At 43.0% G+C, this 1,153,433-nt stretch overlaps 7 protein-coding genes and 2 pseudogenes across 55 annotated transcripts; 6 read left to right on the top strand and 3 right to left on the bottom strand.

Annotated features, from left to right (window-relative positions):
* The first annotated feature begins 3,282 nt into the window (after nucleotides 1-3,282).
* HEG1 (heart development protein with EGF like domains 1) lies at nucleotides 3,283-93,466 on the top strand. 2 transcript variants are annotated; one of them, XM_055383846.2, is made up of 18 exons: nucleotides 3,283-3,789; nucleotides 29,955-30,248; nucleotides 31,948-32,250; nucleotides 38,308-38,646; nucleotides 39,840-40,172; nucleotides 44,433-44,732; nucleotides 45,455-46,888; nucleotides 48,962-49,078; nucleotides 49,693-49,812; nucleotides 53,817-53,920; nucleotides 56,869-56,927; nucleotides 57,172-57,332; nucleotides 61,347-61,481; nucleotides 68,203-68,245; nucleotides 68,365-68,402; nucleotides 81,228-81,315; nucleotides 85,267-85,441; nucleotides 88,377-93,466. In XM_055383846.2, the coding sequence occupies exons 1-18, from the start codon at nucleotides 3,474-3,476 to the stop codon at nucleotides 88,524-88,526; spliced, it is 4,509 nt and encodes a 1,502-aa protein (XP_055239821.2). In that variant the 5' UTR covers nucleotides 3,283-3,473; the 3' UTR covers nucleotides 88,527-93,466. The 2 variants fall into 2 exon arrangements, with proteins under 2 accessions (XP_055239821.2, XP_018879944.4); XM_019024399.4 differs by lacking the exon at nucleotides 44,433-44,732 and having other exon boundaries at nucleotides 3,284-3,789.
* Nucleotides 93,467-124,348: 30,882 nt separating this feature from the next.
* On the top strand, nucleotides 124,349-154,201 carry MUC13 (mucin 13, cell surface associated). The gene is made up of 12 exons (XM_055383845.2): nucleotides 124,349-124,429; nucleotides 131,102-131,659; nucleotides 135,542-135,664; nucleotides 137,024-137,130; nucleotides 139,037-139,092; nucleotides 142,851-143,014; nucleotides 145,653-145,772; nucleotides 146,094-146,223; nucleotides 147,185-147,222; nucleotides 149,146-149,230; nucleotides 151,293-151,494; nucleotides 152,897-154,201. Exons 1-11 carry the CDS (start codon nucleotides 124,378-124,380, stop codon nucleotides 151,492-151,494), a joined length of 1,635 nt encoding a protein of 544 aa, XP_055239820.1. The 5' UTR covers nucleotides 124,349-124,377; the 3' UTR covers nucleotides 152,897-154,201.
* A 17,902-nt stretch (nucleotides 154,202-172,103) lies between these two features.
* ITGB5 (integrin subunit beta 5) lies at nucleotides 172,104-296,404 on the top strand. 2 transcript variants are annotated; one of them, XM_019023742.4, is made up of 15 exons: nucleotides 172,104-172,771; nucleotides 186,159-186,244; nucleotides 200,234-200,438; nucleotides 211,113-211,362; nucleotides 218,101-218,269; nucleotides 238,171-238,332; nucleotides 239,811-239,906; nucleotides 241,930-242,019; nucleotides 250,454-250,588; nucleotides 262,749-263,178; nucleotides 285,480-285,702; nucleotides 290,268-290,368; nucleotides 293,011-293,130; nucleotides 294,792-294,958; nucleotides 295,633-296,404. In XM_019023742.4, exons 1-15 carry the CDS (start codon nucleotides 172,702-172,704, stop codon nucleotides 295,726-295,728), a joined length of 2,400 nt encoding a protein of 799 aa, XP_018879287.2. In that variant the 5' UTR covers nucleotides 172,104-172,701; the 3' UTR covers nucleotides 295,729-296,404. The 2 variants fall into 2 exon arrangements, with proteins under 2 accessions (XP_018879287.2, XP_055239819.1); XM_055383844.2 differs by lacking the exon at nucleotides 172,104-172,771 and adding an exon at nucleotides 181,062-181,082.
* Nucleotides 296,405-312,215: 15,811 nt separating this feature from the next.
* On the bottom strand, nucleotides 312,216-327,005 carry UMPS (uridine monophosphate synthetase). 2 transcript variants are annotated; one of them, XM_019023741.4, is made up of 6 exons: nucleotides 326,776-327,005; nucleotides 322,168-322,321; nucleotides 319,169-319,840; nucleotides 317,210-317,385; nucleotides 315,140-315,254; nucleotides 312,216-313,492 (listed from the first exon to the last, which is right to left on the bottom strand). In XM_019023741.4, the coding sequence occupies exons 1-6, from the start codon at nucleotides 326,929-326,931 to the stop codon at nucleotides 313,323-313,325; spliced, it is 1,443 nt and encodes a 480-aa protein (XP_018879286.3). In that variant the 5' UTR covers nucleotides 326,932-327,005; the 3' UTR covers nucleotides 312,216-313,322. The 2 variants fall into 2 exon arrangements, with proteins under 2 accessions (XP_018879286.3, XP_063560191.1); XM_063704121.1 differs by lacking the exon at nucleotides 326,776-327,005 and adding an exon at nucleotides 325,805-326,735.
* A 4,068-nt stretch (nucleotides 327,006-331,073) lies between these two features.
* On the bottom strand, nucleotides 331,074-1,019,824 carry KALRN (kalirin RhoGEF kinase). Of its 37 annotated transcripts, none has more exons than XM_031009044.3 (60): nucleotides 1,019,349-1,019,824; nucleotides 826,669-826,743; nucleotides 819,779-819,893; nucleotides 789,975-790,167; nucleotides 785,400-785,912; nucleotides 755,831-755,953; nucleotides 728,521-728,712; nucleotides 724,699-724,830; nucleotides 720,212-720,442; nucleotides 707,440-707,562; nucleotides 672,662-672,853; nucleotides 662,811-663,019; nucleotides 659,286-659,460; nucleotides 644,512-644,707; nucleotides 635,219-635,385; nucleotides 627,435-627,554; nucleotides 623,682-623,900; nucleotides 619,928-620,077; nucleotides 616,890-617,004; nucleotides 612,636-612,751; nucleotides 612,027-612,149; nucleotides 603,556-603,738; nucleotides 602,188-602,306; nucleotides 596,959-597,025; nucleotides 596,282-596,391; nucleotides 584,178-584,247; nucleotides 581,548-581,637; nucleotides 575,950-576,042; nucleotides 570,533-570,644; nucleotides 567,972-568,162; nucleotides 567,432-567,533; nucleotides 565,958-566,100; nucleotides 562,503-562,605; nucleotides 495,977-496,223; nucleotides 426,785-427,068; nucleotides 425,539-425,643; nucleotides 422,195-422,290; nucleotides 408,559-408,689; nucleotides 403,813-403,879; nucleotides 401,933-402,036; nucleotides 401,681-401,750; nucleotides 400,963-401,049; nucleotides 400,023-400,115; nucleotides 398,509-398,559; nucleotides 397,554-397,631; nucleotides 392,861-393,046; nucleotides 392,312-392,483; nucleotides 387,608-387,846; nucleotides 385,074-385,327; nucleotides 381,364-381,487; nucleotides 380,167-380,226; nucleotides 363,538-363,565; nucleotides 362,867-363,038; nucleotides 361,120-361,241; nucleotides 359,651-359,782; nucleotides 357,339-357,503; nucleotides 355,257-355,335; nucleotides 344,257-344,457; nucleotides 340,008-340,146; nucleotides 331,074-338,480 (listed from the first exon to the last, which is right to left on the bottom strand). In XM_031009044.3, the coding sequence occupies exons 1-60, from the start codon at nucleotides 1,019,419-1,019,421 to the stop codon at nucleotides 337,935-337,937; spliced, it is 8,967 nt and encodes a 2,988-aa protein (XP_030864904.1). In that variant the 5' UTR covers nucleotides 1,019,422-1,019,824; the 3' UTR covers nucleotides 331,074-337,934. The 37 variants fall into 37 exon arrangements, with proteins under 37 accessions (XP_030864904.1, XP_030864905.1, XP_030864906.1 ...); XM_031009045.3 differs by having other exon boundaries at nucleotides 385,074-385,324; XM_031009046.3 differs by having other exon boundaries at nucleotides 425,539-425,640.
* Nucleotides 650,386-650,478, bottom strand: LOC115934160 (uncharacterized; annotated as a pseudogene).
* Nucleotides 901,009-901,583, top strand: LOC115933965 (large ribosomal subunit protein uL30-like; annotated as a pseudogene).
* A 40,925-nt stretch (nucleotides 1,019,825-1,060,749) lies between the features above and the next one.
* On the top strand, nucleotides 1,060,750-1,084,093 carry LOC101127338 (ropporin-1A). Of its 3 annotated transcripts, none has more exons than XM_031009873.3 (6): nucleotides 1,060,750-1,060,974; nucleotides 1,072,470-1,072,708; nucleotides 1,076,108-1,076,225; nucleotides 1,077,549-1,077,710; nucleotides 1,082,894-1,083,069; nucleotides 1,083,887-1,084,093. In XM_031009873.3, exons 2-6 carry the CDS (start codon nucleotides 1,072,593-1,072,595, stop codon nucleotides 1,083,951-1,083,953), a joined length of 639 nt encoding a protein of 212 aa, XP_030865733.2. In that variant the 5' UTR covers nucleotides 1,060,750-1,060,974; nucleotides 1,072,470-1,072,592; the 3' UTR covers nucleotides 1,083,954-1,084,093. The 3 variants fall into 3 exon arrangements, with proteins under 3 accessions (XP_030865733.2, XP_030865734.1, XP_030865732.2); XM_031009872.3 differs by having other exon boundaries at nucleotides 1,060,792-1,060,974; nucleotides 1,072,581-1,072,708; XM_031009874.3 differs by lacking the exon at nucleotides 1,072,470-1,072,708 and having other exon boundaries at nucleotides 1,060,757-1,060,974.
* Nucleotides 1,084,094-1,091,690: 7,597 nt separating this feature from the next.
* CCDC14 (coiled-coil domain containing 14) lies at nucleotides 1,091,691-1,139,397 on the top strand. Of its 8 annotated transcripts, none has more exons than XM_004036202.5 (13): nucleotides 1,091,691-1,091,953; nucleotides 1,096,302-1,096,357; nucleotides 1,096,675-1,096,747; nucleotides 1,096,987-1,097,056; nucleotides 1,097,138-1,097,260; nucleotides 1,104,001-1,104,237; nucleotides 1,104,348-1,104,442; nucleotides 1,105,814-1,106,330; nucleotides 1,108,141-1,108,282; nucleotides 1,119,366-1,119,448; nucleotides 1,121,591-1,121,809; nucleotides 1,121,883-1,122,015; nucleotides 1,137,395-1,139,397. In XM_004036202.5, exons 1-13 carry the CDS (start codon nucleotides 1,091,780-1,091,782, stop codon nucleotides 1,138,332-1,138,334), a joined length of 2,862 nt encoding a protein of 953 aa, XP_004036250.4. In that variant the 5' UTR covers nucleotides 1,091,691-1,091,779; the 3' UTR covers nucleotides 1,138,335-1,139,397. The 8 variants fall into 8 exon arrangements, with proteins under 8 accessions (XP_004036250.4, XP_018880000.3, XP_030865303.2 ...); XM_019024455.4 differs by having other exon boundaries at nucleotides 1,091,712-1,091,953; nucleotides 1,104,348-1,104,433; XM_019024461.4 differs by having other exon boundaries at nucleotides 1,091,722-1,091,953; nucleotides 1,104,348-1,104,433; nucleotides 1,105,814-1,105,853.
* Nucleotides 1,139,398-1,153,433: the final 14,036 nt, after the last annotated feature.

Raw genomic sequence — 1,153,433 nt, 5'->3', positions numbered from 1 at the left:
CACCCTCATAAAGAAGGAAACTGAGACCAAAAGATGAATCTTTTTACTCTCCCTTTCTTTCCCTGCCCTACTGATATCTAGAGGTAGGGCAGAGATGGTTAGCAGTCTACCCAAATCCCTTCTCCCCTTCTTTGCCTGTATGGTTAGACTACATTTCCCAGCCCCCTGTGCAGTTGGGTGAGCCATGTGACCATGCTCTCTCCAGTGGAATGTAAGAGGAGATGAGGAACTTCCAGACCGGGCCCACCAAAACCTCCTCTGCTCACACCACCACGTTCTTTTCACCTCTGGCTGACTGGGATGCCAATTCCCAGAGCAACTTTGGAAGCCATACTAGAGTATGGCAGAACCACCATAACGTGGATGCATAATGTGTATTCTTGTTCCTTTAACAGCCTTAGACACTGATGTTCAGCTCAATGGACAGCTTCTTCACCTAGCCTACTGAGCTGAACATCGGTGTCTAAGGCTGTTAAGGTAACAAGAATGAAACACATGGTGCTAAGCTGCTGCATCTGGGTGGCCTATTTGTTACTATAGCCTAGCCTAGTCTGATTAACACAAGTAGAGGCAGGAAAGCCCTGGCGAAAGCTCTGACTACATCAAGTTTCAGGTGGCAAAGACACTAGGCTCCCTGCTGATTTCACTGTCAATTACATTGGGGTGCCCCCACTCCTACCTGTGGAGAGGTTAGGAATGCCTGTTAACTCACTCAGTCCTGGAATTTGTTCTGGGCTGTCTTCCCACCTGTTTTATCCTAGATCAACAGATTCCCAGGGCTGGAATGGGTCTGAGAAGTCATCTGATTTATGACCCTGGCTCCAGATAGGACCTCTCAAGCTATCTGAGATGATCAAGAATCTTGTCTGGATTTTCATATCCCTGGGAAGAAAACACTACAAATGTTCTTAGATAACTGTTTTAGTCTATGGCCGTACCACCCTAAAAGTGCCTGATCTTTTCTGATCTCAGAAACTAAGCAGGCTTGAGTCTGGTTAGTACTTGGATGGGAGATACCTATTTCATACCTCCTTGCTACTGTGCCAGAAGTTCTTTACTGAACTCTGAAACATCAGAGCTAGAACACTCCTTAGCAATCATCCAGGACCATCTTTGTTTTAGAGATTGGAAACTATGGCCCAGATCACACAATTAAACAGTGGTAAAGGCCAGAAAAGAAGCAAGGGCTCTAGGACCAAGTCAACTGTTCTTTCCAAGGTTCTATACTGCATCCAGTTCTCTCTTGCTGTCTTGCTGTTTTCTCTTGTTCTGCCTTAGGAGGAGAAGAAAAAGAGCTGAAATCCATCTACACCTTGATCAATCTTTCCAAGTTCTCCCTGTGTGTCCCTCTCCTAATCTGCTGGTTAAGCCCTTTCTAGCTGACAGTTACCCTGAACTCGGTCATTTCTCTTAGAAGGCAGAGAGAAGATTAGAGAGAGATAAACCTGTGGTACTTAAAGTGGGGTGGGATTGGGGGGTGGGGGAGGATTGGGGGGAGGTGGCAGGTACATGTTTACTCCTTGGGTCTTAGTAGAGAAGGAAGATTATCTCATAAGATCCCTGAATCCACACGAGAAGACTGTAAGGGCCATTCTACCCTTAAACCTTTCTGCTTGCCTGGGAGTGCAACCAGTACTACGTGACATGGTCTCCTTGGAGGGGAGGGAGTGGCAGTGACCAGAACCTCTGAGCACAGTCCTAGTCTGTTGGGGCTTGTCTGGCTGGGTCTGGGCAGCTGTGCAGTCCTGCCTGTTAATGTGAGAGCAGCATCCAGAGAAGTTAAGCTCAGGCCATGGGAGCAAACCAAGTCAGTTTCAGGGGGATTACTGTTTGGTACTTTCTTGGAGAGACCTGGAAGTTCTGTGTTAGAGCCCTGGAAAGCTGGTTTGTTTAAAAACAAAACAAAATAAAACCAAATCTTTACTCCTCATTCTCTCATTTAAGGTGAGTTTGTTTATACACAGCCTCCTTTATGTTTTTTTGCCAAATGACTCACTTGTACTGAGTCACCAGAAAGTGGGCCTAGGCCCATCTGCGGCTGCCCTGGACACTACGATCTCATTCTCCTGGAGGTGGGTCATGGAGATCTGGAGACAGAGAAACAGAGAAGAGCAGAGAAATAGGATGGAGAGCCAGGCCTGAAAGTGAGGTGCATACTCATATTTTCACGAGCATTTGATTGTCAGACAGGGGCCCCCAACAGAACTGGCAAGAACCCCAAGGAGCTGCAACATTTGTTTCTGTTGCAATACTATTTGTTTCCGTTTGCGAATTATTGCAAATTCTGAATTAGGAGACCAGAATTAATAATATCACATGGTCATTCACAGATCAATCATTTCGTCTTCGGGTCTACCTTCAGAATCTTGAGCAAGTTATTTTCCCATTTGAGCCCCTCTTTCTTCACTTAATGAGGTGGCTTACAGTCCTAAACTTTAGACATTTTATTATTCATTTACTGGGGAGGGAGAGGTTATGGAAACAAATGGAACTTTATTGACCAAGAAAATTTGTTTACATGAAATCTTTGAATCTTTCCCCATAGGTTTCCATTTAAAATTCTGTGTTCTCTGGGCATCATTTGGTTTAATTTGCGATCTGCAGTTCTTTTCCTGATGGTGAGTTTGCCCTAGCCTGCCTGAATTCACAGTTTTCTTTTCCCTGCAGCCTGTTTGGGTGTCCTCGCGGTGACATCTCTGCAGAACTCTGGTGTGAGCCAAAGGCAGTGGTCGGATGGGAACGGCATCCAAGCTTGAGAGGGCGTGGGGGATACTCGGATTCTCGCGTTGGCTGGAGGGTGAGGTGTTAGGTTTGGCAAACACGAGCTCATCACCAGCCCTGGGGCCTGGAGAAGGGGAGGTGGGGGTGGGAGTGGGGACACTTCAAATCAGTAACGGCGGTGACAGCGCGGGCTGGGTACCAGGGGACCGTTCCCTTTCTCTCTCCTATCAAAGCACTTGGGATAATCTAGTCTGGTGCTAATCACATTACCCAGGACCTGCTTTTCACCTACTTCTTGTGCGTTTAAGGAGTTGGGAAAGTGGTGCCCGATTCAGAAGACTCTGGAGCATGTGTGTGACAAAAGTTGCAGCACCGTGGCTCCGCTGACCTCATCCCGCTGTCCCGGGCCGGGCCGCTCTCCAGGCGCCGGGCCCCAGCCCCCTTCCTGCCCTCTCCCCGCCCCCGGGCCCGCCGCGCGGGGCCGGTGATGTCAACTGAGGAGGAGCCGCCCGCCAGCCAGCGACCCGCCCGGGCTAATTAGCATGTAGCGGCGCCGCGGGCCGCCTCCGCCCAGCCAGCCCGGCCCCCGGCAGCCCTCCCGCGGCTCCCGACAACTTTTGAGGCGGGGAGCGCGCTCGCAGCCTCACTCCGCTCACTTCCCCGGCCCCGCGCGGCCCCCGCCGCCCGCTGCCCGCTGCCCGCTGCCCTCGCCCCGCGCGCCGGGCATGTGAGCGCGGGCGGGCGCCGTCACCATGGCCTCGCCGCGCGCCTCGCGGTGGCCGCCGCCGCTCCTGCTGCTGTTGCTGCCGCTGCTGCTGCTGCCGCCGGCGGCCCCCGGAACGCGGGACCCGCCGCCTTCCCCGGCTCGCCGCGCGCTGAGCCTGGCGCCCCTCGCGGGAGCGGGGCTGGAGCTGCAGCTGGAGCGCCGCCCGGAGCGCGAGCCGCCGCCCACGCCGCCCCGGGAGCGCCGCGGGCCCGCGACCCCCGGCCCCAGCTACAGGGCCCCTGAGCCAGGCGCCGCGACACAGCGGGGGCCCTCCGGCCGGGCCCCCAGAGGCGGGAGCGCGGGTGAGTGAGAGCCGGGAACCTGGCGCCTGGCCAGTCTGTGCTGGGGGCGTGGGCGCGCCCGGGGCTGCATCCCCAGCCGTAGGCCCCTCCGCGCGGCGCGACCCAGGGTGGGGGCTCCTTGCCCGGCGTGTGCGGGACCCTGAGGGTCGGCGGGTAGGGAGGGACGCTTTCGCAGTTGGCTGGACTGAGGGGTGTGACCATCCCGTTCTCCTCCAACCCTTTGGAAGAAAACTTATTTCCTATGGGGTACCCTGTATCTCTTCCACCCCACTTTAAAAAAAATGGAAAGGAAAGGGAAAAAGACTCCAAAGCATCTCGCCCACCTCCGATATCTGGCCAGCCGGTCCCCAGTTTCATTTTTTCCGCTATACAGAACTGGCCTCTCCAGGTACGGGGCTCGACTTTCTCATCTAAATAACTGATTTTTAAGGGGTTCTAGGACGGGATATTGTAAAGGACAAAGGATGTACGTAGTTCGAAGCAAAACGCTCTACTGGTTCGACTTAAAAGCAAAGGAACGCGGTTGGGGTTGCATGGTTGAACCCCTGCAAGGCACAGCCTGATACAGGACCATCCCTGAGCCTCCTCCCTCCCCTTTCCTTTCCCAATGAACTGTTGCTCCGTGGTAGCCACCAACTGTCCCACGCAGAGAGAAGGAACTGACCTCTTCTCCCTGCTACCTTTGTGTCCAGTTCTTTCTTATGATCTGGAAAAATATGCCACATACTGAGTGGAATTCTAACCATAATACCATTATGACCTTGGGACTGCTGTCTCTTTGCGCTCACTTTCTCCATCTGTGAAATGGAAGTGATAATCCCTGTTCCTTCTAGCCTCCTAGTGATGATGTGACAAAATGAAAGTAAAAATAAATGGAAAGTGCTTTGAACAAAGTCAGCAACGTGGTGGTGTTAGCCTTTGCCTTCCTGTGAGTGACACAGGGCATATGCTCTGTCCGGGCTATTCAAATAAGCTGGGTTGCTTGCAACACTGGACATTGATTTGGAGTTTCCCTGAAAGTTGAGTTTTTTGTCTGCATAATTGACAATTCATTTAAGTTTCTCGTATCATGCAGACTTTCTGGCACGTGAATTAGCTTGCTTCCTCCAACCTAGAGCTGCTTCTTAGAGTTAAATAAGAAAAAGTTTGGATTTTTAAAAATCAAGTTCTCCTGTTAAAAACTCAATTTCATATTCAACAGTATTCCCATTATCGCAAAATGCCTTATTTTGTGAATTTTTAAATCACTGGCATAAGATTGAGAAACCGAGGAACAGTAAGAAAAGGGAGAGGAGAGATAAGCTTCTGAAGACGTGTAGGAGACACATCCCGGAGTGACTGTGACTTTAGATTACTTACAGCATACGCTGTTTCGCTAACTTCCACGGGAAGGAATCAAGAACATAAAACAACATATTTCCCGACTTTCTCCAACTAGAAAAGTAACTGAGGAACACTGTGTAGTATTTTGTGAGTTTTTCTAAACAGAAGGTGAACTGCAGAGAATTGAGAACATTTCAGAGGAGACACCCAAGAGCCGAAGGCAGATTTCTCTGGGTAGTAGTCAGGCTGTCTTAGCTGAATGGCCTCCATCTTGTTAGGGGATAGGTGGGAGGGACACTGACTTGCAGGGGCCCTGGCTGGATGGGGCAGGCACATGAGTCTCTTTCCTTCTCTTAGGGGCGGGATCTCTAGAGAGAGGTAGGTATTACAGGTATTACAGAGAGGTAGGGACAGTGGAGGCAGCTAGCTTAGAGGACTCAGCTGGTAAGAATTGGGGCCTTATGTGACCCAAACATCCCTCACAGGTGTGGCAGGTAACACTGCTGGTCTTGGTTTTGTGGCTTTCCCAGTTTGATTCCTTTGCAGAGGTGAGTGATGGAGGCTTCAGGTATATGAGGTACTGGAAGGAATACATGTGAGAATCCCAGAAAGCAGCGAGAGAGTAGTTGGAATAGTGTACACCTTCTCTTACCTAAGTAGGTTCTCTTGGTCTCCTGGTGCCCCACAGACACCACCCAAGGAGTGCCTCCTCTTCAGTGGCTCAAAGGCCCAATCTCTGAAGGAATGTTAGGAAGGTGCGATTAGAGGAGATAAAATGAACACCTGTTGAAGCTGCTAGAAGCTACTCATACGGCCAAGGATCTAGGCATGACCTGTGCTTGTTTTTCTGGTAGTGGCTCAAACAGTATCATTTAGGGGTAAAAAAGAAACAGCACATAAGAAAACCAGTGTTCAGTGATTTCAGTGAGTCTGAGTTTTCTAATAACCAGGATTGGGAGCCTTTTGGATGGGTCCTCATGTATCACTAGATGCTATCACTCATTTCACAAGGCAGCAAGGTCTCAATGCTGAGAGGGCCTCCACAGGTCCTCCAGTCCGCAATGTGTCCCATGCAAATGTCTGCCCCTCCAGCACCCCTGACAGATGGTCATCCCGGCTCTCCCTCAGCATTTTTGTGTTTGGGGAGGCACCATGCTACTGTCACTAACAAGCCCTGAGTCTTACAAGTAACGTGCTCCATTTGGTTGTTGGGGAAGCTGCCTGCAGGCCTTTCGTGCCATGGGGATGCTGGTAGTCAGGGCCTGGCCCCTGGGACTTCCAAATACACTGATGTCAGCAGCAAGGGCCACAGATGTCCTTTTCTTCCCTGTGGGCCATTTCCAGCTCTTCTCTTCCTGGCAGAGTTCAACTTCTCACTGCTGAGTAACCGCGTTTGCATTCCATTATGTGGATTGTTTGCCTGTATTAAGACTGTAAGTCCCTGGAGAGCAGCTCCCTGTTTATATAGCCATTGTTAAGCTTTTGCGCCCACCCGTCACCCTGCTGGCTGTTCAGCTGATGTTTATTGCTGGTGTTTCAGCCAGTGGTGACAAGATGCTGAGACCTAGAGGTTTTCTTTTTCTGCGTGTGTTTTTCTACCACTCAGGACTTCTGAGCCACAGTTCTAAGCTGAATGCAAAGTTTATATGCCTTAATTTTGTGATCCATATGCTATGCTTTAATTGTGAGATCTGCAGATGAGAGGGAGAGAAGGCTTAAATCATAATGAAAATCAATGCAGAAGGAAAGAACTTTCCCACCCAAAGGGGAAATGACGCTGAGTAGCTGAGCAGCCAGCCCGAGAAATAATAATCTTAGAAAAATGCAGCTCCCTAGAGGAAAGGAAGCGCTTTGAGCTGAGCCCCTTCTGAGCTGTTAAATAGCTGTCGCCTGAATTGCTCTAACTTTGTGGGCCAACTTCGTCATTTAGCTTGGCTGCTGGGAGAACCATTACAAGGTGCAGCGGGCAAGAGGCAGCCCCTCAGGGAAGGGAGAGTGGCTTCCCTCCAGAAGGCGGCTACCTCACTCCTGGCGGAGGCTTGGGGTGGTGGTAGTGGGGATTCCTGAGAAGCCTGTTTGCTTTGATGGAGGGTGTCCCAAATAGAAGGGCGGGAGGCGGGAGGGGGAAAGGGACTCTCCGTGGTGCATGAGTGTTTAAAAGCCACATCCTTTTTACCTTGCAAGAACCCTTTTATTGCTTTCCTCAGCCTGTGTGCACATGCTGAACTGTTATGTTTTGCCAGAGACCCGAATGGTGTGGACTGAGGGAGACTGAAAGGTATTTGCTGCCCAGCTGGGCAGTTTCTGCATCCTTGTCCTGGAGGCTGGGGAAGGAGCCTCTGCCCTCCTGGTGATCCCTCCTGCCTTCCAGCAGCCCTGCCCAGCTGGCTGAAAACAGTGTTCCTGAATTTAACTTGTCCTTGTCCAGAGACACTCAGAAAGAAAGCAAAGAACAGATGGCAGTTGTGGTTTTGTTAGCCACTTACTGCCTTCTTCAGTGGCTTCCCTCTGTCTCCAGCGTCCTTTTTGTATGAATGGGAGGTTTCAGCTGCAGTAAATGTTCTCTTCCAAGAATCCTGGGGAGGCAACAAGGAAGGAACTAGTTTTGGGGTCTGACTTTTGACTCCCTGGCCTTTGAGCACCTATGTGTGGTCGGTGCCTTCACACTCCTTATCCATTTAACCCTCAAAACAAGCCTGCGAGGGATGTTATTTGCCTTTTACAGTTCTGGAAACAGTAGCCTGGAGAGGTTAGATCACACGGTAAATGGAGGCGGCAGGATTTTAATAGATTTTGACCAAATCCATGTGCTTGTCCCACAATATCAGGAGGTCTCAGTTTTCTCATCTGTAAAATGGGGTACCAGTTGTCCTAGATCTCTAAGCTCCTCTCCTGCTCATCATTCTTCTTCCTCCCTCCCTCCATTCCTTGCTCTTGCTTTTTTGTAGAGATTAGGGGCCAGCATTGGCGTGGGGAAAATATGAGGAGATGGCAGTGGCAATGAGGACACCTACTGAGTAAAAATTTTTTAAAAATTTTGTTTGAAATTACCTGAGACAAGACCACAAGTCTTTAAAATGACATTTTATATAGAGATTGTAAATTATGCCCTACTCATATGCCAATCCATAGGTTATTGATGCCAGAGGTTGCTGCATTAATTATAAGCCAAGCTGAAATGAATTGGTGACTTTCTTAATGGGCCCTCTCCTGGGAACGTGGAGCAGTGGCTGACATGGTGAGGCAGTTGTTATGAATACCTGCCCAGTAGGAGGTGAGGTTAAATGGTACTCCATGCAGATGCTGTCAAATTGCTTTCATTTGAACATCTATGCTCTCTTCGACCCACTCACCATTCATCGGGCATAGACAGAAACAAAGACGTTTCTATCCTGTTTTTTCACTCTTCTTTTGTTGGAGTGTGGCAGATGCCTCTATTTGTGTCACATTGGACTGATTTGTAAATCAAGATATATTTACAGAAGCCTTGCTATGTGGAAGAGCCGTGTGAGGTGATGAGGTTGCAGTGCATGTCTGTGATGCCCCCAGGGAACATTCAGTCTTGTTGGAGCACACACATCAAGATTGTAAAAAGCGAAATAACGATGCATGAGTGATTCACAACTGAAGAAATGCCACAGGAGATCATACTGACCAAAGGAATGGTGAGGGTGGAAATGGGCTGCTGCATGCAGACGTGGAGACCACTGGGGGCTGGATAGTCCAGGGAGACTTCAGTGGGAAAGGGGGGAGTTGATTTAACTTTGAAAGTTGACTGGGATGTGGATAGACAGAGAGGTGGAGGATGGGCTGGGCACGATGGCTCACGCCTGTAATCTCAGCACTTTGGGAGGCCAAGGCGGGTGGATCACTTGAGGTCAGGAGTTCCAGACCAGCCTGGCCAACATGGTGAAACCCTGTCTCTACTCAAAATACAAAAATTAGCTGGGCATGGTGGCATGTGCCTGTAATCCCAGCTACTCAGGAGGCTGAGGCATGAGAATCGCTTGAACCTGGGAGCCGGAGGTTGCAGTTAGCCGAGAGTGCACCACTAGACTCTAGCTTGGGCAACAAAGTGAGACTTCATCTCAAAAAAAAAAAAAAGAGAGGTGGTGGATGAATGGCATCCACAAAATCCCAAATATTGAAAAGCCCAAGACTTTTCAAAATGGAGGTGATCAACAGTCAGTAAGGCTGGAGAAAAGGACTTAAAGAGGCCAGTTAGGCTCCCAAATCAACTAGTCATTGAAGACAAGACTGGAAAGGAGGATTAGACCTGATTGTGGAGGGCTTTAGAGGCCTGTTAAGGTGTTTGTTTTCATTCCCATCCACACCAAGGAGCCCCTGATGGCTTCTGAACAGGGAAAGCATAATTAGCTTGTTCATTTCTGCTTGGAGCTGGGGCCTCATAGATGAACCACATACATATCTGCCCTCACTACAGCCCCGTAGTTGTTTAAGAGACACTGGAATGCTGGTGGGCATTGTGTTGATGTGTTGGGAGGAAAGACTGAGGACAGAGCATGGGTTAGAGTGGAGGTAGTGGAAATTGAAAGGGAGAGATGCAAGGGCCACTTAAAAGAGTAAGGCTGGAGTACTAGACTGCCTGGCCACGGGGATGACGGGACAGAATGGAGAGGAGCTCTTTGCTTTTAAAGGGGCTCCTTCAGTTTCAGCCGTTCAGTGTAAAGACTGCATGTCCCCTTGGAAGTATTCTGTGGATGGTTGAGAATGTGCAACTGAACTAGAGGGAGGCCGGGGCCAGATTCAGCCCTGAGGGGCAGTAGTTAAAGCCACAGAGGAAGAGGAAATCAGCTCCAGTCAGGTGGAGAACATCCAGTGTGGATAGTGGGGAGGAAGGGATGCCAGCCCGGCATGAGGGCGCAATGAGAGGTGGGGGTGGCTTGCAGGTTGGCTGTGGATTGGCAGATAATCTGAATGTAGCATGGTTTATGCATCATATGTGGAGGTCTGTGAAGGTCCATGTAAGTTAACATATTTCTGCTTTCTGTCTTGATTTGTCCTCTCATCTGGAAACTATCCAAGTTAAAAGGCAGAGGGAGACTGGGGAGAATGAGGTCTGGGGAAGGGCCTCTGGCCTCCATTCTGAACTGTTTAGTGGGACTCCTAAAAGTGCAGGAAGAAGCCTGCCTACCATATGATAGGCATGGAAGGCCTGTCTGTGGCAAAGTTTGATGGTGAAATAAAAGAGGAAAATCAGAGAGAATCAGAATCCTTGATTCTTATCCCCTAACCCTGTGTCAACTCCTGCCTCTTCCCATGTCGGCAGTTAGCAACAACATGCACCTAGTTCCTTAAGCTAGAAGCCTAGAAGTCACCCTCCATTCCTCTCCTTTCCTCACCCACTACCGTGATTCTTTTTTGGCAACTCCAGGTGATCCTGTTTCCAGAATACATGGTGAATCTGCTCTCTTCCTCCCCACTGCTCTTTTCTGTTGTTTGCATCCACTTATGCTCTCTCTCTAATCTGTACTCACAGAAGCCAGAGTGATCTTCTTAAAATGTAACTCAGGTCACCTTACTCGGAGGCTTAACACCCTCAAAGAGCTTTGCATTGTACTTAGAATAAAATCCAGACCCCCTAAATTGGAATATGAGGCCTGCAGGATCTGACTGGCCACCTCTCTCACGCTCTCTTGCTCTGCTCCCCACTTACACCAGACAGTTGTTAATACATGCCAAACTCATTCCTGTCTTGGAGACTTGGCACATGGCATCCCCCTGCCTATAGCAGCAAGAGCCTTCCAGGCAGGGGGAGCAGCCAGGGCAGATGATCTAAGGCAGGACCCAGCTTGCCTTGTCTCAGGATTGGCAAGAAGGAAGGCCAGGGTGTCTGGATCACCCAGGGCCGTGAGGACCATGGTAAGGAGGTCGATTTTCCTCTAGGTGCCGTGGAGGGTCCTGCAGCAGGGTCTGCCCCACCACATGGTATGGGGCTCTGGTTGCAAGGTCTCTTAAGGAGCTGGAAAGACCGTCTGCAAAGTCTACAGAGGCTATGAAAAATGGACAGTTTCCTTTTGCTTAATATTTTAGCTCTGAGGTACTTGAACTTCATTCTAGCTTTCGTGTCATGTAAACGTTTTTGAGGAAAGCTTACAGGTCAGATGGCATGGCAGGCAGACAAGACTGCAATCCCAATTCCTGGGATGTCTCGGGGGACTTGAGGGAGGATCTGACCTCACTGAAGACCCTGAATAACAGGAGCCCCCATCTATCTGTGCAGAGAAGGTGCTGAAGGCAAAGAAATGGATTTGATAAGTTGACAAGTTTCTTCTTAATGTCTCTGATAGGCTGGGAAATGAAGACGGGGGAGGAAGAAAAGTGACAAGAAGAGGGCAGAGGCCAAGGTCAAGCTCTTCAGGTGGCCCTGCAGTTCCACCTTGGAACTGAAGAATCAAATTGGAGGAAGGAGTAGCAAGAGGCAGGAGAGAGACACCTGCTTGTCATCTGGAGGGAGGTTCCTAGTGCAGGGCTGTGACTAGTGATTATCATATGTTGGGCTAGAATTGAAAACCACTCCATTTTCCTTTTCGGGTGATAGGAGATGGAAACAGCTTCAACTTGGGGACGGGTTTCACTCCTGCAGCCTCCCTGGCCACCAGGACCTTTATTATGGCCATGTGGTGAGACTTTTTCAGGGATCATCTTTTGCCAGGGTGTAGACGAGAGCCCTGCTGGTGTTGCAGTCACAGGCCACAGAGGTCCCGGCTTGGAAGGGTCAGACAGTCTCAATTCAAACCCTAGCAGTGCCACTTGCCAGCTGTAGGACTGTGGTAGGTTATTTATCCTCTCTGTGCGGTCAGTTTATCATCTGTCAAATGGGCTATTAATAGAAAGAGCCCTGCTCAGAATGGAGAAGTGCAGCATAACACCTGTAAAGTAGACGGCTTGATGCCTGGGCAAGAGAGCTCTAGAAATGCTAGCAATGATGATGCTACTGAAACCAGTGCCCATTTACACTGGTCATTGTGTTGACAGCAACCCTCCCATCGCACCTTGCCTTCCAGGCATTTTACTGGACAGTGGGCAAGCTCCCTGCCTAGGGTTCAAGTCCATGTTCCAAAGACCTCTGTTAACTGGTCTTCCCCTCGTTGGACCCCTGCCAACCTCACCCCTTGGTATCCCTAGAACTCTCTCTTGCTTCTTAGCCTTAAACATGGAGAGGAAAGAGCCAACTTTCATGATTTGAAGTCAGAAAAACCAAGTGCAACAGCCGTCACCTGTGGTCATCTGAGGAGACCAGATGAACACATAGAAAGCTATTAGGATTGAATAAAAGCAGTATGCCAGGTGTGACCACAAAATAAGAAGCCTTTGAAAATCAGTCACACTTGGACCTCTGTGGTCAATGAGTGTTCTTCAAATCAGAACCTTTGGGGGTTATCAATACGTGCTTCACAAGTGTTTGAAGGAGTTGAGAGCCACCTTCAGAGTGTGTGTGTGAGCCACATGAGCAACTCCCTTGTGTTTCTTGCAGCAAACCTCCTGGATTGAAAATGGGGTTACGGATCTCTATCTACTGCATCTTTCATCAGATTGTCTTTGAAGTTTTGTGTTTCCAAAATAATCCAACATCATTATCAAGGGATGGAAATGTATCATTATTCAGGAAACTCAAGAGAACAATATTCTGCAGGCTCTATTGAAAACTAGCCAGTTGGGTCGGGCACAGTGGCTCACACTTGTAAACCCAGCACTTTGGGAGCTGAGGCAGGAGAATTGCTTGAGGCCAGGCATTCAAGACCAGCCTAGGCAACATAGTGAGACCTCATCTGTATAATTAAATATATATATATATATATATATATATATATTTGTGTGTGTGTGTGTGTTTGTGTGTGTGTATGTGTATATATATACACATATACATATATATGAAAAAAGAAAAGTAGCAAATTTTAGAAAATGGTTTGAGCAATAACAGTATTGATGGAATAAGTATTGTCTTATTGGGACCTCTTTGAAGAGGACCATACTCACTTGGGTAGGGGAATTCTTGTGGTTTGTTAGGAATTATTTCTAGTACAGTCATGCTTTATGGTAATGGAGTGCTACTGGCTGTAGCTGCTGGCAGAGTTGGGGAGAGATGCCGTGGAGCTCTGGCGGGGGTTGGAGGAACTGTGCTTAACCCCTTCTGCTTTCTGCCTCTGTGGCATTGGATAGCTGCCTAATGTCCCTAGGCCTTAATTTCCTCATATTAAAAATGAGGATAATAAAGACTTTCCTGCTCCTAACAAGGTTTTTGAGGAGGAGCAAATATAATTATGACTGTGAAAGCACTTGTAACTGGACAGAGCAATGTTTTAGTTGTGATATAGTGAACTGGCCATGACCTTGGGCAAGTCGTTTAACTTCTGTACCTGCTTCCATATATGTAAAATGGAGACGATAACTGTTTTGTTGACTTCAGTGTTGTTGGAAGGATGAATGGAGCTGATCCACATGGACACGCTTTGTAAACATGCATGTGCTGTGTACGTGTTAGTCATGAATGCTTCCCGGGAACACATCAGGCGTTATGTCTCTAAGAGAGTCAGGCATCAGGAAGAGGTAGACATGGAAGGATGAGTGGAAAATTGGAGAGGAGTTGGAGAAAGGGAGAACATTGCTGAGAAATCTCAATAGCCTTTTCAGTTGTTCGTCTCTGTCCTGTCATCTGTCTGTGATTGCCATGGCTAACGCTTTCCCATCTCTTCTGCCTCCCACCAGGTGGGATGTCCTTCACAGCTCTACCCTTGACCTTCTGCCTCCCCCTCGGTTCAGTGAACATTTATGGAGCACCTGCTATGAGCCACAGTCTTTCATAAGAGACCTAGGATTGCCAGAGAATAAGCTAGAATTGTGTAACAAGATAAAATAGTCCAGAGGGAGAGAGTTGTCTCTGGGGAATACTTCTTGGAAGGGGTGATCTCTGAGCTGATTTTGCCAGGAGGCCGAGGGGAAGGAAGTAGGACAGTCTAGGTAGAGAGAACTGCGGGACAAAGGCAGTTCCCTGTTTTCTCCGAGTGGGTGCTTCCAACTACAGTCCAGTTCTGTGCCTTCAGCCATCTGCCAGCATTCACACAGGTTTAGTGAGCTTCACTTTAAACCAACAGGTAACAGTTATAAATGCAAACACATCATCTCTTCCTCCTCTAAGACCTGACCTCCCTTTGCTTGCTAATGGTCCCACTACTCTCCCAATAATGCACTCAAACCATCATCTTCATCTCTTGCCACCTTTTCTTACTTACATGAAATCAGTATGGACTCCTCTCTCTCCCTTCCTCCCATCCTTGCTTCCTCCCTTTCTTCTAAATCGTATCAGAGCGCTGAATTCCATTTGGACAGTGAGTTACATAGGACATCAAGATGTCATATCCCTGTTTGTGTCAGGAAATTGCAGTTTGGATCCCAGTGTCCTTAGTGAGACATCCCCGAAGCCCACAAGGAGGAAGCCTAGCTCTGTCCTTTCTGGCTTTTGCTTTCAGTACATGTTACCGTTTCTCTGGAGCGCTCAGTCTTAGTTTTGCTCTTTCTTATTTCATTCTTTCTCTATTTCTGTATTTTTTTTAAACTGGATTTTCATTGCAGTCAGACGGACCTGGGTTTGGATCCAGTTTTACTATTTGCTGTGTAACCTTGGACAAATTACTTAATCTCACTATACCTCAGTTTCCTTATCAGAAAAGTAGGGATAATAACGGGAGGACCTCATAAGGCTGTCGTGAGGATGGATTGAGACAGTCTATGTGAAATGCTTAGCACAGTGGCTGGCATGGAGTGGATGCTACCTATGTTTTGGCTGCAATATAACAATAATAATCATTACTATTGTCCTGCTCTGGTATGTCTTTTGAAAAAAATCCTTAACTTTATTTCTTTTTGTCTTATTTCTCTTTTCAGCCCCCTTCCTTTCTACCTCTTTCTCTGTTTTATCTTTCTTAAATGGCTATGGCATACAACTGATTTTTTAAAATACTGGTTATATTTGAATAGAATGTCAGGTTTCCTAATCTTGATTTACAAAATGCATTAGCAGACTTTACATTTCTCCCTTAACTAGATTTTAGCTTCTCCCCTCAGAGGCCCTGGAGCTCCCTCCCATCAGCCAGGACAGGCCTCAGAGCCCTTGGTGCTGAAACATCACTCCACGGCTCCATTTTCTAGCAGTCGTCAACGCTCCAGACAAATGATGTTTCTATGATTTCCTCAGAGTCCTGGGCCACTTCACAGAGGTCTGTCGAGTAAATTAACTGCAGAGCTTCTGAAAGTCAGCCGCCAGCTGTGTGGACACCGGGGCCCGGGCCCAGGCCGAGCTGCCCAGTGTGCACACCCCTGGGAGCAGGCCCGTTTCCTCCCGCCCCTCCTGCGCCCGCCTCTCCCCCCTCTTCCTCCTCGGAACCAGGATGTTTTTCCTTGCCTTTTTATTGTTTCGCTAACCTGGCAGGTCTCCTTTGGTGGAGCCCTGCCACCCAGCTTCCTCTCTGGGTGTGATCAAATGTGACGGTGACAACACAGGAGACCCGGAGGCCCGCACCACCCCGCTGGCACCCTTGGCCTTTGCGTCCAGAGGGGACTGGGAGCTACCAGCTTCAACTTCTTTCTGGAAACTCCCCCTTTACCAAAGAGCCTCCTCTTCAGCCACTGTGTTGGATGTTTATTTGTCAAAGGATGAGAGGGGCAAAGAAAATGGAGGCAGCAAGGAAGGTGCCCCTAGAAACAAGGTAGACCCCCTTTCCTCCCTGCAGAAAGCCTTTTTGTTCACTTATTTAACCAACTGGGAATCTTCTGACCTTTGACCCTAGGACTTTTCCTCAAGGCCTTGGAAAAAAAAAAACCTATAGAATTATTTTTAAAGCAAAGAGCTTGAGGTCACTCCAATGTCCTTCATCTTTCACTCCTGCTGGGATAGGCTGTATCCCTCCTTCATGCCCGAGGCCACCTCAGAGCCAGTTCTATTTCTGGAAGGCTGACCCTGACTTGGGAGCTCCAGGCCAGGCCTCCCCTGGATCTGGGTTCAGTCCAGCAGACGTCTGTCACCCAGAGAGAATGCTCAGCTGAACAAGAGCCGACCCCTCACAGGGAGGGGAGGTAGATTTTACTTTCTTCATCGCTAGAGCGCTTGCAGGGGAAGCGTTTTAAAAATCTGATCGTCAAATCTCATGTCCAGCACTTTCCAATGTGCTTGATTTTTCTTAGGGCTGCTTCTTTCAGAGCAAGAACAAGGAAGGAAACGAAACTCCCTGAGAGCCCTGGACAGTCCAGATCGAGGGCTGAGTCTTTTGTTCACACAAACTCATTTGGCTTCTAAACGTCCTCCACCCAAAATCATTACATCCGCAGCAGCATTTCAAAACACAGCCCAGAGTGGCCTCGCTGAGTGGGCGGCTGCTTTTCTGGGGAGGCTGCAGCCACCTTCCCACAGGCCCCCAAGGTTCTTGCATGTCCCAGAATATCCCGCTGCTGGCCACCGGCCTGAAATCCCCCTCATCCGGAGGACCCTTGGGGGAAGGTATGAGGCAAAGAGGGCCTGCAGGGGAAGGGCCCCTGCTATCTGAAGGGGACTGGGACTGGCAGCCGTGGAAGGGAGGATGAGTTTCTAATCCTAACCTTGCCCCTTCCAAACTCCCAGGCACAGTCTCAGTGTCTACCCCTGGGGGGCCCTTTCTCACACCCCAGAAGCATCACAGGGACTTATTAACATGGTCCAGCTCTCCTGGAACTCCTTGAGGTAGATTCTATACCTGATTCATCCGTGTAACCCTCACAGTGTCTTGCTTATGGTTGGTGCTCAGTAAATACATACTTTTTTATTTTTATTTTTTTTTGAGACAGAGTCTTGCTCTGTCACCCAGGCTGGAGTGCAGTGGCATGATCTCGGCTCACTGAAACCTCCACCTCCCAGGTTCAAACGATTCTTGTACCTCAGCCTCCTGAGTAGCTGAGAGTACAGACATGTGCCACCATGCCTGGCTAATTTTTGTAGTTTTAATACAGACAGGGTTTTGCCATGTTGGCCAGGCTGGTCTCGAACTCCTAACCTCAAGTGATCCACCCGCCTCGGCCTCCCAAATTGCTGGGATTACAGGCATGAGCCACTGCGCTTGGCCTAGTAAATACATACATTTCTTATTGTAGTAAAATATGCACAACATAAAATTTACCATTTTAACCATTTTTAAGTATACAGTTCAGTGGCATTGAGTACAATCACAATGTTGTTGCAATCATTGTCACCATCTGTTTACTGAAATTTTTCATCATCCCAAATAGAAACTCATTAAATAATAACTTCTTGTTCCTCCCTGCTTCCAGCCCCTGATAACCTTTATTCCACTTTCTGTCTCTGTAATTTTGCCTATTCTTGATACCTCATGAAAGTGGAATCATGTAATATTTGTCCTTTTGTGACTGGCTTATTTCACTTACCATCATGTTTTTAGGGTTTACCCATGTTGTAGCATGTGTTAGAATTTCCCTCATTTTGAAGGCTGAATAATATCCCATTGTACGTATATACCACATTTTGTTTATCCTTTCATCTACTGATAGACAGCTGGGTTGCTTTCATCTTTTAGCTGTTGTGAATAATCCTGCTATGAAAATGGGTGCATAAGTGTCTGTTTGAGTTCCTGCTTTCAATTCTTTTGGATATAGACCCAGAAGTGGGATTGCTGGATCAACTCATAACTCTTAAGGTTTTGAGGAACCGCCATACTGTTTTCCACAGTGGCTGTACCATCTTACATTCCCACCAGCACTGCGGGAGTGTTCTGAGTTCTCCATATCCTCAACAGCATTTCTTTTCCATTCTTCCTTTTTGATAATAGCCTTCCTAATGGGTATGAAAGTAAATATTTTTTGAATTTATAAATGCTACTCATTGGTGTATTGCAGATTTGAAACTGTTACCATACCTCTTGGACCTCAGTCCTGTGAAGGTCAGGTTAGTTGGTTGCTATGGTCCCTAAGGGTAGTGGTCACCTTTGGAGAGGGATGGGGGCACCAGAGACAATCCAGGTAACTTTGGCCAGAATGAAGGATGTAAAGCAGTATGGATGCTAGTCAGTAGAGCTTGCCACACGCCAGAAATCAGTATAGCAAGAGCTTCTCTCTGCTCAATCTTCACTGGTTTTCATTTGAAAGTGGTCAGTTAGGAAAGACACTGGAATGAAGGAGCTGGGCTCTAGTCTCTGCTCTGCCACCTATTTTCTGGGTTAACCTGGGCAGGTAACTTCTGTACTGAGCCTCAGTCTCCACTTCTGTAAAATAGGGCAAGAATTACCCTCCTGCCTGCCACTCAGAGGGTCAGAATCTAAAGGGATAATTTAGGCCATGAAATTATCCTGTGAAAAGTGCTTTGTCGATTGTAAAATGCATGGGAATTTTTTTCTTAATTTGATCTGTGGGAAGAGAAGCACAGATTCATTCTCCTGGAAAGGACCTGTGAACAGTAGTCTGCCCCTCTTCAGTCTGTGGCCGTCCATCATACTCAAAGGGGAATTTTAAAGGAGGGTGCTAAAAGTCCTTTAAAAAAAAAAACAGTCTGTTTTCTCCCCTCCCTGTGTGAACAATTAAATTTTAGGAAAATGTTTTAAAATGACAAAGAAACCCACTCTCATAGGTATAAGGATCCATTGCTGGTATCTAAGACAATGTTATATTTTCATTTGATTGTGGTCCACCAGTCCCCAAATTGAGGATCCCAGGAATGCTCTACCGGGGAGGCAGGAACGGGCAATTCCACAGCTGGGCATCAGTGTCTTATGGTTCTAGAACCGCTCCCTTTTGAGCAATATGACCTTCATCTTTCTTCTACCAGGCGACACCCTAGAAAGACCTAGGGACTTTCTGTAGGGCTGGTCTCACTGCCTTCCTCTTCACTGGCTCCTACCTTTAATTTCATCCTATCCTTCCCTTGTCATCTGCGTCTCTGTCACTGGCTCTTCTCCTGTCTCTACTTCAAGTTTTCCCGGGAATCAGTCCTTGATCCTTGATTTTTCCCTTCGTATGTCATATCCTGTCCTTTCTCCTAATCAACAGTCCCAAATCTTTAATTGTCTGCCAGACATTTTCCCTTGGAAGTTGTAACATCACCCCAAACGTCACATATCAAAAACAGACTTTTCTTGTTCCTCAAGCTCATTCTCCATTATGGCTCCACTCTTTCTCTCTTATTCTTTTCGTTATGCGTAAAAATCCTCTCTGAGTTAGAAGCTGATCTAGAAGTCCTCTTGCTCAGTCTTCCAGCTAATAATGTGCAGCTGTTGTCAAATCAAGTCTGTCTGATTCCAAAGCCTGTGTGATAGGCACCATTTCATTCCTCTTAGAGAGAAACAAGGTCAGCACAGTTGTGTTTCAAGCTGCAGTTTGGCTTTTTGTGGGGGACTTGTTTTTTTTTTGTTGTTTTTTTTTTTTTTTGGCTCTGTTCTTCTGGCCAGTGCCTTAAAGCCTCATGGAATAAGCTGGAGTGTGATGGAATGAGCCCTAGGTTCAGACTGTGTCTGTACTGCTATTGAGTGCGTGACCTGGAACAATCACTTAATCTTTCTGACCCTCAGTTTCCCCATGTGCTATATGAGGATAATAATACCCGCTTGACAGGGTATTAATGAGATAATGCATGTGAAAATGTTTAGCACGTGGTAAGCCCTAAATAGATGTTAGTGAAATCTGAATCCAAATGGAGGGAAAAGAAAATAAAGGGCTTGTTCTTCAATTGTGTGCCCCAGAAGCTTGTAGCTGGCAGCGCTTGTCATTTGGCCCGCTGCGGGGGTTGAGGCTGAGGTGTGGGGGTGGGGTGGACCCTCCAGGAGGAAATTACCTCTTTGGATAACACAGCACACTCCCTGTATGCTCTTACTCACTCCACTGCTCAGAAACAATGCAAACTGAAAAGCCCCAAATCACTGTCAGGGAGTGGGGGGTGGCAAGGAGTTGACTCTGTAGCAGCTGCTAATTAGGAAATCCTATTCTTGGGCTGTGCTAGCATCCCTGATGATGCTGGTTCACAAACAGATGTTTTGGAACATTAAGACGCTACAGAAGTGGAAGTTGTCAATTAGGAGGAAAAAAAAACAGGCAAAGCAAGCAATAAAACGCTCTTGTTAATTTAATCTCCATTCATGGTACGAGGGAAAGTTATGGCCCAGCACAGGGGGCTAAGTACAGAGGGAAGGATGGTATTTTCAGCTCAAAAGATACCTGAGAAATGGGATGTCTAATCTCCAATATGAGGAGGGTTGGTGTGAATGGGGTTTGAATGATTATCTCTGACCATCTGCGAAGCTGGCCTGGGTGAGGTGCACAGCACCAGCCTACTGAGCCTCCAGGGTGCCCCCTCCCACCCCATGAATGTCTGAGGGGGCACAGCCTCTTCTTCTTACTCCTGACTTCATTGGGCCCAGGCTCTGAAGCTTGAGGAATCCCATCTCCTTTCCATTTCTCCAGGGCTGTTTCTCTTCTCCACCAAGAATAAGAGCAGGTTCTTTGACACCTCACCCTCCATGTGGCAGGTTTATTCCAAATTACTCTCCTACTCAGGGTGTACACAGGTGCTGAATAGGGAGCCATGCCCTAAACAGAATTCATCCACAGTGGCCCTGATGAACTCAGGGCTTCAGAAAGGATCAGTCATTGGACTTCAGTACATATTTTAGCATTTGACCCATTGTCCCCGCTGAGATGCCACCTGGAATGGTGTAAAGCGCTTGGATGTTCATAGTCAAACAAGACCTCCAGTGGCAGTAGGGGTGGGCTGGGGGTGTTGCCTGCTCCAGCTGTGTGGTTTATTAATCCCTTTCCAAGGAAGAGTTAGTAGGCAATAAGAGAGATAGAGGGGTACCCGGCGTTCAATAGGGGACAGTGGGATATTGTTCTTTTGGGGTACCAGGCCAGTGACTTCAAGAGCTTGCTGTGCTGGAGGTGGTCCCAGGTCTCACCCTGTGCGTCCTAAGCTCTCCCTATACCTCCTAGGAGAGGTGTCGTGGAGTGGAATTCAGCGAGGCCCGAACTGTTCCTGCAGCCATTTGTCTAGCCTCAGTGCTTTTGTCAGAGTGGATTCCTAGCTTCCAAGAGGGCTTGGGAGCCTGGGGCCGCTCTGGTATGGGCTGTGGTCCACTACCTGAAGAAGGGTTAGGACACTGAGCTTTGATTGATTAGCAGTGCCTGCCAAGGTCATCCACCCAAATCTATTTCTTAAAAGTTGACAACCCTAAATCCATTTAATAGCTATGACATATGTAGCATTCACTGTGTACCAGGCACTCTTTCTAAGCTCTTACATGTCTACATTCCATTGGTTTTCACAACAACCCAGTGAGGGAGATACTGTTAATATCCTCATTTTACAGAAGGCAAGCTGGGGCGTGAAGCAATTAAGGATCTCACTTAAGATCATAGGGTATGAAAGAGGTGGAGCCAGAAGTCTAACCTACGTGGTCTGACTTGAACCACAGTCTGTGCATTCCCCCCCTGCCTCTCTTATTAAGAATTGAATTTCTAGAGACACGGAAAGCAGTAGTTTCTCACCAGTGCAGGCGACTTTGGTGCCCGCTGACTAAGGAGAAGTGGAGGTGTAACCACAGAAGGCAGGTCTTTGGGGCCAGCAGGGCCCAGCAGTGGCTGCACTAACCAAGGGTGTATTTGGTGTCTAGCTGCTCTGCAGAGGTGGTCATGGGCTACCAGTTATGGCCATGACTGTTACTGAGAGTAGTTAGGCATCCAGGGGCAGAGCAGCTGAGGCACAAGGAAACTCATCAGTCTTTCAGCTATGCCATCAAAAGCCACTCACATGCTTACGTTATGTTTCAGAAATGTCACTGGAACTCCTACCTACACACTTTGTTAGTAGCAAGTTGCATGAGCCAACTTTCTATTAAAGGTCTACAGACTTCACCTACCTTAGGAGACCATCTGGGGACCCCAGAAAGCCCATTCCTAAGTGGCTTCTCCAGGTCCGTAGACCTGGGATCCTTTTATCAAGATACTAACCATTTTTGTTCTTTTTCTTAGGAGACAATTTGTCATAGATATATTTTTAATAACATGGAATCATATGATACATACTATTTTATAATTTATGTTTGCATTTGACAGTATAGTGTGAGCATAATACATAAGAAAAACTGTATCAACAATGTGTTTTGGTCAGTCCTTTAAAATGTTATCTCATAATTAAGTTAACCACCTCCCTATTGTAGAAATTTAGGTTGTTTCCACTTTTCATTATTATAAATAATTCTGTGATAAACTTCCTTATACCCGAAACTTTGCACACTTCCTAATAATTTCCATAGAACTGATTTCCAGAAATGGAATTCTTGGGCCAAAATATATGCCTATTTTTAATGCTTTTGCAATGGATTGCCAAATTCCTCACCAAAAGGACTGTGTTAATTGTATTTTTACCAATATCGTATGAAAGTACCTGTGATGACATTAGATATTATTCTTAAGTCTTTGCCAATTTGATACACAAAAATACACAAGAAATGTAAAAGGTCTTTTCTAGTTTGGGTTTGTATTTCCATGCTTTTCAACAATGCTTTCATGTATTTATTCTCCACTTATATATTTCCTTTTGTGAATTGCACATTCATGTTCTTTGTCTACGAGGGGTACATCTTAGGGATTTGAAAAAGTTCTTTGTGTGTTAAGGATGCTAAACATTTTTATCAGGCACTGCAGACATTTACCCTTGTTTCTCATTCAACTTTTTGCAAATATAGCTTTTATTTTTATCAGACTTATACATAGTTTGAAAATCAAATAGATTGTATAAGACTGTAATAAAAACTCTGACCACTCCTATTATCATCATTTTCTGTTCCCCAGAATTAACCATTCTCAACCCTTTTAACTGATTATCTTAGTCATTTTTTCCATATCTCTAACCTGCTTATGTTGCTATTTATTGATTTTTTTTTTAATTTTGGTTTTAGACAGTATTCACTGATTTCTCTCTATGACAATTTTGTATCATTCCAAGCTCTGCCAGTTTGGAAGTGACACACTCCATTTCTTTTTTTTTTTTTTTTTTGAGACAGGGTCTTGCTTTGTCATCGAGGCTAGAGTGCAGTGGCACCATCATAGCTCACTGCAGCCTTGACCTCCTAGGCTCAAGCAGTCCTCCCACCGTAGCCTCCCAAGTAGCTGCAACTACAGGCATGTGCCACCATGCCTGGTTAATTTTTTTTTATTTTGTAGAGACAGAATCTCTACTTGAGGCCCAGGCTGGCCTCAAGTAATCCTCCCACCTCAGCCTCCCAAAGTGCTGAGATTACAGACATGAGCCACCATGCCAGGCCTCTATTTCTATTCTTTAGAGAGGTATTTTAAATGCATTTTTCACAGAACTCAAAGTTACGCTTCTCCTATGCAACATGATTCCAATTATCCCATGCCAGACTTATGAACTATTGTTATCCAGGATTTGTTCCAACTTGTTTTATTAATTTCTCAAATGAGAAATTATTGTTATTATTTCATAAATTCAGTGTTCCTTTAGATTTATTCACACATGTATTTTTTTTCCTCATTATATTGCCTTGCATCTGATATCTTTCATTAAGAATTGTTTTTCTTCTGCTTGAAAGATATTTGTTATAATTTACTGTAGTAGAAATGGTTGAAAAACTCAATTTTGACTGAACGTGTTTTTATTTGATAGTCTGAAGATGTTTCTCAAAGATAGCTTTGCTGAATATACGATTATAGTTTTCTCTCTCAGCACGTTGAAAATATTTATCCACTGTCTTTTGGCTTCCATTGTCACTGTTGAGAAATCAGCTGTAATTGTCACCTTGTATAGATGATTTGCCATTTTTTTCCCCTCTGGTTGCTTTTAAGACCTACTCTTAGTCTGTGGTTTTTGTGCAGTTTCACTATGATAGAGGTATATGTTTCGTTTTTAATTTACTCTAAGGAGCCTCCTTAGAATGAAGATTTATAGTTCTCATTAGTTTGGGAAATTTTCCAGCCATTACCTTTTAAAATATTACCACTTCTGTAAGCCCCACACTTTGTGAGGCTGAGGTGGGCAGATCACCTGAGGTCAGGAGTTTGAGACCAGCCTGGCCAACAGGGTGAAACCCCATCTCTACTAAAAATACAAAAAAAATTAACCAGGTGTGGTGGCACACCTGTAATCCCAGCTACTCAGGAGGCTGAGGCATGAGAATTGCTTGAACCCAGGAGGTGGAGGCTGCAGTGAGCTGAGATGTACTCCAGCCTGGGTGACAGAGTGAGACTCTGTCTCAAATAAAAAAATAAAAATTAAATAAATATTTACACTTCTACTTTCTCTGTTTTCTCCTCCTAAACTCCAATCAGTTGTGTGCTGGACTTTCTCACTCTTTTTGTCTCTTAACCTCTTTTTCATATTTTCTGTTTTTTAATCTCATTTTGGGCATTCTGTTATCATTTATTTTCTAATTCATTTTTTTTTCTTTTGAGATGGTCCCACTCTGTTGTCCAAGCTGGAGTGCAGTGGCACAATCACAGTTCACTGCAAGCTCCATGTCTCGGGCTCAAGCAATCCTTCCACCTCAGCCTTCCAAGTAGCTGGGACCACCGGTATGCACCACCACACCCAGCTAATTTTGTTTTTTTTTTATAGAGACAAGGTCTCACTATGTTGCCCAGGCTGGTCTTGAACTCGTGGGCTCAAGTGATCCTCCTGCCTTGGTCTCCCAAAGTGCTAGAATTACAGGCATGAGCCACCATGCCTAGTGAATTATAATTATTTTCTAATTCTCACTTTGGCCATATCTAATCTGCTGTTGAGTTTTTTAAATTTCAATTATTACTTTTTTTATTTCTAGAATTTCCATCTAGCTTTCTTTCAAATATTTTGGGTTATTATTTATAGTCTCTTTTTAAAAAAATTTTTTCTAATGTAATTCTGTATACTTCTTTGTCTGGTAATTCTAGCATTTGAAGTCTTTGCTTGTCTAATTTGTTGGCAATTGTTTAACAAGCGAAGACTTCAACTACTAGAATTATCAGACAAAGAGGTATGGATGTCTTGTTTCCTCATGGATGCCTCGTTTTCTCATGTATTTTGTGATTTTTGACTGTGGTTTCTTATTCCTTAGAATGTTATCAATAAATGATAAAAACTGGTTTGAAGGTATGTTTATCTAGAGAGCATTTGTATTTGTGTCTACACAATACAGGTACCTGGAGGCACTATCCATCAGGACCGCCCCTGCCCCATTATTAACAGGATGTGTGTGTATTGGAGATATAATTTACATCAGTGGTCCCCAACCTTTTTGGCACCAGGGACTGGTTTCATGGAAGACAATTTTTCCACGGATAGGGCGGGGTGGGGTGGGCCGGGGGTTGGGATGAAACTCTTCCACCTCAGATCATATCAGGCATTAGATTCTCATACGGAGCATGCAACCTAGATCTTTCGCACATGCGCAGTTCACAATAATGTTCTTGCTCATTTGAGAATCTGATGCCACTGCTGATCTGTCAGGAGGCGGAGCTGAGGCGGAGCTAAGGCGGTAATGCTCGCTCGCCCACTGCTCACCTCCTCCTGTGCAGCCTGGTTCCTAATAGCCCGTGGACCGCTACCAGTCCATGTCCTGGGTTTGGAGGTCCCTGATTTACATGCCATAAAGTTTACCCTTTGAAAGTATACAATTCGGTGGGTTTTAGTACATTCCCAGGATTCAGGACCACTCGTAAATACATCCTCAGTTTAGACCACAGAGGTAATGTGACATACAGCACACCTATACGAGGGCTAGCTTTATGGTTATATATACTCGAGTGAGATTTATTTTTTCTTTCACTTGAAACAAAGATTGAAGGGCCAGGTTTCCTTGCTGTGCCCTTCTGCGGGGCCGGTTTGTTTCTATTTGCCTTACACCCAAGGCATAGCTGTGTAAAGTCCCAGCTTTACACAGTGGTTTCCTGTTGGATTCCCTCCTTGAGAATTGTGGCTCCCATCTCCTGATTCTTGGCAGCCATCAGAACAGAAATTCAAGGTCACAAATGTTGAACAGGTGCCTCCGGGGCAGCTGCCAGCCTCAACATTAGCTCACTTCTCTGAATTCCTAGTCATGGTTCATTTTTGGCCTCAGATTTGATTATTTACTTACTTGCCAGCTCAGCAGTGCTTTTAGAAATTTTTTTAAAAAAATATTTTATTCAGCATTTTGAGTTGTTTATAGTGGCAGGGTTATGGAGGATACTGCAGGACTGTTGTCTACCTTTTAGTTTTGTTTATGGTGTGCATTTTTTCTTTCTTACATCTTTAGTCACCCCTCTAGGAAGAGAGAGCAGGTCAGTGTGGGTCCTGCCCTGTCTGCATGTGGCCATTCTTTTCCCCTCGGAGACTGCACTGGAGTTCCCTGAGCTGAATGGGCTCTGGGACTTCCAATCCTGGTCCTTGGAGAGGAAGGGAACAAAGCTGCTTCCTCAAAGGCCCCACCACACTCGCCAATGGCTGAGTCTCACCTTGTCTGAAGGTTGTAATGGAGCCAAGTTCATTGCCTTCCCTTTGCTCAGAGCTGGCCAGCTTTGGGGCATGGGTTTTGAGTCCCTTCTGCTTCCCCACAATCACTTCTCTCTGTCTTCCTTGGAGAATAATGTCTCATTGTGCACAGTTAGCCAAGAGGAGACAGAAAGCATCCTCAGACCTTTCACCTCCTCCCAGGAGACCAGCTTGCCTTCGCAGCTCCCAGAGGTAGAACAAAGGGACCTGCCCTGTGGGCCACTGTTGTCTGTAACCCCAGTCTCTCAAGTTGAACTTACAGGCCTTGCGGCTGCCCCTGGAAACGCCCTTCCACATCCCATTTCTAGCTGCATGTGGGTCTTGCCTGTCTGGAACTGGGCCCCAGAGGAGCCCAGAGGCATGGCAACTTCCCTCCCCCTCCAGGAAGCCTCTGTTAATTATCACCCACAGGAAACAGAACAGGAGGCATAAAAACAGTTATCTCTAGGGATTTGGGGAGGAAGTGATTCCCTCAGGAAAGTTTGTTAGAATGTCTTCTGGAAGTTTTTTATAATCATCACCCCCTAACCCCAAATAAGTGAGCCACTGCTTCTAGAAGGAGTGAATCAGAGTGGAGAAATGTTCAGAACCATTGATCTAGAACTGCACTGGCAAGTGATGCAGCCACCAGCCATGTGTGGTTGATGCAGCCACCAGCCACGTGTGGCTATGGAGCTCTTGAGACGTGGCTCCTAAAACATTCACTGGATTTTAAATGTTTAATACCAAAAAAGGAATATAAAATATCTCAATATTTTTATATCAGTTACATATTGAAGTGATAATCTTTTGGATATGTTGAGTGAAATAAAATATTAATATTGAAATTAATTTCACATTTTTTAATTTAAAAAATGCAGCTACTAGAAAATTTAAAGTGTACACATGTGGATTGTGTTTGTGACTCAGTATCTCTTAGGCAGCACTGATCTGAAAGATAACTTGTTCCGTGTGTATGTGTGTGTGCGTGTGTGTGTGTGCGTGTGTGTGTGTGTATGCATGCCTGTGTGTGTATGTGTTTAAGTGTATGTGTGTGTGTGTATATGTGTATGTGTGCATGTGTATGTGTGTGTATGTGTGCCTGTGTGTGTATGTGTGTGTGTGGGGGGTATATGTGGGTGTGTGTGTGTGTGTATGTATGTATGTATGTGTGTGTGTGTGTGGTATTTAGATACAAACTGTAGGTTCTACCTGCAGCCTCTACTTGTCCGATGGTTTGCCATTTTTGTTTGATTCATATAAATCGAAGTGATTCCATTCATCCCCACAGAGGTTTCTCACCAATGCCCACAGTCCCCATTCCCAAACAGAAAGAGAAATAACATTTCCAAGTGGGGAAAATTAAATGGTTTTTTCAGAGAGTCACGTAATCAGCGACAACTTCATGTGGCCCTGTCCTCACCCTTGCTCAGTGTCCCTCAATTGGCACCCATATTTGATATTGGATTCCATATTAGTTTGGATGTATGGGGAAAGGACAGTGTTCTCAGAATGCTGTTTGGTTTTGGTACTATTTTTTAGGGGCCTGGCACCCAGCAGTGACCCAGCACTCAGCAGTGGCCCAGCTTTGGCTTCTAAGCAGTGGCCAGGTTGGGTGCAGACTTTTCCAGAGTAACAGGGCAGCTTTCTTGGACCTGACTTGGGCATCCCACGCACCTGCTCTGACCCTGAACCTCCTGCCTTGACAAATGGCATTTGATGCTACGCATGACTTCCTTTTGCCCAATTTAACCCCCAACTTTAACTTCATCCTCAGAACATTTTTAACTAATACCCTCTTTGCCACCATCTTGGGTGTTATGGAAGTTAACTATCATTTAAATATATTTTCTGACTAATATAAATATATTCCTAATATACAGGCTTCAAGTAACAGTCCATACTCAACAGCATTATTTTGTCAGCACTCCCAACTGGAAACCATTCTCCTCTCCACCATTTTCCCTTCCAGCTGAGCACAGCTGGCGAGTGAGGGGCCTGAGTTTGGAGCAGGCTGCCTGGCCCTCCTGCTTTTTGACTGTGCGACTTGGGCAAGATGCATGACCTCCCCCACCCTCCATGCCTCCTTTGCTTCCTATGTAAAATGGGAAGTATAAGAGGACCTGTCTTCATCTTTGTGCAATGCTTGAATGAATACACATCAGGCATCTACGTCTGCTACCTACCTCTGTGCATATTTACTGTTATTATTATTTTTCACAAAATGAGATCATTACATATAAAGTCTATTTGAAGCATGCTGTTTTAATTCAACAATCCCTGAAGAATATCTTTATTTTATAGCACCAATTCAGTGACCACATAGTTTTCTTTCTTGTGGATACTGTCTACTGTAACTGATTTAATTGATAACCTGCTGAAGGAGTTTTAGGTTTGTTCTTTCTTTTCCTCTTTCTACTGTAAACAATGCTGTAATGAACATCTATGCAGCTAAATCTTTGTCCACATTCTTGAGTATCTCCTTCAGATAAATTCAATTTGGAATTGTTGCCTCAAACCCATTCACATCACACAAGTTTTAGTAATATTGCCAGAATCTTCATGTTTTATCAGAATTGCGCATTACAGCTCCCACCTGCAAGAGTAGGTGTCAGGGTCAAGGGCTGCCAGCTTTTATAATAGCTTCCTACCACCCACCCCAGAAGGCACAGTTAGCAACTTTGGCGAATATGAGATGCTTCTTGCCTTTTGCTTACATCCAATCTTCCTCCTCCAATCCCCTCTCTGACCCTGCACAGGTGCCAGAGGTTCAGTTGCTCTTCCATGAGCCCCATGTTGATCTCTTTCTATCAATAAATTTCCATCATTTATTCTATGCACAATGAAATTTAATCCTGTATTATATTGTTGCTTCATAATTCCTTCCTCTGAATTATAAGAATAATGAATATGGGAAAAAAAGAAAGGTGAAATTATTATTTTTTAAGATGGAGTTTCACTCTTGTTGGCCAGGCTGGAGTGCAATGGCACGTTCTTGGCTCACCGCAACCTCTGCCTCTTGGGTTCAAGTGATTCTCCTGCCTCAGCCTCCCTAGAAGATGGGATTACAGGCACCTGCCATCACGACCGGCTAATTTTTTTGTATTTTTAATAGAGACAGGGTTTTACCATGTTGGCCAGGCTGGTCTCGAACTCCCGACCTCAGGTGATCCACCCGCCTCAGCCTTCCAAAGTGCTGGGATTATAGGTGTGAGCCATCGCGCCTGGCTAAAATTCTTTTACTTGAATTCACTCTCTACTGATGTATTTCACGGTGTCTTTTCTGAAGGTTTACTTTTCTTTTCAGAAGCCAGCAAACTCTCCCTGATGCATCCTCTTCTTCTTTCAGATGCTGCCTGGAAACATTGGCCAGAAAGTAACACTGAGGCCCATGTAGAAAACATCACCTTCTATCAGAATCAAGAGGACTTTTCAACAGTGTCCTCCAAAGAGGGCGTGATGGTTCAGACCTCCGGGAAGAGCCATGCTGCTTCGGATGCTCCAGAAAACCTCACTCTACTCGCTGAAACAGCAGATGCTAGAGGAAGGAGCGGCTCTTCAAGTAGAACAAACTTCACCATTTTGCCTGTTGGGTACTCACTGGGGATAGCAACAGCTCTGACTTCCCAGAGTGGCAACTTAGGTGAGCTTGTGCTGATGATGCGCATTTCATGCATGTGTGTCCAGTCCTGGAAACCAAAGTTTCTGCCATTCCCCACAACCCCATTCTGAGCCATTGTGCCCTTCCAGGGTTCCTAGGCTGGGGTGGGTCAGACCTGTGACTTAGGCCTCATATGTATTATGCTTGTCAATACAGACCAGACAAGGGTGCAGATTTGCTGGTCCTGTGGTATCTGTGATCCATGGCCAGTGGAATCCGAACTTCATTCTTTTTCCAGGGAGCCTGCCACACCCGAGGGTCTCAGAGGCAGTAGGTTTTGTGGGATGCATAGCTGCGACAGGCTTGGGTTTGGTTTGTGTTGATGTGGCCCAAACGGTTGTTCTTGCCCTGGTGTGCACAGCTTGGTGGTTTGCTATTTTTAGCAAAGAATGTCAAGAAGGTGCTGGGGCTCAATGGGTAAAATTTCACTGAGGAAGAGAAGACTAAGAAAACTAGCATTAATTAGGGACCTACTACATACCACCATGTCTGTTCTCTCAATCCTTCTAGCAAGCCTATGAGATCATGTTATTCTCCTTTTAGGCATTTGGAAACTGAAGCTCAGAGAAGTTAGTTGTCCCAATATGTGTAGGTCAAACAGTTAACAGGTTTCAGAACTGGGATTAGAGCTTATGTGTATGTATCTGAGCAAGGTGGTGGGGGTGCTGAGGTGTGGAATGCCTGGACAACAAGAGTGAGGTGCAGAGGAGAGAAAGACAGGTGTGGCCTCTCTGTAGGGTGGTAAGGCCAGCAGGCTCCCTTGGGGAGGGCATCAGTTGCCCACAAAGGAGAGGAGGAACAGGTAGGACCATTGCGTGAACGGGGTTAGGGACAATCACGGAGGACTTTTGAAACCTGGCAGTTTAGATTTGGTGTGGTAACAAGAGTCAGTGAAGGTTTCTGAGCAAGTAAGTGACATAACTAAAGTGAATTTGAGGAGGATTCGCCTGGCAGGCAGGTACAGGATGTCTAGCATGGGGGTAGGAGGATGGAGTGAACCTGGAGTCAAAGGGACCACCCAGACAGACAGAGAAATTCAGACACCAGGTGCTGCGATGTGGCCTCGTGGCCACAGGGATGAAGAGGAGGGGATTGGTAGAGACTTCACCAAGGAAAAGTGATAGGACCTGTTGATGGCCTGAAAGTAAAGGATGAAGCCGTCAGAGATGACTCCATGGTTTCAGGTCCTAGTGGCAGGAGATCTGGTTGGGAGGGACTCGATTCTGTAAAGATGCATATGAAAGTCTTTTGTATTCATAAATGATTCCTACAGAGCTTAGAAACTCTGCACATGACATTCCCTGGTTCTCTTGGTCACCCAGATATTAGGAATTTTGTTTATATTGCTTTCAGGTACATTCTGGGACCAATCTGGTGGAATGTGGATGCTGGGTCCTGATGATCAGACCCTGATCTCTGATTCCATATTGTCTGATACTTACCTCCAGTGAGCTCCTTTTCTGAGAATTTTACCACAATACACAGAATCTTTGTGAGATCTAATACACAGACCTTGGTCTGTGGTCTCTTTCAGGAGTTTATTTTTCATAGAATGAATTATTCTCCTAATTTCTTCTTATGTCTGTATATTTTGTAGATGTCAGAACTGAGCCCCCTAAAAGCATATTAAGACATTTTGAAGTCTGCTGGTGGAATTCTAATTGTTTTTGTCTGTTTTCAGCCTCGGAAAGTCTTCACCTGCCATCCAGCAGTTCAGAGTTCGATGAAAGAATTGCCGCTTTTCAAACAAAGAGTGGAACAGCCTCGGAGATGGGAACAGAGAGGGCGATGGGGCTGTCAGAAGAAGGGACTGTGCACAGCCAAGAGGCCACCACTTCGGCTTGGAGCCCGTCCTTTCTTCCTGCTTTGGAGATGGGAGAGCTGACCACGCCTTCTAGGAAGAGAAATTCCTCAGGACCAGATCTCTCCTGGCTGCATTTCTACAGGACAGCAGCTTCCTCTCCTCTCCTAGACCTTTCCACATGTGAGTGCCACATACCCAGCTTAACACTCGGAAGTCACTCAAAGTAGACATAAATCAATGTGCATAGCCAGCTAGTTACATACTCATAATAGTGGGTAAGGGGAAAAGACATCAAGCCAAAATGCCATTCCTCTAATGCCAGGTACTTGGAGTGGAAGTAGGTACAACCTACCCAGTTTATCTCAGAGCCTCATGTTTAACATAGTTTTTCTTTTTTTGTCGCCCAGGCTGGAGTACAGTGACGCGATCTCAGCTCACTGCAACCTCTGCCTCCCAGGTTCAAGCGATTCTCCTGCCTCAGTCTCCTGAGTAGCTGGGATTACAGGCGCCCATCACCATGCCCGGCTAATTTTTGTATTTTTAGTAGAGACGGGGTTTCAGCATGTTGGCCAGGCTGGTCTTGAACTCCTGACCTCAGGCGATCCACTCACCTTGGCCTCCCAAAGTGCTGGGATTACAGGCGTGAGCCACCACACCCAGCCATTGGTGTCTATTCTCAAACAAGAGACCTTACCTTGGGGTGCATGAAATGGTGAGCATTGTACCATTTGATTAGGAGTGAGATTTTTATTTCTTCATTATTGCAAAAATGTTTCCTTCAATGGTAAAGAAAACATGAGTGTACATTTTTCTAGGCATCATTTTGAAAAAAAAAGCAGATATAATGCAGGAGTTTGCAAGGTGTGATATTAGTAACTACAGCTGTGGAGTGCTCTCCTCTCTCTCTGCTGTTCCAATTACTATTCATCACTTAAGTCTCAGCTCAGGGATTCCTGAGCCTTTCTTCAACCATCTGGTCCTCTGTGCTGTACACCTCATCATAGCAGGTCATCTAATGCCTCTCTGCCCAGAGAGACTGTAATCCTCTTGAGGACACGGGCTGTGTCTGTTACTTCCTTTAGGTTCCCCCTCGCCCAAGAACAAGGTGCAGCCGATAAGACATAGGGATTAGCATGTGCCCAGATACCCTCACAGGGCACATCATGCCATGGGCCAAAGAGAGTATTGGAAACTCTGACCATCTTTTTTCTTCTCCGAGGTTTTATTCAGTGTTTGTGTGTGCTGCTTGTGTTTTCATCCTCATACCATAGGGAGCAGGACAGAGAGGGTTGGAAATGTTCTTGGAAAATAGAGGTTAGGTTGTCTCCAAAATTGCCATTGCAAAATTTTTACAGGTCAGAGGTTTTTAGAAGTAACTTGCGAGACTAGGAGTTTGGGTTTGTGTCATCAAAGCAAAAACTAAACCCAGGAGTCCCTTCTGGAGTGCCTGTTTAAAGCAGCCAATTCTTCTTCCACATACCCTGTATACAGTTTCCTGCTGACTGGATTTGGATATAATTCATGATTCATGTTTTTAGAAGGTTGCTTTTTAAGATTATTCATAAACATTGCTTGGATTGGATAAAAGCTGCAATTCTTCCAGCCTCAAAGTTCTGTGGTTCAGTGATTTACAACTTTACTAAACGGTAGAAAGGAAGCATTTTTTAGGAAGCTATGCTTTGATTCTGGTCAGGATCATTTAATATTTATAATTTAAATTCAACCTACTTTGGTGGTATATTTGAAAAATCAGCCTATGTTTCCAACTTTACTGGACTTGACTCTATGACTCTATATTCACCTATATTTTTCAACACTAAAAAATTAATTGTCCCTGAAATTCTTTACCATCCGTCCTTTTAAAAGCTTATACTTTTAACTGCTGGTGAGTTTCATCGTATCTTTCATATCTCTTGAGTCTTTTACTGAGCATTTCTCTTCCTTTTTAGTGAACTGTGTGTTCAGTTCGAGGTAGAGTCCCACCACCCTTTTAGATATTAGAGATGGCTCTGGGTGCTGTTAAATGGGGTTCTCACCAGGCATCCAAGTATGTCTGAATCCATCCTGCCAACCTCCCCTCCTCCCCATGGGGATGCAGAGGGTACATGTACAAAGACCTGAAGTTACATGGGAAACAAAGTTCTGCTTTGTTTTTAAAGCTGGGCTGGCATCTGGTAACCCACTAACCAGAGTCTTCCCCTTGAATCTAAATGTTGAGACATTACTGTCCCTTTCTGACTACACGATACAGGAGCTCTAGGCACTCAGGCAAGAGTGCTGAGAGAGAGCCAGCAGGACCTGCCAGGGAGACCTGGAGTCGACTCAGCCTGGCTGGCCAGCTCTGGAAAAACAAAAGCAAAGGAGGTGAACACTTGGCCACTCCACCCACTAGGAAATATGACCCTGTGAAAAGCCTGGCGCTTACACCAGTCCGATGAGTGATGCGCCTCACTAGGTGAACACAAGGAAGATAGCTAGGAGCCTGGCATGGAGAGGAGGGGGCTCCTTATTTGGAACATGAAGGAATTTGAGCAGATGATCTGAAAGATTCTAGTTTCAGCATCTATGAGTCCACGTGTATTCAGCCTTTGTATTCTGTGCCTCGTTTCACTCTTCACTCAGCTACACAGAAACATGCATGCAACATAACCTCTTCCGAGGCTGGGATAGTCAGGAGTTACCTGCTTCCGAAACCAAATTGTATGCCTTACAGTGTTAAAGCAAGTATAGGCCTAGGCAATGGAATCAGATTTTTAAAAAGAGATCAGAAACCATTGGAAATTGTTTTTCTTGCTGCTTTATATCTTTTGCTGCTTTATGTCTTTCTATGTGTTCCATATTTTTTAATAATGACCATTGCACTATTTGATCATCGGAGGGAAAAGCAAACAAAGCAACAAACAGGGAAAAAAAGCTCCCTTTTGAAGGTGGAAAGAGATATGTGTATGTTGAATTGTGTGAGAGTGGCTACAATTGAGCACTAAATTTAGTACTGAGCTTCCTGGAAACCAGGGCACAAAGGGAAACCGGGTGGGGCATGCAATTGTTTTCAGATAAAGTAAGCATACAATTTCATCCATAGGCATAAGTGTTTGGGGGCAGTACATTTTAAGAGGACTGTTTATGTAAGAAATGTTGAGAATCATAATGGAAAATGCCTTCAATTGCTGTTTTGTGGAAATTGTGCTAATGTTCTTTAAAAGGTGATTTTTATATAGATTCTCAGTAGGAGCTGAGGGTATAATAATGTATCTCAACTTATGAAAGTATTTCTGTGGGTAGCTAAGCTACTGTGGTCCAGGTAAATTGCTTTGTGGTGATTTTACTTTGTAAAGAAAGAGAGCATAAATAACTCAGAAGATTGCAGATGTGACGTATCTTTCTCAAATATCAGCTGCTTCAGCTGTACTTTCGGCAAGTTCTGGATAGCAGTCAGGTCAAGGTTGAGCGTTCCGATGTGTTCCTGAGGTTCCAGGGTTTTGTGCTGTGATTGAAGAGAGACCCATGTACTTTTAGCAGACGAGTAGGCATTCTTGCAACCTCCCATTATAAAGATCAGGAATTTGGCTTGTTTCTGCTCCCAGATGGATGGTCTTTCCGTCTTTGAATGGCTGCTTTCGGGGTAGAAATGAGCAAGAAGGGCAATTATTAAATAACCAAGAATCCAGCCTGTTGATTAGAAATGTGGTACATTTCCCCCTAGATTTATTTAACAGGTGCTCATTTAGTAATATAAGTGGTGTTTGTAGATTAGTTTGACCAAACATTTTCTCTTTTTATGAAGAGTCACCAACTCTGCCAAAGTATTCACACACATTTCATAGCTTTCCCATGAGGATTAAATGAGATTTGTATATAATGTACTTAGCCCAATGCCTTGCAAGCCATAATTGGTCAGTAAATGGTAGTTTTTGATAATGATGATAATGATGAGATAATGAGATAAAGAAGCAATGTTCTGCAGAGCTCTCAGAGTCAGGGAAAAACAGAGCACTTTTCCTTTCATGACTTTCAGCATTTGTGACTTTTGTAATTATATTTCTGTGGTCATTGATTTGCTAAATCCACTAGAGATGGACAGGCCTGGGTTTTTCAGGCTGAATTCAGTATCACCACTGGAGTTTTTTTGGTTTGTTTGTTTTGTTTTGTTTTTGTTTGTTTTTTTTGTTTGTTTGAGACCAAGTCTCTCTCTCTTGCTTAGGCTGGAGTGCAGTGGCACAATCTCAGCTCACTGCAACCTCCACCTCCCAGGTTCAAGCAATTCTCCTGCCTCAACCTCCCGAGTAGCTGAGATTACAGGCACCCACCACCACAGCCGGCTAATTTTTGTATTTTTAGTAGAGATGGTGTTTCACCATGTTGGCCAGGCTGGTGTCAAACTCCTAACCTCAGGTGACCCACCCGCCTCAACCTCCCAAAGTGCTGGGATTACAGGCATGAGCCACTGCACCCGGCCGACCACTGGATTTTGATGGGAATGTTGAGTGGATGAAATTAATGCAGTATCCTGGGAATAAAAGTGTTTTGAAAGAACCTCTAGCAAGCTAATGAGGCTGTAATTTGGTGGATATAAATGATGACTCTAATGAAGTTAGGGCTGAGAAGTCACATGGTTGAGTGAGGATTTGGGGCATATCTATAATGCTTTCTTTTCTTTTTTTTTTTTTCTTTCTTTCTTTTTTTAATACTGAAGTGTGTTTTGTTTGTTTTGTTTGGTTTGGTTTATGTTTTTAAGTAGAGGTGGGTTTTGGTGGTCTGGGACTCTATTTTTGTGTCCAGGTCTTTCTGTTTCTTGTTTCCATTACTAGTTTTATAGATTGCCTGCATCTTCATTTTGTCTCCATTAAAGTGGGGTGACCAGAGCTGCCGGCTGTGTTCTGGATATAGCTGGTTTTATGGTTTTGCACAAGAATGAGAGGAACCTTTTTGTTTCCCATGCTTGCTCTCTCTCTCTCTCTCTCTCTCTCTCTCGCTGTAGTGATACTTAAGATTTATTTGTGGTTTTGCTCACAACTGCACATAGGACTGGTCTTCAAGGAATTGTTTGTAATGACAACTTCCTTTTTCCCTTCTCTAGGCCATAATTAACAGCTCAAAGCCTTTTATTATATAAGTGTAGAGTACTTTTTATTATTTTTAGCCTAAAAAGAAGAAAAACACTCTCTTTTTGTGACTTTAGTCTTACCCACCATGTTTCTTTCCATTCCCTAAGCTTTCCTGCAGTTTATTCCCGTTTGGAGTGAAGATTTTAATAGACCTTTCTGGAGGTCAGTTCTCAGGGCATCCTTTGGAAAGTTATTTGTGGAAAGGAGACACCCGTACTTATGTGGAGCAGACTACACCTTTTGACCAATAGCGTCTGATTCACTCCTTGAGGCTCTTGACAGTTTCCCCATGGCAGCCATCCATCTATTAGAGAAAATGCTCCTGGAGTCCTTGATCTCTGAGGGGCCCATTGGAGTAGTATGCAGATTTGAGAGCTGGTCTCTAAAGCTTAATGGGGCAAAGTATGATAATGAAGCCTGTTTGCTTTTGGGTGGAATTAAATTTGTGGGGTAATAATAAGTATTTCCTGCTGGTTAGAAATTCTGTTACTTAATAAATGCAGTTTGGTTAATAGTCTTTCAAAACATAGGGCTTATGGTGGCCATGAGGTAGGGAAAAATAAAGAACCCTTGATGGTGACAAGCCTAGGAATTACTGCTCTAGGCCATGAGTGTCCCAGCTGTGTTCTGCAAAACCCTAGGCCTCCTCAATAGTGACCTGGGGTGGGGCACCTTGCAGCAGCTTCACTTTTATTCATTTTATATTATGATATTTGAATCAATAATAGCATTTGAACAAAAAGGTTACATTGCTAAAACAAAGCAGAACAAAATAACAAAAACCTTATCACAGTGGCCAGTCCTGTTTAAGCTATAATGTAGAATTCAGCAGACATTTTCATCTTTCTCTTTAAAAAACAAGTAATGCAAACAACGTATAAGCTTCTCATTGTGCCTGGTGAGGGATCTCGGTGTTCTCCACCTTCCTCTGTGAGGATTAGACCTAGTAAGGGGAGAGTGCAGGCATGTGTCCTGGTAGCATGCGTGTGTATAGATATGTTTGTATCTATATTAGGTCCATGGTATTTAGATGTATCCACCAAAATGTAAGAAACGTCATTTGTATCTTGAATATAGTCTGGATTTTCTTAAACTCCTGAGTAATTTTGAAGCATATCTTTTTCCATTGTAGCTTCTGAAAGTACAGAGAAGCTTAACAACTCCACTGGCCTCCAGAGCTCCTCAGTTAGTCAAACAAAGACAATGCATGTTGCCACCGTGTTCACTGATGGTGGCCCAAGAACGCTCCGATCTTTGACGGTCAGTCTGGGACCTGTGAGCAAGACGGAAAGCTTCCCCAAGGACTCCAGAATTGCCACGACTTCAGCCTCAGTCCTTCTTTCACCCTCTGCAGTGGAATCGAGAAGAAACAGTAGAGTAACTGGGAATCCAGGGGATGAGGAATTCATTGAACCATCCACAGAAAATGAATTTGGACTTACGTCTTTGCATTGGCAAAATGATTCCCCAAGTAAGTATTCCATCTTTACTTGATCTATTAGGGACATTTGTAAATCATTGAATTTTCTTAGGGGACCTCTTCAAGACCATTTGTAATCTCCAGAGAAAAGTGTGCTCTTTAATGGCACTATTGCATTTTGATGGTCACTCTTATGAGAACATTGTGAAGTTAGTCAGACAGGTGTCATTCCTCCTGCTTTCTTATAGATGAGAAAACTACGGCTCTGAGGGTTTAAGTAATGGGTGCCTGGCCATTTAGCTCACTCAGTAGAGTTGAGACCTTAGCCTCAGGGTTCTTGGTTCCATCTTCTTTTCACTCTACAGGATGGTCTTCAAGCTGAGAGCTGGCCTACTCTTTATGTTTTGTTTTGTTTTGAAGACAATGTCTGGCTCTGTCACCCAGGCTAGAGTGCACTGGCATGATTACGGCTCACTGCAGCCTCAACCTCTCCAGGCTCAGGTGATCTCTCACCTTAGCCTCCAGAGTAGCTGGGACTACAGGTGCATGCCACTCCATCCAGCTAATTTTTCTATTTTTTGTAGAGATGGGGTCTTGCAATGTTGTCCAGGCTGGTCTTGAGCTCTGGCCCTAAGCAATCCTCCTGCCTTGCCCTCCCAAAGTGCTGGGATTACAGGCATGAGCCACTGCACACAGCCTGGCCCACTCTTCAAACTAGCTTCAGTTATTTTGTGTACAGATCATCTTTCCGCATAAATGTGCAGATATAAATATTATTCCCAAATTCGTGGTTTGGCTTAATCCTTATAATTGATTTTTGTTTTTGCTATACTTTGGTATTTAGAATAACCTTTATTCATATGAGAACTGTTTTAGGAAAGTGCTCTGACTGTGCTATATTTATGTGCATTGTATTTGTTGTACATAACCACACACTCACTCTCTCGAACACTTTTTATGGGAAAGAGAATGAAACACTCAAGCCTATAGGTTACTTTGCTACTTGCACATGCTATTTCAAAGGTCCCCTGTTCAACAAGTTATATTTTTTTGTATTACTCTCTTGCTGCCACCCAAGAGTTTTGAAATAATTATTTAGAATATGATAGTGCATAATACACTTAATAAACACTATACCAGGTTCCTTGGCAAAGAATCTTTCCCTAGAGAGGTCTCACTTCTTAGTTGCCAAGGGATCTCTTTCATACCTATGTAATGGCCTTTTTTCCTGTATTACCTTACAGCCTTTGGAGAACATCAGCTTGCCAGCAGCTCTGAGGTGCAAAATGGAAGTCCCATGTCTCAGACTGAGACTGTGTCTAGGTCAGTCGCACCCATGAGAGGTGGAGAGATCACTGCACACTGGCTCTTGACCAACAGCACATCTGCAGATGTGACAGGAAGCTCTGCTTCATATCCTGAAGGTGTGAATGCTTCAGTGTTGACCCAGTTCTCAGACTCTACTGTACAGTCTGGAGGAAGTCCCACAGCATTGGGAGATAGGAGTTATTCAGAGTCTTCATCTACATCTTCCTCGGAAAGCTTGAATTCATCAGCACCACGTGGAGAACGTTCGAGTGAGTTTTTCCATTTCATGCAACTGTGCCCCATAGAGGAGAGAGGGACTCATGATGCTTATGAAATCTGTGGTGTATTAAAACCACGCATGAGGGCCGAGTGTGGTGGCTCACACCTGTAATCCCAGCACTTTGGGAAGCCGAGGTGGGTGGATCATCTGAGGTGAGGGGTTCAAGACCAGACTGACCAACATGGTGAAACCCTGTCTCTACTAACAATACAAAAAATTAGCCGGGTGTGGTGGCAGGCACCTGTAATCCCAGCTACTTGGGAGGCTGAGGCAGGAGAATCGTTTGAACCCAGGAGGTGGAGGTTGCAGTTAGCTGAGATTGCACCACTGCACTCCAGCCTGGGCGACAAAAGCGAAACTGTCTCAAAGAAAAAAAAAAAAGCATACATGAATGAAATAACTCCTCAGGCCCCTCCACCTTCCTTCCTTATTTCCCAGGCCCTTCTTCTAGCTGGTTGATACAGATACACCTGTATATCCCCCAGTTTTTTCTGGTACATCTCTGAGAAGCTGTTCTTGCCACTTCCTCTTCCCACACACAGCTCAGGGACTTCTCTGTCCACATCCTCTCATTCCCTGTAGCCAACCCATAACTCCATACCTGCCTCAGTCACAGAGCTTCTGGAAGGTGAAAATATCACCTTCTCGTTAGTAGTTGTCGGGGCATTCATCCAAATAAAGTCTCTGTTTTTTAAAAACCAGCTTTATTGAGGTATATTTCATATTCCATAGTATTTGCCCATTTAAAGCACACAATTCAGTGATTTTTAGTGTAGTCACAAAGCTGTGCAGCATCACCACTGTCTAATTCCAGAGCATTTCCATCACCCCACAAAGAAACTCCAAACTCATCAGCAGTCTACTTCCATTCTTCCCTCCTCCCAGCCCCTGGCAATCACTCCTGTGCTTTCTGTCTCTGTAGATTTGTCCATTTTAGACATTTCCTGTAAATGAAATCATACAATATGTGGTCCTTTGTGTCTTTCCCTTAGTGTCATGTTTTCAAGGTTCATCCATGTTGTATCACAACTTCGTTCCTTTTCGTGGCTTAATAATATGCCGTTGCAGGGATATACCACACTTTGTTTATCAATTGTCATCAATTGATGGATGTTTGGGTTGTTCCCGCCTTTTGGCTATTATGAATAATGCTGTGGTGAACATTCAGGTACAAGTGTATATGTGGTCGTAAATTTTCAATTTTTTTTTTTTTTTTGAGATGGAGTCTCTCTCTGTTGCCCAGGCTAGAGTGCAGTGGCACCATCCCGGCTCACTGCAATCTCCAACTTCCGGGTTCACGCCATTCTCCTGCCTCAGCCTCCCGAGTAGCTGGGACTACAGGTGCCCATCACCACGCCTGGCTAATTTTTTTTTTTTTTTTTTTTTTTTTTCAGTAGAGACAGGGTTTCACCATGTTAGCCAGGATGGTCCCGATCTCCTGACCTCATGATCCGCCCGCTTCGGCCTCCTAAAGTGCTGGGATTGCAGGCATGAGCCACTGCGCCTGGCCATAAATTTTCAATTATTTAGGAATGGCCAGGTTATGTGGCTGTGGCTGCTCTATTTTTAACCTTCTGAGGAACTGCCGAACTCTTTTCCAAAGTGGCTGCATCATTTTATATTCCCACCAGCTGTGTACGAGTGTTCTGATGTTGCTACATCTTCACCAACACTTGTAATTATCCATCTTTTCTGATTATAGCCATCTGAGTGGGGGTGAAGGCATCTCATTGTGGTTTTGACTTGTATTTTCCAGTTGACTAATAATGCTGAGCCTCTTTTCATGTGCTTATTGGCCACTTGTATATCTTCTTTGAATATGTCTAGTCCAATCTTTTGACTATTAAAATTGGGTTATTTGACTTTTTATTATTAAATTGTAAGAGTTCTTTATGGCCGGCTGTGGTGGCTTACGCCTATAATCCCAGCACTTTGGGAGGTCGAGACGGGTGAATCATTTGAGGTCGGGAGTTCAAGACCAGCCCGGCCAACATGGCAAAACCCTGTCTCTACTAAAAATACAAAAATTAGCCAGACACAGTGGCACGTGCCTGTAATCTCAGCTACTTGGGAGGCTGAGGCAGGAGAATCACTTGAACCTGTGAGGCGGAGGTTGCAGTGAACTGAGATCATGCCACTGCACTCTAGCCTGGGTGACAGACAGACCCTGTCTCAAAAAAAAAAAAAAAGTTCTTTGCATATTCCAGATACAGTCCTTTATCAAATATATAATTTGCAGACATTTCTCCTATTCTGTGGGTTGCCTTTTCTCTTTCTTGATGGAATCATTTGTAGCACAAAAGTTTTTAAATTTGAAGAAGTCCAATTTGTCAATTTGAGAAAATTTTTCTTTTGATGTTTCTTTTTAATAATGCTTAGGGATAATTTTTTAAAACAATTCTCAGCAGTCTCTTATCAATGTAAAGTATATTCTGACTAAAGCAAAAATGTATTAGCTTATCATTTAAGCTTTGAATAGGTTTAAATTCTTACTTCTCCATCACTAGTTATAGCTTCATTTCCCCCATATGAGAATCCTAATTGATGAGGAAGATTAGCATTTATTAGTACTCATGTGATGTGGAAAAGCATATGCTTATCATGAAAGAATACCACACACACGAGCGGGGGATATTTATGCTCTTTTATGTTTGTGCCTGGAAAACACATTATCTATGTCCTAAGCAAAAGGAATCATTTTTCACCCTCACTACTGTGGGGGTCAGGACTTCTACCTTCTCAAACCAGGATCTTGAGTTTCATAGCCTTTCCCTTTTACATCTCTTCAGTACCCGCTTCTCTGCAATTAATGCTCAGTTGGTTCACGAGGAACATATGATTTCAGTGTGATCAGATCTTGGAGTTCAGTTATAAAGAGCTAGATAGAAAGTAGCCACATTCCTGAAACCATCTCACTGTGGGTTAACACAATACTTTATCTTGTTCCCTCAGAGTCACCCAAAGCTGGCGGGGTTCTGCACTCCGGCCTTTTAGAGTTCTTGGCCCGCTCCCTTTTCTGCATTCAGAGTCTCCATTTCATGTCTGACTCTCTCTCTACTTTGTTAAGCCTGTAACCCTGATGTGGTCATTGGCCTAAATTTCATTTAACAGAGAGTTTAGGATCTCCCCATCCAAGGCCTTTTTCTCTTTGCCCAGAGAAATCGTACTTAGATAGATCCTGCTCTTGCGCCTCTCCTGGTTGGCTCTCCACAGGTCTTGAGCCCTTCAGACTGGCTTGAGTCGCATCTCTGTCTGGCTTCTGGCTTTCTCAGTGATGCTCGTGGCCCATGCTCATTCCTGTCTCTGTCAATTCAAACCTATCCCAAAATGAATTTAGCCAACACTCAGCTTTACACTGTTTTCCATCAAAGCATGGCCATGGCGTACTGACAGCCAGTCTGGGCTGGGAATGTGAATAAGAACCAGAAAAGAGCCTGTTATTTGTTTTTTGTTTTTTGTTTTTTTTTTTTCTTTTTGTACAGCCAGATTAGGAAGGATTTAGGCCAAGGAGAATTGGACCTCATTTTCATCATTTCTGAAAAGAAGGGTTTATCTGATAATCTAACAATCTAAGATTAGTTCTAAGACCCTTTAGGTTTGTAGCATAAACACATACCCAAAAGAGAATGAAACGGACATTTATTCATGTGTCGTCTGCCCTATTCCATCCCCATCAATAGAATAAAACACATGCATTTTAAAAAATAAAAGAAGACAAAAAAACAAGCCCACCTTTCACCCCCCACCTCAGGCTGTTTCTTTGCCATTGTACTAATGCCGTGTAATGACTGGCCCTGTGGCCATTCATGTATTCCTGGTCCTTCCGGGAGGAAGAGCCTTCCAAGGAGGACTATGGCCTCCCTCCTGGGCCTTGTGCAAATGTCTGAAGCCCCAGTAGGATTATTAGTCTTTCACCAACTGTTTACCTCCTCACCACCACTACCAATTTCTCTGACATAAACTCTATTTATTATGTATCACTGAGCAGAAATCTAGTATCGATCCTATTTGCTAAAGTAATACACCCTCCTATAAATCCAGGGTGCCTGAACAGTTGTGCTGATCCACAGTTCCTCTTGAGGTTTCAATCACTGAGCCATGTTTGCAAGGGCAACAGAAATCTCAGATAAAGACCCTAAAAGTACGGGGAAGCGTCTTGGCTCCCACAGCCCAGGAAGTGAGGCTTGGGGCACGATCCTGTCGCTCCAGCCCTGCATTTTTCAGCCATCCTCTTTCACTCTACTTTTAGCCTTGGAAGACAGCCGAGAGCCAGGCCAAGCGCTAGGTGACAGTTCCGCCAATGCAGAGGACAGGACTTCTGGGGTGCCCTCTCTCGGCACCCACACCTTGGCTACTGTCACTGGAAACGGGGAACGCACACTGCGGTCTGTCACCCTCACCAACACCAGCATGAGCACGACTTCTGGGGAAGCAGGCAGCCCTGCAGCGGCCATGCCCCAAGAAACAGAGGGTGCCTCTCTGCACGTAAACGTGACGGACGACATGGGCCTGGTCTCACGGTCACTGGCCGCCTCCAGTGCCCTCGGAGGTGGGGTGTCTTCCACAGTCTCTTTTAACACATCCCGTCAGCTCATCTATTCATTTACTCACAGTCCTGGGATGATTCAGTTAGCTGTCAAGCCAGAAAGTGCCTTACAAGCTCTTTATGGAGAGAACTTTCTAGATTCTCCCACCTCAGGAAGGTGAATACCCCTCCCCAGTTCCCACCCCCAGCCCTCCACACACACTCACCTAAGGAATTTGGGATAGTGTTTGCTGGGAGACTTAAAATAAGAGACCAACCACTTGTGGCTAAGGTCAATCTCCTGGGAAAGAAATATCTCCTTCTACAGAATGGAAAGTTGGGAAGGTTTTCCTTTTTTCATTTAGGCATAACAGTTATTCTATTTGGGGTCTTAAGAGCTTTTCAGATACCAGTTTGCTTTTATTGAAAAAGGCATGTGGAGGAAATTTGCAACTCCTCTCCATTTTTAGACCCTTAGTCGCCACTTCTCTTTTGTTACCATTTGCACTGCCGCTACCACTGCTTCTCTCAGGAGGTCAGTCTGCTCAGAGGAGACACTGACCACTCCTGCCTGCCCACAGTGTCTTCATTCAGAGTGCTCACCATTGAAAACCACCTCTCCAAAGCAAGTGTTTCACCCACTTGAATTCATTGAGTTCCATGACACTGAAAGTCTGTTTGATAGTGCATATTTCAGAGTTTTGTTGTTCTTTTATTTGACCTAACTTTGGCTTTTCCGTTTACAGTCACTGGGATTAGCTACGGTCAAGTGCGTGGCACGGCTATTGAACAAAGGACTTCCAGCGACCACACAGACCACACCTACCTGTCATCTACTTTCACCAAAGGAGAACGGGCATTACTGTCCATTACAGATAACAGTTCATCCTCAGACATTGTGGAGAGCTCAACTTCTTATATTAAAATCTCAAACTCTTCACATTCAGAATATTCCTCCTTTTTTCATGCTCAGACTGAGAGAAGTAACATCTCATCCTATGACGGGGAATATGCTCAGCCTTCTACTGAGTCGCCAGTTCTGCATACATCCAACCTTCCATCCTACACAGCCACCATTAATATGCCAAACACTTCGGTTGTTCTGGACACTGATGCTGAGTTTGTTAGTGACTCCTCCTCCTCCTCCTCTTCCTCCTCTTCCTCCTCATTCTCTTCTTCTTCTTCCTCCTCATTCTCTTCTTCCTCCTCCTCCTCCTCTTCTTCTTCTTCTTCTTCTTCACGGCCTCCTTTGCCTCTGCCCTCTGTGTCACAATCCCACCATTTATTTTCATCAATTTTACCATCAACCAGGGCCTCTGTGCATCTACTAAAGTCTACCTCTGATGCATCCACACCATGGTCTTCCTCACCATCACCTTTACCAGTATCCTTAACGACATCTACATCTGCCCCACTTTCTGTCTCACAAACAACCTTGCCACAGTCATCTTCTACCCCAGTCCTGCCCAGGGCAAGGGAGACTCCTGTGACTTCAGTTCAGACATCAACAATGACATCATTCATGACAATGCTCCATAGTAGTCAAACTGCAGACCTTAAGAACCAGAGCACCCCACACCAAGAGAAAGTCATTACAGAATCAAAGTCACCAAGCCTGGTGTCTCTGCCCACAGAGTCCACCAAAGCTGTAACAACAAACTCTCCTTTGCCTCCATCCTTAACAGAGTCCTCCACAGAGCAAACCCTTCCAGCCACCAGCACCAACTTAGCACAAATGTCTCCAACTTTCACAACTACCATTCTGAAGACCTCTCAGCCTCTTATGACCACTCCTGGCACCCTGTCAAGCACAGCATCTCTGGTCACTGGCCCTATAGCCGTACAGACTACAGCTGGAAAACAGCTCTCGCTGACCCATCCTGAAATTCTAGTTCCTCAAATCTCAACAGAAGGTGGCATCAGCACACAAAGGAACCAAGTGATTGTAGATGCTACCACTGGATTGATCCCTTTGACCAGTGTACCCACATCAGCAAAAGAAATGACCACAAAGCTTGGCGTTACAGCAGAGTACAGCCCAGCTTCACGTTCCCTCGGAACATCTCCTTCTCCCCAAACCACAGTTGTTTCCACGGCTGAAGACCTGGCTCCCAAATCTGCCACCTTTGCTGTTCAGAGCAGCACACAGTCACCAACAACACTGTCCTCTTCAGCCTCAGGTAAAACACAGTCACACAAGCACATGTTAACTGCAAGGCCCCATCCAGCACTGAGAGCTACATGGGGCTCGGGGTTCATGGGAATTTGTAGAAATGGCTGGCATTTGAAATAGCTTCTGTTTTGCGACCTAAAATGCTTCCTGTTGAAACACTTAAAGTGTAAAAGAAGGTCATGGGTGGGCCTAACTTTCTCACCTCTGTGTTGCATAATGCTTCCTGAATAAAGAGGAAAGGATGCATTGGCCATGTGTCACATTAGTAGATGGTACAATTGCAGCTTTTAGTGCCCTGTAGTTGTAAGAGCTTTTCAAGCAAGCCGTTAACTCCTCAGAGGTCAGAGGAGGGCAGTGATGCAGGATTGTAGGGTGGAGAAACTCAAGTAAAGAAGCTTAGGTGGCCTGGCTGAGACAGGGATCAACTGGGTATCTGCGTCTGGATCAGATCCCAGAGTCTGTGAGTCAGGGGCTCCCCAGTCACCAGGGAGCTTCTTGGCGTCACTGGGCTTCTCTTGATCCAGGGAAGCCCAAGCTCCTTTGTCTCCCAAGGAGTGTGTGGCTAGTTGATAAATGGGAGTGGGGAGACATGTAAATGAAAAGATGGTGAACTAACCTTTTCCCACAGTGACCGCACGGCCAGGGCTCCTTTACATTACACTTAGGGTTGTTTTTATAGCCACGTTGAAGTTGCTGGTACCAGGAAAGTAAAGCCAGCCAAATGATCCTTTGTCATTTAAGGAACGGTAGAAGGAAGTAGGATGATGCAGCTTTTCATGTCATGTTCAAAGTTACACTTCTGGCTTGTCCAGACATGGGAAAGGAAAACTGCTGTTGGAGAAGGAGTGAAATGGAAACTGGTGTCTTAGGGAAGAAGGAAAGAAGAGATGATGCTTTGTAGTGGCTGGAGCAGAAAGCTCAGGGAGCAGCACAGTTCCAACCTGTCAGCCACAATCAACCTGGGCTGGAGGCTCATAAGTAAACCACCCCCATGCCAAGCCCCACAGTGCCTCTTTGTGTCAGTGATCTGAGCACCTCTGGGAAATGAAAGGTGGCTGTTTCTCCAGGGAAGTTTGGGAGCCTTGCTTCAAGGCCTATAGCCTTCAGTTTCAGAGGCCACATATATTCCAGTGCCAGATGAAATCTAATTCACGAGTCTCCCTTAAAGCCATTAGCCATTCTGATGATAACTGTAGGCAAGTATTAGGGGCAGATTCACTGGCTGTTAGTATATTTTTTGTGCCAGTGTTCATGGGTTAGTGTTTGGCTATATACGCGCTGTGCTTCTATGGGTGATTTTAGATAACACTTGACATGGCAATGCAGGATAGGAACACCATCTTTAGGTTTAGCTCATTTGTTTTCAGGGTTACTATTTTTTTTTTTTTTTTGAGTGAAGACTTGACTTTTACCTTCTTTTTTTCATTCCACCACTGATTTCCTTTTTGCAGACAATGCAGTGATGTTGTAGGCTTCGGCTTCTCTAAGTATGTCAGAAACCTGTATGAAGCATATTACATAGATGCTCAACTCTGATCATTTTCTAAATATGGCACAATATGTGGAGGCTCAGTTACATTTGGAGATTTTGGAGTAAAGGATACTATGATTTTGATAAAGAAAGCCCAAGAGAAAGGGCAGGGTACGTGTGCACAGACACACAGACACACGCATACAGAGTAAATCTTCTAGCGGGGGAATGAGTTGATCAGAGATCCTTTTCCCCCCTAAAGTGTGCTTTCAATTGTCATTGATTCAAGTAGAATTTTCTAAGTGTCACAAAGGCAATATAATCATCAATCCTGAATGGAGTGACCTGTAAGCAGCATTTGATTACAATCAGTTCTTGCATTCAGGGATCCCATTGTCTGACACTTAGATCTGGACACAAGCTAGTACCAGGACCCAGTCCCAATGCACCTCTGGGAAACCCATTTTACTTTTGTAATGTGGCCTTTCAGGGCAAGTAAACAGAAATAAGCAAGAATCAAATATTAGCTGGGAGAATTAAATATTTACCTAAAGCTGCCTTTACATTTCCTGTGTGGTTAACTGCTTTACTCCTGGAATGTGTTTGTAGTCAACAGCTGTGCTGTGAACCCTTGTCTTCACGATGGCGAATGCATCGCAGACAACACCAGCCGTGGCTACCACTGCAGGTGCCCGCCTTCCTGGCAAGGGGATGATTGCAGTGTGGGTAAGAGAAAAAGTAATGCCCAGTGGTCTGCACTACAGTACCACATTGGGCTACCCAATAAACTCCTGTTTCCTCCAAAATGTGGACAAATACACTGTTTTAGTTAATACCCTGCTTACTTGAGAGTTAGCATGTTTGTAGGTTGTGATCTGCAGGAGAATGTCAGGAACTGTAGTGTGGCACTGACAGACTTCCTGATCTGTGTCTGTTCCCAACACTCCTGCCACACTGTACCCTATTCCTGCCCCTGGACTTTACTATGCTGATGCCTCAGCCTGGAATCCCCCCACTGCCACCCTAATCTATTGATTAAAGTCCTTCCAGTTGTAGTCCAGATGTTATGTGAAACAGTCTTTAATTCTCCCCTCCATTAAAATTTGCTGTTTCCCCCGTATATGCAAATCTTGTCTTGTATTTACAGTTAGTTGTTTGTATGGCCACCTCCACCCTCAATAGATGGCAAGCCCCTTGAGGGCAAGAGTGTTCTCATACTTATCCTTTGGGGTCTCACCACACCTAGCACCATTTGGCCCTTAGTAAGTACTTACTACACTGGGTTATGGTTTTGCTGTTTGCTACAGATTCAAGATGTTCTTCTTTTTTCTCCTCTACAGATGTGAATGAATGCCTGTCGAACCCCTGCCCATCCATGGCCACATGCAACAATACTCAGGGATCCTTTATCTGCAAATGCCCGGTTGGGTACCAGTTGGAAAAAGGGATATGCAATTTGGGTAAGAGACTTAGTCTATTTCGGACTTTATTCTATACCACAATATATTTTACAAGGTAACATTTGTTATTTTTCTTCCTAATCAAAATCAGTATTTGTCCAAGGTATAAACTTAAGGAATATAGAAAAAAGTGGAAGCTATTGTCCATTATTCTAATACTTGGAGATAGAACACCCTACTTTGCATTATGTTTTTGATGTGCAGTATATTTTTACATAGTTGAAATCATAGGATATTTGTATAAACTTTATATCTTAAACATTTTCCTGTGTTGTTAAAAACAAACATCTTAATGACGGCATATTATGCCATCATTTGTGTATAATATTATTTGCTTAACCACTCCACCCTGGAGCTAGGAAAAAAAAAGTCAAAAGGATTATTCTGACCACATAGTAAAAAAAAAAAAAACAATTTAGATGGAGAAAAGAGAGAGTAAAACTCTGATTGTCCTACCACATTCACACATTCTTTCAGTTTTTAAAAATGGCCTTCATGCTCTTGCTCATAGGCAGATACATTTTGAGAAAGCTGCTGTCCTAACTGTATCACACAATTTGTCATATTTTGTTCACTAATTTGATAGATTCATGATGAAGCTGTTTGATTTTGAAAATAATCTCCATTTTGCAAGTTAAAAAGCAAGCAAACAAACCAAACGAAAACCAAGGCCTTCACAAGGTGCTAAGTGGCCAAGCTTACGTAACGGGTTGGTGGGAAGCCTGGTTTCCAGCCCACAGCTCTTTCTATTACACGATAATGTGTTAATTTTAGGAGCTTTCTTGCTTGCAGGGTGTGACCCTTGTTAGAATGTCAAGTTTAATACATAACTTGTTGAAGAAGTTAGAAATGAAAGATACAGAGTTTTTTGTTTTTTTGTTTTTTGTTTTTTTTGAGACGGAGTCTCACTCTGTTGCCCAGGCTGTGGTGCAGTGGCACCATCTCAGCTCTCTGCGACCTCCACCTTCCAGGTTCAAGCGATTTTCATGCCTCAGCCTCCAAATAGCTGGGATTACAGGCATTCACCACCATGCCCAGCTGATTTTTGTATTTTTAGTATAGAAGGGGCTTTGCCACGTTGGCCATGCTCTCGAACTCCTGACCTCAAGTGATCTGCCTGCCTTGGCCTCCCAGCGTGCTGGGATTACAGGTGTGAGCCACTGTGCCTGGCCAGATACAGAGTTTCTAAGCTAAGTAAGGAAACTGGCAGATAAAATAACTCATCTTTCAGTCATCTTAAATTGCCCAGTGTGACACTTAACACACAAAAAGTGCTCAGTGTTTTTGAGAGAGCAAATGTCTGTATCCTTTGAAAGTGCTATTACCTGTGGGCTGAAGAGAAGTTTTAAGAAGTACCCTACCAAAATAATGGTAGAATTTTGAAAATTGTTTAAAATACAAAGATCAAGTCAAAACATTGTTTCAAAAAGAAGGATCTAGAAATAGAGACATCAGTCAAAATCAAGAATTTCTCTCATTCTGGCCTGGTGTAGTGGCTTATGCCTGTAATCCCAACACTTTGGGAGGCTGAGGCGGGCTGATCACTTGAGATCAGGAATTCAAGACCAGCCTGGTCCACATGGTCAAACCCTGACTCTACTAAAATTACAAAAATTAGCCAGGCATGGTGGCACACACCTGTGGTCCTAGCTATTTGGGAGGCCAAGGCATGAGAATTGCTTGAACCCGGCAGGTGGAGGTTGTGGTGAGTCGAGATTTTATCACTACACTCCAGCCTGGGCTGCACAGCAAGACTCTGTCTCAAAAAAAAAAAAAAAAAAAAAAGAATTTCTTTTATTCTAATAATTTACTTGCATTTTAGTAAACTATTTAGCCACGCATTAAGATATTGCCAGGAGTTTTCAGTTTAAGAATAGAGAAGCTGGAAATGATTTTATTTTTAAGGATTGTGGGGAAAGTGTATTTGCCCAGGACTCAAATGATTTGCTTCCAGCTCCAGGGCCACCACCTATAGCACATGGCTTCTGAGCCCTAATTTCCTCATCTGTAAAATCAGATTACCATCTGTCCTGCTTCCCACTCAAGATTATTGTGAAGATCAAGTAAAGTAATATATTTGAGCAAGCTTTGAAAATGGTAAAGAGCTGTCCAGATGGGAGGTATCATTTAACTTTAGTCTTCAAACTCTTGGACCAGAATTGAAAGCATTGAAAACAATAAACTGTGCTGAATACAAAGTAATAATTATGGCTCTTTCCCAAAAAAATCATTTAGATAACATAGGGAAATCAACATTTAAATTGGAAGTAAAAATTCTACTTAAAGCCAGGTGCTGTAACTGCAGGCGTAAAGGTGTGTCTTTAAAAAAAACAACAAAAAACTCTGCCTGGAGTGAGTGCAGGGTTTGGAATGAAACTGATATATCTTTATATTCACACCAAAAGCAGATGCCACGTTTACTGTCCTGACTCAGAATAGATCTACGTACCTGACATTTGCGATGTGAATTTCTATACAGAAAGTCTGGGTATCAGCCTAGACAAGTGAGATGAGAAAGTGAAGAAGCAGGACCATTGTTCTGGAAGCCTGTGTGCAGAGGGTTCCACAGGTAGCACAGCTCAGGAGGAGAGCAGCACTATCGCCTTCACAATCATCTTTCCCTTTTCAAGTCATTTAGCTTCATTGTTCATAAACATCAGAGGAACATGCAAATTAGAGCATGCTGAAATGGTTTCATTTGGCCAAGAATGTTTTCAGAGAGCTCCCTGCTGCTCAGAAAGAGTCCTAAGCAGCTGGCTTCACTGAACTGTAGAACAAGCAAAAAGATGTTAAGTAAGGATTAAGCGCTTTAGACAGTAAGTGTAAGATGTTAAATGTTTTCCCTGGCTCATTTGTGGGTCTTTTTCTCAATTCAGCATGCAAGCTTTCGGGGAAAGAGCAGCTTCATGGACTTCTGTGTCTTGAGTTATTTGTTTTCCATCCAGAGGGAAAGATAAGCATTTAATATAAAGGAAGATAAGAGCCAGCAATAAAACACACCATACTAAATTTTGGTTGCCTGCCCATTTGTAAGTCCCGTTCCCCTCAGGCTCAATCAGCACAAATTGATGTTAACTGGAATTTTATTTTATGTGTGAAATGGGCCTTGAAAATGAGGCTGCTTTTTTTCATTTCCGAACCCAACAGTGTCTTGAATATGGGCTGTTTTCATTATGTGGCTTATAATCATGGAGTCGGCAGCCCCATGGAGTATAGCCCCACGACACATGCTTGGCACCTTTCTTTCTCTCAAGCCCCTTGGGTGTCCTTAGGATATCAGATTCCTCAGGGTACAGAGGTTATAGGGGAAAGGAGAGCTTTGAAGATGGACACGCATATGCTCCAATGCCAGTGGTGGCCCTTGGGAGCCTGGGTGAGCTTTCTTAGGAAGTTGCCTGACCTCTGGAAGCCCCCTTTATCAATGATAAAATGGGAATTTCCTCTGACCAAGAGGAATGGGGTTTGGATGGGTGTGGCTCTAAGGACAAGAGGAAACTGAAGCGCCCCCTTGAAGTGGTGGGCATGACTCAGTTGGAGACCTCAGAGGACAAGAGCTTTCCTCTGTCGAAAGCCTGATGAGGCCTGAGGAGCATTTTTAGTGTCTAACACATCTCCCTCCCTCCTCCTAGGATGACATTGTTTAGACCTGTTCATCTTTCTTCTTGGTGGCAGCTTTCTTGGGCATCTGTTGTGCGGGAGGCCATCCTAGGGACATTGCTAAGGCTCCTTCTCTTAGCAGCCTTGCACATACAAAAAAGGCTCTTTGGAGTTTCTCTCTCTCAAAAGTTTGCTCAATCTAAGCCTTCAGCACAGTCCAGTAGATGCTCACTTTGCTAGAGAAAAATCTAGAAGAGGGAGAGGGAGTCTCCACCCATAAGGAGAAAGAAATGCAGAGATTGTCCTGTGAGGTGGAGTAAAGCCGGACACCCCAGAGATTTGCAAACACACAGCCTTGCATAGGTTCTTCTGTTGTGTAATCTAACAAGTTACATTTTCATTTTCAGTTAGAACCTTCGTGACAGAGTTTAAATTAAAGAGAACTTTTCTTAATACAACTGTGGAAAAACATTCAGACCTACAAGAAGTTGAAAATGAGATCACCAAAACGGTAAGTGTCCTGAATGGCATCTTTCTACTCGTCTTTTGTTTCCTAGAACAGATTTTATTCCAAGAGGGGACTGCCTAGGGGTCAGCTGTGTCTCCTGGGCTCTTCACTTTTGTTATATTTGGAAGGGAAACTTCTTGGTTAAAGAAAAAGCCTTTCAGAAATGGAAGTGAGGTATTTGTGCCCAGTAGAAGAGTTTCTTCAAATGTGTCCTCATGCACTGTCTTTATCTGCACCTTTGTGTTTCTTTTCCATGTGCAAACTCATAGTTACAGACATGCCGATGACAGGCATCAGCAGGAGCTGTTGGTGAGGAGGAAAGACCCAGAAAAATCTTACGGTCCCATCTGCTGTTAACAGGCTGTGTGACTTTCCTCTTGTATTTTGGAACTTAGGGAAATGATACTCTTTTTCCTCAAAGGAATGCCAAAGGTGCAGCAGTTAATCCTGATGTCCTAGGGTTTGAGAACTCACTGTATAGATGACCGAGGGGTCTTTGATTCTGCTTCTTTCCCTCTTTGCCCGCTTTTTATCAGAATTTTTTTTTTTAAAGAAAAATGCCATCCTGGGCAGCATGGCAAGACCCTGTCTCTACAAAAAAGACAAAAATTAGCTAGGGTTGGTGGCATGCACGTGTGGTCCCAGCTACTCAGGAGGCTGAGGTGGGAAGATTACATGAGCCCCAGAGGTTGAGGCTGTGGTGAGCCGTGATCAAACAACTGCACTCCAGCCTGGGTGACAGAGTGAGACCCTGTCTCAAAAACAAAAGAAGCCCCCCAAAACAGAAACAACTAAAAAGGAAAATGGAGAGGAAGAAAGAAGACAGGAAAATGAAACTCATTTAATAAACTTTGCTTCTCAACTGCTATCTGAGTCAGAGATTTGACTCATCTATACAGTGAGTTCTTAAACTCTAGGTTCAGAAAATTGTAATTTGCCATTAAAAAACTTTAGAGATGAATTGATTTCCAATCTCAATGTTACTTGTTCTTTGTGGATAAGAGTTAGTATATTAGCTAGGAATTATACATTTCTATAGGACTTTGGACTTTATCTGTGTAAAATACGGATCTAGTTCTATTTCTCTATCTCCTGAGCATTCACTTCATGATAGGGACGATGTCAGATGGCGCACTCCTGTAACAGGCATTGCCAGCACGTCTGCAGATAGAACCCCGGGAGGTCTGGAAGTGAATGACATTGCCTGAGTCCACGCAGAGCAGGTGCAAAGTTGGGGAACAGTCCACTAAACCACCATCACTACTGATACCAATTTCCAGTTCAGGCATCCCCAAGATCGCCCTCAGTGTCAATAATTCACTAGAGGAGTCACAGAGCTTACTAAAAGCGATTATATTAACAGCTACGGTTTATTACAGTGAAAGTCAACAGCTTAAAATCAGCCAAGGAAAGAGATGCATGGGGCAGAGAGTCCGGGAGAGTTCCAAATGCAGAGCTTCCAGCTGTCCTCCTGCTGAGGAGTCATGCACAGTGTTAACTCCTCCTGGCAACAGTGTGTCCAGTATGCAGGGAGTACTGCCAACCACGGAAGCTCTCCAGAGCCTTGACTGGGGCTTTGTCATGTGGCTGACCTCAATCTCCAGCCCCTCTAGAGGTTGAGCTGATACCATGTTACCCAACCCCACCATAAATCACATTGTTGGACTCTCTGGCATGGCCCAGCACCCCCAGGTAAACAAAGAAGTTTTTATTAGACAGCACATTCCAAGGGCTTAGAGATGGCCTCCCAGGATCCAAGAGCAAAGGCCTGACTTCCCTGGGGCCAAGGTTAAATTCTTTACTACACAGCAGATTTTTATGTCTACTAATCCTATACCTTGTCCCTTCGCCACAGCTGCCTGTTGGTCGTGCTGCAGGTGGATATCTCCTGCTAAGATAATACAGGGATTTAGAACCCTGTGCAGAAGTGCAGTCCTTTGCATTACGTGGCGCTCAGTGACTTATTTGACTTTCTATTTTTTGCCCAGCATCAATGTATAATTTACTGATGATGTAACATACCTGTCCCCAAGAAAGAGTGAAGATTAATCCATCATTGGCTGAGGAAGCCACTCAAATGTTCTTTCCTGAGGTGTTCTGTTTACCAAACCTGGAAAAACAGGTTAATAATAAAACAACAATAATAAATCATTGCTATTAGGCTATACACTGATGTCATTAAAAGGGTTTGATAATGTCCCATGTTTGCCTCCATCTTCTGCAGAGTGGCATGTATCTGATACACGGGCCTTGAAGACAGGTGGGTCTGCACTGGGCCCAGTACTGAGACCCTCCACTCCGGGAAAGGAGTTTCGATAGCTCCTATTGTGCAGGGTAGCAGGGAAGCAGGCCTGATACTTCATGCTGTAGAGGGATTTTCTGCCGTCTCCAAGGGCACAAGGCAAACATAGGGAGAGTAGCTCTTAATTTGCTCTCAACAAAGGGGCTCTTGACCCACGTAATGTAATTTCTCACGGAGAGCCTTTTTGAAGAAGACCTGTCTTTGAGTTAGGTCAACTCATTGTAGATTATGAGGCGTCTATGTAGGGCCTGTCAGACCTAGGGTAGCTGAAAGGAGCCTTTCCAGTGCAGCTCGTTCACTATGCAAAGTCCAAATAAACAGTTGCCTCTGAGTTGTTTGAAACCCTGGGCCTTAAAAGAGAGCTGCTTCTTTGAAGATGTTTTGCATCCAAGGGTGCTATTCTGAACATCATTTCCTGCCAAGATTTTCCCCACTGATTTACTCTCTGCCTCTTTCTCTTTGTACTCGTGGAACAACAGAAAGGCATTTAAGAGGGGAACAAAAAAAGGACACCACTTCTGTGTAAAGCCGCGTGCTGATAACTTGATGGCTGGAAAATGCCTGTTTTATCCTGAAAATAGGAAACTGGTTCTAGGTCCAAGGCTTTTGTCTAACTCACTGTTAACGACAGGCTTGTTCTTCCTTTCAGTTAAATATGTGTTTTTCAGCGTTACCTAGTTACATCCGATCTACAGTTCATGCCTCTAGGTAAGTAACAGAATTATATTTCCTTGTGAACTAGTCTGTAGAAAGGGGAGGCTGTTCTAACATGGGTGATAGCAACAAAACCGGGCTGTTTTCACCCAGCCATGGGGTAATCCAGGGCCAAGGTCACTGACCTTCATGCTCTCCCATTCCGTCACTGGTGAATGGCGATGACATTCATTTCCAAAAGCCTTGGGACCCACGTGTCATTTCAGGGCTGTTAAAAACCCACAAACTTTGCCTATAGGGAGTCCAACGTGGTGGTGATCTCACTGCAAACAACCTTTTCCCTGGCCTCCAATGTGACGCTATTTGACCTGGCTGATAGGATGCAGAAATGTGTCAACTCCTGCAAGTCCTCTGCCGAGGTCTGCCAGCTCTTGGGATCTCAGAGGCGGATCTTTAGAGGTAAGAGGGCAGCCCTCTGGGAGGACCCTACCCATATAGTTAGGCACAGACCTAAGATGGAAATGCAAGGCATCCAGGGCTCAGGCCCAGGAAAGGCCCTCACAAAGCCTATTTTTGGCATGGGTGTTAAGTCAAAGACCTTTGTGCACATGCGTCTTCTTTTATGTGTGCATGCATGTACAAACATGCACACACACACCCAGAGTCCTGTACACAAGCCTTGAAGACACCTGGTCCTTGGCATGCAGCTCCTTCTGTTTATTTTATCCAGTGTTGATGTGGGAGGGGGAGGGGCATAAGAGCTGATGTGACAAAGCAGAAATCACTCTTTTTCCATTGAAAAGTTCCTGCTCTCTTTGGGGAAACAGAATGTACATGCTTGTCAATGACCAAAAAAAACCTTCATCTGGCCAGAGGCAGTGGCTCACACCTGTAATCCCAGTACTATGGGAGGCTGAGGTACCCTTAAGCCCAGGAGTTCAAGGCTGCAATGAGCTATGATTGCACCACTGCACCCCAGCCTGGGCCACAGAGTGAGATCCTGCCTCAAAAAACAGAATAAACAACCACCACTAAAACCTTCATCATGATACATTATTAGGTTAAAAAAAAAAAAAAAGCATGTGCAGTATTACCCATCCTTTGTGTTTGTTTGTTTGCACATTATAAATGCACAAAAACAAAACCAGAAGAATGGAGGCCAGAATGCCCACAGTGGCGCCATAAACAATTATTTTCCTTTTCTCATTCTTGCTTTGTCTGTTTTGTCAAAAGCTTCTATAGTGCCTCTGGTGTGAGGCAAATGAAGAAAGGGATTGGAGACAAGTTCAAAAGGGAAGTTTTGGTCTTAGAGGAGAAGTTTCACCTCCAGGACAGGAAAACTCAACTGGAATCTAAAGCACTTCTTTGCAAAGGGGGCTTGTCCCTGTTGCCACGTGCTACATGATCAAAATTAGCTCATTTTACTACACAAGTAGGGCTGGCAAAGGATGGAGAATCTAGTCTAAACCGCCCATCTGGCATCCAGACGCTGGACATGAGTAGAAGATACCAGGTTGTAACAGTCTGCTGGTAGATCCATGACATTGACATTCCCAGTGGGCCTGGGTTCCATAACTGCCAGTCAAGAGAGCTTTCTGGAGTGGGCCTGTATATTACAGAGCTTGGGAGCCAGATTGTTAGCCCTTCATTCTGGGATAAGAGCTGGAGCTTGGCCCATTTAAGGCTAGTTATTAATTTGAGAAAAAAAAAAAAAAGCTAAACTTTCTGAAGTTGAAGTTACTATTGATGGGGGAGTGAGGTAGAAAGGTCATGCCCCATTATATCATGCTCGAAACTTTGAGACTCTATGGTTTTACTTTTTTGTTTCTCTTGACAAGGATTCAAGGGTACCAAGTTGTCCTCCCCAGTGAGGTAGGAAAGTCACCTTTCAGTTCACTAAATATTTATGGAGTACTACATTCTATGTGATCAACATTGCACCAGGTTACTTTTTGTGCCCCATAATGCATTCAAATCAAGTGCCTTGCAAATCAAGTGCCAGCCATTTGGATTTGAAAGAGCCTGCTCATGGCAGCCCTACCCACCCTCTGACTCCCATTCTTCCGACTGCTTGTATATGGCACCCTTGCTGCCTTGCTGAAGTTCCTATTTACTTCTCCTTTCAGAGCCCGTGAGAACAAAGACAGCTATGCATATTGGCTGAAAGAAACAGGCTTGTTTCCCTGTTTTTCCTCCCAGGTCTTCTCCAGGTTTTGCCAAGACCAGCCTGGTCTCATGCTAACCTTTCTGAGTACTAGAGAGGTGGCCTTGACAGCTTCTGACATCTGGGTGTTTCCAGCATAAGGGCAGTGCTGGGCTACTCTGGACACTGCCATTGGAAAGGAGGGTTTTCTGTCTTCACTTCATAAAACATCCACTTCCTTGCCTTTCAAAGAACTGCAGCTCTTGTCATCTCCAGAGGTTTAGTCTTTGGAAATCCCCCATGGAATGTCTCAGCTTTAGATTTACTTAGAGTCTCATTGTCTGTTTTGGTGGATGTTATGCCCAGGAAAGACCATGGGAATTGTGAATGTAGCAAAATCACATTGCCAGGCTTTATATGAAAATGGGATTCTACGTGGTCCTATTGGATGGATTTATGGTAGAATATTCTTTGAGAATTTGTAGGGTAGCAACTCCTCCACTGCAGAGGCAGGGCCTGTGTCCCATGCTTTTGCATGGATCTGCTTCTGTGCAGGGCACAGTTGCTCCAGCAGAGTGATTTGCCAGCAGGCTGGATTAATGGGCAGGGTGGAAGGAAAACATGACATTGGCTTCCAGAAAATATCTAATCAGGCCAGGCAACTCTGGCTGGCTGCTGGACAAGGCAAGTGTCAGCCTGGACAGGTTTCTGCCCTGGAGGAATTTCTTTATATTAAGGCTTGAGGACTGGCAAAGCCTTCAAAGAGTTGAGATGAGGGATTGTGGAAGTTCATTACCTCCCTGGTGCCAGCTTTGCAGTGTTTGCCTGGTGAGATTTTCCATTTTTAATTTTTCTCCCTTAAATACAAACTTTTTACAATAAACAAAGGAAATTCTATCACACACACAAATGTGGTTCTGATTGAGCACGCTAGCTTCCACTGATAAAGGCAGGAAATTCAGCTTTGAGAACTAGAGTTGTGTCCTAAGCTTACCTCGTGTGACCAGGCTGTCTACCGGTCCTGAGCTCTCAGGACTCACAAAAGGGGGCAGATGTCAGGAACCCCATGTGGGGTGGCAGCTCATGTCACCAAAACCTGCCTGGGAAGGGGCAGTTTTGCAGCATTAAAAGGGGTACCTGGCTTCTGAATAGATTGGCTTCCTCCTTCGGGTGGGAAATGGGAGACCATGCCTGGAAAATTGGCAGCCATTCCTCCCTGCACAATAGATACATGGCCCTTCCCCTTGCATCTTTCTTCCCATTCTGAACTTTAGCTTGCCCCCCAATAACAACAGCAAATATCTAGCTTGCCTTGCCCTGCACATGGGTGTAAATAAGGTACTATCCACTATCCAGTTGGTTTCCTATTTTTGTTCTATTCTCTGTGTACCCCATATACACAGGAGGCCTATGCACCCTCATTGTGTCTGCTGTACACAACTTCACAGAGGGGCATATGCCCCACAGGAAATGCTTTCTGATAATAATGAAATGATTCTTTGTCATCCATGAGATGAATAAGGCCCTAAAGTGAACAAGGTAGCAAGCCTGAAAGATGGGCTCCTTCTCTGCCTGCCTCTGTTTCTCTCTGCCTGGTCAGTGACAGGCTGCCGTGTGTACCAACCAGTCCCTGTGCAAGGCACTGAAGACCCAGAGATGAAGAAGCCTCAAGAACCCATCAGTGGAGTGGAGGAGACTGCCTGATAAGCAGAATTACACTACAGCCCGGGGCAAGCAGATTGTCTTTCAGATCTCTCCTCATCACCAGTCTCTTGTAGGCAGCATGCTATCAGGACAGCAAGCCACCCTGCTACAGGGAGTGGTGCTAGGTCCCTTTTTAGGCCATGCAGACACACAGAGCTGAGATGTACTTCCACTTGAGACAGGTCTGGCCTGCACTCCTGTTCTTAGTCCAAGTCTCGGCTTCCTAAGAACACAGCTGTATTTTCTGGTTGTGCTGATCCTTCCTCCGCAGTCCTTTGGAAGACACAGGGCCATTAAGGGCTGTATTTGCAGTGAGCACCAGAGGAGTGAACAGGGCCTGTTTATTCCAATTTGGTTTCTCAGTGGGTCCGTGGCACGCTGTGAGGGTGTTTTCAACGGGGAACACTGGTGCACAGCCTGCGGCTGATCAGAGAAGGAGCGGCAGAAGGCAGTACAGATGGACTCCTGAGAGGAGTGTTGCTCTGTGGAGACTTTTCGGAAAACTGTTCTCAGCCTCTTGAAATAGAAAGTTCATGCAGACACGTGAGCTTTGAAGTGGAGGAGATTTTAAGGTTTGAAGTGGAGAAGATTTTGTTTTGTTTCACTGTCTTGTTTTTCCATTCCAGCGGGCAGCTTGTGCAAGCGGAAGAGTCCCGAATGTGACAAAGACACCTCCATCTGCACTGACCTGGACGGCGTTGCCCTGTGCCAGTGCAAGTCGGGATACTTTCAGTTCAACAAGATGGACCACTCCTGCCGAGGTAGCCACAGCTTCGCCTGGGGTTCTGTGCCCAGTCCTGGGACTCTGCCTGGTGCTCTGTTTCTCTTTCTTGCTCTCTCTCTCTCTTTGCTTAGGCGTGACCATTCTAAACTGAGGGTAACTGGTTCTTGTTATTTTGCTCGTGGCAGGATTGAATACATTATCTCCTTGGAATAATAGCATTATCTTTGACTGGTGCATGCTGGTCTGGCCAATTAAATTCAAAGGAAGACAGAATGGAATGCCTGTGGTAGCAGTGCCTTTTCTTTTTTTTTTCCATTTAAAGGAAGTTAGAAAAATTATTGTTTTAATTCCCAAAGCTTTATCTATTGTCTGCTAATCTTTTAAAGTGGAAGTACAAGCATGGGGTCAGGCTTACATCTTTCAGAGGCAGCTGAGGCCAGAGTCAGAGCCCGACTCTGCCTCACTGATCATGTATCACCTTGGGCAAGTCACTTTGTTTCTCTGAGCCTCGGTTTCCTCTTCTGAGAAACGGGTATGGTGATCCTCTATTGGATATTTATTCTAAGGGTTAAGGAAGGCAGTGGATATAGAGGCCCTTTGTAAGCTGTCAGCATCTGCTCTTGTATTTGGTCCAGGTTGTTGTTGAATTAATGAGTTCTGGTTTTAAAGGTCTCATGAAGTGTTTGAGAGCAGAAATCTAATTCTACTAACCTTTAAGGTGAGGCTTAAATTCATTTAGTTTGAGGGAAAAACTGCTCAAAGAATGTAGTCCAAGAATACTGCTTTAAAATAAAATTAATTCAGGTCCAAGAGCACCATGCACCCTGACTTATAAAAGGCTGCTGCAACTTGCAATCACCAGAAAAACTAACGATATAAAGGCCATCATGGATGGCCAGTTTTCCTACTCAGTCAACACCTTGCTGGTGACAGATGTCAATGGATGTTACTGGAATCTGAATAAAAATCACATACTGGGGCGAGGTGACATGCCACTCTTCTCCATCAGGACTTCCCATGAGAGGACTTGTTCATCACAGATAAAAATATATTTCAGGGCAGCACTCTTATCCTGAGCTTCAGACCCTCTGACTTTGTTAGGTTTGGATACAAAGTTCTTCTCAAGTGTGCATCATCAGCTCTCCAGGTGGGACCTGTGATGGGTTTTGAAGGGGAGGGCCAACTCTCTGTGTTGGGCCTAGGTCCTGATGTGTGACTAGCACACAGCATGTCTCAGTGCCGTGCCAGACTGCCACATTGCTACAAAGAAATGATGCTTCCTCATGCCATCTTATCTGCTTTAATGCAAAGTGTTCCTTGCACCTCTTAGAAATGGGGAGTTGAGCCGGGCGTGGTGACTCACGCCTATAATCTCAGCACTTTGGGAGGCCGAGGCGGGCGGATCACCTGAGATCGGGAGTTGGAGACCAGCCTGACCAACACGGAGAAACCTCGTCTCTACTAAAAATACAAAATTAGCTGGGTGTGATGACGCATGCCTGTAATCCCAGCTACTCGGGAAGCTGAGGCAGGAGAATCGCTTGAACCTGGGGAGTGGAGGTTGCAGTGAGCCGAAATCACGCCATTGCACCACTGCAGCCTGGGCAACATCCGTCTCAAAAAAAAAAAAAGAAAACAAATGAGGAGTTGAGCCCATCTTCACATGGGAAGGGGACTGGGCTAACATCCATGTGTGTTGGGGCGCTGTGCTGCTGACAGGGGATGACACAAGGTGGGCAGAGGTATGGGCATGGTGCTGTGGTGTTCCCTGTGAACAGTGTCTCAACAATGGCCCTATCACCTTTGCTTCTGGCTGGCCTGCGCCACTTCCTCTGTTTCCAAGTCAGCAATTTTGTAATTGTTTCAGTTACAGGCTAGCATTAACAATAGCTGTGAAAGATTTACCGAGTGTGCTGACACAGACACCAGCAACCTTATGTTGACCAAGTGAGGACCCAAGAAGCAGCATAAGGAAACCCTGATTCGCTTTTGGGCTTGTTGCTGAGACCCCGTGAAGCCCTTTCTCAGCAGTATTTGCACCATCAGGACTCTGAGGAGTGGATTCCGGAGCTTCTTGGGCCACAGCCCTTTAGGCTGGGTTCTGATGGGTTAGCAGTGACATCTTCTGGCCATCAGTGCTGGAGCACTGACACCTCAAATCAAGGCTCAATATAAATAGAGGATAGAGGAGTGTGTGTTTTCTAAATCACTGCAGTTCAAGCTATACATTAGCAAGTCTCTATGTTCTCTGCAGCGTGTGCATGCACACACACACATGCACACACAACGTGCTTGGTGTCTCACAGAAAATGTCTTTGCCAGACTTTCAAAGCTACACATAAAATCAAAGTAGATATCGCTCTCATAGGTTTCTTAGTTTCCTTCCATCATGCAGGCATCATGATTAATTCTTTTTTTGTTGTTGTTCTTTATAGAGACAAAGCCTTGCTCTGTCACTCAGACTGGAGTGCAGTGGCGCAATCAAGTCTCACTGCAGCCTTGACCTCCTGGGCTCAAGTGATCCTCCCACCTCAGCCTCCCAAGTAGCTGGGACTACAGTTCCTTGCCACTATGTCCAGCTAATTTTTGTATTCTTTGTAGAGATGGGCTTTTGCCATGTTGCTGAGTCTGGTCTCAAACACCTAGGCTCAAGCAATCCACCCACTTCGGCCTCCCAAAGTGCTAGGATTACAGGCATGAGCCACCACACCTGGCAATGAATTCTCACAACCTGTTTGTATGTCTCTTTCTTTAATCCGACTGCCATTGCCTTGAGTGCTAGAACCATGTCCTGAGCAGTGCAGGGTTCAGCAAATGTCTGTTGAATGAACGAGTGGATGATAAGGCAGCAAATAAGATGGGAAAAGATTGACATGGCTAGATATAATTTCCTGCAAGGGAACAAAAGAGTTTTTAAGATGCCACTGTCAGCTGGGCACAGTGGCTCACGCCTATAATCCCAGCACTTTGGGAGGCTGAGGCGGGAGGATCATGAGGTCAGGAGTTCGAGGCCAGCCTGGCCAATATGGTGAAACCCTGTCTGTACTAAAAATACAAAAATTAGCTGGGCGTGGTGGTGCATGCCTGTAGTCCCAGCTACTCGGGAGGCTGAGGCAGAAGAATCGCTTGAACCCAGGAGGTGGAGGTTGCAGTGAGCTGAGATCCCGCCACTGCACTCCAGCCTGGGTGACAGAGCAAGACTCCATCTCCAAAAAAAAAAAAAAAAGATGCCACCATCTACTTATTTCTATTTTTAAGTCCAGAAGACTTGAATTCACTTGTGTCTTATGGCAATAGGGGAAGCCCAGTTTGGGAATATATACTAGCTGCTGCCAAATTCATTTCATCTTCAGTGCTCTGTGGTCAGAATACCTCTGGGGCAGGGGTCCCCAATCCTACCGGTTTGTGGTCTGTTAGGAACCAGGCTGCACAGCAGGAGGTGCAGTTAGGAACTGGGCTGCACAGCTGAGTTCCGCCTCCTGTCACATCAGCGGGAGCATTAGATTCTCATAGGAGTGTGGACCCTGTTGTGAATTGCACATGTGAGGGATCTAGGTTACGTGGTCCTTAGGAGAATCTAATGCCTGATGATCTGAGGTGGAACAGCTTCATTCCGAGACCATCTTCCCAAGACCACCCCCTTGCTGGTCCATGGAAAAAGTGTCTTCCATGAAACCAGTCACTGGTGCCAAAAACGTGGGGACTGCTGCTCTAGGGTGAGTGAGATGAGAAGCTGGGTCCTAAGGAGCACAGGAGCACCTCACTGACAAGGTTTCCCCAGAACAGCGCCACGGCACAGTAGCACTCAACCACTGATGCGTAACGGAATGAGCCCATTTGAAATAGAGAAATATCATGACATCAGGGAGCCAGGTCACTTCTGATACAAAATGAAAACAGCCCAACCCATCAGCTCGCGGGCAGGACAACAGATGGACCTTACATCTGCCTGGATGACAGCCATGGAGTGGAGCACTTCCACCCAGCAGATGAAGTCTAATGTTGGGTGGGGAGATTGGATGTAAAAACATTTCCAGGAAGAAGTGTTCAAAATAGAAAAGGCTGGTGTGACATCAGCCTGCCTCAGTGCCGAGATGGGTGGGGAGGAGTCACTGAAGAAGCAAGCAATTTCTGGTGGCTGCCCCACAGCGTTAGCCATCCACGGATCATCCAGGGCAGCTTCCCCCACTCCCACGACCTGCTGCAGTATGAAGCAGAGGCATACACAGGAGGAGGGCCACCGGACATGGGAGAGGCAGGAGCACTCAGCTGCCTCCTTAGAGAAGGCCCCACCTGAGTGAGGCCAGCAGAGAACTCAGGTATCAAAGATTGGGAGATGGGGCCTCGTTACTCCTTCCCTAAACAGGATGCAATTATGCTCTACCTGTGGCATAAAGTGAAAGCACCTAGTGAAAACTGATTTGATAATATAAGATTTAAAAATATGTAAAAGGTAAATCAGGTTAAAGGGGAAATTAACGGACTGTTTTGTTGAGGCCAGAAGGAAAGTGAATATGCAGAATGAGACACAGCAGGGTCCTGCACGCTTGCTAAAAGAAGGCCCCTCACTTAAGTGCTGAGGTTCCCGGACACTGAGGCAAAAAGGGAAACATGACTTTGAAAAGAGTCAGGGTCCCTAAAATAAAGAGCAGCTGTTCAGGAGCATCCCTGTCTTTTAAAACAATGGGGCCAAGAGCAATTTCTCTGGGGCATCCTCGTCAAGAGGTTACTGAGTGGTATTGTAGCAAAGCAGTCCATGACATCCCCAAATAAATACCACAGGGATTTCCCATGGCTGCCGCTTATAAGAAAAAGCCCTTAATACAAGAGAATGTAGCTCAGGAAAAGTGATACTGTGGGGCCAAAACAGTGCTGTCCAGGTGCACAGCTCTCTAATATCTGCTGTGAGACACATTACAGATGATTTAGAACAGTGTTTTTGAAACTGTATTCCACAACACTCTAGTGATATGTTAATAGAAAGTCTGTAACAATAAAGCACATGCCAGAGGCATTCAGCTGCTAACATTAAGAAAGTAGGAGGAAGAACATTCAACACATCGTCATGAGGAAAGTTATCACGCACAAGGACGCTGGACCCAGCCCGCAGGGCATCACTCGCCAGCCCCCTGCCCCTCCTCACCCCCAGCCATGCATGCTACTGGCCCCCATAACCCACCATTAGCACGTCTGCCATCCCATCAAGTATTGCAGCTCTACACTCTGTACCTTTTCTTATTCGGGATCTTTATGCAATGTATCTCGTACATTGACCCTGTATCACATTTTTATCATTCCTTGCAGCAGAGAATTTGTCTGTGAGGCCATTTTTCATTGCTTTCATTCAAGCATGCATTATAGCTCATGGTGTTCTGTCATCTTATTGTTGTGTTGAAAATGTTCTGTGATCACATAAATTCAGGAACTGCTGATCCAGGGAAATGGCCAGGCTGCAACTGCTTCAGTGAAGTAGCGTTCCATGAGCTGCACCACCCGAGGGTTCAAAGTTCTGTTCTTGGGCAAGGTGCCGATTAGCACACATCTAGATATGTCCGAAATCCCCTACACAGACTCTAGGGTGAGCATTCTGTTATGAAAACCTGGGTACACACCAGGACTGTGGCCCAGAAGATGTCACCCACAGCTCCCCCCTTCTCATGGAAGGGTGTCAGCAGGGCCATTATCAGGTTAAAGGTTTGATTTACATTAAAGAAGTGGAGCCATATGTTTTTGTGATGGAAGGAGTTTCCCCAGGGGACATTCTTCATCCATAGAGAACTTCTAAATGAATTGCATTGGTCATATAATAATTACAACTACATGCCTGACATGGTGGCTCACGCCTTTAATCCTAGTACTTTGAGAGGCCTAGCACTTTGGGAGGCCGAGGAGGGCGGATCATCTGAGGTCAGGAGTTTGAGCAGCCTGGCCAACATGGTGAAACCTCATCTCTACTAAAAATACAAAAATTAGCCAGGCTTCGTGGCGGGCCCCTGTAATCCCAGCTACTTGGGAGGCTGAGGCAGGAGAATCGTTTGAACCTGGGAGATCGAGGTTGCAGTGAGCCAAGATAGTGCCACTGCACTCCAGCCTGGGCAACAAAGCTAGACTCATCTCAAAAAGTAATAATAATTACAACTACAAAACCCGGATTTAGTGGTTACTATGTGCCAGACCTGTACTAAGCCATTGGATTGCCTTATTTCACTTAATCACCTCCAATAAAATACTTTTTATAGGTGGGAGATTGAGAGCCACAAAGAGGTTAAGAAAAGTTTCTTGATAAGGTTAAGATTTGAGGCTAGGCATGGTGAATCATGCCTGTAATCCCAGCACTTTGGGAGGCAGAGGCGGGCAGATCACTTTGAACTCAGGAGTTCGAGACAAGCCTGAGCAACAGGGTGAAACCCCATCTCTACTAAAAATACAAAAATTTGCTGGGCATGGTGGCACATGCCTGTAATCCCAGCTACTTGGGAGGCTGAGGCTGGAGAATCGCTTGAACCCAGGAGGTGGAGGTTGCAGTGAGCCAAGATGGCACCACTGCACTCCAGCCTGGGCGACAGAGCGAGACTCTGTCTCAGAAAAAAAAAAGAGTTGTGCCGGCAACAGTATTTAAGTGAGGATCATTCCAAAGCAGTTTGCAGCCTTCTGGTACTAGAGTAATCTTGTGGACTTTAGGGTGGCTGGCGTTTAATTAACTGGGAGTTTGGGAGAGGTAAATAGACACACTCATGCATTTTCCTTTTGTCTTTCAGCATGTGAAGATGGATATAGGCTTGAAAATGAAACCTGCATGAGGTAGGCTCCATGCTGATTTAGTCTAATTTTGTTACAAATCTTATTTAGATAAATTGCCTCACTTATTTCTTTTGAGATTGGAAACTAATTCTTGCCCTTTTTTCTTTCTTGGCTTGCAGTTGCCCATTTGGCCTTGGTGGTCTCAACTGTGGAAACCGTAAGTGTACAAAAGTGGACAATTATGCGTGGGCAGGGGCCTGGCCCTGTTGTTAGTGCACAGGTGTCAGTCTCCTCCCACTTCCCTCAGTTCACACCCGCTGTCTTCTTAGGTTCTGTGCCAATGGCATGGGGGAAACAAAGAGAAAGGCCGGGCGTGGTGGCTCACGCCTGTAATCCCAGCACTTTGGAAGACGGAGGCAGGAGGATCATTTGAGGCCAGGAGTTAGAGACCATTCTGGCCAACATGGTGAAAGCCCGTCTCTAGTAAAAATACAAAAATTAGCTGGGTGTGATGGCACATGCCTGTAATCCTAGCTACTTGGGAAGCTGAGGTGAGAGAATCGCTTGAACCTGGGAGGCGGAGGTTGCAGTGAGCCAAGATCACGCCACTGCACTTCAGCCTGGGTGACAGAGCGACACTTCGTTTTAAAAAAAAAAAACCCAAAAAACAACAACAGAAAAAACAAAGAGAAAGACTTGACTGGTACTGTTCAGGGGCTCAAGGTCTGGGCTGGGCAGGGAGAGAAACACTCACTCCTAAATACCCCTGCTGTGTGCTGAGTGTTACTGTGATAACCAGACATGGGGTGTGGGACGGGGAGGCAGGGACTGTGCCCACAGAAGAGTGAGAGGACACTCGACAGTACTTCTTGGAGGGAGTGGAATTAGAGGAACAGTAGGAAAGATTTAGACTGGCGGGTATGGGGGGAGGACATCCCAGGCAGAGGGAGCAACTTAGACAAAGGTCTTGAGGCAGCCATGGGCCCTTGGTGTTCTGGGGACAGTGTGTAAGTGGGTGTGGCTGGAAGATAGGAAGATAGGAAGGCAGAAAGTAGAGGATTTGGATTGGCAAAGTATATGGCGTCTGAACTGTTGGGGTTGGGATCACCAGGCTGAGGAGTGTAGACTCTAATCAATAACTGTCAGGCAGCTGGCAAAAGTCTTAGAGCAGGAAAGCAGTTTGATCAAGGAAAGCAATTTGGGCTGCATTGAGAACAGACTGGACAGAGGAGAATGTGGGTGCAGCTTAGATATTTCCAGCATAGTCCCACCAGGCATGCTAGAGACACACTTAGGAGTCCTCTCTGCTCCAGGTGGAAGTGGAGGGTGGAACGCCAAGCAGCCAAGAGTGTTGGTGGGGACTGTGAGCGGGGCGTGTTTTGCACCTAATCCAGTTCTTGGAGAAAAGCAGTTGTGATTCATTTAAGATTGCTTGCACTGACATTTTCTTATATTCATACATTAGAAATTGAATTTATCTGCAAAATTAAATTTGGGGATATAGCATATCATAGGATGTAATAGAAATACTAACAATGAAGATTTTAGTTTAGGACAGCTTTGGCTCTCATCCTACAGACAAATGTGCCAGTGGACTATATTATAAGTTTACTAGAAGGAAAGTAGACATGATTTTATTTAATGTGTGTAAAAAAGCCCCCAGTTTCTATTCCCCAGTGGTATACCTTACATCTGATTTCTTCAGTGGTGTTTTCTTTGTTCATAAAGGTTTTCTATTAGCAAGTTTCATTATTGACTTTCTTTGAGCATAACTAAAAAATAAAAATAATGAAATAAAAATCAAACACATTCAATGCTGAATATAAAACTGACATAAAACTCTCTTGGTGCACCCAGCATGCCGCTACTCTCAGGTCAGAGTCTAGAGACTTGGAATTACATATCCATTTAGGATTACTGATGACTTTGGTCATCTGATTTATCTTGACTGCAGACTAGCAAGAGGTTACAGAAGATAGCCTCAGAGAAAGACTAGGGAGGCAATTCTAAAAGCAATTATATTTATAGTCATATGAGTAGAGAGGGAGGAGCTCACAGAATTGATATTTGTTTTTTTGTGTTTTTGAGATGGAGTCTTGTTCTGTCGCCAGGCTGGAGTTCAGTGGCACGATCTCGGCTCACTGCAACCTCCGCCTCCTGGGTTCAAGCGATTTTCTTGCCTCAGTCTCCCAAGTAGCTGGGACAACAGGTGTGCACCACCACACCCAGCTAATTTTTGTATTTTTAGTAGAGATGGGGTTTTACCATGTTGGCCAGGATGGTCCCGATCTCTTGACCTTGTAATCCGCCCACCTCGGCCTCCCAAAGTGCTGGGATTCCAGGCGTGAACCACCGTGCCCGGCCGATGTTTGTTTTTTAAGTAGCAACCTGCAGCCCTGAGTGGTGTAGTAAACAACCCCGTACTCTTTAGAAGTCCCAGAGGACACTGTAGGGCCATAGAACCATGTGAGCACAGCCCTTCACTCCAATGGACCCCAGTCATCACGCTCTAAATGGTGTTTGGTGCACTTAGTTTAATAAGACAAGGAAGTTATCATATTTTAGGCTTTTTTATTTAGTAAATTAAAGAATAGTCAAAATTCTTTTTAGGTGTCAATGCTGAACAGGGTAGGCTTGAGTATTTTGGAGATTTGGCTTATGTAAAACAGTCTGGATTGGAGTACATGTCCTTTTCTAAAGATCAGTATTTAGGCAAGCCAGTTTCTCAGCTGGGCTCAGGGTCTTTATGCTTTTGTGTTTAGGAGGATATCTGTGCCTTAAAGGGGCTGCCTGGTCTACAGAGTGGTGTGTGTTCACTTTTTCCTGTGAATCTCATTTCTCACTTGAAACCAGAACAGAGTCACAGAGAGCTTGTAAACTGATCAGAGAATGGAGTAGCCTGTGCACAAAAATAGATAAGAAAATCTATAACGTTTCAATGTGGAAAAAGGAGGCTGAATAATCAGACAGAAATTTAAGATATTTGAGTCTTGTTTCCCAAATGCTGGAATACTAGAACTACATGGTATATATATATATATCTATATATGTGTGTGTGTGTGTGTGTGTGTGTGTGTGTGTGTATACACATATATAGTCTTTCAGAAGAGATGCTTCAAGGCTAAGAGTAGAGGTTACATCACAAGCCTGCGGACCTGATCCTAAGATATTGTTAGAAACAGAGAGGCTTGGCCGGGCGCTGTGGCTCACGCCTGTAATCCCAGCACTTTAGGAGGCCGAGGCGGGCGGATCACGAGGTCAGGAGATTGAGACCGTCCTGGCTAACACAGTGAAACGCCGTCTCTACTAAAAATACAAAAAATTAGCTGGGCATGGTGGCGGGCGCCTGTAGTTCCAGCTACTCAGGAGGCTGAGGCAGGAGAATGGCGTGAACCTGGGGGGGCGGAGCTTGCAGTGAGCTGGGATAGCGCCATTGCACTCTGCCCGGGGCGACACAGCGAGACTCCGTCTCAAAAAAAAAAAAAAAAAAAAGAAACAGAGAGGCTTAGCAGCAGGAGGCTCAAGGTGCAGCAGACCTGTATCACGTGTGCAAGAAACTCATCTGAATGCAATCCCATCTGATGGCAGAGAAAGAGAGAGCCAGTGAGACAGGTGAGAGGTGTGGAGGTGTGGCCACCCTGTTCTCCACGTGTGCCCCTCGGGTGAGCCAGGGAGCAGGAGGTAAGAGATATGACCTGCTCAGTCCTCTTGGGGCCTCTCATCCCTGACAGGCCTCTCATAGAATGAGCTAGTACTTTAAACCTGCTTTGGTCAGACAGCTCGCTAGTTTTTATTTTTTATTTTTAGAGATGAGGTCTCTCTCTATTGCCCAGGCTGGAGTGCAGTGGCCTGATCATGGCTCACTGTAGCCTCAACCTCTCAGGCTCAAGCAATCCTCCCACGTTGGTCTCCCAAAGTGTTAGGATTACAGGCATGAGCTACCACACCTGACCCCTAAATAAGTTTTATTAGAAAATGCTTCATGTTTCTCAGCGAATGGAAGAGTGATCCATCGAGGGAACATGAGTCTATAAAGGGCTGCAGGAAAGGGGTGTGAGCTGCAGGGCATTATTCTAAGTGGCACTGGTAATTTTTTTCTCAGAGATTATTAAGTATTATACATGTTTGGGGATGCTGTTTCCCTATGTCATTGACTATTCTGTAAGTTCTTATGTTAGGAAAAAGTCAAGTCCTCTCCATTATTTTTGTGGGGTTCTGGAAGTAGCCAAGATTTCTCTCTGATTCCTCAGACTTCCTTTTCCTTCCTATTTGTCCAAGTCACTGTCACTGTGTCCAGCAGAGGGCAGAGGCCTGTCTGGATGGTTTGCTCCTGGCCACATTTTAGAACCGGCCGCCTATCTTTAGTTTGGTAACTTTTGTTATTCTGTGATGGCATGTAAATATCACTTTATCATTTTGATATCTCTATTAGTTTCGGTGTTGCAAGACAGTTAATATTATAGTGGCTGATAATAAGTAGCACTTGCCACCTGCCTCTTTCTCTGAGGTCTGGGCCAAGACCTGGGTGTTGGTTAAGGAGTTGGGAATTCATCCCTCTCTATGGTGATAGCATATTGGGAGTCTGTGACTCATCACTCAACGTTTTGTGCCAAATAGCAGGGCTCTGAGTGCCCACCGCTATTACTCCCATTATTGCCACCCAAGACAGCAGGGGCCTTCCTGGGGCTGTGACTCAGGCTGGATTTTTCATAGGCAAGAAATGCTTCTTCTCTATGCAGGCTTCTTAGGGCACATGCTCTACCCAAGCCCAATGAGGCTGGGGAGGCTGGCTTTTTCCAGCCAAGCACACATCATCCAACTCCAGTAGATTTTGGCATTAGGCATAACCTATGTCCTACCCCTCAAAAGTTTCTGTGCACTTTCTACTTGTGCCCAGATTTCAGTCCTTGCTCCTTACAGAGAAACTGGAAAGGGCAAGGCACAGTGGCTCATGCCTGTAATCCCAGCACTTTGGGAGGCCGAGGCAGGAGAGTCACTTGAGGTCAGGAGTTCGAGATCAGACTGGCCAACATGGTGAAACCTCATCTCTACTAAAAATACGAAAATTAGCTGGGCGTGGTGGCGCATGCCTGTAATCCCAGCTACTCGGGAGGCTGAGGCAGGATAATCGCTTGAACCTGGGAGGCAGAGGCTGCAGTAAGCCGAGATCGCACCATTGCACTCCAGCCTGGGCGACAGAGCAAGACTCTGTCTCAAAAAATAAATAAACGAATAAATACCTGGAAAGGGCAGGACAAACCTTTCTCTCAAGTCCAGGGCCCCCACTCCTGGGCAGCGCAGGCCTGCACTTTTCTTATCACGGCTCTCCTTTTAATTTTTTAAACACGTAAAATATCTCTCTGTTTATATCCCAGATTCCACCAATTTCAACAGCAAATATACCATTTGCCAGATGGCCCCAGAATTCTTTCAGGAATGTGTCATCAGATGTGTCTCTCACTCCCCTTGCCTCCACCCTTTTCTTAGGGCGTGCACATTTCCTCTGTTGCTGGAAGTTTACGTTGGTTCCTCCTCACAGTTTCATAATTGCTCTAATGACACTTTGGGTTGTTTAGCCTTTTTTCTATTTTTAAAATAAATTCCTTTTTTAAAAAATAACAATATAGCACATGCCCATTAATTTCCCCTATTTTAACCCAAATTAATTAGAAAATAAATAGAAGTTAAGGGAAGAGGAGAGTAAACAGTCTCACCACCCATTAAACACTATGTTCACCATGTTTCCTTACTACTAAGTGTGGGGCATAGGCCAGCAGGATCCATGTCACCTTGGAGCTTGTTGGAAATGAGCAACTTTGGGCTCCCCACTCCAGACCCACTGAATCCGAATCTGAATTCTCACCAGGCCCATAAATTTAGTTAATATGCAGATTTATATGCATATTAAAGTTAGAGAAACACTGGTATTATATATTTTTCCAGAGATATATATGTGTATGTCTTTTTAACAGAAATTGGATCTCACTGAACATACTGTTCTGTAACCTGCTTTTAAACCTAGTAAACTGTGGAATGTTTTCACTTACGTAATTTTATAATGTTACTTTTGATAGTCCTGTGAAATTCTGTTCTATGGACCTACTGTAATTTGCTTAACCATTCCCCTCTTACTGCCTTTCAAAAGTCTCTTTTTAAAATATTCCTGTCATCTAAGCCATTCTTCTGTTTTTTGTTTTTTTGTTTTTGTTTTGTTTTTTGGTTGTTTTTTTTGTTTTTTGGTTTTTTTTGAGATGGAGTTTCACTCTTATTGCCCAGGCTGGAGTGCAATGGTGCGATCTTGGTTCACTGCATCCTCTGCCTCTGGGGTTCAAGGGATTCTCCTACCTCAGCCTCCTGAGTAGCTGGAATTACAGGCCCCCACCACCACACCTGGGTAACTTTTTGTATTTTTAGTAGAGGCAGGGTTTCATCATGTTGGCCAGGCTGGTATCGAACTCCTGAACTCAGGTGATCCACCTGCCTCAGCCTCCCAAAGCGCTGGGATTACAGGCATGAGCCACCGTGCCTGGCCCCATTTTTCTGTTTTATGGTTATTGTCATTTTGTGATCATAGAGCTCACATAATTCTCCTAGATTACTTTTTTCTGGCCACAGACATTTTTTTCCATCCCTCTTTCATATTTGCCACATGTCTCTTTTGTAGGTCATCCTTTCATTCAAAGGGTCTGCACCTCTTCAGAGGAGACCCCCGCCGCACAGCCTCCCAGTGTAGCCAGCAGGGAGTGAGAGTCTGCCTTCCCCACTGACAGCCCTCTTCCCGTGAAGCCAGACATTCCGCTTAAATATCTTTCTACACTGTCTTCCCAGCCCAACCCACGGTCTGATGGCAGGTGTAGAAGGTGTCTTTCAGTTGTGTTCACCCAGTTGTTGCCTTGGGTTATAAAAGACTTAGACCAATGGGAATGCTGTGTGTTGGTGGGAGTCACTCAGAACAAATATCTGGGAAGACAGCACTAAACTGCTTAGGAGGAAGGAGGGAGAATCTATTAATATTACCCAGAAGGCAGCTGGAAGTCTCATTCAGCTAAAAGCAGTCATTTTACTCGGTCTTGACTGGCCTCCCTTCACTTCAAACGGGGTAAGGCAGGGATTGGGGAGAGGGAACTGCTGTTCTGTACCCAACCCTTCTGCTAGCGAGGACTATTTGGTGAGGTGGAAGGGATAGAGTTGTGTAAAACATCAGGAGAAAGTGACAATCATGTGGGGCACTGTCACGGTGGAGAGTGGTGGGCACTGGGTGTGTTCACACCCTGGTTGTAGACTTGCAAAAGGTGAATTTCAGAAGGTACAGGAGAAAATAAGAATGCTGTGAACAGAGATGGAAGAGGAATGGAAAGATTTTAAAGGCAAAATTTTTCTGAGTGCGGTGGCTCACACCTGTAATCCCAGCACTTTAGGAGGCCAAGGAGGGAGGATTGCTTGAGCCCAGAAATTTGAGACCAACCTGGGCAACATAGCGAGACCTCATCTCTAAAAAAAAAAAAAAAAAAAAAAAAAAATTCAGCCAGGCATGGTGGCATGCACTTAGTGTCCCAGCTACTTGGGAAACTGAGGTGAGAGGATCACTTGAGCTGGGGGGTTGAGGTTGCAGTGAGCTGTAATCATGCCACTACACTGCAGCCTGGGTGACAGAGCAAGACCCTGTCTCAAAAAAAGATTAAAAAATAAAAGGCAAAATTCTAACCATAAATCACAAGTGAGCTCAGTGAGGAAAAATATGGAGAGAACTGAATGCATTGTAAGATAAAAACTAATGTGGCTACCTAGAAAATTCTGTAATGTGTTCAAGAATCTTAAAGGAAGGTTGGCTAAGGTTCTCCTGGAGTAAGTGAGCCCAGCTAGCCTAAGCGACAAAGAGAGTTTATTGGAAGAATCTTGGCATCAGGAGTGGAAGGAACCAAGGAAGTGGAGGAAGGAAGCTCAGCAGCTGGGGGTAGCGAGGAGCTTCCTGTGAGAGCACATGTTGCCATGACTGCATCCTCATGTCTCATCTCCACTCTTTGCCATGTATCTGTATGCAGGCTCTCCTTCCCAGACAACATGATGGGAAATAGGGTCACCAAACAGCTCTTGGTTGGGGGTGAGGAGGTCTCTAGCTCAGCAATTGTGAAAGTGATGGCCCTCTTCCCAAATTCCTGGGAAGTAACTAATTGATCCACTTTGGATGGTGGGTTTGTTCCAGGACCAGCCAGCTGTGTCCAGGAGTTGGTGTTACATGTCCGAGTGTGCCCACCCCCGGCTGCAGATGGAAGGGGGTGCACAGTTTTCAGAAGGGGGGTGGCTAAGCAGATAGTCCAGTAGATCCCATCCAAATAAGCATATAAACATAAACAAATATGGCTCTGGGGAAAGGCTAAGGCCCAGAATGTACTGTTGGTTTGATGAAAGATGCTAACTGTGATGACAGCAATGTCAAGCTGTGAAGAATAAGGGAAACATGGAGCCATTGCTTGAGAAAGACTGAAATGTCAACAAATGCCAAGAAGAAAGTAGGACTAAGAATTCCAAGCTCTTCATTCCAGAAATCTTTTCGCACTAAAAAGGATAGGACAGACAAGCCTAAGATGACATTCACTGCCTCTGTCTCACCTAAATATTCAGAGCACCTCTAAAGCTAGGAAACACTTCAGTTGGCACTTATTCAAATCCATGCACTTCTACATCATCATAAATCTAAAATCAGTACTTAACCCCAAAAGATCAGTTGTAGAATGATTTTAAGAAGATCTGTGGGGGATATTACAAGGTTACAGTGACATGGCTGCCAAAGAACTTCAAATGTACTCTTTAAAAAATATGTATATGACTGGGCATGGTGGCTCACGCCTGTAATCCCAGCACTTTGGGAGGCCGAGGCGGCCGGATCATGAGGTCAGGAGTTTGAGACCAGCCTGGCCAACATGGTGAAACTCCGTCTCTCTAAAAATACAAAAATTAGCTGAGCATGGTGGTTCATTCCTATAATCCCAGCTACTCAGCTGGCTGAGGAAGGAGAATCGCTTGAACCCGGGAGGCAGAGGTTGCAGTGAGCCAAGATCGTGCCACTGCACTCCAGCCTGGGCGACTCCGTCTCAAAAAGAAAAAAAAAAATATGTATGTGTATATATACACAATGTCAAGATTTCAGGGAGGGGTGTGTGTGTGTGTGTGCATATGTAAATATATAAATAAAGTTTGGGAAATACAGAAAAGCACAAAGAAGAAAGCAAATTATCCACCATTACCCGAGGCAGTGCTAACTTGTGCAAACATTTTGGTGAGTTCCTCCCAGGCTCTTTCTCTCTGCTTGTGTGCTGGGTGGTCTCCTGGCTTTCAGCCCAGTGCTCTTTCCTCTCCTGTGTAATCTAAACCAGTGCTACCCACGGTCTGGTCCATTGGCTGGCAGCAGCACCATCCCGTAGAAGCCTCTAGAAGTGAGGTTCTGAGCCCCTGCCCAGTATGACTGAACCAAATCTCTTGGAGCAGGGACCAGGAATCTGGGTTTTAACAAGGCTTGTGGGTGACTGAGACGCAGACGGGAGTTTGAGAAGCCCTCGTCTATGCCAGTGCTACACAACTTGTGGTCTGCCGTGTGAACTGTTACTGGACCATGGCAAGATAACACAGAAGTTGAGAGTGAGCACTTAGAAATGTTTATATTAACTTGACATAACTGTGACATCCAAGCATGGGAGCCTTGGAAAAGAGTTTTATTATATTTCACAAATATATCAGTCCACAGTCGAGTTGACTGTGACTTTAAAAAAAAAAAAAGGAAAAAGTGAAATTTATGATAGTTGGTGCCTGTGGGGACAGATGAGGGGAGGAGCACATGCAACTTTATTTTCTTTATTTAAAAAGAATATCCAGGTTGGGCGCAGTGGCTCACACCTGTAATCCCAGCACTTTGGGAGGCCAGGGTGAGAGGACCACTTGAGGCCAGGAGTTCAAGACCAGCCTGGACAACATAGTGATACCCTGTCCCTACAAAAACCAAAAATTAGTTGCGCCCGTGGTCCCAGCTGCTTGGCAGGCTGAGGCAGAAGGATTGCTTGAGCCCAGGAGTTGAAGGCTGCAGTGAACTGTGATTTTGCCACTGCACTCCAGTGTGGGCAACATAGTGAGACCTGTCTCAAAAAAAAAAAAGGATATCCAGAAGCACAAACAAGCAAGCAAAAACTGGTCCTCAGGCCAGGCGCTGTGGCTCACACCTGTAATCCCAGCACCGTGGGAGGCCGAGGTGAGCGGATCACTGGACGCCAAGAGTTTGAGACCAGCCTGGCCAACATAGCGAAACCCCATCTCTACTAAAAATGCCAAAAAATTAGCTGGGCATGGTGGCGCGTGCCTGTAATCACAGCTACTCAGGAGGTTGAGGCATGAGAATCGCTTGAACCTGGGGGGAAGAGGTTGCAGTGAGCCGAGATCACACCATTGCACTCCAGCCTGGGCAACGGAGCCAGAGTCTGTAAAAATAAAAAATAAAAATAAAAAAACTGGTCCTTGACCACAGATAGTTTGAGAAGCACTGGTCTACACCATCTGTGTCTCTTTTTAGACAAAACTGCTTGTTTCCAACAGGAACCTGCTACAGCTGCAGCCACTTGCAAGGGTCACTTCTAAAATGGATGCTTACTTGTTTTGTTGGAAGTGAGAAAATTTAACTTGGTGTGGCAGGATAAGCAGGAGCCAGACTCTGGTCTTTAGGAAAAAAGGGAGCCACAGAGGGTTTTTTAAAGCAGGGAAATGGCAAGATCAGATTTGCTTTCTATAATAGTGAGTGGACAAGACTGGGCACAGGTGGATGCGTTGGGAAGCAGCTGCAGTTGTCCAGACAAGGGATGATGGTAGCTCAGAGCCATGTTGGGGGAGAAGAAGAAAAGTGGATAAATTCAAGAGGTTTGTTTTCTGTCTTCACTTTTGTTAAAAAAGAAACTTTCAAATACATGTGTTGGGAGGTAAGGAAGAGAATGTGTTTATTCTGTGGCTTGGCTTTGTTTCCTGTGTATCTTAATACTGATGGCTTTTGTATCCTAATACTGATGGTTTTACGTAATAGCCAGGTTTCTGTGCTATTTATTTAAATAAAAGGATAGGAAAATTGTTGCATGGCTTGTATTTGCTCATAGTCTACCTGTTGCCTGTCTTCATTCTCAACCAGCACCTAGTGCTCTAGAAGCTTGGTGAGGAGGGGAGGAAGGTGTCAGCCCTGTACCTCATCCTTGTTTACATCCTTGTTTAGTAGAAACGGGGTTTCACCGTGTTAGCCAGGATGGTCTCAATCTCCTGACCTCGTGATCTGCCTGCCTCGTCCTCCCAAAGTGCTGGGATTACAGGCTCCAATCTTAATTTACTATCGAGAATCCGGCTACTGGTGTTTCATCCTGGATCCTACAACTAGAGAACACAATTTTCTTGTATTTCCACAACCAAAAAATCAATAGGAATATTTAATAAAATTTATTGAAGATATGATTTTACCAGAAATACATAGATATAAAAGCAATTAATTAAAGCTTTTAATATTGCTTTCTACATATGATATGTACTTGCTTAAATCACTGCTAATTTCTGGTAATTAAATTTGATGTGTATCTATGGAGGAGCTACTCAGTCCCTGGCATGGTTGATGCAGTGATTCCCAGACTCTGGACTTAACTGATCAGTAATGTTCCTTATAAAATTGGGGAGTCTAACCTAGGGTTGCCTCATTTTTATTTTATCAAGTAAAAATCTAGAACTGAATCAAGAATTTTTAGGCCGGGCATGGTGGCTCAAGCCTGTAATCCCAGCACTTTGGGAGGCCGAGGCTGGTGGATCGCCTGAGGTTAGGAGTTCGAGATCAGTCTGGCCAACATTGCGAAACCTCGTCTCTACTAAAAACACAAAAAAATTAGCAGGGCATGGTGGCACGTGTCTGTAATCCCAGCTACTCAGGAGGCTGAGGCAGAAGAATCGCTTGAACCCAGGAGGTGGAGGTTCAGTGAGCCGGGATCGCACCATTGCACTCCAGACTGGGCAACAAGAGCAAGACTCCATCTCGGAAAAAAAAAGAAAAAAAAAAAAGAATTTTTAAATCTACTATCACCATTAACTCAAAAAATTAAACAACACCAAAGGGTGGGAAGTGACCAAGAAAAGATTCTGCGTTATCTCCATTACTTACTTACTTATTTATTTATTTATTTATTTATTTTTGAGACAGAGTCTCACTGTGTCACCCAGGCTGGAGTGCAGTGGTTTGATCTCGGCTCACAGCAACCTCGGTCTCCTGGACCCATCCATTGCTTTAATAAAAATCAGATTTACTGAGGCATAATTTACACATGATAAAAGGCATCCATCTTGAGAGAAAAGTAGAAATGACAAAAATCTGAGATTATAGAATAGTTATCAAAGAGGAACAAATTAAGTTTTTAAAAAACTCATAACTCACATTTATTTTTCTCTTTCTACCGTGGGTTGGTGAAAATTTCATCAGGGCTGGTGCACAGGTAAAAGTTAGGAGCCACCATCCTAGGAGTGGCTTAAAAAAGGGAGCTTTTCGGCCGGGTGTGGTGGCTCATGCCTGTAATCCCAGAACTTTGGGAGGCCGAGGCGGGTGGATCACAAGGTCAGGAGATTGAGACCATCCTGGCTAACACGGTGAAACCCTGTCTCTACTAAAAATACAAAAAATTAGCCAGGCCTGGTGGCATGCGCTTGTAGTCCCAGCTACTTGGGAGGCTGAGGCAGGAGAATCGCTTGAACCCAGGAGGCGGAGGTTGCAGTGAGCTGAGATCGCACCACTGCACTCCAGCCTGGGTGACAGGGTGAGACTCTGTCTCAGAAAAAACAACAACAACAACAAAAAACTTTTCTCAATATGGAGAGCCTTGGAGATAGCCATTGAGGATCCCTTGCCAGAGAGTAGGAAGTTGTAGGCAAGGGCACCCCTCAAGGCAGGGTGGTGACTGTAGAGTCAGGGGAGACCATTCTTGAGAACTCACTCATTCCTTCATTACCTCCAGCCAACATGCTTTTTTGTTTGTTTTACGTTTAGCCTATCAGCTTATCACTGTGGTGATCGCAGCCGCGGGAGGTGGGCTCCTGCTCATCCTGGGCATTGCACTGATTGTTACCTGTTGCAGGTAAGTGATGAGAGTTCAGATTCCAATCCTGTTCCTTTGCCTGTGCTATACAAGGGTCAGTTTGTATTCTTTTACAGGATACTTGAGATGGTTCACAATATTAAACCATAATGTGTGACTAACCCATTTTTAAAAAAGGAGAAAGTGAATTCACGATAGTTGGTGCCTGTGAGGAAAAAGAAGGGGAGTAAATGGAACTTCATTTTCTTTATTAGAAAAGAATAGCTGAAAGCACAAGCAGGAAATGAAAAAAGAAATAAACTGGGCTTCATCAGAATTAAAAACTTTTGTACTTCAAAGGACACTATCAAGAAAGTGAAAAGACAACCCATACTTGCAAATATGGGTTGCATGAGAAAATACTTGCAAATTATGTGTCTAATAAGGGACTTGTATCTAGAATATAGAAGGAACTCTTACAACTCAACAACCTAATTTTAAAACTGGACAAAAACTTGAATAGACATTTCTTCAAAGAAGAGATACAGATGGCCAATAAGCACATTGTCTTAGTCCATTTTGTGTTGCTGTAAAGGAATACCTGAGGCTGGGTATATTAGTCCATTTTCACACTGCTGATAAAGACATACCCAAGACTGAGCAATCTGCAAAATAAAGAGGTTTAATGGACTTACAGTTCCACGTGGCTGGGGAAGCCTCACAATCATGGTGGAAGGCAAAGAGGAGCAAGGCACGTCTTACATGAATGGCAGCAGGCAAAGAGAGAGCTTGTGCAGGGAAACTCCCCCGTATAGAACCATCAGATCTCGTGAGACTCATTTACTATCATGAGAACAGCATGGGAAAGACCCACCCCCATGATTCAACCATCTCCCACCAGGTCCCTCCCACAACATGTGGGAATTCAAGATGAGATTTGGATGGGGACATAGCCAAACCATATCAATGGGTAATTTCTAAAGAAAAAGGTTTATTTGGCTCACAATTCTGATGGCTGCAAAGTTTGAGATTGGGCATCTGTATCTGGTGAGGGCCTCAGGCTGCTTCCACTCCTGGAGGAAGATGAAGGGAGCCACCTGATGAGAAAGAAAGCAGGAGGTGGGGGGCTAGGGGAGAGGTTTCAGGCTCTTTTGAACAACCAGCTTTCCCAGGAAAGGTATTAGTCCTTTCATGAGAGATCTGCCCTCATGGCCCAGACACCTCCCTGTAGGCCCCATCCCCCAGCACCTCCACACTGGGGATTAAATTTCAGCATGAGACTGGGTGGGGACAAACTATATCCCGATCATGGCACACACGAAAAGATGGTCAACATCATTAGTCACCTAGGAAATGCAAATCGAAACCACCATGAGACACCACTTCACACCCACTAAGATGGCTATTAAAAAAAAAAAATAGAAAATAGCCACTGGGCACAGTGGCTCAGCCTGTAATTCCAGCACTTTGGGAGTTCGAGGCGAGTGGATCACTTCAGATCAGGAGTTCAAGACCAGCCTGGCCAACATGGTGAAACCCTGTCTCCGCCAAAAATATAAAAAATTAGCTGGGTGTGGTGGTGCATGCCTGTAATCCCAGCTACTCGGGAGGCTGAGGCAGAATTGCTTGAACCTGGGAGGCAGAGGTGCAGTGAGCTGAGATCATGCCACTGCACTCCAGCCTGGGTGACAGAGCCAGACTCCGTCTCAAACAAAACAAAACAAAACAAAAAAACACCTAGAAAATAACAAGCATTGGTGAGGAAGTGGAAAAATCAGAATCCCCCATACACTGCTAGTGGGAATGTAAAGTGGGGCAGCCGCTTTGAAACAGTGTGAAAGTTAAAGACAGAGTTACCATTGGACCCAGCACTTCCACTCTTAGGTATATCAAGAGAAGTGAAAAGGTATACTCACACAAAAACTTCACGTGAATGTTCACAGCAACATTATTTACAATAGCCAAAAGGTGAAAACTCTACCAATGTTTGTCAATGGATAAGCAAAATATGATATATTTCTACAATGGAATATGATTCTGGCATAATGTGAATGAAGTACTGATACATACTATAACATGGGTGAACCCTGAAAATACGCTAAGTGAAACAAGCCAGTCCCAAAAGACCACCTACTGTATGATTCTATTTATATGACTTATCTGAAATAGGCAAATCTAATAGAGTTGAAAGTAGATTAATGGTTGTCTAGGGCCAGAGTGGTGGGGAAAAGGGGAGAATTGGAAGATGGTGGCTAAGGGGTATGGGGTTTCTTCTTGGGGTGATGAAACTGTTCTAAAATTGTGATGATGGTTGCACAAGTCTGAATATGCCAGAAACCATTAAATGAGTGAATTGTATGATATGTGAACTGTTTCTCAGTAAAGCTATGTACAGAAAGAGAAGCAGACAAAGAAAGAAAGATGAAATATTTTTGCAGTAGAGAAGTTGTAGCAGCAATGTGGGATGCTTTGGGCTTCCTGGAAGCCACTGAGATTGGGTTTCTATTGGAAAAGGAAGAGAAAGGAGGAAATTGATTCCCCTTCTCTGTGATGATCTATTCAGATAAGGGAAAATTATGACCTCTGACTTAGATGATAATAATGGCAGGAATTATCTAGATGTAACAGATGGGGGGAACCTCCGAAAATAGCTAGTTATCTTTTCTACCGTTGACATAAAGGACATTTTAAGATATCCTCTGTCTTCAAAAAGGCAGCAGAGAGCAATGTGCCCTAACTGCCCAACTAGGAATGCAGGCCTTATGGTATAGCCTTTGCCTATTATTTTCCAAATTGCCATCAAATCATCAAAGATAAACCATATGAGTGGAAATAAACTTCAGGGGATGAGACTAGGAATGGTTACCTAGAGGGACATAACCTGAGCGCTCAAGGGACAGAAGCCTCATATTTGCTACGTGTTCTGTACTGTGTGGTGTACCCATTTGGGGAAGGAGCCTGTGCCTGCTGGCTCCTGAGAAGAGAAGGTAGTTGTGCATGAGTATGTCATTGTCTGAGCCCAGGTACCCCACCCGCCAGGAAGCAACACAGTGGCAGGTCTGTTCCCAACTTCCACAAAGAGCCAGCACCTAAGCCACGTGCTAGACATTTGGTTTTATGACCCTGAGTCACTTTTTGCCTTCCCTAGAAAACTTATTTGTAGTTTAAGTGAGGTAGAAAGAAAAAGACTTCAGATTATCATATCTGTGACAAATATAATTTAAAATTTCTGATCCTGGACCGGTTAGATAGGTGAAGAACACAGATTCCAACAATTCGCAGTCAGTGAGATCTTACGAGTAGCATTTCTGTAACCTGCTGAAATGAGAATTTGTACAGGTGTATAAATAGGTGGGCTTTTTCATAAACAAACCATTCTGTTTTTATGACTTGTGAAATATTTGCTTCTTGTAGTAGAAAGAGCACCGCCCGGAGAGTTGGAAGCCTGAATTCTAGTTCCAAACCTTCTAGTAGCAAAAGGTGACCCAGAGGACAAGTCAGGTCTCTTTACTGAGCTGGAGCTGCCCCATCCTATCCCCAGAGCTCCTGATTCAGTCAATCTGGGGGATACCCAGACTCTTCCCATGTAAATTCTGATGCTTGGGCAGCTTGGGATCCACTGGACTAGAATGAGTCTAAGGGCCCCTCTGGCTCCAGCATTCTGTGAATTTATGACCCTTGTTTTCCTGGCCACCCCCAAGACACAGTGATCTCTGTCCTGTAGAAGAGTCTAAATCTGCCCTATTGCTGCTGTTTTTGTCCCCCTACCCCCTGATAATCTGGCCCCTTTGGGTTGGAAGAATTTTTGTATCTTTTTTTGCACCTAACTGCATATTTACTTGTTGTAGGCAAATACCAAATAACAACAATAATAATACTACTCAGTGGGCAGCTACAAATAAATATAATGGTAGCTTTCAGTTGAATTTACATTATAAAATCATAGTTGGTGCTTTCACAGTATCACTTCTTTACAGAATTGAGCTTTACAAATATTTTTGTATCCCACAGAAAGAATAAAAATGACATAAGCAAACTCATCTTCAAAAGTGGAGATTTCCAAATGTCCCCATATGCTGAATACCCCAAAAATCCTCGCTCACAAGAATGGGGCCGAGAAGCTATTGAAATGCATGAGAATGGAAGTACCAAAAACCTCCTCCAGATGACGGATGTGTACTACTCGGTGTGTATTCCTGTGTCAGGATGACCCCAGGGCCCCCGGTTCCTCTGGGAAGTAAAGGAATTCTGTTTTGTTGCAGTAAAAGCATTACAGTTAGTTAAGGGTTAAAGAGTAGTGGCATGAACCTCTGATTTACTAGTCAGTTTACCTACAGTCTATTTGCATGGTACTTATCAGTGTTGCTATTGAGGTATGAAGGATATTTCCATAAAGCACATTATATTTATGTGGTTGTAGCAGTAACCCTCTTGTTACTAAACTTGGCTTTTAAGTTATAGGAATGGAAACTGAAAGGTAGAGCAAGAATTTAGTGATATTTAGCCTTTGGCCCTTTCATTTTTATCTCCTGTCTGCCATGCTTACCTTGTGTGGTTAGGTACTTAAAACTAGAGGATTGGTGGCTGGGCACAGTGGCTCACACCTGTAATCCCAGCACTTTGGGAGGCCGAGGTGGGCAGATCTTATGAGTCCAGGAGTTTGAGACCAGCCTGGGCAACATGGTGAAATCATGTCTCTACAGAAACCATGCTCATCTCTACAAAAAATTAGCCTGGCATGGTGGTGCTTGCCTGTGGTTCCAGCTACTTGAGAGGCTAAGATGGGAGGATTGCTTGAGTTGGGGAGGCAGAGGTTGCAGTGAGACAAGATTGCACCACTGTACTCCAGCCTGGGCAACAGAGTGAGATCCTATCTCAAAATAATAATAATAATAATAATAGCAGTAATAAACAACAACAACAAAAAAGCCAACTAGGGGATGGGGAAAAGGTATAAAGAGAACAACAATTCAATGTCGTCCTCAACAAGCACTTCTCAGGTTTAGAATATTGTATACTCAGTAGGCCTTTAATAATTTGCTATGTCCAGCCTGGACTGCATCATTTGGAAAGGTAGGAGACAACCTTGAACCCTTCTTGCTGCCTCTCTCCCATATTGAATTTAACCTGTGTCATATTCCTGTAAACTGCCCAGCTCATTTCATATCACTGTATCAACCATAAAGCAAACATGAACAGGCGTATCTGAGCTGAAAAGTAAACAGTTATCAGGTGACTTCTCGTGCCATGTGGAGCTGTTTGAGGAATAGCAATAAATGTGAAACCTTGCCCCGTGGGGACTTAATGGTGTTAGACAATCTTGTGACAGAAACCATAATTCCTCTGGTTGCTGTGGCAATTAACCACGGGGATGCAGACTTTGGATGGGAGGGACAAGTTTGTTCATGCTAAGAAGCTGTTTATTTCCATGGAGTCTTTTTGGAAAATTTGAACCTAGAGGAAGAACAAAAAGTTATAAATAAGGAGAAAAACATAAAGAGATACAAACTTAGCTCTAGCAAAAATATTCCCATTGATATTTCTGCATTGGGCTTTGTTTCTCTGTTTATCAGGAAAGTCCTTTTCCTTTACTAACTGAAGCTATAACTGAGCTGGTATTTTACCCCAGTGTGTCCCCACACTCTCATCCTTTACTCGGGACTCCTCAGCCCCAGCACGGTTCAATAACTAGCAACAAACAGGCCTGTGGCATCATAGGAACCAACTTCACTGCATGTTTCCATGGTATTAAAGAGTTACCTTAAATAAACGTAGTCAAGAATGTAAATGAACCCTATTTTTATTCCAAAAATAGCAGGCTGGCCAGGCACAGTGGCTCATGCCTATAATCCCTGTAATCACTTTGGGAGGCCAAGATCGGGGGATTGCTTGACCCTAGGAGTTCAAGACCAGCCTGGGCAACATGGTGAGACCCTGTCTCTACAGATTTTTTTCTTTTTTTAATTAGCCAGGCATGGTGGTGGACCCCTGTACATCCAGCTACTCAGGAGGCTAAGGCAGGAGGATCACTTAAGCCCAGGAGGTCAAGGTTACAGTGAACAGTGTTTGTGCCATTGCACTCCAGGCTGGGCAATAGAGCAAGACCCTGTCTCAAAAAAAAAAAAAAAAAAAAAAAAGGCCAGGCGCAGTGGCTCACGCCTATAATCCCAGCACTTTGGGAGGCCAAGGCAGGTGGATCACGAGGTCAAGAGATCGAGACCATTCTGGCTAACATGGTGAAACCCCGTCTCTACTAAAAATACAAAAATTAGCTGGGCTTGGTAGCGTGCACCTGTAGTCCCAGCTACTCGGGAGGTTGAGGCAGGAGAGTACCTCAAACCCAGGAGGCAGGGGTTGCAATGAGCCGAGATTGTGCCACTGCACTCTGGCCTGGTGACAGAGTGAGACTCCATCTAAAAAAAGAAAGAAAAAGAAAAAAGAAAAGAAAGAAAGAGAGGGAAAGGTAAAAAAAGAAAAAGAAAGAAAGGGAAAGGAGAAAGGAAAGGAAGGAGGAAAAGAAAAAGAAAGAAGGAAAAAAATAGCTGGCTGAGCAGTCTGTAGAGGCAGAGCCTAAGCTTAGGGCATGAAGCTGTCACCTGGGTAGACAAGCTGTTCCACACAGTGGGCTCAGGTGTCGTCCAGGTGATTCCCACATTGGGCTCTCCTGCGACTCATTTATGATACATAGTAGCTAGTATTTTATTTCTGCCAAGAAATAATTTACCTTTGGTGCTACTATGAAGGCCTCCTCAAAGTAGCCCCTCTGATTCCCAGGGAGCCTTTTTTTGAGATCCAACTGATCACTTGAGGATTGCTGTTGGCCTCCTGGTTTGGGGTCCTAACTCCACCTGCAACTAGATGGTCGTAGGACCTTATAAAGTTCAGTTCCTCCATTTGCATCAGTTGCCTTCTGCATGGTTGCTGGGACAGGAAGGATTAAAGTGGGTTGTGCTCCAGAGAGAAAGATACTTTAAAAAAATTAGAAATAATTGGTAGAACGACATCATACAGGATAAACCCAGATCTTTTCTTACATTGGTCTAAAATCATTGGGATTTAACACTGTAATTTAAACCCAAGAATGATAAATTGACTTTTCTTCTTTTCTCTTTGGCAACCAGCCTACAAGTGTAAGGAATCCAGAACTTGAACGAAACGGACTCTACCCGGCCTACACTGGACTGCCAGGATCACGGCATTCTTGCATTTTCCCCGGACAGTATAACCCGTCTTTCATCAGTGATGAAAGCAGAAGAAGAGACTACTTTTAAGTCCAGGAGAGAGAAGGACTCATTGCTCTGAGCCAGTCACCTGGGACCTCTGCTCAGAGGACCGCACCAGGAGGCTGCGCCCAGGATTTGTCGGGAGCCACGCTGAGTGGCAAGCAGGAAGAGGGACAGGCATGCAGGGTGTGACCACAGTGGAGGAGACAGGTGGATGTGGAACCACAGGCTGCTCATTCAGCACCTTTGTTGTTACTGTGAACGTGAATGTGGGCCAGTATCAAGAGAGTCTCTCTGAGTGACTGCACCATGGCACTGGCACCAGGGCGACTATTAGCCAGGGCAGACCACTAGACATCAGTGCAGGGACCTGGTTTTCCCTTCGTTTGCACTTTAGTAAATTGGGTGGGAGGTTTCCTTTTGGATCTGTTTTGAGACTGTTCCAGAAAGAAGGCTTCCTTTCCCGAGACACTTCCATAGGCAGCAATTTGGTGATTCATTTGCAGCAAAATACTGGCTTGTTAATTATTTTCCTGCCCAGCGCCTGCGTGCTAAACAACAGATGAGGATGAGCGTACCACTGAAGTCTGAAGATGTCGCCATTGAACGGACAGTGTTTTCATATGTTTCTAGGTTGTCTTATGCTACAGTTTCCAAGCCAGCCCCCACAGTGAGGAAATGTGTGAGGCACCGCACACAACTGCAATGTGTTTTTTAAGTCAAGGTGACACATGTATTTAAGATTTTTTTTTTTAAATCTCTTTGCAGTTAAATATCACTTTTTCAAACAAGCTTGGATCAGAGCAAAACAACTTATATTTGGTTTTAGCTGGAGGCTCAGCAGGCAGATTGCAGGCAGGGGGGCACTTTTCATCCATGAGGGCCCAGCCTGGGGCCTGGGACTCTGATCACCATTGTGGAGGCCAGAGGCAGCTGCGTATGGAGGAGAAATGTCAAACTGAACGCAGGTTTCACCACTCTAGGAAAGCAGCTTGTTGAGCCCCTGCAGCTGGATGTGGTTAGAGGGATGGGCTGAATAGGCAGGTTAGATTTCCTCCATCAACAGTGCTTTGGGAAGCTGCGTGGATTCCTGAGGAAGAACAGGGAGCCGAGATGGAGCCACACATGAGTTTGCTCACCGGCTACTGCAGCACTTTGTACCCAGAATCTCATGTCCACAAACCCCATGTAAACTTTCAACCACTCAAAGCTGTTTATTCGGCTGAAGAAATAACTTCTTTTTCTCACCCAGTCATTTGTACCTCTTCATATGGCTGTGTCGCACCCTCCAGAAACGTGGTTATACTTCCAGTCAGTGTGGGAGAGCTGAAGACTTCCGGTTGGTCGAGGAACTGAGGGTTGACCTTCGGGAAGGAAGTTCCACTCATCTTATTTATTATGCCTGTGATGTGGGTCCTGCCAGGGAGACATCCAGTACTCGGTGTCTTTAATTGCCACCTGGGGAACTGTGTTTATTGGCCTTCTTTGGGGCATCCTGCTTTTGGATGAAGTGAGGGGAATACAGAGGTAAAATAATTGTCTCCACCCTGAAGCGGGGAGTCCCGCTTCACATTTCTGGAAATGGTGCAGCCACTGGGGACAGTTCTGCCCCGGGCATGGTTGTTTCTTCAAGGTCCTCTAAATATAATCCCTATTCTTACATAATCCTTGGCCCTGATGGTTTTAAGCAAGAACTCTTGTGTCCCATGGTCTCCACCACTCACCATCACCCTGCTGTAGCAAGAGTCCTAGTCAGGGGAGGTGCATTTTAGTAGTTAAATTGCACTCATCCATGAGATAAATAAAAGGAGAACTGTTTTTATCAGTGGAGGCTAACCTAAAATTTCAAAGCGTCGCCTTTTTGAAATCTTGGGCCTCTCTCTCTGTAGAACCAATGGCCCTTTGTGGCTCACGGCCTCGCACCTAACTGGAGAGTTCTGAGCTCCTGCAGCTCACCTGAGCCCACAGACTAGGCTTCTTGGCTCCTTCCGCAGCATGCCTGCTCACCCCCAGAACCCGCAGCTGTGGGAAGAGCCATGTAGGGAGGCTATTCCCAGGCATACACTTCCACTGCCTTCAGCTGACGTCACAGCTGACAAATCATCTCCTCTATCGGAGCCAGAAGACTTCAGCTCCACAAAATGAAGTGTTCTGTCCTGAAAACATTCTTGGGAAGAATCCCAACATCGAGAAAACGGTGTCCTGTGAGTTCCAACAGTGCTTCTTGTTCATGGGTTTCTTCCGTATAGAGTGGATTAAGAGTGTTTTATTTTGTTGTTTTAACAGAAAAAAAGGAGGCACCCACAAGGTTGAGGTCACACAGTCTCCACAGTTTCCAGGAGGCGTTTGGGGGTGGGGAAGGCACCTCCAGAGCATGAGGCTCTAAGGGGACATGAGTAAAGCATGTCTGTGACCCAGTGAGGAAGGGAGAGGCCAGCTGCACTCCTGCACGGGGTTCCTAGCTGCAGAAGGGTCCCGCCTAGGCCGAGGGGAAACACCTGATAGCAGAAGAGGCCTGGATGCACACCTGGCACGCCGAGGCTCTCCGCCCAGACACAGTGCTCCATGTCAGCCCCTGCACCTGGGGTGTGTGATTCACCTGCACAGATGCCACAATCCTGCACCAATATCCCACAGATGGGGGAAGGTGAGAGGAAGGGGCAAGTGATGTGTAACTGCTCAAGAGATGCTTAAACCTCCATAGAGAGGAGCCGGGCGCAGGGGCATCTGTGTGTCCCGTCACACACTGCAGCAGGGAAGGGTGGCTGGCTGGCTCCCTGGCATCAGTGGTTTGGTTTAAGCTCCAGAGGGTCTTATTGCCATTGTCTTTTCCTCTGCCCCTTGAGCCAGCCTAAGGCCCTGGAGTCTGTTTCTTTAGGCAGATGAACTGACATGCTCCTACCATGACCAGGCTCTGGGCAAGGCTCCTCACAGTATCCTTGAGAGGTGGGCATGGAGGTGCCCATTTCTCAGGTACAGAAACCTTCAGAGAGGATAAATAGCTTGCCCTGTAGAAGCAGGACTGAAACCCTTGTCTGCCTGACTCCCCCAGCTACTCTGCGCACTGTAGCCCCCTGCCTTACTGTCCTGGCACACCCCTCACCATCCTGTATACCTTAAATATCAAAGAGGGCAAGAGAGAAAGGGCTTTAAAGATAAGTTATTTTTTTAAGGAACCTTAATATTATTTTTAAGAAGTAACCAAATTAATGACGTGAAATGCAAAAAAAAATGCTGACTACCCTTTTGAAAATGTGCTTTCAGATTGGTTTTTATATGTATTTCTTAGACACTTGTCATTAAGAAAATAGTGGCTGGCTTGTGCTCAGCAAGAAGCACACTGGCACGTGGCTTTGGTATAGGAAGTGGAAGGCAAGGACCTGGGTTTCTGACAAGTGCAGTCAGACATACACATCCATCTGAGAGCTGCTTGCCTTGTTCCCATGGTAAGGCCATGGCTCCCACATACTGGAAGCATATTTTTGTGAACTGTTTTCAGAATTGGGAACATATTCAGTGGAATGTCTTAAACGCTGACACATCTTCCTCCTTTGAGGGGAAGTATATTTTCAGAAGCAGCTAAAACATTTAGAGCCAAAATTGCTGATAGGTGGTTCAGTCAAGTTGGCTGATGGCATCTGAGGTCAAAAACTAAGATGTGACGATTGAGTTCTTAAAGAGGTAACTCTTAAAGTGGGCCCAAGGGAGAAGGCAGCATCTTTGGACTCCTAGGCTGGATGGCTACCCAAGAATATGCCGTTGAAGGATGACACCTATTCAGATGTGAAAGTTCCCAGAGCAGGCACCTTTGGGTCACCCACCACGTGTGGCTTTTTGGTGCCTGCGTGAAACTGTGTTGCCCCCTGGTGAGATGCCCGGGTGTCCTGTAAGCCGATTTAACTCTGCCTGAGGAAGAGGAGCTGTCCACTCCAGTTGCCCTTGGCTAAGTTTAGCCTAACACACCCAAAGTTAGGGTTTTGACCCAGAGTTCTAAAATACACAAATTTTGAGACTACAGCACTTCTTTGGAAAGAGGAAGAACGCAAAGTTCAGTATTTCAATACTTTGTATTTTACTTGAAATTACCCTTAGTAGCATCTTTTTTTTCCTATCTGAAAGCTTTTGTGTGGATGAGAAGGGACATTTCATTTCCTCCCTTAACAAAGTGTCATTCTGAGGTTCTCAGGTGTGTTTTTGGAAATAGAGATACTGGTTTTGTAGAGTTTGCCTTTGGGTATGTTTTCTTTTTTTCTTAAATCTCCAAGGAAGAGAACTGACTAAAATAGTAGGAACATGAAAGTATTAAATGCCAATTAATTTGTTGTAGTAAAGTATCTTCATTAGCGTTATACTCCATCATATCTGGTGTAAACTGCTCACAGAAAACCCTATGAAACCAAAGGGGGACCATTCAGGTCTAAAAAGAGACAGGTCCGAGTCTGGGTCTGTCACCTGGGCATTTTCAAAGAGGACATTTTGAAGAATTTGCATATTCAGATTTTTAAAATGCACTTAACATACTTCATTACAGATTTCTTGGGTAGGGAGGATGGGATAGGCCAGGGATGGGATGGAATCAGTTCTGCCTGGGAAACTAATCCGACTCATTTACCTTTCTGTATTAACCTTGGCCTGTCCTAAAAAGAGAACGACTGTTTCATCATGAGTTGCTCTGAGTTTTGTTAATGTTTGTGTTGGTGGATTGACGGTTAAATGAAGCATTTAGCTGGAATATGAACTTTGGGAGTTTTCATGTTGTCCTGGATTTCTCTTTGTAAACCTTTAAACCTTAGCCCCTGGTTGATTGTGTTAAACCCATTATGAGAATGTTATTTAAAGTTGTATTATAATTGCAACCTCCACTAATTATTCAGTACTGTAGCAGCAAAGTATTATTTGTAAGAATTTGGTTATTTTTATACTTATATCCACTATAAGTCTGGCGTTCTAGTCAGTAAAATGATACAATAAAATTAATATCATTTTCATTGTGTGTTTTCCTCTTAATAACAAGAAAACCAGACCAGAATGCAACAAGTTACCAGTTGTGCAGTGAACTTCCACATGGCAAATGTGGAAGCTGAGTCATTTCTGTATTCTCAGTGCCCAGCACTGGGGAGGTACACTTTTGATGATGGATGGATGGATGGATGGATGGACAAACAGACCTAAATGGCAGGAAGCCAAACTTAGATACAGCACCTGCTTTTGTTTACGTGAATTGGAGATCATAAGTGACCAATTCAGATACTTACAATTCCCTCCTCAATGTCTCCCACTACCCCTTCCATGCCAACTCTTCATGTGTTGGAGGAGAGGGGAAAGTAAGCCTATGTGTGCTCTGGTGGGGAGAATCTGCAGAACTTTAAGATGGTGGGCCATGGATCTTACACTCATGGTGGCCGAGGGATGTGGCTGCCTGTTTAGATATACATTCGTGAATGAATTGCTTCCTTGGATGCCTTGCAGGTCAGGGATGATGAGCCTCTCATATGCTTTATGGCAAAAACCTTGGCACTGGGGGAGGCCAATAATGGCAGTTTGGGGCATGAAGGTGACCTTTTGGCAGGTTGGATCAGGGCTACGGCCTTCCAAATGAATGGAGGTGGCCAGTAGCACTCTCCTCTCCTGAGCCAGCCCCACCCACTCAGCTCTCCCTTCCCCACAGCTCACAATCCCAACTGAGGTCTGAGCAGGAACCCAGGACTGACCCCTTTCTTGTTCCCACTCAGCTTAGGCAGACTCATAAACATCGCATCATTTCCAGACCTTCTCTCCCCTCATACTAATTTTTGTTTGTATTTTATTTTTAAATTGTGTATATTTAAGGTATACAACATGATGTTTTGAAATACACAGTGAAATGGCTATTATAGTCAAGCAAATTATTGTATCTATCATCTCATTGTTACGTGTGTCTGTGTGTGTGGTAAGAGCACCTAAAATCTATTCTCTTAGCAAATGTTCAGTATACAACACAGTATTACTAACTATGGTACTCAGACCGTACATTACATCTCCAGGCTCATTCATCTTACATAACTGCAAGTATGTACCCTTTGATCTATTTCTCCCCATTTCTGTGCCCTCCCACCGTTCTACTCTCTGTTTCTATGAGTTCAACTTTTTTTAGATTCCACATGTAAGTGAGATCATTCAGTGTTTGTCTTTCTGTGCCTGGCTGATTTCACTTAGCATAATGTCCTCCAGGTTCCTTGTTGCCCACATTGTTGCAAATGGCAGGATCTCTGTTTTTAATACCGAATAATATTCCACATGTGGTAATACACAACACAGTTTCTTTATCCATTCATCTGTTGATGGGTACTTAGGTTGTTTCTATATTTTGGCTATTGTGAATAATGCTGCACCCTGGTGATTGTTTTGAACCTAAAATGGAAGGAACTTCTGTGCATGATAAGCTGGCCTGAGTGCTTTATCCTACTTGTGCCGCTGACCTGGCAACACAGAACCTCCACCTCAGGCTTTGATTACCAGCAACTAAAGAGCTAAAAAGTGGTTTTAAACTGTTGGGCTAAACCTCAGCAATGTGCAATGAGCCATCTTCCAGTTGCTTGGGAAGTAAAAGGTAAGGGGCACAATGCATAGATCATACAGGTCAGAGTCCTCTCTTGTACTGGATGTTGAACGGCTGTGGCAGCTTTCAGTTCCTAGGGCTGGATTGTGGTAGCCACTTGGCACAGTGAGCAGGAACTTCAGGTCAGAAAGATAAAAAGATGCCAGGAGTAAAGGTATTTATGTCGATGTGTATTGACCCCATAAATACTTGCAGCACCATCAGCTGGTACAAGACACTCTCCAGCCATTTTGTGGCTATTTTCCCAGATCATGATGTCAGGCCTAAGAGGCTGCCAGTTCTCTGAGCCTCAGTGTCCTGATCAGTAAAGTGGGGATAATAATCATTGCCTCACAAAGTTCTCATGAGGGTTAAAGGGGAGAACTCGCAGGAAAACACTATGAGTGTTTCCTATGATTTTAATATAAATCAACATAAATATCTTTACCCCTGGGATCTTTTTATCTTTCTGACCTGAAGTTCCTCCTCTCTGTGCCAAGTGGCTACCACAATCCAGCCCTAGGAATTGAAAACTATGAAGAAATAGCACATTGGTTCTCTTCAATAGGTCCCTCCTGTTACCAAAAGAAGGAAAGATGCCACTGTGGGAAGCCGAGGTGGGAGAATCGCTTGAAGCCAGGAGTTCAAGACCAGCCTGGACAACAAAGCAAGACTCTGTCTCTACAAATTTTTTTTTTTTTTTTAATTAGCCAGGCATGGTGGCTCATGCCTGTAGTCTCAGCTACTCAGGAGTCTGAGGCTGGAGGATCGCTTGAGTCCAGGAGTTCAAGGCTGCAGTGAGTTAGGATCAAGCCACTGACTCCAGCTTGGGTGACAGAGTAAGACACCACTACCGCCAACAAAACAATAACAACCACAAAATAGAGGAAAGACAGTTGCAGAATTGAATGTCATCTCCATACTGATATGCTAGTAACTCCCCCTGAAGGCCTTGGACTTGTGGTCAAAATGTTCTAATATTTCCCCTTTACTCCTTTTCCAACCTGTTTCCTATATCATCAAGGGATTAATGGGCTCAAAATCATAAATCCTGTGGGGATAGGAACCAATCCTATCCTTGTTAAATATTATCTGCTCAGTGCCTGGCACCTAGCAGGCATTCACTAAAACAAAGAATGAGTAAGTGGGCAGACCAATCAGCCAACAAAATAAATAAATCATGGCAATTAAAGATTCTGGAGCTCTAGCTCCTCTAGTAGCTGCAGGCTGATGACTGGCTGACGGTGGAAAAATATATAGCTATGACATATCACTGAACAGGAGCACTTAGCAAAGATCTCTTGTAGCAAAGCCCAGGCAAACATTTGTGGAGGAAACACTTAAAACACACTAGAAAGTCCTTTCCCTGGGGAATTGTGGAACTGTGCAATAGAATCTCACTCAGCAATTTAAAGGAACAAAGTACTACAACAGGCAATGACATAGATGAGTCTCAAAGTGTGCTAAGTGAAAAAAGCTGGACACAAAAAGTCTCAAAGCATTGTGCTAAGTGAAAAAAGCTGGACACAAAAAGTCTCAAAGCAATATGCTAAGTGAAAAAAGCTAGACACAAAAAGGACACAAAAGGCTTTTCCATTTACATTACATTTGAGAAAAGATAAAACTATAGGAACAGGACACAGATGAGTGGTTGCCTGGAGGTGGAGGAGATTTCTGCTATTTACCAAATACGTCTTGCTTTCTTCCTTCCAGGCGCATGGTAGGATGTACTTTTCTACCCTTTTGAAATGTGGCCACATGAGTTGCTTTGACCAAAGAAATGTAGATGGGAGTGAAATGTGTCACTTCTGGGAAGATACATTTTTTTTTTTTTGAGATGGAGTCTCACTCTGTTGCCCAGGCTGGAGTGCAATGGCATGATCTTGGCTCACTGCAACCTCTGCCTTTTAGGTTCAAGCAATTCTCCTGCCTCAGCCTCCTGAGTAGCTGGGAATACAGGCATGCACCACCATGCCTGGCTAATTTTTTTGTATTTTTTTAGTAGAGATGGGGTTTCACCACATTGGCCAGACTGATCTCGAACTCCTGACCCTGTGATCCACATGCCTCAGCCTCCCAAAGTGCTGGGATTACAGGCATGATCCACCGCGCCCGGCCCCGGGAAGATGCTTTAAGAGCCCGTGTATGATGTTCACTTCTCTAGTCTCAGCAATCATGGAAATATGTGCTGGGATGGAGCTGTTGGTGGCCTGGGACACTGACCGCCTCAGATGAACATAGTGCCTTGCTGACCAGAGTTGGACTGGTATGAGAAATAAATGTTGTTATCTTAAGGTACTGAGACTTAGGCATCACTTGACTTACTGCAGCATTAATTAGCTGGAGTGCTGATGAGTACAGCTCTCCAAAAGTAACCCTAGTTACTACAGTTCATGCAAATTGTTTGATTCCTTGTTCAATGCCATGGGACATTTATGTTACCTTTTTTTTTTTTTTTGAGACAGATGATTTTTTTTTTGAGACGAGGTCTTATTATATTGCCCAGGATGAAGTGCAGTAGTACAATCACAGCTTGCTGTAGCCTTGAACTCGGCTCAAGCAATTCTCCCATCCCACCACAGCCTCCTGAGTAGCTTAGACTACAGGCGTGAGCCACCATACCCAGCTAATTTAAAAATAATTATAGAGATAAGATCTTGCCATATTGCCCAGGCTGGTCTTGAACTCCTGGCCTCAAGCAATCCACCTGCCTTGGCCTCCCGAAGTGTTGAGATTACAGGCATGAACCACCATGCCCAGCCCCATTTATGATTATCATTAACATTCTTCAACAAAGTTGTTTTAATTTGTTTTTAAAAATTTAAATCAGAAGCACTTATTGTGTGTCTAATATTTGCCAAAGCTGCTGTGTGAAGCTTTGTGATATGAGCGTGCTGTTGAACCAGAAGGACCTAGATTTGCAACTCACCTCTACTGCAGTGAGACCTTGATGAATATCTTAACCACTCCAGTCATTCGTTTCCTCCTCTATAACATAGAAGCAATGAACTAGAGGATTTAGACGTATGCTGAGGGATTGAATGATAGGATGTCTCTAAATTGTGTCTAAATGATAGGGTGCATCTAAGGGTCTGGGCCTGAAAGGAAGCAGGCGTGAGGAACTGTGTATTAGGCTCGGTGGCAGGCACACTTGAAGCAGCTGTCTTGTTATAGAACAGAAAAAACTAAAACATTAATTCCTCTGCCCTTCCCTCCTGCTTACTTCACAGTTGTGCAAGTAAGGCATTATCACTGTGATACTATTATCATCAATAAGATAAGAGCAGCTGGGCATGGTGGCTCACACCTGTAATCCCAGCAGTTTGGGAGGCCCAGATGGGAAGTTCGCTTGAGCCCAGGAATTCGAGACCACCCTGGCCAACATGGCAAAACCTTGTCTCTACAAAAAAATACAAAAGTTAGTCAGGCATGGTGGTGTGTGCATGTAGTTCCAGCTACTCAGGAGGCTGAGGTGGGAGAATCGCTTGAGCCCAGGAGGCAGAGGTTGTAGTGAGCCAAGATCATGCCACTGCACTCCAGCCTGGGCAACAGTCAGTCCCTGTCTTAAAAAAAAAAAAAAGACAAAAGCTGTATTGGACAATACATCACAATTTGATAATCCATGTAGAACTCGATCTATATTTAGCCTGGTGATAATTAAGTTAATCAGGAGCAAGGTCCAAGTTTCCTGCCTGTCCATACCCACCACTCCCAATGTGGAGTCCCTTGTCCCTCATTTCCTTTCTGGTTACTTCACATGTTGCACTGAGGCTAATTCCTTTATAAAGATCAAGGGACAGATTTTAGCCATCTTAGCCTGTAAAATAGGAGCAGCTTCCCCTTTAATCAAAGTATCGGAATGTGAGACCTGGACAACTTTTTAGTGAGGTCATGTGGGCCAGGGCTTTAAAAATCCTGCTTATATATATATAGACAGAGAGATGCTGATTCAGGAAGATGTTATCACTGGGCAGAGGCCAAATGCATAAAATAAGTAGGGAGATTTTCTAAAAGCAATATTTCCTCAATTTAAATGCTACCTCATTGATATGCGATAATGTCCTTTCTACATTTTTGGTAATAAAAATGTCCCTTATAATGGTGATAGAAGATGGTAGTTTTCTGTACCTACACTTAGTCAGCAGCTCCATGTCAGTCCCCTCCACAATCAATTTTTTTTGACATGTCACTAATTTTTCTAAACCTTTAAATCTATGAGCCACTAATGTAGTCCAGTCCTGCCATGTTACAAAAGAGGATTTTCAGGCCCAGTGAGGCTGAATGACTTTACCTAAAGTTTCCTAATGTCCCTGGTTGTATTTTCCCCAGCAGGACAGAAACATCTTCATATGGTGGGATAGAAGAATGCAGGCTTCACAGACAGATCTAGATGCAAATCCTGGGCTCAAATGAGCTACTTACTAGGATAGGACCTTGGCAAGACCATGGAATTCTCAGATCTTAGTTGTTGCTTTTGTTTGCTACTTTTAAAACCAGGACAGTTCTGGCATTAAAAGGAAGTCCTGGCCAGGCGCGATAGCTCACGTCTGTAATCCCAGCACTTTGGGAGGCTGAGGCAGGTGGGTCACCTGAGTTCAGGAGTTCGATACCAGCCTGGCCAACATGATGAAACCCTGTCTCTGCTAAAAATACAAAAAGTTAGCCAGGTGTGGTGGGCGGGTGCCTGTAATTCCAGCTACTCAGGAGGCTGAGGCAGGAGAATCGCTTGAACCCGGGAGGCAGAGGTTGCAGCGAGCCAAGATCGCACTACTGCACTCCGGCCTGGGCAACAAGAGCAAAACTGTCTCAAAAAAAAAAAAAAAAAAAATTAAGTGAAGTCCCTTTCAAAGGGCAGAACCAGACTTCTTCACAGCAGCATGCAAAGCCAGAAGGCAATGAGTCAACATCTATGAGGTTATTAATTTAATCATGAAAGCAATAGGCAGATTTTGTCCAACAGAAATGATTTTAGGGAACCTGGCATGCAAGGAAAACCACTCCATGGGGACATCTGCCAACTAAGAGAGGAATCAAAATGCAGAATTTGGGAATGAAAAAGCTATGAGGGATAAGTATTGGATGTGTTTAGATATCGAATTAATGCTAAAAACTGAATGAATCAAGATTTGGAAATAGAATATGTTATAAAACTCTGATAGAGTAAAAATAATATAGGCAACAAAACAGGAGGTATGGAAAGAAGAATGAGATGTTCTTCTGCTTATTTTTGGTGTATATCTATATATATCCTAGCACAGTTCCTGGCATATTGTAGGCACTCAGTAGATGCTGAGGGCTATTATTATGGCTTTCTTGAGGAGGTGAATAAGAGCTTTAAATTCTAACTATCATACCCCCCTATATTAGTTGGGGTTCTTAGTTGCAGACGTAAGCATCCAATCTGTTTGATTTAAAGGATATCAAGTGACTCACAGAATTTCCAGAGGGTCTTGGAAGATCCGCAGACAGGAACAGGAGTCAAATCACTTTGCAGGAGGGCTCTAGTGAAGACAGCCACACTGCCACCACCACAAGGCATGGACCACACAGTACCCACCACTGATCCTGGCAAAAAAGGACTCTGTTTGTGCCTGCTTCCTTTCTCTCTTCTTTTTTTTTTTTTTTTTTTTTTTGAGACAGAGGCTCACTCTGTCACCCAGGCTGGAGTGCAGTGGCATGATCTTGGCTTGCTGCAACCTCTGCCTCCCGGGTTCAAGTGATTCTCCTTCCTCAGCCAGCTGAGTAGCTGGGATTATAGGAATGAACCACCATGCTCAGCTAATTTTTGTATTTTTAGAGAGATGGAGTTTCACCATGTTGGCCAGGCTGGTCTCAAACTCCTGACCTCAAGTGATCTGCCTGCCTCATCCTCCCAAAGTGCTGGGATTACAGCCATAAGCCACCGCATCCGGCCCATTTATCTCTTCTAAATACAAGTCCTAGGCAGGTGCCTCTGACTTATGGTGCCAAGTAACAGGCCAGTATCCCAGCAACAAGAAAGGCTGTGGTACCAAGGTCCTGGCTTCTACCTGGTAGAGGCTGGCCTCATGATGCGGGAGATCCCCAGCTGCAGGGAGGGCTGCAAAGATGCCATGCAGCCTCAGAAAGGGCAATTGCTGTCCACTCCACCTCCTAAATACCCCTTCCGATGCTTGGTGATCCAAAAACCAAAAGAATCCTGAGAGCACCTGAAACCTATGGTAAACTGGTTTCTTACTTATTCAAAGGTTCTGCTAATTCATGGAAATGTATTTACGTAAAATTCTAAAATCTCAGAGAAGGGACCCCTCATCCAATGTAAAAACACTGTTATCAGAGACCTCTCAGTTCTTAGCTGAAAGAAGGAGAGAGTTGATGTTATTAAAAAATATAGGCTGGGCATGGTGGCTCACACCCGTAATCCTAGCACTTTGGGAGGCCGAGGTGGGCGGATCACCTGAGGTTAGGAGTTCAAGACCAGCCTGGCCAAGATGGTGAAGCCCTGTCTCTACTAAAAATACAAAAAATTAGCCGGGCGTGGTGGGGGGCACCTGTAATCCCAGCTACTCAGGAGGCTGAGGCAGGAGAATCACTTGAACCTGGGAGGCAGAGGTTGCAGTGAGCCAAGATCGTGCCATTGCACTCCAGCCTGGGCAACAGAGAAAGATTCCATCTCAAAAAAATTAAAAAAATAAAAAATATATATATATGTGTATATATATGTGTGTGTGTATATATATGTTATATATATGTTTATATGTTATATATAGGTTATATATAGGTTATATATGTTATATATATATGTTATATATAACATATATATATACTTGGTGTAAAGAAAAACATAGTTTTACTGTACATATAGAGTTCAGTACTATCCATGGTTGCAGACATCCACCTGGGGGTCTTGGAACAAATGCTTCATGGAGAAGGAGGAACTACTGTTCCTGACCCTTAGCCTGCAAGGACACAGGCATTCGTGAAGAGGATGGCTATAGAGAAGGAAGAAGTAGAGAAACCTCTCCAGATGAAGCAGATGTGTCCCAACAGCATCCTTTGTGATAAACAACAGTATTAAAGGTAAAACTAGCATAGGTGGAAGAGAAATGTTTTAAGACATCAGATGGAGATCCTTTGCTTTAAAAAATATTAAATACACCTCAACAAACTAGGCATAGAAGGCACATGCCTCAAAATAATAAAAGCCATCTATGACAAACCCACAGCTAACATCATACTGAATGGGGAGAAGTTGAAACCATCCCCCCTAAGAACTGGAACAAGACAAGGATGCCCACTGTCACCATTTCTGTTAAATATAGTACTGGAGGCCAGGCGTGGTGGCTCACGCCTGTAATCCCAGCACTTTGGGAGGCTGCAGTGGGTGGATCATGAGGTCAGGCATTCAAGACCAGCCTGGCCAACATAGTGAAACCCCGTCTCTACTAAAAATACAAAAAATTAGCTGGACGTGGTGGTGGGCACCTGTAATCCCAGCTACTCGGGAGGCTGAGGCAGGAGAATCACTGGAACCTGGGAGGTGGAGGTTGCAGTGAGCCAAGATGGCACCACCGCACTTCAGCCTGGGCGGCAGTGTGAGACTCCGTCTCAAAAAAAAAAAAAAAAAAAAATATATATATATATATATATATATACTTATTTATTATATATATGTATCTGGAAATCCTAGCCAGAGCAGTCAGGGAAGAGAAAGAAAGAAAGGGCACCCACATTGGAAAAGAGAAAGTCAAACGATCTCTGTTTGCCAATGATATGATTGTATGATTGTATACTTAGAAAACCCTAAAGACTCCTCCAAAAGACTCCTAGACTGATAACTAAATTCAGTAAATTCTCAGGTTACAAAAATCAATGTACACAAATTAGTAGCACTGCTATACACCAACAATGACAAAGCTGAGAATCAAATCAAGAACTCAATGTCTTTTACAATAACTGCAAAAAAATAAAAATAAATAAAATACCTACACATATACTCAACCAAGGAGGTAAAAGATCTCTACAAGGAGAATTACAAAACACTGCTGAAAGAAATCACAGATTATGCAACCATATGGAAATTTGTTACATTCCATGCTCATGGATTGGAATTATCAGTATCAAGAATAAATATACTGCCCAAAGCAGGTTGAATGCAATTCCTATCAAAATACCAATATCATTTTTCACAGAATTAGAAAAAAAATCCCAAAATTCATATGGAACCAAAAAAGAGCCCATAGCCAAAGCAATCCTAAACAAAATAATAATAATAATAATAATAAATAAATTCTGGAGGCGTCACATTACTCAACTTCAAATTATACTGCAAGGCTATAATAATCAAAACAGCATGGTTCTGGTATAAAAGTAGATACATAGACCAATAGAACAGAATAGAGAACCCAGAAATAGTCAAATACTTACAACCAACTGATTTTTGACAAAGCATACAAAAATACAAACTGGGGAAAGGACACCCTATTCAATAAATGGTGCTAGGAAAACTGGATAGCCATATGTAAGAGAATGAAATTTGATCCCTATCTCTCACCTATACAAAAAATCAACTCAAGATGCATCAAATACTTAAAATAAGACCTGCAACCATAAAAATTATAGAAGAAAACCTAGCAAAAACAATCTTGGACATTGGTCTAGGCAAAGAATTTATGATTAAGACCCCAAAAGCAAATGCAATAAAAAGCAAAAATAAATCAATGGGACCTAATTAAACTAAAAAGCTCCTGTACAGCAAAAGAAATAACCATCAGAGTAAACAGACAACCCACAGAGTGGGAGAAAATATTTGTAAACTATGCATCTGGCACAACTAATGTCCAAAATCTACAAGAAACTCAAACCAGCAAGAAAAAAACAAATAATCCCATCAAAAACTGGGCAAAAGGCAGGGTGCAGTGGCTCACACCTATAATTCCAGTACTTTGGGAGGCCCAGGCAGTAGGATCACTTAAGCCCAGGAATTTGAGACCAGCCTAGGCAACATGGCAAAACCCTATCTCTACAAAAAATACAAAAATTATCTGGGCTTGGTGGTGTGACCCTGTAGTCCTAGTTATCCAAGAGACTGAAGTAGGAGGATCGCTTGAGCCTGGGAGGTCGAGGCTGCAGTGAGCCTTGATCACACCACTGCATGACAGAGTGAAACCCTGTCTCAAAAAAAAAAAAAAAAAAGAAACAAACAAACAAACAAAAAGTAGGCAAATGACATGAATAGATATCTCTCAAAAGAAGAAAAAGAAGATATACAGGTGGTCAATAAACATGAAAAAATGCTCAACATCGCTAATCATCAGAGAAATGCAATTAAAACCACAATGAGATACTACTTTGCCCCTACCAGAATGGCTGTTATTAAAAAGCCAAAAAACAATAGATGCTGGTATGGGTGTGGTAAAAAGGGAATGCTTATATACTGCTGGTAGTAATGTAAATTAGTACAACCTTTATGGAAAACAGCATGGAGACTTGTCAAAGAACTAAGGGTAGATCTACCATTCAATTCAGCAATCTCACTACAGGGTATCTACCCAAAGGGAAAGAAGTCATTATATCAGAAAGATGCCTGCATGCATGTGTTTATCACAGCTCAATTCACAATTGCAAAAATATGGAACCAACCTAAATGCCTATCAACTGATGATGGATAAAGAAAGTGAGATATATATACACCATGGAATACTCCTTAGCCATAAAAATGAGTGAAATAATGTCTTTTGCAGCAACTTGGATGGAGCTGGAGGCCATTATTCTAAGTGAAGTAATTCAGGAGTGGGAAACTAATTGCTGTATGTTCTCAGTTATAAGTGGAAGCTAAGCTATGAGTATGCAAAGACATAAAGAGTGGTATAATGGACATTAGATATTTGGAAAGGAGGGTTGGGGGTGAGGGATAAAAAAGTCTACATATTGGATACAATGTACACTACTCAGGAGACAGGTGCAGTAAAATCTCAGAATTCACCACTATACAAGTCATCCATGTAACCAAAAACCACTTGTACCTCAAAAGCTATTGAAATAAAAAATATATATATTAATAACACCAGAAATATAGAATACTGAAATCTCAAGATGAGAAGAGATCTTAGCCATCAACTACTCTAAAATGCCTAAAAACTCTTTAAAAATGCCTAAATCCTCTCTCATCTCAGTAAATGTCCCAGGGACAGGGAGCTCGTTTGCTCCGATGAAGCCCCCTATAGAGCTCCGTAGCTTCAACTGGAGGAACGTCCTTTCCTAATTTCAACCCAGCGATTTTCTCTGCTTGGAAGAGAGTCCTCTCAGAAGGGGTAAGGAGCTTGGAGAGAGGAGTGGAGAAAGTGGATTTAGGTTAGGGCTGCATGGGGACAGATATAAGCAAACTAATCAGGAGAGAGGAGAGTTGACAGTGCAGAGGAGGGTCTGTTGTCCTCCTACATGAAGGTAGGGTGGGCTCCACATACTGAGAAGCACTGGCCAAAGGGGACAGATTCTTTTGCTCTGGGTCCCAGGGTGAGGCCTCAGCAGACACAGCCAACTTTCCAGGGACTCTGGAAAAATGTGTGAAGAGCAAGAGCTCCCTGCTCATCTCCGTGACTTCTCCCCAGCCATCCTCATAGGTATGGTGGGGAGGGCAGAGGCTGAAGAGATAGTGGGTGAGGGTGGATGACATTGGCCATTCATGCAGGCTTCCTGGGTGCACATCCCCACTTACTAGCTCCGTGACCCTGGGCACATTATTTTTAATCACTTTGTGCCTTAGTTTCTTCAAATGTTAACAATAATAGAATGTACCTGTTGGAGTTATCATGAGAATTAAACGAGTCACTAGTCATTAAATATGGCATTTATTAATACAATCATATGTATTAAATTGCATATATAAATGTACCTATTTGTTAAATGTAATACATTTTGTAGTTCACACTGTGAATCAATCAATTGAACTGTGACTTGGTTTCACCATTTATGTAGCTGATTTCACATAATGCCGTGTTTTTTTTTTTTTTAGCATATTCCCAGCAACCTCCTAAACTGTGAAACAAGTTGAGAAGCACACTGTAATGAGAGGAGCACATCCTACTCACTCTCTTGCCCCCTAACACGGTGCTTGGGTCCAAAGAATTAAGTCAGAGTAACCTTTAATGGTAATGGAACTTTGAGGCCATGAATATTCACTGAGCCTCTCTCTCTGTCCCCTTATTGATAGGCATCACAATACAGCAAATTTTCTCCTCCTACTTCTCTACAGTGGCAGATAGGTCGAAAGACTCACTGACATCAATGCTATTGATTCATAAATGTGTATTATTCTTAAATTTCTATTATTAGCTTCTTGGTCATCACCCACTAGACTGTGGACTCCTCGAGAACAAAGACCTCAGTCTTACTTACCTATTTGTTTTGGTATCAACCCCTACTCCCCCTGTTAACACATGGTAGGTGCTTAATAAGTACTTGTAAAATTGGCTTTCATTTCAGTCCCTCCCCATTCCATAATGCCCCATTCTCTACCCTCTTTAGTTCGTGCATTTGGCTAAAGATCAAAGATCAAGTTGGCCTCTTTGGCTAATTTATTCTTTTTTTTTTTTTTGACGCCCAGCAGGAAACGCAGTTAATTTTTTCTTAAATACCCTTGTGAATGTGCCAACCAGTTGACATTTCAGGGGTAGTATGCTTAGTAATAGACAATTATGTCATATACCTAAAACAAGGTTCAGGGTCCATGATTCTCTGGTCTATCAGCCGTAACAACTTTCTGTAAGTTACTAATAATGTGACCTTGCAACATGTAGGTAATAAAACAGGGAATCAATTGACTTATGGAAGGCTAAAATTAGAAATGAGCTCAGGAAATGTTGGTATCACTCAACTTCCCAGTCCTATTTTACAGATAAGAAAACTAAAGATCAGAGAAGGCAAAGTATTTTACAGGTTACATAGCTGGTTTACAGAAGGTTGGAATAAGAGTCCAGTTTATTATCCTTTCTGTGGCATACGTAGTCATTGAAAGTGTGTGTCATAAAAGCACGTAAGCTACAGAAGCGTACGGGAGAGGGCAGGCCCACAAGCACAGCTGTGTTGACTGACTAGGCAGGATACAGGCAGACGTCATCGGTGATTCTGGAAGAAGGCCTGGTTGGAGAACATAGGCAGGGATGTGGGGCAGGCATAGATAAGTGTCTAGATTAAACAGTGACAGTGTGGCGTGGTGAGTACAGCATGGCCTTGAAACCTGGGACTTAATCCCAGATCTGACACATATCCCTTTGTTACTTAACTTCTCTATTGCTGAATTTTTTAGTCAGTAAAAATGTGCCCGTAAAACTGACTTCTCAGAGTTGAGTTAAAGGAGACAATGGATGTCTTATAATATTCAACCTAGCCTCAGGAAAGAGTTCTGAAAGATGGTGGTTTCTGACATCCTAATGGAGGTCAAGCCTTGTGGTCATTCTAGGAGGTTAAAATTGAGAGCCCATTTCCCCTGTCAATCTTTGGGACACTGCTGGACAATGATGAGCTCTTATGTTGGTGAGGGAGTACCTATCCTCATTGAGCTGATAGCTCTCTAGATCAGGGGTTGGCAAGCTATACGCCATGAGTTAGAATCAGCCCGTTGCCTATTTTTGTAGGATCCACAAGCTAAGAATTATTTTTGCATTTTAAATCACTAAAATAAAATTTTAAAGTAATAATTTGTAAAATGTGAAAATTATATAGAATCCAAATTTTAGTGTCCACAAAGTTTTATTGGAACACAGCCACACTCATTTGAGTGTATATAATCTGTAGCTGCATTTGTGCTGTAATAGCAGAGTACAATAGTCATGACAGAGATTGTATGTGATGCTGTCACCACTGCACGCTGAAACAGAACACTACACATCCCAGTGATGAAGCTATGACTCAACAATATTTCAAATGCCATGCATATGGTCATACCGTGACATTATCTTTCTTTCTTTCTCCCTTCCTTCCTTCCCTTCCTTTTCTTTCTTTTTCTTTTTCTTTCTTTCTTTCTTTTTCTTTTCTTTCTTTCTCTTCTTTGTTTCTTTCTTTCTTTGTTTCTTTCTTTCTTTCTTCTTCTTTTCTTCTTTTTTTTTTTTTTTTGAGATAGAGTCTTACTCTGTCACTGAGGCTGAAGTGGTGGCATAGTCTTGGCTCACCGCAACTCTGCCTCCCAGGTTCAAGTGATTCTCCTGCCTCAGCCTCCCAAGTAGCTGGGATTATAGGTGCCTGCCACCACACCTGGCTAATTTTTGTATTTTTTGTAGAGACAGGGTTTCACCATGTTGTCCAGGCTGGTCTCGAACTCCTGGCCTCAAACAATCTGCCTGGCTCGGCCTCCAAAAGTGCTGGAATTGCAGGCATGAGCCACAGCGCCTAGCCCATTTTCTTTTCTTTTTATTAAATTACCAATGCATACCCATCGTGTCAAAACAAGAAAAGAAGAGAAAAGGGGACTTTAAATGTCATACATTTAAGTCACAGTATGAATTATTTTGGGGTGTGGAATAGGGATTATTTTGTTATCAAAATAGATGGCAAAGCATTGTGTGTACTATGCAATGACAGTATAGGTAGGCTAAAATAATAGTTCATGTTAATATTACTACACTAAGCACATATCACAATATTCCCAAGTCACGGGAAAGCAGCCATAGAAAAAAACAGAAAATTTAAAATGGAACGTCTCATCATAGCAGAATTTCTTCTTAAAATTAAATAATGAAAAGGAGGCTGCAACTAAAGCAAGTTTCTGAGTGCTTCATTTGTAAGCCAAGCAAGGAAAGCCATTTAGGGATGAGTTGATTACACTGTGTTTGATTGCAACAGCCAAAGAAATGTATCCAGAGGAAAGAAACTTGTTCAAGACCATGCAAAACTTGCGTAAGACTGCTTTGGAAAGAATAGTTGCTCAGAGAGTTGAAATCATTGGGAACAGTATCAACAGTTAATTTAAAAACAAGGCAAATGACTTTGAGTGCTTTTCTTTGAATCTTGATGAGCTGACAGTTGCTACCAATACGGCTCTGCTGTTTATTTAAGGAGTCAATGACAAGTTTGAAATGACTAAAGAATTAGCCTATATAGCCTCTGTGGAACAACTATAGGCAAGAATAATTTTAATGGAATTATACACTTTAAATGGGTGCATTTTATAATATGTGGATTAAATCTCAATAAATCTGGGTTTTTTTTGTTGTTTAATGAATATTTTCAAAGAACTTAGAAATGCAATATTTTGGTATAAACTGAAGTAGACTCCTCTAAGATGTATTACAATTGACTGTGGTAAAAATATGTTGGAACAGAACCATCTGCAGTTGGGCACATTTGCAAAGCTTGTAAAATTGTGAGGCATTTAAAATATACGGTTATTCACTGCACGCAGGAGCAAGTATTTTGCAGAAAATGTTTGAATACATCATGTGTTATTGAACCAGTAGTGTCGAGTGAGCCTTATACCCTCTAAATAGACTTAATCATCATTGGTTCCATGAATTTTTGTCAGATAGAGAAGCTGAATACTCTCACTCACCCTACTGTACAGCAGTTTCATGGCTTAGCAGTGGCAACATTTTATTGCAAGTTTTTGAGCACAGGGCTAAGATTAAAATTTTGAGTCAGAAGAACCACTTTCAACCACTATTATCAAACACTGGATGGCTTTTGAAATAATCTTTGGTTGAAGGTTAGATAATACTTCTCTTTTTTTGTTTGTTCTGTTTTGTTTTTTGGCTTGAGATAGAGTCTCGCTGTCGCCCAGGCTGGAGTGCAGTGGCCCAATCTCAGCTCACTGCAACTTCTGCCTCCTGGATTCAAGCGATTCTCCTGCCTCATCCTTCTGAGTAGCTGGGACTATGTGTGTGCCACCACACTCGGCTATTTTTGTATTTATAGTAGCAACAGGGTTTCACCATGTTGGCCAGGCTGGTCTCGAACTCCTGACCTCAAGTGATCTGCCCACCTCAGCATCCCAAAGTGTTGGGATTATAGGCATGAGCCACTGCACCTGGCCAGATAATGCTTCTTAATGAATTCAACTTATAATTACAAGGCAAGACGGCACTTACATGCAAATTTTATCCTTCGGTAAAGTCATTTTAACAACTGATGTTGTATGACTCATGAGTAATGTAAAGCAGTTTTCCTTACTTACCAGGTGGTCAAAAGTTACAATGAGAAGCAAGATCTCCCTTCCCACACAAATTTGCGTCAGACATATTTTATGAAGTTAAACTATCATCTCAACAGCTGCTTTCTGTCCCCCAATGCAAGTACAAAGAAAGTTTTTTGAAATTTCCGTATCTCAAAATCTATTTTCTGTGGTCATTGCAAAAGATTATGTGTAGCAGAGGGAGGCCTTTTCTGAGTAAAAATTTCCTTTAAGTCGGTCCTGTCTCAAATTGCCCTGGAGGGGTTTCCATCTAATCAGTCCTAACTCATTAAAAGAAAAAAATTCTTTTTTTTTTTTTGGTAACAGTTTTATTGAAATATAATTCACACACCAAACAATTTAATTCACTCATTTCAATTCAGTGCATCAGCCAGGTACAGTGGCTCACACTGCACTTTGGGATGCCAAGGCGGGAGGATCACTTGAGGTCAGGAGTTTGAGACCAGCCTGGCCAACATGGTGAAACCCCAACTCTGCTAAAAATACAAAAATTAGCTGGACATGGTGGTGAGCACCTGTAATCTCAGCTACTCAGGAGGTTGAGGCAGGAGGATCACCTGAGCCCAGGAGGCAGAGGTTACAGTGAGCCAACATCATGCCACTGCACTCCAGTCTGAGCAGCAAAGTGAGACTCTGTCTCAAAAATAAAAAATAAAAATAAAAAGTAAATTCAGTGCATCACCACAATCATTAACAATCAATTTTAAAACATTTCCATCATTCCAACAAGAAACCTGAACTTCTCAGCCATCATACTCCAAACCTCCCATGCCCCTCAATCCCTTGACAACTACTAGACTGTTTTTCGCCTCTGTGGATTTGCTTATTCTGAACATTTATTATAAATGGAATCATACAATATGTGGTCTTTTTTGTCTGGCTCCTTTCACTTAGCATAATATTTTCAAGGTTCATCTATGTTGTAGCATGTAGTTAGTACTTCATTCATTTTTATGGTCAAATAATATAGACGGTCCTTGACTTATAATCATTTGACTTATGATCTTTTGACTTTACAGTGGTACCCATACTGTTTTCACTTTCAATACAGCATTCAAGAAATTACATGAGATATTCAAAACTTATTATAAAATAGACTTTGTGTTAGATGGTTTTACCCAACCATAGACGATGTAACTGTTCCAAGCATGTTTAAGGTAGGCCAGATTAAGTAATAATGTGTGGTAGGTTGGATGTATTAAATGCATTTTCAACTTATGATGTTTTCAACTTCTAATGGGTTTATTGGAACATAACTCTATTGTAAGCTGAAGAGCATCTGTATTCCATTATATAGATATACCACGTTTTGTTTATCTGTTCATCAGTTGATGACATTGGGTTGTTTCTACCTTTTGGCTATTATGAATAATGCTGCTATGTACATTCATGTATGAGTTTTTTGTGTGGACATATTTTCATTTCTCTTGAGTATATACTTAGGAATGGAATTACTGCATCAAAATGATAACTCTATGTCTAACTTTTTGAGGAATTGTCATACTATTTTCCAGATTGGCTGCACCATTTTACATTCTCACTAGCAGTGTATCACAGTTCCAATTTCTCCACGTACCCACCAACACTTGCAATTACCTTTTTTGTTGATGGTTATTCTAGCGACTATGAAATGGTATCCAGCTCACTCTTAATTCTTCAAGTTGGGGCAATGGGGAAAGCAATCATTCATACTACTCCATGCTTGGTCCATGTGAGGACACCACCCTAGGAGCTCAGCTCTGTAAGAACTTCAGGTCATTTCCATTGAAAATGTAAGTTTTTTCAAGGTAGGAAAGAATCCCAGAGATTATGTCCTATTGGTAACTAGTTTTTATTTTCTTTTTCTGTTTTTTTTTTTTTTTTTGGCAGAGTCTCACTTTGTCCTTCAGGCTGAAATGCTGTGGCGCGATCTCGGCTCACTGCAACCTCCACCTCCTGAGTTCAAGTGATTCTCGTGCTTCAACCTCCCAAGAAACTGGGATTACAGCCATGTGCCACCACATCTGCCCAGTCTTTCTTTCTTTCTTTCTCTTTCTTTCTTTCTTTCTTTTTCTTTTTTCTTTTTCTTTCTTTCTTTCCTTCTTTCTTTCATTCTTTCTTTCATTCTTTCTTTCGTTCTTTCTTTTTCTTTTCCTTTTTTTTTAGATGGGGTTTTGCCATGTTGGCCAGGTTGGTCTCGAACTCCTGGCCTCAAGTGATCCATCTGCCTTGGCCTCCCAAAGTGTTGGGATTACAGGCGTGAGTTACCACGCCCGGCCAATAATTAGTTTTTCAATTCACAAACCCACATATTATGTCACCCTCTAAGAAGCCATCATTGGCAATATGGAGATATTTTTCAAGGCACTGTAAATATTTGCAGGGCAGGTTATTTACGCAGCAGGCATTAGGATGTGATCCCTTCTGGAGAGTTCCGTAGACAGTATTGCCCCAGCCCCACCTCTTACCTCTCACCCTCCTTCTAGTGATTTATAGAGACCCTAAAGGATCTTTCTGACGAAGGGAGGTGACTTGAATTCTGCAAACAGTATTAAGACAAATGCAAACACTGACCAAGGCTAAATTGCAAAGGAGAAACCAGGACCTCTGGAGAGGAGTTGCTGTAAAGAAAGGAGGAGCCTTGTGAGGGAGTCAGGCCCAGCATCAGGGCAGGAGCTCAATGGGAAGGTTGGTTTCTGGTCCTGACCTGCATGGCAGCTGCTAACCAGGGTAGTGCTGAGATTGGGATATTTGCCCCTAAAGAAACTCAATCAAGGGCTATTTATTGAGTGCCTACTGTATGCCTACCCCTGCTGGATATTGTTCTTACTGGGTGAACATCACAGTGTTTCAAGGTGAGGTTTTCCTGTTAAACATGCTCCCACCATATCCTGAATGTGTCCTTTATAAAAGTACTCTGCACAGTTCTTGCTGCAGAAATGATGGCTCTAGTTCATTGCTATATCCCCAGAGCCTAGAACAGTGTCTGTCCCTGATAGTGCTCATGGTACTCTCAAGTATTTGGTCAATGAAGGAAAAACCCTAAATTCAACATATTGTTGCAAGTTTCCTTTGTTATCAACTATAAGCTGAGTTTTAATGGCTACACAAGACCCTTCTCATGAACTCACCAAATTTGTCTTGACCAAGCCACAACTTTTAGACATTTATATAGTTTTACTGGGCATGGTGGCTCACACTTGTAATCCCAGCACTTTGGGAGGCTGAGGCAAGAGGATCACTTGAGCCCAGGAGTTTGAGACCTGCCTGGGCAACACGGTGAGACCTTATCTCTGAAAAAAAAAAAAAAAAACTAAATTTTTTCTTTGGAAAACAATAATGAGACCGGGTGCAGTGGCTCACGCCTGTAATCCCAACACTTTGAGAGGCCAAGGCGGGCGGATCACCTGAGGTTGGGAGTTCGAGACCAGCCTGACCAACATGGAGAAACCCCGTCTCTACTAAAAATACAAAATCAGCTGGGTGTGGTGGCACACGCCTGTAATCCCAGCTACTCGGGAGGCTGAGGCAGGAGAATTTCTTGAACCCGGGAGGCGGAGGTTGCGGTGAGCTGAGATTGCGCCACTGCACTCCAGCCTGGGCAACAAGAGCGAAACTCCATCTCAAAACAAAACAAAAAAAACAAAAAGATACATAAATAATGATATATTTATACAAATGTATTTGAGCATATGTCTGGCTATTTCCTTGGGATAAATTCCTAGAATGGAATTGCTTGATCAGGAGATAGATCCATTTTAAAGGTCTGTGATACATATTGCTGAATTTCCCTCCTCCAAAGGCTGTTTAAATACCTTCCCTACTGCTGTGTTTGAGGCCTGTTTCCCACACATCATTGCCAACAGCAACCATTGCCATTCTCTTCATCTTTGCCAGTTAAATAACCTCAACATCATGGTATCTAATTGGTTCCCAGGGCTAAAGCAATCTCTAGGAAATTGCTTATGAGTATGTGTCAAAGGCAGATTTGCCATCAAGTAAAAGGTTTCTGAGAAAGTCAAATCAAAGATTTCCTCTGGCAAAGGTGACTTGGAGCAACAACAATAAAAAAGAACGTGTAGTTAAAGATTATGGGGATAGTTGTGAGTTGAGTTCAAGCTTTGCATGTCTGTCTAAATGGCATTATGTTCTCCCAGAACTGTCAGCTGCACGGAGAGACTTTTCAGGAATGGGTTCCTATTGCATTAAAGTTGATAAGTTTAGCTCTAGCTCTGGCATTGTTCAATTTTCTCTTTTATTAGTATGTTGTGACATTTTTCATGTGGTAGAAAATGTGTATTTCTTTTTTAGTTAACTCACCTGTTTGCTTCTCTGCTCTCACACTTTCGAAGGCCCTCTTCCTTGCCATTCACCCTACGGTGTGCCCTAGCACAGTGTTTTCCAAACCTGTCGGTTTTGTACCTCCCTCATGATTTTTGACAAATCATGTATTATCACTATACTTTCTTACATATTTTTGTTGAAATTGACCTTTTTTAAAAAAAGAATTAACTGAATTTTCTTTTCCTTTTTTTTTTTTTTTTTTTTTTTGAGACATTGTCTGGCTCTGTCACCTAGGCTGGAGTGCAGTGGCACGATATAGCTCACTGCAGCCTCAGCCTTGAACTCCTGGGTTCAAGCGACCCTCCTGCTTCAGACTCCTGAGTAACTGGAACTACAGGCATGTGCCACCATGCTTGGCTAATTTTCATAAAAAAAAAAAAACTTTTTTGTAGAGATGGGGGTCTCACCATCTTGCCCAGGCTGGTCTCAAACTCCTGGCCTCAAGTGATCCTCCTGCACTGGTCTTCCAAAGCTCTGGGATTATAGTCATGAGCCACTGTGCCGGGCCAAACTTAATTTTAAAATAAACTTTACAGCTTGGTGTGGTGGTTCACACCTGTAATCTCAGCGCTTTGGGAGGCCAAGATGGAGGATCACTTGAGCCTAGGAGTTTGAGACGAGCTTGGGCAAGATGCTGAGACCCTGTCTCTATGAAAAAAAAAAAAAAAGTTTCTGATTTAGCCAAGCATGGTGGTACATGCCTGTAGTTCCAGCTACTCAAGAGGCTGAGGTGGGAGGCTCACTTGAGCCCAGCAGTTTGAGGCTGCAGTGAGCTGTGACTGTGCCACTGTTCTCCAGCTTGGGTGGTAGAGCAAGGCCCTGTCTCCAGAAAATAGATAAATAAATAAAAGCAAATAAACTTTACATCACCACCCCAAATTTAGAAGAAAAAAAAACTAGTTTCCTTTGCCATGGATAGAAAATAGCCATAAGAAACATAAACAAAAATAAAGTGTTATTAGATTACCAGGAGTTTGGTTGCCAAAGGCTCTGTGTCTGGGGCCTGAGCTCTCTTCCTCACAAAGAGAAATACGTAATTATTAGAGAAGAGTTAAAGATAGCTTAGCAATACATGAGATTTTCTCATTGTGTAATCAGAATGACTGAAATTTGAAAAGGCATAACTTTCCCCTCCAAGTGAATCACTGTTATCTAACGCTGTGTCCATGGACAGTTAAAATCATCTTGTGTGCCACGAAGACAGTGGTCCTCAGAGCTGAGCACCAGCAGAGTCACACTAAAAACACAAAAATTATCCAGGTGTGGTGGCACATGCCTGTAATCCCAGCTGCTCAGGAGGCTGAGGCAGGAGAATCGCTTGAACCCGGGTGGCCGAGGTTGCGGTGAGCTGAGATCATGCCATTGCACTCCATCCTGGGCAACAAGAGTGAAACTCCATCTCAAAACAAAACAAACAAACAAACACAGATTGCTGATTCAGTAGGCCTAGGTGGGGCCTGAGAATATGCATTTCTACAATGTTTCCAGGTCATGCTGGTGCTGCTGGTCTGGGGAACACATTTTTGAGGACTGATGCCCTAGTTGTATCATCTCTCATTTTAGGAATAACTGGACTGGGTAAGGCTGAGAGGTACAAACCCCAAAGAGGGGCAAACCTACTCGCACCCATTGTTTTCAGTTTTCCTCAGAGCAACAAGTCCAGGCCTGGTGCTAGCATCTTTGGGGACAATATTTTAATCTCTGGAACCACTCGCTTCCTCTCTGAAGAGATCTGAATTACAATTTGTGGCCACTGCAAGAGCTTTCTGATCTCAGTCAAACCTCCCATAGTCTTGATGGGTGAGTAGAGGAGGAAGTGGGTGAGAAATCAAACTCCTTCCTGGGGAAAATCTCTTTATAGAACTTCTCCAAGAGTTTCATTCCAAAAGATAATAAAATGAAATAAAATAATAAAATAAGAAGCCCACAAAATCTCTCATGATGTGAAATTTATTTTTAGAGCTGACTAATAAACTCAGTGAGGTGAGTAGATAAGCAATTGTGAAATTTTATAAGCCAAGACTCAAAAAGCCAATGCCTGCTCCTTTTGAAGGTCAAGGTGTTTTGGAACACATCTCCAGTGGTTAAACACATGGCTTGGCGCAGCGGCTCTCGTCTGTAATCCCAACACTTTGGGAGGCCAAGGCGGGCAGACTCCTTGAGCTAAGGAGCTCAAGACAAGCCTGGGCAACATAGTAAGACCCCATGTCTATTAAAAATACAAAATTTAGGCAGGCGTGATGGTGCAACGCCTGTAGTCCCAGCTACTTGGAAGTCTGAGGTGGGAGGATTAGGCGGAGGTTACAGTGAGCAGAGATTGCACCACTGCACTCCAGCCTGGGCGACAGAGTGAGACCCTGTCTCTCAAAGAAAAAGAAAATCTATACATTCATACTTGACCCTTTCTCTGAGCCCATTACATCGTGGGTGTAAGAAGAGGAAGTCGCCATGAGAGTGCTTTACCGCCGTCCTGCCACCCAACAAAGCAAGTCATTTTCATGTGTTCGTGTTTCCTGCCAGCGCTTATCTTTATGGAGGCAATTTATGGAGGCATGGTTTTTACATAATTAGAGATATAATGAGAATCCTGCCTCTTCAACTTCTATTGTAGTAGAATAAGCACTTCCCCATAAGCACTTCCCCTCACGGCTGCGGTCTTCTGCATCGTACCGTGTGTGGATAGAGTCCTACCTCTCATCAAGGGTGGTCACCACATTTAAACCTCTGTTGTTGGGTAAGGTTGTTTTCAATTATTTGTACTGTATATATGTAATACTGCAGCAAACATATCTGTACATATAATTTTCCCTTCATTTGAAATTATTCCTTGACCAGGCACTGTGGCTCACGCCTGTAATCCCAGCACTTCGGGAAGCCGAGGCAGGAAGATTGCTTGAGGCCAGAGTTCAAGACCCCCGTCTCTACAAAACTTAAAAAAAAGATTTTTTTGAAGAAATTATTTAAGATAAAGTTCCAGAAGTAAATTTCTCAGTCACAGGGTAAAAACTTTTTTGTTTGTTTGTTTGTTTGTTTTTTAAGACAGGGTCCGGCTCTGTCACCCAGGCTAGAGTGCAATGGCACAATCACAGCTCACTGCAGCCTCAGCCTCCTCCCACCGGCTCATGAGGCTCAAGCAATCCTCCCACCACAGCCTCCTGAGTAGCTGGGACCACAGGCATGCAACACCATGCTCGACTAATTTTTTAATTTTTTGTAGAGATGGTGTCTCACTGTATTGCCCAGGCTGGTCTCAAACTCATGGACTTAAGTGATCCTCCCACACTGGCCTCTCAAAATTATGCCCAGCCAAGAACATTTTTAAATTGCTCTTAATACCTGTTGCCAAATTGCAGCATATTACAACGTAGCAATTGTAAAGCATATTGAATTATTTGCACCCCCACCAGAGTTGGATATATCATTGTACACATTTTTAAAAGATGTAAAATATTACACCAGTGTGGTGGCTCACACCTGTAATCCCAGCACTTTGGGAGGCTGAGGCAGGTGGGTCACTAGAGGTCAGGAGTTCGAGACCAACCTGGCCAATTTGGTGAAACCCATCTCTACTAAAAATACAAAAATTAGCCAGGTGGGGTGGTGTGCACCTGTAATCCCAGCTACTCAGTAGGCTGAGGTGGGAGAATTGCTTGAACCTGGTAGGTGGAGGTTGCAGTGAGCAGAGATCGTGCCACTGCACACTAGCCTGGGTGGCACAGCGAGACTCCATCTCAAAAAAAAAAAATTAAAATTAAAAAAAGAGGTAAAATATAATCTCACTTTTGTTTTAGTTGTAACATCTTTAAGATGAGTAAAGGCCGGGCACAGTGGCTCACACCTATAATCCCAGCACTTTGGGAGGCTGAGGCGGGTGGATCACGAGGTGAGGAGATTGAGACCATCCTGGCTAACACGGGGAAACCCCATCTCTACTAAAAAATAAAAATAAAAAAATTAGCCAGGTGTGGTGGCGGGCGCCTGTAATCCCAGCTACTCGGGAGGCTGAGGCAGGAGAATGGCATGAACCCAGGAGGCAGAGCTTGCAGTGAGCCGAGATTGCGCCACTGCACTCCAGCCTGGGTGACAAAGCGAGACTCCTTCTCAAAAAAAACAAAAAAAAAAAAGATGAGTAAAAAGCTAAATATTCTTCCCCCACATATTTACTTACTAATAATATTTTCTCTTTTGAATAATTTGATCATGACAACCAACTTTTGGAAGATAAATTGTCTGAATGCACTGTGGGTCTGAAGACCCCAAACTGTGTCTTATTTACTTTGCATTCCCTGTTCCCTGCACCTAGAACAAATCGGACGGCCTTCATTCATTCCTTCCTTTCTTCCATAAATCTTTACTGAGCACCTGCCATGTGCCAGCTGTTCTGGATGCTGGAGACAGAGGAGTGGACAGGGAAGAGAAACTCTCATGGAAGTTAGGCAACAGGTAGCTAAACCAGCAAAGAGACAAAGTAATTACATATTGTGATGAGGGCTATGGAGGAAACGAACTGAGGTGGGATGGTCAGGCGAGTAGACCAGCTCCTTTAGATAAGGCCCCCAAGGAAGATCTGGCCTGTCGTTCTCCTGCTTAAATGTTCCCATGGCTTCTGCCATTGTGCTTAGAATAAAATCCACATTCCTTTCCACAGCCTCTAAGATCCTGTAGGATCAGGCCCCAGCCTGCCTCTCTGACAACATCTCCCCCCAGTCTCCTCCTAAATCATGGTGCTCTTCAAACACACCAGACTTGTTCTGGCCTCAGGCCTTTGCACTTACTACTTTTCTAGCTGGAATGGCCTTTTTCTGATGTTTATATGGCAGGCTTCCCTTCAATAGCAGCTCTCAGTTCCGATATCAGCTCCTGCAAGAAGGTTTTGCTGACCATCCTATTTAAAGTAGCACCTCATACCCCACAAGTCACTATCCCATTGTTGTGTTTTATTTTCTTCAGAGCATTGACCACTCTCTAAAATCATTGTATTTAATTACTTTTTTTGCCGACCTCCACTACCCATCATCTCACAGAAGCTTCAGGAGAGCAGAGACCTTCATCATCTTGTTCACTGCTTCATCTTCGATACCTGATGGATGTGCAGAGATGCCTCGAGTACCTGGGAGTGATTGAATAGCCCCCTCCTGAATATTCCTCATGTAAAGCAACCATTCACTGAAAAGTTAATTTCAGAGGGTATAAAAAGCAAGAGTGGAAATGGTTCTGTCAACGTGTCATCAATTAGACATTTGAGTTGGGAATATTGCATTCCACAAGTCATTTCTCTGGGAATGGTCTTCTGAATTAGAGAGGAAAATGCTGATTGGCTTCATGTAGTATCTAAATGTGATATCCGTAAATGGTAGTAGTGACTCTGGGAAGGCTATACTCACACCTCTATTGAGGGGCTGGAATTAGTGAGAAGGAGATAGGAGCTTAACATGTATTTACATTTGGTTCTATAGACAGAAAATAATCTTTGGGTCTAACTATTTAATCTTGATGAAATTTTATGTTTTAATGATCCTCTAGAGCCTTATCATGGTACTGCAGTGTTGCAGAATCAAAGTAGCCAAAGAGGGGCTCTTTTGTTTGAGACAGGGTCTCGCTCTCTTGCCCATGCTGTGGTGCAGCAGTGCAATCTCGGATCACTACAACCTCCGCCTCCAGGGCTCAAGGGATCCTCCTGCCTCAGCCTCCCAAGTATCTGGTACTACAGGCATGCATTACCATGCTAAGATAATTATTTTAAAATTGTTTTGTAGAGACAAAGTCTCACTATATTGCTTAGGCTGGTCTCAAACTCCTGGGCTCAAGCAACCCTCCCTCTTTGGCCTCCCAAAGTGCTGGGATTACAGATGTGAGCCACTTCACCTGGCTAGAGGGGCTCTTGATGTATCAAATTCTAATTCTAAATGGCTCTGATATAGCTCTCTTGAGTTTATGCCTAAATAACTGGATATTGCTTTAGATTAATGGGCATGTCCCATTCCTCTGCATAGTCAATAGAATTATTGAAAAGCTCACCCTGAACAATAGTTCTTTTGCAACCAGGTAATTATGGGTAAACAGCTTTTTTTTTTTAGCTGACTTGGTGACAACGTTACCAACATATAACATTGTTTCTGTGGGAAAATGGAGTCTGTGTTCTTGACTTATAGATAAATACTTAGAATTTAGCCATTTCATACTAATAAATATCACCCCTTTTTCCTATCCGGGTTTTGAGTTCTGTGAGAAGTAAAACACAGAGTACAACAGATGGAGACAAAATATTACTTTTATAGAAGCTTATTTTTGAGAATGTGGCTTAGGGCTCCCTCCTTCTGGATCCTTACCTTCTTGGGCACAACAATCCTGAATCCAGGTTATCTCCCCAAATGGAAACTGCAGGATCTGAGGTGAGTATTCCCAGTTTATTCTGAAATAAGTCACTACTCTTCCTTTAGGGCAAAATGAATAAAGACATGCCAAGAAGCCAGGAGTGTTTCAGGAATTAAACTCCCTCCATATGTGAGGAAACGTCAGCCCTGAGGAAGAAGCAGTTTCCCTCATGAAAGCTCTGTGTATTGTCTCTGTCATCCTGCAGTACTGAAGTCCTGTGTGGATGAGTTAGGAGCGGGCATACCAGTGATTGCTGATTTATACTTTGAGGACTGCCTGACTTTCTGGCTGCCCATATTTTTCCAGATGATAAGGCCAGGGAAGAGTCAGGGAGCCAGATGCGTGGCAGTACTCCATGCCTTCCTGGTTATACTTTTCATTCTATGCTCAGCAGATAAGTAATATAGAAAACCATGGAAATATTGACACTGTTGTAATATGGTGGCATCAGTAGACATTAGTGATAGAGCACTGTGGGCGCTACTCACTTGATATCTTGAACCTAAGACATGATGGGGTGTGTGATAGGCTTCTCCCAGTTTAGGAGACAGGATTTGAGACCCTGCATTTGAGATCCTGCAGCTACTTATGTGACCCCAGGCCACTTTTTCAATTTTTCTAGATTCCTGGTTAGGCTTTTATAAAGTGAATGTAGTAAGTTTAAAATGCCATATAAAAATGACAGAAAAGGAGAAAAGATTTGCAATACATATATAAAGAACTTTTACCATTAAAAACCAAGAAGAAAACCAATTCAACGATACAATATGCAAATTATTTGAACAGGTACTTTACAAAAGAAGAGACACGAGCGACTAATATGCACATAAAATGATGTTCAACATCATTTGTTATCAGGAGATGCAAATTAAAACAAAAGTGAGATGCCACTACATACCCTTTAGGGTAGCTAATATAAAGACGGACAATACCAAGTGTTGGCAAGGATAGGGAACAACTGGAATTCTCATATATTGCTGATGTAAAATGGCATAACAACTTAGGAAAACCATTTGACCATTTATTAAAAAGTTATATACCTACCATGTGATGCAGCCATTCCATTCTAAATATTTACCCTAAAGAAATGAAAGTGTATGTTCATACAAAAACTTGTACATGAATACTTATAACTTTTTTTTTTTTTCTCGAGATGAAGTCCCGCTCTGTTGCCCAGGCTGGAGTGCAGTGACGTGATCTTGGCTCACTGCAAATAATACTTCCGGGGTTCAAGGGATTCTCCTGCCTCACCCTCCTGAGTAGCTAGGGTTACAGGTGCCTGCCACCATGCCTGGCTAATTTTTGTATTTTTAGTACAGATGAGGTTTCGCCACATTGGCCAGGCTGATCTCCAGCTCCTGATCGCAGGTGATCCACCTGCCTCAGCTTCCCAAAGTGCTGGGATTACAGGTATGAACCACCACACCTGGCCTTATTTATAATCTTTTTGTTTGTAATAGTCAAAACTAGAAACAACTCAAATGTCCATCGACAGATGAATTAACAAACACGCCATGGTACATTGATACAATGGAATAAGTGTTCAGATATAAGAAGAAACAAACTATGAATTCGCACAGCAAGGATGAGTCTCAAAATGGTTATAAGTGAAAGAAACTGGCCCAAAAAACAAAACAAAACAAAAAACTACATCTGTATGATTCCATTTACATACAATGCTAGAAAATGCAGACTAATTTATAGAGACAGAAAGCAGATCAATGGTTACCTGGGGTTGGGGTGGAGTATAGGGGATGTAGCACTAAAAAGGGACAACAGGAAAGTCCCAAAGGGTGTGTTGGGAATGCTCGGTATCTTGGTTGCAACGGTAGCTACACATGTATACACATCAATCAAAATTGATGTGTTGAACTGTACACTGTAAATAGATACAGTTTATTGACATAAATTATAGCTCAATAAAGCTAGTTTAAAAAGAAAAGAAAAACAAGCCTTTGTTTAAATCCTGATGCCAGGAGTTATTCAAGCTGAGAATAATAGCACAACATAATGGGCCTTAGAAGTGTCTTTGCTTTGGAAAAAGTGTTTAAATGGACCTCTCAGCCATGTAAGAACAAACCCCTGTCTTATTCTTGAATGGAGACTCTAGGACAATAAGCAGCTTATCTGCTGGGTGATCATACAAAAATGTTTTGTTTTCAACAAGGTCAGAGTTAAAATTTAAACCCAAAGGCCAGGTGTGGTGGCACACGCTTGTAATCACAGCACTTTGGGAGGCTGTGGTTGGGGATTGCTTGAGTCTAAGAGTTTGAGACCAGCCTGGACAACATGACAAAACCCCATCTCTTCTGAAAATACAAAAATCAGCCAAGCATTGTGGTGTATGCCTGTAATCCCAGCTACTTGGGTGACTGAGGGAGGAGGATCACTTGAGCCCTGGAGGCAGAGGTTGCAGTGAGCTGAGATCGTGCCACTGCACTTCAGCCTGGGCGACAGAGTGAGACTCTGTCTCAAAAAAAAAAAAAAAAAAAAAAAATTAAACTCAAAACTCTAGCCACAACTCACAAGGTATCATTAGTTTATATTCCTCTGGCTGGGGCCAGACACAGTAGAGTTGGGGCCCTGGACTTTAAGGAGGGAAAATTAGATTAAGAAGACCCAAATCCAAGCAGTAAAGCTGGTTCCTGACACATGGTGAGAGGTGAGGGGCTGAGGAACTAGAGAGAGGGTGAGAAAGGGAACTGAGAAGTGGGGCCTGCCCAATGAGTGGCCAGGAGCAGAGAGATCAAATCAGCTGTTCTAAGTTTTCTCTTTTCTGTACTTTATTGCCCACTCCCCAACACACCAGTCACCCACAAGACTTCAGTAAAGTTAGGTTAAATGCCATGATGTGATGTCCATTCTGCTTGGGAACTTTATTGGGTGCTGTATCCAGGTAGAGTCACAGAAGGTTGGAGATGTGATTACAAAGTTGCTAGACATGACCATCAGAGAGGCCCGGAATGGTAGTCCCCAGCATACAGTGACAAAAGTTAAGCAATTAATAATTTTGGGAAACATGTAAGTCCTCTTCAGGGATTCTCAGAACTACAGCTGGAGGAAAGTGGTTTCCTGCACTCATATGTGGGTGAGTAGAGCACAGTTTGTTATTGAATGTTTAATGGAATGGTGACCTCCTAAAAGATGGCAGCTTGGAGACATTTGAGATATCAAGAGATTAACCAAACTCATGTGCCACCAACCTCACAAGGATATTTGGAATGTCCTGACTTATTTTGGGCTTTGAGTCAGAAAAATGATTCGTAAGGCCAGCTCCACCTCTTCTATCTCAAAAGCTCGGAAGAGACCTATGGTATTTGGCCAAATGCTAGCTATAATTGCCTTTCTCTGGTTTGACGTCAATTAATGACTGGACTTTGTACCCGAAAGACAGTTAAAATGAAAGGTAGCCAGGAAGGGAAATCATTTCCTCCTCAGATTACCAAGCAAGAACAGCTAAAATGAAAGCCGTCACTCATCTTACTCTTCTTGCTCTCCTTTCTGTAAACACAGGTAAGGAATATTTTTACATTTTAATTCTTCCAATCATGTATGTTGTCTTTGAGGTAGAATCAGCAGGCCTATAGCTACCAATTCTCCCAGCCCAGCACACGGTCTATTTTATAAATGAAGTTTCCTCTCCAGCTCAGCTCAAAGACACAGGCATTTTATCCTGTGATGGGGACGATAGAGCAATAGCAAAAGTGGTCTGTGGGCTGGGCGCGGTGGCTCACGCCTGTAATCTCAGCAATTTGGGAGGCCGAGGCAGATGGATCACTTGAGGTCAGGAGTTTGAAACCACCCTGGCCAACATGGTGAAACTCCATCTCTACTAAAAATACAAAAAAATTAGCCAGTGTGGCAGTGGGCACCTGTAGTCTCAGCTACTCAGGAGGCTGAGGCAGAAAGAATCGCTTGAACTCGGAAAGTGGAGGTTGCAGTGAGCTGAGATGACACGGAGTGACAGAGCGAGACTCCATCTTGTGGGGGTGGGGGGAAGAAGTGGTCTATAGAGTGAGATTTGGGGGCTCAGCAAACCAGAGGTTTCTCTTTGAGAGTTCCTGAGGCCAGATAAGAAGGACTGAGTAGGTTGCAAGGACCCAGTTCTCTATTACTATAGCATTCTGGATCCCCTCTCATGATAATCAGAGAGCTGACCACAGCAAAAAGCCTCCTTTCACAAATGTACTTGAATTTGAGAATGCTAAACCATAGGGAGTAATTGTCACGTTGATTAGACTTCAGACATGTACTCTCTGTTCTGAGTTAGGAAGGGTTATATGGGCCACATGTGGGTGAGGTCAGCAGTATGTTGAGAGGTGAGGGTTGTGGGGGCCAATTGGCTTCCTAAAATTTTGCAGAAAAATCACTGGCATGAAGTAGATGGACTAATAGGAAAAAAGGCATACAACTGTATTTAATGTGTGTACCCAGGAACCTTCAGCATGAACACCCAACTTCCTGATGAGGTATAGAAGCTTATACACCATCTTGAGGTTACAGAAAGAAAGGGGGCTTGGATCTTGGTAAAACAAGTTATGGAAGAAGGGAGAAGAGGAATTCTGTTGAGGGGCAATAAATGATTATTAGGGAGAATAATTGGATCTGGGAACAAAAATGAACTTGTAGATAATTCTCCTTGGAATTTAAAGATCCTTGGAGACAGTCCTTATCTTGACGAAGGGTCTGCTCAGGGATGGTTTCCTTCTCGGTCTTCTTTCCTGTAGTGGATAATGACATAACAGGGAGGGGAACAGGAGCAATAGTTCTTCTTTGGTGGATCAGTCCTTACAGCGCTTGTTGACCTCTAAGAGTTTTTAATTTAAAATACTCATTATATCATGGAGCTATATTTGGAGGTGAAATATTTTTATTTCCTTCAGGTTCAATGAGTTGAAATCTAGAAGCTGCTTGCAGAAAGGAAGAAAGTATTTGATAAGGCAGATGTATGAAGAGAAATTAAGCCCTTTCAGAGAACTGGAATGAATGGCATCAGGATTAGAGTTTTTTGAGAGCTGGTTTCAAGCTCTTAATGGGGAAGGTTGGAGAAGGCTAGCTGCACAGGAGGGGAGGGCTCACCAGATCTCTCCTGCCAACCTTGGGGGCAGATGCCAGGTCCAAGCCTTCAGGACAAAGGAAGAATTGGTGAGGCTTGTATGACTTTCAGGAGCCACTGTTAAAAAAGCCTTGACTTTTTAAAAATAGAATAGAAGGGCGGTAGAAAGGGGAAAGTTGGCTGGGAGGGGACAAGGAGATGAATAGAGAGTTAAGGGAATCAGGAATCATTGAGGCTCAAGGTACCTTAGGGGAATGGAGATGTTTCTTGACCCAGAGAACCCAGGGGGAAGGGCAAAAGTAGGGCAAGCAGGGATTCAGATGGCATGCCACCACTTATTAGCTGTGGGGTGTCTCTGACCCTCAGTGTCTTCTTGTGTAGCAATAGAGGGGAAATCCCTATACTGAAGAGTGACTGAGAGGATTAAATGAGACAAAGAGCCTGATGTGCCGGGATACTGCCTGGCACATAGGGGCTTAATAAATGATTTCCCTTTTTGTCATGTCTGCACTTGGATCTGATTTTCTTTTCTTTCTTTCTTTTTTTTTTTTTTGAGACCGAGTTTCACTCTTGTCGCCCAGGCTGGAGTGCAATGGCACGATCTCTGCTCACTGCAACCTCCGCCTCCCAGGTTCAAGCGATTCTCCTGCCTCAGCCTCCCGACTAGCTGGGATTACAGGCACCTGCCACCACACCTGGCTAATTTTTGTATTTTTAGTAGAGATGGGGTTTCACCATGTTGGCTAGGCTGGTCTCAGACTCTTGACCTCAGGAGATCCACCTGCCTTGGCCTCCCAAAGTGCTGGGATTACAGGCGTGAGCCACCACGCCCAGCCTGGATCTGATTTTCAGACTTTGGTTTTGATTTCCTCTTCTTTGTTTAAAAAAGTTATACAAGTAATGCAGACCCACTGTAACAAATCCAAACAATACAGATGTATATGAAATAAAAATTGAGCATCCAATCTGCCTTCCCACCCATCTACCTCCAGATATATTAATACTGACAGTTTTTGTGGCTATTAAGGTTTGCTTTTGAAAAAAATATTTATTTTATTATTTATTTATTTATTTTGAGACAGAGTTTTGTTCTTGTTGCCCAGGCTGGAGTGCAATGGCGCCATCTTGGCTCACTGCAACCTCTGCCTGCCAGGTTCAAGCAATTCTCCTGCCTCAGCTTCCCAAGTAGCTGGGATTACAGTGCTCACTACCACGCCTGGCTAATTTTTTTGTATTTTTAGTAGAGACGGGGTTTCACTACATTGGCCAGGCTGTTCTCGAACTCCTGACCTTGTGATCCGCCCGCCTTGGCCTCCCAAAGTTCTGGGATTACAGGCGTGAGCCACCATGCCTGGCCTTATTTTACTTTTTGAGATGGAGTTTTGCTCTTGTCGCCCAGGCTGGAGTGCAATGGCACTATCTCAGCTCACTGCAACCTCTGCCTCCCAGGTTCAAGTGATTCTCCTGCCTCAGTTTCCCGAGTGGCTGGGATTATAGGTGCCTGCCACCACGCCCAGCTAATTTTTATATTTTTGGTAGAGATGGCGTTTCACCATGTTGGCCAGTCTGATCCCAAACTCCTGACCTCAGGTGATCTGCCCGCCTCGGCCTCCCAAACTGCTGGGATTACAGGCATGAGCCACCGCGCCTGGCCTGAAAATTTTTAAAAAGTTGCTTTTTTTTTTTGAGACAGAGTCTCGCTCTGTTGCCAGGCTGGAGTGCAGTTGTCACGATCTTGGCTCGCTGCAACCTCTGCCTCCTGGGTTCAACCAATTCTCCTGTCTCAGCCTCCCAAGTAGTTGGGACTACAGGCATGTGCCACCATGCCCAGATAATTTTTGTATTTTTAGTAGAGACGGGGTTTCACCATGTTGGCCAGGATGGTCACAATCTCTTGATCTCATGATCCACACACCTCAGCCTCCCAAAGTGCCGGGATTACAGACATGAGCCACCGCTCCTGGCCTGAAAATTTTTTAAAAGTTGCTTTTTAATGTAATGTTAAGGATTTTGGAGGTGTGTGTAAGGAATCACTACTTCAAACATGAGTTCCATCTCAGATTCTGAGCAACCAAGGGCAGGAAGTGTGTTTTGTACACCTTTACGTTCCTCCTCACCCCTATGCCTTGTATAGCACCTTGACTGCAAGAACCCCCGCACAAGCATTTACTGAAACAAATGAAAAATGTGCCAGTGACATTTGAAGTGCCTTTCACATGCAAAACTTCCCTGGTTGTCTTCGCTTTCTCTGAGAGATTAGGACTGCATTATTCCACAGAATCTGATGAGTGCCTTTGGGAACCAACATCTCATCATAATGAAGAATTCAGATCTGGGAGAAAGACGTTTGATTGTGACTTTCAGCTAGCTTTGAATAAAGCAGTTATAGGTGTGCCCTGGACAGGGGTGGTGCTTATGGAGTGTTCCCCAGAAAGAAACCAGGTCAGGGCATATATTTTCCCATTGAAACCTATGATTTGTACCTCTGTGGACATTGTGCTATCCTTGTATTATTTAGAAGCTTTAGGACCTAAGGAAATAAAAAGACTAAAGCTATTTCTGCTGCACAGATGTCTTCATATATTTCTGTTATCTATAGATTGAACAAAATAGGTTGTTTTACAATTCCTCTTGGGTATTTTTACTAGATAATTTAAGCCTGGGATATCAGCTCTAAGCTGTCTTCCCTGAAATCTATACAACCCTCAGATAAAACACATATATACACATAGACACACACAAGTGTATTTTAGTTTTAAAAAAAATCGTAGCTATTCACAGCAATGAATTGCTGTCAGCTTGGAATGTGTCTCATTTATTAAAACTAATTGAGCATTCTGAAATGTATTCTCCCTAGTGAACAGAAATTTAAAACCAAAATAAGCAAGCCACCAAGTCCAAAACTCCTTGTCATAATTCCAAAGACCTGCAAAAACCTCTTAAGAAGTCCCAATTTGTTTTGTGCACATCTACAGAAACATGTTGGTTCTTTGGCATCGGCCGAGAATGAATATTCCCAAAGCATGAAATTCAGGGTCTGGTGGGGTTGGGGTTGTTTGCACCCACAGTCTGCCAAGTCCTTTTCTTCTGTCCAGAGTTTTCCACAGCGAGAGCCAGCTCCTGGCCACTCTCACTGCTACCCCGATGATAGAGGGCACCGTGGAGGTCACTTCTATTTCCACCGCTTTCATTATGATCCCCAATTTTCTCTATTTGCTTTTCTTGTGTTTGTTCCTCGGGGGTCTTGGCTTTTTCATTAAATGGATGGCCTTCCCCATAACTTTAATCAAGTGATAGTTAGGACATTGTCATCTCACAGACCTGGCTTTGCCTCTGGGCAAATTCCTTAACCCTTCTGAGTATTGGTGGGCTCTTCTGTCAAATGTGGGCACTTACGTCTACTTCACAGGTACAGTCGGGCACAGGGCCAGTGCTTGATAGATAAGAACTATCCTGAGTGGCAGGAATAGGAAGAGAGGCAGTCAACATTGCCAGCTGCTGATGTATTTCTTACCTAGGAAGAGCAATTGCTGATCTCTTCAACACTTCTGAATGGCTATGTTAGCCAAGCCCTCTTCAAGGTGAAGAGCCAGGCTCTGCCCTCAAGGGGCTCATAGACCCATCGGGGAATCAGGAAGCATATTCCGCAGTTCTCTGCACCCTAAGGTTTAGAAATTGCTTCCTCACTAAAACTTTTTCTTTCAATAATTTTTTTAACCTATTGTCAAGGTCAGAGTTCTTAGAGACAAGGAAAAGTTCTAGAAAACTTATCACTGGGCCAGGCAAGGTGGCTTACACCTGTTATCCCAACACTTGGGAGGCCAAGGTGGGAGGATCACTTGAGCCCAGGAGTTTCAGGGCTGCAGTGAGCTATTATGGCACCACTGCACTCCAGCATGTGTGACAGAACAAGACCATGTCTCTAAAAAAAAAAAAAAAAAAAAAAAAGAGGGGGGGGGAAGAAAATGGATCACTGGATCCCTAGAGTTTACTACTCCATGTGTCCAGGGGTTCCTAAAAGTTGTGAAAATGCAACTTTGATATCCATCATAGCTCAGAGGGCAAAGATCACTTATTCATCTTACTCTTAGTCAATGTATCTAGAATTGTGAATGGGAAAACACTACTAGAATAAAATTTTGGAGGAAGTATAATAAGCACTTAATGAGGTATTTTTATTTTATTATTCTTTAAATTACCCAACCCTAACCTTTCCCTCCCTCAATCTATCAAGGTAATGAAAAAATGGGACAGTTGCCTTAAAGTGCAGAAAGACAAAAGGAGTCCATTTCTGGGTAGTCACTGCGCCACCTTGTGGCATTCTCAATTGTCCTCACTGAGAATGGTCTGAAGTATATTAAACCCTGATCTACAGTTATATGACTACAGGTATAAATAATATTACTTCTTAGTACTCAACTTAAACAACATTAACTCCTCTGCAGGACTGGTAGGTCACATCTGCAATCCCAGCACTTTGGGAGGCTGAGGCAGGAGGATCATTTGAGGCCAGGAGTTAAGAGACCAGCCTAGCCAGCATAGTGAGACCCTCATCTCTAAAAAACAAAAAAAAAATTAGCCAGCCATGGAGGTGTTACAACTGTAGTCCTAGCTATTTGGGAGGCTGAGGTGGGAGGATTGCTTGAGCCTAGGAGCTCAAGGCTGCAGTGAACTATGATCACACCACTGCACTCCAGCCTGGGTGGCAGAGCAAGACCTTATTTCTAAAATAAATAAATAAACATTAACTCTTTATTTGTCATATTTTTCAATAACATTTTTTCCAGTTTTGTCTGTTTAATTTTTAATGTTATTTATTGTGGGTTTTTTGTGTTTAGAAATAACCATGTATTTTAATTTTTAATGTAGTCATATATTTTCATTTTTCCAGAAAAGAATGAGTTGAGGCTGGGCATGGCAGTTCATACCTATAATCTCAGCACTTTGGGAGGCCAAGGAGGGTGGATCGCTTGAGCCCAGGGGTTTATGACCAATCTAGGCAACTTGGGGAAACCCTACCTCTAAAAAAAAAAAAAAAAAAGAATGAGTTGGATATGATTTAGTATTAAGTAACTGCATTAGTTATTCAATGTACTGTCTCCTCAAACTTGGTATCTTTGTTCCTCCAGCCGCCAACCAAGGCAACTCAGCTGATGCTGTAACAACCACAGAAACTGCGACTAGTGGTCCTACAGTAGCTGCAGCTGATACCACTGAAACTAATTTCCCTGAAACTGCTAGCACCACAGCAAATACACCTTCTTTCCCAACAGCTACTTCACCTGCTCCCCCCATAATTAGTACACATAGTTCCTCCACAATTCCTACACCTGCTCCCCCCATAATTAGTACACATAGTTCCTCCACAATTCCTACACCTGCTCCCCCCATAATTAGTACACATAGTTCCTCCACAATTCCTACACCTGCTCCCCCCATAATTAGTACACATAGTTCCTCCACAATTCCTACACCTACTGCTGCAGACAGTGAGTCAACCACAAATGTAAATTCATTAGCTACATCTGACATAATCACCGCTTCATCTCCAAATGATGGATTAATCACAATGGTTCCTTCTGAAACACAAAGTAACAATGAAATGTCCCCCACCACAGAAGGCAATCAATCATCAGGGCCTCCCACTGGCACCACTTTATTGGAGACCAGCACCCTAAACAGCACAGGTACGGACAATTCCCTCAAAGACTCCCCAAGGATGGAGAGTACAATTGTGGAGGGAGGGAGGTGGGTATGTTCTGGTGGGGTAGGAAAATGGGTCTAAAGAGGCCCAAGGTTTCCTTGGAAATGAACTGTGGGCTTGAAATCTGGGTCACAATGTAGTGACAGCAGAGGCCCTAAAATCCTCGGTTTCCTTCTGTTCTCCTTTCCTTCCCTCCCATCCTACCTCAAGTTATTTGCTAGCTGTGCAGTATTTTTTTTAATGAACTTGGGCTTTGTGAAAGGTAGCTCTATAGCTTTCCTCTCCCTAGGGGATTTTTAGAAATAGTTTCAGCTGCTCTGAGAAGACCAGGTCCAAATCAGCACAGACTGCCCAGCCCCACTGGTCTAGCTCTCTGGTCTACCTAAGGAAGAAGTCAGTTCCACCCTTGTAAGATGGTGGCTGATCACAATGTGGAACTTGAGCCAAGTCATAGAACTTGAGACTGAGGGGTAGAAAGCAAAACAACAGCAGTGTTCGAACAATCCTAGGCATAACCAGGGCCATTGTCCAAAGGACAGATGCTTTGGGAACACTAAGAGATGACAAGTGACCTCAAGCAGAAGTTAATGAAACAGGAACCATTTGCTTCACTTCCCCAAGCTCAGTCTATAACAGAAATCAACCACGTTTATCAGTAAAGGCTAAATGGCCTTGTGGGGCATGTGGGGTCTCTGTTGTAACTCCTGCACTCTACTATTTTAACATGAAAGCAGCCACAGTTAACAAACAAAAGGTTGGTCAGATATGACTCGTGAACCATAGTTTGCCAGCCCTTGATCTAGAAGAATCGTCACACTTTAGAGCCTAAAGAATCTAGATAAATCCTATCATTCTCAGATGGGAAAGCTGGGACCCAGTGAGGGCCATGACTCACCCAGGGTCAAAGACCAAGTGGATGTCTCCCTACCCTTAACTTCTGGTAGCTTCCTCAATGTTCTTTGATAGATTTAAGAAATAGATGGTTAAGCAAGTAGACCCCAGAGGCTGTATCTAAGACCTCTTTCCCCAGTCTTTCATGTTTGGAGGGGCCACTCTGAAGGCGGGATCCAATGGGACACAGCTGTCCTGGAATCAGGAAAGAGAGGTTTTCTAAGCCATTTCTGCTTCGCCAGGTGTTCCCTCAGAGTCAGGCCATCTTCCTGTGTTCTGGCCCTACCATGAACAAACTGTGGGGCATGGGGCAAGTCATTTCTCTCTTGGCTTCAACTTAGTGATCTTCAATAAGGCAAGACTGAACTAAAAAGCCCCCCAAATCTCTTCTGGCTGTAACATCCTGTGACTTAATCAATTCCTGGCCATGAAACAAGTTAATGAGTCTGTCCTTCGTTGCTGAAGAGAAAGCACCTGAGAGTTATTTGTCTGGTGTCTCCAGAAGGAGACACATTCTTCCTTAAGATTTCCCAAGTCATCTTTGCAAGGTGGCTGAGGCTTTTCTTAAAGAAGCCATTAATTTTATTTAGAAGACTGGTTCATACCTTGTCAGAGGGGTGACGCTTATTTTTGTTTATAAGATACTGAACTATGCCTCCTTTTATCCTATATAGTCTATTTTTTTTCTCTTTAAAAAATTGTTAATGGAAGCCGGGCATGGTGGCTCACGCCTGTAATCCCAGCACTTTGGGAGGCTGAGGTGGGTGAATTGCTTGAGCTGAGGAGTTCAAGACCAGCCTGGGAAACATGGCAAAACCCCATCTCTACAGAAAAATACAAAAATTAGCCAGGTATGGTAGCATGCACCTGTAGTCTCAGCTACTCAGGAGGCTGAAGTGGGAGTATCACTCAAGCCTGGGAGGCAGAGGTTGCAGCCAGCCAAGATTGTGTCAGTGCACTCCAGGCTGGGCAGCAGAGCAAGGCCCTGTCTCAAAAAAATAATGTTAATGAACTTTATTTTTAGAGCAGTTTTAGACTCACAGCAAGATTTAGAGAAAGGTACAGAGGTTTCCCATATACTCCCTGGCCTGACACATATATTATCAACATCCCCCACCAGAGCAGTGTGTTTATTACAATTGATAAACCTCCAGGGACACATCATTATCACCTACAGACCATAGTTTACATTAGAGATCACTCTTGGTGCTGTGCATTTTATGAATTTGGACAAATAAATGTATAATGGCATGCATCCACTATTATAGGATCACAACCCTAAATATCTTTTGCACTTTTCATCCTCCCCTCTAACTCCTGGCAACCACAGATCTTTTTACTGTCTCCATAGTTTTGCCTTTTCTAGAATGTCATATAGTTGGAATCATATATTACGTAGCCTTTCGAGATTGGCTTCTTTTACATAGTAGCATGCATTTCCTCCATGTCTTTTCATGGCTTGATAGCTCATTTTTTAGTGCTGAATAATATTCCATTGTCTAGATGTACCAGTTTGTTTATCCATTCACCTACTGAACGGTATCTTGGTTGCTTCCAAGTTGTGGCACTCATGAACAAAGCTGATATTAACATGGATGTGCAGGTTTTTGTGTGGACATAAATTTTCCACACCTTTGGTTAAATACCAAGGAGGGTGACTCTCAGATCTTCTCGTAAGAGTATGTTTATTTTTGTAAGAAACCACCAAACTTTCCTCTCAAAGTGGCTGTGTCATTTTGCATTCCCACCAATGAATGAGAGTTCCCATTGCCCCATATTCTCACCAGCATTATTTTACTTTTTATTTTTAAATAAAAGTAAATTAGGCCTATAATTATGGAAAAAACAGCTCAAACAGGGCAAAATCATGTACAATAAAAAATAAATCTCCCTCTCATCCTAAACCCCTAGGACCCAGACCCCCAGTTTCCTTCCCCAGAGGCAACTTCTGTGCCCAATTCCTTGTATCTCCCTCCTGAAATTACCTATGCAAATATAAGCAAATATTTGCTTGTGTATAATCCTCCCCTTCTTTTATTCACAAAAGAGAGCATGTTATACACATTGTACCTTACATACAGCTTTTAAAGAAATCAGTGGTTTCTACATATAGGTTTGTAAGACTCTCAAGACAGCTCTGAAGGTTATCAAACACATAAGCTATTCTGACATCACAGCTCAGAATCATTCCACTTGACAGAAGTGAAGAAAACTCGTAGCCCAGATCACCACTGGACCACTGAGCTAACTCTCCTCCTCAGATCTCATCAGTTCCCCAGAGAAAGAAAGATGCTACACCCTGCCTGGCCTGGGAGTCTCAGCCCACAGTGTAGAACCCATTGCAGTGTTATTTTCACCATTTATTCAAATGATCCACTTAGAAAGCCAGAGGCTGGAATGTCTTCTCATGGCCTCTTAGAATTTTCACTGAGTTAATCCACATTTCTCCCCTTTACTATCCCATTCCTGTTTTTATGGCTATGTCTCCTAGGTATGCCTACCAGAATGTGACATCTAGTTTCTTTTGGAGCTTCTTGGCTGTTTCTTCCTATACGACAATTATTCATACCTTTCTAAAAATAAGACGTTTTATCTAGAATGTTTTGGGGAGCCCCACCTAGTGTTAGAGGACCGTGCTTCAAGGTTCTGGAGGGACTTTGAGATCTGAAGATTCCTGACTTCTTGGAGTCAGAAGACTGCAATCTCTCTTTCTTTGGGCAAGCCCTTGTACACTAATCTCTGATCTTTACTATTGACAAGTATTATACTTGGCTCTAGAATTTCAGAAACAAACTCTCTAGAGACCTAAGCAAGCAAATATTTGTTTTTAACTCTTCCAAAAGTGTGCTGTGGAGTAACACAAGCAAGGAATGGAAAGGGCCCAGGGGGGAGGCATGAAGATGGAAAAATACGTTTCCAGTTGTTATTTATTGTCATTTCTCTGGATTTCTAATCTCTTTCTACTCCATCTAAGGTCCCAGCAATCCTTGCCAAGATGATCCCTGTGCAGATAATTCGTTATGTGTTAAGCTGCATAGTACAAGTTTTTGCCTGTGTTTAGAAGGGTATTACTACAACTCTTCTACATGTAAGAAAGGTGAGTTACAAGGGATGAACCATGGCTGAGCTCTGTATCTCACACCAAAAGTGGAATTGAAAACTCAGAATGATGGCAAAAGGAGATTCCAAAATATGAGAGATAAGGAAAATGCAGAGGCAACAAAGGCCAGCAAAGTAGAGAAAAGTGCTGTTACCTAGGGACACTGAGGCAGAACAAGGTGATCTATCAAAGACCACACAGTCCAGCAACCCTGGGAGCCTGATCTTCAGTTCTGTGTCACAAGATTTGTTTGCTCCATAACATCAGATCCCCCTCTTAGAGACATAAGAGCCCTTCAGCTCTAAAAATGAATTTCAGGAGTACATTTATACACTTGTGGCATAATGATGTTTTGATTAGATCACCAGGGTGCAATGAAGGTCTGAGGGCTGACTGTCTGAGTTCTGTTTTTTTTTTTTTCTGTTTTATGAGTGAGACATATCTTCATTTTCCAGAGCAGCCAATTCTATAAGAAATGAATGCATTGCATTGCCCACTGGGGTTAGGGATATACCAAAAGGCCCCCAAATGCTCATATTTTTAGCACTAATAATCTCACTCCTGGGGATTTACTCTAAGTAAGTGACCCCAAATACAGAAGAACAGTTTGTGTGTGAAGATGTTCATTGCAACCTTTTTCTTTTCCTTTTAAATAATTAAAAGCACTAAGTCCAATAACAAAAAATGATTACATCAAGGAAGGGGACATGTACTTCACAGAATATTATGCAACCTTTAAAAATGATGGTTATGAGACCAGGCATAGGAGCTCACACCTGTAATCCCAGCACTTCGGGAGGCCAAGGCAGGAGGATCACTTGAGGCCAGGAATTTGAGACTAGCCTAGCCAACATACTAAGACCCCCATTTCTACAAAAGTTAAAAAATTGCTTGGCTGTGGTGGCATATACCTGTAGTTTCAACTACTCAGGAGGCTGAGGCAGGAGGATCCCTTGAGCCCAGGAGTTCAAGCCTGCAGTGACCCAGTTGTGCCACTGCACTCCAGCCTGGGTGATAGAGCAAGACCCTGTCTGTCTCTCTCTCTCTCTCTCTCAAAAAAAAAAAAAAGACTAGGCTACTATTTGGAAAGTACCTATTATATAATAAGAAGAAAAGAAATATGGCATAAACCTGGAATTACAACAATGTAAACTGTAAATGTAAAGAAATATACCAAAATGAAAATGGTTGTGCTCGGTTGGGCAGGATTATGGGTAACTTTTAAAATATTTCCAGATCTCCTGTAGTGTCATTATATAATGTTGGGAATTCTAAAAAATAATCTATGTTTTAAAACAAAATGGAAATGACCCTCTTTTCATCAAATAGTACAGAAAGATTCTGCTTAACTTTCAGGAAAGGTATTCCCTGGGAAGATTTCAGTGATAGTATCAGAAACATTTGACCCAGAAGAGAAACATTCCATGGCCTATCAAGACTTGCATAGTGAAATTACTAGCTTGGTAAGTATTTTCCAACTTTCCTTTCTCTAAAGCATTCTTTGTTCTAACACTGAGTTGCAGAGTGTAGAGCTGGTCTTCAGGTGGTTCACGCTCGTACCATCGTACCAGTTGTTCAAACAGTGAAATGTACCTTTACTGGTCGGTAAACAGCAGCTGTCCTGAGCACCTCCACCGGTGCCACCACTTCTTCATTGCCCAGGCCTCTCCCCTGGGACCCTTGGACCACCCCATGGTCTTGCACCTGGAGGCGTGGCACCTGGCCTGGCATGGCAGAGGGCCTGCAGAAGCTGGCTCCAGCCATACCATACCCATTGTTTTATAAGCTATTAACACAGTTTTAAATGGACAGATAAATACCATGAAGTTTTAAAATAAATTATTTCCACAGAATGAAAGAGAAAAAATTTAAAGATGTTGTTTTTCTTTTTTATATTCAAATTTGCATAAATTTTCATACTAGTCTGGCTTTTAAAAAAATGTCTAGAAGAAGAATTACTTCTGAATATCTGTTACTTATTTTTCCCATTTTCAAAAATGTTGGCATGAACAATAGTTTCCCATCATTTAGATTATTGTGAGCGAGTGCACACATGTGAGCAAGCATGAAAGGAAAGGGTCTTTCCATTCTGCAGCCACAGATGTTAGCTCTGGAAGGACTCTCAGAGCATGTCCAGCCAATATAGCTCAAAGTTCAGTTTTAAAGGAAAAAATATTAGCCTTAAATATGTCTTAGAAGTCGAGGTGGAGGCTGGGCATGGTGGCTCACGTCCGTAATCCTAGCACTTTGGGAGGATGAGGCGGGCAGATTACTGGAGGTCAGGAGTTTGAAACCAGCCTAGCCAACATGGTGACACCCCATCTCTACTAAAAATACAAAAATTTAGCCAGGCGTGGTGGCAGGCACCTGTAATCCCAGCTACTCAGGAGGCTGAGGCAGGAGAATCTCTTGAACCCAGGAGGTGGAGGTTGCAGTGACCCAAGATCATGCCACTGCACTCCAGCCTGGGCAACAGAGTGAGACTCTGCCTGGAGAAAAAAAAAGGAAGTAGAGATGGAGAGACATATTTTTAAAGCTGAAGTCTTATTCCATGACAATGTCTCTCAATTTGAAATTATATCACTATTAGAACTGGTAACATGTAAAAAATGTATCATGGAAATGATTTTACAGATGGTGCAAAGAGAGCTAGTGCTTCCGACTGCACAGCCAGCCAGTACGTGACAATGCTAGGATAGAATCTGTGGCTGCTGTCTCACAGAGTTTGCTCTGTCCCTTTGCCATGTCACCTCTGCCCTGTGGGCCAGCTGGCAGTGACTTGCCCTCTCATCTCGGATCTGCTTTCAAATGTGCCAGCACGGATGTTTTCAGTACATTGAAGACAGCAACATCAATGTGGTCCTACTTCCAGGGAACCCCTGAAGAACTTCATGTGGCTTTACTGAGCAATGGTCACTTAGCACTACTTTCCCCAAACTTGACTTTGAGTGTGAGTGTCACAAAAGCCCCCTCCAGTTACAGGCCTTATGCCCCGGTCTTCAGAGATCAGATTAAATACTTGATCTCAGTCAGGGTTTGATGTTCCTGGGGGAACCAGTGAGGGGATGACGCATTCTTATAGTTTCTGGGAGATTTGTAATCCAGAAGGGATGCACCAGAACTCCCTTGCAACCATTAGAGTAGAGTTAGGAAAATAGAGACAACTTACTTTCTTCTAGGTCCTCTTAGCAGCCTTTGTGGGGGCAGTCCCAGCTCAGGCCCTAAGAAGTCTCCCAGGGTCCATTTTGTACCCAGTTGGATCCTGTTAAAAGCTAGATAGAGCATTATTTTTTTCTGCCTCATTTGATTTGTAGAAAATGTGAAAAAAAAAATTTTTTTACTTGTTATTAAATCTGTTTTCCTCCACAGTTTAAAAATGTATTTGGCACATCTGTTTATGGACAGACTGTAATTCTTACTGTAAGGTAAGTTTGTTATGGACAATTTTGGAGGCAGATGTGTGTCTGTCCAACTTCCGAGCTTCTCTTGAGGTCTGCATGTAACATTAAGGCCCTCTGTGGCAAGTCACAAGTTAAGAGGAGAGGGTCAGTCTCAGTCTGAGCACTGCAAAGGGGACTGTGTGCCTTGGCCCTGCCTCTGATGTCACCCCAACTCTGGGCAGGACGTGGCCTGGGGAAGGCAAAATTCTGTCTGTGATTGGCTATGCAACAACTTGTGCACATGGTCCAGGACATCATCTGGATCTCTTTGTTTGTCTTGATCCCATGGCTGCAAACCATATCTAGTCAATCTCTGGAATGTGCATTCCAGTGGGCCAGGGGGAGACTGAATGGCCTGTGATCATCTATTCCCTCATATGGCAAGTGTGAGGGGGACAAGAACACCCAAATCACACTCCTGGCTAGAGAAGGGTCAGTGGTGAGCTTTCTGCAGTGAGAACAAGCACTTATTGAGCACTTCAATATGTAATGGCAAGTGCTGGGTGCTATTTAGGGAAACAAAGAGGCAGAAGATTCTCAAGAAATTAGCAATTGCATCTCAGCCTCCTCTGGAGCACATTAATACACACGTACTTAGGCTGAGGAAAGAATGCTCTAAGACAGATGAAGTTAGGTAGGAAAAGCAGCCCTCGTGTAGCAATGCACCATTTACATCTTAAGTCTTACTATTGTATTTATCCTTATAAACCATATCAAATCCTTTGTGGAGGCCAGACATGGTGGCTCACATCTGTAATCCTAGCACTTTGGGAGACTGAAATGGGAGGATCACTTGAGGCCAGGAGTTCAAGACCAGCCTGAGCAACATAGTGACATTACATCTCTACAAAAAAAAAAAACCCTTTTTTTTTTTTTTTTTTTTTGAGATGGAATCTCACTCCTGTCATGCAGGCTGGAATGCATTGGTGTGATATCGGCTCACTGCAACCTCCACCTCCCAGGTTCAAGCGATTCTCCTTCCTCAGCCTCCCAAGTAGCTGGGATTATGGGTGTGCACCACCACGCCCAGCCTAATTTTTGTATTTTTAGTAGAGACGGGGTTTCACCATGTTGGCCAGGCTGGTCTCGAACTCCTGACCTCGTGATCCATCTGCCTCGGCCTCCCAAAGTGCTGGGATTACAGGTGTGAGCCACCACTCCCAGCCTAAAGAAAAACTTTTAAAAATCTTTGGTGGAATAAGAGAGAGAGAGAGAGTATGTGTATAAAATTTCAGAGAGGTATTTTAAAAGTGATGGATTTCTAGCTGGGTCTTGAATGAGGGGCAAGTCTGGTTGGCAGTGAAGAGGCACAGTTTTCATGGTGGGAGGCTGGCAGCAAGCAGACAGGCTGGGCCCAAACGCAGTGGCTCTGAAGCTGGAGGTGTACAGCGGACAGCTGCTGGAGGGCTGTGAATTGTTTCTGGGAATTAGGTTTGGTTTAGTGGACAATAGCCAGTTCATGTGTAGGGGATGACTGGATACAAACAGGAATGGTGAAATTGGAATGGAGTTAGCTAAGCCTGTACTTGAATCCTGGCCTTGGCACTTCGTCCCTGAGTGACCAGGCAGGTGTTCTAACCTCTCGGAACCTTTGTCATTGCCTCTGTATAATTGGGATAATCTGATCAACTTCCCTGGAGCCTTGTGAGGAGTAACTGAGATAAAATTTGGAAGATTCCCTGTATGCAGTGCCTGGCACGTAGTTGATTTCGACATCATCTGTTTCCTTTCTAGAATATGGGACCCTGCAGTGTGATGGAAAGCTGGTCCCACAAGGTCATTTGGGGGATCCCCAAAACTGTGGCACTCCTTTGATTCTTAGGAGTTACTAAAAGGGAGCCAAGGGTGTTTGGAGGCAAACCTTCACCTGTGAGCTCAGAGGCATGGAGGGAACTACTTCCCCCACCTCAGGGGCCAGTGCAGGGCAAATGCACCTGGGGCTCACCTAGAAAGGCATTTCTTAGGCTCCAGCCCAAAATTATCTCTCCACTCTGACTCCCCAAGCTCTTTCAGCCCCAAATTGTCTCTCCCCTCTGACTCCCCAAGCTCTTTCCTACTATAGCAATGTTGGAATTGGAAGGATCCTCAGAATTTCTCTCTTTAAAACCTCTCTTTGGACAGAGGAAGAAACTCGGGCCTGGAGAAGCTGACCGGTCTCGGGTCACAAGGGTCCGGACCTCCCGTCTTAACTCCAAGCCTAGTGCCCTCGTCATTTATACTCAAGTGTGCAGTGGCTCCAATGTTCCCTTTAACCGTTTCACAGGTGTAACGTCTTGCCTCTCCTGAATTAGTGTATAAACTGGTAGATTCTTTTAATGAATAAATTATGGATGGCATTTGCTTTCCTAGTCCCAGTGCAAAGCTATGCCATATATTTCAACCAATATAGAATAATTTTTATCAAGTACACTTTTCTCACTGCCCTATTACCTTCCACTGCCACTCCCTGCCGCCCCCCCCCCCCCCGCCCCACCAAATCCCATCATAAATGAATTATGGTAGAAAATATTAAATTACAATGCTGAAGCCCATTAGATTTTTTGGACTCCCTTTTGAGATGATTGTGCCTAAAAATGAAATTTGATTCATGTTTTGGATTTTCCTTGATTGTTCTGAGGACCCAAGGTGGCTGCAAACATTGCTTAAATAGGTTGGCTATATTTTCAGGCTTCTGCATTTATTCGAGAGTCAAAATGAAATTTTAGCTGGGCACGGTGGTGCGTGCCTGTGGTCCCAGCTACTTGGGAGACTGAGGCGGCAGGATAAGCTGAGCCCAGGAGGTCGAGGCTGCAGTAAGACGTGATCTCACCACCGCACTCCAGCCTGGTGACAGAGCAAGACCATGTCTCAAAAAAAAAAAAAAAAAAAAGTCAAAAAGGTGTATAGAAAAAAACATTTAGACAACAAAAATATATCCTGAGGCTTAAAAGCACAGAGCGACAAATCAGATAGTGAATGTTTTTAAAAGTCATTTTTCCCCGTTTCAGTGATTGTATCACTTGATTCATTTTGGACAATGAAATAATTAAACTTGGCACAGCTGTGCTTAGGGCTCTGAACTGCAGTGCTGATTAGAGAGAGAGAGAGAGAGAGAGACAGTGACAATGTCTTGCTCATGGCAGGCACTTCATATTGCTGGTAGGATTTGCTCATGTTTCCCGCAGCCCCGGCCCTCTTTGTTTCAGTTCTCCTCTGGGTCGTGTGTGTCCAGGCCCAATCATGTTCCCACTCTGAAACTGCCTGCTGACTTCCTGGTCCTTTCTGGGAGTGATCCAGGCTCTCTATGGCTGGTTACTGCTTTCTCCATGCAGAGGGAGGGACACGCGCCCTTCTATCTCTCTCAAAGAATCAGACTGAGATTTAACAGCTGCTGTCCTACAGCAAGTGACAATTTCCCATTTCAGGTGTTACTTGTTCTAATTCTGGTTAGCTCTAGGCTCCTAGATCCTTAAAATGATGATTCATAATTTTTCCAAAAATGGTTATCCACAATTTTCCTAAGTTTTCTCCAACAGAACATTGTTTTCACCATAGGTTTCCTCTGAATACACATCAAATAGAGACCTCCAAGCCTGTACATTGCCATCTTTTTGCAGCCCCCGGCCTCCATATGTGGGTCCAAATCATAGGGACAGGACAGTGGGTCAGGACTAGGGCCGGGAGATTCGGGAGTCTGGGAGATTAGAATTATTTGTTGATTCTTCAGTTCAATTCATTAAGTGACAGATTCATCTCATTTTTAGCACACCTCTGTCACCAAGATCTGAAATGCGTGCTGATGACAAGTTTGTTAATGTAACAATAGTAACAATTTTGACAGAAACCACAAGTGACAATGAGAAGACTGTGACTGAGAAAATTAATGAAGCAATTAGAAGTAGCTCAAGCATCTTTCTAAACTATGATTGTAAGTATTGTATAATTTTATTCAAAGTTTACCTGAAGACATACCTACCTTTTTTGTAAACCTTTTCATTATATGTGAAAAGGAGACAAGAACTGCATCATTGAACTGACAACTGTCTCTAAATTTCTTTTAATCTAATTCTTCTTCCCTTTTCTTGTTCGCTTGCCCTTTGCTTCTTTCCAACCATCTCCCAAGTCATCAAACTGACCAGTGTGTTCCTCTCTACGAAGGTATAAATGACCAGACAAACCACTGCTGGGCAAGGAAAGAAAAAGGAGAAACAACAGGGCTTTATATAGAGTTAAAGATTTCCAAATGATTACAGAAAATTTTACCTGTGGCTGGGCGTGGTGGCTCATGCCTGTAATCCCAACACTTTGGAAGGCTGAGATGGGCGGATTCCTTGAGCCCAGGAGTTTGAGACCAGCCTGGGCAACATGGCAAAATCCCATCTCTACAGAAAAATTAGCCAGGTGTGGTGGTGCAGGTCTGTGGTCTCACCTACTTGGGAGGCTGAGGTGGGAGGATTGCATAAGCCCAGGAGGTTGAGGCTGCAGTGAGCTGAGATCACGACACCACACTCCAGCCTGAGCAATAGATCAAGACCAAGCATTACCCGTACTATTTTCCCCTTTAGACACACACGAACCCACCATGTAGCTGTAGCAATTTGCATTTGCTGTGTTACGATGGTAGTGGCCAAAAACAACCATCATTTATTTATTGCAACCCTAGAATTCTATGGGTCTGAATTTGAGCTGGGCTCAAGTGGATAGTGTGCTGATCTGGGCCAGGCTTAATTGATCTCTGCTGGGCTCACTTAAGCATCTGCCATTAGCTGCTGGGTCAGCTAAATGGTTTGTCTTTGCTCCACGTGGTCTCTTATCAGCAGACCCATCCAAAGGATTTCAAGAGCAGCAAGAGGGTAAGATTCAATGCACAAATATTTCTCAAGTCTCTGCTTACATCACAGTTACAACTGTCCAATTGGCTAAAGCAATTCACATTACCAAGCACAGTGTGGAAGGGCCCTGCCAAAGGGGTACAGAAAGGTGTGAGTAAATTGATGTCATGACTGCAGTCAACCTACCACAACAGTCATCAGAAGTTCCTCACCCCAGAGGTGACCCACTGGGGCCAGTCCCGGGAAGAGGTGTTTGCAGCTGGTTCTCAGTCCTGGTTGCCAAATCCAGAATCCTCTGTTGAGCCACAACTTATTTGACTTTTCTATAGCATTTGACACTAGTATCCTTCCCTTCTAGATGTTCCCTTCTTCCTGGGCCCGCATCCGCCATTCTCCTAATCGCCTTCGTGCCTCCCTCATCCTTCTTTTTGCTCCTTCTAAGACTCCTTTCTTCATCTGTTAAGTGTTTGCTTTTTTGTTTGTTCATTTGTTTGACAGGGTCTCACACTGTTGCCCAGGCTGGAGTGCAGTGGGATGATCTTGGCTCACCACAATCTCCAACTCCCGGGTTCAAGCGATTCTCCTACCTCAGCCTCTCGAGTAGCTGGGATTATAGGCATGTGCCACCACGCCCAGCTAATTTTTGTATTTTTAGTAGAGACGGTTTTTGCCATTTTGGCTGGGCTGGTCTCGAACTCCTGACTTCAGGTGATCTGCCCGCCTTGGCCTCCCAAGGTGCTGGGATTACAGGTGTGAGCCACCATACCTGGCCGGAAAACACTTTCCTGTTCTCTGGCTTCAGTGGCAAAGATAAATTGTTTTCTTTGCCCAAAATTGTAGAATCTCTTGCTCTAGGCTTTTAATCAGAGGCATTTTCATGTGGCAGGTGATGAAGGAGGCTCAGTTACAGTTTGGGATGTTTAGTAGAGAGGAGCCATATGACTCTACCTGCTCCTATTCTCTCCCCCACTCCATTCTCAGACTCATCATTTTTTTTTTTCTTCCCGAGACGGATTCTTGCTCTGTCACCCAGAGCTGGAGTGCAATGGCACGATCTCAGCTCACTGCAACTTCCGCCTCCTAGGTTCAAGCAATTCCCTTGCCTCAGCCTCCTGAGTAGCTGGGATTACAGGCACATGCCACCACACCCAGCTAATTTTTGTATTTTTAGCAGAGACGGGGTTTCACCATGTTGGTCAGGCTGGTCTCAAACTTCTGACCTCGTGATCCACCAGCCTCAGCCTCCCAAAGTGCTGAGATTACAGACGCGAGCCACCACGCCCAGCCCAGACTCATCTTTTAACCCTAATGCCTTCCAACCCATTTTTATTTCTTTCTTTATTTTTATTTATATTTTGAGACAAGGTCTCACTCTCGCTCAAGTTGGAGTGCAGTGGCATGATCATGGCTCACTGTAACCTTGAACTTCTGGGCTCAAGTGATCCTCCCACTCCAGTCTCCTGAGTAGCTGGGACTACAGGAGCTTGCCACCATGCCCAGCTAACTTTTAAATTTTTTCACTGTGTTTCCCAGGCTGGTCTTGAACTCCTAGGCTCAAACGATACTCCTGCCTTGGCCTTCTAAAGTGCTGGGATTACAGTTGTGAGCCACTGCACCTGGCCCCAAAACTTATTAAAGGCAAAGTATAACAGCAATGGGGTGGGGTAATTTTCACAAATTACCTTATCCATATTGTCTTGCTGAATATATTTTTAAACTATTTGTGCTTCTCAGTGACCCTTCGGTGTGATTATTATGGCTGTAACCAGACTGCGGATGACTGCCTCAATGGTTTAGCATGCAATTGCAAATCTGACCTGCAAAGGCCTAACCCACAGAGCCCTTTCTGCATTGGTAAGTGTTTCACCTGCTTCTAAATGTTCTTCATAACATCACTTTCTCTTCTTTTGCAACATACAAAATTCACTCCTTAAGTTTCCACATGCATTTCAGAGTCCGAGTGATCTGACTTCTGACTTTAGACATATGGACCACGGCTGGGACCTTTGCTAGCCCATGTCCAGCTTCACAGGGGGCACATCATGTGTGGAGTCAATAAGCATCTCATTTTACCTAGAAAAAGCAATGTCAAAAACACTGTCATGTTGTCACATGTGACTTTGGGGTTAAAGAGATTGTTTCTGAAAATTACCCAGAAATCATTCTGTTTTGAAGCTTCCAGTCTCAAGTGTCCTGATGCCTGCAACACACAGCACAAGCAATGCTTAATAAAGAAGAGTGGTGGGGCGCCTGAGTGTGCGTGCGTGCCCGGCTACCAGGAAGATGCTAATGGGAACTGCCAAAAGTAAGAAAAATCACTTTGTTTTTGTCTTGCCACAGCTGGAGATAGGCAAAGAAGAGAGACCTTACAACACGTATATAGGTGTTGAGTCAGGAAGCTGGTAAGCTGTCATAGGTTGGTAGAGACAGAGCATCCTCATCATCGTCATCATCAATAGTTTTTTTTTTTTGAGATGGAGTGTCACTCTGTCCCCCAGGCTACAGTGCAGTGGTGCAATCTTGGCTCACTGCAACCTCCACCCCCCAGGTTCAAGCGATTCTCCTGCCTCAGCCTCCCAAGTAGCTGGGATTACAGGTGCCTGCCACCCTGTCCAGCTAATTTTTGTATTTTTAGTGGAGATGGGGTTTCATCATCTTGGCCAGGCTGGTCTTGAACTCCTGACCTCGTGATCCACCTGCTTCGGCCTCCCAAAGTGCTGGGATTACAGGCGTGAGCCACCATGCCCAGCATCATCAATAGTTTTTGAGCATTCTCTATGCTCCAGGAAACACACTAGGTAATACCTATCACACAGCAACATTGTCAGGAATGTCTTAATTTCCCATTTTTAGGTGAGGAAACTGAAACTGATTGTAAATAACATCCTCCAGCTCACAGGGCAACAAATAAGTGGCAGAGCCATGTGGCGTCACAGCCTGAGATGGTCCCACTACCCTCCATGCCTCTTGGGTTCAGCTTTGCCTGAACTGCAGAATCTTCCTGAAGCCCGGAGGATGGAGTGTTCAGTCAGTAGCAAATGAGCCTGCATGAGATTGCATAGCCCCCTCACCCTTCCAGAACCCCATGGAAGGTGGTCTCCTGGAAGAATGAGAGTGTAAGGAAGGCAAAAGAAAGAGGAAAAAAAGCAAGGGAGGACAGAATAAAAGGAAGATGGAAAGGAAGAGGTGGAGATTGGGGTGGGAACTCTGACATGCTCCCCGCAGGGGCTCTTTAACACTGTTTCCTATCGCTCACTGTATTTCAGGTGTGCATTTGGCTACAGCGGACTCGACTGTAAGGACAGTGAGTATGAAAGTCTTGCTATTATAAACAAGTTATTAAACATCTGAGAAATCAATAGTGACCCCATTCAACATCCTGCCCAGTCCTTCAAAGTCTCTGTTCTCTTTCATAAAGAGAGAGACCATCTGCCTCCAGTTTGCCTTCTGGGTCTTGCCATGCCATGCCCACCCTTAGGTTATGAACAGCAGCCCCTCGGCCATAGAAAATAACAGAACTCAGCACCAGGAGTGGGCTGGCACCTCTGGACTTGCTTGAGACCAGAGAAGGGCATCTTAGCATTATGTTGATTTCCTGCATTAGCTTACATATGCATTATCTGCTGCTACTAGAGATAAAAGACCAGTAATTCCAAAAATTCTGGTGGTTATAGAAGAGCAGACCTAGAAACCAGACATTTAAATACTCAAATCCTTTTGTCTCAGAGCTATTTACTGGTTTGGGATATTTTGCCGCAAATTCAAATTCTGTACCCTCCCATGCCCCACCCCCACCAGATTAAGACAATACTAACTTTAAATTTTCAATTATTTTATATTCTAAAATTTACATAATGAACTAAAGATCAGTCTTCCAAGATGAAGGAAATATTACTGTCAGCCTTCCTACCAGCCATGAAGATAGTGATGAGTGACATTCTCCATTTCTACTGTATTTTATTGCAAGGAATAATTTGCTAAGTCTTTCTTCAGGGCTTTCAATTTCCACATCTATAAAATGAGAAGTTGGCCGGGCGCGGTGGCTCACGCCTGTAATCCCAGCACTTTGGGAGGCCGAGGCGGGTGGATCACGAGGTCAGGAGATCAAGACCATCCTGGCTAACACGGTGAAACCCCGTCTCTACTAAAAACACAAAAAATTAGCTGGGCGTGGTGGCGGGCGCCTGTAATCCCAGCTGCTGGGAGGCTGAGGCAGGAGAATGGCGTGAACCCAGGAGGCGGAGCTTGCAGTGAGCCGAGATCGCGCCACTGCACTCCAGCCTGGGCGACAGAGCGAGACTCCGTCTCAAAAAAAAAAAAAAAAAAAAAAAAAAAAAATGAGAAGTTTGGACCAGACAAACTTTGAGGTCTTTCCCAGATTTGCTAGTCTATGGCTCCATGAATTCACATTAAAGGCAGCATCTGTGGAAGCCATATAGCAGAAAGAGACAAAGAGGTCTAGAGCAGTGTTGTGCAATAGAAATATTATGTGAGCTACACATTTCATTTGAAATTTTAGAAATTTCAAGTAAATTGTTAGAAGTAAAAAGAAACAGATGAGGTTGATTTTAAGAACATATTTTATTTAACCCATGTATCCAAAATATCATTTCAACATGGAATCAATAAAAAAAGATAAACCAATTATCTCACATTTTTTTCACATGAAGTGTTTGCAGTCTGGTGTGTCTGTTACATTGTGTCTCATAGCCGCAGTCAAGTGTCAATAGTGCTAACCAGGGCAGAGTTAGGAGAGGAGAATGGGTGATAATGAACGTCTAGACTCTTCCCTCATTGATGTTATTATCAAGCCATTAGCTGGCTCCTCTAGCAGTGACATTTAACTCCAACCTAGTTTCCTTAGCTTATCAGTAAGGTGAGGTATGGAGGGCAGGCAAAGGCAGCAGAGGTAAGGAGGGAGGTGTGGCCCTCAGCTGATACTCCACTCCCCACAAAGTCCAGGAAGACCCTGCCACCATCCTTTGTATTTACAGTCTTTTGTCTGGCAGGGCTGCCCTTTCCAATTGAGTTCTGAAGACACAGTTTAGGAGGTGTGAGGAGGGAATGCTAAAGGAAATAGGCCAACTACCCAACCTGGCCTGGAGGGTTGGAGACCAGAACCGGATCGTTTTCACAGCTAGGAGTCCCTGGGAATACACGAACCTGTGCAGTAGACAGTTGGGGGCCAGCTTGTTGGAGACTGTTCTTATTTTCTTCTTCCTTTCAGAATTTCAGCTGATCCTCACTATTGTGGGCACCATTGCTGGCATTGTCATTCTCAGCATGATAATTGCATTGATTGTCACAGCAAGGTATGGGATGAAAGTGTCCTTTTTAATTTTTTTTTTTAGAGAGAGATGGGGGGGTCTCACTATGTTGCCCATGTTGGTCTCGAACTCCTGAACTCAAGCCATCCTCCCACCTCAGCCTCCCAAAGTGCTGGGATTACAGGCATGAGCCATCACACCTGCCAGAAGTGGCCTTTTTCTGCGGCACAGGACCACCAGCATGACACTCTCTAGTTTCCAAACATACTCATCCTCTCCTGGGCAAGAGAAGGGAGATAAGGAGAGGCCTTTCTAGTACCACTGACTTTTTTTCCTTACCTTAATTGTCTTATTATTATATAGGCAATAGCAGGACCATGGAAGAAAATCAAGAAAATAGAGAAGTGGGTAAAGGGGCGGAATTTAAAAATCACTCACAAAACCCACCATGCTGAGGCAACTAACATTTTGAGATATAACCTTCCAGATTTATTTCTATCTTTTAAAATAATATTATATACATAATTTTGTGTCTTTTGTGTTTTTAAAATTTTGGATTGAGATTTTTTTTTGGTTTAACACCGTAAGATGACATAGCAACCATTTCCTTATGTCATTAAAAACTCTTTGTTAATGTAATAATATTTAACTCCACTGAAGTTGTCTAATACAATTTTCATCAGGTCACTTCCCTGTCCAGGACTCTGCTGCAAATGGTCTAAAATCAACCTCAACTGAACCCCCTGGGTTTTTTTTTTTTAACTTTTTTTTAAGAAAGGTTATCACGTTAGCCGGGCATGGTGGTGGCGCCCCTGTAATCCTGCTACTCAGGAGGCTGAGGCAGGAGAATTCCTTGAACTGGGAGGCAGAGGTTGCAGTGAGCCAAGATTACCCCACTGCACTCCAGCCTGGGTGATAGAGCAAGACCCTGTCTCACATACACACACACACACACACACACACACACAAGCACACACGTGTCATCTCTGCATGGCTATTAGCTTGGTGCCTTAAGGTCTCTTCTCTTAAGGAAGGGGCAGTAGAGTTCATTCATTCAACAAATATTTAGATAGACTAAAGGTCCCCCCATTAACAGGGAGGTAAATGTTGTGATCTCTTTCCCATTCTCAATGTGCCAAGTGGGGATCCACTTTGATTTTTTAAAGCTACTGTTTTCTAACATTTAGTTCATATCTTATATTTTGGCAAAATAGGTAGTTTTCCACTATAATGTGACAGGATAAACAGATTTTAGGTTCCTACAATATTTTGTTCTTGTTTTTTCTCTTTTTTTTTTTGAGACAGAGTCTTGGTCTGTCGCCCAGGCTGGAGTGCAGTGGCATGATCTTGGCTCACTGCAACCTCCACCTCCCAGGTTCAAGCGATTCTCCCGCCTCGGCCTCCAGAGTAGCTGGGACTAGAGGCACATGCCACTGTGCCTGGTTAATTTTTGTATTTTTAATGGAGACGAGGTTTCACCATGTTAGCCAGGCTGGTCTCGAACTCCTGGCCTCAAGTGATCTGCCCACCACGGCCTCCCAAAGTGCTGGGATTACAGAGGTGAGCCACCGAGCCCAGCCTCGTTTCAAGTCTTTGAACTTGTTTTACTCATTTTACCCAACAACGTGATTCTTAGATGTTGACTTTGCTGAATGAAATGCTGTATCTCAAATTATTTTCTAATATTATGAGCAAAATATGAATGAGACCAGTGGAATTAGATCGTTATGTCAGATCAGCATTGAAGTCCAGGTTTTGTCGCTACACAGAGCTCATGACCTTAAACTTAGGAAACCTACACTGAATAAAATAATGAAGTGTTTTATTTCATTATTTGTGGGGCATCAAGTCTGCAACTTATTCTTTCATAAAAAAAACTGTTAGTGTTCTTTGGTTATGCAACTTATTCTTAATTGGTTCAGAAATGTTAATAATTAGGGAATCTGGGTGATAAGTGTGTGAGAACACCGTAATATATGTATTTTGTAACTTACAAATAAATGTGAGATTATTTCAGAATTTAAAAATATTTTTAAAAAGAACATTAACATTTACTTCAAGAAACTTTCTGCCATTGTCAAATCCTAATTCCTCTTACTGATTACAGATCAAATAACAAAACGAAGCATATTGAAGAAGAGAACTTGATTGACGAAGACTTTCAAAATCTAAAACTGCGGTCAACAGGCTTCACCAATCTTGGAGCAGAAGGGAGCGTCTTTCCTAAGGTCAGGATAGCGGCCTCCAGAGACAGCCAGATGCAAAATCCCTATTCAAGCCAGAGCAGCATGCCCCGCCCTGACTATTAGGTGAGTCGGTGGGCTTTTTCTGCTGCTTTTGGGAGTGAATGCACCAGGGCAGAGCAGAGACCTGGTTGCTGGATCTTCAATCCTTGGCTGCCCCGCAGGCTTTCTTTTTCTTTTTCTTGTCCTTAATTGAAAGAGAGAGAGAGAGATCAAAAAGGAAGTTCCCTGCTGTCATAACTCTGAGCATCTATGTGACTACAGACACATCACTTAATTTCCCTGGCCTTTGATTTTCTCATCTGTAAAAAAGTCAGCTTAATTTAGATACCCCTAAGGTCCCTTTAGATTACCAACTCCATGAACACGACTCCAGAGATTATGATGATGACACTTCTCAGGCTGTTTAAAGACCTAGGTCCTCAGCCAGGACCAGGGAAGGACACTGGATGTAAACATAGTTCTGTGGGATCCTTTTCACCAGGCTGTGTAAAGGCAATGCTCTCTTTCCCTGCCGCTTGATCTCAAGGCAACTCTCTCTCTCTCTCTCTCTATATATATATATAAGTTCTATTTGTTGTTGTTGTTGTTTTGAGACAGGGTCTCATTCTGTCACCCAGACTTGAGTTCAGTGGTACGATCTTGGCTCACTGTAGCCTCAACCTCCTGGGCTTAAGTGATCCTCCTACCTCAGCCTCCCAAATAGCTGGGACTACAGGCACATGCCACTATGCCCGGCTAATTTTGGTATTTTTTGTAGAGACAGGGGTTTCTGCCATGTTGCCCAGGCTGGTCTCAAATTCCTAAGCTCAAGTGATCCTCTCGCCTCGTCCTTCCAAAGTGCTGGGATTACAGGCATGAGCCACTGAACTGGGCATCAGTCCACTTCTAAAGAGATGAAATGGAGCTTAGCTTGTTGGCTCATCCCATACTCCTAGCACTTTGGGAGCCTGAAGCAGGAGAATTGCTTGAGCCCAAGAGTTCGAGACCAGCCTGGGCAAATAATGAGACCCCATTTTTACAAAAAATAATAATAATAAAAGATAGCTTTTTTAAAAAGGAGATAAAGCTAGTTAGGCTGGCGATACTGTATTTCTCTAGGAAGAACTTTCAAGGACAGCAGCTTGTACCCACTGGGTTTGTATTGGATAATCATAGCTGGCACTGCTTAGTGTGATTGAATGAAATGTTGAAAGAAGGAAGCCTGTAAGAGACTTTAGGAGGAAGAGTGACAGGAGACGGATGGAAAGAAGGAAGATGGTAAAGGAAGAGGAGAAAGGGAGCTGGGAAAGAGATGGGGAATGGAAGAGACGTGAGAGAAATGATAGGGAGAATATGGGATAAAGCTGAAGAAGACAAATAATGTTAATGAAAGTAATGTTAATAATTTACAGATCTAAATGATCTCATATGTTTCTGTTGGAGTATTTTCTAAGAGTGTTATCTCTCCCTCTCTCTTTCTGTCTAGAATCATAAGAATGTGGAACCCGCCATGGCCCCCAACCAATGTACAAGCTATTATTTAGAGTGTTTAGAAAGACTGATGGAGAAGTGAGCACCAGTAAAGATCTGGCCTCCGGGGTTTTTCTTCCATCTGACATCTGCCAGCCTCTCTGAATGGAAGTTGTGAATGTTTGCAACGAATCCAGCTCACTTGCTAAATAAGAATCTATGACATTAAATGTAGTAGATGCTATTAGCGCTTGTCAGAGAGGTGGTTTTCTTCAATCAGTACAAAGTACTGAGACAATGGTTAGGGTTGTTTTCTTAATTTTTTTCCTGGTAGGGCAACAAGAACCATTTCCAATCTAGAGGAAAGCTCCCCAGCATTGCTTGCTCCTGGGCAAACATTGCTCTTGAGTTAAGTGACCTAATTCCCCTGGGAGACATACGCATCAACTGTGGAGGTCCGAGGGGATGAGATGGGATACCCGCCATCTTTCAAGGGTCACAAGCTCACTCTCTGACAAGTCAGAATAGGGATACTGCTTCTATCCCTCCAATGGAGAGATTCTGGCAACCTTTGAACAACAGCCCAGAGCTTGCAACCTAGCCTCACCCAAGAAGACTGGAAAGAGACATATCTCTCAGCTTTTTCAGGAGGCGTGCCTGGGAATCCAGGAACTTGTTGATGCTAATTAGAAGGCCTGGACTAAAAATGTCCACTATGGGGTGCACTCTACAGTTTTTGAAATGCTAGGAGGCAGAAGGGGCAGAGAGTAAAAAACATGACCTGGTAGAAGGAAGAGAGGCAAAGGAAACTGGGTGGGGAGGATCAATTAGAGAGGAGGCACCTGGGATCCATCTTCTTCCTTAGGTCCCCTCCTCCATCAGCAAAGGAGCACTTCTCTAATCATGCCCTCCCGAAGACTGGCTGGGAGAAGGTTTAAAAACAAAAAACCCAGGAGTAAAGAGCCTTAGGTCAGTTTGAAATTGGAGACAAGCTGTCCGGCGAAGGGTGCGAGAGGGAGCTTGTGCTCAGGAGTCCAGCCGTCCAGCCTCGGGGTGTAGGTTTCTGAGGTGTGCCACTGGGGCCTCAGCCTTCTCTGGTGACAGAGGCTCAGCGGTGGCCACCAACACACAACCACACACACACAACCACACACACAAATGGGGGCAACCACATCCAGTACAAGCTTTTACAAATGTTATTAGTGTCCTTTTTTATTTCTAATGCCTTGTCCTCTTAAAAGTTATTTTATTTGTTATTATTATTTGTTCTTGACTGTTAATTGTGAATGGTAATGCAATAAAGTGCCTTTGTTAGATGGTGTCCTTGTGTCTGGGGCTTTTTTTTCATTTCTTTTTCTTTTTTTTTTTTTTTTTTGAGACCTGGTCTTGCTCTGTCACCCAGGCTGGAGTGCAGTAGTGTGAACATGACTCACTTTAGCCTCAAACTCCTGGGTTCAAACAATCCTCCCATATAAGCCTCCTGAGTAGGTGGGGCTACAGAAGTGTGCTATCATGTCCAGCTAATTTTTTTTGTTGTTGTTGTTAGAGACAGGGTCTCACTATGTTGCCCAGGCTGAGTTTGGGGGTTTTGATGATGCACACAGCAGTTAGTCTCATTTTAAACAGCAAACGTGACACATGGTAAATGGGAGTGATTGATATCTGCTATCCTTATTAGGGGTTATTGGATTACCCAAGATAACGTTCTACTGCATAGTAGACATTTGCTTCCTCCACGCACATCCCACTCCTACACCATCATGACGAGCATTTTGGGTGGGGCTGATCCTGCTCCCAGCTACAGAGGTTGGCTCTGGTTGGCTCAAGCCAATCAGCGAAATCCCATGCCTCCTTGCCACAGTAATCGTCCTAAAAGTGAACGTGTGGCATAAGTGGATACAGTTAGAATAAAGCCTAAACTTTGGTAGGAAGTTTGGAGAAAGAGAAACTTCCTTCTTCTGGAAAGTGGGCTTGAGGGTGTGAAGTCTTGAACTGCTTCTGTTTTGCTGGGGACAAAGCTGACACACACAGAGGAGAAGAACTGAGAGAACCAGAGAGAAATGGACCTGGCACCTTGATCAAACCATACCTGAAGCCTCTGGAATTTCCTCTGCTACAAGGCCAGTTTGAGTAGTTTTTTCCTGTTATTTGCAGTCAAAAAATCCTCACTGATACCACTTATGTTTATTCTTGTATTCTCATGGCTAAATGGTGAATCACATACAAGAAACATACTCTTATGAGCTATTAATGCCCACACTGAAGACAGCCATAAACCAATCAGTTAACAGCAGCAGAGTTATTGCAGGCAGAACTTAAAATTGGTTGGCCACTGTAATTTGTCATCACAGACTCTATTTCTGACCTGCATATTACCCCCTTTATATTTAAATATGATTCTGGATTCAGTACTAGTAGAAGGCTATTTCTAAAGAGGCCTTTCCCCCTTCCTGATCCCCCTTTGGACCAGAGCATGCCAACTCCTGTCACTTCTCAAAGGTCCTGAGCCATACTAATTCTGGGCTTCCTGGGCCATTCTTCAAAGACTTGCATTGCTATTGTTTGACTAAAAATAATCTCCTAAAGATATATATGTATAATGTTTATGAAAATGGCTTTTGCATTTGGATTCAAAAAGTTCTTTTTGATTATTGTGCAACATGACCTATAATTCATTTGTTTCTGCTTGCTGGTAACTTTGCAAAGGTTCTCTTACTAATTGTTCTGCCATTTTGGAGGGCTGTCAGAGTGAACTTTCTACGATGCATATCTGATTATGACACTCCCTTGCTTAAGCTTTCAGGGGTCATCCACTGAGAAATAGAGCTCATAGAATAAAGTCAGACTCCTGGTGGCATGGCACTCCTAGACATCCAGTTACTGCCACTGATTGTGCTGGCTTTGCCTCATGACCCTCCCCACGATGCACTACCACTTTGGCCATACCTGCTGTTTCCTAAACATACCACCTCTTTAATTTATTATTATTATTATTATTATTATTATTCTTTTATTTTATTTTTTTGAGACAAGGTCTGGCTCTGTTGCCCAGCCTGGAGTGCAGTGATGTGATCTTCGCTCATTGCAAACTGCCTGCCAGGCTTAAACCATCCTCCCACCTCAGCCTCCTGAGTAGCTGGAACTACAGGCACTTGCCACCACACCTGGCTAATTTCTGTGTTTTTGTAGAGACGAGGTTTTGCCATGTCACCAGGCTGGTCTCAAATTCATGAGCTCAAGCAATCCACCTGCCCTGGCCTCCCAAAGTGCTGAGATTACAGACATGAGCCATCGTGCCCAGCCAACATATCATCTCTTCATGCCTCCATTCCTTTGCTCATGCTTTCCCTCTTGCTTTTCCTCATGCTCATGCTTTCCCATTTTGGAATGCCCGTTTCCTTCAACTACCTAATGTCTTAATCTGTTTGAGCTGTATTACAAACTACCACAGACTGAGTGGCTTACAAACAACATAAATTATTTCTTACAGTTCTGGAGGCTGGGAAGTCCAAGATCAAGGTGTCAGCCAATTTGGTGTCTAGTGAGGACTCAGTTCCTCACAGATGGCCATCTTTTCACTGTAACCTCGCATGTTGGAAGGAGCAAGAGATCTCTCTGGGTTTTTTTGTTTTTGTTTTTCGTTTTTTTTTTTTTTATGGAGTCTTGCTCTGTCACCCAGGCTGGAATACAGTGGTGCGATCTTGGCTTACTGCAACCTCTGCCTCTTGGGTTCAAGCAATTCTCCTGCCTCAGCCTCCCAAGTAGCTGGGACTACTACTGCAGCCATCACGCCCGGCTAATTTTTTGTATATTTAGTAGAGAGGAGGTTTCACCATGTTAGCCAGGATGGTCTCTATCTCCTGACATTGTGATCCACCCACCTCAGCCTCCCAAAGTGCTGGGATACAGGCGTGAGCCACTGCGCCCGGCCTGGGGTCTCTTTTAGAAGGACATTAATCCCATCCATGAGGGCTCCATCCTCATGATCTAATAACTTCCCAAAGGTCCCACCTCCTAATAGCATCATATCAGGCTTTAGGATTTAATACATGAATCTTGAGGGTACCTAAACATTTAGACCACAGCACCTGATAAATACCTCCATCTGTCTAGATCAACTAAACCATTTTCTCCTCTGGCTACCCCAGTACTCTCAAGTAGAGTTGCCTCCTTCATGTCCCAACTGGTCCTGTAACCAGTTCCCCCAGAGAAGTGGTTGAATCCATGGTTCCTTCTCACCCAGCACAATGCCTGGCATAGAACAAGTATTAAATAATTGTGAACTGCGAGTGTAAAACAGGACTCTTGCAGCTCAACCTTGAAGAATATGATCATTATCTTGATTGTGGCACTGGTTTCACAAGTATACACATATGTGAAACATTGTCCAATTGTACACTTTATAAATGTACACTTTGGTGTATGTCAATTATACCTTCACAAAGCTGGGTTTTTTTATTTTTATTTTTTAAGTGGGGAGTGAACTATTATGCAGAGCTGTCTCCAACCTTGAGGGCGGCACCTTCTAGGCACAGCCCTAAGACAGGACGAGAAAACGCACATGTCACACTGCTGGCTCGCCGCATTAGACCGAAGGTCCTCTGAGGTTGGCTTTGGGTGAAACAACAGGAATGGCCCGCTGCCCTGACAGCGGCAGGTCTTAGCTTCACATTGGGATCCCCTGAGGAGGTATAAAAGTTACTGATGCCTGGGTCCCATTCCAGAGCACATCAGTCTGGGGCAGACCTGAGTCTCAGGAGTATTTAAACTCTCACCTGCACGGTTTTTTGTTTTGTTTTGTTTTGTTTTTTTGTTTTTGACAGAGTCTCCCTCTGTCACCCAGGCTGGAGTGCAGTGGCACGATCATGGCTCATGGCAGCCTCTAACCCCGGCCTCAAGCCATTTTCCCCCCTCAGCCTCTTGAGTAGCTGGGATTCCAGGAGCCACCCGCCACGCCCTCCGCTCCCAGGTGCTTCTAATGTGCGGTGGGGTTTGAGAACCACTGTTTCAGGTCACTGCGTTGGCTAATGGTCCAACTCGAGGTCACATCACATCATTTCCCATTCCTTCCTCCGAGAGTCTAGAAGCCAAGAGTCACATTGTGGACAAGAAGCCTCAGTAAGCTCCAAGTCTCTTTATGGAGAAGGTGACCAGGCATCCAGATTGCATCAACACCAAAACCGTTTGAGGCTGAACTCTTTTGTGCCATTTTGCCCCCAAACCTACCCTGTCCTTCCGCCCCTTTCTGCGGCTGGGCAAATCTCGGGGCCGGTAGGTGGCGCTGTCTCCTATGGCTTGCAGAAAACTCAACTTCCGGCGGGGCGGCGCTTTTAAAAGGCTTTTTTGAAATCATTAACTTTCATTTTATTATTTCTTTTTATCGAGACAGAGTCTCACCCTGTCGCCCAGGCTGGAGTGCAGTGGCGAGATCTCGACTCACTACAACCTCCGCCTCCTGGGATCAAGCGATTCTCCTGCCTCAGCCTCCCGAATAGCTGGGATTACAGGTGCGCACCACCATGCCCGACTAATTTTGTATTTTTAGTAGAGACAGGGTTTCACCATGTTGGCCAAGCTGGTCTTGAACCTCTGACCTCAAGTCATCCTACCGCTTTGGCCTCGCAAAGTGCTGGGATTACAGGTGTGAGCCACCGCACCTGACCTTAAAACCATTTACTTTTAATGCACCATTTCTAAATTTCTCCTTGGACTTTTCCTTGGTTGGTCTCTTTATTCCTTGTTGTTGTGCTAGGGAGAAATGAATGTTACGCTGTTTGCTCTTGTTGAGATATTTGCATCATTTTTACCGAATCATTAGAGATCATATATTGTCCTCTTTATTGCTCTTATAATACATAACCATAAGCAATGTTAATGTCATATTAATGGTGCATAAAGTTTGGTACAATTGTTCAGAGAAATCAATGTTTTATTTAGTGGTGATTGTGCAAAATTAAAAAGGAGATAAATCCATTTTCATTGAAAAATTCTTCAGTTAAATAAAAAACAAAATGTCACCCGTGGGAGGTGAGGTGAGTAAGATCTGTCTGGGTTTTCCCTGAGGGTTCTCCGAGAACTCCAGTTTGCCATTAATTGACAATCCACGGTGCAAAAAGCAAGGTTGGAGATTAGGTTGGGGAGAGCCCTGGAAAACATATGGGGGTGTTCTTCTCAGTCTCAGGGCTATGAAATGTGGTGCTTTTATTCAAAGACAGAAGCCTGGGGCAAACCATCAAAGGCCTCATAATTTCTGCAGGCCTGGTAACATTTTTCCTGAGCCCACAATCACGACATGTGGGCCAATAAGGAAATTCTCTGCTACTTCCAGATGAGAGAACCAGTTTGAAAATCAACAACAACAATAATATTTCATACATTACGAAGCACTCCCTATATGCCAGGCACAGTTCTTGTGCCTCACACATATTAACCCCTTTAATTCTCACGATAATTATGAAGTAGGTACTGTTTTCATGCCTGTTCAATAGTAGGGGAAATAGAGGCAAGTAACTAGTCTGCAGTCACATATCTAGGAAGTGACACAGCCAGGATTTAAGCCAGGCAGTCCGACTCCATTGCCTACCTCTCTGTCATTTAATGTTAAAGTATTAACAGAGGTAATATATTTCAATAGTCAGTAGGAACAATGTGACATATATTTGAAGCTGAGAGTGTCCTGTATTTACCAGGACCTGGTGCCAGATGCAAATAGAGTGGTGGATGAAACACAGGCTTCATCGTCCTGGAGCTCACAGGTTAATGGCCTTTATTACCAAAAGTGCAAAACTCTTTCTTTACTTATGTCATTGTTCAAATTTCATAAAGTATTCTCATATTCTCTCCAGTAAAGTAACTCATCTAAAACTACCTGCAACATGCCTGCTGCTGCTTTTTTTTTTTTTTTTTTTTTTTTTGAGACAGGGTCTTGCTATGCTGGCAAGGCTGGAGTGCAGTGGCATGATCATGGCTCACTGCAGCCCTGACCTCCTGGGCTCAAGCAACCCTCCCACTTCAGCCTCCTGAGTGGTGGGACCACAGGTGAATGCCACCACACCCAGCTAATTTTTAAAATATTTTGGAGTGATGAAGTCTCACTATGCTGCCCAGGCTGGCTATGAGCCCTGGGCTCAAGTGATCCTCCCACCTTGGCCTCCCAAAGTGCTTGGATTCCAGGTGTGAGCCACCATGCCTGGCCTGCTTCTCATTTATTACCCCAGATATGACTTCCTGTTTGTTTGGGGACCCTCCAGCTTTTCTATCTTGTGTGAAGGCTCTCCATTCTCTAATCAGCTGTGGTGTCCTGCCCTTATGCAGTGATGGGAGGAATCTTGGAGGCTTCTTTCCTTTTGGTGGAAACAATAGCCTCCTGACTGGGTCCAAGTCAAAAATGAATCCCCACTGGACAGCCAGCCCCTTTGCTGCACCTGAACTTCCTGAGGGAAAATCCTCTGTTTTATTTCTTTGCTATGTAAAAAGCCCTCAACAAAATTTATTGAATGTAAAAATTAAGTCCCTATTTCAATGAAGTGGCGTGGCATCCTAGAGCAAAGCGTGTCCTGGAATATGAAAACAAATAAATAGAATCAGGGCTAAGATTTGAAAGCATCTCTTAGCCAGCCCTGAGTAAGGGTCTTTACCATTTTCTTTTTCTTTTTTCTTCTTTTCTTTTTTTCTTTCTTTCTTTTCTTTTCTTTTTTTTTTTTTTTTTTTTTTTTTGAGACAGAGTCTCACTCTTGTCACCCAGGCTGGAATGCAATGGCGCAATCTAGGCTCACTGCAACCTCCGCCTCCCTGGTTCAAGTGATTCTCCTGCCTCAGCCTCCCAAGTAGCTGGGATTACAGGCATTCGCCACTTCTCTGGCTAATTTTTGTATTTTTAGTAGAGACAGGGTTTCACCACGTTAGTCAGGCTGGTCTCGAACTCCTGACCTCAGGTGATCCGCCTGCCTCGGCCTCCCAAAGTGCTGGGATTACAGGTGTGAGCCAGTGCGCCCGGCCTTTTTTTTTTTTTTTTTTTTTTTTAAGACATGGGGTTTTGTGGTTTTGCTGTGTTGACCAGGCTGGTCTCAAACTCCTGGCTTCAAGTGATCCTCCTGCTTCAACCTCCCAAAGTGCTGTCATTTTCTTTTCTTTTCTTTTCTTTTTTTTTTTGAGACGGAGTCTCGCTGTGTCGCCTAGGCTGGAGTGCAATTGCACAATCTCGGCTCACTGCAAACTGCCTCCCGGGTTCACGCCATTCTCCTGCCTCAGCCTCCCGAGTAGCTGGGACTACAGGTGCCTGCCACCACGCCTGGCTATTTTTTTTGTATTTTTGGTAGAGACGGGGTTTCACTGTGTTAGCCAGGATGGTCTGGATCTCCTGACCTCGTGATCCGCCTGCCTCGGCCTCCCAAAGTGCTGGGATTACAGGCGTGAGCCACCGCGCCCGGCTGTCATTTTCTTAATGAAGAGAATTAACTTACATGATATCCTCTAAATGGTACATAAGTCTCATTCCATAATAGAGTATCTGTCATTTTTAACTAATCATTTTTTGCTGCTGTTATCCACAGTCTCAAGTTAAAAAAAAAAAAAGACCTCAAAGCATCAGTACAAATAGATATTTGGACAATGGACCTCACCTGAATATTCTAATCAAGCCACATCTATTATTGCTCATGTGTCTTCCTGATAAGCCCCCTACCCCTACCCCCATAAAGTGGTGATTCAGATCCTTCCTGTTTTGTTTTCAAGGTCATTACTGCTCTGCATCAATCCAGTAGAAAGCCAAAGAATATGGAGGATTTTGCAAGAGAGATTTTTTTATGAATCAAGTCTGGTATTACTGCACCTCATTTCCCCCCACATCATATTGGCTTAGAACTTGTCACATAACAGCACCCAACACCCCAAGGGAGGCAGGGGAATATAGAAGAGCTACTTGTCTAGGAAGATAGCACTTTGTGAACAGCTCTCTAGTCTCTGTTTCTCTCCCTTCCTTCACCTTACAAAATTTCCTCATCCTTTGAGACCCAGCATAAACACCATTATTTATCCCTAACCCTGGAACAGTATTTGTCACATGGTATACACTCAATAAATACTTGTTGGATAAATGCATCATTCCACAAACATTTAAAAAAAAATTTTCTTTATTTTGTAGAGATGGGGTCTTGCTATGTTGCCTAGGCTGGTCTTGAATCCCTGAGCTCAAGCCCTCCTGCCTCGGCCTCCCAAGTGCTGGGATTACAGGCATGAGCCACTACGCCTAGCCAACAGACACTTTTTTCAGTGCCCACTCTCAGGGAGTTGAGTAATAAGTCAGAGATTAATTACATAAGCAAATAACTTCAACCTCAACTCTTCCAATGGAGGCAAGGACCAAGTTCTGTAAGAACATGAAGGAAGCCAGCTGTGGTGGCTCACACCTGTCATCCCAGTACTTTGGGAGGGCAAGCGGGGAGGATTAATAGAGCCCAGAAGCTCGGGCAACATACTAGGTTGATCAGACTGGGCAACATAGTGAGATCCCACCTCTCCCTCCAAAACAACAATAACAACAAAAACAAACAAAAAAGAAGGACATAGAGGAAAACATTCTGTCAACAGTAGTTCTGGAAGGCTTCACAAAGGAAGCAACATTTGAGTGGGGTATCAAAAGACAAATAGAAGTTTACCAGTCAGAAAAGATCAGGGATAGGGCCTTTGAAGGAAGAAACACAATCTGCAAAGATAAGAATGTATCTGTCTGTGAGGGTGGGAGTAGGGGCCAGGCTCTGAAGGGCTTTGTGAGTTGTGCAATCTGATTCCTGGTCTACTTCAGCATACTTTGATCTTTCAAATATACCTGGTATATGTGCTCTGCCTCCTTTTTCTTTTTAAATTTTTTTTTTTTTTTTTGGTTTTTCTTTTGTAGAGACAAGGTCTCACCATGTTTCCCAGGCTAGTCTTGAACTCCTGGGCTCAAGTGATCCTCTCACCTCAGCTTCCCAAAATGCTGGGATAACAGGCATGAGCCACGTGCATGCTCAGCTTCTTCTTCTCCCTTTTTTTTTTTTTTTTTTTAAGACAAGGTCTCACTCTGTGTCCCAGGGTGGAGTACAGAGTGGTGCAATCATAGCTCACTATAACCTCGAACTCCTGGGCTTAAGCAATTGTTCCACCTCAGCCTCTCAAGTAGCTGGGACAACATGCATGTCATTACTGTGCCTGGCTAATTTTTCATGAGACGAGCTTTCACTATATTGCCCATGCTGGTCTGCTTCAAGCTCCTGGGCTCAAGCAATCCTCCTGCCTTGGCCTCCCAAAGTGCTGGGATTACAGGCATGAGGCACCACACTTAGCCCCCTACATCTTTTTGAGTTGACTAAAGCCAAGTGTGGTCTCTGAAAGGCTCAAGAGTCTGAATGTCTAGTCTAACATAAGAAGAACCCCTAGTGAGCATTGCAGGCATCATGTTTTATATTATGGTCTCTGAAATATTGGAGGGGACAGTGATCAATCTCCACTGAAGCTGGAAGAAGAGGAAACTATCAAACGCCCTTGAGTTACAAGGAATGAAGTATTTCCTGATTGATGATTACATAATTGGGGTGGATTCGCTGGGAAGCTGATGGAGGCCTCTTGGGACATCCTTTAAAGAGGAAAGGTGATCATTTTTAGAGTCCACCCGTAAGACAGGCCCTCATAGTCTTCCCACATAAAGAACACGTTCAAACAGGCATTCCATCTTCTATGTAAGCACAGTGCTTTTTTGTAGAACAATTTTTAGTCGGCATATCAGGTTATGTAAAGTAGAGCCTGCTGCCAAGTGCGGAACACATTTGGCTTTGCAAGTGGTAATTATAGAGCCAGCTCTGGCAGGGACCAGGCCCTTCACTTTCCAGATGAGCAAACTGAGGTCCAGAGGGTGGCAGGCAGTTGCACGGTTGCTCAGCTAGTTGATGGCAATGAGGACTGGAACTCAATTCTTCTGATCCTGGGCCCAGATTTCTCATTTTCCTCCACCAGCAATTGAATATGAGGGGCCGTATTCTACAAAAGGGGCATCAGCTACTGCAAACAGGTGAAAGCTGGGTCCTGGGCTGGTGGCTGATGGCTGAGCCATGGCTTCTTGTGTACCTGGTCCTTGAGCAGCTGCTCAGCCTCCATTCCCCACCCCAGCCCCAAACATGACACCCCAAGAAGGGTAGGGGTCCAGAAGCTTGTCCCATCTTTTGAAAGGCTGCCGAACTGCTAGCTAAGCACAGTTTTAAAGGCCACTAGTATACCTAAGACAAGGTAAAGGTGAGAGGCATGATGGTTCACGCCTGTAATCCCAGCACTTTGGGAGGCCAGGGGCAGGAGGATTGCTTGAGCCCAGGAGTTCAAGACCAGCATGAGCAACATAGGGGACCCCTGTCTCTATAAAAAATAAAATAATTAGTCTGGTGTGGTGGTGCCCACGTGGGCCCAGCTACTTCAGAGGCTGAGGCAGGAGGATTGCTGGAGTCCACGAGGTTGAGGCTGTAGTGAGCTATGATGGTGCCACTGCACTCCAATCTGGGCAACAGCGTGAGACCCTGTCTCAAAAGAAAAGGAATTCCAAGAAAGTGGTGCCGAGGTGGCTGAGGAATAATGCTGGCTCAGCTTCCAAGAGTGTTCCCATGTACTGGTTCTTCCATCTTCAGGTATCTCTGTCCTTGCTTGGAGCTGTGATATTCTGGGCCTTCTGTCTTATCACTCCACTCCTATAGCATTTCTCCCCAAGCCACATCTGTGTAGAACAAGCTTGTTCAACCTGTGGCCTGTGGGCCACATGAGGCCCAGGATGGCTTTGAATGTGGCCCAACACAAATTCGTAAACTTTCTTAAAACATTGTAAGATTTGGGGGAGAGGGGGGATTTTTTTTTTTAAGCTCATCAGCTATCGTTCGTATTAGTGTATTTTATGTGTGGCCCAAGACTTCTTCTTCCAATGTGGCCCAGGGAAGCCAAAAGATTGGACACCCCTGGTGTAGACCATACCTGTTCTGTGTCTCTTCTCCATCTCCTGCCTACTCCTTTATTACTGGCATTTACTCAAGAAGTCTCTAAACATGATTGGTTTAAAATATAGTGTGTGTGTTTATGTGTATTTGTATTCATTCATTCTACTTTTTACTGAAATAACTGGAAAGGAATCTATGCCCTTTAGGTGATATGAGAAAACGTCCAGGAAAAGAGGAACGCATTGTGATTGCCTTGCTCCCGCGGAAAGAGGGCATTTAGAGAAAGAATCCAGGAGAGTTTCCTCCATGTCTAAGCTCTACTGATAATCTTAAAGAAAATTTTACATAAGCAATATCTGATGTGAAAAAAAAAATAAAACAAGCATGGCCAACTTAATTGGAAAATGCTGGGGCCGGGGCCAGGCCCGGTGGCTCACGCCTGTAATCCCAGCACTTTGGGAGGCCGCAACGGACGGATCTCAAGGTCAGGAGATTGAGACCATCCTGGTTAACACGGTGAATCCCTGTCTCTACTAAAAATACAAAAAATTAGCCGGGCATGGTGGTGGGCGCCTGTAGTCCCAGCTACTGGGGGAGGCTGAGGCAGGAGAATGGCATGAACCTGGGAGGCGGAGCTTGCAGTGAGCCGAGATCGCGCCACTGCACTCCAGCCTGGGTGACAGAGCGAGACTCTGTCTCAAAAAAAAAAAAAAAAAAAGAAAAATATCACAACTTTTACTATAATTTCATTAATGGATTTGTTAACATCGTTCATGAAAGCTGGAAAATATATATTTCCTCTAGAATATATAATTAAAAAGTATTTTCAAAATTAACCTTTCAAAAATTGCCCTCAGAAAGATGTAATAATTAATGAGTATTTTCGGAATTGGTCATTAAATGCTTGTGTGTGCTTCTTAACAGCGTCAGAGAAATATGGCATTTCTATGACTTACAGCTACATCTGCACAGTAAAAGCAACAACACCAAAGAGAAACACCTATCCCTATGTTGAAAATTTCTGTCGAGACTTGTTTGGTACTCCGTTTCTCAACGTGAAATTCCACCCCCCTCGCACTTGGCAATGACCACTATGCACATGCTGAACCTAAAAATAAGCCATCAAATAAAAATTACTGAGATCTACTATATGCCAGTTACCATAATAGGCTATTTTCACTAACAGGGAACCCAGTGTGCCCCTGGACTTGTCACCTGCTTGTCTCCCATGTTCATCCATCATCTAGGTGTCATTTTTGGGTCTGCCCTCAGTAGTCCCTTATTGGCTGTGAACTCTGAGAGCTGGCACAGGGATTACTTTTTCCTAACCAGGACCATGGTGGACAGGGAAAGAAAAACTTATGACAGAGCATTTTCCTATAAAAAGGAATATAATTTGGTATTTTTCAAATAAAAAGTTAATCATTTTAATTTTATTTTATTTTGAGACAAAGTGTCACTCTGTTGTCCAGACTGGAGTGCAGGGGTGCGATCTTGGCTCACTGCAACCTTCACCTCCTAGATTCAAGCAACTATCATACCTCAGCCTCCTGAGTAGCTAGGATTACAGGAGCACGCCACCACATCCAGCTAATTTTTGTATTTTTAGTAGAGATGGGTTTTCACCATGTTGGCCAGGCAGGTCTCGAACTCCTGACCTCTGGTGATCTTCCTGCCTTGGCCTTCCAAAGTGCTGGGATTACAGGCATGAGACACCACCACACCCAGCCTAAAAAGTTAATCTTAACATTAAAGAAAATTGTATACATGTGTCATAGGCCTATCAATCTCTACAAAAGAGTCACCAGAGTCACTCATTTCTTGCAGTATGGTAAATCCTAGGCATGACTACTAAAAGCAGAGTAAATTAAGTGCCTTATCTAAACTAACAGGTATACTGTAGGATAGTCGTTTTTCTGCCCCGAACTCTTTTTCTCCCTGCATGTTAAATTACAGGTATGCCTCAGTAAAATATTTCTGACTTGGATTAAAATTGAATTGCCCAACATAACAAGTCACTTTGGGAGTTGGTAAATCTGAATTGTGAAACAGGAAACTTAACGAATCTGATTTTTAAGTTTTTTTATTTATTTTTACGGGTAAAATAGACATAACATAAAATTTACCATTTTAACTTTTTTTTTTTTTTTTTTTTTTTTTTTTTTTTTTTTTTTTTTTTTACAGAGGCTCCCTCTGTCACCCAGGCTGGAGTGCAATGGCACAATCATGGCTCACCACAGCCTCGACCTCCTGTGCTCAAGCGATCCTCCCACCTCAGCCTCCTGAGTAGCTGGGACTACAGGCACTTGGCACAGTGCTAATTTTTTTTTTTTTTTTTTTTAAATAGAGATGGGATTTCACCATGTTGCCCAGGCTGGTCTCGAACTCCTGGGCTCAAGCAATCCACCCCCGCCCCCTTCCTCCCAAAGTGCTGGGATTATAGGTGTGAGCGACCACACCTGGCCCATTTTAACCATTTTTAAGTTTACCATTCAGTGGCATTAAGTACATTCACCATGTTTTGCAATTATTACTCCCATCTATTTCCTGAACTTTTCCATTATCCCAAACTGAGGCCAGGCATGGTGGCTCACTCCTGTAATCCCAGCACTTTGGGAGGCCGAGGCAGGCAGATCACTTGAGGTCAGGAGTTCGAGACCAAACTGAAAGTATTTACACATTAATTTAATTAATTAATTTAATTAATTAATTTAATTAATTTAATTAATACTCTCAATTCTCCTCTCCCTCTAGGGTCTGGTAACCTCTATTCTACCTTCTGTCTCTGAATTTTTCATTCTATGTACTTCATACATAGTATGTGGAATCATACAATATTTTGTCCTTTTCTATATGGCCTATTTCACTTAGCATGTTTTCAAGATTCACCCATGCTGTAATATAACAGAATTTCTTTCCCTCTCTTCCTCACTCCCTCCCTCTTTTCCTTCTTTTTCTTTTCTTTTTTTTTTTTTTTGAGACAGGGCCTCACTGTCTCCCAAGCTGGAGTGCAGTGGTGCAATCATGGCTCATGGCAGCCTCAACTTCCCCAGGCTCAGGTGATCCACCTCAGCCTCCCAAGTAGCTGGGACTACAGGCATGCCACCACACCCAGCTAATTTTTGTATTTTTTTGTAGAGATGGGGTTTCACCATGTTGCCCAGGCTGGTCTCAAACCCTGAGCTCAAGCAATCCTCCTGCCTCGGTCATCCCAAAGTGTTGGGATTACAGGCATGAGCCACTTCTCCCAGCTGCATGTCAGAATGTCAGAATTTCATTTCCTTTTTTTTTTTTTTTTTTGAGGCAGCTATGCACTCTGTTGCATAGCTCACTTTAACCTCCAGCTACAGGGCTCCAACTTGAGGGCTCAAATGATTCTGTCTCCTCAGTCTCCCTATGTTGCTCAGGCCGGTCTTAAACTCCTGGCCTCCAGCAATCGTCCCATCCCGGCCTCCCAAAGTTCTGGGATTATAGGCATGAGCCATTGCAAAGGCCTTCATTTCTTTTAAAGGCTGATAATAGTCCACTATATGTACCTACTACATCCTGTCTTCTGTTCATCTGTTGATGGACACTTGGGTAGTTTCCACCTTTTAGCTATTGTGAATAATGCTGCTATGAAACTTGGTGTACAGGTATCTGTTTGAGTCCCTGCTTTCAATTTTTTGGAGGATATACCCAGAACTAGAGTTGTTGGGTCATATGGTAAGTCTATATTTAATTCTTGAACTCATCATAGTTTAAAACTAACAATAAGAAACATAAAATTTCTCTGGGTTATCCATGCTCAAACCCCATCGTCAAACTGATCCAAAACCAGCAGCCTCCTTTGGGTCCAGAAGCTTAGCAGTGATCAGACATGGAATGTTCCAGAAGTAGCCACAAAGTAAACTGTTCCAGTGGCTGGGGGGGAGTTTTGCCTCGAGGTGAGCAATCAGTGCATACTGAATTTAATGAGTAGATGAAAGTCAAGCATTTGAAGGGCATCTCCACTCTCCAGCTTAATAAAAAAAAAAGAAGAAGAAGGGACAAGAAAAAAGGCATAAACCACAAAGCAAAAGCTCAGAGAAAAGGCATCTCTAAACCAGTTTTAAGATATTGGAGCCTGGATCACTCAGGATTTAGAGCTTATGGCAGGTCTGGGCAAGTTAGGAGCTCAGGAAACCACCAGGTGATAATAGGAGGGGGGCTAATAAGAAGGGAACCAGGGGCAGGTTTGATCACAGAACTTTCCAAGTGCAGTTTAGGTAAGTGGCGGACTGTGTTGGATCTGAGTCTGAGACAGATCAAACTGATATTTCAACAGTTTGTAAAGCACTGGAGTTGGAAGAAGGAAGGTGACACGCAGAAGATCCGCTCCACAGGGCCTAGGCTTAAAGAATGCTAGATGAGGCCGGGCGCGGTGGCTCATGCCCCCAGCACTTTGGGAGGCCGAGGCGGGCGGATCATGAGGTCAGGAGATCCAGACCGTCCTGGCTAACATGGTGAAACCCCGCCTCTACTAAAAAAAAAAAAAAAATCAGCCGGGTGTGGTGGCACACGCCTGTAGTCCCAGCTACTTGGGAGGGCGAGACAGGAGAATTGCTTGAACCTGGGAGGCAGAGGTTGCAGTGAGCTGAGATTGCGCCACTGCACTCCAGCTTGGGCGACAGAGCGAGACTCCGTCTCCAAAAAAAAAAAAGCTAGATAAGTACTAATTTTTATTGTAGTTATTAAGGCAATATTTACCCAGTTTCCAGGACTCCACGCCCCGTCCATCTAATCCATCCTACACTCCCCTGACAGACAAATCTTTTAAAATCACCACTTGGCACGCAACATCTCATAGCTCAAGCTCTTTCAGGGCATTGATTGATTGATTGATTGAGACAGAGTCTCGCTTTGTCGCCCAGGCTGGAGTGGAGTACAGTGGCGCTATCTTGGCTCACTGCAACCTCTACCTCCTGGGTTCAAGCGATTCTCAGGCCTCAGCCTCCAGAGTAGCTGGGATTACAGGCACCCACCACCATGCCCAGCTAATTTTTGTATTTTTAAAAGAGACAGAGTTTCGCCATGTTTAGCCAGGCTCGTCTCGAACTTTGGCCTCAAGCTATCCACCCACCTGGGTCTCCCAAAGTGCTGGAATTACAGACATGAGCCAACGTGCTGGCCCCATTATTTATAATCACTGCCTCTCAAACTGGGATAAGAGTAGCTCCAAGGCCACTGACCTGAGAGACAGGTAGCTCCAAGATAAACCCAGGACAGCTCCTGTAAAATGTTTAGGGACAAGCGTTTTACATCAAAACAAACATGAGGATATTATAGAATATGTTAACCCAAAATATCTGAGACCAGTCTCAGTCAATTTAGAAAGTTTATTTTGCCAAGGTTAAGGATGTGCCAGTGACGGGAAGTCCTGACAATATGTACCCAAGGTGGTCGGGGTTACAGTGTGCTTTTATACGTTTTAGGGAGACATGAGACATCAATCAATATGTGTAAGACGTACATTGGTTTGGTTTTGTAAGGCAGGACAACTTGAAGTGGGGGCTTCCAGGTTAGAAGCAGATAAGAGACAAAAGGTTGCATTCTTTTGGGTCCTTGATCAGCCTTCCACTGAATACACAATTTAGTCTGGCTCAGTGAATCTGCATTTTTACATAAACAACAGGCCAGAGGGAGCAATCAGGTATTCATTTGTCTCAGGTGAGCCTCAGAGGGATGACTTTGAGTTCTGTCTGTCCTTTGTCCAAAAGGAATTTCCTGTGGGTAAATTGTGAAGGAGGTATGTAGCTTCTTAGCTATCTTATTTAGAAATAAAATGGGAGGCAGGCTTGCCTGACACGGTTCCCAGCTTGATTTTTCTCCTGGCTTAGTGATTTGGGGGCCCTGAGGTTTATTTTCCTTTCACAAATACTATAAAGGAGTTTGCTATGGACTGCTGCATCTTTGCCCCCAGGCACACTATATTGTACTTCAAGAAGTTTACTTCCTCAGGCATTGAGGCACCACTTTGTTAGAGTTTGGGAGGAGGCCAAGAAATAAAGGTTAACATCCAAACTCCTTGAGCTGGGCAGTTGGGACAGTTTTCCACTGGGCCCTCCAAGCCATTCTTCCACCAGGTCCCTGGCCTGCAAAGGTGAGACCCTTTTGTTCTTTCCCCCTTACTGCTTCAGTTTTAGCCAAGCCATGCTGCACTTTTGAACGAGGCATCCCAGCTGTCACTTCCTCCAGCAGTTAACCCCTCTGTCCCTCGGTTTCCTCAACTGGATAACAGTAGGGTTGTCGGAGGATGAAATGAGTTAATATGGGTAAAGGACTTAGAACAGTGCCTGGCTGGCAGTGTGCTCTCTGTACTTGGTAGGTATTCTATCGTTATTTTCCCCTACCTGAATGTCGCCTCTTCTGTTGCCTATCAACCACTCCACTCTAAACGCAGTTGTAGCGAATCCAAGCCCAAGGCATCCTTTGCTGCACCATCTGAGGAAGACCCCACCCCACTCCTTATTGGCTAGTTCAGATCCAGCTCATATGTAAATGATAAGATGAAAGCCTGAGCATATGTTTTTGAGTCTATCAGTTTGATCATGGAAACTGACAGATTATCAGTAAGGACAACGAAATATAGAGGCATATTGGCCAGTCTCAAATCCTTGAAAGGTGCAAATGTTAAAAAGTGAAAAGTGGGCCGGGCGCGGTGGCTTGCACCTGTAATCTCAGCACTTTAGGAGGCAGACACAGGAGGATTGCTTGAGCCTAGGAGTTCAAGACTAACCTGAGCAACACAGCGAGACCCCCATCTCTACAAAACATGTAAAAATTGTCCGGGTGTGGTGGCGCGCGCCTGTAGTCCCAGTTACTCAGGAGGCTAAGGTGGAGGAACCTTTGAGCCCAGGAGGTCCAGGCTGCAGTGAGCCGAGACTGGGCCACTGCACTCCAGCCTGAGTGAGAGCAAGACGCTGTCTCAAAAAAAAAAAGAAAAAGAAATGTAGGTTTTACCCGTGCCTCCACGCCCCACCATGCCCTCCCTTGCTCATCCAGAAGTCGCTTTGCGGTTCCACGCGCGGGCGTCTACGTCCCATCTCAGGCCGCCGGCAGTGAGGCTTTGGGAGGATGAGGTGGTACCGGCACGACCCCCGTACCTGCTCTACCTCTCGCAGCCTAGCAACCGCCTTTGGCCCAAGTAATCTCGGCTCGCCTAGTGCAGCGTGCCCCGCCCCTTTCCCGTGGCGACGGGCGGCTAAGCAACGGGAGCGGGCTCTACTCAGTGGTTTCGAGACCCCACTCCCCAAGTGAGTCGCAAGCGACTTCCACCTGGGCCCGTAGGGCCTCCGCGTCCCGGGCCGGTCCCCGCACAGGGCGGAGCTGGCCCGGCCCGCAGCTCGCCCCGCCCCGCCTCGCCGTAAGCTGACCGTGTGGCGGCCGGGCGGGGGCCTGGCAGGGGAGAGAAGGGGAGGAGAAAGGAGAGGAGGAAAGTGGAGCCTGGTGGGCCGGAGGGAGGAAGGGAAGGGGCGGAGGCCAGAGGCAGAGTGTGCCGGCGCGCGGGGGAGCCTCGGCGCAGGGCGCGTCTCGGAGCCCAAGTCGCGGCCGCCGAGCGGAGCCAGCCCCTCCCCTACCCGGAGCAGCCCGCTGGGGCCGTCCCGAGCGGCGACACTCCAGGCGTCCCGGCCAGCCAGCCAGGGCAGCCGCGGTCCCGGGACTCGGCCGTGAGCGCTGCGGGACGGATGGTGGCGGCGGGGCGCGGGCCAGCGCGGGCGCCGTGAGCCGGAGCTGCGCGCGGGGCATGCGGCTGCGGCCCCCGGCCCTCGGCCCCCGCTCTCCGGCCCCGGCCCCGACCGCCGGCCCCCGCGGAGTGCAGCGACCGCGCCGCCGCTGAGGGAGGCGCCCCACCATGCCGCGGGCCCCGGCGCCGCTGTACGCCTGCCTCCTGGGGCTCTGCGCGCTCCTGCCCCGGCTCGCAGGTAAGCCGCGCCGCCCACGGCGCCCAGAGAAACTTTGTCGCGCACTCAGCCGCGGGCGGGCGTCTCGGAGGGGCGGGGAGCGCAGGCGGTGCCTGAGGGCGGAGGGCGCCTTCGGGGCACTCCCTGGTGGGCCAGTCGCGGGGGGACAGCCCCGCGGGGCGCTCCCCGCGCGCAGCCCCGCCGGGCTGTCGTGAGTCTCCTGTTCCCTCCGGGGCTGAGGAGGAGCTTCCCTTCCTGTGTAAACAGCCTGGCCGGCCTGCTGACCTAGCCCGCCGGCGCCCGCGCCCAGGGCACGGGGAGGACCGCCGCCAGCCCTGCCTTGGGGCCCGGGCTCTCCGTTGGCGGGCACAAAGCGGTCCTTGTGGCCGGGCGGGAGCGGGCGGGCTCCTGGGGGGATGCCGTCGGTGCCCTGTTCCCGGAGAAGCAAGGGAGTCTCGAAACCCCAGCCAAAGCCCGGGGCCACCTCCACTCCGGAGGGCTCGCCTCCTGGAACGGCGGGTGCACAGGGCCCACAGCGAATCCTGGAGTTCGCTGCGCCTAGGCTAGCCGCCTGCCTTTGAAGATGCAGCCCCCACCCTCCCCGCCCCCCGCCTGCTTCCTCCTCGCCTAGGCCACCGCAAACCCGAGGGGGCACCCGCGTCCCAAACCACAGCCCCACCTGGGACTTCCCTATTAAATTCCTTCTGCCCGACTTTATCCCGCGATTTGCACACGCTCGGAGCCTCACACTCCCCTAACTGTGGAGGATTCTGGAGCAGAGGACAGGGGCTGTGGATTGCCTTAGCCCGACGCTGCGGTGGGCTGGCGGCGTTGCAAGGATCCCTCGGTTACCTGCTCTAACTTTTCAGAGTTGGGAGATGATTGGACGTGGTAGTTCGGAGGCCCTCGAGGAAGGATGCACTTGTTTGGGATGCGGACTTTCTCCTTTCTTTTAGGAAATAATAGTGCTCTATTAACTTTCAAGCCGGAGATACTTGATTGCTCTTGTGAGCCAAGTGGTTGCCTGGCTGCCCGAAGGGAGGACTGTTCCCCCACGGTGTCTCATTTACATGAAGGCAGTGGAGGTTTAGGTTTAAGAGCGGAGGAGGGGTCTGAGCAAACAATAACTTCGTTCAGACCCTAATTCAAACTTAATACTGTAGCAAGGTTTTTGGTTTTTGTTTTAAATGGGAAAATAATCACTCCAGAGCTTGGAGAGTAGATGAGTGGATTCCAAACACCCATCCAGCAGCCAGTGCCCATCACGGATATTTTCATGGGTCCCTAGGGAAAGCGAGGAGCAGGAAGATGTAGCCTGCATCACACAGGAATGTATTGTTGTCAACGCTCCCCTGTTCCACAAGGACTTTCCTTTAGTTTGAAATTAGGCACTTTTTCTTTTTTTGGTGGGAACATTTTCTTTTAATACTTCTTAATAATATTAGTAGTTTTTAATTTTGGCAAAATAAGAAAATCTGACAACCCTATGTTAAGCTCCCCTTCTCTTTTTCTGTTTGTTTCTTTTGTTTTGTTTTTAAATCTTAGTTTTTTTTGAAATCCAAAAGTTTGGAAACTGCCAAAGGAGATGGCTTTTAAGTTCCTTTCCAGCTTGACATTCTGTAATTCTGACAAACAGAATTATAATAATAATTTCTAGTTGCAAATACTTTTTTTTTTTTTTTTTTTTTGAGTCAGAGTTTCAGTCTTGTAGCCCAGGCTGGAGTGCAGTGGTGCCATCTCGGCTCACTGCAACCTCCACCTCCCAGGTTCAAGCAATTCTCCTGGCTTAGCCTCCCAAGAAGCAACGATTACAGGCGCTGCGACCATGCCTGGCTAATTTTTGTATTTTTAGTAGAGACGGGGTTTCACCATGTTGGCTGGGCTGGTCTTGAACTCTTCACTTAAGGTGATCTAACCGCCTTGGCCTCCCAAAGTGCTTCAATTACAGGCATGAGCCACCACGCCTGGCTGCGAATAATTTCTAAAAATACATTATTTTCCACTTGCATCTTGCTTTCTCTTTTTCAGAGTTCACGTACATCTTCACGGTGATGTCCATTTTCTCATATGGGCTCAGGAAGGAAGTGACTTGCCCTTCCCCTCTACTTGGGTCAGGAGTGGTGGACCAGGGACCATGGCTTTTGGTCCAGTGCCCTTTGTCCTACCGACTCAGCTTAAGGAAGAGAAAAGCACTGAGCATGGTGGTTCATTTGCAACTCTTTTGGGGTCCTGTTTTCCCATTGCCTATCTTTTCTTTTCTTTTTTTTGAGACAGAGTCTCACTCTTGTTGCCCAGGATGGTGTACAGTGGCATGATCTCAGCTCACCACAACCTCTGCCTCCCAGGTTCAAGTGATTGTCCTGCTGAGTAACTGGGATTACAGGCATGTACCACCACGCCTGGCTAATTTTGTATTTTTAGTAGAGACAGGGTTTCACTATGTTGGTCAGGCTGGTCTCTAACTCCCAACCTCAGGTGATCCGCCCGCCTCGGCCTCCCAAAATGCTAGGATTACAGGTGTGAGCCACCACGCCTGGCCTCTGCCCGTCTCTTTGACTACAGGTTTTGGTGGTGGTGGTGGTGGAGCAAGCTATGGCACTGGCCTCCAGAACTTGCTGCTTACCTCTTAGGGCCCTGAAGCTTCTCAGGATTAGCAGAGGTTGACTCACATCTGTGTGATTTCTCCTAGTTTTTCAGTGTTGCTGAATTAACTTCAACATTCTTTTTTTTTTTGCTTCCCTTCCCTTCTTTGTTTTCTTGAAGCACTACAGGTACTTTATTCAGGGAGTGTTTCTGTCTTGTCACTGGGAACATTATTTGAAAGAAAAAAACCTAGTTACTCAGAGAAAAGAAAGAGATGACCCTCAGGGCCATGCCTGCCTGGGTGTTCCTGGACCGGTGGTTGAGTGGCTCTCTCTGTTGCTCTAACCCCACTTTCATCTCAGTACGGATTTCCAGCAGGAAACTGACCTTAGGTTTCAGGGGCTCATTTCAAACAAGTCCCTGGCCGGCTGACAACCCCCTCCCGTCCCCACCAAGGGCTATCTCCTGCTCTTTTTATTATCTTACGGCCAAGAGCCTTCAGACAGAATCCTAGGATGTGGTCTTCCCACAAAACCAGGGGTCTCACTGAGGTGAGGCTTTTCCACGCTGCCTTTGCTAAGACAGAGAGAGGAGCACCCTCTTATAAAGAGGATCCTGCAACACCGCTGGAATTATGTGTGCTATCACATTCATTTCTTTTTAAAAAAGCAATCAAATGTTCTTCTAGTGAATGCTCTGCACATCCTAAGAAAGCCCTTTGTTTTATTTAGTGGACTCATGTTGGCAGCACCCTTCCTCTACCCCCCACTCCCTACCACATTTCCTGTGGTCTGTGATGGGGTTGTTGGAATTTGGCTGGGTCTGCAGCTCTCTGTAGGTAACCAGGCACAGGTTTAGAGCTGACAGGACAATGAAATACAAACAGTGGGTTTGGTCTGTAGACTGCTGTTTATCCTATGGATTTACATTTTAACTCCATCATCCTTGAGTTGAGGGAGCTTTTTATAAAGGGGATTGAGGCAGAAGAGGGCAGGGTCTAATTAGCTCTAATTAGTATTCCCCGCCTGCTTGTTCTCCATGCTTATTTAGCTACTGAGGCAACGGGGAATTAAAATATCTAAGTAGTTTGGCAAAAGGCCTTTTGTGCCTGCGTGGCCTGGTAACTACTTTTTCTTCTTCAGCCTGGCCATGGAAATATTCTGAGATGCTTTAACGATATCAGTAATGTGGGACAATTACACACTACTTAAAAATAGGGCCCCTTTCACATGGCAGTGTGCAGCTGGGTTAATGGGATAGGGTCTCTTTTCACAGGTATTTCCAGTTGGCTGGAGCTGAGGGCCTTGGAGAACCGACTGCCGTGGTTTGTTTTCCTTCTTTCCGGTTCGAATGGGATTAATGGCCTCTATAAATGTAAAGGAATGCTTTATTTAGAGGCACCCATTTGTTTCTGAGGCTTCTTGCTTCCGTTGAATGCAGGGTTTACTTCCCGGGCCTCATGGTGAAAAGTTTGCTCTAAGACAGGCTTGACTCATCCCCTAAGGCTGATGCTTTGAAGGCTCTGCGGGGTACCCTGCCCTCTCTTTATAGGATTCCCTCCCCAACTCCAGCCAGACATTTTCAGAGCTGGTTGTCTCTTGTAGAGCTGGGACCTACTCTTCTGCAACTTGTTCCCTTTAGTTATTCTCAACTGTCCCTCAGAGTGATCCTGAGATCCAACTCAAGTCAGATCATGTCTCTCTGCTTAAAACCTTCGAATGGTTTCCCAGAGTCCTGCCAGGCTCCGCGAACTCTCCACCTACTTCTCTGACTTTCCTTCACCACTTTCCCTTCGAGTCCTTTGCTCCAGCAGCATGGGCCTCCCACTGTCCCTTCAGCGTGCCAGCCGTGCTCCCATGGCAGCCCTTCTCCCTGCCTGGAATACTGTCCTCCAAGATATCTGCATGACCGGCTTCCTCCACCTTGCAACCCTTTTTCTAGCATCTCCTGCTCAGCCAAGTTTTCCCTGGCCTCTCCCAGCTAAAGCTGCAACCTCCTCCCTATATCCCGAGTTCTTTTTATCTGCTTTTCTTCTTTAATTTTTGTCCTTAGCACTCATCACCATCTAATTAACTACATATCTTCACTATTTCCTCTAAGTAGAATTCTCCCCCAGCCAGGATGTGAACTCCGTGAATAAGGGAGTCTTGTTGGTTTTATTCATCTCTGTATCCTCCATGCCTACAACAGCACCAGGCACATATTTGTTGAATGAATAATGGATGAACCTGAATCTTGGTAATTGGGAGGTGAAGAGGGCGATGCATCCCATCCTCAACTCCCTGTTGCCTTCCACAGCTAGCTTTGAAGTCAGGGACTGTGCATGTGGCTTGTTAGGAAGAAACATCCTGGGAGAAAGAGATTCTGTTGGAATGTGTCAGGATTTTTTTTTTATTGGAGTCTCACTCTGTCGCCCAGGCTGGAGTGCAGTGGTGCAATCTCTGGTCACTGCAACCTCTGCCTCCCAGGTTCAAGCGATTCTCCTGCCTCAGCCTCCCGAGTAGCTGGGATTACAGGGGTACACCACCACACCTGGCTTATTTTTTAATTTTTAGTAGAGATGGGGTTTCACCATTTTGGCCAGGCTGGTCTTGAACTCCTGACCTCAGGTGATCTGCCCACCTTGGCCTCCCAAAGTGCTGGGATTACAGGCATGAGCCACCACTCCTGGCTTTGTGTTAGGATTTTTTGAGCTGGTATGGAGGCCATTTGGTCTACTCCCTGAGTTGTTTGCATGAGGAAGCTGAGGCCTGGAAAGGTTAAGTGACTTGCCCTAGGTCACATAACCAATAAGTGACAGAACAAGTCCTCGGATCTTTTATACCCAGTATATCCTGTTCTCCTTCCCTACATCCCTGGGTGGAGCAGAACTATCTCCTCCTCCTCCTGCTTTCATGGCCCATTCCATTAGAGAGACTGGGGGCTGCAGCTGGTCTGTCTCACCTGCTACCTGGTTAATAGCCCTGGTCTTATTTACCTGTGTCCCTGACACAGCCACAATGCTTGGTACTCAGATGATCCCTTCTCTCACCCCAGGATTTTAATGGGCTTAGAAAAACTTTATTTAAAAGATTTGGCCAGGCAGGGTGGCTCACACCTATCATCCCAGCACTTTGGGAGGCCGAGGCAGGCAGATTACCTGAGGTCAGGAGTTCGAGACCACCCTGGCCAACATGGCAAAATCCAGTCTCTACTAAAAATACAAAAATTAGCCAGGCATGGTGGTGTGCACCTGTAATCCCAGCTACTCAGGAGGCTGAGGCAGGAGGATCGCTTGAACTTTGGAGGCCGAGGTTGCAGTGAGCTGAGATCACACCACCGTACTCTAGCCTGGGAGATGGAGACTCTGTCTCAAACAAACAAACAAACAAACTTTTACATATGTACTTTTTCTTTTCTTTTTCCCTTTCTTTTTTATTTTATTTTGAGATGGAGTCTCACTCTGTTGCCCGGGCTGGAGTACAGTGGTGTGATCTTGACTCACTGCAACCTCTGCCTCCTAGGTTCAAGCCATTCTCATGCCTCAGCCTTCCAAGTAGCTGGGATCACAGGCACGTGCCACCATGCCTGGCTAATTTTTTGTATTTTTAGTAAAGATAGGGTTTCACCATGTAGGCCAGGTTGGTCTTGAACTCCTGACCTCAGGTGATCTGCCTGCCTCAGCCTCCCAGAGTGTTGGAATTACAGGCATGAGCCACTGTGCCCGGTGTCTCTTTTATTTATTTATTTATTTAAAAAAGACAGAATCTGGCTCTGTCACCCAAGTTGGAGTGCATTAGCGTGATCATGGCCCACTGTAGCTTGAACTCCTGGGCTCAACTGCTCCTCCCAGCTGGTCCTTGCAAATTGTTGGGATCACAGAAGTGAGCCAGTGTGCCTGGCCCTTAAAAAAGCCTTCAAAGAATTTAGAGCAGTTTTAGATTTCCAGAAAAATTGAGAAGATAGTGCAAAGAGTTCCCATCTACCTCACACCCAGTTTTGCCTATTATTAACATCTTACATTAGTATGGTACCTTTATTATAATTAATGAACCATATTGATATGTTATTATTAACTAAAGTCCATCAGTTTAGATTTCTTTAGTGTTTACCTAAGTCCTTTTTCTGTTCTAGGATCCCATCCAAGATACCACAATACATTGAGTTGTCATGTCACCTTGGGTTCCCATGGCTGTGACAGTTTCTCAGTCTTTTCCTTGTTTTTTATGACCTTGACAGTTTTAAGAAGTACTGGTCAGATATTTTGTAGATCATACCCCTCTTGGGATTTTCTGATTTTTTCCCGTAATTAGACAGAGTTAGGTGATTTTGGAAGAAGAACATAGAGGTAATCAATTGCCTTTTTAAAAAAATACCTTTTGATAGGTAATATAGTCCCATAATTTTTAAAAGTATAACTCATATCAAGTGAGGAGCCTCTCTTTCTTGTTGCCCATCAGTGTGGGATATTTCTGTGACCCCCTTTTCTAAACAAATTGTGCCTATATAGTTCCTATTATAAAGCTAATAAGCTTTCTTATGTATCCTGAGGGTTTCTATGGATATGTTACGAATATCCCTCTTTCATTTTTATTCAGAGGCAGCACAAAACACAGTATGTATCTTGCTTTTTATTTTTAACTTAGCGATGTATTGGGGTAAGCTTCCTGTCAATACAGAGAGCATGCTCATTCTTTCTTTATAGCTGTCTAGCACTCCATTATATGAATTGGTGTTTTAAAAATAGAAGTCAGATCTGTAAGGCTGGTATTGTTGAGTGTTGTGCAGATGTCTGATGTTCATAAAGGCAGTCTAGAATGAGAACTGCTGGGATAGAACCTTCCTAGGGCATATTTGCATTTCATGGTAACATTTAGACATATGGCTATTTAGTTGCTGGAGTCTATACTGGGACTCTTTTGTCCATTGTGTGACAAATGTGAGGGCCTGGTTCAGGGTGTGGGGAGAAGCATTCCAGGGCATTGCCATCTTCAAGGCAGAAAGGCCATTTCAGCTTCTGTATTCACTTCTGTTATCCCACTGAATATTTTGGATCAGGAAATTCCAACTGCAGATGTATGTTTTAGTAGTAGTTGTCTGACCTTGGACATATGGGGTGTACAGAAGTGGAGAGAGGCTGAATGGAAGGAGGCCAGCCAGAAGGCTATGGCAGGAATTTAGACCAGAGGGCCTGGCTTGGGCTGTTGGGGCTAGAGGTTGCAGACAGGAAGGGGTTGGCTTAGGATAAACATTTCTTGCATCTTGAAAGGAGTGATGAACCGGATGCGGTGGCTCCTTGGATGATTGATGAAACACAGGGGTGAGTCAGTGAATTTTGGAAGAACATATTTTTAGATTACAGTTTGCAATAAACACTGGGCTTCAGAGACGTGAGGCAAAAGAGATACAGGGAGTTGCCACCGAGCTGGGAATAGTCACTACGCAAACAGCAAAGAAGATGAGATGTGGCTATCATCTGGGCTGCTAGTTCCTGTTTCCGTGACCTAGACCTAACACTGACATTTGTGAACTCCGTGTGTTTAGTTTTTTATTCATTGCTTCCTTCCTTTTCAAAATGCTTATTGGTGCCAAATGACTCATCCAGCAAAGTCCAAACTCTGAAATATTAATAGGTGGAGAGAGGAGAGATGCCAAAGGGAGTGAGTCTGACACTACACATACCAGCACACAGCCTGTGGTTTTGGATCCTGGAGTACCTGTCTGGTACCTGGTACCCGGCACACTGTGAGTTCCTGGACATCAAGGGCTGGTAGGTCATTCACCTGTGCATTTCTAGCATCCCCCCCAGTCCAGTGCTCAGCGTTTAGGGTGTGTTGAGTGCAGAGTTTCTTGAATTTGAATGTGTCCCAACAGCAACTGAATTTTAGGGCAATCATTTTGAGTACAAACGACTTTACTTTTCCATGTGAATATTTAATAATAACAGAAACAGTTAGTAATGCCATATGACAAATTGTTTTACAGTTGTTCATGATGTTTTCATACCAGGTGACTATCACATCCTTTGAGTTTCTTTGGTATTGTGTCCAATTAAGTAAGGGCTTTTAGGCTGGTGGACCAGAAGACCAGAGCTCAGTCTGATCTGCGTCAGAATTGAGGAGCTCTTATTGTCCTGAGCCCTGGACCTCCAGCCCAAGTTCCCAGAGCTCAGTGATGAGGCTCTGGTAATTATAAAGTGTTGTTTGCAAATGTATGTGGCTTTGAAGCTGGGTGTGGTGGCTCATGTCTATAATCCCAGCACTTTGGGAGGCTGAAGTGGGCAGATCACTTGAAGTCAGGAGTCGAAGTCAGAAGACCAGCCTGGCCAACATGCTGAAACCCTATCTCTATTAAAAATACAAAAATTAGCCAGGCTTGATGGCATATGCCTGTAATCTCAGCTACTCAGGAGGCTGAGGCAGGAGAATCACTTGAACTTGGGAAGCAAGGTTGCAGTAAGCCAAGATCATGCCCCTGCAGTCCAGCTTGGGCAACAAAGCAAGACTCTGTCTAAAAAAAAAAAAATTATGTGGCTTTGATCAGAGTCCTAAGTGAGGCCTTTGACCTCAAATTCCTTTCTGATGAAGGGGCTGTTACAGATCTCCAGAGGACCCTAGAGCTCAGCAGGTCACACCAGCCCTACATCCAAGATGGCAGAGGGACCACCAGGCAGGTATCCCATGTGGGCACTTGCTGGCCAGGACCCCGTCTAACCTCTTTTTTGTAGATAGGGCTCCTTGTTTCAAGTCACATACTCTCATTATGTTACATTTTCATCTATAAAAAGAGGCAACTTGACTAGCTCATCTTAAAACAATCCTAGCCCCAAGGTGCTATAATCTCATGATTTTATGGAAATGATTTTATATATCAAAGGAAAGGATATGCCACAACGAGCCTGAGTTGGTATTTGATAAGGTTGAGGAGAGGAGGAGCAAAGTTACTTTCATTCTAGATTTGTTTTTTTTCCCCTGCAGATAGTGATTGCTGACAGGTACGGGGATTTGACCAAAAAATGGGACTGACATTTTGCAACTCTTTTCCTGCACACACTTTTGTTTTTAAAGGCTTAAGTGCCTATTTAAAAATCACTAAGTGAGCCAGGTGTGGTAAGTCATGCCTGTAATCCTAGCACTTTGGGAGGCCCAGGCAGGAGGATCACTTGAGCCCAGGAGTTTGAGACCAGCCTGGGCAACATGGCAAGACCCTGTCTTCCACCACAAAAAAAAAAAAAAAAAAAAAAAAATTAGCCAGGTGTGGTGGTGTGTACCTGGAGTCCCAGCTACTTGGGAGGCTGAGGTGGGAGGATCACTTGAGGCTAGGAGTTTGAGGCTACAGTGAGTTATGATCACACCACTGCACTCTAGCCTGGGCAGCAGAGCTAGACCCTGTTTCAAACAAACCAAAAAAAAAAAAAAAAACAAGAAATCAAAAAAAAGAAAAGAAAAGAAAACTCACTGAGCGAGTGAATTCATTTAAAATTAGGCGGTTGTCAGCACATACACAGGCAGGTCCAGCTTCCCAGTAGGTTGTGTTCTCAGACCTTCTTCGTCCACATTTGGGCCTGGATGGCTTTTCCTGCTGAAGTGAGGTCAGGCATGGTGGGTGGGTCCCAGCAGCACCAGAGCCTCCTGCTGCAGGCCTCCCTGGGTGAGGTAGATAAGGATGAGGAGGCCTAGGGTTCAGGGTTAGGGCTGGTGGAAACCTTTGTTCTCACCCCCTGTGGGTTCTCAAAGCCTCTCTTCCTTTCTTCCTAGCCTCTCAGCTTCTGCCTGTTTCTCCCTTCCCTCTGGTCCCAGCTACTATCCTTATGCCAATTGGTATTTCTTCCTTCTAAAGTCCCTGGGGTGACATGATAAAGCTTCCTTCCCCTACCACCACCTCCTGCACCCACCCCTCTCCCAGTCAGCAGTTTTGCCGTTTGCGATTTCTGTGAGTTTTTACTGCTAGTGACAAAGGAGAAGCAGGGAGTTAAAATTAGCAAATTAGGGAAATGTTCCAGTTGCAAGATAGTGGTTTGTTTTTTTTTTAACCCCTATTTTGGCATTTCTTCTCTTTTACTTTTTAAATTTTTCTTTTCTTTTTCCAGCTTTATGGAGGTAGTTGACAAATAATTGTGTATATTTACAGTATATGATATGATGTTTTATTATATGTATATATTTGTAGTGATTACTACCATCCAGCTAATTCACATATTTATCACCTCCCATAGTTATCTTTGTGTCTGTGTGGTGAGAGTATTTAAGATCTACTCTCTTAGCAATTCTCAAGTATACAATACATTATTATGAACTATTTTCACCATTCTGCACAATAGATCTCCAGAACTTATTCGTTCTCTCTAACTGAAACTTTATACCCTTTAACCATCTCGCCTTTCTCCATCCCACCTCAACCCCACCAGCCATGGCAACCACCATTTTACTCTGTGTATTTCTGAGTTCAGTTTTTTTCCACTCCACGTATAAGTGACATAATGCAGTATGTCTTTCTGTGCCTCGCTTAATAGTGTCCTCCAGGTTCATCCATGTTGTCGCGAATGACAGGATTTTCTCAATTTTTTAAGGCTGAATAGGTTACATTGTATGTGTATACCACTTTTTAAAAATACCACATTTTCTTTATTCATCTGTCTATTGATTCCATATCGTGGCTGTTATGAATAGTGCTGCAAGGAACATGAGAGTGCAGGTATGTCTTTGACATACTGATTTCATTTTCTTTGACTATATACCCCGAAGTGGAATTGCTGGAACACATAGTACTTCTGGTTTAAGGAATCTCCATATCATTTTCCATAGTAGCTGTACTAATTTACATTCCCACCAACAGTGTACAGAGTTTCCCTGGTTCCCTTTTATCCACATTCTTGCTAGCACTGGCTATCTTTTGTCTTTTTTTTTTTTTTTTTGAGACAGAGTCTTGCTCTGTCACCCAGGGTGGAGTGCAGTGGCACTATCTCGGCTCACTGCAGCCTCCGCCTCCTGGGTTCAAGTGATTCTCGTGCCTCAGCCTCTCAAGTAGCTGGGATTAGGAGGTGCACCACCACACCCAACTAATTTTTGTATTTTTAGTAGAGACGGGGTTTCACCATGTTGCCCAGGCTGATCTCTAATCCCTGATCTTAGGTGATCCACCCACCTCGGCCTCATAAAGTGCTAGTATTACAGGTGCGAGCCACGGTGCCTGGCCCATTGCTCATTTTTCTAACTGGGTTATTTGTTTTCTTAATATTGAGTTGTTTGAATTCTTTATGTATTTGGATGTTAACCACTTATCAGATGTGTGGTTTGCAAATATTCTCTCGCATATAGTAGGTTGTTTCTCTGCTCTGTTGATTGTTTCCTTTGCTGTGCAGAAGCTTTTTAGTTTGATAGAATTCCATTTGCCTATTTTCATTTTTGTTGCCTGTGCTTCTGGGATAATATTCAAAAAGTCATTGCCTAGTCTGATGCCAGAGAGCTTTTTTCGTGCATTTTCTTTTGGTAGTTTTACATTTCAGGTGTTATATTTAAGGTTTTAAACCATATTGAGTTGATTTTTTAAATATAGTGTGAGATAAGGGTTCAGTTTCATTCTTCTGTATATGGATATCTGCTTGTCCTAAAACCATTTATTGAACAGACTGGCCTTTCCCCATTGTGTGTTCTTGACAACTTTGTTGAAGATCAGTTCACTGTAAATGCCTGGATTTATTTCTGGGCACTTTATTCTGTTCCATTGGTCTACATGTCTTTTTTTATGCCAGTACTGTGCTGTTTTAATTACAATTGCTTTGTAGTATATTTTGAAATCAGGTAACACAATGCCTCCATCTTTGCTCTTCTTGCTTAAGATTGTTTTGGCTATTTGGGTTTCATACAAACTTTTGTGGTTTTATAAAAATTTTAGGATTGTTTTTTCTATTTCTGTGAAAAATGACATTGGGATTTTGATAAAGAGTGAATTAAATTTTTAGACTGGATAGCATGGACATTTTGACAATATTAATTCTTCCAAACCATGAGCACAGGATAGCTTTCCATTTTGGGGATATTCTTCAGTTTCTTTTTCTTTCTTTCTTTTTTTTTTTCGGCTTTTGAGACTGGGTCTCCCTCTGTTGCCCAGGCTGGAGTGCAGTGGTACGATCATGGCTCAAAGTGCATACTACTGCACCTGGTGAAATTTTGTTTTTCTTAGAGACAGGGACCCTATGTTGCCTAGGTCGGTTTCAGACTCCTAGGCTCAAGCAATTCTCCTGCTTTCGCCTCCAAAATGTTGGGATTATTATAGGCGTGAGCCACCATGCCTAGCCTTGGGGGTTTTTTTTTAATTTGACCTATTAATAGATATATTGAATCAATGGATTTCCTCTATCTTAATTCAACATTGTATTCCTGGGATACATGGCTTCTTTCAGTACACTGTACATTTTGATGTGAGAGTATTTGATTTAGAATTTTATTTTTTAAAAAAATTCTTGAATAAAACCAATGTATTCTTTTTTCTTTTCTTTTTTTTTTTGTACTATTTTTGTCATTTTGGATAGACTAAGTGTAAAGGGGCCTTGTTTTCTCTCAGCAAGAGAGGATTTGCTGAGTTATGGGGAAAATAAGAATCCAAGTGGGTCTAGCAGAAGAAATGGAAGTCGCTAACACAAGTGTGCATGCTTGGTGAATGCTTCAAAAACTCAATGTTCAGCCTTAGCAAATGAGCCTTAACCTGCAATTAGCAATGGTACCTGCACCCTTTAGACTCAGAGAGGCCTCCTGTTAAAGAAGGATGTAATTCCCCCTATTCAAAGGCTTGATCCATGAAGTTTATAGCCAGGAACTAATTAGTGCATCTTTATCTTGCTTTAAAGGTCTCAACATATGCACTGGTGGAAGTGCCACCTCATGTGAAGAATGTCTGCTAATCCACCCAAAATGTGCCTGGTGCTCCAAAGAGGTATGTAGGTGGGGGAGGGGAGGAAGAAGGGAAGGAGTGCTGCGAGGGTGAGGGTGAGAAGGAGGGCAACACCACAACACACTAATTCACTATACATAAAAATCCTGTGCAGATTCTGTAAGCTGCCTCTTCCCCATCAGGGCAGAGCGATGACAAATCCAAGTTTATGAGACAATAAGATAAAGTGGGTTTCTTGATACTGTGGAATGCTAATCCTGTTTTGGGGAAACAAGACTTTCCTTCCCTTTTGTTTGGAGACCAGTTAGGATTCATCTATAGTTTTCTGATCTTTGGTATAAGAACTCCAAAAGACCTGAGCTTGTGAATTGAGTTTGTTGCATAATGATTCAAAACATATCTAGATGGCTGGCATGTTGGTGGAAGCCAGTCATCTTAGTGTGTTTACTTGAGAATAAATATTAGGAATTAGCCTTTATGGAATGATTTTATTTAAAAATAATGGCTGCCATTTCTTTAAGCCTTTTAGAAAGAGATATAGGTTTGGGACAATGTTAGGCTATTGGTATCATAAAGCAATATGGGCTGGGTACTGTGGCTCATGCCAGCATTGTGGGAGGCCAAGGCAGGAGGATCGCTTGAGGCTTGAGCTCAGGAGTTTGAGTCCATCCTAGACAACATAGCGAGATTCTATCTCTACTAAATAAACCAGGAAAGAAAGAAAGAGAGAGGGAGGGAGGAAGGAAGGAGGGAAGGAAATGTAACTTGGTGGACCAATCAGAAAATGATCGATTTCTAAATTTCCTCTCTTGAAGGAAATTTCTGGGTCACAAACCCTCCCTGTAAAAGTGCCCCATTAAGGTTATTTGTAAAAGAATCCAGGACTTTTTGACTGGCTCAGTCTGCAATGCAGTGTGTGGTCCCTGTCAGGAGGACCAAGAGATGGCTCACGGGAGGCTGGGGTTAGTCTCCATCATGGCAGCCTCAGAGGTCTAGGGATTCCTTTAACCTATGATGGCTAAAAATGATCATGTGGGGACTCTACTAGATGTCATACACTTTGTACATTATACAATATCTCTGATCCTCACAATAGCTCTGTCAGGTGGGTGTAATACACTTGTTTTATTGATGAAAATCTCAGACTCAGAGTAGTAAAATAACTCACTCAAGGTCACACAAGTGTGCCAAAGCTGGGGTTTTAATCTGACCTCTGAGCCCAAGCTTTTCCCTCCAGACTATATGGCCTCTTGCTTGCTATATGAACTCTCTAAAATGCCAATTTTAAAACTTTGGGAGTTCTCAATTTACTTTGAGAGCGGAATCTTTCCAACATATAAACCTTTAATCATATTTGTGATTAATTGTACCATCTTTGTTATCACCCTTCTTTAAAATCTTCCTTTCGTTCTCTATGACCTGCAGGGCAGATCCAAGCTCTGTGGCTCTTGCCTTCCTCCTACCATCATCTCTTGTCTGACCTGACATTTAGCCAGAGGGAACCACCTGCAGATACCCAGAGAGGCCAGCTTGAGAAACCCTGCCTGATCTTCCCGGTGTTTCTCCTCTCCCTGGAGAGCCTTCCTGGCTTTTTCTTCCTCCTTTCCTTCTTTTATTTATTTATTTATTATTTATTTTTATTTTTATTTTTATTTTTTGAGACAGGATCTTGCTCTGTCACCCAGGCTGTAATACAGTGATGTGATCATAGCTCACTACAGCCTCCATCTCCTGGGCTCAAGCAATCCTCCTACCTCAGCCACCAGGTAGCTGGGACTACAGGTGTGGGCCACTGTGCTCGGCTAATTGAAAAAAAATCTTCTAGAGGTGGGATCTCTCTATGTTTCCCAGTCTTGTCTGAAACACCTGACCTCAAATGATTCTCTTGCCTTGGCCTCCCAAAGTGCTGGGATTACAGATGTGAGCCACCATGCCCGGCCCCTCCTTTCCTTGACTGATACCTTGTTTTATCGTTTTTAAGAATCAATTCGGCCAGGCGCGGTGGCTCACGCCTGTAATCCTAGTACTTTGGGAGGCTGAGACGGGTGGATCACAAGGTCAGGAGTTCGAGATCAGCCTGGCCAATATGGTGAAACCCCATCTGTATTAAAGATAAAAAAAATTAGCCAGGCGTGGTGGCATGCACCTGTAATCCCAGCTACTTGGGAGGCTGAGGCAGGAGAATTGCTTGAACCTGGGAGATGGAGGTTGCAGTGACCTGAGATCAGGCCATTGCACTCCAGCCTGGGCAACAGGGCAAGACTCTGTCTCAAAAAAAAAAAAGAATCAATTCAGGCCTGGTGTGCAGTGGCTCACACCTGTAATCCCAGCACTTTGGGAAGCTGAGGTGAGTGGATTGCTTGAGCTCAGAAGTTCAAGACCAGCCTGGGCAACATGACGAAACCCCGTCTCTACAAAAAATACAAAAAATTAGCTGGGTGTGCTAGTGCATGCCTGTAGTCCCAGCTACTTGGGGGGCTGAGGTGGGAGGATCACTTGAGCCCAGGAGGAGGAGCTGTAGTGAGCCAAGATTGTGCCACTGCACTCCAGCCTGGGCGACAAAGCAAGACCCTGTCTCAAAAAAGAAAAAAAAATTAATCAGTTTAACCTCATCTACTCCATAATGACCTACATACCTGACTGTCTCCATCTGTCTATCCATTCATTTATCCATCCATCCATCTGTCTATTATCTGTGTATCCATTTGATATGAGAATGTAGGCTCCCTCCACTGGAGTGTAAGGGGCAGGGGTTCTTTTTTTTTTTTTTTTCTTTTGAGATGGGGTCTCACTCTGTAGCCCAGGTTGGAGTGCAGTGGCATGATCTCGGCTTACTGCCACCTCCACCTCCTGGGTTTAAGCAATTCTCTGCCTCAGCCTCCTGAGTAGCTGGGATTACAGGCACATGGCACCACACCCGGCTAGTTTTTGTATTTTTAGTAGAGACGGGGTTTCACCGTCTTGACCAGGCTGGTCTTGAACTCCTGACCTTGTGATCCACCCACCTCGGCCTCCCAAAGTGCTGGGATTATAGGCGTGATCCACCATGCCCAACTGGGGCAGGGGTTCTATCTGTTTTCTTCATTGCTGTATTCCTGAATGGCGCTTACCACATAGTAGTTGCTCAAAGGATTTCACTGGATGGCTATTTATTGTGTGTCTGCTAGGTGCAGGCCATGACTACCTCTTTGTCTCCGTGTACTCTGTGCTTCTTTAGTATTTATAACCTCTTTTTGTTTTAATTTGTTTTCATGCCTGTTACCAACTAAATCATCATCTCCTTGAGAAACTAAAGATGATGTCTTATTCATCTTGGATACCCAGTATCCAGCCAAGAATCTGGCAGGAATTTGTATTTGATATAAGAGTACTGTTAAAAAGACATGAAGTTAGAAAAACCAAAGTTTCAATCAGTTTTGCTGTGATTTACTCTTAATTTCTTGATATGTAAAATGAAGGTGACTGTTCCCACCCTCCAGCATGACTGGGAGTGTAAAATGAGATCAGTGCATGAGAGGACTTGTGGACAAGGCTGATTAGCTGAGCCTCCTGAATGGCTGCCACTGTCATCCATGAGTATTTTCTAGTGACATGTGGCTAGAAAATCCAGAAGCCAGGTCCATTTTTACTTTAAGTAGCTTCTTTCCTTGTGCTAGTACTTCCACAAGTCAGACTTCCTGATGCTGACAGTAAATGAAGGTGTCCCTAGGAGCTTGTTATCACCCCAGCCCACACTTAGGTTCCCTGTCCAGCCCACTGGGCTCCCTCTCTGCTCATCAGGAGCCTCATTCTTAGCTGAAGAAATTCCTGTGATCCCTGCCCTGGAATGCAGCTTCCCATCTTCTTTGGGGGTGACTTTTCCCCAGGACATGGGTGTGTTTTAGAGAGCCAGGTTAGGAGAGTTCAGGAATGGTTATTTATTTATTTATTCATTTGAGGCAGGGTCTCACTCTCATCGTCCAGGCTGGAGTGCAGTGATACAATCATGGCTCACTCTAGCTTCAACCTCCCAGTCCCAGGTGATTCTCCCACCCAGCTTCCTGAGTAGCTGGGATTACAGGCGCGTGCCACCATACCTGGCTAATTTTTGTATTTTTAGTAGAGACGGGGTTTCACCATGTTGTCCAGGCTGGTCTCGAACTCCTGGGCTCAAGTGATCTGCCTGCCTCTGCCTCCCAAAGTGCTGGGATTACAGGCGTGAGCCAACACGCCTGGCCACAAATGGTTTTGATCAACCTGTACCCCTTAGCAAGACAGAGTAAGTGTGGCTGGATGCCTTCTTAACCATATATCCCAGGACATCATCAAAGATGTAATAAGCATATGATGTGTGTGTACACTGAGGGTTGCTGCCCAGTAGACAGCCGGTGAGGGCCAGGTTCCCAACCTATGAGGATGAATCCCATGGTACATTCCATGGGGATTCTCCTGCTCTAGATCCCATGAAGACTTACCCTTATTGTACTTGAAGTGGGCATGAGGATTCCTTATCCCTGCAGTTCACATTCCTTGTAACCTAATTCCATGCCTGCTGGCCACGTCTCCTCCCACAGGTATCATATATGAGTTCATCAGTGTCCTTTCCCACCACTCCCTGCACGGTGCTCTTGCTGGTTCTCTCTTAGTTGGCTCTGTGTCACATCAGCCCTGGCTCTCTTGCTTTTGTTTACTTTTTTTTTCATTTTTAATCATTTAGTTTATTTATTTTCGGAGACAGGGTCTTACTCTGTTGCCCAGGCTGCAGTGCAGTGGTGTGATCATAGCTCACTGCAGCCTCAATCTCTCAGACTCAAGTGATCCTCCCACCTTAGCCTCCCGAGTAGCTGGGACTATAGACCTATTCCACAACATCCAGGCAAGTTTTTGATTTTTTTTTTTTTTTTTTTTTTGGTAGAGAACAGGTCTCACTATGTTGCCCAGGCTGGTCTCCAACTCCTGGGCTCAAGTGATCCTCTCACCTTGGCTTCCCAATGTGCTGGGATTACAGACAGTGAGCCGCTGTGCCTGGCCTCTTGCCTTCATTTTCTCACCATGCTTTACCTGAGGGTTTCAGACTTACTTTCTGCCGTCATATCCAGAGTCACCAGACTCTCCCCTACTCTGAGACCAGGATGTATGGGTCACTGCCTGTCTTGGCCTGTCCATGCTGCCCCTGCCTCTCTGCAGCACACTCTCTACCTTGTTCTAGACAGCCTTGGCCGCTTGCTTCTCAGCCAGCTTCTCAGCCCTTATGGTGCTGTTGGTACAGCACAGCTTAAGACACATGTATTAGTCTGTTCTCACATTGCTATAAGGAAATACCCAAGACTGGGTAATTTATAAAGGAAAGGGGTTGAATTGACTCACAGTTCGGCATGGCTGGGGAGGCCTCAGGAAACTTACAACCGTGGTGGAAGGTGAAGGGGAAGCAATGCACCTTCTTCACAAGGTGTCAGGAAGGAGAAGTGCCGAGCAAAGGGGGAAGAGCCCCTTATGAAACTATCAGATCTCAGGAGAACTCACTCACCATCAAGAGAACAGCATAGGGGAAACCGCCCCCATGATTCAGTTACCTCCACTTGGTTTCTCCCTTGATATGTGAGGATTATGGGAATTATAGGGATTACAATTCAACATGAGATTTGGGTGGGAACACAAAGCCTAACCATATCAACACACAACAAATCCCAGCAGTTTATGATCTATTTTGTCCATCATTTTTTAAAATGGACATTTTGTTTCCCCTCTAACATTGTAAATTTTACAACCTAGCCAGTTGTCATGAGGAATGTGCCTGGAGGAGAGTGTGCGGATGCTTTCAAGCAGGGCCTAGGGGTAGCCCACATTCTTCCTACTCGCACTGTTGCCTAAAACCCAGCCACATGGCAATGCCTAACTGCAATGAGAACTGGGAGACTTGCTCTAGCTTTGTGCCCCAGAAGAAAGGGAGAACGGGCTCGGTGTACTGACAGCTTATGCTCGTGTCATTCGCAAGAGGACAGTGGTTTGGGAGAAGTGGGCAAGGCTGAGGGATCAGTGCTCCCTGTGAGAACAGAAAGCAGGGTTGGGGAAAGCAAGAGAGGAGGCAAAGGCGGACAGAGAGATTGCACTTAGGGTTTGCAGAAGTTGGGAGGTTGTCAGAGTGTGAATATGAGGCTTTGTGAAATGGTGTGGCTGTGGGCAGTACCAGGCTGCTGTGAAATCCGGGAGAAGGACCAGGTTAGGCAAGGCCACCACTGTGGAGCTGAATTCCCACAGGGAGAAGAACAGTGAGGCCATGGATGCATGGAAATGGGGTCGGGCATGGGAGAAGACTAGTGAAAAGAACAGTGAGGCCATGGATGCATGGAAATGGGGTTGGGCATGGGAGAAGACTAGTGAAGTCTGGGCTGGGGTGAGTGGTCTTTGTCTGGGGAAGTGGATGTGGAGAAGAAGCAATGAAGCATCAGTAGGACTGGAGGTAGGAGCATGAGGAGGGAGACAGGTGAGAGGCTGGGAAGCAAGATGGGCCAACTGAAATGAAAAGAATCGATATTCAATCCAGCTCACATAAACTATAGATTCTTTAAAGAACATCTCCTTGTGGTCAGATTAAATGAAAGAAATAATATTGGCTTGTTGTAGACACTTCATAAATATTTGTTCAATGAATTAATAAGTCCATTGAAAGCTGGCAGAGGGATTTCTCCATCCCCCAGGCAGGGAGTATACGTGGCAGTGTGTTGCTGGCACACAACACACATCTTGGTTGTCATCAGCTACCTTCCCCTCAAATCCCTGAGGATTCTGCCAAGTTGGAGCTGCAGGTGTGGCTGGTCAGGGGGCCAGGCCCTGCCATATCCCAGCCAGAAAGGTCGGCCTTAGCAAGAAGCCAGCTCCCCGCCTGTGTCCACTTCTCCCCTGGGCTCTCTGCCTTTTTCCCAGTTTGTTTTCTTCCCTCTTCATCCCAGGGATTGGGCATGCTGGCCTCCTTTCTTGCTTGGGTTCCTTTTGTTCAAGGGCCTACAGTTTCTCAACTCTTCTACTCTGTTTCAGAAACAAACAAGAATTTGTCTTTTCCCCCAAAACAATCACCCTCACCTTTTTAGAGTTGTAGCCTTCAGCAATGGTAGGCAGGATGGCACTCAAATAATGTAATGTCTGGTCTGGCATAGAGGAACCTGAATGCACTGGCTGTGATGCTGGACAGCCAAGCACCCATTGAACACTAGCCTTGACTGCAGGGTAAGAGGCCTTGATTAGCAAAAAATATGTAGGGGAGCTGGGCTTGGTGGCTCATGCCTGTAATCCCAGCACTTTGGGAGGCTGAAGCGGGTGGATCACTTGAACTCAGGAGTTCAAGACCAGCCTGGCCAACATGGTGAAACCCCATCTCTACTAAAAATACAAAAATTAGCCAGGCATAGCAGTGGGCGCCTGTAGTCCCAGCTATTCGGGAGGCTGAGGCATGAGAATCACTCGACCCCAGGAGGCAGAAGTTGCAGTGAGCCGAGATCATACCACTGCACTCCAGCCTAGGTGACAGAGCGAGATTCCATCTCAAAAACAAACAAACAAAATATATATGGAGTCAGGTGTTAACATATTATAATAAGTAGCAGACCTCATCTTATCCTCCATGTAACAGTGATGATGGGGTGAGTGAGCATGGTGGCTTACAATAAGTTGCAAACACCAGTGTTGTAACAAACTAAAAACAATCTAAATTTTAAACACCTCTCTTTTCTCTTTTATATTATTACCATTTAGTAACTAAAAGCAGCAAAAGGCCAGGTGTGGTGGCTCACGCCTATAATCCCAGCACTTTGGGAGGCTGAGGCGAGAGGATTGCTTGAGCCCAGGAGTTGTAGACCAGCCTGGGCAACATAGTGAGACCTGGTCTCTACAAAAAGAGTAAAAAATCAGTGGGATGTGGTGGCACCTGCCTGTAGTCCCAGCTACTTGGGAGGCTGAGGTGGGGAGACAGCTTGAGCCTGGGAAGTTGAAGCTGCAGTGAGTGGTGATCACGTCACTGCACTCCAGCCTGGATGACAGAGCGAGACCCAGTCTCTCAAAAAAAAAAAAAAAAAGCCTCAAAGGACACTTCAACTTTCTATTGCCATTCTGCTGCTTTTCCCCTTTGGAGAGTTTGATAAGGGCATTTCTGGAGACCAGGGATCAATGCTTTGTTTGTGTACGGGAACCTCTTCCAGCATAGAGCATGGGGAGCATCTGCAAGCAGTTGTGTTGTGGCCCATTAGAAGCCCATCCTTTTTGCTTGGGTTCCTTTTGTTCAAGGAACAAAAGGTTGCCATTTTTGCCTGTTGAGATGAAGTCTCCCCTCCTCTTCTATAGGTTGAGGCCCCTCTATACCTGTTTCTCTGCAAAAGAATATTTATCCCTCATGTTTGGTAGGTAACAGATCTCTGAATTTGGGGCAGCAAAGAAATGCTGCCTTCAGAAGGATGGAAGCTTTGGGCCCAAAGTTAGTTTCCTGCTGCAGAACTTGGCAGTGGCCTTGGCTAAAATGGGAGGCGGCACATGCTGCAAAGAGCACTGGATTTGGGCCCAAGAAGCCAGGGCCAGATGAACTTCAACTTCTTGGGTGAACTTAGGTCTGTGGACCTCTGATTCCCCACCTGTGGAAGCCAGGGGATGGCACCAGGTGATGCAGTCAAGGGCCCTTCCCCTTGGAACTTGCTATGTCTGACACCTGGCAGAGGGTCTGAGTGTCAGGTCTCTGGGATCTGAAGCTGTTACGCCATCAGACATCAGGATGTCATTCATGTGAGGAGGACTTTCTTTTTCTTTTTTTTTTTTCAACTTTCATGTTAGATACAGAGGGTATATGTGCAGGTTTGTTATGTGGGTATATTGCAGTCTAAGTAGTGAGCGTAGTACCCATTAAGTAGTTTTTCGACCCATAAACTCTCCTGTCCCAGTAGTTCACAGTATCTGTTGTTCCCATGTTTATGTCTGTGGGTGCTCAATGTTTAGGTCCCACTGATAAGGGAAAATGTGGTATTTGGTTTTCTGTTCCTGCATTAATTTGCTTAGGAAGGAGGATTTTCTTAAACATCAGTCTGCCTTTTCTCTAAGGCTTTATGATGTGAGGCATCCGTATTCATTGAATATGGAGCTTAGAAATATAGGTATTGAGGGGCCAGATGTGGTGGCTTACACCTGTAATCCCAGCACTTTGGGAGGCTGAGGCTGGTGGATCATGAGGTCAGGAGATCGAGACTATTCTAGCAAACACGGTGAAACCCTGTCTCTACTAAAAATACAAAAAATTAGCTGGGCGTGGTGGCAGGCACCTGTAGTCCCAGCTACTCCGGAGGCTGAGGCAGGAGAATGGCTTGAACCGGGAGGTGGAGCTTGCAGTGAGCCGAGATCGTGTCACTGCACTCCAGCCTGGACGACAGAGCAAGACTCCATCTCAAAAAAAAAAAAAAAAAAAAAAAAGAAATATAGGTCTTGAGACATTTTCTTTCTTTCTTTTTTTCTTTCTTTTCTTTCTTTCTTTCTCCTCTTTCTTTTTTTTCTTTTTTTTTCTTTTTTTACCTTAAACTACTAAGGGTTAAGAGACATTTTCCAGATATATAATGTTTGTATACCTGGAAGGTCATAGCCATTACTAGATATGCCCCTGGTCTCTGTCATTTTGGTTTTCTCTCTTTAAATATGCATCTATCCTTGTTCAAAATTAAAATATCTAGGCCAGGTGTTGTGGCTCATGCCTGTAAGCCCAGCATTTTGGGCGGCCATGGCGATCATCTGAGGTCAGGAGTTCAAGACCAGCCTGGTCAACATGGCAAAACACTGTCTCTACTAAAAATACAAAAATTAGCCAGGCATAGTAGCACATGCTTGTAATCCCAGCTACTCCGGAGGCTAAGGCGGCGGGATCACTTGAACCCAGGAAGCAGAGGTAGCAGTGAGCTGAGATTACACCACTGCACTCCAGCCTGGGTGACAGAGTGAGACTCCGTCTCAAAAATGAAAATAAAAATACTTAGAAAGGAACACATGGAATAGAGGTGAAGCTCTTGGCTTGTGGCCTAACTCCCTCTGTTGAGGTCTGCAGCACTCTCAGTTCCTTTTCTTGGGCAACAAGAACCTATAGCTACAAATCAGTTATGGCTTACTCCTTCCTTATCGGGTCAAAAATAAATCAAAAGAAATTAGTCACAGCAATTTTTTGGACTCTGTGCCAAAAGAGATATTTACCTCTTAGGGGAATTTCCCTGTTAAGGTAGCTGCCTTACCCTCAAACGCTTCTTCAGACCTGCCTTGCCCCGTGGTGCCTCAGCTAGTGGCTCTGAGTCCCTAGAGCTCTGGGACAGTAATGACAGGACTCGATATATAGGTAAAGATGCCTCAAAGTTGTTGAGCACATCAACAAAACCATATGGCCTGACCTAGATAGCAAGAAAGCGAACTTTGACACTGATGATAGAGATGCATGGCACTGAGAAGAAATCTAACTTTGGTCCGCATGGCATATGGGGTGTCCTTTGCTGTCTATAAAGCTGGAGTTGCTGAGAATAGGACTCCCTTTGTACCATCATGTTACTGACTTGGTCTGCGCTTCCGAAGTCAGTGCAACCCTGCAAGTTGCAGCTTTAATGTGATTAATGGTGGTTTCCACACTGGCAACCAGGTGATAGTGCAGGAGCCCATGATTCTTGTTGTTGGTGCAGCTAACTTCAGGGAAGCCTCATATGCACTGGAGCTGAGGTTTATCACAACCTCAGCTGAAGAATGTTTTTAAGGAGAAACATGGGAAAACTGCTACCAGTGAAGGGCATGAAGAGGGCTTTGCTCCTAACATCCTAGAGAATAAAGAAGCCCCAGAGCTGCTACAGCATGCACTTGGGAAAGCCAGTGACACTACTAGGGTTGTAATAGGCACTGACCTGGCTGCCTCACAGTTCTTCAGGTCTGGGAAATATGATTTGGACTTTAAGTCTCCTGATGGTCCCAGCAGATACATTTGGCTCCGTACAAGTTCTTCTTCAATGACGGGTAGTATCCATCAAAAATCCCTTTGAGCAGGATGTTGGGAAGCTCAGATGAAGTTCACTGCCAGTGCAAGTATCCCAGCAGTGGGGGGGATCATCTCATTGACCAAACTGAAGGAATTGTGCACCTGCCTCCTGCTTAGGTGAAGCAGGTTGGCTCTGTGCCCTAGTCTATTCCAGAGGGTAAGCTGGTCCAGACCAGTGGGAGAGGTGTCAGGGGTTCTCATTACTCTGAAGAAACTGACCATGCTTCCGTTGCCACCCTGGTTGGTGGTGGGGCTGTGCACTGGACTGATCAAAACAGGTGCACCTTGACAAACAGAACTAGGCCAAGTATAGTCAGTTCCTCAGAAGCAGAGGGGCTGGATAGCAAGGCTCAGTTCGCCAGTGAGAAATTCAGAAATTCTCTAGCAGAGTAAACACTGGGCAGGCAAGCCCCTGAGCTCTTCAAGCTCTGGAAAGCTAATTAGACATCTACTTCAGACAGCTCAAGACAGCAGACCCAAACTGGCAGGGCCCTCAGGTCGTTACCCCTCCTTTTCCAGAACCCTGTGTTTTTTTCTTCTCACTGCTTCACTAGAACTGCTGTATCAGAGCCAAGCTTGACCACCTGGAACCCCATTTAGAAAGTTCTGCTTTTAAATCTAAGGCCAGAGGCCGGGTGCAGTGGCTCACACCTGTAATTCCAGCATTTTGGGAGGCCGAGGCGGGCAGATCATAAGGTCAGGAGATCGAGGCCATCCTGGCCAACATGGTGAAAGCCCGTCTCTACTAAAAATACAAAAATTAGCTGGGCATGGTGGTGCGTGGCTGTAATCCCAGCTACTCGGGAGGCTGAGGCAGGAGAATTGCATGAACCAGGGAGTCGGAGGTTGCAGTGAGCTGACATTGCGCCAGTGTACTCCAGTCTGGTGACAGAGCAAGACTGTGTCTAAAAAAAAAAAAAAAAAAATCTAAGGCCAGAATAATATATATATGTGTATCTCTGTGTGTGTGTGTGTATATATATATATATATATGTATTTTTTTTTTTTTTTAAAGTCTCACTGTCGCTCAGGCTGGAGTGCAGTGGCATGGATCATAGCCCACTGCAGCCCGGAGCTCCTGGGCTCGAGCGATCCTCCCGCCTCAGCCTCCTAAAATGCTGGCATGAGCCACCGTGTCTGGCTAGAAAACTCATTTTTCTAACCTTGTTGCACAACAAATGTTTATGGAGCCACTTATACCTTTGATGTAGTCCTAGAGGTTGTTGACAGGCAAGATCCTCGGGGATTTAATGCACAAATAAAAAATTGTTATTAAAAAAAAAACCCGGAATACAAACAAACATACCATAGGCTTAGGACAATACATCTGGCTTTACTTATTTAAAAACACTGCAGCGTCTTCTTGACTTCTTGTTCTTTTTTGTGTTTGTTTTTTGTTTTTCTGAGACAGGCTCTTGCTCTGTCGCCCAGGCAGGAGTGCAGTGGCACAATCGCAGTTCACTGCAGCGTTGAACTCCCAGCCCAAATGATCCTCCTGCCTCAAGTCTCTCAAAGTGCTGGGATTACAGGTGTGAGCCACCACACCAGGCTGACTTCTTGATCTTGAATTTTATAAGGATTCTAAAGGGCATTGGGTAGTTCCAGGACATCTGAGACCTTGAGGGAGGGTGCATTCCTCTGATTTTTGTGCCTCTGCCAGCAGTCTGGCTTCTAACAAAGTGGTCAAGGGATGCTGACTCACATGAGGCTTCTGGCAAAGTGTTCCAGAGGGAAGAGGAAGGGACCAGTGTCCTAATTCCTCCAGAAAGACTCATAGGACAGCATTGGCTTCCAGCCTGCCAGAGCGGGGGGAATCTTGTTTTTCACATTCACCAGGGAAAAGGTGAAACCCCTTTGCCGGAAATGACCAGGGAGGCTTCATGTTTTATAATAAAGTATATTGTTTCATTTTAAAGTTAATACCTTAACCTTCTGGTGTCCCAAATGAGGTTGAGTTGTTCTGATGTCCAGCTTTCTCCCAAACCCAAAGAAAGATTTTTCTTATCAATGTGTCGTTATCATACAAACAACAAAGATAAAAACAAAAATGTTTTTGTCACTTTACTGTAACACCTCATTTAAAATTGTTCTTTCAAATCCTAATAAATACAGTTCTATATTTTGGGTTTTTTTTTCCTCCTTAGTGTAAATATTTTAAATTTCTTCTTAATTCCCATAATTATTTGTAATGGCTGTCATCTATTGAAGTGATATGCTATGTTATTCTTATGGTTTAAGGATTTAGGTTTGCAAGTTTTAAAGATTATATTATAAGTAATACTGCTGTATATATCACATAGAGTTTCTCCTTTCTCTTTAGATGATTTTCTTGTAATAAGTTTCTTGGAGTAGAGCACTGGGTCAGTGGATATGACCTGTACTGCCACATTGTTCTCCTGAATGATTATCCAGCATCCAATGCCTGTGAAAGATGATAAGTGAACAACTTAAAGGTTAACTCTTGAATGCCCAAGGGAAGACTTTTCAGCTACTTATATGTCATCTTATTTATTTAACTATATATTATTTCATCTACTTATTTATTTATTTTTAGAGAGGAGGTCTCATTATGTTGCCCAGGCTGGTCTCAAACTCTTGATCTCAAACGATCCTCCCACCTCAGCCTCCCAAATAGCTGGGATTACAGGCATGAGCCACCACGCCCAGCAATATATAACAACTTTTAAAAAATTTTAGCTATACAACTTCTGATCATTTCTGTTTCTCTTGCTAATCATGTAGGCAGTTAGGAGCATTTTAACCATCAAAATAACAACAAAACCGAACATTTTTATTATGTGTTTACAGTTTACAAAATGCTGTCATGTCCAGCAGCTCAGTTAATCCTTACAATACTTGGTGAAGCATCTGGGATAGGGATTACCATTTCCTCCATTTTCAGACAATGAAAATGGAAAGTAGAGAATTTAAAGTCAACCAGATGGAGACGCAGCCACCACATGCCATGTTTTCGGGAAACACCCTGACCACCTCCTGCTCTCTTCCTCTTTTTCCCTGCCTAGGACTTCGGAAGCCCACGGTCCATCACCTCTCGGTGTGATTTGAGGGCAAACCTTGTCAGAAATGGCTGTGGAGGTGAGATAGAGAGCCCAGCCAGCAGCTTCCATGTCCTGAGGAGCCTGCCCCTCAGCAGCAAGGGTTCGGGCTCTGCAGGCTGGGACGTCATTCAGATGACACCACAGGAGATTGCCGTGAACCTCCGGCCCGGTGAGTTGCCCACAGAAAGGGCTGGATGCTCTGGGATCAGGAAGGCCCATGGGGGAGGTGGGACTTGTTAATAATGGGACAATGAGTCAGGCCAGGCTGAGATCAGAGCCACAAGATGGTGATGGGGAGGCGAGGCTCAGACCTCAGGAAGCAGAGTATATTCTTATTGATGCATCTGTGGACAGGTTCCTGTGGACAGAGGAAGATCTTTGCTATTTTTAAACAATTGTGGTGAAATATACATAACATTTACCACTTAAGCATTTTCAAGTGTACAGTTCAGCAGCATTAAATTCACAATATTGTATAAACATCAGCAGTATCTATTTCCGGAACGTTTTCGTCGTCCTAAACAGAAAATCTATACCCATTAAACATTAACTCCTCATTCTCTCTTTCCCTTGGTTCCTGGTAACCGGCATTCTACTTTATTTTTTATTTTTCATTTATTTTTATTTTTAAATTTTGTTTAAATCAGGGAGCAACTGATGGCAGAAATTACAGTCATTCAGGGTGTAGTGGCTGCCTACTCTACTTTCCGACTCTGAACTTGACTAGTCCAGGTACCTACCACAAGTGGAATCATCCAATATTTGTCCTTTGAAGTTTGACTTATTTCACTAAGTGTAATGTTTTCAAGTTTCACACATATTTTGGCATGTGTCAGCACTTCATTCCTTTTTTGGCTGAGTAATATTTCATTGTATGGGTGTATCACATTTTGTTTATTCGTTTGTCTGTCAATGAACATTTAGGTTGTCTTCAACTTTTGGCTCTTGTGAATAATGCTGTGGTTTATTCTAGGAGGATGCTGGTAGATTTACTCCTTAGTGAATGCAAGTTGCTCAGGAAACACGCCACTTTTAGGAAAAAGTGTTTTTTCCCATCAGCAAATTCCATTTGAGTCTGTAGCATTCTGCAAGGACAAACTTTTAGAGTGGAGATATTTTGTTTTGTGACCATGGGGCCCTGCAAGCCTTAGAGTTGCTTAATATAAGGAAACGGTAATATAATTACTTATAATGTAATATAAAGAAACAGTTTTGCACACCTACTACGTGCTAAACACTTGACCTAACTTTAAGGTAGCTATCTTTTTTTTTTTTTTTTTTGAGATGGGGTATCGCTCTGTCACCCAGGCTGGAGTGCAATGGCACAATCTTGGCTCATTGCAACCTTCACCTCCCGGGTTCAAGAGATTCTCCTGCCTTAGCCTCCCTAATAGCTGGATGTGTACCACCACGCCCAGCTAATTTTTTTTTTTTTTTGTATTTTTAGTAGAGATGGGGTTTCACCATGTTGGCCAGGTTGGTCTTGAACTCCTGACCTCAGGTGATCTACCTTCCTCGGCCTCCCAAAGTGCTGGGGTTACAGGCATGAACCACCATGCCTGGCCAGGTAGCTCTCATTTTACACACAAGGAAGCAACCTGCTCAAGGTCTCTCAGTTAGTAAGTGGTGAATCGATTCAGCCCCAGGTCTTGGTAACCACAAACCCATGGCTGTTTCTAGTTCACCACTTTTATCATTGAATATTCTGCATATTAGAAGCCTTGCAATGTCAAAGGGTTGGATGTGCATGTGGCTAAATTGGAAAGTATTACGCTATTGGGAAGGGGCAGATTTTTTCACATTTTACTGATTTTTCGCTGTTTTCTTCTATCCCATGGTCTAGGAAACCATTGGCAGTAGCTATTTGTAGATGGTTTATTTAGACTCCAGGGAAGCTTGTAGCAGTGGAAAGATCATGGATCTGGCTGGCTCTCTTGGGTTCTAGCTCTGGCTCTGTCCCTAGCTCGGAGGCCCTGGGCAAGTTACTCCATCTCTCAGCATCTTAGGGTCTTTGTCACCTTTGTTCCTCATGGGCATGTTCAGAGGCTTAAATGGACTTTTTGTATCAGTGAACTTTTCAAAGTTAAAATTTTTATTATTTTCAAAGAGCAGTGGCCAAGGGTACCAGATGGAGGTTTGACCGGGATGCTCAGTGCCTTGGAAATGGATTAACACAGTGCTGCATGTGGTAAGCACTCAGTAAAGCTCGTTGTTGTTGCTGTGGTTATCGTGTGGTCTGCACCATGAGTTTTTAAAGAAAGCTCCAAGTCATCATATAGTTGAGAAATGTTTTATTTTGTCTATTTTAATTGTCTTGAAAATAAGAAACAAGAGTGTAAGTTGGCCCTGCTGGATAGAGAAGCCTAAACTATTGGGTTGCCTGCCCAGGAATCAGTGTTGAGATTAATTGAAGTTAGGATTTTTGCAAACCTTCTCACTGTAAGCAACACTCAGCCTTTTTGTTTAGTGAGATACTGAATTGACAGAGAAAAGGAAGGGAACTCTTACAGAGCTGTGTGAGTGGGTAGAAAAAAGTCAGCTGAGCACTTATGTGGGCAGATCGTTGGTAATGTCCTCTGGGGAAAGAGAAATCTCTTATGTGAAGACAGGCTCAGGGTCCAGGGTTTGGACCGAAAGGGATATAGGAGTTGTTATAGACCCTTAATATATTGGAACATTGTGTTGCATAAGAATAGTGTATTTTCTTTTTTATCATAGTAACAGTATAGCAATAACACATGAAATTCTAGAAAAATAATCTACTTTAACATAATATTATTTTTCATTTTTACTATGTCCTCTGTATTATTCACCTCTTTGTATTTTTCATATACTTATCATAATGTATGTATAATCGTGCTATTTTCATTCAATAATCTTTGAAAATTAGGAAAAAAATTCACACCTCCAAAAGAGTTTGTAGTTTCAGAGCCATTGTGGAGGAAGGTTTTAATTTACGTTTTCTGAACTCCTCATCTAGAATAGCTCTCAAAGCCTGTGGTGTTCTCTCCAAGAAGTATCCTTTATGGTGGCAAGTCTTTCTTCTTCAGGATAGACTTAACTTAGACAAGAGTTGCATCACACAAATCCAAAGATGTCCACACTTTAATAATTCCAGTTTTTAAAAAGAGAATTAAGGTGTAAGTGTGAGCAGAGATGGTTGTCTGATTTGACTATCAACTGGCTTTTACAGCAGTCCCTGTAGAAGAGTTAGAGAGTTAGAGAAGGCCGGGTGTGGTGGCTTATGCCTGTAATCTCAGTGGTTTGGGAGGCCAAGGAGAGAGGATCGATTGAGGTCAGAAATCTGAGACCAGCCTGGGCAACATAGTGAGACCCCGTTGCTATGGGGGAGACTGAGGTGGAAGGATCCCTTGAACCCAGGAGTTTGAGGCTCCAGCCTAGATGAAGATGAGACTCTAAAAAACAAAAACAACAACAACAAGAACCCAAAATAAAAAATAAGTGATTTGAGTAACGGCAGGTTTGTATACAATCCGTATTTATGCATAAAACTCAATATATGCTCAGTTAAAGAAAAAAATCATTCTTATTTGGTATAGTTACATCTCCTGCTAAGCATTATGATATGATTTCTGGTATTAGAAATAAAATGGAAACCATGACCCTATGTTGATACAAAACCACAGTGTGGATGCTGTGTGTAGCTCTGTCTTGTGGAAGGTGTCGTGGTGGAGAGCCCAGTGCTGGGGGTGTCAAGCGGTTGGAGGAGCTGACTGCCTCCTGAAAACACACCCAGACTATGAAGAGGGTTCAGTCTGAAGAGATGAAGACTAGGAAGAGATCTGATGAAAATACGAGTTCCTAAGACCTACAAGCATTGTGAATATGTTTCCGAAATGTAGAAACACTTGAAACCAATGATGCCTCTTAAAATTTTGAAAATATAATTTTAACATTTACAAAGAGAAGTACAGGCAAACCTGAAGAATTTGTGGGGAGAGAAAAATGGTATGTGGCAGTTAGCAAAATTTTCAGTCATGCAAAATGCATATTTGCCTCAGGGTATCTCCCCCCTGACTCTAGGGAGGGCTTTCAGGTATATAGGGGTTGGTTTTTCATATATCTATCTATATATAGAGAGAGAGAGACAGAGTCTCGCTCTGTCGCCCAGGCTGGAGTGCAGTGACGTGATTTCAGCTAACTGCAGCCTCCAGGTTCAAGCGATTCTTATGCCTTAGCCTTCTGAGTAGCTAGGACTGCAGGCGCACACCACCACACCTGGCTAATTTTTGTATTTTTAGTAGAGACGGAGTTTCACCATGTTGGCCAAGCTGGTCTCAAACTCCTGGGCTCAAGTCATCTGCCCACCTCGGCCTCCCAAAGTACTGGGATTACAGGCGTGAGCCACTGTGCTGGGCCTCCATTGTATATTTTTAGAAATGCTTTTGTGTCTTCTTCCTTGCCCTACCCCCCATGCCTCATAATAGTTATTCATTGAGTGAAATATAAGACTTTGCCAGACTTATCCCAGACTAATCAAGGACAAGCCTCAGCATAATATGAAAGACACTTCATGAAGGCAAAGTAATTGTTCCAAGGTAAGTCTCAGGAAGGAAATAAAAATTAAAAAGAATTTCTGTCTACTTTAAGCAGGACATTTTTTATTTTTTTAAATTGAGATATAATTCACAGACCATAAAATTCACTATCTTAAGGTGTACAATTCAGTGGTTCTTAGTATATTTGCAAGGTTGTACAGTCAACACCACTGTCTGATTCCAGAACATTTTCCAAAAAGAAGTCCCATACCCGTGAACAGTTACTGCCTATCCTACCGTCTCCCACCCTCCCCTTTCAGCCGCTGGTATCCACCCGTCTACTTTCTCTCTATATAGTTTTGCATATTCTGGACATTTCCTATACGTCATAAAATGTGTGGGTCTTTTAGCTGGTTTCTTTCACTTAGCAACATGTTTCAAGGTTCATCCATGTTGTAGCATGTACTTCATTCCTTTTTATGGCCAAATAATATTCCATTGTGGATGTATAGATATACTATATTTTAGTTTATGGACATTTGGGCTGTTTCTACTTTGGGACAATTCTTTTTTCTTTTAATAACTCCACAGTTAACACCCTATACTTTGGGGCAATTATGACTAATGCTGCTATGAACATTCATGTACACACTATTGTGGGGACATATGTTTTCAATAATCTTGGGTCTATAGCTAGGAGTGGAATTGCTGGGTCATATGGTAGTTCTATGTTTAACTTTTTGAAGGACTGCCAAGCTTTAAGCAGGATTTTGTGTAAATATAGGATCATGTTTTCCATTTTATTTCAGTACTGGAAACTACATGTCAGGATAAGAACCTTAGAAAAAATCATTAACAAAGAGCATAAAATCCTTAAGAAAGGACATAAACTTGAAAGTAAAGCTTATTGAGAATGGTCAAAAGCTAAAGGTGGTTTTGAAACACTGAGCAATTAAGAATAGTTTATTAAAGTCATTATTGGCCTCAGTCCTTTAACCTCTTAAAAAATGACCCTTGATTGGTAGCTTTCTTACATTTTGAAATAATTTTAGACTCACAAGAAGTGCAAAAATAACACAGAGATGTTCTATGTACCCTTCTCCGCTGCCCTCAATGATAGCATCTTAATATAACAAAAGTATGTTCTCAAAACCAGGAAACCAACATGGTTACAATACTATTAACTAAACTACAGGTAATTGGTTGCTTTTGGGTTTCCTGCCAGCCCCTATTTTTTTCCTCCCTTCTCCCTCCAGGTTCTACTTGGAAGAACCAGTTTTTAGGTATTGCTTCTGCAATAAAGTTGCCACCCTGGGTGACAGTGTACATAGCTTAAATAGACGAAGAAAGTCTTTTGATGATGGCTGGATAAGGGGTTATTTTAAAGGAAACCAGAAGTATCGAGCCCTGGGCTTGGAGGCAGACACTGTGGAGGACAACCGTGTCTTCAGGTGACTTGTTCCTTGGTTCCATAGGTCAACAGTCACAATTCTGAGGTGGAGAGGGGGTGCAGTACAGCCTGGCATCCTTGTTCTAGACCAGTGAGGCAATAATTTGGTTCTAGATCTGGATTTAATCCTGGGATGCTAAGTGCCTTCTGCTGTAGTGACTGGAAGAGCTGTCTGCTCATTTATAATGTGTGCACCAGGGCCTTAATTTTCTGTTCAGTTGTAGTCCTGTTATAATAGAGTTGATTTTTATGTTTCCCTTCTTTCTTTCAGTTTCCAGCACAGAATAGTACTTCTAGGGAATCAAAAACCATTTGCATTTATTTTGGGATGGCAAAGGTCTTTATTTGCTGAGGTACTGCTTTGTCTTAACACTTTGAACAAAATCAGTCTTAAGAGTTTTTGACTCAAAGGCAGGAAACCTGAGGGAAAAGAAGAAAGAAGAAAAAATAAATAAAAATTAGAAAAAGTTTTTGAGGCTGGGCATGTGGCTCACACCTATAATCCCAGCACTTTGGGAGGCTGAAGGGGAGGATCACTTGAGCTCAGGAGTTTGAGGCCAGCCTGGGCAACATGGCAGGACTTTGTCTCTACTAATAATTTTAAAATTAGCCAGGCATGGTGGCACATGCTTGTAGTCCCAGCTACTTGGGAGGCTGAGGTGGGAGGATTGCTTGAGCCTGGGAGGTTGAGGCTGCAGTGAGCTGTGGTTGTGCCACTGTACTCTAGCCTGGGTAACAGAACAAGACCCTGTCTCAAAAAAAAAAAAAAAGTTTTTGCTGGAATTCTCAACTCATTCTCTAGAAATGTTTGTCATTTGATATATATCCCTAAGGAAAATGCCAACTTTTCACTTTTTATTAAAGGGAAGGCAGAGAGAAGAAAGCTTTAAAAATACATTTCAGATAGAATGCTAGTTGATACCCGATTACAGTGGAAGAACCTGTACTTACAAACTGAGCAGTGCAGAAATTCTGTGCAAAATGCAGTTGGAGCTGGGTACTCTGGAACCAGGAACAAGTAGAAGGACATGAGGGGGGCTGCCTGGGGTAGCATTTCACAGGTGCCAGGTGATCAGCTTCTGTTTTGAGTTTGCCATTTCTCTGGTCCTGCCCCTGGTCCTGAGGCTGGCAGGAATTACGTGGAACAGCCCCAGAGAGAAGGGATATAGCTACAGGGATACATGAGCCTGTAGAGACCCTAAGTGGAGAGGGAAGGAGCAGAGAAGGATGAATCCTGACACATGGGCCGGGATGGTGTCACCAGAGACGGGCACAGACCAAGACAGGCAAATTAAAGGCGAGAAGCGCTTCCCACTCTGCCGGGCAGCGGGAGGTGGCGATTGGCTTAAAGTCTCGGGTGTTTTTAAAGGAAAGCAGCGTGGCTGGGAAGGAGTTGGAAGGGAGGAGAGTGCTTAAGCGTGCATGGTTCTGGAAGTGTGCCCAAAGTTGGAAAACATACCCAAGACCTTCTCTCAGCAGAAAGTGCACTTCACATGCATTAATGGCTTCACCTTCAGGCTGCTAACGTTAGAGGCCTCCCTTTTTGGGGAGTTGTTGGTACACTGGAAGCTTAATGCCCACACCATGGATCTGACCAGGAATGTCAGTCCCTCCAGGATCTGCTGACAGAACATTCTGTCATTGCCACGGCCTATTCAGGAGTCTGTGGCATTTAAAATCAAGTATATTAGAGGCAGCAATAAACCCTCATTCTGAACATCAGTGGTATTACCATCTTTCTTACATCCCTCTCTTTCTGGAAAAATGGCACAGTATTTCTTTTTAACAACTGCAGCCTTCCTTTGGGAAGGGATGTGTGCGTGCGTGTGTGTGTGTGTGTGTGTGTGTGTTTTCTTACTGATCAATTTCTCTTAGAATGTAATGCCAAGAAGTTTCTTGCTTCAGAATAGATAGCCTCTTAGGATACAAAGGGACCTATATATCATGCCTTCTTTCCCTCAGCCTTCATGTCTGGAAAATTTAGGGTTAAATTTGTATGCCCAAGGCTGTAGCTGTTGAAATTCAAGTTGCTGGCAGGATTTTCTGTCTCTCTTTTTATCCTCACAGGAAATTGCTTCAGTAATTGACTTTTGGGAAAACCAGGCCAAAGTTTTCTTTGTGTAGGAACATTTGTGTGGTGTTTATCTCTTTTAATCCCTACAATAGTTAATATCCTCCCCACTTGACTGATGCAGAAACCGAGCAGTGAGTTGAAGAGAGCCTGAGTTCTCCCTAGTCCTTGGTGACAGGGTCTGGATTCAAACCCAGCTTTCCTGCTTCCAAGCCTCTATCCCATAGATGCCTCTCAGCCTCCCAGAATCCAAGCCAGTTATTTGTTTCCTGGTTTTAAAGTGCCCATCTCTTAATTTCTTATAATTCGTAAAAAAGAAGAAGTAGATTTTGGATAAAATAAGTTGTAGGTGGGAACTTGGGGGGACAGGTGGCAGAAAATGCAGAAAACCTGTGAAAAGATCTTGGCATCAGGCAGAGGAAATAGGATTGCAGGCTCTGTCCATTTGGGGTCTGTTGTCTGCCCATGCAAGGGCCAAGGAGGGAGCTCTCTTCCCCCAACTCCCCCCGCTTCCCTGCCCCTCCCTCACTGTGATGTGGCACCCAAGGAGCCCTCTGGCGGGACAAGCTGTGTCTGTCTGACCAAAGGCAGATACTGTAGCAGCCTGGAATTCATTCTGGAAGAAAATCTTGAACATTCCTCTGTTTGAGTCAGACTCTGATGGTTTTTTTTTTTTTAATTATTATATTATACTTTAAGTTTTAGGGTACATGTGCACAATGTGCGGGTTAGTTACATATGTATACATGTGCCATGCTGGTGCGCTGCACCCACTAACTCGTCATCTAGCATTAGGTATATCTCCCAATGCTATCCCTCCCCCCTCCCCCCACCCCATGGTTTTAAAAAATGGGCTTATACCAATAGGCAACTCAAACTCCATCAATCCTGAGGCGCCTAGAACAGTACACGCAAAGACAAGTCAGGGGAAGCAGGCTCAGAGCTGCCACTCTGACTGCAAGCAGTAATGATCATAATCATACTTCATCCGTGCAAGCCTGTACTGCTCATAAAACACTGCTCTCCCTCATGAGCGCATCATAGGCTTAATTGATGCTGTGAGCATTGTTACTTCCATTTTATATTTCAAGAAACCGTGGCCCAGGTTGCACTCCTATTCAAAGGACAGAGCTGGAACTTGAACTAAAATCTTTTGATCATTGGATTCTTCGTGATCTAGTTAGTGAAATATGCCTTGTTGTCACGGTGGGAGGAGGAGAGGAAGCATAGAGGATTGAGTTCCCTGCAAGTTAAAGAAGGCTTCAGCTTGCTAGTTGTCAGCTTGAGATGAAAGACTGGTTGCTCTGAGATGTGGCTGCCGGCAAGTCAGGTGTAGACCCGCTGGGCAGGAGTGAGGCCACCTTTGCTGTTGTGCCTCTACACACACAAAGAATCTTTCCAAATTTCAAGTATGTATAGACAGTTCTACTGCAGGATAAATAGGGCATCTCTTGGCACTCCTGAAAGGTTAATAAGCCCAAGGCAGATAGAATGATCTGGTATGAGTTGAGCCTTAAAGTTGGTTCTAAGTGATTTGTTTTTAGAAATTATGAAATGATTTCAAGATCATTATCATGGCCTGGGTCTTCCAGTTACTGCCCTGACTTGAGCCTCTCTTTGAACTCTATAGGGTGAGACAGCAAAGGCCACACCTGCCAGACACTAGCTTTTCTCTTTGTTCTTTTCCTCTGAATTAATTCCCCCTTTCTCTGCCTGTTGGCTATCTTATTGTAGCTGGTAGACAAATCTAGTGCTGTCTTTTCTCTTTCTTCTTGTTTTCTTTTTTCGATAGAGCTAAAATTTGGAATCTGTCTTCCTGTATTTATATATGTAGTTTCTGATGATAATGAGTTGTGCCTGTGATGTCCCAAAACATCAAATATGCCCCCCAAAGTAAATACTAGTCTGGTAAATGGTGAGAGAAATAGAAACAAACACAGGTGATGTGGCATAAGCATGCATATTTTTGCCCACTGGGGTATTTTAAACAACGATCTTTGTTTCTCTGCCCTCCCTTGCCTTGCACATCTCTCTCCCCAACTTGGTTCTTCCCCACTCAGGCCCACACCCCTCTTTTGTTCATTTCTTCCCTGCTTTTTGTTTCAAACGCACATTCCCATCGTGACTGGGTCTTTCTCTGGAGTTGGTATGTGGTTGGTGGGCTACTCTCCACCCAGTTTGTGTTCATGAAATTGTCTGGTTCACTGTCCACTGATTACCCAAGGGTCTTTGTTGCTGAGAAGACAGAACACTACCAAGGAGCCTGGTTGTTAAGGAGTTTTCTTAGAAATGCTAAGCCCAGGCCAGGCGTGGTGGCTCACACCTGTAATCCCAGCACTTTGGGAGGCTGAGGTAGGTGGATCACTTGAGGCCAGGAGTTGGATACCAGCCTGGTCAACATAGTGAAACCCCGTCTCTACTAAAAATGCAAAAATTAGCCAGGCATGGTGGTGGGCACCTGTAATCCCAGCTACTCAGGAGGCTGAGGCATGAGAATCGCTTGAACCTGGTAGGCAGGGGTTGCAGTGAGCCAAGATCGCACCACTGCACTCCAGCCTGGGCGACAGAGCAACACTCTGTCTCAAAAAAATAAAATAAAATAAAAAAAGAAGTGCTAAGCCGAATGTTTAGGAAGGAGAACCCAGGCCTCCATTCTCAGCACCGTATTCCCTTCAGGCACTTTACTTCTAAGAAAAATCTTCTGTGAGGCACACAATCACTAAAGAAAAGTAAGAGGCGAACTAGCTTTGAAAGCAAATCCCATCCCTCAGCCCTCAGCAGGTTGCACAACCTCTAACACACGTGGCCTCTCTGTTGGTGCAGGTGACAAGACCACCTTCCAGCTACAGGTTCGCCAGGTGGAGGACTATCCTGTGGACCTGTACTACCTGATGGACCTCTCCCTGTCCATGAAGGATGACTTGGACAATATCCGGAGCCTGGGCACCAAACTCGCGGAGGAGATGAGGAAGCTCACCAGCAACTTCCGGTTGGGATTTGGGTCTTTTGTTGATAAGGACATCTCTCCTTTCTCCTACACGGCACCGAGGTACCAGACCAATCCATGCATTGGGTAAGTGACCAGTTGCCCTTCTGTTGGGTACTTAAGGGTGGGAGAATGGAGAAGCAGGAAAATTTAGCTCAAAGAAAGAATTAAGGAAGGCATGGTTAGGAGGGGTGGCCAGGCTTAGGCGTTTAATTTGATTAATGATAAGCATACATTCTCTCCTTTCTGACGTGTGAAGAAGTGAGTGAACTGTCACAAGGTTGTAAAGATAAAATGATCACAACCCCTTGATTTTCCTGCCTGCCATGCACAGCACCATTTGCTCACATTAATAGAATTCAGAAAATGTCCTCAGGGAGTGATGGATCCAGATTATCAGGGAGGCAGCAGGCAGGGCAACTTAAACTTTCCCCTTGCTTGTAGTAACTGAGGTGCTTTGGGAGAAATGAATTCAAAATTTGTCCCTGTTGTTTTTCTATAAATAACTATAACTTATTTTCACATAATTAGATTAAAATCCTATTTTAAATGTAAGAGTTTTTTTTCAACATAAACACCTGAACTAGAAAAGATTTGACATATTATTAGAAAACAGGTGTCTCTAACTGCTGCCACAGAGTCTATAATAACAATGTGTATAATGGCTCAACCTTGCTGGAAGTTTATTTCCTGCTCCTCAAGTCCAACTGGGTCTCTTCATCCATGGAACTTCTCCTGCAAGCAGTGACTCAGGGACTCAGGTGCTTTCCATCTTCCAGGCTTTACCATCTTCCACACATGGCTCCTAAGGTCATGCTGCCTAGAGGGTCATGCATAGGAGGATAGGCCTTTGCCATGCCCGCTCCCACATGCTATTAGACAGAACAGGACTGAGCCAGGAGGCTGGGAACTAGTGTAGCTGTAGGCCCAGGAATCAGAAGAAATAGGATTAGTGAGCAGGTCTCTGCCATGGGATGTTTGTATGCATGCTGGGGTGGGTGGTTGTATGAGGGGATTGCATTCTTCAGCCCATGCAACACAACCTCTACTAGGTTGGTTTCTTTTCTTTTTAGTCTTTCAGGAGTTTCTTTAAATGTCAAGATTATGCAAGTGACTGCAGTGAGTGGTAACTTCCAACTCTTGCTTTCCTCATCTCCACATTTAACTTTAGTGAGGGTTTCTGTTGTAAGGTCCAAAACTAGTCATGAGATAGGAAACAACTAAGACTTAAGTTTTTACTAAGTGTCAAGCCCCATACTAAATATTTTCTGTGGATTATCTCATTTAAATCTCATAACAATCTGTTGAGGTCTCTAAGGTAAGTATAAGCCAGATTTTAGAGATGCAGAAACTGAGGCCTAGAGAGAATAACTTACCCAATATTATACAAACAGCAAGGGGTAGAGCTGGAATATGAATACAGACAAACTACTTTGAGAGTCTGCATTTGCATTTTTTTTTTTGAGACGGAGACTTGCTCTGTTGCCCACACTGGAGTGCAGTGGTGCAATCTCGGCTCCCTGCAACCTCCGCCTCCTGGGTTCAAGCCGATTCTCCTGCCCCAGTCTCCTGAGTAGCTGGGATTATAGGTGCCTGCCACCACACCTGGCTGATTTTTGTATTTTTAGTAGAGATGGGGTTTCACCATGTTGGCCAGGCTGGTCTTGAACTCCTGACCTCAAGTGACCCACCCACCTCAGCCTCCCAAAGTGCTGGGATTACAGGCATGAGCCACTGCATCCAGCCTGCGTTTGCGTTTAATATAATGCCTTTTTCCCCATTCAAATCACACTACAACACAGATACTTTACCTTAGGCTGAGTAATAGTACCTGCTCCACAACCACCCTACCCCCATGTCCTAGGGGCTTAACTGAGGATCATGGTAGGCTGTGCTGCAGTAACGTACAGTCTCCAAATCTCAGTGGCTCAACACAATGAACATTTTTTTGTTGGTGTTGTTGTTGTTTTTGCTTGTGCAACATCTGATGAGGGCTGAGCTGCTTTCCTTGGCAGCTCTCCATGCAGTAACTCAGGGATCCAGCTCCTTCCGTCTTGTGATGCCATTCTCAATTCTTGGTCTTCAGCTGCCACCAAGGGGAGAGAGCTGTTCTTAAATCCCTGAGCCCTCCCCTCTCCACAAGTCCTCTTTGGTAGCCTTCAGAGCTCCTAGCTCCAAGTTGGGCTGGGTGATAGGAGCAAGTTAGTGTGCTGGTGGCATGGGCTCTTCTGAATCCCTCCAGATCCTTCTGTATACTCTCCTAGAAGCTGACTTAGATCTTTTCAGGTATTGGGAACTGTCACTCGTGGGAAAACAGACAAGAAAAAGTTTTAAATACAGATGAACTCTAAATTCTTTAACCACGAAGAGGCACTAGGCATCATCATTTGCTGGGTTTAGCTTCCTCCTGGCGACAGGTGGCCACAGGAACTATTACTACTTTGATTCTGTCTCCAAGGCCCTTTTCAGCTAAGTCCGGGTGCCAAATGTTTTTGTTGAAATTTTGCTGCTTACCAGGAGCAACAGCATCTTAACCGCAAGCCTTAAGCCTTTTTTCAATTCATCTGGAATACTGATTTTATTTGCTTCTTTTCACCTCTGTCCTAATTGGGCCCTGTCTCCAGACAGATAGGGTGTGTCGCCACTTTCATTCTTCCAAGGCCCTTCCACTGACCGAGACACTAGATTGGAAGCTGGCAGAGAATCAAGGGCTGGCTCTAGGTGCTCAGCATTTAAATATTCAAAGTTATGACACATTACTTATTCAGAGCTCACTCTCTAAGTCCTCTGAGGCAGAGCCTGTTGCAGACAGTAAAACTCCTGACAGTGAGTACAAGGCACACTGAAAAGCTACTTGTAAGGCAGGAAGTCCAGTGAAGAATGAGAATGTGGAAGGAAACCTCGGGCCTGAGTTATGTGAAGCTCTCTTCTCTGAGCTGGGGAGGCACACGCAGCGTGGGGGCACACTGTGGCTTGGTGAGCAGGCCGAGCTTTGTCTCCCCACGTCCAGGCTGCACGGCATCTTGTGTCTCCTGGGTTCAAGTGATTCTCCTGCCTCAGCCTCCTGAGTAGCTGGTATTACAGGCACGTGCCACCACACCCAGCTAATTTTTGTATTTTTTAGTAGAGATGGGGTTTCACCATGTTGGCCAGGCTGGTCTTGAGCTCCTGACCTCAGGTGATCCACCCACCTCAGCTTCCCAAAGTGCTGAGATTACAGGGGTGGGCCACCACGCCCAGCCTAAAGTATTTTAAATTATTCTGTTTCTGTTTCTTGAATTGTGGATCCTTCAGGTGGATCCACAGCCAGTCAGTGTATTGGACCTGCTGACATGCCTTCATGAATTGTTTTTCATGCGATTTATAAGCTTTTCATTAGCTCTTCCTTGGAGGTTGTGGGGGCATCCCTGCAGAGCAGTTTTATGTTTGCTGTTGTCGAGAATCTCCAGGTTCATCGTGGGACTAGTTTTTCTGTTAATTTTTCAATTGGAGATGTCTTCACCTTAAAAGCAGTGTATTCCAATTGCTCAGGCCTGGAGTTACAGTTTTTATGGGTAATTCATCTCATTCATGGTAGATGGTCAGCTTCCGTGCTGCTTTCCTAGACCAGTAGCTGGAGTTTTTCTGTTTCTGGTTTTAGTGGCACAGCAGCTCATTGTGCTGTTCGGCTTTATGCAGACAGCCCTATTCCAGTGTTCAGCCCTCTGCAGGACTGAAGCTCAGCATCTATTCCTGGTAGACCCTGCTCCAAGCCTGTAGGGCCTCAGTCAAGGCCTGACCCATTGCAGGGGCCCTTGGCATGAGTGCCTGCCCATTTCCTACCTTTTTTTTTGAGACCGAGTCTTGCTCTGTTACTCAGGCTGGAGTGCAGTGGCGGGATCTCAGCTCACTGCAACCTCCACCTCCTGGGTTCAAGTGATTATCCTGACTCATCCTCCTGAGTAGCTGGGATTACAGGTGCCCACCACCATGCCCAGCTAATTTTTGTATTTTTAGTAGAGATGGCGTTTCACCACGTTGGCCAGGCTGGTCTTGAACTCCTGACCTCAGGTGATCTGCCTGCCTCAGCCTCCCAAAGTGCTGAGATGACAGGCGTGAGCCACTGCACCCAGCCCCCACCTATTCTTTTAAGTCCATTCATTTGTTTTTTGGTGATTTCTTTTCTTTTTTTTTTTTTTTTTTTGCCAAAACCAAATACTTCTGAAAGGTCCATTCATTTATTGAATGGTTTCCTCTTCGTTTCTGGGATTTACGTTCTAAGCTTCCAGCCTAGGCTATATATTAAAAAATTTTAAATTACATTTTATCCAGCAGTTGTGTATGTTTAGAGTTAGAGGAAGCAGATAAGATGTTTTCATTCCTGTTCCATGACATGGAGAGCCTTTCCATGTCATCTTGATCCATGATATTCTCCTGAGGCATTAGATTGTTTTCTGGATTTGCCTAGGTCTGGTGTCTTCAAATTGGATTCACTTTTTATACATACAGACACTCCCTTGGTTCTTTAACCATATATATTTTATTTTTTATCTCCCTTGTTAATAATCCTTAATTTAGTAACTCTGTGTGCATGGCGCTTATTTGGGGTCTCACGGCACAGACATACGAGAGGGGTAGGATAGTCTCCTGGCATGACCCCAGAACGTCCTGATCTTCAGGCCACTCAGACAGCTGCTCTGGTGTTAAGTCAGATAACTCATCACAGGTGACATCCTCTTCCGGTGTCAATGGAGACACTCCTAGCGTCTGTGTGACAAAGCTCTTTTCCTAAGTGACTCTGACTTGGTTATAGTAAATTATCTGCAATGAAGGCTTCTCTCTGGCAAACTTATTTTCTAATTCCTAACTACTTAACAGTCATTCTTTGCAGTAAAAATGTATCTGCTCGTTGCTGTTTGCTGTTTGCGGGAGTGAAAGGGAGGAGGTAAAACATGCTGAGCTGTAGCTGAGTTTCTCACAGCTTTCCTGGTTAAACAGAAATCATTATTCAGTTTCTTTCCTCCCTGTCCGCAACCAACTGGACCAAGTGTAAAACACACACCTGAAGTCCTAAATCATGGGCCAGAGCCACATAGGCGAGGTCAGGATCTTGGAGGAAGAGAGAGAGGGAGAGTTTGGATAGACTTACTTCCTTCTGGGCCTATGATCCACTTGCCAAATAGCTACAGATGGGACCTCAGTTCCTTCTTCCAGCTGGGAATGTAATTTCCATGATTGTTCTTTTCATGACAAAATGAGGAGGTAATGGAAAGTTTGGGTGGCCCGAGGCTGAGGTTAAAAGAGAGTTCCACCTGTCCAAGTACAAGGTGTTCATGAAGATTTCGGGAAAGGAGAAGGGAGAAACACAAAGGAAAGCCAGGCAGGGACATCCCATTGCTGCCGCCGGCCCCGAGAGGGAGAGCGCGACTATCACAGAAGTGGGGCTGATTGATTCTGTGCAGGGTGGGCCTGTTGCTGGGGACTCTGTGCTGTGCTGTTGTGACTGTGTGGATGGAGAAGGGACTGTAGCCCTGAGAGGGAATGGAATAGCCCCTTAGAGAACCAAAGATTGCCCCTTTACAGAAGAGAGCCTGCCCAGACCTGCCCTGGTGAGTCTGCTTTTTGACAGCATTTAAGGCAGGGTCCTCTTAGCTGTTGCTAAGGCTGTTTTCTTTCCCGTGTATGCAGCTTGAATTAGACTATAACGCCTTTCCCTCAGGCCTGTTAGTGCTCGTTTTCCATCATTTATCCTGAAAGAGCGACTTCCTTAACATGGCTGGAGACCCTGCACAGTCTGGCCCAGCCTGCCTCCCAGGCTCCTCCTCGCCCATCCTCACCCGTTACTCTGCACCACAGCCCCCTGACCTCCCTCTGTCCTTGGGCTCTGTGCTCCTTCCTGCCACAGGACGCTTGCACATGCTCTTCTCTGGCTGGGACACTCTCCCCTCTTCCCTTTACTTTGTGAACCCATTGGTAAAACAATATAAGCTCTCTCTTCCAACTTTATTAGTTCTAGATCAAGCTGAAACTCTTAGAGCTATAATGGAAAGTAACTTTCTTCAGGAATAGGGCCACTTGGAGTCTCCACAGGAGACTGAAAAGGAGATCACCCCATATTTCAGGAGAAAGGCTTGGTATTAACCTATTATTGATGTGTAATACTTCCTTCTTTCCTAATTTCCAGACATAACTTTCCATTTGAAGATGCTTAGTTTCTAAATAATTTTTATTGCATTTAGCAGAATTGATAGTTTGTTGGTACAATATTTAGAAACGAATGAAGAAGCAGATAAGATGTTTTCATTCGTGTTCCATTCAGCATTTGTCCTGGTCACTGAGTGGGTTGACATGACGAGATTATGTGATCCTGTGATCCTTTGTTGCGTGGCAGCAACATTGATGTAGAAGCTGGTTGCATGGAGTAACTGCACTTACATTGCCCTCACTGGGCATCATCCACGTTCCTTAGCCCAGAGGACACTTCCTCTCCACTCTGCCTAGGCTGGCCCACACCCCGGGTCCCACATACCTTTCAATGCCTATGTCAAGTCTTCCTCCAACCACAGTAGCCTACTATTATCTCTGTTTCCTTTGAACCATTTGTCCATACCATTCATTTATAACTTGGCATATACTGCCTTGCCTGCAGTTTAGGGCTGATGTTTGGAGAACAGGGACTATGTTATTTATCTTTGCTCTCTCCGCTGTGCCTGTCCTAGGGGCATGTGGTAGGTGCTGGGTAAATAGTTATTGGTGCCTCTCAAGGCACTCAGTGAATGCTCAGAACACTTGGTTAAGATTTACAGACAATGATGGAAAAGTGACTCTTCTCTTCTTTCTCTCTAGTTACAAGTTGTTTCCAAATTGCGTGCCCTCCTTTGGGTTCCGCCATCTGCTGCCTCTCACAGACAGAGTGGATAGCTTCAATGAGGAAGTTCGGAAACAGAGGGTGTCCCGGAACCGAGATGCCCCTGAGGGGGGCTTTGATGCAGTACTCCAGGCAGCCGTCTGCAAGGTAACTTTCCTTTCTGGTCCTGTCCCTGCACGGGGAGGTCAAGGTAGAGAGCGTCAGTGGGTGTTGGTACTTCCTGCAGGAGTCTTTGAGTGCCCCAGCATGTGGCTCCTGACCACTCTGAAGTCAGAGGGTGAGCTCAGTGGAACCTCTGGGACATCTACAGCAGTCAAATCAGCCGGAGCTCGGGAATGGATTGGGCTGGTCTGTGTCTCTGTGTCAGGGTGTGGTTGTGTGCAATGGAGTACTGTCTGCCAGAAGACAGCTGTCTGCATTTATACATTGGCTTTTTGGTTTATTTTCAGGGGAAAAAAGTAAAGGTCAAGTCATAGGCATAGAAGCTTGTAGAGCTTTCTGGACCAATTTTGGCAAACCTTAGAGATTGCTCTCTTGGGAAACCCAGTTGAAAAAGAATTGTGTGAGTCCGGGCGTGGTGGCTCACGCCTGTAATCCCAGCACTTTGGGAGGCCGAGGCAGGCGGATCACGAGGTCAGAAGTTCAAGGCCAGCCTGGCCAACATAGTGAAACCCTGTCTCTACTGAAAATACAAAAAAATTAGCCGGGCATGGTGACGGGTGCCTGTAATCCCAGCTACTCGGGAGGCTGAGGCAGGAGAATCGCTTGAACCAGGAGGCGGAGGTTGCAGTGAGTGGAGATTGTGCCACTGCACTCCAGCCTGGGCGACAGTGTGAGACTCTGTCTCAAATTTAAAAAAAAAAAAGAAAAAGAATTGTGTGGCATCTTTGGTTGCAATTCTAGTTGTTTTCCTCCTGCTTCTCTGTGATATATGAATCCAGAGGGAGGGCCTAGACTTAGATCAGAAATGAACTCATGCTTCGAGAGGTTCCAATCTTAGCAAAATATATAAATGGAATCTTGGTGATAACATAGTCTTAAAATAATTTTCTACTGTTGAAACAACCCAATAACAATAACAAAAAAAAAAACCACTCTTAAATTCACTATCATAACATATACTTTAAAAATCTGTGTCTCTTCTTAGTCTTTGTGCATACATTTCGTATTTTTTCATAGTGGTCATCAATAGAGTGTGAATAATTGGTAATGCTTTCTTGAAAATTCAGGCAGATTCCTCAATAGGTGGGGACTCTTCCATTTGGGGAGGGCAGGGTCAGAGGCTAGAACTCAGTCTAGAGAGCCTGCATATGGCAGCTGCTATTCACTTATTAAGTGATAAGCACTTAATTGCTCACTTACACAGTTTCTGACCTCAGAGCTTGAGTCTAGTGTGTCACACAGACTCCTGTTTCTTCTCCACTCAATCCTTGACAAGATGGGAAGAAAACCCCAGTTGTCCTTTCTGAAATAAAAAACCAAAATGGCAGAAGGAAATGGATAAGGAGAAGGTAAAATGTAAAGAAAGCAGCAACAGCCATCTGCCATTCTCTTGATCCCACTGTGGTTCTGCCCATCACAGAGTCCGTGGGCCCCTCCTGGAGAAGAAGGTAGCAGTGGCTTCCTATCCAGGAAGGCTGCAGTGTGGCCTCTTCCCAGCTACTGGCCAGAGCCAAATGGTTTGATTCAGAAGTCCCTGGTGTCTCTTAGCAGTCTGAGAGAGACACATGGAAACACGGTTAGAATGTATTCAGTCCTGAACCTTTCAAATGTTTCACAAAATAGTTTATGAATTTGATTCAGAAAGAAAAATTATATTTTTGACTGACTTTCAGATATTGACTATAGGAGGCATTTTCTCCACAGACGTTCAGCCAAATTCTGCTTCTTGGTAGGGAAAAAAATAGTGCAGAGAAGACATAGGATCCCCCTCATCTCCCCACCTTGAGGATTTTATGGATTTTCTTTTTTTTGGGAGAGAAATTTATCTTTCTCTGGAGAAAGAACCCAATTACAGGCCTAAGCAGTGTCTGAGTATATTTTATTCAATTAGATAAATTGAAAGGGCATGATTGATCACTTGGACCACAGTGGTCTTTGAGAAGCCATTTGATCCAGTCTATGTCTATGGAACCTTCCTGTGCCATCCCTGATGGATGAAATCTTCAACCCTTTGAAAACACAGTATTTCAAGACTCAAGCATTTCAGAGGCGATGCTAGCAGATTTTCTCAATTCGTTGCCTGGACCTGGTGAATTATTGTTGACGGAGAGGCACTTTGTGAGCAAGTTTCAGGCTTATACCTGTTGAAATTTGCTCTTTATTCCTCACCATGACCTTTGCAAAAGGGAATACCTGGAAAGTTAATAATTGCTCAGAATTATGCAGCCGATGAGCCTCCAGCATCTCTCTTTGCCTTTTCTTTTCCATTGTGCTGTCAGTTTATGTTCAGGTGCGTACTAAGCAATTTATTTCTCACTTGATATCACCTACTTATAAAACATGTCATCCTTCCTGGCTCACCACAGCTTTATGGTAACAAAAAATTGGAAGTAGTTTATGGACTACCTTTGGATGAAAGACTACGCAACAGTCATACTACTTAAAATATTTAATGACTTGAGGCTGGGCGCAGTGGCTCACGCCTGTAATCCTAGCACTTTGAGAGGCCGAGGCGGGCAGATCATGAGGTCAGGAGATCGAGACCATCCTGGCTAACACGGTGAAACCCCGTCTCTACTAAAAATACAAAAAATTAGCTGGGCGTGGTGGCGGGTGCCTGTAGTCCCAGCTACTCAGGAGGCTGAGGCAGGAGAATGGTGTGAACCCCGGAGGCGGAGCTTTCAGTGAACCGAGATCATGCCACTGCACTCCAGCCTGGGCGACAGAGCAAGACTCTGTCTCAAAAAAAAAAAAAATTGTAATGACTTGATTAATATGTAAGGTATTAGTATCAGATGGCTCTAATAGTAACTTTGCTCTCTCTTGGCTCCCTCTTCTAGGAAAAATTGTCCTTAGGGAAGATACAACCCAATGTTTTATGTTTTAAGAATTTCTAGAATAATACGTAAGACAAATTAAGATTGGCATGGGAAGCAGGTTATAAAACAATATGGACGGTATACTTCTGTTTTGCAAACAAAAGAAAGAAAAAATGTGGAAAAGATTGGAAATGGAACAAAATGGTAACAGTGGTTGTCTCAGGTGACAGGATTATATTTTTCTGATAGGTGATAGGCTTATTTTCTTCTTTGGCTTTTTGTTTAATATTCACCTAAATTTCCACAGTGAATATGTATGATTTCTTTTTTTTTTTATTCTGGAACAGTTTCAGAATAAAGAGTGGTGAAATGAAACCCCATGTACTCATTGTTCGTCTTTAATGATTACTAACTCATGACCAGTCTTGTTGCATTTGTATTCCCAACCACACCCATATTTGAAGCAGATCTTGGCTATCATTTGTAAGTCCTAAGTATCCCTTACTTTGTTTACTGAATGCTGTGTCTCCTCCTGATCTGGCCAGATTAAAGGCCCTTCCACTGAATCCTGCAAACAGTGGAACAGAGGGAGAAGGCCTGGAATCTTGTGCAGTTGGCTCTGTGCGTCACAGGGGCTGGAGTTGGCCAGGCAATTCCCTGGCAGCGCTGCACGCTCTACTTCCCCTGACCCTGTGCCCTGGAGATGGAGCTGATAACAGGCCTATCTCCCAGCGCCACAGGGAGCTCTTTGTCCTGGTTTTATTCTCACTCTGGTTTTATTCTCATTCTTGTTTCCCTGAATGGACTGTTAGTTATCAACTTGTGGGATTTAGGGGTATGGAATATTCACATGTCTGACTTTAAATCCACCTCTGTGGCCTGCTCTTGGAAAGTTGTTCTTTGCAAAAAGAAGGAAACTACCTGTTTCTATTTAGGATTCATTCCATTTATGATAAGGACCCTGTTTCTATGAATGGAGGTTTTGAGTTGCTTTATTTATCCCCTGCAGGTCACATTGCTGTGAGAGGCCATCTAACAGCATCCACAGCTAAGGGATGCTTCTGTCGTCAAGGCGGGCATTTTTTCTAATGCACTGTTCCTGGCTGGGTTGGAGTTGGAGAATGCCACTGCCTGTAATTTCTTATCTTTATCCAGAGCCTATGATTGAACCTGTTTATACTTTTTTATGGTCAGAATAATGGTTTCTCTGCCAGGACCTTCTAGAAGTTGACTCTAAGTTGTTTGTTCTGAAATTGTACAGGCGGAAGTGTGATGTGTGGTTCAGACTGGAAATATGGCTGCTTTCCTCTTCTCTCAAAACAGGGCACGCCCTTGGCCTAGGGAGGACAGAGGGTGAGCAGTTGCCTGGAAGCTCTGGGTCCCAAGTTGTCAGTTATCACTTTGCTCTTCTTCATGGCTGTCAGGTTAAAGAAGTTACTTGTACATTTGAGCTTGGCTGGGTACATGCTGGCTGTACAGTATTCTATGTGCTGCTTTTTTTCGTCAGCTAGAAAATAAATCAGTGCAACCCAATGCGTTTCCCTGTTTGTCTCCACTGCTAGAGCCCTGGCACTTATCCTTTGTATTCTTTAGACAGAGTTTCTGTTTTAATCCTGATTCTCTTAATTTTGCCTGTGTTCAATTTTTAAAGCATTTATTTCCTCTCAAAAATAGTTGGATGAATAAGTCTTAAAGCAAACAAGGTAAATTTATGTATTGAATAAAATTTTTTTGGCAGGAATTGAGACCTTTATTCTTCCCTGGCCAGAATATCTTATCTAAAATGAAGACCACAGCCTCAGAGGAGCCGTGATTCTTGTTGGAGGATCCTTACCAGAATCCTACAGTATATTGGTAGGACTCTGATAAGGGTTGTTCCCATTTTACAGGGGTGGAAACTGAGTATCACAGGGACTAATTGCATTTAGTAAGGAATAGAACCAGAATATGAACCAGTTCTGTTGGTTTGAAATTCTGTGCCCTTTTTATTACTCAGTGACTGTGTGCTCTGGGAAGTAGCAATAATGCACTATTGAGTAAGGGGCACTGCATTTATTTATTTAAAACAATTTTTTTTATTTTTCTTTTTTTTTGAAAAGAGGTCTCACTCTATCGCCCAAGCTGGAGTGCTGTGGTGTTATCATGGCTCACTGCAACCTTGCCCAGCTAATTTTTTTGTATTTTTAGTAAAGACATGGTTTGTCCATGTTGGCCAGGCTGGTCTTGAAATTCTGGGCTCAAGTGATCTGCCCACCTCAGCCTCCCAAAATGCTGGGATTATAGGTGTGAGCCACTGCACACAGCCTGTTGAATTTTTTTTTTTTTTAAATAATACATTCCAAACCTAGGAAGGCACTGAATTTAGAGTCATGTTTTCCTTACTAAAGCTCTGCCTCTTCTGTTATCGGCTGCCTCCATGGAAGCCAGTTGACTTCTCCAGGCCTCAGAGAGCACATCTGGGAGATGCAGGGAGGCATGGGACTGGAGGGAGGTGATCCAGGTTGCCTTCCATCTGTGCCAGCCAGTGCCACTTCTTGCAGAGGACTTGGTCACAGCCCTGTCTCCTTTGCTCAGGGCCTTTGATTTTGCCTTTTTGTCTCTTCTGGCTCAGGCTTAAGCCTCAGACCCAGTAGAGGCTGCTGCAGACACCTGTAAAATGTGGAAAATTCCCCAGTCCCAGAGTCAGGCACAACTTTGTCAGGGTTTCCTCTTGCTTCCTCCCAGCTCCCAGTTCCTGCAGAATTGACTCGCTTTCTTTTGACTTATTGTCTGATTTCTTTTAGACCTCAGACTTGTGTCACTTTTCCAAGCATGAGTTGAGAAATACAGGAAATTGCCTTTCTTTCCTCAAGGAAGGCATCCCCCCACTCCTCAAACCTCTGCACCACCTGAAGAGAGGGACCCGCCACATGTTCTGCTTCCCGGCTGTCTGCGTTGTCTGTCTCAGCATGTGTGAGCTGCTTCTGCTAGCAGATCGCACCACGGGTTTCCGGGCCTTGATCCAGTGCCAGGCTGCCTGCTCTTCCTGTGCTGCTGTGTCTTTGGGGAAGCACCATTAAAGTACTGGATTTCTCTGGGCATTGCGCATGCAGGTGTGCAGACCCTCTGCCCTGTAGGGTTGTTGTCAGACAGGTGTGGCGCAGCTTCCCCTTGGCTTTCTATGTGGCAGAGGGCAGTGGTTTCATGTGCACTTCTGAATCCTTCTACTGTTTTGGTCTCTGAGGCGACATCCCAAGTGCAGGACTCCGTGGTTTCCTTGCTCTGCCTTCTGCTGTGAGCTGTGTTGTGGGCTCCGCAGCCCCACCGACAGCTGCTGTTCTGGGTTGAGCGGTGGGAACTGGCTGAGTCATAATTCAGTATCGTGAACAGGGCACATGGGAGAGTTTGTGTTTCTTTTTGCCCTCTAGTGTAAACAAGTCACGTGCCTGCCTTGCACCTGTGCTTAGGAGGTGTCTACACGTGCTGGTGGCTCCCTTCACTGACCAAGGCAGGGAATAATCATCCCAGGGAAAGGGTAGGAGGCCCCTTTGATGGCTGGGGCTCTGTTTTCATACCAGGTGAGAATGTCAATTTTTTATTTTAAGTCAGAGGCTCCTTCTTGCTTAGAATGTCCATTGAGCAAAGATGAAAGGAGACAGGAATTTGCTCTTGGGCTCCTGTTGCAAGGCTCTCTGCCTGTGGCCTCTACCTGTGGCCTCTGCATTCCAACCACAGTGACCTGCAGTCTGTTACTCTGACTCAGGCAAGGCCTTTGCATGTGTTGTTTCCTCTGTTTGGATACTCCATTCCTGTATTCCTGGTTTTCTTTGATACTCCTTCCCTATATTCCTGGTTTGCTTGCTTCCTTCCTTCCTTCCTTCTTTCCTCCGTCCGCTCCCTCCCCTCCCTCCCCTTCCTCCTGTCCGTCCTTCCCTCCCTCCCTCCCTCCCTCCCCATCCTTCCCTTCTTTCTCTCTCTCTCTCTTTCCTTCCTTCTTTCCTTCCTTCCTTCCTTCCTACCTCCCTCCCTCCGCTCCCTCCCCTCCCTCCCCTTCCTCGCCTGCCTCCTTCCTTCCCTCCTCTCCCTCCCTCCCTTCCCATCCTTCCCTTCTTTCTCTCTTTCCTTCCTTCCTTCCTTCCTTCTTTCTTTCTTTGTTTCCTTCTTTCTTTCTTTCAGTAGATTTTATTTTTTATAGCAGTTTTAGGTTCATAGCAAAAATGAATAGAAAATAAAGAATTCCCACAACTTCCCTCTGACCACTGCACACACAACCTCCCCCACCATCAGCATTCCACATCAGTGTGGTATATTTGTTACAATCAGTGACCCAGTCAGTGTTGACACATCATTATCAACCAGAGTCCATAGTTCACATTAGGGTTCACTCTTGGTTTGTACAGTTCTGTGGGTTTTAACAAATGTACGACAACAGGTAGCCACCATTAAATATCACACAGAGTAGCTTCCCTGCCCCGGAAGTCCCTGTGCTCCACTTGTCCATTCCTGCTTCCTCCCCCGGAATCTGTTTTCCTTTTAATGTCTAACCTGTGCCTGTTTGTGTTTCAGATTTCAGCTTCACTGTCTGTTTGTCAGAGAAGCCCTCCCTGGTGGACTTCCTTGAGTAGGTCAGGATGCCCTGGCTCCAGGCAAGCCCTTAATCACTTCTGTCCTAGTTATCATCTTATTTTTATTTATTTGAAGCATTCCTGGAATGCCTGCCTCCCTTTGAGATAGTAAACTCCCTGAAGGCAGGGACTATGTTTTTTTTTCTTATGACTATATTCCCAGCACCAGACACTGCTGGGCACATAACAGATCCTTGTTAAACATCTGGTGAACAAAGGCTTCATTCTCACAGGTGCCTTTATGCTTCTGAAGTTCAGGAATACCAGGTTCTTCTGGCCCCAAGCTTGTCCCATGCTGGATGGGACTTCCACCCTCCCATCCACCAGGCTGCCTCCATGGAATTTACAGTGCTTCATGCAAATTCATTAAAGCAGAACCAGAAGTACTATTACTTGGTAATACTTTTCCATTCAGAAAGCATTTATTGGCTGTCCAATAAATGCTCAATGGCAGGTATGGTGGAGAAAACTAAAGATAGATGAGAAGTCTCTATCCTCTGGGATTTGATTTGAGCCTGCAGATCCATTAGAAGGGAAATAAAACAACCTGTTTGGAAACATTAGATTGAACCATATAAAATTATTGATATTTATTGATGATATTTGTTATTTGCCTATTGATGTTTTTCCTGCAAAAATGGAAAATTCATATGGTTCAACCTTCTTCATTCCAAAATGTTCTATAATTCAGATTGGACTCTGTCACAGAGTACACATTAGAAATGTCATCCTGCACATTGCTGGGATTTGAGCTCAAGAGGAATGTCTGTATCCTGAGTCATAGGCCAGGATTTCTTTTTCCCAAGGAAAGAAATGCTACACTTTTGGCCTCATTAAGTTTAGCCACAGAACAGATTTTTTAAAAAATATTTCATTGCAAACAGTGGATGGAAGTAGGAAAAACAAACTAAAAAGAATGTGTATATTGTTATAAAGGGATGGAAATATGCCTGAATGTCAACATGATTCGGGAAACCAATCACAGAGACCCTCTAACCTTGTTTTCCCTTATGTGCTGTGGAGACTCCTCTGTCCCCAAGCTCAGATCTACTGTGGGAGCTGCCCACTGGCTGCCCAGGTCAGTCCCCTTTCCTTCCTCATTCCTGCCTTGAAACCTGTCCCCTCTTCCTCAGTGCTTGCCTGAAAGGTTAATGGACAGTGTTTTATTATTACATTTGAAAACATCTTGAGTACTTACTGTGTACAAGACGTCCTGTTAGGTGCTGTGGGGAAAGCAGAGTTGAAGTAGCCGTGGTGCCTGTCTCCATGAGCATCACTCTAGTTGTAGGACTGATGTATGTGTAGGATCTAAGGCACAGCCAGAGAACAGACTCTGTGGAAGGACTGGCTCCTTCAGACCCATGGTTCAGTTAGAGTATTCTTCTCTCTCAAGGGATCATCCTGGTCTCTTGCTTCCCGGTGAGGTGCTGGTGCTAATGATGCTGTTGATCACCACTGGCTGAGTGCTTTTGAGAGCCAGGCTCTGTACCAGGCATTTAACAGGGTTTCTTTCACATACTCCTTTGAAGGTGGCTTTACTATCTCCTTTGATGAGGAAACAAGCCTAGAAAGGTGAAGTAACTTCTCCAAAGTTTTACAGCCACAAAAGGCAGAACCAGAGTTGGAAACCTTATCTACCTGCTGGTATGGCTTAACCTTGACATTAGAGTATCTGCCATCTTTTGAAGTCACACAGGAACAGAGAAGTGGGAAGAGTGTGCTTCCAAAGAGAGCACAGTCCCAGTCTATGGAACCATCACAATTACCCACATGACCCAGTTTGCCAACTGTAGAATGGTACTGAAACAGTCCCAGGGGAAGAAAGTTGCATGTGCCTCTCTTTTCTGGAGCTAAGAGTTTCCTCTCTATCAGAAACAGTTATCATGTGACTCTGTCAGCCCTCAGGATTTTCCAGGGAGGCCACTGGTACTGTCCCAAGGTTAGCATGCTGATGGATATGTGAAATGCTTATCTTTGCCTCTGGCTTCCCTGTCTGTAAAATGGAAACTCTGATATCTGCCTTCTCATTCCTAATTTGGAGGGTGTCTCAGACCCATCGGCTCTGCTCCCTCGGGCTTGCTCAGATAGCACTGAGGCACGATGCTGCTTTTCACATGGTGGATCTTTTCCAGCAGAGAGAGTACATGTGCCTGGTGACTCTTCTGTGATAACTGGGGCCCCTGGGCTGCGTTGATAACAGTCTTGAGGGCCGGCCTCTTCATTTGGACAATTGTTAATTTTAATTAGGCAGATTGACCTCGGGATCAGAGAACCTAGAAATTTAAAGCTACAGTCTCTGGGATGGCATCTTTATTCCAGAACTCCCTTGTGTTTGAACTAGCAAGCCAAGCTCAGTGAGCCAGCCCATGTTCAGGCAGGCCCCACTTGTGTTTTCCGACAGCTGAGTGGGACGTTGGCTTTCCTCAGATTCCCAAGAATTGGTGGTCCGGGCCTTCCCCTGCACCTTCCCACGGGGCGTCCTTGAATCTGCCTGTCTCACTTGTCATGCTCTGCCATTGTCCATTTGCGTAAATAAGTTACTATGAAATGGACCTGGGGATCCCCAGGCTTAACATGAGCCAGTAGGAAGATTCAGCTGCCAAACACAGGCCTAATGCTCCAGGTCCAATTCAGAGCCCACAGGCCACTTTTTCAACCTAATTCCTCTGTGCAGGTCAGACCACATCCAGGGAACCATGCCTGGCCTGCCTCTGGGAGCTGTGTTTAAGACAGACATTGACAGCGAGAGAGCAGGGGGATAAGTGGGTGGTGCCGGACATGGGAACCACATCCTCAGAGGAGAGACACCATGGGAAGTAGCACGGTAACTGACCTCAGATATCATTATAAAAGAGGGAATAGACCCTTTTGGCTATTCCAGGGGATGTACTAGGGTAGCCACAGGAAAGCAGGTTGGAGTCCAATGTAAGGAAGAATTTTCTTGTTTTTTTTTTTTTTTTTTTTTTGTTCGTTTGAGATGGAGTTGTGCTCTGTCACCCAGGCTGGAGTTCAGTGGTGTGATCTCAGCTCACTGCAACCTCTGCCTCCTGGGTTCAAGCAATTCTCGTGCCTCAGCCTCCTGACTAGCTAGGATTACAGGCACGTGCCACCACACCTGGCTAACTTTTGTGTTTTTAGTAGAGACGGGATTTCATCATGTTGGCCAGGCTGGTCTCAAACTCCTGACCTCAGGTAATGCACCTGCCTTGGCCTCCCAAAGGGCTAGGATTACAGGCATGAGCCACCGTGCCCGGCCAAGGGAGAATTTTCTATCAAGGAGAGCTGCTTAGCAGTGTGGCAGTGAGTATGTGTGTGGGCCCCATACCCAGGTGGCAGATGCTGGAGGAAAGATCCCTGCACTGGATGGGAGGCTGTACAAGAACCTCTGAGGTTCCTTCCAGAATTCAGGTGCTACATGTTTTCTCTGTTTTTCTACACAGTCATCCATTGGTGCTTTTGTCCTGTTGTAGCCCCTTGGAGCCTGTCTTCTCTGGTTCTCAGCAGTGCACCCTCTAAGCTGCCCCTGTATTTGGCCACAGTGACCATGAACTCTGCTATACATGCTCATTTTATTTGCCAAGTGCAGCTGACTTTGAGCTGACTTCTTCCTGGCTCCTGTTGGCTTCCCATGGAGCCACCTTACCATATGGGTGAAAGTCAGGTGGGACAGAGACCAGGGAAAGACTGTGGAGGGTGGAGCAGAGAAGGATGGAAGCTGTTCTTGGTTCTCTGTATGAGCTTCCTTTTTTGTCAGACCTGTAGCCACAGAGTGTGACTCCTTTCAGCCTTAAGAAGCCAAATTGCTCCACAGGCTGGAAGCTTGTGTCCTCAAACTACTGAAACCAGGTCCTTTACTCCCTAACCATTTGTTTCTCTCTCTGCCAGTCCCTGTGTTCTCTGGGGCCAGATGTTGGAAGTGAACAAGCCAGCGAGTCTGTCTTCACTCCTGGGAGGAGTCCATTTTTGTTAATTTTCTCAGTGACTGGGAAGGGCTGGTCTTCCATCTCATTCCCGCTTCCCCTTTTCATGGATGACTGAGAGTGAGGTCAGATTTTAAGGAACTGAGAGGAGGAAATAGGTCTGCTAGTCTTAAAAGAGAGAGGCGAGTGATGAGAGTTTGGTGGCGTTGCAGGGTGAAGAGAAGGCTTGTTATTAGTGGGCCATGAACATATTTGTAAGCACATGGAAGGGACCAGAGGAGACAGTGACAATGGAATAAATTCTCCAAAGAGGGTGGGGTTTGCAGGGCTGCGTTTCCTCAGGGAGGGAGGAGCACTTCTTCCCTTGGGATGGTGAGATCAGAGCGAGGCTGGGAGGACATGCCAGTTTGTTTCGGACGGAGAGGAGAGTGCTGGCTGAAAGGCATCCTAGGGCCTAGGACCAGAACTGTGAGATCCTGGGAACAGGTGAAGGGAGAAGTCCTTTTACCTATCTCTGTGGGTGACGAAACAAGTGAGGTCGTTCCCTCGCATGGGTGTGGAAGCGGGAGTTGGAAATAGACCTCGTGGTGAATTTGACAGTGAACAAAGAAAAGTGACAGGACTCGCAGCCCTGACCGGATGCCTGGCTTCAAGCATCTGCGTCCAGTGCATTTCCGCCCCACGCGCTCCTGACGCTTTCATCTGAGGCTGACCTCTGTCATGTTTAGCGAAACTGGTTTTGTTTAGATTTTGGCTTTACTTAAAGACATAGAGAAAAGTTCAGCTAAATAAATAGGTCTTCTCCTTCTTTTAAAAACTATTTATAAAAAGAGAATATATTCAACATAAAAAATTAGAAAATGTAGGTAAGCAGAAAGGAAATAAGCATCACCCATAATTCTATTAATATAATCTAAAGATAAGATGATGTTTTTCTGAATTATAGATATAAGTGACAGTTTTTCAACTCTATGGAAATACTATGATGATAACTATTAATTACTATTTATCCCATACCAGATACTGAGTGGGGTGCTCAATGTGTATCATCTTCTTTAATTCTCTCAACAACCCTATTTTTTCAATACTATTATTACCTCCCTCTTATAAACAAGGAAGCTGAGATAGGGAAAGATTAAGTAAGTTGTCTAAGATCACAAAAACAAGATAAGGGAGACATGGGACCGAAATCAGATTAGCCAGATACCTGAGCCCATGCACCTAAATTCTGTGTGAATACTGCTATTAAATAAAAAAGTATTTGGGCCCAGTGTGGTGGCGCATGCCTGTAATCCCAGCACTTTGGGAGGCCAGCACTGCGATGGCTTGAGCCTAGGAGTTCAAGACCAGCCTGAGCATCGAAGTATAATTGATGTACCATGAGCTACACATATTGAAAGTGTACAGTTTAACAAATTTTGACATTTATGTACACTCACGAAAGCAACTCTGCAATCAAGGTAACAAACATATCCTTCACCCCTAAAAGTGTATTTGTGCCCCTTTATCATCATTTCTTCCTCCTCTCCCTCCTGCCTCCCTTACCCTAGGCAATGAATTTGCTTTCTGTCACTACACACTAGACTGCATTTACTCAAATTTCATATGCCTAGTATACACTCTTTTTTTTGCCTGCCTTATTTCCCTTAGCAGTTATTTTGAGATTCATTCACGCCGTTAGTGTATCCATTCATTCCTTTTGTTGCTGAGTAGTATTCCATCACATAGATATGCAACAGTTTATGTATCCATTCATCTGTTGATGGACATTAGTTTTTGCCTGTTATGAGAGAGCTGCTGTAAATGTTCATGTTCATGTCTTTGTATGGACGTATGCTTTCATTTCCCTTGGGTCAGTACCCAGGAGTGGGATGGTTGGGTCATATGGTAGGTCTTTAACTTTTTAAGAAACTGCCAAACTGTTTTCCAAAGTTTCACGCACATCCCTGTGAAGAGACCACCAAACAGGCTTTGCGCGAACAATAAAGCTTTTTAATCACCTGGGTGCAGGCGGGCTGAGTCTGAAAAGAGAGTCAGCGAAGGGAGCTGGCGGGGGCGGGGTGGGGGGGTGCTGTTTTATAAGATTTGGGTAGGTAGTGGAAAATTACAGTCAAAGGGGGTTGTTCTCTGGCTGGCAGGGGTAGGGGTCACAAGGTGCTCAGTGGGGGAGCTTTTGAGCCAGGATGAGCGAGGAGAAGGAATTTCACAAGGTAATGTCATCAGTTAAGGCAAGGACTGGCCATTTTCACTTCTTTTGTGGTGGAATGTCATCAGTTCAGGCAGGAACAGGCCATTTTCACTTCTTTTGTGATTGTTCACTTGCTGCGGGCCATCTGGATGTATACGTGCAGGTCACAGGGGATACGATGGCTTAGCTTGGGCTCAGAGGCCTGACACAAAGAACATTTATCATTTTACATTCCTACCAGCAGGGTGTGAGGGTTCCGGTCTCTACATATCTTTATCAACATTTGATGTGGTCAGTCTTAAATTTTAGATACTTTAAAGGCATGTGGTAGGATCTTATTGTAGTTTTGAATTAATACAAGGCTTTTAAATTGTTTAGCATGCAATAATTTATATTCCCTGTAACAGTTGTATAGCTTCACATATCAATTAGTAAAAGGAGAAGAGAAGAAATGTAAAAATTATTACTGGTCCTGGAATAATAATTACAGGTTCCCTTTATAGTCCCTTTTGTGTGTTAACTATAATACTTTTTAATACATTCTGTCTAAACCTAGCAGCAGCTCTGCAAAGCAGGCTTATTTCCATTTTACAGATGAAGAACTGAGGCTGAGAGAGGTGAAGTGACTGACTGAGGGGTCCACAGTTAGAATAGAGCAAAGATTTGACCTCAGAATCTGTTCCAAAGCTGATGTACTCTGGCCCTCATGCTATATTCCATTTGTAGTTCATTGTTTTTTTGTTTTGTTTTGTTTTTCAATCCACTTTCCCACTTTTGCTTCCTTCCCCAAACGTGGAATACAGAACTCAAGCCTTCAAAACAGCTAGCTCTGCCAGCCAACCCAACAATAAGGGAAATTATTTTTAATGTAAATACTCTGTGGAGTCACCACTTGTAAAGCCTCCAAGCCTGAAAGCCTGGGTGATGAACGAGCATGTCCTGACTCATTCGCAGCAGCCCAACCTCTGGGCCAAGTTAACACCATTTACATAACAAGAGCCCACTTCACAGAAAACAGAATTATTATTCTTATGCTGAGCCATCCTTCACTTGTGGAGCTATTTCCATTTTAGATGCAACCTTCCATTCAACAAACATTTATTTTGGATCCAGCAGCCACAAGTTGAGAGCCCATCATGAACCAGGCACGTTTATGAATTATCCCATTTATTACATGCACAGTTCTTCTCTGTATACGAATGTGGGCAAGAGTTTGGTCATCTGAATCTGGCTTCGCTGGCCCTTGCTAATTGATGGGCTGGTCACTTCATCTCTCTGAACACCAGTTTCCTTACCTATGAGATCGCAATATATTACCTATGTCACAAAGGTTGCAGTGAAGATTAAGTGGAATAATGGAAGTGCACAATACATGTTTTATATTATTATTCCTGTTCTACTGATAAGAAAAAAGCTTTTGAGGTGTTGAATAGTTGGCTGAAACTGCACAGGTAAGTAGGGGCAGCAAGAAAATTCACATGCTCATCAGAAGGCACCCAAATTCCACATTGTTCTGTCTTCTTACTGCCACCCCACTTTGTGTCCCCACAAGACCCTCAAGAAGCTGGTGTGGAGGAACTGGAGACTGAAGAAGTTAAATGACAGAGCCACATTCAGAGCCCAGTTTTGCAGAAGTTGTGCCCGCCTATTAAAGACAACTTGGAAAATAATGGGAAAACAAAAAATTGTCTATAACCTTAACCCCAGTCCCAACCCCAACCACATTATGGGGTATTTTGTTCTCTTAATGGAGAGTTATGCTTGTTTCTTAAGTAGTTTGTAATCACACTATAACTATAGTGCTGAATTCTTTGTTTTCATCTTATATTGTAGATATTTACATATAATTTTATACTTTCTATGAATAATTTCTGATGGCTGTAGAGGAGATATCTGAGTTTATTTACCTTTTCCAGCACAGTAGGATATTCATGGCTTTCCCTTTTTCTCACTATTAATAAAAATACTGTCGCATATATTTCAGAATACTTCTTGTGGATAGATTCCCCTGAAGTAGAATCACTGAGTCAAGGATAATTTACACAGAGTAAAATTGACCCTTTTTAGGTATAAAGTCTTATAGCCACCCCCACAATTGAGATATGGATTATTTCCATCACCCCGGAAAGTTTCCCAGCATGCCTTTGTCATCCATCTCCTCCCATGACCCTAAGCCACTTTGGCAACTACTGATCTGTTTTCCGTACCTGTATTTTTTCCTTTTTCTGGATACCATATGAATGGAATTAGCCTTTTGAGTCTGGCTTTTTGCCCTTAACGTAATGCTTTGAGATTCATCCGTGTTGTGGTGTGTTATCAGTAGTTTGTTCCTTTTTATTGCAGTGTAGTATTTAATTGTATGGATGTATTATGATGTGTCTGTTGATTACTGATGGATATTTGGGTTGTTTCTAGTTTATGATGGTTGCGAATAACATTTTTATAAATATTTGCATATAGGTTTTTATTTGAGCATAAAGTTTAATTTCTCTTGGGTAAATACCAAAGAGTGGAATTGCTGGATTGATAGTAAGTGTATATGTAACTTTGTAAGAATCTGTCAAACTGTTTTCCAAAGTTGGTGAAACATTTTGTATTCTCTTAGGCAATTATGAGAGTTCTAATCTTTCCACTTTTTTTTTTTTTTTTTTTTTTGAGACGGCGTCTCGCTCTGTTGCCCAGGCTGGAGTGCAGTGGCATGATCTTGGCTCACTGCAAACTGCGCCTCCCAGGTTCACGCCATTCTCCTGCCTTAGCCTCCCGAGTAGCTGGGACTACAGGCACCCACCACCACGCCCAGCTAATTTTTTGTATTTTAGTAGAGACGGGGTTTCACCGTGTTAGCCAGGATGGTCTCGATCTTCTGACCTCGTGATCCACCCACCTTGGCCTCCCAAAGTGCTGGGATTACAGGCATGAGCCACCGCGCCAGGCCTCGTTCCACATTTTTATCAGCACTTGATACTGTCAGAGTTTGTTTGTTGGTTTGCTATTCAAATACGGATCTAATGGCTATCTTGCTGTGGTTCAAATTTGCATTTCCTTAATGACTAATGATGTTGAGAACCCTTTCGTGTGCTTGTTTCCACCCATATCTCTTCTTTGGTGAATTGTCTGTGCAAATCTTTTGACCACTTTTTAAATTCCGTTGTTTGGGTTTTTTCTTAGTGACTAATGACAGTTCTTTATATATTCTGTAAACAAATCCTTTATCAGATTTTAATTTTTTCAAATATTTTCTCCCAGTCTGTGCCTTGTCATTTCATTTTCTCAACAGTATTTTTCAAAGAAGGTTTTGAACAAATAAGTTTTTGTTTTGATGAAGCCCAGTTCATCAACTTTTTATCCTATGAATCATCTTATCTAAGAAATCTTTGCCTATGTCACAGTCACAAAGATTTTCTCCTAGGTTTCTTTCAGAAGTTTTATAGCTTTAGGTCTACGTTTAGGTCAGTGATCCACTTTGAGTTAATTTTTGTGTGTGATGAGACATATGGGTTGAACTTCATTTTTTTTTGCATATGAATATCCAGTTCCAGTATTTGCTGCTGAGTTGACTAGATATGTGTGGATCTATTTTTGCTCTATCTATCCCATTCCACTGATCTATGCATTCTGTCATTGCATATATTTTGTCATGACCATAGCCTTGATTACTGTAGCTTTGTAATAAGTCTTGACCTAAGATACGAAGTCCTCCAACTTTGTTATTTTTCAAAATTGTTTTGCTAGTTTCCATTGCTTACAATTTCATATAAATATTATAATCAGCTTGTCATTTTCTCAAAAAGGCCTTCTAGGCTTTTGATTGTGATTGTGTCAAATCTATAAACCAATTTGCAGAGAGATGGTGTCTCAACACCATTGGCTCTTCCAATCCTGAAATGATATCTCTGTCCATTTATTTAGGTTTCTGATTTTCCTTAAGGTTCTTAATACAATTTGTCAAATTAAAAGTTGGTTTTCTGCTTCCTTGCTAGGGTGTTGAGCACATGGCTGTGCCCTTTTGGATAACAGATTCACATGTTTCCTGCAAAAAACTCTACTAGTTTATACTTTCTCTCTATTGTATTTTATTTCCCAAGCATCTGGCTCCCTCTTTTCCACAATCCATGGCTTATAATGCATTGCCTTATTTACTTAATAGGTTTTAACTCTTTATCAAAATATACACACCAAAAACTATAGTTATATATATAGTTTATATATATACTATACATCTTGATAAATGCTCGTAAGGTCAAGAAACAGAACATCACCAGCACCTTGAAAGCCTCTTTGTGACCCCTTCCAGTCCTGACAGCAAGGAGAACCACTATTCCAACTCCTACCCATAAGTAGTTTTGTTATGGCTTAGCATTTCATTGCAGTAAGGGACCTTCTAGGCTTCTCACTCCAGGTTCCTAAAATGTGTCTGGCCTCCTCACTGTGCTCCTTTCCCTTCTGAGCTTCTGTTAGCGCTTAGAATGCCCACTTCCTCTTCTGCCTTCTCCCTTCTTATTCCTTCTTTCAGCTTCCGGTAATTTTTTTTTTAATTATTTGTTTTTATTTTTATTTATTTATTTTTTTACAGACAGGATCTTGCTCTGTTGCCCAGGCTGGAGCACAGTGGCATGATCATAGCTCACTGCAGTCTCCAACTCCTGGGCTCAAGTGATCCTCCTGACTTGGCCACCTGAATAGTTGGGATGACAGGTGCACATCTCCATGGCTGGCTAATTTTTTAATATTTTTTGTAGAGATGGGGTCTCCCTATGTTGCCTAGGCTGGTCTTGAACTCCTGGCCTCATGCCGTCCTCTCACCTCAGCCTCCCAAAGTGTTGGGATTCTAGGTGTGAGCCATCCCACCCTCTTTCAGCTTCCTTGAAGTGTCCTCCTCATTTTTTCCAGCTCAGTTTAAGTTTCGTCTGTGCTGGGAAGCCTCTCCCTCCTCCTCCTCTCCCTGGCTTCCATTAGCATTGGACTTTCCTTCATTAACACTCCTGTCATGGTGTATTGAAGTTGCTGTTTCCATTTGACTATAAGCTCTTTGAGGTCTGGAACTAGCTTTTATGTGGACCCAGTGCCTTCTGTGGGGCCTGGCATGCAGTAAGAGATCAGTGATTGAATGCTGGATGAATATTGAGTGTCTAGGAAACTGATTCTCCAAAAGGCTAATCCCTTTGTTCACTGTAGGTCTCCTGGCTGTCAGTCCTCACTGGCTTCTTTTCAAACTTCTTTTCCTCCTCATGTTGGCGGGCTCTTTTGTGATTTATTTATTTTTTATTTCCATGCCGCCTCTAGAGCAAGTGAGAAAATATCATAGCTCTTTTAGCTGTTTTATCCACCATTATGATGATAAGTAAGAGAGGATGATACCCTCTACTCTTCATCTGTTGTAAGAGAGCAATAGCTTTTAACCTGTAAGGTCTGTGAATCCAGTCTCCTATTTCAGTAGCAAGTGTGCAGGTATAGAAGACTGTCAGCAGTGTTTAAATCCTTCATTTATTCATGCTGCTACCGACGCATTTTGGGATGCCCGTTCACCATTACTATGAAGGCGACCATATCCCAGTGTTTCTTGCTCTGTATCAAGGTCTAGCTGCTCCTAAAAATGATGACTGGGAGTGTTTTTGTGTAGAGTTGGTACCACAGTGGCAGAGTATGAAAAATGTAGAGTCCTTCCTTTCCAATACAGACTGTATTCAGCTGTGCCTCCATCTGAATTCTGGATAAATTTCAGATAGTGGAGCAGTAAAGGGAGAAAAGGGATCTGATTGACTTTAAAAACCAATGTGGCTTAAATAACAATTGGAATGGTTTATATCTACCAGAATAGACGGCAGGTTTTACAAACCCTCAAAAGACAAACCCATCTGTTGGTCATTGGAGTGCTCTGTTCTGATTGACTCAGGTCTAATGGGGGGACTTAACAATCTTAACCATCATCTTAGACTAGCCCAGCCAGCCAGGGGATGTTGTTGGGGGAAAGGTTAAAAGTTGTTCTGGGGAAGGAAGAATAGCTGAGGCCAAAAGGGGAAGCATCCAGGAGGAGCAGCTCTCCGGGGTCATCAGTGAAAGGAGCAGAGAAGAGTATGATGGGCTGGAGGGAGGGGGTTTCAGGTGCATGGGCCAAAGTGGGCAAAGACTTGGACATTTGTCTGTGTGCATCTGGGCTTCCCTAGTCCAGGCTGTGTCTCTTCAGAGCCTCTGTGGAATCCCTCCCCAGTGGTTTTGTGAGTGTGCCCCAGGTACACATGGCAAGGGGAATGCCTCTGATTCAGGCCATGACTCCTGGAGAGGGGCCAGTGCCCTGCATGACCAGGGCAGGACTGGGCAGAAAGACTGGTGTACCCATCCACCTTCTGTCCTTCAGGAGAAGATTGGCTGGCGAAAGGATGCACTGCATTTGCTGGTGTTCACAACGGATGATGTGCCCCACATCGCATTGGATGGAAAATTGGGAGGCCTGGTGCAGCCACACGATGGCCAGTGCCACCTGAACGAGGCCAACGAGTACACTGCATCCAACCAGATGGTGAGTGCCGGGGAACAGATCCCCCCTCCCTGTCGCCTCTCTTGTGACCCTGCCCGTGGTCTTAGTACTTGCCCAGCCTTGAAACCTTCCTCTGGCCCTCAGTATTCACTGGCTTTCTGATCCATTCTTGGGGTTGGGTTTCATTATTCAATCTTCTCCAGCTGGGTTTCCGGAACTCCTAATTGACTTACAACATTTCTCAGGGATTTCTGTAGCTGGTTCATCTTTCTGTCAATGTGCGTCTAAATGGGAAGTGTTTGGTTGGGATACGGGTGGCCCAGGGGAAACAGGATAGATCTCATAGTGGGGAGGGTGTCTTAAAGGAGGGTGGGTGCTGTGCCCCTGCAGAAGTCACAACTGGTATAGAAGTTATGGGGCAGGACTTCCTGACTTCTAGACATGGGCTCCCAGAGGTGGTGAGTTGCCTGTCAGTGTTAGTGGTGGTGGGCAGAAGTGTTCTGCATGGAATCAGAGGTCCCAAGGACCATCTACTCCCAACACTCTATAACCACAACTATGCAATTTAAAAGAATTTGTGCAAAATTTCAAAGATATATAATAATAGACCAGTAAAATGAACCCTACATGCCCATCACCCAGACCCAACAATGATCAAGATCTTGCATACTCACTGTGCAATTTTCCTGCCAAAATCTGCGTCCTTTTCTTTCTCAAATCCATTCTGGTGGCCAAAGAGGAATTCTTCCCAATTTTCTTCCTTAGAGAAGCCCATTTTCTCCAGTTTCAAGAGGTGGTCAGTGCCCAAGCCTTCCATCTTGTTTAGGAATAATGGAATCTGAAAAAAGGACTATAACTGTAGGACCTCACCAGATGCGGACCCCTGTACCCATCATTAGTCCTCAAAATCCCTCAGGACACTGTTAAACTGCCTCTTAGCTTCCTCTCTTCTTCCTCTTTCTGCACCCCTGCCCCATGGCCCAACTTTTAGTCCAGAGCTCGGCACCGTCCTCTGCCCATCTGAGCCACAAGCAGGATGAAGCAGGACCTGTGGGGGATGTTGGCAGACCTAAGCTTTAGGCATAGGAGAAGGAAAATAGGGCAAGGAGGCAGGGAGGAAAAGTCTTAGAGGAGAGAGGAAAGGTAAGAGGCACTGATGACAGAGGGTAGGATGTGATGGCTGTTCTCTAGGGCGTCCCCACTAGTCCCCCTCCCTGCTGAAAGGATGGAGACACAGACAAGATATGCAAAACCTCCACTCATCACCTCTCCACTCTGGGGTGAGAGGAGTGAATCTAGTTTGGTGAATGCCAGAGGGTCCTTTCCTTGAGGGTCTCCTCTACTCAGTTCCTTAGTTCAGGAGCTACCAAGAAGGCTTAGTTATTAAGGGACTCTAAGGGGCCACCTAAGGAAAAGCTGCTTCCCTGGCAAATGCTGGCTGCTGACTGTGCATTGGAGCCAGGTGCTGGTATCTACACCTGTTAGGAATGTCATAGCCTTGACTTTTGCCTTGGCCCTAGGACTATCCATCCCTTGCCTTGCTTGGAGAGAAATTGGCAGAGAACAACATCAACCTCATCTTTGCAGTGACGAAAAACCATTATATGCTGTACAAGGTATGCTGGGAGGGAGGGAGGCTAGTGATTTGTGGGGTGAAGGGGGTGGTGAGGAGTGTTTACAACTCTGCCTATATGGGGGAAATTCAAAGGAGGGGTGGAATATAGCCCAGTCTTGATCTAATGGAAAATAATAGGAGGAAACAATTAAGCATTCGCATAGCAGTGAATACCTTACAAGAAATTTGAACATATAGTATCTAATTTGATTCTGAGAAAAACCTTGAAAATAGCATGAATTCCCATTTTTTGGGTGATGAATTGGAAACAGAGAGGCACACTCTACTAGAAAAGGAAAATATAAAATGAAATGAAGATATACACAAAGAAAAGTAAGGCATCTCATCAGGCTACGTCACTAATCTCTGTATTCCAGAGCTTTATGCCTGAGCCTGCAGACTATAGGAGACCAGTGGGCTAGTCTGGCGCAGAAATTCCCAAAGAAACCAATAAATGTCCTGAGTGAATACAGCAGTCTGCATATGGATCTGTTCCATTTAAAGAAACTGTTCCTGGGTCACCCTGGACTGCCGCATTTAGTCTGGGGCAGGAATTCCCAAAGAAACCAATAAGTGTCCTGAGTGAATAGAGCAGTCTGGGTATGGATCTGTTCCGTCTAAAGAAACTGTTCCTGGGTCACCCTGGACCATCTTCCAAAACTCCCCACATGAACGTGCTCCTTCTCACAATCACAGATGAGCCAAGTTTGAATTACAGATCTCCTCGGTGTGCTCATGTAAGCTAAATGTAAACTCGTCTCTGAGATTCTTTTACGTGATGAAGCAATGAGAACTTAATCTGGAATCCCTCTTCACCCTCCACCCCCAGAACAGCTGGCCGTAGTTCCCTCTCCTTCTTGCTCTGGAATGTCCACAAAAGAACCTTTGTCTGATTGTGTTTTTCTATTGCTCCTGCCTGAGATTATCACTGATAAAATGCCACTTATATTTTCTTGAGTTCTTTATCCTCCTTTAGTTCAAATCAATGTTAGAAGATGAAACAAGGGAAAAGGATTGTTTTTCTTTTTTTGTTTAGTGGAAGATAGCAGGATAAAGCCTATTCAGGGCATGGTGGTGTGTGCCTACAATCCCAGCTACCGGGGAGGCTGAGGCAGGAGAATCTCTTGAACCCGGGAGGCAGAGGTTGCCATGAACCAAGATTGCACAACTGCACTCCAGCCTGGGGGACAGAGCGAGATTCTGTCGCAAAAAAAAAAAAAAAAAAAAAGCCTATGCACTTACAAATAACGTTTTATGTTTTTAGAGGGCTCAATTGCACAGACTGTATTGGGTTTCCAGATATTTCCAGAGGGAAGAAGTCCATACTGGCTTAAGCATCCTTCCTCAGAGCTGAATACGCCTTGCTTGGGGGAGGAAGCCCATCCAGTCCCAAGGCAGGCAGAGGGTGGTAGATGTCTCTGTCACTGTTAGAAGTGGAAGACTCAGGAGTTAGTACAGATGAAAGAGGAAAGGTGGGTACTTCAAGGCTGCCCCTTTGCCACAGGACCTCAGAGGTCCGTGGGAGGGCACCATTCGTATCTCTCAGCTTCCTATTAAAGAAAGGGTCTATACTTGAGACCCTTGGAAAGTTGCCCTTTTCACGCCTTCTGAACTGATTGAGCAGATCCTGAAAGCTGAACCTGTGAATACCTCAGAGACCGGGGGAGAAATGGCAAGAAACTGTCAGGAGCTGTCGACCTTAGAAGATGGGCTTTTAGAGAGCTGTCTGTTACCGTGGGAGGGGTGGGGTCTCAAGACATTATCTTTTAGAGAGAGATCTTGTGAGCCCCTTTCCTATGGATCTATAGGGCTGAATATTCCACAGCCTACTGCAACAACTCTTCCTCTGTGCCATTTCTTCTTGCTTTTCCCTGTGGGATCTTCTTTAGTTCATGGTGGGAGAAGGTGGCAGGATGTGGTTCTAGGAGCCTTTACTGTTCTAGCCTTTACTGTATAGCAATGCTCACTCTGATGGTTGGCAGGGCAAAATGAACTTATTTCTTTTCTTTACTTTTTTTCCCAAGAATTTTACAGCCCTGATACCTGGAACAACGGTGGAGATTTTAGATGGAGACTCCAAAAATATTATTCAACTGATTATTAATGCATACAATGTAAGTCATCAGTTTCTTCCCCCACTGCCACCTCCCTTCCACCCCCTCCCACTGAGGCCCTGCAGCTGCCGCGGGCTCAGGTGGGCAGTTGTCTGTGCTGCTCTTCTTGGCTCTGCTCCCCCATCCCCTTGAGTTTGGTATCTTCTTCCTGCTTCACTCAGGGTCAGGGTGGAGAAACCCATCCTTGCTTGATGAGTCTCCCTCTCACCTCTGCCATCTTGACTCTCATCTGCAGATCTCAGTGAGCCAAGGAGTGGCTCAGACTCAGGCTGGTGGCCTGGGAAGTGCTTAGGTTCTGACACCTCACATAGGCAGGCAGTGGTATTCTCCACCTACCCAGTGCCCAGGCTAACGCTGCCACTGTATTCTCTGCCTGAGGGAGCAGAGCATCCACCAGCCACAGGACCACACTGCAAGAAGTGAAAAGTTCGCACACTGAGCTCACCTCACAGTGGCAGGGCGGGAATCCCTCAGGCTCATGGAGCTCAGGATAGAGCTGCAGACTAACATGGGAGAATCGACAATCCATTTTTTTATTTTTGTTTTTAATTTAAAAATATATATAGAGAGATGAGATCTCACTATGTTGCCCTGGTTGGTCTGATCTTGAACTCCTGGAAGCAGTCCTCCCACCTCAGCTTCCCAAAGTGCTGGCTTTACAGGCATGAGCCATCATGCCTGGCCAAAGAATCAATGTTTTTGCCTACCTACTTAAGATGTGATTGTAATGAAGTCCTTTCAGAGAGTTTGTGAATGGGGCTATTAAATTCTGTGCTATTGTAACATATCATGTGAAATTGGCCCTAATATAGTAAGTGTAAGTTCTTATAGATGTGGTTTAGGAATCACTTTCACATTCCAAGCCACGCATCCACAGACTCACCTCCCAAGCCTTTCTCTTTCCTACCCTCCTTTCCCTCGATTCATAACACCCCAAAAGTACTTGACTCAGACCTACCTTCTGTCAGGCAAACGGCAGGCAGAGCTCTTGTGTTGGGAAGTGTGGACCCTCTGCTATCCCTTCCCTTGTGGGTCCCAAGATGGTTATGGCATCCATTGCCTACCCACCTGCTCAAGGGGCCAGGTAATTTCTAAATTGGCATTCAGAGTGCATCTTCCTGTTAAAACTAAGTTATACATAGACTAAGTGTGGCTTAAGTAACATTATTAATCCTAAACTTAGGTAAAATAGGTTTTTCTGGCTAACCTGGGAACCTAACGAATCAGTACGGCATCACACATCTGTGAGAAAAGTCATCTTGCCTTCCCAGCAGTGACTGATTACAAATGAGTATTTGGAGCTGGGCCTTTCCCAATGTTGGCCTTGTCCACCTTCCGATGTGGCCCTGTTTTGAGTTGCAAAGTACTGCCCAGCTAGGGGGAACCCTGGGGCTTGGGGTGTCGCCAGCCCTGCACTTAGTTCCCTGGAGCCTCAGTGTCCTGAAGGCAACCGGGTGGGCAGCAGTGAGGATTTTTGGCTTGTTTTTACTCCCTTTCTTCCCCCTTCCCACTGCTCCCATCTCCTGTTGTAGCCAAGGGTCCTCTTGCTCTCACAGATTCAGATACTCCTGGAACTTCCTATTGTGAGAAACTGAAGACTTCCTTCTCTCCTACCCCATTGCCCACATACTAACATCCTCTTTTCTGTTCTCTGGCCCTTAGAGCCTCACCAGATCCCATAGGCACTTCAGAACCCAGAGTGCAGTGAGACAGGGTTTCCTAATTAACTTTACACTGTAGTGCCTTTCAGATTCCACGGTGAGTGATTTGCTTTACACTTCAGGAAGAGGGGGAACACGTAAGCTGGTTATGTGGGCACAATAGGTCTGCTGAAGTGCGACACCCAGAGAGGGTTTGGGATGTGAGCCTGCATGGGAAGGAGGGGGCAGGCCTGTGAATGTCACCCTCTTTCCTGGGGTGAGCTGGTGTGAGCTGTGAGCCGCTTGGGTCTCAAGCTCTGGACACTGAACTAAGAGAACCAAATCAAGAGCCAGAACCCCTGCCTTGCCACTCTCCCCTTCCCTCTGAGGATGCCAGAGCTGGGAGACCCCACAGGGCAGAAGGTGCACTGCTGCTGGACCCACTCTCACAGGCAGGGAGGCCACCGCTTGCCTCCTGCTGAGTCAGGGCCTTTGGGAAGAAATGGCTGAAGAGCAGCTCATCTGGGCTCTGTTGAGTGGGGTGAGGTCCCTCTTTAAGGCTTCTGCGGCGGGGCCACTTGTCAGCATTTCATCGTCAGCCACCTCCTGAATTCAGAGCTCTGGGGCTCCCCAAGAGCATTGGCTGGTGAAGGCCCAGGCCCCCTGCTCCTAGCGGCTTTGATGTCAGAGGGCATCATGGCGCACAGTTCCATAGACCTGGCTGGGCAGCCTTGCAGCAGCAGGGAAGGCACACTGCTCAGCCAGCTTCTATGTGACTGGTGGGTTCTGCGTGTCTGTGCTTCTGCTGGGACCGCTGAAAACCAGGGAGCAGGAGGCTTTCTTATTGGTTCCATGCATGGGATCTCATAAGTACTTAGCCCTGAGCAGGATTTCTCATATATCTACATTCATTTTCCTAGTGGAAATCCAGGTACCCAGGATCAAGGAGTGACAAGGGAAAGCATTCCCTGTGTGGTAGGCAGAGGCCAGGAGAGGAGTGTGGATCCCTCCCTGCTGATGGGGAGTGGGGAGCAGGGATGAGTACAGGGAACAGTTGTTCTGGGCTGGAGCTGCTTTTGGAACCTGGCATGAATTCCCAGAGGAACTGTGGGAACCTAGCACTGTCGCTTGATTCTGCGAGTTAAACTGGTTCCTGTAAGTAAACATGTTGTGAAATGAAGCTGATGACTTATGAATGAATTTTGAAACTCAGCACTTTTAAAAACGAGTGATTATGACCAGGCGTGGTGGCTCACACCTGTAATTCCGGTGCTTTGGGAGGCCAAGCTGGGAGGATCACTTGAGGCCAGGAGTTTGAAATCAGCTTGGTCAACATAGCGAGACCTAGTTTCTACAAAAAATTTTGTAAAAATTAGCTGGGCATGCTACTTGGGAGGCTGGGGCAGGAGGATCGCTTGAGCCCGGGAGTTCAAGGCTGCAGTGAGCTATGATCGTATCACTGTGCTCTAGCCTGGGTGACAGAGTGAGACTCTGTCTCTTTTTTTTTTTTTTAATTGGAAAAGAATTGTAAAGCCTTATTGACATATAATTAACATACAGCAAACTGTACTGATTTAAAGTGTATAATATGAGTGTTGGCACAGGTATACACCTGTGAAACTGTCGCCACCATAGAGATACTGAACATGTTCATTATTCCAAAAAGTGACCCTTGATAATTCCCTTCTTCCACCCCTCCCTTCAGGTGAAATTTAAAATATATATATTAAATATAGAAATGTAAAACTGCAAGATATTTGAAGCAAGTTCAGTTGGTCAAAGCCATGTCAGGGGTATGTTGGTTTTCTGTGTTGATTAGAACCTGTGATACTGTGGTACGATAAGATATATATATAGGTCTCTGCCCCTAGTTCCTAATATAAAGCCCCTAAAACCTTTATAGATAAGGACACTAGGAGAATCTTTTGTTATTATATTTGGTCTTTAACACTGGTTCCCGACACAGAGTTTCCAAGACCATTGTAGTTTCCTGGGTAATAGGAACATCTTTTGTTCTAATGAGGTGACTCTTGGGGGGCACTCCTGGACAGCCTCAGGATGGGGGCTGGTTGCCAGGGGAACCAGCCATGTGATTAGAGGGTTGGAACTTTCAGCCCCACTCCATGACCTCTGGGGAGGTAGAGAGGGGCTGAAGGTTGAGTGGATCACCAGTAGCCAGAGATGTGACCAGTCATGCCCATGTAATGATGCCTCCAGGAAAACCCGGAAGGCCTGGATTTGGAGGGCCTTGGGAAAGCTGTGGGACAGGTTCCTGGAGAGTGGCACCAGAGAGGACAGGGAAGTTCTGCACCCTCCTCACACACCTTGCCCTGTTTCTCTTCATCTAGCTGTTCATCTGCAGCCTTTATCTCTTATTCATACATGGGTAAGTGTAAACAAACTGTGTCCCTGAGTTCTGTGAGCCATTCTAGCAAATTGATGAAAGAAGGAAAGGGGTCATGGGAATTTGAATTTATAGCCGATCAGTTGGAAGTATAGATGACAACCTAGTACTTGTGATTGGCATCTGCGGTGGGGGCAGTCTTGTGGGCTGAGCCCTTCACCTGTGGGACCTGACACTATGTCCAGGTAGATAGTGTCAGAATTGTGCTGAATTAGAAGATAACCAACCAGTGTCCAGTAGAGAATTGCATGGTGTGTGGGGGAAAAATCCTCACATCTGGTGTCAGAAGTGTTGTGTTGAGTGGTGTGTGAGAGTAGAGTAGGAAAAACAGTTTGGGTTTTTCCTTCCAAGTACTCATCTTACTTGCTCCTGTCCTGGCCAACGGGAAAGGCTGGGCTGGGCTTCAAGCTCCTTGCACTTGGACTTTTCCCAACTTTGAGCCCCAGCACGGGCCCCTGGTCCATGTGGGGTGTGCCGGGGCAGCAGGAGAGGTTTTCGTCAGCTCTGCTCTCCTTTCACCTGCTCCGCATCCGGCCTGAGTCCAGTCGCAGCTCTCTCCAGACCGCTTGTGTTTCTGTCACCTCACCGTCCGAGTGGTTTGTGTTGGATTTCATGAGTCATGCAACACATGACTAAGTGTGGGTGTTGGCTTTTACCTCCCCTAGAGTGCTGGCAGACCATCTGTGGGGACATTCTGAGCAGATTTGGGTTGGAACATATGTAACAGATGCAATGGCTGTGGTATTTGGTCAGGCTGAGGAGGGAGCAAAATGGAAAGGGTATGTTTAATTTCATGTCTTGTAGAATCAAGTCTGGTGTACACATCTCTCAGAGTGTGAAATCTTCAAGTTGGATTTATGCATTTTTTCTTGCTGTGCCAAATTCTTCACTGTGAGAAATCACCAACTCTTCCCAAGGGAGTTTGGCAATGTGGTGCTTTGCTCTGTAATAAGTGCTGGTGAGAGAATCCCCTCCTGAGCTCAGCCGTGGAGCCCTGGGTCCACACGTGCAGAGGGGGCTGGCCTCATGTTGCACCCACCCAGAAAGGCCTCTTTTCAGTGTGGGAGCGAACAGAATGAGTTGGAAAGCACTGGAGCTGCATGTGGAGGGTGACTTCAGAAGCTGTGGTGTATTTTTCTCTAGCAGAGCACATGTTTCTCTTTTTGTTGTTGCCATAAAGTCTGCTCCCACCCACTCCACAGCTGGCCTGACTTAAAGCAATTGCAGATGTGACCTAACCTGACCGAGTATTTAATAGCCTTTACACTTCTGACATTCCCGACATCGTCTTGTTTCCTACTGGAGAACTAAGGAGTGCACCTTGAGGGGCGAATCTGGTAGGAGTTAATGGAATTTTAGGAGTCACACATAAAAGTCTTCATGTGTAAGAACTGCACTTTGACTCCATCCATTCACTTATTCAACAGATATATACCAACAGCCTAATGTGTGACAGGGATCATGCTGCACCTTGGAAATAAAATAGTGAGCAAAACACAGTCCTGCCCTCCAGCACTCATAGTTTTGGGGGCAGAGACCCTTACAACCACGATACAACCTGATGATCTCTTTCCAAAGTCACAGAGCCAAATTCCTTTTTATTTTTGTTTTTTACCTTATCTGTGGACAGAGAGCCAATTTCCAAAGAAGTGCATATCAGGCGTGGGGATTAGAAAGAGCCCTGGGGTGGGTCAAGAAAGCCTGCACCCGGTCCTGTGCAGCAGAGTGGTCCCAGGCCACCTTTTCCTTGCCCTGACTTCCAGCTTCCATACATGAGAGGTTTGGGCTGCATCATCTCCACGGTTCCTGCTGCCTGAAATGTCTTAAGAGTTTCTGATTCCAGAGACTCTGTGGGTAGCAGGAATAATACAAACTTTATATCAGAACATGGGGCTTATGGCCTGAGTAGAACATAAGAGTCCATTTCCATCTAATTCTTAGTTGCTGACTCACAGAGTAGGAGTCCAAGTCCCTCTTGCTTTTTCCCAGATCCTCTCCCAGATCCTCCCTTGGGGCTTTCGAGTGGTGGCTTGGGCAGATCTTGCTGGGGAGCACTGGTGCTTCCTTCCAAAGTTTTATTTGTGAACCACAGGGCCCCCATATTTCAAGTTATCGTTCCCAAGTAATTTTTTTACATGCCTTCACTCTTCAGCTCTTTTACGATACTGTTTTATTTCCTCCACTACTTATTCACAGTTATAAATTTATTTTTTAATATTTGTCTTAAGAAATATTTTCATCTACTTGGCCTGAGACCTTAGCATAGCTGTTAAATCATTCATCTGTCTACCCATCCATGCGTTTATTCATTCAACGACAGATTGTACTAAGTCACAGAGAGATCTATGATACAGCCCTTGGACTTCACAACATGGTGGGGAAGACAGATCTGTAAATAGCTAATCACAGGCAGCAGGAGAGTGCTGTGTGTATTGAGTGGCGCTTTGGTGACCCTTGGCCAGTTAAGGCTGGCAAGTTGCAAAGGGAAGTGGATTTAAGACGGATCATATTTTTAGAGTTGTAGAAGCACTTAGATAATTTGTTGCAAAGGGAGAGACTATTTTTTACAGAAAGTATTTTCAACAAGCTGTTAATTTGCTGGAAAACTACATATTTCACTTATTCAACTTTAGCACTATATGCTTAGCAAAAAAGAGAAAGAAAGAAAACCCACAAGAGCAAGAGGCAAGTCTGTCTGCTGTTCTCTCCAACAGCCACACTCCCTAGAGTGTACCCGAGGAGGGAGAGGGAATCCGCAGGGCCGTCTGCGGATGTTGGGGTCCTTGTCTCTCATATGGGTACATCATGCTATACCCTGTGTTGAGTGTAAAAACAGACAGTTGTTTTAAATTTTCTGGTAAAATATGACCTCTGAATAAAAGCTACTTACTTCATTTGGCCTCAGTCTCCAAAGTGGAATCTTCCTTAGAGATTTTCAAAGAAATTATTATTATTATTATTATTAATTTTTTTTAAGAGACAGTCTCACTCTGTCTCCCAGGCTGGAGTGCACTGGCATGATCATAGCTCATTGCAGCCTTGAACTTCTGGGCTCAAGCGATCCTCCTGCCTCAGCCCCCTGAGTAGCTACAGGCATGTGTCACAAGGACAATTTTTTAAACTAACAGACGTATAGAAGATTTCACACACTTTTCACAAATTAAATAAACCTGAGTATCCAGCACCGAGGCCAAACACACAGAACATTAGCCAGGCCCAGAAGTCCCTATTCTGCCCTCTTCCATCGCAATCCCTCAAGGGCAACCATTAATTTTGCCTGTTTTTGAATTTCATATAAATAGAGTTATACAATATATATGCCCTTGTCTCTGCCTTCTTTCTAGTAATGTTATATTTGTCAGATTTATCCATATTATTACATGTAGTCATATTTTATTATTTCTCATTACTGTATGGTATTCCACTATATGAACATACTACAGTTTTAAAAAATCCATTCTTCTCTTGCTAGGCACCTGAGGAATTTCCAGTTTCTAGCTATTACAAGCAGTATTGCTGTAAACATTCTTGTCCATGTCTTTTTGGTGACGCATACACTTCTGTTGGATATAATCCTGGGTGAATGCTAGGTCTGAGGTTGGCCTAAGCTTTAGTAGATATAGCCTAATGGCTTTCTATAGGATTGCACGAATTTTCACTCCCACCAGCAGGGTTGGGGAGCCCTAGTTGCTCTACATCCTTTCCCAACACTTGATGTTCTTAGTCTTTACTTTTTTTCTATTCTGATAGGTAATTTTGACTTGATTTTTGTTTGATTCACTGTCTTAAGAATATAATCCACACATAAGATTGGAGTCTCTCATTATGTAGTTTCAAACTGAGGCATATGGACCTCATCTGATGGGGATAGGTATGGATGTGAATGACAGGGTGTATTCCTGGAGAAAGTGCCTGCTGAGCTGATTTTGAAGGATGATAAGGAGCCAGCCAGGAGGAGGAGAGTGAGGAGCCGTTGTGCAAAGGATCATTACCCTGGGCACATGGAAAGGCTCAAAGCCTGGAGTACACACTGCAAGATTGAGGAACTGCGTGTCTGAAGCCGAGGATGGGGATGAGAGGTGGCTCTGGAGAAGCAAGCAGGGGATGGGGCATAACCTGTTTGAAGCAGATAATATATGGCAGGTCAACCACTATCAACTTCTCCAAACTCACAGAGGGAGACCTCAGGCTGGGTCTAGCAAGATGTTGTGTGAGTGCAGAGAGAAGGGAAAGGATGAGGGAGGGCCAGGGAACCAAGCTCACTGGCTCTTCCTTTGGCTTGGGATTCCTGAGTTAGAGGAAGCCACGTGGGCCTCAGAAAACCAGTGTGGGAGCACCTCAGCCACAGCCTTTATTAAATGGTTGGGCTTCATTTTCTCTCTCCATTCAGAGTATCCGGTCTAAAGTGGAGCTGTCAGTCTGGGATCAGCCTGAGGATCTTAATCTCTTCTTTACTGCTACCTGCCAAGATGGGGTATCCTATCCTGGTCAGAGGAAGTGTGAGGGTCTGAAGATTGGGGACACGGTAAGTCTCACCCCAAGTTTGTATGAACTCTTGTTAGCATTGGTCATCAGTCTTTGGGTTCTAATAACTTTTGTGACTTATTAGAGTCCTTTCGGAATTTATATTCTGTTTTCCAATTCAGCATCCCAGAGGAGTCTCCTAAGCCTGTTTTGCATGATGTGTTCAGAGTCTCAGGTGAACTTGTTAAAGAGCCCAGTCAATAGGCAGCCCTCAGCGCATTGCTACCTGAGGCTTTCTCAAGTTGGCATCATGACTTTGGTGTTTTAAACCATTATCCTCTTAGCTTGACACAGTTGTAATCAGGAGAAAGAGTACAGGTAGGAATCCAGGAGACCTGGCTTTCATTCCTAGTCTTCTGCAAATAGCTCTGTTCCTTGGATAATCTGACCCTCACTTTTCCTTTCTGTGAAATGTAAAGAAAGCCACTCCCCCCATTCTGTTTTGGTGAAATAGAATGGATGACTCTACAGCAGTGGAGGACACAGATGCCTTGTCCAGATTAAGTTTATTCAAATGATGTGTGAAGATGTGTGCCTGTGCGCTAAACCAAGGACTTGCGTGAGGGAGCAGGGAGGAGGATATGTGGGCAACAAGAACACAGACGCAGACACGGGCACAGAGGCCGCGAGTGGTGATGGAGAGCTAGCCACACATCTTCTGGAGGTCCTGCTGCTAGAAGCAGATCATGAGCTCCATTCCTGACTTGCTTTGTTGACAGGTCCAGTGCTCAGAAAACAGAAAGCCAGTGAGGGATAATTCTCTTCTACACTTAAAAGAATCTAGTTAGAAACAAAAAAATTATAGAGACCTTACAAATAGGTGGCTATATCCTCTTGGCATTCATAGCACTCATGACGGCCAAGGCGGATATAAGCTGACTCATCCCCCTGGCTTCAGGGAAAGAGCTTGCGGAAACAGGGACAGTCTCATGGCTGGTAGCAGTGGTCTCCTCGGGTTTCTCCACATTCCACTGTAGATCCTCTCCCATCCCCGCCTTCACACTTGTCCCTCACCCACTTCACAACACACAGACATACCTCTTTTTTTTTTTTTGAGATGAAGTCTCGCTCTGTCGCCCAGGCTGGAGTGCAGTGGCACGATCTCGGCTCACTGCAAGCTCTGCCTCCCGGGTTCACGCCATTCTCCTGCCTCAGCCTCCTGAGTAGCTGGGACTACAGGCGCCCGCCAGCCCGGCTAATTTTTTGTATTTTTAGTAGAGACGGGGTTTCACCATGTTAGCCAGGATGGTCTCGATCTCCTGACCTCATGATCCACCCGCCTCAGCCTCCGAAAGTGCTGGGATTACAGGCGTGAGCCACCGCGCCCAGCCACAGACATACCTCTTACCCTTCCCAAATCTTTCTGCAGTGCCTCGCTCCCCCAAATAAAGGGACAGTTCAAAATATCATATGGAAGTTGAGAAAATGAAAGCCTCTCATGACTGGCTACCAAGGCCTTTTCTAAGACACGTTGTTTCCAAGTTTCTTTTGCTTTTAACAAGATTGAAAGAAGGCCTAATCAAGCTGTCAGATGATAAGTCATTACAAATGATAATTTATTTATTTATTTATTTATTTGGAGACAGAGTCTTGCTCTGTCACCCAGGCTGGAGTGCCGTGGCACGATCTCGGCTCACTGCAACCTCCGCTTCCCAGATTCGAACGATTCTCATGCCTCCGCCTCCCAAGTAGCTGGGATTATAGGCATGCACCACCACACCTGGCTAATTTGTGTATTTTTAGTAGACGGAGTTTCACCATGTTGCTCAGCCTGGTCTTGAACTTCTGGGCTCAAGGGATCCTTCCACCGCAGCCTCCCAAAGTGCTGGCATTATAGGTGTGAGCCACCATGCCTGCCCACAAATGATTATTTATGGCTTTTAACTCAGAAGACATTCATAGAACAAGGTGACATTGCTGTTACAAAACTCTTGTTCCCATCTTTCTATTTATGTGAACTTTTTTTGTGCTTAAATCTCTACAAATGAAAAATAGAAATATAATTGATGTGGATCCCTGTCTTGTTTAGCAATAATTAATATTATTTTACATCGGGGGGAAAGCCTCATCTCATTAAAGAGGTACTTCCAATAACATTTTACTGTTTATTTTTAATAATTGTAGGAAGTTGCAATGTATTTATGTTGTTTTCATCCATTATAATGATTGCTCAATCCAGATGATTAAAAAAAAAAAAACACTAATGCTTTACAGTGACAGGACAGGATTTAAAGAGATAGTTATAAAAAATGGAATGAGGCCAGGCGCAGTGGCTTACACCTGTAATCCCAGCACTTTGGAAGGCCTAGGCGGGTGGATCATGAAGTTAGGAGATCGAGACCATCCTGGCTAACACGGTGAAACCCCGTCTCTACTAAAAAATACAAAAAAAAATTAACTGGGAGTGATGGCGGGTACCTGTAGTCCCAGCTACTCGGGAGGCTGAGGCAGGAGAATGGCATGAACCCGGAGGCGGAGCTTGCAGTGAGCCGAGATCGCGCCACTGCACTCCAGCCTGGGCGACAGAGCGAGACTCAGTCTCAAAAAAAAAAAAAAAAAAAATGGAATGAGGCAGAAATACCAAAAAACCCCAACAACATGTAAGTGAATTCTACAGATCTGTGGGTGGAATGTTTGGTGTAGCGTGTCAGGAAGGCTGAAGGATAATGTGGGAAATATACCCAAACAAGGAACCCTTTACTTGGAGAAATAGGTATGATGGAAAAGAGATGGGAGAGGGATGGACTGTCTAAGCTAGCATACGCCAGGTTTCAGGAAGGCTCTCGACAATTTCTAATGACATCCTTATAAATAAGGCAAATATTTAATGATATGGGTTGATAACAGCACGGTCATGTGGATTTGTAGCTGGGTGAACATGCTTTCTGAGAGTGTTGATAATGCAGCCAGAGGGAGGACTTGACTGAGGTTCCAATGTCTCTTGTCTGTTGTGTTTATCATTGGCTTGGGTTGAACTCGTAGGAGACCTTATCAAATGTGGGAAGGCTGCAGAGCTGGAGAAAACAGCTTATGTTATAAAGCAGGAAAGCCAAGATTTAAAAATATTTTTCGAAATTGAGATGGATAGAAAACGTGAAGATTAATGTCTTATGTTTTAGTTCAGAATATTACTAGGATATAGGAAACTTGATTTGATAGTAAAAGAAAAACATCTGGCAGACTATAATGGCTCAAAGGCTCAATGCAAATAAACAGTGATTAAAAAAAAAAAAAAAGTCCGCCAGGCGCAGTGGCTCATGCCTGTAATCTCAATACTTTGGGAGCTCAAGGCGGGAGGATCACTTGAAGCCAGGAGTTTAAAACCAGCCTGGACAATGAAATGAGACCCCCATCTCTACAGAAAATAAAAAATTAGCCGGGCATGGTAGCGCACACCTGTGGTCCCAGCTGCTCAGGAGGCTGAGGCCAGAGGATGGCTTAAGCCTAGAAGTTCAAGGCAGCAGTGAGCTATGATCACACCACTGTATTCTAGCATAGATAACAGAGTGAGACCTCGTCTCTTAAAAAAAAAAAAAAAGTAATGGCTAGGCACAGTGACTCACACCTGTAATCCTAGCATTTTGGGAGGCTGAGGCTTGTTAATTGCTTGAGCTCAGGAGTTCCCAGTCTCCCCCAAAAATACAAAAATCATCTGGGCGTGGTGGAGAGCACCTGTGGTCCCACCTAGTTGAGAAGCTGAGGTGGGAGGATCGCTGGCGTGTGAGAAGTTGAGGCTGCAGTGAGCCATGACTGGGACACTGCACTCCAGCCTGGGTGACAGAGTGAGACCCTGTCAGAAAGAAAGAAAGAAAGAGAGAGAGAGAGAGAAAGGGAGAAAGGAAGGGAAAGGAAGGAGAGAGAGAGAGAGAAAGAAAGAAAGGGAAAGGAAGGGTAGGGCAGGGAGGGAGGGCAGGGCAGGGCAGGGCAAAAGAAAGGAAGGAAGGAAGAAGAAAGAAAAAGAAGGAAGGAAGGAAAGAAAGAAAGGCGGGCACGGTGGCTCACGCCTGTAATTCCAGCACTTTGGGAGGCTGAGACGGGTGGATCACCTGAGGTCAGGAGTTCGAGACCAACCTGGCCAACATGGTGAAACCCTGTCTCTACTAAAAATACAAAAATTAGCGGGGTGTGGTGATGTGCACCTGTATTCCCAGCTACTCAGGAGGCTGAGGCAGGAGAATCGCTCAAACCTGGAAGGCAGAGGTTGCAGTGAGCCAAGATTGCACCACTGCACTCTAGCCTGGGTGACAGAGCGAGACTCCTTCTCAAAAACAAACAAACAAACAAAAAAGATAAGTGAATAAAAAGTAATGCCAGTTGAAGCTGTGTTTAATAGAGATATTTTGAAACCTCACACCTGGAGTTCTGTATTTAGTTCTTTATTTTATTTTATTATATTTTTAGAGACAGGGTCTTGCTCTGGTTACCAGGCTGCAGTACAGTGTCTTGATCATAGTGGACTGTAACCTCTAACTCCAGGGCTCAGGCAATCCTCCCGCCTCAGCCTCTCAAGTAGCTGGGACCACAGACCTGCACCACCGTGCCCAGCTAATTTCTTTGTGGTTGTTTGTTTTGTTTTGTTTTGTTTTGTTTTTTAAGAAACAGAGTCTTGCTATGTTGCCCAGAATGGTTTTGAACTTCTGGCCTCAAGTGATCCTCCTGCCTCGACCTCCCAAACTACTGGGACTACAGGCATGAGCCACTGTGCCCAGCCCGGTTCTTTTTTGAAAAAGAAAAGTGACAAGCAACTATCATGATGAATTGTTTAGAAGCTAGAAAGGTCAAAGGAACTAATGTTTGTCAGCAGAAAGATTGTAAAGTCAGAACTCTTTTCCAGATGCAAAAAAAACTGAAGCCACTTTATGCTGCCCAAAGTGAAAAGGAGAGTCATTCTAAATATATTGGGGTTCCTTACGGAAAGCAGGAATACAGTTAGTCTTGGGAAGGACCAGAAGCAACCTAGACAATGAGTGGTCTGTGGTCACTAATTGCCTGTGAGGAAGACATTGTTTTTCATGCTGACAGATGGGGAAGACTGAGGCACAAAGCATACAGGTACATAGCCTGAAGTGTCAACATGAAAATTCAAAGCCAGGGCTTTCTGTTCTGAAGCCAGCTCCCTCACCACCTTTATCCGGCTTCTTGGTGCCCACGATTCTATTCTACCAAACCTATTTCAAAGGACTCTACCAGCACAAAGTACAATCCTGAGGAACAGGAGCCTCCACGGGAGAGTGCCGCTGACTGAGCCCCCCTGCACCATGTGGGGAGCCCAGCACTCGCGCACTGCTGACAGGCAGCCTGGGATTTGAGGATGAGCGTGACTCGCCCCAGCTCACCCAGCTAAGAGACAGTGAACTCACAAGCCAAACCAAGGCCGTTCCCCCTCCACACCAGGTCATCTCGCTTATCACTGCCTCCCCATTACAGAGCAAATTGTATTTGTTTGCATGGAATGGGGACATCCAATGTGCCCTGTCCAACGTGCCCCTTACTGTGGTGGGGGCATTACTGCTGCTGTCTGCCTCTTACAGCAGCTTTATAAGGGAGCTGTTCCTTCGCCATTTTATGTATGAAAAACTGAGACTCAAAGTGGGGCCTGAGAAGCGTGCCAGAAGCCTCAAGCATCGGGAGCCAAGTTGGGGGCTGCTTCCGAGGCCACAGTGCATGCATTTCCCACACACTTTGGGGAGTAACAGCTTCTAGGAAGCATACAGTGGTGTCATGGCCACTTATGGATGGACACCCTAGTGTACAGATTTTGATTTTTGCTGGGATACCTCGGAAAAATGGGGAAATTGTCCAGAACTTGAGAAAGATTTTACATGATTTTTCAAATGCTCTGAAAATCTCAGAGGTATTGAAGTGGTTTTTAGAGCATTCGAAGCAACACTAAAGAAGAGGGGAACTTCTGCTCAGGCCGGCACCTTTGACAGCTCTTCCTGTGGGATTGGATGGGCCGCAGCCCTGTGGGAACAGCAGGGGTCCTAGGCAACTGACCCAAGCTGGCCCTTTGTTTCTACTCACTGTCCCAGTGTTGTTGTCTTGCTGTCCGAGGGCCACGGTCCCATGGCCCCTGGCTCCACTGCGAGGGCTGTGGGGTTTTTGTTTTCTGTGGATGAAGACAGGCTGGCACAGGGCAGTGGCCACTCTGCTCTTCAGAGCCAGACATGATTCTGTTCACAAGAGCCACACCAGGCCATGCAGGCCAGGAGAGGCAGCTCTCTTGAGGGCCTTGGAGGCCATCGGGGGCAGAACTGGCTCCATCATTTGTAGGTCCCAGTGCAAAATGAAAATATGGGGTCAATGTTCAAAAATCATTAAGAATTCCAACACAGCAACCACAGAGCATTAGAGTAAGCGTGGGCCCTTCTGAGTGGGGGCCCTTGTGACTGCACAGGCATACACCAGGGAGCCGGCCCTGGCACGGGGAGCTCAGGGGCTTTCCCTCTTCGTTGAAGGAGAGGGGTCTGTCAGTTCCTCTGATCCCCAAGACAGAAGGGGTGCACTTACAGCTGGGACCAGTCTGGTTTTCTTAACCCTGGCCCAAGAAGGCAAACTTTCCATCCCTTCTCTCAGGCTGAACTGTCTCCAAAGCATTGACAGTTGGGCTTTGGCAAGCAGGGGTGCTACTGAGTGTGTGAGTATTTCCCTCTGGACGTGTGTCCCCAAGCCATACATTTCAGAACTTGCCAGTGACTGTGCTGACATCCACTCGTACTCAGTAAGTGTTTATGTACCAAATCCCGTGCTCACTCAAGATGGACAGATGAGGCCACAGATCAGGGGCTCAGAGTCTGGTGGAGGAAATAACATGCAGAGGAGTCAGCCCTGTAGAGGGTGATGAGTGCTGTGGGAAAGCCAGGTGTGGCACTGCAGGAGCCCAAGGAAGAAGGGCCCAGCACTGCAGAGGGAGCTGTTGGAGCTGAGGCTCAGAGCACCAGTAGGAGTTTCCCAGACAGAGAAAGCGGGGGTGGGCTGGTCCCATCAGTGGGCCTCCCACGTGCATATTGGCAAGATGTGTCTGCTAGGGTGTGAAGAGCATCATCCTTTGGCCAGTGGAAAGCAGCTGATGGTGATGGCCATGGAGGCAAGAGGAGTGGGCTGGGGAGGGAGGGGAGAGTGGCTGGCTTGGGCCACAGTGGTGAAATATACCTGCCAACCTAAGGGGTCTGGCCATTCTGGCCATTGTTTGGCAAGTGGGTTCCATTCTTTGGTGGCAGGAGTTGGGAGGGCTATGGGCAAGTCAGGGGATGGTGGTGGGGGTAGACAAGAGTATCAAGCATAGCTGGAGGGTCTGGGGACTCCCCTGGAGAAGAGGGATTAGGAAAAGCAGACACAGTTCAGGTGTCATCAGGGATCTCAGGGTCTGGCCTGTGGACAAGGACACGGCCCGTATGAGGGGCAGCCAGATGGACCTCGCCTCCTCATTATCACAGCTTCCTGCAGAGGTGGAAGAGGTGCAGGCTGTGGTTCTGTGACAACCCTGTGTGCTCTGGGTCAAGACAGATGTCTAGCAAGAAGCAGGAGAGGTGGCAGGGCAGGGGCTGAGGGGCAGGGATGTCCTCAAAGAGAAATACGGCTTAAATCAAACCTTGAAAGCCCCAAATCCAGTGAGATTCTCTTTCCCAGTGATTTCAGTTGTTTCCCTAATTTTCCTCCCTTTATCCTACACCAACCATCGGGAGTCAGTTTACTCAGGAACTGGCTTCAACAAATCAGTATGCAAGTGGCTGGCTGTGAGGCTAGCACGGACGCCCAGCACAAAGCAGCCAGTGAACCCCGTCATGGGCTTCCCACAGCACCCCCTCCCCGCTCCCGTCCACTCCTCGGGACTCTGTAGCCTGTGCCCATCCCAGCTCCTTTTTTGTTGAGATCTGAGCGGACTTGGCATCTGCATAGGATAGCCCTGGATTTGGTGGGTTCAGGGTGGGGGCTGGGCAGCCCTTTTGAAAGGGTGCATCAGGCCAGTCAGCCCCACAGGGGAACCAGGAGAATCCCAATGAAGTTCTAATAACAAGACCGAGTGGGAGGGCTGCTGTGTCTGTGACCTTCCTCTGGAATCTCAGAGCGAGTGAATGGAAAGTGTCCAGGAACTGGGGAGCCTTCAGTATCAGTTGAAGTTCTCAGGAATCAGGGGAGGGACTCGAAGAGGCCTCATTCCAGCTGCCTTCCAGCCTTTCTGGATTCTTTCCAAATCCAGTAGGGAAAATGGACCCTCTGAAAGGAGAGGTAAGCAAACAGATTTCCTTGCTGGTCCTGAAGTGCTTTTTATAGCACTTCCCGTGCCCAGCAGGAGCTGAGACCCAGTGGCTGAAATAGACAGAACATTCTCTGGTTATCAGGCATCTGGCTACACTCCAGGCTGCACAGGGCCAGACAGATAGCACCTCACTTGGACCGAAGGCTTGGCTGGGGAAGGCCTCAGGACCTGCTTGAAAGCTGGGCCCTCCTTGCTTGCCCAGCTGGGCAGACAGTGCCCAAGCGTTTCTACATGCTGGTGATTGAGTGCCAGAACTTTAGGGGTGCCCTAACCTCCCACTTTCTCCCAGACACATCAGCAAGATTCTGGAGACTTAACTCTCACTTTCATTGCTTTAACCCCAAGGCAGGCAAGTTTCCATGAGACAAGGTTATACTCACAGGTGTGTACTCCCCACAGTCTTTCAATAATTAAATGCCTTTGGCTCTTGGTCCAGGTCATTCCTCTGTAGTTTATTCAGTTTCTGACCCGCAGATGCCTCTGTGGAGCACAAGTCCAGCAAGTTGTAGCCCTAGAAGTACAGGGTTTCAGCTGTAACTTGAAGCAAGCTACAGGTAGCTTCAAGCATGTCACTGTTGTGGGAGCTTCAAGCAAATAGTAATAGGATATGCAAGCAAGTTTCTCTCTGGGCGTCAGAAGGGAGGGATGGCATCTGCCCCTCAAAGCTCCATTCACCTCTGCATTCTTGATGGCCCCACGGGTGGCTTCGGGCAGGCATAGTCCCCACTCTCATCCTATCTGCAGGCTCAAATCGTTCCCAGCCCACGGCAGAAAGATGTGGAGATGCCTCTGGCCACCACTTTGGGGATCACCATCAAGGGGTCCCTTTAGTAAGCCAGGCTGGCTCTCCCTGTGTACCCCGATGAGGTAGACCTCATTCCTCCTTCTAGGAGGTGAATATGCTAAGGAGAGCGCGGGCCCTGCTCTAGGCCTGGCCCCACTCCTCATCAGCTGTGTGACCATGATTAAATCCACCAACCCCACCAACCCTGTTTTCTCTCTGGTAAAATGAGGACACTTCCTTCTAGGGCATTTAAAAGAGATGCTTGTGGAAAAGTCCAGCACAGTGCCTGGTACATAGTAGGCACTTGGCAACTAATAATTATTAGTGTTTTGTTTTGCTTTTTTTTCTTTTTGAGATAAGATCTCACTCTGTCGTCCAGGCTGGAGTGCAGTGACACGATCACGGCTCACTGCAACCTCCCCCTCCCAGGCTCAAGCCGTCCTCCCACCTCAGCCTTCTGAGTAGCTGGGACCACTGGCATGTGCCAAAATGCCTGGCTAATTTTTTGTACTTTTGGTAGAGGTGGGGTTTTGCCATGTTGTCCAGGCTGGTCTCGAACTCCTGGCCTCAAGTGATCCTCCCAGTCTGCCCACCTCAGCCTCCCAAAGGGCTGGAATTACAGGTGTGAGCCACTACGCCCATCCTATTCATGTTATCCTTTAACCAATTTCAGTGTCCAAGTGGATTGAATCTTTACTCACCTTGAGAGACTCCCTGTACCTCGAGACCTTGGAACTTAGCCTTGGAGTTGTTTTTGTCAATCTCTCCCCTTTGTCTCTTCCTACTCTTCCTACCCCACAGAGATGGAAGGTAAGGTGGAGCTAGCCCAAGCTGTCTGCAGCTGGCCTGGCCCCCCGAGTGTCTTCTGATCCTGCTCCCCTAGCTATCCTCAGCTCACCTATCCAGAAGCCTCTCCTGTTGAGCCTCTTGGCTAATGCTGAGTCCTGCGTGTCTGTTGTCAAGTCCTTTGAAACAGCAGTTTGCTGCCACGCAGGACTTTCTGCAGGACTTAGAGAGCAGGATCTATCCTCCTGCTCAGTCCCATACCCTCTCCCCTCTCCCCGTGTCCCTAGATGTCACAGCATCTGAGGGGAGGCCTTTTAGAACCAGTAAAAATCTCAAAGTAATAGGGATCTGTATGTTTAGAAACAGATATTTATAATGTTCTCAAAAAATGAACATTGTGGGCCGGGGGCAGTGGCTCACGCCTGTAATCCCAACATTTTGGGAAGCCAAGGCGGGTGGATCACTTCAAGTCAGCAGTTCGAGACCAGCCTGGCCAACACAGTGAAACCCCATCTCCGTCTCTACCAAAACTACAAAAATTAGCCAGGCATGGTGACAGGCACCTGTAATCCCAGCTATTTAAGAGGCTGAGATGGGAAAATCGCTTGCACCTGGGAGGCAGAGGCTGCAGTGAGCCGAGATGGTGCCACTGCACTCCAGCCTGGGTGACAGAGAGAGAGACTCTGTCTCAAACAACAACAACAAAAACATTGTTACCTGAAGATTGTCCAGTAAATCAAGTGAATGATGACATTTTAAAAATTAGCTTTAATGACTGGGCGCAGTAGCTCACACCTGTAATCCCAGCACTTCGGGAGGCCGAAGTGGGCAGATCACGAGGTCAGGAGATGGAGATCATCCTGGCCAACATGGTGAAACCCCATCTCTACTAAAAATACAAAAATTAGCTGCGTGTGGTGGCGCGCACCTGTAATCCCAGCTACTCTGGAGGCTGAGGCAGGAGAATGGCTCGAACCCGGGAGGTGGAGATTGCAGTGAGCTGAGTGCATGCCACTGCACTCCAGCCTGGCAACAGAGCGAGACTCCACCTCAAAAAAAAAAAAAAAAAAAAAGCTTTATTCTAGCCGAAAGAATAGAATTAAGAATAGTAATAGCTGAAAGTGGTTTTTAACCCATTCTGAGCTTCAGAATGATCTGAGGAGCCTTTTGAAAAATAAAGACATTTGGACCCAGATCCAGTGAGTCTGTTTGTGGGGTGGGCCGGGCCTCTGTCTGTTCAGGGAGTAAGGGAGAACCCACCCCTGAGTAAAACTTTACGACGGCATTTCATCAGGGCGCACTGGCCACCTGTCTGTGCGTTTTCATAGAATCCACAGTGACTTGCTCTCAGGGCCCTGATGGGTGATTCAGACCCCACATGGCTCTCCTCAGGGGGGTGAGGAGGAGAGGGTGGGGGAGTCAGGCTCTAGTTCCTGAATCAGACCAAGCCTCATCCTTGCTTTCCCTCCATCCCAGCCCTGTGGGCAGCTGACAGGCATCCCTCCCGCACCATCTGCCACCCATCCAGGCTCACCTTGAGCCTGTTTTCAAGGCAATCTGTGAGAAGCTCCTGAGTGAGAAACACTTCCTTACATATTCTGTTTAAAAAGAAAAGGTCTGTCCATGTGCACGGTGCATTTCATCAGTCGGAGACTCTTCTTTAAGACCTCAGGGGCATGGGGGGATTGTGAAAGATGCAGCTATGACAAGCACTCACAGAGGAGGAATTGGGGCACGGGGGGCTCGGGGGTGTCTGGAGAGCAAGCTCTGGAGTCAGCTGAGCCCTTTGCCAGCAGGCACGGGGCCCTCTCTATGGTGGGCCAGGTGGGTGCCCTTCACCCAGCACCCTGTGAGAGTGCCACTGTGCCCCTGCATCTAGCATTGTGCCTGGCACAGAGGCAGCGCCCAGGAAATATTTGTCCACCAAATGACTTTTTAAGTGAGCAGAGAAGAGGCATATGCAGCGGGGCTGGGAAGAGGATAGGACAGAAGAGAAAAGAAAGGGAGAATAAGAACTGTGTGAACTCAAGGAAGCCCTGTAGCTTTCCGCAGGGGCCCATTTCCTCAGGGTCATGAGGATGCAAAGAGATAATGAATGTTAAAGAATTCACCTGTCAAATGTGAGCTCACCTGCGCATTCTCTTCTCCATGAAGCATGGGAGCTTGCTGGTTCTGAGGTCTCTTCCTACTCTGGCCATCTTGGTGGTTCTACCTGAGTGCGTGGAGAGGGCTGGAGTTCGCAGCTGCTCTTCATCAAGGGCCCTGCCCCTGGGTGAATGGGAGACCCTGGCTTGCCACAGCCATGATATCCCTTCTCTTCCTTCTGCCCAGGCATCTTTTGAAGTATCAGTGGAGGCCCGAAGCTGTCCCAGCAGACACACGGAGCATGTGTTTGCCCTGCGGCCGGTGGGATTCCGGGACAGCCTGGAGGTGGGGGTCACCTACAACTGCACGTGCGGCTGCAGCGTGGGGCTGGAACCCAACAGCGCCAGGTGCAGCGGGAGCGGGACCTATGTCTGCGGCCTGTGTGAGTGCAGCCCCGGCTACCTGGGCACCAGGTGCGAGTGCCAGGATGGGGAGAACCAGAGCGTGTACCAGAATCTGTGCCGGGAGGCAGAGGGCAAGCCACTGTGCAGCGGGCGCGGGGACTGCAGCTGCAACCAGTGCTCCTGCTTCGAGAGCGAGTTCGGCAAGATCTATGGGCCTTTCTGTGAGTGCGACAACTTCTCCTGTGCCAGGAACAAGGGAGTCCTCTGCTCAGGTAAGTGTCCCCAGCAAGCACTTTAGCTCTGAGCCAGGCCGAGATGCCGTTAGGACACCCTCCCAAAGCCTGCCTTTTACTCAGTGGTGGTAGAAAGTGTCACTACCATGGCTCTCCTTGGAGAAGACAGTGGGCAAGCCTTGCTACCCGTAGGCAGGAGGTGGGGATCTGTGTGCAGAATACAAAAGCAGAAGGCATTGCCATAAATTGTGGACTCTCAGAATTCGAGGGGCCTGCGTGGGTCATCCACCTTACTTCCTTACTTCCCAATTCATGCAGGACTGGCCTGCACAGCATTCCTGACAGGTAGAGATGTTCAGCCTCTTCTTGATTGCCTCCTGGGACGGGGAACTCACTGGGGCTGGCAGTGGCCATCTGCCCCTTAGCCAATGAACTTATATCTTATTGCTGCTCCCATAACTCACCACAAACCTGTTGGCTTAAAATAATACACATTTAATCCATTACAGTTCTGGAGGCCAGAAGTCTGAATTGGATCTTATTTGGCTAGAATCAAGGTGCCAGCAGGGCTGCATTACCTCCTAAAAGCTCCAGGGGAGAATCTGTGTCCTGGCCTTTTCCAGTTCCTAGAGGCCACCTGTATTCTTTGGCTTGCAGCTCCTTCTTCCATTTTCAAAACCAGCAGAGTAACATCCTCAGATCTCTCTGACTCTGATCTCTGCTTCTGTTGTCAAATCCTTCTCCCTCTCCTACAGACCCTTGTGGCTACAAGGGACCCTCAGTCGAACCCTGGAAAGTCCCCCCATCCCCCGGTCCTCAGCTTACTCACATCTGCACAGTCCCTTTCACCACGTAAGGCCACACAGTCACAGGTTCCAGGGATTAGGATGTGGACATCTCTGGGGACTCTTATTTTTCCTGCCAGAATTCCTCTTTTTTTTTTTTTTTTCTGAAATGGAGTCTCACTCTGTTGCCCAGGCTGGAGTGCAGTGGCAGGATCTCGAATCACTGCAACCTCTGCCTCCCAGGTTCAAGCAATTCTCCTGCCTCAGACTCCCGAGTAGCTGGGATTATAGGCGCCCGCCACCACACTCGGCTAATTTTTGTATTTTTAGTAGAGACGGGGCTTCACCATGTTGGCCAGGCTGGTCTTGAACTCGTGATCTCAAGTGATCCATCCACCTCTGCCTCCCAAAATACTGGGATTATAGACGTGAGCCACTGTGCCTGGCCCAGAATTCCTCTTTATACTGAAGAGAAACTTATTTCTCAATAACTTCCGCCCAATGGTTAACATTCTAGAGTCCCCCTTCCACGTGACAACCTGTCAAACATCTAAAGCTGCTTTATGTTTCTCTGTTCTCTCTTCTGATCTAGGCTAGACACCCCAAGTCTCTTCCTTGTCCGAGGGTTCTATCATTTGTGAAGCATGCTTCACAGAATCAAGTGCGTTACTTGTCATGCTGGATGATGAGGGCTTGGTCCAGGTGATTCAGTGAAGCATGCGTTTCCTGTGATTTGTACATTCCGCTTACATGGATGCACCCTGACAATACATTCACCTTTTTTTATTTTCTTCTTCTTCTTCTTCTCCTTCTCCTTCTCCTCCCTTCTCCCTTCTCCGTCTCTCTTTCTTTCTTTCTTGTTTCTTTTTTTTTTTTTTTTTTTTTTTGAGATGAAGTCTCGCTCTGTTGCCTAGGCTGGAGTGCAGTGGCGCAATCTCAGCTCACTGCAACCTGTGCCTCCCGGGTTCAAGTGATTCTCCTGTCTCAGCCTCCTGACTGGCTGGGATTACAAGCACCCACCACCACGCCTGGCAAATTTTTTTTTTTTTTTTTAAATAGATATGGGGTTTCACCATGTTGGCCAGGCTGGTCTCGAAGTCCTGACCTCAGGTGATCCACCCACCTCAGCCTCCCAATGTGCTGGGATTACAGGTGTGAGCCACTGCGCCCAGCCCACCTTTTCTTTCTGTTAAACAGTCACAGTACACTCTTGAGCTGGTTTTTAACTTCACTACCAAAAGTTTGAGGCTTTTAATTTATTTTATTTTTTAGAACTGTGGTTCAGAAGGAGAGGTACTTTTTTAGTTAGTGTGTTGTGTTGGAGCCCTTAATTTTCTGAATCTAAACACAGGAGTTTACATTGATTCCAGTTAAATGACAACTTGGCAGTTCCCACTCTGGTATTGCGTTCTGATTAAATGCTTCAAAATTGTATCTCAAAGTTTATCTAACACCATGCCACCTGTAAAGGTGGTAAGTAAAACAGTTTTAGGCAGGGCTGTGGTTTCTTCTACACATCATGTATTCTGTGGTTTCCAGGGCTCCCTCCTTAAGAATGGTCTTCCAATTGGGATGGGTGGATTTGAAAGGAACTAAGGGTTCAGCTGGGAAAGAAAGCACAAGGTGCATCTGAAGCAAACCAGGAACGTGCAGATACTCCGTCCTATGGGAGGAGGAATCGTACTGCCACACAGGGTTGCACAGACGTGGGTTAACAAGGGAAGCTTCCTGGAGCGGACTTTGCCGTGAGACAAGCGTGAGTACACCCATGGGCGTCGTGGGACCAGCATGTCTAAAACTGGAGTTGCCCTGGAGAGTGCAGGACTTAGCAATGTCATTGCAGAGTAAAGTAGGTGGAAAAATCAGGATTCAACATGCCAAGCATGCAACAGGGATCAACGCTTTCCTCAGCAGAGTGATGATAGGTTGGTGTTAGCTAGATGGTTCTATCTGGTTAGTAGAAAAAGTTTGGGCTCCATAGCGGGAGGCCTGGGCCTAAGTCCCATCATACCATATCTGCTAGTGTGACTTGGGCATAGAGTTGTTATGAGGAATAAGAGATGTGTGTGAAGCACCCAGTATTTTGCCTGGCACAAAAGGAAAACACGCCCAATGCTGGCTCCTCTATGAGTCAGTGCCACACCCCTCTGGGGGGGCCACACCTGGTGCCCCGTGTGCAGGAGGGCCCCGCCTTCCCCCAGACAGTCCCCAGGCTTTGCCTAAAAAATTCCAGGGTGGTGGAATGGAGTTTCCATTCCTCTTAGTAGCCATAATAAAAGCTCTAAGCAGCCTGGCAGGCTTTTTAGCAGTTTTTCTTTTAAAGAGGTATTAGCAAACGTGACAGAACCATCCCTCCTTCCCCTTCAGGATCCTGAAATAACCCTCTGGTATGTCTTCACCCTAGAAGCCTGCGTGTGTCCATGCAGCCTGGGAGCAAGGGCGTTTGAGTCAGATGCTGTGTGCACGTTTCATCTCCACAGTTCATCAGGCTGTGACCTTGGTTGTCTTGGACTTTGGCTTTTCCTGTCTCCTAAGATGGGCCAACACCATTTGTTTCTGCATTATTTTGAGAATTGAAGGAGAAGACAGAGATGAAGGCCCTGGCCTGGTACTCGGTAGGGAACAGGACCCAGTGGATGTTAGATGCCTCCTCTGTCTCGCTGAGACTGGGCACTTCTCTGAGTACAGAGCCTGGGAGACAGGGCAAGTGGGAGATGGGGTATGAGAGGCCCTCAGTGGGGAATACTGGTCATTTTGGAAACAGGAATATTCCATAGCTGCGTGAAAATGCAGCTTTTTTTTTGCTCACTCATCAGAACCCACAATCCTAAGTTAATCCTGCATTACAGAATTCTGCCAGACTTCATATCCAAAAACCCCTGGTGCTCTATCTCTTTCTCTTCCCTTCACCCCATACAATCCTGCGGGATCGGGAAATGCTCACATCATGGGGTAGACAAACCGGAGGTTTGCCAAGCCCTTGAGGCTCCTAGATCAACGATGCCTGAAGTCACTAACTTCCCTGAGGTTGCAGAATGAATGTCTTTTTTCTTCCCCACTGGAAAAGCCATGGACAATCATTAAAGAAAACTTGAAAAATACAGGGAAGTTGATGGATGTGTGGCCAGTTGGTGCTGTCTGTCTTCTTGGTGACCAGGAGTAATTTGGACCATCTGGGAAACCAGACCTCTTTTCACCCAGGCTGTTTCGTGTGCATCACTTCTGAGGCTGTGTGCTCAGTCAAGACCTTGCCAGAGAGTTGGGGGATTAGCCTTAGGTCGAGAATATTCTGAGCAGTAGTAAGAAATTTAAAAATCATCCATAATTTCATCACTCTTATTTTAAGAGATTAGTTTATTTCCTTCTAAACCTTCCTCTAAGTTAGTATATGTGTGTTTATAGCTGCATACAATTTTGTATGATGCTTTTTTTCCTATAATATTATATCCTAAGGAGCACTTGAAGTCGAATTACTTTAGTAAATCATTGATGAGAACATTTTGAGTGTCTTTCCATTGCACTCCCAACTAGCCTTCTCCACCTCTTCACTTTAAAAGCAACAACTAGTTGAAACGTGACGCTATCCAAGTCTTTCCGGAGAAAATAGTTTCTGGAGTGAGATCATTGTTGTTTGACAGTTTGGGAAGGACTTAAACTGAGTCCAGCTCCAGGCAGGACTTGATAACATGTTCATGCAGTGGCTTCTTTCACAGCGTTATAGCACCAGCCCTTCCTTGTCTCTCAAACCTTACAGCTCAGGAGGGGCTGTGAATGGATGGGTAAGGAATTCCAGTCCCTGGGTCCTTGGCACCTGTGGTCAGCATGGGGCTCCCACTCCAGAATTGCGTGCGTTGGTTTTGAGCTCTTGGGTCACGGCTACATCTGGAGTTGTTGTGGCAGAGAAGCCTGTTTCCCAGCCACCACTCTGCTCTTGAAGGTGCTGACTCAGAGACTCCCAAGCAGCTGACTTCAGCATTCTCTCACAGCTTTACACCCCCGCTTCCCTGCAGCCTGTCTTGGAAGGAAATCGTGTGGTTGTGGTCTATCTTCAGAGTCGGGTTGAGGGGTGCACTTGAAGAAGTGGCTGAGGCAGAGCCAGGGCCAGAATAGGTAGGGTCACCCCAGAGAAACTCCTTCCACTTCACTGGACTCTCTATCAGTAGGAGGCTTACAGTCCTTGTCCCTACCAAGACAGGGCTGGGGGCAAAGCGCAAGACATTACAGGTTTGCAATGTTATCCATCATCAAAATGAGCAGTGAACAAATCCGACTAAGGTCTGGAAGCAATTGAACAACTCTGTTATTACTTTTGTGACACATTGTCATGGGAATGTGTGTGAGCTTGGGGCTCTTGTGTCTCTCCGTGGTTTCTAGAGGCAGCTTGACTTAGAGAATGGTTCTGTCCACAGACTGTTTCTGTGTGTGTGAGGGGAGCTTCCTGGGGCCATCATGAGGATTTCTTTTCTTTTGAGTCTTGTAAAGTATTGACCCATAGAATATGAGAAGCAGGACATGTTCTGTTCAGTTGTTTTTCATGTAATAAAAGATTCTTGCTCAAACTTTGAGTTTCTTTGTTAGTTTCTGTGTCCAAACGGTGCATTTTCTGGGATTTGAGCTACTCCCTTGCGGTACATTGCTGAGGTCAGTTTCAACCCAGATGCTTTCAACCTTCTCTACACTTAAAATGACTGCACTGGAGTACATTGAATCCTTTGCTAATGGTCAGCCTCATTCTTGGGTTCCACATAATGAGGAAATTTAAATCAAATAGGATATACAATTTTGAACAGAGCCCTCTTGGTCTTGTGGCTGTAAGATCTCAAAAGCATCTCTGAGTAAGGTCTCATGTATACGTCTCACCTTTATTTTACCCAAAGTTTGAGCAAGAATTTTTTATTACTATGTGGCAGGCAATTAGAAGTCAAGGGGCATCCTCCGTTCTCTCCCAAACAAAAAAAGAAGAAGAAGAAGAAGCATGGTACTAGTAGCATCATTCCTAGCAGGCCAGGGCCAGCATCCAAGCATGGGTTCTGAGTCTGGGCTAACAGTTCCCGGCCGATTTAGCAAAGTTCTGATAACCCTGTCTAGTTAAAGGCAGTTCTGTTAACCATGTCTAGTTAAAGGCGGTTCTGATAACCCTGTCCAGTTAAAGGCGGTTCTGATAACCCTGTCCAGTCAAAGGCGGTTCTGATAACCCTGTCTAGTTAAAGGCAGTTCTGTTAACCATGTCTAGTTAAAGGCGGTTCTGATAACCCTGTCCAGTTAAAGGCGGTTCTGATAACCCTGTCCAGTCAAAGGCGGTTCTGTTAACCCTGTCTAGTCAAAGGCGGTTCTGATAACCCTGTCCAGTCAAAGGCGGTTCTGATAACCCTGTCCAGTTAAAGGCGGTTCTGATAACCCTGTCCAGTCAAAGGCGGTTCTGATAACCCTGTCCAGTCAAAGGCGGTTCTGATAACCCTGTCCAGTCAAAGGCGGTTCTGATAACCCTGTCCAGTCAAAGGCGGTTCTGATAACCCTGTCCAGTCAACGGCGGTTCTGATAACCCTGTCCAGTCAAAGGCGGTTCTGATAACCCTGTCCAGTCAAAGGCGGTTCTGATAACCCTGTCCAGTCAAAGGCGGTTCTGATAACCCTGTCCAGTCAACGGCGGTTCTGATAACCCTGTCCAGTCAAAGGCGGTTCTGATAACCCTGTCCAGTCAAAGGCGGTTCTGATAATCCTGTCCAGTCAAAGGCGGTTCTGATAACCCTGTCCAGTCAAAGGCGGTTCTGATAACCCTGTCCAGTCAAAGGCGGTTCTGATAACCCTGTCCAGTCAAAGGCGGTTCTGTTAACCCTGTCCAGTCAAAGGTGGTTCTGATAACCCTGTCCAGTCAAAGGCGGTTCTGATAACCCTGTCTAGTCAAAGGCGGTTCTGATAACCCTGTCTAGTCAAAGGCGGTTCTGTTAACCCTGTCTAGTCAACGGCGGTTCTGATAACCCTGTCTAGTCAACGGCGGTTCTGATAACCCTGTCTAGTCAAAAGCGGTTCTGTTAACCCTGTCTAGTCAAAGGCGGTTCTGATAACCCTGTCTAGTCAAAGGCGGTTCTGATAACCCTGTCTAGTTAAAGCCAATCCTGAGATTAAGGCCACATCCTAGGCTTCTTGACTCTTGTCAAACAAAACACCTGCCATGGCAACAGTTATCCAGATACAGTTTTAAAAGTGTTTCTCACCATATTTGTATTGTTTTCTTTAGTAATGTAATTTTCACACTCAGAATCAGTAGCCTGGCAGCCGTCCTTGGGGCTCAGGTTGCTGCTATATCTCTGTCATTGCAATTGGCATATTTCACAAATGGCTTGTTACAGTACTGTCTTGAAGGTGACTTCCATGACAGAGGTCTCCAAAAGTACCTTTTGTTTGTTTTACAATAGAGACAGGGTCTCCCTATGTTTCCCAGGCTGGTCTTGAACTCCTGGGCTCAAGGGATCCTCCCACCTCAGCGTCCCAAAGTGCTAGGATTACAGGTCTGAGCTAAAAGTACCTTTTGAATGAACCTAGGCTGGACATATTTAATCTCCAGGAAAGGGACCTTTTGGCAGGATCACCACCACTGTGTGCTTCTGGTAGGAGCACCTAGAAATTCTTTGGGTTTTTTCACATACATTAATCTCTGCTCAGTTTGATGTTCACCCAGATGCTTCTAGCAAATACAAGGATGCAAAATATATCTTCCAGAGGAAGGACCCCTCTCTCCCAAAGGAAGCCCCCAGGCAGAGCTTCAGAAACCAGTGTAGCAATTTCCCTTACCTGGTATCATAGAAATCCTAAATATGTACATGACAGTGAGGGCCAGGAGAGTCCAGTTCCATTTTGGAACAGGTGGCTCTGAGAACAGAATTTGTTACAGGATTCTTCAGTAACTCATCATAAGGAATGAGACACCTGTGAGTGGTAGTAATACTTCTGCAGGCTACCACGTACAGGGTGGCTAAGGACAATGCATGTTCCTTAGGCAATGATAACACAGGCAGAGCTGCCAGAAACCATGGCAGTAACCAGCACAGAGATGTTTCTCCTTGTCCCCTGCCAGGAATACTGCAAAAGCCTTTAGAGGCCTCCTTATATAATGGAAAGGAAATGGCTCTGGAATGAGACAAACCTAGATTTTTTTAATTATCTATCAAGTAAGGAGGAAAAACCTACCCCAGAAGGGAGTTGTGAGGAACCAACAGGACAGTGTCTATAAAGCTCCTTGCAGGGGCCCTACCACCAAGGGGCACTGAGTATATTTTTCTCCCCCGGGGCTGGGTGCAGTGGCTCACACCTGTAACCCTAGCACTTTGGGAGGCCAAGGTGGTGGGTGGATTGCTTGAGCTCAAGAGTTCAAAACCAGCCTGGGTAACATAGCAAGACCCCGTCTCTACAAAAAATTATCCAGGCATGGTGGCGTGTGCCTGTGGTCCCAGCTACTTGGGAGGCTGAGGTAGGAGGACCACTGGAGCCCAGAAGGTGGAGGTTGCAGTGAGCAGAGATCATGCCACTGCACTCCAGCCTGGGCAACAGAGCAAGACCCTATCTCAAAAAAAAAAAGAGCTATCTGTTTCTAGCCACTACTCAAGTTCACTTGAAAAGCAAAAAGGTACCAAATTGTAGGGCTTGTGATCCTATAATGAAATAATGCATCTTTTAAACTAGTCACATGAGCCAGCTGGGCTGCTCATCTCTGGAGTCAGCCAGCCTCTTGCAGCTTGTGGTTGGAGAAACCAGAGCTTTGGAAAAACCAGAGCTTAGTAAGTATCTGATCTGAGACAATGCAGCTACAAATATAGAAACAACAGTCTCTCATTGAAGGTCATTTTGTGTTAGGCAGGTTGCTGCATTCATCTCATTCAACAAAAGTTCATTGAGCGTTCTTCATAAGTCAAGTGTTGTACTGGCTGCCAGGGATATACAGCTGGAGTTTCAGTCTTGAATTAATTTCTAAATTTTTATTGCCCCTGGAATTTTCCACTTCTTCTCTTGAAACTTTCTGGAAATAAGGAATGGGAATATGAATCATCTTATGCTTCTACCTTTACCATTAAGACTTCTTTGAGATATTGAAAGACAAAAAACAGAGTGTTGGGAAGCATTTTGAGAACCTGCCTTCTCGGTGCTCTGAGCTTAGCTCAGTAAATGGAGTTTTTTCACTGCTTTTGCTTACTGCTCAGATCCTGTGTCCAGAAACATCTTAAGCAACAATTCACCTGTGATTCTGAAAATCTAAGCGTTGGGCCTCCCCTCACCGTCCCCCTCCCTCTACTTAGGAAGAGAAGTTTGCTAGCAGAACCCCGTGGCGAGGATTCTGTGTGTGCCTTTGAACTTCAGGCCTGGTGCTTAAGGTCACGAGGTTTGGCTTGTGAAGGAAATAATGACATTTAAAAAGCAAAGGAAAATACTAGGAAGACCTAAGAATGCCAAAGATAAGATCTTAGTCATGTAGGCTTGAGGTGTGCGTGGTATTAGCCTTTTGATATTATAGGATAACATGCTGGAAACTTTTCCATGTTTCAATTTAAAACTGTGAGAGACCTCTGGTGGCTGAAATGGTTATTCTTAAGGATCCTTTTGTTCCATTTCTTAGGGGTTGAACTGACACTTTGAGTTTGGTCTTGGTTTTAGATACTTCAACATAGTTGGTTATTTACAGGCTTCTGCTGCTCAGTGCCTCTGGTGAGGTGGGGCAGGTCTGGATGGAGCTATGTTGATCTTTGGGGTGAGTGTCTGTCATGCTCAGAACACTGACCTAAGAGCTCCACCCAGATCCAAAAGCTCCCTTGAGTCTGGAAGTTGCTCCGAGTCTGATCTGCTCAAAGGTTTCCTTCCTCTTTCCAGGGCTCCCTCCTGGGCTCTGACTGTTGTTCTCTGACCCAGAGGAGGGAACCTGCTGTAACTCCATCCCATAGCCGCCACCCCCAAAGTCTATCAGGTGAGTCCAGATGTCCCTAAGCTAAAGAAATATGCAACCCAGGTTGATATGTTATTTGACGTCATGAAGTTGGCCTTTAGCAACAGGCAAAACTGTAATAACACAAGGAGAATCTTTTTTTTTTTTAAGAGACAGGGTCTTGCCCTGTTGACTAGGCTGGAGTGCAGTGGTACACTCAGTAGCCTACTGCAGCCTCAAACTCCTGGGCTCAAGCAATCCTCCCTTCTCAGCCTTCCAAAGTGTTGGGATTACAGATGTGAGCCACTGCACCCAGCTGAGAATCTGTTTTAATGGCCTTTTCACTATATTGAGATCATTTCCCTGGAAACAAACAGGCTCGTTTGTTAGTGTTTTGCACTCATCATGAGCAAGCCCTAACTAGGAGGATTTTTTTGCATCTCATGCCTTTCCTAGCAGAGCCTGTCACACACGGTGTGTCTACAGTGCATTGCCTGCTTCGACTATTTACATTGGGGAAAATTGAAGCCCAGAATCTGAACTAGGGCTCTTTGTGATTTTTGATTATAGAGTCAGACAGGGAGAACCTTGCACTGCCTTTTGCAGGTAAACAATGAGCTCATTTCTACCTAAATTTACTTTTTTTGGTTAACTTAAGACCCTTCCCACCACCCTGGCACTTAGCCTACATTTTCCAAGTCCTACCTTATAAGCATTCTTTATCTCTGTCAAAATTTTAGGAAATATTTAGCCCGTTTTCCTAAGTGAGTTTCTCTAGGTTACATAAGGATATGTCAGACACAGTGAACCAGGCCTGAAGGATACACATGGACCAAGCAACTGCCTGAGGTACTCATCATTTCGTGACTATAATTTGATGAAAGACATAGAGCTCTTCTTAGTATTCAGTGGGTATCTGGCTGTTGTTATTGGTGATGCTGAACCTACAAGTGCACCTTTGTTTTTTTGGGTTTTTTTTTTTTTTTGAGATGGAGTCTCGTTCTGTTCCCCAGGCTGGAGTGCAGTGGCACGATCTTGGCTCACTGCAACCTCTGCCTCCCGGGTTCACGCAATTCTCCTGCATCAGCCACCTGAGTAGCTGGGATTACAGGCGCCTGCCACCACACCTGGCTAATTTTTTGTGTATTTTTAGTAGAGACAGGGTTTCACTATGTTGGCCAGACTGGTCTCGAACTCCTGACCTCGTGATCTGCCCACCTTGGCCTCCCAAAGTGCTGGGATTATAGGCGTGAGCCACCGCGCCCGGACACAAGTGCACCTTTGTTAGTCTCTTCTAATTTATAAAACGCCCTTGACATGAATGATCTCATTTACTTGTTGTTATTACTGTGCCAGGAGATTGGTGTGCTGTCACTCACCCTGCCCTTGTGGGAGGCTACAGCTGAGAAGACTGGCATGTGGGCCACACTCCCCACTGAAATTTTGGGCCGAAAGTCTTGACCCAAACAACGTCTACCTCCCCTAACTCTAGGGGGCTGCTCTTCTGCTGAGCAGCTGCTTCCCTGCCGTCTCATGGCTTGACTGGGGTCCCAGCAGCCAGGCTTCAGTGTGGCCTACACATGGGACATTCCAAACCACCTCCGTCCTTTGAGAAGGCAGCTAGTCTCTGAACAGTGGCCAGCCTGGGGTGGAATATGGGAACTGTTAACCAACCACAACACCATGACAGTTTCCAGTTTGAAAATAGTAACCCTCGCATCCTGTTGCGGTGACCAAGAGGGTGGCGAGTTCACACTTTCCAGATGTGATTGGCATTTCCCCAGAAGTGCCTGCCAGGTGGATTGGGCAGGTTAAGCCAAACCTAAGGTGTTGACCTGAAGTACCTCTGTTTCTTTTGGCTACAGCCTTCTGTTTTTCTTTCTGAATCAGCATTCTCAGGGTCCTAGAAGAGGACTATGGTTGATTTCACTCAGCTGGTTTTAGACTTCTTTGAAACTGGAAAGGTGAATTCATTAAAAAACACAGGATTTGTCCATCTTCCCTCCACTGCCTTAATCTCCCTGTGACATGGCAGCTGGGCATCGGCATTGATTTTGTTTGTTGTTGTCGTTGTTTGAGATAGGGTCTCACTGTCTCTCCTAGACTGGCGTGTGAATCACAGCTCATTGCAGGCTTGAACTCCTGGGCTCAAGCAATCCTCCCATCTCAGCCTTCCAAGTAGCTGGGACTACAGGCATGTGCCACCATGTCTGGCTAATTTTTAATTTTTTCGTAGAGATGGGGTCTCACTGTGTTGCCCAGGCTGGTCTACAACTCAAGGGATCCTCCCACCTCAGCCTCCCAAACTGCTGGGATTACAGGCATAAGCCACTGCACCCAGCTGGCATCAGCATTGAGAAATCAGGTGGCTAAGACCAGAAAGGCAAAGATAGCCTTTGAGACAGTTCTGTTGCTTTTTACAATGGAGTCTTAGCTTTCTAGCCAGTACCATCATCTCAGAAAGTTAATGTTGAGGTTTGGAGAACCTTGGCTTAAAGCAATATCACCTTATTTTTTTTTATAGCAGTGGTATTTTGCTACTCAGATACAGAATGCCCCATGTAGTCCAGCCGATGAAGGACAAAAGGTGAGGGGCTTGTCAGGGCATTGCCTGTTGGGAAACACCATCAGCTGACTGATGGGGCTGGTTTGTTAACAATATGCCGCGGACAGAGGAGCAGCTGTCCCTGAGACTAAAGATGTGTCATTGTTTGTATCTCTAAAGAGCTTTTTGCTGGAGAAACCCAAACAATGTGCAAGAACAGTGGGAGATGCAAGGCTGCGATTTCAGTGTGACCACAACCATGTTCTTCCAGAGAAAAGAGAATTCTTAATTGTCTTTTTCTCATGTTACTCTGAAGTCTCTGGGTTTCTTGGACATTTGTTAAGAATCTGAAATATCTCAAGAATCACATTTAAGTTCTTCAGGTATCAATAATATTTCTGTCCCTTTTCTTATGTCCAGCATTGGATGTCTTCCCCCAGGGTTTGAGGTTTGTCCTGGTGATATTGTCAACCACAACCAAACGACAGCATGTTCTGAGCATCTTCTACACGCCTGACACCATGCTAGGTGTGGGGCACAGAAACATAAAACAGAGGCTTTGATTGCGTGTGGGTTTGTAGGCTAATGAAATGAGGCAGACCAGCAAACAAACAAGTCCATCAGTGTGCCAAGTGATTCTATACCTACGTCTCTTAACTAAGTCTTCTGGTCAGCTTTTGAACATGCTGAGGTCTGTTTAATCTCTCTCTCTCTCTTTTTTTTTTTTTTTTTTTTTTGAGACGGAGTCTCGCTCTGTTGCCCAGGGTGGAGTGCAGTGGTGCAATCTTGGCCCATTGCAACCTCCGCCTCCCTGGTTCAAGCAATTATCATGTCTCAGCCTCTGGAGTAGCTGGAATTACAGGCGCCTGCCACCACGCCCGGCTAATTTTTGTATTTTTAGTAGAGACAGGGTTTTATCATGTTGCCCAGGTTTGTCTCGAACTCCTGACCTCAAGTGATCCACCCACCTCAGCCTCCCAGAGTGTTGGGATTACAGGCATGAGCCACCATACCCAGCCTGTTTAATCTTAAAATATTTAAAAAAAAAAAAAAAAAAGAAAGAAAGGGAAAATAATAGAAAATAAAAACCCTATCATCAGTCTGCACCACACTCACTGCGAACTCCCCTTTCCTCCATATTCACAACCACATTTTTTTTTTCTTTTTTTTGAGACGGAGTTTCACTCTTGTCGCCCAAGCTAGAGTGCAATGGCGCAATCTCAGCTCACTGCAACCTCCTCCACCTCCTGGGTTCAAGCAATTTTTCTGCCTCAGCCTTCTGAGTAGCTGGGATTACAAGCGTGTGCCACCACACCCAGCTAATTTTTGTATTTTTAGTGGAGACAGGGTTTCACCATGATGGTCGGGCTGGTCTCAAATTCCTGACCTCAGGTGATCCTCCCGCCTCAGCCTCCCAAAGTGCTGGGATTACAGCCGTGAGCCACCGTGCCCAGCCCACAACCACATCCTAAAAACAGTTGTCTACACTTGCTGCCTTCCTTCACTGACTCCCTGTCAGTCCTTAACTCAGTCTAATTTGGATTCAGTCCTGTGACTCCACTAAAATAGTCTTCCCGTGTCCCCGGTGACCTTGTCTTGATAAATCTATGGGCTCTCAGCCCTCATCGTACTTGACTTCTCGGCTGTAGTGGACTCTGTTGACCATGCCCTCCTTGAAATGCTCTCTTCCCATAGTGGTAAGGAGTGTGGGCTTCTGGTCAAACCGATATGGGTGAAGTTCCAGCCCTGCCACCTACCTGCTGTGTGGTTTTGGATCAGTTACTTGGCTTCTCTGTGCCTCATTTCCACATCTGTAAAAATTAGAGTAATAATTGTACCACAACATAGGGTTATTATTGGGAGGACTAATGAATGAGATAATCCATGTAAAATGCTTAGAACCATGCCTAGCCTACTGTAAGAATTCCATAAAGTTTTACTATTATTAAGAGATTTTAATGGCTTGTTATCTCAGTGGAATTACAACTTCCCAGAAGGCAGTAAACATTGAAGTACAACATACATTTCTCTATTGCACATTGACTAAGAATATCCCTGATCCTATAAGATAGACAAGGCACTATTCCTCTCTTACTGGTGAGGAACCTGGACCGCTGCCCACAGCCAGCAGGTAGGGAGGTGAGGTTGCATGGCAGCACCGCTCAGAGAGGACTTCCCCAGCAGGTCTGAGGAGTTGCACAGTGGAGGGACAGGGATAGGACCTAGGAGAGCAGGGGAGACATTCCACCAAAGCTGAGTTCTAGGGGTGGTTTTAAGCAAGGGAGAGCTGTACTTTCTTTGTGAAAGAAACAGCCCTTAGTTGGCAAGTTCTCCAATCCATGACTCCCCCAGGCATGGTAATGCTGTTTACAAGCGCAGGAAACCCATGGTGAGAACAAAACTTTTCAAGAGCAACTTCTCTCTTGCCCTTGGAGATTTATTTAGTTGCTACTGAGGTGCCTGGACCCAAGCTGAGATCCCTTGTGAGGAAGTTGGGAACACGTCCTGTGCGTTTCAGAAATCTCTGTTCTTTACTTTTTCTACAATCAACACCAGCACATGGAGGGGAGAGGGAAAATAGTGGGATGGGCACATTGCTGTGGGGACCAGGCTTGGAGACACCCTGAGAACACCAGGCAGCACAGGTCAGGTGGGGACACATGAGGGCATGGGAGGACAAGGGGTCTGTTACGTAATCCCAACCTGCTTGTCAGCAGAGCCAGGAATAGCGCTTCTTAGGAGGGATTTCCCCCCAGGAAATCTTCAAAGCCCCAGACAGAGGCCGCAGTCTTTGGAAGCTTATGTATGTGTTTGGCCACAGTGAGCCCATCCCGGGTCTGGCTCTGGTGCTCCAGAGAGGACTGTGGTTGGCCCAGCATGTGAGCGCCAAGCAGGTCTGTCACCGAGCTCTCCCCAGCCACTGCGCGTTCTGCGCTTAGTAATCTCATCCCCGGCTGCCCTGGCTCGGCAGTGTCACACGGCCCTCAGCCACACAGACACCAGCGAACTGAAGCACACAGCTGCTGACTTGGCTTCCTGCTCTGCCTACGACAGTTGATGGAGAGTTCCAGAAGCTGGGCCCAGAGTCTCACACAGAGCTGGCTAGAACACACATGAAATCTGACTTTGGGTGATAGGGAAACTACCTCCCATGTGTAAAGGCTTCCAGCCACACTCCCTCTATGTCTTTGAGCCACTTCCTGTTTACATGGCCACCTTTTCGGAGGAGAGGGGAAGAGGGAGGAGGAGGGGACACTGCCGGGGAGAGGGGAGGGTTCCCTGGGGGATGTGAGGAAAGTGGGGAAACACAGCGGGGGACACTAAGGCAGAAACTGAGATGAGACGATGAGAGGAAGTGAGTGTATGTGCAGGAGACACTGACCGTGGGCATGGGGGTGGGGGACAGGGCTGTGAGAAGAGAGAAGGGGACGGCCCTCCTGTCTCAGGCACTGAGCCCAGTCCTCCCTCTTCAGCCTTCTGTGAGCCAGAATGGACTCCCGAAGGGGATGGAGCTGTGCTGAGGGAAGCCAAGGAAGCCACAGTGCATTCCAGAGCTAGTGGAAACTATTTTTGAGCCAGCTATGGAGAGATGATTTGTACCCTGAGGGCCTGACGTCTGCCTGGTTATAACACTGAGCTGGGTGAGGATGGGAAGAAGAGAACCCCTCCTCATTTCTGCCCCATCCCAAGCTGGCTCCTTCCTTCCTGCAGCCCCACTGCGGTCCTGCTAGCCCTCTGCGGTCACGCATGGCTGCCTTGGGCCTCTGCAGACCCAGAGTGGTGTTTGGGGGTGAATGGAGCAGTGGCTTGTTCCTGGGCCAGAGTTGAGGGTCCCTGTGCCCTGCCTCAGAGGCCCTGCTGAGGGTCCCCATGGTCCCTGTGCCCTGCCTCAGAGGCCTCCCTGAGGGTCCCTGTGCCCTGCCTCAGAGGCCTCGCTGAGGGCCACTGTGCCCTGCTCTGGCATGCCTCAGGGAGCTCCCCACGCAGGGCAGAAGGGGGCCTCTGTGGTGTGAGCCTCCCCGCCAAGGCTCAGACTGGCCGAGCAGCTCCCTCAGGCTCTGGGTGTTCTCAGTCCTGGCTGTTCTTGCTTCCGACTGGGCATGGCCTCGGTAACCTCATGAGGCCCTTTAGCTGTGGAAGTCTGTGATTTAAGCTGACAAAAAGGGTACCCCTGCACATCCTCCAAAAAGACCTGCGCCAAGCTCCCCCCACACCCCGCCATGATAAGGCAGTGATGTTTAATAAGCCAACACTATTCTAAGTGGTTTATAGAGGTTAAGCGAGCTAACTCACACAACAACCCTACCCGCAAGGCATTTTTACTGGCCCCATTTAAATATACAAATGGGTGAAACGGCAGCCACTGCTGGTAAATAGCAGAATCAGGAGGCCGGCCCAGGCAGCCTGATTCCAGAATCCCTGTGTTAACCACCGCACTCCACTGCCCCCTTTTCCAGGTGGTTCTTCATAGCCCAGCTCTGTTCTCCACTGCCCATGTTTCATGGTGAACAGGCTCCTCTTCATCCTCAGCCTTATGCACAACTTCCCACTTGCTCCTTCTCCTGGGTCTGTTGGTGCCTGAGACCACAGGGTAGGGGGAGGTTGGGGAGGCTGGTGGTGGGAGGCCTCCCACACCCAGGTCACACGTTTCTCGCCCCCCAGTACTGCCTTTGGTTCATTGCCTTCCATCCCCTTTGCTCCCTCTTTTGAGATTGTCCCATCCCTCCACTTTTCCTGTCACATACCTCCTGGTTACCCCCTACATTCCCCAAAGACCTTGATCCTGCCTCACACTCTCGCCCTCTGCCCCGAGTTCTGCTGTACTGGGTGCCTTGCCTTTCCCTGTGGACAAGCTGTACTACATGTGGGTCTCCGAGTTCCTAGAGTGTCAACTCCAGTGGCACCCATGGCAATGCCAGCTCCCGTGTCCTGATGCCCCATGTGTCAGAGATCACTTGGAAGAGCACTGATGTTTCTGACAGCATTCCTGCAAGGGAGGCATTATCCTCGTCAACACAGGAGGGAACGGATCATCAGAGAAGTTTAGGGACCTGCCCAAGGTGACCCAGGGATCTGAACTGAGCTCCAGCCCACACCCTCAGCTTGTCACACAGCTGGTCACCCTGTTTCCCTGAACTCCTCTGCTGTTGGAACTTAAGGCTTCAGCATCTCCCCATGGCCACACCCTCGCCCTCAGCCCAGCCTCTCCTTCCTCCCACTCCATCTCTACTGTGATCTCTTCAGAGTTTGCCATTCCCTTGATTCCTTCATTTCCCCATCCTGCACGACTTTCTTCTGAATGGTTCTCTTTAATCTGAAGAATGCTCAAATGTATCCCATCTGCAAAATCCCCCATCTTCCTTGTCCCCCATCTCCACCTGTCCCCACACAACTAGGTTACCTGTGGGAGTTCCCTACGCTCACTGTCACCACCTCCTTACCCCCTGCAGGCTGGATTCTGTCCTCACTGCTTTGTGGTGCAGCCTGGTAGCTGCTTTAGGATTTGCCTGCCTTGACCTCCACAGAGCGTCGATGCTGGGGCTTCCTCTCACGTCTTCCTGGGCTGACAGGGCCACTGGCTCCCCTTCTGCCTCCCAGCCTGCCCCTTCCTCTGAATAGCCAGGATTCAATTTTATAAGAGGAGGCAAAAAGCTGTGTCTTGGCCCATAGCCCACACAAGCACTTTTGCTGATGGAAAGCTGTTGAATTCTATAAAGCTGAAAATCTGTATAAATAGACACATTTACAACTTCCTGTCCATTTGGCTATCAATCATTGTAACAAAGGTACTAATAATAACTTGCATGTGTAGCAGTTCACAGCTTGCACAGGGATTTCACATGTCCTTCAATATCCCTATCTACGTGTAATGAAAATATTTTTTCCGCAGGCACTATTAAATTCAACTCACTTTGCCAAGGTAGCATTAGATGTTAGCTTTGTTTTGATGAAGAGTCCTGACTTAGGTCCTCTGAGCACTGTCAGCCAGGATGTTGTTCCCAATCCCCATGATGGTGATTGATAGGTTATTGATCCTTGGGACAGGGCCAAATGACGCTGATCCTTTTGATGACATGTGTTCCTCCTAGGGCAGTAGGAGGGTCTGGGGCTGACCAGAAGATGCCGGCAATCTCTGAGCACGCAGGCTGAGGGAAAGGCAGGTCGAGGCTCAACTGCGGGAGCTGAGACATTTGGATTGGGATAAAATGTGACCAGGCCTGTGTAGCTTTTGACTGTCTGTGTGGGTCACGCTTTCTAAAGGAGTCTTGGAAGTCTTGGTTTCAACCAAGGTGGCCCGGTAGTTGTGACTTGTGTGCCAGCTCCCACCACTTGGTAGAACCTACTTGGAGGACTGCATTGAGGATTCTGAGGGCAAGCCCAGGCCCCTTGGAGAAGACTCCTATGAGGAGACAGCGATGCCTGCCACAAGTGTGGAGAAGGAGATGTGCAGCGTCTGCTATCACTGCTTTAGGCTGTCTCTGAAAGGCAGGGAACTACCCAAGGTAAACTCAACTGGGACTATTATCAGAGTCACAGAGGACAAGCATTCTGGTGGCTTCAGTGATTTCATCAAGTGTGAAGCCTGGGGCTTATTTTCTGGTTTGGCTGGCTAGGGCTTTGCTTTGGAGTCATCAAATATTGGAGGCCAAAAAGCCATGTAGATGAAGGTTTTCTGATGTCCCACAGCCCCTCCGCGGCTCCCACAACCCCAGAAACGGGCTGGGCTCCACACACCACTGCTTTCCTGGCAGCTTCTGGCTGGGCTCAAGGGTGGTAGGAAGCTTTTAGGAATGGCCAGCAGCTCTGGCCTTGGGTCTTGTCCCTCTCCAAGGAACGGTGGTGACCTCTGGTGAGCCACCAGCTCTCACCCTCTCCTACCCTTGACTCCTAACTCCTCTTCTTATACCCTAGGTCGGGGGCACACTCAACCGCCCTGACCTTGGGCTAGGCTGTGGAACTCTCAGGCCTGCAAGGTATCAGACATACTTAAAGCAGCTAGGCTTCCCCGCCCCCCAGCCATCCCAGGGGAAATGAAGAGCAGCAGGCACCCTGCCTGGCTCCCCTCTGCAGCGAACAGGCCTTTTCACAAGGAAGGCCCGTTCCCTTAACACACATGCCTCACCCCAAGCCCAGGCCCTTCAGCAAAAGAATAGGCTACCTCCAAACCTTTGACCCTTCGGCATATTGTGCCACATTGTATTTGGATAATTTTATGGTGCAGCCAACAACAATTAGAGTAGGAAAGAAAACAACACCCGCCTGGCCTCTGTGCCATCTTTGTTGCTTAGCGCTGAGCATGCCTTTTACTTTTTATATGTTTGTGTTGTGGGGATGGTGTGATGGACAAGCCATCAGAGAGTGCCAGAGCCGTATTAAGTCTACCCTTGGAGTGCATCAGTGTCTGCAACTCACTTTGTAATGTATCTTTAAAAATACGGGTTGATGGAAGGGCAGACAGGTGGATAGATAAGCAGTCAAGCAGCATGTCACATGCGAAGGTAGGATCTGGGTGGGGAGGATAAGTATGTGCACTGCACAATCCTTTCAACTTTGCTGCAGGTTTGGAAGTTTTCCTAACAAAATGTTGGGGGGGCGGGGAATAATCCCCTCACAGTGGGTCATTTTAATTGAAACCAGGCTCTTGACCAGTGTGGTCCCTGAGGCCAGAGGGTGAGGGAGTTGTGTGGATTGGATCCATTTCACCTGTGAAGGCTCCCCGTGGAGAGTTCCTGCTGCCAAGGCTCAAAAGTGGTGCTGGTCGCAGACTGGTGGAGAGGAGGGGCAGGGCCGCCCTCTCCCTTCCAGGGATGAGCTCATGCTGCCCATTGCCCCAGCCTCCGCTATGGAACCCTTGAGCTGCGAGACACTGCCCTTTCCAGTGGCTTACCCCTCACATGCCCGCATCTACACAGTTAAGACTGCATTCCACAGCGGACTCCAGGCCCGAGTCTGGCTTTCCTTCCCTCTCCTGGAGGGCTTGCCATCTGCTTCAGCGCTGCCTGTGACGTGGGAGGGCACCTGCTCAGCACGCATTTGCTGTGGCTCTGAGACCCCTGGGTAAGCAGAGAGGCTGTCTGAGCACAGGAGGGTTGGGAGGCTTGGCTGTCCAGATGGTCCCCCTGCCACCTACAGGTTCTGGGCACCAGAGAGTGGACGGAGCCAGGGGAAGCAGGGGCAGGAAGTTAAGTGGCGGGTGAAGAGGCTTTCTGGAGTTGAGTTCTAACCTATATTATATTGTGGGTCACACACATTGGTCGTCCCAGGGAAGGTGCTGGGATCCAGTTAACAAGCCAGGTAACTGACTCAGATGTGGAAGTAAAATGAAGGGTCTGCCCACCCTGCCTCTCCAGTCACCCACTAGTTGATGAGTGGTGCTCAGCAAATGAAACTCTTGGTTGTATTAATATCAGCCTTCACATAATGGCATTAGGGAAAAAAATAATACAAAGTTGATTTTTTAAAAAATACCAATTGTAGCACTGCGTTCTGCCTCTGATTGTGTAGAAAATGGAGACTCCACTGTCAGGCCCTTGGTCCCCTTGGAAGACGGTGCTATCTAGTCTTTTCACAGTCCAGCACGCTCACACTCCAGAACACTCACACTCCAACACACCCTCACACACACACAGACGCTCGCACTCAAATAGACACACACATCCTCCCTCACACACACTTGCACTCCAACACATACACTCACTTGTACACACACACACATGCACACTTGCACCCACTCACACACACTTAAATACTTCCTCACACACACTTGCACTCAAACACACACTCATACACACTCACACTCGCTTTCTCACAAGCACATTCCTTTGAGCCGAGTGATATTCCTGCCCCTCACACCTGCTGAGTGGGGGCAGCCCCTGCCTCTCCACCCTTGCAGGCTATGGAGAGGACCCCCTGCAAGGAAGGGCCAGGGCATCCCCCTGCAGGTTCTAGTCCTGGCTGCCTGTGCTCATAGGAGGCAGTAGACTTTGGCACTGAGATCATGGACTCTGGAGCCAGACTCTCTGGGTTTGAGTCCTGGCTCTGCTGCCACTAGCTGTGTGACCATCAACCATTGCTTCACCTTTCTGGGTCTTGGTTTCACCCCTTATATAACAAGGACAATAATGCCTGCCCCATAAGTCACTGTGCGGATTCATCCCATTTCTACATGTAAGGTGCTCATATAGGAAGCACTGGTGAGTGTTAGCTGCTGCTGCTGCTGCTGCTGCTGTTCTCAGCATCTGCTCCTAAATCATCCATTTCCGGGTTTCGGGTCCCTGGGCAGGAATTCAGCTTCTAACTAGGACTCAGGGAGAACAACCGTGTTTTCTGCTATGGCTGTAACAGATGACCGCAGATTTAGTGACATAAAGCAACACGGATTTATTTTCTTACAGCTCTGGAGGTCAGAAGCCTGAAATCATTTTCACTGGGCTAACATGGAGGTGTCGGTAGGGCTGCATTCCCTCCGAGGCTCCCAGGGAGCATCGGCTTCCTGGCCTTTCCAGCCTCCAGAGCTGCATTCCTCGCATTCCTTGGCTCTTGGCATCCTCCCCATCTTCAGAGCAGCAGCCAGCATCCTGGCTTCTGTTGTCCCACTGCCACCTTCCTCTGTAGTCCAGTCTCCCTTGCTCCCTCAGAAGAACCTTGGTGATTACATTTAGGGCCCACAGAGACAATCCAGGAGAATCCCTCATCTCAAAATCCTTAACTTAATCTCATCTGTGAAAGCTCTTTTGCTGTAGAAAGTAACATTAATACTCTGGGGATTGGAGTGGGAACATATTTGGGGGGCATTATTCACATAACTGAAGCAGAAGGAAGCTTCCCTGGGTCCTGGCCCTGTGGCCCAACTTGGCCAAGTTCTGGACCAACTTGGAGCACCAGTCTAGACCCAACCCAGCCACACCCACTGCCAGGGTCCCCTGCTGTCCCTTCATGCTGGCTCTAGGCCCTCTGTCTATCTCCCCAAATAGACTCTGAGGGCAGAGTGGGTGTTCCATTCTCTGCTGAATCCCAGTCCTGGCATATGGGGCACCAGATGGTTATGTGCTCATGTGTAAAGGTGAGCAGGTGTTGATGTGCCACATGTATCCTTTTAGGCCATGGCGAGTGTCACTGCGGGGAATGCAAGTGCCATGCAGGTTACATCGGGGACAACTGTAACTGCTCGACAGACATCAGCACGTGCCGGGGCAGAGATGGCCAGATCTGCAGCGAGCGTGGGCACTGTCTCTGTGGGCAGTGCCAATGCACGGAGCCGGGGGCCTTTGGGGAGATGTGTGAGAAGTGCCCCACCTGCCCGGATGCATGCAGCACCAAGAGGTACTGGTTCCACTGACAGCCCCACCTTACTTCTCACCCAGGCCAGGCCTGTGGTCCAGCCAGGTAGCCCTCAGGGCCGGCTAGCCTCCACTCCTCACCTCCTGCATCTCCCACCCAGCAAGCCTCGCTGGGGAGCCGCATTCTTACCAACCGTAACTGAAACTGTGGCTTTCAAATGCTGGTTCCATAAGGGTTTTGTAAGAAAACAAAAACAGAACAAGAAATACAAAACTGCTACTCTGTTCCTAAACACGTTTAGAAATTACGAAATCACAGAGTTAAATGAAATTAAATTGGTTTTGGTACCAAAAATAGCACCTTCTCAGAGCCTTGAGTGTACTATTGTGTGCTTTCACAGGAGAATACAGTGTGCATCTTTTTTCAAATGAATTAAATCCCCCATCCTGATACCTCCCAAACACTGTTTCACAGAACCCTTATGGGAAATGCTGACAAACATCATCAGAAGGTAAATTGGAAAGAGGCCGGGCATGGTGGCTCACACCTGTAATCCCAGCTCTTTGGGAGGCCAAGACAGGTGGATCACTTGAGGTCAGGAGTTTGAGACCAGCCTGGCCAACATGGTGAAACCCCCGTCTCTACTAAAAATACAAAAATTAGCGGGGTGTGGTGGCACGTGCCTGTAATCTCAGCTGCTCCGGAGGCTGAGGCGGGAGAATGGCTTGAACCTGGGAGGTGGAGATTGCAAGATCGCGCCACTGCACCCCAGCCTGGGCAACAAAGTGAGACTCCGTCTCAAAAAAAAAAAAAAAAAGTAAATTGGAGAGAAAGGCACCCGACCTAGATAAGGCATGCCAGAAACCACTGCAAATGGCTTTTGAATTTTCTGCTCCATTTATACAGATAATAGAACGCAGGCTCTGTGCTCCTGCTGAATGCAGAGATTGTCTAGACCTGGGCCCCAGCCTTCGCTGACTCGGCCATGGCCTCCCATAGCCGTGCTGACCTCCTCCTGCTCAGCCCCGCATGCTCCACCAGAGTGCAAATTAGAGGGAATTACAGAATGATGCCCCTGGAAAGCAGGAGTGACATTTGCTCTTGGAGTTTGCTGGAGAAACAGCTGTGTCATCATTACCCATGCTAAGGAGGAAGGGACACAGAGGATCAGAAACAAATCATAATACAAACGTCGCTTCTCTTTGGCTGAGGAACGCATCTGTGATTTTCTCTTGGCAGATTTCCCTTCCAAATGTCTGGCTCGGGCTGATAATGAAATGAGTTCATGCTCCCTGCGCCTGCAGCGGCTGCTGGTCAGTCTGTGCTCGGAAACGTTCTGGGTGGCAGAACCCCTGGTTGGACATTTGCCATAAATAACCCAGGCGTGGGTAATTGAAAGCTGGCTGCAGATGGAGAGACAAGATAGACAGGGCTGGGTTTTAATGTGTTTAATTGGAGGAGATGGGGGAGAGTAAGGAAGAAGGAAAACAGATTCGCTTTAGACCTGCTAAGAGCAGAGAAAAAACAGATCCAAGTAGAAACAGCCCGGGGAAGGTTAGGATCCTGGATCTGGAGCCCAGATAGCTGTGGCCATCCCAGCACAGAGTCAGCCATTATCCACGTTTTGTACCCGAGGGAGGTGCCCCCACCTCCAGCTCCCAGCAGCAGAACCTGTTTGAGTCTATGCTTCTAGTCCTTGGGGCACACTAGGTTAATGGGGAGTTGGGGTCAAGCTAGGACAATACACATGGAGCTCATCAAATGAGTCTTGCCTTCCTATGGAGCAGCAGGCAATGGAGGATTGGCTTTAAGTCAAAAGCCCAGGGGAAAACAGCTCTAGCTTTAAATGTTTAAAGCATTTATTTCTTAGAAGACATAGACTTAATAATTTATTATTCATTACACAATATGAAGGGAGCAAGGAGAGCAAAGAGATGCCACAAGGGAATATCACGATTCCTTTTTTTTTTTGAGACAGGGTCTCACTCCCATCACCCAGGCTGGAGTGCAATGGCACCATCACAGCTCACTGCAGCCTTGAACTCCTGGGCTCAAGCGATCCTCCTGCCTCAGCCTCCCAGGTAGCTAGGACTATTGGCTTGTACCACCACACCTGGCTAATTTTTATTTTTTTGTAGAGACAGGGTCTTGCTATGTTGACCAGGCTGGTCTCAAACGTCTGAACTCAAGCGATTCTCCCACCTCAGCCTCCCAAAGTGTTGGGATTACAGGTGTGAGCCATTGCACCCAGCCCACTATTCCTTCTTATTTGTCTCTGGGCCACACTGACCCTCTGTCTCTTTCACAGCCTAGGTGAAACTTTTTTTTTTTAAACGAAGTCCTTTTGATGGTGACTCACATCAGAGTCTGTTTCTTCTACTTGCTGCTTGTTAAGAGGCACCAGGTTTTGAATGTCCTGCATCCTTTTTTTTCTGGGAGTTTCAGGGCAGCCAGTCTTCGTTTTCTGGATCTAACCAACCACACTTTTCACTTTGGGTGAGTTCACACCCAACCCCAGCTGATTTCAGTTAACAGGCTCTCAAGAGCAAAGTGTCTCTAAACAACTTAATTTTTTTAAAAGGCAGACTTATTTTAGTACATGACTACAATATATTACAAGTTTCAACCAGTACATGGGGCATATGAGTTAGACTGATATGTCCACATGGATACTTAGGGAGTGTTTCCTGGAAGCAGCCTGGAGCTATGGTTTAACAACAGAGAATCAGATGGCAGGGACAGAGAATCCTGGCAGGGAGAGAAAGCAGCCCTCTTAGCCCTGTGCTAATCTGGGAGGCTGGTGCGGGGGGAGGGTGGGGGATCGGGGGCAGCTGGGTCAGCATGAATGACTGAAGCTGGAACCACCCCTTCCTGGCCCCCAGCCAGGTCTCAGCTGCCCGCCTTCCGGGGCCGTGACTGTGGGGAGAGTTACCATCTTGTTTCTAACTTCAGAATATTTCCATAAAGTCAGTCCCAGGAGAGTGGGATTTTGTAGCCATTTCAGGGATGGTTGAGCTCCTAAGCATGTTAGAACCTCTTAGGAAGCCTAGTCTGAGAGGTGGGGCATCTGGCTGCAGAACCTCAAGTTCTCCTCCGTAAAATAAAGGGGACTTAGTGAAATGGTCTCAGAGCTCCCGTCCAGTTCTGCTCCTCCACTTCGCAGTTTCTGCACTGGAAATGTTTTAGTAGCTGGCCTCTTAATCCCGAGGAGTTAAGAAACAGATGATGATAAAGGCACTACATTGCAGTTGCACATCCCTCTGTATTTTTGCCAGAGAGCTTTCTGGACACACAGCCCCTTTGGTCCCCACAGGCCTGTGGGGGCACGGCGGCTGTCCCTCGTGTAGCTGAGGTTCTGAGGTCACCCCCTGCACTCTGCTGGCCTCCCCGGCACACCTGGCTCTTGAGTCCTGACCCGGTTTCCTAGGGGCCTCTCCTGGTGTCTCACCCTCCTCGAAGGCCACCAGGCAGCACTGCATCACAAAGTCCCTGAGAGCAACATGCCCCAGCCCACTCCTCCCTGGAGCTTCGAGCTCACCATCTTATAGCCCCATCCCTCAGCCACCAGAGGAGCCTGGGACCTCTCCCCTTGAACATCAGCTTTACAGCCCCGCAGCCAGAGCTTAGCTCCCCACCCTGTGACCTCAGGAATCCTGTTCTCCCAGATGTCTCCTAAGACAGACAAAGAATGTGTGGAACTTGGTTTTGATGATATAAAGTATAATGACCATTTAACTGAACGTTGTAGTTAAGCATTTTCACCCACTATCTGAGCCACCACCTGCTGTTAGCCTGAGGTGGGAGCAGAGAGGCTCAAGGTGTCACTTTTTGGCTGCTCATCCATTTTCTAGAGGAGGCCCCTGTTAAAGAACAAGGGTTCCCTGGGAGGAGCCATCACCCTAGAGCCTGTGCCAGAGCCTAGTGTAGACTGATTCGTGGGTAAGTGGGCAGCAGGCCCCGGGGGACCTGGCAGATGGGCTCTGTCTGAGAGGGAGAAAGGGGCTGGAGCCCGAGATTCTCTGGGACAGTGGATCTCAGCCCTCGACATGCATCAGAATTGCCCAGGAAGCCCAGCCCCCGGAGGTGTGGTTGGGCCCAGGTACTGGGAGTTTCTCTTGAAAGCTCCCTGGAGAGTTGAACGTGCAGGAGGGTTGAGATCCCCGCCCTGGGTGATGACCAGGGCATGATGTGGGGAACTAGGACAATGTTGGGGCATTGAGCTCTGACCATGGGAGTGTGAGGATCTCTGGGAGGCCAGGAATACTGTTTTATCACCCAGAAACCTCTGGCTTGGAGCAGACTCCTCACCAGGCATTAGATGGACCAGAGTGCAGATGGATTTGTCTCCTGGTGTCAGAATTTGAAAGGTCTGCAACTTGACATGTAGACAAGACATGCCACTAAACTCTCACAGGCTCCTCCAAGAACCCTTGGGCTTCCTCCCATAACAAGAAGAAAGGCAGAGCAGAAACATTCCCTGAGGCTGAACATCTGCAGCTGGAAAGAAGTGAAAGCCTTCCCAGGTCCTGCACTGTCAGGAGCTCAGGGACAGGTGTGGGACTGTTCTACATTATCTGACACCCACCTTTATCTCCTCTTTTCCAAAGAGATTGCGTCGAGTGCCTGCTGCTCCACTCTGGGAAACCTGACAACCAGACCTGCCACAGCCTATGCAGGGATGAGGTGATCACATGGGTGGACACCATCGGTGAGTGTGCCGCCACCACCCAGGCAGTCACGGTTTTTCTCCTTCCTGGGGAGGAGGGTAGTTTTAGCCTTGAGTCAGGCCTGGGCATAACTGTGGGCTCCCCATGAGGACCCGGTGCTGGAACCATCATCCACAGCTGATGGGAATGTAGAATGGTACGGACTTTGGAAAGCAGCTTGGCAGTTTCCTAAAAAGTCAAACGTAGAATCACCATACAATGTGCCAATTCCACTCCCAGGTATACAGCCTAGAGGATTAGATCCATATGTCCGTATAAAAAAATGTACAAAAATGTTCACAGCAGCATTATTCACTATAGCCAAAGGTGGAAATGAACCACATGTCCATCAACAGATAAATAGAAAAGAAAACAAAGTGTGGTCCATCTATACAGTGGACGCTATTGAGCCACTAAGAGGTGTGAAGCACTGAAACACGCTACGGCACGGTGAGGCCTGACCACAGTGCGGAGCAAAAGCAGCCATGTATTATACGGTTCTGTTCATATGAAATGTCCAACACAGAGAAAGCCATGGAGACAGAAAGTAGATTAGTGGTGTCCTGATGCTAGGGAGAAGGGAAAATTGGCATTGACTACTAACAGGTGTGGATTTCTTTCTGTGGTGATGGAAATATTCAGAATTAGTGGGAATGGTTACACAACGTTGTGAGTTGAGTAAAACGACTGATTGTACACTTTAAAATGGTTTAAATGGTGAGGGGGAAATTATGCACCTTGAAAGGGAATCTGTGTCTCAGGCTCCCCTCACTGGCAGGCTTCCCCTCTATCTTCACCTCTGGCTTCTGCAAACTCCTGGCCCCCAGCTGCCTGTCTGTCTTGGTCCTAACTTACATCTTTTGTAGACTTCCTTGTTCCCACCTCCCTATTTTGACTGACTACAGTCACGGCTTCTGAGGGTTTTTTGTCTCGAGACAGGGTCTCTGTCACCCAGGCTGGAGTGCAGTGGCACCATCATAGCTCACTGGAAGTCTCGACCTCCTGGGCTCAGGCAAACCTCTTTCCTCAGCCTCCCAAGTAGCTGGGACCACAGGCATGTGCCACCATGCCACCATGCCTGGCAAATTTTTGTTTTTGTAGAGACGGAGTTTCACCATGTTGCCCAGGCTGGTGTCAAACTCCTGGGGTCAAGCAGTCCACCTGCCTCAGCCTCCTAAAGTGCTGCCATTACAGGTGTGAGCCACCATGCCCAGCTCCTGCTTAATATTTGAGCTATATATGCATCCAGCACATATTCGTTGAGCGCCTACTGTGTGCCAGGTGCTGTCTATCTCCTTAGGAGACTGTGGGGAGTGGACCACAGTCTGGTTCCTCACATGCCTGTCTTCCTGCCCCTGCTTCTATCTTGCAGCTCAGGGCCTGGCCGACCTCAGGTTCTGCCAGCAGACCTGGGCTGGTTGCCCCTAACTAGGCACACATGGTCAGAGAAGGAAACAATGCCTTCCTGTGGCCCAAGGACTGGTTCGCTTGGTTCATAGCAGTGACAGCCGTTCATGCACAGCTGCTTCCCAACCCAGTCCTCTGAGAGAGCAGCAGAGAAAGCTTATGTTCCAATCCATCATTTACCCTTTTTCTTCTTTCTTCCAGGCTTTTTTCATACACACACTCACATGCTCACTCATACTCACCCAGCCCAGAAGGGAGCTGAGACAGAAAGTCCAGGCTTTCATGTCTGATAACCACACTAATTCATCTGCTTCCAGGTTACAGCTCCGTCTAGCAGCAAGGTTGAAAAGGTTAAAAAGGCAAGAGCTGGAAAGCATTTACCGCCCTAGTGTTCACCTTCTGTTCCTCCCCAGGACCCATTGCCATTGCCACTGCATTTCCTCACCCCTTGCCTCACTTTGCACTTCCCCTAGTTCCTTTCTCTCCAAAAAACAGCCTGCTAACCCTCTCCCAGGGAAGCCTTGGAATGTAGATAATGCCTGGACAGGGGACTGTGACACCCCCACCTTGGGGAACGGCAGCAAGGGGGCAGGGAGTTGCTGAGGCAGCTTGAGGAAGGGGCTTCTTAATATGGAGGGAGGCTGGGCCGCGTTCAGGGCCAGGCTGGGGACAGCCTGAGCTCCACACTGTCTCACTTTATCTCCAGGCATGGCCACCACGGTGGGCACCAGCCTCTCACCCAGTGTCCTCACTGCCCTGTGGTTCTTTTTGATTTTGCATCCCAGGAAGGAGTTGCTGCCCCTTGGCCTCTGTGGCCAGCTCTCAGCCCCAAGTGGCCTGGGCTGTTTCTCAAATATGAAGCCTCAAAGGGGCCTGGGATGGTTTCTTTCTTTCTTTATCCCTTTAATTTCCGTGGCCAATCCCTTCACCCGTCCCCACCCCAAAACCATTAAAACCTTCTGTTATTTCACATCACCCCCGACTAACACTTCAGAAGCTTGGAGATCCTCTAATGTGTTCCACGTGTCCCCAGAGCCATCTAAATTCAGCCCTGGGCCTGCATTCTTGGTGTGAGAAACCTGAACTCATCTTCAAAGGCCCAGCCTCCCCTTAAGATTTTCTGCCCACACCCCCCATGCCCTTTTCTTTTTCAAGGCGCTCGGCTCCCTGCCCCGACCATCAGTGGCTGTGGGCTGCTCAGAGAGACTCAGGCCATTCCCGCTTGGTTTTCTTCCAGTGAAAGATGACCAGGAGGCTGTGCTTTGTTTCTACAAAACCGCCAAGGACTGCGTCATGATGTTCACCTATGTGGAGCTCCCCAGTGGGAAGTCCAACCTGACCGTCCTCAGGGAGCCAGGTAGGTGAGGGCTGCAAGGGCTCGGCCCACTCAGCCAGCCCTCAGTTCTGATTTCTGATGCCATTCTCTGCTCTGGGACCACTGCCCTTTCTGTCCTCATCGGCCTTTTGAAACTGCAGGGAGTGGAGGGATACAATTTCTTCTTTTTCTTTTTTTTTTTTTTTTTTGACACAGGCTGTCACTGTGTCATCCAGGCTAGAGTGCAGTGGTGCCATCACAGCTCACTGCAGCCTTGACCTCCTCGGGTTCAGGTGATCCTCCCGCTTCAGCCTCCCGAGCAGTTGGCACTACAGGCATGCACCACCACACCGGGCTAATTTTTGTATTTTTTTTGGTAGAGACAGGTTTTCACCATGTTGCCCAGGCTGGTCTCGAACTCCTGGGCTCAAGCCATCCACCTGTCTTGGCCTCACAAAGTGCTAGGATTACAAGTTTGAGCCACTGCACCTAACCAGTACAATTTCTCATGAAGACCAGATCTGAGGTCACTGCTGCTCCACTCCTAGAGTTTAGAAGAAAGATGAATGTGCAGCTGGGGGCCCATTCTTGGGGCAAGCGCTAGTGGGAGCGTGAGTCAGGGCAATGGGAGTTATAGAAGGATAGGGCCCTGTCCCTGGGGAGGGTCTCATCTTGGAGGAGCACAGAGGTGAAAGTAACCACAGAACATACCTACCCTGCACAGCCAAAGGCAGCAAGGAGCTGCTGTGTTCTGCAGGGAGGGTGCAGGGCATCTAGACCACCAGGGCTGGGCAGGGTATCACTCAAGTCAGGGAGCATCCAGCTCCACACACAGCCTGGGCGGGGCCACTGCTGCTTCCCAGCATGGATTCCAAGGACAACGGAGCACTGGGTTCAACATTCCTGCTGCTCCCATGCTCAGCTCCCAGAACCACTGAAGAGGTCAAGCTTTAATCCAAATACCAACATTCTGCCTCTGCTTGGACCCAGGGACCAATAGCCCTTGCCTTGGAGTAACTGGAATATCTGATATCACCCCTTACATTCTTCTTGGGGGTGGGGAGGCAGCGGTGGAGCAGAAAAAGATTTGCTCTCTTCAATCGACAGCACTGCAAACTATTTTTCCAAATTGAGCCCAACCACATAATGTGCCTTCCTGAGGCCAGAGGCAGAGAGAAGTGTGGTACCAGCCTAGGATGCACGCCTGTAAGAATGAGGCTTTGTTTCCAATGCTGTGTCTGAGGTTCTTTGAAAACAAGCACATTTACTCCAAGGGACACCACACTAAAGGCTTACAAATGTTGGCCCCCCAGCCCAGACCTTGTGGAAGTGGCTTCATGGTACCTCCTGCCTGCCCAGTCTGCTCCTGAAACCATGTACATGAAAGCTGAGCGGGTCCAGCATCCCGCAATGGAGACTGGGCCAGGCGGGGTGTGGGTGCTGCCCATGAGGGGAAAGGCAGCCCTGCCCCAGGGCTCTCATCTAGACTTTGCCACACTTGCTGTGTGACTTTAGAACAGTCACTGTCCCTTTTGAATCTTTCATTTTTTGTACATTGGGGAAACCTTCCTGAGGATCTAAGGGAGAGCCGAGGAGAAGGCCTTTGGAAGGGGTGCAACTTTCATCTCAGAAATGCCTGCAGTTGCGTGAGAGGGGCATGGTGATGCTAGTGGCTTTGCTTACCATGCTTCTGGTCCCCCCAGAGTGTGGAAACACCCCCAACGCCATGACCATCCTCCTGGCTGTGGTCGGTAGCATCCTCCTTGTTGGGCTTGCACTCCTGGCTATCTGGAAGCTGCTTGTCACCATCCACGACCGGAGGGAGTTTGCAAAGTTCCAGAGCGAGCGATCCAGGGCCCGCTACGAAATGGTAAGCACGTGGGAAATGGGAAGCAGAGGAGACTTCAAGCTCAGAGGCGTGGTTGAGTTCAGTGGTATGTTAGCAATAGAGGCTCACTAATGTCTTTGGCATTAAAAACAAAAGAATCAACACCAGAAACGCTGTGCCCAGTTCTGGACAGAGAGAATTGCACAGCCCCAGTGCAGAGTGACCTGCACGGATCCCTGTTCCAGACCCAGGTCAGGAAGGTCATGGGGGCAGAGGCGCTGGGCGTGCCTCAGGAAGAGTCTGACCAGTCTCAGAGAGAGCACAGACCAACAGGAAAGCTCAGATTCTTATGGTCCATTACAACACTCACACCTGCAGTCTGGTCACCCCAGGCAGACTGCAAATGCCCAAAGGACTGAGCGCAGAGTCAGTTTCTGCTGAACCTGGGCTTGGTTTCTGTTAAAGCTGGAAGGGACTTCAGAGACCTTCTGACCCAACTCCTCCTTCCAGAGGTGGATAGTGAAAGCTTAGAGAAGGCAATGGCTTTCCTGGGGAACACAGAGCTGTCCTAGAGCCCACGGCCGTCTCCTCCTGAGTGCTCTGCCTGCTGCTGTCGCGGGGGGCTGACCTGGGAAGGGATCCTAGGGCCTGCGTCTGTCGGTTTGAGTGTGTGAGCTAACATGTGTCCTCATCCTCTTCCCCGCCGTGTTCTGTAGGCTTCAAATCCATTGTACAGAAAGCCTATCTCCACGCACACTGTGGACTTCACCTTCAGCAAGTTCAACAAATCCTACAATGGCACTGTGGACTGATGTTTCCTTCTCCGAGGGGCTGGAGGGGGGAATCTGATGAAAAGGCCAGACTGAAACGCCTTGCACGGCTGCTCGGCTTGATCACAGCTCCCTAGGTAGGCACCACAGAGAAGACCTTCTAGTGAGCCTGGGCCAGGAGCCCACAATGCCTGTACAGGAAGGTGTCTGGCCATGTCACCTGGCTGCTAGGCCAGAGCCATGCCAGGCTGCGTCCCTCCGAGCTTGGGATAAAGCAAGGGGACCTTGGCGCTCTCAGCTTTCCCTGCCACATCCAGCTTGTTGTCCCAATGAAATACTGAGATGCTGGGCTGTCTCTCCCTTCCAGGAGTGCTGGGCCCCCAGCCTGGCCAGACAAGAAGACTGTCAGGAAGGGTCGGAGTGTGTAAAACCAGCATACAGTTTGGCTTTTTTCACATTGATCATTTTTATATGAAATAAAAAGATCCTGCATTTATGGTGTAGTTCTGAGTCCTGAGACTTTTCTGCGTGATGGCTATGCCTTGCACACAGGTGTTGGTGATGGGGCTGTTGAGATGCCTGTTGAAGGTACATCGTTTGCAAATGTCAGTTTCCTCTCCTGTCCGTGTTTGTTTAGTACTTTTGTAATGAAAAGAAACAAGATTGTTTGGGATTGGAAGTAAAGATTAAAACCAAAAGAATTTGTGTTTGTCTGATACTCTCTGTGTGTTTCTTTCTTTCTGAGTGGACTTACTTAAAATGGTGCCCCCAGTGGGGATTGAAGCGGCCGTGTACTTCCTCAGGGATGGGACACAGGCTGGTCTGATACTCCAGACTGCAGCTTGTCAAGTAAGCATGAGGTGCTCGGGGCAGTGAGGGCTGTGCAAGGGGGAACACTGAGCAGATACCTTTGGCCCCTTCCAGCTTTTACTGACAGAGAGTTCCAGGCTAGACACCATAAAAACCACCCCTTGGTCTCCCTCCCTTGTGCTGAGGGGCTGAGGCTGGAAACAGATTGTGCAGACAAGCAAGGGTTGAGTGGTGGTTCCCACACGAAGTCATCTCTTAAACATCATTAGCAATAGCAGTTCCCTTCCAAGGCCTCCCCTCACTCCCGAAACACGTCCCACGCAGGCCCAATGCAAAAAAACACATTTGAGCTTTTTTCCCGCAGGGCCATGAAGTCCCCTTAAGTTCCCATATCTAAGATGGTTGTCTGACCCTCTCCCCTTATGTACAGAAGAGGAAACTGATTCTCAGAGAGGGGAAGTGGCTTGCCCGAGTGTTTGTTAGGAGGTTACTGAATGACAGACTGTTCCTAAGACCCCATCTCATGCTGGCCAGAGGGCCAGCCTCCTCATTCCTGCTTGCTCTTAGAAAATCTTTCACTGATCATTTTTTGTCACTGGAATAACTTCAAGGTTATTATGCTTTCATTCCAAATGGATCTGTCCTCAGCTCTGGACCCAATTCCCCTTACTTCATTTTGGCAAACACTAAGTCAAATAGTGAAATGCCTGTCACTACATAGAACCTGTTACCTGGGGCAAATACGAACAGATTGAGTTTCCTTCATCTTGTGTAAATACGATGAAACAGAGACCTGGTAACTTGGTGACACTGTTAAACCCTTTTTGGGATAAAGCCAAATGTAAATGAAAACATTAAACAGATAAATTGTGGCGTTGAGACTTTTCTGAATTGAGAAAAATAAATGTAATTTTGGAAGAAACTTTGGGTTTCTCTCATGTTTAATTTTGGGTTTCCTGGAGACAAATCATTAACTGGCTCAGAATCTCATTTTCTCTAAGGGCACGACATTCTTTTTTTTTTTTTTTAAGAGAGGGTCTCACTGGGTCACTCAGGCTGGAGTGCAGAGGTGCGATCTCAGTTCTCTGCAGCCTCAACCTCCTGGTCTCCCGTGATCCTCCCAACTCAGCCTCCTAAGTAGCTGGGACTACAGGTGTGCACCATCACACCCAGATAATACTTTATTTTTTGCAGAGACAAGGTCTCACTGTGTTGCCCAGGCTGGTTGGTCTACAACTCCCAAGCTCAAGCGATCCTCCCACCTTGGCCTCCCAAAGTGTTGGGATTACATACGTGAGCCACCGCACCTGGCCTGGGCACAACATTCTTGAGCCACAGATAGCAAAGGAGGATTTGTTCTAGTTCCACTTGACGTGGAAAGTGAGGGTGTTTTCGTCTGACGCCAAGGGATGTAACGGAACCAGTGCTCACGGTGCCTTGCTGCCCCCTACTGGAAGCTCTTGGGATGAGCTGTTTGGAGATCTGACTCCCGAGATTCCGACCCAATGTATAATTTTAAAGGTTATCCAGCGAGCTGCAAGTGACCACAAAGATAATCTATTCCAAACGCTTCATTTCACAACCCACCCCCAGATGGGTCATTTTGTAATTTTAAGATATTTTTATCAAAATGGGCCTTTGGCCGAGCATGGTGTCTCACGCCTGTAATCTCAACACTTTGGGAGACCAAGGTGGGAGGATTGCCAAAGCCCAGGAGTTCGAGACCAGCCTGGGCAACACAATGAGACCCTGGCTCTACAAAAAAGAAAAAAAAAAAAAGTCAGGGAATTCTCATTCAGCTTGATTGACTAGTACTTTATTAAACCCTCTTCCAGGGAAGAAATGTGATTTTTAAATTTGTTTAATTAGGATCAAAGCTTGAGGTGATTATCATGAAACTCTTGGGATGAATTTCAGGTAAGAGCAAACAGATGGGGAAAAACAGGCAGGGAGGACAGAAGGTCCTTCTCTGCTGGAGTATGCCCTTTAGCTCCTCCCTCTCCCTGGAGGACATCCAATACCATGGTTCCTACTTGCTTCTGAGGACATCCTTGTATACTCAGCTGTTAGGGAATGGATTGTGTCCCTGCAAAAATGCATTTGTTGTAAGCCCTAAAGCCCCAATGTGATAGCATTTGGAGATGATGGAGCCTTTAAAGAATGAATTGCGATTAAATGAGGTCATAGGGTGGCACCCTAACTCAATGCAGCTGGTGTCTTTATAAGACCAGGTAGAGACCCCAGGGCTGCAGAGAGGAAAAGCTGTGTGAAGACACAGTGAGAAGGTGGCTGCCTGCAAGCCAACAGGAGAGGCCTTAGGGGAAACCATTTTTGCTGACACTTGATCAACTTCCACAGCCTCCAAAACTATGAGAAAGTTAGTTGTTGAAACCACCCAGTCTGTGGTATTTTGTTACGGCAGCCTGAGCAGACTAATACAGCTAGTAACAAGCTTTGAGACTAGCAGAGAGGAGGCGGGGAGAAGTAAAAGACGCAAAGGCAGTGACAGTGACAGTGCTGGGATGAGGCTCCGGAAGAGGTGTTGCACCTGTGGGGTGTGAGGTGCCTGAGGAAGCTGGGGGTTTGTCCAGTGGGCACTGGAAATGCAGACAGGGCATGGCATGTGAACATGCCTGGAGCTGGGTCACTGCCTGCATGGAGGCTGTGAGCACTCAGACAGCTGTGGCCTGGCTGCGACTCAGCGTTGGGGCTCCGAGGTCCTGGCTGCGACTCAGCGCTGGGGCTCCTCTGGAGGTCCCCCAGCTGAGAAGGCCTAGTTAGGTCTCTCCCACCTGGCATCCTGTTCTCCCCCAGCTCTGGGGCTCCAGACTTCATAGCCAGGACCCAGCTCCTACTCAGGCCTTCAGACCCTCCAGGTGTGCAAACATAAGAGCTGGAGGGAGAAGAATAGGAGACAGCTGTGAGGGGGCTGCGCCTGAGGAACAGTTCTTCTCAGCCCCCAGAGGCCCCGCTTGCTCAGTTGCTGCTTTGGGAGGGACCCATGGGAAGCAGGGAAAGACAGTCGCTGCCTGGCCAGCCCCCCATCTGAGAGAGCCACCTCCAAGACGGGTTGGGTGATGTGTCAGTGAGAAAGCCTTCATATCCAACTTCTTTCTCTTGGATGTGAATGTCAGGAAGTCCATCTCTCCCCATGACTGATGCTTCCTTCTGTCATACAATGGGGCCTGTATAATAGGTTTGGTATCTTGATGGTTAGGAAGCTGGGAACTGAATGCATTTAGTGGACCAGAGACTGTTCATAACATGGGGACAAGAGAAAAAGAGGCTCGGGTTCTTAGTGCCACCCCTTTTCCTCTCAACCCAACCCCACTGCCCCCTCCATTAACAACCCCCATCCTCTTCCTACCTTCCCCCTCCACACGTCCTGATCCTTCTGATAGATACCCAGCTGCATAACATCTTCACTTTAAGATGCCTCCAATTCTTGGTGCAAAAAGGCAAGCTCTAAACAGCAAGGGGCAACCCATCAGGGGCAGCCACCTCACTGACCTGCTACAGTAGGAGTTCCTGACCCTTTTGGGTCATGGGCTGCTTTGGCATTCTGGTGAATGCTACAGACACCCTTGTTAGAACAATGCCTATAAATGTGTAACAAAGAAGATGCTAAAAAGTCCAATCCTATTTCTCAGGGTTATCATCTCAGTTTGATTTCAAAAACACCCTCCCTAGAAGACACATCATTGAAAGCTTCATTGGTCCCACCCACATAGAATATCAGACCCCTGTGACTGAAAGCAAACTCCTCATTTGATCCTCACAACTACCCCACAAATACCACATTCAGGGAAGGTATTTCCCCATTTTACAAAAGGGGAGATTGAGAACAGTCACGCCTTGAGTGACGGTTGGTGAGACCCAAGCTCAAGAATCCCTTCTCTAGAGTCCTCCGCCCTGCACCTGCTCCTGGAAGAAGTCTGACTGTCTCTTCTTATCCCAGAATTCTGCCGCATGATTGGGGAGTCATCTGAGTCTCTGTCTTGGGGGCATACATCTCTACTGAAATAAAATGAAGTGCTCTGAGAGAAGACTGATACATTATAAAATGTCTCTCCTTCCTCCTTGAATCTTTCTCTTTTGTCCTCATCACATGAGCAGTCTCTGGTACACACATGTGGAGGCCAAGGCAACTCCATCTTGGAAGTGAATCTGCCATGTTGACTTCTGATTAATTCCTGTTCTGGAAAGCTCTCTAAGATTTCCAGTTTATTGTTCCTTGTGTAAGAGTAGGTACTAACTAAACAACCTTGATGTTATTGTATTTACCACAAGTTCTGCCCTTAAGCAATTGTCCTACACACCCGTTCTTTTCACATCCATCTTTTCCCTGCGGTCTGTAGCCCTAGGTTTAGGGGATAATGGTTCAGGGATCCAACAACTTGTCTCACCACTGCCCAAGACACAGACATAGCTTCTGTTCTTAAGTCCCTATTAAATATTTCTGAGAAACTGGGTTTGTCAGGCTTTCTCTCTGACCTCTCAGCTTCCTCAGACTTTGAGGGGTAGGTGTGCATAGGCCTGCCAATGCAGAACAACACACATTAACAAAAACCCCAGGAACTGTTCTATTTTTTTAAATGAAGGAAGATGACAACTGACACAAATGTCATGTTTCCTCGCACAGAAGTTCAATCCTTCAAAGACTCCTTTCTGTCAGGCCTCTGAGCCCAAGCCAAGCCATCGCATCCCCTGTGACTTGCACGTATACGCCCAGATGGCCTGAAGTAACTGAAGAATCACAAAAGAAGTGAAAAGGCCCTGCCCCGCCTTAACTGATGACATTCCACCATTGTGATTTGTTCCTGCCCCACCTTAACGGAGTGATTAACCCTGTGAATTTCCTTCTCCTGGCTCAGAAGCTCCCCCACTGAGCACCTTGTGACCCCCGCCCCTGCCCACCAGAGAACAACCCCCTTTGACTGTAATTTTCCATTACCTTCCCAAATCCTATAAAACGGCCGCACCCCATCTCCCTTCGCTGACTCTCTTTTCGGACTCAGCCCGCCTGCACCCAAGTGAAATAAACAGCCATGTTGCTCACACAAAGCCTGTTTCGTGGTCTCTTCACATGGACTCCAGTGAAATTTGGTGCCGTGACTCGGATCGGGGGACCTCCCTTGGGAGATCAATCCCCTGTCCTCCTGCTCTTTGCTCCGTGAGAAAGATCCACCTACGACCTCAGGTCCTCAGACCAACCAGCCCAGGAAACATCTCACCAATTTCAAATCCAGTAAGCAGCCACTTTTTACTCTCTTCTCCAACCTCCCTCACTATCCCTCAACCTCTTTCTCCTTTCAATCTTGGCGCCACACTTCAATCTCTCCCTTCTCTTAATTTCAATTCCTTTCATTTTCTGGTAGAAACAAAGGAGACAGGTTTTATCCGTGGACCCAAAACTCCGGCACCGGTCACGGACTGGGAAGGCAGCCTTCCCTTGGTGTTTAATCACTGCAGGGATGCCTCTCTGATTATACACTCACGTTTCAAGGGTGTCAGACCACGCAGGGACGCCTGCCTTGGTCCTTCACCCTTAGTGGCAAGTCCTGCTTTTCTGGGGAAGGGGCAAGTACCCCTCAACCCCTTCTCTCCTTGTCTCTACCCCCTCTCTGCTTTTCTGGGGCAGGGGCAAGTACCCCTCAACCCCTTCTCCTTCACCCTTAGCAGCAAGTCCTGCTTTCCTGGGGCAGGGGCAAGTACCCCTCAACCCCTTCCCCTTCATCCTTAGCGGCAAGTCCAGCTTTCCTAGGGGGCAAGAATCCCCCAATTGCTTATTTCCGCACCCCAACCTCTTATCTCTGTGCCCCAATCCCTTATTTCCGTGCCCCGACCCCCCTTCCCGCTTTTCTGGAGGGTAAGAACCCCCGAACCCCTTCCCTCTTTGCTCTCTTTTCTCTAGGTTTGCCTCCTTCACTATGGGCAACCTTCCACCCTCCATTCCTCCTCCTTCTCCCTTAGCCTGTGTTCTCAAAAACTTAAAACCTCTTCAACTCACACCTGATCTAAAACCTAAATGCCTTATTTTCTTCTGCAATGCTGCCTGACCCCAATACAAACTCGACAGTAGTTCCAAATAGCCAGAAAACGGCACTTTCAATTTTTCTATCCTACAAGATCTAAATAATTCTTGTCGTAAAATGGGCATATGGTCTGAGGTGCCTGACGTCCAGGCATTCTTTTACACATCAGTCCCTTCCTAGTTTCTGTACCCAGTGCAACTCGTCCCAAATCTTCCTTCTTTCCCTCCCGCCTGTCCCCTCAGTCCCAACCCCAAGCGTCGCTGAGTCTTTCTAATCTTCCTTTTCTACAGACCCATCTGACCTCTCCCCTCCTCACCAGCCCAAGCTAGGTCCCAATTCTTCCTCAGCCTCCGCTCCTCCACCCTGTAATCTTTTTATCGCCTCCCCTCCTCACACCTGGTCTGGCTTAGAGTTTTATTCCGTGACTAGCCCTCCCCCACCTGCCCAGCAATTTATTCTTAAAAAGGTGGCTGGAGCTGAAGGCATAGTCAAGGTTAATGCTCCTTTTTCTTTATCCCAAATCAGATAGCGTTTAGGCTTTTTCATCAAATATAAAAATCCAGCCCAGTTCATGGCTCATTTGGCAGCAACCCTGAGACGCTTTACAGCCCTAGACCCTAAAAGGTCAAACGGCCATCTTATTCTCAATATACATTTTATTACCCAATCTGCTCCTGACATTAAATAAAACTCCAAAAACTGGAAGCTGGCCCTCAAACCCCACAACAGGACTTAATTAGCCTCACCTTCAAGGTGTGCAATAAAAGAAAAAAGTTGCAATTCCTTGCCTCCACTGTGAGACAAACCCCAGCCACATCTCCAGCACACAACTTCCAAACGCCTGAACCATAGCAGCCAGGCGTTCCTCCAGAACCTCCTCCCCCAGGAGCTTGCTACACGTACCGGAAATCTGGCCACTGGGCCAAGGAATGCCCGCAGCCCGGGATTCCTCCTAAGCCACGTCCCATCTGTGTGGGACCCCACTGAAAATCGGACTGTTCAACTCACCTGGCAGCCACTCCCAGAGCCTCTGGAACTCTGGCCCAAGGCTCTCTGACTGACTCCTTCTTGGCTTACCGGCTGAAGACTGATGCTGCCTGATTGCCTCAGAAGCCCCGTAGACCATCACGGACGCCGAGCTTTAGGTAACTCTGACAGTGGAGGGTAAGTCCATCCCCTTCTTAATCAATACGGAGGCTACCCACTCCACATTACCTTCTTTTCAAGGGCCTGTTTCCCTTGCCTCCATAACTGCTGTGGGTATTGACAGCCAGGCTTCTAAACCTCTTAAAACTCCCCAACTCTGGTGCCAATTTAGACAACACTCTTTTATGCACTCTTTTTTAGTTATCTCCACCTGCCCAGTTCCCTTATTAGGCCGAGATATTTTAACCAAATTATCTGCTTCCCTGACTATTCCTGGACTACAGCCACATCTCATTGCCACCCTTCTCCCCAACCCAAAGCCTCCTTCGAGTCTTCCTCTCATATCCCCCCACCTTAACCCACAAGTATAGGACATCTCTACTCCTTCCCTGGCAACTGATCACATGCCCGTTACCATCCCATTAAAACCTAATCACCCTTATCCCGCTCAACGCCAATATCCCATCCCACAGCACGCTTTGAAAGGATTAAAGCCTGTTAACACTCGCCTGCTACGGCATGGCCTTTTAAAGCCTATAAACTCTCCTCACCATTCCCCCATTTTACCTGTCCTAAAACCAGACAAGGCTTACAAGTTAGTTCAGAATCTACGCCTTATCAACCAAATTGTTTTGCCTATCCACCCCGTGGTGCCAAACCCATATGCTCTCCTATCTTCAATACCTCCCTCTACTACCCATTATTCTGTTCTAGATCTCAAACATGCTTTCTTTACTATTCCTTTGCACCCTTCATCCCAGCCTCTCTTTGCTTTCACTTAGACTGACCCTGACACCCATTAGGCTCAGCAAATTACCTGGGCTGTACTGCCACAAGGCTTCACAGACAGCCCCCATTACTTCAGTCAAGCCCAAATTTCATCCTCATCTGTTACCTATCTCTGCATAATTCTCATAAAAACACACGTGCTTTTCCCTGCTGATCATGTCTGATTAATCTCCCAAACCTCAATCCCTTACAAAACAACAACTCCTTTCCTTCCTAGGCATGGTTAGTGAGGTCAGAATTCTTACACAAGAGCCAAGACTGCACCCTGTAGCCTTTCTGTCCAAACAACTTGACCTGTTTTAGCCTAGCCCTCATGTCTGCGTGTAGCGGCTGCCACTGCTTTAATACTTTTAGAGGCCCTAAAAATCGCAAACTATGCTCAACTCACTCTCTACATTTCTCATAACTTCCAAAATCTATTTTCTTCCTCACACCTGACGCATATACTTTCTGCTCCCGGCTCCTTCAGCTGTACTTACTCTTTGTTAAGTCCCACAATTACCATTGTTCCTGGCCCGGACTTCAATCCGGTCTCCCATATTATTCCTGATACCACACCTGACCCCCATGACTGTATCTCTCTGATCCACCTGATATTCACCCCATTTCCCCATATTTCCTTCTTTCCTGTTCCTCACCCTGATCACGCTTGATTTATTGACGGCAGTTCCACCAGGCCTAATCGCCACACACCAGCAAAGGCAGGCTATGCTATATAGTACAAGCCACTAGCCCGCCTCTCAGAACCTCTCATTTCCTTTCCATCGTGGAAATCTATCCTCAAGGAAATAACTTCTCAGTGTTCCACCTGCTATTCTACTACTCCTCAGGGATTATTCAGGCCCCCTCCCTTCCCTACACATCAAGCTTGAGGATTTGCCCCCACCCAGGACTGGCAAATTAGCTTTACTCAACATGCCCTGAGTCAGGAAACTAAAATACCTCTTAGTCTAGGTAGACACTTTCACTGGATAGGTACAGGCCTTTCCTACAGGGTCTGAGAAGGCCACCACAGTCATTTCTTCCCTTCTGTCAGACATAATTCCTCAGTTTAGCCTTCCCACCTCTATACAGTCTGACAGCAGACCAGCCTTTATTAGTCAAATCAGCCAATTAGTTTTTCAGGCTCTTAGTATTCAGTGAAACCTTTATATCCCTTACGGTCCTCCATCTTCAAGAAAAGTAGAACAGACTAAAGGTCTTTTAAAAACACACCTCACCAATCTCAGCCACCAACTTAAAAACGACTGGACAATACTTTTACCACTTTCCCTTCTCAGAATTCAGGCCTGTCCTCAGAATGCTACAAGGTACAGCCCATTTAAGCTCCTGTATAGAAGCTCCATTTTATTAGGCCCCAGTCTCATTCCAGACACCGGACCAACTTAGACTGTGCCCCAAAAAAAACTTGTCATCCCTACTATTTTCTGTCTAGTCATATTCCTATTCTCCGTTCTCAACTACTCATACATGCCCTGCTCTTGTTTACACTGCCAGTTTACACTGTTTCTCCAAGCCATCACAGCTGGTATCTCCTGGTGCTATCCCCAAACCGCCACTCTTAACTCTTGAAGTAAATAAATAATCTTTGCTGGCAGGACTATGCTGAATCTCCTCAGGCACTCTCTAATCAGATGTCCTAGGTCCTCCTAATTCTTAGACCTTTTATGCCTGTTTTTCTCCTTCTTATTCCATTTAGTTTTTCAATTCATACAAAACCGTATCCAGGCCATCACCAATCATTCTATACGACAAATGTTTCTTCTAACAACCCCACAATATCACCCCTTACCACAAGATCTCCTTTCAGCTTAATCTCTCCCACTCTAGGTTCCCACACCGCCCCTAATCCCGCTTGAAGCAGCCCTGAGAAACATCGCCCATTCTCTCTCCACACCACCCCCCAAAAATTTTCACCACCCCAGCACTTCAACACTATCTTGTTTTATTTTTCTTATTAATATAAGAAGGCAGGAATGTCAGGCCTCTGAGCCCAAGCCAAGCCATCGCATCCCCTGTGACTTGCACGTATACGCCCAGATGGCCTGAAGTAACTGAAGAATCACAAAAGAAGTGAAAAGGCCCTGCCCCGCCTTAACTGATGACATTCCACCATTGTGATTTGTTCCTGCCCCACCTTAATGGAGTGATTAACCCTGTGAATTTCCTTCTCCTGGCTCAGAAGCTCCCCCACTGAGCACCTTGTGACCCCCGCCCCTGCCCACCAGAGAACAACCCCCTTTGACTGTAATTTTCCATTACCTTCCCAAATCCTATAAAACGGCCGCACCCCATCTCCCTTCGCTGACTCTTTCGGACTCAGCCCGCCTGCACCCAGGTGAAATAAACAGCCGTGTTGCTCACACAAAGCCTGTTTGGTGGTCTCTTCACATGGACTCCAGTGAAACTTTCCATTAGGGAGACACAACAGGTTGGCCTGGCAGGATTTCATATCAGGGAGGCCCCAGGTATGAGCTGACATGCACTGGTTGGCATTCATGTCCTGACACATGATCATAAAAAATTTTTTTAGAAAACGTGGGTGATGAGCTGCATCTTAAGGACCCAGGAGGATGGGAAGCCAGGGATACTTGGGTTTCCCTCCCACTCAGCACCTTTTCTTAGGGTCTCTTTTCAGCTCAAGCCACAAGGACTGTAGGCGTGATTTCAGTTGGGAGACATCCCCCATTGGATGGCACTGGAGTTGAAGAGGGGAAGAAGGCAATAGAAGTGAGGAAGAGGTAATGCTATAGCCCAAGAAGAGAGCACAGGGGCTTGGAGAAGTCAGAGGGCAGCAAGATGGTGGGAGTGAGGGAAGTGTCAACAGAAATATGGAACTCTGTAAATATTTGAAGAGATTTATTTTGAGCCAAATATGAGTGACCATGGCCCATGACACAGCCCTCAGGAGGTCCCAAGAGCATGTGCCCAAGGTGGTCAGGGTACAGCTTGGTTTTATACATTTTAGACAGGCATGAGACATCAATCAAATGCATTTAAGAAATGCATTGGTTTGGTCCTGAAAGGCAGAACAACTCAAAACCAGGGGCAGGGTGGCAGGGTGGTGGGGCGGGGGGGTGCGGGGGGGAAGGGTGAGGTGGGGCTTCCAGGCTATAGGTTAATTCAAACATTTTCTGGTTGACAACTGGTTGAGTTTGTCTAAAGACCTGGGATTGATAGAAAGGGAATGTTCAGGTTAAGACTGTGGAGACGAAAGTTCTTTGAAGTCTTATAAGTGGCTGCCCTTAGAGACAATAGATGACCAATGTTTCCTATTCAGATCTTAGTTAATATCTTTAGGATTGGGAGAGTCTGGAAGATAAAGATCTAGCTATGTTAATAGAGATTCCTTACAGATGCTAATTTCCCCCCACAAAGAACAGCTTTGCAGGGCCATTTCAAAATATGGCAAATAACCATATTTGGGGGTAAAATATTTTGATTTTCTTCCTTGTCTCGTAAGGTTATACCAGAGTCAGGTTGGAAAATAAGTCATAATATGTAGGGTTAAATAAAACCCATCTGATAAAAATTTATGACTTGTAGGGCATGACTCCCCAGACCCCTTAGATAGGAATGTGGGCAAGATAAAAAAAAAAAAAATCAGAGTTTAGTCCTCAGAAGGAAGAACAAAGGATAAGGGAGGAAAGGAGGTCAAAGACTACCTATACCGGTTTTCCTTGAACAAATGCCATGAGGCAAATTTGAATTTTTAGGCCATCTATTCAGGTTGAAAAGAACCCATATTTTTATGTATATATATATTTTTAACTCAACATCATCTCTGCTTCAAGTATCTATTCAAGTTGTGGCAGAAAACAACATTGCTAGGTTCCAGGTAAACAAGGACAGCATGTCTTGTTAAACACAATCATTTCAGGATCCTCCCTACGTCTCATCCTGCAGGGCTGCTAAGTGCAGGGAGACAACGCAGTGTTGGGACATTGGAGGCAGGACTATGGAGCTGTCTGTGCACAAGGGCACCCCCGAAGACATGGTTGTCCTCATGAGAACCTTGGTTGTGCAGCCCGTCCACTTCCCACTGACTGTCCTTACCTGACGACTGAGACTCTCAGGCCCACCAGGTCTGCTTCTCAGCTAACTCCCATGCCCTTTTCAGAAAAACAGGAGAATTCAGCTTCTCTATAATGTTACTCTGGAGCCACAGGAAGCTAAGGCCACCTCAGGATCTGTCCCAGACACACATGGCCGAGCTGGGGCGAGGGATCTCTGGATCTTCCTGCTCTCCTGGGCTCCCCCCAACCCCAGCGCTGAAAAACATGACACAGACCTCCTCTGCTGACAGTTCCCCACCCTTATTTTGGGTGTCAACTGCCCTTCCTCCCTCCTTCCCTGGGATTCAGCAGCAGCACGTGAGAGCCCACACCAGGATCTGACTCTGAGGAGCCCTCTGCCTCTTGTCTAGAGGAAGACTTTCCCCCTTGGTGGGAAGGAAAGGGCTAGGCAAATGTGCTTCTAAACCAGACTTATGCCAAAACCTTGAACTTTAGAAGTTAAAAAATATTCTAATTATTTTGTTTCTCTTTGTATTTCTATTGCGGCCTTCCTTTGGAAGGGTTATGGGGAAAACAAAGGGATTGCAGGGTAACTCATACAAGGCCAACTTACAAATGTGAAAGGCCCTATGATCTAAGAAAAATATGGCATTCTACATCCTGTAATCCAAAATAAAATCTGCATTTAATAAAACAGCATTGATTATAAAATAAATGTAAAGAACTCCAACAGGCCGGTCGCAGTGGCTCACACCTGTAATCCTAGCACTTTGGGAAGCCAAGGCAGGAGGATCACTTGAGCTAAGGAGTTCGAGACCAGCCTGGGCAACATAGTATTATTTATATATACTATTATATATTATATCTAATATATATAACTGTTAAAAAACATATTTTAAAAATATAACTCCAACGAGTCCTGATTTTTCTCATGCTTTGTGTTTAGTATCAGATTCCTTCAAAAAGGAATGCCCTTTCTCATTCAGCCCTGGCACTGAAGACACGATTCATACCCACCTGTTAAGGGGCAAAGGAACCAAGGTGCAGAGAGTCCATAGGGTTACTCATGGTCATTTTCAATGACTGACACTCGGTCCACTGTGTTAAAGTACAGGATTCACACAAGACCAAGCAGCTATTTCGCTGGGAGAGATCGCTGATGCAGCCAGAGGTGATGGTTGGGAAGGCAAAAGACTGGTTCCTGGTGGAGCCCAGTTTTTGTCTTCCTGGTAACCAGGCTGGATCCAGAGAGCTGCAGCAAGTTAAATGTATTTAGCTAGATATTGCCGTGTAATAAACCACCCTGGAACTCCATGGCATGCACTACTAAGCATTTATCACGCTCCCAGGCTTACAGATCAGCTGGGGCTTTCATACATTGGACGGGGGAGGCTGGAGTAGGTTCTGCTCTACTTTCTCTTGCTCTTCAGAAGCCATGGGCTAACCAGGGCATATTCTTCCCATGTGGTGGCAGAAGCCAGAGAGGGGTGAGCAGAAACACGAGAGTTTGGGTTCAGGCTCGGAACTGGTACTGAGTGACTCCCACCCACTGGGTACTCTGGATGAGAACTGCACCCAGGCCAGCATTAGCAGCTAGCTCAGCGGCCAGCACCCTCTGCTGTTGGCTCTCCTGTGGCTGCACCCCTGACAGCCAGGTCTGATGACCCAGATGGCAACCACTGTAACTGGAGTGGTTGTGGGCTCTGCTGTCGGGCACACACTGAGTCACAGTGAGAACCTCCTCCACCGTCTCTACAAAAAATTTTAAAAATTAACCAGCTGTGGTGGTGCACGCCTGTAGTTCCAGCCACTCGAGAGGCTCTTGAGAGCTACTTGAGAGGATCGCTTGAGCCCAAGTCAAGGCTGCAGTGAGCCATGATGTACTCCAGCCTGGGCAACAGAGTGAAGACCCTGTATCAAACAAACAAACAAAACAAAACAAAAAACCGGCCCTCGGCCTACTTTTGGCAGATTTTCTTAGAGCTGACTCAGTAGCACAAGGGTGAGTGTTGGGACTGAGATCCACAGGCTGGCTTGAGACTGAGCAGATCCCTTTACGATTCTGGAGCTACACTTTGGGAGCTCTAAAATAAGAGGAAGTGCACCAAATAGTTTCTTAGGTTCCTCCAGTGCACACACACACACCCACAATCTATGGGCTTATGTTCTACAGAATGCCTCGAGTAGCTGGAGAGGCTGGGGGATGGCGTTCTCCACTCCATCAGTCTCACAGACATTCTGTGCACCCCATGGAGACATGGGGTCCCTATATTCCCCACTAAGACCAGGAGTTACAATGCCCAGAGATCATGTTCTGTAAACATTCCTTGACTGAGAAAGGGTTAAACTATCTAATGCCTCCAAAATACTTCAATGCTGAAGAACAGCGCTTGTATAGCCCAAGTTCTTCTCTGCCTGAATCAACGTGTCCTCTAAAGCTTTGATGCCAGACTGGGATTCTGCTTAGGTAAGAGGCCTGCAGTACTGGGCTGACTCTTCACAATAGAAATACAAATCAGAAACAGATCACTTGAGGCACCCATTAGAAATGCACACGCCCAGGCTGCTGGGCAAACCACAAATCTGCTAACGCAGAATCTCTGATGGTGTGGGGCACAAGGACCTACACTTTCAATAAGTGGCAGGGGCTGGGTGATTATTTGAGCCTCCTCTCATTTCCCCTCAAATCACCTTAGCAGGGGTCCTGTGAAATAGGGTTCATCAACAGGAACAGTGCCTGCGTCCTGGAGATGGCAGGAGCCCACATTTCTAAAGGACAGGAGCATGTGACTCTCAGCAGGAGGCAGACCTCAAGGCTGTCTCACTGCAGAGGCAGAAATGTGAATAACCAGTGAAGTGGTTCTCAAAGTCCAGTCCCTGCGCAGGCAACCGCAGCATCACCTGGGACCTTTTTGGAAATGCAAATTCTCAAGCCCCATCCCAGAGCTACCCAGAGTCAGAAACGCTGGGGGTGGGGCTGGTACCTGTTTTGACAAGACTCCAGGTGACTCTGATACCTGCTAAAGTGGGAGAACCACTGACACATGGAAGTGACAGCCAGGGAGGTGGGCGCCTGAGACCTCAGCACATCACTCCAAAGGCCTCTCAACATATCACTCCAAAGGCCTCTCAACTGAAGACACCTAAGAGATTCCTGCAAGTTTTTGTCAGAAAATTCTTCTCCCCTTCATGACTTTTGGCTTCCCCAGAGTAGCCCTGAGGGCCAACTCCCTTCCTGCTCCTTCTGTGGCCACTTCTTCCTTGAGAGTTGGTCTCTCCCACAGACAGCATTTCCCTGGAGATGCAGCACTGGGGACATGAAGCCCAAATTGGACTTTAGAGCAGAAGCTCTTGAAGTAAAAACTTCAGGAGGGAATATAATAAAAACCTGAGTTAAAAATCCTAGGCTTGAAGTCCCAGCTACTCGGGAGGCTGAGGCAGGAGAACTGCTTGAACCAGAGAGGCAGAAGTTGCAGTGAGCCGAGATCGTGCCACTGAACTCCAGCCTGGGCGACAGAGTGAGATTCTGCCTCAAAAAAAAAAAAAAAAAAAATCCTAGGCATTCCTCTGAGTCATTAGAGAAGAGTGGGCCATCAGCTGACAAGGGTGGGGAAATGGCTGATCCTGTGCCACTTCCTGCAGGTGGGCCCCAAATGAGAAGGAATGTGAGTGTGCTGGTGCAATGAGCACCGGGACGGCCCTCACCCTGCCCCTGCTCAAACACCACCTTGAATGTGGGCTTTCTCTTTATTATTAATGAAGGCTTACCTCCCCTCTACTAATGACAGTTGGGACAATTATGTGGGATCCTTAAGCAAATACCCAAATGGAATCTTAGACCTCCTAATTGTGAAGTCAGTCACAGGAAGCTGTCACTTGTGTTACCACTGGTCCATAATTGCTGACTAGGGGAAAAAATGAGCCCAAACCCCAACTCCGGTTGTTGAAATAACAGCCAGATACTAGCTCAGGAGTTGAGCTATAGTCACCTTCCCCTTCCCCACCTTCCCCTCTTTGGAGAGTGAGCAATGGCAGTTCTGGGAACCAGCCCATGTGGATACCTGGACTATCACTTTTAGGCCGGAGATGGAGGAGAATGGCTAACAATTAGATATTATTTGGGCAACACATTAGACAGAGAATACAGGACACAAGAAAAGCTGTGCTGACTTTAGCCTCTTGGTGCCCTAGAATTTTTGTCTTACTGCAATTAGGCTGGGCACAGTGGCTCACACCTGTAATCCCAGCACTTTGAGAGACTGAGGCAGGAGGATCGCTTGAGCCCAGGAGTTGAGACCAGCCTGGGTAACATGGCAAGACCTCATCTCTACAAATAATAAAGAAATTTAGCTGGACGTGGTGGTGCATGCCTATAGCACCAGCTAATCTGGAAGCTGAGGTGGGAGGATCACCTGGGAGGTCGAGGCTGCAATGAGCCGTGATCTCACCACTGCACTCCATCCTGGGCAACAGAGTGAGATCCTGTCTCGAAAAAAATTAAAAAATAAATAAAAGAATAACAAAGCAGTCTAGTCCCATGGAGAGATAGGAAGGATCCTCAAATGTGGAAGACCCTAACCCAGACAGGACTGTGGCTGTCTAACAAACACCAGTCTCAAAAAAAGCAAGCTTAAGAATGAACTTATTATAGTATCAATGCAGTGATTACAAATTACTCAATATTTCCTAAAGACCATGAGAACTCCAGAACCCATTCTTACACAAGCCCTGTGGAAGAATCCAAGCAGGAATAATTGGATTATTTCCAGCCAGTGACTTTCAGGAGGACCACGTATCTTCAATGTCTTCACATTGTATCTGAAAAATGTATCTGAAGCACTCAAACACCAAGTCTACTCAAATACGCTTCCCAAGCAGCTTTTCTGTACATCTCTGCTGCTTCCAGACGATCAGCTGCTGAGATTATGCCACGACCTACAATGATGATATCGGAACCTCGTTTGCCAATAACTTCTTGTGGGCTATTGTACTGTTGGCCAAGATTATCTCCTGCAAGAAACACAAAAATTGTTTCACATAATACAAAAATCGGAAAACCTGTCACTTGACTTCTCTGAAAAAGTATCTAACCAGCTTTAAATAAAAACATGCCCCTACTTTCGTTCCCCTTTTGTACAGCAACTGGGTAAAAACAGGAGCTGACGAGACTCACCGGGTAGGCCAGAGACGTCAAATGGAGAAAGATGCTCACCAACTCCTTTTCAATGGTAAAGTTTATTTTATTTATTTATTTATTTATTTTTATTTATTTATTTTTTTGAGACGGAGTCTCGCTCTGTCACCCAGGCTGGAGTGCAGTGGTGCTATCTCGGCTCACTGCAAGCTCTGCCTCCCAGGTTCACGCCATTCTCCTGCCTCAGCCTCCCAAGTAGCTGGGACTACAGGCGCCCGCCACCACGCCTGGCTAATTTTTTGTATTTTTTAGTAGAGATGGAGTTTCACCGTGTTAGCCGGGATGGTCTCGATCTCCTGACCTCATGATCCGCCCGCCTCAGCCTCCCAAAGTGCTGGGATTACAGGCATGAGCTACTGCGCCTGGCCCTATTTATTTATTTTATTTATTTTTTTGAGACAGAGTCTTGCTCTGTCACCCAGGCTGGAGTGCAATGGCACAATCTCAGCTCGCTGCAACCCCCGCCTCCCGGATTCAAGCGATTCTCCTGCCTCAGCCTCCCGAGTAGCTGGGATTACAAGCGTGCACCACCACACCCAGCTAATTTTTGTATTTTGAGTAGAGACAGGGTTTCACCATGTCGGCCAAGCTGGTCTTGAACTCCTGACCTCAGGTGATCTGCCCACCTCGGCCTCACAAAGTGCTGGGATTACGAGCGTGAGCCACCGCACCCAGCCTTATTTATTTTATCATTATTTTTTCATGTAATTTTTTTCCAGAAGCATAAATTCAAGTTGCCCTAAATATTCACTCCCTCAATGTCAAATTTTAGATCATCTGTAGCTTAACAATATATTAAAAAAAGAAGTAAAACTCATATATTGCCAAGAAAGGTTCAATATCAAAAAAATACAATAAAGATTGGCCTCACAATTGAAGAAAATTTTAGCACACATCTTAGAATCACCACAAGGCACTGTTGAGCAAGTCTAACCTGACCACTACCATACACAAGAACCCCATCAAGTGGTCACACAGACTATCCATAAACCCGAATCCTTAAATTTTGCTTTTTTATTAAATTCCACTGTTCCAGAAGCATTCTGTTAAATGGCTTATTATCTTCCAAATCCAAGATACTTTAAGTATTCTTAAAAGCCTAGACCCTAACTATAATATCTAGTCAAACAATTATTAGGGCTTACGAATAAGGGCTTATAAGTACAGAGTGTTTACTCTGTGCCAAGACATTGTGTTAAATATTCTACATGTTATCTCATTAAAGCATCTTGATTACCTTATGAGGTCAATACTGTTATCATCCCCATTTTACAGACAAATTAGACTAAAAGAAGTAAACTGACTTGTCCAAAGATACATAGTTACCAAAGGGCTCATTCATTATTGTTCTAGACTAAGAAGGCTTTTCTTAAGCAAGTGTATAATAACATGCAAAGTTTTATTTTGCCTGCCATGGGTAAAGAAGCATTTTTGGAAGAGCCACGACCAGTGACCAGATTTACCTCCTGCTTCCAACTGAACTCCTGGAGTCAAGTGAAGAAATTCTGGTTTCATGCTTACTCGCGAGCCAGAAATAAAACCAACAACAAATTCAGAGTGCTCCTCAGCCATTCTAACCTAAATGGAATGTAATAGGACATATTATAAGAAAACAGTTAATCACACAGAATAAAAGTAAAAATATGCTCTATTTTTTCAAAACTTAAAAAAAAAAAAAAAAAGACATGAGGTCTCCCTATATTGCCCTGGCTGGTCTTGAACCCCTGGGCTCAAGGGATCCTCCTACCTTGGCCTCCCAAAGTGCTGGGGTTACAGGTGTAAGTCACCATGCCTGGCTTATGCTCTATTATCTAGTTAGAAACTTTGCTGTATTATAGATGCCTTTTCTCATTCCTTATATATAAAGTTACTATATCTGAAACAGGTCATCTTAGATAGAAACCATAATAAAACACATCTGCTTCATTAAGACTCTGAGATGACCCTTTCCCTTCCCTTCCCGCAATAAACCATACGTAAAGCAGAAATCCTATACTATATGCATCTAAAATCAAGATGCTGCATAATTTCTTATTTCTAATAATGCTTGGTGACCCACCTACTTCCAAAAAGGATTTGAGGCGAGTACTCTAGAACATATTATAATGGTATGAAACCACATTCAAGGCTTACTATCTACAGACGGGGTACTCCATATCCAAAGGCAGCTGTCATGTAAAGAACAGCTACGCTTTCAAGAGCTAAAGAAATCTCACCTCTACCACTTTCCCTCTTCTGTAACATCAACTGGTCTCCCCAGTTTCTATACTATTATCTCACATTCATAAAAGTCTCTTTAGAAGGTCTGCCTGGCTTTCTGATTCGGTAGGTACTCTCCCCGAGACGTGACTCCCATACTTCCCTTCTTATTTGATACTTCCCGGAGACCAGACTCAGTACCACCACTGCACTCCAGCCTCGGTACTTCGAGACCTGAGACACACATTGATACATTCATTCTTGCCACCAAGTACTACTGCCAACAAACAAGTCATGTCTTGCCCTTGAGCCAGACCCAGACTCCCAGAATGCCAAATATTAAAACTGACTCATGGCCCCTGTGATTTTGAGACTTGGGAAATCAGACATTTATAGTCAATTCAGGGATAGGGTTAAAACCTGACTGTAGGGCCATATGAGTTAAGTCTCCAGATAGTCTGAAATAATATGAAAAAATGGAAATCCTTTACTTCTAGAATCTTCACATGGGGATTCTCTTGGGGCTTTTCATTTTTAAAAAAATCATGGGGATTTTCTTGGGGCTTTTTATTTTTAATTTTTTTTGACAGGCTCTTACTCTTGCCCAGGCTGAGGTAAAGTGGCATGATCATGGCTCCCTGCAGCCTTGAACTTCAAGCTCAAGCGATCCTCCCACCTCAGCCTCCCAAGCAGCTGGGACTATAGGCACGTACCACCATGCCTGGTTATTTTCTTTTTCATTTTTTTGTAGAGACGAGATCTCACTATGACGTCCAACTCCTGGCCTCAAGCAATCCTCCCGCCTTGGCCTCCCAAAATGCTAGGATTACAGGTGTGAGCAACTGCGCCCAGCCCCCCATGGCAATTTTTTAAAAGTAATATTATATTCTAAAATATCTGACAAGAATAAGAGAAAGCCACTGCACGTGGGCTGCTGTCATGGGAATGTGCATCTCTGTAGGACTTGGGAGATTCTGAGAAACTGCATGTCTGGGAAGCTCTTCTCATCTTCTCTCAATTCATGGTAAGATGAAAAAGACATTATCTTAAAGTCCTGGTAGATTTAGTAAGCGTTTGTTTGACTAACCATCTGGGTCTCAAAGTTTCTCTTGGAGTATAAATCAAATTCTTGAAGTGTCCACTACATGATATAAAATGCTATTAACTATCAAGGAATTCTATCCAACTAGTATTAATATACTGTCACACTAACAAGAGCTGGATTTTTTTCTGGCAGAGGTTCCAGAAACGCCAGATTAGGAGATATCTTCTTGCCCTACAGCATGCAGCATAGCAGCCCCTGCCCCCTCTCACCCAGTCCCCCCACCACTTACCGCTGCTCTAGTGTAGTCCCCAGTGGCCAGGGAGCCGGTGGAGCTCATTTCCGCAATAAGGAGGCACCCCCGATGCAAAGGCAGGCCCACTTCTTGCAGGCCTTTCACAACTCCTGAGCCTGGCACCACGTGAGCATTTACTAGATCTGCCCAGGAAGCTATTTTAAAGATACCTCCTAAGAAGAAGGGGGAAAAAAGATATTTGCTGATTTTCAAACAAAACCTCTAACCTCTTGTCCAATCAACCAACTATAATATGAAATAATCTCCCAGTAACATGTTAATGAGAGAATCAAACTCTTCAGGAACTTTAGTGATTATCAGCAGACCCATGGTTCCATCTGTGAAAACTGTATCTGTTATTCAGGTAAGTAGCTGGGTGAGAGATCACAATGAGAAAAAACTTTCAAGGTCTGCACTTGGCTTATCTGGAACACTAACAGGACTGTTTTTCCTTGAAGGCTGAAGCTCATGACCACAAATAAAGCTCATGCTATTAGAAAGGGACTCCAGTGAAGACAAACATTTATTGATGTCAAGGATAACATTTAAAAATTCCTCTTGAAGCTGGGCATGGTGGCTCATGCTTGTAATCCCAGTACTTTGGGAGGCTGAGGTGGGCAGATTGCTTGAGTTTAGGAGTTCGAGACCAGCCTGGGCAACATGGCAAAACTCCATCTCTACCAAAAATACAAAAAAATTAGCTAGGTGTGGTGGCGCATGCCTGTGGTCCCAGCTACTTGGGAGGCTGAGGTGGGAGGATCACTTGAGCCCAGGAGGTGGAGGTTGCAGTGAGTCAAGATTGCACCACTGCACTCCAGCCTGGGCGACACAGCAAGACCCCATCTCAAAAAAAAAAAATAATAAAAATAAAATTCTTCTTGAAGATGACAAGTTTTCACTCTGCAGGGGTCTCTCAGCAGCTTTACTATCGCTCAATATTTCTACATGTTCCTTAGATCTCCTTAGCTATCTAATTTCAATAGGCAACTATATTCCCTTTAAAAGCGGACAGTAACAAGCCTGATTTTCAAAAAAACTCTATGCAAGCTGAAGAAAGTTTGTATAAAACTCTTATGTCAGTCAATCAGCTAAAGTAAGCCAGGTAATGTGATGAGGGCAGGACATCTTAAGCACATGAAGAAGTCACTTAAAGACAAATCTATTTTAAAGAAATAGCTTATGAACATGCATACATTAAAGACAAGTTACCTCAAAGATGCCTACAAAAAATGTTATATAACACAACCAAATATCTGTTACAAGGTTAAGTGAAAAATGCATTAAATATAGTCTGATCACACAGTTGTAAAAACATAGACAGAAATTTGCATAGAATAGGCAGTAGAACTAAGCATTTTTCTCAACCAACACATGCACTACTTTGAGTCCCTATTTGATATAAGAAAAATCTTTAAATAATGTTTATCGATAGAACTTTTTCTGCTACAAATAAATCTTACCATTTTATATTTCTTTTTCATTGTTTCCTTTATGTGGAATTTTCATTCAAAACATCATATTCTGCCAAGGACATCTGTCCAATTTGCTTGCCCAGACACATACCCTTCTTCTGGTACTAGCACATCCATTTTCTTTAAGGAAATTATCCCTGCCTGGTTCTTATTTCAAGAAGGTCATACAGAGTTAACAACCTCACAGTTGCAGAGCAAATTGCCCAGGCTAGTTAATGAAGGTATTCTACATCCCAAGCTAGAGTGATTGGTTTGGGGTGAGCATGCAGAGTATGCCTACCTGAGAAAGAAGTCAACAGAGAAGAAAGCAGAGCTGAGAGATGGAGAGAAAGCAAGTCATGAAGATATCACTTGAGCTCCTGGATCCAACCACGCTTGACAGCCTGCTCTATGAATGGACTTTCAATGACATGAGCATTTCCTTTTTCTTCTTCAGTTTAAGCTGGATTTCTGATTCTTGCAGATTCCTGAATAATACACTTACCTTCATACTGCTTTTTCACTGTGTTTCCTATATCTGCAAACTTCCGGTCTTCAAATATCAAGAACTCATGGCGTTTTGCCAGAGTTATCAACTCCTTCATCACATCCAGAGTAAAATCATTCAAAATATCTACATGAGTCTTCAGCATGCAGATACTAGGTCCTAAAGCATCTGCTAGCTCCAACAGCTCTCTGGCCTCTGAAACATCAGCAGATAGACACAGATTGGTCTCCTTCTTTTGCATAAGCCTGAGAAGCTTCGATGCAACTGGGTGGATCCTGGGCAGCTCTGCACGTGCACCGAAGCTGAGTTCTTTGGGTGCTTCCTTTATAGAAAGGGGAGAACCATTATGATTCGCTGCCACAAAGACATTCTCCTGAATAAACCTCTTCACTCTCCCAACTGTCTCAGCATCAATTTTTTTCTGCTGCTCGAGAATCTCCAGCATTTTGGACAATGTACACACTGAGTGGAGGCGGATCCCGTGCATCTGCAACTTGTCCTTGCCTCCCTGCTCTCTGTCCAACAGCACTATGGCATCAGTGACCTTCAAGCCCTCCTTCTGAAGAACCTCAACAGTTTCCAAAACACTAGATCCACTGGTGACAACATCTTCAATGATTAAACAGGTTTCTCCTGGATTAATAGTTCCTTCTACAAGACGCTTAGTTCCTAGAAAAGAAAAAATTTTGCTGATTCCAAATTTAAATATGTATGTATATGTGTGTATATACGTACACACACTCTGTATACAAAACTTGCCAGTTACACATACAGTATATGTGTATACCAATTCTGTATACCAAACTTGCTAGTTGCACATACAGTATATTTATGTATAAAGCCAACTCTGTATACCAAACTTGCCAGTTACACATACAGTATATTTATAGTAAATCAAGTAAATTATTTCACATTATAAACACTGCTTAATGTGTTTTATGATCAAATTTTCAAATAGAGAGGTTTTTTTTTTACTTTAAAAAAATCTGTTTTATCATAGAGATGAGGTCTCACTATGTTGTCTAGGCTGGTCTTGAACTCCTGAGCTCAAGTGATCCTCCCGCCTCAGCCTCCCAAAATGCTAGGATTATAGGTGTGAGCCACCACGTCCAGCCTAAATACAGAGTTTCTTACAGCAAGATCACCTAGATCAAGGAAAGTTATGAAACAGAATAATCCAGTATCATGAATGAAATAATTCCTTTTTCCATCAAAGTATTTTAAGTTCACTATTCAAGATCAGCCAAATAATTGACTTTTTGAAGATACAAATTCAGAAGGAAAAATATTCAGCAATCATTTAGACCCATTACTACAATCTAAAGAATTATATAATGCAACGTGATTAAATATACACTTCTCTACCCAAATCCCACTAGACTATTTTCAGATAATCTACAAAATGTACATAACTTGGGCTGTAGACTTTAGACTCATCAAATCCTTTCCGCTTCTTGAACAACTGGTAAGTTTAACTGAATCAGCTTAAGCTAGAACACAAGACTGCAAGTATTTATAGTATATTTAAAAATGCATAATTTCATAGAAACATTTTTTAAAACATAAAATAAGAAAATAGAAATAAGAGTTTTCTTATGGGTAGGGATTCATACAGTTTTTTTTTAGCTCAGAAAATCTCAGCTGGGTGCAGTGGCTCACACCTGTAATCCCAGCACTTCGGGAGGATGAGGCAGGAGGATGGCTTGAGACCAGGAGTTCAAGACCAGCCTGGGCAACAGAGTGAGACCTTGTCTCAAAAAAACAAAAAACAAAAACAGAAAAACTAACACTGCCCTTACGCCACAAAAACTCAACTGTTTCTTTTTTTTAAATCATAAAAATTTTTAGAATGCATCTGTAGAAGAAGGATTTGTTTTAAAAAAAGTAACAAAACACTAATAAACCAACATAAACAAAAAAGCCCATTAATTCCTTACTATCATTAAGATTGCTTTTCAGGTTTTATTTATTTATTTTTTGACAGTCTTGCTCTGTCACCCAGGGTGCAGTGCAGTGGCATAATCATAGCTCACTGCAACCTTCAGCTCCTGGGCTCAAGGCATCCTCCTGCCTCAGCCTCCCATGTAACTGTGATACTCAGCTAATTTTGTATTCTTTTTTTATTTTTGTAGAGACAAATGTTGCCAAAGCTGGTCTCAAACTCCTGGGCTCAAGCTATCCTCCCACCTTGGCCTCCCAAAGTGCTGGGATTACAAGTGTGAGCCACTGTGCCTGGCCAATTTTCAGGGTTTTTTTTTGTTTGAAATAGGGTCTCACTTTGTCGCCCAGGCTGGAGTGCAGTGGCGCAATCTCAGCTCATTGCAACCTCCACCTCCTGGGTTCAAGCGCATCTCCTGCCTCAGCCTCTCCAGTAGCTGGGACTACAGGTGCATACCACCACGCCCAGCTAATTTTTGTATTTTTAGTAGAGACGGAGTTTTACCATGTTGGTCAGGCTGGTCTTGAACTCCTGACCTGAAGTGATCCGCCTACCTCGGCCTCCAAAAGTGCTGGGATTACAGGCGTGAGCCATGGTGCCTGGACAAATTTTCGGGTTTTAAAGCAAGTCACCTGATAATCTATTGCCATGAACCCACAAAAATATCTCTCTGAGGTGTTTACACTGCTTTATGAGAGTAATTTTATCCATGGATTACTTTTCATGAAGTTTAAATACAAACATACTGGGAAAGTATGTGCTGTTACAACATTTTGCTGATGAGGGAAGGGCTGGTAAAAAAAAAAAAAATGTTGGAGTTTCATAGATACAGTACCAAAAAAAGCACTTTTCATTTCCTAATCAATACAAAGCATTTCACCCCAAGTCTAAAAAAAGGAAGGTGACTTATAGTAACAATTATAAATTCTACAAGCAGTAACAACTTAAAGAACTCAAGATGACTCTGGTAAAACATTAGTGCACAGAAGCGGAAAAATTCTAAGAGTATGATGTTACAGATTAATTAATTTCATGCTTTATGTTACTTTTATTTTACCATAATCCTTTGTTTCTTTCCTTCTAATAAGCATTGGAATTTGATTGGTTGAACAGATAACCGTAGCCAATGGCAAAGCTGTATAAGGCACTCCACACACGGTGTCAAAACTGATCCCTGCATTTTGGGCAGTTTGGAATAAAATATCTGCAACCTGTAAGAAAATGAACACATAAACAATGTTTTATTGTAACTATTTTATTTTATATTTTTTATTTTTTGAGATGGAGTCTCGCCCTGTTGCCCAGGCTGGAATGCAGTGGTGCGATCTCGGCTCACTGCAACCTCTGCCTCCCAGGTTCAAGTGATTCTCCTGCCCCAGCCTCCCAAGGAGCTGAGATTACAGGCGTGCGCCCCTACACCCAGCTAATTTTTTTGTATTTTTAGTAGAGATGGGGTTTCACTATGTTGGTCAGGCTGGCCTCGAACTCTTGGCCTTGTGATCCACCTGCCTCGGCCTCCCAAAGTGCTGGGATTACAGGCGTGAGCCACTGCGCCCAGCCTATTGTAACTATTTTAAATAGTGTATAAACATGTAACAACGTAACAGAAAAGACAGTAATAAACTAGTGGGGGTAAGTCTCAAACTTGATTGGAGAAAAAAAAAATGCCTTTTTATTACCCTCTCCATAAACCCAGTACACAAATATAAATCTAAAAACACAAGAATGAATCTATTCAACCAGACTCAGAATCTGCTCTGAAGGCAACCTGAGATGTGCTGGGGAATCTCATGATGTTGACCCCAAAGACTAAGGACGATCCCGACTTCCTGGTTTCCTCAGTAACCCATTAGGCTGAGTATCTAAACCTATCATCTTTTAGTTATATATCCTGAAAGAAGCCTTCAATTAGGAAGTTTCATAAATACAGACTATTGTGTGAATTGCTATTTTATAATCTCCTTTTCCACATAAATCATCATATTTTAATGTTAGGATACATATTCCCACCCAAGACCACCTCATTTTTTTTTTAAAAAAGCAAACAGTCACTGAGTTGCTTTGTGAACTAGATCATAGGTTTACACCAGTACTTCTAAAGAGTAAACAAACAAACAAACAAAAACTATGACTATTTTAAGTTGCAGAGAATGTAATTTCTAGTACTAAAAATATTAACATATTATCTTAGAACTGTTTTATCACTCTTTTTAAGGGATAAACTTGGAATACAAATGCTAGTGACTGGATATCCACCATCTCCATTTAAAAAAACAAAACATGAAATTGCTGGACTATGAAAAGTTTAAAATTTTTTACATCTTTTTCCAACTCATATTTTCACTCCACTGTGTCCACAGAATTTTATTCTAAAGTAATATATGATTATACTTGAAAAGCTTTTACTGATCCCTCTGTCATACTTGTCTATACGTATGTAAACTGAAATTTAAAATGGTAATTAAAAAAAAATTTCCCATGACCATAAGTCTCTAGATGTCAAGAATTCTTCTGTAGCTCTCTCAGGTCCTTACTTCCAAGATGACAAAGAAAAGAAAGGAACAATGATCGTGCCAAAAAGGGCTGTGGCCAGTAGTGGCACATACTATGTCCGATGCATGCCCAAGGAAAAGACCATTAAGAAGCTCGTCGTGCAAAACATAGTAGAGGCCGCAGCAGTCAGGGACATTACTGCAGTGAGCAACTTTGCCTCCTATGTTCTTCCCAAGCTGTATGCGAAGCTACATTAAGGTGTGAGTTGTGCCATTCACAGCAAGGCAGTCAGTAATCCATCTTGTGAATCCCACAAGGACCAAATACCCCAATCTGATTTAAACCTGTGGGTGCTGCCTCATGACCCTCACCAAAGCCCATGTAAGGAGCTGAATCCTTAAGGACTGAAGAGAAACTATTCTCTTGAGGAAAAGAAAATGGAAATTGTACTTTTTAAAGAAGAGAATTCTTCCGTATATCATTAAATTATTACAAGCATATGATTAATTAAAACATGATTTGCAAATTTTGACGGATAAAAACAGATTTGGAAAATGCATTTTTAGTGAGTTAATGCTACCTTTCCTCTCCAATTACTTTATGTACACTAATGTGTATATAGTACTATAGTCAAATATCACTTATTATCACTTATTAAGGGAAGTTAGAGTTTAGCATAAATTATATTGCTTTTTGGGGTGTAAATACTGAGAAATTCTATTCGCTTAAGATGTGAAAAGAAGTTTTGTTATACCCAAGTCTCTCCATGTTTTGAACTCCTCCCCAGTTAATCACCAAAATACACATACACACACACACACACACACACACACACACACCATGATCTAGTTATCAAAAAACTTCTTCTGTCATTTATCAGCTGGCTTATTAAAATAAATCAATTTTTCCCTAGAAAATCCTTAGTAATTCTCCACATTGCTAAGATACACCATAGCAAGATTCTGGATGGTGAGAAGTTAATAGTCCAAAGTACCACAACCTTAATAGTCCAACCTATCTTCAATACTTTTTACAATAACCACACAAAGTGGTCCCTAGTGAACATAAACCCTTAAGTGGGCTGAGGAAACTTATATGTCTTCTTGATAGAACTTTCTGCAGTGATGGAAATGTTCTCTATCTTTGCAGTCCAATGTGATAGCCACTGGCCATATATGACTATTTAAACTTAAAAATTCATAATGCTCAATAGTAACACGTGGCTAGTAGCAAACTGTATTGGAAAGCATATTTACGGCCCTCTACTCAGTGTGGTCTGCAGTTTCAGCTGGCAGTTTGTTAGAAATGCACAACCTCAGGTCCAGTCTCAGAGCTACAGAACTGGATTCTGCATTTTAACAAAATTCCCAGGTAATTCATATATACTCAAAGTTGAGAAGCACTGTATTAGAAACCTCTAATTTGTACAAAAATTTTCCTTATATTGACTAAAAACCTGCTTTCCCAATATGTCCACCTTCTAGTCTTAATTATTGCTTCTGGCTGCACAGTGCAAAATTCAACTCCCCTTTCCAAACAGCCCTTCCAAGTGTGGACCTAAAAGGAAGAGGCTGAGGCAAAATTAATATGAGTAGTTGCCCTGACTATAGGCTTCGATTACAGTAGTTACAAGTGGATTTTTAAAGCAAAAGAAGGGGCAGTTCCTATATTCACCAAGAATTTGCATTGAAATAACAGGAGGTAGCCCGGGGGTGGCACCAGGCATTTGTAGTCCCAGCTACTTGGGAGGCCGCCAAGGCAGGAGGATCTTTTGAGGCCAGGAGTTTGAGACGAGCCTGGGCAGTATGGTGAGACCTCCTCTCTACAAAAAAAAAAAAATTTTAATTTGGTGGGCATGATGGCACATGCCTGTAGTTCCAGCTACTCAGAGGTTGAGGTAAGAGGATCTCTCTCTCTTTTTTTTTTTCTGAGACAGTCTCCCTCTGTTGCCCAGGCTGGAGTGCAGTTGCTCAATCTCGGCTAACTGCAGCCTCCTGATTCTTCTGCCTCAGCCTCCTGAGTAGCTGGGATTACAGGTGTGCACCACCACGCCCAGCTAATTTTTGCGTTTTCAGTAGAGACGGGGTTTCACCATGTTGGCCAGGCTGGTCTCGAACTCCAGACCTTGTGATCCACCCGCCTCAGCCTCCCAAAGAAAGCCTCCCAAAGTTGGGACTACAGGCATGAGCCCCTGTGCTCACCCGAGGCAGGAAGATCTCTTAAGGCCAGGAGTTCCAGGCTGCAGTGAGCTATGATCACAGAGCTGCACTCCAGCCTGGGTGACGTAAGAGAGATCCCATCTAAAAAATAAATAAAATAATAACACAAGCGATTGATGAGCTATACATTGTTCTTTGTATCACAAATTCCAGGTACATTAAGATAATGGGGGAAGCAGCTAGTCAGGGACAAAATTCCTTTAAATAATTGTCCCGGGGCTGCATAGGGGAGTACGGTTGAAGTCTCTCTGGGCTCTGATAAATTTTGTATACATCACAGAGTTCTGGTTGTTCTATTTTCCTTTTCTCACCAGTAATTTCCCAGCTACTGAATTCTCTGCCTACCCACGTTTTCCCGGTCTATTTGTTTGTTTTTTGAGGGCAGGGTCTCACTTGTCGCCCAGGCTGGAGTGCAGTGGCGCAATGACAGCTCATTGCAGCCTTGACCTCCCAGGCTCAGGTGATCCTCCCACCTCAGCGTCCCAGGCGTGCGCCACCACACCCAGCTAATTTTTTGTAGAGACGGGGTCTCGTCATGTTGCCCAGGCTGGTCTCGAACTCCTGGGGCTCAGGTGATCTGCCCACTTAGGCATCCCAAAGTGCTGGTATTACACTCACGAGGCACCACGCCCGGCCGCAAGTCTAATTTTCTTAGAGTTAAATATACAGAATTCATTCAAGTGTGCTTCAGTGCCAGAAAGGGTTCCAAACTGGGTTTCCCGACCTTTGCAAAACACGTGTCTAAGCCTGTGGGTGAAAGAACAGACGACTCTCGAGGAGCCCAACCCCTGGCCTCTGTGCTTCTCATGCTTACTCCCCAAACCAAGAGTAGGGTCGGTCTGCCTGCTTGGCTCTTTTGCTCTCACTCACGGCCCAACTCCTGTCACCCTCTTCCATTTCCTTGTCCTCTTTCCCGCCACCAAGCCCTGTCCTTTCCCTTCCTAGGCCAGCACCTGACTCAGAAGACGCGGTCGAGACACGATGCCCCGCAGATCGATGTAGATGGGGGAGGAGAGCCCGCTCTTCAGCACGAAGTCCCCAAACTTGAAAGCCTGCACGTCGTACAGACCCGTCACCAATGGCCCCAAAGCTGCACGAGCGGCCGCCATTGTCGCTCGCTGCCTGTTTGCTTCAAACTCCCAGGCGCCCCGGGCCTCCGGCGCCCCGATGACGTCGCCCGCGAAGTCCCGCCTCTTCCGCCTGTCTCGTCTGCAGCTTCCCGGGCTTGCTGCACCCGTGGGTTTCCCCGGGCTCAAGGGTCAGGTGGATGGTAGCGAACCTAGCGCCAGTTTGTGCTTCTCCTGGTTTCTTCTGGATGGGGTCGCTGGGGTTCAAAGCCCAGAACAGCTAGATTGACTGTAGGATCATGAAGTCCAACCTTTCATGAGAGTTTGCATAAATCCTGTCCATTTTTTAATAGCCAATGCCTTCTCGACTAGTTCTCTTAATTATCTCTACTCCTTGGCCTAACATGTTATATTTGCTAGTTATTAGCCACGATTTACCCCGCATGTTTCTCCAAATAGCATATAAGTTATCAAAGACAGGGACCTTTACTCAATTCTTTTATTAACTTCATAGCATCTAGTACGTGACAATTTCATAGCAGTTTGCACATAGGAATATATAGCACTTAGATCATTACAGTATTCATTACCTCTTTTGTCTGTACTCTGCTTCCTGGAGGAGTACTTTTTTATTCCCTTTGGCGTATCTCAAATGCTTAGGTAATAGGTGTAGAAAAGGTAAGGGAGGGAAGGAGGAGAGTTAGAAGATGGTTAATTGATTGGTATCAGGGTTATCCAGGAGGATAATATTGCTGGACAATCTGAAAATCCAAACATATTTGGTCTTTACAAATAAATCCCTTAAAGAAATAATCAATAAATAATCTGTACAAATAAATCCCTTCTCCATTGTATATATAAGGCAATACTTTATTCTAGCTTAAGGAAAATAACCCTTAAATTCACATAAAGAATGAAACCTTGTCATTTGCAGCAAGGTGGATGAACCTGAAGGACATTATGTTAGTGAAACAAGCCAGGAACAGGAAGATAAATACCAAATGTTCTCGCTCATATGCAGAAGCTAAAAAAGTTGATCTCATGGAGCTAGAAAATAAAATAGTAATTACTAGAGGCTGGGAAGGGTAGGGGGGTTGTTAAAGGACACAAGTTACAGCTAGATAGGAGGAATAAGTCCTAGCGTTCCATAGCACTGTAGGGTGACTGTAGTCAATAATAATTTACTATATATTTTAAAATAGCTAGAAGAGGGGAGTTTGAATGTTCCCAACACAAAGAAAGGATAAATATTTAAGGTGAGGAATATATGAATTACTCTGATTTGATCACGGTACATTGTGTGTATTGAAATAGCACTATGTACCCAATAAATGTGTACAATATCATGTGTCAACTATAACAAATACTTTTTTAAAAAAGAGGAACAGATAAGGCATAGCTGTATTGTGCACTACAAAGAACATGAAGTTTCAAACCAAAACATTTGGATTTTAGTCCCATTCTACTTACTGGCTGAGTGATCTTTGGCAATGCATTTTGAGCTATATGAGTCTCAATTTTCTCAAAAATAGAATGAAGAAGCCGGGCGAGGTGGCTCACGCCTGTAATCCCAGTACTTTGGGAGGCTGAGGCGGGCGGATCACGAGGTCAGGAGATCAAGACCATCTTGGCTAACATGGTGAAACCCCGTCTCTGCTAAAAATACAAAAAAATTAGCTGGGCATGGTGGTAGGCGCCTGTAGTCCCAGCTACTTGGGAGGCTGAGGCAGGAGAATGGTGTGAACCCGGGAGGCAAAGTTTGCAGTGAGCTGAGATCGCATCACTGCACTCCAGGCTGGGCGAAAGAGCCAGACTGCGCTCAAAAACAAACAAACAAAAAAAAAGAGAATGAAGATAATAATATTAACTTTCTCCAGAAATCACTATGAAGATTCAATAAGATAGTTCACTCAAAAACACTTGATAAAAAGTTGGTAGAGCTGAGTGTGGTGGCTCATGCCTGTAATCCCAGTACTTTGGGAGGCCGAGGGAAGTGGATCACCTGAGGTTGAGAGTTCGAGACCAGCCCAGTCAACATGATGAAACCCCGTCTCTACCAAAAAATACAAAAATTAGCCGGGCATAGTAGCACATGCCTATAGTCCCAGCTACTTGGGAGGCTGAGGCAGGAGAATTGCTTGAACCCCGAGGGGGTGGAGGTTGCAGTGAGCCAAGATCATGCCACTACACTCCAGCCTGGGCAACAGAGACTCTGTCTCAACAACAACAAACAAACAAACAACAACAACAACAACAAAAAAAAGCAGAGGAACATAGATTGTACCAATTCATTTTGTGTTCTCCATTTCATTTACTTAGGCTGGGTAAAGGATCTTGGCTTTAACCAATATTTAGTCTTACTATTTTAGGTATTTACCCTAAAGAGTTTCCATGAATGTAAAACTTCATGCAGTAGTTCAATCTAGAGCCTTTTCATGGACCTAGCTCTATATTGCTCACTGAATCCCTTCTATATTCTACTCTGATATCTATTTTAGACTGAGCTTGTGGGGTTCTGATTATCATTTGTATTAGGGCTTTTGCTAATATTCCATAACTATATTGGTGATTCCTCTGAACCACTCCCCTTCAAAAAAATACAGGCTGAGGTACTGTTATTTAATTATTTATTATTGTTTGACCTACACTATACACACACAGAGACACTGAAACACACACATACACATTTATTTTAAGTTATGTTCTAGGGCCAGGTCAGTGGCTCATGCCTGCAATCCCAGCACTTTGGGAGGCAGAGATGGGAAGCCCAGGAGTTTGAGACCAGCCTGGGTAACATGACAAGACTCTGTCTCTTCAAAAAATAAAAAAAATTAGCCAGACATCATGGCACACACTTGTGGTCCCAGCTACTGGGGAGGCTGAGGCAGGAATATCACTTGAGCCTGGGAGGTTGAGGCCACAGTGAACTGTGATCATGCCACTGCACTCCAGCCTGAGCGACAGAGTGAGACCCTGTGCCAAAAAAAAAAAAAAAAAAGTTATCTTCCAGTGAATGTCTCAGTGACCTTGAACAATCACCTAGATTCTGTGACTCAGATGTCTCTAATCCAAGTAAAATAACTTACTTCATAAGAATTTGTTGGGATTAAATGAAATATTAATTACAAATGGGCTTCATAAGCTATATAGGTGCTAAAATACATACAAATTCTAGATTTAAAAAAAGCCCATAAGGGGCTTATGATTTTAACTCATAAACCTGATTCTGATTTCATTTCTAATATTCTTTATTATCTATATTTTCTCAGGAGATTGTGCTGATGAGCCGATGTGAAGAGCCCATGCTTTTGACAAGTGTTTCTCATTAAAAATAAATGCAATAAAATCTTAATGAAATAGAAGCCAAATGTTAAAACACGTTTTTGTTTTCTTGGCAAAATAAGCTAATCAAAACACTTTAACACTCTGCTAATTAACAGTATACCATGAATCAGCCTCATGTGCACTTGGGTGGCACATTTAAACTTTCAAAGCCTGATCATATCTGCATAGGCTAACCCAAATTGCTGGAGTCCACACCAGAATGTATAAACTTGTGAGATCCAGCCCAAAATACCCTCCAAACAGTCTAACAACATTATCACCTGAAATACCAGTATGAAATTAACAACAACCCGAGGCTTTTTTTTTTTTTTTTTGGAGATAGGGTCTGGTCTCACTTTGTTGCCCAGGCTAGAGTGAGGTAGCATAATCACAGCTCACTGTAGCTTCTACCTCCCGGGTTCAGATGATCCTTCCACCTCAGCCTCCCAAGTAGATGGGACCACAGGCATGCACCAACACACTCAGTTAATATTTTTAAAACAATTTTTTAATATGTGGGGGGTTGGGGGGACGTGGGTGTCTCCTTATTTTGTCCAGGCTGGTGTCAAACTCCTGGGCTCAAGAGATCCTTCCACTTTGGCCTTTCAAAGTGTTAGGATTTACAGGTGCTAGCCACCACACCTGGCCCTGAGGTTTCCTTGGCATTTTTAGGTAAATGCCTTAGAATACTCTAGGGCACAAAATTATTGCTTTCTCTCTAAAATCCTGGGCCAAACATGTTGTAATAATCCTGTGATATTTTTACCTTTTCAAAGTCTTTCATATATTTGGAGAAAGAAAAAAAATTACTCTTTTCTTTGAACAAAGGTTTAATTAGGAAAAAAGAGACAACCATATAGTATCTTTAGTATAGTATATTTATAGGAATGCATAACATGTGAGATGTACATTTTGAAGTTTCATCCATAACTTATAACATTTACTGTAGCAGTAACAAGACAGCAGGTCATCACTTTACAACATTACACATGAGTGATTTTGACTTACAAATAAAATATTTACAACCTACCTTTACAAAACGACATTGTGTGCATACAAAATGAACAACAGCAGAAAAATTTAAAAATAATAAAACAACCAAAAACCCAGAAGATACACTTAAGGCAGACCAGCAAGACACTGAAATAATTAAGGCTGTGGAATTCTTCTGCACCTTGAAAATAGAGAGCTATTTATCAATACTGTGGAGTGATTTTAAATCAATTGTTACAAGCCTGATGGAAGTATGTACTTATATGTATGTGTGTGATGGTCCCTATGGGGAAACCTGTCCACTTATGAATAAGGCCCTTTGTCTGAATGGCCAGTGAAGCCCACTCCAAATTCTCAAAAGACTTGAGGGGGGCAGGGGTCACTCAAAACCAAGAGATGCCAATACAGTTTGCAAATCAACTGTTAATAGTTCAAATATAAAGATAGTTATAAGTCCAGATAAACAGAATAAACTAAATGATGGCCCCTTTATGTTTCACACTTTGTTAGTTTGGCTTTGTGGATGTCAAAAGACAGCAAATTAATTCCAGAATGAGTAGAATTCGTCTCCACAAATTAGCCCTAATGGTTTTGAATGGCCCTAAATGGTTTTCCATTAGAAAAATTGACCCACCTGGGCTGTCTGCAAATGGATAGATTTCTGCATATGAGCAATAACATATACATACATATTATACACTATATACATGTACTGATGTACATATATCCGTATTTTCCAACAGTTTGCACTTTGATCACTACTGTTCTCTGAACAGGATCTCATTATGAAGAGTATGTTTAGTTTTTTTCAGTCTTCATATTTGTTCTAACTACTAGTTTTACTCACCTTCCCCATAGAGTAGGCTGAAGTTTGGCAGAAACAGAAGTAAAAGCACCAGGGTCAGAAAAATCAAACATAGAGTTGACAGATATGGCTTAAGTTAGTAAGAGAAGATGTATGTCTTGTTAACTTCAGATTCGTAGCCACAGTCTTTGAGGTCATAGTAACAGTCTCTGTAATACTCCAGATCATGGATTCAGTTTTTGATGGAAGTCAGGTATTGATGGAAACTCATATGATGGCCATCCCTGGGCCAACAAATTAGCTTGGTTAAACTAAGCCTCAGGAGTTGGCATTCCAAGAATTGTTATTTGCATTTCTTCTACCATGCTTCCTTTTCTCAGCTAACCTCACTATCTGAAATAGCAGTTATCTAACTAATGCGTTATCTTGATCATTTGAATAAAAACTAAATCTGAACACATTTTAGAATCTCACAGCAAAGGGGCACATTTCTCACAGAAAAATGCAATAGCCTGTGCGTATTAATTTCAGGCTTATCATAATGTCCCTCAAAGATGAAAAGTTGTCTTAGAGTGATTGCTTTTTCCTCTCCTCTAACTTCTTCATATTTATTGAAGATGAGGAAGAAATGCCTTTCATAGAAAATATGTTTTATGATAATCTGTATTCTACTACTTCTGCTTAAATTTTTTATGTAAATTTCCTATTAAAAACATTTAGTGCTATAAATAAATTTCAGCCCTTTTTAACCCTTTAGAATTAATGAAACAACTGAGAGCCTTAATATTTTTAGAAAATAAATATTAACATAGTAGCTTTCCTTTTCTTGATGGAGCGTGTGTGAGCTCTGTCGTCTCTAAGCCCACCATGGGTTTAATCATTCATCATCAAATCATCCCTAGGCTTTAAATAGTGAAGAAAAATCAAGGTGCAGTTTTATAAATAAATTCACTGAAACGTCACATATTGTGTTTGTCTAACCCAGACTCCACAGAGGTGCGACCCAGGAGAGAAAGGAAGAAGGTCTACATTCCTCGAAACTCATCCAGCACAATTCATTGACCACACTGAATAAGGACGTGGTGAGTTTGAACTTTGCCCTACTACAAAGACCTCTTACGTACAAAATTATTTCCTCCTGTATTAAATGCATGGGACAAAGTTTTAGTTAATGCAAAATTTAGTTTATATCATATTTGCCCCCTCATATCCTCACAAATCTAAATTGCCATGCTCTTCCACAGAGGCAAGAAAAAAGTAATGCCTAACTCGTGGGCTCTAATCATGGAGGTTATGGGATAGCAAATATACAACTCCTAAAAGACCTAACCACCTAAAAAAAAAAAAAAAAAAGATTCAAGATTTGTCCTCCAAAAGTGAGCAGTCCAATTCATTTCTATGCATTTAATTTGCCTGTGCATTTAATTTGTCTCTTAGATTCCTGTGAGGCTGTGAAAAATACATTGTGGTATGAGAAGATGTTTTCTTCTCACTTCTGCCCTCCCAAGTGAAGAAAGTGGTTGTTGGGTTCTTCTCTGTCCTTTTTTCCAGAGCATAAAGCTTGAGAAGGAAGGTAGCAGTTGCTTTCGAGGGCATTTTACTCTTCGCATCTGCCATAAGAAATACTGGAGAAAACGACTTATGGACATAAGACTTCATCAGCTCTCCTAACCCTTTTCGGTAGACAAGCTCTTAAATGATCGAAATTATAGGCTAAGACCAAATAACATTTAGACAAAGAGCACCTGATACTTCCAACTGAAAGCAATTTACAGAATTTAATCTCATGAGTTTATAATTGGTATCTAAAGACATGAATATTGAAAACCTGGAATGTTCAAAGTTACTATCAATAAAATTGTTAGCACTGGCAGTGTGTAGCACTTAAAAAAAAATCAAAGTATTTTATAGATGTCCCCGCCAAGGTTATTTCTCAACATTCCTGTAAGAGTAATGTCCTCCCTCCTTCCCCATCCCCCAACTCCCATTTTACCAATGGGGACATTTGGGGAAGGAAAAACAAAGACTTTCTGTAAGAAAAGATGAATCAGGAATAGCTGAGATTGAAACTCAAACATTCCTGGTCCCACCCCTATATTCAGATGTTTTCATTTACAAGATATTTTAAAGTAAAGAAAAAATGCTGCAATATCAGTACATCTAAATGCAATGAACTTCTTTATCTCCCATCCTCCCCTCTGAAAGGCACTACTATTTATAAAGGCTTTGTGGACCACAAAGCAGTGAAGCTAGCTTTCTCCTCTGCTTCCTCTACTACCCCTTACATTGTTTATGGCTGAGAGAGACCTGAAGGATATCTCCAACATTACAATTTTTTTTCTTAAAAATTTTACCACATTCAGCTATAAGTGGATATATATCTATTTAATTTGAAACAAATGTAAAAGATGTAGGAAATCATTATATTAATACTGCTTAAAAGTTATTATGGGTTGTCCCTGATCTTTTCATTCTTTCTGTATCCCACCCTTACAAAACAAAACAAAACAAAACAAAAAGCTCAAAACCCTATGCAATGAATATAAGCCAAGCAAGAAACTTGTGACCTTGACCATTGTTTGTTTTTCCCATTTCAGCTGAAAGTTCACTCCCACTGTGAACTACCATCATAATGATAGAAATGGACCATTTTCTCTTCTCTCCTCTCTTCTTTACTACCAAGTAATAAATCTCTCCGCCAAAACAGGAACAAGAGTGGCCCCTGATCCTTCTTCCCTAAGCACGGTTGCCCTCAGAGCAACCTAAAGTACATTCCCCAGGCTCATCATCATCTGGGATTCCTTGTTATTTCCAATTTGCTGTGGAGAACTCTTGAACCAAGACTACTCTCTTATCTCTGTTGGGAGGGACCAGGAGCTTTGCAGACAGGGAGCCTCCCTGTTAGTTCCCCTCCATTATCAAACTATATAAAATATACCCCCTTTCTCTTGGGGCCTCTATTAAGTTCATTCTAGTCTAATGATTGTACCTTGGCTCCAGTTAACAAAATCATCCTACTTTTTATTTCTAGGTCCCTCCTTTCCTGTCTTCTCACTTCCCAAATATGTGTACTTGGGGGCATTCCATGCAACCCCACATCTGGATCCTCCCAACTCTGTTGTAAAAGCTGATATGAAAGCTTGGGGTCTGTCTAACATTCTGTCAACTGCCCCCATAACATAATTTCAAAAATACCCTCCTTGTCCCCCGCCTGCCGTGGTCTGCACACCATTGTTCTGGGCCCTGGCCTTCTCAAGCAGAAACTCAACTTGTTATAAAAACTCAGAATGGCTCAGCAGGGGGATCTTGATTCAGGTCATCCACAGTGGACAGAACAGAACTTGCCAAGCTGGACTTTATGGATATTGGGAATCCTCAGAGCCTACAGTTTGTCCCATGACAAACCCTATGGGCCAGGCTTTCCTTTTTTTTCGAGACAGATTTTTGCTCTTATTGCCCAGGCTAGAGTGCAGTGGTGCAATCTCGGCTCACGGCAACCTCCGCCTTCCGGTTTCAAGCGATTCTCCTGCCTCAGCCTCCCAAATCGCTGGGATTACGAGTGCCCGCCACTACGCCCAGATAATTTTTTTGTATTTTTAGTGGAGACAGGGTTTCACCATGTTAGTCAGGCTGGTCTCGAACTGCTGACCTTGTGATCCACCCGCCTCGGCCTCCCAAAGTGCTGGGATCACAGGCGTGAGCCGCCGCGCCCGGCTCAGGCTTTCCTCTTTTATGCTGTATACCATAATGAAGACATGTTTATTGAAAGGGTTTTAGTAAACATGTTTACTAAAAGGATTTTTAGTAAATATGTTTTAAATTTTTTAAACACAATGAAAACATGTTTACTAAAATTTTTTTTTACTAAATATGTTTTACATTTAAAAAAATTTTAGTAACCATGTTTAATGTATGTTTTAAATGTTTATGTATTGTATCATAGAGTGTTTGTAAATACATAAAGGTCCAAATGAAGACTATAGGGGTTAGTCGAGAGACCTCTGAGGGAATGAGGCTTAATGACCCAGGGCCATTTGAAAATTAAGAAACAAATACAGTCGGAGTCGGTTTCCATATATTTGGTTAATCCCGAAAATACTAAGTGCTATCTAGTCTTATTGCTTACACTTTCCATTAATTTATCAATCTATAATCTTGGATGGGATGAGATGGAGGGCGAATGAGGAAGCTGTCTTTGAAACCAATGGAAAAAATAAGATGATGATTTTTAATTTTACATTTTCTCTGTGGGAATAAGTGTTTTTTATATGTTAAAGTTCAGGCTTAGTTTCCACCATTTCTTTTTCATTTAGATAGGTTTGTAGTTCTATTCATCCTTCATAAATTCTCTTCTTGCACTTCTGTACTGCGTGATTTTAATTTTCTCTATCCCATTATAGGAGAGAAGCAACACCATTAAACCTGATTTGAACAAACACTTGAGTTACATTTTTAAAATCTTACTTGTGTAATCGCAATTTTCAACACACATTCTAGAAAACTAAGGGTGGATCATGTACAAACACAAAAAACAAGCTCCCTCCCTCCAAAACAAACGAACAAAAAGAAAGAAAGAAAACCCATGAAATGCCCAGGTTTAATTTTTTTTCCACCAGAGGGAAAAAGAGCAGTTAATAATAATCTTGTATGGAGAATATACACCAGAAAGCAGCATTGGCCTCAAAGTACAATTAGTCCTTTTAGTTCAGAGAACTACCAGTGGCTGCGTGGTGACAGGTATTGCAATCTCAGTTACAACTTAATGCTCTGTTAGGGTGATGTATCAGGTTTTGTTCCATGGCTTTAAAAAGGACTTAGAACCAGGCCTTTAAAAGGCCTATATGGCTGCCTCCTTTTAGTAAGCACCCCTTAGCTTCAATAAGGAGTTAGAAATAAAGCCAGCCAACTTTCTGAAAGATGGTATTCTACAGCTGTAGAAGAAATCAGAAAGTGTTGGTACGTTGTTCATAGGAACTGTAGGAAAGGTTTTCATTTGCCCTTTTATATGAACCTCTTGTATTTGTTTACTTATTTCAAACCTGGTGTAGACACAAAAATATCCCCGCAGCTCATACTGTATTTGAATTTATTTCCTGGCAGGCTTTCTTTCCAGATTAATTCTGAGCTGCCAGTGAATTTGCGGGTAGCGTTTCATATACAGAAAGAACCTATCTTAATCAAATAACCTGTGATTGACAGAAAAAATTTTCTCATTCAAAAGGGCAACATTGCTTTCTCTTAATGCACAGGTTCTGGTAAAAGATTTCTATACAAGATCTATAAAATGCTCTAAAAAACTTGTCATCTAATTGTGCTTAGTCAAAACAATGTGATGATTCGGTAAATAAACTACTGTCTTAACTGGAGCACTGAAAATTACTTGTGATTGATTTAATATATATATCTCTATATTAGAAAACTCTGAAAGCTGAATGGGATATATTATACTGTATGTGTGTATCTATCCTATTAAGAAACTATATCTAAGTTATCTAAACCAGAATAGTTGATATACATGACATCTCCATTAAATAGAACTTTTTGCTTAAAATTTCAGCAAAGCCAGAGATCTTTTATACTCTTGTGAGCTTAAGGTTTGCCCAGTTAACCACTCATTTTGGAAGATACAGTTAAAATTTCATAACAGCTAATATTGTTCTTATCTTTGCCCTTCTTCTGAACACTTCTGTGACCCTTTGCCTCTTTATTTCTTCAGAATGACCTTCTGAAAAGCCCCTGGATTTAGGGTGACTTTTACTGCTGCTCAGACCCTGAATAACCACTGACGAGGTTTAAGAGGTGCATCTCTCAATTCAGAGAACTGCACGGAGTGAAATGATCAACAGAATTATTTACAGTCACATTCAGTCTTGCTTTGGTTCACACTGCACGTCTATGTGAAACCATAGGGGCTGGGAGATGGCTACGTCCCTTGGTTCACCCGGTTGACAATGTAGCTCTTGACATTGGGAATAGGCCGCACATCATTCTGGTGCTTGCGACGTTCTATGAAGCATGCTAGGCGGGAGGTGTCCAGGGGGATCTTAGAGTAGCTGCCATTATGGGGCTGCAGCCATGGATGCTGCAAGCATGTGGCTGCTGTGGGCCGCCTCCGAAAATCTTCCTGTAAGATCACATTGATGAAATCTCTGGCAGCATTGCTCACACCACAGAAGTATTCATGGGGGAAGCTGAAATCCACCCTGCATACGTTGATACATGTCTCCTCTTTGCTCTCATCCAAGAAGGGGGAGACCCCACTCAGCATGACATATGTCAGAACCCCGATGCTCCAGATGTCTGTCCCCAGGGAGACGGGGATGCCTTGAATGACTTCTGGGGCAGCAAACTCAGGGTTCCCCAGCAGGTGGTGAATGTGGAAGTTACCCGAGATCTGGACAGCATCCTCCAAGTCAATGAGCTTCACTCGAGGCACTGGAATCCGTAGGTCAATGAGCAGATTTTCAGGCTGCAGAGATCCAAGGAAGCAGGGAGAAAAGAAGGGAAGTTTAGGCCTCTATTTCGACTACTCAAAAGACCTCATTAATTCAAACACAGTTATGCTATTCTTTGATAAAGCCTATGGTGTACAGAAAATTCCCTCTGTACTATGGAAACTGCATAGGAGACTTCAAACTATCATTTTGAGCTTACTACACTTTGAGTTTGGGTGGTAATTCAGAGAAGTTGTTTGACATTGAAAATCATGTTTTCTTAACTACATTGCTTCTGCATTGAATCAAGGAAATAATAAATTACTCATTTTGGTGAACCAGGGGCTTCTTTTTGAGAAGCGTGGAAGAGAAGGTGACATTTGTTGGCTTACTTCTATGAAGTTAGATTAGGTAGGTAGAACTTCCCTACCTTCTCTCACACCAGATGTCACTGTGGCTCTGGCATATTCTCATTAATTCATGGATGATACACTTAAATTGTGTGACAACCCAGATTCTCTTTAATAGTCATAATGGGGAGGCTGGGCACGGTGGCTCACGCCTATAATCCCAGCACTTTGGGTGGCCAAGGCGGGTGGATCACAAGGTCAGAAGTTCGAGACCATCCTAGCCAAGATGTTGAAACCCCATCTCTACTAAAAATACAAAAAAATTAGCCAGGCGTGGTGGTGGGCGCCTGTAATCCCAGCTACTCAAGAGGCTGAGGCAGAGAATTGCTTGAACCTGGGAGGTGGAGGTTGCAGTGAGCTGAGATCATGCCACTGTACTCCAGCCTGGGCGACAGAGCGAGACTCCATCTCAAAAAAAAAAAAATAGTCATAATGGGATGGATGTGTTGGCTCACGCCTGTAATCCCAGCACTTTGGGAGGCCAAGGCGGGCAGATCACTTGAGGTCAGGAGTTCAAGACCAGCCTGGCCAACATGATGAAACCCTGTCTCTACTAAAAATACAAAAATTAGCTGGGCGTGGTGGTGAGAGCCTGTAATCCCAGCTACTCGGGAGGCTAAGGCAGGAGAATCGCTTGTACCTGGGAGGCGGAGGTTGCAGCAAGCCGAGATCGCACCACTGCACTTCAGCCTCGGCAGCAGAGTCAGACTCTGTCTCAAATAAAAAAAAGTTATAATATTCTACTCTAAGTAAATAAAATGAATTTGAATTTATATTCCTTATGAGTAATGACTGGTAAGTTGGACTTGGTCATTTAAGATATTCCCTGCAAGGTTGCCACTTCTTTTTTTTGAAGGGAGTCTCACTCTGTCGCCCAGGCTAGAGTGCAGTGGCGCGATCTCGGCTCACTGCAAGCTCTGCCTCCCAGGTTCATGCCATTCTCCTGCCTCAGCCTCCCAAGTTGCTGGGACTACAGGCTCCCACCACCACGCCTGGCTAATTTTTTTGTATTTTTAGTAGAGACGGGGTTTCACCGTGTTAGCCAGGATGGTCTCGATCTCCTGACCTCGTGATCCGCCCACCTTGGCCTCCCAAAGTGCTGGGATTTCAGGCGTGAGCCACTGCGCCCAGCAGGTTGCCACTTCTTATTACCTTTATGTCCAAATGTGCAACCCTGCAGTTGTGAAGGTACTGCAGAGCCTCCATGATGTCTCGGATATAGAAAGCTACTTTTTCCTCCATCAGTTCATCATGATTCATAAGGTAGTCTAAGAGCCGGCCATCATCCATCCTGAAAGTAGGCAGGGAAAGGCAAAGGAAATATGTTTGAAACGAAGAAATAGAAAAATAACACATGTACAAATCAGTAAGATCTCTAAGCTCTCTCATACTTATTGTTATACATGAAGACCAAATGTGCAACACATGCATATTTAGTTAGAGCCTAAAGTTATTGTAATATTCAGAACTAAAATAAATATATTTACAAATATGGTGTACTGCAGGGAGTGTGTATAACCTTGTTTAAGAAACATTCTCCTTCATTAACTCTAAAAATTGCTCACAACAAAAAAGTTGTGACACCCATTTAAGAGGTTTGATTGCTAAGTAAAGAAAGCCTTCACCAAGAGAGACTTCAGCAATATCCTGATTAACCATAACCTAGTGGCTGCAAACAGCCCCACATGTGTTTTGCAAAGTACTTCTTAATTTTATTTTAAGATTAATTTTAGAGATGAAGTCTCACTGTGTCGCCCAGGCTGGAATGCTGTGGCACAATCATAGCTCACTGCAGCCTCGAACTTCTGGACTCAAGTGATCCTCTTGCTTTAGCCTCTCACATAGCTGGGATTTCTGGAGGAGGCCACTGTGCCTAGCCAAACTACTTTCATTTGTCAGTTTTAAGTTGGGGAAAACAGAAAGTAGGCAAAGTTTGTTCTTTGCATTATTGATTCTCTGTCCCTCCCCTACCCCACCACCTTTTTTTTGTTGTTGTTGTTTGTTTGTTTTGTTTTTGAGACAAAGTCTCTCTTTCACCCAGGCTGGAGTGTACTGGCATGATCTCAGCTCACTGCAACGTCCGCCTCCCAGGTTCAAGCGATTCTGGTGTCTCAGCTTCCCAAGTAGCTGGAATTACAGGCATGTGCCATCACACCCAGCTAAGTTTTGTATTGTTAGTAGAGACAGAGTTTTGCCATGTTGGCCAGGCTGGTCTCAAACTCCTGGTCTCAAGTCATCCACCCGCCTGGGCCTCCTAAAACGGTGGGATTACAGGCATGAGCCAGCATGCCCGGCTCTTGATCCCTTTTTGAATCCTTTGCCTTTTGGGCAACTTTTCCAACCTTGAGAACTGTGATTGAGAACATGGTATATGGAGCCATCCAGACCCAGATTCAAATCCTGGTTCTGTTACCTACCTGCTGAAGGCTGGGAGCAAGTCATTTGAACTCTGTGTTTTGGTTTCACCAAAGTGAACCATCTTTAAGGTGGGAATAAGAACAGCAACAAAATAATAACAATTATTATTCATTATATTAATATAATATAATGAATTAATATTATCATATAGTGGGTGAATATAACTATTCACCAATTTGATTATGAGGATTGTGCAAGGATGGAGTGAGATGATGAAGCATTTAAGCATAATTGGTAGCATAGGTAAGTGCTAAATAAATGGTAGCTATTCTCAGCCACCCTCTGTCCTCTTACAGCAAGGAGTTACCAAATGTCAGGTATTCTTTAGTGTACATTGAGTTGTTAAAGGCACATGCCCAGGAAATGCCCATGCAGAGGAGCCTGATGCAGGGTCAGAAATGACTTTCAGTTACAGCCGAAATCCCCCTGGTCAAGTTTACCTCTTCCCCTCTAGCTTGCTCCTTTCCACTGGTGTCTTCTACTTTCCCTGATAGGAGCAAAGGCTAGAACCCATGTAAGCCTCTTTTGCTTTCCTCTGACCCTGCTAAGGGTGAGGTAAGAGTGATCAGAGTAGAGTGGTGTAGGATTGGGCTTGTTAAATGTATTCCCCTGAACTTCTTGGAGTCATTAAGGGAGCAATTAACAGCAGCACTGCTCCAAGTGAGAGAGTCTTAGCCACCAAGTTCACCTTTAGAGCTTTTGGATAAGGCAGATGCCCATATCCTACCCTAGACTAGGGAATCCAAATCTCAGTTGCCCGGTAAAGAAAGGCTCTCCCAGCAATTCTGGTGACCACCTAAGGGGAGGCCACCGTCACCTAATTGGCAGCATAAGTATTTGCCAAATAAGCATAACAGGATAATGAGATCCAGCACAGGGGTTAGCTCAGGCACCGCCTCTCCACAAACTTTCCCTGAACTTCAGGTCCAACCAAGCACCTATGTTCTCACAGCAATCTTCTCCAATGCATGCTTTTCTTTCTTAGTATTTATCATGTTATATTAAAATCATCCATTTATCTATCTATTGGTCTTCCTCATTAGACTTGTAACTCCTCGAGGGCAAAAACTATATCTTTTCCCCCTATTTTTTTTTTTTTTTTTTGAGATGGAGTCTCACTCTGTCGCCTAGGCTGGAGTGTAGTGGTGTGATCTTGGCTCACTGCAACCTCCACATCCTGGGTTCAAGCAATTCTCCTGCCTCAGCCTCCCGAGTAGCTGGGATTACAGGTGCCTGCCACCATGTCCAGCTAATTTTTGTACTTTTAGTAGAGATGGGGTTTCACCATGTTGGCGAGGCTGGTCTCGAACTCCTGACCTCAAGTGATCCGCCCACCTCGGCCTCTCAAAGTGCTAGAATTACAGGCGTGAGCCATCGTGCCCAGCCCTTTTCCCCCTATAAACTATACCTCTGCCTCCTATAAACTACCCTTATAACTATAACTTTGTTCCCCCGGCCCTGGCCCTGGTCTGGATGGTGGTTGGTGCATAGCGAGTGCTCAGTAAATGTTTGCTAAACTAGTTCAACCCACTATTCATCTAACTTAATCCCTGCAACATCTCTGGGAAGTTGGAGGAATTTCAATCTTCACAGATGAGGACTCGGGGCCCCAGCAAACTAAGTATTCTGCTTCAAATCACAGAGCTGGGACGTGAGCCCAGATTCCTCATTCCAAGAGCAGCTTCTTTCCATTGCACTACAGTAGCCCAATATCAGCACCTTCCCTTGAAACAGCAGTCGGCAAGTCTGAAGGGGCAGAAGTTCTGGGTCAGCTGAACTTAACCTGGTACACAGTGACAATACCTTTCACTGGAACACAAGCACAGATGTTGTCATCTGTGGACAAGTATAGTTCACTAGCAATAGAATAATGTCTTTTGAGTTAGGAGGTTCCCTACAAACAGATCAGGCTCTGAAAGAGACTGTTAAGTCTGTTAAGTCTAAAGTGACAAACTACCAACTACTTAACTACATAAAGTTTAAGTTTCACAAAAGGATTACAGATGCTAGCAGCATGGGTTTTGTCCTGTTTTTTTTTTTTTTTCCAGCTGATTTTAAAAATAGCCAAACTTGTTTGCATTTTTGCTTTCTTATTTTATCATAAATAAATTTGTGACGAGTTACTGACTCAAACATCCGGTACACACACACCTAGACTAACAAGCACGCAAGAGCCGGACTAACATGGTAGTTGAAAAGCTGAAAATGCAGGCACTTCTCTACTGAAAAGGGGTTCTTGTGGAGCCATACTTGGCAATGGTGTTTGGCGGAAATGTCTGTCTCCTGTCTAGGCCAAGGGCCTCAGTAGCACCAATCTGATCACATTTCTGTTACTTGTATCACTTCTGAAAAGACTCTGTTCTCTTTAATCTCTGTGATATTTATCTAAACCACAGAACATACTGTCTCTTCTTAGCCTGGAGTAGTGGTGGGGAGAAAGGGACATTATTGCTTTATTACATCTATTTTAGGGGTCACGTATATGGTTGCCTAAGTCCCTAGAAAATCTGGAATGAGTGGAATGTTTTGGAGGTAAGGCTCTCCCCTAGAAGGAATTTTTTTTGGGTGGTAGACTGGAGTTGCTATGGTGGTGAATTGACACACAGAGCCCTGTCTTTCAACTCCACCCTGTCAATCAGCCTACTGTCGACAAGCTCTTCCCAAACTCCTGCCCAGCCCAAGAGTCCATAATAGAAAGAAAATAAACATGGAAGTGAGAGAGATATGGGTTCAAGTCCCAGCTTCTCCATTCCTAGTCTTAAGGAGCTAGTTTTAAGGACTTCCCTTATTCCTATTATGATTTTTTAATCTTTGAAATGGAAATGACATTGATTATAAAATGGGGGAGAGAGTGCATGTTATATGCAGCACTTTGCAAATGATAGGACCTTGTATAAAATGTAACTGTCTTTTCCATTAATTGTGGGCAAAAGCTAACCCAAATGGATGCTGGCGACTTTAGAGAGATGGCGTCTGTACTTACAGCTCCAAGATCAGGATGTAGGATGTGGGGGACTCATAGGTGTCATGGAGAGTGATGTACTGGGGGTGCTGTAGGTGCTGAAGCAGGGCAGCCTCGTGGGCAGCCTGTTCTTTCTTCTTCATTTTTTTACTAACAAATTTCACAGCCACATCTTTGCGGGTAGCTTTGTGAATGCATTTCTTTACTATAGAGAAACGGCCTCTGGAAAAACAAAAGGGAGAGTTTGCCAACATTCATCAATTAACTAGATATATTTTATTCATGGATAAGTAAAGTTTTGTGGGAAGTGGTCAGATAGATATTATTAGGAATCCTACTCTCCTATATTTTTAATTATAATGTTATTCAGAGAATCCATTTTTCCTTCTTTAGCATTTTAGGGTTTTTGAGATGTCAAAAACTTTTTATATTATATATAATATAATTACATTATAAATTATATTTTTATATGCAATATAAAGCTTTTTTTTTTTTTTCTGAGACAGGGTCTTGCTCTGCTACCCAGGCTAGAGTGCAGTCATGTGATCATGGCTCACTTCAGCCTCAACTTTCCAGGCTCAAGCCTCTTGCTTCGGCCTCCCAAAGCGCTGGGATTACAGGTGTGAGCCACTCTGCCTGGCCTAACTAATGTAATTTTTTAAACCAATATTTTTCTCTGCCATTTTAACCATCAACGGCAGTTCAGTTTTCTTTTCGAGGCAGAATATGTATTTCTGTGAAATACAACAATAGAAACAGCAATAATGTTAAAGAAGGAGGAATTCTACTCAACGATAATTTTAAAAACATTTTTATTATTTTTTTCTCCTTCTCATACATACCAGTTCTACTTCCTTCAAGGTCTAGCACAAATGCTAACTTGTGGGGCCATGACACGATGAAAAAGCCAGACTGTAAAGCCATTGCAAATTGGATTTTTTTTTTTAATTTCAATAGGTTTTTGGGGAACAGGTGGTGTTTGGTTACATGAATATGTTCTTTAGAGGGTGATTTCTGAGATTTTGGTGCACCCATCACCCAAGCAGTGTACACAGTACCCAATGTGTAGTCTTTTATCTCTCACCACCCTCTCACCCTTTCCCCCAAGTCCCCAAAGTCCATCGTATCATTCTTATGCTTTTGTGTCCTCATAGCTTAGCTTTCATTAAAAACATTTTAAAGAGTCCATCGTTTCATTTTATTTTATGTTTGTTATCTTCTTATTATGGAAACTGTTTAATATACACAAAAGTAAAGAAAATAGCAAAATAGATCTCCTATGCAGCCAACTTCAATAATCATGAACAATTTAATCGATTTTGTTTCATCTATCTCTTTTCTATCCCCTGCTTTTTTCCCCCTGGAATATTTTAAGCAAATCCAGATATAATGTCATGTCACTCATAAATACTTCAGTTTACATCCCTATCAACAAGAACACTTAGAAATATATAACCACTCTGCCATTATTGCATCTGACAAAATTACCCACCCCTGAAATAGAATGGTTCCCAGATACAGCTGTTGCCCTGTGGAAGGTGGCAAGAGAGCTCTGTAGGGCACAGGTCAGCAATGGGGCAGATGAAGGGAGGGTCAATGAGGTGACAAGGCAGCACCATCCAAGCCCTGCCCATGAGGTGTCCTAACCCACGAGCAGAGGAGAGAACAGTTTGAAGACCAGCCCATTCCTCCAACAGAAATGGGTGTGTCATGACCACCATGAAGATGATCTAACTGCCTCCTTGACCTGGCTCTGTGCTCAAAAGACAACTTTTTAATAATACTTTTTTTTCTCATCATATATTTGCATAAAATAATGTGCTAATAAGGCCAGGTGCAATGGCTCATGCTTGTCATCCCAGTGCTTTGGGAAGCTGAGACAGGAGGATCACTTGAGCCCAGGAGTTTTTGACTAGCCTGGACAACATAGTGAGACCCTTTCGCTTTAAACATTTTTTTTTAAAAAAAATGTACTAATCAGTAAAACAAGTCTTAGACAAGTATTTATTGAACATATATTATTTACCAAATATCATTCTTGGCACAGTAAGCAAATATTTGGTCAAAATGGCAGTTTTGTTTCACATCATAAATTAATAAATTGCCATTCTGGTTTTAACAGCACTCTCTTTGTGAGTTTGATTATCATAAGTTACTTCTTGCAGAGGAGTGAAATGAAACAATGAAAACAATTGAATGCTGAGGATAGCTCTCCTGAATTTAGTGGCCATCTCAAGGTACTGCTAGCTTAATTTTTAGAAAAAGGTTTGTAGTTGTCAAAGTTACGCAGACCCATGGTTTAAAAAGTCAATTATCTTTACAGGTTTGTTATTTAAAAACAATTCATCCCCATTTTTCCTTCCCTGGAGTCTTGCTCTGTCACCCACGCTTGAGTGCAGTAGCATGATCTTGGCTCACTGCAATCTCTGCCTCCCAAGCTCAAGTGATCCTCCAACCTCAGCCTCCCAAGTAGCTGGGACTATAGGCGTGTACCACCATACCTGTCTAATTTTTTGTATTTTTTTGTAGAGACAGGATTTCGCCGTATTGCCCAGGCTGGTCTTGAATTCCTGAGCTCAAAGCGATCCGCCCACCTTGGCCTCCCAAAGTGCTGGGCTTATAGGCGTGAGACATTGTGCCTGGCCTGAGAGGCAGTTTAATATATCAATTTAATATAGTTTAGCAGATTATTGAAATATTTACTTCTATGACTCTAAATAGTATGCTTTGAGTGGCTACTTCTTGATTTTTCAGTTTTAATTATTTCTGTTGACATCCCACTATGGAAGACGAGATTTTAGCCTCCTTCCTCCCTCTGTCCCTGCCACATAACTACTATCCCCAACCACTGTCTTCCCAATAGAATTATAATCAATATTCAGTATCTACATTACTACACTATGTCCATGCTATTCACAGTTGAGCCTCTAGTAAACTATGAATACTTTTCCTTTTTGTGATAGAATGCAATCTTCAATCATTTCTGACAAAGAGTGCATGGGAAATAAATTGTTTCAGACTTGCATATCTGAAAATTTGTACTTATTCTACTTTTATACTTGATTGTGAGTTTAGCTGAGTATAATCCAGTTGGGAAAATTTTTCATTCACAATTTTGAAGGAATTATTCTGTTGCCTTCCAACTTCTATTGTTACTGGTAACGTTAACTGCTAATGTCTAAAGCATTATGATTCCTAATCCTTCATGACCCCTTTTCGTCATGGAGAATTTGTAGGTTCTTCTCTTTTCCTGGGTGTTGAGAAATTTCACAGTTATGTGCTGCAGTATGATCTATTTTCATCCATTAGATTGAGCACTCGGGTGCTCTCTCAATTAGTAAACTCATGTCTTTTCATTCTGGGAATATTTTATTTTTTAGAAACAATTCCTTCTTCTCTGTTTTATTTGTTCTATTCTCTCTTTCTGGAATTTCTGTTTTTCAAATTGGAACTTCTAGTCTAGTCCTCTAATTCTTTTCCTATTCTATTTCCCATTTATTTTCCGGTTGCTCAGATTTCTGGGAAATTTCCTCAACTCTATCTTCCCACACTTCTATTAAGGTTTTCAGGTCAGGTGCAGTGGCTCACGCCTGTAATCCCAGCATCTTGGGAGACCAAGGTGGGTGGATCGCTTGAGGACAAGAGTTCAAGACCAGCCTGGACAACATGGTGAAACCCTGTTTCTACTAAATATACAAAAATTAGCCAGGCGTGGTTGTGCATGCCTGTAATCCCAGCTACTCAGGAGACTGAGGCACAAAAATCACTTGAACTTGGGAGGCAGAGGTTGCAGTGAGCCAAGATTGTGCCACTGCACTCCAGCCTGGGTGAAAGAGCAAGACTCTGTCTAAATAAACAAATAAATAAAAATAAAATTTTAAAAAAGGTTCTGTTTTCATTTTTTGTTTCTTTTTCATTGCAGGATTATGCTCTTGTTTTATAATTTCAATATTATCTTTTATCTAAGGATACTAATGAGAGTTTTTGGAAGTCTTTTGCTATATAGTTTGTTTCCTTTCTTCTACTTTTGTTTTGATTTCTGTCTTTCATTTTAAAGATTTTCCTCAACGGTTCAGAAATTCTTAATAGTCAATTCATTTCACCTGGAGGATATTTTTGCTAGATTTAGAATTCTTGGTGGCCAGCTCTTTCCTTTAAGCATTTTAAAGATGTTGGTTCTGCTGTCTTCTTGCCTCCATGAATTCTGATGAGAAATCTGCTGTCATTTGAGTCACTGTTCTACCTAAATGTAATATGTTGTTTTTTTCTCTTGTTTCTTTCAAGATTTTTTTTCACGTATTTGTTTTCAGCAGTTTGATTACAATGTGTTCTGGGCATGGTTTTTGTTTGTTTTTTATTTAGGTCACCAAGCTTCTTTAAAAATTTGTGTCTTTTACCAAATTTGGGACATTTCCAGTTGTTATTTCTTCAAAAATTTTTTCTGCACCAATCACTTTTTTCTTTCCCTTAGGAGTTCTAATGACATGAATGTCAGACCTTTTGATATTTTTCCATAGGTCCCTGGGGTTATGTCTAATATTTGTAAAACATTTTTTCTCTCTATTCTTCATGTTGGATAATTTATATTTCTTCCTCTTCAATTTCACCAACTCCTCCATCAGCTTTGTTCTGCTATTGAATCCATGCTGTAAATTTAAAAATTTTAGATACTGTATTTTTTGTTATGCAATTTAAATTTAAAAATCATTTCTATTTCTCTGTCAATAACTTCTATCTTTCCATTCATTTCAAGAGTGTTTACCTTTACCTTACAGAGGATGGTTGTAATTGCTACTTTAAAGTCTTTGTGTGATAGTTCCAATATGTGGATCATGTCAGAGCTGGCATCTGTTGATTGTTTTCTTCCCGAGAATTTTTTAAGTTATTTCTGCTTTTTGTAATGTTGAACAACTTTAGATTGTATCCCAAACATTTCAAATGTTATGTTGTGAGACTGATTCTGTTAAAATCCTCTGGAGGAGTTTGATTTTTGGTTTATTTGTATGTTTTGGTCAGCAATCAACTTGGTTAGGTTCAGACTGCAAGTTCTGTCTCACCTTCTGTGGGAGGTGGTTCTATTGTCAGTTCAGTTTTCAGTGTTTACTATGCTTTTAGGTCTGCCCCTTGTGAGCACCACACAAAGATTAGTCTGAGACTAAACAGTCACTGAGCAGTGGTTTACATCATAGTCCAGTTCTCAGAGCCTTGCTATATTTCTTTGGATGTGCCTCATACATGCACAGCTGGAAGGTGGCCAAGGATTTGAGTCATTTCATATAGAATTAGGAGATCTTCTTCTTTTGCTTTCTCCTGAGATTTCCCCTGCATTCTTTATCTCCCAAGTGCCCCTTTTTGAAGTTGTCTGGACAGAAAGATGGGATTCCCTCAGAGGTTTAGCTTCCTGCATTGTCATGCAGTTTCACATGACTGCCCTCGGGGTGAAGCAGTGACAGTAAGGAGACACAAAAAAACAAACAAAGCATGAATTATTCTGTTCTCTCCAGCTCAAAGGGTTCCCTTTTCTTTGTCCTTTGGCCAGAAATGTGGGGTTTTCTTGGAGTTTTTGCTGTTTGTGCATGCTACATAGTTCTTTGATTTGGCCCACACTTGTATCAAAGCTGGGGAGATAAAGGAGAAAAGAGGAAAGAAGAAAAAAGGTAGGAAAGAAGAAGGGAAGGAAGGAGGGAAGGAAGGAAGGAAGGAAGGAAGGAAGGAAGGAAACTGCTATTCTCCTTGTCATTAGCCATTCTTCAAGTTTTTACTTTACTTTCTTTCCTTTTATTTTTTTGAGACAGGCTCTTGCTCTGTTGCCCAGGCTAGAATGCAGTGGTGCGATCTTGACCTCCCAGGCTCAAGCAATCCTCCCACCTCAGCTTCCCAAGTAGCTGGGACTACAGGTGTGCACCACCATGCCTAGCTAGTTTTTTCTTTTATTTTTTGTAGAGATGAAGTCTCGCCACGTTGCCCAGGCTGGTCTTGGACTCCTGGGCTCAAGTGATCCTCCTGCCTCAGCCTCCCAAAGTGCTGGGATTACAGGCGTGAGCCACCACACCCAGCCCAAGTCTTTTGTCTTTCCACTCTCATCTCTATTATTTAATTTGATACCCAGGTATTGCTTTTTGTATCTTGTCCAGGGATTCTGGTTGTAATCAGTGGGAGATAAAGGCTACAGTGGGCTTACTCTATCTTGGGTGGCATTGGGAGTTGGCTCATTTTGAAAGTTCAGGAATAAAAACGTGTTTGGTGGCAGGGCACGGTAGCTCACATCTGTAATCCCAGCACTTTGGGAGGCTGAGGCAGGCAGATCACCTGAGGTCAAGAGTTTGAGATCAGCCTGGCCAACATGGAGAAACCCCATCTCTACTAAAAATACAAAAATTAGCCGAGCATGGTGGCAGGCACCTGTAATTCCAGCTACTCGGGAGGCTGAGGCAGGAGAATCGCTTGAACCTGGGAGGTAGATGTTGCAGTGAGCCAAGACTGCATCACTGCACTCCAGCCTGGGAGACAGAGCGAGACTCTTTCTCAAAAAAAAAAAAAAAAAAAAGAAAAAGAAAAAAGATGTTTAGAAGCTCTGAGCTTGTAGGTGAAGCCTGTCACCTTTTACTTTACTACAGAGTGATTTGACGAGACTGCTCAGTTGGGAAATCTCCATAATCAGTATCTTTAAATCTTTCCTTTTGGGCTGGTTAGAGTTCCCAGAGAAAGAGCCCTCTGCCTTCTGCCTAGAGGGTGAAACCCTGGCTGTCAACCTCTGGAGGTCCAGTGGATAAGAGAGCTGGGGTTCTGAGTACCCAGCATGCATACATTCTCATATTGTCCCTGTTTGCAGAATGGCTCCACTGCCTTCAACTGTGCCTGGTGTCCCCAAGGGCAGGGATGCTCCATTTTTCCCTTTCCAGAAAATAAAACTCCAGGCCAGGCATGGTGGATTATGCCTGCAATCCCAGCACTTTGGGAGGCCAAGGCGGGAGGACTGCTTGAAACTGGGAATTTGAGACCAACCTGGGCAACATAGGGAGACCTTGTCTCTATGAAAAATTAAAAAGTTAGCTGGGCATAATGGTGTGTGTCTGTAGTCCCAGCTACTTGGGAGGCTAAGAGGATCACTTGAGCCCAGGAGGTCAAGGATGCAGTGAACCATGATTGAGCCACTGCAGTCCAGCCTAGGTGACAGAGTGAGACCCTGTCCTAAAACAATGACAACAAAAGAAACAAAGAAATAAGAAAGAGAGAGAGAGAAAGAGGGAGGAAGGAAGGGAGGGAGGGAAGGAAGGAAGGAAGGAAGGAAGGAAGGAAGGAAGGAAGGAAGGAAGGGAGGGAGGGAGGGAGGGAGGGAGGGAGGGAGGGATGGACCAGTCTTTTCTTGGATGAAGAAAGACAATCACACAGATACTTGAAGCTGGGGAGCAGATTTGGAGCCAGCTTATCCCTTGGGAATGCTGACTGGTTGCCTGTATAGAATCTAAAATGTAGCAGGACCAGGCCTCCAGGTAAGGATGGCAGGCTGAACACAGACATCAGTTTTCACTCCCTTCTGAGACTCAACTTCTCAAAAAATTTCAGCCAATCCTTTCAATTTTAGCATCCTCCTTTTACCTACTTCCGGAGGTACGTGATGCTCCTAATACCTGAGCTTTTGGGTAATTCTGCTGCAAAAATTATACTGGCCCTCATTTGACCCCATGACTGACTGACTCAGGTCTTGAAGGTCATTTATCATTCTTTCATCTGTTTTTCTGTAGAAGAAAAACATGAATTTCTGTGAAAAACATCTGTATTTCTGTGAAAATAATACTTTATTTTTGTCTCTTCTTCCAATGTCCTCATTCTTATATGCCTACTTAGAAAAATAAAATAAAATAAAATAAACCCTGCATTATAGTTTCAATGAAGTTTAGGAAGAAGTGAAAATAGATGCCTGTGTTCAACCTTCCATCTGACCTGGAGGCCTGGTACTGCTACCTTTTTATATAGCAATGGGTATAGGCAATGGGTCAGCATTTCCAGTGACAATCCCCTGCCTTCTCTATACTGCATTGTTGCCTGTATAGTTCATTCCTGGTTAAACACGCCATACTCAAGTGCCCTTTCCTTCTATGGATGTGCTGTAGGAGAGAATCTTCCTGCACTGTGGCTTTTTATAGTATTTAATTACCAGAGCACTCCTTTTAACAGAATAGTCACAAAGGCCCAGAATTCCAGATTTAGGTGTGATGAAGCAAGTCGATTGACTTCTACAGCCCTGGCACAGATATCTTTCCTGTGTCTCACATTAACATCTCCATGTATTATTTGGGCCTGGTGGGATGGCTCACGTCTGTAATCCCAGTACTTTGGGAGGCCAAGGTGGGTGGATTGCTTGAGCTCAGGAGTTTGAGATTACCCTGTGCAACATGGTGAAATGCCGTATCTACAAAAAAATGCAAAAATTAGCTGGCTGTGATGGCTCACGCCTGTAGTCCCAGCTACTTGGGAGGCTGAGGTGGGAGGATCACTTGAGCCTGGAAGGTCGAAACTGCAGTGAGCAGTGATCATGCCACTGCACTCAAGCCTGGGCAACATAGTGAGTCCCTGTCTCAAAGAAAAAAGAAAAAAGAAAAAGAATTTCCATGTATTATTTCCATTCTGTTAATGTACAACATTTTGAAAAGATCTTCTGAAAATATAAGGGCTATTCTTAGGAGAGAGGAAAAGCTTCAGGCTGTTAGAGACTTTAAAACAAAAACATTGATTACTTTTGAACAGATAAGAAAATTGATCTTCCCTTTGAGAAATATCAAATCAGCCATCTGTTTTAGCTAAAACATGACTTAACCCATGGCTAATAATAGCAAACACATGTCTCCAGGAGGAATTAACTGGGGCATCCAGGTGATGAAACCAATTTCATTTAGAACTAGCTGGGGATTTAATTGGCCCATTATTGGGGGTCATGTTTAGCTTCACAAATTTCAATATAATAAAGCAAACTAGATTTCAGTTACTAGAGCTTATTTTGGACAATAATCGATATGATGAGAAACAATATATGCTAGTAAAACAAGACCAGGCTTGGAGTTGGGTAGCCCAGAATTTGAATCCTGGCTCCACACCTCCTAGTTGTGGGGCTTTAAGAAAGTTACTTAACCTCCCTGACCCTGAGTTTCCTTTACTGAAAATATACTTCAGGCTGGGTGAGATGGGTGGCTCACACCTGTAATCCCACACTTTGGGAGACTGAGGCAGGAGGATTGCTTGAGCCCAGGAATTTGAGACTAGCCTGGGCAACATAGTGAGAACTCCATCTCTACAAAACAACAACAAAAGATTCTTTTAAAAGTTTGCCAGGTATGGTGGTGTGCACCTGTAGTCCCAGCTACTTGGAAGACTGATCATCCTCCCCGCAAGCGTGGGAGGATAGCTTCTTAGGAGGTTGAGGGTGCAGTGAGCTATGATAGTGCCACTGCATTCCAGCCCTGGTGACAGAGACAGACCCTGTCTCAAAAAGAGAAAAAAGAAGACAAAAAGACAATATACTCAGCCTGGTGCAATGGCTCAGGCCTGTAATCTCAGCACTTTGGGAGGCTGAGGTAGGAGGATTGCTTGAGCCCAGGAGTTCAAGACCAGCCTGGGCAACATAGCAATAACCGATCTCTATCTTTTTTTTTAAATCTGCTCAAACAGTATCTCATAGTGTTGTATGGATTAAATTAAATAATGTTTGTGTATTAAGCAGTAGAGCTCAAACAAAAATAACATTTGTATATAGTATCTGCTTAGTATCTAGAATACTATAGATACTGAGATCATCATTATCATCATCACCATTACATAAATTTCCTTGGCTTTTTTTCTTCTGTTTGGCTACACAAAGAAGACAGGAAAGGAGAGGTAGAGTTTGTTTTTGATGAAAGGTGCTGTAACGGAAGGCAGTGAATGATATTGTGACTCCTGCCTAAGACACAGGAAGAAGGACCATTTTGGTTTCCTCTACAACGTCGGTCACAACCATGTCAGTTAAAAAATGTTATGCTTCACTGAGAAATGCCAATCAGAGCTAGAGATGATGTCAATGGCCCATCGTTAGTGGGTATTCTTTTATTTATACATCCAGGGGGGAAGGATCTTACGGGTGGGCAACCTGTAAGATCTACCTACATTCCCTCACAGAGACCACCTGGAGACCAAAGCATGCATAGGGATGAACGCCTTTTGTTTCTTTCCCATAGACTATTTTGTGGGCCAGGTGATAGATTTTTAATTTTTCTGTTAAAAGTCATATTTTTATCTGTTTTATTTTTGAGGACACACTAAATGTTCTCTAACCAAAATACTGCAAGTGAGAAAGAGAGAGAAAGAGAAAGGTATGGAGTGTATGTGTGTGGCAGGGGGAGGATTGGGATTAGAAATACTCATAAAATAATTAATGTGCTTGGTACATGGGCAATATAGAGATGTATATCCAACAATTAGTGATTACACAGTCTTCCCAGGAACATGTGGAAATTTTTACAAAAAGTAACCACGTACTACTCATAAAGCAAGTCCAAACAAAAACCAAGGAATCAGTACCATATAGATTTTCTGACCACAATGCAAATTAAGTTAGAAATCAGTAATAAAAAGATACTTTAAAAAACTCATACCTTTAAAAATCTCATATATATTAAAACATGTTTCCATTATAACCAGGTCAAAGAAAAATTCACAGTTGAAGACAACTACATATAACTTATAAGGAAAATACTGCATATCAAAACTCAGGACCTATAGCTAAAATTGTACTTTGAAGAAAATTTTGGGCCTTAATTCCTCATATTAGAAAAGAAGAAAGGTTGACAACTGATGAATGAAGCATCCAACTTATGAAGTTAGAAAAAGAACAGTAGAAAATACAAATGAATATTTTAGTTTTTTTCTTGCTATGGAGAGAATTGCATTTGTAAAAGAAATAAACAATGACAACAACAAAAAGTTACTGTTCTGATGTGATGTTGCTAGGTGTTCATGAATGAAGGAATATAAAACTGTGTCATTACCTTCCAATTTCATTCAGCTCAGTGTAAGCTGAGTCAAAATTTTCCTTCCAAGAAATGGTGGCACCATCAGCAGCAGCATCTTCGGAAGAAAGAGAATCCATTTACAATATCGAGGATGTCATATAAGAATAAAGAAAAAATTAACAGAAAAGCTCCAGAGTAACCCCAAAGCAATTCTCATGACCAAATATGGAGTCTGACTCAGTGGGAAAATGCCATGATTCTCTGGAATGTTATTTTAAAAAATCATCCAAGGGGAAACTGACATGACAGAGTCAGCTTCTCTCTCCCATCTACTTAAACAAAGGGAAAATGCAGTACAATCAGAAAGATGACTTCTGGATATTTTATAAGATAAATTTAGGAGAAAAATTTAAAAGGGATAAAAGAACACTTTGAAGACCTAGAAAAGCTCGTGAAAATCAGGGGTGTAAGGAGGATGCAGAGAGAGAAAGGAAAAGTTACAAGGTCAAGAAAGGAGAAAAGGAAAAGACATTTTAGAAATTTCTCTTTCTAACCTGAGCCACATAGCAAGACCCTGTCTCTACAAAAAAATCAAAAATTAGCCAGGTATGGTGGTGTACACTTGTAGTCCCAGCTACTCAGGAGGCTGAGGTTGGAGGATCACTTGAGCTCAGGAGGTCGAGGTTGCAGTGAGCTATGATCGCGCCACTGCACTCCAGCCTGGGAGACAGAGCAAGACCCTGTCTCCAAAAAAAAAAAAAAAGAAAGAAAGAAAGAAAAAGAAAAAATTATCTTCTTATCCCGCTCTTGTCAGGCATTAATGAGCTTATCTGGTATACTGAAGGATTTAGCTTAACCCACAATATATGCCTGAGTAGATTCTTTGGCAGTATTACCTTGTGTGATGTGTCAATTCCTTGGCAATGATTCACGCACGCATGCACACACACACACACACAGAGCAAGCACAGCAATACGCATTTGTGTCATCTGTTGGGGACCAAGGTTCACAAATAGCAAAACACACAGCATCATCCGGGGCTGGAGCAAGTGAGCAGCCTGGGAGGAGAGGGGTCACATGAGCAGCTTGGCTCAGCTGACCCTGGAGCCAGTTCCCTCAGGTTTCCCAGAGCACAGCCTGGCTGAGACTGAAGGTGGCTTATCCATCTTGAATTCTGAGGAAACAGAGACCCAGGGCCTAGGTTTCTGCAAGAGTCACAGGCTCGTGGGAACAAAGTCAAAATCACTGGGAGAAAACTGGGCTGACTGTGGGACTGGAACTGGAGAGCATTTCTGGATTCAGGTGGGGGCAGAGGTGATTTAGAGGGTTTCCCAAACCCCTCTGGAGACTCCAGAATTCCCTTAACCCTAAGGCACACAGGTCCATGGTCTTTCGAGTACAGTCAGCTGCCACCCACCCACTGCTCTCCCCAGTACACACAGACCACTCCCTTGCACTGCCCAAAATCTCACCATTTGGAGATTTCTTTAGGATAGCCAAGTTTTCTCTTTCAAAATGTCCCTGGGACGAAGATGTTTTGGGCAAAATAAGAACCTTATTTGTAAAATACTCATATTTAGCTAGCTATATGTGTATCTTAGTTAATTTTTCAACAAATCTACATAAAATTATACCCATGTTGAAAAAAGAAATTCTGGGATGATTGGGGGTGAGGAAACTATGAAATCCTCATGTTGTAATGAAGTCCTTCAGCCAGGTTGCTTTTCTTTCCCCCATTTGAAGTGGGTGAGTTCCTCATGCAGGGAGGTACATTTATGGCTGGCAGGGGTGCCCGGGTGGGAGGAGGCTTTGTATTACTGTCTCAGAAGAGGGGTAGAGAACATCCACAGGACTCATGACTCCTGCCTGTAACTCTCCATTCCTGGGGACACACTCATTCCCCAGGGAACTTGGCAGGTGCAGGGGTAGGCATGGGTGCAGACCTAACATTTGTCCAAGATGCTTGGAGCTATACTTTACAGAAACATTCTTCTTAGTCCTCTAAAAGGTGCCTCTTGCATGGTGGCCTGACATGTCAACGTGCTCAGGAGTCTGCGACAGGCAGCCAGGTGCCTCAATCCCACTGCCTGGGGGGCCAGGGCTGGGCTGGGACTCACCATATTCTGGAAGTCGCACAAACTCCGAGGGCTCGCTGGGAAGGCTGATTCCCCAGGGGTTACTGGCACTGACTCTGAACTGATAAGGACACCCGGGACTAAGGTCTTCGATGACGAGGTAAGTGTCCAAGGTCGAAGCCACTGACTGCTGCCAGATCTGAGAACCTAGTGTACAGTTTCCCAGGAGAGGGAAAGAGAAAAGCCAAAGGGATATTGTTTCAAAGACCTTCAGCAAACAAAGACAGGAAAATAGACACATTCAGTTCAAGGGATGCTTGTGGTTACCGTGTCAGGCTCTGAAAGCCTGTAGGCTAACTATGGTAGTTTGGGTTCAGTTTCCTAAATGACGGAATAAATGGTGAGAGGCATGGAAGAAGCTGGCCTATAGATTCTGTTCACTTTCAAATGTGCAAGTGCCAGAGTAAAAAGACATAGATAATACAGAATTTACAGGGGACACATGGCAAACTTTTAATAAGGCCAGAAGAGTATATTTTTAGTTAATAACACGAGAGAAAATATGCATTTGGAAATGGAAACAAAATGGAAAGTAACATGTATTGAACACTACGTACATGTAAAACACTGTGGAAGGTGTTTTCAACATAATTCTCTCATAGTTAAATGAGATTTAAGACAGAAAGTTAATTCTGTCTTAAATCCACAGAAACCCAGTGAGGTAGAGACCGCTAATCTTACTTTACAGATGTAGAAACTGAGCCTCAGAAATATTGAACAATTTGCCCAAGAGAACTTAGTTAATGAGCTGAACTATGAACTGGATAATGCTAAGATAAACATGAACTTTGTAAAATGTGTCTCCCAGCTCACTATTAATACTTTTGTGCTAACCTGGGAGACACAAGAGTGAACAGCTTAAGAAGGATGCAGAAATAAATGGGTTTATAACTGCATAGGGCCTGTTTAATAAGAAAGAAGGAGAAAGAAGAGTTAAAATAATAAGCACAATGGAAAGTAGAATAAAACAAATGGTTTTGGTTCGGGGGATAGGGTAGCAAGCACTTGCTTTCAGTTCAATTGTGTAATTCCTAATGTTATTCAGAGTAATTGTGTTATTACTGTGAATAACTGTAGTTGTGTTATTAACAATTAGAGCTATCTGGCAGCTTCTTATTTTAACTAATTCTTCTTGCTAACTAGATGGAAGTCTCAGTTGTTTCTAACTGCTGAAGAAATATATTCACTTTTAGCATGTAAATGTAACAAATTTTAACAGTTTAAATTGCACAATTTTAAATGGCACAATTAAAAAATATATATTCTCTTAATTTTATCTGGGGATAGGGGGTGTAGAACTCCACCCGTACTACACTAGTTATTTCTCTGGGAGAAAGATCACAAATTATCCAAGTAGACATCTGGGTTCTAGTGCTAGCTCTGCCTCTCACTAACTATAATCTTGTGTTTCTTAACTTTCTTTAGGCCTCAGCCTCCCCCTCTGTAAAATGGGCTTGATCATCCCTGTCTGGGTGATCGAGCATGTTAAGTAGGGATATATGCATGAAGACACCTTGAAACCTGCCCTGGGTCATAAATATGTCAGGGAGGTTTGGATCATCTTAGCCAAAACAGCTGCTCGACATCTGGGATCAGAAGGCAGCTGTAATCTGGCACTGAGGCCTCTGTGCTGAGTTGGAAGACACAACAAGGAACAACTTCTGAAAGATGAGGAGGCTAATACGTTCACAATTCTGAAGGACCTCCTAGAGGCGAAGAGAAGACAGAAAAACAAGAGCAGGAGGCCGGGCGCGGTGGCTTACGCCTGTAATCCCAGCACTTCCGGAGGCTGAGGCAAGTGGACTGTTTGCGCTCAGGAGTTTCACAGCAGCCAGCAGCCTGGGCAGCATAGTGAGACCCTGTCTCTACTAAAAATACAAAAATTAGCCGGGTGTGGTGGTGTGTGCTTTAGTCCCAGCTACTCAGGAGGCTGAGGTGGGAGGTTGGCTTGAGCCCAGGAGGTGGAGGCTGCAGTGAGCCCACATTGCACCACTGCACTCCAGCCTGGGTTGATGGAGCCAAACCCTGTCTCAAAAAAAATAAACAATAAAAATAAAGGAAAATAAAAGTGGCTCATGCCTGTAATCCCAGCACTTTGGGAGGCCAAGGTGGGAGGATCACGTTAGCCCTGGCGTTTGAGACCAGCCTGGGCAACATAGCAATAGCCCGTCTCTATTCAAATTTTTGAAAAAATGGTTAGCATGGTAAATTTTATTATGTGTGTTTTACTGCAATTTTAAAAATAAATGTTTTAAAAGAAGAGAAAAGAAAAAGAAGAGCAGGAGATAGTGCACCTTCCTCTCTGTACTCCACAGTATAACCAGAAATAGTGCAGTTTCCTGTGCTGGAGGGGGGCAGCCAGCGGAGAATCACGGAGGTGCAGCTTCTCTCCTGGGCAATGGGGCGGTTAGGGGCTGCTGGAACACCTATGGAGACAGAAATCAGGATCAGGTGCTATTTCTGCAGAACTTGGCATTTTACACCAAGGTATAAGTCATCTAGGAAACATTACCTAACCCATGTCGCAATTTTTTCCTGTGACCTTCTCCACCAAGTGGCATACCTTTCTCCAGGCCCAAGGCAGATGTGGGAGACACACCATGCTGTCTGAAGTTCTTCCTCGGGCTAAATACTGCACCCTGAAGATAAAGCTTGGCCAGGGAACTAACATGTTGATGGTAGGTTTATGGTAGGCCACAGACAGCTCTTAGCAAAGATTCGTTCTCGTCTCATTTGCCAGAACTTTATTTTTGAATTTTTACAATGGACATTTTCTCCCCCAGGTCACAGGGAGCCCTTATAATGTTCACTTAAAACGTAGGGCCAGGTGTGCTGGCTGACGCCTATAATCCTAGCACTTTGGGATGCCAAGGCAGGAGGATCACTTGAGCCCAGGAGTTCGAGACTCCATCACTACAAAAAGTTTAAAAAATGAGCTGGGCATGGTGGCACATGCCTATAGTCCTAGCTAGTTGGAAGGCTGAGGTGGGAGGATAGCTTGAGCCTGGGAGGTTGAGGCTGCAGTGAGTGGTGTCATGCTACTGCACTCCAGCCTGAGCAACAGAGCAAGACCCTGTCTCAAGAAAAAATAAAGTTTGAGTAACACAAATTGATAGAGACAGAAAGTAGAGCAGTGGTGGCCAAGAAGCATTGGGGAGGAGGGAATGGGGAGTCATTGTTTAACAGGTACAGATGCAGTTTCAGAAAGATGGGAAGATGAAAAAGTTCTGTGGATGGATGGTGGTGATGGTAACCCAAAAATGTGGATGTACTTAATGCCACTGAACTGTACACTTATTTATTTATTTTTAAGCTGTACATTTAAGATGGTTAAGATGGGATGGGCACAGTGGCTCATGCCTGTAATCCCAGCACTTTGGGAGGCCAAGACGGGAGGATTGCGTTAGCCTTGGAGTTTGAGACCAGCCTGGGCAATATAGCGAGACCCTGTCTCTATTTGAATTTTTAAAAAAATGGTTAAGATGGTAAATTTTATTGTGTGTTTTACTGAAATTTAAAAAATAAATGTTTTAAAAAGTATTGTAGAAAACACAGCAAAATCCCATCTCTACAAAAAATGCAAAAAAAATTAGCGAGGCATGGTAGTGCATGTCCAGCTAATCGGGAGGCTGAGGTGGTTGGATTGCTTGAGCCTGGGAGGTCAAGGCTGCCATGAACAGAGATCATGCCTGGGCAGCAGAGCAAGAACCTGTCTAAAAATATATATATATTTCAAAAGGTTTGACTAACAAAGAGGCTGTACCTTGCACTTTGACTGTTGCAGATGTTGATGTGGTCCCGTGGTCATTTGTTGCTATGCAGGTATAAATCCCACTGTCTTGGGGCATCAGATTACAGATCTTCAGGGTGATTTCTCCAGAATCACTAGGGACACCAAAAGGATGCTCTTCAGACTCCAGTAATGAGACACTTGACTGCTGGGTAAAATCCCATAGGGTTGGCCCATGGTGTGCTGAGCTGAGAGTCCTCAGGCCCAAGGTCAGTCCCTGGTCTGTGAGCTACCTACCACCCTGTCTCTCTACATCCCCAGTTCCTTATATGGAAAAAAATTTTCTGGCCATGCCCATCTCTCAAGTTTGTTGTACATGAGGGATAAAATAAAGAATAAAATGACATAAGAATTAGAGCATTGTTTGAAATATATAAAGTTGTATGCAAGTTCTGGCTCATAGTATTATTAGTATTATTACCACTAGCAACTTTGTCCTAGAATATTTTCAGTTTCACAGATCGATATTGAATGATGGAAAAAAAAAAGGAAAGACTCAAGAATAAAAATATTTTAAGTATTTCAAATTCTAGATGTGGGATCCTCAAAATAATTAAGTGAATTTCTAAGAAAGGGTAAATTCCATCACCTAAATGATAACTTCCCCATTCATCCCAATATAAGGTCCAGGAATATCCCCAGGGGAGAACTGCTCTGAAATACAGAAGTCACAGTCAGCTCTGCCCCTTCCCTAGGGTTATGATATCCCCTGGCACTTTTCATGATCCTCACCAACCACTGCCTCTCACACTAGGCTTCTTGGACCCACTGATATTTTATGACCTGGCCTCTTTATGGTCTCTGCTGGGAATACCAAGGAATGATAGTCTTCTTCTTTTTCACATACACACAAATTAAGTCAATGAATGAAAGTTTCTTGATTCTAGGTGCTTCTTCCACCAATGTTTCTCAAGCATCTAGGGCTTGCTACCACTTGTCCACTGTAAGCAACGGTACACAGTCCAATTCATAGTTAGTAACAATAAATGCTGACACAATGATTGGGAGGCAGTCAGCTAAGTTTTGTTAAATGGACTCTGTGTGTAGAAGCATCCTTGCGGCTTGATTTTCTATTGCACATTTTGGAATGAGTCGTTTCTTTTTCTAATAACACTGTTCTTAGGTGAGGAATTAAACATCTCACTGTTTCACAGCATCCTGAAAGGCACAAAAAATGTCAGGATGTCCAGATGTGAGGATTACATTTTTACTACAGGTCTGGAGCCTTCGCCACTTAAATCAGAAGTCTAAATCTTCTGACTTAGAGATTCACTTGGGGATCTGTAGGGAAAGATCATCTACCAGGGTGAATGTAAGGCAGTGACTGTAAAAACTCTTCATAAGTATGGTGCATGCTTGACTTGAGATATAAAGGTTTATGTTTTTCCCTATTTGTTTAATGTGGGTCCGGAGCACAGTCTTTACAAACCATTCTGTTGATCCCAGGTATGTCTATGTGGTGCTGAGCACCGTGGGAAATGTGTGCTGGTGCTTCTGTAGGTGTCCATCAGGCTGCAGCGTGAGTGGCAGAGGCTCTGACTAACACTTGAGTCTCCTCAGTCTCTCTCTAATCAAGTCCAAGTGTTTGCCCAAGAACAGGCTCCAGGGCAGCTATTCTCTTGCAGAGCCCAGTCACCAGAGCAGAAGTTGCACCCCAGATTCAGCCTCTCAGTGCTGTGTCAAGGGGCTGCTGTTGCTGATGTTAGGGCAATCAGCTTACCAAGAGGAGACGGTGTATGTGGCTGAGCTGTTATCAGTGTCAAGGATGTTCTGGTCTGGACCCTTCCAAGTGATGGTGGGCTTTGGCCGCCCACAGACTTTGCACTGCAGTATCACTGTGTCCCCAAGCAAGCAGGTCACATCCGCCAAGGGCACAAGGAATTCTGGGGCCACTGTGATCAAATCAACATACATTAACATCATTCAGAGCAAATTTAGAATAAAACGGCCATTTTGTTTTAATACGCCACTCTCATTTCCCACCCATGTCATGTAATGATTCAAATAACCTTCAGTATAACACTGGTGAGTCATCTGGGTCTCTTTAAAAAGTGTTTAAAAGTGATAACTGTTTATTATAGAAAAAATAGGAAATATAAACAGAAAGAAAGAAAAGCTCCATAATGTCATAATCCAGAGATAATTACTGTAAGCATTCTGGTATATACCCTTTTGGGCTTTATATAAACAGACTTCTTAGAAAACTTGGATCCCATTATACATATTGCAAGCTTTAGTCTTTTTCATCTAATAATTTATCATAAACCTCTTTCCTTGTCCATTGATACAGAACTATATCACCATTGCTTACAGCCCGTGCTTTAGTGCTGGATTAACTATAATTTATTTAACCAATCCCCATGTTTCCAATTCTAATGCTTTTTAACTCACCTTCTTGGATGAAATTTGGATTTAAGATCTGAAAAACAAAAAGAAACAGAAAATTGCTTGAATCCTAAAGTACTAAAAGAGAACAAGCGACTTCACCGTATTGAGTAAAAAGAAAGTACAATTTAGGGAGATGAGGCCTGGAGCCCAACTTCCCACTGTGTTGTGACTGTATTACTGTCACATTAGTAAAACCTCTCTTTAGCAACAATTGGCACTTGGTTTACTCTGTCTAATCCAGTTGTTCACATTCCTGCCTGGCAGCGTGCGGCCCCAGGCAGGTTTATTGTAACTTGGAGCTCTGCTAGCAGAGGTCTTTCTGTCCTCCCTCTTCTCAGTTGCTTTTCTTCCTTTCACAGGCAGAAAACCCACTCTCTTGGCCATTATGCACACAAGCAATGTGGTGGCACTGATTCTTCCTAGCATCATAAACTCAAAAATAGAGGACCTGAGACCTATCAAACTGGAAGGGTCATTGAAATTCACTAATACAGTGGATTCCTTCCAAAAGTCCTCCCTTTACCCTTTGCTCATCCCCAGGCAGGGGAAACGACTCTTCAAGCAGCTAAACACAGAGCTTCTCTGGATGAAGGGGAATAAGAGAAGTCGTCTGTCTCTTCTTTCTCAAGCATGATCTCCTATAGCCCAGGCCTGCATGGGGCAACTTGAAGCCACTGACCCAACCATTCCAACCCTTTCCACTTCATAGGTGAGAAAATGAATACTAAGTGACTAAGCCGACTAACTCTGGTCACAAGGCTGGTTCAAGGGAGGAACTGATAGGGCTCTTGGTATATACCATGCTGCCTGCCTCAGGACACCTTGGAGATTTCACAGTAGGGAAAACGTTTTAGCCAACTAGCCATTCTGGAAAGCTACATCTTCTTGAGAAGATGGTCACTTTCCCCCCCATCTTTTGTATTACCACTAATCATGCATGTCCAGATTGTACAGCCTGGCATTGTTTAAAAAAAGCACGGACTTTGGAGACAGGCTGAGGTCATCTGTTTTGTTTAATGTGATTGTATGTTAATTACGTAATAACTGATGTTCCACTATAATATGGGGATAAATAATACCTAGTGTAAAGTGTTATCACAAAGATTAAATAAAATCTTGTACATCAAGTGCTTAGCACAATGCCCGGCAAATAACAGGTACTCAATACCTATTTAAATAAAGATGATCTCATTTTAATCATCTTCCTTCTGCTAAGCAGACTGTTATTACAGTGGCTTATCTTTAATAGTTTATTTGGCAAAATTCTTCTTTCCTTTATCATGAAGCCAGAAAACTCACAAGCCTGACAAAATAGCCCAACTGGGGCCTCTGCACTTATTTCCCTGTATGTATGCATATCTTTGTGAACGTGCATGGTTTCTGTGTGTTCTTCCCTTATAGAGGAATCCATATAAACCCTTTGGAAGAAAGACATTATTTCCTTCTTTGCGTTCCCCTTTGCAAATCAAGTGCCTGCTTATACCACCCAGGTTTTGTAAAAAGTGGGCTGCAGAAAACCCTTGTGAAGCCAAGTTCTGGGCTGAGTGCCCCAACTCTGGCCATTGCAATGCCCTCTGCTAGTCTCAAAAGACCACTTACACCTCTGCTTAGCCTATCTTTAAATCAGTGGTTCTCAACGCCTGACCTGGGCAGCCTTAAAAACACGAGAGGCTAATGCCTGGGCCTCATGCCTAGAGATTCTGTTTTAATTGGTGTGAGGTGGGGCCTGGGCATTGGGATTTTTTTTAACTCTCTGAAGCAAATCAACATGCAGCCTTGTTTAATGAACCTGATGAAAGTCCCCCTCTATTCCAGGGAACTGATCTTGGATAAACCAACTTCCTGCCCCAGAGGCTTTTCTGGGGTGGGATGGGGGAGTGGATGAGAACATCTGGTAGAACCTACTGCATTTCCCACACCTAAAAGAGTCCTCTGTGTGAAAAGGTTTCGAGGCATGGCATGGGGAAGGATGTAAAGGGTTGCTCCACTCAAACTATTAAATCAACCATGAGCAGCACTGCATCACCTGCAGGGGGGCGCTAAAGAGGCCAAACATTTCTCTCCCTGGTTTGGATAAGGCAGGGAGAATGGCATCCCAGTCAGTCATTTGACAGTCAAAGAAAAGAAGGCTAAGAATATTTTCTAAATGTTAACAGTGGTTATCTCAGGGTGGTAGGTTTAAGGGTGGCTTTGTCCCCATTCAAAAAACATTAACTGAACTTGTCATCCTCTCTAAGTACAGTTTTGTGGGTAGAGAAATACTAAGACACAGGCTCTACCCTTGGGATTTATAAAGCATCTTAATTTGGGGTGACTGTTGTTTCCTTTCTTTTCTTATGTGGGCTTCCCAAATATTCTGCAGTCAGCATGTTTCGCTTTCTTTATCTTATTTATTTATTTATTTATTTTGAGACGGAGTTTCACTCTTCTTGCCCGGGCTGGAGTACAATGGTATGATCTCAGCTCACCGCAACTTCTGCCTCCCGGGTTCAAGTGATTCCCCTGCCTCAGCCTCCCGAGTAGCTGGGATTACAGGCATGCGCCACCATGCCCAGCTAATTCTGTACTTTTAGTAGAGACGGGGTTTCGCCACGTTGGTCAGGCTGGTCTTGAACTCCTGACCTCAGGTGATCTGCCTGCCTCGGCCTCCCAAAGTGCTGAGATTACAGGCATGAACCACCACGCCCAGACTCACTTTCTTAATAATTATTTTTGAAGGAAAAATATAGCACGGTCAAACCTATTAGACTATAAGCTCTTCAAAGACAGGAAGTATTTGTCACTCACCTTTGTACCTCAGGGCCCTAGCCCAGGGTCTGTCACATAAAGGGTATTTAATAAATGTTGGTGAATACATATTTGACCTTTGACTTCATTTCAGACCTTCCAAGAACTTAGAACTGGTTTGTAAATAGAATCTCAGAATAGGACCAAGAGGACCAATGCTATTAGTCATATACCCAAAATACTTAGTTCTGGGTATATGACTAATAATACTTGACTAGAGCCTGTTGGGAAACACAGATGGATGCAAAGTTTTTAGCAAATGATTTTACCACAACGTAATCCATAGCTTCTGAGAGAGGACGTTCTTAGCAGCATGCTGCGCAGAAGAGTGTAAGCTTGGGGAGCAGACAGAGCATGTAGTATCCAGACTCAGGGCCAGACACTCTCCCTCACCTTGGACAACATCCTTAAGCAACTCCTGCCTCAGTTTTAGCTATACACTGGGGATAAAAATGCCCACCTGGAAGGGTTGTTGGATGTAAGAACTCAATTTATTTGATGAAGAGGTACTGAACTGACCCTTGGTGAGGTGGTAGTGACCGGGCAGGGAGTAAGGCAGGCGTACTCTCTACCCTCAGTGGGCCAACAGTCTAGTGGGAAAGACGGAATTCAACAACATCTGCATTTGATGCAGCGCCTGACAGATGTTAATGACCAGCTTTCAACAAACATGGAACGTTACACTGTCCCCCATGCTGCCCCCACGCCATCAGAAGGACTCTAGGGTGGAAATGATTTGATAATACCACTAACTTTGTTCAGTGGCCTGTGCTTCCCATCATGATGGGAATCCACAAGGAAGCAGGGCATGGAGTCCATGCCAGGGGTCTCACAGAGAAGAAAGCTGACAAAATGGAAGAGACAAGTAGCAGGCTTATATGCTATACAATTTTAAGTAGGGCTTCATAAACCTACACTGTGGTACTTATAAAACCTACACTTTTATAAGAAAATGCCCCAAAGTGCTGCTTAAAGAACTTCTTGCCTTGTTCCTCTTTTTCATCACATAACCCTAACTGTGCTAAGTATATTTATTACTAAACAGACACACTTTAAAAAAGCAAATATTGGCTGGGCGCGGTGGCTCACACCTGTAATCCTAGCACTTTGGGAGGCTGAGGTGGGTGGATCACTTGAGGTCAAGAGTTCAAGACCAGCCTGGCCAACATGGCGAAACCCTGTTTCGACTAAAAATACAAAAATTAGCCAGGTGTGTTCCTGCCACACATAGGTGTGGCAGGTGCCTGTAATCCCAGCTACTAGGGAGGCTGAGGCACAAGAATCGCTTGAACGTGGCAGGCGGAGGTTGCAGTGAGCCAAGATCATGCCATTGCACTCTAGCCTGGGTGACAGAGTGAGACCCTGTCTCAAAATAAAATAAATAAAATAAAATGCAAATATTGGTCAGGTGCAGTGTCTCATGCCTGTAATCCCAGCACTTTGAGAGGTCAAGGTGGGAGGATTGCTTGAGACCAGGAGTTTGAGACCAGTCTGAGCAACACGAGGTGTCACTACAAACATTTTTAAAATTAGTTGGGCATAGTCCTAGCTACTTCAGAGACTGAGGTGGGATGATCAGTTGAAACCAGGAGGTTGAGGCTGCAGTGAGCCGTGATTGCACCACTGCACTCCAGTCTGGGCGACAGAGCGACCTTGCCCTGGGCGACCTTGCCTCAGAAAAAAACAAAAAAACAAAACAAAACAAAAAAAACCTTTTTCTTTTTTTGAGACAGAGTCTCGCTCTGTCACCCAGACTGGAGTGCAGTGGTGTGATCTCAGCTCACTGCAACCTCCGCCTCCTGGGTTCAAGTCATTCTCATGCCTCAGACTCCTGAGTAGCTGGGATTACAGGCACATGCCACCACACCTGGCCAATTTTTTGTAGTTTTAGAAGAAAGAGAAAAAATGAGGGAGGAATCTTCTATGACCGTAGTCCAGAGTCAAAGTTAGAAAAAAACATTAGTGTGGACCTTGCCCAGGCTCTTGGTCCTTGCTGGAGGATTTTAAATTAAAGGACTGAGTAGAGACAGGATAGATAGAGAGGTGGAGAGCAAAGATAAGGAGGTAGGCCTTTGATGTCAATGACAAAGTTTCACAATGCTTTTCCTAAGACCCTCCCACTTTGCTGAATGCTATGATGGAACGAGCACTGGAATAAAATTCAAGAGCTCTCGGAGCCAGTCCTCTGTCACTGTGATCTTAACACTTCACTTCCCTATCTCACCTAGGAAATGGGGATACATAACATTTGCTCTGCACTTCCTCCAGGGTTTTGGAGGAGCATATGAAGGAGTTTGTGAGTAGCTTATGCGAACTTCAAGTAATCCGCCCGCCTGGGCCTCCCAAAGTGCTGGGATTACAGGTGTGAGCCACCATGCCCAAACAAAAGCAAATATTCCTAATTTGAGTGTAGTCCTTAGCAGAGACACTGGAAAGAAAGATTTCGAATAAGACTTAATTACAGGTTCTCCATCTGGAAGGGACTCATGAAAGCCTTTGGTCTTCATTCTTCTGCCTTTTGGCTGGCCCAGGTGAGGAGAGCCCACCTTGACACAAGGTGTGGCTGATAATGGTAATAGCATCACTGATTTCAGTAGCATTATGTGGTTCACATAAGCTACTCACAAACTCCTTCATGTGCTCCTCCAAAACCCTGGAGGAAGTGCAGAGCAAATGTTATGTATCCCCATTTCCTAGGTGAGATAGGGAAGTGAAGTGTTAAGATCACAGTGACAGAGGACTGGCTCCGAGAGCTCTTGAATTTTATTCCAGTGCTCGTTCCATCATAGCATTCAGCAAAGTGGGAGGGTCTTAGGAACAGCATTGTGAAACTTTGTCATTGACATCAAAGGCCTACCTCCTTATCTTTGCTCTCCACCTCTCTATCTATCCTGTCTCTACTCAGTCCTTTAATTTAAAACCCTCCAGCAAGGACCAAGAGCCTGGGCAAGGTCCACACTAATGTTTTTTTTCTAACTTTGACTCTGGACTACGGTCATAGAAGATTCCTCCCTCATTTTTTCTCTTTCTTCTTTGAAGCAAATCAGAGTACGAACTGGAGGAGAACACCCTTCTCACACAGTAGACTAATTACCGATATATTTGTCTGTGGCTCCCTATGGACTGCAGGGCCCATGAGGACAAGGACCATATTGTTTTATTTATTATTACTTTTTATTTATATTCTTAAATTTTTTATTTTCTCTTTTTTTGAATTCTAATGGGCCATATTGTTCGCTAGTATTGCCTCCAAGCTTAGCATGATACCTGGCACGTATGTGCTCTGTTGATATTTGTCAAATCAATGAAAAGCTAAAGTGGTGGGATCCTAATTTTGGGGAGGAGAGCTGAGAAAATGTCCTGCCATGAACTTGCTCAGGAATCTAATCAGTCAGTCAATGTCTGAGATGTAGCCAATAGTGATCTTCCTCCTCTGCACTCTTCTAGGGGCTGTAGGTACCTCTAAGTCTCTGACCATGAACTGCTAAGTACCATAATGTCTTACTGAACTGTATTTGCCCTACCAGACTTGTGAACCTTTTGAAGGTAGTAACCCTTTCCCATGTTTTATGCACCATCAGTCATAAATTTTTTTTGCTATGAACCATCAGTCATATTTTTTTGGCTATGAGTCTTGCACATAGCAGAAAAATCAAATATTTGTTGAATGAAATTAACTGAAGTCACCCAATTAGTAGACTAGAAATTAGGCTTCCTGACCACCTTGTCTAGTGGTCATTGCTGGTGTGTGCAGGATCCTGAGGGCTTTATATAAGCTGCACATTTTTCTTGAAATATAATGTTTTCCTTCCTTAGAAACAGGTTGGAGTCAAAGTAAAATGATAGATGGGAAGGAGGAGAGAGCTGGAATCCAAAATAGTGGTTGTGGGCTGGGTATGGTTGCTCACGCCTGTAATCCCAGTACTTTGGGAGGCTGAGGCAGGAGGATCACTTGAGCTTAGTTCAAGACCAGCCTGGGCAACATAATGAGACCTCATCTTTACTAAAAAATAAAAACAAATGAGCTAGGTGTGGTGGTGCACAGCTACTCGGGAAGCTGAGGTGGGAGGATTGCCTGAGCCCAGGAAGTTGAGGCTGTGGCAAGCCAAGAAAGTGCCACTGTACTGGGCAACTGTTGCCTGGGCAACAGAGTGAGACCCTGTTTCAAAAAAAAAAAAAAGAAAACATAGACGAAATAGTGGTCGTGGAGGAAAGATGACATTGTTCACATAAAATGCACACGTTCTCTCTCTGTGAAACAGCACAAGAGAATGCTGGGCCAAGTCCGGGAGGACAGGGCTGGTGTAGACACCGTGGGAAAGAACTACAGGTTCCTAAAGCTGGTTTTATTTGACCAGCAGAGGGCAGCAGGTGGCAGCGCTTCCTCCCAGGCGAGACCAAGAACCACCACAATGTGATCCATCAGCAACTTAGTTTCCTTCTGGAGAGAAATCCAATAATTTTATTGTTTTTTCTTCAAAATGGCAGCGCAGTCAGGTAAGAGGAAAGAGTTACGGGTAATATTAACCAGCACTGACTACCATAAGCTGAGCTTTGAGGAAATCTTGCGTCTATTTTCCTTGTCAGCCAATGTCTGACTGACTCTAAGACTTAAGAGTGAGGGTGAAATTCTGTCTAGAAAATGAGTTGGTAACTGACTCCAGAAGAAAAAGACCTCCACCCCCATTTTTCCCAAATTCCTCATCACAGTCACAAAACATAGCTCAAAACTACGTATTGAGAACACTGAAGGAATAAAAACGCTCAAATAAACATAAACCAAATACCCTAAACCCAACTGACAGCTGCCCAGAATATATTTCTATATTTTTCCTTTTTCTATTTCTTTTACACTTGTTTCATGTGAACCTGTATTCAGAGTAGGCAGGAAAGGAATTTTAGATGATGAGATCTAGCAATAAAATAAAGATATAAGAAAAACAATTTTTAAGAATTTAGGTATAATAGTAGGGTTTGAAGGTTTAACCCTTCGTGTTTTCAATCTGGCCAAACTGGACTCGAATTTCTAAAGTTTTAGAAAATATTCCTATCTCTGCTCTTTTTTTTTTTTTTTTTTGACAGGGTCTCACACTGCTGCTCATGCTGGAGAGCAGTGGCATGATCACCACTCACTGCAGCTGCAAGTTCCTAGGCTCATGTGATCCTCCTGCCCCAGACTCCCTGAGGAGCTGGGACTACAGGTGAACACAGCCACATCTAACTAATTTTTTCTATTCTTTATAGAGATGGGGTCTCGCCATGTTGCCCAGCTGGTCTTGAACTCTGGGCCTCAAGTAATCCTCCCACCTGTGCCCGCCCAATGTGCTGGGATTACAGGTATGAGCCACCACACACAGCCTCCTCTGCTCATTTCTAAATGAGCATAAGACAAGCTGTAATTTTAAAAAATGTAAATGCAACATAATCCCAAGCAGCGATAGACTTGTCTCTTTCAACTAGTTCCTTACTCCCAAGTATTTTCGTTATCATTTAGTTAAGTGTTTTTCTTCAACTATGATTTTTTTCTTTTACCCAGTTGTAATGAGTATGTTTTTACATTTCCAAACATGTGAGATTTTTAAAAAGGATATTTTTGTTGATGATTTCTAACTTAATTGCATCGTGCTTGGAGAACTTGGTCTGTATGATACTGATTCCTTGTTTTTTGTTGAGGTTTGCTTTGTAAGTAGCACACATGGTCAATTTTTGTAAAAAAAATTCCATATGGTTCTCCAAAAAATGTATAATCATTAATTTGGGGGTACAGGTCTCTATATGTGTCCATGTGTCAAGTACATTGATTGTTTTATGGATATTTCTAGTCCAAATATCCCCCTTTACCCCTCAATATTTTGGTTAGAGAACATTTAATGTGCTGTCAAAAATAAAGAGGATGAAAATATGGCTTTTAACAGAATAATGAAAGCATCTATCACCCGTCTCACAAGATAGTTGGTTGCAAAGGACCAAAATGGGGGTGCATTGTTGTGTATGCACTGGTCTCCAGCTGCTCTTGGCCGCCTAGGAGTCAGTTAGGAAGGGACTGGAGGTGGGGGGCCAAGGAGGATGCAGTGGTGGAGTTACAGCTTCTTCTTTATAAATCACATTTCCAACCTATAGCCGTGACCTTGACTTTGGATAATGCCTTTATGTATGAGTGTTTTGGAGTCTTATCCCTTAATGATTTGGCCCTGATTATGCCCCAATCCCCTAAACTTCCCAGAGTCTTCGGAGCTATGTAACAGATTAACATTTGTTCTGAGGACCCAGTGCCATGGCTCATGCCTATAATCCCAGCACTTTGGGAGGCTGAGGCATGAGGATCACTGGAGGCCAGGAATTCAAGACCAGCCTGAACAACATAGGGAGAACCCACTTCTAAAAAAATTTAAAAATTAGCTGGCCATGGTGGCACGTGCCTGTAGTCCCAGATATTCAGGAGGCTGAGGGTGGGAGGGTCACTTGAGCCTGGGAGGTTAGTGCTGCAGTGAGCCGAGATCATGCCACTGCACTCTAGCCTGGATGACAGAGCAAGACCCTGTCTCAAAAAAAAAAAAAAAAAAAAAAAATCCCACCAGTGTTTGCATAGGTGCTGGTTACCTTCCTATAAAGCACAGGACGAATCTTATGGACTGCTTAAAATCTACTGCTGTTCCTTGGAGTCCATGGATCAAGTCCTGGTTTCCTAGCAGGTCCTTCCTGCCTTTGTTGTCTGTCTGGTCTCAACCCATCTGCCAGGCTTTATCTCCTACAGCTCTTCCTACATAACTAACCCCAGGTACTCAGACCATATACCTGCTCAGCATGTGCTAGGCACCCCCCCACCTCAGGGCTTTTGTTCATGCTCTCTCCTCACCCTCTGCCTTCTCTAAGACTGCCCACATCCTATTAGTTCATCCAACCCACACACTGCTGCCCAGTGAATCAATGACCACACTCATAGGCTCCCTGGGAGACAGGCTACCTAAGAATACACAGTCCTGGGAAAGTCACTTAACCTCACTGTGCTCCAGTTTTCTCATCTATAAAGTGGGAATAACGCGAATAGTACCTATGTGATGATGTTGTTGGGAGCTCAGCACAGAGCCAGTTACACAGGAAAGACTGCTAAGTAGTAGCTACTACTACTGTGAGCCCAGTGCCTGAGTGGGTGCATAAATATCCACAGAATGAATAAATGGCTCCAGGCAGGATTAATCAGTCCCTCACCATGACTGTTAGAGCAGGTTTTAAAGTTTGCTGTGTAACATGGGCATTTATTTATACCTGCCTCCTCCTTATGCTTCTTAAACCTTAAGCATGGGAACCAATCTTACATTGTTCATTAGTCCTCCATAATAATCACTGCAATGCCTCGTGTTAATGAAATTGTGTGAAATTGAACTGACTAGGAACTCACACTGAGTGAACTTTGACAGCATGGGGGTGGGGTTGGGGGGTGATGGTCTTTGCTTCTTCAATAGCAGGCTCTTAGAGGAACTTCTGGGTCAATGGTACCTTGTAACCTCATTAGTGTACAACATAAATGAAACGGGTTAGGCCCCCAGTCTAGGGTGAGGGTGCAATGGAACATGCATGACAGGGCGTGCTGAGTGACTGTGTTGACCTGAGAAACCAGTTCAGACATTTCCAACTCATGTAATTGGACTTCCTTTCTTGGTTGCTCTGGCTGGGCTCTTGAGTCATTGAGAAAGGGCGTGGGCGAGGCCAAGTAATTATCCCAATAGTCAAGAGATTTGAAAAGTTGTTGAAGAAATTCTCCTCCTAAAACAGATGTGCAGCAAAAGAGGGCCTGAGCCTGACCCTTGTTAAGAAAGTACTTGAGCCATACGAGTAGACTTCCTCTACAGCACATGCTAAGTTTGGTCTCTCAAAGCACCACCACCAAGACTTGCTCTTTTTATTAGCTGTATGACCTTGACCTCCCTGAACATGTTTCCCCCAGGAGGGTGAGAAACTCTACCCTAGTTACTTCACAGGGCAATTGCAAGGAACAAAAAGCATAATAGATGTGAATCTGCTGTGGACGATCTTCTTAAAATTCTCCCAGGAGAGGGAAGCAGCCACTAAGCTCAGCTCCCTTCTCTTGGTGGCGGAATATAAATCAGTCTGCATGGAGAGTCAGAACAAAGCCAGGCAGGAAGTCTTCAAGCCACACCCTTCAGATATATTACAAAGAAAATATTTTGCAAAAATAAAACGACAGGAATGTGATGCTTCACTTTCTTTTCATCCAAAGGGTTCTTTTCATGAAAAAATTCTTTTTATAAAATGTGGAACCAGGCGTCAGTGGACACACACTGAGGATGCCAGGAGGTTGGTCACCTGGCTGGGGGTGTAAAAGTTTCCTTCAATCTGTCTGGCCGGGTTATTTTGAAGCTCTAGGATAAGGAGGCCAGAGTAGCTGATGTGGTAGTTGGCAGGGAGGGGGGTGCGGGGAGTAGGCTGGCTCTTCAGATCTGAGGACATGAAAGGTGGGCCAGGGAACTGTAGGTTTGAGGAAGGAAAAAAGTACCAGCTCTGGCCGCTCAAACTTCCCAGAGCCAGGAGTGGACACTCCAGTTGAGTCTCAGGAGGAAATCTGCCCAGGCCATTCCCGCCACACCCCCTGAAAAGTGAATTTCTGGCCAAGGCACAGAATCTTCCATGTCCTCTTCGGTTGGGATCTCAATGTTTTCAAAGTCAGAAGTGCTGGAGAGCAAAGTCCTTTGTTAGCACACCTTAGACGTGCATGGTGCTCAAAGGGTTACACATCACTGTATAAACACCTGTACACTTGGAGCTGTGCAACTTTCCAGAGGAACTTGGGGCTCAGAAAGGCTAACTGGCCAGCAGTCCCATAGCTGGCGGTATCCAAACTAGAATCCAGGTTTTTGACTCCTGTTCCAGTTTTCCATGTGATACTGCCTTTGTGGTTTTTGTTTAAATTACACTTCAGCCTTGGAAAGCCAAGATGGGCAGAAATGATATTCCTTTTTATTGAGCTAGAAAATGGAATAACACACTTATACACAAAAATTGGCACTAGGAGTTAGGTCTTCTCGTCTGCCAGGATCTGTGTTTTAGATTAAAATCAACCTGGAGATGGGGCACCAAGTGGCCGCAGGATGGTGTAGGTGGGGGAATAGCAAGCAGAAAAACCAGAAGCTGCCTCAGAAACTAGAGCACCTTCCAGTTTTCAAACACAAAAGGACAAGGTCCTGTGGCTCTGTTAAAGGTGAAGGGGCTGCAGGGATGGAGAGGAATAGAGAGTTGTTTAGTGGATCCACTAAAGAATTTCTGTTTGCGATGATGAAAACGTTCTGGAAATGGATAGTGGTGATGGTGGTATAACATTGTGAAGGGACTTAATGCCATTGAACCGCACACTCAAAAATGGTTAAAATGGTCAATTTTTGTTATGTATATTTTACTACAAAACATAAAAATAAATAAATGAAGAGGTTAACTAAATGTTTCCCAGGTTCTGTTTATTCTGAAAGTGTGATTCTTACTCCAATGGGGAATTTCCTCCAAAGTCAGCTTCACCTTCCCAAGTGCTTTCTCTCTCTAATCTTTCAGAGCCCTCTCCCAGAAGATCCCAACACTGTTTTTAACTCCCCAGGCTAAATATCTGGTGGCTGGTATATGACTGAGGATAACGTCTGCACTTAGTCTGTGTTGTGGATGAGGCCAGTGGCATGTTGAATGGCTGGGGCAGAGGCAGGGTCTTTTTGGAATGATGACAACCTCTCACTCTGATGAACTGACTTTTTCTGCTACAAGAAGTATTGGGTTTTGTTTTGTTTTAGTTAAAATGCATGTAATTACTTGAGCTTGGTGTAAAAACTGGGCTGAGAATCCTTATCCTTGAAGGCCCAAGTCAGGGAGGCTAGTTCAGGACTTTCAACCCCATCCTGTGATGTAGGCAGGTGGCAATGCCGGGGCTAGGGGGCAGGTACAAAAACAGAAGTGAGCATTGACACAGTTCTCAGACAACTTTTCAAAGGTGGAAACCTGCCTCACCTAGGTCCTAAGAAAAATCTAGTATAGGCCAGATGCTGACCCTGAACACGTGAGCCTGGGGTGTCAGTGCAGATACCGGGGTAGAGACAAGACTGAAAAAGGTGGTGGCTGGGCATGTGGTTCTCAGCCCTGCAAAAGGCACAAAGCAGTCTAACCTTACTGGAAAAAATGAATTACTATTAACCTGTTCCTAAGGTACCCTTGTGTTTGGTTTTCAGCTTGGTTTGACTCTTCTTCCATGTAGAAACATCTCTTTCATGTATGATGCCCCCCTTTCACCCCCACCCCAAAGTTTAATCAGTACAAGGTAAAGAAGTAAGCTGAACTATGGATGATACTCGTCATCTTTAGAACAGTTCTCCATGAGATATGGTCACAGATCAGCAGGAGACTTGGCTGCAGGAGACTTGGCCACGAGGGGATGGCATAAACCTAGAGCCAATCTTGCAGTGGCATTGGTGTGGCATGTGCTGCTGGGAGTAGGAGTTGTACTTGAAAATATTCACAAGCAGGGGAAGGAAAAGGATGTAAACATTAGAGCAGAATTACCTCCCTTTACCTAATTGGGTATTCTTGGAAAGCTTTGTAAATCTGACTCCTAGGATTCAAGATGCTTTATTTTCTTCTTAATTAGCTTTCAAGGATGTGCCTGTATATCTCCCCAAAACACCATGGTGGGACAAATGCCAGCCTGAAGGTAGCAAGCAGCCAGTGCGTAAGTAAAGACCCCAGGAAATTGCCCTTAAAGGAACCATTCGGTCCACTCATTGAGAAAAAGTAAAGAATGTTTTGGTGACATCATTCCCATGCAGGCAGCAGATGAGAGCCTATGCACAGCTAGGGCTGGGATCAACAGGCTGGCCTCAGGTTAAAGGGAGTCAGTCAGGGCAGGATTTAACATCTGGAGATCTAGCACGGAGTGAACACACAGGGTGTATGGTCCCATTATGTCAGCTGGGGTTCCAAGAACAGAGACAACTTCATTCAGCACAGGATTCAGCTCACTAAGAGTAACAGACACACTCCCAGAGAGACAACGCCCATTGCAGCATCAAGTTCAGAAGACAAGGGTGGGGTTGGGGGCCAGGCTGGGTCTGGGAATGATGCCCCAAATGACCACTTAAATAGTGAGAGGCCTTCAAGAGGTGGCCTGCTCACCTATATTTCAATTTGGATCTTTAAGGTATAGCCTCTCTCTTCAGTATGCACTCCTCATCATTTTCTTCTTCTTCAGTGTACATTGCAATAAGGTTCTACTTACATATGCCTTGAGAAAATTCTCAACTCATGTTGAACAGTTTAACTTTCTATATCTTATTTATTTGCATCTGAAAATACCAAACTAGCAGTGCCAAGTTGCCTGCTTTCCCTCTGGACTTGCTCATGTGCTCAAAGTTAATTTAAAGCTGGCAACACATTCAGAGAATGACTGAAGTTTAGGCCAGGTGCATTGGCTCACACCTGTAATCCCAGCACTTTGGGAGGCCAAGGCAGGCAGATCACTTGAGGTCAGGAGTTCAATACAAGCCTCGGCCATGTGGTGAAGCCCTGTCTCTACCAAAAATACAAAAATTAGCCAGGCATGGTGGTGTGCACCTGTGGTCCCAGCTACTCAGGAGGCTGAGGCGGGAGGATCCCTTGAGCCAGGGAAGCAGAGGTTGCAGTGAGCCGAGGTCATACCACTGCACTCCAGCCTGTGTGACAGAGACTCCACATAAAAAAAAAAAAGAGAATCACTGAAATTTAAAAGGATGTATATGGAATATATAAGGGCTACATCCACACATACTGGGGATATTGCTGCTTCCAACAACATGCCTCCGTGAGGTTCCAGCTACTTGAAAGTTTGTGCCTAAAGGAAACTTTGTGTCTCAACTACTGTATTTGAAAACTTTTCGGACATGCATCAACACAATTTTTGGTTTTCCTCTGTTCAGCACGAATATTCTAATGTCTTTGCTCATGCACTCCACAGCACCTCCTGAGGACCCATCTCACTCAGCCCATGCAAAGGACTAAAAGCCTTAGATGAATAAGAACCTTTAAAATGTGTTCAATTAGCAAAGCAGAGTTAAGATGTGTATATGCACACACATGCTTTTTATCTAAGGGCAGAATGGGGCATTCGATGACCCCAGTTAATTTTCTTAATGTGTGCTGCTCCCCTGGCCCCACATCCCTCTGTGCCCATTTCTTCCTACAGAGTGGGAACATCACTCTTCTCCCCTAGTCCACAAGAACTGGACAAGGTCCTAAATTGTTTCCTGGAACACAGGTACCTGGCTTTTCCCCTGCCTCTGTCTGGCCTTCCTCCACTTGCAGCTGACATCTATAATACATGCTGGCAATACTTAGGTCTGGGGATACAGGTGCCACCCAGTATCTACAAGCTGACAGGTGTGAACTCCAGGAGAGCTGGTGCCTATCCTGTGAAATGCAAGGAAAACAGAGCCTGAAATTTCCCCTGGCTTCCTTGTTCTCTAAGATACATTTAGGCTACAAATGCCACCTCCACTTTCTCCCACAGTGGGGTATGTATTGAGCCACACCTACCAGATTTAGCTCTGTGGTAATACCCACATCTACAGGGGACTACTCTATCCTGGCAGAACTCCCATTGTCAGCCGATTGCCTCGGGCCTGATTCAACTCAGTTGGCTCCTTCTGCAGCTGACTTACCGGCTCTTAGGCCTCATGGTCTCTCTTGGGTTTTGTGGTGGCTGAAACAACATGGTGCTGGACTTCTCTGGGATTAGGTCAAATTAGAATAAGAATAAAAGTCTATCTAATTAAGTGAAATGTTTGGGACGATATAAATTTCTTTTTAATGTTGTCTATTTTGTACTTAGAAGAAATCTCTAAACTTGTACCCATTACTGGAGATGGAGGCACAGATCTGGAGAAAAACATTCTCTGAATGAAAAAATGGCAAGGAAAGTCAGCTCCATGTTTTCCCTCATTGTCTAGGGTTTGTAAATTTATCATGGTTGTTACTCAGTAGCAAGCCATGTAAGAGCCACGTTTCTATAACCCAACAGACTGGGAGTTGGAAGTGGAATGGATGTTCTTGTTGATACAGGCGTTGGTTCCACTCCCACATCCCTGTAAGCCTGGGGTGCGAGAAATGTCCCCTGGGCAGTGTTTCCATCTCACCATCTCTGGAGAGGCCTCTGCCGTGGCTCCAGGAGACAGGCCCTCCCCAGGGCTCCTTTTCCTTCACACGGTGGGCACAGCCACTGCTCACGGGCCCAGCACTGGGCTGAAGTGTGCTCTGGAGTTGCTACAATCACACCTTATTTGCTATCAGCTCTACATAGCAACCAGGTGCCATACTTCACCCGTTAGTTTTCTGGAACACTGAGCAGGGAATAAAACCCAGTAGAAGAGCAAGATGAAGAGGATAAAGCGCTAAAGAAAAAGAAGCGGAGGAGGGGAAAACAAAAGCGGGAGAAACTAAACACAAAATGAGTCCTTGTCATTTAGCTGGGACTCATCCACTCTTTACAGTGCTGTTTTCCATGAAAAAATGTGTTCTAAGTTTCAAATAATGAAATTGGATATTTTCTACATAAAGTCAAACCTGCCAAAGGAGAAAATATTTAGCAAGCATTCAAGAGAACAAGTTTTTGTTTTTAAAAAAAATCTAGGTAGAGTTTTCTACCAACACTGAACTGAATTATGTTTTTGTTTGTTTCTTTTATAGCTGGGATGGGATACCCAGAGATGCCCCAACATCACAATTTATCTTTGAATGGCTGGTCATTTTAGGAAGGTCACTGTTACAGAACACATCAAAAAAGGCAATCATTGTAGGAAACAGGACAACAATAGCTGCTTCTACCTCCATGCTAGTATTAGGGTCAAGATCATCACACTCTGATTCCTCGGAACTGTTCGTCTCCTTGATTGGCAGCATGAGGAAGGGGGAAGAAAGAGAACACAGTTAGAACACAAGTAGCTTTTGCTAGAGAGAGAGGAGAACTTCAGAGAAGCATGGGTGATGGGATCTCGGGCAGAGAAAAAACCAGGTGTTTTTAAAGTGGGGGTGAGAATCACCAGGGGCAGCAGCATGCTCTTTTCAGGGAGAGGAGGCGGGGGTTGTGTACAACTGCTTATCTCATGGGAAACAGCAATGGAAGCAAAATGAAGCATGAGTGTTGTCGAATTTAAACTGTTGTCTTCTGTGAGGCTGGACTTCCCAGATAAGAGTGAAGGAGAGCATACAATTTCTTTTCCCCAAGAAATCTCTTAGACTGGGTTTTAGTTGTTCTTACTTTGCTAAGGAAGGGAAACAAAGTTCCAGGTAGATGATCACACATTATAGCATAATTAGTGCTATAATAATCAGTGTCTAGTTTCCATTGTCCATTGGCAGATCTTTCCAGAGGTTCCAATTTAAAGAAAGCAGATAACATTGTTTCAAGATGGGGGTAAATAAGAGTCTGCCAAGCTTAGAATTCATGAGTTCAAAGTAGTAGATGGATTATTTAAAGAAATAATTTGGGCTTCACCAATGTGCCCCCCTACTGTGTCCATGCAAGTAAAATGGCCTGAAGTTGATGTTGTCTGAACTCTGAGGAAAAGAAATGAAACTTTACTAAGGACACAGTGGCCCTTAAATTCCAAACCTCAGCCTTCACAGGGTTGGGGGTTTGGAAGGCATCCCTAATTGCTTTAACCTGTGTGTATTCTCAAACCTAGGGTACCAAATGGCAGCTTTGAGAAATTCAATATGAATCAAGCATCTCACATTTTTAAGAGAATGCTGCAGATAATTTTGCCTTAAAACATCTGCACAGTATAAAGAGAAAGGTATAAAAGGGGAAAAAAAAGGTACTTACTTGAATTGAAGTTGCCAGGAGAAATAAAAGATAAAAAATAAATTGATCTTGCATGCAAAATCCTGCTAAACTACTTCCCCTCTGGTACCCATACTGGGAAAAAAAAAATAACCCATCCAACCAAATTGGCTTGTGAGAATGCTGCAGGGTGGGAGTGGATGACAGGTGGGGACGCAGCTCCGGAATACCTTACTCACTTTAACAGAGACTTTGTTGCCCAGAATATCCTTGGGTTTACGAGGCCCTGTGGCTTCATTTTTACCCGTGTGCTCCACTTCCGCCCGCTTTCTCATGCGTAGAGTATGCCATGAACATGACTTCCTGTTGTACCAAAAAATGCACCAATCAAAATGGCAGGTCAGGGACAGCGATGTGGAGGGCGGGCTCACCACCCTTGGGTGAGTCAGCAGGTGAGGTGCTCCATCAAGCCCGGGCTTCAGAGGCCCCAAACCTGCACACCAGCTCCAAGGGTGGCTGGCGGCTAACCTCGCCTCCAACTGGAAGTGAGCGAGGATGAACTCTGACCTCCCCTGGTAGATGTGCAAGGTTGACTGCGGCATTTAAAGAAAATATGAATGCTAGGTTACTAAACTCTAATAAGGGAGTTTGTATACCATACCCGTGATGCCTCACAGGACTGAGGAATTCCTCTTGAGAAGGGCACGGTGGATGGATGAGGAAAGGGGGCGAGGAGTAGAATAGGAAAGACAAGGGAAGTATATTCTAGAATGCATATGCTACTGACACTTTCCCAGGACCAGACAGAAAGACCTAAAAGGATGACATTGAGAGTTCTTCCTCATGATTTGTATTTGGGCAGGGCCACTCCCAAACAATGTTGATCAGATAGGATTTTCTGTGGCAGACATTTGCTTAATAAACAGTTAAGCACCACTCATTTACCTGGATATTTTAGGGCAAAGAGTTTCTCGGTCTATATTCTCCATATCACTCAGTGTTTGTGAATATATGGCTTTGTCAGCCTGTAGAGGTCCTAGAGCTTCCCTATTGGGACAAGACCTAATGTGTGCTCCCAGGGAAGTGAGAGCAGCAATGGCTTTTCAATAGGCCTTTCATCCTAACTTCTTTCTTCCCACAAAGGGTCTTGGGAGCAACTTCTTCACAGACCTATGAAGACAAGCTCAGAGCAGAGCCCTTACATTCCATAAATATCAGATCTCAAAGACAGAGATACCAAAAGCCAAGTCACAAACAGCATCAGTGACCCTGAGCAGGCATCATAAGTTTCAGGTGAGGTCACAGAGCTTGAATGAAGTTCTAATTGTTGTCTGGAATAAGTGAGACGTGGCTTCCCCTCAGTATCTCCTTGTCAAAGGTGGGCCTATGCAGACAGGGCTCCATGAGATGAGCGTCCATTATGGGAGAGAGGCAGAGGAGATTTAGGAAAAGGAAGCTGCTGCAAAATACAGAGCATCCCTCCAAAACACTCCACATACATCAGGATTTTAAGGGTACTTTGAGGAAGGTGTTCCAAAAATATTTATCCCCTAACACACAGGTTCAACCTTCTGAGCAGGAAAGAGCAATCACAGTAATATTCTTGAATCTTGTGGGAAAGTGGGCTCCTTCAAAAACCCAGACCTTCTCTTGTATCTCCTAACTAGTCAGGCTCTCTACTGTCCCCTGCATACCAGCACCTTGCTCCAACCGTTGTATAAGTGAGAACCAGCCATAGAAGCTAATCTTAGATGGCATCAGCCTGTTAACTTCAGACTTTGATAACTTTACTCCCAAACCCATGTCCCTGGCTCCTTCTGAGAACAACTTGAGTCAGGGAGATCCCTGCTGAAAGGACTCCCAGGGCACGCAGCACGTTGTGTATGTGTGTGTCCTTGTGGGGGTGTGTTTCTACATTTATTAAACTCTCTGGGTTATTTAATATGCTTGGTGAAAAACTAGAAATATGAGCAATAACATTTCATGTTCAGAAGGAAGACTGAGAGTAGTATAAATGGCAGGACAGGCTTGGTTTCATATTCTTCCCAGAAGAACTCGTCATCATGGTTTGGGAAGCTTCCATCTCTTGGTTGCAAGCCCAGGGACTGATGTGGACACAGGGTTTCAGTGACGTTTATCCTGTAGGCATCACAACCAACTCTGACCCCTGTGGTTATGGCAGGCCTTGGGGAGGGTGTGCTGAGTGTCCTCCACTGGTAAATGCTGATAACTTTTTTCAGTCCACTGCTCCCCTCCACACACACCCCCAACCCTTTTGCAAGAGCGGCTGACAAGAAATCAAAATGACCCATTTGTATTTCAATCTGCTCTCTTTTGCTCGGTCTGACATCCTTTTACCTTCCCTCCCATGGAAGGTATGGATAAGTGGCCAACAGAACCAAAGGTAGGGAGGAAAAAGTGTTTAGTGCCTGGATATTTAGAGGATAAATCATTAAGAGTTAGCTCTGCAAGTCCCCTGATTAGTAAAAACTTCAATGCTTTGAGGGCCTTTATCCCAAGGCTTACCTAAAAGGCACCCAAAACAAGTGTACTTAGGATAAAATGCACGGGGGCTATTGTGCCTTAGAGGCCACTGTGGATTTTTGGCTGGGCCTGTGGTTACCTAGTGAGGCCAGGGGGATGTCAGTAGCTGCTATCCCCTGACCTAGAGGGCCAAAGCAGTGCAGTTATGCTGGTGCCACTGCTCAGATAGCTCATGGAAGCCCCCTGCACCACATCTTCCATGGATTACCATGCAGCAGGGGAAAGCAGCAGAGAATGCCCGTCAAACACTGCCTTCTACTCTGGTCATTAATTGACATCAGCACCTCAGGGCTGCCCAGTTGCAGGGAACCAGTTGGACAGCATCAAATCTGTACCTTCCCTCATCTCAGAGGTTAGAGAAAATCAACAGGGGCTATTTAGGAGGGAAGGCCCGGGTCAGAACTTCAGCAACAAAAATACTTTTTATGTAGGAAAAAAAAAATGCCAATGCATTCACCCAAATCCTAAAATATAGAAAAGGAAAATAAAAAAAAAAAAAAAGAAGAGGAGGAAAAGAAGAAGAATCGTTTGCACATTTGAAAGTCCAAGAATAGTGAAATGGGGGAAAAAGGGTCAACTAGTCTTTAACTTCATTAAAACATGCTCATGGTGAAAATTTATTTTACATATTTAAAATAGTACATTTAAACTGATTAGTTACATTACAGGTACAACGATGAGCACTGTGACGCCATCATATTGCACATCCTGACTTCATCCATATGGGTTTCTTTAAATAGTGCAAAATACTTTATACAGGAATGTGTTCGGAAGGGTCTTGCAACCAAAATAAGGAAAAGAAGTATCTTACAAATTACTATGAACATATATTCAAGTGACGGGGTGAAGGGAAATTTTTAAAAAGTTACAATCTGTACAGAGGAATTGCCACAGACAACCAAAAAGTTCCCTCCCTCCTGGGAGAAGCAGCGGGCCTCTGACCCCCACAGGTCTGGCATTTGTGCCAAGGTAATTTTTTGGTGTCAATCGAAAAAAAAAAATATATATATATATATCAGTTACTTAATACAATATAAATAGAAGTCCAGTCCAGTGAGTCCTGTGGTGGGTCAAATGTGGCAACAGAAGGCACACCTTTTGTCACCTAGGGTTTCAGTAGGGTTCTTAATGAATGGGGGGGAGAAAGGGGGAAAAATGAACAGAAAATTATAAACCAAAAGGAAAGAAAAACCATCGCCACCACCAACAAAAAAACTGGACCACTCCAGCCCAGATGCCCCATGTTGCATATGGTGCCAGCACTCAAACACTGGTTCTGTGGTACTGTTGAGAATAAGCAGCAGTAATTCCCTACCATGTGTTTGCATTTTTGTGTTCTTTTGTTTGTTTCTGAATATTTTTAATCCTCATACTCCTCTCCCGGGGAAGCCAACGAGGCACTTACTTGATGCTCCCGTCACTACTTTCTGCTGCTGTGGCTTTGGTGAGGGGCGCCAGGATGCTGCCTGGGACCCAGCCCTCGGCGGCGGGGGAATGGTCGCTGGCAGGCTGGTACACCAGACACATGTTCTGCTGGTTGACGGCGAGGACCTGGACCACCTCACCTTGGCTCACACAGATTTCATTCTCCTTCAGTGCATAGTAATCTTTGATCACGGCCATGGATGAGGTCCCATTGCAGCCTCCCAGGTCGTTCTGCTGGGAGATAAGGGTGAGAGGGGCACAAACACAAGGACGCTAGTTCACATGGGCTTGCTCTGCACCCTACCCAGTGGTTCAAGGCCAAATCTCCCACTAGCAGGGTAGGCAGCATTCTCTCTTGAGTAATGACATGATATTAATAAATGTGCTCTGAAAGTATATTTTTTAATAGCAATGTTTCAACAATATTATCATCCAGGGTGAATGGCTCCACCCCACATAAAGGTATAAACACGCCTTTGACCTGGAAGCCCCTTCCCAGCATACAACCTTCCTGCCAGCGTTCTCTTACAAGTGAAAGGAAGAACCTGGCACTGGCATAGGGGTATGTAAGCACCCGGGCAGAATGAGGTCAGGGCAAGGGTCACGTCAGGGGTCACAATCCTTCAATGGAAAGAACACGGATTGTTTGATATTAAATTTTTCTCTTTTTGAAAGTGCGTTGGCTTTACTCTATATTCTGACCCTCTTTGAGACAGGACTAAGAATGATATCTCTGCCCAATTCAAAGGCAAGGCCATGATCTACCCTTACCCAACTTCCTGCAGGCACCAGGTACCCTCCCCTACTCATTAATATAAGAGATGCTGCCCATGACCTTTTCATGTGAGTCTATTTCAGGGCAGCTGCCTCTAGACAGACTTGTAACTTTCCAAGGAGGACTGGCTGCCTCATAGAGCATGGTAAGAGCCAGAAATTCTTCAGTATATACATATATATTCCATATGTATATACATACAGGATATACATACAAATTCTTCAGTACATACTTTTTGTTTGTTTGTTTGTTTTTGAGACACGGTCTTGCTATGTCACCTAGGCTAGAGTGCAGTGGCAGAGTCATAGCTCACTGTAGCCTCGACTTCCCAGGCTCAAGTGATTCTCCTGCCTCAGTAGCTGGGACAACAGGTGCATGCTACCGTGCCTGGCTAATTTTTTTTTAAAAAAGTTTTATTAGAGATGAGTTCTTGCTATGTTTCCCAGGCTGGTCTTGAGCTCTTGAGCCCAAGCCATCACCCTGCCTTGGCCTCCCAAAGTGCTGGGATTACAGGCGTGAGCCAGCGCATCTGGCCCGATATGTTTGACAAAATGCCAAAGTGACTTCAGTTTATTCACAAAGGCAGGATTGTTTTTTTAAGGTGGAAAATCATTTCCAGGTGATGTGATGGAACAAATCAGTATGGTTACTCTAATACAGGATTGAACTTGGACACTAATAATTTTTTAACATAACCAATATAAACTAATAATTTTGGGGAGAAATAAAACTATAAAACTGGAACATGTAGATAAAAAATGTAAGTGTTCCTATTCATAGAGCCACTGAGTTCTAGAGAAAACTGAGGCCTAATGAGGCTAACTAACTCGCTAAGGTTCTAAAGCAAGTGAGTTGCAGAATTGGGAATAGAAACCAGGTTTGCCTGATTCCTAATCTAGCACTTTTCCCATTTCTCTCCTGTTCTACCTACCTTGTAGGGGCAAAATAGCTGTGTAGACTAAGTCTATGGTTGAGTCTTTGACTCTCCTTATGGTGATGTTTGAATTGTGGATTATTGACGACAAACATTCAATCCAAGTCAGACTTCTCCCATTCATACACTGATGATCGACTTCCCTTCCACATCAGCCAACAGATGGTGAAGAACTGGGAACTTCTTTCAGTAGGTGCTCGAGGCAGATCATCATTAGAAAGGGTGATCTCTTTTTAAGATGTCAAACACTACAGCTGTGACTTTTAGATGATGATGATCCACACTGAAACTATTCTATTTAGCAAAAATCATCCATTTTTATGATGATTTATGCCACAGGGAACTGGTATAACTCACTCAGTTTATAGGGAAAGGAAAACATAATTGAGACTAGACTGTACTTAGTGTGCTGTTCCTGCTAAAATAATCAGCAAGCATTAAAAGATGCTACTTCCTGGCCGGGTGCAGTGGCTCACACCTGTAATCCCAGCACTGTGGGAGGCTGAAGTGGCCATATCGACTGAGGCCAGGAATTTGAGACCAGCCTGGCCAACATGGTGAATCCCCATCTGTGCTAAAAATACAAAAATTAGCTGGGTATGGTAGGGCGCCTGTAGTCCCAGCTACTCAGGAGGCTGAGACAGGAGAATTCGCTTGAACCTGGGAGGCGGAGGTTGCAGTGAGCTGAGATGGTGCCATTGCACTCCAGCCTGGATGACAGACCGAGACTCCTTCTCTTCCTAAAGTAACCCCTGAGGGTATGCCATCGTAGTGACAAGGGTGGGAGTAATGAGTTGTCACTTACCTTGCTGGCTTCGAACTTGTCCCCAGGCTGGTGGTATTCAAACCCTGGACTGCCATTGGAGGTAGATATCTTCAGGGGAGGCAGAGGTGGGTTATAGCTGGAGCCTTTTGGGGGCTTCTCTGAGCCCGCAGGAACAGAGGAGTAGGGCCTGGGGCTGGCTTGGGGAAGCCTGGCAGGTTGAGACCTCATCACAGCTGTGCTCCTTTCTTTCCGTTGATACTCAATGGGCGATTGCAGTGCTGTGGGATAAGAGCAGGTGGTTACTCTAAGCTTTGGGAATCCCACAAGGATTTGGAGGCCTCTTAGGTCCAAGGCTTTGTGTTAGGCATCATGTGGATAAGTGAGAAAAACACTACCCTTGTTTTTAAGGCAATGGGAGAACTAAGACATCTACCTAAATAATGAAAATACAAAAAACAAAACGGTGCCATATGTGAGGTGCCAAGGGTTGTGCAAAGAGTGAGAAGGCTCTGTAATATGTGTGTGGTGGTAATAACAAAGAGCTTCGGAAGAGAGCTGTGGCCAGACTCCGGCACTTAGGCTGCAGGAAGGAAGCAAGTGTGACATGTTGGTGAGGGGAACAGGAAGTAGTCAAGAGTGTCTAGGAGGAAGAGGAAACCAGAAGGGTCTGTGAGGTGGGAAGTGCCATGGTATGAAAAGTCTAGAAAGTGAGTCCAATGAGTCTGGACTGAATTCTGAAGGTCATGAAAAGTAATTGGATGGAATGAACTTTAAAGCTTTAAATTGAGATTCTATCATCAGAGAGCGACATTTGAGGAACACTGACCTTGTAGTGGTTAGGAGGAGGGACTGAAGAGGATGAGACAGAAGGCTTCTTGTCTAATTTAGAAGCCATGGAATGGTAAAAGCGAGAGGTAGAAGGTCTAGGAGAGCGGGACCAGTGGGATGTGGAATGGATGTGGGCGTGGTGAGGTCGGGAGAGATGAGACTGTGACAGCCTAGGTGGGAAAAGCAATGCAAGAATCGAGGATGGCTCAGGTTTGGAGACTCGGAGGATGGCAGTCAGTGGAACTCAGAAGACAGGAGAATAAGCTGATGTGAAGGAGAAGACTGGAGCTTTGTTTTATTGAGTTTAAGGTAACAAGGTTGCAAGGTCTGAGAACTAAAGAGGGAGAGCCAGGCAAATGCTATACAGGTCCAATTCTTTAAGAATGACTTCAAAGGTTGGCCGATTATGTCATTTTTATCAGTTTGCACTGTAACAGCTATTTAAGTGGGTTAACAGCTGGGGCCCAGAGAACTTCTCAATTACAATGATATTTCTACTGTGATAGGTACATACCTCAACAGGACTCAACATAGGGTCACACTTCCTTTCTACCTGAGGTCTCAGAAGGAAAGATTGGCTCTGAGATGCCTGCACACATCTCTGTAAGTAGAAGCCTGGCCCTGGTCCGTCATCACATCCTTGTCTCTTGTATGTGTCAAAGTAATAACAGGCCCACCAGAGCACTGCCTCTCTCACTGAGGAGTGTTTTGTGGCATTAAGTATTTAGGAGATGATAACCTAGTTCAGTAATATAGTCAGCCCACTGTATCTGTGAGCTCCACAACCATGGATTCAACCAACTGTGGATTGAAAATATATGGGAACGGCCAGGCGCAGTGGTGCATGCCTGTAATCCCAGCACTTTGGGAGGCCAAGGCGGGTGGATCACTTGAGGCCAGGAGTTCAGGACCAGCCATGGCCAACATGGCAAAACCTTGTCTCTACTAAAAATACAAAAAATTAGCATTTCTGTATTTTTGTATTGGTGGCATACACCTGTAATCCCAGCTTCTCAGGAGGCTGAGGCATGAGAATCGCTTGAACTCAGGAGGTGGAGATTTGCAGTGAACTGAGATTGCGCCACTGCACTCCAGCCTGGGCGACAGAGCGAGAGACTGTCTCAAAAAAAGAAAAAAAAAAAGAAAATACATGGGGGAAAAAAGGATGGTTGTGGTCTGTACTGAACATGTACAGAGTTTTTTTTCTTGTCATTCCATAAACAATATAGTATAACAATCATTTACATAGCATGTACATTATATCGGGTATTATAAACAATCTAGAGATGATTTAAAGTACAGGATGATGTACACAGGTCATATGCAAACACTATGTCATTTTATGTAAGGGACTTGAGCATCCACAGACTCTGGTATCCTCGGGAGGACTTGGAACCAATTCCCTGTGGATACCAAGGGCTGACTGTATCTCCATGATTCATCAGGAGAAAGGTCTCTTGGAACCAAGTAAAGGTCTGAATCATTGACTATGCCTAAATAAATACAGTTCCAAGTTCTAAGTACATAGCAGAGTTATAAAGTAGGCCTTATCAAACTGATTTTATGAATCAATTCCCATCACATGGAATTGTGATATTACCTGGTTATTTACAATAATTGTGCTAAAACATTTGAAAATAGAATGCCTTCTTAAATAAGCTAAATGGACAGCCTGTATTCTTTCACCAGCCTCCATTTGCATAACTTAGTTCTCAGAATCAAGAAAACTGTGCGTCCCTACAGGGTTTGTTTTTGACTGATCAATACAGTGTCTTATGTCTGATCCTGTTTCTTTCTTCACTTTGGTTGCTAGGGAGATCTTAATTAAATAAATGAGTGCCCTAACACTAGCACCTATACTGCAGTTTTGTGGTTCACAACCTTAATTTGAAGTCCTATAGCTGTGGATTCAAGTCCTGTTTCTATCACTTACTGCTTCTGTGACCTTGGACAAGCTCTGAGTCTCCTTTTCCTCACTTGAAAAAAGTAGGACAATAGTACTTACCTCTCCATGTTGGCGTGAGGACTAAATGTGAAAAACCATGTAAAATGCTTAGCATAGTGCCTGGCACAGAGCAAGGATTCAATACACAGGAGCCATTATTGTTATGTCAATAACTTCTTGTTTCAACTTACTGTTGCACCTTATTTTTCTTTTGTCCCAAATTGATGAATTTTAAAATTCCTAATTTCAGCTTAGAATCTATCGGAAACTCCTAATAGAATGCAATTTAAACAGATATTTTTATATATGAATACATTTATGCATAAAATTATTTTATCAACAAAAGTGTTCATTTGAAGTTGTATATTATATTCAGAAATCATAAGCCATATAAAACTTTCATTACCATCCCTCAGGGCTGGGCTGGTGTTTAATTTTAGACATTTTAGAGTGAAAAGAATCCTAGAGATCACTCAGTCTAGTTGTTTTTCACCAAATTTTTTTACAGTTGAGGGCCAGGAGCCTGGCCCAAAAATACTTTCTGTAAGTGCAAAATTGCTTTGAAGTCTCATGTTCTATCTTAAAAAGTCATGGCATCCTGTTACATGATCTCCTTCTATTTGTCTTTAAAACACTGTGCTAAATCCCTTATAATACAGGGAAACTGATATTGTAGGGAGGATGCCAGGTGTCCTGCTTCCAGGAAGACTGGCCCATCACAGAACATGCCAGCATGGGCACAGTAGATCTACCTGAACTCTCTTTTTCACAAAACCAGCCACAAGGCCCAGAGAAATGTCATGACTCCTCAAGGTCCTCAACTCGTATGGCACCTTTTATCTTTCCCTTCAGCATTCAGTTCCATTCTAGACACCCAGAAAATGCTGTATTTGGATCATTTGAAAGAGTCCAGATCCTAGTACAGGCATGAAAAGGTGACACACCCGAGGGTGGGCCTGTATGTGTGTACATGCATATACCTGTGTGTGCACTGCTGTGAGCACGTATGGCCATGTAGTACAGATCTCAGGACAGGCAGGAAGAGGTGATATACCCAAAGGTGGTTGTGTGTGTGTGTGTGTGTGTGTGTGTGTGTGTGTGTGTGTGTGTCTATATATACAGGCATATGTGTTTTCTGAGTCTTCAGGTTTACTTCATTACTAGTTACATTTTGCATTCAACTTCAAGCTCTATTTCTGCTTGGTTAGACTTCTGAGCTAACCAAGTCAGCAGAGATCAGCCACTAGCTTAAAATCGCATACCCCTTTCCCACGCCAAGCTCAGTGTGAAGAAAACCCCAGCAGGGGAAAAAATAAAGAAATATATACAAAGTGGCAACTCTACTTCACTCCAGTTCACACCACCCATGAGGGAGCTCCTGCAAGGGCCACAAAGAGCTACACCCTCTGTGTAACCACAAATTTTCTTCTAGGAAGTTTCAGGGTATTACAGAAATTTAAAGTTAGCAATCATCTCTCATTTAAAAGGGGTAAGGTTGGCTAGTAATGTGGCTTATGTAGGCTCTCACACTGTTGGGAGCAGAGGAGGGATTTGAACTGATTGGTCAAACTCTCATTTATCTCTAGTTAACACTAGAGAATCTGTGAAAAGTGGAAAAACACATATCATTTCTAGCCGGTCCTGATTCCTTAGACACAGAGGATGTGCCTATCTCAGACTTTTGCCCAAATTAGTACCAGGTGGTACTATATGCCACAAGACATATATCCTGTGTCTTATAAGTGAAATCTCTTCTATCAGAAAGGTGGAGCTTCTTTTTCATACCCTATCTGTTGTGCTTGTGTATTCAGCTTCAGAAAAATTCTAAACTGTTTCTGAAAACTACAAAGTTGGAGTACCTATAAAATGTGATCTGGGTTCATAACTCAACATGAACCTAGACCCAAGGAAGCTCAGAGGTCGTGGAGTCCCCTGACACAGCCCTGCAAGGAACCAAGCCCAGAACCCACCATTCAAAAAGTCTCGCTGTGTTTCTAAGACTTGATTGATGTCCTGCACCCAGGCCTGCTGGATGTCAGCGTTGGCGGCTTGCAGAACGACCCTCTCAGAAGTCTCTCTGTTCATGAGTGCAAACTTGCAGGGATCATTGTCCACATTCTCCTCCAGGACCAGGTAATTCATCTGGAAGAAAACAAGTTGATCCTTTTTACATTTAAGAGATTTTTTAAAAATCAGCAACATATTACTCTTCCTCAAAGTTTCTATTTCAGGACAAGCTTCCAAATTTTGCCCTGGATCTAGCAGGACAGTACTTAGGTTTTTGTCTCTGGGTGAGTGACACGATCCCAGGGAACCTGCAGGATCATGCCAGAGACTGGCTCAGCCTGTCACTTCAGCTCACAGATAATCACTGTCGTTCAACCTCCATGACCGAATGTTATTAGGCTGAAAGATCTTCACGGTTCTGGATGTCACAACTCCAGTGCCTCGTCTTAGGGAAGCAGCTCCCAAGAACTGGGCTCTTCCTTGCCTCTTCTCATCACCATTGGGATCCTCACCTTGATGCTCCTTTTGAACATGTAGCCAGGGGTGAGGGATCCCTTCCTGAGCAGTTCACTGAAGATCACAATCTGCTCGAAGAGGAACACGCGCCTCTCTTTGGTCCGGGACTGCATGCCCGCATCCAGCTCGATCACATAGAATGTGTCCTGCTGCAGCAGCTTCCCCTGAGCAGTCAGGGTGCCCTGAAGGAAAGACGGGCTGGGGTGAAGTGAATGAAAAATGGGGAGAGGGCCACTGCCCTCTGGGTCCACAGAACCTCCCCATCTGGGGATACGGGCAACAGATTTGACAACAAAAGCCTCAGGGCTCTAGGAAGAGACTGAATTAGGACCCACCCACTCATCCAGGGGCCGACCTTGGCCACTTTCCTGTTCACACAAGGGCCCTGGAGGGAAAGGGAAAGCAAGCTGCGGAACCACTGAGAAACAGCTCCAGGCAAATGCCAGAAGGCAGGAAGGTAATATCATTAGCAGAAAAGCCATAATCCTGGCCCTTCTTGTTTTTTATTGAAAGGACAATAGAAAGTAGGTGACACTTGGAGCTACAAGTGGCCTTTCCATCCTCAGAGCTCTGAGAACTGTGCCTGCCTGGTTCCTTTGCAGTATGGGCCAAGGACCAAGGGCATTCTCATGGCCACCAACCTTGAACTCACCTGTAGACAAGGGAAGTGATGAAGGCAGGACCACAGATACTCTGATAAGTCACTCCCCTCTCTTCTTCAATTATTTTAGGATGGAGAAATTCTGAAATCTTAGTTTCTAGTTATAGGCCAACAGGTAAAGTTGGGGGTACTATAGATAAGTCTCCATATTTTATAAGCTGGTAGATACTTTTCTGGGTTCTGTGATTCTTCTAAAAATGACTCCGGGGTGGGTGCGGTGCTCATGCCTGTAATCCCAGAACTTTGGGAGGCCAAGCCAGGTGGATTACCTGAGGTCAGGAGTTCAAGACCAGCCTGCCCAACATGGCGAAACCTCATCTCTACTAAAAATATAAAAATTAGCCAGGTGTGGTGGCGTGTGCCTGTAGTCCCAGCTACTTAGGAGGCTGAGGCATGAGGATCACTTGAACCTGGGAGGCAGAGGTTGTGGTGAGCCAAAACTGCACCACTGCACTCCAACCTGGGAAACAGAGTGAGATTCTGTATCTATATAAATAAATACATGAATAAATTTTAAAAAATAAAATAAAAAAATAAAAATGATTCCAGCTACTAGGCCACCTGACACCTAGCTGAGGAGGTAGAACCTATTTGGTTTGCCAGTTTCTAATGAGATTTTCAGAGACATCTTCACAGCTTCAAAGGGAATATGGCCCAACCCAGAAAGTCTTCCCAGACTCTGTCAGAGCACCTTGCACTTCTATTGCTTTGCAACAAGAAGACCCTGACATCAGAGAGAGCAATCAGAGGGCCTCCTCTGAAATGCAGGTGCTCTTTCTCAGGCGACAACTCTACCCTTTGGCACAAATGTGGCCATTCCCTTCATGTGATGCCTTATTCCAAACACTACCCAGCAGAGGGGTCATTTTTCTTTTGTGTTCCTGAGAAGTGCCTGCCCTCTGCCTGGATCATGGCTCCTTACTGCCAATGTCAGCAGCCAAACAGGCTTATCTCTACTCTGGTCTAAAGTTAATATTAAGCCAGTGACCAGCTAGCCAGGAAAGCTCTATTAATATTACACAAGAACCTATCATGGGTTATAGCTCGGCCAGCACCAAAGGGAAAGCCAGAGGATCTGAAAGTGGGGAGGAATTTAAAAAAGGAGGCTCTAACTTCTCTCAAGCCCAAAGCCATGGGCTGAGGGAATAGACACATGCTCACTATTCTTCCCAGTTAGCTGAAGGAATGCAAAAAGCAGGTTCTGGTGGCTTGACAAAAACAAGAGACAGCAGTGCTTAACTTAAAAGCTTGATTCTGGGCTGGGTGCAGTGGCTCACGCCTGTAATCCTAGCACTTTGGGAGGCCGAGGCCGGCGGATCACCAGGTCAGGAGATCGAGACCAGCCTGGCCAGCATGGTAAAACCCCATCTATACTAAAAATACAAAAATTAGCCAGGCGTGGTGGTGCCTGCCTGTAATCCCAGCTACTTGGGAGGCTGAGGCAGGAGAATCGCCTGAACCCAGGAGGCGGAGGTTGCAGTGAGCTGAGATCATGCCACTGTACTCCAGCCTGGGCGACAGAGCAAGACTCCATCTCAAAAAAAAAAAAAAAGCTTGATTCTGTGCTTGTGGGTGCCCTTATATGTGCACACAAACACACACACACACACACACACACACACACATATGTACAACACAGCTCCTGTGAAGTTTAACTTGGGATAGACAGCACAATCAGACACCACTCCTCCTGAGTGGTCACTTCCTCCAGAGACCCAGAGAAGCACAGTTAGACTCCTGTTCAGAAAACATGGGGTCTTCAAGGTTGAAGAGCAAAAGGGATCTCTTGGTTTGTCCAGTATAGCCTCAGACCTGATGTAACGCCAAGGGAAAATGTATAAAACTCCACCCAGTATGATGGAAGAAAAATGGTTAAGAACTCAGTGTGTGTCTGCCGAGTAACCCTGCTTACACTAATGTCTCCAGCCTGCTTTGGAAGACCAAGAGCCTATGAAAAATGCACAGCAAAGAAAACCATCCACATAGTTCCTGTCACAGCAAAGCATGAAAACCAGACAGGGACACATGGGATGGGCTGAAAGGGCAAGGAGGGGAAGAGAATTTGGCTCAAGAATGTCATGAATCCAATGCATGAAAGCTAACTTAAATATACTATCCCGTAAATTACTCATACAGTGGTATGAGTATGAGTCTACTATATCTCTGTCTTGTATCTATTTCATTCTAGTTTAGCCAGAAAAAAAAAAAAAACAAAAAAACAAGCCATTTATTTCTGAATTATCTCAAATTCTAGGAATCCCTTTGCCCCAAAAAGGAATAATGAAAGCTTAGGTTTCAGACTGCTGGGAAATAAAAGATCCACATCTTTCTCTAAGGGGATCAACAACTACTAGGTACCAATCAATAATTGTGTCAGTTCCAATTTTATCATATTAATCTTAAAAACATATTGTGTGTAGTTAATTTATTAGGTTTGGATATACATTAATAACAGTCAGTTATTAAGTTTAAATTAGAAAGTCAATTTCCTCTTCAAAGGTTCACTGTTATGGGCTGAATTGTGTTTTCTCTCCTTCCATGCCCCCATCAATTCCTATGTTGAAGTCCTAGCCCCTAAAATCCCAGAATGTCAGCATGTGACCTTATTGGGAAATGGGGTCTTTACAGAGGCAATCAAGTTAAAGTGAAGTGGTCATGCCAGTAAGCCCTAATAGAATATGACTGATGTCCTTATTTAAAAAAAGGAAACGGCCCGGTGTGGTGGCTCACGCCTATAATCCCAGCACTTTGGGAGGCCAAGGCGGGCGGATCACCTGAGGTCGGGAGTTCGAGACTAGCCTGACCAACATGGAGAAACCCTGTCTCTACTAAAAATACAAAAAATTAGCCGGCTGTGGTGGCACATGCCTGTAATCCCAGCTACTCAGGAGGCTGAGGAAGGAGAATCGCTTGAACCCAGGAGGAGGAGGTTTTGTCGCCACTGCACTCCAGCCTGGGCAACAAGAGCAAAATTCTGTTTAAAAAAAAAAGGAAACTTGGCCACAGAGATAACACAGAGGGAAGGGAATGTGAAGATACAGGGAGAATGCCATGTGAACATAAAGACAGCCATCTACAAGCCAAAGAGAAAGGCCTGGGGCAGACCCCTCCCTCACAGCTCCCAGGAGGAACCAACTTGACAGTACCTTGATTTCAGACCTCTAGTCTCTAGAAATGTGAGACAATAAATCTCTGTTGTTTAAGCTGCCCAATTTATGGTACTTTGTTTTGGCAGCCCTAGTAAACCTGTATGTTCACTTACACCAAAATCTTTGGGACACAGCCATTTCCCTGCAGACTTGATTCCCCTCTTCAAATAACAGAACTTTGTACTGTAATGTTTTAGAGTTTTAACTATTCATTTAACTAAAAAGCCAGAACCACCTTCTCAAAAAACAGGTGTTCCATTCTCCTGCCTAATTCCACTTCTATCACATAGCCCTGCTGTCACTCACAGTCCCTGCATTTATCAATCAAGAAGGGAAAGGAAGAGGTCACTATCAGGTCTAAACACTCATAAAGAACTCTGGGTCTTTCCTAGCCTGGCACCATGGCAAAACCCCATCTTTATAATATAAAAAATATTTAAAAATAAGCCAGGTATGGTGGTGTGTGACTGGAGTCCAGCTTCTCAGGAGGCTGAGGTGGGAGGGCTGCTTGAGCCCAGGAGGCTGAGGCTGCAGTAAGCCAGGATTGCACCACTCTGCACTCCAGCCTGGGTGACAGGGCAAGACCCTGTCTCAAAAAAAAAAAAAAAAAAAAAAAAAGAATTCTGGGTCTTTCCAATCTCCTTGGAATTCTGACTTTGGTTTGGCCAAATGCTCTGTAACTTCTTGTGACCTCCCTACTGCTGGACTTCCTAAAGAGATGCATCTTCCAGGACTGTGAACCAGAGGGGCCTGGGTAGGAAGGCATAGTGGTGAGTGAAGGAGTCACAGGCAGGACACAAGTCTTCAGGGGGAGGAAGCCACAACAGTCTGGACTCCTATTGTCCTGGAGAGAGTGGGCTTACATTCTTAAAGACTCACCTCAAAGCCCTGCAGACGTCCTAGATTCATCATGTCATTGCAGCGTTTGGGAACAAGGCACATTAACTCCACTGCTTTCTGTGGGAAAGAACAACTGTTACTCTGGAGGGGGAACAGCACTCAGGCAGGAAGCTCTTGGTAATTCAGTGCTGGAAAACAGGGACTTCATCTCTGGTGGCTCCTTTATTCTAGGAAGGGATGCTGGTTCTGGCTGTCCACTCTCAGAGAGTGTGGGGCTTTCTGTTCTAGAGGGAGGGTGTTGGTCCTCAGCACAGGGGCTCCATGTCAGTCACTGAGCATATGTTGGGGGAATATTACTCAGCCCCTCCTTTCCCTACCTTCCTGTTTTTGTTCATCCATTCCCTTGCCTTCTCAGATTTTCTTTCTTCTCTCTGTTGCTTCCTGGCTGCCCAGGCAACAGCTTAGCCTGGCTTGTGAAACACTAGCGGTTTTAAACTAAAATAATCTGTCAGAATGGTCTGTAACCTCCCTGGCTTAAAATAATCCCATAGTGACATTGTCTCAAAGGACTTCACTTGGAAGTAGTCTGCAGGGTTTGGACAGGGAGGTGAAAATGGAATACTTTATATGTTTGACTCAAATAATACTTGCCTTCACGAATAAAATTGCATACTGAGGCTTTTGTGCAACTTACATCTAATCTCTGAAGGATATTAAGGGGTTACCCTTTCCCACTATGTGTCACCAGGAGCCAAAAGAACACCAGTGGGGCTAAGCTCTAGTGCACCCCAGGACAGATTTCTTGAGTTCTAGGAAACACTGTGTTAACACTTGCCATTCCTCAAGCAGGTACAAAGCTGTTTACAAGAGCCTCTTACTGTCTGAGAGGGGTCCACCTGCATCCACGGTCCTCCTGAGACAATCTTTTCCCCTCTAGAGAAAGATATCCAATATGGTCCCTAAGAACAGCAAGCATTACAAGCAGAAAACTCACCTCGATATCTGAACACTCCAAACCAGCCTTCTCACTGTATCTCAGGAAGTCCTAACAAGTAGGGGAAGCAGGGAAGAGTGTGGGAAGGGGTAAAATTAGTAAAATAGCTGGGAAAAAACTTATCATAAAAATACAATAACACCCTGGAGACTTTCCTTCCCAGCAGAAGTGGCAATGGTTTAGAGTAGCTGAGAAATGAAATTATGAGTCATGTAAGATGTAATAACATAGAGAGAACTCCCAGAATATTCAAAATTTCTTTTCTTTCTTTCTTTCTTTCTTTTTTTTTTTTTTTTGAGACAGAGTCTCACTCTGTTGCCCAGGCTGGAGTGCAGTGGTGCAATTTCGGCTCACCGTAACCTGTGCCTCCTAGGTTCAAGCGATTCTCCTGCCTCAGCCTCCTGAGTAGTTGGGATTACAGGCAAGTGCCACCACACTCAGCTAATTTTTGTATTTTCGGTAGAGACGTGTTTCGCCATGTTGGCCAGGTTGGTCTCAAACTCCTGACCTCAGGTGATCCACCTGCCTCGGTCTCCCAAAGTTCTGGGATTACAGGCGTGAGTGACTGCACCCAGCCTCAAAATTTCAAAGCTATGGGAGAAGGAAGAGTGAGAGGGAGGGAAGACAAAGGAAAGGGGGATTATGACAAGAAAGGAGAGAAAGGAAAGTTAAGTCTCTCTTTTCTATTTAGCCTCCTAGTTCCATAAGATGAATCAAGTTAAGCCATTGTTTAAAATATAATTAGGCCGGGCACAGTGGCTCATGCCTGTAATCTCAACACTTTGGGAGGCCGAGGTGGGAGGGCTGCTTGAGGCCAGGAGTTTGAGACCAGCCTGAGCAACATAGTGAGACCCTGTCTCTACAAAAAAAATAAAAAATTAGCCAGGCATGATGACATGCATCTGTTGTCCTAGCTACTTGGGAGGCTGAGAAGGGAGAATCGCTTGAGCTCAGGCATTTGAGGCTGCAGTGAGCTATGACTGTGCCACTGCACTGCAGCCTGGGTGACAGAGTGAGACCCTGCCTCAAATATATACATATATATTATACTTTATAATATATATTGATTATATAAAAAATATATTGATTTTATATAATATATTGATTTTATATATATATATAAAATCAAATTTTAGGTATTACTAATCTAAGATTTCTAAAGCCTTGCCTTTCCCTTTCTTTCTCCCTTGTAGTTCACTCTGATATCATATTCTTCTTATTTTTTAAAGGTATCAAGTCAATGATTGAGACAAAGTAAGAATGTGAATTGAAAAAATAAAATCAAGTAACAACCCACCTTAAGGGCAGGAAGAACAGCCATGCAGTTTATTTGGGAGCAAAGCTGACAGAGTAACCAGCAGTCAGATAAAAGTTCCCACGTCCCTACCACCCCTCCCACAGTTCACAGTCCTTTGGGACAGTGTGGTGGAGACAGAACCCCTAGCTCTACTGCTAACCTGCTCTGAGCCTGATGGATCCTTCTCCAGCCCTCACCCAGGCTCCCAGCTTCTTACCTTGAGGAGCAACTGGTATTTTGTTATTCTCTGAATGGGCTTGATGAGGAAGTCACTCAGTGTCAGCCTCTGATTTATCTCCTGTTTTACCTCCTGAAACACAGGCAGCAATATTAGAAGAAAAAGGAACTGAAGAACTGGGGTGCTCTGAATAAGGGTTCAAAGGCATGGAAGACAGGTCTACATGTTTTCCAATGAAGTTGAAGAATCTTTAAGTAATGTGAGAGGTAAAATTGCCTAGAGGACTGTTCACTTGTTATGAACAACACATAACACACATCACCACTGGCTTCCTGCCTTCCTCCCATGCTTTTACAGTGAGTACTTCCACACCTTGGTCTTCATCCCAGTCCTGGGAGAAAAGCTGGAGGGGCCTTATTCTCTCCACCGCTTCAGGGCAAAGGCAGGGAAAAGGGGCTTCTTCTAGGACACACAAGCCTATGGAGCCAGGCCCTAAACTTAGATCTCCAAACACTCAGCTGAACGCTTTTTCTAAGTGATGATGCTGCCTTTCTCCCAGCAAAATAAATCCTTCTGGGCTACACCAAGCAGACTAGGAAGTGGCTGCAAACCCTTCAACCAACAGAAGGCTCCTCAGTAAGTGGTCCCTGGGGGACTGGTGGGTACAGTCTGCTCCAGGGTCACTTAAGAAGAACTGGAGCTTCTCAAACCGTCTCTGTGTTCAGGCTTATTCTGCAAATGGGGGCTTCTCAAATCAGAACCCAGACTGGGCCACCTCAGCTCCTCTCAAGTGAAGGTGCTCATGAGAATTTAGCTAAGAAGCTGCTTTCTCTGTTGAGGCAGCTATTCCTGCCATGAATGGGTCAACGGTGCTGTGTGGGGGTCACATATGGATGGATGACGTCTGGTATTTCTGAAAGTGGCTGTTTTGGCCTGAGTTTTCCTCCCACCCCAGTTCAGCAAAGCCTGCACAGCTTACCTCAAAGTAGGCGTCATACTCAGCAACGATGTACTCTGAGCGCGGCTTATTCTGACAATACCACACGTAGATGTGCAGCTTCCGCTCCTGAAAGAGCAGAGAGAGACATGTGGACAGTCAGGCATCTTGTGTCTTTTGTTCAATCTCAGAGTGCCGTGCTGGCCTCCACGTGGACAAAGGACAAAGGCACACTTGGGGATGCACCAAGGCAGCTGAATATCAGGGATATAAATGTGGTGGGCAAGAGCCACTTTCCAAATCGCCAAGGTGGTCAAAAAAAACAAACAAAAAAACTTAGAGAGGGCTGAGAAAGAAGGTCAGTCAAGGAAGAGCAGAAGAGAAGAAATTTTATTTACTTTTTTTTCTGAGACAGGGTCTCGCTCTGTCACCCAGGCTGGAGTGCAGGGTGGGACCATCATGGCTCACTGCAGTCTTGACCTCCCAGGCTCAAGCGATCCTCCTGCCTCAGCCCCCCAAGTGGCTAGGACTATAGGCATGTGCCACCAGTCTTGGTTAATTTTTAAATTCTTCGTAGAGATGGGGGCCTCACTATGTTGCCCAGGCTGGTCTCAATTCCTGGGGTCAAGCCACCCTCCCACCTTGGCCTCCTAAAGTGTTGGAATTACAGGTGTGAGCCACTGTGCCTGGCCAGGATTTTAAAATGAATATAAATGAGCCTAGTGAAGGAGTTGGGGAGGAGGTGATGGGAGACACTCACATGCTTAATAAAGAGCTGTGCCAGTCTGTCTTGCTCCTGGATACATTTTTCCAGTTCCGCCAGGAAAAAACTAAAAGGAGAAAGGGGATAAGAGAAGGAAGCCACATTATTCAGAACTGTATTATTTCTCAATAATAAGATGAATTACAGAAGACTCTCCCCTAAGCCCTACTCCTTGAGTCAGATGCAGGAAGAGGACTCAAGTCCTGGATTCCCAGGACACTGGATCCTCGGGGCAGCATTAACACTTACTCCTTATGCCAGTCATAAATCTGATGAATATTTCCAAACACGATTTTGTCCTTTCCTCGCATATCCTCAGGGACACCCTTTTCTTCTATTCTCTTCATGAAGCCCTGCAGCAGCAAAGGCAATGGTTAGTAGCATATTTTCACAGGAAAGCTTTCTGGGCCATGCCACACACCACAGCACCCCTGCAAGCCCACACTCTCTGCGTGAGTTTGCGGACAAATGCTCCTGTGGTTTCTCACTATTCAACCAGGTCTTTTACCCCCGGTGCAGAGCAATAGAGAAAACTTTTATGAGTTTCAGGATCCCCTTTTGTCTCCAGTCCCCTTAAGAAAGCAGAGCACCGAAGAAAACAATAAGCTGTCCCTCTTCCTTCTCCCAATCCGAGTTAATCAGGTCTATAAAGGCTCAGAACTAGATACATCTGGCCTAGAAATGTCTTAATATGTTAATACTTTATAGTCCATAAAATGTGATCATAGAGAATTTCATTTCTGTTTTAAAATCAGGTTTTGAGGTTGGACGGGTAGCATTACCCCCATCTGAGGGACAAGAAAACCCAGGCACCTGGGTGTTGGATGATGACTTGTCCATAATCGCACCACTGATGTCTGAGTTCCCTGCATTTCAGCCTCCCAGTCTTCAGATTCCCTCGTCCTCTACTCCTGGGCTGGACTGCATATGGAAGCTGTTGTACCTCTTCCACCCCCCAGCCCCACAAAAAGACAAGAATAACTTTCCTTAAGTTAAAATTCAGGTTTTCTATATGGCTGGTTAATCTGTTTATCCAAGATTCAGAATAAGCAAATACAAAACCCTAAGTCAGCAGATTTCACAGGATGGGAACTCAGGCCAAATGTAAGGAACCAGCAGGCAATGTAGGCTTTAGGCATAGAATTTTTAGTTTTTTGTTTTATTTTTACTTTTGTTTTTATTTTTTGAGATGGAGTCTCACTCTGTCGCCCAGGCTGGAGTGCGGTGGTGCGATCTCAGCTCACTGCAAGCTCCGCCTCCCAGGTTCACGCCATTCTCCTGCCTCGGCCTCCTGAGTAGCTGGGACTACAGGCGCCCACCACCACGCCCGGCTAATTTTTTTGTATTTTTAGTAGATACGGGGTTTCACCGTGTTAGCCAGGACGGTCTCGATCTCCTGACCTCGTGATCCACCCGTCTCGGCCTCCCAAAGTGCTGGGATTACAGGCATGAGCCACCGCACCCGGCCGAGAACTTTTAGACTTCATGTTCTTTCAAGATTATTAACAATAGGGCTCTAAGCCATTCAAGTTACCCATTTACTTTCTCAGGCTTTTTTTTTTTCATCCAAGTGTCTAAGTCCCTCTTAAGTGAATCCCTACAGAGCTAGATTTGTTTAATTTACTACCAAGTTGACTCTTAACTGTGGACTTGTCAACCTTGCTTATTGGTGGGTTTTTCTTTTATCTATCTTTTTGCTAGCTATAACACTTACCCTTAAAATCTATGGAAATGTATAAGCCCTAAGATCCCACTAAGAATGAACTATTTTATGCCTACGTGGCTCATAGCTCTGAAGAATATATGTCCACATAGTTAAACATCAAAGAAAAGCTCTTAAGACAATAGCTTGGTCACCTAAAACAAAGTGGAATGAGTTCCACTCTAACCAAGAGGCTCCCCCAAATGCTATAACATTCAGGCCCCTACTTCCCTCTAAATATCTTATTTCAAGGGGAAAAGAAAAATATTGCCTACATATTCTACTTATTACCATTTTTATTTTCATTTCTGCAAGTGCTCAGACAGTAAAGTACATGTAACCATCAGATTAAAACACCTTGGCCTAGGTAGGGTCCAACGTGCTCCTGGTTGGGTGACCACAGACCCACCTGGAACCCTCTACTTACCTCCACCACAATGCCCAGATCCTTGACATAGTCTTTCTCTGTCTGTACCAGCTCATTCAGGACAAACCTGAGCAGGAGATTAAGAACAGTGAGTGTTCCTCTTCATTGTTAAGCCAAAAATCTTCACTTAAGTTCACAGAAAAGTTACTTTGGCACCTTTATGACAAGACCCCTTAAAACACCCACACTTATCTCCTGGGAAAGATGCTTACGGATGCTTTCCCTAGAGGAGGCCCTACTGAAGGGCTGAGGACACCAAGGCCAGAAAGGACTTCCCCAGGTGACACACAATAGTCACACGAAAAATGACGCTCAGTACCTAGCATTCTTCTTTCTATTCTTCATGTGTTTCTCCCTCACCTACAACTGAACAATTGTACAGACAGAGGGCAGAAAGATTGACAACCATTTTGGCAAAACTGCGTTCTGAAAGCTTTGAGGCTGGGCAGGGGTTAAGATGAGACTTTTCTTCCTTCATTTCAGCTCCATTCTTCACTTAACAAGAAGAGAAAGACATTTATTTGATTACCAACCTGTAAGTCCTCCAAGACAAGGATAGATATCAAGTGAAGTTTTTAAGATATGGAAGCTGCAATTATTCAGATAGGTATCATGGTAACTGGCCTGGAAAACCCCCAGTCAAGGCCAGAAAGATGGACTGCAGACATTCCAAAATCACACGTTTAATGCAGCACTACCTTCTCCAGGATGCAGGATTTAACAATTACAAGGACATTTGCTCTCTTGGTTTCTTTCTTGTTAATTCTTTCTACCATTTACTATGTGCCACTCCCTTCATCTGGGTTTTCCCATGCTTATAATAAGGTAGGTATTATAAAACCTATTTTATATAAATGAAAATGTGGAGACAGAAAGATCAGGTAACCTGACCATGATTACAAAGTGAGTAGCAGAGCCAGGATTTGAACCCAGTTGTGCAAGAGTCCAAAGACCATGCTCTTTCCCAGCAGCCCACTGCTTGGTAAACTATTCTGACTGGCTCTTGGGAGTCCTTGAAGCCTCAAACCCAAACACTCTTTCTGTCTTTTGTCCAGACACTAAAGAGCTTTACATAAAATGCTAAAGTTGTGCATAGGGGCAGGGTGGTGCTGTGCAACCTACTGGAGTCAAACTCTTCCAATCTGATTGGAATGAGTTTTGCCTGGGACCACACAATTGCATTTTGGGCCCAAGTAGCAGAAATGATAAAGTTCTGAGATGTCAAAGTGGGACCCCAGCACAAGGGTGGTAACCATTTTTAACCCAGGAAGCAATTCATCTGAAACTCTTGCTCCGTATAGCCCAAGAAGCCACCACATTCCTGGAGCCTGGGGCCTCTGGGCAATGGGGAGGAAGCAGAGGAACACATGCTTCTTTATCAGTGCACCCAGCACTTCCAACAGCTCCCTCTCCAGCACAGACAATCATGTGTTTTAGGCCACAGGAAGGAACTGGCAAGGCCAAATGAAAGCATTTAAATATATCTTTACCATGGCCCAAGTTACTGCCTGGTAGAAAGTGGCAAAAGAAAACCCACAGGAAAGTTAGAGTGGGAATATGGGGCTGGGAGGGCCCTCTGGAGATGAAGTCCAGCTCTCTGTCTCCAGGCGATATTTTTATCCTAAGCTATTTGCTGACAGATGAGGGCTATCTTTGGCTTCTCAGCCTTTAGAGAACGGAACAAGGGAACTGTATTAGGTGCTGCTAGTGGACCTGTCATCTCTTCCCTTGAAGGGTTAATGAAGGAGACCATGTCGTATTAAAAGACATTCTGAAAAGTGACATCAAGGATTTAAATTGCAGGCATTGCAAGGCAGTGCACAATTAATTGCCAAATGAACTGACAACAAGGCATGTTTTTCATGATAAGTTCTTATTAGTAGAAGTTATTTACAAACAAATGTTATTCTTTGGTCCAACTAAAATTATTTCAGCTACTGGTTAGAACCACTTCTAACCTCCTTTCACAGGGATAGGGAATGGCTGGTCTTCCACAGAAAATCCCTTAGATTCATTGCACTGGCTGTTCTCTCTCTTGAGAACACTTTTTCTCCACGGCTAATTTACCTCCCCTGGTCTTTGTGCAAATGCCAGGGCCATTTAAAATTGCAGCATGGCCTCATTTATTCTCTGGATCTCCCTTACACTGCTCTATTTTTTTTTCTTTTTCTTGTTTCCAACATAATACATAATTTATTTTGTTTATTGTCTGATTTCTCCCACTAGAATTTAAACTTGCCATGAGAGCAAAGACTTATGTTGTTATTATTTGTCTTATTCACTGATGTATCCCACTGATGGTACACACTGGTGTTAGACCAGTATTTGTTGAATGAATGACTAAAACTTGAAGACAAGTAACTCCATTCTCAACTTTTTTCTTCTCCTGGACAAATGACTATTTGTGTTCATCTTTTCTCCACGGAGCTCTCATTTAACCCTTTGACGCCCTACTGCCATCTTCTGGATTGAGTCTTGGTTCGCTACACCCCTCAGCCTCTGGCCTCACATATGGTTTACAGTGAAACACCTATACACCACCCTTTCATCAAGACCATAAAGTACCATAAAGGAGAGAATAAGGATGAGATATAGTAAGAGGTATGAGATACTCTAACAGCTGCATTTTCAAGATAGCTCAGGATGTGAAGAGGTGTGGATTTTGGCAAGAATGAGAAGAGGGAGAAGAGATGCATAAAGTGGGCAAAAGAGACAGCAAACTTTTGTGGCCTGTTGAATCTGGACAATGGCTTAAATGACTGCTCAAAGGCCGGTTCAAGCTACATGCTGAGAGTAGTGACTGGCGGCTGGGTGCGGTGGCTCACGCCTGTAATCCCAGCACTTTGGGAGGCTGAGGCTGGCGGATCACGAGGTCAGGAGATCGAGACCATCCTGGCTAACACGGTGAAACCCCGTCTCTACTAAAAATACAAAAAATTAGCCAGATGCGGTGGCAGGTGCCTGTAGTCCCAGCTACTTTGGGAGGCTGAGGCAGGAGAATGGTGTGAACCCGGGAGGCGGAGCTTGCAGTGAGCCGAGATAGTGCCACTGCACTCTGGCCTGGGCAAAAGAGAGAGACTCCATCTCAAAAAAAAATAGTAGTGACTGGCTTTTCCCAGGGTCACCTGCCACCTCAGAGGTCACCTTTCTGACTTAAGCTTTGCTTTGACTTGACAAAGGACTAAGACATCAGCTCCAACTTGGCCTCACCTGTGTAACAACAACCTGAGAAGCTAAGGAGACTCAGCTTTGTGCAAGTGCTAGGAAATTTCCCTTTGGGTATGGCATTTATCAACCTCTATTCCATTTACCAACTTCTTGGGGTTCCCCCTGAGTACTCACAAAGCTGAGGGGGTAAATACAGAATTTCAGGATTTACATGCTACTTGTTCATCTCCACTATGAAGTGATAGCCCTGCTTTCAAACCAGGCCTTCACTGTGATGTTCTCACTTTTGTTTCCTAGGAAACAGAAACTCATAAACAGACACTTTGTACATTTCTAGGTAACAGAAGGACCTGGCCTCACTTATTTTTGCTAGTTTTCATGTCTGTGGCTAGGCTAAAGGAGTGATGAATTTGAGAGAGAAAGGCAGGCTAATTAACAACAGGGAGGGACCCTTCACACCTGCCTTCCCAATTCTCACTACTGCTTATAGTCTCTCACATGCTGAGCTATGTCTAAGACTCATCAGTAGCTCTGCTTCCAACACAGAGTCCAACCCTAAACAAGAAAACAAAAGTTGGCCAAGTGCAGTGGATCCTGCCTGTAATCCCAACACTTTGGGAGGCTGAGGCAGGAGGATTACTTGAGCCTAGGAGTCCCAGATCAGCCAGGGCAACCAAGCAAGACTCCATCTCTACAAAAAATAAAATAATTAGCCAGGCATGGTGGCGCACACCTGTAGTCCCAGCTACTTGGGAGGCTGAGGTGAGAGGATCCCTTGAGCCCAGGAGGTCAAAGCTGCAGTGAGCTATGATCATACCACTGTACTTTAGTCTGGGTGACCAAGCAAGACCCTGTCTCAAAAAAAAAAAAAAAAAAAAAGATAGAAAAGAAAAAGAAAATGAAAGTTTTGCAGGAGTTCTGCTTTTGCACTAGTGGTATGTGGTATATTCTTGATCAACTCAAATAACAGATTGACTTCATATCAACATAGGTAACTCTTGCATAACATGGGATTGTTCTGCATTATGAATTTTATTTTACCACTAACTATTCAAAGTGGAGAAGAAGTTCTCTTGGAACTAATCCCAGAAACAGATGCAAAATTAAAACCTTTGGAGAAGGAGTAGAGACAGGACCTGCTTGGTGGTACAACAGCTCCTTCCTCTATATATAACTTTCCTACATTTGGGGAAATGTTTTCTTAGGTGATCTCTATCAGACTATCTGCCACGGTCAGAGACTCTCTGATTCTATAGGCCCTCAGTAACAGTCTCATAGTTTCCTCAACTTTGCCATTTTCCTTTTATCACTATGTTTTAAATTTCTAACAGACCTACAACCACACTTTGTCAGTAATAGCTGCTATCTCACAGAATATACCTTAGCCTAAACTTCAATCAAGTCAGTGCCAAAGTGGCTCAATGTTTATCAGTGCTATGCTGTACAGATCTGAGTCTTAGAATGAAAGATGTCAGTGGAAACAGCGTGGGGAACCCCTCTCGAATTTTCCCCAACCTTTGTCCATTGTCCACCGCACTCACATGTGCACCACAGGGAGGAACTGGGGAAGCCACTTACATCCTGCCTCTCAGGGCCTTGGCTTTCTGTTCTTCTTCTGGGTTTTTAGGAGGTGTGGGTGGGGCCATCCCCTCATTCAGGCAGCCTGCAGGGTCTTTCAAGCTCCCCCGGTATGAGCTTCCTTCTAGACTCTGAAAAGAGAGAATAAACAGGCTTAGAGAAGTGTACTTTGAAAAGCCATTTGGAATCCCTGTGTCCTCCCAGCCTAGCCACAGACAACATGGAAAATCAGTAGCCAAGGCTGTTCTCACCAAACCACAGTGAAGCACTAGCAGACCAGAGACTTTATCCTCCTGCAGCACGGAGCCCAGAGCTGCCACCTTCTCAGGCAACCAGGATGTACTTGGCATCTATGTGCTGCCAATTTCCCAGACATAATGAAATTGTCAAAGTGACTATCTCTAGTTAAGAGCTCCAGAGGTAATGCTAATGATTGCAATTCTATACCAAATATGCAGTTACAAAAGAAAACAAGTGAAAAGGGTGAATATGGTACTCCAGAGGGAACTAAGGGTAAAAGAACCTAAATTTGAATCCCAGACCTGCTAATCACTGAATGATTTATGTGAGATAGCTAAAATTGTTCCATGCTTCAGTTTTTCTCAGTTTTCAAATTAAATCTTCCCTCTCTACAGATTTCTAAGGAATAGGCCAAGATAATAGCTGTACAACCCCTTTGAAAAGTTAAAAATGTCCTATGATGATGGGGTTTTCTCCTGTCCCCATGGATGGAACTGTTAACGATAAAAATATTCAAAATGGAGTCAATCTTAACACTTTTACAAGTGTCCTGGAAGAAGGATTACACAGTGACATTTAGCATTTCATTATGCAAATTGGCAGAAGTAGTGTGGATACATAGTGAGGCTGGAGAGTAAGGTCAAGTTGGGCAACTGTAAAACAAATAATGAGAGACTCATCTAAAGCTATTCTTTATTATTATTATTATTACTATTATTATTTTATTGTAGAGACAGGGTCTCACTATGTTGCCCAGGCTGGTCTTGAACTCCTGGGCTCAAGTGATCCTCCCGCTTCAGTCTCCCAAAGTGCTGGGATTACAAGCATGAGCCAATGCACCCAGCCATAATTTATCTATCTATCTATCTATCTATCTATCTATCTATCTATCTATCTATCAATCTATTTTGAGACAGGGTCTCACTCTATTGCCCACGCTGGAGTACAGTGGTGCAATCATGGCTCAGTGCAGCCTTGACCTCCTAGGCTCAAGCAATCCTCTCATCTCAGCCTCCCAAATAACTGGGACAGTCATGCACCACCATATCTAGCTAATCTTTTTTGTTTGTTTGTTTGTTTTTTTAAGAGACTGGGTCTCATTTCATTGCCCAGGCTGGTCTTGAACTCCTGGGCTCAAGTGATACTCCCACCTCAGCCTCTCAAAATGCAGGGATTACAGGTGTGAGACACCGTGCCTGGCCCTAAACTGCTCTTACAAGATGCCTGCCTAAACCAGCTACTGCAGCTAACAGAAACAGTTTCATTTAGTAGTTTTTGAAAACATTAGCCCTAAGGTTAAAGTCACAAATATTTAAAAAAATGCAGTCCAAAAAGGTAGGAAGTAAAGGCTTCAGCTTGGCCTTCAGTGAGCTGCACTTGGAGTACTGTCACGATGCTCTTAGTTGCTCTATTTTAACATAGGCTAAACAGGTAGAACAGAAAGGTCCAGAGAAATAAATCAAAAAGTAATGAGGTTCCTGATGGTCCATTTTATAAGAAAAGATGGAGAATATGAAGATTTGAATCTGAAAAACATAACACTAAGCAGAGATATCAAACCTTCAATTCCCCCACCCCCAAATTGACAAAATGTGCCAAGGGCTAAACATGAATTTGTTATCAACACTAGAAACTGGAACTAAGAGGACAGGGTCTTCAAACTCAAGAGAGAATTTCTTTTAACTTGAGATGAAAGTATTCACAGAACAAGTAATCAGCCATGGAAGTTGTTATATCCAGAGCAGCAGTATAGGCTAAAAATATGGAAAGGTCAAGAAGGGTTTAGCTCAATTTATAGATACAGGATCTGTAACCTGTTATTAAGGAAATGAGAGTGTCTGGTGCTGAGGCTTGACAACCAAACACACAGGCAGGCATTCCAATGACATGTCTTCTGGTACCATCACCAGAGACAGGCTCCTGGGCAGATGGGCCCGGCTGGTGATTGATCTGATTACATGCCTTTTACTTCCTCTTCTCTCCTCCCCATTGTCCTGTTTCAGCCTTTGTTCTGCAGCCTGTTGAGTGGTAGCATGGTGACTGCAACGCCTGGGAAACAAGCCTTGGTTTATAGGCTCGCTTGACCATTAGATGCTGCTGAAGTTCATTCACAGTTCCATCCCTTTGCCCTTAGAAGAAATGAATGTTTTCCTCTAGTGAATTGCTGCTCAGTGGTATCCTCTGTGCTCCTATCCCTTCCCAGGGAGACACCTCTGCCCACAGGCACTCCCATGGAGCATCCAGCTTTGTGTGGTCCACTCTCAACCTTTCTACAGAACGAAGAACATCTGAGGAGTCCATTATGTCAAATGGGGAAATACTTCCATCTCCTCCTACCTGACCTGTTCTATAAGCAAAGTAGCCCAAGTTATCTCTAGGGGAGGACTCTCTGGGATGGCAACAGTGAGAGAGAAAGACAAGAGGAAGAAAGAATTTGGCTAAAGCCATATGCTAGGTAGTCTGCCTAAAACAATGGGTTTGATTTTAATGCTTGTAATAATTCAAGAGTGATTGCCTCTGAAGACCTAGCTACCTATGCTAGAGTTGGGATACTGAGCCCCAGCTAAGGGCAACTAGGGTTGACCTAAAATTCTCTGTTCTGCTCCTGGGAGAAAACAGGCAGTGGTGGCCAGGTTTCTGCCACAGTGAGGACTTCTGCACTACCTGGAGCTCAGGGCACAAATAGTCTCAGAGGACAAAGGAAAAGGTACATGAGGATAGAGCAACAAATGTTCCCATAGTCAATCCAAGGATGGGGAATAGAAATGCAAATAGATTCAAATATGTGATGAAGTGTGGAGGAAGGTCATCCCCATATTTAAAATGAACACATTTCCTGGGCGCTGGATCTGGGATCATATACTCATAACCTGCCCCTTCTCTGGGCACCTATAGACACTCTTTACATACTCCCTGCACGGCTTTCATCACATAGTATTGTAACCACTGATTTGAATTCAGGCAAATATTTATTGAACATCTACTACATGCTAAATATTTGCAAAGTGCTGGAGAAATGAGGATGAATAAGACAAAGCTCCCTGGCCTCTATAATCTAAGCCAAAACGGGCACTCTTGTAGAGACACAGGGTACAATGGAGGATGAACAAAAGAAGCAGGTGGCTCTATGGTGGGGTGGAGAAGGAAAGACTTAACGGAAGAGGCAATGCTTGAACTGAGAATGGATAAATAAGAGACTTTCACTGGATATGCCAATGGGAGGACATTCCAGGCAGGAGCAGCATTGTGAGTATAGGGTGAAGGAGCAAATGACATGGGGGCAGCCTGGGAAGCTGAAAGTAGCCTGGTGTGGGCAGAGTACAGAGTGTGAGGGAAGGAGGGTGGCAAGTAACTGTGTGTTTTGTGAGTCTGGGTGAGTAGGTATTAAAGGAAGAGGGGATGAGGAGTGAAAACAGAATCCTGGAGAAGTTTGCAGGGATCAGATCATAAGGAACCTGTCTGCATGGCATTAAGAAGTAGAGACTTGGCCGGGAATGGTGGCTCACGCCTGTAATGCCAGCAGTTTGGGAGGCTGTGGTGAGAGGGTCATTTAAGCTCAGGAGTTTGAACCGAGCCTGGGCAACATAGTGAGACCCCCATCTCTATTAAATAAAAAAATTAAAATTAAAATTAAAATTAAAATAAAGAAGTAGAAACTTTACCTTCTAAGACCAATGATGGAAGGGTTGTAAGCAGGGAAATAGCATGTTTTAAGACTTAGAAATGTCAGTCTTAATGTTCCAAAGATATTTTCATAATTTGGGACAATGTCTCTGATGTGATAGTAAAGAGAAACAGAACTTAAATTTTAAGTACTCTATAATTAACTATACTATTTTTAAAAGGGTCTAGAAGAAAACATATCAAAATTTCAATACTGAATATGTCTAGATGATGATTTATGTTTATACTCATCATTTTTCCAAATTTTTTTGAATAAGCATATATTTCTTTTATTCGTCAGAAAAGAACTATTAATTAAAAAAAAAAAAAATGGAAAAGAGGCCGGGCGCAGTGGCTCATGCCCGTAATCCCAACACTTTGGGAGGCCGAGGGGGGCAGATAACCTGAGGTCAGGAGTTCAAAACCAGCTTGGCCAACATGGTGAAACCCCATCTCTACTAAAAATACAAAAACTAGTCAGATGTGGTGGCACATGCCTGTAGTCTCAGCTACTCGGGGGGCTGAGGTAGGAGAATCACTTGGACCTGGGAGGTGGAGGTTGCAATGAGCCAAGATCATGCCACTGCACTCCAGACTGGGTGACACAGCAAGGCTCTGTCTCAAAAAAAAAAAAAAAAAAAAAGTAAACAAAAGATCCCTCTAGCAGTCACACAGAGAGATGTCGGACTAAAATCTGAGAGGAAATGATTTCCAACAGTCCAGGGAGGAGAGGATTTTGAGCATTAACCCTAGAGACTGCGAGCTCCATATAAGGAAAATTCTGTGCTTGATTTCAAAGCCTGGTGTACAGGAGGACTCGAAGAATTTATTAAATATGCTATGTAACTTGGGAAGAGATCAAAGCTCATGTGATGAGACAATGGGTAAGCTAGCTGGTCCAGTGCCACCTACCACACCAACCAATCACCTCTTAGTTGCTCCTCTTTGATAAAAATTTGCATATCACAACTGTTAGGATGGCTATTAAGAAAAAAATAAGAGATCAGGGTCCGATTCCCAGACAGGGAGGCAGCAAAAAAATAAAAATAAAAATAAAAAAAAAGAGATAACAAATGTTGGCAAGGGTGTGAATAAAAGGGAACCCTAGTACATGTTGGTGGGAATGTAGATTTATGTAGACATTTTGGAAAACAGTATGGAGGTTCCCAAATAAATTAAGAATAGAATTATCATATGACCCAATAATCCCTCTTCTGGGTATATACACAAAGAGAATGAAGTCAGCTTTTCTTAAAATATCTGCACCCCCATGTTCATTGCAGTATTATTTACAATAGTATGCTATGGAAACACCTAAGTGTTATTGATGGACAAATGGTTAAAGAAACTGTGATACACACACACACACACAAACACACACACACACACACATGCACAGAGAGAGAGAGAGAGAGAGAGAAATATTATTCAGCCTTAAAACACAAGCAGTGGGGAAAGGATTCCCTATTTAATAAATGGTGTTGGGAAAACTGGCTAGCCATATGCAGAAAACTGAAAGTAGACCCCTTCCTTACACCTTAAACAAAAATTAACTCAAGATGTATTAAAGACTTAAACATTTTTAAAACCTAAAACCTAAAAACCCTAGAAGAAAACCTAGGCAATACCATTCAGGACATAGGCATGGGCAAAGACTATGATTAAAATACCAAAAGCAATGGCAACAAAAGCCAAAATTGACAAATGGGATCTAATTAAACTAAAGAACTTCTGCACAGCAAAAGAAACTATCATCAGAGTGAACAGGCAAGCTATAGAATGGGAGAAAATTTTTGCAATCTATCCATCTGACAAAGGGCTAATATCCAGAATCTACAAAGAACTTAAACAAATTTACAAGAAACAAACAAACGACCCCATCAAAAAGTGGGCAAAGGATATGAACAGACACTTGTCAAAAGAAGACATTTATGCAGCCAACAGACACATGAAAAAAAGCTCATCACCACTGGTTACTAGAGAAATGCAAATCAAAACCACAATAAGATACCATCTCACGCCAGTTAGAATGGCGATCATCAAAAAGTCAGGAAACAATAGATCCTGGAGAGGATGTGGAGAAATAGGAACACTTTTATACTGTTGGTGGGAGTGCCAATTAGTTCAACCATTGTGGAAGACTGTGTGGTGATTCCTCAAGGATCTAGAACCAGGAATACCATTTGACCCAACAATCCCATTACTGGGTATATACCCATAGGATTATAAATCATTCTACTATAAAGACACATGAACACGTATGTTTATTGCAGCACTGTTCATGATAACAAAGACTTGGAACCAACCCAAATGCCCATCAATGATAGACTGGATAAAGAAAATGTGGCACATATACACCATGGAATACTATGCAGTTGTAAAAAAGGATGAGTTCATGTCCTTTGCGGGGACATGGAGGAAGCTGGAAACCATCATTCTCACCAAACTAACACAGGAACAGAAAACCAAACACTGGATGTTCTCACTCATAAGTGGGAGTTGAACAATGAGAACACATAGACACAGGGAGGGGAACATCACACACTGGGGCCTGTCTGGGGGTTGGGGGCTAGGGGAAGGATAGCATTAGGAGAAATACCTAATGTAGATGATGGGTTGATGGGTGCAGCAAACCACCATGACACGTGTATACCTATGTAACAAACCTGCACGTTCTGCACATGTATCCCGGAACTTAAAGTATAAAAAAAAATTAAAAAAAAAAGATCCTGCCATTTGCCACAACACAGATGGACCTGAAGGACATGATGCTGAGTGAAATAAGCCAGATACAGAAAGAAAAATATTGCATGATCTCATTTATATGTGGAATATTTTTTTAAAAGGTCAAAATATACACAAAAATATACACTGACAGAAAATAAAACAGTAGTTACCAGCAAAGTGGAGAAGGCATCTAGGAAACCGGGACATGTAGGTCAAAGGATACAAAGTAGCAAATCTGTAGCATGAACAGGTCTAGAGACCTAATCTACATGAGGATTATCATTAATAAAATTGTATTTGGAATTTTTGTTAAATAAGTACATTTAGCTACTCTTTAGGTACTAATTTAGACTTCCACCAAAATTTTATTTAACTAATTAAAATATAAATTTTAGCTACTTTTGTCACACATACACAAAAAAGTAACTGTGTGACATGATAGATATGTTAATTTGCTTCACCACAGTAACCATTCTACTATCTATGGGTATCCCATAACATCATGTTGTAAACCTCAAATATACACAATAAAATATATGTAAAAAAATAACATATGGCTGTGGCTGTCACTTTGGGAGGCTGAAGTGGGAGGATTGCTTGAGCTCAGGTTCAACGCTAGTCTGGGCAACAAAGCGAGACCTCATCTCTGCTAAAAATAGAAAAATTTAAAAATCAGCCAGGCATGACGACACATGCCCATAGTCCCACCTGCTCAGGAGGTTGAAGTGAAAAGATTGCTTGAGCCCAGGAGATCAAAGCTGCAGTGAGCCGAGATCAAGCCACTGCACTCAAGTCTGGGCGACAGAGCGAGACCCTGTCTCAAAAAAACCGAACAACAACAAAAACCTTACGTAATAGTCTCTGGACAAAAAGCATGGGATCTAAGTAATTCCTAGGCAAACTGTTGGTGGGTGTAGGGACAATACACAGTTGAAAAGCTTAAGTCTGGATTTTCCAGGCCAATGACATTTCAGATTTGTAACTGGGCTAAAAAAAAAATTTTGTGGAGGCTGGGCATGGTGGCTCACACCTGCAATCCTGGCACTTTGGGAGGCCATTGCAGGAGAATTGCTTGAGGCTAGGAATTTGAGACCAGCCTGGGCAACAAAGTCAGACCCTGCCTCCACAAAACAAAAACAAAAACAAACAAACAAAAAATGGTGGAAATCTAAACTTTTACCTTCTTACAAGAACCTCAGTAATTGGCCTGGTGTGGTGGCTGATGCCTGTAATCCCAGCACTTTGGGAGGCCAAGGCAGGCAGATCACGTGAGGTTGAGAGTTCAAGACCAGCCTGACCAACATGGAGAAACCCTGTCTCTACTAAAAGTACAAAATTAGCTTGGTGTGGTGGCGCATGCCTGTTAATCCCAGCTACTCAGGTGGCTGAGGCAGAAGAATAGCTTGAATCCGGGAGGCGGAGGTTGCGGTGAGCCATGATCACGCCATTGCACTCCAGCCTCGGCAACAAGAAACAAGAGCAAAACTCCGTCTCAAAAAAAAAACAAAAAAAAACGAAGCTTGGGAATCTCTTCCACAGAAGAATGCTAGAAGAACCCAGTTCCTGGAAACATACACCTCTGCAATGGATATGATGAGGCCATTATTTTTTCCCCATTTGGATTCTGAACTTTTGCTAACTCTACCCGGCTATTGACAAAACAAGTTAATTCTTCTAAAGGGGGGCAAAGCACACACACAAATACAGCCTGGCTGTGGCCATGTTCTTCCATGACCCACAAGGCTGGCCCAAGGAGGAGATGAATGCTGTCAAAATAGGAGAACCAGAGGGTGGAAAGTCTTGCTGAAGCAGGTAGGGCACATTCTCAGGGTGCCAGGCCACCAAGTAGACTAAATAGGAGTTCAGTCCTGGCCAGTCTCTTCCCTAAAGGCAGAGGATTATTAGCCAGGGTCCACTAGGGCCATCCTGAGCCCAGTGAACTACGCTAGTGTGCCGCCCAATGACGAGCTCAGAAAGGGGCTTTCTTTTCTTTTCTATCTCTCTCTCTCTCTCTCTCTTTTAATTTTTTTTTTTTTCTGTAGAGACAGTCTTGCTTTGTCACCCCAGGCTGGAGTGCAGTGGCGCGATCTCAGCTCACTGCAACCTCTGCCTCCCGAGTTCAAGCGATTCTCATGCCTCAGCCTCTGGAGTAGCTGGGATTACAGGCGCATGCCACCACGCCCATCTAATTTCTTTTGTATTTTACTAGATATGGGGTTTCACCGTGTTGCCTAGGCTGGTCTTGAACTCCTAAGCTCAGGCAATCTGCCCGCTTCGGCCTCCCAAAGTGCTAGGATTACAGGTGTGAGCCACCACTCTCGGCCTAGGGGCTTTCTTTCCAGAGTCTTGGTCTTTCATCTCAGGAAGATGGTAGAATTCTGGGGCTCCAGGACTTCAGTTTAGAGATACACTAGATTCTCACATGGCCAGGAAGCTCTTGTTTCTCAAACTTGGGAAATAAAACCAAATTGTATAGACTGTCAAACTATTACCCTGCAACATTCACCCAACCAATCTATTGCTGGCAAATACTAAGTTTCCATGTGCCCAGCTTCATACCAAGCTACAGGAGATAAGGATGACACAGTTCCCTTTGCCTGTCCTTCACAAGGCAGTCGAGGTGGCTAAGAACTAACATTTGTAGATGCTTGATTATCAGTTTACAAAGCCCGTTCATGCCTACTCAATTAACATCATAACTCTGTTGGGATTAGATTTGAATAGACAGAATCAGCATCACTAATAAGTGAGGTAAAATAGAACCCCAAGTAAACTAAGTAATTTTCCCAGGACTATACAGTAGATAGCAGAGGCAGGACTAAATCCTAGGTCTTCTGATTCCTTACACAGTCACTGCCAGCAGCAACAGTCCACACGTCTAGAAAAGGCTTTATTAAAAATCACACAGTGAAAGCAGGGGGAGCCCTATTCCTGGCTCAAAGATAATCCCTTAATGCAAAACCCAGAAAAAGTGTGTTAGTTCTATCTGGGGAGATGGGTGAGCATCTTTCTTAATAAACAAAAGCACGGATTAAAGACCAAGGCTGATAGCAAGACCACAGAAGGGCCCATTAACGTCCAGAAGGACTCATGGGTGGGTGGTGACTCTTCGGGAGTTTTATCTGCACTGCAGATAAACCCTGTTTTTGTTCCTTAACAGTAGGTCTTGTGCAGCAGAGATCCTAACTCACCGAGGCAGAAGCTTTGGTATAACAAATGACCAAGTGACCATAAAGCACCAGGGGCAGCTCTGGGAGATAGGAACATGGGGGATCTCATGGCCTTTGGGTGGAGCCAGGGAGCCAAATGAATTCTAAAGCAGAATTCCGTGCCACGGCTTGAGCAACCAATAAAGCGGAAAGACTTTAAGGACTCAGTAAAGTCCAAGAATACCAGATGCTCCTGTAAGATGGAATTGAACTCTGTAAAGTGGAAAGAACTTTATTAGTTCTTCCTCATATGGAATGAAGAAAACTCCCACCCACAGGTCTAGATTCTGCCCTCTGGGGTAATAAAGAGTTAGTTGCTCTTTGCAACCTCATTCCCATGGCAGTGCTTCAATTACTAGAAGACAGCTCTCATGTGTCTTCTCCTAACTTCTCCCCATAGTTAACCTTGGTTTCCTCAACTTTCCTTCAAATTACACGGACCACATGGTTTGGTTACCTCCTCTGGGCCCCTCCAGTTTGTTCAAGAACATTGTAGAAGGTTGCATTTAGAATAGAATAATAGAATGAATTGGCTGGGCGTGGTGGCTCATGACTGTAATCCCAGCATTTTGGGAGGCTGAGGTGGGTGGATCACTGTGGTTAGGAGTTTGAGACCAGCCTGGCCAACATGGTGAAACCCTGTGTCTACTAAAAATACAAAAATTAGCCAGGCATGGTGGTGTGCCTGCAATCCCAGCTACTCAGGAGGCTGAGGCATGAGAATCACTTGAACCTGGGAGGTGGAGGTTGCAGAGAACCGAGATCATGCCGCTGCACTCCAGCCTGGGCGACAGAGTGAGACTCTGTCTCAAAAAAAAAAAAAAAAAGAAAGAAAGAAAGAAAGAATCAAATGCATTAGTCACACACAGCTCATGACGTGTATGGTCTGAATACCTTTGAATACTATTGCTTCTTTTGATCTGTACATTGTACTTTCATTAACCAAGCCTGTGATAATACTCACTATCTTCGCAGCTATCACACAGTTGTACTTAGTCAAATAAATACTCCAGAGCTTTTATGAGCTCTGAATCTTTTCTTCTTCTAAGCGGAAGAACTGATAAGGAATAGGACTAAGAGTCTCGAAGGTGAAAATGCAACTTAGTGCTCCCAAGCATGGCTGAGATATTCTCAACCTAGTATTGTTACATTGCTACCACATGTGGGAAGGGGAGAAAGAGAAAGTGGTGGAAAGGACCAAGAATCAAATTTTGGTAGGAAGATTCTAAGAAACCAAACCACTGCTTCCTCTTTCCTTTCTGTGACGTGAGCTTGGTTTTACATGTTAAGCCAAAGATAGCTTTAATTCTGGGCTTACTGTAGGTCCTCAAGAGTAGTTATTGCTGGAAGAAGTTATATCCTTCATTATGGCACACTCACCACAGAAAGGACATTCATTCAACAGACATTTATTGAGAGCCTATAATAAAGCCAATCAACACCAATGCCATCCCACATCCCCTCTTCTCTAGAAAATTTGCTGTGATGGGACTTTTCTATGTCTTTGCTTACATGTTTAACACCATTGATCACACAAATTAGTGGTCTGGAGACTGTCAGCAGTGCAAAGCTTAGCAGTAGTAGTGGGCAAAAAGGCAATCCAAAATATAAAAATAGACTCTGGAAACAAGTGTTCATGAAAAACCCACTAAGTGTAAAAGACTTTTTTATACTAATAGAGCAAAAAATAATAATATCCTAAATGACTTACCATCTAGCTAGGGAGGTAAAATGCAAATGAAATTATTACGATATTTTAACAAATTACACCACAGAGCTGCTTAAGAGCTGTCCCAGGCAGTATGTGGCTTTAGTAATTACCATGGGATTATAATGGAAATTTGGCCTGGGCTGGTCAGAGAAGCCCTTGTAGAGAGGAGATTTGAGTAGGACCCTGAATGACCACTATGCTCTAGATAAGCAAACATAAGAGGGAGAACATTCCAGAGAAATGGGGCCATATGAACAAAAACTTGGAGGGAAAAAAGCCAAGTGTGAGTTCGAGGATAGCAAAGAAAACAATTTGTTTGGAACAGAGTTCATCAACCAAATAAATAACTAGATGCTGGAAAGGTAGGTTGGAGAACAGGCTACAAAAATATCAGAATATTAGGTAAGTGTGGACTTTATGTATAGGCCAGTGATTCCCAAACTTTGATTATATATCTCTGTCACTGAAAATAATTTTGCTCGTGTAACCCCAAACATGTAACTTGTTTATAAATTCTATATTTATGCTACTGTACTATCATTATATACATAAGAAAACACACACAAAACCATTTTAAAATGATATAAAGAGGCCCTCAGGTGTACCTGAGGGCACCCCCCCCCCCCCATTGGAGACCACTGCTTATGTAGCCAAGAGGGAGGCAATAAGCAGTGTTTACAGAAGACCAATTGGGGGTGAAGGCAGACTTAGCAGAGAAAAGGCAGGCAACGGCTACTGCAATACTCCAGGAATGAATTCAGGGCCCATGCTCAGATGGTAAAAGAAAAAATGCAAAAAAGAAAGAAAAAGGATGACTTTAAGAAAAAAATTAAATACAGCATTTGTAGAATGAAGAGGGTATATAGGTTGGTGTGGAGAGGGAGAGCAAGTGAGAAGCAGGCAGAGAGGGGTCTTTGAAAGTCAATGTAGTGCCCAGAAGAGTACTTAACTCCTGCTGGTAGGAAAAGGAAAGATGGCAGGAAAATAGACGATTTTCAGGAGTTTGACACTAGGTACTGAAAACAGCAGGTTTTTTTTTTTTTTTTTTTTTTTTAATTAGAAAGGAAAATTTAGCAGGAAAAGAATAAACTCATATGTATTAAACCTCATTTATATAGTATATGCTGGGATATCTGAAAAGGGAGTTACTATAGTCAAAATTATTAGGTAGCTTTCCATAGAGAGCATCCATCATTTTCCTCTAGCTCCTGGGCCAAGTGATTAATAAGACTGCCCAATAGAAGTCTGGCAGAAGCACAGACATTTATCCTAATGAGAATTGCAGGAAAAGCTAAATGGGTGATATGGATGAGAGTGAAAGAAAGGAAAATGCTTCCAATTGTCATCCTGTGGTGATACACCTAAATGTAAAAACAGGAGAGTGGAGGAACAGCTCCATCCTAATGAGCTATCCAAAAAGGGGCCCTTTCACCAGCATTATGCCAAAACCCCAAACCTGCTCAGACTCATCACCTATCCCTCCAATGGGCTGATGGGTCCGTGAGACAGTCACAGGCTAGACAGGCTGCCAGTGGCTTATGTTCAGTTTTTCCCCCCATTGTAGGGCTAGGCACTGACTCTCTTAATTTATTGTGGTGAGGTATCCACACACTTTTGCCCATTCCCCTTTATAATCAGCAGTCTACTTTTGAAAGACTTTGCACGCTGGAAGGCTACCCAAGTCCCCATAAAATTTCCTAGTGCTGTCAAATATCCAATCAGTGTGTTCTGGGTCTCAGCATCACAGTGTACTAGCTTCTGGGCTAACCAAATATATATCAATCACTGACTGAATGCCACGTGCCTGTGGGCCGCTGGATCAGGCTTGCAATGAGGTGAGTTTGTCTTGGATAGTTTTCAACTTTCATCAACACTGCAGCCCCCAAATGATGTATTAATTCCCTATACCCATTCCCAAACAAAGTCAAAAAGGACTCTGGGGTACAGCTTTTTAGAAACCATCATTAGCTGCAATCACATAGGAAGAATGAGGACACGTGCAAAGGAGAAAACGGCAGACAGATGCAAGGCTGGAGCAGTGCGAAGGTGAGACACACACAGAACTGCCTCCAGGACCCCCACTTACCAGCTTGTTTTTGACCAACTTTTCTATTGCATTGACAAGGTCTGCAGCAGTAGGTACTTCAGTGGAAGCCTGCCGGGCTGCTAGCAAAGAGGAGGACTGCAAGACATCAGGCAGCAGAGGAAAAGCAGATTAGCAAAGAATAAGGAACAGTGATCAGGAAATAAAACAGAAAGTCCAAAGCTCAAGCCAGGGAAGGGAAGCAAAGTTCTGTGTTTAGACAGAAGAGGTGACAGAGGGAGAAGAGTGTGGGTGTAATACAGGCTTGCCCAACCCCTTATCAGGAATTCTAGCCAGCAGCAAATGGATGGGACTAGGCTATCCTTAGGCAAGCCTATGAAGGAGGGGAGAGGAGAAATCACTGACTTCCTGGGAGGCCTACAGACTAGGGTTGTACCTACTGACAGCAACAGCTTGGAGGGCGGGGGCTACTGCTCTGTGGGCAAACAAGACTTCGGCCACTACACAGCTGCCCGTTGCTGTTTCGGGGTGTGAAGGATTCAACAAACCCAGCCTTGTGTGTGTCCAAAAAAGGGAAACAGTTCTTGCTTTACTACAGCCTTAGATATAGATCTTTATTATGTGTCCAGCAAAAATGCTAGGGGCAGGACCCTTAGAGACCAGCAAGCTAGATACTCCCTTCCTGTATTCTCTCCCTCTGTCTTCCTCTCCCCCTCTGCCCCTGACACACATACACCCTTACCCCTCCACAAAGCATAGCTGGCTCTGGTAAGGCCCCTGAACTGGAACACTAGGAAGTAATAAAAGGCTTTAGCAGGAGTCCTGAAGCAGCCAGGAACTACCCTGTTCATAGTAAAGAGACGACTCCAGGACCTCTCTGTGTCCCTTTTCCCCTGCACCAGCAGTGAGGAGTTGTCCGTGTGGTTGTTTGTGTGGTCAATGGTTTGGAGCTTCCTGCTCACTGAAGGATGGTGGTTTTTTGTTTGGCTTTTTCTTCCTTCTTCTACCTGAGAAGAAACTGGGGGAGAAATGGTTAACCCTGCACAGTTTGTGTGTGCTTTTACTTCCAGCTTATCAGAGCAGAGGGCAGTGGTGTTCCCAAGGCCAGGACATAGGCTCCTTCAAGTTTGCCCCTTGGGTTAGAGAGAAAGTTTCAAAAATGAAGCTTCTCATCTAATCTAAGTTACTTTATTAAGTCTTTGCTTCTGAGATGGGAGGAAAATAATTATAATTAAGGAAGATATAACAATATTCTTTTTCCTCTCTTGGGGACTGCAGGAAAAAGCTTATGTCCATGTGGAAAATCAAGTTATCCTCTTTTTAATCTAGTAATCCTACTCCTGGGAATTTATTCCAAGGACAGAAGTCAAAAGAACAAATGCTGTATATACACAGGGATCTGTATGTAGTAGTATTAGCCATAGTAACAAACAATGGAAACACCTTGTTAAGATGTCCCCAACAGGCTGATCAAACACATTACGGAACAGCAAATAAGCAAAGTTTTCTCCAGCTATTAAAATTACAGCTAGGAAGAAAAAAATTCATGCAATTTTAGGAAATGGTAGTAAATAAAACATTGGACACAACATATGCATATTATAATTGTAAAAGTAAAACATACACACATATGAAAAAGATTAGAAGGAAACATGGAGAAGACAATTGCACAATATTACAACGGTGAACTTTCAAAAATTCCTTTGACAGTGTTGTAAAAATTGTTTTAATAAATCCAACTCCATTTGCTAGATGCTCTGAAGTTCATCCCACTCCCAAACATTTATAAAAAACATACAGAAATCAAACAAGCAGGAATAAGGAGAGTTCATGTATCTGAAAGGAGACTGTTGCCATCTGCCCCATTTCTGGATAAGGAAAAGGCTACACAAATAAAGGTAAGTCAGAATTCTAGGTTAAAAATTATCCAGAAACAATGTAACATCCTTTTCTGTAAACAAGCTGTGTTTGAGGGAATTAGGGAGAGAGGGTCGTGACCTTATGCAAGTGGGGCCCTTGCACAGAGGGCTGTGTGAGACATGGGAACCCTACTCCCTAGGCCATGATCACTGTTTATAAAATACATTACAAGTAGGCAGGTCTCATTTCCATCTCAAGGTGAAGCACCAGCACTTCTGTCTCAGGAACCCAGGATGGTATAACACCAGCCTTCCTACTATGTCTCTTCCCAACAATCCAGAGTCAAAGAGCTGGCCCTGAAGACAGGGCCACCAACATCACCTAGGAGGGGCCACGACTAGGTGAGTCACATCATGGGGTCAGCTGCCACATCTCAGAGTCCCTAGACTTTGTCCTTCCGGCCTAGCACAGAGGAAGACTTCAGTTAATGTCTGTGGGTTAACAATTAAAATGCAAAGCAGAGAGAATTAAAATAAGAACTGAGATGTCACCAGAAAGGACACACCCGCAGGAGGCTGTCCCACTACAGGGCAGAGCACTAGAGAGCACAGGAGAGCCTGGAGGGACAGGTAGACAAGCTGCCACATCCACTACCACCACTGCAACAAAACAGCACTTGAAAAAGCAAATGGAAAGTGCCATACAGTCAAAACCCAAACCTGCCGCTTCCACGTCCAGAGTCTAAGAGAATCAGCAACACTTAAGGCAAAAAAAAAGGTGATGTGAAAGCAGGGCTGCAAGGAGACTGAGTGACAAGTGAGGGAGAACATAAAGCTGCCCCAAGCCTCGGGTCAGTACCTGGAAGCACATCTAACCTATGCTTCTGCTCCAGAACAACTGGGATGATCACCGGGTGACTGGAGACACAGGGGGCATCGATATTTCAAATACCAGTGAGCCTATGCATGCCAGCGGGCCGGGGAATCTTGCAAAGCAAAGTCACGCAATTTCGCATATTATGTTTGCCCACCTTTGACAATAACTTCCCCTTAGCAGCATCTCCATTCCTCATACTGTCATTGCAAAATTTGACCAACACTGGGCTTGACTGGTAGCTACCATTAGTTAGAGTTTAGAGTTGACTACAGGGAAAACAACTAACATGCAGGTTGTACAGTCAGGTACGACAAAATGGTTGTGGACTGGAACTACCTGGAATTGCTCCTTTTAGGATGTGCTGCTTCCAAAGACAGAGCCATTACCCTTTATCAACAGGACAAGACACCAGGCAGATTCCCACTTTGAGAATTCTGCACACACACCCCTCCACTGCCTAGAATGAAGTTGGACCTCCAGGGTTGGGGAAGGTACACCTACCAAATAGAGACACAATTGATATCAACATGGATTCATGTGGACGATGAGATAACATGCGAGAAAGAGTATGACTACCCCCATCACACACAAAAAAACAAAATCACGCACGGCACGTTGCTCTTTTAAGTGAGAAAGTAAAGAAGTTCTACCATTTCATCCTGTGTAGGGTCGTTGTCAAAAATCTTCATAGGTGGTGGGAGGGGTGTGTGTGACTCTTCATCCGGCTCATCTTCACCCCAACCTTTCTTGCTCTTCTAGAACAAAAGAGCAGCATTAGTTACTGTGTCACAAACATGCCAGTGGTTCTGGACTTGACATTAACAAAAATAATACATAGGAGGAGAGTTCCTCTCTCAACTCACTCTTAACTGTTCAGCCGCAATTTCCTCTTTTGATACATGGATACACCTGCTTATTTCAAATGAGAGTGAGCACCGGTGGGGAACACACACACACACACACACCCAAAAAGAAGCAAAACCAGAAACTATCTATCTTATCGATTAGCAAGAAAAGAAAAAGCTGGAAGTAGTCAGAGAGAGCCTAACTTTTACATTTTTGTAGGGCTATGAGACCATAGCCCAAATGCCGCCAGGCTTAGCTGCCATTTCCAGAGGGAGAAATGACAGGTAGCATAAAATCACAACAAGAGGGGGTCCAGTTACACATCACAAAGAATTTCTTAGCCACATCAGTGATTAGAGCAGGATTGTGTGCCAAATAAAACAGGCATCTCATTTCCCCAACCGAAATATATCCACTGTCTTTTGGTTACAGAATCTCAGCTTCATCCAGCCTAACTTTGGCTACAGTCTCTCAAACCTTCCAGTATGGGCGTTCATTAGTTTTCATGAAGGCCCATTTAATCACTGACTGACTCCTAGATTAAACTTTTTCTTTGAGCGGAAACCCTGCCTATTGTAATCTTCATCTGTTCATCATAGTTATCTGGAGTAACTCTGGATGATCTATTCCTTTTGATGTGTGGCACTGCTCAAGAGACTTGAAAACAGCTACAATCTCCCAGCACAGTCCTGTTTTCAAAATGAAACAATCTTCATTCTTTTATTCTAAATCTAAACAGGTCTAGCTGGTTTTAATGTAGTCCTTAGTAGAGGTAGGGAACTAATGACCAAATGACTCCCCTCAGGCCCAGGTCCTATCTCCAAATCTGGCAAATGGTTTCTGTCTGCTGGACGTCTTAGGGGCTAGTCAGTTTCTGAATCAGCCACAAATCAAACTGGCCAATGTCTTAAGAATAAAAAGAATCCAAATCACTTAGGCTCAAGGTAACACACTAATGGAGATTTGAGATGGCCTAGTTGACAAAACCTGAGGAAGGAGACATGTCAGAAGGCCCTCCTGATGGACAACTCCAGGGCCCCCTGTAAGTACCTCATCAGCGCTGTCTCCCTGAGGGGTTGTTTCATCCCCAGGCTTGGGAGATCCCAGGTCAAAGCTCTTCCGACCATCGCGAACTTTCTTCTGCTTTTTGATGTTTCCATCTGCCTTCCCGCTGTTGAGCCGACGCACAGGACTCGTCAGCCACTTCTTAAGAGTGTTGGTGGAGCGCTTGGGACCCGGGGAACTGTGGATGGAGTTCAGGGAGGGCTGGGCCTGCAGGTTGGCCACGGACTCAGACTTGCCTCCATTCTCACTTGAGGAATGAGAGTATGCATCTGAGGAAAACGGACAGACACAGCCATGTCAGAGGCGGTGAAGGCAGGCCGCAAACCTGGGAGTGAGACAGCTCCATCCTCAGGAAGCTAGGACACAAGGCAGAATGTCCAGGCCAGCTGTAGACCCCAGTCCAGAGAACCCTCTCAACAACAGTAAGAAAGGCAAACGCTCACTCAATTTTTAATGTATGAAGCACCATTCCTGGTACTATGGATACAGGAGTGGGCAGAAGACAGAGACTCCTGCCTTCGTGGAGTTTACATTCTGGTGGGAAACACATATAATAGACTATAAAAATAAAATAAGCAAAATGAAAAGTATGACAGGTGGTGAGAAGTGCTACATCAAAACACAAAGTACGGGAAGGGATTAGGGAGTGCTGGGGTTGGAAGAGGGGGTGCAGATTGAACAGGTGGTCAGGGCCAGTCTCATGACATGACATGTGAGCCAAGGCCTAGTGGTGGTGACGCCATCTGGCGAAGGGCCTTCTGGGCAGAAGAGCAAACACAAAGGTCCCAAGGCAAGGCCTGGGGTGGCCTTGGTGGAGTAAGCCAGGGGGGATCAGTAAGAAAGGAAGTCAGAAAAGCTGCTGGGAGCTGGGTCAACAAGCACGTGGTAAGCCAGTGCTATGCCTCTGGCTTTTACCTGGAGTGAAAACCCACTGGAAGATTCTGAGCCAGAGTGATTCAATCTGGCTTATATTTTTAAAGGTCATTCTGGTTTCTATATTGAGGGCAAGTGGAAATAGGGAAACTGGTTGGGAGGCCACTGCACTATTCCAGGTGAGGGATGTTGGTGGTTTAGAAGTAGGGTGGTCCTAGTGGTTGTTAGAAGTGATCAGATTCTGGAGATGTTTTGCTGGAAGGGCCAATATGAATTGCTGACAGACTATGTGTGTATGGGATATGAAAAAAGAGTCAAGGGTATCTCAGGTTTTGGGTCTGAGGTTAGGAAGGGGTTCCTGAGATGTGGAAGAATATAGGAGGAACAGGACTCAGGGAGGGAATATAGGAGTTTAGGTTTAGACATCTTTGAGATGCCCATTAGATACCTGAGTGGAGAAATTGAATAGCAGCTTGCCTTCAAGCCTGGAGCTCAGGGGAGAAAGTGCTGGTGAGCTGGAGATAATTGCAGAGTTGTCAGAGGAGAGATGGGGTTGGAAGCCATGAAGCTGGGTGAGATCAGCGAGAGGCGTGGGTACGGATAAAGACAAAGTCCAAAGACTAAGCCAGAAGCAGGAAGACGAGAGGACAAGAAAGTAGCCAGTGAGGTAGGAGTAAAACCAGGAGGGTGGGGTGTTCTGGAGGCTGCATGTGGAAAATGTCTTACAAAGGGAGAAATCGGCGTGTCAAATGCTGCCTGATAGGTCAGGAGAGTTGACCTAAGAATTAAGTCTTAAAACTGAGCAACATGGAGATCATTGGTGACTTTGAAAAAAGCAGCTGTAGTGGAATGGAGGGGGCCATGGCCTAATTAGAGAGGATGCAAGAGCATGGGTGTGAGAAACAAGACAGAGTATAGAGAATTCTTGTACTGTTTTAAAGGCACAGTGATTGGAGAACAAGAGTTTGTTTTGTTTTGTTTTTTAAATCTCAGCATATTGTTTGTAAGCTGTATGCCATATATTGACTATTTTCAATCGTATAATATGCTTGCAATAGCCTAAACATTTTATGTGGACTATCATTTCATTCTCCATATAACTCTATGAGGTAGGTTCTGTCATTATCCTCATTTTACAGAAGAAGAAACTGCAGACTTAAAGAGTTAACTTGCTTAAGGACATACAGCTCATAGGGGCAAGGTGAAATCTGAACTGCAGACAGCCAGACTTGAGCACTAAACTACACTACTGGAGCCGGGTGTGGTGCCTCATGCCTGTAATCCCAGCTACCCAGGAGGCTGAGGCAGGAGAATCACTTGAACCCAGGAGGCAGAGGTTGCAGTGAGCCAAGATCGCACCACTGCACTCCAGCCTGGGTGACAGAGGGAGACTCCATCTCAAAACAAACAAACAAACAAACAAACAAACAAACACTACTGGGCCTTTCATGTCTACACCCGCCCAGTTCTCTAGGCTCCCTCTGAATATGGGGTTAGGGATGAGGTTTGAGGAAGAGCAAGTCCAGGGAAAGCCACGCTGCCATGGAAGAAGAGAGAGGCTAGAACAGGCATGTGGCAGATGTGGGCATGCAGGAAAACCACATTGAGCAAACTTTATTTAATTTTCCCTAAATCCTTGATTTCTGAATACTCATTAAACTCGGAGGAGATCAGCATTAGCATCTACCTACCTTGGCTTTAGAAAATAGTTTTGAGTTATTCAAAAGAAAGCCCTTTAAGTCCACTTCAGATGTCTTCCTAGTTCTCAGTGCTTGTTTCTACCAGTATTGAGAAAGCTGGGCATTCGAAAGTTGCACAGGAGCATCAGCATGCAAATCAAGATCCTCAGTGAAAATTCCTAAGTAATAATTATGTCATGGAGCACTGATTAGGTCATGTATTATAAATATATATAAGACAGATTTTTATTTTCACAGACCTCTTACCTAGCTATACATAGATATCCATACACAATAGAGAGAAGCAGAGAGAGAGAGACAGAGAGAGAGAGAGAAAGAAAATGAAAAAGAAAGATTAAGCATGCAAAATAAAGATAAATTCACAAGGCTGTATGTGATTAATTGCCAGAGGGCTGGTATGGACTTTAGCTGACAAGTAAGCAGAGTTCAGAGGAGGGTGAGATCAGTGTAGGCGGGATTGATCTGAAAAGATTTAATGGAAGAGCTGTATCTGAATAGAAGGGTGAAGGAATTCCAAAAGGGAGAAACAGCAGGAACAAAAGCACAGAGGCAGGAAAAATGAAAAATAAGTTAACAGCCAGTAATAGATCCTTTGGATGAAATAAAGATTAGTGGAGAAAGAGAACCTGGATAGAAAAATTTGTGAGGACATTCAATAATAAACCAGAGGAGTATAAACTTTATTATGAGACTACTGGGAAATGACATGATAAAAAGAGTTTTTTTTGTTGTTGTTGTTATTGCTTTGTTTTTAATGAATCTTGGCAACTATATACAGCACAGCCCTGGGAAGAAAGGAGGAATTAGAGCCCAGAAAACCACACTAGGGCTGTGCACAGGGAATATAAAGAAATGAACGTGAGACACTTCAAAGCAAGAAGTGATACCATTAGCATCTGAACAAATCAAAGGTAAGTTGTCGCTGTGTATGCTGATGCTTCTCATCATCACCATGATCTTGGGAGAATACCTGACCAGCTCTACCTCACCCGCACATAGGCCCCCTGACAGTGCCGGTTTGCATACTGATATTTAAATCAAACACAGGACTAGGTATTTAAACAAATTATTACAGTGGCTTTTCATACCTACTCGAAGACTGAGTCACCTTTTCCTATAATGACTTTGCCCTAGACCTAGACTAGAGGTCTAATCTACCTGGGAGGCCCTCTGGCCTACATGTAGCCAATAGAGAAGAAATAAAATCCTGAAATAGGGTGAAAGGATATGGCTGGGCATGGTGGCTCATGCATGTAATCCCAGCATTTTGGGAGGCAGAAGTGGCCAGATCACTTGAGGCCAGGAGTTTAGGACCAGCCTGGCCATCATGGCAAGACTCTGTCTCTACAAAAAAAAAAAAAAAAAAAAAATTAGCCAGGTGTGGTGGCACATGACTAAAATCCCAGCTACTTGGGAGGCTGAGGCATGAGAACAGTTTGAGCCTAGGAGGCAGAGGTTGCAGTAAGCTGAGATCACATCACTGCACTTTAGCCTGGTCAATAGAGCAAGAGAAAGAAGAAAAGAAATGAAAAGAAAAGAAAAGAAAGAAAAGGAAAGAAAGGAAGGAAGGAAGGAAAGGAAGGGAAGGAAGGGAAGGAAGGGAAGGAGGGGAAAGGAAGAGGAAGGGAGGGAAGGAAGGAGGGAGTGAAGGAGGGAGGGAGGGAGGGAAGGAAGGAAGGAGGGAAGGAGGGAAGGAAAGAAGAAGGGAGGGAGGGAGGGAGGGAAGGAAGGAGGGAGGGAGGGAATGAAGGAGGGAGGGAGGGAAGGAAGGAAGGAAGGGAGGGAGGGAGGGAGGGAGGGAGGGAGGGAGGATGGAAGGAAAGGTGAATGGATGCTTTTGCCAATAGACAGCTGTCTCCAGTGGCTACAACTGGCTGGTCTCATGGGCACAAATCTCAGGCTTTCTGAGCCTTGACCCTGCTGGAACTTTCTTGGATATTGCTAGAGTTTTGTGCATAACTTGGAAAATAGCAGCAGAATATTTGTATTTGGAAGCATAAAAATTGAGCTTCTAAAATTCTCTGGTATGAAGGATAACTCACAGGGTTGCTATGCTCAGGGAATATTAGAAGCTCGACTAACTTGGTTGGCATCTCTTTAAGGAAAAAGCTGTAATCTTATCTCAGAAAATTCCTTGCTGGCTGTGGTCTTGGGTGTGTTGACATTGTTCCTGAAGTGTTTGGTATGGGTCAAACTACTGTTCTCAGAAGGCTGGGTGATAAACATCTTCAGAACACTGGTAATAGAAGCAGGGCCTCTCTGCTATCTTTCTGCTGATAAGTTTGCAGAAGCTTTTCATTCACTAGACTCCTGTGATTCCATGTGGCTCTACTAAATCCAAGCCTTCAAGACTTATTATCAGCACATGTCGTGTCAGCAGAACTAGAAGTCCGGCCACATTAACTGTGCCTTGCGTTACCAGGCGAGACAGATGACTGCCTAAGATTTCTGTTCCATGGTACATCATGGCCTGGTTTTGAGATTCACAAATGCACATTTTGAATGACCATTCCTCTTCCCCTGTTGTCATTTACTTCTGCTTCTTTGCTTTCTGTGAAAATTAATGGCAAGAGTATAAAGTACAAATTAAAAACCAAAAGTAATCTCTATTTTGTTGTTTCAAGTTTGTTCCATGCAAGCAACTGGAGCCATGCAACCATGGCCCAAGTTATGGGAATCTCAGAGCTGGAAGCAATGTAATTCATCACCTAGTGGGTGTCCTGACTTGGGATAAGACCATTTCCAAGACACTTTAAATGCCTGGTTATAAAGGAATGTGGCATCATTTAGATTAGAAACATCTACTTAGTTAATTGCTTCTTCAGAGGGATTGGCATGTTATGCTCATCCCATCTTTTTTGGAAAATGGCTGCCATTAGCTGCTAGAGAACTTATTTTACTATCTTTCTAGATAAAACAGTTAAGTGACAGATTTGGAATAACTACAACAATAATATTGTTCTCTCGTCAAATCATCCCAAGTCCAGGCAGGTGTTATTTATTAGGATTCCCACCTTAGGAAACAGAAAATGAGACTGTTTTAGGAAACTGAGGCTCATGGTGACTGGCAAAGGCAAGACTTAAACCCAGATCTGACTCCACCACACATATATTTAATCTTATCTCTACATCCAAGTTCATTCCATGTGTTCCTTTCATCTTTACCATTATTATAGAAGAGAGCATCAAGTTGCTTAAAGGTTTATATGTGGAAAACCACTTGTCACAAATCAGTAACAAAACTAGTACCAGCATCTAGGCATCCCTAGGCCTATTTTAGGGCTCTGAACCAATGCTTCCTCTTTAGCAAAGAGGCTTTAGAAACTGCCCAAAGACCAATGACTGGCATTAAGTAAATGGGAAGACAAATGGATCCCTGGACACTGCAAATAATAAAGAGCCCCTAATGTTCTGGTATGTACAGTTGGCTTTCTAGAATTAAAAAAAATTTTCTGAAGCGAATTTTATCATGAAATAGTTTTAAAATACAGAAAAATATGGAAAAAAATTGACATCTATGTACTCATCACCTAGATATAGTGTAAACATTTTTCCATATTTACTCCAAGTTTTTTAAAAATAAAAGATTACAGATATAGTTGAAGCCTTTTATGTTGCCCAGTTGCAATCCCACTCTCTAATTGCCCTCATCAGAGTTAAATTATCTTCTGAAGCTAGTGTGCATCTTTCTTATCCATGTTGTTAAACATTTACTTTTATGTGAATATAGTATTATTTTGTGTTTTATATTTTATATAATTATCATAATGTAGGTATTACTTTGCAACTTCATTTATTCAAAATTATTTGAGATTTATTCATGTTCATACATGTAGATCTAGTTCATTCATGTTAATTTTTGTTTTTTTTTTTTGAGACAGAGTCTTACTCTGTTGCCTAAGCTGGTGTGCAGTGGCACGATCTCAGCTCACTGCAACCTCTGTCTCCCAAGTTCAAACGATTCTCCTGCCTCAACCTCTGGTGTAGCTGGGATTATAGGCATGCACCACCACACCCTGCTAATTTTTGTATTTTTAGTAGAGATGGTGTTTCACCATGTTGGCCAGGCTGGTCTCAAACTCCTGACCTCAGGTGATCTGGCCACCTCAGCCTCCCAAAGTGCTGGGATTATAGGTGTGAGCCACCGTGCCCAGCCTCATGTTAATTGTTGAATAATATTCTTTCATAGGCTACATCATAATTTTGTAATATATTTTCCTAATGATGAACATTTGGGCATATGGGGATATAGATAGAGATAAATAGATATATAATAGTACAAATCCATTTGCATGAGTGTGAGAATTCTTCTAGGCAGTGCTTCCCAAACTGTCTGTGGTAAAGAACCAGTTTTTTACTTGTTTCCAATCTATTTTGGACCAGTACTTTTTTTTTTTGGAAGAAGATAGAGATGGGGTCTCATGATGTTGTCCAGGCTGGTTTCGAACTCCTGAGCTCAAGGGATCCTCCCGCCTCAGCCTTCAAAGCGCTAGGATTACAGGCATGAGCCATCATACCTGGCCAGACCAATACTTTTATGAAATACATCACACTCTTGGATGTTGTAGAACTGTCAAAACACTCATTTTCTGGGCTCATCTCACTGTGGATTGGACTTAGTTCAAAGACCTTGGCTGTCTGTGGTCACACACTGAACAGCACTGCTTTTACTCTAAAGCATAAATCTCCAGGTGGAACTGCCTGGCTCCACCACTGGGCAGCTGTTATGACTCTGGGCAGGTTACCTTGGTTTCTGTATCTCTGTATCTTGGTTTCCTCATCAGTAGGGAATATTAGAACCTATCTCATAAGGTTGCTCCTAGGATTAAGAAGTTAATATTTGAAAAGTGTTTAGAACAATGTCTAGACCCAGAGAAGCATTTGTTAAATAAAAATTAATAAAACCATAAAAACCTCCCCTAATTCCATGACTGACTTTTTTCTGTGTATTCATTCATTCTATCTGTGTGTTCTTCTACAGGCTAGTCTCGATATGTTAAGCGTCAAAAGTTTTAGCTTCAAAGTTGTGTGTCTCATGAAAGCAAAAGAAAAACCTAATACTACCAGTTGCCACCTGGTAATAGATTCTCCCTATCTCCAGTAAGTAATGATAGCTCTTTAACCACTCCTAAGACCAATGCCTGAAATCTCTTCCTAGAATAAGGTAGCCTCATCCTTTGGCTATCAGGCAATTTTCCCCCTCCTTCACCATTTGGAAGTTTAAGCAGCACAGGTTATTCCCTGAAGATGACACCTGCCTCCTTCTATCTACAGGGGTATCCCTCAGAATGGGAGCCTCTGAAGGACTCTATGAGGAGGTAATTGAACAACTGTTGAGATTATGGTCTCAGATACCATCTTGGGGGTTAGAATAAGCATGTTGATGTTATTAGCCTAAGCCTTGGGGCAACAACTCCATGATTTCAGGTATTTTAATCACAGTACAGTAATCTCCCCCTTATCCATGAGGGAAGGGGTGCAGTCCAAGATCCCCAGTGGATGCCTGAAACTACAGATGGTATCAAACCCTATATATGTTTTTTTCTATACATATGTACCTATGATAAAGTTTAATTTATAAATTAGGCCTTAAGAGATTAACAACAACAACTAATAATGAAATTGGACAACTATAACAATATGCCAGCATCACTACTCTTGCGCTTTGGGAGCCATCATTTAGTAAAATACGGATAACTTGAACGCAAGCACTGCAATGCCAGGACAATTGATCCAATAACTGAGGCAGCTACTAAGTGACTAATGGGCAGGTAGCATATACAGCATGGAGATGATGGACAAAGGAATGATTCGGATTCACATCCTGGCAGGACGGAGTAGGATAGTGTGAGATTTCATCACACTACTCAGAACAGTGTGCAATTTATAACTTATGAACTGTTTATTTCTGAAATTTTTCATTTAATATTTTCAGACCTCAGTTGACTGTGGGTAACTGAAACTGTGGAAAGTGAAACCTCAGATAGACGGCGATTGTTTTAGCATGTTTCCATGCAACACACATAAGTGCTACCTGCTTCAACTGAAGACAAAAATCAGAATAAAGCCTGGGAGAGCCTGTGCACTGAACATATCCTAACCAGTCCATTGTCTGTGTCAAACATTGTCCTTCTTCTACTTAGGTAGCCTTTCATTAGTGTGATGGTTTACTAAGTGTCAACCTGATTGGATTGAAGGATGCAAAGTATTGATCCTCGGTGTGTCTGTGAGGGTGTTAACATTTGAGTCAGTGGGCTGGGGAAGGCAGACCCACCCTTACTCTGGGTGGGCACCATCTAATCAGCTGCCAGCGCAGTTAGAATATAAAGCAGGCAGATAAAACGTGAAAAGACTAGACAGGCCTAGCCTCCCAGCTTACATCTTTTTCAGGTGCTGGATGCTTCCTATCCTCAAATATTGGACTCCACGTTCTTCAGTTTTGGGACTTGGACTGGCTCTCCTTGCTTCTCAGCTTGTAGACAACCTATTGTGGGACCTTGCGATCATGTGAGTTAATAAACTCCCTTTTGTGTGTGTGTGTGTGTGTGTGTGTGTATAAATAAATACATATATATATCTCCTATTAGTTCTGTTGTCCCTCTAGAGAACCCTGACTAATACAATTAGTAACCAAATAGAAGGTACCTGCATAGGCCAGGCGCACTGGCTCACACCTGTAATCCCAGCACTTTGGGAGGCCGAGGCAGGAGGATTGCTTGAGCCCAGGAGTTTGAGACCAGCCTGGGCAACACAGCAGAATGAAAGAAAAAAGCAAAGCAAAGCAAAGAAAAGGAAAGAAAGAAAGAGACAAGAAAGAAAGAAAGAAAGAAAGAAAGAAAGAAAGAAAGAAAGAAAGAAAGAGAATAAAAAAGAGAGAGACAAAGAAAGAAAAAAAGAAAAGAAAGAAACCTGTATAGACATTGGTAGGAACTGAATATACCAGAAATTTATTATATCTGATATAACTAATTTAGAAATTTAATTTCTTGTTTCTAAAGTTTCAACTCATACTTACTTCAATGTTACACCTAAAAAAAATGCTACTCCCCTTTCTGGTTTAGTGTAAAATTTGCCAAACGATTCTGAAATCAGAACACACTGTACACAAGTCATCAAAGAGTGCAAACATAGGCTCTGGCGAATGCTTTATTGTTGCATCCACAGGACTGTCACCCATTACTTTTCTAATCACAAAATACTGACTTAGCCTTATTTCTACTGACCCCAAGGCAATTTGGAAGTAGAGAAGGACTACACTTCCCAGACAGAAAAAGAAGATAGTTCTAATAGTGTTAGGAGCTTAGTGTCCCCAAAGACCAGTAGCAGTGTCTTTGCAAGGGGTAGGCTGGGACCCTAGAGAGCAAGCATATGTGCAGGTGGCATCCGAGTCTTCCATGGATTGTGGGCATCACAAATATATTACTTATGAGGCTGGCTCACTATTTTCTACATTGGCTTGAGTAGTACAACTCAAAAATGAAAAAACTCGGTTTCAATCCATTCTTCTGGAGTTCAGTGATGGTATTCAAGCACACCCCAAAGGCATGTCTTCTATATAATGCATCATGTGATTGTTAAAAGACAATGGGGTCCAGTTGCTCCATATAAACCATACCTATTTTATCTAGATGGTCAATAGGTCTATAAATGTCCACCTGGTGTTCATCATAATACTGAATTGGAAACTTTGACTCCAATGGCTGAAATCAGAAGAAACCACAAAGATTTCTAATATCCACTAACAATTTACAGAGGGGTCCTTTGACCTTCTGTTCTTTTGTCTTGCTTTAGCTCCAGTGGCATGGGAATAATTGCAAACTCATTCATATTGCTTTCATATGGCTTGAGTTGTATAAGGCCAATGTACTTCAATACATCTGTCTGAAGATACTATATACTCAAACATTCCTATTTTCTTTGCTTTCCAGAAATAATTTGCTAATATAAAAATTATAGAAATATCATATATACATTTTTGTTCACACTGGAAATTGAATATCTAGAGAAGGGCACGTGATGGGAGGGCCAAAGGTGAAAATTTCCTGGGTAGCCAATGGATAAATCCATATTTGTTCATAAGCATTGACAGCACAAGGCCTGCAGTAAGTATTATTACATAACATGTCCTGCATGGTGTACAATAATACTCTGGCAAAATTTAACAGAATACAAGCTCCTGGTTGCATATTCAGCTGAGGTCCTGAGGCTATGTACGGCCAGGTTCTGGCATGGCGGGCTTCTCAGCAAACCATCTGGTCAGCCATCTTGGTGCCTGGGCCACTTAGTGCTGGAGAATGAAGATAGCTGCTATGGTGACAGCAACAGGAAATGGGGCCGGGAGGTGGGGGGAGCTAGAAATACTATTCCTTGACACTAGGAAACTTGTTGCCCTTGCAATTACTCTTACCACAACTTTAGACTAAACTTGGCAGATGCATCTTGGCTCAGAATATTCCATCTTCCATCTCTTAGTCATCCCCAAGTCTCAAATGCACAGCGCAAACCCCTGCCTCCCACTTACTATGCCACCACTTTTAGACCTAGTTTAGGAGTCTCTTTTCCAATGCATCCTTTACCAACACAACATCCTTTACCTTACCACTTCAGTCAGACTTAACTTTGTGTTTTTATAAATTCTGTACAACTGAATCCTTATGCATTTAGAACATCTATATCTATTTTTTCCCATTAAATGAAAAGTACAAAAGCAAGGGCCACATCTTAGTTCGTTTCTAGTTATTGTCCCCCTTCTTTTCCCAATACGGCTGCTCCTGTCCTGGCAGAATGTGTACAGAAATCTGAGCCACAGAAATGATTCCAGATCCAGTGGCATCCACATAGGGCAGGGATCCTTCTCATCTTCAGAGCCCATTGGGACATTGGCCCTCAACAGGAATATCTCCAACAGGCAATCTCCAAAGACCCAAAAGTCAGCACCTCTGGCTTCAAATTAGAAGTCTCCTAAATTTTGTTCTAATTCAGTGCAGATCTCCCTCAACTACTGCAGGCTTCTTCAGTGCTGTCCTCCCCACGACCCTGGCCCCACGCTTTGGCTCCTGTTAGGATAGCATTGGAAGCAGAGGATAAAATGAAAGTTCCCAATTGACTGTCCTCAAGGTCTCCTCGACCTCGGGTTCTCCTGTGTAATCCTCTGTCTGAGTCAGAGACAGAGGGAGGAAAGCCCTCAAAGGGCAATGAACTCCACCCTCTGCCCCTAGATAAGCACTTCCTGAAAACACAAGGCCGCTGCTCTGATATACTGCGGTGCTGACTCACTGGACTCACTGCCCCATCTAGCTGTCTCTGGAAGTTAAAGGCAAGAAAATTCTCTCTATATTCCACCAGTGGTGGATTCTGAAGCTTGATATGTGGGATCAAGCAAAAGTCAGTGAAAGCAGATCTGCTGCTCTTCTAAGAGTAAATATTCTAGATATTATTTCAACCTACACACCCATTTACTTCTGCTAGAGTTTGCTGCAGCTTCTGGAGAGGGAACACACATTTTTTCTAAACTGTGGAGTAGAATACTTTCCCAAAAGACTTCTGAAGAGTTCAAAACATAACCACCAAGGCCGGGAGTGGTGGCTCATGCCTATAATCCCAGCACTTTAGAAGGCTAAGGTGGGAAGATCAATTGAGATCAGCAGTTTGAGACCAGCTGAGCAACATAGCGAGACCTCATCTCTACTAAAAATAATAATAAAAATTAGCCTGGTGTGGTGGTGCGTTCCTGTTGTCTCAGCTACTTAGGAGGTTGAGGCAGCAGAATCGCTTGAGCCCAGGAGGTCAAGGCTGCAGTGAGCTGTGATTCCACCACTGCACTCCAGCCTGTGCAACACAGTGAGACCTCTGTCTCAAAAACAAAACCAAAAACAAAACAAAAAAAAAACCATAGCCGCTGAAAGAATATGGTGAAACTTTACAAATTCAGACTGAAGAAAGGGCACATTATATTAGTATAAAATACAGCCCTTTCATTGTGGAAAAAAAAAAAAAACCAAAACGGTTTCACTATGATATCATCTCATACCTGTTAGAATGGCTATTATCAAAAATCAAGAGATAACAAATGCTGGTGAGAATGTAGAGAAAAGGGAACCCTAGCACATTGATGCTGGAAGTGTAGATTGATACAGCTATTATGCAAACAGTATGTAGGTTCCTAAAGAAATTAAAAATAGAATAATCAGGCCAGGCGCAGTGGCTCATGCCTGTAATCCCAGCACTTTGGGAGCCCAAGACGGGCGAATCATTTGAGCTTAGGAGTTCAAGACCAGCCTGGACAACATGGTGAGACCCTGTCTCTACAAAGAATACAAAAATTAGCTGGGTGTGGTGGCATGCACCTGTAGTCCCAGCTACTCGGGAGGCTGAGGCAGGAGAATTGCTTGAGCCTGGGAGGTGGGGTTGCAGTGAGCCAAGATCACGCCATTGCACTCCAGCCTGGGCAACGAGAGTAAAACCCTATCTCAAAAAAAAAAAAAAAAAAAAAAAAAAAGAAAGAAAATAAAAAGGAATTATCATATGACCCAGTGATCCCTCTTCTGAGTACACATCCAAAGTAAATGAAGTTACTACCTCATAGAGATATCTGAACCCTTACGTTCATTGCAACATTATGCACAGTAACCAAGATACAGCAACCATCTAAGTGTTTGCCAACAAACCAAGGAATAAAGAAGCTGATGTATGTATTTATATACACAGACAATGAAATATTACTCAGCCTTTAAAAAGAAGGCAATTCTGCCACTTGGATGAACCTGGAAGGCACTATGTTAAGTGAAATAAGCTAGACATAGAAAACTATTGCATGATCTCCCTTATATGTGGAATCTTAAAAAAAAAAAAAGTCAAATATACAGTGATGGAAAATAAAACACTGGTTACCAGGGGCTTGAGTAGGGGGAAGAAACAGGGAGATGTTGGCCAGAGGATACAAAGTAGCAGATAACTATTTATATGTATCCTATAACATCATGTCATATACCTAAGATATATACCATAACATTCATTTTAAAATAGACAAACAAGAAATGCTTACTATTTTCAAGTGATGGCCAGCAAGAATTAGCGGATAAGTAGGAACTGAGATTGCCTGAAATCTGCACTCGCCTACGAAGACATCACAAACACAACAAGGAGGGTCATCTAATTATGGCACAAGGCACCTACCAATTTCCGAGGCTGGAGTGGGCACCTTCTCCTGGATTTAGCTCTCCGCATGCAGCCCTCCCAAGCTCCATATCTGGCAGGTAAGCCCAATTTCCCCATAAATTAGGGCCACTCCTGAGTCCATGGTATGTCTTAGGCCTTCAAACAAGCCCTCAATGAGCTCCGTAAAGCACCGTTAACTCTATTAGCTTACCTAGTAATATTTTCTCCTTTTCTTTTCAGATGGTATGAACATAAACAAGTTCAGCCCTAGTAATAAGCACAAAGACTCAAAATAGCACTATACAAATGACTGTATATAACTGAAGACTCTCCCACAGAATGGGCAAGGCTAACTTCCAGTTTTGTTCTCCTACCAGCAGACTTTTCATTCACTAAGATTTCTGCATGGCTGGGTGCGGTGACTCACGCCTATAATCCCAGCACTTTGAGAGGCCGAGGTGGGCGGATCATGAGGTCAAGAGATCGAGACCATCCTGGCTAACATGGTGAAACTCCGTCTCTACTAAAAACACACACACACAAAAATTAGCTGGGCGTGGTGGCAGGCACCTATAGTCCCAGCTACTCGGGAGGCTGAGGCAGGAGAAGGGCATGAACCCCGGGAGGCGGAGCTTGTAGTGAGCCGAGATCGTGCCGCTGCACTCCAGCCTGGGCGACAGAGCGAGACTCCGTCTCAAAAAAAAAAAAAAAAAAAAAAAAAGATTTCTGCACTGGTATTTTCTTTCCATTCCCACTGTCACTCAGATAGTTTAAATCTACTTGCTTTAACTACATAACAGCTCCAGACTGTCTCTCTGCCCCCAGTCTTTTTCTCCTATTCATTTGATGTATCTCTGCCACCAGAGTAATTGTATCGCTTTGTTCAAATCACATTCAAAACCTCATCAATAGTATCTAATTTGTCAGCCTACATTTTTATGGTAGTTCCACGATCAGGCCTGATCTCACCTTGCCTGTTCTCTGAGTTCCACTTTTTGATAATCCAAAGTTTTCAAACTGTGGTCCCCAGACCAGCAAGATCAGTATCATCTGGGGACTTGTGGGAAATAAAAATTCTTGGGCCCTACTCCAGAGCTAGTGGATCAGGAACTATTGGGGTGGCTTAGTATCCTGTGTTTTAACAAGCTCCCCAAGTAATTCTGATGCGCACCAGAGTTTGAAGACCAGTGTCCTATAAGAACCCTTCACTTTAGTCTAATTTTTCAGTTCACTGTACTATGTTGCATTCTTCCCTGCTTATACACCCTTTAGCTTTTCTGCTTTTCTGAAGCTTACCAAGGACTTCTTCGTTGTAAGCCCAGCATGTTCTCCTTTTGCTCTGAGTACCTTTTTGTGCTATTTGTTTGGCACTGATAAATGCTTGTTTACATATTTTCCCTCCCTGAGCAAAGTCCTTGAGAAGAGGTCTCCTCCATCTTTGCATTGCCAGCACAAATTCTTTGTTCGTTTGTGTGAGACAGGGTCTCACTCTGTCACCCAGGCTGGAGTGCAGTGGCTCAATGACAGTTCACTGCAGCCTCAACCTCCTGGGCTCAGGTGATCCTCCCACCTCAGCCTTCTGAGTAGCTGAGACTATAGCCTCATGCCACCATGCCCAGCTAATTTTTTTAAATTTTTTGTAGAGACAGGGTTTCACCATGCTGCCCAGATTGGCCTCAAACTCCTGATCTCAAGTGATCCACCTGCCTCAGCCTCCCAAAGTGCTAGGATTACAGATGTGAGCCACCACGCCCAGCCAACACAAATTCTTTGGTCATTAAATGGCTGGTAATGAATAGCTAGGGACAAAACTTAGCAATATAACTTTTTTTTTTTTTTTTTTTTTTGGAGATGGAGTCTTACTCTGTTACCCAGGCTGGAGTGCAGTGGTGCTATCTCAGCTCACTGCAAGCTCCGCCTCCTGGGTTCACGCCATTCTCCTGCCTCAGCCTCTCAAGTAGCTGGGACTACAGGCACTGGCCACCATATCCGGCTAATTTTTTGTATTTTTAGTAGAGACGGGGTTTCACCGTGTTAGCCAGGATGGTCTCGATCTCCTGACCTCGTGATCCGCCCACCTTGGACTCCCAAAGTGCTGGGATTACAGGCATGAGCCACCACGCCTGGCCAGTTCCTTAAGAAGTTCTAAGTGCTGCCCAGTCAATTAAAGATGAGTTAAGAAAGCCACCTTTTTCTTTACTGCAAGACTTCTGGGAACCTCTAATATGCTAATGTAGATGATGACCCCAGAGGGAACACAGAGCATTTACCAAATTTCATTGAGCTTAGCTATTATTCCCTAGATCTGGAAGAAAAAGGGTGAGTGAGACTCCTGGAGATGGTATTCTGACAGCAAGGTAGTCAGTCAAACTCAAAACCTGTTATGAATGCCAAAGTAGGAGCTAAGTTGCAGTCTAGCCGAGTTATTTTAGGCTTATGTACTATCACATCAAGTATACCCAGAAGCCAGTGGGAAGCCTGGCCTGGATTCAACTCACAATGTGCCCTTCAGTAGTAACCTTAACCAAAGGTAACTGCAACAGGCTTAATTATAGAGGCTGGGGGGAAGAGTTAAGCAGGGTGACTCTGGAAAGTTTAAGACTGTAATTAAGTGCTACTTAACTGAAAATGTCACAATGGAAATTCTCCTAGGAAACCTGAGAGAAGAAGCAAGAAGAGGACTGCATATATGGAGGAAGTAACAGGTGGCTAGAGGTCAAAGACTGCTTGTTTTCAGTGTCCTTTTTTGGTAAACTGTATTTTTGCGCGGAACAGGAAAGAAAGTGTGAAGGCTTAGGGTCTCTTGGACTTAATGTAATAGGAGGCTCTACAGTCTTAATCTGATCCTCCTTCTCCCAACCACCTGTGCCAAGTGAGTTTTCTTCTAGGTCTTCACTACCTGGCTTAGGAAAAAGCAATAGACAAGACTGAGTTCAGTCTAAGCCTCCTGACCAAGCTCAGTGTTTCATCCTATACTTTCCAAGTCTGTGCTCTTCCCGCAAAAGTCTCTCTGTGGTTCTCCTCTCTGGCCTCCTTGCTACTGGGAGCACAGATTCCACACTAAAGATACACAAGGCTAGGAAAATGAACTGCCTGGCCCACCCTGCAACCGGATTCGCCAGTATGATCCCACTGGCACCAGTTCTTTAAAACTTTTTATTTTGACATAATTTCAGATTTAGAGAAAGGTTACACGACTAGTACAAATAATTCCTATATACTCTTTACTCAGATTCCTCCAATGTTAACATTTTGCCCTTAGCTTTTTCATCTTTCTCTTTCCAAACTGAGAATAAGTTACAGAGAAGATTCCCCTTTATTCCCAGATACTTTAGTATAGGTTTCCTTAAAACAAGGACATTCTCTTACATAATCATAGGACAATAAGCAAAATCAGAAATTTAACACTGATATCCTGTTTTTTTCAAATATTGACAGTTATTCCAATAATGTCCTTCATAGAGAAAGATCATGTCTTTTATGATCTGCACATCTTTTATAAGTACAGGGTAGTTATTTTGTAGAATGTCCCTCATTTGGTTTGCCATGTATTTCCTTATGATTACATTTAAGGTGTGTGTTTTTGGTAGGAATATCCCAAAAATGATGCATCAAATCAGGAGGCATATAATATTGATTTGATTAGACTATAGTTATGTTAACTTTGATCCCCTAGTGTCTGTCACTGGGACAGTGTTCTAATCCACCAGGTAAAACTGCATACTCACTTAGCCCAGCTGTTTTAAAACTCTGATATAATTTTGGCTTGCCTAACCCTGGTCATATATGTGACAAATTAACTATAAGTAATGTTTGAACATAATTCCCATGTAAAATACTCAATTCCATTCATGAAACAATTTCCTGATCACAAACATGAGAAGAGGCTAATTTTCTACTCCATTGAAGACAGACTGAACAGTGTATAATGAAGGTGGTTGGCTGGGTGTGATGGCTCATGCCAGTAATCTCAACATTTTGGGAGGTTAAGGTGGGAGGATTGCTTGAGTCCAGGAGTTTAAGACCAGCCTGGGAAACATAGTGAGACCCTGTCCCTACCAAAATAAAAAATAAATTAGCTGGGTGTGTTGGTGCACACCCATAGTCCCAGCTACTTGGGAGGCTGAGTGGGAGGATTGCCTGAGCCCAGGAGGTTGAGGCTGCAGTGAGCCATGATTGTGCCACTACATTCCAGCCTGGGTGACATGGTGACACAGCAACACCCTGTCTCTGAAAAAAAAAAAAAAGAAAAAAGCCAGGTGCAGTGGCTCATGCCTGTAATCCCAACACTTCAGGAGGCTGAGGTGGGCAGATCCCTTAAGTCTAGGAGTTTGAGACCAGTCTGGGCAACATGGCGAAACTCTGTTTCTGTAAAAATTAGTCAGGCATAGTGGTACATGCCTGTAGTCCCAGCTACTTGAGAGGCTGAGGTGGGAGGATTGATTGAGCCCGGAAGGTCGAGGCTGCATTGAGCCGTGATCGAGCCACTGCCCTCTAGCCAAGGAAACAGAGTGAGACCCTGTCTCAATAAATAAATAAATAAATAAATAAATAAATAAGAATTTTAGAAAAAGAAAGTGGTAATTATACTAAAGACTAGAACTAGGTTTTGTTAACATTTTATAAGCTATGCTTTAACATTCTATTTAAAGTTCATTTTAGCCTTTGTGGGCACACAAAATCCATCCAGTTGAAGTTTTCACATGAAACAGAGATTCCCAAGTGAGGATTCTGAAAGCTAGTCTGGGGCCAGGTTTATACTCAACCCATGAGTCTCTTCTATAGATCTGAAATTGTCACTGAAAATGGTGTTGGAGGTTTTTGGGGAGACATAAATCCAGGCTGGCTCTGTAACTACCCAAATATGTTACTAATAAATACAGAAAGATCATCAGGACATAGAACACTGGCTGCTCTTGAGTCTTGAGTATGGGAGCTGACCAGCTGGAAAGGCCACAGGCTGAAGAATGGAAACAGAATTCTAGGACCCTAGTAGACAGTGAGGCACTTCCAGTCTCATGAATCAAATTTAACAACATTAAAGGCAGGAGAAATGGCAAGTAGGTGATGAGAGAATAGATCAGTGAGAACCTTAGAAGCTCAAATGTTGGCTTCTAGTTTAGAAAACACTGAATTAGGTTACCTAACTGTTGTAGCAAGTAATAAGCCTTCAACTCAAGAGCTGGGTAGAGAGGCTGGATTTGAAAGATGACACAAGACCCTGGACAGATCACTTCCCAATTATAACATGTAGGTTATTTGCATAATTGGGACCAGAAACTCCCTTTAGCAAGCATCCCCTGCCTTTGGGCAGATAAAACAAACTGATATCTTGCCCTGTTGCCATGAGCCTAATCCTGAGACTTACTAGCAGTATTTCAACTTTCCTTCAATCAGGAAAAACATCCAATGTACCCACTAAGCTGCTAGAGAAAGGGGCACTTATTCACCTAGGGCAAGAGTCAAAGCTCAGATGTCTTCAGAGACCAACGGATAAGGCAAACATGAAAAGATGGACACGGAACAATCAGGAGAGGTATGGGCTGTGTCAAACTGGGAAGTGTAAATCTGCTGGGGAGTGTAAGACATATTTTTTTTTAAAGGAGGCAACCACTCTGCTGCCAAATACTATACATCTGGGACCAAAGGCCCAAAGATTGCTACTCTGCCTTGCTTGCCTAATGGTGGCAAGGCCACTTTTCCTTTACTATAGCTAAAACCCCTGGCTCAATGATCAGCAATGATTGGTATGGAATGTCACCAGTACTACAGGCATCCCTGCAGATATCCTTTGCAGAGAAAATACTCAATCAGACTATTTCCATAAGAATGCCCTTTTCCTGGAGCTTGCCTAGACCTTGCATCATTATAATGTCTCTTGTATTATTTAAGTGGGGATCCCATAGGCTCGATTTATATAACATTTTATATTTGAAGATACTACTTTATTATTCGTTCATTCAACACATGCTTGTTGAGTGCTTCCTATATGCCAGGAGCTGTTCCTGATGCTGAGCTATAGCAAGTGTAGGAGACAGACAAAGTCGCTGAAATTAGAAACTTGTCATTCTAGTTGGGGTAGAGAGGGAGTCAGATAAGAAACTAACAAATGAATGAGAAAAATTTCCAGTAGTATTGAACAGTTTTAAAGAATTAAACTGATGGCTGGGCTCGACGGCTCACATCTGTAATCCCAGCACTTTGGTAGGATGAGGCGGGCAGATCACCTGAGGTGAGGAGTTCAAGACCAGCCTGGCCAACATGGTGAAACCCCATCTCTATTAAAAATACAAAAATTGCTGGGCGCGGTGGCTCATGCCTGTAATCCCAGCTACTTGGGAGGCTGAGGCAGGAGAATTGCTTGAATCCGGGAGGCAGAGGTTGTGGTGAGCTGAGATCATGCCATTGCACTCCAGCCTGGGTAATAAGAGCAAAACTCCGTCTCAAAAAATAAAAATTAAAAAAATTAAAAAATTAGCTGTATGTGGTGGTGCATGCCTGTAATCCCAGCTACTTGGGAGGCTGAGGCAGGAGAATAGCTTGAACCTGTGAGGCAGAGGCTGCAGTAAGCTGAGATTGTGCCATTGCCCTCCAGCCTGAGCTACAAGAGCGAGACTCCATCACAAAACAAAACAAAACAAAAAACACTGACTAATGGGCTAGAGAGGGCCTGAGGACTTCTTCAGAATGAGTAGCTGGTGACAGTTCTCTGAGAAGTGACATTTAAGCTGAGACCTGAATGATGGGAGTGAACCAGCCACATGAAGACGGAAATAAGGCTTTCTACCAAGGTCATAGACTATGCAGAAATCCTAAGGCAGAAACGAGTTTGGGATGTTCAAGCTTCCTGAAGGAAGTTCTTGTGGCTGGAGCGCAGCTGGTGGGTGAAGGGACATGAAATGCAGTTGGAAAGTAGGCAGGGCCTAGAACCACAGCCTTGCAGGGCACAGCAGGAAGCTGGACTTTATCCCCAATGCAATGGGAAGCCACTGGAGTGTTTTAAAAGGGGCCGGGGTGTGACATAGGTGATGCAATAGGATTCATTTTCATTGACAATCTTTAATTTCTGACCACTCCATGTTATATAGCCAGATAAATCTCCCTCCAACTAGAATCACCTTTGCACCAAGAATCACCTTTTCTTCTAGTGATGAGTAACAGATATGGGGAGAAACAGCTTACTACATATGGATGAATAGGAACCATCAGGATATTCAAATCTGGTCTCTGGACAAAACACTCCATATCCAGCTCACACATACAAGGCCATCCTATGCCTCCTTACTATCTGCTCATATTTCCCACACCAACAAGTCACCTGGTATCTCAACTTAATTCTTTCTGCTATGGTCTAGGGTGTGTTGACACAGTTTTAGGTAACATTATCAATGAGAAATGCTCCCATCTCTGATCTTACTTCTCTCTCTACCTAGACGGTCCTTCCCCAGATCCCACAGAGCCCATTCTCTCTCTTGCTTCAGGTCATTACTAAAAGGCTGCCTTATCAGCACAGCCTTCCCTGATACCCTATTGAGAACTACAACACCCACCTCCACATGCTGCCACTCTGATTCCCTAGCCCTGTTACCTTCTCTATAGCACTTACTGCCATCTAGCCAACTGTATTATTTCTTTATTTTTTGAGACAGGGTATCACTCTGTTGCCCAGGCTGGAGTGCAGTGGCATGCCTGGCTCACTGCAGTCTCGATCTCCCAGGCTCAAGCAATCCTCCCACCACAGCTTCCCAGTAATTGGGACCACAGTGTGCGCCACCACACCTAGCTAATTTTCTTTTCTTCTTTTCTTTTTTTTTTTTTTTTGTAGGGACGGGGTCCTCCTATGTTGCCTAGGCTAATCTCAAACTCCTAGGCTCCAGCCATCCTCCTGCCTCAGCCTCCCAAAGTGCTGGGCTTACAGTTGTAAGCCACCCTGCCTAGTCAAGCCAATTGTATTCACCATGTCTTTTTATTTCCTGTATTATTTGCTTTGATATCTGGGGTATTGCTGATCCTGGAGGGATAGCCGCCCCCCGCCCAGGGTTAGTTAATATCTAGAGAGAGGCGACACCTTTCCTATGCAAACCCACCAATCCAGAGCCCACACCCCCAACCACCCTCTTTATCAAGCTTTCATTTTTGGGCCAATACCCACCTGCCCTAATCACCCCAGGACCAGGTATCAGACAACTAGGGACAACCCCTTGTCCCCCCAGAGCCCTCTACAATTACTCAAACTAGCCGGTCCTAAACCTGCTTACCTTGCCTCACCTCTTAAAGACTCCAGCCCCCTAGTTCCTTTTCTCTCTTTGCCTGCATGCAACTTCAGTGTTTTCTTCTGTGGCCCGGTGTGGGATGCCCCATCCTCTTGGGGAACTGTGAGTAATAGACTATCTTTTCAGTCACCTCCTCATCTGTTGGCATGACTGAATTTCAAATTTCTATTAATATTAATGTACTATATTTAAAAATACTTACTATGAAATTTATTTCTTATTTGTTGCTCCTACTCTCCTCACTAAAAGCTCCAAGAAGGCAGGGATTTTTTTTTTTTCCCTGTTTTTGTTCATTGTTGTGCTTCTAGCAGTTAAAAGAGTGCTTAGCACAGAACTAAAGCACTCAATAAACATTTGTTGGGGAAAAAAGATTTCATAGAAAGTGCTCAGTAAATATGTTCTAAATATTAAATGAATAAAAAGGAAGCCAAGATGCCTGTTTCTGTGTGCATGGATGAATACAGAAGCCAAGTGTAGAGTGAGGTGACCTTGGGATTTGAGTTCCAGTTCTACCTCTTTACCTTTCTGAACCTCAGTTTACTCATCTATAAAATGAGGATAACTACCACCCACCTCTGAGATAACAATACTTACTTAACCCAATAGTGACAGCTTATTATATGACAATAAATGGCAATGACAGTAATGACTATTAAATGGCAATGAACAGTATTGTGTTGTAATACAGCAATGGCCGTGAGGCCTCAAGCCTGCAAGACAGCCAGCCCTCATCCTCAGACTGCAATGCCTTGAGTCATCTGCCGGAATGGATTCACTCTCATTTTCCTTCCCAGGCAGCAACAAAGGGAGAATGCACGTCTCTCTTCTAAGGAGATTTAAAGTGCTTTATGCCCTTTACTCACTTTTATAACCTACTACTCATCAGTCACAGATGCAGAAGCATCCTAGCTAGTGCAAATACATGTATACACTCATAGGTGTGTCTGGCAAGCATGAACACATGAGTTGCATGACATACTTAGGACTTCCACAAACTCAGGTCAGAGACCCCCAAACTATCAGGCTCACATGGAAGAGGGGATTTATGTGGCTGATAACATCACCCACCCATTTCTTATGCCAAAGTAGGAAGTACTCCATGACCTCAACAGATAAAAACACTTAGACCAACAGGAGGACTTAGTTTAAAAAGTCAGGATTTCAAAAGTAATATATAGTCATTACAGGGAAAAAAAAAAATTGAGGAAAAAGAAAAGTTTCTGTAATCCACCTATTTTGTGACCTTTAACACTTTAGAACATTTCCCAAATCTTTGTGTAGCTGTGTGCACATGTATACCTGTAAAGCAGTATATTTGTTGAATAAATGAACAAAACTCAAGCCCAGATGACCTTTCTTAAGTCCGCTGACCCTTTGGCTAAGTCCCAGAGTTCCAGGCTGCCTGAATGCTGCTAAGGTACCTTTCATGGTACCTTCAGTGCTAGGCCAGGCCTCAGGCTCCCAGTGCTCAAGAAAAGTAGTACAGTAAAAGGAGCGCTGGGCCACACAAAGAACCCCACGTATGATTTCCAGCTTAACTCTTAACTTGCTGCATGATCTTAGGTAAAACCCAATCTTGCTGGCTTTCAATGTACTAATCTGTCAAGTGGAAGAACAACTCTAGATTATCCTTACCAGCACTTTCACTTTTAAACCTTGGAAATACAGAAGATTCAGTTATGTGTTCTAAGCAGACTTTTAAATGCCATTACTGCAGGGGAGGGCCACCATTGCAGATCCTGGTCTTTGTTCCCAACTCTTGGGCAGGCCTGCAGCAGAAAAGGCAGCTCCCAGAAGCCAGAATTAGAACATGAGCTAGGGAGAAGCAAAAACATACAGTCCACAGACTATCAGGAGGAAGGGGAAGAAGGGAGACAGGATGCTGTAAGTTCTCTGCTGACTTCCAGCAACTAGTCTCTGGGTGCTTGGGCCTTGGTTCAGCTGCCCTCTACTTATCAGTACTCTTCCTGGGGAGACAGAGCGAGGGCTCATCTGCTCTTCACGGCCCTTGAAAAATTTACTACCTATTCTAGAGACTTAAAGTGTGTGAATTTGTAATAAACATTTAAAGGTCGCATGAGAGGGTATAAATTTGTGGCAGGGCATGGTATCTCATGCCTGTAATCCTAGCACTTTGGAAAGACAAAGTGGGCAGATCACTTGGGCCCAGGAATTTGAGACCAGCCTGGGCAACATGGTGAAACCCTGTCTCTACAAAAAAAAAATTAGCCGGGCACGGTGACGACACATGCCTGTGGTCCCAGCGACTCAGGAGGTTGAGGTGGGAGAATCACTTGAGCAGGCAGGCAGAGGCTGGAGTGAGCCGAGATCAGGACACTGCACTCCAGCCTGGGTGACAGAATGAGACCCTGTCTTAAAAAAAAAAAAAAAAATTAAAAAAGAGAGATTATAAATTTGTAAAACTGAAGGAAAATGCTTAGATAACATTAAGTGGAAAAAAAGCAGGATACAATGTTAATTATAAAAACTGAACTAGCTGTGGAGGCACTGTGGCTCACACCAGTAATCCCAACATTTTGGGAGGCTGAGGCAGGCAGATCACTTGAGGCCAGGAGTTTGAGATCAGCCTGGCCAACGTGTCTCTACTAAAAATACAAAATTAGCCAGGCATAGTGGTACATGTCTATAATCCCAACTACTTGAGAGGCTGAGGCAGGAGAATCACTTGAACCTAGGAGGTGGAGGTTGCAGTGATCCGAGATTGTGCCACTGCACTCCAGCCTGGGCAGCAGAGTGAGAATGAGAGTTGAGTAAAGTCAAGGTCTCTAGGATTATAGGGTGATATATTTTCCTTATTTTCTCCTATGTCTTCCAAATTATTGGCTACAAGTATGTATTACTTTAAAAAGTATGTCATACATAAATACATGCTCATGAAATTTCATAAAATACTTTAGAAGATTATAGGGTAAAAAGTTCATCTCTTCCCAACTTACTCACAGTTACTTCCCCACACCCAAATCAATTCTACTCTGCTACCTAGAAGTAACCACAGTGATTCAGTGTATATCTTGGCTCATTTTCAATGCATTCACCCACATAGACACACAGTTTGTTCTTGCACAATGATGTTCATACTATGTCATTGAATGGTTCTGTACGGATTTTTTCCCATTTAACAAATGGGAGATCTTCCTATGTTTGGATCTTCTATTTTGCTGTTTGTTTCAGATGGCTGAATACCACACCACTGTAAAATTATACCACAATCATTCCCCTATTGGAAACAATGTCACTGTCCATGTTCTTGTTCACTATTACAAAAATTATCACTTGAAATCCTGTGACAAATGGAGACCTTCTTTAGGATACAGTACAAGAAGTGGTATTGATGAGTCAAGAGACATACACATTTTCAATTTTTATAGATTTTGCCAAATGGCCCTGAAGAAAGAGAATCAATTTATGTTCCCACGAGTGGATGAATATCTATTTGGCCTTACCTATAATTTTGCCAATCTGAAGGGTGAAACATAATCTTATTGTTTTTATTTAAATTTTTGATTACTAGATGTTATCTTTTCAAAAGTTTATTGCCTTTTAAAAAGTCTTACATCTTCATCGCTTTTGCCCTTTTTTAAAATATTGGGTTAATTAGCTTTTTTCTTAATTTATAAGAACTCTTTATGCATTCTGGGTCTTAATCTTTTATCTATTATGCAGGTTACACGCATTTTCTCCTAGTCCATCATTTGTTTTAACTTCCTTTATAGTGTCTTTACATTTGCCTGAAATCCTTCTGAAATTTATTTTTATGTATAATGAGATCTGTGGATATAATTTACCTGACTTTAACGTTAAGAAAAACATTTTAAAGTAGAAACTTCAAAGAACCTCTGCTTTATATTTGTCTTTTATGGTTCTCATATTTTATAAATCAAATTTATGGTATTTTTAAGGAGACAGGACCATAAGAAAGGATTAAGAAGAAGCCTTGCCACACATCACACGGCCTGGGCGTTTTCATAGCTAAGTGAATGCTGCAAGCTATGCCAGCACTGAGCTTGTCAGACATGTGAGATTTTGGGCTCTAGCTCTTGGGCAGTTTCCAAGGTCCTTTGGGTCACCAATGAGGACTCCCATCTAAGAGAGGAGACGCTCCAGTCTAAGTATCATGTAAGGCCAAAGGAATGCCCCAAATGAGAACAATATAATTGCCCCGAAGTATAATTCCTCTTGTACACAAACTCCAATCAATGTGATTTTATTTCTCTCTGTGTTTTCTGAAACTGTGAGCTTAAGTTTCAGTATGCTTAAGTTCAATAAAATTTGCTGAACAGATGCATGACTATGTCAAGTCAAGTCTAAGCTATTCATGATGGGGATAATCAGAGAAAGTCAGCAGTGGACTGAAATGATAAAGGAGGGTGAAGTTGGTGGTTAATCAGAAGTAGGTTTTCCAATCAAGCCTCCCTCTTGGAAGAGATGCAAAAAGCTGCGGCAAGAATTACATTTTGATGTGTGTGTTGGGATAGAGGGGATTTCACTCGTGTAATGGAAGGGGTGGTGATGGAGGCAGATCCAAGTGCTACTCTGTTCTTGTTTATTTTGACGAATCACACTGCCATGGGTGAAGCACAGCAGCTTAAAAACCTGGGTGTATATGCATTTTTATTAGATATATGACACCAAAACCCCTATGGTACTAAAGCTCTATAATCAGGGGGACAGAACCAATATCCAAGGCAGGTCTATGGAGCTTCAAAGTCTATATTCTTACACAGTTTTGGGCCCCATTTGGATACAGGACCACAGTGGGATGAAACTATCTTAATGCACCTATTCTCTCTCTCTCTCTCTTTTTTTTTTTTTTTAGATGGAGTCCCATTTCTTCGCCCAGGCTGGAGTGCAATAGCGTGATCTCAGCTCACTGCAACCTCCGCCTGCTGGGTTCAAGCGATTCTCCTGCCTCAGCCTCCCAAGCACCTGGGATTACAGACATGTGCCACCATGCCTGGCTAATTTTTGTACTTTTAGTAGAGATGGGGTTTCACCATGTTGGCCAGGCTGGTCTTGAACTCCTGACCTCAAGTGATCCACCTGCCTCTTAGCCTCCCAAAGTGCTGGGATTACAGGCATGAGCCACTGCATCCAGCCAATGCACCTATTATCTCTATAACCACACACAGAAAGGAATTTAGGCCAGATGTACTGGCTCATGCCTGTAATCTCAGAACTTTGGGAGGCCGAGGCAGGAGGATCCCTTGAGGCCAGGAGTTCAAGACCAGCCTGGGCAACAGAGTGAGACCCTGTGCAGTGCAATAGCGTGATCTCAGCTCACTTCAACTTTCACCTCCTGGGCTCAAGTGATCTTCCCACCTCAGCCTCCTGAGTAGCTGGGACTATAGGTGCACACCAGCATGCCTGGCTAATTTTTGTATATATATATTTTTTGTAGAGATGAGGTTTTGCCATGTTGCTCAGGCTGGTTTGGAACCCCTGGCTTAGGCAATCTGCACACCTTGGCCTCCCAAAGTGCTGGAATTACAGGCATGAGCTACTGCACCCGGCCTAATTTTTTTTTTTTTTAATTAGCCAGGCATGATGGCACATCCTTGTGGTCCCACCTACTCAGGAGGCTGAGACAAGAGGATCGCTTGAGTGCAGTAGTTTGAGGCTGCAGTGAGCTATGATCGCACCACTGCATTCCAGTCTGGGTGACAGAGTGAGACCCTGTCTCTAAAATAATTAGTTAATAATTAAAAATTTTAAAAGAAATTAAAAAACATCTAGTTCAAATTTTGAATCAGGAAAAACTCTGAAAAATTCTAACCCAATAGAATGGAAATTACATAGTAATCACTATTATTCCCCTTAGTGGAATAATTTATTTTAAGGATCATAAAAATATTTATAGGGCTTTCATGAGCTCATCTCCAACCTTCATTTCCCAAACTATTTTCCACCATTAAGCACCTTAACTTTCAATTCTATGATCACAAGGTTATAAAGAAACAACCTTTGTGGTTTGGGAAGAGCAATATAGTCCAACAGCAGCACCAAGAGTGGTTCTTTTCAGGCTCGATGCATAACTTCCACACCCTCACTCTGGAGAATACACTACCCAAGGCATAGAGAAAGCTTAAAAAACACGAAAGCATTGGGAGATATACCTAATGCTAGATGACGAGTTAGTGGGTGCGCGCATCAGCATGGCACATGTATACATATGTAACTAACCTGCACAATGTGCACATGTACCCTAAAACTTAAAGTATAATAATACATAAAAAAAAAACGTGAAAGCAGTCCTGACCATCTATTTGTTCAGAGTTCTTACTCTGTGGGGGTTTTGGGTCTACCACCCATGTTTCACCCCAACTGTTTCAGAGAAGGGATCTCTCGGTGATAGAATCCAAGTCCAAAGCATGCAACACAGAATCACATGTGTGAGCTGATGTTGTTCACTCTCTTTATCCTAGTGATGGCTCTGAGAATGACCTTCTCAAATAAGATCACGAGGCTCCATCTGAAGCAGTTTTTCTAGCCTGGTATAATGTATTATTCTAGAGAGGTGGGAGGGCATAGTTAGATACTATAAGGTAAAAACACCTTCATTCTCCCCCTTTTGCCCCCATCAAGTTCAAAGTCAAAATGAGGCAACCTTTACTTTAAGGCAAAGGAACCCAATAGACTAGCATATGGGAATATTGACTTTCTCTGAGACAGAACCCCAAAGCAAGGACACACATTTTTAATGTCCATGCTCGTGGGAGGGTTGTGGGGAGAGATGCTCCATTTCAAAAATTGACTGGGTCTCTCCCTATAGGTCAGACACAGCTTGGCCTTTGGGCTACTATCCTCTGGGGAAGTTGACACCTGCATATTGGCATGGCCTGTAGGGAGAGCCAGGGACAGGAAGGAAGAATAGCTGAGGAACATCTCAAGCAGAGCCACACTTCAGTTGCCTGAATCAACAGGTGGGCTCCGGGAGGTAAAATCCACAAGGAGAGGTCTGTGAATTTTAAGGAAGGATTCAGGAGTGTTGCCATAGGGAGCAAGAAAATTAAGTGAATCAATTAGAGGCTGCCAAGGCTACCAGGAGGAGGCAGGTAGAAGGAGATAGATATCTGGGAGGGCTTTGATGACTAGAAACAGCCTCCTCCGGAGAGTCAATACTATTTTAGGAGACAAACAAGTGTGACTGTGGTTAAAGATAATCACAGTCAGATGCTGGCAAAGGTAGACAAACATTTCCAGGCCTCTGCTATTTAGGGTATAAAAGTCTGTGTGTGTATGCCAGGCAATGCTTGTGTTAAGAGCTTTGGCGGCAGAGGGTTTACATATGCAAATAAAAATAATACCCCACAAGAAAAGGCCGCTTCTGGAAGTGCTAACCCATCCCATGGTTTCAGGCACATGATGTGAAATTGCACTAGATTCCACTGTAGTAATTAAAAGACAAAACAAAAACAAAACAAAACAAAACAACAACAACAAAAACACGAAAACTGGAATTAACTGGGGCCAGCAGAGTAAGTGAGAAGAAACCAGGACTCAACACACAAACTAAGTACTCTTGGGAAAATCATTTAATCTCTCTAAGCCTCAGCTTTGTCATTTGTGAAACATATAGGCTGACTCCCAAAAGCTGAAGACCTAAGGATGCTACAGTCACATACCTGTTCATCGTTACCATGGATATTCCATTCCTATCCAGGTCTCTATGTCCTTCCTGGTGCCATTTTCTTTGCCTAACTTAGATGGAGTATATCCCTCCCGACCCTTTAAGACCCAGCCCTGTGTCACTTTTCCACAAGGCCTCCCCTGAACACATTCCCCTCACTCCTTTAGAAGAGCTGGTAGTTCTGTCCTCTGGGCACGTACAACAGGGAAGGCAGAGGGATTTCAGTTCTTAAACTCATCATAGTTTCTCATTAGACTACAGGTCCTAGGTTGACACTTGACATAGAGGACATCTGCTGGCACCCATCCATCTCCCCAGCATCCATTTCTCTTCATGGGAGCACCCCAGATTTCACAGCTTTGTGAGTTGAAACCCTGTCCTTGCTGAGTCTCCACTCCCAGGGTAGGTCCGACAACAAGAGAAATATTTCACTCAGTGGATCGTTAACTCAAGGATGGGCGTATCACCTAACTCAGGGTAGACAGCACCAAGGAAAGTCAATTTGGGGGACTTCTGACTTCTTCCTTCCTACTGAACATGAAGGTCTGTATGTGATTTTCACTATTGGAAAAAGCCTACTGTAAACTATAAATCTAACCAATAGAATATTTAGCCAAAATGTCATTTCTTTTTGCCTAAAATTGGTATGTATGGTTATTGAATACAAGAAGCTCTGATGGGTTGCTGCCAACAGAACAGAAATTTTTCTTTCTTTTTTTTTTTTTTTTGAGACAGAGTCTTGCTATGTTGTCCAGGCTGGAGTGCAGTGGTGTGATCTTGGCTCACTATAATCTCTGCCTCCCACACTCAAGCCATACTCCGCCCTCAGCCTACTGAGTAGCTGGGACTACAGGTGGGTGCCACCAAACCCAGCTATTTTTTTTTTCCTAGAGATGGGGTTTTGCCATGTTGCCTAGGCTGGTCTCAAACACCTGGGCTCAAGCAATCCACCCACCTTGGCCTCCCAAAGTGCTGGGATTATAGGCATGAGCCACCACACTGGCCAGAATAGAAATTTCTGAGCCGTAAAAGGCAGATATTTACCAGAGCATAGCAGATAATTGTAGAAACTAAAGGAATACATCCAAGATCATCAACTTTGAACATGAATACAGGATAATAGTACAAACTAATACATACATATAAAGGTCCTTAATAGTGACCTGGTTGAAGAATTACTTAAGAATCCAACACACTGGGAGGAGACCATCTCTTTTTAATAACAATTGTCATCGTGAATCAGCCATAGGATCTACCAGATCAGCAACTTGTTTTGAACAGGGACACTCCCAGGGCTCAAAACCTGGGCAAAAGGCCAATAGTTTGAGACCTAGGTTACAAGTCTGTTTTCCTTAAAAGCTTTGAGAAATAGTCATTAATCTACTTCCATCCTACATAATGGCTCATTTAAAGCTGTTACCCTATAAGTTAGAGAAATGTCTGATAATGGGAAGAATGTTGCTGTTCTCAAGCTAACACTTACTGAGTGCATTCCATATACCAGGTAGCCAGGAACTACCCTAAGTGATACACACATACTTTTTCACTTGAATCTTCACAACCACCCTCAGGGATAGATGCCTGTATTTCCCCAAGTGCGCAGATGAAGAAATTGCCATAAAGTTAGGTCACCAGACTAATGCCATACATGTAGTAAGCTCTAATGTCAGGAGGGGGACTCAGTCTGACCCTCCTAACCCATGCTTGGCTCTTAGAGTTCTGAACTAAAGACAGAGAAGTGCCCACAAAAAGCTCTAGCTTACTTAGAGAAAATGACGCATGAGCACAAGAGGGCCAACTGGCCCATGTTCCTTCTTAGTCATAGCCCTGTTTATGATTCTACCCTGGGCACTTTCAGAGAGTGCTAGAACCCCAGCTTCAGAAGCTTTGTAATCTGGTTTTCCTCTTTACTTCAAGCTGGGGCATTTTGGAAAAACACATGCACTCAAGGTAGCCTCTCCAAACCTGCCTCTAGGCTACTTCCAAAATATATGTTAGCAATCACAATCAAACAGAATAATAAAGATTGCTCTATTTGAATCACATCTGATGCCACTCTAAAAATGTCCTACATATATAGTCACATATATGATATCACATATATATATATAAATTTCATGGTATAGGATGCTAATCACAAATATAAATACAAATTGGAGGTGTCACTAAATCATAATGAGTTAAACGTTACAAACTAAATCAGTTTCTATGCTTTGCAGTTTCACTTTCTAGTACCTGAGTTGGCAAAACCATTCCACAACCAGAATTATAGCCACTGCCCTGTCCTGTCTTTGAAATACGTACCCACTGATACAGAAAAACACAAATAAAGATGTGAGCCAGGCAACCAAACAAGAGTTGAAACCAATATAACATAATGTGCAGATTGTATCTCATAAACCAAGGATCTGTGACTTTGGAATAAGAGACAAGTGCCATAATGCTTGGCAAGAAGCCATGGTAATGACAAACCCAGGTGAGTTATGCCATTGGTATGTTACAATGAGAGGAAACAGAGGATGGTGAGTTTGGCTGACTTTCTCCAAAGGACCCAGCCATGCTACAATAAACTCCAACAGTCCCTTGGGATAACCGCACTTATCCTCACCCTGAACTCCTGCTCTTCTTCCCCCGGGGCTGGTCTACCTTTTGGGAAGCCTTGCCCACTTTCTCTTCTAACTCCTACACACACATCTCCCCGAGAACAGTTCAGTTCTGATTTTGCTCTTGCAGCCCTGGCTTGCATATGCTGGTAGAAGGGTCATAGTTTAAATTTAGACTTGACCACCTCACTGGGAATTCACTGGGAAACAAGCTGTGTGTGGAACCCATAGACACTCTGGTAGAGTTGGCTGCTAACACTCTAAAATGGAAGCACTAGTTGGTGGTGAAGCTGTAAGTTAAATTGGGAAAGGGGTAGAATTTCTAAACCAAAGCCCAAAGAAATGGGAACTTCAAAATTAGAAAGGCTGGAAAAAACCTTAAAAGGTTATTGAGGTCTTCTGCTTTGAAGCAGAACCCAAGTAAACAAACAGGATTATCTCTGGTTTTTAAATCCCTTTGTGGAATGGGAATTGGAAAAGATCGTAAAGGCCACTGAGTACAATGTCCCAAATGTTACAGAAACAGGTCTACAGCATTGCCCAAAGAGGGTCATGCAGACTCAGCTGAACCCTGCCAGCACACCCTGAATAATAGTTATCGCAGCAGGAGGCAGCAGCTGTGGATGGCAATGCCTCAGAACAGAAATGAGAGACAGATGGGAAAGGCCAAGGTGGGTTGCAGGGAATGGGACTCTGGTTCTTTTAATCTGGATCCCAGTGCCAACATAATTATGACGAGACTCAGGTTGCAAATCAGGAAGTAAGGGCCCTGGCAGTGATCCTTTGTGACTTAGGTACAGGTTCCTCAGAAGTTCTTATAGACCAAAGAACGGCAGGAGAGCTCTTGAAGCAAGTCGGCTTCAAGCAAGGTCCTAAAAAATGTGAGCACGATAAGGCTATCCAGCTTTATGCTGCTTTTACTCTACTTCCCTACCTTACGTTCTCCCATAGTAGTTAGCAAAACCTTTTGGAAATACTTTTTAAACTTGGTAGAGAACACAAATAATACCCACTTGCGGGCCAGAAGAGGGGTAGTAACAAGACTCTTGGTAGCTATGTCAGTTCCTCAGGCAGGGTCCCGACTGCCCAATCTAACCCCCACCCCACCCCTGTCCCCAGATAGTCTCAGAGCATCCTGTTCTTTTCCTTGAGAGTACTTAGAAATGTGTGTGAGTGAGGCCAGGCGTGGTGGCTACATCTGTAATCCCAGCACTGTGGGAGGCTGAGGTGGGCAGATTGCTTGAGCCCAGCTGTTCCAGACCAGCCTGGCCAACATGGCAAGACCTTGTCTCTATTAAATATAAGAAATTAGCTAGGCGTAGTGGCGTGCTCCTGTGGTCCCAGCTACTCTTGAGGCTTAGATAGGAGGATGGCTTGGGCCTGGGATGCGGAGGTTGCAGTGAGCCGAGACTGAGCCACTGCACTCCAGCCTGGGTGACAGAGCATATGTCACCTGTCTCAAAAACAATGACAAAAACAACATCAAACAAACAAAAAACAAACAACAACAACAACACAAAAAAACAAACAAAACGTGTGAATGAGACAGAGGGGGTAATGAGGGGAAGAGAGAGAGAAGGACCTATATATGATGCCCCTCTACACTGCAAAATTATGACAGCAGTTCCTTGTCCCCTTTAGATTTCTGATTATTGAGGGGACCAGGAGTCAGGAGGCCTCCAGCAAGTCCCCAGAATACTCTGGCAGCCACTGGCCTCACTGGATCTCTGGGAAGACTTCACAGGACTGGATTAAATTAGAGCACACTGGCAATCAAGGTCTGGCTTCAGGTCAACCTTCACCTTGCACCTGGCTACAGGAAGCCCCTTGGGATGTCTCAAGAAAGTCTTCCGACCTTGCTTGGAGATTCCAGGCCGTTGGAGTAGCCCTTGATTTCATCAAGACCAGCTGGACCTCTCTCTCCTAGGTTCTGGAAATCAAGCTGTGATTTCAGAAGGACTTGGGCCTCCAGAGGAGCAGCTGATCCCCCCCAGAATCCCTCTGGACGTTTGTAAATACCAGAAAAAAGTGGCCACTGTGGGACAGATTTCTGTGGAATTAAACTGGAGCAGGTGGCTAAAATACAGTTCCAGGAACCTGAGAGTGAGTTCCAATTCACTGGGGTCCTTGGCCCTCCAGATTCCTTCCAAAGAGCTGGGTCTTCCCTCAGACTAGATCCAGTACTCTATCCTCCCTGTTCCTCCAAACATAAGGGCAGGACCGTCCTACACTTCACTATCTTCTCTACAGAGATATATAAAATTTACTACAGATAGAATGGAATCATTTCACTAATTATTATAAAGTAGAAACAAACAGGTGAAATTAGTTTTATTGCATTACATTTAACCCAGTAGCTCCAAAAGTTTTTTTATCTCATATTTCATTTCAAAACAATAGCTCCAAATATCATTTCAATATATAATCAATATAAAAATTGAGATGCTTTAAATAGTTACATATATAGCATATCTCAATTTGGACTGGCCTCATTTCAGGTCCTCAGTAGCCACAAATGGCCAGTGGCTACTGGATCGGACAGTGCAGCTTTAGAAAGCAGCTCTAACCAAGTTTTCCTCTGTGGTCCCCTGAATATCCCTGCTGCTTTGCTCCCACTATGTCCTTGGCCCTTTAAAAACCCCTTCCTGCTCTTTAGTACGCAGTGAGAACCCTGCATCCCCTGGGGAGTCCTCCCAGATCATCCCAGGCTGCTATGCTCACATCAGCTTCTACGTAATTATTTTAGCCAGCAATCTGGCAGGACCTCGCAGCACTGTTCCCCTTATTGTCTTTAGCAACTGATTTTTCTTTTCTTTTTTTCCCCTTTTTGTTATCACTGTTTCACATTTATGGAATAGCTCCCAACTTGGTTTACTTGGGACCAACTCGGGGCAGAGAAATATCTTAAGATTTCTATGTCACTAGCCTAATATCTGCCACACAGTATTCAAATATTTGGGAATCAACACAAAAAGTGCTCAGCCTAATTTCCTGTTTGATTAAGGAATTAATGAAACCATCTGAATGTGATGGTTGGCACAGGTCCACAGAGACATCTATGTACTTATTTTTGTTGTTTTGTTTTGTTTTGTGTTTTTGTTTTTTTTTAAGACAGAGTCTCGCTCTGTCACCTAGATTGGAGTGCCATGGCACAAACTTGGCTCACTGCAACCTCCGCCTCCCGGGTTCAAGGATTCTCACGCCTCAGTCTCCCAAGTAGCTGAGACTACAGGCATGCACCACCAATGCCTGGCTAATTTTTGTATTTTTAGTAGAGATGGGGTTTCGCCATATTGGCCAGGCTGGTCTTGAACTCCTGGCCTCAACTGATCCACCCACCTCGGCCTCCCAAAGTGTTGGGATTACAGGCGTGGGCCACCGTGCCCGACCCTATGTACTTATTAATGATAGTAGTAATCCAACACCTACCTAGATTTACCACAGGCCAGGTGCAAGTGACTTACATACATCAACTCACCTAAGCCTTGCAAAAACCCTGTGAAGAGATTCCATGGTCTTCATCTTCCAGATGAAGAAACTGAAGAGACTGTACTGTATATTTAAATTACACACCAGATTTCAAAGACTTGGTACAAAAAAATAATGTAAAGCATCTCAATTTTTATATTGATTGTATGTTGATATGATATTTGGAGCTATTGTGGGTTTTGTTTGTTTGTTTGTTTTTAAGACGGAGTCTTGCTCTTGTCCCCCAGGATGGAGTGCAATGGCGCGATTCTGGCTCACTGCAACCTCCACCTCTTGGGTTCAAGCGATTCTCCTGCCTCAGCCTCCCAAGTAGCTGTGATTACAGGCGCCCACCACCATGCCCAGTTAAATTTTGTATTTTCACCATGTTGGCCAGGCTGGCCTCGAACTGCTGACCTCAGGTGATCCACCTGCCTCAGCCTCCCAAAGTGCTGGGATTACAGACATGAGCTACTGCACCTGGTCCTTTTTTTTTTTTTTTTAAGATGGAGCTATTGTTTTGAAATGAAATATGAGATGAAAAAACTGTGAGCTATTGGGTTAAATGCAATACAATAAAACTAATTTCACCTGTTTGTTTCTACTTTTTAATAATTAGTGAAATGATATCATTCTATTTGTAGTATCATTCTATCTGAGTTTATGTATCTTGCACAGAGTTACAGCAGAGCTGGGATTCAAATTCATTCTGGCACCTGATTCCAAGTTCTTAATCATCATGATACATTGCCTTTCATTCCAGAATGCCACAAAATATACTTTTTATACCCTACATATCAGTCTATATTCTATGAATTAAAGGCATTCGCTTATTATACTCTCAGCCAGGGTATTTCCTTATATAAAAAGAATTCATTCAGAAAATGTAAACAGAAGTAAACAGGAGAGACATGAAATTCTTGGTACTAGAGGATGTTTCTCATAAATCCTCTTAAAACAAAAATAGTACACTCGTCCTTTCAAAGGGTATGAAACTGAGGGTACTTGGTAACAAGTTCTTGTAATTCCAGACACCCTTTGATTCTGGAACTATTTCAAGGAATGTATCCTAAGGAAGTAATTATGGATGTGTACTAGGACATCCATGATTGCCATTACATAGTGTTTATAACAGCAAAAATCAGAAATAACCTAAAATAGGGAGATTATTTCAATCAGAACAAATCACATTTACATGATAAAATGTGTATATAGTGGTATACTAATAAACCAGCCCTCTAAATAAAACAAAAAGCCCCAATTCATGGTGTCTGGTAACTTCCATGGTATAAATACTCCCACCATGGCTGATCTCAAGCTACTAATAGTTTAATAATCTGCTCTGGAAATCCTGACTATTTAACAATCCCTGTCTGAGCTGAGCTGGCTCCAGTATACCATGGAATACATTCATTAAAATGTAGTAGAAGTCGTTCAATATGTTAGGTGAAAACAGTTTGTAACACTTCTGTATCATATTTCTGAGAAAAAAAATACACACACGGAAAAAAAAGACCAAAAGAATGTATTTTGTGCTAATACTAGTTATCTCTAAGTGATATAATTTTATCTTCATTTATCTGTATTTTCAAATTTTCCCATTTATGTATGATTTTTCTCAGAAAAAAAAAATCAAGGTTCTCTTCCTAGTTGCAATAATTTAAAAATGAACTATTTCCCATGGTATATCTCAAAAAAATAAATGAATAAAATTTTTTAAAAAATTTAAAAAAAGGAAAGAAAAAGAAAAAAGGAAAGAAAAATCCCTGGACCTGCTCAGTGACATCAGCTGCACAATGAGAAGGCCCCAGGGTGAGAAGATTCCCAATACCTCATAACTAAGAAAAAGAGGGGAGGGGTAAATCCTGAGGCTCCAGCCACAGTGCTTGCTGATCTCCTGGGGAGGAGAGATAAAGGCTGATCATTCACTGGGCCTGCAGAAAGGCAAGGTGGGAAGTGGGACTGGAGATATGTCAGTCCCAGGACAAGAATTAGTCTGTTTATATAATCTGATCCTGGAAAGATCTATTTCTTAACCCAGGACTCTTCCCAGGATCTTCCCACCGAACTCTTAACCATTATATTAAACTAATACTAATAGTTGTCAAGTTTAAGTCTTGTCTGCAATGAAACACTTTTATAGTCATTGAAAATATCCTGGAAGGCTGGGCGCGGTGGCTCACACCTGTAATCCCAGCACTTTGGGAGGCCGAGGCGGGTGGATCACAAGGTCAAGAGATCGAGACCATCCTGGCCAACATGGTGAAACCCCATCTCTACTAAAAATTCAAAAATCAGTTGGGCGTGGTGGCGCACGCCTGTAGTCCCAGCTACTTGGGAGGCTGAGGCAGCAGAATAGCTTGAACCCAGGAAATGGAGGTTGCAGTGAGTCAAGATTGCGCCACTGCACTCCAGCCTGGTGACAGAGCGAGACTCTGTCTCCAACAAAAAAATCCTGGAAATGCATCCATAGGGAAAGATGTTCAGAAGATTAAATGAAAGCAAGTTATAAAAGCAGCATGTAAAAATGAACCCATTTAAGTAAAAAGCGGTAAACATACGGAAAAGAATATAGTAAGTGATTAGGTAGTGGTTGTCTCTAGATGGTTAGGATTATGCTATTTTGGTCTTTTTGTTTGCCTAAGTTTTGATTTTTTTCTGTAGTCAGCATAGTTACTTTTAAGAGTAATGAGGAGGCCGGGTGTGGTGGCTCACACCTGTAATGCCAACACTTTGAAGGGCTGAGGCAGGAGGGTTACTTGAACCCAGGAGTTAGAGACCAGCCTGGGCAACATGGCAAGACCTCATTTGGCAGGGGAATGTAGCGGGAGAGGGTAATGAGGAAAACAAAATAAAAGCAAAGTAATCTTAAGTGAGAAGAAAGATGCAACAACCTCCCTTACTGGATATTCGGGCTGTTAAGCTCGTGGAAGACATAGACAATTCCTGATTCCTAATTCCTATTCCCTGACACCCCTGTGAAAGCAAATAGCAAATGGGCCTCTACAACGTCTCAAACCAAGAATTCCCCAGGGACACAGGGAGCCTTCCATTATGGAATGTTTTGCTGGAGCTGGGGAGAGGAGGCAGGTTAGGGGAGGGTAGAGGGAGGAAAGAGAGAAAAGAACAAATCAAAAAGAAAAAGACAAGACTGAGAGGAAATCTACCTTTTCCCTCCAAGTGAGCAGCACTAAGTCAGTAGTCCTCAAATTTGAGCGTGCACCACAACCACCTGGAGGGCTTATTAAAACACAGACTGCTAGAGCCCATCCCTGAGTTGTGGGGTGAGGCGGGGCAGGGTGGTCAATGGTGCCTGGGAATCTGCATTTGTAACATGTTCCCAGGTGACCACACTTTGAGAACTTCTGCTCTAAGTCATTCTGTGAGTAGGCAGACAAAGAAGAGAAGGAGCACTGCACAGATATGAAACTGAGATACAAAATGTGTGGCGAACAATGTGTTTGCAATTCTTTTAAACAACAAGGCTTGGTTTCCCCTTTGAATGGGAAAAGATAACATCCCTTTCCCCACAGGAGCAATATGAAGATTCTCATGGAGAGAGAGCAGAAACTGAGAATATCCTGACAGCTGATGACACACCAGATGCTGTAAAAGAAGAGATACAAGCCCACAACTAATCCTGTGCTGGGAAGAGCACATACCTAGGAACAGAAACATTTTAGGAGGTACTGCTTTGACCTAGCAGCAGAAGGGGTTTCCCTCCCCTTCAATTTGACAGTTTCCTCACTGTGGTCACCAGAAAGGCAAAAAGAATGTGGAACAACCTGTTTTAGTAACTCTGATCTTTGCTCTTTCACTTGGCAAAAGCTGCCTGGCAGCCTCCTGGCTGCCTCACAGGTGTAACCAGGGTTCCCCTCCTTCCAGGAATTGTAACACAGTTCTGCCAAGAGCAAAAGATATGCTCTATTAGTCACTGATTACAGCAGTCAGGGAGGCAAGCCACCCGTGGGCCTCACCTACAAGGGAGGGGGAAGATACTGGTGGAGCCTCAGTGAAACATCCAGCACCATGGGGGCTGGAATAATGGCCTGAGGGCAGCCGGTTATGATTTTTATCTAGGCAAAAACAGTCTGAAGAAGAACCAACAAAGCCTCAAACACAAAAGATGTGCAATAAATATTGGCCAAAAAGAAGAGAAAAACGTTTCCAATGATATTGCTAACCAAAGTCAAGGCACAGGCAAGAAAAAGCAATTGGCTATTTTTTTTTTTTTTTTGTATAATGTAGGTGCTCAGCAGCCAAACTTCAAAAATCGGGTTGCTATTCTCCAGTTCTTGTACCTTGTGTTGCCCCTAAGAGAAGGATAACTTAGGGATATGTAGGCTTCTTGCCAGGATTTTTTCTTTTTTTTTTTTTTGTTTCTTTGAGACGGAGTCTTGCTCTGTCACCCAGGCTGGAGTGCAGTGGCTCTATCTCGGCTCACTGCAACCTCTGCTTCCCGGGTTCAAGTAATTCTCCTGACTCAGCCTCCCGAGTAGCTGGGGTTATAGACGTGCACCACCACACCCAGGTAATTTTTGTATTTTTAGTAGAGACGGGGGTTTCACTATGTTGGCCAGGCTGGTCTTGAACGCCCAACCTCAGGTTATCTGCCTGCCTCAGCGTCCCAGAGTGCTGGGATTACACGTGTGAGCCACTATGCCCAGACTCTTGCCAGTATCTTCTGTTGAATCTTCTTTCATGTAACACAAAGAAATTACAACACTGGAAGTGTTATGTGGTTTTTTATTGGTCTAATTAAGTTTTTTAAAATGGAAATTCCCACCACACATCTAGATCACAAGTTTTCTTCCCCACAGTGACAACTCCACAGCACTGAGGCACTGTTGATAATGGTTTGAGCCAGGGCCATTAAATTGCTTTGGAACTTACATTTACAGTGTTACTACCAACTGGACCCACAGATATTTAGCTGGGAGTCCCCTGAGGATGGGGTCTATGTCTAGTATTACAATTACTGCTATGGTTAATAGCTAATTTTTTTAGAGCACTTTATATGCCTGGCATTATGCTAGGCCCTTTACTTACATTGTCTTAACCAATCTTCACAGCTCAATGGGGTAAATGTCATTAGATTCCTTCTTGTCCACTCTCCCAAGCACCTAGCACAGGGCTGGCATGCAGTCAGCATAAACATTTGTCAAATAAATTAAAACACTGTGTTACATAAAAAGCGATGTTCAAAGATGCAATGACTGTGAAAGGGTAAGCTTCAAGAACAGGGACAATGGCTGGGCATGGTGGCTCACACCTGTAACCTCAGCACTTTGGGAGGTAGAGATGAGAGGATTGCTTGTGTCCAGGAGTTCAAGACCGGCTTGGGCAACACAGTGAGGCCTTGTCTCAAAAAAACAAAAGGAAAGAACAAGGACAAAAAAGAGTGGGGAAAAGGGACCTGAATTAAGTTGAACCAGAGAGAAAAACATGAACAGATATTAACTAAGAAAACATGTACAAGCTGTTCTGGGAGAGAGAGATGTGATGGTGGTCTCTGCCATCTTCAGTTTTGGGACAGAAGAGTCCCTTGAAAGCAGACCACATTTGAAAGCAGGTACATTTAATTCCAAATGGCTCCAGGCAGTGCATTCACCCCCAAGAACAACAGATCAACACAGTCAACACCCGATTTAGAGTTTGGGTACTATCTCTACCCTTCTCAGTTGGGTCAGTCCTGCCTCTGTTCAGACGAAGACAAGCCACATGCCCAGGAATGAAAAAGAGTTGAGGAAAGAATATCAGAAAAGGATGCTAGTTCTGATCCTGCTACTAAAAGGCTGGATCTCCATTTTCTCCTGTATAAAAGGAGTAGGAGGAATTAAATGATTCCTGGTGTTCCTTCTGGCTGTAGCTTTCCATGATTTAGTCCCTTCTGCTTGAGAAGACACCCTCAGGTTTCAGACCTCAGCCTTTTCCAGAGCCTTCCTTCAGGAAAAGCCTGGGGTTAGGTCTGAAGGAAGGGGCAGGATGTGCTACTCACTGAAAGAGTAGCACTTCAAAAAGATGGGCAATCACTTCTTGGCCTTTTGGCTAAGATCAAGTGCAAAAAGATGGGCAATGTTTTTAGGGTAGAAGAGAACAGTATGAAGATTCTTAAAAGGAATATCACAAAATAGAATATCAGCAACACTTCTCCAGAAGGTATGCCCAGTGTTGTACGGGCTCAAGAGTAAAGTCCCCAACATTCAACTTGCTTTTTTATTTTTATTTTTAAAGTTATTTTGCATTAAAAAACAGGTACAGAGTCATAATTTGCACCTTTTATTCCCAAGGTAGGATTTATGAACCTATACCCTATGGAACCATTGCCTACAGGATTATCAGTGATTGTTGGGCATGCAGCTGTACCACAGGAGGGATATTCAGCTTCAGTTTCCAAACTCCACCTCACCCCACCACCTTCATACACCCCCATTTCTACCATGCTGTGGTTTGACTGGCAGTCAGTACTGTTATGCAGATACTAATTGATACTGTATCTAGGTAATAAATTATACACCTATCACCATTCAGTAGATTAGATAATCAGACATGGAAAGAGAAGCATAGGATTCGGGTTGAAGACAGTAAATATGTGTGCTACTTCTTCCCAGGTTGAGTATATCCCTGGTTGATTCTGCTGAGACACTTAATTTAAAAAAAAGAAAAAAAGAAAAAAGAAAGATAGAGTACATCCCTGGTAGGCAAAGAAAACCAAGAGACATATCGCAAAAGCATACAGTAGGCCCTCTGTATCCACAGGTTCTACATCCTCAGATTCACCAAACTCTGACAAAAAACACTGTATTTGTGGGATGCGAAACCCATGGGCACAGAGGTCTGACTTTTTGTATCTGAAGATTCAATAAGGCCGACTATGGGACTTGAACATCCTTAGAGTTTGGTACCCGCAGGGGTTCCTGGAACCAATCCCCTGTGGCTACTGAGGGACAACTGTATATGCTAAATAATCAATTCAGTTTCCATCATGGTAAAGGCATTTCCTAGAAGATGAAGAAATAAAAGGATACACATCAAGGCCCCAAGGATTTTATCCCCTGGATGGTGAATTTTTATTTTTGTTTATTTTTTGGAAACAGGGTCTCACTCTGTCACCCAGGCTGAGTGCAATGGTGCCATCATAGTTCACTGCAAACTTGAATTCATGGGCTCAACCAATCCTCCCACCTCAACATCCCGAGTAGCTGGGACTACAGGTGCATGTCACTACACCCAACTAATATTTTAATTTGTAGAGATGGGATCTCCCTATGTTGCTCAGGCTGGTCTTGATCTCCTGGGCTCACGCAATCCTCCTGCCTTGGCCTCCCAAAGTGCTGGGATTACAGCGGATGGTGAATTAAAGTCAACAACAGTGAATGTCATAATGGTTCCTTTTTGCAGTTACCAACACCTTTCTAAAGGAACTTGGTGTCACGGTTTCACATATTAAACTCCATTTATCAAATGGGCTATATTAATTTAAGGACCAAGGAAGAGATATTTACGTCAAGTCATAAGGTTTCTGGTTGAGAATTCTGGAACAAAGTAGGATAAGAGAAACTTATAGATAAAAATGCCTTTGGATGCCCTGTGAATCCCCATGACACTTACCCAAAGCCCATGACATCAGAGACAAGCAGGAAGGACTACCCAAGTAAAGAAAGAATCATAGAAACCAATCCCTGCACCTCCCCAGTGAAGTGATTCAGCTTGGGTAAGTCCCACCTCCTTCCTCTCTTTACCTCTGAGATGTTCAGGTGGCTGGACTATCTCAGTCTAAATGTGAAGACACAATGGCACGTGGGCTTGGGATGCAAGGACAATGATACAGCAATAAACAAGTATAAATAAATCCCATGCACACTGTGGAGGATGGTAATCAGGAAAAGCTTTCAAAAGGGGACTTTTGTCCACATACCTAAAGCTAATGAAAGTTGACTAGAAACTTAAGTCTCTTGGTTGGGCACGGTGGCTCACACCTGTAATCCCAGTACTTTGGGAGGCCGAGGGGAGTGGATCACTTGAGGTCAGGAGTTCAAGACCAGCCTAGACAACACGGTGAAACCCCGTCTCTACTGAAAATACAAAAAATTAGCCGGGCGTGGTGGTGCACGCCTGTAGTCCCAGCTATTCAGGAGGCTGACGCATGAGAATTGCTTGAACCTGGGAGGTAGAGGTTGCAGTGAGCCAAGATTGTCCCACTGCACTCCAGCCTGGGCGACAGGGCGAGACTCCATCTCAAAACAAAATTAAGTCTCTAAAACTGGCTTCTACCTAGAAAGGTCAGAAAAATCTCTGGGCTCCTTGATCACAAATTCCAGTGCAATACATAACTTAGCAATTTCCAGGTGATTTGAAATCTTTTCTGAACTGACCCACTTTTTCAGGCTTGAAGGACAGTCTAGCTAGTCAAAACTATCCCAAAACTAACTCCCCACAGAGTGTGACATCAATGATTTATCACCCCTTAGACACATGCATGCCATTATCTCACTTTTGGTTGTTTTTCCCTTCAAAAAGGCAGTTATAAATGCATTTGCCTTCTTTCTTCCTTCTTACCCGATATCTATTTCCTTTCTATCCTCGGTTTTCAGTTTTCCTGCCTTTCAACACCAGTTTCAAGATAGGGAAGAAAAATCATCTTTCATCAAACCTGCTTTCTGTACTCATACTCAATAGAACCAAAAAGGCTAAGTGCAGTGGTTCACGCCTGTAATCCCAGCATTTTGGGAGGCTGAGGCAGTAGGATCACTTGAGCCCAGAAGTTTGAGACCAGCCTGGGCCACATAGTGAGACCTTGTCTCTACAAAAAATAAAAATATTAGCCTGGGGTAGTGGCATGCACCTATGGTCCCAGCCACTTGGGAGGCTGAGGTGGGAGCCCAGGAGATCCAGGTTGTGGTGAACCATGATCAAACCACTGCACTCCGGCCTGGGCAACAGAGTGAGACCCTGTATCAAAAAAAAAAAAAAAAAAGTGGAGGGTAGGGGTGGAGGGAAAAACACAAGATAGTCGCTCTCCATACTCTTCCAAATCAAAAGATACGTTCAGTGAAATTCATCCATATTTTCCTCAAATGTGATATTTAAAGACCACACAGGTACTTTATCTAAATCCTTGACTCTGACCCTAGTGATGACAATTACAACCACTCAGAATTCACCAGAGAAATCCCAGTGTAGCTCACTTAGCTTCAAGTCAAAAATAGCCAAAACATTCCACTTCCTCTTGGTTCTTTTACTTTTGTCCTTTTCCTCAGACTTTAGAAGGAGGTATCCTTTAAATCCTGCATGACTGGAAGTCAGATGGTCAAGTCCCCTTGCCTTGGGAACCACAGCAGTGGGCTCTGAGTCATCGCTTCAGAGTCAAGCTACTCAAGCCGCAGGAGACAGCCAAGTTCTCCCTGAGAGAGAAGGGATAGAGACCAAACAACCGGCCGCCTTTATCTACAAGGTGGAGTGGGGAGGTTGCCTTTCCATTGTATTTTCCCTAAGACCAGAGGAACTGGTTCAACTGAAAAGGGAGGCAGTCAGTCCCTTGCAGTGCACACCCTCCACTTGAGAGACAGCCTCAAGACTCTCCCCTCAGCCCTTTTGGGTGTTGCAATTGGGCAAGCCTCTTCCCAAAGAGTCCACAGACTCTGGGCCATGCACTCAGGCTCAATACAGACCTTATCTTTTCAATCTGTTTTCAAATTGATGCCTACAGGCTGAGTGGAGACTGTTTTCGGTTAGAGTGAGCCTGAGGGAGCCTCAGGGCATGCCCAACACCTCAGACACGACCCCCAGCCTAGCCACAGGCAGGAGTTTTCTTTGGAGAGTGGCTAACTCACCTCCCCCACCATCGCCCTCTGATGAGCCCGTTTTTCATCTTCACACATTTCAGATCTAGGGGAGTGAGGAGTAAAGCAGGAGAAGGCCCCGGGCACCCACCTTGCCACCCTTCTTTTCCCTTTTAAACTGGTCTCATTGCTTGGACCTCTGACTCCCTCAGTCTTCATCTGAGGGTCGCTAGCCTTTTCAGCTCCGGCTCCTACGATAGCCACTCGCGCGCCTCCTCTCCTAGCCACGGAGCCAGCAGCCACTGCCTTCACAGTCCCTAGGCAGGAGGCACCTAGCAGGCCCTGGAGCCAGCTCCCCAGCCCCTCCCCTGCATCACAGCGAGAGTGAAAGTCGAGCAATTCCTCAACAAAGCAAGGGCCAGCAAGACGCCCAGAGAGTTACCCTGCAGGGCAGCCAGGGCTGTCACACATCTGGACTCAAGAAGGCAGCTGTGGGGGCTTCAGATAAGCACCACCCCAGCCCCCACATTCTGTCTGACAGGAAACGGACTCCCAAGAAATCCTGCAGAGAAACTCTTTGCGGGGAAAGCAGGGCAGCCTTCGAGCGAACCCACCCACTCAGATTCCCCTTGGCCATTTCCTGCTTCCTCCGCGCTTTATTCCCCCTTTCCCTCAATTCCCAGCCTTGGTTTTGAATGTTTCTGAATCAGACTTAGAGGGTCCCTGGCCCCTCACATTCCTTCTTCATCTGAATTCTGGTTTCTAGAGCTCAAAACCACACGGTTCCAGGCTGTTCTAATTAAATACAGAGATTGAGACAATCTGATGCTAAGATTATGACCTTAATGACTCGCAGGAAAAGTCATTCAGATTTAATTAGTTTTGGTAACCTTAAATCTGCTCAGGACAGAAAATTTCTCAGGGCTATGTTGTGTGTTTGTGGCATAGAGGATGCTGAAAGGTGGCTTGGATGAAGTTTATTCACCAGTAACTCAGCCAGAAAGTTCCATTAGGATTTTGCATAGCAGATGGGATGGGAGACTGGGTGGGGTATTGTAAATGGGGGTGGAGGCCAGAGGCCCAAAAGGTGAAACTTTTTAAAAGGGCAAATGTCAAGTAGGGGGCTACATTCTCATTTCTACCCACACAAAAACAGTCTTCCCCCGCTATCCTAGCGTGTGTTAAAGTGACATGAACAGCCTTAGGAGCATCTGCTTATCCTATTTGGGAAGGTTCTGATTTCTTTTTCAAGAGAAGCCACACAATTGAGAACCCTCCCTCTGTGATCCTTCTCGCCCTCCTGTTCGCCGGCTGCTTTGGGGGAAATTGGGTGCTTCCTGCAAGTCTCTTCCACGACATTAAGATTAGCAGAATAATTAAATACAGTCCTAATTGGGCACAGAGAGAGTTGTTAATTAATGAGCCAAGCTCCGGCCCGGAGCTACAAATCCACGCTGGCCTGTGAAAACCCAGGCAGAAAAAAATGTGCTCCAGTCCCACGAGAAAATTGTCACTTGGCAAAAATAGTTCCTGGTGTACAGACAGGTGTCAAACACATTCCTGTAGCCAGGAGTCACACGTTAATCCCGCAGCTGAGATCCATGTGTAAATGAGAGGTGAGGTACTTCTCCGCCACTATAGGGACACACGCGGCTCTGCGTCCCCTTCCCACCCCCGCGTCCGCATCCCACTCCCTAGCAGGCTGGCGCCCTGACATCCAAAGTCGCTGCTAGGTGACTGAGTTCCCAAACAGCAGCTCCGCATCCAAGTCAGAACCTCACCGCCAGCCAGCGAGCGCGCGCGTTCTGTCTGGAAAACTGTGAAACGGATCGCAGCAAACTCTCTCCCTTCGCCGCCCTCCTGATCCCCAGCCCCATCCCCCTACCCCAGAGGCCTCCCCAACCCTTCCCTCCCTACCACCCTCCCTCGCGCTGAGCGCGACCAGTCTGGCTAAGAGAAGGCACCAAGGCCGCCGACAGCCACTCACCTCTGCACGGGAAGCAACAGCAGCACTTAGCAAAGAGCCACGCCAAAGAGGGACCTCGGGTGTAAGCCCTGTCGCCGCCCTTCATGTTGCCCCGCCGCCCCAGCGCTCCCGCATGGCACGGGGCGCCAGCCCGGGGTGAGAGCGCGGCGGCAAGGAAACTTCAGCGCCGCCGCCCGAGAGCCGGCTCCCGCCCTCCCCGCTGTGCTCTCCCCGCACCGCGGCCGCAGCTCTGACTTACTGGGAGCCACTGCCACCTTGGGAAGCGGGGAGGGGCCAGGCGGGGAGGGAGGGCCTAAGGGGCGGAGTTCCAAGGTCCAGCTGTGGGCAGGAGACCTGGCCAGCAGCGGCCGGAGCCTCATGCAACGCTGCCTGTGGCACTAACGCTGTGGGCACGGGGCAAACGGGTGGAGTTTGAGCCCTTGGCACCAAACAGGTAGGTACTCCTTATGTGCAACTTCCTGCCTTCAAAGGCCACCACAATGGGCGTTGGCTTAAAAAATACAACTAGATGGGGCCAAAGAGGTAAGAGAGGGGCAGACTTAGATGTTCCAAGACTCAAGGATGCCCTTTTCTTCCTCGCAGCCTCACCCGTTCCCTCCCCACAGCCTCCTCTGTATTGAAAACACCGTCCCCAACCCTTTCCTTTCCTTCCATGTAATGCTGATTACTAAATAATGATAACAGTGCCTCATATTGATCAGCTTTCCAACTGTAATGACGTGAAAACACACTCTGGGTTTGGAATCATACAACCAACCTTCAAAGCTCAGTTTTGCCACCTGCTAGCTGTTTGACCTTAGGCAAGTCACTTCACCTTTTATCTTCAGTTTCCCCATTTAAAAAAAAAATGTAAAAGAATTCCTATATTCCATGGTTGTAGATTTTCTTAAAAAAATTTTCGTTAATAGAGGCAGGGTCTTGGGTCTTGCTATGTTGCCCCAGCTAGTCTTGAACTCCTGGGCTCAAGTGACCCTCCTGCCTTAGCCTCCCAAAACATTAGGATTAGAGATGTGAGCCACCACATACAGCCGATGGTAGAATTTAAAAATATCTATGGATGTCTCCCAGAGTTGCTGATTTAGTAGGTAGGAGGTGGGGCCCGAGAATTTGCATTGCTACAAGTTCCCAGGTGATGCTGATGTTGGTATAGGACCACACTGAGACCTACTTGAGATTCAGACTTTTTCCTTGCCTATTTGGCATCTGTCCCCTTTTCTTTTTCTAACAGCACCTTGACTTGTCTTTGAGGAACCAGTCCTCCTCCCTTCTCAGGCCATGTTTCTGGGCTAACATCCTGTTACAGAGGTGAAGTTTAATATTTCCAGATGAATGAATGCCTCCAGAGAAACTTCGAACATCTTACTTACGGTGCAAGACTTCCATTCACCATCCCCCCCTGCCCAATATGCCCAGTAGACCTATCATTCCTTTACTTATATCCCTATCCCTATCTTTTAAATCTTTTTCATGTTTCAAGGCCAAGTTTTCTTTCCACAACCCCCTTGAAGCCCACTTGGACCACATCAGTGGGACCTTTCCATGAACCACTGTATTACTCACAGGGTGTCTCTCCCATTCCTTTGTGTCCAGCTTTAGGGCAAAGGGCCTGCTGGAAACACACAACACTCATAAAGAGGGCCCATTCATCAGAAAAAAAGGGAAGTTTGTGGGAGGAATGAAAAACAGAAGCTTGATCACCCAGGTAACCAATGCCTTCCTGGAAGAAACACACTCATGGGACAAGGCTTTTAAAAGTTACCAGGATTTGGGGCTTCCTTTCCCAGTTGGAACCATGCTTAGATTTGTGCTTTATTTATCTATGTGACAGCCAGGCATGGTTGCTCATGCCTGTAATCCCAGCACTTTGAGAGGCCAAGGCAGATCACTTGAGCCCAGGAGTTCAAGACCAGCCTGAACGACGCAGGGAGGCCCTGTCTCTACAAATAATAAAAATAAATGAATAAGTACATAAATGAGCGGGGCTTGGTGGACCATACCTGTGGTCCCAGTTACTTGGCAGGCTGAGGTGGAAGGATCACTTGAGCCTGGGGATGTCAAGCCTGCAGTGACTCATGATTGTGCTGCTGCACTCCAGCCTGGGCAACAGAGTGAGACCCCATCCCCCCCAGCTCAACACCCCCCCCCCCACAAAAAAATGTGCCAAGGCATCTGCCACATGGTTGGGATACCAGTAAATGATCGAAGCATGACCTAATGAGTAATAATAATAGCTTACATTTATTGAGCAAAATTTATATGCTAAGCAGTTTCCTCCATGTTCTCCATATATTATCTCATTTATCCTCATAAAAAAACCTTGTAAAGTAGTGTCCTGTTTTACCTTTGAAGAAACGGAATTAATAAACTATGATGAGGCTTTAATGGTTTAATTCTAAAGAAAAACTCTAAAAAGCTTCACCCCTTTGGAACAGTAGAACATAAAGTCAAAAATCTACCCTCTAGTTCTGCTACTGCCATCTCCCTGATGGTTTCTCTTGGCAAGGTTTACATAAGAACGTCACTGTCAAGCAGGAAATGAATCTCTGGTGCTCTTTCTAACACATACAAAAACAGAGAAATTACAGTTCAAATTGCTCATGTTGGCTGGGCGCGGTGGCTCACGCTTGTAATCCCAGCACTTTGGGAGGCCAAGGTGGGCAGATCACCTGAGGTCAGGACTTCAAGACTAGCCTGGCCAACATGGTGAAACCCCATCTCTACTAAAAATACAAAAATTAACTGGGCATGGTGGTGCACGTCTGTAATCCCCACTACTCAGGAGGCTGAGGCAGGAGAATTGCTTGAACCCGGAAGGCGGAGGTTGCAGTGAGCGGAGATCGCACCACTGCACTCCAGCCTGGGCAACAGAGTGAGACTCTGTCTCAAAAAAAAAAAAAAAAAAAAAATTGCTCATGTTGTCTGCACCCAAGATTCCTGATTCACTGACCATCCTGATAATTGGTCAGTCTCATTTTGCCAGGCTGAATTACTGCAGGATCCTTAATCCTCACATAGTTATCCTGGGTTCCAGTTCTGACCCACAACAACCAGCACTATTATTTAGTTCTCTCTTCCATGTCACCAAAGACAATACCTATTTTGTTTTTCTTGCAAGCTCAGGTCAAAACTGTCTGTAAAAATTAACTTTATTTGCTTGTGATCCATAGTATGGATGCTATGGTCCAAAGCTCAATATTTGGTTTACACACCCAATCCCTCTTTTTACACTTTGGGGGCATTATGATGGGAATTCAAAGATGCTTCAAAATTTCATGGGGAATAACCAGTTTGTTTTTTACTGAAATCTTCCCTCTTGGTTTTTGTGTTCAGATAACACTGGATCACTTTTTTGTCACAATTCTTTGCAAGAGACTAATGACATATCATCCTGCTGAAACTGGCTTGAGTTACATGTTTGAGAAAGACCCAACTCTTACTTTAGAAATCAAATACCAGTAGACCCTAAAGTAGTCCACTATAGGCAAAATGGATCCACTGGGCATGTTTCCACCGATACTTTTTTTTTTTTTTTTGAGCAGAGTCTCACTCTGTCACCCAGGCTAGAGTGCAGTAGCACGATCTCGGCTCACTGCAACCTCTGCCTCCCGGGTTCAAGCAATTCTCCTGCATCAGCCTCCGGAGTAGCTGGGAATACAGATGTGCACCACCACGCACATCTAAGTTTTGGGATTACAGGCGTGAGCCACCATACCCAGCCTCTACTAATTCTTATAACCCAGGAATTCATCCTACTCTCAATTTAAAGGCATAAAACCATTAGGAACCTCTTCCTATCTTAAGTTGGCAAGTTCAACACATTTTTGGCCATCATGGAGATTCATTCTAGGGTTAGACACCAATAACCCAAGAGTCCCATTGCCATCCTTACATGCCTTCCAGAATGAGACTAGCCAATGTCTATAACCTAACAAGGAAATCCTTTCCTTTCCTTTATTATTATTATTATTATTATTTTAATAGAGACAGGGTTTTGCCATGTTCCCTGGGCTGGTCTTGAACTCCTGGGCTCAAGCGATCCGCCCCCCTCGGCCTCCCAAAGTGCTGGGATTACAGGTGTGAGCCACCACACCTGGCCATCAAGGAAATCTCAAACAACATGGGGACGCTGTTTGTGGACCTACTTGTTAATTCATCAAATACTTACTGAGTGCCTACTCTGTGTCAGGCTCTGTTCTAGGTACTGGGTCTACATTGGTGAACAAAAACAAGTTCAGTCCTTCTGAAGCTAGCTACTAGGACAGACTCATCATGAATGTGAGAGAAAAGTGAATCCACATCAGATATGTGACCAGGTTTATTAGTTGAGAGGGTTAATAGATGCCTAGATTCTCCAGCCTGCATCCAGATGTTTTAAGTTAATATTCTCAAGACAATTTAGAAGGGATGGTGGAGAATATGATTTTAAAACATTGGTGCTGATAAGAATCAGGAGGGAAGCATTTAAAAATATTAGGCATTAGTATTTTTTAGGCTCTGAGGTGGAACCAAGTCTGAGGCCATTGCTGCCTGAGTCCCCCCTCCCCACCCACCCCCACACACACCCTGAGATTTAGATCAATTGACTTTGGGTGCAACTGGGCGCAAGTATTTTAAAAGTTCCCCAGGTGTTTGTAATATGCAGCATAGTTTGAAAACCACTGGTGCAGTACGGTGGTTCTCAAACTCAAGTATACATCAGAATCACCTGGAGGGTGTGCTAAAACACAGATTATTAGGCTCCAGTCCCAGAGCTGCTGATTTAGTAGGTCTGGGGTGGGGCCTGAGAATTTGCATTGCTATAAGTTCCCAGGTGATGCTGATGTTGTTGGTACAGAAACACATGGAGACCTACTCGAGATTCGGACATTGTCCTTGCCCATTGGCATTTGTGCCCTCTTCTTTTTGTAACAGCACCTTGACTTGTCTTTGAGGAACCAGCCTTCCTCCCTTTTGAGACCATGTTTCTGGGTGTGGCTGACATCTTCCCCTTGTCCACCCTCTACTCCAAAGATAAGCCCATGACCTGGGTGTGGCCAGGCAGCCACAGGGATTGGTTCAGATTTAGCACATGACTCGAGTTTATGCAATGAGCATAAACCTTGTGATCTTAGCAAGAACATCTGAGAAAACAGCCATCCCTTTCAACAAGATTTCTAAGTTGATGGAATGTTAGCCTAAAGCAGCTGGGGGTATTTTGCTATAACAATGTGGGAAGAAGCTCTCTGAGAATGAAGCCAATACAGGGAAAAGATGAGAGAGAGAGGTAGGTTTCCCATGATATCATTTGAATAGCTAGAGAGGCTTCTTCCTAAAGCTCTATTCCTGGACCTTACTTGTGCCCGCCCCTCGCTTATACATTCCTTTTTGTGTAAGCCAGTTGAATGTCTATTATTTCAGGGTTTTCACATACCTACCCACCCACTCCCAAAGTTCAGGCTAAAAACTCCTGAGCTATAAGCAATATGTTTAAAGTAGTCTTACTTTTCAACTAGATGGCTGAGTCTCATTTATATTTTTGGCAGACTTTGTCTTCAGTGATACCTGCAGCCTAAGTCCATTTTACATGAATAAGGCTTTCTGCCTACCTACGTGACCACTTTATGTCCCACCCTCATTTCCAACAACAGTGAACTCCAAAGAATTTCTGGTTTCAGCCTGCAGATGTAGTAGGCCAGGTGTACCACAATGTCAGGCCTGACATCAGGCACCAGTGTGACTGCCTCTCCCTCCACATTAACCACAGTCTTCAGTAACACTGGACCATGACCTCAGGTACCTGTCTCTTACACTAACAGACATATGCCATTTTTTTTTTCCTTTAGGGTTATTCTCTTCAGATGGACAGGAAAAGAATTTTACTAAATCACAATCATTTCCCCACATTTCTTAGAGCTCAGGACAGAGAAAGAAGGAACAGCAACCATGCCCCAATTCAGGCCTAGAGATTCATAGGAGACCCTTCTTACTGTGACCTTTCATAGAACATAGGCTTGGTGAGCCGTGATCATGGTTCCCGGTGAGTGCAGAGGCCAGGCCCTGATCTCCTTAACTCCACTCCAACCATTCCCTTGCTCTCCTTTCCCCACAGGGGTGATTCTCACCTGTAGCACTCACCCCCAGATTTGGATTCTATAGGTTTTTTTTTTTTTTTTTAGATGGAGTTTCGCTCTGTCACCCAGGCTGGAGTGCAGGGGCACATCTTGGCTCACTGCAATCTCCGCCTCCCAGGTTCAAGTGATTCTCCTGCCTCAGCCTCCCGAGTACCTGGGACTACAGGCAAGCGTCACCAAGCCCGGCCAATCTATGGGTTTTAAAAAGCTCTGCAGAGGATTTCAATGTGAAGTCATGGCTGAGAACCACGGACTTTAGGGCCCAAGGCCACTCACACTGTGGATGAGTTCCTGCATTGCAGAGTTTAGGAAACACTTGGACACAAATGGTTTTACTTTCTCAAACTCTGACAATCGGTCCCTTGACCCATTCTTCCACCGCCTGCCATGCTCCCTGGTTGCTAACTGCAGGTTCCTTAATTCTCATCTTCCCTGTGTAGATTTCTGATCTATGAACTGCCTGATTGCTGATACCAGGATGGCTAATCAATATTCCCAAATTACCAAGCCCTGGCCTCCATTTGTGGCTGTGGCCTAAACATCTAAGATTCTTTCCAAGTACTAATCATTTATTCAACAAATAATTGGTCTTGGAATATTTACTATTTGTAAGTCACTAAGTTAACCTATACATGGGAGTTTATAAGGATAATGTAAATTAAATAAGGCCTGTTCCATGAGAAAAGACAAAGAAGAACAGGGTGAATTCTAGCAGAAGTTGGTTTAATTTTCTGTGGCAGAAAAAAGAAATGGAAACAGAATAGTACTGGACATAAGGTTGGGGTTTCTTCTTTATGTGAAAAAGAGGAATTGAGACAATAGTCATCAGTAACCAGAAACACTTCATTTAGAGAGAGGAGGTACAATGTGTACATTGCTTCTATATTTAATTTGAACTCCAAATATGGTGGGGTTTTTTGTTTGTTTGTTTGTTTTATTTTGGAGGCAGGGTCTTGCTCTGTCATCCAGGCTGAAGTGCAGTGGCATAATCAGAGCTCACTGTAACCTCAAAATCATGGGCCCCCACCTCAGTCTCTCAAGTAGCTGGGACTACAGGCATGCACCACCACACCTGCCTATAGAGATGGGGGTCTCACTACATTGCCCAGGCTGGTCTTGAACTCTTGGCCTCAAGCAATCATCCTACCTCAGCCTCCCGAAGTGCTGAGACTACAGGCATGACCCACTGTGTCCAGCCCAAATATGTTTTTTTTCAAAAGTGTATAATATCTGTGTGGGTAACTATTCCCAGGTAATATGCGTTATTTTAACAGTAAGGTGTACAGAAAAAGTGTGCTTGCCAGAATCGCGCATAGTAATCTCTTCTCCTTCTTATCTCTGTTTAGTGTGGTCTAACCACTGCACCACTGCTGGCCCCATGGGTACCATCATCCACTTGGTGACAGACAGCTCCTGGACTCTAATGACTGAACCATTACTGAGCTCAGTCCATATGTCTTCACCTACTGACCTTTAAATGTGTTCCTCTGCACTTGCCCAACTGACACCTGTTTGCCTCTTTCTAGCTGTCTCACTTATCCTTAAGAGAGGCCCCAGCTCAGCCTGCAGCCACCCTCTTTTTTTTTTTTTTTTTTCCAGGAAGTATTACTGATCACTGTCTTATCTGAACCAGGTTCAAGGTAGGGGGGTGGTTCAGGCCATACTGAGAGGACACAGATGTCTCCCCAGAATGGCCAACATTCCTCTTCTGTGAGGACAGAGAGGAAGAGCTGCTGGCAACAAGGACAGGTTCCTGGATATCTGTACTGAGCAGCCGCCTGAGCTGGCCTGAGCTCAGGGGCAGATGAGCTATTTATCACAGTGAAAGATGGCTGCAGCTGGAGTTGCTAAAAACAAACCACTCCAGGTTTTATCTACTTCCAAAAACGTTTACCTCTAAGTAGGTCAAAGTGTTCCCAAAGTAGGGCAGTATAAGAGTGCCAGTCTATCACTCTGAGTTTCAATTAAGGTAAACTTATGATTGCTAAGTGTCCACTATGTGGGATGGCATTTTAATTCTGCCAACGCCACCTTCCCTCCTACAGGCACAAATAGCAGCTGCAGCAGCATGTAGATTCACGGGGTACAGTGCAGAGGTTTCTGATGAGTCAAATGGAAAGTGGATTTTGTCTTGATGTAACTCAGGTGAGTTTATTGAGGATTTCCAATAATAGAAAGGATGTACATCTGCCAATAATGGAATGTGGATAATGACCTGCTCATCCTTCAACCAGTCCAAATAAATGAGAGGTACTTAACCCATACGTCCCCAGAGAAGACTTCCTCAATCAGGACTCCTAGCATCAGAACATGATTCCCCATTCCCATCCTCAAGTCCTCCTGCTAAAGCTTAAGCCAGTTTCCTTTACCGTTCTACATGCTGAGCCTGGTCCTTCACAGAAGAACTCTGCAGAGGTCCCTGATGCATGATCTGTCCCTCCTTTCTATAAATATTTACTGAGAACTTCTTACATGGCAGCCACTGTTTTAGATGCTGGGGATAGGGCAATGAACACAATAGACAAAATCCCTGTATTGGTAGGGGGGATTTGCAGAGGAATATTAACAAATATGTCAGGTAGTGATAAATGCAATGAAGAAAAGTAAAACAGAGAAGGGAGTATACACTGTGATGGGAGAGGGTGGGAGTTAGGGAAGACCTCTCTAATCAGGTGACATTCAAGCAGAAGGAAGTGTGACAGCAAGACATCCAAGTATCTGAGGATCTGGGGTATCTGGTGTGTTCCAAGCAGAGGGAACAAAAGATCAGGCCCTGAGGTGAGCGTATGCATGGCTTGATTGGTAATGGCTCAGTGAGGCAGGCTGGTCAGGTGAATGGTAGACAGAATAACGTCCACCAAAGATGTCCACATCCTCCTCTCCAGAACCTATAAATATGTTACCTTATATGGCAAAAGAGACTGTGCAAATGTGATTCTGTTAGGGACCTTGAGGTAAGGGGATTATGCTGGATCATTCTGGTGAGGACAGTGTAATGGTGGGTGTTCTTAAAAGCAGAGAACCTTTCCCATTGTGGCCCAGGGGAAACATTACCATGGAAGGAGGATCAGAAAAATGCAACATTGCTGGCTTTGAAGATGGAGAAAGTGTGGTGGTCTCTGGAAGCTGGAAGAGGCAAGAAATAGCTTTTCCCTAACAGCCTACAAAAAGGAATGTGGCCCTGATTGCTGAAACTGTGATTTTAGCCCATGGGGACTCATGTTGCATTTCCAACCCACAGAACTGTAGGATAATAAGTTTGTGTTGTTGTTTGAAGCCACCATGTTCATGGTAATTTGTTACAGCAGCAACAGGAAATGAATACATAGGAGATGAAGTCAGAGAATAGAATAGGCTCCAGAACAGGTTTTGTGGAGCCTCTTTGCAGTCACAGAAAGGACTTCGTTTTACTGGAAATGAGACAGGAGACACTGGAACATTCTGAACTGAGACGGGTCTTCAGCCTGGGCCACCTCCCTGCAGCTGGGGGCAAGCAACGGGGCAATTATCTATTCGCCCTCCTGTGTACAAAGGTGAGGAGCCAGACTTCCTGTGGCCTAGGGGGCCATGTGGAAAGTAAGGCAAGTGGGCACAATCTCAGAATCAAGATTCTGGCTGGGGTTAGTGGACACGGGGAGAAAACAAGACAACCCAGTCCTACCACAAGGGCAAAGAAAGGGGCAGGCTGTTCAGTAACTGCCCATAGGGCAGAGGGCTGGTATTCAGAATGGCAATTAGTAGTAAACAGAAAGACTTCTCACGCCTGTTTGCAGGGTTTTGGTTAAGGCTGCAGTTTCACCCCCACATAGATCCTCGGTGAGGAGTTGTTCTCAAGGAGCAAGTGACACAGGGAAGGCAGTGTGGCGGTGAGAGGAGGGTGCTGACTGCTCTGTCCTGCAGAATCCTGTTGCTGAGAGCTCCTAGAGCTGTGGCCTGCAAGGGCTACTCCTCAAGGCCTTTGAGGTCCTCCCATCTCTGCCCTTCCCTGAGCAGACAGGATGGGCACATCCCAAGATTGTCCAGACCACTGCCTTGCCTTCTCTTTTCCCCAAGTCACATTCAGTGCATGTCATTCCTGGGTCCCCGTGTTCTTCTAGGGGGAAAGTGCTTTCAGCTTAGCTAGCTGTAAGCAAGAAAACTGCACCATCTTTCCTCTGGGGGAACATTCTGTTTGCTGGGGTAACCTCCTCTCCATCATCTCCAGCTTCTTCTCAGAAAGCAGTCAGTGGCAGCCTTTCTTCTCTGGGATCAAATCCTGAGGCTCTCATTTTAGCTCTGAGCTCCATCAGCTGGTTCATGTGGCTCCAAAGAGCATATTCAAGTTTGCCCCTGACTTCCCCTCTGGATGATAAGGGGCATCATCATCATGTAGATGTCACAGATTTACAGTGGGCACCAGCAGGCATGAAAACATGCTGTTGAAATTGGCATTTAACATAAGCAAAGTCACAGCAGGCTGGCTACGAAAGGGAAAAATGCAGGATCTCTGCAGAGGGACCCAGAGAGACCAGCTCTTTCCATGGACACCTGGGTCTTCCTGCTTCAGTTCTACTTGGAGACAGCACGACACTGAGTTGTATTTAGAGAAGGATGTGGCTTGCCCTGACATGTTCCTATTTAAGGCTTGGATTCTAAACCCTTTCATGTCCTAAATAGTATTAGATGGATGTAGCCACAGGCAGGACATCTCAACCAGAACAAAGCAGGCCTGAGGCAGTTTCCACGAAACTCCTCTCTGTCCTGCTCTTCTTTGAATTAAAGAGTGGTCCCCTCATATACACCCAACACTCACAGTGTCAGCACAACCCCCATCACACAGGTCAGCCCATCTCCATAATGTGGTCCAAATGTTACCTTCAAGTACCACAGAATTAATGACAGAGAATAGGTCATGGAGAGGTGCCAGAGGTACAAGCCAAGGAAAAACTTGAATTTTTAGCTCAAATATATCAAATATTATCTCAATCCTCTGGGTTAAAGTCAAAAGAAAGTTATGAGAGGATTAAGCCATTATTTCTTGGGAAATCACGGAGCCAGATGGACCTGCTGTTGGTGGACTGTAGAAAGGACCCAGGGTAGGTTAGGAATAGAGACTGAGGGAAGGGAGCCAGTGCAGACAAGAGGTTGTGCTGGGGCCTCTGAAAACCTATGGAGGCGCAATGGCTCGCACTTGTAGTCCCAGCTACTTGGGGGTTGCTGAGGCAGAAGGATCACTTGAACCTGGGAGGTCAAGGCTGCAGTGAGGCCTGATCATGCCACCGAACTCCAGCCTGGGTGATAGAGTGAGACCCTGTCTGGGAAAAAAAAAAGAAAAAAGAAAACCAATGGAAACTAGAAAGAGAACCCTGACCCCTTGAACAATCCTGGGGATGATTCAGGCTGGAAACACCCTGTACTCAGCCCTATAGAAGTATCAGAACTTAGACAAAGAGCAGACAGGGAACTTCACATTAACTGACCACCTTTGGTGGGGCATAACTGGGCTGCAAAGTCTACCTTGTTGGAGTTTAAGTGCTATTAATCAATTTCACAGATTTTTTAAAATTAGAATTTTTAGAAACGGAGTCTTGCTCCATTGCCTAGGCTGGAGTGCAGTTGTACAATCATAGCTCACTGCAGCAATGAACTAAGCCATCCTCTCTCCCATCCCAGACAGCTAGGACCACAGGTGTATGATCACATCCGGCTTATTTCATAGATTTTAAGTGTCTTACCCAAGGTCATCATCTAGCCAGTGGCCAGGATTCAGACTCAGGTCTTCCACCCCAAGAAATTTTTTTGAAGACAGGGTCTCGCTCTGCCGCCCAGGCTGGAGTGCAATGGCTCAATGACAGCTCACTGCAGGCTCGACCTCCTGGGCTCAAGTGATCCTCTTACCTCAACCCTCCAAGTAGCTGAGGCTATAGGCACTCACCACCATGCCCGGCTTTTAAAAAATTTTTCCTAGAGACGGGGTCTCGCTCTGTTGCCCAGGCTGGTCTGGAACTCCTGGGCTCAAGTGGTTCTCCTGCCTCAACCTCTGAAAGTGTTGGGATTACAGACAGACCATGTTTTTATAGTCTACTGCATACCGAGGTAAAGCCACAGACAACTTTTGTTTTATCCTAAACAATCAGCCTGTGCACATAATAATAAAACCAACCTCACAGTTTAAAAATCACTTTTACTTAACATTTCTACCCTTGAGCCTCCCAGCAACTCTGTTACATAGGCATCTTTATCAGCTTCCTTTTGCATAAATGTGGAAGCTAAACCCAGGAAGATTAGGTGACATTCTACTCAAAATAAGTGGCTTCTCATTCCATACCCTGTCCTCTTCCCACCCCATCTGATTCCCTGAGAACTAAATTCTGTTCCATTTTCAAAGATTTGCCAGTACCCTTTTAAGGAAAAAAACCAGTAGATTACAATACATTAGGTTGGGCCATTTTTAACTGAAATTGCTGACATTCAACCTGTTTTTTTTTGTTTTTTGTTTTTTGTTTTTTTTGAGATGGGGTCTTGCTTTGTCACCCAGACTGGAGTGCAGTGGCACAATCTAGGCTCACTGCAACCTCCACCTCCCTTCCCACTGCAGCCCTTCCCCCACCTCCACCCCCAGCAGCTGGGACCACAGGTGCATGCCACCATGCCCCGCTAATTTTTTGTATTTTTGGTAGAGATGGGGTTTCACCATGTTGCCCAGTCTGGTCTAGAACTCCTGAGCTCAAGTGATCCGCCTGCCTTGGCCTCCCAAAGTGCTGGGGTTAAAGATGTGAGCCACTGCACCCAGTATCAACCATTTTTTACTACAAAAATGGAGATTTCATGCACCCCAAATTAAAAAATTGGACCTCAAAATGAAGATATTTATGCTATGCTTATATGCATCAAAAATAGGATACTTTGGCTGGGTGCGGTGGCTCACACCTGTAATCCCAGCACTTTGGTAGGCCAAGGCAGGCAGATTGCTTGAGCTCAGGAGTTCGAGACCAGACTGGGCAACGTGGCGAAACCTCATCTCTACAAAAAAATACAAAAATTAGCTAGGGATGGTGGCAAGCACCTGTGGTCCCAGCTACTTGCCACTGCACTCCAGCCTGGGAAACAGAGTGAGGCCCTGTCTCCAAAATAAAAAATAAAAAATAAATAAAATAAACACAGGATACTTTGGTTAATCCCTTTAAATTAACAAAGGTAATTACCTGATGCAGACAGAAAAAAACAGACATTTTTAGAAGTGGAAAGGATCCTAGAGGTAATTCAGGAAGACATGAATAAAAGGTAATAAAAATGCTACTTTAGAACAAATAGCAATATGAATGACTGTAGGGAATAACCAGGAAAAAAGGCCAGCCTATAGAGAGTCTCAGAGTGGAAGGCACTTGCCTCTAAGCTCTGTGCCCAGAGAGGACAACAGATCGGGTGTCTGTGAGTGAGAAACCAGGGGATGCCCAAAGTTCAAGGGTAAGGATGGACTGTGAAGTTCTCAAATCCAAGGATACTGGAAAGGACTATTAATCCATAAACATAAACAATCACTTTAAACAAGTCAGGATTGTTGAATTTAATTAAAAACATTTTGTTCTGCTCTAAGCGTTTAATAAAAGGATTTATGGAGAAATTGCTAGGCTTATATAGCTTAGGAAAGAAGTGTTTAACATTTTATCTGCAAATTGTATTACTTTCTTCTAGATACAGATCAGAAGGAGAGGGAGAATAATAATTAGCACTGGTGGATTTACACTCGGGGCTCAGACGGGGGAGAATAGAAGGAGACGTGGGTAAAAAGTGTTTGGATTTCAGTGCTATATATGAGGAATATTCTAGCCCTTAGAATTACACTAAAATCCAACAGGCTCTAGAAGTAATAAGCTCCCAGTCCCTAGAAGTGCTTAAGTAATGCTTAGCTGACCACTTGTCAAGGACATTGTGGAAGGGGTTTCTTGTATTTGGAAAGAGAGTGAGCTAGAACACCTTTCACCTGCTTTTCAATTCTAAGATCCCAGGATCCAAAAGAAGCCAATGTTCTGGTGTGAAATTAAATCTAATCAAGAACCAGTTTTATCCAGTTATAAAAAGAGTAAGTTTCAACTCTAACTTTTTATAATTCTGAAAAATGTCAAGGAGCTCCTTTTAGACTCTCTCCATCTATCTTTAAACATACTTTTCTTCAAAAAGTATCAGTACTCAAATAAATCACAACATTTCTTATTCAAATGCATTATTTTTGGGTTTCAGCTATTCTTACCCAACAGTATTATAATTTTTAAAAACACCATACCACACCATTTCATTGCAAACATAGTGTAATTCAGCTATGCTAATATAAAGGAAAATGTTGTGGGCTAGTGTGGAAACCTGTTCTCACCCTCATTGATCATACTCCCATGTATACTTCTGCTTCTATGAGGAAGTGAGTTCTGAATCTCAAAGGACTACCTCACATCTAGTCAATTACCGGTACAATCCTATACAAAAGAGGATTGAAGGATCATACTTCAATCCTGCAATTGAGGATTGTAGGATAAAGTAAATCAGCAAGCTGCAATTTATAACATGTCACTTCGTACCTGAAAGGAAATGTTTAGGGAATATTCATCCTCCAATTATTTTTTTAGCCTCCCATAGTGAAGCCATGTTAGGCATTATGGCATAAATGAAAAACCTTGAGGGTAGGGCTCCTAATGCAGAATTATACTGAAAAGTAAGAGGTAGAGAAAGACCTTTGGAGGACTCTCCTGGTAGGCAGAGGAGCCTGAACTTTTTGGCATTTTGGCTCCTGGCAGCAGAAAGTGCAGGGGACTTCCATCCTGCAGACAATCTGTTGAACAGGCTGGGCCAGCACCAGGGGTTGGCAGGCCGCTATCAGAGTTGGACTAAGCTCAGCCTGCTGTCCAGAGTGCTCCTTGGAGTCATTCTGCTCCAGCCGAGGACATCAGAATCTTATTAGTTGGCAAAGCACCCACAGGACAAAATCTGTCTCTGATTACTACCACTCCTCCTAGAGAGTGGGGCATTTGGGGCCAGAGGTGAGAGGGAGGGTGGGAAGGTGGGTATGTGTAACTATAATGGGGTTAATGCTCTTTAGATTCAGCTAGACTGGCTAACAAGCCAAGTCAGATGGGAGAATAAACTAAAGTGCCTGTCTCAAAGGCTTTCAGACTTGGGAGGGTGTAGAACACAGTGGTAAAGTGAGACCTTGGGAAATGGACAGGCGTGGGTTCAAATTTAGGCCCACTGCTTGTCAGCTATGTGACTTTGAGCATATTACCTAATCTTTCTAAGACTCAGTGTCTTTATCTGTAAGATGAGGAAAATATTATTGCTATTAGCATAAAGCAACCCAGAACCTGGCCCATGGTAAAGCTCAATAAATGTTAGGTATTTTTGTGAGTTGGTGACACACTTAACACAAGTTGACATTATCAAACTTGCCCGGCATTCTCAGGCTGTTGATGGTAATTGCCTTCAGAGCCCAAGTTTTATCCACGGTTCTCCACCACCTTCCGCAGCATGGGGAAGCTGTTCCTGAGGCCAAGTAGGTGGTAACAGCAGAAATCATCAGGAGGCCCTCAGGGAGAGGACTCCTTATGAACAAGCCAGGGGTGCCATGGGCCACTGTCCCTCTCCTCCTCTAGAGCATCTGCTTCTGAGGCTCACGGGGGAAGCCTTGGACTTGGTTTCATAAGCAGAGAGGTATTTCCTTACAGCTTCTCCAGACCCTCAGCCCCAGCCAGGGAAGAAAGTGCACAGGAAAAGGAACACAGGTGTCCTGTACAGCCAGGTACAGAAGAACCTAGACTGGCTATTGGAGCCTGGGGCAGAAGTACCCAGGACCAATACTTTTTAAAAGCCATTCTCATCATGTTTAAGTGTACAGTTCAGTAGCATTAAGTCCATTCACATTGTCATGCAACCATCATCACCATCCATCTCCAGAACATTTTTCATCTTGCAAAACTGAAACTCTGTACCCAACAGGCACTAATTCCCCATTCCCTCCAGCCCCGGCAATCATCATTCTTTCTACATCTAAAAAGTTGACTACTCAAGGTATTTCATTTAAATGGAATCATATAGTATTTGTCCTTTTGTGTCTGGCTTGTTTCACTTATCCTAACGTCCTCAAGGTTCATTCATGTTGTGGCATGTGTTAGAATTTCCTAACTTTCTCAGGCTGAAGAGTATCCCATTGTATGTGTATATTCAATTCACCTGTTGCTGGACACTGGGGTTGCTTTCACCTTTTGACTATTGTGAATAATGCTGCTATGAGCATGGGTGTACACATTTCTGCTTGTGTCCTTGCTTTCAATTCCTTTGGATATATACTCAGATGTTGGATTGCTAGATGATATGATAATCTTATTTTTACTTTTTTGAGGAATCCCATACTGTTTTCCACGGCAGCTGTACCATTTTGCATTCCCACCAGCAGCGTACAAGGGTTCCAATTTCTCCACATCCTCATAACACTTGTTATTTTCTGTGTGTGCACATTTTAAACAATAGCCATCCTTTGCAGTGACATGTTGTTGTTTTGATTATCATTTTTCTAGCAATAATTAGTGATGTTGAATATCTTTTCATGTACTTATTGGTCACTTGTATATCTTCTTTGGAGAAATTTCTGTTTAAGTCCTTTGTCCATTTGTAAATTTAGTTTTTGGTTGTTGTTGTTGAGTTGCAGGAGTTCTTTATATAATCTGGACATTAACCCTCAACCTTTCTAATACATCTTTAAGTATCTCCTAAGCTTGACACCCTGGGGGTGCTGAGTCCACAAAGCAGTGGTTCTCAACCCTAAGGGAACACCAGAATCACTAAGTTTGTTCTTCTTCTTTTTTTTCCCCCTGAGATAGAGTCTCGCTCTTTTGCCCAGGCTGGAGTGCAGTGGCGTGAACACAGCTCACTATAGCCCTGAACCCTCAGGCTCAAGCAATCCTCCCATCTCAGCCTTCTGAATAGCTGGGACTACAGGTGCATGCCACTATGCCCGGCTAATTTTTTTCTTTTTATTTTTTTTTCACAAAAGAACTTAAAAATATACTGATGTCCAGGTCCTTGGCAGCTGGATTAATTGTTCTGGGGTGGGTATGATGTCCAGGTCCTTGGCAGCTGGATTAATTGTTCTGGGGTGGGTATGAGGCATCAGTATTTTTAGAAACCTCCTCCAGGTGGTTTCTAAGGTGCATCCAGAGTTGGAAACCACTGCTACAAAGGCTTGCCTCTTGGGAGGTGCTGCCCTCCACCACCTGCTGCTGTGAAAGTGAGAGGGGCCTGTGGAAAGGCAGGACTAGGGCTGGAGGGCCCAATCCCAGTGAGAAGCCCTAAGATGTTAGAGTGGCAGTAAAGTAGCAGGAAAGGCGGCCCCACCCCAATTCTGACACACAGCCCCACTCTTTTTCACCAACCCCATCATGAATGACACCAAGACTTATCGGGAGGAAATAACCAACCACTGCTCCCACAGAAGGCAGAGGAGGGAAGGGCAGAGAGGAGCCCTAGCACTACCCAGAAGCTCAACAGGTGGTGGGAGCCCTGGTCTGCTCCAGCTTGGCCACAGACTCCCTGTGGCTTCAGGGAGGTCACCTTGCTTTCCTGAGCCTGAGTGTTCTCTTGGAAGAGAGGGGACCGGGCTAGTGCAGTGGTTCTCAACCCTGACTGCACCTTAGATTCACCTATGGAACACTTAAAAATACTGACCCTCTGGCCCCATCCAGAGATTCTGATTCCATTTGTTCTAGGTGGGGTCTGGGCATTGTCATTTGGAAAAGCTCCCAGATGTTCTCATGTGCAGCCAGCGTTGGGAACCCTGTGCTAGTGGATCATTAAGAACCATCCTGTGGTTCTTTTGTCCCCATTTCTGGGGTGATAGTCATGGCCTGAGCACTCACAAGGTGCTGAGCCCTCACACATAGTCCCTGCTTCACACAGCCTGCGAGAGTGCTGACTTGGTGCTCTCTGCAAATGCTAAGAGGACCAGTTCTCTTATGGGAATTGAAAAAGGAATTGATTCCAACCTCCTGACACCAGATGAGACCATTCTGTCCTATTCCACAACCCCCAGAGGAACATTTTATTCTCAATCTAGTTGTGCATAACTTATAAGGTAAAGCACCCACTGGAGACAAATTACTGCTGAGAGAAGAAAAGGCGGTTTGCCAAGCAGGCAGCCAGCTGGAATAAGAGAAGGAATAGCTTATTGGGTCTTAGCTAAGGCCAACACTCTGGGCAGACCCCAGAGAGACAGGGAAAGGGTTTTGAGGCTGGGCTATGTGCATAACTGCACACACTTTCAAATGGGGTCTAGTTAAGGGCATAAGGAGTGCTCCATGGAGAATGCAGACTTAGGTCCTTTTTTTTTTTTTTTTTTTTTGAGACAGGGTTTCACTCTGTAACCCAGGCTGGAGCACAGTGGTATGATCATGGCTCACTGCAGCCTCAGCCTCCCAGGGTCAGGTGATCCTCCCACCTCAGCCTCCCAAGTAGCTGGGACTATTTAGGTGCACACCACCCCACCTCGCTAATTTTTAAATTTTTTTTGTAGAGACAGGGTTTCACCATGTTGCCCAGGCTGGTCTCGAACTCCTGAGCCTGAGCAATCCACCTGCTTCAGTCTCCCAAAGTGCTGGGATTACAGGAGTGAGCCACTGCGCCTGGCCGACTTAGGTCCTTGACTACTGGGAGTCGGGGATCTCTGTATTCAGAGCTCACATGGGTGAGAAGATAGTAAGACCTCACAGGATGCCATTTGAAGGCTCAGCATAACTGGCCTAAGCTTGGGGAAACAGGAACCAACCTGGAAATAAAAAGCCAAATAAATGGGTGATAGGCACTGCTGGTACCTTTAAGAAGCTATGCTGGTTGGCAGAGTTAGCTGGAAAGTTCTATGACAGCCTCCCTCCCAGCTTTGTCTCTTGCCTCTATTTTCCATTCCTGGTCTTCATCTCCTATTTTTAGTTAAATCTCCACTAATCTGTCCTATAGTCGAGAGAACCCCCAGTCCTGTGCAATTCTTACCCTGAATGCTTCCACCTCCCACTTCGGGATCACAGATTGACTCTGACACTGCTCTCTGACTTTCCACCTTGGGTTTGCTCCTGCGAAGTTGCACATGTGGCAGCCCCAGCAGGGAGGGAGTGCACATTTTACCCAGCCTCAGGCTAGGAGGCCAGGTCTAGGTCAGGAAGTCTCATCTTCCCTTGAAGCTGAGTCCCTCCTGATGAAAACGACCCACACCTGGGGATCCAAGGAACGTTAGCCTTTTGCGGCAAATGAATTGCTGTGCTTGATTTTGTCTCTGCAGACGGGTCTCTCAACTGGACTTGTGGGAGTGTGTAGTTGTTTTGCTGGATAATCTATGGCAAATGATATAATAGCAAAAACTTATCATGACAACTAAGGTGCGTTGAATGCCAGGCACTGCTGTGTTTTGTCTCCGTTACCTCATTTTACCCTCACAATCTACCTTCTGTGTACCCTCTTCTCCTCTTGGCTAGACTTCAAGCGGAACCAGATTCCTGAGTTTCCTTGATTTTCCTCTTGTGCCTGCAATTTCAAATTCCCACACAACTTCCTGACACAGTCCCTCCTTAGTCCTCAGAGGACAGGGGGGAAAGCAGGCAATGATTAAATTGGGAGTGGAGGGCACGAGGAGAATTAGGACGTCGGTTTTAGCTGACATTTTTCTCCTGGTGGAAAAAACCCTGGAAGGCTGGATGCAGCACAAACAATGCAGCCTGCTGCTGCCATCTAGTGGAGGAAAGGAAGTCAGGCTTTGGAGGTAGACCAGATGGCACTCCAGACACCAGCGTGTTTTAAATATGCTCTGAGTTCACAGTTAACCATCAGGAAGCCTGCAGCAGGTCTCCATGCGGACCCTCGTCCCCATCTTCCTCTCCTAGAAATATCTAGCACAGGTCTGCATAGAAGGCATCCCTGCTGCTGATTATCTGGCCAGTTACAAAAATAAGCCCAGAACTAAGGCCTGGCTTTGGCTTCCTCAGTGTAAAATGCTTGGCTGCAAGGCCTCTGCCACTTGGACTTCACAAGTCAGTGGATCTTAAGCTCAAATGTGCATCAGAGCCACCTGGAAGGCTTGTTAAAACACAGACTGTTGGGACCCACCGGCTCTGGAGGAGTGGGGGTTCTGATCATTTGCGTTTCTTTCTTTTTTAAAATTAAATTTAAAAACACTTTTTGAGGCAGGACCTTGCTCTGTCACCCAGTCTGGAGTGCAGTGGTGCAAGCATGGTTTACTGTAATCTTGTCTTCCCAGGCTCAAATGATCCTCCTGCCCCAGCCCCCCACTGAGTAGCTGGAACTATGGGTGTGTGCCACCATGCCTGGCTAAAATTTTTTATTTTTGTAGAGATGGGGGTCTCACTATGTTGCCCAGGCTGGTCTCAAACTCCTAGCCTCAAGCCAGCCTCCCAAAGTGTTGGGATTACAGGTGTGAGCCACTGTACCTGGCTTTTAACTTTGATTTTTTATTTTTAGAGGTGCGGTCTTTCTCTGTCAGCCAGGTTGGAGCGCAGCGATGCAATCATAGCTCACTGCAGCCTCAAACTCCTGGGCTCAAGTGATCTTCCTGCCTCACCATGCCCTGAGTAGTTGGAACTACAAGTGAACACCACCTTGCCCAGCTAATTTTTTTAATTTTTTTTTTTTTTTTTGAGACAGAGTCTTGCTCTGTTGCCCAGGCTGGAGTGCAGTGGCACAATCTTGGCTCGCTGCAGCCTCATGGCAACCTCAGCCTCTCGGGTTCAAGTGATTCTCCTGCCTCAGCCTCCCAAGTAGCTGGGACTACAGGTATGTGCCGCCTTGCATTTTTAAATTTTTGTAGAGACAGGGTCTCACTAAGTTGCCCAGGCTGGCACCTGCATTTCTAACAGGTTCCCAGGGCATGCTGATATTACTAATCCAGAGACCACCCCTAAAGAAACACTGTCATGAGAAGTTTAGTCTCCCTGGCATGAGAAAAAGTGAGTAAACAGGCATGTGAAGGGAACACAGAGCTTACATACAATAAAAGCCAAGGCTAGAATACTTTATCTGTTGAAGGCACATAAAGGAGTCATGGACCTCAAAGCCTGGCTGGGCTGAGGGGAGGATCAGATCTGACTCAGCTGTGGCTCCTCCCTGGGTGTGCCTGGTGTCTCCAGGTCAGCATGTGAGTACTTGGTGGGGGGTCAGAGAGCCAGAGGTTGCTGTGGAGGGGGAGTGGGTCAGTGGAGAAAGGATGAGTCTAAACCATATTTGGCCAAAGGTAGAAGAGGACTTTCCCGAATGTAGTGTGATACGATGGGAAAACTGGAAGAGATCTTAGAGGTTACTTAATTCAACCTTCATTTCCAAGACGAAACTGACTCAGGAAGGCTAAATGACTTTCCCAAAGTCACACACAGTTACTCGGGAGCTCTTCCTCTCCAAGTTCCCAACCCATTCTCTTCACAATCAGGTCCCAAAGAAACCCCACAGGGTAAAAATGGGTCTGTGAGACAGATCACTTCCATGGTGGTCTTCAGCTAGAGTCAGGCCAGCGCTCGTGGCCTCCTTGGTCTGTGCCTCCCACCCGCTCTGTTCTCCTACCTTTCACCAAGGGGAAGAAGCAGTCCATCTCCACGCTGCTTCGGGAGTGTGAGATGCACAGGGCGCTGCTGGGGACCAGACCCTCCAAGGGCGGGCTCCGTTCGGTGGTACGGACCAGACACCAACCAGGCCGCTCGCTGGGCCGCTCCAGCAGCTCTACCGTCTGCCCCACCTGGATGGTCAGCTCACTGCTGTGGCCCGCACTGAAGTCCTGGAGGACCACTGTCAGCTCACATCCACCAGAGAGCTTTGGAGGGTGGTGGTGGAGGGAGTAGAACAGGAGGGCATGGAGGAAGGGGGGAGAAATATGGGAGAGGGTTGGTGAGAGGGGACGAAGGATGTGTGAGAGCAGAGGTAAGGAGGAAGAGAAGGGGAATAAAGAGGAAAAATGGTGTTTAGGGCAGAGAGATGGCAGAAGATGAAAAGGAGAGTTGAGAACAGGAAAGAAAACAAGAAAAAAATGTAATTAGCACAGTGCTATTCAATCACTCAGGCTTTCTAGCTGTAGCCACAGTCTGAAGCCTGCCCAGAACCAGGGCTTTGATTCTAATTCCTCTTACTTCGTTAGAGCTCATTATTCCTTTGCCAAGCTTCAGCTAATTGTGCCGTTAAACCCCTTCCCTGTATGCCCCTTTACTCCTTCCAAGGGTTCTACCCTGTGCCCTGTTCCTGCCCTGACTACCACCCTCGGACTCCTATTGTATGGGCATCTATTCTAACTCACCCCTCCCATTAGATTCTCACTAGATGATAGGGAATAATGGAAGAGACAGCCTTCCTTCCTTCTAACCCCTGCAACACCTCCCATCCCCACCCCTTACTGGAGCCATCAGCCTAAAATCGAGGCTACGAGGACTACAAAAAGAATGGGGCTTCAATTCAAAGGCAGAAGTAAAGCAATGTCTGTCTGGGAGGGGAATAGCCTCAAAGGCTCAGGCACTGGGGACCAGGAGGAAGAATCAGAAGGGAAGACGGGCCACTTCTTACTTAGGAGCATATGCCCAGCCCTCATGCTCCATGCTGGCTTGTCTCCACACTGGCATCTTCCTAATTCACTGATCCTGGGGCAGAAGCAATAAAAGGGGTTGACAGGAACAACCCCTACTGGCTAAATGCTGAGACTTCTCACTTTTTCACCTTGGGGATTTGGCCCCACTTCCCCCCTTTCTTCTGGCTTCATATTTCCATGAGAATCCATTCGGTTATTAGTTTGTCTCATAGAACTAAGTACAGTCTCCCTCTTGGAAGAGCAGCTGCACTTAGAGGCAGAGTGACAGGTAGGGAATGGAAGGAATGAGGAGGCTGAGGCCCAGCTTGGTAGCCTGTTATCCTCTAAAGTTCACCCCAAAAGCAGTTTGGAGGCAAAGTCCTTGCACCACCTCCAGCAATTCGACTTCAGTCTGTGCATCTCTGATTTAAGCCTTCAGGGCCCAAATTTTCTGCACCAGTGGCCATATTAATGCACTTGTCCAAATATGTTGTGTAGCCATTTCACACACATTCTGGGAAGCTTCTGCCCAGTGGCATACACAGTGAACGCCACAGTGAGTAGAGAATTAACAGTCCCACCAGGACCAAAAGCTCAGCATTCAGGACTGTGAGAGATTTCCACTAAAGGGACTTCGATATCAGAGGGGGCTTGAAACGGTTAAAATAATGCATCAGACTGATGTTGGCAATATGCATCACCACCAGTTACAGGGCAGGGAGTCTGTGCTAACCACGTCCCCATAGGACTGCCATTGGGATCAGATCAGGAAATCGGCAGGACAGAAGGTAGAAGGTAGAAGGTGGAAGGAGACAGAAGAAAATATTTTTCCATTTAACTCTCCTGGTCCCATTAAATGCAGTCTTCACTCCCCCACTCTCCTGGTGCTATCCTCCTTAAAAACATCATAGAGAGAAGGATTTTGTGGGATGGAAACACCTCAAATCTCTAGAGTACTTTTACAGTTAGCAAAATACCTTTACATTAATTATCTACTTGGTCCTCACAATAACCAGGTGGTACTATCATCTCCATCTCATACATCAGGAAATTCAAGCTCAGAAATGTCAATATCAGTGGTTGGGCATTGAGTATACATAAAAACCATGTAGAGAGCTAATAAAATGGAGATTCCCTAGCAGTTCCTTCTCTTGCTCCACCCCTCAATCACACATCGTGATTCAGTAGGCCTGGGTTAGGGCCTGGGAATGCCTTCCACTGCCCCCAGACAGGGTCTCATTCTGAAACCCAGGCTGGAATGCAGTGGTGCAATCTTGGCTCACTGCAGCTTCTACCTCTCTGGCTCAAGTGATCCTCCCACCTCAGCCTGCTGAGTAGCTGGGACCACAGGTGTGTACCACCACACCCAGCTAATTTTTATTTTTATTTTTGTAGCGACATGGTCTCACTATGTTTTTTCTTGAACTCCTGGGCTCAACTGATCCTCCCGCTTCAGTCTCCCAAAGTGCTGGGATTCAGATCCCAAAGTGCTCTGTAAGAAATACACTTCATATTTTGACCAGGGAACACTACATGTGAATAGATTTATCACTGAAACACAAGCTCCACTCTGACATTCTATTTTATGTTTTTCTCTATTGCTGTTGACATCCCACTAATTTGATTCCACCTCGCTAATGGACTCTGTAGAATGCCGGCCTAGATGACTGAAATTCTTTCTAACTGAGAGACTCTCTATCACTGAGCTTCTGCACCTCAGTAGAGCTGCTCCTCTGTGACAACGCCAGGGCCTCAGGGTTGCTTCTTGAGGCCAAGCTCACACATAGCTGGGGATGCAACTTGCAGCCCTTTCAGGGCAACATGGTTGAGTCCAGGGATGAGTGTAGTCCTTTTGCAGACTGTTAGAGCAGAAGGGGCCTGAAGCTCTAGTCGCAAACAGCCCAGCATGGCACCCAGATACAAGACCCACTTCCCTCTAGGGTGGGTTACAATCAGACCCATGGGCTGGACGGGAGAGGATAAAAATCAGGCTTGTGTCTATCTACAATTCAAGACACAGTTCCTGGCGAGAAGCCTAGATACGCCACTAGATGGCAGTGTTTGCCTCCTGTAGGCTGCCTAGTCCACCCAAAGGAAGAAGTGGAAACAAGATCAATGGGCAATTTCTTCCATGCTCACACGTTGTAGACAACCGGGCTCAAGCTTTAGATACAGCCCAAAAGCCATTATGGTTCAAATACATGATGAATATCCTGGTTCACTTCACCTCAATGGCTTGATCAAAAAGATATACTACACCAGGTCCCTACCCTGGCAAGAAGCGAATTCCAAAGAATGGCCAACAAGGGAGGGTGCTGGGGAAATGGTTTGAGGGGTCAGGCAGAGCTGCTCCTGCAACAGTCCCTCTCATCCTCTCCTCCAGGGATGCTGTAGGGTAAGATTCTAAGACCAAAGTTATTCCTACTCAGGGAGATGCTGGGAGCTGAGTAGGCAGCACAGAATCTCGGCATGCATTCAGGTTATGTTTTTGATTCTTCTCTGATCTTGTAACCCTGCTTCTGGAATCTTCTCTCATCTTACTCCCCTCACTGTATGCTCCCACTCCAGCAGCGAGTCCCTGTCTGGCCTTTCATGCCTAAGTCTTGGCCTCCTTCCCAGGAGCTCTCAGATATTTTCTCTGCCTAATTCCCTAGAACCCTGCCTAAGGCCTGCTAAGCCTTCTTGATGCTAATTGTCTGCCTGGCTTCCCTCCAAGTGCCTGCTGCTGAGTCACCATCCAACTCTTTGTCCTTACTTTCCCAGTCTCTCTCCTTTCTGGGTCCTGGCCATTCCCAGTCGGGCCTGTTCCCCTGCTGACCAATCCCTGGGTGGACACGGCCTCCTTCACCCTCCGCAATGCTTCCCAGAGGGGCAGAAGGAGCTCCTCCTGTCCTCACTTTCCTCCAGCTCCACAGTGATAGCTGTGCTGGCTTCTTTCCAGCATGGACCGCTACATACATAAGGGACATTTCGTAACCACTCTTTGTAACTCCATCTGCATTTTCAAAGTTCTCACATTCACCAGAAATGATCATTTTCATTTAGGTCTATTTTTACATGATTAATATTTGGGGATTAACTGAACCTCCTTCTTGTATAAACTGTGTGAGGTAGATTGTCCCTTTGAGCTTCCTCATGTTATGGAAAAGACACAGTTATTCTGTGATGGTTTCCCAATGGCATCCAGAGAGTGAGGACAGGACCCCTGAAGAATTCTCCTGTTGTCATTTCAAGGCTCCCATTTGTGCACCTCTGTGTCTCTGCTCCATTCTCCAAGGCAGCATAGCCTCGTTTAGGGCATGGGCTCTGCAGCTCCTCACCAACTGTGTGACCAGGAGCAAGTTACTTCACCTCTTTGTCTCAATTTCTTCATCTGTCAAATGGGGATAATGACAGTATCTACTTCACAGCTTGTTGTGAAGATTAAATGAGATAATATTAAAGCACCTAGGATAGTGCCTTAAGCAGAGAGAGCTAAATGATTGTCTAAAAAATAAGTTCTGGGCTGGGCGCAGTGGCTCATGACTGTAATCCCAGCATTTCGGGAGGCCGAGGGGGGTGGATCACTTGAGGTCAGGAGTTCCAGACCAGCCTGGCCAACATGTTGAAGCCCTGTTTCTAATAAAAATACAAAAAATTAGCCGGGTGTGGTGGTGCACACCTGTATTCCCAGCTACTCAGGAGGCTGAGGCAGGAGAATTGCACAAACCTGGGAAGCAGAGGTTGCACTGAGCTGAGATCATGCCATTGCACTCCAGCCTGGGAGTCACAGTGAGACTCCCTCTCAAAGAAAAAAAAAAAATTCTGGCGGTATTAGTGAATTATTATTTAAATTTGGGAGGAAAGGAGTACAGAAGAAATTTTAAACATCAATTTTGATGGCATGTTGTTTGGTAACAGACTGTATCAACTGTATATATGCATATACATTATTATGTAAATGAATCCTTTTTTTTTAAAGTAATCTTCATGGAGTTTTGCCCTAACTAGAAGAACTGACCCTGAGGCTCACTAGGGAAGGTGACTCAGACCTCCCTCAAATCAGCATATACTTTTCCTGTTATGATAAAAACAAAGACATGGTGGGACCGAGGAATCCCTTATGCAAAATGAGGATTCACTCTTGCCTCTTCATTCCGCATTGCTTTCCAGGAAGCTTCCATGTGAAGAAGCCCCCTTACCCCAGAATCTGATACCTGCCCTCAATACTTGCCAACTGAGCCTTCTAACTGTGAATACTGACTTCTGACACTGCCTTGCAGAGCACTTGGATCTGATACTCTTGACAGAGGGGGAGCTGTGCCCAAGAGCGCCCATCAGATAAGTCCGACCTCCTCCTCCTCCTCCCCTGGCTGCCTGCCCTCCAACTTCTTCCATCTGATCATCTGATTCCTCCACAACTCTTAGCCAGCCTTAGGCACCAAGTTCACATGAATTAACATCTACATATGAACAGCCTCACAGGAGGCCAGAGCTGGCTGGCAAACAATGTAAAGCTGGAGCATATCTACTTGGCACAGTTTCAAGGGCACCATGAAGTCCTGCCAACTCCTGTGCAAAAACTGTCTTTCTCTCCTCCCCTCAACACTCCCTGCACCTGCTGCTAATGCCTGGAATTCCTCCATCAGAAAGTGATTTCATTTAATTAGGTAATATCCCTTACCATGAAACACCTCAAAGCAGACTATGATTCCCTTCCAAATGCAAAAAGATGAGATGCACCACACAAGTGACATGCAGCTGTACTTTAAGCATGAAAATGCTCATAATAGCATTTTTTCAAATGAAGAAAATTTTAAAATAACATCACTGCCCCCCTGCCCCAATACTAAAATATAAAAATCTACCCAGTGGGAAGTGGATGAGGGTTAAAAAGCTACCTATTGGGTACTATGCTCACTATCTGGGTGACGGGATCATTTGTACCCAAAACCTCAGCATCACACAATATACCTAGGTGACAAAACTGCACGTGTGACCCTTGAATCTAACATGGAAGTTGAAATTATTTAAAAAACCTAACAGGAAGGGAATGGTTAAGTAATTATGATATATCTACTAAGTGAGTAATTAATTATGCAGCCATTAGATTATTTATAAAGCTTTGTAATAGCTTAAATACTTATATAAAGTAAAAAAATTTTTAAGAGGACAAGATGTACAGTTGTATATATAACTGTGTGAACATCATCAACAACTTAGCAACCCTATTCATAGGAAACAGAAGGAAAATTCGTTGAAATGTTAACACTGGTATTGTTGGGTGGTGCACTCTGGGTAATTTTCCCTCTGGCTTTCTGATCTCCAGTATTGCCCAGTGTTTCTCACATAAGTGCTGCTTTATAATGAAAGTAATTATAACATCAACAATAACAATCTCTAAAACAAATCAACAAAGGTAATGGGGAAAAATGCAAATATTTCAAGGAGGTGTAACGCTTTGAGGGGAAAAATGGGGCAGCAGATAGACAGTTTCTAGTTTTGCTCTAGGGCCACTATAGAAGCTTCAGGAAAGCCCCAAATTGCTGATGATGCTTTAGTATAGCTGCTTCAAATCCTTCCTCTACTAAACTTCTGTCCTCGCCCTACCATAAAACTCTGAAGGCTTCTCCAGAAACTAGGTTCCTTTAAAAGGGCTTAGTGCTGTGCTTTTATCTTGAATTGATTATAATTTTTTTTTAGCAAATGTGTAAAGCAATGTCTGGGCATTTAGGAACATTGTCGTGGAGCTCTGGGATTTCATCAGTTTGTATGTTGGAAGCCCATGGAGCTGCCAGGTCCAATTAAGAGGCTAAAGCTTACAATTTACTTTATCTTTGCTTGCTGGAACTGTGGCTTCTACTAACTGCAACTGAAGGAGCTTTTGGTTTAGTTGTTTCCCATGGTGCGTAAATGAGCACCATGGTCCCCTGGTCTTGCAGGTCTTGTGAATTGCATAGTAATTAATAGTGGGAAGAATGCAGGAGTGGGAATCAGGAGGCCTTGGTGCTGGTGCAGGTTTTACCCATGTATGACACTCAGCAAGCCCCTTCCCTTCTTCATACCTAAATTTCCTCATTTTTAAGATGAAATTGGACTCCAGGGCTGCTTCCAGTTTTAATATTTTATAAATAGAGTAGTTTCTATATTGAATCTCTAACACACAGTGCTATTGAATTTTCTTGAGCACTTATCATTAATGTGTTGCCTTGTTTACATAAATTATGTGTTACTCTTATCCTATGTAAGATACGGAAGAGCAGAGCATTCCGTCTTGCTCATGGTCCTATCTCCCGAGTTTAGAGCAATGCCTGGCACACAGCAGGTGATAAATATCTGTTGAATGCGTGAGTGAATAAATTCCATGAATTATTGCCTGATATATAACTGAGATGCCTAGTTACAATGTCTGAGAGCTCTCTCCCATTGGCTGCCCACCTATTCCTATTAGTATCTTACAGATAACTGTTAATTTTTTTTCTCAGCCCCTTTCAACCAAATTTATCTTGCCCTTTAATCATGTGACTATATCTCCATGAATTCCTAAACCTGACAAAAACAACATAAGGTGTTAGTGGGGGGAGACACAAATCCACAAGAACAAAGAGAATGGGAGGTAGTAAACAAGATAACTTTATTTATTTATTTATTTTGGGACAGAGTCTCGCTCTGTCACCCAGGCTGGAGTGCAGTGGTGCGATCTCCGCTCACTGCAAGCTCCGCCTTCCGGGTGCACGCCATTCTCCTGACCTCGTGATCCGCCCGCCTCGGACTCGCAAAGTGCTGGGATTATAGGCGTGAGCCACTGCGCCGGGCTGAGAACTTTTTTTTCTTTAATGATAGAAAGCAGATGCAAGAATGATACTGACTTGGTAGAATGAGAAGATGAGATTGAAGTTCCTGCCAGTTATCTCTGCTCAACCCTCAGACAGGCCCAGGGAGTGGAAACACCAGACGGCACTGAGGATGGACCTACAGGTGGGGCTAAAACAGGAAGATGGGACCCCTAGATCCCTCTTCTATCCTATGCGCACTTTCCTGAAAAATGAAATTCAGTGAAGGCTTAAATGTAGAATGGAGAGATGGCTAGTATCCTTGTCCCTCTTGGATCCCAGAATGCTAGCAGCCACATATAAACATGTTAGGGAGATTTTAGAATCATTCATGGGAGAAACGAAAAGATGTACAGATACTCAAATACTGACATTTAGAGATCCCTCTCTGCTCCCAAAACCTCCAGTGCCCTGCCAGATCACTTCACAGTGAGAGCTTTAAGTCAACAAGTTCCTTCCTTTACACAGAATATTGAGTCAGCCTTTGTGCCTCAGTCATAAATGTGAATATTCAGCTATAGATTACCAGACTTTTCAGAAAAACCTCTCTAACAGAGACCAAAATAAATAAACAGAAAAAGGACCAGGAACTCAGAGGAAACAAAATGCAAGCAGGACAATAAAACATCAGTAACACTATAAAATCCTCAGAAAGATAAGAGAGGATATTGTATCCATGAAAAAAGAACAAGCTGTTACATAAAGGGAAAAAGTCGTAGAATGAGAAAGAGCTCTCAGAAGTTAAAAATATTATGGCCAAAATGAGACAGTTCATAGATGAGTTGCAAGATAATGTCAAGGAAATTTTCCAGAAAATGGAACAACAACCCTGAAAAAGGAGAATGTAATCTGAGGGCCTTTTGGTCAAGTTGTGCTGCTGGCTTCCATTGAGCATGTAGACTACTAAAAACCCCAACTTAATTCACAGGGGCTTCTCAAACCGCCGCCTCCCAGGTCAAGTGATTCTCCTGCCTCTGCCTCCCAAGTAGCTGGAATTACAGGCGCATGCCACCAAACCTGGCTAATTTTAGTATTTTTAGTGGAGATGGGGTTTCGCCATGTTACCCAGGCTGGTCTCGAACTCCTGGGCTGAAGTGATCCTCCCACCCTGGCCTCCCAAAGTGCTGGAGTTACAGGCGTAAGCCATGGTGCCTGGCCTCTGCCTGTTCTTTATCTCTGTACTCCCTGCCTAGGCTTCAGAGAACATCTAACTAGACACTGACTCAAGTTTGGGTGAGAAGGGCAGAGCCATACTCTCCTCAGGGAAAGAAGAGGCAGTAGTAGCAACTGGTATTTATTCTCCCTTCTATCTTCATCTCATTGCCCCTGGGGAACCCACACAAGTTGTCAATAGAGATGCGGCTGGGAGGATTAACCCACTGGCAACTTTGCCTCTGCAACACTGACCCTCAGCCTGGAGGTAACTGTCCAACTGTCCTGTCTACAGGGAGGCATCTCCTGGCTCCTTTGTGCTTAACTGAGGCTGTCTATACTGCTGTTTTGATTGTGCTTGCACAGGAAGGCATTTCCTGCAACACACCCTATAGCTTTGGAAGGAGGAAAGAGCTCATAGACATGATTCTGAAAATCCCAAGGCTACCTATAGAAGAGGGAGGAGAGGTGGCTGGGTGAAACCTGAGATCAAAAAGAGCAACTCATGGTTAGAGAGAGATAAGAAGTTACGGGCTTCTCTGAAAGCCCCAGGCATTCCTGCAAATTGTCTACTGTATGGACTGTGCAACACTGGAAAATTGAGCTTCAGAGGAAACCAGGCCAAAGACCAGAGACGATTTTCACAGAAGTGCAAAATGTCATCAAACCTCAATTGTTCAGATGTGGGTAACCATTTCCCTTTCTGTGGATTACTGGGTCTGGAGCTAGACTGCTTAGGTTTGAATCTGTCTCAATCGCTACTATCTGTATCATCTGGAGTAAGTTAATTAGTCTCTCTTTGGCTCATTTTCCTTATCTGTAAAGTAGGAATCATATTAATTCCTGCCATATAGAGTTATTGGAAGGATTACATTAACACAGGTAAACCCTGATATGCATTACATGCTTAATAGATGTTATATATTGTTTATCCAGTAATCGTAACTTGGCATGCACTCAAGATGTGTTTTCTTGCACTGATATCTTGTGTCGAGGGAGTAGAAATCCATTTCCAGGGCTGGGCGCGGTGGCTCATGCCTGTAATCCTAGCACGTCAGGAGGCCGAGGTAGGCAGATCACCTGAGGTCAGGAGTTCGAGACCAGCCTGGTCAACATGGTGAAACCCTGTCTCTACCAAAAATACAAAAATTAGCCGGGCATGGTGGCGGGCGCCTGCAGTCCCAGCTACTCGGGAGGCTGAGGTGGGAGAATCACTTGAACCTGGGAGGCGGAGGTTGCAGTGAGCAGAGATTGCACCACTGCACTCCAGCCTGGGTGACAAGAGTGAAACTCCATCTCAAAAAACAAACAAAACAAAAATAAATCAATTTCCAAAGCACCCTTAATGACATATATTGAGATAATCTGGCAGACTAGAAAGAAAAAAATAGTAAACTATTCCCAAACCCAGGGTTCAAAGATTTAGTACCCTAAATTTAGGCTATAATTTCCCTCTGTAGGGCCACGGATGTGACTTTCTGCTCTTCCTATACTGGGCATCCTAGAGAAACAACAGATTGGAATCAGACTGGGAAGAGAATTCTTGGAACTGGTTGCCAAATCAGGGTAGATAATACATGTTTATTTACACTGTGGTTGTAGGGCGGAGGTCAAGGTATCCAGTCACACATAGAAACCTGGCAAACTAATTCCTGGAAAGAGGCCAAGCTCTCCTCTGGTTGACCAGGAAACGCTGGTTGGTCTAATTATTGTTAGGTAATCTGGGGACAGGCAGCCTGTCTGCCAGGACTGGAGATGGGAAGAGGGCACATGCGGAGCACCTGAGAGGGGAACAACCTGCCTCTGTAAGGGGTCCGGCTGGGAGCGGGTTGCCTTACAGATTCATGTTCAGAAGAAACAGCACATTCTAAATGCTTTGATTCAGAAAGCAGATACTCCTGGTCACTGTCTCTCAGGCCAGAAGAAACGTCAGCAGACATCTTGTTAATTTTTCATCCTCAGGCAGACTAAGATAATAATTAACATCTGTATGGCCCTTTATAGTTTATAAACTCTTTCATAGATATCATCTGACCCTCATAGATCTCATAAGGTTGGCATTATCATCCAATTTTATAGATGAGGAAATTGAGGCTCAGAGAGGTAAAATGACTAGCTAAAGATTGCATCCTAATAGCTAACTGCAAAGGCAGGACTCCAAGCCTAATGAGTCCAGCCTCCTCATCCATGCACTTATTCTTCTTCACCAGCCAGCTGCTGTGCTGGGCATGGGGCGTACAGCAGTCGGGGAGACAGCTGTGATGTCCCTACCTGCACCATGCTTACAGTCTCTAAGGAGACACACATCACGTGTATGCATGCTGAATGTGACAACAGGAGAAATGAGGGATGCTGGCCCAGGGTTGGGGAATGGGGTCCCTCAGAAAGTGATTGGCTCTTACCAGTGCTGCCTCAGTCCATTGCTCCACTTGCTACTGCTGTGGTTGTGTCTTCTCAGAGCTGTTTATCTTGTTAGTTTGTGAGCCCTCCCTTGGCTGCAACAGTCAATAACATCTTCACGCCTGCTTAGCTAGGAGCCAGCAGGACCCTCGAGCATCTGCCTCTTTCTGGGTCAGTTGCTGAGCTCCACCAACATGAGCCCATCTCCAGCTGTGCTGGCACCACCCCAGATCCAGCACATGTGCCCAGCAATGAGTAGAATTGGTATCAGCAACGGAAAGGGTTCCCAGCATCTTAAAGCATCTTCATGTCAAGTTTTTGCCCTCAGCAAATTACTGTCAGGGTTTCCCCTTATCCCTGACCTTATCTTCTTCAGCGTAAAGATAGGCTTTTATCTATGACCCCATACTTTCCATTTGCTCAGGTTAACCCACTTACGGGGTGAGTCCTAATGTGATTTTCTGCTCCCATCTGCTATTGTTGGTTGGTTTTGCTTTGGGACTGACTGCTTCCCCATGCCTCACCTCTGGTTCATGATATCATGCCTCCTTTGTCTCCTCCTCTCACCATCCTCTCTGGATACCAACTATCATGACATGCCCTCTAGGGAACACTTTGTACTGTTCCCTTGAACATGTGCATGGTTTATGATCCAGCTCCATCTTAACTTTTTATTTATTTATTTATTTATTTTGAGACGGAGTCTCGCTCTGTCACCCAGGCTGGAATGCAGTGGTGCGATCTCTGCTCACTGCAAGCTCCACCTCCCGGGTTCACGCCATTCTCCTGCCGCAGCCTCCCGAGTAGCTGGGACTACAGGCACCCACCACCACGCCCGGCTAATTTTTTGTATTTTTAGTACAGACGGGGTTTCACCGTGTTAGCCAGGGTGGTCTCGATCTCCTGACCTCGTGATCTGCCCGCCTCGGCCTCCCAAAGTGCTGGGATTACAGGCGTGAGCCACTGCGCCTGATCTTAACTTCTTAATTTTCAATTCAGACTGGCTCTCCAGGGACAAAAAGAGTAAAGGCAGAGGTCTAGTGGCACTAAGTAGCCACTAGAGGGAAGCAAAAGCTAGGCTTTTCTAAAGGAAACACGTGCTTGGGTTCCTTGATCAGAAGACTGGTCCCAAAGAGACTCACACTACACTGGCTAGGGCAACCACCAGCCCTCAGAGGAAATATAAGACAAAAAAAATTGCATACAGTAGGTGGCACATACTGGGGGCCCAATACATGTTTCCTGGATGAAATTCCTAATTTTAGAAATGAGAAAGCAGAGACTAGGGCTAAGTAATGGGATCTGATCACAAAACTAGGTAGCATCGGGGCCCAGTCTTGCAGATTCTCTTTCCCTTACCCAGTACCAGGCCTCTTCCTCTTCCTCCCTTCCGGCTCCCTCCACTATAGCTCAGCCCAGATGAACTACCTGTCCATCCCAATCTCAAAACATTTTTGGAGAAACTGTAGTCATTTGAGAGAGACTCTTTTCTCTACCCCTTATGTCTGATCTATCACTTAGTCCTGCAAAGCTATTAAGTCTTTCCTTTATCTCTTGGAAGCCCCTATGCTCATCCAGGTGTTCATCACCCGCCTCTACATTTCTGCAGGTGTCTCCTCATTAACTGGTCTCTCCCACTGTCCATTCTTCTCATAACACTCTCTTATTTCAGAATTTACATGGGCTCTGCCATCCTTGTCCTGGCATTCAAAGCCCTTCATAACACTTCCCCACCCACTTCTTCAACCCCAGCTTCCACTACTTGTCCGTGTATTTTATCTGCTTGATCTCTTGAGGGTGCCCCAAATGTGTCCTGGCCATTTCTGCCTCTGGATTTCCGTGGATGGGCAATGTTCCATCTCAATTGTTTCCCTTTTCCTCTCCAGACCCTGTCTTTCCTGCTTTTGGAAGTCAAGTACAACTCTCAATTCCCCACCTCTCTCACATTCTTTGACAGTGATTTCTACAGTGATGTCCCCTTCCTGGGACTAATTTTGTTCATCCTACACATTTTAACACTGAAGCGGTGAGAAAGACATATTTTGGATGGCTTGTGTGTATATATGTATATATTATAAAACTTGTGTGTATATATGTATATACTATAAAACTAAAATAAAACAATATTCCCTATTTGGCTTACTGAATAGTCATTTTTAGAGTGGCTTCTTAGTTTTATCACTTTTCTCCTATTTTATGGCATTGTTTCAACAATAAGGCATCCCAGAGCTCTGTGTTTGGCATTAGTCAGAAGGACCCGTGTATGTGTGTGTGAGATTGTGTGTGTGTGTGTGATTGTGTGTGTGTGAGATTGTGTGTGTGTGTGTGTGTTGGCTTCTTGGGGTTTTCTTTCCTTAAAAAAAAAGTCAGTATTTCTAGTCCATAATCTGTGTTTCAGTTGGCAGTGGCAAGATAGAGGAGGCTGAGGGAATTGGTTAAGTCTAGGAGCTTACTAGACTACATCATGGTGATTTATAATCTGGGTTTTGAACTCAGCAGCCCTGAGTTTGAATTCAAGTTCCACCACTGACTAGCTGTTAGCTGTGTTACTGTAGAAATGTTAAAGATATAAGTTATCTTTCTAAGCTTCAGTTCCTCGTCAATAATATTAGAACACTCAGTTCAGTTCCTCATTCAAAAAGATTAAGATAAGTACCAACTTAATAGGGTTGCTGTTTCAATTAAAGATTATCATGCATGGGACCAGGCACGGTGGTTCATGCCTATAATCCCAGCACTTTGGGAGGCTGAGGCAGGCAGATCACCTGAGGTGAGGAGTATGAGACCAGCCTAGCCAAGATGATGAAACCTCATCTCTGCTAAAAATACAAAAATTAGCCAGGCGTGGTGGCACACGTCTGTAATCCCAGCTACTTGGGAGGTTGAGGCAGGAGAATCATTTGAACCCAGGAGGTGGAGGTTGCAGTGAGCTGAGATTGCACCATTGCTCTCCAGCCTGGGCAACAAGAGTGAAACTCCATCTCAAACAAAATAAAACCAAAAGATTATAATGCATGTGAACACTTGATACCTACTTAATGGCTGTTGTTATTATTTGGTGTGATTGAGCCACTGAGGTCACATGGAATACTCCCTTCTAGACCTTCTGTCCCATTTTCCTGCTGAATGGCTCAGTGGTGCTGAGCAGAGAGGGTTCAGAAGAATTGGACAGTTTTGCCTTCCGTTTGATAGCTGTAAGAGATGGGGGCTAGATATTATGGGAGATAATTAAACTGTAGGTCCCATTAGAATATTTGGGCTAGATTTAAGATTTAATAGCTATGGCAAAATACAAAGTCAAGATGGCAGACCCTCCAAAAACTGGGAAGAGAGGGCAATTTTATCCTCCTTTAAATATAAGTCAACCATACCAATATGGATTGAGAGCAGCCAGATAGTTTCAGAGAAAGCAGAGAAAGTTCTACTTATCTTATAAATTTTTACAGTTCTTTCTTTCCTGTACCCCTTCCCCTGTAGTTATGAGTTTGGTAGCTAGAGAGAGCCAGCTTGACTTGAAATATGTCCTGGACAAAATATTATAAAAAAGAAAGTGAACAAGGACTTGGTGATGAAAACTTAGGCCCTTGGGAATACCAACCACACTCGCTGAGAGTTCCTTGTGGCAGTGCTTAGATGGAGAGCAAATTTCTTTTTATCTTTAGGAAAAATCAGAACCTGGAGGAACACTTGGGCAAGTTATAGAAAACCTGGAAATTGCCCCTGTGAGAAGGCTCCTATGCCCCCATTTTAGCAAACAGGGAGAAGAATGAGCTCTTAGCTATGGAGATGGTCAGTAGTATCAACCTCACAACATGTTTGGTACATGTAAGAGAAAAAAAAAGAGAGTCCTCTGCTTGAGCCAAAAAGTTTGGTATACATAGGGGTAAGGGGGTAGCTGGGGGGTGGGGAGGGGCACAACCATAACCAGCATCATGACAGGGGAGCCACACTGTAACCATCAGATATCCTTTCTCCCTTCCTGCTCTCCTGGGACTTTAGCTACAGACAATGTATTGGATTCCAATCTAGAGACAGTCACTCTGGGTACAGGCTGGGCATGGTGGCTCATGCCCTATAACCCTAGCACTTTGGGATGCCCAGGCAGGAGGATTGCTTCAGGCCAAGAGTTCAAGATCAGCCCAGGCAACACAGCAAGACCCTGCCTCTACAAAAATAAAAAAATTAGTTGGCATGGTGGTATGAGCCTGTAGAACCAGCTACTCAGGAGGCTGAGGTGGGGGGATTGCTTGAGCCGTGGAGTTGGAGGCTGCAGTGAGCTACGATTGTGCCACTGCACTCCAGCCTAGATGACCAAGTGAGACCTTGTCTGTAAAAAATACTAAATAAATAAAAATTATTTTGGCCTGGCACAGTGGATTATACCTACAATCCCAGCACTTTGAGAAGCCCAGGCAGGAGGATAGCTTGAGGCCAGAAGTTCGAGGCCAGCCTGGGCAACACAGCGAGATCCTTGCCTCTATAAAAATAAATAAATAAATAAAATTTAAAATAAATTAAAATGGAATTTAAAAAAGAGGTGCTCCTCTCCCGGTGCTTTGACCACCCCTTCTGGAGGGTTTTGGTCGACTTCAAACCAATTTGGTTTCTAAAAGGAAGAGACTGCATAGAAAGTTCTCCTTTAAGGCTGACTTCAAGTTCTTTGTTCATTCATTCACTCATTCATTCATTCAACAAATCCGTGTGAGTATTCTGCCTCTGGATTCACAGCCAGGACAGAATGTAGTTCCCAAATACCTGCCCCAAGCCCACAGACATGTATCCCCAGCATATATGGGCCAGGATATCTCTGTATTCTCGAAGTTCTCTCACAGCTAAGACCTTCCTAAACTGCATTTTCACCAGCCTCCTCCACCTGCTTCTCATCTCCCTGAAAAGGCTTCACTAGACTCTGAGACCTACAAGAGATCCTTCCGAGACACTCCCTCTCTCCTTTCAGCTGCATCTAAGATGGATCCCCACTGGGCGCTTTTGGCTCTAAGACCATCCCCTATATTGTGAGAGTACAAGGTTTCCATGGTGAAGGAGGCATTCTGATTTTGTACTTCTCTTTCCCTAACCCCCAACCCAGCTTCCACAACAACCCTCTTCTATATTGGAGTCCATATGAAGTCATTGTTAAAATCACCACTGTCTGCCTTTCTTTCTTTCTCTCTCTCTCACTCTTTTTATTGACATAAGGTCTCACTCTGTCACCCAGGCTGGAGTGCAGTGGCATGACCACGGTTTATTGCAGCCTTGACCTGCCAGGTTCAAGTGATCCCCCCAGCTCAGCCTCCCAAGTAGCTGGGACTACAAGGTACATGCCACTATACCTGGCTAATTTTTTTTTTTTTTTTTTTTTTTTTGAGAGATGGGGGTCTCACTATGTTGCCAGAGCTGGTCTTGAACTCCTGGGCTCAAATGATCTGCCCACCTCCCAAATTACCAGGATTACAGGTGTGACTGGCCATATCACTGCCTTTCAATCACTAAGCACTTTGACAAAGTAACAGAGTTGTCAACAAAAAGGACAATGGTGGTTATCTTCTTTTGAAAATGGCCATTGTATTTAAAAAATGGGATTAGTGGCTAAGTGCCTTCCCTTTCCCATAGTAAGTTACTCTCCAGGTTTTCTAGTTGCTTCTGTTTATATTAAGGGAACTAGAACAAGGGAGACAACTTACGGAAAAAATTCCTATGTGTGATCTCTGCTTTCTCAACCATAATGCATCTCTTTTCTCAGTCATGTGTGGGTGGGGTTATGTTCTGAGCTTGGGCTGAGAGATTTCAGAGTTAAGACGGTTGCTGTCCTTATCTAAAATAATGTTCCTTTAGAGAGGTCTGGGCTCTCTAGGACATCAAAGAAGCGCCATCAAGGTGAGGCTGCATCATAAAGTCTCAGCCAGCATCCCATACCTTCCTTAATGGGGACGCTGAACAGAGGTTACATGAGACATCCACAATTAAGGTGGGATAGCCCCCTCACAGCAGGTGGGGCCCAACCCCCTGCCCTGGCCTCTGGGTTGAGGTTGTTGAGACCCAGCCTAGAGACTCCATCTCTTCTAGCAAAGGGCAGGAAGCAGAGGTCCCTCACCCCTGGGCTCTAGGACAGTCATGTCCCTGTGTGAGCTTCCCACACTGCCTACAGTTGCTGCCAGCAGCAATGAAATGGATTCTTGAAAAAAAATCTCAGCATATAAGATTTGAGAAAAGAAAAATACCCTACACATCAGGGACCCTTGAAATTATAGCAATACATTTATGATTCATTCCCTAGGCATAAAACTACTGTGTTACAGCCACTACCAATGCCACTGAATTTCCCAGGGTCTAATGTTGACCTCAGGCTCGCCAGCAAAGGAGGAAGAACATAAGAGACCTCAATATTTAGAGGGTTTTACATTTCCTATACAAAAAAAGGCAAATGAAGAGTGAAGAGCTAGCTGCTACAGTAAAAGAGGTAGGATTATTGGTCAATGTGTAGCAAATCAAATGTTAGGTAATATAGGAATTGTGGGAACCTTCCTGGTATCACATATTCTTAAATGCAGCAAGATCATAGAGAAAAAGCATGGATATCACTCCTGGCCTTAAAATTTAAGTGGGTTCCCTTTGTGTACAATAAAATCCTAACTCCTTCACAAACATCCTCTAGTACCTGCCTTTCTGATCTCACCTTATTCCACAGCAACTACAGTCTACAGGCCCAGCCACACAGTGGCTTTGGTCAGCTTCCCTTCTGCCTAGAGCACCCTACCCTCCAGTCCACATCTGCCAAGTTGTCCTGCCCCTTTAGGATTGAGCTCAGTTTCCATACTAATTGATTAATTATCTTACTGATTCATTGAACAATACTTACAAAGTGCTTATTATGTGCCAGGCACTCCTTTAGGCCCTGGGGATACAGCGCTGAACACAACAAACACTTTTGCCCTCATGGAGTTTGTATTCTTGAGGGTGTAATCAAGATAATGACAAAATAATCAAGATGTTACATAGTGAGATCTATATCTATAGATATATAGATATACATAGATATATCTGTATCTATATCGATATAGATGTATCGATATAGATAGTTTTGTTTTGTTTTGAGATGGAGCTCTGTCGCCCAGGCTGGAGGGCAGTAGTGCAATTTCCTCTCACTGCAACCTCCGCCTCCCGGGTACAAGCGATTCTCCTGTCTCAGCCTCCCAAGTAGCTGGGATTACAGGCACCCACTACCACGCCTGACTCATTTTTGTATTTTTAGTAGAGACAGGGTTTTGCCATGTTGGCTAGGCTGGTCTCGAACTCCTGACCTCAGGTAATCTGCCCACCTTGGCCTCCCATAGTGCTGGGATTACAGGCATGAGCCACTGCACCTGGCCCCCTTGTGATAAGTATTGAAGGGAAAAATAAAGCAAGGAAAGGATATGAAAAGTGCCAGTGTGCATGTATGGTAATGGAGTGGTTTGCATATCTTCTGCAAGGCTTTACAAACCCCACAGCTACTGAACTGTTTCCTTCCTTCATGTTCCCAACGCACATGATAGTTTCCTTTATTACAGTATTTAACATAAGCTTAGGTACCTCCATGACAGTATTTAATGTAAGCTTCCATGTTATTTATATTTGGGCTAGTTACATATATGGGTCATGCTCTGCAACTAGAGTTGGGGTACCTAGAGGCTTTGTACCTTCAAACCCCTGCCCCTAGACATGATTCACATAGCATCTGTTCATTCAGTGTTTCCTGAATTGAAAGAAAACTCTGCCCACAGAAGTCAGAATCTAATGCACCCTTGCTTCTGTTTTTCCCTTGTCTTTCTTTTCTTATACCGTTCTCTCCGTTTTACCCTTTTGTTCACATTAGAGGTTTTCTCAATATTATCCTGAGAAGACATCCTTATAAATTAATTTCTCTTCTACTAATTACTGCCGAATGAGAATTATCTTTCATCAAGTAATCGAAAAAAAAAAACCTGCTGATTTCTGATGGAAACTCATTTATAAAGAAAATGCCACATTAAAGGAAACCTGTGGTGTTTTGAAAATATGTCCACAAGGCCGGGCGCGGTGGCTCACACCTGTAATCCCAGCACTTTGGGAGGCCGAGGTGGGCGGATCAAGAGGTCAGGAGATCGAGACTATCCTGGCTAACACAGTGAAACCCCGTCTCTACTAAAAATACAAAAAATTAGCCGGGCGTGGTGATGGGTGCCTGTAGTCCCAGCTACTCGGGAGGCTGAGGCAGGAGAATGGTGAGAACCTGGGAGGCGGAGCTTGCAGTGAGCCGAGATCACGCCACTGCACTCCAGCCTGGGGGACTGAGTGAGATTCCGTCTCAAAAAAAAAAAAAGTCCGTAAATTTTTTTAATACCTCACCCTTCAGGGATTGGTGGAATTGAATTCCTCTCTCCTCTACTTGAGTATGGGCTGGGTTTAGTGACTACTTCGAATGTGTAGAATATGATGGAAGTGTTGATGCGTGACCTCTGAAACTAGGGGATAAAAGGCATTGCTGCTTCCTCCTTGTTCTCTACTAAATCACTCACTCCGGGGGAAGCCAGCCACCGTGTCGTGAGGACATTTAAGCAGCCCTAGAGAGAGGTCCGCAAGGTGAGAAACTGAGGCTGCCTGCCGACAGCCATGTGAGGGAGCCACCTTGGAAGCAGATCTAGCCCCAGTCAAACCTCCAGATGCCTGCAGCTCCAAGCAACACCTTGACTACCGCCTCACAAGAAACCCTGGGCCAGAAACACCAGGCAAAGCCAATCTTGGATTTCTGACCCACAGAAACTACTACATAATAAATATTGTTTTAAGTCTCTAAGTTTTGAAGTAATTTGTTAGGGAGCAATAGATAATTGAGTGAGCGTTACTCTGGTACTATCAGTGACATTGAGGAAGTCAATTAACCTCTCTAAGCCTTGGTTCCTCATCTGCAAATAAAGGGAGTTTGGGTCGGAGGACTCTGAGGAATGCCAATGCTAACAACTTATTCTCTCTGAACAAAGCACTCTAGGAATAATGCAGTTTGGGTCAGCTATGTGTAAAGGGTAACAACCTTGAGCTCTCTGGGCTATTTCTGCAGATTCTGACAACAAGGGGTAGTCATCTGAAACCAGAGGTACAAGCTTTGTGCCGGAAAGTGATATTCAATTTAGAAAGGGATATCCAAAAATCCTACAAATGGAATATTTTATGCTTCGAGGGACTTACAGGAGGTAATATAATATGCTTTACGTGGGTGTGGTGCTTCATAGTTGACAAAGTGTTTTCATGTGTATCATTTCATTTAACCCTTATAAATCCCTCAACAGAAAGTTGAGGCTCAAAGTTGCTCCAAGTCACACGGCTACTAAGTTCCAGAGCTGAAAACTGAACCACAAACTCTTTGTTGTTAAATTCTACTTTCCATTACTTTCAGCCGCCTCCCTGATGATTTACTTATTTTATTTTGATTATAATATTAAATTAAGCAGGCCAAGGACATTGTCTAACATGGCCACAACCCCTTCTACAAGAAGCTGCCCTGCTTATAGCTGCTGACAAGGCAGGCCTGAGGCAGCAGCATCTTCTATCACATAACACCAGTCCATTCTGTGCCCAAAGGTGATTGGACTAGGGTGGGCACTTGGCCCATGAAAAGCTACCCTAAGAAGATCTGGGCTTTTTTTTTGAGACAGCGTCTCCCTCTGTCACCCAGGCTGGAGTGCAGTGGCACCATCTCAGCTCACTGCAACTCCCACCTCCTGGGTTCAAGCAATTCTCCTGCCTCAGCCTCCCGAGTAGCTGGGACTACAGGCATGCACTACCATGCCCGGCTAATTTTGGCTTTTTTTTTTTTTTTAGTAGAGATGGGGTTTCACCACGTTGGACAGGTTGATCTCAAACTTCTGACTTCAAGTGATCAGAAGTGAAATCCCAAAGTGCTGGGATTACTGGCGTAAGCCACTGCGCCCGGCCGATCCGGGTTATCTTGAGAGAGCTCTTTTCCAAGCAACTAAATGAATTTAACTAAAGTCGGTAGGACTGATGTAAAATTAGCAAAATAAAACTGCGTGGTTATAAAGGTCCAAGAATTATACGGGTTTTTTTTTAATTTTAATTTTTTGAGATAGAGTCTCACTCTGCCACCAAGGCTGGAGTGCAGTGGCGTGATCTCGGCTCACTGCAACCTCCGCCTCCTGGGTTCAAGCAATCCTCCTGCCTCAGCCTCCTGAGTAGCTGGGATTACAGGCATGTGCCATCATGCCTAGCTGATTTTTGTATTTTCAGTAGAGATGGGGTTTCACCACGTTGGCCAGGCTGGTCTCAAACTCCTGACCTCAAGTGATCCACCTGCCTCAGCCTCCCAAAGTGCTGGGATTACAGGTGTGAGCCACCATGCCCAGTTGAATCATAAGGGTTTTCTAAAACAAAACACATATATACAAAGACCTTCATGAATTCTGACAGTTAGGTAACAAAAACAGTTCTGTCGCCAAAGACGGCTTGTATTTTATGCCACCAAGACACAGGAAATAAGCTCCACTCCCTCACAGAACAAGCTGTGACTAGGAACTAACCAACTGTTTTTCAGTTTTTAAGAAACTGTTTCCAACTGTGCTAAAGAGGTGACAGTCAGCCCAGAGTAATAGGGAGAACAATTAATACTTACATAGTTCCTAAGCTCTGCTGTGGGGGGTTGACTGGCATGCAGCTAGGGAACATGATCATGAACCCCTAAATGTCAGCTGTGATGGACATAAACCAGTGCCTCACATAAGGCTTAGTTTTGGTAAGTGGTGCCCACGGAGTGGCCCTAGATCTGCCAAAAAATTGACCTTCACAGCACCATGATAGAGAGATACAATGTCAAGAGTTCTGGACTGAAAATGAAGAGCCCTGGATATGATTCCCAGCTCTGTGGCTTGGACAAGCAACTTTAACTTTCTAAGCCACGGTTATTGCATCTGTAAAACAAAAGGGTTGGACTAAAAGATTTCAAGGTCCACTCCAGCTCTCCAAAATTGTGTATATGTATGATTCAGAGTCTCGAATACCTGTGCATGGCTACCCACCCAGCTAGCCATTCACCTTACACCTATGGTAACCATGTTATCATATTACGTCTTAAAAACTCCCAAACGAGAAACCAAGAAACATCGTCTGGCTACACGACAGATTTCTTTAAAATGAGAACTGCTCCATAAACTGCTTTATATATAGACCTGGGCGCATGGCTACCCTGACATATATTTTTCTTCTAAAAGGGCCTGAATGGGTGACTAAAAATAAAAGGGACTTCTTTGCATAGCTCATTTATCACATATGCATTTATAATAATTTAAAGTATTAAATGTGGCCGGGTGCAGTGGCTTACACCTGTAATCCTAGCACTGGGAAGCCAAGGTGGGCGGAATGCTTGAGCACAGGAGTTTGAGACCAGCCTGGGCAACATGGCAAAACCCTGTCTCTATAAAAAATACAAAAATTAACACAAAAATTAGCTGGGTGTGGTGGCAGGCACCTGTAATCCCAGCTAATCGGCAGGCTGAGGCAGGAGAATCACTTGAACCTGGGAGGCGGAGGTTGCAGTGAGTCAAGATCATGCCACTGCACTCCAGCCTGGGTGACAGTGAGACCCTGTCCCCCCCAAAAAAAAAATTAGCTTGGTGTGGTGATGCATGCCTATAATCCCAGCTACTGGGGAGGCTGAGGTTGAGCCTGGGAGGTCAAGGCTGCAATGAGCTGAGATCACACCACGGCACTCCAGCCTGGGCAACAGAATGAGACCTATCTCAAAAAAAAAAACACAAAATGATACAAATAAAGTCAAATGTACAAAAATATACAAAACTCTGACTCTTGCTCTTTTTTTCTCCCTTCCTTCCTTCAAAAGAATCTGGAAAACCCAAGGCTTGTCTAGCTTCTTTCTCTCAGGTTTTCCTATAAAAACACCAGTGGTCATAGTCCTTTCTTTATTCAGCACCTCACTAAACCTCTGGGCAAAGTATCTGCATTCCCCTCTGTTTTGCTTTGTGCTGAGCCATAGAGCTTGCAGCCTGCCAGGGGTGTGCAGGTGCTTCTGGTGGGTCTCAATGAGTTGGGTGCTCAGCTGCTGCAAAAGTTAGAAAATTATTGTCATGCTCATCCTTCCTAATGGAACAATGGTCGATGTTTTAAAGCTTCCAGCCTTCTACCTCTCAGATGGGAGAGGATTTGGAACTTTGTGGTCTATCTCCCTCAGAGGATCAATGCATTTTAGAGAGAAGATCTATCAGTCCCCAGAAGGCACAGAAAGCCTAAGTGCATGTGGGAGGTTTGCACTGCATTTTAATATCCCTGAAACAGGGTGGTAAGTAGATTTTTTCCTCTAAAACCCTCTCAATACCCATTTTAGAGCATTTCCTGAAATCCCCATCTGACTGCTTCCCTTGGCTCCCCTTCATCTGGCAGGCTACAGATCATGTCCCCATAGTTGCATCTTTGGGAGTGGCATGCACAGCCATCAGGGCTGCACAGATCTCAGTGGCACTTTCACAGTGAACTGCACCAGCCCCCCAGGCACCATGCGACAGCATAGTAGAAATGGCAGGAGGAGCACTGGGCTATGAGTCAAGAGTCTGGATGGCCATCTAGTTCTGCCCCTATGTGGACAGTGATCTTGGGCAAGCCACTGACTCTCTCCGGACCTATTTCTTCATCTATAAAACAAATCTTCAAAAAAAGATCTAAAAGCATTCTTAAGGTCTAACTTAGTGCTCCAATTCGCAGCTTTCCCCAGGCAGAATTACAAGGTGGAGATGCCAAGACTCAGCGTGAGTGTGGTGGGAGAGTTGCTCCAGCCACTCTGAGCTCTGTGGCCTTTTGGGGCCCCACTATTCGCTCTGCTACAGGGTCGTCATTCTGAAAGGTATTCTGCTTAAATCTCCACATTCATCTTTAATGTTACAATGCCCTTGTGAAAGAAGTAAGGGGAAAGGTCTGTCTCCCTCCTGCTCCACCAGATAATATCTCTTAGGTTATCATCTAAGTTTCTCTTTGTACAAGTTTCTCTATGGAAAATTATCTTCTTTTAGTGTCATTTTGCCCCAGAATACTCAGCACTGCTTTAAAAACTCATCCAAATATCCCACCTTATTCACAATGCACAACATAACCTTCTCCTCTGACCAACAACTATCACCCAGTGATAATTTCTTCTTAACTACTTAAGACAAATAGTGCTCCTCTCTCCTCCCCATCTCTTGCATCCTGTCTCTGTCTCTGCCTCTGTTTCTCTGTCTCTCACACACACATACATACACACACACACACACACACACACACACAAACACTCTTTGGCTCTTCAATATCACCTTCTTTGGTTCCTATATCAAGGTCACTCAAAATCGTCCTGCTGTGCTGAAAGAAGGCAGTGGTGAGAGAAGGTACATATGTTTTTGCCTCATGGTATATGTACTTGCACTTGTCAAAAGCCAAAATGTTATTTAATCTAATACATTTTACTTTTGTCAAAAATGTGAAGACAAATTCACTTCCAACACCTCAGTGGGGACTTCGACATTTCTCACAATTCTTTTGCTTGTTTCTTTTTTGATTCCTTACCATATTATCCTCTTCTAAACCCTTTACATTCTTTACAAACTAACAAACATCTCATGAACAGAAGCTTTGCTCACTACTTTCTGAGAAAACAGAGGTCATAGAATGTGAGCATGCTCATCTTCCTTCTTCTCCTATTCCTCTACTGCCCAGAGAACCAGGTCCAAATCCCTGAGCATACCACATAAGGTTTCTCAGATCAACCTCTGTCTTTCCTACTCATCTGCTACCTAGACAGACCCTGCACGCCAAATCTCACCTATGCTTGCTGATTCTCAGACAGAGCCAACATTTTCCCAACTCCTTGACTTTTATTTATGATGTTTTTCTCAGCCTGGAATAGTTCCTTCCTTCCTTTCCCAAACCACACTTCTGTCATCTTCTGGAAATCCTTTTCCATCTTCGAGGCCAGTTCAAAGGCCACCTCATTCACGAATCGCCTCCATAAGCAGCTCCTGTCTGCATCATCACCACCAGCAGTTCCCAGTAACGTCTCCCTACCTTTTCACTCTAGCAGAATGATATTTGTATCTCTATTCCAGCACATTTTTTGCCTTGGATGGTATTCGTCTACATTCCTGTGCCTTTCACTGGATTGAAAGTATCTTCACCATAGAGACTACGTGGTTTTAAAAAATTTCTCTTGGCCGGGCTTGGTGGCTCACACCTGTAATCCCAGTACTTTTGGAGGCCAAGGCGGGAGGATCACCTTAGGTCGGGAGTTCAAGACCAGCCTGGCCAACATGGTGAAACCCCATCTCTACTAAAAATACAAAAATTAGCTGGGCGTAGTGGCACCTGCCTGTATTCCCAGATACTCAGGAGGCTGAGGCATGAGAATTGCTTGAAACCGGGAGGTGGAGGTTACAGTGAGCCGAGATTGTGCCACTGCATTCCAGCCTGGGTGACAGAGTGAGACTCTATCTTAAAAAAAAATTCTCTTATGGAGTAGGTTTTCAATTATTGTCAACTGGAGTTTGCTGAAGTACATGGAAAGTGCTGTACTTCGCCTCATCATAAATTTGAAACTTCTACATCCCCTGCGTGAAGATGTGGATTCTCTTATGTTTACTTTTTAAATTTCACATCTTTTTTAGTGTTTTAATTGAACTTTCTCAAGTCCTTTCAGAAATAAGTGTAGAGTGTATATTTTAAATGCCTTTTACTGGTTTATAACTTTGGGCTTTTCATTGTGGCATCATCAATTTTGAGGAAAATGTCTCATAACTCTTTAAAAATTGATCTGTCTTAAAATGTATTTTAAATGTTAAGAAGGAAAAATACAATGCTTCTTTATGATATATGGGATAAGTTAGGAGTTATGAGTCTCAAGGATACCTTTGCTATACATTAATACTCTTCTGCACAAATAAAGTAACATCTTTTTCTGTACAAAGTAAGTACACAATGTGGAGGAGGAAACTAATTAGATATGTACAATGGATTGCTACTAGCAATTTTTCTGGTAATACAAAATAGTATGGAGGCTGGACATGGTGGCTCACGCCTGTAATCCCAGCATTTTGGGAGGCTGAGGCAGGCGAATCACCTGAGGTCAGGAGTTCAAGACCAGCCTGGCCAACATGGCAAAACCCCACCTCTACTAAAAATACAAAAATTAGCCGGACGTGGTGGCTCATGCCTGTAATCCCAGCTACTCAGGAGGCTGAGGCAGGCGAATCACTTGAACCCGGGAGGCAGAGGTTGCAGTGAGCTCAGATTGCACCATTGCACTCCAGCCTGGGTGACAAGAGTGAAACTCCATCTCAAAAAAAAAAAAGAGTATGGATGGCAAAGACTTGCAAGTGCCTCCTAGAGTCCATTGTGCCCTTATTTCTTAGTAACGAAGACTCATTTTGGGTGGCTGGGGAGATACATTGTTACCCAGTAAAAGACTACATTTCCCTGGTTCCCTTGCAGCTATTGCAGGCATATTATCACGCTCTGGCCAATGGGATGTAACTCTTAGTGTTTGTTGCAATGGTCTGTTTAATATGGGGGATGGCACATCTTCCCTTCCCTTCCAACCTGCTCCCTGGAACACCATCCATCTAGGATATGAGAATTAGACTAAACCCTGGGAATGGTGAAGGAATCAGTTAGAAGGAGGCAGGTGCCTGAGGACTTTGTGGATCTTCTTTACCAGTCCTGGACCACTTACCTGCAGTCATCTGTTATGTGAAAGAAAAATAAACTTCTCTGTTATTTAAGCCGGTGTCACCTGGGGCTTTTCTTTTATATGCAGCCAAGCCTTCTGATCCTGATCTAGATGACAGAGTCTTATGAAGGTAGACAAGGAAAGGTTGGAGATGTTTTTTAATCTCTGTGTTTTTCTATTCTGATCAGAAGAGAAAAGAAAATTCAAAAGCAGCTTGGATCAAAAAACCATATCTCATTGACAAAGGAGACAGAGAGTGAGGGGAATACCAGAGAGCTAATTATGAGTGCTCAGCCGACAGCAATGCCTGTGACACTCCTGATCTGAAACCCAAGTGACCAGACAGATTGAAGCAGACTGAAGGGGCAAGTTTTCATATCAGGTTGTGCTGCAGCACTCTTGGAAAACTTAAGTATAGCTGGTATAAGCAGAGCCAGAAAGTCTCTGCCTAAAAGAAAAGATGAGAAACAAGCTGTAAATTGGTGTAAGAAGTGAATACAGGGAACACTTGGAGTGACTGATAATGACTGAGTTTTGTGAGCATATCTGTACATAATCTTTTTCCAAATTTATTTCATTTTATATATTTTAATATATTCAAGGGTGTTCACAAGTTGCTAGTGTTTAAAAAAAAAACTTCTTTATAGGAAATATCCCCCCATCCACCTCATTTACTATATAATCATGCACTGTTTTTTAATTTTAATTTTTATATTTTTTGAGACAGGGTCTCATAGGCAGAAACAGAGCCATGTTTAGTCTAGGATTTATTATTCCCCACTACTCAGGTTAAGACCCTTCTGAGTACTCTTCCTGATTCCTGGGAATTTGAGATTTTTTTACTCTGGCTAGAAACAGGCATTCTACCCCTCCCCGCACTGACGCCTGGAAACTCAAAGCAGTAAGCTGGGGTATTTGCAGAGTTCGCTTGGTTTGTTTATTGTCTCTCAGGGATCACACTGTCCTTGTTGTCTGATGTCCAGTGTCTTGAAAATTATTGTTTCTTATATTTGCCCATTAAAAAAAATTGTTTCAGGCCAGGAAGGAAATCTGGTTCTTACTTCTCTATCTTGCTTAGAATTAGACACCTCATATCTTCCTTCCTTACCACAGCTTCCTCTCCTTCCAATTTGCTCATTCAGGTACTCACACCTTTTGATCACCCCACTAGACGTCCAGTTCATAGAGTCCTTTACTTCCTCCCAATCCATCAATACTCTCTCTTCATCGGTTTCCTTCATATGTAGCTTAGATGCCATGACTCATTTTTATTTTATTTTATTTTACTTTAAGTTCTGGGATACACATGCAGAATGTGTAGGTTTCTTATATAGGTATACGTGTGCCATGGTGGTTTGCTGCACCTGTCAACACATCATCTAGGTTTTAAGCCCTCTGTGCATTAACTATTTGTCCTAATGCTCTCCCTCCCCTGGTCCCCCACGTCCCCACTGGCCCCAGTGTGTGTTGTTACCCCTCCTGTGCCCATGTGTTCTCATTGTTCAACTCCCACTTATGAGTGAGAACATGCGGTGTTTGGTTTTCTGATAAATGAACCAATATTAACTAAAATTCATATATTATTCAGATTCCCTGTTTTTACTTAATATTCTTTCTCTCTTCCAGAATCCCATTCAGGATTCCACATTACATTTGGTATGTCATCTTAGAATCCTCTTGGGTGTGATAGTATTTCAAGATTTCCTTGCTTTTGAATATATTGAGTTTTGGTGAGGTATTTTGTAGAATATTTCTCAATTGGATGTATCTGATGTTTTTCTCATGAGTAGACTGGGGTTATGGATTTGGCGAGGAAGAGCACCACATCATATCAAGGGTACGTGCTATCAACGTGACCTCTCACTGTTGATGTTTGATGGAGGTAACCTGTTGATAATAACCTGACTGAGGTAGTGTTTGCCAGATTTCTCCACTGTGAAGTTACTCTTTCCCTCCCTTTCACACTGTACTCTTTGAAAATAAGTTACTATACACAGGCCATAGTTAGAGTGGGGAATTATGCTTCACCTTTTGGAGAGTAAAGTGCATGGCTCATTATTTTAGTAATGCTCTTGCCAGTGTCCTTAATGTGCTTGCACCTCTCCACTCACTTAACCCAGCTGATAACATGACATATGCTCAACAGTTTCTTTATTTGTTTTTGGTTTTTTTGACACAGGCTCTCACTTCTCCCATCACCCGGGCTGGAGTGCAGTGGTGCAATCTTGGCTCACTGCAGCCTCAACTTGCCAAGCTCAGGTGACCTTCCCATCTCAGCCTCCTGAGAAGCTTGAACCACAGGTGTGCTCCACCACGCCAGGCTAATTTTTTTGTATTTTGTAGTAGAGATGGGGTTTTGCCATGTTGCCCAGGTTGGTCTCAAACTCCTGGGCTCAAGCAATCTGCTCACCTCGGCTTACCAAAGTGCCAGGACTATAGACATGAGCCACTGCACCTGGCCTTGCTCATTATATTTTTAAATGAATGGATAAATAAATGAGAGAGAAAATGGAGCATATATGTTAATTTCTGAAAACATCTGTGCCTATATTTCAAGCTAAATAATTTTAAAATTATTTTTTATTTTAACTTTTAGTAGAGATGAGGTCTTGCTGTGTTGCCCAGGCTGCTCTTGGACTCCTAGACTCAAGTGATCCTACCACCTTGGCCTCTCAAACTGTTGGGATTACAGGCATGAGCTACCATGCCCAGCCATAAACAATTTTTTAAAAATTACTATTTTACAGTATCTATGTCTCTTTTATCAGTATAGATAATAATTATGTATATAATTATATATAAAATTAGGTTATTATTTATATATAAATATGTTTTTTTCCAATTCAACATTACTTAGGAGGTGTATTTGTTTTTTTTTTCCCATAAAAGTCATGGAATTATTGGTAAGAACAGGAAAGTATACTGATTAAAAAAGAAGGAAATGTAGAAATCAGTTTCTATTACTTTCCACTGTTACAGATTAGGAAACAGTTTTTTTCTTTTGTTTTGTTTTGGAGACAGAGTCTTCCTCTGTCGCCCAAGCTGGAGTGCAGTGGCGGGATCTCAGCTTACTGCAACCTCCGCCTCTCAAGCAATTTTCCTGCCTCAGCCTCCTGAGTAGCTGGGACTACAGATGTGTGCGACCCTGCCTAGCTAATTTTTTGTATTTTTAGTAGAGACAGGGTTTCACCACATTGGCCAGGCTGGTCCTGAACTCCTGACCTCAAGTGATCCGCCCACCTCAGCCTCCCAGCATGCTGGGATTACAGGCATGAGCCACCATGCCCAGCCTAGGAAAAAGGTTTGGATAAGAGATGATTGGGCTAACATATTTTTCAAAGCTCATATACCTGATCAATAGCAGAATTAGGATCAAAACTAAATTTCCTGATTCCAACCCAGTGTTCTATGCCATTACAGTGCTACATTTTCTTGCCCAGGTTTGCAGATAATCTGAATGTGGTTTATATTGGAATTTGCCCTGGCAGTGATACCACAAGCTACGTAATAATGGAGTAACTATGTGATTTCTAGAGCAATGTCATGCAATCTTATAGGATTACTTATAAGAGGTGACATGACATATGTGGCATGTTCTTACACTTATGTAAAACATGCTTTGCAACACTGGTCAGTGACTCTGCTATTGGGGATTCAGTAAGTTCACTTCCCTACCATGCATCATCTACTGTGTAGAGAATCTTATGCCAGATGCCAATAGAGAACTCCACTGGCTAGCATATGAATAATGTAATAAATTAAGCTCTAAGATACAGAAGGCTCATGTCCCACTAGACTCACCAGGCCATTGTACCCTAAAAATTGGTTCTCTAAGTCTTGAAAAAGTTCCAAGAAGAACACGAAGCTTTCTTACCTTTATACTTTAAACATTGACACTAGCACTGACCCCCTACATATGAGACCTATCATTCATGGACAGGGGTGAGTAGAAATTAGGGTAGTAGGACTGATATGGTTTGAGTCTGTGTCCCTGCCCAAATCTCATGTTGAATTATAATCCCCAATGTTGGAGGCAGGTCCTGGTGGGAAGTGATTGGATCAGGGAGGTGTTTCTCGTGAATGGTTTAGCACCATCCCCTTTGTGCTGTTCTTGTGATAATGAGTAAGTTTTGTGAGATTTGGTTGTTTAAAAGTGTGTGGCACCTCCCCCCTCACTCTCTCTCTTGCTCCTGTTCCTGTCATGTAAGTTTCCTGAGGCCTCCCTAGAAGCCCAGCAGATGTGAGCATCATGTTTGCTGTGCAGCCTGTGGAACCACAAGCCAATTAAACTTCTTTTCTTTACAAATTACCCAGTCTCTGGTATTTCTTTGTAGCAATGTGAGAATGCACTAATACCAAGATTAACAGAAAGCAAACCATGAGCTAAACATAAATAACACTACTTCGAGGTGTAAATTGGAAATTCACATATACAAATCTGTTGAGTAGAGCCAAAATTTGAAAATCTATTTGAGTTAAAGCCAAAATATAAATATTAGAGTCCAAATGTAAATTATTTGCAAGTATGATTTGATGTTAACTGCTAAGGTAGTCATTCTGACACTCACCAAATATTTCCGCCTTCTGGATATATAACTCAATTGCTCTTCCTGGGCTCTTTGTGATTGAGTAGGTCTATGTGACTAGTTCTGGTCATTGGTGTTGAGTCATTTCCAGTTTGGAGCATTTAATTGTGGGAGTAAGAACATTCAGAATTATCTTTCTGTCTGGGATGGTAACTGGCAACTTTAGAAGTTGGTCAACCAGAGAATCCCTGAGGGCCTATAATGAACAGAGCCCCCTGCTATGGATAAAACTACATTACAAACATGTAGTGTTAACAAGAAGTAAGTCCTTGTTGTTTAAAGCCACCAACATTTTTAGAGTTGTTACCATAGCAAAACTTGGCTTATCCTGACAGATATATTCACTTTTGTTCTCGATTGAATTGTCTTAGGGATGAGTATTGGTAGGAGTCCGGGAACTTTGAAAGAGTGGCAGGAAAAATAAAGTTAAGAAAGGGAGAGAGTTATAATGGGGCCATACTAAGACAAATACAAACTGAATGCAATTATAGCCGACTTACTGGATTTTATTATTGTTGTTACTACTACTATCATGATTATTACTACCAGTTCTTAAAACAACCCGGCTTGTAATCCTTGCACTTTGGGAGGCTGAGGATTACTTGAAGTCAGGAGTTTGAGACTAGCTTGGGAAACAGTGAGACCCCATCTCTACAAAAAAATACAAAAATTAGTTAAGTGTGGTGGTACACATCTGTAGTCCCAGCTACTCAAGAGGCTGAAGCAGGAGGATCACTTCAGCCCAGGAGGTCAAGGCTGCAGTGAGCTATGATCACACCACTGCACTCCAGCCTGGGCAACAAATAAAAAAACAAAAACAACCTGAAGATGACTGCCATTACATCAAATGACTCATCTTTGGTGTTGGACAGAGATAAAAAGGGAGGCGAGATCATTCTAACTTTTGGACCTCTCAGGATAATGCAATAGCTATTCCTATCCTACATGGTATGAATTTTGTTCCCTGAGTATTTATATTTTCTCTCTCCCAAATGGACTATATGATTCTTCTAATTAAGGATATTTTCTATTCCTTTTATGTAATTTTGGAACAGTCCTAAAGCTCATTAAAATCAAGCTGAAGATCAGCTTCACTTGCTACCAGGGAATTGGCATCAGATGCCACTGTTGACCATTTCTTGGGCTGACTCACAATAGATGGATTGATTCTCACATTTTCATTTCCTGGAGCTTCAGGAATGTTGAATGAGATGGGGGTGGGGCAGGGCAGAGAGAAGCGCATTTGCAATCAACACTGTCTTTGAGACTTCAGTCTTTCTCATTGGTAACCAACTCAGTGAAGCAAACCAAATGAGGGACATTTTTCAAATCTGACTTCTCATAGCAGTTGTTTCTTTCTTTTTTATTTGACATGTGCCCTGTTGGATTTATTCTCCTGTTCATTGTTCTTGGCCCTTGGTGCTTTTTTTTTTCCCCATCTTCCCATTTTCCATTCTTAATTAGAAATGATCTACAGAGCCCCAGAAGTCAAGTAGCACATTTAAAAGCTCATGTGGAGAATAAAACTGTGTTGAGAGAAGAGTTGGCATTTATCAGAATTATTTGAATTGTCAGTGACCAAACCACCCTGTAGTTTCCCACATCTGGCTGTGCACCTGGGTTCCACTGTCCACCTTGATTATGGCCTTAGAGCTTCTTTGCTACCTGAAAACCTAGCAAAGAAGCTCCAACGCTATAATTTGCTAGGTTTAACAGGCCCTACCTGTTAAACGACCCTGGCCCTCGATTCTGGATTTGAGTTTTGCCTACCAGATCATGCATCAGACCTGTCTTCCACTCTTGCATTATCAAGAACTGGAACTCAAGCAGCATGCTCCTGGTTTTTGCCAAGTATAACATCATTCTGGAGAACTCCCTACCCTTCAGCACTGCAACAGGGGAGGTCCTCATCTACCAGTCTGCTTGCACTAAAGATGGGAAGTTTTTCTCTCTCTGTTTCTGTACACTAAGGAGACTGCACTTGCTGTACATGCTATGTAATTGTACTTGCATTATCTACAATGTGTCAGATACTAGCATAGGTACTGGGGATATAGCAGAGAAGAAAGCAGACAAGAATCCCTACCCTCATGGAACTTATCCTGTGGCAATTACCAGTTTGGGTACTAGTATGATTTGACACGAATTTTATAAAACTATACTGGTTCTTTATCCAGCTAATGATCTACACGTACATGTAAGTTCAAAAGTTTTTGCAATCTACAGATGAGTCTGAGTCATGTTCAAAATTAAATTTTTATCAGGATAGGACAAAAAGATGGTTGACCTATACGGGTATGTTTAGAGCCCCCCATGCTGAGCACAAGTATAGATTCAAGAAAATAGAAAATAACCAAGTATTACATTTGATTTCTCATAGCCACATAGAGAATGTGATTTTGTTTGCTGTTACATTACTTGGCTCCTATAACAAGACCTGAGATGGAATGAACCTGCCCCATTCAGCCATTATCTGGAAAGGCTAACCAATGCCATCTTAGACTAATTTTTCAACATAGCGATGGCAAACAACCTCCTGAACTTAGTCTTGCAATGTATCTCTCTAGAGCTAACCTTAGCATTAGATGGTAACTAGTACACAATGAATGGGAGGGTGGGTGTGTGTGCTGGTACTCTAAGCTCCCCTCCCATTTGGCTTCAACTTTAAAAGGTTGTCTCTTGAGGGCACACTGAGGCAGTTGGGAGGAGAGAGCCAGGTTCTCCTTAACTCTCGAGTCTGCTGCATAAATTTGATGAGTCCTAAGTGGGGCTTGGGGAGAGGACATGGGGAAGCGACATTTACCCACAACTGTGACTGAGCCATATTCCTGCTGTCAGGGCCTCAGATCTAGGTTGAACATACCTACTACTTGGGCACAGGGAACCAAGCAATAGGTATACTCTATATGAATTACTATCCCAAGACTGTAACAGGAATTCCTGCACCTCTTCACTGGGTCCCCTGGAGTCCTGTCCTATTTGTGATAAAGCAAACCGGGACTTTCTCTGTCCTTGTACTAGTTACCATGGTGGGTCTCCATGCAGGCATTGTTGGAAACCATGCTTCCTGCTGCTGCTGAAACTTTATCAAACTAGACTGGAGGGACCGTACAGTCTGCTAGGAATCAGGAGGAAGTAGCCAAAGGGAATTAATATTTTTAAACCTCTTAGGGACAAAACAAATACCTGTCACACTATTCAGAATCTGCAATGCCCCTTTAAGCTTCCCTTGATTTATAAACAGTGTATGAATAGTATGAATTCTTGGCTCCCAGATTCATATAGAACTTGGACCAAACCTTGATTTGTTTTCAAGAATCTCGCCATGTGAACTTGAAGGATGTTTAACCACACCATAGGTGAGGTCATCATCACTTTGAATGGAATCTAGGTTCTTCAAACCTAGGCTGATGTCATATCAGAAAGGCTTCTCTTGACTGCTGGTAAAGGATGGGGGAATAGTTTGAGGTTCCCACTTGACTTCTGGGGTACATTTCTGGGCACCCTCTTCGCTTCAGTGGAGGCATGAAGACTGGGGCAGAGGCTATCTTATCTGAGAGTTCCTACTTGCTCCTAGATAAAACTGCTTCTCCCCAATGCTTCTTCTTCTTCTTCTTCTTCTTTTTTTTTTAAACAGAGTCTTGCTCTGTCGCCCAGGCTGGAGTGGCACAATCTCGGCTCACTGCAACCTCTGCCTCCTGGTTTCAAGTGATTCTCCTGCCTCAGCCTCCTGAGTAGCTGGGACTACAGGTGTGTGCCACCACATCTGGCTATTTTTTTGTATTTTTAGTAGAGACGGGGTTTCACCGTGTTAGCCAGGATGGTCTCGATCTCCTGACCTCATGATCCTCCTGCCTTGGCCTCCCTAAGTGCTGGGATTACAGGTGTGAGCCACCATGCCCAGCCAATCTTCATGCTTTTTGTGGGGAGTAATAAAGAGAGATTTATAAAATCTTCTGTATGTTTCTTGCAAAACCCTTACCTCTCCATTCCCTCCGACACTCACAGACTCATTACTACTATCTGCCTTGAGATCATCTGGACGAATTTCCTAGTGCTCTGCAGCCCTGATTGTGTCAGTCAATGGATCTTAGTTTCTCCCTGCACTCCTTCCTCATCTCCTGCACTCCCTACATTCCTTTGCAGCTTTATTTTTCACCATAACATGTATCATCATCTAGCATTTTATATACCTTACTTATTTGTCTGTATTTCCACCAGAATATAAACTCCATGAGGGCAGGAATTCTTGTTTGTGGTTGTTGTTGTTTTCTTTTTCCTGTCTAGAATAGTGCCTGACACATAGTAGGTATCTAATAAATAGCTGTTGGATGAATAAATGAATGATGTGATGGATACCCAGTACTTCTTGAGAGTCACTAATAATTAGCAATACACATTCTCTTGTTTTGGAGACGTAACTCCTTCATTGGCCTATGGGGGAGGTATTAGCCATTTCTATAGTCTCTGATAGTGGAGGGACTCTCCAGAATCCCAATCATTATACTATTTTGGACATAACCCTTTATAGCCCTTCTCATGTCAAACATTTACCAAAGATGTGATTAGTGGTGCTACTCTATCTAACCCTCCACATCCTTACTCCTCCTACCCCTGCTCCCATATGCACTATTATTATTATTATTATTTTTATTTTTTTTTATTTATTTATTTTTTGAGACACAGTCTCGCTCCATTGCCCAGGCTGGAGTGCAGTGGTGTGATCTTGGCTCACCACAACCTCTGCCTCCTGGGCTTAAGTGATCCTCCCACCTCAGCCTCCCAAGTAGCTGGGACTACAGGTGCACGCCACCATGCTGGGTAATTTTTGTATCTTTTTTGGTAGAGATAGGGTCTCGCTATATTGGCCATGCTGCTCTCGAACTCCTGGGCTCAAGTGATCTGCCCGCCTCAGCCTCCCAAAGTGCTAGGATTATAGGCATGTGCCACCCACCTGGCTCCATATGTATTTTTATAAGACTTTTAATCAAGAAAAAACAAGTTTTCCAGATTTTTTACTATTATAGCCAAATTTGAGGTCTGAGGCATGTTGGGAAACTGGCATGTGGTGATGATCCAAGCAATCACCTTTGAATGACCATCACACTCACTGGGCTCATTATTTTCTCACTTTAATTTCTGAATCATTCACTCCTCAGAAGCCAGAAATGCTGGGTTCATGGCTTCATGGCCTCTCCTGGAAGGCTGTGAATGTGTGTAGCCCTACAAGCAACATATTGCTGTGCCATTAAGCTGAAATGTCATCACTTTTATTCTACAACACCAACCAATCAATCAAGCACTGCAAGGACCCTGTCCCCCTCCCACCCCCCCACCTCTTTAATGACCTATTCCATCTCCAAGCCTGCCTATGTGGCTTTGCAGGGTAGACAGAGAGTACTGTGTTGGCCTGGCTTTGAGGGTTACACCTGTGGCTCTCCTACAAGTTTGTTGGTTGAATAGTCCCAGAAATACCAAAACATAAAGCAGTAGGTCAGCATCCTTAACAGCAAACGAGAACACAGGAAAGTCTGAGAAGTACAAAGCCTCCTATTTTCATTGCTAACTTCCAGCTGGCCTTGGAGAAGCTCAATTTTGTCAATCAATTTTATCAACCACTTGCTTTTCTCAAGGCCAAGATCCCAGGCAAGTCCTCGTGAATCTGTGAGACACCAGAGCAACACTCAGAGTGCTATCCTTACAGGTCACTCTCGGAGTGACAGTGCCATACCAATAAAATCTAAACTCTCTTTCTACATCAATTATTTTTTATCCCCACCCCCAACCTGGTACTTCCCTTTACTCAGATGCATGCCATAACAACCACCCAGCAGAACTCAACACAGCCAAATCTAAAACCTCCACATTATGTTAGGTATAAAGCTGATTAGAAGGTCACCATTAATAGGTAACAGAATCACTGGACATCCTTACAGACAGAATAACTTTCCTTATTCCACCATCCCAGAAACTCAAAAGCAGACACATAGAAACCCCCTCTCCCATCACTGCTGTTTCTGAACTCTCTAAATTCTAACTACAGCTACCATTATCCATGTCCACATCCACCCATGGTAGGCCTGGCTGTACTATCATGCCACTGGCACCTTTGATGGTCATTAGTAAGCCTGGATATAAGCAATTGTGCTGAGAAAACTCTCTTCAGGGCCAGGACAGGTTTGCAGAACCAGTAAAAACAGGTTTCAAAGGACAGATCTGAGAACCAGCTGCGTATCTGCCCTGAACCCCTGGCTTGTGATTCTATTCACGAAGCCCAAACTAAAAAAGAGTGGTCAGAGGCTGAGCCCCTCTAAGCTGCTGAGAGTGTGAAAGGTGCTACACCTTCAGGTAGCTCCACATAAATGGGAGGAAGATGTGTGGTCACCTAACAATCTTATCTTTAACTCTGACTGCACTTTTGGTTTTCTAAACTTGTCTTCCTTTCTGGATTATAAGTTTGAAATATATTTAAGAGACTCATCCTCATAAAAACTGGCCTTTGACACATTTCCTGTGCATATGTATTTGTGTACCTATATGCACATACATACACATTGTTGGACCAGGATCTGAATCTTTCTTATGGGTTCTCTAATACTGATTCAGCTCATTAAATCTTGCATTCCACTCTCTCCCACAACTCAACCTGTTTTCTCCTATGTTCAGTCCTTGTGTTGCAGTGAACATTAATTTTTTTAAAGGATAGTCATTTTCACAGCACACTTTGGAGTCTAAAGCTCAGCAAAACCACATTCACACTGGATCTTTCATCAATATGAAACTTCTAGTCATCCAAGCTTTATGACCCACATATATCAGTTTCCATGGTCCACACATGGAATGTCTACAGCAGATATTAGATCCTATACTGCTCCCTGTTTACCATGCTTTTGGGTTGCCGATACATACCTATCTCTGTGTGTACTCAGAATCGCCGACTAGTTCTCCTTCCTCATCCCACTTTTCTCTTCCCCAGGTGTATTTTATTTCCTAATGGTGCCTATTTTATGTTGGAGCTGAAAAAACTCATCAACTAGCTTTCTTTGAGCATAGAGTACAGAGAATGAAAATGGGGAGCAGCTTGCGTGGGACTGTAACCCACATAGAGAAGACATCTGGATGTTTATGATTCCATGTGATTTAGGGAGTGGTTCTATAACATGCCATGTTCTTTGAGGATAGGATTATTTCAAACTCATTTTTGTAGCCTGTTCAGTGGCTCTTAGAGTGTCTGATACATAGTAAATGTTTACTGAATAAATGAATGGTCCCAATGGCAGTACAGAAGGAAGAAGATGTAAGAATATCAATGTATTGGGTGACAGATGAGAGCAGATTTAGAAATTAAGCTTCTAAAGCCTTGGGCTGCTGGATAGTCAAACACAGTATAGAAGCAGAAGGAAGATAGCTCCTTGTGACCCACAGGGTCCCTACCATGAGAGTCAATGGGAGACCTCACTGTCTCACCAAGAGGAGACAGTGCAGACATGGAGAAAATGACTAGAAGGACAAGAACTGGAAAAAAGGATTTTATGCTTCTTTTCCATTTTTTGTGGAGGGGTAGGTATATTTAAATACTCAAGAATGTGATTCACCAGTCATCAGATATAACAAAATCTACTCTCATTTTGCTGGGTACTTTCGTGAAACAGAAAACTTTCAATTATCTCTACTAATGGAATGAAAGCAATGGTACGTATAATCAAAATGTCTTTTCTATTTGCCTTTGGAAAGGATTATGTGTGTTTTTCCCCAGCAGGTTTGCTTTCATAATGGTAAGTTCTAGCTTAGGCTAACAACAAAATGAGTTAGCATTTTCTCCGTAAAATACCCAGTGGAGAAGAATAAAAATGTGTTTATGGCAGAAGAAACTGATGCAGGGCCTAGGACGTGCCATAGTTAATCACTTATATGAATAATCTACTTGCAGCAAGTGGGATTCTGAACAGGGCAAAAGACCAAGAGCAGCTGTATGTCCTGGATTTTAATGATCCCAGAATAGATGTCTCAGGAGAAAGCTATAGCTAGTGTTATGAAAAATGTTAATGGAGAAAGAAAAATGGAATAGGAGTAAGAGATCTGGGATTCTCAGACTTGATAGCTCAAGGGAGGCCATATAACCTCTTTTTGTCTCAATTTTCTTATTTATAAAATGTAATAATTCATTTGCACTGCCCACCTAGTAGGTTAACTGGTCAAAAGAAAGTAGTGGTCAAAAGGGCTTATAAAAGTATTACGTTATGAAAATGTAAAGCATTGATAGACAAATAATGAAATACTGTTGGCACCTCCTTTCAGGACACATCCCTTGTTTAACTCCTCCATGCTTGGGGTCTTTGGCTGTGGCTTCTGAAACTTACCCCTGTTTAAAAAAATAGTCCAGTTTTTAAATGATTCTGCTGTTTAAGGATAACTACTTTGATAACATCCATGCATCCTAATGAATGGATGCCTCATTTCTCAGGCAATAGCTTCATTTTAACAGGAACCTCCTAGCTATAACAGCTTAATTTAGTGGTTCTCAGACTGTGGTCCCTGGACCACCAGCATTACCTGGGAATTTGTTAGAAATGCAAAGTTTTGTATCCATCCAAATCTTATTGAATCACAAACTCCGGGGGTGCAGCCCTGCAGTCTGTGCTTTAACAATCCTTCCAGGCAATTCTGATGTACACTCGAGTTTGAGAACTACTTCTTTAGTGCCCCACAAAAAGGGAATGCTAGGAATTGGGCATTGGTACATGTCATGAGAAGCTTTTTTTTTCTTTTTCTTTTTCTGTAAGGAGTAGGAAGCAGCTTGTGGGACTTTTCAAATTACACAATATGCTGGCTATTCAGAGCTAGGCCCACAGCGACATGTTAAATCATGTCAAATGCACTGTCACACTTAAAGAGATATATTTATCACCAATTCATTTGTATATTTGTATATGTATAGTATATATATGTATGTGTATATGTACATATGTATATATATATAATGATGACTCAGTACATCATTTTCTCAGGAAGGTCTTACATATGTATCTGTATTATATAAATTATATGTATATATGCCTGTGCATATGTACATATGTATGTATATACATACATTTATTTGTCACTAAATAAAGAAAATGATGTACTGAGTACATCATTTTCTCAGGAAGGTCTTTTTCCTGACTACCCTATTTAAAAATGCGTCTCTACCTTTGGCACTCCCTACCTTCCTTTCTTATTTTTCTTTGATTCCTCTAATATGCTGTGTTATTTATTTTGTTTATTGTCTGTTTCTCCCAGCTAGAATGTATGCTCCATGAGGGCAGCCTGTTTTGTTCACTGCTGTGTCCCTAGCTCCAAGAACTGTGCCTGGCACCTAGTAGGCACTCAGTATATATTTGTTGAATTAATGAGTGAATAAGCAACTGCTGAATCTGGGAGATGAGAAAGTATCGGGGACAGACGAAAACACTGAAACACCTGTAAGCACCCTTATTAGTCAGTGTCGCTACAGCATGGGAGCCTTGCCTCTCTCTGTTTCTGCTCTGGGCTCCGAGATAACTCTGAAAACAAGCTTTGGTAAGTGCCACCCTGAGGGATTTAGTTCACTATACTCTTTAATTATCATTTCAAAATACTCTCTGGTTTTTTCTAAAAATGGCAATAGTGTCCTGATGGATCAACATGATTATATGGCTGGCTGGGGCTTGGGGGCAGTCTATTATGGATATGCAGCAGACCAGAGTGTGACATATTAGGGTAGGGAAAACAGTTTAAGAATGAAAATCAGGAGTTCTGAGTTCTAGTCTTTATTCTGGCCCTAACTTGCTACATGGTCTTGGGCAAATTGCTTGGGCAACTAGCATTTCTGGGTCTCAGTTTCATCAGTTGATCTCAATGATCTCCAAGGTCCTTTTCAGTTGTATTTATATATCCACTCATGTGTTACTTGACTAATATCTGTCTCCTTTACTGGTAAGCTCTGTGAGAACAGGGACTGTTTACTCACCCACTTCATAATGCCCAGCACTTGGAGGCACTCCAAAAATATTTGCTAAGTAAACAAATCCCTATGAAAACCAACTGGTGATTTCCGCCTCACCAGCCTGTGCTCTACAAAACCAAGGCAAGGGTACATGGATGTGTGCTGCAAAAGACCCTGGCCGTCAGGGATCTCCAATCACACAAGGAAGAGCAGGACACTGGTCTGCACCCCGAGGGCATACAGAACTGCATAGTTCCTTGATGTGAACACCTGTGGGAGGTGTGCAAGGAAGACCCCAGGCTGGGCACCTGGGCCATCAGCCCAGTGACCTGGAAAAGCATGGATTTGGGGATGAGAGATCTGAATTTGAATCACAGATCTGCTAGGTTCTGGCTGTGAGTTTAAGTTATCTACTTCTCTTCATTTGGAAAACAAAGTACTACCTGCCTCTCAGGATGGCTGTGAAAATTAAAGGAGGACATCAAGTGTCTTCCTGGTACTTGGTGTCAGAAAAGCACCCAGTGAATGGAAACCTCCTTGACTGTTTCTGCCTCCCCTTCCTTTTATGAAGCCTTTAAGCCATGAGATTCTTAACAATGCCTCATTTCCCAAAGAGTTGGCCCAACTTTGTTACTAGCTCACGGGAGTGCCTTAGCTCAGTGGTCCCCAACCTTTCTGGCACCAGGGACTGGTTTCATGGAAGGCAATTTTTCTATGAATGGGAGGGGCGAGGGGGTGGGTAGGGGATGGTTTTGGGATGAAACTATTCCATCTCACGTTATCAGGCATTAGTTAGTCTGCAGCCCAGGGGTTGGGGACCCCTGCCCTAGCTAGTCTTGGCTGGAGGGGCATAAAGATTAGGATTAAAAGTGTTTCTCAAAATATCTACCTTCAGAGATATATATATTTCCCTTTTGCTTCCAGTTTGCCTAATGAGATTTTGAGATTTGTAAATTGCTATAGCTTGATATCAAAAGGTTTAATTTTGTAAATAAAATTGAACCATTGATTATCACTTGAACGTGCTGAGGACTACCACTGAAAAAAGAAAGTTTGAAGTTTGCCTTTCTCTCTTTTTGGCTGCTTTTCTCTCCCTTCTACCCTGCTCCCTCATTCCCTCCTGGGGGAGTCAATTATACTCCTGTTCCTGCCCTGCCCCCTCCTCTGCCTTTCCCCCACCACACTCCTGTTCTACCTATGATTATCTTTATTCTGAAAAACAAATTCTGTTGCTAGGCAACCAGAAGACAAAATTGCTGTGGTTGATATGATTCTCATTAGTGCTGCAATTGCAGTGGTGCTGCCATCATGCCGGACACACGCTCATTGCATCTGTCCCCAGCTTGACAGATCTTTCTGGAAAGTGGGATGGGAAGGGTTCTTGGCAGAGAATTAAAGGCCTCAGCACTCAACAGAAAGTATTTATAAATCACTGTATATCAACAGCCTGCTTTAGAATCATTTTATTAGAACACATTCAAGAAAGTGACATACGGAAAAAAGACAGCAGCAATTCTCAGTCATGCAAATGCCCGTGTTAAAATTCTCCATTGGATTTAAATTCAAGTACAAAGACAGTCCTTTCCTGAGCCAGGTGCAATTCCAGAGAATGACACTTTGCATTGAGAGCACGATTCCTTCGAAAAGTTCAGAACACTGAACAAGTCACATCCTCACAATAAGATTGTGAGATACATAGAAGTGTAAACTTTTTTAAGGATCCCTTTACCCTGCCCTCCCCCATAACCCAGCCAGGGAAATAAGCCCAACTTCAGGACCTCTCAGAAATCAGGTTTAATCTATTGAAAATAAAGCAGTGGGCCTTTAAAAAAAGTTAGAAAATGAGTGTATATATGAAATGGAATCATCATCTCTGCCTCTTGCCTTGGTGTGGGGTTTCCATGAAACTCTGTGTTTGGGGTTGGGGCTCTCTCTTGAGTGTGTTGGAAACTGGAGGACTTTTAAAACTTTTTTATTATGAAAAATTGCAAACATACACAGAAGTGGGGAGAATGGTATAATGAATGTCCACGTACCATCATCTAGTTTCAACAATTATCAACATGTGGCCTGTTTTTCATTTATATCTTCTCACTCTTCCCACCCACCCTCAACAGGATAACCTGAAGCAAATAGGGGCTGGTAGGGTGGTCTTTGAACCAGAGACCTCGGGAGGGAGTGAGGTTATGGAGGAGCTAGAAAAACCTGAAAAAATCTGAGTAGGCTGAAGCAAATAGAAAAATTGTTGAGGAAGTGGTTGTTGCCAGTGTTTGGGAAAGGCTGAAGTTAACCCTCATCTTCTCTACCACACATCATCCCTTCTTCTTCTTCCCTCTTTCTCATGATGTGGGGATACAAGCTAGATTAGAATGATGGGTTTTTCCAGATTAGGGGCCACTGATAATAGAAATGTTCAGCCTGGAGAAAAACTTCAGAGATAAGTGTGTCCCTCTAATTAACCTCTTCACTCATGTTGCAGACCTCTAGGGCAGCAGGGGCCTGGGCGTACCTGCGTTCTGAGTGGGATCTGGGGGAAGTACATTGGGCCATTGGGCCTCTCACAGGTCCCTACTGCCCCACCATTTTAGACTTTGGAGAGAAGCTCAGCAACCTCGAATTGCACCCAGTAGAGAAGAAGGGAGCCCCGAGGGTGAGCCCATGGCCCAGGCGGGGAGATTTTGCTTGGAACATGTTGCCCTCTGAGCAAAGGCTGCACCCCACACCAGCCCTGCCAGAGAAGTCTCAAGAGAGGTGGGTGATTGGAGTCCTGGTGGGAGGTCCCAACGGTGCCACGGCTAACCCGGTGAGCTGCAGGGACAAGTCCCAGGATGCGCGCTAAACGTAAGTGGAGAAAGGATCTCCAGGTCCCAGGTGCCACCGAGGAACAAGGTTGCCATCCTGTTAAGAAAAGGGCCGGGCTCTGTGATTTGCATATAACTTTGCAAAAATCTGCATGAGATCCCGTAGCCCTTATAGAAAACAGAGTTAAGTCATCAGTGCAACCTACTGTATTTCTAGTAACCCAGTGCAGAGTGCAACCTGAAAAATACACAATCATTTTGTAGAAGAGGATATAGAGGAAACAGTGTGTGTAAGACTTTCCTTGGTCTGACGGTTCAGAAGAAGCCCACCAAGTCCACAATCCAGAGGAGGATCACTGATGAACCACTTTTACTAACTTGGTTGGAACTCAAATCCATACGCTTTCATCCCATTAGACGCCTGTAGACCAGTCCTGCAGTGGCTTCCCAACGTTCCAGACCCATAAACAGGAGTAGTCGGGAATAATAGAAATGGGGATGCATTAAATGTGAGGTCCTAGTGACAGTGATCATTAGTGCTTATTTCATATCCTTTATTTGTTTTCTTGTTTAAGCTCTTTTAGGGTCCCTGTGCCCTACCAGCAAATCTTGCTATATAACATTTAATTGGAAGAAAGAAACTGAGAAAAGTTTACCCATTTATATAGTACATCGTTGACAGTAATGGACTTAAAATTCATGATTTAAGTGTTTCCAGGGACCATGACAGGTGACAATCTGTAATTTTTCCAAGGCATGCAGCTGGTTTGGGTAGACTGCAAGGCTGGCTGAGGGAGTGAATTCCTGAGTGAGAGAGTGAACGAGTGGGGAGCCAAGCTGGAGACCCAGCTTCCATATCCAGTATGGCTTCCACCATCTCTACTGGGCCATCTGAAGCAATGAAATCACTGTTTCCTTAAGAAAAATGACCTCTCAAGGAAGGTCAACTTGTAATGCTCTTGGAAGAGTGATATATTCTAAAGAGCAATGGCTCTTGGCCAAAAGAAAAGTTCAAGATCAATTCCAGAGTATAATCTCACAGTCTCACATTGACTGTGGCTCAGCTCCATGATGTGAAAGGTTCTATCACACTTGCCGCATGGAAATGAGAAAAACAGTCTGAAACTCTCTTAGTAAGAACTCCAGCTGGGCAAAAACTGTTCATTTAGTGAGAGAAAATACTTCAGCATCAAGCTGAAGTGGCAGTTACCCTGAGCTTCCAGGAATATAAGGTATACTTAGGATTCAGAGAGGAGATGAGATTCTGAAGAAAGCCAGGAGCTATACACATGCATTTGTGAAGTAACTCACAGCAAAAGGACTGGTGAACCCACTGAGCCCAACTTTACAGGGCAAAAGTGGCTTAAGAATTTTAAATCACGGCTGGGCATGGTGGCTCACGCCTGTAATCCTAGAACTTTGGGAGGCTGAGGAGGGCGGATCACGAGATCAGGCGTTCGAGACTAACCTGGCCAACACAGTGAAACCCCGTCTCTACTAAAAATACAAAAAGTTAGCTGGGCGTGGTGGCAGGCGCCTGTAATCCCAGCTGCTCGGGAGGCTGAGGCAGGAGAATCACTTGAACCTGGGAGGCGGAGGTTGCAGTGAGCCGAGATTGCACCACTGCACTACAGCCTGGGTGACAGAGTGAGACTCCGTCTCATGTACTCTAGAACTAAAATATAATTAAAAAGAAAAAAAAAAACAAGAAAGAAAGAAACAAAAAAAAGAATTTTAAATCACATTTTTTCTGTGTGTAATGTCATTAGCATGGAAGGTGGCATCAGCTGTCCTGATTAGCTAGACACGCCCCCCCCCACACCATAATTTACTGTCATTACCAGGTTTTTTTTTTTTTTTTATAGATGTGCTACAAGGCCTACAGAATTTATTTTAGTGGCAGGATTTAATAGTCTTATAAATGCTGAGTTTGGCATTCTGCTCTTTATACGGTTGTTAAAATTCTGAAGAGGATAGCAGTTTAAAAATATTTTTATTGTTCTTATTAATAGCTAACATTTATTGAGTGCTTACCACATGTCTGACAAGGTGCTGAGTGTTTCACATGCATCATTTCACATGATCTGCACCACAACCTCATGGAGTGGGTAATACCATTGCCCTCATTTTGCAGACTGAGGCCTGGAGAAGTCCTGCCCAGGATCATACAGCTGGCAAGTGGAGGGGGTGAGATCTGAACCAAGGTTTGTGTGACTTCAAAGCGGTTCTTAATCACTGTACATGTTGCCTCTTCTAAAGGAGAATCCATCTTCTAAATAATATTTGTACATTTGTATGTTTGTGGATTCTAAAAATCTTGGAAAGCATTCCTCACATAAGAATCTATCCTGTCCCTGAGGACCTAACCTGAAGTGGTTTGGGTCACTTCATTATATATATCCACTGGGGGTTAAAGAAAATTTCTTATCCCCTTTTAAACCTTAAGCTATGATGATCTCTGTATATCCACAAATCTTTCTCATGATGGTTTGATGTGTGAGAAATAGGAAATAGGTGATAAACTCATATGGGTGATACTGAACACTTGCTCCCTTAAGCCCTGAGAAAATACATACACAGTTATCCAGGAAGCCATTATTTTATATAGCCTACTTGGTACCTTAAAAGAGTGGTTAAACTAAACATCAATGCATAGCTCTTAACTTTAAAAATGATAGTCATTCATGACATTATTGAGATGATTTTTCAAAAATCTGGCCTAGGGCAAGGACTAGTGGAAAAAGTTTAAGTGGAAGTGTGAAAAAGAGACCATTAAATTTTTTTTGAAATGCCAGTAATTTCTCTTGTTTGAGAAAACAGCTCTCAGCTTAGAGTTCATATACATTTCATATCCAATAACTCTACTTTGGCTTTCTGATTCCGTAGGCCAGTGTAGAGCCTGAGATCAACTTTTTGAAATATTTGCCTGGTAATTCTAAGGGTCACTTGCCTTGGAATGCTTAGCATAGAGGTCTTTTCTTTATGCCAATCACTCCAACATCAGAAAAGCTGAGTTTTGCAGGATATCAAGCACATTTTCACATTTTCCAGCACGCATTGTCCAGAAGCACTTGTCTTTGGCATTTTCCATCAGGGGCAAGAATCAGTGAGACCCACTTTATAGGACAGTGGCTTTTATTAACCAAACCTTCTCAGCATTCTTTTTTATGAGGGGAGGGTATGCTAAAATTTCCCCTATCTCCCCCATTCATGTACAGACTCCTTCATATAAATGCTGTTTATTTAATATACTGTAGGCCCCATTCAAATGTTAGACTTTTGGAATAAGAGCTGAGCTATAGTGAGACGTTTTGCATTCATTGGACATCCAGTGATAGAAAAATAGCCACAAAAGGAGAACATGTTTATTATATTATACCTTTTCTCGTTCCACTAAGAATTTGAGGCAGTTATTTTGCAATAGATTTTCAAATGCATCTTCAGTCGACTGCATGTTTCCAGTGTTTTTTGTCTGATGGATTAGAAAACCATGGAGGCAGGGATGTGCTTGAATTGCTATTCGTATGGCTAAGACAGAATAAACAGCCTCCTCTAAATTCCTGACTCATGCCATGCTCTGCTTGGCACAGAAGACAGTGAGTGATTAACAGACAATACATGGAACACAGAATTTTCTTGGTTTTTAAATTCAAGTGTGTTTTATTCAGCTGATGAGAAGAGGAAACTGATAGAATTTATATTATTTGGGCCAAAATGTTGCTTTGTGTGTTTTTGCCTGAATCATCCAACTGTTTTCTTTAGTGGACTTGGCCAGTGGAAGGCAGTGTGCATAATGGATATCAGAAACACCTGGGTTCAAATCTCATCTCTGCCACTTTCTGGTTGTGTGACCCTGGGTAAATTATTCGACCTCTTGGAGTGACGTTTTCCTCATCTGCAAAATGAGGATAATGATACTTACCTTGAAGAATTGTTGTGGGAATGACAGGAGAGAGTACATGTAAAATGCCAGGCTCATATTAGGAGTTCAGTAAGAAAGGCAGTGGTTACTGTTAGTTGCTTAACCTCTGGATGGCTTGCTTGCAGGCAGCCTTTGTGTTTTTCTCTGCCTGCCCAATTATAGCAGTGACTTCTTAGGGAAAGGCCTGTATCTCCTCCATTAGATCGGGTGGGAAATTCTGTCCTTGGCAGGGACTTTTAGGGAAAAGCCTGTATCTCTTCCATTAGATGGGGTGGGGGATTCTGTCCTTGGCAGGGACTTTATGTATTCTGTGTTCCTTCATTACCTACAGAGAAACTCTGTGAATACTATATTAACTGGTTTTAAAAAGGCTTTCTCCACCTCAGGTTTCAAACCAGAGCCCAGACTGGAAATATCACTTGATGCAGCCATCAGAATTAAAAACTGAGATATACAGTAACAAAAATATTAAATACTGCATAGAGAGAAGACATAAATTAATACCATGAAACACACTTTCAGGTCAGCTCTTTTCAAGGACTGATTTTTGCGACCTTCTTATTTGTTTTATCATGCATCCTACTCTGCCTGAAGGGTCTCCTTTTAAATCTAGATGTTTGTGTTTGCTGCTCATGTTGACCCCAGGGCTCTTCTTCCCAAATTCTATAAGGAGGTTACTGATAAAGACAGGCTGGCTGAGCGGTCAGCGATGAGCAGGAAGGCCTCGTAGGTGGTGCGGAGGTATGCCCACCTGTTATGCTGCCTCCTGAGTGACAGGCTGGCCACACCCACCCCAGTGCAAAGACATCAGCCACAGCCAGCAACATTCAATCTATGTTTTTCCTCTTGCCATTTTTCCCTCTGCTCAGGGAACCCTCTGAGAGAACTCTGAACCTAGGCAGTGTGGGAGAGACATCTTGGAAAATACTTGCTTCATGTCATTTTTTGTTTGTTTCCAATTTAGAAAGGTTAGAAATAGTTTCTTTACCAGAAAACCTTCCCTCTGTCCTTAGACTGTGGGAGAGGAGGGAAGAGAGGGTAATGGGTTCGGGGGAGCTGTCTTGACCCACCTCCTGTTTAAAAGCTTGCTGCTCACACAGTGGCAAACTCTTTCCCTAGTGGGCGCTCTCTGTGCCCTCCTGACCTGGGTCCCCGTGTCCCCATGCTGAGTCACTCTGGGAACCCCTCCCTCTGGAATCACAGAAAGTAAACACCAAACTGGAAACACGTCTGCTTCTCTCCCACTGCATATCTCTTCATGAAAATGCCTCATGAATTTGAAGCTATATTTCAAGCTTTTCCTCACCTTTTCCACAGGTCTCTAAACTGCGGGGTTTTGGGGAAAACCTTCAAGAACTTCTTATCCCGTTCCTGCTCCCAGCCCCCTACCCCCTGAATTTTCTTTCTCTTTCTTTTCACAGTCCAAGGCTCCTGACCTTCACAACCAAACAAAGTTGCCAGTTCTTCAGCTCACAACCTCTGCCAGTCCTGCAAGTCAGCCTGAATTCACTGGTTGACTGCCTTCTTGAATCCCAAGGTCCTGAGAGCGGATCACCCTGTTCTCTGCTAGGCACCTGTTCATCCCTCACCCTTGGTTCATGCAGAGGGTGGACCCCAGCAACTATCTGATAATCTTGTTCCTTTCTGGTCTTTAAAAAATAATATCTATTAGGTTTTTGTTAAATTTATTATGTCATGTTGTAAGACATAATACAAAAACTAAAAAAGACACCACCCAGAAATACCCATTATTTACATTCTGGTGTATTTTCTTCATATATACATATATGCATACATACATGCACATACATATGTATGTACATATGCATAAACACACATACAAACACACATGTGCACATACATATTCCCCCTTCATGGTTTTTTTTTAAATTTTTAATTGTTTTTATTTTTTATTTTTCCAAGACAGAGACTTGCTCTGTTTCCCAGGCTGGAGTGCAGTGGTGTGATCTCAGCTCACTGCAACCTCTGCCTCTGTGGTTCAAGCAATTCTACTGCCTCAGCCTCCTGAGTAGCTGGGATTACAGGCGTGTGCCACCACACCTGGCTAATTTTTTGTATTTTCAGTAGCAGCAGGGTTTCACCACGTTGGCCAGGCTGGTCTCAAACTCCTGACCTCATGATCCACCCGCCTCAGCTTCCCAAAGTGTTGGGATTATAGGCGTAAGCCACTGCACCTGGCCACCCCCTTCATGTTTAAAAGCAAAATTAGTCTTTCATATTGAGAGAGAATAGGAAGTGGGGGCAAAAATAACTCCAGGCTACAGCTCAGGTAAGCCCTGTATTGCGCCAGCGACAGTCATGAGCTTGCGGAGGACCCGACTTACTAGTTTATGTCACTGGCCTAATGGCCAGGGAAAATATCCAAGTTTTTGCCCCTCAAACCACATAGATGAATACTTCTTACAGAGTATATGGGAAACACACTGAGGAACACACACACAAATTCATAAATATACACAAACCAGAGATATATACATAAAACATATCATTCAAATTACTGTTTGTGCTCTTTCTGTGAAAAGTTACTTCTACCTCAGTGTGCTGCAGGTAACACACAGTAGCAATCATAAGCCTGTGTTCATGGATCTTGTGATTCAGTGGTTGAGATTAAAAACTAACCCATGAGGAACAATAGCAAACCAGAAGGAGATACAGTCTCACAAAATGCTGAGGGATGGGATTCCAGTAATCACTCTAATGATAAGATGTGTTCCAGGAATACTTTCCTGAGGTCAGAAATGTACCTCTCAGGACAGATAAATAATTTTGGAGACACAGTGATGCAGTATAGTTTGGTAGATGAAGGCAATTTTGAGATCATTATCTGTTACTGAAGCTGATCACACACGTACTGGAAAACACACATTGGAGGAGAGGTTTGCAGACTGCCTGGGACCCAGGGGAGGAGCAGGGGCAGAGGGAAGGGGGCTGCTCACTGGAGGCTCTAGGTCCTAGAAAGTGCTATGTGGTTTGGGAGCCATGCTCTTCTTCTAGAAGCTCCCAGGGACAGACCTTGCCTATTATACAGAATATGCAGCAGGCTGAGGAATGTGCTATCATGAGAGTCCTCCAGTGGAAGTCACTTGAGCAAGAGGATAGAGAGTGAAGGAGGGCCACGATGTCTACAGACAAAGCTGTGGATGGAATCTGAGAAAAGAGTAGATCAAGGATGTGGTATATGATGAGTTTAGTTTCAGTTCTGTGGAATAGAATGCAAGAGGTCATCCAAATGCAGTTATGTCACAGACAGTTGGAAATACGGTGGTGGATCCCAGGGTGAAAGGCAAGCGCTAGGAACAGAGAGTGTTCAACTCATTGTTAAGAGTACAGCTTTATGCTAAGCAACATGGCAAATACAAAGTAAATTCAGGGCAACGTATGCCCTGAATGTTAAAGAATAATGTTTGACTAGGGGAAGGGGAGAGGAGAGGGGCAATATTAGTGTAGGTGGCTCTGTGGGGATGAGGGGAAGGGCATGGATTAATGTGGAGAGCAGTGGGCATTTCCAGATATGAAAACCAGCCTGTTTTGTTTCCCTGCCGTGTTTCCACCCTAGAGCAGCACTTAGCACCTAGTAGGTACTCAGAAAAAAAATGTGGAGAATGAATGGGTAAGTGAATATGAAATTGGCATTAGCAGTACAGTTACTTCAGAGACACACTCTTGTGTTTCGAATTTTGATCATAGATATCAGAAGTGAAGCAACAAAAACTATTGTTGAAGAATGGGGAGTTTTAAAGAAAGAAGATTCAGGAGTAGAAGTTCAAGAGCAGTTCTCATTGGGAGCATGAGGTAACAAATAAGCATTAGATGGCAGAGGAAAAGGAGGTGTTTGACAATATGAGAAGGAGAAGAGGTGCTGAGTTGATACACTGACGGCAGCTACAAAGAAGGAGATCCAGAACTTGTGGATGGACTAACAATAGACTGTTTTGGAGGCTAGAGAATGAAAGAATAAAAGGACAATGACGCATCAAGGTGAGGATAAACGTAATTCTATAATCATCATGCTGAAACAAACAAAAAAAAAACACTCAGCATTTTTTGTGTGCTACTCAATAAAGTCTAAATTCTTTTGAATGGTGTTCAGCATCTGCCATGATGTGACTCAGCCGATCATTCCAGTTTTATTTCCCAAACCTTAATTCACAAACCCTGAACTTGAACCAGGCATACTGACTCTCCATGCCCCAAACTTACCCTATATTCTCCTTTCTCCCTTACCCCTCACTCTTGCTGTTTGATCCATTTGGAATGATCTTCCTCCTTGCTCCCAACACAAATCTTGCCTGGATAAATTCTACCCATTCAGTAAAATCTAATGTGGAACATTCTCTGATCTTCCCAAACTGGAAGCTTTGGTTTTCTTAATTACATTTGGTCCCAGTTTCTAGATCTCTCTCTTGCCCACAATGCCAAACACATCACATTGTGCTTGTTTGTTCTGGTGTAGTGCGAAATACAAGCGATGACCTCAGAACACACCCAGCCATATAGCACTCCTGATAGCTTCACTAAATAGAGCCACACTATTGGAGTTAGTTCCTCCATCAGCTTTTGCTTTCATAGCTTTTCTGTATCCTCCCTTGCTGTCAACAGTTTAGCCTTTGTGGCAATACATGTGCCTATAGAGAAGTAACTTTCTCATCTTCTAATATCCTTTGGGTTGAGTAACTAGATGGCAAAGATCATAAGGATTACATATAAAATTAAGATTTGCAAGGCTTTCCTGTGAGCAACAGATGTTTAGTTTTGCTAGTTTCTTCCTAGATTTTGGCTGTTTGTCAGATATCTAAGATCCAAAACCAACAAATTTAGTATCTTTTTTCTAGCATATTTCATTGCTGCATCTCTATTACCTGCATATAATGTATAGAGTGAAATGTAACAAACATTAATTTTAAAAAGTCAACTTCTTATTCCTTCATTAAAATAGAGGCATACTTAAGGATTAACATAAACTTGCATTATATATTAAGTTTCCATGTTGGTACACTATTCTGTGGAGAAACAAATGGTGAACTGTACCCTAAAATACTAAATGTGGTTGGGAGCAGTGGCTCATGCCTGTAATCCCAGCACTTTGGGAGGCCGAAATGGGTGGATCACTTGAGGTCAGAATTTGAGACCAGCCTGGCCAACATGGTGAAACTCCGTCTCTACTAAAAATACAAAAATTAGTTGGGCGTGGTGGTGTGCACCTGTAATCCCAGCAGCTCTGGGGGCTGAGGCAGCAGAATTGCTTGAACCCGGGAGGTGGAGGTTGCAGTGAGCTGAGATTGCACCACTGCACTTCCAACTTGGGTGACAGAGCAAGAGTCGGTCTCAAAAAAAAATACAAAATGTAAGAGATGCCTCATATGTCACATCACATGAGCTTCTAACTTACCAATGTATAGCCTTCAGAATATCAAAGTGTATGTGTTTATCAAGACACAATAAGGAGAATGAAAAGATTTGCCACAGGGTGAAACATATTACATACATGACCAACAAAGGACTAATATCCAGAATATATGAACTCCTAAAAATAAATAAGAAAAGCCAAACAACCCACTGTACACACAGGTAAAAGCTTGAACCAGGGACATTATAAAAGAGAAAATCAAAGGCCCAATACAAACAGGAAAAGATGTTCAACTTGATTAGTAAGCAGGGAAACACGAATTAAAGCCATAAGCAGATATCAATACACATCCACCAGATCTGTAAAAATTTTGAAGTCTAACAATACAAAGTAGTGGTGAGGATATAGAGCAATGGAAAACTTCATATATATTGGCAGGAGTGTAAATTTGGTATCGGCACTTTGAAAAATAGTTGACATCTTCAAGTAAAGGTGAAAATATACACACACATCCTATCACCTAACAATTTTACTTTTAGTTTTACACCCTAGAGAAATTCAAGTACACATGCACAGGGGTATGTATACCAGAATATCCATAGCAGCATTGTTCACAATTGCCCCAAACATTGCATGTACAGAATGGATACATTGTGGTATACTCACACAATGGAATACTATATAATGATGAAAATGAATGAACTATACACATCAGCATCGATGAATCCCATAAAAATAAGTGTTGAGCAACAGAAGTGAGACACAAAAGGATATATGTAGAATGATTCTAGTCATATAAAAACAGCCACATTGAGATGGAATTGTTTAGGGATACCTGCATAGAAGGTAAAATTATAAAAAAAGTAAAGACACTATTATGCATGCAAGGAGAATGGTGACCTCCAGGGTTGTGACCAGGGAGAGGCACAAATGGGGATTCTGAAAAGCCGGCAATGTTCTATTTCATGACCTGCATGGTTTTTACATCTATGTTCACTTCATAATTATCCATTAAATTGTTCAGTTCTGTTTGTACATTTTCGCATATATATTTTGCATTTTGAAAAATTTAGAAAGTTTGATATAAATCAGATGTTTATACTTAGGAATACATTTTATCTATAGAAATGAGATGGTAAGTAACATTTAATCAGATTGACCCATAACTTTCAGTTAGGTAATATAAATACTGTACATTTCAATTAAAAAATAATATAGAATAAATATTTTGGGACCAAAATTGATACAAAGAAGGAAAAACAGAAAGGAAGATGAACTTCAAGGCCAAGCTAAAATTTCACTTCTGATGTAAAAGTCTTATTTGGTTCCCAGGCAAAATTTATCTTTCAAAAAGTATGCTTCTGGTTTAAATGTAACATATTGGGTGGTAAATGTGTATCTCATCTGGCACATTTGTCTTTGTAACTTCTCTGAGGCCTAGCACAACAACTGGCTTAAAGGAAGTGCTAAGTACAACTGTCCCCCTTCATAAATACATATAACGTGTATACAGCCACCCTATCATCACGTACTATCACATATTATCAATTGGGGTGTGAACTCAGAAGATTGGGCAGAAATAGAAGTTGTTTTGATATATTCTGAATCTCCGTGGTATCTGGTCATCAATGGACACAATTAAATTTTGTTCAATAAAAGAATGAATTCAGTGTACCAATATACTTGAAATAATTTTCTGTTCTGCCTAAATTTCATTCTTCCGTGTTAACAGAACTTTCTGTTTGGGCATGTATCAGTGGTAGTTCCTAGTAGTTTGCTCTCCAAATAACAGCAAATTTCACGGTTGGGACTTCATATTCCCCTGTTGGCAGTATTGTCTTAAATTTAAATGTCAGGGAACATATTCTAGAAGTCTTTCTCTTTTAAGATTTTAAAAGAATTTTTAAAATTAATGCAGTAAGCATTCCCCTTTAAGAGACTGTGTGGAAAAAGGCCTAAGAACCATGACCGTTCTCATTTTGGGGGGTGGCGGGATGAAGTGGGGTGGGGAGGTGAAATAAGTTACAGATTTCAGGTTCCATGATTTGAAGTACCTCTCTTTAACAAACTACACCCACTCCATATACCTTCAAATCCTTTTTCAAGAAGAATTTTTCTTTTTTTCAAACAATAATCTGAAATGTCTCAAAATTGGGCATATTCAGCCTATCAGCACAGCAGAGAAAGGTCTAAGCAGGAAACGAGGGCGCTGTGTGTGCTTTCTTCATTGCCATATCCTCTGTGTCTACAATAGTGCCTGGCACATGGTAGAAGCTCAGAAAATGACTGATGAATTAATTAGTAAATGAGATAAAAAGACAGTCTACATGAAAATCCCAAGTAAAGGAAAAGATAATGAATTTTTAATATCTTCTATTGCTCATTAAGCCAATCTGTTTTCCATGTGTAAAAGAGGAACAGCAAACAGTAAGTGAAACTTTAAAAATTCTATTCTTGCAGAAAGGACACTAGCTAGCAGGAGAAAGGGTACAGATGTAGTAAAAAAAAATAGAGCCTGGGTTTTCCTCCAGCACCTCATAACATTCAAAGAGGTATTTAAGTCCTTGCAGTTGCCACAGGGCAGAAAGCAATGTATATTGGAGCATTCACAAAGCATTCTTTAGCCAGGATCAGCAGCGGTCATGCAGAAAGCATCTCTCCTGAAATTCTAGTTAATGTATACCTCTCTCTGCAATTAGCAATTTCAAAAAGAACTAGAATTCTTAAAGAAAAAAAATAAGACTATCTGAACATTCTGAACATGTAAGACTCAACTTTAAGTTCCTACAAATGGGAGAGACTGAAAACAAACTGCCAGCCTGATATGAGAACATGAGTGCTCAACACAACCAGGGCCATATCTGCATGGGACATGGCGGGAGAAGAATGAGAAGGCTGATTAGTAGTGGGGCAAGTGTCTGGTTGAAAATAGGAGTGGACATCTGTCCTGGTCTGATCTATACAGTTCTGCATCTTCTTTTAGCAGTTTTCTCCCCAAAAGAAGAGCTCTCAAGCCTGAGGCAAGGTGCCCTTAACTGGCATCTACTACTACTGACTACTCCTGGAAGAAGCCCTGAGGATGTTACGTCCTCACTGTTTCACCATAGAGGATCTTTGAACTTGTTTCTCTTGACAAAGCCGGCTTTTTAGCAATGGGGAAGGTCTCACCTCACACTCCCATGTATTCACCCACTCCCATCATCCATCTGCCACTTTGGTTGTGGCAGACAGTTTGGCAATAGTCACCAGAAGTGATGAAGTGACACTAAACTGCCAGGTAGGTGAAACCCAGGCAAGAATTTTCAACCCAAGCTCAAGATCACAAAAAAGAGTTACATTTTCCCACTTGTCTGGTCAACAAGATCTTTCCAAGAATTCTATGTTATGGCCACAGATGACACTGTTATGTTTTATACCACAGCACATACGGTAAAGGGAGCTCCAGCGAAAGCAGAGCCACAGCTTCAAAGCCACCTCCAGCCTGCCCCACCTACTCTACGTTGCTTTGGCTCCAGAGGTTCCTGTCTAGCAAATTTTTGCTTAAAGGTTTCTTGTTTTATTTTTTGTTTGTTTGTTTTTTTGAGACAGGGTCTCACTCCAGGTTGGAGTACAGTGGTGCAATCACAGCTCACTGAAGTCTCGATCTCTTGGGCTCAAGCAATCCTCCCACCTCAGCCTCCCTAGGAGCTGAGACTAAGGCATGTGCCACCATGCCTGGCTAATTTTTGTTTACATATTTTGTAGAGATAGGGTTTCACCATGCTGCCCAGGCTGGTCTTGAGCTCCTAGACTCAGCTGATCCACCCACCTTGGCCTCTCAAAGTAGTAGGATTACAGGTGCAAACCACCATGCCCAACTCCTTCTGCTTAAAGTTTTTAAGTTTATTTTCATGCCTACCAGAAGAGCTTGCCTCTAGGTACCACACTCCCAATATGACTTCTAGTCATCCTGGAACTCAACTTTTGAAGAACAAAATTTCCCATTCCCTGTTTCCCCTACCATTAGTTTTGACAATGTGGATTCAGTCATTTTGTTCTATATGAAAATAACTTTTTCTCCTTAATTGATACAGAAGGAAGAAAGGGTAAGTGATACATCAAAAGGTCTGTACAGAACACTCCAGTAAAATCCTTGCCCTGAAAGCCACCACTTCTCTACCTGCAGGCTCCAAGCTTTGCTCTCCCCTCCCCTCCCTCCAACCATGCCATCTCCCTTCTTGTACCCCTTCTCCTGGCAGAACTGCAAGTGTACTCACTTGAGCCTTGTTTGCCTTGGACTGTCTCCAGCTAATCCACTTTAACATCTTGGCTTGCTCTCAGATTTGCTTTCTCCTTCCACCAAAATTCTAATAATAAAGTAGATTTCAATTTGAGTTGGGCTGTGGTGGGGCTGAACTGGTTCTGGCAGCTCAGTGCTCCCAGGCAGCTCTGAAGCAGGGATCAGCCTTGCCACATCCCAGTGCTCACTGCCAAGCTCTCAGAGCCCAACCAGAATTTGCTTGAGAGGCTGGAAGATTCTGTCTAGGGCAGAATCACACTCCCACCAAGGCTATGATGTGAGTCACGAGTACTTGGCATCAATGAGTCTGTGATAGGTATTAATACTTGCCACATGCCAACCCTGAAGCCCCTGGACTGGGCTACAGAACCACTTTGTAATTTACTTTGTGTTGCTGTGGATTTGCTGGGGCAGAGTGGGAGGTGATGCAAGGACATTCAGCATAGTGGGTGGATGGGGGGTAATAGTAGGGTTTCCTTTCTGTTGCAAGGATCAAGCTGAACCATCAAGGTTACTACAAAAGCACTGCTTTTAATCCAACTTACCAGGCAGGAGATGGACCTGGTTTTGAATCTTAGGTCTGCTGTTAAGTGGCTTCATGACTCTAGGCAAGTCACTTTTTTTTTTTTTAAACAGAAGGAAGAGGGTTAGATGATCTCTAAGGTTCCTTTCCTTCCTAAGATTCCATGATTTCAAATTCCAAACTCACATTGAATCAGATCTAGTCTCTGGTTACCCTTGCAGCTATCACATATAGATCTCATCTACTGGCAAATCACCTTTTCCAGTGTCCCTATTTCTGTAACAAGTACTTGTATAAACCTGAAACAAATTTTTATGCGGGTCCAAGTGCTCTGAGTACCACGAGAGCACTTCTGAGGTTTCCTGCAAGCTGCGTGCGTTCAGCACACTACTCACTGTCTGCTATATTTTATGAAACTTACTTGCTTTTGCAGACAATTGGCAATTTTAATGATGGGTTTCTTGAGGGAGGTTTTTAAGCTATGGAATATAAATCAAAATATTAAGTAAAATAATGCTGATATGAAATACTTTGCCCTGTGAACCTAGGTTGTATTTTTCAGCAAAGTATATTTCATACCCTTTGGTGGTATGCAACAGCTGGAAGCCAGTCATTTATTTGAAGAAATTTCACTTAGAGGAAAACCTGTGACTTCGATTCCTCGCACTTCATCAACTTGTTCTGAAAAGCCCACACATTTGTACTGTGTCGAATGTCTCTGAGGAGAGGATGGAGTTGTGCTTCTGGGAGGTGAGAGGGCAGCCAGAGGCGGGGAGCTGCAGGCATACCGAGTACCACAGAAACCTCTGCATTTTGTTGCTCTCTGCTCCTTCTCCTCCTCCTCCAGCCACCTGCCTACCACAGATAAAAGTAACAAAGGAACTATACTGGGAAGAAAGTTATTTTCAAACCTAGCTCTGGACTTGAATTATTAAGAAAGCTAAAAAAAAAAAGAAATCACAATTTGGGCTTAGAGTGGAGATGGTATTTTTCCTACTTTGGAGTGAATATCAAGTCCTTGAGAAAAATCAGAGTGTTTCTATCAGATTTATACAGCAATTCTAATCCTATATGCTGTCAGGTGTGGGATGTGACTGAGACTCGAGATTACGCAGCTATATTATAAAGCCCAAGTTTAGACTTCAGATATATCTACTCCAGGCCCTGGTAACAGGAAGTGCAATTATATATACTTTTCAGGTATTTATTTAAGGGTTTGAAGTGTTTTTTACTAAATGGGAGGCAGCATAATCTCTCCCTAATAAGAAATATTTCATGGGCCCCTCCAGCCCCACTGAGACAAAGGGCAGAGTAATACTAGTGCTGAGGAATTTTTCCCAGCGACCTATCCCATTTTTCCTGCCTTTAAGATAGCACACTTAATGGGCTGGATCTCCAGTGTGTGGTACCACTGTCCAGGGACCACAGCTAAACCTAACATGCTGTCACAGCAACATGCTGGAGACCCAGTCTTGGATGGACCATCGTGATGGTTTTTAAGAATGTGTCAAGTGAAAAATATTACCATGTGAAGTGCTAAGATTTTTATCAATCCTAATGCTGCCAAGTCTCCACATTTCCAGATATTTGGTTTTCTCTTCAGTGGCAAAACACAGTGGTCTGTGGCCCCGTGAAACTCTAGGGGGCATGTTGCTGCCTGTTTTCTTGCACAGGAGTGCCCCACAGTCCCCTGGGCAGTGACCTACCCCAGGTCTTCTGTGCTCTTTCATATAGAATCTCAGCTAGTCCTTCAAAATCCCAGGAAGTAGAAATCACTGCCTTCATTGCACAGATGAGGAGATGGAGGTATGAAGTGATTAAAGGACCACTCAGGTCATGCAGCTGGTACCTAGTTGGGGATTGAATCCATACCTGATCTGAAAACCCATCCCCTTTCTTTTACATCACATTTCCTCCCTGCAGGAGACACTACTGGCAGCCCACCCAGATCCCCTTTCCTGCCAGGGCACCCATGTCCCAGCTGTTGTGCCTGTTGGCTGCTCACACCTCACAACCGACACAAACGGCTGGCCCCCTTGCCTCAAGGCAGGGCAAACTCCATGCAATTCCTACTGCAGAGCTCTGGAAGGGACCAGCCTTCACTCCTTCCCCACTGGACCCTGCTTCCCTTCCCTCTTTCCCCCCGTAGCAGCACATCCTCAAATCACAGGCATGGGAATCTCAGTCGGAGACTGCTTCTAGGGGATGGGACCTAGGGTGCTCTCCTTTGACCTTTGAGTTGTCCTAACTCCATCCCTATTCTGTTTTTGTTTTGTTTTGCTTTTTTCCTATTTGTGAGCCCATTTAAGTAAAGACTTTCAATTTTTCTCTCGGTCATCTGTCCTCCATAAGCACTAATCCCTACAGGGAAAATAATGTCTTACATCTAATTCAAGTCCTTTCAGTTGCAGCATTAGCCCACTTTTTCTCAGAAGAAAAACCAAGCAGTCTTTTATCTCTGACGCAATTTGCGGAAGACTAGAAATGGCCATCCTTTCTCCTTCTGGTTTTCTATGTGCCAGAATATAAGCTGGAAGATGGCAGGACCTCTTCTCATTTACTGCTGTACTCCTAGCATGGAGAACAGCATCTGCTGTAGAGTAGGTAGGGCCTCTGCACAGTTCATGAACGAAGTGGGTGGGAATATGCCAACACAGGCGCTAGACGTCCCCTGGTGCAGGGAGTGGTTCCTCTCTCTGGCTACTGCCCTTGCATCTAGTGGCCTCCCAGTGTGCAGGTGATGAAATTGTCAGTTCTGATGAACCAGGTAAGGCTCTACAGGAGGTCTGTTCTCAGAAGGCTCCTGCAGCCAGGCTGCCCTGCCTCTTGTTAACTGGCATCATGCTACGGCTTATTATAAAGCAGCAGTGACACTGCAGGAATCCTTTGAATTTCCCCTTAGTTGGACCCTTACCATCTCTGACCCAAGCCTTCCTTCCCAATTGGTAAAACAAAATCTTGGTCATGACCCACTACATTGATGTGATAATTCAGGGTTTAAAAACCATTGAGTTATATCCGAAAATCTCAGGGGTTCTCCAGGTATTTCCCTGTTCTTCTTTGGCATATCACCATTATCAGCCCATATTTCACCTCAGCTCACATTGGCTTGTTACTGAAGTTCCTCTTCAAACCACACACCAGCCTGAAATGCTTCAGCAGTGTTCCTTCCCTTATAATTTTTTCAGAGAAGAGTACCAGCAAGTCAATTTCACTTCAGTCTCCCTCTCTCCAGCCAACCCGGACATGTCTGGAAATTTATAGTGATTTTCAGATGGAGAGTATCCCAACTAGGATAGGTTTGTAATGTTCCATTCAATAAGCATTTATTTTATGTTTCCAACATGCCTGGGCTAAATGGCAAATACATGCACTGGAACTATTACAGTGCAGATGGCTGCTTTTGTACCATTAGCTGGAAAGGATTCAGCAGATATCCATCAGGTTAAACAAGAAGATATTTGGCTGTCACCTCATTACTCAGCCCTGCTTGGCTAGAATTCTATAATTGTAGATTTCTTCTAAGTGTGACTGCAAAGCCCCACCATTTAGTAATGCACATATAGTCAAAAGACTATTTACAGTGGAATGACCTTTTCAGAAAACCATGAACTTACTCCTGGACAGAATAGGGAAGGGGGGCTCAGACCACCATGGAACAAAGTGAGCACACCTGTTTGCCCCTTAGGGAACTACCACTTTTGCATTAGACAGGTGTAAGGTAGAAGCTATACAGATCCATTTAAGTATTGAACAAAAGCAACCCTGGAAAAGCTACTAATGCCATTTACTGAGGCACCCATATTGTGTTGTCAGTGTTTAATGTAGGATTAAGAATATTAGACTGTTTTCTCATCAAGAGAGGATTTACAGCTTAAGAAAACAGCTCAGCTTCTCTGCTATAGAGAAAAGTGGTTGCATTTCTTTCCCTGGAGATGTTAAAGAAGAGTCAGACAAGGAGGTTTCCAAGTTACAGACCCTATGTGAGAAATGAGGAGGGGTGTTGGGCATTGGTCTTCTGCTCCCAATCTTGTCTTTTTAGCAAGAATTTGGATGAAGCTGCAGAAGATGCACTTATCCAATGTTGCAGAGCGATATGGCTAACACACTGGACAAGATAATTTGTATTCAATACATGCTAGAACACTGAGATGGAACTAAATAAGAGAAAATCTAATAGACATAAAGTAGTCCTACACTCAGGTTACTAAGTCACCTGCCTGAATAAGGGCAGTCCATAAAAAAGGGCATGGAGATTTTCTGAGCCAGCACTGGACACATATGCTAAACATGGCATACCCTCTTAAGGAGGATCCGCACATAGCAGCTAGTCCTGGAACAAGGAGCCATGTTTACATTAGTTAGAATACTTCTGCAGTATTATGTACCTTTTAGATGTATTTATATTTAGATGCATTTGTATTTAGATGTATTTATAGGACCCATTTTATGTAGAAATTACACACTAGAGTAAATCCAGATGAAGGCAACCTGGATGTGAAAAATATATAAATATAAGGAACAGACACAGAAACTGAGGACTTCTAATCAGAGATGATTTGGAGAAAAGATGTGATCAGCGTCTTTCAACACTTAAAGGCTTAAGGGCTGCCACTGGCAAAATGTGGTACAATTTGAGCATTAAAATTAATACGTGATGGTAATAGACTATAACTAATTAAATAATAAAATAACCCATGAGCCAATGCTAACAGCAAATATCCAAACCTTAGATTCTAAGGGCTAGCAGATGGAAAAGAGAGTAAAGTTCTTTTTATAGACAGGTGAGTTGAAGCTACATCACTTTAGGTCTAGTACAGAGAAGAACCTGCTGACAGTTAATAAACAATAAAACCACAGGGCAGAACTAGCTCAAGCATTTTCAAAGACCCTCACAGTCTGCCAAATAATTGTGCAGTCTTATTCATAGTATTCAAACCTTTGCTTCCCCTCTAGTAAGAGTGGGAATTAACCTTTACTGAATGTCTAATGGTTATCAAGCAAATATTTTATGTAATCTTACCAATGACTTAGTGAGATAGGTATTATTATCTTTGCTTTACAGAAAAACGAAGGTGCAGTAACCTATGCAATGTGACACAGAGTGTCAGAGCTGGGATTTGAACCTAGGTGTATCGAACTCCTTCCACCACACCACAGCATACGTAACACACATGGAGTGGTTGGAGGAGATCCTGGAGCCGCCACAGCTCTCCAAGTTGGTGTGTCATGGCTCTTTAATGGTTATGCTTTCCTCATCTACTCAGCCAGACAGGGAAACTATCACTGTCATTCCTCTGGATTGTAAGAGGAAGACTGGGGCATTTTTCTAGAAGCCTACTATTAGATGAGTCTGAATTGGGTGAGCTGTCTCCACCCCTTCCCCTCCCACAGCACCCTTGTTTGCCCTTCTGTTGAATATGAGTCAGTTTACCTGAATCAGTCCACTTTGTTATTTTCCTTTTTTTCAGAGACTGTTCATCTGACCACTTAGAAACCAGGGTTCCCTGGCCATCTAGTATAGTCAGGGGAAAGTCTGACACTGCTGATAACGTCTACAAGTTCAAACATACCAATGAGTGATTTAACGGAAGAAGAAAAGTGCAGTCACGGAGGACACATGGCTGCCCTGTTATCACTGTTTTGTGTTAGAAGAGTAAGAACATTTAAATTACAGTGCATAGTCCTAGACTGATCTTCCCCTTATTTTGAAAATGTGACTATGTCTAAGGAATTTTCTAGGTTTTGTGTACACACATAACATAGAATCTCCTGACCTGCTCATGTCTCCTAAGGCCAGAGAAGGTAGTTTGGATTTGATCTTTCTTTAGCATATTTAAAAATACAATGTTCATATATCTGTCTGCTTTCAGACCACTGGTTTTAGCTGCCTCTTAATCCTGGAGTTTCCTGAGACCAGTCATTTTGCCCCCTCTATTTATTTATTCCACAAGTATCTCCTGAGCCTCTATGTGCTGCATGTCAGGAGTACGGCAATGAAACAGACAGACACAGCTCTTGCCTTCATCGGGGCTCAATGACCTGGCTATTGAGACAGACATGAAACAAAAAACTACATAAGTAGAGATTCACACTCAACAAATAGTCCACATCTCTCTACAGCATCCAGCACAGAGCTTGGCACATGATGGGTGCTTCTACATGAATATGTGAGCACTGTTTCTGTGAAATATGCAGAAAAACTGACCAGCTGAGTTCATCCTAGTATCAGGAATTCAACGCTTTGACTTTCAGAGTGGGGGAAAACACGAAAAATCAGGAGATCTGTGTTCTAGTTCCTGTCTTCCCACTAACTGCTAGAATTGTCTTGGATGACTCACTTAGTTTCTCTGAGCCTGCTTCCTTACTTGTAGAATAAAGTCTAAGTACTAGGACCCCTCATTAATAGTAAAATGGCTGCCGTCAAAGGTCTTCTAATCCAGCCCCACATACCTTGCCAGAAAGACAAGGAATAGCTGGAGCTGAGGTCTTCCTAAAACAAATGGCTCTAGCATAGGGGTCTGTGTCAAAGTCAGAGCTGCTGGGAAGATGGATTAGCAGCTGGAAGGGATGAATTCCCTGGACCATGACACTAATAATCTATGTCTCAACATGGGAAACACTGCACTTGACTTACCACCCACTGACTGTTTAAAGAGGAACACTTTTTATACACTAGGAACACTAGGTTATATTTCTAGACAACAGGTCAGAGGAGACAGGAAATTACAGAAATGGTTTTTCATTGTATGTTTTCACAAGTGGAAAAAAAACTAATTTTCCATCCACTCTGATAGTCAGTAGAAAATGGCTTAAAAACTTGAGGGCAGTTGTCAGAATTACCTTGAATGACCTTGAGCACTAGTCTAAAGCATGATTAGGGTGATTTGGCACCATAATTTCAGCAGGTTTGGGGCACAGTCCCCACACTAAGGTCTCAATGGTTTTTTTTCTCCCAGCAAGAAAAAATAGGAAAAATCCTAATGAATGCAGATCATCTTTAAAAGAAATACCTATAACTTAGAAAACTAAGATGAAGCAATGACACAGCCTGCTGTCTGAGCCTGAAGGAGCAGGCCAAAATACTAGGTCTGGATAAACTAGGGACAAATAGTCTTTGGAAACCCAGAACTTCATTAATAAGATCACTAACAGGCAGCAAAAGATCATCTCATACTCTTTGGATTCTAGAGTAAGCAAATGAGAGTAGGCTCAGACATGGACCCTTTCCTCCCCCTGCTACAAATTCCGGCGGTTGCATTCCTCACCTAGCTGGGGCAGATACACAGAGCCTTTGCTACAGTTTCTTTTCTTTTGCTTTCCCATCAGAACTACTAACTTTTGCTTACTTGCTCCAAAATGTTAGAAAGCAAGTGGCCAGGCTTTCTCACACAACAACTACACCCTTCGTATACCACTTCCTGGTCCTCCTGTCTCTCAGCAACTAAGCCCCAATAATCTGGCCAGAGGAAAGCATCATTTCCACTAGAGTCCCTTTGGATAACAGGCTGCTACCAAACAGCATCTCTGTGGCCATTTCCCAAACCTTTAATCTTGGTCTAACTTTGAGATGAGCTCTTCTCAAATCACTGTAAATTTGAGCCAATTACAGCCACTAAGGTCTCAGGACACTATTCCAACTCAGCCTCACTGAGATCCATCCCCCCAGAAGGCACAGCAGCCCAAGAAGCCCAGGTGGGGCATCTCAGAAAGAGAAGAAACCTAGACTCCCTCACTGCTCAGCCTTCCCACTTCTGTTAAACTCTCCCAGTGTGAGAGGTCAGCCTGAACCACCGCAGTCTTCCATCCCCTCAGACCAGATCTCGTGCTGGGACATGCCTCCTCCAGCCCTGTTCTTTCCCCCTTGGCTGGCACAAAGAGACAACTGGCTCCTGAAGGTAGGATCCAAAGTGAGAGAAATTCTCTAGGGGTACCTCTCCAGGGGTGGTTGAGCCATCAAGAAGTCTCAGGGGAAGGAAGGTTAGGACTCTGTCCTACCTTGTCACTGTCCACTGTGTTCTGAGAGGTCCTAGAAGCAATGGAGATGGTGTCTGGTTGGCTGCTCCCATCCCCCTGGCTGTCAATATCCTCCACTCCATCCCTGCAGGAAGAAGAGAAAAAAAACAGGGGTGGGGGTGGGGGGAACCACTGTGGGTTTAGAGCACACAAGGATTTCCGGTTGGGTGGGCAGAGCAGCGCCTCAGCACTTTCTAGCAGGGATTTGTCTAAAATTATCCTGCTAAAGAGAGTGGCCCTATGTGATTTTCAGTGATGTCACTTCTTGCACTTAGTAAACACATAATCACTATGTTGATAACTAAATGCAAAATGACCCCCTTCCCCAAAACTCCTCCAGCCCATGCTGCAGAGGGGGTGTATGTGTGTGTATATATATATACACACTTGGGAACAGGTCTGTAACAGGCAGTAGGAAGATATATATCCTACTTAGAGCCTAGGCTTCTATCCAGGTGATTAGGTCATTTTAATAATCCCAAATTCAGGGTATTCAAGTTTTTGTACATGCTGTAATTAAGATGAGGGTTCATTTACAGCTGGCCTATAAAGAAAACAGAAGTGATAAGATTTCTTCTTCTTTTTTTTTTTTAAGATGGAGTCTTATTCTGTCACCCAGGCTGGAGTACACTGGCATGATCTTGGCTCACTGCAACCTTCACCTCAAGTGATCCTCCTGCCTCAGCCTCCCAAGTAGCTGGGTTTCCACGTGCCTGCCATCATGCCCAGCTAATTTTTGTATTTTTTCGTGGAGATGGGGTTTCACCATGTTGTCCAGGATGGTCTCAAAACTCCTGACCTCAGGTGATCTGCCCGCCTTGGCATCCCAAAGTACTGAGATTACAGGTGTGAGCCACTGCACCCGGCCAAGATTTCTTTTAAACTTGAGTTTCTTCTGTTCAAGAAAACAGGTTGTGTGGAATATTGTCTCCAGGGGATATTAACTTTGGGAAATTCCTGATATTAGACCTTCAACTCCTGGGTGTGGAGAAGGAATTTATTGCCTTCATCTGGCTGGGTTCTGAGGATCTCATGCATGTTTATAATGATTTCTTATCAATACAGAAGGCCAAGGCATTTTCTCAAAGATTGGTGAACAGTCACAGGTTCCACAGCAGCCTTGGAGCCAGCTGTGCTTCTGTGTGTCAGCTAAGGCCATCTCCTGAGTGCACTCCTGGCGTTTAGACCCCTTCCTGGGCCCCGGACCACACAGCTGTCCCCATGCTCTTTCAGCTCTCCAGCTGTAGAACTGTGCCCCCATCCTGTACCGAGCCCACAGCCATGGCCAAGAGGGATTGGATGTCTGGAAACTGATGAAGGCTGCAAGGTCTGTGCCAGGAAAAGCTGGGGGAGATGTGGGGTTGGAGTTGGGTGAATTAGCACAGGAAATGACAGCTTTTCCCCAGGGGGCTTTTATAAAAGACACCCTGATGCTGCTTGTGGAGAAGTAATGGCATCAGGGGACAGGGAAACTGAAAGCCTGAGAATCCTACCACATGAACAAAGTGCCACAAATAATGAATTCACCTCAAAGGGTCTAAATGATTGCACTCTGGTGTACGTGTGAATGTACGTGGATGTGTGTGTGTATGCAAGTACCCACGCATGTGCACATGTATACACACAATGTCTATTCATCATAAAAAGTATTTTCTCCCATCCAGAACATTTCTAAGTCAACTGCTCTCTCACCATCATTTGTGGGCTTGGGAAATGCCAATTTATTTTAATAACATAAGCCACACATTCATAGGAAGGAAAATCTGCTGTAAAAAGACTTTATGTGACGCATTTCAAAACCAAAAATAAAGGACTTTTAGATCATCTGTTGTTTTGGATTATCTGGGCCAGCGCTCCCCACCATGTGTAGACAGTTGAGAGCTGGCTGTACTTTCTGCTTCCCGCTATTCTGGCCTATGGTGGGCCCTTCTGGTCCACTCCAGATGAAGCCACTTCTGGGGGGATGTGGGGAGGCCACCTAGGACTGTGGGTAGTATTCCCCAACCAATGAACTCCTCTATAAACTGTCCCCATATCCAGGAATCCAAGATAACGGAATTATAGACTGCTTGGTTATTCTCTGCAGAGTATGCCAAGGTTTCTCACCCACCCATCGCAGGACAAGAGAAAAGGTGGGAGCAGAGAAAAGGTGGGGGCATTTCCAAGATATGCCTTTCCCATGTTCTGGAAATGCTCAAACTCTCCTACTATAGGAAAAAGGGGCTATGTCAGGGTAAATAAGCCTAGTCAGCCTCACCTGAGTATCCTCTTTCACTATGATCCTAGAACATCATTTCTTTGTAATTGTTTCCTTTCTAATTTCTTTATTAAAGTAGGGATTCCCTGAGGCATGGCCTGTCTCCACTGCTAGACTTTAGTCCACCCCCTCCTTACCTGGACTCTGGACATAGATAACTGGCATCAAAATGACCCCTTCCCCAGAGCAGTTATAATTCGTCCACGCAGCACTAAGGAGGTGAACTTATCCTGGTCATGCAGGTCTTGGGGCTTCCGCCCCGTGGAGGTTTCTCTACCATAGTCACACCCTTCTTTTGGCTACCACCTCACTCAGGACCAATGCTGCTGCTGCTTCATAGGCCCTGAAATGGCTCCCTACCCTGCTTGTCCTGGTTGGTGCCTAAGGGTCAACTAAATCCTCCAGATTTATTCCATTCAGGTACAGGGGAGGAGGGAAGAACCTGTTATCACCAATGACCATCTCTGCCAGAACCCCATTTTTTTCTTCAAAATGTATGTGAAGTTTTTGTATGCTTTCTTTGGAACTGTCCCCCAAAAGAGTCATTGTAAGTGTAGGTGTCACATGGAGACTTGGGAAAGAAATACTTAAGAAGTCATCCATGGGTTTAGAGGAAACTGGGATTCAGAAGCATCCAGAAAGATATAAGTCCTCTTCTGCCCAATGACATTGCTTATCATAGGTGAATGAAGGTGAGGTCTCTGTGGGGGTTGCAGTAACACCTGCAATGAAACCACCACTCCACACATTACAGTACACAAAGCCCTTTGACTATCCAACCAGTCCAGAGAGTTCCTCCACTCTAGGGCTCATCTAAAGTCCCCTTTCTTTGAATTCTTATAGAATTTATGATCCCTATACTTGGTTCTTCTGGTCTATTTCATGTGTCAGACATGACTATTAGATGGCTCTTAAGGGAATCGACTCATCTTACACTTCCTTTTATCTTGTAGAACCTAGCAGAGTGTTTACCATATAAGAGGTGCTCAATGAAGCCCTGCTGAATTTGACACTAGTGAGATGCTTAAAGATCAGATGACTCATCCTAGGTGAAACTCACAGGCCTTCCTGGAGAGTGCCACCTGCTGGGCACATCCCCCTTCAGAAGCAAAGATTCATCCCATTCCCGCACCCGGAAGCCTGTGAGGCAGGCAGTGCTGGAGGGAGAGGTGCTGGTTACCTCTTACTATTGTTCCTCTGTTTGGCTGGTGTTTTGGGGAGCTGAAGTGGCTCCTTTAAAGCTCCTTTCAGGTGAATGATCCTTTCTTGAATCACTTCTCGAATGTTCTTGATCCACTCCTGCTTGGTTTCAATGTTGGAGGCCTAGAGTGCCACAGGGAGAAAGACTGAGAACCCCAACTCCCATCACCTTACCAAAAACAGTTCTCAACCCTCCTGCAGTCTTCATCTGCTATTTTCAAGGATTCCAAATGTCTGTGGAGTTTATTTCTCATTTCATACTTATGACTCTTCAATACCAGAAACAGGCTTCTCCAACTCCCAGAACAGTGCTCTGACCTCAAGACTCAACGCAGAATTACTTGTACAGGAGTAACTGTCAAAGTATTTCATAACTCATAAGGCACTGACCAATCCTGATATCTGCCCTGGAGGTGGAACAGTATCTGGAAGTTCCCCCTGGGACAGGGATTAACACCTGGGTTGCTAGATCCTGGGGAGGTGTGGTGGGCACTGAGAGGGGCAGCATCTACTTCCCAATCAGTATGGATATATGTCAGGATGTTCACCTAGCATGGCTCCACAGACGTGTACTGACTAGAAATCACTCCTAGGTTTGTGGCAAGCTCTGTTAACTAAAGGCACTGCTATCATTTTATGATGATCCCATTTGTCTTGGTAGAATTTTTTTTCTGGTAATTCTGCCTCACAATAGGTAGCAGCTATGCTGGCAGTTCAGAGTGAATACATGTGAAGCTTTTGTCGGGGTTGGACCATTTTTTCCTTGGTGATGGGCACTTTCCTGACAAGCAAATGACTGCTGGGAACTTCATCATCTGCATTATCGCTGCTCAGACAGGCTAACATCACTGCTGTGCCCCAGAGAGCTGCAATGACTCCTCAAGGCCGTCTTCTGGTGAAAGGCTCCCTCTTGACATTTCTCTCCATCAGCATGGTCCCCATGCTAATGTGATTTAGTAGGGGTTCAAGAATGTAGGTTCCCAGGGAATAAGGTCCATATCTTATACATAGTTATCCCCCACCACACTAGGCACTATACCTTTTACACGGAAGCTATTTAGGAAAAAATGTCAAATGAATGTGGAGCAAATCAAGGTGTCTTTTGTCAAAGGGTCAATTGTTCTTGCCACTTGAAGGAAGAGATACGGACAGAGCACAGTTTAAGTGGGCCTTACTGAGCTGGCCCCACAAGCCACTCCCTGCTTTCTTCCCTCTTGGTCACACACGTGCATGCACATGTGCATGCACACGGTCTCAAAGACCATGCGTCTTTGAGATTCTGGGTCTACCTTCATGACAGAATTTGCTTCTCAATGCCCATGTGATGCTGCCATTCCCAAAAGAAGCCCATGGCTCAGTAGAGTCTCTGGGCCTTAGCTTTTAGGTGTCACTTGCCCACCCCCACTTCTATTATCCCCAATCCTAGTTTGTGCCTAGCAGAGAGCAGTACTTACTTTCAGCACTGTTTTATTGTCTGAGGATGGGGTGCGCCCAGACCACAAGGCAAATTTGCAGGGATCGCCCTCCACGTGCTCGGTCACACCCAGCTCTGAGGTCTGTAGACAGGAAATGCCTATGAGAGGCGGGGAAGGGGAGGGCAGTGGGGAAACTTAGGGCTGGGGTGGGAAGGGAAAGGCAACAAAGAGGAGAGGACCGAGGGAGGGGCTTCTGTCAATCAAACTTTAACAGATTGGATATTCTGTTCATCTACCCAGGATGGAAGGACCTACAGGCACGTGCCTGATTAGCAGGTACCAGGGAGGGAAGGTGAAGAGGGAGGTGCTAAAAGCAAACAGAAAGAAGAACTGTGAACTCTACAATGCAGACGTGGGAGGTGAGTGGGGTGCTTTCCAAATAGGAGACATTTTCATTTGTCCAGGATGGTTTTGGTGTGGAGGCCGGGGAGGAGATGAGATGCGTGTGTCCAGATCCCTTCCTGCCCATGGGTTCTATGAAAGCAGGGAGTCTTGTCTTACCCCACCTGCCCCACCTACCAGTAGCTTGTTCTTGTAAACATATTTCGTGTGTCCTGAAGAATCTTTGATCTCCTTGCTAAAAACCAAGGAGATCTCAAAGAGGAACAAGTGCCGCTCCCGCCCCTTCCGGATCAGCGACTTCGGGTCCCACACTTGAAAGGCATCCTGGAGAATCAACTCCCCCTGCACATCCAGGTTCTCGTCGAACCCTGAAAAACATCCATTTCCACCCTGTGGAGTTTCTCTACTGCCACAGTCAGGGGGCCATGTTCCACTCCCCTCTTGGAGAAAGGCCTCTCTTATTGTTAGTCCTCAGTTACTGAAGGGTTTTTTTCTCTCTGCTAACTCCAGAGACTGCTGAACACTTCCATAGACATCTCTGAGAATTGCAATTAGATCTCTCCTGCCCCCTTCCTGCACCATGTCTTTTATATACATAACCAATATTAGTGGAATCTCCTGCAAAGGTCCTATGCAACCTCACATCTTCACACACCCACAGTTGGCCTCCTGCAAGGGCAAATCCCATAGCTCCTTTGTCCTCCACAACTTTCTACTGTTCCTGACTTGCAGCTATGAGTGGGGTTGAGGACAAACACTGCCTGACTGTCTTCAGCTCCTCTTTATGTGTCACTCATTACCTTAATTCTTCTTATTATTATTTTTTATTTTTTTTGCAGTGGCATGATCGTGGGTCACTGCAGCCTTGAACTCCCAGGTTCAAGTGATCCTCCCAGCTTAGCTTCCCAAGTAGCTGGGTCATAGGTACATGCCACCATGCCCAGGTAATTTTTGTATTTTTTGTAGAGACAAGGTCTCCCTATGTTGCCCAGGCTGGTCTTGAGCTCAAGTGATCCTCCCACCTTGGCCTCCCAAAGTGCTAGGATTATAGGCATGAGCCACTGTGCCTGACCTACCTTAATTCTTATATTCCATTTCTAGAATTCCTCCCTTTGATTACTTTGCACAAGCCTTCAACAGTTTATACCACTTGAAGTTTTTAAGAGATGCTCTCAAACTTTAGTGTGCATAAGGATCACCTGGAGAGCTTGTGAAAACACAGATTACTGCCCACCCTCCAACTTCCCCAGATATTCTGATTCAGTAGGTGTGGGGTGAATCCATGAATGTGCACTTCTGACAAGCTCCCAGGTGCTGTTGCTGCTGCTGGTAAACAGACCATGCATGGAGTAGCTGGATCCAGAGCATAGGTCAGGGACAGACTGGAGGAGCTGGGTACTTGCAGGTACTTCCAGGGTGGGGTGGAGGGGAAGGTACAAACAGAGAGGAAAGGAGTGGAGAAAAATGTCAACAGGAATACATTGAGATGGTTCCTGCTCAGCCTAGGGAAAATAGCCAGGGCTCCTTTGCTCTAAGAGTTGAGGCTTCTGGTGCTAAGGATGGTCCGGGAAGTAGGGAGACCGTATCAAGTCTCCCAAGGTGGTGTTGGTGGTACTGGCGAAGTAGGATGGAGTCCAGAAGAGAAAAAACAGCCCACGTGTTTACATATTTGCAACAGACTATACACATTTCCTTTAGCACCCATTAAAAATGTTAAGTCTTTTTGTTTGTTTGTTTTTGTTTTTTGAGATGGAGTCTTGCTCTATCGCCCAGGCTGGAGTGCAGTGGTGCGATCTCAGCTCACGGCAACCTCTGCCTCCTGGGTTCAAGCGATTCTCACACCTCAGCCTCCCAAGTAGCTGGGATTACAGGCATGCGCCACCACCCCTGGCTAATTTTTGTATTTGTAGTAGAGACGGGGTTTCGCCATGTTGGCCAGGCTGGTCTGGAACTCCTGACCTCAGGTGATCCACCTACCTTGGCCTCCCAAAAAAATGTTAAATCTTAACTCATCTAACAAATTCCACCCCAGTATGGCTGCTCTGCCCACTCATTCTGCAGTGTTAAGACCACTTTATTGGAATCTTACTCTACAGGTTTCTGGTCCCAAGAAGATAGCTTCATCTGACTGAAGTCTTATCAGAGTTGTTTGGCTGGACTTACTAACCTTCTAGGAGGACAAAATGCTGGTTGCACAAGAATGTGAATGTATTTAATGCCACCGAACTGTACATTCAAAAATGGTTAAAATGGTAAATTTATGTTATACATATTATGTATATTTTACCATAATAACAAAAAAAGAGCATAAGGCTGAAGATGGTATGTTTTGTGTGTATGTGTGTCTGTGTGTGTTTATGTGATCAGGCTTTCTATTCATTGTGATGACCAAGGCAATGTAATGCAGATGCTATGCAGACTAACAAGACTGCTGTAGGTTGGAAGCTCTAGCACACCAACAGTGAGGGTGATGGCCTGTCCTGGACTGTCTCATGGGCAGCAACATGTCCACATAACCTCCAGTGGCTTAGGCCTGGTCCTTCCTAGAAGCAGGGTGCTAGCCAAATTGGTCCTTGTGGAGCCCCTCTCACATGACAAGGGCCTATGTAACTACTTGTCATTTCTTCTCTCTTCCAGCCTTGCACCTTGTCTAACTTCATGCCACTTCCCTCCCATGATACAAGCTCCCCCGTGTCAAGGAAGAGAGGAGGCTTCCCCAGTGCTGGGAGGACAGCTACCTTCCAGCATGCTGACATGCATGGCATCATTGGCTTTCTTTGGGACACTGAGCATCACCTCCAGGCCATCCTTGAGCTCCCCTTTCCCTTCTTCACAGCAAGTTAAAAGTTCCTGGGGAAAAAAAAGTCCGGACATAATTAGGGCCATCTCCCCCAGCTTCCTCCCACCACCTAACCCAGCAAGGAAATTATAGACCAGCTTCGCTCTCTGTAATGGTTCCCTCTGAGCTATAAAGAAAGTGAGGTGGGGTAAAAGGGGTTATCTCTAAGAATTCAACCACTATTTTTCTCCCACACTGAGCATTCTCAGCCCAATCTAGCCCAAACTAACTCAATCCAACCCAACTCCGAAATGGCTTGACCTGTAAGGCAGCAACTGAGGCATTCTCTGTCACTGGACTGCCCTCTTAGAGAAGGGACTAGCCTGGCAAAGCACGTGAACAGAGGTGCAGTATTGTATAATCCAATAAAGAGAATAAAGAGAAGAATGAGGAGGATAAAGGGAAGACAAAGAGTGTGCTATGCAGTACCCGTATATCCCTGCATGCTTACTGCTGACACCACTTTTATTTACAAGCCTCTACAGCCTGAATGCTGACTTCCATCCCACTGGGAACAACTTGAGGTTGGAGACTTAATAGGCTTATGACATCCCAGAGTAATAAAATATTTTTAGATCATATGGATCAGGAGTTCCTAATCTGGGGCCAATAGATGGGCTTCTAGGCTATTTCATTGTCAGATGAGGTAAGTGCGATTAAGAGAGATGAAGTGATTTTCCTCAGGTTATATAACTCAGTGGAGGCTATGCAGGGGCCAGAATCGAGGTCTCCTGAATCCAAATCTGGCACTTGATCCACCACATCAACCCTGTCTCTCCTATATTCTGTCCCCCATTGAGGCTTCCAGGGGCAATACCCTCTTTCTTTTACCTCCTGGGGAGCTGGGGAGTGTGCCCTTTCTTTTGTATTTCCTCATTGGAGACTCAGTCATCACCATCCCCATAAAAGATATATAGTATCTGGTTGGTGGAGGAAAGATCATTTCCAACTATCTTGAGAATCATAAGACCACTTGGAATGATTTTTGCCCAAACCAGAAGAATGTTGGCTTTTCATTTTTCCTATCAGGGTCACTGTATCTTACTCACTTTGACACTGAGAAGGGAATGGTTAAGCAACAGATCTGCAAACCATACTCTCTCCTCGAGGGGGCAGGGGATGCATGTTGAGTGGAGGTGCCTTTCCCAGAAATAAAGAAGTTCACCAGATCAAATCTTGTAAACATGTTAATGACAGACCTCTTGACAAATAACCTAATGGTACTTGCTAGCAAGAGAGGACTTATCTAGGAAATGCTTTTAACAGGATAAATCTTGTCTGTCTAGGGCTTCTTATGGTAAACAATCCTAGAATCTATGGCTTTAGAGGCATAGCTCTCTGGAAGGTGTCACATAAGCTACGCAACTATCTAAGTAAAAAGGGAATATCTTTCATGACCAATTGGCTCTCTTCAGGGCAAGTGATACAATGTGACATACATAATTTACAGACCTTGTAGATCAACCCGGCCGCAGCACATCCTGGCTGCAAGAAAGGGCTTGGAGCTGCACTGGTGGTCCTGGCCCTTTCCTGTGTCACCTCTGCCTTGGAATTACTTGTATCCTTGAAATTTTTAGTCAAGCTTTATACTTGGTAAGATATCTAATTAGTGAGAGTTTGATCTAAAAATCCAATCCTTGGATACATTCCCCTAGGAATAAGCGAGCTTTGAGTGTCCAAAGAAGAAGTGCGCCCCCTAGAGCACATGTTTGAGAGGGAGAAGTGATCAGTGCTCAGCTTTGCCCTTGGCTCCAGTCAGTATAATGTCACCCTTGTTCAGAAAGTGGTATTTACTTCTGCCAACCTAAAGTTCTCAGATTCTCCCACCCCTTTCCTTATTTTAACCTTCCCAATCTTATTTTCATATATCATCAAAGAAAATCCTGAGGCAAAACATAAGAGAAAAAACAAGAAATATGCTTCAGTTTGTGACAGAAAACATGAATTAGTTTAATCCCCCCCCTGCCCAAAACAATTTAGCAAGTCTACCAATCTACCAGCTGGGCCAATAAATTTTCCCTGATCCTTGCTATACTTTATGATAAGGAGAAGGCTCCACATTTAATTTAGGATCCTTTTGTAAAGCCACAGCAGATTTACATGAAGAATATTGAGCACTCTGACGTAAAGTTTCTACTTTCACGCCATACCTAAAGTGATGAACCCAGAGGATACTGACAATTAAATATACATGTATTTGAAATAAAACTGACTTTATGAAAATAAATCCCATATTATTTACAGTAAAAGCTCAGCAAACTGTTTTTCCCTTACTCAGCAGGCACTCTGCCACCAGCACATTTAAAAAAGACCAAAACTATCTTCTTCTTTTTTTTGAGACAGAGTCTCGCTCTATCACCCAGGCTGGAGTGCAGTGGTGCAGTCTCAGCTCACTGCAACCTCCGCCTCCTGGGTTCAAGCAATTCTCCTGTCTCAGCCTCCTAAGTAGCTGGGACTACAGGTGCACGCCACCATGACTGGGCAATTTTTATATTTTCAGTAGAGACGGAGTTTCACCATATTGGTCAGGCTGGTCTCAAACTCCTGACCTCAAGTGATCCACCTGCCTTGGACACCCAAAGTGCTGGGATTATAGGTGTGAGCCACTGTGCCCAGCCTATTTTCTTAAAAAAATAATAATAATTTTATGACTTCCTCACAATCAAATTCCTGCCACTTTATTTTTCCACTTCTTAGCTACCTCTATAGGCACTTCTTCCTAAAACACTCAATTCCAGAACGAAGGTTCAGAGCCCACTCCTTCGACTGCCCACAGCAAAACACAAGCCTATTCCATCCTCAACTTCCCTCCCTTGTCTATGCCACATAATTCATCCTAGGGGGCTTACACCTTACAGGGTTAAAGGGAGAGGTAAAAAGCTATATTTCTTTTAGAACTGCATCTTAGTTGATTTAAGACACTGGCAGTGTGGATAGTTGAGTCAGCATTGGTTTGTCTTTCTTTCCTTTTGTTTTTCCTTTTTAAATTCACAACCCCACCAATTCCTGAACAACCTTTGGGTGGGATGCATACATTCAAAACCATAAAAATCAATTTTTTTAAGTCTGTTAGCACAAGAAAAATAATTTTATTTTTTATTTTATTCATTTATTTTTTTTTGAGACGGAGTCTCACCCTGTTGCCCAGGGTGTAGTGCAGTGGCATGATATTGGCTCACTGCAGCCTCTGCCTCCGAGGCTCAAGCAATTCTCATGCCTCAGCCTCCTGAGTAGCTGGGATTACAGGCACACACCACCATGCCCAGCTAATTTTTTGTAGAGACGGGGTTTCGCCATGTTGGCCAGGCTGGTCTTGAACTCTTGACCTCAAGCAATCCACCTGCCTTGGCCTCCCAAAGTGCTGGGATTACAGGCATGAGCCACCATGCCCGACCATGAAAAATAATTTTAAAAGGCCAAGCATTAAGTGGGATAGGAAAGAAGAAGATAATTATACACAAAATCTGGGCTAAGGGATTCTACTGTAAGCAACCACAAAATTCAATGCTAACTTTCTAATAGCCACACGTAAAGAATGGCCTAAGCAGCTGTCATCTAAAGATAGAAAGTATACCCATTTCTCAGGAGAGAGGATTCCCTACACCCCCGTCCTGAGATCTCACAAGAATTTCTTGTGTCTTCATATAAGAAATTTCAAAAAACAAAGAAGGGAAAGCAGTTCTGGCAGGACAGCTGGGGTGGCTGCACACTCTTTTCTCACACTAGTCCTCAGGAAAGGCCGAGGGTGTGATGTCCAGTTGTAGCACTTTAAGCCATTTCTGCAGGGTTGGTTGGCTGGAGTACTGGAAGCAGATGTCTGTAGCCTCTTCTTGGAGATGAGGAAGGAGAAGAATTGCAGGGATGAGGCTGAAGGGAAATGATGTGGCATGGCCCCACTCTGACTCAGAGGACAGAAAAACCTACCAGGGCACAGGCTCCTGCACCTTCACTGCACTGCTGCCCTCACACCTCTCATAGTGCTAAGCCAGGGAGATTCCATGGGCTGGGAATGGTGGACTCACTCCAGTGTGACTAGAATGGCAGATTTAAAATTAGACTGGTTTTCAGGTTCAGTGAAATGAGATTATGCAAGTTTTTGCAGACATCTCTAAACATGAGCCGAATTACATCAGATTTTCTCTGAAATTACACAATGTACTTATAACATGTCCCCTACTATCCCTTTATCTTTGCATTAAAGGAGCAACCAGCAGGATATTTCAAATGAGGGAAAACTCTACCCCTAAACTTTAGGTATTAATATAGATGGGGGTTATTTAACTACTTGTGTCAATTCTCCAGGCTTTCTGTGGAAATGACATTATTTTCAATGTATCAATGCATTCTTATATGAGAAGGATAAACCCAAATTACTTAGTGTTTTGCATATTTGGTTATTTAACTTTTAAAGATAAGATTTTGAAGGAAAATCCAAATCTCTTGGTTGGCTCCAGAAGAACCCCTAACATGTGAGAACCTACAGATATAAGAATACCCTTGTGTTTTAATATGTACCCTTTGACAATTTTCCCTCAAAATCCTCATCGTCTTGACAAACACAGACAATGGTAGGTGCCACCCTGGCCTCGACTACCCATGTAAACTGGCACTGCCCTTAGGACTCTGACCTTTTATTTATTTATTAATTATTATTCTTATTTTTTTGAGACTGTGTCTCACTCTGTCACCCAGGCTGGAGTTCAGTGACATGATCTCGGATCACTGCAACCTCCGCCTCCTGGGTTCAAGTGATTCTCTTGCCTCAGCCTCCCGAGTAACTGGGATTACACGTGCACACCACCATGCCTGGCTAATTTTTTGTGTTTTTAGTAGAGGTGGAGTTTTGCCATGTTGGCCAGGCTGGTCTCAAACTCCTGGCCCCAAATGATCTGCCCACCTCAGCCTCCCAAAGTGCTGGGATTATAGGCATGAGCCACTGTGCCTGGCAAGACTCTGACTCTTGATTTCATCAAAAGCAGGGGCTACCAGGAGGAATCTGCTTCTGTAAGGAGGGACAACAAAGCCTCTAGGAGCCAGTCAGTGCCTGAGAAGGCAATTGCTAAAAGCTGTGCAGTGGTAGGTAGATGAGAAAATAGTCACAACTTATTCCTGCTCCCTTTTCTCCCCCTTCTGCCTTAAAATAGGCATCTGGATTTCCATGGGATAGGACAGCGATGCCAGTGTGGGCTGAAGTTCTGCCCTAGATAGAAGAAAGGTCTTCAGGTGGAAGCATTCCCATCCTTAGGAGCCAAAGCTGGGACTCCCTTGCCCCAGGCAGTAGGCAGTGGAGGGGGATGTAGAGGGGAGGGAAGGTACCTTCAGGAGCAGTTGATATTTGGTGATCCTTTGGACAGGCTTAATTAGGTAGGAAGAGATGGAGTTGGCCAGACCATGCCGCTGTTGTATCTCCTGCAGGGATGAGAACAATGTGCAATTAGACACAGAGGGGTGTGTGCATGTGTGTGAACTCTGAGAGGAGAAAGGCAGGGGTCAGAAGAGAGGAAGAAAGAGAAAAAGGTAGACAAGTATGAGAACATGTTCTTTCATAGGGAGAGGGGAGTAAAAAGAGAAACAAAAGAGACCAAGATGCATATAGAGAAAATAGGAGAGAGAGTAAAAAGGGAGAAGGATTAGGGAAAGAAGCAAGTGTGTGAAACAAATAGAAATTGAGCAAAAATGGAGAAAAAGAACAGTAGAAAAGAGAGCAATAAGGTAAATAACAGAGCGGAGGGTAAGGAGAGATGAAGTAGGAGTAAAAGGAAATCAGTTCCAAAAAGGGGAGATGAGAGTACAGGGAAAGCAGAGAATGAGGCTCTGACATCTATTCTGATGGCTCCTGAGGAGTGTTTCCCTGCCTTCAGTCTCCTTAAAATAGCACAAGGATATATCTCCTTTATTAATACCATCCTTCTCTTTAAATTTAACACATCCCAACTTAGGGTCATCACTTTATCTCTTATAAATGTTCATTGTGATAAATAGCACCTCCTTCATTCTTCAGGTCTCCTAAGCTAGAAACCATGGAGTCAATTTTAGTCATTTCTCCTCTGTTATCCCTGGTGACAAATCTTTCCTTTCCATTTCCAGGGACATCACCCTCATCACTCATGCCCAGGCTAGGGCCGTGGCCTCCAACCGCTGTTTGTGCTTCTAGTCTCTCCTTTTAATCTACTCTCTATCCTACCTCCAAAATGATCTTCTACTCCCCGAAGTCTAGGGGTTATAAGGGTCAGAGAAAGGTACATTTTTGTCCCTGCCCTCAAAAAGCTTACAGTCTAGATAAGAATACTCAACGCACATGAACTAAAGATCAACAAAAGACAATAGAGGAAATGGTATAGCCAATAAAGATTGAGAGATTACTGGGGTCGAGAGTGGCCGGGTGGTTAGTAGAGATAAGGCCTCAACCTCACCTGCGGCTAAAAGGTGAGATGGGCAGTGGGGGTGGGTTAAGTAAAAGGTTGGAGGAATGACACTCACTTACATCAAACACAAAACTGTATTGGCTGAAATAATCATTGTGTGTTTAGATGATGATGAGGACCATGACTGAATGGTACAGAGGATGCACACCCACCTTCTATAAGAAGTGAAAAATACAGTTAGATATGCAAGGTTGGGTCATTGATGGGTTTGAGTTAGAATAGAGTTAGGATATGACGGTAAGTTTTTCAATGGTAAAGCATCACAGATCTTAAACAGAAAAAACAGGCGGGGCATGGTGGTTCACGCCTGTAATCCCAGCACTTTGGGAGGCCGAGGCGGGAGGATCACTTGCTTCCAGTAGTTCAAGACCAGCCTGGGCAACATGGCCAGATCCCATCTCCACAAAAAATACAAAAATTAGCTGGGTATGGTGGCACGTCCCGTAGTCCCAGCTACTTGGGAGGCTGAGGTGGGAGGATTACTTGAGCCCAGAAGGTCAAGGCTGCAGTGAGCTATGATCACGCCACTGCACTCAACCTGGATGACAGAGAGAGACCCTGTCTCAAAACAAACAAATAAACAAACAAACAACAAAAAAGAGAAAAAAACACATGATGAAAGTAATGTTTCAGAAAGAGTAATATATATACCTAATAGCAACATGGGGGTAAATCTTGGAGAAATAGAGACAGAAAGACAAGTTATGAGGCTATTGCAAAAGCCCAGGTGTATAGATCTAAAGTTACCACACGATCCAGCAATTCAAGTTCTAGGTATATACTCAAGAGAAATAAAAAATATATATCTATGCATGAAAAACCCAAACATCCATGAATTGATAAATGGAAAAACAAAATGTAGAATATTCATACAATGAAATATTATTTGGACATAAAAAGAAATGAAGTTCTGATGCATGCAACAACACAGATGAACGCTGAAAACATTATGCTAAGTGAAAGAAACCAGTCACAAAAGACCATGTATTATGACTCAATTTTATGAAATGTCCAGGCAAGGCAGATCTATCTGTAGAGACATAAAGTAGATCATTGGTTGCTTGTGGGTTGGGGTTTGTGGTGGAGAGCTGGGGAGTGATGGCTAAAGGATACAGGGTTGCTTTGTGAGGTGATAAAAGTGCCCTAAAATTGACTGAAGGGATGGTTGCACATATCTGTCAGCGCACACACAAAAACACTGAATTCATACTTTAAATGGGCAAAATGTATGATCTCTGAAATCATCTCTCAATAAAGCTGTTATTTTAAAGTAGGTCCAGGTATGCAATGTAGGGGCACGCCCTAAGCTAGAATTAGTGAGAATAAAGCATTGGGAAGAATAAAAGAAATATTTTAAAGACGGACTAGATAGGACTTGTTATGGGGCTATGAAGAAGGGTGGAGGAGAGATAATAATAATTTAAAAAATTATTCCAATGCCTATCAGAAATGATTTCTATCCCAGAAAGTAGCAATTTTGTCACCATTTGCCTCTTTCCCAGAGGTGTGTAGTTACAAGACTTGTTTGAGGATGATAGGCAAAACAGCTGCAGCTTGACTCTCTTCAAGCAACTGAACCTTGTGAGTTTATCTGGGAGCTTTGGCAAGAAAGCACAAGCAACAATGCACCTTTGGCACTCTTTCCTCTCTGATGAAAAGCCCAGCTTGAGGAAAGCTGCATGTGGAGCAGAGAGGGAGGGGCCTACATCAGTCAAACCAAGCTTAGACATCACACCCATGCTGTTCTCACATTTAGGGTCAAACATTCTGGATTGGCTAGGCACGGTGGCTCACGCCTGTAATCCCAGCACTTTGGGAGGCTGAGGCTGGCGGATCACGAGGTCAGGAGATCGAGACCATCCTGGCTAACACTGTGAAACCCTGTCTCTACTAGAAATACAAAAAATTAGCCGGGCGTGGTGGTGGGTGCCTGTAGTCCCAGCTACTCGGGAGGCTGAGGAGGGAGAATGGCGTGAACCCAGGAGGTGAAGCTTGCAGTGAGCCGAGATCGTGCCACTGCACTCCAGTCTGGGCAACAGAGCGAGACTCCGTCTCAAAAAAAAAAAAAAAAAATTCTGGATCGTGTGAATGTGTAAGCCTTTCTAGGACTTTAATTCTCTGTGTTCTCTTTACAGTAATGGATATTAGGTGACTGCCTTTATTAAGGGTTTATCTCATTTATAGAATGAGGGCCTAAAGCAAATGGTTCCTAAGTGTAGAACTTAGGGAAACTCTTCTGATGGAATGAAAATAAGCCACAAAGATTATGCCTTTTGGAAAGTTTTGAAAGCAATAGAATGAGGGCCTAAAGTAGGTGGTTTATAGAATGAGGGCCTAAAGCAGATGGTTCCTAAGTGTAGAAGTTAGGGAAACTCTTCTGATGGAATGAAAATAAGCTGCAAAGATTATGCCTTTTGGAAAGTTTTGAAAGCAATCCGGAGAGTTTACTGTCTTCTGTCCCCGCTTCCAGGGCAGACTTGAAGAACTCCTACTGGACTGGTTTTGTGGCTTCCATCAGTCTTTCCAACTAACGTAGAAGCTCACTAGGCACTATGTTGGAAATGGGGTATAGGGTGGGAAATTTGGGGATATACCTGACTTATCAAAGCCTAGAAATTGGCTAGAAATGGGGATGCGAGGTATGTAGTACTAAGGGAAAATACATTCTGGTGCTAGGCACTGAGATGTGACAAATATGAATCAGGCATAAGATCTCAAGGAGCTCACAGGTGGAGGGAGATGTGAGTAACAGAAAGGTACATTGTTCACCTGCCAAAAGGCAAATCATTACAAATGCTATATAACAAAGATACAAAGTACAAAGGAAAGGATTCATGCAGGAAGCAGCATGTGACCTTTAATGGATAGGAAGAATTTTGAAGAGAGAGACAGAAGGGTTTGTGTGTTTGTGTGTTTGTGTTGTGTGGAGAGGACACAATCTATCCTAGGCAGAGAGAGCGGTGTGAGCAAAGACAGGAAGCAGAAGAGTTTGAGACATGCTCAGAGCACAGGACATGTATGTCAGAAAAGTGCTAAGTGGAAGACAGGACACAATGCATTTAAAACTTCAAAAAGACCCTTCTGGATATTGTTCATGAATAATCAACAGAAGCATCCTAAGGGAAAAAGATTCTCACTCAGAGGTAATGGTGGCAGAGGGCATCCAATATGATACCCAATAATATTAGGTGAGAGGAGCACTTTTCTTGGGTTCTTCTGTGGTACCAAATCTAACCCCAGATATTCTAGTGTGGGATACATAGAGCCATTTCCATATTAATGCTCCATTAAAAAAATCATGTGCATTTTTCCTCATCTGGCTTCCTTCCATTCAAGTGTCATTTCTTTACTGAGCAACAAGACATCTGTAGGATCATTTCTGTTGAGGCAGTGCCAGGCTAGAAAGATGCTCAGGGAAGGTTTCTTTTGCACACTTGAGTACAAGAACCATGTTTAAATGTCTTTATATTCTCCACGGGGCCTAGCCCACTATCTTGCATAAAGTAGACATCCAAATATTTGTGAAAAAAAATGAAAACAGGTAGGCAGATAGACAGATAACCTTTAAAAAGGGCTGAGTTTCTAGTTTCTGTCACTTCTGATATGACTGCCAAAATAGCCATCACTGCTAAAGTCTGCCTCTCACTAAACTTTCTTTTTCCCCAATTTCATCTTTCCCTCTTATTCATCCTTTGAATCCTGCAGGGACCCCTTTGATTTTGCTTACTGTAAAGCCAATAGGTCACTTTTGGCTTTATAGATCCCACCATTCGCCAACAGGATTGTGTCATAATTCCAAACCAAAGGATCTGACAAGGCACATCAGCCTCACTCTTCTCCTGGCTTCTATTATAGCAGAGGTGTTCAGCCCTGGCTGCACATCACTCTCACCAGAAACTTTAAAATATCCCAATGCTCAGGCCACAGTCAGGCCAATCATAGCAGAACCTCAGGCATGGGATTCAGATATCAGTTTTTTTTTTTTCAAAAAAAGGTTGAATCAATTGCATTAGAGAACTGATTCTCAAACTTGAGTGGAGTTCAGTTACCCAGAGGCCTCCTTAAAACTCAGGTTGTTGGGCTCCCCCCAAGAGATTCTGATTTAATAGATGTGGACTGAGGTCCAAGGATCACACTTTCGGAAACACTACATTTGTGAGAGCTGTATATGAAGCAGAAGTGAAATATATTAATCAACAACTGCATCATAGTGGGCCTCCTCTAAACATGTGCTTTATGACTTCCTAGGTTTGGTGTGGAGGCATGGAGACAAATTTGCCTCATACAAAATCACTTTGGTTAAGATAGGATGAGATAAAACAAAATACAGACATATACTGTTTTTGCTTTTTTTCCATGCTTAAGGTTTGCAGTGGCCAGTAGAGAAAAATTAGGAAAAAAGGATAGCTAAATATCCATCCATTATGCCAAAGCAGAGAAGCATTTCCACCTGCTCATCAGCTGCTCAAGAATGGAAAACACAGCTTACATCAAAGAAGGTGCCCGCATGCTCCAGGATAAGCTGGTTGGAATCAGGCTTGTTTTTACAGTAGGTGACATACATCTGAAATTTGTCTGCCTAAAAAGAACAAAGATAATAATAGATAAGCATTCATTAGTTGTTCCCTTCTGTCCACCATGCTGAAGGACCCAGCAAGGGCTGTACAGTTAAGACCCTCAGACGCCAGTGTCTAGATTTTCTATGGCAAATGTTCTATGCTCATCCAGCCCCCATGGTCCCCTAACGGACATTGGGATGTCTTTCTCCTGTCAGCATGTGGAGAAAGCTTCTGAAACTGAGCTCCTTTTAATAATACTTTGTGCTAGAAAGAATCAGAAAAAGCAACTCATATATCCTGATATATTCTGAAGTTGGACAGAACTTATTTACAGATTTTACCCTTTTTTGGATTATCTACAATTGTGCTCCCCATCTTGAAAAAGGACAGCATTTGCTCTGAATACAAAAACAAATAATGAAGATGAAGTATTATCTCAGAGGTAGATCTGCTTGTACTCTAAATGTCTCCATTGGAGAAAGGTGGAGGGGCATGGCAAGCGACTATGCCATCCCCAACTTCCCAGAGCAATCATGGGGAAAAAGAAAGCAGAGTGACCCCCTGGGGCAGAGGCTAAACAATGGTTCCTAACTAGGTTGTTACTTCAAGCCAAGAACCTTACGGCTGGGTGAAAATTCAAGACTCTGAAGACTCTCTGGGTTAGTGTTACTGGGAAAGGTATGTGTATTTTGGCCACCAAATAGTTTTCTTATTTGGTGAAATGCTACCCATCTCAGTGCCTTTGGAACTTTGTGTTGGCATCCTCTTCTGAGACAGCAGCCCAAATATGTGTTTATTACAGCAGGTTTCATTTATGCTAGCATTGTTCTAAGAGCTTTACATGTATTAACTCATTTGGTCCTCATGAGACCTCTATACAGTGAGTTCTGTTATCATCCCCAGTTTGCAGATGAGAGAACTGTGGCACAGATTGGTTAAGTGACTTTGAATTCCCACAGGGCTCTGCTACCTGCTAACTGTGGGAATTCAAAGTCACTAAACTAAGCAGAGATCTGACTTTAGGCTTCCTGGTCTTGACCACTGCCTTTCAATACATAACAAACAACTTCTTCTACCCTTCATTTCTGCATTACACTCATATATTAAGATTATGAGACTTAAGAAAGTCACCTTGGGATAATTCTTGGCAAAAGGTGAATATTTTATCCAATCAAAAAATTTTCTGAAACCAGTTTTTGGGACTATGTACTACCTAGGAGGTTATTCATCATCCCTAGGAGATGATGATAAATCATTCTTATGACTGATTGTAAAGGAAATCCACAAATTTCATGAAAGAAGATGCAAAAAAAAAACCCTTTACTTAATGGTCAATCTTGTCATTCTCTATGTTTGCTGTGCAAGGGATCATAAATTATTTATCAGCATTAATATGAGCTTTGTATTGGCTCATATATTTAGGGGTAGAAAATGTATTAGAACAAAATAAGATGGTAGCTAAGACTTTCTGAAGAAACAAGAGTGCTTGGAAGCAAATATTAAGATTTCATGAAAAAAAGCTTATCTGAGAATCAGGTCTTGAGTTGTGGGACTGGCTGTGATATTTATTACATGTCAGTGAACTAGTCAACCTCCTATCTTATCTGAAATTTTCCCATGTTTAAAATCTAAAACATAAACACAGTGCTGTCTATCACATAGGGCTGTTGAGAACATAAACTCTCTGAATCATGAAGACACTTTGAAAGGCAATTAGCCCCTTATGGGTGGAAGTTATTATCAGGTAATTATTAAATAGTAGAACGCTTGACCCTGGGGGAGGATTTCCACGTTTGCACTCAGTGTCCTAAGTGGACTTCCCTGGAGATGTTTGCATTCATATATTGTACATGAACCTGAGTTCAGAATAATGTGGAGTAGAGAGTCAACGAAGACTAATGTTTCAGTTTATATAATTAGAACCTGGTACATTCAGCACCTTTACTTGGCCCATGATAATAGCATGAAGGAGGATGACCAGTCACTCATCTTGTGGGTCAGATTGGGATGGATACCCAAAAAATCTGTTTTTCTCTATTAAAGAAGAAAATGTAACCAATGGTTAGGTGGAACTCAAAGGATACATGCTTGAAGAGATGGACACCCCACCCATTCTCCATGATGTGCTTATTTCACACTGCATGCCTGTATCAAAATATTTTGTCTACCCCGTAAATATATACACCTACCATGTATCCACAAAATTAAAGATAAAAAAATTTTTTTAAATGGTTAGGTGGCTTCCTAAAGTTCTAATTCCCTAATCCATATCCTGTAACAATAGCTAACGAACTGAGCTGACACATTTCCTCTGCCAGGGGTGGTAGTCTTGTTCCACTCTTCCAACCTCACAATTTTAGAAAGTTCTTAGACAGCTTAAGATGGAGCTTAATCTTGATGTCTAAGAACTTTTCCCAAGGCTTCTCTCAGACCTACTCATGGTCCCTCTCAGTAGCCCCTGGTCTTGTGTGAGACTGGCAGTGACTCCAGTCCTTAGGTCAGGCACTGAAGAGTGGTGCCATGTCTATGGGCAGTGGGAGAAGGATTTCAGGTTGGTTACCCAGGTAACAAAGCAGTGTCCCACATCCTCAGGCAGTTGCTCGTACTTCTCCAGCTCTTTGAGGAAGATGCTGCAAGAGGAGAAAAAGACTGAATCAGACACCTCTGTGCAGCTGACCCCCCAGAAGATTGCACTGAGGCCAGCACAACCATAACTTCTCAATTATTTATACATGGCTTCTCTACTGTCTAAGTGATAGATGGTGAGGTGCAGTTTTTAATGTCGGAACTAATTTCATTAAAATGTATGTTAATTGATTAATTAGTGCTACTTAAAATAATATTCTTTCTCTCGGAGTGAACACTTCTAGAAGTGAAAGTAAATAATAAAATATTTTGTTTGTGTTGGACTTTTTATCAGCAAGTAAGAATCTACTTTTTTACACAAGTAATCTAAGCACATCATAAATATTTTAAATAATATAGATTTCAAAGAAACAAAATAAAATATCGCTATCCCAGAGATAACATAGAAAAAAATTCAGCCTACACTGGCCTCTTTCTAATTTTTGGCCTCTGTCTTCCACCAGTAGCCAATTTGTACTAAAAACTATGTATTAAACAATGTTTTATAATACAGACACCACTAGGAAAGAAAATTTAATGGGTAAAAAGTCACAATATATTCCAAAGCTGAATTGAATTACAACTGTTATCCACCAGTGTGGATATCTGTGCCATGGCTCCTTTCCACGTTAATAAATAATAAAGAAATAATTACACTGACTTCAAAATAATGTATTAAATCATTGGTTTGGGTTCATAGGATATAAATTCTAACAAGCCAGCATGCTTTATTAGGATGGTATTTGCTGTAAAAAACAAAATATTTTTCAAATAAAAAGTGATTATGAGGCTTTGGGGACACATAGTGACAGAAGTGGAAATGCTACGATCTTTACAAGGAACAATTTGACAGTACCGATTAAATCAAGAATGTGCTTATCTTTTGACTCTGCAATTTGAATTCTGTAAATTTTCCTGTAGCTATTTCTACACATATAAGATGATGTATATACATGAGTATTAACTGTGACACTGTTTATACAAGCAAAAGATGGTCTGTAAAGAACAAAGCGTTTAAACTACGGTACATCCACAGAGCTATATACTATGCAGCTATGAAAAGAAGACATAGCTCTCTATGTTTTCATACGGAAGAACTCCGGCAGAAGCTAAGTGGAAAAAGGTACAGAAGAATATGTAGAACATGCAACTTTTTGTCTCAGTAGGAATTATGTATTCTTATTTCCAACCCAAAAAACTAAGAAAAGACATTACCACAGGGAAGCAGGTGAAGGAACAGAATAGAGGACAGTGGTGGGTGACACTTCTCAATGTTTACTTTTCTATCTAATTTTGATTTTAAAACGGTGACAATACATTACCTTCAAAAATTGAATTAAAGGATACACGATATAAAGTGGTTCTGCATTACTCTACTACTTACCTGTACCATAGAGGGAAAAATGTTATTTGACTAACTTTACCTAGCTTCTATTGTCCACGCATTTTGGCAGTATAATTAATTACAAGTGGTTATGGATTTCACATATGTGTTGTATGTGTTCCTCCTTCCGTGACATAGAATGACATTGTTTGGAGCTTAAAAATATGTATGTGCAATTAAAGATGTTTGGCAAGTCCTATTTGGAAAGCCAAAATGCTAACAATAGTTGATGGGATAATAGATGACTTCTTTGTCCATCTGCAATTTAATTTTTTCTACGATAAATGAGTATTGCTTTAGTGATAAGCAAAAAGCCATTTAAAAAAAATCTGGGAGACTCTTAGCTGTACCCAGTTTGTCCTTACATATGTGATTTTAGAGTATTCTGACCTGAATCAAAGAGTAATTATAATGATATTTGGGCTTCAGAAATGCAAATATGTAGTGCTCAAAGTCAATAAAGTGTCCTATTTGTTGCTACCTTTTAAAGAACTACAAGTGATACATTTAAACTAATATGTACTTTATATGACCATTAAAGTGCAAATTTTAAAAAGTGCTATATAATGTTATAATTGAGGATCAAACTTAGTTTAAGACCCAAAGGGAAATATACTTTTCTGTTGAGAAAAGAATCAATCTGCCTCATCATCATATATATACACACACACAGGTACACACACACACACACACACACACACACACACACATTTTAATTTAAAATTAAAAACAATTTTTTATAATAATAGAGACGAGGTCTTGCCATGTTGCCCAGGCTGGTCTCAAACTCCTGTGCTCAAGCAGTCCTCTTGCCTTGGCCTCCCAAAGTGCTGGGATTACAGGCATGAGCCGCCGTGCCCAGCCTGGGCCCTTCTCCCTTAAGAGTAGCCAAAGAAATGGTAAAACAGCCTGGATCAGGACATTCCACACAGGATAAAAAATTGTTTTATTGTGTCAGAAGTGGCAAGGATACCCATGATGACTCAGGGAGAGCCATTCCTTGACTTATGACCCAACGATAGTTGGCCTGGTCACTTTAATTTGAAGTAAACAATGATAATTATGTCTAAAGAATTGATCATTGATAGAAAGACAGTGCTGGCAATTTTATTTAAAATCTGATCAATTTCAATAGAGCAATACCCTGACTTTTGTGATAGCAGCTACCAAAAACCTATGGGAAGATGCACAATTTGAAAATCCTCAGGAAGCAAAAATACTATAACCAGAATTAAATGCACAACATATAATTTTCATGAGGAATGCCTTTCTGTAAAATGAAGGCTGTTTTTTTTTTTTTTTTTTTGAGATGGAGTCTCACTCTGTCACTCAGGCTGGAGTGCAGTGGCGCAGTCTCTGCTCACTGCAAGTTCTGCCTCCCAGGTTCACGCCATTCTCCTGCCTCAGCCTCCCGAGTAGCTGGGACTGCAAGAGCCCGCCACCACGCCTGGCTAATTTTTTTGTCTTTTTCTTAGTAGAGACACGGTTTCACCGTGTTAGCCAGGATGGTCTTGATCTCCTGACCTCGTGATCCGCCCACCTAGGCCTCCCAAAGTGCTGGAAAATGAAGGTTTTAACAGCAGTTACCACTAGCTCACCCATCTACCTACCCCCAGGTCTGACTTTCTTCCCCTCCCACAACTGAGCACAAGTTAAAGAATCAGCATTCACACTTGGTCACAGTTGTGAAAGGGTCTTCCAAAGCTTCATCCTCCTCATCTTTAAATAACAACTTTGCTGAGGTGGGCAGATCACCTGAGGTCAGGAGTTCAAGCTTAGCCAACATGATGAAACCCGTCTCTATTAAAAATACAAAAAATTAGCCAGGCATGGTGGTGGGCGCCTGTAAGCCCAGCTACTCAGGAGGCTGAGGCAGGAGAATCGCTTGAACCCGGGAGGCGGAGGGTTGCAGTGAGCTGAGATCGCACCATTGCACTCTAGCCTGGGCAACACGAGTGAAACTCCATCTCAAATAATAATAACAATAATAATAATAATAATAAAACTTTGTGGGGGTGCTTGTAAGGATTTAATAAATCCACAGGTAAAAAGAACCCAACCCAGTGCCTGGCACACAGTAGACACTAAATAAACAGTAGTTCTTCATGATCAGTGCTTCTCAATCTTAATAAACTCATATTCTCTTTGGTAAACATGTATCTGACCCTCTTCCCCACTCCTGGAGACTTATATTTAGGGGGCACTCCCTACCAAGCCCTTGCTGAAAAATCTGCAGCAGGTTACTTTCTCCTAAACCATATCCTGGGAAAATCTTGATTGGTTATTATGTAACATTTAGATTCCAAGGTCACCTTGTTTGGGAAATGTTGGGCTAAGCTGGTTTTTTTGCTGAAGAACTTCCAAAATCCTATAATATGTTGAGTTACACTATAAACCTCTGAAGTAAATACAATATGCAGTGCTTCTCAAACTTCTTTGTGCTTGCAGCACTTTTGGGGCGAGTACCAGACTTTGTTTCAAGGAACACTCTTGGAAAACTCTAGTTAGCGGTCCCACACCTGGTTGTACATTGCCTTCTGGGGTTACTATCTGAGCAAATGCATTGTTTAGAAATGCTTCCTGGGTAATTCCCACACATCCAGTCCATAGATCAGCGTTTAAAGGCAACTGTCCTAGATTCCAGCACGCTTCCAGATGGCAAATCCTACATCGGCTCTATAGGATTTAATTTAGGGGGAGAAAGCTAAGAACATTTTTTTTTTTTAAAAAAAAAACCTATTCAGCTTGTGCCAGGCATACCAATTGATAAGTTTGAATAAGATATTCATTACCATCTCAATGTAAATGTTGAAAGTAAGTGGCAATATTAAACTCTGTTTTACTTAATTGGAAGCTTATGAAGATGACAGATTATGTAAGTCTGATCCATATCATTCTACTTACTTCAAATAGACATGATGAATTCAAATTAAAGCAAAACAGCTCACAACTCTCTTCACAAATGATGGAACATTTCACCTTAGCTGTTCTATAGCAGCAATTTGGCCCTCACTACTCCAATAATTACATGTAATAAATTGTGAAAGAATGAGCAAAGCAAGTCATTTGTGTGAATGTCTGGGGTTCTTTCAGAAAGGAATAAAACTTAAAGAAATATCAAGATCAAGGCAATGCCATTACTCTATTAAATTATTATAATTTAATATATTATGCAGTTACTTTATGAGGAAAATTCTTCCCTTTGGCTTTGTACACAATCCTGGGAAATGAAACTGCTGGCATTTATTAACAGAAAGCTTTCTGAGTTTTGTCATTAAATATGATAGAAACAGCACTATTTCAAAGGTACTGGACTGGTTCTGTTATTCTCTCTGAAGATGAATTTGGTCTAAAATCTCACTGCTTCTGGGGAAGTGTATCCTTCATTAAGGGGCGCACAATCTTGTCAGCAAACAGACTTTACATCAAGGGTGCAGTCTGCATCTAAATGGAAATAACTATTTGATGACCTTGTATGTCAATGTGCATTTGCTTGTTGGAATGCCAGAGGTGGTGATAGGGGAAGGGGCCTGTTGTGGCAACGGGAAAAAGAGGAACAACGTGGAGCATACATTTAAAAATTAAGTTGGAAATGGGGTGGGGAGAAAGGTGTGAGGTTCATGTATTTATAGGAAGTCCAGGACATTGCCTTCTTTTCAAAGCAAGGCTGGGTAACTGCTTTCATGCAAGTAGAGCTAGAGATTATTTCTAAAGAATCCATTAATGACCAGGCAGATTCAGAGCCTAGAACATAAGAGGCTCTAGACCACAGGGGCTAAGATAGCCGGTTAGCATACTGGAGCAGGTATTAAACTAATGGAGGGTCATGTACACTCAGGGAAAGGTGCTGGATTTTTCATGTAACAGTTCCAGCACAGTTTGATCACCCAGGCTGAGCCATGAGAAGCACCTGGCTCTGTCCCTTCATTTCACACTTGACACTTTAGCTCAGGTTAGGGATGAAGAGGAAAGGTCTGCAGGGCTGGACGCCCATTCAGCACATCACACTCTCAGCCTCCAACCACAAGCAGCAAAATTTACCTTGCTGCATGGTTACCTGTTGAATATGTTTTTGCCAATATCTTCTAACTTTGTCTAATTTGTGTGATCAGATGAATAAAGTTATTTGCATAGATATATACCAAGTTTAATGTTAAAATAAAATACAAAAGATTAATCTTATGGTTAATGTTACTCATCTCCAATAAGGTGGTGTTTAGCAACCAGGCATGGATGCTAAGAAGTTAGTGTGTAAAACAAAAATTAACATTACTTTGACACATCCAAACGAAGTGTTTAGACTTTGTCTTGTTTTGGGTATTCCCTAACGTCTATAATCAGCCCCAATGTTGATAGCTTACTGAAAACACAAACAAACAACAGTAACAAGACCACAGCTACATTTGTATTGGGCTCCTCTGATGGGTTCTGCAAGTTACCTCTTCAAGTGTGCGTTTGGGGACCAAAGAAAAATCACAACAGGCCTTCCCCTTCCTCTTTCCTTAACATTTGACTATTAAGAAAATGACAGCTGGATTCTTTGGCTGTGTCACTAATTTTGGTTTGGGCAGATCATAAACCTTTGTAAGTTTCAGTTTCTATAGAGCAAGGGAGAACTAGATTATCTTTAAAGATTTCTTTCGGGCTTTTATATTTGATAATTCTATGATTTTCCATACGTGAGAAACCACTAACACCAAAGGCATTTGGAGTGGGGGAAGAAGCTTAGAAAGCATAGAACATGCACATTTTAAGCAAGGGTGTGTGTGTTGGGAAGGGGTAGGAGGGGCAAAGAGAGAGGAAAAGGTAGCAGCAGCCTGACAGGGCGGCCTTTCCCCAGTGGCCTGAACTGCACATCCCTTCTCTCACCACCTGGTGGAGCTAGCGCCTCGCCGTGCAGCCATGGATCAACCCCCCCCCCCCCCCTTGTGTTTCAAGGGGTTGTAAAATCAATTTATGGGTGGCAACCAGAATTTTAAAAAAGAGGAGGAGGAAGAAATAGAGCCTAACACAAAATACCACAGTGCATCACACATAATGCAGGTGTTTTTCAAAATTTAACTTCCCTCTTATATATAGCATATATGCATGCGTATATCAGGGCATAATGTACAGTCTTTTTCTTTGGTTCATGATAAAAATGGTTTGAAAAACACCACCTTGCTCATTCTCCCTCAACAGGATGGTAGCTCTGGGAAGGTCTAGGTCTTTATCCATCTCTTTCCCTCGCTCTCCTTCTCCTCATCCCCTCCCCTTTCCCTAGGGCCTCTTTCCGCAGATGGATCTACCTACCTACCTACCTGCCTGACTACCTACCTGCCTGACTACCTACCCTACCTACCTATCCACCCTCCCACCGTCATTGCCTCCCTCTGGCTCTCCTACTTCTCTATCTCTTCCTTTCTCCTTATTATCTGCCCACTTCACGGTTTTCTCACTTATCCTCTATCCACCTAGCTCTCTCTCTTCCTTTCCTTTTGTCTCTCCCTACATTTCTGAATTGCACTATCTCTGCCCACCACCTCTCCTTTCTTTTCCTCGTCTTACAGACATGGATGTGAGAAGACCCAGCCTACCTGGGAGTGTGACAATGAGACCTCTCTCTGCTTCCCATGACCCAGGATGGAGCCCCACTCCCAAACCCCCTATTGCCTCTCTCAACCTCCCTGCTAGACTTCACCACTTTTCTCCCTTGCAGGGCCTTTGTTCAAACTTTATTCCATCATCAAGGAAGCCATCCCCGCCTGTAAAAATCCCACCCCTTATTTAAATTACATCTCAAATGCCCCCTTCTCCATGAGGCCTTTCCTACTCTCCAACTGAGGCTATTTTCTTTGTGCTCCACTTGTGCCCACCTCCACCCTTATTGCAGACAGATATGTCATTCTCAGAACCCAGAGGGCAGAGGCTGGGTTCGATCACAGGGTACCAGCTTCATCTCCAATCTAGCCACCTTTGGCCCAAGGGAGGAACTCTGGGAAATTGACTGAAATGTGGCTGTGGTTCAGTCGCTCATTGGGGTGCCCTTCCCTAAATTCCCCAGCCTCGATTTTACCCCTGCTGCTCACCCCTCACTGCTCCTGGCTGACCCTGGCCTGGCCAGTGCTCCCAGTTCAACCTCACACATCTCTGGTCCTGCTCCTTCAGAGCAGGGAACACCAGGTTAGGAGGGCAGTGGCTGGTGGCCAAGGCCAAATCTAATAGCTTCCAGCCAAGCCTCGAGGGAGGGAGTGTGCAGAAGGGGCATCCAACCTTGGTGGTTGGTCCCTAATTTGAAAATCTAGACCTTGCTGAAAACTGATTTATTTCAGGTAATTGTTGTAGGGGTGTGGCACAAGAATGACATAGCTCTGGGAGAAATGGGTAGAAATATTCATCAAATTCTAAGATCCACATGGAAGCTGTTTCACTATGAATTAAACCAGCCAGACGTGGCAGCCACCATTGGTGGTCTAGGGAGTGAGAGAAGGGGAGAGAGTGCTGAAGTGGGAGACCAAGCCCTGGAATCTAAATCCTCACTTTTAAGGAAAGGGGAGGGGCGCACACTGGGCAAGTAACGGCTCCTCTGGGATTGTCTCCTCGTCTGTACATGGAGAGGGTTGTACTTGATGGTTGAGAGGACCCTCTGAGCACTGGGAGTAGAGATTTTATGAAAATGTTATTATTGCTCAGACTCACATATGACCCTATCTCCAAAAAACCAAAAAGAAAGAAGTTCAGATTTAACAGAAGGTGATGAGCATTTTAAACAAAAAGCTGTCCCCAGCAAAGTTGCAAATCTAATAATCAGCAAGCTGAAAACAAATTATTTTCTTGAATTACAAGTTGTACACTAGGCAAAATGGGAAGACTGCATTAACAAAATCATTACTGTCTAGGGATCTACTAATGGAATATATTCTCCTGTCTGAGTGCTCCAGGAATGCTTATAAAATGCAATCAAAATAGGTCTAAGTCTTGTGTAGATAAGTAAATTTCATGACTGTATGGTTATTTATGTAGGAAAGAGAAGTAGTGCAAAATGGGGAGAGTGGAGGGCAAAACGAAGTATCATTCCACTTCAGTCTCCGGTTTGTGTTAAAGCCAATGTTTGCAGGTATTAAATTCTACATATTAAACTGTTCTTTAAAGAAGTTTTGGTGCTAGGGAATTTCCCCATTCAATACCTATAAAGAGAAAGGTCCTTGAGACAGACAGACCACAGACAGACACACACACACACACACACACACACACACACACACACACAGAGCAAGAGAGAACTAATCCTGGTTGCAATTTTTCAAAGTGACACCATTTAGACAGATCAATACTATCTAGCTAAGATATGTATTCACCACATAACCCTTGGTCTAGGTGCTAATTTTCTAGTGACTTAGCTAATTAAGTTAGCAAGGTCGTGTCAATCTCAATCCCTTTCTCTCTCAATCTCTCAGTCTCCCAATATTCCTTCCTCCTGCTCTCCCTCCCATAGGCTCTCTCTGGATTACAGGCAGATAACCTGAGCTATGCACTAGAAATGAGAGGAGCATGTTTCCGTTAGACAATGCTTAATTGCAACTTTGGAATAATACAAACAATTGGGGTTAAAAAGCATCCTTTGATTTTTTTTTCATATTCAGAAGTGACAATTTCAGAGAAGTATTTCTGAAGAATAAATAAGTATTAGGACAACTGTATGGTCCAGCCAGTAAGAAGCTTCCAAGAAACTCCTTCATGTAGAAATTAAGTTATTTTGCTCTTCCAGATGGTTCTTGTAGTGATGGGGAAAAAATCATACCTAATGGTTTTCTCTGTCTTGAGACTTTTACAAACAAAAGATTAAATTATGACTTGAATGGTATTAGCCATAAGTCTGCAAATAGTAATTTTATCTTCAGTTTGTTCATCCATGCATTCACCTACCAAACAAATATTTACTCAATGTTTACTCATGTGCCAGGTACCTGACTATGCAGTGAAAGATGTTCTCCCCTCTAAGCTGTCCCTTAGATTTTACAATTCCTGCATTTTCTAAGTTTGCTAACTGCCATTCTATCTCTTATTTACTAGAGATTTTAGAGGTGTTATGTTTTCTCCATTAATCAAAATTTGTAGGACACAAGTAGAAAGCATACATTATGAGTACAGTAAAGACTGCCCACAGATCCTGTAGGAAATTAATATGAAGCTTGATTTTCTTAGATATTTCCTTAAATTGAGGATAATTAAACCATTAATTTATTTTTGGTCAATAGCTTTCTAAATACAGTACAGTTATTTGCCTTTAGTGCAGAACATATTCATGACTCAGGGTTACTGCTAATATTAAGTATGCTATGCTGTAACACAGTGACTGTATTGGGCCCTATGGTGGGATACAGAATGGTTTGCACCAATACTGAGTAGCCCTTGACCACTGTGAGGTTTCTTTTTTTTTTTTTTTTTTTTGGGTTCTATTGCCTATTGTTTTTGCAGTTCGTCTTCTTTAGACAGCTGCTGGTATCCCACTACTCACTCAAGTTCTTGATTCTTATTTGCTGTTTCTAAATAGCTGTGGGCTTACAAACTGTATAATCAAGAGGTAAAGAGGTTGTTAGGGAGGATAGAAAGATGCTTCTATGAAAAGACAAGAACTTAATTTTTGTGGCATCTTCTCTGGTTGTTGAGAGGCTAGTTGTTATTTTCTTTTTCTTTCTTCATAATATTCTAACTCAATAATATGTGCTGGGTAGCTGTGTTCTTGATAGTTGGATTTATTCCTCGATTTACAGCATGCGAGATTCTCTATGGTTTAATTTGATTTTTTAAAAGGATTTCTTAGAACTATATATTGTAACTGGTAGGTAGATTTTCAGCTATTTAGAAAACTACAAAACTGTTTACCATGGTTTACCACTGATATCATGATAGCAGAATAAGAGGCATGATTATGTTAGCTATTTTGTTACAAGTGGTCAATTTTGAAATGTATATTCATTCCCCTTATAAACAGATTGGCAAATGTAGGGCTTCCAGAAAGTGCATGCTGTGATCTCTAGGCTTCCGTAATTAGTCAATTCGCTAAGAACACGGGGAAAGTGAGACTTGTTGAGTAAATCCCAGAGACCATAAGCCAGAAAAGTAAGGTAACACGACTTACCGTTTGCCAGTCCGATGTCTTCTCAGATATCCTGAGGGAGATGGGATGATACTGAGCTGGGCTCAGATGATGGAATTTGGGATCAATGGTCAAATAGTTTTATTGGGCTCTTATCAATGATAAGCATGAGGACATGATATTTCTACATCTGGAAATTTCCAGACAAACCAAATGGATCGTGTTAAAATTTATGATTAAAAAAACAAAAGACTGGGAACTTTTATCACATATTCCAGAAAGTCAAACGGTTATTTTTCCCCCAGAGCGTATTGCTTCAATAATCTGACAAGGTTTGCATGCCATGGGAGCTACATATATTATGTTCTCTTTAAACTGATGCCATCTGATGACATACCAGGAATTAATAACCAGGAGGTGATGAGAGAGGAGTGACTTTCCACCCCTTATCTGGACCTATTACAGCCCAGGATCATTTTACACCCAATTCCTGCTTGCCTCTTGGTCATTCTTAGCACAGGGCTATTCTAGAGCTGAGATATCGAATATGGCAGCCACTTGCTACTTGTGGTCTATTTAAATCTGAATCTATTAAAATTAAATAAAATTGAAACTTCAGTTCCACAGTAGCACTAGCCACATTTCAAGTGTTCATTAGCCACACATATCTAGTGCTACTGTATTGGACACTGCAGATATAGAACATTTCCATCATTGCAGAAGGTTCCATGGGACAGTGCTATTCTGGAGTCTTACCTCAGGGTGGCTGCTACACCTGTACACATGGCCCTTCTATCTCCAGCAAACCTACACAACTCAGTAAATGCCTCAGCTAGCCTGGCATAGCACTGCTCTGCAGCAGGGTCCTGAGAGCTCTAAGACTTTATGCCCATGTTCTTCTTCGTGTCTTGAGATTCTATTTGTATTTTGGAAACACAGTTATTTCTATTGGTTGGTTATGTAACTTATCATGCCAATTTTTTTGCTGATCCTTTGTTAACCATGGAACATGCTGTTTTGTATGGTGTGGGAAAGATTCTTAAATCAAGTTGGAAACAATGACTTGTGAAGTTTTAGGGCTCTACAATTCTACTTATTCCAACAAAACAGAGTATCAGTTGATATCCTTCCCTCCAAACTGTCAAGAAATGTGAAATAAAATGAGGATGGAGGAAATATTTAGGTTGATAGAAAACTTCAATGGAATTCAAAACCTAAAGACCACAAGGTGGAATGGTTAGCCTCAGATGAATTCTAATGTCAGGATTTCCCACAAGATTTAATGAGGAGAAGCTACTTTTATTTCTTCAAAGCCTGCTATTCGTTCTGGCTGAATAAATGAGGATGTTGAGGAGAGATGGGGAGGAGCACTGCTGAATACTTGACTTTACTGTCCACTAGGACTTTCGGACAATTATGGAGAAAGGGGAGTGAGTAAAAAAGAAGTCTGACAGCAACTGCCTTAGAAAACTGACCAGATAAGATTCACCGATCGCCTTTGATCCACTTCTTGGGAACGCTGTTGTCTGGTTTTTACGGCCTAAGTGTGCACCTCTGAGACCCTCCACAAACCTACTTGTTATGGAAATCGTAGATCTCTTGGATGTTGCCAAAGATGATATGCTCTTTATTGAGGATCCCAGGGGGGATCTCCTCCACACCACTGGTCATTTCCCACAGGTAGGTCTGTAAGACAGTAACAGTTTCATCACTGGCAAGTCTGGCAGGCCATATAAAATACAGACAAAATAAACAGGCACTCAAACTTGTGGGGCAAGACTCAAACTGTAAATGCATGCAGAGTTTAAAAAGTGACGTGTTAAGTAAACATAAGAGAAAGAAATAAAACCTGAATATTTCATTATCCTGAACTTTAGCAAGAACACAAACTCCACAGTCTCTTGTCATTTATTAAATGTGTGTGGACTTTTATGGGGGTCAGGATGCAGATTTTCAGACCCAATTTAAGTTCATTGACTGTGTCATGGTTTTATTTTGAATTGAAGTGCCTTATACACTTCTTGTTCCTGGGTCTAGCTCCAGTCTGAGAAAAGTTTAAACTTTCTTTTCAAAAGTACTTTAAACTCTCATGTAATTATTGTTGACTTTAGGAGAAAGATTTCCTCTTGTTGACTTTTTAATTCATTACTCTCTGGGAGAAGACCAACAGCACCAAATTCCAATTGAGGACTTGATGCTGGCAAGGATGTCATTTTTCCAATATAGCTGTGAACGGATTACTGGAAGACTCACCTCTAAGCACTCATGCAAATCCCTTACATAAGCCTTCTCTGTCTGGAGTAGTTCAGCCATAATAAATCTAGAAGGAAACAAATGGGCTTTTACTTGGATATAGATATAACGTCTCTCCTCCTTCAAACTTCACTTCCCCACCCCAGCATGTATGACATTCTTAAATGTCTTATTTTTCTACTTCATCAACAGGTCTTTTCCTTTCTTCAAAATTCCTTCCCTTTCCTACAAGTATCTTCCTATGATACTTGTGATATTTCCTGACCATTGGCCCTGTATCCCTTTAGCAGGTTTGTGCTCAGCTAGGTCCATATTCTCTCTCCCTTTTCCACCCCAGTCCTACTATTAATACTTGTGATTCTGTGGTGATATTCATGTGAGTACAGGCATGCAGGACTGTTCATATTCTGTCTCACCAACTAGATAGCTTGAATCTCAGCTTTCCACATTTCTCTTACAGCTCCCAGAATGATGATTTCTGTTCAGTAGAGTTTGTAGATGTATACCAAAACAGTTCTTAGTATCATAATAAACCAGGTTTCAAAGCCAGGAAAAGAGGTCCAACACACCGAGATCAGGGGTTAGCAATTTTTCTATAAAAAGCCAGATAATAAATCTCTGTGGGCAATTCGGTCTCTGTCACAACCACTCAACTTTGCTGTTGTCATGTGAAAGGAGCCATAGACAATGTGTAAAAAAAAATGAGTGTGACTGTTTTCCAATAAAAACATTTATGGACACTAAAATTTGAATTTTATCTAATTTTCACATTATAAAATATTCTTCTTCTTTTGATAATTCTTCCAATTATTTAAAAATATAAAAGATAATTTTTAGTTTATAGACCATATGAAATAGTTGGTAGGTCAAATTTGGTCTATGTTTGCTGACCTCTGACCTAGATTATCCTTTCAGCTATTTCAATACTATTTCCAATGGGACTTGTTTACAGCATAAACGGATGTGTAGAAAACTGAACGTGCAACCATAAGCACAGTATAAATTAGTAATAAGTGACTGCTTCTCAGTCCCCCATAAAGAGAAGTCTGTGTTATGCATCTTTAAAGAGAGGGTTCTCTTCCTCCTTGGGCCTCTAAATAATACAATGTGCTTAGGCAATTGTTAAACTTATGATACATGGCCTCATTGTGGTATATTCTATATTTTTCTGTTCTTTGAATTGAACTCTATTGGTAGAGTAAAAAGTGCATAAGCTTTGGAGTCAGACAGATAGGAACTGAATTACAACCAGAGGTACGACTTGCCTCTCCAGGTCTCAGACTCCTTACTTATAAAATAGCTGATCACACAGAATTGCTGCAAGTATTAAACAAGATCACGTAAGCAACATGCCTAGTGCATGGTAGGTGCTCAGGAAACATTCCATGATTAAATGAGCTGTAGATTGCGATGAAATTAGGACAGAAGGGAGATCAGAAGGAACATAAACTGACGGCCTTTGAAAACTTGCCTTTGATTTTATTGCCTTAAGTTTTCTAGAATTGTTCTTTTGTTCCCATCTGCTTCCTGCAGTTTTACCTGTCTTTCCTCACAATTTACCTCTGCTATCCCCACCCCATTTTATTTTCCACCCATCCTTTAATCTCTTCTGGCTATTTGTTGTCACAGAAGGAACCAAGGAGGAAGATCTGGCCAGGTATAGTCCCCTCATCCCCCTCCCAGATATGGGCTGAATTATGACCCCTCTGAAATTCATATGCTGAAGTCTTAACCTCCAATACCTCAGATTTTGGTCTTATTTGGAAACAGTATCACTGCAGTACTGGAGTAGAGTGGCCCCTGGATCTAACAACTGATGTCCTTATAAAAGGAGGAATTTTTGATACAGGCATATATTCTGGGATTATGCCACGTGAGCACGGAAACAGCCATCTACAAGCTATCAAGGAGAGAGGCCTGGAACAGACCCTCCCCTCACTGCCCTCAGAAGGAATCAACCCTGCTGACACCTTGAGTTTAGGCTTCTAGTCCCGAGAGCTGGGAGACAATACATTTCTGCTCTTTAAACAACCCAATTTGTGGTACTTGGTTACAGCAGCCCCAACAAACAAATCCACTCCCCATATGAACAAGCTCTGATTCACACAGCAGCTTTAGTTTCTTCATCTCCAAGGAACCTGTGGTCCTACTTCATCTTGATAAAATAAACTATATAGAGCTTCTTAATCTTAGGACATACTATTTTTTTCTAGTAATTCACAAACAGAGTGTCAAAATATTCTTTATAAAGTCCTCCAGAAATCTCTAGATATGTGTTACTTTGTAACTCCAGCATAAAGGAAGCAGTGTCAAGAAATGGTTTATAAGATTGGCACTTTTCATTGTTTACCCTGTCCAATGCTCTGTAATTCTTGATTAGAGTGAAATGTTGGTAGACAACTCCCTACCAAACAACCAAAGAAGAAAAATGTGTTTTGCCTACCTGGAGTCAGGACTTTTCTGAAAGTGGAGCTGAGATACTTAGAGAGCAAAGCAGGAATCTAATGATAAGTTGGTTCCAGCTCGCTAAATGAATTCTGGCCCCTATTCATTCTTATTCTGAGAAAACGGAGTTCAATTTATGAAAACCTCAGCTACTTCAGATTCTTGCAAAATGTTTGAATCTCAGCATCCTCTACTCTCTTCTTGCCTATTTTCCTCTGCCTCATCTCCTCATGGGCTATTGCTGACCTAGGAGTAAACTTAGGTGGCAGCTTTACATTCTAACATCTACAATTCACTCACTGGACCAATTTCCAAGCACCTCTTTCTTCCTTTTGAAATCTGAATACCTAGAGCAAGTTAGGGGAGGAGGGCCCATCTGATACTGGAACGCCTCCTAAAGCATGCCTTATTTTCTTCTGGCCCAGTGGTATATCCCTCAACTTCAAGTAAAGAAATCGATGTTACAGTCCTTATTTGTTTTGTGATTTTAAATAACGTCCTGCCCTTCCCTCAAGGTTTCAATTTCTATATCCAATTATATTCCATAAGATTTTCTTTTCCTTTCTTTTTTATTTTGAGATGGATTCTTGCTCTGTTGCCCAGGCTGGAGTGCAGTGGAGCAATTTTGGCTCACGGCAACCTCTGCCTCCTGGGTTCAAGGGATTTTCATGCCTCAGCCTCCTGAGTAGCTGGGATTACAGGTGCACACCACCATGCCCAGCTAAGTTTTGTATTTTTTTTTTTAGCAAAGACAGGTTTTTGCCATGTTGGCAAGGCTGGTCTTGAACTCCTGGCTTCAAGGTGATCTGCCCACCTCAGACCCCCAAAGTTACAGGCATGAGCCACTGTGCCCTGCCTGACTATAAGCTTTTCTTGATCAATAATTATATTATCTTCATTTTTCTGCTAGTCCCTTGATCCATACTACAGAGTATAAAATACTTCTTGTTTTCAAGGAGTCTACAATCTAGCTAGGGACATATGCTTAGGAACTGGTTGAATAAGTAAAATGGGAATCAGTACAGAAGTAAAGGAGTTCATAAAAGGATGGGCCAATGACAGTGGGGGCTGTAGGTAAAGGATTTATAGAGACATAGGATATGAGCTGGATTTTAAAGAATCAATAGGACTTACACAGAGCAAAATAAAACCAAACAGGAAAAAAAGGAAGGGAAACGAAAGGAAAATAACAAACAGAAAGGAGAGCATTCTCTCTTTTTTTTTTTTTTTTTTTTTTTGAGACAGAGTCTTGCTCTGTCAGCCAGGCTGGAGTGCAGTGGCGCGATCTCGGCTCACTGCAACCTCTGCCTCCTGGGCTCAAGCAATTCTCCTGCCTCAGCCTCCCAGGTAGCTGGGATTACAGGCGTGTGCTACCATGCCCGGCTAATTTTTGTATTTTTAGTAGAGACGGGGTTTCACCATGTTGGCCAGGCCGGTCTCGAACTCCTGACCTCAGGTAATCCAACCGCCTCGGCCTCCCAAAGTGCTGGGATTACAGACGTGAGCCACCACACGTGGCCAGCAGAGTATTCTCAATTATATACAATTTATTCTTAGACCTGAGAGGAGTCAGTGAAAATGATCTGACTGAAGGGTGTGATCTGAACTAGAAAGTATTTTGAAGTAAAGTTGACTTAGATGAGGACAAAGGATAGCAGTACCTTGAGTTTTATCATTATTCCAGGGGTAGTAGCAAACCATTTACAATTTGAAGCTGGTGAGAGACATAATGGAAAGAAATCAAAGAATGCTGAAGAGTCAAAGCTAGATTAAATTCTGGCTTCATTGCTCACCATCTGTGTGGTTTGGGGAAAATTACTTGACTTTTCTAAGTCTTATTATATGTAAAATGGGAATAATCATAGCTGCCTGAAAGAAGCGATAGAAAGATACAAAGAGAAAATGTGTGTAAAGGCACTTTATGTAATGTTTAGGACATAAAAAGTGTAGGTGCTGGTGGCAGGAAGAGTATTGATATTAGCAATAATAAAATGTACTCCAGAAAGGTAAACCTGGCATCACTGTGCAGGTGAATTGGGCAGGGACCAGCAGCAGGAAAGCTATGGGAAGTTTTTGCAAATAATCCAGACAAAACTACAAGGTTAGTGACACTATTGATGGGAATTAGAAAATCAGAAGGGAGAGGCTGGGCATGGTGGCTCATGCCTATAATCCCAGCACTTTGGGAGGCTGAGGTGGGCAGATCACTTGAGGTCAGGAGTCCGAGACCAGCCTGGCCAACATGGTGAAACCCCGTTTCTATTAAAAATACAAAAATTAGCTAGGCATGGTGGCGCACACCTGTAATCCCAGCTACTCGGGAGCCTGAGGCAGGAGAATTGCTTGAATCCAGGAGGCGGAGGTTGCAGTGAGCTGAGATCATGCCACTGCATTCCGGCCTGGGTGACACCATGATGCTCTGTCCCAAAAAATAAAAAACTTAAAAAAAAATCAGAAGGCAGAATAAAATTTGGAGGAGAAGAAAAAATATTTGATTTGTTCCATGTTGAGTTTTGACATTGTGAAGTAAAATGTGATGATCTATGAGGAAGGTTTTGTCTAGGAAGTTACTGAAATGTAAAGAGAATTCAGGTGAAGGACAGACTGGAGAGACTTCAAAGCCTTCAGAGGGAACCCATATTCTCAATGCAAACATTATGTCTGTCCATCCCAATCCCTGTAGGTGGCCATGAGGACATATTAAGCTATCCAAAGGGACAAGTAGCAGTGAAAGCCCAGCATAGTCACGGGGAGCCAGCTAGCTGGGCGGAAGCCAACACGTACTCTTTCTTCCGGGCTGACTTCCGCTTCTCTTCATTGACTTCGTGGTTGGCGTCCCGCAGCTTGACCTCCCGATCCGAAAGGCTTGCTGGGATAATATCCAGCTCCAGGTCCTTATTATCCTGCACATGGAGGGATCACAAAGGTCACCTTGTGATGCTTTGGGAAAGCAACTCACTGGAGTTGAGGGAGGTGGTAAAAGGGGGAAAAAAGATATAATGGAGAAGGATAAAAACATGAGGGATCTTGCAGACTCATACCCATAAGCACTCTTCTTCATGGTATCATTATTGTTTTTTCAAATAAGAGAGAAATAAAATGTTCAGGTCAAATGTTTAGGGTAAATATCCACAGTAAGAAAAAACAATGAACATATTTGATAATTATGTGTCTATTTCCCCAAGGCCTTTGGTCCTAATTAAATCTAAACACACCCGTAAATTAGTCTAAGACTGATTCTTAACTATTTAAAATAGATGTGAAACAAAAACACATAAAGATATAAAAACATCTTTCATTTGTCAAAAGAAAATAATCAAATCAAATATATTTATTTAAACAAGAAATTTCCCTTGGAAACAGAAAGCTAAATAACAGAACAATGACTGAACTTTCTCATTGCTCATCCCTGCTAATTTTAACCACCATTTGGTATTTATATATGATGGAACTTCCTAGATAAAAACTCACAGATTAAAGCCTGGGGGAGACATTAACTCTCTCAACTTTAGGTGGTTTGGCCACTTCACTCTCCAGGCTGCTCTGCTTCAGATCATGAGCCTATTTGAAGATTTAAGAATTAGACATCCTAGGATTAAATTGCCAGGCTGTATTAAGCTCTTAATTCACAGGTTACTAACCCCTATTATAAAGAAGAGATTAAAAGTCCATCTTCGCTGGTTCATGGCAAATTGTACCTCTGTTCGGTTGAAATGTCAAATAACCCTTGTACAAATTGTACCCCTTATTCTTGAAAGAGCACTATTATATATACTGGGGACTCTAATCATTTGCTGATTAACATAATTGGGTGGAAGATGGTACTTATGAAGCCAAGATAAAGCTTTTGGTTCTCAAAGTCAACAGTTAACTCTATACAGAGAAAAACTCTGTTCTGTAGCCATAGGCCCCACTACTGGCCAGTCGATTTTGTAATGTATAGAGTACTAATCACAGGGGACTGAAGGTTAATGGACCAGCAAGACCCACCCAGCACTCCCCACTAGAAAAGCCACACAAGGCAAGCGCTCTAGGGGTCAATAGCTCAGAAGAACTGCTCTGGAAACATGCTTTTCTTCCATGGCGATGAGGGCAGTGGTGCTCAGGGAGATGAGAAGGGAGGATGTCCCAGAGGACAATACCCCTGCCTACCTCTGTGTTGACTCCTAGGGCTTTCTCCAGTGAGTATCGGTACTTTCCCATCCTCAGGGAGAAATCTCTGTAGTGCTTGTCCACCGTGGTCACCCATTTCCTTATCTCCGTGGCATGAATGTGGCCTTTTTCCACAAAGCTATCGGCCAGCTGAATCAGAAGCTTCACCTTCTCCTTTGTTTGCTGCCCCAAAAGATGGCCTTAAGTTACTGGATTACATTTATTCTCCTGCCCCTTCACCCCAAATCCTCTCTTCCTGTTTAGAGCAGCCATAGATACTTCATAGCTGACTACCTGGGTATGTATCCCAGCTTTGTTACTACTAACTGGGAGATCTCGAGCAAGTTATTGAAACCCTCTGTGCCTCCATTTCTTCATCTGCAAAAAGGAAATCATAATATTACATTCATCCCTCAGTGCTGGGGTGGGGGGAACTTGTTCCAGGGCCCCCCATGGATACCAAAATCCAGATATGCAAGTTCCTTATATAACATGGTGTGGTTTTTGCTTACAACTTACCCACATCCTCAGGAACACTTCAAATCATCTCTAAATTACTTACAATACCTAATACAATGTAAATACTAAGCAAATAGTTGTTATTCCATATGGCTAAGGGAATGATGACAAGAACAAAAAAAGTCTGTATATGTTCAGTACAGGCACAACCATCCATTTGAAAAAAAAACATTTTCAGTTCACGGTTGGTTGAATCCACGGATGCGACACCTGTAGATACGGAGGGCTGATCCTACTTCAGAGGGCTGGTGTATTAAATGAGTTGACAAATGTAGAATGCTTAGTACAGTGGAAGACAGTAAGAACTCAGTAAGCCATAAACATTAACCATTATTACTATTGATGTAAGAATCTCTTACATTAATATGCTTTTAATTTACATAGTATGTTACTGTATCTGAAAGCCATTTGAGTTTAGATGCATCCTTAGGAAGTAGGTGGAGGGAAGTGATGCAGGTCTCTTCGAACCACAGATGAAAAAAATCTGAGGCTTAGAGAGGCTTAGGGCTGGTCCAACTTCATACTACCAGTGAGCAAACAGAGCCTATTTGTCTCTGCCCTTTAGTTCCTAGTTCCCCCCTCCACTGTACCAGCTCTAAACCTCATATAAGGTGGCACATGCCAGGATCTAAATAAATACAATGAGCAGATTTAAGAGTGAACTCTGTCCCTGTCACCACCAGAATCTTGTCTTTAGTTTCCATTAGAGAACAGGAGAAAGAGGTTAATAAAGCCATCATCTATTATAGGACTAGGTAAAGTAGAACTCTGATGTTTACTGGATTAATTTCATTTTTAGCAAGAGTTTGTTCAATACCTACTTGGTCCATAGTACTGTGTAAAGAGCTATAGTTCAGGGCTTCGGGGTCAAACAAAAGGAAAAAAATCTTCATTTCACACAGAGTAGTTAAATAACTCAGGGCATTATGTAATTGAATGTCAAAATGGGAGAATGTAGAGTTAACACTATAGGAATTTTAAAAGGAGAAAATGAAGGCGGACAGGCATGGGTAGGGGAGGTCTCACGGAGAAGCAGTACTTAAGCTGGGTAAGTCATGGGAATGAGAGACACCCAACAAGCAGACTGCTGCTCATTTTTTAATCCTAAGTTTGGATTTTCAAACTCTAAAATTGCTCAGGGAAAGGAAAGAACATTTAAATACTATTCTAAGAAGAAAAATTATCTTTTGGACTGGAGGAAAGTGGGTCCAAGGTTTAAACCATGCTACAATCTAGGTATCAGGGAAACTGAGGCAAAACATCACGGGAGCAACAGCAGAAAAAACAACAGAGCCCTTCTTTCTTTATTCTACTATCCTCACCCCATCTGCTCCTTCCAGGCCTATCTACAGCCCCTCCCATGAGAGATCAACCCTCCCAAGAAATGCTGGAGAAAGAGGGCATCAGAGAGGAGAGTTGAGAGTGCTCTGCCTGCCGCACACATGGCCAGGGACCAGGGACCAGGGATCCAGCTCTCCAGTAGCTCACTCGGCACATGGAGCCTCTCCTATCTCAGGACAGTAGGCTGGTGCCTGGCACTGGAAGATAAAGGGCGAGAGCTTTGGTGTGAAGGAAAGGAGGTGGGTGTGAGGATAGCAGAAACATCTCCTCAGCCATGAAAAGGCAGAGTAATAACAGGGAGAATTGGTTAAGATAGAATTAGCAGATTCTATTCAAAATAGAATCTACTTGATTCTATCTAAACTAGAATTATTGAACCCCTTTTTAATCATCTTATTCATTTATATATCTCCAGTGTCTAAGCATCCTGAGGACTTTCATCTTATTGCATGTAGGGTGTTTTTTATTTTTATTTTTCCTGAAAACAATTTTCTTTGGTTTTCTATTTACTTAAAACAGAGACCATGTGTTTATGGAAAAGTCTTGGAAATACATATTCTCTGCTCTTGGTAAAGTGACTCCACCTATAAGAAAGGGTTTTACAGCCAGCTGGTGGCAGCAGCCATACTAGGGCAGCTCTACCAGAGAAAATTATATCTTAAAACATCAAAATTGTGATTCGGAGTCAGCAAAGCAAATAGTTTGTGACCAAGAGTATTCTAGGTATGTGTGGGGACTAGAGGAGCAAAGAGACAGTAAAATGAGTTTAGATGCATCCTTAGGAAGTAGGTAGAGGGAAGTATAGACACGCCCTTCCCCATGCGGCTCCACCTACCTTTGTAGCAGCCCTGTCTCCACTGCTCTTCATTCCCTACACTGCAGCCATGTTGAATGTTGCATGCCTCTCCTGCTGTGATGAGTGGTTCCTACTCATTCCCACTTTCGATTCAATGCCCTTTTTCCTCTCCTCTCCTCCCCAAAAAACAAGTGGGCAATGCCTTCCCAGTGTTCCCACAGTATCACATACATGCTTCTATTTTAGCATACATCACATTATTTATAAGTCTCCTTCATTAGACCATGAACCCTAAAAGGTAAGTATTATATCTTATTCATTTGTATATCTCCAGTGTCTAGAAAATAGTAAGCATACCATCAATGTTGACTGAATGAATGAATGAGCAAATCTTGTGTTTGGAGGTGAGTAAAGCTAGACCAGCAAGAGTTGAAGATTTTTATTGGGAAGAAGTAGATGATAAATTTGGCCCATGAATTCGATAAGTGCACTTAGACATCAACCATGGCCATGGTCCCCACTGGGAGTATTCTGAAATGGTTTCTTATACATAGGTGATTGTGGTGGCACCACATGACCTGCTAAATGCCTGGTCACAGCTTTTGAGATCAGAGGTAAAAACTTGTCTTATGAGGGCAGCCCATCAAGATGCAGCCAGTGACTTCTGAGGCATCCTGGCCTAAAAGCTGTGTCTAAATAGGGGACTAGAAATAAGCTGGGTCAATTGGGGTTGTTTCCCTGAGGATTTAAACTGTACAGACAGGGATCTGGGTGATTGGTTGCAGAGTAGAAGTGAAATCACAGAAAGCAGAGAGGAAGAAGAAAAAGGAAGCTGTGGTATAGAAATGGTAGAACATTACACAGATTCTGGTCTTCCACTCTCAGATGATGACCAGATGACGTGGCTGCTTGAGACACCCTTGGTCTTGGGTGACATTCCAGTTTTCATCTCCAGAGGTGACACTATGCCACATTTCTTGTTCTTCCCATGGGGCTGAGTCACTGAGCTTTTTCTGGGTTTCTGGGAGGTTCAGACACATCACTTCTATCTTCTTTATTTCCACACGTGGCCATACATATCTTTTCTCGTTCAACCTAAGCCCATTTGAAACTCAAATCTTTCCTCCAAAGACAGTAACTTATATAAACTAATAAAATGGGGTCAGACTGCAGCAGTTCTTGAATGAAAAGTTCAGAAGTATGGACATGATCTTGTGGCCAAAAGGGAAACTTTGGGTACCATAATTCATCTGGGCCTGGAAATCTAGACCTGAGAGCTTACTTATCTTGGGCTTCATGTGTCCCCTAATTTATGTTTTGCCTCTCCATTTTGAATTCTAGTTATCTGCTGGAAAAGACAGAGGTTCAAAAGAGGGGTTCAGTAATTCTGTTTTTTTTCTATCTCTCCCTCTCTCTTTCCCTCCCCACTCTCTCTTTTCCTCCTTCCCTTTCTTTTTATCTTTGGTTATGATCTTCCTCTAATCAGTGAGCCTCACTCTGAGTAAATTTTTTTAAAGCCCTTTTGACTTTAGCACATTTTACAAGACTTTAAGATTTTGTCTTCTTGATAGTAATCTTATAATCTCATAATTTTCTATATTTGCCTTTCATTATTGATATTCCTTATAATGAGATAATAATAAGGAATATTGATATTCCTTACCAATTTTTTTTTGTAGACACAAATTTACTGAGCTCCTTGTGCAGGTGAATAGGTTTCTTGAAATACATCTTCTGATTCATTCAGCAGGGGATTGTTTGTTATTATACATAAAAGAACCAAAATTTTCAAAACTTTCCATCACATATGAACTATATTCCTCTTCAGAGTCTCAGAAAGACCAGGCGCGGTGGCTCATGTCTGTAATCCCAGCACTTTGGGAGGCAAAGGCAGGTGGATCACCTAAGGTCAGGAGTTCAAGACCAGCCTGGCCAACATGGTGAAACCCTGTCTCTACTAAAAATACAAAAATCAGCCAGACCTGGTGGCAAGCACCTGTAACCACAGCTACATGGGATGCTGAGGCAGGAGAATCACGTGAACCCAGGAGGTGGAGGTTGCAGTGAGCTGAGGTCACACGACTGCACTCCAGCCTGGGCAACAAGAGTGAAACTCCATCTCAAAAAAAAAAAAGAGTCTCAGAAATAGAATCACGCCTATCTTTTATCTGAACTGTTTAGATTCTACCTCTCTCGGTCTAAAGTACCGTCTGACAACCCCAGTGTTCCCTTTCCTTGCTATCTGAATCTCAGGAAAACATAGTTTAGTTCAGCTAAGGCTCCAGTTGCTTTCATTACTGCTTAATTTTCTTTTGTCAAGATGAATTAAGTCCAGTTTATCTCAAGGCTTCTTTCATTTTCATAGATGAAATTACCAGCTTAAAAAAGTATTTTCTTAACATTATTAGTCATTGGCAAATGCAAATCAAAACCCACAATGAATGCCACTCCACACCCTCTAGGATGGCTATATAAAAAGACACAGTAACAAGTGCTGGTGAGGATGTGGAGAAACTGGAACCCTCACAAACTGCTGGTAAGAGTACAAAATGGTATACCTACTTTGAAAAACAGTTTAGCAGTTCCTCAAAAAGTTAAACATAGTAGAACTCCATATAACCCAACCATTCCACTCCCTGGTATGCACATAAGGGAACTGAAACATCTGTTCACGCCAAAACTTGAATATAAAGGTTTATAGCAGCATTATTCATAACAGCCAAAAGCCAGAAACAACCCAAATGTCCATCAACTGATGAATAGTAAACAAAAAGTGGTATATCAATGAAATGGCATGCTATTTAGCAATAAATAGGAAAAAAGGATTGATACATGCAAACAGCATGGATGAATCCTGAAAGCATTAGGCTAGGGGAAGTAAGCCAGTCACAGAAATCTCATATTGTATGATTCCATTTATATGAAATGCCCAAACAGGCAAACCCATAGAGACTGAAAGCAGATGAGTAGTTGCCAGGGGTTGAGGAGAGTAGGGAATGCAGAGTGACTGCTAATGGGCATGAGGTTTCTTTCTAGGGTAATGAAAATGTTCTGGAATGAAACAGTGGCAATGTTTGCACAACTTTGTGAATATAGTAAAAACCATGGAATTTGTAAAAAATGAAAAACAAGATAATCTTTAAAAAGTTTTACTTTTAGAAGAAATGGAGTTCTTTCAAATGTCATGATGACTAAGCTTCCCCATCGCCGTGTGCCTTGACCCCTTATACATTTTGAAACCCATAATAGGAAAATACCATTTCTATACTTTTAATGGACTGTCTATAGGCCTACCACAACATGAAAATGATGTTGTTTCCTTTTTTCCTCATTCAAACTTTTTATTTCATTTTTTATTCTTATATTTGTGAGCTTTTACATAGAAAGTATCTTTCTATATCCAATGGTTCTTCTACTTGGTCTGTTCCTTTGGACCACAGTATTATTAAATTCAATGTACTCCATTGCCTATTCAACCATAAGGGCCACCGTATGTATTCTCTTGTGGCTAAAGGTCAATTTGGTTTCCATTTCAAATTCATTTAATTGGTTATAAAGATTATAATCAAAGACAGCTGATTAGAAGAGGTTTACCTCTGGAAAGTGGGATTAGGGTGGGACAGGAGGCTGCTGCCTCTAATCAGAAGCTCCTCAACTGGGTTTGTTATCCTGTAGATATTCTAATATGAATAACCATGAGATTTGGAACATGATAGTTACATCGGGAGGGACAGAGAACATACACAGCCGAAGTAGAAGATTCATATTAAATATAAAAGAGGAGGGGGTGAATCTACTCAAATTTCCTTTTTTCCTTATGGTCTTGAATGGTTGTAGCCTCCTTTGAATGTGTAAAATGCAGTTAGGTAACCTAGGGAACTCAAAATGAATAGTGTGGTTCTTGTCTTTAAGTATCCTGTCAGCTTATATAGGCGATAACACTGCATAGATTACTGGAGGAGAGATGGTCTGTGCCAGGTGAAGGGTTATACGGACAAGGGCCGTAGTGCAGGGATGAGCTGGATCATATCCTGGTATGTGGGAAGGATCATAGAGGAGGAGGCTCTAGAGTGGAAAGGAGGGGCTCCTCTTAAAAAGCACAAACTAGAGGGAAGGGAAGGGTATTCCAGGCAGAGAAATGTATGAAAAAAGGCACATAGACAAAAAAGTATATGATGTATCTCTCAGAGGCTAAGAGAATACATCCATTCAGCTGGAGCATAAAGCCTGCATAAAATAATAATTGAAGATAAAAGTGGGGAGGTAGGGTGGCACAGCTGTAGAGTTGTGGAGCATTATCCTAAAGGCATTGGAAAATCATTAAAGTTCTTGATCTGGGTGCTTATGTGACCAAAGTAGCATTTTAAAGATGAATAGCAATAAAGGACAGGGTGGATTGGAAGGAAGGAAAGACCAAAGGCATGCAACCAAATTAGGAAGCTACTACAGCTCAGGGTAGTAGCTATGTGAATGAAAAAGAGGAGAAATATATAAAGACGGTTACAAAGGTAGGATGAATAAGATTGACTGAACAATTCTTCACATTTCCACTTTGATTATGGAAAGATTTTGATCCTATGAACTTCTGGGTATCTGCTGTGATCCACCCTATGCAGATAGGAACACCAATGGATCTCATACTATTCAGCCTGTTAATGGCTCATTATGAGCCCTATTTGGAGAAGGGCGGATAAAGCCAACTTGTTAATTCACAGCCATTTTAATTTGGATTTGAATAGGGTTCTGTGCATCTGCCACCTTCTTTGTGCTGTTTGCTTTTACTGGTATTGAAATGAGTCTCTTATCTGTGCTCATAGCTTTTTGCATTAGACAAAAAGGCCCAAAACTCACAAGGATGCAGGGAGAGGCTCCCCAATATTGAGAGTTCATAGGAAAAGATTCATAGAGTGGATAACCACTTCTGAAATATCAGCTCAGGAATGAGGCTAAGGGCCTAATTTTGCCACACCAAACCAGAGGAACATTCCTTATAGTGTCAGAGGGATCTCCGGATACGATGTTTCCCACCTTGACCCCAACAAGAGCATCTCTCAACCTGGGAAGAGCATATGTTTTGTGTGGAAGTGATGCCAAAAAAGCCTCCTATGTGGCAAGGAGCCCCGTGTGAGAGATGAGGACGTTACAAAGAGGAACTTGAGACAGATCAGATTTTCATTCAAACCCAAGCATCCTCAGATCAAATCCAGGCTGTGAAAACAGATGAAAATCAGGTTTCCTTCTATTATAGCATTTCCCACAATCTTGGTATGAATTGGTATGTACATCCTTGCACATTTTGCTCCCCAGAGACCCAGCCTAGCCTAGCTCATGAGCAGGTTTGAGGCCAGATGGAAATAGCTCAGAAAAGGAGAAATTCACCTGTTTTGTGTACCCATATATAGTCACTAGCCCTTCTAATAAGGTGGACTTCCCAAACCACTCAAATTGCAAGAATATGTGGATATCTGCAGTGTTCACATGCACATGTGACATTTTTACATGAATACACCCTTTTCCCTGATTTGGTCTGAAAGAATACAGCAGATTCCAGAACCTGGAGCATGAAGATGAGTATCTGGAAGCACAGTATATAGCAGTTGACTTCTTGCATACAGCTGCTCTACCCAGCAGCTGCAATTCTTTGGGTATTCAGGTTTCTAAAGAGACAATCCTTTAGGACATTTACATGCTTCCCCCCTTGCCACTGTAGCCAGGTATTTTTGCTTACAGAAGCTGTCTTTGCTTCCATAATGTGAAATTGGCCAGAATGGAGAGTTCTGGGTGGATTTGGGGGAGGCTCTGGGACGTTTCCTACCTTGGCAGGCACCCTGAATTCCCCATATTCTTTCAGCAGTTCCTGAGTCTCCTCTGTGGTCTCTCCAGTGGAGGTATGTGTTGAGAGGTAAAATTCACCTGTTTCTTGGATCCAGTCAAGCGCCTATGGGAGGAAACAACCCATCCAGTCCCCAAAAAGGAAGCTGTCAGTAGGAAAACATGCCATACTACAATGAAGGTTATTGTTGGGACAACTTAATGGACCCAGGAAACACTGACAATTTGATTGGTATGTAGCTCTGGAGTTGTTTTTTTATGAATGAGCCCTCCCTTGCTTTGGAACATTTACCAGCAGAGAGGGTCTCCCCCAGTAGACTGAGGACTCTTCTAAGCCAGGCCCAATATCATCCATGAATTAGGGGCATAGTGGGTGACCTAGCATTTCCTCACATCTCCTGGTACCAAACTCAAAACAGAGAGCTTGGTAAATGCTGAATTGCTGACAGGTGACAACCTGCTTTCTTTCTTCTTTATTCCCCACTCCCATTCCCCAATTTGCTGCTGTGGCCCTCTTCTGGACTAAGCCTTGGTGATGGGCCTCTGTATGCTCCCCAGAACTGAGATAGTGCCAGGGAAAGCTTTGGACAACCTGCTTAGCGCTGCGCTCGAACACCACATATTGCTGGCATTGGTCTAACCGCCGCTTCTTCAAGGTCCAGAAATGCAGCACGCGATTCTCCCTCTGCAGGAGCTCACTCAGGATGGCTGTGGGCAGAGGAGATGCATGATGATCACAAGGGGCTCTGAGCAAATCCAACCAACCCCTTCAGCCCCACGGCCTAGGTGCCAGGTGACCATGACTGTGATTTCAAGCATCCCCATGAGACTAATCCAGCATCAGAAGAAAGGGAGCAAAAGCTGGATACAGAAAGGATTTCCTAGAAATGAGCAAGGTCGAGGAGTCTAGGGGGAGAGCCCTTTGATGAGAGTTCCATCAACTAAGGTGGGAAGAATATAACACCAGTGACTTACAAATGACCCCGATTCTCTTTATAGCAAAATTAGTCCTTGGTTCTAAGAAATCTTAGGAAGCAACTAATTCAGTTGGCCCCCAGAGTCTAATGAGCATGGGTGGACCTTGACAGGAATCTCAGTCATTCTTAAGGACTCATTAGAAGAGAGGCAGGAGATTTATAGTGGAATGAGGGCTGGTATCACTGGCTTGACAACCCACATCATGAGCCATGTTCTTGGACCTGCACAAGAGGTTGTGCACACAGCACTTTAACGGCACAGCCTCTAAACACTTCTAAATAGTGGTCATAGGGAAGCTGTGTTGGAATTATGTCTTCATGTTGTCTCTGGGCCCATGTTGTTTTGGATGTGATCATAAGAAAAGCTAAAAGTGATGTTAAATGAGTGTATATACAAGGCATATAGCAAAGCAAGTGGGCCATGGTTAGGTATTCAGTCCATGCTATTTCCCTCTCTAAATTTTCTGTTGTTTCAGGAATAGCTGGGTACGTAGATAGATGTCTTAAGCATTTTAAATAGTATGTTCTATGCTGGAAGCAATCAAATTTATTTTACTATGTCTTCTTCCTGCTTCCTGTTGCCATATTAGATATTAACAAAATATACAATGATAACCATATGAATATCACATACTCAGTATGTGGAAGACACTCATTTTTATAATACCCCATAATGCATGCACCATTATTATCTCCATTATACAGATGAGAAAACTAAGGTTTAGAGAAAGCTTTTGAGAAAGCGTAGGGAAGGTAACTAGCTCAGGGTTGTTCAGATATGTAAGGGCAGAGTTCAGATTCGGGCCAAATCTGACTTCAGAGCCTGAGTTGTTAGTCACCTTTGTCTCCCATATTACTAAGACTATAAAGTACAACTTTCTATGCTTTATGAAGATGGTACAACCCAAAGTGAAGTGCTTGCACTGAGAAGTTTTTGTTGATTTTATGTACTTTTCATACTCCTTCATTCTCACCTCCCCAGCCAAGTTTGGCTTTCTGAGGACAGAATCTGTTTTTCATCTTTTAGGCTAAGTGCTTTTTTTTCTTTCTCTTTCTTTCTTTGTTTTTCTTGTTCTTTTTTTTTTTTTTTTTGACAGGGTCTTGCTCTGTCACCCAAGATGGAGTGCAGTCATAGCTCACTGCAGCCTCAACCTCCCAGGCTCAAGTGATCCTCCCACTTCAGCCACCTGAGTAGCTGAGACTATAGGCACACGCCACCACACCCAGTCAATTTGTAAACATTTTTTTTTTTGTAGAGATGGGGGTCTCACTATGTTGCCCAGGCTGGTCTCAAACTCCTGAGCTCAAGTGATCCTCCTTCCTCGGTCTCCCAAAGTGCTAGGATTACAGGCACGAGCCACCGTGCTCAGCCTTTTTTGGGTCCAATCATTCACCCTTCCCTGTATCTAAGCCTTTATCATGTAACTTTTTCATTCCTTCCCAAAGAGGCAAGTACAGTTGCTCACTCCCCAACTGATCTCTGGCTTAGCTACATAACTTGCTTTAGCAAATGAGTTGTTAACAGATAAAACACAAGCAGGGCCTTGAAATGTACTTGCAGACTTGACTTTGCTCCTTGTACCTCTGCTGTCACCACTATAGGAAATTCTCCTGGGTAACTGCTGCCCCTTCGACCCAGGTCCCAGAATAAATACACGTGGAGCAAACAAGATCTTACCTGGAGTGAAGGAGCCAAGCTAGCTAGACTTGCAGACTGAAGCACAACTGCACTGCTGAGCCCAGTTGAGATGCTGCTCCTCAGCCAATGCACAGCCACTTCAACAACATATGCTTACAGTTGGATATCATTGAATTTCTTGGTTGTTATGCAGCCATATAACAACCAGCAGCATAAAAAAGCCAAAAATATATGGCACTGGCTTTGAGTCTAGGTAGTAGGTGAAAAGGAAACTGATATATAAGGGATTGTAGGTCCCTGCTCAGGTGGAAGCTTCAATTGGGCAAGGAAGGAGTAGAAACCCTGGAAGCTTCAACTGGGCAAGGAAGGAGTAGAAACCCATTTCTTTTAGTCTTTATGTTCCCTAGCCAGAGTTTTGCTCATTGAAGCTCCCTCTGTGGTGTGACTGAGGGAATCAACCCAGATCTGGCAGAAATCATAAAGAGTTTCAGGATTATTTTCCCCCCTCTTCTTGAAAGGTTTTACATGGGCAACAACTTGGTCTTGCCTCCAAGAAGATGTAGGCATTTCCCACTATCTCTGGGTGCCTGTTATTCTTCAGCACGCAGAGGTGTAGGTGGGATATGTGGTCTCTCAGTAGGCAGCTGGCCTCACCCAAGCTCCCATCTACATTTGGAAGCCAGAACATATGCTTTCAAATGTGCTGGAAGAAGTGACATAATACCAGCTCCCCACAGGTCCCCTGACCACAAATAGAATAGCACATTTGGAAGAGAAACTCTGCTCCCTCCTCTCTGTAGGGAACTTTGATTCTATTCTTTCCAGTGGCCTCTGTTCTCTCCAACTCTTGAGCTATCTGAGCAAAGAGGGAAGCTCTTCTTAAGCAGACCACGCACCCTACCCTGTCCATGGTGTCTCCAAGCCCATACCCCACTCCTCACTCCAAGTCGGCTTGGGTTCCATTCCTAGCCTCGGGCTCCAGAGTTATATTTCTCTGCCTTGGCAAGATGACATTTGTTAAACTCTTCATTCACTCAAAGGCTAATTTCTGCATGGTCAGAATAATTGCACAGATAATGATTTAAGTTTCACATGGTCAGATAATAGGCAATTTTTAAAAGTTATGTATTTATTATCATAGACTTTCTAGAATTCGGAGATATTAAAGATTATGTAGAATAGCACTTATCTAAATTTTATGAACACACAAATCACCTGGTTGGTAGAATTGGGCAGTTTTGCCAAAATGCAGGTTCTTTGTTCCTTTTTTCTTTTTTTTCTTTTCTTTTCTTTTTTTTTTTTTTTTTGAGACAGCGTCTCACTCTATTGCCCAGGCTGGAGTACAATGGTGCAAACATGGCTCACTGCAGCCTCCAGCTCTTGGGCTCAAATGATCCTTCCATCTCGGCCTCCTGAATAACTAGAGCTATAGGCACACCACCATACCAGGCTAATTTTTAAATTTTTTGTAGAGATGGGGTCTCAATATGTTGCCCAGGCTGGTCTTGAACTCCTGGCCTCAAGCAACCCTCCCATCTCAGCCTCCCAAAGTGCCAAAATGCAGTTTCTGACTCAGTCGGTTTGGGTGTGGCCTGAGATTCTATATTTCATACACTCTCCTAGGGATGTCAATGTGGCTGGTCTGGGAACTACAATTTGAGGAGCAAGAGTCTAGATGCTCCCCTCATTTTAAATAAGAAACTAAAGTTTTAAAAGGCTTAATCAATCAGTGACAAATCCAGGGTCAGCATTTGGTTTTAGGATTCTCAGTCCACATTCTGTTCCTAGGCTATAAGACACCCTAGTCTTGTGCTGTTCAATATATTAACCAGGAATCAAAATCAGTAATTTACATTTAAATTAGTTAATATTAAATAAAAGTTAAAATTTAGTTCCTCAGTTGCACTAGCTCAATAGCTGCTGTATTGCACAGCGTAGATACAGGCAATTTCCATTATTTCAGAAAATTCCACTAGGCAGTGCTGTCCAGACTCTAAGATAAATGAAAATACTTGGGGAAATTTTATCCTTGTTTTTGCCTTCCAGATCTTGATGCGTGTTTAAAAATTGACCATGAATCATTACTGCCCACACCATCCCACATCATACATTTTCATTTCTAAGGAGAAGCAGCAGGAAATTTGAGATTGTGTGAAAACTGGGTACATGGTATATTTCAGGGAGGGGCTGTCGCTGAAGTGACTGGTGGCTGGGCAGGTCTCTCACTGACCTTTCACTTGTTGCTCGGGTCCCCGAGTGTGGCTGGCGACACTGGGCATGCTGACGTTGTTCCTGTGGATGTACTTGAGAAACACCTCAGCATTCCGCCGAGCCAGGGTGCAGGCCTGGGAAAGACAAAGCTGTGAAGCCCCTGTCCCAGCAGGTGTATGGAATCCAAGACAATGGAGAAGGCATACCCTCCTTCCTTCCATATTTTCGTTTGCTTTTTTTTTTCTTTTTTGAGACAGAGTCTCACTCTGTTGCCTAGGCTGCAGTGCAGTGGCATGATCATAGCTCACCGCAGTCTCCACCTCCCAGGCTCAAGTAGTCCTTCCATCTCAGCCTCCTGAGTAGCTGGGACTACAGGTGCCCACCACCACACCTAGGTAACTTTGTGCATTTTTTGTAAAGATGAGGTCTCACTATGTTGCCCAGGCTGGTCTCAAACTACTGGGCTCAAGCAATCTGCCCACCTTGGCCTCCCAAAGTGCTAGGATTACAGGCATGAGCCATGGCACCTGGCTCCTCCTTATACTTTTTAGGAGGCTCAAGAACTCTGAAGGAATCTAGAAGGAGCAGAGCTCTGGAAGTCACCACTGGTTCATGGAGACTCCAATTCCAATTTATGGAGCTCACCCTTCTGAGCTTTCCTTTTGTCAAGTGAAGAATTACTCCTTGTGTCTCTGCCCATTCCATCTCAGATAAAAATCAGAAATGAGCCACCCCTCGTCTCCTTCTATGTTGACCAGGCATTACTAACATTCACTCTCAGCCTACTTTTCCTCAGCCACCAGAATGCCTCTTACGTGACCACTGGTGTAAGCTCAGGAAACATAAACACACTTGAAAATCAGTGTGACTTAGACTTGAGCAAGTAAATTTGGTAAACACATCTATTAACCCTGCATTCCAAATCTAAATGGAAATTACCAACATTTTTCAGACTTATTTGCCCATGAAGTCCCCCTCATCTAAATATCACTAATAAGCATTCTATTGTTGAAGAATGCCAGTCTACATAAAGGACTAACAGCTGTTATATTACCTACCCCCTTTACGACTCATATTAGCTGTGGGTGGCAGAGAGAGGGATGATCACATTCTCCTTGTTGTGCTGATGGACAAGACTGGAGCCCAGAAAGGGCAGGAGCCAGAAAGCAACACAGATCTAGGATCTAGGATGACTGACAGTATTTCTTGTTCCTCTCAAGCCTAGTATTTTCTGGATTTCTCTACAAAGCAGGTTTTTTTTCTGGTTGTAAAGTAATAAATACTAGCATACTAATTTTTAATCCATAGTTTTCAGAATTAAATTATCTCTAGATAAAACTGAAATTTTATTTCATTTTTCTTTGAAATTTTTTTCTTCTATACACCCTGAAATGTAAAATTTTAGAATCTTATACTTTCCCTCTGATCCTACAAATAATGTAATTAAAAATTATTATATAATTAATAGAAACAATTATAAAACTTTATAATTTTCTGGTTATATAAAAAAATTAGCAACAAAGGCATCTGGAATATCTGGTACACAAACGCCTGCTGGTGTGTCCATGAACACAGAAGCTCCTGAATAAAACAGCTTGATGGTGGTCTCAGCTTAAGGAGTTTCAAGTGGATCAACTAATGAATACAAATAAAGAGCTCAATATTCTATTTACTGGGCATATCATTCCCACAGTGACAGGGAGCTTCTCACTATGGTTTCAGGGACATATGGAAAACATCAGACCAGAGGGTTTTCTATTTCTTTCTTCAATAGAAACATTTCCTTTTAATTTTATGAAGAAATATATTTACACTTCTGTTTGAGATTTTTATATGCTCTACTTAAATTGTTCCATTTTAAAATTTGCTTTGTAATAGGGAAAACTTTAAAAAATCATCATAAGCTCTGCACAGAAGAATTTCTATTTAGTCTTATTAGTAAGAGCTGATTACTAGAGGTTCTGACCCATATAGGTGCGGATACCAGATAGATAGGAGGAGGGCAGGGAGAGGCCAGCTTAAAAAAAATAAAAATTAAGCTCAAAGTGGTAGTCAAGTAAAGAAAATCCCTAATAAAAGAAAGGCAGTTAATTACAGAATTGAATAAAATCAATGGCAATATGTCAGGGTATAAAAATTGTCTCTTCTATTCCCAGAAACCTGAGAGGAAGCAGAACATGAAAGCAAGAAATCTGAGAGCAAATGCAGCCTTTAGATGAGCTTGAACACAGAAGAGAGGCGATCAGAGGAGAAGATCAAAGGCTGGGGAAGGAGGCTCTCAAGGACTTCCCACACCAGCTGACAGTCTGTGCAGAGCAGGCCTGTGCTTCCTCCCTCAGAAGGCAGGGCTCTAGCAGAATATTCGGAATAAGGCATTTCTCTCTTAATACAGACGAATGAACAGTGTCATGTGTGTTGGTAATTGGTAATTGCTAGATTGATAAATAAATAGGGCATCCAAATTCATTTCTTTAATTCTTACCCTAATTTTTGCATCTTCCATTTATAAAATATTTTAATCATGTTTTATATCTAAGCTTATATCTTTTTGATATTACTATCAAAAAATAATTTAATTAGCCAAACACAACTGAATGAAAGCATGTCTTTTTCTCAGTTAACAACATCCACGGGATACTGGGATATCTGAAGATTGCAGTAGTAGTAACAGTGTATCCTGATCGCCTAACTATACAAAAAGGGCAAGAGAGAAATAAATGTTGGAAATGTAACCTTTCACCCTTTGAAATTAACCAGTCAACATCTTCATTACATTCCCTTACCCCTTTAGGGAAGAGGTTAGAAAAAAAGAGGGGCTGGGAAGCATGTTTGAAGCTGTGTGTGTGTGTGTGTGTGTGTGTGTGTGTGAGAGAGAGAGAGAGAGAAGGAGAAGAAGGAAGAGGAGGAGAAAGAGAAAGAGAAAGAGAGAGAAAGAGAAAGAGAGAGAAAGAGAAAGAGAGAGAAAGAGAAAGAAAGAAAAGAGAAAGAGAAAGAGGATGAAAGAACAAGGCGGCCAAGGCCAGGAGTCTGAGCCCTTGCATGACAATGTGCTCTGACCTTAAGAAAGGCCTCCTTTTGTTCCAAATGTTTGCTGATGAGGGGAATGACATGGTCGATCTCTGCCGCTGGCCCCAGCTTATCTCGTCCACCACACCAGTCCTCATCTCTCCGGTATTCTTGCTCTAAGCTCTCCAGGACACTACACACCTAGTGAATCATGGAAGAAAAGACTCAGTAAATTAATTATTCAGGAATTATTCTCTGAGGACCTTCAGCCTATAGAAGCCTACACATATGACATTTTTCATTAGAAGTTTAATGCCTCTGAGACATCTAAGAGAAATCCAGGAGGCAGTGACAGTCCTGTGTCTGAAACCTGGGAGACATGATGACTGGAGATACACATTTTGGAATCATCTTTTTATGGGAGTTGATGACATTACCTAGGAATAGTAGGTAAAGTAAGAAAGTAAGACAGTCTAGTATCTTTGGAGTTTCAGTGTTTTTACACATTATATTGTTATAATTTCACAATAACTATAAATTAGATAGAACAGGAAATGAGGTTTGGAGAAGATACTTGACTTATCCGACCATCTGTACTTGTCCCATAGTAAGGAGCCTCAAGCAGAGACAAAGGAGGAAGTTGCCTATGTTGTATGGTTTACAGGCCATAAATGAATGTCATCTTTTTCCTCCCCTGGGGAAAAATGTCTCAAAAATCCCACCATAAGACATGACATCTCCAGAACCTCTATTACAAAATACACATTTCCTGTAGAGGGGTAACAAATTTGGGTTAACCTAAAAGACAGTTAAGAAGCTTTTTAGTTCTAAAGATGCTGAGAGGTCATGCTAAGTGACCTTATAAATGAGCTCAGAAGAGAGCAAAAGCATTTTGAAGGGAGTTTGGAGGGAAATTTAGCCTGGGTCCCATAGTGGAAAACCCAAGGCAGCCTAGTATCAGGGCCTGGAGGAGGATGCAGAAAATTGAAACTCATATACCTATACAGCCATCCTTCCAAATCTGTGGGTTCTACATCCATGATTCAACCAACTATGGATTGAAAATACTTAGTTAAAAAGTACAGCAATAAAAAATAATACAAATAAAAACAATAGCGTATAACAACTATTTACTATAATACTTAGGTATTATAAGTAATCCAGAGATGATTTAAATTACATGGGAGAATGTACATATCTGCGAGGGGTCCTGGAACAAATACCCCATGGATACTGGATTTCCTTCAATAGACTTTGGGAATGATTGGATTTCCTTCAATAGACTTTGATTACTTGTTTGGATATGGCAGTAGGGAAGAACTGCTATGACTATCTTTGGCCTTCTCTGAGAAAGTCTTTTGATGAAAGACATCTTTTTTTTTTTCTTTTTTTTGAGACGGAATCTAGTTTTTTCACCCAGGCTGGAGTGCCGTGGTGCAATCTCGGCTCAATGCAACCTCTGCCTCCCAGGTTCAAGGGATTCTCCTGCCACAGGCTCCTGAGTAGCTGGGATTACAGGCGCCCACCACCACATCCAGCTAATTTTTGTATTTTTAGTAGAGACAGGGTTTCACCATGTTTGTCAGGCTGGTTTTGAACCCCTGACCTCAAGTGATCCACCTGCCTTGGCCTCCCAAAGTGCTGGGATTATAGGAATGAGCCTCCGTGCCCAACCAGATGAAAGATGTCTTTGCATAGGGCATTCATTGAGTTATGAACTGAACTGAAAGATGTGCTGAAAGCTGTCCCAGGAAGAACGCTCTCATAGCCAGACATGCTTCTCATGTCATGAGAAGATCTGTCACCAAACTTGAGGTGACTTCTCTAGTCCCATCTCTAGCATCACACCTTTCTTTCTGCAAGGCCTGAAACGTGCAGGCAGCTCATGTTTTGAGATAAAACAGCTTAAAGACATGCAAAAACTTTAAGAAAAAGAGTACTTGAGATCTGTCCCATGATAGGACTGAACTTAGAAGCAAACAATTTGGGAGTTAGAAGAAATGAGAAATACTTTAACAAGACAGGAAACAGAAATCCAGAGGGGTAAAGTAACCTTCGGCAAGGTCACTTCAGGGTAAAATTTCTTGACTCTTACTCCAGTGTCCTTCACCATCTTGATCCATCTCAAATTAACATTTGTGTATAACATTAGACAGGAATTAAGCCTCATTTGTTTCCATATGGATATTCAGTTGTCCAGCATCCTTTGCTGAAAAGACTTTCCTTCACTCATTGAATTTTTTTGTCAAAAATCAACTGACTGTATATATGTGGATCTATTTCTATAACCACTATTCTGTCTCATTGTGTTTATTCTTATACCAAATACGATTCTGTCTTGATCCCTGCTGCTTTAGAATAAGTCCTTAAATCAGGCAGTGTGACTTGTCCAAGTTTGCCCTTCCTTTTCAAAATTGTTTTGGCTGTTCTAGTTTCTTTGCATTTGTATTCTTTGCATTTGCATTTTATTTCCATATAGATCTTAGAATCAATGTATTAATTTCTACAAAAAAAAAAGCTTGCTGGGATTTGATTGAGACTGTGTTGAATCTAGGGATCAACTGGGGAAGCTCTCTATCATCTTAGTCTGCAGCTCCTCACTTCTGTGGCCATCAAAGGAGTCATCCCTCTGAAGCAACAGAAAGGACTGAGAGAAGGGGTGGAGACTCTCACCCTGGCTGCAGGGCCCTCTGATGCGCATGTCATATTTGCTCCAAGGAAGACTTTCCGATGGTCCCTGTAAGTCATCCAAGGAGAATGATTCTCTGATTTATTTATACCAGGGAACAATTCAGAGAAGGAAACTACTATACACTGAGTAAAATTACTCCTGTTTTAAACCTGTTTCATAAAAAGAATTCCCTAACAGCACCCAAATCATTTTAAAAATCCTCTTAGCCCTGTGCATATTGCTGTACAGGTGAAAGGGTAACACACTGCATCGTTATGGCCCTGCTGTCCAGCTCCTGCCTTTTCTCCCACAGCAGCATCATCTTATCTGGTGTGTTTCTAGTTCCCCAGTGACAGAGAGCTGTGTTTCCTCCATTAGACTGGGGGCCCAAGGAATGAAAAAACCATGTGTTTTTCAAGTAGTGCATAATGCCTAACTGTGGTAGATTTAATTATTGTTCAGCAACTATTCATTCTCCTCTCCCAACCTTCACAGGAGGCATTGCTGCCTCACTAATGTTGGCTTGGCCATGTGACTTATTTTAGCCAATGAGATGAAAGAGAATATGACACAAGCAAAGACTTGAAATGCACTTGTATGGTAGATTTTGGACTCTTGCATTCCTGCCTTTAACTATAAATGTGCCTGAGATGGCTTCAGGTCAAGGAGGACAAGAGACATGGGAACAGATCTAGACCCAGTCTGCAGCTCGAAGCCTAGTTCTACCAAGTTCAGCCAAGATCAACTGAACCTAAGACACTTAAGAAAAAAATAAATGTTTATTGTTTTATGTCACTGAGTTTTGGGTTGTTTTGTTACACAGCACTATGGTGGTAACAGCTGACTAATATACTGCCCAAATCTGACATTTAGTATACACCCAATTTCTATTTCAACACCTCCCTATAGATCTGGTGAGTTTCAGAAATTTATGAGACAAACCCCATAGTCCAGTGCTCAAATGGAAAGGATGATAAGAAAGTCAACTGTGGTGTTTCCACAAACTATTCTTCAAATGTTAGTACTGAAAGGACAGGCTTCTCGCTGACATAAGTACTGCACATTTACACTGCAAGGCAGAAAATGGCCCCCTGGCAATCTCAGCCCCACAAGCCCCACAGTCCTTTCCCTCACCTGTTCAGAAGTTTTATAAAAGGCCACAGAGGCATTGACCAATTTTAGCCGGTCTTCCATCTTCAGCATGAGCTGCTGCCAGTGGAGGGCCACCTTCTCAGCACATTCCCGGATGGCATCGGCATCGTAGTGGCCGGCCTGGAGCAGCACCTCGGCTTTCTGCTGTACCTGCAGGGCACTCTGGTGCGTCTTCTGCAAGGAAGTGGCATGAAAGAGGGACTGGGCACAAGGAGAGGAGAGAAAGGTCCGTGGGAACAACCCAGGCGTGGTATGGGAGGGGGTGGAGTGAGGCGTGAGTGGAAAGATGCAGAGAAGTTAAAGAGCTTTAAATGACTGATCCATTTTGTCATGACCATTAATACATTATTATTTTTAAAGCATATTTTAAAAAAGAATATCATACATTTTTATTAGCTAATCTCTCACGACCCTAACTCCTGTCCCCACTTCTTTCTTTTTCCTTGCCGCACTCTAGATTTTAAGGACATTTCAGTTTCTGTAGTAGAGAAACAGAAGTTATGTATCAATCTGCTCACTAATTGGTTCATAAATTTCCTTTACAAATAGAATAATAAAATTGTACGTTGAGTTTTCGAAGGAGGTTACTACTGCAGTCCCATTTTACAGATCAAGTATAGACAGCACATGAAAAGAAACTTCATGTAACACAAATCTCAGCTAACAATGCAATCATTTAAAACATTAATAATCAGTTGAAAAAGATTCCAGTTGAAGGAATAAATTTGGCAGGTTAATAAAGCTAGAAAGTAACCTCCTACATCATCCCTTAATTACTTCACTGGGGGGCATAACAGTGCAGGAGATAATTCACTTCAATACATAATCTGCATGTTATTTACATATCCCTTGAGGAGATACATATATATGTAAAAGGTCTATTTTCTTTCTTTCTTTCTTTCTTTTTTTTTTTTGAGACAGGGTCTTGATCTATCACCGAGGCTGAAGTGCAGTGCAATGGTGCAATCATGGCTTGCTGCAGCCTTGAACTGGGCTCAAGCAATCCTCTTGCCTCAGCCTCCAAAGTAGATGGATAGCTGGGACTATAGGTGTGTGCCATCACACTTGGCTAATTTTTCACTTTTTGTAGAAATGGGATCTTGCTGTCTGCCCAGGCTGGTCTCAAACTCCTGGCCTCAAATGATCCTCTGCCTCAGCCTCTCAAAGTGCTGGGATTACAGGCAAGAACCACCACATCTGACCAGAAGTTCCTTTTTTTTAATCATTTTTATTTATTAACTTTTTATTTACTTTTTTACTTTTTATTTTTTATTTACTTTTTTATTTTCCCTGATGGAACCCGGCGTCCTTTCTTAGGATTCAAGAAAGAAGTCAAATTATGCTCCCCACCAACAATCATTGTAAAGGCCTCTAGTAACACTGTCAAAATGGGTTAAGCCAAACCCAACTGCTTTCACTCCCTTTGAAATAGCTTATCTTCCCTGGCATATTTTCCTTCTGATGGAGAACCTAGTCTGAACAGAAACATTTAAGGAGAAGCACAGGCCACCTGGAGAAGGAGCATATGTTGCAATTCTGGTTCCATTCCCTTCATTGTTCTAGGCAATGCAGACTCTGCCTACCTTTCATTCCCAATATCTTCTAGAAATCCTAACTGTTCTGCCATGCCCTCTCGAGACTAAGTGGCCTATATCTCAACATCAATTCCAAGAATATTTGATCAAGTTGTATCCAGATAGAAACCCAGAACTGATTAAGAGGTGTTTATGCTTAGTGAGCCTCTATTCTGTAAAGATGAAATGGTGTCTAACACAAATGAATACATATTGCATATGCAGTCATGTGGAATATAGTCATTTCAAGCACTGTGAATACATTTACCCATGCTTCCTCAAAAGCTCATTGAGATGCTTAAGTGTGTTATGACACTTGGTCTTACTTGCCCACCATTTGATTGAGGCAAACCTTTTCATTGAAGATAAAGAGGAGGTATGGCCAAGAGCTGTCTTCATTCTGCCCAGCATGCCTCATAACTGTGCTATACCTCTAATCTGATCGCTCAGCCTTCATTTTCTTCGTTGCTGCTTATGACTATGGGAACTTGACTGCTATGTGCCCAATTCTTTTTTTGTTTTTGAGACAGGGTCTCACTCTGTTACCCAGGCTGGAGTGCAGTGGCGCAATCTCAGCTCACTGCGACTTCCACCTCCTGGGTTCAAGCAATTATCCTGCCTCAGCCTCCCGAGTAGCTGGGATTACAAGTACCCACCACCATGCCTGGCTACTTTTTTTTTTTATATTTTTAGTAGAGATGGGGTTTCACCATTTGGCCAGGCTGGTCTTGAACTCCTGATCTCAAGAGGTCTGCCCATCTTGGCCTCCCAAATTGCTGGGATTACACACGTGAACCACCATGTCTGGCCCCGATTCTTGATTATAACCCCAATCCTGATTTTTTCTTTATAGTGAATACATCCTAACACTGTGATATTTCGGTGTGTCAGAAAGCTACAATAGAGACAGCTGATGATAATAAAACTCATTTCCTTTGGTTAATTCCGCCTTAGAAAATGATTTGCTGATGCTGTGTGTGCAATATGAAGTTTGTTTTTAAATCTCAAATCCCAGACAGTTCTTCTAGTACTAGTAATGGTTCCTAAGAAAATATCATGCATCTTAACACTGTTTATACATCCAAGATGGTTTCTGGGAAATTAAATGGTTGCAATCAATCAACACTAGCTTAAAAATATCTAGCAATCAGTTGGATTACTGCATAAAAAGACACAGGCAATTAAAATTTTATTATTTTGCCATGATTGTCGTAGAAATGACTCATTAACAATTTTTTTTTAGTAAAAGATAACATCTTTGCATTTCTTACACACTCAGAAGTGGGTTGAATTCTATACTGAACCATAAGTAATGAATGTCTTTGAAGTTTTCATTCTGTCTCTTTTCCCATTGGTAATTAACTTATTTTATTTTTAATATAGTTCCCACGTCCCATTTCCTACTCTTTTTCCTACACCACTCTAAAGCAATCAGTTCAAGTCTCTCTGGGAAGGACAATGTCCTAGTTAAAAAGGATAATTAAGGGTGCTTAAAGCAAGACAAAATTTATATTAGATTATCATAAATGAAGTTTTATTTTTAAATAGCCTTCTAAAAAGCCCCTGTTGATGAGCTTCTTCTGGTTGCAGTTTATTCTTTAAATATTGTTCTACCAGCATTATTGAACAACTACTTTCAGCAGGGTAAAAATATCTGGTGCAATCTGCTCCAATGCTCATTATCCTTGTTAAAAGGCAGACTCTGACAATAGTATCTAAGGGTTACATGTAAACCAAATGGTTAAAAATAGGATCCTAATTTATAATGACCTTTGCACTTGTTTATCCTCAAACCTGAGTGATTTGCACCGGAAGTGACTTCTAAACTTTTAGTTTTACATTTCCTCACATGGTACATATTTAGAATGTATAAAAAAACCAATGTACCAGTGGCCTTAAAGGTTGAAGGTACTGATAGGTAACAAAGATTCTCATATGAAGTGTGAATACTTGTTTTCTAATACCAGGCCTCCCTGGGGGATGAACCCTTGCATTTGCTTCCCTATCAATTCTTGGGTAAGAGGAAGGCTCCCTGGACCATTCTACTAGAAGAGGTACAGCCTTCGCTGCCTGAAGGAACACCCACACCTGAGAATCACCCTGCCTGAGGTACAGAGCAGAAAGGCGAAGGGAGGACAGTGCAGCCAGATTTGGGTGTTACCTCGATGGCCAGTTGGAACTGCTCGTGCTCCCGCTGCAGCTGCTCTGCTTCCGACAAAGAGCTGGCATTGACCAGGCTGGCGTTGAGCATTGACTCTCCATTGCGGATCCATCCCAGAACCTAGGGAATCGGGACAAGCACACAGGTGAATGGCCTTCCGCAGTTTCCCCAGAGCTGTTGCCTCCTCTCATGGGGACTTCAGTTGGAGAGCTCACTATCTTTTATCTTCTGTTGGAGAGAGGACAGCAAATGTCTCCATAATTAAAATGGTCATCTCCCCAATCATACAGAGTACCTGTTTCATAAGATACTTATTTTATGTACCTGCTTTATTCCCAGCTCCACGTCACCCCTCTGTCCCAATTTCCTTACCCACATAGTGTAAATATTACTTAACGTGGTTGTACTGTATGCATGTCTAAACTTCCTTCTGGAACATAGGATGGTATAAATAAATAAATTCCATCTGTTGGTATCCTTTTCTTTTTTTATAAGGTCCAGTTCAAATAACAACAACTTATGGAAATCTTTTGCACCTAATCTCTCCTGCTAGAAACAATCTCTTCTTCATCTAGTGCAGGCATATCATTTTGTACGTACCACCGTTATGGTATTCACCACAGACTTCCTGGTTTCTTTATTTCAACCTATGTTTCATTCCCCACTGAGAACATAAACTTCCTGAAATCTGGGGCAATATATTAGTTGTATTTTAGTCTCACATAGTACCTAGCACAGTACTTTGCATATAATGGGTGTGGTGTAGTTTTTGAAGTAATCGAGAATACCCAGGTCACACCTGAGCAGTGAGTCTAATTTCCTCTACCTTGCAAAATAACCAAGAGTAAGCAGGTTTGAACTTCAGTAGGTAAACAACCCCAAAAAAGGAGAAAAGAGAAAGAAAACAAGCAAAATAGAAGTAATAACCCATATTCTGGATCATCAGAAAAAGGGGAGTAAGCTATAATATAATTGACTTAAATTATTTAGAGGCCATTGGTAGGCTGAATACAACTTCTATGTGATGTTAAAAATCACTGGAAGAAAGAAAACTCAACGAGGGAATATTAGGATAGAAGAAGGAACAGCCGACACTGTCTAGACAGTTCTAGGTGAAATGGGGATGTGGCAATTATCCAGCTAATAAAGTCAGAGCAAATAATGCAACTGGAAGAGTTAGGCTCTGAAAACCTACCTGGTGTCTGGTCACCAGAACATTGCCAAACACTTTCTTTATTAGGGAGTCTGAGAGTTTTCTTGGAGAAGAAATAAAAGCTATTCTGAAAATTCAAGATCAGTAAATACCACCCATCTGTCACCTCATGCCAAAGGAGAAGACATCACTATCTGTTTCAGATTTGCTTTCATATTTTTCTCCCCTCTACTTCCTCACATTGAACAATTAGAAAATACCAAGCCCAGTCTCATGCTCTAGAACTCATAGGCACCTCTCAAATTTCATCCCTGGGCAAAAAATGACTCATGCCTTATTGTGCATAGATAACATCAGGTCATAAATCCCACTGAAGCTGGGCTACTTGGATTGAGATGTTAATTCATGGCCAAGCTAGCAGATTGTAGATGAGATGCCAATCTGTAAAGCAATTAGTTACAGGAAATAACTGCTCAGAGTGTTCGCGTGAAATCCCTGTTGTCACTGGTGGACTGTGGCTGGTTGGCTAGAGGTGCTAATGATTTTGAAAAATTGCCTGTAACTTTGGGCACATGCATTCACAGACTGCATGCCCAAATGCCTCATCTCTTTGGGAAATGGAGCTCACAGTGTCCCTCTGCCATGATTCACTGCATTTTGTTTGGTCTGAAGATTCATTCGAGGGTGTCAGAGAAACCACTTCTCCAAGTGCATCACACATCAATGTCTGTAGGACAATTTGCCTCCCTTTGGGTCTCTTCAGTTTGGTTAGAAAATTTTTCTCTCCAGTTTCAGCCAACAGGAAACATGAGTTATAGCTATGGTGGGTGGGATCCCTACTTACCAGCTTCCCATTTAGAAACATCATGGGTTTCAGTACCTACTTTTTAAATTATATAACATCATTTCCTTATTCATTTTTATTTACTAAATGCTGTTTAAAAAGGCATTCCAGGACTTTAAAGTGGGAGATTTGATTTTAGGAAGCTAAAAATGCATGGTAGTTTATATCTATGGCTTAGCTCCAGGGTGGGGCTGAACCCTAGGAATGAGTCAGTCCTGGACATAGAACTGGCATAGTAGAGAAATAACATAAAATTTGGAGTCAGAAATCTGGCTTTTTTACTTACCTGGCAAAATCACTTAACCCCTCTGAGTCTCAGTTTTCTCATCTGTAAAGTAAGGATAATCGTACCTTCCCTTTCTGCATTGCAGGGTTGATGCAACAATGTGTAAAATGTAAAGTCTGATGATTATGATGGTACTGGTGGTGATTTTTAGTTTGGAGAAAAGCTGGATAATGATGTGATTATTTATACCTCTCTTAATGAGAAGAGAGCTTTATTCCAGAATCTGTATGAGCTTACTGGCATATTCTGATGTGATGTAGCTTCCTTAGCTGTTTTGTCATCATTATCCTTTTACTCTGATCACTGATAACCCTTGTTGGTATAATTTTCTATTACTGGTATTTTTAATCTTCCAGGTTCATAAAACTGGCTAGTTTTTCTTCTGTAAGCATACAAATATGTGCAAGTTAAGAAACATCATAATTAAAATGAGAAAATGTTGGTTCTACTAATTTTGAGCTGTGTGACATTGCAAACATCATTTAAGCTCCCTAAGGCTCAGTTTTCTCATCTGTAAAATGTGAACACTTTCCTTGCATAAGGGATGGGGTAAAGAGAAAATAAAATAATTAATGTAAAAGCATTTTTCAAACTGTAAAATGAATATTGACATTGATCAATCATTCTAGGCAACAATTTACCTAATAGGTTAGATGATCTTTAAAGATAATTTCCAGCTCTAACATTCCACACTACTTTCAAAACTCAAAGAGTGCCCCTACATCTATAGGGTATCCAAGAAAATCAGTTAGTAGAAATGAAGGACTGAAAGAATATCACTACTTGGGGACTTAAGAGCTAGGCCAAAAGTTCAGCTCAGTCTGAGCTTGAGGGGGAACTGTACATGAAGATCTACTGCTTCTTCAGGTCAGGAAAGCTCAGCTAAGCCCAAGTCAGGAGAATGGATTTGAGTAAGTGGATGTGGATATCCACAAATGGTGATGCCATTTAAGTTGGGCAGGCTGAGCCTTGTAACCATGTAGGCTGGGAAGCCGCCTGTAGATGGCTGTGTTCTCAAGGTCATACCTACAGCAAAGCTTTGAGGTTGTACTCAAGGCAACTGACTCTAAGGACCGCTATTGTAGATGATTTATCACAAGGCATAGTTGTTTCTGAAACTCTAGCCACAGGAAAAATAATCAGCTCCTCAGATGGTAGCAGGGAGCCTGTCATATGTCCAGTGTTCCTTAGTTCTAAAAATCCATGGTCTATGAGACTGCACGTGTTCATCCTTCATGGTTTTATAGACTGTGGCCATATGTCCTCTTAATTATCTCCATTTTGAAACAAAAGGATAGTACTTGTCCTGTTGGCTGCCCCTCTTTTGGATCTACTTCAATTCCTCTCTTTTATATTCAGCCAACAGAACTGAACACAGTATTCTCCACAGGAGAATAAGGACATGCTAATATTTTCTCCTTTGTCCTAAATGTCCATCTTGATTATATGCAAATTTTGGCCAGCATTTGGTGCAAAGAAGCAAATTAAGCCAATGTCTTTAGTAATCAAATAAATATAACTTCTTTCCTCATAGCTTAGAGACACAACATTTTATAAATCAATTTTAGCTTATTTTCTGCTAAATGCACTGCTTTGCAGGAATACATATGGAAATTCATCTAGTTTTATGCTCATTAGGTAGGTCTTTCAAATCTTTCTGAATTATCTAATAGATGTGAAGTCATCTTCACCATAGTAGTAATTTTCCTGGTAGCTATCAGAGCACTCTTTCGGGTTTGGAGAGTAATTTGGCATTGAGTGGTTCAGGGATCTGCTCCATGGGCTGTAATCAGTGGAGTGGTTTCCCTTCAAGGTCCACCATTTCTCTAGGGGTGTTTGGGCTATCTATCTTAGATATAAAGTCCTACATAAACCCTCAGAAAGAAAATAAGTTGCATCAATCAATTTCATGTGTTCTGAGTCTATTAACATAATTTTTAGTCTAACGTCTGTGCCTTCCTTTCTTTTCAGTACTTCAGTTTAATATAATTTTGGTAAAACTTAAGGTTATGATGGGCCATGATCAAATCTAAACCTTTAATCTATGAGCTCTAATGACATAGTTGTATCATAATCTATTACTGTCCTCTCCCTCTCTGCCCCCATTAATGGCATTTCAATTAAAGTGTCCTTCTTCTTTTTTTTTTGAGACTATATTCAAAAGAGACTCTCAAGCTACTGTCTAAATTTAGCATCACTGATCAATACCAACATCTAAATTAACTCCCTTTTTCCAAGAGTCAACAGCTTCCAAATCAGTATTTCCCGCTCCGCCAATTTCCATCAAACACAAATGCCTTCTCTGAAACTGGATCAGAGCACTCCCTAAGGAAAGAGCCTACACTGACAAGGAAAACAAGTCTGTCTAATGAGGCATGGTGGCTTAACCAAGCAGCAGTCCCTTGGCACCTCGAGGGCCACTGCCCTTTGCAAAGGGCTTGGTAGATTTCCTGAGGATCTGGTTTGAGCAATTTTGTACAGTCTTGAATGACAATCCCACGGTGTGTCATTTTTGTCATGGTAGAAATAAGGAATCTTCCCACCCCCACAAAAGAACTCCTTTTTTGTCTTCCCACTCATGAAATTATAAATGGGAATGTATATAGATATTAGTCCACCCCGGATTATTTATATATAGACAGTCTACTTCCCTATTCATCAGCCCAGTCTCCTCCTATATAGGATGTGTAGTTGGAGAATAAATATATTTCTATTTTAATATCAGCGAAGGAAAAGAGAATTAGGGAGTTGAATTTACCACTGATACTGGAGAAAAATAAATTAAAACCCAGGAACAAAAGCAAATTTATATATTTCATTTCAAAGTCAAATAGGAATGATTTTCCCATTATGTTTTGTTCAGATGGTCATTCCTGCCACCTTCCACTGATGGAAATAACCAAGTAGGCGCAGCAGAGGACTTTGATGACCTGCTGGAGCCCTGCTGACCTCAGACAGGTGCCACCCTCTCCATCAAGCTTAGGCCATGCCTGCTCCTATCCTCTCATACATGGTACTGCTGAGGTCAGGAAAACTTCAGACCATTCAGCTAGAAGGATTCTTATTTTTAAATTTTGAATTGATAAACATAATTGTACATATTTATGGGATACATGTGATATTTTGATGCAGATATACAATGTGTAGTGCACATTGTAACTGGGATAACCATCACCTCATTTATTTGTGTTGGAAACATTCAAATTCCTTTCATTTAGCTATTTTGAAATATACAATAAATTGTTAACTATAGTCACCCTACTGTATTATACCACACTAGAACATATTCCTTCTAACTGTAATTTTGTCCCCATTAACCAACCTCTCTCTATCCTCCCCTCCCCTCTAACCTTCTCTATCTCTTATAGCCACTACTCTACACTCCACTTCTATGAGATCAACCTTTTTAGTTCCCACATGCATGTAGTATTTCTGTGCCTGGCTCATTTCACTTCACATAATGTTGGAGGGCTTCTATTTCTCCTGGGACCACATGGCAAGAGTGGGGGCCAGCAGAGGCAAACTGTAGGACCTTGGATTTAGGAGGCCTAGGCTGAAGTTTCAGCTGACCAGTCAAGAGGCCTTGGGGAGCACTAACCCTATGGTACCTTAGTTTCCTCATTTGAAAAGTAAGCATAACACCACTTCTCCCCACGGGCATGTTCTCTTAAAATGAGATTATAAATGAGAAAGGATTTCTCATATGAAAAGAAAGTCCAGTCTTAACTACTAAGTTGCAGAATTTGCATACTCGTTACTGTTCTGGGCCTGCTAGGATTTCCACCAAGTCCTTATAAATAACATGTCTCTCTGGAGACTCAGGTGTAATCCCAGTGTCATTAAGCAGAAACAATCTGGAGGGCAGCACTGTAACCCGGCCTTGCTTGGGGCTCAGGAATTTAATCTGTGCTGAATACAGATCTTTAGCACCGCATGTGTGGGCTATGGCTCAGCACTGATTGGGAGAGATGGGGAGTGGAGAAGACAGTGTTTTTTTCATTATAATAAATAACAATATAATAACTAAGACAGAGGCATCAGAGGAAGGAATACCTTTAAAATAAGGAATCAAGCAACAATTAAACAAAATAAGATGTTTTTGGCTCTCATACTAAATCAGTAGGCTTAATTCCAAAAGTTTCAGCATGCTGAGCTATGGTTTTCTGAAGAAAAAAGGTAAAAGCTCCAGCAGCTGCTATAGACAAGAAAAAAAAATGTTTAAAAGCAAGATTTTTTTTGCTTAGGATGATTTGGGTAGAGTGGGGCAGAAAGGGGCAACCACAGGAGTGATGTGGTACCTGCCCTGCTGGGAACCCCTCCGGGACCTGTGGAGAGTGGTGGTGTGTTCTCTCCTCAGGGTGACCATGGTCTGCTGACCTCTTAAGCTTCAGTGGCCTAATCTATAAAATGAGAATAAAGTTTACTTCAGAGAATGGTTGTGAGGATTGATGAAGATGTGTGTAACAGGCCCATAGCACTCAACAAAATGGAACTATTATTATACTTTTACTTCTTCACCCCCACCTTTGTACAAATAGGTAATTAAAACAATTACCACTTAGTCTGTTCTTAATATATGTATTTTTTGTAATTTTTATTTTTTGGAAACAGGGTCTTGCACTGTCATCCAGGCTGGAGTGCAGTGATGTGATCATAGCTCACTGCAGCTTCAAACTCCTGGACTCAAGTGATCCTTCTTCCTTAGCCTCCCAATTAGCTGGGACCACAGGCGTGTGCCACCACATTCAGCTAATACTGAGAATTTTTTGTGCGGTCTCACCATGTTGCCCAGGTTGGTCTTAAACTGCTGGCCTCAAGTGACTCTCTTGCCTTGGCCTCCCAAAGTGTTGGGACTACAGGCATGAACCACCATGCCTGGCCTGTACTATTTTTAAAATGTGACATTGGTCATTGTGTGTATGTTCCCACAGGTCCCTAGAGATCTAGCATAAAATGCCTAGCATAATGCTTCATGCAGATAAGTTACTTTTCCTTTTTAAAATCAACTTTAATATGGCAAGAAAACTTTCCTATAATAATCATACACACTTTGGAAATAGTGATGGTAATTGCTACTAGTTACTGAATATTAACTATGTGTCAGGCACACAGTGCCCCAAATTAATTAACCTGACTCTACATCCTAAATATATTTATTGATAAAGGATTTGTATATTTCCCATGGACTGCTTGACAGGACTGAGGATAGAAAGAAAGAACAGATTGAGTGACTGAGGACAACTCTGGAATGGATTGTCTTGTAAGAGAGAAATCATGCATTTGTTGTTTGAGCCATTGTATCATTCATTGGGTCTATTTGTTACCGCAGCCAAGCTTTCAGAAACTAATAAAAGTAGTCCTTAACTTACCTATTTTCGAAGTGCTGGTTACTTAAAGGAACACCTGTGGCTCTGTATGCCTTACCTCATACCAGGAGCAGGTCCCAGGTCAGGCTCAGCTGGCTGAGAAACCCAGGCTGAAGGAAGAAGGGCTGGGCTTACCTGTTTGACTTCAGCCTGGAGGTGACGTAATTGGAGGCACTGCTCTAGCCGCTTATGAGTCTGCTCCGCATTGAGCTCCAATTCATGCTGCTTCTCATGGAGAAATTCCAATAACTCTTGCACCTGGGCTGCCAGATCAATGTCTTTTTCACAGATCAACTCAATTCCTGATTTTAAAAAAATGGAAACAATTAAAAACCAGCTAGTACTGTGAAGGCTACATTCCCTTCAATATGCATAAGAAAGCTGGAATTTGGAAACAGCCATTATTCATACCCTCCCAAACCCTAAATATTCCTCTGTGAAACTGCGCACCACAATGCGCCCTTGTTTGGGATGCTAAAATTACGCCATCTCTTTTGTATTAACTGATCCTTTGCCTGAGGATTCAACGGATGATCAGTTCCTTATTATCAACAGGAATTAGAGTTATATAGAGGTCCATCCCTAGACATGACAGCACCCAGCAATTCCTGCTGGGGGATTTGCCAACACCCAGAATATTCACAAACAAGCCTCTAAATCATATTGGAAAATCAAAAACCAAACCAAAAGACTGTCTCAGTACTTTGGCCAATGACACACTTTTTTTTTTAGCTGGTCAGATATCATTTATCATTAGATGGTAAGTTCACTCCAATGAGAGTAGCTGCACAATAGTGATTTTTAAAAATTCCTTTTAAATTCCCCACAAGTGTCGCACATGGACAGCGGTGATTTTATTAGCCAACTACTTAGGTCCTCTAAAAAAAGGCACTGTTAGAAATATAAGCTAGCTCTCATATATTATTTATAAAACTCAGGCAAACACACCTAATAAATACAACCCAGCAATACCACAGGGATAATGAGTGCTTATCCATTTAGAAAAAGCTTCACGTTAAAGTTGTGCCCACTCAAGGAGAGTTTGCTCAATGTTTTTCTACTGATTTACAATTAGTAAGCCCAGCCAGTCACTGACAAGTGTTCCCAATGTTTATGTATAAACCACCCAACATTAATAAACTGTCAACCATCTGACCTACAATGGGAGCCTTGAGTCAATATATGCCAGCCAGAAGCTGTGGCCCCATTCCTTGTTTACCTCCTTGTCTTACTTTTCCTATATACTTTTCGTAATTCATGAGCACAGGTGCAAACACACACTTCCTCTCTTCACCATGCCAGTTCTCCTATTTATACATTATCATCAGCAGGCCCAAGGTAGCCTTCATCAGATAAATTTCTGCCTCAGAAATGAACGAACTCGGAGAGAGAGCAAAGGAACTGCCTTAGTAACCAAAGTCCTTCTCTCCACTAGTAACTTGAATTTGATTCCTTACTTGGCTCTCAAAGACTACCCGAAAGTGTTCTAGCTTTGGAACGGTCCTGAGTTGGAATCCTGACTTTGGGCAAATTACCTAGACTCTCAGAAGCCTCATTTTGCTCATATGTAAAATATGAATTTACATACCTACCTACCTCATAAGCTACCTACCTCCTAAACTTGTGGGATTAAATGAGATGATGCATGTAAAATCTCTCTCATATACACATATTACTGTATGTACATGATACACAATAAATATAGACCACTGCTCCTTAGTCCTGTGGCTTTTCTGACTCCTAACTCTTACCTTAAACTTTCAACTTCCTGCCTTCTCACATTCATGTCCTCTTGGTTTCTAACTGTCTCCGACTTGTTGCAAGTTGTGACCCATGTTGTTTCTTGATTTGGATCGTCTACATATTTCTTATTCGGCCTTGTTCAGATCCTTAGATCTAGGAAAATCCTAACTCTGGACTACTTGCTTATTCTGATCCCTGAGTCCACCTGGCTCTGCAGCTTCTTAGTTCTGTCCAAGTCCTTTCCCTGGCTCCTCATCCAACAATCTAGACCCAATGCAGGTTTGGTCCTGATGCTGACACTTTTGTCTGAGATGCTGAAGAACAGGATCCCAACCAATGATGGGGTTCAGACTTAAAAGCCCAGTAGATAAGTCACCAAAAGGTAGTATACTTCCATGGGGATCAAACCCAAAGGAGCCTGCCAATCTCAACATATGGCTACCTAAAAAATAAATCCCATTTGGGAGATTTCCCCATCACTCTAACTCACACCGTCAGAAATCCATCACTGCCACCACCAACACACCTGCAACATATAGTTGGGGAAGTATAAGGAAAGTCTGTACATACTAAGGGAAATTCATCTCTGGAGGCAAAAATAGTGTTTTATATAAGGACAATATGGGAAAGTGGGAACACCTTTTTTTTCTGGTGTTACATGGTAATAATTTCAGTATCTTTTCATGTTTATTTTTTGTGTCTGTTTCATAATTCCAAGTCCTAGCTCCTGAAATATCTGTGGGAGACAGAGAAAAGAACGGCTTGTTCTTTTGGCAGCCAACTCCTTCCAGTTACTATTTTCAATTACCAAGGGGATGAGGTAGAGCACCTCCTTGACTGAAATCAAAAGTAAGAATACAAAAATTTCTACCTCTGCAATGCTTGGCATATTGGGATGACCCCTGACCCTTATCTTTACTTTCTGGAAATGCAATTTAAGATCCATCTGCAGAAGCAGATGCTCTTTCTCACTTCCAGTCTCGATGCGGATTTGTTGTAGCTCATATTCATTCTGCATGTGTCTCTGGTGTTCAGGATGCTGGGCTTGCGCAAAATGTCTTTCTTTGTGAGCCTCACGGCTCACCTCTGCCACACCACATGTTACTTATCAAAGAGGACAGTCACCTGCTTAGGACATCAAACAGAGCAGGCTCCCAGCATGTCCTGAGACTCAGTCCCTGCATTTTCATCCATCTCATTTGATGTTGTTTTATGTGAGAAAAACACAGGAAATAAAATGGATGAAGACAGTGCTTATTGCACCTCTGCATGCCTCAGGAACACATCATGTTGTGGATGGAATAAATGGGAGGAACATGAAGATTTATTCCAGCCACACCTAGAAGAATAGAAATTACCCCCTCTCCCACTGCCCCCAAACACACTGACACGAGTCCCAGTTAAAGCCCATCAAATGGTAAATATCTGTCAATCGGCAGCAGGCAGAGTTTGCTTGTGTTGACTTTACTGCTCTCAATCTATTGATATATCTGTTTTTCTTAGGGGCTCTTAGAAATGCAAAAAGATATTTTTCCTCTTTCCATCAAGTAGCGGAATGTATTTGTGAGGAAATCATTTGTCAGGCTCTTTTTAAAAAAGTTCTATTGAGACTTCTTTCTGATGTGCCCCCACAATTTCCTGTGCCCATACTCCAATCAGAACACTTCCATTGAGGTTGGTTCCTTATTAACTTATCTACGTTGTTCCAGGAATGCAGGCTTCTTGACGCCAGAGCCATGTCAGACGTATCCATCTCTGCCTCTTCAGGCCCTAGCACAATGCTTCACTCATATCACCCAATAAATACCTAATCAATGAACAAACGAGCCTCTTTAGAGAACTGAGGTCATATGCTGTGGTGGAAAGTACCTGAGAGCTTGGGGGAAGAACAGGCTTAGGTTTGCTCTGTATGCTATGAATGGTGAGACTCTGGGCTTCTTACCCTCTCTGAGCCTGGATTTCCTTGTCTGTAAAATGGGAATCACAAAGAGGACTTCTCAGGGATATTGTGAGAACTAAGTGAGATACAATGTATACAGTGCTTGGCATCTAGTAGGCTTAAAATATTCATTTTCTCACTTTTTCCTCTCCCTCAGAGAAATTATAATGAATATACTTTTGATTGCTGATGGAACTATTGAATGGCTTGTACAAAATGTAAATATAAAATCTTACTGACAGGTGTTTATGTACTCGCCTACCGTATATTATTGGAAACAATGGTGGCTTTAATGCTGTTAGACTGCTTCTCTCAACTCTGCCTCACATCAGACTCAGCAGAGAATTTTTTTTTTTCTTTTAGACTGAGTTTCGCTGTGTCGCCCAGGCTGGAGTGCAGTGGTGCGATCTCAGCTCACTGCAACCTCTGCCTCCTGGGTTCAAGCGATTCTCCTGCCTCAACCTCCCAAGTATCAGCTGGAGAGTTAAAAAAAAAATCACCATGTCCTAACCACACCCCAGACCAATATCATCAGAATCTCTGCGGCTGGGACCCGACCATTAGTAACTCTTAAAGCTCCAGGTGTGATTCCAACATGCAACCAAGATTATGAACCACTGGAAAAGACAGTACAGGAAACAGAGATATTCCTTCTGCTACACTCAGCAGAATGCTCTGTACTGGTGTTTCTTTAGGGCTAAAAGCCACAGCTAACAATAATAAGCGTTAGTTTGCTTTCCTTTGTTACCAGATGAGGGTACCACTTTAATTTCCTCAAGGAGAGAGGTGACTGTGGTCTAGAGTAAGATTTAGATATTTCTGGCTATGCTGCCCATACTTGTAACATGTTTTAAAAAACTGTTTGTGTTCTTTAAATATTGGTATCAGCCTCAGATACAGAACATCTTTTCTCTTTTCTTTTCTTCTCCCCTCTCCATTCCTCTGTGTCACTCCCTCTACCTAACACTCAGTTCAGAAATCACAAAGTCCTTTAATGAGGTTTTTAGATCAGTGTTCTCAACCCTGGTTGTACCTTAAAATCACTTGGGAAGTTAAAAAAAATCTGGGCCCATTCCAGACCAATTAACTAAGTCTCCCTGAGGGATGGAGCCCAGACATTGGTATTTTTAAGAAGTTCCCAGGTGATTCTCAATCTACCCACAGGTTAAGAACCATTGTTTTACATCAAGGTTTCTTCTTCCCTTCCTCTCAGCCCCTCAGATCCACATTCCTATTAACCCCAGAGTAGCTTTCATTTTGAAAAAAAAATAAAAATAAAAAACCCACAGATTTTTTTCTTGCCTTTTTGACACTAGTAAAATTATTTGTGCTCCATTATTTTTACCTACATCTGTTCCACCCACACTGATGTTCATTCTCGATTAATTCAGCAAACACTACTATTGAGAACTTGCTAGGCACAAGACACTGGCTCTGCTAGATGCTGGGAATGTAAAGAGGGAAGAAAGAATTTGTTCCTTCATGCTGCTGGAAAAACTACACGAACACAAATAACTTCAACAGAATGCAGCATGTGCTAGAACAGGAGTACAAAATATACTAGTTGCCAAGCTTCACTGAACCCTTTCCATCCTCCCATGTTATCCCACTTCATCCTCACATGACCCTGTGTGGTAAGGATTCTGATGATCACTACTTTTCAGAGAAAGGCAAGGCTTAGAGAGACAGGCGAACATGTACAAGGACACTCAGGTCCTAAGACGTGTGGCCGGGATTTCAACCCAGGATTTCCTCTTTTGTATTCTAGCCTTTATGCTCAAGGAGAAAAGTGATCCTCACAAAACTTAATTTATTTTAAGAATTTATTTATTTTTAAACATTGGGGTTGGGTTCTTCTCAGGCAAGGTAAATTTTAAGTATCATGCCCACAAACTCCAGAGATTTCTCATTTACAAACCTTGCATAAAGAGAGAACTTAATGCTTTGTGTAAATCACAAAAACAACATACCCTATGCTCTTGTCTTATTCCTAAAGTCAAGTGTAACAGTCGCACGGTCAGATTTCATGGGAGAGAAGAAGTATGGCCTGGCCGATGAGGGCAGCTAGGCTGAATTATGGAAAGCGAGAACTGGAGGGAACCTTAGGAATCAAGGCGTGCCACACTAGACAGAAGAAGAAACTAAAGTCTAAAGAGAAAGAAAAGGGACTTCCAAAATCAGACTGCTAGTTGGTGGTGGAACTGGACCTTGAATTCAGCCAGCATGTTTCTCTCAACTTCTTTCAGCAAAACCTACCATCTCCCAACTTGAGGCTCAAATAGATGATTCCATTGTGAGGAAAGAACAATGAGCAAATTAAGAAATTGCTCCTATTTACTCTATTCCTGAGCCTGATGTTAAGTTAAGCAAAGGCTTTTACTTTGGTTAGAGTTGTAGGCACACCAGAGGGATTTAGTAGAGCCTGGCTGAATATTATAAACTTCACACTTGAAAAGAAGCATATAAAAATTCCCTAGTTCCAGTTGCTACTGTAAAATCAAAGCATAAGCCCTTATTTAGCATGGACTAAATACCAACAAAAGTTTTAATATTGCTAATTGTCCTTTTTCTAAGACAACAGTTTATTTTACCTTTAGTCCAAATACAGTCCATTAAACAAAGACTATAAATCCCCAAGCCATTTATTGCCTCAGTCCTGTGTCTCTGAAGTCTTACATTCCTCAGCCATTGGGGAACAAGGCCCACCTGGGCTCACCCCTTACCCCATCCCCACCCTCCAGCTCTGCTGTGAATCTACCCTCCATTTCCCTAAGCCCAGAAGTAAGTTAGATGCCTCCCCTGCAGAACCAGGCATTCAGCCATAGACAGGGAGTGAGCATTCCTAAAACCCCTGGATTCATTCTCTTGAAAGCCTCATGGGCTATGCCAGACTAAACAGCTAGCTGTGGTAGGAGCAGGAGAACAGCCAGCCTCAGTAAGAGGCACTGAAGAGGCCAAACCTCTTTTGACAAAGCTCATTTCTAGAACAGGATATTGTGGGGGTGGGCAGCCCATCTGCCTGGGGTGTTTTCACCCACTCAGCCCTCATAGTTTAGGTGGACACCAAGCACAGCCCACCTCAGTCATAAGCAGTCCTCAGGGACTTTCAACTCCCAGTTGTCTTTCTGTTACTACGGATACTTGGCTCTTGGGACAGACGTTGGCTTGCCCAGGGTCACATCAGCACCCCGGTAGTAAGTGCTGCAGGTTTCCAGGCAGACAAGCCTCCTTTTCCTGCTGGACACATCTACCATGAGAGATGAAGGGTGAGCATCCCTGCATAGCTTCTCTGTCCATCTCTCTGCTAGATGGTGTGTCTGCATTCTCTTATGGTTCCCAGTCGTAGCTGCATAGACAGCTACAGTAAGTACCATGAGGGCAGGCCATGGGGCTAAATCCCGAGTCCAGGTAAGATTCCCAATCACAGAGAAAGGATTACAGTTTCCCTTACTTCCCTAATAAGGTATAGTCTGTGTCCTAGAACACTGACTCCCAGATTTTAATGTACACACCATTTACCTGGAGATTTTGTTAACATCTACATTCAGATTCACAAGTCTGGGATAAGGCCAGCAATTTTGCATTCCTAATCTGCTCCCAAGTGATGCTGGTGCTGCTGGGCCCAGGGCCCACACTGAGTAGCGACATGTTGGGTCAGTGGTGCACAAAATCACCTGGAGGGCTAATTGAACCACAGATTGCTGGGCCACACTCTGCTCACCCTTAGACTATTTAAGCAACAGTGCCTTATTCATGAATCCACCTCTGAGATCAGTCTCTGCTTTGGAATTCTTTGACCCTTAGACTATTTAAGCAACATTGCCACGTACTCTTGTGTACAGGGCTTTAAGAGTATGCACTGTTTCAATGCCTATAGCAACAGCAAAGGAACAGCAGCAAACATGTATGTTATGGGATTCTGATGTAATGAGTTCAGGTATGAGCCCTTGAACTCGCATTTCAAACACATCCTCAGGTGATGCTAATGCTGCTGACATGGGGATCACATTTTGAAAGCCACTGTCCTGGGTCATTCCAGAGATGTCAGATGTTGTGATTTAATTATCACGATTAAAAGCAGTGGTTCTTGGCCCTGGCCACACAGTTGAATCACCTGAGGAGCTTTTTGCTGTTGCCCAAGTTCCATTTAGAGGTAGTTAAATCAGAATATCAGGGCATGGGGCCTGGGCACTGTCATTTAAAAAAAAAAGTCCCCAGACAGACTGCAAGGTGAGTAGCCCTTCCTGGGACTAAACAGAGCACTAGCTGCATACCTGTGAATAGGCCTGGGTTTCAGCTGCACACCTGTGAAACAGGCCTGGGTCTCAGGCAGTCTGTTCACAGCACAGATGAAAATTCAAGGACAGACTATGCTGACAAAAGTGAACAGAATTTACTAGACTGTCTCTCCTCTGGTCAGGAGTGAAGTCCCTTTGAATGCTGGTCTTTACTCTTTCAGGTCATCGAAAGAAACACAGTACTTTAAAGTTCAGTATGACTGCTAAGGTCCCCCTGACAATATCAGGATTTCCATATCCTTCAGGATAAGCAGGGACATGGCCCAACTGCGTTTTATAGTTGATGGCCTTAGCTCCTGTCAACCTCGTGTTGGAGACTGAGGAACCTGAGCCAACAAGGACCCCCGTAGGAGGGCAGTGGAGTCGGTCGGAAGGTAGAGATGTGGGCTCTAGCATTCCCTTGGGATGTGACCAGCCATGTGACTTCTTTTCTTCTCAACCAGCGGTCCTCAAGATCACCATGGTGCTCTCTCCTAACATCAAAGGATGACTTGGGGAGTGGGAAGTATAATAGTAAGGGCTCACTCATTTGTTAGATAAATTTTGAATAAATCTTGAGCAGGAAAAGAAGTTAAATCTGAGTAACTCAGCCGTGTTTTTCTGAGAAGTTATACAATTATATGATCTTGTCATAAATTTTTATCATCACTGTTTATACTCACCCAAAGACCAGTGATTAACAATTGAGGAGACTGAGAAACAGGAACCGGAGACAAGGAGATAGCTTAGGAGTAGAGGATAGGGCTGGAGAATGCGTGCTGGCAGCAGGGATCGGGAGCAGAAGAGGAAACAACTACACATGTGTATACAATCCATATGAATGTCTGACTGCTTCTGGTTTGTTTTTCCAGGCTACCATTTTTTAAAGGAATCTGTGCTGATTGCCATCATCGATTCTCTCACTCTGTCTGCAGACCAGGAAACCCTGGCCCTATTCCCAACTTCAGCACAGCCTAACTGGGCAACCTTGGGCACTATTCCAGCTCTCATAGCTTCCGTTTCTTTTCTTTTTTTTTCATCTGACTCTTGCCCAGGCTGGAGTGCAGTCGCATGGTCTCATCTCATTGCAGTCTCCATCTCCCAGGTTGAAGTGATTCTCCTGCCTCAGCCTCCTGAGTAGCTGGGATTACAGGCATCTGCCCCCACACCTGGATAATTTTTGTATTTTTAGTAGAGAAGGGGTTTCACCATGTTGGCCCGGCTGCTCTCGAACTCCTGACCTCAAATGATCCACTCACCTCAGCCTTCCAAAATGCTGGGATTACTGGCATGAACCACCACGCCTGGCCTCGTTTCCTTTCTTTTAAAAAAAAATGTGGGTAAAAATCTCTATTATTTGTATCTGTAGGAATAAAATGAATAAACGATGTGGCAGTGCTCCTTGCAGGCTAGCTGGTATGCTTGTTTTCATCATCTCCTCTGCCAGGAGAATGAGCGAGGTCACCCACCTGATGCCTGGACCTCCATGATGTACTGGTGCAGATCCTGTCCCTGCTGGATAACCTCAAAGGTCATGTTGTTCATGGCTAGCTTCCGTTCTGTGTGGCGCTGCAGCCGCTGTTCTGCCAGGGTTAGGTCCTCTGTGTTGAAGTCATTCATCTGCCGAAGCAAGTCTTCATTCCAGGCATCTAGCTCTGCTGTCACCTGTGAGGGAACCACTGTCATCAGCACAGACTCACCAGGTCCACGAGAGATTGTTAGGTTAAGGCTCACAATTCCAAGCCTTATTCATGAATCCACCCCTCAGTTAAGTCTCTGCTTTGGAATTCTTCAACCCTTAGACTATTTAAGCAACATTGCCATGCACTCTTGTATACATGGCTCCAAGAGTGCTCTCTAGGGTTTCAATGCCTATAGCAACAGCAAAGGAACAGCAGCAAACATTCATATTATGAATTATGGCTTATAAAGTTTTTGCATACTCCTTGATGTTCAATCCTCACAATAACTCAATGATGCAGGCATGGTGGAGATCTCCAGGTCCATATTCTAGAAGAGGAAGTTGACCCTCACACAGACAGATGGGGTTATTTACCCTGCCAGAGAGGGATAAAGTTCTTCTACTAACTGCAAAGACTTTGTCTACCATCCCACAGTTGTTGCTGTAACAATTTTCATAACTAAAGAGGTCCTCAGAAATTAAGTAGTATTTCAAAAACAGAAACTGAGGGCTAGAAAAACCTGGTGAATGGCCCAAAGTTACACAATCAGTTAAAGAGCTGGTATCCATCAAACCCAAGGGTCCTGCTCTGGTTCCTGTGTTCTATTGTGCAACATTCTGTCCTTCTATTACAAAGGTTGACACCTAAAAATAGTGACTAAACAAAGTATAAATGTGTAGCATACCTCCAGGAATTCAAGCAGATTTAATCAATTGAAAGGCATTAATGATTCTAGTGAATACTAAAGCATGTAATGAATGGAAACATTGCCTTAATAGCAGCTTGCTAATTGTTCATTTCTCTACACCTTAACTCACATGACTTCACTGGGTCTACTCTCAGTTTTCTGCAAATAGAGACTAAATCCTACACTTCCTTTACAATCTCTGCAATCATCCACAGACTAGGAGGTCAGAAGTACTGAACTAGATAATTCCACTTGTGTGAATCAAAATTAAAAGTTTTTAAAAGTGATTTTCAGATCTGCTATCTCATGCTACCCCGATGACACCCCTTGAAGGCGACAGCATGTGTACTGTCATCCTCTTTTCTCAGGAGACGAAAGTGTCACTCCAGGTCACACATTTCCAGGATGGCCCAGGCCATCTAAGCATATATCCCAGAGCCTTAGTTGAGTGGTTTTCATGATGCTGGGTCTCATGCCAGCTCCCACATGGCATAACCTTCCAAGTTATCAAAAACTGCTGCTCCAGGAGCATCAGGGACACAGGGAGACAGACGATGGATTGAAGCAAGTGGGAGCGGTGCTCTTATATTGCATGCTGGGGTACACACACTGGGATGGGAAAGCCAAGCAGCCCCTCACAAGGGGCTGCTGTCTGGGTCACAGGATTTCATTTTTTTGTCTAACAACAAGACCTTTCTTCAAGCAAAATAGAAACAGATTAAATTGTACTTTCTCTTTGAAGCAGAAATGGGGAAATTGAAAATATCACTCTCACTGCCCTAGGTTCTCACTTCACACCCCACATCTTTTCAGGTCAATTTAGAGAACTGCTGAGCTCAGCAGGAAAACCCAGTATTACTTATTGTGGGGCATCCTTGGGGGATCTGGGAGCCACTGGGTTGGCAGGCAAAGTAGGTTTTTGTTAAAGCCCCATCTTTGAAAAGTACTTCATTCTCTAACTCGAGAAAGGGGTTAGACTGATGAGGCTAAAAGAGATTATTTAAAAAGATAACTTAGCCTGGGTGCAGTGGCTTGTGCCTATAATCCCAGTGATTTGGGAGGCCAAGGCGGGAGGATCACTTGAGGCCAGGAGTTCAAGACCAGCCTGGTCAACGCAGTGAGAACCTGTCTCTCCAAAGCAAATAATAATAAATTAGCTAGGCATGGTGGCATGCACCTGTTGTCCTTGCAACTTGGGAGGCTGAGGCAGGAGAATCACTTGAGCCCAGGAGTTCAAGGTTGCAGTGCGCTATTATTATGCTACTGCACTCCAGCTTGGGTGATAGAGACCCTGTTTCTAAAAAAAAAAAAAAAAAAAAAAAAGCATAATTTAAAGTATACATAGGCTTTTATAGTTTTTATAGAACTAGGCCTTTTTCGTTACTGTATTTTAAAAACTGAAGTATAATTTACATACAAAATACACATATTTTAAGCATTCAGTTCTGAGTCTTGACAATTTTATACACCCATGTAGTCATCGCCAAAAATAAACTATAGAGCCTTTCCATCACTCTAGAGAACCTACTTGTGCCCCCTTCCAATCCATTCCTCCCCTTCCCAACCCACAACTAGGTACCAATTTCTGATTTCTATCATCATAGATGTAGTTTTGCCTATTCTAGAATTTAATATGAATGAAATCTTACAGAATTTTTTTTAAACATCTGGCTTTTGTTCAATATGTTGTATCAAGATTCATCCATGCTGCTGTGTGTATGTTTAGTTCATTCCTTGCTTTAGCTGAGTAGAGTATCATTGTACATATAGGCCACAGTGTGTTTATCCATTCTCCTCCTAATGAATTATTGGGTTGTTTCCAGTGTTTGGCTAATATGAATAAGGTTGATGTGAAAGTTCTTATAGAAGTCTTTCTGTGGACATAGGTTTTCATTGCTCTTGCACAATTACTTAGGGGTGGAATTATATATAGGTCATAGGGTAGGTGTATGTTTAACTTTATAAGGGAACCATCAGAGTTCCTCAAAATGATTGTAATATTTTACATACCCAGGAGCAACGTATTCAAGTTCCGGTTGCTCTACACCCTCACCATCATTTGGCATTATCAGTCTATTTAATTTTAACCATGCTAGTGGGTGTGAAGTGCTATTTCATCATGGTTTTAAGTTGTATTTTCTTGGTGACTCATGATGGTGAGAACATTTTCAAATGCTTATTGACCATTTGTATATCTACTTTTGTAAGATGTCTTTTCAAGTCTTCTGCCCTTTTTAAAATACTGAGTTAATTAACTTTTCATTGTAGATTTGTAAAAGTTCTAAATATATTCTGGATGTAAGTTCTTTATCAGATAATATACGTAAAATAGCCCAAATCACAATTTTTACTCCATTTTCTGGCCTACAAACTAAGGGGAATTAGAATAAAACTAAGACAACAAGCATAAAAGGAAGAGCCTGCCTTTTCTTTTGATTTTAGGTTCTGTTTGTTTCTGTGAAACTGAGTCTATGAGGTATCTATTTGCTGCAGGAAGATCCAAGGAGTCCCATAGCCAGGAATCTATGGAGTGGAAGGTGCCGACGGTCCTGGTGAGGGAGAACAGAGTTACGTCAGAGGGCTTTAGTTGAGATAGTGATCTCAGAGGTCTGGAATCTTAGGAATTCGAATCTAAGCTAAATGTGAAATATGTCCAGGATTCTATACCTGGTGTTTCTATACTCTTTCGTCTCCTTTCCTTACCCTCCTCCACTCTCATCATCTGACACCATTGAATTGAGGAACCCAGGTCTGTTATGAAGCCTGGAGAATGGGAATTTCCAGGGCCTCCTCCTAAGGCTGCCCTCCCTGGGTCCACAGGCTCTCTCCTCTTTCTGTTGGACTCCCCCTCCCTTCTCCCTCCCAGGCACTGATGCCCACAGCTTTCAATTAGTCTGATTTGTGTGTGTTTAATGTATACTGGAATTTAAATTATTCTCTTTCCTAAGTATTTTCTGTTTCCTCAAGGAATGTTTTTTTCATTAGGTTCTTCCTCCCCACCTTCCTTCTGGGGCATAAGGCTGGAAGACAATAGAGGCTCATTTTTTAAAAAGAAAAATAGTTGTTTTCAAACCTTAAGTTGACCTTACTGCTAATGAACAAACCTAGCTTCCCAGGCTTACCCTGTGCTCTTGTTATGAACCAGTCAGATGGTTTACTTGCTGATGCTGAGAGCAAGTTCTGCCCTCTCCAGCCTTCTTCACTAGTCTAATAGCCCTGAAATGCCCTTGTCCTTCCTCCAAATCTGCTTAAGCCCTGACCACCCTTCAGAGTAAACCCTCTGGCATGAAGAGCTTCATGACAACACCTAGACCCGAATATTTTTCTCTGGCTTATCTAATAACATGGGTCATGGGTTAGTTTGCTAATACAGAGAGACAAGACTGAAAAGAAAAGCCTGTGCCAGTGAGTGAATTTAGTGATTTAACTCCATCTGGAGAGAATTTGTTCAGGCTAGAAACTAGGGCCTGAAGCCAGTGAATGAAAGATGGAACACAAGGTTCCCAGAGGGCATTCTGCTTTCAGTCAACCTATTTTGCTTTCTCCTTCCACTCAGTTACCTCCATCTCAGTTCCCCACTTGCTCTAGTGGCCTCTGTCTCCCCCACTCTCCTGAATTAACTGCAGAGTTAGGAAATGATGACTTCTTTGACAGATACATTGGCAATATTTCTATTCTAACAATTGTCTACTCTAGAGACATCAATAAGGGAAATCAGAGAAAGTGCCAAAATAAAATTTAAAAAAGGGTAAGAGGCAGTGGGAAATGGAAAATGGGAAGCCTCACTTCAAAAAGAAGCCCAAGGTGTTCCTGCTAGATGAGATCCACCAAATCCAGTATTCTGCCATCAAAATTTGCTTCATAGGAGTTGGTTTAGCAGTCACCTTGAGCTCTGCTTTCAGAGAGCTCTCTCCATTGGTTCCTCCTGTTTTCTTGGTCTTCCCCAGTATTTATGTGTAGAGAAAGCTATAGTCCCTCTTCCCCAGATGTTTTGATCTGTATCTGCCTGAATCAAAATTCACCTGCCCCTCCCTTTTTTTCCCCACTTCCTATGGTCTACCCACTTCAACTCTTTATCACCTGCAACATTGGAAATCTCACTGCATAGTTCTTTCTTCAGATCAGTGTTTAGATGTTGGCAACAATGATGAAGAAGATAGTATGATTGAAGAAGACATTTTACTTTGTATTGTACATTTATTATGGGGCAGGCAATGTGTTAAGTGTTTGATCAACTTTATTTAATCCTCATAGCACTATAGGAGGAAATGAAAGCACAGAGAAGTCATATAGTTTTTCCCATGGTCTCAGAGCTGGTGGTGGTAGAGCTGAGCATTTAATGACCAAGTCCAATGCTCTTAACCATGGTGTTACAACAATAGGGCTGCTCCAAGAATTGATTTTGGGGGATATCTTTCTTTTTACTATTCTCACTTCAGAAAAGTGCCAGTTTTACCCTTCTTGTTTTCTTCTTCTAAAACAAAAACAAAAACAAAACAAAAAACAAAACCCATAATTCAGTTTTCTTCACTTCACATGAGCCTTTTAAATTAATCATATATTTTTGAGCAGACCAAGAAATTTTGTGTTTGTGGCCTTAGATAAATGCCAGGCATAATTTATCCTTGCAAGAAAACACACTGCCTTCCTCCAGTATTTCTTTTCTTTTTTAAAAAAAATTTTTGGCCAGGCACAGTGGCTCACGCCTGTAATCCCAACACTTTGGGAGGCTGAGGCGGGTGGATCACGAGGTCAGGAGATCGAGCCCATCCTAGCTAACACGGTGAAACCCCGTCTCTACTAAAAATACAAAAAAAATAGCTGGGCGTGGTGGCGGGTGCCTCTAGTCCCAGCTACTCAGGAGGCTGAGGCAGGAGAATGGCGTGAACCTAGGTGGTGAGCCGAGATCGTGTCACTGCACTCCAGCCTGGGCAACAGAGCGAGATTCCGTCTCACAATAAAAAATAAAAAAGAAATTTATGGAATGCTTCACGTATTTGTGCGTCAGGGCCCATGCTAATCTCTGTATCGTTTCAGTTTAGTGTATGTGCTGATGAAGTGAGCACAGTACAGTACATTTTTAAAGAGTTTATTAATTTTTTTTTAAACCGACTCTGCCAGATTGCTCAGTATAAAGGTAATATTAACCTATATAGAATTATCTGGTTATCCAGATGCCTTTGTCATGAGTAGGAAACACATCTGCAATTTGGTATTGAGACTTAAATTGCAGCAGATAGAAATATGATCTGTTCCCAACACAGGCAGGGTCTCTGTGAGGCAAGAGCAAATGACTTTGGCTCCCACAGCAGGTTCTCTGCATAAACATTCAGGGATCTCCTAATATGACTCAGTAACAAATCAGAAGAGAAACAATGAGAAAGAATAAGAAGGGATGTTTAACTGCTTAAAACCTGGAAGCAAATATATATATATGAAAACATATTATGAATAATAATAACAATGCTGACTACTATGTATTCAGTGCTGATTAACTGCCAGGAGCTTTGCTAAACATATTATGTGTTAACTTATTAAATCCTCACAGTAACCCAATAGGCTGGGAAATATTATCTCGTTTCCATTTCTCAAATGAGGAAACCAAGGCTTCAAGGGCAATTTGCCTGGCTGGGTGCAGTGACTCACGCCTGTAATCCCAACACTTTCGCAGGTGGATCACCTGAGGTCAGGAGTTTGAGACCAGCCTGGCAAGCATGGTGAAACCCCATCTCTACTAAAAATACAAAAATTAGCTGGGCGTGGTGGCGCATACCTGTAATCCCAGCTACTCTGGAGGCTTGAACCCAGGAGAACCACTTGAACCCAGGAGGCGGAGATAGCAGTGAGCCGAGATCATGCCACTGCACTCCAGCTTGGGTGACAGAGTGAGACCCTGTCTCAAAAAAAAAAAAAAAAAAAAAAGCAAAGCAACTTGCTTAAGGCCACACAATTAGTAAAGTTAGTAAAACAGGTTTCAAACTCAGGCAGTCTAACTCAAAATACTACACACTTGATCACGGCATTACTGTCTCTCAGCAAAGGTGATTATATACATTAATCAACACTACATATGTTGCATATGTTAAGATTCAATCTCATTCCAATTACCAGTAGGAAGAAAGGGTCCATGGCATTTCACTGTGATGGGATGCCATTGACATACCTGGGTTGTCAATTGCAAAATGGCATCTTTCTGTTTTACGACATCATTATTTTTGTGAAGATGAGGAAAGTGGAAGACAAATATTCTCTACTGGCCTACAAATGCTGGCTGACAGGGAAAGACATATTGCAGCTGAAGAAACCATCTCATTGCAGGGGAAGATCTATTTTATCTATAATTTTTGATATAGGTTACCACGATGAATAAAATAGCTAAAGTACCATGGTCATTTACTCTTCTTGTCCAATATAATGTTGAGTTCCTCTCTGCTAATCAATTCTTACAATGATAAGATTAGTGAATTCTAAAGCAGATTATTTTAAAGTTATCATAGCATTTCCCTGTTTTAGTAATATGTATAATCTCTCTGAAGAGTTAAAATATTTGTTTAAATAGCTAAAGACCTTTGGGAATATTGTAAGAAATTTCCAGAAAAGCAAAGGGACTTGGAAATAATGAAATCCAGTCAGTTCTTTTTAATTTTTGGCAAAATAATGTGAGAACATATTGCAAAAATGCTGTAATTGATGAGTTCCAATGTTCAATTACTTAATTTCTATACCAATTGAATAATTTGGATAATTGGATTATTTTTATGGCCAATTTTATGTTCTTTTCTTCTGTATCATCATGATTAAAACTGAGATCCTTGGCCAGGTGTGGTGGCTCACGCCTGTAATCCCAGTACTTTGGGAGGCCGAAGCGGGGGGATCACGAGGTCAGGAGATTGAGGCCATCCTGGCTAACACAGTGAAACCTCATCTCTACTAAAAACACAAAAAATTTAGCCGGGTGTGGTGGTGGGCACCTGTAGTCCCAGCTACTCAGGAGGCTGAGGCAGGAGAACGGCGTGAACCCAGGAGGTGGAGCTTGCGGTGAGCCAAGATTGTGCCATTGCACTCCAGCCTGGCTGACAGAGCGAGACTCCGTCAAAAAAAAAAAAAAAACAAAAAACCCTGAGGTCCTTGATATAATCACAACTGTCAATTAACAGGGTTGGGAGGGATCTTGGTCATTCCTTTTTATACTTGTGTCCATACCTTTGCCTTTTATCATTTTGAGATTTGTGGAACTCTATTCTCCTTTTAAAAGATCTCTCTTTTGTTGAAGAGCTCCTATAACGTATATTGCTCACTCATTCTAGAACCTAGTTATGCTTGAGTGTCAGAATGTTTCTTCCCCCTGTGTAAGCTGAACACCTTCTACTGCATCCTTACCAGAAAGGAGGAGCATATAGCATTTGAACCTTGATAATGTTACTTGAGTTCAGGTCCATAGCCCCAGACCCACCCCATTACAGAGTGATCTGAACATTTCCATAAGGGATTTTTGACAGTTCTACTGAAAACAGGTGACCTGCCAGAATACTAAAGCTGTGTGAATAATCCTGATTTTTTTAAAAAAGGACGATAGTAGGGAAAACCTCCCAGTGTTCCTGAAATTAATTTGTCAAAAAGTCTAGAAGAGACTATGAAATAAATATTTTGTGAGGATTAGGTTTACTTCATTGTATTCATTCTACATGTTCTTTCCAAAGGTTCTGGGGGTACATTTAGAAAATGTGACAGTGATCACTAGGAAGAGTGCACAAAGATGACCTCAAATAGATCTTAGCTTCTTTCTTGATATAGTTGCAATGTTGGTGGATGTGTCATGTTACAAACGTGGAGAACAGCAAGGCCTTGCAGTCTCGAATGGTTTTTATGGAAGAAAAAGTGGCGAAATTGGACTCGATGATGGGCTCTTAGATGATCCACAGCTAACAGTGACTGTGCAGACTAATGGCTCTGTGTCCCCCAGAAAAGAACCTGTAGTGATGCACCAGACAGCCCTGTCTTACCTGCCCAACTTTTCAAACAGCCACAACATTGATAGTAATAATAAATTAAATTTATATCTATTTTCACAGGCAGAAGAACGGTGCAAAAAAAAAAAAAGAAAAAGACTAAATTTGAGTGACAAAATATAAAAGCTGACATTGAAGTTTTTTTTTTTTTAAGTCAGTGTACTGGAAGCCCATACTTTCAAATGACAACCAGGAGCTTTTAAGCAAGCAAAGCCTAGACAAGACAGGTGACAAAGTCATTAAAAAGGTACCTATCTCCTGGGCTGCACCAGAGCCAGTACTCTGAAGAGGACACATCCAAGCCTGTATGTGAGCCAGGCTCCCTTCAGCAGACAGTGACCAAGACAGTCAGTGACTAGAGACCATGTCCTATCCAGAAAGAGGTGAATAAAATAGAGGATATATACCATAGAGGGCTGACACTAAGGAGAAATCATTATAACATTTTTGGAGTCACAGGGACTGCAGAAATAACTCATACAAGCTCACCATTTTTCAGATAAAGGAAAAGAGGCCTATGATAAACATTTTCAATTATTTTTAAGGCTCCCAAATAAGAGGGAGCAGACTAGTTCTCTCTTTTTTTTTTTTTTTCCAGAGAGCAGAACAAAGACCCAAGTGTAAAAGGTGGAGATTTTGGTTCAACACAATAGTGAGATGATGAGCTCCCTCGTTTCTTCTCCCTTCCCTGCTAAGCCCCTTTCTGGGCTCTGGAGATATTCTGGTAGAGGCTGGATGGCATCATCCAGGGATGCCAAATCCTAGCCACCAACTGTTGCCTGCCCTCAGGTGTAACCTCATTGGGAAACCCTCCATGAACATCCTGACTGGGCTAAGCATCTGCCTCTTCCAGTGTTCTCTGCCAACTAGGAGCCTCTATCATAGAATTCTTAAATTGTGTGATGATTCTCTGTTTCTGTGTCTCCCTGTTATGTCCTCAATGTCCAACACAGTTTTTGCTACATAAGGAGGTGCTCACCAAATGTTTACTGAGTTGAATTTCTATATAGGTAAAAGGCTGACTGAATGGTCTCTTTCTAATATAAAATGCTAAGGGCCTCTGTGTGCAACTAATTGAAGAGTTGAGACCACCAGTAAGTTATAATCAGCTTATCTTCTCTAGGCAGAAGTTTCTTCCTTGAATGCCATTTCTCACCAGCCTTAGCCTGGCCCCTATTTGCTTTACATGAACCCCATAGATTTAGAATTGGTATATCATTCCCTACTCAAATAAACTTTCAGGTGCATTAAGCACACCTCGCTTGCAATTACACAGTTAGAGATTTAAAAGAAAAACCATAAAGGTGGCCCATATTTTCAGAAAGTCCCTTGTCTAGAATATCCTTCTTAGTGTCATTTCTAAGGCTTTCCAACATAAGTATGCCCATCTCAGAAAATGCCCCAAATTATACAATGATAGTAGAAAAACTATCTTGATATAAATATGCATATATGTGTATATATATTATATTGTGCACATATATTTTATCAAGCCAATACGAAGTATATAAAATTTCCCAGGATTTTCATCAGTAGACTGGTGCTGGAGTCTCACTCTGACCACATGGCAGATGGCTTTGTGTAGTGCATGAAAAAGAGGGCTCCTTGGGGAAGGTAGGAGTGTCACAACTCAGTGGCTGACTGTGGCTCATTTGTTCATTGCTTTCAGCACATTTCAAATTATTGCTTTTTTTCATGTGTCCAGTTAAATAGATTTATCTACTATCTAGTTTTAACTAAACTAACCTTCACAAAAAGACACATGGTTTAACGAGTTTCCTGCAAAGAAACTGCAGTTTGAAGATAATACCAATCATGAAAGCACAAGAGAATTTTGAATTCTCTGTCAGCCAGATTATGGGGTAAGGCAACAATGACAATCTAATCTGATCTCTCAAGAAACCAGGCAAAAAATAATTGGAAATTATCAGAAGACTATTTGAAATATGGAACCCACAACTTCTAATGAAAAAACTAAACCTCTCCCAAAGAGCATGTTGAATTTTGAAATTATTAGCCAGTGACCAAACGTTTTTATAACTTAAAAATGAATAAATATTTATATGTAGGGGGTTGCAAGTTCAAAAAAATTGAGAAGGCACACAATCAAAAATGTTTGGAGACCACTGGCCTATTCTTGCTTCTAAAAATATTTTTCATTTCTTTCTGATTATCCTAATTGTATAAAACTTGGAAATGCAAGAAAGCATCAAAAATAAGAAAAAAAATCACCTGTATTCTTACCATCACAAAATAAACATTTGTATTTGGTGAAATGTCTCTTCTATCATAACTAGTTTATATAAAATGTCTTTCATAGAACGAGGCTGAACCTAAAGGAAAAAAACTTTATAGAACATCATGTTTCACTATAGGTCACTTTGGTCTCCATGGAGTCCAAGAAGGTATACCAGGAATCCAGCTATGGGCCTGGTTTTGAACATCTGAGTAACAATTTAGGATGTTTCACTTTATGTGGGCATGCCCTATGATCTCATTCCAGGTTATAATGTGAGTACCATTATTATTGAGTACAAAGAGATTGGTGCAGCAGCTCATGTGCTATCCTAATGATTACATTAACTGGCTCATCTGGGCCCTCAATGATATGGCTAAGGAGTCATGTTTAGATTCCTCAGATGCAGGGTAGCAGTCCTCCTCCAGTGTTCAGTAATCCTGAGGAATTTGGAGCATGTCTATCAAATGCCTTCCTTTAGGAAGGAAACCACACTGTAGGTCCTATAATCACAGACCCTGCCCTGGCTTATGTCAGCATAAACACGCCTCTCGTTACAGAAACCACCCTCAGTTTCACACCAGAAGCTTCTCTAAAAGTTTGTTCTTCATCCCCACAGTGAGACATAGCTGGTATTTGAATAATCTCAACACCCTCAAAAATAACTTCTGACAATCTGACTTGAAGCAGAACTTTTCCATAGGTTTGGCAGGATTTCCAGTTCTAAGATTAGATGTAGCATTCTCCCCAAGCTTTTGGGCCTCCCCCACAAGACAAGGGAATAAGACCCCTTGTAAAATCCGGATGTTATAGCCTACACCAGAGGATGCAGGATCCTATCATGATTTTTCTCTCCCTCATTTTATGAGGCCCTCACACTCTTGCTCTCCTGCATATCAGGTTGTCCACTACTTAGGGAGGGACGAGGAATTTTTATACATACAAAGGCTAAAGAATGCAAATCCAATAATTTATTTGTTTATTTTTTATTTTTTTCTGAGACAGGGTCTCACTCTGTCATCTAGGCTGGAGTGCACTGGTGTGATCACAGCTCACTGCAACCTCTGCCTCCTGGGCTCAAGTGATCCTCCCATCTTAGCTTCCTGAGTAGCTGGGACCACGGGTGGTCACCACCACACCAGGTTTTTGTTTATATTTTTGGTGGAGATGGAGTTTCACCACGTTGCCCAGGCTGGTCTTGAGCTCCTGAGTTCAAGTGATCTGCCGGCCTCAGCCTCCCAAAGTGCTGGGATTATAGGCGTGAGCCACCACCCTTGGCTCCATAATTTAAGTGTCAAGTTCCTCTCTCGTAACCTTTAAGCCAGATCCAATTTTAATGCATGTGATTTAAACCCACATTTTTTAAAGGATATTTTCTCCATATGCTTTGGATTGTTTTTTAGGAGTGGAACTTGATTTGCCTAGAATCGATGCTAGCAAAGACACACTTGTGATGCCCCCAGCTGATGTGAGGGGTGTAGTCGATGTCAAAGTGAAGCTAACTGACCCATTCCAGCACTGAACCAGCAACCTTGACTTCCAGGTCACAGCCATCTTTTCAAATAAAACTTAATCCAAACCCTCAGATTGTTTCCTCCCCCTTAAGCATGTTTTGAAGCAGACCTGGAATGACAGGAGAGTAAATAAGAAGTACAACAGCAAAACCACCACATCTGCTAACATAATTTCTCCATGGATATATTCTCTCCCAGTGGGCAAAATGGAGCTGAGGAATGATTGCAGGAATGCCTTGGGCTACTTTAATCAACTTAGCCTGTATTTATTTTTGTACATCTCAATCCATATTACTAAAGAATAATGACCCATACCCTCTCTTTCATCTCTTTATTACCTTGTTACCCCGCCTTTACAATGTTCACTACATACACTCTTCACTACATGTCAATATTTTTATTTTCTCACTGGCATTTTGATTGTTTTTCAAAACATGTGTTGATACTACTTGCCACCTGAAATCCTGACAGTACATTCAAAATAAATAATAAATATAAATAAATTCACCTAAGGTTATGAAATCAGTTGGAAGGATAGTTAAGGTCTAGATTTAAAGGCTTAACTTCTTTGTTCCAGGACCTGTCCAGAAAGCACCTTTTAGAACATGAAGTCTTTAAGCAAGAAATTACAAGTTCTCCCAAGGAGGCAGGAGTACAGATGTGCTTGTAAGAGAGTAGGGGATAGAAAGATGAATACCTTTATGATTGCTTTTCTTTTACATTTCAGATTCTCAATATGAACATTTTTGGACCTAGGATTAAAGCAAAGGGTAGCTGTTCCCAAGATAGTCTCTTGTACTGAGTTGGATTAGGATGGGATATTGGAGCTTTCAATATATTAAAAAAAAAATTCCTTCTAAAGCTGTTCCATTGAAGTTTCCGCAGATATTATTGGGAAGCTCACCAAACCCAGAAGCCCTAACTCCAGAGAGATGGTTGGAATGGAAAACAAAGTTAAGAAATGGTGGGTGGAAAGTTGGCTTTTCCCCCTACCATACCAGCCAGGAGCAAACAGAAGACATGTCTTTAATTTAACCCTTTGCTATCCCTGAAAAGGAAAAAGTGCCTTATGTCGGATATTCCTTATACCACAGAAACCCTATTGGCCTGGCTTTAGTTATGGTTTCAAAGCAGAAAATATTAAAAGGGGGAAATTATGTGAGGGAAGATATTACTAATTGGTATGAGAAAGGGGACATAAATTTACCAGAATATGTGATTCCAACCTTCCAAAAATAAACTGAGGAGTTTATGAGATGAACTAACAAATGGTCTTAGCACAGGCTTACTTTCTTAATAGGTAGAAATCAAACTGCGGATACAGGTTCCCCTTCCTGTGGCGCTTGGCTTCTTAACTGCTGTGTGATTGAATCTAACACATGATTTATATTATCAGCTCTAAGAAGGCCACCTAATTTTAACATCTATCCATTCATAAAGCTGTGAAATTCAATGACTCTACTCCAATCATCAAACTACCAGCTCCATGGATGGTATTTCAGGAAAATGCCAAGTAAGAGTCTAACGGATAGCAATAAAAAACTTCTTGGCTAGGCACAGTGGCTAATGCCTGTAATCCCAGCACTTTGGAAGGCTGAGGCAGGCAGATCACCTGAGGTCAGGAGTTCGAGACCAGCCTGACCAACGTGGTGAAACCCTATCTCTAGTAAAAATACAAAATTAGCCAGGTGTGGTGGCGCATGCCTGTAATCCCAGCTATTTGGGAGGCTGAGGCAGAAGAATCGCTTGAACCTGAGAGGTGGAGCTTGCAGTGAGCCCAGATCGCGCCAATGCACTTCAGCCTGGGCAACAGAGCGAGACTCCTTCTCAACAGAACAAAACAAAACAAAACAAAACGAACAAAAACAAATAAAAAAAACTTCTCAAGAAAGTAAGCTACAGACAGAAAGTAAAATAGAGGGGCTCTGCTCGGCAGTAGGGGATGAGAAGGACTGGAAGGAATATGCCGTGGTGGACTGGGAATTTCTTGCGTTCTAAAAATGCATGCTGGATGCTCTAATTTCCTTAGGCTACTGCCCTGTCCCTGGGGCAGTGCCCTTGGCCAGGAAGCACTTCTTGGCCCCTCTCCACCTCCCCTCCCGGCCCCCTGCTACCTCGATGGTGTACTGCTCAAAGATGCGCAGTTGCAGGAAGATGTCCAGCTTGATCTTCCGCTCATGGAACAGCTCCTCCATCTGCACCTGGGCATCATCAAGCTGCTGCAGGACCGACTCGATGTGGCTGATGGAGCTGCTGTGGGGTGTTTTGTTGTTGGACACAGCCGAGTCCCTGTGGCAGAGTGGGGAGAAAAAAGGGAGGGGGAGGCCTTTCCATGTTAAAAGTGACAGAGGAGGAGGGGGATCTTCCTCATCTGAGCAAGGTGGATGTGAATCAGTTGAGTCATTCAATCAACAGACATTTATCAAACTCCTGCTGTGAGCCTGATGCTCTCTGCTTAATGAGTGAACCAAAGCTACATGCATCCTTTTTTGGGTTCACAAGTCTATTTCCAAGACTAGTTGTTCTCCTACTCCTCAAGCAGGATTGTGAAAGAAATAAGATGAAATAATGCATGAGAAAGGACTCTACAAGGCATAAAATATTAGAGAAATGGAATGGTTCCACACATATATGTAGTCTAATATGTATAGTTTCAACACACACACACATACATCTATCACAATACGTACAGACAAACATATTAAAGGCATCTTTTTAAAAAAATCTTCCTAGTTTTACTTCACAGACTCTTTGTTAAAACAGATGATGTCATGGTTGCCAAAATTGTAAGTATGCTCTTTATAAAGCTATGCTAAAGTTATGGGCTGGTGTTATTATACTAAACAGGCTCAGGCTATACTTAGGAAAGCATAGGAACTGGAGCCTGCAAACCTGAATTAGGTCTCCGCTCTGATACATTTAGGCTGGTGGCCCTGGGAAATCACCTCTCTGAGCCTCAGCTGCCTTATCTGTCAAGTGGACTTAATAATTTCTGCCCTGCTCACTTCACAGTTTGCTGTTAAATAAGAGTGCACATGAACTAAGACCAGTAACATGTATGGATAATTATTAATCCTGAAAGGACACAAGTGAAGTGTCAAGTGCTGATCAGGAGAGTAAAGGCTAGATCCTAAGAAGCTGGGACAACCAACAAAGGCTGCAAACAGTTTTGATTTGGGGGTTTGAAGAAATGGAGAAACACAGTCAAGTAATAGGAGGGGGTGTAGCCTCCTCTGAGCAGGCAGAGTCTATACAAACGTAGTAGGGAGAGGTGATGCCTTATAGAGGGAAACCGAGAGATAAACTGATTTGCTTAGCAAAATGAGGTGGTGATAACTATAATGGGAAAATGATGGAGGCTAAGAAGTTTAGATTCCACAGGGCCTTGAGTAAGCTAGAGCCCTAAAACTTGAAATAAACTGGCACATTCATTATCTTGTGACATCTTAGCTTCTCATACAATTTAAGGAGTCAAAGGGCAAGGGGAAAATCATTTACTTCCAATCATCTCATCAGCAGGCTTTCTGAAAGCCATGTTCTTTTAGCCTGTGTTTGTCTCAGAAGCAATGGTATCTGAGTTCATTCTGTTTCTGAGGATGGCATAAGGCTAATTTGTCAAGCGCCCTTCCGTCTACCATGCACTGGGCTCCCTATTCCTGCCTCCTCACCCTGGCCTGTTTGTTGTGATACAGGCACAGTTTCTACCCCCACAACTGCACGGACATCCCCAGGCATGAAAATAACATGAGATGTACTCAGTGCTATCTGTTATGTATTTGTTGAGGGCTTTGCTGCTGGGAGGATGTGATTATTCTCTTGGACTTCTCCTCTCAGTCTTTCTCCATCACAAATTTTCCAGAAGGAAGAGAAAGATTTTGGACCATTTTATGCAGCACTATGTCAGTGTCACACTCACTAGGAATCACAGAGATGACGCAAAAGCTCCCTTAGGTGCTCTAGTGACAAGTGTCAGAAAGATCAGGAAGACATAGGGAAGATGTTTCTGGTGTGTGTGAGGCATCCTGTCAATGTCCACTAAGCACCATTTACTTATTTTTCTCTTTGACTTGCCTTGATGTCAGGGAGGGGAGCCTGGGCTAGAGTCAGGTTACTGGCACAATGAATGGTCGCCAGTGGCTCTTGGTCATATGCCTACGGTACTCTCTGAAACCCATGGAATTTAATCTTGCAGAGCAGGCATCACCCACATTGTTGCCTTTGCCATCATCAAGTAGCCTTATGCCCTTAGGCATTGTGCAGGTTTACAGTTGTTAAGAACAAGTGGCATCTCCGTAGGCCTAGCCCCACAGAAAGTGAAGCCAGCCAAGCCTGTGAAAAGTATTTGAATAGATAACACAAAGCCATCACAAAATTCTAGAGCTGCCAGAGCTCCTAGAGTGAACCCCTTAATTACACAGACGAAGCAGCTGAGGCCCAGAGAGGTTAAATGACTGTCCACTATTTGGAATTCTCTTCGGAAGCAAATGACAGTGGAGTTTCCTAGGGAGGCAGACAAAGCTGTCATGTATTATATATTCATGAAGATAATTAGGGGAAGAAGGAAAAGAGGCTGTCTTGTTAGCATGCAATAGGAGGATTTGGAGCATCTCATGTGCATGTTTGGAATAGAAATTATTAATTTCCAACAGAAAAACATGCCAGGGCCTTCTAAAGGTAATTTCTCATTGTTTATTTAATTGGACAACTGGTATGGGTGAAAAAAACCCTCTCCAATTGACGTAATTCCCTCAGGCCCTAGGGATGGCCTGGGACTTGCTGATGAGATTATTTCTGTCCAGAGCTGGCAGAGGTCCCAGCACTCAGTGATTTTGGGATAGGAAAAAGTCCCTGTGGGCAAGCATCATTAGCACAATCAAATCCTATTTATACAGCACCTAGGCATGGGGTTGGTTGCTGAGGGCTTGCTTAAGGCCTCATGACACTTTATCTAAGGAGCCAGTGTCCTTGACAGGGGCAGAGAACTAGATATTGATGCCAATAGAAAGGAGGCAATAGCCTGGGTAATTCTAAACAAATGAAAAATTTTAGACAGGATTTGTCTCCTTAGTTATGTTTGTTTAGGTTGATGCAGAAGGAGTTTTATTTTCTGGGCAGCAAGGAATGGTAAAAGGTCATAATTGGGTAACAGGGAACTGGTAGGACACCACCACACTTTTTTTATGTCTTCATGGGTCCAAAGTCAAACATCAGCAAAATGATCTGATTTTGCTGACTGGGGCACTGGAGGTCAGAGTTCAGCCTAAGACCAGATGTCAAATAACACTATATTCCATAATGTCTATTTCTCTGCATGAGCAAATATGCCCTAATTCTTAATTATTTTTTACTTTTGTGTTTTTTTGTCTTTTGTTAATTTTTGTTGTATTTATGTTACTTACTGATGGCTGAATAACATCCTGAATGATAAATAATTCTTTGAAACATTAAAGCTTTTCCATTTACTATTTCATTCTAGATTCAAGTTGAGTATGGTGCAGGCATTTTTACATCTTACAGATAAAGAAACCGAAGCTCACACAAGACCACAAAGCAAGATTTTGCTGAGTCAAGACTGGGACAGGACTTATCTCACGTCTAGCCCGAGGCATTTCCCACCGGAAAGCTCTGCCCATGCTGACCTGGCCTCGCTGGGCTCCCCGAGGGAGGGAGGCGCTGACCTGAGCTGCTGGATAAGGTCTTCGCCTTCCTTGATGACATTGAGTGTGGCATCTAGAGTGGCGGTCTGCTGCTGCTGGAACTGCTTGATCAGTTCCTGGACTGCATCCACAGAATCTGCACAGACATCCTCCAACATCTCCTTCTGAAGGTCTTCCATCCATGTCCACAACTGTAGAGAGAGAGCAGAGATTCCACTCAGGGAAGATGGGAGAGGCCAGGGCTGGGGTGAGGGCAAGGAAGCTAGACTGGAATCACCCAACTTACTCTCAACCAGTCAGTGCCATTCTCATCAGCACAACTATGGGTCAGTTTGTGTTTTTACGTTTATATTCATCACCAGTCTTTGCTAAGTTTACTCCATTGGTGTTGACAGTCCCTAAAGACAGGAATCACCCCTGGCTTAACTTCCCTGTGGTCAGGGAAACCTACAGGTATGATCTTAGAGCAAGGAGGTCAGTCATCTTTGAGACACCACTAGGAAGAACAGGAGACTAGAATGAACGAATATTATTTCATCTTTCAGAAAGGAGGAAAGGGAGTAACGTACTCTGTGCACATTGATTCCTAGAAATGTATCATAATATTGCAAATACACAAAGAATGTGGTGGTAAGAACTAAATGCACATTAACTGAGCATAACCTGTACATATTCCATACTATTTTGTTCTTTTTAAAATTGCTAAATTGGTTAGAAAGTTGAATGCTAAAGATGTGGCTTATCTTAATTTCAATAAATATACGAGACATTTTCCCATAATATTCAAGATGATAAAATGCAACTAGGTATTACTGGCCAGACAACTTTAAAAGAGCAAAGTATAGTGTTTTGAACAAAATAAGCACTGGAAATGATGAGGAGTTAAAACTGAATTACTGGAAAATCATTTATTGATAGCTTTTCCTCATCATACTGAATACAGGTCTCCAGTGGCCTGCCAGAGAGCTCTCTTTTGACTACTTTGAGAATTTTCATAAATGAGAGAGGGGAAGATGAGTCTGGTGTTTGCTTTGAAACCAGGAGTGTTCACCTGACTAGCAGGAAAGATAAGCTCAGGGCTCTACCAGCAAAAAAGCCAGTAGAGAGAGAAAATTGATAGATGGAGTCAGAAGATGCAGATTTTGGCTTCTGTTCCTCCCGTTACTCATGGTGCCTTTGCACAAATCACTATACCCTTCCATCTCCATGACATCATGTGTAAAGTAGGTTGGGGAAAGCACAAAATAAATTGGTTAGTTTCCATCTGATTCTAACATCTTAAAGTCTTCCCTGTTAAAAACATAGGTAAATGTCTACCTCAAGAATATTATTTCATCGAGTTGGTTCTCAGTATGGTAGATTACAATATGGCCTTTTCAATAAGGGAAGATTAAAAAAATATAGAGAGACAAAAATAGTCTTCAAGATTTTGGACAAGTTATTCTTTGTTCCTTAGATAGTGAAGCCCTAGATGCGGCAGAAGAGGTTAACAGGAAGATTAATAAGCTTTGGAGGCCATGAATAAGAAAGTGTAAAGAATGTCCTTTTTGTACAGGTGAGTAACCTCCTGAGCCTTAGTTTCCTTATCTACAAAATAGGAAGAATAAGATTTGCCCTGCTCACTTCAAAGACTGTGAGGACTGAACTATTTCCTTATTATTAATGCTTTAGATAAACTTATAGCAGTATTAATAAGCCTACAGCATTATGCTGATTGCTATAGGGAATGCAAATTATTCAGCATCCCTCACATTTATCAGCTTGCAAGTCTGGTTGTAATTAGTTCAGTTTATTTCCTTTTCAAATAAAACACCAAACAAGTTTTCCAGACCATATAAGCTGGGATACATGTTGCTGTGTGAATATGCTAATTTCAAATCAGCATAAAACCAGGAAGTACAGGATATTGATAATGATAGCTTAATGTCACTTCATATTTTCTGGCTGTAGTTTTTTCTAGAGAGAAAACACATTTTCTAAGTGTATTTAAGTCTTTAGGGAAGAGATGATGGATTCTCTGAAAAAATATTGTACAGAGAGGCAGAGTTTCAGGGGCCAGGCACAGTGGTTCACACCTGCAATCTCAACACTTTGGGAGGCCAAGGTGGGCAGATCACCTGAGGTCAGGAATTCGAGACCAGTCTGGCCAACATGGCGAAACCCCATCTCTACTAAAAATACAAAAATTAGCCAGGCATGGTGGCAGGTGCCTGTAACCCCAGCTATTCAGGAAGCTGAGGCAGTGTAACTGCTTGAACCCAGGAGGCAGAGGTTGCATTGAGCCGAGATTGTGCCACTGCACTCCAGCCTGGGGAACAGAGCAAGACTCCGTCTCCAAAAAAAAAAAGTTTCAAATCCTAGTTCTACCATATATTAGCTATATAATCTTGGGTAAGTTACCTATTCCGTCTGCACCTTGGCTTTCTTTATCAGTAAAATGGGGATAATAACAGTGCTTTCCTCACAGAGAGTTGTGATAAAGATTACAAATAAGTTGATATATGTGTGTATACACAAATATATTATCTACTTACTTATCAACAGTGTCTGACATACAGTCAATACTTATCAGTGCTACATATTATTACATTTAAAATATAGTTTTAGCTTAGACAACATGGTAAGACCCAGCATCTATAAAAAATTTTTTTTTAAAAACACAAAAATTAGCTGGGCATGTTGGCACATGCCTGTAGCCCCAGCTACCTGGGAGGCTGAGGCGGGAGGACTGCTTGTTCCTAGCAGGTCAAGACTGCAGTGAGCTGTGATTGTGCCACTGCACTCCACCTGGGTGACAGAGCAAGACTCTGTCTCAAAAAAAAAGAAAAAAAAAAAAAGATATTTTTGCTGCAAGCCATCTCCAGTTCCCTCTAGAGGGCAAAGGGAAAGTTTGAAGTAGTCCTTCATTTTGGAGTTTGTATAAATAAGATCAACATTGAATTTGGTCCTTCAAGATACTAGACTGGGCTGGGCCTCTCTATTCTGTTTTTGCCACTTTGTCTCAGGATAACCGAGGAAAGCCTAGAAACTAAAAAGTCTTGATAGTTCTAAAAGAAAAAAAGATGTAAAGAGAGAGAGGTGAAATTGTGGACATGGTGCACACAGTCACTGCCTGGTGGCAGCAAACTTAAATTGCAAGCTCATAATTTTGAATAAGCACCTCTGAGGTTTAGCACTATAAGGTAGATAGAAATAAAAGCTGGTGCTACTAAACCATGAGTAGAGTCAATATCCCATTTATTAGGCTGTAATTTTTCTAGCTCTCTCAATGTCCCAAAGGTTTCCTCTATGTATGTCCCTCTGATTTACCGCTGAAGAACATGCTTTGAAAAGAGTCCAAATTAGAGAGACACTTCTGCTACTACTTCACTGATTATTAAGCAGTCAGTGACATCCAGCCAGAACGATCTTTTCTGTCAAGCTACTACAAGCCAATGTCTGCTGGAACTAATTAGGTAAAATCATGGAGTGAGTGAGGTAGCTTGGCAGCAGCAACCATGCGTGTTTTTTTCCCCCACTGTCTTCCACGTTGGTTTCTCTCCCTTGGGTGATCTTCTTTACTTTCTGCTTACTAAGGTTTAACATTATAGCACTGTACCTTCTTCACCAACCCACCCCCTCCCCAGAAAAAAAAAAAAATCCCATGTTTCAGCCATTTCCAGACCCTCTCTTCTTGATCAAAATATATGTATACTATGACCCTTCTTTTAGAGTCCCGCTCACTTCTTGGCAATGGTTGCTTGCTCCATGCTGATATATACATGTAGATGGTTTTGTGCATTCTTTCTTACAGAAACACATGTAGTTGTGGCCAAAAATATCTACATCCAAAAGAATGGGTCCAATTTCAGAATTTCTAGAACCTTGATAGGGGAACAGTTAAAGGAGCCTTTCCATGCCCTACATAAGATTAGCTCTAATAGTGAACCAGTGAGTTCAGCTAGGGCCAGCCCGCAGACCCTCTCCTGCTTGCATAATGGGGCAGCCTGAGAAAGCGGCAACTGAAAAAGACAGGAAGGAAGGAGACAAGAGAGGAAGAGCCTAGGAGGTTTGTAAGAAAAATAACAAGGCTTACGGATGAGTGGTTAAGGAAAGAGGTCATTTAATTTCATCACTTTCTCCTGCTGACTGGCTGTTCCATTTGCACAGCTTGGGCAGCCACTGTGCTGACAACAATTGATTAACAATAATGATATCAACAATCCTTAAGGATGTTGAAAGGCACACCATATCCACATGGTGAACCTCCTCTTCCCTCATTTTGAAAAGATAATTTTTCCTGGACATCAACCACCAGCTTGTTTCTTAAATAAACAGTACAACAGTACAGCAAGTAAAATAGAGGATAAGGCTATTTTTGTTCTTAAAGCCATCATCTCTCTTGAAGACCAATTTAGTTTTGGTTCCAGAGTTGGCGGATAGAGGAACATGTGTATATGGGAGTGTCTGTGGTATGTTTGTACCTATTTGAGTAGGAAATGGTGTGGCAGAATGATTCCACAAGGTGAAACAAATATAAGTGGGTATTTAATTAAGCTGTCTAATAAAGAGCAGAGGCTGGTTACTTTGGCCATGTTCCTTATTTAACTTGACTTATATTTATACTACAAAAATATCTAAAAATGGGTATTTTGAAAGCCCAGTGACTACAGCATTTCCATGGAAACACAGCAAGGAAAGAGAATTCTGTGATGACAATTTCTGCAGGGCAGGTGCTACAAATGCCATGTTCCTGGACAAAAAGAATGAGGACTTGGGTCAATGCTTCTCCCAAACTTGCTCTAGCTCTCCAGACCAGAAAACAAAGCTGGCTGCCCTCTTGGCCCCAGGCAAAAAGAATGTATTTAAGTTCAGCATGATTTGTACTAGTAGTGGAGGCTCTGGATGTATAAGAAAGTCCCAAGTACATGTTTGTTGCCTTTCTTTTTTAAGTAACTTTTCTCTATAAGTAGGGATGAATAGTTTTGCTTTTGAAAAATAACATTTATTGGATTGTTCCTGATTATAAATTTAAAATATCATTGAAGAAATCTTGCAAAACAAAAAAAAAGCCAAAAAATTAAATCTCCCATATCAATCTTAAATTCTTGGTATATTTACTTCTGGTAAATATTACTTCTGGTCCTTATTCTATATGTGTTATTGAAATTGTGTTGTACTGGATATACAGTTTTTATATATTATACCACAAGCTCTTCCTCATGTCATTAATAATCTTCGGCAATGTGATTTAGAATGACTGTGTAATATTTTACTATATAAATGCACTATGATTTGTTTAGCGAAATCACCCAATGTGAAACATTTAGATGGTCTCTAATTATTCAAGATTATGACTAACACTGTGATGAAACAGTTAGACATTTTTAACCCTCTCGGCTCCTACAATAAATAGAGAATTCAAGAGGCCAATAGGATTAAGCAGACTTAAATTTGTAGAAGAAATGAGCCTGGAGGTTATCTTTTTATATCTTCCTCCTGTTTCCTCTCTGATACTCATTAGAGTAAATCTTTTGATGTGGAAAGTTGGCAAAAGTAAAATTATGAACTTTAGCCTGGGGAGTCCTAGGAAGTCTAGGTTAAATCATTTATAAAGGTGGATATTCACTTCCCACTTAGAAATCTCCTACAAAAGGGGCTTTCATTCCCTGAAAATTATAGACTATGATGACATTCTTTTACAAATTGGCACCAAGGCAAAAACTCTGCAAATTATTATAGGAAGGAAGAAATGGAGGAAGGAAAGAAAGAAGGAGGAAGATAGCCATAATGAGGCAGAAATGATTTATAACAGTATTTATCAGCAATACCGAAGGCCACTTTAGCAAAAGTTGAGCAGATTTTCCTTCTATTCACTCTATTCACGGTAAGAAGGAAAAGCAACCACAGCAACTCAAAATTCCCTAACAGACTACTAATCCTGTCTTGAATAAAAAGCCAGAACTTTGCCTATAGAGTCAAGAGGAAGGAGTCAAGAGTTAATGAACTCAGGATCAAATAGGACCCATACTTAGTGATGTTTAAGAGGTGATGAGTCTTGAGAGGTATTAAACAGAGTATGGAAAAATCAAACCACAGGAGTTCTTCCATGAGACCATTCAAGGATGCTCATTTCTGTCCCCCTAATAATCCATTTTTGCCTGCTATATATAGGTCCTAAAGCAAAGCTCCCCTCAGCAAGTTAGATTCCCCACCCAGCCTCTCTTATTTACAATATCTGGAGAGCTCAAGTCAAAGAACTGCAGTAGATTAAAATGTGATTGAAGGGACTCTTCCCTCATTTTTCTTCTTCTTTTTCTTTTACTTTTCTTAGGAGAGACTGGCTTCCCATTGTCAAGTAAACCCATTTATTCAATATTTATTCAGCACCTCTGTGTATCAGACACAGTAGTATCTCTAGCTACACATCTAATGCCACATGTGTACTACACATATTAGCACTCCCAATTTAGTGAAGGAGAGAATCACAGCTCAGTGTGAGGTATATACAGTGCTCTGCTCTTGTCTGGGTGAAAGTTGGAAGCAGCCAGGAAGAAGTTCAAGAAAAAAAAAATGATGTCTAAGTTGAGTCTTTAAGTTCCTAATTTATTGAGCCTACTTTAAACAAACACTAAGAAAAATTTGGGAGGAAGTTTCCTACTAGGAAAAAAAATGAGTGTTGTAATAGTCATCCTCATAATTATTACAAAGCAACAGAGATTAAGAGTAATTCTCCCAAAGGCACAAAGCATAAAAAAATAGATCTGGAAATCAGACCTACCTGGCATCCAAGATCTTGCTGTACTTAGTGTGTGGGAATATTTGCATGTGTGTGTACACATATATGTGCATGTGTACACATATACATGTACATATACATATATGTGCATGTATACACACACACACACCTTATTTTCTACCCTGCCTAGCAAATCACTTAAAGGGGACCTCATACAGACTGGTTTGGATGGGCAGGTGACCAAGAGGGAACATGCAGATACAAAGTCCCACTGCATGTCCCCTGGAACAGCTCCTCTGTGACAGCCACTCAAAATGTTGCTTTTCTGTCCATCCTGAAAAAAAAAATAAAATCTGTATGATCAGAGAGTTGTAGATGTCTTGAATAGAATGAGCCTCATAACCATAAACCCCTTTGTATACAGGCAGGGCTGCTCTAAATTTCTCTCGTATTTTGGGACTGAGGAGAAAGAGACTATGCAATTTCCTGATAGCCTCCTGTTTGAATGAATTCTCTGATGGAAAAAAAAATTCATTCAAGTCTCTGTTTACTAGCCTTTATATAAAAGTCTTTGTGGCAAAGGAGAAAAAAGCATGGCCTTTAGAGTCAGAAAGACCTGGGGTCAATTTCCGTACTTACTACAACCTAGCTATAAAACCATGGGCAAATTATTAATTTTTCTGGACTTTGGTTTTCCCATTTGTAAAACTGGAATTTTAAAAAACTAGAATTATCATGGCTATGAACTAGATAGCTAGATAGCCTAGCACATGGTTTGTGCTAAATAAATTTCAGTTCTTTCTCTTTCTTCACCTGCCCCCTGTATCACACCACTCCTTCTAGTAGTATTTCACATGAATGTGACTTTATAGCTGAGTTCCAGTGAGGAAACAAGTCTCAGGTTCAAACATGACCAAGCTTAGCAAGATTTGAGAGATATCTGGGAAAACAATAGTCAATAACTCCCTGACTATTCCTGTCTCCCACACCCCCAATCCTGGCAACACTGTGTATTTCTCAGCCAAGATCTGTCCTACCCATTAAGCCCCTGATTTGGGGTTTAGAAATGCAAAAAAGAAAAATAAAAGTAAGGAGAAGGAAGAACAGAGGAGAGGAGATAGAAAAGGAAAAAAACAAGAGTGTAGGTAATAGGAAGACAGGTAAAATATCTGCTGTACTACTGAGAAAGTCTGTAACCTTAGAAAAGTTATTTTCTGAGGCTTAGTCTCCTCATTTAAAAATGTGTTTAATAAAATCTATATCATAAGATTATCATGAAGGTTACATGAGATGGTATATGTGTCTGGCAAGTAATAGGTGTCCAATTAAAAAACTCATGTAATATATTTTGAGTGCTTACAATAAACCAAATCTTAGGCTTGGTAAATCACCTATACTACTTCAGCTTAATTATTATTATTATTTATTATCACTACCAATAGCAAATAAAGAAGAAGAAAAGAAGAATGAAATCTTGGATTCACATTAGAACCATAAGGGGCCTTAGGGCCAAGTCCAACTGCATAATTTTATAGATAAGGAAACCCAAGGCCAGGGACATAGTGACTTGCACAAGCTCATATGGTTCTTTAGCAGCAGAATCTGGTCTAGAATCCCAGCCTACTAGCTCTGTGTATAGAAGGTGGGAGATGTAGCTAGAGGAATTCCTGGAAGCCATGGTCACTCTTTTGGGAGTGGTAGTTCCATGGAAACTGACCCTGGTCCACCACTTCTCCATGCAGCCAGCACCACCACAGCCCTCATGAGGAACATGACTCCTGTTCATTCATACTCCATTCCATCACCTACAGGCTCATAATTAAAAGGGAATACACATGGCTTTGGTTTCTGAGACTTTCATTAAGAATTGGGTGAGCCACTATGAAGCAGAGAACCAGGCAGGAAACCCTGGATTAATGCTAATCCCCTTGTTTTATAGACACTCATCAGAGAGTGGCTGCAGGTCCTGCAGAGAGGAAGCAAATCCAGCTTCAGGGAGCTTGCCAGCCCTTCATCTGCCTGGGGAATCTCAGTTTAGAGAACACTATCTTTTCATGTTTTTCTCTGACAGGCGCTGCAATGGTTTGCACTCATTCCCTCAGTGTCAGAAAAGGCTGTGAAGCAGTAACAACCAAGATTCTTAATGCGTTCCCAATATTAAAATTCAACTTAATTAAGTAGGGCTAATTATTTTTTCCTGAGCAGCAATCAAACTTTAATTAATACTCTATTAAAGGGAATTCCTGGGGGGGGACACAAGCATGCATACACCTAATGAGTTCATCTGCCAAGGGTGTTATTACAGATGATGCTAAATGTGCCTCCTTACTGGCCACTTATTCAATTTCAGCATGTCCCATGTTAATCAGAAATGAAAAGCAATCATAGGTTTGCAACCATCCTCCTCTCTATGGGGCCCCTCTGCTCTTGCAGCAGCTTAACATAATCTATCCTTCCTTCTCCTTTCTCCACTTGGTGAATTATTCAGGCTGGGCTTCAAGTCCAGCCAGCTTCCTTGGTGGAGGGCATCTCAGTCCCCCTTCTTTCAATGCCTGTCACTCCACATTCAGGCACAGTGAGGACCAACTTTAATATCACCCTGCCACAGACCTCATTAAGAAGATTAAATCCCCTGTTAAAAAATAAAATAAAAACACAGAAAAAACACATCTGTAAACTCTACATGTTCCTTGCTGGTAGTCCTACAAGTTCTGTGGGACTCTCATTTCTGACAGGAAACAGCAACCAAGAGAAATTGGGTGTGTAGTGGGAAGAGAGTCTGTGATCCTCTTACATTTCTTCTTGCAGTGACTACTGCTATATCAGGGATTTCCACATTTCTCCAGCTGCAGATTGCATGCTCTAGCAGATGCCCCCAAAACCACCTGTCTCCATGACCCGCTTTCCTCACTAGATATTATAGGAGGAAATTTTGCCCCATTCGGAGAGACCTAAATGCAGGCTATCAGGAACGAATTGTTAATATTACCAAAGTTAGGAAGTTAGTAACCCCCAGACTACCCAGGACCCTGGTCAGACCTTCAGGGCCATTTTACTAGGAAGCCGACCTGACCCTGGCAGGACAGAATGCCCTCTCTCCACTAGCTCCCCTTACCTCTTTGGTGTGTGTGTGGAAGGAAACAGACATGTCCAGGAGAAGCTTCCGCTGCTCCACCCTGCGCACGAAGTCTTGGATGCGCACCTCCAGGTGTCGAGCTGCCTTGTAGATCTCCTCGGGGTCACATTCCCCCGTCTGAGCCAACTGCTCTGCTGCTTCTAGGAGCTTGTCCGCATTGGTGTACGTATTCTGCCAGCAACAACAGTGAGGCAAAGTCAAGTTGCAGTCGCGCCTTCCAGCAGCCCACCCTGGGGCTCCCCGGAGCTGAAGCGGAGGGGCGTGGGCGCTGAGCCGACAGCTCCCTGATCTGGCACTGAGGCGCGGTGCGCGGAGCTGGCACGCCGCCTCTCAGCAAGCGAGCAGCCTGCAGGCGGGCACTAGCTAGGTGCCTCATCCACCCCTGGGATTTCTCAGAGGTGCAGTGTCCCTGGAAAGAAGTGGGGAGAGCGTAGAGAACCTCCATACCCCAGCTGCTCCCTATCCCCTACCTTCAAGAAAACCCGTCACTGCCCTCACATCTCAGGCTGTAACTGCCAGGATCAGAAATAGCACACCCACAAAGACGGTCTGTATTTCCATGTGAGAACACCAGAAAAACACTAACTGGGAGACTCACTTTGCTTTTCTCCTCAAGTTCCCTGTAACTGCTGGTGTTTATCTTTTTGGAACAGAGCTATTTCTTTGGAGGGGAAGGGATCAGCAACTCTAGGGAGCTGACAGAAGGCAGCGGCCACAGCCAGAGGGAGGAGATGCAGGCTACTCCCTGCGGGCCCAGGGAATGTTTGCAGGAAGGTTGGGGAGGAGTCTGGTGATTCTGTTTATCATAAGCTACTGCATGCACACACACGCACACACAGTCGTCCAACTCCCTATCTGTACACACCATGGTATTCTCCAGAGCATTTTAAAAGGCAACCAACTTGTAATTATTATTCATCAGGATGGGAGCCACTGCCTTTAGAATAGTTACTACATTATTTGCCGCAGATACAGCTTTTCCTCAGCAGGCTTCTCATTTTGAAAGTCTCCTGATATGTCCTGACTTAGAGCTGGTGACTCAGGTGTTCATATATTTCTAGGTATCCCTAGAGTTGGCACAAAACTCTAGAGTGGCGAACAAGCAGAGCAGTCAGTATCAAACACAAAGTGAGTGGAGAATTGAAATGGATTCATGAGCAATGACTCTCTGGTGCTTTGTTTTGCTTATGGAGACAGGGTCTCCGTGTCTGTAAGGAGTGTTTTGGGCTCACTTGAAGACCTGGGTGCTATGGACTGAACTGTGCCCCCCACTCAAATTCACATGTTGAACTCCTAATCCCCAATATCTCAGAATGTGACCTTCCTTGGAAACAGGATAATTGTAGACGTAATTAGTTACATTAAGTTTAAATCATACTATAGTAGGATAGACCCCTAATCCAATATGACTGGTGTCCTTATTTAAAAAAAAAATGCCGTGTGAAGAGACAGACATGCACACAGGGACAATGCTATGTGAAGATGAATGAAGAAACTGGGAGATGTGTCTACAAGGCTAAGAATGCTAAAGACTGCCAGAAAACTACCAAAAGTTGAGAAAAAGGCACAGGGTAGATTTCTCCCTCATATTCCTCAGAAAGAACTAGCTCTGCTGACACTTTGATCTCAAATGTCTAGCTTCCAGAACTGTAAGAAAACAAATTGTTGTTATCTAAGTCACAGTCTCATGGTGCTTTGTTACAACAGCCCCAGGAAACTGAGACTCTAGGGTTGAAACTTTCAGAGGCTGTGGAGCCAGCCTCTTGATTGTACTGGCATAGGACCTGGGGAAGATGGGCAGGCAAACACTTGTCTTGGCTTCTAGGAATTTGGAGAGAGGCCTCAGGGGATCCATAAGGAATGCTGCTTGAAAAGCAACTTCCCAAGGTAAACATCGTTCCAATGCTGGTGAGACCGGGTTGAAAAAGAGAAAAAGTCATTTACATTGTCCCAATGCTTCCAACACAGGGTTGAAAAAGAGGAAAAATCACTTGGCCCCAACTGGGAAATTCATGGAAAAACAGCAGCTTCATATGAGGAAAGGAGTTTTGCCACTGGGTTAAAGCAGGGTATGTCAATTCTGGAAAGCAGATGAAGGAAGTCATCCACTCATGAGAGACATGCAGGGAGACAAGGGGAATGACAGGCAAGGGTAGACCTCTACGGCTGTGGGTCAGGTTAAAGAAAGCTCTTATGGGATTGCCCACAATTTCTAGTCTATATGCCCACAGCTGATGGGAGAGAGGTATTTTAGGAATCCCTCAAATTGTCCACCTTTAATCCTAAAGAGTCTCAGGATTCCCCCCGCCAAGAACCCTAGAGATTGTAACTTTATATTCTGTAGACAATAAATAAAAATTTGTGGCAAAGTCAAAGTGAGCTTGCTTGCAAATTAGGTTTGGGACCAATAAGAGATAAATAAAAAGCCAAACTGAACTGTCTACCACACGTAAGGTGATGAATTTGTCCCACGATTTTCCTGGTTTTAGCATAGAAATTCCTGTGTCCCAGAAATCCCCTCGGTCCTGGGAAAATTGGGATGGCTGATCGCTATAATACATACCCAATATTGTAAGCACCCCAAAAGTACAGATATTCTCAAAGAAGAATTAAAATCATTCTTGAGAGAAATAACATGACAATACATAAGATGGGGCAGGCAGCAAACTAATAGATAATTGGGGGTTAAAATTTCTTGATACGATATAGATGCTGAAGAAAAGGAGTAAAAACTGAGAATAATAGTAGCTAATTATTATTAAATATTTCGCACATGACAAGGATTGTTCTAAAGGATGTTATGCATGCTATCTCCTTTAATCCTCGCAATAACCCTATGAAGTTGATGCAGCCATCATACCCATTTTACACATGAAGAAACTGAGGTACAAAGAATTTCGGGCCAAAGTCACATGGCCAGTAAGTGGCAGAACCAGGATTAAAACCCTGTTGGCAGGCTTCAGAGCCCAAGCAACAACCCATTAAATTACCCTGCCTCTATAAGAATATAGGCAGGAGTCTGAGGATGGGTAGGATTTAGCAGAGAGGGAGAAGGGCTTCTCATAGCCAAGCCTGTCTTCTTTCTGCACCCAGGGTACTCTATATTTAGCCCACCCCACAGCCATCATCACACTTTATAGTAACAATGTGTCTCCATGGTATCTCCCTACTGGTCTGTGAGCTCCTTAAAGGCAGTTTCCATGTCTTATTCATCCTTGGTTCCCCCATGCCAAGCGCTGTGGCTGGTATGCAATAGGCATTTACTAAATGTTTGTTGAACAAACAAGACACAAATGAGTAGGCCTGTTTGAATAAGTTGAGTCAACCTGATTAAAATAGGAGAGTGGCAAAAAATCAGGTTGGATAAGTCAGTGAAGAGCTATAAGATACATTTTATAGAGATAATGGAACAATAAAGACAGGTGGGAAGGCAATGGGGTCAGTGTTAAAGCTGGGCCCTCAGCTTTGTCTCTGCCCAGCTCTCTTCCCCATTACTAGTAGAAAAGAGTTTCTAAAATTCAGACCCAATCACAACTGTCTTCTACTTAAAACGGTTCAGTGGCTTCCCACTGCCTTTGGGGTAAAATGTCTTGACACGGTGTGCAATGCCCTTCTTCACCTGACACTTTTTCCCTTCAGCTTCAACCCACATCACTTCCCTACAAACAGCCTATGAAGTAAATTACTTGCATCCCCCAAAACTCACTGCACTGAATCTTGCCTCTGTGCCTTTGCACATATTCTTCTTCAGCCTGAGATGCCCTTCCCTTCACTCTTCTACTTGACCAACTCTTATTCATTCTTTAAGACCCAGCAAGGGCATTGCTTCTTCTAGGAAGTCCACCCTCATATCCTCTTCTCTCCCAAGGCTAGCTTATGTGCCCTCCTCTGGACTCCTAGATTGATCTATACCAACCCTCTCCATGGTACCTGCTACTTTCTAGTGCAAATTTTTGTCTTTCTCATCTGCTTAGGGGCAGATAATGTCTTTCATCTCTTTCCCTTAGTGTCTGGCACCTAGTAAGTCTCCATAAATATTTAGTAAATGAATGAATGAATTAAAGACGATATCAACCTCCACCAATGTTAATATTCAACCCTCACTCCTCATCAACTACCTGGTACAAGACCTTACATGCTAGAATTCATGTTCAATGTTCAATTTTATTTGGTATATCCTACCTCCTGGCACAGCCTTGAAATAGAAATGTGTACAGAAAATATCAAGTGAAGTATTACCAAAGCAATACTTTGACTCTTGTCAATACCCCCAAATTGGGGCAAGGATCACAACAGGTTTCTGCTCACTTTCTGACCAAATCAACAACAGCTTTTGACTCAAAGCCAGAGTCTGACCTTGCTCTGAACATATTTCCTAGGCATTCTTTGGTTTCCCAGTCTCCTAGTCTCTGCCTTGGACTTGACCCCTTATTGACATTTCCCAACAGATATGCCAAAAATGGGTTATGAGTGCTGGTGTATAGATCCCTCAGCTGTTGGAGCTTTCAGGTAGGACCTGTGGTAGACAGAGCCCCTCATTCAGAGATATGGGCCACACTGATGGCTACAGTTCCTGTTCTTCCCTCTCCAACACCCCATGACTGTGTCAACCAGGTATGATGCCCTAAATAATTCAGCCCTTAAGTCTAACTTCAAACACTCTGCTGAAGCCTTGGCCCATTACTTTTAAATTTTCTCCCCAGGGAAGAAACAGAACATTCTAGGATAATTTGTCTCTGAATTCCAGCAATACAGGTATGTTTTCAGATTCCCTGGGCTGAGGCAGAGAAGCAGGAAGCAGGCTTTTTAAAGGCAAGGGGTGGGAGAGACAGTGAATAAAAACACTCTAGAATCAAGAGGCTACTTCCTTGGTAATATGAAGTGAGAATCTTGGCTTTATGCCTGGGAATGAGGAGGATGAGGCCTGAAAGTCACCCTTACTATTCAAAAGAGGCAATGTAGATAGAAGAATGAGACTACCAGAGGACTAGGAGAAAATCCCCCTCACAGTGGTTATTTTTTTCAGGCCAGCATGGCTGAAACCAATACGTAATGAGATGAAAGGAAAAAAAATATGTAAGCATTAAAGACAAAGGAGACACAAAAGCATAGGCATTGGGGAGGGCAGCAATCAAGATAACACCCAAAACCTTACATTTGAATAGTACTTTACAGCTGACAAATCTCTTTCACCTTCCTTCTTTACCCTCTCTGGGGCAGACCTGCAAAGAATCCATGTGTGAGGAAACTACCTGAGGCTAGAGAAAGAACCATCTGAAAGAATTAGAGATAACAGTGCCTAGCACTCATACAGTTAGAAGTAGCACCTGCTCCCACCAGTCAGCCTGGAAAACCTCATGGTTCATGGGATGTTGGATGGAGTACCCAGAAGGGTCAGAAGGGTAAATAAGTAGACTTAGAATGAGAACTGCTCTGGTCCTGCCTAGTACATTTTAAGAGAACGACCTGAACAGGTCAATTTTTTTCCATGTAACTTTATTGTGTCTCAGAATAAAGCTTAAGAATATTTATAGGAATATAGAAATATCCACAACTGACAAGGTAAAACTCACGATGTCTGGTATCTAGTAAAAAATTACCAGGAGTGCACATAATCAGGAAAATCTCACCTATGAGAAGGAGAAAAATCAATCAATGAAAACTGACCCAGAACTGAAATAGATTTTAAGATTAGCAGACAAGTATTTTAAAATGGTTATTATAATTGTATTCCATATGTTCAGATAGTTAAGAAATAAAAAAATTTTAAAAAAACCCTTGTACTTCTAAAGATGAAAAACATTAGACTGTATTAACAGTAGGTTAGGCTTTGCAGAAGAGAAAATGACTGAACTTGAAAACTGCAATAGTAAGTATTTAAACTAAAATACTGAGAGAAAAAATTAATTTTAAAAATAAAGCATCTGTGAGCTATGGGATAACTTCAGACAGGCCAATATCCATGTAATTGAGATTCTCTAGGAGAAGAGGAGGGTATTGGAAAAGATACCTAAAGATATAATGACCAAGAAGTTTTCAAATATAACAAAAACTATAAATCCAAGAAACCCAACAAACCCTCAACACAAGAAACACAAAGAAAACTACACCAAGGAACATAAAAATAAAATAAAGTGGCAAAAAAGGGAAAGAAAAGAAAATCTTTAAAGTAGACAGAGGAAAAAAAGACAAGCTATATACAGAGGAACAAAGATAAGGATGACAGCAGACTTGTTATTGGAAACAGTGCAAGCAGACAGTGGAGCAACATCTTTAAAGTACTAAAAGAAACAAAACAAAACAAATTAAAAAAAAAACAAAACCTGGGAATTCTGTGCCCAGCACAAGTATTTTCAAAAACAAAAGTGAAATAAAGACTTTTTCAGATATACAAAGATGAAAGAATTCTTCACTAGCAGATTTGCAAGACAAGAAATGTTAAAAGAAGTCCTTCAGGAAGAAAGAAAATGGTATCAGATGGAAATACAGATCCATACACAGGAATCAAGAGCACTGGAAATACTACATGGGTAAATAAGGTTTTTTTCCTCTTATTATTTGAATCTATTTAAAAATAATTGACTGTTTAAAAACTAATGATAACAATGTAGTGTGGGATTTATGGTACATATATAAGTAAGGTATATGACAACAGCACAAAGACCAGGAAGGGAGGGATGGAAGTACACTATTGTAAGGTTCCTATACTTTATGTAAAGTGGTATAATACCACTTGAAGGTAAACTGTGATAAGTTAAAATACTATAAACCCTAAGGCAATCATTAAAATAATAAAGAGTTATAGTTGATCAGCCAACAAAGGAAGTCAAATGGGATCATAAAAATATTAAATTAATCCAAAAAAGCAAAAAAAGGGAGGAAAAGCAACAGATGAAACAAATAGAAAAAAAAAACAAGGTGATAGATTTAAACCTAAACATATCAGCAATCACATTAAATATAAATTGTCTAAGTAACACAATCAAAAGGCAGAGATTGTCAGATTAGATAAAAAAGCAAGTCCCAATTATATGCTGTCTACAGGGAATGCACTATAAGTACAAAGACACAAGTAGGGTAAGAGTAAAAGGACAGAAAAAGATATAGCATGATAATGCTAGCCAAAAAAAAAAGCTGGGTGGCTATATTAATATCAGACATAGTAGATTGCAGAGTGAATAACATTACCAGGAAAAAATGAATAATATTATCATTTGATAATGATCAAGGGGTCAATTCATCAAGAGGATATAATAACCCTAAACATTTATGCATCTATCAACAAAAGTTCAAAATACGTAAAGACTGATTAAACCCACAAGGAGAAATACAGAAATCCATAATTATAGTCAGAGATTCTATGCCCCCTCTCAGTAATTAATAGAACAAGTAGACAGGAAATTTGTAAGGATATAGATTTGAACACTCTCAACCAACGTGGTCTGACATTTGTAGGACACTCCACCCCCACCCCAACAGCTGAACGCATATTCTTTTCAAGTGCTCACAGAATATTTACCAAGATAAACCATATTCTCAGCCATAGAATGAGTCTCAACAAAGTTAAAGAGATGCAAGTCATACAACATATTTTCTCTGACTATAATGTAATTAAATTAGAAATCAGTAACAGAAATATTACCAGAATACTCACAAATTATTGGAAACTAAATAACACATTTCTAAATAACCCATAGGTCAAAGAAGGTGGCATCAGTTAACCAGGTGTCCATAGTATGCTATGCATTGTGTTAGGTTCTTTATCGACATTATCTGTAAGCATTGGGATCAATCATAAGATAGGTATTATTAATTTCATTTTACAAATGAGAAAACTGAGGCTCAGAGACGTAAAGTAACTTGTTTAAACAATGTTTTATAACTAGAAAATAGCAAGCCGAGTCTCTCTAACTATAACTTCCAGTACTTTTCACTGAAACATGTACTTCTCCAAAACTCACTGTAAAATCTCCAGCTCTTCTGCTTCTTTATTACTTTGAATTACATTCACTCTTGGGCCTTTGGTTTTTAAATTATGACATTGTAATTGTGAATGTGCAACAGCCCTTTTTTTTCTTTTGCAATACACTCCTTTTGTGTGCATGTTGTCTTCTAAGGAGAATTGTATTCACTTTAAAGGAAAGAGTCCATCTTACTCATCTTTTCTATCTCAACTATTTCTCGATGTACCTAGTGGGCATAGTGCTCTCCTTTCAATAGTCACTCAACCCAAAAACTCTGCAGTTCAGCAGCTTGTCAGCAGTAAGGTGTCACATTTCCCAGTTCCATTTAGCACTGAGAATGTATTTGCCATGTAAATGAAGGTTAGGATCCCAGGATAAAATAAAGAAATTCAGTTGAGCACATAATAGGTTTAAAATATAGTACTGACATAGCACATTGTCTATGATTAAGGAGGGTGATATAGAAAAATGCTTTTCAGTTTTCATCCTAGAACTCCAGGAATATATTTCTCCTCCATCTGTTGGCTCTTGTAGTGGGGAAGGGGATGAATTCCGGGAATGGCAAAGTGGTCTTTGGTGGAAAGAAGTAGGAAGAAACAAAGGAAATTACTTCTGGGTACCAGTGATGGTTTGACCCACCACATTACATCTGCTGAAAGAACAATATCTTCTTAGGTGCCCTGAATAAGGGAACAAATAAGTTCCCTCCATTAGAACAACTTTATGTCCAAATAAGAAGTGTCTAAGGAGTACCCTAAAGAGATGCACCTTAAAGTTGAAGACTATGTACATAAATCTTCAGTTACTAATTGGGACTGATACTAAAAATAACTATTGCAGGTGCCAATACCTCCCAACACAAGTAGTTTCGGTACTGAGACTATCTCTGAGGACTTAAACACCAACTTTATCACATTTACATATGTAATAATCACCCTGTCCATTCTCACACATCTCTACTTGCTGGAGACTATTTTTCTTTATATCTAAAATGCTTTAGCACCTTTTCCTATAAAAGGCATATTTTTAGAACTCCACATTTTTTTTAAAGTAAAGTTTTACTTTCCTACAGTCCAACTGTGTGTGTTTAGGAAGGTACATGGGCCTAGAAATTCTGAGAAAATTATAGTAGTTGTTCTTTGCTGGGGTGCTCTCTTTCACTGATCCCTTTTCTTTCTTTCTCAATAACTCTCTTCATTTACATATTATTGCCTTAAAGGACCTTCAAAATATTCCCTCCTGACTATAAACTAGAAGCTAAATATCTGGTCACTCTGAGGCAGGAAAGCAAAAGAAATAATTAACTGTTAACATTTTATCCATGCAATAACAACAACAATAAAATACCTTGTTTGTGGATTAAAAGGCAAAGTCAATCCTAGAGGTTGCCAATACTAGTTACAAGGTATAATTTGACAGATAACACCAGGTCCAGACTGTAAGAAAAATACAGTCCAGATTCCAGAAAACATGGCCACCCTCTGGGGCCTGAGACATATAGCAGGGAAAGATTCTGTCCCTGATCTCTCCCCACCTAGCCCACCAAGGAATGGGGAGCTGTGGAAGGCAGAGTCAGGGCTGTAAGCTGGGCCTAGGGGAGCCAGGACTAGCACTTAGAATGGGACACAAAGAAGATGGTGCAGAGAGCAAGGGGACTAGAGGCCAGAGGTTGGCCCAGAGCTGTTTCCTGAGACAAACCAGAGGGAACAATAGACAGCAAAGATAGCTGAGCAATTAGGAGACCAAAATGAGGCGTGCGCTATGCAGACACGGAGCTCTGAAGACTGGAGGAAGGCTTCCTCCTTTTCCCACTGAGCAGGCCCCGGATATAGCCAGCGGACATTCATATTGCTGCTCGGAAGCAACCCATCACTCCTGGAATTTGATAACACAATCTCCACTCCTCTGGTCACCCTCTCCCTTCCCTCCTTTCCCTCTCTCTATTGGAATTGGCAAAACAATGAAGGGGAACATGTAGCCACAACATAAAAATGTGGACAAAAATATTTTAAAAGTGAAGAAGATAGACTTAAATATACAGATGTGGATACATAGACTGCCCAGTGAACCCATCTCGGCAGAAATTCATTCTTGCATGGAATTCCTGAAGCCAAAGAAACAAGCAGTTGGTGAGACAGCATCCCCATGGAACAGAATAAGGCTGCCTGCTGCAAGGTTTGGCAATTCAAGAGGTATGGGGGGAAATGTACCCACAGCAATGTTCTCTCTCAAAAGATGTAACTTTGCAGTGTTGCTGTTTTTCCTGTTTTCTGTATTCTATGTTTGGCTGGCAGTGGGAGGGAGTGGGTGTCAGAGAGAGAAGACTGGGCTTTGGAGAGACAAGACAGTTGGCTTGAAAATACTGCTGAAAACTGTGGGGCTTGTGGATTTATTTTTCTCTCCTGTTCCATTCCTAACGGAAGAAAAGAGGAAAAGGCTGTTCCTGACGTGGAAAGGTGGGTCAGATGGTGAGGTGACCAAATCAGAGGGTTTGGCCACACTTCTGCTTCTATCCCTGTTAGCATAGTGCTCTTTCAAGTCCTTTCACCCTGTTTTGGTCACATATATCTCTGTTGCCTGAGGTTATGCCTATATACATCTGTAGGGAGCCCACAGCCTCTGATATAAGAGCAAAGGTACCTGACCCTCTTAAAGACGATGCTCCTGCTCCCTTTCCACCTTCCCAGACTCTGGACTCTTTTTACCTTAGACCATTCATGCTGCTATAACAAATGCTTTACAATGGGTGGCTTATACATAACAGAAGTTTATTTCTTACAGTTCTAGAGGCTGAGAAGTCCAAGATCAAGGTACCCACAGATTCAGTATCTGGTGAGGGCTTCAATTCCTGGTTCACAGATGATCTTCTCACTGTGTCTTTATATGGTAGAAGGAACTAGCTAGCTTTCTAGAACCTCTTTAAAAGGGCACTGATCACCTCCCAAAGTTCCTGCCTCATAATACAATCACATTGGGAATTAGGTTTCAATATATACATGTGGAGGAAACACAGACATTCAGACCATACTGCTACTTGCCCTGGGTTTTACCTTAATTAACCTCCCTGGGCTTGGTCCGCAGATTATGTGGAACAGAGTTTCTCAACAGTAACACAATTAACATTTTGCACTGGATAATACTTTGCTTGTGGGGCTCTTGTGGGTTGAATTCTGTCCCTGCAAAAAGATATGCTGTAGCTCTAACCCCAGTACCTTAGAATGTGACCTTATTTGGAAATAACGTTGTTGCAGATATAATTAGTTAAGATGAGATCATACCGAAATAAGGTAGGCCCATAGTGTGGTATGACTGGTGCTCACTCATATAGAAAGATGTCCAAATGAAGATACAGACATACAGGGAGAGCGACATGAAAGCTGAGGTTGGAGTGGTGCAGCCACATGCCAGGAAACAGCAAAACCACTAGCAAGTCACTGGAAGCTAAGAGAGAGGCCTGGAACAGATTCTCCCTCACAGCCCTCAGAAGGAACAACCCTGCTAACACTGCAATCTCAGACTTCTAGCCTCCAGAACTGTGAGACAATAAATTTCTGCTGTTTTAATCTGTGCGGTTTGTGGTACTTTGTTACAGTAGCCACAGGAAACAAACACGGGCTGTCCTGTGCACTGTAGAATGCTTAGCAGCATCCCTGGAATCTACCCACAGGATGCCAATAGCAACCTCTTCCCCAGATGTAATAATCAAAAATGTCCCCAGCTACTGTCAGATGTCCAGGTGGGGTAGAAGTCGGGGGGAGACAAAAATTGCCTTCCAGTTGAGAACCACCGTTTTAGACCATAAGACTATAGAGGAAGCTGTATTGAGAAAGATCATACAACCTTCCCAGCTTACAGTATTTTTCTGATAATCCTTCAGACGGCAGAAACCTTAAGGAATCCTCTAATCCGTGGTTCTCACAGGACAGGGGGAGGAGGTTAGGGGGTTGAGGGCCAAGGGGTATGAGGGATAAAGAAAGGAGCTTGGAGGGACAATGCAGGGCCCAGGCTCTGCTCCAGGTTATGTAAATTAGGATGGGCTCGGGGAGGGAGTTGCGGGAATGTCTGGCAGCCACATGTTTTGAAAGCTCCCAGGTGACTCTAATTGTAGCCACTCATCTACCATTGAAACCACTCATCTACCATTGAAACCGCTCATCCAAGGGAAGGGCTCAAAACCTGGGCTGAAATTCCAACATGAGAGAAATCTAGTCTTTTGCCTTGAAATTGCTCAGAACTTAGGACAGTGATCTATTTAACACTTTGTTTGGCAGTTTAAAAATAGTAACTGTGGGTTATAGAAATGAAAACCAGAAATGACCAAAATGCTCAACAATACAGAATAGTTCACTACACTGTGATAACACATGATAGAGTATTACCCACTCACTACAATTATGTTTTTGAAGAATATTTAATGAAAAATAAATAATAAAAAAGTTCTTAATGTAATATTAAATGAAGAAGTCAGAATAAACCAAAGTATGGTTCTAATTTTATTACCAAAAAAACTTACTACTGATAATGATAATGATTATGCTATTATATCATATTATAGATAAGGAAACTGAGGATTAAAAATGTAAAAGAAGCTCACATAAATAGTTGATGTTGATCTGGAATTCACATTTGTTTGATCCTGGGCAAAACAATCTTAGTATTCTGCTGTGCTAAATGGAAATTTATCAATAAATATTAATAATGATTATGTCTCAGTGATAGAGATAAATTTTCTTTTCCACTATTTCCTTGCTTCCTAATTATTCCATGGTGAATATGTATTAGTTTCATAATTAGAAAAAATGGAAAAAATCACTTAAATATAAAAATTATATGCAGGGCATTGTTTAGAAATTACTCCAATGAAGAAAATGTGGTACATATGTACAATAGAGTAGTATTCAGCCATAAAAAAGAATGAGATCCAGTCATTTGCAAAAACGTGGATGGAACTGGAGGTCATTATGTTAAGTGAAATAAGCCAGGCACAGAAAGACAAACATCTCATGTTCTCACTTATTTGTGGGATCTAAAAATCAAATCAATAGAACTCAGGGACATAGAGAGTAGATGGAAGGTTTTTAGAAGCTGGGAAGGGTAGTAGGGAGTTGGGGGTAAGGTAGGAATGGTTAAGAGCTACAAAAAATAGAAAGAATGAAAAAGACCTACTATTTGATAGCACAATAGGGTGACTATAGTCAGTAATAACTTTATTGTATATCTTAAAACAACTTAAAGAATTTAATTAGATTGTAACTTAGAGGCTAAATGCTTGAGGGGATGGACACCCCATTCTCCATGTTGTGTTTATTTCACATTGCATGCCTGTATCAAAACATCTCATGTACACCATAAATATATACACCAATATGTACCCATAAAAAATTTAAACATAGTAAAAAATTTTTTAAAGAAATTATTCCAAAAAGTAAGCAGAAACATTTGTTTTGCAAATGTTTCCTTATTTTTGTAAGAAGAAAGGTGTGTAAGACTATTGGTAGGAAGGTAAATTAGTATAGCCATTATGGAAAACAGTATGGAGTTTCCTGAAAAAAATAAAATACAATTACCATACAACCCAGCAATTCTGTTACTGGATATATATCCAAAGGAAATGAAATCACTATGTTGAAGATATGTCTTCACTCTCATGTTTACTGCAGCACTATTCACAGTAGTCGAGATATGAACTCAACCTTCAAGATATGAACTCAACCTTCGTGCCCATCAGTGAATAAATGGATGAAGAGGACAAAGGGTCTTCAAAAAGTTCATAGGAAATGTGTAGTACTTAAAAGGAAACTATGCATGGATTTCAACTTTTTTACACCAAAATAAACTCATACTAACTTGTCATAACATACCTGAACAGGAAGTAGTTTGAGGTACTAAGAAGGATAAGACATCAGTTTCAAACAGCCCCAATCAGAGCAACATGAATTCTGCTAAAATTGAAGCAAGGACAAACATCAAATTTATGGTGAAGCTTGGGTGGAAGAATGGTGAAATTATTTATGCTTTATAAAAAGTTTATGGGGACAATGCCCTAAAGGAATTGGCAGTTTATAAATAGCTAACTCATTTTAAGAAGGAGTGAAATAATTTTGAACATGAAGCCCATAGCAGCAGACCATCCACATCAATGTGTGAAAAAAATTAATCTTGTTCATGCCTATGATTAACAGCAGAAATAATAGCCAACACCATAGACATCTCAGTTTGATCAGCTTACACAATTCTGACTGAAAAATTAAAGTAGAGCAAATTTTCCACTCAATGGGTGCCAAAATGATTGCACCCAGATCAGGTGCAGACAAGAGTAGAGTTTTTAATGGAGATTTTAAACAAGTGTGATCAAGATCCTGAAGTATTTCTTTGAAGAATTGTAAAAGAAATGAAACATAGCTTTACCAGTATGATCCTGAAGACAAACACAATCAAAGCAATGGCTACCAAGAGGTGGAAGTGGGAGCCTGTCAAAGCAAAAGCAGACTGGTCAAGAGCAAAGACCATAGCAACGGTTTCTTGGGATGCTCAAGGCATTTCACTTGTTGGCTTTCTGGATGGCCAAAGAATGATAATATTTGTTTACTATGAGAGTGTTTTGAAAAAATTACCCAAAGCTTTAGCATGAAAATGCCCAAGAAGCTTCACCAGACAGTCCTTCTCCCCTAAAACTATGCTCCTGCTCATTTCTCTCAGCTAAACAGGGTTATTTTTTTTTTTTTTGAGAATTTTGATGGGAAATCATTAGACATCCACGTTACAGTCCTGATTTGGGTCCTTCTGATATCTTTTTTGTATCCTGATCATAAAAAAAATCTTAAAGGGCATCCATTTTTCTTGAGTTAAGAACATACATTGACCTGGTTAAATTCCCAGGACCTTTGGTTCTTTAGGGATGGACTAAATGGCTGGTAGCATCACTTGCAAAGGTGTCTTGAACTTGATGGAACTTACGTTGACAAATAACGTTTATATATATTTTTATTTTTAATTCCATTTTCCATAAACTTTTCAAAGTGCTGTCATATATAGACAATGGAATACTATTCAGCAATAAAATACAATAAAATGGAATACTATTCAGCAATAAAAAAGGAGATCCTGTCATTTTTGAAACATGAATGGACCTAGAATATGTTATGCTTAGCGGGATATGCCAGGCACAGCAAGATAAATACCGCATGATCTCACTTATATGTGGAATCTAAAAAAGTTGATCTCACAGAAGCAGAGAGTAAGGTGGTTACCAGGGGCTGGGATAATTGGGGGTGGTGAGGTGGGGGGTCTTGAGGCGGGGGAGTTGGGGAGATGTTGGCCAAAAGATACAAAATTTCAATTAGATAGAAGAATATGTTCAAGAGATCTATTGTACAACACAGCATCTATAGTTAACGATGTATGTATTCTTAAAAAATCCTAAGGGAGTAAATATAAAGTTCTCTCACCACAAAAATGATAACTATGTGAGGTGATGCATCTCTTAATTAGCTATACATTATTCTTCAATGTATATATATTTCAAAACAACATGTACATAGTAAATACATACATACATGTTTCTGTTGATTAAAAAAAAAATTTAAAAGAAAAAGAGAAAGATGTGCAAGATAACTGATTACCTTGGGAGTGTGGAATTGGAAAGTGGGAGTGGAGGAATAATTAGCTCTTTACACATCTTTGCAATGTTCCACTTGTTATTACAATAAACAGGACTTTCTCCAAAATTTGAAAAACACCAAAGAAATTTTAAAAGGGAAAGATAAGGATTCAATATACTTTTGTCAATTGACAGGTAAAAATGTGAGTGCATTTAGAAATACAAATAAATTTCATTACAAATATATTTATCTTAAAGATGAATGCATTTTCTAGTTATGTAGAGCCTGAAGACATGAATGCTTGAAGAAATACAATAAAATATACAGTCACAAAACATATAAAATGTCTCTGTAGCCCCAATCAGACATTTCACCTTTCTCAGTTTGGACTTTATGACATTGCTTATCATAGCTTAGAAGAAACATGATGTTGGTATGACATACATATGCAAAAAAACTCACTAAAAATGATCACCTATGAAGTCCTAGAAATTATTCTCCCTAGGCACAATGCCAGCATTAGTTATTCATAACCCTGAATTGTTTTCCTCAGCCATCAGAAGTAAGAAACATGACAAATTTGAAAGTACTTAAAAGTGAAGCAGGTGCTCTGATCACACCCCTAGAGCCTATGTCTGAAGTGGCACTGTAAGTTTTGGTTGAAAGCCTTCCCTATCACCATCATATAAATGTCAAAAGCCTTAGTGCCATGGCATAGAACTAACAGCAGCACAGAATGACAGGCAGGGAGTCTGGACCTTGGGTTCCTCCATGTGTGAAACTGACAAGCTAATATAGATTTAAATGCTTAGGGCCTTTTAAATGAGAATTAGCAACACAAACATGGAGTAATGCAAAGTGAAAGGGATAACAGGTAACACTCAGATCTAGGAGAATCATCCTCTCTTGTCTAGTCTCATTGGTTCACTCTAGGATTGGGCTATCAGCATGGCTTTAGAAAGCCAAGTCCACCTGTATCTCACCTTCCTCAGGTACACTGTTAAAATCATCATCATTATCCAGCAGAAATGTAGGTGTCAGGCACAGGGCTGCTCTAGAGACTGTATAGTAGCTGATTAGGCCCCGTGGAATGCAGACTAGCCCTAGAACCATACTGTAGTGTTGGGAGAGACCCAACAGTGAGTAGACATAGAAAAACTTAGCTTCTGCAGTGGCTCTCAGGGTGTCTCTGCTCATGACTGGGATTTGTGGACATTGCCATAGGTACCCCCCTTCATTTTTAAAGGGGTGAATTATGTTCAGAATGCTCAGTATATAAGGCATAGAAAAACATAAACTGTATTTCAGAGTTCATCATCAATAAAAACAAAATTTGACAAGTTTCTCCTTGAGGTGCCTAGGGTTAAGTCTTGGTTCTCTACACAATTAAGTTATATAGACCCCAAGGACATGAAAGAAATGAAGGGTGACAGTAGCACAAATTAGCAATATAATGCTGAGGTCATACTTGGTAAAGGAGTGACCAGGGCAGGAGGGATAAGGCTGGAGAAATTTTCAGGAAGTGACTTTTTGAGCCAACTTAAAAGCCTAGAATGTGAAGCCAAAGAGTAATCTACTAGGAAACGGAATGGCATGGGCAATAGTACAGATTTGGAAAGCTCACTGTGGGAGCACAGCAGAAGTGTCTAACAGCTCTCCAGGCAGAACAGCTGTCCTCAGAGAAGCACGGTTTGAGAGTGAGAGACCCCAGCTGCGGTCCTCACTGTGGGATAAGCCCTAATGAGTGGCTGTCTGGTGTGGAAAGCTGGTGGGAGGGAGTCAGAGGAGAGAAAGACAAGAGGAAGGAGACCTATGCTAATGACAAGGCCATCTGCACACACTTCTCAAACAGGGCTGGATTGGGAGATTTGCTTTAGGACAAAAGAGACACCACATAGCCACTAAGGACTGTTCACCATGCACTGTCGGCCAAAACCCAGGGCCATCTGTGACCTCCGGCTCCCCACTTTCAAAGCAGGAACATGTTCTTCCCACTTCCTTTCCTTAGGAGATTAACTGAAAAGACATAGCCATTGCAACATTTCCTCAGAGCAGAGAAGCTGCAGGAGATCAAAGTCTCCCCACATAAAGCTCTTCAGGGAAAGGGCAGAATCCAAATAGCTGAAGATTGGACCATGAGACAGGGAAGGGTCATGAGGTTCAGGCTCCCATCCCATCATTCAACTAATTTTCTGAAACTCTTGACTGTTCCTGACATTCACAGGCCAAGAGCTATCTTCCATGACCACAGACTATACCATAATCCTCACAGTCACAAAAGCCTAAGCAAGAACCATAAGTAATTCCGTATGAATCCACCCTCCATATGAGAAAAAGAAAATTAAGCAGTGGTGTTAATGTGGATGGTGACATAATGAAACAAGAACAAGCTGGCTTGGAGGCAGGATCTACCTAGGCATAAATAAGTTCACAGAACCCCCAAAACGTAGATATAAGAAGCACTGTAGCACTCCCTTGCTGTCTTGAAGTGGGGCAACACTGCTTGCTGTTGAGAGGTCACTGGGCAGGGCTGCCCATTTTTCTCTGATTAGAAGGGCAGGGAAAAGAAACTGATGGAGAACTCTAAATGCAAAGCATCATGCTGTTTCCACTTACAACTGCTTTTGCCCCAAAGTCCTACTGACCTAAACTTATATAAATAAACATCAGAACAGGGAGAGATTTTGCTCATTAAATCATTAGCTTTAGCTTTAGAATGTGGAAGGTTTCCCGGCTAATCCTGCTACACATGGGAATCTGGCCCTCAAACAGTGAAAGAAGCCCAGGGCATCAAGAGTTCAGTTAAACTCAGAGACTGGTCAGCACATTCCCTCTCTCGGGAAACTCCTGGGATGGGGCAATATCATCAATCTCTTCTATATCTTTCTTCTTTTCTGGGTGTGTTCCAGACATGATCTCATCCACTGTCACCATATCCCCTGAAACATAATGATGGCAATTTACATTTGCTCTGTGCTCTAGACTTAAAGTACTTTTAAGTACATTATCTTACTGCATGCCTACTTCAACTAAAATGGAATAGATATCATTCCCATTTTGTAGACGTAGAAACTGAGGCTTGGCAAGGTTAGGGGAGCTGTACATATAGGTGGGGTAGCTCTGGCCTCCCATCCAAATATTATAATCCCTGTATACTTCTCACTGGATCTTGTTGCTTCCCACAAGGAAGAAATGCAGGAAGAATCTGCAACTCCCATTTTGTTGATGGGGAGATTGTGGCACTAATTTTTCAAGTGATCTTTGTGTGAGGCATAGAGTGAAGAAAGGGAAAATCTAGGAAATTATCCTTAGTCCAGGTCATCTGGCACCCTGAAGTCATGATAAAATGTAGTTTCTTGGAGTAAATCCCAAACTTTATACTATAATTTTTTTAAAATTTATTTTATATAATAGTTGTACATATTTTTAGAGTAATGTGATATTTTGATACCTGTATGTAATATATAATGATCAAATCAGGGTAACTGGGATATCCAAACCTTGAACCTTTCTAACTTTATAAACTTGCAAAGTTTCATCAGAGTGACAGCTACAGCGGATGAATCAGACTCAAGATCTACATCCAAATAATCCTATTCTCTTAGCTCTATTTTTTTAAGCAAATGAAACTGACCTTGGGAATTCCCAAGACACTAAAGAGTCCATAGGTCAAAGCCTCCTAAAGAAAAAGAAAAATGAAACATGTCCATCATATGGATTTGGAGTTCCCATTTTAGCCTCTTCCATGGCTTCCTTCCCTTGGTGATATTTTAAAATTCTAGGAAGGTGATGAGCCAAAGTCCACCAGAGCTATTTCAATCCATATTTGGCATTGCCGAGGCTCAGATATATTGTGCAAAATAGCCCATGGTGTGAAACACCATGGAGATATGTAATTATAGCTGAAGTTGCCAGTATTTGTTTTGTTGGCTCCTAGATTGCAGTAGGACAGCTGCACCAATCTCTATTTAAATCCAAAGGGCAGTACCTTGGGCTAGCTGGGCATATGCCTTATGCATCCCAAGACAAATAAAGGCACCAATCCTGATGAGGCTTGAATGTCCCCTGGTATCTGCAGGAGGCCATAAGATCTCAGCTCCCTCTGTCTCAAACCTGGCTACCTTTCCAGGTGGAATAACTCAGATGTAATGATCTGTTCCTGTCACAACTTGAGAGTGGGCTTTTCTCCTGTTAAAAATTTATTCTGAACAAAACTGGTTTATGAAAATGCCTCCAGTTGCTCATTGGCAGAGAAAAAAGACAGATCTGCCTGGTGGGTTGCTCTTGTTGGTGATGTGTGTTTATTTTTTGGTTTGCTTAATATACTGCCTGAAGCCCTTTTCCTCAGGGCTCTTTGATGCTGGTTCCTTTTCCTCATTGCCTGCACCAGCTGCCTCAGCTACCCACATGTTCTCAAATCTCTTACCCATCAGCCCCCACAACCTGATTTGCCCCCATTACCCTGAATGCCACGGCCAGGAAGTACTTGCCTCATGGAGGTCTCAGGGGGGCTGGAAAGCATTGCCCACCTCAAATCACACCTGGACCAGCAGGAAGGGATGAAGGAGGAAGAGGAAGAGGAGAAGGAGGAAGAAAGAGGCTACAAATGTTACTGTTCTGAAGCTCTCCCCACCACCACTGCTGCCACCATCACTACTCCCCACCCCCACTGCTGCCACCATCACTACTCCCCACCCCGACTGCTGCCACCATCACTACTCCCCACCCCCACTGCTGCCACCATCACTACTCCCCACCCCAGCCGGTTTTATGGACTCAGAAGGTCCTCATAGCCCTGTAATATATGCACACCTACAATGAGGAACTGGAAAGGCTTGGGAGGGTTCTTGCAAATTGCCATTCTCTGAAGCTTTCTCTTGGGAAGAAATTCCGAATGCTTGGCTTAGACCCAGCCCTCTGTCTTCAATGCTAATGTTGCTTCTCTTTACACACTTATAACTGTACCTGGTTTTAATAGCCTGTAAGTTACTAGAATCTGGAAAAGAATATAAAGTTTTAATATTAAAAATGCCACTAGCAAAGAAAAATAACATTGTAGATATGCATCTATTACCATGGCTATATCATTAAATGAGAAAAACTGGTTACTAAATGTACCTATATACACATAAACAGAGGAATAACTGGGAGAATAAACAGAAAGTATTAGCAACTGTTAGACAGACAACCAAGTGGGTGGATTATTTCTGTTTCTTTTTGCTTGTCTGTATGTTTTACACTGAAAAATATGTAACTTTGTAATTAAACATAAAAAAGATAAATAAAGTAGAAACTTCCTTTAGAAAAAAATCAGAAGGAAGGTTGACTAACCCCAGTTTTTTTAATTCCTCTTGTGTGTGTGCTAGAAGTGCAGGCTCTGAGGTCAGCCCACCTGGGTTCACATCTTGCCACCTCCACTTGAATGATCCTCTCTAAGCCTGATTCCTCATCTGGAAAATATTAACAGTAAATCTATAGAGCTGTTTCAAAGATTAAGTGAGGTATTCCTTGTAAAAGCGTGCCTTCAACAAATGGTAGTTATTATCAGTTATTCTTGTATGTTTGTCTTTATAGCATAGGTTTAAAACCTTACAAATACTTTTCCAAATCTTTTCGTGAAGGCAAAATAGTCTTGTGAAATTTGCATACATTCCTCCTATATGCAAATTCATCACATGCTCCCTCTTCTTTCAGCGTAGACAAATGCTGGCTTCCCCAGCAGCAAGCACATTCCTGAGGCCCACCCTGCTCACGGTGTCACAGAAACAAAAGAAAGGGAGAAGAGAAAGGAAGTTGATTCTGCTTCTCTTAATCTGGGCAAGTTGACTTGTGTTGAGATTAATTATTGGAAGACATGGTAATAAATGGTTTGCTTTCAGAATCAATACTGGGCAGACAAAACAGCTTTCCTCTGGAATAGCTTTCCCTGTTTCCTTTCTAAACCAAGCCAATGCTCTCTGAGAGACATTAACTTTATTCTTCCTATTGGTGCGTTACTCTCAATGTGCAAGGTAAAATATGTTGTCACATTTGTGAAACTTGAGTGATTCCACTCTTTCTGAGGAGGGCCACTAGGCAGAGAATCCTTTAGAAGGGAGAGTCTGTTCTCACTTGGCTCATAGTGTCTCTCTACTTTTATCTCCCTTTTCTGGGGCCCCATGGCAGGCTCAGCTCCAGCCCAGTGACACACACCAAATGGAATCGCACATCTCCCTGACAGACTTGTCCTCCATATCAGATTCCACCGGCAGCCAACCCAGCCTTCCCCTGGTACTCAGTTTCCATAACCACAATTTTGTCCTGTTCCTAAGAGCCAGCCATTACCTTACCAGGTACCCCAAGAATCCTGCCTCTGAATTGCAGCCCAGCAGCTACAGCCCGGCAACCTGTTAAGAGCCTCCCAGGTGCAAACTGTCCAGCCTCCAACTTGGGTCGCTGAACACCACTGGCTCCTGGATGCCCAGCTGCTGGGTGTTCCCTGCCCCTAGGCAGTATATACCATTACTCTATTGGCTTTCCTTGTTTGACTGGTCAAATAAGGCATCCATCTCTTCCATAACACTTAACGCTTGATGATGTTTGTCAGTACCTGCAGCTGATCTGTCCTCTTGGCACCTGGCCATCTCAAAGCACAGGCCTACTCTTTCCCACATAGCTAAGTAGACCACACCATGCTGAATCTTGAGAGATGACAGCATTGGACTTAACAGCTTTGCCTGGAAGGGAGTGAAGCTTAAATATATTCTATTACCAGCCACCAGCACCAACATGATCACCATTTGCTGCCACAGAGACCCTCATTTATGGAGCATCTCCTGAGAATCAAATTCTTGATTAGGTACTTTCCATATATTATTTCTAACCTCCACATCACTCTTCAGGGTAGGTGTCACTCTCATTTTAGAGAGAAGAACTCTGGGGCTCAGAGAACTTAAGTGATTGTCACAAGGTCCAGGGCCAAAAGTGGAAAAAACAGACTGACCCCAAATGCTATGCTTTTCTTCACTATATCATATGTCCCAGTAGAGGGGAAATCAGAACTAAAGGGGACATCTCATATGGAGATAGGGGACTACTAGGGGGGTAGATTTTTGAAAGCTAGGACATTTCATTAGTGATAGCTTAATTTTAGCAAGAGGTAAAAGGAAAGGGATGAAATAACTATCTGGTCTGGGCCAAGTATAGTCCACCATTTTGTGCTAGAACATAGAAATGAAGACGCAGGCCAGATACCGGCCAAATCAATTGTTAAATAGGCCAAGCTTCAGCAAAGAGCAGAGCCAGCTGTCACCAATCATTCTTACATGTGCTTCAGATACACCAGAGGACAGGCAGAGAAGGGCAAAAGTCAGTCATATGCAGCCTGAGGCTGCATAGACACCTTTTGGGTTAAAAAGATGTCAAGGAGGACCATGAAGGTGACCCTCCATGATAGTCTGATGGAAATCTTAGAGGCAAGGAGGGAAAAAGTATCACTTAGGAGTCCTACAGCCACAGTGCTAATGTGCAGCTAGCTGTCTGAGGGATGACCCAGATCCACACATGGAAAGAGGGCTACGAACTGGCTCTGGGATGGAAATGAGGACCCCACCAGGCCTGATCCCAGAGACATCCGAGGTTCTTTTGAATCAAGAGACTCCACAGCAGGGTGGTTGACAGCCTGGACTCTGGAGCCAGACTACTAGGGCTAGAATATGAGCTCCACCATTCACTAGGTCTATCAACTTGAGCTACTCATTTAGTCTCTGTGCCTCAAATTCCCTATCTATAAATGAGAATTAGAAATATATATTAATAACTCATGGGATGTTGTGAGAAATAAATAAGTTAACATAAGAAAAATAATTCAAACAGTGTCCAGCACACAGAAAGTACCCAGTAGGTGTTATTATTGTTGTTGTTATTAAGGCCATTTCCTTCTCAAAAAGCGGAAGGAAAAAAATGGCAACCAGTGAACATACTATATTGAATCAAAAGCAGTCTGTGACTAGAAGAGTTGTCTTGGACTCAAAATCAGTATGCTGAATACAAAGTCAATATACAGTATACCACTTCTGTCTAATTTTTGTTTTGTTGTTGCCTTTCGGATCTCTTTGGAAAAGGCCAATCTTATCTGTAATAACAGCGAGTTTTTAAAAAGAAAAAAAAAAGACTTCCTTCCATTTCAGCTAACGGAGTGAGAAGGTTAAAGCCTCCTCTGGTAGTCAGGCTCAGTGTGATGATAATGATCCCAGCTGGATAAATCATGGAAAATTAGTGGGGCTGGGAAAATGGACACAGTAAGGACTGCCATTTCTTCTTGTCAAGAGTGGTTTCCTATAGCTTCATCTGAATTTTTTTTTAGCTTTCTTTAATTAAAGAAAATACAAAAGAGTCCAAAGAACTCACTCAAAATTTGACTCAAAAGATGCTTCCTCTAAAGTGCCAGACCCTGGGCTGGGGCTAATCAGGGTGACCCCCAGCACAGGGCAGTCTTGCTAATTCTATCAGGAGAGTACTCAGTTATGTTCCAGGTTATGTGGTTCTGGAGCCTGTGTTCTTATAAATATTCATCTGATCTACCTCTCTTATCATTCTTAGAGTTGAGAGGGACCTCAGAGATCATCTGGCCTGACATCTGCCCCACAAAGGCATTCGTTCCATAGCACTCATTCGTTTATCTTTCAAGTATCCATTGCATGTCAGGGTCACCACTGTGCTAGGCATTGGTTTAAAAAGACTGAGACAAAATTACTGCTCTGAGGAAGGTCACAGTCCAGCCAGATAGTGAGGATAGCATAAAACTGATTATGGCACTGTGCTAACTACCATAATAGAGATATGACCAGAGTAACTAGGTGACTAGAAAAGGGGCATCCAATCCAAACCAAGGAGGCTACTGAGGGCTTCCTAGAAGAGGTATACTTGAGACAAGTGTTTGAAGGTGATAGGAGCTGGTCAGTTAAAGGAGTGAGAAGGATTAAGGAGACAGCATTGAGACTTGAGAGCATGGCATGCTCAGGAAAACTCCAGGACAACAGGAATACAAGATGGGATAGAGGGAACACAGGAGGGGTAAAAGGTAAAGCCAAACAAAGTAATGGGCAGGTCATAAAGGGTTTATATTATCAAGAGTTTGAACCTTATCCTGATGGGGAGCCATCTATAGGTTCCATAACCATTGGAGATCATGATGATGAGATTGCATTTGAGGGAAGCCACTGTTGTGGCAGCGTGAGGATAGATTTAAGACAATGACTGGAGTCAGGGAAAACAGAAGGATATTGCAGTATTCCAAGCAAGAGATAATGAGGCTCTGATCTAAGGCAGTGGCAATGGGGATGGAAGGAAAGAAACACACGAAAGAGGCAGAATCAATAAGACTTTGCAATATTGCAATAGACTCAATGATGAGGAAGAGCAAGAGAAGAATCAAGAATGACTCCCAAGTTTCTGGCTCAAGCAAGTGGGTGGTTGGTGGCCTTCACTGGTATAACGAATGCAGGAATAAGAGCACACCGGAAGGGGTGGGAGGTGATATAATAAACTTTGGACACACGGAGTTTAGGAACCCTCTGAAAACTGCAATAGAGGTCTCCACAGAGCCAATGGGTTTATAAATATCGAACCCAGGGGTGAAACCAGAGATGAGACATGGATTTGGAAACCATCAGAGTAGGGGTGGCTGTTGAGACTGAGAGAGAGTCTAAATTGTTCAGGGAGTGTGTGTAAAGTGAGAAGAGAAGATCTGAGGAACAAATCCTGGGGAAAAGGGAAAAGAGTTTAATCAGGACCAGCCAGAAAGTCATAAGGAAACCAAGAGAGCACGATGTCAAGGAAGGCTTGGAAAAAGAGGGCTTTAAAAGGCAGAAGTGGGTGACAGGATTAAATGCTTCAGAACAGTCAATTAAGACCTGTTAAGTGGCCAGGTGCGGTGGTGCACACCTGTAAATCCTAGCATTTTGGGAGGCCAAGGTGGGCAATCACCTGAGGTCAGGAGTTCAAGACCAGCCTGGCTAACATGGCAAAACTCTGCCTCTACTAAAAATACAAAAATTAGCTGGGTGTGGTGGTGGGCACCTGTAATCCCAGCTACTCAGGAGGTTGAGGCAGGAGAATCGCTTGAACCCGGGAGGCAGAGGTTGCAGTGAGCCGAAATCGCGCCATTGCACTCCAGCTTGGGTGACAAGAGAGAAACTCTGTCTCAAAAAAAAAAAAAAAAAAGAAAAAGAAAAAAAAAGAGAAAAATCTGTTCAGTGTCTTTTGGATTTAGCAATAAATAATAAAGTTAGCAAATAAAAACCAGAGACTCCTGTTGGAGTCCCTGGTAAGATTAACCTCAGTGGGCCAGAGAGAACAAAAGCCAATGGCAGGGGTCGAGGGGAATGGAGGAGGTAAGGAAGTAGAGGCAGCAAATATAAACTCCTCTATCAAGAACTTGGACTACAAAGGGAAGGAGAAACAGAGGGGAAAGTAGAGTTCAGAGAAGCTGTTCTTGGTGGCTTGTATTTGTATTAATTTCTTTTTAAGATGGGAGAGGCTGGGCGCGGTGGCTCACGCCTGTAATCCCAGCACTTTGGGAGGCCAAGGCGGGTGGATCATTTGAGGTCAGGAGTTCGAGACCAGCCTAGCCAACATGGTGAAACCCCATCTCTACTGAAAATATAAAATTAGCAGGGTGTAGTGGCTCATGCTTTTGATCCCAGCTACTTGGAGGGCTGAGGCAGGAGAATCGCTTGAATCTGGGGGACAGAGATTGCAGTGAGCCAAGGTTGTACCACCACACTCCAGCCTGGGTGACAGAGCGAGACTCTGTCTCAAAAAAAAAAAAAAAAAAAAAAGATGGGAGAGAGTTGAGGGTGTTTAATCCTAAGGAAAAAAAGTTGCCTGTATCGGAAAACCTCCAGTGGGACAAAGCACACTACATCACAAGGCACTTCACTCTGTTTTGGACAGCTCATAAAAATGCAACCCATGGTTAGAAGTTACACCTGAATTAAGCTAAAATTGGCTTCACTATACCTTTTATTCTTATTTCATCTATAGGAAGCCTTCAACTATCAAACGCATCACCCCTGCCTTCCATAAAACATTCTTTACTTAAAACGAAACATATCCAGTTACTTCAACTTCACAATCATGGTAGCCTTCCAACAATTGTGGTGTATTTTGTCAATATCTTTTTAAAAATATATTTTCCAGAATTAGGCACAATTTTCCACATGTGATCTAAACAGTGACAGTATAATTATTATTTCTCTGGTTTAGATATTCTATTTTAATTTATATTATCACTCAAAAGCCTTTAACATTCCTCTCTGCTCTAAGAATAAAGTCTAAATCCTTGCATCTACAGGTCAAAGTTCTTGGGAGTTTATACACAAACTACACTTTTTGAACTTTTCTACAATGATTCACATTCTACCACATAGAACCCTTTGCTCTAACCAACTTAACTGATTTCATTTACAGTATCACAGATTTTTCCAGGAGATTCCAGGGAGCTTGAGGACTCCCACTATGACCATAGTTTTCCTTGACCAGAATTGAAATAATCTCAGAACAGCATTTTCCATATCTTCCATTTGATGGAGCAGACTATGGTCCTCTCCACTAACATGATGGCTCATTTCTGTGTTCCTCTTATCTTCATATTGTTTCTGCATAAGGTTCTACCCTCAGGTTTGTAGATTTCATACAGATGTGAAGCATCCTGATACACTGTCACTCTTCCCATTAGAACAAGTCCTTTCAACAAAGAATCCTCTTCTATTGCCATTTTCTGGTTATGAGCTCAATATCCTGAGGTCTCAGGACTACCTATTATATTTATCTTCTTGTGTTAAAAGTTTAAGTGCACTACTTGTTACACATGCCTTTTGTTGGTTTATTTATAAAGAAGCCTAAAAATATTGTTTGCAACCTGTATTCTTGGTATTTTTTGAAACCTAAGGTTATCTAAGCACATTTTATTTATAACACTCTTTTTCTATGTCACCTATGTAAAGCCTGACATATCTGATTTTGGCTTCACTGGGTTAATTTTCTCCCTCAACTTTAACATTCATTTAAATCTTTCTATATAGATCATCAAGGTTTCTGCCAATGTATATCCTTCCCAGTCCTTACAAGATGCACTCCATCCCTTGCCAGAAGCCCATCATCCTGGCTCTGTAGAACACAGTCCAGAAAACTTTTTAAACACCATCTACATAGGCAGGCATGTTTCTCAAAGCTTCCCTTCTTTGCTGTAGTTACTGCCATCACATGGAACGAGAGATAAAAACACCACCTGTGCTTTCAAATCTTTCAATTTGTTATTCAGAACGTATGTCATTAGGAATAAAACCCAATTTCTTCTGAATGTGCCATTTGTTCCCCAAAGGAAGCAGCAAATGTGGGTGACAGTTCATGGGGTTAATAAAAGGTTCATGGTAGGCTCTCTATAATATCTTGGATATTGGCTCCTGCCCTCTCCCAATTTTCTACATCATATCCACATAAAGTGACCTTCAAAACCCCTGACTGGAAGTTATCCACGAGATATAACATCTTTTTTCATCCTCAGTGTGTTCACCAGACGGTCTCCCATCAGCTCATACCAGTAACTTCTCCCTAGTGCTCCAGGGAGGGAAAGTTCTGAATCCACCCCAACGGGAAACGTGTCATGCAAGATCCAAAGGGCAAGACTATCCTTTATTTCTCTGCTGCTTCACATTCCTCCACTTGCCCACTTCATGACATTAATTTTTCTGCATTTTCCTGGCTTTCTTCCTCACTATTTTTTTTCATTTGCCTAAGAATCTTTCATCCTTGTTAAGAAGCTAGAGTGTGAAAAATCATCTATTTAAGCTCTCCCACCTTTTCCTTCTGCTTGCATTTGCAGCTGCTATAATTGGTCATCATCTCTGGCAAGAAGAGAAAGAAGGAACTTACTTTGAAGGTCACTGCATCACTGCATATTAACTGAATTGCCAGATGATGTAGCTTTCACTAGAAATGCCCCTTGAAAATCCTAAAGGAGCAAACATTATGCCTCTTTTCTTGTCACAGAATTTCTTAGAGGGTTAGAACATGTTTGATGCATTTTTTAAAATTAGATTTTGAGTTCCTCAAGACAGAAACTGTGGAACTCTAACTTTTCAGTGCCCAACACAGAAACTTGATGGGAAATGAAAATTGATGAGGGCTATTGTCCAACTCTGAGGGCACAGACTTTCCATCTCTGTGGATTATCCTATTTTATTTTGCCCTTATTACTATGGTAGGTTTGCTGATTGTACTCAGAGTATCTTCGGTGGGCAAGGTCACTGATAAATCCACTAAAATGCCTTCCTTCTATTCTTACCTATTTTGAATGATTTTTTTTTATAGTTCCAGTTTTACTAAGTCAACAAAGTATCAAGATAGCACAATGCAGTTGCCTACAGAGTTCAGAACATTTGTCATCATTGATTCTTTCTCTTACCACTTGTTTGGATTATCCATTCATTCTGTTAATTCTTCTTTCATAATAGCTCTTATTTTTTATTGTTATACTTTCAGTTCTGGGGTATGTGTGCACAACGTGCAGGTTTGTTACATAGGTATACATGTGCCATGTTGGTTTGCTGCACCCATCAACCCGTCATTTATATTAGGTATTTCTCCTAATGCTATCCCTCCCCCAGCCCCCTACCCCACAACAGGCCCCAGTGTGTGATGTTCCCCTCCCTGTGTCCATGTGTTCTCATTGTTCAGTTCCCACTTATGAGTGAGAACATGCGGTGTTTGGTTTTCTCTTCTTGTGTTACTTTGCTGAGAATGATGGTTTCCAGTTTCAGAATGATTTTTTTAAAGTGTGTTCAAGTTTGATAAAAAAACAAAACAAAACAAAAAAACCACAAGGGTTGGATAGAGAAACAAGTAACCAGAGATTACTGAATAAAGTACTTAATTGTGCCCATGTTTTTCTATTTCTTTAAGTCTTTCTTTAAATTGTCTGCTCTTTCAAAATGTTACATTAATGCTACTTAATATGTCTAGCTGCTTAAATGTGATTTGGTGCTCTGAGGCTTTAGATAATATATATTTGAACATAAACGCTTGCTAATTTTTGACTAAATTAGCATACAGAAAATCTGGCATTTCAGATAATGAGGCCATAAAGCAGACCACTAACAGAGCAGGCACAGCTGTTATGTAAACTACAGGCACTTGAATACTCACCTACCTCATAATAGCAAATATCTCAGGACAATATAACAGTACTACATTCTATTCCACCACCTGGGCAGACATGGACACATCTATCCCCTGACAGCCATCCTATTATGGGCAGGAACTCCATCTTATACTTGTTTATATTCTTGATGACACCTAATGTCTCTTAAAATATGTGTCTCTTAAAAACTACTCGGTGGCCTGAGTCATTTGGTGAGATTATAGGCAAACTGAGTCCATTAGTTGACTAAGGACCAGGAGAGGTTCCCACCAGTGCCCGGGACTTCTATTTGAGCACGCACAACCTCAGCAGCTTAGACTAGAAAACTGTAGACACAGATTCCCTGGTGTATCCCTTCCTGGGCCTTCACTCTGAATGTTGGATTCCTCCCTAGGGAGGCTGTCATGACTGCAAAGCCTTTCCCCAGTCAGCTCAGCTTCTATGTCAGCCATTCAAAGAGTGCCATCTGCAGGATGAACTGAGGACTCAAATATTTAATTCATCTTCAAATGGCATTTGAAGAATTTGTTTAAAATTTGTTCAAGAGCTATTAAACACAAAAGTTAAAGTTTAATGAAGGATAATGGATTGCCACATAAATTCTTCAAAGATATCATTTACATCTATTTTAATAGCTGCCCTAAATGTCTTTACTACAAAGACTGACCACTGGTAAGAATCACAGATGCCTCCACTATCCCAAGGGTGGAAATGTATTTGTTCAGGGGCTTTACACTGCCTCAACCCCTCCCCGTGGGTAGCCATTCCCTCTGTTGAGGGCTTGCTTTTCCTTGCAGAAGGACAAATTTCCAGGAGCTGTGACAGATGTAATAGCTGTCTTTCTGCTTTGATTCAAGACAATTTTTTGAACCTAAATACAGAGAATGGGTGCTCAGAATTCCTTTCTCATTATCAGTCTCAGGTAAAGGAATCCTAAATGATAAGGCTAAAAGAGGTCCCTTCACAGAATCATGATCCTTTAGAGTATTGCTTATAAGTTACCCCAGGCTCCTACCCCACAGCATATATGGCCTTCCTGAACACATCTCATAAACAGCAACCCAAACAAAGAACAAGAGTGTCCATGCTTTGGCTTTCTGTCATTGCTCTTCTTACTCGAGAACTTTTCAGTTCCTGATTAAAACCACTCCTCTTCTCCCAGTGGCCCTCATCTAATTGAGAGCAGAAACAAGAGAGAAAGAAGAACCCTTTCCTTCCTAGTTTACTCCCTTTTCACCACCTAAACATGGCAATCACGTTGTACAGAACAAAGCAGGTCTCAGACAGGCTGCTACTGACAGTCAACCCGCCTTCATTGTGGTCAGCATTGGTTTTCCTATGTGGACTAACAATCCCAGGATGCTGGGCCGCTCAATCTCCCAGAGTGGTGATGAAGGAATAAGGCAGGATTAATTCCCCAACTACAAGATCCAGCTCTGGAGGCTAATTTCAGGGTAATGGGATGGCTCACAAACCCCAGGTAAAGTGCTCCCTTTGAAGCTCACATCTGCTTTTCTCCTTTCCAGAGCAAACACTCCTTCTAAAAGCATGAGCCTTTTGGAAGTTAGAACTCTGTCTTCTCTTTCAAAAAAAATACAGTCTTATCAGAAAGCAGAGTCAGGGAGATGTGGATTATGCCAGTGGATTACTCATTGGAAGGGCCAGAGGAAAGTTGTAATGGATGTCAATAAGGGTGGCAACATCCCCCACCCTCACTCCCTTTCTCTTTGTCCCACACTTCCCATAAGCAAATGGGCACCTAGAAATGAATTTTATGCCCACTTCCTATACCTCAATAAGGAGGGACAGCATGGAATTAAGATAAGAACATGACTCTGGAATCCAACAGACCTGGGTTTGAATCTCAGCAGAGCCCCTGACAAGCTGGATGACTTGGGCACATGGAAGAACTTTCTAAGCCTCAGTGTTGTCTTCTATAAAACAAGGCAAATACTACCTAACATTCAGGATTGGTATAAGACAAGATATATAATGGAAACATAAGCTCTCAAAAATGTGTTCATTCTTTCTTTAGCATGAATTTAAATTCATGTGTCTTTGCCACTGATGGAAAGGCATTGTCCCATGTGAAAGGAATATCAGGCATCAGTGAGAAGGTGGAGGAACAGTTGGGAAAAATGGGACTGGGATGGCCATGGGTCTTGAATGGTTGTAACAAAATGCAAAAACTGCGGCCTATAACCAAAACATGGGCCTATAACCAAGATTGGCATTGCCTCTGAGGCTATATCAGGCAGAGGGCAAGGAAGATTGAGCTGGGTCAGGGCTATGGGTGGCTTTGGGGATGTCCTTTCTAAGTGAGGAATGCTGAGCCATAGGACAGCCCACAGGCAGAAGCACCAAAGCTATGGGATGGCCCTATTCCAACAGACCACCCCATGTACTACAACCTCCACTCTCAGCAGTCAGGGGATACTTGTGGCCCTCTCCCATCCTTTGCCCCCTAACAGCCTAGAAAGGAATGACCCAGGACCAGATATTGTGGATCTGTGCTGCATCTTGTCCATCATAAGGTGCATTGGGACCTGTGTCTATTACATTGGCAAAGTCCACCTCATTCTGCAGAAGGTCCTCATTGGCTATGAGGCTTTCTTTTTTTTTTATTGTGGTAAAATATACACAATATAACACTTACAATTATAACCATTTTAAAGTGTATAATTTAGTGGTATTAAGTACATTCACAGTGTTGTGGTGCAAGCATCACCATCATCCATCTCTAGAACTCTTCATCTTGCAAAACTGAAACTCTGTTATCAATTAAACCAGGGGTGTCCAATCTTTTGGCTTCCCTAGGCCACATTGGAAGAAGTCTTGGGCCACACATAAAATATACTAATGATAGCCGATGAGCTAAAAAAAATTGCAAAAAAAATCATAATGTTTTAAGAAAGTTTACCAATTTCTGTTGGGCAATATTCAAAGCCATCATGGGCCACATACAGCTCGTGGGCCATGGGCTGGATAAGCTTGCATTAAACAATAGCTCCCCATTCCTCCCTTTCCCCAGCCTCTGACAACCACCATTCTACTTTCCATCTCCATGAATTTCACTACTCTAGGTATAAGTAGAATCATAAAATATTTGTCCTTTTTGTGACTGGCTTATTTCACTTAGTATAATGTCTTCAAGGTTCCTCCATGTTGTAGCGTATGTTAGAATTCCCTCCTTTTTTAAGGCTAAATAATATTCTATTATCTGAATAGAACACATTTTGTTTATCCATGCATCCGTCAATGGACACTGGAGTTGCTTCCACCTTTTGAATATTGTGAAAATGGGTGTATAAATATCTGTTTGATGGCTGGGCACAGTGGCTCACACCTGTAATCCCTGCACTTTGGGAGGCTGAGGTGGGTGGATCACTTGAGGTCAGGAGTTCGAGACCAGCCTGGCCAATGTGGTGAAACCCCATCTCTACTAAAAATACAAAAAATTAGCCGGGTGTAGTGGCAGGTGCCTGTAATCCCAGCTACTCAATAGGCTAAGGCAGGAGAATCACCTGAACCCAGGAGACAGAGGTTGCAGTGAGTCATGATCACATCACTGCACTCCAGCCTGGGCAACAGAGCGAGACTGTCTCAAAAAAAAAATCTGTTTGAGTCCCTGCTTTCAGTTATGTTAGGGAGACAGCCTGAAGTGGAGTTGCTGGATCTATGGTACTTCTATTTTTAATTTTTGAGGACCCTCCACATTGTTTTCTACAGTGCCTGCACCATTTTACATTCTCATCAACAGTGCACAAGGGTTCTATATGAGGCTTTCTTTATCCCACAGGTTGGGTCCAATCCACCCATATTCCCTGGGCTCAGGTCGCCACTGACATGGTCTTTCTGCCTTCTATGAGGCCTCTCATTTTTCAGCATATGTTTGCAGGTCCCCTAGAGATGCAGTAATGCTCCATGACTTTCCTGTTCTTGCTTGGTTGTTGATATGCCATCTCTTTTTGCATCCATAGCACATAGTCTGTCTGGGGCTGGGAGCCTCCCTGGGTGAGGCCCAGGGCTCTGTACAATGCCCAAAGTAGGGCCCACATTGAGGGCTGTCTGCCTGGTGGGATCAAAGTCAGCTCTGGCTAAAGCAGTGATATGGCAAAACCTAGCTCTGTCATTCTCACTCCTTCAGCAGCACCCACCCCTCTGTCCCATATTGGCACCCTCCCTGCCTTACTCCTCATTATTTTGTTTTACATGGCAGCTGATCACGCCTGATAAAATAACTGGAGAGCAGTACTTCATCTCGAAAATGAAAATTTTCAGGACCCGTTTGGAAAAACTCCCCAATGCAGAAATATAACAGAGTTAGGATAACATTTTTGAGGTGGAGGCTCTGAACAAAAACACTTTAAAACAATTATACTATTAGACAAATGGTCAGGGCCTGTCATACAACATCTTTGTATAAATTCAAAAACAGTGCCCTTTTTGGATCAGGTGTGCAGCTCAGCTAAAAGACTGAACATTATATAAATGGCAGTTTAAATATTGTACAAATGACACGAAGGCAGGTTCTCTGGGCACATTCAACCCTGTGAGCGCATGGCTGGTGAGCAGGTGCCACCTATTTCTCCAGGTCCTGGAAGGTATGTGGCTTTGTAAATAGAGCTGGGACTGATTTTTAGCTCTCACTCACTGGCAGTGACAATCATAAGCAGTAGCCCTGGGGTTATGAGGAATCTAATAATGTCATTCCCTCCTGCCAGCACCACCTTGTGGACAAGGCATTTTTAGATCACACCAGCAGGAAGATTTTTTTCAAAGACCATAAATGTGGGCATCTATTTTACCACTCACCTAGAATCCAAAAGAAGACAAAGGACTCCTTGCATCAGGCAGGAAGGCAGCCCAGCAGCCACAGGTTATCAACCCATCATGCCTCACCAAACACCAAAGCCACAGCCCTGGTCTCCCTCATCTAGACACACACACACACACACACACACACACACACACACACACACACACACACACACACAAACAGCTTCTCACCTGAGCCACCTCTTCAAAGTCATCATGCCTCTTCTGCAAGGCCCGGGCTCGATGTAGGGACTTCCCAACTCCAGTGTGTTTGCTGAGAAAGGCCTCACCATGGTTTTCAATCCAGTCCAACACCTGGTCAAAGAAGGATAACAGCAACAATGACTTTCTAGCAGAAGGAAAGACGTGACAACATGTGCAACTGCTAGAGTCCTAACCACCCCCATATCCCATCCCAGTTGTAAAGCAGCAGTTCAGGTGGAAATGGTCAATCTGCTGTGAGTCCATGGGATTTCATTACTGTCATTGGCAATATCATAGTCCCACCTTTACCTAAATTCAACTTATCCTTTTTGATCTCCATATTATCCTTCCATTACTTTTTCCATTTTCTTAGTTCATTATTTTAAACAAGTTACACAGACCATCAGGCACAGTTTAACCCCCTCACCACTTCTACCCAATCACATAAAGATATTGGCAGGAAATTAGGTAGTAGCAGTTTGGGCAGTATCTTGGCCCTCATTACTCATCCGTCATGCTGCCATAAGAACACAAACAGCAATGGCGACCAGTCATGGGGATCCTGCCTCATTGTGCTCCTGGGACTTCCCTTCCTAATCTTGAAAGCAAAGTCCAGGGTAGTCAGTCCCCAGTTGGATGCTCATGATATCTGACCACTAGGACAACAGCCCCCTCTGGCTTCTTTCCATCTCCCTCCTCCAATCGATACCAACCAACCAAACAAACAAACAAATAAATTAAAGTGTTTGCATCCTAAGTCCTTTAATATCTGAGTCTCTTGGGAAGCAGTGGAGACTTCATGTTCTTCCAGGCTAAAGATCTAGTGATTTGGCTTCAAGACAGTTTCCTTGATATTTAGAGACACTGGAACAGAGACGCCTGGGCAATAGAGGGGTGAGAGAGAGGGGATGCTAAGAAGGGTGGAAAATAAGTTTTCCTGAGGGGCACTTGAGAGGCAGGATGGAAATCCCTTAGTAAAAGCCTTGACGTGCAGGGAGGATGAAAGCCTTTAATACCCATTTTGCATTCTTGCAGATGGCCTAACAAAAATGTGTGTATCCCAGAGATCATCTTTTGATCTCTGAAGAGTTGGTGCTCAGTAAATCAGGTGACCACAATTAAATTAGAATTACAGTATAGACACACCTGTTATAGATCCTGCTAAAACTCAAGTGAGCCCACTCACTGCCTGCAATATTAACCATTAACTAAACATTTAATTAATGATGTACTAGCCTTTCCAGATTTTGGAAGCACTTACTGGAAAATGGTTTAGATGAACTAGGTCTATTTAAAAGGATGGTTTAACTCATTCCTGTGTCTCAAACGGATTGCCCTGCAGCAAACAGAGGTAAAACCAAATCATTCCATTGACTACAGGCATGGGAGTTCTCTGACATTTGGGATATTTAATATCTGCAGTGTGCAAGGTATGAACATTTTCAAAGTCTTTGGTGACAGGATCACAAAGCCCACATCGTGATTGTGCTAGTTCAGAGAAAGGTATATATGAATATAAAAATGAGGCTTAACAAATAGCCACTTAATGAAGACAGGTGGAGTAACTGTCCATCATCATGAAGAAAAAAAGTTTTTTATAAATAAAAAATGAATTCATCTAAACATTATGGAGATTTTAAACACTTTATAATATATTCTGGAAATATACATATTTTAAGTATTCTGGAGGCACAACCCTAAAAAGAAATTGTGGTAGTGCTGGATTTTTACCTTTTGCAAACACTGAAAGGCAGCACTGAAAGGAACTTTACATGTTCATATCTTAGAAGAGCCTGCGTTTCTCTAGAATTACTTACGGTGAAACTTCAACCAAAAAAAATCAGGAGAGTATATTTTTACTTGGTTTGCCACAATTAGATCTCACAATTCTGTACTGTAACAGGAGTTACGAGCTTCAGCATGCAAGGTCAAAGGTAAATACTTGTAGTCACAAAGTTTCCCATATATTAGGTGCCAAGTATAGTAAAGTTTTAGGATTTTAATGCATAAACTTTCATCAATCCCTTTTGAAAACAAATTGAGGTTTGATGATAATTTTTTGCATACAAAAGAACTACCAGTGGTCATTTATGAATGTGTTGGAATTTATAACAGATTTTTCAGACTACAATTTTTTAAATTTAGTTTTGAGCACTTAAGTATGGCCTGCTTGTCTGGCAATGTTTTCATGAGTTTTGTTTTATTTCATTTTTTATCTCTAGCTTTAAGAAAATCGGTTATTCTGAAGCAAATTGGTTGAAGAGGAATATTTTTCATCTACTAGTTCACCCACATACAGTGTTTGCACTCCCCAGAAACGATTTCACAACTTCTAAATATTTTTTAAACGCAATTTGTTTCCTTTTTAAGTTACTTTGCTTTCTTTAAAATGTCAATTTATTTTTAGTGACACTTAGTTTTACTTAATTGGCTATGCCTTCATCACTTAAAAACCTATTTCTTTCATATTTGAGAAGCTTTTACTTCACTTTAACATAACTTTGATTGCTCTGTGATGCTCTAGTGCTATCATTTAGTCCAATTTCTACCATTAAAATTGAAGCTGTAGGGAAAATATGTGCAATTTCGACGAAAGTTCAGGAGCTATGCAGAAATCAATTTAACAAATCAAAAAGCAAATAATTTAGGAAGTTAACAAAATTACTTTAGTAATCCAGACTGAGAAAGTATTTGAGGCTAGATAAACATAGTCAATATATGAAGTATTGTTAAAGATTCTAATTTCTGACTATTTTGTTTCAGACAGTTCATTTAGAGCCATCATTGCATGATACATGTGTTTAGACCACATATTGTCTGGACCCTGATTCCATGTCCTCCAGCCTCGGGAGTACAATCTGACTTTCCATGCAGATCCTGCGCAGCAGAGAAACATGTTCCTGAGCAGACATCAGCAGTGCCTGACAATTACATTACACGTTATAAATTTATGTGTGGCTTGAGATTCTGGATATTTGTCAGTTTCTAGTGCATTCCATTAAGATGAACAAGGTCCCAGAATCTGAACGTCAATGGTTAAAGAATAAATTGACTTTCTAGTCAAATTCTGGACCCTACCTAAGTACAAGCACCCATCAAGGTACTCCTTATAATCTTATTCCTGAATAATTTCTCTTCATCTACAAGGCATATTTAAAATACTCAATTACCAATCATAGTCAGGATATACAGCATGATAGTCATTCATACCTATCGATGGCTCTGAATTGGTATTTGAGCATTTCCAATTTTGGAGGTTTTATCTTTTTGTTTTTGTCAGGCAGCAGAGAAGCATGTGTGGGTATATAAGTATTCACATATTCGGACATTTATTTAATAGTCTTATTGTGCCACAGTGTCAGGCACTAGAGCAGCTCTGGAGGTGGGGGTGTAGCAGTAAACAAGGCAGGCATGGCCTGATGCTGAGAACTCAGTCTATAGGGGTAACAAGCACTAGACACTAAATCACACAATTCATCATTCATTGCAAAGGTGAAAAGTGTCAACAGCCAAATGCATCTTCTCTGGGGAGTCACAGAAGGTTTCTCAGGAGAAGTGAGGTTTAGCTGAGATCTGAGAGAGAGTAGGATTTAACCAAATTAGGAATTGAAAAGACCAGCATGGCTTACGTAGGGGATAAGTAGGAAATGGACCCTGAAAAGGCAGGAACCAGATTGTGGTGAGCCCTGGTGTGCTGAATGGGAGAATCCACTGTTCATCCTAAGAGCCACTGAAGGGCTGCAAGGAGGATAAAGACACTTTTCATTTTCAGTTATAAATTATTGCTCTGACTGACTAGGTGCAGTGGCTTATGCCTGTAATCCTGTCCCTTTGGGAGGCAGAGGCAGGTGGATTGCTTGAACCCAGGAATTTGAGACAAGCCTCCGTAACATGGCAAAACTCTGTCTCTACAAAAAATACAAAAAAAATTGCCAGGCATGGTGGTGCACACCTGTAGTCCCAGCTACCCAAGAGGCTGAGGAGGGAGGATCCCCTGAGCCTAGGAGTTGCAGGCTGAAGTGATCTGTGATATCACCATTCCAGCCTGGGCAATAGAGTGAGACCTTGTCTCAAATATATGTGTATATATATTGCTCTGACTGCTTTGTGGAGGATAAACTGGAGAAGGCAAGAGTAGAGAAGGGAAAACAGGAGGCAGAAATTCTGACAAGAGGTGATGGTGACCCAGGTGAGGCCAATGGCAGTGTCTATAGATAGACAGGCTGGGGGAAAGAATTGCCAGGACTTGGTAATTGGCTATGGGGGAGATGGAGAGGCAGGTGGTAAGCCTGGCCCCCAGGGGCATGTCTTGAATAACTGAGTGGAAGGTAGAACTAGTCACTGGTACAGGAGTGAATGAGTTATGAGGGGTAGCACAGACATAACATATTTTTTTTCCTTAAGATTTTTTTCCCTTTCCATGCTCATACTCTCGTTCTGAGAATGACTATGGAAAGGGATACTCAGGGGCATAAGTGACAGTGATTTGTGCCCCTGAACTGGAATGGGAAATAGTACTCAATAATGGTTGTCAGTCAGATTCTGGGAAAGATGTGCCTTTAGTTTCAAAGAAGTAATTTATACACTAAGGCTTAAAAATAAATTATAAATTGTTAATCTAGCTGAATCCCAATAATAAAACGGAATACCAAATCCATTTTAAAAACATAACTTCAACCTAAGTGCCCACCAGTGGATGACTGGATAAAGAAAATGTGGTATATATCAACAATGGAATACTATTCAGCCATAAAAAAGAATGAAATCATGTCTTCTGCAGCAACATGGATGGAACTGGAGGCCATGATCTTGAGTAAAACAAGTCAAGTACAGAAAGACAAATATCACATGTTCTCACTTATATGTGGAAGATAAATAATGCATACACATGGATGCAGAGTGTGGAGTGCTAGACAATAGACACCGGAAAGGGAGAAGGGGCTGGGTGATGAGAAATTACTTAATGAGTACAATATATGTTATTTGGGTGATGGATATCCTAAAAGCTCTGACTTTACCACTACACAATCTACGTATATAACAAAATTATACTTGGACTCCGTATATTTATACAAAAATAAATAAATAAATAAATAAATAAATAAATAAATAAAGACATACCCTCAGACTTAAATGAAATTAACCCATGAATTCTCAAAAGGGCTTTTCACCAGGGTATACTTTTTGAGCAGCCCGTTACCTTGACATACAAAGTCTCCTATACCTGGCCCTACCCCCTCTTAATCCCACCTCTAGTGAGTTCCTGCCTCACCCCCCAATACCCTAAAAGCTGCCTCTCATCTCCTAAGTTTTGCTCTGTTTTTCCCTTCACTTTCCATATCCTTTCCTCTCGTGTACCCACTTTCCAGGCTACCTCCTACTTATCCTTTAAGCTCTGCCTCAAAATCATTGGCTATGGAAAGCCTTAACTCGTTAATAACACATTCAGGCTGGAGTGGGTGTTTCTCTTATTCTGTTGAAACTACAGTTATTGCCCACAGGCCTGTCTCTCACACTAGACTCCAACCTCTTTGTACTCCCAGGACAGAGTGTGGTACTCAGCACAGAGCAGTTGCTTAATACATGTTTAATTGAACTGAACTCAAACTGACCCCTCTAATGCAGAACTTTGGAGTGAACATCTCCTGCTCTACACTCCCACTGTAACTCTATCTCAGTCTGCACTCAAAGTTCTCTCTTTGTGCATCTCCACCTTCTCCACTGCCCCACTAAGCAGGTAGTTAGTTCTTAGAAGGATGTAAAGAGTATGGGTTTTTCACCATTTGTATGCTACCCTTCCCTCTCCTCTATCACACAGCATCCTTGCCTGCATCTTGCTCTTGGAAGATACACAATGACTGTTTATAGCCATGAATTGCCACGTGCATATGTGGCCAAGGTCCCTGCCCTGCTCGTCTTGAGAGGAATTTTGCCACCCCATTCAGGAATGCCATCACTAAGGATAACAACGCAGGTGAGCCCAGGCTCCTTGCCACTACAGCAGGCAGGCAGTCTTGTAACAACTTGTAAAGATCTTCTTGGTTTCTCGTCTTGACTTTTCAACCAGAAAGTAGTCTTTTCCAAGAACAGTCTTTTCCAAAAGAGATGCTCACATCCTTGACTAGATTTGAAAGTTAACCTAACAGCCATTATGCATAATTCCCTAATCACCCCCTTTCTTCCTCATCTAATTGTGTTTATTCCAACCAGCATACAATCAAGATGCAATGCCTTTCAGCACAGGAGACAGTCTTTTCTAATTTCCAAGGAGAAGGGAAAATGTTCTTTTCTTTTTTCTTTTTCTTTTTTTTGAAATGAAGTCTCTCTCTGTTGCCCAAACTGGAGTGCAGTAGTGTGATCTTGGCTCACTGCAGCCTCTGCCTCCCAGGTTCAATCGATTCTCCTGCCTCAGCCTCCTGAGTAGCTGGGATTATAGGTACGCACCACCATGCCTGGGTAATGTTTTGTATTTTTAGTAGAGACGGGGTTTTGCCATGTTGGCCAGGCTGGTCTTGAACTCCTGACCTCAGCTGATCTACCTGCCTTTGCCTCCCAAAGTGCTGGGATTACAGGTGTGAGCCACCACGCCCAGCTGGAAAATGTTCTTTTGAAGAGAATTATTAACAAAGAATCTCTGTATAGTGGCCATGAACGCATCTGAGCTCATGGGAAACCACTCTGGTCTTAAGGACTTTGTAAATACCATTCCATGTGACAGAACCTCTTCTTCTTTTTTTGGAGACAGAGTCTCACTCTGTCACCCAGGCTGGAGTGTAATGCCACAGTCTTGGCTCACTGCAACCTCCACCTACTGGGTTCAAGTGATTCTCATGCCTTAGCCTCCTGAATAGCTAGGACCACAGGCACACACCACAATACCCAGCTAGTTTTATTGTGTTTTAGTAGAGACAGGGTTTTACCATGTTGCCCAGGCTGGTCTTGAATTCCTGAGATTAGGCAATCCGCTCACCTCAGCCTCCCAAAGTGCTAGTATTACAGGCATGAACCACAGTGCCCAGTCCCAGAACCTCTTCTTAAACACATCCTCATTGCTCATTCATTCAGCTCTCCACTCACTCATCACCAGCTATCGCCATATGACACACAGCATACTTGCTTGGTTTGGGTGTTGTTTTATTTCCACCCCTGACTGTAAGCTCTATGTAAACAGGGGGTTCATTTGATTTGCTGCTGTTTTCTTCTCAGAGTATTTGCTGAATAAATGGGTAAGTGAATAACACATATAATTTGAAAACTTCCTGAGTGGGAAGAACAAAACCCATGAAAAGAAATGGAGACGTTTTGCAACCATATGTGGAATCAGAATCTCACCTCTCTGATTCCTCACCTGGTTCTCTCTGATAAGTCATCTTATTTGAAATAGGTTATTCAGCTTGTGTCATAATTGGATCCACGGGTAAAACACGAAGATGCTTGATGTTTTAGGTAAACTAAAGAATTATCCTCTCTTAATTCCTACCTCTCAGCCCTCAGCCCCCTACATTTAGAAAGCCATTATTCTGATGTAAATTAAGGATCATTTATATGCCATCAGGCATCTACAAGACATTTTGTTCTGTTAAAGGTTCAAGTACACACAGTGTGAAGAGCACTCAGGAGAGTCTGCCACATCATTATTTCTGTCTCCTCACACAGCACACTGAGCACTAGTTCCGAAGGGGAGCAGCTCCTAGGCTGCCTGTACCACCCAGCTCCCCATCGGCTGCAATTGGAGAGCATGCAGGCATCACTTGAAATGCCCAATTACCAGCAACTCATTTTGCGTCCCCTCTTTGGAACAAATATGATCAAAATAAATGTCTTGCTATGGCAGGAGAAGCCATCATTCTTCTGAGAGGGCTCAGCAGAAACTCATTAGCAGGTGTACGGACTGTGCTTCCACTGAGAGCTGCAATCCTGTCACCTGGCAGACCCGAAGTTGGGTGGAAGCCAGCTGAGGGTCCAGAGACCCAAAGTCTCAGCTGCCCCTAACCCTGGGCCTCTCCAGCCCCAGCCCACCTGCACCCGTCCCCTCCCAGCAGAGCAGAGGCTGGGTCCTCCCACCTCTCTGAGAGAACCTCCTCTGCCTGGTACCTTGCTGTCTGTTTCTGGAGGCACTATACTTTTTAACACTAAGGCTTCAAACTCTTGCCAACAGTTTTGAACTTCAGAATGCTTAAGAATCACCTGGGGTTCTTTTTAAATTATAGGCTTCACCCCATTCCCAAATTCTGAATCAAGAAATGTAGAACAGGGCCTGATAATCTGTTTTTAAAAAGCCCTCCACTCTGCCCAGATGATTTTAATGCAGGGGTCCAAGTATCACACTTTGAAAAACGTAGTTACATATTCACATGTGATGCCTCCCTCCTTTTCTGTAACAAATGGAAAATAATTTTTAGTGATTTTTTTTCCATTTTGGGTTTCCTTGCATCCAATACAGGAGCACCCAGATTCATAAAGCAAGTTCGCAGGGACCTACAAAGAGAGTTAGACTCCCACACAGTAATAGTGGGAGACTTTAACACCCCACTATAAATATTAGACAGATCAACAAGACAGAAAATTAACAAGGATATCCATGACTTGAACTCAGCTCTGGACCAAGCGGACCTAATAGACATCTACAGATCTCTCCACCCCAAATCAACAGAATATACATTCTTCTCAGGACCACTTCGCACTTATTCTAAAACTGACCACATAATTGGAAGTAAAACACGCCTCAGCAAATGCAAAAGAACGGAAATAATAACAAGCAGTCTCTCAGACAACAGTCCAATCAAATTAGAACTCAGGATTAAGAAGCTCACTCAAAACCACACAACTACATGGGAACTGAGCAACCTGCTCCTGAATGACTACTGGGTAAATAATGAAATTAAGGCAGAAATAAAGAAGTTCTTCGACACCAATGAGAACAAAGACACAACGTACCAGAATCTCTGGGACACAGCTAAAGCAGTGTTCAGATGGAAATTTATAGCACTAAATGCCCACAGGAGAAAGCAGGAAAGATCTAAAATTGACACTGTAACATCACAATTAAAAGAACTAGAGAAGCAAGAGCAAACAAATTCAAAAGCTAGCAGAAGACAAGAAATAACTAAGATCAGAGAAGAACTGAAGGAGATCAAGACACGAAAAACCCTTCAAAAAATCAGTGAATCCAGGAGCTGATTTTTGAAAAGATTAACAAAATAGATAGATCACTAGCCAGACTAATAAAGAAAAAAAGAGAGAAGAATCAAACAGACACAATAAAAAATGATAAAGGGGATACCACCAATAATCCCACAGAAATACAAACTATTATCAGAGAATACTATAAATACCTCTATGCAAATAAACTAGAAAATCTAGAAGAAATGGATAAATTCCTGGACACATACATCCTCCCAAGACTAAAGAAGTTGAATCCCTGAATAGACCAATAACAAGTTCTGAAATTGAGGCAGTAATTAATAGTCTACCAACCAAAAAACGTCCAGGACCAGATGGATTCACAGCCGAATTCTAACAGAGATACAAAGAGGAGCTGGTATCATTCCTTCTGAAAGTATTCCAAACAATAGAAGAAGAGGGACTCCTCCCTAACTCATTTTATAAGGCCAGCATCATCCTGATACCAAACCCTGTCGGAGACACGACAAAAAAAGAAAATCTCAGGCCAATATCCCTGATGAACATTGATGCAAAAATCCTCAATAAAATACTGGCCAAATGAATCCAGCAGCACATCCAAAAGCTTATCCACCATGATCGAGTCAGCTCCATCCCTGGGATGCAAGGCTGGTTCAACATACGCAAATCAATAAACATAATCCATCACATAAACAGAATCAATGACAAAAACCACATGATATCTCAATAGAGGCAGAAAAGGCCTTTGATAAAATTCAACACCCCTTCATGCTAAAAACTCTCAATAAACTAGGTATCTCAAAATAATAAAAGCTATTCATGACAAACCCACAGCCAATATCATACTGACTGGGCAAAAGCGAGAAGCATTCCCGTTGAAAATCGGCACAAGACAAAGATGCCCTCTCTCACCACTCCTATTCAACATAGTATTGGAAGTTCTGGCCAGGGCAATCAGGCAAGAGAAAGAAATAAAGCGTATTCAAATAGGAACAGATGAAGTCAAATTGTCTTTGTTTGCAGATGACATGATTGCACATTTAGAAAACCCCGTCATCTCGGCCCAAAATCTTAAGCTGATAAGCAGCTCCAGCAAAGTCTCAAGATACAAAATCAATGCAATTGATTTTTTGCACAATTCTGGAATGTGCAAAAATCACAAGCATTCCTATAAACCAATAATAGAGAGCCAAATCATGAGTGAACTCCCACTCACAATTGCTACAAAGAGAATAAAATACCTACGTATACAACTACAAGGGATGTGAAGGACCTCTTCAAGGAGAACTACAAACCACTGCTGAAGGAAATAAGAGGACACAAATAAATGGAAAAAGATTTCATGCTCATGGATTTACAAACAAGAAAGTGATGAACTGACAGGGTCTTAATTTCAGAAAGGCTCTCATTTTTGAAAGCATGATGCAGAACAACCACAGGTGTGGTTTTATACTTTTTCTTAGCTTTAGTTTAGAGTGGCCACAGAAAAGTCAGATTACAGCAGTTCCCTGATAGTTGGAGTCTGGAATGCCACCCTCCCCTTGGGGAGGCCTTTCACACACCCTCCTTGCAGCCCCTCTGCAGCTCTCCAGGACAACAGCTATAAAATCAGCACGAGGGTAAAGAGGACACCATGGATATTGCACAATTCATGGCCCAGATCATCTCTGAGAGTAATGGAGAGTTCACTGAAATAGCAACGCCTCTCCTTTGTACCTTCAGAGGCTGGTACCTCACTCTGTCTCAATCATAGACTGCCTCCTGTGCTCTCCTGTGCTCAGGAGTGATATATTTATCAGGATAGCTCCAGATGGCAGGAGTAGGCAACTGATTCACTTGCTTCTCCACTCCCGGCAGGCCCCACAAGGGCTTCAGAACTGCAGCCAGCACATCAGTAGTGCCCATTTCTCCTGGGACTGAGGTGTTGCCTCTGATAACTCAACTGATGCTCCAGTCAGAAGAGGACTCTTCAAGGGGAGTTATGACAGCCCAAGAAGTGGGGACATGCTCGAAGGCCCATCTGTTCCTGGGACTGATTGCACAGTGACTATCCCCCTATTCAGAGAGTGTCACAGTCAGTGATAACAATGCTCAACTCTCCCTCCACTCTGCCTGACTACTTCAGGCACCCAGCATCAGAGGCCCCTCTAATGACACCTGTGAAGGGAACAAATATCCCAAAGACATGTACAGTTGGCTCTCAATTTTCCATGTGTATTTCACTATACTGGAAATATACAATGGATTACATTGTATTATATAATACAGTAGATAAATTAGATTATACTTGGATTATACCTGGTTGATACCACAAAAGAATGAAAGGAGAGTGAATTGTTATTTTATATGTATAATCCTGGAGTTACACGGTAGCCACAGAAAAGTCAAACAGGTGTTTGAACACGAGTGCGTCCACCCCAGCAGCTTCTCTGCAGCTCTGCAGAGCCCATCCTAGGACAACTAAGCCCATCCTTAGTTTTCCTATGGTGAACTAAGAGGCAGATGACAGTGAGCCTGGATCTCAGTCCCCATCTCCCAGCCAGCTCCCCCCGCGCTAGTATATTAGTCCTCCAGCAAAGATCCCAGGGTCCTCTGGAAGACAGAAACAGAGAAAGTACAAGGAGAAAAGAATGGGTTATTTCATCTGAAAGGGCATTTGTAGCAAGATTGTCCTTTTGTGGTCAGAAACATAACCATTTCTTTATTATTAGTGGTAAAGGAAAAAGCAACAACTGATGTCATAATACAAAAAAAAAAAACTACATAAAGTCAGGAATAACCTGTAATCATGAAACATACACTGAACAACAGCCCAGGTTTTAAATCTGATTTTCCTGGTCCAACCTTGTCAAGGAATCCTCTGAAGGCTCCTGTACTCCACTTCACCTTCACTCTGGCAGGCCACCTGCATCCCAGATGGACCGTATGTGGGGTCCAAGCCTGACAGTGCTTGGATAACCCACCACCACCAAGCTGTCTAGCAATCATTGCCTGAGTGTGGGTCAAGCTCACCAAAAGAAAAATGTGCCATGTTGGCCCTAATCCTAACTCATATTGACACTTTGGGAGGCCGAGGCGGGCGGGTCACCTGAAGTCAGGAGTTCAAGACCAGCCTGGTCAACATGGTGAAACCCCATCTCCACCAAAAATACAAAAATTAGCTGGGTGTGATGGCACATGCCGTTAATCCCAGCTACTTGGGAGGCTGAGGAACAAGAATCGCTTGAACCCAGAAAGCGGAGGTTGCAGTGAGCCAAGATCACACCACTATACTCCAGCCCAGGCGGCAGAGTGAGACTCTGTTTCCAAAAAACAAAACAAAACAAAAGAAAAATGTGCCACATGACTACGAGGAATTGCGGTTCCTGAGACTGAGTCTCCCTTTCCAACACCACGTGGTGAGAAGGCCAGTCTATAAAGTCACTTAGGCAAGAAATATGCAATTCACAGGTCCAGTTTTTGTTTTGTGTTTTGGTAGGGTTCTGTGGAGCAGTTGAGAGCTGAATTTCATTATGTCCTTCTATAAATCTCCTAAGCCTGATCACCTAGGTCAGGGACTTGAGCTCGGTCTGCTTCCTAGAATGGATAATGGACACCAGGGCTCAGAGCCTGTTACCTGCTGTACATCCTGCTGGAAGACGCAGAGCTGCAGCCGCTGGTGGAGCCGCACCTTGCGGTGTTGCCAGATGCTCTCCAGCCGTCGCTGGTGATGTAACACCTCATGCACCACGTCCAGCACCTGGTGCACTGCCTTGGAGTAGTTGGCTGTGGCCGTGAGGGATTCGGAGTTCCCAGGGCTCAGGGGCCGCTGCAGCACATCTAGTAATGCTTTGCCATCCTGGCTGACCTGCAGGAAAGAGAGAAGTTTAAGTTAAGGGAAAAGGGTGATAGGCAGGGCACAGAGAGAAGCAGGAAGTGTCTGCCTGAGGGTCCCTGACTAGGCCTTCTGAGAATCTCAGGCATTCCATACCCAGACACCTAGCCAGCCAGAGCTGCCATGGGGCCCATCCTCCAGCCTGGTGGAGGGCAGAGCAGCTGGAATCCCCTGATGTGGGAGTTGCTGGAGTGCTGGCCAGTTGTCTGTGAGACTCTCTCCCCTCCTAAATTTCAGCTCTGTGAGGGCAGAGACACTGCCTACTTGCTGCTCTCGCCCCAATGCCCAAAACAGTGCCTGGCACACAGTAGGCACTTGGTAAATTTTTGTTGGTTTGTTTGTTTTTGAGACAAAGTCTTACTCTTGTCCGCAGGCTGGAGTGCAATCAATGGTGCGATCTCGGCTCACTGCAACCTCTGCCTCCCGGGTTCAAGCGATTCTCCTGCCTCAGCCTCCTGAGTAGCTGGGATTACAGGTGCCTGCCACCACACCTGGCTAATTTCTGTATTTTTAGTAGAGACGGGGTTTCACCATGTTGGCCAGGTTGGTCTTGAACTCCTAACCTCAGGTGATCCGCCCACCTCAGCCTCCCAAAGTGCTTGGATTACAGGTGTGAGCCACAGTGCCCAGGCTTGGTAAATATTTTAACTGACTCACACCAGGTCAGACAGCATAACTTCATTTCAGAAATGAAGTCAATGTAAGTTCCCACCATAATCCTCTCCTCCTCTTTCTTTCCCAAATTCCTCTATTTGGCTCTAAAATTCTAGATGTGTGACAAGAGGCAAGTTATTTAACCTCCTGGGTCCTCAGTTTCCTTGTCTGTAAAGGAGGGATATTTATGTACATATTTCATAAAGTCATGGTGAGGATTAAATGAGTTAACACACATACAGTATTTAGAATAGAGCCTGACAAGTGATACTGGCTACCAATTTTATCTTCATCATCATCACCATTGATATGGTTTGTCTGTGTCCCCATTTAAATCTCATCTTGAATTGTAGTTCCCATAATCACCACATGTTGTGGGAGGGACCTGGTGGGAGGTAACTGAATCAGGCCGGTGGGTTTTTCCAGTGCTGTTCTCATGTTAGTGAATAAATCTCATGAGATCTGATAGTTTTATAAAAGGGCAGTTCCCCTGCACTCACTCTCTTGACTGCCACCATGTAAGACATGACTTTGCTCCTCCTCCTCTTTCTGCCATGATTGTGAGGCCTCCATGGCCATGTGAAACTGTGAGTGCATCAAACCTCTTTTTTTCTTTTTTTATAAATTACCCAGTCTCAGGTATGTCTTTATTAGCGGCATGAGAACAGACTAATACAACCATCATCATCATCATCTCTCTCCCATCCTCTTTATTTCCTTGTCATTTTCTTTCGTCTTTATCCTTTTAAAATACTTTGCTCTCGCTCTATACGAGCCCCTCCTTTCTCCTGAAAAGCAGTACAATCCTCATTTTTCTAGAACATGCAGAGAAAGGCTGGGACACTTAGACAGTGGACACACCATCCACTTTCCTCAGTTCCCCAACACTCGCCCACAGTCTGAGAAAAGTGGGATGACACTCTCTGCCATTCTTCTCATTGGAGTTCTGGCACAATCACGGGCATCAATAATTCTGGAAAATGACATCATACAATCAACACCTATGGCCCTCCTGTGCTTGACAAAGTACCCAACAGAACATGCATCTTTCCAATTTAAAACAGGGATGACTGGGAATTGATAGAAATGTTGAGTCCCCAAATTTGGTTACCAACTAAATCAAAGCTGGCTTGGAGTCTTCCCCAAAAGAAGGTTTTTGGAGATGAAAATGGTCTTTTATCTCACCAGCAAGGTAGGGAATGGGGTGTGCTTCCATCTCCACACCTCTGATGATGAAGCTGTTTGCCAGGTTTGCATCCTCCCCTCACCCCTCCTTTGGTCCCTGATAATAGCTTGGATGGGGGTCCAGGAATACAGAAGCAGCTGTTACTCCTGCCCATGGGGCCACAGAAATGCTTTCAGGGCAGGGTGGTTAGGAGGGGTGCTGCGGTAGAGTGCAGCAGAGGCCAGGAGAGGAAATCACCACCACCCACCCAATCCCGCCATCCCCATCTCCCGTAATTGACTGCCAGGGGAGTGGGGTGGGGGAAGTAGCTTATACATAATGCAGAGGTGATGCCCACCAGAGACATAAGTAAGACAAATATCCTATAGTGAAACCCAGGAGAGCTCTCTTTCTGGAATTCTGAGCAAATGCTGTCTTTTGGCACCATGCTATGTCCAGGGTAGGGCAGTTAGAGACGGAGTCCCAAGTCCTAGAAATCCACCCCACATGAGCTCTAATCCTCTGCCTCAGTCTCTACATCTGTAGGAAGCATGGACAGCTCACTGGCCTCTGAAGTGGGCTTGGAGGGAAGGTTTAAGCCTCACAACACTAGGGCCTGATAATTAATTGAGAGAAATATTGTGTCTATATGTATAATTATACCCACACCTCACATATGTGGAAGTATAATATTAATCTCATTTGTACTCTTTATATTTGTATTTTGCAAGGAGTAAATTTAAAGATTCTTGACCCATGGGCAGAGGCACAGTTCTGTTATAAGACAGAAAGCTTTGAGCCATATTGGATCAGAGCTGATGAGATCAGATTTGGCTTGTAAGTCCTTCGTTGTACCTTCTACAATGACAGAATACATTACCATTTTTTAGTATTCATTACTGTCAGACACTGGGCCAAGTGCATTACATACATTACCTTCATTTTATTTTTTAAAATTTTTTGTTGGGTACAATGATTGATTTATTTATTTAAATAGTTTTGGGGAACAGGTGGTGTTTGGTTAGTTCCCACTTAAAAGTGAGAATATGCCATACTTGGTTTTCCATTCCTGAGTTACTTCACTTAGAATAATGGTCTCCAACTCCATCCAGATTGCTGTGAATGCCATTATTTTGTTCCTTTTTATGGCCGAGTAGTATTCCATGGTGTATTTATACCACATTTTCTTTATCCATTCATTGGTTGATAGACATTTAGGCTGGTTCCATATTTTTGCAATTGTGAATTGTCATGCATTACCTTTATAACCTCAACACTATCCTATGAGACAGCTGTTACTACTTTGATTTCACAGATGAAACCAGGCTCAAAGTGGTTAAGTAACTTGCCTGAGGTCACACAGCTAGTAAATAGGAGAGCCAGGATTCAAACTCAGTTTGACTGTGGCAAAAACCCTTACTCTTACCTAGGAGCCATTGGTTCTTAGACTTCAATGTGCATCAAACTCACCTAGGGTAATAGTTATTAAAATGTAGGTTCTAGGTCTCACTTCTTGACATTCTGATTCAGTCTGGGGTGGGACCCAGGAATCTGTATCAGGTGAGTCCGATGCAGGTGGTCCAGAAACCCATTTTAATACTCCTCTAACTAATCCTGCCCAGAGGAAACACATGGGTTGGATGTGAATTCACTTCTTCTCCTCATCCAGCTTCCTTAACCAGCCCATCTCTCTCCATCCCTCAGTCCCCTTCGTCAGAATTCATGCCAGTTAGCAAACATACTAACTTATGTGTATCTACACAGATATACCTATGTAGCTGTTTCCTTTTACTTTGAGAGGACTGTCAAGAGGTTTTTTCCCTTTCTTAACTTTACAGTAACCCCCTGCCTTTGATTTTTCAATGGAAGAGTCTTTGTCCTTCACATTCATGGAAGCTTCTTACTCCTGCAAACACTTATCTCCACCCTGTGTGTTTTCCTCTGGATCGTCTAGTGAGAAAATTAATCTTTTTTTAATGAGCTGCTTCATAAAAAAGGTGGCAGGGCTAGTGTGTACATCTCCACTCACCAACCAGAAAGCAAACTCCAGAGAAGCACAGCTTCATTTTCTTATATTCCTCCCCCAAGAGGAGAAAGTCCAATCTTCACACACAGGATGAGGCAGGTGTATGGTGTGTGTGTGTGTGTGTGTGTGACAGAGAGAGAGAGAGAATGAATGCGAGTGCACCAAGGTGGTGCCTAATAATGGCCCCAATTTTTTCTGCTTCCTGGCTGGAGACACCATAGTTCATAGATCAAGGTTCCTAAAGATGTCACCAAAAAAAAGAAAAACAGCCTCTCTTCTTCTTAGTCCCACCCAGGCTATTTCACAGGGCACAGGCCAGTGCCCTCGTCACCCACCCACATGCAGACATGCCCAAGAACCATGGTTGCCCTGCTCCATTCTCACCTCTGTGTAGGCTTGGGTCACCTGCTCATACAAGGTCTGGTGGTGGTGGATTGCCAGCTCTAGGTCCTGCATCTCGGATGGCAGACCACCTTCACTGCACATTTTGCACCAGGCATCCACTCCCGACAGGAACTGGAAGGAGATGCAGGGTGGGTCAGTGGGGGAGCACTGGGGGTGGGGAGTTGGGTGGATTATGGAGAGAGGGTCAGATACCTTGGGAAGAAACATCAGGACTTCTGAAAGCCTTCAGAGACCACTGTAGAGGGTAGAGTTTTTTTAATTCTATGAACACTAACTCCTAGTAAGAAATCAGACCCAGGCACCCATTTAGGAAGTATAGTCTCCACAAAATTGACTATTATGAAACTGTAGGTGGCAGGTGAATCATCAGATGTTCAATAGGTTATAGCTACACACTAACTGTAACGTCCAGGTATGGAAACAGCTCACCATATTCCACGGATACATTGGAGCTTCTTGCCCCATGCACACTCACAGGCACACGTGAGGGGCTGTGTGTAACGTAAGGAGATGTTCCACATCTGTGTTTTACAGTATGTACATCCAGTTGTGAAGACAAGCAAAAAACACCTCACACAGACCACCAGGAACCCCAGGAAACTTGCAGAGACCATCCCATATGGGACAGAAACTGACCTCAACAGGTCTCCCACTGTTGGGTCAGTCCCCTGAAGGGTGGAAACGAGAGAGGCAGTCTAGCGGGACAGGCTGTGCTACACCTACTGCATCCCAGGTTGTGATATATAGACATAGATCTTGACAGACATCAAATTATTTAAAAATTAAAATTAACAACTGTGGAAGACTATGGGTCTTCACGCACAAAGGGTAAGCTAACTGAAATCACTCAGATTTATTGGGTGGAAAAATGCACCTTTAAAATGCAAATAATTCACCCAACAGTCTGGAATCATTCTGTCTGTGATTCCTCTCACCTGGATGCACAGCTCCATTTAAATTAATTGCCTAAATACCTTTTTATCCCATTGCCAAGAACAGCCCATATGAGGACAATAAAGAGCTGCCTAAATAAATACATGGAAAAAATAACTTTGAGTCATGTTTTTCCCCAGTTAAAAAGAAGCATGGTTTATGAATGTCCCTGAAGCACTAGTAATATCTGCAGAAATTGCATTAAAAAATAGATACAAATAAAATTGCTTCTGATCCAAACCAGTCCAGTCAGGAAACATGAAATAAACATGCACTTCTCCAGTTTTCTCAGTTCTGGTACAGCAACCATTTGCATTCTAGTTTTGTTGTCACTGTCAGCTTTCAGTCCCTGGCCTGTTGATTGTTGTGGTTGACTTTTCATTCTGTACATTTTGTAACACATTAGACCATTTCTTAGCAATTCTGGAAGAGTGCTAGGTGCCATCGAGTATCAGATCATATAATATGTACATGCTGAAATCTCAGAAGCTTCTTTGCTCCACCAATAACTACTTTACAAATGACCCTGGGAGCAACTTGACATTCTTGTGTCAATCATGGGGGGAACACTCCTTCAAGGCTCTTGGGATTTCTCTGCAATATTCTAACAGGTGGCCTGTAGCATATCCCACAAAACGATCACCTCAAGGAGATAATGCCAGAGAGACAAAGAGAGAAGCAGTTGGGTCTTCCTTACCAATCTGGGCAAACCTTGAATAAAGTATGTAAGTGATAAGGTTGAAGACAGAACAGGAGATTGGACATCAATATTCTCATGGCCCTAAGAATGAACCAGTCACTATCAGTCACTACCACCAACAACCTTAACAACAGCGACAAAAAGATATGGCCAAATCCCTCTCAAAGTATAGGGTTGTGCTTGACACAAGTATTATTTCAGTCTTTGGGAAGTTCTTAGGTGGAAATAGACACAAATGGAGAAAATAAAAAGATACCAGGATAGTATGTGGTGCAAATACCCATAGTAGTAATGTCCACTGTTTAGTAAGCACACAAGGCACCTTACATATTCCATCTCTCGTGTTGTATCTTTAGCACAGCCCTGTGCCATTTATGATTAGCTCCACATTACGGAAGAGGAAACAAGCTCAGAATGGTGATGTGACTTGCCTAAGGGTGAATGAATGGTGGAGCTGGGATCAGAATCCATGTGTCTTGCCTCAAAGTCTAGACTCTTAATTATGCCATGTTGCTTTCCACACTAGAGAGGGCAACAGAGGGAGAAATTTAAGGTGTGACCAGATGTCTGACTCTCCTTGGCCTATATTACCCAAATGTGATGCAAAGAAAGAATTGTAGAGGTTAAGACCACAGGCCTAGTGTTAAACACACCTGAGGTGATAGCCTATCTACTCATAGATTGTGTGATTTTAGCAGTGGTGTGTTAGAAAATGTTTAACAACCAGCATATATATGTATGTGTGTATATGACTATATATTACATATACACAGGTAAGTGCATTTACAAATTCTACTGATATAAAGAATGTATAAAACACAATTTACAGAGAACAACAGCATATACAATATTCTGTATTGTATATTTAATGTAGCCAGTTGATTCTCACAGGATGCTTTTGACCTATGGTTGCAACTGACAAACATGTATAGTTCTGACACACATGCTGGTTGATATTTTCACTGTGTTAAGGAGTGAGACAAAGGTGAAAAGCACCTGAATACTACGCCAGAACATCACTTGTTCATCAAGGATGTTGGCAACTTCTTTGCTGAACCAAATAACAGTTTTTGAATATTGGAAGAATATTTCCTTGATTTTTGTGTGTTATTTACAACGTAACAGCTATACACAGGACACATTTTTAAGTTTAGTCTGCATTTTCAAACACTTTCTCCCTCATTTTCTTAAGACTCTAGGCAACAATAAAGCAATAAATCAATCCCTGGTTTGTAGCACCTGATAATTTCTATAATATGAAACTCCTACCATGGTGTATTTTAAGCTACCAATGTGACATCACCAACATGGAGTTGGGAAGAGGTGATCCATACATAGCACACAATTGTATGGTATTTCCACCACAGAAAAAATAAATACATAAAAATGATTTCAAGAACATAGGTAATAACAATATGTTGTAAAATAATCAGGAAGTGATGAATTTTGAGTATTTATTAACTTTGCTTTAACATAACATATTTAATTATAAACCTACATAATTAAGCAATAGCTAGAATGTGACAGCCAGTTCTCAAAATTCCTGAAAATTTAACAACTGTCTCTCCATGAGCTGGTTCAAGACAGGCTCCAACACATCATGGGATCTTAGGCAGGCCAATCACTTAATCTCTCTGAGCTTCAGTGTTCCTCTTTGTAAAATGGGTTAGCAATGTCACTGGCCAATGCCTGGCCACTTAGTAAGTATGAGTAATTATTATCTTGACCCATTATATTATTGTTATATTCCCATTATCCATAGGAAATGCTTCATGTAAAATTACTTTCCCCTGCTCTCAGCACCTCAATGATCACTTTACATTCACCCCTTTGATCTGTGTTCAAAGAATGCACACTAAGCAGACAGTCCACACATGCACACATGCACATGCAACCACTACCAAGCAAAATGTAAAAAGGCTCTGGGTCCCCTCTTGTTTGTATGACAAGCAAAGTCACCAAGAGTTACCAATGTTTCTTTGTGCACACAGGGGCCATCAAAGTGGTAGAACATAGGTTATTGTTGCAATGACTCGGCAGGGTCTTCAGTGTTTCAAAAAGACAGGTGGAGCTCCCTATAGAGAGTGTGTGTGCTCCCATCCAGCCCTCCCCTGCCCATGCCCAACCCTTCCTACCAACAGCAGCTGCTGCAGATTTCTGCACCTTACCTGCTCAGCCTTCTGGTGGAACACAGCAGACATGGCGAGGATGGTGCTGCGTTCATCCAGGGCAGCAGCGAAGCTCTTCCACTCCTGGTCCAGCTGGGTGGAGATCTGCTTGATTTGTTGTGAGGCATAATGACCGGCCTCAGAGAGGCGGGAAGCCACAGACATGATGCGGTTGATGTTGACATAGGCATTCTGGAAAGAAAAGGAGAGTGCTCAGTGGGGCAGGCTCAAAAGACATCCACTGAGCACTTTCGTGGGGTACATATTTGGGGAAGGGAGCTGCCCAAAACAAAAGTCTGAGAGACGCTGGTACAGTCCATACTAGTGTATTTGTTTTTGGCCCAAGGGAAATCTTTTTCTACAATTCAATTTCAGTAGATAGCAGGGAACTTTCATTGTGGGGAACCAGCATAGATTTTGTGCCAACTATTAATGCACTTTAATGCAGTCACTTTACATGGACTACTTTATGTAATCCTCACAACCATCTTATGAGGTCATTCCCAGGGATGGCACATAACTCTCAAGAGCGTTCTGTGGAAGTGATGGCTCAGACGAGGGCACAAGCTAAAGGAGGCAGAGACATCTCTCTTGCTCAGGGGACAGCTGTACCCAGGACACTATTGCCATCTACATACAACAAACAGGGCAGAAGTATTCATCAAAGAGGGCAAAGGAGACACAGTAATTCCACATCTTCCTATCACCTAGCAAAGATGTCCCCACCTTCCTCCTACCTCCTTCAGCCCTGCCAAAAGAGCTGAGGCACTGGTCATCAAACAGGGTTTAAATAAAGACAGCATTTGAAGCCACACACTTTTCCATGCTAATAATAAGGTCTGTGAAGCCCTTTCTTATCCCTGCTTGATTTAGGAAGATTTCCCCACCTGACCCCAAAAGGCATCTGTGGGTACCCCAAAAGGCATCAAGGAGGGGCTCTCTTGATCCATTGTCTCCTGTCATCTTGTGTTTTGTTTACTTGTTTTGTTTATATTCATTCCCATCTTTACTTGCTAATTAAAAATTCATGAACATGTATGCTGTTTCCTATTAGGTCACTGAAAAATGCTCCAGGAAGGAACAAGACAAAAGAAAAACCCCACAAACATAAGACAGTAGTGATTATGGCTATTTTTAACCGCTATCTCCTATTAGTTGTCTGAGGTGTCAAAACAATCAGGTAAGGTTGTGGCATCCACAGGGAGCTTTTCCGAATCACACAATGTCTGCATGAAGGAGGACCAGGGAGGCAGGTTATTCACACACCTTCATTATTTGTTACAAATCTTCTCAAATGATTATACATGTTCTGCAGTAACAGCATTTTCTCTAGGTTCTATTAGCTCAGATGTAGTTCATTAATACTGAGTAGGTTTAATGAAGGTTCTTTATTTTCCTCTCTCACTTCCCTCATGGTCCCCATTCGTCTTAACTGTCCCTGACCTCTAAGCACACCATCCCAAACCTGGGCCAGGTTGGTAGGGTCTCTCTTAATTTAAAATGTCTCTGTGGAAGTTTAAAAGGTTAAGTGAAGAACTTCCACACAAATCCATCCTGATGTCTAATGACCCCTCTGTGTCATCTCTCTTTTTAGTCTGGCCTGAGAGCTTTCTGACATAGTGCATTTCCCTAAGAGAACTAGGACATTACTGATTCTTGTTATGGGAAATAACTATCCCTCAAAGATGTAAGAATCATTCTCAGCCTTGTTTTCTGAGTTAGGACACAAATTCTACTGAAAATTAAACCCTATTTATGGAACTGATGGAAAAACCACTCTGCACTTAGAAATAGAGAGGAAGAATGGGGAGGGGGAAAGCACACACTGATTTTGACAGTTTTATCTTCTATGGGAAGAATAGCATGGGAAGTCCCTCAAATCTCCTGCTCATGTCATTGCCTTACTTTGGGTTCTCCCCAAAGCAGACCTTGAGACAATTATTTGGGAGAGACAGTTTACTTGGGCATGGTCCCAGGAAGCATAGTGAAAGGGAGGGGAGGTCAACGAGGAAAGGGAGGGAAATGAATAAAGGATGTGTTAAGTTCTATGAGCAACTGGGGTTCAATCCCTGTTGAGACCTTTTGAGAAAGTATAAAACACACCTCTGAGCTGTCCCACTGAGGGGTGAGGAATCTGGGTTACTGATGCACTAAGTCCCATTGATCTTTGGTTGAAGGTCCTTCCTGGGGTAAGTTCCTGGCATTTCCAGCCGAACCCACAAACAGACCAAGCACACTTCTGAGGTCAGAGAGTGATCACTGCCGATAAATGCAGGAAGCTGTCAGTCTGCATGAGAATCACTTGCAGATGACCCCCAGGGCAGGCTGAGGCCATATAGGTGGGACATTGACAGTGTCTGATAGAGCTGTCCTCCCAAACTGGATTCAAATCCTGGAATCCATGCCCCTGCCCCCTTACCCAGATCTATCTAGGTTTTTGGGTTTTCCTGTCCTGGAGAAAGGCCTTGTATACTCTGGCCAGATAGAATGCAAGAAAAGCAGTAAGAGCAAGGCACTACCCTGTTCCCAGATATACCCTATAGACACCCAGCCCTTTGTCATCACTGCCTATTACATCCTCCTCCCTCCCATGGCACACAGGGAGGCATATTTCTGCTTACTTTTAGGAAGAACTTTCTAGCTATTAGAGGTGTCCAACTGTGGCTGCCTCTGTAGACTCTTAACACCTTGTCACTCATTCAAATATTTACGGAGAGTAGGCCAGGCTCTGTGTTGGGGGCTGTAGGAGATCAAAGAGGAATAAGATAGGATTCCTGCCCATCCACCCCCTGCCCACAGGGGCTCACAGCTGAGACTTAAGACAAGTCCTCAAATAACTGTAATTTAAGGCAAATGAAGCAAGTGCTTCCACAGAGGTAGAAGCGACTCCCTGTGGGGATTCAGAGGGAAGGGATCTGAACCACTGGCAGGGCTGTTGGGAAGAGGCTCCCCGCATGAAAAAGGATGGGGAGGCTGGCAGTCCTCCACAGTCCCCTTCAACCTCTAAGCCTGTGATCATAGATTAAAACTAAAAGCAAATAAACAAAAAAAGACCACAGCTTACAGTTCACATTCTAGACTAGCACAGTAAATGCTTTTTTTGTTTCCTTATCAGCAGGCGGAGAAATGTCTTGCTAAAACTAACAAATAATTATGCCTCACAAAAGAAGTAGAGGCAGTATCCCTCATAATAGAGGGATAAATACAATGTTGACTTATGAATTTGCTCATTGTTCTTCTCTATAGCCCCTTTTCAGAATATGAAACACTTCAGGCAAGTCACATTGCCCAAGTTCATCATCTTCTCCTTCATTTTCCTTTGCCCCAGAACCTGAGAGAAATGGGCAGATAGATTCTAAACTGCAGTTGTCCCTAGGTACAACGACAGCCACACAACAAATGAGAAGGGAGTAATGGCAAGGAAGGTCTCCAATGACTTAAAAGGAAAGAATGAGGTTAAAGAGCTGGATTAGGAGTCTGAGTAAATAGGAGTGCTTACTCATTAAGCATAAACAACTTTTCATGGCCTTTGGTCAATCCATTTGTGTGGTTCTTCTGGGTGACTGTTTATGCCCCTATTAGGAACATTTGGGAGTTATGTTTGTCCTTGGGACATGGCCAAGAGGAATGGATATTTTGGCTCTTTACAGCTTTCCCATTTCCTACCAGCTGCCCCCTCCACTCTCTTCCATCTGCCTGGCTCTCCGATTCTTCCCTGCCAGCCTTCAATGCCTTTCCATCTGCAGAGCTGCCCATTAGTCAAGGGCATTAAAGTCACTGGGCCAGGAATCAAGAGTCATGAGTTTTGGTCCCAGCTCTGGCATTCACTTAAGATATGACTTGACTTCTCTGTGCCTCAGTTTCCTCATCTGTGAGGGAGTCGACCTAATGATTGCAGACATTCCATTTCTGAGTAAGTAATGTCAGTTCCAGGAGACCAGGAGCATAGTGCTGCCTACTCCAGAGGTATATGTAGCCCAGGCCTGCTGTCCATGTCTCAGCACCTCATGCTGGCTCTGCTCACTGCCCAGTAGTGTGAGGACCAAGACTGGAGACGGACCCCTGAGTCCTTCAGCTTCTAGGTGACCAAGGGCCAGAGGCCCTTCTCCCCCTCTCCTCTTTAGCCCCTTCCCCTCATCTGAGATGCTCAGACTAACCAGTTTCCCTGGCCAGAAGGTAATAACTTGACTAATAATTCTAGCTTGATATGTATCTTCTTAAATCCTTTCCTCAAAACTGATTTATTAAATTTAAACCCCCCTATATATGCAGTCTGTTGTTATTAAATTATTATCATTATCCAAAGTATGGCACAGCCCAAGGTATAGACACAATCTACCCTGCAGAAGGCAATGCACCTGCAGCATGGTCCGTTGCATTATCTGCCCCATCTTACCTCCCCCCAAAGCCTTTCCTCCCATCATTTTGGTCATAAACAGGAAAAATAACTAAATTCCAACAAAATCTCGATAACTCAAAAACCGTGTATATTGACACCCTGCCCTCACTTTTGTTACCCACAAAATTCTTTTTTTTCATTCCTGCAGTCCTTAACTGGAGATCACAGGATGGAGAGCCCCTTCTTCTGAGGCCTTGTCCCGTGCTGTGATTAACTGAAATCGATGGAGCAGAGTCATTGTCCTGAAAGAACTGCTTGGCAGAATCTTGATTAAAGTTTTCAGCCCTGCCAAAAGGGCTCCCACTTCCAACCTGATTCCTGGCTTACGCCTACTGGCTACAAAAACAAGATAATGATAGCTTTCCATTAAAAACCTTAGCTAAATTTTCTCTTTGTGATTTCTTATGTGGTATACTGAAAGAAATACTGCTTATTCTAGAAATAATCATTTATGCAAGTTATCATTTTGGTAACCTTAAGCTATGTGTCAGGGGCTGATTATAAGAGAAGATCATTGCCAAGAGAAGGTATTATTTGAATCCCATTCATTTCACTCCTAAAAGCAGAGGTGAACTTTACACTTTTGTCGTCATAGGCCCCCACTCTGAATTAGACACATTCTCTGTGGATTACATGAGATAACATAAAGCATCCAGCCAGATGCCTGGCACAAAACCAATAGTGCAAAGAATGTCATATCTTTTCCCTCATTCAGTTCCAGGAGATTGGCATTAACTCTAAAAGTTAGGTACATACCGAATCAAAGTATTAGTAAAAAGTACAACAAAAAGAAAAATCTATCAATGATTCCAACAAGAGGCAAAATAAGCGAAGTCTCATTGTCTTTCACAGAGAGCACAACACAAGGTTCCTACTATTCCCTACTATAGCTGTTAATGCTGCCCTAGCCACTTACCAGGCTATGCCCCACATGCCACAAACCCTCTGCTGCAGACACTATTCCCCTAGGAGTCAAAGGTCTGGAGCCCAGAATTGTCTATAAGTTTTCCTTGACCCAGAGAGATCAGAGGATTCAGAATCAGCCAATAAGGTGCTTTCTGAGCCATGGTCTTTCAATACAATGTCCTTCCACACCTTAAGTTGGAAAAATAGGGTCTTTATCTCTTGAGATAGTCTTCTTGGGGTGCCTCAACCACCTTGGCATGTGATAGTCACATCCAGAGCACTCAGAAGTGGGGCCATCTTGTCCTCATACAAGGAAACAGATCCTTCTCCTTATCATAAACTGTATTACAAAAGGTGACAGAAGCCTCCTCCCCATGCTGGGTGTAGGGGCTCTTCACTTTGTGGTCTATGGGCAATGTGACTTGTCTTCAGCTCGAGAGAGGCAGAGGAAGCCCATCAAAGAGCTGTTTCATCTCTGCAAAGAACAAGTCCTGAGCACAGGGTTCTCAATTCCTTTCCAGTTAATGGGGCTACAGCTTTTTAATCATTACTATGAACATGAAAGGTGTGATCACCTGTCAGATCATCACAGGAGGCAAGGTATAACCACCACTTCGGGGACACTTTCCCTAAAGGGGCCCTGTCCTCTCAACAAGCTCTTGAGACCTTGACTTTCCAAATCAAAAAGTCAAGGGAGGAAGGCCATGCAAACAACCAGCTGAGAGCCACGGTACTCAGCAAAATCACTCAGGTCAAATGAAAATCAAATGCTCAATGAAAAAGCTAATACAAAATATAAACAGTATTGCCTCGACTGAGAAAACATTATACATACGAGGGAAGCACACCCAAATACTACCAGTTATTGAGTGCTTATTATTATTATTATTATTATTGAGATGGAGTCTCGCTCTGTTGCCCAGGCTGGAGTGTAGTAGCACAATCTTGGCTCATTGCAACCTCCACCTCCTGGGTTCAAGCAATTCTCCTGCCTCAGCCTCCTGAGTAGCTGCGATTACAGGTGCATGTCACCATGTCTGGCTAATTTTTTGTATTTTTAGTAGAGACGGGGTTTTGCCATGTTGGCCAGGCTGGTCTCGAACTCCTGACCTCAAGTGATCCACCTGCCTTGGCTTCCCAAAGTGCTGGGATTACAGGTGTGAGCCACTGCGCCTGGCCTGAATACTTATTTTGTACCAGGTATACATGATGGTGGGAACTTTTCTTTAGGGTCTTTTTCTCATCTCTATTCTCTTATGTATAGAAAAGTTAAAAAAAATTTTGGTATATATATTTTATATATATAATTTATATATAATATAAATAATCAGGGAGAAAAGGGTTATTAAAACTATACAGAGGAGACTCTCCCTCCCCACTGAAGTTAATAATCAGAATATCAGATGTCAAAACACCTGATGGAGCTAGGGAACTTATGTTCAACCTCCTACTTTTATCAATTCACTCTTTTTATTGAGGTGCAAAGGTTGTTGGTTTCTAGTTTCTTTCTTCCCCACTATAAATAATGCTAGGGGTTTATTGGTATTTTTAACTTTAATAGATTTGGTTTTTTAAATTTCCTTTTTCTTATAGATGGAGTCTAGCTATGTTGCTGAGGCTGAACTCCAACTCCTGGGCTCAAGCGATCCTGTCTTCTCAGCCTCCCAAACTACTGGGATTATAGGCATTTGGTACTTTTAATTTTAATTTTAAAAATTATTTTAATATATTTTTAATACATTTAGCTGGGTTGCACTCCATCAAAGTTGAAATTACTCAAATGTCCCCATCTCTTTTGACTTCAGCAAAAAATATATATATTTTTAGTAAAGTACAATTTACATATAGTAGAATAAGCAGGTTTTAATGACCAAAACTGCTTTTCTAAAGACAAGAATATAAAACCACTTTATTTAAAGTTTTTAGAAGCCAAGTTCACGCAACAATCTCATTTTACAGTTAGGAAATAAAAAAAGGAACCCAGCCATTGCTTATATCTACCTAATGTGTGTGATATCAGTCAAGCGACACGTTCAAAGAAAGAGGAAGAATGAGACTAGAGCCCCAGCATCTTGATTTCCTCTCTACACGGCCCCTCTGCTTATTGCTCCCTTTTTCTTGTGCCCTGCAGCTTATATTAACTTAAGTTTTTATTTCCTCAATCTCAAAGCCATGAGGAATAGTATTTGGAGATATTCCAATACAGTTTTCAGAGACCTTGTGAGTAACATTCAGTATCAGTAAGAAAATAGATTGTGTCAAAGCAATGGAAAAAGCTCAGCCTCATCTCCTTTCTCCAGCTTAATAGCACCATATGTATTACTTATATCTTTGCCAGTACAAAACTCACTTTGGGTCCTAAAGCTGTTAAATCATTAGTTTATGATTAATTAGTTTAACATTACCATGTAAACCTGCTGATCCCACCCCGAAACATATGGACACTGGGATAGTAACATCTGGAATAAGAACTGTCCATGCTTGAAACTATACTACAATAGCTATGAGATGTGATGAGTTCTAAAGGAAACCTCCAACTTCTGCCTCCCATGAACCACAGGGTGCCCTCTGGGGGGCCAAATGGGGCAGCTGATTGATGACTATCTGATCAGGTCTGGCCAAACAGTAGGCCAAACCATGTGGAGGCCATCTGTCACTGCCGGATGGAGAGAGAAAAGGAACAGGAATAGCCCCAGTGCTCAGCAAAGATAACATTGGCTCACGAGTCCTGTCCCTCTGGCCTGGCTTGCCATAGCAATGTTTCCTCCAGCAATTGCTTTACAAACCATTAAGCAGCCATGAAAACAAGCGCCTGGCCATATGTCCAAAGGCCACAGGAAACCCAGGATCTGGTTTAAGAAAAAAGAGAAGCTCCTCTCTCTCTCTCAGCTCTGAGTAAACCTCCTTGGGCAGGGTAAATGTTTTTGTATGAGGCATCATTGCAAAATTGAAATGGTAGGGAATGATGGGTACAGCTGGAATCAGATTCAGGGGCACCTAGTGAGGCAAGTGATTAGGAAAAATAGCTTTTCTGGGTTAGGATGTAGTAACTTTAGGCTACCTTTAAGGTTGAAATTAGAGCCTCTAAGACTTCCGGGAAATATATTTATCAGCATTTTATCCCCAACTGCCCCCCCAGCCCCCGCCTTTTTTTTTTTTTTTTAATAAGGCCTGGCTACTTAGAGCTTGAACTGTGACACCGGCTTCACCTAGCAGCTTGTTAGAAATACAGTATTTCAGGCCCTTCCCCAACTTTCTGAATCAGAATCTGCATTTTAACAAGATTGTCCCAGGTGATAGGTATGCACATTAATGTTTGAGAATCTCTGCAGTTAGGAGCTGAGGAGCTTCCCCGAACAAGAACTATTTCTTCTAGCACGCCTGATCTTAACAATAGCTGAACATTTGCAAACATAACATCATGCTAAATGTGCTTAAAATGTACAAACACATTTCACCCTTAGGCCATCCCTGACAAAGTCACTGTCATTATCCCCTATTTACAGATGAGGTGGTAAGGTTCTGAAAAATTTAAATAACCTGCCTAGGATCACAGTACTAAGAAGGAAGTACAGAGCTACAGTTAGCAACTACTGCCCCAGCTGTTTTACTTTGCCATAAATGCAATAGCTGGGGCACTTCCCTCTCCCTTGAGGGAAGACGATGAGAAATTTCTACTGAAGATCTAAAAATCACAGCCGAGAGAAAAAAAGCCTCTGGAGAGAGAACTCAGTAAGCGTGTTTTCATCTCTGAAGCTTTCCCATTGGGCCCTTGATGTGCTCTTGGATTTTCCAGAATAGCCTAGCTCCGGAATGGGCAGGAGCCTAGTAGGTGGAATTCTCTTGCCCCCTCCTGCCTTGGAGCAATAATCTCTACCTGTAAATCTGAAGCCAGCTGCCCTGAGGAACAGGTCATTTTCTCCATAGAACCGCAAGAAAGTTCAAGATTAAGGCAACTCTTTGCTTTCATCAATATCTTGCCTTATAGCTGGAGTCTTAAATATGTCATCCTATATGTTTATTCATCCATTCATTAATTCAACAATACAAGACATTGTACAAGCAAGGTACAAGACATTGTACAAGCAAGGTACAAGACAGACAAAATTCCTATGTTCTCAGAGTTTACCTTTTAGTAGACGAGTCAGACAATAAATTAATAAATATTTACTATATCTTTATTTCAGTGTTACATAAAATATGCCTGGGAAAAGGATAGCATGTGATGGGGCTGGAGAGTGCTACATAAAATAGAGAAGCCAGGGCAGGGTGACCCCTGAGCTTGACCCTGAATGAAGTAAGAAGGTGAGCCATATGGCTATCTGCAGAAAGTGGAGCAGCACAGGCAAAGGCCGTGAGGCAGGAATGTCTTTGGTGGGTCAAGAAACAGCAAGAATCTCAGGATGACCGGGACAAATGAACAAGTTGTAGAGGCTGAGATGTGAAAAGTAAGTGGGGTTCAGTCTATTGGAGCCCAGTAAGCCATCGTAAGGGACTTCGGCTTTCATTATGAGGAAAGGAAGACATGAAGGTATTTTAAGCAGAGGGGTGGCAAGATGTAACGGACCTCACCTTTAGGCAGGATCACTCAGGCTGTGGGTCAAGAATGGACTGCTGGGGAGCAAAGGTGGAGGCAGAGAGACCAGGTAGGAGCTACTACAGCAGTCCAGGCAGAAGCTGATGTCAGCTTGGATCAAGGGGGTAACCATGGAGGCGGCAATAAGAGGCCAGATTCTGGATATATTTTGAGATTAGAGCTGAAAGGACTTGCGGAAGACAGTCCTTTAGCTTTTCCTCATTTCCGGGCCTCTGGTTGTGTAAGGAACTGTGACTTCTGCTTTTTGTGCTGCTCCCTTCCCATCCGCCCGTCTCGTCCTGACCTCTCACACCTCTTCAGTTTCCTGACTTGCAAACATCTCACCTGTAATGTCTGTAATCAGTCTCTGTCCTTCATCTGGTACTCCTAGCTGGCTACCATGCTGTCCCCAAATGGCACTGTCACTGCTTATTATCGACACTTCATATTTGTGTTCTGCTTTACAGTTCAAGACTTCTCATGTGCATAACTCATCTGACATACTAGGTTTCACTGACCATTTCATGCCTTTCATTCAACTCTAGGAGACCACAAAGAAAGGCATAAGTCAGCTTTGGCTGAATTTCAGACAAATTAACTGCTTAGCAAATGCAGACCTGACAGAGAACAAGTAGTGGCCATAGATGAGTATGTATAAGTGGGTGGGTCAACTGAGCTACAGGTCTCGGGGGCAAACACCAAGAGGATACAGCAAATAGCCTGGGTTATGGAACATGCTGACAAAGGACCTCAGAGAGCAGTGGACGGAAGCCAGAAAAGAAGGCCCCAGGATCGTGGGTAGAGAACCAGGAGTGAGGGAGAAAAGGAGGGAGATCTGGGGTCTGAAGGGGATAAGCAATAAAGAGAGATGGTTGAGCCAGGCAGTGCCAACCATGAGTCAGAAACCTGAGTCATCAGCCAAGTCCTGCTGGTTAGCTCAGAGGAGCCTTGCAGAAGGGACCCAGGCCATGTGTGCACTAGAGCAAAACTGAGAAGGCTGCCTAAACCAAGGAGCTTCCCTGTGCTTCCTGTTTGAATAGGAACCAATCCCCAAACATGGCTGATTAGAGATGGGGGGTAGAAGCAAATGGGACATCTGGAAAGGTTGGGATGGGGAACAAGGAGTAGGGATTAAAACACAGGCACTCTTTCTCCCTGAAGACTCTTGAAGTCGGAGAAATGTCCTCATCTTCTCCTGTAGTTTAGATACTTGACTCTCCAAACCTCATGTTGAAATGTGATCTCCAATGTTGGAGGTAGGGCCTAGTGGGACTTGTTTGGGGCAGGGGGACAGATCCCTTATGAATAGCTCCTCCTCAAGGTAATGAGTGTGTTCTCACTCTGTTAGTTCCCACAAAAGCTGGTTGTTAAAAGAACCTGGGCTGGGCATGGTGGCTCACATCTGTAATTCCAACACTTTGGGAGGCCAAGGTGGATCACTTGAGGCCAGGAGTTTGAGACCAACCTGGGCAACATAGTGAGACCCTGTATCTACAAAAAATTAAAAAATTAGCCAGCATGGTGGCATACACCTGTAGTCCCAGCTACTTGAGAGGCTGAGGCAGGAGGACTGCTTGAGCCCTGGAGGTTGAGGCTGCAGTGAGCCACAATCCTGCCACTGCATGCCAGCCTAGGAGACAGAACCAGATCCTTTCTCTCATGCCATGTGACCTCTACATGCCAGTGCCTTTCATCTTCCTGTATGAGTGGAAGAAATCTAAGGCCCTCACCAGAAGCAGATGCTGGCACCATGCTCCTTGAATGACCTGTAGAACTGTGAGCCAGACAAACCTCTTTATAAATTACCCAGACTCAGGTATTCTTTTTTTTTTAATATACTTTAAGTTCCAGGGTATATGTGCACAACGTGTGGGTTTGTTACATATGTGTACATGTGCCATGTTGGTGTGCTGAACCCATTAACTCGTCCTTTACATTAGGTATATCTCCTAATGCTATCCCTCCCCTCTCCCCCCACCCCACAACAGGCCCCTGTGTGTGATGTTCCCCAACCTATGTCCAAGTGTTCTCATTGTTCAATTCCCACCTATGAATGAGAACATGCGGTGTTTGGTTTTCTGTCGTTGCAATAGTTTGCTCAGAATGATGGTTTCCAGCTTCAACCATGTCCCTATAAAGGACATGAACTCATCCTTTTTTATGGCTGCCTAGTATTCCATGGTGTATATGTGCCACATTTTCTTAATCCAGTCTATCATTGATGGACATTTGGGTTAGTTCCAAGTCTTTGCTATGGTGAATAGTGCCGCAATAAACATACGTGTGCATGTGTCTTTATAGCAGCATGATTTATAATCCTTTGGGTATTCTAGTTCAGCCATTGTGGAAGACAGGGTGGCGATTCCTCAAGGATCTAGAACTAGAAATACCATTTGACCCAGCCATCCTATGACTCAGGTATTCTCTTATAGCAACACAAATGAACTGACACCCTCCAAGTCCACAGGCTAATTATTTGATAACTTTAGAGTTTGACCTCAGGGCTAATGTCAATTGGCTTATTTCCTTCACCCTGAACCAGTAGTGATTTTCAACTTGGTTCTCAGCCTGGTACAGATTTCCTGAGTCACCACAGTACGGTTAAATCAGAATCTAGAGTAGAACCCATATGTGGTATTTCTGGCATTTTTAAAAAGCTTCCCAGGTGACTCCAGCGGGCAGTCAGAGTGCAGGACTGCTACCTTAGAGACAAGCACTAGCTTCACCAGAGTTGAATTCAAAGCACACCCTTCTCTCCTTTGGGTCTAGTTTAATGCTGACAATGGTGCCAAGAGCAAGGGTCATAAATTAATCCTGAGCAGATCAGAAAATAAAATCTAATGCTCCTACTGAGTCAGAAGAAAAGGGAAATTCCATCCACCAGGCTGTCTGTGGAGATACAAACACTGTATCCTGTTCAACTTGATTGATAAGAACAGGTCTGGCTGGGTATACATGCAGTACTTTGCAATCACAGGTTCCCTAAAGGCCTGCCTTAGGAACTGCAGTGTTAACAGCGACCACTGGATCATATTTATTTTTGTCAGGGGGTGGGGGTTTGCTTTTTAGTGGCTTTGCTTCTGTCTTTAGGATGAGAATCCCAGAAACAAAGATGTTTGGGATCAGTGGAACTTGAAAGATCATGCAGTCTGGTAGTTCCTGGATGTTAGTGTGTATCGCCTGGGGACACTGTAAGCATGTCCATCCCTGAAGAAAATCAGTGCCCTCATTCACCTTCTAATTGGTGGTTGTTCAGCTTCTGCTGGAGCCATGCCTTATTGGGCTCCCTCAAAAATAAAGGCCCTACCTTCCTAGTTCTGCATCCTTGATGCTCAAATAGTGTTCAGGGTTGGTGACAGACACTGTGAAATGCTTAACATCATAGTTCATTCAACAAGTATTTATTTAGGCACCTACTAACTGCCAGGCATTGTTATAATTTCTACAGCTGTGAATAAAACAGACAAAGCTCTGCCTTTAGGAGTTTATACTCTAGTGGGCAAAATTCTCTTTGCGTTAGGTACATGAATTTGGGAATGACTAAATTTCAAGCTCCTTGAAGATAGCTTTGTGTCTCGTGAACCTTGCTGTTCTCAGTGTTTAGTAAAAGACACAGACAGCAAAAGTTTGTTGAATGCACAAATGAGTGAATACCGTGTGGTACACACAGATCCTCTTACTTCAGCTTCCCTAACACCACCAGGGTTGGTGTCCACACTCTGTCATGGCCATTCCCTTTAATGTTTAGGAAGGTTATATTTTCAAGCAAGTAAAGACCCACTTGCAAAATACTCACTCTTCAGTTGTCTTCTTTTCTTTTTTTTCAACATACCATACAATTTTTCCATTTAAAGTGTATAATTCAGACTGGGCGCAGTGGCTCACACCTGTGATCCCAGCATTTTGGGAGGCCAAGGCAGGTGGATCATCTGAGGTCAGGAGTTCAAGACCAGCCTGGCCAACATGGCGAAACCCCATCTCTACTAAAAATACAAAAATTAGCCGGGCATGGTGGCGGGTGCCTGTAATCCCAGCTACTCAGGAGGCTGAGGCGTAAGAATCACTTGAACCCGGGAGGCAGAGGTTGCAGTGAGCCGAGATCGCCCCACTGCATTCTGGCCTGGGCAACAAGAGTGAAATTCTGTCTAAATGAAATGAAATGAAATGGAATGAAATAAAATAAAAAGTGCATAATTCAATGGTTTTTAGTATATTAGTATTTAGTATATAGAAATGTACAACCAACATCACAATCAATTTTAGAACATTTTCATTGTCTCAAAAAGAAACTCTGTACCTATTAGATATAACTCTCTTATACCCCTTCCATTCTAACTCTAAGCAACAACTAATCTACTTTCTTCTTTAAAGGTTTGCCTATTCTGGGCTTTTCAAATAAATGAAACCAAATAATAAGTGGTATTTGGTTACTAGCTTCTTTCACTTAGCAAAATGTTTTCAAGGTCCATCCATGTTGTAACACATGTCAGCATGTCATTCCTTTTTATGGCCAAATAAATATAAGTCCATTATATGAAGTACTACATTTTGTCTATCCATTCATCAGTTTATGGAAACTTGGGTAGTTTCCACCTTTTGATTATTATACATAATGTTGCTGCAAACATTTGTGTACAATGTATGGACATTTTATGTAGACATATGTTTACATTTCTCTTGAGTATATACCTAAGAATTGAATTACTAGGTCATATGGCAACTCTATGTTTAACTATTTGAGGAACTGTCAGACTGTATTCCAAAGTAGTTATACCATTTTACACGCCTGCGGCCATGTGTGAGCATTCTGACTTCTCCATATCCTTGCTAACATTTGTTATTATCAGAGTTTTTCTTTTCTTTTTTTTTTGGAGTCTTGCTCTGTTGCCTAGGCTGGAGTGCAGAGTGGTGCAATCTCGGCTCACTGCAACCTCTGCCTCCTGAGTTCAAGCGATTCTCCTGCTTCGCCCTCCCCAGTAGCTGGGACTACAGGCGTGCCCCACCATGCCCAGTTAGTTTTTTACCTATTTTTAGTAGAGACCAGGTTTTGCCGTGTTGGCCAGGCTGGTCTCGAACTCCTGACCTCCAGTGATCCACCTGCCTCGGCCTCCCAAAGTGCTGGGATTATAGGCGTGAGCCACTGCGCCTGTCCAGAGTTTTTGATTATAGCCAATCTAGTGCATTCTAGTGGGGAAGAAGTAGTATCCAGCCTGGGTGACACAGCAAGACTCCATCTCAAAAAAAAAAAAAAAAAAAAAGAAGTAGTATCTCATTGTGGTTTTGATTTACATTTCCCTGATGACTAATTATGTCAAGCATCTTTTCATGTGCTTATGACCATCTGTATATATTATTGAAGAAATGTCTATTTAAATCCTTTGCACATTTTAATTGGGTTGTCTTTTTATTATTGAGTTGTAAGAGTTCTTTATAGATTGCAGATATAACTCCCTTATCAGATAAATGATTTGCAAATATTTTCTCCTATTTTGTGGTTTTTCTTTTCATTTCTTGACTGTCATTTTTGATGCACAAAATTTTTTGTTTTGATGATGTCCAACTTATCCATTTTTAATTTAGTGTAAGGTAAGGGTCCAACATCATTCTTTTGCTTATGACTATCCAGTTGTCCCAGCACCATTTGTTGAAAAGACAGTTCTTTCCCCATAAAATGATATTGGCACTCTTGTCCAAAATATGTTGACCACAGACACATGGGTTTATCTATGAACTCATAATTCTATTCCATTGATCTATATGTCTGTCCTTATGCCAGTATCACATTGTCTTAATTACTTTTGCTTTGTATTAAGTTTTGAAATTGGATAGTATGAGTCTTCCAACTTTGTTCTCTTTCAACATTATTTTGGCTATTCTGCATCTCCTAAAATTCCACATGAATTTTAGAATCAGTTTGTCAATTTCTACAAAGAATCCAGTTGAGATCCTGATAGAGATATACTGGATTTATAGATCAAAGATTTGAGGAGTATTGCCATCCTAACAATATTAAGTCTTCTAATCAATGAACATGAGATTTTTTTTCATTTATTTGTATCTTTAATTTCTTTCAACAATGCTTTATAGTTCTCAGAGTATAAGTTTTACACTTTTTTCATTAAATTTATTCCCAAGCATTTTATTCTTTTTTATGCTATTATAAATGGAATTTTTTTCCTATTTCCATTTTCAAATTATTCATTTTAAGTGCATGGAAAGACAATTAATTTTTGTTTATTCATTTTGTATCCTGTAACCTTGTTGAACTTATTTACTAGCTCTAATAGTTTTTTACTGAATATTTTGGGATTTTTCATATACATGGTTGTATCATCTGAAAATATAGTTTTACTTCTTTCCAATTTGGATGACTCTTATTTCTTTTTCCAGAATAATTGCCCTGAATAGACCCTCCAATATTGAATGGAAGGGGCAAGAGTGTCGTTGTCTTGTTCTTGATCTTAAGCGGGGAAGTATCCAGTATACTATTAAGTATAACAATAGCTGTGAATTTTTGTAGATGCCCTTTTTCAGGTTGAGGAAGTTATCTTCTATTCCTAGTTTGTTGAGTATTTTTATTATGAATAGGTGTTGGATTTTGTCAAATGCTTTTTCTGGGTCTATTGAGATGATCACATGATTTTTGTTTTTTTTTTTCCTACTGAAGTTAAACCAAGCTCACAATTCTGGGATGACTCCCACTTGGTCATGGTGTGTAATTCTTTCTATATCTTGCTGGATTTTGTTTCTTTTTGTTTGTTTTAAAGACGGGGTCTTGCTCTGTCCCCAGGCTGGAGTGCAATGACACGATTATAACTCATTAAAGCCATAAAACTCCTGGAGTCAAATAACTCTCCTGCCTCAGCCTCACAAGTAGCTGGGACTATTCGTGAGCACCACCATGTCTGGCTAATTGGATTTGGTTTGATAGTATTTTGTTGGAAATTTTTGCATCCATATTTATAAGAGATATTGGTCTGTAGTTTTCTTGTGTGACAGATTTATCTGGATTTGGTATCAGGGTAATACTGGCCTCGTAAGCTGGGACATGTTCCCTCATCTTTTTTTTTTTTAATATAAGCTTACAAAAAATGAGTATTAATTCTTCTTTAAATGTTTGGTAGAATTCAGTGATGAAGCCTTCTGGGCCTGGGCTTTTCTTTGAGAATATTTCTTTGATTACTAATTCAATCTCTTCACTTGCTATTGGTCTATTCAGATTATCTATTTCTTCTTGAATCAGTATCAGTTGTTACTATCTTTCTATGAATTTGTCCATTTCATTTATTATCTAATTTATTGGCTTGCAATTATTTATAGCATCTCTTTATAATACTATTTTCTCGTAAGGTAAGTAATAAAAGTAATAATATCCCCTCTTTCACTTCTGAGTCTAGTAATTTTTTTCATTGGTTGTTCTAGGTAAAGGTTTGTAAATTTGGTTGACCTTTTCAATAAACCAGCTTTTGGTTTCATTAAATTTCTCTATTGTTTTCCTATTCTCTAGTTAATTTCTACTCTAATCTTTATTATTTCCTTTCTTCTGCTTGCTTTAGGTTTCGTTTGCTCTTCTTTTTCCAGTGTTTTAAAGTGGAAGTTTAGGTTATTGAGAACTTTGTTTTAGCTTTTTTAAGATAGGCATTACAACTATATGTTCTCTCTAAGCACAACTTTAGCTGTATCACATAAGTTGTGGTATGATGTGTCAAAAATCTCATTCATCTAAAATTAGTTTCCAATTCTCCTTTTTATTTTGTCTCTTAGCTATTGGATATTCAGGAAGATGTTATTTAATTTCCACATATTCGTGAATTTCTGAAGTTCTTTCTGTTACCGATTTCTAATTTCATTCCATTGTGATGGGGTAAATATCTGGCATTCTTTCTATCCTTTTTTATTTCATGAGGTTTGTTTTTTGGCCTAGGATATGGTCTATTATGGACAATGTTTCATGTCCTGGAGAAGATTATATAGTCTGCTATTGTTGGATGGAGTGTTCTATAGATGTCTGTTGGTTCAATTTGGCTTATAGTCTTCTATTTCTTTGTTTAGGTATTCTATTTCCTTCTGCTAATTTGTTCCATCCATTATTAAAAGGGGGTATTGAAGTCTCCAATTAATACACTTGAATTGTATATTTCTTCCTTCATTTCTGTCAGTTTTTGCTTTGTGTATTTTGGTACTTTTTTGTTAGGTGTATATGTGCTTATAGTTGTTACATCTTCCTGATAGAGTGACATTCTTCTTCTTTAAAAAGTTGCTTTTTATCTTTAGTAACTTCTTGCTGTTCTTTTAAAATGCACTTAAGAATCTGTTATTAATATAGTCACTTGGCTATTCTTCTGATTGCTGTTTGCATAATACATGTTTTTCTATCCTTTTACTTTCCATCTATTTATATCTTTGAATCCAAAATGTGCCTCCTGTATACAGCAATTAGATTGGGTCTTATATTTTTTAAAAATGTTTTTTGACAGTGTTACTAACTGGATCTTGGTTTTTAAATCCAGTCTGACAATTTCTACCTTTGATTGGATTATTGAAACCTTTCACATTTAATGTCATTATTAATAGAGTTTATGTCTGCCATTTGACTTTTTTCTATATGTTATATGTCTTTTTTATACTTCTATTACCCTGTACTGCTTTTTTTGCATAAGTGAGTATTTTGTAGTGTAGCATCTTGGTATCTTTACTGATTGATTTTTTTCACTATATTTTGGGAGTTATTTTCCTAGCTATTGTTCTAGGGCTTACCATATACACCTTATCAGAATCAGCTTCTACTGTACATTAACTTAATTCCAGTGAGACATAAAAATATTACTCCTATAGAGCTTTATTCCCTTTCCTCACATTTTGTCATATTTTATACATATTACATTTATAAATGTTACAAACCAAACATTAGATTGTTATAAGTATCACTTTCTGTAATTTTATGTCTTTTATAGAAGCTGAGACAAAAAAGGAGGATTACTATATATTTATAGCTTTTTTCATATTAGTCTTATTTATCATTTCTGAATCACTGTATTTGTTTCTGTGGATTCAGGTTATCATCTGGACTAATTTCCTTAGCCTACTACAAATTTTCTCCTACCAACCTCCTTTGTGCTATCACTGGAAAACATATTACATTTTTATGTTATAGGCCCAACAATATATTATGTACATATTATTTTATATGATTGCTTTTGAAATCAATTAAGAGAAAAAAGGAGAAGAAATGTGTGTTTATACTGTCTTTTATAGTCACATAATTACCTTTATCAGTGTTCTTTGTCTTTTGGTGTAGATTCAAATTACCATCAAGGGTCACTTGCTTTTAGCTTGAAAAACTTCCTTTATTATTTCTTATAAGGTGCATCTGCTAGAAACAAATTTTCTCAGATTTTGTTTATCTCAGAATAGTTTTATTTCGCCTTGATTTTTGAATGATAGTTTTGTTGGATATAGTATTCTTGGTTAACAGTTGTTTCCTTTGAGCACTTTTTAATATGTTGTCCTACTTCCTTTGGACCTCCATTGTTTCTGATGAGAAATCAGCTTTTAATCTTCTTGAGGTTCCCTTGTAACAGAGAAGTCATTTTCCTCTTGCTATTTTTAAGGTTTTCCTTGTCTTTGGCTTTCAGTATTTTGCCATAATGTGTCTGCTTGTGGATCTTCTTGAATTTATCCTACTTGGAGTTTCTTGAGCATCCTGGCCATAAATATTTTAAAATAAACTTTGAAAGATTTCAGCCACTATTTCATCTAATAATTTAATAATTTTTTATGTTTCTTCCTCTCTCTCCTCTCCTTATGGTACTGCCATTATGCATAGCAGTTGGTGCACTTAATGGTGTCTCATGTTTTCCTGAAGCTCTGTACATTTGTCCTCATTCTTTTTTCTCTCTGTTCTTCATATTGCATAATTTCTATTAGTTTATCTTCAAGATTGTTAATTCTGTTTTTTCTTGTCAGTTCAGATCTACATTGAGCCTCTCTAAAAAATTTTTGTCTCAGTTATTGTATTTTTCAGCTCCATATTTCCTTTAAAAAAAAAAAAGCCTCTCAGCCTGAGCAACATGGCAAAATCCCATATTTACAAAAAATAGAAAAATCAGCTAGGCATGGTGGCATGCACCTGTAGTTCCAGCTACTCAGGTGGCTGAGGTGGGAGGACTGCTTGAGCCTAGGAGGTTAAGGCTGCAGTGAGCCATGATTGTCCCACTGCACTTCAGCCTGGGTGATAGAGCAAGACCCTATTTCAAAATAAATAATAATAATAATAATGTCTTTACTGATATTCTGTGTTTGATGGGGACATTGTAATTATGCTTTAATTCTTCAACTATGGTTTGTTTTTTGAACATATCTATAATAGCAATTTTAAAGTCTTTGTAAAATCTGACATCTGGTTGCTCTCACAGGTGATTTCTATCGACTGTTTTTTATTTTTTTTCTAGTGCATATTTTTAATCCTTTTTTTCCTGGTCATACTTTCCTGTTTCTTTGCATGTGTCATAATTTTTTTGTTGAAAATTGGACATTTTAGGTCATATAGCAGCAACTCTGGGTACTGGTCTCCCACTTCTTTTGGAGCTTGTTGTTGTTATTCGCTTATTTGTTTAGTGACTGGATTATTGAAATCTATTCCCACTCCCCGACAGCTCCACAGTAAGAAGACTCCAATGTTGCTCCCAGGGGGAGTACAGCATTGGATAGGCTCACAGGCACCCTGCAATGACAGTGGCTTTGGCAGTGCTCTGATTTTCTTTCCCTGACCACACCCAGCTGGTACCAGATCTTGTACCAGGTTTGATTTTTCCTTGGTGCTGTCAACGGAATTTAATTCCATTAATTGCAAGCTGATTGCTCTATTGTTTTCAACAATGTACTGGGGCATAAGTGGTTCCACAGATATATGCAATTAAATTTGGGTCTCTTTGAAGAGATAGTTCCTGAAGTCAATGCTTGAAATTTGTTCTGGCCCCAGGAGATCTCTTTCCCTGATTCTCTCTGGCAAACTAACCTGCCTGAAATGCTGCCTATGTCGCCAATGGATCTACCAATCTTCTAATTTGCTTTCACCAGAACCTCCCTAAGAGCATTTTTGGAAGTGGCTTAAACTTTTCCATCCTCTGTTGCACATGAAATCAGTTCCTTTGGGGAAAGATTTAGAGTTCTTTTTTTACAGTTTGTTTCTACCCCAAGCAAAATCTCTGAGCTGCAGCTCTAGAGCTGGGGTTGGGGACAATGGTGTGCTTTCCTGAATGACACCCCCACTTTAGGAGCTCAATGCTCAGTGGAGTGAGATGAATAGCCTCAGGTCTTCTTGGCTTATCTCTCCCAACATGGAAATTCTGCCTAAGGGTGATTGGGGCCCTGGCACACATTGCACAGCCACTGTTCTAAGAATGAGGGCTGGGTAGAAGGGAGTCTCCATCTCCGGGGGACATTCACCCAGAACTTGGCTTCAGCAACACGTAGTTTGGGGCAGGATAAGAAATGTCCCACCTGGGAAGATACTCCTTCAACTGGGAACTAGGGTGGAGGGTAAAGGAACCCTGTGTTCTTGGTTGATGCTTTCTGGAGTGGAGTTTCAAACTTACTGAGTTGGGAGGGAAAAAGAAGAGAGTGGGTCTTGGTTCAAATACCACAGACTCACTGTTCTTATTGAATTTTAGTGTATGTTCTTGAATAAACGTTTTTCATTTGCTGTATGCATTTTGGACCATTTCCGATACTTTAAATGCTTGTTTTAAAATTTTTCACTAGTTTCAATGGATAACAGGTTTGCAGAGTTCTTCACACTGTCATGCTGGAAGTGAACTGTCCTTCAGAATGTATAATGTTTTCTTTTAGAAAGTGATTATTTAATACATATAGATCTTCATAGAAAAATAGTTTTCTGATTTAACGTGCATATAGATCACTTTGGGAACTTGTTTACAATCCTGGGGTCCTACTCCCAGAGATTATGATTTTCCAGAACCAGGATGGTAATCAAAAAGAAATCTGCATGTTTAGCAAGCTCCCTATGTGATTCTTTGAGAAAAAATTATACTAAAAAGACTAATGCTTACTGGATAAGATAGAACTCTTCTTCTTCATTTTTTTAAAACAAGTTCTATGTCTACTAAGGGGCTTTGCAGCTATGGCAGTGTCAAACACTGGCTACTTAAACATTACAATAGTGTATGTGTGTGTGTGTGTGCTTGTTTACAACAAAATCTAGAAATTCTGACATTCTAAAAAGTGCTGCCTGTTTGGAGATGGGAAGTGCCACAGAATCATGGTTTAGGGCTGCCAAGAATCAAAGATGACAGAGGGCTTGGGGCAAGGTTTCTCAGATTAGGGTTGGGAGATTAGAGTTGGGAGACCACCTGACTGCCTCAGAATCTTGATTTTTCTCATACCAGATCTGATTTTTCCTTGGTGCTGTCATTTGTAACCTTCCCTCAAAACAAAGAGAGAACACACTGTAGTTTTTTTTCTGCAACTGGTCTGATTTGCACACCATCAAGTGGCAATATGTGCCTTTGGCGAGCAAATTAGTGGGATTAAAACAGCTATCAAGCATGCTGCAGCAGAAAGGATTCCTCCCGCCCAGCTGCACATTGTTATCACTACTGTGAATCCTCACAGTCATAATAGAAAATGAATATCATTTCATATTTTAAAACTCTAGACAGAAGCCATTAGCAATTTATTTTTCCCAAAGAACCAGCTAATTAAAATTGTAAATAAGATTGTGTTATGTTTGCATGTACTCCTGCGAGTCGCATGAAGAACCAGAACATAGATGGTTAGATGACTGTTCTGTGCGTATTACCACCCAACTTCACTTCCATCTGCCCATACTCCCATCAGAGTAGAAGGCCACAATCAGGGGAAGGAAAATTTATGCAAAAGGCTTCCACAACAGAATGCAGAATTAAACAAGAGGAAGGCCCCAGAGAGCTCAGGAAAGCTGGTTGTCTGAGGCACTGTAAGAAGCAACAGAAAATTTTCCTACTGGGTTTAGTAGGTGGGTTGCTGTTATTATTACTATTAATTGAAGATCAAAAGAACTGGGTTTCCCAGTGGGAAATTCAAAAACACATGTTATGACAAAAAATCTAAAGATCAGCCAATTTTAACTTTTTTCATTTTATTTATGTACCATATTTAGTAGGATATCACTCCCACACTCTTGGTATGTTAATAATTGATGGCCTCTCCTGGTACCAATTCATAGATAAAATTTAGAAAATTTCTGATTTTTCTTCTGTGATTTAATGATATGCAATTATTTCTTTTTATTACAGACTGAATTGCAGAGCCCCAAAATTTATATGTTGAAGTTCTAACCCCCAAGTACCATTAAAAAGTGACTGCATGTGAAGATAGGGTGTTTAAATGGGTAATTAAGTTAAAATGAGGCCATTAGGGTGGGATCTAATCCAGTCTGAGTGGTATCTTTACATAAAAAGAGGAGGTTAAGACATACAGAGAGATACCAGGGGTGTGTGCTCACAGAGAAAAGGCCACGTGGCAGCACAGTGAGAAGGTAGCCATCTGCCAGCCAAGAAGAGAGGCCTCAAGAGAAACTAAACCTGCCATCACCTTGATCTTGAACTTTTAGATTCCAGAACTGTGAGTAAACAAATTTCTGTTGTTCAAGCCACCCAGTCCATGACATTGTTATGGCAGCCCTAGCAAATTAATACTCTCAGTAATGGTCACCTTTGCTGGAATTCGGTCTTCAACCAATGTATAAACACTTGACATGTGAAAATAAAACAGAACAGGTAAGTTATTAGTTGATTATTTTCATTGACAAAATGATATACCTAGGACTTCTTTAAATTATAAGTTCTTTGGTACATTATAGAGTTACTTCAATTCACAGGCCATTAATTTCTATCAATGAATGAACAATCAACATTAAGTCAATGCAGATTGTTGATTGAAAAATGTACCTGACCTGACCACCCCCTCATCTAAATTGAGTCCTTTTCTTAAACTCTGTCCTAACATCCCTTACTCTTCCAACATAAGACTTATTAGTTTGTAATTATATATTTATTTGTGAGATTATATACTTAACATCTATCTCTCTGCTGGACTCTCCATGAGACATAATCATCTCTGTCTTGTTCACCACTATATGCTCAGTATCCAATGCAATGTCTGATCTTTAATTATATGTTAAATGAGTGAATAAAGAAGTGATAAGGTTCTTAGAACCTTAAGTTGGGGAGGTTGATTGACAGGTTTTAGGATTCCCCTGAATCTCCGGAAACTGTCTTTAAAAATGTGTTTATGCATACATTTCTCTGAAGAGAGGATTCACAACCTTCATTTGATTTCAAAGGGATCTGTGAACTACCTGAAACATAAGGAACCATTGGCCTATTTCCGTGTGGTAAAATAAGATTCAATACCAAAAGACTTACCTGAGGCCTAAAACAAAGTATGCTATATTTACATTTACATGAATGGATGTGTGGGTGTATGTATATGTATATGTGTGTGTGTATAATTTCCAAGAACAGAAACGCTGCAGTGAATCTACAGAACAATCCACATTCCCACTTCCCCTGAGTAACTGATCATTCCTGTAGTCACTGAGTTCGAGCAGTAGCCACTTGCATACATGTGTTTCTTGGCAGCAACATCCATCACTAAGGCCAGAGAAAAGGAATCTGTAATTCCCTCTTTTCACCTGCTTGGGATGCTGACCTCCCTCTTTGCAGGAAGTTTCTTTTAATAACAAACCTTAAACCTCCCATTTAACAAAGGCACCAGGCCATGTTTATCAAGCACAGGCGCGCAGGCAATTTGATCCAAAAACCCTGGAATTTCCCTTCCCTTACCCTGAAGCCAGAGAGGAGATCCAGCCTAATCAGGCCAAGAAAGCCTCTGAGTGCTGTGTGCATTCACAGTGAGGGAGGCTACAAGATTGGCTGGGACACACTAATTGGCTGTTGTATACTAAATCTCTTCTCTTCTCTCTCCAGCTCCAGAAGATACTTCCCTTCAGTAAATTTCCTCCCTTATTTTTGTCCTAAAAAATGGAGACTTCAACAGTAAATCTGTCTGAAGAAAGGTTTTTGATGTGCTGTTAACTCTCAGTTATCCACACTAGCAGAGAAGAGCAGTTAATTCAAAGATAATTACGGATAATTCAAAACCAAAGGCTCTTTTGATTTAACTTTGCAGTTCACTGTTTCTAGGGGCTTGGTGGTGGATTTACCTCCCTAATTATGGTTGTCTTTGTTTCTTATTAAAATGAGTTTGTCTGCCTTAGGGCCAGGCTGTTGGGTAATGTGAAAATTCTGGCACAGAATTTGTAAAACTCACCAGGGAAAATCCACAAGGCACACAAATAATCAGACTTGACTAGATTTGAGTTCACGTTCTTAATCACCTGTTACCAATTGCTTTGCTGCTCTACACTAAAGGGAGACAGAAATGAGAAATATCTACAGGAGACCAGTGGGAAGAAAATGAGTCTTTACATTGAGATGAAGACACAAGACTGTGTTGTGGCCAAGACTGATAACACAATCAGTGTTGATGATTTCCCTGCCTGGTCTCATAACCTTCATTTCTTCAGCCAGAGTGATCTTTCTATGCAAGTCTCATGATGTTCACCTCTACCTAACATCTTTCAGTGTGCTAGTCATTAGAGCTGTTCACAACCATCCTGCGCTCTCCTTCCCAGCACGTGATAGGACTGCACAATGTCCCCAGCCACTTCAAATTGGATGTGGTTCTGTGACTGGTGTTGGCCAATGGAATGTGAGCAAATGTGTCACTTCTAGTTGGAAGGTTTCAGAGCCAGCATGTGTCCAGCATGTGTCCTCGGGTACATGCTTTGCCTGGCAAGACTGACAGCATCTGAGCTGGCAGATCTGAGCTGGTGACTATACCATCAGCCCAGGTCTCTCTGGGTGGCTATGATAAGCAGAGCTCCTACAAGCTAGGGATGGGTGTGTGGTAGGAACAATAAACAAACCTCTGTTGTTTTCAGCCACTGACATTTTAAGGTTCTTAGTTAACTCAGCATATCTCTATCACTGCACATATCAAGCTGCACCATGATTATCTACTTTTCTTTCTCTAGCTAGACAGTGAACAACTTGAGGCCAGAATTATTTAATTAAAAGTAATGGCAAAAGCGCAATTACTTTTGCACCAACCTAAAATATTTCTTCTCCAGTGTGTTAACTCTAGTGCATAGCATATTTAAAAGAGCCTCGTAGACAATGAAATTCTCTTCCTTCTTGGCCTCTGTGATTCACCTTGTTTCTGTTTTTCTAACACTTGCCCCACTCCCAACATCACCAGCTACAATGATAAGCTGTCTTTGTTTTTCAGATATATGAGGAATGGTGGAGCTATTCTTCTGGACCAATAATTCAAGTAGAAAGAGCTGGTGGAGGAGATAGGCATTCTTAGGCTGCAGGAGTTTGAAATACAATGGCTTCAAGGAGCAGACACAATTTTGAAATAAAATCTTGGGGTAGCCACGCAGGAAAACAAAAATATATCCCGAAGTGTTAGGTTTATGAGGGATAAGAGTGGTCATCTGGAGTGAACTCCTCCATCCTTATCATTATCATAACACCAGCATTTACTGATGACTTACTATGTGCCAGGCACCGTTCTCATTGTTTTACAGTTAACACATTAAATCCTTACAACAACCTTATATGGTAGCTATTATTATTTCCATTTTATACATAAGGAAACTGAAGCATAGAGAGGTAAAGTAGTTCTATCTGGCCAAACGGTTAGCAAACATCCCTCTCTGAGTGTTCAGCATCTGCCTGAACACTGCTCATCATGGAGAGCTCACTGTCTCCCACTGCATCCCACCCCACCTCCTGCTCCAAGCCACATCCTGCCTCCCCCTCAAACTGCCATCCCCTGAACATTTCTGCCTTCTAAACAAACATAGAGCAATTCTACCCTTTTCTCTTTAAGGCAGCCCTTTAAATATTCGAAGGCAGAAATCACATGTCCCTTAGGGTTTCTCTTCCCCAGTCTAAACAGCCCCGGGTCACTCAACCATTTCCAACGTGCCACAGCTTGAGGCCCCTCACCATCCCCGATCAGTGACTCACACATGCTGGGGACCAAAAAACGTTGGCTAAGTCAGTGAAGTGGAACTGGTGGAACTCGCCCTTCTAGACTTGAGCTGAGCCAATGTCTCCTACAACCCGGGACACATTCTTTCACTGTGTAAAGCAGGATCTGGAGGCATAATCTGCTGCAGGAACAGCTGGCTGGCCACATGCCCTGCACTCATCCCCATTCCAACAAATGGAACACCAAAGGGTCAGCATGTCCACAGTTCTTCCTCGGGTGGAAAGTCTGTTTCTGTCCCTCCTCCCACTTCTCCCCACTCTCCCACTCCCAGAGGCAGTGCTGAGAACAGCCCCTCAGCTCACCATGGAGTTCATGGCAAAGTGATTGTGCTGCGTCTGGAGGTCAAGGGCGTACTGGTAGCTGACTCCGATCTCCGTGTGGCTCTGGAGGAATAACTCCTTGTTGTGGCTTATCCAGTCAAACATCTAGAGAGGACAAGAAGGCACAGCATAATCAGAATGGTCATGGGTCGAATAGGGCAAAACTTTCAGAGCTAGTGGAAGGGGAAAAAGCTCTCCTGCTGGTGCTCAGTGAGAACCAGTTATTGTTCTGAGTCTCGGGGTCTTAATGGGGTGGGCCACAGCCTGATTTCTCAGGAGAGCCCTCACTTTTAGCGTAAGAACCCACCAGCAGCCGCTGTGTTGCATTACAGAGCCTAAGGGAAAAAGAGAAAATGAGTGAGATAATCGGGAGATGGGAGAGGAAGCTGTTTACCATTACCAGCATGCTTGCTTTAGGGACAGGTGCTGAGGAGACAAGCTGGGAGGCTTAATGCATCTCCTGCCGCACTAGTAGAAGAGAGAAATCTTTGAAGGAAGCAACAGGGACATCCTTACTCGCCTCTGCCCCCCTTATACACTGCCCAGCCACACACAATGTTGAATTGATTCTGAAGTGAATCAGCTTTTCTCATAACTCTACAGCCTCACAATTCCTGGGTTTCTGCTATAACCCACTGGGAAGCAGAAGATGAGGGTTTTAAGCATAGTATAAGTACCACCTGGTGCTAGCACAGTGGGCATTAAGCCATCTTCCTCCTCCTAGCTCCATACCCTGGTTTTCACTTAGGTATCCAGCCCTCTTCCAGGCAGCCCACATACTTCAATGGGAGCTGACCAGAACCCCTGGCTCTTTGGGACACCAGACCTAAGCCAACCAGTGCATGACATTTCCCAACCAATGGGATTGTCTCATATATAAGAATGTGATCCAATTTAGTACAATAAAACGTGAGGGAAGTTTGCTAGAAACTTCTAGGAAAACAGAATCCTAGTTATTTAGTTATGGCTTCTCTTCTTCCAGTATTGTTGTATGTGGCTCTGACCTCAAATTGCTGCAGCCATTCTTCTGGCAGCCTGAGGGTGAAGCCAATGGGTAGAGAAAGGGTGGAGCCAAGACAACCGCAGGAAGCAGGCAGAGCCCTGGCTGAGCATTGTCTGGTTTCCACTTTGTCTCTGGACTTCCTTGGACCTGAGCCAATAAATCCTCTTTATTATTAAAGCCAGTTTAAGTTGGACTTTCTGTAATATTCTGTCCAGAGCAGAAAATTCTACTATTTTCTCAAGGCAGCCCTTTAAATATTTGAAGATAGCCATCATATGTCCCTTACAGTTTCTCTTCCCCAAGGGGATGCGGACTGGAAGGGAAGAGAAAAATGGTTAGGAGGCTGCTACAGAAATCCTGATGAGGGTGAGGACCTGGAAACTCAACCATTTCCAATGTGCCACAGCTCGAGGCTCCTCATCATCTCAGCTCAGTGAGTCACACATGCTGGGGACCAAAAAACAATGGCTAAGTCAGCAAAAGCCAAGAAAGGTGTGAAAGAGTACATTTGGAGAAGAGAACTGCACTACTTAAGCCTCACACTCCATTTGGGGTGGACTAAAGGCCACAGCCCAGTTGCAAAGTGAAGCAGGAAACAGCTGAGAACAGAAACAGGCTAAGAAGTGGCCATGATTGCACCAGCTTTCCGGAGCCAGAACTGCAGCCTTATCCAATTATGTCCCTTGAACAGAAGAGTGAGTTACTACTTCAGTTACATTCAACCAGTATTTATGGGACACCTGCTATGTGCTAGGGACTGCTGGAGGTGACATGAGGCAAAAATGACTAAAATATGGTTCTTGAGTATTAGTGGCTTAAAGGCTAATGTGGAAAGTTGACGTGGACTCAGATACAACTTTATTATAATCTGGCACACAATGTGATTAAAATTACAACTCAAAAAAACATCTACTGATAAGATAGAGGTGAATATTGGCTGTTGAGGGAGCACAGAAGAGGCCACCTCACCTATCCTTGAGGAGTGAGATGGGGAAGAGCAGAGAAGGCTTCTCAGAGGAGGTGACACCTGAGTCAAGCCTTGATTCAGATAGGAATCAGCCAGATGAAGGCCAGTGGGATGCATGCTCAGGCAAAGCGACAGAACTGGGACAGCCCACTGTGTCGAGGGCAATGAAGGGTCCTCAGCTGTGTTTCTGGAGCCTGACATCAAGGAGGAAGTGTGGCTGGGGAGGCAGATGGGACAGACTGACCACAAAGAGCCTTGCACACAGGCTTCAGGAAACCTGGACCACACATTGTCGGCTGCCAGGTGCTGGTGGGAGGTTTTAAGCTGGGTAGTGAAGTGTGAAGTGAGCTTTGATGGCAGTGAGGGATGTGGACTGGAAGGGAAGAGAAAATGGCTAGAAGGCTGCTACTGAAATCCTGACGAGGGCGAGGACCCGGAGTCCTGGATTACGGGAGTGGCAGTAGAGTCTGAGAAATTGGCAGATTTGAGAGCTACTGGGAGCAGGATTGGGGACTTGGTTGTTTAGAGAGGAGAAGGTGGGGAAGAGCTAGAGAGAACAGCCAGGCTCCTGGCATGGCACCCTGAGTCCTGGTAATAAAAAGTACCACCACAGATGCTGCCTAAAGAAGAAGGTAAGAAGCTTGGGTGGGAAATTGTATGTTCCATTTTAGATGTGCTGAGTTTGGGAGGCCTATGAGAGTTTCAAGGGGAGGTATCCAGTAGGCAGTTAGATTTGTGTCTAAAGGTCAGGAGAGAGACATCAGGGCTGTAACAACTCACACTTAAGTATAAAAACATCACCTTCCAAAGGCAAACGTGCATGATTTGGAGATTATTCTCCCTTTTGAATTACACTTCCATCTACTTACACCAACAGTAAAGAAAGGACGAAAGGACCATTCTTTACTTCTGAGTGTCAGAGAATTTATTTCAGGCTGGGGCTCCTGTAGAGGTTGGGTCGATATTTGTGCTGTGTGCACTATCCTGGGCCCTCCAGCCTCAGCTACCCTCACATCACAGGCATTTGTTCAGGGCTTTTATTTTTTCTTCTTTAATTATTATTAAGGACAAGAAGGAAAAGAAGACAGGAATTTAGAGGACTCTCATTCTATAATTTTTATCTTTAGAATTCTGCCTCCCAGCCCTATTTTAAAATAATTTCTCATTTCTTTTCCTTATTGACAAAAGAATCAATAAAGTTAATGAAAGTCTGAAATGCCTGAAGTCCTTAGAACTTGTGATGAAAAGCGCTCACTCCATACTCTTTCTTGGATGTTTCAGTGGCCGATTAGTGACCTTCCCTGTATGTTATGTTAAATGGTCACTTAGATATGCAAATAAGCAGATGAGTTATGTGCTGGCACCAGAATGATTAGATTGCTAGGCACCAGATCCCTCAACCACAGAGTAGGGAAAGCTGAACACAGGCCAATTAGGGTGGAAAGCAATATAAAAATGAGTTAAAGACAGGTGAGAGTTGAGAGTGCTGAAGGAACTGTGCACCTTGCTGAATCAGCTTCTTACAAAATGAGGTCTGCGCCCATGCCATCCCAACTGATTTTGCCTCCTACATTTGGAGCATACAAGCTTGTCACTGGGGTCTGGGACATTCTGGAAAAGTTTAGCTTTCACTGGAGGTGGTGCTCCAAAGAGGTGATACACATCTCAGTAGAGAGAAAAAGACCTGCTCTGGGGATTAGATGGTCTCATGTGATGTCAGGAACCAGGGTTTCCTAAGGGACAATCACAAGTCTTCTCTGGACCTAAACTTGCTGCCTACTTGCATATAATCCTCACCCCTGCAAGGCTGGCTGTCTGCAAGGGTCATAGTCGTCTCTGTTGCATTCAGTGGAACTGGTGGCAGAGGCAGAATGTGTGCATACATGAATGCATGCGTGTGCATGTATACATACAGTCAAGTGAGATGAAGACTACACCAGTTCCAGGCCCAGCTCTGTCACTAACTCCACATGAGACTGTGGAAAAGTCACTTCATTTCTGATCTTCTCCTCATTTGAAGAGATAGTGATTTGCAGAATGGAGGTAAGCATCCTGGTTTATAATGCGCACAATTTGGAAATGTATAGAATGCATTTTTTCCACCCAAAATAAAAAATAGTTTTGTTGATTCTCCTGGATCAGAAGATATATTCATTGCTACAACTTACATTTCTATCTTTTTGAATAAAATAATGTCAGTGAGAAAAATGGCATTGTTTTATAGCCAGAGAAGCTTCTGGATTTGGTGGTGGGTGCCTGTAATCCCAGCTACTTGGGAGGCTGAGGCAGGAGAATCACTTGAACCCGGGAGGCGGAGGTTGCAGTGAGCCGAGATCATGCCACTGTACTCTAGCCCAGGCAACAGTGCGAGACTCCATCTCAAAAAAAAAAAAAAAAAAAAAGAAGAGAATCTTCTTAGTCTCAGCCCTGACAATTGTGTGATGCTTTAGAGTTCAAAATGTCCACTCACCCTTCATCATTACATTGCATCCATAAAACAATCCCACAAGGTGCTATGATCAGGCCCACTTCACAGGCAGGAAAACAGGTTCCGGGAAGTAAAGTCAAGGTGTAGATTTAATTCATTCTACCCAAGGCTACATTCACTGAGTGCCCATTGAGCCATGCCTTGGGGACACCGCCCTGCCTCCCACTCATATGGCTGTAAGACTTTCTCTGCTTGAGCTCCCCAGGGCAGTTATCCCTAAAAGTTAGCTGAAAGGGCAGCTGTAGATGTCCGTGTAATAATCTCTTCAGAACCTGAATGATCTCTTACCCCAGATGGTATTCCATCTGGGGTAAGGTGCTATTCCTCAGTGGGAACACTTCCCTGTCAATATATAGCCTGCTCCTCCTTCTCTACCTCCTCTTTCTTCTTCTCTTCCTCCACTGCCTGCCCCACCAAGATGGAGTGCCAGGTGTCTGGAGACGGCTGATTCAAATAGCTCTAGTTCTCTCAATACTCACTGAATGGATGAATGAATGAATGAATACTATGAGTTGGTCATAGGTTATTCGGTTGCTAGTCTCCAGATAAGTGGACTCTTTCTAAGCTCCCTTCCAGCTAGGACATTTTAAACTAAAAATATCTCCAAAGTGCCTTCAAACTTGTCTTTGTTTTTTGAGAAGCCACAAATGGTGAGTTCAGCAAAGTGTAATATAACAAAAAAAAATTCTACAAAGAGGAAAGTTCATGTCTAAATAATGAAATTGTATCTCTTTGAATTTAACATAGTTTAGTCTCATTAAGAAGATAGATGTTACATGTAAGTCATTTGGGTTTTTTTTTTTCCTTTTCTTTTGGGGTTTTGTTTTTAACCAAGCTAAGTAATTTTTTTTTCTGCTGGCTAAAATCCAGTGAAAATATACAAATCTAGTTCTTAATACAGTAAATGTTAAATGAATCTATTTAAATGCAAATTAGGAAAACAAACAGAAACCTTTTTCTCCTTTCAATAATAGGAATAGCTAAAATGTTATTATTGTTCTTTTTTTAAGAAGCATAAATTATTTCATAGGACAAGTATATTAAGAATCTTATGTTTATTTTCCTTCATTTGCCAAATTTAGCAATAGCATCTGATTTAGAGTTTTAACTTTCAAACCACCTTATTATCTATTGTTAGTATTTTATACTCTAATTATAGATTACATTGGTATTAAATATGTTCATATTCAGCTTTGATGAGCTGATTAAGAGGACACAAGACAACCAATGGCTTTTCTTTGCCTAAATATGTGCATCCCAATATCAATCATGTTCACTATACCCTGTGTACACTACAGTGGTGCATCCATAAAAGCTTGTGCCCTAGAGAGAACTAACAACCTCCTTGCAGGTGAACCTGGTTACATCTGGGAAACTAGCCGCCCAGTCAATTCCAAAATAAAATTTTATGGTGTTAGAGAGCAAGGAACAGAATTCAAATCAGTACAGACTCTGCTGTATAAACTTTGACAAGTTTTATCATTGGTCTGAAATTCAGTTCCTTATCTGTAAAATGTGGGTAACAATTTAAACTACTTAAACCTTAGGGTATCAGGGAGAGTCAAATAAAATGATGGCTATGAAAATGCTTTGTTAAGTGCTACATATATGATAGATTTTGAAATCTGCATATGAGCATATATTCTATTGCACATATTTCCCAAATGTTTTCATTATAGTAAAAAACAGATGAAAGGTATGAATTTAAGATTGCAGTAAATGGGGAATCACACCTGCAGCTCATATGCAAACACATCCACCGCCCACCCACCTAGACATGCACCCCCAGAGTGACCGCAGGGCACCGCACAGACACAGCCCAAAGGTGCCTGTCCATCCTCCCACCACCTCCACCTTCACGCACTCAGAGACCCAGACACCCTCTCGGGGCTCTGCCTGAGGGCACTGGTGCCTTCCTGCTGTCCCTGGGTGGCCTGACCAGGGAATCTTACTTCCTCTTGGCTTGCTTCCAGACTCTCCCTTCCCCACCCTCTCTGCTACACCTCAACTCTCACTATTAGAGACTCAGTCCCTTTGGCTCTTAACAGTTTTTCACTCAGGCGAGATGCCTATTAAAATGCAATTTTTCATGCAATCCCTCCTGGAATTAGCTTATCCTGAATATAGAAACAGTTTAGTAAGAGGGCAAGGTCCTTTGTGAACATGGCCCAGGGATGAGATCCTACAAAGTGGCAGAGAGGTCCTAGAGAGAAGGAGAGAAGCCCTAAAATAGACGTGAGAATCAAAGGCAAAATCTCCCCACTTTATAATTTTGCTTTCATGGAACTTGGACTGACCCAGGACACATTTTCTTGTGCAAATAGGGCAACACACAGACCTCATAAAGGACCCCAAAATGTGGAGTTATCTCCAGGTTCCAAGAATTCCTTACTGAAAGAATGTGACACCTCACCTCTTTCGTATCCTGCAAACCCTGCAGACCACAGGGTATTTAGGTTCTGAAGAGATCATTACACGGACATCTACAGACGGGGGAGGCAGCTGGGATATGGGCCTGAGAGGCTGTAGGTGTAATAAATATCTCTTGAAGTTCTGCTTGTTTCCTTCGTGTTTTTGGCATGTCAGTTGGCATACTTTTATATATTGTGTAAAAGAGAAGCCATTTTTGTCTTTTGTCATAAATCCAGTCTGCTCAAGGAAGGACAGCACAGCCTGGTTACCTGGGAGACACTTTCACTGTATCCTCAGTAACTGGCCAGGATGCCAAACATCTCATGGACCAGGCCATGTCTCTGACCTGTAAACATGCTACGGATCCCCTAACTCATTTCTTACACCTTCCATACCCAAATTCCTTAAATCTCAAATCCCATGTCTAACACCCTTACATGTTCCTCACAGTCTAGAACAGGTCGGATTTCTCTGTAAAATAGCCAAATATCCCACTACGAGCCAAGGGTTAACAAAACCCTTTCCCCTCTTACATGGTAATTTGACCTTCAGTTAACATCCAAGTTCAGCTTCCCTGAAAACAGATAAAAGATGGTATGTGCCAACATGTTGCTAAATCATGTTTCTTATGGTAAAAAAAAATCCCCTGCTTCACAAATTTCATCTTGATTGGGAGGAACTGTAAGTGAACTACAAATACCTGATGGGTACACCATACCTTGGACATCCCTGAGGTGGTAATTTTTATAACTGCAATGTTCATTGCAGAAACTCTGGAAGCTGTGCCAACGGAGTTGTTACCAAACATACTGGTTCCCATGGGGCATGGAGTTTATAAGCCATGGCAGCTCCTGCAGCTGCCCAATGCAGATCTTACCTCCTTGCACCTAAGCCGATGGCTGAGCTGAACTGCTGCAAGCACTGCTCTGCTGGCAAGCTGTGGTTCCCATCTTCTATCATTCTCAGTAGATCAGTACCCAAGATGGCCCATGGTAGTCTCATAAATCTGAGTGTTTAGTGGGACCTAAGAAGACTCCCTGGTAGGTGTTGTGCTCATATTTTAGAGCCAAACTATACCTACAACAGTATAAACCTCTTGTCTTCTTTTTCTTCCTCTTCCCTTCTCTCCATAACAATTTATCTCCATGATATGTTAATGTTATCTCCATAACATCAATGATGATGACGGTTATGACAATTCCAACAACTAAGATTTGTTAAATGCTCACTATGTGACAGGTACTGTACTAAGCACTTTATATATATTAACTCACTTAATCCTCCTAATAACCTCATAATTATCTCCCCAATATTAACCCTCAATATCATCATCTCCATTTTATGAATTAGGAAACTAAGGCACCAAGAAATTAATTAACTTGTCTAAAGCCACACAGCTAATAAACATCAGAGTCAAGGTTTCAAACCCAGGAGGTCTAGTTCCAGAGTTGATGCTCTTAACTCTGCTGCTAAACCCTCCAATGAGCCCGGAGCTTCCTTCTGTCTCTCCTTCTCTTCATCACCAAACTTTCAGAAGTGTGTTCTGCCCCTACTGCCTTTGTTTTTCCTCCATCCAATTCCTCCTTCAGCCCTTAAAATATGGTTGCTTTTACTACTTTCTTGAGTTGACACCCATGATGAAACCCAGTCACTTCCTGGTTTCTGAATTCTTTATTCTGTCAGTTCTCACTCACTTTGACCTCGTGTCAGAATCAGATGCAGTCCTTTCTGAAATTCCACCCTGTCTGCCCCCCAAGACCAGGTAATTTTCAGCAGCAGCCCATCTGGCTTCAGACATGATGAGCGTTTCTTCCTGCTTTCACAAATCTCTAGACTTGTAAACATTTTCTCTGGAGAATCAGTGTTTTCACATACTTGAATTTTCTTCCTTGACACATCATATCAAGTCTCAGCATGACAAAAATGATAGGAAAACTCTAATTTTGAAAGCTTACCAATCCTCCAATCCTACAATGACTTATCTAAACTTACCTCCCACTTCCCTGGCTGCCAATTTGTGGCTTCCTTTTGTGTCCTTCACAGCCTATTGTGACAATCTAAACATGGACCTCAGCCCTTTACCCTTCATCCATCAAACCCTCTCCATGTGAATATCCACCCGGGCCCACAACTTCAACAACACTAATACTATGTCTTATTTCATGTGCCTGTGCCAAGAGCCTTCATAGTGTATGTCACATAATCCTCATAATAATGCTACAAAGAAGATATTGTTAATTCCATTTTAAACATGGTGAAAACTCAGTATTAAGAAGCCAAATAAATTGGCTAAGATCCCACAGCTTGTAAGTGATGAAGATAAATTGGAATCTAGTGTCCATCTGAACCTAAATCCCATGCAAGTTCCTGTTTCATAATGCTCTCTAACAATAACTTCCCAGATAACTGACAAGAATAAATACATGCCAGGCTCTACACAATGAGGTTTACACACATTATCTCAATCCTCATAACAGCCTTATGAAGTAATAGATGCCATAATCACCACTTTTTTATTTATTTTTTTTTAGGTAGAGAAACAGATTCAGAGAGATTAAGTAACTTGGTCATGGTCACACATTCTGGGTGGCATATTAAAGACTCAAATCTAGGTCTGCATAACTCCAAAAGTCATGCTTTTAAACCATTAAATGGTCTCCCCAATACAGACTTAAATCCTGGACTATCTATAGTCACACAGTGCCTGCTATGGTTTGAATGTGCCCCCAAATTTCATGTGTTGAAAACTTAATCCCCAAGTTCATATGTTGATGGCATTTGGAGGGGAGGCCTTTGGGAGGTAATTAGGATTAGATGAGGTCATCAAAGTGGGACCCCCCCATGATGGAATTAGTGACTTTAGAAGGAGAGGAAGAGGAACCTGAGCTAGCACACTTGCCCTGTCTCAACATGTGGTGCCTTCTGCCATGTTATGATGCAGCAAATAGATCCTCACAGGATGCTATAAGCTCTTGGACTTCCCAGCCTCCAGAACCATGAGCTAAATAAATCTTTCTCTATAAATTACCTAGTCTCAGGCATTATTTTATAGCAACAGAAAACAAACTAAGACAGTATCTATGGACTCAATATTAATATCCTCTTAATGTTCCACAAGCATCTCAAAACTACTAATTTTTCCTGCCTTCCCACATCTTCGTGTCATCCCTCAGAGCTAACTTTTTCTCTATTTTCTCAAATAACTCTGGAATATGCCTTTTACTTCCATTACTGCTGCTACTCATCCCTCAGCCCACCCTGCCTAGATAATAAATTACAAATACTTGCCTATTTGGCCCCCTTACTCCATTCTGTCCCTTATACTAAGCCATCAGACCCCATCAGGTTCACTGCACTAATACATTGCTTTCCCGTGTCATTATCTCAGTCAAAATGATAAAAAGAAAACAAAAACCAAACCCTACTGTTGCTGATACCTACAGTGAAAAATCCAATCTTCCTAACCAGGTATTTGAGGCCTCTCTCAACCCCAGACTGGTCTAAATTTACGTTATTATTTCACATCACAGTCCTATTCCAAGTATCTTTTGCAGCCAAATTGTTTTATTCACTGCCATGCAGACACACCATATTATGCTCATTCCATCCCTATATTGGTGTCCACATTTCCCCCCACCATGAAATACCCACACTCAAATCTCCAGATTATTCCCATCCTTCAAAATTGAAGTCTCATCTTCTCCTGATGCCTTTCTTGACCAAATAAGCCCATACTGACTTCTTTTTCTTGGAAACTCATTTCTCTAGTGTTTACCTCTAGTGTTTACCATAGTAGTTCACAAACATAGCCTTAATTTAGAACTATCTGAAATGTTTTCTTAAAAAATATAACTTCCTGGCTGGGCATGATGGCTCACACCTGTAATCCCAGCATTTTGGGAGGCCAAGGCAGGTGGATTATCTGAGGTCAGGAGCTCGAGACCAGCCTGGCCAACAAGGCGAAACCCCATCTCTAATAAAAATACAAAAAATTAGCCAGGCGTGGTGGCAGGCACCTGTAGTCCCACCTACTGGGGAGGCTAAGGCAGGGGAATCACTTGAACCCAGGAGGTGGAGGTTGCAGTGTGCCGAGATCACACCACTGCACTCTAGCCTGGGTGACAGAATGAAACTCTGTCTCAAAAAACAAAAATTAAATATATATATTAAATATACATAAAAATTAAATATATAAAAATTATATATATATATATATATATATATATATATATATATATATATATATATATATCTCTTCCTAGGCCCTACCATTGATTTTCTGATTCCATAGAAGCTCTCCAGGTAACCTCAATATACTTGCATTTTTATTTAAAATCTTCACGTGGAGACTTATGGTCTGTCCATGACTAAGTAGCTGGTATCATATTTAACCCTACTGTCTATTAGCTATTTGAAAGGCATTGGTCAATAACCAATATAGACCAATGATCCTTGAAAGAGAGAAAGCATACAGTGTAAGTTCCATATTCACCTCAGCTTTCTCCCTGAGGATATTTTCCTAACTGTGGAGCGGAGAAGTAGAAGCAGAGCAGAGGGCAGGAATAGTCTTGATGGATGTAAAAAATGGGTATCAGCATTCAGGGACTGGTAAGGAGGCTGAGATTTGGGTGACAGGATATTACAGTGGAGGGAGATGCAGAGGAGCTACCTTAAAGTCTTCACTAAAATTTCCCTCAGGTCCTTAGCCAAATCCCAAGCTTTGCATATGCAGGACAAGACTCCAGAAAGTCTAGCAGAGAAAAGGTATGAGAGGTGGGGCATATTAAGAGCTAAAAAGAAAGTTTAGAGGTCACACAGTGCTGGGGAAATGCTGGGAGTTCTAATTCAAACAGAGTAGAGAGGCTTTCATGAGCTCTCTGGGCATTCATTTGGGACCCCAGAAACACCAAGCTATAGGAATAAGAGCCACAACTTTAGAATAAGGGCTATACCCTAGGATTAATAAAAAGATAAAAATATACCTACCATACCAAAGTCTAAACCAAGGCTCAATTGGATCAATATAATCTTTTGTAATTTAATTGTATTCTAGAATAAGACTTTAAAATATTTAGGGAAAGATAAACTATCAAGAGCTTCTACAGTGTATCATCTACAATATCCACTATACAATGTAAACTATAAGATATATAAAGAGACAGAGAAAAATTGCTGATAATCAAAACAATAAAATTGTCTATAGAAGATGATCCAGATATGAATTAGCAGACAAGGCTTTCAAAATAACTATGACTGACATCTTAAAAAAATGGGTGGAAGGGACAAAATGGATTAAAAAATGGAATGCTCCAAAGGAGAATCAGAATCTATAAAAAGAATTGTATGAACATTCTAGAATTGCAGAGTATAATACTGAACTTAAGAATTCACTGGATGAGTGTAAGGGCAGAATAGATGCAGCAGCAAGCAGGATGAATGAACTTGAAAACAAATCCATAGAAAACAGCACACTGGGCAGGGTGCAGTGGTTCATGCCTGTAATCCCAGCACTTTGGGAGGCCAAGGCAGACAGATCACGAGGTCAGGAGTTTCAGACCAGCCTGGCCAACACAGTAAAACCCCGTCTCTACTAAAAAGACAAAAATATAGCCAGGCGTGGTGGCAGGCGCCTGTAATTCCAGCTACTAGCTACTGGGGAGGCTGAGGTGGGAGAATCGCTTGAAACCAGAAGGCGGAGTTTGCAGCACAAAAAGGGAAAGGGGAAGGGGAAGGGGAAGGGAGAAAGACAGAGAGAGAGCGAGAGAGAAAGAGAGGAAGAGAAGAAAAGAAAGAAAGAGAAAGAAAGAGAAAAAGAGAAAAGAGAAAGGAAGGAAGGAAAGAAAGAGAGAGAAAGAAAGAAAGAAAAAGAAAGAAAGAGAAAACAGCACACTGAAGCACAGAGAGAAAAGCAAATAGAAGCACAGGACACAGCAGAAGAGATGTGGGACATAACTAAAAGATCTAGTACAGTGCCGTCCAGTACAACCTTCTGTGATGACTGACATGTTCTATGTCTGTCCTGTCCGGTTGGTTTGCCACTAGGTGCCTTTTGAATATTTGAAATGTGGCAAGTGAAACTGAGAAACTGAGTTTAAAATTTTATTTTTAAGCAGGGTGCAGTGGTTCACACCTGTAATCCCAGCACTTCGGGAGGCCCAGGCAGGCGGATCACCTGAGGTCAGGAGTTCAAGACCAGCCTGGCCAACATGGCAAAACCCCATCTCTACTAAGAATACAAAAATTAGCCAGGCATGGTGGCATGCACCTGTAATCCCAGCTACTTGGGAGGCTGAGGCAGGAGAATCACTTGAATCCGGGAGGCAGAGGTTGCAGTGAGCTGGGATCATGCTACTGCACTCCAGCCTGGGCAACAAGAGTGAAACTCTGTCTCAAAAACAAACAAACCAAAAATTTTATTTTTAATTAATTTTTTTATTTGTATAAATTTAAAGGATACAAATGCAATTTTGTTACACGGATAGATTGCGTAGTGGTAAAGTCTTGGAGCTTTCAGTGTATCTATCACCATAATAGTGTATACTATACCCACTAAGTTTAATTAGCCAGATGTGGCTACTGACTGTCCTGTTGGGTAGTGTAGTTTTAACACAGGCATACTTAGAGTTCCAGAGGAAAGGAGAGAGAAAATGGGACATGATAGACTCTAAGGATAAGAAGGATATACTACTCTTTCTAGAGGAGTATATTGAACATTGATTCCCTAACATCCAGTTCACCCCAGATCATTTGTTCAAACCAGTCATACTAATTTCACTCCCCTTTTTATTTACATGTTCAGGATTGGGCGAGTCTTAGTGAGTATGAACCAACGAAATTGAGGAGAGATTTGCTTAGAGCTTCTGGGAAAGAGAAGTCAATGTCTGTGTTTCTCCCTCCTTCTCCTGCTACCCCTATCACTTGGGGAAGAGTGAAGCATGTTGCTCTGTTACAACTGGCAGCTGTCTTAGAACCATGAAGGGAAACAGCCTTGCAATGAAGCTCTCGGCCAAACAGTGAGATCTCAGCAGAGGAGTGAGATAGAAAGAATCCTGAGTGCCTGAAGACGGGCTCGCACTGATTCATCAATCTTGAAGCTCACATCATTGTCTCTGAATGACTACTTAAAATGTGAAATAATACATTTCCTTGATATTTAAGCAAATTTTACTGTCTTCTGTTTCTTGCAGCCCAAAGCATCCTGATACCAAGAGTCACACCCTCATGATGTTTAGTGTGATTGTTCATTCACTTGTTGAGCACTCATTGTATTCCAGACATTGGGTTAGACATGGGTGATAAAAGATCAAGGCCACGGTCTAGTGAGGGGGACAAACACATTCCATATTCTGTTAATGTTAATAAAATGTGAAATAGTTGTGAAAAATACTATAAGAGACGTATACTGTGGGCTGACAGTAGAGGAGCACTCGGTCCAACTTGGCAGAGATAGGGTTAGGGAAAAGCATGGATGGCTTCTGGGTGGCAACACCTGGACAGCACTTGAAAGACAACAGGATTTCGTCAGGCAAAGAAGGTGTAGTTTGCAAGGGCATTTTAATTAGAGGAAATAGCTTGAGCAAAGGCCTGGAGGTTTAAAGCAGCAGCATAAAATGAGGGATTGTAAGAAGCGATAGTAGGAGATACGGAGATACCAGATCACAAAGGGCAAAAGATGCATTGGGGAACCACTGGAGGGGAGTGATAGCTCAGATTTGCTTTTAACTACGAAGTCAGTGTCTAGACTGAGACCCTCCCAGATATACAGGCATTTATCTCATTGCAAAGGGGAGACCAAGCCAGCCTTGATCTCATAGAACAAAAACCAACTAGCACGTTGCAGACTTCTCACCAACTGATGGTCTCTGCCTCTGCTTTCTCCTCCTTTTGTTCCCTCTCCCATCTTTTTCACACAAACTCTTCAAATGTCTGGGTCAAAGAAGATAAAGATCATAATATGATAATATATGAAAAGTGCTGAGTATAGCATATGATACATAGCAGATCCAGAATGTATGCTAGTCTCTTTCCACTTCCTCTGGGTTCAGACAAGATAAACTTGCAGTCACAACAAGTAGTTGCTGTCTGATTAGAGAAACTAAGACTGCGAAACTTCACGCTAAAATCACACACTGTTCTTGACAGATGAGCTGCAGTTCAGCAGCTGTCTGGAGAAGCACACACTCAATGCTAAGCCTTAAAAGGCCACTCTCCTCGCACTTGCCCTCCTCAAGTTAAGTGATGTAATAAAAAATCTCACCAAGTCATTAATATAAATATTTTCAGACTTTAAATAAGGTGTTTCTGCATTTTATTTCCAGCTTATGAGCCTGGATGCACTTTATTCCCTGCAGCACTGGCAACACACTCATTACCCTCCTGTGGGGAAGGAATGGTCATCCAGGAGCCAGCAAGTCAAGCAGATGAGAAACAGAACTAACCAAGCCAGGAGTCAGCCCAGACAGCCCCGGGATATTGACTCTGAGTGGCCAAATTCCTTCCATTTGAACCACAAATGCTGATAAAATATTTTCAGGAACACAGTGAGGGAATGTACTTCACTCTCTTCCCAAAATGTAGACTTGAAGAGGTCAAATCCTATTTAATCCAGGCTGAGAAAATAATGCCCAACTTTATCCCAGAGCTAAATTTAGACATAAATTGAGATCTGGCCCTTGGCAAGTTAATTTAGATGAGCTAATGGTTGTTCCTGGCATAAGGGATACACTCAATAAATGGTAACTATTATTGTTACTGCAAAAATGGAGTGTCTGTTGGATGTTCTCATCTAGTCCTCCCACACATCCTAAAATCGGCTGTGCCAATCACTTGCACATCTGGGAACAAAGCTCCACATGAGGCTAAGGAGGAGGTAGCTCTTTCTTTGGGAGCCCCTCTCTGGGAGGAGGCAGGCTTCCCTGTGGGAGCCCTTCTCTTGGGGAGAAGACCACCACCTAGCTATGCTGGTATGTGCTAGGTGGGCCTGACCTTGAGCTTAGGAGGAGGACTAGGCACCCCATTTTGCCCCTTCTCCCCTCTTCCAGCAGCAGCCTCTGCAATGGGGCTCAGACAGGTAAGGGGCCATGCAGGGAGCCAGGCTGGGCACATCCACAAGGAGAAGCTTGGCAGTGTTTCCAGCTTCCAGACCCTGCAGGATACACTCTGCAGGGCTTAGGAAGAACTTACTGAATGAAGAGCCCCATCACTCCTCAAGGCTGCCAGAGGACCAAGGTAAATGCCTGTGTTTAGATAGCAACCACTGTCCCTAAAAGTAGGTTAGAGGCCAGGCATGGTGGCTCATGCCTGTAATCCCAGCACTTTGGGAGGCCAAGGTCGGTGGATCACCTGAGGTTGGTAGTTCAAGACCAGCCTGACCAACATAGAGAAACCCCATCTCTACTAAAAATACAAAATTAGCCAGGTGTGGTGGCACATGCCTGTAATCCCAGTTACTCAAGAGGCTGAGGCAGGAGAATCGCTTGAACCCGGGAGGCAGAGGTTGTGGTGAGCCAAGATTGTGCCATTGCACTCAGCCTGGATAACAAGAGCAAAACTCCATCTCAAAAAAAAAGAAAAGAAAAAAGTAGGGCAGAAATGCAATAACCAGCTAACACATGATAATGTTTTTAGTAACCTTCATAATCACTTCTTTCACTTTTCTGTGCCTTAAAAGAAATTAAAATTAAAATTTCATTTAATTATCCATCCTTCTTCCACAATGTCTTCGGGAATTGTTCACACTCGTGTCCCACTGCCAATCCTCCTAACATGAAGGCCTTGGTGCTGCCTTTGCCCCCTGACATCCAGCCAGTCACTGGTCTCATTTTCTTTCCTTGAGTGTCTCGAGGGTTTGTCCCTTCCTTTTCTACTTTCACTACCACCTCATCTGTTCCCACTTGGATTAGTATAAAAGGACCAGAACCGGTTTCTTGCCTCCAAATCACTCTTTCCATTGCAAGGTGAAACTTGCTAACACCCCAGTTTCCAACAGTGAGTGCATTAAGGTAGCGTTCCTAGAAACCATTCAGCAGTAGGTGGTGCTCTTGTGTCAGCTCAGTGTTCACAGGTTTTGTTCTATTCTCAAGCAGCCCAGTGAGTACAAACTGTGTCACGGTCAACTATTTATTTATCTGGCACTAAGTGTTTCTGGTCAACACAGAGTAATTGAAGACACTGGTCCTGACCTCCAGAAATTTTCAATATAATTGGGGGAATGAGATCTTTGAGCACCTAGCTATAATGCTAGATGGCATGGAACAGGGACAATTTGAGGGGAATGGATAAGGGCTGCAGGAAATGCTCAGAGAGAGAAAGAGCACCTCCAACAGGGGAGAACAGAGAGAGTAGCATCTGAGCTGGACCTTCAGCTGAGGGAGGGTTTTAATAGGCACATATAGTGGAGCAGGCATTCCAAATGGGAGGAGTGTTGGCATGAACAAAGGCATGAAAAGGTGGGAATGTGCAAAGCACAGAAGAGAATGCCCTGAGGGATGGGAGCTGAATGCCCAAGTCCAGTCTCACTCTCCATTCTAGGGCCCTCGTGTTTGTACCCCCTCTTGCCACCTCATGACAAGGTCACCTCCCCAGGGAAATCTGGGACAAGCTGGTCAACCCAATCTCTAAAGAGGATGGAGGAAAGCAAACCCTCTTTTATCTCTCCACCAGAACGCATATGTTACAGAGTATATCTTCTCACCACATCAGCAGTTGTTCCTATAGCAGGACATTCTTATGCTAGAGAAAGCTTACTAAGGAGAGGCTAGAGGTGAACAAACCAAGAGTGGGATTTCAAAGGGGCCATGGGATGGGGGACTGAGGGAAGAACCCTTCTGGGATTCCAGCTAGAGGCAGATTTCCTCCAAGAGGTTAATATTCCTTTGCGTGTTTTTTTTCTTTTTTTTATTATACTTTAAGTTCTAGGATACATGTGCACAATGTGCACGTTTGATACATAGGTATACATGTGCCATGTTGTTTTACCACAGGTTTCCGACTCTTTACAAGGTAAGAGTATGAGGCTTTTGCTCTCCTTGGGAATGACCTCAGGAAGAGCCATGGGATACAGGAATGGGGTTAAACAGTAGATACCCTTGAGTTGGGCTTTTCCCTGAGAAACAGTAACTACTACTGACCTTGGCACCAGAACACTTTAACTCAACATTTTCATACTGGAAAAATCTCTCTGTGCTCACATGTGAGAAGACATCCTCCTGTATTTATATATGAGATGGTGTCTCTCTCTATTCAAGTGAGAGAACATCATTCTCTGGGTGGGCAAACTCTTGGGGTTTCAGATCAACTAACTTGGGCTACAAAAACTAGTGCACCTACACATACAAAATCTCATTCTCACCTGTGCAAGTGGGACCAAAAGCTGCAGACTCCTCCCATTACCCCTCACCCATTTGAAAAACTGGTCCCAGGAAAGCTGCATTAAAGAGTTTAGAGCCAATGTCAAATGAAAATAGGCTGAAAGAACTCACAGAACTTTATCTGGTGAAGAAAACGTGAGGAAGGTCCCCAAGCACTGTCCTCAAGTTATGGGAGAGCTGCCCTGCAGGGGAAGGAAGAGAGTAGTTCCCCAATGACCCTGGGAGACAGAGATGGGACTGCAGGGTGTAACTACAGGAGGGTAGATTCTGGCCTGCTGGAAGGAGGACTTTCTAACAACTGGGGCTACAGAACAGTGGAACAGGCTGCCTCACAAAGCTGTGGCTTCTTCAGCCCTGGAAATGCTCAGAAGAATCTGGAAAAATGCACATCTGGAAGGGAGTTCTGCCATGGGTAAGGGATTGGATCTGAATCAAAGACTTTAGGATTCTCAGATGCTCCTGGCAAGACCTGAACCATTTGCCAGAATCCAGTTTTCCTCGTGGTCCACTGGTTATTCCATGGACTTCTGACTCTCTGTTGTGCTCTGACTCCTGGTAACCCACATGGCATGAACACAGACCTCCTGCACTCCTCTCTGTAGAGCCTGTGCTCTAGCCACACCCAACTGCAGACATTCCCAGGATCCAGCCTGCATTTTGAGGCTGCTGTGCCTTTGCTCACACTCTTCCATTTCCCTGCATCCCAAACCTGGCTAAACATTTCTCCATCTATGCTCCCATAGCACTAATAGACACTGTTGTGAACTTACCTGTGCAATGGCTATTTGTTTGCTGGTGCCCTCTGCTCCAACATGGCCAGGCCTGAATGCAGCTCATCTTCCAATTGCCCATCCCTGGCACAGTACTCGGCACAGTGATTGGCTTATCTTCAGCAAGTGTTCTCTAAGATCCTGCCAGCCTGGTTACAGCTTCCATTTCCTTTTCTCCCTGCTAGGAGCTGACCTTGTGTCTAATACTCACTGATGAGGTCCTCCTCAAGATCCCTTCTTGGTTTCTCCAGCCACCAGGTTCCTCACCTCCATGCTCTGCTGCCACAGGCTGCCTACTTTCCACTCTGGCATCTTTGTTGTGGATGGGGCTGTATTCCCCATGCATGCCCCTCAAGAGAGCCTCCCCAGGCATCTATCTACTGCTGATTCCGCTCATTTACATGGGCCAGCACAAGTCTATCTCTACAAATCTACCATTTGTTCCATGTGCTGAATGTCTTCAAGGCTCCAGCCATACTGGTAGATTTACGTACATTTTCTTTAACTCATACAATAATCCTAAGGCAGGTATTAAAATCTATATTTTACAGATAAAGAAATCAGTGTTCAGAGGGGGTGAACTGAACACAGTCACTCAGCTACAAGTGGCCCAGCAGGGATTCAAACCCAGGTTTCTCCAGTTTCAAAGCCAGTGCTCTCTCTGTCCCCCACAGGAGGCCTGAACTGTGCATGGGGCTCTTCCTTAACTCTGACCAAGGAAGGAAGCAGGAATGGAAAAGGAAGGCCATGCAACAAGTTCAGAGAGAACAGGTGCACAAAAGGTAAGGACAGGCCTGAGGAGATGCCAGGACAGGGACCAAGAAGGTCACAAGTGGGAAAGGGAGTAGAAGAGGAACAGGGAAAATGGTAGAAGGTAGAAAAAAGGAAGGAAAGCAGGTTCCTCAAAGCAAAATGCCTAGAAAGAAACCTTGGGAAAGCTTCCTACCCCAAACAGAGACTTTGTTTTATAAAGTCTGACAAATTCATCACCCCAGGCAGGATAAGACTTTGGGTCCTGTTTTGGGCTCTAGGGAGTGACCAGAACTGTTTATACCTTGGAAGGAGAGGACAGGAAATAGAAGCGGATACTTTGCCCAGTGATGGGGCATTCCCAAATTACTTTATAATTTATAAAACAAATTATAAAGTAAAATTTGTTTTACTTTATAAACTCTGATTTTCCCTGCACTGCCCTACACTATCCTCCATCCAAGGCCTAGGGTAAGAGGAGAGACACATAGTCCCAGCAGAAGGCCTGTCACACAGTAGACACTCAATGTCTGTTGATGAATGAGTCAATGAACTTTTCTCAGTTACTGCCCTGCACCACACACACACACACACACACACCTGAAACGTCCTTCATTCTTCAAACAGGGTACCAAAACTTTTCCCCTGTTTCCCCTACTGGGGCAGAGCTGACATGTCTCCTTTTTGCTTGGACCACCTCCATGCTTTTTCTCCCATACATACTAAGACACTCACCCCACCACCAACCCTACCCCCACCCAGAAAGCAACAGAGACCTTGATATCTTAACTCACCTGGGTTCTAGCCACTGGAGTGGTGACTCTCTAAACCATCTTTTCCTTACGATGTATCAAGAATTACATTAGTGCTAACTCTGATTTTCCCTGCACTGCCCTACACTATCCTCCATCCAAGGCCTAGGGTAAGAGTAGAGACACATAGTCCCAGCAGAAGGCCTGTCACACAGTAGACACTCAATGTCTGTTGATGAATGAGTCAATGAACTTTTCTCAGTTACTGCCCTGCACCACACACACACACACACACACACACACACACACACATATAGTTCATCTCTGATCAGATCTTCTTTTCACAGCTCACCTCAACTGCTGCAGACAGAGTCAGTGTGACAGCCCAGATTCTGGAAAGTACTGTTAACACAGTGTCTTAGTTCTCAGTTCCAAAGAGTCACTAAGGGGTCCACAGTTCTATGGGGTCCATTCATAAGCAGGGGCTGCATAGGCAGACTCTTTACACACAGCAGTTCAGGTCCTGGCACCTTCCACTCTCTTGAGAGAACCGTGGAAGGGAGCCAAGCCTTATGCCTGAGCATTCTTCCCCATCCTTCCTCCATTCTGTTCTCCACACCCACACTCCTCCTGCAGGCGTGCTAATCTCAGGATACAAATGGGGCTGAAAATGCAGGAGAGGGAAGAAAGAAGAGGGAGAAAGGATTTAAGAGGGAGAAAAACAGCTTTGGGAGAAAACACACACATGCAGCCTGTAGAACACGGTGACTTAGATTATTTTTGGAATCTAATGTTTCTAATGTTCAAGGGGAGGAAATGAGAAAAAGTAAGTCGAAATTCCCAGGACCAGCAGGCTGGAAATAATACAGGACACTGTGTTCTGTGTCAGGGGGCGGGATACAGACACACTTCCTTGCCCTGAGCCCCGTCAACAGGAGGTGGAGGGGTTTGGTGGTTAAGGTCTCAGTAGGAGGGGGGAGAGCAGGAACAAGGGCACCGGAGCCTTTCTCCAAAAAAAGCAGGAAATTACAACCACCCAGTAAAGGCCTTGCCCTTCTGGCCACCCCGAAGGTCACAGCTCTTTGAAGCCTCCCTCCCAACATGAAGGGCTCAGGCAACTGAACCACACAGAGACATGACACGCCCCTCTGGAGGCCTGTCCAGTGCTTGTCCCTTCACCACAGCACTGGTGAGGACACATGTCAAGTGACCCTTATCCTCCAAGCCCCCAGCCCCTTTAGCCACCGCCTAGGTTCCTGGCACATGCCACCATCTGTCCTGCACGGCAAGGAGCCTCCAAAGAGAGGGTGTAGAGAGTGTGTGTGTGTGCACGTGTGCACACGTGTGTGTTTGCGTGCGCACGCGTGTGCGTGCGTGTGTTGGGAGAAGAGGGAGGAGCACCAGCTTCAAAGCAGAGGACTCTATCCCAAGCAAACCACTCAAGCACACCAAGTCTCAGCTTTCCCATCTGTGAAATGATGCCCCTATACGTGCCCACCTGGCCTACCACATACAGTACATGGGAGACTTGGATGATGAACCACGGACTGGATGATTTTGGGTGGGTCTCTGCTCTGGGTCAAAGATTATTATGTAAAAGGAAGGGCTGGGCCAGAAAATCTCTAAGGTCATGGGTGTGAAAATACTTTGAACATTCCGAAAAGAATTACATATTGTAATTACTGCAAAGGCACTTCGCTTTGACAAATGACAGTGGAATCATGTTACTGCTGCCTCATGGGGAATCGGGGTGTTGGAGGTGTGGGGAAGAGAAGAGACAGTGGGCCAGGGTCCACCAGGGAAGTAGAAGCAGCAGGATTTCTCTACAACAGCCCCACTGGTTCTGGTCACCCCAGGCAGGATAAGACTTTGGGTCCTGTTTTGGGCTCCAGGGAGTGACCAGAACTGTTTATACCTTGGAGGGAGAGGACAGGAAATAGCAGTGGATACTTTGCCCAGTGACGGGGCATCCTGGGGATGTCCTGCAATGCTAATGTGGCCAACAGGACATACCAACCTCAAAAAGCAATAAGCACATCACCCTTAGCACAGTGGTCTGCTGCCTACCACGACGCCCAGTGGTGCCCAGTGTAGATTTTCTCATGGTGATTAACATAAAAGCAGCATTATTTTGTTTGCACAGACTTCCAAGAATATTAAAATGCATAAACATTGCCATAGGAAGTATTTCTGGCCCCAAGTTTGCAAGGGAATAAGACAAGTATGCTCTTAGCTATACTGCAAAGCAGAAGGTGACAAGTGTCTCAGATGTAGAGGGTGGATGGGGACAGGTGCTCACCTCTCATGGGACACCAGGAAGAATCACTTTCCTCTGGGGCTGCTTCAAGGACAGACCTTGTTTTTCCAGAGAACTTTCCCTGTGGAGGATGTCCCCGTCCTGACTCCTCAGGTGTGACCCCAATGTGACCTATGTGCTCCTCTTTTGTGCCCTGCCCAGGGGCACTGCATAGCCTGGTGACCTGCAGGACCCCCAAGAATCTACACCATAATTTCCAACTTCTCTCAAAAATCAATTCTGAATTTTGTTCCATTAAGGATAATTGAAAATGATTTAGAGCAGGTTCATTTGGAAGAGAGCATCAGTGACACTCTTCATGGTCTCAGCAGGCACCCATGACTGAAGAGTAAATCATAACTGAAATAGTGCAGGGAGAAGGAAGGGAAGCCAGTGTTCCTGGAATAGCTATGCTGGGCCAGGCACCATGCCAGGCACTGCTACATACATAACCCCACTCAATTCTCATAACAACCCTGCGGAGAAGTTTGTCTTTTTTTTAAGCAAACAAACAAACAAAACCTCAAGGGAGTAGGGTTTTATTTGCTGAGAGGTTTCTTGTTTTTCATAATTACCCAAGGCAACTATCCTGAAAAGAGAAGAACCCACTATAAATATGTAGGGGAGAATGAAAAAGCAAAAAAGCAAAAAGTATTATACAATTGTTAAGTTGTAAAAGGGCTTAGATATTTATTTAGTGGAGCAAGTCTTAAAGGAAGAGGAAGGAAGAGGAGTGGATTGGGGTGGGGGTGGGGCTTTATTAAACCACTCTGCAGATTCTGGTACATCTCCTCAGAAGTTTATTCTCTGTCATCACCACCTCCAAAGCTACCACCACCATGACCGTGGCCACCCCACTTCTCCTGTTGAAAGATGTTTTCATGAAGAGAGAGTATTGTACATGAGAACAGTGCAGTGTGGAAGCAGAAGAAAAGTCAAAAGATGCTGAAGTAGAAGTAATATAAATTCTTTATCTTTGTTTTGTCGGTAACACAATTGGGGGTGAGAAGTTAAAGATGTGCCTAATGTCTCACAATTGATACGTGTCACCCCAGGACAAATCCTAACCCCACCCACCACAGCTCCATTTCAGCATGGCACCCAAGGATGTGAATAGAATTTCACCATGCAAAAATGAATATGCAGGAAGGCATTTAAAAATTAGGTTTTCCAAGGTGAGCTTTCCTGTAGTGGTAAAGGCAGGGCTAGGCAGCCACGGAGGCCACAGTCTCCGCTGAACACCTAAAAAAAAATGAGAGATTCTCATTTGGGCTAGATGTCTTGGTCATGGGGGAGGTAGGCACCAAAATATCCTCTCAAGCAGGGTGATAAGGATATTGTCTTGGGTGTTTCCCAACCATGCATTTACACATTAAACAAATACAATGTGCTGCATAAACCAATAATAGGCATGATTTCAATACTGGAAGCCCCATTAGCCAGCTTTGTTCACTCTTTTGGGGATTCTCCCAAAGTGCGAATATCTTCTCCTTTCCAGAATAGCTTTGGGCAAGGCTAAAAAATGGGCCTCCTGGGTAGACATCAGTAGAGCTTCCTTTATTCAGAAATGAAGTAGATAAAGATTTCTCAATCAGTTAAGTCTAGTTATACACCGGAACTCTTCGAAGCTCTGCTCCTTCCCTGAAAAGACTGGAAGACTGAGGGCCTTCCCCAGATCAGAAGGCAGATGGGAGTTTCGGTATTTTCTGATACTTATCACTGGCATCAGCACATTGACATCACGAGGTCATAATGACTGTCATCAGATGGCAAGGCTGGGATTTCTACAGTGTGTGGGAGGTAGACGTGCAGACTTCACGGCTGCTTCTAATTCTAGCATTAGAAGATGTGCCCTAGGCACCCAGGAAGGGGTGTGTCGGGGGAGGATCTTCCACTGAGTAGCACTCACCCTTCCATTTTCCAAAGGCACATCTACAATGAGTCTACTTAATGACCTTTAAGACCACATATTGCCCCCAGTGGGGAAGAGGCCCATCCCTTCTCTTCAGTAATAGGTTGTGTTTGCAGGGCAGACACCTTCATCACACAGGGTCTACCACAACTGGAGGGGTGGCCGGATGTGAAACACGGCTGCACAGAGAGCCTTAATCTGCACCAGGCCAATGAGTGGTGACCTGGCTTGTGTTCTGCGAATACAGTGGAGGACAGGCCCATTAGTTATAGACCAGAGGGCGCCCGGCTGAGACTGCAGTGGTTCATCTAACATCATGCATTGTTTGAATCACCTCTGAATTACTCTGTGTTTCCACAGATTGCTCATTAAGACTTTCCTGTCATTCCTGAGCAGCAGTGTTCCCTCTTCTCTGAAAATTCTCCAAGCACAGAGGCTGTGCCTAGGACAGTACAGCGTGCACAGAAAGCATTTAATAAGTAAGAGTTTATGCAAAGGGAAACAAAAAAACTTTTGGAGGTATGGCTATGTCTATTACCTTGATGGTTTTATAGGTGTATATGCATGTCCAAACTTATCAGATCATATATGTTAAATATGTGCCACTTATTGTTTATCAATTATACCTCAATAAACCTGCTTTTAAAAATAAAAAAATAGTGAATACACAGGAGCTTATGTGCTCACTTGCTTAATTAGATGGTGAGCTGCTCCAGACAGAACTTCTGGCCTACCCACCCTTTTGGTGGCTCACGACAGCTGTTCAACATTGATTATTAAATGAATGAGTGACTTGCTTTATGAATTATCTGTGGAACAGAGGCCCTACTCCCTAGATACTTAATTGGGAGAGAACACGGCCCACTCCCCAGCACCTCCAAGATGGGGAATGTGGGGGGTCACCACAGGTGTCAGGGGAAGAAGTGAGAGGCAGCTTCACTCCCCAAGGCCAGCTGGTAAATGGGGAACACCAACCCATTTTCAAGCCCTTGGGAACAAGCTGTCACCCTGCAAGGCCAGGGGCAAGACTGTGCCTGCCTCTTTTACAAAAATAGAGGCTGAACTATCACCAGACTCCTCTGATTGCCAAGAGCTTCCCAGATCTGGAATTAGAGGCCTCCGCCAACCAGCCTCCCACCAGAAGGGAGACTAAGACTTGGCTCAGGCAGTAACTACTTCCTCAAGCCCTTGTTTAGATGTGGATCCACACTCACAGCCCTTATTCCAAACCATCACCCTCTTCACCCCCTTCCAAAGCCACCAAATAAGTCAAAGGCTGAGGCACTTAGCTCCGCGCAGATATTTTAAATTAATCTTAAAGCAACTTAAAAGGACTGTTTTTCTACCCTGTCCAGCACTCAGCACATTTTCAGTGGCAGTTGGGTCAAGCTTGAGTGGCATTTTCACCACTGACTCAACCTCAAAATATTCCTGGGCTGCCCTCGTCCCACCCTTCTTTTTGCTCCCTTGTTTTGAATATTCTCTCCCTCTCTCCCCACCCCTCTACTCACATGCACATGCATGAACATACACACGTGCACATTCGCCCACTCCCCCACACTCCTTTTTAAGGTATGAGCACATCACACAACAGACATTCTAAACCTTGGGTTCATGGATAGAATTCAGGGATCATATATTTGGATAGGGAAAAAAATCACGTCTTTATTTTCACTAACCTCTAACTGAAATATAGCATTCTCTTCCATTATGAACACAGTCAACAAACTGCATGAGTGTGTGTCTCTGACTCCAATAGAAACACACACATTTTCATATCACATCAGGGCTGTTGTCCTGAAACATCATTTATTTATATTCATCACTACTTCAGGATTATGGTAGTTATTAGACTTCAAGTAGATCTTATTAGTATGTTAATTAAAAATACATATAGTGCTGCTATTTTAAAAATGCAATAACTATTTCTTTATTTTATTTTTAACGTTTAATTTAGATTCAAGGGATACATATGCAGGTTTATTACCTGGGTATAATCCTATTACCCAGGTATGGGTATAGTACCCAATAGTTAGTTTTTCAACCCTTAGCCCCCTCTCTCTTTACTGCCTCTATTAGTCCCCAGTTGCTATGTTGCCATCTTTAAGTCCATGAGTATCCAATGATTACCTCCCACTTATAAGTGGGAACCTGTGGTATTTGGTTTTCTGTTCCTGCAAATAACCGTGTTTAAGTAATTGCTTTCCAAGCCTATGTATATTTTTTGTACATTTACAAATGTTATTCTGAGAAGGGGTCCATATGCTTCACCAGACCAAAAGAGTCCATGGCACAGAAAGAGCCCCTGCTGTGAAATGAGCATTAAAATGTAGGATTTGGGATTTTTCTCTAGGGCCATCAAGGCATGCGCCAGGAGACCTAGGGGCTAACAGGTGGTGTTCAGTGGTAGCAGAAGGCAAGCTCTGGGAGCAGAGGGACAGCAGGGTTATTGGATAAGAGCTTGGATGGGCTTTGGAGACAGATTAAAACACTGGCCCTGGCTAACCAACAGTATGACCTTGGGCCAGCCACTTCACCTCTCTGAGTTTCCATTTCTTCAACTGTAAAGTAGTAATTATCATGTACTATACAATTCTTATGAGCATGGATTGAGAGCATATAGGTGTAACAGCAATTACTGCCCTGTTGAATGGAACTTGGCAGGCCCTAGAAAGGCAGCCTCCTTGACCTGGGAACTTCTGGAGCTATGGTATGCTTGTTTACTTGGTTTTTCAGACAGGCACTATCTGTGCCCTATGCCGGCTTCCCATGTCCTTGAGCCTCAGGGATACCATGAAGTGCCCCAAACTCTAAAACATACCTAGGCAGACCTAAGTCTCCCACCTCCCTTTCTGTCCCTTGCTCACTGAAACAGGCACCCAGGCCAGGCTGCAAAGCAGATTCCCTGCCCCAGAGCAAAACAGGCCTCAAGAAAAAAGAGATGTTCCAGATCTTTCCAAAACTGGCAACAGGGCCGGGCGCGGTGGCTCACGCCTGTAATCTCAGCACTTTGGGAGGCCAAGGTGAGTGGATCACGAGGTCAGGAGATCGAGACCATCCTGGCTAACACGGTGAAACCCCGTCTCTACTAAAAAAATTCAAAATATTAGCCGGGCGTGGTGGCAGGCACCTGTAATCCCAGCTACTCAGGAGGCTGAGGCAGGAGAATGGCGTGAACCCGGGAGGTGGAGCTTGCAGTGAGCTGAGATGGTGCCACTGCACTTCAGCCTGGGCGACAGAGCGAGACTCCGTCTCAAAAAAAAAAAAACAAAAACAAAAAAACAAAGAAAACAAAACTGGCAACAGAGCCAAAGTACCTGATTCTGGCTTCACAGAACAGCTGGCTCCTGCCTTGGCATCTAATCACTCGGTGAGCAATGCAGGAATTCTGAGGTCTAAGCTGCCCTTCTCAGGGCAGAACAGGCCAGGGTCAGACCCAGGCTTCCAGGCCACTGGGCAAAGAGCCCCAAGAAAGGTCAGAAGTTCCCAAACCTTGCTTAAATCATATTCAAAAGGTATATAAAAAGTGATATGCTATAAAAAGTGATATGCATTAAAAAAACTGCATATACTAATTTTTTACTATATGTTATAAAAAATTAGAAAACATTATAAAATTATACAGAGAAATTAAAATCAACCATAAGCCTGCCCCAAGGAAGCAAAACTATTAATATTCAGGTAAATTTTCTTGCAGTTATATTTAGTACATAAATTGGGATCACACTTATACAGAGAGTTGAAGATCTCGATTTCATCATTTAAAAATACCTAGAGACATTTTTCAATATGAGCTCTTAAAAGACAGAAAACCATATCAGACATTGTAAAATTCACAGGTTACTGAGAGATGTCATGTCATCCCTAAGAACAGTATTGTCCATTTAAATATAAGTTATATCCAGAAAACTCATAGGAAGAGAGCCTATTTTATTCTTCTTAAAGCACATATAATAGTAAACTCTTCTTTCTTCTCTTTAGCTTAAAGAGAATCTAGGAAAGATACCTTTGTATCCTCAGCAAAGAGGCACTATATGCAATTTTCCTTTTTTACATTCTCTTATCTTACTTTTCCCTGATAAGGGGAGAGCTTTGAAAATTCACTGCTGGAAAAAATGGTGTCTTACTCAAGAAAGTGCTTAGCAGCTGAAGAGAAACCTTTGGAAACAAGTGGGTATGGCAGGAAGAGCCCTGGACTTAGAAACAGAAAAATGCTGGATTCAGATGTCAGCTCTGTCACTGTAGACCCAAGATCAAAGAACATCCGTTTCCCTGCATGTCAAGAGAGATGCTACCACTCAACCCATAAGGATCAAAGGATTATGCAGATTAAATAAGACTGTGTGAAAGTGGTTTGTCAATGGTAAAATACATTGCAGGGCCATAATCACTAATTAATATTATAGTGGCTGTTAACAGTACTGTTTTTGTTCCTTAGCTGGCTTGAGCCACTCATTGCAGGCACTCGGGGCAGCTTCTAACAGTAGGTAAAAGCAGGGACCCTGGAGCCAGACTGCACTTCCCAGCTTGGTGAATTATTTAACCTTTCAGTTTCTTCATCTGTAAAATGTGATTATAATAGTACATCTGCCTCTTAGAACTCTTGAAAGGATTAAAATGAGTAAATTTACACACAGTGCTTAGAACAATACTGGGCACATAATACACACTATATAAGGGTGAGCTTAAAAAAAAATTACATTAGCTAAAACTAGTAGGCACACTGTTTTAAAGCTTTCCAGGCAAGTACTATCATTAATCAGAAAGTTGGATGAGCAACCTCTGCTCCCTCACCCCCATCCCGGCTCAGGTTTGGCCTGTTCCCTTCCTACCTTCTCAGCATCCTGCTCGAAGAGCCGCAGCTGAAAGCACTGGTCCAGCTTGAGCTTGCGCACGTGCCACATCTGGTGCAGGTGCTGCCGGGTGGAGTGCAGCTTGTCCAGGAGACTGGTGATCTTGGGCACCAGGCTCTGGAAGTCAGCACTGCCCGGGATGCAGTTGCGTCCTGAGAAGCCGTCGCTGCAGCGGATGCACTGCAGCAGCCGCTGCCCCTCCCGGTCCAGCTCCTCCACAGGGGCCTTCAGCACCTTTTTCTTGAGCTGTGTGTGTTCGTCAATGAGCCGCCGAGAGCCCTCCACATCCACAGGAAACTCCTTCCGGGCTAGCATCTCCTGGAGGTCCTCGAGGCGCGAGAGCAGGTGCACGGCGCTGTTGAAGAACTCCTCCAGGGAGAGCCGCAGTTCGATCCACTCCTCATGGTTGTAGTCCAGGGAGCCATCAAACTCCTCCGTCAGCTGGGAGGGGTCCACCAGCTTTGTGAGGCCCTCCACAGATACCATGCTCGTCTGGAAGGGGCAGACACAGACAAGGATACTCAGTGATGTCAGGGGAAGAACAGGGCAGAAATAGGAGGAGGGAAAGGACAAGATAAATCCACATAAAAATGACCACAGCCTGCCTCGGAAAGGGTGAGTGGAGGCCATGGGACTCACTGGTCAGAAGTCACAGATCAGTCAGGATCAGCAGTTTCTACAGACTGCTGACTGCTTTAGCAAGCCTCTACAACTGCCCGCCATTTACCACCCCAGAAGAACTGCTTTTGTGTCCCTCCTCTCCTCATTTTCCCTCCTCCTGACCCCAGTTCACTTCAAAAGGGCTTCAGAGGCTAGAAGCAGAAGCTGGAAGAAAAACTGACCTAGTTTCTGGGGGACAGTTTTCTACAGCTTTAAAACCAAGGCCCGTGGACCCAGGGTATCATCATAGTTGGATTAAGCAACATGGGCCAGTGCTTGGGCTGCAAAGATTTCACAGTCTTATCTTTTCCAAGGCTCTCCCTTTTAGCGCTTCTGTGGTATGGTGAACAGAACTAGGGATGGGCAACAGGGGAGTCTGGGCCCTTGGTTTTCTCTGTGAGGCCCCTACAAGCTCCTGGAGAGCAGACTGGAGAATGTTTGTCTCCAGGAAGGAAAGTGTCTCCAGCAAATGATGATGCAGGAAACCACCTTAGTTTATTAGTAAACATCTTTTCCTTCCTATAGGGCTTTAGGCTTCTCTTCTTTCTCATGAAGAATGAGAGGCTAGCAAATTAATATCTGTGTTTGGGTCCCAGCCCTATGCTTATTAACTGTGTGACCCAGGGCAAGCTATTAAGGTCTCAGAGCCTCAGTCTCCTCCTCTGTGTAATGGAGATAATAATTCCTTCCTCATGGGGCTTGCAGAGATTAAATGTATCAATGTGTGTAAAGCACATAGGGTGCATAGCATGGAGTACATGCTCAATCCCTGTTAGTACTCACTCTGATGATCTGAAGGCTGCATCATTACGCAAAACCTGAAAAGCAATTTATCTCTCTGTGTCTTGCCACTCTCTGAGCATCCCCTCTTTGTTCCTTCTCTTTCCACCCCTCTCCTAAGAGGAAGGAAGGAGGTGCCATAGGCAGGAGAGCTGGTCTGGAACAATGGTTGTCAAACTTGACTGCTCATTAGAATCCTTTGGGGAGTGTGCAAAAATACCAATGCTCAAACCTCATCCCTAGAAATTCTGATTTAATTGGCTAAATGGGAGCTTGGACATCAGTAGGTTTAAGAGTCCCTCAGATGATTCTAATGTGCAAGTAGAGTTGCAAACTCCTGCTAATCTCCATCCTTGCTACTCAAAGCATACCTCTCAGACCAGCAGTATTGGCATCACATGGGAGCTTGTTAGAAATGCAGAATCTTAGGCCTTACCCCAGACCTATTGAGGCAGAATCTGCATTTTCAAAATCCCCAGGAGATTTGTGTGCATTAAACTTGAGAAACCCTATTCCAAAGTACTTTCTCCTTCAAATTTGGCTCAAAGTTTACCACTTCCGGGAAGTCCTCCATCATTATACTTACCAATTATTATATATCTGTTGTATAAGTATCTGTTGTTGAACAAGCTTATACTCTCATCTCTGTATCACTTGTCACCCCAGTCTGCACTAAGTATTAAATTCACTGTTTTTAAGATACTGCCTTATAAATATTCCTTTGATTGGGAGGCCCCCGGCTATCTCTCCTATCCTCTTATTTAGGAGGCAGAGACAAGCTTGCTCAACTTAGAGTGAAAGAGGTACAGAGAGATGGGACATGCAGGCCAGCAATGCTGAAGCAGAAGTATCAAGACTTACTGAAAAGATGCTTTTCAGTCTCTTCAGCTTATACATCTATAGGCTTGTTGTCACCACCTCTGTATAAACAAGCCAAAATATAGAAAGCATTTCCCTACAGGACTTCTAGTGTTCTGGAGGGGTGCTAGGAGACTATAATAGGTCACTGTTTTTATACCAAGCCAAATTTCTTGTATTGTTTACACAGAGTGAGAATCGCCTGCATCAAGTGTCAGGTCATTGTGCTCAAATCACAGCCTATTTGACACCACACACAGGCGCTCCTGGCCCCCAGGGCACAAAAGTCTGGAATGGGAAGCTGCTGAAAGATTAAAAGCAGCTCTGTGTTTTCAACACACACACATTTAAAAGTTCATCCCCTTGCAGATGAGGACTAGAATTCTGAGGAAGGGAACAGTTTAAATTTGGCTGGAATACAGACGCTTAAATCATGGATTTAATCTGATGTATTGTCATTAAAAATTCTCAGGGGAAACATATACCCTCCAGAAAATTTAGTTTAAAAACATGTTTTCCTTGATTATGAAAGTAATACGTCATCCTTGAAAAAAATAAAAACATATGAAGTAAATAAAAACCATCCATTATCCAGTCACGTAGAATAAACCATCACTAACATCTTCAATCTCAGTTTTCTTCTCCATACATGCACTTTAAAAACAAATCTCAGATTATACTGTCCATATTGTTTTATCACCTGCATTTTACTAAACAATAAATATTTTAATACTATTTTTTCTAAATATGGCTTTTCCTGGCTTCATAGTATTTAGGTTGTTTTTTTTTGTTTGTTTGTTTGTTTGTTTGTTTGTTTTGTTTTGTTTTTTGAGGAGTTTCGCTCTGTCACCCAGGCTGGAATGCAATAGTACAATCTCAGCTCACTGCAACCTCCACCTCCCGGGTTCAAGTGATTCTCCTGCCTCAGCCTCTTGAGTAGCTTGGATTACAGGCACACGCCACCACGCCCGGCTAATTTTGTATTTTTAGTAGAGACAGGGTTTCACCATGTTGGCCAGGCTGGTCTTGAACTCCTGACCTCAAGTGATCCACCCTCCTCAGCCTCCCAAAGTGTTGGGATTACAGTACAGGCGTGAATCACCACGCCCAGCCAGTATTTGTGGATTAATGTCACCAACAGTCATGGCTAGCAAGGATACAACCTATATATGTGTATGTATATGCACTATATATGTATAAATATTTATGCACATGTGTATATATACTATTGTATAGGAACATGTGAGCTGTGATGAACATTCTTGTAGACATTTCTTGTTTGCAATTTTACCTGGCTTTTTACCTTCTTGTTTGTTGAGATTTCATATTAAGAATATTTTCTTAAATTAGGCTGGGCACAGTGGTTCATGCCTATAATCCCAGCATTTTGGGAGGCTGAGGTGGGCAGATCACCTGAGGTAAGGAGTTTGAGACCAGCCAGGCCAACATGATGAAACCCTATCTCTACTAAAAACACAAAAATTAGCTAGGCATGGTGGCAGGTGCCTGTAGTCCCAGCTGCTCAGGAGGCTGAGGCAGGAGAATCACTTGAACCCAGGAGGCAGAGGTTGCAGTGAGCCGAGATCATCACTGCACTCCAGCCTGGGTAACAGAGTGAGACTCTCAAAAAAAAAAAAAAAAAGAAAAAAGAATATTTTCCTAAATTAGTTACTAGATACAGAAATACAGTCAAATAGAAGGAATAAGTTCTAGTATTCAATAGCACAGTAGAGGAATTACAGTTAACAATCATTTATGGTATATTTCAAAAGCTAGAAGAGAATTGTAATGTTTCTAGCACAAAGAAATGATAAATGTTTGAGGTGATGGATATCCCATTTACTCTGATTTGATCGTTATATACTGTATATAGGCATCAAAATGTCACATGTACCCAAAAATACGTACAACTATGATACAGCAATAAAAAAAGAATCGCTACATCAATGGACATAAACTCTTCCTAAGGTTTTTGTTACAAATTGCAAAGCTGCCTCCACAAACAGTTGTCCCAGTTACACAACCACCAACAGTAAATAAGACTGTCTAATGAAGGTGTGCATTTGGGACAATCTCGTGAGCCTCTTGTTCCTCCCCATACTCTAACTGGTAAGGCCATGGCGGCCAAGGAATCCTGAAATCTCAGCCCTTGAGGTGTCACATACTGTATGGTAGATAGAGAAGAGGACGTGAGAAACGTGTGGATGGCAGAAGGGGAAGGGAAAGAAGATGCTAAGAGAGAGAAATATGGCTCACCTCAAAGATGAATTTGGAGCTGCCAAAGTTGGTCTTCTGTTTCTGCCAGAAGTTGTCGGGTTTGATGATGAGGGCCACATGGATCTCAGCTGGAAAGGCTTCCTGCAGCGTTTTGAGGAGGGGCTTGATGAGGTCCCACTTGGAGCCCCGCATGTCGATGATGACAGTGAAGCCACGTTTGCACACGTCCTCACTGTGGGGAGGTCAGAGGTCGGTATGGTCACTCTGGGTAGCTGAGACTTTGGAGTACACAGTCAAAAAGCACCCGGAAACCTGCGCTCCCCTTGACCAGAATCACTCTTTCAACTTCATGCCAGGTCTCTTGGCCACCTTCAAACTCAGCTCAAACTGTACTGCCTCAGAAAACCCTTTCTACATCTGACCAATGGTCCTGGCATTCTGCCTTCTCCCAGCACTTGGCAAATAACTTGGCCTTTCTTACACAGGTTGAGTATCCCTAATCTGAAAATCCAAAATCTGAAGTGCTCCAAAACTTGAAACTTTAAGAGGGTCAACATGATGCTCAAAGGAAATGATTGTTGCAGCATTTCGGAGTTTGGATTTTCGGATTAGGGATACTCACCCAGCAAGTAGAGTGCAAACATTCCCCACCACCCCGCAAAAAAAAAAAAAAAAAAATCCAAAGTCCAAAACATTTCTGGTTCCAAGCATTTTGGATAGGAGCTACCCAACCTGTAGTCAACTGTACTTGGGATGTTTACAATTTGGATATTCACAATTGTATTTGATTTTTATTTTAATTTTTGTCTCCCTTTCTTGCTCCTAAAATGAATCATGTTTTCCCCATTGAAATTCCAGTTCTCTAAAGACAGAGACCCTGTTGCCTCTTAAACCTGAGATGGAAAGTCCTTGACAGGGGTGTTGTTCTGCCCTGTGCTCACATCAGTGACAGGCGCTGGTACATCTTACCACTAAGCCCAAACTGGGCCAAAGAATACTTTTTCAAAAAAAGGCTCCAGGTTGATTCTGCCAGTTGATGAGAGATGGTACACAAAGTATCAATAACATGTATTTATCACCATTGTATTTAAGATGTATTACTTGTAGTTTATTATTATTTCTTTTTACTTTTTTTTTTTTTAAAGAGTCAGGGTCTCGCTATGTGCACTGGCTGGAGTGCAGTGGCTATTCTCAGGCACAATCACAGTGCACTACAGTCTCAAAACTCCTGGCTTCAAATGATCCCCCTGCCTCAGCCTTCCAGATAGCTGTGACTACAGGCTTGCACCACCATGCCCAGCTTTGTGGTTTAAAATGTATGTCAGCTTAAAAAATCAGATCGCTGAGTCATGCTGATCACTCAGAGAGAGCCAAGAGTGGAACTGACTGGAATGGAAGATGCAGACCAGTTGTTTCATGTATTTCCATTGTAAGAGTCACAGTGTGAAATGCACGTATCAGGATGTTGAGGGACAATGGGGGAGGAGTGACTCTTGAAATCAAGGCAAGATGAAGTGACAGTGACCATCTTGAAAACCAAGACATAAGCAGGCTAAATAAATCAAGATGTTGCTATATAACTTAGTAGCAAAGTTTATTTAAACATTTGAACTTTGACTATAACTCCTGAGAATAGGAAGAAAAAAAACGAAGGTCAGAATAGTTATAACATCTCAGTTTGGAAGAAAGTCTATGTTTGGGTAGTTAGGGGTCTTTCCTTCTCTTATTTTTTTAAAGCCAATCCGTTTATTTTATAATTCAAAATAGACATTGGTTACTTCACATTTTAAAATATAAATACCAGCATAGTATTTCCTTAGGGTCTTTCACTTAATTTCCCATTTCCCAGACTGCACTTGTTTAAACCACTATGTATGTTACCTGACCCATATATGTGCCTACCACATATCAGTTGCTTACAGCTGCTGGCAGTAAGGCCACAGAAGGATTCAGGTCACAAAAAGAAATAAAAACCATTTTGGGGGGCTTTATTCTTAAATTTCAACCAGTGATGAGATTGTTACAGCCTCATTAACAGACCACAGCTCTTGACTGTGTGAGTGTCTCAAGCACAAGGCAGCTTACTTAGGCCTCCCTGGTACATAGAAAATTCCCCAGGAGAGGCGACTCTCTCCAGCATGAGAGAAAGGATGAGTATTCTCCCCAAATCCTGCATCCCAAAGGAAAGGAGTTGCCTCTTCTTCCCTGACACTTATTGAAACAATGAGTGGCCGAAGCTTTCCATAAATAATTTTGTCTATCTTTTTGTCTTAAAGCAATGTGACTTTTTCTCCAAATTACAGGATTTATTTCCCATTATAAGAGAACACCTGATAATTACACAAAAGTTGAAGTAGTCAAAGATCCATGCAAGAGATGCTAATGGTAGGACTTTATAACACCCAGGCCTATTTCCTTTCCACCTTTTCTGTGCGTAGATTTTTCATATCATATACTGTTCTACTTTTCACTGTAACGTAGTTTTTTCTCATGTCTAAAATTTCTTCCAATCTGTTGCATTTAGTGATAGTCCATCTTATGCCTATACCATAACTTATTTGATCATTCTCATGATTGTTTTACAGAAAGGTATGTCAACTTACATGTCCACCAGCAGTGTATGACAGTACCACCCCCTTCCTGTATCCTCACCAGCACTGGTCATTGAATTTTTAAAATCTTTGCCCGTTTTATTAAAAAATATATAAGATTATATTTAAATTTGCATTTCTTTGATTACTAGTTATTGCTTTTTGGCCTGTAAATATTTCTTCTGTGAATTACCTGATCAGCTCTTTTGTCCATCTTTCTATCAGGGATTAGTGGCTTTCTACTGGGATTTAGGGGTTTTCTCACTGAGCATCATTTAGTTTAGCTTAACTTATATTTGTTGCATGCCCCCACCTATGTCAGGTTCGGCAACGTTAACTGTGGGTCTTGCCTTTCCTTAGAGATGATTGTCTTCCTTATTTCCCTGCTCCTCAGACTCCATCTCTGTTGCTGTAATTATGCTGACCTGAGAATTCTTTGTCCCTAACAACAAATATTCAGTGTTGCTACCAAGAGCTGGAGGTCAACAATCCCAGCATCCAAAGCTGGTGGTCAGTAGCAGGTTATGCCCTGTTAACTAATCATTTCTGACAACTAAGAGTAGAAATTAGGTCCTAATATTCTGTAGGAGGTTCTCAATAACTCAGGAGATGGAGAAAGAGGCCCAGGAGCTGAGTGCTGTGACCTAATCTAATTGGCATCTTTCTGTGAAAACAGGCTAATCTTCCAAGGTGCTTTGTGTGTTTGGTTTCAAGTAAGGGGCATAGCTGGGAAAGGGGAAACAACTATTTCATTGTGTGCTCATTCTATGCTGGGGCTATAGTTCAGTATTTGCCATACATCATTTCATTATATCCTAACAATAACTTCATAAACTAGGTATGGTTATCTCCATGTGACAGAAGATGAAATGGAGGCATAAAATCTGCCTAAGATCACATAACTAGTAAGTGGCTAAGCGAAAATTCAAAACCAGGACTGTTGACTTGAAAACCCAAGCTCAGGCTGGCTCATGCATATAATCCCAGCACTTTGGGAGGCTGAGGCGGGCAGATCACTTGAGGTCAGAAGTTCGAGACCAGCCTGGCCAGCGTGGTGAAACTCCGTCTCTACTCAAAAATACAAAAAAAAAAAAGAAAACCCAAGCTCAGGTTACTATATCATACTATAACCCACCACACTGACACTATGTGTGGGTGTTTTTGTTTGGGGACAGGAGTTGGGGGTCAGAGATGAGGGGATTAAGTTAGGGGACTCAGAGGAGATGGGGTAAATTAGGGCAAGGAGTCTAAGTGAATGATCTCCCTTCTGGAGTCTGTGAAAAACCACAAAGTCAGAGAAGCAAAAGAGCATGGCATATTGAGAAAGTTCAAGTGATTAACTCTGGTTCAGGCCTTTGAATGCATGAGAGTGCAGCTCTGAGTGCCTTGGAGAGTCCCATTCTGGGCTCTGTCCCTCTTTTTGCACACCACCCCCCCTCTACCCCAGGAGCCAAGATGACTCACCCACATACAGTCTGTGCTGCACATCCCTCTTCCCCTTCTAGGCCAAGCTCCTAGTATCTGAAACCCTAATACTCTCCACCCAAAGGGCCCTTAGCCTACTTCCTGGGCCCATGGGTATCTCTTTCCAGGGTCCAATTCCCAAGGGCAAGTAACACCACCATTATGTGTACCCCTAAGCCTGAGGGGTAGCAAAGGGCTGCTATTTGCAAGGATGTGGCTAGAATATAAATGTGTGAGCTGGGGTGTTCACTTGAATGCATGAGGTCCCCCTGCCATGTAAGGCTGAGCTAGGGAGTGGAGAGAGAAGGCAGGCAGAGCATGAGTGGAGGCTGGTCTACTGTGCTGCCACATTTGGGCCTGGGAGCTCAAAGGAGTCCAACAAATCTAAATTTAAATTTGGCCTCCTAGGTTGCTGTGAAGATATATTTGTCAAGGTAGAAGGACAGAACATGTTTTATTTAACAGTTTCTTAGCTTGCTACATTAATTTCACATATTCAGACAAAGGGTATGTGAGCTTCCATTTGTACTCTTGCCCTAGGCACCACAATGTTAGAATCAGGCCTTGCAAGAGACAAGACTGGAGGGGATGTAGGCTTCAAATCAGAATGCACCTCATATGGCAAGGCAGGAGCAGTGGATTTGTCCTAAAGGCACTGAAGGGTAAGATTCAGAGAAGGAACATGATCAGGTGATTCAGACAGATTACCCTCCAGCTGTGCAGAAGGAGGGTAAACTGGGGTCAGCCCAAAGGAGTGTGTAAGAGTAGAAGAAGGGTCCTTGCTAAAATGACTCTTCAAGGAAGTCTTCCATGGACAACCCTATTTAAACCTGTAACTGTCACCTGGCACTCTTTATACCCCTTCTCTTTATTTTTCTCCTTAGCACTTATTACCATCTGGATAATATGTTTTACTTATTTACTGTCCATCTTCCCTCACTGGAAAGTAACCTCAGTAAGGGCAGGAAGTTTTTACTCGTTTCACTGTTGAATGTTCAGTGCCTACTACAGTGCCTGGTGCAAACGAGGAAGGGGAGGCAGCAGCTAAGGGTATGAAAACTAGAACCAGCTTCCTAGGCCTGAATACTGGCCCCATCATTTACTTACTGTGGAACCCCTCTGTGCCTCAGTTCCCACAATGTAAAATGTGAATAATAATTACAGGGTTGTCTTAAAGCCTAATAGACATAAATCACTTAGGATGGTGCCATACACAGACTGTTCTATGTAAGACTAAGATGCCATAGGAGATGTCACTGGTGTCCACCCAGGGTCCCTTTACTAACCACTATGCCTGTTCTCCAGTTCCAAGAGTTTTGAAGCTATCAGCTGATGCCTGTAACCATCTCTGAATACTTGCTTTAGCTGATGCCTACGCTTCTCCAAGAGAAACCTGGGCAGTTATACTCCCACACCAGGGCTAGCAAGTGCCTGCCTGGTACAGGTGTGTCAGAGCCTAGCTCCTTTACCTCATTGCAGAGTAACTCTGAAGTGTGATGCATTTTCACCGCCTCCCCAGTCTCCCCAGAAGGCTCCAGCTAGACTTCACCTGAAGTCTTCACATATCCTTAGTTGGTTTTCCCCTTTCCTAACTCTGCTTCTTTCAGTCTCTTACAAGTTTTTCCTGAATAGCAGACCCTTAATAAATCATTTGTATCCAAATCTCTGTTATATTAAACACAGTCTAAGACAGTTATTTTTATTACAGTGTTATAAATAATAATGTAAATATAAATTGTATACAGTTGGCCCTCCATATCTGTGGGTTCCACATCCATGTACTCAACCATCCTTGATGGAAAATATGTACAGCCACCTCTCTGAATCAGCAGGTCTCAAACTTTGGTTGGTTGAATCTGCCAATGTGAAACCAGCAGATTTAGAGGGCCAATTGTATATTTCATACATATATGAAATTCTGAAGGCAATTTGATATATGGTCTGGAAGTTAAAAGAGAAATCTGGTGTGGAAATTTTTATTCAGGAGTCACACAGTGCCTGGCACATAGTAGGTGTTCAAGAACATTTGCTGAATGAATAGATCCCCGAATGGGTGGTAGCTGATGTGTACACAAGTGGGTGAGATCCCCCAACAAAATCCAGGAAGAGGAAAAGAACCATCTTCTGAGTCAAGAATAGAATTGACAGGAATATCAGTGTTTAAGAGGTGGGAGAAGGAAGTAGATGACCCTGAGGAAAAAATGAAGAGGTTAGAGAGAACCAGGAGAGGAATGACGTCAAAGAAATAAGGGAGGAGAGGATTGCAAGGAGGAACCACAGTGTCAAATGCTGCAGAGAGACTGGTCATTCACTAAGAGCAGAACTATTGTACTTAGCAACTAAGAGGCCACGGTCTCTTGAGTCAGGGAAATTTCAGTGGGGTGCTGGGGCCAGAATAAATGCTGGAGCAAGGAAGCAGTCTTTCTGGTTAATCTCTGTAATGATTAGCAGGAAGTGCCACAGACATCAGAGGCTGCTTGTGGTGCACTTCCACCCCCTGGCTCTGTCTCCCCAACCCCAGCAGTGGCCAGAGTATGCATGGTGCTCTCTGGCCAACCAACTCCCACAGCTGCTCCCCAGCCTGCCCTCTTCCCCAAGGCACAACACTCCCAGACCTGTTCTCTCATTCACTGTGCTCAAATGACAGCAGTTTGAGCAGACCCGTTTACAGTGGAACATAACTAACAGGTAGCCTGCTTTTTTTCCTTTAGGTGATTTACCTTTTAAAAGATATTTATTAGCCCAAATCAAACTTTCAAGGGCAGAAGTTTGCATTGTGTATGGTGAGGACAGGGGCATAGGAGGGTGAAGTTTGGAGCAGCAGACTTTTATATCCTTATTTTTTATTTAAAAATATTTTTCAAAGCAGACTTTTAAATCCCCTCAGGAGGGGAAAGAACAGTGGGTGACCCCCTTCCTGTTCCCACACCTGCTACTTGAGAGGGAGAAGGCAGCCACTGCCCTGTCTCCCCTGTGCCCACCCTGCCCTATAGTTTCCCATCTGGGCCATGGGTCTCCTGAGGCCCCCTTGGCCAGGTTCTCACCCTTTGTGATAAATTACAATCCCTTCAAACTGAGCTGTGTTCTGTTTCATAGACTCTCCAGGGCTCTTGGGCCCAGAAGTCATAAATGTATACCAAATGACTGGATGATTGATCAGCTGTTTCTTGTACCATTTACTCTTTTGTTCATTAAATGCCACTGGGGCTGTTTTCACTTAGTAAGCCTGTGCTATCTCAGAAAAGCACTTTCACCACTTTATGCCAATGCTTCTCAAACTTTAGTGACTTTCTTTATCACCTAGAACACTTGTTTAAAAATGCTGATTTGGGGGAAGTCTTCCAGATATTCTGATGAATGTTGGTCTGGGATAAAGCTCAGGATTCTCCCCATAGTGATCCAAGGACAACAGTTAAGCACTCTTAGGTGTGGTTTTTGAGAGTTTAATGATAAAAACTCACTTTGTCTAAATCAGATATTACAATATGCATTTAATAAATAGTAGGTAACACACAAATAGATAGAGTAACAATGAAATAAGTCAGAACAACATCTGCAAGGTGAACAACTACACCATACAGAAGCCTGTTGAAAATGTTAGTTTCTCTCTCCATGGCCTCAGGCTGTCTCCAGTGGAGTCATTTACTGCAAGAATAGGCTTGGAAGGATTTCTGCCATTGGAGCAAATGTCTGGTTCTTTTTGCAAAGACTGAGCTCCTCCTCTTGGCCTAATGAGGCTTTCCCTAAAGAGCTTGGCAGTTTCCCTCCCCAGTATTGCTGCATGTGCTCAGACATCTACTGAAGATTTGCTTTCCCTGGCTCCCCTCTCTAAGTTGCCATGAAATCACTGCGAGGTTTCTGCTTCTTGTCGTACACCTGACCTGGCAGCCACATCTCAAACTTCTGGGCAAGGCCTGGGTGTCTCTCTAGGTGCATGTTAGGTCCTGCCCACACCTGATGCCCACAGAGTCATCTCCTGACCCACTGGGCTGGCTACAGGTCTGATAGATCCAGGTGTAGAGGGCTTCTGTGGGTGGGTGGGTGTGTGAGGAATGAATGAATAGGCATGTCACAACTGATCGTTTTCACTCATGGTAGCCTAGCAGAGATCACAGTTTAGCAGCCCACTATTGAAGACAATCCCCCAAAGTGGTTTTATTAGGCACAGTTGTTGTTGTCTGTAAAGTTTTTATGTCTTTGGAGAAGGCTTAAAAACCACTCTTCAAGCCACTCCCCCTCATTTACAAACTTACACAACCAGTTTGTTGGCCTTTGGATTTGCCTTCTCTGTCTTAGTTGCTACTATTATCCCAGCTCTGTTTCACACTTTAGGAGACTCAATTACCTCCACTTGAGGGGCAGGGGGCAATTAGGGTACCAGTGCCTCAAGCCACAGGTCTCTCTGGACCCAGACAGCAGGGCTGAGCACCTGTCAATGACAACCCCAGGCCAAGCTTTGTCCTATATTACAGTTTGGCCTTAGGGAGACAAATGCCACTTTCTCCCATCTTGACTTCCAATCTCTTCTTCCTGAACTTCTTTCCAGGTTCCTGTCTGAGCAAATCCCAGAATGTCTCTCTGGATTCTCCCCTGGCCACATGAGTGAACCACCTTGCATACCGCCCATTATCATCTGACCGCAGGGTTGAATTCAAATGCTACCTTCTATTCTTTCCCGATCTTTCTTCTACATTATTGCCTGATCATCCTCTGTCAGAGCAATCTCCTCCTCGCTAAAACAGACAACACATTATCCATGCCTCTCTTAATGCATTTATTAGTTTCAATTTTATATTCAGTTTGCCCTCTCATGCCTCTATGCCTTTGTGCTTGCCCACGCTAACCCCATCTTTGCCTGGGTAATTTTTACTCACATTTTTACATTCACAAGCCTCACAAGCCTCTTCTTCCAAGAAGTCTTCTCTTACAGATACATTCCCTCCCCACCCTGCTCCATCCACACTGGGATAAGGGGCTCTTCCTATGCATTGCCATGACCCTGTGCTTTCCCACGTGGCAACTGTCATGGCTACACGTGGGGTATCTACAGCCAGGCTCTGGTTGACCAATTTCTAGAGCCTTACAGAGATTCATACGGCTTCAAAAGGAGAATCTCATTATGAAGGTGCTTCACAAATAATACAGTGTCACATAAATGCACCATATTATCTATTAGTTCATTAATTTATTCATGCAACATACATTTATTGAGCATTTACTTTGTGGCTGGCCCAGTACCAGGCACCAGGGATATATAAATGTGGACAAGACAGAAACATGAAAGTTTCATTCTAGAAGGAGAGGTGGACACAAGACAATGCTAGATAAAGAGAATAAATGCAAGTTATGATAAGTCTTAAGAACTTCTTAGGACAGCCCACATGAGGAGCAAAGACTGAAACTATATGAAATAATTTGTTAAGGGAACACTAAAAAAATACTAGAGGCCGGGCACGGTGGCTCATGCCTGTAATCCCAGCACTTGGTGAGGCTGAGGCGGGCAGATCACTTGAGGTCAGGAGTTCAAGACCAGCCTGGCCAACATGGTGAAACCTGTCTCTACTAAAAATACAAAATTAGCTGGGTGTGGTGGCAGGAGCCTGTAATCCCAGCTACTCAGGAGGCTGAGGCAGGAGAATTGCTTGAACCCGGGAGGCGGAGATTGCAGTGAGCTGAGATCGCACCATTGCACTCCAGCCTGGGTAACAAGAGCAAAACTCTGTCTCAAAAAAAAAAAAAAAAAAATATATATATATATATATACTTCAGACAGAGGGAACAGCCTGTGCAAAGGCCCTGAGGAGTCAAAGAGCCTGGATGCTGGCTGCTCCTCCACTGCAGCCAGGGGAGGAAGCAGAAATCATAAACTTTGGTAAGGAAGCAGGAGACCAGCAGCTACATCTTGGCTAGCCCTTTAAATCGTGAGGACCTCAAATCTTCCAGCTGAATAGACATACAATGAGAGCCAAACTACTGAAATTTGGGGCAACTTTTTTTGGTAAAAATGAGACATATTCATATATTAGTGGTAAAAGCTAACTTACTGAACACATGAGGCTCTATATTAACATTTATATACATTATCTTATTAATTCCTCAGATGAAACTCATAAGTAGCTGCTATTTATTATCCTGCCCTACCGTTAAGAAAACTGAGGCTCAGAGAAGTTGCTTACAGTCACCAGGAAAGGGTAAAATCAGGATTTGAATCTTGTTTTGCTTGACTCCAGTATTTGTGCATAAAACTACAATATTTTTTTTTTTTTTTTGCTTCATAGATGCATAGAACACTTGATCTTGAAGAAACATTCATGCTTCTTCTTGCTAGCTCCTCCTGTTAGAACTGAGGGTAGCAAGTTTCAGAGGTGGGAAGTGACTTGCTCTAGGTCACACAGTCTGCTGGATATCTTAGCCATTTGGGCCAGGCATCTAGTTGTCAACTGCCTTACTCCAGGTCTTTTATAAAGCCATGAGAACTCTGGAAGTGACAGGAAGAAAAATCCTCCCTTGAAGAAGCAAACATCAAATAATCTGGCTTGGAGGCCCTGGGTATCCTGTGTGAGTACTAAAACCCCTAACTCAGGAATAAGGACCATCCTCCTCATGGTTTCCACTGTGCTCTGGCAGCAGAGAAATGGCCTGACCCTGTTTGCCCCCACTCATGTGATGCCACCTGAGATCTACCCCATTTCTATGAATGTCTGGCAGATTCCCACTTAAAACAGCTGCTGGAATAAAGATCACATTGATCCATTCTGATGGCAGGTGGGGAAGCAGAGACCCATAACAAGCACCACTCCAGTGGACCAGTCAGGGGGATGAAGATTTCTGCTTACCTCCTTAGTGTGTGCTGCTGGGGGCCGGTTCCATTGGCCTGGGTGAGTGTTTCAGGGTATCAGCAGTGTGAAGATGTCAGAATCCTAGTGTGAGGACCAGGAATCCCTAGTGCTTGGGCTGTGATGGAGCACAATTAACCTTCAAATAAGACCTATTCACTAGGATGTCCAGGGAAGGTGACAAACTGAACACGGGTAGAGAGCTAGCCTGGTCACTGAGGAGTGGCTGACAGAGAAGAAGGACAAGGCAAGCTAAGAGTTCCTCATTTAATGAGGGTGGCACTGGCCCTGCCATAGCACAGCTTTGGTCCTACAGGGCTGACAGTGCAGGATGACTTGGGGGAATGATCGGGAGGAGTCTTATCCATGATGCCTGGGCAGCCTTTAGTACCTGCAGACCATTCACCATAGGCAGACAGAAACCAGAAAAGGGAGGAAGAAAAAGTAGCCCCAAGTAAGTATCCACTTCACACTTTCTCCCAGAACTGTGCTGCACCCATGTCTACCCTAAATCATTACATAAACTGAGTTCTTCTGAATTTGAGGAGAAAGAAAGGTTCCCGGAGTTCTGTAGAGAAAACAATTCTCCTGACCCATTTGTGCCAGAATTCTCAAGTCATTCAGACACGTGGAGAGTCTCTGGCTGTGGGATCTAGACTTTGTTCAAACTTTTGCCCATTACTTGATCTGTGTTAAGCTGCTTTCTGCTCCTCAGGGCTATTCTAACTGCCTCTGTACTTCTGCTGATTGCCCCAAGCCACACCCACTTTCTGAAACACCAGAGATCAGCAGGTTTTAAAGAAAAGTGTTAAAGACACATTAGCACCTGCTTTAAGTTCTCTAATTGGTATAATCAGAAGTAGTAAAAAGAATATTAGATGAGACAGTGTCTTACAGAGAATGAGCCGCTCTCTAGGAATGGGTTTTGAATGAATGTTTGTTCCCACAGACAGTTCTCAAACTGGTCCTTTAAAATGGGGAGGCCTCCTGGATGGCTGGGTATCCAGAAGGCAGGAGAGAGGTGGTGGGGCTCCCTGTGCTGCTCATGCGCTCTCTCCGCTGGGTCATGGGTGACTGTTCTCCACCAGTTGTCTTTCTGTCAAGCTGTAATCCAGCTGCCAAAAGACCTCCTCAGAATCCACGTTAATTCATCCAGAGGTTTTTGTTGTTGTTTGTACTGGAAGTCACCCTCTGGCCTCTTACCCAGGTTATTATTCCAAAGAGTTAGTGTCTTTTCTACCCATTTAACAACACATCTTTTGCCTCTGCACATCTGATTTGTGATGCCAGGGCTGGTGGGGGCAGTGGGGTGGTGCAAAGGCAGTATCTTATCCTAAATCTAAGTTTCAAGTCCTCCTCTATAAAGTGGTTTGACTCAGTATCTGTGCATAAAACTGCCATGCTATCTTGCCTCATAGATGCATAGAACACTTGATCTTGAGGAAACATTCATGCTTCTTCTTGCTAGCTCCTCCTGTTAGAACTGACGGTAGCAAGTTTAAGAGGCGGGAAGTGACTTGCTTTAGGTCACACAGTCGGCTGGATATCTTAGCCGTTTGGACCAGGCATCTAACTGTCAACTGCCTTATTCCAGGTCTATAAAGTGAGGAGATTCTGATTAATTGGTCTGGGGTTGGACTCGATCATTTTTAAAAGGTCCCCCTGGTGATTCTAATGTGCAGCCATGGTTAAGTACCACTGAAGGTAAAGTTGTAGAGATTTGTTTGCCTATTTCTAGGTCTAGGAACTACTCCTTGTCAGTTCCTCACCCTCAAGTGTGCCAGAAGCAAACCCAACTCTTGCCCATCAGAGTCCCAGGGAAACCCTAACTGTAGACCAAATGAGGAAGGTTGATAGTTTCCACCTTTTTAAAGTCTGCTACCTAATTCTACACAAATAATACTATTAAAAAACAAAACAAAACAAAAACAAAAAGACCTCTCATTGCAAACACCTGGAACAGGGATGTGGTGGTTTCTCTTTTTCTCTTCCAGGCAGAGTGTGGTAAAGTATCCAATAGCACAGACTCAGGTCCCAAGGTCACACCCAACATTCCCAGGTATAGCCATAAAGTGACAGGTGCAGAGGCCTAAAATCACTCAGCGGGATCTCTGCATCCACATCCCAACTTGTCTTCAATGCTGCCTTTAAACAAAATATTCTACAAATCAAGTCCTCTCAAAAAGAACAAAGACAGTGGCTCACGCCTGTAATCCCAGCACTTTGGAAGGCTGAGACAGGCAAATTGCTTGAGCTCAGGAGTTCGTGACCAGCCTGGGCAAGATGTTGGAACCGCGTCTCTACAAAAAAATACCAAAAGTAGCTGGGCAAGGCGGCGCATGCCTGTAGTCCCAGCTACTAGGGAGGCTGAGGTGGGAGGATAGCTTGAGCCCAGAAGGTGGAGGTGGCAGTAAGCCAAATTGCACTACTGCACTCCAGTCTGGGCAACAGAGCCAGACCCTGTCTCAAAAAAAAGAAAAAAAGAAAAAAAAAAAAAAAAGCAAAGACTTGCCATGCCACACTGCAAACAGTCAAAAGAGCATCCCACAGCTGAAGGGAGCTCCCAAAGAGAGCTCCAGGAATGGTAGGGGTGACAGCAGGATCAGGCAAATGCACGCAGTCTTCCAAAGGATGTACACCTTGGAGGGACCAGCATGAGGCAGCTGCATAAACCCTGATGGGTTTGTCAATCAGTAAGGTCATTTTACAGCCTTACAGGCTCTGAAACACAACTCCTGTTCACCAAAGGAAGAGACCCACTTTCTGAATCAGAGTGGCTTGGGAGCACAGCATTTGTTTGGAAGGAGCTACTCTTAGCCAAGAGAAGACATGAAAACTGTGAAAGCACAAGAACCATTGCTCCTAGAGTCTGGTCTAGCTGGCTAGGGAGAGAAGGTGGCAAAGGGGTGGGTTCAGATGGGAGTGGGATGGAAACTGACATCCATTTCAGGACAGCAGCTTCCTGCCCTATTTCCCACCCTCCCTCACAGAGCTGTTCATCCCTTCCTTCTGGGCCATTCAGAACATGCAGCAGAAATGAAATGGAAACCAAAGCACTACAGGGAAAGAAAGAACTGGAAACCAAAACCCACATAGCCCTCCCATTTTCCGCAGGCCTCCTCAGACAAACCCCAAGGTACACTCCTCTGGCCTTCTCTACCTTCTCCTTCTTTCCCGCTCCCCACTCCCCCTAGTCAGGCTATATGAAAAACAATTCATCTTTTAACTTTAAAAAATATCATTATGATCATAGCACATATATCTGTGACAAAGACTGTGACCTGTCTAAGCACAGTGCCTCAGCCACCCCACTGTAAGGCACAGGGAGCCTTTCTAAAATGTGGAGTAAGAGAAGAGAGCTGAGGGGACTCAAGAAAAATGGCAACAGTGCAGCCATGGGCTGCCTCCCACTCAGGTGCTGCCCCCGACCTGGCCAGGACACAGAGCAGCAACTCTACCAGGCTTGGCCTACTACCAATGCCATCACCACTCCTCATTCTCTTGCCACACCCCCACCTCTCCCTGCCCTCTCACAGGAACCCCCACACACTCTCCAGCTGGGCTCTGGTTTCCTGGCAGGCCAGGTGGAATCCTCATTAATAAACCACATGTTTCCTCCAGGAAACAGCCCTTGCTGTGGCTTGCACACACCTCCTCTCCTTCCCTCCTCCTCTTTCTCCTTAAGTAGCAGTCACATTCTTGAAAGCCCAGTGCTCTTTGCCTGCAGCACGCAGACACATGCACAACCACCCCCACCAACACACAATGCAACACGCCACACAAAGCCACCCCCGCAGGCCATGCCCACTGGGTTTTACCAACCAGTGCAGGAGCTCTATTTCCTGCAGGGCAGGCGGCTGTTACCCTCTAGCTAGCCTGCCTTCCCTCTGACACCCAGCCAGGTTGCCCTGGCAGAGGGGACTGATGAGATCCCCATGGTTTACATAGAGGAAAAACCTTGTGATGGCTCAGACACTAGTGGGAACCTGGGAATTACAAGGGAGGTCAAAGAGCTGGAGTCGGGGAGCCCTGTGGGAGGTGAAGGCATGCATGTTTGGATCTTGAAATGGAACAGGGAGGACCAAGGGCTCCAGGTCTTTGCTCCAAATCAGAATAAACTAGGCTGCCCCCACGCATAACTAGCTCAGAAGCTCAGGAAGCTCACATATAGGGTGGAAGAATCCCTCCACATATGACTTCATAGAGGCTCTTATCCTGTGCATGCTGCTCTAGGCACCCTGCTGTCCCACAGGCAGGGTCTATGTTAGGGGGCAGTGTATGTATGATTGCAGCAAGCTCAGGACTGGTACCCTAGCCAGCTGGAGGACCCTGAGCCCATGACTGGACCCCTCTAGACAGCATTCTACTCTTTTTAAAAGAAAGAGTTGGCCTGGCAGACCTCTACAGCTTCTTCCTGCCTTTAAGCTCCAGAATTCCAATTCATCTATTTCCTTTACAATCCAGGTCAGATTTTTACCACCAGTAAATTATGCCTGATTAAGTCCATTTAACTGACATGCTTGTGTGGCTGCTGCCTTGGAAGCTTTCAGTTTTTGTCTTTTCCTGTGGATTCTGAAACCTTAACCAGACCACAAACCTCCTGAAGGCAAGAACTGGGTCCCTCCCCCATTCCCCACCCCATTAATCTGCAGATTCAGCCAAAAGATCATTTGACCATTCCCTCTGAGTTTGTGTGTATGTAAGAACTAAACAAGTGTCCTGTGTATCCACAGAATTAAATCTGAACCAATGTGCAATCTTCCCAATGGAGCACTCCTTCATAGTCAGAGCTGCAAGAGGGTGAGGAATGGTCTTGCTTTCCTCCAAGTCCAAAACAGGGAGTTTCTCTTCAGCCAATGAGGGTGAAGCCTGAATTTCCTGCAAAGGAAAACAGCTTATGGTCTGGAGATCCAGGACATTCTCTTCCTGTGTAGGGAACCAGGGTGGAGTGCATCACAGGACAAGGTTCAGACCTTGTCTCAGGCACCAAGCCAAAACCTGGCACATGCATTACTAGCGATGGAAACAGATAAAATTCCAGCTCCGGACAGAACAGTCTGGGAGATGCAAGGGAGAAAAATGTACTGATTTAAGAGTTTTTTAGTAGCTCTCAAAACCAAGGCTGGTCCTCACTTGACCTAGAACAAATGGGAAATGCAGAGAGGAAGGAGGCTCTGAGAGAAAAGGAAAGAGGGGCCAGGGCCATCAGGACACATGCTTGAATTACGTCAGTAAATTATCCGAAAAACATTCATCCTTGCTGAGTCACCATGGCTGACAAAGTGCTCCCATCTAAGTTCCAGGAGAAATAGGGCTGGCTGTCATACTTGCTTAATTTAGAAACAAGAATATACCTCCTTGGTGAGACTGAGTCCACTGCTAGTTCCCTCGCAGGTACCTCCATGCTCCGTCCCCTGGCAGAAGGCTCTGCCCCACTCTGCCACAGTGCCAGTCCACCCACCTCTGGCCTGGGTACCCCCTGTGGTCACAGCCCTGGACAGAGGAAAGAGAACCTCCTGAAGGAAACCTCAGTCTGGCCTCAGGTACTTCATGTCTGAAATAGAGATCCTGGCATTGGCCCTAAGGAGTATGGGGGGGTGAAGCCCTTTCTTTTTCCTTGGGGAGCCTCCAGTCTAATTGAATTCAGCCAGTTTGCAAGGTGGTGCTCCACACCCTCAGGGGCAAGAAACAAAACCAACCATTCCAACCTGCAAGAGGTTCACCACCTATCAGAGAGAAAGCTGTGTGGTTTCTCTCAGGACACTCAGATCTCATAGAAGGGATGGGACTCGCCCCCATTATATGAGTTTTCTAGATTCAAAAATCTTTAAATGCTGTTCAAATCACTTGTTTTGTTTAGGTAATGCTGGACTTTTGAGAACAAAATTCTGAATAAATCTTTTTTTCTAAAGCAATCTAAGAAAACATGAGATGGGGTGGAGAAGGCGAGGCAGAGACTTTTTTTTTTTCAATACAAGTGACAGAGGCAAACTGGTACAGAAATCTTCTGCAACTGATGAGTGCCTACACCCAAGCTAAATTCTCTGCAACAGAAACCCTAGATAGTGTTGTTTTTCTTGTACTCATCTTCCATGTTGAGAGAAAGAAAATATTGTCTGGAAAGGAAGGTCTGAAAAGACAAATTATCTTCAATGTTTTATCTTCAATGTTTGTGGCTGATGAAAAAGGTCAGGGGGACAGTGGGAGCTCCAAGAGATAAGTTCGCTTGGGGCACTGCAACTTCAGATCTACCAAAGATGAAGGCAAAACCAACAGGAATGTTTTTTGTTAGTGTTTTAGTCTTTTTTAATTTGATTTTATTTTAAAAAGAATTATTATAGAAACACCACACTATTTATATCCCCAAAATAGCATTATTATAAAATTCCCAGTTTCAACTGGCAATTATTACATAGCAGGTGAAACATTTTCACAAACATTATTTTATCTATCATTTACTACAGTTCTTTGAGAAAGATTGTATCAAACTCACTTGTAGTTGAAGAAGAGTAATCCTTGCCTATTGGTTGCTTAAATTTCAGTGTTTCAATAAAATTTTAAACAGTAAAGCTTGGAAAATCCCAGATTTAATGAGGAGAGAACCAGAATAGAACCATTGGAGCCTCTGACAAAACCCATCTATGTCTTCTTGGGCAGCTGAGCTCAGGTACTCTACCACTTGGTGGCAGCACACCTAAACTGCCAGAAGCGTGTACAATAAAGGCAGTCTCTACAAAACTGAAGTGTCGTAACATAGAGTGTCCGTATCAAATATATGCCTGAAAACATACTCAACCCCAAACATCAGTGAAGGGCACATAATCAGACTTAACCAATGATAAGTTAAGAGAGAAATAGAAAACACAGTGAAAATGATATGTAATGGGGGAAAGAGAAACAGCCCCAAATCTGGATCCCCGTAACTGAAAAACACATCCTTTTCCCCCGATGCTAGGCTGTCTCTCCAGCATCTATATTCAGGGAACTCTCTTATTTTCAATATTCCAGCCAAATGAATCCCAGCTAAATTTAACTCATCCTGATTACCTACCACAAACTCCAGAAACACCTGAATGCATTGGATCTTATTTCACCTGACATTGAAGTTGACCTAATCAAGGTGACACCAGACACTTCAGCTTCCTAATCAGCCTGCTCTTGGTGAGCCATAGACTACAGTAGCCTAAAAGAGAAATTAAATGACCACACCTAGGCTTTCCAGGCTCATTCAACATTGCTGCCCAGAAAGGCCTTTCTCCGTAAAAGGCAGATAAGGACACCAGTTCCGATAAACACAAAAGAGGTTAACCACTTTAAGCCATGCCAGAACTGACTACACAACCAGCCAAGGAGCTGAAACACATCCAGAGGCAAAATTAAAGAATCACCAAGGGCAAAAAAAACAAGCAAGCCCTTTTTAGATTTCATATCAGATCCTAACTTTAATGTGTGCTCCCTGTTAAGGGGCCATATTAGTTTAGGAAAGTAAAAGGAATCCTTGCCTGGGAGGCCCTGCAGAGCAGGCCCTGTGACCAATCTCTTTAGTCTTTCCAAAGTCAGGATAAGGTTTAGGTACACAATATATGGCCCTAAGTTAGGGTCATTGATGATGGTGATAAGAATGTTTGCACAATGGTGCCTGGGCAATGGTGAGCAAATAAATTTAGGGAAATGCAAAGAATAGAAAATCTCATTGGAAAACAGTATGGAGGTTTCTCAAAAAGTAAAAATAAAACTACCATATGATCCAGCGATCCCATGTCTAGGTATATGGCCAAAAGAAAGGAAATCATAATGGAGTACTAGTCAGCCAATAAAAAGAATGAGATCTTGTCATTTGCATGACCATGGATGGAACTGAAGGACATTATGTTAAGTGAAATAAGCCAGGCACAGAAAGACAAACATTGCAAGTCATACTGGGAGTATAAATTGATAAATTTGGAAATAAATTTGGTGAGTTGTCCCACCAGCTTTAAAAAAAGGTTCATAAAATAAGTAATGTGATTAAAACATGGGCAAAAGATCCGAATAGACATTTCTCAAAAGAAGATATACAAAATGGCCAACAGGTACATGAAAAAAATACTCAACATCACTAATCATCAGTGAAATGCAAATCAAAACCATATAAGATATCATCTCACCTCATTTAGAATGGCTACTAAAAAAAAACAAACAACAACAACAACAACAACAAAAAACAGAAAATAACAGATGCTGAGGAGGATGCAGAAAAAGGGAAACACTCATACACTGCTGGTGGGAATGTAAGTTAGTACAGCAACTACAGAAAACTGTACAGAGGTTTCTCAAAAAAATAAATATAAAATTACCATATGATCCAGCAATCCCACTACTGGGTATGTAGCCAAAAGAAAGGAAATCTGTGTATCAAAAAGATACCTGCACTCCCATGTTTACTGCAGCACTATTCACAATAGCCAAGACATGGAATCAACCTTAGTGTCCATCAACAGATGAATGGGTAAAGAAAATGTGATATAAATACACAACGGAGTACTCTTCAGCCATAAAAAGAATGAAATCATCATTTGCAGCAACATGGATGGAACTGAAGGACATTATGTTCAGTGAAATAAGCCAGGCACAGAAAGGCAAATATTGCGTGTTCTCACTCATATGTGGGAGCTAGAAAAAAAAAACTCACACAGGTAGTAAATACAATGATGATTACCAGAGGCTGGGAAGAGAAGGGAGAAGGAATAAAAGAGAGCGATTAATAGGTACAAAAGTACAGTTACATAGAAGGAATAAGATCTAGTGTTTGATAGCACAGTAGAGTGACTCTAGTTAACAATAATTTATAATATATTTCAAAATAGCTATAAGAGAAGATTTGGAATGTTTCCAACAAAAAAAATGATAAATTTCTGAGATGATGGAAATCTCAATGCCTCTGATTTGATCACCGCACATTGTATACATCTATCAAAATATCATATGCACCCTATAAATATGTACATTATGTATCAATTTCTAAAAAGCAAAAAAAAATTATATATGTAAAAACTAAAAAAAGTCCATGATTGCTACAGATTTATCTCGAAGAAACCACTTAAGATACAGACAAAGGTTTATATAAAAAGATTTTTACTGAGGGTTACTTACAACACTGAACTTCTGGAAACGACTTAGATGCCCAGTGATAGGATTAATTAAATATGATGCATCCCAAGACACACTATTACACATGAAAAGTTTTTAATGTTATGAAAATATTCCTGTAGTATAATGCTAACTGGAATAAAGCAAGCAGCAAAACTGAAGAAACAATATAGTCCAATTCTGTTTTTAAAAAGCTCTAGGCCAGGCGCGGTCGCTCACGCCTGTAATCCTAGCACTTTGGGAGGCTGAGGTGTGTGGATCACATGAGGTCAGGAGTTCCAGACCAGCCTGCCCAACATAGTGAAACCCCATCTCTACTAAAAATACAAAAATTAGCTGGACGTGTGGTGGGCACTTGTAATCCCAGCTACTTGTGAGGCTGAGGCAAGAGGATCGCTTGAACCAAGGAGGCGGAGGTTGCAGTGAGCCGAGATCACGCCATTGCACTCCAGCCTGGGTGACAAGAGTGAAACTCCGTCTCAATAAAACAAACCTCTAAGAAAAGATAGGAAGGAAATATGTTAATATATTGTTATTATCTCTAGGTGGTGCAGTTACAAGAGCTTTAAAAAACTCTTACAATATTTTTTCTGCACTTACTTTCTCCAGTAAAAGAAATATCTTTCTAATTTAAAAATATAGGCCAAAACTTTGTCACACTGTTAGGCACATATATTCATTCATTACGTATTAGAAGTGAAGTGTTACTGACCTATGGCTGTAACTGCTATCACTACTAGCTCTAATCCTAAACTTAAGCATAACCCTAACCCTAACTTTGAAAAAGCAGTGCTAGGGACAATAAAGGACAAGTGACAAAAGAAGGTCCCTACTTTCAAGCAAGGGAAGGGAAAGAAACTGCCAGTTGTTGTCAGCCCCTTCTGTGAGCTAAATAATGGGCTAGGCATTTTACATGTGTTATCTCACAGAATCCTCACTACCATTGTGTTTGGTAATATCTTTATGCCTATTTTATAGGTAAGAAAATTTTTAGCAAGCATGTGCATTTCACCTCCCAGACGGGAGGATTCTGGGGTTCATTCTTCCTGGACTGGAATACCCTACATAATTTCCAGGTGTCAGCATTTTCCCTGCAGCCCATTCTTTCTCTGCTATTGTTCCACTCCCACCAAGTCAATGCTGATGCCCAAAGCCCCTTCTGAGAGTATACATGGAATATGCATGTGAAGGAGACTCAACTACCCTCACTTATTAGGAATTCTTTTGTCCAGTGCTGGGTGGGTCCTTGATTTATCGCTACAGGCACTTACTGGTTCCTGGAATAACCAGGGCTGCTTCTCATAGTTACTTCATGACCAAGTGGTTTCCGCCTCTGATTGCTCCAGTTATTGTTCTCCAGGGAATCACAAATGTGTCTCTCTGCATTTGAAGCATGATAGCCAGCTCTTCCCCACTCCCTACAACCTGTCCCTGTTCACAGTGTTTCCATGAGCCCCTGTAGTCCCTTAGCCCCACATGGACTGTGCAGGCCCCACAGACCTGCCAAGTCCTACAGTGGTGGCATGGCCATGGAAATGAAGGAGCCTCAAAATGTGCATTAACTGAGCACTAATTCCAGAATTGTACTTCTGACACCACAGCAATGCCAATATAGAAACAGACAGGCAGGTGGGTGAAGGAAACATCTCAGACTCAAAGAAAATGAACAAGATGATCATCGCTAGAATACGATAGAGACTACCCCACCAATGTAGGCATTAAGCTCGGGGTCCCTGCTACTAATAGTCTTTCATTAATCTCTTTAAATAGTTTCTATGGTCTTAAGTGCTTTTGTTTTCTCCCTACATCTCTTGGTATAATTTGGTAACTAAATCATGGTTGACTATCACCCACAGATGAGCATAAATGAGAGTTAACGCATCTAAAACTGAACACAAACACCTGGGGGAGGAACTGTGAAGGACCCCCAGCACCACCACCACCCTCACCACCCCTGTTGTCCTGCATATCCACAGCCGCCATGGTTGCCTTGGCCAGCAGAAGCCCAAGACTGAGGTAATTACCACCTGTATTTCTCACCTGCAGCAACCTTCACACTTAGGTTCCAAAGAGAAGCTTCAGGAAAGCAAGTCTGAAGCGTAGTGGTCCCTGCCCACCATTGTTAGATCTGTGTTGGCGCCCTTCCCTACCGCCCTCTTCCATTGTCCCTCTGTTCCAAATCCAGTCTTAGCCCATCCTTCAGAGTTCACCTTCTTACTCTCCCCAAATCAGTCCTCTCACTCTGCAACCACTGCCACTTCCTTCACTTTTGCCTCCTGATCTCTTCACTGGATAAAAGCTTAGGCTCTGATGCTAGACCGTCTGGCTCCAGATCATACTGACTGTGTGCCAGTAGGCAAGTACTTCATCTCTCTAAGTCTCAGCTTCCTGATATGTAAAAGGGAAATAATGATAATTCCCCTCTCAAAGTGTTGTTGAGAATTAAGTTAATGCATGTAAAATACTTATAACAGTGCCTAGAATTGATTAATAAATGCTAGTTGTTATTTTTACTGTCTTTAACCCACATTATTGGAACTGTTTCCCCATTGCCTAGCCTTCTCTTCCATTTCATCTTCCACTCAGTTGCCAGATGAATCTTCTAAAATGCAATTTTAATTGTCATTCTCTTGCTGAAAAGCTCTTCGATGGCTTTTTTATTGCCTATTAGTAACTAACTTCTTGAACTGGACCCACGGAATTCTACATGCCTCTCTGCCCTATCCTCTGCCATTCTCCCAAAAGACTATGTGTTTCTACATCTTGAGTTTCTGGAACTTAACCTGACACCCCTTCACCTCCTTTGCCCACCCCCAGTGTTCCTTTGAGCCCTTCCCTCTGACTGGCCCACTCCTACCCCTTCGTGCTTTTAGCAAAATTGTCTTGGGGCTTCTAAATGCTGCTCATGTCTCTTTTGAAGTCTCCCCACTCCCAGTCAACAGCGAGGCTGTATGTTCCACATGCTGGAAGGCCAGAGCACTGGGTTCAACCCTCTATTTCATCACTTAACTCAGGGTGCTACCCCACAATTATGCACATGCTAGACTTCCCCAGACCATAGAAGGAGACGCAACCTAATGTTTATGGAATCTACTGTGTACCTGGCACTATGTAAGGACTTGATATACTTTATCTTACTTAATACCAATAATTAATAAATTGAAAATAATTTTACTTTTTCTTTGATATTGATATAAATTATGATATTTATTCTAAAGTACTGAGAAAAGTAATCATTATTAATTTTCCTTATTTCAGTTAACTAAGAGAAATTTCTCAAGAGACACTTTAGCACTGCATTAATCTATTAATAATTTGGTTTGGAGTTCTCAGAGTCAAAACCTTAGCTTCTTTTTCACTCTAAATTATGTTTAAAGATTCATCCATGTTGTTGCACATCACAATAGTTCAGAAATGCTAGTCACAGAAAACTACATAATGTACAATACCATTCTTATAAAGCTCAAAAACAAGAAAAGTAAATAATATATTGTTTATGAAAATATGTGCTGAACTATACCTCCCAAAAAGCAAAAGAAGGATAAACATAAAACCCAGGACAGTGTTATTTTGGGGGGAAGTAGGAGAGTCAGAATGGGGAGGAGCCTTAGGTAGCATTGAGGATAGAGGTGATGTTCTGCTTGTCAAATTGGAGGGTAGGCTCTCAAGTGCTCACTTTATTATTGTGCTTCATAACCTTTACATACACTGCATCTAGTCCCTCATATGTAGCAAATATTGCTATCTATGTATGTTCATATATACTTTTTGTTGCTATTATGATCATTATTACTATTACTGACCTCCTTTAGGGGAAAGACTAACAATTACGAGCACCTGGGTGCTAGAGAGAGCCTGCTAGATAATTCCTCACAATACCCTTATGAGATAGACATTATTTTCCCAAAATAAAAATTAGAATATTAAACTTAGAAATGGTGAATAGCATGCCCAAAGTCTCCCTCTGTGCCAAATATCTTCCATTTGCACCTTGAATCCATTCTGTATCTTCTCTCCACTACCCAGTGCCCTGGGAAGTTGACCTACATGGACTACATCAATGGGCTCCCCTGTCATCTGGCTTCTCAGTACATTCAGTCAACGATGACAGGAGATGAGAGAATGGGAAGAGAGTGGGGTCAAGGTACCAATTCCCCTGCTCCCTGTCATGGAGTCACCATGAGTTGGTGGCATCCTCCACTGAAGGCCACAGTTCCTGTCAGCAGCCTCACAAAGCTCTCCTGTCTCTTAGAAGTGGTAATGTTTCCCCTCCGTGCTGTTTCCAGGCCTGCAATGCCTGAGGGATCCAAACCTTGCTGGTTTCTCTGTTCCCTGCCCACAGCCTTATAAACTGTCTCTTGGTTAAAGTCTTCCCAAATTACCCAGGTTGAGGGGCCATATGTTTCCCAGCTGCAGAAAGGTAGAGCTGGGATCCGAAGCTCAGCATCTTCCATCTAGACTAAGATGCCTCTTCATCCTTTGCTGCAAAAGCTGATATGACTCTAAGGAAGGTGATTACTAATGATTGCAGTTACTACTGTGGCTTTATGTTTCTTAGCAGCATGGTAGAATGCTATTTGCTCTTCAGGGCTGGGGTTACATATAGCCAACAATAGGGACACCTAACTGGTATTGCTGGAAATGTGTGTAAAAAGTATCTTGTTTACACATAGAAATTATAAGCTATTTATACATAGGGTTTAAATTCAAAATGGATAAAGAAATCAACAATGATCTTTAAAAGGTATGTTTTAGGGAAATGTACCTAAATGAGACCAATGTACCAATGTACATTGAGAACCTAAATGTTCTCATTGGTCCTATTATCTGGCCTTTCCATCACCTGATCCCTCCCCTTCCTCCCCACATCCTCCTTTTATTGATGATCCCAGAGCAAAGAGTAAGGTACCAACAACACATCTCAACAGGCCCTTACAACAGAACATGTTTCATGGCAGTAGTTTGGATAGCTCAGGCTCTCTCATGCAGAAAATAGAGGCAGGAAACCCTTGCAGTTTTTACCCCTCTTCTTTCAGCTGTCTTCCTGGTTCTCTCTGCTTACACCTATTTTCTGGTAATGCTGCACAAAGACAGCGCAGGCCATAAGCCCAACTTATCTTTTGCTGAAATCCGTAGAACAAGAGCAAATGTTATCAAATAATAGGCCACAAGTAAAGGCACCTTGATTTGATTGACATTACAGAATAACTCATCCTAATTTCTTGTTATCTTTCCTCACCAATATGATAACCACATTCCTTGGCAGAACACTCAGTATCTCAGTGGAACTGCGAAGAGCAGATTAAGTGTCAGATACATCAACTGGTGCCCTTAGGAGTCACAGAAAGAAGGTCGTGACAAAGCAGGCTAACAGTGATGATGAAGAGGAATTCAATGCAATAAAAGTAACCCAGGATTTCCTTACTAGATGTAGTGCTTAGAAATTCCTATTTCAAGCATTTCATCAACTCCCAATAATCACAGTGGGTAGATTATCCACACTGTGGGCTAGGCCTGGACAGTTGTTTACTCTCAGGCTGGATTTTCTATCCTGTCTTTCAATTTCTAGGGACATTCATCAGCTGATCACATCTGAGTATTTTCTTTCCTCTCCTTTCACGTACAAGTAACTGTAAGCAGATAGCAGACCAGGACAAAAAAATGTTAGATAAGTGTAGGTGGATGACAGTAAAGATAACATGAGGCCTCACCAAGATTCCTATCCAGAACTTGTCTCATAGCAGACACTCAGTAAATATTTGTTGAACTGAGTGGATGGAGTTATTGAAAAGTTGAATTAGAAGACGTTTAAGGTTTCTTCCCACCCTGTTACCTATGACTCCTCAGAATAAGATGATGGAAAACCTGAGTGACCTAGGAGATAGATGCCCAAACTCATCAGGAGCAAGACAGAGAAGTTAAAATGACGGGACTCATCTCAGGCCAAGATGGACGCTGAACGAATAAGTCAGGACTGATCCAAGCTTTTACACCCCAACAGGATCCTTGGTCCTGGGTAATGCCCCAAAATTTCCACCCGGAGTCCAAGGGGACTAAAAAGAAGTTCTCTTAGGATTTAAGGTACAGACAAAATCTTAAGTGAAATCCCAGACTTTAACTTACTTAGGAAGTCTGAGAAGAGAGCACTTAGATGCATATTGGTGGGGGTGGTAATACTCTGTTCTGAGGCCCTGGATTTTATGATGCATTGTTTTTTCCAATATTACAGAAACCTAGAATTCGGGGCAGGAAAGATTCTTAGGAGTTATCTAAGCCTACCTTCAACCCAGTAGAGGAACTTTTTCTACAGCATCTCTAACAGAGGGTCATCTGGTCTCCAGTGACAGGAAGTTCACTTTCTCCAGAGGCAGCAGCAATGTTGCTAGACAGCTTCCATGTGGGCAGGTTCTTTCTCCTGATTCTAACGTCCACCCGTTAATGCAACAGAGGCCATGCCTGTTCCCTCATTTCTGGGGCAGCTCTCCTGAAGTCAGGAATTGCGTTTTTTGTTTTTGTTTTTTTTCTTCATCTTCATGCCTGCCAGCAAACATCCCTCATTCCTTCAACTGTGGAGACATGGATTGTGGGTGCCTTAATGTGCTGCTTCCTTGACAGCACTCTAACTGATCTATATAGTTCTTAAAATGAAGCTGGCCAGATGAATGTTACAGAGTTGAATGCAGTGGTCCAGATATGGCCTGGCCTACAGAGAGGAGAGTGGGACTATTTCTTCCTATTCATTTCTAAATTATCAACACTATCTGTTTAATCATCTATTCTAAAATGGTCCCCCAAATGGCCGTTAAGTTTGCTGGTTCCTTAAATTCTAGGATCCTCATTCACCACTCACTTATCCTTATTTGTTTGTCTTCTGCTGGCTGGTTCATCTCCTATGCTACAATGCACTCCCATCTTGGGCTGCCTTTTACTACTACTGGTTTGGCACTGGGTAGGAAAATACCCAGGTTTCCCCTAAATTTCTCAAAATGTGTGTTCCTGTTCACCACAAATCCTCAATCTACCTGGCATAGAGAAGCTCTAAATACTTGTTGACTACATAATGAATAAATGCATGAATAAATAGGTAGCAAATGTTGGTCAGGAGAGGTGGCTCATGCCTGTAATCCCAGCACTTTGGGAGGCTGAGGTGGGTGTATCACTTGAGGTCAGGAGTTCGAGACCAGCCTGGTCAACACAGTGAAACCCCGTCTCTAATAAAAATACAAAAATTAGCCAGTTGTGGTGGCAGGTGCCTGTAATCCCGGCTACTTGGCAGGCCAAGGCACTAGAGTCACTTGAACCTGGGAAGCAGAGGTTATAGTGAACCGAGATTGTGCCACTGCACTCCAGCCTGGGTGATAGAGTGAGACTCAGTCTCAAAAAAAAAAAAAGCATCAAATGATCAAATGTCACCTACAGGCTTGATCACACCAGCCTGTAACAATCCACCTCCAACAACCAGAGCCTGTCTTTTTAGCATCCTGGATCTGACCCAGATAAACAATTTCTTCTCATCAGTATCATCTACTGAGTCTAACAGTTAATTTTCATTGTTCCCTTTCTCTTCCAAAGCCATGGCTACACAGAAGAAAGTGGCAAATATAATCTGACCCGCTAAGTTATTCAGTTTTCCTACCCCAAACTTCACTGTCTTTAGAACAATCCTGTTCCATCCAACAGCCATTATGTGTGACATGTAGCCAACAGAATTAGGAAGTGACTGGTGGGCATGACTAGGTGAACTCTGCGGCCTGCCAGGCGCTTACACTCTTCATGAATGCAGGTCCCTCAGGAGGCAGGGCAGCAGGCACCACAGAACAGTTCTTCCCACTGGCAATAGGGCTCTTGCCTGCCCTGTGAAGAGCCTTCCAGTTCTCAGGAGTGCAGATTGCACTGATGTGACCACCCTCTGAGAAGCAGAGAGCCTGCATCTTGTGTGTTCCTTCAGTGATAATGTATTATTCCACATTTTTCATGACCTTCCTCTCAGCCCCTCTTGGGTTTTGTTCCCCTTCACCCCAGCGGAAATCTTTTCTTTTTAAATTGCTTCCAGTCTGTTTTGTCCTACTCTTTGCTTAACAAGTCAGAATGAAGAAAAGTATTCTTCCAACTCTTTCCCTCTTTATTCTAAAGAAAAGATGAGCATGAATTAGCTGCAGCTATGTGATGAACACGCAGGAAAGAAAAATTTACCCTTTGTGTCTTCTGGGATCCCAATTTCTTCTGTCTTTAAGAGAACTGAGAGTTCATCACAGCTCCCTATGAAAACTTCTATTGTAAATTGCTTCAGAAAATTCCTGGTTTTATGCCTGTTAGTCACATACTTAGGAAAAGTGCTTTAAAAAACTGCTTAGCTCCTAGATGGCTAAATTGCTAAATTACCTATATCAATCACGAGTTATTTAGTCTACCTCCTTGCCTCTGAGACAGATAAGAGTATTTCTTCTTTATAATGACCCCCAGAAAAAAAAATCTTTCATCCTTACATTCATTGTTTCATGCATTCAAAGTTTATAAGTTCTTCTTCAGATATAACCCAAATCCCTTTTACTGAAGCTTAAGACCTTTTATCTTTTTTCTGTTCCCAGTGGATATCATAAAGAAAAAAAAAACAGACACTATTCAGCATCTATTTGTTCAGTCTTCTGCCTGAAGTTCTTCAGGGCTCACCATTCCATTCAACATCCTTCCAAGCATGTGATGACTGCTCTTAAAATCCCCTTTACTACCTGCCCATCACCTCCCAACCACCCCTTTACATTCATCTCTTCTTTAGCTCTCTGAAATGCAGTACTTGCCTCACTCAACACCTGCTTCAAGAACTTAATCAGCACATTCAAAAATTATCCCAGGTCTTCCAGCAAAGGCAAAGCTGGATATATAGCTCCTCCCTGTAATTCACTAATTCTTCTATAAAATGCACAGAGACAAGATGAAGGTTTTGAAAGCCCAAAGAACCATTTCTTATTTGCCACAACAAACATTTCACAGGCTTTGGCCCCACTAAGAGACAGAGAGCAGTGCTGTCGCTGCTCAAGAACAAAGATGGTGAGAGAGCACCGGGGCTGGACTCAGGAGGGTTGAGTTCTAGACCAAGCTCTGCCACTGACCCTTGTGAACCACACACATCCCCTGTCAGCCCCTTTCCCTAAGCAGGACATGACATGTATCTGCCTAGATTGCTCCTCAGGGCTCTCCCAACTCTCACATCTTGTGGTTCTCTGATCAAGTGAGGCTCTCTTCTCTTCCGTCTCAAAATACATAAACTATGTCCTTGGCATGTCTCCCACACCCACCTTGTGGCCAGTGCTACCTAGACCAGTGTTTCTCACACTTTTTAAAATTATCATCCTAGGCCCTGAAGGAGCCTTTTTAGATTTTTTTCCCTAATCACCCTACCCAGTGAAAATTTAATACCACACATATACTGTACCTTGGTAGAGTATGTATACCTGTGTTTAATACATGGAAAAAAAAATATTTTGCTATCCCCAAGAACCAATTTTCACTCTCTTTGGGGGCAATATCACTCCCACTGAAAATGCATGACCTAAATCAGTGTCATAGAGTGTTTCCTGTAGCTGAGTGATACAGAGTTGAGTGTCCGGAGTTGCCACTTCCAGCTCCCACCCCATTCACATGAATCTCAGCGGTAACAATGGGAATGAGGCAGACAATGGACAATGGTGTTCCAGGAATGGTTAGAATCCACTGGAAGAGCAGAAACCACTAGGGTCCCTGGCAGGGATGGAGGCTCCTTCCAAAACTGGCATCAGCCCAGCTCCCCTCCCGCTCCGCTGCAGGCCATTCCCCTTCCCCTTACCTTGGCACGCTGGCCAAATATGTCACGAGTTTCCGCAGGTCTTCCTGTCTTATTCTGTCATGATTGCTGCGAGCAGGGAAGGTCAGGATGGGTCCGCCTCGCTTATCACGACCCCCTGCAAGGAGGAGGAAGAGAAGAGTGTTTAAGAAAACCAGTCAGAAAGGAAAGCCACAGAGGAAAAAGAAATCTGTCTGAGTGCTGGGTGATCAGACAGAAATAGGGTATCCAGAGAAATCTGGTCACTGCTTAGGACAAGGTGGAGGGGTCTAGATGCAGGTAGCACGTATGACCGTGGGCAAGTCTTTTGGCTTCTCTGGTGCCTCATCTGCAGAAGGCAGATGAAAACAGTACTGTGCACATTACAGGGCTGTTGCAAGAACTGATGAGTTGGCACATGGGGATGCACTTGGAAAAGTAAAGCTCTCTACAAATGTGAGATGATAATGAAAGTGGTGATAACTGTTCTTATTGAGAAAACAAGCTGGTGGAAAGTGCTATGTTCTTTGGAAATTTAACCTCTAATTTACTTCTCTTTATAGACCTCTGTGAGGTGGGAGTGCTTGTGATGAGCTGACTACTATGGTGAGAAGACCTCAAAGCATCCATCCCAGGATAGCATTACTGGGAGGTTTTCAGATTCATAGAAAAAACATTAAGTATTTTTTACACAGCCAAAAAACCACCCCTGCCTGTCTGCCTGAGGTGCCACCTGTCACTCCTGCTGGAGGAGCACATGAATCTTATCAGAAATCAGAATGCTCAAGGTCTTAATCACTGCAAATGCATATGTACATACTAAGATTACAAGTGTTTTCTAAACATCACATTTGAAATAACTGGAAGGAGTATACCAAAATGACAATTGCTGTTGCTATTAGAAGGCCAGGATTTTGGATCGTTGCTTTTTCTTTCCTCTACTTTCCAAATACCCTATTCACTATTTATTACATGATTTTAAAATGTATTCATTAATGGACACTATGCTTAGGAAGTGGAACCAAGTTTCTCAGGGGCGTTAAACAGGAAAAAAGTTAAGGGTAACTATGACCTTACAGGGCACTGGCCATTACACAAAGAAAACCACTGTGTCATGATCACAGACTCCTCATGCCACATCTCAGGTGGCCACTGGATATACCCCAGAGTAGGATCACAAAGGGATCTAATGAAAGAGAGTGGAGAGGTGTGAACCTCACCAATACTGGAAAACAAGGATCTCTTACACAGAGGGCAGAGTCTCCCAGGGATCCCGCCCAAGTGTGAGTTCATGAATAAGGTTTCCTTCTGGTTAAGGGGTCCAGAAGCCACACAGACAGAGGGGAGGCTTGAGAAAAAAAATCAATCCAGAATACCCTTGAGGAGGAAGTAAGGAGGCTGCAGAGAGAAAAGGATTACACAAGATCAAGGCCACTGTGAGATTCAGCCCTGATGAAAAAGTGTTTCAGCACCACCACCACTGCCCAGCGCCCCCACTCAGGGCAGATTCATACAGATTAACTCAGAGTTGGACCTTTCATACCACTAGCCCTGGTTCTTTGACGTGATAACCACCCTTGTCTCATCTGCCTTGGAAATGGTCCCCATCTCTCCATTGCCTTCCACATGAGGAAAAGGAAGCGAGAAAATTAAATGGAAGGTTTCCCAAAAGCTGGGAGGTCCTCCAACACTCTCAACCTTCCCCTCTATCCTTGACCTCACCCCAAGCATTGTCACTCTGGCAGTTTGTTTGTTTGCTTGTTTTACCATAGCTGTTGTTTTTTTTCCTGACCTTCCTTGGACATTATACAAGTAGAGTCTTGGAACCACAAGGAACCACAGCTCCAACTGGCAAAGGGTGGCTTGGAGGGCTGGCTGACACTGCCCCTCCCAAGCTGGAACCAGGGCTAGCCTTGGAGACAAGAGATTCAGGATCATGACCAGGGAGGTTTTTAGATGGCTGGAAGATAGTCACTTTTTCTTTCCTCTACTTTCCAAACTTCCTATTCACCATTTATTATATGATTTTAAAATGCATTCACTAATGGACACTATGCTCAGGAAACAGAATCAAGTTTCTGCTTTTTTTTTCCCGTCTGACACTCCTGAGAAACTTGGTTCCACTTCCTAAGCATAGTGTCCATTAATGAATGAGCTTTAAAATCATATAATAAATAGTGAATAGGAAGTTTGGAAGGTTCAGATGGCAGGGAAGGAGGAGTTAGAAGAGAAAGCCTGGGGAATTCTAATTCCCCACATCCAGAAGTGTAGATAAGGAGTCAAGAGGAGGCAGCAGAATCAAGCCATGTGGTATTCAGAAAGGAAGAGACCTTTGAAGATTATAGAAAAAAGGAGAGAAATGAGCCTAGAGGAAGAGAATCTTTATGCTGGGAAGGGTAGGGACAACAATGGAGCAAGGTCTCAGGGAAGGCACAAGGCGGGGGTCCAGCCCACAGCAGATGGGGCTGCCCCCCTCTCTGAGGCAGGCTGTTGAACTCCAAGAGAGAGGAGGAAACGGAGATAGGTGATGGAGAGGGAAGAGTTCAGCCTGCCTGAGGGACATGGTTCTTTGGGTGGAACAGTAGACAAGAGGCAGTCCAGGGTCAGGGTAGGCTTAGGGTACTGAGGAGAGGGAAATGAAACCATCACTGGAGAACTTCTCTCGAGAATGACAGTAGGACTGGGTAGGACATGAGCTTTAGGGTTGCTGACAGGGTACTAGGGCACAGCGAAAGCTCTGTTGAAAGCTTTGGCCACAGTATCTGTGCCAGGCTCCAAGCTGAGTGAAGGCAGAGTGGAGCTTATGCACCATATAAATGGGGTATGCCCAGGGAGGGTGGGAGATGTTCTGTTGGATGATGAGATCCCAGAAAAGAGGGAAAGGTGTTGATTTTATTCCTCTCATATCCGTCCTCTCCCAAATGACAAGAGGATATCAGAAAGGTCAAAGTAAGGGACTAAAACCACAGATAGACATATCAAGGGTCAAGATCTTGGATGTGCATAATCATGGTAGGTAGGTGGAGGACTTTCGTACCAAGGAGGCTGAGCAGCAATGAAGCTATAGGATTTGATCAATAATTGACATAGATGCTGAAATTACAGAGGACAATAAGCAGAGATGAATAATAAGGACCCCATGATAAAGTCAATATAACAATAGATCTGCAAGATGTTAATGGATACGCATCACAGACACATAAATTTTTAGGGAATGAGGTTATTCTTTAGTTTGGAAAATGCCAGATTAAAAAAATAAATAAAGTTCTTTACTGCAGGACTTCCCAGAGCCTTAAAATGTTAATGTATTTTAATGGATATTGTAATTCTCCAAGAAGGAGAGCTACAATGTCCAGCATTTCCCAAACTTCTTTGAGAGTAGAACCCCGTTTTCTTTGTAGAGGATCATCCTGTGGAACTGTTCTTGGAAAACACTTTGAGAGATGCAGGTCCAGGGTACAAAAGACTGTGCCACAGCAACATAAGGTTCCCTGGGAACGGTGGAAACCAATAAGGAAAACCACATTGGTGGGAGATAGGGAGGCAGAGAGGAATCATGAGGAGGTGGCCAAAAGGAAGGCATGTATGCACATAAAGACAATAGGGTGAAATGGACCCCACATGAGAAGGCTGGATAAAAGGGACAATGGGTGCTGTGACTTCTAAGTAGTACAAAGGACATCAGAGAGGCCAAGGGGAGCTCGTAAGCTGTGAATGACAGAGCAGAATGGGGCAGTGCTGGATAACAATGGAGGCTCACTGAGGGACAGCCCCAAATCCGGTCTCACAGACATGCACATGCCCACATGCAGAAGCTTCTGGGCTGCCCTGGATTATTCCCAATGTACGTTCCCATGGCAGCATGGCTCTCCTTTTGCCTGGCCAAGGCTGGGCGCTAGCAGGGGAGCGCAGGCTCAATTAACAAACAGCCTGTTTTTCTGCTCACCACCTTCCTTGCAGCGCTTTCTTCTTCTCAGAAAGAAATCCAACTGTTAAACTGCATTATTTAATTATAGGTTTCTTTATTTTGTTTTATTTTTGCATTTTATCTTTTAAAAGCTCAGGATGTAAGAGTTGGTTGGTTTGGTGTTTTTGGTTTTTTTTTTGGTTTTTTTTTGTTTTTGGGGGTTTTTTTGTTTTGTTTTGTTTTGTTTTGTTTTTGTTTTTTGCTTTTTTAATGCAGCCAGTCATTATCTTCCCAGTTTATTCAGTGTCCTTCGCAGACATGGAAGGGCAATGTTCCCTAAGCCCAGAAGTTTCTGGCACCACAAGCGCAGGTACAGTTGAATAAGGCTTACCCCAGGCTGTTCGGCTTACGCTGGCAAATGGGGGAGAGCTATGCTCCCAGCCCCCTTCGTCCTACTCAGGGAATTTTCTACCTGCCTCATTCCTGACTGCCTTCCTGGCCACGTTGCTTCTATGAGCTCCATTAGGACAAGCCCCTACCACTTGAGAAGGTTTTTTTCTGAGGCTCTGCCCAGGGCTCTGACTGAATTTACATGGGAAAAAATAAACCATGAACATCAAGCAAGGATCTCCATGTCAGAGTGTATTGTGCATGCATATGCCCCAAACTGATGTGGAATAGGATGATTCTCAGAGGAATACATTAGATCCAGGAAGGTCTCCTGGAGGAGGTAAAGTAGAAACTGACTCTGGAAGGAGAGGAAAGGCTCAACTTGGCAGAAGGTATGGAGAAGGCACTGCAGAGGGAAAGAAGTGTCAGGCACAAGAGAAATGGGAGTATTGGCAGGATATCCAGGGGACAGGAAGAACATCAGGTTAACTAAGGACCATAAAAAGAAGGAAGAAAAGATAAGATTGGGCTCCCAGAGGGCTGTCGGCCACATCCTTGGGAGCCCAGGCTATGCGGATCAGCAGAAATCAGAGGCCTGGCACTGCTCGGTGGCCTCTAGGATTTCTGCACAAGGTCTTCCCATATGCTTAGCAAGAAATCAGAATCCAAGTTTCTAAAGGTTTTAAAGGTTGTGTTACCTATGCCTCTCCCCATACCCAAATCACTGATGCATAATCCTGCCAAGGAGTTGTTCTGCCTGTTCAACATCTTCAGTGGCAGGGGGCTCATTACCTTATAAGATATACTAGCCCCTAATGGGAAGAGGCAGCTGCCAGGTCACTCTCATCTAACAGCAATGACAATAATAAATTACTATTGCTACTACTGCTAACAATAATTACAATAATATAGAATGCATTTAGTCATTACAAAGTCTTCTGCACACTCCCATTGCACACCTGCCCTCACCTCCCACACCTACACTCTGAATCATCGGGCTCTCGCCTTTTCTCCGTTGAGGTGGGAGACAACGGCTGCTTAACTTCCCCTTTCCTTTATCCTCTTCCCGCCTCCTCTTCTCTCTATTTTGGCTGTCGCCCAACAGCCAGACCAACAGTGCCTGTGGCATGAACCTCTGCTTACAGGACTGGACTAGCTCTTGCTCTGTGACTCCACTGCTACTCCTTGTAGATAACCAAAATCACCCAGAAATAAAGGTTTGGTCCATGTGGTATAAGCATGTGGCATGTTTCTCAAAATACAATCTTTCGCTACTAACACTGTCTGTCCCAGCCCCTGCCTCAGACCCTACCAGAAATTCTGATCCAGGAGGCCTAGAGTGGAGCCCTGGAACAGGCACCCAGAGTGATTCTGGCATACCTTACTGTTTGAGAACAACTGCCTTAGGGGCTCTGGCCAGTCTTTGGCTTCAATTATATCAGGGGTCACCGGACTTTTTCTTAAAGGGTCAGATAGTAAATATTTCAGGCTCATGGGCCAAATGGTCTCTGCAATAGCTACTCAACTCTGTTGTTACAGCGAGAAGGCAGCCATCAACACAATCTGTAGTAGGTTGAATAATAGCCCACAAACATATCATGGCAAAGACTTTGCAAATATGATTAAGTTAACCATCTTGAGATAGGGTGATTATTCTAGATTATTTAGGTGGGCCCTAAATGTAGTCACAGGTATCCTTAAAAGAGAGAGGCAGAGAAATATTTGACACAGATGCAAGAGGAGAAGGCAATTTGACCCTGGAGGTAGAGATGGAAATGATGCAGCCACAAGCCAAGGAATGTCAGCAGACATTGGAAGCTGGGAGAGGAAAGGAACCAATTTTCTCTTAGAAACTTTGGAAGCACAGCCCTGTTGACCCCTAGGTTTCAGCCCCATGAAACAGATTTCTGGCTTCCAGAACTGTGCAATAATGAGTTTCTGTTGTAAGCCACCAAGCTCATGGAAATTTGTTGCACCATCAATGGGAAACTAATACACTCCATAAACAAATACACATTGCTGTGTACCAATAAAACTTTATTTATAAAAACTGGTGGATGGCCCACCAGCTACAGATTGCTGACCCCAGAGTGAGACATTAAGAGGTCTTTGTGCACAAGATGTATGGGAGAGAGAAGTCAGATATAAATATTTGGAAGTCATTATTCAGAAAAAAACGAAAACTAAACATCTAAACATGAACCCTCACTTGAGTTCCCTTTGCTGGGACAGAAAGATAAGGAGGAAGCAAAAACTCCTTTAAAAATCTCCCGTCCCTGATCCACGCAGAAATGAACTCAAATAAAACCTCCGGGAATGTGCCAAGTACACAGATTCTCCAGTTGGAGCAACTCTCACAGGGCCAGGCCAGGGGGCTGAGGTTGGGTGGGAAGCTCAGGGAATGTCCCTTTGGTTCTGGGTGTCCTTTAGAACACTCAGCTGGGGCCAGAGCCCTCCTTTCTCCCTCCATCTGCCTCAGCAGAAAGAAAGCAGCTGCCCCAAGCATAACTTCCCCACCCCTACTTCTCCCCTACTAACACACAAGTGAATCTGAACACATGTGCACACACACAACTTCTCTAGGTCCTTTACAAAAGAAAGTCCAACAAATACTCACCAGACACGAAGGCCACTTTTTCCTTTAGGATAGGAAGGACATCAGAAGCTTTCAAACCATCATTCCGAAAAGACCCTGTGGGACAACAAACCAGAAGGAATCAGGGTGAGAGGAGCCAGCTGGCTGAATCGCAGGGTCCCATCCTCAGTCTCCCAATCCCATCATCAGTCGGCAAGTCCTGCCTTGTCCAGGTCCTACAGCCCAGCCCGATGGACCAGGAGAGGGTCTGCAACAGAAGGGATACTTCCACATCATGCCAGCCATAGGGGTGATCAGGGCTGCAACCCCCCGGTCCTTCTCAAGGAGAGGACAATCCAAGTCACCCTCCCCTTATGGACAAACCTCCATGCAGTGGGGGCAAAAAAAACAAAAAACAAAAAAAACAGCCCTGTTGCTATTGAGCAACTTGAAGACGGGGAACTTTTAAAAAATCATGTTTGTACCTCCAGTGCCTAGCACAGTGTCTTGAACATACTCAGCACTCAGGAAATATATGTTGAATTAGTTAATTGATATCAAGATGGATTGCAAAGTCCTAAATAATCCTTCTTGCCTTTCCTCTGGCACAACAACTATTAGTCTTTATTTTACAAACAAGTAAAGTAAACCACAAAACTCCTACAGATGGAAGCAAAGTTGATGAGAATACTCCTCTCCCCACCTCTTCCTCCTCCCCTCAATGTCATCATCATCAGTCCACAATAGACAGGAGATGGGGAGATACAAATCTCCTGGGAAGGAAATGCACTACCCACTACCTTGTTTAGCTTGTTCTCTTTCCAAATCTTGCTTTTCATTTAGAAAGTCCTTTCTATGTTCTAGTTGAGTTCCTGTTAGGGGGCTGGAGGCAGAATCTTGGGGCTCACGAAGAATGGAAACTAAAGATGTGCCTGGAGGAACAGTAGCCTCAGGAGGCAAAGGACAATCCAGCCCAGTGTGAGATTTGTGGGAAGTCAGGACCCAGCTTCCACATACACAAACCCCATGCTAGCCCATTGCATCCCTATCATTTAACCTAAGAACCCCACAGGGACTCTCAGGGAGAGCCACCCACACTTACAGCAATTCGAGCTATAACTGGGGTCTCTGTTATGTGTCGCCATTAGGGACATGACACAAATAGACCTCAGAAGGCGAGCGGTTGTATGTCAGCTCAGAGAGCAGGACCAGATACCATGGATACCCCCTCTGGTGCCTTTCTCCACTTGGCTTACGCCCTTAGGGTCCAAATTTGACAACTGACAGAGGAAAACAACATGCTGGGCAGGACAATCCCACTCAATCCTTCAATCTCTAAACATTGACTGTTTCAAGAAACCCATCTGGGAATTTTGGCAATAGAATTCTGGGCCAGGCATAAGATCACTGGCCTAGGGAAGTGAAGTGGGCCAACTGCACACTCAACCAAGGAGGAAGAGAGATGTTTGCTCAGAATGCCAGTTTCTATGATCAGAGGTCATACCCTAAACCTAAAACAAATTTCCTAAGTGTCTCTGACCATTTTGCCTATTTCTTCTCTTTCATTTTTCACCAAATGAAGACTGCAAGTCTTTTTATTCATCAGTCGTTTCTCTTTACTAGCTGACAGAGAACCAGCTACAAGGCTCACTTTGAGAAGACCTTGAGCAATAGGAAAACAAAGTAACACCATAAAAAAGAATACTCGAACTTCAAAGCCTATAAGCACTATTTTGAACTTTCTATCCTTAGTTTCTACAGATATTTATGCTCTAATTTTATCTTCTCCACAGAAAAACAATTAAATTTCACTAATAGAGGCTAATTAGGATCAATATAAATTATTATAGAATTTACAAATAGATATATAAATTATTTTTTTTTCATCCTCATGCAATGAGGAGACATTTCAGCTTCCTTGGCAATCTATTAGGCTTTATCTGTTAGACAAGGATCAAGGATCTTTAACTAATACATGACTTGTTTGTGAACAATGATGCTTCTGTATCAAAATACATGATTTTCCTTTGTGAAATATATCTTTCTATACATTAATTTTAAAACACTTTCCTCTATATCACCATGCACTCTACTAATTTCTATAGAAAAAAATGTAATATAAAAGTTAAATTTCAGTCCTGTCTTCTTTCAGATTATTTACAAGTTCAAAAATAGCAAGGCCCAAACTAATGAGATTTACTATACAAAAAGAGTCCACATAACTCTCTTCTCTCCTAAACTCTTTTCCTATTTTTTTCTACTGCTGTCCCTCTTGTCCTCTACTGTGTTGCAGTACACAAGAGGATCCTAGTTCTAAATAGCCCTAAGATCTTAAGGAAGGGTTTCAAATTTGCTATAATGGAAGCAAAGGGTTCCCCATCCTATCTCCTCTCTACTCCCACCCTTAGAGAGGAAGAGGAAGCTCCAAGTCTCATCCATCACACCCACTCATTGTGCCCCACCTCTTCCTTCTCCCCACCAGGGCCCAGGACCTGAGAGAAGGTGTGCAGCTTGTCCATGCAGCTTGCAGTCATGGGCTCCAGTAAATGTCAATACCTTGGGTTGGGCTGTTGTAGGATTCCTAGGGCTTCTACTTCCCAGGCCAGGGTCCTCCCCGACCCTGTAGAGGCCACTGCTAGGCCTGGTTGTGTGTCCACAAGTAAACCTAAAGTGTCCACATTTACAAAATCCAAACTAGGGGACAATCATTTCCAATTACAACTAAAATTTTCACATTATAAAAGGATTTGCTCCAGAGTCTCTTCAAATGAAGTTCCCCTAGTGATTTGAATTAGTTTTTCATTTGCCAAAAATTAAATTACATATAACTTTTCAACAATATATGTATTATGTAAAGCCAAGTAGAGCTAATTAGCCCAGCAGCTCAGAAATTGGTGACCTTGCATATAAAACCTATTTGCACTAACTAAAGATACTATGTATCATATCAATTCCCCCAGGGCCCTTGTGAAACCAGCTGTTGGAATATATAATAAAGGAGAAGTTCATTGAATGCTAACTCAAACAGGACCAATGAAATAGCAACATGTTTTCACTATCGGGTATGTGTCTTGGTAGACTCACGGTAAATGTTCAATAAATATTTGATGAAAGAATAAATGAATCAATGAAATGTTGACCCTTCCTAAAATGACTTATACAAGGTCAGTGACTTCATTTGTCACACCAAGCACTGGCGATCTGAGTAGATGCCCTCCAGGGTACTACTCAGCTCTAATACTCTGAGACTTTCTAAACCTTCTCTTCATATTTGTTGGCCTTTAAGATCCTCAGGTTATCAGATCAATATGCTTTAAAAGGAAGTACTGGGAATAAATTCCCTAACAAGATTCATTGCACCTTGGGAAGATAAAACATTTCACTGGCTTCCTGGCCCATGTGTCCCCCAGAATCAGTTTACAGATACTCAGGGGTAGATCACCCCATTTTGCAGGTAGCCCAAAATGCCAAAATGGGAGAATAGTGATGGAAGAACTTCAATGAGGCTTAATCTCTTGAAGAAGGCAAGCTTCCATTGCCATTGTTATTTCTGGTATAAAGTATATTTGGTAAAACTATTAGAAAATAAACTCTAGATCACACTTGTGCAACCTGTGGTCTACAGGCCTCATGCAGCCCAGGACAGCTTTGAACGCAGCCCAACACAAACTTGTAAACTTTCTTAAAACATTATGAGATTTTTTTGCAATTTTTTTTTTTAGCTCTTCAGCTGTCATTAGTATTAGTGTATTTTCTGTGTGGTCCAAGACAATTCTTTTTCTTTCAGTGTGGCCCAGGGAAGCCAAAAGACTGGACACTCCTGCTCTAGACCAATCATAGACCTGTTTCCATCTAAAAAAAAAAAAAAAAATCCTGGAAGGCCTGAGAAGACATTAAAAAAAAAACAAAAAAAAAAACCCCTAAGCCCTTGGAGTTGCTGCAGGAAAAAACAAAAAAACAAAATCAGGGATGGCACCTTCATGGACCTGACCCAACGTGGGTGGTGGGTGTTGTGCCTCTTCTTAAGGACAAAGGCATGCTTCACTGGCATTCAGTGCTAATCCCACCCCATTTGTATCCTGCTGCTGTCAGAATTACAAGCCTGCTGTTCCGTTAATTAGCAAAGTTGAAATGCTCCACATCTATTAAGGAAGTACAAATTACCCCTGCCATCTCCCCAGGATCCTCCAGCATGGGTCTTCTCCAAGCCCCAATTTTGCTTCTCCTTGCTCCAAATGTGTTATGCTTACATTGCTTCTAGTCATCATTTCCCATGTTGGAAAATGCCAGTCAGCCTCACTGTGGCTTCCAGCCTCTGTGTGACCTTACATGGCAATGGTAAAACTGGCCCTTGAGCCCCCAGCCCTGTCTGTGGTTTTGTGGGTCTAGAGTAGCAGTATATTCCCCAGGGCACCTGGGTGCCTTGTGTTCCATACTAACCTCCTTCAGAAAGCATTCCTGATTTCAACAAGTGAAGAAACAAACAACAGAGTGGGCATTTATAGAGCATTGGAGGTTCAAGCTGCCAGAGTATCCACGGATTGCTCTTTGTTTCCTTTTGGTTCTCAGTCACACCCCTTTAATGTGCACCTATTTAGAAGTTACTATGTAAGTGTTCTAATGTTGCTTCAAGTGGGCCTGAGCCCTGTTTCTGCACATTTCCCTGTGCTCAGGTTTCTGCCTTCTCTTTCTAGTTCACCCGTGTGGTGTCCAGTATAGAAGCCTTACTCAAAATGGCACTGAGTCACTGACTGAGAGGCTGCATAAAAGAGATCTGGCTTACAATTGAGAGGTGCAGGAGCTCATTTGGCTGGACCTTAGTTAGGTTGTAATTTTGAAATTTTCCTATTCCTAAGGTCATTATTTCATTAATTCTATATTGAGCACTTACTATGTGCCAGGCCATATGTCGGGCTTCGGTGATAGTAAGACAAATAAGAAATGGATCCTGCTCTCCAAGGGGGCTTCCAAGCAGAGAAAGACGGGTTTCCAAATAGGACAATTAACTGTTATCAGAGACAGGACACCACCTGTACAAAATGCAAGGAGACTCAAAAAAAAAAAAAAGAGCTTCTTAAAGATGAGTCCTAAAGCCTTGCTACTCAAGGTAATAAGCATCACATACACCTAGAACCTTGCTGGAAATGCAAAATCTCAAGTTCCACCCCAGACTTACAGAGTCAGAGTGTACATTTTAACAAGAACCCCAGGTGAGGCCAGGCATGGTAGGTCACATCTATAATACCAGCACTTTGGGAGGCTAAGGCAGGCAGACAACTTGAGCCCAGGAGTTTGAGACCAGCATAGGCAACATGACAAAACCCTATCTATACAAAAATACAACAAAAATTAGCCAGGCATGGTGGCACGCATCTGTAGTCCCAGCCACTCGGGAGGCTGAGGTGGGAGGATTGATCGAGCTAGGGAGGTTGAGGCTGCAGTGAGCTGTGATCATGCCACACTTCACTCCAGCCCGGGTGACTGAGCAAGACCCCGTCTCAACACCCCCCACCACACACACAAAAAAACCCAGCTGATCCATACGCACATTACACTTTGGGAAGTTGTGTACTAAAGTATGTCTTTCCATTCCAGAGTTGCCTCAGAGGCAGAAGATGGAGAAAAGCATCCTGTAGCCTGGCCTAAACAGGACCCCTAAAATCTCATCTAACACTACTCATCACCCCTCCGGCCCCTACCATGGGAAGACCCCTATCCACTGCCCAGAGATTCCAGAGATTCAGCCATTACCCTATAATCATCTATTATTCAAATTCAGCTTTGGAATAAAAAGGCTATCTGGGAGGTAGATAAATTCGCCCTCCAGGGCATTAAGAGTGGACTACATCTTACTTTTTGGTGGCAGGAGTGTTTATGAATAACACCTGTCCAAACTGCTCAGAATTTTGGTAGCTTAAACCATTCCTTCATGTATCATATGTTTTAATTTCACCACAAATCTTCCTTCCTACCCTCAGAGCCCTACCTTCTCTAACTACTTTCGGTAGCATAAATACTGTCACCAAGATGCCATCTCTAAGATAGCCCTAAAGGACAGAGAAGCCAGTCTGCTTATGCCTCTTTATCCCACCTGCACCCCCACTCACAGGTACAAAGCCCTGAACACTGAGGAAATGCTGGTCAAGAAACAGAAAGGAGGGGTGCTCCCACCTGGGGAGCTCTGCATCTGAGAACACAGTGCCCATCTCAGGCAATTCTCCCCCTTGGAGGGGAAACCCAATTTCTGCTGAGTTTCCAGCCTAATAAAATACCGAGTGTCCATTTCCCCCAATACCAGGAAGCTACCAGACTGCATAAAAAACCAGTGAAGACTCTGAGATTCTGATAAAAACCTTCCCACCCTTCCCCCAGCCTGACCATCCTGTATCCACTATATCTTAATTACTGGTGCCATCATCCACAGAGCTAACCAAACAGAAACCTAGGAAGCACCCTAGACTCCTCCCCCTCCTCCATCACACACATTGATTCAGCTACTTGGTTCTGTTGATCCTACCTCTTAAATCTCTCTCTAATGTGTCATTTCCTCTGTGCTGTTTCCCTGGCCTCCCCATCAAGCTGAGCTGTCTCCAGTTGTACTTTATAATCCATCACTCCTGAATGGCATTTATGTGTTTTCCTTTACTCCCCATTAACTGATCCTGATGCCTTGAGGCTAGGTACCATGTAGTATTCCTTGTTCTACTCCAGAACCTCGCACAGGGCCTGTCACAAAAAAGAGTCAAGAAATACTGAAACTGACCACACACAGGCACAGAGAAGACAGAGAATGGCAAGTTGAGATGATCCATCAGGTCAGTCTCCACAGAGAAGATGATCTTCAAACTAGATTGTAAATAACAGAAGAGGCAAGGGATGGTGGGAAGCAGTACATGCCAAGGCAGAGAGGGAGGGGCAAACAAACTGTATGCCATGGATGAAGAGATTTTACTCAATGAACAGAAAAGCAGAGTTGGGGGTGATGAAAAGGAGTGCATGGAGGAGGGTGGGCTCTGTGGTCTGACTCCCAACAGGATGGACACCTGGGGAGGCATCGGCAAAGATGCCACTGCAAGTGCCTTCGGAGACTCCGAGAGCCAGGTCTGTGTTACATACAGCAAGGGGCAGAGCTGGGTGGAATCTGGCTGGCCCCAGAAGAAGGCTGTGGCTCCTGAACAGGGCTTGGCCCAGCAGGCTCTGATCGCAACCTCCAGGTCACATTCTGCTTTATCTTTGAGGATACGGGGAGGTTGGGACTTGGCCCCTGCTGAGGTTAGTGGTAGAATAGGGAGTAGGGGCGCTGGAACTTTGTCTCTTTTGATCTTCTCCCTAAGTCCCAGGAGAGGCAAGAAGCATGTTTGTGGGTAACCTCCTGGGATCTGCTGGGACAGTAGCAGGCTGACAGTTTGTGTAAGACCCCATGAAAGTGCAATGTGAAACTGAATCATAAAGGAAAGAGACTTAAAGTCCTGGTCTCTTCTGTGTAGAAAATAGATGGGTGGAGCCCTTAGGAGAAGACACTGTTAGTGAAACTGGAGTTAGTAGAGAACCTGTTAGAAGCAAGATCTTCATTCCCTTCATTCTCCCTTCTTTCATCCCCTCCTTTCCTAAGTTAACAGAAGAGAAAAAGAGAGAGGTGGCAAGAGTGGGAGAAAACATAAGGAAAAGGGGTAAGAGCAAGAGATAAAGAGCTAGAGAGAAAGATACACACACACACACATACACACACATACACACACACAGAAAGAGAGAGAGAAAGAAATGGAGGTGAATGTTCCTGTCTCCTCTTTATAGACACTAAGGAGCTATTAAGGAAACTGTTGAAAAATGCCACCAGTGACTATAAATATGTTCCTTAGAGTTCTCCTTAAAACAACTACCACTGGCCGGTCTCAGTAGCTCACACCTGTAATCCCAGCACTTTGGGAGGCCCAGGTGGGCAGATCACGAGGTCAGGTGTTCGAGACCAGCCTGGCCAACACAATGAAACCCTGTCTCTACTAAAAATACAAATATTAGCCAGTCGTGGTGCTGTGAGCCTGTAAACCTCACTACTCGGGAGGCTGAGGCAGGAGAAGTGCTTGAACCCGGGAGGCAGTGGTTGCAGTGAACAGAGATCACGCCACTGCACTCCGGCCTGGGAGACAGAGGGAGACTCCATCTCAAAAAAAAAACAACAACAAAATAAAACCTACCACCAAGACAGGAAGTGTGTGCTTAGAGAAAGGAATAAACCTGGCAGAGAGAGAGAGAGAGAGGCTGGGCAGCTTTACGTCAGCAACCAAACACACAGCACAGTGTGGAGACCCACATGCCTCTCCCCAACCTGAAAATCTACCTGTGCGCAGTGGGGCCAACTCCCCACAGTCTTCCTTCATCACTGTCACCCACAAACATCAAATGGACCAAGGAGCATCCCCCTCCTTAGGTGGCAGGTGTGCAGGAGGGATGCTTCAGCAGAGTTCTCCTCCTTGACCATGGGATTTCTAAGCAAAGGACACCCAGGAGCCTCTGCTAACCTGATTTCAACACAAAAAGGGGAAAAAAATGTTCTTCTTTTGGCAATTGCTAAATACTGAGCTTTTCTAAGCAAACTGACCAGGCCTCCTGTAACCGGAGGCAACAACCAGGGACTTGGCTGATAACTAGGTTGGGCAGCCTTTACACTGGAGAAAAGCAATGTCTACCTTCTCTCAACTCTGATATGCATTTGAAGTTTATTTCCATAAATGACCATCCTCTGCTCTGCACTATAGTGAGCTGGACAGCTTCCCTAGGGTGCCTGCCCTAACTGCTCAATCACCATCTGGGCTGGACTCACTTGTCTGCCTCAGTATATCACTGGCGTGTACCTCCCTGTTCTGCCATTGTCCACCACTGCATCTGGCTCCCTCACTAGACTCTAAGCTCATTGAGGGCAGGGGCTGAGTACTTCTCTCAATGGCTTTAGTGCTTGGTACACAGCTGGCACTTAATGGGTGACCCAGAGGCAGAGTTTTTCACATCCCAAGTGTCATGACACCTTCTACGTAAAAAGTGTTTAGTAACTGCCATGTCTCTTCCTCCCATGATGATTCTTTGTGCTTATTTCTACCTTCATGTTCATCTTTCTCCCTCTCTCACATAAACTCTAATTGAGGCCAATTTCAGTATGAACTTTCTAAAGTCAATATTAGCTATAAAGACCTGGCTAATGGGCTACCTTTGAGGAATGGAAATTTGTAACACTTTCTACTGCTAAATTAGCTCCATTAAAGATCACTAATAATTAGCACTTTAAACATATGGGTAACGCCTCTCTAAGCCCAGCTAATGAGCAAACCATTTCTGTTTATTCTTCACAAGATTTAATATTAGTTTGAGTTGAGACCTCAGCTGCAATACACACAGGCTTATTCACTCTTCCTCCCGCCCTCCCTCTCCAGAAAAGTTGACATCTTGAGTATAGCACAGACACAAGAAAATGGCCACTTCAGAAGTGATTCTATCCACCCACTGCGTTTGTTTTGAAACTGATTCCCTTCTAACTCACCAGGTTACCTAAAGTGCTCATACATCACAGGTAGTGGTGAAAGTGGTAGATTTATTGTCTTTTTTGTTACTTTAAGCACTGCTGTTGGATGGGTCCTCAAAGTAACAGAGAACATTAGCTTGTCAGTGATTATTATGATCCAACTGTTGAACATTAGCTGTGTATTTGCTATTATAATATATTTGGAGAGAGTTACAAAGGCGCCGAGGGGCAGAAGGTGTGTGCTGCGCAAGTTCAGACACAGAGAAGCTTTGCTCCTTGGGACCCTCATCTCAGTCCCCCTCCCTTTTCCCCAGCACAAATATCAATAATATTAATACTTAATTTAATCAGGGCATAAAGACTAGTTAAACATGAAATTGCTGACTTGAAAAGTCAGTTTGGGGCTCTGTCATTATGGAAGGCACTCTGGCAGGTATCTAAATATGAAATTGTCCAGCACCTCTTGGATGCCTCTCCCCTTAACCACCTCTCCAACCCCCATATGGGTGGCAGTAAAGTAGCAATGGCTGACCACAGAGTTTAGGGCAGAGGACCCTCACAGGCAGCTCCTGGAGCAGACCCTCTCACCCAAGCCTAGAGTTTCTTCCCACTCCCACTTGCTCTCTTTCTGATTCTACAACCATGCCACTCCTGCTCCAGTGAGTGTCCTCACCATGACCATCAATGAGCAATGTCACAGGGATACACTGGCACAGACTGGGCACAGGTCCACCACATACATGGAACAACCAGGACCAAAGTAACAACCAGGTTTGCAGAACTGCAGGTACGGTCTGACAGCTGAGAAGGGACACATCCAAAGGTCATTTTACTGAACAAACTAGCAAACTAAAGCACCCTCTCCCCACTGCCAGGACATGTATGCCGCTGTCCTTGGTCCTGAACTAGTGTGACATTGCTACTTGGAGTGGCTGCTGTCCATGCTGTCTTAGGATATGCCAACCAAAAGAGAAAGAGGCAGAGATGAAAGAGATGTTAAGATATATCATGGAGATAAAGAAATGTGAAGAAGCATTGGAGGGATATACATACAGAGAGATTACAGAAGAGAGGTTTTCTTGGTATTGTTTTCAAGTTATTGTGGTAACCAAGAAGCAAAGGTCTGTGTACGTACCCCTACATGCACACACACACACATACACAGATCCCATGGAAATGAGACAGCAAGAACGCTATATGTCCCCTGATACAATGTTCAGGTATCTAGATAAATTGGCTAACCATATCTGATGGATTAGCCATGGAAATATTCCTGGAGTTTTAAGCAATTTTTGAGTCCCTATTTAAGTTATCGCCTTGGATATCCAAACATATACAATTCAATTCAATAAATATTTATTGAGCACCTATATGTGTCAGGCAAAGTTACAATTACTGTGGGTACAAAAGTAAACAATATAGAGGTCCTGACCTTAAGGGACTTTTAATTTAAGGAAAGAGTCAGACAAACCAACATGTAATTTCAATACCATGCAAGAAATATAATATAGAGGTACATATGGGGGACAAATATTCAGATAATCCAAAAGAGATACCAAAACTCCAGCTCTAAGGAAGTCTCTAAAATGTGAAAAAGCAGGAAGAAGAGAAGAGGTAATGGATTATGGGATCATTACCTAGGTCCTAGATTGGACAAGACAGGTGATGAGTCTCTGGTGGGTCTAGGAGAAGAGAGGAGACTAAGACACAATGGGGTTTTCCCAAGACCTAGACCCTATCCATAATAACAAAGAGATGAGTTAATGTTTGCTGGAGATAAACAACAAAGCTTCCCCTGTGGACCTAGTATAACCAGGGACCAGCATAAGCTAGAAAATTTGCCATGATTGGGAAAACATTTGACTCATGATGTCTGCTATTTCTTTAGAAAGAAGCATAACAATGTTAAGTGCTAAATAGGAAAGCAGGGGTGATCTGAATATCTCATGAGGCCAAAATCCTTCTCCGGAATTCTGGAGGGTAGACTGGGTAATCCTCAACTCTACTCACCAGAGGACAGACTAAGTTATACTTTTCACCTGACAAACTGAAGCAGGCCTATAAACCCTGCCTCAAAATGTATGTGATGGGGGAAAGCCACGAACCTCGTGAAACTGTATGCAAACCATTGCATATCTGTCCATATGTGTCTATTTTTCTGAGAGACAATCTTTAAGTCCAGTTGTCAACAGATTTTCAAAGGGATCTATGACACCCTAAATCGTTGAGAACCAATAGCCTAGGGCAGTCACAGTGAGAGTCTACAAGTTATCTTGGGTTCAAACCACTAGATCCTATTTTCTAGGCTCTGCCTCCCTCACAGCACACTTTATGACACTCATGGTTTAGCTGGAACCCAATACCATGGTTGGGCTGGCAGAGAAAAAAATGAAATTATTTTGATTCCTTAGCTGAGATAAATGGAAACTGTGGCAGATGGTAGAAGGTGAAGGCTGTCTGAAAGATCCTGTGCTGTAAGAATAAGCTTTATTAGAGGTGGTTCTCTCTCATTATGGAGCTACTAAGAGCTGGAAGAACTGAGGTTAGTTGAACACAAAATGAGTTTTGTAGACACCAAGGCAGTACATTTCCAGTAAGCCTTCCAAACTTATGACACCCCCGCCATTGGAGGGATGACAACTTGACCCCAGGCCCTTCCTCGATTCATGACACTGTGTCAAGGTTAGAGCCAGCAGAAAGGGTCTGCACACATGTTTAACAAGATCTGCTGGAGCCTGGATAATGGCAGGATAAGGTTTCTGGAGTGTTCCTAGTGAGGCTGGCACCATAGGACACACCTGGCCATTACTTGCTCAGCATGCTGTCTTCTACTTAAGACAGCAAGCTCTCCCAGGACAAGCATGTCTTGAGGGGAAGGTCACAGCCCTGAGTCAAGCATAGACTTTGGACAGAAGTCTGACTCCCAGCTCCAGTATTTATTAGCTGTGTGCCCTCGGACAGCTTAATCTCTCTGGGTCTCTGTTTCTTCATATGAGATAAGAATACGTACACTTCATAGGCTGTTGTAATGATTAAGGGAGGAAAATTGAAAAACCAGACACCTAGCTGATACTAAGTAAACATAATGCTCACTCTTCTCTGTTCATCTTGATATCTCCTTCATGGGGCCTGACACATGGTAGATGTTCAATAATAAGTACTGAATATATGAATGAGTGAGCAAGTGAATGAGTAAGTAAATGGAGTAAACTCAGAAAATGGCAGCTAAAAAAATGCCTCCCCAGCTTCCCACTGCATACCAGTAAGCTACACCGCTCACACCCATCTGTGTGGGTCCTCTGAATTTTTATTGTTTCCCTCTGCTACCCAATCTGGGCTATTCGACGAGCACTACAACTACTCCTGCTCCCCTACCCAGGTGCCCCAGATGTAAAAGAAAGCCTCCTGTTCCCAAAGGAAGACCAGCTGCCCAGCTGATTGTGCATTTGTCTCTCCTCCTGTGGCCAGGGGGCTATGGTCGGGGCATCTCCATGACCATAGCTGCCAGCAGCTGCCAGCAGTTGGCAGGCCTTGTTCCTTCTTTTCCCAACTCCTCTTCCCCCTGCCCTTATGAGACTGGGTTCTACATAAAGACCTACAGGTCAAGGTGGCATTTCTGAGAAGCATGCCTACTGAAAACACATCCTGATAGCGAGGCCACCATCTGAGATGAAGAAGCCACCACATCTACCTAGTAGGCAGCCTTCAGAGCCCTGTGGAGAGAGGTCTGGGGAGAGTAAGTGACCTGTGAGTCTTTTTCTTAGTTGGTCTTGAGTCGTCAGGCTGTAGTAAGTAGGGGGAGTTCACAGAGAAACAAAAGCTAGAGAGGTTATGTTACCCTTAACACACAGAGCTAGGTGTGAAGGCACAGGAAAGTGGTGAATACAAATCCAAGTGAGTTGGATCCTAAAATCTGCTTGCTACATGTAGAATAAATGTCCCCAGGTTGCTTAGATTCTCAGTTCCATGCTCGCTGAAACGATTTTCTCACCAACTCCCCAGCACTCATAATCCTCTCCCACTAATCTTAGCAGAAGACCTCTAGGAGGCTGGGATATCTGGTCCCCTGCTCTTTCAGCTCCCTGGAAAAGAGGAGTCCTTGCCATGACTAGGGAGCCATGAGATTGTCTTGTCCATGGATAAATGTGCATGTGAACTCAGAACATAGCCTATATGCTAAGATTAGAATAATTTTAAGTTAGGGAGTAAAGAGATTTATGATAGCTTTATATATTTCAAAAAATCAGAAACAACCTCAAATGTTCAACCTCAGGGACGTGGTTAAATAAACCATGGTATATCTACTCAACGCATTCATTAAATATGCATTAAATATTATACAAGTATAATACCTTGGGAAATTTTCTGGTATATTGTTAAGTGTGAAAAAGATTATAAAATAGTTATGTACAACCATGTCTCAATTGTGCATATAGTGTCTGTGTTTGTGTGTGTATAAAAACCATATATATGTACATATATATGTACACAGCAGTTATCTCTGAAAAGTTGGATTACAGATTTTGTTAATGTTTAACTTTTTTCTATGTCAGATTTTTCTTATTTATTCTTGAAATAACTGGAAAAGAGCAAATTCCCTCTTTTGTATATTGATCCTTCATATATAGAATATCTGTAAAATATTCATATACTTAAAAAGTTTAATAATTAGGTTGTGGTTATGATAACAAGTCAAATAGCATTTTAAAAGCAACCTTATTTAAAGTTCAGGACAACTGTGTTACACAGCTGTTCACTCTGCAATGTGATCCTGTGGCAAATAAGAAATGACTACCACTCATCACAGATGAAATTGTCTTATGACTAAAAGAACTGAAGTCCAAATGAGCTGTAAAAGAAAACTCCATTTTTCATTAGGGATAATTTTCCATGTATGCAAATAGGGTTTATCCCTTTGAAATGCAAGATATAAAAGAAGATTCAAGTAAAATAAAATTCAAATAAAATCACATGTTTTTGGATTAAAAAGCTAAACATTATAGTGGATATCTATTGAATGAATCTCTCAGTACTCCCTATGTGCCAAAGGGGTTTTCAACTAGATTTTTACCTATAAAAACAAATAGATAAAAATAATTAAACTTTTTTTAAAAGATAAATAATGGGTTGGGCTTGCCCTACTGGATATGAAAGTATATTTTTTAAACTCAAATTATTAAAAGGTGGAGCAGACACAAGAATTAACATACAATCAATGGAGCCTGAAACATAGCCCTAATACAGATCTGGCATATTTTTAAATCTAATGGATGATAAGGAAATAATCTAAAGCAATGGAGGAAAGATAAAGTAGTCAATAAATGGCACTGGAAAAACTGAATATTTGGAAAAGAAAAATCCAGTTAATCCTGACAACTTCATACCATACACCAAAATAAAATAAATTTTAGAGAGATTAGAGCCCAAACCTTTAAAATGACATTTTTTAAAAAACCTTAAGAGAAAACATGCATGGTCATTTAACTGATCCCTGAATAAGAAAGAGCTCTCAAGGCACAAAAGCATTTAAAGAAATCAGAAAAATATTGATGGTTTTGTTTCTGTAGAATTTAAACTATATGTCAGATTATAAACAAAATTTAAAAGGCAAATGACAAGCTAGGAAACGTGTAACAAATACGATAGAGAAAAAATTACTGCTCCCTATTTGAAAAATGCGCAAAGAATATAAATATACATTTCAAAAAGGAGGGAAAATGGATAATAAACATAAGAAAAAGAAGTCCACCTAATTAGTAATAAAGAAAATGCAAACTAAACAATGAGATGTTTTAAAAATCCATTAAATTTGCAAAGATTTTGAGAAGGCAATAATCATCAATGCTAGCAAGGTTCAGCATTAATTACCTCTTCCTGCCTATAACCCTATTAGCGCAAGTAAAATTGCTTCAACCTTTTCAGAAAGCAATTTGGTAATATGAATAATAATACAGTGATCTAGTGATATCCCTTCTGCATGTCTATGTGAAGGAACTAAGGAAAAATGAGGACAGATATTTGCAAACAAGGGGTTTCATGCAATACTTTTTAATGTGGCCCCAAATTGCAAATATCCTAAGTATCCAACAGAAAGGGGATAGTTAAGATAAACTTGAAATAGGTATAAATTAAATACAAATCAGCCATTACAATTTGTATTTCTGAGTAATTTTTAATTTCATGGAAGAATGCTCACAACATGTAAAGTAAAAATTAGGATACTAATGATACACACACTATATAGGTTAGGCTAAATCATATCAGATAGCTGAGACTCAACTTTTTTTTTTTTTAACCTTCTGAAATAGTGATTTGATGTGATCCCAAATATGGACATAATGTATTTCTGGGGTGTGAGATTATGGGAATATTTCATTTTTTTCTTTACACTTTTCTATAGTTTTCAAACTTTCTATAACAAATATGTATTAAAATCAATGTTGTAAAAGTATATAAAGACCATGTGAAAAAAATATCCCAAATTTAAAACTGTATGAATCCACTTCTCTGGTTTCTCTTTTCTAGATTTTTATAATCCTCTGCTGCTTTGGTCTCTTAATGCCCATGCCTTGCCTCATTTTTGTCTGTTATTCTATTTATTTGCATGTTCTGAATTTGCTGTTTGAGGTTAATCCCCAGAATAAGAAAGAGAACTCCAGAAAGGCTCTGACCTCAGCTGTCAATGCCTCTTCCTCCAGGAAGCCTTCCCAAAAAGGCACAAGAGTCATGCAGTTTCTATCCCCAGAGATGGCCCATGCTTTTCAGTCAATAGAGGTACCACAGAAGGGGAAGCAAGTAGCCTCCTCTCCACTTGTGTTGCCACCACTCCTCTAAAATCAAGAGGCAGAAGAGAGCCCCGAGAAGCACTGGGAAAGGACATGTCACCAAGAGGTATGAGTCCTCATCATGCAGCGATGAAGATTCCAACAAACATCCAACTAGAATATAAAGCACAATGAGACACTAGGCTGGGGTAACTGGGATTACTTCTCCCCAGTGTGCTGTTGGAGGGAGGCTGCTGCTGCCCTCTCCTAAGCCCATGGGCCTGTACCTTTCACCTGTGAGCCCACCATAGGGCCACTGAATTCACTGATACAATTAATGTTTAGAGCTAATAAGATCCCCAATGAACATTCTGTTTCTTTTCTACAGGCTATGGACATATTTCTGTATTTGTTCACATATTGTACTATAAAATGATTCATATTACTATTTCAATTTTGAGTCATTTTTCTTATAGCAATAAAGTTATCTCTTGCTTTGAAATGCCCTAATCAACATCTGGAAGGATCATCAATGTCCACCTCAAAAAAGTGTAACTTAGCATCACTATTCCTTAGTTTTTCCATCTGCAAAATGTAAGTAACATCTCATAAGGCTATTATGAGAATTAGCTGAGACTATGTGTGTGCCTTGTGACTGGTAGATGTCCAGTAAGTGCTAGGTGATGGAGTGAATGAATCAATGAAGTGTCTGAACTGTGTGATTGATTTGCCACTGGGCTCAGCTGTACAAACCTGGGAACAGCCAAACTGCAGAAACCATTCACAATTCAAGACACAATTATCCACATGCTGTCAGCTCCTGAAATTGTAGACATAATAACTTAGAGGAAATGTGCTGCCTCCAGAGAGCATGCTTTGCAAATTCAGACTACAGCAAAGGTGAGAACATTATAGTTCCCACAGGAAAAAAAATTATTCCCTTCAACTCTAAAATTTTAGAATTCTGCATTTGTGCAAATGGAAGCAGTAGTCAAAATCTATTAATTTCCAGCTTTGTGGCTGTAGGATTAAAATCTTTCCATCAAAATCTATATGTAAATTTGGAAGCACTCACCATCCAACTGGGGCCCAGGCATCTACAGAGCAACTGAGTCATGGTTGTGGGATTGTTCCATGCCAATAACATTGCTGATGGGGGAAAGAACACTGGACTAGGAATCTGAAGACCTCAGTTCCCTTTGTGTTTTTTTCTTCTTTCTCTAACCCTTTCTGGCCTCCATTTTCAAAACCAGTAAAATAAACCAGCCAGATAAGATGATGGCTGAGGTTGTCCCTTCCCCAGCTGTTCCATTGCCTAAATCTGCTTTGCTGTAGAAGAGATAATGGCCTGCAAAAAGTTGGAGAAAGGAGCATCCCAGAGGAGAAACGAGAACCTTAGGGATAAGAACCATGCTGGGGAAATACCATATTTAATGAATTGCAAAATGTATCATTAGTTTATGTGCCATTAAAAAAGAAAAAACTGCTGCCAATTAAACTATTACACACCATAAGCTATAAGATGCATCCTGATTTCAGAGATGGCAAAATGTAGAAGGAAAAAGAACATTTTAGAATCAATAAATATGGGAACTAGTATTTACTGAGTATTTGTTATATTCTAGGCACTGAACTAAGTGCTTTATACGTATTATTTCATTTAACTCTAAAACAACCCTGTGAAATAAATGCAAGTATAGGAAAGACTAGCATTTTATAGAGGAAAAACTGAGATACAGAGAGGGTTTACATAATCTGCTTAAGGTCATTTAACTAGTAGAGAGAAGAGGTAAGATTTGCACCTACAACTATTTCACTCCAAACTCCATCTTCTTAATCCTTTACTCTCTGAAGAAACACTGGAGCATCTGATACCAAATGAAAATGAGTTATTTCATGGTGGTAAGACTGAAACACTAAAACTGTCAGAACATATTAAAGGAACTTATTAGGATGAAATATTTTGAACTAGAGGGAATCCTGGAGATGATGTAACACAAGCATATACTTTCTGGACAAGGAAACTGAAGCCCAGAGGGATGATGTGATTTGCCCAAGGTGGCATAGCCAGTTAGTGCAAAAGTTAAGATTCTAGAATTTTGCTAGGTCATGAGATCAAGTTTGCAAGTCTAGAATTTTCAGATTCTATTCATTCCTTTCTTTTCAAGTTCTAGTCATTTCCCTATCTCTACCCTATAATTTCTTAGTGGTTTCTCTAAAACCACATAGGCAAATTCCTTTAGCATTTCAGGATACAGTTCCTTCAGGCCTGAGATGCAGAGCTACTCTCAGAGAGGTCAGGGTGGGTGGACACAACAGTTAGACATGGATTTTTTTTTTTTTTTTTTTTTTTTTTGAGACAGAGTGAGTCTTGCTCTGTTGCCCAGGCTAGAGTGCAGTGGCGAGATCTCGGCTCACTGTAACCTCTGCCTCCTGGCTTCAAGCAATGCTCATGCCTCAGCCTCCCCAGTCCCACTAGCTGGGATCATAGGCACACACCACCACCACCTGGCTGATTTTTTGTATTTTTAATAGAGATGGGGTTTTGCCATGTTGCCCAGGCTGGTCTCGAACTCCTGAGCTCAGACAATCTGCCCACCTTGGCCTCCCAAAGTGCTGGGATTACAGGTGTGAGCCACTGCACCTGGCCCAGACATGGGTTCTAATCTGTCTAGTTCTGAGAACCCAGCATGCTTAATTTCTCAGTTCCTTGTGGACTCATAAGTAAAATAAGGCTAATAACACCAACCTCATAGAGAGACAATGTACATAAAGTCCCTATAAATAATCAATTGCAGCTATTATAGCCATGACTGTTGAAGGAGTTTAGGGCTTTTACTATCCCCTTATTTTTCTTAACTATTGGTTATGATGATGATGATGATTATTATTATTATTATTGAGACAGAGTCTCACTCTGCCACCCAGGCTGGAGTGCACTGATGTGATCATGGCTCACTGCAGCCTTGATCTCCTGGTCTCAAGCAATCCTCCCACATCAACCTCCCGAGTAGCTGGTACTACAGGCATGTACCACCACATCCAACTAATTTTTTAAATTTTTTATAGAGATGGGACCTCCCTATGTTGCCCAGATTGGTTTTGAATTCCTGCGTTCAAGTGATCATCCTGCTACAGCCTCCCAAAGTGCTTAGATTACACGCATAAGCCACTGTACCTGGCTGGCTCTTGGTTCTGTATGAATTAATCTATTTTGCATTTTCTAATCTGAAGTGCATTTTCTTTGCTGGAGACAGTGGAAGCAGGAGAACGGGGCTTCTTCATCTCCCTCTGTAACAAACCATCTTCCCCAAGCAGAGAGCTAAAACCCTGCTCTATCACAACTGTTCACAAGCTCACTTTAATTGCTAGCTTTAGTTGAGCTATCTGCCCTTCCTTTAACTTTGTTATATACAAAAAATATATATACAAGCTCTTTAAAAATGAAGATTCTTGAAGAAGTCCCTTTCCTTTCATAATTCATCCTGCTTGTCTTAAAGGGAAGGCCAATCTCTTTCCAAGGCATGGGCAGCCCTCCAGACTTACAGCATTTGAAGCTCAAGGTCAAAGCAATTTATGTTCAACCTTCCAGCCATTAGAGGCTGAGTGCCAGTACAGGAAAAGCCCCTTCCTACCATTTTAGGGACCTTTGTGCTTCTAGTTACATACGTGCGTGTTAGAAGACAATGTGTAATAATAATGCTGCAGGCTGCCAGGAGAAAGCACAGGTCCTCAAGCGGTGAGGTGGAAAGTACCAAAGAAGCTGCATGTCCAGGATGTGGGCTGACTTAGTAGTTATACTTTCCATTTTAAGGACACCGAACTGGGGGGGAAAGCGTGTACCCAGTCTCACTGTTAACAATGTCTGTGGAAAGCCCAGCTGGTAAAGCCAGCAGGCAGACCAAGTTACCCCTGCCCCACTGGTGATCACTTACCTCACAGAACACAATCAAGCATCACACGAGCCCACTTTTCAGCTCCTGCCTTCCCAAGGCCTGCTTACTGTTGTTTTGTTCTTGCTGCTTTCGTGGGACTTTGTGGTAGATGCTTGCTACCATTTATTAAGGGTTACTTCTTAAGTGCAGGCTCCTAAGTGCTTTGCATATCTTATATTGCTTAATTCTCTCAATTACCCTAAGAGGTACATATTGTTTCCCACATTTTATGGGTGAAAAACTGAGGATTAGAGAAAGCAAATAATGCACCCAAGGTCATAGAGCTAGGAAAGGATAAAGTCAGGATTTGAATATGGGTCTATCCTATTCCAAAGCCTGTGCATGAAGCCTCATACATATAGATCTGTCTCATCTAGCTCCCAAGTCACCCTGGATAGGACATATCCAGAACTTCAATCTCTTTAGGGTTAGGACATAGCCATGTTTGGTGCAGCCTCAAACACGCTGTTTGATGTGCCTGGGATGAACCCCCAGCCCCCGAGTTTCGGGACAGTTACAAGACAGAGAGTTACAGGACAGAGGTTTCTACCTCAGTTTCCTGCTGAGCCCTATAATTAGCAACTTACAGCTAGCACTGTGCTCTGAAACCCCACCTGTCTATTTAGGGCCTTGCCCATCCCTTGCCATACCCCTTTCCTGGCAGGGGAAGGAGGGAAGGATGTCTATGTGCTGCTAGTCACTGCCTGGGGGCCTGCCAGGAATGGAGTGATGGCCCAGTAATGTGGAACCACAGACTAGCCTGATCCCGAATGTCTCCCCCAACTTGCAAACTCTGGTGACTCTCCCTTGCAGGACTCCTCACTTTGGATGATGATGCTGACCTGAGGGAAACTTCTTGTTTGTTGTGATGTTCCAGTGGATCCCATGTATTTCACTGCTGCCGCTTGCCTCTTCCAGCTAGCCCAATAGTCCCTTCACTCTCAGCCAGACATTCTACCAACCCCTTGGAAAGTGCCAACGCCAATGTTCTGAGGTGGGAAATCAGTCTTCTTCATGTAGGCAAGTGACAAAAACAATCCACAGAAGACTGTCTGAGGCATTTTAGACAATAATAAGTGACCAAATGGAAATGAAGAGTCCCATGAAATTCCCCATCCCATTGACTGTTAGTGATGTGGTAATTATAAACACAACAGCAAATATTATTACCAATTTCAAGTGTTGACTAAAACTAGCTGGTACACTCAGCAAAGCACTCTAGTCCTGGAAAGTCCTGGAAACTCATGTAATGCTATAAGTCTAACTTAGATGAAATCTTAGTCTAACTGTGGGAATGAAGCTGTATTTCTCAACATGCAACACTACCCAGAAAACCCTATGCAATAAGCACAAGAAGTCTTCTCTGGTGACCTGGACTGACCTATATCCATAGTGGTGACTATTTCCACCAATCCATATAAGGTTGGTGCAGAGATTGGCCAGATGCTTACCAAGCTCATTCTCTCTTCTGAAGCACACGACTGTCACATTTCCCAACCTCCCTTGCAGTTAGGAACAGTTGTATGACTGAGCTCTGGTCAATGGAAGGTAAGCAGAAGTATCATATGCCACTTCCAGGACTGGCTCATAAAATCATCCCACATGTATGTCCTCCACATTCTCTCTTCTCATCTATCCTCGGATGGCTGGGTGCAAAGTGTTCAGTGGAGGACTCTGAGGCCCTATGAGCAAAGCTACTGAATAGAAAGGGTAAGTCCTGGGTTGTCATCAACCAGGAACATGTGTAGGAGACTATGACAAGAGCAAGAAATAATCTTCTATTACGTGATCTCTGATACTTACTGGTTATTACAGCCATCAACCTATGCTGACCAATAAGCAGAGAACACTCTCTTATTAATATCAGGGTGGCAAACTGTGGAGACTGAAGAAATTGCTTTCTATCTCTACCTCAAAATCTTATGTCAGGTGTTAATGTATTTTATAAAGGATACACATGGTTTCTTTAAAAGCAACAAGAATATGTCAGTGATCTAGGTACAAAAACGGCAGGAGAACTCAAAGAGAAACAGGATAATGAGCACAGGGGAGGGGAAAACTTGGAAGAATTTAGATACCAGCTGCCAGGGATTTGACAGGTCCTCCATTCTTCTCCCTAAGAGTTCCTCCACTCTCACACCTCTTACAAACACACGTGAAAGTATCAGGTAAATTTTAGAGAGCGATATGAACATAAGGTACTATACTGTTATTGTTCTGATTCCCAAATCTAAATATTTGACCTTGTTTCTCAACCAGTCTACCTCCAGTTGCATCTCCAACCTCCAGTAGGTGCTTCCATTAAATGGCACCCAAAGTTCAAAACTCTCCCGCTATCTTCTACTCTGTGTCTCTAGCATTTCAGGGAGGGGAAGAATCATTTGCTTCATACCATATGCCAGGCCCATTATAGTAACTGCCTCATTAAATCCTCTCATATTCTTTCATGAGATAGATATTATTGTCTGCATTTCATAGATGTGAAAACTGAGGCTCATAGAAGTCAAATGATTTGCCCAAGGTCACACGACTGTCAAGTAGGAGCTGCGAGAGCGATTTTCATTTGTGTAAAATATCACACCTGATTGGAGTGCTCCCTAAAACAGTTATCTACACCTGGTGGTGTGCTAGAGCCTACTTGTTCTGGTTTCTGAGAACTAATTGTAATTTTCAGAATTTTTGCCAGCTCGTTGTTAAACAGGTTGGTAGCTTGAAATCTGCTATGATAGGAGTATTTACACAATAGAAATCAGCAAATGTTACAAACACCACAACCAGGGCTTTTATTCTTCCCTGGAAACATTACCAGCACGTCACTGACTATGCCTTCCTATTTGGACCAGTATGGCAAGGCAACACTATGTCCTGACGCTGTTTTGTTGGAATTTCAGGACCAATAATAAGGAAATAATTCCTGGATTGCAGACTTTGCAAACAAAAACTTGAAACAGTAAAAGCAAATGTTACAAAGACACAAGGGAATGAGGAAGAAGTATGTCTCCCTTAACACAGCTCAACCTTCTGACAGTTCCATGAGGAGTTCTCCTAATAAGCTGATAAGAAATAATTTGGAAAGAAAATACTAGTTTTAGGTGGGGAGGCAGTTAAATTCTAGAGCGGTGCGGAGGACAGCTTTGGAAAGAAAGACCTTAGAGATTTAGTTTTTAAACTAAGAGATGGGGGAGGCATCACAGGTCCCTTGAGGTAAATTCTAAAACAGGGATTATTTAAAAAAAAGAAAAACGTGCAGTTAGCACATTAATGCAGCAGCACAGATAATCCAAAGATGAAGATAAAATCACATGATGAATTCCAAAGCCAAAGATAAATGACTGGAATTTTTTCTTTGATCTACACAACATTTACCTTCTTGAATCAAAGTGCATCTTAATTAGATGAGTATGCAGCAATCCAATATCTGGAGAAAGAAGCATAGAAGCTTATGGAGTGGTTACAGGCAGTAAGCCTGCATTCATTTCTTTTTCTTTTAAAGTAAACACTCCACATGTGGAGAATAATCCCCATGTGAAAAATAAAGAAATTAGTGTTTTAATTTGTAGCCCACAGCAGTTTGTTCCTAAACCTGGCTGATCATCCCATTTGGTTTAGAAGATTTTTAAAAGTAGAAAATTTGGTATCTACATTTATATTTAGATTCAATGAGTCTAAAGAATTGTGTTTGCCAGAGCTGAACAGACTCATAAAAGTATAATGAACAGACTCATAAAAGCATAAGAGCAAAACAATAATTGTGGCAATTAAAGGGTCCTATGAAGAAACCTATGTAAGGTTGACCGGCCAGAGAACAGAAAAATACTTAGAACAGAGATCTACAGGGGATTCCCATTTTTGAAGAGGTTGCAATTACAGTGGCCCTTCAGTATACACAGAAGTTTGGTTCCAGGACCTCCGCGTATACCAAAACCCAAGAATACATACTCATGTCCTGCAGTTGAGGACCCTATGGAACTCACATATTTGAAAAGACAGCCCTCCATATACAAGAGTTTCACATCCTGCAAATATTGTATTTTCAATTTGCATTTGGTTGAAAAAAATCCATGTATAAGTGGACCCACGCAATTCAAACCCGTGTTGCTCACATAGATCTAGCAGGACTCTGAGTGTAAGGTAGAAAGGCTAATTGCCATTTGTTAGCTACCTTTGGAGGGCAATTACTTAATGTCTCTGAGTCTCAGAATCCTCAACTGTAAAATGGGAAGACTCCTGAATTGGTAGGTTACTGGAAGACAGAAAGCACCTATCACAATTCCTGGCATAGAGGAGGTCATTGTTAGTTATTGCCCTATTATTATTATTTTTCTTTATCACTCGGCTTTGGGAACATTATTCCAAGCAATACGTATAAAGCTATGGAAGCTGCTGCCTGGGTCCCTCCAACCTCTCTCTTCCAGCAGCAGCTCATGGCAGGCTCCAGCAGTCCTCTGAGGACAACAGAAGATGCTAATCACAGCACCAGTAGTCAGAAAACAAGATATCAGCTTTAGCTTGGCTCTGCTCTCAACTCACTACATGACCTGAAACCCAGCCTCCTGGTTCCCTTGATCTTAATTTCCACCCCCACCAAATGGGCACAATCAAATAGAACCTGTCTTGGTCAGAAGTGCTAATGAAGAGCCCAGGAGAATGGGTTAATGAGAAGGCTGACTCTCAGCTCAGGGATAACGAGCCAGACTGTCACTGTCCCTGGGAGCTTTCCCTCCCTGGTCAGGGAGAATGTTGGCACCCCAAACTGCTGCACTGAGTTTCAGCTAATTGGAAGCTTGATGACCAATGACACCAGGTTTCTGGGAAACAAATGATCTCTCTATCCTCAAAGTTCTGCAGTGAGGAGGAAGGAAGAGTGGGAACTTCCCCAGAGTACTGCAACCAAGGTTCCTGGGGGCAGCACATAAAACATTAATGGAACTTGAGCAACCACCAGAACTGTCAGGGAGGAAAGGAAACAAGAAAGCTGCGAGTGGAGAGTGCTGACGGCCCAGCCTGCCAGCTGGCACGACATACTGCAAATGAGATGCAGACAGCCAGAAGGGCAGCAGGATAGCCTCAGAGGACCACAGCAGCATTGAGAGCTCCAGAGACTCTAGAAGATTCTCAGGAATTAAGGGAATCACATTTCGTACTCTCCAGAGGGGAAGAGGTGTGTCTTGAAGAAAAGGTGATGAAGCAAAAGTATGGGGGAAGGGCCCCCATTGTATCTGTTGTAAGAAATAATCACAGAAGGGACAAGCAAATACCACAAATGGAGCAGGCAGGCTGGAAGGGTGGATAGAGAGCCCCACAGAAGGTGAAGGAAAAGAGACCAGGAGGAGGAGGAGGAGGGAGGGTTCAAAGAAAATTAGGTTATCCGACTTCTCATTAAAAAACTAGGGTAGGCTGCACGGTGGCTCAAACCTGTAATCCCAGCACTTTGGGAGGCCTAGACAGGCAGATCACTTGAACCCATGAGTTTGAGACCAGCCTGGGCAATGTGGTGAAACACCCATTTCTACAAAGAATACAAAAATTAGCTGGGTATGGTGGCACACACTTATAGTCCCAGCTACTTGGGAGGCTGAGGTGGGAAAATCGCTTGAGCCTGGGAGGTTGAGGCTGCAGTGACCTGTGATCGCACCACTGCAATCCAGCCTTGGTGACACAGTGAGACCCAGTCTCAAAAAAACAAAACAAACAAAAAAACTAAAGTGAAGTGGCTGCCACTTCTCTACACAAAGAGGGAACTTTCCAGATCTTCATGCTGATGTTTTTCCTAATGTAAAATTTCCAAATCACTTCCATGTAGATGAAACATGCCAAGCACATAAAATTTCATACTTGCAACCTGAGCTAGCTCTGAAGCTGCTGTGCTTTCCCCTGCAAGTGAAGGGAGGTAGGAGACAGGAAGAAGTGGGACTGATTAGATGTGACAAGAAGTGCTTCCCACTCCACCCCAGCATCTGGCCCAGCCTGGCCCCATCACAGGGCTCCAGCTGGCCCCAGACTGCTGAGTGCATGAGCCTCATTTTCAGCAGCTGCTGATCAGGGCTCCAAGGGCCAAACCTAGCTAGAGACATAGATGTGGCCCAAGTAAAAGCCACTTCTCCCCCAAGACAGGAACCACTCCCTTAGCTGCATTTATAGATTTAATTTATAAGTCCTCAAAAGTTAAACATTCTCAAAAAGCAAACACTCCCAGGTCTATCACTTGTTTATGCTCAGTGTCCTCCATTAGATTAGGAGCACCCAGGGGGAGGTCTACACATCTGCCTTCCCACAAGGAGCTCTAGGAGGATGGAGATCACATCCATCAACCTGTACAGACCACAGCATAGCCACCATACACCAAGACTTTATAAATGTTTTTTGACGAGAACAGCATTTTAAATCCTTTTTTTTCCAAAGGATTCTATTTCAGGAAGGGAAAATTTCTGAACACTAGTGATGTTTTCTTTTTTCCTAAAAAAGAAAACACACACAAAGCTCCAGTCCTCCAGGGGAAGTGCCAAAACACTGGAGTGACCAGGAGCTAAGCCAGATGGAGTCAAGGACAGCCATTGTTCCTCCTGCAAGGAAGGGATGGCCTGCACCATGCAGCATCTCCACCAGCTTCTGAGCCCAAGTTCAGCCGGGACTTCCCAGACTTCAGAATCCTACATTAGGATTTGGCAGAGAGTCACGGAAAGCTCTACCATAATGGCTTAAAGAAGTAAGGTGCTTATTTGTCTTAAGTAAGAAGTCGGACCTGGCATTCCAGAGCTGCCTCAATAGCGGCTGTTGTCTTATACGTGGCCTTTGTCTCTTGGTCACAAGATGGCTGCAGAATCTCCTGGCATCATATCCCCATTCTAGGGAGGAAGGAGGGTGAAAAGCAAATAGCTTTTTCTTTGGATGGCTTTACCTTTATTTAGGAAGAGAAGATCACCCATTGGCTTGTGCCTGTAAATCAATAGTCAAAATTGTGTCACATCTTCCTTAGTGCCAAGGGAAGCTGGGAAGTTAAGTATTTCACTCTCTATCCTTGATAATAAAGGAAGGAAAGAGGTTTTTGGAATAGATATTAAGTACACTAACCTGCATTATCTATGCCATACATACGGATTCACAAATCAAAAGGACACTTACACCACCCTCCCAAGAGGGATGGTGTAGGGTGGCTCTTAATTTCTGCTCTCTCAATGTGAAAAGCTGTGAAAAAATATACCCCAGACTTAGAAAAGCCTCTCAGGCTCCCAGATGTAACCCCTCCCATGTAACATGCTGAGTCACTTTTGCATGCATTCTCTCATGTATTGTTCACCACAATTCTCTAAGGCATGAACTACAGAATGAAAGTTTCTGTCCCCCTGCCCCAAATTTATATGTTGAAATTCTAAGTGCAATGTGATGGTATTTAAAGATAGGCCTTTGGGAGATAATTAGGTCCTAAGGGCAAAGCCCTCATGAATGGGACTAGTGTCCTTTAAAAAAGACCCCAGAGAGCCCATTTGCCCCTGCTGCCATGTCACACAGAAGGCATTATTCATGAGGAACATGCCCTCGCCAGACACTGAATCTGCAGGCACCTTGATCCTGGACTTCCCAGCCTTCAGAACTATGAGAAATAAAGGTTTGTTGTTTGTAAGCCACCCAGTTCATGGTATTTTGTTATAACAGCCCAAATGAACTAAGACAGCAGAGACGATTTATTCCACATTTATAAGTTGAGGCTCAGAAAGAAGTTACTTACCAAATATTCCACGGCTTACTAGCGGTAGCACCAGGTTAGGAACCCAGTTTTCTACTGTCAACCCAGTGCTTTTTTCATTACACCACTGACCATCTTCTCACACTGCATACCCGAGTTTTGCGGCCACTGCTGCAACCACCCACCTTCCTGTTTATGATGCTAGTTTCCCATTTCAAAATTTAGACATATGCAGAAGAGGATCGGTCATGGGGAATCTGGCAAATACCACAGAAGGTTGAAAAACCTTTTCAGGAACCTCTCACTCTTGCCAACAGAACATGCATCTTGGTAGGATGCTCTATCAAAACGCACCCACAAGAGATACTAAAAAACCAAATCCAATAATAGATGATGCCTTCCAGTGGCCATCTTGTCTATCTTGCCTCACTCCACCCACCTCAAACAGCTGAAACAGATCTTGACATTCTCTAAAGCTTCTACAATTACCCATTTGATGTGTGTTGCTGTACAGGCTCATATTGCTCAGGCTAGCCACATACCCCTCCAATGGAGCACTTAGATCGCTGCATGGTAATCGCCTGGCCACTGTTCTGACTTCTGCACAAGATCCTTTACTCTTTAAGAAAAAAGGATTGCATCTAATTCAGTATTATTTTCTCAGCATTTAGCATGGTGCTTGGCACATGTAAGTTCTTAATAAAAATTATTTGAATAAATGAATGCAAAACATCAATCCTTCTTGATACATTTCTTTTTTCCCTCTCCAGAGTATAAAAGGAAACTAGCTTGTCACTCTCCTGTGGGTGCCCAATTTAGGACTCCACAGATCCCAGGGAGGACAAAATGTGGGCTGTGCAACACAAATCCAGAAACTCTTTAGGATGCAAGAGTCCAAGGAGCCAGAGGTCTAGGGCATTGGGAAAGATCTTTCTGCATTTCTGGGGTGGTGTGGGGTGTGTGAGAAGTTGAGGAGAATGGGCTCTGGAGCTCTGGCAGGGAGAATTCTTGGTGCAAATAAAGCAGAGGAAAGGGAAATGGGAAGAAGCCTAGACTGGAAGCAGCAAGAGTGAATGCCAGGCATGCACTGCAGTATCAATGCTCCAACCTGTGTCTCCCACTCAGGAACTCAGTTCAGCAATGAAACAGGCAGCCTGGCCTCGGCTTCAAAGTCTCCCTATCTCTAGCCTTTCAGGCCTTTCCTTAGCTTCCTTAGGTCTGCAGCATGCCTTACTTTGATCCCTGGTACCTGTCCCATTCTTGCTCCTGACTCTCTCCTAGCACTGACCCATCACACAATCTGGGCCTCTGGCTTCCTGGTACTTCCAGATTCTGGCTGAGGCCCCATGATCCATTCCCAGCCTCTGCTCTGGATCCCTCATTCCTGCCCAGTATAGTCCGCAGCCACTGTTGATGGAAGAAAACAATGCAGGAGCCAAAGGAGCTTCTAGAGCAGCGATTCCTAACCTCTCTAGAGTCAGTGACCCCTTTCAGAATCTGACGAAAGCCACAGACTTTTGTCTTCGTAAATTGCATGTATACATACACACACAAAATTTCCATGCAATTATAGGAGCTGAATGGACCTCCAAAAAAGCTCACTCATGAACCCAGAATAAGAACTCCTTATCAAGAGGATGTCATGAACTTTTGTTTGAGGGATGTTGCCCTCCCTGGGAGAAGCCCCTGGTAGCTCAGCCAGGCAGCTCCCAGCTTATCCTCCCCTCAGGGAAGCATTCGCAACAGTGAGAACACAGATTGTCTCTTTGAGCCCTCCCACCTCAGAAGCCTTTAATGAAAACAATATTGAGCACTTACTGTGTGGCAAGCTGTGGAAAGGCAAAGGACTTGACACGCATTTTCTGGAAATCTAATACAATAAACTTAAGTTGCTATTATCCCAATTTCAGATGAGAAAAATCAGGCTTAAAGAAGTTAAGAAACTTGACTGTGTTGCACAAATCATGAGTTATGGAGTGCAGAATCAAACCCAGTGTTGTCCAAGGTCCATGTCTGCTTTTCTCAGCACCACACTCCAGAGGCTTCCCAAGGTTAGATGACCTCTAGGAGTAAGCAAGGGAAAGTTCCTCTTGCCATCCAAAATCTACCCTTCTTTCCCCATTTAGCATGAAGCTTTTAATTCCTCGATCAGAAATCTAGCTAAAAAGAGAAGTAATACCTCATTGTTATGTGTCTGTCTCTCTGGGTCTGTATAAATGTGGTATTGTTTTTTAAAAATCATACAGTGCCTGGAGAATTGCATATGGGTCCAGAGAATGAATCCACGGAAGTCATTTGAATCACTAAGTGTGCACCATAAGAGAGCTGTGGGTAGCACTCTGGTGGAAACCATCGGAGAGCAGCTGAAGGTGGGGACAGAAAAGAACATGCAGGGGGCATGTTTGGAGATATGACGAGGACAATTACCTGGCAGATAGAAGGAACATTTCTAGATAAACTGCATTGCAAGAAAAACAGATAGGAAGGCTCCTGATAAATCCCTTCCTATGCACAGCAGTATAGGGTCTGTGGTCAGGGCAGAGGACAAGCCCTGCCTGTCACGTCCCTGCTAAAGGGCTGGAGCAAGTGGCAGCCCCTTGGAAACAGCATTAGAATGGTCTATCTTTACAAGATGTCCACAAGAGACACTGAGGTTGGGCTGGAGGGTGAACCAGGCAGAGAACGTGTGGGAAAGTTCTTGCCCACAACCGGAGAAGTGCTCCAGCTAGAAGGATCAAGGCTGAGGATGAAGGCAAGATGTGGTTTGGTAGAATCTGGAATCTACGAGACAAGATAAAATGAAAACAGGATAAACTAAGAAGAAGGAGAAGACTGTGTTCTGGGTGTTTGTTTATAAGTAGCACACAAGGCTTGCTTCCAGAGGCCAGAAGCAAGGGCTTGATTAGCAAGAGGGCTGCTCTTGAATAATGCACCTGCAGAAAGTAAGCATCTTCTCCCCAGCATCACGGATGTTCAGGAAACCAAATAAAAACTTACAATATAGAATACAGAGACAAAGTTTAACATGTTAGGAGTCTGGAGTTACCATGTTATTCAAAAATAGAATTATATAAGGCAAATCTAATCAAGAAAATCATTATGGATGTATGCAAAGGGTAAATGACAGGGTTTGCAATCTTTTTAAATGAAAAAAAATCCAAAATGTCCAACACTAAGAGAGTAGTGAAATAAATGATGGTAGCATGGCATAATTGTTGGGTGTGTGGGGTCTGAAATCAGAATGCTTAGGTTAAATCCCAGCTCTACCACTCAAGAATTGTGTGACTTTTAGAAAATTACTTAAATTATTTAAGCCTCCATTTCCTCATCTGTAAATGAGCATAATGATAGCACCTGCCTCCTAGTATTATTACTTAGTACAGGGCTTGATATATTCCTAGATAACTGTAGAACAAGAAATCACTCAATAAACATTCGCTATTAGTAGTACTGCCATTATCAAGATGCAGCCATAAGACAGAATACTATTGTGTCATTAGAAGCAATTTCCAGAAATGTAACAACATTGAAAGATGTTCGTGAACAATGTGTTTAGGTTTTAAAAAGGTTATAAAGTGTGTACGCTTTATTTTTGTCATATATATGTGTGTATGTATTTAGATGATCAAGAAAACAAAATGAAGATTTAGAAATAAGTAGCCAAGGAGAATAGGAAACTACTTTTGCCCTCAGAAATGAAGAAAAGAAAGACCAACTTCAATGCAGCCAAAAAAAGCTCTAAGGGAAATGTGTTCCTGAGGAATTTCTTTGATATGAGCTTATAAAAAATTCCTGGCTGTCACTGCTGCCCCTCCTCCACCCTGCCCTTCTCTCTTCTTCTGTCTGTGATCCAGGATCTGAGCCTCTCCAATCTAGGAAATGGCAGCAGCAGTCCCCATTATCATTATATTATCTGTAATAACAGCAGTAAGACTTCTCATGGGAAGAGCACCTCACTTTTTTCAGAGCCCTCACATACCCAACTGGCCTTTAAAACAACCTCAGCAGTGAACCTGAAAAAGACCCCGCCTGCAGCTTGTCTGAGACTAAGATAGACAACCTAATAAGGGCCAGGAATTAAATGATAAATCAGGGATGCTTGCTTTGGCCACAATAATCAGAGGGGATCATGTACATTGTGCAAACATCACTGAGGGGCAATTCTAGGGGTTCTCAATTAAGACAAGTGGGGTCATGTAAAACACCCTAATCCTTTCCCATTTATTCCCATTATTCAGAGTGGACAGTTGGGGAAAGAGTTCCAAGCCCTGAGGACAAAGTGGGTGATGAAAGATCCCTGGTGTTCCCCCTTTCCCTCTGTGAATTTCTCCTTCTCCCAAAGCAAAAGAGCGCTTTTGACAAGAACCAAAACAATTATAGAAGTGCACTAGAGTGCAGGTGAGTTTGATGCAAGCGTCTGAAATTAGATTTCTGGCAGGTAGGCAGGCCTTTGCAGACTTCAGCAGCTGTCCTTTTGTGCAGAAACATGGACAAAGCACCCCACGTTCAGCTGCTAAACTCAGCTCCTCATTGTTATCCAAACAATGGAGTCAAGAGGTAGATGAGAGTGGAAGCAAAGATAGGCTCTTGTGGAGCCAATTCTATGCCCAGGAATAAGGCATCCAGGGGCATGGTTCAGTGAGGTTCTCTATTTCAAGACCTTCCCCTTTTAGGGCAGGTTGGATAAGACAGGTGATTCTACATGGCCCTTGAGGAGGAGGGGAAAAAGATTTCTTCCCTCCTCTCACCCTGACGGCACACGGGAGCCTCAGGATGAAGTGCCACAAATGTGGACATGCTTTATTATGGCTCTTAGAAAGTCAGACCCAGCTCCTCAGGACCCTTTCTCCACCAGTAACAAAGTACTTGTACATGCTCCATCCTTTGATCCTTCCAACATAGGAGCTGGCAACCTATCAGTTTAGCAAAGGCAGCATCCCAAGAGGTAGGTCTCATAGGAGGTCTTAAGAAAGGTAAGTTCATCTGTGGAAGGAGGAACGAGGCCTTGCGAGGTCTGGCAAGCCCCCATCAGCTTGGCTAACCTCCAGGAGAGAAGTTCATTAATGAGGGGCTATAGTAAAAATGTCTTTGCACCCTCTGAAAGAGTGTATGTGGTTTCTCCCTCTTCATTACTTCTTTTCCCCAAATCTCTGCTAGTAGTAATGAGCCTACTTTGCAAACAGATTCCAAAGGTATTTGGGGCCACAGACACTTGTACCAGGCCTATAATATTTGCAACAATTACATATAAATGTTCTCATACTTGTCATTCTCCCATCCCCCCTATTCCTACCATCACTGCCTTCTCTTCCTAAAACTCAGGTCTACCAGCTCAGAGTCCTCAAATAGGTGTCCTTAGCAAACATACTTCATTTCTCCTCAGCATGCAACCCTTTTCTCATGGAACAGCAGATAAGGGCCCACCCAGAAAGGGAACAGGGCCAAGCTGAAATCTGAGAAACCACATGGATCCAAGGGCTCTGGCAGTACCTGGCATACAAGGAGCACTGGGAGAGGGCTCAGTGCCCTTGGGTTGAGCTGCACCAGGAGATACACCTTCAAATACTAACTCAGATACTAACTTCCCCTGTCTTAGTAGGGCAAGACATTTATGCTTTCAGTAACATGAAAATGGAGTTTTAGCTATAGTTAATAATCCATAGCAAGTGTTTACATGGAAATTATTCATTTCCATCCTCACCTGGGGGACTGTTTAATCCTTGTAGGAAGAAATAAGATTGAACTCTTCTGACTACAGCATTTCATTCCATGCAGTAGGTAGTTCTATCACTACCACCAAGAAACTGAAGCCTCAGGAGGCTCGTAACTTGTCTATCATCACAGAACTAGTAAAGATGACAGAGCCAGAACTAAGACCCAGGTATGCTTGACACCAAAGCCTCCTAACCCTGGAGTTCCTTCCGTCTCCTCCAGATCTACCAGAATCCTGCCCATGGTTCACTCACTATTCAGATCATGTCACAGGAAGAGACTTTTGGGGAAAAGTCCAGCCCACATCGATCGCTCCCTCTTCTGCTCTTTTATTATACTCATTGTCTGGAGCACTCCACCTAGCAACTAATTTTTTGAAAACCTTCTCTTGCTCTCTAATTGCTTCATAGGTGTTCTCTTGGCTTCCTAACCAGTCTCCGTCCCCAGATGGTTTCTTCCCTCAGTTCTCCCACCAATACCAGGGTTACTGTAAGCACTCAGTGAATATCTGTTGAGCAACTAGTTTGAGAGATACAGATGCAAAGCCTAGTTGGAACACTCTTTTTGGAGTACAGAATTTCATAAGTCAGAATCCTCCCCAATTCTACCTTTTTAGTTCCTTTCACAAGTTAAAAATGATACTTATAAAGAGTTCTTAAAAAAATAGGGAAATGCTGATGATAAAATATCAAGCTAAAAGAGATTGGATGCAAAAATAGATATACTTTGTGAGCTCAAACTATGTAAAATTGCAAAAAATATTAGGGAAAATATATTAAAGAAAAAAGTGAAACAAAGACTCGAAGGGCATATACCAAAGGTTAAAGAGGGGTCATCACTGGCAGGTTGGACTCTGAAAGATGGCTATTTTTTCATTTAGTTTTGTGTCTTTCTTTTGGAAATGCCATAAGTTGTAGTTTAAAGAAATTCCAGAATGAACATTAAATTTGATTGTATATGTAGAAAGGAGTATAGTAGGAGTGAACTTGGAAATAGGGAAGTGTAAGTGGTTCATTAAATTAGGAGAAAATATTAAAAGAGTACATCTTTCAGGGTCCACCCAGAAAAACAAAAATCATACTAAGAATTAAAAACATACTAGATTCAATGCAGGAAATAGCTTATCCAGATGACAGGAGAGCTAAGAAGAGAATAAGAATGTAGAAAAAGCCCAGAGATGACCAGGAACCAGGGTCATACCATGGAAGCTGGAACCAGGACAGCTGAGCCTCATTTCTTCACCCATAAAAATGTGGGAGTGAGAGAGGCTGAGGAAGGATACTCCAGTTCCCCGCTTTCTTTCCACTCTTCAATCTCCCAACAGGGCTTTCCGCTGGCTAAACTCTGCCAGCAGCCAACTTTCATGGAGCCTGGGAAATGCAGTCTACAGGGGTTGGCACCCTGAAAAATGGCAGGACAGAAGTTGGGATGGATCTGAAGGCAAACAGGCCCAGGACCAACAGGAAGCAAGTAAACATTAGATCAAATATCAGATAGATTCTAGGTCAGGTCAATAAAGAATAGAAGTACATATGCTGACAATTTTTGGGGAATGTAAGTTTTATGCATATGTAATTAACTCAAGGCAAACAATGCCTAGTTTAATAGTTAACTCATGGTATCAGTGTATTACTTTGCTAGGGCTTCCATAACAAAACACCCCACAGACTGTAGCTTAAACAACAGCAATTTATTTTACATGGTTTTAGAAACTAGAAGTCCAAGATTAAAAGGTGTCAGCAGGTTTGGTTTCTTCTGAGGCCTCTGGTTTGCAGATGGCCGGCCTCTTGCTGTGTCCTTCTACAGCCTCTCCTCTGTGCACACACATCCATGGTATCTCTTTGTAGGTACAATATCCCCTTTTTTATTTTTATTTTTGTGGGTACATAGTAGGTGCATATTATTTACAGGGTATGTGAGATGTTTGGATACAGGCATGTAATGTGAAATAAGCACATCACGGAGAATGGGGTATCCATCCTCTCAAGCATTTATCCTTCGAGTTACAAATAATTCAATTATATTCTTTATTTTAAAATGTACAATTGAGTTATTATTGACTATAGTCACCCCATTGTACTATCAAATAGCAGTTGTTATTCATTCTAATTTTTTGTATCCATTAACCATTCCCACCTCCCCGCTCCCTTCAACCCCCTACTACCTTTCCCAGCCTCTAGTAACCATCCTTGTACTCTCTATGTTCATGAGTTTAATTGTTTTGATTTTTAGATCCCACAGATAAGTGAGAATATGGGATATTTGTCTTTCTGTGCCTGGTTTATTTCACTTAACATAATGGCCTCCAGTTCCATCCATGTTGTTGCAAATGACTAGGACAACAATCATATCAGATTAGGGCTCACTCTAATCACCTGTTTAAAGGCCTCTTCTCTAAATATAGTTACATTTTGAGGTACTGGGGGTTAGGGCTTCAACATATGAATTTTAGGTGGGACAAAATTCAGCCTATACCAACCAGTGTCTCCCAAACTTTCCTGATAACAGTAGTCCCCTAGGGTCACTTGTTGAACACACAGGTTCCCAGGCCCTTCACCTGGAGATACGGTTTGATCTGCCCAGACCTACTGTTGTAGATTAAAAATGGCCACAAATTGTTCCCTAGTCCTCCCATTAAAAGACAGAGTCTAATTCCCATTCCCTTGGATCTAGATTGGCTGTGGTGGCTTCATTGACCAATGGAATGGAGTAAAAGAGACATTCTGGAACTCCTAAAGCCTTACAGCCTCTGCCCAGTGCCCCTGAAACATTCACATTTGGAAAAGCCTACCACCACATAGGAAGTCTGGCTACCCTGAGACTACCATGCTGTGAGGAAGCCCAAGCTAGCCATGTAGGGAGACTATACAGAGAGAGAAAAACAAAGAAAGAAAAATAGCCAGCCCAACTGTTCCTGCCCAGGCATCAGATATGGTATTAAAAAAACCATCTTAGACATTCCAGCCCCAGCAGACACAATGTAAGGGAAGAAAAAGAAGGCAGCTTGTGATATTGTGGAAATATTAATATATGTGGTCTTTGTCCTACTTCCTGACATACAGCTCCTAAAACCTTTGGAATCTCTCAAGTGATAGTGTCTTTTGTATGCTAACAAGATGACTGGTGGCTGGGGGCCCCTAGGCAGCTTCAGGATGGGGGCTGGCCACTGGAAAGACCAAAGCATGATTAGAAGGTTGGGACTTTCAGCCCCATCCCGCAACTTCAGGAGTGGGGCAGGGAGAGGGAATAAAGGTTAAGTTGATCATCAATAACCAGTGATTTAATCAGTCATGCCTATACAATGAAGACTCCATAAAAAGCCCAAAAGGACTGCCTCAGGGAGCTTCTGGACAGTGGAACATGTGGAGGTTCCTTAAGGGTGGCACACCCAGAAATGACATAGAAACTATTTCCCACATGCCTTGCCCTGTGCATCTCTTCCATCTGGCTGTTTCTCTGTATCCTTTTAGTATCTTTTATAATAAACTGGTAAACCATGTCTCCCTGAGTTACCTGAGCCACTCCAGCAAATTAACTGAATCTGAAGAGGGGATCATGCGAACCCCAATTTTTAGCTGGTTGGCCAGAAGCACAGGTCACAACCTGGGGCTGATGATTGGTATCTGAAGTTGGGGACACTTAGGGACTAAGCCCTTAATCTGTGGAATCCAATGCTGCCTCCAGGTAGATAATGTCAGAATTGAATTTAATTATAGGGCACCCAGTTGGTGTCTGCTGAAGAACTGATTGGTTGCTGGTGGGGAGAAATCTCCACACCTTTTTCTGTGTTGCATGGTTTGTTTGAGACTAGGAAAAACATTTTCATTTTCCTATCTCTACTGTAACTACAGACAGAACTAAAGCCCCCTACATATGGCCCTAATACACCTGTCCCACCCATTCCAACTGTTAGAGCCATCTCAGCTAAGGTACCAAGCATTGTGGAGCAAAGATAAGTCATCTTCACTGTGCTCTGCCTGAATTCTTGAGCTGCAAAATTATGAGCATAATAAAATGGTGGTTGTTTATGCCACCATGTCTTGGGGTCAGAAATAGATAAATGAAACGCCTGGCTAGTGTTCTGGCAGTCTTCAGTGGCAATCTGGTCAAACCCCAGGCTCAATTAAGATTATGCTCCAATGCCCACAGATGAATGCAGAATTAGTGATGGTGGGAAGGGGGAAGGTAGGGTCTTGAGGATAAATGATGGTGCTCAGACATATAACTCCACTGGGGAGAACATCAGAGGCCCTAGAAGGGTTCAGGGGAGCAGTGGGGGGCCAGCCATACGAAGCTCCCTGCTTGTTTCAGCTTCTGGGCTTTCACACTATTCTTTGCCTATCCGAATGTCCTCTGTTCTTTCCTTCCCTTCTCTTCTTCATCCTAGTCCTTTGCTGTCTTTCAGCCCTGTTCAAGAGTTGCTTCCTGGAGTAAGTGGGATCTGACCTGCTTCTAATTAGTCTCATTTCCTACATTCTTCAGTGCCTATATACAGAAAATGGAGAAATAATTGTCGCTTGGTAAAGTACTTTGTGAACTGTGAAGCTCTGTTTAAAAGTTCATTCTATAAATTCTCGCTTCTATGTTGCTTTTTTTTTTTTTTTTTTTTTTTTTTGACAGAGTCTTGCTCTGTTGCCAGGCTGGAGTGCAGTGGTGCAATCTTAGCTCACTGCAACCTCTGCCTCCTGGGTTCAAGTGATTCTCCTGCCTCAGCCTCTTGAGCAGCTGGGATTACAGGTGCATGCCACCACACCCAGCTAATTTTTGTATTTTTTAGTAGAGATGGGTTTTCACCCTGTTGGCCAGGAGGGTCTCAATCTCCTGACATTGTGATCCACCTGCCTCGGCCTCCCAAGGTGCTAGGATTATAGGCATGAGCCACCGCACCTGGCCTAATATTTTGTTATTACTAGTAGAGACAGGGTTTCACCATGTTGGCCAGGCTGGTCTTGAACGCCTGACCTCAGGTGATCCACCCGCCTCGGCTTCCCAAAGTTCTAGGATTACAGGCATGAGCCACCTTGCCTGGCCCTCTATGTTGCTTTTTACACAGTCTTGCATATATGACACCTCCAGAGTCAAGAACTGATGGTCAGAGAGAGGGGTATTTCCACTTGCTGCCTTCATGTCCCTTTTTCAAAACTCCTGGAATCCACTGCATGTTCTGAGGTATGAGCTGACATCACACACAACAGCAACACTTTCAGACTTCGACGTTTACAAGTACTTTATTAGTGTCTCAGAACACTCTCCACTCCATACCAACGCTAACCGGCATGTTCAATCTTCCCCGGAACATGTGGTACATAGTGAGAAGAGGTGGATAGCTTCCACTACTGGAAGATCTTAGATGTTAAATGTTGGGAGACAGTTCTCCACGGTCTCTTACATTTCTGCACATCTTATAAGCGAGACCCTGATAGCTTTTGTTCCAGATTATCTTTCCAAGGATGTTCATATAGTGAACAGACTTGGAAGATAGAGATATTGTTTCCCTCTGAGGCAAAGGGCAGATTTGTTTACTGACAAGTGTAAGAAAGATAATGCCCCCGCCCCAGGACAAAGCAGATTTGTTTGTAGTCCCTTGTAAAAACTGGAATTTCCTAAGCTCAAAGTTCCTCAACTATAATGCAAACCCACAGCACGTGCAGCATCTACCTGGGCCCCTCTGCATTGCTACTATGGGACTTGGGGGTAAGAAGTACGAATACAAATATGCTGAAGTTCATGCTGCCTGCTTTGCTGTGAGTCATTAAGTCCTTTGTCTCTGATCCAGGAGTCTCATAACTTCTGCCAGCATCCATGAAACTGTGGCAGGCTAACTTGTTAGCTAGCAGGTAGGGTAAATCTCAGACCTTGACACTTTACAGTTCTTGACATCAGGTAATAGAGTATACATGTCTCCCCTCTGAAACACCTGCTCCAGCCCCTCTCATTCTCCCTGTCCAAAGTACTTCCTTCTATCATACTCTTAATTATAAGACCCACTGCTTGTGCTGGCACATTACAAGAGACGCTGAAGATAAATGTAATTAAGTGAGTAATCTGAGTGCTAGACACCAATTTCTGTCAGAACCAGCCATGCTGAGGGGATAATGATATTAATGATAGCAGCTTTTGCTCTGAAGGGAAATCTTTTCAGGAATGTCCTTTTCCCTACAGAGCTTCTCTCCTCCACCACCCTTGCTCACCCCTTATGACTATTTTCTTGCTGTCTGGAATGTTCACATCCTCTAATCCAATATCTCTACTGCAGAATCTAAATTATCTGAGGAACTTTTAAAACATGCAGACTCCTCCCCCAACCCCAGACCTACTGAATAGAGTCTCTGGTGGTGAGGCCTAGCAATCTGCATTTTTTAAAAAGTGCCCCAGGTGATTCTTGAGTACGTTTAAGTTTGTTCTAAATGCTGGGGGCTCAACTCTAGCTGCACATAAAAACATAATGCCTGGCTGCAGCCTGAAGAGTCTCAATAATTGTTCTAGAGTAGGGCCTACACGTGGGTTTTTTGTTTGCTTGTATGTTGTTGGTTTGCTTCATTTCTGGGGTTTTTTAAAATGTTTCCCTAGGAGATTCCATTTGCAGTCAGGGTTGAGGACTTCCAGTTTATCTACCCTACTGGGACAGTAACCAGGTGAAAATGCATATATTGAGGACTTTTCCCTAATATTCCTTTGCTCCAACATCCTAATTGCCCTTCAACAAAGCCATTTAGTCTTCCTCCTTCAAATATGAATCTTAAAATCTCTCCCCACCTGGTAACTCTCTAATAATCACTTACAACAGAAATCTACCCCCACATTGTAGACTTAATTGGCCTGTTCCCTTTCTTTTATTTCACCTTGGCACTCTAATTAATCCATTTATAGTTCATCTATCCATCAATCCATGTGCACCTTGCTAAAGATACTTTCAGAAACAACTGGGTTTCTCCTGGCTGATTACTCTGCCATTCATGGCCTCTCTCCTCTCTGCCCCTCCCCACAGCACCCAAATCTCCAGGGGAATAGAAACTTAGGTGAAGATGGCCTTTCATATCAGAGGCTTAGGGACTTCTGCCAATAGAGACTGAACAGCTGCTGAAGATCCTTGCCTCACCTTCCTGACATATGCCCTGTGTTTGGATGGTGTATTAGTCTGTTCTCACACAGCCAATAAAGACATACCCAGGCCAGATATGGTGGCTCACACCTGTAATCCCAGCACTTTGGGAGGCCAAGGCAGGTGGGTCACCTGAGGTCAGGAGTTCCAGACCAGCCCGGCTAAAATGGCGAGACCCCCGCCTCTACTAAAAACACAAAAATTAGCTGGGCGTGGTGGTGGGCGCCTGTAATCCCAGCTACTCAGGAGGCTGAAGCAGGAGAATCACTTGAAACCAGGATGAAGAGTTTGCAGCGAGCTGAGATCGAGCCACTGCACTCCAGCCTGGGCGACAGAGTGAGTCTCTTTCTCAAAAAAAGAAAAGATAAAAAACAAAGATAGTTCAATCTACGTGTCCAGGTCCTAATTACTGTGTCTTTCAGAAAGATATCCCACCCGCACCAAGGTGGGCTCTGAGCAATGCTGCCAAGTCATTAAGATCCACCTTCAAAATAAATCACCTGCATAATTCAGCATCATTCCCATCTTCTACCCCTCCTCCCAACTGGTGAACAAGTGTCCCATCACCCCTGTCAAAAACCCTGCTCAGGAGGAATTGGATACACTCAGGCTTGGAGGACTGATGAGGCCTCAGGAGCAAAACATCTTAAGTCAAAGGAATGAGTTACTTTAATGGTTGAAATGTGGACTATGTTGAACTGAAAGGAATGATTCCCTAGGGGAACTGTGAGAGGGTTTTTACTCCTAGGGAAAGAGGAACATGTTTATTGGCCTTAGCTCCCTGCTGATGAACACATAAACTGGGGAAGTTGTAGATCTCAGTATTTCATCCAGTAAATAACTGGACACCTGCTTAGGACAGGTTCTGGTTGGGCACTGCATGCATTCAGTAGTATATATGACAAGGTCTCACCTCTGGAACTTACCATAAAAGGCAATCACACTTTAAGATTTTTAAAATAGCATCTGTTACACATTTGCCAAGCATTGCTTCTAATCATCTTTAACTTATTCACTCATTTAATCCCTACTACAACCCCATGGAGTTTGCTGCTGCTATTACCCTATTTGGGAATGCTGAGGAACAGAGAAGGGAAGTAACAGAACCAGGACTGAACTCAGGAAGCCTGGCTTGAGAATCCATGTACCTAACCACTGGGGTAAATGTCTTCAAGAGACGCCTGACACACAATATTCAGGAGTGCTATGCTCCTCAAGGGCGGCCCCTTCGGAGGCTGCATTATTCTAAGGGCATTGCTGTTCCTCAGAGGAGTCCTGTATCCTCTCTCTACCAACTTTCCCTCAAGGTCTTATGAAGATACTCCACTGAAAACATCCTTTTTCTCTGATGAAGAAACCATGGTAAAAAAGCTGGGCCCTGAAACCAGGTAACCTGATTCCAGCTCACCATGAAAGTGTGACTCTAACGATGCCTCTGCCACTCCTAACCTGATTCAGAGGGCAATTCCCTTGACCCAGGGGCAGATACCACAGGTCTTCCTCCAACTCCCAGCAACTGGCACCACCCAGCACCTGCCTGTTGCACTGAACCTGCTTACAAACCAGGTCAAAACAAGTATACCAGTGGCCTTGACAATGAAAGGGGAGGGGCACTACCACCCTCTCAGTGCTAGGCTGACAAATGACCCTTGAGTGGCCTTGGTCTACCTCAGATCCTCTTCTCCCTCTCCCCACCTACTTTGCAGGTTTATGAGGCAGCTCCCCAGAGCAAGGCAGAGGACAACTGGTGCCATCTATGCACCAGGTTCACCTGAGCTGAAGGCATCTCATGGTGAGACTCTGACCAGAGGTACAAGAAGGAACAAACTCTGGAGCAACTACTGCTCACGACAGAGTCAGCACCAGACAGACCTGCCAAGGAAGGCGGGTCCTCAGCCTTGGAGGATCACAGTGGATACAATCCAGCACAGAAGCCCCACAATGACAGCTTTAATTAGAGCTCTGAGAGAAAGACAAAGGTAGCAGGGAAGAGAGGAAGCCCAAGGTGGTCCCTTTTCTAAATAGGAAGGGACAGAAATTCAAGCTGCCTAGAATAAACATGGGGCCCAAGAACAAGCTTTGGCCCGAAGCTTGACATAAGTTTTGGTAGGCTGTTGCATTTGTTAGAGGTTAGGTGCAGTGGCTCACACCTGTAATCCCAGCAATTTGGGAGGCCAAGACGGGCAGATGGTTTGTGCTCAGCAGTTCGAGACCAGCCTGGCCAACATGGCGAAACCCTGTCTCTACTAAAAATACAAAAACTAGCCAGGTCCGGTGGCATGAACATGTAGTCCCAGCTACTTGGGAGGCTGAGGTAGGAGAATCACTTGAGCCCAGGAAGTGGAGGTTGCAGTGAGCCAAGATCACGCCATTGCACTCCAGCTTGGGCAACAGGAGTGAAATCCTATCTCAAAAACAAAGCAAAACAAACAAACAAACCTCCATAAATGGGGAAATGAAGATGGTTGCTAGCTATACTGAACTGGCTCCTCCTATTCATCATTTAAATGCATTCATACAGATCCACCCTTCAAAATCCCTGCTTCCAGGCTCATCCCCACCTATCTGCCCATGTCTAAGACATACTATTACTATATACAAGTCACTATTTGTTCATTTTTTTAATTCAACAATCATTTATTGGGTGCCCAGTATGTGCCAGATGATAAGAATACAAAATTTGGCTGGAAGATACATAGTTCCAGCCTTCCAGGTATCTCTGGTCTATTGGGGTAAATGAATAAAAGAACCGGAATATAAACATAAGTGTTACAATTTAGATCTACATCACACAATTACAGAAGTGAGGGCAGGAGGGTCAGGAAAGGCTTCAAAGGGGAGTTGAAAATTGGCCTGTGTCTTCAGGAATGTGCAGTTTTATTTCAGCAGTAGGGAGAGAATATGATAGGAGAGGTTGTAGGCATTGCTGTCTTGCAGGGCTAGAACACAGGGGAAGAGGCTGGGAATCAAGGTAGAGCTATGCTAACGAGTTGGGAATTTATTCCACAGACTTACTACGCAAGCACTGAGAAGCTTAACCCAAAGGAATGACATAAGATTTGCATTTTAGAATTATAATACCTAATGCTTATGTAATACTTACATTCTTCTAAGCTCTTCAACCATATTAATTCATCCCATCCTTACAACAACGTTATGAGGTAGTATTATAATTAATCTCACTTTACAGATGAAGACATAAGGGCACAGAGTGACTTGCCCAAGGTCACAGAGCTACTAAGTGGTGGAGGCAGATTAAAATCCAGATCCATGTGACTCTAGAGCCAAAGTGCTCACACTATGCTCTTTCCAGCCTCCATGCCTGTGTTCAGTTTGTCTAGACTGGAACAACCTTCTTCCTTTTCTGAGAACTCCACCCCATTTTTAAGCAGCAGCTCACCTGTCACTTCCAATATTTCTTCAAATTATAATTGACCCTTCTACTGTCCCCACAGCACCATATATATGGTGATTATGGCATTCATTACTACATTCTGATTTGTTTGTATCTCTCTTGACCTATAGGATTCTGAAGGAGCAGGTCCATCTTTTAAGTCCTCAGTCCTTCCCCAACACATTTCCTGGAACAAAGACATTTATTAAAGCTATACAAGATTAATGAACACTTTAAAACAAAAATGCCCTGGGTACTAGTTTGCTGGGACTGCCATAACAAAATATCACAGACTCGGTGGCTTAAACCATAGCAATTTATTTGGTTGCTCTGGAGGCTGGAAGTCCAAGATCAAGGTCGAGCAGGGTTGGCTTCCTCTGATGCTCCTCCATTTGGCCTGCAGATATAGATGGCTGCCTTCTTGTTGCCGCCTCACACAGTTGTCCCTCTGTGTCCCATGGTGTCTGATACAGTTTGGATATTTGTCCCCACCCAAATCTTATGTTCAAATGCAATCCCCAGTATTGGAGACAGGGCCTGGTGGGAAGTTTTTGGGCCATGGGGGAGGATCCTTCATGGCTTGGTGCTGACCTTGCAATAGTTAGTTCTCATGAGATCTGGTTACTGTAAAGTGTAGCACCTCCCCAGCCTCTTGCTCCCACTCTCACCATGAGAGATGCCTGTTCCCTCTTCACCTTCCACCATGATTGGAAGCTTCCTGAGGCCTCACCAGAAGCAGATGCTAGCACTGTGCTTCCTATACAGCCTGCAGAACCATGAGCCAATTAAACCTCCTTTCTTATAAATTAACCAGCAATTATAAAATTGCCCAGTAATTAATTAAATTATAGCAATGCAAGAACAGCTTAACACAGTCTCTCTCCATGTGCCCTAATCAATCTTCTTTTCTTATAAGGCCATCAGTCAGATTGGGTTAGGGCCCACCCTAATGGCATCATTTTAACTTAATCACCTCTTGAAAGCCTTATTTCTACAGTCACATTCTGAGGGACTGGGATTTAGGACTGCAACATATGAATTTGGGAAGGGCACAATTCAGTTCATAACACCCTATATATATAATATACAAATACTCAATATTTTGAACTTTCTAGCTCCTCTTTCCCAACACTTTATTTTTCTTTTTATGTGTTTTCAGTATGAAAATCTTTAATGAGGAAGAACAGATGTGAAGACGCGGTTTTGGTCAGCATAGATAAGGAGCACTTGGAACCCAGGCATAAAGCACATCTTTCAGGACTGGAGGCTGATAGTGAGATGGTTAAAGAGGCACTAGATGAAGCCAGATGGGTCTGGGGCACCAGATCTCTCAATCTCCTGAGTCTTTTTCTTGGTTAATGCTCCCTGCCTGTGGCAAGGAGACTCTGGGAAGGCCCCCAATGATCCTCTCTCCTTGAGTATATACTGGCTTTGTAGCTTGCTTCTTAATCAGTATAATAAGGCAAAGGTGATGGGAGATCACTTCTGTGACTAGGCTATGTGCGACTGTGGCTTCCGTCTTGCCAGAGGATTCTCTTTCTTGCTGGCTTTGATGAAACAAGCTACCATGTTGGAGAGGCCCACATAACAAAGACCAGAGATCAGCCTCTGCAACAAGAAACTGAGACCCTCAGCCCCAAAACCCTTGAGGAACTGCCAACTACCATGTAAGTCAAGTCAGCTTTTTCCACGTAGGTCTTCACATAAGTCCAACCCTGGACGATATCTTGACTGCAGCCTCCTAAGAGACCATGAAGCAGGGGACCCAGAAAGCTGTGTCTAAATTCCTGAACCACAGAAATTGTCAGACAATAAATGTGTGTTATTTCAAGCCGATAAGTTTTGGAGCAATTTGTTACACAGCAATAAATAACTAATACACTTCCCAAAAAGTCCTCTCTCTAACCTCCAAATATTTGCTGCCCTATTGTTTTAATTTCTGACCAACTAATGTCTTCCAGCATCCACATTTGTATTTAATTCCCTTTGGATAATTTTATCTTGTATATAATTTTCATCAGCTTGATTTTGCCTACTGCAAAAGAATAGAGTCACTATAAAGGCACGCCAGGGACACTAACATGGAAATATCCAAACTCAGGTTGGTAACAAGATGTTTATCCCTGATCTGCTACAAGATCCCTGTACCCTGTACCTAAAACACATGGGAATACTCACTCTACCACTTGACTTGGCTTCTCTTTTCTGTTTCCTCCTTCCCCATCAGAGAAGAGATGCTGTGCTCCTGTCCCTCCTAGGAACCACTTTCCACTACAAACAGTGTTGCACAGCACATTCATATCTATCCTAGGCCTTTCTGCCTTCCTTCTTTCCTCCCAATTCCTTCCAAACGACTGCAGCAAAAGATTCCTCTCCCTCCCCTCCACGTTCTCCTCCCTGCTTTGTTCTATTTTAGAGCCAAAAATAATGCTAATCATGGCAGATAAGTGCAAGATTGGTGCCAGGGATTTACACCTGCATCAGGAAAAAGGGAGAGCCATGCATTTCGTAGTAAATTAGAGCTAATAATGAACCAAAGCCAGCAACTTTTAAAGCCTTTAAAAGCACCCCAAAACCTCACCTCCTCATCCTCTAATTTAATTTAACCTGCTTCTGATCATGAGCAGCTTTCCAGAGAAAAATGTAATAGGACTCTTGCTTGCTGTGGTTTTTGCTATGATTGTTAAAATAATGTTGCTCTCTCCTTTATGTTTTTTTCATTGTAACTTATGATATGAGTTATTTTGGGTCTAGCCTGGGAATGTTAACCATCACGCATAAATGTGGATTTTTAGAAAAGCACAAGTGCAGTCTCCATTGCCCAGGCTGGAGTGCAGTGGTGAGATCTTGGCTTACTGCAATCTCTGTCGCCCAGGTTCAAGTGATTCTCATATAACAGCCTCCCGAGTAGCTAGGATTACAGGTGCACACCATCACGCCTGGCTAATTTTTTTTTTTTTTTTTTTTGTATTTTTAGTAGAGATGGGGTTTCGCCATGTTGGCCAGGCTGGTCTCAAGCTCCTGAGCTCAAGTGATCCGCTCACCTCAGCCTCCCGAAGGGCTAGGAGTACAGGTGTGAGCCACCCCTAGAAAAGCACAAGAGTAGTCTGACACCTGACTTATTAATGGATTTTTAGATATAACACACTTGTAAGCTGGGGTCAGATACATACAGAGTGAGGACAGTGTTGTTCATTACAGGAAGTGGGGTGAGAGACAGAGATGAATAAACGTGGGCAAGGGGCCATGCAGAACTCGGAGGAAGGAGAGCAGAGAGAGAAGTGGGCTGTGTGGGAAAAGAGAGCCAGGGCAGGGGCATGGGAGGGCAACCTTTACTGAGTAGCTAATATGTGAGGGTCACTGAGCTAGAGATTTCTCATGTTGCTGTAGTGAATCCTCATGAGTCCAATGAGGGAGGTCCTCTTCTGCCATTTAAAAGAGATGGCTGCTTCTTAGAGAGTGTATACGACCTGCTGAAGGTCACACAGCTGATAAGTGGTGGGCCAAGATTCCAACTTGGGTCTCTCTGAAGATCTGGCAAGGACCTTCTTGCCACTTCCCTGTGCACCTTCTTTTCTTTTCCCTTCTTTTTCTAGGTTAGGGAGGAGGGAGAGGGGTCGCTTATTCTACCTTTCTTGATGAAAGCTGGGGGAAGGCAACACTAAAGCACATGGCAGAGGAACTCTGGGAAACCAGAAAGTTTTTATTTCCTAATGGAAAGCTCTATAGCCTTCAAGGTAGGAGCTGGAGGATGGAGACAACAGGTCTAGAACTGCTCAGGAGCACTAGAAAGAGAAAAACCAGGCACTCCTGCCAAAAGTTGCTACAGCCTCCTTTGGCAGGTGAGAAACAAAATAGCCCCAGTGGGGAATGGCAAAGGCAAGGTTAGCAGCTGAGAAGAGCCACAGTGATGAAACCAAGAAAGGCTGAACATACCCCCACCACACAAGCAGTTACCCCAGGCTCAAGCTCAGCATTGTTCTGATCAAAGTTTGTGTCAATGATTATGGTTAGGGGACAACTGATGAAAAGGAAGTTATACAACTATGTATCTCGGGCATTCATTCCTTTAAAATGTTTGCTCAGGAAGAATTATAGTAGTCCCCCCTTATCCACAGTTACACTTTCTGCGATTTCAGTTACTGGCAGCCAGCCTCGGTCCGAAACTAGGTGAGTACAGTACAATAAAATACATTAGAGTAAGAGAGACCATATTTGCCTAACTTTTATTGCAGAATAGCCATGCACCGCATAACAACGTTTTGGTAAATGACAGACCATATATATGATGGTGGTCCCATAAGATTATGATGGAGCTGAAAAACTCCTACCACCTAGTGACATCATAGCTGCTATAACATTGCAGCACAACACACACATTACTCACATGTTTGTGGTGATGCTGGTATAAAGAAACCTGCACTCCCAGTTGTCTAAAAGTATAACACATACAATTATGTACAATGCATAATATTTGATAATAATAAATGACAATGTTACTTGTTTATATATTTGCTAAAAAAACTGGTTCATATATTTGTTTAAAAAGTTAACTGTAAAACAGTCTAAGCAGGTCTTTCAGGAAGTATTCTAGATGGAAGCATTGTTACCATAGGAGACAACAGCTCCATGTGTGTTATTGCCCCTGAAGACCTTCCAGTGAGACAAGATGTGGAGGTAGAAGACAGTGATATTGATGATTCTGACCCTGTGTAGGCCTAGGCTAATATGTTTGTGTATTTATTTGTTAAAAAAAAAGTTTTAAAAGTTTTAAAAAATTTTTTAAAGAAAAAAGCTTACAGAATAAGAATATAAAAATATTTTTGTACAGCCATACACCTATTCGTGTTTTAAGTTGTGTTATTACAAAAGTATCTATAAAGTAAAAAGAATTACAGTAACCTAAGGTTAAACAAAAAATTTATTATATTTTTTTTCAGAGACAGGGTTTTGCTCTGTCACCCAGCAGGCTGGAATGCCGTAGTGTGATCATAGCTCACTGTAGCCTTGAACTCCTGGGCTCAAGCAATCCTCCCACTTCAGCCTCTCAAGTAGCTGGGGCTACAAGTCTGTGCCCCCATACCCAGATAATTTTTTTAAAAAATTTTTATAGAGACTGGGTCGCTATGTTGCCCAGGCTGGTCTCAAACTCCTGGCCTCAAGCGATCCTCCCCTCTAGACCTCCAAAGCTCTAGAACTATAGACATGAGCCACTGCATCTAGCTAATAAAAATATTTAAATAAATTTAATGTAGGCTAAGTGTACAGTGTTCATAAAGTCTATGGTAGTGTACAGTAATGTGGTAGGCCTTCACATTCACTCACCACTGACTCACCTAAAGTAAATTCCAGTCCTGCAAGTTGCATTTATGGTAAGTGTACTATACAGGTGTACTATTTTTAATCTTATACCATATTTTTACTGTATCTTTTCTATGTCTAGATTGGTTTAGATACATGAATACTTATCATTGTGTTATGATTGCCTACAGTATCTGGTACAGTAACATGCTACACAGGTCTGTAGCCAAGGAATGATAGGCTATACGATACAGCCTAGGTGTATAGTAGTCTGTACCATCTAGATTTGTGTAAGTACATTCTATGAGGTTTGTACAATGAAATTGCCTTATGACACTTTTCTCAGAACATAACCCTGTTCACTAAGTGGCACATGACTATATAATTGTTGTATTTTTAAATTCGTTATTGTTAATCTCTTACGGTGGCTAATTTGTAAATTAAACTTCATTATAGGTATGAATATAGAGGATAAAACAGTATATGTAGGGTTTGGTACTATCCACGGTTTCAGGCATCCACTGAAGTTCTCAGAAAGTATCACCCACAAAAAAGGGGAACTACTATATTTTCCTCTTAGCACTTGCTTAGTGTTCCTTAAACATGACCCTTTTAGTAAAGAGGTATGTTGTAGATACAACAAGAGGGCTATGAAACATGTGCTCATCTTTTATCTCAGGTAGGCATTTGGGTGCCACTGCTTGGACCTATAAATCCAGGTAGAGCCCGGGTTTCTGCCCTTTGAAAGAGCAGCCCAGGTGGCACTGATGCAAGTTGTCCAGATCACACTTTCTAAAACACTTGCATGGACCAAGTAGCTATGGTAAAGTCCACCTATTACCCAGAGATCCATGGATTAGATTGGGGCTGATTTCCAAGAGATGGGGCTTAGGAAACTGGGAAAACTGCAGAGGATAAAAAGAAACTTCTGGGCTACTGGCCACTAAAATACAGCGATCTTTAGCATGCTAGGAACCATCCCTCCCCAGCACATCACAATCATCTTGTCAATGACTCCTTATGACCCCTACCCAAGCTTCTGACTCATTTGGGACCCCCCAACTCCCTAATATTCCTACAAATTAGCTGCCATTCTTGATGCTTTTACTAGACTATAGCCAGTCCAGGATTTTACAAGACACCAAAAATGTATCACCATGTGGGTAATCTGCGTGGATATTACTGAGCCTGAAAATGATCACTTCACCAACTACTACTGCGGGGCTTCCTCAGGGTGGGTTCCCTGGGAACTCCAGTCATCATGGTCCATCTTCTCCAGGTGATCCCAATATAATCCAGGCTAAGTCACTGTTCTAGGAGGTAAAAAACAACTGAAAAGACTTGCTGTTTTAGGAAGATTGATCTGGGGAAGCTAAAAAGGAGTAATGCCAGACCAGAGAGGCTGGTCAGGGGGCTTTGAAGGCACCTACACACAAGGTAAAAAGGCAGGGATGGGTGGAAAGGAAGAGATGCAGACAAGAGGTTATAAAGGGGGGCTACTGGGTCTAAAAGCTAAGATGAAAGAGCCCCAGAAGAGAGAAAATCATGAAAAAACTCAAAATTTTAGGTCTTGAGAAAGAGGGGCAATGTATCTTGAAGGAGAGGCTGAGTTTAATTTTAGACATGTTAAAGAAGATATTCACATAGAGTCTCAGAGAGGACAGCTAGAGAATAGAGGCTGAAATCTAAGAGAGAGGACAACTAGAGAATAGAGGCTGAAATCTAAAAGATGTGAGCAAGGCAACCACGTCTGTGCTGGGCCTGGAGAACAGGCCTGGACACTTGGCTGTACACACTTCCACATCCTGGAGAGCAGGCCTGGACCCTGGGCAGCACGCATCTCCACATCCTGGAGAACAGACCTGGACACTTGGCTACGCACATTTCCCCATCCTGGAGATCAGGCCTGGACACTCGGCAGCGCGCACCTCCACACCCTGCAGAGCAGGCCTGGACATTCGGCAGCGCACATCTCCGCATCCTGGAGAGCAGGCCTGGACCCTCGGCAGCGCGCATCTCCTCATCCTGGAGAGTAGGCCTGGACACTTCGCAGCGCGCATCACCGCATTCTGGAGAGCAGGCCTGGACTCTCAGCAGCGCGCATCTCCACATCCTGGAGAGCAGGCCTGGACACTCGGCAGCGCGCATCTCCGCATCCTGGAGAGCACGCTTGGACCCTCGGCAGCGCGCATCTCTGCATCCTGGAAAGCAGGCCTGGGCCCTTGGCAGTGCACACAGCGCTAGGTGCGTGGTACCTCCAGGCATGCGTCTCCCATTCCTAATATTCCTTCCGCATCTTGAGTGCAGAGAACTTGGTCTGTTGATATTCCATGTGCCTCACCATACATAACACAGGGCACGTGGCAAGTGCAGAACCAAAGCCTCTCCTGGATGCACACGTGGGCTGGGCTGTGCCTGCCAGCTGCAGGGCCCTACAAATCACCTCATCCTTCACATTAATTTTTTATGACAATAGAAGTCAAGCTGGCCCAGAAATATGGGACACTGGTCCTGCCAGCTGCCCCTTTGGAAAGACAACACAAAGTCCTCACATGGACTGACCAGGCATTAAAGAAAGCCCCACTATGACTTAAATTCTGCTACTGTTTTCTCAATTCTGAAGATGGTGATTAGCTTACAGAAACCGAGCTATCCTCAAACATCTCCTGCCAAGGATTATAAGAGTTGAAATCAAGAGAGAAAGAGCTCTGACAGACACAGCTTTCCTTCCTCTGGGAAAGCTCTCCTTCTCTGGATATGCTCCATTGACAAGGGGCCTGGACAGTCCTGCTCTGTAGGGGGAGAGGAGTTGGCAGAGGCTCAGCTCCAGGCCACATGCATGGGGGCCTGAGGGGAATCCTGCACTTATGCCCTCCTCCTGGGAGACAGATGCGATTAAGGACTTCTGGGCACCTTGCCAAATGGCCTAACATCCTGGGGATGGAGGAGTGGCCCAAGTGGCTCGAAGAAGGGAGCTTGGCTTGGGAGTTTCTAGTAGAAAGGCCCAAACCTGAGGGCAGATTGGCAGCAACTGACAAGCTAGTGAGCCTTGTGTATAAAATGGACAAATGCTATACTTTTTTTCCTTTTTCTAAGACAGAGTCTTGCTCTGTCGCCCAGGCTAGAGTGCAGTGACATGATCTTGGCTCACCGCAACCTCTGCCTCCCGGGTTCAAGAGATTCTCCTGCCTCAGCCTCCCAAGTAGCTGGGACTACAGGTACATACCACCAGGGCCAGGCATTTTTTGTATTTTTAATAGAGATGGGATTTTGCCATGTTGACCAGGCTGGTCTTAAACTCCCAACCTCAAGTGATCCACCCACCTCAGCCTCCCAAAGTGCTGGGATTACAGGCATGAGCCACCATGCCTGGCCCAAATGCTATACTTTTAAAAGTACCCACCTGTCTGCTGCAGAAAGCCCATGGAAATACCAGGAATTTTTTGATAATGATAAATAGTGGGGCATTTTGTATGTCATGGTAACAATAACAAGTTTTATATATTTTCTTCCAAAGCTCCTGGAGTGAATCTCATCCCAGTCTATCCTGATGGGGATTTCTGAGGCCTTGCCCTGATCTTTCTAAGTAGCCCTGACACATGGCCATTCAAAAGCACAGGGACGGTGGCTCATGCCTGTAATCCCAGCAGTTAGGGAGGCTGAGGTGGGCGGATCACGAGGTCAGGAGCTCGAGACCATCCTGGCCAACATGGTGAAACCCCATCTCTACTAAAAATACAAAAATTAACCGGGCGTGGTGGCACGTGCCTGTAATCCCAACTACTCGGGAGGCTGAGGCAGAAGAATCGCTTGAACCAGGGAGTCAGAGGTTGCAGTGAGCCAAGATCGCGCCACTGCACCCCAGCCTGGTGACAGAGCGAGACTCTGTCTCAAAAATAATAATTAAAAAAAGCACAGGAAACCTTGGTCCCTTTCCTCTCACTCCCCCTTCTCCCAATTATCACTAGGCCAGGAGGCCAAGGCAAAAGACAAACAAAGTAGAGGAAACTTCAATACAATGATTTGTTGACTCTCTACATTCCCCTCTCCTCTATCTCCCAAGTAACTTCAGATTAACCTCAGCATCACTTCTGCAAGGCCTAAGAAAGAGTTAGTGTTTATTCCCAATTCTGTCTGTCCTTTGTTCACTACATCCAGTCTGGAACACCCAGGTCCATAATCTAGCCATAGGCCACTACATAGGCTCTGTTCTCCCAAGCTTTCTCTTTTTAAATTTATTTTTTCTTTATCAAACTTATTTTAACCAGTATAAAAGCAATACATGTTCATCATAGAAATTTTGAAAAATCAACATAGGAAAGAAAATGACCTAATGTCTCAATTCCACCCCATTCTCCATATATTAACCATATTTTTAATGTACTTCCTTCTAGTCTACTTGCTGTGAATTTTTCTTCCCACCATCCCCACCCCCCAATCACCAATCTGGACCAGACGTTCTGGTTCCTTGGCTCTTTCACTAACTAGTTGTGTGACCTTAGGCCAGTTATTATTTAATCTCCTGAAGCCTAATTTCCTGGCTAGAATGATGATGCAGGCTGATTGCAGCAGCTCTGTTCATTCCCATTATATCTGTTTTCCAATGAACTCTTTCACTGAGATTAATAATCAGATTGGTCAATGAGGAAATAGGACTCAATTTATAAAAATCTACATAAAGCACAACTTTTAAAAAATACAGCCATTGAGTCCCAGGAGATGGGTCATTAAAAGCCTGGAATGGTCTTACCCCATTACTTCCTGTGGACAGCACAGCCACAACACACAGGGAGCACAGCATTGAGAGGGTTGAGAATAATCACAAAGCCACCCTTTACTGTGCACCTACACAGGCCCAGGAACTCTCTATGTTCCAGGGGCGCCCCTGGCAAATTTTCTTCTCCTATTCTCAACGAACTTGCAATACAAAATTCTGATTGCTAGGGTACAGATAAGAAAAGCTAGGCTTAGTAGGTTCAAAGCCTTGCCCAAGACTTCAGAGCTAGAAGGCTCAGGGCCTGGCCTTGTGTATCCAAATCTTACACCCTTGTCCTAAACAGTGACTAGATTCTCTGTGCATCATTTCTGGCTATTCCATCCAGTACTCTGGCAGAATTTCTTGTTATCTGGAGCAGACTTTCTGGCTGGTTTTCTTAAACTCTCTCCCTCTTCCTCCTTGTACATTTATCCTACTGGGATAAGCCCTGCTCCCAACAATCATGACAGAGTAAGACAGGAAGACCTTAGGAACTCACGGCCTATTTGGCCAGCAAGCCAAGGTAAGGTGAAGGGGAATGGAGTAGGGGTGAGATGGGCTGATTCAGGAGTCTGAATGAGAGGCCTTGAGCTCATGCTACTCTTGGAGTTGATTTTAGTTACTATCACCCATTGTTGAATGAATGACTCCTCAACTCAATCATGCAAAATGAATACACTTATTTTATGGATAAGGAAAATAAGATTCAAAGAAGTCAAGTAACCTACCCAAAGCCATGTAGCCAGTCAGAACTAAGACTGAACTGGCTGAATCCAGGTCTGTCCACCACCCAAACCCCTGCATTTCCATTCCTCCAAGATGCCTTTCTCACCAAATATCCAAAAACCTATGGAAGTAGTTCAAGATCTGCGGAGAGAGAGCTTAAGACACCCATCAAAGCCTTTCCCAGGACCCCAGGAAGATGATTTTATTCAGGGACTCTGAAGGCAACTGCTTGCAGTTATTAAACCACCTGCTGAGAATCCAAATTCTAATTTGATCTCCACCAGCAGGAATTCCTCAGGGAACATGTAGTTCAAACTTAAGGGAGGATCAGAAAAACAGAAGTCCTTCTGTGGTAGGTTGTTTATAAGATAGCCAAATCAAGTCCTTCTATCCTTATGTGCCTGCTCCTTTACAATGTGACTGCCTTTTTTCCCACCAAGAGGTAGGGTCTATTTTGCTACCCCCTCAGTCTGAACTAGCCCATGACTTGCTTTGACCAATCCAATAGAGCAGAAGAGATGCTGTGTGACTTCTAGGCCTCAACTTCAAGAGGTGTTGCAGCTTCCACTCTCGTTCTCTTTCACCACTTCTGCCATCACGTAAAGAAACTCAGTCTGGTCTTCTAGTGGATAAGATATCACAAAAAGATGAACAGAGAGAGTTATTCAGCTGACAACCAGCACCAATTGCCAGACTTGTCAGTAAAGCCATCTTACACCATCCAGCCCCAGTCAAGCTGCCAAATGACTGCAGCTACATGAGTGACTCCAGGTAAGACCAGCAGAAAAACTGCCCAGCTGATGCCAACCCAAGTAGCTAAACCAGTAAGCAAATAGTTGTTTCAATCCACTAAACCTTGGAGCCTAATTTCCCAAATCCTTACATAGCATTACTCCATCACTTATGAGAACAGGGGTAGCATAAAGAATGTAGAAATGGGCCAGGTGAGGTTGCTCATGCCTGTAATCCCAACACTTTGGGAGGTCAAGGCAGGCAGATCACTTGAGGCCAGGAGTTCAAGACCAGACTGGCCAACATAATGAAACCCTGTCTCTACTAAAAAATACAAGAAATTAGCTGGGCATGGTGGCACACACTTATAATCCTAGCTACTTGGGAGGCTGAGGCATGAGAATCTTTTGAACTACACTCCAGCCTGGGTGACAAAGCGAGACCATGTCTCAAAAAAAAAAAAAAAAAAAAAAAAAAAAAAAGAATGTGGAAGTGGAAGGAGTTTATAAAGTATGTCTTAGGCAAGCAGCTCATGTTGTTTGTGCCCTGAGACTCTGCAGGCTTCAAAAAACCCCAAGTCTGGAGCCAGACAGCACTAAGAAGTCTTGATTGCATAAAGAAGAATCAAGCCCAAGGGCCCATAAACGTGAGAGAGGTTTAGAGCTTGCTTTTATTGATCTACAACTTCTCTGTGTGTACTCAAGAGGAAAATGTCTTCTCTCATATATCAACCTGTTGGTCACAGCCAACAACTCTCTGTTGCCTTTTAAAAGAATTCCAAACTCCTTAACCTGACATTTAGGGGCTCTAAATGATCTAAATTCAGGTCTGGGGTTCTAATCCCAATACTGCCACTTATTCACCAGCCATGTGATGCTGGATAAGACACTTCACATCTCTGAGCCTCGGTTTCTTAATAAGTAAAACTGGGATTTTGCATGCATAGATCATGCAGTTGTTATGAAAACTAAGATGACATAAAGTGACCAGTACTATACCTGGCACACAGTGGATGTTGTAAAGTTCCTTCCCAATGGTTCAACGCCCTTCATCACACTCAGAGAAGAGAGATTCCTTCAGAGAAAAGTTTGTGAGACGCCAGGGAGGCGCTAAAGGTTCCTTGGGGCAAAGCCACATCTTGAAGCCTTGATGTGGTTGTAAGGAATCAGAGTGATGGACTGGGTCCCCGTGTTATTTGTTTTTGTTTTTTTACCACACGTCCAAAGTACATCTATAGCTAACTAAAGCTTTACCACCATATTTTCTGAGGAAAGAACTCTGAAATGCTCTTGGTTGAGTTTCAACCAAGCCAGCCCTCTTCTCCACCTTAGATTCTCATATCCAACAATGGGCATCTGCCTCTTGTATTCAGAACACTGATCCTACACTCGGACTGATCTTACTTCCTTCTCTAGTTTCCTTAGTGGAAAAAACCCTGTTACCCTGATTTCCATAGTTCTACTCCAGCAAGTCACTACTCCCACGTTCAGGACAACTGAGAGTCCCAGAGAGAACTGTCCCCTCTCTCTTCCTCTGACTACTCCCCTATTGTCCACTGTTGATAATAACTCCTTCCCTGTGTCTCTCTCACAAACACATACAGTCACATTCTATAGTGAAACAGGAAATTGAACTAATAGAACTACATCTCCATCAGAGACCAATCAATGCCATTGATTGGAACAACATTTCACTGGACATGAGGCGCCAGGGAGACAGGGGATCCTCCTTCCCTCCCCCTGAAGTACACACACTGCCCCTCTCTGTCAATCCCCGGGATTCCACTGCACCAGTAGTTGCAAATTACCCACAAGTATCAAGCCCTATGCAGCTAGAGCCCACAGCTGAAGAGAAGCCAAAGCTACCAAAACATCAACCACTGGCTCAGGATTAAAGAGAGACAGGCAGTTCCATTCCTGTGAGCCCTTACCCTGTAGGGAGATCCTCCCTGACCCAGTAAGCCAAATCCACCCCATCCCTACCCTATTATCAAACCACAGAGAGCCAACAAGCTTAGTAAAATGCAGTGGTTTCCATTCTTTAAGCATGGACTCTCCATAGTCACTCCACCATTCCCCTCCAAATCACGGCACTGACCCCTCAGAAAGGGAAAGGAAATCATTTATGTGCCTCAATGTGCAAAGCTTTCCACCACTATGTGTTCATCATTCATTCCTAGAACATCCCTGAAGGTAAGGCATTATTATTTCCAGTTTACATGAGTGAACAGAGGCTCATAGAGCCCCAGATAACACAGTCAATAAACAGGATTTAGATCAAGGTCCTGTGACTCAAATCCCATGTCTTTCCATTCAAGAGTCAACACTTAGAGTTGTGCTCTCTTAGTATATACTCTAAATATACTTGCCTGTGTTTGGGTGTTTGTCTACTCATGTGCCTTTGTCACTGGTTCCTATAGCTCCCAGAATAGTGCCATGTGCTTGGAGGTAGTGTTGACAATGAAGACACATGGAGATGCCTTCCAAATCACTCCCAGTGTCCTCTTCCATGAGAGGCCGATTGAGATCTAATCCAAACCTGAGGCATGTGGCTGTAGTTTCCACATTTGGTTCCTTTTCTACAATATTTAACATAATATATTGTCACAACAGGAGTTAAAACTATGATGCAAAGACATGAGAGGAAGCAGACGGAAAGTTGACCAAGAGATAAGCAGAGAGGGTAGAGTCACCTCTTCTATGAGCTTCATTTGGGAAAGAAAGTGGTATCACTGAGCCTCTCCCCAGGGAGATTCTCCTAGTTTAACTTGGCTGAGCCACTGATCCAGGCCCTCCCAATGACTCTCACCAGCATTCTGGGGACTCCCTTAAAGCCAAGGTAAACATGACTCAAACCAGCAGAAGCCAATATTGCTTGCTCTATGAGAACTTTCTCATAGTTTCTCTAACCCAGGTTGCCAGAGCTTGGACAAAGTAGAGAATCAGTTGCCAATGGCAACCAAACCCCACCACTTCCAACTTCATTTTGATTGGCTTAGAGGGATGGAAGTCAAGGAGGGTCCAGGAGCAAGTGGCCTTTATATTTAATGCATTCACTTAACAATCATCTTGCTTTATACACATAACTCTTCAACTTTTTAAACAGCTTTTCAGTATCATTTCATCTTCTCTTATTCTCACTGCAATTCTTGAGGTGAATGATGATCTCCTCAGGCAGACAGGAACTCCCTGCAGTTGTTTTGTACCTCTCCACCAACTCAGTACTTTTGGAAACCAAAAACCTTTTCAGCAAAGAAAGAGCAGGAATATGATCTTCCCAACACAAAGTCACAGAATCACTCAGCCTTAGAGATGGGTGGGTCCTTAGCAGCTCCCTAACTATACAACTCTCATCTGAGGGCAGGGGTGCACTCCAAACCAGTGCTGTGCAGTAGAACTTCCTGTGATGATGGAAATGCACATATCTGCTCTGTCCAATTGAGAACTGTACTGGAAAGAGAAGATGTGTGCATTTTGATCACTTGAAATGTAGCTAATATGACTGAGAAATTGAATTTTTAATTTTATTTTAACTAATTTTAATGTTAATAGCTACATGTGACTATTGGCTACTCTATGGGAGAACACACTCTATGGCATCCCAACCAGACTTTGCTGCAATGGTAATTTACTACCTCAATTTGATAGTGTCCACAAAGAGAGTCATGCAATTTTATACAGAGAATACCTGTTATCTGTGCTGAAAGAATTACGTGATAAAAACACCTTTTGCCTACAGTTTGAATGTTGATCACTTCAATAACAAAATGCTTACAAACTCTTACAGACTGAGCAGATTAGAAACAGAGAAGCCACTAAAGACCATCTAGCTCAACCGCTTTATTTCACAGATGGGAAAACAGGCTTGCGATATCTTTCTCCTCGGGTCATACCTTACAGATCCTGTGTTCTCTAGGGAGTCCAGTGCTCTTCCATACTTGCTCCCAATGTTTCTGACAACTTTCTGAATTATTCTCTACCTCTAGGTATCCCAGGGTAAGAGCGAAGCTAGGGAGAAGGAATTAGAACTGTCACCACCATGACTAGCAACCAGAGTCTCCTGCTTAACAGGAGCCAATTTCACAGGAGCCACAGGTCAGCAGTAAAGTGCAGGGATCTAAGGGAGCCCTGGGCCCAGTCACTCAGGCAGAGCCCTGCAAGGACACAGGGTTCACTCTTGGTCCACCCCCACTCCATCTTTACCTGTCCAGTCACCTATTTGGAAAGTCCCCAAATTTATTATTATAATATTATTATCATTATTATTATTATTATTATTATTATTATTATTATTATTTTGAGATGGAGTCTTGCTCTGTTGCCCAGGCGCAGTGGTGTGATCGTGGCTCACTGCAACCTCTGCCTCCCAGATTCAAATGATTCTCCTGTCTCAGTCTCACAAGTAGCTGGGATTACAGGCACATACCACCAGGACTGGCTAATTTTGTATTTTTTCTTTTAAGTAGAGATGGGGTTTTACCATGTTGGCTAGGCTGGTCTCAAACTCCCGGCCTCCAGTGACCCGCCTGCCTCAGCCTCCCAAAGTGCTGGGATTACAGGTATGAGCCACCACGCCGGGCCCTCCAAATTTAGATGTTCAAAAAAACATCTGTTTCCTCTCACATTGGCTCAGAGCAGCGGTGTTAGTTTAAATCTGGGGCTTCTAGGCAAAACTGATTTCCAGAGGAATCCCTTTCCCTTTGTTATATGCTGAACAGACTCCTGGAGAGAGGGAGTCCCCATAGGTGTGGGTCCTGGAAATAAAGATTTTTAAATTAGGGAGAGACATAATATAATTTTCTTATAAAAAGAAAAAACATATTTACTTTCTCTGCTTTTTAAAGCTGGAAATTAAGAAAATGTGAAAAAGTAATTTTTATGAGTATGATTTGAGCTATCTGGTGGTCCTGCTTCTGAAGGAGAAACATCTATGAAACCTCACTCATGAAGCACTTAATGAACACCATCTTTCCAGTCACTACACTAGGCACTGCACTATCTCATAGGGGAGACAACCTTCATCTGTTCAATATTTGTTAAGCCCCCACTAAACAAAGTCGCTATCTTCATAAAACTTACATTCCAGTAATGGGAGGCTTACAAAAATCATGTGTACAAAACAACAATATTACTTGAGATACTACAAGTCCTACAAAGAACATAGAAGTAGTGGGATGGGGTGTGACGCTGGGATGGTAGAGCGGGGGACAGGCTACTCTAGCTAGGGTGGTTAAGAAAGGCCACTCTGAGGAGATGGCATTTGAGGGAGGGCCTGAATGCTGGGGAGCAGGCAGATGGGAGGATGAGCGGGGGAAGAAGACACCCCAGGCAGAGGAGCCACTTGTGCAAAGGCCCTGAGATGAGGACAAGCATGGTATGTTTGAGGGTCAGGAGGCTTGTAAGGCTGAAGTGAAGTGAACAAGCAGGAAGTGGTAGGAAGAGAGGTTTGAGAAAGAGGCCATGGTTCAGGGAGAGGACATGAGAAAGAGATCATGTGAGGCCTTACAGGCCGAGGTAGGTACAGTGCGAAAGCACTTGGACAGGGGTGGGCATTAGGCCCAAGAGACATGATCCAATGTATGAATATAAATATATACAATGGTGGATAAAATATTTACAATACAGGAAGAATGAGTGCAAGGCAGGCCATTACAAAGTACAGGAGCTATGCTAATAAAGAAATCTATACTGTAGGGAGGGGCTCGAGAAAGTCTAAGCCTCTTGGGGCATGGCATTCCAGGCTACAACAGAAGACGCAAAGAAGGAGCAGTGTGAAATGACATGTGTGAAACATGACGGCATGTTGGAGGGGACCACATGTGGTTGCTATGGAGGGTGGATAGGTACGAGCCATGCATGGGAACCATGCATACATCAGCCTTGGGAATTGAATGTATTTTGTTCTCAATCTTGTCTCTTAAAAATACTGGTACCCAAGCCCCACAACAGACAAATTAGATAAAAACATCTGAGGGTGGGAGGGCAGACACTGGCATATTGAAAAGCTTTCTAAGAGATGCTAATGCACAGCCAGGGCTGATAAGTGGTACTGTAGGCAATAATTTGAAGGGCCCTAAAAAATTTTAGACAAGCAGCAACATTTATTTCTCGTAACAAATTTGTTTTTCTAAAGATTATATTTTATAATTCAGTAAAGTACAATATGTTCAAGCAGTGATGACAAATTAATTACTTGTGTTTTCATTTAAAACTTTGAACAATGTTACAAATGGAATAACAAGTTTCCATTCCTCCTGACCTCTGGCTCCTCAGTTTACCAGAAACCTAGAAACTCTGAACAGACGAAACCTTCAGCAGTGAGAGCTGATAGATTTTGTAGCCAGAAGGATACTGCAGAGAGCCCCCCTCATTTTACAAACATAAGGAGAGGCCCAGAGGGGTACTATGATCAGGACAAAGATGCCTGGGGTTAGCACCAAAGGTAGAGCTGGACTCCAAAGGTAGAGCTCTCTCCACAAAACCATGCTGCTTCTTGCATGTGACTTAAATAACAAAAGCCGTCCTAATGTCCAGACTTGGACATTTTCTACAATATTAATTAGATAGTGAAAGATCACTTAATTTTAGAAGAAATAAAATATAAATATAAAACAGGAAAGGGATAGGAAAAAAGAAGTCCAAACTAATCAAATACAGTTTTTAGCAAATATAACTTTATTTTTCAGGTTATCCCCTTAGTTAATAACCTCTATAGTTACTGCTCCTTCTGATGTTTTATTTTGATATTTCCATAGATTTCTGTAAACTGAGAGTTTATTCAATGTATGACAAGTTTTCTATAGGTGCATAATTCTTGTTCAAGGCATATATTTCAAAATGTAGACCCACATCTTTCTCCAGTTTCCAGAAAATAGAGAGTTTGAAGCAACAGACACAGAAGAGTGGGTTTGCTCCCATGCTGCAGAAGGCATTTGCAGGACAGAATTCCCAGCTGTATTCTAGAATCAAACATCTGAGGATTTTTTGAGTCTATATTTGGAAATGCCATTCCAACCCTGAAGGCTTGAAATGTGCTGCTTAAAGGTGTGCCAGGAAAATATGGCAGCAGCACCATCTGCATTTATACTGCCACCTTTTAGCCCTGGATCCAAGATTTATACAGCAACAATGGTCAGCTATTCGGCTCTTCTCCATTTCTTCGTGAAGTCTTTACTTTCCCCTGGCAGTGCACAGAGATTTTATATGCCACCTAAATTAATCTGAAACAGAGGTAAAGGATGTCTCAGCCAAGGTCACTGTCCAATCTGGATGCAGTGATAGCTATAAAAACTGACTGTGTACAGTTAAGTGTGTGAGTTCTGCAGTAAATCCAAAACACAATGCTTCTTGCTACTCTGAATGACCACAGAAAAGGTTAGATTCAAGCTGGACTGTGAGCTATGAAAGCTACGACAGCCCTCAGCAGGGGACAGATGTTGCAACTGAGTCAACAGTGACTTGGCCAAGGCTTGGTCATGCAGAGGTGGAAGCAAATATCCAGGCATTAAACATCAGTCAGGTGGCCCAGGAGCAAGATTACATACAGGGAAGTTTGGAAGGAGAAGGAGAGAACTTGGAAGTTGGCTCAGAGCAAGCCTGTAGTGAGAAATATGAGCAAGGTCTATGGTAAAGAGCCACCCAGCTCAGTGTCCTGTTGTAATATTTATACATTTATTCTTCTACCTTTATAGCCTTTCTTCTTTCTTCTTTATGCAGACCCATGTTAGAACCTATTATGTGTTCAACCTATTATGTGTCCAACAAGACATGTATTTTCATGTCACTGACAGATTTAGGCTAAAGAAATGCATGCCGTAATGCAAAATTAGATGGGGACATTTTTTCTTCAAACTGCTTTCACATTACTTGCAACGTGATTTGTCAAAATAAATACCTTAGGACCTCGTCTCTGTAAGACTTCACATACTCTACATGTGGTGGTTCCCTTATATCTTCAATACTTCTGGAAACACAAAAGCTGGCACAAGTGTCATTATCATGGAATCCATGGCTCCCTCCCTCTGTGCAACTGACCAGCCATCTGTTGGAAAGTCGTGCGCAGTTGCCTGCCTTTCATGGATGCTTCCATTGCCTGTTCAACATACTCACTCTCCAGGCTTGCCAAGAGTGTCTTCTGGACCCTGGGGCTGATGCTCACATGAAACCTTCTAGCCAATGTGCACTTTCAGGCACTCATACTAGGATACCAAGAGAATAGAGTGCTCTTTTAAAAAAAAATCCTTCTCATATTTCAAACATCATCTTATCTATGAAGTAAGTGCTGTGAATATGGCTAAAGGGATTTCAGGTGTCTTGCCTTTGTTCCCTGTGAGGTCCTGGTGAGGATGCTGCAGTTTCAGAGACAGCAGTAGTAAACACTGGGAATTCAGAGTGCTAGAAGGAGGTACCGGTGTCATCTCCATCATGGGCCTCCTCTCACTCATGAAGAAGTACTTAATGTCAACAGACACTTCACTTCCTACACATGAAGATGCATTCAGTCATCCTTGTCTCCTTTAGATATGCATATATCGTTAGATGGCATTTGGAAGTCATGTTTACTCTTCTCACTTGGAATAACCTACAGTGAGGAAGGGGTTGCACTGTGCAAGGAGGAGCTTCCATTTTGCTAAGGAGGAAAAGGATAAGACTGTAGTTAGTGCTTCTCTAGGTTCTAGACAATCTTCTGCATTGTATATAAATCTGATAATGGCCCCGCACAGGGCAAAGCACTAATCCAGCTCTGAGGGCCTCACCTCAGGACTAAGACCAGGTGTTTTAACTTTGCCTCAGAGCAGGGATTTGTGATTTAAATACATTATGGAAATATGCCACTGGAGCCAAAACAAACTATAATATTCCGAGTTCAGATAAATTTTAAACTCTTACCTTTCAGTGAGGAGACACTGCTTTTTTTCTTTGTGAATCTCAAGTTGAGGGGCCAAAAGAAGTTGAGTTCCAAGTTCCTTCCAACTCCCACACCTTCACACTGGCTCTCACTCCTGCCTCTCCTGACCACGTTAAGGCAGTGAGCTCTTTCTTTTATAATATCCACAGGCTCCAGCAAGCATCTATTCCACCTAGACTTTCAATGCCTCATTAGGAAGACTGGGACCTGTCTTCTAACCTGTGGAGCAGAATTCAACAAGAAGCAGCCCACAATGAAGGCACTGAATTTTTCCTGCCCCCAACCTCCTCTTAGGAAACTGGCTGCCTGTCACACAAGTAGCCATAACATTTGAGAGCTGTACCTGGCTCTGTATGTGACTCAAAATCATCTGGCACCATGGGCAGTTCTACATTGAACATTGTTCTTCTGCTTCATTTTCTGGGATTTAGAGGAGGTACAATACAAGTCCCAGTATTTAAACCCCAAACTGTAAGTACTTTATTTTGTGATGAAGTAAAACAATTTCTCAATCCAAAAGGTATCTATCTTTCAACCCCTTTCTGAGTTACTTTCTGGGCCTTCAGCCTATGGGAGACTCCTCAGAAATGCAGAGACCCTCAAGCAGTAATCATACTTATGGCTCTGATCTTCAAAAACACCTTGGAGCTAGAGAAAGGAGACAACTGGGGGTGATCCTATAAGGCTTTGATGTGGATGCCCACAGGCCTGGAGAATGAATGATCTGGGAGATGTGCAAATAGTTCTTGCTTCTTTCTGGGAGCAAAGTCTGGCCCGCAGGACGGAGTCCATAATAACACGAGACATTTTTAGTAACATACAGGAGGCCACAGAAGATTCACATGTTTCTGTACTATAGATGCAAATCTGTTTTCACCTTGACCTACTGGGATAAGGAGTAAATTGAGAAACAAAGAAAAAGTAGTGCTAAGGCAGGAGAACAACCTTGAAGGCAGGGGTAGAGGGGGAGAAGCGATCTCAGATCATGTTAGTAAGTTCAGCTTATAGTTCACTTCTGTTTCCATTATTGTGACATAATTTACTCCCTCCCAAAAGAATTTCTAGAGCCATCCAAAAGCATTAACAATAATATATTGTGTTGAGTCCTGGTAACCAGTCCTAATTCCTCGCAATGATTGCAAATACAAGCATTCACCACAAAATGTTAATGACTGCTCTGCAAATATCTGGAGTGGCAAATTTACTCACATATCAGCTTTGTCCTGTATGTACATTACTTTTTTGGGGGAGGGATGGAGGTGTGACTTTTCTATCATGGTAAAATAGATAGCATATATTATTGACCATTTAATCCATGTTTAAGTGTACAGTTCAGTGGCATTCAGTCCATTCACATTTTCACATTGTTGTGCAACCATCACCACCAGCCATCTCTACAACTTCATCATCTCAAACTGAAACCTTCATTACTTTTCACACAGTATGTGAGCCTCCCTCAAACCCCAAAGGATTAAGACTCCCCCTATCTTCCTTCTCAGTCCTTGGAGAACTATAGGATACAATATTATACAGCAGTTTAAGGTTTACAAAATATTTTTCCTCAATGCTCACATAAACTTTGTAAGCCTTCTGTACGTGGGAGAAGACCAAGAATCCAAGAAGGGGACAGACTTTCTCAGACAGGGCACTGACCATGCGGGGATCCAGAGAAGGCTCCCGGTGTGCATCCCATTATCCCTCACCACCTCCGATACCGAGGAGGAGAAAGAAGGTGTTGGAGTGGTACCTAAGGAAATCCTCCAAAGGCCAGGCTGTCTCTTACCCCACCGTCTGCCTGATGTGACTCCATCTGACAGATAGTCAGAGCTGCCTGGTGGCCCAGAAAAAAAAAAGACCATTTTCTTACACATCATTCATTGCAAAAAACCAATTGGGTCATTTCACACTTCCTTTCCTTCTCTTCTCTTTTCACTCACATAAAAGCAAACCCACATCCCATCCACTTTTCACAAAAGCACCACAGTACACTCCCCATCACCCTTCTCTCTGCACAGACCTCTTTTATTTCTGATCATTCTAACTAGATTCCTTCTTCATAAAAACGTGAACATTCAAGAGATCCCATGTGATGTGATTTCTCCCTCCTGCACATGGCAGGGATGGCTTGGCCCATGGCTTCCCATCATCCTGAGGCTGCCCTGAGTGCTTGATGGGCCCCTCCATCCAGGCCGGCATGGAAGACATGGTCTGCTTTTCTGTGTATCCTCTGTTCCTCTTACAAGAACACCCGTCATTGGATTTAGGGCCCACCCTAATCTAGTATTACTTCATCTTAACTAATTATATCTGCAAAGACCCTATTTCCAAGTAAGGTCACATTCTAAGATTTCAGATAGATATGAACTTTCAAGGGACATTTATTCAACTCAGTACACCCACCTTCCTTCACCAAGGTATGTCAAATTCAATTTCTTGTTTTCTTTGTTTTCGTTTTTTCATCTAGCACCTGCTCCATCTCAATCCTGCTCATCATCACTGCTATGCTGGAAACCCTTCTGAGAATCCTGCTTCCATCTCCCCCCATACCCATCAGTACCTCTAGTCCTCACTTTACAATGGGTATATGAACCCCAGATTAAGAAGGAAATGATGCTAAATTGTCCAGAGACAGTTCATTATTTCAAGCATTCATCTCTCCCCATTTACCCAAGAAATAACATGCGTTCATCTCACATTTTGCCCTGGACTGGAGGGTCTAACAGTTCCTACCCTCAGGTATTACGCATCAGAGAAATGGGCTACTGCACAGCTAGAGGAGCAGAGAAGGCAAAATGTAACCAGTTAACTTTAAAAGAGATACAAAGTTAAAAAAAAAAAAAAAAAAAAAAGCCAGCCAGGTGCAGTGGCTCATGCCCGTAATCCCAGCACTTTGGGAGGCCAAGGCTAGTGGATCACTGGAGCTCATGAGTTCAAGACCAGCCTTGGCAACAGGGCAAAACCCCATCTCTACAAAAAAATACAAAAAATGGGTCAGGCGTGGTGGCACATGCCTATAGTCCCAGCTACTTGGGGGGCTGAGGTAGGAGGATCACTTGAGCCCAGAAGTTCAAAGCTGTGGGATCTGAGATTGCACCACTGCACTCCAGCTTGAGTGACAAACTAAGACCCTGTCTCAAAAACAAACAAACAAAAACGAAAGAAAGAAAAGAAAAAGCCATGTGGGCCAAGGGTTAGGGAGGTGTGGCATAAGTCAAGTACTCAAGGAGGAACTGAATTTGAGCAGATGGAGGGAGGTGAGCTCAGAAGACATGGGGAAAAATCTGGGGAAAGGCATAGAGGTACAAATAAGCCTGGAATTTTTAGGGGACTATGAGAAGACCCCATCTGACTAGATATGGTGGGTTTCACTGCAGAGGGCAGGCTTTATCAGTGATAAGGTTGTAAAGGCAATTGTTTGTAGATGTATACCTGATCCTATAGGGCCCTGAGTCCAGGCCAAGAGGACCCGTTAAGGGGTTCTAAGCAACTTGGGAGTTTCACTAAGAGGTGTTCAGGGAAGCCAGATCTGGTTGGGTGTGCATGATGGACTAGGGGGAGTAGGGGGATGGCAAGGAAGACCTGGATGGAAGCCCAGTTAAGAAGACAGGCTCCAGAGCCAGAGCTTTATTTCTCCACTGTCAGTGGCCCTGCAAAAGCCAAGTGAATCCCCATCCATTGCCATAATCTTCCGTCAGACTCTGCAATCAATATAGCCATCCTGACATGGCTTGGCGGGCGGCAGGGGGAGGAGGGTACCCTGGCTGGCCTCCAGCCCTTCTTTCCCATTAACATGATGAGTTGCAGAGGGCATGTCAGGGATTGCTTTCAGTGAATTCTAGGAATGGAGATCCCTTTGCATAAAAATCCCCAAACAGGCAAAGAGAAACTCAACAGTGTTTTGCAAATCACCACATGAATGCCTCTTGGGGACAGTGGCCTCTCCAGAGAGGACAGAATCACCATCTCAGCTCAGATCCGGCTTCTACTGATGCACTAGCCTAGGACTGGTGCTGGCATCTGAGAGGTAATGAAGAAACGCTCGGCTCAGGCATCACTTTATACCAGTGGCCATCAGATAAGCAATTATCATCTCCTCAGTAGACTGGGAGCTTCCTGGGAGAAGTGGGCTATCTCTTCCACAATGTTCCCATCCAGGTCCTTCTAGTCACCAGGCACAAGCCCAGAGGAGGCTGTAAACACACTCCCATCTACTCCACCCTCCTCATTCAGCCACAAACATCCCTGCTTCAGGAGCAGAGGGTGGGGTGGAGGTGACACAAAGCAGGCAGAAACAAACCCTGAGTGTGATGGGTAGAATAATTTCTGAAGTTTACAAGGCACACCTCTGAGCCTCTCTGCGTAGCCCAGTCTATCCTAGGAGAAAGATGGGCAGGAAAAGGGGAGCCCCGAGGAGCAGAAGAAGAGCTGACTCTGATGTTTCCTTTCTCCTTAACAGTGCTCTGTACTCCATCACAGGAGGTTCCCACAGGCCCCAGACCCACAGCCACTGCACCTGGAGCAACAGGACTCAGGAAGGAGCTGGGACCAGGGGCACTCGCAGGGGAAAGGGGCAGAGGTGGAATTTTCTGAATGCAGCTAAGACAAAAGGAAAGAAAAGACACACTCTCCTCTTCTCCTCTGCTGCGCTGGAAACTCAAGCTTTATCAGAAATATCACACAGGACAGCAGTCCACAAGGAAAAGGACCCTCCTGCAGATGGTTTTCCTTTTTTCAGTGATCAATGTAACTTGAAAGACATAACTTCTACCCCCCTTATTTCGGAAAGGGATGCAAACAAATGATCTATTTGTACTAAAACTAAACTCCCTCTGCGTGTAACTTCTTAAAGGTATTTATACATTGAATCTGACTCACGCTTTTGATGTGGAAAAGTTTTATTAACATAACTACTTATCCCAGCCTACTCCCATTGGGATTCATGGCTCTTGCCCAAAAGACATTTCGGGTATTTCTATGTTACCTTAAATCCTGGCAGTGATTGGTGTTTCATAACAAGCACATTCACAGATTCCACGAGAAACTCCTAGCTGTCTTTGGGTTACAATTAGGAAGCGAAATTGGAAGTGAGAACCAGCCCTGTCTACACGAACAAAGAGCCCCAGACTGAGGGTCTGGAGATTCAGGACCCTATTCCACCACTGCCTGTGTGGTCCAGTCACTTGCCTCCTCAGGGTCCTTGTCTGTAGAATGACATTGCTGGCCTAGCACAGTCCTTAGTTGTCTTCCAGCTCTGACTTCCTGTGATTGTAACAGAAGTTTAAAAATATCTCTAGAGAGACAAATCTCACAATATTATGTAGTCATGAAAAGACTGAACTAATGGCATCTAATATCTCTGGATTTTTAAAGTCTGTGACTCTATTATATACAATGGTTTTTAAATGTGCAGAGATTAAGAAACATAAACACAAAACAGAAGAGTCTCTTTAAAAAGCTATTTTAAAAGAACAGACATTAAAGAGCCTAAAATAGCCATTCTGTGTACATATAGAGCAAATGGGTGAACAAAATCAAAATTATGCAACGTCTAGGGTGGCAAAGGCTTGTAGTGACTGGGACTCTTTCCTGATGAAAATAAGGTATGACAATTGGGACATTATGCCACGGTCCTAACTCCATGTCATTGTTATATCTTTTGTCATCGGGCACAGGGAAAACACAGGACCCCAACACATGGATGGCATTATGCGAAAAAGATTAATTCTCTCTTGACAAGTGCACTGCTTTGTCCTGAGCTCAATGGCAGATCCTGGGGCAGCAGTGAAGCATCTCAAGATACTTAAGAACTTAGGACTTCGGCTAAGTTGGAGTCTTGCTGGTTAACAGGACATGGATTCACTCAAGTCAAAACACAGGTTCAAAGTGGGGCATACCACAGCAGACAGATGAGATTCATTACAAAATACTCAGCTAACATGGCGGGGAACAGGAATGAGCAAGACTTGAGGTCAGGTGATCAAGCATTAGTAAAGTTTGTCAGGCCCCAAGTTTAAGTAGAGACTATTAGAGGTAAATTAAGTCTCCCAAGGACTGGGAATAGATGTTGAGTGCTAATATACAGAAGGTATTCAACTGCACTTGTTCACCAAATGGAAACTTACAAAAGAAGCTGTTGCTCCAATGAGGTTTGTTTGCTGAACAGTGTTTCTCATTCATGGCAGCCAAGACTTTCGGGTCAGCCCCAGGAGAGAGAAGCAGAGGTGGAGGGAAACTCCCTGAACTTAAAGGTGCCTAGACCAGGTCCAAGTCCCCTAAGAGGAGGGATTCCACTTCATATACCACCCTGAATCTGGCTGATGGAAGGAAGCTGTATTCTCTGGATGAATGAGGGCTTGGCCAGAGAGTTGATGTCCTCCATAGTTTAAGCTGGATGGGGCCCTTGGATGGGTGTCCATCTATCTAAGGAGACCCTGCCTTATCAGCATCCCAGACCCAGATGAATCTTAGAAATCCTGAAAGATTTCAGGTTGCCAGAAGCAGCTGGACACAAACAAAAGGCCCTTCACAGAGTAATTAAAATAAGCAAGAAGGTAAAGGCTCTGTGTGTCTAATTCTGCACTCAGCTAAGGGAGATGTGATGGATGAACCCCAAGAAATGGGCATGAGCCAAGCCTGTTTCCAGAAAAGCCTTTCCCTTATTGTGAGAACTGGTATTAGACAAAGTAATAATCATTTTCAGTTGAATCTTGTGAAAAACTGAATTTAACCTGAAAGTAGGTATTGCATTTCTTTAAATTCCATTTCATATGGTTCCACTCCATATCCATCTTCTAATGGAGAGGATGGTTTCTTAACTGTCTTGTTTGTGAACTGTCTATGTGTTCATACTATGATTCTATTAAATTTATTTTACTTGGAGAAGGATATTTAAACCTAGACTGTGGGGCAGTGGATCTGGAAATGTTCTAGACCTCTGATCCTGTCCTGGCCTTTCTTAGTCACCCCTGCCTGTGCCAAGAGATTAGCCACTTATTTAGTACAATCAAACTCAATGTAGTATCAACTACTTGGTGGCACCTCTGATTTAAGACAAAGGTGACATTGTGATGCTGTGAGGAAAGAATGGTATTTTCAATAAATGTCTTCAAGTCTACTGATGACAAAACAGGAGAAAAAAAAATCTCTTTTTTCTGGCTGGAACCATGGAGGGTGCAGAAGAGAAGAAGAAGAAGGTTCCTTTGGTGTTTTAGACATGAAGTCCTTGCCCATGCCTATGTCCTGAATGAAACGCCCAGGTTTTCTTCTAGGGTTTTTATGGTTTTAGGTCTAAGGTTTAAGTCTTTAATCCATCTTGAATTAATTTTTGTATAAGGTGTAAGGAAGGGATCCAGTTTCAGCTTTCTACATATGGCTAGCCAGTTTTCCCAGCACCATTTATTAAATAGGGAATCCTTTCCCCATTGCTTGTTTTTCTCAAGTTTGTCAAAGATCAGATAGTTGTAGATATGTGGCGTTATTTCTGAGGGCTCTGTTCTGTTCCATTGATCTATATCTCTGTTTTGGTACCAGTACCATGCTGTTTTGGTTACTGTAGCCTTGTAGTATAGTTTGAAGTCAGGTAGCGTGATGCCTCCAGCTTTGTTCTTTTGGCTTAGGATTGACTTGGCGATGCGGGCTGTTTTTTGGTTCCATATGAACTTTAAAGTAGTTTGTTCCAATTCTGTGAAGAAAGTCATTGGTAGCTTGATGGGGATGGCATTGAATCTATAAATTACCTTGGGCAGTATGGCCATTTTCACGATATTGATTCTTCCTACCCATGAGCATGGAATGTTCTTCCATTTGTTTGTATCCTCTTTTATTTCATTGAGCAGTGATTTGTAGTTCTCCTTGAAGAGGGCCTTCAAGTCCCTTGTAAGTTGGATTCCTAAGTATTTTATTCTCTTTGAAGCAATTGTGAATGGGAGTTCACTCATGATTTGGCGCTCTGTTTGTCTGTTATTCGTGTATAAGAATGCTTGTGATTTTGTACATTGATTTTGTATCCTGAGACTTTGCTGAAGTTGCTTATCAGCTTAAGGAGATTTTGGGCGGAGACAATGGGGTTTTCTAGATATACAATCATGTCGTCTGCAAACAGGGACAATTTGACTTCCTCTTTTCCTAATTGAATACCCTTTATTTCCTTCTCCTGCCTAATTGCCCTGGCCAGAACTTCCAACACTATGTTGAATAGGAGTGGTGAGAGAGGGCATCCCTGTCTTGTGCCAGTTTTCAAAGGGAATGTCTAAAACACCAAAAGCAATGGCAACAAAAGCCAAAATTGACAAATGGGATCTAATTAAACTAAAGAGCTTCTGCACAGCAAAAGAAACTACCATCAGAGTGAACAGGCAACCTACAAAATGAGAGAAAATTTTTGCAACCTACTCATCTGACAAAGGGCAAATATCCAGAATCTACAATGAACTCAAACAAATTTACAAGAAAAAAACAAACAACCCCATCAAAAAGTGGGCAAAGAATATGAACAGACACTTCTCAAAAGAAGACATTTGTGCAGCCAAAAGACACATGAAAAAATGCTCATCATCACTGGCCATCAGAGAAATGCAAATCAAAACCACTATGAGATACCATCTCACACCAGTTAGAATGGCAATCATTAAAAAGTCAGGAAACAACAGGTGCTGGAGAGGATGTGGAGAAATAGGAACACTTTTACACTGTTGGTGGGACTGTAAACTAGTTCAACCATTGTGGAAGTCAGTGTGGCGATTCCTCAGGGATCTAGAACTAGAAATACCATTTGACCCAGCCATCCCATTACTGGGTATATACCCAAAGGACTATAAATCATGCTTCCATAAAGAAACATGCACACGTATGTTTATTGCGGCACTATTCACAATAGCAAAGACTTGGAACCAACCCAAATGTCCAACAATGATAGACTGGATTAAGAAAATGTGGCACATATACACCATGGAATACTATGCAGCCATAAAAAATGATGAGTTCATGTCCTTTGTAGGGACATGGATGAAATTGGAAATCATCATTCTCAGTAAACTATCGCAAGGACAAAAAACGAAACATCGCATGTTCTCACTCATAGATGGGAATTGAACAATGAGAACACATGGACACAGGAAGGGGAACATCACACTCTGGGGACTGTTGTGGGGTGGGGGTAGGGGGGAGGGATAGCATTTGGAGATATACCTAATGCTAAATGACAAGTTAATGGGTGCAGCACACCAGCATGGCACATGTGTACATATGTAACCAACCGGCACATTGTGCACATGTACCCTAAAACTTAAAGTATAATAATAATAATAAAAAATAAACATAAAAATAAAAAAATTTTTTAAAAATAAAAAAAAGAAGAAGGTTCCTGCTGTGCCAGAAACCTTTAAGAAAAAGTGAAGGAATTTCACAGAGCTGAAGATCAAGCACCTGAGAAAGAAGTTTGCACAAAGGTGCTTCAAAAGGCAAGGAGGAAGCTTATCTATGAAAAAGCAAAGCACAGCCAGGTGCAGTGGCTCACACCTGTAATCCCAGCACTTTGAGAGGCCGAGGCGGGTAGATCACGAGCTCAGGAATTCAAGACAAGCCTGGCCAAGATGGTGAAACCCCGTCTCAACTAAAAAAACAAACAAACAAACAAACAAAAACTATAAAAATTAGCCAGCCGCAGTGGCAGGAGCCTGTAATCCCAGCTACTCGGGAGGCTGAGGCAGAAGAATCGCTTGAACCCGGGCAGCAGAGGTTGCAGTGAGCCTCGATTGCACCACTGCACTCCAGCCTGGGCAACAGAGAGAGGCTCTGTCTCAAAAAAAAAAAAAAAAAAAAAAGAAAGAAAGAAAGAAAAGAAAAGAAAAAGAAAAAGAAAAGCACTATAACAAGGAATATAGGCAGATGTACAGAACTGAAATTCGAATGGCCAGGATGGCAAGAAAAGCTGGCAACTTCTATGTACCTGCAGAACCCAAACTGGCATTTGTCATCAGGATCAGAGGTATCAATGGTGTGAGCCCAAAGGTCCGAAAGGTGTTGCAGCTTCTTCGCCTTCGTCAAATCTTCAATGGAACCTTTGTGAAGCTTAACAAGACTTCAATTAATATGCTGAGGACTGTAGAACCATATATTGCATAGGGGTACCCAAATCTGAAGTCAGTAAATGAACTAATCTACAAGCGTGGTTATGGCAAAATCAATAAGAAGCGAATTGCTTTGACAGATAACGCTTTGATTGTTCGATCTCTTGCATCATCTGCAGGGAGGATCTGATTCATGAGATCTATAATGTTGGAAAACGCTTCAAAGAAGCAAATAACTTCCTGTGGCCCTTTAAATTATCTTCTCCATGAGACAGAATGAAGAAAAAGACCATCCATTTTGTGGAAGGTGGAGATGCTGGCAACAGGGAGGACCAGATCAACAGGCTTATTAGAATGAACTAAGGTGTCTACCATGATTATTTTTCTAAGCTGGTCAGTTAATAAACAGTACCTGCTCTCAAATTGAATACAAAATAGTAATAATAACCTCTCTTTCTCACCGTACACTAAAAGCATTTCCAAATGAATTACTGATCCAAATGTGAGAAGTAAAACAATAAAGCTTTCAGTAAGAAATATTTAGAGTAGACAAAAATTTCTTAAACAGGACACAAAAAGTACTAAATATAAAAGAAAAAATAATAAACTGGACCACAATAAAGTTAATAACATATGTTCATTTCATGAAAATGCATCATAAGGAGTGTAAAGAGACAAGCCACAGACTCGAAGAAAATATTCATAATACATATATTCCACAAAGGACTCATATTCAGAATGCATAAAGAACTCTTACAACTCAATAAGAAAAAGGCAGATAATTCAATAGCAAAGATGAGGCAAAAGACATGAAGATTCACCTTACAAAAGAGGATATCCAAATGGCGAATAAACATATGAAAATGTTCTAGACTTCATTAGCCATCAAGGAAATGCAAAAAACAAAAACATAACGCCCACAATGTGACACTACCACATACCTAGCAGAAAAGCCAAAATGGAAAAGACAAATAATACCAAATATTGGCAAAGGTATGAAACAATGGGAAGTGTTCTATCTGCTGGTGAAGATATAAATCATTATAACTGCTTTGGAAAACTTTTTGGCAGTGTTTATTAAAGCTAAACATACTCATACCCCATTTCTTGGTTTTCCCCTTAGGTATATACTCCAGAAAACTGGGTGTATATATTCATCAATAGATATGTACGAGAGTATCCATAGCGGCTTTATTCATAATAGCACCAAGCTGGAAACAACCCAAATACCTTGTACAGTAAGATGGATAAATTGTGGCATATTTATACAATATAGAAATAAATTGCTATACACAACATGGATTAATCTCACATACATAACATTGAACAAAAGAGGACAGACACAAAATAGTGTGTATTTTAGGATTCTACATATACCAAGTTTCAAAACAGGCAAACTAATCTATGATGCTGGGAGTCGCCACAGAGATTACCCTTGAGAGGAGGAGCTAGTCAACAGAAAGGGACCCTGCGGGGGCTAATGTTCTAGGGTGCTCATAATGTTATTGATCTGTGTGCTGATTACTCAAGTGTGTTCACTGGGTAAAAATCCATGGAGCTGTACACTTAGAATTTGTGCACTCTTCTGTACACTTGCTATACTTCAGTGAAAAGTTTACAACATGAAAATATAAACACAAACTACATTTAATGAATAAAGTCCATGTAGGAAAATAAAAAATCCATGAAAACTGCTTTGCAAACTCAAATCTATAAATGACAGCAAAATGGATAGCTTCTAATTATCCCGATTATTCTCTTCAAAATGAAAATTTGTTGTGGGGTGGGGGGGAGGGATAGCATTAGGAGATATACCTAATGTAAATGACGAGTTAACGGGTGCAGCACACCAGCATGGCACATGTATACATATGTAACAAACCTGCACATTGTGCACATGTACCCTAGAACTTAAAGTATAATAATAATTTAAAAACTTGAACATTCCTTAAGAAAAAAAAAGAAAATTTGCTTTTTAATTTATTTAGTATCTATGTCCCACTTTCAAAAATAATTTGAAGCCATGGTCTTATTTGTTGAACAAATACACATAAGGGGCTTTTTAGTTTTCATTGGAAGCTTTTAGGGCATCAAAGTTGTTCAATTTTGTTTGGTTTACTTTTACTTTTTTTCCCCATGTTAATATACAGGTTTATAAAAATACAATTTTTCTTGGCTAACACCCTCTAATGAAGATTAACAACCCTAATATTTACATAACCAGCAAGCAAATTAAGCTGAGCAAGACACAGTCCACCCCATCAGGATCTTTGGAAGGCTTCAGCCAGTGGCTGTAGTTCAGGTCTAACAGCTTGGCATTCATTGGAAAGGGAAGATTGGGAGCAATTATTTCAATAAGCCAAGCCAAGAAACACAGCTATGCTATTCAGGAAAAAGAGGAGGCCACAGAGACCAAGTCTACTTCTAGCAAAACGGAACCTGGCTGACTAGTAAAAGCTGATGTTTCCCTACTCTGCCGTGTGTATTGGCTTTCACCTCTTCTGGAGGAAAGCTTTTGCAGAGGGCAGATGGTTCTCTTACATTTGTATAATGCCTTATTATTTTCAGAGTTTCCTAGATACCAATAGCATCTGAATCTCATACTCACCTTACAATGAAAATAGAGAAGGTTAGTATTATCCCCTTTTCACTGGTGAAAGAACTGAGACTCAGACAACTAAGAGACTCTTTAAAACGACATGGCTGGCAAGTTCCATAGCATGGATAGAACATATTTGTCATGTGCTCTGTCCTTTGTACCATGGGGTCTCTTGGCTTCTCTCCAAGCCACTTAAAAGAATGAGATCCTACTTCCAAAACTTGGAAAAAAATTAAGCTAGGATTATTAGACACTGGGCAGCAGGCAAGCTGGAAGCTGTGCCACAGTCAAAGGAAAGGACAGCATTCACCTTCAAGATCATGCATTGTGGAGGCACTGGGGGGTACAGGGAGATAGGTAGGTGCCAAGACTCCTACTTGTAGCAATGGTTTGAATGCCTGAGTCTGACTCTACTACAAAAGGTCATCAGCAATGGTAGACTCATCTGGGCAGACTTTGCTACAGACAGGGAACTGACACCTGTGGGTATGAGACATACAAGTTCTGAAATCCATTCATGAACATAGTCAGTTTGGATTCTGCTAGGGTTGCATGCCGCCAATAGTAAACAGCATAAAGAGCACTGGCTTTGGAGTCTGCCAGACCTGGCTTTCAGTCCCAGCTCTATTTTTCACTCAGTGTGTGCCCCAGAACAAGTTACTTATCTGCTCTGAGTTTCAGTTTTTTTAGTCATAAAACAATAATGATAAAATATACCCATCAGAATTATTGTGAAAATTAACATAATAATAATATAAAGTTATTGGCATATAGTAGGCAGTAAATACATTTTTGTTCCTTTCTCTTCTCCCCAACTAAAAAAAGATGGATTTTCTGTGAGCTTTTAAAACACATGAAAGGAATAGTTTCTATCTTCCTTGCTAGCCAGAATGAAATAAAAACATAAATCATTTAAATTCATACCTTCCAGGTAATCATATATGAATATATAATAACCTTCTCAGGTGGCCTAATTTAAGAACCTTTACCTATTTTTTTTTTCCTTTTTCACCTGAAAGTAATCTGATTAACTCAGCGCATGCTTCATTTCCTGGAATAGAAATTGCAATAATCTTCTCCTTAATTTCAATAATTGATTAACATGACAAAAACATGTCACCTATAGTCAGACTCTAGCCCCCACAATATTCTCTAGAACTGATGTTTTGATGTTGCCAAATGCTGCCTGAAAGAAAAGCATCTGATTTCCAGGTTAACTCTAGATGTTCCCCTGGGCAAATTCCACAGGTTACACAGAAACACTAAGAGAAGGGGTTTCATACCTGGCTGCCTATGATCTTCCTTTTAAAAAGCAAATACAGTGTTTTCAAAATCTACAGGTGATCTTCCATGAGAAAGTTTTGCTGTTTCCTCAAACTCCATGAAGATTCCTCCCATAAACTGGTCCCCCTTCCCAGTTATCCTATTTCTGTCCATAAGCACATGTTCTTAGAATCTCAGAAACAAGAAACTGAAAGAGATTTCCATTAAAGCCATCTGATCTAGTACTAAAAACAAAAAATGCATTAATCATCCCACTGAACCCCTGATGGCCTGCTACTGACTAAACACAACCAGTAGAGGGGAGCCGACTACATCCCTGCTGCATTGCTCCGATTGTTGGTCAAGTCCTTCTACACATCTGGGTGGGATGTTTCTTGTTCCATCCTTCCCCCTTTCACTAATCCCAGCTCTGCATTCTAGAGCAATAGGGGACAGACAAATCTCACCCTTCTTCCTCACTAGAGGCCCCACAACATGGAAGGCACCCATTATGTGTGTACACAGGTTTTACGCTCTGAATCAAACATTCAATCCAAAAAACATCTGAGGATCAACTGTGTGCCTCACACTGTTTTAGGTGTTAAGACAGGAGATGTAAATAACATACAGCATCTATATGCAAAAAGCTCACAGTAGTCCCTTAGAATTTCTGGATATGACCTGGCTTCTAGACCAACCACCCTCTCCCTCTTCCAGATACACTTTGGCTTAGTGATGCTTCTTTTAAAATGTGATTCTCAGAATATGGGAGCAAAACTGGATGGATGAGTCTGCGGATTATTTCCTAGTCTGATATTGTACTACAGTTGTGCAAGATGTTAACAGTGGGGGATGCTGGATGAAGGGCACACAGGACTTCCATGTATGTTTCTTTGCAACTTCCTATGAAGGTATAATTATTTCAAAATAATTTTTTTCTAATGGATGGAGATGCCACTAACACAAGCTACTGACAGGACAATTCAAAACCTAATAAAAGGCCCAAACTAGGATAGGTCCACCTACTCAAATACTTCTTGAAATAACACGGAGGCGAACAGAGAGCAAGAACTGTCAGATAAAAGTCCACACTCTGTCTCTCCCTAGGAGGCAGAGCATCTTCCATAAGCACTTGCTTACAGAAGATGCTCCATGATCTGAATCTGCAGGGCCTTCTCCTCATTCCTATTCTGGAATGTCTGGATGGGCAGAGCCTATTGCCTGTGCTCCCTCTCACCTGGAGGGGCTGCATGGGGTGGGGAGTTATAAACCATTAGGCTTTGGAGTCCAACACACCTGGCTTTAAAATGTAGGCCCACCACTCACTAGCTGTGATAGCCTGGGGACCTTACTTGCTCTTTTCAAGCCTCCGCAAAACAAAGATGGTGATGAGCGCTATTATCTCACATAGTTTTGTAAAAGGAGACAATAAAATAATTTATATAAAGCACATGGTATAGTTCCAGCATCCACAAATAACTCAATAAATATTTGTTGTTTTAGAGCCTCACTCATGGATAAGTTCTAGGTTTCCAGGATTTACTAACTCCCCATCTCTTTTTTTTTTTTTTTTTTTTTTTGAGACAGAGTCGCTCTATTGCCCAGGCTGGAGTGCAGAGGTGCAATCTCAGCTCACTGCAACCTCTGCCTCCCAGGAGCAAGCGATTCTCCTGCCTCAGCCTCCTGAGTAGCTAGGATTACAGGCATGCACCACCATACTGGCTAATTTTTGTATTTTTAGTAGAGTTGGGGTTTCACCATGTTGACCAGACTGGTCTCAAACTCCTGGCCTCAAGTGATCTGCCTGCCTCGGCCTCCCAAAGTGCTGGGATTACAGGCGTGAGACACTGAGCCTGGCCCTTACTCCCTTTTTAACATCCGATAGAACATCTGCCCTTTCCCCACCTTCTAGTACCTCTCTAGCCTGCCAGGATGTCTCAGATTTCCAGTCCAGTGCTTCTCCTCGAGCCATTTGCAGTGAAGGCTTAGTTTGATATTTTTTTCTGCTTTTATTCTAATCTGTTATAGACTAGTACTTTAGTAAACTATAATGAAAATGAATTACCAGCAAAGTACAATTTTAAAAACAAAAGTTCCAATTTTTTAATTTTTAGATTCAACAGACATAAAATTACTCTGGCAAATTGCTATAAAGTTTCTAAATGCTTCCTTTCTATTTCTGTGCTCCTCATTACTAACTAACAACAAATGGTTGGCAGAGCAGTTCCATGGACCACACTTTAGGGAGCACTTCTCCATTACCTCCCTTCTCCAAGCCTGTAGGAACCTTACTTTCAGTGAAACACAACTGAGGGCTTAAGATCTCTGTGTTTTGGATATTGGTTTTAATTGCCAAGGAGGATTGTATGCTCTCTGAGTGCCAGGGTCATGTCCACTGTGCTCAGAACCAGATGCCTCATGAGGGCCCAATTCCTGCTGATAATCTAAGCACTCAAACAGGCATATTATTTACTTTTACCTTTCCATGATTTCACCTTGATGGTGCATCCTTGAAAACCTGCCTAAAGAGAACACTTTGTCCCTTCAACATCCCTCCCTGTTTGCCTGCATTCCATCTATTTCTGTGTGTGTCTTTTTTACCACCTGCTTCATCTCCATTTAACTGAAACGTACCAGATATAGTCACAGTTTCTTCCACAGAGGGAGAAGACAGGACAAATCTCAGAAAATCCCATTCATCAGAAAAGCTGGCTTCTGGCTCACCAGATAAACATTTAAGGAAATGGAGTGGTTACATTAATTTACTTCCTGGGGATACTGTTAGCCTCATCTCTGTGTCTCTCTAATGCTGGGCACATACTAGCTGCTCAGTAGACGTTTATGTGAAGTGGGCACAGAGTAGCAGCTGCTGCAGTGACTGCAAGTCACACCTTCGGTCATGTCACTCAGAAGAAGAGGGGCAGTGAGTGGCACTGCCACAGGAAGGAGCCTCGGATGTCACTGAGACCAGTGGCTGTCTACCCTGACAGAACAATGAAATCACTCAGGGAACTCTGATACAATACTCACTCCTACATCTCAGACCCAGAGACTTTTTAATGTCATTGATCTGGGGTGAAGCTTGGGCATCAGCATTTTTCAGGTTCCATAGGCAATTCCAATGTGTGGCTAGGGTGAAAACTCACTGATTTAGAACACTCTCCCATCCACACAGGTACATAGCAGAGTTCCTTAAATGTTTGTTGAGTAGATGAATGAGGGAGTCACTGGATCAGCAGATCAATAAAGGGAGGAGGATAGGTCTGGAGCAAATGCGAACATGGCCTTAACCCTGTCTCCTCAGATCCCTCACCTCCAGCTGCTGTGCATCTTTTCCCAAGGTCCAGCCTTAAGCTCTAGCCAGGAAGCATCCTCTTGCCCATAAGAGAAGGGCTTGCTCCTCCCCTCAAACACTGGTCCCTAGGAAAGCACTGACTTAGTCCACCCTCACCTTTTTCAAGCAGGAAACTCCTGGACTTTCTCGAACACACACCCAGAAGGCTCCACAAATACCACTGGCCTCAACTCCTACAGAATAAGAACACTCTATCTCATCTATTTCATGTTTATTTAATGGCTGCTTGGATTGTTTTCCTGGAAGCTTTCAGTCCAGGATGCCATCTCAAACTACAGACTTCCAGATAACAGAGGCCCAAGAACACTGTAAAAAGTGACTGGTTTATGAAAGTCTAGTAAACGGATGCTGCTGTGGTAATGCTGCAGAGAGACAAGAGGGAAGGGGAGGATGAGAAATGGCAACCAGAAGGAGGAAGAGGAGGAGGACGAGGAAGAGGAGGAGAAGGAAGATGATGAGGAAGAGGAGGAGGATGAGGAAGAGGAGGAGGAGGATCATGAGGAAGAGGAGGAGGACGAGGAAGAGGAGAAGAAGGACAATGAGGAAGAGGAGGAGGACGAGGATGATGGTGACAATGACAAGGAAGTGGTGCGCATACCTGGAAGGGGAGATGCTAGCTGCCCACTGTGGGCAGGCACAGATGCACAGATGACACAGAAGATCAGGCAGTACCCACTACCCCTTCCTAAGGAGCAGGGAACAATTTAGCTAAGCTCAGACTTCTCTGCTGGGAATGTGTGCCTGGGGCTGCCCCAGGTTCTGATCTCTGGCTGCTCTTTAGTTGCTGATGCTGCTATTTTTAGCTGAACAGTGGCCCCTTCCCAGCCTCCTCTCCAACCTCTAGTTCCAGGATCTCAGAGGAGCAGCTGGACTTGTCATTCTCCCTCTGGATCCTGGACTTCCTACTCCATGAAGCTACAACTGAGTCAATTTGGGATGCTATTTGGGAATGTTTGGAAGGAGATGAACATAGGGTAGCTAGGGAGTCAGTTGTGAAATCCAACACTTATTTTTCAGGCCAGAAAAAGAAAAAAGGTACATATGTTAGGTCCAAGGAGAACACTCCCTCTGGCCCCAAAAGAGACACTCCTTAGATCCCCCTCTTACTGCCCATCTAATAGCTTCCAATTGTTCAGATTATCCTGTTCTAAAATGAAAACTGGCTTTTTTTTATTTATTTAGGATATATGCCCCACTTTCAAACAGAATTTGACGCCAGTCTTATTTATTGAACAAATATACATTAGAGCCTTTTTAGTCTTTATTGGAAGCTTTTAGGACACCAAAATTGTTAAATTTCACTTGGTTTACCTTTGTTTGTCCTGCCTGTCTATGTATAGATGGCATTCCATCACTAGCATTAATAGGTATTTTCTGGTATGTTTCTCTCTCTCCATTTAAAGGGGAAAAAGAAACACACACTATTTGGGCACCCTTGTTTCCTAGCACTCTGTGAGGCTCTATTAGTAGTTTTTTTCATGCAATTCTTACAACCCATGAACTAAGTTAAGGGACCCACCCAGGGCCACACAGCTCGCAAGTTGCAGAGCTGGGATTCAAATCCAGGACTTTGTGACTTCAAAGCTCACAGACGTCCATCTTCCCCAGAAAACAAGCCTCATACTCCTGTCATCAAAAAGAGCAATCTGTTCCCAACCCTAAAGCCCCATTAGACTGGTACTTCCCATTGGGCTCAATAAACCATGTGGATTGCCTGAACCACCAGTTTCTAGAAAATAGAGAGGGAAACGCATCCACCATCCACATGACAGTGAGATATGAAGAAATATGTGCCTTTTCTTTCTAGATCAGCTTTTTTGGTGGCTGCGGAAAGAAAGGAGGGGAGGCACCCAGCCAAGAGAGGTGAATTATGGATAATCCCAGAGTCTGCAATAACATTTCCCCTTCCCAGAAGCACCTCTTAACTGCAAGAATTCCAATAAAATGATTCATTCATTAATCATCCAATAGATTTTCACTGAACACCTACTATGTGCCTAGTACTAGAAACTGTATTAGGTGCTGAGCGTAGAAAAGTGAAAAAAAAAGCCATCACAGTTTCTGTCCTTATAAAGCTAGCAGCTATAGGGAAACAATGCTGGGGTTCAGAGGCATTTTTGGGGTGATAGCATCCCCTGACACACTACCTTAAATTTAGCACTGAGGCACTTTTGTGGGAGGAGGAGGAGAAGGAGGAGTAAAGGAAACCAAACTCGTTGCTATGCAACAGTGATGATTTATTCTTAGAGCAGGGAGAGCAGCGGCATGGTGCAGGGAGTGGGTGGGGGGTGGAGATGGAAAGAGGGGAGGCTGGAGGAGTACAGAGTGGGAGGAAAAGGGTATAAGCAAGCATCAAGGCTACACACACAGGCCTCTCCCCACGGAGCCACTCACAAATGGACACTCCACAGAATCATTCTCTCCAGAGGTAGGCAGAATACTGTAGGGACAGCCCCAGGAACCACTGAAAAACCCTGGTTCTTAGGTCTGAAATTAACCTTCAGGTACTGTAACCAGGCCTGCACTGAATACCAAAAAGGGACAAAAGCTGAACATAACAATCTTTACTCCCACCAGGGAAGTAGGACTCACACACATAGTTGACCAACAAGTATTTATTAAGCACCTTCTCCATGTTCATTCAACATTGTGCAGGATGCTGTGGGGATAGAGACAGCCCTCAAGCTGAAGGAGCCCATGTGTTGGCTGGGTACAGAGACAGACACCTGCCTGAAACGCAGGACTGAGTGCTGGACCTGGCTCAGCCACTTACCTGCTTGGGAAAGCCTGTGGCAAGTCGCTCCACATCTCTGGACCTCAGGCATCTGCTCTCTAAGTTGAGAGACATAAACGAAGCTTAGCCCTATGTCTCTGACACTGTACATGCCACAGGATCTCAGTAAGAGCAGAGTGAGTATCACCTAGGGTACTTGGGAAGGGCTGCATGGAGAAGGAGGAATTGAGAATGGAAGGGAGAGGGAGATAAATGTTTCCTGAGGGCCTATTATGTATTTTTACCTAATGATAAAGAATAGTTTCCCCATTTTCAGAGCTGAAAAGGCCAAAGCCTCAGAGAGTGACTTGCTCAAAACCACACAGCAGAGCTGGGATTCAAACCCAGATCCTCCCAGCCCCAAAGCCTGAGCACTTCCCACTGGCCCACACTGCTTCTCTGAGATTGTGAGATTTAATAGGAAAAAGGGGTGCGAGGAACACTGGTTGAGGCAACACAGGCAGAGATACTGACAGGCTGAAAAATAGCCAGGATAAACAAGGGCAGATTCCTGGGGCAAAGACAGGCTGTGACTGAAAGAAAGGTGAGGACGCAGAAAGAATGAGAACTAGGCAGTCACTAACCAACACCCTTCATTGTGCCAAGTGCTATGGAAAAGACAATTTGCAACCAAGGAGATAAAATGTGAAAATTAACAATTAGTGAAAACCTATAAAAAGTGCCAAATGAGATGTACAGAAATAAATCATAGTACAGTTTAAATGGGGGAACAATTGCTTCCAACTGCAGTGGCCACTGGAGATTCTGTGGAAGAAGGAGTTTGGATCTGAGCCTTAAAGGATTCAGGGGGAGGACAGGTGAGGAGAGGATGAGAGAGGTAAGGGCATTTGGAAAAGGAAAAATCTCACCCACATGAGAAAAAGCAGAAAATATGCTCCAAGGAAGACCACTTTGCTTAGAAGACAGAGCTGGTGGGAAACAGTATAAAAAAGTGGGGTTGGGCGAGGCTAGGGAGTTGTGGCTGACAGAGTGAGGACTCTAATCTTCAACCAGGGCTATGAAAACCATCAGCTGTTCCAGTGAGGAAAGACATGGTGAAAAGAGGAGTTGAAGTAAAAGAAACCTGCAGGGTTCAGAAAGCCAGGGAAGGAACTATTAGGCATGGGATGAAAAGAGTCTGAATTAGGGATGGCATTGGAGGTGGCCAGGAAGGACCGGTTCCCTGGGTATTTCAAGGACAAACAGACAAGTCCTGGTGACTGGGGGGATGAAGAAGGCGGAATCAAAGTTAACCCAAGCTTCAAGGCAAGAACATGATGGTATCACATTCAGAACTAGAGAAGCCCAAAAAATTTGCGGAGAAGGTGGTAATGAGGTAGATTATTTCCATTCTATGCATTTTTAAGATTCTTCTAAGATATCCAAATGAAATAATCATGAATCATAAACTCAAGAAAAGGAAACCTGAGGCTGGGAAAGGGGAGGTGAAGTCACCCATGACCCAGGGTGAGACCAGCCCTCCCCTACTCCCTGTGCCCCCCCGGGAGGGCAAGGCTGCTGCTTTGGGAGTTGGAAACTGTATGCTCTGGTGAAAGAAGTCACAGGGAGAATGGGAATGGACTCTCAGGGCCAACACTTAATTATTCCCATCAGTAGAGCAAGTGAAGCTTTCAAACAGGGTGAAGCCACTTCCCTGTCCAGGCAAGAATTCCTTCTGTGCTCTAGTGAGGGGTCATCTAGCCTTTGCCATGGGCAGGGAATCACAGGAGACCTCACCCAGCATCTTGCTATAGAGACAGGGAATAAGATTTTGGATTCAGAGAGACCTGGGTAAGAATCTCACTTGTTCCATCTGGGGCACCTTGAACTGAATTCCATCCTCAAGATAAGGTCTGACAGAGATAGAGAAGAGCTCTATAAATGCAGCTCATGGCCCCTAAAATATCACTTCTATTTGCTTGTCAGTAGCAGTTGAAATTCTACCATTAGAGATTTATTTCTCTAGCTTAATATGTTTCTTTTAAACTACACATTCTCCTGTGAGGCATAACTTAGTGAGTTGTTACCAGCCGTAAGTACAAGAGTATGTATTCATTTATCAGATGCCTGGGGGAGCCAGGGTTTTAATGCTTTGGAGAGGAGGAGAGGGGCATTCTGGAGGTGGAATCATTGGCCATATTTGGGTAGGCTACTGAAGTTAGTCAACGATTGACCGGAATGGCAAAGGGACCTAGAAAGCAAGTTTCACAGCTTCACTGGGGATCAGTCCTAATCATCAGATAAAAGAAGTCACAAGAGAGATAACTCTGCTGGTGGAACTACCATATGACAATATGGGCCCTTTGGGGTACAATATGAAAGATAGGGGCAGGACCTCTCCAGAGAGCACTGCAAAGCACAACAGAAAAGCCACTTCTATCTCCCGTGAAGGCAAAGTTAGAGAGATCAAGGTGTACCAGGAGAAAGGAGGTCTGAAACCAGGAAGCCCTTTCAGATGATACAAAATCCCCCCTTGTTGCTCACCTAAGCTTTCATTCTGCACCAACCCAGTCCTGAAACTGTTATTTCAAAGATGACCATGATCTCCTCACATCCAATCCCCCACAGTTCTATCTCACTCTCCAATCCTTGACTTTAGTGCCCTCTCCTTCCTTGCAACCCTTGACAAGGGAACCCCCAGGTGCTCTGGTTTTTCTACCATGTATCTGACCACTCTTGCATTCCCTCTCACTGTGCCCTAAGGCTCTGCCTCTCTCCTCTCTGTACAAACCCTCCTTGTCCCTAACAAAAGAGAGGGACCGCTGCCCAGCAGTTCTCAGCAAAGCAGAAAGGAGTGGTTTAGAAGAGTCTATACTGTGCAGGGCCTAGTACATAGCTAGTACACAATAAACTGCAGGAGGAATAAAGAAATGAATGCATTAAAACACTAATCCAAGTGTGACTCAAGAGGATCATGCCATAGGAAGCCACAAAAGATGTAGTATTTTGTTCTGTTTCTGTGGAAGCTTCACTTACTTAACATATACACCCAAACTTTGACACATGAGCACCCACCCATTCAGCATGTTTTCTCTGGAGAACAACTTAAAGAGAGTGTTGTCAACATCAGAATCCCTTTGCCTCCTCATTACTCTGGTCTTTTGCATCCAAGGAGATATGGTTCTCACAAAGGACCATGTAACCAAGAGAAAAAAGAAAGGATCTGGGCCCTATAGATGGAACCTGAGAGGAGAGCTCTTCTCTACCACAAAAGGACTTTTATCCCTGGGCCAGCTTCCCTAGCCTCCTGCTGCAAGTCCTCCCATATGCTCCCCGGCCCCCACTCTTGCACCATTTATCTTTGCAGTGAGCTTCTTCTGTGGCCTCACATCTGTATTATATGCGCCATGATACATACATATGTAAACAATATCAGAGAACACCATCTCAACCTTTGGGCTCCCTCACACTAATAGCCTTCCTTTTCCCCCCAGCAGAAGTGTCATGGAGATGAATACCATGGTCTCCTCCAACAAGCTGGGAGCTCTCTGAGGACCAAAGCCATAGTTAGGAGTTACCCCCTCTGTACTCACCATGTCCCTTCAGTGGTCCAGGGGAATACTCTGCCATACAGGCCCCCTAGTTCATGCTGATGACTGATCTATGAAGAAGACCAAAAGGCCCGGGAATTCCACAGAAAGGAGGAGGAGAATACATAAGGAAAGGTGGAGGGAGAGAATATGGGAGAAGGGGAGAACTTAAGTGAATCCTCTGGCCTCAGTGGCTTTCTTGTATCCTGCCTCAGTCACTCTTTTCATCTTTGACCCTGGCATTGATCATTGAGATTTGCCCTTTGATCTGCTTGTCTGTCTCTGCCCATTGAGTGTGAAGCATTGCTATTTGTCAGATATTCTGAGCACCAGAACCCATGCAAGAAAGTTGTCAAGGCAACAGAACCTCTTTGGTATAAATACTGGTGGGTGATACCACTGGTGGAGTAGAGCACAGAGAGCCTCCCCTCCCCCTCTTTTAGTCAGAGCTAACTGACTTCAAAGTTGGGGGAGTGGAAAAGAGTAGGTCTCTCCAAAGACATGCTAAATTGATGTCTAATGGTGATCCAGCAGGGAGAGAGGATTTTGCAGTTCTGATTAGCTGCTCAACTCCCACTGAGCCCAGAGGTGGCAGTGAGGGGCAAAGAGAAAGCTGCAGGAGGGTGATGGGAGTGGCATAAATTGTAGGAGATGCCTGAAACCACAGTGCTAGGATGTGGCACCCAGGACAGGCTCTGTGAACCTTGAGATACCAGCCTGCTGGGGGCCACTGGGGATCCCTGGGAATGTCCAGGGCCTTAAGCTCTGACTAGGGCTGTTCTGACCTCCCTTGTTCTCTATACTTCCTCCCAGATCCACAAAAACACATACTTTACAGAAGATTCTTAGGATCAAGCATCCATACCCCAGTGCTGTTCAGAGAAAACTGTGCCCTTCACCCCTGCCCTCAGAGGACACTATTACATTCAGATGGCCATCTCAGCCATCTCCCTGCATCCGACCCACACCCAGAGCACCATTTTTAGCCTTTTCCCTTCTCTAGACCTCAGTAGTCCCATTTCTAAAAGGAGAGAGAGCTTTCCTCCTCTTCCTCCAGCCTCCAGTATTTCTGGAAAGGGTACAAATAACATAAAATTTGCGTGTAAGGACTCCTTGGAGAAACTCTTTTAAGAAGTAGTCAGTTCCAGCAGCCCTGCTAGTCAGGAGGCTTGCATCCTCAAGTTAGTCCCAGCCCTCACACTTGGAGAGAGAGAGGGAACAGCAAACAAGGACAAGGTGGCATTCATTCATTTCCCCTTTTCAACCACATCCTTACATCCTCTGCACAAATGCTCCATTGCTCCCATAATGAGCTGTCCCTCATTAGAGCCCCACCCTACACCTTTGCTCACCCCATTGACACAGCACATCTCACACTCACTCATCCTGCCAGGACCAGCAGGCTCACAGCCTTCCCAGCCACACAGCCAACTGGACTCTTCTCCCCACTCTTATGGACTTGCCACCTGCAACAATCACTTAACACTTACCTCACTCTGCTTTTTCTCATTAACCAGTTTTTGGCAGCCCTACAGCATCTAGAACAGTGTTGTACATGTAAGTAAATATTTGTTTTAAGGTTTCATTTTTTAAATGCATTGTTCAGCAAAACCGGTGACTCCAGTGTCCAGGTAACAAGCACGTCCCTCCAGAATGAGAATCCAGACTCCCCATGTCCTCTGCTATATTCATCAGCATAGCCTCTTCCTCCTCTCCCAAACACACCATTCCTGCTGTGGCCTCAAACATTCTTTCCAGATGCCCAAACTCTCACAGCTGCTCTGCCCCATCAACCCTGTTCCCTAATCATCTGGGTCTGCTCAGGGCCTCGCTCCCCACCTCTGGCATCACTCAGCCCTGTTTCCATCGCTAGTGCCTCCATAATTTCCTGTAGTGCGAAAACAAGAAGTAACTTTAAAGAGCAGTGTCACCAGTTTTGTAACAAACACTCTGGTACATGCACATCCATGACCATCTTTTCCCAGGTCACACTCTGCACTAGGAATCTGTGTCCTGGATTAGGGTTCTAGGATCTTCTGGCTGCCTTGAACCTCTACCCAAAATTTCTGGGCCTCTAACAGCCACTAGGTTTCCTGGCAAGAAACTGGTTATTGTTTCTCCCTGTGAGGAGACCCTAAAGGCCAACAAACTCTACTCTCCTCCCAGAGGTTAAGTAGACAAGCGGGCCCACCTCACTCTACCACCCAGGCTCCCCTAGAGCCAGCCTATTTGCTACCTGGTAGGCCAGTATTCAAATCCTGATTCCAATCAATGGGGGACCTTGGCAATTTGGTAAAATTCAGTCAGCATGTAATGAACAAGTGCCTCCTCTAGTTCTAAAGGATCAGGGGCTCTCATAGCAAGGTCCCCAGACCAGCAGCATCAGCATCACCTGGGAACTTGTGAGAAGTATAAATTCTTGGGCCCACTGTAGACCTGCTGAATCAGAAACGCTGAAGGTAGGGCAAACAACTTGTGTTTTAACAAGTCCTCCAAATTATTCTGATGTGTGCTCAAGTTTGAGTTCCACTGACTTAGGCCCTGGGGATATTAAAAAAAATGAAAAACCCATAATCTAAACTATCAGTTCTTAGCCCTGGCTGCAATTAAAATAAGCTGGGGAGCTTTTAAAATAATACCAGTCTGGGCCCCATCCCAGACCAATTTCATTAGAATTTCTAGGAGTGGGGAAGTCATCACAATGCAATATACTGAGTGCAAAGACTGTAACAGGGTATGCAGGCAAGTGAGAAGGGATCCTGCAGTAAGGAGTTGAGGACAAGCAGCTGCACCATCTGTGCCTCCATTTTCTCATCTGTAGAATGGGGAGTGTAACATTCCCTTGAAGGACTATTGAGAATTACATAAAATGATATATGGAAATGCCCAGTATATAGCAGATGCCCAGTGTTCATCACTTCCCTCCTTTCTCCAGAATGGGCCCCTGGTTGACTCTGAGTTGAGCAGCTGGGCTGCTGTGTTTAGAATGTCCCCTACACTGGTCCCTCATCAAGGACCCTTCCCCACCAAGAAGGAAAACTTCATGACTGTTCATAGTTTGGGGCAAGAGTTCTCTTCAGCAGCCATCTCCATAATCCCAGAATCTTGATTCGCTGTCCTTAAAAACAGGCTGGGTCCCTTGGAACCAGACTTTCCCTATAAGACAGCTCACAGTGCAGACCCCAGGCCTCTAACACCCCCACACCCTTTCAAAGAACACCTATTTTTTAAATTTTATTTTCCATAAGTTATTGGGGTACAGGTGGTATTTGGTTACATGTGTAAGTTATTTAGTGGTGATTTGTGAGATCCTGGTGCACCCATCACCCAAGCAGTATACCCTGCACCATATCTATAATCTTTTATCCCTTGCCCCCCTCCCACTCTTCCCCACAAGCCTCCAAAGTCCATTGTATCATTCTTATGCCTTTGTGTCCTCATAGCTTAGCTCCCACATATCAGTGAGAACACACGATGCTTGGTTTTCCACTCCTGAGTTACTTCACTTAGAATAATAGTCTCCAGTCTCATCCAGGTCATTGCAAATGCTGTTAATTCATTCTTTTTTAGGGCTGAGTAGTATTCCATCATATGTATATACTACATTTTCTTTATCCACTCATTGATTGATGGGCATTTGGGTTGGTTCCACAATTTTGCAATTGTGAACTGTGCTGCTATAAACATGCGTGTGCAAGTATCTTTTTCAAGTAATGACTTCTTTTCCTCTGGGTAGATACCCAGTAGTGGCATTGCTGGATCAAATGGTGGTTCCACTTTTAGTTCCTTAAGGAATCTCCACACTATTTTCCACAGTGGCTGTACTAGTTTACATTCACACCAGCAGTGTAGAAGTATTCCCTGATCACCGCATCCACGCCAATGTCTACTGTTTTTTTGTTTTTTTTATTATGGCCATTCTTGCAGGAGTAAGGTGGTATTGCACTATGGTTTTGATTTGCATTTCCCTGATCATTAGTGATGTTGAGCATTTTTTCATATGTTTGTCGGCCATTTGTGTATCTTCTTTTGAGAATCATCTATTCATGTCCTTAACCCACTTTTTGATGGAATTGTTTGTTTTTTTCTTACTGATTTGTCTGAGTCCGTTGTAGATTCTGGATATTAGTCCTTTGTCAAATGTATAAATTGTGAAGATTTTCTCCCACTCTGTGGGTTGTCTGTTTACTCTGCTGACTGTTCCTTTTGCCATGCAAAAGCTCTTTAGTTTAATTAGGTCCCAGATATTTATCTTTGTTTTTATTGCATTTGCTTTTGGGTTTTCGGCTATGAAATCCTTGCCTAAGCCAATGTCTAGAAGGGTTTTTCAAATGCTGTCTTCTAGAATTTTTATAGTTTCAGGTCTTAAGTCTTTAATCCACCTTGAGTTGATTTTTGTATAAGGTGAGAGATGAGGATCCAGTTTCATTCTTCTACATGTGGGTAGTCAATTATCCCAGCACCATTTGTTGAAAAGGGTGTCCTTTCCCTACTTTATGTTTTTGTTTGCTTTGTCAAAGATCAGTTGGTTGTAAGTATTTGGGTTTATTTCTGGGTTCTCTATTCTGTTCCATTGGTCTATGTGCCTATTTTTATGCCAGTATCACGCTGTTTTGGTGACTATAGCCTTATAGTATAGTTTGAAATCAGGTAGTGTGATACCTCCAGATTTAATCTTTTTGCTTAGTCTTGCTTTGGCTACATGGGCTCTTTTTTTGGTTCCAAATGAATTTTAGAATTGTTTTTTCTAACTGTGTGAAGAACGATGGTGGTATTTTGATGGGGATTGCATTGAATTTGTAGCTTGCTTTTGTCAGTATGGTCATTTTCACAATATTGATTCTACCCATCCATGAGCATGGGATGTGTTTCCATTTGTTTGTGTCATCTATGATTTCTTTCAGCAGTCAAAGAACACCTCTTTAAAGCAACTTGATAAAGGCCATTTTAGTTACACTAGGAACATGTTGTCCTATTCCGGCTGCCCCGAAACTCTTTTTGCCTGTGGTTCCAGGCAAGCAGACAGGCTCAGGATGAGATCTCTGGACTCAGGCAGCCCTCCCTGATGCAGGATTTGTCAGTATCCAAACTCCTTCTCCAGGAACATGTGAACGATAGGGGACTTGGCAATAGCCCCAGATTCCTCTAGCGCCTCCCTCCCCATAAGGCACAGGAGTGGGTCTGCAATCACAGGCAGTGCCCTGGGTGGGCCCTCCACAATGCCACAGATCCTGACCTGTGGCCTCCTGAATTGCAGAGGGCTGTCCTTGTTAGCTACCTCCAGGGCTCTGTGCTTATTCTAGCAGACACTAAACATTTTTGAACTTCTGAAAACAGCCTCGACTGTCGTTCTAAATTAAAAAACAAGCAAACTGTTTCATTACTTAATAGACAAACCTTGTGTTGTGTTTTTTTGAGGTGGGGGAGAGAGGAAGGTTGTTATTTTGTTTTTTAAACTAAAATACTGTCACCCAGCTTGCCCAGATTTGACTCCCTCTTCCCCAGATTTTCCCGAATGGAGTTGGGCTGTTTCCAAAAACCAAATTAGTATTCAAAAACAGTTCTGAAGTTTTAATCACCACTAAGGATATATTTTTTTTAATTTTTAAATTTAAAATATAAAAAATAACCCCGCACCATCAGATCGATTGGCTGTTCCCAGAATGCAGATCCACAGTTGGAACACAGGCAGCATCCCTGGCATGAGCTGCCTCAAGGCCCTGCTGTGAGGAGAGTACCCCTCATTTGGAAGTGGTCAGTGAGGCAGTCAGTCATGCTATCACCTACTAAGTGCCTCAGAAACCAAATTCCAGAGGACAGAGAGGAAGATGGATTTGACTTCAGAGAAAAGAGTGTAAATGCCCCAGCAGGAGGAACCAGAACAACTCCCAAAGAGACAGGGGCTGCCAGGGGAGAATTTGTGTCTTCAGAGGTTAAGGTCTGGTCTAGTCCCCTGCCTCTGACCCACAAAGCTCTCATGAAAGAACTTGGAATGTGAGACGGGGCAAAAATCCCTGCCAAAAACAGCCATGAAGGAGCCAGAAAAATGAAGGTGCCACAAAGCTTTTCCCCAATTCTCTGAGTTACAAGGCCCTGGTTCCTTCCTAGACACAACAAAGTCACCTTCTCCTGGCCTCATCATCCTCCTCTTCCTTCCCCAAGTCCTGCCGTGTGCAAAAGAAGATCTCTGCCCAGGCTGACCAGAGGAGAGTAAGGTATTTTCTTCCTGGCTTTGCACATTCATTCAGCCTTGAAAAGCTCAGGCCAGGAAAGAAGTCCAGGAGTGTGTGTTGTGCAGTGCTGCAGTGCTCACTTCCCAGTGCTGAAGGCTCCCTCTCACTGAGTTTCTTCTCCTCCCATCAGTGTTCTCACCGGCTCGGGTTCTAGGCTCTGGGCACTTGAAGTGATGATTGAGCTTCCCTCACAACCCTTAGGAAAATGTGGCCCCAAACTAAGCATTACTAATGCACAGCTTTGCTCATCAAGACATGTCAGGCTGGGGCTCCAACAGGGTAAAGGAGGCTGGAGGGATAGGAAAGTGGTTGTGTAATTCAGGCAGCACCCAGTCATCAGCACTAATGATGGAAAGAGATACTGGGTTGTTGAAATGATGGATAATCAATATTCCAGAATAATGGATATTGTTTGTTAGGAGACAACATGTTTCTTGGCAGCTGAGTTGTCTTCTTAAAGATCTACTTGTAAAAAACAGCCACATGAAAAGAAGACTGTTCCAGATTTAAAACTGACCATATAATACACATACGGGAAAAAAGTGAGAACTGGCTATGTGGGGAAGACATGGAGGAAGTTAGAGCTCAGAGGGACTTATGACATCATTTCCCCCATTTTACAGATGAGGAACTAAGGTCCAGGGAAGCGAACAGATTGCCTTGTGTCACATAATCATTTGGTGGAAAAGCCAGAAATGGGCCTGGGTTGTCTAAACAGGGCACTGTTCACTTGGCCACTGTAGTCCAAGGGCTTCACCTGGAGAAGAACCATCATTCTAAGCCTGTGATGCTGACCTCCCGGCAGTGGCTGCTTCTGTAATCACCACAATTTCCCAACACACAAGTCACCTCATGTGTTCCTACATCCTGATGTCACAGCTGCCACTGAGAGCCCTGGGCCAAGTACCATGATGATTCATAAATCACTGCCCAATTCTTTAAAGTCACAGCATTGTCTTTGTCAACAGCACCTTATGTGATTCTAATCAGTAGCTGCTATCAATTTCATCAAGTTCAAGTACAATCTTACTTCTTAGTATTTGGGTGGCCCTTTTAATGTTTTTCAAAAACTCCTTGATAGCTTATACCTCACTTTATGTTCACCAAACCCCATGGGTCAAAGGTAGAGGAGTGATTGGAAGGTCTATTTCATATATTCCTTGAAGAACAGACCTGTAAGTAAACACAGTTGGTAACTGGGGCTGAGAGACTATAGCAGAGGACTCCTGAGTCACAGACCCCAGTTCTTTCCAGAGCAAGTTGGAAGCAGGAAAAATATGCTAAAATTCACAAGAAGTTTCAGGGGCAAGAACCTTAAGAATATTATCTGTTAACCTTCAGACATATAGATGACACTGGGGTCTGTGGCAAATTACTCAGCATCACACTTCAGCAATCTCTCTTCCTTTTCTTTGCTTTTTCATTAAAGCATAACTTGCACAAAGTATACAAATCATAAGGGTACAGCTGGGTGAATTTCTGCATATGTTATACACTAATATAATCACCAGACCAAGATTTAGAACATTTACAGCTACCCAGAAGGCTCCCTCATGTCCCCTTCCAGTCAAGAATAGCTATTATTCTGACCTCTGTCCCACACATTAGGTTTGTTTGGTCATATAAGTGGGAGAATACAATATGTATTCTCTTATGTCTGGCTTCCTTTCGCAATCTTCTAAGATGCTTCTATGCTATTAGAGTGCCAATAGTGCGCTCTTTATCTTTTCTGTATAACATTCTGTGGTGTTGATATACAATGTATTTATCCATTCTACTGTTGTTGGAAACAACATTTTGGTTGTTTCCAGTTTGAGGCTGTTATGAATAAAGCTGATATGAACATTCTTGTACATGCTTTTGTTTTTGTTTTTAGACGGAGTTCAAATCTATTGGGTATATCCAGGTGTAGAATTATGGGTTCATGGGGTGTACATAATAGATATCATGAAAATTCTCTTTAAAGTGCTGTATAAATACACACTCCCACCAGCAAAGTAAGTTCCAGGAACTCCATAGTCTCAACAAAACTTGACATTATTGGTAAATAGTCATTTTTAAAGTATCACTGGAAAAGACGGTACCCCATGTATGTTTCCAGATAACTGATGTTAGTCTTTAAGCAGTTTTTTAAAAAAATCTAATAATTTTACTTCTTGAAGATAGTAAACTACCTAACCATTGCAGACTACACTGAGATGTTCAGAGAGCTCTGAATATACATTTAACATATTCAGAGATATATTAAATATCTAAGGATTTCACTGTCTCCTCCTTCATGGGTAGATATCACTAAGGTATCAGCAGCCCAGAGCACCTCCCTCTAATCTCTGTCCTGGAAAATATTAAAGATGGCCCAATCAGGAACTTTAATTTATACACTACCATAAGTCAATAAGTTCTGGTCACATGGGCTTTCCACTAGAAAGCCTATTTCTATGTCCTGAATGGTAAAAGTTGTCCCCAAAATAGGTAAGTGAGTTGTTATTCATTTCACTTGCTTTTATGTGGCTTGGCAAATGTTAATCAGTTATCAAACAATACACATTTATAAAGCACATATTCTGTTACTGAGCTAGACATTCTGGAAGTTCCTTGAAGGGGCAGGGCTCCAGAACACATCACATGGAATGTTGTCATCTGCCTTCTTTTTCTCACTTTACCCATCCAACCCCTTTCACAGATGAAATGAGGTTAAAACAAACTTCACTGATGACCTTGGCTTTAGAGGGGAAAGCAAGCCCCAAAAGAGGTTTCCTGGGGAATGAAAACAGAAGAAGGGAGAACAGCCCTGCCCATAGGGCCATGGTGATAGAGTGAATGGGTGATTGAAGGCGATGTGATTATTACAACCTCTGGTCTTCTTTACAACAGAAGACCAAGCTCTATCTTATCCTTTATCCAACCTCCACCCATCATGAACTTCCTTCTCCCTTGCCTCTTGGTGCCATTGTCCAGGAGATTGAAGTAGAGCATCACATCCCACACCTAACCACCAAGTGCAGTGCCTAAGACAAGACATATTCCCTGACCTTACAAAACATACCACCCTTAAAGAGTATGTCTCTAGTTGGGTGGGTAAAGTGAGAAGGGGCTCTGTTCTAAATGCAGGGTGCAAACTGGAGTACGAGTCACTATGGACAGGCATTGAGCTGATCCTTAAAGCAGACAGGACTTAAGGCAGAGCAGTGAAGCAGACGTAGAGAGTGTTCTGCCCTCTGGCAGAGCAAAAGACAACAGTAGGAAAAACATGGGACCCTTGGGATCTGTGAATAGACAGCACAAGCCTATCTAAGTGGCTTTCCATGCCACCATGATGCTGGGGCACCGTTCTGCTAATGCTCCTGAGTATGACGGACCTTCCTCAAACAAAAGCTGCCTGAGCACAATGACTGTGACTTTTAGGAATTTTCTTAGGAACACTCAAATACGAGCATGCTGAATACGGCTGTACACAGTTTTGCTCGTAAGCCTCTATGCCCTCAATTTCACAATTCATAGTTTCTGCTTGGCTCTGTAGATGTCAAATGCAAATGTCTGAGAACAACTCCATGATTTTCTGGGATGGAAAGCTGCTTCTATCCCTGTGCAGAGATATAACCAAGCCAACAGGGCAGCTAACACTGAGGAGGGGACAGGGAACAAGCACACAATGTTTAGACCAATGAGATGACTAGACCACAGAACTCTTCAGGACCAGTTGAAAAGGACACAGTGAGCATCTGAGAAGGAGGCAAGTAGGAAGACCTCGGCACCATACCACAGTCACCTGCATGAAGTTCTTGGATTACAATGCTCCCCTGCAGAAAGCTCACTTCTTCTCCAAATAGCTTTTGGGGCCTAAATCAAGGTTTTTCATGGCTCTGTAGTCTTATTCCATCACAAAAGACCTTCTACTTCTCTACTTCTTGTTACTTGGTTGAAATTTTCATTCCATTTTCCTGCTTCCCTGTATTGTCAACTCAGAGGGAACATTTGCCCTCTGGATGGGGCAGAAGTATAACTAACACCTTTGAATTGCCAACAAGTAAAATGGCATTGAGCTAAGACTTCCATTCTCAGCCCAAAAGTTTATTTGACCTCAGGCTTCTGTGTTTGCTATCTCAATAGTCTCTATGGAAAATCCATCTTTTTCAGGTCCAAATATCTTTTAATATACAAAAAGTAGCAAGTGGAGAGAGGGGTGAGGAATGGCCACCAGACAAACAAGCATAACATTGGTTGAAAGCATCTATGTCTCAATATCCCAGTCTTCTGGTTTTCTTTGTTCATAAACTGATCTTATTCCACTGATAAACGTGAATATAGTAATAATTAATAACTTGAGAAAAGTTAGTGTGACACATCAGTAAGTGCTTCTTGAGGGTGGGGAGTTGGCCTTAGTCATTGCTAGCACCTACCATACACCTGCCACAAATAAAAGTACTTAATAAATATTGAGGGAATACATGATTGAAGAAAGGCAAAAACTGAGTAACTTAAAACATATTCTACATGTCAAGGACATAAATTCTTAAGGGACACAAAATAATGAAGAGATTTCGCCTCTAAAACTGTGGAATAAGCATAATAAAGTAAATGAAGCATAAGAGAAAGAAAAAAAATAAGGAGACATGGATCAACCAAAAAGTATAACACACTGGCAAAAAGACTGTGTGATAGTAATAACTGCTGTCTCAATTAGCTGAAGGACTTCAAGTAGAAATGAAATTGTATAGTTTTGCATTACTCTAGAGGGTTGAACTAAGATCAACACGCCTAAATTAGACAAAGTCAGATTTCAATTACATAAAATAATTTACTAACAATTAGATCTGCCCAACAATAAAATTAGCTGTCTCATGGAATCATGAGCACTTTGTCACTGAAGATATGGATCACCATCACTCAGAGATCATCTAGAGGCAATTTCTGCCTCAAGTGGAAAGTTAGACTAAATGGACTCTAAGATCTCATTCATAACTAAGTTTCTACTAATCTAAAACTCTGTGGTCAAAAGTGGGTAATATCAAGCAAAGCAGACTTCCTGAAAGAGGGAAGTTTGGGGTCAGATTGAGAAGGGGGTAACAGAGAATGGTAAATTAGTCTAGTTTAGAAACACAGGTACATATTGGAGTGTAGGGTCCAGAAACCTCAATAAGGGGAGGAGGATTAGAAAATAATCACTCTGACAGTATAATTGGTCTCAGGGACACTTTAAGGTCCAGAGATATTATTCTCAGAAACATCTATTTAGAATAAATTGGAGCCTTCCTAAACTGGTAGGTAATCCTAACCTGAACCAAATTTAAATGGGAAAATCTTATCAGATATTTGACAAGTTGAGGCAATATGGAGAGGCAATAGAGTTGCAAATTAAAGGAAGCCAATAACAAGGCAAGTCTCGCCCACAAATCTGCAACCAATTTGAAACTTATGAAGAGTGATCTCTGAGCTGCCTTGCCACAAAAGTACCCATCCTGGCAGCTTGGGGCTCCTGTCATTATCGAAGCAGGGGTCATTATTTTATGAATCCCATATTGTAGTTGAGCCAGATAGACAACAGCACCTTCTTTCATTTCACTTGGATAATGGCCAGTACAAGTCACTTTACTATGACTTAGAGTATTGTGCCCATCTGTTCACAATTGATGGGAATAATTGAGGGGTGGAATGTGCTAGGCACTCTTGGACAAGCCACAGAAGTGGGCTAGGGGCTTTCTTGGCCATTTGCCATGTGACAATGATTCCCTCATCTGTGAACATATGGAGTAGATGAAACTGTCACTTGGAGAGCATGGTACAGCAGAGCTTGGACCATTTCATTTTCACAAGAAACTGTACATGAGTTATATCAAGGAAATAGCTTTTACATCTTGATTACATCATGAGAAATTCTTCCAAACTTGTGACTGTGTAAATTCTCTTAGGAGAATCTGGCCTTGTGCCCCAAATCAGAAAGAAGTTATAATTGGGTGTCATCTATGTCCACCATCTTGGATTTAAAACATGGAGGCAAATCACCCCAAAGGAGAAGAGTGGCCAGGGGATGTCCTGAGACCACACACAAACCTCCGTTTTCCACCTCTCAAGATGCAGGAGTGGTGGGGAGCAGGAAGGAGCCTCAAATATTTGCTCAGACTTTGCAAAAATTTCAGTGATTGAAAGAAAGAAATCTGACCAACAGTGGCTGAGGAAACAGTTGAGGTAATATTGGGTTACAGGTATTTCTTAACATAATATTGAGGAAAAAAATAAAGGAATCCTACTGAAAAATCCTTCTGATTGATATATATCTTTTCAAGTTTGGAAAATTTCACTCATGATTAATTTTTTTTTAATAGAGAAAAAAAAACAGAATCATTAAGTTGAGGACTGGTAAAAGCAAGGAAATCTCTCCCAATTCTTGGCCAGACATTCACAAAACCATGATTCTCTCCTATTCAACATTTTGTATTTCAAGGCAAATGATGAAGGCAAAACAGATGTTCCTAAAAGGCAACCTAGAGTCAGAAGAGACTGTTAGTAGGTAAGCTGTCGAGATTTGGGGGTACTAGGTGGTAGAGTCACCTCCTTTTCCTCCAAACCTGCCTCAGAGTCAGGACGCAAACCAAGACGCAGCCTCTAACTCATGGAACCACTCCTGCTCAAAGCAGAAACACCTAATCAGGACAGCCCACTCCTAATTAAGCAGAGCATCTGATGGCCTAACTCTGAGTCATCCAGGCTCTCAACAACGCCTCTTTACTCCTCCTAAGTATTTCCCTGCCACTCACAGGGGAATCAAAGGCAAGGAGTAGAAGAAATTGACTCCAAGTCATTTTGCTTTTTGTGGGCCGCTGTGTTGAAAGCATTTCTAGGAAGGGGGATTATACTGTAAGTTAAAATGAGGTGTTTGTGTTTCCTCTGGACCTCCCTTAGACTCCCTCAAATGTCCAGGAATAAGGAAGAGTGGGCCTGGATGACAGTGACTGCCTGCACTGCCAGGCACGGCACCAGAGCCCTCCACCCACCACATCACAGCTTCCTCTCATCTGCGTGACAGCTCAAGGTCACCAGCTCCTGGAGGCTTGCTCATTCACTACACTGTCTCTGACCTTGGGCTTCCTCCTTCCCTTCAAACTCTCCTGTCATCATGATAATCAGTATCTTTGAGTCATTTCATGTGTAGTTGTCTGTTCTCATGATTAGAAACTAACATGAAAGAACAGAGCAGGAAACTTGTAATCCAAGGTCCTAGATTCAAGGCTTGTTGCTAGGAAGCCATGGGCAAATCTCTTCACCTTTTTGAGATTCAGTTTCCTCATCTGTAAAAGGGCAATGATAATCCTTGCTTTACTGATTCAGAAGGCTATTGTGGATTCCAAATGAGATAACCCATGTGAAACCCTTTTGTAAATTGTAAATCATCCTATTTCTGTTGCTGGTACAGAGGCCATGTCTCTTCCTTATACTCCAGGTTCTGAACTAGGGTTGTGCCCCACTCTGTAGGCTCAGCAAGATTTGGTTTAAATGCACTGAATGCCTTGTCCCTACAATGTTAAACACAAACCCTCTCCCACGCATTACTATATACAGGCATACCTCAGAGGTATTGAGGGTTTGGTTCCAGACCACCACAATAAAGTGAGTCACATGAATTTTTTGTTTTCCGAGTACATATAAAGTTATGTTCACACTATGTTGTAGTCTATTAAGTGTGCAATAGCATTATGTCTAAAAAACAATGTACATATTTTAATTAAAAATATTTCACTGCTAAAAAATGCTAACAGTCATCTGAATCTTCAGCAATTCATTATCTTTTTACTGGTGGAGGTTCTTGCCTCAATGTGGATGGCTGCCAGAAATCAGGATAGTGGTTGCTGAAGGTGGGAGTGCCTGTGGCAATTTATTAAAATAAGACAACAATGATATTTGCCACATTGATTGCCTCTTCCTTTCATTAAAGATTTCTCTACAGCATGTGATGCAGTGTGATAGCATTTTTCCCACAGTAGAAATTCTTTCAAAACTGGAGTGAATCCTCTCAAAACCAGCTGCTGCTTTATCAACTAAGTTTACAGAAATCTTTTGTCATTTCAACAATGTTCACAGCATCTTCACCAGAAGTCAATTCCATCTCAAGAAACCATTTTCTTTGCTCATCATAAGAAGCAGCTCCTCATCCATTCAATTTTCATCATGAGATTGCAATAATTCAGTCACATCTTCAAGCTCTACTTCTAATTCTAGTTTTCTTGCTATGTCTTCCACGTCTGTGGTTACTTCTGCCACTGAAGCCTTGAACCCTTTAAAGTCATCCATGAGGGCTGGAATCAACTTCTTCCAAACTCCCATTAATGTTGATATTTTGACTTCCTCCCACGAACCACAAATGTTCTTAAGGCATCTACAGTGATGAATCCTTCTCAGGTTTTCAATTTACTTTGCCTGGATGTATCAGAGGAATCACTATCTATGGCAGCAATAGTCTTATGAAATGTACTTCTTAAATAATAAGACTTGAAAGTCAAAATCAGTCCTTGATCCATAAACTACAGAAAGGATGTTGTGTTAGCAGGCATGAAAGCAACATTTATCTCCTTGTACATCTCCATCAGAGCTCTTGGGTGACCAGGTGTATTGTCAATGAGCAAGTAATATTTTGAAAGGGATCTCTTTTTCTGAGCAGTAGGTCTCATCAGTGGGCTTAAAATATTCAGTAAGCCATGCTGTAAACAGATGTACTGTCATCCAGGCTTTGTTGGATTCAGGATTTGGGGGAATGGTAAATGAGCATTGGGTTCAACTTAAAGTCACCAGCTACATTAGCTCCTAACAAGGGAGTCAAGCTGTCCTTTCAAGCCAGACAGTGACTTCTCTTCTCTAGCTTCTTCCAATAGAAGGCTATTTCATCTACATTGAAAATCTGTTGTTTGGTGTAGACTTCTACATCAATTATCCTCTAGATAACTTGCTTCAGTTTTTACATCAGCACTTGCTGCTTCATCTTGCATTTTTATGTTGTAAAGACAGCTTCTTTCCCTCAGTCTCATGAACCAACCTCTGCTAGCTTCAAACTTTTCTTCTGCAGCTTCCTCCCATCTCTCAGCTTTCATAGAATTGAAGAGAATTAGTGCTTTGCTGTGGATTAGGCTTTGGTTTAAAGGAATGTTGTTGCTGACTTGATCTTCTATCCAGATCGCTAGAACTTTATATCAGCAATAAAGTTGTTTCCCCTTCTTATCATATGTGTGTTCACTGAAATAGCACTTTTAATTTCCTTCAAGAATTTTTCCTTTGCATTCACAACTTGGCTAACAGTCTGACACAAGGCTTTCAGCCTATCTTGCCTTTTTTTTTTTCTTTTTGAGATAGAGTCTTGCTTTGTTGTTCAGGCTGGAGTGCAGTGGCGCAATCTCGGCTCACTGCAACCTCCGCCTCCCATGTTCAAGCGATTCTCCTGCCTCAGCCCTTGAGTACCTGGGATTACAGGCACGTGCCACCATGCCTGGCTAATTTTTGTGCTTTTTGTAGATACTGGGTTTCACCATGTTGGTCAGGCTTGTCTCAAACTCCTGATCTTGTGATCCGCTCACCTCGGCCTCCCAAAGTGCTGGGATTACAGGCATGAGCCACTGTGCCCGGCTGCTATCTTGGCCTTTAACATGCCTTCCTCACTAAGCTTCATCATTTCTAGCTTTTGATTTACCATGAGGGATGTATGACTCTTCCTTTCACTTGAACACTTAGAGGCCACTGTAGGATTATCAATTGGCCTAATTTCAATATTATTGCGTCTCAGGGAATAAAGAGGCCTGAGAAGAGAGGGAGAGATGAGAAAACAGCTGGTAGGTGGAGCAGTTAGAACACACACAATTATTAAGTTTGCAGTTTTATATGGGCATGGTTTGTGGTGCCCCCAATCATAATAGTAACATCAAAGATCCCTGATCACAGATAACCATAATAGATATAATAATAATGAAACAGTTTGAAATACTGTGAAAATTACCAAAATGTGACATAGAGACACGAAGTGAGCACATGCTGTTGGATAAACAGTGTTGATAGACTTGCTCAATGCAGGGTTGCTACAAAACTTCAATTTGCAAAACATGAAATATCTGTGAAGTGCAATAAAGTGCAATAAAGTGAGGAATGCCTATACACTCAGAAGTCAAGCTTTCATGCATATCATTATAAAAATGCCCACCAAGAAGGCTCCTGCAGCCTGGCTTTGTGCACCCCTACATATGAGACAGGAGAGCAGATCAGGACCTCAGAGTGTGCTGAAGGACACAATCACAGCAGCAGAGTGGTATTGAGCCTCCACCAGCACTGCAGACTGCACTGGTATATCCAGCTCCACTGCCCAGAAAGCAACTATCTTCCATGACAGCCAGGAATTTTTTCTCTTTCTCTTTAGCACCACCACCTGCAGAACTTCCATCACAACCACCGCAGCCAAACTCCCTGGCACCACTCATCTCACCATTTGGCAAGTGCAAAGCCCAAAATTCTCTCACTGGGACTTGTTTCTAGAGTCATAACTAAAATCTCTGATTGCCCAACAGAGAGCACCTGGGAGACCAAAAGGAGAAGAATGCTAAGTGACATCTGAAGCCACTAATTGCCCATCTTCCCTGAAGCAATGTGCTGACAGTATCCTGTCTTTTTTTCTGAGTGTCTGCTAACAGGTCCGCCTGTGATTAGGAGGAGCACTTATACTGCTACTAAGTCACTCTGCACCTTCAACAGCTGACACCTATGAGCAGCTCCTTTGTTTTACAGCAAAGCAAATTCAATAATTAATGGCCTTATGGAGAATTCCAATCCACAGCCTCTTTCAACAGGGCTGCAAAAGCATCCCCAAACTGTAAAATTGTTTCTTCAAGTAGAAATAAATCACCACTTCTTGCATTTTATCATACAACCAGGTGCCATGGGCCCCAGAGTCAACCCTTCCCTAATGGTCTGCTAAAGGAGATAAGAAATAGCTGAGTGCTCATGGGTGACTTGTGCAATATTTTACAAATATGAGACAGAAATAAATAACACAGTGCTGTAGACATGGCAATGATATCCTCTGAAAAACTTAAAATGCCCTCTCCACTGCCACCCAATTTCTATCATGTTTTAAATATCTAACTCAAGCTTGACTTCTTCCATGAGGTAGCTTTTCTCTGATTACTCCAGCCTAGAAAAATTTATTCATTCAATATTTCTTTATTGAGCACCTACTGTATACCAGACATTGTGCTAGATTCTGGAGATAGAAAATATAAACAATCAAAACCTCTATCTGGTGGCTACATTCTCTAGTCTACTAATAGAAGTACTGTTTATACTCCTGCATCTTTCACAGATAGCATTTCCTGGAACTCACATTACTCTTCATTTTACAAAATAATTATTAACATGTCTTTTTAAGTAGCCATTTCTGATTTCTTTTTTCTTTTCTTTTTTTTTTTTTTTGAGATGGAGTCTCACTCTGTTGCCCAGGCTGGACTGCAGTGTCATGATCTTGGCTCACTGCAACCTCTGCCTCTCGGGTTCAAGCAATTCTCATGCCTCAGCTTCCCAAGCAGCTGGGACTACAGGGTGCACAACCACGCCCAGCTAATTTTTTTATTTTTTTTTAGTAGAGATGGGGTTTCACCCTGTTGGCCAGGCTGGTCTCAAACTCCTGACCTCAAGTGATCCACCTGCCTTGGCCTCCCAAAGTGCTGGGATTACAGGAGCATTTCTGAATTCTTTTATATTCTGCTAAGAGAAGGTGCTGCATAAATACACGTTGAATGAATAGTTAGCTAATTATGTGAATATATATATATATATATATATATTTAGTTTTCCTATCTGGATTGTAAGTTTCTTGAAAAGTAGTGATTCTTCTGTTCACATTTCTGTATCTTCTAGAGCATCAGCACAGTTCTAGGCACATGGCTCATTCTCAATACATACTTAGTTAAATTCAGTAATTCTGCTAGAAATGGGAGTTCCTATTCTACATTTATATCATTAATCGCACTCTAGATTTAGAAAATGGGAAGTCTAAGGCAAAGGAAAACAATATGATCAGTTCTAAGGGACAGTCCCCTCGACATGCTCGCTAAGATTTCCCTCTGACCAAAGCACTGTGTTTTTGAGAGAGGAATAAAGTCATATTTCATCTGTGGGGATTTACCTAAACCACCTGTGGATTGCAAGAAGAAAACCAGAATGGAATTAGAGCAGCAAGGCTGACTTTGGACAGCAAGACCACCCATAGAAACATCCCTCATGTGACCCACACTGGATCTGCCTGCCAAAGGACCACAAACTCAGGAGTCAGAGCCACCTGCCCTGTCAGGGGAACGGCTACAGCCCAAACCAGTCCAGGAAGGCCTGGGTATCCTCATCACCCCATGTACCCACACTGCTGTCTTTTGTTTCAGCCTCTTGAAATCCATCTCCTAGAATAGCCAGTTTTGTTCTGATAAGCCACAACTAAGAAAGTCAGTGAACTGGGGCTGACCTCTGTGGGGAGATGGGTCAATATCCTCTACTACCTTAGGTGAGATTAGGTGGATTGATGTTGTTCTCCCAATCCCCAAGGTGTGAGCACACCATTAGCATTGGTAAAGCATACCCAAGCAGCAGCCCGGGAATGGCATCAGGACATCCGTGTATCACCCCCAAAGGCATTAACCTGAATCAGAGCATTCTAAGTTCTAGACACACTTGAAAGCTGTCTCAGGGTTTGCCATCTGAAAATTCAGAGAACTTACCCTGAAGCCATCCTCCCTACTCCTCAAATTAGAAAGTGCCCCCAGGACCTTCAAAATCAACCTTAAATAACAAAAAATTAGACAACATTTTCTATTCCAGACACAATGCTAGACCATGCTTCAGTCCTACCCGATCTGAATGATCTGATCCCTGCTCATGTTGGGACAGCCTGGAAGTAGTCCTGCCTCCTCCCCCATCCTTGCGATCTGAGACAGATCCTGAGGAAGCTGCTCTTGGAAGCCAGCAATGGCATTTAGTCATGCAAAGCAATGAGCTGACTTCATTTTCCTCAATAAATATTTCATTGAGATTCAGAGAAATAACAGAAATCTTACTCATGAGATTTATGTTTGTCTTAATGATTCACAGCATAATTTGTTGCAAATTAAATATTTATTTTAATATCTTCTTGGGTCTGAAAACTTCTGTCCGTTTATCAGTGAGTCTTTGTACCATCAGTCCCCTCACAGATGTGAAGACATTGGGAACAGTCTAATTCTTCTCTGAAGTGGGAGTTTTTCCTTTCCAGCTCCCTCTTAATGAGGAGCTTGCACCACATCTGTGCAACAGTTGCACTGTCTCTGACACATCCCCCAGGGCCCTGTCAGTCAGCTTCCACTCCCTGTTGCCTCTCGCCTTGCAGGTCTCAAATCTATACACATTCGTAAAAGGCTTACCTGCTCAGCTACCTCTCCCACCTCTCCCAGCCACAGAATCCCAGAGACACTCTCTGTAAAACAAGGTGGGGGTTGAGAGAAGGAAGAAAGCTGGGCTCTCATTACAGTATGATGAAAAGGAGACTGGAATTGGAACAAAGAGCTCTGAGTTCAATGTCACTACTCCACGGACATACAGTCTTATGACAGTCACTTATCTGGCCACATCCTACTTGTAAAATGGGGATACATATACTGCTGAAAGACTCAAGTGAGATAGATGGTGGACATGCTTTATAAACTGTAAAGAATGACAACTACCTGCCAGAGTTGTGACAATTAAATGAGAAGACGGATTTCCAGTGTGTGGAACAAATCTGGTATATAATAAATGTTCAAGTAAGACATCCTTATAAAGATATGAGAAATTAAATATGTTTACCTTTTTTAGAGTGCGATGACTATTTAGGCCTCACTGCCTGGCATTTACATGTGGCCTAAGGGAACATGTCCCATGACTCACATAGAGAGATGCACAGAAGTCTTAGGAATCTCCAGAGCCCAAGTGAGGGACAGAGGGCTTCTGTGGATGCATGGAAGTGTCTCCTGCAACTCCACGGAATGCTTCTGGGGGCTGGAAAGTTGTGCTTTTTAAATGTTCACATGTATATCTTTGCAGTCTCCTGCAGAAACCCTCTCTCCCACAGAGATGGCATAATCCTAACTAAGTTGCTAAAACTTCCCTAGATCCTAAGAAAAGCATTCCCTGTTTACTTCACAGGGAGTATAGTCTAAGCCACACCCCCCCATCGGCCCCAACAACAGCCCCCTCCAAGTGGCAGCCAGAGCCATCTGCCATCTGTAGTCCCTCTGTCCTGTCCCCCAGCTGCGAGTCCCACCACGTAGTCTCCCTGAAATATGGCCCAGGCACAGATGGACGTGTCTCCTTCATCTCCACGGAATGTTTCTGGGGGCTGGAAAGTCTGACAGTCACCCTGAGGGAAGGCACTCTCCTCTGCCTACCTCCATGCCAGCCCTCAGGGAGGTTTCCTGGATGATCCCTAAGAGGAGGCAAGATGGATCTGGGAGGAGGGAATGAGTAGATTCCCAAGACAGCTTAAAACCCAAAGAGATTTTACGTTCAACATTAATTAAATGTCATTTCTAAAATTTTTAAATCCCTGGCACTGTGAGAAAGATTTACAATGCTAAAGCAAAAAGGGCTTCTGAAAAGTAATTATAAAGGCTTATAAGTTAATAATGTCTTTGTACCTTGTACTACTACAGCTAATTCCATTATCTTAGAAACTAAAAACTAATGTTCAGTAACTTGGTGAATGCCTCAATCTGAAGCTTCTGAAAGAACGGTGCCAACAGCCTTCTTGGCCACCACATCATGTTAAGTAATTCTCTCCTCCAGGAAGCCATCCCAGAATATCTCTCACCAAGTCTGAGTCATCCATTCACTCTAAACACCACCCACCCCACTCCCCCGACACACACACTGCCTTAATGTTCCTCTACTTCTTCCGGAAGAATCTTAAATTAACACAAGAGTGCATTATTTTAGCACCTATAAAAGGATCAGCTGAGTGATATTAGCCAAAAGGAATGAATGAACTGTTTAAGGTGTCAAAGCACCACAAGGGTCAGAGAGGTTCTGAGCAGGAGGCACTTTTGTAGCATCTTTCAAATCACACCAATTCTGTCTTCTCCAGAGATGACCCTTAATAAATGTTTAGTTATTTAAATATAAAATAATTTGCTGATTCTCCCCACCCCCAGAATGTTCAAGGGAAAAAAAAAAAAACACTGTTTTTCTTTTCCATAAAAGAAATTCCTAGTATAGACCCCTAGCTCAGGGCAGCAGGTCAACAAAATACACTTGACCACACACCAGCCAGTCCCCACTTCTCTCCCTCTGAGCTGATGCAGATCAGAAGGAAGCCTGCAAGGTCTGAAATCTGACCTTCCATCTGCCACTTGATCTTCCATCTGCCACTTCCGCAGTTCAAAAGGGGCTAGGGGCTGGAGGATACAGCAAGAAAGATCTCCAGGGATCCACTTGGTGGTGAGCAGATGTTAATTTGGACTCCAAATAGGATAGAGTAACTCTGCTTCAAAGCAAGAGGCCTAAGGTCACAGTCAAAGACACTTTGGTGGACAAAGGAGATTCCAAGATGTTACTGAACAGTCCAACATCTGACTCTGCCTCCAGGAATCTACAGTATAGGTACAGTAGTCTCTCCTTATGCGTGGTTTTATTTTCCACAGTTTCAGTTACCTGTGATGCAGTACAATAAGATATTTTGAGAAAGAGCGATACCACAGTCACATAACTTCCATTATATTGTTATAATTGTCCTATTTATTATTAGTTATTGCTGTTAATCTCTTACTGTTCCTAATTTATAAATTACACTTTATTGTAGGTATGAACATACAGGGAAAAAACATAGTATATTTAGGATTCAGTACTATCTGTGGTTTCAGGCATCCACTGGGGATCTTGGAACGTATCCCCCTCAGATAAGGGGGAACTACTATATTCTCATCATCATTTCCGGACAGAAGAGAGGAAAGGACACAAGACTTAAGATAAGAAAAGCTAGATTAGAACCTAATTATGCATACCATTATCCAAGCTGAATGACTTTGTCAAGTCACTTATTTCAGCCTCAGTTTCCTGATCTGTAAAATAGGATCTATACTATTTTGAAGGTTGAGATAAGCACTTAGGACAGTTCCTGGCACATAGGAAGTACTTAATCAATATAAAAAAAATTACTTAGTGATAATACAACCATTATCAACAGGCCACATTCTCCAAGTTCTTTTTCCAGTACAAGGACTAGATTTTTACTATCTGTCTATGCTATTTTTGCTGGCCCTTGCATGACTAATAAAATGCTACTAAAAGACTACCAGCTGGAACAGAAGATGTAGTCTCTAGCCATGACCAAAGAGAAGATATCTGGCCACCAGAGGGAAGAGAGCTGGGCTGCAGCCTTGGCCTCATGAATATAACATCCAGGCCAACTAAGCCAGCAGTACTATACGGATATTCTAAAACATCACTGTCACTGTAAGATAAATATGCACCATACCCTTCATTTGAGTACAGAAGTTTTAAGTCACCAAATTTGATTCTTTGTGGACCATACACTGATAAATAGATCTTATCTTTAAAAATGCATCCCCATTTTTGTTGACAATCCTGTCTCCCACAGTGAGAAATGTTCCTGGAACCAGGGTCTGTTTCAGGAAACCAATTTAAATTCATGAAGCTTCTGGTATTTATGATAAAATGAAAGTAAATCTAGTTGAAGCAAAGACCTACATTCCCAAGACAACTGACCATTCATTTATTAGTTGCTGCCCCTAGCTAACACCCAAACCACAAGCTGCCTTTGCTCGACCTCCCTGCAGGAACCCTGGTCATTCAGAAGTACCAGGGTGAAGCTGAAAAAGAAGGGGGAACAAATAGCTTTAAATCAAGGGACACACCCTCTACAGCCAAAGTCAACACCCAGGAAGGGGAGCAGGGCTCGGACAGTGGCAGAAAGACTCCACCCATACAGCACTTTGAACAGAAGCTCTCTTCCAACTGGAGGCATAGAGCTAGCTGCTAATCTGACGGACGCCCAAAACAGAGAAGTGGGTAAAAATAAAATTATGACTGCTCCCGTGAGAAGGCCAGGAAGAGAACATATTGAAACAATCATGGCCTGCAGCCCTGCCTAACACCAGTGCTGCTAAGTGACCTCAGCCAAAGGCAGGAAATGATTGATCAAGTTACTTTTCTTGCTCAAAATATCCCAATGGCTGCCCATAGACTACTGAATAAAATCCTAGCATGGGACCTAAAGCCCACCCAACCAACCTTTCCAGCTTTCTCTCTCAATATTCCTAATCTCCTTCATACACATTCACAATGTGTATAAACACACATCCACCACATAAAGACTATTTCCCAAATTCTCCCTTCTTCTCTAGGCCTCCTCTATCTCCACAAGCCCAACTTTTACCCATCCTTTAAGGCCCTTTCAAGATCAAGTCCACAGCTGAAATTCTCCTCCTCATTTTCTCTGCTCCCATGGCACTTTCTAACTGGGTAATGCCTTCCCTTCACTGTCATTCTCATGAAGACAAAGATTCTGCCTCTCTTGTTCACACTCATAATAGTGCCTGCACAGGGTAGGCATTCAATACATATTTGTTAAATTGGGGAATACTACCTCACTGACGGAAAGTTTCTTCTGTGACTTGAGTTTCCTAGCCTTCACCAGACAAGACGTCCCATTAACAGAGACAATCCAAATTCCACTGGCTTTGGCCTGATCTTCTTCCTCATGTTGCACCTCAGCCCCTGAAAAGTTTCATCTCACTATGTCCAGGACCCCCACTCATATCTCCCCATGCTCATTCCTGCTCACAAGGTATTGTCAGCCGTACCTGCCATGTCCTTCCTCTGCTGCTCTGGCTGCCCACTGTTGCTGGAGGATGCCTGGGGTGCCTTCTGTGAGGACACCAGCGTCGGATCCAGAGTGCTTGCTCCAGGGTTCTCAAATCCCCAATATTCCAAGTGCCAAGTAGCCTGAGGTCCCGAAGTCTTCACTATGCCAGGATCAAGCCCTGATGGAAGCTAAGTCCATCTTCCCCACTGTGTTCACAAGATCAGCATCATCTGTCCCCATATGTCACACAGAGCCCTCATGAAAACAGCAGACAGCTCCTTCAACTTCTACACAGGGTTCCTCTCCTCAGGGCTCAGATGTGAGCCCACGGCATTGGCTAAAGAAGAACCCCTGGGAAAAAGAGCTCATGGTACCCCCAAATCCCATTTCTCCCTTCCTCCCATCCAAATCCATCATACAAACAGGTACCAAGGGGTGCTTGCCTCTCTGATGAAATGGCCAGAACATATCCAAATGCCGATAACGGCCACTTTGAAGACTGAAGTTACACTTCTACCTCTACATAACTGTTCTTCCAACTGGCTCCCTCAAGCCTGGTCCCTCATCCAGCTGCCTGAGGTGGTGACAAAAGGCTGCCTTTTAACCCTTTCTCTTACCTTTCTCCTTTTAAAAATATTTCCACCCAGGGCCTACTCTCTACCCTTCCAGCACTACCAAAGACCTTGTTGCCTCAGCTCCTTCCTTTCTGGGTTGAGACAGATATTCACCATGGCCCTTGGATCCTTCTCTCCTGAAGCGGTTGATAAGAATGGGTTTCTGCAGATACTGCCCAGAATATGATGATTTATCGATGCTGACGCCTTCTAATGCCTGCCAATTCATGTATTTATTATTCTGGGCTGGGCCACTCAAGCCCTTAATCTTAGGAGAAGGAACTCCAGTGAGGCAGGATGTACCTTGAGCCTCGCAGGCTGAGCCAGCAGGAGATAGCAGGGCACCTGCCCCCTCTGAGGCAGCCCAGCTCAGCCACCTGGCCAGTAGTCTCTAGGTGAGGAGGCAGGGCCTTAAAAGAAACTACCGATGGCTTCACTCCTGCAGGAAACATATCCCAGTCACAAGCAGGTACACAGGTACAGCCTGAAGCTGAAGTTTCCCCCAGGGCCTTGGGCCACATTTCAAGAGAAATGGAAGTTAGTCGTCGACTCTCTTCCAATTCAACTTTTGATTATCCTCTTTCAAAGCCCAGATCCTCACATGCATATTCTATCTCCGTACCCTTTCAAAACCTGCCTTCCCAAGCCTTCAGTCCCCAGAGCACCTTATAACCACTCCACCATCCCCTTCTCATCCAAAAGTTAGATTTTAGGCAATACAGGTTAAGAATTAATAACTAACACTTATTGAGCCTTTAACATGCGTAACATCACCTAATCCTTACAATAACACTATAAGGTAAACATAGGATATTATTGGCATCTTACAGATGAGGAAACCAAGGCCTAGAGAGGCTGTGACATGCCCAGTCACACAATAGTAAGTGGTGGAGCTACGAGCTAAACCAGGCTGTTTTTATTTCAAAGCCTCCTCCCACTTAACTACTCAGCATACTGCCTGAAAAGCAAGCCAATCAGCTAAACAAACCTCGTCACTGGGCTTGACACATCCGAATTTATTAACTTTTTTTCCTTTGGTTTTTTAAACGAGTCTGGTACATAAATCAATAGCTTTAACTGGTGGGATTGAAGAATGAAACGGCATGGAGGTAATCAAAGGAGACATGCAGTTATGTAGTACATGAAAGTATATCTACAAGTACATGTAGATACACTTTCAATTCACTTTTACCCTACTTGTCCCCACCCTCCCCCAAAACCCAGCTGTACTCAGCTGCTCGTGACCAAAAATATCACCCCATGCCTACTTTCAACCTGCTTGGCACACTTCCTTTGGGTATCTTCTTTGAGGGACTTTCAAGAGCTAGCAACCTGTGGCAAATGACAAACTAGGAAGGGGGACTTCTAAGATGAGATCAAGCCATAGATATAGGATATGGAAAACAGAAGGTGGAAAGATGGACCCCAAACCTGTGGAAGGCTAGTGTTCAGGAATTGGACCTCTGCTCATCAGATACTCCAGTGGTGCAGTTGGGGACAGGCAGGATAAATTCCTATCTCTCTCTGGGGCCTCTTGTCCAAACAGGAGGATCTGGTTTCTGAACTTCTGGGAGCAAGCCAGAACTTGGAAAAGATCATCTTTGTACCTTCATACCTCGCCTTCTGTGGTCTCCTGCTCCCAGGTAACAAAGGCAGGTATATTAGATCAAGAAAAACCTTCTGCCCTGCTAGGGAAGGGATGCTCATGTTTCCAAGTTTTTGGAGGATTCTTTTTTTTTTTTTTTTTTGTGAGATGGAGTCTCACTCTGTAGCCCAGGCTAGAGTGCAGTGGCATGATCTAGGCTCACTGCAGTCTCCGCCTCCCGGGTTCAAGCGGTTCTCATACCTCAGCCTCTCAAGTAGCTGGGACTACAGGTGTGCACCACTGCACCTGACTAATTTTTGTGTTTTTGGTAGAGGCAAGGTTTCACCATGTTGGCCAGTCTGGTCTCGAAATCCTGACCTCAAATGATCTGCCCACCTCAGCCTCCCAAATGCTGAGATTACAGGCATGTGCCACCATGCCCGGCCAGGATTCTTAAGCCTTAATATTTTCTTTCTTCTGCAAACTGCAGCCCACCTCTACCAGGAGCACTTGGAAGGACCCAGCTCATTCAGTGGAATCATGACTGCATCAGATCTATTCCTATTTTGTACAATATGCATTTATAGAAGTAATTTGTAATGTGATTAAGTTTGGGGAGTGAATTTCCAATAAAGCCATTCTTCCTGCTATATATCTTTTTAATATTTTTGATTAAATAAATTTATTATATTTTGATCACAGAGTATTCCAAATTTTTCCAGTTTTTAAGTTACAAAGTGTGTTTTCAATGAACATGCCCCCTATATTTCTGAATCCTTTCTGTATTACGTTTGGCTCTATATTTTCTTGCACCATTCAGAGCACGTAGGTCTCAAAGTAGAACAAGAACCATGACTATGCTTCTTAATCTTTAATCCTGAGCACAGACTGTGATAGACACAGTTGGTTGCCTACCCAGTGGCCATTAACCCCCTTCTTCCTTGCTTACAGACCCACATTTTGTTAAGAAATCAAGCATCCATGTGCTTCAGGGGACGCAAAGACAACTTCAGTCCCACAGGGTAAATGCTGATTACATTACACCAATCACGGAAATTGCATCCCCTTCCAGTGACTTGTTTTGGAATTGGTGGCAAAATAATGGCCTTGGAGACATGAGGAAACATCTCCTGGAGGACATCTGGGAAAGGTTTTCTTGCTTTAAAATATATGCATGAAGAAACAGGCTCTTTCAGTTGTTATCGGTTCTGCATGTAACATATGGAGTTACGGCAGCCATCTTGGGACTATCAGGATGGTAGAATGGAAAGATGTAAGGTATTGGGGTTCTAAGATGGTCTTTTCTTGTAGTGGCAGGCTAGGTGATTAGGACCAACCTTCCCACTGAGGACAATCATTTATATTTGTTTTTATTTTCTCAAAAGCATTAAAGAGCTAACAAGATAAAGAATTTCTAGGTCGAAACCTAGGAGAAGTTTAAAATCCAAAGACGAAGGCCCAAAACACACAAAAAAAGCTTTTGCCTTGAGAGCATTTGCCAATCTGCAAGAAACAATAGTATTTAGTTTAGTAGCAAAACTAAGCTGTGCTTTTGGCAACCAGGAGGAGTAGGAAAGCAGAAAGCAACATCCAGGGCCTCTGCCCCAGAAGACTTTGATAAACAACATTCACTCTAAGCTAGGCTTCCTCTCAAAGGGGAAGCTTCACCCTCAAGATAAAGGTAGCCTAGAATAAACTAGCTGTTAATGCAAACCTGAAACCCAGTTGCCTGCAACCTAGGTCGAAGGAATCTTAAGCACTGTGTTAATGTAGAGCTGGACTGGTGGTATCCCAGGGGCTGTCAAAAGAAAATAAAAATCATTGCAGAAGAATGTTATCATTCTTGGCTTCAAGGCCAGTGATCAAGATACAAAGATAAAAAACACAAGGAAAAAGTATACCATGAAGAAGGATCATCAGGAATAGCAGAATACAGAAAGAGACCCACATTTGTGGTAATCATTTCACATTGTGTGTGTGTGTGTGTGTGTGTGTGTGCGCGCGTGTGTATATATGAAATATATACATATATACATACATAAAAATGGAATATATTTACCATGTACCACATGATATATATATCAAAGTATGATATATATATGTCATATATATATCAAAGTATGATATATATGATATGTATATCAAAGTATCATGTGGTACATGGTAAATATATTCCATTTTTATTTGTCCATTTTATCTCAATAAAGCCAGGGAAAAAAAATCGACCCATAAAGACTTTAGGTAATGGAATTATCAAACAAAAAACTATAAAACAAATAGGCTTACTATGCTCAATGCTCAAAGAAACAAAAGATAAGCTTGAAAGTATTTTTCATAAAATTGGAAACTAAAAGAAAGGTGATTTGGGAAATAATTAAATAGGGAAGGGATTTTAGCACTAAAAATACAATAATTGAAATTAAGAAGTTAGTGAACACATTTAATTGCAGATTAGACACAGCTAAAAAGAGAATAAACTGGAGGATATGTCAGAGGAAATTATCTAGAATGCATCAAAGGGAGATAAAAATATCTAGAATAATAAGAAATATAGACTATACAATGAGAAACTGCAACATACAATCAGTTGAGATCTCAAATGGAAAGAAGAAAAAGAACAGAGATAATAACTGATAATCTTCCAAAAATGACAAACTACAACATTTTATAGATTTAAGAAATCTAATGAACCTAGGCAGACTAAATAAGAAAGAAGCTAGTGATGACGTTGAGCCTCTAATTTAATTGCCCAAATTCTAAACTTCTTGTTAAGAGAAGCAGAAGGAGAAGCAGTAGGAGAAGTGAAGGCAAGAGGAGAAATGCATTTATTGCTTATGCATTTTGAATTTGGGTTGAATTACCTGCAGCCAAAAGCATCCCAAATTATATTCATGGTGAGAATAAAGTAGCCACCAATTATTGAGTGCTGACTATGTGTACATACGCATTTTGTGTAATCCCCTGCAAAGCCTTATGAGGTAGTATATTATCAGCCAAGGCAGGCTAGGTAAGCTACAGATACAAACCACCCACCAAATCTTAGTAACTTCACAGAAAATAAGATTAATATTTGCTCATACTACATGTTCAACTTGGTTCAGCAGAGAGCTGTGGTCATCATAGTCACTCACAGTCCCAGGCTGATGAAGGATTTATCCCAACAGAGCTACAATAAATTAAACAATGGAAGGAAGTAAACAGTATATTGGCTTTTAAAGCTTCCACTTGGAAATGAAATACCTGACTTCTGCTCACGTTTCATTGGCCAAAGCAGGTCACATGACCAGGGATGTAGAGCAGTACAATCTAACTGTGTGCCCAAACATGTAGGCAGCTAGAAGTACTTAATGAATGGTACTAATGACTACCACAGATAGATATTATCCTAATTCTCTGAATAAAGAAACTGAGACTCAGAAAAGTATTTAGTCACTAGTTAAATGAGTCAAGAATATACTAATTAATACATTTTCCTGGAGGAGATATTAACATGACTATCTGCCTTTTGGTGGCTGGAGTAGTGAGAAGAGAAATGTACCAGTGATATGATCTCTAAGGAGCCAAGCAGAGTACCCAGTTGGGTCTTATCCTCGGCTATCCCAGAATCACTACTCCCAGGGCAGAGTATGGAACCAAGGTAGCAAGGGGCAAATATCCTAATCCTTCCTTTGTTCCTTGTGCTAACTGGAGCCTTCCCTGCAAGGATAAGACTGGACTGCAATTGGCCAAACAAACAGTATACACATATATGTACTGTGGGCTCCCATTATCTTATATATTCCAGGTGTTCAAGATGTGATTAACAGAGTGAGGGGCGGAGAAGCCACATAATCAGATTGGTCATGCCAAGCTTGTTAACTCTGATCTGTGCAGGTTCAGAAAGCTTGCCAAAGCAAAGGAGACTCATGCTGTCCAAACACAGAAGGAGCTGTCTTGCTCTCTTAAGTCCTCAAGACCTTCCTATGAGCTGGATTTTCCAGCCTGTAATGTACAGAACATTCCCTACCTCCTTCCATACCTAATGATGACACTGTCTACCTCCTCCCTCCCAGCACCCCACATCTGTTGGCAAGCTCTCTTGGCTGCCCTTCCTGCTATGTATGTGCTGCCTCTGCCAGCGCAGCCCAGCCTCCTCCAGACACAGCAGCATTTGTCTGGGATTCTCTCCCTGTGGCAGGGAAAGAGTCAACACCAGGGTTCTTATTTATTTATTCCTTCCCAGGCATGAGGCAGCAGTTAAGGAGAAGGGAGTTAAGGACAGGGAGGACAAGGCCTAGAAAAGAAGCTCTAGGGGGCCAGATTGGTGGGGAAAAGTCTCTATTTCAACTGCTTTCCAACCACATTGTCTCTAGCTGAGCCCCCTGGGTGAAAGGTCTGTATATTACCGAGGATGGGAGACTGTAGTCTTAATTATGTCTTGAAGCATTTGGCTGTGTTCATCCTGAAACTTCCAACAGGAAAAAAAAATGTGGTTTCCATTACACTATCACTGAGGGACTTGTACTGGGGTTGGGATCATTAAAATGAAAACACTGATGAGTAAGCCATGGCATTTTGTCTCTAAGACTTAACGTCCTTCCTCCACCCCTAGCCCTGTACTTTATTTTGAGACAAGCTTAAAATAGTCTATAAAATATGGAGCTCATTATCCCATCTAACAGATTTCATTTAGCATGAAAGTAGATTAAAAGCCCCATGCCAATTATTCCTCCTATCCTGGGTTTATAAGGAAGATACTCCTCTGGGTTCTTTAGAGCACAATTCTGCAACAGCCCAGGAGAACCAAGAAGTGCCACTTGCAACCCCACTCAGCTTATTTTTCATAATGATAACAAGGAAGGATAGGGAAATGCAATCCTGCTTTTGGAGCTTCTTAGAAATTTTGCCTGGAGCCTTTAAAAGCTGAACCCAAACCAGATAACCCTCAAACACATGAATTCTCCATTCTGTCCACATACAATGACTACATCAAGGCTACTGAGCACAGTAAAGGGGTATATATCGGGGAATATAATGGAAAGAGGTCTCAACTTGGAGTTTTTTATTCTGGCTTCACATCCAGGCTCAGCCGATAATTGTATGACTTTGGGGAGTAAAATCATTTCTTTGAGCCTCAGTTTCCTCATCTTATCTCTTCCAACTTCATCTTTCTTATTTTCCATGTACAGGTGTCATCTCCTCTCCACAGTCTTCTCCAAGGCCCAGCACAAGGCTTTATATAGGAGAAGGGAGGAGGAACTGATGTCTTGATTGCACTGACAGTACCCTCTGAGCTGGCCCTTGGAGGTGAGTTCGATGATAAGAGTATCCAGGTGAGGCTCCTCTCCCTTGCTGCTATACTTTTCAGTCATGGGTCCTCTCTCAGTCCCCTCAGTTATCTCATGTATACAATGAGAATAACACCCTCCCACAACATCACAGGGTCATGGGAGGTTTGAATGAAGCAGTAAGCACCTATCCAAGGTCTTGAACTATTCCACCTCTCCAGTCTGAGCTCATGACACTGCCTGCTCTTTTTTAAGAATATCAGGACCATCTGAACTGCATTTCCTCATTTTTCACTTTTTCTACTTAAAAATCATTTTCTAAGCACTCTTTCTTCCTTCCTTACAACAGAGGAAGTGTTCCCCCTCCTCCAGTCTACCACTTCCATCTGCACTCTTTATTCAATCCATTCCTAACTCCTCCAGGTCACTGCTTCACTTTAGAGCACTTATCACAAGCTGTTATTACAAATTCAGCTGTTACTTTGACTTGTGTATTGTCTGCCTTAGTCACTAGAATGTAAACTCCATGAAGATTTCATGCCTTGTTCATGTTATATTCCTAGCAAATAGCACTGTCCCTGGAATACTGTCAGTGCTCAATGAATATTTATTGAATAGATAAATAAATTCATTTCTGTTTGTCATCTTTAAACTTCTATCACTGGTCCCTTCCCCCAGCCTCAAACACATTCAGGCCTTCCTCCTTGAACAAAATCATCACTTGACCCTAATGTCCCACCAACCACCATTCTATTTTTACCTTCCATTTTCTGACATATTTCTCAAACAAACAATATGTGCTTGCTGCTGCCTCATCTTCACCACCTCCTCCCACTGCAATCTGGTTTCTTCTCATTGAGGTGCTGAAACAATGCTGTAAGTAGTCACCAATGCCTTCTGTCACCAAAGCCCTCAACATTGCCTCCTCTCCCTGCACATGGAGCTCCCTAACTCTCCTTCTCCTCTATTCCCACGAAATTATTATGTCCTGGATCTCCTCCTACCCTTAAGGAATACTCTTCGTATCTCTCTTATCCTGTCTCCCTTGTCAATACTTTCGAAAAACAGTCTACACTACTCTCACTTTTCTCTATGCTGTCTTCCTTGAGCTAATACCAGTTTCACCATCACTTCTTGGCAAATGACTCAAAATATTTATCTCCTACCCTGACTTCCCCCTAGAAACACAAACCTACTTTAATGCATGAACGAATCAGGCATCTTGTAATCATCTACAACTCAAAGTTTCTAAATCCCTTTACCAACACCCCAAGTCCTACTCATCTTTTCAGACTTTTAGTGTAACAGTTGCCACTCCTCAAGTCAAACCTAAGCATGAAAGCTTCAATGACCCTTTAATATGAAGAGTAAGAAATCCCTGTTGCTTTCTCTGACATTATCTTGTACATCCTTCTCTTCCTTTCTCTCCATAGGCCAATGCTTCCTTCACATCCATTTTCTTTTTCTCCAGTTGTCTTTATGCATTCAGATTCATCTTTAAAGAACATGACCAGCACCAGGCTCTTATGCTCAGAAGTTCCCCATGACCCTTGCTCCCTCTTGTGTGCCTTACCTTCCTGATACACTGACCTGCCCCCTTTTCTTTAGCTATCCATCCCCTTCAACCCACTTTGTGCTTCTGCCCATGCTTTACTGACTAGAATGTTTGGCCCCACCTTCTCCACCAAACAAACTCCTATTAATCCTGCACCCCAAGCTAAACTATCAGATATTCTGAGAAGACTTACTTCTCCAACCCCTCTAGGCAATTAGCTGTTCTGTCCTCTGTGATCCTATGCAAGCCTAGGTAATTGCATTTACCAGTTTTGTTGTAAGGTCCTTTTTACACATCTGAGTCTCTCCTTAACCCATATGAACCCAGTAGTACTTAGTCTACTGGCTGGTACCTTGGTACTGCTCAATACCTTTTCTAATTGAATGCTACAACTCTGGAACCATTTGCCCTTAACCCAACATACCAATGCAAGAATCTTCACAAGGTAGCCCCAATCTGTCCCTCCAACCTTAACTCTTATCACACAGATGCTCCAGGCAGTCTGATTTAGTCTTCATTCCCCAAGCACACCCTGTATTTGCTGATTTCCATCCTCATAATTCAGGGCTACTAAAGCTTAACCCTGTTCTCTCCTTTTTATCCTGTCATTGCATTATCTATTGTGTTATTTGTTATTGTCTACTTCCCCCATTGAACCATAACACTTCACAAAGACAAGAAGACTGTCTTCTTTAGCATTGTATTCCCAGAGCCTTGGGTAGAGCAAAGCACATAGTAGGACCTTAGAAGACATTTGTTGAATAAATGAACATTTCTTCCTTCATTCAGACCCAATTATTTCTCTCTTGTAAATTCATAGCACTCATCTAGCAACTTAACATGAAAGAGTACCTGTGGCATCACAAAGATATATTATAGGTATTATAGGTAAATATTTTGTAGGTATTGTCCACACAGAACCATGAAACATTAGAGCTAGAAGAGCTCCCCCTTATAAGTAATCCATCACTTGAAAGAGGGCCAACAGAGATGCAGAGATGTTACTGTTGATTCTTTTTTTTCTCTCTCTCTTTTCTTGGAGATGGAGTCTCGCTCTGCCACCCAGGCTAGAGTGCAGTAGCGTGATCTCAGCTCACTGCAACCTCCACCTCTCAGGTTCAAGCAATTCTCCTGCCTCAGCCTCCTGAGTAGCTGGGACTATAGTTGCATGCCGTCACACCCGGCTAATTTTTTGTATTTTAGTAGAGATGGGGTTTTACCATGTTGCCCAAGCTGGTCTCCAACTCCTGAGCTCAGGCAATCTGTCCACCTCGGCCTCCCAAAGTGCTAGGATTACAGGTATGAGTCACTGTGCCCAGCCTTACTGTTGATTCTTGATCTTTCAGGAGTTTGAATTGTAAGCTCCCTAAGGGCAGCGAGCTTACACCTAACCCTAATCACTCCCTGCTCTACCTGGACCCTTAGTACTATTAATAGTACTTAGGACTATTACTACTGCTACTAATAACAACAACGATACTAATTGCTTTGGTGTTTTCTTTGATAACAAGCCACCTCTGTCCACAAGGTGAAGAACAAACCCATCACTTATACTGGGGATCCAACTAGCCTTCTGAATATCCAGGGACACAGCTGTCCCACTGCCCCTTGGTTCTCAGCAACCACTGAGTATGCCACCACAGAACAGGCCCTGGGAGGACATGCCATAGCTGGGCAAGTGCTGCTTTACTGTTCTCACATCACAGTAATCTCCACCCCACTGGATGGAAACCCCACACCGGGACCTCACAAAGCAGCTATCAGTGTCCTTCCCCTAGGACTTGGCCTAGATACATCTTGCCTGGGTAGTTCACACCACAGACAAGACATCCCAATGAAACGCTCTACTACTTGCTGACAGGGAAGGTGGCTGGACTCCCAGTTTAACATGCATGCTGGAGAGACAGACAGATGGAGCTCTTCCCATCTGTATGGCAGCAGGTAGAGGGGGCAACCCATCCTAGACAGGAGTCCGGGGTCCTGGATCTTGACTTTTCCCTTAGCAGCTCTCTGACTTTAACCAAGCACTTAATCTCTACAAGCCTGTTTCCTATCTGTGAAACGGGAAGTGATATGATCTATCTCAGAAAGGCATAATGAGAAACAAAGGGGTAAGATATTTGGAATTATCAAATAATTACATTTATCTTTTTCCTCCTTAACAATGCTGTGATAATCAATGGTTCCCTGGAGAGTTCAGATACTCTGTTAGCCAAAGTTATTTATTAGGTTTCCTATTAGGATATAACTTTGAATTAGGTATCTAGGTGAAAATACAAAGGATAGTGAGGACAAGGGCTTGCCCTCAGGGAAACTCCACTCTTAATGGAGGGAAATTATCCCTGACAAGAAACTAAGATTCCTAAAGCTGCAAAAATTCAGAAAACAAGCACATACTTACTGAGTACTTACTGGTACCAAACACAGGTCACACATATTAGCTCCTTCAAGGCTCACAACAACCTCCTGAGGTATGTATTATTACTACCCACAGGAGCACATTGTGAATTACAGAACACTAGCCATGCACCTAGTGACCACGAGTCTCTGAACGGAACCAGGTATAGTCAGGGGATCTTTTTCTGGAGGACATCAGGGCTAAGAGGTTTGGAGGGAAAAGAATATGGATTAACTATAAGAAGAGGAGGTTTGGGGCATTTCAAGAGAAAGCACAAGAAAATATGAAGGTTGCTGGTGAGGCTCTGATATAGAACAACAGGGAATTGTTCTGTGATGGTGTTTCAAGCAGGTGTGTGTTCAAACTCTTTATTAGACAAGAGGCCTGGTCCCTTTAGTAAAGTGATCTTGTGCCAAAAGCCAATTAAATAACTCTAATAGGTATATATACATAGATGACTATAAAAGCCAATTTAAAGTAACTTCTTTATGTATTACCTGAATATTCGGCTCAAATGAGAAGGTGATTAAAACATAAACTCCTCTAATTAGAAAAACCCTAGCACAGCAGAATCACCCAATGTGCTTTTCATACACATGCTGTGTGCTTTTCTCTTCTTTTTCCAATGAATATAAGAAAGAAGGAACAAGTCATAAAGGTTGGCACAAAGAACCCACACATCATGCTGGGCACACATATGCAATAGTTAACAAGAACAGGGTAAGCCAGACCACAATGGGTATCCAGAGTCCGTGGCAGGCTAGGGACCAGTTACAAGCATATGGCCTAAGCACAGATACCAAGTCTGACCTGGTTAGGGGCCAGAGCTGTGCAGATAGCTGAGCAGCAGGCAAGCCAATGACAGAGCAAGTCAAAGACAGGGTATCTGTCAGACATAGAAGACGAGGAGCCAGAAACAGGCTGCAGGCATGGTGAGGATGAGAGCGAGGAAAAGGAAAGCACAAAGATCAGGGTACCCTGACAACCAAGACCATGAGGTCCAGCTGCCTCTTGACTTCTTGCACCTGAGCAGAATCAATCCTTGACTTGGAATGTTTGGGAGATTTGAAAGTTGAGACAACAAAGAATGGCCAGTCAGGGAGAGGTGAACTTTAGTGACAAACCCAAGTAGATTCCTGGTCAAAGTAGAGCCCAACACCATGAAGCCTTGAAAACAGTTATTATCCTTACCTCCCATTTATCCTGAAGGGAGAAAACGATTTTTCTTTCTCTAATTCTGGCAGAATATGGACAATGCCCACCTAATGCCTTCCTAGTATGAGTTATACTAACCAAGGAAGGAAAGGTTTTTGACATCTACAGTGACAGACCACCATCCCTACCTCCAAACCCCTCAGCAGCCTGAACTGAGAGCAATAAACCCAAAGCAAGCTGAGGCCAAACAACCTCCTGGGACACAGGTAAATTGCTTTTCTGGGAATATGAAGGAAAGTCAAGGTTTATCTAGAAAGTCATTGAAAATGGTTGAAGTTTGTAAAGACAGTTGCATGAGGTGTATCCAAAAGATTGCATTCCTACACAGTTTGTTCCTTAGCATAGTTCTATGATTACTCCTATGTTTACTATTCCCATGTAGTGACTTGTTTTTCGTTCATTTTGTTATTTTGCAACAGAGTTCCTTTTGCCCTTACTCTCTGACATCCATGTTAAAGGATGACAACAAGCAGTTCTCAACTCTGGCTGCCATTAGAATCACCTACAGACGTCTTTAAAATGCCAGTGTTTAGCCCCCTTTCCAGCTATTCCACTTTAATTGGCTGGAGGTGGAAGTGGGGGTGTTGAAACGGAGGAACTGGACATTACGCTTTCTAAGAGTTCCCAGATGATTCTAGCATACATTGAGAGATGAGAAACAGTTGGTTTCTGGTCCAGAATCCAAAACACTTTGTGGTAGCTACAGGAATGTGGACAGTACCAAGAAGATAATCTCATTTGTCTACTTCTGTTTTTGTTGCTTGTGCTTTTGAGGTCTTAGCCATAAAATATTTGCCTAGACTAACATCCTGAAGCGTTTCCCTATGTTTTCTTCTAGCAATTTTATAGTTTCTGGTCTTACACGTAAGGCTTTAATCCATTTTGAGCTGAGTTTTGTATAGGGTGAGAGATAGGGGTCTAATTTCATTCTTCTGAATATAGATATCCCATTTTCCCAGCACCACTTATTGAAAAGGATGTCCTTTTCCCAATATATGTTCTTGGCACCCTTGTTGAAACTAAAAAGCTTCTGCACAGCAAGGGAAACAATCAACAGAGTGAAGAGACAACCTGTAGAATGGAAGAAAATATTTGCAAATTGTTAATCCAACATGGGACTGATATCCAGAATATACAAGGAATTCACATAACAGCAAACAAAACAAAACAAAACAACCCAAATAATCCCATTAAAAAGTGGGCAAATGATCTGAATAGACTTTTTCTTTTTTTTGAGACTGAGTCTCGTTATATCGCCCAGGCTGGAGTGCAGTGGCACAATCTCGGCTCACTGAAACCTCTGCCTCCCTAGTTCAAGCAATTCTCCTGCCTCAGCCTCCTGAGTAGCTGGGATTACAGGTGCGCACTGCCATGCCCAGCTAATTTTTGTATTTTTAGTAGAGATGGAGTTTCACCATGTTGGCCAGGCTGGTCTCGAACTCCTGACCTCAGGTGATCCACCTGCCTTGGCCTCCCAAAGTGCTGGAATTACAGGCATGAGCCACTGCACCTGGCCCGAATAGGCTCTTCTCAAAAGAATACACACAAATGGCCAACAGGTATATTTTTTTAATGCTCAAAATCATTAATCACCAGGGAAATGCTATCAAAACCACAATGAGATATCATCTTACCCCAATTACAATGGTTATTATCAAAAAGACAAAAAATAAAAGATGCTGGTGAGGATATGGAGAAAAGGGAACTCTTATACACTGCTGGTGGGAATGTAAATTAGTACAGTTGTTATGGAAAACAGTATGGAGGTTTCTCATAAAAACTAAAAATAGAACTACTATACAATCCAGCAATCCCACTACTGGCTACTTATCCAAAAGAAAAGAGATCAATCAGTATATCAAGGGATACCTGTACCCTCATGTTTACTGCAGCACTATTCACAATAGCCAGGATATGGAATCAATCTAAGTGTCTATCAATGGGTGAATAGATAAAGAAAATGTGTTATATATACACAATGGAATACTACTCAGCTATAAAAAGGAAATCCTGTCATTTGCAGCAACATAGATGGAACTGAAGGTCATTATGTTAAGTGAAATAAGCCAGGTACAGAAAGACAAATATTACATGTTTTCACTCATATGTGGAAACTAAAAAAGTTCATCTTACGGTGTAAACAATACAATGATAGGTTGGTGAATGGGTACAAACATATAGACAGAAGGAGTAAGTTCTAGGGTTTGATAGCACAGTGGGGTGACAATCATTAATAACACTATACTGTATAGTTCATAATAGCTAGAAGAGAAGATTTGAAATGTTCCTAATGTTCTTATTTATAACATAAATAAGAAACGTTCGAGGTGATGGATAGCCTTAGTACCCTGAATTGATCATTACACATTGTATGCATGTAACAAAATATCACTTGTACCCGTAAATATGTACAATTATTATGTGTCAATTTTTAAAAGCATCAAGAAGAAATTAGCAGCCTAATTCAGCATATCACTTAAGTTCAACATGTGAGATGTTGACATAATGACAAACAGTAATTTTTGTACTTCTGTCACTATTTTAACCATATCCACATACCTCCTACACTGTTGTTTCCTTGATATTAAGTTGACTCTTTTTTACTTATGCTTCTTTATAAAAGAAATTAGTGGACTGCAAGGTGACATAAAAAGGTAGGAGAAAAAGAAAAAAGAAGATCATGGCTGAAAGGGAAAGGCACTCAGGATTAGAGGCAAGGAAGACAGAAAGGCGCAGGTCCAGGATTGGAGACACAGGATTTGTGGGGCAAAGGTGGCCCAGCACAGACACGAAGGGATGGAAGCTGGGCAATGAGTTAGAGAATAATAGAGAAATGCCAGGGAATGGGGATACTTGTAGCAGATAGCATAAAGCTGTGCCTTGAAAGAACACAAGGGACAGACAATAGGCATGAGGGCCAGGGAGGCTGGAGACATACTGGGGCCAAGAAAATAAGGCAGGGCAAAGTGTGAGGCCCATGCAGGGATTCCGGAAGAAGAGGGAGACCAGAGGTAGGAATGAAGAGAGAGCTGAGGAATGGGTGGGATTAAGGAGGGCCCACAGTGAATGGGTGGGGCAGGAGTGGACAGCCCAACAGAAGCAGGCATCGAGGAAAACAGATTGTCTTCTGGACTGTGCCAAGCAGTGACCAGCAAGAGAAGCTCAAGAAACATCTGTAAATCACCTAAAATCATCTCATGTACTACCAGTGGTGGACATTCCCACATGCTGGGAAACACTGCCTGATGCTCTATGAATAAAGAGCAGCAGTCTTTCATTCTTCCCATTACCAAAAAAAATTACATGTAAACAAAGGAACGTAAACCCCTACCTTACTTGTCAGGTCCCCATGAATACACCAAAACTCAACAACAAAAAGCAATGTGACTTCTTTTATATACAACTCATGCTTCTTATCTCTATGAGCTCTTTTCTTTTGATAGACAGTCCCCACCATAGCAACCATCTCCTTAGTCAACATCTATAAGCACAGAATACAATCAGCAGAATTGACAAACGCCCAGTAACAAACACCATAAAAACAGCATCTATTATTAAGGAGAATAAATCATCAAAATAATGTCTGAACAAGCTGGTAGTACACTGTCAAATAAATTCTTGCATATAGTTAAGTATAGCCCTAGAAAACAATACCCTTTATTTTTTAAATCCTTACCCTTAGCTGAACAGTGATAGGGGAGACAAAAGATTAGTCTGCAATCATCAAGCCTACACTGTTATTTCTTTGTAAAGTTTATTTCAGCTCCATGATGTGTTCTAATGTTTCCTGCCTTTTCCTAGGTGTGTCAAATCACAGATTCACTTATCCTCCAGTCACAGCCAAGTGAGTGACTCAGGCCAGCATACAGCTCATCCATTATTTCAATTTCCTGGGATAAACTCATCAGTTCCCACTTCTCATTTCCTATCCCCTCCTTACTTTCTTGAGGCCTGTTACTTTCAAGATGACATAAGGCACGACAATGATGAGGGCAAAATGATATAAAATCTTCAAACAGATCAAAGGAGCTAAATTCTGTTACACTTAAGAAAGATCAAATCTAAGGGAATTCTGTTCACTGCCCAGAAAGGCAGGTTCATCTTTCATTCATTTACTCATTCATTCCTTCAACAAATATTTATTGAGCATCTTTCAATGAGCTAGCTCAGCCTAACATGCCACTTTAAAGCATGCCATTTTCTATGCAATGTTAGGTAACATTCGTTACAAGAGGAAAGTTGCTATAACTGAAAATTCTTTTTGAATATGGATGTGGGTATGCACACATGTGTAATACTTTCATACTGATTAACCAGAACTGGGCAACATAATCAACACCCAACCTCCAAACACCTGGAAATCAGACACCCTACACAGTCAAGAGCTACTGGTCTAAAACTTCACATTAAGGAAAACCCTTATGTGTCTTTAGAAAGACACATAAACTTTCAAATTACAGCCATATGTGGTGATCAAACGTGCATGGAAGACCACATAATTCTTGCAACCAGCTTTTGCTATCCAAGGTGACAGGTTAATCTATCAACCCATAAATTCATTAACCTGACATTTCCAAAATGCCTGACACTGTATATGCACTAACACAATAAATTTCCCCCAAATTCTATGATGTAGGCATTATTATTAATATTCCAATTTTTAAGATTAACAAACTGAGAATTTGGTTAAGTATAGCCCTAGAAAACAATATCCTTTATGTTTTAAGTCCTTACCCTTAGCCATTTATTCAAGGGCACTTAGAAGGCAATGGAGCCAGAACTTGAGCCTAAGTTTGTGACTCATGGATTCAAGCATTTCTAAAAGATAAAAATAAATTGGTAGTATTATAGCTTATACATTAACATCTAGTTTCTTCTTATAATTAGCATCATATGGTAGTGTGAATCTTGTTTAAATTCATGTAAGTATAAATTGTCTCTAAGCCTCTAACCATTCTTAATTGGACTTTTCTTAGTTCCCGGTTATTATATACCACCTGTTCCTGTCTTTCCCAGGATGTTTGTTGAAGAGTGAGAATTAACTGTCTTGGTAATGAAAACTACCATTTAAAGAGTACTTTGTTTGTGCCATGCACTGGGATAAGTATTTCACTTGTAGTTTTTCACTTAACCCCTACGGCAACCCTCTGAGTTGGTACTACCATTATCATCATCACCCCTTTTTACGAATGAAGGAAAGAAGATACAGAGAGGTTAAGCAACTTGCCTGAGGTCACAAAGATAAGGAGGATTCACATCTAGTGGTCTCTTCTCCCTTCTCCCAGTCTATAATCTTCATCAGTGTGAAGTTCCGATGCCCTTCTTAACGCCCTCATCTCAAGTCTGGGCTCCCACTGGCCTGTTTCTCAGTGCTAGTGAGAAACTGCTTTTAGTGTGTGCTGGTTTGGTTTCCTCCATCTTTGATTTCTCCCCTGATAAGGGCCCTGTTTCACCTGCTCTGTGCAGCTGTCTGCTTCCACCTGGTATTGATCTCCCGGCACACCAAGACTATTCCTCATAGAGATGAATACACCTTGGGCTGTATAGCAAGGCTTCCCCAGGGCCATCTTTTCCATCAGGAGTTTGATCTCATTCTTGCCAAAACCTCTTAAAGAAGCCAAAGCTTTTAAAAATAATATTCAACGTTTTAAAAAATCAATTACCAAACAAGTTCACAGTGGCTTTTCCTTACAAAAGAACATCTGGATTTGTGTCACATTATCAGAAGACTTTAATTGCATTAATATTTGATAAAATGTATTAAGTTCAGATTAACCTGAGAAATAAAACTGATTTTCTCTTTTCTTTCCACTAACTGCAAATTCTGTACCAGCTCTATCTGTAGATAATCAAAAAAGGGAGCTATCCTCAGGATAGGTATTAATAGTTCCGTGAAGCTAAGAGGTGCATAGGGAGGAACTAACTCAGCATTTACTAAGCACCTACTGTGTGCACCAGATATGATGTTATATATTTTACATGTATGAATTAAATAATAGCTCCAGAGCAACCCCAGCACATAGGTCTTACTGTGCCCATTTTATAGATGGGTAAACAAGCTCAGAAAAGTCACATAAATCAGGCTAAGGTCAGTGGCAGAGCTGAGACTTGAGCCTGAGTCTGTTTGCCCCCAGCTTCTTACTGCAGGAATCATTCTCCTTCTGCACTGCTTCTCAGAGAGTTCTATCAAAAGCCCTGCAAGACAGGGCTTAACTTGTATTTGACTAGAGTACTGAGCTTGATGAAAAACCCAGCAAGAAATGAGATCCTGTTATACAGATGCTCCCCAAATGACCCTGTGCTCCCGATTCCCAGCTGGGTCATACATGTCCCCAGAAAAACAGCCTTTCTTTACTTTCCATGGGTTTGCTACTTGCCTCTGTTTCATTCTTTCTCTCTCTTCTTGACCCCCCTCCCCTCTCTGCTGTGTCTTTCTGCATGTCTGTTTATGTCTCTATGTGTATTTATCTCTCTCAGTCTCTCATACAAGCATACACACACTCAGGATACCTCGATCCAGCAGCCGGAGCAAGCGGAGATACCAGAGATACCACTGGTCCCAGAAGCGGTCCGTCATCCCACCCTGAACTCATCCTTCACAGCCAGTCCCCTCGGCAGAGCCTCATCCCACCACCGCTGACTCGAGGAGGCCGGAATCACTTGACGCTGGGCTCGCACACAGCCTGCTCTAAGCAAATGCCTGCCTGCAAAGACAGCCACCAGTCCTCCCACACAGAGGCTGACTGTGCCGGGAGCCGGTTTCACAGCAACAAAGGAACAAGTGCAGAACAACGCCGTGTGCAGACCGAGCCTGCCTGGACCCAAGGGGAGGTCGGAGATGCGTGGGAGGGAGTCAGGAAGGGTTTTCGCAAAGACGCGAGGTTTGCAGTGGTCTTGAGAATGAAAATCCACAGTCAAGTCCATGTCTTAAATTTTTTTCCAGCATCTCCTGCCATCCTGGCTTCCATACCTCCCACACCAGAGGCCAGTGGCTCCTCCAATAGAATATGGGATGGGAAGCCAGAAGCTCGGCCATTTTGGACTTTGAGGCCAGTCCAGGAGCCTGGGAGCCTTACTGCCTCACTGCCTCACTGTAGGGACCACTGGCTCTCCTTGCCCAAGACTGCAGGACCTGCATGACTGGTAAAAGGCCACAGATGCTTTTTCCCTACGTCCCTTCATGGAACGTTTGTTATAGTAGAGACAGCATGGGCTTTGAAGTCACACAGTCATGGGTCCAAATCCTGGTTGCCACTTAATACTTGCCTGGCCTGGATCAAGTTATTCAGCTCCCTGTGCCTCAGCTTCCTCCTCTGTAAACCAGAGAGAACAGTATTTGTGAGCCTCAAAGCAAAAGAAGAATATAATGTTTCTGGTGTTGCACCTGGTAGATACTGGTAGATAGAAGGTTCTCCCTTACCTCTCAACCCCTCTCCCTCTTGCCAGACTTTCAGTTCCCCACACGTTCATACATCCCACGGTTTTCTATCCCCAGGACTTTGCTCCTGCCCTTCCTGCCAATAGCATGCTCTCCCCACTCTCCACCTCATCATGGCCAAATCCTCCTAATTTTTCCAACAAATAACTCAAATGCCACAGAATCCAGGCAGACTTCCCTGATCTTCCTTCCTTTATATTTTATTTTTTTCTTTCCACCTTCTCCTTCGTATATGACTCTTCTCCCTTACTTGCCCATGAACTCCATCTTTGTATCCCTCAAAGAACCCTGAACTTCACAGTTACTCGAGTGATTACTAACTAGACAAATGAACATGCAAGGGCATCTGAGTCCCCGATACAATGTTATTTTCAAGGCAAGGAGAAGAGTAAGCTGCAGAGACCTCAGCCCCTGGGCATTGTCTAAGGCCTTTGGGGCATGACAGGGTGCCCAGTCCTTGCCCAATCACAGCCCCTCTTACAGTGGGCCAGCCTGTGTCCCAGGTGACTGGGAGTGCTATTCACTGAAATGAAACCTGAGGAGTCCCCAGGTCTAGGATGACCTTGTTCTCCAAGCCTAAAAACTACCCAACAGCCACCTGCACATTCATCACAGCTCTGTGCAGCCTAGGCCATGCCAGCAATGCCTTCTCACTGTCCTAACAGAATGGTGGTCTCCCAGGCCTCCTGGTCTCCATCAGGCAACTGGAGGCATGTCTCCCTCAGCACCAGCTCTTCCTTGGAACTTATACCTCCAAGATAAGAGAGGGTGCAGATTTCTGAAGAACTCAGACTGGGGAGGAGGCACGTCCAGGGGGTAGGAGCTAGGAGGAAGAGGGAGAAAGCAAGCAGAGTCACAACCTCCACCGCCTGCCCCTGCCCCCCAACTGCCTTGTGGTTTCTTCTTAAAGGGCAGCACTGGGTCTCGGCAGAGACATCACCACCCAAGAAGCTACCTCTCAGGCTCTGTTAGCATTATTTTCTTATTACCTTAAATGGACAAGACTCCAGTGTGTAGTTAACACAAGAATGCAAACCCCTCCTCCTCCCTCCAGAGAGAAGAAACCCGGTGTTTCTCCCTTCACGAATAACAAGAATCCATCGCTCACATGTGGCCAGTACTTTTTTGTTCACAAAGTACTTTCATAACTATCATCTCCTGTTTGCCCTGCAAGGTCTGTAGGATGGGAATCACTTTCTCCAGTATACAGAAGAGAAAATCCATGTTCCAAAAGATTAAATAACTTGTTTAAGGTCAGATAACTCGTAGGTGCCCATCTGTCTCCTCCCTGAGAGTTTCTGGGGGCACTAAGAGATTCCCTGGGAAATTGTGACATGTTTCACTGAGATACGGGAGCCCTCACAGTAGGGCAGGACCTGGGGAAACACTGCTGTTTCCTAACAGGAACCCTGAGGGAGGCCCCTCCAGGGCAGTGCTGACATGCCATGGGCACAGGTTGAGTGGAGGGTCCAAATGTGGCCACTTATTAACTAAGGGCTTTTCATCTTTTTCTTTGGCCCCTGACTTATAACTGCAGAGAGAGTGCATCTCCAAGTAAGAATGCCAAAAAGGCTTTTTCTAACACAACTTGGGAGAAATCTGAAACGGGAGGCTCCCATCGTGGCAGGAGACCTAGACAGAGAGGGGCAGGGGAAGAGCATCTGACTGTGAGGCAGAAAGTCCCAGAGAGTGCTCTAATGGTGCTAGTGCTACAAGTCTCATTCTTGGGGCTGGAGAAAGAAGCTGGCTCTGCTCCCCTCCCTCCAGTAATCAAGGGCAAAACATTCCACACGGTCTCATTTGCAGAGAAAATGAGAATAAAGACTGTCAAGAATAATATGGGTGCAAGCACTTCCCCCGCAAACAGACCTAAGAACATAAGCAATGCCCATTGGGTCAGCCCCAGGGTGAACCCATTCAGCCTGGAGTTTTACTCAAGATTGGCTTCAACCCATCAAGCTGGGCTCCTTGGAGCTCCCCAGCCCACCACTGCTCATTTCTCCATCTCCAACAGAGCCTCATAAGTCTTACTTGAAATGCAGCCCCTCCAGAAGTTGAATAAAATGTTCCAAGAGACTGTCAGCATTGCCATTTAACTGTAGTGCAATTAGAAAGGATATTGGCCAGGACACAGCCTTATTAGTAGGTTTTTGTTGTTGTTTTTGTTTTGTCTTATACAATGCTTCCACAGTGGCTCCTTCTTTCATCATGGTCAAAGCAAGCACAACTATTCCCGTTCACATGTTTCCTCCAGCCCACCCAGCTGGCTACAGAGACATGTTTTCCAGGGACAGGCAGTGTCACTAGGCCAGCAACAGCCCATCCACTCCAGAGGGCTGATGCCCATCCGGATGTTCAGCAGTTACTTGATATCACAACATGGATGTGTTCCTTTCTCTTCAATGTTCCTTCTTCTTTCCTTGGCACTGTTCTTTCTCCCTCTCTTCACCCACCCCAACTTGAAAACACTGTGTTCCCAATCAGATAAAGCCAGCACAAGTGTATAGAGCAGAAGGCAAGCAGCACGGAGGGAGGAGAGAGCCAACCATATCCCAAATCTTTCCCACTCATCTCCTGGGACAACAATGGCCACTGTCCTCTCAGCAGCACTGGCCCAACTCCTCAGACACATGGACCTATCTGGCAAGTGAAGGCAATACAGGAGGTAGCATAGTTGCTGGTATCTGCAAACCAAAGTGAAGACCGTCCACAAACATACTGATCTCCCTCACCCTGCCCCAAGAAGCGGGCTCCACCTGGCTACCATTTTGCCCTGCAAGCTGTGCTTCAGTTGTAACATGAATCAAACACTCCAGCAGACAGCATCCTCAGTCACCTCCCACACCACTTCTGTCCCCTTGGCGATTAGCGCCCAAGTGGTGGAGTGGAGCCCGTGGCAACACATTCTCAGGGATACCATTTCAAGGGTGGGTTGGACCCCTGCCAGTCTCTCCCATGACAGCTTAGTGTCCCCAGGTGAACGGGCTTCTTAGGTCCACACCTGAGGACAGTATCTACAGCAAGTAAGTATCACCTAGACACTGAAATTCAAGTCCACCCTCCCAAGAGGCCCTTTCCAGCTAACCTCACACATTCTCTATCTCAGAGGTTCTCAAAGTTTAATGGGCAGCAGAATCACCTTAGAGGGTTGGTTATCCATGCAGATAATGAGGCCTCACTCCCAGAGGCCTGCATTTTTAACAAGCTCCCCAGAGAATTCTGCAATGGTGATCCATCCGCTTCAGTCCGTGCTCTCCTCTCCTACCCTCAGCACCAGCTTCGTGTCACTATCTTGAATTCTAGTGTGTACCCCACCTCCCCCAACACCCTGAGAGTCCAATAGGGAGGGAGATTCTGAGTCCCCCATTAGAGTATGCTCACCTGGAAGGCAGAGGGGCCTCTGTCTTCTCAAGGCCCAGTAGAGGGCCCCACATGGAGGGGTGAGAAGCTGCCAGCCAGGAGGCTGAGAAATCAGCCTCATCTCTCCACAGGCTCCAGAAAGCCTTCGTTCTGCCACAGTTCCACTGCACATCTGTACAATGGCTTTAAATGTCACCTCAAATACCAGGCCAGACAGCAGGAGGGAAAGGCAGAAGCTAATTATTCCTCCTTGCCTCAGCTTTTGTGTAGCTTTCATCTTGCTCACCTCCGACCTCTGCTGAGGATCTTTAACTCTGCCTTGGCTGAGGCATGCCCAGCTCATGGAAGACAACCTTTCACTGCCCTGGGCTCTAAACCACCTTGTTAAGTGGTGAAAACCTGATCCCTCCTTACCCCTTCTCTGGGGGCTTCTAGTTCCCCCAGCAGTCAATAGAACCCCCATGTTGCACTGAATCTCTAACACAGCATGTCACCCCAATACCCCCCACGGCCCACACAAGAGCCAGTCCCCTCTCCTCCTTCAGGACCTTATAAAGCTCATCTACCCTGGGCCCCATGCCCTCTCCACTAGGTCCTTGTGAAAAGTACCATGACAACCTCATCTCATCCAAGGTATTTATGATGAGAGCTTAATATTTAGGCCCTCAGGAAATATTCCTATTTTGGCAAAAGATAAAGCCTAGGTCAAAGGAAGGCATAGAGGAGTGCAGGCCTTAGGTAAGCAGTGGTGGGGGTGGATATCTGCAGTCAGGGAGCAGAGTCCATGACTCCCTTCCCTAGGTCTTCACAGGCATGTCCCTGTGAGGCCATCCTGATAAAGTCAATCACAGAAGCTGGTGCACCTTCCATCCTCCCTCACTGCCCTGACCTCCCATTTCCTACTCAGCATGAACACCTGGTTGGCTGCCTTCCCCAAGGCACCTACATTGCAAAGGAGTTCTTCCTGAAAAAAAAAAAAAAAAAGCAGGTAAATATTTGGAGAGACCCTCTCAGAACTGATCCATGAGGCCTCTGCAATCCAGAGTTCACTATTACCTCCTCTGTTTCCCTCGCAGCCAGTCATGCAGTACCTCCATCTCATTTCCACCAAGAGCCATTTCTCTGCCTATCAAAGGAGATGGTGTTACTTCATGGCCAACAGGAGGCCGTTCACCCCCCAGAAGGTTTGGCTTCTTTTAAATGTTCCTCACTTCTCTCAGTCCCTGAGGTCACCATCAGAGAATCAGGAAGCTAAGTTGCCAGTCACCACAGCTGAAGCCTCACTCCTCAGCCCAGGCGGAGCCCTCCTATGAACCTCTACCTGCTCTCTCCATCCCATGCCCTTCTCCATCCCCTCCAGGAACTTTTCCAGATAGCCCCCCTCAGCAGGTCTGCCCAGTAAAATCAGGCACCATACCATAGGACTAGGATTGATAATAAGGAATGTGAAGTTCAACCATATCAAAAGGAAACCACTGTATTGTCAAATAAATGCTAAATTTTGGGTAGCACATATCTAGAGCTCAACATTTTTTTTTCTACTTAGTCCCTTTTTTGCTTTAGTCCCTTGGGTATTTTTTTTTCTTTTTATGGAAAGTATATAATCTGTGTGTGTTCCACAGGGCCACCCACTGTTAAATCAGAATATCTGACTTACCTGAATGCCCTGACTCCCTACATACACATCAAGCTGGATAATGAAATTACTTGCACACTAGCCAATTTGAATATTCTCTTCCTTGGCTCTTATTTTCAAAAAGAAAAAAAAAAACTATTTGCAAAGATCACTTTACTTTTCAACAAATGAACACTGCTTATGGTTCTTAAAAATAATTGAGTCTCATAAATTCTATAAACCTTTTTATACCTTTTGTACCATTAATTTGCAAGCCTTCGAGGTACTGGGAAAGGGCTGAGGCTTTAGAATAACTTCCCACATCTCAGTTTCTTCATCTTTTGGATGGAGATAAGACTAATCCCATAAAACTTGAACTTTTCATGAGGAAAAAACAAAATAGCATATAAAATCCAAAGCACTACACTTAATACATAGTGGATACTTCATAAAGGTTAGTGCATTCTCCTGCAACAAAAACAAGCTCAGGTCACATTGAAATTCTCAATTCATGGGACCAGAGTTAAAGTCAAGTCACTACTCCAAGTTTCCCAGGCTTCTCTACCTGCCCTTCAGGAGGGGGCAGATTCTTAGAGCTTACGTTTTTTCTAATTCCTGTGACACTCTCCTTCCCTCACTAGGGAAATGAAAATGTCCAGCTGCCCCAACTCATCTGATCTCCTCTTTCTGACACAGGTTGGAAAGTTCCACTGGAGATTCAATTATGAAAACTGTTTTGACTATACCTTGTGACACATGTGGATGACCCTCGGCACTGAGGAAAAGAGAAACTCTACGAAGTTCTTGATGGACCATCCACATAGTGAACAACAATTATTTGGCATCCCGAAAAGTCCACCAATCCTGGCCTCACATCATGCACTCAATAAAGCCTAAAGATACCCATGGGGGAAAAAAAAACTATAAAACTTCAAGAAGAAAAATTTTTATAGTCTTAGGGTGGGATGGTTTTCCTAAGCAAGACACAAAACTCAGTATATTGGCTTATATACACAATTTTAAAATTTTTTTGAAGGATATACAAATCACCAAAGGAGAACAGGAGGCTGAACAACAGTAGTAGAAGGACAACCTTTTACTGTAACTCATCTTACACATTTTGAATTTTGACTCTTGAACTTTATCACCTAACTCTTTAAAAGACGTTTCAAAATAATGGAGTCAATAATAGATACAACTGTTCTTGGCATCTAGCTGCTTTGTTGTGAGAAGGCTAAGCCACATGGAAAGGCCATGTGGAAGAGAACTACAGATGCTGGTTGAGACCCCCAGCTAGTCCCAGCCCCCTCCCAGCCACCAGAGGAAGCCTACCCTGGAGCTGCCAGCTATCCCAGCACCCCAAAAGACACCACATGGAGCAGAAGAACTGCCTGGTAAGCCCCACAATTATGAGAATGATAAATTGATGTTCTAAGTCACTAAGATTTAGGGTGGTTTGTTACAGTGTAACAGGTAACAAAACAGAGTCATTGGTGCATGCAGAGCAAAGTAAAGCCCCATGATTCAATGAGATCGCCAAGGAGATGTTGAAAATGATTGTGCCTTCTTTCATCTAGAAGGCAAAAAGCATGGTTAGTCTCAGGACCACATCTATTTATTAATAGCTTCCTCTCTACTCTTAGAATTCTGAAGATGGGGTTGTCACAGAGGGTGCCTAATTAACATGCTTGCTTGAATTATAAAAAGAAATTAGACTTTCTCTGACAGGAAGTAAGTATGTCTAATTTGGCTACTTGCTTTGACAATCAGATTTGCCTTTCCCAATTCATATAAATCCGTAGCTCCAAGATTTTGAAGAAAATACGTTTAAAGCCTATTATAATATGCAACATGCTAGAAAATGTATTATTTGCAACCATTTAAACTCATGGTAAAAAAATGTTTAGGTATCCACTAAAATGCGTGAAGGGGTATAAAGTTTTCAATATTCTTTTAGAGCATACAGAAGCAAAAAAAAGTCTGATGCCCACTGAATGACAGTATACTTTCACAAAGAAACACTATGCAGCTATGAATAAAGAATGATGAGGCTTTCTGTGAATTGATATGAAAAGATCTTCAAGACATACTGTTGGGTTAAAAATGCAAGGCATAGAGCAGGATAGTTAGTATTCACCTGCTGTTGATCAGAAAGGGATAACTTAAGTATGAATTCTGATTTGCTTATATTTACAAAAAGAAATACTGGGAGGGTTCCCGAGAAACTAATACTGATGGTTACCTATGGGAAAAGTGGCTTGGTAGACAGGTATAGGGGTCATATAAAGACCTATTTATTTGTACTAATTTTTGAACACTGTGAGTACATTATATTTTCATATATTTTAAGTCCTCACAGAATAAAATAGTAGATAAAGTTGCAAAAACATGAATGTTAAAAGATAATGCAGGAAGTAAATATTTGCCATGTTTGCAACAATAAATTATACAAAGGGTTAATATCTCTAATTTACAAAAAGTTCCTAGAAACCATTAAGAAAAAGTTAACAACCTGGTATAAAAATAAGTAAAGATTATGAACAGGCAACCCACAAATAAGGAAATATAAATGACTGATAAAAAGTAAAAAGATGCTGACCATTACTAATGATCAGAGAAATGCAAGTAAGCAATAACAGCATGCCACATTTTACCTATAAGATTTCCCCCAGCAAACACACACACACACACACACACACACACACACACACACACACACACACACACACACAACAAAACAACCAACCTAGTAGGAGACTAAATTGATATAATAGTCTTATAAGTCAATTTGGCAGTACAATCAACATTTCTAAAGCATGTAGCCTTCAACCTAGCAATTCTTCTAAGATTCTCACCTACTGAAATATCTGTACTTATACACACATTGCAGTGTATTCTATAATAGAAAAAAAAAAGGAAAGAAAAAACCTAAATGTCCCACAATAAGGAACTAATAAGATAAACTATGACACAGCCTACATTATACTTAGAAACCATTAACAAGAGCAAGCAGTTTAATATGTAGTAACATGAAAGGGTTCCATGATCTATTATTGAATGAAAGGATATGATTTGCAAAATAATTGGAAACAATTTGTATTATCCCGCTTTTTGTGAAAATAGATATATAAATATATACATACACACTATCAATATGTATTTCACTATGCATAGAAGAGTTCTAGCAGGATATACATATACCTAACTATTAACAGTAGTTATCCCTGAAGAATGAAGAAAGGTAGAGAATTGTGTTTTGTAAAATTTTATGTTCTTATAGTTTTTTTACTATAAGCACTTGTTACTCTGGTAATTTTCAAAGCATTTAAATATTGAAGCTGCTACTAAAGTAGCGGCTCAAATCTTTTCTGAAAAAGGAGGTGCTCCCTCAGGACCATGGCAGCAATTTCCTTCTCTACCCCCTACTCATAAGGTCTAGAATGTGAAATGGTCTTCAGAGAACCCACAGGTCACAGTAAAAAATTCACCCGACTTATCCACCTGTTCAAGTGGCTGGCAGATGGAGTTCTAGCACTATATCATGAGAAAATGCTATTCATTCCCCACTTTGTTCCACATCCCTTATTTACCACAAGAGTCAGGATGGGTTCTCCATAACAAGCATTCAGGAAGAACCTCAACTCCTCTCAGACCATTCATTTGTCAGCCACTTAGACACCTTATGGGACTTTGGTCAGCAATGGAAACTAACGTTTCATCTCAAGTTCCAGCTCTAACCAAGGGGCAGTGACTGTCCAGAGCTTTGTGTTGAAGATTATGTGGCTACTTACAGGATGGATGGGGAAAGAATGGTGCCATCAATTAGTGATGTCTGCCAAGGACAAGGCAGGAAGAACTGTGATACACCAGCTTTCAAGTCAGCCATCCCTGCCCTTGTACAATGGGCTCTGACTCCCCAAACCTCAAGCTTTAAAACCTGCCATCTCTACTTAGAGTTTTATGCATCAGGTAGGGGAAGCTGAAGGTGGTGGGAGGTGGCACAGGGTAAAGTAATGTGAAAGCTGACTGTGACTGTGTCGTTACATGGTACGTCTATCGGAAGACTGTGAAGATGTGGGGTGTCTGAGGGAGGGGAAGGGGGCCCTCACAGGTGGAGCTGTGGCTCCAAACAGCTGCATATGGAAGACTCTGAACATCTGGTTGCACTGCTGGTCTGAGGTAAGCCCTGAGCCTGGATTCCATCTGTCATGTCTAATGGAGTTCCTTATCCCAAAGACTCAGCAATTGTGCCCACGTAAGAAACATGCCTTTCACAATTTTGAAACCTCCAAGTGCCCTGTTAATTGGCAATCCACTCATATTCCCATAACCAAAAACAGAAAAAAGAAGCCAAAGCCAAAAAAATCCCAGAACTTCACGTGTTGTAACTAAAAACACTCAATAAACAAAGCTAGTCCTTGGGCTCCCTTGGGGAGTAACTGTCTAAACATGCTTCTTTCTTTCAGCTGGTGAAAGAGACAGACGTGCTAAAACTGTATGGAGCTCATCTTGAAAGCATTAATTTTTCCAAACACTGATGTGCAGCTCATGTGCTTTTCCTGAGCAAGTGGCAGCAGGCAGTGAGGAGGCTGCTGAGGACACCCCTCCGTGCTGGATCTGACTGTAGCAGCAACAGGGATTCAGAGAAAGTGGTCATACTGAAGCTTGGGGCAAAGTTGGGAATTTGGAAGGCAGAGGCCAAGGCCCAGCCACCATGACCTGTCACAGGGAGGGGCTGCACAACGCCTGTGCACTAAAGACGTGGGGTTGGATTACCATTTACAAACTGGAAGGAAAGAAAGCAGAACCAATGCCTTAACCCCCTTTCAGGCCCACTCCCTCGGGGCCAAGTTGGCAATCAACCAAACTATTCTTCCTCACAGCCTGTAGCTCCAACAACCACACACAGTGGCGGAGCACCAGCAGAGGTCGGCCGTTTCTGGGTATTGATCTTTAAACCATTTTCCTTTCTCCTTCTCCCCATTTAGGGATGGGAATCTACTGTGGAAAATGTGATTTGGTCATCCACAGTTAAACTGTTGTTTGAGCCCCAAGTCCCTTCTCGCTAGGAGGTCAGGGACAACCTTCCTGCAGCCTGTTCACATAGGATGAGACACAACAAAACCATCCACTGAGGCAAGGAATCTCATCGTCTGCCTGACAAAGACAGACTCAACAATTAGGATATGCCAGAAGTTCTGTCAGTCTTAACAAGACAATTTCCAAGTTGATTGTTACCACAAGGCCCATGCATGTCTAACAGCATGCCAGGATTCTCACTGGGAATCGGTGCTACACACACACAGGCATAGTAATTGTTTGGTCACCACTAAGGCTCCGCAGCCAACTCCATTCAAATGCCAATTCTAACAGTTGTGTGAGATCGGGCAAATTACTAAACTTCTTTGTGCCTCCGTTTTCTGTAAAATGGGGATGATAATAGTATTTAAATGACTTCATAAATGTAAGGGGCTTAGAATAATATCTGGCACACAGAAAGCATTATATATGTGTTTATGATTATCATTATGTTGTCAGCCTTCACGTTTCCATGCTAAGCTATCTCTTCCCTTTGGATCCCTGAATATGCTCTTCCTAGGCTTGGAACACTGTTTCCCATCCTGCCTTCATCTAGCTATCTGTGTTAATTCTTCAGGTCTCCAGGAAGCCTTCCTGGCCAACTCAGCTGGGCCAGCCATCCCTGCATCCGCACCCACCACATCTTGTACTTTTTCAACACCATATTAATGTCCCCATATTATCATCTGTCTTCCCACCCAGGTCCTGTTCATTGGTGTATCCCTAGCGCCTGGCACACAGAAGTCACTCAATAAATATGTGCTGAATAAATGAATGGGGAATAGATGAAGGGCAGCTTTCATTCACTCAACAAGCATTTACTAAGTGCCTACAAGATGTCACACCCTGGACTATACCTGGAAATACATGAAGGAACAGAACACCAAGGCTGCTCTCCAAGAGCTCACAGAGTTTCTGCCTTCTAGCAGTAACTCAAGAAAAAAGTGGAGGTGGGTGTAACCCTGCCCAAGGCAGGAGGTCAACCAAGTACCAGAAGGAAGGGGTGCTCTCAGAGGGGAATACAGGTTTACCTAGGATAGGTCTGTTTAACTGGAAACAAGCAGCAGAAGCTTTGATTCTGTTTATCACGCCTGCATGTGAAGAATTAATGTAGCTTTGTACTGATGAAAAATAAAAGGTGGACTCTTCTTTATAAGGGTGGTTTATTTACCCAAGCATCAGTCTAACTCTTTCAAGAGAAACACTGGTTAGTTCATTGCGTTCATGTTGTCTGCATACTATTTTTACCACACTGTAAACTCCTCTGAACCGAAGTCATTGTTTGTCATGATCATATAGTTTATATCCCACCCCACTGCTGCCTTCCATAAGCACCAAGCACCTAACATAATGCCCAGAGTAAAGGGACACTGCAGATTGCAAAAGGGGCACAATTCACTCATTTGGTATCACTTCCCTTCTGCATTCCTCACTATGTTTTTTAGGTTTGTTAGAGGAGTATTTGTTGTTTCTTCTAATTTTCTGAAGCAGAACTGGCACCACCACCACCTCACCCCCCAAATAAAGCCAGCTGTGGGATTCTGGAGAAGAATTACTTGGCTGTAGCTTTGCCAGAGCCCTCCATAGCTCAGGCCCATTGAAGGAAAAAATAGGAAACAGAATTTCTACTTACAGTAAGAAAAAGTTGGAGCAACTTTTCCCTTGGAGATTACATCAAAGATACTTGAGGTTATGTTTTCCATACTAGTTGCCCTAAAAATGAGGGAACACAAGAACTTTTCCTCAATGAAGAATCCAAGCCTGGCTACCTACAGAAGGGCAATGGTGCTGCCAAACCCCAGCCCGGGAAGCCATGCAGCCTGATGCAATTGCAGCTGGGCATCCAGGAACAGCTACACTGCCTCCATGCTCCACCACCTACCCAGAACCCCTGGACCACAGTCTCATCTTCACTACCATTTTGAGGGTCATCTGTGGCATGTCTTATAACAAATTTCTAAGCTAGATAAAAGTAAGTTAGAAATTAACCTGCTTATCATTTCTATTCTTTTTATGATGATGCAAAGTAAGCCAGTAAGGCTGTGACTCAGGGAAAGTCCTTTAACCATGTTTACAGAGACAACTTTGTGAGGATGACTACATGTCAATGCACACATACATGCACTAGGCCTGTGGATGTCTGTGTGAGTATACCGCTGTTTTTTGTTTGTTTGTTTTTGTTTTGAGGTTGTTTTTTGTTTGCTTGTTTTTTCTGAGACAGGGCCTCATTCTGTCACCCAGGCTGGAGTGCAGTGGCTTGATCTTGGCTCACTTTCAGGCTCAAGGGATCCTCCCACCTCGGCCTCCTGAGTAGCTGGACTACAGGTGTGTGCCACCACATCCAGCTAATTTTTGTATTTTTAGTAGAAACAACATCTCCCTATGTTGCCCAGCCTGGTCTTGAACTCCTAGGTTCAAGCGATCTGCCTGCTTCAGCCTCCCAAAGAGCTGGGATTACAGGCGTGAGCCGCTGTGCCCGGCCCCTTTACCTCTTTTATGTTTTGATGGGGTGGGACAAATTAGCCTGAATAACATTAGAAACATAACCCATGAGCTTTTCACTAAAGCAGCTATGTCTCAGCCATCAGACAGTTTCCCTGGGAGACCAACTAGACTGAGAATATATAGGTAAGACAGGCAGCTGGGAGTGGACAGCTTATTTTTTCTTGATATCTTTGAGACTGAATACACTCTTGCATGGAGGTACATAAACACATTGCTCATTAAAGTGTTACCAGGATCTATTTTAAATAACACATGCCCGGGAGCAACGTGTGCTGTTCTCATTTCCCTCCATGACAGTCCCGCTACAGTAGACAGGAGAATGTCATAGAAGGTGAGTCTGGATTTCTGCTAAGCCTTTTACAAATGTCCTCCATGAAATTCTTGTATATAAGATGGTAAAAAATGAATGGGATGAGCGTATAGTTGGGTAGAATTGCTGTAGATAAACTGCACGGACCAAAGTGTTTGTTAGGAGCATACAGTGAGCTTTAGGTGGAATGCAGGTCTCTGGTAATGGCCACAGAGCTCCTCCCTTGATTGTCATGTTTGACTTTTAAAACAATCGTTTCCTTAGATCAGGAGATCAAAGATATGCTTATATTATGGGCAGATGATGCAAAACTGGTATAGTGGGCTTAATATTATAATAGATGACCAAAATCAAGACATAAAATTATCTGGGCAGATTCGAACACTAGGTCAAAATTAACAAGGGCAAATTTCATGTCTGAGATCTACAGTTTAAAATAAACATATATGTATCACTCACCCAGTCTTTTGTATCTACCCTAGAGAAGCACTTGTACATGTGTACAAGGAGACGCTGTTTATGATGATTTTAAACACCAGAAATAATCGAAGAATTGCTAAGAAAACTATGGAATATCCACACTGTGAAATATACTATGCAGAAGATTTCCAGGACATGCTGCATGCAGAAAACTTGCAAAATGATATGTTAACCTCAAACACACATACATAATTTACACATTTCTGATGATATCTATCTATCTATGTAAACGCACAGAAAGATCTGGAAGGACCCCTAATAACTAATACCAGGATCTACCTCCAAAGAGAAACTGAGTTGGTATGGAGTTCAAAAAGGCTTTGGCTTTACGAGTAACCTCTGAAATTTAGAATGTATTTGTGTTAAACTTGTGTCATTAAGCTTTCTTTTTAAAGTACAGCCTTGCTTTTAGCTTTTTTAAAAAAAGTTTTACAGTGTGGGAAAGGATACAAATTCTTGGGCTTTCAGTTACCACAAACCTAAGAGGAGTCAGCATTGTGGAAAGGCTACAGAAAGCTAACTCATACTATACAGAAGGTGTTAGAAGTTTGGTGTTCAGACAGCCTGCAAGTACTAGAGTTCACTAAGCTGATCTTGTCTGGAACACTGGGTTGGATCCAATTCTGGCAGCAGGAACACTGGCAACATAGAATGCAGCTAGAAGAAAGAAATGCTATGGGGATTCTGAGAAGCATGACATCAGAATAATAAATATGGAACTACGACTGTTTAACCTGAAGACAAAAAGATTATGGGGAAACAAACACGTTCCTGCAAATATTTGAAAGCTTATTATATAGATGAATCACTAAACTTGTGAGTTTTTTCCAGAGGTAAACATGAAGACAAATAAATACAAGTGACTTTTCTATTTAAAAATAAATAAAAAGAAAAAACATTCTAACTAACAAGAATGAAAGACAAAATAGCCTGTCAGGCCAGATCATGAGCTCTCTGTCATTGGAGGCATTCAACTAAAATACTTATATAAAAAGATGTTGGGTTTTATCATAAGAAAAACTATGTAATCTTTAATATCTCCAACAACTCTATGTTCTATGATTCCATATTTTGACTGCAGAATCAATTTTCAATCAATGTATAGTCTCATCAATTCCAAATCCCACAGGTGGTATACTCTACCACCAGGTGGCAGTAGATGTCTTGGGCTCTCGGTCCTAAATGTTAGGTGTGGATAAAAAGAAGCACAGTTTAATACCTTTAAAAATAAAATAATAAAATAAGAGAACAGAGTACAAGCATTAAGCCAAAAAAGTAATCCCTTTTAAAGAAACATGTAAGTATCATTCATAATCTTTCTGATTATCCATCACAATGATTATTAATCCATTTGTTTTCCTCTCGTACATTTCTTTTGTACAAGGTCTACAGAGACCCCTTATCTTCCGTGGCCTCCTCTCTCTGGTATCAAGTTTCCTGACTTGTATACAGTTTCTCATCCCCATATCTGTCCTTGATGCAAAAATCCCCTCTGCTTCCTCTGCAGCTGCAGATCATGTTTGCTACTACAGTCTTTCTTCCCGACCCAAGAAGAACTATCTGTAGGGTCAGAAAAACACCCCAGCCTCTTCCTGCTTCTAGCCTTCCTGCTCTGTATCCACACAGCTGAAGCCACAAAACAAGCAAGCAACAAACAAAAACAGAATAGGCCCCACCCTGACAGCATGAAAGTATATGATTATCTTTTCCCAGATAGAAGAGAATAATCTTCCACCCAGCTCTTAAAAGAGAAAACTTTCTGTCTCCAGCCACAGCTGTTGGCTTGGTAAAAGTTGAATACAATCAACAACCCTTGTCCCAGTCCCTAGAAACCTTCAAATGTTAACAACTGCCTTGGTTGAGAGTGAGAGATCACTTCAGAAAACCTAGTACTAAGGAAGTATTTCTGTAAGTGCTTGCGAGTAAATGCAAATAAAACAAGATTTTTTAAACTGAGACTTAAAGCAATTTTACTATGTACCTGAGTCAAGGTTCTACTCATCTTTCTAGTCTCAGGTGAAAGACCTCTTCTTCCAGCAAGCCCTCGAGATGTTAGGACTATGTTTGCTGTCTCTGCTATGTGCTCCCATATCCTCCTCAGTGTCTCCCGTCACAGCCCTGTACCTCCCCAACCACAGCCCTGTACCTGCCCTGTCACCATCCTTACCACATGCATTATGGCCACTCTACCAGCCTGTTTCCCCATTACACGACAGGGCCTAGACTGTACCTGATGCTTTTACCACTGAGCCCCTAAACACAGTAGTACCCAATAAATATCCATGAGGCTATTATAAATACATTATCAATTAACTAATTCATATGGAACCCAAGTCTAGGCAGCTGTTTCACTGAGGTAAATATCCATTCCAGAAACACTTTGTGTCTCTTATGCTAGTATAGTACAGAATGAGTCAGACCCAGGTCCTGCCCTCAAACAACATACAGTTGAGTAAGGAAGTCAAGACAAGTACACAAATACCTACAGCACAAAATATATAAAGGAGCACCACAAAAAGATGAATATTAGAGGATGGAAAAACAGGAGCAAAGGCACAGAGATCACCAAGTAGTTCAAGTCACTGGAGCTAAGCCTATGGGACAGGTAATACCGGGGCCAGAGCGTAGAGGTCCTTGAATAATACCTTTGAGTAGTCGGTATATGCCAGGCTAACTGCTTTACATTCATGATCTCATTTATTCGTTGAAACAATTCTATGTAAAACCCCCTATCACAAAGAAGCAAACGGGTCCACAGAAGTCAAGAAAATTGCCCATGATGTCACAGTTGATAAGTGGCAGAGCTGGGATGCACACCCAGGCCAGCCTTATGACCATGGCAGCAATGCTGTGATGCTCTGGAGCCTGGGATGCCAAGTTAAGGAGTTGCTACTTTATCCAATGGGAGCTACTTTGAGCAGGAGCATGCCAAGGTTCAAAGATTGTGCTTGGGAAGACGTATCAGACGGTAATGGGGAGAATAGATTGGGAGTCAGGTTTGAAGCCTATTGCAATAGTACCAATGTTGTATCATTAAACTTCTGAACTGGAGAGTGGCAGTAGGACTGGCAAGGGGATTCAGAGCTGAGAAGTTCCAGAGGAAGAGCGGGGACAATCAAGGATGATCCCAAGCTATGCACCTGAATGACTGGAAGGATGCAGATTTGGAAGTGGCCCTGCATATGTGCATGCCATGGGAAAGAGTAGGAATGAATGAGTGGCCCTGCATATGTGCATGGCATGGGAAAGAGTAGGAATGAAGAGTAGGAATGAATGGCCTTAAGTCCTCAGGAGCCCCAAACCAGGGGGCAGCCTAAATCCTCTCCACTCTCTTCCTCTCCCTAAGCATTGCTGCTACCTGCAAAAGCTTCCTGAATTCCCTGAGCCTTCCCACCCATTTGGGGCATCTGAGCTCAGCAACTCACAAAAGCAGAGGGATAATAATGCGACATGAGACATCACACAACCATGTCCACCCAGGTCTACTCTCCTCTGGCCAGCCTGACCCAGCACAGGCAATGTCTGGTCCCAAACCAGCACCAAGAAGTGGAATAGCAGCAGACAGGAGTTAGAGGCCACAGGTAGTGATTCTGACTCCTTCACTGACTCCCTGTAACCTTGGACCAGAAGCTTAACTTCTCTGGATCTGTTTCCTAATCTGTAAACCGAGGAGTTTGAACCAGAATCAGAAGCTGCAAACTAGGGGCACACAGGACAAACTCATCTTGTGAATGGACTCTGACCAACACAATGTCTTTTAATTAGCTTCAACATTTAAAAACTGGGCCATTTCACAAAGAAAGTGCATATTTGCCGCTGTTCTTGAAGCAGGAAGGTCTGGCAACATGGAGCCCACATTCCTACATGGCATCAATCAGCTGGGGCTGAGTGGCTGCTGGGACACCACCCTCCAGTTTGCCACAGTCCCCACCACCCCTACTGTCCCTGATTGCTGCCACTCATCATCTATACATGGGTCATTATGATCTTTTATGCTAATGGTCTGGCCTCTGTAGGGAACTGAGTTCACAACCTCTAGAGAAAATGATCTAAAATATCATCATTGCAAGACTCAGGAGTTGGGGACATTAAACAGAAGCACAGAGGAGTTGGGAGTGATTTTCCCTCAATGGAAGATGCGGGCTCCTCCGAGGAGCAAGGGCTTGCTACAGTGGATGAAGGTTCATTAACACGTGTGTCAGGCCTGCCCACCGCCCCACACCACACCCTCAACAAGGCACAAGGCCAGATGACATCAGCCTTGGACACAGTCAGAGAAGCCCCATCATGAAGCAATTTGCTTCCCCAGCCACTCTAATTTAACAATTAGCTTAACAACTCTGGTCAGGCACTTGCTGCTGGAGTGGAGAAATGATCCTGATCAGCAGAAGCTTCAGCCTAGAAGCTTTAGGAACTCCCTTCCTATCCCCCCACCCTAGCTGCCCTTGTTTCCCTTGGGTCTGCATCTCCTGCTCACACAGATAGATATTCTAAATATCTCCAAAGAGGTTTCACCTTCTCCTTGAGCTTCCCAATTGGGCTCCTTAGAAACTTTCCAGCAAAATTAGTTTCTCCTGCTGCCACTTCAGCCCATTCTCTTAGTCTGTCCTGCAGAGATTCTGGCCTCATCGCAGGAAGCATGTCAGGCCAGTAGCGAGATGGCATGTGGAAGGAAGCCTGCACATAGGCCACACGCAGAGACGGGTATACTCACAAGGCTGGCGACCTTGGGCCGTCCTTGGTGCAGATCCTGACTCAGAGCACAAGCCTCAGAAACAGAGTTTGCCCTGACTCAGACAGCATGCTCAGCTCCGAATCTGCATTGCCAAAGGGCCTCTTGGTAAGAATGCACAATATTCCCTCTCTACAGCTTGTGCTGCTCCTGCCTCAAGCTGCACCCCAAACCTGAATGCCAAATTTCAGAGAAAGAGAGCGAGATTATTAAGGGGACGTCAAAAGGAAAACTTTATAAAGTCACAGTCTATTATTTTTAAATACAGTATTAGAATTCCAGGATAGATGGGGTGAAGCCAGCGCCTAAAATAGCAGACCCTCAAGAAAGCAAACATCCCTGCATGACCAGATAGAGATTTCACAGAGAACCTGGAGAAAGAAATGGCTCATAAAAATGGAACAACAACCAGGAAACTAATCAGACCAAAAATAAACCTGAAAGATGCCAATGCCAAGGTCAACCCCAAAGGTTATTTTGTTCCAATGGGGCCAAATCAGTGGAACCAGTTGATGATACTCTTAGTACAAGTGGTGTCCTCAAGAATGAAAATCCTTCCCAACTTGCCCTCCTTGATGGACAGGAGCGAGGTCAGGGTTGAAACTGCAGTGAGGGCATGAGAACCTGACTGACAAATGAAGTGTAAATAAATCACCAGAACCATATGGCACCCACCTGGGAGTCCTAAAGGAATTCAAGGGTGAAATTGTGGCGAGGCTGCCCAAAATGTGTAACCTCTGATTACAAAGTCACTCATGCTCTAGAACTGGCAGAGTGCCCATGTAGCCTCCATTCATATGAAAGGATCCAGGGAGAATTCTAATTTTCATACCAGGAAAGTAGGCAGGACATAGCTTAAGAATAGGACTACTGAGCATGCAAGCAAGCACGATCTATCAAAGAAAAAGACAGTATGGCTCTTATAAAAGCAAAGCTTGTTTGTAATAGTTTTTCAGAGAGTAAATATGAATGTGAACTAATAAAAATCTGTCCATTCACATAAATTTAATTTACATAAAATTTCCAGGATACTATAGTAAAAAGCTTTTTAAAATTGAATAACAATGCAACAGGAAAAACACTTTTTCAGTAAACTACTTGGAGGCCAGAAACAAAATGAAAAAATACACTGACATGTCTACAAATTAAAGAAATTTTTAAAGTGGGGTTCATAAGCCATCATGACACTAGAACTTGTCTTATATAACATTCTTATAATCTGTAGGAGAGAGCTAACGTGAGGTACTCTATGGATCTACACTTTTCCAGGCAGGAGAAAGAAACGCTGATCAAGAGAAATGATAGGACAGTCTTTCCAGGTTCTAAGAGTTGATGTAGAAGAGGTGACTGAGTTTCAGTGTAAGGGATGGATCTACTTCATAATAGTTCCTTAGTCTCCTCTCTCCAGATAAGATCAATTCTGGGCTCCATTCTCTGGACCTTGTGATTGTGGGCTCCAAAACTTACGTATGCCTGGAAAACAGCAACAAATGCAGATTTAACTCACAGAAAATGCTTCTGACTAGACTATCATAGAGATTGTCCACTGAATTTGGTTAAACCCTGACCAGTCAGGCCTGCCATGGCCCTGCCCTTCCTTCTTCATGACAGTGCCCATTCAATGCATGGAACTCCAGATTTAGAAATTCAGGGCACACATTCATAGAAAAGTCATTCTGAAGCTATGAACTGAGAATTCTAAAACAAACAATAGAGTATGATTGGATTTACCCATTCCTTCTATTTTTGTTACTGCATCTCTGTCTTGGGCATATAGCAGGGAGCTGACTGTAGAAATGCAAACCTGAGTAAGCTCAGCACCCCCTGCCTAGCCCCACTGTTCCCTTGTAACCTATCCCATCCATCTAGTCTGCTTCTCCTACTACTTCCAACCTGGTAAGAGGCATTGCAACACTCTTTGCTCTATCTCTGCTATCCAAGTCCATTCATTCCTTCAAAACTACAGGCAACAGAACTTCTCCCCTCAGTCATCCTATAGTATGATGAGACCTTGAAACTTACTACACCATTCTGGGCTTGAGATCAGTGCCTTGATGGAGAAATCAGAGACAAAATACTTCTATGCTGTGTCACCTGCAAAAGCCTATTCCAATAAATTATAGTAGCTATGTCCATAGGTTCGAATCCAGGACCTCCTAATTATGAGTTGAGTGAACTCAGAGATCAATATCCTCATTTGCCAAACAGGTAAAATAGTGTTTATCTACTTAAAAGGGCAATTCTGGGGATCAATTGTGGTAATGCTTATTTTAAAGAGCTTGATATAGTAGCTAGTGCATAATAAGAAATCCATTGATATTAGCTAGTACTAACATGTTCCTAAACAGAAAATTTATTCCTTTTTTATATTTTCTCCTCAGTCTAAATGCAGTTTTTAAAAGGCTACTTAAAAAAACTGGGGGTGACTGATGCTAGTTCTCTGTTCTGCAGCTCTGCGGCTCTCAGTTGTCCCTATAGTATCTTTTTGCACAGTATTTTCTTAGGCTTGTCTATATATTGCTTAACAAATTGTGAAGTCCTTCCTATGTGTCAATGTCATTGCTGCCTGTTCTTGGGTAAAGTTTGCATGGAAAAGGCAGTATGCCTGCAATTTTAAAAGGAGTGGGCCATTTACTGCTTCCAAGAGGCTCCACAGATGGCATTGTTCTTGATTAACCCACAAGGTAAAGGGTGTGTACTCTGAAACTAGACTGGATCAGTACTTTGAGAGCAGATCTATCACTGGGTGAAGATTCGTATTAACCAAGCTCACAAGGCTGATGTATAAGCCAGAAACTCCATATCTTGAGTGCCAAAAGTAACAACGAACCACAACTGCCACAGGACCCTGGAGTGCTCAGTTCACTATAATCAGTGTAGGCTGATGTACTGGGGATGCCAAGCCGTTATCGGAACGTCACATGATGAACATGTAATCAAGGCTTCGGAAGTCTGCAGAACAAGCCATGGTTCAACATCAGCAGGCCATGATGGGATGGACTAGCAAGAATAGTGCTGGTCCTGTTGGAGAACCAAAGGGCCCTGGTGGGCAGCCAGAGTCTGAAGGGGCACCACCAGCTTCTGCTTCAACTTGCCTTTCAGAAGTGCCCTGGCTGGCCAGCACCTTCTACACAATCTTTCTCTAAATTGCACTCAGAGCAATTAATTAGGTTTTATATTACTAAATTACAATCGCATTTCAGCCAATATCCCTGAGATTATTTCCAGGTCACACTGATGGAGTCTTTTGCTTCACGTATTTGCAAAACACCTCCTGGTCCATAGCTACAGATGGTAGATCACATCCATGTGGGATACATGGATGGACCTAATTGAACCCTCAGAGGCAGCTTCATTTCTATTATTTCCAGGTTCCTGGGGGTGTGGGAGGATGGGCTTCACTGTTACCTCCAGGAAACCTCTATGGGCTAAATTCCCCTGGGCCAGGATCCCCATCTTCTCTTTTATTTCAAGGTTATTTCACAAGTAAAACAGGAATTCATTTGCAGCAACCACCTCATCAATGGCATTGATTGACTTATCAGGTAAAACTGCAGATATCTGCTTTATTAACAGGAAGAGACCACTTTCAAGTGTTGGTTGGAAAGAGGGAGACAGACAGAGGAACAGAGACATAGAGAGCAGATACAGGGAGCAGATCAGAACAGAACAAGTCCAGGAATAAGAATGCACTGAGCTGCTGCCTTTACAAGGACTTGCAGAAGGAAGTGTAATATGTTCCTGGATTGTATTTAGAAAATTGATATCCACTACTTAAAAAGGAATAGCTCCTCTCCCACTACATTTATCTGGCCCAATGTCCTCTTTTTCTTCCCTGGTGTCAACAGCCCATGGAAGAACATCCAGCTTTAGTCCTTAGAAGAAAAAACTTGAAAACTGGCATAGAAATACAACTTATTCCTCAAGTCTCAGACTCCCTAGCCTAGAAGAGATCTTCAAGAGGTCTTTTAGGAATCTCTCTGACTCAAGAACTGATGTGCCTAAGGGAAATTCTAACAGAGAAGACACTTTGCCATTTGGGAAATTCTCACCTTCCTACATAGTTGTGACATGGACATATTCTGCTCTCTTTCTCTGGGTTTAATTGAGGGGCAAGGCAATGTCGATGAAGAGAGCTGTGGTTCAGATGTATCCCCTCCAAAATTCAGATGTTGAAACTTAATGGCCAATGTGATGGTATTAAGAGGTGGGGTCTTCAAGAAGTGACTAAATTATGAGGGCTTCTCCCCTCATCATGACTGAGATTAGGCCCTTACAAAAGAGGACACAGTATTCAAGGTGCCGTCTTGGAAGCAGAGACTGAATCCTTACAACAAACCAGCCAGCTCCTTGATCTTGGACTTCAGCCTCCAGAACTATGAGCAATATACTTCTGTTCTTTATAAATTACCAAGTACCAGGTATTTTGTTATAGAAGCACAGATAGACTAAGATGTCTTCAGCTCTCCTCTTTTGGGTTGAATTGCAAGGCAATGTTGATGAAAAGAACCCAAGCTTCGGAGCCAGACAGCCTTAGGTGAGATCTTCGTTTTGAACATTTCTGGCAAATCACTTAACCTCTCTGGGTATGTTTTCGCAGCTATAAATGGGAGTAACTACTTCCTTTCAGAGTTGTTGGGAGAAATAGAGATTGCATTTGGAAAGTGCTCAGTCAATGAATTACCAGCAAACTTATACCTGCAAGGGATGGGATGACACCATTACAGAAGTCACCCACCAGGTAACATCTGACTGGGTTCAAATCACCAAGCATCCCAGCACACCTACGCAGGCATGTACACCATGCCCCCCATGTCATCTAATCAGGCACAAGGCTGCCTCCCTCCCCTTCCTGATCACCTTCCACATAGAAATGCTAAGTTTTAAACATGAGGTTTAAACATGAATAGAAACCTTTCAATGACAGACATCAGCACACACACACAAAAAAAGACAGTAGAAGGGAGCAAGACAAGGCAGAAACTATCCCTAATTAAGGCAATTTCAATCATACAAATATTATATATGTGAAAGGGACTTTAACAGTCATTCAGTGAAATCCTCTCTTTTTATAGGTGGCAAAACTGAGACCTAGAAAGGAGAAGGGACAGGCCCACAACAATGACAGAGGCATCCTAAAACCAAGACCTCCTGACTGGGCTGAGGATCCACTGAAATTGACACACAAGGCAAATGCCAGAGGAAGGGAAGGCCAAGCTTACATTTACATAGCCGCTATTTTATAAACAACACTGGGATAGGCACTGAGACTTAGGAAACAAGTTCCCAGCTTTCCTCCAGGAGCTTAACGGTCTGTCTAGCTGGGTAGCAAACACCTACCATGTGAAACAGCAATAATGAAAGTGGGTTTGTGATGACAAGTCATGGAATGTGTTCAGGGAGATCAGAGATGGAAACAGGGTGATGTCATAGAAGATCTCTTCCCCACAGGTAGTGGGACATGCTACAGACTCATAAAGACCATGGCTAGGATGCAAAGAACATTCAAGCAAATGTTCCAGCAGGAACAAAGTCTTGGGATCTAGATTCAGTATGGTATGTTCTCAGTAAAGACAGAATGCCAGCAGGTTCTGCAAGGACCTGGTAAGTATGTATGTGGATGCTTCCTGGACCTCTCACCACGGATCATTGAGCTTGGTACTCAGAGCAGAGACTTTCAAGACTGCAAGTTTTTCAGCCATCACCACTTCACAGTCTCTGCCTTCACTCCACACATGCTATCTTTAACAGTTGTCTCTGTCCATAAGCATTAGAGAGCGAGTCCCCAGAATATAGGGATCAAATCCAGCTAACTGTACTAACTGTAATCCTATCTTCATCTCATTTTTCCTACCTTAATTTTTCCTCTGCCTCTATTTCATCACCTCCTTATTTTTCTTCATTTTATCTTGTTGTGGTACATTTTTTTAAGCTGTTGTAAATCCCTTTCAAAGCAAGATGATATCTAAATACATGCCTGCTAGTCAAGCCCATTCGCACAGCAGCCTGACGAGAAAGGCTCTCCAGTAGTCTCTCCTCCAGAAATATCTTGGCCGCCCCACTCACTGACTCACCAAATTCATCCTTCCAGGCCTAGGTCAAATGTTCTACAAACCATTCCCTAACTCCCCCAGGCAAAGCTCACCTCCCTTTCCTCTGAGCTTCAGCTGCATGTGGTATCTACTCCTTTAGAGCACTTACCCTAGTCCACTCTGAAATCCACTCTAAACACTGCTAAAAAATTAATTTTGCTAAAGCAAACCAGTCCAACCATATAATTCCTCACTCAAAAACACTCAATGGTTCCCCATTGCACAATGAAGGACTCTGTTACTTTACTACAGTTTACACTGTTTGATTTTCTACTTTTGTGCTATACACCTAAAAATCCAACCTGCCTGCCTTTCTCAAGCATGCCCTGTTCCCTGCTAAAGTGAAAGGGAGCAGCAGATTTCATGTGATTCTCTCTAGCACTGACCCTGGGCTATGCATGACATAGAGGGACACATGTCGACTCAGCTCTGGGAGATCCCCAGTCTCTCAGACATCTTAACCAGGTTCCCTCAGTATTTCCTCCTCCTCCTCCTCCTCCTACTAGGTTTCCATGAATTCCTTTCCCCCCAGGGTGATCCAATAGAAAGAATGTGGACTATAGAAATAGACAAATAGACTAATTGGTTCAAGTCTTAGCTCTGCCACTTAACAGCTGTGTGACTTTAGGCAAGTTCCTAGCCTCTTTGAGTCTGTTTATCTTAAAAATAGGGCCCAAAAAGGTCATTTTAAAGATTAATGAGATATTTGTGAAAATGCTCAATTTTATACCAAACGTGTGGAGGGTATTCAATAAATACTAGGTATGGTTACTAATGATTATTGTCCTTGCTGTTATTCATGCTTCAACATCCAGACAGACCAAAGCAGGAGGTCAGACACCCACTTTACATCCTCAGTCTTCAGTCTCAATGCACTGCCAGGGCCTGGAGGCTCTTTTCATATCACAAATCACATTACTACCTCATGCATCCAGTGGAAAATGTCACACTGTTCCTTCCTGAGACCATCACTCAGTGCGGTCTCCTCTTTACCCCTCCACAACTCCTCCAAGCTCCATGATATTTTTTTTTCTTTTTGTAAAACTGATATGTCCCCAGTGCTTCTGTCAATAATCATTATTCAACTGCTGGGGAAAGGGTGTAAATCAATAAATATTTAAAATCTACCAGGCTTCTCTATCATCTCCAGACATGGCAGGGCAGAGGCCTTGATGTTCATCTATGATGAAGGCAGATGGGGAAGAGGGTTTTGCACTAGCTGCCTCTTATTTGTGTCTCTGGCCTAAGCACAGATATTGAGTATGTCAGGTGGAAACAGAGGTGCTGCTAGATGAACTCTAAAGATTAAATCTCACTCTATAGCACACTCAGCAAAAAAGAATCCTCCCAGGAACTTGAAATGTAGATGGATGTGGGACTGTCATTGGTGTCACTGGGCCAACCAGCCTTTTTGGTTTTAGTTCTAATTTCACAAAGTGGTCTGGATGCTCACATGCTGTAACCTCACAGGATGTCACAGAGGATGCTACCCGTGGAAAGGCAGGTTACACCAAGTAGAGGCTGACAAGGGCCCAGACAAGTATACTGAGTTCCACAGATGGAGGTGGGTGCTTTCCTCCCAGAAAGAAGACCATATCCTTAGCCCCAACTTCTAGAATTGGGATCTAGATCCTAGAACTGGGATTTGGTTAAGTTATCCAAACTTTGTCATCCTGCCCCCTCAATGATGAGATTTTCAGACTAGCCACTCAGGGTTAAAGGAGGCACTGCCTATGGAGTAGAAGCCATTTGTTCCTCTGTGTAAGTCTAGCTGGGCCCCATAGGAATCAGACCCATGGTTTGACCTCCTTAAGGCCACTGCCAACCAGCTGAGCTATGGCGTAGGGCCTCAGGAAACATGTGCAGTACATCAGGAGGCAGGTGGGTAGTTACAAGACTACGTCAGGAGTCTCTCAAACTGTGTCTTCACATCCTAGTCAGGCCTCACCAGTCTTCTGCCCAAGCCATGCACCCAGAACCCAGAGCAGTTCATCAGGATAACTGGTGAGTGGCTCCCCTGGCCAGCATAGCTGCCCCAGAGCTTCTCTGAAAAAGTGAGTGTGTGTTGTGAACAGGCACCTCCTACCTGCTGTGCCCTCCTGCTCACTTCTCAATTCTGGTTTCCATAAACACATCACCAGTGAGAAAGGCTGACATGGAAAAGAGATACACAGGACATAAACTCTGATATGTCACCTAGAAGTCAGGGATGTGATCCTTCTCCCTATTTCTACCCTATCCTAAGTGCACAGACCTATCCCATATCTTTTCTCTTGTGGTTTTTTTTGTTTGTTGGTGGTGGTTTTGGTGGTTTTTTGTTTTTTGCTGTGTGCTTTAAATTGATTTAATAAACCATGTGATCTGAGCATCCTAATTTGGCTGTGAGCTTCCAGTTCCATGACCTCTGGTTTGGGTACCAACTATGTGTAGAGCATACTTAAAGGCCACCATTGCATCAGAGTAATTCCCCATCACAACAGGGGTGGGTGGGGTGGGGTGGGGTGGGGAAGGAAAGAACAGTCAAGGTCAGGGATGTAGGAAGACAGGATAAGTGCTAATATCATATCTGAGGTCTGAGTAGGATTAGGGCCTCAGAAAATATCATTTTACTGAGAGCCTGGATATGAGCATCCCCTTTCTGGCTCTGCCATGAAGAAGTTGTGGACTAATCACTTTGCCTCCTGGGAACTATTTTCTTATCTGAAGGAATGAGGCAAATAGACTAAATTATCTCTAATGTCTCTTCTGGAGCCTTCTGGATCTACCATTTGGGGATTTGAAGTCTGCTCCAGTCTGCACTGCAGCTAACACTGCATCCTTAGAAAGTGGAGTTTGTGTAAAGATACTGGAGCTTACGTAGCTAGAGTATGGAGATCACCTAGCTCACATATTAGTACTGGGAAACTAACTGAAAGTGGGGTTGGAGAAAATTGTGTCTCCTAAAAGCCTCATATTCTCCTAGTCAACCAGGGGCTTGGTTGACTCACTCTCCACCTGTTCCAGGCACACCCTCTGTCCTTCTCCAGCCAGCTGAGTGCCCAAGGCTGACCCAGATGGATCATATGAAGGCTCCCCTGCCCTCTGGCATTCTGCTGAGCTCAGCCTTTGAAAAGCTGTGGCGGGAGATAAGAAGAAGCAAGGAGGGTGAAGCGGTGTTCCCTATTCCCGACATTGTCATGGGTGGCCATGAGCTTTCTACGTCCCTTACCCAGGTCACACCTCCTTTTGAGGTTGCTCTTTCACACATTCTGGTAACCACTCGCTTCCCTCACTCCTTCAAATCTAAATCCCTCCCCACACCTTTGTAAAGAGTCCTTTCCTTAAACCTTCCTCAGGTTACCCAACATGGCTGGGCCATCTGTTTCCTGCTAAAGCCCTGACTGGTACATCTAATGAACCCATTTTCACCCTAGTGTCATCTTTGAACAATGGATTCACTCTGAAAATCTCTATACTATGCAACTCAACATATTCAGGACTCTCTCTGGTGCAGTGGAATTTCCAGACAGAAGCTGAGTTTTCTTTTCTCCACACCCCTCTTCATCCCTACCTGCAAAATTTCCTGTGCAACATAGAAAGAAAAAAAATCATAATGGTTAGAACTCTCAGTTCTGAGCACAGATGAGCAACACAACACAATGTTCATGTCATTGTCTAATATGCTCTCCCACCTAGCCTGATGACTCAATATCTCTTCTGGGAGATGACCTGCTGCCCCTCTCCCTGACAACACTCAGGCCACCCTCCCAGGGAAAAGGGTATCATCAGGGATCCTGGATCCCCATCAAGCCCAGCTCTACTCCTGCTCCCACCAAACTCACCAAAACTGGAAAGTGAGCTGAGTTGGATGTCTCTGACTGGCTTCCAGAAAAGTTATGTTCTCTCTCAGCCCCAGTCTGAGCTTGAAATCTCAACTTCCTGAGATGGTTTCTTTTTAGTAATAATAATAAAACAGTTGTTGAGACTTTATGGACTAGATACTGATCTAAGCATTCCATGTGTTATACAATTCCATCTTCACACAACCCTGTGCAGTAGGAACCTTTATTATCTCATCTCATTTTAAAGAGGAGAAAATGGCACACAGGTTAAAACCACATGCCACGATTTGGGCCCATGCAGTCTGGCTTCAGAGCCTGTACTCTTTTTTTTTTTTTTTTTTTTAACTAAGGAATGTTTTAGTCATATGGAAAAGTAGAAAGAATAGTATAACTAGTCACCATAACCTAGATTTAACAATTATTAGCTTATTGCCATATTTGCTTCATCATTTTTGCTGAATTATTTTGAAGTGAATTGCAGACATCCTGACATTTCACCCATAAATACTACAATATGAATCTCTTAAATATGAGGGCACTCAGCTACAATACCATTACCACACCTAACAAAATTAACTAATAATTCTTAATATCATCTAATAACCATCCTATATTCAAATTTCCCTAACTTCATCCCCAAAATATGTAACCCTTCTGAATTCACACATCCTCCTTGCACAGGGCCGGGCTCATCTTGCTAAAATTGTTGCAGTGTTGGCTCATATGCTGCTGCTGAAGCCACATCAGCACCCAGCCCTATCATCACGATGCTATATGCTCCTACTATGCTTTTCCTTCTTAGTCTTTGAAAATAAGAAACCTTCTCTCTTACTCCAGAACTCCTTCCACTCAATTCTGGCATAAATCTAGTACAAAGCAGTCTTTCCTGAGTGGAAAAGACCCACCTTCCCAATGTAGCTCCTGCCCCACTGTAGCCAAGACCATGTGAGAGACACAAGTAAACAACACACACAGGACACAGCACTGCCTATGTCCATTGTCACCTACTCAGGGAAGGGGGAACGGAGGGCAAGCTCCCAAAGACAGGGATTGGGGGGTCATCCTGGGGTGAGAAGTCTCACCAAGAGGGGAGGAAATTTTGAGGGGTCAACATTTTGTCCTTGTCCTTGTCTGAATACTCTTGTTTTGGAAACAACGTGTGTGTAGCTCAAGGAGAATCAAGTTGGAAAGAAAAGCAAGGCTGTGCCATTCCAGATGCAGAGAGCTACCTTTGAGATTCTCAACCCCAAACCAAAAAGCTGTCCTAACAGACATACCACATTCTCTTCCTCAGTGCCCAGATAATCTGCTCGTACAATGACCAGATGGTGCCTCTGGGCACCCTCTCAAAAACCTTTAGATTTCCTCCTCAACCCTAGGTGGGCAGTGTGTGCAGTGGGAGGTCAGCAAGGGCAACGGGCCTTAGTTACTGTTGCCTTCCTTATTGCTTCAGACCTCTTTGAGTAACGAAGAAAAACAAGGAAGAGAGAAGTGGAAGAAGAATATAGAGAAGATGTCATCAAGGCTGCCCTGCCTGCTCTTCAGGAGCTAAAAGTCCTGAAAGCCCCTAGCAGACCTCTACAAACCAAAACCACATGTTCTGCTGCTAAATGGCTGCCACAGAGGAATCACATCATCTCATTTACTTTTTTTTTCAGTCTCTCAGCAGTTTAAACTCCTACTTGTTCTTTAAGGCTTAATCAGAATCACCTCCTGAGCTCAGTCCCTCTGGTTTATGCTTCCTTAGCATCCAGTGGTGACCCCACTGCAGGATCTGTAGGATAAGCTGTAATTATATCTTCCTGGTTGTCTCCCCTGCTAGACTCTGAACTCTTTGAGGCCAAAGCCATCTTACTTATTTCTGTATCCTCAATCCTTAACATGGGGCCTATCAAACCTCAATCATTTGACAAATGTTGGTCAAAATTAACTGAATTCTAACAGTTGTCTAAAATCACCTTCTCTGTCTTGTTAGTGGCACTAAAGTGTGTATTTGTTTACTTAAAACAAAATTCCCTGATTGCTTCTCAGTAGCTCACTTGATAACCAAACTAACTGGAAAGCAACACACATTCAGAACCACGTCTCCTAAAGGCTGGCCCAGCCTTTCTGATCCCTACTAGCCAAAGTCAGTGCTTTACATATGGAACACCCTCGAGACATGCTTGTTGAATTGACCTGATGGTGCCCGTGATGTAAGCTCCCCAGAGAAGTTGACCATCTGCCAAATATAGCTACAGTGTGTTTGAATTATGTTAAGTAGCTGACAAAGTTCAAGTGAGGAAGAAAATTACCAATCCCTCCTGGAAGTGGGCTGAAAGAAGGGCTTTCTTGCTTCCAAAATGTCCTAACATCTTGCTAAATACTGACATCTGTTTGCCTCCAGCTTGCTGCTCCCAATGTTTGCCAACTGGCCGAGAATGTTTGTGTCTTTACCAACTATCTTCCCCCATCGCACCCACATCACTTCCTTCCCAAGCTGGCAACCTCACAGGCACTACCTTGTAAGCACTGTACAGGCACCAAGGGTGAATACCCACCCCTCCACCGAGGAGACCACGCCTCTTGAAATGACCCAGTGTTTCCCCTGTCCTGCAAAAGTGTGAGTAGTACATCATCACAATCACAGGCCCCGTCACCCTCCCCTTCTCTGCTCCTCTTCCTGTTGCCCTCTTAAATCACATATAATCTGGCTGCCATGACATGATTAAAGACGCTGAACCCTCATTCCAAGGGCACAAGTCCTTCTGGAGACAGACTGACTGGCATATAGTGTTTGACTGTTGACCACCTCCATGCTCTTCTCTCCTGCTGTTCTCACCTCCGGCTGTCCTAGCTCTCCTCTGCCTCTCCAAGCTCTCCTGGAAGGGCTCACTAATTCCTCTTTTCCTCCTACCCTCTAACTCTGAGCAGTCATCGAAGCTGAACCCTTAGGTCCTCTGTGCATCTAGCTCTCTCCTCCCACTGCCTGGAAGACTTTGCTGCCTTATTCAGACATGTGTTCTTACACTTAAATGTATTTCATTCTTTTTCCTTTACATCCCTCAGTGCTCCGAGGTGACCAGGTTTCCAATCCTACATCAGGGCAACCACAAACCCATATAGCTCACCAGTTCTCTACGTATACTTCAGTACCACAGCCTAGTATGTTTTCTAGAGAATTTCATTCAAATCACCAGCTGTCATCACAAATTCATTTTCTCCCCTCTCCAAACTAGCTTCCTTTCACAGCATTCTCCTTTCTTCCATTAGGCCTCCAGTTTTCGAAGGCACCAAGGAAGCACGTGACTTTAAAAAACAAGAGAAAGTGATGAGAGAAGAAAACCCCTAGAGACCTTTGTATTTAGAAACTAGCAAGAAAATGTTAATGCTTGCGCTCTAATGCAGAGGTTAAAGATGTGGATTTCTAGGACCTGTCCCCAGAGACTCCGATTCAGGAAGGCTAAGCTGTGGCCCAGGAATCTGCATTTTCACAATATCCCCGAGTGGGTCTGATGCAAGCAGCTGTAGGTCACATTCTGGGAGACTGGGTTTTGGCAGTTGGATATAGGATAAAGGAGACAGGGCTAAAAATGTGTAAATGCCCAAAGGTGGCTTTAAATAGAAGCAATAAACTGTTACAAAGCTCTGTTGCTTAGGGATTTTTACTAAACCATAGAACTAAGATAGACCACAGAGTTTATCTGGTCCAACTTCTTCATTTAACAGAAGAAAAACTGAAGCTCAAAGGAGTTTAAGTGCCTACAGAAGGCCACATAAGTCCAAGGCAGAATGTTTAACCTAAGTGACAAAGGATGTCCTTTCATAGAAGTAGTAAAGGAAATAAGCACACAAACACACTCACAGGCTTAAAACAACTTTTTAAAAATGTGCAAATAAATTGCCTGAGGCTTTTTTTAATATGCAGATTGTGATTCAGCAAGGAGGGGGCCTGAGATCCTGCATTTCTAACAAGCTCCCAGGTGTTGCCCTTGCTTCCAGGTGAGCATCCACCCTTTAAGCATCAAGTCTTAGAAAGTAAAATAACTGCTCTTCTGTTGTTCTAAATAAATAGTCTGCTTCTTTACAACAAGCACTTGTGCCATAGAATGTGGTCTACTCCTGGTGTCCTCAGCTGCACCGTGTGGACTGTGTGGACTCGCTACAGTGCTGCCCCTCAGTCCACCAATCACCTGTTGACAGCCAGCAGAGATGGCACCTAAAAGAAAGGTACTCCCACCAAACCTCAGCTCCTGACTGTTACTGTAACAACCATGTTGAAAAGTGTCATGGCCTGATGAAAATTGGGGATTTAAAATGATGTAGCCACATACTGTTCTTGAAAACATATTTGGAAAATTAGATTATTTCATTTTGAAGGAAGCTTTCAAATTAAAAATAAATGTCCTTGTCTAGAAATACATGTGGAACGAAACAAGAGGGTTTTATTTGGAATTAGGAAACAAAGCAGCACTTAGTGCCATTGTTATGAACAAAAGCTGGATGACACCCAGAAAAAGAATGGTGTCCTGGCATGGAGGTAGGCTTTGGCACCATATTGCCTGGCTTCAAAACTTGGCTCTGTCACTGACATGTTGTGGGATTTGGAGTGACTCATTTAACCTCAGTTTTCTTATCTGTAAAATGGAGTTATTATGAAAATTAAATGAGTTACTACAGAAAAAAGCACTCAGCATGAAGCCTGACACATGGTGGGAATTCAGTACAAACTGGCTATAAATACTACCAGAGATCTGAGTGCAGCAATGAACCACAGTTTAGTTAATTCAGCAACAGGGAGCTCAGTCTGATCAGTCACAAGGTAGAATTCCCTCGTGTATCTGCCTCCCCACAGCTAGTGTCATAGGTGTGTAGTTGCACAGGGTCTTCAGAAGGCCCTGTGTTTGGGATTTAAGGCCCTATCGTCACTGTCTCCAATTTCTTAATAATTTAATTTTTGAACCTGTGTTTTGTAAGTGAAGTCTGAGAGAATGAAGGAGCATGTGCTGGGGGTTGGGACCTAGGCTTATTGAGAGTCCACCTCCAGCTACCTGCTCAGGACAGGCTCTTAGCTAACCATTCCCCCAACCACTGGGGCCCCAGGCCTTGCCTGGTTTCCCTACCCCTTCCACCTAGCAGAGGGAAGGTGGAGGTCAGGTACATACACCCCACAATGTCTCCAGGCAAGTCATGGTGTCAGCCATCCCTCCCTTGAGTTGGCAGCACCATCACCGCATGCTCAGCAACTCAGCAGTAAGCCTCCTGCCCACCCACAATCCAGGTAGCTAGCACTTCCCTGTGCTTGCAATATCCTTGGAGGTTGCCTCCTCTAAGTTGAAGCAACAAGTCCATGGAAAGAGAGATACCTGGAACAATTTCTCTGCTCCTGGCCAGGGCTCAGTCCTGCAGCTGGGGGAAGCGGGAACCCAGCAGCCAATAGGCCATGTGCACCAAATCACAAGGTAAGAAGAGAGCCAGACACCTGTGAGGTTTGCACTGGCCCCTAAGAGGCTTGTGCTAAGGCAGCACAACATTAAATAAAAAATAGAAAACACCATGATAGATCAAGAGAGAGATAGTGAAAGAAAGGAAAGCATTTTATATATTAACACCTACAATAGCACTTTTCTTTGCTATTTTTGAACATGAAGCTTCACATTTCTGTTTTGACCTGGGCCCAGCAAATTATAGAGCTGATGCTGACCAGGAGCATCTGGCCCCCACCCCAAATGCTCTACTTGGTGCTGCATTCGCCTCCCGCTCATTTTATGTTTGGTGGACCAAGACCTAACCCTTTCTCAGAAAGGACTCCCTGATACAGACTCTAATAAATACCAGTCAGCCTCAAAAATGGTCAGCGAAGGCAGTGGAGAATGGAGAGAAAGAGTCCCTTGAGAATCAAGGCCACTTAGAAGCTAAGAGATTCTCAGGAGAAGTCTGGCAACCTAGAGAATGGCAACCAGGCTGAGGGGATAAAAAGCACCAAAATTGCTCCTGGAAAAGATTTTCCAACATTTATTCCACCATCCCCATGGTTCCCAAACTATGCACCAAGATACCGTGGGCCACCATAGAAAATTCATAGGGGCTATGTGAATTTTTAAATTTTTGAGGGAAACACATCAATGCTTGGCATCTGTCAGATATTGCATAAGCTACTAGCAAAAAGTAGCTCTCAGTTTCAACCTTAAACCACACTCCATTCCTTTAAATGACGTCATATCTTTGCAAAACTGGATTTGAGGCAATTTCTATGATAAAAAGCAAGCACAGCACAAAAAATCAATGGAGAACAGGAAATAAGGGGAGCAATATCCAATTTGAGTCCAGCCTCTGAGAAGCTGTGCAGTGCCCAACAGGCACACACATCTCATTAGTAAGTAACTGTGGTTTGTTAAAAATGAAATAAAAGTACTTTTCTTGGGGAGATTGAGGAGGAAATGTTGGTCAAAGAATACAAAATTTAAGTTAGCCAGGAGGAATACATTCAAGAAATCTATTGTATAACATGGTGACTATAGTTAATAACAATGTATTGTATAGTTGGAAATTGCTAAGAGAGTAGATTTTAAGTGTTCTCACCACAAAAAAAAAAAGATAAGTATTTGAGGTCCTGAACATGTTAATTAGTATAATTTAGCCATTCCACAATTTCAAAACATCATGTTGTATACCATAAATACATACAATTTTTGTCAAAAAATAAATAAGAAAAAAATACTTTTAATTTATATGCATCATTTTTTTCAAATGGCTACTGGATTGTTAGAATATTAGTACTTATTAAGTTGTTTGGATCTAACTACTTAATCAACAGATCTACTAAGTATTCTGTTTCACGTAAGGGTGCCACAGAAAACTTACTGAGATGTTAAGGTACCGTGAACTGAGAAAGTTAAAGGACCTCCACACTACACAATTCCTTTTTTTTCTTCTATAATGAGAGTCTCAGGAAGGAACGGACAAGGAAGAGGATTACAAGGAGCACATACTCAATGGAATTAGAGCTGGTCTCAGCCAAGTGTAAACTAACAATCAACACAGAGTGATATTTGTCACAATTATGTTTAAAGAAGCTACTTTCAAGATTCAAACTTTAACCTGAATGCTTACAGTATAGAAATAATATAGTTTTTTAAAAAATATATACGAATATATAAAATAAATCTAGACTCTTTCATCTTCAGCCTGGAGGATGAATGGTCCAATTTGGAAAAGGTTAAAAGAGATGTTAAATCTATGAGTGAAGGGTGAAAAGACAGATACTACAGGGAAGCTTACTGATTTAATTGGGCTGGATCAATTCTAGTAAGAAATTCCCAGAAAAATCCAATTACAGGTCAAGGCTGAAGCCTGCCATGCTGAGCCAAGCCACTTATAAGGCTAGTGCTCTCAGGCACCATAGAGAGATATGTAGATTCAAAACTTTCAAGCTTGAGAAAGAAGAAAAAGGTAATTGGAGGAGAGTTGGGTCAAAAAGCAGGAAGGGCCCCTCTTGGTTACTGAATAAAAGCACAAAGATAAATGGGTATCTTTAGTTCACAACCTGTTCTGCTTGTGGCCAGAAAGACCCTTTGGCCCACCCAACAAAATGAGTGAACTCATCCCAAGGACTCAAGAACACAAAGATAGGGCATCAGCTAAAGACACAGAGAAAGATATACAGGCAGCTCTGTTATCATGAACTGAAGTGGGGAAATTACACATCTAAAGACCATCAAGCTAAAGGATAATATTCTGTGGGGAATTTGGATGCTGATATGGTTTGTCTGTGTCCCCACCCAAATCTCATCTTGAATTGTAACTCCCACATTTCCCACCTGTCGTGGGAGGAACTCAGTGGGAGGTGACTGAATTATGGGGGCAGGTCTTTCCTGGGCTGTTCTCATAATAGCGAATGAGTCTCACGAGATCTGATTATTTTTAAAATGGGAGTTTTTCTGCACAAGCTCTCTATGCCTGTTGCCATTCATGTAAGAGGTGACTTGCTCCTCCTTGCCTTCTGCCATAATTGTGGAACTGTAAATCCATTATAAACCTCTTTTGCAAATTGCCCAGTCTTGGGTATGTCTTTATCAGCAGCATGAAAAGGAACTAATACAGTTGCCCAGTCTCATTTTCTTAATGTATCCAGATAGTTTGACCCCTCAAGTTGAAACCCCAGGCTTAGGGAATAAACCTGGATACTTGCAGTCTCACCGATGGAAAGGACAGAGGGTCCTTGAGCAGCAGAAATACAGAGCCTCACAGGATGACTCGTTCCAGAGAGAAGTAGGGAGGCAGCAGCTGATGACATCAACAACTGTGCCTCAGCCAGGTCCTCTCACTGGGCTCCACCACCCAGGCCCAGGCTCCTTCTGCTTGGGAGTTTGGCACCTGCACAAGTGCAGGCAGGGCCAAAGCAAAGAGATTCCTCAATCAATAAGGACTGCTGCAGTTAAACTCACATCTGCTTCCCCTCTCTCTTCCTGCTCCTTCTGCTTCTGCAGATGCCCTGGATGCTGAATGCATCGTATACTGCCTTCCACGATTGAGCTTTCACCATTTCATCTTCTTGGCCTTTATCTACTTCCCTGATCCCTGGCCCCTTGCTGACTCTGGCCAGGCTTCCCCCTCTGGTTCTGACTCTTGATCATTCTATAAACTATGAGAATTTCTTGACCTTTAAAACTTGCTTCTGTTCCCTCAATCCCAGTTCCTCACTCTCTGCCCAGCTTCCAGAATAATGTACCTGAAGACAGAGTGGCAAAAGAGGGGGCGGTATGGTGGGAGGCACTAAGAAAAAGTACAGGATATGGTCCTGAAGGCTTAATCTCCAGAGGAAGAAGCAGTCTGCAGATCGTCCTCCCCACCAGCTCTTCACAAAGCCAAATGTGGTAAGGGATAAATCAATGGCAGTTAAAACTCCCTCTAAGAGAGAGGAAAAAGATCTGGCAGGGCCAGCCAACATGGATAACTCTGGGGAAAAAGATTTGCCAAATATCCAATTTAAAGAACTTGGAGTTTCTGAGAAAATTCAAACAAAACTTTTCTCCTTTCAAAAAATCCTCTTTATAGACTAAGAGAGGAAACAAATCATGTTGAAGAGTAGTTGTTACACATAGATTATAGCTACCCTAAAATTGTTGACTGAACTTTCCTGGGAAGCCCATAAATATTTGGTGGGTCCTATAAAAAATAAACTAAGGATACTGTAATTGCCTCAGAACTTAGCTTGTAGAGCTCATCCAGAGACTGGCAAGGCTGGAGGTTTGTTGCGGCTGGATTTCTAATAGCTAGGGACAGATACCAGCCAGTGGCAGGTTATTGTACGTTTTGTGTGTCATGTCTGAGAACAGGGACTCCCAGGCATAAGACAACCATTACAACATGCATTTTCCCAGAGTTGAGATAAGCAAAGGAAGACTTTCTCCTAAATTATCAGAGACCCCATAGACTTTCAAGAGATTAAAGGAACCTCAGTGATCATCCATTTCGGCACTTTCACTTTACAGTGAAGAAACTCAGGCCCAGAGAGGTACAGTGGCCTGCCCAGAATCAGAAAGGAAACCAGTGCATAATAGCAGAGAGCAGCATACAGGAATCCCCTCTCCAGGCTGGGGACATACCCCTTTGCACCACGCTACAGACATAGAACTGCACAAGGCAGCCAGATGACTCGAGGTCTCCACTGACATCCAAAGGACAGACTTCCACCGATCAAATTTTGGGAGATTCCTCTCCTCCCTCAAAAAAAAAAAAAAATAAACACAAACAAATTTCCTTTCAAAAGCTGAGCAATCCTGTAAAATGCCCCCTCAACTACAGCATACACAAGACCTGCAAGGCAAGGGGCTGGCAAAAAGTTAAACAACCCTGAAAGGGAGGTTAAAGAACATAGGGTTAAAAGTCCTGACGCTTGAAGAGATAAATTGCCTCCTTTGTTCTTAATCTGCACAAAGGCTCTCCAGGAATTCACAAGGCTCTCACCATTCAACCTGACATATAGGAAGGTCACATTAAATCCAACAGCCGAGAAATGGAAAACTCCCAGAGAACAAAGCTTCAGTACTGAGGGTCCTGGAAGGAATGAATAAGGTGGGTACCTGGGTGCAGAATCAATGCACAGGAATGGAAAAGACTTGGCATGGGGAAAAAAATGGCACCCACTAGAGTGATTACAAGAGATGTAAAGCGATTGCCCTCATCCTCTGTACTAAAGAGATTCTGGATGGGATTTTATAATGCCATCTCTGTAGTCAGATCCCATCAAATCTGGAGTTCTATGGCTCTAGGGCCTCCAGGAAACCTAAAGTAGCATGTGATCGTGATCACACACTCAGCCCATGGGTCTGTCAGAGAGGACCTCCACTGGAGAGCTGCCTTGGTCTTTCTCATAGGAAAATCCAAAATCTAAGGGGGAAATCACAAACAGGCATATTCAATGCCCAGAATCATGCTAGATAGAGTAATTAAGGTGGTCTGAAAATATGTCTCAGAGAATGACTTCTATGCATAACAAGTTGAATAAATACTTCAAAACAAACTAGATAGAATAGCGTGAATAGCTGTAAGAGCTTAGAAACTAGGCCAGGGTAGAGAGAAGAAATTAGATGACCTCCTTTTGGATTCAAGAGACGTGTTTAGTGGCATCAGGAGCAGGGAAGAGGAAACATTCTCTCTAACAGTTGGCAGACTTCTATGAACCCTGCATCCCTCCAGCAGTCAGTTGCCCTGGCTCAAAAACCAGACATTACAATCAGATTCTATGGGAATGACAGAACATTAAATTGTATAACCAAGTCCTATGCATGCCCTCTGCTAAAAGTGATGCATTACAAAATCTGTTGGCAAATGCTAAAAATCATTTCTGTTATCAATTTATGTAAAAGCTTTTGGCAAATGGAATCCAAACCCCCTTCCCCCAAAAGTAACTGTTACACCAGACACAGAAGTTTAGCATTTTACCCTCTGAGATGAGGAATTCACCCACTTTCTTCTTAAAGTTCAAGGGTCCTGATGGTTAATGGCTAACTGAGTAAGCTATTTGCTATAAACTCCACTAATTGAAAGGCTGTATTCAGCTAGATTATAGATGATAAACTCCTAGAGATCCTTTGGTTGGAACTACTGATAATCACAACCCACAAAGTTAAACTTAAATTTAACAGATGTTAATTAGGACTTCCAGAAATCCAGGTTTCAGGAAAAGAATATATAACCATTCTCAGGAAGACTGTATCATACAACTCACAAAGCTCCTACTGCCGAGATACAAATTAGTTCATCAGTGGACAATATAGTCTAGACTACCCTGTTGTACAGATCAGTTGGCCAAAGTTTCCAATTTAGGAAAGGCAGTTTGAAGGTCCCTGGTCTGGTGTCTGGAGTCAGGCAAAATGTGGTAAGGCTGGCTAACTGAGCACCATGAAGATAGGGGCTACCTGTTAGGGAAAGGCCTTACAGGTACATTCTGAGGGTCTGCCATAGCTTCAGGGAAGTGTCAGGACTGGAACTGGAGGAAAAACTACCCCAGAGTTCTGTGAAGTTTGCATAGCAGCCAGGTAGGGAAGGAGGGTATTTAGCATGTTCTCCATTTGCCTCCAGAGGCTTCTGCAACATTTTATTTTATTTTTATTTTTGTTTTTATTTTTATTTTTATTTTTATTTTTAAGTGATGGGGTCTTGCTATGTTGCCCATGTTGGTCTTGAACTCCCGGGCTCAAGTGATCCTCCCACCTTGGCCTCCCAAAGTACTGGGATTATAGGTGGGAGCCACAACACCCAGCCTCTGCAGCCTTTTAAACAAAGCAGCAAAAGGAAGATATAGAGGAGGATGTGGTACTGCAGCTGATGCTGAAAAAACCCAAGCCTCTCATATGCAGCCATCTCTACCCAGCCTAGGGTTTTCCTGTTGCCTAGAAACAGTCACAAAGCATATTGGAAAGGTAAGCGTAAGTATCCAGGTGCAGGCTCTGTGGCTTATCTAGAACAATTCTTGACCCAAGCCCGACTTTACCCCTATATCTGAGCTTTGCATTTGGCTAGAGGCCTGGGGATTTCCCCCCATTTTGCACATGGCAGACACTGTTCCTGGGGAGGGAAAAAATTAATTTGACACAAGCAATCAATCCCAATGGAATGTTTATGCACAACAAGCCAAGCGGAAATGGATCTTAAAGGGAACACTTCTGCTAGGTGATGGGAATTTTAATGCTGAAAAATGACATTGTGTCAAGAACCCAACATGATCAAAGGAGCACACACATTCATATCCAAAGCATGAGCAACATCATGTGCATGCACACAGCACATATATGCACAGGTAAGCATGCAGACTTGCCCCACTTGTGGGAAAAGTTGTCTGAGTATATAATTGTCCAACCGTCAGTCACTCTGGGTTTTTTTTTTTTAACGTTTTGTATTCAAAATATGTAGAGTTTGAAGAATGGAGCAGTGCTAAACCCTTTTACAGTAGAAAGCTATAGTAGCATGTGAAGTGTTCCTATACTCCTGTGTGATTCCTATGATGTCAGGCTTGGTGAAAGCACCATCAGTCTTCACCCACAACCTAAGCCAAAACCTGGAGATTGTCTGAGACTTCACCTCTCCTTCAATCCCAACATCAACTAGACATTAAATCCTGCAGATACCCCACCATTAAATTTCTTGTATCATCAACTATATTTCAGTAGTTTCCTATCTAGAATTCCTATCTCCAATTTTGTCCTTCCAATGCCATATTATCCCTTCTAAATTAGATTGTTTTTATTCCATCACTTCAATTCTTAAAGTCTTCTATAACTCTCTAGTGCTTACAAAATAAAATACAAATCCAGATTTGGGCATATGCCTGGAGTCCCAGCTACTCAGGAGGCTGAGGTGCAAGGATCCCTTGAGCCCAAGAGGTCAAGGCTATAGTGAGCAACCATTGTGCCGCTGCACTCCAGCCTGTGTGACACAGTGAGACCCCATATCTTTAAAAATATAATCCAAATCCTAGAATATAAAATCCAACTCCTGAGAAAATCCAAGACCTCACATGTCTCTCCAGTCCCTCTCTCCCTACAATCCTCTAATTCTCCATGATGTTTACACAACTCTCTCCCTTTGCTCACCTTTCTTCCTCTGCTAGGAATGCCTCTCCCCACTTGTCACTATGGATAATGAATTCCTCTTCCAAATGCCATTCAATCATCTCCTACTCTATGACAACCACCATATCCACCAACATAGACTTCATTCCTCATTTATGGCCCTGCTATCCACTACTATAGTCTTATCATATAACTGGAATGCTTTAGTGTACTTTTTAGAAATCTAGTATGTTTCCCTCTACCAAAATGTAAGTTCTCTAAAGCTCTAGAAAATGTGGAAGAAAGGAGAGTTCTGCATGGAAGGAAATGTAAGAGAGCCAAGATGGCAATTTACCCTATTTCTCCTTTTGAGATGCTGGAGTTGGGCTGGGTTTGCACATACACTAAGAAAAGAAGATTCTGGACTGCTTTTTACCATCTTCTCTATCTGATGCAAGAGAAGAAAGGTTCAAGGACATGTGATGACAGGAAGATGAATAAGTTACTCCTCCCTGTACCTTGGAAGAGCCAGAAGAAAGGCGGTCCCTGATGAAGGCATTATCTAGGATGTTTAGGCACACAGACTTGGAATCCAAAAGAAAAGGCTGAGGAAGTGTAGGCTTTTTAACACAGGCCCAGAAACCCCAGAAACATGGTTGTTTGAAAAGATTCTGAGAACCAAAATTGTTTGAAGCCACTCATTTGCTGACTGTCAGGATGATCCTCCCCAAGGGGGCTAGTGCCCCTGTTCACCATATAAGGATGCTGGGTCACCTCTGAGTTCTGGCATCAGGAGGACTGACCAAGCAGTCTTGAGCTGCAGAGATGAAAGATCTCAAAAGGGTAAAGTCTCCAGAGAACCAGGCATAAAGGTCCTGAAACCACTTACCACTTGGTTCCTATGCCCCTGGGCTTCCCTGTCCCCCCACCTGCTATCCATTCAGTTCATAATATTGTAGATGGAAGACGCATTAGAGACCTTCTAGCTCAACTCTCTCTTAAGCCTCAGAGAGGGACACACTTGCCCAAGCTCGGCAGTAACAACTTTCTTCCAAAACCCAGCCCACTGCTCTTTCCACTTGAACCCAACCATCTGACTCTGCCACTTACCTGTTGTGTTATTTTTGCTCAGTGCTTGCCCCGCCCAGCTTGACTTGCCAGGCAACCAGTTTCTCCTCCCTTCACAGGGGACAGAGTTCCCAGTTTCACCAAAGTAGAAATAGTGCTCACAGCCCCTAGCGCTGTTTGAACTCCATGGCCCTGGATTGAGTATAGTGTATAAAACACAAAAGTTTTCCGCATCAAAAGAGGTGAAAGAATTTTGGATAAAAACAACAACAACCAAACAACTCCACCATCACAGAAGCAGAAGAACAAAAAATCTAATTTGGGCTTCATTTTTTCCATTGATTTATTACTGACTAAAATTGGTCTTATTTACCACATCCTTGCTATAAAACATATGTTCATGAAAACCCAGACTGATTTAAAGGAATTCACTTTATTTGAGAAAAGCAAAAGTGACTAGAACTCGCCATTATTGAAAGTTGAAGAGACTTGGAAAGCAGATCCTAGCAAGGTAAGGAGAAACCAGACCCACTAAAGGCCCCTAGCTCAACCATTAGTCATATTTATCAGACCAAAACACCAGCCTCTCAGAAAGCAGAATTCAGCCATGCAGCTCTATAATGTAATCCATCTTCACTCCATCATTCTCCTAAAACCACGAGCTCCTTGAAGACAGAGACTGCGTCATATGCCCCTCTGTACATGATCTGTAACAAGTGCTCACTACATGCTTGCTGGAAGAATCAACAACATCACACCCTTGCATGTTCACATGCACATAAGCATATACATGTATATACATGGAATCCCGATGAAGGCAATCTCGGGAGCCTCATTTCTAAACCTTTCTTCCCCCCAAATTATTGTTTTAACTAGGGTAATACTTTTTAAAATATAATGTACTTTCCTCTTTTGCATGTCTTTATATATATTTAACCTCCTCCTTACTCTGCCAGAAGCATCTATTTGCCTCAAGGAAGTTTAGGATAGTTATAGCAGCAGGCAAAGAGAAAGCGTCAATGTTCAGCTGTTGACATCCAAAATAGGATTTTTTTAGTATGCAGCTTGAATTCTCAAGCTCCCACTAACATATTAAGATACAGCCTGGGTGGACTTGACCATTAAGGTTTTCTTTAAACCAGAGATAGACAGTACTAAGGATATGACATAGGGGAGATCCCTGCCATAAGGAAAGAGGGAAAGCCCTTTTCCTCGGGCATCTGGGGAACATGGGAAAAATTCAGTCTAGATCAGATACCAGGGTCTCAGGCTCCACTATATATACTCCCACCTTAAGGCTCAACCAGAGTTCAGGGAACAGCTTTGGAAATACCCTAATGGTTATGATGGCACCTGAGAACCCTAAGGCTACTCCTGAGGTGTCGAAAGCCTCTAGAAAAATGCCTACCTTTTCACCAATTGTGGTGTGGAGGGGAGAGGATGGTGGTGAACAGATGAAAACACAGCACTGGCCAAGGTGAATGTCTAGTTAGGGAGCCAAGTGCAGAGGTTCTGTTTTCTCACACTTGGTGCTGAGCAAGCTGGGATCCATATGCTTCTTTGTTCCCTGCTGATGGTACTCATTCAGTGACTGGGCAAAGGCCTGGAGTCAGGACTAAGAGGCTGCCATATGTAGGGTCTTTGACCGCATAGGCAAAAAGTAGGACATAAATTTTAGTCCTGGGTATTAGCACAATGTTCCAAAAAACGAGAGGTCATCAGACCAGCCCTGCCTCCATGAAGCAAAGACCAGTGGGATCTAGCTATCTTGCCTTGGCTCCAAGTACCCTTCTTCCTTTGCTCCCATCACTACCACCACAAGTTCATGTAAACACCTCTATGCACCCAGACCCCACTCTGAAGAGAAGTGGAGGAACATGAGAAAAATCTGAGCAACAGAGCAATTTACCTAAATGAAATAGTCATCCAAAAGAGATTAATCCAGAAAAAAGAATAATATATTATAAACTAGCAAAACAGGGGTGGGGGCTTATCAGAAAGGCTCCACTTTAGAAAATTTGAAAAGCTACAGTTTCTTTGCACATCTGGGTAATAAGAAGTAAGTGTGCAACTGAACCACACTATTACCCACCAGAAAGAAAACCTCAGCCATTCTGGGCAGTTAGATGAGCTGCTCTTCCACTCTCATACACGTCTCTTTTCCAAAAGCAAATGGAACATGTCATGAAAAGTTTCACTCCATTTCTAGTGCTGCCAATTTCCTACCAGACATGAAAAAATGTACAGTCCTCAAGTGCAGTACAGGCTGTCACTCCCATCTGAGTCCCCCAGCTCAGCTTTCAACCACACTCAAAACTGAAGGAGACCCCCGGAGAAGCAGCTGACAAAATCCCTTTTCATTTAGTCAGCATTTTGTTTTTCCAAAGCATTTTCTTTCTATCATCTCACTTTATCTCATACTATTCCTATGAGGTATGGCAGGGCAAGTATGTTTACCTCTTTCTTCAAATGAGGAAAGAGAGATCCCATCTGTAAAAACAGGCATATTACCGGGTTTGGCCAAGTCACAGAGCTATTTAGTGGTGGGTAGAATTAGAAACCAAGGTCTCCCGAATGACATCCTTGGAGTCTCCTAGCCAAGAGCAGGCTATGGCTTTTGCATACACAATCTAAAGTGCTGCCATAGCTAACTGTGGTATTGGAATTAACTTACATTCAAGCTCAAGAACAGATGCGGCTTTTTTGGCTAATTGAGACTGCAAATCTGGCTCCTAAGGCACACTGAAAAACAGGTCAAGAATGGCCTCTACCATTTATTTAAATGTCACTAACAAAAGTGTCCTTAAACATTACACAAAAAGTTATCCTTCAGAGAACAGGGACTGGTTGTTCTTCCTCTCTCCTGAGGATAAAGGCAGAGAAAACAGCCCAAACCTACAGTTGTCCTACAGTCACCTTTGAACAAGATCAAAAAAATGAATGGCCTTTCTTGCTACTCTTTGGACCAAATAATGTCCCAGAACAAACACCCGTCCACAGAAAATCTGGGTTATAAATGTCTATCATTAGGAGAATGGTTTAATAAAGTAACACATCATCACAATAGAATGTAACACAACTGTTAAAACAAATGAGGTGGCCGGGTGCGGTGGCTCACGCCTGTAATCCCAGCAGGATTGGGAGGCCAAGGCGGACGGATCACGAGGTCAGGAGATCGAGACCATCTGGCTAACACGGTGAAACCCCGTCTCTACTAAAAATACAAAAAAAATAGCTGGGCGAGGTGGCAGGCACCTGTAGTCCCAGCTACTCGGGAGGCTGAGGCAGGAGAATGGTGTGAACCCGGGAGGCGGAGCTTGCAGTGAGCCGAGATCACACCACTGCACTCCAGCCTGGGTGACAGAGCAAGACTCTGTCTCAAAAAAAAAAAAAAAAAAAAAGAGGTAAAGCTATAGGTACTGACATAGAAAAATGTCCATGATTATAAAATGATAAAAACAAGTTGCAGAATAACAGGTATAACATGATCCTCTTTTTGTTAAATGAAAAAAAGCTATCCATTTGTATAAAGATGTATATGCAACAGGTGCATGCATGTATATGTTGAATTTATCTAAACATAAGGGAGTAAGAGAGAGAAAGAGTATTCACTTTGACCATATATCTTATACTTTTGTTTTGTATAAATATTTTTACAACAGTGTCAATACCTTTACCCCTCCAAACAATGAATGGATCCTCTGTCTTCCTATATTGCCCCATATAAAGGTCAATTGGCTTATAAATGTCTTACTTTGTTCAATAGACATATGTATAGGAATGTATCATACCTTAAAGTTAGTTGGAAAAAATGACCTCATTTTGGAAAAAGTCTACCCCCTTCATTTGTTTTTCATCTTAATTTAATAATCGAAAACAAAGATCAAGGGAGTGAATCCACATAGGAAAAAGGACGAGAAGGAAATACCTCATATCAGCAAACGGGTTCTCTCTGGGTGATAGAATTACAGTGGCTTTTCTATCCTTTATATTTCATCACATTTTTCAAATGGCCTACAGTTAGCCAGCATTAAAATAATGCTTTATATTTTTAAAAACTTCAATATAAAAAGTGTTCTGGACCGGGCGCGGTGGCTCACGCCTGTAATCCCAGCACTTTGGGAGGCCGAGGCGGGTGGATCACGAGGTCAGGAGATCGAGACCATCCTGGCTAACACGGTGAAACCCCGTCTCTACTAAAAATACTAAAAATTAGCCGGGCGTGGTGGCGGGCGCCTGTAGTCCCAGCTACTCGGGAGGCTGAGGCAGGAGAATGGCGTGAACCCAGGAGGCGGAGCTTGCAGTGAGCCGAGATCGCGCCACTGCACTCCAGCCTGGGCGACAGAGCGAGACTCCGTCTCAAAAAAAAAAAAAAAAAAAAAAAAAAAAAAAGTGTTCTGGCCGGGCGCCGTGGCTCATGCCTGTAATCCCAGCACTTCGGGAGGCCAAGGCAGGCAGATCATGAGGTCAGGAAATCGAGACCATCCTGGCGAACACTGTGAAACCCTGTCTCTACTAAAAATACAAAAAAAAAAAAAAAAAAAATTAGCCAGGCGTGGTGGCGGGCGCCTGTAGTCCCAGCTACTTGGGAGGCTGGGGCAGGAGAATGGCATGAACCCAGGGGGCAGAGCTTGCAGTGAACAGAGATCGCGCCACTGCACTCCAGCCTGGGCAACAGAGCGAGACTCCATCTCAAAAAAAAAAAAAAAGTGTTCTATGAAGGTATACCTAAAATTGAGTCTCTCTAAATAAAACCTTATTTTACCACTTATTTAAATTATCACTTAGCTTATAGACAATAAATACATATTAAATGAGTCAATGAATGACTAAAACTCCCTTTCTGATTGTTCTCTAATTAGCCATTATTTTCCTAATTCAACAAGACGATAAACTTTTCAGGGACAAAGATCATGTGATAGCCATTTTCATTAGCCCTCTTAGTATCTGGCATAATACTAGGCACATGGCAGACACTCGCTAAATATTAATTAGTTGATCCATTTGCATGTTTGAACTTTCCTACTTGGATCTTTCTAAAAGAAGAGTGAATATTTATCTTTCCAGTGCCTGTGAAATATGTGAATATTTATAAGCAAGTGATAAAAGGAGTCCCCTCTAATTAATCCACACAACAGCTGTATTTCACAACGTTGACTTCATAGGTCTTTTGTTTAAAGCAGAATTGCCTGTCGAACAAAAAAAAAAAAAAAAAAGATACATTTCCTTAGCACAGTGTTTCATTATAAGACTCCCAAGTAGCCTAGACACCAATAAGTAGCTTTTTTGGGAAAAAAAAATGGGTCAACAAATACTAATGGAGCAAGTATTATTTGCAAGGCACTAACCTGGGCATTGACAAGAATACAGACAAGTCCAAAGCAAAGTGTGTGTACAACCTACTTGGAGAAACCAGACATAAACATTTTCCAAAGTAGGGCCTCCAAAAGGCCTTAAAGCCATTGATGTTCCATAAAGTTTGGGGAAGAGAATAGTATCCAAACAAGTGAAGTGCACACCTCATCCTCACCCTAGACATCTCGTCCAAATCACCAGCCAAAACAGTTTTTATCCCCGCTCCAGAGTCTCCAGGGCTGAGCAAGAGTCAGAACCAGACATACCCAGCCCATTCTGAAATCAACTGAACAGATCATTCTTTTATGCAATTCCCACTCACTCTCCAGAGAATGGATCCAATCCATCTCCTCTCTTCCCAGGCTCACAGCATCTCCCAGTGCTTGCAGATGACCTTGGCTCCCATTCACTAAGATGACTGAGGTTAGCTTAATAAGAGCTCCAGCATCTGACCTGAAAAACACCTGGTCTTTCCTCATAGCCATAGAAGAAAAGGTGACCATCCATTCCAGAGATAACCTCTTTGCCCAGAAATCTCATTCTTTCCTAACTTTGGGGAAGCTGGTACCCACCCTGGTACCCCACTAACACATATACCACCTTCTAATACTTTTGAGTCTCTACCATTGTCTCTTCCTATGACTTTTTCAAACATTCAAAGTTTTTCCTTGATCTGAAAGAAAAAATAACTGGACCTGATAACCTTTTAGAATTTTTGAATTAAGAATAATATACATGCATAAAACCGCACATATAAGTTTACAGCTCATTAAGATTTCACAAAAGAAACATACCTATGGTCTAGAAGCAGAGCAATATCAGTACCCCCAAAATGTCCTTTTGATTACCATCTTATTTTTCTCCTTACTTTTATTACCAAGCTTCTTGAATAGTGGTCTATGCTCATTATTCTTGTTTGCACTACCTTTTCATCCATTTCAGCCCAAGCACTCTCTCTTCAATGAATCTTCCCCACGCCCATCTGGGTGAGGTTGTTAATCCTTCCTCTATACATTAGTGTGCATTCCTCTTTACTGAACTTATACTACACTGCAATCACCTGTTTATGTATCAGGCAACCCCCCCCCCCCCCATTAGGCTGTTAACCTCCTTTTGGGAAAGATTATTTATAACTTGTCTGTGTACCCCCAGTGCCTGGCACTTAGTAGGTGTACAGCTGGTGTCTGACACTTCGATAAATGAGTGTAAGAATAAATGAAGAGATCTGCTCACTGAAATCCAGTACTATGCTAAAATTGATTAGTTCTTTCTCCAATTCCCATCAAAAGGAATGATATTTAGCTGTCAAAACTCAGTGGTTGGGATCATGAAGAATGACTAGAAAACTGTACTGTTACAATCTTTGGTTAAGCGTCTCTTTACTTCCAAGTATCTGAGCATGTTATGTGCCAAAGCACTGGTGTACACAGAAGAGGCTTAAAATCTTGCACCTTCCCTCTGACTTAAAGCTGTGACATTACTCCCTATGGTGTTCTGTCCTTCCACTGCCACACCCTGACACGGAGTCCTGCCAATCTTTTCCCCAATTGTTCCTAGAGCCACTCCTCTCTTTCCCCACTACCTCATTTCAGGACAGTAAGTAGTCAGAGACAAGAATCCCCCAGGAGCCCAGACCCCTCTTCCTAGCCCTTTTTTGTCACATCCAATTAACCATCTGCCAGTCTCCCGGGTCCCCTCCTAGGCCCACTGTCCAGCTGCCAACTCAATATTGTGCCCCCACCCCATAGATGCCCATTGTCCCTGGGCTGGGTAAGAGTATAAAAGATGGAGATTTTAGCCTCATCCCTAGTCCCTGCCTGTCATGCCTTGGAATAATTGTAACTGCAAGTTTAAAAATCATAACCCTATCTCCACACTGTTACCAAATGAATGAAGAGAAGGAAGAGAAGGAAGAGAAGGAAGGAAGGAAGGAAGGAAGGAAGGAAGGAAGGAAGGAAGGAAGGAAGGAAGGAGGGAGGGAGGGAAAGAAGGAAGGAAGGAAGGAATCAGTGTTCATGATTTTGAAAATAAAGGGATTCATCTAACTGGTAACATAATCATAATATGTCGTACATGTAATATGTCATACTAGTAATATATAATACCACATTACTAGTAATATCCTATTTACATTACTATTCACAATATGAATATAACTATCAGAATATATCTATTAACATAAGCAATTTTTTTTTTTTTTTTTGGAGACAGAGTCTCACTCTGTTGCCCAGCCTGGAATGTGGTGGCGCGATCTTGGCTCACTACAACATCCACCTCCTGGGTTCAAGTGATTCTTCTGCCTCAGCCTCCTGAGTAGCTGGGATTACAGGTGCCCACTGAAAGGCAAGGATTTTTTACCCATTTTACAGATTTATAAACTAAAGCTTGGAGTGGTTATAACTTGCACAAAGTCACAAAGCTGGTAAGTTCCTGTTCTAAGATTCTATGATTCTGGAACTGGTCTACACTTTAGGAAACTCCCACCTTCTTTTGTTCTAGGGAAGATAAGCCTGGTGCCCCACAATCCACCCTTTGGTGGCAGCAACAGCCAGATTCCTACTCCCCAGCCCTCTGGAGGGTCGTGTGAGACCACTGAGGAGCCTTTGATGAAATGGGGCTTTTCATCTTGGGTCAGCCCCTGAAACAAGGGGTGGAAGGAGTGTTTGGGGCCAAGAAAGAGAGTATGGCATCTTCTCTTTTGTGTGAAGGATTCAACTTCATGGAGAAGAATGAGCAAGGGGCTCATTCATGAGCCCTAGCCTGCTTCCCCTTTCTTCTAGGGCTTCTAGAGACACTACGGAAACTGGAAATTCATGAACAAATCCCATCACTGATACAGTACCTTGATGGCCAGACATTGACCCCTCCTCAGAAGGCTGCCCAGATACCATCTTGCCTGAGTCTCCCTCCCTCTCTCCTCTCCTCACTTACTTCTTTCCCCACTTGCCTTTCTGACTCATACTCTGTAGGAGGCAATTCTGCAGACCCCACTACAGCCTAGAGCAGTCCCACCTCGGCTTGCAAAAGAAAGCCACCAGCACTTTTAAACGGATTGCTAACTTTAGATCTCCCAGCCTCGCTTCTTAGCTTCTCTGCCCAAGAGCCTTCTAGGGCCACAACAGCTCAGCCCACCCATTTCACAGCTGCCTCAGCTTGTACTACCCTCCCCAAGCATGGCACCACTAGTCTCTGAGTCTTCCAGCCAGATGATGCTCTCTCTCCTGGAGCTGTCAATCTGGAACATTGTGCCCATTGGTCCTTGCCAGCCAGCTACTTCACTGAGGTCTGCCTTCCCTCCAGAGTCCAAGAAAGAAGCATCCTCCTCTGGCCCAAAGCTGAACTTGAGATCCACCGCTCCAGGCTCATCCAGGACCTTCCTCAATCTATTACTTCTGTCTTTTCTAAATATTAAGTCTCTTCCTCATGCCTGCCTTCTCCCTCTACCCTATCCCTAGGTATTCACATATCTTCCCTCCTAAAAAAAACCTCCCCTCAACTCTGCTCCCCATCTCCAACTACCTTGCTATTTTTAATCTTCCCTTCACAGTCAAACCTTTCCAAAGAGCCATCTATATGCACTCCCACCACTTCCTCCCCATGCGCTCACTCCTCATTCCCCTTGGAATTTGAATTCCACCTCCCATACACAATTGAAACTGTTATTTCAAAGATTACCAATGATTCCTAGTCTCCAGAACCAATGGTATTTGCTCAGTTCCCATCTCCCTCAACTTCTCTGCAGCATTAAACCCTGTTGATCACCTGTGTTTCCCAAGTATTGCTCTCTCCTGGTTCTCCTCCAGCCCTTCTGCATCTGTTCTCCTACAGCCCAACTGTAGATACCCCTGTATCTACAATTCTGTCTTTGGCACTCTGCCCTTAATTCTGTGTATGCTTTTCATTTATTATATCATCTATTTTGATAGCTCCAGCCACAACTTCTTTCAGATAGCTCCCAAATCTATATTTCCAGATCTGGCCTCCTTCCAAAGCTCCAGACTCCCTTCGTTATCCACCTACTGAATCCACACCTCCCTTAGCTATTTCACTGACACCTGAAATGCAACATGTCCCAAAGCAAATTCTCCAAATCCCCCCTCTTCCCCTGCCTCCCCACAGCTGCTCCTCCTCTTAGCAGCTCCTGACTTTCATTAAGGGTATCTCTGTTCTCCCAGTCACTCAAACTCTAAACTTTGGAGTAATCTTGGGTTCCTATCTCTTTCTTGACACATCGACATCCAAAATGCCAGGCCCTATAGACTCCACTTCCCAAAGTAACTCATATCCATCCCCTCCTCTCCATTTCTGCTGCTGCTTCTCTAGTTCAGACTCTCCTAGCCTATCACAGTGATCTTCTAACCCATCCCCAACCAACAGTCCCTCCCCTACTCCAATGGACCCTCCACAGGGCTGCCAGATTTATCTTTCTGATCATGTCATTTTTAGTGGCTTCCCAAAGCCAGCTGCTGAAAGACCAAATTCATTGGCCTTCCATTCAATGCCTTCATGATCTAGGAGCCTAGTAAATATTTGATAAAGGAATCAACTAATCAACCTGGTTGCCACCTCCTGAGTCTCATCTCCCATTGATCCTCCACCAGCCACTGAGTCACATAAACTGGACCATTTACTGCCCCTAAATATGCTATGAATATTCACACCTCCTTTCAATGCTGTTTTAACCTGGGATCACAACACTTTCTGTCTTCCCTGTCCAAACCATACCCATCCTATGTCCCAGATCAAGGAGAAGTAGCCACTCCCTTATGTGTACAGAGCGTCTGCCACTTTTCACTCTTACATTTGTTTATCTGTTGCATCCATGTTCCCTAGCTAGTGTCCAGCTCCCTTCTAATAATGTCTTGGGCAGATGGGGAGGAGACAAAGCTAATTCTCCTACAGTTTCTTCTTTACCTCCCTGAATTAATTCCTCTGTCCACCCATTTGATTCTTTCTGCTCCCTCGCTCCTAGGCAGACACAATTTCAAGCAGCTCTATTGATCCAACAGCTCTGTGCCTGTCAGTCATTTCCTAGTTATTTTCGCTGCCAGTCATGCATACACAAAGGAGTGGCAGGAGGACTCTGAACTTTCCTCTGCAGACAGAGAAAAGGCAGGAAGGGCCTGATTATCTGTGCACACCTGAGATTCAGCAGAAGTAAGAAGCAAGGACCTTCTCCACATGGATCGAGCCACGTGCCCCACGACCCAGACAGGGACTGGCATTCTTCTACTTACGCAGAGGAGGAGAAAACAGGGGTCCCCTGACCTGCTGTAAAAGGGTGCCCCATCCAGTCCCCTTAGGAAACCAAAATGAGAAGAACTGCATCTCTTCCTGGACTGGAAAGGTCCCATGGAAATCAGATTAAATCAGATAACACTTGTCAGAAGAGGCACTTAGAGTAATAGAATGTTCAATTTGGAAAGATCTACATATATTTGGATAGTATTGTACAACTTTTCAGATACAGTATCTTATTTGAGTCTCTCAGCAGCTCTATAAGGGAAGGGTTGGGGCAGGGGGGCTATTATCCTCATCTTACACAGACGTTAAAGTCATTTGTCCAAGTTATTCATGTAAGTAGAGAGCAAAATGGAGTGTTTACCTCCTGCTCTATTGTCTGACCTTCTCAGCCTCCTTCAAGACTTTTCCCTCCCCTTTTAACCCCTTATATCCAAGTGCTCCCAGAGGGGGTAAATTTATTTCCATTTCCATTCCTGTTCTACATTCTTTTTTTAATGGCTTTATATACTCCCATAGCATGCGTGGTACATGACTATAGTAAACACTTCATAAATATTTTTCAAACAAATGATTAAATGAATGAATGAAAGAGAGCCAAGGCCCAAAACCTAGCCTTCTGATGCCACACACAGGATCCCTGCACTGCATCATGTTGCCTCTCTGGCACCCTCTTGCATCCCATGTCAAAAGTCCTGCCCAGCATGCCTTCAAGAGACCTTCAGCCTCTGTCCATCACATTCAATTAATAATTAAAACAGCAGTAACAACAGGGATAACTAGGATTTCTTGTGCTTCTAGTGTGTCAGAGACCACTAGACGCTCCATACATGTTTTTTCCTACTTTATACTCTCAACCTGTGAAACAAGCTTTATCAGTCCCATTTTGCAGAAGATGAGGATGAGAGATATTAAATAATTAATGCAAGATCCCATCCCTAGTTAGTGCTGAACCTATTCTATCCAAAGCCTGTCATCCTCTGGCTATACCAGGGTTTCTCCATCTCAGCATTACTGACATTTTGGAGCTGGATAATTATTTGTTGTCCTGTGCATTGTAAGATGCTTAGCAGCACCCTTGACCTCTACCCACTAGATGCCAGTAGCAAACCCTCCCTAAGTTATGATACCAAAAAAATGTCTCCAGGCATTGCTAAATGTTCTATGATGGGGGGTGGGAGGGGAGAATTGCCCTTGTTGAGAACCACTGGGCTATACCATACTGACCACCTCCAGCAGTAAACTATCAAATACCAGAACCAGAGAAAACTTTGAAAAGTAAAAAGTGTTCATTTCCAACATCTAAGAAGAACCTCTAGTTCACCCCTTATAGTGTTTTATTGATTTTATTTATAGTCAGGAAGATTTTCTTACTTCTCAGCTAATTTCTTTCTGTAGCTTCAGTTTATTCTAAAACCTCCTTTCATCCCTCAAGGGATTATCAAATACGACTGGACAGTATGTACCAGTAATAAAGTTATTGGTGATTTGTGGCACAAGGATGAAGCAAAGTTTGCCAAATCTTACAGAGGTGGACCTGGATGTCACTGATATGTTCTAAAATATATTAATAGTAGAAATAGCCTATAAAAATATAGCATTAGAAATATTAACAACATTCCCTCTCCAGAACCACAAAGTCTTCCCAATACTCCCCCAAAGGCTCCTGAAAAATGATGTGACCAAAAGAACAGTTCATAATGGGTGAAAGTGGAGGAGATCAAGAAGGGACAATAAGCATTAAATTAAGCATCGTGTTTACACTCTGGAGCATCAAGCATAACTTAAAAAAAAAAAAAGATGTTTTCCTTTGCTGCAAAAGAAAGCTCAGGAAGTAAGAGACTCCTCCCTTTTTAGGTACCTGGCAATGTACAGACTGGGCGGTGATATTTACTCAAGGAATTGCATACAAACATAGATTGTTATTCCCAAATCTCCCTTCTATATGATCTGGACATTACAACAGTTTAAGGTTCCCTGCCTAGATGTGATGGGGTTATTATTTAAGAAAAAAGTTTAAGAAATCATGAAGTGAATATAAACAAACCATCACTTAGATTCAATAGCTGCTTATATTTTGCCATGTTTGATTTATATTGTGAGGAGGTGTTTTTTGATTAATCACAAGCTTTTAAAAAGATCCTTTTTCTTACCTCCAAAGAACAAATAACTTCAATGGGGGAGACAAGCCTTCATGTATGGAAAGGCTAAATAACAATACAATACTAATGAAGTGAGAAAATGAGTACAGACAGTGAGTAATTCAAAGGGCTGTCATCGTGAGCTGTGAAAGCTCCCAGAAGAAGGCAGGGATCAAGTCTTAAAGACTGTGTTGGATTTGGAGGGTGCCGGGGTGGTTGATCCAAGGAGACTGTGAATGCAGGAGCCCTTGGGCAGTGTGTGGAGAGCAGCCTGGCTGGAGTTGAGCTGTGAGGCCAACACTTGACCCTGAAGGCACTAGGGGGTTACTGAAGGTTCAAGCACCAAGCAGTGGTGTGATGAAAGTAGTGCTTTAGGAAGTTTAATGTGTCTGCAGGTCCAATTTGGAGTGGGGCTAAGTGAACAGCTTCCAAGGGATGAGAATGAGGGCCAGGAAAGGAGTCCATGGGGGCATATGGGGCCTGGCCTGGGGCCATGCCCTGTGAATGAGCAGCAAGGGCTAACTATGAAAGATAATTCAACAGGGTTTGTTGGAGGAAAGAGAGTCCTCACAGACAATACCAAGGTTTTAAATATCATGACTGGGAGAGTGAAGGTGTCACTTATAGAATTAAGAAAGTCAAGAGGAAGAGCTAGTTTGGGGAGTTGGAAAGATATACAGAGTTGAGTCTGAGATTGGCTGAAGCCCAAGTAACCGCAAACACTTCAGTTGAAAATGTCTAGATTCACAGAACCAATGCTCAACAGGACAGAGGTAGAAAATATCTCCACATCACTCTTTTCATTTATCTTCTTACTTTTTTTCCTTTGCACCTTAAAGAAAAAGGTTTCTGTGCTGCTTACCAAAGCTAAGCTCTTACTTTTGTTAGGGAACCTATTCTTATCTCATTTCTTCAGGTATCAAACTCTACACTCGTTCTAGCCTCCTCAATTTTTCCTCTCCACACATTCTCTCCCTGCCACCTCCAAACCTGCTGTGACTCTAACAAAAAACAAAAATTCCTTTTCTGGATACTAACGTCCCTTCTGGCTAAGCACACACCTCTCTTTCCTTTCACTGATAAACTCTGCAAGTAGCTGATTCCCACTCACCACCCCAAATCCCTCCTCTGAACACCTCTTCTAATCCTGTGCTCCTGGAGTGCACAGGGTCTTTCTTTCATCATGCCCCAGCACTCCTCCTGCTCAACCTGTCTGCAGCCTGTCATCACATCAGAGCCCACACTGACTCCCTGGGGTCTCCAGGATCAAGTCTCCTCTGCTGCCACTTCTGCAATAAGAATTTCTACCCCAAAATCTAACTTTCACCCTTCCCTTTCTTCCTCTACTCCTTCCCTCTGACAGCAGATGCATTCACAAAGCTTCAGCTGCATCCAACCTTCCAAATCAACATCAACAGCCCTAGCCTCCAGCCCATGCTCCTGTCTTGAGTCCCACATTTCCAACTGCTGACAAAATAACTCCATCTGGATTTCCCTGAGTCGCCCCCCATGCTTCATGTCCAAAGCTAACAACATTATCGGCCCTGCAAAACCAGATCCTGTCTTCAAACAGCCCACACCTGTCCATCAGTCAGACACTGTCAGTCCTCTAGCAGCCTAGAGGAGTCCTCTAGGCTCCTCAACCCAGCTACTTCATTTTCCTCATGGGCTTCATTTTCCTCTCCCCCATCACTAGATTATCAACAAGTCCCCACATTTATACCTCTAAAAATGTGTCTCAATGGCATCCCTGACTCCCCATCCTTTCTGCCACCAACCCAGACCAAAGCTCCTCCCCCTCACGTCCAGATCACTTTTGCATCTCCCTAGATTCTACTCTTCTCTTCTCCACTTATTCAATCATATTATCCCAGATTAATCTTTCCAAACACCACATTTTTCATGATGTGTCATTGTTCAAGAATCCATAATGACTCCCTACTGCCCCAGAATCAAATCCAATCTCCACTCTTGTGCTTTCAAGACTCTCCCTATTTGACCCTGCCCCACTTCTCTAATCCTGTTTCCCATTCCTCACTAACCTTCATCTTCCTCTATGTCAGCCCAGGCTCTTCAATGCCCAAACTCCCATGTGCCACTGCCCATTCTTCATTCATCCTTCAAGGACCACCCTAAGTTCCACCTCCTCTGTAGTTCTGCCAACTTTTTAACTTATAGCACCACAACGCTTAGCAATTAATCTCTAACTGAACAGTAAATGTCAATCTTCTTCAAAAGTTCTTTGAGGACAGAGACCACTTCGAATATTTCTTTTGTGTCCCACAGCAGTCTGGACAGCAGAAGCCTCTAGGGATAATTGAAAAGTTCTTTTTGATTGGCTGGTCAATTGGTTTCTGGTCCCAGTTATCAGTTCCCATATCTCCCCTCCTCTGCCTCATAACTATGATCAATAAAGTTATTGTAACACACTTTCTCAGGCTTGGAACAGAGAATTCCCAAGAAGACAATCTGGAGTCTACCAATCTAGAATAGTAGGCTGGGTAGGGTGGGGTGTCTGTGTCCATGTGCACACAGGGAAGTGAGATTTAGGGAATCTAGCTTAACCAATTGGTCAAGGGATTGAAACACCAAAATGATCAGAAGAGGACAAACAAGGAACCAAAATGACAGAATAATTTGAAACATGCCTAATTAGAAGCACAGTATGCCAGAATTTTGACAAAGCAATTTCCAGTTTGGTCCTTGTGCATACAAAATTTTCCATCAGAAAGAAAGGGGTAACCCTGGTGCTAGGGACTTTGAAAATTTGTTTGAAGCTTTCTCAGTTGTTCAATAGAATACATTTATAATCTATCCAGCCTATCAGGTATAGTGCTATATTCCACAGAGATGGGGAATCAGAAGGGAGAAGGTTTAGAAACATGGCTTTTCTAAGCTTAAGAATCTCCACCAATGCATATGCATATGTTCATTGCAGCACTGTTCACAATAGCAAAGACATGGAATCAATCTAAATGCCCATCAATGGCAGACTAGATAAAGAAAATGTGGTACACGTACATCATGGAATACTATGCAGCCATAAAAAAGAATAAGATTATGCCCTTTGCAGCAACATGGATGGAGGTGGGGGCTGTTATCTTAAGCAAACTAACGCAGGAACAGAAAACCAAATACTTCATGTTCTCACTTATAAGTGAGAGTTAAACAATGAAAACACATGGACACAAAGAGAGGAATAACAAACACCGGAGCCTACTTGAGGGTGGAGGGTGGGAGGACAGAGAATATCAGAAAAAATACCTATCAGGTACTATGCTTATTACCAAGGTGATGAAATAATCTGTATACGAAACCCCTGTGACACACAGTTTATCTATATAACCCACACATGTACCCCTGAACCTAAAATAAAAATTAACAACAAAAAATAAAAATAAAAAGAAGAAGAAGAATCCCCAGCAAGAGCCTAGGCTAGAGACAGCCAGTGAGCCAAGCATAGAGGGCCACACAGGGTGGATGTAGTCCTTGACCTACGCCCTCTTACAACATGTTACAGGTCATCAGTCATTTCCAGCCTCATGCACCAATGACTTAACCTTTCTCTGATACTAAGTGCACATCAGACTTAGCTCAGCCACTGGGCTGCCCAAGGAGGAGGGAGAATATCCCCAACATAGGAATCCCACAGGAGACTGACCCCAGTCTGCTATTTATTCTGTGATTTGAGCCAGGGTTAGATAATGTGTGCCACACGTTGTGTTTTGAAAGGCCCTGGGAAAAGTAACACATTGGACTATTATTGGCCATTAACACTGTGTGAATTTATTATCAGAAATAAGCAAGCCTCCAGGAACTGAGCTCTGCTACAGGTGCCTGGAACAGAAAATGAACAGGACCTAGTGTTTGGATGATAGGAAAGGGGAAAGAGGAGTGGGCACCAACAGGTAAAAGTGGAGTCCAGGAAGGGAAGGTGGGAAGGCTCACACTTCAAGATTTTTCCCTCAGAGCTAAGAAAATGCAGACTTTTGCCCCAGTTGGGAGGCAAGGGGGGTCAGCTGGGTTTTTGATTGACTGGTCAATTTGTTTCTAGTCCCAGTTATGAATTCCCATATCTCCCCTCCTCTGCCTCATAATGAGTATTTCTGAATATCACTTAGCCCCCAGAACCACCTTTTCCCTAGATTCCACCTCTAGAATCCATGCTTTTGGGTGCTGGGCTGTGTGTGTATGAGAGAGAGAGAGAGAAGAAAGAAAATAGAATCCATGTCTCGGAAGAGGAAGGAGGGAAGGAAGGAGGAAGAAAGAAAAGGAAAGAAGGCTTAGACCTGGGAAGCGGAATAGAATGACAGGGGCTTCCTCTGATTTCCCCAGACCCTGGCACCAGCTCCTGTCCTCCAGTTTTTTCCTCTGCACATCAACTAGAGAATGAACATATGAGCCAATCAAGTCTTGACTTCCAAAGCCACAAGTCTCCGCCGCAAAGCACCCCACCCCCTTCCCTAGAGATGACCTCCAGGGCAAGGTAACAGGGTTAGGAAACAGATGGATGTGCAGAGACCCTCCAGAGCTAACCTGACCCCTGACCCCCACCAGTTCATGTCCTCTAATCCAACTTTCCACAAGGGAGAGCAGATGCATGGGGCCCCGGTAACTTACTGGACTCCTTGGGACAAAGATTCCAGACAAAACCGTTTCAGACATGTGGGGAGATGGGGAGCTACACACAGAAGCTGGTGAAAGCCACAGGTACAGGGAGACGGGGAATCCCTGGCCATCAGAGAAACAGGGCCACAGGTGGTGGAAGATAAGGGTGGTCAGTGCCGGTTCTAGGGAGGGACTGTGTAGCCAGGGAGCAGGAGGAGCAATGGACCCGGGACTTGGACGATGGCAGGGGCGCAAAGAGCTAGACAGACATCTCAGGGCTCTACACCTCACAGCAAGCAGAGACTTAGTGGGTGTGTATGAGAGGGACGCTAACTCACACTTCCAGGAATGAGTAATTCTTATGAATAGCTCCTCCGTTCCCAGAACTGAAGAGGAGGACAAGGGGGAGGTCCGAGGCGCCCACTGCCCTCCCAGCTGGGTCTGCCTCTCAAGTCAGAGGGACCAGCTCCCCACACGCACCAGGCGAGACCGATGTCTTCCGCCCCGCTCCTGTCAGTCTGCAGCCGGCGCGGCTCCGGGTCCCCGCCGCCCCTCTGTGCACATCAGGGCTCCTGGTCCCCGACGGCGAGGAGGGGTGCCGACCCAGGGCGGCCGCCGGGAGCCCCGCTGACAGGCACGGGGGAGGGGGAGCCAAGGGAGGGGCCGGGACGCCGGTAGCCGGAGCGGCGCTCTGCAAAGTGAGCCAACACCGCCCATCCCCGCGCTCTGGGAGAAGGCGGTCCGAGGGGACCGCCTCCCACCTCCCCAACACAGACTCCCGCAACTGGGGTGAAGGCGGAGGGGCGCGGAGTTCCCAGCCCCCACGCCCTCCCCAGACGCAGCCAGCACTGCCATAACAACCAGAATCTCGGCAACTCCAGCCCCGACGCCGAGGGGGCACTGCCCCCCAACACGCACGCGGCAGCAACAGCCCTCCTTCCCCAAACTTGTCCGAGACGCCGCGTCCGAGGCAGCAGCCTTCAGCCCTGGCCCCCCGCGCCCTGTCCAGCTTACCTGTCCGGAAAAAGGCGTCCACGTCCGAGTCTGCTGCTCCTCCTTCCTCCGCTGCTCCCTCAGGGGGGTTCATGACTGTGGGAGGGCGTCCGCGGGCAGCCGGGGGCCGAAGAAGCCTGGGGCCGAGGGCTGCTCGGCGCCGGGTGGGCGGAGGGCGCGGGGCGCAGCTGCCGCGGCCGCAGAGCTGGCGGCCGCGGGGCTTCGAGGGCGGGCGTTGGGCGGCGGGGCTGGGGCAGAGGACGCTGAGCCTCCCTCAGGCGGAGGCGCGCGGCGGGCTGGGGGTGCCTGCCGCCAGCTCCCCCATGGTACCCCTTCCCCAGGGCGCTGGCCGCCTGCTGTCTGGCTGGGGCCGGGGCCCGGGGCCGGGGTGCGGGCTGCCTGGGCGCCCGCTGTCCCCCAGCAGCGGCAGCTGGCTCTCCTGCTCGCCCGTCTGCCTGTCTCTATTGTTCAGCCCTGCTCCGCTCTCTCCTCTTTATTTTTCCTCCTCCCTCCCACCCTCCCTGTCTCCCTACCTCCTCCCTCCCTCGCTCACTCGCTCACTCGCTACCTCCCTCCTTCGCTCGCTCGCTCGCTCTCTGGCTCCCCCTCTGGCTCCCGCCGCCGCCGCCGCCGCCGCAGCCGCCGCCGCAGCCGCCTCCCCAGCTCCTCCCCCGGCTCCCGCTCCCTCAGTCCCGGCCAACAATGACCCCGGGAGCGCCGAGCTGAACTGAAGCTCCGGCCGGGGCCGAGGGCTCGCTGCGGGCCCCCGGCGGCGCCTACGCCCCCAGTCCCAGCGGCCCCGCGCCGGCCTCCCGGGGAGCGGAGCCCGAGTCCCGAGCTATTGTTCGAGGCTGTGCTAGGCCGGCTTCCTGAGCTCCGCAGGAAAAGCCCGGGCCAGGGAGGGGGCGGGGCCGCCGGGCGAGCCCGGGGCTGCAGGGCACACGCCAGGCTTGTCCAGGGGGCTCTGCGGCCCGGGCGCTGCGCGCTCAGCTTCTCCGCTCGCGCCACCGGTGCTCCTCCCGGCCCCGCGGCCACCTCCTTCGCCCACTCCACTCCCAGGTGTGTGAGGGGACCACCAGGCTGCCCGCCCGCCTTCTCTGGATCTTCAGATCGGTCTCCAAGCTGGACTGACCTGTCCCTAGAGGCCGGCCTTTCTTCCCCTCCTTCCTGACGAGCTCTCTTCTGTCTCCCTGCCCTCCTGAGCCTCTCACATTTTCCTCACCAGCTCGCCACAGTTTCTCTCCTTTTTATCTTTTCTCGTCCTTTTCCCCTTTTCAGCGCCCCTTTAAACATTTCCGCCTGTCTCTGTGACTCTTTGTCCAGTTTAATGCTCCTGTGATGTCTCCCTGCCTATCTCTCCCTCCCTCTGTCACTCTCTTGTCCCTCGTTTGTCTCTGTCCTGCCTCCGTACTTGGCCCGTATCTCCGCGCTCCTCTTGGACAGCTGTCAAAACTCTCTAATCCCTGGGGCCTTCTCGGTTTTGTTCTCCCTCATGTGAATGGAGAGATCCAGTTGGCCAGGAGGAAGGAGGTGTTACAGCAAGCTGAATTTCAATTAAAGTGGGGAGAGGGGCTGGGGAGGAATGGGGATGACTGCAAAAAAGAAAACAGATGCTGTATGGGGTAATTAATGCGGTGATTGTATTGTGTCCATCAGTTTTTAAGCAATAATTAAACAATAATTAGCCAGTAGTGTGTTTATGGTTCTAGTGACTACAGAGCCCACCAAACAGAGGGTCTTTAAGACCTGAGTACTTAATAAGGTCTGCTGAGCGCTGTTCGCTGTTGCCTCATCCAGACAGATGGAGAAGTGGTGGCCTGACCTAAAGTGTTAAAACACGCCTAATAGGAAAACCAGGTACTGGTCTGAAGTTAATGACTGCAACCCATCAGACAGAATCTCCTGGATCTGTTTGTCTCTAGTAACCTGTTTGGTTCCACCTCTCTCTGGGGGCCAAGGCAACTGGGCCCTATGCAGATCCACCAACTGTGTAACCTTGTAGCAAATAAAATGAATTAAATTAGTTTTTAGTGAACACTTTCTGGCTCCCTGTACTCATCACGTTCTTCACGGACACAAACAGTCTAATTTTTTTTCACCCATTAAAAAAAAGTACCTGTTTCCAACCTTGGATACACCTATCAGACCTGTCTCCAACCTTGAGTACATCTGTCAGACCTCTGTAGTGACTCTGACATCACAAGTTCACTGCCCTGAGATCTAATTCACCTGGCCCTAGTATCTTGAACTGGCTTAAGATGCCCCTTTGCCTATGCCTTTTCTGACAATGAAAATACTTCTCATTTGTCTTTTCAAAATCTTCCTTCCCCTTAATCCTTTGCCTAACCCCTGGTCTGCTCCCCTACCCCCGCACACACATATGTGATGGCAGAGCTGCTATTAATTAATTGCCACCATTGTGCAGCTAAAGAACCAGTGGCCTGGCAAGGCATTAGCTCATCACAATTCAGAAGAAACATTACATGTTTAGAGGAAGGGTCATATCAAAATCTCAAGATATAGACAAGAATGGGGGAACACCTTATGTAATGACACAAACTTTTTTTGAGAGGAAATTTGGCAACTTCTATTAAAATGTTAAGTGTTCATGGCTATATTAATATCAAAGAAGACTTCAAAGCAAAGAATATTACCAGGGATAAAGAGGAACATTTCAATTCATCAAACAGACGTAACAATCCTAAGAGTGTTTGCACCTAATAAGATAGCTTCAAAGTACATGAAGCAAAACTGATAGGATTGCAAGGAGAAATACAAAAATTTATAATTATAGTCAGATAATTTAATATCTGTAAAATGCAGTAATTAATAGAATAAGGAGACAGATCATCAGTAAAGATATGGAAGACTTGAACAATGCTATCAACCAACCTAACCTAACTGACATTTATAGAATATTCCACTCCATAACAGCAGATACACATTTTTTCAAATGCACAGGTAGCATTTGTCAAGATAAACCATACACTAAGCCATAAAACAAATCTCAATAAATTTAAAAGGATTAAAATCATGCAAAGAGGTACATAAATTATACCTAAGTTGGTTTTTTTAAAAAAAAAATCAGAGTATGTTCTCTGACCACAATAGGATTAAACTAGAAATCAATAACAAAAAGAATCTAGAAAAACCTCCCAAATATTTGGAAAGTAAATAACACACCTCTAAATAACACATGAGCTACTAAGAATTCAAAGGATGGGCTGGGCACCATGGCTCATGCCTATAATTCTAACACTTTGTGAGGCTGAGGCCAGGGGATCACCTGAGGCCAGGAGTTCAAGACCAGACTGACCAACAGGGCAAAACCTATCTCTACTAAAAATACAAAAATTAGCCGGACATGGTAGCGTTTGCCTGCAATCCCAGCTACTCTGGTGGCTGAGGCATGAGAATCACTTGAACCCAGGAAGCAGAGGTTGCAGTGAGCCAAGATTGTGCCACTGCACTTTAGCCTGGGTGACACAGTGAGACTTTGTCCCCTGCCACCCCCCACCAAAAAAAGAATTCAAAGGGGGATATTAGAAAGAATCTCAAAGTGAATAAAAATGAAAACACATTACATAAAAATCTGTGGGATGCAGCTAAGGCAGTCTAAATCTGTGGGATGCAGCTAAAGCAGAAAGACATTTATAGTGCTAAATACCTATTTTGAAAATAAAGATCTCCCATCAATAAGCTCCTATTCTACTGTAAGAGCAAATGAAATCAAAGTGGAAGAACAGAAATAAAAAAGATCAGAGCAGAAGGCAATAAAATAGCAGGGAAACAAAAGAAAAAAATCAATGAAACTAAAGTGGGTTCTTTAAGATCAATAAAATCAAAAAACCTCCACCCAGACTGATCAGAAAATAAGAGAAAAATCTCAAATTACTGCTAGCAGGAATGACAGAGGTAACATCACTACGAATTCTATAAATGTAAAAATAATAATAAGGGAATATTATGAAAAACTTTATGCCAACAAATTTGACAACTTTCATAAGATGGACACAAACTACTAAAGTTCACTCAAGGAGAAATTGCTAACTTAAATAGCTATTTATCTACTATAGAAATTAAATTTGTAGCTTAAAAGCTTTCCCCACACACACCCACACACAAAACAACTCAAGATTCACATGGGTTTTTTGGTAAATTTATGAAACATTTAAGGAAGAAATAATATCAATTCCACAAAAACTCTTCCAGAAAAGTGAAAAGGAGGAAATATTTCCCAACTACTTCTATGAGGCCAGCATTACTCTGATGCCAAAACTAAACAAAGGCCATATAAGAAAAAAAATGTAGACTACTTCCTTAGGAATATTTATTAGGAATAAAATTTTTAATAAAATTTTAGCAAATAAAATCTACAATATATAAAAAGGATAATACATCATAACCAAGTGGGTTTATCCCACATATACAAGGTTGGTTTAACATTTGGAAAACTATTCAATGTAACTTACCACATGATATGGGTTGAATTGTATTCTCAAAAAAGGTATGTTAAAGTCCTAACCCCTGGTAGCTGTGAAAGTGGCCTTATTTGGAAATAAGGTGTTTGCAGATACAATCAAATTTGGAATGTGGTCACTAGGATGGACCCTAATCCAATATGACTGGTGTCCCGATAAGAAGAAAAAAAAATTCCATATGAAGACAGAGAAGACAGAGACACATAGGGAAAAATGCCATGTAATGGCAGAGGCAGAGACTGGAGTGACGCAGCAGCAAAGAATACCAAGAATTGACAGCCACCACCAGAAGCTAGAAAGAGGCAAAGAAAGATTCTCCCTGGAGTCTCAGAGGGAGCATGGCCATTCTAACACTTGATTTCAGACTTCTTCTCTTCAGAACTGTGACAGAATAAATGTCTATTATTTTAAGCTACCCAGTTTGCACTACTTCGTTACAGCAGCCCTAGGAAACCAATATACCATATTTAAAAAGCAATACAAGTCCGAGTATGGTGGCTTAAGCCCGTAATCCTAGCACTTTGGGAGACCAAGGTGGGCAAATCTCTTGATCCCAGGAGATTGAGACCAGCCTGGGCGACATGGCATAACCCATCTCTACAAAAAATACAAAAAGTAGCCGGATATGGTGGCATGAAAGTCAGATCATGTCTCAAAAAATAAAATAAAATTTAAATTTAAAAAAGCAATACCATGTGATCATCTAAGTAGATGCAGGAAAATAATTTGACAAAAATCCAATATCCATTTCTGAACAAAACTCTCAGCAAACTAGGAATAGAAGGGGCTCTCTTAACTTAATAAAGGACATCTACCAAAAATCTATAGTTAACAGCAAGCTTTTTCCCTAAGATCAGAAGAAGGTAAGATGTCTACTCTTACCCCTATTCAATGTACTGGATGTACAGTGCAATAAGAAAAAGAAATTAAAGGCACCCAGATTGAAGAGGAAGAGGTAAAACTGTCTGTATTCAAAGATGGTATGACTGCTACTTAGAAAATTCCATGAAATATATATTTTTTAAACTAGTAGATCTAATAACGAGTTTAGCCAGATTTCAGGGTATAAGACCAATATAAAAATTAAATTGTATTTCTATAACCTAACAATGAAGATTTAGAACTTGAAATTTTAAAACATCACTATAGTAGCAGGAAATAAAAATTTGAAGGCTTAGCCTAATTTTTAAAATATGTAAGACCCATACACTCAAAGATAAAATACATTGCTGAAGGAAATTAAAGAAGATCTAAGTAAATGGAGAGAAATACTGTGTCATGGAATTTTGCAAAGACTCAAAATCCTTAAGACATTAATTTTTCCCAAACTGATCTTAGATTCAATGAAATCCCAATAGGCTCTTTTGTAGAAATTTATAAGTTGATTTGATGAACAGAACCTAGAAAAGCCAAAACAACGAAAGAGAAGAGAGTTGGAGGACTTAAACTACCCAATTTCAAGACATTTATGAGGCTATAGTAATCCAGACAATGTGGTATTGGTGTAAAGATAGACAAATAGATTGATGGACTAGAATGGGGTCCAGAAACAGACCCATATGTATATCATCAATTGCTATTGTTGATTTTCAATTATAAAAAAAAATCAAAGGGAATTCAGTATAAAAATGGTAGTCTTTACAAATGGTGCTTGAACAATTGAAAAATCTGTATTAGTTTTCTAGGACTGCTGTAAAAATTTACCACAAACTTCGTAGCTTAAAACCACACAATTTTATTACCTTAGAGCTCTAGAAGTCAGATGTCTGAAATGAGTCCCACTGGGCTAAAATCAAGATGTTAGCAGGGATGTGTCATATTTCGGGAGGATCTAAGGGAGAATCCACTTCTTTACTTTTTCTAGCTTTTAGAGGACACTCTTATTTTTTAGCTTGTGTCTCCCTTCCTCCATCTCCAAACCAACAATGATGGGCCAAATCAGTCTCACACTGCCATCTCTCTGTGTCCAGAATATATAAACAACTCTCAGACCTTCATGATAAGAAAACAAACAACCCAACTTTTAAAATTGGGCAAAAGATTTGACTAGACACTCACTTTAGCAGATATACAGACAGCAATAAGCATTTGAGATAATGCTCAATACTATTAGTCATGAGGAAAATGCAAACTAAAAGCTCAGTGAGATGCCATGATTTATTGGAATGTCTAAAATTAAAACGCCTGAACATATCAAGTGCTGGTGAGGATGAGGAGAGGATGCAAAAACGGAACTCTCTTACACTTCGAATGCAAAATGGTACAATTACTTCAAAAAACAGTTTGGCAGTTTCTTAACTAGGTAAACATACACTTACCATGTGACACAGTCATTCCACTCTTGGTATTTACCCAAGAAAAATAAAAGCATATATCCATGTAAAGATTTGCACACAAATGTTCATAGCAACTTCATTTATAATAGCCAACACCAAGAAGTGATCCAAAAATCCATCAACAAGCAATCAGATAAACAAATTGTGATATATCTATACAATGGAATACTATGCAGGACTTGGATGAATCTCAGAATAATTATGGAGCGTGAAAGAGGTCAGACAACAAAGAGTATATTCTAGGTGATTCCATTTTTATAAAATTCTAGGAAATGCAACCTATACTGACAGAAAGCAGATCAGTGATTGTCTGGAGATGACCAGAGTCGGAGACTGGGAGCTGAAGGGAGAGAGAGGGGAGTTATAAATGGGAACGGCATAACTTTTGGAGGCGATGGATATGTTCTTGACTGCAGTGATGGTTTTTATGGCTGTATGCTTATGTCAAAACTGATCAAATTGCACACTTTAAATACATGCAATTTGTCAAATGTCAATTATACCACAATAAAACTGTTTTAAAAAGCAATTTTTTAAGTAAATGGGATAAAGCTACATGTGCTTACAAGGAAATACCAGTTATCTTGAGGGGACTTTTATAGTCCATAAAATATTTAAATTTTCATAATGTGGATTCTTTACAATGATGTGAGAGAGAGAGACAGGGAGAAAGTCATCAGCTGGAGAAACTTTTTCCCATGATGCATAAGAATGCCAGAGTGGAGGAAGGAAGGGCTATGTTCAGGTCTATGTATTTAGAAACAGCTCCCAAGGCATCTTGACATACACCCCCTTTGCTCCGCCCCTACTCAGAGATTTAAAGGAAGGAAGGGACAGGATGGGACAAGATGGAAGAAGTGTTTTCGGAAGGTAGATGAGCCTAGGAGACTGGAAGAAGGAGTTCGGAGTCCATAGAATAGTGTAGAAGTACTTCAACGAAGCTGTGGCTGTGACTGAAATGGAAAGCTGTGGAAGGCAATGAGAAAGGAAACATAATAGCATGTGTTGATGCTTTATATATGGAGAGAAGCAGGTGTGGGCAGGAAAGAGTGAGCCGGGGTGAGCAGGAGTCCAAGAACCACTAGGTAACCGAGAGAAAACAACAGCATAACAGGAAAAATCGGCTTCTAAAGGAGAAATTTTTCCTCTAGAGAGAGAGGAGAAAACAATCTGGGGAAAGATGAGGAAAGTGATTAAAATATTACTTAATCGAACCCCTCATTTCAACAACAAGAAGATTGAAAAGTAGAGAGTAAAGTGACTTGCCCGAAGATCCACAGCAGACCCCAGAATTCATGAGTCCTAGGCGGGTTCCCATGGTGTTTCCCTATTACACACATTTCCTCACCTATGTTAGGAGTCTGAAGTGATGATGGGCATCCAGGTGGTAATGTCCAATCAGCAATTAGTAATGTCCAATTACTATGGTGATGTCCAATTGGCAGAGCAGCTGAGGGAGGGCTTGGCAGCTGGGAATATTGATTACGGAACTAAGAGCTGGTTGAAGCACCAAGAACGAATGAGATAAAAGATTTTCTATCCACTTCCATTAACTTTCCTCTTTGGATGAAATTATCTATCTGCATATCCTGCTTTCTACTCAAATCAAACGTGCCTTAGAACCAGCACCTCTCCCCACTTTTCTGACTTCTTTATTCTAATTTCACAGACTAGAATCTGAGAGACTTCTGGGGTTCCTCCCCTTCGTCCACTTCCTGCATCCATGCTATCATTAATCCTGTGTTTTCCTTTGAGAGAACATCCGTTGCCCTCTTTTCCCTCTAATGCCATCCTAGCCCAGCCTTCAGCTCTATGGTCTTGAATTTCTACAACAGCTTGCCAACTGGCCAGGCAAAGTGGGGAAGTGAAGCCAATGATTGAAAGAAACAATAGGCCAGAGAGACAAGTCACAGGAATATGTCGGCCATGTAGACTAGGGGAAAGGGTGTTAGGAATGAGACAGGGGTCAAACAGGTCAGATGCCACAGGGAAGTAAGGGGCAGAGAGGATTAAGACATGGAGACAGAATTTGGGTAAGTGGCAGGTTTTAAGCGAGCTTCAGTAGAGAAAGAGGAGCATAGAACTGGGTTATAGGAGACAGTGTGTGGTGAGGGAGCAAAGCAAAGGATAGAACCGTACCACAGGCAGGACAGGGGCCAGTGTGTGGTGAGGGGATGGAAGCAGCAAAGAGGAATTATCTCTTCATGAAGAGTGAGCAGTGAAAAAGAAAAGAAGGGCCGGGCGCGGTGGCTCACGCCTGTAATCCCAGCACTTTGGGAGGCCGAGGCGGGCGGATCACACGTTCAGAAGATTGAGACCATCCTGGCTAACATGGTGAAACCCTGTCTCTACTAAAAAATACAACAAAAATTAGCCAGGCGTGGTAGTGTGTGCCTGTAATCCCAGCTACTGGGGAGGCTGAGGCAGAATGGCGTGAACCAGGGAGGCGGAGCCTGTAGTAAGCCGAGATCGCGCCACTGCACTCTAGCCTGGGCGACAGAGCGAGACTCCGTCTCAAAAAAAAAAAAAAGAAAGAAAGAAAAGAAGACAGTAGCTAGACAGGATGATCAAGTTTCCAAATGTTTATTTTTTTCTGTTGTTTTCAAAATGGAGCAGCTGTGCATAGCTAAAAAGCTGAGGGAAAGACACAGCAGAGAGAGAGAAAGAAAGGAATAGAGAATTCTGAAGCCAGAAGAATATCAGCATCACTCAGATCGTGGAAGGGTGGGTGTCTTCCCTGCTGAAGTGAGCAGCTGGCACCCTGAAGGGTGATCTGCGTAGAGGAAGCTGGTGGAAGATATTTGGGTCTCAAATCTTGATTCTCAGCCCTCAGTCCATACTGCACAGGAAATTTCTAACAGAAAGCTGTTTCCTTTGTCACACTATTTTCTGTTTAGAGTGAGGACAGGAAATAATCTGTCCTCTTCTTTTAACAATTCCAAGGGAATGCCAAAACATCCCCTGGTCTTGGCCTTGCTTGATATACAGTTGTGACAGCCCCAAAGTTCTTCCTGACCTCTACTCTTAATCTTTCCTGCTGCAGTGGAAGCCCATTCACTCTCATCCTGTCTTTGGGGGAAGCATGTGGTGACCAAAAACCTGCCTGAATGAGGAAATCTCCAGGAGGTAAAATCATGTCAATTTCCTACAGATCCTCAGGAAGTTGCCCTTACAGACGCCACACTCATGTTCCCTGTCAGCCTTCACCTATTCGGAAGAGATGGGAGAACTCAACAAACTAAAGAACACTCAAATACGCCTCAGTTTCCACTAGCATTTTAAAAGAAAGACACCCTTAGTCATCTCAGAGATGCAGGTCCCAGGAAGCAAGAGGAATGATGCAGCTAATAAACTAAAACATATCTTAAGCTACCCACAAAGAGTTAGGTGTACTCAAGAAGTGGACAGACACGCAATCCAGTCATCCCAGGAAACTCTCTGTCACCAAGTGGCCCCAAGGAGGAGTGAGGTTTCCTTTCTGAAGTCATCCCACGAGACTAGGAGGATCTGCCAGGCATCCGGAAGGACATGTCATGCAGCAAGTGACAAGAAAGGACCAAGATGTGAAAAAGAAAGTGAGAAACAGGGAAGTTATGATGAAAAAGGAATAAAGACAAGCGTGGAGGAAAGATGGTGATATGAAGACAAAAAGAAGAAACACAGACAAAGAGCATGCTCAAGGGAGAGAATCTCTTTCTGCTGTTCACTTAGAGCAGGGGACTTGTAAGTAAAGTTGTATGAGAACAAAGCTGTGCGCATTCATTTACTTAGTGTTTATGGCTACTTTTGTGTTACAAGGGCAGAGTCAAGTAGTTGCAACAAAGACCATTTGGCCTACAAAGTAAAAAATATTTACTATCTGGCACTTTAAAAAAATGTTTGCTGACCCCTGACTTAGAGTAATAACAACCTTATAACTTCCCCTAATACTGACAGGCTCTCTGTGGTTCTTCAACTACTCTTCAGAATGGTTGTTTTCTTCAGAAACTATTACCCTGAAAGAAACCAAAACTGGAGCCAAGCAATGGGAAAATTAATCAGAGAGCTGTAGCTTAGACAGTGACCAAAGTAAAATCACTCCAAGATACAAAAGAAATTGCCAAGCTAAAGAACAAGTCTGACTCTCAAAAAGACTGCTATAAAGACTTGGAACCAACCCGAATGCCCATCAATGCTAGACTGGATAAAGAAAACGTGGCACATATACACCATGGAATACTATGCAGCCATAAAAAAGATAAGTTCCTGTCCTTTGCTTGGACATGGATGAGGCTGGAAACTATCATTTTCAGCAAACTGACACAGGAACAGAAAACCAAACACCACACATTCTCACTCATAAGTGGGAGTTGAACAATGAGAACACATGGACACAGGGAGGGGAACATCACACACCAGGGCCTGTCGGGGGTTGGGGGGGCTAGGGGAGGGATAGCATTAGATGACGGGTTGATGGGTGCAACAAGCCACCATGGCACGTGTATACCTATGTAACAAACCTGCACGTTCTGCATGTGTATCCCAGAACTTAAAGTATAATAAAATAAAAAAGAAAACTACTATATTGACAATAAAATAAGGTCTCAATGTCTATCCAGAAAAAAAAAATACTGCTATAGATGGAAAATATATTTAGGGGAGGAGGGAGTATGTGTGTGTGTAAAATATGATTTTAGATTCATAAATACTAATCAGAAATATATAGAAAAATATATATGTATACTTCTGATTAGCATTATGTTTCTGTATATTTTTTCTCCTGATTATTAGTTAACAAAACTAAAATCACAATTGTTTCATGCTGAAAGGTTGATATTGTATAGTACCCAAGGAAAATAAGAGTCAATCAGTATAATATATAAATAATAATGCAAAATTGAAATATAGGTAAGAGGTAAATTTGAGAGAAAGAAAAAGCTGTGTTTCTGTCATGTTCTGATACTGACATAAAGGTACAGGTTTTAAAGTGGCATTTTTAATACAACTATCCAAAGTTCTTTTCCCCCACCGGCCCCTGTAGAAACAGGGTCTCCCTATGTTGCCTAGGCTGATCTCAAACCCCTGGGCTCAAGCGATCCTCCTGCCTCAACCTCCCAAAGTGCTGGGATATAGGCATGAGCCACCACACCCAGCCTATCCAAGGTTCTTGATAACATGAGACTGAGGAGGGAAGCAGATGGGAGTAAAGGATGAACACCATCCCATGAAGCATGAAACAGGCTGATCTGGAGCTTTTGCAGAGAAATTGAAGAGACAGGTTAAAGCCACATATCTCCAGCATTTGGCACCTGTTTTCCCACTATTTTCTTCAGATGACTTCTACCCACACCTGTAAAGCCATCCCATCCCATCCCATCTTGTCCTGCCCCCTCCTCAACACACACACACACACACACACACACACACACACACACACACACACACACACACACACACCTGCTTCATTCCAGGCACAAGATTCTGCTCTTAATTTTCTCATTTATCCAGCAATCCTTGCCCCGTCCTCAACTCTAGGCTTCTGATCAAAGGCACAGACCCTGCTAGGTACCTACCCTAAATCCATTCTGCCCCGCCTTGCTACTAACAGAACTATAATAATATTCAGGAGGGCAATATGTCCAGCTACGATGTTCACCTGCCCAGACTCCTTTGCAGCTAGGGGTGGCCATGTAACCTGTTTCTTATCGTGAAATACAAATGAAGAAAATGTCTGCTAGGGATTTGGGTAAAATTTTTGCCCTTCTCATAACAGGCTCCACCTTCTCCCCACCCTTCCTTCCTTTCTTTCCTTCTTCACTTTCTTTCCTACCCCTTTTTCTTTCTCCTTTTTCCTGCCTTGTGCACAACATGAGGCTTGAGGTGGAGCAACCATCTTGGGAACACAGATCAACAAAGCCACAAGCTAAGGATGGTGGAGCAGAAAGAGAAAAGAAGCCTAGGGCATTGATGGCTCATTGAAGTTCTGCATTAGCCTTGGGCTTCTTGTATACGTCTCTGTTTAGTTAAGTCCCTTTAGTCAGGTTTATGTAATGAGTGGCCTAATGCAACTAATTCCCATGCCCTTACTCTCCCTTCTACCTGGAAAGAAATTCTCCCCGCCCAATAGCCAACTTTTGAAGTCCTGTACTTTCTTCGAAGCCCACCTTAAATCCTACCTTTTTCAGGTGGACATTCCACAATGCCTCAAAATCAACCTCTCTCTCTTGTAGTCATACAGGGCACAACTAAAATCGTTAAAATAGTATACCAATCTGCTTCATATCATAAATATTCATGTCTGTTTATTCATACATCCTATCCCTAGACTGAGAGCTACTAAGGGCAAGGATCCTTTTTCACTCATTTTGAATGCCCTGCAGCCCCCAGCACAGTGCCCAGAGCAGTCACTCAGTAAAGGATTGTTGAATTTCTTAGACTGCACAAATGTTCCTTCTTTCCCAAGTGTATGCTATGGATCATATTAAAACACCTGGCTTCTATGTAGGTGGGATGCGAAAGTAAATAATTAGGAAAATAAACTTTAGAAATCCTAGTCATGTTTGACCATATTTTGACAGTTCGAAACTGTGTGGCCCTGTTGCTGACTAATTGCCCAGATATACACAGTAAGGTCAAAAGAAGGGACAGAAATGAGAATGTATAGAAGTCCAAAACTGGTCTATATATCATCAAACTAGTATGCTGGTTTCATCAAACTCAACTTCAAACCGGTATCTATTAGAGGCTGATTTGTATCAAAAGTAGTTAATATAACTTATTGCATTGTAATTCCAGTTACACTTATACTACTTATTTAATGCATTTCTTTTGGTTGACAAAAATGTATTGACCATCTATTATGTGCCAAGTCCAGGTGACCAGCCATCCGTGGTTATCTGTGACTGAGCAATTTCCTGAGACACAGGAATTTTCAGTGCTGAAGCTAGGAGAGCTCCAGGCAAACCAGGATGGTTGGACACCAAAGAAGCTCCGAGCTTGATGCTTGATATAAAGTAGTAAAAAATGTAGATGTTGTCCCTGCCCACGTGGAGCTCTACAATATAGTTGGTTCTTATTTGGTGTTCTTAGCAAGTTTGCATCCTGTAACTGTATTTTCAAATCATACATGTTAGAGTTTATTTAACAGCAATCAAGGCCATCCAACACTTCAGGTGCTAACACCATAAATCTCCATAGTACAGTTGGCTGTGTGTGTGGAGGGAAGAAGAAGGACTTTGGAACAGGAGGGTAAGCCGAAGTTCAGTTCATTAATGTGGTCATTGTTCTACCAGCTGTGAATTCCAACCAACTTTAATCACAGCCGGAGCCAGTTGTCTGTTGTCCTCAGATCAGCAGGCATGCTCCATCTTCAGGTTCTCAGCCCTCTTTGTGATACTAATTTTGACCTGTTGGTGGGACTGCGCCTTCTTTGGAAAGGACCAGGAAATGTCAACTTTTCCTGGGGGAATGTGGAGGTAATCTGATGGTGGCATCTGCTGTTATGGCCACCACAGCTTGCTGGAGCTGACTTTTTCTTCATCATTTTCTTCCATATTCACTCTTCCTATAGCTGGGTTCTGGGCCCTCCCATTTTTGGCATCTGGATGACCTATTTCCCCTTTTAGAATGCCAGTCCTCCCAGATAGATAATACATACTTCTGAGCTTAATAATCTGAAGATCCTATCCTTCCATAGGAGCCACCTACTCAACAAAGACTGAAGGTCCTGGTTCCTCATGGAGTATTTCTCACTCTGTGGCAGAACTTTTCTCGCTAATCTCCAGCCTTCACCTCTGCTAGGCTTTCATAACAACTTCCATTGATTTTCTACTATTGGCTGGGCATTTTTACATCCATTATTTTATTTAAACTGGACAACAACTCAAAGTAGATATTGTTATCCTCACTTCCAGATGAAGAAACTGCAGGGCAAAGAAGTTAGGGAACTTTCCCTGGGTCACACATTATAAATGGACAGAGTAGAAATTGAATCTCACTCTATCAGACTCTTTTCTGAGAGCTGATTTGATGACCTGGAAGGGAACAGATCTTGTATGCTTGAAAAGAGCTTGTATATCTTGGACGCTTGAAAATAAGTGTGAGGAAGATTTCAAGGGAGAAGCAATTTTGTGTCTGTTGACTTCTAAATTTTGCTTAGTGAGGGGGTGGGTGTGCCAGGGAACACTGCAAAACAGGGAGAAAGGCCTGACAAAAACCCTAGTTTACTGCCTTGCGCTAGATCAAATGTTAGTTCATACCTATATGTGAGTTTGTTCTTTGAAGCAATAAGAAATTAACTTTAAAATGGTCTTAGGAGGTTTTTAAAGGACAGATTTTCAACAAATAAAACTAAAATGCTTAATTCCATTTCCATGGAATTTTTATGACAAAGATGCTTTCAGTGATCTGGAGCCACTCTTTAAAAAGATAGAGACCAAGAAAGTTGGAGAGTCTTATCTTTTATATTGAGGCAGCCTCAACATTGAGGCACAGCATTGAAGGTCTCAGAGCCTGACCTCATCACTACCTACCATTAGCACAGTGGTCAGGATAGTCCAGGGATCCCAGAATGAGCATTTACAAATGAGGAAAATGATGCCTATAGCAATATGTCAACAATGTCTGGCAAACAGCCTGGTTTATAATACGTGCTCAATAATTTTATTGAATAAGGGAATAAATGTAACAAGAGATTTTCCAGAAGGTCACACAAACAGGGACAAAAAATCCAATGTTCTAAACCCTCACACCATCTCTTAATCTAGTTATATCATCCTCTGGGTGAGCCTAGCCCACTTTAAAATGGATATTCAGATGTCGGAATGAATAGAGCAGTGTGCCTGACTTAAGTAATATCAAAATTTTAATTAGAGATGTGGAAAAGATGGAGTCGATGAAGCTCCCCTGTTATCCAGAGACCATGACCATTCCGGGTGGTTGGTTTCATTTCTAATGCACATCTGCTCCACCTCACCAATTGCTTTGCGCAATATGAGTTCACATTACAAAGTCAACAATTCTTTATCATCTGCGTGGTCAGTCACCCTTTTGTTGTCCCTCCCTTGTAATTGTTTAATCTGGCCTCCCCTGCCACATTTCTTGGCTGCCTACTCTCCCAGCTCCTGTCAGTCAGGTTGTACTCAGGGAATGCAAATGCACAGAAAAAGTCCAGAGTCAATTAGAACTAATTAGGTGTTTCATCTGCTGCTTTGGATTATCCGTGCCCTCTACAGACACACAGCATAGGCTGGTTGAACAACCACTCCTGGATTGGGGAGCATTCTAAGATTCACACACAGCTTCCTATTGTCTGTGCTAACGGAGGTAAAGGCTGGTGTGAATGTACAACAGAGACATTTAAAAACCAAGGTATAGTTCACACTCATTTTCATTGTACGTTTTAGTGAGTGTTTACAACTTTATATAACTGTCCGACCATCACCACAATCAAGGCATAGCATACTTTCAACATCACAAAAAGTTTTCTTGTGCCATCTCAGCAATCTGCCCCCACCTTGGTCCCAAGCAACCACCAGTCTGCTTTCTGTCACTGTAGATTAGATTTGTCTTTTGTAGGGTTTCACATAAATGGAACCATGGAGTACATATTCACAAGCTATTTTTACTTGACTTTGGAATGGTTTCTCCAATTTCCTTCCCGGTGATGTCTGGTTTAGGCTGATATTAAAATGTTTTCATGTTCCCTACATCCACACTGATTTGACAGGGTGGGCAGAGCTGGGACATGGAAGAAACATGAGAAGCAAGACGTGGAGGCTGATGAGCATAATTATTGGCAATGAGAAGAATGTTGGCTCTCCCCAGTATTTGTAGAATATGACAAAGCGGTGTGCCCATGTTGTGCCCTGAACCTATTTTCAAGGTCGTTCAATACAGAGTCTCCTAAATTTAACTACTTAGGAATTGTGTCTTGCTTTGAATGGACATTTGGAAACTCCAGACTCTAGTCAGCCCCTCTCAGCCACGGAGTCATTGCTCCCCCTGGTGTAAACACAGAGATTTTTTACCCTGTGTCAGGCATTCCCACCCACCGCAGCCCTCCCTGGACCACAAGGAGCCAAGGGCAGGCAAGAAAGCTTCAGCCTCCCTCTGGCTGTTGTTAGGTTCCCGGGTCAAAGGCTGAGTTTGTGAACACAGAGAAACACTAAGAGATCAACTGCTTGAGAGAGGACAGGAACAGAGAGAAGGGAAACCCCAGAGACAGAACTAGCTAGACATGCAAGATAGAGAGGTGAGGGGGCAGAGGCACAGCCCAAAAAACAAAGCAAGAAGCGATAGAGGGATGGGTTTTTTCCTCCATTTATGAAACATCCTAAAAATTTACTCCTCTGCCCAAAATAGATTCAGATCCAGGATATGAGAATCCTTGAGAAGTGAATTTTAACATGGAAATGCTGATAAATCTTTTAAACGACTTATACACCTCCAGGTGCTACTGGACCTGCTTAATCTCTTTAAACCTCCAGTAACTCCATCCATGGTGTTTAAAGTCTCATAAATCTGCACTAGCTTAAAATAGGGAAATATAAATCACGTTCAGAAGCTTAGGGGTAAGGACAGGAGATGGGCATCCCAATGCCGTTTAAAACCACAGCACAGGCTTTTCATCAAATTTTTCCAAGAAAAGTTAAAATGAAAAAATTCAGGTTTCTGGGTTGTGGTTTCATAAGTTCTCAATTTGTTCTTTTTCCTTTTTTTCAGGGCGGTGGGCTGGGGTCCAAAGGAGCATTGACTAGCTAGTCAGTTGGAAAGAAAAAAATTGCAAACACCCGTCTCACTTAGTCCTTTTACACAAAATAAAACCTAAAATAAAAAATAATGACAAACTACTACCAGAAGTCATTAGAAAACAGCAATGTTTCTGGTAAAGCACCAACAAAAATAATGTCTGGTTTTTGTTAAATTGTTAATTTGTGCCAAAAAATAAAAGTTATAAATACTATTCTACTAATAATAGCTACCTTTTCTTTTTCATTCCTACCACATGCCCAGCACCTACCACTGAGCTGAGGACACACACAACCACCTCCTCCTCATCCCGCTGCTGCAAAGGCTGTCAGACTTTTTCTGGCTCCACATTCGTAATATTTCTCATTACAAACAGTGATTCTCAATAGCTGTTCGAGAAGGTATTGGAGAAGCCACACTCTCCTAGAAAATCCAGGGGGTACATGAGAGATCCAGCAGGGGAAGGCTTTTCTGTGTGAAGAGGTTTGGGTACATTATCTAATTTTATCCTCACAGCGGCCCTGTGAGAAATATTATTATTATCTCTGTTTTACAGATGAGGAAGCTAAGGTTCAGACTGTTTAAGTAATTTAACCCAAGTAGCGTGGCTGGTAAATGATGGAGCAAAAATTCCAACCCTGAGTCTGCTTTGGAAGACCTGATCTTAGCCAAGCTGCCATCTACCTTCTGTGGGGCAATAGAACCAGACCACAGAGCATTTGGAAGAATCTCACATATCACACTCTAAGAATTGATATGTTTTCTGCTTCCTCTTTTCTGGCCCAGTCCAGTGATCTTTCAAACCCCAAAGTCTTAGAAAAATCCACTGTGTTAACTGACTCTTTACTGAAACTTCAGTCCTGTAGAGAAAATAAGAGTCTCCAGCTTGTGTCACTTGCTTCAAGTTCCAGTTGGCCTGCAGGGATGTACCACCAAGTGATCCTGGGAAACCACCGGAACTTTCCTTTCCCTACCTACTAAATAGAGATCTATAAGACCTATCTTTGGGGTTGTTGTGAGGGTTAACATGTGGGAAGACCATCTGGAGCCTGCAAAGCCCAGGCAATTGTTGGGTCATGTGATGAGTATGGCGCCTGAAGTACAATAAAGAGGAAAAGCCTCCCTAAGGTCTGTCTTCACAGAGCAGATATTATGTGGAGGAGAGCACATCCAGCATCCAGCACAGCTCACAAATCTTGGCACAAGCCCCACTGCCTTGGATGTGAGGAGGAAGAAGTAAGAAGAGGAGGAAGTATGTCTCCGTTAGCAGCTCTCCAGCAATGTGTGTTTAATGATGCTAACTTATACTGGAGAATCATCTTAGTTTGGGGTCTTCCAGAAGCCGACCTTGAAACAAGGATTTTAGAACAAGTGGTTTATTTGGGAGATAATCCAGGGAAATACCAGCAAGTGAGTGAGGAAGTGAGTCAGGGAAAGGAAGACAGCCAATAAAAAGTGGATTATTAAGCCAACTGCAGAGGACAACTATAGCTTAATCCTGCAGAGAAACTCTGAGAAACTGTCTAAGACACACACCTCAGAATTATTCCACCCAAGGGATAACATCGTTGGGATATTTATACATCATCTCCCACCATTCATTGGTTGACAGATGCTCCTGGGGGATAGGGCAGTTAATTTTCCAGTGTTTCTGAACTGTCATGTGTTTTAAGGCCTCATGACCCTCCAGGGTTCCAGGTAAAGTTCTCAAGCACCAAGATGCAAATCCTGGCAGATGGAAGATGTCTGGAAGACACTGAAATGGCAAGGCAGCCTGAGGGGATATGCATTCAGTGTTTGTCACACTAGCTCCATATTTCCAGATGGGAAAAACCAAATTGGAAGGAAGTTAAACGTACCACTACTCACTGAGCAACTGTCCCAGGTATTTTTGAGGTGCAGGGTTGTGTTGCACATGAGCTTGAGTTCACAGTCCCATGCTAAGAAGATAACTGAGCTGAGGACACACACAACCACCCGCTACTGCCGTGGCTGTCATACTTTTTCCTGGCTCCACATCAGTAATATTTCTCACTACAAAGGACGATTCTCAACAGCTGTTTGAGAAAGTATTGGAGAAGCCATATTCCCTTAGAGACTCAATGGGATACATGAGAATCCAAGGGCAGGGACAAAGTCTGTTTTTAAAATATATATTTACAACTGCCTCACTCCCTCACCATGCCAAGTCACTTGATACTAGGTTATTGCAAGGAGTGGTAATAGGAATATAGGATAAACTAATTCCTGATCAGATGCAGTAAGTCAATATCCTCTGAAACAAACAACTATTCAGCTAAAGGCATTGCCTCTTTTCTAAACCTTTACAAAAAAGATACAGTGAGGCATCAAAGGAAGTAGTTTTAACTGTGTGCCAAGGATGGTTTGATTATTTCAGAAAGTTGGCAAAATACCAGAGTTTAGGAGAAGCTTCAAGCAGAGTTGTAAGTGGCTCAGCTTCTGCTGGTTCAGCATGAGACTCTCATCCAACGTCCAGTTAAGTTGGAAGTCAGAGGTCTCCTGCTTTGCTTCAAGGATCTGTTCCCTTATCCCCAAATCTCATCTCTACCCTGGCCCTTCCCTGAGCTCATCTATATTATAAAATGTTTACAGAGTGGTTAAATTGGAGTGATAATGCCAATAATTTATGCCAAAGCAATCTCAGTTACTTTGCCTCCATAATACTCCAAATTACAGGACCTGAATTATGCCTATGATCTGAACCTCTGTTTTGTCAGGTTATTAAAAAAAATGAGTTAAAGAGAAGGAAAGATAGTAGATGATTCCACCAGGTAAGCTGCGCTTCTTTCAATTTTACATCATGTGATTCTTTGGCTGTTAATGAAAGTCATCGTTGGTGCTTATAATTTTCCCTCTGAATGCCTAAGCATTTTATTATAGCTCACAACACCTCCCTTTCTACTGGAGGTCTTGGTTGCTGGACACAGCCTTAGAGAGGTCAGCAACAGTACTGCTTTACCAGATACTGACTTCTCCAATTGGAGCTTCTCCTTTTTGCAGCTCCTCTAAAAACAATGGCCTTCACATCATTTATGGCAGTGCTAGAAATACTTACAGGGGTGGGAGGGTGGCCTTCTCATATTTACTCTCTAAGGGCTTCAATCCATCTACCCTTTACCTCTGGGAAAAGAAGAAACTCAAGTCATCTTCCCTTCTCCCTGTGCCCCTCACTCTGTACCTCAACTTGATGGAGAGATTTCTCACACTGAGTGGGCATCACTTAGTAAAAGGTGGTGTCCTCCCTCTGCATTGTTGAAGATGCTGTCTGATTCTCAGTTCTCTTCTCTCATGCTTGCTGTGGTACTTTTATCACTTTTGGGATCTGTCCCATGAAGAAAGTCTCCTAACTTGGGCTTTGCTTGGGGGGAAAGAGAGGCACATGTAAGCCTCTGGTCTAGGCCACTCAACAAAGAGAGGCACTTAGCTTTCAGATACAAGCTCAATTAAGAGCTCCTTTCCTTTGTCATTGCTCCCTGTACATGTATGGATCATCCTTAGGAACTTTATGGAGAAGACAGAGAAGACTATGTCCCCTGCTTGGGGACATGATTTGACCATTTCCTGAAGTCTCCTGGCCTCCTCCTTTCTTGGCCCCATGTTTTCTATAAACATTTTCAAGGAGACAGAAAACATTATAAGAATGAAAGAATTAATACCTGTTTACCCCATTCCTAATTCACCAATTGTTCATCTTTTGCCACATTTGCTTATCTGTATGTGTGGTGTGTGTGCAATGTTTTTGTTTTTCTGTCTTTAAGTGTTCCAAACCATTTGAAAGTCATAGATATCAGAGCACTTTATCTCCAAATACTTCAGAAGTCATCTCCTAGGAATAAGGACATTATCCTGTTTTTATATAATGTATAGATATAACCACAACACTATTATTACACCTAAGAAAAGTAATAATAATTTCAGAATATCAGATATTCTCGGTTGTTTCAAGAATGCCTTTTATAGCTGTTTTCATTGTGCTAAAATACACATAACATAAAATGTACCATTTTAAACATTTTTAAATGTACAGTTCAGTGGCATTAAGTACAGTCACATTGTTGCACAACCATCACCACCATCCACCTCCAGAATTTTTTATCTACCGCACTGAAACTGCATCCAGTAGAATACTAACTCCTCAGCCCCTGGCAACCACCATTCTACTTTCTGTCTCTATAAGTTTGACAACTCTGGTACTTCATGTAAACAGAATCACAACGTATTTGTGCTTTTGTGACTGACTTATTTCACTTAGCACAATGTCTTCTAGGTTTATCCATGTTGTGGCATGTGTTAGAATTTCCTCCCTTTTTAAAGCTGAATGATATCCCACTATGTGTATATGCCACATTTTGTTTATCCATTCATACATTGATGAACCTGTGGTTGCTTCTACTTTATGGCTATTGTAAATAATGCTGCTATGAACAGGGGGGTACAAATATCTGTCTGAGTCCTTGAGTCCACTTCTTTTGGATGTGTATGCAGAAGTGGGATTGCTGGATCATATAGTAATTCTGTGGTTAATTTTTTGAAGAATAGCCATCCCATTTTTCACAGCAGCCATACCTTTTTACACACCCGCCAGCAATGCACGAGGGTTCCAATTTCTCCACATCCTTACCAATACTTGTTATTTTTTGTTGCCTTTATTTTATTTTATTTTATGGATGGGGCTTGCTATGTTACCTATGTTAGAGTGCAGTGGCTATTCACAGGCATGATCGTAGCACACTGCAGCCTCTAACTCCTGGTCTCAAGGGATTCTTCCACCCAGCCTGTTGAGTAGCTGTGATCACTGCGCCTGGCACTTTCTTTTTATGATAGCCAACACAATGTGTTTGATCTCATTGTGGTTTTAATTTGCATTTCCCTCATAATTAGTCTTTTCTTGTGCTTATTGGCAAGTTGTACATCTTCTGTGGAGAAATGTCTATTCAAGTCCTTTCCCCATTTTTTAATCTTTTTTTTTTATTTTGTGGGTGTTGAGTTGTAAAGATTCTTTACATATTATGAATATCAATTTGCAAATATTTTCTCCCATTCAGTGATTTGCCTTTTCTCTGTGTTGATTGTGTCCTTTGATGCAAAGAAGTATTTAATCTTGATGTAGCACAATTTATCTATTTTTTCTTTTCTGTGCTTTTGGTGGCAACTAGAAAATTTTTAAATTACATGTAGCTGACATTACATTGCTATTGGACAGTTCTGGCCTAGAAGCTTGATTAGATTTAGGTTGATCAATTTTGGCAAGAATACTTCATAGTCTGGACACAGTGGCTCATGCCTATAATCCCAGCACTTTCAGGCAGATTGCTTAAGCCCAGGAGTTCGAGACCAGCCTGTGCAACATGGTGAAACCCCATCACTACAAAAAATATATAAAAATTAGCCAGATGTGGTGGAACACATCTGTAGTCCCAGCTACTAGGGAGGCTGAGGTGGGAGGATCACTTGAGACTGGGAGGTCAAAGCTGCAGTGAGCTATGATTGCATCGCTGCACTCTAAATTGGGTGACAGAGCATGACCCTATCTCAAAAAAAAAAAAAAGAATACTTCATAGTTGATGATGTGTACTTCATAATATATCACAGCAAGAGGTATATAATATCTAGTTGTCCTACTGTTAGTGATGCTAAATTTGGTCATGTGGTTAACTGCCAGATATCTGGATTATAAAATACATTTTCTCTTTGCAATTTCTAAATAATTTGTGAGATGATACTTTGGCACCAGAATACCATTTCAGATATTATCAAACCTTGACACTGGTTAGCCCTCTTAGAGAAATGTACAGAGCAAAATTAAGGAAAAGAATCAATGAGTCGGATCCTAAATGCATGACCCTCCAGGAAGGCAGTTCAGATAACTCCCTGCCTTTGTATCCTGGCTTTTTGGTGGCTGCAACAGCCAGAGAACATGTCTTGCCTACCCCTTCTGCCTGTCCTTTTTCTTAGTGGCTGCTATGTAATCTGTAGCACTCTCTTGGGCCAGTCATTTCCATTTCCATAAACTGTAACTATAACTACAGCTTACCCAAGCCTTATTTTCTGTCTTGCTACTAGCAATAACCCAGGCTTGTGCTATAGCCTCTGCTTCCACATTTCTGAGAGATCCCAAACGGAGCCTCTCATGCACTGAAGAACCTGTCTCTTTTTCATCTATTTTTCTTTCTGTGACTACATTAATGTCTGTGCTAATTAATAATAATATCTGTGCTACATTAATATTTGTGCTCTTGGAGCAACCAGAGCTGCAAACTCCCATGGTGCCAAAGTGGCCCTAGACTTCCCAGAGTGTTTTCTGGCTAAAACCATGCTGAGTCTACATGAAGTGGGGAAAAGTGTCTTATTCCCCCGCCTTAGGACACTTTCCCTCCAGGTGCCAATGCAGCACCTTTGTGCTCTTCTGTCTCACAACATCAGTTATGAAATCACATCCTTCAGTTTCTGCTTGACTTGCTAGAATTTGGCTCATCATAAATATCCAGGACAGACACCTTGTTGCCTCCTGATCCCCCTGTTCTCCCCAGGCATTTCAGCAAGAACACCTTCCCTCTTCTTTTAGCCAAATCAGCTCCTGGCACTCCACCTACTTTTCTTCAGAGGGATATAAATCCAATTTAGGCTCCCAAAAGGATAACTAGTCTAATTCTCTATTACAGTACCTAAGTAGGAGAGAACACTCACCTACTGGAATTTTCTTCAGTATGTTTATGTGATTGCAACCCCAAAAGGCTGATGATGTAATCAAAGGACTCCAGTTAGGTCCTAAGGTTTGCTCCCATTACAAGCAAAAAGAGATACTAGTAACCCTTCCAGAATAGCTCCATGAACCCAAGGATCCAAGAGACCAAATGAGGAAGTTAAGAATAAGCACAAGTGATGTAAAAATCTAAAACTATTTCTAGAGGAAAACATAGAAGAAAAGCTTTGCAATTTTGAGGTAGGCAAAGATTTCTTATTATGCAAAAAGCATGGACAATGAATCAAAAAGTTGATAAATTGGACTTCATTAAAATGTTAAAATGTTGTTCTTTGCAAGACACTACTTTAAAAGATGAAAAGTTAGCCAGGCACAGTGGCTCATGCTTGTAATGTCAGCACTTTGGGAGGCTGAGGCAGGAGGATTTCTTGATCCCAGGAGTTTGAGAGCAGCCTCGGCAGCATGGCAAGACCCTGTCTCTCCAGAAAAACAACAACAACAACAACAACAAAAAACCCTGGAGTGGTGGTGCACACCTGCATTCCCAGCTACTTGGGAGGCTGAGGTGGAAGGCTAGGAGAAAACATTTGTAATACACCTATCTGGCAAAGGATATATATCTGGATAGAAAGAATTCTTACAATTCAATAATAAGAATCAATACAGTTTTTAAATGGGCAAAATATTTGAAGAGACACTTCATCAAAGAAGATATATGAGTGGCAAATAAGCACATTAAAAATACTCAACATGATGAGTTGGTGTTGAGCATTAGTCATCATGCAAATAAACCACAATGAAATACCAATGCACAGTCACTAAAATGGCAAGAAATTTAAAAGACTGACCCTACCAACCCTTGGCAAGAATGTGGAAACAACTGGAATTCTCCTATAATGCTGTTCAGGATGTAAAATGGTACAACCACTTTGAAAAAGAGTATGGCAGGCTTTCTTTCTTTCTTTCTTTCTTTCTTTCTTTCTTTCTTTCTTTCTTTCTTCTTTCTTTCTTTCTTTCTTTCTTCTTTCTTTCTTTCTTTTTGACAGACTTTTGCTCTTGTCACCCAGGCTGGAGTGCAGTGATGCGATCTCAGCTCACTGCAACCTCCACCTCCTGGGTTCAAGCAATTCTCCTGCCTCAACCCCCCAAGTAGCTGGGATTATAGGTGCATGCCACCACACTGAGCTAATTTTTATATTTTTAGTAGAAATGGGGTTTCACCATGTCGGCCAGTGTGGTCTTGAACTCCTGACCTCAGGTGATCCACCTGTCTCAGCCTCCCAAAGTGCTGGGATTACAGGCATGAGCCACAGCACCCAGCCAGCAGTTTCTTAAAATGTTAAACATACACCTGTCATATGACCCAGCCATTGGACTCCTAAGTATCCAAGGAAATTAAAACGTATGTCCACACAAAAGCTTATATATGAATGTCCATAGAAGCTTTAATAATAATAGCCCAAAACAAATGTCCCTCAGCAAGAGAAACAAAATGCCATATATTCATACAACGGAATACTATTCAGCAGTAAAAACAAATAAATTATTGATATGTCAATAACATGAATGAATCTCAAAATAATTATGCTGAGTGGAAAAAAGCCAGACACAAAAGAGTACATACTAAACAATTCTATTTATATAAAATTCTGGAAAATGTGACTTGCCTGAAGCGACACAAAGAAAATCAGTAGTTCTATGATGCTAAGAGCAGGAGGCAGGATGGACTGCAAACATATACAAGGGAACTTTTTGGAATGATGAAAATGTTTCATGTGGTAATAATGGTGCTTTCCCAGAGGTATGCATCTGTCAAAAGTCATTATATCACACAAGTTTGTAAAGTGGCAAAGAGGAAGTTAAAGCAGAGAAGGAGTTGGAAGCTGAGTCGAGAGAGCCCCTCACGTGTCCAGGGAGGTTTAGCAAAAACCTCAGGCTGGAAATAGACTAGACTGAGTTCCAGATAGCTGTAGTCAGAAGAAGGGTGATCTCACTGGTGATAAAAACCACTCAATGGTGAGCCACACACACAACCTTCTTGCCTGGAGGGCTTTCCTCTTCCCAGCCGTATCTGTCCTGCTGGTAAGACGCTTTTCCTTCAAGAATTATTTTTTAACTTTTCCCTGCTCATTCTGCATTTACAGCATGGTTTCCACTAAGTCATCTATGTAGCACTTCCTTTCACAGCTAGTTGTTGCCCATTGCATATCACTTTTTAAGTCAGATATTACCAAGCATTGGCAAAGAGGTGGGGAAAGAGAGCCCTCACCCACTGCAGGTGCACCATTCTGAGGGACAATTGTGCACCTTAAATCCACCAAGCCCACTCCTGGGTATACACCTGGGGAAATTCTTCTCAGGGAACACAAGATGTTCCTAACAAGCTTCACCACCACCCTGCTGGAGGCAACCTAGGTGTCCATCTCTAAGGAATGTACAGGTAAAATGTAATATGTGTACACAATAGGAAAATAAACTGTATTTTCATTTAGAAACCTGGATTGATCTCAAAAATGGAGTTAAGAAAAAAAAAGCAAAAACAGAATGGGATTTATAGCACAATTCCATTTATGTATCAAACACACACATAAAGCAGCCTTGTATATTTTTGTAAGGACGCTTATATATCTAAATAAACATCTGTTGGATGGATTGGAAGAACTATATTAAATGTATTAGAGTGGATGCCTATGGGAGGAGGGCAGTGGAATTAGGAATGATAGATGAAGTGGAAAAAACAATAAACCTTTAAAAATGTTTTCATAAAAAGGTTGGTTCTTCTGTGATGATAGTATGATAATATTCCACAAACTGAGAAGCAGGATTACCTCAAACATGTACACCTGAATTCCAAAAGATATACAAAAGAAAAAATTAGATGTAATTCTAGCTTTTTGTCTGTTTTTCATATTCAAAACAAATGAGCTGTTTCCTGCTTTGCGGGTTTTCTATTGTTGCCATACAAATTACTATACACTTAATAGCTTAAAACAGCATAAATTTATTGTCCTACAGTTCTGTAGGTAAGAAGTCTACCACATGTCTTATTGGGCAAAAATGAAAGTGTTGGTAGCACTGCATTCTTTTCTGAGGGCTCTAGGAGAGTTTCCTTGGCTGTTCCAGCTTCTGGAAATCACCCACATTTCTCAACTCATGGCCCTCCTCCTCTGTCTTCAAAGCCAGCAGGGGCAGTGCTAGTCCTTCTCACATCTCCTTCTCTGACTCTGATCTTCTCTTCTGCCTCTCTCTTTCACTTTTCAGGATGCTTGTGATTATATGGGGCCCACCTGGATCATCTAGGACACTCTCTCTATCTTAAAATCAGCTGTTTAGCCACCTTAATTTTATCTGCAACCTCCACTCCCCTTTGCCGTATAAGGTAACATATTCACAGGTTCTAGGGATTAGGACATGGACATTTGTAGTCTGTTATTCTGCCCACCACACCTGAGCATATGTCAAATACTGAAAAACACAAAACCACATATTCTTTCTCATTGTGAAGAAGTTATTCAGCCAAATGACAAAAGATATGTTGATGCTACTGTGTGCTAGATCCCCATGGTAAAAGCTGAAGTTACAGTAGCGGTCAGGAGTTGGGGGTTTGGTGATCCCTCCCTTGCAAAAAAATTCCCATTCTGGTATATTTTAGCTAAAGGATAAATGAGAAGTATTCTGATTAAGCTATCTCATTACAATGTAAATGACTGGCCTCCAGAAGAGATACTTACGTTCTTTTCAAAAGAAGCACCCTAACCCAGGGCCTCTTAAACTTTAATGGACATACAAATTGCCTGGGAATCTTGTCAAATGGAGTTTTGATCCAGTAGGATTGGCATGAGGCCTGAGTCTGCTTTTTCACAAACTTCCGGATGATGCTAATGCTACCTGTCCAGGGCTGTACTTCTGTTTGAGTTAGAGAACAAGAGCCTAACTCAAACAGAGCTCCAGTTATAAGCCATAGTCAGTCTGATGCTGCCATCAATCAATCTTTATGATGGGTTTACCCCTTCTAAGAGGTGATGGTAGTCAACCAGCTTTGCAAAACACCACACTTTGTCACTGTGACAAAATACCCCCAGCAAAGAGGATACTTTGTCTACTAGGAATGCCCTCGGTTTCCCACAAGGAAGGTTTCTGACCAAGACCCACATTCATCCCCAGATATGGGTGTGCTGTATACAATCCTTGATAGGATAGTGAGTCTCCTGTTTCCCTGGCCAGGACTCCTAACCTCCAAGACTGATGCCCCCCAGACAGTGTGTCCCAGTGGCCATGTCTGAATTCATATCTATTGTCAGAAGTGTATTCGATTGGGCAAAATCAGGACTACATTGGGACAGATTACCTGAGCTATTTGAGGAGTACCTTACTAGATCAAGTTATAAAGGCTGACAAGATTCAATATTATCTCCCTACTAGTGTTTTGCATACTAGTTCCATCAGGGCTGAGAAATAGATGAGCAGAAGACACAGCAGAAGCAATAGAATCTCCATAGGTAAGTTGGGTTCTCTTTATGGTGACCTCAAAGGGACTCTGGCCAAAGAAACCATCTTAATAAAGCTCAAGGACCAATGGGAGGACACATTATTGCATCAAGGTGAATTGATAATGTAATTTGTAAGGTAAAAGAATGCAAGTTCCTATATATACCACATGGCTGTTCCTGATTAATGAGTTTGGACAGTACCACTTCATACTACACTTTTGAACATTGATGTGCTTGGGTGTTCTCTGAGCTGTGACTTCCCCAAATCCTTGTTTGGGCTGCAAAACTTTGATCACTTTGGGGCAACAAAGCAGAATCATACCTGCAGTTCCACACCTTCTACTTACAAAATAACTAGGTGCATCTCACCTCCTCGGCAGAGTGCTGTTGTAACATTTCCCCTGAGAATTCCTTGAGGAACCTCCATTTTATGGCATCTATAGGCCTTCTTCCCAAATTATTCTGGGTAGGTAGCTGCTAAAAACCCTCTTGTATGAACAAACACTGTGGGAGCTCCCCCACTCAAGCAGCACAGATCCAAAGTTGGTACCCCTGCAATAGAGCAATGGTGGGAGGCATGGATCTCTGGCAGGTGGAGAGGAGACATATTCTGACTATAGCAGGACTTAAAGCTGTCAATTCATCCAGCATCTCAGCTGAATGACCTCCATGAGAGCTGTTTCCTATTGTAGAACAAATTAAGTTAGGGGGTCACTATTCTTTCTCACCCTAAGTATTCATTCAAGTATTAAAGTGTAGAACTTTACATCAGGCAGCAGCTTTTAAAACATAGAGTCTAATACCCATCATTTTGCAGATCTGAAAAAAAATGAAGACTAGCTATGAAGCACCAGGAAACCAGCTTACCCTCCCACCCTTCTGTTTACATCGCACTCCCACCTCTATACTTTTTACCACTTTCATACTTTTTATTTCCTCCTTCCCTTTCACTTAACTTGGAATGATGGCTCCTGAATTTCTTGCCTCCACCAAAACTGGATGGATGGCTTTTCTCCCTCTGCTGAAGGGAAGAAAGCTGTGAAAGTCTACAGATAAAGGAAGTAAATAGACCAAGAGTAAACAGGCAGTTCATGGAAGAGATGATATCCAAACCCAGCTCACAGAGGCTAGTCAGGTGACTTGTTTGAGGTCACATATCTAGTTGATGGCAATGCTGGGACCAGAACCCACCTCCAACTTCAAGACTTTTTCCCACTAAGGCTTCCTCAACCACAGGTAGAACACCCTTCCCCATACCTGATGAAATGACACCTCATTACAGATTCAAAAATACCTTTGTAGATATTCGCCTTGAAAGGTGAAGGCCAAGTTTCACCTTGAAAGCTGAAGGTCAAGGTCTGCTTTGGGGAAAAGGGTAAATGGAGCTACCTGGGAATGCTACTGATCAGGCCTGGGTCTCTTATCTCACAGTCACATTAGCCTTCCCACCTAATTCCATTTTTAGGGTTTAAGCTTTTTAATTCTTTTCCAACCCAATCCCTGTCTGGCCATGTGTTGTTACTATCTTGCTATTTCAAGTTTCTCTCCAGCTGGGTAAATCTTCATTCTGTGTCCTAGCCCTGGGCTTTTCTCTTTGGTTTCCTCTCATCTGCCCGGGAGGCCAGCTTACCCTCCCACCCCTCTATTCACATCTCACTCAACTCTTCCCACTTCTATACTTTTCACCACTTTCATACTTTCTACTTCCTCCCTTCCTTCCACTGCTCTTGGAATGATGGCTTCTGAATTTTTTGCCTTCACCAAAACTGGATGACTTTTCTCCCTCTGCTGAAGAGGTGGGGGCGGGGGGTGGGGGGAAGCCGTGAAAGCCCAAAAATGCCATCTTTCATCTCATTTTCTATTTCTAGCACATATTCTATTTATAATTCTGCCTCCCTCATAGCAGATTGACACAGCACTCTGCTTAGTTCCCAGAATAAATGCAATTCAAGAATGAGAGGCAAGTCCAGGCTCCCAGGATTCTTCTGCAGTCAGGCATTTGTTAGGGTTTTTTTCTGCTAGCATTTGAGGAGTGTCTCTGCTGGTAGCCCTGCTTCTCTGAACCCATCTTCTACTGTCCTGAAAATGCCTTCCATACAGGATTTTCTTCATGGTAGATTTCCTTTCCTGATCATGTCTGGACTAAGCTTATATCAAAAGCAGCTTTTATTCCCCACACATACACTGACTATGCCATAAAAGATATTTAAATATTTGTTGGATAAACAAATGAATACTGGCATATTAAATGATAAGTCATAACCTGAGTTTGTGGAAGCCAATTTGGAATTATAGTTAATCCACAAAGTAAACAATACATGTAAAAATTTACATTTTCAAATTAAAAACCAATTTTATATGATACTCAATATCTCCGATGTCCCCATAAGCAAATCATTATAAAACCTGAACGAAGGAGCAACATTTGCAGAGTAACTTCCACCTTAGGAATTGTTTTTTCCTTAAATAATTTTATTTATTCTACAACTTGTGAAATAGGTATTATTATCCCTACTTTGTAGGCAACAAAACTGAGACCCATGCAAGTTGAGTAGCTTAGCCTAGGTAACAGAAGAAGTAAGTGGCAAAAAATGAATTAGACCCAAGTTTATCTGACTTCAAAGCTCACTTTAAAAACCAAAAGAGGACGTGGGATCTTTGAACACAGCATCTGATGTAGCACATGCTGATGACTTCTGGTGCAGACTGTGTTCCCCTTGACTATTTCTTTCCTGCTTAGCACATAGCAGATGCTCAAACAAATAGTTGTTGAATTAAATTATTGAATGTACCATTTAGACTCAAAGTTCCTTAATCTGGTAGTATGCTAATATTCAGGGCTTGATATAGACACTTTAGAAGAAACCCAGCATCAAGTTTTGGAAGGTTATCCTGTGGAGATGCACAGGCCAATGTTCTCTGTCTTGTCTTCATCAGGGAAAACAGACATGGGATGATGACTTTAGTAGGCAAGATGTAGGTATGAGCTAAGGGTAACATGGTAAAACACTGGATCAAGCTGCTGAGGAAGACAAAATATTTTGTCTGCAGATGCCCGTCACTCTCGGATAAGCCAGGCTTGAGTGGCTGCAGAGGCACCAGGAGCTGCTCTTCTGCATTTGTGGCAACAGTAAGAAGAGTCTCCTAGCAGAAACTGACCTTGTTCTATAGCATCCTCTCCATGGTAATGTGGAGTTGTTAGTTCCCTTCATTGCTCTCTGATGCATAGCTTTAATTGTATCTTTGCTTTTATGTAGAGAATAGATTCATGTTCCCAAGAGGATAGCTGGGAAAACCCACTGCCAGCCTCGAATACAAATAGGAACCTGCAGAAACTGCTGCTTCATGAGTGGGCACAGGGAAGAGGAGATGAAAGAGGACAACAACCTCCAAAGGTCTGAGGTTCAGGCATGGAGGCATCACGGTTCCTCTTGCCCCCTTCTAAGGAGTGCAAACAGGGGCAATTGTATTCAAAGGAAAATGAGAAAATTGCCTTCTGGGGGATGTTGTGTGGTGCTGGAAAGCAACCATCCCCCCAAAAAGCTGTTCCTCACCCATACAGGAGCTCCCATGGCTGAGGGACAGCTAATACCACTGTTGACATAATTATCTATTACTTTCCTCAATTTTTTATGCATGTTTCTTCATACCTGAGATCATACTGTATAAAAATTTTGCAATCTGCCTTTCCAGTTAACATTGTAGCTTGTAAGCATTTGAGGGGAGGATATTATAAAATCCAGCCATTTTACAGTTGAGGGAGACATCAGGCAGAAATAGCAGCAATGACAGGCACTCCTGGGCTGGCTCCCGGGAGGTCAAATAGTCCTATCCCACCCATGGTATGGTGCACCCATTTATACAACCTCATGAAGCAGTTGGCAGTGGTTGGCTCCTGGAGGTATGATCGAGGGAGTTGTTTTTTTAAAATCTCTCAAATTCTTATATTTTTCAAAATTTCATAATAAACCAGTATCACTTTTATAGTCAGAAAAAATATTTTAAAGATGTTTCCTTCCTGCTGCCAAGAAAGCAGCAAGGCATTAGAATCTGAATCAAGGCAGAAGAGCAAGTTACCCAGGCTCATCTCATCATGCTTGAGGCTCCCCATCTATGGAATGGGGACAGTCACCCTGGACCCTCCCAGAGTAGAGACTGTAACACTATCTGTCACATATGGAGAAGGTGATGTCACTCTAGGACAAGGTGAAGAGATGAGCAGCCCATGTTTGGGAGGTGGCCAAGCTTTGTGGTCCACAGCTGCCCACCCCTCCAAAGCCCTCCAAAGCCTCTCAGAGGAAGAACAGGAATTTGCCTTATTTATGATTATAACCTCCCAACTCAGCCATCATTCAGAACAGATTGGCACCTTGGTATCTTTAGACCCTGAAAAAGGGGTTAAGATACATTCTTTTCCCATCGCTCGTAAACAGGGCCAACTCATTCATTAGGCACAGAAGACACAGTACCTAGGGACCAAAATACTGTTAGGGGTACACAAAATGTTTTAACATATTATATTCATGTATTTGCCATTATTCCAAAACAGTCATAAAATATGATTTTTCATTTTCTTAATGGAAGAAAATGTCCAAGAAGGCAAAAGTGCCTACTGCCCACAAAAATCACAACATGGCCCTCGTCACTTAGCCTATATTTCAGCTTCATATTTGCCAAGCCTTTCCATGAAATTATCAAGGTGGATTATGAACCAAAATGTCTACTATTCCTCTCTAATCATCTCGTTCATCATTCTGGTAAAGAGGAAACAGACTTTGGGTGTAGATTTTTGGCATGAAAATAACCAGAGTCCTGAGGTTAAACGGAGACCCTCACAGCAGAATTAGGCAGATGGAGACATATTTGGCAGAGAGCAGAAGAAAAAGCTTTTTAAATTGCTCCCACAAAAACCATTACAACACTGACGGATAAGACGCAATAACTCTAGGAAATGATCTGGCATTGGCCCCTTTTCCTAGGAATAATTGTCCCTCATTCCTTAGGACATAACATTTCTGTGAAATGTGAACATCCCTTTCATAATTTCATAACTCTGGTCCTTTTAAAATTAGAGTTATAAATAAATAAGTATAATTTGCAAGCCATTTGATTACATCCCTGTACTTTACCAAGATTCCCTAAGGAGACACTTACACCACTTTTTATGTCATTAAATATTTAAATAAAAACTCATTGAAGTGAATCGTGGGACAGAAAGGCATTTATGAAGCACATGTTTGGGCACGATGCAGCAGCAGGCTTTAGATGTAGGGAGCACATAGAATATTTGCACCCTGCAGACGAGGCATAGCATAATGCAGCAAAGGGCTTTGGAGGGAGGGAATACAGGTTTCAAGGAAGGAAGCCAGTAGAGAAATCCCCAGTTTTACTTAGAGTCCCTCATGCAGCATATTATTATAATTTTCATTGGTAAACATTGATTGAGCACAACACTATGTGAAGAGAGTGGAAATGTTGTATTAAATAGCCCTGACCCACAGGAGTTTGCGACATGGTTAGAAACCACAAAAATACTGGATGTAAGTGGATCAGAGCAATATCAAGGCATACATGCTGAATGACAGAGGAGTGGTCCCAACTGTAAGTTTTGTATGAGATCCAAGAGAAGAGAAACTCCTCAAGTGACTGAGCATCATTGAGGATCCAGCAGGAAGCAGATGGCATACTCGAGAGAGTTTAACTAAGGAAATATTTACTGAAGAATGGGCAGAGTTGAGCGAATCAATCACAGTGGTGAACTTAGGGACTAGCAATTGTGGGAAGCCGTTACCACCCCTAGACCTGAAAGGGCAAGGGAGGAAATGATGATATTGGAGCCACATGAGAACTGATTCCATGGAAGATGAGGTGCTAGACAGTAGCTGAGGCTATGGAGGCAAGGCAAGAAGCTCAGTTTGGGAGCTGGGAAATAAGTACCCAATGTCTGATCACCTGCTGATACCTCCAATAGGCCAAATCCAACCAGCTACTAGAGAGCAAGGAAGCCCAGGAGATACAATTCTTGTGCAGATACCAGGTTAGAAAAGACTACAGAGTGGACCTAGTGGGACAAATGGAGACTAGCCCAGCACACAGGCTGGAGAGCTTGCTATGGGCCTTAAGAGAAAGGGAAGATACATTGGCATAGAAAAGGAAGGGGGAGATCATCTTAAACAGAAGTAGACATGTGCATATAGGAAATGGGAAATAATGTTTTTCCAGTGAGGAGGCAATATGCGCACAGTGCATTTTCTTAAGAAGAGTAAGGCTATATCATTCAGGAAGCTTGGAGGAATTGACATAGGTCAGAGTTTCTTTATCCCAGCACAACTGACATTTGGGGTAGGATAATTATTTGTTGGGGGGACTGTCCTCTCCTTTGTAGGATGTTTAGCAGCAGCCCTGACCTCTACCCTTTATATGCTAACAGCAGGCCACTCCCAGTTGTGATAACCAAAAATGTCATCACACATTGCCAAATATACCCTAGAGATGCAAAACTACCCCCAAGTTGAAGAACCACTGGGAGAGGAAACAGAGGAGACCATGATCAGAAAACCGTTGAAACACAGGGTGAATGTAAGATGCTAAGGGCTTAGATCACTGTGGAGCAGTGACACTGGCAAGAAATGGACAAAGGCACGGTACCTGTAGGTGAGAAGCATATGGGCTGTGTGAGGAGAGGCAGAGGGGAGTGGCTAAGGGTGATTCTTAGCTTTGTAGTGGGATAAGAGGGAGGAGGATGTCTCCACTGACAGCACTATGAATGTCTGAGGCTGGCCCTGGGGAAGATGATGTGCCCTTGTGAACTTGTTTGAATGAGGTCCAGGACATTTGGACAAGGGACTGAGTTGAGCAGGGAGGTTGAGACTTTAGGTGTAGATTTGAGTCATCCACGCAGACAGCTAGCTGGAAAACTTCTATCCATAGGAGGATAGGAGTTCTCATGAAGGGAAGACAGAGAGAAAACCAAGGACTGAGGAGGATTTCTTTTCTTTTCTCTCTCTATTTTTTTTTTTTTTGTGTGTGTGTGTGTGTGTGTGTGATGGTGGGGAGCAAGGGAGAGTTGTGCATATTTAGAAGATGAATAATGTGGAACAGAAATAGAAGGCTCTGGAGGCAGGAAAACCAGGCAGTTTTCTGAGGGGTGAGAGTGGGCTGAAGTTCAGCTCCTACCCTACTTGTCAGGCCATATGCCCAAGGGGGTATGTCTGCCCCTGAGCGACCACCTTTTTCTAATGTATGTGAAGATGCCATACAGCCTAGGGGAGTCCTAAGTAGAATCAGGGCAGCCACAGAAGACACAGGTGTCAAGAAGGAAGGAACCGTGTCCACACAACTCACCCTGCCTCCCAGTGACAAATATTCTCCTTTCCCCCCACCCCAATCACTCAAATCCTTAAAGAAGTAGACTTTGATTAGGTAGACATTTTCATTTATGTGAAATTTTGTGGTTTGTTTCTCATAACTGAGTGGTTATAGGAGGTGTTGCTCTCCTAGTTTCTGGAAAAAGACTACACACAGAGGTAGCAGGAAGAGGAGGGGATCCAGAACCACAATGAGTAGCTGTGCTTGTCGTCTCAATGGTTTCAACTCTGAAGAGAGGTAACAGACCTTCCCATCAGTTTCTTTCATAAAGAGGCATATTGTGGTAGGCAGGATTCTAAGATGGCCTCCAACATTTCCACCCCCTGGTGTACATGCCCTGTATAATCTCATCATTGCTGTAAGTCTGGGTGAGACCTATGAATATGAGGAGATTTCATTCCTGTGATTAATATTATGTGGCAAAAGAGAACTTTCAGATGTAATTAAGGTCCCTAATCAGTTGACTTTGAGTTAGTCAAAAAGGAGATTACCCTGGGTGGATCTGACCTAATCCAGTAAGCCTTAAAAAACAGACAAAAGAAACAACAACAGATGCCTCTGCTGGCCTGGAAGAAAGCAAACATCAGTGTGGTAAACTGCCATTCCAGGGCCATGGAACTACAACATGAAAGTGGCTTCTACGAGTTGAGAACAATCCCTGACCAAAATCCAGCAAGAAAACAGGGACTTCAGTCCTACATCCCCAAGGAACTGAATTTTGTCAACAACCAATGAATATGGAAGGGGACCCTAAGGCTCATATGAGAGCACAGCCCTAGCCAACACTTGGATTTTAGCTGGGCAAGACCCTTAGCGGAGTACCCAGCTAACCCACCCAGACTCCTGCCCTGTGGAAACTGAGATCACAAATCTGTCTTGTTTTAAGCTGCTAAGTATGTGGTAATTTGCAATGCAGCAAAAGAAAACAAATGTATATGTGAAAGGAGTTTATGTACACAGGGTTGATTGGCTCCACGGGGAGTCTAACAACCACACCCCACAGCTAAATCACAGAATTGTGCTGAACCTGAGTATGGTGTACCCATCATCACTGCTCAGCCCCAGCCTCACCATGATCCAAGCAGCAGGTGGGACAGGGTCACTCTCGTCTCCTCCTATGAAATGGCACATTTAAGATCTTGGGAAAGTGAGCCACAATATAAGCCACACAGGATAGGGAGAACTGACTTTCTGAGCTCATAGCTAGTATGAGACAGTTGATATTTATTATAAGGCTGAGATGGTAGAGAAGACCGTCAGGATTCCCACTCTCTGGTGCCAGACCTATGGTTACTTGGCCAAATAGAACTTTAGTCCCTAAGATACTGAACATGCAAAGCTGAATGGACACTAAAGTATCATTTTTCAGAAGGGCCTCTTAAAAGAAGGAAGGAAGGGGAAGCAAGGTGGAAGGAGAGAAAAAAAGGAGAATTTAATTCAGTAAACAAATATTTATGGTACCCATTATGTGCACAGTTCTGTTCGAGGCTCCCGAAGTACAGCAGTGACTAAAACAAACAGAATCCCATGTACTCCAGTGAAAAAATATAGAGAAATCAATAAAACAAAAATTTAAAAATACATAGTATGTAATGATTATAAAGCAAGGGAGGAGTTGGAAGGGATATTGGTGTTCAACTTAAAAGAGTCAGATAAGACTCCCTTAAAAGGTCACATTTGGATACAAAACCGAAGGTGCTAAGGAATGAAACCTGTGGATACCTGAGGACATCATGTTCCAGGCAGACGAAATGCAAGTGCACAAGTCTTGAGGCAGGAGAGGGTCTGGCCTTTCTGAGGGATAATAAGATGGCCAGCATAGCTGGAGGCAAGTGATGAAGGAGAAAAGAGAAAATGATGGGTTCAGAGAGTTTAAGGGCCTGTGGGTTATTTTGACTTTTACTTGCATAAGGTGGGAGCCACTGAGGGTTCTAAACAGAGGAATGGCATGATCAGTCTTAGGTTTTCAGTAATTCGATCCTGCAGCTGTGATGAGAACAGACCACCGGAAGGGAAGGGCGGAAACAGGGAGACGGGTTAGGAAGCCATTGTAGTGGTCCGGGTGAGAGATGAAGTTTGCTTGGACCAAGGTGATGGAAGTGGAGAGAAGTGCTCCAATTCTGAATGACTTTTGGAGATACAGCCAATAGCATTTGCTCTGATTGGATTTAAGGTGTGAGAGAAAAAGCAGCCAAGGATAATGCCAAGGTTTTTAGCCTCTATGAGGAAGCCTGGAGGAACTGGTTTGGAGAGGAATCTTGGAGTGCAGTTGGGGTGTATTAAGTCTGAGAAGTCTATTAGACATCCAGTGGTGCAGAGTAAACAGTTGGATGTTCTAATGTGGTATTTAGGGAAGGATTAGGGCTGAAGACGTAAATGTAGTATCCAAAACATGAAACTGGATGAGATAAAAAAGAGAGTGCATGTAGATAGAGAAGTCCAAGTGTAAATCCTAGGGCACTCCAAGATTAAAGTGCCAGGGAGAGGAGGAAGAACAAGCAAAAGAGACTGAGAAAGAACAGCCAATGAGGAAGGAGAAAAACCAAGAGTCTAATGTCCTGGAATCCAAGGAAAGAAAACGTTTCAAGCATGTGAAAGTGATCAACAGGGTCAAATGCTGCTGATAGGTTGAGCCGAGGCTGAGAGATGATTTTGGATTTAACAGCATGTCATTGGGGACTTTAACACAAGTCATTTCAGTAGAGTGGTGGGGATGAAAGCCTGGTTCAAGTATATTAAAAAGAGATTTGGAAGAGGGAAATTAGAGGTGGCAGGTATGGGCAACTCTTTTAAAGAGCTTGGCAATAAAGGGAAGCAGAGAAAAGGGTCAAAGCTGAAGAGGAAAATGATGAAGAAATGTTTTTATGTTGATGGGAATTATCTAGTAGAAAAAGGGAAATGATGAGAAAGGATACAGTCAATATTCGTTTGTACAAGAAAATAGCAGAAAACAGGGTAACCTACTTGATAAAAGATTGTACGTAATCAAAGATTTTACTGTAATATTTAAGACAGATTTTTTTACTGAAACATAATAAACACCCATGAACCCATCACCCACCCCAAAACTAGACCACTACCAGTAACATCTATGTGCTCCTCCCTCTCTACTCTTACCTCTGTTTTAGAAGAAAGCAACTTTCCTGAATTATGTTATTATCATTTTCCTGTAAAATTGTATTCTCTTGACTGTATCCTGTTATATTTATTGACGAACAGATCAAGGATAATCTAACCTATGCCTCTCAACCTGGCCTCCTACAGACAGACATCAAATCGCCTCAGTCAGACAGTCCCATGAAATTCCTCCCTTGTGTTTAACCTGCTACACTAAAATTCTATTCTATTTCATCTCCCATCTCCAGCTGCTAGTGCTTTGTCTGAAAAACCCCTTCTTCTGCACAAAGATCATTATTATTCACTCCTGTCAGCATTATTTACTCTGCATGAAAGCAGGAAGAGATTGGCACACCTTTGTCCCATGTGCATACAACAGAACAGACCCCAGTGGCCAGAGCATTCTTGTTATCCTGGAAGATGCACCTGCAGCCCTCAAGCCTCCAGCCTCCCCCTCCAAACCTAAGGCACACCCTGTTTGTCAGGTGCCTATACCAACACCTGGCAGCCCCTCCACAGAGGCCTCAGAAAGGCAGGTGATAGCTAGTGACTAGTTTCTTTCATCCCCAGATCTTGCCCTGTGGGCAGTGGCCATCCCCAGACCATCCAGGATTCTCCAGGTGTGCAAGGACCTACAGGATTTTGACAAATGCCAGCAGAGTGGCCTCTTTACAAATGGATGACAACAGGCTGTGAAAAGCTTTCTGCATGCATAACCCAAAAATCTAGTTCCCCCACTTGTTCACTGATGCTTAAAATTGCTTTAGGGAGAGACAAAGGCTTTCATCTCACAACCAGAGAAAGCTTTGAAGGCCCTGGGTGAACTAATCCATTTAGACTAATACACACTGTTGTATAAACGGAATGAAGGATTAGATGATGCAATGGGCCCCTTTAAAATAGGTGTGAAGTGACATGGGCTGTAGCAGAGAAAGATGGGGCTTTTCTCGCCTCCTCAGGTGCTTAAAACGAACAGTCTTGAGACCAGGTGCGGTGGCTCAAACCTGTAATCCCAATACTTTGGGAGACCAAGGCAGGTGGATCACTTGAGCCCAGGAATTCAAGACCAGCCTGAGCAACATGGCAAAACCCTGTTTATAAAAATATAAAAATTAGCCTGGCATCATGGCAAGCACCTGCAGTCTCAGCTACTTGGGAGGCTGAGGTGGGAGGATTGCTTAGACCTAGGAGATTGAGGCTGCAGTGAGTCATGATTACCCCATTGCACTCCAGCCTGGGCAACAGAGCAAGACCCTGTCTCAAAACACACACACACACACACACACACACACACACACACACACACACATACACACACACAGTCTTGAAACCAGAAGACCTGGAGTAAAGTTGGGCCCTGGGCCCTGCTGCCCCTGTTCGATCACAGGCAAAATTACTCGAAGCCTTGAGCCTGTTTTTTATTTCCAAAGCGAAGGTAAAACCTACCTTCAGAGTTTACTGTGAAACTTTGATGTCATCATGTTTGTAAAAGTGCCCTGGCACAGTAACCACATTCTACCCGGTAAATATTTTCTATCTTTCCCTGTTGTCCCCAGGCGTCTCAGGCTCTGTTCCTGTCCACTCCATCCCCCTTTCTTAGCATTATAAGGTCAAGAGTGAGGATTCTGGGACCACGCAACGCAGGTTCAAATCCTGACTCTGTCACTTGCTGACATCTTGGACAAGTTTAATCTCTCTGCTCAGTTCCCTCATCTGTAAAAACGGGGATAACAATAGTACTTGCCTCATGGGGTGGCAGTAAGGATAAAATGAGTTCATGTGTGTAATGCACTTAGAACAATTCCTGGCACCAAAAAATGCATTGTAAGAAGTGTTGTTACTATGATTCCTGAGGAATTCTCACCTGTCCACTTTCCACAAGCCCAAAGATCAAGCTCCACTTCTGCCCTCTCACCTACAAAAGCGCACCGTCAATGGCTACACATTCCGCCCCACCCCCAACGCCCCCAGCCCGGGTTTCCTAACGCCCCCAGCCCAGTCCTTGACCCTCTAGGCCGTCTGGTTCTTTCACCACCAGCAAAGCCCAAAACAGCTTTCAGCTTCCCCCAACAGCGCCCTAGCGGGACCCTGGGAACCCGCCGCTGCAGGAGAGGCGGGGCGGCTCTGTGACGTCGCGCCCGGCGCTACCCCTGGTGACCTGGCAGCGGAGCCCGCGCAGGGTTTGCCAGGCAAAGGCGGAGCGCTAACGTCTAACGCTAACGGCGGTCGTGCCCCGCCGCTGCTGTCACCCCTGGCCGCTGCTGCCCTCCCCGCCGAGGTTCTACTGCTCTCCTTCTTGAGAAGAAGGGTGGGAGGCACTGGATCTCTCCCCACACCTCTCGCCTGAGGCCAGGCGCCAGGTGTCGCCTGAAGCCAGACAGCCGGTTTGGGAGCGAGCCTGAGGTAGCCACCCCGAGGGGAAGTGGAGGGAGGGCAGGGCTCTGAGCGCCCCGAAGGCTGCGCTGGTCTGAGGGAGGAGCCCTGCCGGACGCCTCCTGGATTCTGAGCCTCTCCTTGTTCACAGGGCAAGGGGAAGGCAAGGAGATCTTCAAGAGAATGTGACTGTGGGGGATTATGGCTTTCTGGCCAATTTGTGTGCGTATTTTGTACCCAGAATAATATTATACGGTTTCTTACCCGGAGGACAGTGGTTGGGAGGCTCAAGAGTTTGGAATCAGAGCCCTCCACCGAGGAGCCACACCTCTGCTTTTTCATCAGCGACAGGGATATAAAAATACCTCTGGGTGAATTGTCATGTGGACCAATGGGCATACCTAGCACTTCATAGACTCCTATCACGCATTATTTTATACCTAGCACTTCATAGACTCCTATCACACATTATTTTATACCTAGCACTTCATAGACTCCTATCACACATTATTTTATACCTAGCACTTCATAGACTCCTATCACGCATTATTTTATACCTAGCACTTCATAGACTCCTATCACACATTATTTTATACCTAGCACTTCATAGACTCCTATCACACATTATTTTATACCTAGCACTTCATAGACTCCTATCACACATTATTTTATACCTAGCACTTCATAGACTCCTATCACACATTATTTTATACCTAGCACTTCATAGACTCCTATCACGCATTATTTTATACCTAGCACTTCATAGACTCGTATCACGCATTATTTTATACCTAGCACTTCATAGACTGCTATCACGTGTTCATTTTATAGCTAGCACTTCATAGACTGCTATCACGCATTCATTTTTACTAGTGTCTATTGAACACTAAGTTCCAGGCACTGGGCTAGGCATTGGGATGGTGTGGTGAGCAAAAACTGACCAGTCCTGCCGTGGAGTTTGCTGGGGGAGGCACATGTTACTCAAAGAATCACACCAACCATAGGTAAGTGATGCTCTGAAAGGGTATGTACAATGGAACTGACAGGGTAATCAGGGAAGGCTGAGCAGACCTCCGAAGGAAGAATCAACCTGTTAAGAGGAGGAGAATGTATTCCAAACAAGAGTAACCACATCCCAAACCCACCACCTCCAATTCCAAACCCAAACAGGGATGTGCAGTTGCCTGTGCTTGGTTCCAAGTGATACTCATAGAAACTCTCTGAGATTCTGCCCTGGAGCCTTTCATTCATGTTACTGGAGACTTTCATTTATGAAACGGAAGCCCTGTTTAGCCCATACCAACAAAACCAAGTGAGAGGTCCCTGAAACAAGACTGTAGTCTATTTTAAGACCTATATTCTTCAGCACTTGGCAGGTATATGTTGGCCTGCCATTTCACATTGAGAGGCATGTAGGTTTCACTTAGGAGGAAATGCATTGAATTGAAAGAGTTGGGGTTATGGATAAGCTCTGGAATGTATAATTGAAGAAGACCTACACTATCAAGAGATTTAAAAATGGAAAAGAACTTTACAAAATGTTAGAATTGAGGAATGTTAAGATAGAATGGACCTTTCTCCCACTTCTTTGATGTGAACAAATGACCCTTATTGCCCAAAGGCAGAAAAGCTGGGCTTTGGTGCCTCTTCAACTCAGAGAGTCTATGATTTCAACTCTTTGTGATTCAAAAGTGCATGGAACTCCTGAAAGTAAATGGGAACATGGGGGGATAATTTGACCTGACCCTCCTTTAGTGTTTTCTATTTCTACAAGGGTACCACCACTGTGCACCCAGTCATCCAAGCTTGAAAACTGATAGTCACTCTAGACTTTTCTGTCCTTCACCTCTTCCTCCTTCTCCACCTTCTCTTCTTCCTCCTCCTCCACCTCCTCTTTTCTTCCTCCTCCTCCTCCTTCAGTAGTTACCAAATCCTGTAGATCCTATCTCCTAAATACCTGTCTCTTATATCACTCCCTACTGCAACTACTTTTCAAGGCAGTGAAGCTCCTGGGAGTTGTCAAAAGTGCTGCCATATTCTCCTAACCTGGCTCCCTGCCTGAAGCTTCACCATCCTCTCTTCAGCTCATCCACACAACTGTCAGTCAACGTGTTTCAGAGTCCAACAAAGAGAAATAAATCATATAGTAATTTTTTGAGCATATAATTTAACAAGAGAAGTTAAATATAAAGAATTGTTAATGATGGGATTGGAATAATGAAGGATTGGCTAATATGTCAGGAGAGATCTAAAATATACAGGATCACAGATATAAGGGTCAACCACTACCCCTGAGATAGATCACCCAAGGAAGAAACCTTTCCCAGAGCTTGGTGCAGAGGGGATGGCCAGAGCTGACTGGAGAGCAGAGAAATTGCTGAGGTGCCAGGCAGGCAAAATTTACTCTCTGAAACACCAGAGAAGCCATTCACTAAAAGGTAACTCACTGACAGCACTCTGCTATAGAGCTTCCCAAGAGAGGTGCCAGGGGACACTGCTAGCCATGGAGCACTGATGGCCACTGTGTACTCCAGCAGTTGGGCACTCAAAAGATCACACACTGCATGAACCAGATGCTAGAAAAGCTGTATGCTACAGGATCCCAGCATAGGAGAAACTACAAGTTCCTGGAGCCTAGCAAGAAGAGCATACCTACATTTCCTAAGAGAAACCTCTTCCTCCTCCAGTCCTTCCAGTGCCCTGTGCTAACAAAGCATATCCTTATGACAGCTGGCAAGGGAAAAAATGTTAAAGGACCTAGTTGAATTTTTGTGGAGCAGGCAATACAAGGTGAATTTGGAGCTGAGAGGCAAATATTGATAACCGGACCTAAAGCTAACACTGATTGTGTGACTCTTGTGCCTAAATTTTCTAGTGGCTCCCCATTGCCTTCAACAAAAAGTTCAAAAGCCCAAGCCTTGAGCTATATTTCCAGCCTTAGGCCCAACCACTCCTGCTTTGTCGACTTTAGAGCTCCATAATTACAGTTCCCTGAACTCGTCATGTTTCTGACAACCCTACATCTTTGCCTAAGTCCTTCTAGCTACATGAAATTCTCTCCTTACTCTCATAAGTACACATATGCTTACTGAATACCTGCCCTGTACCCAGCTGTCTTCTGAGGGCTTGCAATACAGCAATGAACAAACCAGGTTTTTCCAAGTCTCAGTTCAGATATCTCAGATATCACCACTCTTTGAAAAATATTTTCTGACCTCCTTCTAATACCTGCAGATGTTAGATGCCTCATCCAAGAGTTTTTCTTCTGTTCTTCTATATCTAGTGCAGGCTTCTTGACACTTATTATACCTTCTTTGAGTCAGTGATTTTCCTGTCACTCTCTTCCACTGGACTGTGAGCTCCATGAAGCAGAGTGTGTAACTTATTTATTCATGTATCCCAGTATTCAGCACAATTCCAATAAAACACATAAATTTTGTCAGATTAATGATTTCCTAAGGATCACATAATTAGTAATAAATAGACCCAGGGCCAAAATCCTGGACTCCTGCCTCACAGTCAAGAGTGCTTCTTCACTACAGCTTCATCTGCCCTCTAGATGTTATGCCACCACTAGCTATGAAGGATAGCAGCCCTATGTTTTGCTTTGGAAAAGGCCAGTGCAATGTTGAATATCATCAGGAATGGTAATGGAAACTGAAGAGAAACATAGCCCTAATCTTATATTGGAAACTATAGTGCATTCACCCCTCAGAGCCCTTGCTTGTAGGTTTTAAATCTCTGACTCACAGGAATGCTATAATGAAATCAGAAGTAGGAAGGACAACCAGCCTGACCAACATGGTGAAAACCCGTCTCTACTAAAAATACAAAAATTAGCCAGGTATGGCAGCACACACCTGTAGTCCCAGCTATTCAGGAGGTTGAGGCAGGAGAATTGCTTGAACCCAAGAGGTGGAAGTTGCAGTGAGCTAAGCTCATGCCACTGCATTCCAGCCTGGGCGACAGAGCGAGACTCCATCTAAAAAAAAAAAAAAATGTAGGAAGGACAAGTAAAAGATGAAAATGGTGTGGGGTATTATGACACTTACTCTTAATAAAGACTTTCATACTCTTATATAAGACAGGGCTAAGGTGACCCAAGTGTGTACACCAGGTCCCCAAATCAGGGAACCATGTTGCACAACTTTACAGGACATAGTTTACATGCCAGTCTGTAAATGAGCCATGTGTCCCTAGAATTGTGGATGATGATGCGAATGAACATGGGGGAAATCTTTGAAATATGAGCATGGCTTAGATAAACCAAAAGAGGTACCTATTCATTTGTTAAATAATAAACATGTAGAACTCATGCTTTCAAGAGGTAATACTAGCATGATATATAAGCAAGTTTGGGAAATTTGCTAATAAAGCCAAAAACTACTACTCAAAAAAAGGACAAGGTCAAGTAGGACTGCTCTTAGCAATATTGCTGTTGGCATCCAAATGCTGTGTTGACTTGGCCATGGGTATGTCTCAGGATAGAAAAAGATCCAGGCTTCTGTGAAACACAGTTGAAGAAGGAAAGTTAATACGAATAAGACAAATTGGGGAGATCTTGAAAGTCAGACAGGGCATAATTTTTATAAGAAAAGAGATGAAGATCCATTAAATGTTTTTCAGAGTTATGTAAAAACATGAGTGGTTAAGAAATTTTATTGGAGGGCAAGATGGCCAACTAGACGCAGACAAGTGGAACAGCTCCCACAGAGGAAGTGAGATGACTGGAGTGCTTTTAACATGTCTTCAGAGGGAAGGCACAGACAGTGGACAGAGGGAAGGCACAGAAGCTTGGCTGAAGGGGGAGAAAGCTGGGAACCCCATACAGGCTACCATACACTGAAGCTCATTTTTGAACCACAACAGCTCTGGGGGAACGAGTGAGTTGAACTAGCAAGGAGCAACCTGCTCTCACCAGGGTCCACTGGAACCCTGGAAGGAGGGGACCCCTCAGTCACCACAGAAACTTGAGGTGGCAGGGAGAGTTGCTTAGAGAAGTAGGGCAGCAAGCCAGCTGATGTGGAGCCCAGAGAGTTTGGTGTGGGAGTGTTTGTAGTACAGCATGGCCAGGGATGGCCATTCCACTAGGCTCAACTTGCTCCAATAAGAGACCTTAGCTGTAGGGGAACTGTTGGACCTGATCTCTGCAGGGCGGTCTTGTTCATCAGCACCCCTTGGTCTGCTGGCCTCTTCCAGGCCCAAGCCTGGCCATGCCTGCTTACAGGGCAGTCTCAGGTGCCTTGGGGGTCCACACCATAGCTTCTGCACTGGTGGACCATGCCTGATCAGTGGAGAGCTCCAGCAAGGTGGCCCCTATGGCTGCATGCTGCAGCCAGTACTTTCCCTCCCCATACTACAGCTTCCCTGAGTCCACAGCAACTACCCACATCACTTTGCTGGCCCATGTCTGCACAGGCAGGTTTTGTTTTACTTGCCCCACCAGCACACAAGAGTGTAGTCCACCCCTGCTGACCCCCACTGACTGCCACTGCAGACAGAGCCTTGGTGGGTACAGAACCAGAAAGCACCACCCCTGCCAACACCTTCCCTTGTGCTAACACTGTGCAGAGAACAGCAGATCCTCCTCCACCCTAAGCAACCACCCCTGCTTACAGGACACAGAGAAGTCACCCGGACTTGCACTGGCCAGCACCCCACCCCCATTCAACACCACCTCCAGTGCAACAGCACACACAGTCTCCATCAGAGACCCCTGCTCCCCACAATAGCTGCCTTGCCTCTGCCACTGTGTGGTCATTTCAGGAACTTTTGTATGTCCCTGAGGACTTTGGAAACCATTTTTGTAATAATATTAATAAAAATTATTAATATTTAATTTTAAATTACCTTTTATGATGGAAAATAAATAATATATATAAAGTACTTAAGGAGGCTATAGGCCTTTTTGACTACAACAAATCAGTTTTCAAAGAAAATATGGCTGTCCTTAAGAATATTTTTAAATAAATCACATGAAATTTTTGAAAACTTAAGCATTTGGTAAGTAAAGGGGGAATTTTGGAAACATTATTTAATTTAGTAATTACAATTCTAGATTTTCACAAAATATAAATATTATTTATTTCAAGTATAATTTAAATATTTTGATTTTTTTTTTTTTTTTTTTTTTTGAGACAAGGTCTTGCTCTGTCACCCAGACTAGAGTACAGCAGTGTGATCTTGGCTCATTGCAACCTCATCCTCCCAACTCAGCCTCCTGAGTAGCTGGGACTATAGGCATGTGCCACCATGCCTGGCTAATTTTTGTATTTTTAGTAGAAACAGGGTTTCACCATGTTGCCCAGGCTGGTCTTGAACTGAGCTCAAGTGATCCGCCCGCCTCAGCCTCCCAAAGTGTTGGGTTTACTGGCGTGAACCACTGCACCCAGCCAAAAAATATTTTTATAAGACTTTACTGAAGGCCTAGAGTCTCCTTTACTAAATCAATTAAATTATTTTCTATTTTTTTAGAGGCAAATGTTTATTATTTTTGTAAACAAACAATGAGTCATTACAAAAGTCCATTAAGTATCAGATTTTGGATATTTGTTTAACATCAAAAGCCAAGAATAAATAAGTCACAAACAAATCAAGTCACAATGGGAAAAAAAGTGAACAAAATCTACTGTTTTCTTAGGGACAAATGATGATGATGATGGTGATGGTGATGATGATGGAGAAAAATCATATAACTTCTTTGTTAGGAGAAAATAATGTGAAAAATAAGAGAAAATTAAATCAAAAGTAGAGCTAAGTATTTGCAACACATATGCATAAAGATTATCATTGTCACTGATAATAAATGCATTCAATTAAAGTAATAATCCAACGTACAGGGATTGTTTTAACAAGATGGTTGAAAGGAAAAGCCCTATAAAGGCGTCTCTGGCAGCAGGTGTTATACATAAAACCTTCGGCACAGAAACAATAGGTACTGAAATCTGGAAGTTTACTGACTGTGCCAAACAGTATCCAAATATAATTTCAACTGTTGTAAGTTTGTAAATGGTTGTAAATTTTGTATTACTATAAAAAGTTTACAACCATCAATCTTTCATGACACACCTGTAGCCCATTCTGCCATGGCCTCTAGTGGGGAGCTCAGCTTTAGAGAGCAATGAAAGGCAGAAGAGGATTGAGTGGTAAAATGCATACTACAAACAATATTTGATGATATCCAAGTTTTCTAGGAAGGCCTATGGCACAGTATGAAAAACCCTGGGGAAGTATAGGGTTTAAGCAGATGAAAGAAGAAGGGCACTTCAAGTAAGCCAGCTAGAATTAGCAAAATACTGAGGGGAAGAGAGAAAAGAAGGATAGATTACTGTTAACAGTGGGCAAGACAGTGTTAAGCTTTGGATATATAATTTTTTTTTTGGAAAGTGGCCAGAGCAGACTGTATAGGAAATTTGTGTTGGTAAAGAGTAGCAGAAAATTTTTAGTTTAGAATTATAGGTACAAATCATAGAAAACCTTGAAAGTCAGGATATGATTGTCATTTTGTGAGCAGTGCTCTCTGGCTATAAAAAGCAACTTGGAAGATAGATCTGGACACACTGGACAGGCCAGGCCAGAGAATGACCTGAGACAGGGAGACTAGTCAGGAGGCTGCACAATAGGTGATAAGGGGCTGAGCCAGAGACACAGGAGTAGAAATAGAAAGGGATTAATTGAAGACACATTTCAAAGGAAATAGTGGGATTTAGTGAGATTCAGCAGACTGAAGAAAATGGATGACTCTCAGGCTTTGAGGCCAAAGGACTGAGAGATTAGTGGTATCGTGTTCAGAGAAGAACCTGGGAGAGGGATTTAGTTGGGAGATGGACAATGGATTCTAGTGAAGTGTCCTGGAGGCAATGGGAAGTATGAAATAGAAGCACAAGGCGAGAGGTCAAAGATGGGAAAACAAGTGCAATCCACACAGTTTTGTTGTAGATAAAGCTGTGAAGAGGCTGTGAGCTCTCCAAGAAGAGCAACAGAAAGAATGCTGAAGACCTGAGTTGGGGGAAGGTTGCTAACTCTTCCTTAGAGCAAGGAAGGAGGAAGAGGAATTATGGAAGGAGGCAAAGGAGCAATGCTGAGGAAAATAGACACACAAGAATGGCGTATGCTATCAAAGGAAGAGAAAGTCTCAAGAAGGAAAGAATTGTCATGTCTAGCAGGCCACCTCCCATGTCAGACTATGTGTATTCAAATCCTGCCTCTGTCACTTATTAGACATCACTGCAAAAGTTCTGTTATCTTTTTTAGTTTCATCATCTGTGAAATAATGCTAATATATTCTACTTCATAGGGATATTTTGAGGATTACTTGAGAAAAATGTATGGTCCTGTACTTAGCACAGCACTGGTCCTGTTATGAGTGCACCTGGCACTTACAATAAATTAATAGATATAATTGATAACTTTTAAGGGAAAAATAGAATGATGAGAAGAGAAAAAAAAACTGCAAGAGGTTAAAGAAGGACCAACCCCTGAGAAAGACAATGGGTATGGAAAACTTACCAGAGATTCCTTGCCCCAAAATGAAAAGAGCTTGCAGACCAATTGTTAGAAACAGCAATGGGATGAAGTAAAGGCTTTACTTAAGTTTGCTGTATACTGACCAAGGGTTAACATTGTTACTGTTGTCATGGAAGCTTCCTTAATTAGGATTGGGGCATCTTTTCATTTACACGAGATTATCTGAGACTCCAGGAGAGAAATTAAACAATTGCACAACCAAAAGATCCTGTCAAAATACATGGACACAGAAAATGGTGCAGCCGCTGTGGAAAACAGTGTGGCAGTTCCTCAAAAAATTAAAATACAATTACCATATGATCCATCCATTCCACTTCTGGGTATATATACCCAACACAATTTAAAGCAAGGACTTGAACACATATTTGTATACCTATGTTCATAGCAGCATTATTCACAATAGCTAAAATGTGGAAATGATCCAACTGTCCATTGACCTATGAATGGATAAAATTGTGGTACATCTAGCAAAATAGTATTCAGCCTTAAGAACAAGGAAATTCTCAGCTTGGGGCCAGTGGTGCAATGGATAACACATCTGACTATGGATCCGAAGAAAAAGGAAATTCTGACACATGCTACCACATGAATGAACCTGAAGACATCGTGCTAAGTGAAATAAACCACACACAAAGGGACAAATATTATATGCCATATGATTTTATATGATAGTCAAATTCATGAAGATAGAAGAATGGTGGTTGCCAGGAGCTGTGGGGAAGGAGAATAGGGAGTTAGTACTTAATGGGTACAGAGTTTCAGCTAGTGAAGATGAAAAAGTTCTGGAGATGGTTGGTGGTGATTGTGGCACAACAATGTGAATGTACTTAATGCCACTGAACTGTACATTTACAATGGTAAATTGTATGTATTTTTAACACAGTAAAAGAATATATATATGTGCAGACAACATGAGCAAATAAGGCACTGCTCTTTGATAGATAAAATGGGTTGAAAAGTCATCAGAAACAACTTATAAGAGTAACTTTTTAAATGATGAAATATTTCATACTGACAAAATTAAATACATGATGTAAGTAGAAGTATAAAAATAATGAAACAAGCATCTAGACAGCAACCATCCAGCTTAAAACGTAGAGCATTACTAATAGTACTGAGACCCTTGTTGTATCTCCCTAATAACATCCCTCTCCATCCTCTCCCTCCTCCACCAGGGGTAACCACCATTCTGAATTTGTATTTATCATTCCTTACTCTTTATTATAACATTGTAACATATATATGTCACCAGAAACAATATATTGCTTTTCCACCTAGCTTGGTGAGACTCCTCCATGGGGATGTCTGTGGCATACTCATTGAGAATTGTTGTTATTGTCTTAACAATTGAAGCTTTTTATCATTTTATCAAAAACAATTGAAGCTTTTATCACTCTTTTTTCCTAATAGTGCATTTTGCCTTAAAGTATCTTTTGTCTGGCATGAGTATGTCTACCTTAACTTTTATTGGTTATTCTTTGCTTATTTATACCCTTTTTACCTTGAGTCTTTCTGTGTCTTTGTTTTTTCAGGTGTACCTATACCTGCATTTTAACTGGCACATTTAAGCCCATTTATTTTTATTGTGATTACTGATATGTATGCATTATTTTCTACCATGTTATTTGTCTACTTTTCCTGTTTTCACCCCTCCTTTCTTGCCTTCTTTTTGACTGATGAAGGGTTTTGTTTGTTTGCTTGTTTGTGTTTTTAAAAAATTCCTTTTTTCCTCTCTACAGATTTAGTGGTTATATTACTGTTATAACTTTTCTAATACTTTGCAAAGTCTAAAATTAATCATTATTTTATCCTCTTTTTCCTCCAAATAAAAGAACATAAATAAAGTAAAAGGTCATGAAGTCCCACCAACCTAAGACCACTTTAGTTTCTTGTCTTGGGATTTCCGAGCCATGCTGGTGTTGGTATAAATTGAAAACTTAGAACTAGTCTGTGGCTACAAATTCCTGGGGGACTGTTTCTCTCCTGACTAGAAGCAGCAATGGAGACAGGTTTCTTTGTTGCTTACCCCTGCCTGTAGGCGGATATTTTCAGCCACACCTTTTCACGCTGAGGGTGTAGTCCCTGGGCGGGTCTCAAGTTTAGGTCAGAAGGGGAGTCCTTTAGTGCAGACATTTGCCTTTCGTGAGCCCAATCCTTGGTCTCTATCCACCCTGCCTGGCCATTTATCTCAAAGCTGCAAGTTCCTGCCATCTACATGTGCCCAGGTGAGCCCTAGTTTCTTCATTTGCCCAGCACTGCGGGTTCCACTTTACTCACCTCATTGGCCACTGGAAGATTTCTCTCACTTCACTGCAAGCCCAGCAAGGCAATGTGAAAGGCTTGTACTGAGATTTGTCTGGCCTCTAGGTGTTTTGAAGAGGGACAGCTTTTTAGCATATCTAGTCTGTCCCTTTCGCTACTAAAAGCAGAAAAAAATCTTTTGATCTGTTGTTTATTTGTGGAGGGAATTGTATACACTTTATGGATTTTCATATTTTGTTTCAATTTGTCCTGGAACTTTTTGAGAGAAAATGTACGAATTTTCCACCTGACAATTAGAGTGGAAAACAACATATAGCTGTAAAGAGAGACGCTCACCAAATGGCTGTTTCATGACTATTTTTATGTGGAAATGGCCTAATGTCAATTCACAGAGGGTTCAGAGTAAATTTTGCTACAATTCTTACCCAACTAATAAGTGCTGGACGACATGGAAAGATGTTCATGATATACTTTTGAGTAAATAAGCTGTTTTGTATAATCTTATTTTTTTATTTTACAAACATATATATACCGAAAAATTCTGGATTTGGGGGGGTGATATCATTATTTTGGGGCGATATCATTCGGGAATTTTTTGCTGACCTCCACTTTTTAAATGAACAAGGGCTGTGTAATTTTTATGTAAAGGACACAACTATTTCCAACAAAAAGTAGGGGTTAGCAGACGGTTTTCTAACCTTGGCGTTGTGTAATAACAGAATGCATTTGTCTTGCAGAGTCCCCAAAACTGAGTGTCAAACAGAGGCTGGATGACCTCCTGTCCAGGATTGCTCTCATCTTATGAATCGAAGTTTTCATCTTAACGTATTTTTTTCTCCTGAGAATAGGCCAACCAATCAATGGCTCAGACAGATAAGTCAACATGCATCCCGCCGGAGCTGCCGAAGATGCTGAAGGAGTTTGCCAAAGCCGCCATTAGGGTGCAGCCGCAGGACCTCATCCAGTGGGCAGCCGAGTACGTGCTCCTTTCTCGCCTTCACCCCTTGGAGGACGGCCGGAGAGAGAGGGTCCTGGAAAACCGCGGAGGTTGTCATGGCTGCAGTTAGGAAGTCCGGACTAACTGGCATCGTCTTTGTTTTAGCTCTTGCATTGCTTTGATGCTTTAAAATCCACACATAAATACTACATCTAGCTGCGCAAGGATGGGATGCCTCCCCTAAGCGAGCCAGATTGAGCAGTAGGACGCCAGGTCAATAGGCCGTGTCCTGGGGCAAGCAGCAAGTTAGATGACCGCGTCACACCAGCGTATGCACACCCACCTCCTCCCTGCACGCCTTTTCCCACTCCCGGTGGAAAGAAGGGCTGGGAATCTCCGAAGCTTAATCTGCCTTTCTTCGTTCTCCTGTCTCACCACTAGATGGCAGCAGTGCAGCCGGGGGAGGGAAGCGACAGCCCTGTGTGGATGGGGTGGGACCAGTCCTGCTAGTTCACTCCTTTAAGGAGACACTTCCTCCCCTGCTGTTAAAACTCATACTTGGACCCAACCAAAGACCCTTTGTATCTTGTCTTGGAGGAAATTATTGTTATTTTCTTTAGTGTTTCTCTGAACTGATTCTGTTCTGCCGACATAAAGATGTCCGCACAGTACACACTGCATTCTGGGGAAAGGCCAAGCAGAGTGATGGGGTCCTCAGGCATGGCTGAAAACAGTGTGCCTCAAACACGGGTGCCTTCTTTCAGGAGAGACCTCCAGAGGCTGCTCAGTAGATGGAGCTTACACAACAATCGCTGCGGGCCTGCATTGAAGTAGCTTTGCACAGAAAGCCTCTCAGCTATGAAATTGCTCCTTGGACAAACTTGCCTGCTTGAAACTGGGGAACCAGGACTTGAGACAGGAGTTGGAAGATAACTAGACCTCACGGACCATTTTCAGGCTATTTTTACTGTTTGATGATTCCCTGCTTAGGAGGGTTTCAGTGGGAAAGTGAGAGTGAGAGAGGCCGTTGAGAGAAAGCCAGTGAGTTGGGGAAGGGAAGATGTCCTCAGGCTGAGGTTGTGAGTGGGTGTCCTGCGCAGATGGTGGGGAGAGTGTGGACACCTTTGAGAAGACACAAAATGGCATCTAAGAGGGGCCTTTCGGAGTCTCTGGGCCAGTGCTGTGCTCCTGGACTGGATTAGGATGCAGCTTTCACAACTGGAAGGAAAATAAGCCAGTGGTGCTCATAAAAAGAAACATAAATGGGGGTTGCTTTGCCTAGTAATGAGCCCTGTTTAGTTCTCCATTTTAAATTTTATATATTGCCTCTAAGATTGAACTTTAGCTTCAGAAGACTAATTTATTTTGGCGTAGTCAGATAGACAGACTTTATCTTATACATTAGTTTCAAACCCATTTGATTGTTCTTGTGCTGCCGTTTTATAGTAAGCAAAATGACATTGCTTAGTATTGTCCCTGACATTTATGGAAGAGGCATTCCACTATTGTAGACTGCTTCCTCTCGTATTGTATCACGTGCTATAATTTTTTTAGACATCCATGAAAACTTAGTTTGTAGTTTAACCACAATGAAAAAGGAGGGCATGACCTAAGAGCCCCCTCCATTCTATCCAGACATGAAAAGCACTGCTCAGATGGTTGTATGTGACTTACTTAAAACCTGTAGCATTTTAGAGAATAAAACTCTGCAAAGTATTTCCAAGACAAAATACGTTTTTAATCCATTGCAAGTAAGAATTTCCCTACATATGTGTTGTCAACGAAGAAACCTCTTACCAGGCATCGGCAGGACATATACTTATTTGTCCTCTGGTAGGCATGTGTTACAACACAAATTTGCAATATATGTGTATAACCATGGACCTGATCACTTGCAAATGAAGCTCAATAACCCAAAGAATGAAATCCATGATTACAGCTTTGCTTCCATGTTGTCTAACCAATTCCACAAGAAGTCCAGAGATGTTGGTGATAAGTGTTGCTCTACCTGGGCAGCACTTCTGTGGAATGAGGTGCTGTGTGTCTCTGTCCCTCCCATTTATACCACCCAAGTCTGGAAGTCTGGTTATAAAGCCTGAGGCCACACCCTGCTCCTGTTGTCACAGTGCACCCACACCCCGCCCACCCCAACACTGATCTGTGTGCAGAGATTTCTCATGCACATTGTTAAAGGTGCCCTTCCTGCTGATGACGTCCAAGGGGTGACTGGCAATTACTGCTTTAGTCCATGTAGCTTTCGCTCTGCCTTGCAATGTGGCTCAGAGACAGGCAATGGTTAGCCCATCATTGTATGGCTTGACCCTGAAATGGACTTTTACAAAATTCCCTCCATATTATTTTCATACTACCTGGATCTGGAGGAAGTAATGGAGGGAAAAAAGCAGGGCGGGACAGAAATTTGTGGTTCATGGATCGTCAATAACCAGGCTTTTGATGGAGACAGACCCTGCCATGCTGCATTGGTGACCCACATGTCAGCGGCTCATGTCCATTCCCTGCTGCAGGCAGCCTATTTTCATCTTATGCCAGTCCTGAAACAGAACTCAGTACTTGTTCCACAATGCCCCCAAACAAAGTCCACTCCACAAAACATTGAGGAGCAGGCAGATTTCACTGAAAATTTTGAGGGAAGATGAAGAAACAGTTTTATTTCAGAGGCACCACATAGCTTAAGATTGTCTCAAACCTTCTTTGGCTTGTCTTCTCCCCTGAGCCTCTCAGCCTGCCCTGCCAACCCTCTCTCCCTTCCCTCTTGAAGCCCCAAGCCTCACTACCTCCAGCCAGAAACCCTTCCTGATTCACCCCAGGACACTTCCATCTCTTCCCCTTCCCTCCTTTTTTGTTTCTTCAGAGATGGGGGTCTCACTCTGTCACCCCGTCTGGAGTGTAGTGGCACAATTATAGTTCACTGCAGCCTCAAACTCCTGGGCTCAAGTGGTCCTCCAGCCTCAGGCTCTGGAGTCACCAGATTACAGGCCCTAGCCACCATTCCTGTGCTGCCTTCCCCTTTCTTACGTACATTACTTTTTAGTTCTCTTCCAACTTCTCTTCCCAAGATTATATATACATATGTAATATACATCTGCGTGTATAAAACACTCAGAGATGACTGAAAAAGAAACCTGAACCCAATATGCTCCAGGGAATTGCATACCCAAACTTTTCTTGGTTCTTCCTCATCCTTAGAGAAGAATAAAGCTTTGTATTCGCTAAGCATTCTCTATGCCCTAAGTGGAGAGTAACACATTCAGACTTTTCCCATATGTAAGTGAACTAAACACAATGACACATAGAAGCCACTTAACAAAGGTCCCTTTCTCTACCTCCTTCCCTCAGAAGAAGGGGGAAGGATTGCTAGAACAGCCAGAGGCCACTGGTGTACAGGATCCTCCTACTCTCTGACTTTTTTTCTTGTAGTTATTTTGAGGCCCTGTCCCGTGGAGAGACGCCTCCGGTGAGAGAGCTGTCTGAGCGAGTCGCTTTGTGTAACTGGGCAGAGCTAACACCTGAGCTGTTAAAGATCCTGCATTCTCAGGTAAGGGCCCTGCTGCAGCATTGAGGAGAATGTAGGGACAGTGTTGAGGCTGGGTGGGTACAGACAAAAGCCCTCTGTTCTCCTGCCAGTCAGCTGACCACTTAGCACCACCCTAAAATACACTAAACCGTGGACTGAAAGTAAATCTTCCCTTGGGGAAATGGGAATAATTTTGAAATAGGCTGTAGGCTGAGTCATTGGTGGGGTCATCCCAGATTTCCTTGAAGCTGGCAGAATGTACAGGGGCTCAATGCAATGCTAATCTCATCTCTCCAGAAAAGTGCAAGTCCTCAGTCACTGGACAGTGTCTCCTTACTGATCAAGACTGTAATATGATGAAAATCACAGTTTGGGGAAGGGCATATTTTAGCTCCCCAGCTATCCCAGGTCCAGACATAGCTTTTAGCTTTTAGGGAGAGGCTGTGAGCCTCTTCACAGCCACATCATCCTGGGAGCTGCCTGGTGAATGAATGCATGAGGAGGGTCCAGCTTGAGAAAGTTTGTGGTTTGGCCAATTCCCAGGACATATGGTTGAGCACCACCAAACCCTGCTTTATGGTCCAGGGCAGAGCGGTTTGGGGTGATTTAGGACTGGCTTGGCTAACCACCTTGGTCCCAGAGGCTTAGCATTTCACTAGAATCAGAGGGTCAGGAAAGGTGTTGGAGCACTTCATCGGGCATCTGTGCTCTTGTTGCATTGGTGGCCAACAACCAGTCACCTTCCCTCCTTTTATCCACCAAGTACCTTGTGCAGTGAACATGACAGAGCTCTAAAGTACCTGGGATCAAGCAACATTAGGCATCCAGATCAAATCCCCACGGGTCAGCCACATACCCCATATCATTCCTGGGAAAGCATGAGGGATGCACTTGAGGTCTAGAGCTAAGAACTCAGTGCAATCTGGAAGAAAGAGACCTATGTCTTGTTCTAATTTTACCATTAATTAGTGGCCTCAGGTAAGCCCTCTACCCCTTGGTTTTGTTTTCAGGCTGTTCTATCTGTCATATAAGGAATAAAACAATTTAGGAATACAATAGCAGATAAAAGCATCATGAGAAATTAAAATCTAATATAAATGTATATCTTTTGCATAATTCTGACACCTAAAGTTTAACAATTAATAAATTATATTTCAGCATGCTCTTCACCAGGATTTGCAAAAATAACTGCCACACAGAGCCATCTTTACCTTCCTAACACCCCCTCTCGCCCCTTGCCATGTGCTGGGAGATGTGGACCTGGCCTGGGGGCAGGGTGTTTCTCACGGCCTTGTCTCAACTTCTCCCACAACCTCTGTGTTGTGTCTGTCCCCTGCCCTGCAGGTTGCTGGCAGACTGATCATCCGTGCAGAGGAGCTGGCCCAGATGTGGAAAGCGGTGAATCTCCCAACAGATCTGTTTAATAGTGTGATGAATGTGGGTTGCTTCACGGAGGAGATCGAGTGGCTGAAGTTTTTAGCCCTTGCTTGCAGCGCTCTGGGAGTTGTAAGTTAGCTTGACTGTTTTTTGTTCCTGAAGGGGAAATCTCCCTCTGGGCCTGGAAGGGCAGTGCATCTATACACGTGGTCAACTCTGCAGGGCTGATGATAAACATGCCTCTTCTCATCTTGTCCTTCTCCTCTCTAAAGCAAGGTCATTTCTGTGCTCATCAGGCAGTGGCAGGGGTTGGGAGGAGAAGAGAGGGAAACACTGTGGTCAGGCTCTGGGGAGAGTTGACTATAGTGTAGCTCTTGGATTATTTATGAATATTGCCCTCAGATTTATTTTCACTCCGCTCCCTCCATTCATATTCCCAGAGACAACCAAGAGCCTACTGTAGAAAAAGACTTCCAGACACCTAGAATATATATCAATAGACCCTGTTTAAAAGGGGTACAATCTTATAGAAAACTATGTAATAAACAATTGGATGCAGAACTCAGACATAAGAAAAAAAAAAGAGAGATGAGGCTATTTCTGAATTTAGTCATGACATCTCCATGGATGCAGGATGTTCATACAGATTTATGCCTTTTCCAAATTTGACTTGTTTGATATTGGAAATGCAATTTTACTGTTTTGAAGCCAAAGATGCTGAAATCAGCTTATATGTATAGATATTTAAAGCTTGGGTATCTTATATGTGGACTTACATTGCTAAACATTGTTAAAATAACTTAAAATGAATCAAAAACATGTTTTTTTAAAAGAATCCCTGAGATACATACAAGTTTGAAAATTATTGAGAAAATAATTGCCTCTGCCAAAACCAAATGGTATGAAAAGGTAGTCTGAATCATTCAGCATATCTAAACATAATCTTGTTCTTCTCAAATATGCTTGGAATACATATTTGACAGGTTTGTTTCTGAGAAAATTTAGTGGAAATATTGTAGTCCAAATTTCCTATAGATTCCGCTACAGCCTTCATCATAATCATTTCTTTAGAGAGAAGTGAACAAGAGGACATTTGTGGCTTTTTTTCTTCACTGTCCTTTATAGCATTTATTACTGAATAAATCACTATCCTCTGAGGAGGAAAGGAAAGTAAGCAGCAGAGGCCTATGAGTTGTCAGTCAGGACTGGGGAAAATCACAAACAGGAAGATAAAAAATGAACATATTTTATTAAATTCTCATAGGGTTACAGATTTTTTTCACACCACATTTGGAGACGTTTTTGGGGGAAAATATACCTTTAAAATTTTATCTGTAGTTAATTTGGATCTTCTTGGTCTACCCCACCCACAAAGGGTCAAATAAGAAAATAAATAAATTCAATCCAATCCTGAAATTTTAGTCTGATGCAGTAACTGAAACAGCCTAAATGTAAATTTCCCAGTATCTCAGGTTTTTCCTCACCACGCTCTCTTCTCCAAGATGGCAGTTGAATGTAGACAGAAAGAGCTGACTCTAGGACCACAGAGCAGTCAAGTGAAGGGTTTCTCACATCCCTCAGTCTTCCCTGGCATCTCTGGTCTCCATGGTAATGCCTGTCTGTCTGGTCGCTAGCTGCTTGCAGCTTAAGTTTTTGGTCTCGTCTCTCCCGGACTGGTGAAAGGCTGATGATGCCTCCCCCACTGGCTCATTTCAGTTCTCAATGGTGTCAAGGGCCTCCTTGATTCTCTGCCAGGCTGTCCTATCTGCTCCCTGGCTCTAGTGGTCTACTTCACAGACCCTCACCAGTGTGTGGTGTGTCTGAGTTCTTCCCTTATCCCCATACCTCAGAGTAACAAAGAGTGACTTTGGAAAGTCAGATTCCAACCCTCCCTCTGCTTAGCCCACTGTGTAGATGCTAGGTTTCCTCTGATGTACCTGCCTCCCAAACTGGAGAGGGGAAACCATGAGGTGAATTGAATCTTTCTACTTCCCTTCTAAAATAAGGAGGTGGGATTCAATGTTCCATGAGGTTCATCTACCTCTGACATCCTGTGATTCTATCCCCACTTCTCTGCTTCCTCTGAGACTTCTCTGCTTCCTCTGAGACACCCTCAGGCCCACCTCTGAATAACAGTGAGCTCCTCCAATTCTAAGAGGCCTTGACATATCTGACTTTGCTCCTCATCATCCCCATGTCAAAGAACCCCTAGAGATAAAGTCAGCCTGGAGGTTAAATCTGCAAATAAAGGGTGTCCTATGAAACCAGTAATCAATACCCTTATATTATTTCTATCATGCTGGAGCTGGACTGTTTCTGGGATCTTAAATGTGGGGTTGGTCAGTGGTACGGTGTGAATGTTTGTGTTCTCCCAAAATTCATATATTGAAATCTCAACTTCCAAGGTGATGGCCTTAAAAGTAGGGCCTCTGGGAGTTGATTAGGTCATGAGGGTGGAGCCCTCATGAATGGGATTAGTGCCCTTATAAAAGTTGCCCCTCCACCAAGTGAGGACACATAGAAGGCATCATTCATGAGGAACAGGCCCTCACCAGAGAGCAAATCTGCTGGCCCCTTGGTCTTGGACTTCCCAGACTCCAAAACTGCGAGCAATAAATTTCTGTTGTTTATAAATTACCCAGTCTAAGGTATTTTATTATAGCTGAGACTAAGTCAGGGGTCACCATCTGGTGGAGACCTTGCATCCTAGTTAATTCATATATCCTTAGAGGCAAGCCCAGAATTTCTCTTTCCTTTGCCAATTCAATAGCAAGACACGATCTCTATGCCATTCAGAAAAGCCAGTTTGTTCCTTGTAGAAGAGTCTAGTAACAGGAATTTTTACTCTGGTAGGTAATAGGTACATTTACTCCATCTTGAGCTCTCTGCGTCTAATACACATTATTCAGAATGCGATGGCATGCAGACCTGTATTCCTCCTTCCTTCAGCACTCCTTCCTCTGGACTGGCCTATGCCACCTCCTGTTCCACTGAACTGATTATTAAAAAAGGAAGAGATCATGTATGTAGAAAATAATCATGTTCACTGGAAGGAATGACATATTTGTTAGCAAACGATTTACATTTCAAGGCTTTCACCTCTAACTTTGAAAATGAAGCTCGCAAGATGCTTAAAGATTACGTCTGTGAAGCGGATCCCAAAAAAATATTGTGCAAGAGAATGAAGATCTGTTTACTTTAGGTTTATGTCAGTTTACCAAATAGCTCCAGTCCAAAGAGTTATTTATACACTCATCCATTTATTAAATCTTTAAAAATACTTAAAAATCTTATGAGAGAGTAGAATTTGAAGGTTTGTAGTTTGAATAATCAATAAAAGATGATGTTTAGGGTTGAAAGCCGCTATGTTAGTTTGTTGCCATGACTTGGTGGCTTGAACAACAGAAACTTGTTGTCTCTCAGTTCTGGAGGACAGAAGTTCTGGGAACAAGCTGTCAGCAGGATTGCTTTCTTCTGAGGCGTTTCTCCTTGGCTTAAAAATGGCCAGCTTCTCAAACTGTGTCCCTCTGTGCCTACATGTGTGGTGGCTCTCTCTGTGTCCTAACTCCTCTTCTTATAAAGACACCCTACTGACTTCATTTTAACTTATCTTTTTAACGGTCGTATGTTCAAATACAATCACATTCTCCAGTTCTGGGGTTAAGGCTTTGGCATGAACTTTAGGGGGAACAATTCAGCCCATACCAGCACCCCATGGGAGAGGGCAACAGAACAAAGCATTAGGGGTGCAGAGGGTTGTTTTTGTTCATTTGTTTGTTTTTTACAGAAACAGGGTGAGCTGTGGGTGGAAATTATAATGTTCAGAGTGTGCTTGCAAATCTACCCCAAACCATTCTCCCACTGACCTCATCTCACATGCATGATTTACCATCCTCCCAGACAGCCTCATATATACTAGTTGGCCCCATGCCTGCCCTCCCACCTGCTCTGAATTAAGTGAAAGTGAGTAGAAGATGCAGTGTTTCACAATGATTTCCATGATAGGACCCCCAGGGGCAGAGGAGAGGAAAGGAAGGTGGCCTGCCTCAAACTCAATATTTTTTGACATCATGTGGTTTATTGAAGATTCTGTTTTATAAAATAACAATGCTTATTAAATGTAAAGAAACAAATTTGAAATATTAACTCAATTAAAATTAATAATTATTACAAATTATGTTTAAATTACTTGCCATCAAGTAAAACTATCACTCAAGGAAGAGTTTATTCACATCCTCAGTACCTCCTGACATAGACTTACGCTCCTGGGTAACACACACCACAGTTAGAGAAGCCTCATCTAGGCAATCATTCTGTTCTGGGAGAGGATGAGAGGAGAACAGCAAACATCAACTGCTAAGGCAGGACAAGTCTCCTCTACTAATCATGTGGGAAGATACAGCAGCTGCTTTTTCACTCACCCTAAGTCACCACTCAGGACTGATCTTTCACTGATCCCTGGAAGAGTGTCAGGATGATCCGTACATCATCAGTTTCAGTAAACCACCAAGATCTGTTGCTGACCTTCATTTCACAACTCTTTTGCTTGTAACATTTATTCAAAGGGTGGGTTATTTAAAGACATGAGATGAGTTCTGAGCATGCTCCTTTAATGTTCAAGTTTCATTGCAAGCAGGGTTTGCTTCTGTAGTAACCCTTCTATTAAAATTCCTGGCACTCATTGTCAACCAATATTTCCCCAGCAATAAAAGGGTTAGTATTATGTAGTATGAAATAAAGCACTAGCTGATTCTATTTAGATGGACCCAGATGCTTTAGAGGAACGTTTATCTTGATGTTAAAGACCATTTTTCCAGTATCTTCCTGGGACTCCATTTTCCTGGGGAAATTACCCTTCTCTTACCTTCTTCTCCTCTACTGTGTCATTGCCACAAGTATCTTGCTGGATTATATAGGCTAGGCCATCTATCTCAGCCCTTTAGAGATAAGACTGGAGGGTAATAAGAAGAAATAATTCTAATTATATAGAATGCAAATCAACTTCCCTCCTTTAGTGAGGTTATTCGGGCTAAAGTAACAAATATCTTAAAGTACTTAGGAATGTATAAATTTAATTCCTTGAGTAGTCTTCCAACAAAGAAAGAAAAGAAATAAAGATACCCAATACTTAATATTTTTCAGAATGAATTAGTGACATTTGAATGTAAAAATTTCAAGCTTTTTAGAATCTTAAATTGTTCCCACTTCATTTTATAAGAGCAATATTTTTGTTTTCTTTCTTGTATCTAAACCGATCTCAGGAATATTGCCTGGAAGAGTAACTTTCTCCTCATTTTATCTAACTTTTATAGACTATTACCAAAACTCTCAAGATAGTGTGTGAGGTTTTATCATGTGACCGTAATGGTGGGTCGCCCCGGATCCCGTTCAGCACCTTCCAGTTTCTCTACATGTATATTGCCAAAGTGGATGGGGAGATCTCTGCATCACATGTCAGCAGGATGCTAAACTACATGGAACAGGAAGTGTAAGTTAACTTTTGTCAAGTGGAGGTGAAAGAATACCAGGAAAAGAAATCTAGCTGGCCAAGATAGTGAGATTATTGTATTATACTGCTCTGGAAACAGAAAAGTATTGTGAGAAACATGAAATATGGATGATCTGAAAGAAAAGAGGAAAGGAAAGAAGAGGAAGGAAAAGAATGATATAGGAAAACAATTCTTTGAGTGCTACTGAGACTAGCGGTAGCGGCAGCAGCACCTGAGAACATGTTAGAAATGCAGAATCTCAGGCTACACCCTGGACCTATGGAATCATAAACTCTAGGGCCGGAGCCCAGGAATCTGTGTATTTATAAGCCCCCCTAGTAACTCTGACTCACACTTAGCTATGACCAGTGGAACAGAAGTGGAGAAGGAGGAGGAGGAGAAGCAGGCAGTCAAAGGTTAAAAGAAAAAGAGGGCTGGTCATGGCGGCTCACACCTGTAACCCTAGGGTGGGTGGATGGCTTTAGCTCAGGAGTTCAAGACCGGCCTGGGCAACATGGTGAAACCCTGTCTTTACTAAAAATACAAAAATTAGCTGGGCGTGGTGGTATGTGTCTGTATCAGTTAATTGGGAGAATGGCTTGAGCCCAGGAGGCAGAGGTTGCAGTGAGCCAAGATTGCACCAGTTACTCCAGCCTGGACGACAGAGCCAGACCCTGTCTCAGAAAACAAAACAAAACAAAAAAAGAGAAAAAGGAGCAACAGCAGAATTAATGTGAAATGAGAGTTGTTTGCATATTGTCTTTCTTAAGATTAACTGTCAATGAACTAACTGCAGATATACCTTTTTCCAAACAGAATTGGCCCTGATGGTATAATCACGGTGAATGACTTTACCCAAAACCCCAGGGTTCAGCTGGAGTAAAAGCACAATTTTGGCAATTTTAAAGGAAGATACAGAGATGATTGTACTTCAGAATGACTGAAACCCATATACCACCCAAAATCAATTTTCTTGTACAACTGGTACACACTAATAAACAATTAAACATATGAGATCAGAAATGTGCAGAATTAAGATGTGAAATTGTTGGAACAAAACACCTTCATTACCAGGAGATTAGTATTCTTCCCACATGGACACTGAGTAAAAGTGGCTGACAAAGCATGGATAGAAAATGCATCTTCAATCAAAGCCAGACTGTCAGATTTTAAAAGGTAGTATGTTAACCAGACACAGTGTTGTTGTTCTGTGATTGTTAGGCATAATTTAGATGAGTGTCTTTTATATTGTCAATTGAAGTTTTTGCCAGTTTATTTCTCCATTTGTTGGTACTGTGCTAGTCATTCATTCATCCTCTCACTCATCAATATTTATTGAGGTTAGCTATGTGCCAGGAATAGGGTTGCAAGAAATAAATACAGGACACCCAGTTAAATTTGAATTTCAGACAAACAACAAATATGTTTTGTTTTGGTTTTTGCTAAACCTGGCAGCATTCCAGGAACTATGCTGGCTTCTGAGCACATACAAATAAATAATATCAGAATTCTGCCTTCAAGGAGCTCACAGTCTAACATTAAGATATGACATGAACATAAATCACTTTCATGCAAATGGCCTTGAGAAGAACTAACAGTATGCCAGAAAGTGTGTCAACAGATTTTTCTGAAACCATATACAGATGTTATGGAACCCACTAGAGAAAATCCCCTACATGAGCCTAAGACCTTCTGATAAGGTCTTAAAGATTTTCCTTTCTCGAAAGAAACAGATGAGATTAACAGACTGTGATTATGGTTCTTAATGTCAGGTGTGCCAAGGTCACTGGGTCAGTCCCTTCTATTTGTAATACTATCCCCTCTTAAAAGTCACTTTTGGGCCAGGCGTGGTGGCTCACGCCTGTAATCCCAGCACTTTGGGAGGCCAAGGTGGGCGGATCACGAGGTCAGGAGATGGAGACCATCCTGGCTAACATGGTGAAACCCTGTCTCTACTAAAATTACAAAAAATTAGCCGGGCGTGGTGGCAGGCACCTGTAGTCCCAGCTACTCGGGAGGCTGAGGCAGGAGAATGGTGTGAACCCGGGAGGCAGAGCTTGCATTGAGCCGAGATCATGCCACTGCACTCCAGCCTGGGCGACAGAGTGAGACTCCGTCTCAAAAAAAAAAAAAAGTTGCTTTTGCTCAAAAATAGTGTTATGTTACATGCATATATATCTCTCTCCATCAATTGAGGAGAAATTTGTCTATTAGTGTCCAAAGGTAAGAGGAGATTGTGATTGGATGTTACCATGGTCCTTAATTTCTGACCTGAGTGAAACAATAAAAGGGACTGAAACAAATTCTTCCCCCACAGCACTGGGCTGCACCTGCAGGGGATGGGCAACAACTAATCCTACCTGCTGTCTACCTTCCTAGCCAAAGTGGCCCCTCATTTCCTTTTTTTTTTTTTAATTATACTTTAAGTTCTAGGGTATATGTTCACAACGTGCAGGTTTGTTGCATATATATACATGTGAGTGGCCCCCTCATTTCTATCTGCTCTGGAACCTAAGGCTGTTTGAGAAGGCTGAAGCACTACAGGTGAAACCTGACACTGTAATTAATCAGGATTAGAGAACGAGTGAAATCCTTTAACCTGCCTCAGATTCTTGGTGTCTCTCAGTTTCTCTTTCACTGTGGCCAAAGAACTGAAATATGGTCTTGTCTGCAAATAGGGAATAAAGGGGGACAGAAGAGACAGCTCCAATTTGAAAGACCTTAAAATAACAAATTAGGATCATAAATGTAACAAAAGCAGGAGTCCTTTGTACATTTGGGAAAACAGGTTGAAATCAGACACTTAGTCTTGGTAGCCTTGAACATAATCCCTTAAGAGTGAGGCTAATGAAATTCCAACGACCCAAGTGTATACTAGACACAGACATGAAGTTATTGGTGCTGTAGCTATCTGTGCTTACTGAGACTAAGCACAATTGGCAATACCATTGTTCACTGCCAATTGCTCATCTTTTGAGCCACCACTTGGTGTGCACCATCTTCCTCCTCTCCTGCCCTGGCTCACTGGGGCAATGCTTGCTCTAAGCTATTAATATTGCTATGCCACAGCTGCTCACTAGGGACACAGTATCTACAGCACATCTGCCAAATCAACCTGCTTCTGCAGTCACCCCAAGGATGGAAAACAGCTTTGTGCTTTGCCCTCTACCTGGGCTATGCTGTATTAACAATATTATAAATACTGTATTAATGATAATACCCAACATTTATTAAGCACTTACCATGTGTAAGCCACTGTGTATAGTGCTTTATACATTCTCAAATTTTTCCTTACAATATGACCTTATGAGATCAGTGTCATTATCTCTAAGAAACAATCTTAGATAAATTAAGTTGTTCAATGTCACTGGTGAGAAAGAATTTGAATCCAGATCTGACTCCAAACCTATGATGCCTTGTATATATCCTCAGTGCCTGTCTAGGTATGGGATTCCTCCCACCCCCAGCCTGAAATAATCCCTGAGACAGAGATTTACATGCAAATAGTTTATTTAGGAGGCAATGCCAGGAAAGTGGAACAGGGATAGGAAGAGTAAGATATTATAGTGATGGGAAGAAAGCCAATAAATGGTGTGTTATCCAGCCAGTTACCCCTGTACTCCAATACTGCTGGGGAACTCTGGGAGACAGCATAGAACACATCTCAGAGTTATCCCAATCGAAGAGTGAGGCAGCTCTTCATCCATCACTGGATAATCCCCACCTGTCACTGACTGAGGGCTTCTTCCAGGGGAATTAATGTTCTGCCTTTCCAGCTTGCCTCAGCTTGCTCCTTTTGCTCCAGAAAAAAGGCTCTCGGCCAGGAAGTCATAGATGTTCACAATAAGAAGCCACCCGCATCTGCTACACTGCCTTACAGATATTTTAATAAAACAAAATTTTAACATTTTAATCACTATTAATATTTCTCTCTTTGGATCACGCAGAAGTCTTCAGGGTCTGCAGGGCAATAAGTGACTGTCATTGTGCTGTATTAAAATTCACAACTGACCCACAAACATGACACACTGTCCCCAACCATTTCTTCCTTGTGATGGGATCATTCCAAAGGGGGTCCCTTGATTCTTGCTGCCAACAGATCCTTGTCAGACCCATCCCACTGGCTTTCCTATCATAATCAGCAATATCTATACAGTCCTAGCATGACCCCAGTTAAACTGTCAAACGAAAGCCCTTGTAACATATGGTTTGTATTTCTCCTTTAAAAAAATTTTCAGGAAGCAATAAAATCAGGATTTTATAAAGCAAAAACAGTGGGCTCTTTCTTTCCTAAATTAAGCTATTTTGATTAAAGTGAAGACTGCAGATACATAAGCTTCAGTGGGAAATGCAAAGATTATGGCTCAATTCCATTTTCTCTATGCTCCATGCCCTTCCTCTCCTTGATGCTATTCCATCAGGGACCTACCATCCCTAGTTAACCAACTACTTCCAGGATCACCAGGGCCCTGCAACAGAAGGAGCTGGACACCCCAATGTAGAAGGCTGGTTTTGAATTAGGTTAGAATAAGAATCTTAACCTGAAATCCTTGGAGAGGCTCCTGAGTGCCTCTGATAACATTATATACCTAACTACGTCTCCAAAATGTGCTCATTAGCATTTTTCTGAATAAAAAATTATAAAGCTTTGAGCAATTTCTCAAAGTTGTATATTATCTCAAAAGGCCAAGAACCTTTAGGTTCAAAATAGCCCCAGAGAGCACTAAATGGCTTGAGGAAAGACAACAGCACAGTCTCTCAGATCTTTCCAAGCAGAACTGAGCTCACACTCCCAACATGTGACTTCTTATCCACAGCCTCTTACTTTTTGAATCTTAGATCCTGGCCATAAATCTGTGTTTTTAGTTTAGATCTTCATATACTTTCAACTTTGGTCATTTCCTATAAACTGGAACATGGCCAAACCTGAACAGAGACTTTCACACTTCAGAGGTGAGCCAGTTGGCAAAGTAATTGGTTCAATGTGCTGAATTATGAAAGACTGGATAGACAAGCAGAGTTGTGTATCCATGATACTAGAAGGACTAAACCTCCGGACCAAGCTCAAAGGGCTAGTCCTGGATAATCCCGAGCCTCGGACATTCAAGTAGCTGTCAGCCCCAATGCACCAAAGCAGTCCAAACAATGGCTGATTCATTGGTTTATTCAACAAATAATTCAGAAATTCCTACAAGTGCAAGGATTGTGCTAGGCACTGGGGATACTGCTCTGAACAAGGTGAGGTCCCTGCTTTTAGAGAGATTAAATTCTACTTAGGAAGACAGACATTACATAACTAAACACAAGTTTATAATTGTGAGAAACGATGCTACTACATAGAAGCATGGGGCACACAGCTAGTTTGCAGGGGCAGGATAGAGAGGCTTTCTTGAGGAAGTAATTTGAGAACAAGTTCGGAAGCCACAGGCAACTCAGAAAGGTGTGTTTGCAGCCCACACATCTTTGCCACGCTCCAGACTCAACTATACAGTAGCTAACTTGACATCTTTTCTTGGATGACGCCAAAGTACTCCCTAATTTAACAAATCCAAAAATGACTTTCCTGGTTTGCATTTTTTTCATAATAAAATGTTGGAGAGAAATGAATTCATAAGCTTCCTTCTTAAATGTGGATCTCTCCCACCACCTGCCAAGATACAAAACCCAGAAACCAGGGTCAACAAATACCTTCCCCTTGCCTGACTTTCCAACTCTTATCACCAAGTGCTCTCCATTTTACCTCCTATGCATCTCTCAAATATGTCCTCTTCACCTTCCCTCACCACCACCTCCCTTAGGTCCCCTCCCAGCCACCAACATATTTCATCTGGACTTCCTATTAGTCTGGTCCTCACAGGGAACAGAAGACAATCTAGATTTTTGAGGACAATTAAAAGGTTTACGGCCAGGCGCGGTGGCTCACGCCTGTAATCCCAGCACTTTGGGAGGCTGAGGCGGGCGGATCACGAGGTCAGGAGATGGAGACCATCTTGGCTAACACGGTGAAACCCCGCCTCTATTAAAAATACAAAAAATTAGCCGGGCGTGGTGGCAGGCGCCTGTAGTCCCAGCTACTCGGGAGGCAGAGGCAGGAGAATGGCGTGAACCCAGGAGGCGGAGTTTGCAGTGAGCCAACACAGCACCACTGCAGTCCGGCCTGGGCGAAAGAGCAAGACTCTGTCTCAAAAAACAAAACAAAACAAACAGAAAAAGGTTTACATAATGGACAAGGAAAACAACAAGGGAGTTGAGGCACCCAGGGACTAGCAAACCATTATCACCCCTAAGACTGAAGAGACAAAGGGAAGGACATGTTTTATTAGAGTGTGAGAAGACTGGAGCTCCAGGGGCTCCCCTGATGATGCAGAGGGCCAGTGCATCAGCCAAACGGTGCTGAGAGAGCAGGAATATCCCATTCTCTCCCTCTTCTATTGACTAAACAGAACCTGAAGCTGGAGGGCATGTCTGACTGATGTCAGTCCAAGGGGAGGACAGAGAATGGATGCAGGAGGAGAGAACTTGCTCACACCCATACTTGCCTTTCCCCCAAGCACCCTCTATGCTAGTGATCAGCAAACTTCTTCTGTAAAGGCCCAGATAGTAAATATCTTAGGCTTGGCCGGCTAGACGGTCTCTATCACAAATACTCAACTTTGGCAGTTGTAGCACAGATAATGTGTAAACACATTAGCGTGACTGTGTTCCAATAAAACTTTATAACGCTGAGATGATTTTCAGGTAACTTTTCACATCACACAATATCATTCTTTTGACTTAAAAAAAACTACCTGAAAATGTAAAAACTGTTCTCAGGCTATATCCAAGAATGGCAGACTGAATTTTGCCAGGGACTGTAGATTTCAGATTCCTGCTCTACACTACAGCCATGGATCTTTGTAAAACCCCAGTCAGTTCACTGTGCCCCCTGCTTGAACTTTTACGTATTCCCAATGGCCTTAGGATAATAAGCCAAATCATGTAGTCTATGAGGACTGCATAGTCTGGCCCTACATATATTTCCATCCCCACTGTCTATACTTCAGCAGCAAGGACCTCTCTGGGTTTCTCTTTCTCAACATCATGCTGTCTCCACATCTTTATAATACTCTGCTCTCCACTCTCTATCTAGTTCATTTGCAGATCTCAGCTCACTGCAACATTATTTATAATAGCAAACAACAAAATGAAACGGGGTGGGGGCATAACATTCCCAACACTAGGGAAGTGAATCATGGAACACCAGGCAGCCATTTTATAATTGTAGACTAATGAGAAACAATGTTGATTAGATATTAAGAGAAAACACGCATGTTACAGTAATACCTATTATTTCATATTGTCATAATACATTTATACATATATATGTAGGTGGAAAAAATCTTGAAGGGAATGCACCAAGCTGTTCAAAGTGATAACTCATGGGTAATTGGGTTATGGGTGGTCTTTTCCTTTTTGCTTATCTATATTTTCTAAAATAAACATGTATTAAGAAAAATCAATATGAATTCAAAAAAAATCAACTTAACTAAAAAAAACCCCTTAATTTCAGGTGAATATGTCAGCAAGTTATGAAGTTATGTGAGGGCTGGGGAAGGAAAGGAGAGGTTTTCACAGTTTGATCTAATTCAAAACTAAATCTGTGAAATACTCATTTCCTAAAATCACTCAGGATAAGTGTGGGATATTTTGGTGGACATATTTTAGTTCCTGGGCTTTGACATTAATTGTAACAGACTTTTAAAGGGTAGCTCTTTTCTCCATTAAAAAGAAATGAGGCCGGGCATGATGACTCACCACTGTAATTCCAGCACTTTGGAGGCCAAGGCGGGCGGATCACCTGAGGTCAGGAGTGTGAGACCAGCCTGGCCAACAGGGTGAAACCCTGTCTCTACTAAAAATACAAAAATTAGCCGCGTGTGGTGGCGCGCACCTGTAATCCCAGCTCTTCAGGAGGCTGAGGCAGGAGAATCGCTGGAACCCAGGAGGCAGAGGTTGCAGTGAGCTGAGATTGCGCCACTGCACTCCTGCCTGGGTGACAGTTGAAATGGAATAAACTGAGTTATCTCTCTTCAACTTGATTTAAATCATTAACCCAAAACTCAATGCCTTAAAAACCAATGACTAAAATCCTCATTAAAATGAGTGCACATGCCAATACTAAGAATGCTGTGTCATTTTTCATCAAAAGTAATTACCTCAACATAAGAGGAGACAAGTAAGCATGGAAGTAAACCCAAAATCCCAACTAATGAACACCGTTCTGAGATCAGTGGCCACAGGGAATAATTCTGCAATTGCCATCACACGCAAAGATAACAACCCGGAGGTCTTATTTTTATAGAATATCAAGAACAAAATCATCCAAAAGGCACACGATGCCAAACTAAAAGAGCGAAAACCCAAAAAGTCGCGCTCAATTCCCTCTGAAACATATTCGCCTCCTACCCCTGTCCCTTCCTCTGGCGCTGGCGGTTCCTTGTCCCCGTTTTCCCCACCGCAAGTCCTGGAACCTCCGCTTAACTCTTTTCTCGGCGGCTCCGCCCCGGCCCCGCCCCAGCCATGCCTTGGCCCCGCCCCGTTCGCCGTTTATTGGCTTCTCCCAACCCCTGCCGGTGGGTGACAGGCCGGGAAGCTTGGAGGGGTCTATTGCGTACGCCCAAGGCGCTGGGCCTGGAGCAGGAGAAAGGGAGTGGAGGCGCGTCGGAGACTATGAAGCGCGGCGTTCGGCGGGATCCTTTCCGGAAGCGGAAGCTCGGCGGGCGGGCCAAGAAGGTCCGGGAGCCCACGGCGGTTAATTCTTTTTGCCGTGAGGCTTCACTTCCCTCGGTCTGGGCTTCTCTGAGGCGGCGAGAGATGGTCAGGTCTGGAGCTCGACCGGGCCAGGTGAGGGCTGAGGACCTGAGGAGTCCGCTGTGGGGATGGAGAGGGACAGGGGGGTTTTCGGGCCAGGAACTTGTAAAACTCTGCTCGAAAAAAGACAAAGACAATGCGGCGACATTAAAGTGCTGGGACAGAGGTGCAGGGAACACCTAATCTTTCCGTCGTAACACGGCCGCTCGGTCTCTAGATGTTTCTGTTTAAATCGTTGTAGCCCTAGTCTAGAGCGCCGGCTTTGGGGTCAGGCCCGGGTTCGAGTCCCAGCCTTCGCCGCTGGGTCGAGTGACTTAACCTCTCCTAGCTTCAGTCACCTGCAGATTGAGAGTCTACTACTTTTTACTGCTCAGAACTTCCTATTCCTTAGCTGCAAAATAGGCAGAAATAAGCATAAAATCCTGTCTCAAAGAATTGAGAAGGTTAAATAAGAGAACCCGGTAAAAACATCAATCACACAGTTGTTGTAGACATACAACAAAATTTAGTTCCCTTTAAAACACGTAGTTTGCCACCATCTTAATGATAACAGCAGCCAACATTTAGATAGGACTTATGTGGCAGATACTACTGTAAGTGCTTTTATGTATTACATAGAATAACTCATTTAATAGTCACAGTATCCTTATGAGGTAAGTACTATTATCCCTATTTTATATATGAGGAAATCGAGGGCTGGAGGATTCAAATAACTTAGCAGTTACACAGCTGTGGAAACAAGATTCAGACTCACAAAACTGATGCCAGAGTCCATTCTTCTTTTAAACATTTTACCTAGTAGATGTATGACTTTGAACAAACCACTTTTCTGAAATTTAGGTTCCCACCTCACAAATAATAACTCACAGGGTATGGATTAAGTGGAAATGAAAGACCTTAGCACACTGTAAGTCATTCTACAAAGGCAGTATTATCTTGTACTTGTTGGTAGGAGATATGACTACTAAGAAATGCTTATATGATTCTCAAATAGCAAAATTAAAAGTTTAATGATAATAACCTCGTAGAAGTAAGTGTAAAATAAAGCAAACTGATTCTCCTGTATTGTGATTAGGACGCTCCTTTTGGAGAGCAGCTTTGCAGTTTGTATCAAGGGTTATTAAATTGCTAATAACCTTTCACCAAATAATTTTCTTTTTAATCCTAAATATAAAAAGGCTGTTTTCAGTAGATAGAAAGGCTTATTCCGGGTTTGTTTTTTTAATTGTGAAAAATATGAAGCAAACCAAGACCATTATTATATTACTTCCACTGAAGGAAATATTATACAACCATTAACAATTTATGAATATGAAAAAGATTAGAAGTAGAAAACACAGGATTTAAAATTGCAAATATCTAGGTATTATGACTAAGTAAAAAATGCATATGAAAAAAGATTGGAAGCTCCAATAGCAAAGAACACATCTAGTACCTAGATCTTGGTTTCCAAGTACCACTGTCCACTAAGGAGTCATGGCTTCTTGGAGAAATGACCAACTCCAGGGCTGAGCAGGGGTAATATAAGAAGAGCATGGATACATCAAACTAAAAAGCTTCTGCACAGCACAGGAAATGATTAATGGAGTGAAAAGGCAATCTACAGAATGGGAGAAAATATTTCCAAGCCATGTATCTGATAAATAATATCCAAAATACATATAAGGAATTTCTATAACTCAAAAGCAGAACAACACATAACCTGGTTAAAAAACGAAAAAAGGATTTGAATAGACATTTCTCCAAAGAAGATGTACAGGTGGCCAACAGGTATATGAAAAGATGCTCAACATCACTAATCCAGGAAATGCAAATTAAAACCACAATGAGCTATCACCTAACACCTGTTAGGATGACATTAAAAAAATGAACAAGTGTTGGCAAGGATGTGGAAGAATTGGAACCCTTGTACACTGTCAGTGGGAATGTAAAATGGTATAGCCACTATGGAAAACAGTATGGAGATTCCTCACCAAATTAAATATAGAACTATATCACCCAGCAATTCTACTTCTGGGAATTTATCCAAAAGAATTGAAATCAGGATATAGAAGAAATATTTGCACTCTCGTGTTCATTGCAGCACTATTCACAATAGCCAAATGTGGGAACAACCCAAATGTCTATCTGCAGATGAACAGATAAAGAAAATATGGTATATACATACAATGGACTATTATTCAACCTTTAAAAAGAAAGAAATAGCTGTCATATGCAACAACAGAGACAAAACTTGAAGACATTATGCCAAGTGAAATAAGCTAGTCACAGAAGGACAAATACTGCATGATTTTACTTACATAAAGTACCTAAATAGTTAAAACTCATAGAAACAGAATGTGAGCATGGATTGGGCGTGAACCAGAGGGATTTTTGTTTTTTGGGTTTTTTTTTTGTAAAGAACAGTATTGGGATAATTGGCAACATGCGAATAAGTTCTGAATATTAGATCGTAATTCTGTATCAGTGTTAATTTCCCGGTTTTGATAATTATACTGTGGTTATGTTAGAGAATGGCCTTGTTTTTAGGAAACATTTAGGAGTAAAGGAGTATTATATCTGCAAACTTAACTCTAATGGTTCAGGCAAAAAGTACTGCTGTGTATATATATTGAGAGAGAATATGGAAAATGTCAAGGGTCACAGAATCTGAGTGAAGCATATATAGGGCATCTTTGTACTATTATTTCATAGTAGAAACTACAAAAAAAAATTGAAAGGAATTGTTCCAATATGATAGTTACTGTTTCAAGGTGCTTTTACCATGGGTAATTTTCTTTACCAGATTTTCTATAATATAGCCTTGTGTATATTTTTTGGAGAAACACCATATATAATCTTACAGTTATGCCAGACATGTACCTCAGACAGTGTACTTTAATTGTGGTAGTTGTTTTTGGACTCGATCCAGGGTATAGTATTATAGTGTCATGGCTTGGATTTTTTATTATGATTCCAGCCAAGACATCGACATAAATATACCAAAGGGAAGGACCCTGAGAGTGTGATGCAGAGACCAGTGGTGTGATGTTATACAAGGTCTTATTTCCTACATTGTTGGTTCTCACTGCTGGCTTCATGACCCTTCATCATAATCCAAGTTATCTCAAGACGTATAACTCTTACCAACCCAGTTTTTAAAAAATGTATTCTCAGTGACATTCTTAGAAGGATGGAGCACATATTCAAGCATATAATAGAATGCCGTATAACTTTAGAAAGTTTGGTAGTTACAGCTCAAAGCTATCTGGAGATGAAATTAAATATGTGAAGAGAAATTATAAATAAAACTGCCAACAGTGACTACATCTGGAGGGTGGAACTAGGGGGGGAATCAGGGACTTTCTCATGTCTATTTAAAATTATTTTGAATAAAGATTATATTTATCTGATATAAAGTTATTAAGATATAAAATAGTATACCATGGAAAGTGTCCCTTCTCGCTCTGTCCCCCAGATACTCTGTTTCCCTCCCCAGAGGCAAACCATGATTAACCGTTTCTGGCATAACTCCCAAGATACTGGATGCATGTAAAAGCAAATGCTTATTTTTTCCTGTTTTTCTACACAAAAGGTTGTCCATTATTGTCACTTTTAAAACAAAAAAGTTTAAGAAAACAACAGTGGTATATGAATTTAAAAAGAAAGATTAAGACAGTGAGATGTAGATAAAGAGACAGGGTAGAGTTCTCACTTGCTGGTCTAATCAGGCATTCTAAAGAATGTACATAAAAGGAACCAGAGTTAAGAACTCTGTCCTATATCATGAATTAACTTGCATGTTTCAAAGAATTTGGGACTATAGAACATATTTTGTGATTAATATAGTCTGAACTTAGAGTAGTAGTTACTTCTGGTTTAAAATAGTATCTCAATTTCCTTTTCACCTTAAATAGACTTAAGGAACAAATATATGTGTAGTTTGCTTGACCTTTTACATAAAAGAAATTTAATATATGAATTAAATTATAATTGTGTATTTTTAGGATATATCACATTAATTAAAACAGTGAATAATGTGGTACGTACATATAATGGAATATATTTGACCTCAAAAAGGAAGAAAAATTTTGACACATGCTACAATATAGATGAAGCTTGAAGACATTATGCTAAGTGAAATAAGCCAGTCACAAAAGAACAAATATTGTATTATTTCAGTTATATAAAGTTTCTAGACTAGTCAAATTCATAGAAACTAGGATGATAGTTGCTAGGGTCAGGGAGAAGAGGGGATGGAAAGGTATGGTTTAATGGATGCAGAGTTTCAGTTTGAGAAGATGAATAAAAGAAAAAAATGACATTAAATTTTGTCAAGATAGCATATTGAAAATATAATAGAAAAATATTTGTTTATCTGCTATAATATATTATGTCATAGGTGTTATCTTCAGGAAGGCACACTGGACCTGCTAAATTAACAAATGGAAAGAAAGCGTAAGTACTTGAAGACGTTTACAACTTCAGATTTCAAGGAATTTTTCAGGTCTTTGGGCTGGATGACATGTCGTCTACCCCAGAAAATTAGGTAGGCCTCTACCATCACAAGCTCTGAGGAACAATTTTTCATGTCTACCCATGTTAATCATTTTAGTATTTAACAGTCTTTCTGATCTTCAGAATGTGTTTATAAATTCATCTTGTACATGGTTGGACAAGCTTTCTTGTCTAGTCTTTGCTGGAAAGAAAATGACTACTTACTAATATATTTTGGGAAAAATATTTGTAAGAATATTAATGAGCTTGTTTTCCAGGACCTATTTAAGAAAAATACCACGTTTTAATGCAGATTCTGGCTATTCCATCCATTCTGATTCAGAAAGTCAGGTAAGATTGAATAGATACAATACACACTATTTTAATTAGTTTTCAAATAGTAGCTAAAAAGTAGGAATAAAATGCAAAGTATTAATTGCTCTAAGGAAGTATGAAGTCTGTTGCTTTAAAACATCTTTTCTACCAATAATAGTTTGTAAATAAACAAATTTTAAAACTACATAATTTATATTTTTTCCTACACTAACAGTTATATAAAAATGTATTCTAAATGACTTTATTTCTTACAGGCTGAAACTGTACACGGGCTTGATGGTTGTGCTTCTTTGCTGAGGGACATTTTGAGAAATGAAGATTCAGGTTTATTTTTTTTAATTCTTTGCTGATCACCTTATCTCAAGTCATTATTTTGATGTTAACAAATTTTTGTTTTATTAATAGGTTCAGAAACAGCATATTTAGAAAACAGATCTAATTCTAGACCTTTAGAAAGCAAAAGATATGGATCAAAAAAGAAAAGACATGAAAAACATACTATTCCTTTGGTAGTCCAGAAAGAAACATGTAAGCCTTTTTTCTCTTAGTTATTTAAAGATAATCCTTAATTGTGGGTATTTTGATCAATTATCAGGATTATACAGTTGATTTTCATTTTAATAATCAGTATTAGTTAGGTTTATGTGTGCTTATGCCTTTCTGTATTCAGCTTCTAATCACTGAGTAGTCTACTTTGCTTGCTGTCATTTTCTCAAGAAGAAAAATAGAAAAAGAGACTGGGTTTTGTAGGAGAAAAAGTTCAAACTCAGAATGACATTTGGGAGGTATATAGAGTGATCTTAGTTTCCCCTGCCACTTGTTTTCATAGATAATCATAAATTGGTTGTATTTCAAGTGTATACTTCTAGTAGTTGCTTTAAAATTATTATATTTATATATATATATATATCCTAAGTTGGTCAAGCTGAACTTGTCAAGCTACACAGTTAGGATACGTGGTACATAGGAAGGTAAAATTGGATGAATAAGGAAGGAGAGGCTGCTGCTGATTGGTGGTGAATATAGCCAAGGGTACTTTACACCCTCACGGCTAACTTTTCCTAGTTTAGAACAAGAAAGTTTTGATTATGTTGTCCCTTGGAGGCCTAGAAAACAAGATAGCCCAAAATGAAGATGAAAAAGTCCACAGTGGGAATTCAGATGGACTAGAATTAGACTAGCCAGTTCTGTAGTTCAGGTGGGCCAGAAATGTCAGCACTGTAGTACGTGCTTAGATTCAGCTTGGGCAAGGAATGAAGTTTAGAAAGTCATATAAAGCAGTAGCCCTATAAAGAGATCAGGATTTAAGCAAGGAGGCTGAGAAAGTGTCAGTAGAGCATTCATGGGACTAGAGGTTGATGTTTCAGATAGTCCCAAGGTAGAGAACTAAGGCAAGGGAAACCTAACTCATCTTGGCGGCCAGTAACAATAGCTTTATATTATCTTGACCTGTGCTATTCAAGATGGTAGCCACTGGCCACATGTGGCTATTCAGCACTTGAAATGTGACTAGTACAACCAAGGAATTGAATTTTAATGTTATTTAATTTAAATTAATTTAAAATTAAATTAGAAAACTGATAATTCATCCAGTTATTATAAAACTTTTAAGTATGTTTGGAATAACTTGGGCATGTGAACCTACCTTTTCAAGTGTAAATTTTATTAAATCTAAATGTAGACCAAGTATTTCTGATGAGAATTTAGCATCTAGATTGTGCTTTGTGTAAAATATATGCTAGATTTAGAAGATTTAATACAAAATTTCAGTTATTTATATTATACACTGAAATGTTAATATTTTGGATATATTGATTTAAATATTATGAAAAGTAATTTTACCTATTTTATATGGTTACTGGAAATTTCAAGTTACATATATGGTTTGCATTATATTTCTATTGGACAGCATTGGTCTAAGCTCAGTACACTACAGCCAGTTTTATAAGTAATGTTTAGTTATTTTATTGTGTAAATAAGATTTTATTAGAATGCAGCCAAGCTAATTTATTAATGTGTTTTTATTAGCTGTTTTTGTGCTGCAGTGTCAGAGATGAGTAGTTTTGACAGAGATCATCTGGCCTGCTAAACCTAAAATATTTATTTGACCTTTGAAGAAAGAGTGCTAAACCCTGGCCTTAACTCTTAAAGCAGAGGCCTTTTTATTGGGGCCCAACTGAGAAAGAAAGGAGCGGTAGCACCTGTTCCTCCAGTCTCCTACTTTTTGTCTGTAGGCAGGTTATTTCTTATCCAGGGCACCTTTCCTCAAGGAACTATTACTTGCGATATATGTGACTGGCAGTGGGTGTCATGGTATCAACTTACTGGATCCTGACGTAACTGTTTCTGTCGGTCAGAGTTCCAACAAGAAACAGACGGCAACACTCAAATTGAGGTAATTTTAGGAGGGTTTATTTACAAAGGGACTCATAAAGGTATGAATAGGGTATAGGAAAACCACAGGTTTTGCCTACTAGGTCATGCGAGCCTAGTGCTAGCAGCAGAACAGCAGAGCTGTTATCATCTCTAGGCCATAAGGGATTAGGAGAGAGAGAGGTTACTGGATCTAGAAAGAGATACTGTTTATAGAATATGCTACCTTGAGAAGAGCAGTGAGCTTCATTGAAACGATGAAGGCAGCCCAAGGTGGCCTTGTTGAAAGGGAGCAGGAATAAGTGTATATCCTGACTTCATGCTTCTTCCTTTCCTTGATATGCCAAGACTCCCATTGGATTGAACCCAACTGAAGCCCTACTGATGTATATCAGGTCTGGGATTTGACTCTTACAAGCTAGTAAGTTAGTCTTACTGTGTCATGGATGCTAGCAGAAGACAAGACTACTGGGTCAGAGACAAAGGACTTTATTACTCACAGCACAGGAAGCAGTATGTGCATCAGCATATTGTGTTGGTTCTCATTCACCCTAGTTCCCATTGGGGTGATATGGTGGACCCATATGGATGCTGCACATACCTTAGGTTTAAGTTGCAGCTGAGGAACACTGAGCTTGGGGAATCTGTCACTTTGGTAGTAAGCAGTAATCAAGCCTGTGCTTGTCCCAGAGGGAAACATTACCTCATCCTTCAAGGTTGCTCTCTGCAGACACAACCCTGAGAAGCGGCCCAGGTAAGGAGTTTAGGTCAAAGCCTTGCTTTTTTTGGTATATACAGCAAGACATATTGAAGGACTGTCTTTTTGCAGCCCATATGGATCAGCATTCCAGGGAGGGCAGGGTGAAGACCAGTAGAGGTGGGTTTGGATTGGCAGATGGAAGATTCTGGCATTCTGGGTCCATAGCGTTAAATTCTTATTTGGATTACAGCCGAATCAGCAGTTCTGGCCCGTGATCAGGGTGCAAGATTCTTATTGCTCTTTCTCCCATATTTTCTTAATCAGAAGGAAGGACCTACTTCCACAGGACAATCTTCTTTAGGGTTGCAATATTAGAAATTAGTTTCTAGTTGTGTGTGTGTGTGGTTGGCAGCTGTTAACCAATAATACAAGATTTTGCTCTGTTACCACAATGCTCAAAAATACACAAAATCCAAGCTCATAACTTGTTCTCTTTACCGTCTCCAAGTGAAGTACTCATAAAGAACTTTAAGCAATCTATTACAGCATGTTAACTAGTATCCATGTATTATTTTACTTTTAACACACATTATCTTGCTGTTTTGTGTTAACTGTCTTCTGGGGAGTGGCCTCCTTATGTACTTTCTATCTGGGATCATATGATCATTGAATGCCTACCTGATCATTGAATGCCTATGGAGTCAGGTAAGCACACCATGATGCATTCTGGGACTAAGGAGGCAGAGAAGCCCTTCCAGAATTGTACTGAGCTTATTTGAGAGTGCTTCTGGCATTAAAAAAAAATATGTATTTTTTAAATAAGCAACTTTTACATGTGATAACTGTGTTGAATGCTTTCATGATTTTGCTTTTAGTAACATACATTGCTGTCTTCATCTTGGGGAACTAAACCAACCACAGGCAAAAATCCTTTGAGCATTGATTGCCACTCATAAAGGCCAGGTGTTCTTACGTATTTCAAATTATAGTAGGCATCTAGTGGCTCTTACCTGCACTGGATGTTTGTTCTATATTCGAGTGGCAGGAATAACTTCCTGTCAGACAGTGCTTGTCCATCCAAGCAACAGCCAGTGCTTGCACAGCAGCTAGACTTCAGGGACTGAAAAAGTTTTGTGGACTGAGTAAATGAATACTTTCCTTTCATGAATTCTAGTTATCACCTGACATCACTTAAACATATTGCCAGACTAGTAGCTAAAATTTTCATGTAGAGTGCATTGGTGTAATTAACAAGAGCAAGAAAATATACTTCATTTGTATTTGTGTAGTAACAGGCTCATTTGATCATTGGTTTGTTTTATTTTAAAACTGTGTAGTAGTCATATAACTGCAGTCTTTCCCTTATGGTTTCTCACTTGTCTTGGATTGTTTGCTTTAAGACTTCATATCGTTAAGTAAAGTTACTCAACATTATCCGTAGAGCTTTGTGTGGACTGAGTTTATAAAGGAGCAGAATATGTCATTTTAGTTCTAAGGCTTTGATTTTGAAGAAATAGGTTTGGAATTTATTAATTTATGTTAGTTGATGACATCTGCTGGCTGAGGCATAATGTAGCTCAGCTTTATTAGAAACTGTGAAAACCACGCCTTGAAAAGAAAGTAAATGAGAGCCTGATGCTGTGACCTGTGTGTGAAATCTGAGAATTCTTCAAACTAGCCAATTCTTAAGGACCAGAGGAAATCCAAGAGCAGAAGGAAAGACCCAGGAATCAAGAGGAAAGGACTTGTGGTATGCTAGATGGCCATGGGCTATGATCTCACCCTCTATCATTTTAGATTTCGAAGTTAAAATATTTTAGAGGGCACTTTTCCATTTGATTTATTATAAAATTATATTTCTGGTAAGAAATAGTATTTGCTTTACAGAAGTTTATTAACCAGTTTTGTTTGAGCTGATCTGTTCAGATAGTGAAGGTAACTCTTATTACTTTTGATTTTAATCATCTCAGAGGGGACATGTTCAGAGGTTTATTACTGACATCAGATAGTATGATTTATGAATATGATATATTTACTTGTCTATTGTAAGAGTGCAGCTATTTGGTGATATTTAACATTGAGTTTTTACTGTGTGCTAGACATTGCTTTAAGAAATTTACAAGTGTTACATCATTTACTTCTCAATAATCTTATAAAATAGGCATTATTAAAATTTTTGTGGTGAGGAAAAAGAGGTCAAGAGAAGTTAATTTGTGCAAGGTTACTCAGCTAATAAGTGTTAAAGCTTGTATTTAGGTCTGGAAAGTACATTCATAGGAATAGATCATCTGAAAAGGAAGCATACCTCAAGTCAAAAGGGAAGCATCTGATATCTTCAGCCATTTTCGTAGTCAAATATTGTCTTTTTCTTTAAATTTTTTTTCTATTTTCACTGGTTATAGTATTAAATCTGCCTTTAACTTTTTCTGTTTTTGCTTTTACATGGAAGTTTTACACTTTTAGTAATATTTTTATTTTCAATAAACTATATTTGAGGGATTCTCTACTTTTAAATTTTTAATTATTTTGTTTTTTAAAAAATTAAGGAATACTTTTCATAAATAATTTTAAAGTACATAAATCTCAATAAATTTTTGCATACGTATACACCTCTGTAACCACCACCTAGATCAAGATACAGACAATTTTTAGCACCCTGCAAGGCTCCCTCCCTATCAGTACCCTCACCATCACCTAGACCCTCATCCCTGTGTAACCATTTTCCTGACATCTGTTTCCATTTGTGACTTTTACCTGTTTGATGACTTCCTATAAATGTGATTGAACACTGTGCGCCCTTGTGTTTGACCACTTTGAGTCAGCCTTAAGTGTATTAAACATCCAGGTAGTTGTATATATCAGTACTTTGTTGTTTTTTTAATGCTGTATAGTATTCCAGCCTGCGAATATACCACAGTTTATCCATTTCTGCTATTCATGGCTATTTGGTGTTTTCAGCTTTGGGCTACTGCAAATCAAGCTGCTGTGAACATTCTTGCACATGTCTTTCAGTAGACATAAGCACTCATTTCTATTGGTGTATACCTGGGAGTGGAATTGTTATTTCATAGAATATATGTACGTTTAGCTTTGGTAGGTGTGACAAATATCCGTATATTTTTCTAAATTTATTTTGTATACTGATAACCTATGATTTACCAGAATATTTTCATTTCTGTTAATAGTGTTTTAAAAAACCTTTGGGAAGGGGACCTAATTAGGGAAATAGTATTCAGATTGTTATACCAATCTATAGGTAGTGCTATGTAGAAAACTTTGTTGTTTTTTACTTATTACTTTGTTAATACCGATTTCTACCTTGTTCATAGACTAATACTAGGTTCTGTAAGAGAAAACAAGTACAGCCCTGCTTAGAGAAACTTGTGGTTTAGTCAGAAAGGCAGGAGGATGAAAGATAAGCAATATAAGGCAGTGTGTCAGTGGCATATGATTTCTATAGACAATATGTGCTCTAGGGTGGTGAAGAGTAGTCACTAGACTGGAATGATTGGATTGGAAAAGGCTTCATGGAAGAAGAAAACTCAGATGAGCCTTGGTGAGTGGGTAGAATTGGATTGGAAGGAATGGTTCATGAACAATGTTACTGGAAAGTGAGAAAAGCTTGTTGAGTAACTAAATTGGCCTGCCTGAAATGAAAAATTGGAGTTGGGGGTGATGGGGCGATAGTTGGAAAAGTAGCTTGTGGTCAAGCTTTGGAAACTTTAAATGCCAGGCCAAGATTTTGTTTGTTTGTTTGGTTTTGTTTTGTTTTGTTTTTGAGGACCCAAAGCATCAGAATTGTACAAACTATTCTCTTTCCTATTGCATTTTCCCTTGAGAACATGAACTGACAAGGAACAAGGTGAAGGAGTTTGACTGGACTTTAGGGATAATATAACTCCCTTAAAAGAAGTGTTAAAATTGAAGGAGAGATTTTACAAATGGCAAGTAGCATAAAAAATGGGAATTGTAAAGAATTAGTATAGATGATTTTTGACTGGGGAAACTTAAACACTAATTACTTTCAGAAAGAATTTGAGATGATTTTCTTTAGTAGGGGTGATAGTGGTAAAGCCCTTCTATGAAGTATGTGATGAATTGGACTACTTCTGAGAGCCCTTTCTTCTCTTAAAATCTTATGGTAAAAGTTTTTGAAGAATCATATTTCAAGAACTTTTTTCTTCTTCCACATTAGCATCTTCAGATAATAAGAAACAGATACCTAATGAAGCTTCTGCTAGAAGTGAAAGAGACATATCAGACCTAGAACAAAACTGGTCACTGCAAGATCATTATAGAATGTATTCACCCATAATATACCAAGCCCTCTGTGAGCACGTGCAGACTCAGATGTCACTGATGAATGACTTGACTTCAAAGAACATCCCCAGTGGAATTCCTGCTGTACCATACCATGCTCCCTCTCATTCTGGTGAGTACGAATGCTGTTTAAAAATCATGAGTGTAAGTTCTAATTAAATTGCTTGGTTACTGTGTAAAAAGTAGGATATGTGATTAATTTTTTCTCCCTCTTACTTACAGAATCTCAGGCAACTCCTCATTCTAGTTATGGCTTATGTACCTCCACCCCAGTCTGGTCACTTCAGCGGCCACCCTGCCCTCCAAAGGTTCATTCTGTGCGTACAGTTCGTATACTACATAAGTAACTATTTGCTTATAGCAGTCATTCAGGAGGGACTGTTGAATTTATTGCTTATAACTTAATGCACTAGGATTTAAAGACCAGTTGTTTATTTTTTTTTCTATAAAAGTTTTACGTGTTTATGGCCGAGCGCCGTGGCTCACGCCTGTAATCCCAGCACTTTGGGAGGCCGAGGTGGGTGGATCACGAGGTCTGGAGTTCAAGACCAGCCTGGCCAACATGGTGAAACCCCACCTCTACGAAAAATACAGAAATTAGCTGGGCATGGTGGCACATGCCTGTAATCCCAGCTACTCGGGAGGCTGAGGCAGGAGAATTACTTGAACCGGGACCCAGGAGGCGGAGGTAGCAGTGAGTGAGATCGCGCCACTGCACTCCAGCCTGGGCTACAGAGTGAGACTCTATCTCAAAAAAAAAAAAAAAAAAAGAAAAGAAAGAAAAGTTTTACCTATTTATTAATGACAATAATGAAGGAGAAAGAGGGGAAGAGATCAGTAGGAGGAAAAAAATCAACCATACTGACCACCCAAGTACAACTGCTGTTGACACACTGATAGAGTTCTTTCCAATCGTTTAATCCTCTGTACAGGTTTTAGTTTCTGGTTTGTATTTGTTAACATTTGCTTTCCTTTTAAAATAAAGTTATAAGTCAACAATACAGTCTTATATACTGCTGCTCTCACTTAATACTTTATTAAAAACATGTTTATTAATATGTACCCTTTGAATTTTTAATAACTTGTTAATACTGTATTTTTTGGATATACCATAGTCTGTGTAACTACTATATGGTTAGGAGTAGTAACCATATATTTGAGTTTCTTATAATTAATATTATTATTAATAAGCAAGTTTTTAATATCAGAAACTTACTAATATTTTTAGCTTAAAAGTAAGTTGGATTTTTTTCCTCAGTGCAATAAAGATTCTTGTTTTTTAAAGCTTAGTTTACCCTGTAATATGGGAGCATTACAAGGCCATGACTAAAATAGACTGTTTACACATACCACAGATGGTTTAAAAGCATCAAAAATTAGTCCACTTTGGGAAATTACATCATAAGAAAATAAGTTCAAACATACAAAAAGTTTTTGCACAAACATATTTGCAGAAATGTTTCAGCAGTGAAAAACTGGCTGTTACTTAAATGTCTAACTGTATGGGAGTAGTTACACAGACTATAATATCCTCAAAATATAGTGGTAACTACTTATTAAATATTCACAAAATGAATATATTAATAAACATGTTTTAATAAATATATTTCATATATTTGAGTTTGTTGTAATTAATACCTACAAATGAGTGCTCATACTTCTGAAGACTTATTTTTTTCTTTCTTTAGGAAGTTCAAACTGATGGCGACAGTCAGTTTGCATCACAAGGTAAAACAGTTTCTGCAACCTGTACTGATGTTCTAAGGAATTCATTTAATACCAGTCCTGGAGTTCCATGTAGCCTGCCCAAAACTGACATATCAGCTATTCCAACATTGCAGCAACTGGGCCTTGTTAATGGAATTCTGCCACAACAAGGAATTCATAAGGAAACAGACCTACTAAAATGTATTCAAACATATTTGTCTCTTTTTCGATCTCATGGAAAAGAAACGCATCTGGACAGTCAGACACACCGAAGCCCTACTCAGTCACAACCAGCTTTCTTGGCCACTAGTGAAGAAAAATGTGCCAGAGAGCAAATTAGAGAGGCCACAAGTGAAAGAAAGGATTTAAACATACATGTGCGAGATACAAAAACAGTGAAGGATGTACAGAAGGCAAAAAATGTGAACAAGACAGCTGAAAAAGTTAGAATTATAAAATATTTGTTGGGAGAGCTCAAGGCCCTGGTAGCAGAACAAGGTAGATGGGACTTATAACTTTCTGTAGTATGGTGTTATACTAAATAGCAATGTCATATTATTTAGCTATCATTTAAATGGAGTTTGTGGTATTTTCCATAGAACTGTGTTTTGAGCTAATAAGAAAATGAGTTCTACTTATTGTATTATTTTTTAAGTTTTGATCCCTTCTTTCCTGTGGATTTAAAATGTGTTTGAGAAGATCACACATTCAGTCTTTTGCTTGCAAGTGTGTATTTATTCTGCTTGATAATAGACCTTGAAAAGAGTCAACCAAAGAGAATTTGGACAGATAAAAATTTTAATTAGAGAACGCCTATAAATGATTAACTCCCTGAGTAGACTGATTATTCTTCCTATTTTAAAAAGATGCAGAGAATTCCTTCCTGTCACTTCTTTAATAGCCAACTGTTAGATTGTTTAACAAATCTCACTTTGAGAAGTAACGCATACTTTCTTATGCCCTTTTCAGTGTATTTTTAGGACTTTTTTTCTTAAATCAAGATGTTTCTGAGCCAGATTCTATTCATTTGTTTCCATTCTGTATATGTATTCTATAGTAATGGCTTTTGCTTGAAATGAGTTACAGTTTTGTCATCTTGGAAACACAGTAATTGATTTTGGAAGCATTGATTGAATACTTAACGTTTGCAGACCAAAAAAAAAAAAAAATCTTAAAATGCTATATAAATGTAGCACCATTAAACCAAAGATTTAGTATATTAAAATTGCTGTGTTTTCAGACCTTCAACTTATTACCATTTTCACAGTCAGATACATAATCATGGTAATAATAATAATACCATTAGCTGTCATTTATTGAACACATACCATGTGTCCAGCACAGTGCTAAGTGTTTTATATGCATTATCTCATTTAATCCTCCCAGCAGCCCTATATGGTACTGTTACCACTCCCATTTTACTGATGAGGAAACTGAGACTCCGTCTCAAAATAAATAAATAAATAAAGATTGGTAGAAGACTGCTTGATCATTGAACACAGTTGTTTACTGTGTACATATACTTTTCATGAGGATGTTAAAATATCTGTGAAACTGAATACATTTTTGTAACTTAGAATACACTTTCAACTTCTAGGTTATCAGATGATTAATAAATAATTTTAAGTACTTTCAGCCCGTAGTAAATATGAATGGGAATGAGGGGACAAAGATAAAAGGCAAAAGAATTAATATCTACCTTCTATGCCTGTGTCTGTTTGCAATCTCCAAAATCATCTACTGTCCACCATTATTAACAACCTTTTGATGTCACATCAAATGAGATGTGGCTGCTTGTGTTCAATCTACTTTAGAAAATTAAGTAATGAAACTATCTTAGCAGACCCTCACTCAATATTTTGCCATATTAACCCCCTAAGGTAAATTGTTTGCTTATGCCAGGATCAAAGGTTGTATTATAAATGTTAATACTAAAACCAGTTATAGGAAACCCTATAGCAATCATAGGAGTCCGCTGTGGTCGTTTGTAACTATGGACTAAGAGTTTTGTGTAAGCCATATTCCTACATGACTCTTGAACTGAAAAAAAAAATCACTTATGTAATAATTCTGTGATTTAAGATTAATCTTTAGTTTACTGAACTTAATTTCTTTAGAATTCTGAGGAAGCAAATACCAGCAGCATGAAAGAGAAAAATGGAAACTGTATAATAAATTTATAAATAATTGAGTTGAATTTTTAACAAGAATGTACATATCTGTAAAGATTTTCTTTTTTAGCATACATACTAATAATCTTGTCCAAAAATATAATATTGATTTTACTCATTTCTATTGCCTTCTATAGAGGATTCAGAAATTCAGAGGTTGATTACAGAAATGGAGGCGTGTATATCTGTACTTCCAACAGTAAGTGGAAACACAGATATTCAAGTTGAGATAGCACTGGCCATGCAACCATTAAGAAGTGAGAATGCTCAGTTACGAAGGTAAGAATTGCTCTTTGAATATTTTTGTCTGTATGCAAAGATGTCTCCTGGCCAGAACAAAGGTGCAAATGACATACCTAGGACTTCATAAGTAAAATTTATTTGCTGTCTTACTGTATTTCTACTTTTCTTCCTCATTTTTCAGAGATTTCCAGCATTCTCTAACTCTTCCTTCTGCCCACTTGTACATATTTTCTCCCACTTATTTTACCCCTGTTGTCACTTGCTAATGTGTAGGCAGAAAAATGAAGTACCTCTGTATATTTATCAGACTAGTCTAAGTTATGCTGCAGAAACGAACTTCTAAATCTCATTTGCATAGCACAGCAAGTTTCTCTCTCCCTCATGCCAAGACTAACATGGATCATTGGTGGCTCTTTCATCATGTGACTCGGGATCCAGACTGCCTCCATTTTATGAAGCCAGTGTCTCAGTATGTGTTGTCTAGGAAAAAGAGAATGTGGATGTGGTAACGGGGGAGTCTTACATGGCTCAACCCAGAAGTGATCGTTTCGCTACCACTTATATTTTATAGGCTGAAACAAGGCACATGGCCCTGCCTAATAGAAAGGTCTGGGACATTGTATTAAAAGCAAACTGTTTTTCTTCTGCTCTCACACCACAGCAATCGACACAGAACACTTATATGACCAAATGTGTAGGGATTTCTCCCCACCAGCAAGCAAACAATCAGTTCTGCAACAGACAGCAGTTGGGTGTCCTCCAGTTCAATTCCAACACTATCTACCTGGAAATGGTATCAGATCCCACAGGTTGAGAGCTCAGTCCCGCAAGACTGAGTTCTACTTCCAATGCCAATCACAAGTCCCAGGTTATTTTGCCTGTGTTTCTGACTGATTGGCTATAAATCGAAGTTCCCTTGACCTCCTTCTTTGGGTTCAGTTAATTTGCTAGAGCGGCTCACAGAACTCACGGAAACACTTAGTTTACCACTTTATTATAAAGGATATTGTAAAGGATACAGATGAAGAGATGCAGAGGGCAAGGTATTGGAGAAAGGGCATGGAGCTTCTATGCCCTCGGTGGGTTCACCACCCTCTAGAAAGCTCCATGTGTTTATCTGGAAGCTCTCCATACCCTGTCCTCTTGGGCCTTTTATGGAGGCTTCATTGGATAGTCATGGTTGAACCATGGTCAGCTGTGAAGAAATGTGATTTGACAAAAAGGGTATGATCTAATAGACAGAGTGGGGAAACCCAGGAAGTTCTGTCTGTTCAAATTCTGTTTGACCTCTCTGGGGAGCATTCCTTTCTCCTCAGTATGAGGCAGGTCTCCTTCAGAAATGGGGTTCTTATGACCTACAAACAGACAAGGTAGGTCAGAGAATTTCCTTATGGCCAGCTGTAAGAAAGGTGGGAGAAGATTAGAGTATATTTTTAGTTCCTATGGCCTACAATGGGGAGGAAAAAGGAGCAAGTGAAAGGATGGCAAGAGAAGGTTAGAGAGAGAGATTCTGTTTTCTGAGGCCTGCTTCTGAGGCCTAAAGTACCTGAATATTAACAAACAACTGTCTTTCACCTTTATCACTGAAGCTGGTCTGAAGCTGCTTCAGGAACCAGGGACAAAAGGCCAAATACTTTAATAAAAGGTATGTTTTTGGTTTTGACTGCTTAACAAATAACAAGGGCTGTGGGTGTTGACAGCCAGGAACTGTGAATGAAAACATATATATATATATGTGTGTGTATATACGTATATATATGTGTATGTATGTATATGCAGTAATAAACATACACACACACCACACACATTTATATACAATATGTATATATAAAAATATATAAAATAATGTCACAGATATATACTTACTTCTATACACCCAGGAAGAAAAGGAGAACCTTAGTAAGCACTAGTGTAGCCCCACCACACTTAGACATAGAAAAAAGTAAAATTCTTCGATATTTTTTCTTTTGGTCATCTTAACTTGTTGGAATTACATTCTTAATTTGTTTAGGAAAGATGTAGAACAGGGATCTAATCTTGAAATATAAAAGGAATCACCCACATATTAGCAATAATATCTTAACTTTGAATGTTTCAGTGATGACCATCAAGGCCAACACTTCAGTGTCTATTTATTAATACACTTTGCAAAATATTGGAGTACATATCAGGTGCTTCTGCAGCACTGCAATGCGAATGTGCCCTGAGAGAGTGTTACAGCTGCATAAGCTATAGACATTGTGTAAGATATGACCTGCAAGGATCTACACAAATTTTTAAAGAAACTGGAAAGCAATTAAATAGTTGGAGCATAGCTAAAATATACATATCTGGAGCCTGTAGAGGCATGATAGCTAGTGAGATGCACTCATTTAGGATTCTTTCTCTAGAGGTCATTATCCTGTAGCTACTACGATATAAGATGGGGTTGCTGGGTTTAAGATCTAATATCATCTTTAGTCTTGACCTAAGGAATTCCTATTACCAGCATAAATTTTTAAAACCAAAAGTGAGTAAATAATAAAATAATGAACAGCAAATACTGCTAACATTTATTGAATGTTTTATATATGCCAGACTATTGTCCTCGATATGTGTCACCTCTTTATATCTTCACAACAGCTTTGTGAAATAGGTGCTATTTACTCGCATTTACAGATGAGGAAATGAAGGCACAAAGAGTTTATGTAACTTGCCCAAGGTTATATATCTAAGAAGTTAAGAGTCAAGACTCGAACCCAGGCAATTTGGTTTTAGAGTACAGTGATCTTAACTTGTAGACTTTTATACTGTCTCGGTTAGGAAGTAGAGATTTAATTATACCTCACTATTTAGGTGTATTTTGTGGAACATAGAATGTATTGTAAGCCATTCAAAGTAAACAAGCATATTATTTAAAGGAATGACAATCAAATAATTGGTTTCTTAAATAAGGATACCAAAACTTAGTCTGAGAATATTGTATTTTAGCATTGTCACCATGGAAAATATTAGTGGTTCTTATTTATTTCAGTTCCTTAGAACATTTTTAAATTGCCTTAGGAGCTAATTCATAAGCCACTCAAGAAAATGAAGTTTACTGTTTTATGGGCCACCACTTGTTTCTAGTTTTTTTTTAAAGGTATTTGTTTGATGTCTGACCTAATTCTTCAACTGGCACCAGAGCTATATGGCTGGCTGTCTTTACAGGACAAAGATTATATAGTATGCTATTGCCACTGTTGTTTACTTGACCTTCTAAAAGATGAAATAACTAAAAAATGAAGAATTTATTAGATATGTTCTTTTTAGCAGAATGAGGTTTCTGGCAGTAGTGTAGGAAATTTTGTGCCACTTTGGTAATCTATTTGGAAAGAATTACCCGTTATCTCCATTACAAATAAAAATTGGAATACATTGGTTCATTCAAAAGTGTTTCTCATCATTTTCAATTTTTAAAGAAGCATTTTTTTTTTCCTGTTTAGATATTTGGAAACTACATGTTTCTTTTTAACCACATCTTTTAGGACTTTCTTGGAGTTTATTGCCATCTTGTGGCTTAAAAAATAGCTAGATGCATCGTTTCTATGATATTTTGGCATTTTTGGCATTTAGGCTAGCCAGTTTTTAATGTGTCTTCTGATACAGTTATTCAGCATTTAGCCTTCCTGGTCCCCAACCACTAAATGTCTGTAGTGCCCCATTAATTTTGACCACCAGAAGGCCTGGCACATTTCCAAATTTCCTGGATGGGAGTTTGGTGGGTATTACCTCCAGTTAAGAGCCATTGAGCTAGAGAGTGCCAAGAATTCATGACCACCTCCTGACATTAAACTCAACTATGAGACCATTATGTAGCCACACAGAACATAAAAATGAAACGGGAGTGAATGGAAGGAGTCAAGGATGATGTTTAGGTTCTGTCTTCATAATTTAACAAATGGTGGCATAATTCTTCCAGATGGGAGCTACTAGAGGAAGAATAGATTTGTTTTATTTCATATTGTTAATGTTTTTTGAGTTAGGCAAGGTAATAGGAGAGCCTGTGAGTTAAGATTTAGACCTGCTGAGTTAGACTGTCTGGAGTACAGGAACAAGATGAAAGACGGAAATGTAGACTCGGGAATTATTCTCTGAACATGTTTTTATTGAGCTTTTTGTATAGATCTGGCACTGTTGTAGACACTGGAGACAATTTGATTGAAAGTAAGTGATCTGTTACCAGCATATAAGTAAGTGGTATATTCACCAAGAAGGTAGAGTGTGTGAACGCAGTGAAAGGTGAATTGCTGGGGAGTAACAACTTTTTAAGGAAAGAACAGAAGATTAAAATTAGGAGAGTGACATCACAAAAGTCACAGGAAGAAAACAATTTATAGGAGAGATTTTGCATAGCATTAAAATAAACTGACAACAAGAACAAAGGTAGGTCCAGAATAAATATCACAAGACAAATTACTCAAAGAACTTCAGAAAAACTTAAAACAGTGTTCCATAGTCTCAAGGAAATTAAAGACAGTAGGATCTCTTACAGGGAGAAAGACTGAGATTGAGACAAAGTGCTCAAAGAAGAAAAAGAAAAAGAGAAGAAAAGTGAGTTAAGTGAACTCAGAAAAATAATGCAAAAAAATTACAAAAATGAAAGAAACAAATGTAAAATAATTAATAAACAGACAAACTCAGGGATATTGTAGTCCACTAGAACTTAAGTATTGTGAAGCCTGAAGTTTTTTGTTTTGTTGTTTTTTTGGGCTTTTAGGTTTTTTTCCCTAGGTCTTTCTGTTTTAATTGCTACTAAATTCATAGTTCAGTGTCTCCTACTACCCTTAGCTTCTTCCTCTTCCTAAACCTTTTTAAAAATTTTTATTTTTATTATGGTAAAATATATATAATATTTACCTTTTTATTTTTAACCATTTATAAGTGTACATTTCAGTGGCAATAAATAAATTCACAGTGTTCTGTAGCCATTACCACTATGTGTGCCAAAACTTTTTCATCCCCAACATGAACTCTGTACCCATTAAACAGTAACTTTCTCTTCTTCCTTTTCTTACCTCCTCGTAAGTTCTTGTTTTTTGTTGTTTTTGTCTCTGAATTTGAGAAGGCTGAAATTTTGTCGCTTTATAGTTTGCAACTATATTTCTAGTGCTAGGAATTGTGCCTAACACTCACTCTAACAAATATTTGTTAAATTGACTGAATGCATGGTAGATAAGCTTGAGGGAATCACACAAGGCAAAATAGAAAAAGAATGATCTAAAAATTATTATGAAGAAGATAATACATATGAAAAAGAAAATAGATATAAATTGGTGTTCCTGAAAAAAGAGAACAGAACAAATGGATTAAAGACAATATTAAGATATTTATAAATAAAAGGGAAAATTTTCTGGTTGTACCACTTTATTCTAGCCTGGGAGACAGAGCAAGACCCTATCTCTAAAAAAAAAAAAAAAAAAAGATCTGTGTCAGCAGATGAATAGGACATAGAAGATCTCAGAAAAACCATGCAAAACAATCAACACCAACACATATGCTGGTTAAGTTACTACACCCTAAGGATGAAAAAAGTTAATTTTTGGAGGCACTCAAAAGAAATAGAAAATTATGTATGAAGAGAAAAATTTTAGGCTATCTCCAGCCTTTCCACGGTGATTTTCGTTGCCAGGGGATCATAGAATATCATTTACAAAGTTCTGAGGGAAAGAAAGTATGCCCCGAGAATCTCTAATGTGGTCTAGCTGTCCTTTTAGTGTAAAGGCAACAGTCATATTCTCAAGTGTGCAAGAACTTAGGAAGTTTAACACCCTTGAACTCCTTTAAAAAACAAAACAAAAAACTTGAATGGCAAAGTCCAGTCAACCAAAAGATGAATTCAAACAAAAGAGTAGACAGATGTGAACATTGAATCTATACGTAAAACTAAGACAACCGTGGAAATTATGGTTATAGATCAGAATGTGTTAGTAATCTTGACAATATGAATTCCAAACTCTGCATTTTTCATATCCTATTTCCTAAATTTTAGATTACTTAGGAATAATATTTTTTGAAGTAAAGAAATATTTGCCTAATCAGTTTTGGTTTCGCTTGTTAATTTCTTTCCATTAAAATCATGTAATCCTAAATTCAATACATAATATTGTAAAATAGTTTTTGTAATATCATCCCATTGTTTTAAAATTCTTCTTAGATATTTGTTTTTTTTGTCTCTGCATATGCTGGAGAATGTATGAATGTTATCCAGCAAATAATGATAGTTATTTCTATTTAACAATGTGCTAGACGTTCTAACAAGTGCAGTAAGGCAAGAAGAAATAAAAGCCAGCCACACTGGAAAGGAAAGAAGTAAAACTGTTTTGTTCACAGATGACATGATAACTCTTGTAGAAGATCCTATGGAATCTACAAAAATGCTGCTAGAGTTAATAAGAAAGCTTAGCAAGGTTGCAGGATACAAGATCAATTGTATTTTTATGTGCCAGCAATGAACAATTTGAAATTAAATTTAAAATCAGTACTAGAGTAGCATCAAAAAAATATGAACAATTTAGGGATAAATTTGAAAAATGTGTAAGACCCATACACTGAAAACTACAAAATATTGCTGAGAGAAATTAAAGATCAGTATAAGTGAGAGATAAACCAGATCCATAAATGTAAGACTTAAGATATCACTTCTCCCCAAATTGATATATAGATTTTATGTAATTAAAGTAAAAACCCAAGCATGCTTTTTTAAATATTTAATTGAAGCTGATTCTAAAGTTTACATGGAAATTTGAAGAATCTAAAGTACCCAAAACAGTATTGAGAAAGGAAAACCAAGTTGGTACTATTCAATTTCAAAACATAAAGGGATAGTATTCTAAGAGGTGTGGTGTAAAGGTGACAAATAGATCACTGAAACAGAATAGAGTCTAGAAACAAATTCACACATAGAGATAGTGTTTTGCAAAGATATCAGAGAAATTCAGTGAGGAAAGAATACTCTTTTCAATAAATAGTGCTGAAACAATGAGAGAGTCATGTTTTTAAAAAATGAACCTCCCTTTACCTCATACGGTATACAAAATTGACTTGAAATGAATCACAAATCTTAATGTATAAACTAAAACTACAAAACCTGAAAGGAAATGTAAGAGAAAATCTTAGGGATTTTGGATTGGGAAAGATTTTAAAAATACAACACAAAAAATATAAACTAGAAAAAAATGAGTAAAGTGGACTTCATCAAAATTTAAAACTTCAGTTCTTCAAAAAACACTGTTATTAAAAATGAAGAAGCAACCAACAGACTGAGAGAAAATATTTGTAGAACATGTACCCAATAAAGGACTTGTATTAGAATGTATAAAGAACTTAAGACTATAAATTTTTAAATATCAAGTTTAAAAATGGGCAAAATATTTGAACAGACACTTCACCAAATAAGTGGATATCAAATAAGAATATAGAAAGATGCTTATCAGTAATGATTAGGAAAGTGAAAATTAAAACCATGACAAAATACCACTGCATACCCATTAGAATGGCTAAAATTCAAAATTAATAAATGTTGGGATGTGAAGGATTTCACAATTAACTGATGGGAATGTAAAATAATTTGAACACTTTGGAAAAAAAGTTTGGCAGTTTCTTAGAAATTAAACATATATCTAACATATGATCCAGCCAGTCCACTCCTAGATATTTAAGAGAAGCCAAAGCATGTGTCCACACAGAAACTTGTTGAAGAGTGTTCATAGGAAACAACCCAAATGTCTATCAATAGGTGAATGGATAAACAAATAGTGCTATATCCATACAGTAGAATACTACTCAACAATAAAAGGGTAAGAACTATTGATACATGCAACAGCATGGATGAATCCCAAAATTATTATGTTGAGTGAAAGAAGCCAGGCTAAAAGAGTATATATTCCATAATTCCATTTATATAAAATTCTAGAATATGCAAACTATAAATAAGTGCTTATCTGGGAAGAGAGAGTTATGAAAAGGGCTATGAGGAGACTTTAGGGATGATGAATATGTTTTTTGAAAAATTTTTAGGTTTGGGGGTACATGTGAAGGTTTGTTACATAGGTAAACACGTGTCACAGGAGGTTTGTTATACATGTTATTACATCACCCAGGTATTAAGCCCAGTACACAATAGTTATCTTTTCTGCTTTTCTCCCTCCTACCACCTTCCCCTCCCTCCTACCATCCAGACCCCAGTGTCTGTTGTTTCCTTCTTTGTGTTAATAAGTTCTTATCATTTAGCTCCCACTTATAAGTGAGAATGTGGTATTTGCTTTTGTTTCTGCGTTAGTTTGCTAAGGATGATAGCCTCCAGTTCCCTTCATATTCTTGCAAAAAAACATGATCTCATTCTTTTTTATGGCTGCTGATGGATATCTTAATTGTGATGGTTTTACTACATCATATGGCAGAAAATAAAATGACACACTTTAAATTTATGTAGTTTATAGTATGTCAGTTTTATCTCAAGCTGTCTAAAAAAAAAAAGAATGACTTGAATAAAAGAAATATTTGCCTAAGTAGCAGCAGTTCTTTTCCTTTTTTAAAATCCAGTATATTTAAATTTAGTACATATCTTAAAATAGCATGTGTAACATCAATTTTTAAAATATCCTTTTTTCTGTTTTTATCATGTATCATTTTAAATAGAATATTTTTTTTAAAAGCCTAGCCCTGAAAGCAGGGAATGAGAGGAATGAAAGTAGCTAGTTGTACAGTTAGGTTGGAGGGAATTTTTTTAAAATATGGGAAGAGTTTTAATATGTTTCTTGGCTTAGGCACATGAACTGGCAAAGAGGGAGAAACTGCAGATACAGAACATAAAGGGAGTGGGATAGGAGCAGAGTCCTTGATGGTCTAGGAGGAGAATGGGATCCAGGGCACAGATGAGGCTACTCATCAGACTAGATGGAAAAAATGAGGGCTAATACACATATGGATACACCCTGGGACCAAAGGATGACTGTTTTTGTCCCCAAACCACATTATTTTTAGTGAAAAAAGGAAAGTATACAATTGAGAAGAGGAGGGTAGGAATGAGAGGCTTGCAGTGAATTATTAGAAGTTTAGATTGGTTACGTTTGGGAAGAGAAGAATCTGACCAGGGACATACAAAAGGATTATCAAGGAAAGCTTCTGTTGTAAAGGGGAAACCTTTAAAGAAAATCAGAATTTTATTAAAACAAAAATAAGTTCACATTATACTGTTGTTCTGCAGCTTGCTGCTTTCACTTCATAATGTGTCTCAGAGATCTTTTCACGTCAGTACAAATGGACCTCTCGCTTTTTTTATTATCTGTGTATTTCATATATGGATGTACCATAATTTATGTAGCATTTTAAGTTGTTTCCAACTTGGCACTATTAAATAATTGCTGTTGTGAACATCCTTGTATGTATCTACAAGGTGGGAGATGCTTTTGCACATGTAAAACTGTTTCTGATGCTTGATAACCTAGAAGTAGAATAATTTTGTCAGAGATTATGAACATTTTACATTTTGTTGGACATTTCAAACTGCCATCCCGAATGGTTATACTGATATAATCATATGAATTCAGTTAATTCATTTCCTGTACTATCATCAGAAAATGTTATTTCTTTTTATTTTTGTCAATTCTATGGCCAAAAAATACCTTCTTTTAAATTTGCAATTCTTCATGTTAGTGAAGATGAGCATTTTTATCATATGCTTATAGGCCATTTCTATTTCTTATGTGAACTGCTCATTCTTATCCTTTGTCACTTTTTACTAGGTTGCCTTCCTTACTGATTTGTAGGAGTTCTTTAAATGTTATGGACCCCTTGTCTATAACATATGTGCAGGTATTTTCTTTCAGGCTTTTAATTCTACAAGTTTCAAATTTTGCTATGGTTAAATCTTTCATTCTTTCCCTTGATGCTTGCTGGATACTGAGTTTCACTTAGAAATGCCTTCCCGACTTCAAGATTATGTAGATTTCCCCCTAAAACTTGTATAGTTGGGTTTTGTTTACATATTTTATCACTTTAATCAACTCGAAATTAATATATGTGAGTGATGTGAGGTAGGGTACTATCATTTTAGAGTCAGTGCCAAAAATAAATATTATAAGGCAAAATATTTTTAGGTAAGTAATTCTGGAAAGATAATAGAGGTAACTTTTGTCCCCATAAGCGATAACTTCTTAGAAGTAAAGAAAACACTTGCATATGTTTCTATTTGTGAAGCAGATACATATTGTGAAGTTCATTTTAACAGGGCAGATTTGTAGCCTGTTAATATTCTCGTTACTTAAGACCATTAACTTTTCCATCTAATAAAATTATTAGAAGCATAGATTTGTGTTTCAGCATATGACAAACATCAGGCAGATAGATGTCTGATAGCAGTCAGTGCTTGTAGGTATTCTAGTTCATAGTAATGACAAATCTTTTAAAAAGTAGATGATTAACTACAGTGATGAAGATACACAGACGATGAGAAACAGCATGAGCAGATAGAAAAGGAAAGAAATAGAAAAAAACAACAAATCACTGAAGAGACAAAAAAGAGAAATTAACACTTTCCTCATGAGGGTTTTTTTTTTTTGTTTTTTTGTTTTTTTGTTTTTTTTGAGGCAGAGTCTCACTCTTTCGCCAGGCTGGAATGCAGTGGTGCGATCTCGCTCACTGCAACCTCCACCTCCCAGGTTCAAGCAATTCTCCTGCCTCAGCCTCCCAAGTAGCTGGGATTACAGGCACGTGCCACCATGCCCAGCTAATTTTTGTATTTTTAGTAGAGATGGGGTTTCGCCATGTTGGCCAGGCTAGTCTCAAACTCCTGACCTCAGGTGATCCACCCACCTTGACCTCCCAAAGTGCTGGGATTACAGGCGTGAGCCACCGCGCCTGGCCCATGAGGGGAGGTTTTATGTTGTTTCAGGCAACCTTAAAAATTATCTCAGGCCTCATAATAATAGTAGTATGGTTTTGTTTTTGTTTTGTTTATTTAGTTTTTGTCTTTTGGGGATGAGATGGACTTCTGCTGTCTTAGTGGGTTTATGTTTTATCTTTTTTGATAGGCTATCACATGTATACTATTAAATTGGCTTGGTATGCTTGCATTCATAGTTCTTCATTATTTCTTTAGGCAGTTGAGAATTTTGAACCAGCAACTCAGAGAACAACAGAAAACTCAAAAACCATCTGGTGCAGTGGATTGCAACCTTGAATGTAGGTAAAAGAACTTTAAGGATTGATAAATTATTTGTGGCTCTGGAAATGTTGATAAAGAATTGAGCTTTTGTAATTACTTTGAGGGGATAAATTTAAAATATTGTAGAAACATAAGAAAATAAAAGATGCTATCACTTCCCAATAATATACACCTTTTTTTGTTTGTTTTGAAATACAGGAGTGTGTTTCCTTTTACATACCTTCTCTTCATATATAATTGATTTATTTAACAAATACTTACTGAATACCTACTGTGTGCCAGGCACAAATAGAACTATATATGTACTTTTTTAAAAATGAGATCACACTGTACATACTTTTCCACAGCTTCTGTTTATTCACTTAACATATAGTGGACACTTTTGTCTATCAAAATACATAATTATGCATCTTTCTCTTTAAGAATTACTTGGGTATTCTGCTTATCCAGGTCTACCATAATATGGTCCTTTGCTAATAGTACTTTCCCCTTTTTTCCCAGTGCAAACAACATTGCAGTGAAAATCTTTGTATATGTCTTTGTGCATATATGTCAGCTTTTTTTGTTTGTTTGTTTGTTTGTTTGTTTTGAGACGGCGTCACTCCGTGGCCCAGGCTGGAGTGCAGTGGTGCGATCGTGTCTCACTGCAACCTCTGCCTCCAAGGTTCAAGTGATTCTCTTCCCTCAGCCTCTCAAGTATCTGGGATTATAGGCGCCTGCCACCATGCCTGGCTAATTTTTGTATTTTTATTAGAGACAGGGTTTCATCATGTTGGCCAGGCTGGTCTTGAACTCCTGACCTCAAGTGATCCACTCACCTCGGCCTCCCAAGGTGTGGGATTACAGACAATGAGCCACCACGCCTGGCCAGCATTTTTGTAGGATAGATTTATAGCAGTAGAATTGTTGAGCCAAAGGGTATATACAGTTGCAATTGTGACAGATATTGCCAAATTGTCCTTAATGATCACAGAGCTTAATAAAGAAACTATAATAGTACCAGAAGAAAAGATAAGAATTTTTATTTTTTTATTTTTTTGGAGGGGAACTTTTCCTAAGCCTGACAAAGACTCAAATGCCACAGAGGAACAGATTGATAAAATATGTCCCCAGAAAACTTTTTCAGTTTCTACATAGCAAAATTATAAATACATTCAAAACATAAGCAAAATGGAGAAACAATACATGACATGATGAAGGCTTAATCTTCTTAATATATATAAATATATCTTATAAATCAGTAAGAAAAAAATATGATTACCCAACAGAATGAGCACTTTATAAACGTGTTCAGTTTCACCAGAGTGATTCAGAAATTATCACTGTGTCTCCACTGTTAACCAAAGGTGAGGAAAGGGAGAGGGTAGGAGAGAGGAGGCCTAGAGGACAAGTGGGGAGATCAGTAGTTGCCACTTTAAATAGCTTCTCTTATTTATATTATCTGATCATTTATCTTATTGTTTCTTTGAGATCATTACTGTGTATAATTACTTGTTTGTTATCAGCTCTGTGAGAACAGGGGCCACATCTGTGTTGTTCATCTCTGTATATTCAGATTCTAATACAATACCTCACACATAGTAAGCATTCGCTGAGCATGTATTTGCTCAATAAATGGTGCCATATACTTTTATCGCCATGAAAAAGAACGTGATAGATCTATGTGTTTGTATACAACAGTCTTATGGGAAAAAAAGGCAAAGTTAGAAATTGTGTATAGTATGTGTGTGTATGTAGTGTAATTAATACCATATGCAAAAGTGTTTTCACGAAAGATACCAAAATTAATACTGATTGTCTCTGGGGACAGAGAGGAGGAGTGGAAGGGAGATTCTTCATTGAGAATCATTGACATTCTGTGGTGTTTGAATTTTTTAACTTTGTATATGTATTATTCTTTTAAAAGGATTATATATTCTTTCTTTTAAAAGGGTTTAAAAAATTAATGCTTAAAATGTCAACTGGAAAAGAAAGGTATGACTTCTGCCAATCATTTTTAAAAATATATGTAGTATTTATGTAGAACTGCTCATGCAATTAATCGTTAAACAAAATCAATAAATTTCAGGCCTTTTTTTTTTTTTTTAAGAAACAGGTATTTTCCAAGTTTGTACTTTTTAGGTTTGGGAAACAACTATTTGATCCATTTTGTCTTACAGTGTTTTCTCTTCAGTCATTGAATATGTCACTGCAAAATCAATTGGAGGAGTCACTAAAGAGCCAGGAATTACTGCAGAGTAAAAATGAAGAGCTGTTAAAAGTGATTGAAAATCAGAAAGATGAAAACAAAAAATTTAGTAGTATATTTAAAGACAAAGATCAAACTATACTTGAAAATAAACAGCAATATGATATTGAGATAACAAGAATAAAAATTGGTACGTATTTAGACAGTAGTTATGGTCACATCTTTTAAAAGGAATAAGGAAACTGAAACTTTTGTTGTTTTAGAATTGGAGGAAGCCCTAGTCAATGTGAAAAGCTCCCAGTTTAAGTTAGAAACTGCTGAAAAGGAAAACCAGATATTGGGGATAACATTACGTCAGCGTGATGCTGAGGTGACTCGACTAAGAGAATTAACCAGGTAAAATTGACTTCCTTTGAATAACTCATGCCTTTTTTTTTTTAGATGTTTTTATAAACTTCAAAATAATGTTAGACCTGTTTTCTCACCCATATCTTTTTCTCTTATTTTGCCAGTGTTTTTGCTAATTTCTAATGATGTTTTCTTCTGTTTCAATTAAATTAGTTTAGAAATTTCAAACCTGGCGAAATGTTTTTTTAAAACCGTGTGATTCTGGGCAGGGGGTCCTGATGAGAAGCTGAAGACTTGTATAGCAACACCATTGAGCCCTCTGGTTCTGAAGCTAGAGAGATCTGACTGGAATCCCAGCTCTGCCACATATTAGCTGAGTAACTTTGAGCAAGCCATTTAACTTCTCTAAACCTCAGCTGTAAAGTAGGGACATGAATAGAGTTGTCATGGGAAACTAAGAAATCATTCATGAAAAGCACTTAGCATGGTAAGCCCTCATGCCATATGATCTTGGGTAAGTCAGCCTCTTTCAGCATTATTTCATCAGTTAAATGAGTGAGTTGGCAGTACCCCTTGAGATCACTTCATTCCCTAACAGTATTTTTCTAAAATAAAATTACCTCACTCAATTTGTCTATGATATTCACTTACAAAATTCAGTTTTCTTTTGAGATATTTGCTAAGAATTGGATTCTTAACTGCTTTTTAAAGTTCTAGGCGAGAAGTCAGTTATCTTAGGCCTAAAGATCTGCAGATCTGACTTTGTCTTCGAATAATCCTAGAAGTTCCAAATATAAAATAATCTTGAATATAAAATAATCTTCCTTGTGTTTCCAATGAACAGATCGATTTTGAATTTTAAACTTCCCCCCTCATTTTGAATGATAAACTTGTAGGGAAGCAAATGAAACAGTAATATATAACATTTAATTTATTAATTTAGTTTTATAAATGTATTTGAAATTAATAATCTGTTCACATGGAAATATTGCCCTTTTTCCACATTTGTATTTCATAGGATATTTGCATTCAAACTTTTATTTAACAATGGCAAAAGCAAGACATTTTTTGTAATCATAGAATTATAATTGATTAGGTTCTAGTCAGAGGTTCTGAATATTGGCTTATACCAGTCTTATTCAAAATAAAGTAATAGAATGTCCCTTCTTATGGAAGTCTTTGTAAGGTATCCCAAGGAATGTTTCCTTTTTTCTAAGGAATAATTTTGTGGTGAGAATTTTGTTAGTGTCAAGTATTTATACTAAGAGAAACCAGTAACAAAAGGCCACATATGGTGTGATTCCATTTATACGAAATGTCCAGAATAGGCAGATTCACAGAGACACAAAGTAGATTAGTAGTTGCCAGGGGCTGGAGGAACCCAGGGGTGTAGAATGGGAAGTGACTGCTAATGGGTAGTTTCATTTAGGAGTGATGCAGATGTTCTGAAATTAGATAGTGGTGACAGTTCTCAACTCTATGAATATACTAATAACCACCAAATTTTGCACTTAAAAGGAGTAGATTCTGTGGTATGTAAATTATATCTGTTGGGTGCAGGGCCTCATGCCTGTAACCCCAGCACTTTGGGAGGCCGAGGTGGGTGGATTGCCTGGGCCCAGGAGCTCGAGACCAGCCTGGGCAACACAGCAAAACCCTGTCTCTACAAAAAATACCCAAGTTAGCTGTGCGTGGTGGCGCATGCCTGTAGTCCCAGCTACTCGAGAGGCAGAAGTGGGAGGAGCCCAGGAGGTGGAAGCTGCGGTGAGCCACTGTCATGCCACTGCACTCCAAACTGGGCGACAGAGTAAGACCCTGTCTCAAAAAAAAATAAATAAATATATTAAAATAATATCTCAATAAACTGTTATTTTGTAAAAGTTATATATGGTATACAGTCTGTTTAGAAAAGAAAAAGGAAGAAAAGAAAAAAATAGTGAGTCAGCATGGTCAAGTGCCATGAGAGTTTGCTTAGGAGTTACTACGAGCATCCGCTTCATTCTAAGGGGCAACTCTTAGCCCCAAGCAGAAAATCCAATGAAGCGGAGGATGTAGTTCTCTGGTAGTTTTCTTTCCTTCTCACAATCTTTTTTGTCATACTGCTAAATTCAGCTTCTTTATGGATATGAAATCACAAGCTGATATCTTTTATTTATAAAGTACTTTGATTTTTTTCAAAGTTCTGTCTTTCCTATGTCATTTTATTTGTCCTCATCTATGGAGGGAAGATTTTAGTATCTGCATTTTCATAGATGGGCAAACTGAGGCCACGCAAATTAAGTATTAGTAGAATGTTAATAACAGAGCTGGGACTAGAACTCACATCTTTTCATTTCTAGCCAGATGTTCCTCTTGCACATGGAGTGGCTTTAGCCATAGTAACAACTCCATGCCTGATTTAGCCTAAGTAAACCTTATAATTTTTTTACCTGGGAGGTAGACGGATGAATGGATGGATTCGTTTGTTTATTCAACAAACATTAATTTTGTATTATGTTCCAAATATATATGTGTGAAGCATACATAAAAATATTTAATTATTTTTAGTTGCTAAATATCCACATTGACAAGTGAAGAGCTTATTCTAGTGCTTTACTGACATATGTAGGGATACATCTTTTTTATTTATTTATTTTTTTTCTTTGAGACATAGTCTCGCTCTGTCGCCCAGGCTGGAGTGCAGTGGCGCTATCTTGGCTCACTGCAAGCTCCGCCTCCTGTGTTCACGCCATTCTCCTGCCTCAGCCTCCCCAGTAGCTGGGACTACAGGTGCCCTCCACCACGCCCAGTTTTTTTTTTTTTTTTTTTTTTTTTTTTTTTTAGTAGAGACTGGGTTTCACCGTGTTAGCCAGGATGGTCTCTATCTCCTGACTTCATGATCCACCAGCCTCAGCCTCCCAAAGTGCTGGGATTACCAGCATGAGCCACCGTGCCAGGCCAGATACGTCTTTTTTTAAGTAAATGCATTGCACATGTTGACAATACTATTCAACATATGCAATGCATTTACTAAGAAAATTGGTAACAAAAACATAAGAAAAATCTTTCAGAGTAACAGTATAACTTTTCTAGAAATTAGTAGAAATGGAAGCCCAAAGAAAAAAGGGACTTACCTGACTTTCACAGCTAGTGTCTGAACTAGGACCAGAGCCAGGATTTTGGATTCTGTCTTCAGCTTTGCTTTCTGTTTTAAAGAGGACAGCTTTTCTCTGAATAAAGATGCCCCATTATTGAGGGATTCTTCTACCTGTGTAGGAGACACTTTTGTACCTGCTCATTCTTTCAAAATAACATGCAGTCTGCCTTTTCCATTGTTTATTCAGAACGAAAAAATGTAATTGGAGCCTTTTTTTTTTCCTTAACATTTATCTAACATAGAAGTATAGGAACTGAAAAAGTTCGTTAATTCTTGCTTACTATTTGCCTTTATAAAAGGCCCTGTCTAGAATATTAGATACAGACTTTTGCTCTCCTTTTCGTAAGACTAAAGAATTTTCCTATCAGTTTTTTACATTTTTGTTAAGCATGTTTTTATGCTGGGCATAAATCCTGCCTCATGACTACTAGCTCACCTGTCAGATTGACTGCACTCTTACGAATGATTGTAAAAACATGATGGGAAGGCTTAGCACGGTATCTCATGTAGAGTTTAGCACTATCCCTACATTTTCTAAAGATTTAGTAACAGCTTCAAAATTCTAAGTACGTTCATTGATGTCAGTTTTATACTTTTTTTTGTTTTGAGGCAGAATCTCGCTCTGTCACCCAAGCTGGAGTCCAGTGGTGCGATCACAGCTCAGTACCGCCTCAACCTCCCTGGCTCATGCAATCTTCCCACTTCAGGCTCCCAAGTAGCTGGGACCACAGGCACATGCCACTGTGCCCAGCTATTTTTTTTTTTTTTTTTACTTTTAGTAGAGATGTCTCGCCATGTTGCCCCAGCTGGTCTCAAACTTCTAGGCTCAAGCAGTTCTCCCACCTTGGCCTCCCAAAGTGCTGGGATTACCAGCACACCCAGCCATTGTTTTGTTCTTTACATTAAAACAAAACAAAAAAGTCTCTGAGCTTAATTATATCTAAATTCATCCACATTGTTGATTTATAATTTCTTTGATGACACCCTATGCAATTCAATTGGTTAGGAACATCTCTAGTACTATAAGTGGGTTGCTGTGACCATTTTAATTTTACTTTGGACGTTAGAGTGTAAAGCACCAGCATCCGACAGTACAGATAAATCTACATGCTCTTCTATTCCTTCACTCTTCCCATAGTCCCCTTAGTCAGATAGGCATATGGTTTTTGTATGTGTGTTTTAAATAATCTCCGAAAAGAGATTTTGTAAAATTTCTGATTGCCTTTCTCAGACTTTGGGGGAGGAGTAATGGGACTGAAAGGTACATGTACAAGGTCTAAAGAAATACCACAAACCCTCTTTCTTTTCCTTCTCCAACCTTTAATGATTTTAAATGTGCCTGTGTCACTTTTTTTTCAGATCTTACTACAACATGTTATAAAACCATTAAAATGTGAGGAAAATTAATATTTTAAATATTAATTTAAATAATATTTTAAATATTAATTTAAATAATATTTATATTTAAAAATATATAAATTAAATAATATATAACATTATTTAAGTAAATAGTGAATAGTTTCAAAGAGCATTCTTACAAGTACTCATAGTTATTTAAATTAATATATTTTTGTAAGTAGCCTAGAAAGAACCCTGCATTTGTTATGAAAATGTGCCAATTTTCTAAGTATTAAAAATCAGTGTCTTTAGCTGAATTATGTATAATAGAAACACCAATATATCCACTTGTCACAGTTTAGGTGCTCATATTCCTTCCTTTAAAATTTTAACGTTTTCATATTTCCTACAGAGATTTTTAATTTCAGAGACAATGGTGAGTCATATTCTGTTTATACATCAGAAGATTAGTAATTGCTACTAATTTCCAGAAATTAAGCTTTTTTAAGTGTCATTGTCCCTTCCTTTCTTTATCTCTGATTTTATCTATAGCAACAGTAATGTTTTTTTTAAAACTGGAAAGAAACCTCAATATAAGTATTCCTTTACTGAAAATAAACAAAAATAAAAATTTCGGTATGCAGTCTGATCAAATTAATTAGTGGGTCATTATTCATTACAGCATTCCTTCAAAGATATGTTTCTCCAGCATATTTTTGTGTTGTAGTAACAACTCATTAGCTTCTTTTAATATCGTAATTGACAAATTAATACCATCTTAACTATATTTATGGGGTACAGTGATGTTTTGGTATATGTAAACAAGGTGAAATAACTAAATCAAGCTAATTAAATGTCCATCATCTCACTTATTGTATTTTGGAGTGAGACATTTGGAATTTACTTTTTTAGCGATGTTGGATTATTATTAAGTATAATCACCCTAGGCTGGACGTGGTGGCTTCCGCCTGTAATCCTAACACTTTGGGAGGCCAAGGTGGGCAGATCACCTGAGGTCAGGAGTTTGAGACCAGCCTGGCCAACATGGTAAAACCCTGTCTCTACTAAAAATACAAAAATTACCTGGGCATGGTAGCAGGTGCCTGTAATCCCAGCTACTCGGAAGGCTGAGGCAGGAGTATGACTTGAACCCAGGAGGCAGAGGTTGCAGTGAGCTGAGATTGCACCACTGTACTCCAGCTTGGGCAACAAAACTCCATCTAAAAAAAAAAAAGTATAGTCACCCTACTGTTCAATAGAACCCACAAACTTATTCCTTCTATGTAACTGAAACTTTGTACCCTTTGACTAACATCTCCCCATTTCCCATACCCTACCTTACATCCACCACAACCCCAGTCTCCGGTAACCACTATTCTACTCTCTGCTTCTATGAGTTCAACTTTTTTATATTCCATATATAAGTGAGGTCATGCAGTATTTGTCTTTCTGTTCCTGGCTTATTTCACTTAACATATGGGTGTCCTCCAGGTTCATTCATGTTGCAAATGACAGAATTTCCTGGGTTTTTTTTTGTTTTTTTTTAAGGCTGAGTAGTATTCCAATATGTTTATATGCCACGTTTTCTATAAAGAAATAATCATTCATTCACTGAAGGAAACTTAGGTTTATTCCATATCTTGGCTGTTGTGAATAATGCTACAATGCCCATACTCTGGGTATGTGTGTATAGATAGATAGATGTGTGTGTGTGTGTGTGTGTGTGTGTGTGTGTGTGTATATATATGTATACATATATATGTGTGTGTATATATATATGGATATGTACATAGACATGGGATTGCTGAATCATATGGTAATTCTATTTATACATTTTTGAGGAGCTTCCATACTGTTTCCCATTGTGTTTATACTAATTTACATTCCTACCAACAGTATACAAGGGTTTCCTTTTCTCCACATCTTCATCAACACTTGTTAGCTTTCATCTTTTTTGTAATAGCCATTCTGACAGGTGTGAGATGATATCTCATTGTGGTTTTAATTTGCATTTCCCTAATGTTGAGCATTTTTTCTTAGACATATTGGCCATTTGAATGGAGAAATGTCCTTTGCCCGTTTTTTAATTATTTGTTTATTTGCTATTGAGTTGCATGAGTCCCTTACATATTTTGAATATTAACCCCTTATCACGTACGGTTTGCAGATATTTCTCCCACACCATGGCTTGTCTCTTCACTCTGTTAGATTGTTCCCCTTGCTGTGCAAAGGCCTTTTAGTTTGATACGATTTCATTTGTCTATTTTTGTTTGTGATATCTGTGCTTTCAAGGTCATATCTAAAAAATTATTGCCTGGACCAGTGTCATGGAGCTTTTCCCTCATGTTTTTTTTCTGGTAGTTTTACAGTTTCAGGTCTTGTATTTAAATCTTTAATCCATTTTTAGTATATTTTTGTATGCATTGTGAAATAAGAATCCAATTCCATTCTTCTGTATGTGGATCTCCAGTTTTCCCATCACCATTTGTTGAAGAGACTTTTCCCCATTTTGTTTTCTTGTCACCTTTGTGAAAAATCAATTGGCCATAAATACATGGATTTATTTATGTCCTGTTCCATTGATCAGCATGTCTGTTTTTATGCCAGTTCATGCCGTTTTGATTTCAATTCCTTTAATATATTTTGAAATCAGGGAATGTGGTGCCCCCAGCTTTGTTCTTTTTACTTAAGATATTTTTGGCTTTTCAAGGGTTTTTTTTTTAATGATTCTGTATGAATTTTAGGATAGTTTATTCTATTTCTGTGAAAAATGACACTGGAATTTTGATAGGAATTCTGTTGAATTTGTAGGTCATTTTGGGTAGCATGAATATTCCAACAATATTATTTCTTCCAATCATGAGCACAGGGTAGCCTTCCATTTATTTGTGTTTTCTTCAATTTCTTTTATCAGTGTTTCATAGTTTTTAGTATATACTAATAATATATATATATTTAGTAAATACTAATAATATATGTGTATTATTCACCTCCTTGGTTAAATTTTCACTGAAGTATTTTACTTTGTTTTTTGTTGCTTGTTTTTCTTAATTTCTTTTGGGTAGTTTGTTGTGAGTGTATAGAAATGTTACTGATTTTTTATGTTGATTTTGTATCCTGCAACTTTACTGAGTTTATAAGCAAAACAGTTTTTTGGTGTTTAGGATTTTCTGTGTATAAAATCGTGTCAGCAAACAGACAATTTCATTTCTTCCTTTCTTATTATCTTCTATTTTTTTTCTCTTGTGTAATTACTCTGGGTAAGAGTTCCAGTAATATGTTGAAAAGAAGTGATAAGAGTGGGCCTTCTTACCTTACTCTTGATCTTAGAGGAAAAACTTTCAACTTTTCATCACTGAGTATGATGTTAACTATGGGTTTGTCATATATATGGCCTTTGTTGTGTTAAGGTACATTCCTTCTATACGGAATCTTTTGAGAGTTTTTTCATGAAAGAGTGTTGAAATTTATCAAGTGCGTTTTCTGCATCTTTTGCGATGATCATATAGTTTTAAATTCTTCATTCTGTTATATATCACATTCATTGGTTTTATACGTTGAACTGTCCTTGCATCTCAAATGTAAATCCCCTTTAATTGTGTTGAATAATTCTTTTAATTTATTGTTGAATTTGGTTTGCTAGTATTTTGTTGAGGGTTTTTTAAGTCTGTGTTCATCAGAGATATTGACCTGTAGTTTTCTTTTCTTGTAGTTTTCTTTTCTGGCTTTGTTATCAGAGTCATATTGGCCTTGAACAGTGTTTTCAAGTGTTCAACAAGAACTCTTGGCCTTGTTCAGTGTTTTCTATGTAAAACAAGTTTGGAAAAATTCCCTGCACTTTGAATGTTCGGAAGAGTTTGAGAAGGGTTGGTATTCTCAATCCTTCTTTAAATGTTCTTTAAGTGTTGGTTAGAATTCAGCTATAAAGCTGTCTTGTCCTGGGCTTTTCTTTGGTGGGAGACTTTATTAAGAACACTTAATATCCTTACTCATTATTGGTCTGCTCAGACTTTCTATTCCTTCATGATTCAGGTTTGGTAAGTTGTGTCTGTATAGGAATTTATCCATTTCTTCTGGGTTATCTAATTTGTTAGTGTATAATTGCTCATAGTAACTTCTTATGATTCTTTGCATTGCTGTGTTATCAGTTGTAGTATCTCCTTTTATTTCTGATTCATTTAAGTCTTCTCTCTCCTTTTCTTAGTCTAGCTAAGGGTTTGTCAATTTTGTTTATTTCTCCCAAAAAAACAAACTCAGTTTTGCTGAATTTTTCCTATTGTTTTTCTAGTCTCTATTTCATTTATTTCTTGCTCTGATCTTTTGTGATTTCTTCCTTCTGCTAATTTTGGGCTTAATTTGTTCTCCTTTTCCTAGTTCCTTAAGATGTAATATTAGATTATTTGAGAGCTTTCTTTTTTGATATATGTTTATTGCTATAAATTTCCCTCTTAGAATTGCTTTTGCTGCATCCCATAAATGTTGTCATATTTTGTTTTCATTTTTATTTGTCTCAAGGTATTATTTTATTACCCTTTTAATTTCTTCTTTGTCTCATTGGTTGTTCAGCAGCATGTTGCTTAATTTCCACGTTTGTGAATTTCCCAAAATTTCTCTTGTTATTGATTCCTAGTTTCATGCCGCTGGAATCAGAAGATGCTTGATATGATTCTAGTCTCCTTAAATTTGTTAAGACTTATTTTGTGGTCTAACATGATCTATCCTGCAGAATGTTCTGTGTGCACAAGAGAAGAATGTGTACTCTGTTGCTGTAGGATGGAATGTTCTATATTATGTCTATGAGATCTATTTGGTCTAAACCAAGCTTGTCCAACTGATGGCCCCTGAGCCACATGCAGCCCAGGATGGGTTTGAATGTGGCTCAACACAAATTAATAAACTTTCTTAAAACATTATGAGATTTTTTTTTGACAAATTTTTAAGCTCATAAGCTGTCGTTAGTGTTAATGTATTTTATGTGTGGCCCAAGACAATTCTTCCAATGTGGCCCAGGGAAGCCAAAAGCTTGGACACCCCTGGTCTAAAGTATAATTTGAGACCAATGTTTCCTTATTGATTTTCTATCTAAAAGATCTGTACAGTGTTGAGAGCCGGGTACTGAAATCCCCCACTCAGTCTGTCTCTCCCTTCAGATCATTTAATAGTTGCTTTATTATTTAGTTGCTCCAATGTTGGGTGCATATATTGTTATAATTGCAGATTGACGCCTTTATCATTATATAGTGACCTTCTTTGCTTCTTTTTACAGTTTTTGACTTAAAGTCTGTTTTGTCTGATATGAGTATAGCTACCCCTGCTTTCTTTGTTTCCTTTCCTATGGAATATATTTTTCCATCTCTTCACTTTCCGTCTGTGTGTGTGCTTTACCTTAGAGTGAGCCTCGTGTAAGCAGCATACAGTTTTTGATTCATTCACCCACTCTGTCTTTTGATTAGAGAATTTACTCTATTTACATTCAAGGTAATTGTTGATAGGCAAGGACTTGCTACTGCCATTTTGTAATTTATTTTGTAATTGTTGTATAGATCCTTTCTTTCTCCCTCTGTTGCCTTCCTTTGTGGTTTGATGGTTTTCTGCAATGGTATGCTTTGAATCCTTTTCATGTTTTGTGCAAATTCTGTAGGTTTTTGCTTTGTGGTTACCCTGAGGTTTACATAAAACATCTTATACTTAGGCTATTTTAAGCTGATAATAACTTTAATCACATACAAAAACTACACTTTTACTCCCCTCTTCCACATTTTATGATTTTGATTTCAAAATTTACATCTTTTTCTAATTTATATCCTGTAACTATAGTTGTTTTTAATAGTTTTGTCTTTTAACCCTCATATTAGGATAAAATCGCTTTACATACCACCATTAAGGTACTAGAGTATTCAGAATATGATTATGTATTATACCATTGAGTTTTATAATTGCATGTGTTTCATGGTATTAATTAGTGATCTTTTACTTCAGCTTAAAGAACTTGTTTTAGCAATTCTTGTAAGATAGGCCTACTGATGATGAACTCCCTTAGCATTTGTCTGGGAAAGTTTTTATTTCTCCCTCATTTCTGGACAGTTTTGCTGGATAAAGTATTCTTGGTTGACAGGTGCTTTTGTTGAGAAGTCCACTGTTAGCCATATTGGGGCTCCCTAGTGTGTGATGTTTCTTATCTGTCACTGCTTTGAATTTTAACAGTTATCTTTGAATTTTAACAGTTCAGTTATGGTGTGTCTTGGTGAACTTCTCTTTGGGTTAAATTGGATTGGAGACCTCTGAGCGTCCTGTACCTGAATGTTGGTGTCTTTCCCTAGATTTGGAGAATTTTCAGCCATTATTTTCCTAAATATGCTTTCTGGTCATTTTTCTCTCTCTTCTCCTTCAGGCACTCCTGTTTCTCAGATGGTATCTCATAATACCTGTAGGCTTTCTTCATTCTTTTTCATTCTTGATTTATTTCCTCTTCTGACTGGATAATTTTAAATGTCCTCTTTTCAGGCTCACTAATTCCTCTGCTTGATCAAGTATACTATTGAAGTATTTGATTGAATTTTTCAGTTTAGATGCTGTGTTTTTTATCTCTAAGATACCTATTTGATTTTTAAAATTTGTTTCTATTTCTTTTTCAAACTTATTATTTTGTTTGTTAATTATTTTCCAAATTTCATTTAATTTTTCATCTATATTTTCTTGTAGTTCCCTGAACATTTTAAAGAGAAGATTATTCTCAATTCTTTGTCTCTCATTTCTTTAGAGTCCATTATTGGTGCTTTATTTCTTTTAGTGGTGTCATTTTTCTGATTCTTCATAATCCTTGTATCCTTGCATTGGTGTCTATGCACTTGAAGAAGTGGCCACCTCTTCCAGTTTTGCAAGTGTTATGCCCTACCCCACCTCTCACTTGAGGTGAAGGGGATAGACCTTCACTATTTAGTCTAGCCTGGGATTCTGGATTGGCCATCTGGTAGTGACTATAGGCAGGCAGACCTTGCTGTTGGGTTCTCTAACTGGGCTGCTACCTGTGCTTTGAGGTCAGTGGAGCTATTGGCTGTACTCCATGGTCTTGTGAAACCAATGGCTGTGCTCCGTCAGCCAGTGAGGCCACTGACTGGGTTCCAAGGTCAGGTGGAGCTGCCGGCTGGGCTCTGCAATCACCTTTGATTGGGCAGGGTTGCAGGCTGTATTCCCTGGCTGAGTGCTACTGCTGTTTAGAATCTAATTGGGCAGGGTTGCAGGCTGGGCTTCAGTGTTGCTGGGTTTGCTGCCCAGCCACTCGTGACAGGCAGGGCTGGAGATTGCTCCACAGTATGCAGTCACAGGTTTGCCTCCCTGCCTGGGCCTGGGCAAAACCTCAGGCTGGACTTCAAAGCTGAGTGGAGTCACTGCTTAACTGCTAAGGTTGAGCGGGGCCAGTTAACTGTGTTCTGCAGATATGCAGGGATGCAGTTTTGCCTCCTGGCCTCAGGAAACTATATGTACAGCTGTGAAGTTAGGTAGGGTCACTAAAGTCTGGCAGGGCCAGATGCCGACCTCCACAGATTTATGCTAATGTGCACTTGCCTCTGGGTCTGGGGAAGCCATAAGCAGAGTACTGAGGCTGCATGGGGTTACCGCTCGCCCTCTCAGTTCTTATGGGACCAGATGCTCTCTTCAACACTTAGGTGCCACCGCATACTTGCCTCATGGCCTAGGAAAACTTTAAGCAGAGAATTGAGACTCTGCTTAAGGGTTGGGGAAGGCTTGGGTGTGATAGTGGTAGGGACTCGGCCCTGGCACACCTGTCAACTGTGCTTTCTGCAAAGCAGTGCTATTGACTGGTCTCTCTGGTCTGATGCTTCCATTGGCAGGAGTGCAGAATCATTGCCAAGATCTGTGCTGTAGCCTCTGTGAGCCGTATCCCCCTTCTTTGTTTTTCGCTAACCCCAAGTATTCTAGCCGTGTAGGAGCAAATGGGGTAATACAGAAGTGGGCTTCGTGAGAAGCATCCCAGAATGCCGGGGAAGTTGAGTATTCACCTCCAGCTTTCTTTTTCTGTGGTAGAAACTGTAGGCACAGGGGACTCCTCTCTGTGTGGTACTTAACTGGCTTGGAAAGGGGTGAAACTGTTCCTGTTAACCCTGTAATGCAGCTTTTCTCAGTTCTGTGATCCCAGAGAGTGTCTCAGCTCACTCCTGAGTTCTGGGATATTCATGAAGGTGTACTTGTCTGTGGATAGTAGCTAGTTCGATTTCTATGAGGGGGACCAGAGCCAGGAAACTCTTATTCCACCATCTTGCTGGAGATTTTTAAGACTTATTAAAAGAGATGTCACTCTCCTCATAACCTAGAAAGAGGCATTTTTTAAAAATAGAAAGAGATATTAGAAGAAATAGCAGGAGCCATTGCCATTTGAAGAACAATTAGAAGTCAAAATACAGCGTGTTTAAGAGGACAGTGTAAGCCAAGTTGGAAAAAATTTGTTTTTAGTTTTGTAGGAGAAAATAATTTATCCTATATACAGAGATATAATCACCGCTGACTGTTTAGTATAGAGATTTCTTTTTAGCATTTTATGTTTATGTGTGTGACTACTTTTTAGAAAAATACTGAGTCTAGATTATTTATGGCCTGCTTTTCTTAATTTAACCTTATGTAATGAACATTTTCCTATCAATAAATATGCTTTACAACATGACTATAATTAGGAGCTATGATGCAGTTATACCATAATTTACCTGAACCAGTTCACTTTTTTGAAGATAAAGATATATATGTCCATCTATTTTATATTATAACTAATATATTTATTAATATATCTTTGGGTACAACCTCTGTGTAGACCAGTAGGATATTTTTATAAGTATAAATTGGTGGGCCAAAGAGTGTGAGACACACAAAGTTTTAAGGCTTTTGAAATGTATTGGCAGTATGCTCTCCAGAAGAGTTATACCACTGTACGCTCCCACCAGTAGCACCTGCCTCTCCAGGCTTCTCTAACGGTGGGTAGTATTCTTATTTTACTATGCTAATTTGATAAGCAAAAAAAAATTATTTTTAAATTTTGAATTTATTTGATTAAAAGTTGAACTCTTAAAGCATGCTTATTGGCTAGTGGTATTTTTTTGTTAGTTACCTGTTGATGTCCTTTGTATCTTTGTTTAAATTAGTTTTTTGGGTTTTTTTGTTTTTTGTTTTTTTTTTTTTGGTTGAGATGGAGTTTCGCCCTGTTGCCCAGGCTGGAGTGCGGTGGAGTGATCTTGGCTTACTGCACCCTCTGCCTCCCAGGTTCAAGCAATTCTCATGCCTCAGCCTGCCAAGCAGCTGGGATCACAGGCGCACATCACCATGCCCAGCTAATTTTTGTATTTTTTTTAGTAGAAATGGGGTTTCACCATGTTGGCCAGGCTGGTCTCGAACTCCTGACCTCAGGTGATCTGCCTGCCACAGCCTCCCAAAGTGCTGGGATTACAGGCATGAGCCACCATGCCCAGCCCTCATTGATTTTTGAGACCATGTATAATTCAATTTAAATAGACTAAAGTCTTAGTATAAAATGGCTTTAGGCTGGGCGTGGTGGCTCACGCCTGTAATTCCAGCACTTTGGGAGGCCGAGGCGGGTGGATCACGAGGTCAGGAGATCGAGACCATCCCGGCTAACACAGTGAAACCCCGTCTCTACTAGAAAATACAGAAAAATTAGCCCTGCACGGTGGAGGGCGCCTGTAGTCCCAGCTACTCAACAGGCTGAGGCAGGAGAATGGCGTGAACCCGGAAGGCAGAGCTTGCAGTGAGCTGAGATCATGCCCCACTGCACTCCAGTCTGGGTGATAGAGTGAGACTCCATCTCAAAAAAAAAAAAAAAATGGCCTTAATAGGACTACTAATAAAGGCTGCCATCAAACAAACAAACACCCACTTAGACTGAAACCGTGCTAAATACTTTATACCTTATTATTTTATCTTATTTAATCTTCATTGTAGTTCGGAATTATCTTCATTTTACAGCTGAGGAACTTGAGATTCAGAAAGGTTAAATGACTTGCCCAAGATCACAGCTAATGATGGCACTGGGATTTGATTCCATTTCTAACTTCAAACCTTGTGTGGTTTTCGTTATACACCTTTCTGGTACCTAGCTGTTGCTTATACCTATTATGCCAGATAATTATCTCTATCCTTTTTTTCTAGTATTGTGCCACACGCACACACACACACAAACACATATATAATGAAGGGAAATAATTCCTAGCAGAATCCATAACAAATGAATAGTGTGTTTCCCTTTGTATCTTAGCCTACCTTTGTGAGGCCAGTTTTTTACTCTAGGGCTCAATTTGTAGTGCTCCTCAAGAATGAACCTAGTGCTGCTCAAGAATAAACCATCTCGGCTGGGTATGGTGGCTTATACCTGTAATCCCAGCACTTTGCGAGGCTGAGGCGGGCAGATCACTTGAGGCCAGGAGTTCAAGACCAGCCTGGCCAACATGGTGAAACCCTGTCTCTACTAAAAATACAAAAATTAGCCAGGCGTGGTGATGCGCACCTGTAATCCCAGCTACTCGGGAGGCTGAGGCAAGAGGATCACTTGAACCTGGGAGGCAGAAGTTTCAGTGAGCTAAGATCATTCCACTGCACTCGAGCTTGGGTGACAGAATGAGACTCTATCTCAATTAAAAAAAAAAAAAGAAAAGAGTAAAACATCTCCATACCTTAAAAAAAAATTCTGAGCCTCTATTTTTAGACATAGTGATAGATTCAATACAGACCAATGTATTTTATCATTGTTATTTTAATTATTATATGCTCTTGCCAAAGCACATTCTGTGATTTTGTGCTTCTAGTTGCTTGTTTTCATATTAAGAACCAGACACTTCTCTCAAATCGTTTTTTTAAAGATGGAGGTATAGATAAGTGAATTAAAGAAACAGGTAAAAAATAATAATTAGTGTTCTGAATTCTTCTTAACAGAACTTTACAGACTAGCATGGCAAAGCTTCTCTCCGATCTTAGTGTGGACAGTGCTCGCTGCAAGCCTGGGAATAACCTTACCAAATCACTCTTGAACATTCATGATAAACAACTTCAACATGACCCAGCTCCTGCTCACACTTCCATAATGAGCTATCTAAATAAGTTAGAAACAAATTACAGTTTTACACATTCAGAGCCACTTTCTACAATTAAAAATGAGGAAACCATAGAGCCAGACAAACCCTATGAAAATGTTCTGTCCTCCAGAGGCCCTCAAAATAGTAACACTAGGGGCATGGAGGAAGTATCTGCACCTGGAATTATTTCTGCCCTTTCAAAACAGGATTCTGATGAAGGGAGTGAAACTATGACTTTAATAGAAGATGAGCATAATTTGGATAATACAATTTACATTCCTTTTGCTAGAAGCACTCCTGAAAAGAAATCACCACTTTCTAAGAGACTATCCCCTCAGCCACAAATAAGAGCAGCTACAACACAGCTAGTCAGCAACAGTGGACTTGCTGTCTCTGGAAAAGAAAATAAACTGTGTACACCTGTAGTCTGTTCCTCTTCAACAAAGGAAGCAGAAGATGCACCTGAAAAACTTTCCAGAGCATCTGATATGAAGGACACACAGCTCCTCAAGAAAATAAAGGAAGCAATTGGTAAGATCCCTGCTGCCACCAAGGAGCCAGAGGAACAAACTGCATGTCATGGCCCATCAGGTTGTCTTAGCAACAGCCTTCAAGTGAAAGGCAATACTGTCTGTGATGGTAGTGTTTTCACTTCTGACTTGATGTCTGACTGGAGCATCTCTTCGTTTTCAACGTTCACTTCTCGTGATGAGCAAGACTTCAGAAATGGCCTTGCGGCATTAGATGCCAACATAGCTAGACTCCAGAAGTCTTTAAGGACTGGTCTTCTGGAGAAATGAATTCAGAAGAAAACTCATCAGGTGCTTCTTTTTAAAACTAGAACTTGGCTATATTGAATGTGTATTTTTCTTTAGGGAAATGATGTTTTATGTTATTATGTGTGAAGTAATACATTGTACAAGTAATAAATGTATTGTTGAGATATATTGACACTGAGGAGCTTATAAAAACAAGTCATCTTAAGTTCACAATTGCTACAAGAAGAAAGTTGTAGATAACTAGGAAATTATTGTAAGTAATGTTTTATTTCAGTACTTAGCAATTAGAGTTCTTTTATTAAGATGTATCTGCTGGATTAAGGGTACAGGTTAAAATAGTTCTGTGGTTGTCCTAAGAAATAATGGGAAAAGAATCTCTGGATGTAAGTTTTTCTGTTGAAACTAGACGGTTTTTTTTTTCTGTTTCCATATACTTTTTTTTAATAGCAATGTGTTTTTATTAAACATGCTGTGTGCTACAGGCCAGTGTTGTTGGTGAAATATATAAACATTTATTTAAAGAGAAAAGTTACCAGTATCTACACCTCTTAAATACATTGATTGGTCTAAAAAATATATAGATAACATCCTAAATTAACATATGGCTTCTTAAAACTTGGGCACTTTTATTTGTTTTTATCCCAAATTCATGTTTTAAGGCCTTTAAAGAATAGTCAGACTGATAAAGAAGTGCTAACAGATAAGCTATAGTTGGGGAGATTTGTGGGTTTTTTTTAAAATAAGAAATGTTTATTTTTTTCCTTATATTTAAACATGATGGAATTTGTAAATCTTGGCATTGATTGTAATTCTGCCTTTTTGGAAGAATTTTTTTTTTCCAGCATATTAGCTGAGAATATTCTCTATTTTATAAATAATATGAAGTAGGTTGGTCTCTCTGCTTCTCTATACCAGGACTTCTTAGCTCAGTATCATCTCCCTTCATGTAAGCAGCACATTTTAACTCTTAGGAAGCTGAATGTTGTGTTATCACTAATACTTTGTACAGGTCACGTGCCTACTCTAATTGTCTTTAGTACTTGGACAGGCTTTATCATTAAAGAGTGTTCTCTTAATCCCAGAACCTCCTCGTGTTTTTTGTTTTTTTGGTGGGTTTTTTTTTTTTTTTTTTTTTTTTAGGTGTTAGTGCTACAGCGTTTGAAGGAGCCAGCTGTAGTCTCTTTGATATGTTCAGATTTTCCAGATAGAGATTTAAGTCTAAAAATTTATTAAGTGAATTCTAAACTATTTCACACAAGAGTCCATTAGCATCTTTAATTTTATTTAGTATTCATGAATTAATTTATTGGCATCTTATTTGGAGGTAATAGGCCACAACTCTTTAACAAATAAGTTCAGAAATAAAAAATAATAAAAAAGGAAAAAAATTGTGTCATCTGTCTACTCCCAAATATTTAACTGTTATTCATATGCAAAAGTAAAATCTTAAGATTACATGGTAATACAAGAAGATAGTCCTATTTGGCCCTTAACATGGAACAGCCATCCTTATATGCAAAGGAAATTTTTAAACGCTTGTGTGTTCAATTAATTAGTGGCTAATAATTTGATCGAGAAACAAATGAGACTAGAAATTTCTTCAGGGACCTTCAGCAGAAGCTTAGTATTTGATAAAAGACATGCACATGACTTGAAATAGGAACATGCAATAATTTGGTTAAATTTCAAGATGGAATATGAACCTAGCAATATGGATAGAATAGATAGTGAGTTTTATAGAACTTTAGAACAGAAGGAAGCCAAGAGTAGAGGAGGACTTAGAAGAGAACTTCATTTGGATGAATACATAGGATTTGGGTAATCCTGTGAACAGCATTAAATGTTTCCCCCTTAGAAAGTCAGTATCATCAAAATGGGGAGATTGGTTGAATTTGGTATATTAGGATGTACCGTGGTAGACCAACCTGACTGAAATAGAGGTGGGGAGGGGGTGGTAATAATAAATGAAGAAAACACAATTAGAAGATTTGGGTCAGTTGTGGAATGTCTTGAGCTCCAGGCTGAGGAGTATCCATTAAACATTAAGTCATTGGAGTATTTGGGGATCTGGTGGTGGTGTTTTTTGTTTTTTTGTTTTTTTTTCAGTTGAGGATTACCAGGCGAAGTTGAGTATTCTTAAAATGTCGTAGAGTGATAGTAAATAGGAAGGATTAGAGGAGGGAGAGACTGGAGACCATTTAGAAAGCTGTTGCAGTAGTTCAGACATAATCCTTTGGCAATAAAAGTGAAAAAGGAGAGGCAAATTGACGAAAATTTTTCAGTCAGCTGGGTGACCAAATAGGAACTACAGAGGATAGAAAAATCAAAGATGACTCCAAGGTTTTCAGTTTAATCAGTTTGAGACACACTGAGCGATGTCTAAAATGAAAAGTCAAGTTCTTAGTTAAGTTCGAAGGTGTCTTCATTAGAATAAAAAGGCGAGGAGAGTCCATTCTCAGTCGTCGTCTTTAGATCATCTCAGCAGGAGTCAGCATTACTGCCTCATCGTAGTCTCAGAAGGGTCAGGCTGGTCCCAGATCCCAGCCCTCTCAGCCCTTTCAGATGTCCCAGAGTGCAAAAAGCGTATTAGTAGATCTCCAGAGTATCCCTAACCTCTGACACACTGAAATTCGTGTCTCCTGATAAGTATTGAGCATGGAGTGAGAACCATCCTCTAGCATTTTGTCACTATTTTACGGTCTTTGATCTGTGGAGGTAATATACAACCCTTTACAATGAATTTAGTAGTTGTGAACACCATTGAAGATAAAAGGTAGAATCTGATGATATTGGACCAAGTGTAGAGATCCTAGGGGCAGGGCTAAAGAACCAAAGAAGTACTTAGCACATGTTCTTCCCTTATTCCCACCACCCCTGGAGTTTAGTAAATCTTTCAGAAACCTTTACTTTTCACTGATGGTGGCATTTTACTTGTCAAGTGCCTTAAAAGTGATAAAGGCCTGCTCCAACTACATGGAAAGTAGGGCAGCATTGTAAAACCTGCTTAGGTAAAAAGGGCATGCAGCTTCATCACAGCTGTCCAGGTAGGTAACTAGTGCTCACATTCCCTCAGCTAAAGATTCATTCACTCAGTGAATGAAATGAAAGCTCTAATATGTGCCAGTTACTATTATAGGCTCTGAGAAGACAGCAATAAACAAGACAGACATTCTGTCCTTAAAGAGCTTATGATACAGTGGGACACAAGCAAAGGAACGTATAGTCAGTTCTGTGAAGAAAAATAAAGCAGGGTAAGGGAAAAAAGAGTGATAACGTTGGCTTAAGTTTTAATTACTAGGATAACAGGCCCCTTCTCAAAAATAATGTTTAAGGGTCCATAATTTAAGCAACCACTAGGGAAAGTTGGGTTTGATTTGTAAGTTGACACTCCCTTAATCATTTTTCGAATGTTAGTTCTAGATTTCCTTCTGCTCCGAATTACTTAAACATGTGGGTTCTAAGACTATAGCATACCTTAACACACACAATTCAAAGCCCCTTAACTTTTCTGGATGTATTAATATTACCACTTGTAGAGAACCGGGCACTCTTTTATTTAAAGCTGTTGTCTTGAGCTAACCCTCCCATAGAATTACCAGAGATGATAAGATCTTAGACTTCTGAAGGGTTTAAAAGTTAACTTTTTGAAAGGACTATAGAAATAATCTCACTGTTATACCCAAAGAAAAGAACTGTTCTACAGTGATACTACTGGATACCTACTACTGGAAGATTCCAAGCACACCAGGGGTATTCCTTTTACCTGGACGGCCTTTTGCCCAAGCTCCTCCTGACAAATTTTTATTTATTCTTGAAATCCACAGTACTACTTCTGTACCTTGTAGATATTTCTAGTGATGTCTTTATCAGTTTACATATCTGCCTTTCCTACCCTCTACTCTTCTTGAGGATAGGGACCAGGATTGATTCATTTTCAACTGCCCTCATGACCCTTGGTGACTATCATATAGTTTGTACTTAATAACTATTGTTGGACCTAACTAAATCTCTGCAGATGATCACCTAGGCATAACTTGATTTTCTGTTGGTGTTAAGTTCATGAAACAGCTTGTTAATAGCTTTATTACACACATCTAAGTTCCTAGCATTAGCCTCCCTGTGCCTTTTATTCTTCATTCAGTTACTGACTTCTGAAACCAAATTCACTTACTGGCAAACATTTGCACACTTCTGCTTGTGCTGTGGAGAAGCCACAGATTCTTAAATATTTAGGACAGAAACTTTTTTTTAACCATGACACTAATGCAGAGTAATCTATCCCACCAGCCTACCTCACCAGTTTTTGGGAGGGATGAATGTAAGCAAAGCACTGGAAAACTGCAGGGCACTGTACAGTCTGTGACTTATGACAATATTTAAAGAGTCCTCACCATCTTGCTTGCCCTCTTCTGATGTCCATCAGTTTGTCAGTGAGTCCCTTAAAATGTAAATCCAGCAATGAACTTCAGATGTGATCTGATCCAGGCGGACGACCATTAGATTGTCATTTTCTATAATCTTATAGTAGTTTTAAAATGGACAAAGGTTGAGTTGGCTATCTTAGCCATCACGCTGCAGATCATATTAGGGCTGTAGTTAGTTTCCCAATAGTATTCACATTGTCATTCTTGGTGTTGAGTAGCACCATGTTAGGACAGCTGGGGCAGGAAGTCATGGGTGGCCGTTTTCATCTAGCTAGACATGAGCATTTCCTCGAAGACTAAGGTTCTAACTAGATAAGTGGTATCAGCTGCTTCTAAAGGAAGAGCTCAAGTTTACCACAAACTCTCAGTGCTTGTTCTCCTTGAAGCTAGGTCTGCTTTTAGAGCCCATGAATAATGAAATATGAAAACTATCATGTGGAAACTGAAATCAGACATATTTAAAGACACTTGCTTAAGGCCGCACACCTAACATCTTAACCAGATGTTGTGATTCTCAGTTGCCTTTCTTCATTATGTTGTCTTCCTGATGACAGCTCAGTCTCATGGCCACTGGAAACTTTAGGGCTCCAAATCTGTCACCAGAACCTAGCTGTGTGCCATTCTCTCTCCACTAGCATGGTCTAATAATAAGGAATTCCCTCTGGGATTTGTTGTGAGGATTAAATAAAATCACATGTGAAAATGTTTTGCAAACTACAAACACTAAGTGGATGATAATGATTACTAATTACATGTAGTTGGTCTATGTGTATGTATGTGTGTGTACTATAATAGACACTTAAGTTCTTACTTTTGCTTTATTAAAGGCACACAGTGTTCTTAAAATCTGTTTAGCATGTGACATAATGCTAGTAAAACAATTTCCTCACCTGTCACTTGGCCATTTCCACCAAAGTCATTACTAAAACTTGTTTTAAAGTAGACGGGTTTTTCTCCCATCGACACTGGCATTCAAAGTGAGCTCTGACATTTCCAGGACCCCAGCATTATCTTCTGCTCAGCCCAAGGGTAAGAGGGCTCATTTCTCCACAGAAATCTCAAGAAGACATGGAGAAGAACACCAACTATCCAAGAGGAAAACTCAGTCCCTTTTGGAGCAAGAGACTTACACGTTTGTTCAAATCTATAACAAGAAATGTTGTCAGCCACTCAGTAGGGAGCACACGGCCAAGGTACATATTTTCATCCCACCATCCTTTCCAGATTATTTTGCACTTGGCTGTGATCCCTAGGCCCAGAGTGGGGTAAGAGACCAGATTCAAATATTTAAAAGTAAGGAGCTCCAAAACAAGCAGAACAGACCTTCTTGGAGGGTAGTAGTTTGTTTGACGTTTGGCAAGAAGAAAGTAGTAAAGGAAAAATAATTTTCAAACCTAGAGCCTCAATGGATTAAGAGAAAATTAATCTTTCTTTTTTTTAGGTCAGTCAATATGATTAGACTTGCCATCTTAGGATAGGGTGATGGAGCGATTGAAGATGAGACAAAAACTAGAGCAGATCAGTAAATCACATTTGAAAAAATAGGTCTTCACAATTTAGAGCAGTGAGCTATATTCTAACATCACCCCTCCCCAACACAAAGCTTGTGATCATTGTTTCACTAGAGACTCAGTCCACCATCACTACCTCTCCCCTCCCCATATCCCAACCAGTCTACAAATCTGTCTGGTCAGATTTTAAAAATAATGGATGACAAAACACTTAAAGCAACTTCTCTCAACTCCTAACATACCCAGAAAGGGTATGAGAATTTAAATTATAGTTTTGTATTATATCTTTGGCCAAAATTTGAGAAAATGCCATGGTATGTTATTGATTAATATAAAACACTTAAACAGGCAATGATATTTTAAGTTGGTGGGAAAATTCACTTGAATAACATGGTGCATTAGAAGAGCAGGAGCAGTGGATCAAGAGTCAGGTGACCTAGTGATTCTGTCTTTATGTGTTATGTGACCTTCATTCATTTACAATTTATTGCTGTCTGCCGTGTACTACATACTGAGCATTTAAAGACAAATAAGACAGTGTGCCTTTGAAGGGCCTAGAGCCCCAGTGCCTCCCAAATGAGGAGATACGATCTCAAAGACTCATTCCGGCTCAAAAGGCTAAATTTTCCAAAAGGAAAGATCGCAACACCAAAGGAACTAGCCACATGGCTTTGGTATGTCCTCCTACCACGTTGGTATCTTACAGAATTTTAGCTTTGGGTTGCTATTTCTTTTTTACCTTCTTTCCTTCTTTCTTTCATACTAATATCATGGGTGCTCTCCATATTTATTTTTCTTCTTATTTTAATTTCAAAGAGTGTCTTTATATGGTAACTCTGAGGACTTGAACATTTTTCTCTTACCCTCACATTTAAATTAAATAATTTACACTGGTTCTTAACGTGAAGATGGTAATGTAAAGTGGCCCCTTTTCCCCCTTTTGCAGAAACTAAGAAGAGTACAACTCCACCTGCAGGGGAAACAAGGAGAGAGCTCTAAAACCAAACTGCAAAATAGCTAGAAGGACTGAAAAAGCAGGAGTTATCAAGCAGGAGTGCATAGGAGAGGAAACAGTGGATGCTAAGACTCCAGATAGCAGAAAAGGCTAGCAGACTAAATTTCTCGAAGAAGAATGGTTTACCCAGAGGTGAAAAGGGTTTTTTTTTTAAATTATATTTTTTTATTGATGAGGTCTCGCTCTGTCGCCCAGGCTGGAGTGCAGTGACATGATCAAAGCTCACTGTAACCTCAAACTCCTGGGTTCAAGGCATCCTCCTGAATAGCTGAGATTACAAGAGTGTACAACCATGCCCACCTAATTTTTTTGATTTTTTTTTTTTTTTTTGTGGAGGCAGGGTTTCACCATTTTTCCCAGGCTGGTTTTGAACGCCTGGGCTCAAGCAATCCTCATGCCTTGGCCTCCCAATGTGCTGGGATCTCAGGTGTGAGCTACCATGCCCAGCCAGGAAAAGTTTTAAATCCTTAGTTTGTAACAATGGGGAGAGGATCCATGGGCTTTACATAGATTGTGTGTTTAGAGACAGACAGCATAGGTGCCTATTCCCAAGTGGAAGAATGAACACCAAACAAATTAATGCATAAAACTCTAAATATTAAGGAAAATTCCAGTCCTCCTTACAAGCTTGCTGCAAATAGCTGATCTAAGAAAACTTTCCTTAACTGCTTCAAAAAAAGAGTCATCAAGAAAGATCAGCAGAGGATCTGTACTAAAATATTTTTAGGAAATAGGGGAAATAAATAGGAAAATATGACTGTAAACTAAAACCACTTATCAGGAAAACATTGCCATCAGGTAGACAAAAGTTTGTGACTAAGTATTTGGTCATGAATGTTTATAACTGAATGGAACAGCTATTTATTGAAACCAAGAGCACTGAGCAGAGAAGCAAGAGTCCAGGGCCAAGATGATCTGATAACAGGAGTTGATGAAGCAGGAGTTGGCAGAACTTAGGGAAAAGATGGAAGGACACATTACACCATCTCAGAAATGAAGGCAAAATTGAAAGCAAGTCAAGGTAAAATAGATTAAACATAATAGTTTTGATACAAAATTATAGGTTCAAACTTGTCCTCCCTTCAGCACTTTACTTATTACACTATTGCCTCCCAGCTCTAAGCATGGCTTCTAAGAAATGTGTCATGGAGCAGATCCTTGTTGCTTTGTAGGTGACATAATTTTCCCCTCTAGAAACCTGTAGAATTTTCTCTGGCTTTGATCATCTTAAATTTCACTCTAATGGGTATGGGAGGTTTTGATCTTTAATGTCACCTGTTAATGCTCTGTGAGCTGCTTAAATCAGTAGTCTTGCATATTTTTCTAATTCTGGAAAACTTCAGTCATTATTTCTTTAAATATTTCCTCCTACTACTTTCTTTTTCTCTCTCCTATGATTTCTATTACACTTCCATTTGAAACTTTCATGTCTCCTTTTTTTTTTCATTTCTTTGTCTGTTCTTAACTCTTCTAGAGGAAGTTTCCTGATGTGATCTTTCTTTTTTATTTATTTATTTATTTTTATTTATTTTGTTTTTTGGAGACGGAGTCTCGCTCTGTCGCCCAGGCTGGAGTGCAGTGGCGCGATCTCGGCTCACTGCAAGCTCCGCCTCCCGTGTTCACGCCATTCTCCTGCCTCAGCCTCCCGAGTAGCTGGGACTACAGGTGCCCGCCACCACGCCTGGCTAATTTTTTTGTGTTTTTAGTAGAGACGGGGTTTTACCGTGTTAGCCAGGATGGTCTCGATCTCCTGACCTCATGATCCACCCGCCTCGGCCTCCCAAAGTGCTGGGATTACAGGCGTGAGCACTGCGCCCGGCCTGATGTGATCTTTCATCTCATTCATTGGTTTTTCAGCTATCCCTATTCTGCAAATAAATTCATGTGTTGAGTTCTTAATTTCAACTGTTATATTATTCATACAGTATTTTTTTATAATTGCTTGTTCCTGCTTCATATTTCCAATACTCTCCCTTATCTTGTTAAATGTGTTTATTATGTGTATTTTAAATTCAGGCCTCTCTGGTCCATTGATTCTGATACCTTTAGCATGGACTGTTAAGCATGTGCACGTAGTTTATATCATTATTTTCCCCTGTGAGCTTACATTACCTTGGGGAGTATCAGCTACCTGGACAGATAATGTATACCTGGAAGGGAGACTGAAATCCAGAATCCAAATGAGACCCTTCTGATGAGTTATTGAGTGTATGTGATGTGAGGTGGTGGTTGTAGTGAAAGGAAATACTCCTTAGAGTGTTGACCTCTGTTACTTCAGTCTGGGTTTGCTCATTCCCTGTTTCCTGTATCTTTTTTTTTCCTGAGCTCTACTCATTTTTCAAGAGCTTCCTCCCATAGGATTGGGACAGGGATTAGGCCTGCTCAGGAGTCAAGACATTCTTCTGCACCTGTTGTTAGCCGCTCTTCAAGCCCTGCCATAAGGCAACTCAAATACTCAGTGGCACTGGCCTAAGTACTGCTCTTCTGCCCCCCAGAAGTGAGAGGTGAGCAATGACTCACTCAGAACAATGTGCGGGGAGAAGAAAAATGCAGGGAGAATGATGTCCCCCAGCCCACCTTCTGCCTGGCCACCTTCTATTTTAGGCTGACATTTCCTATATACCCACTGGTAACCAATCACTTCCTGTCTCCCCAAAGGTTTCTCAGTAGTTTTATGGTATATTCTGTTATCCATTATTAACTTGCCTGTCACTCCTGTAGCATTACCATGGTGGGTTCTGAAAGACTAGCAACCCAGGTTCATTTGCCATCTTGTGCTCCCCACTAATGTGTAATGTTACCTCTGTGTCACTCATCCAGTTCCCCTTTATCCGTGGGTCTGTTTATTCTCTCTCTCTCATCTGTTTTACCTGTCTCTGTGCAATACCACACTTTTAATTATTGCAGATTTATAATGTCTTCATATCAGGTGAAATGATCCTTTCTCCCCCAATTCATCTGCAAAATTGTCTTTGTCTATGCTTGGGCCTTTACTCTTCTGTGTGAAGGACCAGTTGATCAAATTCTGTGACAAATTCTCTTGAGATTTTATTAGAATTGCTTAGAATTTATAGGTTAATTTGGAGAATTGCCATTTTTATTATATTGAAACCTCCAACCCATTAATATTGTATAATGCTCCATTTACTTACTCCATAAAAATCTTGTTAAACTTTTATAGAATTTATTCCTAAGTACCTTATAGCTTTTGTTACAGTTGCACATCCCAGGGTTTTTTTTTCTTTTTTTCCACAATGAAAAGACCTTTAGTTTGTTCCTAATCACATAAAAGTAAATCCCACCTGAAATCCCACCATCATGAGATTAACGAGTTGGTTATCCTTTTAAGCATTCTTTATACATACACATAAAAATACACAAGTAATTCTATATATATAGAATCATATCATGCTTGCTATTTTTTTCATCAACACCTTCTCTCCTCATACTAGTCCCTTTCCCACACCCTAGCCACACACCTGTAACCTATCTTCATAACCTAATGGGTGATTGTCAGTGTTTTCTCCATGCTCATGAAGTCATATAGGTCCATGATTTATATAGACTTCAGAGAGAGCTGGTCATTGTTTCACAAAAATGGGATCATATTTAACTTTTCTGTATTTTGATTTTCTGACTTAGAAGTACCTTAGGGAAATCCCTCTAGATGACTAGGAAGTCATCTAGTATGGATCTAATTTATTCTCTTCAATGGCTAGTTAGTATTCCATGATATGGAATTATTATATAATGCATAATTAATTCAACCATTTTGTTCAGTTATACATAACAGAAAATAGCTATTTTAAGTAGAAAGAGATTTAACATAAGGAATTTGGGACTTACAAAATCACTGGAGGTGCCCAAGTAGCAGGATCTAGGCTGGGCCTCAAAGAATCATGCCCACAACAGTCCTACAGACCCTTCTCTCCAAGAGAACTGCTGTCTCTGTCACATTCCAGAAGCTGCTGTTCCAGCTGCTGGCTTCAGAATCACACTACCTTAGCTGCAACTTGAGGATCAGGAGGCTACCACGGGAACTTTTTACTCCGGACCTACATTGTGTCTGTCAGATCTACACTAGCGCATCTGGAAAGATTAAATCACAATCTAAAGTCCTAGCTTTGAGGGAGAGTTGGAAATATGTCTTTAGCTTTCCAGCCTCTGCAAAATAAAAAGACACACAAGAAAGGGGTTAACTAAACAGAGAATGGGCCAATCTACCAAATCTATTGCTGTGAGCATTCACTTTGTTTCCAGTTTGGGGTCTTCTATGAACACTGTCACACAATTGCCATATGACCTTATGTGTGTGTCTACTGCTATTTCTAAGGAATAGAGTCCCAGGAGTAGAACTGCTGAGCCAAAAGATATACTCATTTTGAAAAATAGATCTTGCCAAATTGCCTTCTAAAGAGGTTGTAACACTTTACACTTCTGCTATAAATGTGTGAAAATTTCCTTCATAGATACCACCAGCAATAAGCAATAGATGCTGTGGCTTGTGTGTGTGTGTGTGTGTGTGTGTGTGTGTGTGTGTGTGTGTGTGTGTATGTGTGTTTGAAAAATAATACTTTTTATTATGGAGAATTTCAAGCATGCACAAAAAAGGCAAATAGCCTAGTGAACTCCCGTGTGTCCATCAGCCAGCCCAATAACCATGGCCAAACCTGCCCCATCCAATTCCTTCTGTTTCATTTTGTTTTAAAGCAAGTTCCTGATGCCTTATTATCTCATCCATAAATATAAGTATAAATGTATTTCTAAAACACAGGAACAGAAAACCAAACACCACATGTTCTCACTCATAAGTGGGAGTTGAATGATGAGAACACACAGACACACGGAGGGAAACATCACACACTGGGTCCTGTCGGTGGGTGGAGGACAAGGGGAGGGAGAGTATTAGGACAAATACCTAATGCATGTGGGCCTAAAACCTAGATGATGGGTTGATAGGTGCAGCAAACCACCATGGCACGTGTATACCTATGTAACAAACCTGCATGTTCAGCACATGTATCCCAGAACTTACAGTAAAAAAATTTTTTAAAAAGATAAGCACAATATTATCATATCTAAAAAAATTAACAATAATTATTCATTAAATAGTTAGCTAGTATTTACATCTTATTTGAGGTACACAAATAAAGGTACACAAGTTGCAATTGATTAGTCTTTTATATCTCTTTTAACAAATTGTCTCCCCTGCCATATTCTTTTTCCTCCATACAATTTATTTGTTGAAGGAACCAAGTTTTTGGTGCTGTAAAGCTTCCCACAGTCTGAATTTTGCAAGTTGCATTTCTATGTTTTGGTGGAAGATTTTCCTCATCCTTATTGCCTGTGAATTGTTAATGGAATCTAAAAGCTTGATCAGATTCAGGTTTGATTTTTATGGCAAGAAGAATTCAAAGGCAGTGATTGTTTCTCCATCAGGAGTCACATAATGTTTGGTTGTCTCCCTCTTTGTGATGTTGGTTAGCAACCATTGATGCTCAGTACCCAGATCTATTTGTTCATTAGGATTGCAGAATGGTGACAGTCTAAATCTACTCTTTTTCATTTATGAGGTGTACTGTCTATAGAGAAAAACTTTCTCACCTCTGCTGTTTGGTTACCCAATGGTATAGTTCATATAAATAAGGCAACATAAGTGCTTGATTCTTTCCCATTATTTACCAGTTTTCAAAATAATGAAATGGTTCCTTAGCATCCTTTAATGATGACTGGTTTTTTTAGTATCATTATGAAGTAATGGATTAAACTTGTTTGATGTGTTTGAATCCATTGCAGTTATGATTTTCTTTGATACTTACATTGTCCCATGTTTGATCTTTGGAAGCTTTACTATGTCTGTTATTATGTTTGCCAGTGTGATGGGTGTTAAGTGATTTTTTTTTGTTACTTTTATTTTTATTTCTCTGATTTCTAGTGAACTTGAATCATATTCATATGTTTGTTGGGCCTTTTGATACTACTCATTAGTAAGTTGTTTGTATCCTTTGCACAATTTTCTAATCAGTTGTGTCAGTTTTTAGTCACCGTCTTTATCAGTTTTTAAGGGTGCTTTGTATAGAAAGTGATCCTTTGTATGAATATAGTAGCACAAAGATTTTTTCAGACACATTGACTGCTATTAACTTTGTTTATAGTACTATTTGCCATACCAAAAAAGTGATTTATAAATGGCTGAGTATGCCTATCTTTTATTTTATAGTTCTTGGTAAGGAAAGTCTCCTCTAACCATGGTGTGTACATATAATCTCCTAGATATTTTTCTTCAACTTAAAATTTTTTTTACATTTAAATGCTTAATATATTTGTATTTATTTTTTAATGTAGTGTAAGATGGCAGTTCAACACTTTTCTTTCAAGTGAGTAGCCAGTTATGTCTGCATAGTAAAAAAAAAAGTTCAACTTTTTTCCCATTGAACTACCACTCTGTAATACATTTAAATAATAACTACAATGTAATCATTAATTATTTATTCTGCTCCAGAAATATATTTTGTATTCTTGCTAATGCTATATTGAATTGAATTTATAAGTGTTATAGTATCACTGATATCTTAATAAGCCCCCCTGTATACTCTGTCTTCTTTTTTTTTTTTTTTTTTTTTTTTTTTTTTGAGATGGATCTTCTCTCTTGTTGCCCAGGTTGGAGTGCAATGGCATGATCTCAGCTCACCACAACCTCCACCTCCTGGGTTCAAGTGATTCTCCTGCCTCAGCCTCCCAAGTAGCTGGGACTACAGGCTCTTGCTTCCATGCCCGGCTAATTTTTGTATTTTTAGTAGAGACAGGGCTTCACCGTGTTAGCCAGGATGGTCTCGATCTCCTGACCTCATGATCTGCCTGCCTTAGCCTCCCAAAGTGCTGGAATTACAGGCGTGAGCCACTGTGCCTGGCCTACTCTGTCTTCTTATATTTTTTATAGTTTTACTAGCTATTCTTTGGCATTCTTTCTTTATATAAACTTTAGAATCATTTTATCTAATTCCAATAAAAACTCTGTTGAAATTCTAATTGGAACTACATTAAATTAATATATTAAAATTTCTAGAATTAACAGTTTTATATTAAGTGTTCTCTTCCAGGAACATGATATGACTTTAAATCTATTCAAATACTTTGTGTCTTTTAATAGTTTTTCCACAATTAAAAAATATAAGCCTAGAGTTGATCTTGATAAATGTATAAGTATTTAAAACTTTTGGCACTATCTTAATCTGAATAGATTTTTATTAGCAACATGAATTACTATGTAAACATAAGAAAGAACTTTCCCGATAGAACGTCCAGTCGCTGGAATTCGTAACTGAGTTGAAGGCTCCCTCTCATATTACCAGGAAGGAAAAGTGGATATACACCTTTCTAAGACTGTTCAGTTATGGTCTTGCTGAGAGAGAGGGGGAAGGACCAGAGGAGTCCTGGAAGACCTATTCAGAAAAGGAATCTGGAATGTTGCTGTTTTAGGCAGCCTCCTAATGTCAGGCTTCTGTTCATGTGAGGGCTCTTGACTTAATTAGCCAGTTTTTCCAGTGGATACATGGGTGTGTGGGAGACCGTTATAAAACATGCTGGGATAATTCAGAACAAAAAATTCCCAAAGTATTTCTTCTTTTTTCTTTCTCTCTTAAAAATTCCACCTTGTTGTTATGATATTGTTTGGTTGTTTTGTTTTTGCAATTAATAGCTTTTTATTTCCACAGATAAGTAATGCCATAAATGTATTTATTAACCCACATTGTGTCAAGCTCTCCATTTATTGCTTGGATATATAGAAAAAGCCAGACCTAGTCCTTGTCCTCAAAGGCTTGCAGTCTATTTGAGGATACACAAATGGATTACTCAGTATGAGGCACATGTTACTGGAGCACAGAGGAGAGACATCTTAATCAAACTGGTGAGGTTCGGTCAGTTTCACAGATAAGGGATCATTCAAGCTTGGAAAAGACTAATGAGTCCTGAACTACCATGGCATGTTCAGAAAATAGTGAGGTGCTCCCATGGCTGGAGTTGACATTACGATGAGTAGCTACAGAAGAACCCAGAAAAAAGATCAGGAGTTTGGTCAGCTACAGACGTTTACAGAGGAGACTTCCGTTAACAGATTTATGTTGAAGAAAATCATTGTGGCCGGGCGCGGTGGCTCACGCCTGTAATC

This window comes from Gorilla gorilla, chromosome 2 (assembly GCF_029281585.2).
Source record: "Gorilla gorilla gorilla isolate KB3781 chromosome 2, NHGRI_mGorGor1-v2.1_pri, whole genome shotgun sequence".
NCBI lineage: Eukaryota > Metazoa > Chordata > Mammalia > Primates > Hominidae > Gorilla > Gorilla gorilla.
Note: the sequence above shows the minus strand (reverse complement) of the source record. Positions and strands in the feature narration are given on the sequence as shown.

What these genes read in the sequence shown, in the direction of transcription:
- HEG1 (XM_055383846.2), top strand. Translation starts at nt 3,474, where the DNA reads ATGGCCTCGCCGCGCGCCTCGCGGTGGCCGCCGCCGCTCCTGCTGCTG. An exon ending in CCCCAGAGGCGGGAGCGCGG is followed by an intron (nt 3,790 to 29,954) that starts GTGAGTGAGAGC and finishes TTCTTCTTTCAG; the next exon opens with ATGCTGCCTGGAAACATTGG. An exon ending in TGACGGATGTGTACTACTCG is followed by an intron (nt 85,442 to 88,376) that starts GTGTGTATTCCT and finishes TTTGGCAACCAG; the next exon opens with CCTACAAGTGTAAGGAATCC.
- MUC13 (XM_055383845.2), top strand. Translation starts at nt 124,378, where the DNA reads ATGAAAGCCGTCACTCATCTTACTCTTCTTGCTCTCCTTTCTGTAAAC. An exon ending in CTCTTCTACATGTAAGAAAG is followed by an intron (nt 135,665 to 137,023) that starts GTGAGTTACAAG and finishes CTTAACTTTCAG; the next exon opens with GAAAGGTATTCCCTGGGAAG. An exon ending in GCATTGATTGTCACAGCAAG is followed by an intron (nt 149,231 to 151,292) that starts GTATGGGATGAA and finishes TACTGATTACAG; the next exon opens with ATCAAATAACAAAACGAAGC.
- ITGB5 (XM_019023742.4), top strand. Translation starts at nt 172,702, where the DNA reads ATGCCGCGGGCCCCGGCGCCGCTGTACGCCTGCCTCCTGGGGCTCTGC. An exon ending in TGATTATTAATGCATACAAT is followed by an intron (nt 242,020 to 250,453) that starts GTAAGTCATCAG and finishes CTCTCCATTCAG; the next exon opens with AGTATCCGGTCTAAAGTGGA. An exon ending in CAAGGGAGTCCTCTGCTCAG is followed by an intron (nt 263,179 to 285,479) that starts GTAAGTGTCCCC and finishes GTATCCTTTTAG; the next exon opens with GCCATGGCGAGTGTCACTGC.
- UMPS (XM_019023741.4), bottom strand. Translation starts at nt 326,931, where the DNA reads ATGGCGGCCGCTCGTGCAGCTTTGGGGCCATTGGTGACGGGTCTGTAC. An exon ending in GGGACTACACTAGAGCAGCG is followed by an intron (nt 315,255 to 317,209) that starts GTAAGTGGTGGG and finishes CATTCCATTTAG; the next exon opens with GTTAGAATGGCTGAGGAGCA. An exon ending in AGTTCAGTTGGAAGCAGGAG is followed by an intron (nt 313,493 to 315,139) that starts GTAAATCTGGTC and finishes TGTTTCTTGCAG; the next exon opens with GAGATAATCTTGGCCAACAG.
- KALRN (XM_031009044.3), bottom strand. Translation starts at nt 1,019,421, where the DNA reads ATGAACCCCCCTGAGGGAGCAGCGGAGGAAGGAGGAGCAGCAGACTCG. An exon ending in TCGAGCAGGATGCTGAGAAG is followed by an intron (nt 755,954 to 785,399) that starts GTAGGAAGGGAA and finishes TGTCCTCTCTAG; the next exon opens with ATGTTTGACTGGATAAGCCA. An exon ending in ACCCTAATACTAGCATGGAG is followed by an intron (nt 363,566 to 380,166) that starts GTAGAAGCAGCT and finishes TTTGTTTTTCAG; the next exon opens with ATCTTAAATCCAAATTTCAT.
- LOC101127338 (XM_031009873.3), top strand. Translation starts at nt 1,072,593, where the DNA reads ATGGCTCAGACAGATAAGTCAACATGCATCCCGCCGGAGCTGCCGAAG. An exon ending in CTTGCAGCGCTCTGGGAGTT is followed by an intron (nt 1,077,711 to 1,082,893) that starts GTAAGTTAGCTT and finishes TAACTTTTATAG; the next exon opens with ACTATTACCAAAACTCTCAA. An exon ending in AACTACATGGAACAGGAAGT is followed by an intron (nt 1,083,070 to 1,083,886) that starts GTAAGTTAACTT and finishes TTTTCCAAACAG; the next exon opens with AATTGGCCCTGATGGTATAA.
- CCDC14 (XM_019024454.4), top strand. Translation starts at nt 1,091,780, where the DNA reads ATGAAGCGCGGCGTTCGGCGGGATCCTTTCCGGAAGCGGAAGCTCGGC. An exon ending in TTAACAAATGGAAAGAAAGC is followed by an intron (nt 1,096,358 to 1,096,674) that starts GTAAGTACTTGA and finishes CTTGTTTTCCAG; the next exon opens with GACCTATTTAAGAAAAATAC. An exon ending in GATAACAAGAATAAAAATTG is followed by an intron (nt 1,121,810 to 1,121,882) that starts GTACGTATTTAG and finishes TTGTTGTTTTAG; the next exon opens with AATTGGAGGAAGCCCTAGTC.